Consider the following 1,153,433-nt stretch of genomic DNA (forward strand, 5'->3'; position numbering starts at 1 on the left):
AAGAGAATGAGCTGTTCTGATCACTAGAGGACCTCTTCCAGCTAGCAGGGCTTGGGGATCAGAATTTTGGGTGGGCTTGAGCCCAAACTGGGTGAGCTAAGTGCCCACCTGGGCCCACCTGTGACTATGTTACTGGTATATGTTTAGAGCAGTGGTCTCAAACCCGCGGCCTTGAGGCCCTCGGTATGTTTATCATAATCACAAAAATAAAATAAAACAGTTTCTTGATCATATGTCTCTTTAGTTATACATGACAATATTATTATTATTAAGACTTAGCCAAAAGGAAAGATATATAAACTATAAAGAGTTTTACCTCATGCAAAATTGTCATTTCTTTAATAATTCATTAAGTACCTACAAATCCAAAATGTGGCCCTGCAAAGGGTTTGAGTTTGAGACCACTGGTTTAGAGTATATATGCACCTTTTATACTAACTTTAGAGCAGGTGTAAATTCGTACACCAGTATTTATGTGCTACTGGAGCTGGGTCTGGGTGCCTATTTTTTTAAAAAGTACAGCTGCCTATATAAAACAGGCACCTCACATAAACATTCTTTCATTAAATCAAACGAATTAAGCATAGCACTCGGGATTATGGTGCCAACTGGCAGATTATGATCACTGCACTTCAGTAGAAGAGATAGTTGTGGTCATTAGGGGATCAGCAGAGGGCAGTATACAGATGCAAATAACATCCTTCCTCTTTGTTTTTATACCTGTGCAGATGAGCTGGTGGGAAACCTGACTGTTGTGCTAAGGAATCAGGAGGTCCAACAGCACATTTCTGACCACATGACACACACTGCCAAGACTCCTCTGGTGCAAGCCACTCATAGAAACATAGAAATAGACGGCAGATAAGGGCCCACGGCCCATCTAGTCTGCCCACCTTAATGTCCCTCCCCTACCTTTGCCCTGTGAATAGATCCCATGTGCCGATCCCATTTGGCCTTAAAATCAGGCACGCTGCTGGCCTCAATCACCTGTAGTGGAAGACTATTCCAGCGATCAACCACTCTTTCAGTGAAAAAGAATTTCCTGGTGTCACCTCGTAGTTTCCCGCCCCTGATTTTCAACGGATGCCCTCTTGTTGTCGTGGGACCCTTGAAAAAGAAGATATCTTCCTCCGCCTCGATGCGGCCCGTAAGATACTTGAACGTCTCGATCATGTCCCCCCTCTCTCTGCGCTCCTCGAGCGAGTATAGCTGTAATTTGTCAAGCCGTTTTTCGTATGGTAGATCCTTGAGTCCCGAGACCATCGCTGCTCTTTTCCAGGATACTGACAGCTACTGCTTGGTAGGAATCAGTCATAGCTTTGTACACTCTAAATGCTTCTGACCCCCCCCCAAAAAAAAAAAAACAAAAAAAACAAACAAACATCAAACCCACCCAAAACACACCATTAACCACATGGAAAAGAATTATTAAACCTGACAGAAGAGAGGGAGGGTCATGTGAATTAATCCTCTAGTTCTCTTAGTCCTTAGTAACTGCTATCCTACATGCTAGAAAAACAAGTCAGAAATTAAACAGAGAAGGATTGGTAGGACAATTGGTGGACCATGAGATTCTATTGGGTTGTTTGGATGCTATGGGAATTTCTGGAAAAGTTCGAGACTGGTTTCAGGTTTTCCTTGGAAAAAAGATTGTTTTACTCCAATTTTTGGAGTAACCCTTGTGGGGTACCTCAGGGTTCACCATTATCACCCACGTTGTTCAACATCTATGTTTCTTCCTTGGCTAATCTTTTACAAAGCTTAAATGTAATCTTTTACATTTATGCTGATGACATCACAATACTGATACCAGTCATTTCTTTTACCACTGAAATAAAAAATCAGAATCCTTTTATCCTAAATCAGATTGAAACAATGGACCGTTGAATTTAAATTGAAATTAAACACTGAAAAAAAACAGATTATTTTTGGCTAGTCCCAATGATAAAATTACAGATAAAATTCTCTATTTAAGAGGACAAGAATATCCAATAGCCTTGTCTCTTAAAATTTTAGGAGTCATACTCGACCGCCATTTAACCCTGGGGGAGCATACTGATATGCTTGTAAAGAAATGTTTCTTTGCATTATGGAAGTTGCGTTCCATCAAAAAATATTTTGACCCTACTTCTTTCAGATTACTAGTTCAAGCATTAATTTTATCTATTCTTGACTACTGCAAAATAATCTATTTGGGAGCTTATAAAACCATCTTGGGAAGATTAAGGCTAATCCAAAATACAGCAGTCCATTTAATTTTCAGATTAATAAAACAGGAGCATGTCAGCCCATACTACTATAAGAGTATTTGCTATAAGATGTTATTTGGATTAGCTCCGCTATATCTCCTCTCTCATTTTGAATGGTACTGTTCAACTAGGCATACTTAGCGTACTGGTTTATTTACTTTTCCTAATCCCAAAAATTGTTATTATAAAAATATTTTGATCGATCTTTGACTTATCAAGCAGGTAAAGTTCAAGTATGGTTAGATGACTTGATTCAACAATCTGCATCTTATTGTACCTTTAGAAAATTGGTTAAGACCTTTATCCCAGGACAAACAGGCAGCATATTCTCACACATGGGTGACGTCATCCACAGTGCCTCGAATCGGACAGCCTCGCAAGCAGACCTGCTTGAAGAACTTTTAGAAAGTTTGCGACTGCCGCACCGCGCATGCGCGAGTGCCTTCCCATTCAACATAGGGCATGCATCTCCTCAGCATCTCCTCGTTTTGACGCTCTGCCCGAAGAGTTAGTTTTACTCATGCCTTCTCTCACTGCAGCTCTTGTATTTTCTTTACAGGGTCGCTGTGTTTCTTTTCGAGTTTTATTTTTTTATAAAATTTAGAAGTTTGTTTTGGTTTTTTTTCCTCATGTCACGGCGGGGCCTGTTCTGCAGCCTCAGCCTGTGGGCTTCAATTTAGCCACAGCGGTTTTTCCTTTTATGTCCTGGCCAGTCACAGGCTTCAAGAAGTGTAGCCAGTGTCAACACGCAATCTCTCTCACTGACCCACACAAGTGGTGTGTTCAGTGTTTAGGACCTGACCATCGTCTGGAGTCATGCGCCCACTGTGCTACACTTCAACCTCGGGCTCTCAAACATTGTTGAGTTCAGCTTGGAAAAATATTCGGTGGCATGGATTGGCCTTTGCCTAAGGCCCTGACCCCAATTCCAGCCCCGAACTTGACCTCCACTCCAGCGAAGTCTTCTACAGGGCAAACACCTTTAACTTTGACCTCAACCTTAATCAAACCTTCCTCATTCAAGAAGTCCTCATCTTCGGGGAAATCAGCTAAATCTTCGCCTGAGGAGCCATTATCCTCACTGTCTCCCTCAGGTAAGATAGCTAAATCACAACTCCTCCGGATATGCCACCCTTAGAACCGGTGGTTTTGAAGCTGCCCAGGAAACATGTCTCAAAATCGAGGCAGTGTTCTTCCTCGAGGTCATCTTCCTTGGAGACTGTAGCCACACCAAATGTACCAGATTCAGTGGTCTCGGTGCCGGTTTTGCAGAATATGTTGTCAACTCTTCTGCATCAGGAGTTTGGTAACATGCTTGCCCAATTAACTCCTGCCTTGACTCTGCTTCCTGCAGTCCAGCCTGAGCACTCAGCAGTATTACAAGGAGTCGAGTCCTTGGCAGTGCCTCGGGCTCAACCTAGTCACTCTATACAAGGAGCTGAGTCCTTAAGAGTGCTTTGAGTCCTTTTTGGTATCCTGACATCGTTCTCCGACTTTCAGTCCTCCCTCCTCACATAAGGCATTGCTCTTTTCGAGGCATAGGATGAGGACTCCTCGACATTCATCTTCCAGGCTGGATCTGACTGAATCACGGGACCGTGATTCGAGGCATAGTTCTCCACATCATATGTCGAGGTCTTCATCAAAGCCCAGGTCTTCTTCTCGAGACAGGTCTCATTTATCGAGGCATAGAGAATCCTTGAGGCCACCAACTCTTCTGTCGAGGAGATCTGTTCCAGAGCTTCACCAATCTCGTCAGTCGAGTCCTTCTCCTGCGAGGTTCTCTTCACATTCTATGAGTGGGTCATCTTTGCCTATGGATTCAGATCTCAGGTATCAATACTCCAGAAAGGCTTCACCCTTGTTCTCTGCGATGAGAGCAACCTTGAGGTCACTTTCTCCTCCATGAGGTCATACCTCTTGAGATCAGGTATCCTTTACCAAGTTTCTCTGCCAAATGAGTAACGATCTTAACATCACTTTGGAATCTGACTCAAAATATTCTAAGGAGTATTTAGAAGAATTGAGTATGCCTCATCCTCCTAGGTAGTCTCTCAAATTACCCATGAATGGCATTCTTTCTCAAACCTTCAAAAGAAATCTTGAGACACCATAATCCATTCCTGCTGTGCCAGCAAAGTTGGAGTCTCGCTACAAGATGGTCCACTGTAAGGGATTTGAGAAGTCTTAATTATCCCCTCAGTCTCTTCTCGTGGAGTCTTCTTTGAAAAAAAAACAATCCTGCCAAAGTTTATGCTATCGTCCCTCCTGGAAGAGAGGGCAGGACCATGGACAAGTTTGGTCGTTGGCTGTATTAAAATTCAATGATGACAAACCGAATTTTGAACTACAACTTTGTCTTCACCTCTTATCTCAAGCATTTGATCAACACCATGCCTGATTTTTTTTTTTTTTTTCAAATATCTTCCTCAACATTGACTTCCAGAGTTTCAACAAATGCATAACACTCTGGGTCAACTTCACATGCATATGGTTCAAGCTGCATATGATGAGTTTGAAATGTCCTCTAGAGTTACTGCGTTCTTGGTGGCAATGTGCCATCTTGCCTGGCTCCGCACTGTGGATATGGACCCGAATCTTCAAGATCACCTAGCTAACATCCCATGCCAGGGCAATGAGTTGTTTGATGACTCTATTGAGGTAGCTGCCAAACGCTTATCTGACCATGAGAAGTCGTTTACTTCCATCATCAGGCCAAAACCAAAGCCTTCCACTGCCAAGGGTTGTAGGCCTACTCCATCCTACCAGAGGCATTTTCCTCAAATGCATGTGCAGATCGGATAGGGTGCAGATTGGATCAAGCAGAAGGTTAGTGAATGAGGTCGGGGTCACAAACTGGTCGGAACATGATCAGTGAGCTTAGTGAATCTAGCCCTTTATCTGCTGACATTTACTATGTTTCTAGATGCAACTTCTTTTAAGGGGAATATTTAGATGTGTATACCCCTGATCTGTTGAGTTGAAGAGGGTCAGATATGCAGACAGGATGCATTTGCTATCATTATTTCTGCTGCTGGTGGGGGCTGCTTGTTATGTTATTGGTGGTCTTATATTCTGCCAAATTCTCCGGAGTGGAGTTTGAGGTGGGTTACAAACATCAATTAATGGTACTACATCCTCTGGCAGCGCATTCTAGAGCTTAACTATTCTCTGAGTGAAAAGTATTTCCTCCTATTGGTTTTAAAAGTATTACTCTGTAACTTCATCGAGTGCCCCCTAGTCTTTGTAAATCTTGATGTAGTAAAAAATCGATCCACTTGTATCTGTTCTACACCACTCAGGATTTTGTAGACTTATTTATTTATTTAAAAGATTTCTCAACCGCCTATTCCTAAGCAGCTTTACAAATAATAACATACATAAAATAGAATAAATAAGACTTGTACAAACATCAGAGATTACAAATCAATCAATGCAAACAGTTAGTTTATAGCTCTCCATAATAAATCCAAAAACCAAACATTGGAAACATCATTCATTGGAATGCTTCTATAAGAAGAAACATCATTCATTGGAATGCTTCTATAAAAAATGTAGTCTTGAGCATTTTCTTAAACTTCAATCATATCTCCCCACAGCTGTCTCTTTTCCAAGCTGAAGAGCCCTAACCTCTTTAGTCTTTCCTCATACGATAGGAGTTACATCCCCTTTATCTTCTTGGTTGCTGTTCTTTGAACCTTTTCTAGTGCCGCTATATCTTTTTTGAGATAAGAAGACCGTAATTGAATGCAATATTCAAGGTGAGGTTGCACCATTGAGCAGTACAGAGGCATTACATGTAACATTCTTAGGCTTGTTTACCATCCCTTTTTTATTAATACCTAGCATTGTGTATTTGCTTTGTAATCATAAGAATACAGTATAAGATTTATGTCAAGCCATGCCGCTGGCCAGGATCTTTGGAAGAGCCATGTTTTCAGGTTTTTATGAAACTGGGTGTATATGGTAGATGTGCGAATCTCTGTGGGCAGTGAGTTCCATATTTCTGAAGATTGATAGTGAAAGGAGTTATAGTGATTTTGTTATATGTTACTCCTTTCAGGGATGGGAAAGATAATATCAGATGGTTTCTGTTACGTTGTCCGGGCTCGATTCCTAATAATTCCGTAAATCTGGGAAGCTATCGGGAGTTTCCATGTACATACAATAGGATCTTAAATGTTAAACAGCAAAGTTTTAATTCAACCCACTTGTCAACTGGGAGCCAATATTATTCTATAAGTAGTGGTGTGACCTGATCGAACCTCAATTCACAGAATAGAAGTCTTGCTGCTGTGTTCTGTATTAATTGAAGTTTTTTTGTTAATTTACTTGAGAGTCCTGGGAGAAGAGCGTTACAGTAATCTAGTAGTTATAAAATTGTTGATTGTACCAGTATCCTGTAGCATTGGTGGAGAAAGTAAGGTCCAACCCTTCTCATCTTTTGTAGTGTGGTGAAAGACTTTCAAACTAAGTTGTTGATATGATTTTCAAATGTCAGTGAACTGTCTAGGATGACTCCCGAACCCTGGAGGATTTCTCGATGTTGAGGTGGATTCCATTTGCCAGTGTGGTTGAGGATGGAAATAGGTATGTCTGTAATCCAAACCATTGTAGTTTAGTTTTCTTAAGCATTTAGTTTAAGAAGGTGTTCTGTTGCCTATTTTTGTTCTCTGGGTAAGGTCTGGGTTAGTTGGGTAGAGAGGTTAGTTGGGTTCAAGTCCATAGGAATTGCGAGGAGAATGTCATTGGCATGTGAGAGTAGCCATTCCCCAAGCTATAGTATAATTGTATTTAGAGCGGTCCTGAATATGTTGTACAGTAGCGGTGAGATCAGGGATTCTTGTGGTACTCCACATGGCAGAGTCCAGTGGTCAGAGAAGGTCTGTCCTTCAGTACTCTGTCTATTTGTAAGGAGTTCTTGAAACCAATGTAGAACATGTCCTGTGATTCCCAGTTCAGATAACTTTGTCGACTGCTGCTGAGACATCAAGTTGTATTAACAGTATTTGTCTATCTTCACTTAGTGCTGAACTTACTCTGGACGCCACGAGGCTCATTTTCAAAGCACTTTGACACACAAAGTACCATAGGGTCAATATTCAGACTTATCCAAATAATAGCACTCACTATCCAGATAATGCCTTTGAATATCCTTTCAGGGCGCATCTACACAATGCAGATAGTGCTAGGGCGGAGTGTGGGCAGAACCAGGATGGTCTTGTAACTTATCCGAATAGTGGTGATATTTGCTATCCAGATGAGTGAAGGCAGATAGAATCCACTCAATATTCAGTACTGATTAACCAGCCAGGTTAAATAGCACCTAGCCTGCTAAATGCTGACTGGCTAAGTTGAGCAGCCAGTTAGACCCACATAAATAGAAGGTCTACCTATGATCACTATACCTTAGCCTGCCAGCCGGCTCTACACTGAGGCATAGGTTCTGCAAACGGCGTCCCAATTGTAGGCAGCATTAGGCGTCCTACCGCTGTCTAACCAGCAATCAGAATGCACTTTTTTTAAAAAAAAGCTCCCAAGGCAGGCCGCCTACGGCTAGCCATGGGCGTGATTTGCCCCGGAAGTTGCCTTAAGCGAACCTAGGCGGCCGTACATATCTCCCTAGTCCAGCAGGAGACACGTACAATGTAGGCCAGCAAAATGCTGGCCTACATTGTAAGGAGACGCGACCGCTAAGCTTGTTTCCCCCCCTTTTGCACAAAGCACACTGGCTACCAGTAGAACATAGAATCAGCTATAAAATCCTTCTTCTAACTTTCAAAACCCATTTAAGTAACCAGCCTGAATTTATCGACATACTTCTCATTCTGTATAATCCCTCCAAATCTCTACGATCCATGACCCAGAACTTTCTTACTATTCCATCTTTAAAGCATATTAACACACTGAGATCAAATATCTTTGCAGTGATTGTACCCTCCCTCTGGAACTCCATACCCAATTATCTACGTGAAGAAACATCTCTAAGTCAGTTCAAGACAAAGCTAAAAACATTTTTATTCCTTGATGCCTTTGAATCATAACTGCCCTTGTAAGGACTAAATCACGCTGTTCTCTTTACAGTTTTACCCCTCCAATTGTTCTTCCCCTATTTCTTTTCTTTTCTCAGAATATTGTAGTTCTTACCTTTTTCCTTCCATTCTTGTTTGTCCATTGTGTAAGTCTTTGATTGTACTAACCATCCCCATTGATGCCATGTAATGTTGTGTTATGTTTTAACCTTCTTTTATGATTGATGTTTGTTGCATACATTTTTATTGTACACCGCTTAGAAATTTGATTAAGCGGTATAAGAAATTTTAAATAAACTTGAAACTTAGCAGCCGTAGCTGCAGCCACCAGTCCCCCCACCTTCCCCGAACGAATGCGGCAGGAGGGGTGCCCAATCCCTCCTACCGGAACACCCCCAAACAAAACCAGCAGGATGCCTAATCCCTCCTGCCGGAAACACCCCCCACCATAGATATCCCAATGCCACCCACACACACACGGACCCCCCCTCTGGAATCTTAGATTGGTCCATGTGCCTAATGCCCTGCCCATAGGCAAGGCCTTAGGCACCTAGGCCAATCAGGTCTTAGGCCCCTCCCTGGTGCATCCCACGATGGAGGCAGGCCTGCTGGCCAGACTGTGGGAAGGCCTGTCCGTTTGTCCATTGTTAAAGGTTAGGGTGGGGGGGGTTAGGAGAGGTGGGTCCGCACATGCAGGGGTGGCATTGGGATATCTTCAGTGGGGGGAGGGGGTTCTTGCAGGAAGGATTAGGCACCCTCCTGCCAGCAATCTTCAGGGGGGTGGGGGGGTTCCGGGCAGGAGGGATTGGCCATCCTTTCTGCCTGGTTCGTTTGGGGGGTGGGGGACTGGCGGTTGCAGCCACGGCCGCTAAACTTATCGCAAAAGGGAGATCCCTTGCCGTGATAAGCTTAGCGGCCGCGTCTACAATAACCTGATTCTCTAACCAACATCTGTAACATGGACATCGGTTACAGAATCAGGTTTATTTTAGGTGGCCTTAGGCCCAATTCTATATAGAATGCCCGTCGGCTTCTGAGACCAGGCGTCCTATACTGAATCCGGCCCTGAATGTCCAGGTTCACCGCCAACCAAGGGAGTCAGCCCAGCTAATCCTGTGGTCTGAATATTGCCCCAACGTGCTTATCCGGATATTGGCGCTAACATTTAAAAAAAAAAATACACTGGCCGTGGCAGCTGAATAGTCACCTGATTAACTCATCTATTAAATCCATCTTTGCAAACTGGGGGCTTTCTCAGTTGTGCAAAAATAGTGATTAGCCCAAGCTGAAAAAAACCTAACCTGAATTTGATTCTGATAGAGAGTGACAGGCTTATTGCAAACCGCCCCTTTGTGGGAAAATTGATCAGACAGGCCACAGCTAGTCAGTTACCTTTTTAATTTTAGGTGAACATGAGGTTTTGGATACTTGTCAAACTGGCTTTCAGCCAGGGTATAGAATCAAAGTAATTTTCCTACGTCTTGTTGATGATCTACAGAGGAACATAGATTCCATTATTGCATATTTGGACCTGTCTTTGGTCTTTTATACTGTAGACTTTGGTAGCTTATTACATTGCTTTGCTATGGTTAATATTAATGGTTCTACACTTATTTTCCTTCATCTGTTTCTGGATTACTACCGTGTTTCCCCGAAAATAAGACAGTGTCTTATATTAATTTTAGGCCCAAAAAAGGCAATAGGTCTTATTTTTGGGGTATGTATGTGATCATCTCTCTCTTCCTCTCCTTCACCCCAGTTCTTCCCCTTTGCTTTCTCTCCCCCACATGTGCAGCATCTATCCTCCCCTCCCTCCCATCTCTCATGCAGCAGGACCCTTGCCCAGCTTCTATCCTCCCCTCCCTCCCATCCCTCATGCAGCAGGACCCTTGCCCAGCTTCCCTTCCCTCCCTCCCATCCCTTGTGCAGCAGAACCCTTGCCCAGCTTCTATCCTACCTTCCCTCCCATCCCTCGTGCAGCAGGACCCTTGCCCAGCTTCCCTTCCCTCCTTTGTGCAGCAGAACCCTTGAGAGAGCACTGCCCCCCCAGCACCCGCCACGCAACCAAATTCCCATCCTTCCCACCCTCCCATCAGTAATGCGGCAGACTGAATTCACAAGCGGACAAGACCAAAGCAGCCTGTTTAGTGTGCTGCCGGCCCGACGCTGTTTAGGGAGGTAAGTAAGGCTCACTGCAGTGTTCCGATGGGAGGGAGGGAAGGAAGGATGGGGATTTAGCTGCGCAGCGGGTGCTCGGGGGGGGGGGGGAGTGGTGCTTGCTCAAAGGTTCTGCTGCACAAGGGATGGGAGGGAAGGGAAACTGCCAGCGAATCCCAGGACTAGGGCTTATTTTCGGGGTATGTCTTATTTTGGGGGAAACACGGTAGCGCACAGCTGGACACAGAAATCCAATCCAATCCTTTAGTTTTTATACCGGGTCATCCTCTTAAAAAGAAGCTTGACTCGGTTTACATAAATAATAATGAAGTACAATCCTAAATCTTCTAGTAGAACTATTTATACAATGTTTTTTGAAAAATAATTGTTTTTAGAGATTTTCTAAAAGTATAAAGAGAAGAAGTCAATCTGATCTCTACAGGAAGCTCATTCCAAATTGAAGTGAAGATGTATATAAAGGAACGAGAAATATACCTTTAGTCCCTTAAATAAAGGAAAAGAAAGTTTATACAATTGAGAAGTTCTTGATCTCACAGTTCATAAAGAGTTAAAGGAAATGGAGACCAAAGGCAAAAAAATTCCATATAGAATTTCAAATACTACACTTACACATTTAAACTGGATTCTGAAATGAACTGGAAGCCAGTGAAGTGCCAGTTTGGCTGCCTTGTTTTGGATCAACTGTAATCTCCTTAAATTGCTCTTATTCAGACAGATAAAAAGAGAGTTAAAATAATCTAACTGTGCTAGTATGATGGTTTGAACTAGTGTAGCAAAATATTATTGATTAAATAAGTGACAGACTTTCCTTAACATACGGAGACTTAGAAAACATTTTTTTGAAAGGTTATTATGAAACTATAATGAAGAATCCATCAGAAAATCCAGAATTTTAGAGGTGAAATCAATTGTTAATAATTCTCCAGTTGTCTAGTTGGTCTCCATTAGACCGATGAAAGGTCTAATGTGAGACCAAACCATAAAAGTTTGGTTTTTGTGGTTTTGAGTTTCATTCAGACTGAAGTAGCCCAAGTTTGAAGTCTAGGAATTCATGAGTTTATATTTATTGACAAATCAGTGAGTGAAGGGTCAACCGCCAATAAAATAAAAAATATCATCAGTATAAGTAAAGATTGATTCAAAGTTTGTTAGCTTGAGATTCCTTAATGTGGTCATGTATATATTAAAAAGGAGAGGAGACAGGGGAGAGCCCTGTGGCACATCACATAGAGATCTCCATACAAAAGTTGGTTTACCATCAGCATACACTTGATAAGATCGTAATGTTAAAAATCCTTTAAACCAGTTCAATACATTTTGATTTAATCCAATATCTGATATCAAACAAATTAAGATATCGTGATGAACTACGTCACAGGCTGCAGACAGATCAAATTGCAAAAGTGTAGTATAGCGATTATGCAACAATAAACTTTGAATCTTAGAAACCAATGAAATCAACAGAGTCTCCATACTAAAGTTGGGACAAAAGCCATGCTGACAAGGGAGAAGAATAGAAAAATTTTCCAAGTAGTCCGAATGCTGTATGGATACAATAGCTCCAGTCGTCTTTGTCAGTAAATGGTATATTCGCAATAGGGTGATAATGAGATACAGTCATTGGATTTAAATCTAACCCTTTCAACAAGTGGGTTAATGCAATATGACCCATTTTAATTGAAAAATAGCCATTTCTAAGAATACAATTAATAAATGCTGATAGCCATGAAATGGCTTGAGAAGATATATTGCAAAAAAAATAAGATGGAAATGGGTCTAAAAGACAGTTTTTTGGTCCAAATTTATTACACAATATCTTCAGCTGAGATTTGTCCACAGGGTCAAAAGTCCTATTAGCTGGAATATCATAACATCTACAGCGCAAACTAGATTGCATTCAAGTGGAACACGTAAAAATGAAGAACTAATGGTTGTAATTTTGTCGTTAAAAAATTGCGTCAGATTATCCACTGAAAGTCTCAAATTATTACCAGAGGTATCAGTTTTACTTGTAAAAGATTTCCATAATCTACACAAAGCTTTAGATTGATCAATTGAGGTTTTGGTTTTTTTTTTCCGTAATAAATCCAGAAGTAGATGAAGGAAAATTAGCTTAAATTCAGTTCACTAAAAATGGATCACAAATCCCTCTTTTACATGTGCTCCCTCTGTCTTCTTTGATGATCAGATCCCTCATTTGTACTAGTAGGTATGATTGCCAATTCCCACCTTACCTTCCCAGCCTCCTATTTCATCAGTGTTGAGAGTGGTTGAACTCAAAGATCCCTTCTGTGCTCTGTCTACATTCCTTATCTGTCTCTCTTTGGGCTTCTTTCACAAAACCGTGCGGCAAACACTCCAACGTTCATTAATTCCCTACGGATGTCGGAGCGATTACCGCAGCAGCAGCTGCTAGCGTGGGTTTGTATAAGGGAGGTTTTATTAGATAGCAGATAATCCCCGATTATTATCTGATCTTACAATATATGGACAGTGTTGTTCAAAGTACAATGTCAAAGTACTTAAGCAAAGGTAAAAATAAATATGTATTTTAATTCTTAAGTAAAAGCACAATGAAAAACCTATTACAAAATTTAGTTAAAAAAAAAAGTCATTGCCTAATATATTACTTTTTGAGTAAAAGTAGCACAACTACAATGAACAACTATTGATAACATTTTTATCCCAACAACTTTATTGCTCTGTAAATTAATCCACTTTGCATTTGGTAAAACAACATTTTTGAAAATGACTGCCGCGAGTGCACTTGTGACTCATGAAACCAGCACAGCTAAAAAGGTGCTGAACAACTGCGCTAGCAGAAAGTGGATTGTTCAGTCTCGTAAAATAAAAAGTTCCTTCACCTCAGGTGAAGCTGCAATATTACTGATCTCTTCTGACTTCATCTACGGGTATTGATCAAGGGAATCTCTGTCTGAAACACTTGCCTTCTGTATAGCAAAGAACACTTTATCATCATTGTCGTCATTATCATCTGCATTAGAAGCAGTGCTGTCTAACTCATCACTTGCATATTCATCTTGATCTTCGATTTCATCACCATGCTGTCCAATTATAAAGAAAGCTCTCACAAAGATGGAATCATTTTCTGTTATTGTTCTAACAATTTTTCATCTGATGGCAAACTCGGAATATCTTCGAGAACACGTATAGCCACAATATTCAGTCCACTAACCGGCTAAGTATGTGAATAAGGTTAGTACAGCAAAACAGTTGTCCTAATGTTATATGCTGTGTTAAACTAGCACTGGTCTGAATATCAGTCAGTGCCCAATTAATTTCCAGTTTAGCATGTATACCTGGATATTCAGTTCCAGGAGCCATTTATACCCTCAGCATTGAATATCCAGGGATAGCGGAATGGCTGCATCACAAGTTCCTTTTCAAGATGGCGACTGAGTAGTGTGTGAGCTGACCTGGTCTCCACACTCAGGGGAGAAATTTGCCTATTTACCCCATGGAGAGCTGAATTATCGGCAATTGCTGGTGGAAGAGGAGAGCGAGACCTCTATTTCTATTGCGCACTTTGAGTCGCACTGTTGGAGCTATGAAAGGGATTGTTATCCAGTTGACAGACTTTGGCAGTCCTTGCCGGGACTAGAGGAGGTGTTCTCTGGAGCGGTGGGACTGAGTACAAGTGTCCCGAAGAGGGAGTCAGAGCTGGCTCTGGAAAGTGGTGAGCTTTATCGAGTGGCGTGCTGCTGTGAGCACTGGTGCACTGCGGTGGAAAAGACCTGTGATCAAAACAAAACCCAATTCTGGAGAACCTTTGCAAGTCCCCCGCGTAGCGCTGATCTTTTTCCTACCTCTCCTGTGTGGAGCGGGACACCTTGGAGCCTCTCTTGCCCTGAAGGTGCCCAGCCGTGAGCTGCTGGAGTGATTGCTGAGTGAACCTTTTGCTGTCAGACTCCTCTGTGCTCCGTTGGTTGCAGGGGTGGAGAAGCGCTCTGGGCGTTCAAAGCGCAGTGTCCTGGGGGAGTGTGACCGCGGACAAGTCTGCTGGATCTTTGGAGGAGATAGTGCTTTCTAGCTGGTGGTCTTCCTGCTGCCTGGGTATGAGCTGCAGGGTGTTTCTTTTTTTTCCCTTTCTTTCCCCGTGGAGGAACCCGGGCGAGTGACGAGGCTTAGATTTTTGAAGCTCAGTGTGGGGAGAGTGGAGCCCTGGAGGAGTCGTGCTTACCCTGAATTAGCAGAAAGCTGTGAAAGTAGGTGGCAAAACTGCATTGTAGCAGTAGATGACTTCTGATCCAGATAAGTGTTTTTTTATTTGCTTCTCATTTATTGAGTGCTGGGGCTGACTATGGGCTAAGAAGAAGTTCTGCTTGAGATTGGAAACGGGTTAAGCATAAAGAACCCCTGAAGGCCTTCTGGTACTGGTGACGCTTATAAGTGTTTTGTTGGGGGTTTTTTATTATTAAAATATACTTGGCACTTTAACTGTGGGAATATGGCTAATAAAACAAGCCTGACTTATAAATGTTTGCTTATCGAACCGAAGATGTAATAGAGGTCCCAGCTGCAGAACAAAACTTAATACATGAAGAAGAGGAGACAGCTATACTGGCAAAAGAACTTTTAGAGCCATTAGAATCCCCCACAGCAGATTCAGCAGTGGCCAGTAAGGGGGGACTTACAACAATGGATGGCTGACATGAAACTCTCACTAGCAGTCTTCACTTCTGATATCAAAATAAATATTGATGGCCTTCATAAAAAAATGGACGATATGAGCCAGAGCCTTCAAGAATTTGAAGAGCGGGTTATTTCCCATGAACAGGAGATAACAGAAATTCAACAACTTTGAGCGACTAAAATGGTTAAGAGGATGAAGGAGTTGCCGTACAGTGAGAGATTGGAGAACCTGGGCCTCTTCTCCCTTGAAAAGAGGAGACTGAGAGGGGACATGATCGAAACGTTCAAAATACTGAAGGGAATAGACTTAGTAGAGAAAGACAGACTGTTCACCCTCTCCAAGGTAGGGAGAACGAGTGGGCACTCTCTAAAGTTGAAAGGGGATAGATTCCGTACAAATATAAGGGAATTTTTCTTCATCCAGAGAGTAGTGTAAAGCTGGAACGTTCTTCCGGAGTCTGTTATAGGGGAAAACACCCTCCAGGGTTTCAAGACAAAGTTGGACAAGTTCCTGCTAAACGCAAGTGAGGCTGGACTCATTTAGAGCACTGGTCTTTGAACTGAGGGAGCCGCATGAGCGGACTGCTGAGCACAATGGACCACTGGTCTGACCCAGCAGCGGCATTTCTTATGTTCTTAAATTAAAAATCAAATTATTTTTCCTACGTTTGTTGTCTCCGGTTGCATTTCCAATATTTATTTATTTCTGCCTCCTGCACACTTCCTCTCCCCTGGACCCCATTCCTTTCTCCAACCAACATCTCTCTCTCTCTCTCTCTCTCTGTCCCTCCACGAGTCCAACTTTTTCTTCCTCTCTCCTCCACCCCTATTGGCAATATGTCTGCCTCTCTCTCTCTCACTGTCCATCTGTCATGAGCGATCCAGGCATCTCTCTCACCCCCTCTACTGCCACATCCAACATTTCTCCCTCTCTCATCCCCCAGATCATGTGCAGCATTTTTCACCGCTGCCCACCAGTCCCATGCCCATTTCTCCTATCACCCCTCTCCACCACCATATCCAACATTTCTCCCTCTCATCCTTCTATTCCTCACTCCTCTCTATGCCCAATTTTCTTTTCCCCATGTGCACCATCTCTCACTCATACACTCATGCCCATTAATTCTCCCTTTCTTTTCCCTACTCCCTACTCCCTTTCTGACCTCCCTACTCCTTCTGACACAGGGATCATTGGTATATTAAGGGAAGGGGGAAGGAGGCAGACTGCCCTGGGTTTCACTTTGGCTGGGGCACTGGGATCCCAATTCAGGATCTGGGAAGCCAATTCAGCATCAGCAACTGGGGCATTTGACAGGCACCAACCCCAGATCCTCCATATTACACCTATGGCTAGGGTTGCCAGATTTTCCAGTCGGAAAATCTGGACTCCTAGACCCAGGCCCGCCCATCCCTGCCCCGTAACACCCTAAACCCGCCCCCAGTCCTGCCCCTGCTCTTGTCAGGCAGGGAGGAAGTCTGCGCATGTGTGGATTTCCTCCCTGCCTGATGCGATTTGAGGAGGCTTTTCAAAACCCGGACAAACGCGCCGGGTTTTGAAAAGCCGTCCAGATCCCTAAACATGTCCGGTGAAATCCCGATGTCTGGTAACCCTACCTATGGCTAAACTTCACTTCAAAATCTTGCAAGTGATAAGGGCTATTACTTTCATGACTGAAATCATGTTTTCAATAAAAACAACAACTCATTGTAGAACAAACCTCATTTATACTGAGCAGGAGCTATGCAGTGTTTTCTGATGATTCAGAATATGTCCTTGAAGTGGAGGAGGGGGTTTCTTCCTGCCTGAGCCTGTTATGGGCAGTCTTACAGCAGTCCATCTTAGCTGGTTCATCTAAAAAGGCAATGTGCACCTAGGGATTTCAACAGGGCAGGATTAACCTTTTGGTAGACATAAGGCACTCAAATACTGAGTGTGTGTCTCTCGCTCTCTTCCCCGCCCCTCCCACTTCCATTGTAAATAAAATGCATTTTTAAATTTCCACAAACTACATGGCCACATGTGGCCCTGACTGCAGAAGAAGCAGTGTTTGCGCTGGAGTACAATGCTTAAATTAACACATTTGAAAGGACCTCTTCTAAACATTTGGGCCCTAGGCATGTGCCTAATTTGCCTGTGCTTTAATCCTGCCCTGAATTTCAGCTTGAAATATCACAGCCTAATGCTAATACTGATGGATTGTCGCTTGAAGAAGAGAGTTACCTTGTGCTTATATTGTTTTTAGCGAGCCTACAAGAGATCAGCGCCTGGTATTATAAATTATTTAAATTGTATTTCCACCTTTTACCTACATGTTTCAATTTGTATTAATAGAACATAATGATTAGTCTGTATTTTGTCTTATTTGTATTTGTATTTGTCATCCCTGGTTTCTATTGTACATTACAATTATGTAATACGCATTGAAATATTTGATATTGCGTAAAATCAAAATTTAATAAACTTGAAACTTGTATGCAGAAGCACTTGTGTGTGATACAGGGCCAGCCCCTAACATTGAGCAACTGGGCTTTATTGCCCCTGCGTCTAAACTCCCCTCTGATTTATGCAAATGAGACCCTGCAATGAATCCCTTATACACATTCCCTACAAGCCATCCCTAATGTGATTTGCTGGTGCAACAGAGCATCCCTGATGGGTTTCTCATCAGTCTGATTATACATGCCTCTGGTGAAGCACTTTGGAAGCCATGAATGAACCACACCTTTAAAGAAACAACGCAAGTCGCTGAAGCAAAGAAGCCAAGGGGGAGCAAGTTTTGAGAGCAGGATTTAAGCAAAACCCCCAACCCTGCTCCATTCCATTCCAGTCCCACCACATTTCCCTCCAGGCACTAACCTTTACCCTACCTCAAATCCATGATCATTCCAGAAAATACCTATATAAAAGGGATGGATGAGAACTACAGACACCTATTTCCTGTCATCTCCTTCTTCTGACATAGCTTTCCTTGTCTCCATTGCCCCAGGTGCAAAATAAGTACCTGTATATACAAGGGTAAATCAAAAAGTAAAGGCAAAATACATTTATCGATTTTAATAGAAGTAACTGTGAGCAATTTAACATATCACTTTTCCATATAGACCCCATGCAAGACAACTCATTTGTTGTATCGTTCAACTTGCTTCTGCATTCCTGCAGAGACGTTTCTCGGCTGCTCCCGAAGCCAGGTGAGCACCGCTTCCTTTACTTCATCATGCTTTTTCTTTTGCTCTCTGTGTTGCAGTGATGCGCCCGTGTCTCATCGCCGGTGACAATTCTCTCCAGACTATTCGGATCTTCGTCATACCGTCTCAGGAACTGGGTCACAACCTCCACATGCTGTTAATTGTGCAGATCAGTAAGTTGATTGGGAACCCATCGTGCACAGTTTCCTGTATCCCAAGTCATCATGCATTACGGCAAATGCAGCGCCATAGCTGATATTGTTTATTGAAAGCTTCTATACCGCTCAGTGGCGTAGTAAGAGAGGCGGGGGAAGACCGCTCCGGGTGCCGTCTTGATGGGGGCACCAGCACCTCACCTCCTCTCATCCCCTCCCTCTGCTCCTTCCTACTCCTCACCAGCCACTTATGCGCCTTCACTTCCCCCCACCGTATCTCTAACTCAGCGCTGGTGTGAGCAGCAACTCCAACCTGCTGCTCACGCCAGCCTCAGCGCTCCCCTCTGACATTACTTCCGGGTCCTGCGACTAGGAAATGACGTCGGAGGAAGAGCCCACGCTGGCACAGGCAGCAAATTGGAGATGCTGCTCGCACTGGGAAAGCTAAACAGGTACAGAGGAAGGGGTGCGTGCATGGCAGGGGGTTTGGGGGAAGGAGCAGGGGGGACAGAGAAGAGGGCAAGGGGGGATGTCACTGCCCCGAGTGCCTCCCACCCTCGCTATACCAGTGATACTGCTACTAATGATGGAGTCAATTCAGAGCGGTTTATATGAGCTTCTATAATGGTGTTACAGTACATGAGCTACGATATACGAGCTTTAGTAGTGGTGTTATTATACAGAGTTAGAGTCTTTCTGTGATGGTTATCCATACATGAGCTTCAGATGGTTTTTTTGTGTTTTGGGGCATCATAGTATGGTGTATTTACATATCCTTTACAAGTATACAATATTTACACACTATCCTCACCCTTGTATATGAATTATAGAATACTATATTTACCCTATATATATGTTTATACCATAATACATTTATTCTATGTATATACATTATAATTCTAGTTTCTGTGATTTATTTATCATATATATTCAACTTTCTGTGTTTTTCCTGTGTACATCCTGTCGTGTTCCAAGTGGGGATTAGCCTGCTATTTCCTCCTTTTTGCTACTCCCCCTGAATGTTTCTTTATTAGTTAAAGTGGTCTGTGAAAAGGATAGTCTTTATTCCTTTCTTGAACTTTCTGGTGTCCTGTTCTAGTTTTTAATTCCTTTGGAAGGGAGTTCCAATACTTTGGAGCCATCACTGAGAACATTCTTGTCCTGACGCTTTTGTATTTGATGTCTCTGAAGGAGGTTATTTCCAGTAGGTATTCCTGGCTTGATCGCAGGACACATGTTGGTGTATGGTTGTGTGGTTTGGTTGCTAGATATTGCGATTCTGAAAGATGAATGATTTTGTGTATCAGCAGCATGATCTTGAATTTCACCCTGTTTTCATTCGGGAGCCAGTGTAACTCTTTCAGTAGTTGGGTGGCATTCGTCTGTCTTGATTTACCCAGCAGAAATCTTGCTGCTGCGTTTTGTACTATTTGCATCTACCTGATCATGTATTTTGGAACGTCCAGCAGAATTGCATTACAGTAGTCAAAGAATGAGAGTACCAGGGATATTATTACATTGGACATAGCTTAATGGGTTAGGTAGGGTTTAGTCCTCTAACCGAGCAGAGTTTACCATAAGTGTTTTATACAATGCATTGGATTTGTATCATCATGTCTAGGTTTGGGTTTAGCCATACTCCTAGGTTTCTCACTCCCTCTGTGGATGATTTTATGGTATTGCCATTCAGAGTTAGTTGGTATCTTGCGCTGTTTCATCCCCATTTGTTAATTAGAAGTAGTTCAGTTTGTTCCTTGTTGGCTACTACACCATTTGTTTGGAACCATACAAATATTTTCTCTAGGCCTGTCTTAATCTTCTGTTTAATCTTCATGTCCCGTGTCTTCAGTGAGATGATTAGTTGGGCATTGTCCATGTAGATGTAGATATCCAAATTTGCAGCCAATTGAGACACCACTATCCGTCAATCTTCAATAATCAAGGCATCTGCCCTGTCAATGTGCTCTAGTATGCACGATGTTGATGGGCGAACAGAACGACCGTTGTCAGTTATACCTGTTCTTCCCACTTTAAACCTTTTTACTCACTCATAAACCTTTTGTTGATTCATGGTGTTATGTCCATACTGAGTTAATATCCGATGGTGAATTTCCACAGGTTTCACTCCCTCTTCCCAAAGAAAATGCACTACTGCACATTGATCTTCGATGGTGCAATCTTGCAATGGAGTCTTAAACAACTTGGGCCAATCAGAGCCTCAGGTCCTTCCCCGGATGCATCGGGAAGGGGCCTAAGGCTCTAATTGGCCTGGATGTTCCATAGAAGGGGCTTTAGGTGTCCGGGCCAATCAGAGCCTCAGGCCCCTCCCTGGTGCATCCCAAGATGCACAGGGGAGGGGAATTCCCATTTAGACGACGCAGGCAACTGGGAGGAGTGGGACCGTGTCCCTCCTGCTTGTCAACTTTGAAGTAAGGGGGGAGGGGGGGTGTAGATGGCGGCGGGGGTGGTTACTTGCCAGCAGGGGAGAGTGGGCATCTCTCCTGCTGTGGGGGGTGGAAACATGGTGAGGGGGTTACCTGCCAGCAGGGGAGAATGGGTATCTCTCCTGATGCAGGGGGGGCAGGTTAGGTTGGGGATTTTAGGTTAGCGGAAGAGTGTGAGCATCTCTCCCACTGCAGAGGAGGTTGGGTCAGATCACGCGGTGGGGATTTTAGTGCAGCAGGCAAATGTGGGCATCTCTCCCATTGCTGGGGGGCATTTGGGGGGGTGTAATGAATTTTTTCTGCGCATGTGTCCATTGCTGTCACAAGCAATGGGCACATGCAAATTTAGCGAATCTTCACTGGTGTCCGCCGACATTATTTGCATGTGGTTTTTTTTTTTTTAAATGTCTCACTTTTTTAGATTCACTATCAAAATGACTGCGTTAGAAGTCCATCGCTTTTTAACGCAGGTTTTTGAAAATCCTGCCCCGAGTGTTCTATCTTCTCATCCTCTTATTCTTCCCTCCCCCTCCATCACAACAGAAGATTCCATTAATAAAATGTCATCTCCTACTACCACAGGATTAATTTCAGGGTAAGAGCTACAAAATCTTACAGCCTTTATCATGACACTGGACTTCCGGCAACAGGCGACATCTTATTAACATGTTTCCTGCTTCTGATGGAGTGGGAGGCTGCTGCTGTACATCAAAAGACACTGTGATTCCTCATCGGGAGTGCGGGAGACCAGAAACTTACTGAGAATCTCTGCCTTCCTTTCCTTTACATGCTTTTTAAAAGGTGCATAATCAGAGATGCTAGGGTGGACTATCCCAAAGAGTGAGATTTACTGACCCAAAAGAGAGAGGGTTTTCAGAAAGAATAAAGTTTAAAAAAAAAAAAAAAGCAGAATGCAACTATATTTGCGTTTATTTGGTGCCTCTAACCAGATTATAGACAGAGCAGGGATAATATGAGACAATTTTCAAAGGAATTTATCTCAATAGCTAAAGAGTTAGTCATGTAAATATCTAGGCCTCGATTCACTAAAGTCAGTGATCATCACTAAGCCTGTTTTCACAGGTTTAGTGATGATCGCTGCAAACCATCCCGATTCACAAAAAGGCCCACCGCGTGTTTTTCCCCTCGATCACCCATTTTCTGATCCGGCCATGCAAATTTGTAAAACCCCATGCAAAATAGCCAAGCGACCGGTTCACTAACATTTGCTTGGCAGCTCAATGTAATACACTTCAAGCTGTCTCAGTATCTGCTGTTAATGATTTTACAGTGATACATTCTAAAATGGAATGAATGGAGCGAGAAATCTCCGCTTGGTCAATTTCCCAGTAACTCATTTACTATCACCTGAAATCCTATTAAGGAAATTTTTTAAAGAAATACTGGGGTTGCCCAATGCGAAGAATTTTCCAATTAATAATTTCTATTATGTTCCTCAAAAAAATAGAATCTACCCAGGAGGTGGACCATTTGGTCACAACTGAAATTAATTTGACTGAGTTTTTGGAAGATAGTCAGGATGTGATCCAGAGTCGGACCACTCTGGTGGTAACATGCATGAGTGAGATAGACACGATGTTAATAATGAAACTTTTATTTTAAAAATAGATTAACTAAATTTTGTGGGGATTTGGTTAGAATTTTTCCAGATGTCTCTAGGGCTATTAAATTAAAGAGGAAAGAGTTTCTGAAGTTAAAAACTAGAGTTTTAGCTCTAGAGGCATCTTTTTACCTAAAATTCCCATGTAAATGTCTTGTCAAGTTACAAGACATTGAATATGTTTTTTGGGATCCCATACAATTGCAACAATTTCTAATTGCTCGAGAACAAAAATGAGTAATTTTAAGAGGTTTAAGTTTTACTGCTGAAAAATAAGAGGAGAAAAAATTAAGAATCCCTATAAGAGTAAGGAATGGTTTAAGATTCGCGGGGTGAATCGAGAATTATTTCCTTTATCTTTTCTTATAAATTTGTTTTTTTAAAATAGAATCATGTCTCCCCATTTATGTGGGCTTAAAAAGGAATTTTGTATGAATGATTATGTAATATTTAAAGAAGATCCCTTTTTTCCTTTAGTATCATCTGATATTGTAATTATCTAAATTCATAAATTTTAAAAAATCAAAAAACATTTGCTTGGCTATTTTGCATTGGGTTTTACGATCCTACAACCCGACTGCTGTAGACCTGTGGTTTGCCTGGATTTTTGTTTTTTTTAATGGCACAATACGAAGTTATTCAGAGTAGTGAAGACGCATGAGGATTGCGAAGACCTGTAACAGGACATAAACATGCTCGAGAAATGGGCTGCAACATGGCAAATGAAGTTTAACGTGGATAAGTGTAAGGTGATGCATGTCGGTAACAAAAATCTTGTACACGGATACAGGATGTTTGGTGCAGTACTCAGAGAGACCCTCCAAGGAAAGAGATTTGGGAGTACTGGTCGACAAGTCAATGAAGCTGTCTGTGCAATGTGCTGTGGCAGCGGTAAAAAGGGCGAACAGAATGCTTGGAATGATTAAGAAGGGGATAATGAACAGATCGGAGAAGGTTATCATGCCGCTGTACCGGATTATGATGCGACCCCACCTGGAATACTGCGTCCAGCACTGGTCGCCGTACTTGAAGAAGGACAAGGTACTACTCAAAAGGGTCCAGAGAAGAGCGACTAAAATGGTTAAGGGGCTGGAGAAGTTGTCGTACAGCAAGAGATTAGAGAAATTGGGCGTCTTCTCCCTTGAAAAGAGGAGACTGAGAGGGGACATGATTGAAACGTTCAAGATAATGAAGGGAATAGACTTAGTAGATAAAGACAGGTTGTTCACCCTCTCCAAGGTAGGGAGAATGAGAGGGCACTCCCTAAATTTAAAGGGGATAGATTCCGTACAAATGTATGAAAGTTCTTTTTCACCCAGAGAGTGGTGGAAAACTGGAACATTCTTCCAGAGGCTGTCGTACGGGAAAACACCCTTCAGGGATTCAAGACAAAGTTAGAGAAGTTCCTTCTAGACCAGTTATGGCTCAGGTCCGCGGGAGCGGACTGCTGAGCACGATGAACCACTGGTCTGACCCAGCAGCTGCAATTCTTATGTTCTTATGTTCAATGATATTTTGCATGTATTACACACGCAAAATATCTACCCAGTTAAAAAAAAAAACAAAACCCCTACTGACAAAGCGCCCCCTCGCTCCCTCCCCGAACCCAAAAAAATGACAGGAGGGATGCTCACTCCCTCCTGCCATGGCCTCCCTCCCCCGCGCAAACTGATATGGCAGGAGGGATGCCCACTTGCTCCTGCCCTCAGGCCCCCCTCCCCATGTTCAGGTCAGATCCCTCCTCTCCCCCCATCATCACCCTCACCCTCCCCGGACCTTTAAGTCAGGAGCAGGAGGGGTGCTCAGTCCCTCCTGCTCCTCCACCGTCTGCATCAGCAATGCGGGCCTTAGGCCCCGCCCCAGTGCATCATGTGATGCATGGGGAGGGGCCTTAGGCCTTGATTGGCTCAGGAGCCTTGGGCTCCTCCCTTGGGAGGGGCCTGGGTCTGAGGCATCTAAGCCAATCAGGGACTTCCTTAGGGAGGAACCTAAGGAAGTCCCAATCAGTTTGGCGGGGGTGGTGAAATGGCAGGTGGAATGGGCATCCCTCCTTCCATTTTTTTTTGGTTCAGGGAGGAGGAGGGGGGCTTTTTTCCTTTTTTTTATTGGGCAAATAAATGCACGCAAAATATCTGTGTAATGCACGCAAAATATCTGTGCCATTAAAAAAAAAAAACCCCCGGCAGAAGCCCTGACAGCAGTGAGAGAACTCATTGAGCAATTGAATTGGCGAGTTTGTATGCAAATGATTTGCACCTCCGTACATATCATTTGCATGCAAACTTGATAGTGAATCAATTGCTATTGGCCAGAGAATCGGATTGAGTCGCTATCTTTAGTGAATCTGGGCCCTGGTCTGAAAACTGCCCTCCATTCAGTTGCTAAGATATGCTTAGGTTTCACAGCATGTGTACTTGTGGTTGCTATGGAGACAGTACACAGAAAGCTTAGTTCACATTTCTTTCTACTGGTTGAGCTATTTGACTGTTCTCCTTTTAAATCGTATTTTATTTACTTATTTTAAACAGTTCTATCCCGCTTAAATCCTAAGCAGGTAACAAAAGATAAATACATAAATACAACAAACTACAAATATATCAGCAATCAACAATAAGATCATGTCATAAAATTCATCATCTAATATATCAGTACTTATGGGAATACTCCATCATCTTTCAATTTAAAACAATAAAAAAAGCTTTCATAAAAACTTTAGCGACTTTTAAATGTTTTGAAGTCTGCATGTGGAGGGACATAATAAAAAAACCATCTAAGTCCCTTTTTGACCAAAGATGCTAGGTCCCCAAAGTCAGCACCAGGGAAATGTTCATTCTCAAAAAAAAAAAAAAGCTAAAATGTGTTTGTTTGTTTTTTTCGAGAATGGCCTACCTGTACATTCAGGCGTTTAATCGCCCAGACCTCCACTATGTCTATCTTTAAGCCCTATTCCCGAACAAAAGTTTGCCCAAGTCCCAAATGCCCAAAACAAGACCTTAGGCGTGGGATGGACCAGTCCTTCACCTAAATCCACGATTCTCTAACCGGCAACTGTCATAAGCCCCTGTTAAAGAATCGTGGAACTGTCCTCCCTCCCCCCCCCAAACGATCATGGCAGGAGGGATGCCCAGTCGTCCAAGTACTGACTTAGGCCCGTTTTTTGACTTATTTTTATTTTGATTATGTACCTCAGAGTCTCAGTGTACCTCTCATTAAGCTTCTCACATGATCAGGATTAATACACCGGGGATCAAAGAGTGTGATGCACTCCTAATGAGTGATGCAGTATCTCTGTACGTATACCACTTTTATGGTTGCAGAGATACCAAGGATGAACTATCACAAGCAGAGAGATTGAAAGCCAAAGGGCGAGATTTTTCTGAGCGCACATCTAGAATATACAGTAAATCCAGAATTATTTAAATGTAGCATTGCTTTGTAAATGAATCAAGGCAGCATTAACTGATATTAAATACAAATTGGGGAGCAGATTGGGTCATTTTTTTTAGTTGAAAATTGTCTTCCATCTGATACTTAAAAATATGTACATTGGTTTCCGAGCACATGTATTTGCAGTAAAGGGACAGGGGCAAAGGGAAGCAGTAGGCAGGAAGGCAGCGCTGTGTCACACCTTTGTTTAGGGTTACTAGAAGTCTGGGAAAACCCAGACATGTCCTCTTGTTAGAGGACTGTCTGGGTGCCTGGACAGACTTTTCAAAACCCAGAAGTTGGGGGGAGAGAGTTAAGATGGCGTCTTGCTGGCATTCACGCTGAGACGGGCTCCGATTAGGAAGGAGTTTCTTCAAGCTTAATTGCTCTGAAAAGTTTGAAAAATGGGTATGAGAAGGGGAAAGTAAGGACTTACCACTCCGAGTCCTCTCCACTTCCTCTTTCCACCATTGAGAAGTTTTCGGTCCGATCAGCGCGTCTCCCCGGAGCGGGTGCTGGCGAAGGGGCCTTACCCAAGCTTAACATCACTCTGAGCCTGGAGGAAAGATTTCCACCCTCTGACCTAGGCATGATGATGCGACCGGAGAAATCGATGAGCCTGCGGGGTGCAATCAACACGGTGGTTTTCTCAACAGAGGAAGGGAGCAACCGGAGTGTAAGAGGAGAAACCAGTGAGCTTGGAGCTGAGCTGGGAGCTGCTCCTGAGCTCCTCTTGGAGCTTGAAGGTGCTGTTGGAGGAGTAGAGGAGCAGCACAGAGAGATCTCCAGGACTAAGAAATTAGATCACCTTCAGGATACTGGTGAGCAGCTTTTTACACCACTGGCTAAACCTTCCCATGTTACTTTAGATTCTATCTGGGATGCTGTAGCGTGCTTGGAGAAGATTTTCATGGGAAACAAGGTTTTGGTGGATAATTCATTGCAAAATTGTAAAACGCGTCTTGTCACCCAGGAGACAAAGAATTTTAAGGTTGAGTAAAGAGTGGAGGAAGCTCAACAAGACCTTAAACAGATAAAATCTAATACCTTGACTTATGGTCAAGGGCTGGTTGTATTGAGAAATAAAATAGAAAAAATAGAGAATTATATCTGTAGGTTGAATCTGCGTTTTGTCAACTTTCCTCAATCCAAGATAATAGCCCACAATGAACTGCTTAAGAAATATCTGATGGAAGTTCTGGGGGTTCCAAAGGAAGCTGTGCCCCCGTTTTCTCGAGTCTATTTTTTGCCAGGGAAAAAAACGGTAGACTCTTGTCCAGGAAGATCTATCTATGGACAGTTTGAATGTTACGCAAATGTTAGAAATATCTCTGGAAGAAAAGTGTATAAGAACAACACTCTTAGTTACATTTGTTTTTGAGTTTGATAAGGACTGGGTGATGAGAATGTTTTCTTGTTTTTGGGAGGAAAAGTATGGGTATTTCCTGATGTCTGTGTAGATACACAGGAGAAAAGGAAGCAATTCTTGATGTTACGTCCTCAGGTGATAGCCCTGGGTGCTCATTTCTTATTACATTTTCCTTGCAAATGCTTAATTCTGCATTAGTCGAATAGGTATATTTTCTTTGATCCCACACAATTGAAGGCTTTTCTTGAAAATAAGTCGCGACCTTAGAATTACAGGGTTCTAAGTGACAATTTTCAATATTTTTAACTCCGATGACTTCCGGGTTCTATCTGACATGTAGATGTTACAACACTCATGAGGATTTATTGCAACTTAACCGTTCCTTCATTTCATAAGAAATTACATGGTTCTATGTACAGAAATTAGTCTATGCATGGGATTACAAGGTTCTAACTGCGAGCCAACTTTTGGAAGTTAGAATCATGTAATTCTAAGGTCACGAAATGTAAAATACAAGTCCAGGTGTCGGGTCTGAGGGAAGAAATTGGACATTAGTTTACTGGAAGATTGCAATTTAATTAGTTGACGAGATGTTATATTTCTTTTTATATAATTTTTCCTGTTGAGATGTGCCTCATTTTCCTTAGTTGCAATAAATCCTCAAGAAAAGCCACTTGTAGTTGAGGACTTATAGAGAAATCTGCAATTAAAATGTACCTTTTGTTATGTTCCAAAAGGAAAATCTTTTGTTGAATTTTATTGCTGTTATAGCTTTTTTTATTTCTGTTTCTTAATACATGTATATGTCGTATTTCAATCAAAATTGAATAAATAAATAAAGAATTTAAAAAAAAAAAAAACCAACCATAACCCAGCAGTTGTCTGGGTTTTAGAGAGCTCTGGGCATGTCTGGAGGGCCTCAGAGCATGCGCGGATGATGTTACACGCGTCCGTGCATGCTCGGAGGTCCCCAGCCATGGCCCAGAGGTCAGAAATTTTAAAATGCGGCTTTTGGGGGTGAGGCTTAGGGCAGAACTGGGTGGGGCCATATGTCTGGGATTTTATCAAACAAAATATGGTAACCCTACCTATATTCCTCCCAAGACCTAGCCCCTTGAAGTTGCATATTCTGGAGCATGAGTGCAAAACTTATAGAAGGGCAGTTACATGTGTAACTGCTAATTAGCGCAAATAATAGCCAATAATTTGCTGTTAACTCCAGTTAACAGATGATTATCGAATTAAGATGTGTACACAGCTGACCTATATTCTATAAATTGCACACACAACTTTGCATGATAAGTATAAAGATGGGTGCCCAACTTTATAGAATTAGAGGGTACCGTATACAGTACATATAAACACAGTATCCTTTAATTTTTAGTGGCATTAAATTAATAGTGCTTGCTGAAAATTTACAGACTGCCAGAAGAGCTGAACTGAACTTTTTTTTTTTCTTTTAGTTTTCTTTTCATTTTTATTACATTTTGCTTTCCTTCCCGTTCCATTTTTTATTTTCTTTCATTATGATTTTAATACCTTGTAGCATGTTATTGTCTCTAGCGTGCATGTATCTCTCTTCCTGAAAACTGTGTGTATGTATTCTTGTAACCCGTTCTGGACTCCTGGGGAGGACGGGCTATAAAAATTATAAATAAATAAACAGAGCATGGACAATGGGCATTCCACCCAACTATATGGCTAGGGGGAGACTTCTTCCGAAGGTGACCAAAACACCACCCCCTGGTTCTGCTGGGAGTCATTATATACTGGCTCGTCTTCCTCGGTTCCTTTCTTTGCTAACTCTATCCCTTTCCAGCCTAGGAATTTCTCATCTACTTGTATACTCGATGTTTCAAGAACCCCCTGCTCTTCATGGGAAAGGGATTTTGGAGTCAAATTACATTACATTACATTACAGATTTCTATTCCGCTTGTGCCTTGCGGTTCTAAGCGGATTACAATTTAAGAGACTGGACAAATTCAGGAATATTACAGTACATAGAATCAGGAATGTATCAAGTTACAATTGTTAGTCTGGAAGTTTCCAGGAGAAATTTGGAGCACGTAGTAGATAAATCGTAGGTTGATGAAGTGAGTTGTACAATGTTTAGGTATATTTATGGAGGGGTGTTCGTGTGTGTAATTTCTAGTGCTATGTTGAGGTTAAGATGAAGGAAAGTGTTTTTTGAAGAGATGAGTTTTGATTTCTTTTCGGAATTCTTTTATGTCTATTGATTTGATCAGTAGATTGGAAATGGTAGTGTCAATTCTTGCTGCCTGAGTGGCTAAAAGGCTGTCGTATAGTTTCTTACGTCGTGTACCTTTGAGAGGAGGGTAAGTGAATAGGTTTTGAGTTCTCCTTAGTCTGTGTGAGCGATTACGGTGTAGTCTTTTGTTTAGGTAGCTGGGTGCCGTTCCGTGTGTTACTTTGTAAAGTAGACAGTAGAATTTGAACTGGGATCTTGCTTTTATTGGTAGCCAGTGTGAGTCAAGGTAAGCATTTGTGATGTGGTCAAATTTGCTGAGGGAGTAGATGAGTCTGAGGGCTGTGTTCTGAACTGTCTGTAATTGTTTTATCATGTAGTTTGGGCATGATAGGTAAAGGCTGTTGCAGTAATCTACTATGCTTAGTACTAGGGATTGAACTACTATCTTGTATTGATCCTTGATGAAGACAAGATAGTAGTTCAATCCCTAGTACTAAGCATAGTAGATTACTGCAACAGCCTTTACCTATCATGCCCAAACTACATGATAAAACAATTACAGACAGTTCAGAACACAGCCCTCAGACTCATTCATGGGCTGGGACACAGGCATCCTCCTGAATATGACTATATATATTAAATGTATGTATATTAAGTTAGTGTAAATAAACAAGAAAAATTAATTGACTATTTCTATCCTACAAAATTTGCTTCACGGCTGTAGGCTGATTCTGTGTCTCAATTGGGGTCGTTTGAGCATCTTGGTATTTCAGTCCTAGTATTTGCTTTTCCAGATGCAGTTGCAGAAAATTGTCTTGGGAGCAGACATTAGTCTAGTTTGGCATCTGGGGCTTCAGAGTCACGGTGAAGTTCTTATGTTTCGAGCAGCACAATGTAGACACACTGGCCACAGCACTTTGTAGCAGGACTCAGAGCGCCACATTTATCCAGTCTAGCTCCTTATAAATACTGTTCAGATGAAGATATTTAAGATTTGCACTTAAATTCATACCAGATGCAGACCTGCATAGTTTTCAAAGTAGCCAATGTCCATGGCAGGCTACACAGATCTGCAATGAAACAGACCCGAAAAGGAGCAGATCCAAGTACAATATATAGGGAAAAAAGTTCTTTGTTTAACACAGTGTCTCGCAAACTTTCCGGCCAGCTGCACACTAAATCCAGTGCCCCAGGCAGAAGGCACTCGGAAAGTGCGTAGACACCCATCTGGCTGCCATCGCTTCGGTGGAGGGATCCGGGAGATGCGGGGAGAGGAGAGACACTGGCCAGGAGAAGAGTCATCTACGCCAGCTGACTTCCTACAGGATGTGCCACTCGCGGCATGGACGACTCTCCTCCTGGCACACCTGAAATCTCAGGAGCTCAACTGGTGTGCCGCAGCACAGTTTGCAATACACTGGTTTAACAGTATCCATGATGGACCACGTTCCGCCTGCACATGGGCTGCATCAGGGGGGGGGGAGGAGGGGGAGAGGTTCAGAGAACTAAAAGAGGAATATTAGATCTATAGCTCCCAAATTAATGATTAGTATACTACACACTTCAACTAAAATCTCAACCAGGCACAAGCTGTTAAAGGAAACTGAAGCAATCAAAGAACAGAGATGCTACAGAGACAGGCCCTCGACAGTGGCATAGCTGGGGAGGTTGGCATCCGGCACTGCCATTCCATGCGCCCCTCTCCCCCCCCCAGCTCTTCCCTGCCGCTTGAGCACTCCCCGGCCCCTCGCATACCTCTTGAAATGTTCGCCAGCATGGGCAGCATCTTCCATTTGCTGCTCACACCAGCCCTAGCTCCCTTCTGATGTCAAGTCCTGGTCCTGCTACCAGGAAGTGACATCAGAAGGGAGCTGAGGCTTGGGCAAGCAGCAGGTGGTAGATGCTGTTTGCGCCAGCAAACATTTCAAGAGGTTATGCTGGAGGGGGGCAGAGAGGAGAGGTGCTGGCACCCCCACAAAGATGGCACTCAGGGCAGTCCATCCCCCCTTACTACGCCACTGGACCCCGATGTTCTAAACCTATTGTGCCTTTAACAATCGATGCTAAACCAGTTCTACCTGGTTTAGTGTCAAATTATTTTAGCTTCCAATGCACATAATACATTGCGCTGCCTTTTCCATGCTTCAGTAATACTATGTAAATGTAGTACAATGAGGTAATTAATAATAATAATAATTTTATTTCTTATATACCGCTATACCATAAGTTCAAAACGGTTTACAACAAGATACATACAATGAGAGTATGAGATGTTTACAAGATACATACAATGAGAATATGAGATGTAAGGGGAAAAGAAAAAGTACTTTCTGGGATACAAGTTCCAAATGGAAGAGAACCAGGTTGCTTTGAATCAAAAGGATGTATCTAGTCAGAGATTGGGGTGCAAGGGGAGAACAATTTGGGTGGAATACAATTACAAATGGGAAGAGCATGAGTTAATCTAAAATCAAGAGAATTGGGGATTGGGATGAGGATAGCTGAGGGGGATTGGACAAGAATTGGGATTAGAATTTGTTAAAGAGACGGGTCTTCAGTGATTTTCTGAAGTCAGCATATGAAGTGGCCTCGAGTATGGGTTTTACGAGCCATGTGTTCAGTTTGGCTGCCTGGAATGATAACATTCTGTCAAGGAACTTCTTGTAATGACATGATTTCAGGGCTGGGTAATTAAAGAGATTTATTCTGCGAGAGCTCTTATTAGAGCTGTTGAGGATGAATTGAGAGGCAAGGTAAGTTGGTAGCATCCCAAAGACAGCTTTGTAGCTGATGCAGGCAAACTTGAAGAGTATTCTGGATTCCACCAACCAATGGAGTATCTGGAAGTATGGGGTGACATGTTCCCATTTTTTTAAACCAAAGATGAGCCGGACCACAGTGTTCTGAATTAATCTCAGCTTGTTAAGTGGCTTCTTATAAGCTCCCAGATATATAATGTTGCAGTAATCCAACGTACTCAAGATGGAATCGAAAGGACGATTCATTGAAGAATTTTTTAATGGTGCGGAGCTTCCATAGGACTGATATACTTTTTTTAACATTAGATCTGTATGCTTTTCTAGGGTTAGGTGTTTGTCAAGGGTAACTCCTAGTATTTTTATAGTTTGGTCAATTTCGTAATCTCGGCCATTCACGTGAATCGTGTTATCTTTTATCTTTTCATTGGAAGATGCCAGGAAAAATTTAGTTTTTTCTGTGTTCAGTTTTAGTTTGAAGGCCGTCATCCAAAGCTCTATTTGATTTAGGGTGTTGGTTAAGAAATTAATAAAGTCTGACGACAGACAGGTTAGTGGTAGCACTACAGTAATGTCATCAGTGTAATTGTAAAAATTGAGTTTTAGCCTTTGTAGCAGGTGTCCCAATGTGATAAGGTAGATGTTGAATAGGGTCGGAGATAGCGGGGAGCCCTGGGGTAACCCGCAGTTGTTATTCCAGCAGAAGGAGAATTTGTCTTCTTTGAATACCTGATAGGATCTGAACTCGAGGAATCCCTAGAACCAGTTGTAAGCATTTCCTGTGATGCCTAAGGATTCTAAACAGTTCATTAAGATGGTGTGATCTACTAGGTCGAAGGCACAACTTAGGTCCAGTTGCAGAATCATCGCACTGGTGCCTTGACTGAGAAGGGAATGTAGGTGGTTTAGGAGTGAGGCCATAATTGTTTCGGTGCTGAAGCCGGGTCTGAAACCTGATTGGTTATTCTGCAGTAAGTTGAATTTGTCTAGGTAGGTATTTAGTTCAGCGTTTACCAGACCTTCAATTAATTTAGCAGCAAGAGGGATGTTTGCGACAGGTCTAAAATTGGCTATGTTGTTGGATGTTTCTTTGGTGTTCTTTTGAATAGAAGTTATTACAATTTGACCCAAGTCTTCTGGAAACTTGCCAATGGATAGTTGTAGGTTGACCCAGTCTAGTAGTTTGGCTTTGAAGTTGATAGGGGCTGCTTTCATCACATTTGGGGGGCAGGGGTCCAATCTGCAATATGATTTGGCGTACTTGTTGTAGAACTTATTGAATGTTTGCCAGTCAGTCTCTTTGATGTTGGAACAACTCATGTCGGCATTAGGTGCATCTGGGTCGTGGGGGATGACGTAGTCCTAGTGGGAGTCTTGAGGGTTTGATAAAGCATGTCTTAATTTTTTTTATTTTTGAATTGAAAAAATCGGCTAGGTTGTCTGCTGTAACTGTGGATTCTTCTACCGGGTTTGTGTAGGAGTGAGTATCGTACAGGTCATTGACTAGTTTAAACAGCTTGCTGCTGTTTAAGGAGATGTTACCTATTTTGTGGGCATAGAAGGTTTTTTTCTTCTCTTTGGTTATGTTTTTATAGCTTTTTAGCATTTGGCGCCAGGCGTCTCTAGTCTCTGGAGTTCCTGATTTTGACCATTTCCTTTTTACCTTCTTAACTCTCTCTTTATCTCAAGGAGCTCTAGGTCTAATCCTTCTTTTTTTCAGTGGGGCCATTTCGTTTAGGATGTGGATGCTGGTGCAGATCCAGGAACTCATGAATTGATTAAAATCCTCATCTTGGTTGTGAATAATATCGTAGTGAGTCCAGAATTCTATGGGGTTGATCTTGCCTCTGCTGGTGTGGAATTGTGTGGATTTGTTCTTAACTTTCATTGTGGCAGAGGTTGTTTTCCATTGCCATTCAAATTCGAAGTTACATATTTTGTGGTCTGACCATAGTGAATCAGACCAGGTTTATGATATCCATCGAATAGTGGGATTTATTGAGTTTATTGAAGACATACCAGGTCCAGTTGGTGGCCTTTTTTGTGAGTTGTTACCAGGGGTGAGTTAGGAAAGCCTAGTAAAGCTAGAAAGGACCAAAATTCTGTAGTCTCTGGATGATCTGATTGCTCTAGGTGTAAGTTTACATCTCCGCATAAGAGGTTATAAGGCCCTGTTAGAGAATTGGTTAACAGGAACTCGTGAAATTCTTCTTTGGCTGAGGTCCATTTTTTTGGAGGAATATAGGCTAGAGTGATTATTAGGGAGTCTGCTAGAAGTTCTGAATGTAGCTTTAGAGATAAGATTTCCAAGTTGGAGGAAGAATTAGAGCTTAGAATGGAGCAGTTTAAGTTGTCTTTAAAGATTACCGCCAGTCCTCCACCTCTGCCTCTTTCTCTTGCTAAGGATAGGATTTTTAAATTAGGGGGGGAGGCATTCTTGGATAATAATGTCATCATCCAAGCCAAGTTATCTCCCCTGAGCCTCCTTTTTTCCAGAGAGAAGAGCCCCAGCCTACCCATACGCCGAGAGGTTGGATAGGCTGGGGCTCTTCTCTCTGGAAAAAAGGAGGCTCAGGGGAGATATGATAGAGACCTTCAAGATCATGAGGGGCATAGAGAGGGTGGATAGGGACAGATTCTTCAGGCTGAAGGGGTCAACAGGCACGAGGGGGCATTCGGAGAAACTGAAGGGAGATAGGTTCAGAACAAATGCAAGGAAGTTTTTTTTCACCCAAAGGGTCGTGGACACTTGGAATGCGCTACCGGAGGAAGTGATCAGGCAGAGTACGGTACAAGGATTCAAACAGGGATTGGACGGATTCCTGAGGGATAGGGGGATCGTGGGATACTGAGAGAGGTGCTGGGATATAACACAGGTATAGAAAGCTAACCAGGTAATAAGTATAGAAATCCAACCAGGTTGTGCATGTGCAAGACCGGAGGGTTAGGACTTCGATGGGAAGATAGGACTCAATGGGAAACCAAGGTGGCAAGGGGGCCCCTTCTGGTGACTCAGACAGGCCGTGACCTGTTCGGGCCGCCGCGGGAGCGGACTGCTGGGCGGGATGGACCTATGGTCTGACCCGGCGGAGGCACTGCTTATGTTCTTATGTTCTTATGAAGTCAGGATTGTTGTCAGTTAGCCAGTCATAAATTAGTTGGGATTTGTTCCTCATAGATTTTATATTTAGGTAGAATCCTCTGAGGTTAGAGTAGCACAATGTGACTTTGGGGAAGAGATGGGAAGAAGCTAAATTTTTTAGTACTCGGTCTTTTTTGATGTATGGTCTGGAAGGTCTGCAGAATGTTGTCAGGATGGGATTGCTGAAGGGCTAGAATCTGGGTAATCATGGGGGACCTTGTATTGAGCTATTGGGGGTTTGGGCTTGAAGCTACGTACTGACGAGTAGTAGGTGGAGAGTAAGGGTGGGCGGTTGCCTTACTTCTTAAACCGATTAGGTATAAGGCGAGAAGCTATGGTGAAGGAGCGCCATATTGTTGAGATAATCGGAATATACAATTGTACAATAGCCAGCTAGAGGGTTACTTGTGAGTTAAAAAAGAACAAGCTAGACTCTACAGAATACACAGGTTATACAATTGTACAGTAGTCAGATAGCAAGTTATCTACCATAAAGGGTTCTTTAAGGCTCTTTGCCAGAGTCAGATGTAAAATTATACATTTATATGTTAGTCATACAGCAAATTGGCTGCCTTGTAGAAGATTTGTGAGGCTCTTTGTACTAAATATACAAATTAAATAATGGATCGGGCCGCCGTTACCTGACTTGAAGAGGATCTATAGGGTTCAGAGACAGAGTCGCAACGACCCACAGGATTGTAATGGTAAGTTTAAAATATTAGGGTGTACATAGCCCCTGAAGGTGTGGAAGTGGGGAAGGAGAGTCTTTGTCATTGCTCAATGGTGACCCCTAGAAGCTAGACTTAGAGTCTGGCCCCTGGTCAAGGACCATAATTGCAACAGCAGTTAGGAGGAGAATATAAAAACTGGAAAATCCAAGGCTTATGGTGCCATAGTCCATTAGAGGGTGGTTTAAATTGAATTTGAAACCCAGTGGAGCAGGAGGAAAGCGTCATGCCAGAAGAAACAAATCTTAATAGATTTGAACTGTGTCCAAGTTGAATCTGATTAACCCAGCAAATTGGAGTCAGATAATAAAACTCCAGCCAGTTTGGATGAGTTCCACTCATCCCTAAGCAACTCACATCTCAAAGCATCTGGGAGTCATCAGTGTGCCTTTAATGAATTAAGCAGGAATACAGGTCCCAGGATGCTTTAAGGCAGGGGGTTAGAAAAGCAGGACTGGTTCGGTTTCAGAAAAGTGACTTGGGGGTCAGCTGGCACTTGGAAGTATGCTCTGTATCCAAACCTATGTAAATTAAATTTATTAGATGACTAAGTTCTAAGAAATAGCTGGACCCATCCATTTATTAATAAAGAGCATATCCACAAATGTTTAGATTGCTTTACTTAAGTATTACTACTACTATTAATTATTTCTATAGCGCTACCAGACGCACGCAGCGCTGTACAGAGTCACAAAGAGTCCCTGCTCGAAAGAGCTTACAATCTAAACAGGGAAGACAGACAAACAAAGATGTCATGGACAGGGCCGCCATCAGAAATTTCTGGGCCCCTTACTGAGCAATCCTATTGGGCCCCCCCCCCCCACGCACCCCTTCCCCCCCCTTTTGTCCGGGGGGTGCTATCAGGAAATCAGCAGGGGACAAAAAAAAGTATGACAGCAGTGTTTATTGTTTATTGTTGTGCACAGCAGAAGCATAATACAGGAATTTGTGCTATGGTGGCCTAGGACCAATGTTTCCTCTAAGGATTGATGAGGTGTGTGCAAAAAAAAATATGCATGAGCGACAAGTTACATACTCCACAAATTTATGAGCAGGCACGGAGGACGCATTTTTAAACAAATGTAGTTTATCCTTTACTCCTTATGTAATTTTAATCATCTATGGATATGTTTGTATGTTTATTGTTCAAATGGTTTTATTTATTTCCCCAAATTTATTTTTGTTATACGCATTGAAAATATTTGATATTGCGTTTAAATCAAAACTCAATAAACTTGAAACGAGTGCCCGTGAGATTGTGGGAGGGTTAAATACTCAAAACTTAGAAGAATAACAATTTACTTAAAGTTTTTGCTATGCCAGCTTTCTGGTATCTTTACATACAGTGGCGTACCTAACATATGTAACACCTGGGGCCCATCATTTTTTGGCACCCCCCCCATCTGTAAGAAAAGCATGATTTTAGTAACAAACCACACGTCACACATGAGTACCAAGGAAAAGGCAGCATCTTACATATTGCAGTGAGCAGTACATCAATACACCCGTTGTAAAACTAAACAAGCCAGACCAGCACAGCTCCTTGGACCCATTCCCCTCCTACCTATACGAGAACATTCCCGCTCAGGCTATTTCTTCTATCACCAGTCTCATAAACTCCGCCCTTCAGTCGGGCCATTTCTCCCCAGAAATGGGTCATATCGCCTTGACCTCACTACTGAAAAAATCTGACCTTGACCCTTCCATACCATCCAACTATCGTCCAAATGCAAATATCCCTCTCCTAACCAAGATGCTAGAGTCCATCATTTCTTCCCAACTCTCATCATACTTAGAGAGATTCTCTATTCTTTTACCCTATCAATATGGCTTTCGTCCTAACTTCAGCACCGAATCCCTACTGTCTTCCCTGATTTCAAGGGTTCAACAACTTCACTCTTGAAACAAGTTCGCCGTCCTCCTACAATTTGACCTTTCCGCTGCTTTCGACGTTGTTCACCATGATATTCTTGTTTACCAACTCTCTGAGATAGGTATCAACTCCACAGTCCTAGGTTGGTTCTCTAAATTCCTCCGCTCTCGTTCTTACATTGTTAACATGAATGGCACCTCATCCTCCCCCTGGAAACCGAATTGTGGAGTCCCGCAAGGCTCTCCACTATCCCCTATCCTTTTCAACATCTATATGTCGTCCCTAAAACTCCTCCACCTATCCCCCCTTGAAACAATTTACACTTATGCAGACGACATCCTCGTCCTCCTCGAGACCGATTCGAACCTCACCGACCTGTCTAAGAACATATCCTCTTGTATAATGAACCTACAATCCTGGGCCCACACTGTGCAAATGAAATTGAATGAGTCCAAAACAAGACTTCTTTGGCTCGGTCCAAAACTAGATCACCTACCCACCTCCATCTCACTACCCTCTGGCTCCTCTCTGCAGCTTGAGTTCTCGAGCAAGGTCTTGGGCATCATCATTGATTCTACATTGTCCTTCGATGACCACCTCCAATCCTTGGTAAAAAAATGCTTTTTCAGCCTTCACATGCTGAGGAAAGTTAGATCCTGCTTCCATCAAAAACATTTTACCCTCCTTGTCCAATCCATCATCCTCTCCAGATTGGACTATTGCAACTCTATCTACTTAAGCCTAACTAAGAAAAACCTCCACAGACTCCAATGGATTCAGAATGTCGCGGCCAAGCTCATCTTCGCTAAAAGTAAATTTGACCATGTCTCCCCGCTCCTGGCCAAGCTCCACTGGCTTCCGATAATCACCAGGGTCCACTATAAATGCGCCTGTTTAACTTTCAAAATCCTATATGGTATCCTCCCTCCCTTTATTCCTCTTTCTTGGAATTCCTCAAACCCTAATACCACCAGATCCTCCCACAAATTAAAACTATCCTAGCCCTCCCTAAAAGGCATTTCCCACACAGGAAAACTAGGGACCTCCCTCCACTTCAAAATCACTGAGCTCTGGAACAACCTTACCTCCCCTCTTCGGAACTTGAGCTCTCTCCAAGTTTTCCGCAAACATCTGAAAACCTGGCTTTTCTCAAAAAATGTAAGTCTCCCTCCAACTTAGGAATCAAGGAAACTCTTATATCTTGGCATCCCAAGTCCTGTAAATTTTCTTCACACTTCACCTCTGTTATAGTTCCTTCCTATTTCTCCTACTGTAAACCGCGTCGAGCTCTACGAACGTGGAGATGATGCGGTATACAAACCTAAGGATTAGATTAGATTAGATCAATCCTACATCGTCAATCCTAACAAAGAAAACCATGTCTTTCAAACACACAGAACACAGAAAACACCTTCGCCTAGTATGGAATATGTCATCACAAACGAACCCCTCCCCCTTTTTACAAAACTGTAGTATGGATTTTAGCCACGGTGGTAACAGCCCTTACGCTCATAGAATTCTGAGCATCAGAGCTGCTACCACCACGGCTGGCGCTAAAAAACGCTCCACAGTTTTGTAAAAGGGGGGATAAAATAGAAATACACAGTTTCAATGCTCTAGCTCAGAGATGCCCAAACTTTTTGGGCTTGCGAGCTACTTTAAAATGACCTACCAAAAATAAAATTAAAAAACACAAAGCACACTATACGCTAAGAAAATGTTAATTATCATTCCTATTCTGGGTTTTTTCAAAGAGGTCAAGGCAGATGACTCTATGCATTGTCACCTCAGTAACAACCATACAAAAATAGACAAATATACCTCCCATCCTTTTTATTAAACCACAATAGCAGTTTTTAGCGCAGGGAACTATGCTAAATGCCCAGCGCTGCTCTCGACGCTCATAGGCTCCCTGCACTAAAAAACACTATTGCGATTTAGTTAAAGAGGATCATAGTGCAAAATATAGACAGCATATATAAATTCAGACACATTTTGATCACTAAATTGAAAATAAAATCATTTTCCTACCTTTGTTTGGTAATTTTATCTGGTTGCACTTTATTCTTCTGACTGTGCATCCAATATTTCTTCCCTTCTTTCAGCCTCCTGTATGCTTCCTCTCCTCCAGACCTCATTCCCTCCCCCAACTTTTTCTTTCTTTCTCTATGTCTGTCTTTCTCTGATTCTGTGCCCCATTTTTTTGCTTTGTTTCTGGTTCCCTGTCCCCCCCCCTTCTTTCTTCCTTCCTTCCTCCTTGCCCCATTTTTTGCTTTTTTTTCTGGCTCCCTGTCCCCCCACACACACACACCTTCTTTCTTTATTCCTTCTTGCCTCCCCCATGCCACCACCGCCGCGGAATAGGCTGCTGCCGCAATCGGGAACAGGCCGAAATCTCCCTGCTTCTCTTCTGCACGGGGGCCGATCAACTCTCGCTGCCCGACGTCAATCCTAACGTCGGAAAGGACGTTCCGGGCAGCCAGGCAGCGATTGGCTAGCCAGAACGTCCTCTCGACGTCGGGCCGCCGCGAGAGTTGGTCGGCCCATCAGGGAAGAGAAGCAGGGAGATCAAAGACACGGTGCCGGCCTGATCCCCGATGGCAGCAGTGAGAAGGGAAGGGAAGCAGGTTGGGCACCACTGCTCTAGACGAGCCGCACGCTAAGGAGAACAGTTGACCGCCCCCCCACTTGGTACGCCACTGGAGCAGCAGCGTGTCTGGCCGGCTCATTCGTTCAAAGCCGCGGGTGGCGGCTCCTTGCGAGATCCGCGCCTGCGCCTGAAGCCTCTCTGATGGTGTGACGTCAGAGAGGCTTCCGATGCAGGAGTGGATAGCGCAAGGAACGAGCCGGCTGCTGCTCCAAAAGGAAGAGAACGATCGCCTCCAGACCGCGGGCCGCAAATAAAACCTGAAGAGCCACACGCGGGCCGCGTGTTTGAGACCGCTACCTTAGAGGGAACACTGCCTAGGACCCTGGGGGAGCCCGGGCCCCCTGTCACCTCCGGGCCCCTGAATGCAGGACTGGTAGTACTGCCCTGATGGCGGCCCTGGTCATGGATACAGTCAAGGGGAATGGTCAATCAGCGGGCTGGGTTGGAGGGCAGAGGAGTAGGGTTAAGGATTGAAAATTACATCAAAAAGATGGGTAACTGCATGTTCACGGCCTTAGGTACAAAATTAGACTGTAAGCCCTGCAGGGACAGGGAAATGTACAGTTCCTCACCTTGAGCTACTATTGAAAGGCGTCTGAGCTAAATACTAATAAATAAATAACAGTGCTGGGTTGGGAGATGTGTAGGGGTATTTCCAATATGGCATCTAAATCTGATTTTGGACATTTTGGGGGAAAAAATGCCCAAAAATCCAGTAGAGAAAATATCTATCTTTTTATTTTGAAAATGGACATTTCTAGATATTTTTGTGCTCAGTGTATCTTTCTTTATCCCAGGACAAGCAGTCATGATATTCTCACATGTGGGTGACATCATCTATGGAGCCCAGATGCGGAAGCATTTTCAAGCAAACTTGATTGAAGATTTAAGTTTGCTCTGCTGCTCCGCGCATGCGTGCCTTCCTGCTCCACTAGGGGGCGCATCCCCTCGTGGTCTCCAGTTCAAAATTTTCCGCTGAGCCTAGAAGTCGTGTTTTTTCAGGCTCTGCCCCAACTGCCTTCTAGCACCGCGATTTTTCTTGTTTTTCCTCGTTTAAGTCGCTGTGCGCGAAATTCTTCTTCTTCAACTTGATTCCTGCTTCGTTTTGACCGACCCGGAGGCTTCCGGGTCCCCGTGGCCGCGTGGCTACTCAAGCCGCGGCCACTTTCGATTCTATGTCCCGGCCTTTGACCGGCTTTAAAAAGTGCACCCGGTGCGAGCGGCTTCTTTCCATCACAGACCCGCATCGCCGGTGCATCCTTTGCCTGGGGGCCGCTCATCCAACCAACTCCTGCCCCCAGTGCGCTACTTTCCAGAATCGGGCCCTCCGTCGAAGGAAAGCCCGCATGGCGGATCTTTTCGCCCCAGACCAACTCTCTACCTCGGCCTCGAGGTTGGCCCCGGCCTTGGCCCCGGCCTTGACCTCGGCCCCGAATACCTCGGCATCGCCTCGAGACTCGACTCCGAAGTCCTCAGGACAACAGAAAGCCTCGGCTCCGGGTAAGTCCCCTCTTCCCTCTTCAGGTTCTGTACCAGCGAAGAAACCAACCTCGGGGACACCGGCGACGCATGGCGGAAGTCCCATGCTTACAGCCCCGGCGAAGCCCTCCAAGCCTTCGGGCCGTGCCTCCACCACACGGGAATACTCTGATACGAGGTCGCCCCCGGTGGAGTGCACCGAGGCAGGGGACATGCCTTCGATGCTGTCCGTGCCCGTCTTCCAGGACCTACTCCGAGCAATGATCTCGTCGGAGCTGTCCGCTGCAATGGCCCATCTACAACCGGCCTCAACCTCGACCTCGACCCCGCATGTGCCAGACCAGCCTGAGCCTCGCGTCGAGCCACCTCGGGGAAAAGTGCGCAAACTTCGCCGCATCTCATCCTCCTCGGACTCCTCGCCGAGGCACCCAAGGCGCTCTCCCCCCACAGACCGCCACAGGGCAAAATGTCGTGCTAAACCGACAGAAACCTCGAACCGCCGTACCTCCAAGAAGGCCCGGGGTTCCCCCACTCTACGAGGCCATTCCCCTACACCTCGTACGGGACCGCTCAGGGTGGCGGAGTTATCACTCTCCAACCTGCGCATCCTCTGAACTCCCCCTCGGACCGGGGCTCCGGTCCGAGGTGCCAGGCTTTCACCGAGGGAGTCCGGGTCGAGGTCACCGATTCGACATCGATCGGTACCCCGAACCCCGGCATCGTCTACGAGGGGCTCCTCGAGAAGTCGGAGATCCCCGACCCCGAAACACTTCCACAGTGCTTCCCCGGTCTCGGAACATGGATCGGAGCAGGAACCTCGATACTTGAGGGAAGCCTCCCCGTCCTTCTCCACCCGACGGATGTCTCGTTCACTGACCCCACACGGGACCTCGGGAACATCCCGCCCATCCTTCACTCGCTTTATCCAGGACATGGGCCACGCTTTGGACTTAGACCTCCAGTCCGACTCCAGATACTCAAAAGAGTACCTAGCGGAGCTGGACATGCCATCGCTGCCCAGAGAGTCCCTTCGTTTACCACCTAATCCGGTACTCCAACAGGCTTTCTTCAGGAATCTGGAGACCCCCTATATGGTCACAGGCGTCCCCTCCAAAATGGAGGCCAAGTACCGTACGGTACCCTACCCGGGTTTGAACAACCGCAGCTCTCCCACCAGTCGCTGCTGGTAGAATCGTCCCTGAAAAAGGCTCACCCCTCCCGGGTCTCAGCCACGGTCCCCCCAGGTCGGGAAGGCCAAACCCTGGACAAGTTCGGCAGGAGACTATATCAAAATGCGATGATGGCCTCTAGGGTGCAAAGCTACACTTTCACCTTCACATCCTACCTCAAACACCTCATCGGACTACTGAGAGCCTTTGAGACTGACTTACCAGCCTCTCGCCAAGGAGCGTTTAGCCTGCTTGTAGAGTCCCTCTCCAACCTACGCCTCCATCTATTCCACGCGGCCTACGATGGCTTCGAACTCTCCTTCAGAGAGGCAGCCTTTGCTGTCGCCATGCGCCGACTAGCTTGGCTGCGGCTGGTCGACATGGACCCCAACTTACAGGACCGGTTGGCTAACCTCCCCTGCGTGGGAAAAGAGCTATTTGATGACACTATAGAGGCGGCTACAAAACGCCTCTCTGAACACGAATGCTCATTTGCCTCCCTCGTCCGGCAAAAGCCAAAACCGCCCGCGTCCAGGCCGTTCAGGGCCCCTCCGCGCCGCTACCCGCAAAAATCCACTCCCTCCTACTCCCGGCCTCCGCCAAGGCGTCTGCAAGCCCACCATCGGGCCCCACCCAAATCCCAACCGCCTGCAACTACCAAACCATCCCCGTCCTTTTGACAGAGTCCCAGGCTCCCTGCCCATCGGGGGCCGCCTCAGAGCTTTTTACCCTCACTGGGAACAACTCACGTCGGACGCATGGGTCCTTGGCGTGATCTCATCAGGATACTCTCTCAACTTTCGAGCCACTCCTCCAGACAGCCCCCCAGGGAAATGCCCTCCCAACCGCAAGCTGCTACCCCTACTCCTCTCAGAAGCTCAAGATCTGCTTCGCCTGCGAGCAGTGGAGGAGGTTCCCACCGACCAACGGGGGAAGGGCTTCTACTCCCGTTACTTCCTGGTACCAAAGAAAACGGGAGACCTACGCCCAATATTAGACTTGAGACGACTCAACAAATTTCTGGTACGAGAAAAATTTCGGATGCTTTCCCTACCGATCCTCTACCCCCTGATCGAAAAAGGCGATTGGCTCTGCTCCCTCGATCTGAAGGAGGCATACACACATGTTCCAGTGCACCCCGCTCACCGCAAGTTCTTGCGTTTCCAAGTAGGGGACCTGCACCTACAATACCGAGTCCTCCCCTTCGGCCTAGCATCGTCATCCCGGGTCTTCACCAAGTGCCTCATGGTGGTCGCAGCTGCCTTACGCTCCCAGGGTCTTCAGGTATTCCCCTACCTGGATGACTGGCTGATCAAAGCACCGTCCAGGGAAGGGGTTATCTCAGCGACCCAACAGACTATTATCTACCTACAGAGTCTGGGGTTCAAGGTAAACTTCCCAAAATCCCAACTGAGCCCCTCGCAGTCCCTGCAGTTCATCGGGGCCACGCTGGACACGGTTCGCCTCCGTTCCTTCCTCCCCCCTCCGCGTCTAGAGGCGTTAGTAAATCTGAGTCGAAGGATCTCACTGCTACCCTCGGTATCAGCTCGACAGATGATGACTCTACTAGGCCACATGGCCTCCACCGTCCACGTCACACCATTCGCCCGTCTCCACCTGAGAATCCCTCAATGGACCCTAGCCTCTCAATGGCGCCAAGATCGGGACTCGATCGATCGCCCCGTGACAGTGACTCCTTCCTTGCAACGATCGCTCCGCTGGTGGGCCGACTCTTCAAATCTTTCCAAAGGTTTGCTCTTCCTCGCCCCCCCACACAACAAGGTACTCACCACGGACTCATCGGAGTACGCTTGGGGAGCCCATCTGGATGGCCTACGCACTCAAGGGATGTGGTCAGCAGATGACCGTCGCTGCCACATCAACGTGCTAGAGCTTCGGGCCATCTATCTCGCAGCTGTAGCTTTTCAACATCTGCTCCACGACCGGGTGGTTCTCATTCGAATCGAGAACCAGGTAGCAATGTACTACGTAAACAAACAAGGAGGAACAGGGTCTTGGCCCCTCTGTCGGGAAGCCCTGCGCCTCTGGAAATGGGCAATCTCCAACAACACCTTCCTTCGAGCGGTGTACATACAAGGAGAACAAAACTGTCTGGCGGACAGACTCAGCCGCCTCCTCCAGCCACACGAGTGGTCACTGCACTCTCAGACCCTACGACAGGTGTTCGAACAGTGGGGGACACCTCAAATAGATCTGTTCGCATCCCCCCACAATCACAAACTGCCTCTCTTCTGCTCCCGGATGTACTCCCCGGACCGGCTCGAGGCCGACACCTTCCTCCTCGACTGGGAGGGAAGGTTCCTGTACGCGTTTCCGCCGTTTCCTCTGATCCTGCGGACGCTTGTCCACCTGAAAACAGTACAAGCCACCCTGATCCTGATTGCTCCTCGCTGGCCACGCCAGCCTTGGTTTTCCCTTCTACTTCAACTCAGTGTCAGAGATCCACTGTCTCTGCCTCTGTTTCCCTCTCTACTGTCACAGGGTCAGGGTTCGCTGTTACATCCCAATCTTCAATCTCTTCATCTGAATGCTTGGTTTCTTTCCCTCTGACTTCTCTCCCAGTGTCTCAATCAGTCAAGGAGATATTGGAGGCCTCGAGAAAGACCTCGATGAGAACCTGCTACTCCCAAAAGTGGACCAGATTCTCAACCTGGTGCTCCTCCCACAGCCAGGACCCGGTGTCGGTCCCCGTCCCCCTGGTCCTTGACTATTTACTTCAATTATCTCATTCCGGCCTAAAGACCAACTCCATTCGAGTACACCTCAGTGCGATTGCGGCCTTTCATCAGCCCCTGGAAGGAAAAGCCCTCTCGCTCCACCCCTTAGTCTCTCGCTTCATGAAGGGTCTTCTGAATGTCCACCCTCCTCTCAAACCCCCTCCGGTCGTTTGGGACCTTAACATGGTTCTGGCTCAACTAATGAAACCTCCATTTGAGCCCCTAGACAAATGCCATCCAAAATTCCTCACTTGGAAGGTAATTTTCCTGCTTGCGCTCACTTCCGCTCAGCGGGTTAGTGAGTTACAGGCTCTGGTAGCGGACCCACCCTTCACGGTATTCCATCACGACAAGGTGGTACTCCGCAACCATCCAAAGTTCTTGCCTAAAGTAGTGTCTGATTTTCACCTCAATCAGTCCATTGTCTTACCTGTGTTTTTTCCCAAGCCCCACTCTCACCCCCGGAGAGGTGGCGCTCCATACTCTTGACTGTAAGAGAGCGTTGGCCTTCTACCTCCAACGCACTCAGCCACACCGGAAAGTCCCACAATTGTTTTTGTCCTTCAACCCAAACCGATTAGGTCACCCAGTCTCCAAGCGCACCTTGTCCAACTGGTTGGCCGATTGCATCTCCTTCTGCTACGCTCAGGCTGGTCTCTCACTGCATGGTCGAGTAACGGGACACAAGGTCCGAGCGATGGCAGCGTTCCTCAGGTCCACCTGAGGAAATCTGCAAGGCTGCCACGTGGTCTTCGGTTCATACTTTCACCTCCCACTACTGTCTGGACTCACTGTCCAGGAGCGATGGCCGGTTCGGCCAATCGGTTTTGCGAAATCTATTTGCTTAAATTGCCAACTTCCCTCCATCCCTTTTCAGTTAGCTTGGAGGTCACCCACATGTGAGAATATCATGCCTGCTTGTCCTGGGATAAAGCACAGTTACTTACCGTAACAGGTGTTATCCAGGGACAGCAGGCATATATTCTCACAACCCGCCCACCTCCCCGAGGTTGGCTTCTTTGCTAGTTAAGTGAACTGGAGACCACGAGGGGATGCGCCCCCTAGTGGAGCAGGAAGGCACGCATGCGTGGAGCAGCAGAGCAAACTTAAATCTTCAATCAAGTTTGCTTGAAAATGCTTCCGCATCGGGGCTCCGTAGATGACGTCACCCACATGTGAGAATATATGCCTGCTGTCCCTGGATAACACCTGTTACGGTAAGTAACTGTGCTTTTTGAACCATTAAAAAATCCAAAAGGGCCCAGATACATATCTCATCATAACCCTCTTACATTGTATGGTCAGCCTCCAAAACCTGCCCAAAGCCTACTGCATAACTCCCCAATAGCCCTTATACCTGCAGGTGTTACCTATACATATGTCAGTATAGTAGGTTTTTGATGGACTCGCACTTTCCACTACAAGTCTGCTGTAGTTAGAATGGGATATTTATTTATTCAATTTTCTATACTGTTCTCCTAGGGGAGCTCAGAATGGTTTACATTAATTTATTCTATTCAGGTACTTAAGTATTTTTCCCTGTCTGTCACCGAGAAGGACTTGGGCAGCACTTATGAATCGTTGCCATGCTGGCAACCTCCTTGGCAGTGGCGTACCTAGCGTGGGGGGGGGAGCAGTCCGCTCTGGGTGAAGACCATAAGGGGGTGCTCCCAGGATTGGCGTCATGATCCAGGAACTTCACTGCTTTCCTGCTTTCACAGAAGCAGGAGGAAGGCCTGATGCCGGCAGAGCAGTGAGTTAAGGCTGCCAACAATGAGAGAATATTCTGAACAGGCTTCTTACAGAGGCTTTCCCTCTGCTGCGTCACTGATGACATCACTGATGATGCGGCAGAGAGAAGGCCGCAAAAAATCTCATGGTGGGGGTTGGTTGAGTCTGGAGGTGCTGCACAGGGGGATGGGAGGGAGGGATGAAAAACTGCTATAGGGGGATAGGAGGGAGGGATGGAAAGCTGCAGCACAGGGGAGAGAGAGGAAGAATTGTTGGACATGGGGTGGAGAAGAAGAAGGGAGAGATACAACAAAGAGAAAGTGGTGAAAGGGAGAAATTCTGCATATGATGGAGGGGAGGGAGACATGCATGGAGAAGAGAGGAGAAATGTTGGATATAGGGTGGAGGGCAGGGAGAGATGGTGCATGGGAAGAAAGAGAAATGTTGCACATGATAATGGAGGGGAGGAAGGGAGAGATGCTGCATGGAGGGAAATAGAGAGGTTTTACCCAGGGCACAAGGTAGGGAGAGAAAAAGAGAGAGAGGGATGGTAGACAGTGGGAAAGAAACAGAATTGTTGGATATGAGAAGGTGGAAGGGAAGGTTAATATCACCACCTTTTTACAAAACAGGGGACTCAACACGGTCCATGTTTCGGTTATTACGCCTTCATCAGGGGTCCTAACAGATAAAAATGAAAATGACTAAAAGTCTCTGATATAAATAAATACATAAACAAATAGACGTGATAGGCATGATGGAAACCCAACAAATATGAATGGTGATGACCAACCACAAGTGATATAATGTGCATAATTAAAGCGACAGGACTAAGGGCGTTAGGGCCTTAACATGCGGAATAGCACATGCTAAAAAGCCCCACGCGCTAGCTGCTACCGCCTCCTCTTGAGCAGGCGGTAGTTTTTTGAGTAGCATGTGCTATAGCGCGTGCTAATCCGGTGCATGCGCAAAAAATGCTAGCGCAGCTTTGTAAAAGGAGCCCTAAGTGTAGTGTATATATATTTGATATGCAAGTGTCAACATAGATTTTATATAGTGACTAGTCTTTAAGCCCGAAGCTAGTCTTTCTTTCTCTCTCTTTCTCCTTGGCCGCTTTCTGCCTGTCTTTCTTTCTTTCTGTCTCTCTCTTTCCTCGGCTGTCCACCACCACCCCTTCCCTGCTCCCCCTGTCCAGCAGCAGCCCTTCTCTCTTTATTTTACCTCCCCCTGTCCAGCAGCACCTCTTCCCTGCTTCCCCTGTCTAGCAGTAGACCTTCTCCCTTCCTTTTACTTCCCCCCTGTCTAGCAACACCTCTTCCTTGCTCCCCCTGTCCAGCTGTAGGCCTCCCTTCCTGTTACCTCCCCCCCCTGTCCAGCAGCACCTCTTCCCTGCTCTCCATGTCCAGCAGCATCCCTTATCTGCTCCCCCTGTCCAGCATCCGGCTTCCTGGTCTGTTCACGTCTGCCCTCCTCTTCAAAGCAGCCTGCTGAGGATCGCGGCTGGCTGTAGCGAACATTGCAGGCTGCTCTGCACGTCGGTAGCACATTCCCTCTGATGCGATCCCTTATGTCAGAGGGAATGTGCTACGGAGGTGCAGAGCGGCCTGCGAGATTCGCTACAGCCGGCCGCAAACCTCAGCACACTACTTTGAAGAGGAGCAGCAGCGGCAGCAGTGGTTGGTGAGTGAGGGCAGGAGGGGGGAGTCGCCAGCATGTTCCCTGTCTCCGTGTTCAAAAATGGAATTTGGCATGGAGGGACACAGTATTGGAACATGTGAAATATTCAATGTTATCTGCAGTTTTATTGTTCAATTCTTGATTGATAATATATGTATTGGTTTTGCATCATTTAACTTGGAGTGATGGGAATTTTGTGTCTATCTACTGTTTGTATTTTATGTGAGTGATCAAAGAGCGACTAGGATAATATGTATGTAACCAATATGTTAACCGTATAGTCTTATGCTGTCAGGGAACACGCGCTTAGGATTTTATTATAGGATTTTATTATGCTTAACCCAAAAGCAAAAACAGTGAAATGTGAACAGCAAATAAAGACCATGCAAATTAAAATCATAAAAATTAAATAACTGAAAAAATGAATTATAAAAATTATTTTAAAACATACCCTAATCTGTAAAGATATCAAATCAAACCGCAAACAGAAATAAACTGAAAATATAGTGAAGTATAAAATGAGCAACATGTATTGGAACATGTAAAATATTCAATGTTATCTGCAGTTTTATTGTTCAATTCTTGATTAATAATATATGTATTGGTTTTGCATCATTTACCTTGGAGTGATGGGAATTTTGTGTCTGTCTACTGTTTGTATTTTATGTGAGTGATCAAAGAGCGACTAGGATAATATGTATGTAACCAAGCTTCATCCAAGGCAAGGCAAATCATAGGTTGCATACGCAGGAGTTTCGTCAGCCGTAAGCCTGAAGTCATTATGCCATTGTATAGATCCCTGGTGAGGCCCCACCTGGAATACTGTGTGCAATTCTGGAGGCCGCATTACCATAAGGATGTGCTGAGACTGGAGTCGATCCAGAGAATGGCCACCCGGATGGTCTCGGGACTCAAGGATCTCCCATACGAGGAACGGCTGGATAAGTTGCAGCTGTACTCACTCGAGGAACGCAGAGAGAGGGGTGACATGATCGAGACATTCAAGTATCTCACGGGCTGCATCGAGGTGGAAGAAGATATCTTCTTTTTCAAGGGTCCCGCGGCAACAAGGGGGCATCCGTGGAAAATCAGGGGCGGGAAACTGCTCGGGGACACCAGGAAATTATTTTTCACTGAAAGGGTGGTTGATCGCTGGAATAGTTTTCCACTTCAGGTTATTGAGGCCAGCAGCGTGCCTGATTTTAAGGCCAAATGGGATAGACACGTGGGATCTATTCACAGAGAAAGGTAGGGGAGGGTCATTGGGGTGGGCAGACTAGATGGGCCGTGGCCTTTATCTGCCGTCTATTTCTATGTTTTAATATGCTAACCGTATAGTCTTATGCGGTTTATCAATTGTTAAATAAATAAAATTATATAATTCAATATAATAAAAACTCAGAATCACAGAGATGGAAAATGAATGGTGAGCATGGGGAAAGAAGAAAAAGTCAAATGGGCAGGAGACCCTGGCGAGCGAGTTAACAGAAGACAAACAGAAACCAGAGCCTGGGACCAACATGATTTGAATAATAAAGTGACCAAACAAAAGGTAGAAAAAAAAATTGTATTTTCTATCTTGTGATTACAATATGTCAGATTCGAAATGTGTATCCTGCCAGAGCTGGTGTTAGACAGCAAGATGAGCTAGGACCTAAAAGAGAGAGGAAAAGTCTTTATTGTTGGTTTTGCTTACACCTCAGCACCTGCGTAACCCTATGTAATATTGTATTGTAACACTGTGAATGTTAAACTGTAACCTGTTCAGAGCTCTCTAGGAAGGACAGGATATAAAAATAAACAAATAAATAAAATTACTAAAAATATTTTTTTTATATAGGGGTGTGTGTTAAAAAATTATCGGGTCCGGGTGTCCATATGCTAGGTCCACTACTGATCCTTGGATTTCAAAGGTGATGGTGGAGGGCTTTGGACAGGGGGGAAAGGACATCCTACCCGTGGGGGCCTCCTGGAGCTGCCTGGCCTGACCCACCCTATAGCCAGCATTATTATTATTATTTTTTTTTTTTAACTGCTGCTGCTGTGCATCATAGAAATAAGCAGTGGATTTTTCCAAGTCCATCTATATAAACCTTTTTGAAACCCTGCTAAACTAATTGCTCATACTACATTCTCTGGCAACGAATTCCAGAGTGTTAAGTGAAGAAACATTTTCTCCAAAGTGTTTTAAATTTAAGACCTGGTAGCTTCATTGCATGTCCCTTTTGAGCTACTTAGCTGACCAGTACTAAACATGCTTATCTCTGCAGAGATATTTGACTATAATTTCAATCTTCCCTATTTAATACCCTAAGGGGGAGTAGTACAGGCAGTGCCTTCTCAGCTGAATGCCAAGGTCATGCCACAGTGCTGACTGTGAAAGATTCAAGCTCCTCACAGGAGTACCACTAGAAGGCCTGGGCTATTGTACTGTACTATATAACCTCCTGGTCCGTGGAAATAAAATCTGAAAAAGATTAGATGTTTTAAATTTTTCTTTTGAAGGAGGAGAGATCTGTGTAGGTGGGGGCAGGATAGATGGGTGTGTGCCTTATTCTGTCCTAAAGTAATGAAAACTCATCCTGGAGAATGTAGACTGATAAAACTGCTGGAGGTTGAGAAAAGCGACTGAATTATTCACTGTTGAACAGGAGCTGTCGGAGAGATAGAACCCCCCCAACCCCTCCCCCCCCCACAAACAAAAACCAACCATAAGGGTGATACCGTGGGGTGCAGGCAGGATATCACAACTGCACTATCCTGCTAGGGGCCCATCCCCCCCCCCCAAACTCTCCTGCTCCTTCAGTCAGAGAGGTATTTCCTGTTTATCGCAATCCAGCAGCAACTGGACAGATGTGGAGCTGCAGATAGGTTATGGTGTGGTAGAGTTCAGGAAAACAAAACAACTTGAAAAAGGCAAACCTCGTCCACGCTTTACGTCCTGTAAGTGGAAAGCCCACGTGTGTTAGACAAATTACACGGCACAAAAGCGCAGATGAACCATTGTTTGTTTGGGGAGGGGGGTACTATACAGTTTTCAATTTGCATCATTCCCCGTGCAAACTGGAATTAGTTCTGTCCCACAAGACCCTTTAACAGAGTGCCAAAACTAAATCGAGAAAAGCCTGGGACAAATTAGAGCACTGAAATGTCTTCCCTGGAAAACTGACTTTCAAGTTTGCTTTGTGTCACAAGTCAAACATATTTGGTGGTGGTCTTGGCCTCATTCTTTGTGCCTGTTTTCCTACATTGCACAACCACAGTAGTCTCAGTACTCACTTTAATGGTCTATGGCTGGAACACAGCAGTGTCATCTGGCCAAGGAAGTGGTGGGGGGGAGGGGAAGGAGGGATAGATGGAGGCTCTGTGTTAGCGAGGAGTCACTCTGACATAAAGTCTCTGAGACCCCCCAGCTATTCGATGTCCTGGGATGCTAACAACACAGAAGGAACTTGCGCCGTGCTTTCTAATCTGTAACCGACCACACAGCTTCCAGCATTTCTAACAATTACAATCAACAATAAATACCATCTTAAACCGAGTGTGGTTCTCAGGTTGTGTTCTCCTGTCCTGAAAACATCTTGTCTCCCTTTGAAGACTTTTAACAGTGTCAGAAGCACATTTATAACATGTTAACATTAACTAAAAATAATGAAAACCCTTTAAATGCATAGAGGCTCTTTTACTAAAGCATAGCACGATAATTTCATTAGTGCGCATTGTGCACTAAGCATTAGTACAGTGTCTCTCAAACTGTGTGCCATGGCACAATGGTGTGCCCCCAAAAGATTCCAGAATTATACTTTACTAGTGTTTCAGCCCGTTACATTAACGGGTGCTAGTAAAGCCTCCTTCCCTCACATGTCCCCTATTTTCAGCCCCAGCTCCAGCTTCAAACCCATTTTTACCCTCCCCCCAGCCTCCTTCTCCCATCTTTTCCCTTTCAGCCCCAGCCCCCTTTTCTCACCAGCAGCATTTCCTTCCTCACTCCACTTCCCTGTGCAGTAGCAGATGAAGCATACCCTCCCCCTCCATTTTCCTGTGCAGCAGCAGCAGCATTTCCCTCCCCCAAACCCACTTCCCTGTGCAGCAGCACCTCTTCCGTGCTACCCCTGTCACTCTTTCCTGCTCCCCCAGTCCAGCAGCACCTCTTCCCTGCTCCCCCGGTCCCTATTTCCTGCTCCCCTGGTCCAGCAGCACCTCTTCCCTGCTCCCCCTGTCCAACAGCACCTGTTCTCTACTCCCCCTGTCCAGCAGCACCCCTTCCCTGCTCACCCTGTCCCTCTTTCCTGCTCCCCCGGTCCAGCAGCACCTCTTTCCTGCTCCCCTGGTCTAGCAGCTTCTCTTCCCTGCTCCCCCCCTCACTGCCTTCCATACTTTGTCCCTCTCGCACCTTCTGAAGCCAACCTGCCTGACAGCCATCCCCCTGTGCAGTAGAACCCTCTCCTCCCCCCCCCCCCGCCACTATCGCCGCCATGCAACCGACCTCACTGACAATCCCACCACGAGACGACCGTCAAACCTACTTGCTCCAGCAGTGGCCGCATCACACTAAAGATGCTGCTTCGTGGCCTTCCCATGCTCTGATTTCCTCTTCCGGCATCTCTGATGATGTCATCTGAGATGCAGCAGAGGAAATCAGATCATGGGAAGGCCGCAAAGCAGCGTGTTTAGTGTGATGCTGCCGCTGCTGGAGCCGGGAGGTTTGTGCATTTCGCAGTGGGAGGGTCAGTGGAGTCAGCTGCATGGCGGCGATAGTGGTGGTGGGGGGGGGGAAGAGTTCTACTGCGCAGGGGGATGGCTGGCAGGCAGGTTGGCTTTGGAGGGTGCGGGGAAGGGGGTGACGATGGCGGTGAACTTACAGTGAGGGCCGGAGCCGGCAAGCCCGCTGAGAGAGAGAGAGAGAGAGAGAGAGAGATGCGTGGTAAGCGTGCATGCGCACTCTGCCGACCACGGAACTACAGATCAGGGAACACGGCGGTAAGAGTGAGCATGCGCGCTTAGCATTTTATTATAGTACATTTTTTAAAATGATTTTTATCAGTATACACTAGAATAGATGAGATGTACATCATGTACACAAGAGTCTGTCAATGTTATAAGCGTCTGTGTGCGTAAGGATACAACCGCCCAGACAAGCACCATTCTTTGACGTGATTGGTCCTTGAAAACTAATGGCAAGTCATTTCTATTTTTATTTTTTATGCAGTAGTTACCCTAACTTGAGCAACAAAGCAATGATGGCTTTACCACCATTTGGATCCTCTTTTCTTTGTAAACTTAGATTTTCAGCTCTGACAGAAATTAAATTAAAAAAAAAAAGAGAATGACTGCAGATGGTGGGTGATGAGATGCGTGTTTCCTTGTCGACTATTGAGCCAAATTTTGAGTTAATTTGCACTCATAAATAAGCACATCCATCGCATTGATTAGCAATTCTATTCTATCTACTTTAGGCCCCTTTTTATCAAGCTGCGTTAAAGTTTGTTATTACCAGCTGCTGCGGTAAAAGATTCAATGCTCATAGGAATTATATGAGCATCGGAGCTTTTACTGCAGTGGCCGACAACAAAAAAATTCTAATGCAACTTGATAAAAAGAGGCCTTAGTTCACCTTTGTTTCAATTACCCATATATAGTTTAAAGAACTTTAAATAACTCCCAAATTTAATTTTTTGTTTTGTGATTTTTTAATTTCAGTTATAATGTACTGTGAAAAACATTTGCTCTGTTTAGTGTGCCAGAGTTAAAATTGTTTGAGAGAGACAGTTTTAATAAAAGGCCCCCCATAACATTTTTCAAGATTAGCAGCAAACCATGAAGAAGCTGGGTGGCTATTCACATTTGTTTTGTACTTACAAATGCAAGAGTGGTGAATCTAGGTATCAGGGGCATAGCTATCATTAAGTGAGCTTGGGCAAAATGCTCAGGGCTGCCCAATTGTAGGGGTCGCATGCAGCTGAACCCTCCCTTCTGTGCACTGAGGTCGAGCACCTCCCCATCTCCTGGGTTCTCGACAGCTATATCGTCAGAGACAGTACTAAAGGCTGCTTCAACTTCCTGTAGGGGGGGGTCGCAACAGAGGAAAGGTTCCACCAGCTAGAGATGCAACCTTTACTGCTGTCTCTAATGCTGTTGCTTTGGAGGACTCGGTGGAGGCCCTGGTGGCTGGTTAAGTAGCTGAGCACAGGTTTGGGGGCCTCTTGGCCTTCCTGCTAAGGGCCCACTGAGTCCCAGCTAACCCACTGCTAGGTACCTTCACTAGGAATAAAAGACTAGAAAGAGAATACTCAGCTGCAGTTTCTGCTGTGCTGGTAAAGATGTTGGAAAGGAAGAATGGGAGGTTAAGGAGAGGAAACCACCCCTAGGTCTGAAAGAAGAAACAGCAGCTGGACGAGTAATGCAGCTTGTTGGTCCAGTTTAGCAGCAAGGGAGTTTCTAACTTGTTGTTAATCCTGTCTTCTCCATTAAAAGCGAGGCACAGGAAACTGAAGCGGGTCATTGAAAGATAAAGTCCAATCAGGTGCAGGAAATGCTTCTACTGAGGATGTACATTTGTTGTGTCCTTTCAAAATTTACACCCCCCCCCCCCTTTTTTACAAAATCACAAAAGCGGTTTTTAGCACAGGCCGGCATGCTCAATGCTCTGCGCTGCTTCCGACGCTCATAGAGCAGCGCAGGAGCAGCGCAGAGCATTCAGCACGCCAGCCTTCGCTAAAAACCGCTATCAAGGTTTTGTAAAAAAAGGGGGGGGGGAGATTAGTGCGTTCTGAATCATTTAACATGCATTAAACCTTTGAATTAACAATCCGTGAAAAAGTTCTAATGTGCGTTTAAATATTTTTTGTTAACGTAAATGTGTGAAACAAAATAAAAAAAAAATATCCCAAAATTGGGAAAAGTAAAAAAAAATGACCCAGAAATGACCTGAATTCCACCCCTCCCCCCCCCCCCCCCCCCCGCCTCTACTATGACATTTCTTGGCTTTTATGGCTTCCCCATTCTTTTCACACACATTGTCCCACTAAAATTCTAGTCTCTTAAGGTACAGGAGTCAGGTTTCATGACTGGGGAGGAACTGGGAAGTTCAGAGGGCAAGCTGCAAGTAATCTTAGCAACAGAAAAGGGTCATTTGGATTAATTAGCCCACTCCATCCATGCTGAGACCAGATCCTGCCTTCTAGCTAGGGTATATCTTCCATCCTGTCTTACTCCAACAATACATCTTGTCTCTTAAATTCATTTATGTTATCCGCTCCAGCCACTGGAAACCAATTACAATTTAGTCCACATGTTTATCACAGTGTAGCAGCTAAAAACATTGCACCCTGAGCTTCTGTTTTAAAACATTCAACCACATACACATTCTACATTGAATTTTATGAATCACTGGGTTTTTCTTCCATGATTTAGACCAATATTTCAGGAGACTACCTGAAGGTTTCCTTTTATATTTTTCAGATGACTTGTACTAATGGAGAAAATTAAATAACTTGAATTTGGTGTCTGTGTTTGTCTGCTCTGAATAGACTGAACATGTAAGAGAAATTTATCCCCCCCCCCCTTTACAAAACTGCGTTAGGCTTTTTTATTGCCGGCCACAGCAGTATTCGCTCCAATGAGTGTTGGATCTAGTACCGCCATGGCCGGCGATAAAAAAGCCTAACAGAGCTTTGTAAAAGGGGAGGGGGGGTAAGTTAGGTAACAAGGGATGGGGGCTTGATATACCTAAAATTACCAGATTTTCTGTCTGTAAAATCTGGACCCCCCCTAGACCCGCCCAGTTACACCCATCCCCACCCTGGTCCCGCCCACTTCGCCGCCTCCAATCCCGCCCCAGCCCCGTCCCCTGCTGCCTGCTCTCGTCGAGCAGGACATCTGCGGATGAGCGGATGTTCTACTGCGTGAAGGAAATCTTTTCAAAACCTGGACAAAGTGCCGGGTTTTCAAAAGCCATCCGGACCCCGGACCTGTCCTCAAAAGGAGGACATGTCTTGGAAAATCTGGACGTCTGGTAACCCTAGATATACCGCATCTTCTGTGTGGTTTACATGGGGCAATGAAGTGTTAAGTGACTTGCTCAGAGTCTCTGGGCTCACAACCTCAGGGTGTCAGGTCAAAAGCGCGCCGGGACAAAGGCGCGCCCAGCCAATTGAGGGCAGCACGGAGGCGCTCGCCGCTCAAAATTACTGTTTTTAGGGCTGTGACGGGGGGGGGGCATGGGGGGACCCCCCCACACTTTACTTAATAGACATCGCAACGCGTTGTGGGGGATTTGGGGGGTTGTAACCCCCCACATTTTACTGAAAACTTCACTTTTTCCCTGTTTTTAGGGAAAAAGTTAAGTTTACAGTAAAATGTGGAGGGTTACCCAACAAAACCCCCCATCGGAGCCCCTAAAAACTGTAATTTTCTTCGGCGCACACCTCCATCTTGCGCTCAGTTGTCGGCGCGCGCCTTTGTCTATGAACCCAACCTCAGCATGCTAAGGCAGTTGCTCTAACCACTAGGCCACGCCTCCACACTATTTAATCTGCAGATCTCAGAGGGACAGAGAAAGGGACTGGGACTTGTATACCCTTCTCCCTCCGTATTCACTACTGATAGGGGATTAACAGAACCGCAAATACAGAAAAACCGCGAATAACTTTTTCATATGTTATTCACTGTTTTCTATTAAAAACCATTGTGAATAGGATGAAACTGCAAATAGCATGGTGGGAGACCTGACCTGTTCCTGTTGAAGAGGCAAAACACAGTGATGAAAGTGCTGGGAATCAGCAATTTCTCTATGCAAGCTGATGTAATTTGGGGGGAGGAGCCAGCAAGCTAAAAACCGTGAATAATCGAAACCGTGAATACTGACTTTTTGTAGTTTTACAACCACATTCAAAGTGGTTTATATACGGGTACTTCAAGCATTTTTCCTTGTGCGCTCACAGTTTGTCTAATGTACCTGGGTCAGTGGAGGATTAAGTGACTTGCCCAGGGTCACAAGGAGCAAGCCATGGGATGGCGTCTCTAAAAACTAAAAACACAAGGGTCGATATTCAACATGATTTAAGCCAGAAACGGGCTGTTGGCTGGTGAAATTGCCTGCTCAGAGCTAACTGATCATTTTCAGCAACACTTAAACCAGTTAATGCCGCTGAAAATAACTGGTTAGTGCTGAACTCAAAACCTGTCTATGTTGGGGGAGTAGAAGACAAGAAGTAGACCATAGGAAGAAAAGTGCTCCTCAGAAATTCAGTGATGGTGCCTAGACATAGCTCAGCACTAAATTTCTGGGTTTAGCGCTGCTGGCTGAATATCAGGCCCATAGAATATGCTGGCAGATAAAGACCAAGTAGCCCATCCAGTTCCTGCTGAGTTCCACAATCCTTTCCTCTTCTTCACAGATTCTCTATGCTTGTCCCATGCTTTCTTGAATTCTGATACTATCTTTCAGGGTAATTCTATAATTTGACACCTCACTGCAATTCTATAACAGCATTAGGGCACCCTGATTCCATTGTACAGTAGAATATTGTAACTCCATCTATCTAAGTCTAACCAAGAAAAGTCTTCAAAGACTTCAGAGGATCCAGAACATTGTGGCCAGGTTGATCTTTGCAAAGAGCAAATTCGATCTTGTTTCCCCGCTTCTGTCAAAACTTCACTGGCTTCCGGTGATTTCTAGGATTCACTTTAAATGTACCTGCCTAACATTCAAGATCCTACATGGCATTCTTCCTCCCCTAATTCCACTATCCTGGAATTCTTTGAGACCTGACACTACCAGATCCGCCCACAAACTTAAACTATCTTTCCCCTCGTTAAAAGGCGTCATGTATGCAGGTAAATTAGGGAAATCCCTTTTCTTCAAATTCACTGAGCTTTGGAATAACCTTCCTGCCTCGCTACAGAATCTAGGCTCATTCCAATTATTCCGAAAGCATCTGAAAACCTGGCTTTTCTCCAAAACGTAAAGCTACCTTTTTAAAATGTAAAGCTATCTATCCTCTTTAAAACCTCTAATTTCTTATTATGTCTTTCCCTCATTTATTGAATTACCTGTAAACCATGCCGAGCTCTATCTTTATGGAGAGGATGCGGTATACAACTTAAGGTTTAGTTTAGAATACTTGTGCAACCCCCCACCTCCCCAGGTGCACCAAAAGAAAGCACACCCCCTTACACCAAAACAAAGGCAATCATATGTGAGCATGCCTAGATGCGCCAATTATGTGCCATATGTATTATATAAGCTCTGCATATTGATAGTTGACATGCTCATGTTCCACCCATACTTCAAGTTCAAGTTTTTTTTTTTTTTTTTTGAAAATGTGTTTATTAAAGGATCAATGCATACGAGAAAATACAAAATGCAACCATCCAAGAAAAACATCATGTACAAAAGTCAAAGGTACAGGTAAAAAGAAATAAACATAGACAAATCCACAACGTATCAGCTCCCATGCAGATCCAATTTTAAGTGGAACCCACCCCTTCCAACCCCCCCCCCCCCCACTCCCAGCACCCATGATCTCTAACCAGCACTAAAAGGAACTCCAATAATCCAAATAGGTCCTAGATTTCCAGCTCGCAACACCCCGGCGATGCTGTCGCTCCCAACCAGCCATTAAAGACATATTGGCCCGCCACTGTTGGACCGCGGGCCGCGTGGTGCCAATCCAGTAGCGAAGAATTAGTTTCTTTGTGATTCCCAAGGCCACTAAAAGAAAGCGCCTTCCAGGCTCGTCAACACCCGCTTCCACCAGGGGACTTGTGACACCCAACAGCAACGTCCTATAAGACCAGTCTATAGATAGTCCTATAACTTTCTCCAGCTCCCGAAGCACAAAAATCCACAAGGGCCCTACATATGAGCATTCCAAAAAGTGATGTACCAAGGTATCCCGGCGAGCCGGGCAACGGGGGCAGCAGTCATCAAGCCATAACCCCATCTGTCGCCCCTTACATCTCGTTAAATAAGATTGGTGCAGAATCTGCAGGTGTACTTCCCGGAGACTCACATTAGGGGAGGCAGATGCACATTCCTGAAAACACAGAACTAATTCATCGGCAGTAACCTGCTCTCCCAAAGCTAGAGTCCAGTTTTTAGAGGACATGTCTGGGGAAATCCGGACTTCAGGCAACCCTAGAAAAGCCTATTCTGCAGTTACACGTGCCAGATGCACAGGCTCGTAAGTTGCATAAGAACATAAGAATTGCCGCTGCTGGGTCAGACCAGTGGTCCATCATGCCCAGCAGTCCGCTCTCATGGTGGCCCCTAGGTCAAAGACCAGTGCCCTAACTGAGACCAGCCCTACCTGCGTACGTTCCGGTTCAGCAGGAACGTGTCTAACTTTGTCTTGAATCCCTGAAGGGTGTTTACCCCTATAACAGGCCCATATTGCACAGAATTGCCTTTCACATTTTCACAACCTCCAATTGCAGCCTCTCCCACCTGTCCACCACCCTTTTTGTAAGACGTGTTTCTTCAGATTACACCTCAGTTTACACTCTTGCATCGTCACCTATTAGACTCGAGGATGAACAAAACGGGGTTTTTTTTTTGTTTGTTTCAACTGAAACTGAACCTGTGGCCAAAATTTGTGTCGGTTTCAGCTAAAACTGAACCTAGCCCACTCCTTGAACAGGAACAGCCTTCACTCCCTTCTCTGCAAGAAATGTGTATCACCACACATTGAACACACGCTGCAGCTAGGACTTTAATGGGGATGCCTAACTTTATTAATAAATTGGCATCAATAATGAGTTTCAACAAGCTCATAATTGAAAAAAAAAAAAAAAAAAATCAAATTTAATTGGGAGATTAGGTGCCTATCTTCTTAGGCGTGATTCTGCAAAAGATAGGTGCCAATCACATGGCGCCTAGCACAAAATAGGCATGTTTAGGGGTGGAGGAAGACTTAGGTGCTGCCAGGCACCTATAATGTAGGCCTTTAAGATCCTGACTTACATTACAGCCGCCTACGTTGTAAGTTAGGTGCTGCTAAGCGCGATTCTGTAATGGGTGTGACTGTCATACAATAGGTGCCTAACGTTAGGTGCCAATTACATAATCTGGTTCTAAATGCTCCGACCCTGCTCCAACGTTCATAGGAATTCTATGAGTGTTGGAACAGCATCGAAGCATTTAGCGCTCCAGGCTGTGGTAGAAACCTCTACTGTGGCTTAGTAAAAGGGAGGGGCATTTTCGATAGGATTTAGAAGTCTAAGGTTGGACATTTTAGGCAGGACGTCCACAAACCCAGGAGAAAAAAAAATGTCCATTTTCAAAGCTACCGGACTTCTACCTTTTATTTTTGAAAATGACCTGGGTATAAATTTTGGTCCTTAGGATGTCTACCTTTCCTGGCCATTTAAAAAAAATAAAAACGTCCATGTGAAAAACGCACTAACGCAAGTTTTGTAGATATACCCAACTACCTTGTCTGATTGGGGTAGAGAAATCCCCATCAGCTGAGCCGGTTTCAGGGATTCCTACTGGCTCAGCTGAAGGGGATTCCCCCTGCCAGGATCAGTTGAAGCCCTACATCCCTCCTCTGACTCTCCCCCTCAACATCATCCCCACATCCCCCAACATTCCTGCCTCCCCATCACCGGACACCCCCGACATGAGACAATACTCCCCCACATCACTGGACACCACCCGACTTCAGGCAACACCCCATCAGCAAACACCACCCAACTTCAGGCAACAGCGCCCACCACATTACTCGACACCCCTCTTGAACTGCAAAATCGGCAGGAAGGAAGCCCACACCCTTCCTGCCTACAGGGCCAAGTGCTATGAATGATGGGCCTTCCCCCTCCCAATGCATCTTGATTATGAAACAGTGACATTCAAAATTACTCCAGGGGAAAAGTATGATTAAAACAGTAAGTTTGCAGGTAGGATTGAAACTTCTTATAAGAAGATTCAGTTCTAATAGCTAGAATAAGCCATTCCATATTGACTCTGTGTACCCTCATATTGGGTTCTAGAATCTCCCAAAGGGATAGGGTGCTTCAATTAAATTTATTTGGGTCAGAGAGGAAACAATGCTGCCGCATCGGGCCTGATGGCTGGAGGAAAACCACAACAGTGGTACCTTTAGACTAAATAAAATAGCTGGTGAATACAGGCCAGCCAACAACAGGAAAATAGGTCAAAATCATGAAGGGCTGGTGCTAGGAGCAGGGTCTGGAAATATGAAGTGCCGCAGGGAGAAGAGAAGCTATTCACCACCTATGCGTGAGATGTGGCTGCAGGTTATGCTGGTCAACAGCAGGAGGAAGGACAAGAGAGGATCTGGTGTATGTTGATCAATAGCAGAAAAGACAAGAAGTACACAGAACCATTGGCAAAATCATCAACCTGGGATAGGCTGAAGGTCCATGAAGTCCGGTATTCTATTTTCAAGAGTGGCCAATCCAGGTCACAAGAATCTGGCAAGATACTAAAAGAATGAAACAGATTTTATGCTGCTTATCCTAGGAATAAGCCATGGATTTTCCTAAGTCCATCTTAATAACGGCGTATGGATTTTTCTTTTATGAACTTATCCAAACCTTTTTTAAACCCTGTTGCGCTAACCGGTTTTATCACATTATCTGGTAATGAAGCCTAGAATCTAATTACACATTGAGTGAAGAAATATTTTCTCCAGTTTGTTTTAAGTTTGGAAAGAGTAAACATACAATTCACGTTTACCCATTCCATTCCACTCAGTATTTTATAGACCTCTATCATATTTCCTCTCAGTTGTCTCTTCTCCAAGTTGAAAACCCCTAGCCTCTTTATCCTTTCCTAATAGGGAAGTTGTCCCTATCCCTGTATCATTTTGGTCACCCTTCTCTATATCTTTTCTAATTCTATCTTTTTTGAGATATGGTGACTAGAATTGCACATTGCATGCCAGTGGACAGTAAGGATTGCAAGGCCATGTGAAGAGACTCATTGTGGGGTATTATTTGCATAAGGGCTGGCCCTGGCTGGAATCACAGTGCAGTCACTCTGGACAGTTGGGTAGTTGTGTGTTGGCTAATCAGTGAAGGTGATGTCAAGAGTTAAGCAAGAAATGATGGAGCACAATGGCAGAGAAAACCCGGGGACAGGAAATAAGGCATGGAGGACTGAGAAGGGGTAGAAATGGAGATGTGGAAAGGAAGAGAATGAGGGTAAAGGGAAATGTGGAGAGGTGGAAGGAAGGGGTGTCAGTCAGAATCAGTAAAAAAAGAACAAGTGAAAGAAGAGAAAAGCTGTACATTTAATTTCCACAGCATGTCTTGCTGCACCCCAGATCACAGTTCTGCTTTGCACCCTCTAGAATTAAAGTCTAAGCACAACCTCTAGGATGGATTTGTACATCCTTTCCCACCAAAGAACAAAAGCCAGGTGTATTTGTGTAAAAATCTTTTCACCTTTGTCCTCACACACTTCTGCATATTTTCCTCTACCAGTTTACAGTAACATATGGGCTATGAAGGCAAGATGGCAAGCTGACGTTTGATGTGGGGTCTTGCTTTGAACATACTGGCAATCTCCTGGCATTCACCAGACCATACATGATCCGTGAATATTAATATTGCAACGTACCAAGCCGGGTGTTAGCAGCCCCTAACTCCGACCATTGCTGCGAGCCCAGTGCCTTCTCTTCAGGCTTTTTTAGTCCCTTGCCTCAAGAAAGCACACATTTCTGAGATGTTTTGTTGTTGCCTACTGGGTGTCTGTTAGCTGGAAGCGCGGCTGGAGGTCGTCAAAAGCATTCATTCACTAGTTCTATCTTGTTATTAGCAGACATGCCCCCCCCCCTCCTCCCCACCACCATTACCCAGGTGTATCAGCGCCCCTGCGAGCATCATGTGTGATGTCCCAGGCTCTCTCACGACGGGGCTAAAGTGGACTTGCGGGCTTTTGAAGCCCTCGCATTAGCCCGGGAGATTTGCCTTGCGCGCTCGCTATGACAGGGCGTTGAAGACTGCCCCCAAAATCAAGAGCAGGAAATGAAAAGGATAGTGTGGGGACTGCAGTCAGCGCCGTACTTTGTCTGTCTGTCTGTCTCTCCCCCGTCAGCCTCTGTTTAGAGCACAGTATGGAGCTGTGAAGAACACGCTCTGGCGCAATATGCCTCGCTTCAGTCCAGGACACTCTGTCTCTCTCTCTCTCAGACAAACACGTCTTGGTTATCAAAAGGACAATCAGCATGTCAAAGATTTCTCCAGTTGTTTCCCCCCCCACCTTTTTTTTTTCTTTCTTTCTTCTTTTTTTTTTTTTTTTAATCTGCGTCACATGCTTGTTATTCCCTGAACCCTCTCGCTTTCTCTCTCGCTCACTCAGGTCACTTTGACAAGCTTTCTCTCCTCCCCCTAGCATTGCAATTAGCATATTAATAAACCACAGCAGTACTGGCAGAGAGGGAGAGAGAGACGGAGACGCCACACATCGTCGACATCCACGGTGCGGAGAGGCTTAAGATTCCTTCTTCCCGCCGGCTCTGAGGCCCGATTCCGGCAGAGCAGGGGGGGCTGGGGTTTCGGCTGAGAGGTTTCAGCGGGGCAGTTCATGCCAGGACCCTGCGAGGTGGGCACCCCGAATCCCTTCAGCTCCAGGCCAGGCATGTGAAGATGTCAGTGGGTTGCGCGTGCCCTGGTAAGTGCCGCTTTTTTTTTTTTTTTTCTCTCTCTCTCTTCCTTCACTAACTGGCAGTCAGTTAGGCACCGATGCCCGGGGTTTGGTGCGTGGAAGTGGGCCTCTGCCTCCACTCTAGAACAGGATGTCAATTTTTTTTTTTTTTGGGGGGGGTATTTATTTTTTTCTTTTAAAATAAATAAATCAGATGATACAACTACCTTAAAAAAAAAAAAAAATCTCTCAACGGGAGAACCTAAAATTCCCAGAATTCCTAAAAGCTAACCAATCAGAAGTGGCCTCTGGACTTTTGACCTCGGGTCAGAGGAGACTATGATTGGCTGCTCTTGATTTTCCCTGATACTGCTTTGAATTTGGGAGAGTCGTGTCGTGTTTATTTGTGTCTATGATGATTCCGGAAGGCTTGCGATCGCAATAGGGGAATGCATGTTGTGTGGGAGGGCGAGTAGGCTTAGGAATGTTAGCCTTCAGCCACCCCTGGGAAATGACCCGGCTCGATTCTCCTAGGGTTTTGTAATGGCATCGATAGACTACTTACTGTACATGCAGTTTTGAACATATGGTTTAGATGAGTTGCACAATTCTAAGACCAATCCTTTTAACTTGCATCTGCGTTTATTGTCCTGCCACATGAAAATACTTCAAAATAAAAAGTGAAAGAATAGTGTTTGAAGCAAAAAGCTTGTTGTTGATGTGTCTTTAAAGCCAGAGATAGATTGACCTCTGCAGTACTGCAGGAGGAAGGGTACATAGACAACATGGACCTTGTGACTTATCTCCTATCATAGTCTGTTTTTCTGTTCCATTTTGTTATTTTTAATTAGATTTGCAGAATGTGGACTGTAGTGTTTTTGGGAAAGTATTAATTATGTATATATGACATGCATTTTTTGTTTTGGTTCATTATTTTTGTAATGTTTCCAAATGTGACCTGTAGTGGTCACAGCCATGCTTTCACTTCGTGTAACAAACAGTAAGGAACAGAACATAGTTTATCCTCAACAGTGTCAGGGAAAATAGCAGCCCTCAAACCTTGCTCTAATAAGAGAGCCTCTGGGGATCATTTACTGTCAGCTTTTCTTTTTAGTGACTGAGGGACCAGCAAATGATACATGATGTGGTATACAGGTTAAGGCTAGCTTATAGGTAAAGCCAACTTTATTTCTGCTAATTTTTCACTTTGGACAGTTAAAACCATTGAAAGTCCCAAGTCTTCCAGCAGGAATGAAAATTCTAACCCCCTCCCCCCCACGGCTCTTTGTTTTGGAGATTGTAGATGTTTTCTTGAAGCAAAGCCAACTCCAAAATGAGGTTAAACTGACCTGTTTGTTGTGAAAGCAGGGACTGTTGTGCCAAATAGCTGCTGACTCCTAAAAAGAGTCTTCTGCAAAGCCCATGTGAATGTGGGGAGATATATAATAGAGGTCTATAAAATACTGAGTGAAGTGGAAATTGTATTTTTGGAAAGAGTAAGCAAGCGATTCACATCTACAAGAATGAGGAAGCATGCAGTGAAGCGACTACGTAGTAAATTTAGAATAAATTGGAGAAAATATTTCTTCACGTAACGTGCGATTAAACTCTGCAATGCTTTGCCAGAGAATATGGTAAAAGCAGGTATATTGCCAGGTACTTATGACCTGGAGTGGGCACTGTTGGAAACAGGATATTGGACTTGATAGACTTTTGGTCAGTCCCAGTATAGCAAGGCTTATGTTCTTATAATTACGTTTTAGACTTGTAGTCCTGGAACATAAGAGAACCTCTGGGCTAGAGCACCCAAGAAGGTGCCAGTTACTTGTGGCTTGGATTGGCCACAATTGGAAAAAGGATAGACCATCAGTCTGACCCAGTATGACTGTTCTTATGGAATCTGGAATTTTTCCTTTCTGGAGAGCAGTGTCTCCTGTGATGAGGAGGAAGGCTTGGGTCGAGTCAAAGGAGGGAAAATCACCTGCGAGGTAGTTCTGCCTGTTTTCCCATTCCTTTGCCTGGCCTATCTGCCATCTGCTATCAGGTGTAAGGAGGCAACAGGAGGCTTTGTTGCAACTTTCAGGGAGCAGATATCCAACCCATTAGCTCATGCCTCTAAGGGGGTGGAAGAGAGGATTGGGCTGTATTTTAGAAAGCTATAGATAAGTCATGTGGTTGGCCTGATGGAGACATGGAACTGGGGTACAGGCTGGCTTCATTTGACAAGCTTGGGGTACATGTGGAAGGATTGACTGAATTAACTGACTTTGATAGTCATAGATGTACACTAAGGGCTGGTGCTTGGGAGGAGGGGTAGTTATAAACAGGGCAGTTGTCATAGGCTCTCTTGCCACGGGGGTCCCCAAGGTTTGCCTAGAACTGAAGAAGGCACAACCTGCTTCCATATTTTTACACTGAGCCTCAGCATGTCTAACATCAGCCTTGTAACTCCAAGGATGAAGAACATACATGGGAGCTGGTGAGGGAGCTAACAGCTACTTGAGTTACTGAGATAAGAGAGGCTCTTTGAACAGATCTGGTTTGACTGACTGTGTAACACAAGTGACTATTTAAAGTGCCACAATAGAAATGACAAAACTGGACCAAGCCCTGCTATTTCCCCCTCCTCCCCCGCCACTCCTGTTCTCCTCCTCCCCTAGGAAAAACAAGAAGGCATAATGCTAAAATGTATCTTGTCATGCCTGGTAAAATACTGTGCACTGCTCTGTTGCTTAGGCAGGGATGGAAATGGAAGTTAGACCACAATCCAGGCTGCAGTTATATCACACCTGACCAACAAGCTGTTGAACAGAATATTTGTTGCAGAATATTTGTTTATTTATTCAATTTTCTATACCATTGTTTCTCAACTTGGTCCTGAAGTACCCCCTTGCCTGTCAGGTTTCAGGATATCCATAATGAATATCCATGAAAGAAATCTGCATATAATGGAGGCAGTGGATGCAAATCAAGTTCAGGCATATTTATTGTGGTTATCCTGAAAACCTGACTGGCAAGGGGGTACTCTAGGACCGAGTTGAGAAACACTGTTCTATACGTTCTTCCAAGGGAGCTCAGAACAGTTTGCATGAATTTATTCAGGCACTCGAGCATTTTTTTTTCCCCTTGGAGTTAGTATGTAGTACAACTGTTTATAAAACAGCATTTCAACCCAGTTAAACCCCCACAGGGCTGTAAAGTCTCGCCCTAGTGCAGTGTATTGCAAACTGTGTGCCACGAGACGCTGCGGAGGAGGAGAGGCGTTGGCTGATTGCCTACAGGATATGCTGCTCGCCACATCCTGTAGGCAGTCAGCCGGCGCCAGAACCTCCCCTTCTCTCCACCCATCTGGAAGGCCTTCGCACATGCACGGATGTCAACATGATGACATGTACGCGTGTCGACATCATCGCGTCCGCGGATGTCAACATGATGACATCCACGCATGTCGACATCCGTGCACTTCCGGATGCCTCAAGCCAAGGACACTACGCTTAGTGTGCCGCGGTTCGACAAAGTTTGTGAGACACTGCCCTAGTGCAGGGGTAGATAATTCTGGTCCTCGAGAGCCGGAGCCAGGTCAGGTTTTCAGGATATCCACAATAAATATGCATGAAATAGATTTGCATCTCAAGGAGGCAGTGTATGCAGATCCATCTCATACATATTCATTGTGGATATCCTGAAAACCTGACCTGGCTCCGGCTCTCGAGGACTGGAATTGCCTACCCCTGCCCTAGTGGATAGTGCTACAATATTCCACCACATTCTTTATGAAGAAAGAATAAGCAGTTCATGGAAAGTTGTGTTCACCATATTTTGGGCCCTATGAAATGACAAACTCAGGAAGTATAGGATTTTTTATAGGACTGGGTCAAGGGGCCCCAAAGTCCCTCCTTGAGGGCTGAATCCAGTCGGGTTTTCAGGATTTCCCCAATGACTATGCATTGAAAGCAGTGCATGCACATAGATTTTATGCATATTCATTGGGGAAATCCTGAAAACCCGACTGGATTCGGCCCTCAAAGAGGGACTTTGGGGACCCCTGGACTGGGTAAAGTGAATTTCCGATGGTGGCTGAGCTACAAATGACCTGGTGTAGAGGTAAAGACTAACTAGGTTTTACCATCTTATCGGTACTACTGCTAATAATTTCTATAGTGCTATTAGACTTGCACTGCATTGTACATCAAAATATAGAAGAGACTGTCCCTGCTCGGAAGAGCTTACAATCTAATCAAGACAAACTGGACAAGAAGGTGCATCAGTACACTGTGCTCAGGTAGGGGAATTACAGAGGGAGTGATAAGACAGATATTGGTGCTTATAAGGTGGGTTGGAGTTTAGAATTGAAAGCAGCTTCAAAGAATTGGGCTTTGAGTCTAGATTTGAATACTGCCAAAGATTGAGCCTAACATACTGAGTCAGGCAGTTTGTCCCAGGCATACTGTGCAGCAAAATAGAAGGGATGGAGTCTGGAGCTGGCCTTAGAGGAGAAGGATACAGATAAGAAAGACTTTTTCGATGAGCGGCGTGCCCAGGGGGGAAGTGTGGGGAGAGTTGAGGGATACTGAGAAGCTACAGAGCGAATACACTTGTAGGTCAGCATGAGGAGTCTGAACTGAAGGTGGAAGTGGATAGGGAGCCAATGAAGTGACTTGAGAGGGGTAATGTGGGCATAGCAACGTTGGCGGAATATGAGTCGTGCAGCAGAGTTGTGAACAGATTTTCCTCTCTGCCACTGGACTGCGCACTCTGGATGAAAATGAACATTGAATCCTTGATTGCAATCAACCCTTTAATATCTTTAAACTCAATTTTGGGGATTGTTAAGAACCTCTTATGGATCACAGTGCTGGCAAATATGAGTATCTCCCAAACCACTGATATTTCAAATAACTTGATGCACATATTGCCCCAACTAAAATGATGGCCTTATTAGAAAGGGATCTAATTTCCCCTCTTAAATCTCACGTTCATCCACCCAGGATGAAATGTGGAGCTCTTATAATCCAAGTTCTGCCAAATGAAGGAGTCTCGCCTGGCTCATGTCAGACCCATCTAAACTAAGAAACAGGTGTGAATTTTTCATCGCTTTAGTAACGAGTAGGGGCTTCTGATTTCAGGTTTTAATCAATAAACGCCAATAAAATACCCCAATGCAAATAAATAAGGGCTCCTTTTACTAAATCACAGAAGAGCTTCTTACCGCCGGCCGACAAGTTAAATGCTCCAACGCTTATTCAATTCCTATAAGTGTCGGAGCATATACCTCACCACCCTGCGGTAAGAAGCTCTTCCGTGGTTTAGTAAACCCCAGTGTAAATAAATTAAAATGTACCCCCTCCTTTACAAAGCTGCGCTAGCATTTTTAGCACCGGCTGTGGTGTCAACAGCTCGGACGCTCAGGAATTCTATGAGTCTCGAGGCTGTTACCATGGCGGCTGACACTAAAAATGCTAACGCGGCTTTGTAAAGGAGGGGGTTAAGTATTTATTGGATAAACGCAGGAAAGGCGCAACTTCCTCTAGTGCCGTCGCCCTTCCCCTGGCTTTTTTAAAATTCTTCAAAAATGTTTCGTACCTTTTTTTTCTGTACAGAAGACTCCTAAGTGACAAAAACAAACATATTTGATTCTGCGGAAAAGGTACCCAGCAATATTATTATTGTTAATGATAATATTAAAACTTTTGACTACCTTTTCTGACAGACAGCGCAAGATGGTTTACAATGGTACCCTCTGTCACATGAAACCATAGCTAAACATATATTTTTTGTACCCTCAAAAGACCTTTAATTAAATGTAGGGAAATAAACACCTAAACTTACAATTCACAAACACCTAAAAATAGAAGTCCTAGTCACTATTTTTCCCACTGGGCCCCTAATCCCAACCCCAGTCTTGTAAGTGCCATTTAGATCCGACATTGGGTAGTCAGTAGGTGGCAGTGGCATAGCGAGGGTGGGAGGCGCCCGAGACGGCGCCCCCTGCGCACCCCCACGCCACATTCGCGCCCTCCCTTCCCTCCCCAGTACCTCTTCAAATCTTCGCCAGCACGAGCAACTGCGCTGGCTTTCCCTCTGACATCACTTTCTGGCCCCGCAACCCGGAAGTGATTTCAGAGGGAGCCAGGCTGGCGCGAGCAACGGGCTAGAGTTGTTGCTCATGCTGGCGAAGATTTTAAAGATGGTGTGTGGGGAAGCAGAGAGGTGCCGGCGCCCCCACCAAGATGACGCCTGGGGCAGTCTGCCCCCCCTTACTACTCCACTGGTAGGCAGTCTTACCTGATCTCGGTCTGATACTAGTTACTGGGTCTGATTAGACCATATTAAACTTCTTGATTTTATTGTGGCTCAGGTTGAGAATTATAGTGAATGTGTATCCCAGTCCATAATGCACAGTTTCCAAGATTGCTGCGAAGTGCATACTACTGCATAGTAGATAAGGCAATATGTTGTTTTCCTTCTTCCCTCCCCCCCTTGTCTCTCCTGGTCGCTCCCAAAGTGTTCATAGTTACGAGAGGAATCTAATGGTTTTGAACAGCTCAGTGACCACTGGTAACTTTCAACTGGCAGGTAGTCACCTAGCTGATCTCCCTGTCTATTCTCTTTTGTATGACCAGAGTTCCCAGCCTGTGTACTCAAAGCATTGTTGGTGTTTCTGCAGAGGGTTAATTTCAAAACCCTTTCAGTGTTTCAGTACATGTGTGTCACGACGGTCTATTTTTAAATTGTGTACTAGTGCCCAGATGCCCGACTCCCAGAGCACTGGTGCAGAGGAAACTCGGGGGAATATGTTATTGCACAAGCCCTGCGAGTCTGTTGTTTGTTTGCTTTTAAAGAAAGGGTGCATCTGGAATGCTACCTTCCACGATCAGCAATCCACTTGCAACTGGTTGGAGCTACTCTCTGGCTTTGTTTTGTTTTAAATCAGTAAATGCATGCAATTTTGGTCTTGTGTATCTTTCTATAATTCTTAAGGGGGGTCGCTGTACAGAATTATTTCTGGGTAAGATTTTTCGTCACTTGGTTGGGGGAAGGGGGGCAGAGCAGGAAGAACCGAGGCACTAGAAAGAGAAGGAAAATGTACCAAAAGTGCTGAACACATCGTGAAAGCACTGCATTGTGAACATACAGCTTGTCTGTTATTGCGCTGCTCTGGGCCTTTTCTACCCTTTGCACACTGTCTAACTGCCTGTCAGCCTGAGTTATGGGTGGCTATATCTGTGCTGCAGGTGGAGGGATGGGCGACATATGCCTGCACCAGCCTCGGAGCTGAGAGCCCCGATGAGCTCAGCAAGAAACGGAATGACTTCCTGGAATGACAGGCGTCTGCTGCCTCCCTTGAACCTTCCTCTATCCGTGCGGCCCCTAACTCTGCAGCAATATATCCTTTTTTAAAAAAATTTTGTGCTCTGCACCATGCTGCCCACTAGGAATCCCAACAAACTCATTTTGCTTATGTTGTGGAATGATCAGGTACTTCTTCCCCCCCCCCCCCCCCCCCCCCTAGCAAAACACCAGTGAGCTTTTGCTATGTGATCAGTTCTTATTGAGCTCTGGAGGCCCCTTCCCCCACCTTCCTCCTCCTCCTGCTGGAAGCTAGCAGCTTCCTCAAGCAGAAAGTCATGTGACCTGGTCTCTGAGCCAGGCCAAAAAATTTAAAGCGCTAGCAGCAGCCCCAGGAGAGGTGAGAGGTCTTTCCAGCTTGCATTCTGTCATGCATCATGGGCCCCATTTTTATTTTCTTGTACAGTTAAGAAACCCCCCCCCCAAAAAAAAACAATACTATTGTCTGGTTTGCAAAATTTTTAACTTAATGCACTGTAAACATGCTTTTATTGCTGGCACTGTTGAATTTACATTTGGTGAAGGAACAGCTGAGGTATTTTTAAAAATATCTTTTTTTCACTTGGTGTTTTAAATAAATTTAACTATGTGCTTGTCGTAATGTTGCTGCTGTGTCAGGAAACCCTAAACTGCTGTTGCCCATTGATGAGCAACCAATATTCTACCGGGGGGGGGGGGGGGTCTCTCTAGTTCCACTTAATGCCAATGCCTGTTCCTTCTGGCAGTGTCTTTCTGCTGGTTTGATTGTTTTTGGGTTTCAAATGTGTAGGCTGGGACTGATTTTTTAGTGCAAATGATTTTTAGTGCATTTTTCCATCATATAAACAAAGAGCAGTTATAATGCAAATATAAAACAATAAAAAAAGCTTGTCGATATAAGACATTCTTGGAAAGGACACTTGCATTTCAGGCTGGCAAATTGCAAACTGCGTTAGGTGAAATTATCTCCCAAGCTGTATTTAAATTTTTACCTTGATTCAATTTTTTTTAATGCAGTATCATTTTATATTTCCTATCCAATTGTATTTCCTCACTAAACTGTATTCTTGCATTGATTGTCCAGTTTTATTTTATGTGAACCCAGTATACAAGAATAAAGTTGTTGTTATTATTAATGACATTGATTTCTATTTTGATGTACTTGATTACAATGATAACATCATAATTAACATCAGGCTCTAGTGCAAAAGACATATTATGAATCTTGACCAGTGGATTGTGTATCTTTTCACAAGTTTTGGTATAGAATAGAAAATGACACAGGGACAAATTTTTTTTTACCCCTTCCCCCGTGAGTGCTTTTCCTGTTCCTTCCCCATTCCTGAAAGCTCTGTCCTCATCTGCACAAGCCTCAAACACTTTAAAATCAGAAGTAGCAACATTCTAGAGCTCAGATTGTGATGTCATAATGCCTCATTCCACCAATGCCTAAGCTCCATCCTCATCTGCACAAGCCTCAAACACTTTAAAATCAGAAGTAGCAACATTCTAAAACTCAGATTGTGATGTCATAATGCCTCATTCCACCAATGCCTAAGCTCTGTCCTCATCTGCCCAAGCCTCAAACACTTAAGTAGCAACATTCTAGAGCTCAGATTGTGATGTCATAATGCCTCATTCCACCAATGCCTAAGCTCCGTCCTCATCTGCACAAGCCTCAGACACTTTAAAATCAGAAGTAGCAACATTCTAGAGCTCAGATTGTGATGTCATAATGCCTCATTCCACCAATGCCTAAGCTCTGTCCTCATCTGCCCAAGCCTCAAACACTTAAGTAGCAACATTCTAGAGCTCAGATTGTGATGTCATAATGCCTCATTCCACCAATGCCTAAGCTCCGTCCTCATCTGCACAAGCCTCAGACACTTTAAAATCAGAAGTAGCAACATTCTAGAGCTCAGATTGTGATGTCATAATGCCTCATTCCACCAATGCCTAAGCTCTGTCCTCATCTGCCCAAGCCTCAAACACTTAAGTAGCAACATTCTAGAGCTCAGATTGTGATGTCATAATGCCTCATTCCACCAATGCCTAAGCTCCGTCCTCATCTGCACAAGCCTCAGATACTTTAAAATCAGAAGTAGCAACATTCTAGAGCTCAGATTGTGATGTCATAATGCCTCATTCCACCAATGCCTAAGCTCTGTTCTCATCTGCCCAAGCCTCAAACACTTAAGTAGCAACATTCTAGAGCTCAGATTGTGATGTCATAATGCCTCATTCCACCAATGCCTAAGCTCCGTCCTCATCTGCACAAGCCTCAGACACTTTAAAATCAGAAGTAGCAACATTCTAGAGCTCAGATTGTGATGTCATAATGCCTCATTCCACCAATGCCTAAGCTCTGTCCTCATCTGCCCAAGCCTCAAACACTTAAGTAGCAACATTCTAGAGCTCAGATTGTGATGTCATAATGCCTCATTCCACCAATGCCTAAGCTCTGTCCTCATCTGCCCAAGCCTCAAACACTTTAAAATCATAAGTGGAAGCTTGTGCAGTTAAGCCAGAGCTTACAGGAATGGACAAGGACAAAATTTGCGGAGATGGGGAAAAATTTGTCTCAGTGTCATTGTCTAGTGTTGAAGTCATCATCTACATTTTTTACTCCTCCTGTGGTCCAGCTCCATTGTTGCCAGGTCAGCGGTTTTCTCACCCAGTTGGGCTGCTTTCAAAAGCTGGTTGAAGGAAATTTTGAGCAGTTGTGTTTTTTTGGGATGGTTTCTGATTTTTAAGTCTACAATGTCAGTAAATCCTATGTAGGGAGGAAACAGCTATTTTAGAAGGGGTTCTTTACTTGCCACAACCTGCAGGGTGGAAGCGGATGAGAAATTTGTGGTACTTCCTGTGCACATTGAGAGCTCTATCAGAAACTGAACCCAAAATGATTGCAGGAACTTCTTGGGTACGAGGGGGTGCTGGAAAGTTCTCAGCCCACCCAACTTCCTAAATTCTGAGTGTTATTTTATCACTATAGCTGAAAAGAGTGTTTTAGTTTGCAACGTGCCAATTTGCAAAATCGTAATGAAATTGGTATTAGGGAAGAGGTGTTGGACTGGTTTCGAGGCTTCCTTATGTCCCGTACCTATCAAGTACGTTTCAGTTACGATCTCTCCGATACCTGGAGCAATCTACTGATGTACCGCAAGGATCACCACTATCCCCTTGCTTTTCAATGTCTACATGCCCTCACTAGGTGCGCAATTGACCCAGCTGGAGATAAAATTATTCAGTTACGCAGATGACTTTACGATCATCATTCCATTTACTAACTCTCTCTCGGAAATTACTCCCAAGGCATCAGAAGCACTAAATTTGATGGAGCAATGGATGACTGAATTCAAACTGAAACTTAATTCAGAAAAAACAAAATTTTTTGTAGCTTTGCCACACCCGCTTGACACTAAAACACCGCTATGCATCAATAAACTTAGCTATCCTATTCAGTCTACTATGAAGGTATTGGGTGTAATACTAGACCAGTGCTTAACCATGAAGGGACCAGGTAGACTCCTTAATCAGAAAGGGTCTTTTCACTCTCTGGAAACTCTGATCCATTAGAGCATATTTTGATATGCCAGCATTTAGAATCCTGGTACAATCCCTAGTACTGGGTCATCTTGATTACTGTAACATCGCCTATTTAGCAATTTCCCAAAAGAATATGCGACGATTACAATTAGTGCAAAATGCAGCAGTCAAACTGATTTATGGGCTGAAGAAGTTTAATCATGTGACACCTTACTACCGACAGCTGCATTGGCTACCGATGGAGGCATGCGCAAAGTTTAAGTTCGCCTGTTTCTGCTTTAAAGTACTATATGGTCTAGCCCCTAAATACATAACTGACCTTTTCTCCTTCTCAGCCAACAGACATAAGAGAAGCTCACATTTGAACTTCGTTTCTCCTCTAGTTAGAGAATGTAAACTCAAGACACCATCAACACATTTTCCATATCAGGCAGCATTATGGGGTAAAGATCTTAAAGAGTTGCTTAGGCCTACTACTTATGGGGAATTCAGGAAACACCTGAAATATCTAGGCAGCTGACCCGTACAACTTTTTCTCCTCAATAACTGATCCCTTGAGCTGTTAATCACTAGCTTCCACCCTGTTAAGTTCATTCTATTTGTACCATCTTTTAATCTTTGTAAACCGCATAGAAATTCACAGTCCTGCGGTATATAAACTGTTATTATTATTATATTTTGATTTTATTTCAGATCATTGATTGAACCATGTCAATGAAAAGTGTGGAACTTCAAGGCATCATGAAGTTCCTATTCTGGCAGAAGAAAACTCCAAAGGAAATCCATGCATGTATGATGTAAACATTGAGTGACAAATGCTCATCATACTTTTGAGACTGAAGATGCAGCAAGGTCTGACAGGCCTCAAATGGTGTCAACTCCTGAAATTATTGACTGTCCATGACCTGATTTTGGCAGATCAGCAAATATCATCTAAAACAATTGCTGAGACACTACAGATGTCTATGAACGTGTTGGGTGTATAATCCATGAGCAGCTGGGTATGCGGAAGTTGTCAACCAAGTGGGTGCCCAAATGTTTGAATGCTGACAAGAAATAAAATTGAGTGGACACTTCCAAGTTGATTTTGCAGCATTTTCAGCAAGCTGGTGTCAGCATTTGGGAACAACTAGTTACTGCTGATGAAAAATGGTTACACTACTATGATCCTGAGACAAAACAATAGTCCATGCAATGGCAGCACTCAGGTTCTCCAAGGCCAAGGAAATTCAAGACCCAAAAGTCAGCAGGAGAGATCATGGCCACAGTGTTTTGGGATCAAGGAAGATATTGTAATGACTTCATCTTCCAAGGGGACAAACAGTTAATGCAGAATACTGCTATAACGTGCTGTGCCAATTAAAGGAGGCATTGAGAGAGAAAAGGAGAGGGAAGCTGTGGAAAGGAGTTATCTTTTTTTGCAAGACAATTCACCTGTTCACAAGGCTGGCAAAATGATGGATGTTTTGATGCAGTTGGGTTTCAGTGCTTAGACCGTCCACCCTACTCGCCAGATCTTGCGCCTTCTGACTAATTTCTGTTTCCAAACCTTAAAAAGAGTTTTTGGAAAAGTGACAATTTTCGAGTGATTTGGTGATGTGGTGCAGAGCAGTGACCAGACATCAGAGTATCTTTTGGAAGGGTTTGGTGATGTGGTGCAGAGCAGTGACCAGACATCAGAGTATCTTTTGGAAGGGTTTGGTGATGTGGTGCAGAGCAGTGACCAGACATCAGAGTATCTTTTGGAAGGGTTACAGAAACTTCCAACATGATGTGCCAAGTGTGTTGAATTTAGGAGTGAATATGTGGAATAACTTGTAAGTTTCATGGCCCCATGTCATTCCCTTCTTGGTTGGACTGAGAACATTTCAACTCCTCTTACTTAACTGCAGCCAGTCACTGTAGACTTATTTACTCTTGGGAATATGAAGATATACATTGGGCTACTTTTTCAAGGTAAATGGATGGGATTTTAGAAAAGTATCTGGCAACCCTGTACCAGCTCTGATCTCTTCAGTTTTAAATTCTACACGCAAATTGAAGGTGTCTTTGCTCTGCACTTAGGATTTATTATGTTTTCTGATCACCTTTGAGGCTTTTGATGCTTTAGACGTACCCACTTGGGTCAGCTTTGCCTCTGTGGAGACACAGACACATCCGGGTTGGGGTCTGTCGCTGGGAGGAAGACCCTGTTGCAGGGCACCTGCTTGGCCAACCTACTTAACTCTGCTGTGGCTTGGGACCATTCCCATTTAAGCATTGCTCGTCCCTCATGTACATTGGAAGTTTGGGGTTTGAATGCAGGCTGTTTGGTGCCAGTGTCGGTCTGGAAGGTTTTATCTGGTGCCAGCTGCATCCCCTAAGAGGACAAGGACCAGTGGTGTAGTAAGAGGGTGTGGGGTGGACCACCCTGAGCACTGTCTTCACGGGGGCGCGGGAATCTCTCCTTCTCTCTGCCCTCCCGTGTACCTCTTGAAATGTTCACCGGTGTGAGTAACATTTTTCACCTGCTGCTTGCACCCATCTCTGCTCCCTTCTGATGTCACTTCCTGGTTGCGGGACCAAGATGTGATGTCAGAAAGGAGCTGAGGCCAGCGCAAGCAACAGGTGGAAGATGATGCTTACACATGCAAATATTTCAAGAGGTACACAGGGGAAGGGTGCACAAGCAACAGGGAAGAGCAGGAGGTGCACGTCGTAGTGATGCTGGGTGCCACCACCCTGGATGCCAGTCTCCCCAGCTACGCCATTGACAGGGACTGTGGGGTTCCTGGGTTTCAGGCTCTAACTCAGTCTGAGTTGCAGCCAGATGGAACAAGCAGTGCCTTTTTAATTTTTTTTTGACACATTTTCTTGCTGTTTGAGGCAGTGAGTCTCCACCATTTCCAGCCTGCATCTGAGCTGAGAGAGGCACAGCACCAGCTGCACTTTGAGTAAACTCCATTGTCTTCTATGGGGTTCATCCGGCGGGGGAGGGGCTATAAATTAGATTTTTGGGGATTTCTGGGGCTAGATATTGGGTTGCCCACCTCTGAAAACATCTTCCCCAAATTTTTGGCACTTTGGTGTGGCTATTTGGAGTCGTTTTTTTGATGGCTGCATGTGGTTATCTTGGATTCATAAGGTTGATTTTAGGTTGAAACAATTTTTATTGATGACAAAACATGGGAAACAACCAGAACAGAGGAACATCGCAATACAGAGCATAAAACCAAAAGCAGAAGAAAATCAAACTGGCAGTTATCAAGTTTTCTACCCAGCCCTCCCTCAGCAATCCCCAAACCATTAGCAACCCAATCTCAAGAAGAAGAAAGAGAAGCCATAAAGGCAAGTTGATTCTTAGTGCCCCATGGCAAAACCAAGCCCATAACACCCCCCCCCCCCCAGACATAAGGTTGATTTTAAAAGCCTCCGTTTGCCTCAGCTCAGAAACTTCTTGTTTTGCACTAAAAACAAGAGGTATGGACTCCTCTGGACATTTGACCACAGTATCATGTCAGATGGGCATCTGAGGAATGTCAATGTACCATGTGCTGCGGGAGAGGGGCCAAGAGTGCAGCCTCCTCTGGCCATCTTAAGACCTCCAATTCACAGGAGGGTGTATGTGGGGGCGGTTTTCTGGCAAATCTCCCTCCACAGCTGCCTCAGACAGCACATCTGCATCTTCTTCGAAGAGTAAGTACGTGAAGCTCAGGGCAGGTCCGTGGAGTGGGAGGGCTCTATGCCATAGCAGTCTAATCACTCTTAGATGAGGTTTACACCCAAATTTATCATACTCATCTTTGTTGCTTACATGAGTTACCAGATTCTGCATAGCACTTTAGGTGCACCACCTGTCCCCAAAAGGCAGGTTTTTACCATCACAGCAAGCTCCTTCCCCACTGGGAGTTCAGCCTAAGGAGGTTAGAGGGAGACGGAGTAGATTGGAAGTCAGATGAGATGCCTTTAGTTCCTGACTAAGAATTCTCTGGTTTTGAGGATACAGGCTCATGCAGTGTCTCTCAGGATCAGGAGTCCTGATGCCCTTAGACCAAGGGGGTGATCTAGCAGTATGCCGGCTTTTCAAACTAGCAGTGTTAATGTAGATTATCTTCGAGTCACTGAGGGTTTTGTATTTAGATGTTCCTGCTTCTACCTCTGCTCAAACTAAGATCTGTTATGAGCAGTTCTAAACCCCAGTCAGATTGTTTTCCCTCCCATCCGGACATCATTGCTATGCTTACAGAGCAGTGGGATGCCCTGGAAAGTCCCTTGTGAGTATCTCGGATTATGTTAAGGTAGTACCAGTTAACTTTGGATTTTCAGGCCTTTTTGATATAACCTAAGGTAGATTCTTGGCGCAGGTCACCAGGTTCACCTCCCTTTCTAGTGAGGGAGGGGTGGTCCTTAAAGATATGCAGGTCCGCAGGGTGGACTTTTTCCTCAAATGGCTGTTTGAGGTTTCGACCTTAGGGCTGAAAGTGGCAGCGTTTGCTTCCTTCATGGCATGTATATGCCACACAGTGTTGCGTCTGGCTCCCTCTGGGAAGGAGGATGCTTACCCCCAATTTGTTCTGGAAGGGGTGGATTATGGAGTTGATTCTCTTTTTATGATAACTGAAGTGAGCAAGACCTCGGCCTTAGCGTTGTCCACCTGGAGAATGCTCTGGATCTGGCAGTGGGCTAGAGATTTGACTTCTAAAGTCACTTTGAGCTGCTTGCTCTTTAAGGGACAGATTTCTTTTTATTAAGGGTTTAGACAATCTCTTGGTCTGCATGGCGGATCATTGGCCTAAATCTCTGGTGAATCTGGTCGTGGTTCCTCTTGAGCCTCTTCAAGTTTAATTTTATTTTGATATACCGCCTATCAATCAGTCTAAGCCGTGTACATAATTACAAAGTTAAAAATCAAAACAAAATAGGTTTAAAACAAAATTACCAATGGGGCGGACATAGACATAGACTTGCTACAGGAGGGAGGAGGGGATATTAGTTTCCTATCAAAAGACAAAAAAAAGAAAGAAAGAGGGAGACGCAGTATGAGGGGGGAATAGACTAACCCCCTCTTCTGTTAAACTGCGCTAGCAGTTTTTAGCTGAGACCCGCGCTGCTCCCAACGCTCATAGGAACTCTGTTAGCGCGGGCCATTCAGCATGGCTCCCCGTGCCAGAGACTGCTAGCGCAGTTTAATAGAAGAGGCCCTAAGTCTTAAATGGTGATGGTCAGATTTATGTACTGAAAGCATCTTTAAACAGAAATGTTTTAAGGTTGGATTTGAACTTTGCTAAGCATTCTTCTTTTCTAAGGTAATGAGGTAGGGCGTTCCATAAGCTTGGATCTAGTAACCAAAAAGATAGTTTTCTGGGGGACTGAAAGATTTTGTTGATGTGTCTGTCAGAGCTCTGCAGGCTTATTCACTCAGAGGGTGTTCTTGGTCCCCAGACAGTAAGGACGGGGAACCAGATGTCTCCAAGAAGTATTTCAGCATCTGTCAGGAGGAGCTAAGAAAACACAATGATGCCAAACTAGTAGGTGACCCACCCAGGATAGAGGGGTCGGCTTACAGAGCACTGAGGCCTGGGTGGCTATCTCACCAGACCAATGGGTGCTGAACATTATTCAAGAGGGCTACAAGTTTGGAGTTTGCCTTTCTTCTCCCGGGTCTCTTTGTTAACTCTCCCAATGACTGCTTGGATAAAGAAAAGAGAGTACGAGCAATAGTACAGCACCTTCTGGCCATAGAGGCTGTGCAGCACATTCCAGAGGAAGAATCAGGGTTGGGCAGATACTCCAAGAAAGACTTGGACTGGAGACCAGTGTTCCCTCTAAGCGGGCGGGTGTTGTGAGCAAACTTTTTTCACCGTGAGCCAAAAATAACGGGCGCCAGCAAGTTATGAGCCAACTCGCCCGATTCTCCTCTCGCCGCCCTGCCATCTGCCATACGCCTCTTCCGATCGTGCGCTGTGACGAGAAACGTGTGCGCTGCGATGTAATATTTTGTGCGCCAGCGCACGCCAGCGCAGCTTAGCGGGAACACTGGTTCAAATGGTTTTATTTATTTCCCCAAATTTATTTTTGTTATACGCATTGAAAATATTTGATATTGCGTTTAAATCAAAATCTCAATAAACTTGAAACGAGTGCCCGTGAGATTGTGGGAGGGTTAAATACTCAAAACTTAGAAGTTTTTGCTACGCCAGCTTTCTGGTATCTTTACATACAGTGGCGTACCTAGCATATGTAACATCCGGGGCCCGTCATTTTTTGGCACCCCCCCCCCATCTGTAAGAAAAACATGATTTTTAGTAACAAACCACACGTCACACATGAGTACCTAGGAAAAGGCAGCATCTTACATATTGCAGTGAGCAGTACATCAATACACCCATTGTAAAACTAAACAAGCCAGACCAGCACAGATCAATCCTACACCGTCAATCCTAACAGAAAACCATGTCTTTCGAACACACAGAACACAGAAAACACCTTCGCCTAGTAAGGAATATGTAATCACAAACTAACCCCTCCCTCTTTTACAAAACTGTAGTGTGGATTTTAGCTACGGAGGTAACAGCTCTGATGCTCATAAAATTCTGAGCATCAGAGCTGCTACCACCAAGGCTGGTGCTAAAAACGCTTCACAGTTTTGTAAAAGGGGGGATAAAATAAAAATACATAGACAAAGGTTAAATTGAACCAGCAAGAAGCTGGACTCTGCATACAATGCTTCACAGAAACAGTGACACATGTCTCCTAAAGCAATAAATAAATAGAAATTTTTTTCTACCTTTGTCTTCTGTGGTTTCTCCTTTCCTCATCTTCTTGTAACTCTCTTCCTTCCATTCACTGTCTGCCGTCTCTCTTCCCCTATATGGCATCTTCTCTCCTTCTATGCCCCTTCCAGAAACTGTATGCCTCCCCCTTCCATCTCTCCTTTCACCCCATTGGTCTGGCATCTCTCTCCTCGCCTTCCCTCTCCCACACCTCTCCTCATAGTCTGGTATCTCCCCTTCCCTGATTCTCTGGCATCTCTCTCCTTTCCTTTTCTTCCATCTTTCGCTCCCCCTCCATGCTCTCACATCTCCCCCTTCCTTTTCCCTTAGACTGGCATACCTTCCTCCTATGCTCCAAGCCCTGGCATCTCCTTTAATTCCCTCCCTCATCTTCCTTCTCCCTCCAGCTGGGTACCGCAACACTCTTCCCTGCAGCTCTGCACTTCCCCACAATTGCCATGCTTCGGTTCCTCTTCTTCCTTCCTTCCTCCCCCCCCCCCCCGCGGGACCCTGCGGCACCATCAACTCTTACTCCCTCTAATGTCGGCCCTGCAGCTCCAGACTTCCTCGCACCTTCTCCCCTCCCCCTTTGGATCGCTATTATTTTAAATGTTATAGCCGCGGAGCTGTATCCATCAGTGGAGATGTCTAACCTCGGCCTGCCCCGGAACTCTTACTGCAGCAGCCGCCCGTCTAGGCAGGAACAGGAAGTCACTGTTGCAGTAAGAGTTCCGGGGCAGGCCGAGGTTAGACATCTCCACTGATGGATACAGCTCCGCGGCTATAACATTTAAAATAATAGCGATCCAAAGGGGGAGGGGAGAAGGTGCGAGGAAGTCTGGAGCTGCAGGGCCGACATTAGAGGGAGTAAATGATGGTGCCGCAGGGTCCCGCGGGGGGGGGGGGGGGGAGGAAGGAAGGAAGAAAGAAGAGGAACCTAAGCATGGCAATTGTGGGGAAGTGCAATCCCCCCAATGCGTCCCCTTACCTTACCTCCCCTTACCTTTGCGACGCGTGTGTGCGCTGTGAAGAGAAACTTTGCGCTGCGATGTAATATTTTGTGCGCGAGCGCAGGCCAGCACACCTTAGCGGGAACACTGCTGGAGACCCATTCTGGCTCTCAAGTCTGTAAATTTAGCCCTCAAGATCCCACAGTCCGCTCAGTGATAGCCTCGGTGGCGCCAAGAGAGTTTCTTGCCTATCTAGACCTGATGAAAGCCTATCTCCATATTCCGATTTTTACCAGCGCACAGAAAGTTCCTGAGGTTTCATGTGCTCAGCTAGCATTTTCAGTTCAAGGCTCCCCCCTTTGGGCTGGCTACAGTGCTGTGCAGTTTCACCAAGGTGATGGTTGTGGCAGTGGTGCATCTACGAAAAGGAGGGATATCCTTATTTGGACATTTGGTTGATGCCTGTGACCTAGCAGTGGCTTGAATAGTCCACCTCCTTATAGAATCTGGGTTAGGTGACCAGTTTCAGGAAGAATCACTTGGAGCCAATGAGATCCTGGAATATCTGGGGGTCTAATTTGATATGGCAGAGGATCGTATTTTTCTTCCCAATCTACTGTCATGTGAAAAAATTAAGACACCCCATGAAATATTCAGTTCTTTCTTAAGAAATGTTCACATATCAATGTCAAATCTTTTTCAAATTTATCTCTTGAAAATAAAGTGATGTAATTGCAGGAAAACAACAAACATTTTCCTCAGTTTACTCATAAAACAAAAGATATCCACAAAAATTTGTATTCTAACTGAGGAGCCAAAGAGCAAGCATCATTTATAGATCTAACGATAAAGATGGTCTTGTAGCTATCTACTCAGCAAGCAGAGTATCGGAGTTTCAGGCTCTCTTTTGATGATGCCTTCCTTTCAGTTGAAGGTCATTTCCGTCTTCCATGTGAATCAAGAGGTGTATTTTCAGGCCTCAGAGTTGGAGAAACAGGACAAGGTTCTGTCCTGGCTGAATGTACGCAGGATTTTGCTACTTTACCTAGAGATGACAAATCCCTTTTGTCTCTCGGATCATCTCATGAGTTATAGCCATTAGGGGCAGCCGGCATCTAAGGCTTCCATATCTTGGAGGATCCGGGAGCCTATATCTAATGCATATATTGGGTGTGGCTTGGGTTCACTCCACGAGGAGTATGACGACTTCATAGATGGAGGCAAGTGCAGTAAGGCCTGAAGAGATCTGTAGAACAGCTACTACTGTATGTGGTCCATGCTGCATGCTTTTACAAAGTTCTATAGAGTGGATGTGGCAGCTCGAGAGGATGCAATTTCTGGATCCCCTGTCTTGACAGCAGGCTCCTGAACTAGGCTACATGGACTGATTTGGTACATCCCAGTGGTCAAGACTCACATGCTTTTTGAACTAGAAGGAAAGATTAGATAATCTCAATCTTCTTTCTAGTAGAAAGTCATATGAATCTTGACAGTCCGCCCTGTCAGTTTGCTATCTAGTCACCTGTTTTCTGCCTCTGGGACATCTTTCTCTTTTTTCCTGTGTTTCATTGACTGCCACTCCAGAGGCCACAGAATCTTGAATCCCCTGGATGTAACCACAGCTTCAGGTAAGTGCCTCTTCAGGAGGAGACATCAAGCAGGTAAAGTGACCCTGCTATGTATTTTTCAAGTATGTTTAATCACAGCAGAGTTGATGCCTGTTGTGCCATGGTTAGTGGCTGTGTTATCGAGGCCACCTGGTTTGTCAAGTTATGTTTGTTTAACTGTGTTATCTCTGAAGAACAGAGCATACTTCAATTGAGTGGGGAGTTCCCCGTATCCCTTCTCTCTTTTGGTTTTTCCAGCGGTTAACTCTCTTTTGGTTTGGTATAAACTGAGAAGGAGTCAAAAATTTAGATAACTTCTATACCAAAACTCACAAGTAAAGATGCACAAGACTCGTATGCCTTTCTACTAGAAAGAAGATTATCGAGGTAAGTACCTAATCGTCCCTTATTCCTATCAGTATCATACATCTTGCATATATTGTTTCATGGGTTCTCAGATTTGATTAATATGAGATTTTGACCTATATTAACCTCATATTTATATATACACAACATACAGTTTCAACCAGAAATGTACATTTAAATCTAAAGCAGACTTCCATGAATGAGTACACTAATGTTTTATATTGCCATTGCTGTTAATATAGTAATAGGGTAATATTGTCTTCCATAAGCTATCATGTTAAAAGATACCAAATAAAACACCACAGTATGATAAAGGTTCTGAGGTGGTAGTTAGTTCTTGTATTTTTTCTCCAGACATGACCAAAATAAGTGTATTATAGGGCACCAAAAAATCATATGACCTAAGGTGCCTTTATCTGATGCACAATGCCAGCAAGTATTATTAGAACTGGGAAAAATTCTATTTAGTTTTACTGGAGTCCATACAACTCTGTGGGACAAGAAGAGTTTAATGAACTGATGCAGATCTGCAAATATGAATTCATCTGATTTAAAAAAAAGGCCTTAAAAACAACAAAAAGATTGTGGAACAGAAGATTCAATGTACCAGTTTGTAATTTAATAAGCGTCCAAATAGCTTAAAACCAATAATTTTAAAAGCAATCCACAAAGGATTCAGTCACAAGTGACCCACAAGATCAAAACCAAATACAGTAATGTACATTGTCGGTCAATTACGAAAATGTTATGACAAGGGTAATTTCAGAAAACTATTAAAAACGCAGTTATTTGTTAATGCATTTTTCTAGGGACCGATCTTTGCGATTGTTCTTTTGATGGAGACTTTACCTGATTTTCCAATGATTATATGTTAATGTTTGTTTGATTTTATTTGTCTTACTGAATTATGTATGTAATGATATATAAACCGTTTAGGTTTAAACGGTATATAAATTTTAAAATAAATAAACTTTTTCAGGTTGTGTGCTGCTGAATATGTTTAGTCCGTCAAGCCCCTTCCCTTTTGAAAAGCAGACTGAAAACCCACCTTTTTGATATAGCTTTCAATCTTTAACCCTACTCCTCTGCCCTCCAACCCAGCCAGCTGATTAACCGTTCCCCTTAACTGTATCCATGACATCCTATTTGTCTTTGGGAAGCAGAGCTGAGCTTGTGATGTCATAATGCCTCTTTCCACCAATAAGAGCCAATCTCATCAGTGATGTCACAATGGCTTGATTGTCCTGTACTCCTCTCTGCCTTCCAAGCCAGCCAGCTGATTAACCATTCCCCTTAACTATGTCCATGACATCCTGTTTATCTGTCTTGCCTGTTTAGATTGTAAGCTCTTTTGAGCAGGGACTGTTTTCTTACTCTTTGTGACTGTACAGCGCTGTGTGTGTCTGGTACCGCTATAGAAATAATTAATAGTAGTAGTAGTAGTAATTAGCTGCTATATATTTGCTGAACTTTTAAGTTATTACTATGCTAGTTTAGAACAATTAATAATATATTGTTACTAATTTTGGATTAAGGGGTATGGTCTGGCCTACCACTGAATCACTAGGGATGTTAACTGATTTATTTGTTTTCAATTGCTTTTTATACTGGATATTTGAGACTTCAGCATGGGATGATGTAATACATCCATTTATGGATACAGAAGATTTGTAAATGACACACATATGACAGATTGCAGGGTGGTTGTTAAAATATACACAAATACAAACTATATTAATGCTATACAGTACTTGTATTGAACTAATTTCATGGTCTCAATTAACATTTATTTTCAGAATGTAAATGGGACTGAGTTTTAAAAGGCACAGCAAGACAAATGTAGATGCTACTCAATGTCTATTTAAAACAGGACCGGGGGGTGGGGACACAGGGGGGGGACATGGGGGGGGGGGACACGTGATGCCGGGAGCTTGATCGAATGTGCATCTCAGCAGCTCCGGGCCATGCTGATACATTACCCCTCCGCAACCTAACCTCCCACTCCGATCATGTGTCTCTACACTGCTAAGCGGTAGCTCATGACCCGACGCACCTGCACAGTGCATTTTTAGTGGTGCGATCCCGATATGTCTGTTAAACCGCTACAGGGAGCTAAGGAGAAATCAAAGATGCAAGAATCTAAGATGGCGGACTGCCACAAGGCGCCCATCTTCACACTTGAAGCCGCGGCAATCCAGGAATTGACTCGCTTACTTACTTACCTTAGTTATGGAGGACAAGCTGGCTAAAATGCACACTTTCATGGAGGACATTAAGGAGAGCTTGGAGAGTTTTTTATGCGGGGGCATATTTTGGCCTATTCTGCAGCATTGAAAAAATGTCGTGATAGGCAGCTTCTCTCATCTCGGGAATTAATCCGTCTGCGCAGGGACTACATAGTCCACCTAGATGATGAGACCAAGGCCACTATGGGCCTTCTAAAGACGTAAATTAATGATCTCTTAAATCAAAGGGCGACCCGCAGTATCTATAATTATAAATATCATTTACATCGATGGGGTGGCAAAACGGGTCGTATGTTAGCTAATTTGGTGCACCCGCCCAAAGCCAAACATTATCACCGCTATTAAGGATAAACAGGGTAGGATCCATCATAATCACCAAGCTATCACACACCAGTTCGTACAGTTTTACATAGACTTATACTCTGTTCAGCCTGATGATCCGGAGGCACGGGAGGCTTTCTTCCGGAATCTGGAGTTATCCCGATTGAACACGGCACAGCAGCAGCTACTTAATGGTCCCATTACGGGGAAAGAGATTCAGGGGGCTATCAAAAAAACTCAAACTGGCTAAAATACCGGGCCCCGACAAGCTGGGCCCTGAATTTTACAAACTATTGGACCCTGAGGCCCTTTTTCCACTGCAGGCTTATTTCTTAGGCTTGCAAACCACTACCCCACCAGGAGATTCCCATAAAAGGGCACACCATCATTCTTCCAAAACTGGGACAGCCTTTAGACACCCTTGGATCTTATAGACTGATATCCCTTCTTAATCAAGATGTCAAGATCTTAGCAAGCATATTGGCCACATGTCTTAATGCCTTCCTCCCACAACTCATTCATGAAGATCAGGTGGGCTTTGTGCTGGGTAGACATGCCTCAATGAACCTGTTAAAGGTATTGGGCAGTGTTACAATCTTTTCATGCACCGGCTGACAAGGCTTTAATCACTAGCCTAGATGTTTAGAAAGCTTTCGACGTGGTGTCTTGGAATCTCCTTTTCTGGGTCCTGGACAATGTTCTCTCTAAGGATTGATGAGGTGTGTGCAAAAAAAAATATGCATGAGCGACAAGTTACATACTCCACAAATTTATGAGCAGGCGCGGAGGACGAGTGCCCGTGAGATTGTGGCCATGAATTATTTAAAAATAATGAATTCTTTGATATTTAAAGTAACTTAATCCTATATAATAAAACGTTAGTTGCGCATGCGCACTCCTATTCTGCGTGTTCTGTGAGGTGTAAGTCCGTGGCCGCAGGAGTGCGCATGCGCGAGTCCCCAGCCTTACTGGTATGTTCATGCTGTTCTTTGGTCTGCCCTGCTCCTTGCCTCAGTGTATTTTTAAGCTGAAAGACGTGGCAGCAGCTCCTCTCACGATCCCCATCTGCGTCAGAAGTCCGATGCAGTCGGGGATCTTGAGAGGAGCCACCGCTGCATCTTTCAACTTAAAATACACTAAGGCGAACAGGGCAGACCGAAGCTTCAAAAAACATTTCAGGCGGTGGTGTGGAGCGGCAGATGGAAAAAACAAGGCTCCGAGGAGTACGCGCAGGCACGGCGTCGCCCGAAGAGATCATCACAATCCCACAAATTAGAACTGTCTACTTTTGAAATCTACTGACCTTATGCATTCCACTGACCTCATTTCCCCATACTCAGATCAATCAAGATGCGGTGCCTGAGCTGCCGCCGCCGCTTCCTCTCACCTCCGCCCGTGCTTGATTCCAGTGGCGCCCACTGCGTATTTTAGTAAGCGACACGAGAAAAATTATGAGCGACGCCAATGAAAATAGTGAACGATCGCTCATGCGCTCAGCTTAGAGGGAACATTGGTCCTGGACCGTTTCGGCATACAAGGGGACTTTGTTGCATGGGTATCTGCTTTATATCATAACCCCCACTCCCTCTTGTGAAGGGGGGTATCTGACCCCTTTCCCCTGGAGCATGGAACCAGACAGGGCTGCCCCCTGTCTCCACTTCTTTTCCTGCTGTCCCTTGAACCTTTGGCGACTCGCATCCACCAGGACTCTAGCTTGGAAGGTTTGTGTGTAGGCCGCCAAGAATTTCATATTAGCATGTTCGCTGATGACATGCTGCTGTATGTCCGTCATGCTGACCAGACCATCCCATCCTTGATGTCCCTCATCAATCTCTATGGGAAATTATCGGGCCTAAAAATTAACTTTGATAAGATGTAGGCTTTCTTGTTGGGTGCATCCGCTTCCGCGCCTTGGTGTGCATGACTTGGTATCAGGATTGTGCCTGAGAAGCTAAAATATTTGGGCTTTATGTTATATCGTGACCCTCGCAAAGTATATGAAGCTAATATTACAGCCACTATTGGAAAAATTAAAACCCTTTGTCATAAATGGCATTCACTTCCTCTTTCCTTGATGGGCAGAGTGGCTCTGGTTAAAATGGTGATCTTCCTGAAGTTGCTGTACCCGCTCCAAACCCTCCCGGTCTGGATCACTCGTATTGATGAGCGCCTCTTCCAGTCTATTATATGCACTTTTATATGGAATGGCAGAGCGGCCCGCATCAGTTTTCTTAAATTGTCACAGAGTAGAGCTCGGGGTGGACTGGGATTGCCTGACCTCTGTCTTTACGGGGTTGCAGCTCTCCTGCGCTGGATTCATGAACACTTGATGTCTTCCCGCCACTACTCCCCCTTGGCCTTACTAGAGGACTGTTGCTCCCTTGGTCTTTTTCGACTGTTCTCCACAACTCCAGCTCTGCCCTTGTTTACTCCTTTTTACCCCCATTGAGTAAAGCCTGGAGTTGGCAACTGCAACAGGGCAAATTACCTAATATCTTTCCTCTCCTGTCTCTTCTTCATAACCCCGATTTTGCCCTGGGTTTGAGGGGGCTTGCGGGTCTGAAGGGTCGTGCGGACCAGAATATTACTCTGGGAGATGTACTGCAACTGGGAGGGGGCCAGTTTCCTTCGCTAACGCAAATGACGGATGCTTGGCAACTGCCTCGCACCCATACCTACACATATTTTCAAATCTGCCATTACTATACTTCCCTGGTTAGGATGCATGGGGTACACTGGGAATATGGACGTCTGGACTTGGGCTTTCTTTTTACCCCCACCCCCTCTAATAAGATTTCCACATGGTATATAGCAGGTCGGGACTATCAGGGGGAGGGGAGCTTAGCTTATTTGGCCAAGGAGTGGGCTGCTGAGCTGGGGAGGGAGGTTATCACATATGACCTATGGTTGTTTTTTCAAACATTATAGGCTCATGTAAAAGCGGTTTCTCTACAGGAGACTCAGTACAAAATTTTGCATAGGGCATACCTCACCCATTCCCGAGGGCTTGCCATGGGACTCTGGGCTGACAGCAAGTGTGTTAAATGTAAATCCCAGAGGGTAACTTTTTTTCACACTCCTTTTTTTATTGTCCTACCTTAACTTTCTGGGTCTCTGTGCATCACTGTTTGAATACCTTGCTCCAGTGTGTACTGACTTGGAATGGCCCCGCCTTACTACTGGGGGACACTCGGGACTTGGCCCTGCAGGGTCTCGACATAGCCTCGCAGCAGTTTGTTCTGCATGCTATCCTTCTGGAGAAGAAGCTCGTTCTGCAGCATTGGGCGGCGGAGGAGGTTCCTTCTTACCCTATGTGGATTGTCCAGATGAAGCAACAAGCACGATATGAGCTGGACACTTACTCTGACCGCTCTAAGGACATGTGGAAGGTGTATTGTGGACTGTGGGAGGGGATCCTAACTACTGCAGTTTGAACACTGGGTTTGAGGGGTGGTATTTTTGTTGAGTTGCCTGTTTCTTCTGTCCGAACCTGTGCATCCTCAGTTTGTCCTGTTTCTGTTCCTCTCTGCCGCCTACTGTCATAGCTGGGACGCTTTGCTATATTATTGAGGGCCTGGCCCTCTTATGGGCACCTCTTTACACTTGTCACTTTATTTATGTCACTTGGATGGTCATTGGTGGTCCAGAGGGCTAGCTTCAGCCAATGTGGAGAGTGTAATTTGTGTGGGGTTGTAGGTATGGTTGTGTGTGGTATGAATGTTTGGGTGTACAAATGTGTTAATCTGTATGGGGATCTTTAAGTGCAAACGGACGGAGGTGGTGTGCCTTGCTCTTATTTGTTCTGGTCATTTATTTCCATCTACTGCTGCTATTTGCACAGCCTGCATTACCGGAGTTTGAGGCTACGCATTTGTGTTTTCTTTGTTCCAATACATGCTGTTCTCCTTGCTTTTGCACTGTTTGATCTATTGTTATGGATTTGTTTGATTGTATATGATCACCTTCTGTCCTAATAAACATGATATTACAAAAAAAACCCCAACAAAACCAAAACCATGACAATTAGGGGAGATCCATGTCATGAGGGACAGGCTGAATCGGTCTTAGTTTCAATCCCCCCTTCCCAGTTGCATTTGTGAACGAGCAGTCCCTGGGTTAAGAACGAGTTTTGTTTTTTTAAAAACCGTTCTTAAGTTGAATTCATATGTAACTCGGATTCTGTACAGTACACAGTCTATAAAAGCATTAAAAATTAAAAAAACAGTCCTTAAAATAAAGGATTGTAGTTTAAATAGAAAGAAAAGATAGGTTTACACTTAGTTTTGTTCTTCATCCGTCCCACTGTTCCCCCTCTACCACCATATCCAACATTTCTCCCTCTCATCTCTCACCATGCATCTGTACTTCATGCCTCTCCCACGACCATGTCCAATATTTCTCTCTCCCTCCCTATGCCCAACAATTCACTGCTTTCTTCATTTCCCCATGTGCACCATCACTCAGACACACCTCACTCAGACACCCAAGCTCGACAATTCTCTCTTTCTATTCCCCTCACCCCAGCATCTCTTTCCCTCACATTCTGTGTCCCAAGTTCATTCTCCATCCTTCCTTTGTCCGAAGTTTGTACTCCCTTCGTTCTGTGTCCCAACGCGATCCTGCCTCTCCCTTCCTATGCCAACGCTCCCCTTCTTCCTCCCTTCCTATCAAAACATGACCCTCCTCCTCCCTTTGGTGTTCCAATGTGTCCCTTGTCGTCTTTCCCTCCATTCAGCGTACAAAATTTGTGCCTCTTGCAGGCGTTTACACCCTTTGGCCAGCTCTCTCCTCCCCGTCGCACTTCGCAAAGCCGCAGCTGCTAGTTCCTGCACGTGACTTTTGGCTGACCCATTCGCAGTAACCATTATCGCTTCCTCTTTCTTAAGAGATCCCACGTGCCTATCCCAGGCTTTCTTGAATTCAGACATAGTCTCTGTCTTCACCACCTCTTCCGGGAGACTGTTCCACGCATCTACCGTAGATGCAGTGGGTACAAAGCCAGGACTGTCTCAGCTTGTTCCTTATGATCCCTGGAACAAGCTAGTCACCTTCTTAAATTAAAATAAATCCAGGTTCAGTACAGTATAGGAGGTGAAGGGCACTCGCTCAGGGAGGTATTCTTGAAAATATAATATTCAGGGAATGGTAAATTTGTGCTTAAATAGTTTTTTTTTAATTGCATGGCTCAGGTTATTCATTAAGGCAGGGATGTCAAAGTCCCTCCTCGAGGGCCACAATCCAGTCGGGTTTTCAGGATTTCCCCAATGAATATGTGTGATATCTATTAGCATACAATGAAAGCAGTGCATGCAAATAGATCTCATGCATATTCATTGGGGAAATCCTGAAAACCCGACTGGATTGTGGCCCTCGAGGAGGGGACTTTGACACCCCTGCATTAAGGTGAGTTTTCGCCTTCTATTCATCTCTGCTTTGTGAAGTTATTTTTGTTTGTATTATCTCACTGCAGTACTCCTGTCTCTCATACAGTGGTTCATCCCTAAATGAGCTGAATTCTAAGTGAGAGGAATGTTTTTGTTAGCGAAAAGATCTCCCCCGGGTTTCCAGCACAGTTTTACATTTTTGCACCACTATGCATTTTCACATTTTGGATCTGGCTTTAGCTCAAGCCTTCTCTCGGTAGTCGTGCTGAGCGAGCTAAGTTTAGCAATAGGAAGCATTTTTCTGTCTCCGAAGGTTTACGATCTAAAGGTCTCTTTTATTAAATCATGCTAAAAACTGCAGTTAATGACGTGCTTTAACAAAAGACTTTAGCCTATGGTTAGCTGCGTTGACCCTGCTGCATGCACCAAAGGGGGGACAGACATACGTTACTCGTTAGGCCTTCTAAATGGTGCTGTTCTAAACTCCACTGCATTCTTATACAGTTGAAGTCCTTCTAGTCTGGAGTTCATCTGATTTTAAACACCCTGTCAAGAAATGGTGTTTCCAAAAGAAGGAGCAGCAAAGTCATCGGGATGAGGAGTGGAGAGGCATACTTTTATGCCTGACAGATGGCATTCCTTGGGACTTCTACAGCTAGGCAAATTGGATGGGTGGCTTGGTGTTTGCCGTCCTCTACCGTGTATTTTCGGAGTCTTTTTGTTAGGAGTTGGGATAGGTTATTTAAACATATCTGTTTCTCAGCAAAGTACAAGACAACATACATATTAAATATAAAAAGTCACCCATAATAAATGCATAAAAATTGCCTCACAACAGCAGTTATCAAGAAATAAGACAAATCATAATACAGTGTACCATTCTACTACTATTAAGTATTTCTGTAGTGCCAGTGCTGCAGAGTCACAAAGAAGAAGAAAACAGTCCCTGCTCGAAAGAGCTTACAATCTAAACAGCCAAGACAGACAAACAGGATGTTATGGATACAGTTAGGGGAATGGTTAATCTGCTGGCTAGGGTGGTGGGCAGTGAGGAGTACAGGACAATCAAGCCATTGTGACATCACTGATGAGGTTGGCTCTTAGGTGTTGGTGGAATGAGGCATTATGACATCACAATCTCAGCTCTGCTTCCCAACTACTATGAATTATTTCTATAGCACTAATGGATGTATGCAGCGCTGTGCAGAATCACAAAGAAGAAAACAGTCCCTGCTTGAAAGAGTTTACAATCTAAACAGCCAAGACAGACAAACAGGATGTTATGGATACAGTTAAGGGGAATGGTCAATCTGCTGGCTAGAGCAGTGGGGAGTACAGGACAATCAAGCCATTGTGACATCACTGATGAGGTTGGCTCTTAGGTGTTGGTGGAATGAGGCATTATGACATCACAATCTCAGCTCTTCTTCCCTAAGACTGAAACTCTTCATACTACTACTATGAATTATTTCTATAGCACTAACGGATGTGTGCAGCGCTGTGCAGAATCGCAAAGAAGAAAACAGTCCCTGCTCAAAAGTGCTTACAATCTAAACAGACAAACAGGATGTAATGGATACAGTTAAGGAATCATTAATCTGCTGGCTGGGTTGGAGGGCAGAAGAGTAGGGTTAAGGATTGAAGGCCATATCAAAAAGGTGGGTTTTCAGTCTGCTTTTCAACAAGGGAAGGGGCTTGATGGACAAACTCGGGTAATTTTATTCCAGGCATAGGGGGCAGCTAGATGAAAGGAACAAAGTCTGGAATTGGCAGTGGAGGAGAAGGGTAAAGCGAAGAGCAGCTTATATGAGGAACAGAGTTCTCTGGGAGGTGTATAAGGATGGTGCAGGGTGGAATTCTATGTTTGATTGTTCAGAGCATTTTCCATGCCACCTCCTCTTACCCATAGGACCTTGGTCTTCACTCCTAGTCCTCGGAGGCTGCCAACGGGCCAGGATTTCAGGATAGCCCTAGTAAAAATGCATGAGAGCAATTGTAGCATTATAGAATGACACAAGATCTGTCCAATCATAAGTGTTCAAGGCTTGTTCAAATGAGGACAGAGCCTGCAGGGATGGAGCAGGGACAGAACTCATGGGGATGGGATAGATCCTGCAGGGACAGGAACAAATTTGTCCCCGTGTCATTCACTTGTAGGCATTCAGAACGCTCTCGTGCATAGTCATTAGAGATATATTCTGAAACCCTGACCCATTTGGTAGCCTTCAAGGACTGGGAGCGAGGACCAAAGCCATAGGACCTTACCAGAAACCATTCTGGTGGCAGCTTTGTCACATTCGTGTTGTTTAATTCAACAGGTTGGTGCAAAATGGCTCCTTGCTCTACAGAGATTTCTTGTTTTGAAAATGCTAAAACTGTACCATCAGATTCCAGTTGTCGGACAAGAAAATGGGTTGTTGCCTAACTCGTGGTCATGTGAAAGCACTGCTGAAAGACAAATTGTGGTATCAGTTCATGACCTAAAATAATATCAGAGTTTTGCTTCCAATTGCTGATCTGGGACATAAGTCCAGCCTTATTTAAGAGAGTTAAAAGAAAATCTCTGTTTCCAAATCCAGTGTCATTTCAAAATTTTTTTTGGGGGGGGTTTGGGGGTGGAAATCATAATACAGTACTACTATTCCAGCTTTTGCAGAAATCAGTTTTGAGAAAAAGGAAGTACTACCATCCTTTTATAGTCAGAGATTTTGAAAGCTGAAAGAGAAGCTTCTACTAGAAATGAACTACAGGTGACATAAATTGCCAGACTGAGTCAGACAGAAGTCTATCTAGCACAGTATTTGTTTTCCCACAGTGGCAAGCAGCAGGTGCTAAGGTACTATGTGTAAGAAATACATTTTGGTTTTCCCTTCCATTCTATAAACAGGTTGTGGTTGGGTGGGATTGAATGGTCTGGAGACTGTTGCCCCTTCCCTGTACTCAAACATAGAAGGTGATCCTTGTTTTCCTTCTGAATTTACTGTTAATATTGGGGAAAATTGGACTCTGAGAGAAGGCTTCATCCCACTCTCAAGAGGTTTACACTGATGTTTTGTTTACATCTCTTAACGTCCTTTCTGTTTTAACAAAATGTCCGTGATCCTTGCTATAATGCATTTGATTCTAAAAGTTCTTAAGAATAAGGATTTGGCTCCTAGGAAAAGCCCTAGGGAGAGGGTACAAATTATTATGTGTACATGCAAGCACAAATTGCCTTTTTAGATTCAGTACTAACATATACAGTATATATATTCTCACAGATGGTCATGAGTATTTAAAAATAGATTTTCCCCTCTCTATGCCTATTCGGTATGCACATGGTGCTTTTCTGTTTCTGTGGTGCTTGAATGAGCTGTCTTGGTGCAGACTGCACCAGAGGAAACATATGGATGCATGTTTGAGTTCCCAGTGTATGGCTGTGTCTGTGCTTGTTGGTTTCTGAATTCCCCAGACAGCTGGGCCGAGCTGTGCAGCGGCCCAGCGTCTCAGGGCTCACATGCACCTGGCATGTGACACCACTGGGAGCCAGTGAAGAATGAACTCTTGCTTCATTTTGACATGCGTACTGATCAAACAAAAACTAAACCAAAACAGAGCACGTCAAATTGTCAGTAAACTTTCTGCCATATACTGCAATCCAGCTTTGTTGAAACAGCAGAGTCTCGTCGTGTTCCAGAGTCAAATGTTCTGTTGTGCTCCATGTGGTGATATGCTCAGGAGAGATGGGAATGAAGTGCACTGACCGCAAGGTCTCATAATCAGTGCACCTGCACTATTCTCCAAATAAATCTGTAAGGGACTGGGATAAACTCTAGCACATGCAAAATGGTCTTGGAGCCGGATATTAATACTGTAGTACGTCTCCATACAAATGCTCGGTAGCTATGATATCATTCTATCATCAGTACTTCCATGCCCCCAGATCAGGCAGTGGCCTTTTTTTTTAATAAGAGGCTGGCACTTGAGTATCGGTCAGCTGCCCACCCTCTATATTTCTGAGCTGCTAAAGGAACTAATACCCTTTCACCATGACCAAATTATGCTATAGCTGAACCCTATGCAACTTGTCCACTATGCCTCCTACCATCGCTTCACCACCACTGATAAAAGGAGATGGTGGGCCTTCTCTGTATTTGCACTGCTTTCACATTCCTCAGTATGGCACTGTCTTTAATTCTTTTCACACACCTGCCTTCTGTTCTTACCCTGGCGGGATGAAAGGGGGAGAGGGTAGACAGTTTATGGAAGGGGCATAGAAAGAGGGCAGATGCCATATGGAAGGGGGGAGAAAACAGAATGGATGGAAAAAAGAGAGTGAAGAGAAGATTGAGGAAAACAGAAACCAGAGAAGACAAAGGTAAAACAATTTATTTTTTTTTAGGACAAAGTAATATTGTAGCTGTGTTAATAAATATTTATAAATAGAAAATGTGACAACCAGATTTTCTGACCTGATGTTCAAAACGGCTCACCACGTGGTTTTCCATGCGTTTGTACATTCTGACTCTGGCATGCAAATGACCTCATTACTATTAAAATGATGTCATTAATATCCTTTTGGTTTTTCTGGGTTACTTGGACACAAGTTGCTCCTTTTGGAGTACTAGGGTTGGTTATGCTTATATCAATGTCAGTGCATAGGAAATTTTATCTGGTTTAGCATCTTTGCTGTGCTTCCTTGACTGTTTTGCTATTTGGGAGGGTTGGGGGCTAGTTTTTAAGAGTGAGTTAAAATGAGTCATTTGATGATGGCTTAACATTGCTTGCCATAATCGGATCACTAATACTGACCTGTAAAAACTGACATGTCAGACCTGTCGGTAACACAGTTACTGAAAAGGTCTGACAACACACACACACACAATATCTGCCCCATAAAAAAAGGTCAAGATGACCTCCCCTGATGATGCTCCTTCCCTCCCACCCCCGACGACCCCAGGAAAAATTAGAGGCAGGAGGGATTCCCACTCCTTCCTACTGCTACGATGCTGCCCCCCCACCCTCCCTGTACTTTACAAAAAATTGGCAGGAGGGATGCTCACTCCTTCCTGCCACTGGATGCCCCCCGACCCTCCCAAACTACCCCCACACCCCTGTATCTCTACATAAAGAAGCAGGAGGGATGCCCAGACCCTCCTGCTTGCAGGCTTGCCACTCCAAAATGGCAGGCCTTCCACTTCCAGGTGCATCCTAGGATGCATGGAGAGGGGCCTAAGGCCCTAATTGGTTCAGATGTTTAAGGCCTCTCCCAGAGGGCATCTGAGCCAGTCAAAGCCTTAGGTCCCCTGCCCGGTGCATCCTGGGATACAGAAGGAGGAGGCTAGGCCCTGATTGGCTCAGATGCCTAAGGACCCTCCCCTGGTAGGAGTAACCCTCCTACTGTCTTGTTCATGTAGAGGTATGGGGTGGTTCAGGGGGTGGTTCGGTGGGGGTCCAGAGGGGCATCCAGTGGCAGGAAGGAGTGGGCATCCAGCCTGCTGAAAGCAGAGAGGTCCTGGCAGGGGGGTTTCGGTTCTCAGGGGGGTGGGGGCGGTGTCACGGCGGCAGGAGAGAGTAGGCATTCCTCCTGCATCTCTTTATTTTACTTCCTAAGGCAGGAGGCTGCTTTGGGGCTTTTTCTGCCACTTAGCTGTTCAGGCTTTCCCAAACCAGCTCTGTGCATATGTGAGAACTGGACAATCGGATGGGATTATGACTGCCCTCTGCAAAAAACTAATTTGCATGGGAAGCCGTTTAAACATCGATCACTGTTTTTAGAAATCGGCCAAAAAATCATCCCACAGTGACCTGCAAAGTCTTAACGACCATTTTTAATGCATCTAGTCCTTAAGAGGTTAGATTCTTCAGCTTGGAGAACAAACCACTGAGGAATGAGGAGATATGATAGAGGTCTACAAAATCCTAAGTGGAGTAGAATGGGTTGTTCATTCTTTCAAAAAGTGGAAAGATGATGGGAAACTTTTTAAAAATATACTGAAGACAATTTGTTTTTACTCAATGAATAGTTAAGCTCTGAAACTCATTGCTGGAGGATGCGGTAAAAGCAGTAAGCATTTCTGGGTTTAAGGTTAGGGCAAGTTCCTGGAGGAAACTCCATAAACTGCTATTAAGGTAGACATGGGGAAAACCACTACTTATCTTTGCCATCAGTAGCATGGATTCTTGCTATTCTTTGGGCCTCTGGCAGGTACTTGTGACTTGGACTGGCCACTGCTGGAAGCAGGATACTCGGTGAATGGACCATTGGTAATTCTTATGTTCAGTATGATAGATCTGAAAGGGGATGACCAAAAGATTATGTTGTGAGAATCAAAGGACCTAAGACAAGGAATAAGGAATCCGGTATTTAAATAAAATGTGGTACACCAGAATGAAAAAAATTCTGGACCTAAGGTTTGTATCTTGAAGGATATTGTATATGTAATTGGCAGCTACTCCTGATGGAATTCTGTACAAAAAATTTTGAAAACCTTGTAGACAATATTTTTAAATTCTGCAATGTTTGTTTGTAGTATTTTGCATAGGAATTCCCCCGTCATAAGGCCTGAAATCCCTTCCTACCTTTCCCTTTCTCAGTCTCCCCAGTTCCCTCTTTCTCTCTCTCCAACTGTAGTTCTTTTCCCTCTAATCCCGACATGAACCATAATTCTGTCTGCCCCTAAAGCCCTCCCTCATGTAATACCCCAACCTCTCATTCTTTCTCCTCACAGCCCCCATTATCATTGCATCTTTCCTCCCCTTCCCATCCCCCATAGGGTTACCACAAAGGAAAACCCCAGACACATAATCTCGCTCTGTTCTGTCTCTGACCCCCACCTGGCTCTGCCCCCAGCAAACCTCCCCTCTTCTGTGACAAGCTCCGGTTGCATCTGGAGCGCCTGGAGCATGCGCGGATGTCTGTGACGTCATCTGTGCATGCTCAAAGGCCCTCCATATGCGGCTGGGGTTCGTTGGTGCTTTCCAAAACCCAGACAAATGTTGGGTTTTGAAAAGCCCATCTGGGAGCCTGGACAGTCCTCTAAAAAGAGGACAAGTCTGGGTTTTCCCAGATGTCTGGCAACCCTCCCCATGGCAAGCCTTCAGCTTGCTGCTTCCACACCCATAGTGCAGTCACCCCCCCTTTGGCCCCCGTGGCACATTCACCCCCAATCTCCCATTACACACTCGCCTTTTATCTAGCCCACAGATGTCAGTCAGTCCTTGAGGGCCGCAATCCAGCCGGGTTTTCAGGATTTCCCCAATGAATATGCATGAGATCTATTAGCATGCAAATAGATCTCAAGCATATTTGTTGGGGAAATCCTGACTGGATTGCGGCCCTCGAGGACTGACTTTAACATCCCTGTTAGCCCCTTCTCATTTTTTTTGCCACCGTCTCTTCTCCTCCCCTTCTCAGTTCCCACGACAAAGAGGAAGTAACCTGCTGCACAACAGGGCAGTTCCTCCTCCTCCTGTGCTAGCAATTCACTTCCTCTTCTTCTTCCTGCAGGAGCTTAGCGCTGAAGGGGAAAAGAGAGTGAGCAGAGCTGTTGCTCATGCTTGCACTGAATTCTGGTAGTATTCACTTTTTAAGATTCACTTTTAAATAGGTATCAACATATATATTTGTAATACAAATTATTGATTCATTAATCTTTTTGTATTATGTATTAATTTTTAATGTTTTATGTTTGGATATTTGGTGCTAATTTGGCCTTATGTTTTTATACGTTAGTTTGATTCCTTTTTATTGCGGTTTGTTTCAATACCTTATCCACCATGGTATGTCTCTTCCATTTTTTAAATCTATTTTTATCTATTTTCCTCATCAATATGTCACTCTTAGATTAATGTGTCACTATTTCACTTATAAGTCACCATTCCACTTTTACAGCTTCAGTCTTGAATAAGAAATTAGCACGCTTCACACATGTTTTGATCACCATTTTTCATTCTTTTATATCATATTTTGGTTTGCATGTTCTTCCTTCCTTTTTTATCCTCACAGGTTTGTAAAACCACATCACGGTACAACATAGGGACATTTTATTATACATATATTTCACTCACACTTTTTTTTTTTTTGCAACACTTTATCACTATATAATTTGATTATGTTTTTGTATAACACATCAAATTAACATCAGCCTACACCATTTTGATCCATCATGTAGCAATTTTAAGCATTAATCTTAGGATTAACCTTTGTTTATTAGGACCCCTGAGGAAGGCGTGTTATCCGAAACATCTACCATGTCGGGTCTCTTGGTTGGCAATAAGGTTGTATATTTACTGTATTTTATTAATGGTGCAATAAACAGTGCCTGCATCCTGTTCATAGTCTGCAGTTTTTGTTTTGTTTTTTTGCACTGAATTCTGCACATTATGTGCACCCTGCGGGAGTGAGAAATTCTGTCAGGAGTGCAGTGCTCTGTTCTTAAACTTATATGCACTCATGATGCTCGACTGCTGTATTCTGGCAGAAGGGTTATGTATTGAAGCAGCTTACACTGTGCTTTATAGAAGAATGGAGAAAGTTTTTTAAACGGCGGAGTAGGAAGCTTAAGAGACAATGGCAGCAGTGATATGGTGAGGAGGAGAAAAGGGTGTACAGGTTTCTTGTTGAGGATCATGAGCGCCTGGATTTTGGGTACAAATTAAGACTATTTTGGATGGTAAATTAATTGAAGGTATTAAGGTGTGGAGTGATGATGAGAAACAGGTTTGTAATGTAAGCTGCAGTTTTTATGCATTACTTTAAGACTGAAGAGCTTAGGACAGGGTTGGAAAGGAAACAGACTGACGGCTTGCAGGAGGTAATTTTGGGAGGATTTTATTTGATATATTTACTTTAAATGCCACCTTGTGCAACATTAAACATAAAAATTTACAGGGGCTTGAATTAAAGGAAGAAGATCTTGGAATTTATCCCTTCCCCCCCCCTTTTTTTTTTTTTTTTACTAAATCGCGATAGTGGTTATTAGCGCAGGGAGCCAGTACTATTTAATATATTTATAAATGATCTGGAAATTGGAATGACAAGTGATGTGATTAAATTTAAAGATGACACTAAACTATTAAAACACTTGCAGGAAAACTTTAGGAATTTGGAAGACTGGACATTCAAATGGCAGATGAAATTTAATGTGGACAAATGCAAAGTGATGCACATTGGGAAGGATAATCTAAATCATAGGTACGAGATGCTAAGGTCCACTTTTGGGGGTCAGCACCCAAGAAAAATATCTAGATGTTATTGTATGCAGCGGCAGCTGAAAAAGCAAATAGGATGCAAGGAATTATTAGGAAAGGGATGGTAAATAAGATCAAGAATATTATGTCTTTGTATCATTCTATTATGCGACCTCGCCTTGAGTATTGCGTTCAATTCTAGTCATCTTATCTCAAAAAAAGATAGAGTGGAATTAGAAAAGGTTCAAAGGAGAGTGACTAAAAACAATGATGGAGCATCTCTCATATGAAGAAAGGTGAGAGAGATTAGGGTTTTTCAGTTTGGAAGAGAGGGCTGAGGGGAGATTGGATTGACATCTACAAAATCCTCGGTGGTGTAAAACAGATAAAAATGAATAGATTTTTTTACTCCTTGTAAACATTACGAAGACTAGGTGATCCTCAATGAAGTCACATGGGAAATACCTTTAAAACAAATAGGAAGAAATATTTTTTTATTCAAAGAATAATTAAGTTCTGGAACTCATTGCCAGACGATGTAGTAACAGCAGTTAGTAAAGCTAGGTTTAAAAAAGGTTTGGGCAAGTTCCTGGAGGAAAAGTCCATAGTTTGCTATTGAGACACATGGGGAAGCCACTGCTCATGCTGGGATTGATAACATGGAATTTTGCTAGTATTTGGGTTTCTGCCAGGTATTTGTGACCTGTAATGGCCCCTATGAACCACTGGTTTGACCCAGTATGGCTATTCTTATGTTCTGTCTACATATTTTTTCTCTTTCATTTGTTGTTGCTTATTCTTTACTTGATGAGTGCCCGTCTGTATTTGTATGTGAAAAAAGCCAGATATTGTGTTAGCACTGAATGTTCGAATAGGATGGATCTGTACTAATCTCACTTGTTCAGTTTTTCCAATAGGTCAGTGTCTCTCGAACTTTTACATAAGAACTGCCATCTCCGGATCAGACCTTCGGTCCATCAAGTCCGGCGATCCGCACACGCGGAGGCCCAGCCAGGTGTACACCTGGCGTAATTTTAGTCACCCATATCCTTCTTTGCCTCTCGTAAAGAGATGTGCATCTAGTTTGCTTTTAAATCCTAGAACGGTGGATTCCACAATAACCTCCTCTGGGAGAGCATTCCAGATGTCACTGTCCACCACTCGTTGCGTGAAGCAGAACTTCCTGATATTTGTCCTGGACTTGTCCCCCCTTAGCTTCAGTCCATGTCCTCTTGTCCATGTCACATTCCTTTCAGTATTTTGATCATATCCCTTCGCAGTCTCCTTTTCTCAAGGGAGAACAATCCCAGTCTCTTAAGTCGTTCCTCGTATTCCAAGTTCTCCATACCTTTTATTAGCTTCGTTGCTCGTCTCTGCACCCTCTCCAGCAGTTTTATATCCTTCTTTAGGTTGGGAGACCAGTGTTTGACACAGTATTCCAAGTGTGGTCTGACCATTGCCCTATAAAGCGGCATTATAACTTTCTCTGATCTACTCGTGATTCCTTTCTTTATCATGCCTAACATTCTATTTGCTTTCTTTGCTGCTGTCGCGCATTGTGGCAACTGTTTCAGGGTCCTATCTGTCAGAACACCCAGGTCCTTTTCTTGTTCGCTCTTACTCAAAGTTGCACCTGACATTCTATACTCGTACTCGCTTAGTAAAAATTAAATTAAGCGACTCAAATTAAAATAAACTTGAAACTTGTATTCCTTGTTCTTTCTGCCTAAATGCATTACTTTGCACTTTTCCACATTAAACTTCATCTGCCATTTCTCCGCCCATTTCTCTAGCTGACACAAGTCACTCTGGAGTTCCTCGCTATCCTTCTACGATCTGATTGCCCGGCATAGCTTTGTGTCATCTGCAAACTTGATGATCTCACTGGATGTTCCTTCTCCTAGATCATTGATGAAAATAATAATAATAACAACTTTATTTTTGTATACCGCAGTACCACAACAGTTCAGAGCGGTTTACAGAGGAAGAGACTGTACACAGACAGCGATGTTACATACAAGACATTCAGCTTAGCTTAGCAGTATTAAATGATGGGCCCAAGTACCGAGCCCTGGGGCACACCGCTAGTCACTTTCTCCCAGTCTGAGAACCTCCCATTTATGCCCACTCTCTGCTTTCTGTTCTCCAGCCATTTGCCTGTCCATCTTAGTATATCTCTCTCTATTCCATGGCTTTGTAGTTACCTGAGAAATCTTTCATGTATACTTTCTGGGCACACTAAATGGAGCAAATGTTTATCAGGGCACATTATAGTTGGAATTATAAAATTGCAAAACCAACAAAAGATTAAATTTGAGAGTTATTTATTTAAAATTCTTTAAGTTATGTAATCTAATCTAATCCTTAGGTTTGTATACCGCATCATCTCCACATTCGTAGAGCTCGGCGCGGTTTACATTAGAGGAAATAGGAACTACAATAGAGGGTTAGAGATAAAAGTGTGAAGAAAATTTAGAGGGCTTGGGATGCCAAGATATAAGAGTATCCTTGATTCCTAAGTTGGAGGGAGACTTACATATTTGAGAAAAGCCAGGTTTTCAGATGTTTGCGGTAATTGTAACGTAAAGCAAGATTTGGAAATGTCCAATGAAGACTGGTGAACTTAATCTTTCTTAAAAAGTCCTTTATTTATCCAAAAACTCAATGACTCGACATGTACATGTTTTGGCCAAATCAGCTTGCTTCAGGAATCTTAAAAGTCTTCACAATGAAGTAATCTTAAATGAAAGGACTTCCTATTCGTTCATATTGTATTAGATCTTCTTGTAGAAATCATATACCAGATGAAAGAAGCGTTCTCAGTGTTTGCGTAATCGATTACGAATAGGAAGTCCTTTCATTTAAGATTACTTCATTCTGAAGACTTTTAAGACTCCTGAAGCAGGCTGATTTGGCCAAAACATGTACATGTCAAGTCATTGAGGTTTTGGATGAATAAAGGACTTTTTAAGAGATTAAGTTCACCAGTCTTCATTGAACATCTCCACTTCTTGCTTTATGTCTTTGAGCTTTGTGGATTTGGTTCTCCTGTTTTTTTGTTCTGGGTAATTGTAACAACAGTGAAACTAAAGTAGATAGAATAGACTTCTGGCGGAAGCATGGTGCCATGAGCAGGACGGGCTCTTGGCTCCGGTATGCCCCCTGCAGATCTGCACACTAATACGCATTAATTACCTCGGCTCCTTGTGTCTTTGCGCGGGGGAGCACTGTCGGGCATTTCTGGAGCGCTTTCGTGGCTCTCTGGGGAATGGCCGCTTGCCAAAACAAGTCGGACCGCGAGCGGAGGAAGCAGCCTGAATCCAAGATGGCGGCGCACGTGGCGCCTGCCTCGCCTGAGATCCCCAGCTCCCTCTGGGTCGCGGAGGTTACTGCTGAAGTGCAGGCCGCGCTGGAGGGCATGCTGGGTGACAAGCTGCAGCACATCTTGGACAAGCTTGACACCTTGGACCAGCGGTTTGCCGCTCTAACCTCGGAGGTTCGGAAGACACAGCAGCGGGTCAGCTCTACTGAGGACGCTGTGCAGAGGCTCACGCAGGACCAGGCGGGCCATTCTACTTCTCTGGCAGCGCTTCGGGCCAAGGTGGAGGACCTTGAGAACCGGTTCCGCCGGAACAACCTGTGGTTTGTGGGCTTGCCAGAGTCCCTAGTGGACTCTGATCTGGGGGACTTTCTGGAGAAGTGGCTGATGGAGTCTTGGCCCTCCCGCAGCAATTGGGCCCCCTCTTTATTGAGCGGGCACATCGCCTGGGGTCCCGGATCGTCTGCGGGTGGTTATCTGCCGCCTGCTCAATTATCGCCATAAGATTGCGGTCCTTAGGGCCCTACGCCAGGGGAAGAAGCTGCTCTACAACAATAAACCGGTCCTCTGTTTCCAGGATTACTCAGCAGAGGTCTCTCAGGCTCGGCGCAAGTTTTCTCCCTTCTGTTCCATTCTCGTCCGTTGCAGTGTTCCTTTTTCTCTTCAATATCCTGCACGTTTGAGGGTGCTGCACTCCGGCCGGGCGCATCATTTTGACACTCCGGAAGCTGCTCAGCGGTTCGTGGAGGAGAAGTTCCCAGAGGTGGCCCCGTGATCTTCTGACCATCTTGCTTGGTGGAGTTGGTTGTGCTGGGGACTCGCTTTTATGGTTCCTGGCTTTGAGCGAGTTGAGCTGTCTCCCCTGTGGGCCTTCACCCATTGACGTTGGGGTTTCTCCTGAGTTCCCTGGGAGTGGACTTTGCTGCCGAGTCTTTCCTTGTTGGACTTCTTGCATTCTGAGTTTTGTTCTCCCTTGCTGTGTAGGGGGAGGGGAGTGGTTGTTTGCTCTGCGCTAGTATGAGTGTGTGTGGGTGGCGGAGTGGATCTGGAGTGGGATGTTGTGGGGTCTGTCTCGGGTGGCTTTGTCTGTGTGCGTCCGATTGAGCAGGGTGGGGGTTTGGGCACGGGCTTGTTGTGTGGTTGGTGTGTGTTCGGTTTGCTTACTTGGTGAATGGGGTTGAGGTAGCGGCCTTACTTGCCTGGAGGTCTTGTCCTCTTGCTAAGTTTTTCTTATTTCCCTTTTGTTGTTGTTCTTTGGATGCCAGTTTCTAGGTGTCTCTGGGGCTGGGGTGTTTTTGTGGGGGGCCTGCAGTGGGCGTACCTTGCTTTCTGGAAGTGGCACCTCTCGGGGTGTGGTACAGGGTTTGGCAAGGGTTGGTGGGGGGGGGACATGGGGAGGGGGTGGGGTGGTTTGTTGGGGAATGGAGTCTTTTTTGGTTCAGGCAGGTGGGAGGTTGGGGATTTTCTGAATGTGCGGTTGGAGGGGTGGTGGCTGGGACACTCCTCTGGCATTCTGCTATGGGATATTCTGTATCTGCTCTTGGCTCTTTTTTTAGTTTTTTCTGGAACATAACCTGATTTCTTGGAATGTGGAGGGGATCCACTTGCCTATTAAGAGATATAAAATATTGCAAGTGTTGAATCGTAGGAGGGCCTCCATTGCTTTTCTACAGGAGACCCGGTTGTCCTCTGTGGAGCATGCTAAGCTCTGCTCTTAGTTGGTGGGTGCACATTTGGAGGCTCCGGCTCTGGGGGGAAAGGGAGGCATGGTGATGCTTTTTCGCAAGGGCCTTCACCTGCAAACTCACAAGGTGCTTCGAGATCCTGAGGGTCGGTACCTTATTGCCTCTGTCTCTCTTAACCATAAGCCCTTATTGTTTTGTAATCTTTATGCTCTTAATAATCCTTCTGCCAAATTTTTTCAGAAGTTGCATAACCTCTTGTTGCAGTTTGGAGATATTCCTCTGATTCTCAGTGGCGATTTTAATGAGGTCCCTGATCCACGGCTGGATCGTTCTTCTTCTGTGGGTCGGGAGTCGCTCAGGGCCTGCACTGGGGTTTTAATGTTGGCTTCTTCTTTGAGCTTGCTAGACGTTTGGAGAGTTCTCCACCCGGTGGAGTGGGACTATTCGCATCTTTCTCGGGCCCATGGGATGCTCTCTCGCATTGATCTTATTCTCCTTTCCCGGGATCTCCTTCCTGCGGTTCAGGAAGCCATCCTGGGCCCCATTGAAATCTCGGATCATGCTTGGAGGTGGGCCTGCATTGGCTTTGGGGGGTCGCCCCGGGAGGGGGGTATTTTCTGGAGGTTCCCTTGCCATTTATATCGTAATGCCCGCTTTCACGATTTTTTGTTGGCCAAATGGAGGGATTTCCAATGTACTAATCTGCAACATCGAGAGGATCCTATCCTCTATTGGGAGACTGCGAAAGCTGTGTTGCGTGGGGAAATTGTGGCGTTTGTTGCCTTTGAGGCTAAAGCGCGTCATAGAGAGATTCTTGCCTTGGAACATAGGGTTCAGATTCTGTGGCGCCGTTTTGCCAGCGCTGCCTCGGCGCTCAAAACACAACTTTTGGAGATGCAGCAGGCCTTGAATGAGCTCCTGCATAGGGGGGCTCAGTGGTCTCGGGAGCACTATCAATTTCAGCTTTTTCGGTTTGCTAATAACAGTAGCAGGATGTTGGCACGTTTAGCTCGCCCCTATCGTGGGTCCGCAGGTGTCACAGCTTTGCGCGATGCGCGGGGCATGCTCCATCATAAGACTGAGGATGTTAGTCGTATTCTGTGTGACTTTTTCGCTGATTTGTATGCTTTGCCCGGCCCGGATCTTCTTGACGGGGGGGGGGGGGGGTCTATTTGGACAGCTTGGATTTGCCCCATCTCTCTGTTGCTGACTTCGAAATGTTGGAGCGCCCTGTGGTGGCGGAGGAAGTGGAGTGGGCGATTTGTGCTAGCCCGTTGGGCAAGTCTCCTGGACTCGATGGCTACCGCGGTGAATTTTATAAGCTGCTGGTCGATGAGATCGCTTCGTTGTTGTCTGAAATCTTCAATTTAAATGTGGCAAAGAGGTTTTTTCCCCGTTATTTGAATTTAGCTCAGATCATTGTTCTTCCTAAGCCGGGCAGGGACCCCACCCTGCCGGACTCCTATCGACCCATTTCCCTGCTGAATTTTGAGACGAAATTGATAGCTAAGGTGCTGGCGAATCGATTGGCCTGAGTGCTGCCCTCCTTGGTATCGGACCAGCAGGTGGGTTTTGTGCATGATTGGCCGGCATCTAAGAACCTTCGCCATATTTTGCTGGCCCTGGAGAAATCTGGAGTGGATGGTACCCCCGCCTTACTTGTGAGCTTTTTTTTTTTTTTGGGGGGGGGTTTAATACATTTACAATATCATAAAGATATCAAGGAAAAAAAGGTTTCCATACAAGTTTTCAATACAACAAACAATACAAAAAACAATCCTTTACAAGCCCACAAAAAGGGGGAACATATTGCTTATTTACCAACTAATTACATTCAAAAGGAAAAAGAATCCTATATAAGAGGGTTGAATAGTCCACTAAATTCCTGCAGCCAGAATGTGTGAATAACACCACTCTTTAGATAGCAAAAATTCTTGCAACTATTTTAGATCAAAGAAAACATCATTTCTACCTCTTAAAGAAAAAAAAAAACCATTTAGCAGAAAATTTCAGTATAAATGTAGCATCAATTGCAAGAATTCTCGACTTACTGGAGACAAATCAGGAAATATGCAGATTATACCTCCAAAAAATTGTTCATGCAAATGACGGAAGTAAAGATGAAGTACATAATTTCTGTCATGCTCCAAGGCTAAATTTTCCAGAAGTGTAGATTTTCCATAACAACTTCTATTGAGTTCTCCAAAAAAACTTAAATTTAGAGAATCAGGAGAATGCTCCTGCTTCACCCAGAGGGGCAGATAATATTCAAGCTCCAAGGAGAGTTACATATGCCACCCATAGGGAGAGTTATTTATTTATTTAATCTTATCTTCTATTTCTGCATCGCTCATACCTAGGCAGGCTCAAGGCGACTTATAGAGAGGGGCAGGGATGGAGAAGGGAGGAGGAGGGTAAAGGGAGAAGAGAAGAGGTAAGAAGGAGGGGGAGGAGAGGGTAAGGTGATTAAGTGTCAAATAGATGAGTTTTCAGTTTCTTCCGGAATATGGTGCAATAAGGTTCTGTTCTGGTCGTTTCTGTAAGGTCATTCCAAGTGTTTACTCCTAGAAAGGTGAACATGGAGTGGAAAACACATTTATATTGAAGATATTTTGTGGCAGGGAGATGGCATACACAGAATTAGAGAATGACATGGGGAAAAAATCTGTCCCCGTCACCGCCCCGTCCCCGGCCCACCATCCTCTGCACCGCCCCTTCACCGCCATTCCATTCACCGCCCCGTCACCGTCACTGCCATTCCTTTCACCGCCCCGTCACCGCCACTGCCATCCCATTCACCGCCCCGTCACCGTCCCCGCAGCATCCATATAAGCCGAGTTTGCCGGCTTCCTTTTTCCCTAGCCGCACGCGTTCAAAAAGCCGTGCATTTAGCCAGCTCCCTCCCTCCACCTCACCTTAAATTTCGAGTTTTCCGGCTTCCTTTTTTCCGAGCCGCACGTGTTCAAAAATCCATGCACGCGCGGCTGCGCGAGTCAATCAAACTTCTCCTCTCCTGCAACTTCCTGTTTCCGGTTGCGTCAGAGGAGAAGATTGATTGACTCGCGCAGCCGCGCGTGCACGGATTTTTGAACACGTGCGGCTCGGAAAAAAGGAAGCCGGAAAACTCGAAATTTAAGGTGAGGTGGAGGGAGGGAGCTGGCTAAATGCTACAGGCGGGCGGGCGGTGGCTGCGGGGACCGCGCGATCCTTGATACCTCACTGCGGAGACAAGACCATTCACCGCCCTGTGGGCGGTGAATGGCCTTGTCCCCGTCGCCGCAGCGACTGCTAGTTTTCTTCCCCGTTTTCGGCGGGTGACCCGCGGCTAAAATGTGGTGGCCGCGGGTAAACCGCCACCGTGTCATTCTCTACACAGAATCTCACGTATCATCTCCACTGAAGCAATTAGTGAAGGCATGGGAAAATTCAAGAACCTTAAATTGATTCTATCACATTATTATGCTTTCCTCTTTTACAGTTAAAAATTTGACGCTGGACTATGAGTTATTTTGTATTGCTGAACCCTTGCTCTTTCTTTTCTTTGTTGACTGTTCTCCCATACTGGCTTTGTTTCTTGAATGCATCAATAAAAATTGTTTGACCTAAATTGGTTCTCCTCATCTGGTTTTCCTTATATTCCATTTTCCTTTGTAATACTTCTTTTTCCTTAATGAAAGTGAGCTCCAATGTCTTTTTTTTTTTTTTTCTTCCAGTCTCTTTTCATGAGATTCAGGCATTCTCCATATTGTAGAACTTGTACCTCATGAATTTGCGCCTTGGCGTGCACTTCCTCAATGTCTTTCTTCATTCCTAAGAATGAGGATTTCACCGAGTTGTCCAGGGCCTATATAGCATCCCATAAGGCATTGATATTTATTACCACTGGCACAGAACTTTTTCCTCTAGGAGCAGCTGACTTCAAAACAACTTGGGTCTCTCTCTCCACGACAGTGGCCATTCTCTCTCCACACACAGTCGCCACTCACAAAGGTCTCCAATTCTGCCACTACTCCTCTCCAAAGAGGGACGCCATACTCCCAACTCTGCAGCGAGGCTCCCTTTCTCCAAGCCATTTGACTTTCGGGGTATGGGAGTACAGAACACTGCTCCAGGCTAAGCAATGCCTGGTCCACACTAAGGTCTGTCACAACACTAGACTAACCCCTCCTCCCCCGAAGAAGAAGTTGCAGCCACATCTTGAGAAACAATCCTTGTATTGTAGTCTGAATCAAATGTGATGAGGCTCCCATGGATGGAGGTTTGTGGATGTGAGCAACTCCTTTTTGCTTCCCCATTACTACAGGGCACAGTACGCTGACAGAGACCACGAACCAGAGAACTTCTCTCAAGTATCCTTCCCCCAACGCCATCTTGACTCTCCTAATATTAGATTTTGGATTTAGATTTAGTTCATAGAATTCACATTAATAGCTCAAGGTGAGTTAAATTAAGATGTACTAAGTATTTTCCTGTCCCTGGCAGACTCACAGTCAGAGTTTGCACCTGAGACAATGGAGGGTTAAGTGACTTTTCTAAGATCTCAAAAAGTGGCAGCTGGTTTTGAACCCAAGCTTCCCTGGTTCTCAGTCTGTTGCTCTAACCATTACTTACAGCTAATACATAATCCAAACATGTTCAGTAACTCGGCAATAAAGAGCAGCAGGTCTGAAACCTGGTGGCCAATTGGCATCCTACTAAGACATTGAACAAATTAATATATCACTGCCAGTAACCATCGGATTTCTGTCCAGTGCTGTTGGATATCACTATTCACATGGCTGGAGTGGGAAGCTAGAGCTGACCGAGAGTGTTTAAAGTACTGGCGTATATTTTTCTGAATGCTGCAAATATTATTCTGTTCGATGTGCTCTATTTTGATGCTTTATTTTAATTTTTGTGGCACAGAATTTACTGGAGTGTGTTCACTATACCTGTTACCATCAGTAATAGAGGTATTGGAAAGTGGAGAGAGGCAGAGCAATACAGTGACGGGGTCCTTCTCTGCTGTGCCCAAAAGGCACAGGCGTTGTGACCCCTAAAGATTTAACCCCCCTTTTATGAAGCTGCGGTAGGTTTTTTTTTTTATTGGCAGCTATGGCAGTATTGGCTCTGACGCTATAGAATTCCTATGAGCGTCGGAGCTATACCGCCACAGCCACTAAAAAAAAAAAAAAAAAAGCCTAATGCAGATTCGTAAAAGGAGGAGGTGGGGGTTAAATTTGCTCCCTCATACCCCATCCTATCCTGCATTATCTCTGCCCCCAACCCCATCCCACTTTAGCCTCTCCAAATTTCTGAGTCGCTGACTGCATATGTGGCATATACATGGAAATAAATTACATAAAACGTTGTCTCTTTCCGAAAGGAGACTTATAGCAGATCTTGGCTTTTTGACACACCTTGTAATGCATTTTCATGCCTGCCATGCTGCTTTTAATAGGAAGAAGCAGGGCCACTATCTGACAAGGCCACATACCGGGAGGTCTCTCCAGTTCTGTGGAGTCGATACACCAGACTTTTGACTCTCTTGACTCCTACTGATATTAGGCTTTACATTTTTTGCTCTTGATCTAAAGTACTGGTAAATATTAGAAATGATATATTTGCCATATATTATAATGTCTTTTTAAAAAAAATTTTGGAGCTGGAGTCGGAGTTGGTATATTTTTACCGACTATGACTCCATCCAAAATTGTTTCCAACTCTGATCCACAGCCCTGGATCTTCCTCCAGTGCTGGGAATGAGCTGCATTGCCCTGGTATTCCTAATGATAACATAGAGTGCTGAAGTGCCTTTGCACCACCTTCCCTGTGCGCTTATGCATCTTAGTTAAGCGGAAGCAGGCAGCGTTCACAGTGATTATCTGGGGAGCTCTCTTATGCTTGGCAGGTGCATGAAGTTTAGCCAATGTGCAATTGTTCTTTCATTTAAAAATTCAGGCAAATTTTTAAAATCATTGTAAACTTTGCACTGATTTAGTGTTGCTCAAAAATTTCAAGTTTAACAACATTTGATTTACCGCCTCACAGCGCCTGAAGCGGTGTACAAATAATACATTTATTCACACAAAAAAGCTTGAAAGAAAGGAGCTACAATATGTATAGGACAGAAAAGATAAAAAGATAAACCACACAAAATGCAGACCTGCATCGGCTGCAAAGTCCCACAAGGAACATCTACAGTGGGAAGGAGGCAAAAAAAAAAAAAAAAAAAAATCATCCAAACACTTCAGTAAATAAATGGATTCTCAAACCCACCTTAAAGGAATTGTATAACTCTATAAATGTGCTGCGGAGAACAGAGGGATGCAAACGGATAAGTGAAGCCATTGACCATGCAATCTCTTCCAGGTAGAGAATGACACGGGGACAAATTTTTTCCTGTCCCGTCCCTGTGAGTTTTGTCGCCGTCCCTGTCCCATTCCTGTAAGCCAGGGGTGTCCAATGTCGGTCCTCGAGGGCCGCATTCCAGTCGGGTTTTCAGGATTTCCCCAATGAATATGCATGAGATCTATTTGCATGCACTGCTTTCAATGCATATTCATTGGGGAAATCCTGAAAACCCGACTGGAATGCGGCCCTCGAGGACCGACATTGGACACCCCTGCTGTAAGCTCTCTCTGCCTTAACTGCACAAGCCACAAACACTTATGATTTTAAAGTGTTTGAGGCTTGTGAAGATGAGGAAAGAGCTTGCAGAAATGGGGCAGAGACAGGAAAATAACTCTCCGGGATGGGAAAATGAGTTCCCGCGGGGATGGGGAAAAATTTGTCCCCACGTCATTCTCTACCACCAGGCCAGGCTGGTCTGTACTGTGTATGCTTAGGAGATAATGCTGGTATTCATACCACACGTTGTTTAGCTGCCACTCGCCCGCCCGGTAACACTGTGAAAGGCTTCAGTTCCCAATTAGCACATCCAAAGTAAATCCCAACATTGCAACTCAGTATAGTTTTCAAGACCAGTGAAGTTGTTTAGAGATTTATGTAACAGGAACAAAGCTTAGAAAATAACAGCAGATAAAGACCATACCGCCTATCCTGTCTGCTCAACTCATAATGATCTCTTTCTCTCCTTCAGAGATCCTGCATTTTTGCCCTATGCTTCCTTTAATTTACATACAGCCCCGGTCTTGACTAGGAAACTGTTCATGCATTCACACTACCCTTTCTGTAAATGTACTGTTTAAGGGAATCACGCAAAAGGAAATATGATGCTTACAGATTATACAAAATGCTTCCATCAAACTTATCATGAAAGCTAAAAAATTTGACTGCGTCTCGCCACTTTTAAAGAAATCTCACTGGCTACCAGTTGCTCATCGTCTAACTTACAAAATATCCTTGCTTACTTTTAAGACGCTTTTTTCCAAGGCACCAGCATTTATCGATCGACTCCTAATCCCATACGCCTCCCCAAGATTACTCAGATCCAATGATCAATTTTTATTGACAGTTCCCTCTCTTAAAATAATTAACATTCGTCGACAGTGCATCTTCTTGGTCACGGCGCCACAAATGTGGAATTTGCTACAAAAATCTATATAAGAAAAGAACGTGCACTGGATAGAGGGTGGTGGAGAACTGGAACGCATTTCCGGAGCCTGTTATAAAGGAAAAACACCCTCCAGGGATTCAAGACAAAGTTAGACAGGTTTCTGCTGAACCCGAACGTACGCAGGTAAGGCTAGTCTCAGGGCACTGGTCTTTGACCTAAGGGCCACTGCGTGAGTGGACTGCTGGGCATGATGGACCACTAGTCTGACCCAGCAGCGGCAATTCTTATGCTCTTATGATTTATGAGCAACTTAAAACGTTTTCTTTTTAAAGATGCCTTTGACCTTTAGCACGGATAATCAGGCCTTCATCACTACAGTTGATGTTTCTTCCTCTCGCAGAAGTAGTCTGCCTTCTGTTCTTTTCATTCTCGTCGGTTTCTTCTTACTCTTCCCGCTGTTCTTCCCCTATTTGTCTTCTCTCCTATCTAATATTGTATTTCCTCCCCTCCTTTCCTTTTTGGTACAGTAAGTCCTGTGTGTCTTTTGTATGTCTATTATCTGGTCCCCTATATTGTAAAAATTATTTTTATTGTTCATCGCTTTGAAGTAATGTAATGTAATTTATTTCTTATATACCGCTACATCCGTTAGGTTCTAAGCGGTTTGAAGAAAATATACATTAAGATTATAAATGAGTCCAAAGACTTCCTGGGGCAGCATATTCAGATTTTTCCTGATGTCTCTAGGGAGACTCAGAAAAGAAGGAAAGAATTTTTAATTTTAAAACCTGGAGTGACTCAAATAGGGGGCATTTTCTTTTTGAGATATCCGTGTAAATGTGTAGTTAGATATTTATCATTGAAGTATATATTCACAGAGCCATCTCAACTGATTAGTTTTCTCTCAATGAAACGTCTAGAAAAAGGAATAACAACATAAAACGTCTATGGAAAGTTAGTTCCCTGCACTTTAGTCAGATAAGGATTTTTCTTATTTAATTAATTTGAATTATATAAGTTCTACTCTCAATGATGGATCCAATAATATTGAGGACTAGTGTGAGATCAGCTAGATTAAGTATTTCCTTGTAGTAATATTAATTATGGAATTTTAGTTTAATATGTTGTTTGGTCTCACTTTGCTGTGCAAGATGTATATGCTTGGAAATATTGTAAAATTTTATAAATAAATAATAATAATAAAAAAAAAAGATTATAAATGAGAAGTAAGAAGGTACTTAAAAAATTCCCTTACTGTCCCGAAGGCTCACAATCTAACTAAAGTACCTGGAAATTAATAAAGAAGAGAAAATAAAGATGGTTGAAAAAATAAAAATTCTATGTGAACTTATAGGATGGAAATTAAACTGACAGTGAAGAACTGTATGAAAAATACATATGGAATGCAGTTAGAGAGGGAAGGTTACAATAGCTTCTGTCTAATTAAAAGAGGCTTGCCTCCTGCACAGTTTTACATAGTTAGCTATAGACCAGTGGTCTCAAACTCAAACCCTTTGCAGGACCACATTTTGGATTTGTAGGTACTTGGAGGGCTCGGAAAAAAATAGTTAATGTCTTATGAAAGACATGACAATTTTTCATGAGGTAAAACTCTATAGTTTATAAACCTTTCCTTTTAGCTAAGTCTTAATAATAGTGTAATTTATAGCTAAAGAAACATATGATCAAGAAACTTTTATTTTACTTTTGTGATTATGATAAACATACCAAGGGCCTCAAAATAGGACCTGGCGGGCCACATGTGGCCCCTGGGCTACAAGTTTGAGACCACTGATAAAGACATGTCCTTGAGATTTGAGCCTGATTTCCATGAAATACAGTAAGAAAATACATTTTTTCCCCCAAGATGGGGTACCTTCAATTGGGGAAAGTCCTTTGTGCTGGAGTTTTATTGCTTCTGGACTAGCAGTATTGCTCTGAGCAAGTTTCTAGATAACCTGTTCAAACTGGGCATGGATGGGATCAAAAAGGGAAGAAAAGGCATACTTCTTTAGAGCAGGAGTTCTCAGCCTAGGTTCCTGAATACATCAGATTTTCAAGATATCCACAAGGAATGTGCATGAGTAATTTGCAAGCACTGCCTCCTTTATGCGTGTCTATCCTGTGCATATTCAATCGGGACATCCTGAAAGCCTAACTGGTTGGGGGATTCTCCAGGGCTCGGTTGAGAACCTCTGCTACTCAGGGAAATGAGTAGCAGAGGGCAGAGAGTGTGGTGCAATGGTTAAAGCTACAGCCTCAACACCCTTAAGTACTGCTCTTGTGACCCTGGGTAAGTCACTTAATCCTAAATCCAATACCTCTGTCAGAGTGAATTCAAAATGTTAACATAGACACTTTTTCATTGAACATTTTGCTTGCATCAAAATGATCACGTTATTTATATGCTTCAAAATGTAAGGGGAGAGCTTCAGATCCCCGTGCGTTACTGATTGGTAGAACCGCACTGGAAAGGGAACAATTCCTCACTGGCTCTGAATCCCCCTCCTACCCATTGAATACTGCTCAAATGTAAAACTTAGAAGAACAACAAAGCAAAACTACTTAGCTGCAGGTAGGGTAATTGGATTGTTTTAAAGAGTTATTGCATCTCCGCCAGTCCTTGCCGATGTCAAGCTAGCTGTCGTTTTGCCCTCGAGCTGTGTCACGGCTTCGGACCAGTATCTGCAAAAATCAAAATTGGGAAGTGGCAGAGGACGTATCCAAGTGCAAAAAAACATTCCAATGATAATGTGACTTACAACAGTGTTCTCACTCACATGCTTACTACGGCAGAGACAGCCCCAGGTGAAGCCGCTCATTTTTTAAAGAGCTGTGCGCATCAGCTTCTCTAAGGCTATCCAATGATTACACAAGTCACTTAATCCCCCTTTGCCCCATGTACATTAGTGTGAGCCTGCCAGGACAGACGGAAAAATGCTTGAGTACTTGGATAAATTTATGTAAACCGTTCTGGCTCCCTTGGGAAAACAGTATAGAAAACTGAATGAATAAATAAATAAACACAGCCCAACAAAAAACATTTATTTTCTTGGTACCTTGTTTTGTTTTTTGACCTGTCCTTGGGATTATTTGGGTGCTGATTCAGAAAATTGCATTGGATAGACCACATCAGCTCTAGTTTCTTAGATAAGGTTGAATTTATTATTTTTTTTACCGCTATTTAAACATGAACATTAGGCAAAGGAAAAAAAAATGGTCTCCAAGGGAATATGGTGGTTGGAGGACAAAATGTAATCAATGAACCTTTGGTAGCACGAGATAGAATCATACTGTCACCACCAGGCCTGAGGAGAGGGGAGTACAGCCAGTACATCGTACATTGTTCCAGGGCCTATGAAGCCTATGAACCCCGCCCAGGTGAGGCCTGAGGCGCCTGGGCCAACCAGAATAGGCCCGGGAGCCTTACGCCCCTCCTGTGGGTGGGGCCTTAGGCACATAGATCCAACCTGGCACATGTGCTTAAGGCCCCGCCCACAGGAGCAGCCTAAGGCTCCTGGGCCTATTCTGGTTGGCCCAGGCGCCTCAGGCCCCACCTGTGGATGGGGTTTGAGCCACCTGGGCCAATCCTGCCCCATTCCTGCACTGGCTGGCCTGCCAGATGGGCGGGCTTGGCACCCGTCTGTCCGTCCAACATTTTTTGAGGTACAGGGAAGGGGGGTGGGGTGGGGGGGTCGTGAGGTCTATGGGGGGGGTCACAGGTCTGCGGGGGGGGGGCCGATCAGAGGTTCGGGGGGGGGGTCATTGGGGAGGGGTTGCGTCTATGGCAGGAGGGCCTGGGATCCCTCCTGCCTGTATTTTAGTGGGGGGGGGGGTTAGAGGGGGTCGTGGGCCAGGAGGGCTTGGGCTCCCTTCTGGCCCCAATGGATTCAGCCTGGGGGGGGTTGGGGTTGGGGTTCACTGGGCAGGAGGGCTTTGGCTCCCTCATGCCCTGATCATTGGGGGGGGAAGGGTGGATCGCGGCAGGGGAGATGAGCCATCTCTCCTGCCGTGATCATTGCTGTAGGGGGCTAGGCAGGTTGCTGGGACCGCTGAGCTGATCGCAGCAGCCACGATCAACTCAGTGGCCCCTTTTCGGCACCAAGTCAAAACGTATAAGTGCCAACTAGGCAACCTGTCAAAATCTTTGGTTATACATGTTGTACGCCTAGGTGTAGGACGGCCCACCCACCGCCCGCCCTTTCCCATCCTCTAAAAACGCCTCTTTTCTCTCTGTGCGTTTAGAGGCAGGGGAAAGGCCTAAGCTGGTTTTAGACATTGGAAGAAGGCACTGGGGACACTAAGGACATAGGAAGGAAAGAGGGAGGGAATAGAAAGGGACAATTCTTGGGCCTGAGTGCAGAAAGAAAGAAAGGATACACAGACAGAAGGAAACGCAACCAGAGATTCATGAAATCACCAGACAGCAAAGGTAGGAAAAATGATTTTATTTTCAATTTAGTGATCAAAACGTGTCAGTTTTGAGAATTTATATCTGCTGTCTATATTTTGCACTATATTTGTCTATTTTTCTATAGTTACTGAGGTGACCGAGCTCGCGGAGATGGGGGCGGAAACGGGGTTTTTAAATTTTAGTCCTAGTAGTTTGCCGGTTCACAAAGTAATTAATTTATTTCTGCCGGTCCACAGGTGTAAAAAGGTTGAAAAACACTGTTCTAAATTGTTGGTACTGGCACTGCTTTCAGCTGTCAGTGCATATGTGGGAAAGCTCTTGTTTCAGACCCCCACAGGGCCCATGTCCCATTGTAATGGCTGCTGTCTTACTTTACCATACATTATTAATGCAGGAAATGAGGAATCATGAAAGTGAGAAATAGCGTTTGAATGTTCCAAGAAGTACAGTGACACAGGCTGACTTACAGCTTACTGGATTCTACACCACATGTTCCCCAAGATTTCATAGTTTTAGTTTAGAAGCATAAGCTGTGTCTTGACTGGGACATATCCAGAATCCACCTAAGTATCACGTGAGGTTTATGGAATATTGTCTGGTATTTTTGGCAGTAGTAACTGTGAAACATCAGTTGCAGCTTTAGCTTTCTTTTTTTCCTTCCTGTTCAAAACCAGGAAGCTAAATGCTACACTGCTGCGTCATTTTTGCAGAAGGGGTGCTTGAATGAAAAAGTGTGCACAAAGCGAATGAAGTGTTGCTGATTTTAGAGAATGACACGGGGACAAAGTTTTTTTTTCTTCCCCATTCCCGCAGGAATTCAATTTTCCCCTTCCATCCCCACAAGTTTTGTTGCTGTCCCTGCCCCATTCCTGTAAGTTCTGCCTTAACTGCACAAGCCTCGAACACTTATGATTTTAAAGTGTTTGAGGCTTGTGCAGATGAGGACAGAGCTTAGGCATTGGTGGAATGAGGCTTTATGACATCACAATCTGAACTCTAGAATGTTGCTACTTATGATTTTAAAGTGTGTGAGGCTTGTGCAGATGAGGACAGAGCTTAGGCATTGGTGGAATGAGGCATTATGACATCACAATCTGAGCTTTAGAACAGTGTTTTTCAACCTTTTTACACCTATGGACCGGCAGAAATAAAAGAATTATTCTGTGGACCGGCATCAGTCCATGGACCGGCGGTTAAAGAACACTGGGCTAAGTCGTGGGCCAGACCCCACCGATCTCTACCCAATCTCCACCCCAGACTCTGCCCCTATAATAGTACTATTTGTAACACTATTTTTTCCATTCATTTTCACAGATGCACAATATAATCTTATTAACAACACATAATGGTTAACCACAAAATTAAACTACACATAGCACACTGACAGCAGATGTAAATTCTCAAAATTGACATAATTCATTCACTAAATTCAAAAATAAAATAATTCCCCAATACCTTTGTTGTCTCCCTCCCTCCATGCTATGCCTTACCTTCTAGCCTGCTCCCGCCTGGCCATTTTATACCGCCTCCGGTATTATCTTTAGGCCGGCTCCCTCTTCCTCACTGATGCAGTGCCTAAAGCTGCGGGCAGCAGCCCTTTGCGCGTCCTGTGCCTCATCCGGAAGCCTTCCCTCTGACGTTGCAACGTCAGAGAGAAGGCTTCCGGTTCAGGTGCAGGACGCGCGTAAGAGCCACTGACGTGGCTTTGTGCACTGAAACAGTGAGGAAGAGGGAGCTGTTTCAAAGATAATGCCGCATCGATTGCACCATGGACCGGCGGTTGAAGAACATTGTTTTGGGCCTGATGCACGTGCTGGCCCTGTGGACTGGCAGGAAATTTCTGTGGACCGGCACAGGTCCACGGACCGGCGGTTGAAGAACACTGCTCTAGAATGTTGCTACCTATGATTTTAAAGTATTTGAGGCTTAGGCAGATGAGGACGGAGCTTGCAGGAATGGGGCAGGGACAGGAAAAGAACTTGCCGGGACGGGAAAATGAGTTCCCGTGGGGATGGGGAAAAGTTTGCCCCTTGTCATGCTCTAGCTGGTTTGCACAAGCACCCTTTATGCAAAAGAATTTACAAATCTGGGCTGATTCTCAGTGCAGAATTAGAAAAGGTACAGAGAAGGGTGATGTAAATGCTAAAGCGGCTAGGGCTCTTAAGCTTAAGAGAAGAGACGGCTGAGGAGGGGGTTATGATAGAGGTCTATAAAATGTGCAGTGGGTAGATGTGAATTGCTTGTTTACTCTGTCCAAAAATACAAGGACTAGGGGGGCATAGAAAGAAGCTAAATTACATCCCGGAGGGCACAGTATATAACTGAATAAGCTATAATAGAATACTCCAAATGAAAAGAAGGGATTGGGGCTACACTGAAGAATGTAGTGTGGGGCAGGGTATGAACTGGAGGGGAGAGAAGGAAGGTGGGGGATGGGTTAGGGGTGAAAATGAAAATGCTATGTTTGGTTAACCTTTTAATGGAGAAGAATATGTTATGCATTGTATTTTACCTGTTCAACAATAAGATTGGAACATAAAGGCCCCTTTTTATGAAGCTGCGTTAGGCTTTTTATCATCGGCCAAGGCCGTATTAGCTCAGACACTCATAGGATTTCTCTGAGCATCGGAGCTTTTAGCGCTATGGTCGGTGATAAAAAAAAAAAAAGGGGGGTGGGGGGAATGAATCGGAGAAAATCTTCACTCACCCTCAAATTCTATATATGGTACCTAAAGTTGTGCGCATACATTAATGCACGCAGCCAGAGTATACACACAGCTTAATTGATAGGACTAATTGGTGCTGATAATTGGCAATTAACACTTCATAATTGACGCTAGTTGGAGTTAATTGAAAGTTTTATGCATAGAATTTGGTAGGCACATTGCCCAAAATATGAGTCGGATCGAATGCGTAAATCTGGAAAGCGGGCATGATTAGGGGTGGATCATGGGTGTTCTTTTAAGTTATGCACAAGATTTTAGCTTATGTGCCAATGTGTGCACAACTTAAGCACAGACAGTTAGGCCAGGGTTTCCTTGGCCTAAATGGGTGGGTCTAAAAGTTATGATACATAAGCGGCACTTAAAAGTTGCATAGCCGGCGCTAAGTGTTATTCTATAAGTTATGCATAACATTAATAGAATCATACTTTTTTATGTTCCATGTATAGAATCAGACCCTCAGTGTATAATTAAACTCTGGTATTCATTTCCAGAGAATGTAGTAAAAGCAGTTAGCTTGGCGGGGTTTTAAAAAGGTTTGGACAAGTTTCTTAAAGTTCATAGTCTATTATTAAGATAGACTTGGAAAAATCTACTGCTTATTTTTGGGATAAGTAGCATTAAAACTGTTTTACTCTTTTGGGATTTTGCCAGGTTTTTGTGACCTGGATTGGAAACTGTTGAAAACCAGGATATTGGGCTTGATGGACCTTTGGTCTGTCCCAATATAGTGATGCTTATCTTCCTTAGGTCTGCAAGTAGTCTCCTGTGTGTCTCGGGTTGAGACCCGAGACCCCTTTAACAAGTTTATCTCTATAAGATAAGTGCATTATCCTAACATCCAGCGAGATTTATTATATTTCAAACTTTTGAATTTGGACTGTGTTTAGAAACTTCAAGATTAAAATAAGCTTTCAAACTCCTTTACTAGTTCTCAGAGAGTGATTTTTCTGAACAAATTATGCAATGATTTTACGGTAAACTCTTACCCCAAGAGAGGGTAGTCACTCTCTCTTCAGAGTTTCACTTTTCTGAGCATATTTTTTATAAATCCTTCTCACTCTCTGTGCACTAGTTTTCAGTACAGTCAGTTCTTATTTTTGTTATTATCTCAGAGTAAGCAAGATTCTGGATCCCAAATAGTAGTAACATTCCATGCAGAACCCCCAAAGAGTAGCAAGATTCTAGAATCCCAAAGAGTAGCAACATTCCATTATCTCAGAGTAGGAAGATTCCGGAACCTCAGATAGAAGCAACATCCCATGCAGAACCCCCAAAGAGTAGCAAAATTCTAGAATCCCAAAGAGTAGCAACATTCCATGCTACCGATCCATGGCAAGCAGTGGCTTCCCCATGTCTTTCTCAATAACAGACTATGGACTTTTCCTCCAGGAAATTGTCCAAACCTTTCTTAAAACCAACTACGCTATCCACTCTTACCACAACCTCTGGCAATGAGTTCCAGAGCTTAACTATTCTCTGAGTGAAAAAATATTGCCTCCTATTGGTTTTAAAAGTATTTCCCTGCAGTTTCATCGAGCGTCCTCTAGTCTTTGTAATTTTTGTACCCGTTCTACTTCACTCAGGATTTTGTAGACTTCAATCATACCTTCCCTCAGCCGCCTCTTTTCCAAGCTGAAGAGCCCTAACCATTTTAGTCTTACCTCATATGAGAGGAGTTCCAATCCGGCTCATTTACAGGACTGGCAAACTTTTGTTTTTATTATTTGTTTATTGGGATTTAATAGCTGCCTTTATGAAAATATTCATAAAGGAAGCCACTAATCACTGGAAATCCCAAGGGTTGATAATGCAGCCTCAAATTTGACTGTCTGCAGTTAACCCCCCCCAAAAAAAAATCAATATTAAATGCTATTTCTAGACTTCAATATACATTGTCTTCCTCTTTCTAATGAGGGAGGGGGTCTGGAGCCTCAGCAGTCCTTAAGTGAGTGTCACACACCATTCATCAGCAGTATGCATAAAGTTAATCAAAAGGTTTGTGAGAGTACTTTGATGAAGGGAGATGAAGGTTTTCATTCAAACTTCCTGTCTGCTTGGTTATCATACTTTCAGACAATATTGAGAAGGGAAATTAACCATTTTATTTTCAGGAAAAAAAAGTTGAAAAGATACATTTATTTTGTTATCCTTGATTAAATTGAGATGCTGTGTTTTTGTTTAGAACTGTATTGAATAATGGATGTAATCTTGAGCGGACTGTAGTTAAAACTGGGGAAAAATTTTGATAAGCTTATGGAGATAGTCGAGTATTTTGTGGATTGTTTTTATTGCGTCTGTCATCGGCTGTAAAGCCATTTTAAATCTTATTTTTGTTAAGAGAGGATATAAGTATCATTTTACATTAAATAAAAATTTTCCTGAAATGCTTCACTGCTACTGGTAAGGACATGCAAGGCCGGGGCTGGCCCCGAGCAGCCTGTTTTGCTGCCTCCTGCTGAACCGCTGCCGCTTTGGGGAAGGGAGTGAGGGAGCGAGTGAGGGGGTTTGCGACCCAGGACTGCCGCCTGCTTTGGGGCTTGAGGGAAGGAGGGGGGCTTTGTGGTTTAGGACCGTTGCCGTACTGGGGCGGGAGGGAGGGGGGAATTGAGATCTGGGTTAGACAAAACACAGCACTCTCAATCAACCAGAAAAACAGTTATCCGGCATCCACCAATCCCCATGGGTGCCGGATGATTGAGATTCTACTGTATTCTTATTGCACAGTGAAGCAAAATGCTGTTTAAGGAAAGGCATCGTAATGTATTTGTTGGTCATAGATTGGACAGGGGACAGGAAAACTGGATTTAGGCGCAGCTAATGGAAGTTTGGTGTACCTTGCGATGCTTAAAATTATTTCTGTTAGGTATAGAGAGGCACTATCATTTCTGCAGGAAAAAATATGAAGGGTGAAACACATTGTCTAAATTCAGTGCATTTGTTTCTTGTTATAATCTAATCTAATCTAATCCTTAGGTTTGTATACCGCATCATCTCCACGTTCGTAGAGCTCAACGCGGTTTACAGTAGGAGAGATAGGAAGGAACTACAACAGAGGGTTAGAGGTAGAAGTGTGAAGAAAATTTAGAGGACTTGGGATGCCAAGATATAAGAGTTTCCTTGATTCCTAAGTTGGAGGGAGACTTACATTTTTTGAGAAAAGCCAGGTTTTCAGATGTTTGCGGAAAACTTGGAGAGAGCTCAAGTTCCGAAGAGGGGAGGTAAGGTTGTTCCAGAGCTCAGTGATTTTGAAGTGGAGGGAGGTCCCTTGCTTTCCTGTGTGGGAAATGCCTTTTAGCGAGGGGAAGGATAGTTTTAATTTGTGGGAGGATCTGGTGGTATTAGGGTTTGAGGAATTCCAAGAAAGAGGGATAAAGGGAGGGAGGATACCATATAGGATTTTGAAAGTTAAACAGGCGCATTTATAGAGGACCCTGGCGATTATCGGAAGCCAGTGGATCTTGGCCAGGAGCGGGGAGACATGGTCAAATTTACTTTTAGCGAAGATGAGCAAAAATAATGGACATTATTAAAGATAAAGCTCTGTGCATATTGGTGGCTGCCTAAGGGATCCTTTTTCTAAGCTGTGGTAAGAGTTAGCATGTTCTTACCACAGCTTAAAGGGGCTTACTGTGGGTCATGCTTGGGTGTCCTGCAGTAAGTTCCCAATTGGCATATGCTATCTGTGTGCTAAAAAAATGTTTATTTTTGTACGGGTGACTGGGGCAGAGAGTGGGTATTCTAGTACTAATCAGTTGCTGCAACCTTGTTAGCGCATGCTAATTGATTACTATAGGATTTCTTTGGGGGTCCTTACTGCCATTAATTGAAAAAAAGGAGACTTCCGGCGGAAACATGGCGCTGTAGACAGCGTGCTGCTGCAGCTCCGCTACACCCAACCGCGGCGGGGCATTTAATCTGCTCTTCTCCCTCTGGTTCGGGCCTTCCGTGGCGCTGGGGAACTCACTGGTGGCGCGGCGCAACTCGGGACTCCCCTACACAGCAGCCCTGCATATTCGCTCCCGGGGCTCCCGGCGGACACGTGGCGCCGCAGACAACGTGCTGCTGCGGCTCCGACACACCGGACTACGGCGTGGCTCTCCCTCTGCAGTCCAGTTTCAGGTTTGGTCCTTCTACTGCGCTGGGGAGCTTCTTGGTGGCGCGGCGAGATTTGGGAGCATCGGGTAGGATCGCCAAGGCAACTAAGGCGGTCCGGAAAGATTGGGAGCGGAGTAAGTTGCCAGAGGCCAAGATGGCGGACCACGTGGCACCCCCGTCGCTGGAGGCTCCTCACTCATCCTGGGTGACTGCAGTTATGGCAGAGGTTCAGGCTGCTCTAGAGAGCTCTCTGGGGGACAAACTGCAGCGCATACTAGATAAACTGGACACGTTGGATCAGCGATTTGCCTCCCTCACATCGGAGGTCAAGGAGACTCAACAGCGGGTGAGTGCTGCAGAGGATCACGTCCAGCAGCTTGCCCAGGAGCAGTCCGCCCATACTACAGCGTTGGCTGCGTTGCGTGCCAAGGTGGATGACCTGGAGAACAGGTCCCGCCGTAATAACCTTCGGTTTGTTGGCCTGCCCGAATTGGTGCGGGACGTGGGTGTTGATATGGGCCCCATTGAAATATCTGACCACGCTTGGGTGGGATTTCGGTGGACTTGGGGAGACTCTCCGATCACTAGAGGGTCCTGGTGGTTTCCATGTTATCTGTATAGGGATACTCGTTTTCAAGAGTTTTTGATACAGCGCTGGCGTGATTTTCAACACAATAATCAGCAGCATCGTGATGATCCCATCCTCTATTGGGAGACGGCTAAGGCGGTTTTACGGGGGGATGTTATTGCTTATGTGGCCATGGAGTCGAAGCTGAAGTATAGGATGATTTTGGCTTTGGAGCGGAAGGCCACTGTGTTGAGACGTCAATACAGTAGGGCGCCCTCATTCCTGCTTCGTACGCGGCTTTTGGAGGTCCAGCAGGAACTGAATGAATTGTTGCATCTCCGGGCTCTGCGGACGAGGGAGTACTTTAAGTTTCATCTGTTTCGGTTCGCGAATAAGAGTAGTAGATTGTTGGCCCGCATGGCGCATCCGAGGGGCGGACCTGAGAGCATATCTGCTCTTCGGGGCTCTTCTGGGGAGCTGCATCATCGGCCGGAGGAGATCTGTGAGCTGTTGCGGGAGTTTTTTGCTGAGGTGTATACAGATCCAGGCCCCGAGCTTTTGAATGGGCAACTTTATTTTGACAGCCTTGATTTACCTTGTTTATCTCAGCGGGATGCTGCCGTTTTGGATCTTCCCATTACCGCGGAGGAGGTGGAGGGGGCGATAGGGGTCAGTCCGTTGGGAAAGGCGCCGGGCCCGGATGGGTTTCGGAGTGAATTCTATAAATTGTTGGTGACGGACATAGCGCCGGTGCTGGCTGAAGTTTATAATCTGAATGTTGCTAAGGGCTTTCTTCCTCGTTACGTAAATTTAGCGTCTATTATAGTTCTCCCGAAGCCTGGTAAGAACCCTCTTTTGCCTGAATCGTATCGTCCTATTTCATTGTTGAATTATGAGGCGAAGCTTTTGGCAAAACTTTTGGCTACCCGCCTGGCGCGCGTCTTGCCCTCGGTGATCTCGGACTCTCAGGTGGGGTTTGTGCGGGATAGGCCGGTGGCTAAGAATATCCGGCGAATCTTGTTAGCTTTGGAATGGGTGGGGCAGGACGGTAGCCCCTCCATGCTTATTAGTTTTGATGCCGAGAAGGCGTTTGATAGGGTGCGGTGGGGTTACCTTTTTGCGGTGCTGAGGACGTATGGTTTGGGCCCCTTCTTTTTTGGTGCAATCCAGGCGCTGTATAGTGATCCAGAGGCGCGGATTTTGGTTAATGGGACCTGCTCTGGTTTTTTTCCTATTTGCCGAGGGACTCGCCAGGGCTGCCCCTTGTCGCCGCTCCTGTTTGTGCTTTCTTTAGACCCTCTGCTTCGGGAGCTTCAGGCAAATGCGGATATTCGGGGATTGGTGCTGGGAGATTCACATTTTAAACTGGCGGCGTTTGCGGATGATCTATTAGTCTTTTTAACGGACCCGCAGCGTTCCTTGCCCGTATTGCCCTTCGGGAATATGGAGATTTCTCCGGCTTTGCCTTGAATTTTGTGAAATCGGAGGCGCTGGCTTCCTCGGCTCACCTTCAGCAGTTTTGGGGGGATAAATTCTCGTTGCGCTGGGCTGACTCCTCTTTTAGATATCTGGGGATCAGGCTGACTATGGATGTAGCCCAACTGTATCGTCTCAACATCGATAAACTCCTAGCGGACACTAAACTGTTGCTCGCCAAATGGCAGGCGTTGCCGTTGTCTTTGTTGGGTAGAATTCATTTATTTCGTATGGTTGTCTTCCCGAGGTGGCTTTACGTTCTCCAGACTCTTCCCCTTTCTTTGTTGCAGAGGGATATTCGTTCCCTCACCTCCCTACTGACCCAGTTCTGTTGGGGTGGACGGAGACCTAAATTGAAATGGTCATTGTTAGTGGGGCCAGCCTACGGGGGTGGTTTGGGGGTGCCCGACATCAGGGTTTATAATCAGGCCTGTTTGCTTCGTCGTGTTAGTGATTGGGTGTTGGGTACCTCTTTCTATACGGATCTTTCTCTGGAGCGGGATCATTTCTATCCTCTTCATCTTTTGTATCTCCTCCATGCCCCGTTATCTAAACTGCCGAGACTATGTAGGCGTAGCCTTTTGTTTCGGTCCTTGTGGACAGTGTGGCATCAGATCCTTCGGTTGTGGAATCAGGATTCTCATACTAGTGCCCTTCTACCGTTGGTGGGGAACCTAGCTTTCCCTCCGGGGGTTGGACCTTCCGTGTTTGGTCGTTGGAGGGCTCGGGGGGTGGAACAGTTGCGGCATGTTCTGCAGGATGATGGGTCTCTCTTACCTTGTGCTGAGTTAGCGGGGAGGGGGGTCCCTGAGATTGGCCTTCCTTTTGCTTATTGTCAACTCAGTCACTATGTGGCTTCCCTCCAGGGGCACTCCTTGCAAGGGGATTTTGGGACCCGGCTCTGTACTTTTTTGGCTGCCGATCCTGATACTAGGGTCTCTATCTCTGTTTTACATGGCCGGATCCTAGCTCTTCGCCCGCCTAGGGTTTTCCCTGGTATTCTGGAGGCATGGCAGCGGGACTTGGGCAGGGACTTGGGGGGCAATTTTTTGTTAACAACCCTGAAACGTACTGCGGGATTGGTGCATAGTGCTGAATTATGTGAATGTCACTTTCGCACTGTCCTGCGGGCCTATGCTTCCCAGAGTCAGGCTTACCATATGGGTTGTATTGACACTCAGATATGCATCCGCTGTTCGGTGGAGGTAAATTCTTACTTTCATGGTATTTGGAGTTGTAAGGGGATTCAGGCCTTTTGGAAGGCGCTGGCCTCCTTTTTACAGGGCTTGTTGCAGACCCCTGTGCCAGTCTCAGTGCTTTCAATGATGTTTGCCCAATTCTCTTTCTTGAATATGTACACTTCTTATGAAAAATTATTTCTTAGTAAATGTTTTATTTTAGGGAAGAAATGTATTTTATGTTGCTGGCTTTCTCCTGAGCCCCCTTCCTTTTGGCATTGGAGGAATCGCCTTCATGAACTTATGGGTTGGGAGGCCCGTTTGGCTTGTTCTTCTCGTCGCTGGAGCAGAGACTTTGTTCACATTTGGACTCCGTACTTGAACATTTTGACTCCTGAGAGTCGTAGCCGTGTTTTGAATAGACTCCACCTCTGAATCTGTGATTCTATTTGCCCTTGCTGTTTCCTGCCTAAGAGTTTTATGTATCTGTGGGGGGATGGGGAGGGGAGGGTGGGGGGCTGGGGATTCCTTGCTGTGGGGTGGGGGGTGGTGGGTCCGGGGAGGACATCAGAGTCCAGTCCTCCGCGGTTGTCTGATGAAAATGTGTACCATGGTTGCTATTGCTGTTGTATTTCCTATTGCTTAATAAAATAGAATTGAACATAATTGAAAAAAAAAAAAAAAAATAGGCCAGTTTCCGGCAGTGGTAAAAATGGCCTTAATATGTAGGAAAAAGAAAGCCATAAAAACCAGTGCTCTGCTGTAAAAACTCGTAAGAGTACTCAATTCCTCCCTTTTATTAAGCCGCAGTAGAGGCTTCTACCAAGGCCCATATCGCTAAATGCTCCAGTGCTCATAGAATTCCTTTGACCATCGAAGCAGGGTTGGAGCATTTAGCACTCTGGGCCCCGGTAGAAACCTATATTGTTGGGTAAAAGAGGAAGAATGTGACTTCATCTTTTTGGTTATGTTTATTAAAATTATGAAAGCATACAAAAGTGTGTGACTAACAGTAAAATCTAACGAAGTTGAAATCAAAACAGATCCGTCTTATCCAAAAATAACCTTTTCTGACTACTTGAGATATCTGAACATCAAAAGATTAAGATAGTCAAAATTAACCCCTAGGTTGCGAAAATTATTTTAAAGAGAATAGGTCAGTTCCAAAGAGTTTTATTGGTATAGTAGGAACTGGGAGCATGCCTGTAATCCGACATACAGGTTTTTTTTGTTGTTGGATTTAAGATTTTACAAGATGATAACCAAGCTGCAATTTCATCTGTGCATGATTTAAGGGGACCTAGATTTAACTAGTGAGATAGCACTGGGAAATTTAAAGAATATCATCGGCATAAATACTGTACAGCAGGGGTGTCAAAGTCCGTCCTCGATGGCCGCAATCCAGTCGGGTTTTCAGGATTTCCCCAATGAATATACATGAGATCTATTAGCACTGCATGCAAATAGATCTTATGCATATTCATTGGGGAAATCCTGAAAACCCGACTGGATTGCGGCCCTCGAGGAGGGACTTTGACACCCCTGCTGTACAGTATATGCTTTGATGTTATGCTCTTGGATTAATGTAGCAAGTGGGCTTACAAACATAGTTAAATAGAAGAGGGGATAAAACAGAGCCTTGAACTCCACAAGCCAATGAAATTGCTGAAGAAAAGGAGGAGGGGAAAGAGATACCTTGAAATATCTCTTAGAGAGATAAACACTTGAACCACTGAAAAACCTTGCTTGAAATACCTATTGATTGTAATAATAATAATAATAATTTATTCTTGTATACCGCCGTACCCGTAAAGTTCTAGGCGGTTCACATCCATTAATTAAGGTCCGTGATAACACACGGATTTACAAAATTTTGACAGAGTTACAGGCAATGAAGCGGGGGGGAGGGAACTCTTTGAAGAGATTAGGCAGAGGTAACGGTAATACAGAAGGAAGGGTTGTGAGGTAAGATATAGCGAGAGAGAGATAAAATCGGGGGAGGGGGGAAGAGGGAGAGCCGAAGGAGCGGGGTAGTGTGGGAAAGGGGAGAAAATAGGGGGCAAGGGGGATTAAAAGGCCTGTTCACGGAAAAGGTGCGTTTTGAGAAGTTTTCTGAAACTAAGGTAAGAGGGGGCCTCGAGTATCATTTGGGCAAGCCAAGGGTTCAGCTTGGCCACCTGGTAAGCAAAGGTTTTGTCGAGAAATCTTTTGAAATGACATAATTTTAGGGATGGGAAGACAAACAGCTGTATTCTGCGGGATTTCATGTTGGTGAGGTTCAGAGTGAAATGGTGATTGAGGTATCTAGGTAATAGGCCAAAAACAGTTTTGTAGCAGAAGCAGGCGAATTTGAATAGGACTCTGGATTCGAAAGGGAGCCAATGGTAGTAGAAAGGTGTGATGTGGTCCCATTTGTTCAGGCCAAATATGAGGCGGACGGCAGTGTTCTGGATCAATTTTAGTCTCCTAAGGGTTTTCTTTGTGGAGCTCAGATAAATGACATTGCAATAGTCTAGTACGCTCAGAACAGAGGACTGTACCAGAAGGCGGAAAGAGGAGTCGTCAAAGTATTTTTTTGTAGTCAAGACAGTAGTAAAGAATGGTCCACTAAATCAAAAGCCGCTGAAAGGTCAAGTGAGACCAAAAGCAAAAGAGCACCTGCATCTAAAAAAAAAAGAGTTTAATTCACTATTGAGAGTTGTCACGGTTGTCTCTGTGCTGTGATGTGTGCGAAAACCCATCTGACGTTTTATCTACAGATTCAGAGAGTTGGTTAAAAACAACCTGCTCTGTGATCTAGAAAATTTGCAGAGATTAGATATGGGGCGATAACTGTCTGGCTGATGAAGTGGTAGTGAAGAGGTGTTTTGTTTTGTTTTTTAAAGTATGGGTTGAACAATAGCTGTTTTCCATGAAAATGGAACCTCGCCATTGGACAGAATGAGGATAATGAGATGTAAAATTATCGGAAGCAGACCATGTCTTGGAAGTTGTGTCCAACTTGAAGGGAGTGGATCACGGAAGGAGGTAAATGGATTTTAGCAATGATATTAGAAAGTTGTGTCAATGAGGGAATGGAGAAAGAAGACCAATTTGCCATTCCACTCAAATTTTGAGAGGTATGTACTGATGGAATAATATTCACTATATTCTGAAGCATTTAGTTTTGAAGTAAGTAAGAAAGAGAAAGAGGAGTTGATGATGATGGAGAACAAGAGTTGGACAGGATAGAGAAGATTTGTCTTATTCCTATTATTGGACTTCTCCAACAACTTAGAGAAATAATTTCTCTTAGCTACATTTATTTGCTGAAAATAATATCAGTGTGCTGAGATTATACAAGAGAGTTAAGTGTTCAAACTTTGTGCCACCTACATTCTGCATGATGTATATAATGGTGAAACAGAATTAAACTGGCGTGATACCAGGGATTCTTTCTACCTTTATGAACAGAAGTATTTCTTGATGGAGGAATAACTTGAGAGGATAGGGTATCGTTCCAGCAATCTGGTGCCTCATCTAAGTGAAGATCCAGAAAGTTCATAGGGAAGGAAGAAAAAGGAGAATGAGAGGGTCCTGATAAAGGACATGAGAATTTGTGGACCTGTGGCTAGCACAGCAATTTGATTGAATAAAGACTGCAAGAGATTCCTAATTAGAGCTGTGAGCAGATAGTGATCCTTCCAAGGAAGGGGAAAAGCGTGTAATTGAGATACTGAAAAAGTAGTTATTGTACAACCCTACTCTATTCCTGAACTCTCGGGTTATGCATCCCTACTCAGGAGATCCTTGGAGGAAGCTTCATTTGCATACTTTTGCTACAAAATGGGGGGATCATTGCTAGGGGTGAGCAACCTTGAAAGAGACCTGGGGGTGATGGTGGACACAACATTGAAAGCATCGGCACAGTGTGCGATAGCCTCAAAGAAAGCGAACAGAATGTTGGGTATCATTAAAAAGGGTATCGCAACCAGGACGAAGGAAGTCATCATGCCACTGTATCGTGCAATGGTGCGCCCGCACCTGGAGTACTGGTCGCCGTACCTCAAGAAGGACATGGCAGTACTTGAGGGGGTCCAGAGAAGAGCGACTAAACTGATAAAAGGTATGGAAAACTTTTCATACGCTGACAGGTTGAAAATGCTGGGGCTGTTCTCCCTAGATAAGAGAAGACTTAGAGGAGACATGATAGAAACCTTCAAAATCCTGAAGGGCATAGAGAAGGTAGACAGGAACAGATTTTTCAGACTGTGGGGAACCACAAGTACTAGGGGTCACTCGGAGAAATTGAAAGGGAACAGATTTAGAACAAATGCTAGGAAGTTCTTTTTTACCCAGAGGGTGGTGGACACATGGAACGCGCTTCCGGAGGCTTTGATAGGCCAGAGCACAGTACAGGGGTTCAAGGAATATAGATAGGTTCCTAAAAGATAAGGGGATTGAGGGGTACAGATAGAAGCAGAGGTAGGTCATAGAAATGGTCAGGAACCACTTCACAGGTCATGGACCTGATGGGCCGCCGCGGGAGCGGACCGCTGGGCGCGATGGACCTCTGGTCTGACCCAGTGGAGGCAACTTCCTATGTTCTTATGTTCTTATCTCTGACCTGCCCATCAGCTCCTCGGTTGTCTTCCTACAAGCAAGACAGTAGGGGGCTTGTGTTTCTTTTATCTTCAAGTTCTGTATTCCCCGCTGATTGGCGAGATTTCTTTTTCGTGCTGCAGAGGATTCCCCTTGGTCCTCTCTGGTTTACTGAGAGGAGCCTTTGATCCCTTCAGCTTTTTATCTTTCTGTAGATCATTGGTGCTTATGAATCAATGAATCATTTGCTTATAACAGCAACAAAAATCCTAGAAGGATGGCATTATCATTGAATTTAAGAGCCGTATAGCATGGCAAAATGCTATTAATACTACTAGATCTTTCTATAGTGCTAGGTTTCCAAGTTTATTAAAGTACTTTCTCTGTCCCAAAATTATTATTATTTTTTACCTAGAGCAATGCAGGATTAAGGCCCAGATACATTATAGTCAGCAATTTGTCGCTAAACCAGTTTTGACTGCTTTAGTGACAACTGCATTTGCCGACCCGATGCACAAAACGGCTTACTGTGTGTTTTTATCCTCGATCACCCATTTTCCGATCCAGTCATGCAAACTGGCCACGCACATGATCTGCCCCATTAAAAAAAGAAAAAAAAAGGCCCCCCTGGCCAATGATGGCTTTCCCCAATGTCCCCCCCCCCCAACAAATCAGCACTGGGAACCAACACCCCCCTCCCGTGTGAGAAAAAATGGCAGGAGGGATGCTCCCTCCCTCCTATCAACAGAGGCTGCATTGGGGCTTTCCTTGCCTCTCAGCTGTTCGGGCTTCCCCCTGCTGGCTCTGCACATGTATGACAGTCGCTCTCACGGCGATCAATTGGACGGGAGAGACGGAGATTATGACGAACCTCTGCACAAATCATTTACATTCAAAATTTTTAGTGTATTAATAGCTCTTTTAGAATTGGCCACTGCATTGGATCGGAATGGACCCATGCAGTCTTACTGATCCTGTTTAGTGCATCTGGTCCTAAGTAACATGCTCGAGATAAGAACATAAGAATTGCCGCTGGGTCAAACCAGTGGTCCATCGTGCCCAGCAGTCCGCTCATGCGGCAGCCCTTAGGTCAAACACCAGTGCCTTGATTGAGTCTAGCCCTACCTGTGTACGTTCTAGTTCAGCAGGAACTTGTCCAACTTTGTCTTGAATCCCTGGAGGGTGTTTTCCCCTAGGACAGCCTCCGGAAGAGCGTTCCAGTTTTCTACCACTCTCTGGGTTCATACGGAATCTATCCCCTTTCAAGGAGTTGCAGTGGGAATTGAACCTGTTTCCCCAGGATCACAACCCACTGCATTAATTATTGGGCTACTTCTCCACTACCATGAGAAAGATGTAAAGTAGAGAGTGGCACGAGGACAAATTTTTCCCGGTCACCGCAGGAACTCAATTTCCCCGTCCCTGCGAGTTTTGTCCCTGTCCCATTCCTGTGAGTTCTGCCTTAGCCGTACAAGCCTCAGACACTTAGGATTTTAAAGTGTTTGAGGTTTATGCAGATGAGGATAGAGCTTGCAGGAATGGGGCAGGGACAGGAAAAGAATTTGCCGGGATGGGAAGATGAGTTCCCGCGGGACTGGAGAAAAATTTGTCCCCGTGTCATTCTCTACTGCAAAGCAAGAAGTAACCTATGGTTGAGCTCAGAACATAATTCTGTTTAGATAAAGGGTAAATAAAAGAAAATACATTCTATCAAGCTTCAAATAAGGTTATTTATTACCGGTACGTAGCGTGGTATCGAGCTTCTATTTCCTATAACAGCATGTTAAACAGGTTGAATTTTAGCTGGATCTCTGAATCAGCCTGTCTTTAATAATGATTGCCTCAGTGTGGAATATTTACCTTGTTACACATGTGTAAAATATCATTGAAATGTGGGCTTACGGTGGCAGTTCTGCAGATCTCGCACAACCACGTGAGGTGTTTCAAACGAGTTCTCTGATAGAGAGAGAAAATAGGTCAATTTATAGTGAAGGCTCAAGGTGAACTTGAAGGAGAGTGGCAGGATTTCTCTCTATTTTTATAACTGTTTTTCTCCTCTCCTCTGAATGTTGGGTATTTTCACCTTTTTTTTTCAGACATATGGTTAGGAGTGTTACGACTGTAAATACTTGTTCTGAATTGATTTAGCAAAGATGTCACATAGAATGCACCCTTGAACAGAAAAATACGTGTTCTAGTTTTGTCTTATACCAAGAACATAAAAGTTGCCCTTTTGGGACAGACTGAAGGTCCATCAAGCCCAGTATCGTGCTTCCAAAAGTGGCCAATCCAAGTCACAAGTACCTGGCAAGATCTCAAGGAGTAAAATGGGTCTCCTTCTGAACCACCTCTTTCTCATCCAATCAATGAAAAACTCAGCTGCATGTTTTGATAGGTGCCATTGACTCGTATTCAAGTCCTAGTGACTTGAACATCATCAAGTTCTCATGGCAGAATACAGAAGTAGATTGCCAGGCCTTTCTTCTGCGCAGTATAAACTCGATGTTGTAGCTGTTTTCGCATCAAGCGCGATCCTCTGCCTCCAACACAGCTCATCTGCTGCTGCCCAGTTGGGTCTGACATCTCCACTGAAACCTGTCCACCTTGGGATGCCCTACTGGTATTGAAACTACCAATGGCATAGCTTTCCAGATGCACACAAGCCCCAATGGCACGACAAGCCTGTGTACCATGACTACATTCGCCTTACCCCTCTCAAATCACTTCACTGGCTCCCTATCCGCCTCTGCATACAGTTCAAACTCCTATTACTAACCTACAGGTGTATTCATGCCTCAGACCCTCAGTATCTCTCCTCGTCTCTCTCCTTGTATGCCTTCCCAAGAACTCTGTCCCTCAAGATGAGCTGCTTTTGTCTGTACTCTTCTCCTCCGCTGCCAATTCCAGCCTTCATTCTTTTCATCTGGCTGCCCCATATGCCTGAGTTACTCTTCACGCCCCTTCCCTTGTTTGAAAGCAGACTGAAAATCATCTTTTTGATATAGCCTTCAATCCATAAACCTACTGCTCACCGCTCACCATCCTAGCCAGCAGATTAACCACCATCCCTAACTGTATCCCCCAACTTGGCATCCTGTTTGTCAGTTTAGATTGTAAGCTCTTTCGAGCAGGGACTGTCTCCTTTGTGACTCTGTACAGCACTGTGCACGTCTAGTAGCGCTCTAGAAATAATAATAATAGTAGTAGTAAAATAGATTTTATGCTGCTTATCCTAGGAATAAGCAGTGGATTTCCCCAATGACTTATGGACTTTTGTTTTAGGAAATTATCCAAACCTTTTTTAAACCCTGTTTAGCTAACTGCTTTCATTACATTCTCCGGCAATGAATTCCAAAGTTTAATTACACGTTGAGTGAAGAAATATTTTCCTTGGTTTGTTTTAAATTTACTACTTAGTAGCTTCATCGAATGCCCCCTAGTCCTAATATTTTTGGAAAGAGTAATCAAGTGATTCACATCTATCCTTTCCACTCCACTCAGTATTTTATAGACCTCTATCATATCTACCCTGAGCCATCCCTTCTCCAGGCTGAAGAGCCCTAGCTGCTTTAGCCTTTCCTCATAGGGAAGTCGTCCCATCCCTTTTATCATCTGTTGCTATTCTCTGTACCTTTTCTATTTCCACTATATCTTTTTTAGATGCAGGCAACCAGAATTACACACCATATTCAAGGTACTGCTGAACTATGGAGTGATATAAAGGCATTATAACATTCTCATCTTTGCATTCTATTCCTTTCCTGATAATTCCTAACATTCTATTTGCTTTCTTAGCTGTTGCCGCACACTAAGCTGAGGGTTTCAATTATTTTCAACGACAACACCTAGATCCTTTTCCCGGGCAGTGACTCCTTACGTGAAACACTACATCACCAGGTTCCTTCCCCCCCCCCCCCTCATGCATCACTTTGCACTTGCTCCCATTAAACATCATCTGCCATTTTGATTCTCAGTCTTGCAAGGTCCTCTTGCAATTTTTCACAGTCCTTTTTTGATTTAATAACTTTGAACAATGTTGAGTCAGCAAATTTAATTATCTCACTACTTATTCCCATCTTTAGATCATTGATAAATATGTTAAAAAGCAGCGGTTCCAGCACAGATCCCTGGAGAATTTAACTATTTATTCTCTTGAGATGAACCAATCACAATTAGTAATATTAGATTTGTTTGGTATAAGTTGAGGTAGGAAACTACTCTCACCTTAGGTTTGGCAGTTGACTTCAGTTTATCAGGATGGATTGATCCAGTTCTGGTTTTGCTTCAGTGCATGCATGGACTTGTGGGGTTGGAACTGGGATGGTATCAGCCAGTTCTGAGAATGTGGAACTAGCTTCGCAGTCCTTATTTTCAATATTTTGTCTGACACCAAAATACTACTTGCAGTTATTTATTTGGTTTCTTTCTAACCCTCGTTTCTGCCATTTTGTTCCTCTGTTTGACTTCTTGCTACCTTTTGATGAAAATATATAAAGTAAGGAAGAATCAAATGGAAGGGTAATACTAATTGTTCAGAGTTTTGCAGAGCCTACAAGAGGTCTGTGAATATTACAGGGCATTAATTCATCCACTATCCAAAATGTTTGTAACGGAGAGCTGCCACTGTGAAATTCCAAAGATTTAATCCAGAAATAATAAGGGTAACCATTTGATTGTATGTCATAATGATGTTTAAAAGTGCAAGTTTGATTGGCTTGTATTCATTTATATCTCGCTATCTGAAGGCATATGAAGGTGGCCAAGTTGAATTCTGACAAGTTAATGGTTTTATTTGTTCATTAATTGTTCTGATTCATGTATTTTACATGATATTATAATGATCGACTGAATCTAAATAGCAATGAATTGTTTCTTGAAGCCTTTGGTGTATCTGGTAAGAAGGATCTTAAGTAAGCATTCCTGACAGGAGGTAAACTGGTAGGTGGACTGGGAAGTCTTTCTCTTCTGCCTTCTACAAAGAAATATTAGACTATGTAAGTGAGTGTGGTGGTTTATTCTGATCTACAGTAATTTGCAAGTATTTGTTGCATACTGAGGGGCAATGTGACTGAAACCAGTAGGCTATGACTTCTCAGAAACCACTTGAACTGATATCATTAGGGTGGATACTGTTTAGCAAGGCCAGAGGCTCTTGAGCAGCCAGGTGATCAGAAAACAACCTCTTTAGTTTTGGCAACTATTTTCTCTTCCATTTGAGTGGAACACTTAGACAAACATGATTTAATGAGACGGAGTCAGCATGGGTTCAGCAGAGGGAGATCTTGCCTCACCAATTTGTTTGACTTCTTTGAAGGTGTGAATAAACATGTGGATAAAGGTGAGCCGGATGATGCATGGACATGTACCTCCATGATAAAGTTCCTCATGAGAAGCTCCTGAGAAAATTAAAGAGTCATGGGATAGGTGGCAAAGTTCAGTTGTGGATTAGGAATTGGTTATTGGATAGAAAAAAGAGGGTAGGGTTAAATGGTCATTTTTCTCAATGGAGAAGAGTAAACAGTAGAGTGCCACAGGGATCTGTACTGGGACCGGTGCTATTTATAAATGATCTGGAAATTGGAACTATGAGTGAGGTGATTAAATTTGCAGATAACACTAAACTGTTCAAAGTTGTTAAAACTCATGCGGATTGTGAAACATTGCAGGCAGACCTTAGGAAATTGGAAGACTGGGTATCTAAGAGGCAGATGAAATTTAATGTGGACAAATGCAAAGTGATGAACATTGGGAAAAATAACACAAATCACAGTTATCAGATGCTAGGGTCCACCTTGGGGGTTAGCGCCCAAGAAAAGGATCTGGGTGTCATTGTAGATAATACGATGAAACCTTCCACCCAATGTGTGGTGGCAGCCAAAAAAGCACAGGATGCTAGGAATTATTAAAGAAGGGATGGTTAACAAGATGAAAAATGTTATAATGCTCCTGTATTGCTCCATGGTAAGACCTCATCTGGAGTATTGCGTTCAATTCTGGTCTCCTTATCTCAAGAAAGATATAGTGATGCTAGAAAAGGTTCAAAGAAGAGCGACCAAGATGATAAAGGGGATGGAACTCCTCTCGTATGAGGAAAGACTAAAAAGGTTAGGGCTCTTTAGCTTGGAAAAGAGACAGCTGAGGGGAGATATGATTGAAGTCTACAAAATCCTGAGTGGAGTAGAACGGATACAAGTGGATCAATTTTTCACTCCATCAAAATTTACAAAGACTAGTGGACACTCGATGAAGTTACAGGGAAGTACTTTTAAGACCAATGGAATGCATTGCCAGAGGTTGTGGTAAGAGCGGATAGCGTAGCTGGTTTTAAGAAAGGTTTGGACAATTTCCTGGAGGAAAAGTCCATAGTCCATTGTTGAGAAAGACATGGGGAAGCCACTGCTTGTCCTGGATTGGTAGCATGGAATGTTGCTACTCCTTGGGTTTTGGCCAGGTACTAGAGACCGTGAGAATGGGCTACTGGGCTTGATGGACCTTTGATCTGACCCAGTAGGCTATTCTTATGTTCTTCCTTTTTTTCCACGATAATTCTGTCCAGTGGCTTAGCAAGGGGGGAGGGGGAATGGGGGCAGACTGCCCCGTTTGCCATCTTGTCAGGGGCACCGGCACCTCTCTTCCTCTCTGCCCACCCACCCATCTCTTCAAAATCTTTGCGGGCCTCCACTGCATCCAAATCTCTTTCATGAATATTAATTGTGGATATTCTGAAAACATGACTGGATGAAATGCCTATATTACAGGCCTGAGAATTACAGGTAGTTCGACTCGTACTTAAGAATGCGGTTGCGGTTTTATTTGATTTCACTGAGCAGTATTTCCATTGGCATAGACTCCTACACTTCTCTTGTAGAAGATTCAAGAATGATGCATGGTCACATTAAGAACAGTGTGTGGTTGTGCATGCTGTACCTTAGAGGGAACACTGGTAGGGACAGTTGGCCCTTTTGTCAGCTGGGAGCAGAGGTAAGCAGCAAGAATCTTGAGATCTACAAGTTCTGAGTTCCATACAAATCCGACTTCAGAACAGCTTTAAAAACGTAACTCGTTCTTAACCTGGGGACTGCCTGTACTGGTCCAGTAATTAATACTGGATCACCTATTACAATACACTGCAGTCTGAACAGAGAACCACTGCACTGGACCTTGCATTTTCCCTTACCACGAGGTCTGCGTCATGATTTTCATTTGTCCCGTATAGCTCCCCCTTAATGTGTTGTTTCCCTGACTTCCTGAGGAACGCACCCTGTAGGACATCAAGGACTATATGTAGCAGATAAAAATCAGGGTGGCCTTGATTTTACATTATGATTTATATCATGCCTGTGATATTATGAATGGATTAATGGAATTCATTCAACAAAAAATGTAAACATTGCATAAATAAACAGCCCCTTGCTACATAATTAAAAACTAATCCTTATTTCATGTATCGTAAATAGAAATCTTTAGATAGATTTTTTTTTTCAGAAAAGAATTATATATATCACTGATTTTTTATCCACCCTGACCAAATTATCTACAAACAGATTGATTAGATTTCTGTTGCATTTTACTGGTATTGTACAGTATTGTGTCTCTTATATTGCTCTTCTGTGAACTGCATTCAACCTAGAAGTGTTTTTTTAAAATATTATTTACGGTCTTATATCCCACTAAATCCTCCTGAACAGAATTCGAGGCAGGTTACAACAGTAATCAAAATACAGTTAACAACCACTATTTATAGTGATCGGGCGGGTTACAATAGTAACCAAAATGCAATCGGAATCCATTTATGTCAGCGATCGGTGTAGTAACAATAACAGTGTGATAGTATCGATATCAGTCAGTGCAGATACCATTGTGATCTCTGTAACATTAACATTGGATAATCAGTCTCGATTTAGCAGTAGTGATGATTATGTTCCAGTAGTTGTAGTCATTCTCAGAAGAGGAGCATAGTATTACTTGAGTATGGTATAGGTGGGATATAGTGGTAAATAAGAATCATATCATATCAACCTCTTTCTCTGCAATACGCCAATGTTTACAGAATGTCTCTTAGGCTTTTCCTGGCCAATCCATTGCAATTCAGCTATTTTTTTTTCTTTGGCTACTGCAGGGGTGTCAAAAGTCCCTCCTCGAGGGCCGCAATCCAGTCGGGTTTTCAGGATTACCCCCAATGAATATGCATGAGATCTATATGCATGCACTGCTTTCATTGTATGCTAATAGATATCATGCATATTCATTAGGGAAATCCTGAAAACCTGACTGGATTGCGGCCCTCGAGGAGGGACTTTGACACCCCTGGGCTATTGTGTGTTTGTAACATAAACATAGATGAGTGATGAATCTGTGCAAAATAGCTACTATTGGGGTTTGTTGTTGTGAAGGCAGGGGACTTAAGTGCAGTTAATATAACCCTAGTACTAACTGAAGATGTGCAGGTAAAACATAGTTGTTGTTTTTTTTTCTTTTTTTGTGTGTTTCAGTTGTGTTTTATGTTTTCTAATGTTTGTGTGCTATTTCATTATTCAAAGATAGCATGTTAACTAATAGTAGTGCAAATTGTTGAGTATGTAGTTGACTATTCGTGTAATTAAAGGGACAAATTTTGTCCAGGGTCTTTACTTGAGAATTGGAACATTCATAGTTTACCAGGTATTTTACAAAAGGTTCACTGGATGCAGAACGTTTTATAAACCGTCTAGATATTAGCGGTATACAAATATGTTAAATAAATAACACTGTGTGTCCCTGAAAATAAGACAGTGTCTTATATTAATTTTGGGTCCAAAAAATACACTAGGGCTTATTTTTGGGGATGTCTTATTTTTTTATGTACAACAGTCATCTCTCTCTTCCTCTTTCCTTTCTCCACCCATCCCCTTGTGCAACATCTTTCTATCCCTCCCTCCCATCCCCCTGTGCAGCAGAATCCCGCCGACCCTCCCACCATGAGACCGACATACCTCCATTCTGAGGCCTCCAAAAACTTCAGCAGCACTCTAAATGGGCTGCTTCATGGTCGTCCCCGCTGGGGGGCCTTCCCTCTGACGTTCAGAGTGCTGCCGCCGCTGCAGTTTTCAGAAGCCTCAGAGCGGAGGTATGTCGGCCTAATGGTGGGTTCTACTGCACAGGGGGTGGGAGGGAAGGATAGAAAGCTGCTGCACAAGGGGATGGGTGAGAGGGGAGGAAAGATGCTGCACATGGGGGGGAAGGAAGCGCTGCTGCTGGTGAATCGGGCAGCACTAGTGTCAGAATATTGCAGAATATCAGGGACATTCTGAAGGGGCTTTTGGGGGATAAAAACAGTATCACTTGGAATCTGTACATGTAAGTGGTGACACTAACAAATGTAAGTGTCAATTTGCTACTCAAAGATGCAGGTGTTTATGCTTTTCTGTGTCTGTTCTATATTATACAAACCTTCGTGTCCCAGTATAGCCAGTTAGGAATCTATGTGACAAAGCTTCTAATTTTAGACATATGGATATGGTGTTACACACTACAGCAGGGTTTCTCAACCCCGTCTTTATGGGAACCCCCAAACCAGTATGGTTATCAAGATAAATTTGTATGCACTGTGTTGATATGCAAACTTGTCTCTTGCATGACTGGGTTGAGAAACCCTGCACTAGAGAAATAAGCACAGTTGGCCTCTTATTGAATGGTGAGAGCCCCAAGTCTAAATAAATAGTGGATTGGCATTTGCATCCATTGCCATGGAGCAAGTGTACACTTCACCCTCCGTATTCGCAGGGGTTAAGGTCATAGCCCGCGAATAACAAAAAAATCGCAAATAAGTTTTTTTGCTGTCCTATTCATGGGGTTTGTGGTATAGCCCTCGCGAATACCAACGATAAGTTTTATTTGCGATTTCATGGTATTCGTGATTGCTTTAAAAAAACAAGTTATGTATTGCAGTTCTTGCATTGTACTGTACTTTAGCAGTACAAATACAGTAAAACCTTGGATTGCAAGTAACTTGGTTTGCAAGTGTTTTGCAAGACAAAGCAAAACATTTGATTAAATTTTAATTTGATATACAAGCAATGTCTTGCAATACGAGTACATACAGCATACATACCTCACTACTGAGCCGATGGTTCTTCTCTCTCTGACGCTGCGGGAGTGTAGTGACTGTTCTAAATGAGCAAGGTCTTGCAATACGAGTACGTATAGTATTTTGTATTAAAGTTTTTGGGTTGTGGAACGAATTGTCTAAGTTTCCATTATTTCTTATGGGGAAATTCGCTTTGACATGTAAGTGCTTTGGATTACAAGCATGCTTCTGGAAGGAATTATGCTCGCAAACCAAGGTTTTACTGTACTGTGCAATATTATAGAAGCAAATGCTGACCTTTCTCTCTGCACACTTTTCTCTGACGCTGCCGTTTGCCCAACCATGCTGGAAAAAAAGCGCTGCACTTTTCGGCACTCCAGGATGATGTCATTCGGGGAGGGTGGAGCCAGCAAGATAAAAACCGTGAAGAATAATAAGCAAGATAAAACCCACGAATAATGATTATTAAGTCGCAAGTGGAGGGAGAAGTGTAAATGCTAATGTCTAGCTTTTACGCAAATGTATATTTGCATTGCAAAACTGGGGATGCACACGTAATTTGTCTCCTGACCAAGCCTTTCAAGCTGTTTCCTTTTGCTTTCATTCTATAAATAAAGCTTTTCTAAAATCACAATTTAGCCATTTGCCATTTACACCCTTCTAATTGAAATAACCACCACTATTTCAAAATGAAATGATGCAGTGTATATTCCTAATACTAATGGGTGATATTAATGACAAATAAACCCTGACGCTAAAGAACATTTGTAATTTACTTATAGATTTTATATAGTTTATCAATATGCCTACTATACCGCCTTTCCAACACCAATCAAAATGGGACTTGGGTGTGATTGTATGTGATAATCTTTTTTTTTTTTAATTCTTTATTTAAACACTGCGCCCAAGCATACAACAACATGGCAAAACCATAAAAGCAGTAAAACAGTGTACAAGAAATACAAAACCCCTCCCCTCAAGAAAGAACCTCCCAAACCCCATCCCCTACCCAGGTCCAACCCCCCAACCCCCCCCCAGAGAACCATCTGAATTACCCCAACCCCAAATGACAGCACAAACCCCCCCCCCCCCTGTTAGAAGAAGCACAAGAAAAGAATAGGAAAAGAGACAAGAGTCAAAAGCATAATGGAATCCCCAATGTAATATTAATCCTTCGGGGAGGCCAAGGCAGGTAATGCAGACTTACCCTCCACCTCCAAAAACCTACCCCAGAGATCCTCAAACTGTCGCCTCTGGCGGGTGAGTAAAGCGGAAAGCCTAAATTTCTCACAAACCCAGCCCAATTTCACCCGCATCATCTCCACCGTGGGTATCGTGGGGCTCTTCCAATGAGTAGCCAGCACTAACCTAGCAGCTGTAAAAGCCAGATGCGCCAACTTGTCTTGCGTAGCCTCCACTTCCCCCGGGAGTACCCCCAACAGAGCAGTTTCCGCTCTATATGTCAGCTGGCATTGAAGAAGTTGCCCCACATAGCTAAACACCTGAGTCCAATAGCTCAAAAGATGAGGACACTCCCACCACATATGAAAGAATGTTCCCCGGAGACCACACCCTCTCCAGCACTCCCCTGCACACGAGGTATACATCTTGTTAAGTATCACAGGAGTAACATACCAACGCACTAATAGCTTAAGAGCATTCTCCACCAACTGCGGAGCCACCGCCACATGGTGTATTCGCAATGCAATTTGTTCCCATTCCTCTGCCGTATAGGTGAGCCCCAAATCCTTCTCCCAGGCCCGCATATAAGAAGTCTTCTGATCAGGTTCAGCATGTAAGAAACGATACAACATCGAGATGCAGCCCCGTCGCACCGGATCCCCCAACAGCATCTCAAACCGCGAGCGCCGAAAAGCGTTAACGTCCCCCGCTCTAGCACGCATAACGTAATCCTTCACCTGTAAGAAGGGGAATAAATCTCGCTGCTCTAGGTGAAAAGAAGCTTGGACCTCAGGAAACCCTTTGATGTGCTCCCCCTCCAACAACTGGCCAAAACACTGCAGCCCGCCACGCTCCCACCTGCGAAAGACCCCCCCTCCCTACCCGGAAGGAAATCCTCCGCATACCGAATAGGAAGGAAATGTAGTCCCCTCTCCTTACCCATCAATTTCCGAGTGGCCCCCACCCATACCCGCAACGTCCATCGTATAAATGGGTTAGAAATGGTAGCGAGCTCCCTCTTCCGTAAGCCCACCCATGGTAAATAGAAAGAAACATAGAAAGATGACGGCAGAAAAGGGCTATAGCCCATCAAGTCTGCCCACTCTACTGACCCACCCGATAAGTCTAGATGCTAGTGATTCGTCCTACGTAGGGATCCCACGTACATGTCCCATTTACTTTTAAAGTCAAGCACGCCGGTGGCCTCGACCACCTGCACCGGAAGCTTATTCCAGTGATCTACCACCCTTTCCGTGAAAAAATACTTCCTGGTGTCACTACTAAATTTCCCTCCTCTGAGTTTAAGCGGATGCCCTCTTGTGGTCGAGGGTCCTTTGGGGAAGAGGATGTCATCTTCCACCTCGACGCGTCCTGTGATGTATTTAAATGTCTCAATCATGTCCCCTCTCTCCCTGCGTTCCTCTAGAGTGTAGAGCCGCAGTCTGCTCAGTCTCTCTTCGTATGAGAGACCCTTGAACCCCAAGATCATCCTAGTGGCCATCCGCTGAACCGACTCGATTCTAATCACATCTTTACGGTAATGTGGCCTCCAGAACTGCACACAGTATTCCAGATGAGGTCTCACCATGGTTCTGTACAGCGGCATTATGACTTCTGGTTTCCGACTGACGAAACTTCTATTGATACATCCCATCATTTGCCTTGCCTTGGATGTGGCCTTCTCTACCTGCTTGGCAGCCTTCATGTCTGCACTAATGATTACTCCCAAATCTCGTTCTGCTGAGGTCGTGGCTAATGTTTCTCCATTTAGGGTGTAAGTTCTGTAAGACAAAGCATCTATGCCCCTGGGACCCCCCATGAGACCCTGTTCCACCTGAACCCACAATTTAACCAGATCCGCATGCCAATCCACAACCGCCCGAATTTGCGCAGCCCGATAATACAGTTCCAAATTGGGTATCCCCAAGCCCCCCTCCTCCTTGAATTTGAACATGGCAAATCTCGCAACCCTGGGATGCCTACCCCCCCCATATAAAGCGCAAAAGATTCCTGTGCCAACGAAAAAAATACACTCTGGGAATTTCGACAGGAAGGACTTGAAAGAGATAAAGAAATCTGGGAAGGATCATCATGCGCACCACCTCCATTCTGCCCATCCAGGAAAGGTACAAGGGATCCCATCTAGCAAGGTCCTGCCGCAAAGCCGAAACCAGAGGTAGATAGTTAAGTCGGAACAAGTTAGACCACTCCACCCCCAACTGGATCCCCAAATATCGAATAGGGCCCGACACCCAGCGAAAAGGGACCTGACTTTGCAATTCCCGAACCACCTCATCCGGCACCGAAATGTTCAAAATCTCAGTTTTAGCCAAATTAGCCTTAAAGCCAGAAATCCGCCCATAATCCCGCATCAAATCTTGTAGAGCTAGAAGTGACCGCTCCGAACCTTCCACTATGGCCAAAATGTCATCCGCAAAAAGGGACAGTTTATGCTCAACCCCCTGCACCTGAACACCCCGTACAAGCCTAGACTGGCGAATACGTTGTGCCAAAGGCTCAATCACCAAAGCAAACAACAAGGGAGAGAGCGGGCACCCCTGTCTCGTCCCCCTATGAAGCTCAAAGGGCTTCGTGTATACTCCATTAACTTTGATACAAGCCATTGGAGTATGGTAAAGAGTAAGAATCCAGGAAATAAAGCGCGAACCGAACCCCATCTGGCGCAAGACAGCTTCCATAAACGTCCAATCCACCCTATCAAATGCCTTTTCGGCATCCACCGCTACAGCCACCCAGGGGGACCCCAATCTCCGTGCTTCCCACACCAAATTCAGCACGCGCCGAATACCATCAGCCGCCTGGCGTCCCCCAATGAACCCCACTTGGTCAGGATGAATAAGTACTGGCATATGGGCAGTCATCCTATCTGCCAAAATACGGGCCAAGATTTTGGTGTCAATACCCAGCAGAGAAATAGGGCGATAACTCCCACAGACGGACGCATCTTTCCCTGGTTTAGGGAGTATCGTAATCCCTGCCAATCTCATATAGAAAGGCAAACGCTCCCCCTCTTTCAGAGAATTGAATAACCTAGTCAGTAAGGGCGCAACCAAGGGGGAAAGTTTCTTGTAAAATAACCCCGTAAACCCATCCAACCCAGGGGATTTTCCTGGCTTCAAATGTCGGATAACGTGTAATACCTCCTCCACAGTGATATCCCCCCTCCAGCCCCTGAGCGTCAGGGCCAGACAGCGTAGGTAGCCCCAAATCTCGCAAATAATCATGGCTCTCAGCAACCGAGCCCGCAACCTCCAGGGTATAGAGCTCCTGGTAAAATTCCCGAAACCTCTGTTGTATCCCGGCTTCGTCAGTCACCACCCTGCCATCACGAGCCTTAATAGACATGATATTACCCAGAGTTTGCTGCAACTTGACCCTGTGAGCCAATAATTTACTTGCCCGATTCCCAGATTCAAAAAATTTGAGCTTCAACTTATCTAGATTAAATTTAATCACCTCATCCTCTAATTTTCCCAGAACCATACGGGTTTCCTGAAGCCGAAGCTGAAGCTGCGGTCCCCCTTGCCCCCGCTTATGTTGATCTACCAGAGTACGAAGTGTTTCCCGCAACTGCAATTCCTCCCGTTGTCGGTTCTTTTTCTTATAGGCTGCCATAGAGATCAACTCACCCCGTAACACCACCTTTAAACTTTCCCAAATCGTCAAGGGAGAAAACTGATCTATGCTATTATGATCCAGGAAATCATAAATCCCCTTTTCCAACCGTTGCACAATTTGTGGATCCCCCAACAGGGTATCATTCAGCTTCCAATAGGTATCCCCAACCCGAGGGCCTCCCCATCGCAGATCCATCCATAACGGAGCATGGTCAGACCACCCAATAGTATCAATTTTTGTGTCTAGCAATTTCCCCCCCCCCACCTTTTATCAACACAGAGCAAATCAATGCGAGTGTATACCTCATGCACAGGAGAATAGAAGGTGTAATCCCTGCCCATCCAGTGTTGTACCCGCCACCCATCAACAACATTAAGGACATCCAGAAACCTCTTCAAGCATTTCCTGTCGCATTTAAGTCTATCCCCTCCCTTGCCTGTAGAGTCCCAGGCCGGATTAAGCACCAGGTTGAAATCCCCACCAACCACCAAATGCCCAACCTTAACCGATAAAATTTTGGACAAAAGAGCGTCAAAAAATTTGCCTTGTTGAGAATTAGGTGCATACAGATTTACCAACGTCACCTGAATCCCATTAACAGTGCCCGTCCAAATAAGCCACCTCCCCCCCTCATCCCTCCATTCCTGAGCAGGTACCACCCTCAACCTATGAGAAAACAAAATTCCCACCCCAGCCTTCTTCCGCTCCACCCGATTAGAAGCCCAAGTCCTCACGGGATAATCCCGGAACTGTACAAGTTTTTCCCCTGCTTTCACAAAATGAGTTTCTTGAACAAAACAAATATCAAAACTTAGGCGCTTAACTTCTTTCAACAACAATTGCCGTTTACGCGGCATGTTAAGCCCCTTAACATTCAAACTGCCCACTCTTAGTACATTAGCCCCCCCCATCCTCAACTAGAGACAGCACACCCAGCACCCACTCCCCTCCCCCCTCCATCTCCCTCCATTCACCCCCCCACCCAAGCCCTCCACCCCCCTCCCCACCTGACCCACACTCCCTCTCTCCCCACTCCCTCCAGGACTTCAAGTGACTTCACCACCCCCCATGTCACCTTCAATATACCTCCCATCCCCACATTCAAACCTCCCACACTCAAGATCCCCCCACCAAGCACTCCCCAGACCCTCAACCATACAATCTCAAGCGCACTCCCAAAGTCAACACTGGATCAGCACCAAGGTCCAGAACCCTGCAGCGGATGGACACTACCACCCTCAGCCAGCCACTCAGGTGTCAGGGGATGTGGCTGTGCTCAGCTCGGTCGCCTCCCCCTCAGGTCGAGAGCTCTGCCGTCCTCTCCGCCTCTGGGGCACCGCTTTCCACTGATAACGCTCCAACTTCTGCGCCGATAACTTGCTCAAGGCAGAATCTCCCATCTTCACCAGGTCCTCCTTCAGAAGTAACGCCTGCAGCTCCGCCACGGTCGTCACACGCTTGTGCACCCCATTAAAAGTCACTAACAGGCCGAATGGAAAAAGCCAGCAATAGCGTAAGTTGTTCTGCTTCAGCACCTCCAGCAATGGTCGAAACTCCCTCCTTTTCTGCAAAGTGATGGTCGAGAGATCCTGAAATATCTCCACTTTCAAATTCTTCCAAGATATAACACCCAAGTCTCTAGCTTTCTTCACCAGTCGATCTTTATCTGGGAAGTGGTGGATGCAAGCGATAATATCTCTCGGGTAATCCCCATTCTTCGGACCCAGTGTGCGGTGCGCCCTATCCACTCTCAGGCCCCCGGGAGTAGCTTCAGATGCCCCATCATCAGCCAGCAGAAACCAGCTAAGCTCCTGCACCACAGCCGGAGCGTCCCCATACTCAGCTGTATCCGGAACTCCCCGGATCCGGACATTGTTCCGTCGGGACCTATTCTCCAGATCTTCCACTTGAGCACAACAGTCCAGAAGATCTTTTTGGACCGCCTTCATCTGGGTAGTGATTCCTTGCACAGCTTCCTCTTGCTCCCCCATTCTCTTTTCTGTATCTTCCACTCTGCCCAGCAAATCTGCAAAGTCCTGCCGAATCTCCTTAACTGCCTCTTTAATTTTCCCTTTCACAGCCGCCACCTCATCTTTAATCTCTGCAGCCCACAATTGCAAATCGGCTTTTGTAATAGCCGCCGCCGAGCCTGCACGCCGCAGCCGCGGGGAAGCACCGCGCTCCGATTCCTCTTCAGATGCGCTGTCTCCCGACTCGTGCGCGGACACGCTGGAGGTCCCTCTCACATGGCGGAGGCCTCCCTGCTCTCCTCCACGCTCCGACGGTCTGCCGGTATCGATTTTCTTTCGCGACGGCATCCCGCAGTTGTACTGGGCTTCGCGCACTCCCGGCTACCCACACTCGAACAAAAATCAGCAGCCCGCAATGGGAAAGGTATGCAATATGCAGCGGAGAGTCAGAGCAAAGTCTCTAACCCTCCATCTTGGTCAGTGACGTCACCGGAAGTCTGTATGTGATAATCTTAAGGTTGAAAAACTTCTGATAGAACACTAAGAAGCAACATTGCTGTGCTCTAAAATCGGCCCTGAAGCAGTGGACAAACCAGCGGTCCGTGAAACGCCAGCCGCGTCGGCTCTGGCTCTAGTCCCGAGAGCGTTGAAAGCTCCGGTTCTGGTCCCGAGTACGAAATAGCACAGAATTGAAGAAGCTCAGAAATGGAAACAGAATAATGAAAATAATAAGAAGCGTGGGATGTACACAGAGGATCTAGAATCAGAAAATAATATTAAATATTGAACTAAGGCCAGTACTGGGCAGACTTGCACGGTCTGTGTCTGTGTATGGCCGTTTGGTGGGGGATGGACTGGGGAGGGCTTCAGTGGCTGGGAGGGTGTAGATGGGCTGGAGTAGGTTTTAACGGAGATTTCCGTAGTAGGAACCCAAGCACAGTACCGGGAGAGCTTTGGATTTTTACCCAGAAATAGCTAAGAAAAAAATTAAAAAAATTTAAATTGAATCAGGTTGGGCAGACTGGATGGACCATTCGGGTCTTTATCTGCTGTCATCTACTATGTTACTATGAAAACACTAAAGATAAGTAATTTTCTGGGAGGTTTTTCAAATTCTGAAGCAGTCTGCACTCAATCAGTTAATGTGCAAAATAAGAGATATAAGTTATAACAAAAAAGTTTAAAAAATTGTTTAAAAAATAGTTTAAATTAGCAGAAACATAATATGGATAATGAAATAAAAGAACAGGCTTTTGGCCAGTGATTGCAGTACGGAGTACGTGTTTGGTATACACCTATGCTGGTAATGATTACCACTGAAATTATAAGCGTAGTAATCCTTATTTCTGAGGCCTTTTCCTGAACGAATATCAAGCTCCAAGTATAGATAAACTATAAAAGTGGAGTGCGAGTGTTTGAGAATAGACTTCTTCATAGGAGTGGAGATTTGACTTTTGTGATACATTAAATATTTATACCACTCAGTTAGGATAGTTTATGATCTTAAGGTGGCCAAACAGGTTGAAAAGGTGACGGTGAAAGCTAGAAGGATGCTAGGTTGCATAGGGAGAGGTACGTCCAGTAGGAAAAAGGAGGTATTGATGCCCCTGTGTAAGACTCTGGTGAGACCTCATTTAGAATATTGTGTGCGCAATTCTGGAGGCCACACCTTCAAAAATATATCAAAAATATGGCGTCAGTCCAGAGGAAGGCTACTAAAATGGTATGTAGTCTTCATTATAAGGCGTATGGGGACAGACTTAAAGATCTCAATCTGTATACTTTGGAGGAAAGGCAGGAGAGGGGAGATATGATTAAACAAATACCAGGAGCAACACTAAAATTACTTGTGTTAAAGTGCAAAATACCCAAAAATCTCTCCACAAGTGTAATTCTTCAAATGTTGGAAAAAAAAAAATCATAAAAAAACAAAAAAAAAAACATTCAGTTTACGAATGCCACAACAAAAATGTGCTAATAGAATGCTAAATTATATATAGTGCTCAGTCACCAACCAAATAGTGTCATAAAAATGCCAGCCATGGTTGTAAGGAGGGACCATCATGGCACATAGAGTGCCCTCCAAGTAACATTACTTTTTCCTTGGAAAGAAAATCATAAAATATCTGTTCCTATTAAAATCCAAGGAGTAACAAAATTCGGATCTTAGGTGTCATCCTTGACGAAAACTTAACTTATCATGACCACATTAGTTATGTAGTCAAAGCCTCTTTTTACAGATTACGTCAAATTCGTTCTATTTCGAAATTTCTCTGTGCCAAATCTTTAAACATATTAATTCATTCATTAATTATTGCAAAAATCGATTATTGTAATGCTTTATTCAAAGGAATGGCCCAAAAAGAAATCAGAAGACTACAGATCATACAAAATACATCTATTAAATTAATTACTGGGGCCAAAAAATTTGACCATGTAACCCCTTTATTACAAAAAGCACATTGGCTCCCAGTGGGACATCGAATTTTATACAAGCTATCTTTACTCACCTTTAAATCTTTATCATCCAAAAATCCATCATTCATTTATAAAGTTCTAATTCCATACACTTCTCAAAAAACTTTACGATCCAATCAGCAACGTTTATTAGTTATCCCCTCTCTCAAAATCATAAATACCAGAAGACAGTATATTTTCTCAGTCACAGCACCGCAAACATGGAATTCTCTACCACTTTATTTAAGGGAGGAGAAAAACCTCGACAAATTTAAAAGCCAACTCAAGAGCTTTCTTTTTATAGACGCTTTTAATCCTTAATTGAATTGCCAATTACTCTTTACAACTCCCTTTCACTTCAGTCAGCTATATATATATATATATATAATTTTGTTTTCCCATCCATTCTGTGTATTGACCCTTATTTATCCCTCCTTTCCTATTACAAATTGTATTTCTTTCCCCTCTTTCCCAATGTTTCCTGTCTAAATTTGTCTAGTTTGTTTTTAAATTGATTTTTAGATTTTATTATATTATTGTTAATTTTTATTATGTATTTTCTGTAAATGTAAATCGCTTAGTAGTTACGATAAGCGATTAATCAAATATTGAATAAAACTTGAAACTTGAAGGGACTAACATTTGTCCCACACAATAAAAGTCATATTGAACAGTTAATAAAAATAATACCAATTAACCAATGCACAAATGATAGTAGTACAATAGCAACTACCAATACCTAATAACAGCCACTGTTCTAACCATTAAGTTATTTGTCCATGCTGCTATTGATTGATGCTGCCAGGAATGTGAGATCTGCCCCCCCTACAATTCGATAAGAAGATCAACTGTTTTTACACCTAAGCAGCAATAGGACCAGCCGCCACTACCGGGAACCCTTTGCCACGATCCAGCCAGACATATAAGATCTTCCCCCAGCATTCCATTGGATAGATCAATCTACCTGCTTTTAAATAACAGCAGCAGTGGGAGAACAACTGCTTTTACACCTAAGCAGCATTGGGACCAACCGCAACTACCAAGACCAGATCATGACAGGAGTGTGAGCTCCACACCTCCTGCAGTCCGCTAGGAAGATCAACTGCTTTAACACCTAAGTAGCAGCAAGACCAGCTGCCTATAATAGGAGCCCTTGCCCCGATCCAACCAGGCATGTGAGCTCCTCCCCCTATATCCCGTTTAAGAGATCAATCTACCTGCTTTAAATATCAGCAGCAGTAGAAAAACAACTGCTTTTACATACAAGCAGCAGCGAGACCTACCGCAACCACCAAGAGCCCACAGACCCGATCCTGCCAGGAGTGTGAACTCCTCCCCCTGCAGTCCATTGGAGAGATCAATCTGCCTGCTTTTAAATATCAGCAGCAGTGGTGATCAACTGCTTTTACACCTAAGCAGCAACGAGACCAGCCACAACCACCGAGAGCACACAGACCCGATCCTACCAAGAGTGTGAACTCTTCCCCCCATGCAATCCGCTAAGAAGATCGACTGTCGGCTCCGGGCAGCTTTCCCGCAGAGGAGAGAATCCTGCATTCACCGTGGGCCTCATCTGGGGCAGCCTCCTTGGAGCGGCTGGGGCACGGGCAGTGTGTCTGGGAGGGAATGCATGGATGGGAGAACATCGCAGGGGAGGAGACATAGGCATCCTGGGACTGTCTGCCAAGTCTCTTCCCTGAAGAAGCTCTTTCTGGAAAGTCAATCGCTCCTCCTAAACTTACTTGCTCCACTTCATCACTGACGCTGAAACCGTGGATTGAAGACAAAGTTTTATTTTATTTTTCTTTCCAGCTTATGATTTATCTTTAATCTTATCTATTGTTTTGCCTTTTGTCTTTGTTTTGTTCTATTTCTATCATTTAAATTTCTCCAGAATTCTACTGTTCAACGGCTCCCCCTTCTGCTTCTATTCCTTTCTCTCCTCTCTTCTACCTTCCAAAGTATTTAGATCAATGCTGTCTTGTTAAAATGTTTATTTTATTTTTATTTTTCCTCTAACTCTACTTTTCACTTCTCTATTACCCTCCAGGTACTTTAGTTAGATTGTGAGCCTTCGGGACAGTAAGGGAATTTTTCAAGTACCTTTCTTATTTCTAATCTTAATGTATATTTTCTGTAAACCGCTTAGAACCTAACGGATGTAGCGGTATATAAGAAATAAATTACATTACATTACATAATATTAGGTTGATAGATGTATCATGTAATGGAAAATACTGAATGTAACCGTTATTTATCTGAATCGGATGAACAAATACTGGAGGCAGAAGTTAAACGATAATGCTGGACAAGTTGCAATCAAGTGCTGTGAAACCTTTACAACCCCGTATTCACTGAACTACTGGCCTCCCTTCGACTCGAGTTTCGCTCAAGGCGTCATCAGGAAGGGGGCACTAAATAGCACAGCCAGCAGGATCACTGCATTTCACTGAGCACTACATATAATTTAGCATTTTATTAGCACATTTTTGTTGTGGCATTCGTAATTGAATGTTTTTTATTTTATTTTTTTTGTTTTATGATTTTTTTTTTCCAATATTTGAAGAATTACACTTGTAGAGAGATTTTTTGAGATGATTAAGACATTTAAATATCTACGTGGTGTAACTGTGCATGAGTCGAGTCTCATTTGAAAGGAAGCTCTAGAATAAGAGGATATAGGATGAAGTTAAAGGGTGATAGGCTCAGGAGTAATCTAAGGAAATACTTTTTTACAGAAAGGGTTGTAGATGCGTGAAACAGTCTCAGTAGAGGTGGTGGAAACAGAGACTGTGTCTGATTTCAAGAAAGCCTGGGATAGGCACAAAGGCTCTCTTAGAGAGAGGAAGAGATGGTTACTGCGGATGGGCAGACTGGAAGGGCCATTTGGCCTTTATCTGCCATCATGTTTTTATGTTTCTATGATACTTACACCTTCCGAGGTGCAGTTGATTTGTCTTGCAATACTGTTGATAAAATGAAACTGTATATGAATGCCAACAATCTTCTCTGTTTACTTTTCACGATTCTCCGGGATGCTTTCCAGGATGTTTAATCCAATAAAGGGGATGAGACTTGATATACTGCTTTTTCTGTGTGGTTACAATCAAAGTGGTTTACATATTTTAGACAGGTATGTATTATGTACCTGGGGCAACAAAATGTTAAGTGACTTGCCCAGTGTCACAAGGAGCTGCAGTGGGAATTGAACTCACAACCTCAGGGTTCTGAGGCCACTCCTCCATTCCATGATCTTCATCAGGATTACACAACCTACTACATCTACAGCCTTGTTCTAAATGGTAGAATATTGTCAGAAGGCTCAACTACTTGGATTTTTTTATGACTTTTATGTTTTTATATTTAAGACAGCCAAGGACCCTATAAGAACCCTGAGGAAGACGGTTTTATTTTGCTGAAACACGGCCCGTGTCGGGTCATTTTGTATATATTATTTTCTTTTTATCTTGTGGGTCACTTGCGACTGTATACACCCTTTGTGGATTGTTGTTGGGTTTTTTTTTCCATTTTCCATATTGAATAAATGCAAAGGCAATAACACAAATGAACAATGCATTCAATACACAATAACAGAATATGCCAAGTCACAAAAACATCTGCTTCAGAGTCCTACACAAGCAGTACAAAGCTAAACACGTCAACCCACTGGACCAGGGTTGCCAAAATCCGGTCCTCGAGATCTACTGGCAGGCCAGGTTTTCAGGATATCCACAATGCATATGCATGAGAGAGAGATTTGCATATCAAGAAGGCAGTGCAGGCAAATCTCTCTCATGCATATGCATTGTGGATATCCTGAAAACCTGGCCTGCTATTAGATCTCGAGGACCAGGCTGGGGCAGCCCTGAACTGGACTAACCCCCCTCCCCCATCAAACATTCCATACCCACAGAAAGAGACTATGTGTGGAAAACAAAAATACCCATCGCAACACCAGCAGGGTGAGGCTACTGAGGACTAGACGTCCACTTAATGTAAGGATCCCAAACCTTAAGAAAGAAAGAAAGACGATTATGCATCAAAGCTGTCAGTTTAGACATACAAAAGATAAAATCCAATGTACCCAGAAAGTGCTGCCTGGACAGTGGGTGAGCCTGTTTCTACTGTGCTGCCAGCAGAATTCTGCTGACTGTAAACACATGAAAAGCCAGGGTTTGACAAGAGCATGGCAATGCCCCATGAGGCATTTGTAGCTGAGTACCACCCATGGATTTGCGAATTGTCCTATGGAAAAGTATGTCCTATGGAGAGTATATCAAACACCATAGTCCAATAGGGAATAATTTTCGGGCAATCCCACCAAATATGTAGAAATGTACCCCGTTGCCCACACTGTCGCCAACACAGATCAGCAGTCTACGAGTACATTCTATGCAAACGTGCTAGAGTTAGATACCACTGGTAGAGCATCTTATATCCATTTTCCACCAAAGAACTAGCAATGGAGGTGCATAACAGATTTTTAAATAAAGTGGCCCATCAGCGAGAAGAATAGGTCTGTCCCAGTGAAGTTTCCCACACTTGAATATATTTAATTGGAGGTGCACTTTGTAGGGTAAAAGCCTTATAAAAACGAGAATTTGTGGATTGTTTTTAAGATTATTAAACTACTGCTTATTAAACTATTGTTGTTTTGTATGAATCTTGACTGCCAAAAACACCTCTGGTAACTTGAGTAGTTCTACAAGTGCTTCCTGGGATTCATTTGCAATATAAGCTGGCAAGACAGAATCTCCAACATAGAAGTCTGAAAAAAGTGTGGAGGAAATGGTGGTCAAGGCTCAACTTTGGTGTCATAAGGATGGATGCAACTTTTAAGAAAGGTTTGGACAAGTTCCTGGAAGAAAAGTCCATAGTCTGTTATTGAGAAAGACATGGGGGAAGCCACTGCTTGCCCTGTATCAGTAGCATGGAATATTTCTACTCCTTGCGTTTGCCCAGGTACTAGTGACCTGGATTAGCCACCGTGAGAACGGGTTACTGGGCTTGATGGACCAGTAAGGCTGCTATTATGTTGTTGGTGTCATAAGGATGGATGACACCAGAATCCCAAATACTCTGTGTTTAACTGAAAAATAGGCACAGATCACAGGAAAGATTGTACCTTTAGTTTCAAGGACATCCTCATGCACAACATTAAAACTTTCAAGGTAGGCCTCAACAGTTGGAAGTCATAGCCTTGGACAAGGTTAGGTGGAGGCAGCTTTGTCTACTGGCTGACGAGAGTCTGGAAGCAAGTAAACGTAAGCACAGAAGGAAAGAATGAAATGAGAAAGGACAACTCTGTAATTTCATCGGCTGCAAGTTTCATTTGTGTCACCTGTGGTCTCATTTGTGGGTAAAGGACTTGTTTCACATCTCATGAAGAGACGCATAAACTTAGTCGAAGGCAGTTGCTGACAAGTGGGAAACACATTCAATAGGTAATGAGATGCGAGGTGTGTTGAATAATTTTGTACCTTATTTTCTCAGCTTGGTTTTTGCATGTAATCTTGCAAAGCTAAAGAGTGCAAGAGCTCTGGTAGCATGCAAACAGCAAGCTTTGTACATGCAACGTGCTTGTCAAGCGCAAACTTAAGCTTGTGAATTTCATCCCACATTAGTACGTTGGCCTTCATGCTTGCAGCTTTGTTTGAGAAGAAGAATGGAGTCTAACCGCCCATGCCTTTTGGGGGGTGGGGGGTGATCCGCAGTGCTTCAGGCCTGGAGCTGGGCCTTATCAGCTCTTTCTCAGGTTGAAAATGTGGTTTCCTGAAACAGTGGGTGGAGGTATAGGGAGGATGGTGCCTGGTAGGAGGAGATGAGAGGAGCTAACAGACCTCCAAGCTATCTTTTTCTATAGTGTCTATTTGTATGAGCAGTTCTAACCTGTATAGGTGAGAACATTTTGACAGGCATTTGGAAGTAAAGCTTCTAATTTCCAGCACGGATTAGTATAGACTTCCAGGAAACTTTTAAAACACATGAACACAAATGGCAGAAGACTTTGAACTGGCAGGTGAGGCAGCAAAATGTGTGTTTTTGTTTTGTTCTTGTACATGTGTTTGAAAAAGTCTTTACTGATGGCCTGTTAGGTAGGACCTCTCTTTTTTATAGTAGAGGATATACTTCAATAAACATTATTTTATTTTAGATTTCTATGCATAACCTTGTGTTTTTAAATATATGAAGTGTTCAGTACCATTCCAACTGCATGCGAGCTGCTGCTAGCTGTTAACTGGGAACCGTCATGACACTTCCAAGTTCCCTTACCCCACATAAACATGATCACTGAACACTTCATCTGTTTCAAAACACAAGGTTATGCATAGACATCTAAAATTAAAATAATGTTTATTGAAGTATATCCTATACTATAAAAAATATAGAGATTCTGAGTAGAGAATGACACGATGACAAAATTCATCACCGTCCACGTCCCCGCGGATAACCGCGGGAAACCATCTTCATGTCATTCTTTAAGGAGAGAGGGAAGAATCAGAGTATGAATGGCTACAACCACTGACCCGCAAGCTTTGCTTTGAAGAATGCTGGTGTAGAAGGACTGAGGTTGAAACAGACACTACAGAATGACAGTCTCTGGTATCCAGAGCAGATATTGTGATGTCATAATGCCTCATTCCACCAGTGCCTAAGAGCCAATCACATCAGTGATGTCACAATGGCTTCATTATCCTTGGCTCACATAAGAATCAGAGAATGAATGGCCACAACCACTGACCCGCAAGCTTTGCTTTGAAAAATGCTGGTGTAGAAGGACCGAGATTGAAATAGACACTAGAAAATGACATGGGATTATTTCCTGCGGTTATCCGCGGGGATGGGAATGGTGATGAATTTTGTCACCATGTCATTCTCTAATTCTGAGAGTATAGGATTGATTGAAATTGGACGCCTATTGTTTGGAATAACTGTTAGGCAGGACAACATAAATTGTGATTAGCACTGGATCCAGTGGAAGTGGGGGCACCATAAGAGAAGGAAGGTATGTGTGTAACCCCTTTCTGAGGTGCGATTTTGTCCAGTGATTTTGCCCTGTCTGCGACGCATTTTACCATCGAGAATTAGATGCATATGTTTGTTAAGGAATTTGTAGGAAATTATTTTAGAAAAGTAAAGATAATTCGTATAATTAGAATCAAATGGATTCTTAGGGATATGCCAAAACATTTCCTGGTTACTGCAGAACTTTGAGGCATCTCATCAAAAGTTGTGCCCTGGTTGATTGCAAGTGACTGCAGAGAGCTTAGGAAAGACAAATGTGAGGACGGAGGCTAGCTTGAACTGCTGGCGGAGATACTTGAGTGGCATAACATGCAATCATCGAAAAAGATATTGGAGTAGAAATAGTTATTCAACTAATTTGCATAAGTAAACAATGTTTGAAAACTGATTTTGTAGTTCTGTTGGCAGCAGCATTACCTATTAGAGAATGGCAAGGGGACAAAATTTTCCCCGTCCCATAGGAACTCAATTTCTGCATCCCGGCCCTGCAAGTTTTGTCACTATCCGTGTCCCTGCCCCATTCTATAAGCTCTGCCTTAACCAAACGAGCCTGAAGCACTTATGATTTGAAAGTGTTTGAGGCTTGTGCAGATGAGGACGGAGCTTAGGCATTGGTGGATGAGGCATTATGACATCAAAATCTGAGCTCTAGAATGTTGCTACTTATGATTTTAAAGTGTTTGAGGCTTGGGCAGATGAGGACGGAACTTAGGCATTGGTGGAATGAGGCATTATGACATCACAATCTGAGCTCTAGAATGTTGCTACTTATGATTTTAAAGTGTTTGAGGCTTGGGCAGATGAGGACGGAGCTTAGGCATTGGTGGATGAGGCATTATGACATCACAATCTGAGCTCTACAATGTTGCTACTTATGATTTTAAAGTGTTTGAGGCTTGGGCAGATGAGGACGGAGCTTAGGCATTGGTGGAATGAGGCATTATGACATCACAATCTGAGCTCTAGAATGTTGCTACTTATGATTTTAAAGTGTTTGAGGCTTGGGCAGATGAGGACGGAGCTTAGGCATTGGTGGAATGAGGCATTATGACATCACAATCTGAGCTCTAGAATGTTGCTACTTATGATTTTAAAGTGTTTGAGGCTTGGGCAGATGAAGACAGAGCTTGCAGGAAAGGGGCAGGGACGGGGAGAAATGTATTCTTGTGTCATTCTCTACTACCTATGTCCTTCCACCTCCTGAACTTCTAGTATTCACTGCAAGTTTATGATAAGGGAAGGGGAAGGGGGGAGAATGTTGTGTTTAGGGTGCTACGGGTCTTCACCGGTTGCCGCTGAGGTTTTTTTTTTTTCTTAACTGAGCCTGTGTGAGGCTTTTGTTGGGTCTACAAACTTGTGTTTTCCCATTTAAAACCTGGTACGTGTTTCATCCTGAGCCCCCTATGCAAGTGTCACTGTTGTGCAATGACGGGTATTGTTTCCCTAGGAAGCTCCTATTTATGCTTGTCCAAATTCAGGCCTCAAGGTCTGCAAATAGGGCAGGTTTTCAGGATATCCTAAAATGTTTTCAAAGATCAAGTTTGATTGAATGAGAGTGGAGGCAAATCCAGTAAACAACGGCATGCAGAAGATAAACAATTGAGAACTGATACAGATAAGAAGATCAGGCACTGAATACAGTGTTTTATTGAAGGGATGAACTTTTCATGAATTTTAACTTTTTCTATGTGTCGGATAGATTGGGAGAACAATTGCGTGTGTTTAATATGAAATAATGTTATTATATGTGCTGTATTATTATAATAAATGATGAATTACTTATAATCATAAGAAGTAATGTGAAATATAGCTCTTATTTGAGTATTTTGTTTATGTAATGAATATCCTTGAGAGAGATCTGAATGGCCAGTTCTCCCTTCCATGCTAATGTCTCTCATGGGATATTCTGAAAACCTGGCATATTTGTGGCCCTCGAGGACTGAACTTGGACAAGCCTGATTTCTGCCATCATGGTGTAGGTTTGGAGAAGGGGGAAATATGTTTTAAAAGGAAAGAAAGTGCTTTTTGAAAATTGCCTGGGGTCTAGGTGCTTAAACTTATGAGCATCCATCCAGAGCTGGTCAGTAATATATTTGGTAATATACAGTAAACTATCAGTTATTCGGCACAAATGAGGCTTGGTAGATGCTGGATAACTGTAGTTTCTGGTTACTTGAGAATTACTCTAAAATAGTTTTGTCTTCCTTCCTACCTCACTCTCTTCCCCTCTCTATCATCCCTCCACCCCCACTAGTAGATCCAGCATATGTTTCTCCCTTCCCACACTCCTTTCTGCTCTGGGCCACTTTATTTCCCCCCCTTCTATCCTTCCCCCTCCAACACTTATAGGTCCAGGATTCATCCATCTCCCCTCCGCTGCCTTTCACCATGCTGGACCTGCCCCACATACACATTTCTGGTGCACCTCCCCCTCCCAGGTCTGCCCTCCCTCCCTCCAAGCAGGTCTGGCCTCCTGAACCCCCCTCACCCTAAGCAGTCCTGACCTGCCAGCTCCCTCTCCCTTCCTCACCTGAAGCAGCAGCAACCAATCAGTGAAGGCAGTGTTGTAAACAGGGCTGCGTGTGGCCAGCCCCCGCAGGGCCTTTTCTCTGCCGCGTTGGAATTGAGAGGAAATGGGGTTGGTGGGACAGGACAGCTGCGGCTGCTGTTTCGGGAAGGAGGAGGGGATGGCGGGTCATAACCCACCGCCACTGCTGCTGTTGCTGCTTCGTGTGAGGAAAGGAGGAAGGGGGGGGGGGGGGTTTGACAGGTCAGAATCGCCTCTGCTGCTTTGTGTAACTGAGGGAGGGGGGGGGCGGGTGTTGGGTCAGGACCGCTGCTGCTGCTGTTGCTTCGGGGGCTGGAGGGAAGCCGATTTTTTTTTTATATTTTTTTTATTTTGCCGGTTGTTTGAGTACAGTATCCTACCTAATCTGCACATGCTTCAGTACAGTTGTAAAATTTGCAAGCACTTTCCATGGGGTAATGATAAAAAAAAAAGAATATATATGCATTCCTATTAGGCAGCCTGTTTATAAAATTATCCACTGTGGGGTAATTTTTTTTTGTTTGTGTGTGTACAGAGAATGTTTTGCATGTGGAAACTTCTAGAGAGCAAAGTTCTACAATATATTTCAAACACATAGACCTCATACACCCTGGACACTACTCACAAACTTTTCATGCCCATTGCTGGGGTGGTGTATTCATCATTAGTCTGATAAACACACTTTTTTTGCACATTAATTACCATACAGCAAAAAATGAATATATATGTCACCATTATTACATTACATTACATTAGTGATTTCTATTCCGCCATTACCTTGCGGTTCAAGGCGGATTACATTCAAACTAAAAACAAGAATTACTTTCAAAATTTGAAAGAATAGAATAAGCGATGATATAAAATTTTTAAGGTAATAATAATAATTAAAAAAAAAAAAAGTTGGGTAAAGAGTTACCAACTGGAAGTAGAAGTCTTTAGGAGATAAGAATGGGGTGAATTATGTGGCATTCTTTACTGGCCCCAAATCAGGGGATCTTTGGCCATAGCTAAGCCCCATTACAACCACAGTCCCCAATTTCCTTCAGCAAATGTTAGAAAATTCTGTGGCATTTATGTAGCACATTTGCATAAATTTGAATTAGTTTACATATTGCATAATTTAGATATCCAACCTTGTTTTGGATCTGAATAATGTTTTTGGTGAGGGGAGTATTTTCTTGCACACTGTAGATCCCACATAACGTAGTTCGATACAGGATCGCTTATAATGTGGCCGAGAGCTGGATCCCTTTGGTCCTTCCCTTTGTACATATTACTCTGTAAACTCAATATTTAATGGATTCACCTACAAAGTGGTCAGTTATCTTGGAACCCAATGTCTGTATCATATGGGGTCTGTGCTATATTAATATTTGGGTAGAAAGGAAGGGGAGATGTTAGGGATGTGGGAAAGAAAGAGGGAGGATCAGATATGGAGAATGGAGAGGGAGTGAGGATTGGAGATAGAAAAAATTTAAAGGAACATAAGGTGGGGTAATTAGGGTAAGGATTGGTATAGGAGAGAAGGGAAAGGGAGATATTTGTTTTAATGTTATGAGTTGGTTTTTTAAAATATATTTTTGTGTGTGATGTGTAGTACTCTACAGCTCAACCTGCTTGTGCACATCGCAGAACAGAAGACAAGAAAATGAAGTGATTTACTCTGGCTCCTCTTCTGCTTTGCTACATCTTCACTAGCTTTTTCTCCTTATTTCTATCCCTAGCCCTTGCCTTCTCTTTCTCTCCCTTCATTTGCTCATCCAAAGTGCCAATTCAAACCCCCCCCTTTAATTCTTTCACTTCCACTCCTACTCTTTATCATTTATATAGCACTGAAAGGTGTATGCAGCGCTGTACATTTTGACATTTATAGACGGTCCCTGCTCGGAAGAGCTGACAATCTCACTTGGACAAACAGATATGACATATACAGTTGGGGATGCAGAACCCAAAGTGAGAGGAGTTAGGAGTCAAAACCACTCTCTAGAAATCTCCATTGCCTTTTCAGACACATATCCCATCTCCTCTTTCACACACATCAGGCCATCTGCTTAAGCAAACCATCTATTTAAGTTACCACACTCTCCTCTCTGCTTTCCCCCAATACATCTTGATGAGTAGGCTAGTGATACCTTGGGTCACCTTCTTCTCTTTTCCTTTTGGGGCTGCTTTGAAGTGTATTGGACACAATACAGCTAAGCATTGGAAGCAGGAGCCAGGCCCTGGATGTCAGAAAAGGAGAAAGTGACTTGAGACACTGCTGGTTTATCATAGGATGGGGGGGGGGAGGGTGGATCTATTAGAGAGGGAGAAGGCAGCCTGTCATGGCCTCCCATTCTCCTGCAATGATCCCACTGGGACTAGTAGAATCTGTGAGTAGAGAATGACACAGGGAAAAAAATCTGTCTCTGTCACTGCCCCGTCACCAGGCCACCGTCCCCTTCACGTCCCCGCTATCCCCTTCACCGCAGCATCCACCCTTCCCTCTCACCACCTCACCGCCCGTCAGCGGCCCAAGAATCTCCCTCCCCCTTACCTTCACGCCACAAAGAAACTTAAGGAAGGGAAGGCACCTTCCCTCCCTCCTTCCGGCCAAATATATCTCCCTCCCTCCCCCTTACCTTCGCTGCGCTTTAGAAAAGAAACTGATACCAGCGAAGCCTGCCTGTGTCATCCTGCAGTCACGTGTGTGTAGGCGGAAGCTTCTCCTCTGACAATTGTCATTTTATAAACACAAATAAAACAGAGCAAGGTTCAACAAAACCTATCACCCCTTCCTTTCACAAATATCCCCTTCACTATTGTGAAAAATGAACAAACCAGATTAGTACAGAATGCTACATAGAAAAATCAAGCTAACAGAATACTTTAGTCACACATGGCAGGAATAATGTTAGGGGAGTGCAACTAGGGCAACTGCCCTTTGGTCAGAGAGAGAGCCCTAAGCCAGCTGGAAGCTAAAGAAGCACTTTGCGGTCCCCAGTTATGTCTAATACTAGCTCTAGCAGGATACATATTTCAAATCTAAAATATTCTAATCACAAAATATAAAATAATTTAAAAAAAAAAAATTTTGTTGTCTGATAATTTTATTCTTCAAATCACATTGGTCTCAGGCTTTGGTTTTAGGTTCCTTCTGTCTTCATCATGGCATGGCTGGCTCCTGAAGGTAAAATAGGCGCAAGAGGAGCTGAGGAGAAGATGGCGAGTCTGACACGGGCGCAGTTGTTTTTACCACAGGAGTAAGACTTTTCACCGCTCCTACGGGGCGGTAAAAGGTCTTGTCCCCATTCTCATGGGGCGGTGAAAGGTCTTGTCCCCATTCCTGCGGTAAACCAGTTGCAAATGTCTCCATTCCCGTGGATTTACTGTGGTGGCCCGCGGTTTACCACAGTAAATGGTCCCCTGTGTCATTCTCTATCTGTGAGAAGGGTTAGATTTTGTGGCCCTTCCAGTCATAGAGTTGCATGAGACTGGGGGGGCTCTTGTTATGTACTAATATGGCACTAACACGAAATTTTTAATGTGGCCACCAGTTTAAATATACCAAGACTGTAGTTATGACATCAGTACATTATTTGCAAAGGCAAGTTAAATTTACCTTGGTAAAATTGTGCTCAGAGGTGATAATTATGAGGAGGCAAAGGACTGATGATGTGGCAAGAATGAGGTAGGCCACTCTTCTCCTCCCCCTTCTCTTAGCTTAGTGATTAAAGCAACAGGAAACAAGGAAGAAACTATTCAGATCCTGCTTTGCCTACTGACAGTCCTTGGACCTTAGGCGAGTCACTTTAATTTTCCGTTGTCTCCGAATCTTAGAATATAATCTATTTTAGGAAAGGAGCTACCTACAGTATTTACACCTCTTTGTAAGTTTCATTAAGCCCAGATTCAGAAGAGCAAATAATCAAATGGAAAATCCAAATTTTTTTTATTGCTTCCCCAGACCTGGGGGACAGAATGTATGTGGGTTTCTTTATTGGGGGGGTCTGGCTTGCTTTGAGGGGGTGTGGCCTTCAACTGCATCTGATGTATTTTAAACTGCTTTGGGTGAATATCTTCATGAAAAAGGCAGTGAATAAATCCCAATAAAAAAAAAGAAGATAAGCTGATTGCCTTTGAAAGCTAGTCAAAAGCTAGTCAAAGGGGCGATTTGATTTTGTACTGAATTTGAAAAGTTGGCCTGTAGCTCTGTGCAGAGATACACAAGATAGTTACTGCCGCTTGGAGCACATAGTCTAGTCCAGTATCCTGCAAACTTTCTCGAACCGCGGCACACTAAAGGTAGTGGCCGTGGCTCGAGGCACCTGGAAGTGCCCGGATATCGCCGTGATGACATCACGTGCATGTGTGACATCATTATGTCGATGTCTGCGTGTATGTGAAGGCCCTCCAGGCGTGCCCTGAGACGCCAGTGGGGGGGTGCCAGACGGGAAGAGGGCCAGAGAGACAGATAGGTGCTGTCGCCCACTGATTGCCTACAGGACGTGCTTCTCATCACGAGACGCACGTCCTGTAGACAGTCAGCTGATGCTGGCGCCTCTCCTACACCCCAGTGTACAGCGGCACACCTGAAATCACAGGAGGCACACAGTTTGAGATACACTGGTCTAGTCAGTACAGCCAGACAAGACAAAAACAGAGAATTTGAGTTGAAGCTATGAAAACCGTGACTGGAATAATGGAAACCAGGTGGGATAAATTAAGGAAGGTCAAAGGTCAACTGGTTAAAACAGTAAGGAAAACAACAACTGGGTGGATGTAGGGAGCAGGGAGGGGGGTGGGTGGGAAGTAGTGGGCCAGATTGTACCTATAAAGAAGTTGCATCTTGTCTCTATTCACCTCTCCTTTCAGAGAAAATTAAGCCTTTTTCTAGCAAAGATCAACCAACCCGCAAACGTACAAAGAAGATCTTCCTTTAACTTTAATAGGTGAAGTAGACGCTGTCATACGTAAGCAAGCCAAATCTGCAACTTATTATATTGAAATACATTACATGGAATCTCACTTCAATGAAAATACTGCCCTGGGACTGAGATTTAATATAGGGAGTAAGCAAATTGGCTTTAATGGAATTTTGACCCATCATGCTTTCCATAGGCTATGTCTGTCTTCTCTTGGCCATCAGCCTCTTGTATAGGGTTACCAGACGTCCGGACTTACCCAGACATGTCCTCTTTTTAGAGAACTGTCCAGGTGTCTGGATGGCTTGGTAACTTGGGAGGAATTTGTCTGGATATGGCTCAACCGTCTCCCACCTACCCCCTCTGCTGAAATTTTCAATCTTCGGGTAAGTCGCCAGTGTCAGCAGGATGAGCCTGCTGCCATTAGCCTGCCCCAGAAGCCTTCATTCTGCAGCTGTCCCACCTATGAGGGAATAGGAAGTTGCTGCAGAATGGAGGCTTCTGGGGCAGGCCAACAGCAGCAGGCTCAGGCTGATTCTGCCGACCTACCTGAAGATTGAAAATTTCAGCAGAGGATGTAGGTGGGGGACAGGGGAGATCCATGGCTGGAGAAAAAAAGAGAAGCACCCATGGGAGGGGAGGGGGTTGGAGGGAGGAAGAGAGAGAGAGAGAAAGAGAGAGAAGCACCCGTGGGAGGCGGTTGGAGGGAAGGAAGGAGGGGGGAAGAAAGAGAAGGAGGTTGGAAGGAGAGAGAGAAAAGCACCTGTGCAGGAGGGGTTGGAGTGAGAAACAGCACTTACAAGGGCTCAGAGGGGGAGAAAGGAGAGTAAGTAAATAGATGAAGGGTGGGGAATGGGGCAGGGTAGGAACAAGACTGGTGGGAGGCAGGGGTGGGGCCAGTGGTAGGGCAGGGGCAACTGATAGGGGGCAGGGCCATTTGTGTTCTTTTTTGGCTTTCCAAATATGGCAATTCTACTCTTGTTACAAAATCTATTTAACAAATGTAGCGTGAAAACAAAAATATTGCACTACCAGTACCTGTCTCTGCTGCAGGAACCACCTAATACACTGAAAAATTACTCAAAGCAGCCTCGTAGACTCAACAAACATAGACAGCAGCCTTAGCTGTCTAAACAAACTATGCGACACTAGAGCACAGAATCATATCATTGGCTATATATGCTCTCTGGTTTAGTTCTTCTGACACAGCGGGCGCTGCCTGCGAAACAAGTGGCTTTTGTTGAGATTCTTTCAAAAGAAGAATTTATGCGACTGCGGACGAGAGTGGGAATTCTACAATGGACTCTGATAATGTTTTTTTCCTGTGGACTAAGAGTTACAGAGATAGGCCCGAGCAGACGCTGGAGAGGGGCTGTTTGCTCCTTCTTGCTGTAGTTGAAAGGAAACTGGAATGAGGGGGCCACTTTCGTACCAGGCTGCGATCAGAGACAAGGAATTTAGTCGGCTAATAGCTAACGCTACATCGTACAAACATTTCAGGAAACTTTTGAAAACCTATTTATTTGATAAACTTCTGTAATATGTGACCATGACGCATTCATTTGTTTTTTTGTAGTTCCTGAGATTGTCTCAGAATCTTTAAAGTTGTGAACCGCATTATTAGGTTATGCGGAATATAAATGAAAATGTAATGTAATATCTGTCCTGACGGTGGGGGAGGTGTTGCTGTTTTGAGAGCCTGCATAGTGAAGTGATAAAAGAAGCCAGGAGAGGCGCTGCTGCATCTGAAAAAAAAAAAGATTCCAGTGTGAAAAAAGTTCCACCACACATCTTGGACTCTATAAATGTCTCTGACTTGGACTGCCCTTAGCTCATGCAGATAAGTTTTGTGTGTGTGTGTGTGTGTGTGTGTGTGGGGGGGGGGGTGTTCTTCTATTCTTGAGACCTTCTTCTTCTACCAGTCCTGCTCTGTTGCTGGAATACCCTGTTCTTTTTTTTCTATTTGTGACACTATACCAGTGGTTCCCAACCCTGTCCTGGAGGACCCCCCAGGCCAGTTGGGTTTTCAGGATAACCCTAATGAATATACATGGAGCAGATTTGCATGCCTGGCACCTCCATTATATGCAGATCTCTCTCATGCATATTCCTTAGGGCCATCCTGAAAGCCCAACTGGCCTGGGATCCTCCAGGACATGATTGGGAACCACTGCACTATACTGTGCCAATTGTTTTGGAGCACTTGGTGCAGGGATCTCAAAGTCCCTCCTTGAGGGCCGCAATCCAGTTGGGTTTTCAGGATTTCCCCAATGAATATGCATTGAAAGCAGTGCATGCACATAGATCTCATGCATATTCATTGGGGAAATCCTGAAAACCTGACTGGATTGCGGCCCTCAAGGAGGGACTTTGAGACCCCTGACTTGGTGATATGTTTCTAAAAGTGCTCCTTTTTTTCTGGCATATAGAGCTGATGATATGATTCTGTTCTCTAGTATAGCATAGTTCGTTTAGACCAGGGGGTAGGCAATTCCGGTCCTCGAGAGCCGGAGCCAGGTCAGGATATGTATGAGATGTATTTGCATGCACGCCTCCTTGAGATGCAAATCTATCTCATGCATATTTATTGTGGCTATCCTGAAAACCTGACCTGGCTCCGGCTTCTGAGAACCGGAATTGCCTACCCCTGGTTCAGACAGCTAAGGCTGCTGTCTGTCTGTCAGGCTGCTTTGAGCAATTTTTCAGAGTATTGGGTGGTTCCTGCAGCAGAGACAAGTACTGGTAGTGCAATGCTTTTGTTGTCACGCTACATTTGTTAACCGATTTTGTGTGAAGAATGTGAACCCCTCTTGTTCATACCGTAGTACAGGGGTGTCCAATGTCGGTCCTCGAGGGCCGCAATCCAGTCGGGTTTTCAGGATTTCCCCAATGAATATGCATGAGATCTATTAGCATACAATGAAAGCAGTGCATGCAAATAGACCTCATGTATATTCATTGGGGAAATCCTGAAAATCCGACTGGACTGCGGCCCTCGAGGACCGACATTGGACACCCCTGCCGTAGTATTTCTAAAGGAAAACTGTACTCTTGTGCCATGTAGTCAGTCCTGGCTGGGAAGCCTCTCCTGGAGCTTGGAAGGAGAGAGAGTCAGTACAGAACCAAGAATCCCAGGTCAAGGTTCTGTAGCTTAAAATAGCTGAGAGCAGGTTTTCTAAAAGTGATTTTTGAGATCTTCTGCTTTTCTACATGTTAATAAAGAGTTCAGCGTTCTTAGTCAGGTGCTGTTAAGGAACTTCTCCTTTCCTAGCCTCAATACATAGTTGAGGAAACTTTTGAATGAGTAAACATATTTGACAGAAAGATATTACACTTCTCCTTCTGTATTCACATTTTCAGCATTCACGATTTTGATTATTCACAGTTTTTAGTGTGTTGGCTTCTCCCACCTAATTACATCAGATTGCATAGAGAAATCGCCGATTCCCAGCAGTTTCTTCACCGTATTTTGCCTCTCCTTCAGGAACAGGCCAGGTCTCCCATCATGTTATTCGTGGTTTCACCATATTCACGATGGTTTTTAATAGAAAACAGCAAATAACATATGAAAAAGTTATTTGCGGTTTTTCTGTATTTGTGGTTCTGTTAATCCCCTATCACAGCGAATACGGAGGGAAAAGTGTATTATTATTTTTTTTATCAATGAAAGTGGCAATTTCATCTAGAAAAGAAGGGAAATGGTTTTCTGCGGTGACTCACAACAGCCACTGGAAAGTTGGCTGCAGAAGGGTGCAGTCAGTTTTCTCTGTTAGGTGGTCAGCACAATTGAAGATCCTCTTTCTCTGATCATGGCATTAAAGAGAATATACAGAGCATGAACTCAAGACCAAGAGGCTTCTCCATGGGAGCTAGGAGCAGAGCATAAGCCTGAGGCTGAGAGGCCTCTCCCCAGGAGCTGGGAGTAGGGCATGAGCCTGAGGCCTTCTCCCCGGAAGCTGGGAGCAGAGCATGAGCTTTAGGCCTCTTCCTGGGAGCTAGGAGCAGAGATCTTGAGGTCAAAAGGCCTCTCCCTGAGAGCAGAGCACAAGCCTGAGGCCAAGAGTAACATAGTAGATGACGGCAGATAAAGACCCGAATTGTCCATCCAGTCTGCCCAACCTGATTCAATTAAAAAAAATTTTTTTAAAAATTATTATTATTATTATTATTTTTTTTTCTTCTTAGCTATTTCTGGGCAAGAATCCAAAGCTTTACCCGGTACTGTGCTTGGGTTCCAACTGCCAAAATTGCTTGGGAGCAGAGGGAATGCTATAAATTTATTAGCCTTGCTTTTCAGATACCTGCTATTATATTACTGATTTTGCTTCTCAGAACTTTCAGTCCTGTAAGCTCTATGTATTGTATTTGATTATGATATACCCCTCTTCTGTGGTACAACCAAAGCAGTTTTCATATTATTATATAGAGAGATAATTTGTCTGTCCCTAGTGGACTCACAATGGAGAGAGTTAAGTGACTTGCTCAGAATCACAAGGAGCTACAGTGGGAATCCAGTCCAACTTCCCTGGTTCTCAGTTCATTGCATTAATTATCCGGCTACTCCTTCAGGTCTGTTCTCTCCTGAAAAGGAAGACATTCAGGGCCATATTCAATATAGGACACCAAAAATTCAGTGCCAAAAGGGACTGCTCAGACCCATTCTATAAACATCTCTGAAATTAGGTGCAGTTTATAAAAATAACACATAACGCCCATATGCATGACTAACATTTAGGTGCAACCATTTATGCCAATCAAAAGCAGACCTAAACACCTGTGCACAGATTGGACATATTCTGTAACCGTGCACCTAACTTTTCGGATGTTTTACTGTTTTAAAAATGAGCCCTATAATTTTATATTGACTAGTTGTTGTTATTGGTGGATTCTGCCTAGAACTTGACAGTTAAGCGGATTATAGATGTCCCAATTAAATTCAATTATTGAATATTGTGTTAATTTAAATAACATAGAATATTTTTACTGTTGTAATTGTCTATTGTCTGTGTTCAATTTACTCTTGCTGAACACCACCTTGGGTGAATTTATTTAAAAAGGCAGTAAATAAATCCTAATAATAAATTACCCCTCCTTTACTAATGTGTAGTGCGGGTTTTAGCGCCGGCAGTGGCAGTTACTGCTCCGACCCGTTAGTAAAGGAGGGGGTTAATTAATTACAAATATTAACCAGGTAGTTATCCAGGTGCCAGCGCTGAATATTACCACAGTTTGGATAAAATCTGGCTCCACCCCAGACTGCCCTGAGATAATGCCGGGGGAGTCTGAAATTTCAGTAGCATTTATCTGCATGCATCAAAACTCTGCTCCCCCCCAAATTACATTTCTTGGGATGCTTACAGGCACAAGTGCTAGCTATCTGTGTAGGGTCTTTGGTTTTTGTATACCCTGGTGTTTTTCTTTTTTATCTTTACAAGGCCTCACAATCCCTCCTGCTTCTTCTTTGGCTTCCAACTCAGTCAAAACTGGGGGTAAGATTTGCAGCTGCCTGGGGATTTTGTGGTTTTATGTCTCCTTCAAACTCATTTAGCCCAGTCTGTGCGGTTGACAGTCCTTGGTTGCAGTTCCTTTCAGAAGCTTGCAATCATGGCTCATAGTTCCAGCCACTAGGTGTCAAACTTACCATATATACTCAAATATAAGTCGATCCAAATATAAGTCGAGACCCCCCATTTTCCCTCCAAAAAGGAAGAAATATGGTTGACTCGAATATAAGTCAGGCGGTTTAAAATTCAAGTGCCCTCCCCTGTCAGGCTCTGCACCCAGCCCCCTTCCTTCCTTCCCTCCCTCCCCTGTCAGGCTCTGTGCCCAGCCCCCCCTCCCTCACCCCCTGTCTGACTTTGCACCCAGTGCCAGTCAGGAAGCCGCTCAGTTCCTGCTCGGTGCTGCTCTGCGGCTGAAGAAACCAGAACTCGCGGCAGCCACCAACCGACCGGGTTAGCAGCGGGGCAGGAGGGTGGAAAGCTCGCTCCTGCCCGCTGCACCTCTGGACCACCAAGGATTGGCAAAGGAGGTACGATGGACAGGGCATGGAGGGAGCAGGATGCAGAGCCTGGCGGCAGCCTGCAATAAGTCTGGGATGAGGATGCTGGCCAAATATAAACCGGATCCCTCATTTGTGGGATAATTTTTTTCCCCAAAAAATCTCAATTTATATTCTAGTATATACGGTATGTGATATTGGGGACTCAAAACTTGACTAAGGTCTCTGCATGGCTGTGCCCCACTACATCGCCACTAAGCCACCAGGTTGTCTCTATCTCAGTGTAAATTTAAAAGTGAAAAATACATCACTACCTAATTTCCTGAAATGATCATGTGATAATTTTCACCCTTTTTAATGCCTGTTCTCTCTTCTGGTCCTAAAAAGGATTCTGTTTTTATATGTGCATATTCTTTTTTGAAATAAGATGCCCGCCTTCCTTACAGCTGTGCGTGCTCTTTTGTCATTAATTAATTCCCGTCTTGAGAATGCATGTTAGGCTGTATTCAGATCCTAGATGGGGGCAGTTGGCGGCAGTACCCATGCCAAATGATACCAAACCTATTCAATTACTTGCATTTCGTAAGGAGGGGAGAGTGATTAAGGAGATGTTTTCAAAATTTTGATTTCTACATGGGGAGGAATTAGGAAGCAAAAAAAAACAAACCAAGGGCACGTTGATGGGTTTTGTTCTAGCTGCTGCATGGAAGAAAAAAAAAATCTTTGGTAGAGCTGCTGTTTTATGGCATAGACAAGCAAATAAGGAAACAGTCTGCCGGAGCGGTAATGTGCCCATTGTTATCCTGAAAAGCAGAGCTCCGCCTCCGTGGAGGTTTGGTGCAAGGAATAAGAAAAACAAACTGGAGCTCTGATGTTGAATCTTGAAGATTTTTCTTGCTGAAGCAAAATTCCTCTATTTTCTTTCACCCTTCAACGTCTCCCTTTCCCCACCCCCCATACAGTGTAGACTTTGGTGGTTCAGTTTCTGGTCTTGCCTGCTTTTCAAACAGATTATCTTTTAGGATATCCGTAACCCTAGTTCAGTGGTGGTGATGGGGAAGAGGACTCCCTTTATATTCACAACCAGGAACATATGGCTGAGTGCAGGGAAGAAGCACCCTACTTTGTCGCTTGCAAAAAATACCAGAAAATATTATGCAAACCGTGACAAAGTGCTTTTCACCAAATCGGGTGGTAAATGACTCTTTAATACCTATGTGCACAATGAAGCACTATTCCTTGACCGTATCACAAGGTTGATAACATCAATACAGTAGATGCCTGCCTCGCTGAAAGCAAAAGCGGTGCAATGCCTTCATTCTTAGTTTTTACAGGGGGGTATTATGACATTTGTGATATCCAGAACAGATGGCAGAGAACCTTTGACTAAAGCAGGGGTGTCAAACTCCCTCCTTGAGGGCCGCAATCCAGTCGGGTTTCCAGCATTTCCCCAATGAATATGCGTGAGATCTATTGGCATACAATGAAAGCAGTGCATGCAAATAGATCTCATGCATATTCATTGGGGAAATCCTGAAAACCCGACTGGATTGCGGCCCTCGGGGAGGGACTTTGACACCCCTGGACTAAAGTAATAGATCCGTTAAGACACTTTGGAGACAGTTTTGTAACTTGGCACTTCCAGGTAGGTGCACTGATGCTGTACACCAAGTGCCAGTCCATATCCTTGTGCCAAGATGCTTTTATACTCTAGAGCAGTGGTCCCCAATCCTGTCCTGGAGGACCACCAGGCCAATCGGGTTTTCAGACCAGCCCTAATGAATATGCTTGAGAGAGATTTGCATATAATGGAAGTGACAGGCATGCATATCTGCTCCATTCATATTCCTTAGGCCCAATTGGCCTGGTGGTCCTCCAGGACAGGGTTGGGGACCACTGCTCTAGAATACTTTTTTGGGGGGGCTGTTCCCACTCTTTGTTTGTCTGCAAAGTTGCAAATTGATCACGTATGTTCCAAGTAGCTGGACCTTTACTATGGAACTCGGTTCCAGATTCTATCCATCTGCCCTTTGATTTTTTGGTATGGAGTATTTTCAAATCGTTTCAATGAATTATGAGTATGCCTTAGCCCCACCACTCCACCGCTACTCTAGACACTGAATGGGTCGGATGACACGCTGCACCTCGGGAGACCCTTGACACAGCGCCTGTATGGTGCGAAACATGTTGGGTTAAACTCCCCGGCGTTGGCTAGATTTAGCTATGCTACTTAAAGCTAAGTACAATTAAGTACATTTGATTCTTACAGCTAAGATGGTTTTATAGGTACACATAAAAAAGATACAAAAAAAGAATTAAAAAACAAGACTAACAGATTTAAAATGACTATGAGCGGCCAATGATGAAGTGCCACATAAATCTCGCCGCAGTTAAGAGCTAGCACAGCAGTGGAGTGGTGGGGCTGAGGCATACTCATAATTCATTGAAACGATTTGAAAATACTCCATACCGGTTTCTTTATATGATTATAGTACATTTAGAGATTTGATCCCGGTAAACTAATATAAGAAGATAGACTTTTTCTCAGAGGCTTTGATTTTTGGGGGCATTTCGGAAAAGTTTGAAAGCCCTTTTTTAATTTTTTTAACTTACCTTTTCAAATTTGGTTACTTTGTAATCTTGTAATTGCTTGGCTTTTTATTTTAAGGCACATGTGTAAGTTGTTCATTGTATGCTGCTATTTGAATAATCTGCTATGTTTTGTTTAATGATGTAATGTAAGACTCTCAGCGTCACTGAAGAGCCACTGATGAAATGATTGTATAATCATGAAACGTTGGCCTTCGTCGGCTATTTTTGTGAGGGTAATCTTTAGTGCCAGCATCCTGCTAAGAAGCTTTTTGCACTGATACAGATATTTTAAGTTAAGCGATGCTTGCACTTTTTTTGAACTATATTTATTCATATTAAGCCTGTGTCACTTCAACAAGGGTTTTTCCGCCGATGATAGATTGTTGGAAGGGAGCTAATGAGCTACTTAGGCTCCCTTTCATAGCTCCGGAGCATTGATTGCTCTGCAGCTTCTGAGGCATTTCCCCAGCAAGTGTACATCTATTGAATTAAACTGAATGCTTAATACAGATAAGGGGTTAAGCTATGAGCTTTTCTTCCAGCGTTTAAAGTGGAGATTGTAGAATTATTATTTTGTATCATTGGTGGTTGATATGCGGGCTACAAGTGCCTTAAATAAATAAATATTACAGTAGAATCACAGTTAACTGGTATTTGGTTAACTGGCACTCTCGCCCAACTGGCAAAAAAAAATCGCTGGGGGGAGGGGGAAAAAAAGTCCCCCAAAGTGGCACAGCAGTTCTGAGCCACAAACTCCCCCTCCCTCCCTCCCTCAAGCCCCAAAGCAACAGAAGCAGGCGGCGATCCTGAGCCATGATCCCCCCTCCCTCCCTTACCCGAAGCGGCAGCCTGTCAGCAGGAGGCAGCGCTCAAAACAGGATGCTTTCGACCAGTCCCAGCAGGGCCTGTCCTTTGACGCATCACTTCCAATGCATCAGAGGAAAGGCCTTGCTGGGGCTGGCCGCAAGCAGTGTGTAGTAAGGGAGGGGGCGGTCCGCGCTAGGTGCCATGTTAGTGGGGGGACACCGGCATCCCGCCTCCTTTCCGTCCCACCTCTTCCCACTCCCCTCACCATGTGCGCCCCCCTTCCCTTCCCCCGTACCTCCTAGTTCTTCATTGCCATGAGCAACAACTTTAACGTGCTCCTCGCAACCGAGTTGTCTCTCCCGCTGATGTCACTTCTGGGTGCTGCGCATAGGAAGTGACATCAGCGGGAGAAACAACAGGGTCATGAGGAGCATGTTTTAAGTTCTTGTTGCTCGTGACGGTGAACAACTAGAGGAAGGTGGGGATCAGGGAAGGAATGGGGGGAGCGGAGAATGGGGGAGGGGCGCCACCCCCCTGAGCACCTCTCGCCCTTGCTACGACCACCGGCTGCGAGCAGCCTGTTTTGAGTGCATCCTCCTGCTGACCGGCTGCTGCTTCAGGGAAGGGAGCGAGGTGATTCACAGCTCAAGACTGCCACCTGCTTCTACTTTGGGGCTTGAAGGAGGGAGGGGGGGCTTTGCAGCTCAGGACTGCAGGCACGTTGGTGCTTCGGGGTAGGAGAGAGGGGGAAAATGAGATCTGTATTAGAAAAGGTTTCTAGCATACTCTCAGTCAACCAGAAAAACAGTTATCCAGCTTCCACCAAACCCTATAGGTGCCGGATAACTAAGATTCTATTGTAGTGTAAACCCCAAATGATGCACTAAACATTTAGTTGTGACAAAATACACCAGGTCAATGGCAGGCATAAATGGGCATACCTAAGTGTGCCATGGACCTTGCATCTAATATAATAAAACGTTAGCCGCGCATGCGCATTCCATCTGTGTGTTCTGTTTTCCGTGCGCTGTAGGGCACCGGTAGGAGTGCGCATGCACGCGAATCTCTCTCGCCGGCAGAGAATCTGTACACGGGACTCCCTGCTCTTCAGCTCCTCCAGGCAGTGGCAGACCAAACAGGACCCGATCACGGAAACCAAGATAATGTTCTGAAAGAAGTTAGTTTTAAGTTCTGAGCCGCCGCCGCGGCTCCTCTCACAAGCCACACTTGCGTCGGAGAAGGCTTCTGACGCAGGCAGGGATCGTGAGAGAAGCCGCTACCGTGGCTTACAACTTAAAAACTAACTTCGGTCAGAACTAAAGGTCAGTGGCGTCGTCTTCGCTCCTCTCCCCAGCACATCCGAATCCCCGTTTAGCCTCCCATCCGACCATATCTTCGGCTCCCTTAGTCTTTTGCCGCCGCTCCTCTTCTCTTCCCGCCCCGTGGTCCCGACAAATGTCCTTACTCCAGCAGGGGCCGCAGCACTCTAAACACGCTGCTTCGCGGCCTGCTACTGCCCTGATTTGCTCTGCCCGACACGGCAGAGCAAATCAGGCCAGTAGAAGGCAGCGAAGCAGCGTGTTTAGAGTGCTGCGGCCCCTGCTGGAGTCAGGACGTTTGTCGGGACCGCGGGAAGGGGACGGCAAGGGACTAAGGGAGCCGGCCACACCGCGGGATGGGAGGGAAAGGGGGCTGCTTTGGGGGAGGGGTGTGCTGGGAGATAGACAGCTTTGCTTGGGGGAGGGAAGACAGAAGGGGGCCACGGAGACACAGTCAGGGAGGAACTGGAGGGGGAGAGGGAAAGGGGGCTGCTTTGGGGGAGAGGTGTGCTGGGAGGCAGACAGTTTTGCTTGGGGGAGGGAAGACAGAAGGGGGGCCACGGAGACACAGTCAGGGAGGAACTGGAGGGGGAGAGGGAAAGGGAGGCTGCTTTGGGGAGGGGTGTACTGGGAGGCAGACAGCTTTGCTTGGTGGGGGAAGACAGAAGGGGGGACACGGAGAGACAGTCAGGGAGGAATTGGAGGGGGAGATGGAAAGGGGGCTGAGGGGACAGGGAAAGGGGGCTGCTTTGGGGGAGGGGTGTACTGGGAGGCAGACAGCTTTGCTTGGTTGAGGAAGACAGAAGAGGGGCCACGGAGACACAGTCAGGGAGGAACTGGAGGGGGAGAGGGAAAGGGGGCTGCTTTGGGGGAGGGGTGTGCTGGGAGATGGACAGCTTTGCTTAGGGGAGGGGAGACAGAAGGGGGCCACAGAGAGACAGTCAGGGAGGAACTGGAGGTGGAGAGGGAAAGGGGGCTGCTTTCTAGCACCAGTTAATGTAACGGGCTTTAACACTAGTGAGAATATAAGAGATGTCGCTGCTGGGTCAGACCAGTGGTCCATCATACCCAGCAGTCTGCTCACGCGGCGGCCCTTTTGGTCAAAGACCAGCGCCCTAACTGAGACTAGCCCTACTTGCATACATTTTGGTTCAGCAGGAACTTGTCCAACCTTGTCTTGAATCCCGGGAGGGTGTTTTCCCCTATGACAGACTCCGAAAGAGCATTCCAGTTTTCTACCACTCTCTGGGTGAAGATGAACTTCCTTACGTTCGTACGGAATCTATCCCCTTTCAACTTTAGAGAATGTCCTCTCGTTCTCCTTACCTTGGAGAGGGTGAACAACCTGTCCTTATCAACTAAGTCTATCCCCTTCAGTACCTTGACTGTTCCCCTCTCAATCTCCTCTGTTCGAGGGAGAAGAGGCCCAGTTTCTCTAATCTTTCACTATATGGCAACTCCTCCAGCCCATTAACCATCTTAGTCGCTCTTCTCTGAACCCTTTCAAGTAGTACCATGTCCTTCTTCATGTATGGTGACCAGTGCTGTACGCAGTACTCCAGGTGAGGGCGCACCATGGCCCGGTACAGCGGCATGATAACCTCCTCCGATTTGTTCGTGATCCCCTTCTGTATTATGTGATTTATGCTCGTATGTGAGAGATGCCCATGCGCCATCCATATGCATACCCCCCTTTCAGTTATGTGCTCAGGCACATAGCACTATTCTGTAGGATAGAGCATTAGTGTAATTATATGCATAAATGACAATTCTTTCAGCACTTATGTGTACAGGGCCCAGTTATAGAATTGCCCAGTTTGTAATGTAAATGGATTGCTCAGCATGAACAGCTTGAGAGGGGGGATGGGACCATGTGGAAATACTCATTGCAGGGTCTCATTTGAGAAAAGTAAAATCAAAAAGAAGGGGCCACTTGGGAAAAATAGTCACTTAGTGGTAGGGCTGGCCCCGTTCAGTATAGGAAAATTCCATGTCAACTGGTCCAATTTCAAGGAGGGTCCCCACTCAATATCTTCCTTGGATACAAAAATGTGGCCCAAATAAAGGGCCTCTTAACTCTAAACATAGTTGAGACCATGCCCCAAAGCTTTGTATATCTTCATTAGAGGTCCCAATATATCCTCTGAAGAAATTAATCCATTTCTGAGATGGTTGAGTATCTCTGGACCACTTGACATAGAATGACTGTATAATAAGTTCTCCTTCAACATGTGATGGGACTTAAGATGATCATTCTGTAAGAAGATGCACTGGTTTGTGATGGCAGAGAACAGAATGGACAACCATGGTCCAGTCAGGTTTTCAACATTTCCACAATGATTATGCATGTGTGATAGGTTGAAGTTCCTCTCTTAGACCAGCAGAGGGAGCCTGAGCAGTTGAAAGAAAGAGCTAATCTGCATACTATCCTGTCTGCTTACCCTGAGGGAACAGTGGTGCTGAAAAGGACAGGAAAAACAAATCATAATTATCATTTATATTCAGGGTTTTTTTTCAAAGAGGTCAAGTCGGATGACTTTAAAATATGGAATGTCACCTCAGTAACAACTATAGAAAAATAGGCAAAAAATAGATAGCAGATATAAACTCTCAAAACAGACACATTTCGATCACTAAATTGAAAATAAAATAATTTTTCCTACCTTTCTTGTCTGGTGATTTAATGAGTCTCTGGTTGCACTTCCTTCTGACTGTGCATCCAATATTTCTTTCTTTGTTTCTGCCTCCTGCATGCTTCCTCTCCTCCAGACCTCATTCACTTCTCCAACTAACATCTCTTTCTGTCCCTCCATGAGTCCAACTTTTTCTTCTTCTCTCCTCCACCCCTCTTGGCAACATGTCTTCCTCTCTCCTTTCTCTCCTCCACCCCTATTGGCAACATGTCTTCCTCTCTCTCTCTCTCACTGTCCATCTGTCTTGAGAGATCTAGGCATCTCTCCCATCCCCTCTACTGACACATCCAACATTTCTCTCTCTCTCATTCCCTGGAGCATGTGCAACATTTTTCACCACTGCCCACCAGCCCCATGCCCATGTATCCTTCCATCACCCCTCTCCCATCACCATGCCACATCTCTCCCTCCATCACTATGCCCAATATTCCTCCACCTTGCATCCCCTTCAATCTGTCCCTCTCCACCACCATATCCAACATTTCTCCCTCTCATCCTTCTCTCCCCATGCATCTCTACTTCTCTCCACTCTGTCTATGCCCAATTTTCCTCTTTCTTCCTTTCTCCATGTGCACCATGTCTTTCCCTCTCATTCTACACCTATATCCAACAGTTCTCTTTTCCTGTTCCCTCACCCACCAGCAGCATCTCTCTTTCCCACCCTTTCTAACCCCCTTCCCTACCCCCCATGCAGCATCTGCCTTCCCACCAGGATTGTAAGGTAAGGGCTACTCTTTGCATTTTTGTTTTGTGTGTAAAGTGATTGCAAGTACTACAGTAATGATCTTGCAGTTTATAAATGTTTAGCAATAAATTTGGGATGATAGGTTCCTTACAAATTGTCCTCTCTGTGGAAATATGACATCAATTTTCACTCCAAATGTGGCATGAAGTCAGCTATTGAAATGTAGTTGGTGCCTTCTAGGGCCCTGTGATGAAGGCAAAGCACTACTGGGGGGGAGGGGTGGAACTGAGTGGTTCTGAATCTCCTGGGTGGCTCTGGATGGTCCCCAGAGGAACTGGAGGGTCTTTTGCACCCCCAGACCTCCTGAGATTCAGATTCTGAGCAGGATCCTCCTCGAAGAGCAGTCCCATGTGATACACTATTTCTGACAAGAAGAGCTATTGATGTGGTTACAGAGGCCCTCGCTGCTGACCCATCTGAAGGGGACCCTCTCCTGGAGGGATTGTCAGAATCCCCAAAGCATTTCCCACTCCACAAGGACCTCCCCCCACAAGTTCTGAAATTTCTAATGTCATTAAGAGTGTTCTGTACCTGTGAAAGTTTAGATGAGTATTTAAAGTATTTGATTATTTATAGAGTAAAAATTTTATCCAGTACAAACTATATAACAGTACTGGTACATGATTAGGTCTATCAAGTACATGCAGCCAAGCTATTGAACCCAAGTGAACTTTATTCAAATCCACTTGCCGAGTCAATAGCTTAAACTTTTGAACTCAGACTGACATGTGAAGAGAATTAAATTCTACCCTATCTACAACACTATTTTCTCTCAATCAATACTCCTTAGTTTCCTTTGGAATGTTAAGATACAACATCTCTTCTTCCTTGCTGGCTTTGATTATTATCAGTATCCTAGATTTGCAGAGATACCCATTCTTTCTCATGAATCCCGGGGTAAAAATCATTCTAAACATAAACAGATAGTGAGAGCTAACAATTAGTTTTTTGTTCATTAAATACCAGAAAATAATGTATTTTGTTTGTATAGGAAGAGGCCTTACTTATTTAAAGTTAGGAGCCAATGGTAAAAGGCCTACTTTTCTTTCCATCCAGGCCTGAAGAGTTGCAGGAAGGCATGTTTTTCTTTCTATTTGGCACTGATGAACTATGGATGCTGGGCCTCCCTCCTTGTCTGGCTTCAAGCTGGAAAGGTCTGCTTATATCCCTACCCAGCCACAGGAAGGCCCATCTCTGGACCAGTATTTAAATGGAACACCAGAATGACATCCCACTATATGTATAAGTGCAGATTTTCCGTGGTGCTGTATGCATACCATCTGCTGCTGAAAATATGTGCATACCTATATGCATAGGTGCTGAATATTGGCACCTCTGCATTTACGCTACATACATAGGTGCTGAATACTGGTATCTATACGTAAAGATCATATGTGTTTTTGTCACGTGGTCTCCAGCATGTGGCCCCCAGAAGCTCTTCATTACAGCCCTCAAACAGTTGACTGAAATGTGCCTCAAATTCTGTAAATATGTTAATTTTAGTCTTGTAGTAACTGCAAACATTGTTAATCAGGTGTCTCGTTTATGGAATTTGCTACCATTGACAATTCAAAATAAAGAGAGTTTTTAAAATATATTTTTGAAGTGTTGTAGAATCAATGAATAAGCGGCGGCTTACAAAATGAGTAAGTGTAAGCTTGAAATCTTTTGGTGGCCCTCAGAGCTTTCTCCTACTCGTGCTGCGGCCCTTTACAGGAAAAAGATTAGAGACCACTAGGGCAGGGGTAGGGAACTCCAGTCCCCGAGAGTTGTATTCCAGTCGGGTTTTCAGGATTTCCTCAATGAATATGCATTGAAAGCAGTGCATGCAAATAGATCTCATGAAGATTCATTGGGGAAATCCTGAAAACCCGACTGGAATACGGCTCTCAAGGACCGGAGTCCCCTACCCCTGCACTAGGGTATGGGGTAAAATCTACAAACTGTATGTCGCTTAAAAATTGGTTTGGAAAAGGTTGGCATTTAGTGCGATTCTATGAACTGCCTCTGGAGTTGGGTGCATTTTATGGAATCACACATAGCGTACGCCCATGAGACTAACATTTAGGCGCAGGCATTTGTGCCAATGAAAACCAGGAATAAATACCTGCACTTAAGTTGTGCACGAATCGGGTATATTCTATAACAGTGCATCTATCTTTTAGGAATGCCGAAGACCCTCCCACACTCCCTTCCCTGGCCACACCTCCTTTTGAAATCAGCACACTAGGTTTTACATGCACCACTTTATAGAAGACATTTAGAAAACAGTGTGTATAAATTCTAATTCGTGTCAATAATTTCTTGTTAATTGGCAATCATTGGCGATGATGTGCTTGTTAACTAATGCACAAAAATTGGCAATGTGTACAGATTTGCATCTGCAACTTTGGTCGTCGTATACAGAGTCCAGCCCTATGTGCATAGTGAGTGCCATCTCAAAATGCCCTTTTCCGTCCATTTCTCTCAACTATACTATGGGGCTCATTAAAAAAAAAGATAGACTTCCAAAAAACAGCACTTAGGACATCTTACTAGTCAAAACGTTTAAGTGGGCATTCTCAAAACAGACTTTCTAGACGTCTTTCTGGTTGTTTTGTGTCCAGTGCATCCAAATCTTAAGGGGGCAAGTTAGAAGCATGTTTTGGGCAGGCTTAGGGTGGGCTTAAGACTTGAAAGCTCATCAGGCATAACCAGACCTTTAACAAAAGGTCCTGGGATTTGGTTTATTTTAGACCTTTGAAGCTAGACCTGTTTTAAAAGTGTCTAAATGCTAAAAAGGTGCCCAAACTCACCAGCTGACCACTGAGTGGATTAAGGCATGCCCCCCCCCTTTACTCCCCCAGTGGTCACCGACCCCCCTCCCACCACCCAAAGATGTTAAAAATAGTACATAATAATACATTCTAGCCTTTATTATGAGGGGGTGCTGAAAAGTTCTCAGCCCAAGCAGCTTCAGATGTTAACGCAGATGTTTGAACTCAGAGAGCAGAGGGTTACTGCAGTGAATTTCATATTAAAAGTTCCAGGTGCAAATTTCACTTTAATCTTGCTTATATATTGAATAGTGAGCCCTCAAAAACCTACTATACCTACATTAAAATGACACCTGCAGGCATAAGGGCTATTGTTGTGGTGTACAGGTGGGTACAGTAAGTTTTGGGTAGATTTTGGAGGGCTCACCATACAATATAAGCAAAATATAGTGATATCTGTACCTGAGGCTTTTAATGTGAAATTCACTACAGTACTTCTTAGGAGAGCCCCTCTGCTATGCTCAGCTGTCTGAATAGTTTGCTAAGAATGCAGGCTGCCTAGACAAAAACTTATGTGCGTTTTTCCATGTGGACGTCTTTATATTCAAGAATGGCCCAAAAAGATAGATACTAAGGACCAAAATGTCTACTCTACATAATAAGCAGCATAAAATCTGTTTTACTCTTTGGGATCTTACCCAGGTACTCATGGCCTTAGTTAGCACAGGATACTGGGCTTGATGGACCTTCGGTCTGTCCCAGTATGACAATTCTTATGTTCTTATGAAATCACCACTTCCAAGTGTAGGTATTGACACCTCCACATGGATTCTGTTGGTCTGTGCAATTTATTTCTTCAACCTGTACATTTGTAAAATAACTGCCCCTGCTGCAGTTGCTAGCAAATAAGCAGGTCCTTCTGTTAAAGTTGTGCTCATATGGTTGTTTTGATTTTTTTTTTTTTTTTGTCTGTAGCAGATTTACCCCCCTCTTCTATAAAGCCATGCGGCAACAGCCCCGAAGCCCTTTAAATCTCTATGGGCTTCGGGCTGTTAAGTCGCAGCTTTGTAGAAGAGGGAGTTAGTTTTCCAGAGAGTTTTTTTATGCCTATGATGTTTGAGAGTTGAGCTAAGTTTCTGGCTCTCTCCAATCCTCAGCCTTTTTCCTTAATTGAACAAAATGGCTCCACTATAATTCAAAACCTTCACATCTTCAATGCTGAATAGCTTGCAATTTAAATGAAGTGACTTCTGCAAGCATCTGCATATGATATATGCAAACTGCTTGGTTATACCACAGAAAGACGGTATATCAAATACAGGACTGAACCTGTGGTCTCCAATTGTTTTTCATGTAAAGGGTTGCAGAGTTAATATGACAAAGCTCCGAGGGCCACCAAAAGATTTCAAGCTTACACATCCTAATTTTGTAAACTGCCTTGACCTGCTTGTTCAGACTGGGTATTAAACATAAGAACATAAGAAAAGCCTTCACCGGATCAGATCGAGGTCCATCCAGTCCGGTGATCCGCACACGCGGCGGCCCCTTTAGGTCCTGCCGAATGGAGACCCAGATATACCATAGCCCTCAATATGATTTGCAAGAAGGTGTGCATCCAACTTGCGCTTGAATCCCAGAACAGTAATCTCTGTCACAACATCCTCTGGGAGAGCATTCCAAATTCCCACCACGCGCTGTGTAAAAAAGTACTTCCTGATATCCGTCCTGAACCTGCAGCCACTCAGTTTCAGTCTATGACCTCTTGTCCGTGTCACATCTGAAAAAGTTAGTAATGCTTCTTCTTGGTCGATTTTATCAAATCCCTTTACTATTTTAAAAGTCTCTATTAAATCCCCTCTCAGTCTTCTCTGCTTGAGGGTAAACAATCCCAATTTCCTAAGGCGCTCTTTGTAGCTCAATTTCTCCAATCCCTTGACAAGTTTCGTAGCTCTCCTCTGTACCCTTTCCAGTAGAATTATATCCTTCTTGAGGTATGGAGACCAGTGTTGTACACAGTATTCCAATTGCGGCCTGACCATTGCTCTATAAAGTGGCATTATTACTTCTTCCGATCTACTCGTGATCCCCTTAATCATACCCAACATCCTATTAGCTTTCTTCGCCGCTGCCGTGCATTGAGCTGAAGGCTTTAGGGTTCTGTCATTCAGTACCCCCAAATCCCTTTCTTGTTCGCAATTTGCTAATGTCGCCCCCAACATCTTATACTCGTGTTCTTAGTTTTTTTTTCCCTAGATGCGTCACCTTGCATTTGTTTATGTTAAAATTCATCTTCCACTTTGTTGCCCATGCTTCTAGCTTGTTCAAATCCTCCTGGAGTTCCTCACAGTCCCTTTGAGAGTCAACCGCGCGAGATAGTTTTGTATCGTCTACAAACTTTATTATATTGCAAGTTGTTTCATCTTCTAGATCGTTTATAAAAATATTGAACAAGATAGGCCCAAGAACCGAGCCCTGGGACACGCCGCTAGTCACCCTCTCCCATTCCGAGAATTTCCCGTTTATGTTAACCCTCTGCATTCTGTTCTCCAACCACTTGTCGATCCATCTATGGACTTCACCTCCTATACCATGGCTTAGTAGTTTCTTCATAAGCCTTGCATGTGGAACCTTGTCAAACGCTTTCTGGAAGTCCAAGTAAACTATGTCCACTGAATTTCCATTATCCACTTGTTTGTTCACTTTCTCAAAGAATTGTAGTAAATTTGTCAAACATGACTTCCCTTTCCTAAAGCCGTGTTGACTAGCCCTTATTAGGTTGTGATTCTCCAAATGTTGTACAATGTTGTCTTTAATTAGTGTTTCAATTATCTTCCCTGGAACCGAAGTGAGGCTCACAGGTCGATAGTTTTCCGGATCACCTCTTGAACCTTTTTTGAAAATTGGGATAACATTTGCTATCTTCCAGTCTTCTGGTATTTGGCCGGTTCTAATTGACATATTAGCTACAGATTGTAGCAATTCACCAATTTCGACCTTAAGTTCCTTTAATACTCTCGGGTGAATTCCATCCGGTCCAGGGGATTTGTCGCTTTTCAGTTTATCAATCTGAGAGTATATCATGTCCAATGTCACATTTACTGTTGTGAGGCTTTCATCTATGCCTCCGGTGAATATCTTTCCTGTGTCTGGCACTGTTGAAATGTCCTCTTTAGTGAAGACAGAGGCAAAGAATGAATTTAACCTATCGGCAACCTGTTTATCCTCCTTAATTGACCCTTTCTTTCCTTGGTCGTCGAGAGGGCCCACTGCCTCTCTTGCTGGTTTCTTACCTTTTATATATCTAAAAAAGGGCTTGAAGTTTTTGGTTTCCTGTGCTATCTTCTCTTCATAGATTTTTTTGGCGTCTCTTACCACCTTATGACACTTTTTCTGGTCGATTTTGTGACAGTTCCAGGCCTCTGATGTTTTTTCTCGTTTCCATTTTTTAAACTAATTCCTCTTCTCCCTCACTGCATCTTTCACCTCTTTTGATAACCACGCTGGTTCTCCTTTGTTCTTCTTTCGCCTTCCTTTAGATATCTTCGGTATGTGAAGATTCTGTGCTTCTGTGATGGTGGTTGATTCTACAACATTTCAAGGATATATTTTTGAAACTCATTTTATTTTGGATTGTCGATTGTAGCAAATTCCATAAACAAGATATCTGAGTAACATACTTGGAAAAATTGTTTCCAGTTGCTATATCAAGTGCACAAGATTGAAATTAACTGTTTGAAGACTGCAGTGGAGGACTTTGGGGGCAGTGCGTTGGAGATCATTGCCATGTACCTTTTAGAAAAGGCTCGGTGATGGCAGATCCTTTGCTAAAATACCACCAGAACTAAGGGCTCCTTTTATGAAGGTGCGCTAGCGTTTTTAATGCATGCACTGGATTTGCGTGCGCTAGCCGAAAAACTACCACCTGCTCAAGAGGAGGCGGTAGCGGCTAGCGCACGTGTCATTTTAGCGTGCGCTATTCCGCGCATTAAGGCCCTAAGTTTGTCCCAACCTGGACACCTATACCAGCCCTGCACAACTCAAAAATGATCCGGGGTAGCAACGAAAGTCGGAAAATGTAGCGTGGGTCGCAGGTCACGTTAAATTTACAAAAAAAAAAATGAAGGTGGCAAACCTCAATATTTTCAAGAGAGTACCAATTAATAACATATTAAGAAAGTATTAGATAACTAAATTTAATCATGTTAACTTACCATTCATAATTTCTGGTCACTGTGAATTGAAGGTTAATGAAGACTCGCGCTTTACCGCACACGCACGCATAAAAAAAATACAACTCACGTAGCTTAGTCTTTCCTATTCTGATGTTCCCTGCATGCAAACTTTGGGCTCTAGCTGCCAGTATACGGTAGATGGGTGGAACAAGTCAGCTTCCTTCGCTGAATGGTGTCAAACCCTGAACTTGTCTTATTTGGGCTCTTTACCCTGGACAGGGTTAAAGATACAAGTAGGACAGGATTAACCAATAGGCCAAGTAGGCACGTGCCTAGGGTCCGAAATGGTCAGGGGGCCCGATGAAGGAGGGCATCAACATTGTTTTTTCCAAACAGCGATGGGCCCCTCCAGCATCAATCGGCAACGCGGCCCCCCCCGATCGGCAATGCAGGCCCCCTCCATCGACGGAAAGTAAGACAAGCAAGCAACGCGGTTAAGAAAGGCAACGGGAGCTGTAATTTTGCAAGCGGTGCTGCTTGCCCAAAGCTTCCCTCTGATGCAGCTTCCTGTTTCCGCCTGGGCGCATGGTGGGGTGGGGCGGGGCAGGGGGCCCAGTATACTTGTGTGCCTAGGGGCCCTCGACAAATTAATCCTGCCCTGGATACAAGCAGAGACGTCAGAACACTGCATGGTTTGGGGGCATCCAGGAGCTTCGCCCTAGCCCCGGTGCAAGTGCAGCCTCTCCCCAGCTCCCGATCCTCTCCCCACCCACCTCCTCCTGGCGCTGTAATTGTAAGTCTTCAGGCAGCCACTGCGCACCGTCAGCGAGCAGGCCTGCCCCGGAAGTAGAATGAAGTGCTCCGTGGCAGGCCTGCTCATCGACGTGGCAGCTGCCCAAAGATTTAAAATTAGAACACCAGGAAGCTGGTGGGTGGGCGGACAGATTAGTTCGCAATTCACGTGGGCCGCAGTGAGAGCCGTATTGGGCCGCATGTTGTGCAGGGTTGATCTTTACGTTCTATGTAATTTGGGGTTCCAAGTGTTCAAACTTGGAAGCTAATGTAATGCTACACATTTGTTATCCTAGGGCTCCTTTTACTAAGGTGCGTTGCGCATAAAAACTAACGCCAGTTCAATGGCGGCATTAGCGTCTAGCGTGCGCTAAAACTGCTAACGCAGCTTAGTAAAAGGTGCCCCTAGTTTCACATATTCTAGGTTTGTTCTTGGAAAAAAAGAGAGAGAATAATATAACTTCATTCATTAAGTATAGACCTACTTTGTGGTAGAGATCAAAATCAAATAGCTCAAAATTAAGTGCAAACTAACAACTTACACTTCATTTATAAGCAAGCTAATCTTTAAGGTCTTTCCTGAGGAACATTAAACGAGATCAGGAGGGTTGAATGAACTTTGCAGTTCTAGCAACCAGTGACAACTTCTGCAAAGCTACAATACAAAAAAAATCAACTACCTATCCAGCCAGTGCCAGCAAAAACATACAATACCACCACCCAGTGGAGTCTAAGAGCTGGTAACGTTTGCAAACTGTTCAAGTATAGAAACATATTATGTCACTTCTTGCTGCCGCTGTTCATAGCTCCAGGCACCGAGGGCTCATGAATCGGATACCTTTACCTTTCAGCTGCGACAATGGGCAGGGTTTAGGACTAAACCCAGGACCGGATTTAGATGAAAAGAGGCCCTAGGCTATTCCACTTATGAGGCCTTTTCACCTCCCATTTTTAAGTTTGTAAATTACATCATTACTGTGATATATATCAATATGTTAAATGAAACATGTTGTTATTGGTACTAACCTTTATAAAAAATGTGACACGGATAACAAATAAAAAAAAGTCGAGAACACTTATTTGGACATTTATTCTCAGCACTATATATAGTACTTGTAACAATAACTAATCAAACATAACACACAACATTGCCCCTTCCTATGTCCATAGTGCCCCCAGTGCGTCCTTCCTCACCTCATCCCCCTCCGATGCCCGCCTGCCTCCCATCCCCCTTCTACTGAAACCTCCCCCCCTCCCCCGATGCCAGTCTGGGCCGCCCTGCCCTGACGGATCCACGTTTTGCCTCTCTCCCCGCGGGGCTGTGCTTTGCCCAGTTGTTTCTGAACTGACGTCTTTCCCTCCCCGATCCTCCTCCCTGGGCGAGAAAAAGAAAGGGAGAAGCCAAGTCGGCGCCCCATTGCGGCCGGAGCTGTTTCCGATCCCGAAGCATAGAATTTCTCCTTATTTTCGGTTCAGTGTTTTAGTGTTCACTGTTTTTAGAATAGTGTAATTTTAATTTTGCTAACAATTTGAATATAGGCCCCTCTTGATCTTGAGGCCCTAGGCTGAAGCCTAGTTAGCCTATAGGAAAATCCGGCCCTGACTAAACCGTAGCCCATATTTCCATTCTAGTTCTAGTAAGTACTTAACAGTGTTCTGATGTTATTTTGGAGAACAACTAGTTTAATATTTTGAACAGTTTCAAAAGTACAGGAAGTATTACAGCATTGATGGAGTGAAGCTGAAAATAGGATTACAATGAGATTTTGGTTTGTTTATTTAGTGTGTGATTTGAGCTGTTTTTTAAGTTCAGTAATGCCAAACGCAAAAGGGGATATGCTGAAATACTGTACGAGAGTCTCAGGTGGTGAATACAGTATATCTAATGTAATGGTAATTTTTCAAAAATATCCCAATAAGTGTTTACTACATTCAGTACGAGAAAACCTGGGAGGGAGACTCAGCATAGCCACTAAAAGTGGAGAAAAAGACCTCAGTGTCACTCAGAATGAAAAAAAGTCAATCAAAACTCAAACTTACAGGTGGTTGCAGTTGAAGCAGGCCATTCAGAGCGGGTTCCCTGATTGGCAGAATCTCAAAAATCATTATAGCTTGCAGGTCCTATGCTTCCAGACAGATTTGCTGGGGCATCAGGCTGCCCGGTGGTATAAATTAATTTCTGAATTTTTGAATAAGAAACAAAAAAATGGTCTTAGAGACATTTGGAACATTGAAGTAAAGCAGTATATTTCTGCATCTCGATGGCCACGAGTTTGGACTTGGAGGATGAGATGTACAGCGTCGGCATCTATGAGACAAACATGTTTTTTTCTGTTACTTTTTGGACCCCTGTTAGGTTACATAAGTTAGACAGTTTTAAATCTAATAGATGCTGGCACTGTCACTTAGACATTGGGACACTGGATCATCTGTTGTTCTATTGTCCTTTGATACTTCTGGAAGTCAATATGGGGACAGATTAACCTCATACTGGAAACAACAATCCCTTTGACGTATGAGGCAATTATATGTAGAACATTGCTGCATATCGAGCCTCCCATGGATCGCTACAAAGGCAGGCTCTTCTTGATTACGACAGGGATCGCTAAGCAAATGATAACCCGCAATTGGAAAAATTGCAACCGCCTCAACTTTCCATTTTGGTGGGCCAGTTTATGTTTAGGGTACAAATACGAAAAGATGAATGCAGATATATTAGGGAATAGCAAATTATTTAAATTGGTTTGGGGCTGTTGACATCCTTTGTTAATTCAACATAGTTATCTTTGTTTAAATTTTTATTTATTTATTTATTTATTTTAATACATTTCAGGATGGAGAGGGTGGGTGGGGGGGATATCTTTTTGGATTATTTCTTGGTTAAATTGATGGAGGGGAGGGGAGAGATATTTATCTTCTGAATTGTTGTTAATGGAATTTAAGTGTTTATTTTGTTATTAATGTCTGTATAATTTATGGCACTTTGTATTAGCTTTGAAAACTAATAAAGATTTAAACAAAAAAAAATCCCAAAAAACAATCATTAGTTAAATTACATTTTTCTGTATTTGTTTGTTTATTGTAAGCCAGAAAATCATTGGCGTTAAAAGAGACTACTTAACACACAGGTATCAAACTCAAGGCCCGCCTGGCCATTTTATGCAGCCTGCGGTGCGATGCACTGTTTTTATTGTCACCCCCAGTGTTATCTTCTGGCCGGCTCCCTCCTCACCACTGCTGCAGTGTGCACAAAGCTGCGGGCGGCAGCTCCTACGTGTTTGAAGACCTTCTTATTTAGCGATGCTTTTTCCTGTATTTAGATTTTCCTTTAAATACATATAGTTTCTTTTTTTTCCTTCTTTCCTTCTCTCCATTCTTCATCTTTTTTCTTCCTTTTTATATTTAACCAACCGCTTTTATAAAGCGATCCCACCCTATTTGTTTTACCCTCTTCCCTCTTTCTCCTTTCTTCTTTTAACATGTAACTTTCCCCCCATCCTTCCCATTTTCCCTCACCTTCAAGTTTGTTTAGTTAATGTCCTCTGTGTACACTTTGATTATTTTTAAACTATCTGTTTATTTTTCCTTCAAATTTTTTATTGTAAACCGGCCAGATACTTGCTGATGGTCGGTATATTAAAAGCCAATAAACTTGAAACTTGTCCTGCGCCTGAACTGGAAGCCTTCTCTCTGAAGTTGCAACGTCAAAGGGAATGCTTCCGAATGAGGTGCGGGACGCGTGTGGAACCGCCACCTGCGGCTTTGTACACACTGCGGCAGTGAGGAGGAAGGAGCCGGCCAGACGATAACACTGGGGGCGGCAATTAAAACGCTGCACTGCAGCGTGGGCCACATAAAATAGCCAGGCAGGAGCCGGCCAGAAGGTAAGACACCCGCTGGAGGGAGGCACAGCATGGAGGGAGGGAAACAACAAAGGTATGGGGAATGATTTTATTTTCAATCTAGTGATTGGATTGTGTCAATTTTCAGAAATTACATCTGCTGTCTATATTTTGCACTGTTCAGGAAGAAATGCATTTGTTTCTATTTCTCTGAGGTTGTACTACAAGCAGAGTCTTGAATGTTAGGGTTTTGTTTGTATATATTAGTACTTTTAGTTTTTGGTCCCGTATTTACATGACATTGATGTCTTCTATCCCACCAATACCTTTCAGTTCTACAACAAGAAATTAGCCTGGGCATTCCCAGGGAGATTACAAGGTTGATAGCTATAGTATGCGTCGGGATCTGGGAATAGTCGATACGGTTTGGTTAGATCATTTGACAAATTTCATGAATAGTATGGTTTTTAGTTCTTTCCTGAATATTTTGTAGTTGGGCATCGTGGTCAGCAGATTTGAGAGGTGGTGGTCTAGTTTTGCTTAGGGGTTATCTGTGTTCTGGTAGGAATGAATGTTTAGAAGCATACAATATACTTTGTGTAGTTTAATTTTATGGTTAACCATTATGTGTTGTTAATAAGATTATATTGTGTATGTATATATGAAAAATGAATGGAAAAAAACGGTGTTATAATTAGTACTATTATGAAGGCAGGATCTGGGGCAGAGATTGGGCAGGGTCTGGCCCGAGACTTAGCCTTTATTTTGGATTTTGGCCCCTTAATGTGACTGAGTTTGACATCCCTGACTTAACAGCACTGATTTGTTAACTGTTTTGAAAGCAGCAAAGTTTTTAAGATTTTACAAAACGACTGAAAATAATCTAATCCTTTTATCATCAATGGAATACCATTCCAAATCTCTGTTAGTTTGAAAATATAAGAGTTCTCCAGATTACCAATATATCTTATGCTCCAAGGTGAGGGAAATGAGAGTTTAAGTTTTTGTGTAATCCTCGCAAAGCCTGATCTATGAGTATTCCAAGATTATGGAACCAAAGTTAAAAAAAATACCAAACACGATCTTAATAAAATACATGTACATTTAAATTGAATCCTGAGGTAAACAGGAAGCCATTGAAGCTTTTCCAACAATGGGGATACATGATCGAACTTTCTTTTCCCGAAAATCAATTTAGCCATGGTATTTTGTATCAGTTGTAGTCTTTGCAGATTACCCTTGGTTAGTCCCAAATAGACTGAATTGCAGTAGTCCAGCCGAGCAAGTATGACAGACTGAACCAAGACAGAAAAATGTTGATGAAAGAAGGCTCTAAGGACTCCTTTTACAAAGCCGCACTAGGGCCTTAATGCGCGGAATAGCGTGCACTAAATTGCCGCATGCGTTAGCCGCTACTGCCTCCTTTGGAGCAGGTGGTAGATTTCCGGCTAGCACGCACTAATCCGGTGCGTGCGTTAAAACTGCTAGCGCGGCTTTGTAAAAGGATCCCTAATTCTTTTTAACATACAAAGACTAAAGAAGCATTTCTTAACCAAATAATTTATTTGTACAGACTATGTGCATGTAACTTTTACCCTGGGCAAAGAAGGCAGTAGCACAGGTCGAACTGTGGAGGGGCTTTACACCTACACACACATACTTCTGAATTTTTTAAAATATGTGCATAGTTTGAATTGGGAAAAATGACGTGTATCAAATAGTAGGTGTAAATATGTGTGCATAGTTTTCCTGAAGTAGGGGAGAGTGTGGCACAGTGGTTAGAGCAACAGCCTCAGCACCCTGAGGTTGTGGGTTCAAACCCACGCTGCTCCTTGTGAACCTGGGCAAGTCACTTAATCCCCCATTGCCCCAGGTACGTTAGATAGATTGTGACAGACAGGGAAAAATGCTTGAGTTCCTGAATAAATTAATGTAAACCATTCTGAGCTTTCCTGGGAGAATAGTATAGAAAATTAAATAAATAAATAGTGTGAAAAGTTTCAGCCTCTGATAACCAGAGCTGGTATTGTGACATCATAATGCCTCATTCCACCAATGCCTAAGAGCACAATGGCTTGATTGTCCTATACTTGGCTCATTTTTGCTACATTTTGATTTCTAGAGTGGCGCAGTGGTTAAAGCTACAGTCTCAGCACCCTGAGGGTGTGGGTTCAAACCCACGCTGCTCCTTGTGACCCTGGGCTTGTCACTTAATCCCCCTATTGCCCCAGATACATCAGATAGATTGTGACAGACAGGAAAAAATGCTTGAGTACTTGAATAAATTAATGTAAACAGTTCCAAGCTCCCTTGGGAGAATGGTATAGAAAATTAAATAAATAAATAAGTAATTTTCAAAATGAAAGTACATGTGACTTTTGCTTTGAAGATCTGGCAGAGTCTGTGTACTGAGAGGTAACATGTAGATGTTCACTAAGGTGGGCAATTTATAAAATTACTCCCAGCATGTTTACTAATTGGGGCTATCAGTTGTGTTGGGTGAGGTAGGTGGCTAGGTCCAGGGATTGTCCATGTGCCTCATTCATGCCGATTATTTTAGAGGCATCAACCCTACTGCTACTATTTCTTATTTCTATAGCACTACCAGATGCACACAATGCTGTACATTAAATACTCAAGGGACAGTCTCTGCTCGAAAGAGCTTACCATCTAAATTGTGACATTGGATGGTTCAATATATGGTGCTTATGAAGGGACATAAAGGGATGAAGAGGTAGAGACTGTAGGGGGGGGGGCTTCAGAGGGAATGAGAAACAGATATAGTGTTGTGACCAGTCAGACTTGGAGCCTGCCATGGTACCTGGCAGGAAGACCCAAAATGGGATTCACAGAACCCCCAAACCACAAGATCAGATAGACCAGATTGAGGAGATTACTGACTCTGAATGGGAGGACAGGGAAAACCTACCCAGTCACTACACTTTTCATAGTAGTGCTAGAAACACCAGTTTTAAATCCTGGTTGGAACAAGCCAGGTAATTTTCCCAGTGTCCACCAGGGGAGCCCAAGAACAAGCTCAGGCAGGTTAGAGCGTGGCTTTCCCCCTTAAAAGCCTGCAGACTCGTCTAGGCTTTTAGAGAGGTTAGGGAGGAGAAACAAGCCTCTCTCCCCTGAAGAGGTTTCCAGGTCAAAGCAGGGTAATGACCCAGGCCCTATGGAGGTAGAGGAGACTGGCTCCTCTATGGCTTGGGCAGCAACTTCTCCAGAGGAACGGATGGAAGTGGAGGAAGTTCTGATTCCTGCAGGTCTGTGTCAAGAGCCAGAAAGAGTGGACGGAAGTGTGGTGACAAAGCAATACTGAGAACATTGCTGTATGTGGGTTCTCTGAGTTTGGGACTCTGGAATATCCATGTTTTGCTGCTGTTTTTTTCGTTTGAGGATATTACTTTCTTTATAGGCTTCCTGAACTGGACTGTTTGTAGAAACAGTTCCCTGTGTTTCAAAATCCCAGTTGTTTTTGGACTTTGTAGGGGATGGGGCACTAGTTAGTGACCTGAAGGAAAGAACTGTTTTGTCTTTATGATTTGGGCAATGCTGTGTGATGACTGCTGAGGTTGGTTTTTACCTTGCAGCCTGGACTAGTTAATGAACTGGGATTGTCTTAAGAGAGAGAGGTTTGCCACTATCAGGGTGGACATTTTCGAGCTGTTTATTGAGCTACAAGGTAAAGCAAACCTAAGGTAATTCTCCTGACCCCAGCGCTGTTCTTTTGTTTAGCTGGAGGCTTCAGTGAGTACAGGTAGTTAAATCTTATAAAGACTTACCTGGCGTCTGCATTAGGCAGGCTTGGAGTAAAGAACTCTGGAAAAGAACTGTTTAGAAAAATAAAATTTTCCTTTTTGCAGGGAAATCCTAAGAGCTTCTCAGGATTTTTCCTTTTTGTTTTGCTGCATCTGAATGCATTGAATTGCTTTGGGCACATTCTGACATTAAAACTGCATTGGATTGCTTGCAGTGAGAACATTGTGGTCTGTGTTTTGTTTTTGTTTAAACCCTGCAGGGCTAACTCCCTTTTGAGTAGTGCACCTAGGTTCAGTGTATGCTGTGGCTACACAGGGCACTGTTGTCCTGTTCCTTGGAACCCCAGTGGCTACAAGTTGAAAGTGTTAGGACTTAAACAGAACTTTGAAAAAGTGGGCTTTGAGCCTGGATTTGAAAACCACCAGAGATGGAGTGTGGCATACTGATTCAGGCAGGTTATTCCAGACATACAGCACAGCAATGCAGAAGTGGCAGAGTCAGTAGTTCGCAGTAGAGGAGAAGGGTACAGACAAGAGATTTACCTGAGGAAAGGAGTTCCTGGGATGGGGTGTAAGGAGAGATGAGAGATGTTGAGGGCTGCAGAGTGGGTACACTTGTAGGTCAGTAAGAGGAGTTTGAATTGTATGCGGACGGAAGAAACAGAGGGGAGAGACACCCTGATCCAGGAAAAAGCAGAGGGGAAAGAAAGAGACACCCTAGAGCAGGGGTGCCCAAAGAGTCGATCGCGATTGACCAGTAGATTGCGAAGGCAATGCGAGTTGATCGCGGAGCCCATCCTGGCTCCATGATAGACTCGTGTTGCCTTCGCATTCTACCTGCATCCCGACGCCGTAAACAGGATGCAGAAGCTACGAGCCGACCAGCCTTCCTCTCCCCAATGTCAATTCTGATGTTGGGGAGAGGAAGGCTGGTCGGCCTGGTGCTTCTGCGTTGGGAAGCAGGTAGAGCTTGGGGTGGCGGTGGTTTGGGGGTCTGTTCCCCGATGGTAGTGTTTTGGGGGCAGGCAGGGAGACAAAGAAAGAAAGGGGCAGGCAGGAAGACAGAAAGAAAGGGGGTGGGCAGGGAGAAAGAAAGAAAGAAAGGGGAGGGGCAGAGAGAGAGAGGAAGAAAAAATTGGGTGAGGGAATGAGGTCTGGAGGAGAGGAAGCATACAGTAGGCTGAAAGAAGGGAAGAAATAGTGGATGCACAGTCAGAAGAAGAAAGTGCAACCAGAGACTCATGAAATCACCAGACAACAAAGGTAGGAAAAATGATTTTATTTTCAATTTAGTGATCAAAATGTGTCCATTTGAGAATTTATATCTGCTGTCTATATTTTGCACTATGGCCTCCTTTTACTAAACCGCAATAGCGTTTTTTTAGCACAGAGAGCCTATGAGCGTCGAGAGCAGCGCAGGGCATTCAGCGCAGCAACCTATGCTAAAAACTGCTATCGCGGTATAGTAAAAAGAGAGGGGGGTATATATGTCTATTTTTGTATAGTTGTATAGTTGCATAGAGTCATCTGCCTTGACCTCATTGAAAACGGCCCAGAATATAAATGATAAAACGTATAAATGCAATGATTTACTCATGAATATATTTAAAAAATAATGGATTGCTCCCTAATTCTATAATCTGTGAAATTTATGTATGTTACAATTTGTAAACAGTTTAGGTTGTAAACGGTATAGAAAATTTTAAAATAAATAAATAAATCTTACTGGCCGATATTCCGTCCCAGAAGTTTAATGCCAAGACATGTTCAGGCACCTGCATTGAATCTGAGTTTTAACTGTTTAGGTGCTGGCCACTGGGTCTTATGTGGGTCCTGGCCAAAACTCCCTCCAATTCCAGAGCAGCAGAGCCCCTCCTCTAACACCCTCACCCCCAAACTTTGGCTACCCCCCTTTTGGATTATCTCTCTACCCTCCCCAAAGAAAATACTGAGCTCAACTATCCTTGTGGTCCTGCGCATCTGAATGCAATGGAGTAGCAAGGAGGGGATGGACTGCCCTGGGCGCCGCCTTGACGGTGGCACCAGCAACTCTCCCCATCTCCATCCACCCATTTCTTCAAAATCTTTGGCGGCAGTGAGCAGTATCTTTTAGCTGCTGCTCATGCAGGCCTCAGCTCTCCTGACGTCACGTCCTGGTTGCCCGACCAGGAAGTAAGAGCTAAGGCCCATGCAACAGCCTTGCTGCCACTGAAGATTTTGAAGAGGTACAGGGGGAGGGGGGCAATTGATGGGGAAGAGATACATGATGTAGTACATGATGCGGAAGAGTGCGAGGGAGTGCATGGCGCAGTGATGCTGGTTGCCATCACACCTATGCCTGAATGTTCTCCGTTTTGATAGATATGGGGCTTGCAAGTGGTATAGAAGAACTAATAATAATAATCTTTAAAGAAGCATCAAACCCAAATATATTTACTTTGGCCTCCATGCCTGCTGTTACAGTATAGCTCTGTTCAATTCTATATGCCCTCTCTCATTGTGATTCCCCCCCCCTGTCAATAATGCAACAGTGGTATGATTTCTCAGCGTACACAGATCAAGAGTTGCTTTTCAAGAATAAAATCAATTGCCCTGCATCATCTTCTAATGTCTGTTCTGTAGTCTGTACATTTGCTGCTTTCATCCTGCCAGGATATCATCACATGATCATTTCTCTTACATTCTCTGTCAAAGCAAAACCATCCGTCTGCTATTCAGACCTTCCTAAGGCTCTGCCTATACCAGAAAAAAAAGGGGAAAGCTGAGACAAATACTAGAAAAATACACCAACTGGTTATTGGCCTATAGATCAATCATTCATATTCTGACATCATCCTCAAGCAGCGATTCCCAACCCAGTCCTCTGGACACACTTAGCCACTCAGATTTTCAGGAGATCCACATATGAATGAGAGAGACGATGTTGCCTGTAATTGTTCTGCATTAAAACCTCCAAAGCAGTGCATCCCATTGATCTTCCAAGGTCATCAGTGGAACTTGATGCTAGTGAGGTTGTAATGCAGCATAGTGGCAGGCAATACAGAGCTACATTGACTGTGCATTGGGTCACAATGCTGCCACCCTTGGGTTATTGCTATGGCTAGGGTTACCATATTTGTGAAGACAACAAAGAGGACATATGACCCTGCCCACACTCCACACTCTACCCACAGCCCTGCCCACACCCCACCCATATCCCCACCCACACTCCACTCATTTCCTTGGTCCCCCTTCCCATCCTCTGTACACTTTTAGTGCTTCTCTCTCCCCCTTCCTCCAACCTTCCACCCCCACAATAGGGTTACTGTAAGGCTCCAGAAAAAGGAGGATGGATTGAGACATCTGGGTTTTACTTCCATTGCTTTAAATGGAAGTAAAACCTAGATGCCTCAATCTGTTCTCCTTACTTTCCATTGCTTTCAGTGGGGGTAAAACCAGGATATCTCAATCTGCCCTCTTTTTTCTGGAGCTATATGGTAACCCTACCCTCTCTCCTTCCAATCTCCTCTTCTGCTGTTTCTGTCGCTCCCCTCCCATCCAGCACTACCTTACTCCGTTCTTTTTTCTAGCACTCTCTCCTTTCCATAATGCTTCCCCAGCCCTCTTTCCCTTCATGCTGTTTCTCCAGCCCTCCTGTCTCCTTTCCTCCATGCTGTTTCTCCAGCCCTCCTCTCTCCTTCCCTCCCTCCGTGCTGTTTCTCCCTCCCTTCATTCATGCTTTTTTCCATCCCCCTCCCCTCCCTCTTTTGATGCTGCTTCCCCTCAGAACCTCTCTAGCTCCTGACTTCCTCATCTACCTCTTCCCAGCCACTGTGATTTAATCTTTGGGCAGCCAGCAGCAGTAATGAGGTGAACCTGTTACCACCGGCTTACTCTGGAAGCCCCGCCTATGTTGGAACAGGAAGTTGCTGCAGAGAGGCAGCTACTGGGGCAGGCCGATGGAAGCAAGTTCACTTCGTTGCTGCTGCTGGCTGCCCAAAGATTCAATCACAGCCGGGCTGGGGAGGAGATAGATGGGGGAGTCAGGAGAGCCGGCTAAACCTGGATTGACTCCCCAAATGTTCAGGCACCTGGAATTAGAAAAGGTACAGAGAAAGACAATGAAAATGATAAAAGGTTTGGGACGACTTCCCTTTGAGGAGAGGCTAAAGTAGCTAGGGCTCTTCAGCTTGGAGAAGAGAGAGCTCATGGGTGATATAATAGAAGTCTATAAAATACTGAGTGGAGTGGAAAGGGAAGATGTGAATGGCTTGTTCACTCTCCAGAAATACTAGGACTAGGGGGCATGCGATGAAGCTACTAAGTAGAAGATTTAAACCAAACCGAAGAAAATATTTCTTCACATAACATATAATTAAGCTCTGGAATTCGTTGCCGGAGAATGTGCTGAATTCAGTTAGCTTAGCGGGTTTTAAAAAAGGCTTGGATAATTTCCTAAAAGAAAAGTCCAAAGGCCATTATTGAGAATACTTGGGGAAATCCACTGCTTATTCCTAGGATAAGCGGCATAAAATCTGCTTTAGTATTTGGGATCTGGGTTGGCCACTGTTGGAAACAGGATACTGGGCTTGATGGACCTTCGGTCTGTCCCAGTGTGGCAATTCTTATGTTCTTACTTTGTCAAATGCCTTTTGAAAATCCAAATACACACCTTTTATCCACATGTTCATTCACTCCTTCAAAGAAATGCAGTAGGTGAGGTAAGATTTCCCTTGACTAAATTCATGTTGGCTTTTTATTTATTTATTACATTTTCTATACCGTTCTCCCAGGGCAGCTTACATTAATTTATTCAAGTATGTTTCCTTGTCTGTCTCAGGCTCACAAACTATCTAATATACCTGTGGCATTAGGGGACCAAGTTACCTGCCCAGGGTCACAAGGAGCAGCGCATGTCGGAACCCACAATCCCAGGGTGCTGAGGCTACAGTTCCCACCCCTGCACCACCCTCCCGGACATAGTGTGGTAGGCGATTGCATGGCAAACGTCTGCTAGGGATGGCAAAACATAGTTAACAAAGCATGGTAAAACATAATATGACGTGGAATGGTGAAAAATAGTATGATACGACTTGGCAAAATTGGTAAGGCAACAGTGGGTGATGAAACAGAATAGAAGACGTGGAACACTGTGTGGTAGGCGTGGCATGAGATATTGAACTGTGGTGGTAATAATAATAATAATAATTTTATTCTTATATACTGCCAAAGCCATAGTAGTTCGAGGTGGTTTACAATAAGAGCTGGACAATCAGCAAAATAATTACAATGAAAGTCATCGAATACATGTAGGTAAGTTAAAGAGAAAATCAGAGAAAGGGAGAAAGTCAAAAGTAATAGTCACAAAGTAGGGTCATCGAGTACATGGTAAGTAGAATACAGAGATAAGGCTTTAGAGAGTGTAGCAAAGATAATACCCATATGGTAAATATGGTGTATAGTATAGTAGGACAAAGATGGCAAATAGTAGAGAGTAGAAGAACATTGTATGAGAAAACATGGCGTGGTCAGACAGAGAATGAAGCACATAGCATTTTAGATTTGAGACAGTGGAGGGTTGGGCAATTTGTCAGAAGGTTTGGGGAATTTGATTGGTGCACTCTCATAGAGGGTCAGGAGAAAAGGTGAGTTTTTATTGCCTTCCTGAAGTTAAGTAGGCCTTCTAATGATCTTATAGAAACATGACGGCAGATAAAGGCCAAATGGCCCATCCAGTCTGCTCACCCGCAGTAACCATTATCTCTTTCTCTCTCCAAGATCCCACGTGCCTATCCCAGGCCCTCTTGAATTCAGACACAGTCTCTGTTTCCACCACCTCTTTTGGGAGACTGTTCCACGCATCTACCACCCTTTCTGTAAAAAAAGTATTTCCTTTAATTATTCTCATTGCAGAGTTTCCTTTCAGATGAAACAGACTCGACTCATGCACATTTATATTACGTAGAAATTTAAACGTCTCTATCATATCTCTCCTCTCCCGCCTTTCCTCCAAAGTATACAGATTGAGATCTTTAAGTCTGTCCCCATACGCCTTGTCACGAAGACCACACACCATTTTAGGAGCCTTCTTCAGGACTGACTCCATCTTTTTATATCTTTTTGAAGGTGCGGCTTCCAGAATTGTATACAATATTCTAAATGAGGTCACACCAGAGTCTTAAACAGAGGCTGTCACCTTTTCAACCTGTTTGGCCACATCAAAGAACATATATTCTAAAAAAAATAAAACATACCCTAAAACAGCCCCAAAATTGAATCTGACTCAAAATCCAGAGCCCTGATAAGAGTTGATCTCTAGAATTCTTGGGATGTTGTTGGATTCTTCCTTAAATATGGCACCCTAGATCAATAATGTGATAAAAATATTTTTTCAGCTTTAACAACTGTGTTTGGTTCATTCATATTTTCTTAGATATCATTTTAAGAGTGCTTGTCCAGCTGTTAGCTCTCTCTCTCTCTCAGCCGGATTATTACAATTCTCTTTACTCGGGTATCTCTTTGAAACCAATGAACAGAATCTAACTAATCCAAGACTCAGCTGCTCCATTGATACTTGGTAAATCAAAGTCTGACCATAGTTTGCCACTGCTGGTTGAGCTTCTTTGGCAACCACTGAGGGCTTGGATACTATTTAATGTTTGCTGTTTTGTTTTTAAAACTTAAGCTGTTCAAGTATGGCCTTCTAATCATTTTTATTTATATTACTAGGTTTTTATAATTACCCTCAAAATGCCGATTGTTATTATGTTTCCCATCTGTGAAAGGTCTAAAATATAAGAATGTTCTTGAAAATTCCTTAATATACTATCGGTCAGCCAAAGTCTGGAGTTCTACTGCAGGATATCCATTTATGTTCTGTAAGCCTCCCTGACCATGCCTAGAATCCTTACAGTTCCTCCTATCTTCAGTTCTGGAAATGTCTGAAATCACATTTGTTTAGGAAAATTTTATTGCAATTTTATTCACAGTTTTTATCAATATTAATCCTGATATAGTGTCATCAATCCCTTAAGGGTATTATCCTGGTCTGAACCTTGAACTTAGAGATAAAATGGGTCATAAATATTATTATTATTATGCAACACTGGTTGATGAAGAATAACTTAAAGCTCAGTCATACAAAGACAGATTTTCTGTGGCTGCATAGAGCAAAAATTTGTACAAGCTATCACAAGATTTAGTAGGAAGCGCAGATCCTGACTCCAAAGGAGGAGATTAAAGTACTGGGGGTGTTACTGGATACCACCCTTACTTTTGGGAAACAAATGGGAGTGGTACATAAAGAAATATAAATTTCATTTATGGAATATTTGATATTTGCACCCTTATTTTGAATTGTCAGTTTTAGTGATTTGCGATATGCATAGATTACATTTTGGGCTTGACTATTGTCAGTGCTCTACATAGGCTTGCTTTAGCATTAATTGGAGAAGTTGCAGTTTATGCAAGACTGTGGTAGCTAGGGTGATTACAGGCACTGAATGGAGTGATAATATTGTCCAGGTGTTGAGAGAAGGCCACTGGTTACCCATAGAACAGAGAACTGGGTTTATAATTATGAATAGAATGGCTCTAGAATATGCATGAGAGAGATTTGCATACCTGTCACTTCTATTATAAGCAAATCTCTCTCATGCATATTCATTAGGGATATCTTGAAAACCCGACTGGCTGGGGGGTCCCCAGGACAGGGTTGAGAACCACTGTTTTAGGAGGACTTAGGGCATTGTATAGACATACACTGGGGAGATGTTTGCATTCTGCTGACTAGGGTATGTTAAGGAGGGAAGGAGGTGTATTATTAACTGAGTCAAGCAAGCATGCCTTCTCATGCGTGGCATTGATTTTATAGAATTGTCTATATGGAAAAGTGAGGGACCTTAAAGATCTTATGAACTGCTAGAAAAAAATGTAAAGCTTACGTTAGAAAACATGTACTAAAATCCACTGACTTTCTCCATAAGTGGTGATAGTGTTTTTTTTAGAGGAGTATCTGTTTTGTTTCTTGTAATGTTTTTGTTTTGAACATTTTTGACACACAATATAGAAAAGTCCAGATAGATAAATAATAATGCTAATTTTATATTTTCTGGCTCCCGGATTGTACACTGCAAAATATTCCTGGTGATGGTACCTTTGGTTTTATTCCCTTTTTCTGCTACTCTAATTCTTTCCTTCTTAGTGAGTCTGCGTATCTTTGGATCAAAGGTATGTGTCTTCTTATTTCCTAGTGAGACACAGGGTATCTGTGCTCTTATCCCTTTATGCAGCGGTCTCAAACTCAAACCCTTTGCAGGGCTACATTTTGGATTTGTAGGTACTTGGAGGGCCACAGAAAAAAATAGTTAAAGTCTTACTAAAGGAATGATAACTTTGCATGAGGCAAAACTCGCTATAGTTTATAAATCTTTCCTCAATTGCTTCTGAAAGCAGCTGAAAGCAGTGCAACATGCAGAAAGTGAAGTTCAGATAGTTTTTCACTTTCTGCATGTTGCACTTCTTTCAGCTGTGTATAGCGGAAATTATCAGAAGCAATTAAGGAAAGATTTTTAAACTATAAAGAGTTTTACCTCATGCAAAATTGTGATTTAGATTCTAATCTAAAGTATTAACTGCAAGAGACAAGATTTTGGTGTAGTCTTCTAGGTTGTTTTTTTTTTTATAGAGGGGAGAATCAATATCCGACTTGTGCCTTGAAAATTTGTGCCTTAAGTGTCTGGTGGTAACCGCCTTCAGCTCTCACCTCCTCTAGCACCGGACACAACTGCCATCTTACATCAAGCAGTCACCGCCAGGAGAGGTGCTGAATTTTGCGAGAGTTCATGAGATTACGTACACACGCACAAGCTGCACTGCCTCCAATGGTTACCTTACGTTCTGGAACATTGCCTGCCTCACTGCTGTAACCTCACGTAAGTGCTTTCCTGTGTTTGTACGCGATTGTCCTCTTCATTCCATCTCACAATTGCGTACAGACGCAGGAAAGCGCTTGCGTGAGGTTACAGCAGTGAGGCGGGCAACGTTCCAGATTACAATGGTAACATACTGAGGGCTTCAAAATAGTATCTGGCGGGCTGCATGTGGCCCATGGGCCATGAGTTTGAGACCAGTGCTTTAGTGTGTCAATAGCTCTCTTTGGTGTTTCTCTATGTTGCATGAGTGCTCTAAGGGCTCCTTTTACAAAGCCATGGTAGAGTTTTCTTCTGTGGGCTGGCGAGGTAAATATTTGATGCTCATAGGAATTCTATGAGCATCAGAGCATTTACCTCTCCGGCCTGCGGTTGAAACCTCTACAGCAGCTTTGTAAAAGTCAGCGTAAGTTTTGACCTTGTTGAAAAGTCCAGGATAAGTCCCTGGGTTTGTGTCAGAATTCTTCAATGTACTTGGTCAAAGTACTTAATTAAAAGTAAAAATACATGTATTTTATTTAATACAAAAGTAAAAAGTACCATGAAAGACACATTAACCCCCCTCCCCCCCTTTTTACAAAATCGTAGCGTGGTTTGTAGTGCCGGCCACAGTGGTAGCACAGTTGCACAATATCTGTCTCATAAAGTCAAGTGCCCATGCCCCCCCCCCCATGACGGCCTCCATGACAACCCCCAGAGCAAAAATAGAGGCAGGAGGGATGCCTGCTCACTCTTGCCTCTGTGACTCCTCCCCCTGCCAAGCCGAATCGACCTCCCCTCTCGTGCACTTAAATAAAAATCAGCAGCAGGGATGCTCACTCCCTCCTGCCCCCACCAAACTGACCGACCCCCCCTCCCCTCGCAGGACCCCCTCCCCCTATTTTAAAAAGAATTGGCAGGAGGGATGCCCACTCCCTCCTGCCACCGGATGCTCCCCCTGGCATCCCCTGAACCACCCCCTACAGTCCCCGAACCAGCCCCATACGTATACAGAAAGAAGACAGCAGGAGGGATGCCCAGTACCTCCTGCTTGCAGGCCCGCCACTCCAAAATGGTGGGCCTTCTCCTTCATGGTGTAATCAGGGCCTTAGGCTCCTCCCTGTGTATCCCAGGATGCTTAAGGCCCCTCCCAGGGAAGAAGTGGTAAACTACAGGCTGATAAGCCTAATGTCAGTGGTAGAATAAATAATGGTGTTACTGCTGAAGGAAAAGATAGTTAACTTTCTAGAGTCTGAAGGGTTTCAAGATCTGAGGCAACATGGCTTTACTAAAGGGAAAGTCCTGCCAAACAAATCTAATTGATTTCTCTGACTGGGTGATCAAAGATTGGATAAAGGACGTGAGCTAGATGTAATTTACTTGGATTTCAGCAAAGCCTTTGATACGGTACAACACAGAAGACTCCTGAATAAACGAGAGGGCTGAACTTAGGACACAAAGTGGTGAACTAGATTGGAAACTGGTTGACTGACTGATAGGTGACAGAGAGTGGTAGTAGATGGAATTTACTCGGAGGAAAGGAACGTGAGTAGTGGAGTGCCTAAGGGGCCAGTACTGGGGCTGATTCTGTCTAATATATATGTGAGACACACTTCTGAAAGGTTAGAAGGAAAAGTTTGCCTTTTATGCAGATGACACAAAGAAATCATGAATAGAGATCTCCACAAAATCAGAAGAATGGTCAAAGGTCTGGCAGTTACAATTTAATGCAATGAAGTGCAGAGTGATGCAGTTGGGGTGCAAAAATCCAAAGGAGACGTGCAAGATAGGATGTGAGAGTTTAGTAAGCACAGCTCAGAAAAAGGACCTTGGGATGATGGTATCCGAGGATCTTAAAGAGATGAAACAATGCAACAAGTGATGGTCATGGCCAGAAGGATGGTATTCAAGATTTACTGAGCGATGCCCCTGTACAAGTCACTGGTGAGCTACACTTGGAGTATTGTGTTCAGTTTTGAAGGTATTCCTTCCATCTGGCTGTGCTGTACACCTTGAATAGGCTTTTTGAACCAGTATGTCATTCTTCTTCTCTGGCCCAATTCAAATCCGGGCTTAAAGTCCACCTTTTTGAAGCTGCTTTTAACTCTAACCTCTTCTTCACTTGTTCAATACCCAAGTTATTTTAATCATTCCTATAATAACTCCATAATCCAGGGGTGCCCAAAAGGTTGATCACGATCGACCAGGAGATTACAAGGGCAATGCGAGTCGATTGTGGAGCCCATCCCGGTCTCCACGATCGACTCGTGTTGCCTTTGCATTTTCCCTGCTTCCCCAATGCCGCAAAACCAGGCCTATGCAGCCACTGCACAAGCGCCGGGCCCACAAGCCTTCCCCCCCAACGTCATTTTTGACGGAGAGAAAGTTCTGGGCCAGCCAATCAATGTGCGGGGCATTCAGTGCAGCTCCCTGCGCTATAAAATGCTATTGTGGTTTTGTAAAAGGGGAGGGGGGTATGTTTGTCTATTTTTGTATAGTTGTTACTGAGGTGATATTGCATATTTTAAAGTCGTCTGCCTTGACCTCAGTGAAAACCCCTGAATATAAATGATAATTAACATTTTTTCTGCGTACAGTATGCTTTGTGTTTTTTAAAATTTTATTGTTGGTAGATCATTTTGACTTGGTCATTTTAAAAGTAGCTCGCAAGCCAAAAAAGTGTGGGCACCCTTGCCCTAATCTCTTACTGATCCTGTTTGTCTTGAATAGATTGTAAGGGGCTGATTCTGTGTAGGACGCCGGTCTCAGTGGCCGCCTAAGAAGTGGCTGAAAATTGGGTACTGGCGTCCTATGCAGAATCGCTTCTGCCCTAATGAACAGACGCCTAACCCACCGATTCTCTTAACTGGCACCCATGTCACCAGCGCTGGTTAGAGAATTGCGCCTTAGCCTGATCGCAACCATAGGCGCTCAGCCACCTATTTGTGTCAGGCATCCCTTGCCATCAGCTGATCATGGCAAGCTACGGCTTCAGAGAGTCCTGCCAGCTCAGCTGATTGGGAGAAAATACCCTTGCTGTGATTAGCTCAGCAGAGGGACCCCCCTGACACCAAACTTCCTGAATAGTTTATATTGGTTCTGCTGCAGCATAATAGGCCAATCACAAATGACTTTAGGGACTCTGAGGTCTTTTGTGATTGATCCATTGTGCCCCAGCTGAACCAATGAAAATTCACTATGAGACTGGACCAATATGCTCTCTTCTTTTAGTCTAGTACACTGTTCTTCAACCCCCGGTCCGCAGGAAATTTCTGCCGGTCCGCGGAGGCCCAGCAATGTTGCTGCTGCTGCTGCTAAACTTGACAGGAAATCTTCTTTCCGACGTCAATTCTGACGTCGGAGAGTATGTTCTGGGCCAGCCAGGCAGCGATTGGCTGGCCCGGAACATCCTCTCTGACGTCAGAATTGACGTCGGAAAGAAGATTTCCTGTCAGGTTTAGCAGCCGCAGTAGGGCGGTGAGAGCAGGTGAAAGGAAGGAGGGAGGCTTTTTTTTGCCGGCAAGGAGGGAAGGAGGAAGTCAGGCAAGCAGGCTGGCTTTGGACAGGGAGGGAGGGAGGAAGAGAGGTAGATAGGCTGGCTTCGGGGGTGGGACAAAGTGTGGAAGGCAGTGAGAAGGACATAGGAAGGAGGCACTGGGGGCACTAAGGACATGGGAAGGAGGCACTGGGGGCACTAAAGACATAGGAAGGGGCACTAAGGACATGGGAAGGAGGCATTGGGGGCACTAAGGACATGGGAAGGAGGCATTGGGGGCACTAAGGACATGGGAGGGAATAGAAAGGGACAATTGTTGGGCCTGAGTGCAGAAAGAAAGAAATGAAAGGATACACAGACAGAAGGAAACGCAACCAGAAACTCATGAAATCACCAGACAGCAAAGGTAGGAAAAATGATTTTATTTTCAAGTTAGTGATCAAAATGTGTCAGTTTTGAGAATTTATATCTGCTGTCTATATTTTGCACTATAGTTGTCTATTTTTCTATAGTTACTGAGGTGACTGAGCTCGCGGAGATGGGGTGGAAATGGGGGTTTTAAATTTTAGTCCTAGTAGTGTACTGGTCCACAAAATAATTTTTTTATTTCTGCTGGTCCACGGGTGTATAAAGGTTGAATATACATTCTTTTTAATGGATGATGTCCATCTTGGCTGCTTATTTTGATCATCTTGCTTTTTTTTTTTATACATGTGCTAATGATTTATGTTAAGTGCTTGTTTTTATTGTGTTTATTCTGAGTGCTTTGTATTTGGGCTTTTGTACACCATTATGGGCTGTTTGGGATATGTGCAGTGGATAAAGAAGCATTTGTACTCCTTGGGGGGGGGGGGGGGGCTTTTGTCCTGTTAGAACTTTTCTGTACCTGCCTGTCTTATGGTTTTTCTTCTTCCATCCTAAAGCACAGTAGGGTTGGGGTTTTTTCTTCTACTTTTCTTAATGGGAACAAAAATTCTTGGTATGGTGGATTGGGATAACTACAAAGGAAGGGGAGAGAGGGTGTATTTACACTTTATATGACACCTATATCGTTGTAAAAGCAAGTCTGATTTGTTTCAGAATTCAGATATATTCTAATTTCAAATCATTGCCACGAATCATGGTTTAAAAGCTTTACCGGGTAGTCCCGCTCTAAAGGTGGGGCTAAAACCAGAATATCTACTGCATTATTGTATTCGGCCAGGCAGGCTCCTCCTAGCACGCTGCACATGCTGAGAATTTGCAGACCGAGGCCAGAGGGGAGGAGCCTCACAGCGCCGGCCCCCCTCGCGCGCGCCACGATCTGTCGCTCTTTTTCCTGTGGGTTGGTGTTTGGTTGGTTATTTTTTTTTTTTTAAACTGGGAATTAAAACAAAACCAACTTTATGCTTCCACCGAACATCCCGCACCGTTCCCAAACCATCCTAACGTTTACTTCCCGGCAGCTTTGAGTGCAGAGAGTAGGAAGGGACAAGGGAGATACATTTATTTCGCTTTCCTTTCATACTCTCTCTCTTTTTTTATTTCTTTATTTCTTCTCTTCCTCCTCAGCCTGTGAGCTGCTGCTGGCCCCTCCCCCTTCAGGCAAGAAGAGTAGCCCAGGAGCTGGGCGAGCAGCGAGGAAGGGCCACCTCCTGAGGCGGCTGCTGGGCCTCTCTTTCTCTCACTGTCTGAAGCCGGAGGGCGGTGCTGTGCCCGTACCAGGGCTGCTGAGAAGTGAGAGCTTCCCAGCGCTCGGTCACCGCTGCTACCCCCTGCCAAAGGAGAGGTAGAGCAGCAGCAGCAGCAGCCATTGTTCGGGGAGCACCTTGCAAACAAAGAAAGGGCTTCTTCCACCTTCCTGCCTTCCTCTTCCCCCCCTCAGGCTGTTATCAGCTCTGCTAGGCCTCTGCTGACACTCAGTTGCACCGCCTTTTTATTTTCAGTCCTCTCTTTCAGACCCAGTTATCTCTGTCGGTGTCTTTCTTTTCTTTTTTTTTCCCCCCCCTCAGCGCTCATTTATATGTATGCAATTTACACTGCAACTTTTTCTTCGCCTGGCAGCAGAGAGAGGAGCAATGTTTTAAATTTTGCGGCTTTTGAACATTTTTTTTAATCTTTGGGGTACTGCTATTACGAATTCAAGACCCCCGAGACTTCTTCCCCAGGTGAGTGCTTTTTTATGTCTGTGTGCAGAAAAGTGAATGTTTTTGTCGTAAACGGGGAAAAGGACAAATAGAAAGCCGCTGAGGAGGAGGTTCCAGTTCCAGAGATTGCATGTGTTTTCGCACTGAAAAAGCCAGATCTGGAGATCTCTGACCCGATGAAAACAATGGGCAAAAGAAAGAATTGAACGCAGACTTTAGTGTGGCACAAGTCTCCTGTTTAAGGGTAATAAATGGCGTGAGTACTTTTTTGTTGGAAGAGGAATAGTTTGTGTGCTATGATAAAATGAAAGACTGACTGAGGAGGAAAACGAAGAATCCGGGGCAGGAAGGGATCTTGGGAGAAAAGCTGCAATGAAGTTGCTGGGTTCCTTTGTACGATTTATGACAGAAAGGGGACGAAGTGACTGGACTCGAGCTCGGAAGCCGAGCGCCTCGGAACTTGCCTACCGCGGTTTTATGAGGTTTGCAGACAAAAGGAGTGCTTGGGTTAGCTTGGATCCTCTGACTAGTAGCTGAAAAGGAGGAGAAATTAAATTGCATGCTTTGCCTTCGGAAATGAAAGCCGCGTTTCATTCTTGCTGCTTAATTTTGGTGGTGTCTACTCTGGTGTCAAGAATCACTTCTTCCTCTCTTATTATTTCTTTAGTTTTGTACAAGTATTTGTAACCATAGAGAACAACTTTCTGGAGAAGTAGGGAAAGTGTTCACAATATCTTTGCTTTCCTTGGCTTGCTTGCTCTTGCACTTGAAAATACTTTCTACAGGCGATCAGATTCGGGAATCTCGTGTTAGTACGGTTTAGATATTTTGCAGGCACTGTACTCCTTTTTTCCTCCCTTCTTAATCCCTTTTTTTGGTTGGTTGGTGGGGTTAGTTCTTAATGGTGAGTAATAACTGTGCATAATGTGAACCCCCCCCCCACTCCAACTTGATTGATACAGCTTCTCCTTTAATATCTTTTCCCTTATTTGTATACGTTTCCCCTTACCCAGCATAATAAATGCACATCAAAACGGTGCTACAGCCTCTCTAGCATTCTGATATCCTTTTAGCAGAGCACATTGGGGCAACTTCTAAATATTTTAGTTTGAAAATGGAAACACAAGTAGCAGCATCTCTTCACAGTTAAAGGTATGCATATTAAAATGGCTATATATGTCTTGTCTACTCCTTTGTACTAGCCACCAAGATAAATAGATGATATACTTGTGAAATGTTTTCCTCATACCCCTTCCTGACCTACACATACCTCTGAGATTACCTAGATGTGGTCCTGTTATGATGTATAGAAGATGGTAAGGGCAGTTTTCAGGCAGGCCAATTAACTTGGGGAACCTGCTGTTGTTTTTCTCTGGCCATGGAGCACTTTCAAGGTAGATAGATTTTATATCTTGAGAATAAGAACATAGATCTGATCCAGATCTGATCCAATGTGGCAATTCTTTTATTTTATTTATAAATTCAAGACAATTTATAAGCAAACATTTGTTTAAGCAACTCAGATAAGAAAAGGAATGCTAAACAAATTTGTCCCTGTCCTGTCCCTGCAAATTTTGTCTCTTTCCCATTCCTGCAAGCTCTGCCTTAACTACACAAGCCTCCAACACTTATGATTTTAAAATGTTTAAGGCTTGCACGGATGAAGACAGAGCTTGCAGGAATGCGACGGGAAATTAAGATCCCGTGGGTATGGGGACAAATTTGTCCCCATGTCATTCTCTAAGACCACAAAATACAATCTAGCAATTCTTATGGTTCATCTATTCCAGAATCCCTTTTCCAACAGTGTCCAATCCAGGTCACAAGTAACTGTCAGGATCCCAAAAAGTAGCAAAATTCCATGATAGCTCTAGGGATAAGCAGTGACTTTCCTAAGATTTACATTAATAATACAGTAGTTTGTGGATTTTTTTTTTTCCTTTCAGGAATTTGTCAATCTTTTTTACCACATCCTCCATCAATGAGTTCCCAAGCTTATCATTAATTGGAAAATTATTTTTGCAGATTTTATTTTCATTGTACTGTTTTGTAATTTCATGGTTTGTCCCCGAGTCTTTGTACTTGTTGAAAAAGTAAACAATTGATTCAAGTTTACCCATTCCACTCAGGCCCCAATGCACAAAAAGTTTCCGTGCCAGTAAGATTCGTTAAAGCAGTCTTACTGGCATGGAAACTCTCCTAAAGATGCTCAAAAGGGTTCGCTGTGGCTGCTACCGATCTCCGTAGCAGCCACAGAGAACTCTATGCAAATGCATCACAAGGAGCTCATTAGTATTCTAAAGAGCTCTCCTTGTGATGCACAAAAGGGAACCCCTCCCCCTGTTTAGAGTCATTAATTGCTGGCAGCTCCGGAGTTAATGATAGCTGTAGTGAAGCATGATTTTAATGGGTGCAACTGTTGTGCATGTGTTACACACGCACAACAGCTGAGCCCATTAAAAAAAAAAAGAAGTCTGCAGCTCTGCACTCCTGCGGCACACTCTTCTCACATTCACACCGTCTGGGTCGGAGCTTCTCATCCTTCCTTGCCATCACGTCACAACAAACAGCACAGCCCTGGCAACGTACTCAACGGACCCAGCTCTGCCCCCAACTGTAACAGGCCAATCGCGGATAGGAGAGATCTATTTAACTCCGCTTTACATGTCTCCAAACTCAGTTGAGGCATTGCAAGGGTTGAGTGAAAGCATGATGGCACACTGGGAGAAAAGGGAAGGTTGTGTTTTAACGGAGTGTTTGGGTCCTTGCCTATACTACCGCTGAACTCGAGGCACGGTAGATGGCAGGACTCTGGCCTGGTAAGGAAGGTTTGTGCTCATTTTGTATCTTTTGGGGGAAATGCTTATAGGGCAGCTCTGCGAAAAGCTGAGCGGCAGGGGAAGCCCTGAACAGCTGAGCAGCAGCTTTGGGGGACTCCTGTGGCTCAGCTGATCAGATCTTCCCCTGCAGCTGAGCCGGCAGGGAGAGCAAGGGACTGCTGGCTCAGCTGCAGGACAAAATTTAGCTAACATGAAGGATGGGGGGGAGGAGCTATACCTAGCACTTGCTCTTCTGAGCAAGTGCCAGGCACAGTTTCTCCTCCTTTTCCTAGTGCTGCTCTGCACAAATAGCATACATATAATTTGCATGCTATTGTGCTGTGAGCATCACCTGGTCAAAAAATTGCTCCCACCATGATTTTTTTTTACCATGGTGTTGAAGCTTTGTGCATCTGGGTCTCAGGGTTTTAGAGACCTCTGATATCACCTCTCAGCTTTGTTTTCTCCAACCTGAAGAACTCATACCTCTAGTCTTTTTTTCTCAGACTGTAGTTGTCAGTCCCATAATTTTGGTTGCCTTTTGCATCTGAACCTTTTCTAATTTTGCCATTTTTTTAATGCAGTGACCAGAATTGCAGAATCTAGGGTAGTAGCAATCCTAGTGATTGTTGCCACCTATTTAGATATACAGTAGTTGAATCTCGGTTATCTGGCACCCATGGGGATTGGTGGATGCCGGATAACTAGTTTCTGGTTACTTGAGAGTTAATGTAAAAATATTGGTGTTCCTTCCCACCTCACTCTTATCATACCCCCCACATCCCCACTTGTAGGTCCAGCATCTTCTTCCCTTCTTTCTCTCTTCCCCTTTCTCCCCCACTCCCTCCCTTACCTGAAACAGCAGAGCCTGTCCCTCCCTCACGCTCGCCCAATGCTATAGTGGCAGCCAGTGAGCAGAAGAAGTGCTGGTAAACAAGCAGCTTCTGGCCAGCCCTTGCAGGACCTTTCCTCTGCTGTGTCAGAAGTGACGCGGCAGAGGAAAGGCCCTGTCGGGGCTGGCCAGAAGCTGCCCTTTACCGGCGCTTCCTCTGCTCGTTTGCTGCCACTACAGCGTGGAGGGAAGTGGTTGTCAGAACCAGCTCCACTGTGTTGGGAACAGTGGTAGGGAGTGGGTTGTCAGGACCGGCTGCCTGCTGCTTCAGGAATGGAGGGAGATTTGTGGCTTCCATGATGCTTCAGAAGCTAGAGGGAGGGAGATTTGTGGATACAGCTGATGCCTCTGGGGCTGAAGGGAGGAAGGCGGGGAGATTATTGGCTCAGGATCACCATTTTAGATGTTGACTTAGGAGCGTGGAAGACAATGGTTGGTTGTTTTGGGTTTTTTTGCCGGTTGGTTGAGAGTGCCAGTAGTTTGAATACTGGTTAATTGAGATTCTACTGTAATTATGCACTTCTTAGCTTGTTGGTGGTTTTAATCATCTTAGACATGTTTTCATAATCAAATGTACATCTAATCACATTGAATACAGAAGAATAGACAGAGACATTCACCAGTTTTATGAACAGGTTTATGAACAGATATGGTGAAAGCATCTGGTTACAGTGGGCCAAATGGGACCTGCCTATACCCCATATAAGTTTTTTCTGGATGGCAGTAGCTCTATTGGCGCCAAAGTTCACTTAATTGAGTGTGGTTCTCCAGTTTCTTTCTTATTATGTGAATATTTTAGGGTTCTAAAGGGCTGTGTTGTGCTGGAGTGGATGAGTAGCCTAATAGTTAAAGCAGTGAGCTGAGAACCAGGGAAAAACAATTCAGATTTTATTGCTGCTTCTGCTGCTGCTTGTGATCTTGGGCAAGTCACTTAATCCTCAATTGCCTCAAGTAAAGACTGATTGTGAGCCCAACAGGGATATACAGTACATACTGTACCTGAGTGTAATTCACCTTGAACTACAATTGAAAACAGTTGTGAGCTAAATCAAAACAAATAAAAATAAATTGTAATAGTTGCCTCTCTTCTTGCAGCCACAATACACAAGTTGAAACAGGTTATTTCTGTCATTTGGATGGGCAGACTGGATAGTTTGTAGGGTTGTTTTGTGTCTTTCTGCCCTGTTGAGCCAGTTCCTGGTTGGCACCTGCTGATTCTTTTGCTAATATTTGCTGCTATTCTGATGGTAAACAAATGAGAACTTAAGAATAGCCTTACTGGGTCAGACCAATGGCCCATCAGGCCCAGTAGCCTGTTCGCATGGTGGACTAGTACCTGGCCAAAACCCAAGGAGTAGCAATATTCCATGCTACTGATACAGGGCAAGCAATGGCTTCCCCCTGTCTTTCTCAATAACAGACTATGGACTTTTCCTCCAGGAAATTGTCCAAACCTTTCTTAAAACCAGTGTGTTCTATTTTACCAACTATACTAATTTTTTATTAAAATCATTTGAAAATCAGTTTGTTTGTTTTTGGAGGCAAAACATCCCCCTATTTTACTGTAGCGTGGTTTTTTGCGCCAGCTGCAGCGGTAATAGCTCTGACTCGGCCTGCGCTAAAAACTGCGCTACGGTTAGGTGTGTTTCTCTGGTAACATTTATCCTGTAAATGAAAACAGAATTATGCAGGTAATGTTTAAGATGTTTTATTTACGTTTGTTGCCCGAGTCATGCTGCTGGGCAAAAGGAGAATCCTGTCCAGCTGGCTTTCCCGTGAGCCACCGACCTACAGCCAGTGGAGATCGGCAATGATTGTACAAGCCTCCTTAGAACGTAGACATTTTGTGGACATTGACTCTTGTGCAGGCGATCGCTTTCATCTGATTTGGGAGCACTTTTGGAGGGACCTTCCACCGCTTGCGTGAAGTCGCCTCTTGAATACGTGATCCTTATCCTGTTAAATTATGTTTTGTGCCTATCTTGGGATGTGTTGGTAGGGGAGAGAGGAGGGATGGGCAGGGGGGTTTCTATATTGTGCCATTATACTAAGACAATGTTGTACTTTTGTCATTGTTTGTGTTTTTGCACTTTGTTCTAATAAATACATTTAAAAGTAAGATATATTATTTATTTCAGTTGTATATTCTTGAAAAGTAGCATGGTGTTAAAATGACAGTATGAGTTTGTGCTCTTCACCCCACAAACAGAATCCCTCAGTGGCTTTGTATAGTGGTGTGCAGATAAAGTATGAATTAAATTACCGGTAAATAGTGAAGAAGAGAAGACGGACAGTAAGGAATGCTATATACAGATCATGTTTTCCTTTAAATATTTGTGATTATCTTACAACCCATACCCTCTTAAATTCACTCTTATTTATTTGTCATGCACAACAACCTGAATAACATGGAAATTCTGATAAGGACTCTTCATCTTGTGCTTCAGGAGTGGATAAATGTGTTTCTGGAGGCAATATACCTTAAAGCAGTGGTTCCCAACCTTTTCTATACTTCACATTCCTAGGAAATGTTTTGATTAATATTCACCCCCCCTCTACAAAAGTAATATCTCAACCACCTACTGCCACTGCTCAAGGCACATTGGCAGCTTGTTGAGTGATGACTTGTGACTCATCACCAAGGAACACAAGCCATTCTGTCGTACCCCTGAAATTTCATCTTGTACCCCAGATAGAGAACCCCTGTCTTAAAGGGTAGAGTGTGTGGAGGAAGGTTATCAAAGTAGTGTAGGATCTGTATTGAGTCATATAAAATAACACTTAAAGACCTATATGTGTACTGTATACTATTAGAAAAGTTGAGAAGGGATATGATGGAGCCAGTCAGATATTTATGTGATGAAAATAATACAGAATTAAACTTATTTCAGCAGAAAGAAAATTTTAGAATGGGTCATAAACAGGAACTTTTTTTACCATCCTCTTGGATTTCTTTATGAAAAGCTTAATATTTATGGACAGGTTGAGCTGTTGATAACGCTGTTTATGGATTTTCCCAGAAAACATTTGATAGTTTCTCATCAAACTCATTAGAAAATAAAAATCATGGGATAGACAGTTTTATTGTGGATTGGTAAGAAGATAAAAGATAGGGAAAGGGACTATCATCTCAGGAACTGGGTTCACAACCTCTACACATTGTTGCTTGTGCAGATTAGTAAGTTGTTTGGGAACCCATTGTACGCATAAAGGCAAATGCAGATCCATAGCTGATATCCAAATTTGCAGCCGGTTGACACTGTTATCCATCAGTCTTCTCTAATCAAGGCATCCACACTGTCAATGTGCTCTTGTGTGTGCATTGTTAATGGGCAACCAGAACGACTTCCATTGGTTACACCTTTTATAACCGCTTTAAACCTTTTTACCCACTCATAAACCTTTCATTGATCCATATTGCTATGTCCATACTGAGTCAATATACGATGGTGAATTTCCACAGGTTTCATTCCCTCTGCCCAAAGAAAGCAATCTTACAATGCAGCGTCCATGTTTCTGACCTCGTGGTTGACACATGACTAAAGGCCGAACACTGCACTGTGCGTGGACGAACTATCCCAATAGGCAGTGTACGAGTATATATGTTGCATTTCGCTAGCTCTGTTCTGGTTATCGCATAATTTAACAATTGCCTTTAATTTTTGATTCATCCTCGTGTATACTGTACAAGTACTTATTTTGTACCTGGGGGGGCATGGGGCAATGGAGCGTTAAGTGACTTGCCCAGAGTCACACCTAATCACCTCGCCTATTGCCATATTGCTCCAAAAATGGGAAATGTACACAAAATGTAAGTCAAACTAGATCCACTGAACGTGTCAAGTTAGGTGAACACACTGTAATCCGTTTAATCTAATATAATAAAGCCCTAAGCGCGCATGCACACTCCCACCTGCGTGCTCCCGTTTTCCGTGCGCTGTAGGGACCCGCAGGTAGGAGTGCGGATGCCCTGATTTGCTGGGCAGTAGAAGGCCCCGAAGCAGCGTGTGTAGAGTGCTGCAGACGCTGCTGGAATCGGAAGGTTTGTCGGGACCGCGGGAAGGGACTAAGGGAGCCGGCCAGACCGTGGGAAGGGGGGTAGTAGGGGAAACGCTGCTGCTGCATAGGGAAGTGGTGTGGGGGGAGGGAAATGGAGGGGGAGGGAATGCTGCTGTTGCTGCTGTACAGGGAAGTGGTGGGAGAGAAATGCTGCTGCATTGGAGGCAGGGAGAGAGACAGATAGATAGAAAGAAAAGAAGAAAGACACGGGCAGGGAGAGACACAGAAAGACAGACAGACAAAGGGGGCCAGGGAGAGAGACGGACAGCGGGAGGGAGAGAGAGACAGAAATAAAGACACACAGACATATTCTAGCACCTGTTAATGTAACGGGCTAAAATACTAGTTATATATATTATGTATGTTAACCTGTAACCATTTTGAGCTTGTTGGGGAGAACGGGATATAAAACAAATTAAATAAATAAGAAAGTAGGACTAGAAAGGGTTGTTCTCTCAGTGGTAGAAATCTGCACTGGATCTGATTTTGTTTTTTGAATATACCGTATTTATAAATGATCTGGAGCAATGAGCAAAGTGATGCAGAATTGATCATAATAGTTAAATCATGAGCCAACTGAAAAATCACAAGATGACTTTGTGAGACTGACTAAGGCTGGATTCTCAAAACTCATTGGTAAAATCTGGCGGATTGATATAGTGGCTATAGTGTGAACGATTTTTTTTTTTACTGGCGATTTTCTGCATAAAAGCTATTTGTGCGGAGAATTGCTGGTAAAGGGGGAGAGGAACTGTGCGCTGGCACTTGCTCAGAAGAGTAATCACTAGGTACAGCTCCTCCTGTCAAGGCTGCTCTTCCTGTCCCGATCAACTGAGCTGCAGGTCTCCCTGAGTCAGCTCAGCTGATTGTCCCAGAAACATAAGCAAAAGATTGACTCTTAATCCCACAGAAAATACAAATCCAGTGAAAAAGAACACTCTGGAGATGGTGATGGGTCCTAGATATATTTTATGTGGATTATCAAATTGTATAATTTTTAAATAAAACCTGCATCTTGAACATCACCATCTCCACTGAGTTTTCATTTTCAGCTGATTGTCCAGAAGAGCTGCAGAAGGAAAAGTCATTGCTCCCGCCAACATCCCCCCTTGCCTGCTGCTACCCAGTGCCCCCCCCCCTGTACAAGATTGGCAGGAGGGATGCCCACTCCCTTCTGCTTCAGTCACTGCTGCCTGGACCCGCCTGAGTTCCCCCACATATACCCCCTTGCCTCGGCAGGAGGGATGCCCACTCCCTCCTGTCATCATGGTCCCCTAGTGAACTGATTTGAATAATCTCAAAATAAGTGTATTTTTAAAAAATCTAAACAAAAATTATAAAATAAACTGGAGATATATGTTTTAAATAAAATAACGATGTTATGCAATTGAAGCCGATGAGGAAGCTTGCGGCCTAATGAGCTATATCGGGTGAAATATTTCCCTTAAGTGATCTGAGGGCTTCAAAATGCTAAAGATAACTTTCTTAAGTAGTGATTAAACTGAATAAGCTAATGTAAACACTGTTAAATAAATGTGACTTGCCAGTATTTGAGGTTGACTTTTGAGGTTGACTTTGGTTATTAGGCATTGCCAACTAACAAAAAGATCTTGAAGTCATTGTGGGCAATATTTTGAAATGCTCATTTCATTGTGTGGGTGGCCATCAAATGAGAAAGTAAATAGAATATTAAGAATTATTAGGCAAGAAATGGAAAATAGAGGACATCACAATTCTGCTGTCTAGATCTGTTGTGTGGAGTTCTGCTATATCTTGTGACGAGTCAACCAGAACTAGAAAAGGTTGAGATATGAAAACAGTTAATTACCTAATGGGGGTCTCTGTAGACAGCAGGTTAATGCAGCCACACAATACATCAAATGTATTATAATGACAGGCTGTTCCAAAGCCCATTAAAATTGGGCTTGCCCAGGACCTGTCCAGATATAGCTAGATTCACTAACGATAGCGACAGTGATTGATTTACACATGATACTCCAGGGTGGGGTCTAAGGCCCAGTGTCATCACAGAGGAGCAGGAGGTGTTTTCAGTACCTCCTGTTCCCAACATCAAGGTACGGGGGCCGGGAGGGGCTGGGCACTCTCCTGCCTTTTTCTTCGAGGGGAGGGGGGAGGTCTTTCTGGACAGGAGGGAATGGGCATCTCTCCTGCTCTTTTGTGGTTTTTTTTTTTGGGGGGGGGAGTGTGAGCGGGCACCTTCGTGGCAGGAGGGAGGGAGGGAGGTCCTTCATGGCAGGAGGGAGTGGGCATCCCTCCTGCCATTTGTTATAGGTTCAGGTTGGTCGCCACAATTGTCGGGGGAGGGAGGCACTTGATTGTCTGGGGTCATTGGGGAGGGCCGTTAGCGGAGGTGTGTAATTTACGCAAAATATCAGTGCCATTGAAAAAAAACCCCAACCCCAAGCAAACCTGTTGGTAACAGTTACCAACAGGTCTACAGCAGTCGAGTTTTAGGATCAGTAAAACCCGATGCTAAATAGCCAAGCAATGTAAGTGAATCCATTGCATGGAGTAAAACTCCATTGCATGGAGTTTTACTAATTTGCATGGCCGGATCGGAAAATGGGTGATCGAGGAGGAAAAACACATAGTGGGCCGTTTTGTGAATCGGGTTGGTTAGCAGCGATCGTGGCTAAACCTGACTTTAGTGAATCTAGCCCATAGTGTTCCCTGGCCCTTCAATCTGTATCCAAGCAAGCATGGCTGTAGCTGCCAGGGGGTGGTGAGAGGGATACTGGGGCTGCATAAGAAGAGCCCCCTGCTTGTTGGATAGGTGTTGTGAAGTGACATAGATAATAATAATAATAACTTTATTTTTTCTATACCGCCACAATCTTGCGACTTCTAGGCGTTTTACAGTGAAGAGAGCTGGACAATCAGCAAATTACAGAGTACAATTAGGGAAGATGTCACTAAACAGTCAGTGATTACAGAGTACATTTAGTGAGAACACAATATCAACATGTTACAGTGAAGCGGGCTGGACAATTCGCATGCCAAGAGTTGCTGAGCTTATCTGATTCTGTATGACAACCTGGGTATGGTGGTCTAGAATGGAAGGATTATGTGTTTTTTCCCTTATTTGTTTGTTCTCTTGTATTCTCCTTAAAATTGGGAACTTAAATTGTCAGATTGTATTACTTTAGAAGTTAATAATCAAAAAATAAAAAAATATACCTTTGGTGGTATTGATATTAAATTTTTAGAAGTTAATAAAAAAATATACCTTTGGGATTCAGTGCAATACCCACTTCTACAACTACACCTCCCACACCGTTGTCCAAAAGGGTGCTATAAACTTATATTGCCACTACTACCTATGTATAAAGGCTCCCCCTTCTTTGCATCTCTTCTAGCAACTATCAATGAGCTTATATACCCTATTTCTACTATGCTGCTAGAGATGGACAGTTTTTGTGCTTCTAATGGATGCTTTAAGTAAATAGCTTTTATAATGTGTGGATCTGGAAAAAAAAAACCCACTTGTCTTACCACATGTATAAAGAATCTAATAAACAAACACACATGTAGCCTTTTCTTTTAGCCTTTTCATGTTCGAGTGGCACATCAAGAAAGTAAGCTAAAAAAATGGTCTGTTGCTATTTTAACGCGTGTAGCTTGTAGTGGAAGGCTGAGAAGTAGCAAGCAATTTGAAAGTTTGGAGTTTAGCAGACTTTTTTTTTAATAGAACTTATACATTTTGGTTTGAATTTATAAACTTTATAAATCTATACCTAATATTAAGACAAGTGGATCTGCTTTGGTTCAGTTAATTTTTTTGTTGTTGTTTTGGTTTTCTTTAGGAATCTACCGTATTTGATTTGTTGCTTTACAGACCTATATCCCTCTTATCTTGCTGAAATCTGAAATTTCTTGAATCACAGATCAGCTAGATTTAAGAAAGTTATTTACTGAAAAGACTTCTGATTTTAAGTAATAACACACATACTTAAAATAGAAATTATTTCTGACTGTCACAGCTATGAAACTCCAGCCATACACCTTCTGCTAGGCTTGTTGGAACTTGGAGCTGACTGTAGTGAAGTTCTTGTTTTATTTTCGCTTTGAATATGAAATCCCTTTAAGAGTGCATTGTAGCAAACTAAGAAATACAGAAGCCTTGTTGTGGTAGCTTAGGAACAAAATGTCTGTGTGCCTGGAGTACTTAGCTAGTCTAGTTTTTACAATATCCATCCACAGTAAATATCAGGAAGGCCAATATGACTTATTCTTATTTTCAATTGCTGATAATGTTGCATTTCAACAGTGAGTTAAATTTGATTGCACATGGTCCAGTTGAGAATATGTTTCAGGCTTAATAAATATGTTCTGAATATTTAGAGTTCAAAATACTTATACTGAGAATAAAATTATACTGAGTATAAGTATACTCCTGAGTATAAGTCCCTGAGAATAAAATTACCTTTAAAAGACGCTAAATACTGCTCATTGTCTCAAGCCTGCCTTCAAAGTGGTACTAGACATCATACAGTTATAGTTGATTCTTTCTTAGCCACAATAAACTCTCTAATAACTGTTTTGGGTAAGAAAAATAAGTATTTCTGTGCCTGAAAACCCACAATGCATGTACAGTTAGTTTAGCAGAGTTAAAAAAGGGAAAATGTAGATCTAAGGTCCTAGCATTCAAGGCCAGGAACCCCTGATTCCTTTTATGAGTTAACTTTTTTTTTTTTTAAATATAGATTTTATTGCATTTTTAAAGTTAACAATAGAAGTCATAAACATATTTACAAGCAATATGAGTTAACTTTGATAAATCTGGAAAAAATTCTTACTTTTGCATCCAAAAAAATAATTAGTAGAACAGAATTTACAGGGAAATACTTTTTCACTCGGAGAATAGTTAAGCTCTGGAACGCATTGCCAGAGGTTGTGGTAAGAGTGGATGGCATAGTTGGTTTTAAGAGAGGAAAAATCCATAGTCTGTTATTGAGAAAGAGATGGGGGAAGTCACTGCTTGCCCTGGATCAGTAGCATGGAATATTGCTATTCCTTGGGTTTTGATTGACCATTAGTATTGTGAATCGGGTTGGTACGAGCGGTAGCAAAAGAATAGTAACCTCCATTAAGGGTGCACAACTAAAACAAATGGTATTAGAGCCCACCAGAGAAAAAGCAATACTGGACCTGGTACTCACAAATGGAGACAGTGTCTCGGAAGTATCAGTGGGAGACACGCTGGCCTCCAGTGACCACAACATGGTATGGCTCAACCTCAGAAAAGGCTTCTCTAAATCAAACACAGCAACGAGGGTCCTCAACTTTAGGGAGGCAGATTTCGACCACATGAGAGACTTTGTCCATCAAGAGCTGCAAAACCATGCAGAAACTGACAATCCGGAAACTATGTGGTCAAATGTAAAATCCATCCTGAACGAAGCATCTAGCCGCTACGTAAAAACAGTAAGCAAACGCCGGAGAAACAAAAAACCACAATGGTTCAACAAGGAAATTTCGGACCTCATTAAAATGAAAAAAGAAACATTTATCAACTACAAACATCTTGGGAAAAGGGAGGCAAAAGAAGACTATCAGGCCAGATCTAAGGCTGTCAAAAAGGCAGTCAGGGAAGCCAAACTTCAAACAGAGGAAGATCTAGCACGGAACATTAAAAAAGGGGACAAATCCTTCTTTAGGTACATTAGCGACAGGAAGAGAAACAAAAATGGAATAGAACGCCTTAGGCAATCAGATGGAAACTACGCAGAATCTGATACTACCAAGGCAGAACTGCTAAACGAATACTTCTGCTCAGTATTCACCTGTGAAGCACCGGGAGATGGTCCACAACTACAAATAAGAGACAGCCAAAATGACCTGTTTCGCGATTACGAGTTTACACCTAGTAGCGTCTACCACGAACTTTCAAGACTCAAAGTTGACAAAGCCATGGGGCCAGATAATCTACACCCCAGGGTACTCAGAGAGCTGAGTGAAGTTCTGGCTGAACCACTATCCGTACTCTTCAATCTTTCCATGCGCACGGGAAAAGTACCCCTAGACTGGAAAACAGCTAACGTAATTCCACTCCACAAAAAGGGATGCAGAACAGAGACAGGAAATTACAGACCGGTGAGTCTTACATCCATAGTGTGCAAACTCATGGAAACACTGATCAAACAGGAACTTGACAAAATTCTAGACGAAGAAAGTTTACGTGATCCACATCAACACGGATTTACCAGGGGAAGGTCCTGCCAATCTAATCTGATTGACTTCTTTGATTGGGTGACCAGTCATCTGGATGCCGGTGAGTCCTTTGACGTGATATATTTGGACTTCAGCAAAGCTTTTGATAGCGTCCCACACCGCAGGCTGTTGAACAAACTAAAATCAATGGGATTAGGGGATACATTCACTACATGGGTAAAGGATTGGCTAGATGGTAGGCTTCAAAGGGTGATGGTAAACGGTACCCCCTCCAAAACGTCAGCAGTGATGAGTGGAGTACCTCAGGGCTCCGTCTTAGGGCCGATTCTATTCAATTTATTCATAGGAGATTTGACCCAAGGACTTAGAGGAAAAGTATCACTGTTTGCCGACGATGCCAAACTATGCAACATAGTTGGCAAAAGCAGTGTGCCTGACTTTATGACTCAGGACCTAAGACAGCTCGAGCAGTGGTCATCAACTTGGCAGCTAGGCTTCAATGCTAAAAAATGTAAAATAATGCATCTAGGCAAAAAAAATCCACACAGAACTTACACACTAAATGGTGAAACCTTGTCCAGGACCACGATGGAACGTGATTTAGGAGTGATCATTAGCGACGATATGAAGGCTGCCAATCAAGTAGAGAAGGCTTCATCCAAGGCAAGACAAATGATGGGCTGTATCCGTAGGGGTTTTGTCAGCAGAAAACCTGAAGTAATAATGCCACTGTACAGATCCATGGTGAGACCTCATCTCGAGTATTGTGTTCAATTCTGGAGACCACACTACCGAAAAGATGTGTTGAGAATTGAGTCGGTTCAGCGAATGGCTACCAGGATGGTTTTGGGGCTCAGGGATCTCACATATGAAGAAAGGTTAAAAAAACTGCGGATGTACTCATTGGAGGAGCGAAGACAGAGAGGAGACATGATTGAAACCTTTAAGTATATTACTGGGCGTATAGTGGTGAAAGATGATATCTTCAGTCTTACGGGGCCCTCGGTAACCAGAGGACACTCGCTGAAAATCAGGGGAGAGAAATTTCAGGGTGATGCTAGGAAGTACTTCTTCACTGAAAGGGTGGTCGATCATTGGAACAAGCTGCCTCAGCGGGTGATTGAGGCCAGCAGCGTGTTAGATTTCAAGAGGAAATGGGATATTCATGTGGGATCTCTAGGAGAGTAAGAATCAGGGAGTGGGTCACTGGTATGGGCAGACTCGATGGGCTATGGCCCTTTTCTGCCGTCAATTTCTATGTTTCTATGTTTCTAGTATGACCCAGTAAGGCTATTCTTACGTTCTTAGAAATCAAATGGAAAATAACCCCAAAATTGATTTTATAGGAATCATTGAACTCAAAAGGACAGGACTGGGCCATTTTCAATCAAACAAACATTGCATCTGCTGCTCTGGTCATGAAATACACAGTAAAAATGGCGTGATGTTCATCTTCAACAATAAACTTTCAAAGACTGTACTAAGCTATAATGTTATGGACTACTTGGATCTTTATCTGCCATCATTTACTATGTTACCTCCCAAAATATGACGTTGAAAATATTCCATCAGACTGTTGGATAAAACTAGACAACAGATTTTCCTGTCTTGATACAGGAAATAGATAACCCAAAGAGTTATGGGAATGACATCAAAATCGTAATTAGTGATGAAGCTAGAAAAACAACAAGAGAAAGAAAGCCAAGAAATTGCCTTGAATCTTGGAAGAAACCAGAAAGGTAGTGGAACAAAGAAGACAAGCAAAACTTTTTGGTGATAGAGAAAAGTATCACAAATGAACTGAGTATTTCAATGTTAAGTTTGTCAAGACAACGATATCTATAGGATATTTGTCAGAAAATTGAATCAGGAGGACTTCCGGTGACGTCAAGGAGCATGGTGGAAGGTTAGAGTGGGAGCTCTGACCTCCAAGTGCAAATACCTACCTTCCAGAGGCGGTTGTGAGCTTTGTCCCGGTACAGGGTTCCTTCAATAGCAGCATGGAGCAGACCGCACTTGAAAAATACCGTCGGAAAAAAAAGATCGATGAGGGGAGACAGCCCGATAAGGGAGCGGAGAAGTGCGACCTGCGCCATGTGAGTGGGGCCTCCAGTGCGCCCATGCGAGAGTCATGGGAGTGTGCATCTGAGAAAGAATCGGAGAGGTTCACCTCTCTGAGATTGAGACGCATGGAATCTGCAGCGGCTGTCACCAAGGCAGATCTTCAGCAGTGGGCCTGTGACATCAAGCATGACGTGGCAGCCGTGAAAGGCAAGATTAAAGAAGCTGTTAAAGAAATCAGGGAGGACTTTGCTGACCTTCTGGGGAGAGTGGAGGAAACAGAGAGGCGCATTGGAGAGCAAGAAGAGGTTGGGCAGGATCTGAGTGTGGCTTTTGATGCTGCTCAGAAGGATTGGCAAGATTGTTGTGCACGAATTGAAGACCTGGAGAACAGGTTGTGCAGAAACAATGTGCGCATTAGAGGGGTGCCCGAAACGGCTGATTACCAAGATGCTTCACAAGTGGTCCAAGATATCTTTTGTACCCTTTTCCTGCTGGTGGGGGACACTGCTGGCGTGATTTCTGGTGTGAAGGTGGATAGAGCCCATCGTACTCTGGGGCCCAAGAAAGCTGACTTCCCTAGAGACATAATTGCCTGTCTACATAATTTTATGGATAAAGACCGGATGGTGCCGAAGGCCAGAGAGATGGGCTCTTTTGACTGGAAGGGGCATAAAGTGGAAGTGTACAAGATTTATCAGCGATAACCTTACAGTGGCGCCGGGAATTTCATCAGGTGGTGCAGATTTTGAAGAAACATAATTTGAGATATCGCTGGTTATTTCCTTTTGGGCTCCTGATTACCATTAATGGGGCGCATAAGTTACCACAGTAGCAGAAGCCGGGGCGCTGCTAAGGAGAGAAGGACTACAGAGTGCGGAGGATCCAGCCCTGAGGAAACCAGCGGTCAAGCCATTGGAACGGTTCCGGTGGAGAGCAGGCCCAGAGCGTTCCCGCCAGCGGGATGACGCTGGAAGACCTTACCGGACTAGGACAAAACCAATCTTTTTTTTTTTTTTTTTTAGATCTCAGAACACGAGTCAATGGCGCAAGTATAGTACAGTAGAATCTCTGCTATCCAGCACCCATGGATATTGGTGGATGCCAGATAACTGTTTATCTGGTTATCTGAGTCACAATCCTCCCTCTTTCAAGCCCTGGAGCAGTAGAAGCATGTGGCGGTCCTGAGTCGCAGTCCTCCCCCCTTGCTCCCTCCCTATTCCTTACCCGAAGCGGCAGCTGGTCAGCAGGAGGCAGCGTTCAAAACAGGCTGCTCTTGTGACGCGTCAGCAGAAATGCCCCACCAGGGCTGGCCGCGAGCAGCCTGTTTTGAGCATTGCATGCTGCTGACCGGCTGCCAGTTCAGGTAAAGTGTGTGTGTGTGGGGGTTTCACAGCTCAGGACAGCTGCCTGCTTCAGGGATGGAGGGAGGGGGGTTGTGGCTCAGGACTGCTGCCTTACTGGTGCTTTGAGGCCGGAGGGAGGGGGAGGGGGTGGCTCAGGACTGCTGCTGCGCTGGTTGGGAGCGTGGGTTTCGCGGCTCAGGACTGCTGCCGCTTCTATTGCTTTGGAGCTTGAGGAGGGAGGGGGGTTTAATGGCTCAGGACTGCTGCACGCTGGTGCTTTGGAGGACATTTTTTCCTCCTGGTGATTTGATAATTTTTTTTTTTTTTTGCTGGTTGGGTGAGAGTGCCAGTAACTGAGAACCAGTTAACTGAGATTCTACTGTAAATGTGATAAAACAAAGTGGAACCTCACTTTTAAAATTTTTATTTTTTTTAAGTCTTGCATGTTTGCTTGAATTTGACCAAAAGAAATGTCTTAGGCTTTGTAATCCAAGGTACTGGGTTGGCCCTTGATAGAAAGAAGGTACTGGGCTGAAATAGACCATTAGTCAGACCCAATATTGCTCTTCTTAAGCAGTTAACATATTATAAATTAATAATTATTGAAATAGCTTAATAAGTGTGGTTAGGATTTTAAAACTGTACAAATAATATGGGAATCTTGTCTTAAAATTCAGACTGGCTACCTGTTCTTGACAGATTGTATAACTGTGGAGGCATGTCTTATATTCTCAGAACTCCTTAGACAACTAAGGTTACCTGTACTTTTATGAAACCAGATTTTGAAGGATAGTGTAGATAAGAACATAAGCATTGCCTCTGCCGGGTCAGACCAGGGGTCCATTGTGCCCAGCAGTCTGCTCCCACGGCGGCTCCCCAGATCCATGACCTGTAAGTGATCCTTTACCTAAATCGTGTATTCCCTATTCATTTAGTGTCCTGTATAGTTACCCTCTATCTGTATCCTTCAATTCCCTGCACCTTCAGGAAGTCATCCAATCCCTTTTTGAAACCCAATATTGTACTCTGTCCTTTCACCTCCTCTGGGAGCGCATTCCAGGTGTCCCCCACCCTCTGAGTGAAGAAGAACTTCCTAGCATTCGTTTTGAAACTGTCTCCTTTCAAGGGGTTTCTGTGCCAGCCATGGTTTACGCTAAGCGTTATCTGGAGCCAGCTAAACTGTTCTATAAGAAAGAGCTGTGCATTTAGGATGGATGAGATGCTGTTGACATTTTGACCTTTTTGTAATTGAAAAGTAAATATTGAGCTAAATTAGCAGAGTATCCATCTTTACATATTCTTGGAACCATAATACTCTTCCTCCCCTCCCCCCCGAACCCCCCCCAACAAAATGGTTTGTATAATGGGGGAGTTGGAAGTGATTAAGGATCATGTTAAGTTGCTCTTTTCCTGTTTTAACTGGTTTACTTATTAGAGGCATCATAGGGTATTTCTCCTTTCTTCTATTTTTCAATGGTAACAGAATTTTCAGTTGACCAATATCCCTGTGCAGTGAATAAGGATGTGCTTTCTTTATTTTTTTTCCTTCTCAGGCTGTTCCTCCAAGTCATTCAAGCTGTACTCACCAAAGGAGCCACCTAACGGCAACGCCTTTCCCCCGTTCCACCCGGGCACCATGCTAGATCGAGATGTGGGGTAAGTATTTCTTGTTGTGGCTGGCAAATTTTGGAAACTTATAGACAGATGTTGGTTGGGGGAAAAGAGTATAATATATTGGCTGTTTTTGAATAGTTTTATTGGAAAGTGTAATTTACAATTGCATAGGAGCCATCTTTTCAAAATAATTGGTGATGCTAAACCCAAAGGAAATTTCCCCTTCTTGGACACACTGAAGGAGTTCGCTCAATATCGGGATTGCTGAAGTACCCACAGAGCTGGTTCCTATGTACAATTGTCTTACTGGGACTGAACGGAGGTTGTTCTTTCTCTGCTCTTTGCACAAGCACTTTTATTATTTTGGGAAGGTACATGGCAGCAGGGCCAGAATATATTGCTAAAAGCATGCATATGTATGTCAGTAAAATGATTGCTTACTGTTTTTTCCTTGCTCATGTCTGTAGTAATCATGATACTTTAAATCTGAAGCTGTGCACTTCCGACTCATAATGATAGACTAGGACTGTAGGGAAATTTTAACAAATTTTTTTTACAAAATGCACAAACAGATGAATTGAGGCCTCTAAAGTTCTAGTTGAAATCTCCAACATTTTAACTTTTGCTCTCAAGTTTTCATACAAACGTTTTCGTACACAAGGTTTAAAAACAACTTTGTCACCAGATCCAACCCCTCTTAAATAGTGTAGCCAGTGAGACTTTCTGCCACTTTACTAGATGCTAATTAAAACTGCAGATTTTAGGTTTGTTTATTTGCATTTAGAAATATAAATCAAAAAATGCTTTGAAAAGAAAAATAAGTTACAAGAAAATTACCATATTTTTCGCTCCATAAGACGCACCCTAGATTTAGAGGAGGAAAACAAGAAAAAAAAATTCTGAACCAAATTCTCCCTGCCAGGTTCTGCATCCTGTCCCCCCTCCCTGCCAGACTCTGTCCCCTGTCCCCCCCCCCTCTGGTGGTCTAGTGGTAGGCTGGGACAGGGCACAGGATGGGCAGGGACAGGGCACAGAGCAGGCAGGCCTAGTGACAGGCAGGCAGGCAGACCCCAAGTACCCCCAGTACCTTAAATCATCCCCCCTATATGCCCCAGTACCTTAAATCATCCTTCCATTCTCCACATGCCCCGGTACCTTAAATCATCCCTCCATCTCCCCACGTGCCCCCCATGTATCTTAAATCATCCCCCACATTACCCCCAGTAAATTTTTTAATCATCCTCACCTTTAATCATACCCCCTGTACCTAAATTCCTCCCTCCGACAGCTGTCTCATCTATTTCCCAGCCAGCGGCGCACAGGCCAGAAATGAAGAGATCAAGAACAACCCTCCGTGCTCCCACTTGGGCCCATGCCGATCTCCGAATGGCTGTAGTCAGTTCTCGTGAATCCCGCGAGAGCTGACTGCAGCCATTCGGAGTTCGGTGCGGGCCCAGGCAGGAACGCAGAGGGTTTGCTCCTGATCTCTGCACTTCTGGCCTGTGGCTGCTGGCTGGGAGATACGCTGGACCACCAGGTACGACGGCAGCGGGCGGGCGGCTGGGTTTTAAACTAAAGATGCAGCGGTGGGGGATGTTAAATATGTGGCGGTGGGGGGGTTTAAAAGATTCGGCGGTGGCAGCGGGCTTATCAAATTTGTATCTTCACTTCATAAGATGCACTTACATTTCCACCCCCCTAGGAAGGTAACAGAAACAGAGGCATTATGTGCATGGGGGCATAGGGACAAAGGCATGGGGCACATGTGCATAGGGACAGAGAAATGAGGGGGATTATGTGCATAGGGACAGAGAAATGAGGGGGATTATGTGCATAGGGACTGAGATATAAAGAGGAGATATATAGGGGGGAATTATGTGCATGGGGCATATGGACAGAGACATAAAGGGGAGATACATGGGGATGGTATATGGATACAGGGAGGACAATGCTGGACACAGGAGGGAGTATACAGATACAGAGGGGAGATATTAGAAATGGGGAAAATAGGAACACAGATGGGAGATGGCTTGTGTGGATGGGATCAGATGGTTTGCTGGGATGGGGACTGAGCTCGCGGAGATCAGCTCATGGAGACAAATTTTTTTCCCTGTGTCATTCTCTACTGTTCATCGTGATGACATTGCCCACTCATGTACTTGATCAATTCTACTGTCTATAGCAGGGGTAGGGAACTCCGTATTCCAGTCGGGTTTTCAGGTTGTGGCGGAGACTACTGTTCTGGGTTTCAAGCGCAAGTTGGATGCACATCTTCTTGAAAAACATATTGAGGGATACGGGAAATCCGGGTTTCCCAATAGGTGTACTTAAATGGGCCACCGCATGCGCGGATCGCTGGACAAGATGGACTTCGGTCTGATCCGGTGAAGGCATTTCTTATGTTCTTATGCATTGAAAGCAGTGAATGCAAATAGATCTCATGCATATTCATTGGGGGAAATCCTGAAAACCCGACTGGAATACGGCTCTCAAGGACCGGAGTTCCCTACCCCTGGTCTATAGGAAATATCTTTTGTAAGTATTGTGACAAACCTACTGCATCCCCGAGGTATATCACAGGGAAATATAATAAAACATACAAACCCCGGTGCAGAAGGGCTGACCAAGTCAGTGCCCAAGAGAGTAAGTCAGCTGACTACCCTGTAAGCAGTGAGGAAGACATGGAGACAGAACAAGAAAGCTTTGCTTTACCTAAAGTAGTGCCTAAGCAAAAGCAGAAATCTCTGCTATCTCATTATCTAGTGCCTGGGAGACAGAAGGCAGGCAAGCAGTTTTCCTTGAGAGATACGTTACAAGCAGAGGGAAGGAAATCCTCCCCCCCCCCCCTCTGCAGCTACAGGGGAGTAGTTTCTTCCCTCAGCTTAAAGGTAGGCTCTGTAGAGAGCTAGGGACGGAGGAGGAAGGAATCAGGAGAGCCCTCGAGGCAGGAGCAGTGCAGAGGCAGGGAGCCCAGCATGAGGTTGTGCTTGCCTGGAAGCAGTCGGGACAGCTTGCTGAGTCCGATTGGGACATGAAGGAGGAACAGGTTGGGAACTCTCCTTCAGAATCCTGTATGCCTGAGCCTATGATGATTGAAGAGAGTAGTGCTCTGTTTGAAATACAGACTGAACAAATGGAGATTGCATAAGAACTGTGAGTCCAAAGGGAAAGATTCTTTTACCTTGCTGTTTCTCTGCTGTCTCGCTGGTAAATGGGGAAATGTTATGACAGGAGTTATAATATTGGAAACTGCCAGGTTTGTTTCCTGATTACATAGCTGGGTAAAGCACAGGAGCCTATATGTTTTGCTCTGGTGTCTAGTTACCAAACATCCGTGAGTGCTTACAGCTGTTTGCTATGGAAACCTGTGAAAGGCAATTAGTCCTGCCTGCCTTTGAGGTTTAAACAAAACGCTGACTAGAAGACTGCTCCATTGTTGCTTGGTAAATACAGCTCAAGCTTATTGAGTATTTCCCAGCTAGTCATTTTCAACTGGACATATTTAAAGCTGAAGGAACTTTGGACTCTGATGTCAGATAGCCTACATAATTATAAGACTCTGGTGAAGAGAAATGCTAGGACTGTGTTGCATTTGATAAAGCCCAGAGCAGACTGAATTATATTTTGTTTTGAAGAATTCTTTTCTAGTTTGTAAAGTTCATGCCACCGATGGAACCGGGATGGCTTTGTGTTGCTGAATGGCCTAATAAAGCTTATAATTTTCATTGAAGCCATTCTGACTAATGGATTTTCTATAAAGGAACACACACCGGCTGTGCTAGGTAGTAACCTAGGGGTATCCTATTTGAAAGGTTTCCCTACTTCAAAGGGGCTCACGCCAGTATTTAGGCATATGTCACTGCCTGGCTGCCTAAACCGCTCGGCTAAAGCATAGGTGGTGACAGTATGCAACAATGCTTTATTGTTGAGAAACAATGCTTTTGGTGTTGTATAAGTAAAATACTCTTATTTAAATTACAGTTGGGGTCACCCAGTGGTGATTGTAATTTATTTTTTGCACATTAGTAATAGGGGGGTATTGGTTTGGTGAAAGAAATGATGTCTTATTGGTCACGTGAATTGCTGCTTACCTCAACCCACATTTGCAAAGTGGTCTGAATTGTGCTGGTTGTGGAGAATACCAGAGTTTACTTTCCAGTCATTGCAACTCTGTTAGTGCTGGTTACGCTCCAAGGTTGATTACAAAAAATAAATAAATAAATATCGTTACAGTCTTTCAAACACTCGTGTGGAGATTTTTTGTTTCTTTTTTATCTTTTCAAACGAACATCGCTCTGTGAATAAGTACAGTGTAGCTTGATAACTTAGCTTGTGACAGGTTCGGGGTCTCCCCGGGGTTTGAGACCCCGAACCTGTCACAAGCTAAGTTATCAAGCTACACTGTACTTATTCACAGAGCGATGTTAGTTTGAAAAGATAAAAAAGAAACAAAGAATCTCCACACGAGTGTTTGAAAGACTAACGATATTTATTTATTTTTTGTAATCAACCTTGGAGCGTAACCAGCACTAACAGAGTTGCAATGACTGGAAAGTAAACTCTGGTTCACCACTAGGGGGGCGCGGCTCCCTCCTTGAAGAGTTTCATACCTCTGAGTGACTTTAAATGTGGTGGTTACAATCCTGAGGTTTGGTCACTAATCTGAATGTGAGGTCAGTTTGACTTGTTTGGACTCTAGCATTTTTCTGACTTCCTCTAGTTTCTAACTAGTATTACCCCAGTGTTATCATAAGGAAATTGGTTATGGAGAAGAGGCAGTGATTTTATCACTTTTTTCCCTTACAGTCCAACCCCGATGTACCCTCCAACATATCTGGAGCCTGGAATAGGGTGAGTATATGAAACATGTTAGTTTTGCAATAGTTTGTCTCTAAGTGCGTAATTGTAATAAAGTGCACCGATCTTAGTATGATTTCAGTGAGTTGAACTAACTACTTATTTACAAAAATGTAAGTTAAAATAATAAAATCTGAGCTAATTTTAAGCACCATTTATGAGCTGTTTAGCTCAGGCACTGACAGGAAATTCTATGATTGTCTGAGCTTTTACCGCAACAGTCTGCGATTTTCTTTTTTTTTTTTTTAACCCTTACACAGCTTGATAAAAAGGAGCCTTAGGGCTCCTTTTACTAAGCTGCGATAATGTTTTTAGTGCACGCTGGATTTTAGCACACACTAAACCCACGCTACGTGGCTAGAACTAACGCCAGATCAATGCTGGCGTTAAGGTCTAGCGCATGTTAAAACCGCTATCGCAGCTTAGTAAAAGGAGCCCTTAGTTAATGTTCCATATAAATGGATGGCAATGAATTTTATTGGCTATTACTACCCAGAGCAGAGGGGGGGGTGTTAAAATAACTCAGTTTATACTACTTTTTAATGCAAAAATTTTAATTTATGGTCTGAAAGAAACTTTAACTTCCATATACATCTTTTAGAAGTAAATGGAACTTAAAATACATTTAATCATCTGTACAACTGCAGTTCCCAAGTTAAGGACAACTAGGTCTTGAACATCTTGGTCCCAAGTCCCTGAGTCAAGGAATCCTGGGCTCTCTGGATGATAGTTCTAGGGCTTCCATGCTTGTGGGAATTAACACCAACATCCCTGGGGCAAAAGAATTTTGTCTTGGATCCAGGGATCCAAGTGTGGGTTTTCTTTTGCTTAAGCTTTTGAAAATACTTTTATAAAATATAATTTAACAGAAAGAAAATGCAAAAGTTATCTATGAAAAATCATAGTAACGGAAACACATCATACAATTAGCCCACATGGGGAAGAAAAGGATAAATTAATAAAAAGCAAAATAGAAGATAAATTCTTCATAGATATGACTACATTTTGTACATAATACCTACCAATTGCCAAAGCCAGACACTCCTTTAGATAGAAGCAGATTTTTCAGTGGGGCTGGATCAAAGAGAAAATATTACTGTTGCGGATCATTAGAAACCTGGTGGGCATGGGGTTTGCCTTATGCCTTTTCTTTGAAGTAAGGCATATGCCCCATCCCTTGTACCTCCCTCGAGTACACATGGTCCACCTGCCATCGGTTGCTGTGGACTTTTTCCTCCACAGTCGCTACCCTTCGGGCTTGCTTACAGATTTGGGTTCATGGATTTCATCCTTCTGGAGTGCCTGGCCAGTCTGCCCGACCTAGGTTATGGTTTGTTGCTGAATCCCTTGCGGACCTGTCATCTGCATCGGTATTCCCAGTATTCTACTACGGCTTGTTCCTGGCCTCCGCCTCGGACACAGCCTCTGCGACTCCGTCAGCATGCTCCCCAGCCTGGTGCTGTGGTTTGCCTTTGCAGTCTCTTCTTTCCAATTTTTCTGTTGAATCTGGGAGTTTTCCCCTCTGGGTTTCGTATCACCGTCGAGGGGGATAATCTGCTTCCAATCCCTCAAGCAGTGGCGTACCTAGCATATGTGACACCCAGGGCCCATCATTTTTTGACACCCCCCTCCCATCTATATGAAAAATATGATTTTTAGTAACAATCTACATATCGCACAACAAGAGTGTACCTAGGAAAAGGCAGCATCTTAAACACTGCAGTGAGCACTAGAACACCAACACATACATTGTAAAACTAAACAAACCAGATCCTGCACAGTCAATTGATCCAGTACAGTCGATGCTATCAGAAAGCCATGTCCCTTTCATACACACAGACAGATACACCTTTGCCCAATATGGAATAATCACAAACTAAAAATAGAAATATGTAGACAAAAGTTAAACTGAACTGCCAAGAAACCAGACTCTGCATACAATGCAACACCACAACACCACAAAAACAGTAATACGTGTCCTCTAATACTGTGCAAAATATAAAGACAGTAGATGTAAATTTGAAAAACTGATACATAACAATCACCACTTTACAAATTAACAGATAAAAATAAAACAAATAATGAGAAATATGAAAATACCATTTTATTGAACTAATCCCCGTAAGCTCGGTCCTCATCCCCACAAACCACCTTATTCCATCCACACAAGCCTTGAATTGTTTTATATTGAACTTATTATATTAAAGTATAAAAAGAAACAATATTCTGTACAATTGTCAATTTATAAATCAGCGTCTTCTCCCTACTCTCTCTTCCCCATTTCCCTTCAGCGTCCTCAGCCCACTCTCTCCACTTTCCTTCAGCGCATGCACATAAAAACAAGCAAGTAATTTTATATCATTTTCATTCTATTCATTCATAGAAATTAAAGTCTAAATAATGCCAGTCACATAACAAAACATGATTTTACAAAAATAATTCCCTGCAGTCAAGCCTGCAAGGATTACTAGATGTCTTTGAGCAGACATCCTTCCTCCCTGTTACCTTCGTGGCCAAGTCAAAATGATCTACCAACAATAAAATTTTAAAAACACAAAGCACATTGTACGCAGAGAAAATGTTAATTATCATTTATATTCCGCGGGTTTTCAAAGAGGTCAAGGCAGATGACTTTATGCAATGTCACCTCAGTAACAAGTATACAAATTTAGACAAATATACCCCCTCCCTTTTTATTAAACCGTGATAGCGTTTTTAAACGCAGGGAGCTGCGCTGAATGCCCCACGCTGCTCTCGACGCTCCCTGCGCTAAAAACTGCTATTGCAGTTTAGTAAAAGGGGCCCATAGTGCAAAATATAGACAGCATATATAAATTCTCAAAACGGACACATTTTGATCACTAAATTGAAAATAAAATTATTTTTCCTACCTTTGTTTGGTAATTTTATCAGTCTCTGGTTGCACTTTATTCTTCTGACTGTGCATACAATATTTCTTCCCTTCTTTCAGCCTCCTGTATGCTTCCTCTCCTCCAGACTTCATTCCCTCCCCCAACTTTTTCTTTGTTTCATCCTGTCCCCTTCTTTCTTTCTCTCTCCATGCCCCCTTTCTTTCTCTATGTCTGTCTTTCTCCGTGCCCCATTTCTTTCTTTCACCCTGCCCCCTTCTTTCTTTCTTTCTCTCTCCATGCCCCCTTTCTTTCTCTATGTCTGTCTTTCTCCGTGCCCCATTTCTTTCTTTCACCCTGCCCCCTTCTTTCTTTCTTTCTCTCTCCATGCCCCCTTTCTTTCTCTGTTTGTCTTTCTCTCTCTTTCCCCATGCCCCATTTTTTTTCTTTCTTTCACTCTGCCCCCTTTCTTTCTGGATCCCTGTCCCCCCCTTGCTTTCTTTCTGGCTCCCTGGCTCCCCCCCCTTTCTTTCTTTCTCCCTTCCCTCCCCCATGCCACCGCCGCTAATACCACCATGCTGCCACTGGCCATCGGAAACAGGCTGGCGCCGAATTCGCCCTCCTTCTTTTCCCGCGGGCTGACCAACTGTGGCTGCCTGACATCAATTCTAATGTCGGAGAGGACGTTCCGGGCCAGCCAGGCAGCGATTGGCTGGCCCAGAACGTCTTCTTCGACGTCAGAATTGATGTCGGACGGCTAGAGTTGCTCGGCTCGGGGAAGAGAAGCAGCAGGGAGGGAGAATTCGGCGCCGGCTTCTTTCTGTTGACGGCAATGGCAGCCTTTCCCCGGCGGCAGCCTATTGCCCGGTAAGTGGCCAGCTGAACACCCCCTCGGGCCTTGCACCCGGGGCGAACCGCCCCCCCCCTTGGTACGCCACTGCCCTCGAGGGTTCAAGGTGATTGGTTCTGCTCTCGTGGTCTCCTGGAGGCTTTCTTTTCTTCCGATTCATTTAGCCTCGCAGGTCCCTCAGATTTCGGGTGGGAAATCTTCCCGTTCAGTATTGAGTCCTTTTTGCTCTCGCCTTTCTCGTCCGACAGTTTTCTCCCGATGCTTGGTTGTGGTGTTGGCAGCCCTGCGAATGCTGGGTCTTCAGGTCTTTTCTTTTTTCGTTGACAGGCTTCTCGAAGCCTTGTCTCGCAAGGTGGTTCTTCTGGCGACGTAATGGCCTATGGAGTTTTCTCATTGCGGTGTCTCCTTTCTTGAGACAGTCTCTCCACTCGTGGAGGCTCTCTCTTACTGTTTCCAGAGGTTTGTTGTTTCATGTGCCCCGTCCGCGGAAGGTCCTCATGACAGACTCTTCCGCTCCGCTTGGGGGGGCTCCTCTCGATGGTCTCCATTCTTTCGGCTATTGCTCCAGCACGGATTGACTTGCCATGTCATTCTGTTGGTGCTCCGAGCCGTTTTCAGTGCTCTGCGAGCTTTTTGTCCTCTGCTTTGCGACCACGGGGTCCTTTTTCAGATAGACACCCGTGTAGCCTTTTGTCTTTCGTCAACGTACAGGGCACCGCAGGTTCCCTGTCTCTTTGCCGGAGAGCTCTGGGGATTTGGCCCTGGGTGATGTGTCTGGCTGACAACTTGAGTCCTCTTCGTCGTTGTTTGCTTGGAGGGAGACTCTGCAGATGGATTTGTTTGCGTCCCCCCCTCAACCACATGTTGCCTTGTTTCTATTCCAGGATTTACTCCCCTCGCCGGCTTGAAGCGGTTGCTTCCCTTCTGGATTGGATGAACCTATTTCTATATGCGTTCCCTCCATTCCCTCTGATTCTGATAACTCTTGTTTTCCTCGAGTCAGTCCCTGCCACCGTGCTTCTGATAGATCCTCGGTGGCCCTATCTACCCGGATACTCCCTTCTCATTCAACTCAGTGCCAGGGAGCCTCAGATTCTTCCTGTTTGTCCTTCTCTGCTACCTCAGAGTTTGGGTTTTCTGCTTCCTCCCAACCTGCAGTCTCTACGCTTACCAGCTTGATTCCTCTCCTCCTGTTTTCCTGGTTCCTGTTTTCACATTCTGTACAGGATGTTCTTGAAGCTTCTCGGGACCGGTCCACTAGGCGGATTTACACTCACGGGTGGACTAGCTTTTCTTCTTGGTGTGCTATGCCTCGCAGGGAGCTGCAATCTGCCTCCTTGTCGTCTGTACTGGATTTCCTGCTGCACTGATCTGGGGCTGGTCTCAAATCAACATCTATTCGAGTCCACCTCAGTGCCTTTGCTGCTTTTCTTCAGGTTGATGTAGCCTCCCTTTGAGCCAATCATTCGGGCTCATTTGAGGTGTTTCCTTTGGAAGGTTTTCTTGTTGCGCTCACGTCTGCTAGCAGGGTTAGTGAGCTGCAGGCTTTGGTTGCAGACCCACCTTTCCCTGTTTTCCATCTTGATGGGGTGGTCCTCCGTTTCTCTCCTATGTTTCTTCCCTACGTTGGTTTCGGATTTTTACCTCGACCAATATGTCGTTCTTCCTTGTTTTTTCCTGCGCCTCATTCTCATCCTGGAGAAGTGGCATTTCTTGTTCTGGGCTGTGTGCGTGCATTGGCTTCCTACTTGCAACGCCCTCATGCTCATCGGCCTGCTCCTCGTCTTTTCATATCTTTTTGCTCCCCTTAGGTTGGGGTGTCCTGTTTCTAAGCGAACAATCTCCAGTGGGTTGGCTGCTTGTATCTCTTTCTGCTGCGCTTGGGCTGGTCTCCCTCTGAAGTGCCGAGTCCCGGGGCGCCTGGTTGGAGCGATGCGGCGTCTGTTGCTTCCTAATATCAACTCCTATTGAAGATATCTACATGGCTGCCGTTTGGTCCTTGATTCATACCTTCACCTCTCTCTACTTCTGGATCCCTTTTCCAGATGAGACGGCCAGTTTGGCCAGTCAGTTTTGCGTACTCTGTTCTCCTATATTGCCAACTCTCCCTCCATCCCTTTTTGGTTAGCTTGGAGTTCACCCACATGTAGAGAATATGCTGCCTGCTTGTCCTGGGATAAAGCACAGTTACTTACTGTAACAGGTGTTATCCAGGGACAGCAGGCAGATATTCTCACAACCCACCCACCTCCCCAGGGTTGGCTTCTTTGCTAGCTATCTGAACTGAGACCATGCTGAGGAGACGCGCCCCCTAGCTAGGGCGGGAAGGCACATGCGCATGCGCGGTACACTCGCAAGCTTGAAGATCTTCAAGCAAGTTTGCTTGTGAGAGTGTCCGATCGGGGCTCCATGGATGACGTCACCCACATGTAGAGAATATTTGCCTGCTGTCCCTGGCTAACACCTGTTAAGGTAAGTAACTGTGCTCTCTGGTTGTAAGAAGGCCCATGGGTAGACATCTTGCAGGGATCACGCCAGTTGTGAGTACTTAACCTGGTATTTTCTGATGGTCTCTCCTTGAGCCCAGAGGCCTGTACTCTCCTTTACTGCCTTACTGGGTTAGACCAATGGTTCATCAAGCCCAGTAGCCCAATCCAGGTGCCAATCCAAGTCCCTAGTACCTAGCCAAAACCCAAGGACTTGGTGTTTGAAGTACCTGGGAGTCTTGTATGACATGGCCTTGGGCCAAGTGTTTCTTCCAGAACCACGCAGATTGACGTTTCAGTAGTGGTTTTCAGAGATGTTCCAGAGGCCAGCCCCCATGACAAGGCATTATCTGCATGTCCTGGGGTCCATGGTGGCGACCATAGAGGTGGTTCCTTGGGCCAGAGAACACATGAGACCTCTCCAATGCTCTTTTCTTTCTTGCAAATGGCCCATCTAGACTGCTCATCTGCAGTAACCATTATCTCTTCCTCTCTTTAAGAGATTCCACCTGCCTATCCCACACCTTCTTGAATTCAGACACAGTCTCTGTCTCCACCACTTCTTAGGGGGAGACTGTTCCATGCATTTACCACTCTTTCTATAAAAAATAATTTCCTTAGATAACTCCTGAGTCTACTACACCTCTTAACTTCATCCTATGCCTTCTCATTCCAGAGCTTCCTTTCAAATGAAATGAGACTCGACTCATGAGCATTTGTGCCACGTAGGTATTTAAATGTCTATCATATCTCCCCTCTCCTGCCTTTCCTCTAAATTATATTGAGATCTTTAGGTCTGTCCCCATATGCCTTTTGATAAGGGTGGGCAACGAGGGCCGCAATCCAGTCGGGTTTTCAGGATTTCCCTAATGAATATGCATGAGATCTATTTGCATGCACTGCCTCCCATTGTATGCAAATAGATCTCATGCATATTTATTGGGGAATTCCTAAAAACCCGACTGGATTGTTTTGCCCACCCCTGTCTTATGATGACGACCACGAACCATTTTAGTAGCCTTCTTCTGGACCGACTCCATCCTTTTTTACATCTTTTTGAAGATGTGGCCTCCAGAATTATGTACAATATTCTAAATGAGGTCTCACCAGAGTCTTATACAGGGCATCAATACCGTCTTTTTCCTACTGGCCATACCTCTTCCTATGCACCCTAGTATCCTTCAAGCTTTTGCCATCAACTTTTCAACCTGTTTGGCCACCTTAAGATCATCACATACAATCATACCCAAGCCCCGCTCTTCTGTCGTGCACATAAGTTCTTCACCCCCAAAACTGTACCATTCCCTTGGGTTTTTTTGCAGCCCAAATGACCTTGCATTTCTTAATATTAAAATTTAGCTGCCAAAATTTCAGACCATTCTTCAAACTTCGCTAGGTTGGTCTTCATGTTATTCATACCATCCAGGGCAGTGTTCTCCCCAGAAATTTTTTCCAGCCGGGTGGCATGAAAAAGTAGCTGGGTGGGGCGGGACGGGGAAATTTGGTGGTAGGGAAAATTAATGGCTCCTTTTACTAAGCTGCAATAGCATTTTTAGTGCTTGCAGAATTGCCGCGCTACACGGCTAGAACTAATGCCAGCTCAATGCTGGCATTAGCGTCTACCACATGCAAAAATTCTGCACGAGCTAAGCGCGCTGTGAAACTGCTATCGCAGCTTAGTAAAAGGAGCCCTAAATGTGTACTATTTGTATTAGTTAATTATTATTAGTTATTTTCCAAGGCTCAATATGACTGCCTTTCTTAAGGTTTGACACTTGTTCCATAATTTTTTATTAAATTTAAGAAGTATCCAATTCTAGAAATTAATAATTAGATATTTGTCCTCTTTCAAATGGTATAGAGCAGTGTCTCTCAAACTTTTTTTAACTCCGGTACACTAAACAGAGCAAATGTTTTTTGTTGCACACTAAATGCAACAAATGTTTTTCGTAGCTAGAAAAAATTTCTGGGGAGAACACTGTTGCCGTTAGTTTTCAAGATCCAATCACATCAAAGAATGATGCTTATCTGGGCAGTTGTATAATAAAAAGAATGGATAAGATAACATGAGAAGTGAAATTGTCATGAATCAGAGGGATACATACCCTGTAGGTCCTAAAAGCAGGCTTGTGGATTAGATATAAACTATGAAGGCAGTGGTGTACCTAGCATATGTGACACTCGAGGCCCATCATTTTTTGACACCCCTCCTCCATCTGTATGAAAAACATGATATTTAGTAACAATCCACACATCCATCAGCATCTGCCCCCTTTCTTTCCCTCCAACCCAATTCCATCCAGTATCCTTCCCCCTTATGTCTCTCTTTCTCCTTTCCCTGCACACCAATTCCATCAGCATCTGCCCCCTTTTTCTCCCTCCACCACCCTTCTATGCTCCTCTCTCCCTCCAAACCAACAAGGTCCCATGATGACTGCTTCTGTTGCCTCTGCCTCTGGAAGATGTAAGTGACGTTGGAGGGGTGGGCCGGCAGACGTAGGGAGTTGCGGCAAGGTTCTGCAATGACTGCAGCTGCCGGTCCACCCCTTCTGACATCACTTACGTCTTCCGGAGGCAGAGGCAGAAAATGCAGTCATCGCGGGACTTTCCTGCGCTTCAGTGCGGCTGCCGACTCCGCTTCAGAATAAGTACGGCAGCCGCGCTAAGGTGCAGGTGCCATTTAGAGCAGCTCGGAAGGTTCTGGATCCAGTCGGCTGTGTACCCCCCTAGGGCTGGCACCCGGGGTCTGCCACTGTATGAGGGGACAAAAAATAATAAAAAGAATGGATAACTTGACCGATTTTAGACATGTCATACAATTATAACCACAAAAATGTTATAAAATGTAATTCTAAACTCAAAAGACTCCAGATGAAAAACAGACTATAGAAAGGAAACCAGAAAGACCAAACCCATAGTACTAAGATCAAAATGCTAAAATCGGACATGTCCATTATGAAGAGACTTGTGGATCACCGCTAATTATAACGAGTGAGTCTTTAAAATATGAGACGGTAATGGATAGCCAGATCTTGTGGATGGAATTGACAAATACTGGAGCCAAAACCAGAGCACCGTGATGAAACTTGAATGGAAATATGGATACCTATTTATACTTTTGAGTAAAATTGCGATGCGAACATGTCATAGAAAAGAATAAATAATGTGTAAACTAAAAACCAAGAACAATATATTGTAACACCGAACTCAGAATTAATGAAATAACATGCTAAAAGAGCTTAACCCCTCCCCTAAAATAGGGCATATACATACTTAAAATGATGGCTGGTTACAAACAGTATGCCTAGACTATATAGACCTAAACAGGGCAAAAGTAAACGTATGGGAAATGAACAGCTAATAATACAGTGTATCTTAAAAACATAAGCCGATAGTAGCTCAAAGACAAGCCGACCGGGTAGATGAAAAGTGAAACCTGGGAAAGATCTAAATTATTGTTCAAATGAGCTTCTATTAAAATCAAAGAATAAAACCACAGCACTCGGGAAAGTAAAAAAGGGAGAGTAAAATGGACTTACCGAAAAGGTCTCTGCACCGATGAGATGAACTTGTACGCAGAATAAACGTGAACACGCAACGGTGGGGCTATGATATTTGATTCGTTGAAAGAGGCGCCAAAAAAGTGTCAGCAGTGGATTGGATGCACACTGATAGGGGAGGGGCATCGGGCTGTTAAAAAAAGGCTGCTTTAATAAATAAATGAAAATACTGGTGAAAAACTAAATAAAAAAACAAAACCATGATAAAATGCCGAACCTGACTGTAAGTGGTAGTGAAAGTAGCATAAGGCACCCGTAGTACTGTTAGTGCCAGAGCTGCTTAGAATAAAGAACCGTGCTGCACATGAGGAGATAAGATGTAAAGTGCTGGCCCCTCGCTGCACCACTTGATAAAACTAAGGAGTGATGTTCTAGAGCAGGGGTGCCCACACTTTTTGGGCTTACGAGCTACTTTTAAAATGACCACGTCAAAATGATCTACCAACAATAAAATTTTTTAAAAATCACAAAGCACACTGTACGCATAGAAAATGTTAATTATCATTCCTATTCCGGGTTTTTTCAAAGAGGTCAAAGCAAATGCCTCTATGCACTGTCACCTCAGTAACAACCATACAAAAATAGACAAATATACCCCCTCCCTTTTTACTAAACCACGATAGCAGTTTTTAGCGCAGGGAGCTGCGCTGAATGCCCAGCGCTGCTCTTGATGCTCATAATAATAATAATTTTATTTTTATATACCGCCAAAGCCATAGTAGTTCGAGGCGGTTTACAACAAGAAGAGCTGGACAGTCAGCGAAAAAAAATAACAATGAAGACTTTGGTTACATAAAGTCACAATGTAGGGAAATCAAGAATATGTGATAGGAGTACAGTGGAAGGTTTAAGAGTTCTTGGTTACAAATCGGTTAAACAGGTTGGTTTTAACTAGTTTTCTGAAGTTAAGGTAGGATGAGTGCTTGATGTTGCCTAGCCAGCTGTTTTGTTGACTTGCTTGGAAAGCTAGCATTCTGTTAAGGAATCTTTTGTATTGGCAGGTTTTTATTGAAAGGTGGCTGAACATATGCATTCTATGTGTGGGCCTGGTGGAACAATCCAATTTAAAATGGGAGGCCAGGTATAAGGGGGCCATGCCAAGAATAGATTTGAAACAAAGGCAGGCAAATTTGAACAGCACTCTTGCTTCTAGTTGCAGCCAATGGAGTTTTTGGTAGTAGGGGGTTATGTGGTCCCATTTTTTAATGCCGAAAATCAGTCACGGTGCAGAATTTTATATGGTTCGGAGTCTTTGAATGGTTTTCTTGAGGGACCCCAGATAGATGATATTACAGTAGTCGAGCAGGCTCAAGATGGAGGATTGTACCAGTAGGCGAAAGGATGCTGCATCGAAATACTTTCTGATGGTTCTAAGTTTCCATAGTGTCGAGAAGCCTTTTTTGATCAGTGACTCTGCGTGAATATCTAGAGTGAGGTAACGGTCTAGTGTCACACCCAGGATGTTTATGGACTCAACGATAGGGAAGGTCTGTCCGTTCAGGGAAATTGAAGTGTCTTTGATTTTGTCATTCGGACTCGCCAGGAAGAATTTGGTTTTTTCAGAGTTTTTTCAGAGTTGGTTCTCGACATGGCAGCTAGGCTTCAACGCTAAGAAATGTAAGGTTATGCATCTTGGTAGCAGAAATCCATGCAAACCTTACACCTTAAATGGAGAAACACTAGCTAGGACTTCAGAAGAAAGAGACTTGGGAGTAATCATCAGTGCAAACATGAAGGCCGCCAAACAAGTAGAGAAGGCCTCATCCAAAGCAAGGCAACTTATGGGATATATCAATAGAAGCTTCGTTAGCCGCAAATCTGAAGTCATAATGCCACTGTACAGAACCATGGTGAGACCTCATCTGGAGTACTGTGTACAATTCTGGAGGCCACATTACCGTAAAGAAGTGCTTAGAGTTGAGTCGGTTCAGCGGATGGCCACTAGGATGATCTCGGGGCTCAAGGGTCTCTCGTACGAAGAAAGACTAAACACATTGCAGCTCTACACTCTAGAGGAACGCAGGGAGAGGGGGGGGACATGATTGAGACATTTAAATACATCACGGGACGTGTCGAGGTGGAAGAAGACATCTTCTTTCTCAAGGGACCCTCGGTCACAAGGGGGCATCCGCTCAAACTCAGAGGAGGGAAATTCGATAGTGACGTAAGGAAGTATTTTTTCACAGAAAGGGTTGTAGATCACTGGAATAAGCTTCCAGAGCAGGTGATCAAGGCCACCAGCGTTATTGACTTTAAGAATAAATGGGATGCCCTAGTAGGATCCTTACGAGGGTCGAGTTGAGGAACTAGGTCATTAGTACTCAGACTTAATGGGGTGGGTCAGTAGAGTGGGCAGACTTGATGGGCTATAGCCCTTTTCTGCCGTCATCTTTCTATGTTTCTATGAGTTTCAGTTTGAACTCGGTCATCCATGATTCAATATGTTTCATAGGCTCCCTGCGCTAAAAACCTCTATTGTGGTTTAGTAAAAGGGGACCATAGTGTAAAATATAGACTGGAGATATAAATTCAGACACATTTTGATCACTAAATTTAAATAAAATCAGTTTTCCTACCTTGTTGTCTGGTGATTTCATGAGTCTCTGGTTGCACTTTCTTCTTCTGACTGTGCATCCAATCTTTCTTCCCTTCTTTCAGCCTGTATGCTTCCTCTCCTCCAGACCTCATTCCCTCCCCCAACTTTTTCTTCCTCTCTCCCTACCCTTTATTTCTCCCTGCCTGCCCTCTTTCTTTCTCCCTGCTCTCCCCAAAGCCACTGCCACTACCGCTGCCATCGGGGAACAGGCCCCCAAGCTGCTGCCATTGGATAACAGGACCAAAAGCCGCCGCCGCCCCAAGCTCTCCCTGCTTCGGGCCGACCAGCATTCCTCTCCCCGACTTCAATTCTGCCATTGGGGAGAGGAAGGCTGATCGGCCCAAGATCGCGATCGACCTATTGGGGAAATACTGCCAGGTCCTGCCTTCGCAGAAACAGAAAGTAGGCAGGACCCGGCAGCAAGAAGAGCAAATTGTAAGCTTCACTGTCCTGTCTCCCGCCTTAGCCCGTAGTGAACGCATGCTTCGAGGCTCTAACATGTGCGTGCCGGCTTCCCTTCTCTTCTCTTCCCCCCCCTCCCTCGGACATAACTTCCGGTTTTGGAGGGAAGAGAAGGGAAGCTGGCATGCACACGTTAGAGCCACGGAGCATAAGTTCACTATGGGCTAAGGCGTGAAATCTCCAAGCGGGTTTTTTTTTTTGGTGTGTGTTGAGCAGCACCGGCGGCAGCAGCAGAATTCACAGCGGATGATAGCCGGGCGGTCATCTAAATTACCCGGGCGGACCGCCCGGCTAAAAGGCCCTAGGGAGAACACTGCAGGGTGTCTACTCTGTTGCAGATTTTAGTATCATCTGCACAGAGGCAAATGTTGCCTGACAACCCTTCAGCAGTATTGCTTATAAAAATGTTAAAAAGAACATGCCTAAGAACAGTACTTTGAGGCATACCATTGGTAATATCCCTTTCCTCAGAGTGATCTTCATTTAACTATTACCCTCTGTCATCTTCCACTCAACCAGTTCTTGACTCAGTCCATCACTTTGGGACCCATCCTAAGGGCACTCAGTTTATTAATTTGATTTCTGTGTATCAAAGGCTGTGCTAAAATCTAAATACACCACATCTAGCCCACTCCATTTACCCAGTTCTCTGGTCACATAGTCAAAGTAACTGATTAGATGTGGTCTGACAAGACCTATCTATAGTAAATCCATATTGCCTCTGGTCCTGTAATCCACTGGATTCCAGAAACTTCACCATTTGTCAACATTTGCTTATTTCCGATCTGAAGAAGGTGTTACATTTGGAATCTAATAAAAAATGTATTGTTAGTCCAGTAAAAAAGGTATTGCATTTTCTCTGTTTTGTTTGAATTCTATTTATAACATTGTAAATCACAGAAGGGCATTATATCTAATCCCATCCCATTTCTCATTCCCTCTTTGATTGGTAGTTGCAAATACAGTAGTTTGCTTTAAAAAAACTGAGTATATTTGCATAGTGTTTCCATGAAATTTTGTGTCATTTCTATGTAGTTCAAAAATTCAGGTATGCTTCTTGGGCTCTAAATTTCATTTGATGGGATTAAGCCTTTGAGCCGCCTGTTTATTCAGTTATGTGCTACCCTCTAGTGGTAGATAGAAAATGTCACAACTGATGCATGATCACTGTGACAAAACTTGTTTTTAATGCTAGATGCAGGCCTGGAGCCTTACAAGAGACTTGTAAAACAGTACTATTACCTCCTTTTACTTACTGGTCATTCCTCTCCCTATGTACCTGAGCATCCTGGCTTTGACTGTCGCCATGCAAATTGGATGGAAAATAAAATCTTGTGTGTATTTTCTTTTATTAAGGTGTTGGGAAAGAAAGGGAAGTTGAAGTTCACCTAGGTTCTTTTTCGTTACTGTTTAACAATAAATAGAGGTTTCACATACTTGGTGATATTGGACTTTTTTTTTTTTAGTACATCTAAAATATTATTGTTAATTATACTTCTCTCCATAAGAGTTCCATAGCAAATCTATAGTTTTAAGAACCTATACATTTATTGCTTTTTGCACATCTGTTTTTTTCGAGCCAAGCAAGACTGTGGTTTTACTTTCAAACACTCTTCCTTTGTGATACTAGTGGGAAGTAAACTTTTTTCCTTTTTTTTTTTGCTAATTGTTTTTTATTATTCTTTTTTTGCTGGGGAACAATATTGCCAACAGCCATATTTTTGAACTATCATTCCTAACAGCTGAGTATGAACATCACCGGCAACTCGCTGTGGATGAAAGCTAAATATATTAGAGAATATGGCGAGAGAAACAAATGCAGTGACTACTATTAATTTCTATACCAATAATTTCATTAAAAAGAAATAACCAACTAACAGGGTTACTTTTTTTTTATTTTTTTTAAATATCATGTTTATTAAGACAAGAAACTCTGGGACAGCCACCGCCGTCTACAATACAGAGGTAATACTAGTACTTAAGAAAACATATCAGAGATCATGTAGTGCTATACATCGTAACACTGTGCAGAGGCATAAGCACACAGGGTCAGGGGATTGCAGATTATGTTGATGTAGCGCACTCCCGCTGAGAACTTAGAACTAGCTGTGAGAGAAAGCGGTACGCCACCCAGCGCCCCTCGCCTATATTTCCAATTAGGAAAAATCGCAACGTCTCGGATCCCCAAACGATCCATTGCATCCTGCTGATCATTCATACCCCAGACAAATCAGTCAAACCATCAATCACTCCACATTCATCTCAACAAACTCACAGACTCACACACTCGCACTCACTATTCAAATACTCACGGCAAGGGCATAGTGGTATACAAAATGCAAAAGAAAAACGCAAATACTCATAAGCTCTGATACTCGAACCCATGGCAGAACAAACAAATGGAACAAAGTACATGATAGAAAAGAAGCATAAACATGAACATCCAGTGCATGAGCCAAACCTACAGAGTATCTAAGCAACCTGGGTTAAGGTCGTCCTCCAGAATGAGCAATAAAGTTTCCAGTGGGCCTGGGGTCGGGAGGCATAAGTGTCCAGTTCAAAGCTTGCCTGCAAGTGCATCCGGGACATCCACATATTATATGTCGGTACTTCCTCAGCTGTCCAATATTTCAGGATGAGTTGTTTGCCCAGAAGGATCGCATGCTGCAGGTACTTATGAGCAGGAAAGTCCAGGCCCTGCTGTTCGAGATCAGTAACATCTCCCATCAGCAATGCAATAGGGTTCCAAGGCACCGTGCACTTCAGGATGTGCGCTAAACAGAGCTTCACAGAGTCCCAGAAATGCAGTTTGGTACAAGTAAAGAACGAGTGGAGATAATCACCCCTATGAGAGTTACATTTAGAACAGATATCATCACGCCACAGTCCCATATGACAGCCCCGGGCTCTAGTGATATAAGACCGATGCAATATTTTATATTGTGTTTCCTGCAGGCCCGCGGCCTTCACATGCATGTAAAGTGTTTGAAAGAGGAGCCTGAGATCATGTATGGAAACCGACATCCCCAACTCAGTAGACCATTCTCCCCCCAGAATGTGGAGACATCCCTCCCCAAAGCTATCTCTCCCCACCTTGTACCAGGTAGATATTTTGTTAGAAGCAGTAGGGGTGGAAAGGAAAACCAGATCCAAAGGGCCATATCTCCAACGATCCCCATGAGCACGCACTAAAGAGTGAAAATAGTGATGAATTTGTAAAAAAGTATACATGTGCATGGGTGGGATTCGCCAAGCCGCCCGCAGTTGCGCAAAGGATGGGAACTTCCCCCCTCCCAATTCCAAGACATCACCCACAGTCGTGTCGCGTGCATTGCGGTCCCCCAGTCCCGCCAGGCCCCCCGTTCCAGGAGCAAAATCGGGGTTACGTAGAAGAGAAAGAAACGGGGACACTGTGGGCAACCGGTTCTGGATAGCACGCCACCAGCACCACGCCCGTTTGAAAGGAAGGAGGAAAGGCAAAATAGCGGGACGTGTCCTCGCTTCCGTCCCCGCGCCCCATGAAGAAAGGAAGAGAAGGACCAAGGCAGGCAGCAGTCCTCGAGTAAAGATGCAGGGGAATATCGGCGCGAAGATACCAATTGCTCATGAATCCAACGAAGGAGCGCTGCAACGTTGTAAATTCGCAGAGCGGGCAGACCTAAGCCCCCTCGGTCTCGGCTCTGGGACAATTTGATTGAGTTGATACGGGATTTCTTTCCCCTCCACACGAAGGCGCAGATAATGGATTGGTAGGCGCGTTCGTCTGAGTGGGAAATCCAAACAGGTATAGTTTGCAGTGGGTAGAGTAATTTCGGAAACATCACCATTTTAACCAAGGCCACATGCCCTAAGAGCGAGAGAGGCAGCGATTGCCATTTAAGACAGAGAGTTTTGATCCGTCCGATGGTGGCAGAAATGTTAGCCTCGTAGAACTTACGCGGGTCATGGTAAAGCATGATGCCGAGATATTTCAATTTTCCGGGGGCGATACCCACGCCAAGGCATGTACACCAAGGCTCCGCTGGCGAACCCCCTAACAGAAGCGCCTCCGTCTTATCGAAATTAATTTTCAAACCTGAGAAGACACCAAAGGCTCGAATTATGGACATCAGAGCAGGCATATTCCTATCTGCATTATTAACATAAAAGAGCATGTCATCAGCGAACATACTTATGCAAAATTCATTGTTGCTCACCCTAAGACCCTCCAACAGAGCATCCTGACGAATGCGAGCTGCCAAAGGTTCAAACGAGAGAAGGAAAAGTAGAGGTAAAAGGGGGCAGCCCTGACGCGTGCCCCTACCCAAAGGGAAGGGGTCAGAAACTCCGCCGTTCACTAAGAGTTGCGATGTGGGGTGATGATACAGAGCCAGCAACCAGGAGAGAAAGTCCCCCTGGATCCCGAAGCGGCCAAGCGTCCTAAAGAGATGTGGCCAAGAGACCATGTCGAACGCCTTTTCTACGTCCAAGCCGGTGTGAACGATGCCGGTTTCAGGAGGCCCGAAGCAGCCGGGGAGGCAGAGGGCTTCGCCGAAGGAGTCGAAGCACCCGTCGATGTCGAAGCTGCAGGATCCGATGAAGCTTCCATCTTGAACATGGACTCCCACAGCAGACAGCGATGCTTAAACGCTCTCGCCGTCAGAGTGGAGCAAGGCCGGCACGATTTCGGGAAGTGATCCGGTCCCAGACACTGTAAGCAGCGTCGATGAGGGTCCGTGAGCGAAATCGCGCGCCGGCACTTGCTACACTTTTTAAAACCGGTAATCGGCTGGGACATAGGCCGGAAAAGCTCCGCCGCAAGGTCGAAGGCGCGGGGCCCCAGCCATGCGGCTGACCCGGTATCGGAAGGAAAAATTTTTTTTTTTTTTTTTGAAAAAAGAAATCAAAGAAAGAAATAAATGCACAGGAGAGCCAAGAACTCAACCCGCGGCAAAAAAGAAGGCAAAAAAGAGATTCAATGGGCGCAAATTGAAGATAGACTTCTCAGCTCCACGGAAGAAAAAGAACTGAGGAGACACGCCCGGAGCATCGGGCGGGAAGGCACTGGCGCATGCGCGGTGCGGGCATCTCGAAACTTCTGAGTTTCTTCAAGCAAGACATGCTTGCAAGATGTCCGTATCGGGGCTCTGTCGGATGACATCACCCACTAGTGAGAATAGCTGCCTGCTGTCCCTGGATAACAACTGTTACGGTAAGTAACATTGCTTTCCTCTCCCAAGATAGGTTCATTAAGAGCAAGACTTTGGTCCTCCGTCAAGTAGGGGAGACAAAGACCCTGAAAGAACTTATCACTAGCATCCTCGTCATAGGGTTGTGCTGCGTACAGATCGGAGTAGAATTGCACAAACTGCTCCGTGACAGCTGAATGAGTGACATGCATGACGCCCCGTTTATCTTTAATGGAAGTAATAGTATGTCGAGTTTTATGCGGGCGCACCAGGTTAGCCAGCAACCTTCCCGTCTTATCTCCCCAGCGGTAAAGTTTGTATTTATAACAGTATATATTGCGTCTGGCTCTTTGCTCCAAGAGGAGATTGATCTTTTCTTTAACAGCGCACATGGCCTGTTTAGAGTCATTATCGAGTCGGGAGATGTGAAGAGATCGGAAGCCAGCAAGGTCCCGTGACAGAGCAAGCAGCTCCCCGTCTCTCTTTTTATTCAGGGACGCCGAGTAAGCCAGAACATGTCCTCGCATAACCGCTTTAGCCGCCTCCCAATAGACAACGGGGTTCACGTCCGTCACGGAGTTATTGTTATGGAAGTCATCCCACCGCTTTTAAAAGAATTCGCGAAATTCTGCGTCCTTATAAAGGAAAGGGGACATGCGCCAGACCCTTCCCGTGGCTGGGGACCCGAATTGTAAGTCAAGGCTCAGAAGAGCATGGTCCGATACTAATGGTGGCGACAGGCTCGCAGCCGACAGGCTCGGAAAGAGAGAAGCAGAAATGAGAAAGTAATCAATGCGGGAGTGAGACGAGTGAGGGTGAGAGTAGAAAGAGAAGTCAAGTTTGGTAGGATGCAGTGTGCGCCAGGAGTCCAACAGTCCCAACTCCTTAATGAGGAAGTGCACCCCCTTGTTGAAATGGCCCCTTGGCACCGGCTTAGCTGGCCTGCGATCCCACTGAGGGTGTGCTACGAAATTAAAGTCGCCCCCCAGAATAACCGGTTGAGGCAGGAGGGGCGCCAAATGGCCCACCACTGATGTAAAGAAAACATGTGAGTAAGTGTTGGGGGCGTAAATGTTGCACAAGACTAAGGGTTTGCCCCAAAGTTCACCCACCAGAATAAGAAACCTCCCATTGGGGTCAGTAATTTGGTTATGCAGATGGAAGGGTATGTTCTTGTGGATGAGAATAGCCACCCCACATTTCCTAACTGTGAATGAAGCCGAATATACCTGACCCACCCAGCCCCTACGCAGTTTCCCATGTTCCGTGGTGCTAAGATGGGTTTCCTGTAGGAATGCTATGTCAGTGTGTTCACGCTTAAGATATGCTAAAATTTTCGTGCGTTTGATGGGAGAATGTATCCCATCAACATTTAGAGATTTAACATGCAGTTGCACCATTTAACAGAGCAGGGATACATAGAAAAATCAAGGAATAGAACCAGAACCAAAGTGGGGGAAGCCGTCCCAGCCAATGCCTCCACCCACTCAAAAAATATAGTAATACTGTGCCCTTAAGTATACTTAAGCCCTTTAAGAAAAGACTCATACACACAAACATACATACCCCAGTCATACACCCCGCACATACCCCAGTCATACCAGCAAGCATGCATGCATATGGTCCCTGCCAACCCCCCCTCCCGGGTCCCTCCCCATTCCCAATCCCAGCACAGAAACCCATGCTAACCCAAATGTACAAAAAACAAAGTACAGAGTACAACGTACAACGCACAACTCCGGGCCAAGCCCTCATAATACATAACAGAAACAGTAGAAATTGCACAATGATCAAAGCTCACACTGTAGGGGTGTATACACTACAGGGGGAAGAGAGCAGCAACCCGCTGGTAGCTCTCCAGCCCCTGCAGTATCCCATGCCACTCGGTCTTCAGGCCGAGGGGAATTCAATGCCTAAGGGCACAATGTGCCATGGTCGGAAGAGGCCAGGGGCGCTGGCTCCAAAAGCATGCCAACAGACTAGCTGCAATGGGGCACCACTTGGCCTCAGCACACCAGCGCCCGCTACACCCCAGCTTCCGGATGTATCCGCTCCACAGTCAGGGAGAGAAAAAGAGTGAGTGAGACTCCCGGAGCAACCAGCACCCGTTCACACCTCTGCTGGGTTCGCAAAGGCTGAAACTCCAGCAAACCAGTGTGCAGTAAGGTGCCAGGTAGGTGAGAAGTCAAAACGCCCCCACGACCAGCGCTGGTATCGCCGAGTCCCTCCCAACGAAGCAGGTAAATCCGGGAGGAACTTCAGCAAAAGGAGGGACACTCAGTGTTCGTGGAAGATGGAAGATGGTGGGGTGAATCCAGAGAGAAAACACCCCAACTCACCGTCGCATGGAACATTACACGCTCCCCCCATCAAGAGCCAGGATATTGTAGGTGAAAACAGAAGGCTGGTAGTAAGGCATTCCCAGGTCCCGCTCTCGGAGACGCCGGTAGATCTTGAATAAAGCGCTCAAGCTCACCTGGGGTGTCAAAGTAGTGGACCTTGTTGTTAAAGGACACTCGAGCTCTGGCGGGATACAGCAGGGACACCCGGATGTTTCGCTGGTAAAGGGTGTTACAGTGAGGCGCCATGGCCTTGCGCTTGGATGAAACCTGGGGAGAGAAGTCCTGGAAGACTAAAATCTTCTGCCCCTCATATTGGAAACCATTCCCTCGCCGAAAGTGAGCGAGGACCCGCTCCCTCGTGGCAAAATTCAGAAATCGGGCAAGGACTGGTCGGGGCCGCTGTTCATTTTCTCTCCGACTTCCCACTCGGTGAGCGCGTTCAATGAGCACTTGCTCCCCCGAGGCGCCCAGCTCCAGGATGTCTGGCAACCATTTTTCAAGGCAGGCTCGCAGGTCAACGTCCTGGATAGTGCTGGGCAGACCAATAAATCGTAAATTATTTCTTCGGTTTCTGTTCTCGTGGTCATCCAAGCGGTCGAGGCAGGCAGTTTTAGCGGTCTCCAAGACTCGGAGACGTTCTTCAAAGTTCGCTGCGCGGTCTTCCTGCTGGGCCACACGGTCTTCCACTCTTTGCAGCCTGCCTGCATGAGTTCCTGAAGTCTTCTATGAAGGCTTGTATTTTTGCCAGTTTGTCCTCCATAACCAAGGTGAGTGACTTGGTGAGCTCCTGGATCGCTGCCGCTTGAATGGTGAAGACAGGCACCTCGTGGCCCTCCGCCATCTTGGACTCGGTATTCTTCACCTTCCCTCGCGTGTCCCGCGGCGTTTTCGCCGTCATACCGCGTGCAGGGCCCTATGCAAAGAAGCTCCGTTTGCACCCTGCAACCTCGGGAGGTCAGCGGCAAAAGATTTAGAAGCGCCCGACTGTGTGCATGTGCTTAGCAACGGGATTTAACGCCGCCCGGCCCGGAGCTGTGCAGAGGCACGTCCGCTCTGTAGCGCGGCATCACGTGACCCCCAGGGTTACTTTTATCAACAAGGATATATAATTAAACTAAAATAAACTAATATTGATGAAAAAATAGGGGTGTTACATGAGACCTGTGATAGCTCATAGAATGGTTGGATTGACAAGACTAATTCTAGAGTCAAACAACTGTAAGCACTTGAGGTCACAATTCCCCAGCAAAAAAGAATTAGCAAAAAAAACTAATAATAAAAAACAATTAGCAAAAAAAGGAAAATGTTTACTTCCCATTAGTATCACAAAGGAAGGGTGTAGTGTCATGGACAGAAATTACCAAAAAAACTCTGTGGAGTGACGATGTTCCTAAATGGACTTTATTTGAAAGTTCCAAAGGTACACTGAAATCATCCACATAAAATAATTTTCATCCACATAAAAATAAATCATCCACATAAAAGCCTTAAAGGACAGAAATTAAACACGATTGTTTCCTTTAAATAAACTACACACAGCCTTTTTCAAACTAGGAAATATATGGCTCAGATGGTATTTGATATGTTTGAGATGTCATCCAGAGCATCCGCCATATCTGTGGCTATGAGGCGTCTGGCTTGGCTATGGGTTTCTGACATGGATTTTAATCTCCAGGACCATCTAGCCAACTTTCCATGTCTGGGGAAGAGCTCTTTGGGGCTAGAGTAGAGGCGGCTACCCAAAAGCTCACTCAACATGGGCAAAACTGGAGCACTTTGAACATATCAAAGAATAAGAATCAACAGTAAGTCGGCTACAAGACTAACTGCTTACTCTTACAAGAGATGATACCCTGCAACATCACTCTTCTTCTAAGCCACCACCACAGAAGAGACAAAAAACAGCACCCTCAAAAGTCTGTTGTCAGCTCCTTAGAAACCAGCACTGTCTTTTTGATGTGCTTTTAAGGAGCATGGTCAACTTAGCACCTACCCAGTTTCTTCCCCAATCTATCGGAGGTAGACTACAATTATATTATTGATGTTGGGCTCTCATCACAATGGATGCTTGGGACTTCAAAGTCATCACAGAAGGTTACTCACTTCATTTTGAAACAATACATCCAAATCGCCCTCCAAGAAAGTCCTCTTTTACATCACAACAGATGTCCCTTCTTCAGGAAATCGAAGCTTTGCTTCAACTAAACATCATAGAGGTAGTCCCTCCTCCTCAGAAAAATCAAGGGTTCTATGCCAGGTATTTTCTAATAAGACGTGAGGTCTTCGTCCAATTCCTGACCTCTGAAAATTTAATAAATATCTAATCAAAGAAAGGTTTTGCATACTATCCCTGGGGACTCTATACCCCCTTCTAGAACAGAATGAATGGCTATGCTCTCTAGACCTCAAAGAGGCTTATACACATATATCCATACATCCTGCTCACAGAAAGTTCTTATGGTTTCACGTAGCTTATCAACACTTTCAGTACAAAGTTCTGCCGTTTGGCCTAGCATCTTCTCCAAGAATATTCACCAAGTGCCTAGTGATTGTACCAGCAAATTTGTGTACTCATGGATTGCAAGTATACCCGTATCTGTACAATTGGCTAATAAAAGCTGCCTCACCTCAAGAAGTACTTTCAGCAATACAGTTGACGATAACATTTCTGCTCCAAATACTTTCAGATATCGGACTTAATCAGGTTGTTCTTTACTGGTTTTCTAAATTTTTACTTTCTCATTCTTATTCAGTGAATATTGAAGGTAATATTTCTAATTCCTGGCAGCCTCCTTATGGGATTCCCCAGGGCTCTCTGCTTTCCCCAATCTTGTTCAATCTCTATATGACTACTATGAACACTTATAAGTTGTCAGCTTAGGAAACACTTTTTACCTATGCGGATGATATCTTTATATTGATCGAGATTGATTCAAATAATTCCAAATAAGTTTTTAAAATAAACCACTGTATTTCCAAACTTCAAGCTTGAGCTATGTCTGTCCAGATGAAGTTAAATACAGCCAAAACTAAACTTTTGTGGTTAGGCCCAAAACTGGACTATCTTCCTTCCAATGTACTTCTGGATTCTGGGGTCTCCCTGCAAATTGAGTTCTCCTCCAAGATTTTGGGAATACTTTTCGACTCTTCCCTTACCTTTAAGAACATAAGAATTGCCGCTGCTGGGTCAGACTAGTGGTCCATCGTGCCCAGCAGTCTGCTCACGCGGCGGCCCTCTGGTCAAAGACCAGTGCCCTGAGACTAGCCCTACCTGCGTACGTTCCGGTTCAGCAGGAACTTGTCTAACTTTGTCTTGAATCCCTGGAGGGTGTTTTCCCCTATGACTGTCTTTGGAAGAGCGTTCCAGTTTTCTACCACTCTCTTGGTGAAGAACTTCCTTACGTTTGTACGGAATCTATCCCCTTTCAATTTTAGAGAGTGCCCTCTCGTTCTCCCTACCTTGGAAAGGGTGAACAACCTGTCCTTATCTACTAAGTCTATTCACTTCAGTACCTTGAATGTTTCAATCATGTCCCCTTTCAATCTCCTCTGCTCAAGGGAGAAGAGGCCCAGTTTCTCTAATCTTTCGCTATATGGCAACTCCTCCAGCCTCTTAACCATCTTAGTCGCTCTTCTCTGGATCTTCTCGAGTAGTATCGTGTCCTTCTTCATGTATGGTGACCAGTGCTGGACGCAGTACTCCAGGTGAGGGTGCACCATGGCCCGGTACAGCGGCATGATAACCTTCTCTGATCTGTTCGTGATCCCCCTTCTTTATCATTCCTAGCATTCTGTTTGCCCTTTTTGCCGCCGCCACACATTATGTGGACGGCTTCGTCAACTTATCGATCAGAACTCCCAAATCTCTTTCCTGGGAGGTCTCTCCAAGTACCGCCCCAGACATCTTGTATTCGTGCATGAGATTTTTGTTACCGACATGCATCACCTTACATTTATCCATGTTGAACCTCATCTTCCATGTTGATGCCTATTCCTCAAGCCTGATTATGCCACTTTGCAGATCTTCGCAATCCCCCTGCGTCTTCACTACTCTGTATAACTTTTGTATCGTCCGCAAATTTAATCACCTCACTTGTCATACCTATGTCCAGATCATTTATAAAGATGTTGAAGAGCACGGGTCCAAGTACCGAGCCCTGCGGCACCCCACTGGTGACGTTCTTTCAATCCGAGTATTGTCCATTTACCCCCACTCTCTGTTTCCTATGCTCCATGACTCGCAATTTTCCGAAGTAGTCGTTCAAGCGGAACCTTGTCAAACGCCTTCTGAAAATCCAGATAGACAATGTCGACTGGGTCACCCTTGTCTATCTGCTTGTTTACTCCCTCAAAGAAGTGCAGCAAGTTTGTCAAACAAGATCTGCCTTTGCAGAAACCGTGCTGGCTGGTCCTCATCAGATCATGTCCGTCAAGGTGATCAATGATGTGATCCTTTATCTTTCCCGGTACTGATGTCAGACTCACTGGTCTGTAGTTGCCTTGGTCTCCCCTCAAACCTTTTTTTGAAGATTGGCATAACATTCGCCACTTCCAGTCCTCTGGAATCTTTCCCAATTTAATCGACAGATTGGCTATTAGCTGAAGTAGTTCAACTATAGTCCCTTTCAGTTCCTTGATGACCCTCGGATGGATGCCATCTGGTCCTGGGAATTTTTCACTCTTAAACCTATCAATCTGCCTGCATAGCTCTTCTAGACTGACTGTTAACCCTGTCAGTTTCCCATTTTCGCTTCCAGCATATAGCCTGATGGGTTCCGGTATGCTGTGTATATTCTCTTCGGTAAATACAGATGCCAAAAAATGTGTTCAGTCTGTCGGCAATTGCTTTGTCCTCCTTTAGCGCTCCCTTTATTCCTTGGTCATCCAACGGTCCCACTACTTCCTTCGCAGGTCGTTTCCCCTTAATATATCGAAAGAATGGCTTGAAGTTTTTCACCTCCTTGGCTGTTTTTTCCTCATAGTCTCTTTTGGCCTCTTTTACTACCTAATGGCACCTGCGTTGATGTTGTTTGTGTTTATTCCAGTTTTCGTCAGTTTTTGACCTTTTCCATTCCTTAACAAAGTTATTTTGTCTCTGATCGCTTCCTTTACCTCTACAGTGAGCCACGCAGGTTCTTTGTTCTTTTTTTATTCCTTGTTGATACATGGTATATATAGATTTTGTGCCTCGGTGACCGTAATCTTAAAAGAAACCAAGCTTGCGCTAGTGTTTTTACAGTGTTCATCCTCTTCTTAATCTTCTTCCCCACCATGCGTCTTATCCCTTCGTAATTCCCTTTTCGGAAGTTCAGTGCCGTGGCCGTGGTACTTGACCGTTGTTTTGCCCCTGCGTCCAAGTCAAAGCGGATCATATTGTGATCGCTGTTTCCTAGCGTCCCTTCTATTTCTGCCAATCCTCGCAGTCCATTTGGGAATTAAGTCCAGACTTGAGTTTCCTCTTGTATTTTCCTTGACAAGTTGTTACTAGGAAGCAATCGCCTACAGCATCCAAGAACTTGGTCTCTCTAGCGCAGCCGGAGGTGCCTTGGTTCCAGTCTATCCCTGGATAGTTGAAGTCGCCCATGATAACTGCATTGCATCCCTTGCAGTTACATTTAATCTCATCCATCATTTCTCCATCAATTTCCTCGGACTGCCTTTGGGGTCGGTAGTAGATGCCGATCCTTGTTTCCGGTCCATTTATTCCTGGAATTTTGACCCATAGAGACTCTAACTTATATCTCTGGTTAAGAAATGTTTTAAGTTTACGAATACTGAGGAAGGTTAGATCTCTTTTTCATCAACGTCATTTTTCTGTCTTGGTCCAATCAATTTACTATCTCAGCTAGATTACTGTAATGCTATTTATCAAAGATCTGCCTTCAAAGGCTACAATTGATTCAGAATACCGCTGCGAAGTTGATTTATGGAAAGAGCAAATTCGACCATGTGACTCCTTTGCTTTTGAGCCTCTATTGGCTCCTGGTTCATCTCAGAATCCAGTTTAAATGTATATGCATAATTTTCAAAATTTTATATGGTATTTTTATTCTTCTTGTTCCTCTTCTATGGAATATTTACAGATTTTCTTATGCAAGAGGCACTCAACAATTTAAACTTTCCCTCCCTTCTAGGAAAGGAATTAAAGGAGTCAAGAATTTCAGCCTCTCTTTGGCTTTTAAATTTTCCCAATTATGGAATAAACTTCCTTAATTTTGAGATGTTCCAGTCCTTTCCAATCCTTCCATAAATCTTTAAAAACTTTTCTATTTGCTAAACATTTTGAAAATTAATCTCCTTGCAATTTTAGCATATCTTTATTAATTATTGCTAACCATGTCGAACCCTCCTAAAATCTGCATTTCATAGGAGCCCTACTCGACACTATTCATCTATGGGCTTTCCTTCCTCAACAAAGATAGGGGTCATTCCGTGTCAAGTGGACCAGGAGCCCAGGCTCGCCCCCCCTCTTGAAATCCAACCAAATTTTACAGGGGTGTTGTCTAGGATCTCAAATGAAACTCTGCAAAATTTTTTGGATCTATCTCAATTTGGTCAGGAGCTAGGGGTGGTTGAACAAAAGCAATCGATCCATTCCCATGCCTTGTGTGACCTAAAATGCCAACTTTGCTTAAGCATGCAACAGAAGGCAACTACCTAGGAGTCTGAAATTTTGCAGTTTGGTACAACACCTTGGGGCAAGTTTCTGTGTCAAGTTAACACTGATGTGGTTATCCTTCTGGGAACAAATGACCTGGCCAACAACTCTATACTTGCAGCACAGAAAGCTTTTCGAGAGCTTGGTGAGGGCTTGAAACCTTTTGTAAAGACTAGCTTTTTCTGAATTACTGCCTGCATATGGAAAGGGAGAGCAAAGAGTGAAAAACACAGAGGACTTTAATAGATGGCTCAAAGCCTGGTGTCATCAAGAAGGCTTCAAGTACATAGGAGGATGGGGAAATACATGGAAGGACAAGAAGCTATATTGCACTGATGGGCTACATATTACTACAGCAGGAAAAAGAAACCTTGCAGAGAAATTTAGACAATATGTTTCTAGGCATTTAAACTAGAAGGTGGGGGTGGTGTATGTATGAAGAACAATTATAGAGACCACCCCTGGCAAAAGAAAAGATGTGTTAGTAGTAAAGATTGCAACATAAACAATATCAGCAACTCATTTCTTAGTATTGCATCGGAAAGTGAAACAAAACAAAAATCCATATGAAAAAGGAGATTATTGCTGAAAAATAGCTGTAAAGCGATGACCACAAATGCTCGTAGTCTAAGCAACAAAGTTCATGATCTGCAAGCCCTGATGTTAGAGGCAGATCTAGATATTGTCGCTATCACAGAGACATGATTCAGTGAATCACATGGATGGGATGCAAACATACCGGGATATAATCTTTTTAGGAAGGACAGAGATGGTCAAAAAGGTGGAGGAGTAGCTCTCTATGTAAAGATCAATATCCAAGCGAGTGAAATGCAAGGGACCTGGGGAGAGGAAGAAGCAAAATGGATCACTCTGAAAAGAGAAGATGGAACTTCTATCTACGTGGGTGTAGTCTACAGACCTCCGACTCAATCGCAGCAAATTGATAAGTATCTGATTGTGGATATTCAAAAGTTTGGAAGGAAAGAGGAGGTTCTGTTGTTGGGAGATTTCAACCCTGCCGGATGCGGACTGGAATGTTCAGTCTGTGGAATCGGAAAGAAGTAGGGAGATTGTGGATACCTTTCAAGAGGCTCTGCTCAGAAAAATGGTGACAGGACCCAAGGGAAAAAGCGATATTGGATCTGGTCCTCACAAATGGAGAGAGTATCTCTAATGTTCGAGTGGGTGCTCACCTGGGAAGTAGCGATTATGAAACGGTTTGGTTTGATATAACGGCTAAAATGGAGAGCGGTCGCACGATACTTAAAGTCCTAGATTTCAAATGTACGGACTTTAATGCAAGAAAGAGCTGTTAGGATGGGAGGACATAAGAGAAGTGAAAAGACAGTGGTATAAGCTGAAAGGAGCGATAAAAATGGCTACGGACCTTTATGTGAAGAAAATCAATAAAAACAAGAGAAAAAGGAAGCTGATATGGTTCTCCAAACTAGTGGCAGAGAAAATAAAAGCGAAAGAGTTGGCGTTCGTGAAATATAAAAAAAACCCCAAGAAGAGGAGTGCAGATAGGACTACACTATAGGGTAAAACTGAAAGAAGCCAAGAGAGAGATACGTCTGACGAAAGCACAGGCGGAAGAACAAATGGCTAAAAATGTAAAAACGGGAGACAAAATTTTTTTCAGATATGTTAGTGAAAGGAGGAAGATGAAAAATGGAATTGCTGAACTAAAAGATGCTGGGAACCGATATGTGGAGAGTGATGAGGAAAAAGCAAATGTGCTAAACAAATACTTCTGTTCTGTGTTCACAGAAGAAAATCCTGGAGAAGGACAGATTGTCTGGCAAAGTTACACGAGAAAATGGAGTAGATTCTGCGCCGTTCACGGAGGAGAGTGTTTATGAGCAACTTGAAAAACTGAAGATGGACAAAGCGATGGGACCAGACGGGATCCATCCCAGGATACTAAGAGAGCTCAGAGAGGTTCAGGCGAGTCGTATTAAAGACTTGTTCAACAAATCTCTGGAGATGGGAGTGATTCCTGGGGATTGGAGGAAAGCGGATGTGATCCCTATTCATAAAAGTGGTCACAGGGATGAAGCAGGAAACTACAGGCCGGTGAGCCTCACTTCAGTTGTTGGAAAAATAATGGAAGTGTTGCTGAAAGAAAGGATAGTGTACTTCCTTGAATCTAATGGGTTACAGGATCCAAGGCAACATGGTTTTACAAAAGGTAAATCGTGCCAAACGAACCTGATTGAATTTTTTGATTGGGTGACCAGAGAGCTGGATCGAGGACATATGCTAGATGTAATTTACTTAGATTTCAGCAAAGCCTTTGATACAGTTCCTCATGGGAGGCTGTTGGACAAACTTGAAGGGCTGAAGTTAGGACCCAAAGTGGTGAACTGGGTTAGAAACTGGCTGTCAGACAGACACCAGAGGGTGGTGGTTAATGGAAGTTGCTCATGAAGATTATGACAAGTGTATTTATACACTGAGACCACATATTTATCAGTTATTGATCCACTGTCAATAGTCAGATAATACCATATAAATTTCTAAGCTTTATTAAAGACAAAAAAGAAAAGTGCAAAAACCACACTTATTTAAAGTGTGCATACATATTGACAAAAATCAGGAATCGCATAAATTCAACTTTTAACTCAGTTTCTTGCACATGGTTTTGAAAGTCTGGTCAATGTTTGCCAAAATAGATTGTGGATAAGTGTACTGTCTGCCTGATGAAGTGGTCATAGGTGCATTAAGGCCTGCATTAATATGCTATTCAGGGATCCAGCATATATCTCTGAGAAGTCCAGTGAAATGACCGTGCAGGACCTTGTAGATGCAAAAAATTAACCAGTATGTCACATTCTTCCATTGAAATTTCACATGCATGACCAATCCACCAAGAATTGTCATATACACAAGCTAAATATTGTCCAGGTTGAAAGCTGGATGCTTGAAAGGTAAGGACAAGTTCAGAATCAGTATCAGACTCTTAAGACATTGGCAATGAATGAGCTGGTGTCACTTGAAATTTTGCTAATGCAGAGTCTAGCACTGTCTATGGGCTTAAATTGGTGATTTTTCTCTTGTTCCAGCCACTGTGTGGCCCATACTAAACATTTGATCCTGAGCAGATCTTATTGCTTCAATATCTTCCTTAGCAATGAAGAAAAATTTGATTCCCAATACAGATTTAACACAGAATTCAAATAGATCCTTTGGTGTCAAAATGTGGTTATTGAGAGGGCGTTGTAAGCTGGCATGGGCAGCTAAACGCTTGGCTGTTCCCCCATTCCCATCACATGGAGATTTGCCATGGCTGGTGCCAAAGAATTTCCACTCAGCAGTAATTTTAAAGTCTGTATCATGGCTGCAGAGATTAATGAAATTCTTGAAGTTTTTATATTGCTTCAGTTCAGTCAATAGAAGGTCATAGTCGGAACACTTTTTACATTGGCCACTTTCTGGTTCTGCTTTGATATCAGCTAGAGTTAAGTCACCAATAACTGCAATTTGGTCTTCAATTGCATTATGGGTTTCAGAGAGTTTGCGTTTAGTATAACTTAAGTAATTTTTCTTGCTAATCTGTTGAATCTTTAGAAGAGAGATAGTGGTGAAAAGCTGGCATTGAGGTTTTCAGATGAATTGGTAGGGTCATCACCGTCAGACTCAGACTTAGGGATATTTAGATCTTGCAGTTTGACACGCAAGTCTTGCCTGCATCTTGGTCAAAGCTTTTGGCCTGGTTTAAACTCGTGCTTTGTGATAGCTTTTAAATGATCAGCTACAGGAAGATCAATTGGGCGTAGACCTTTGCTATTGCTGTGATTCTGTTTTCTAAATGGATTACAGCAGTTTTTCTGTAGAAATTCAAACTTTGTCAGAATCAAGGCTTCATGATGAGTACACATATTAGATTCCACGGACAAAGTAGAAAGGCCAGAACGTCTTTTAATTCTTGGTCAGGCAAAGAGAAATCAGAAATAAGCTTCAAGCATCTTTCTCCAGAATAGAAGGTAGATGGTTTCTGGCACTCAGAACTATCATAGATTCTAATACTGCAGGGCTCTAGCTTATTATTAGTCTCCATAAGCTAAGAGTCACCTAAAAATACAGAATAAAAGTAAGGTGAAAAATATCAGTGTGAGAACACAATGAAAATAGAGCAAAGCAAGTTGTACATGTCAGCAAGTGCAGAGTAAGATTCCAAAATTCACACAGGCATAGCCTAGTTAACTAGGGAAAGAACCAGATGCTGCACAGAAAGAATAGACGGAAAGCAACACGCCAAAGGCAAGCTTTGTCAAATAATGAAGTCATATGGTGTTATAAGGTCATGATGAACCTTAAAGTCAGACTTGTTCATACAGCCACTGTGCTGTGATAGTTGCAAGTCAGAACATGTTCAGAAAAGCTGCATGTATCAGACATACTACTACAGCTATGTGTACATTCTTGTGAATCACATAATTATGCGTTTGGGCTTGCACGCAGTAAGTAGTTTGTGCAAGCCAATGCACGTTTTGACTCTCAACTTGTAAAAGTGCACAGTAAGTTTGTCAAACGCTGAGCATAGTACGAGACGAGTACTTGTGGCTGGCAAAGCTTGGTTATGAGTTTTCAGATCAATATAGTTCCATTGCACATTCACAATGACGTGCCAATGACCCTTCAACATAACATGCTTATGCAAGCAAGTAATGCTTTAAACCATCAATTCTCATCAAAGAAAGATCAGGTCCAAGAAAAAACAGGATAGCTTCTGTAGCAAAAAAATGCTCTTTCAAATGATACAAAAAAAACCAAAACAAAAAATACTACACATTAGAGATATTTGAATATGTTTTTTTTGTTTTATAAATCTTTATTCATTTTCTTATGTTACAACAAGTGTTTCAAATAAATTCATTATAAACTTGAATAATCACACTTGATTAACTTACAGATTAATATCAAATTTAAAATTTCTTTAGAAAATCAATATTTTATAAAGTTATAATATTATGTAAGAAATCTAAATTAATATAATTATTATTGAATATAATAATCTCCCCTCCCTCTCTCCCTCCCTATCAATATTGAATGAGAAATCTTTATTCATTTTCATATGTTACATCAACAATATAAATTCATACTAATATTTCAGAAAACTAAATTTATATAATTCTTAGTTAATATAATAATATCCCATCCCCTCCCTTCTATTCAGTAATACATGAATAAAATTTTTAAATGTTATTTTATCCATATTTCATATTATAAATATAGTATTAATATATTATATAATATTTAGAGATATGATCTCTTTTTCTTCTAATCAAATTCTATACATGGGAAAATTAATCATTCTTTACAATATTCAGTTAATGGTCTCCATATTTTTTGAAATTTATCTACATGTCCTTTTTGTGTTGCTATAGTGAGCTCCATTTTGTATATATGACATACAGAATTCCACCAGAATGTATAATTTAATCTGTCATGTTTTTTCCAATTGAATGTGATTTGTTGTATTGCTATTCCAGTTAAAATAAAAAGAAGTTTGTTATTACTTGATGATATTTGACTTTTTGCTCTCATAGTTGTTCCAAATAATATGGTATTATATGTCAAGGCTACCGGATTTTCTAACATCCTATTTATTTGGGGCCAGATTGATTTCCAGAATGTTAAGATGAATGGACAATAGAATAAAAGATGATCTAATGTCCCAATTTCAACATGACAGTGCCAGCATCTATTTGACCTAGAGCTATCTATTTTTTGTAATCGAACAGGGGTCCAGAAAGCTCTATGTAAAAGAAAAAACCAAGTTTGTCTCATAGATGCTGATATCGTACATTTTAGCCTCCAAGACCAAAGTCGTGGCCATTGAGATGCACTAATTTGGTGCTTTATCCCAGGACAAGCAGGCAGCATATTCTCACATGTGGGTGACGTCATCCACGGAGCCCCGACGCGGACAGCTTTTCAAGCAAACTTGATTGAAGATTTCAAGTTTGCTAGTGCTGCACCACGCATGTGTGTGCCTTCCTGATCCACTAGAGGGCGCATACCCTCCACATGGTCCTCAGTTCTTAGTTTTCCGCTGAGCCAGAAAGACCTTGTCTCTCTTCTCTGCGTTCTTTTAAGTGCCTTTCTGGCACCGCGGCTTCTTTATTTTGTTAGGGAGTCGCTGTGCGTTTGTTAATTGATCGTGTATTTTCTTTCTTTCAAAAAAAAAAAAAAAAAAAGGACTTTTTATTGTGTTTTTTCACCGGCAGGCCCTTCATGGGCCTCAGCCATGCGGCTAGGCCTCATTTGGCTGCAGCTGTATTTTCTTCTTCCCTGGCCTCTCTCTGGGCTCACCTCGTGTGAGCAGAATGGCCGGGACCCTCTTTCCTTCGTTGGAATCGGACTGTGTAGCTTCGATCCCCGGTAAGTTTTTCTTTCTTTCTTTCTTCTAGGTGCGTTACCTTGGTAACGCCACCAGCTGAGTCTCAGGCATTCCAGGCATCGAGTGCGATCGTGCCCGCCTCTACGAGACCTTCGATGCGTGCCTCCTTTCATGGGAATACTCTTCACGAGGTTGCCCTTATGGAGCGTACTGCTGCACCTTTCTTACCAGTTTCATTGGTACGGTGCCGACTTCTGAACCTCGATGGACTTCGGTGTGCCTCGACGTCAACTGGGGCTTCGTGCCTCGATGTCGACTGAGGCTGCGTACGTCGACGGAGGCTTTGTGCCTCGACGTCGACGGAGGCTTTGTGCCTGGACGTCGACGGAGGCTTTGTGCCTGGACGTCGACGGAGGCTTTGTGCCTCGACGTCGACTGAGGCTTTGTGCCTCGACGTCGACTGAGGCTTTGTGCCTGGACGTCGACGGAGGCTTTGTGCCTGGACATCGACGGAGGCTTTGTGCCTCGACGTCGGCTGAGTCTTTCTGCCTCGACGTCGACTGAGGCTTTGTGCCTCGACGTCGTCTGAGGCTTTGTGCCTCGACGTCGACTGAGGCTTTCTGGCTCGACGTCGACTGAGGCTTTGTGCCTCGACGTCGTCTGAGGCTTTGTGCCTCGACGTCGACTGAGTCTTTGTGCCTCGACGTCGACTGAGTCTTTGTGCCTCGACGTCGACTGAGGCTTTGTGCCTCGACGTCGTCTGAGGCTTTGTGCCTCGTCGTCGACTGAGGTTTTGTGCCTCGAAGTCGACTGAGGCTTTGTGCCTCGACGTCGACTGAGGCTTTGTGCCTCGACGCCGACTGGGCTGTGTGCCTCGACGTCGACTGAGGCTGTGTGCCTCGACGTCGACTGAGGCTTTGTGCCTCGACGTCGACTGAGGCTTTGTGCCTCGACGTCGACTGAGGCTGTGTGCCTCGACGTCGACTGAGGCTGTGTGCCTCGACGTCGACTGAGGCTGTGTGCCTCGACGTCGACTGAGGCTGTGTGCCTCGACGTCGACTGAGGCTGTGTGCCTCGACGTCGACTGAGGCTGTGTGCCTCGACGTCGACTGAGGCTGTGTGCCTCGACGTCGACTGAGGCTTTGTGCCTCGGCGTCGTCGGAGGCTTGTGCGCCGGCGTCTGAGGCTTGTGTGCCTCGACGTCGCCTGATACTTATGCCTCGACATCGTCTGGGGCTTTGTGCCTTGACGTCGACTGAGGCTTTGTGCCTCGCCGTCGTCTGCGGTTTTCTGCTGCGACGTCAACTGGGGCTTGGTGTCTCGGCATCGATGGATGCTTTGTACCTTCGACGTCAGCTGAGCCGGGTGCTCCGCGTCGCCTGATGCTTGTGCTTCGACGTCGACTGAGGCTGGGGGCCTCATCGTCGGCTGGAACTCTGTGCCTTGGTGTCGACCGAGGCTTCGTGCCTCGCCGTTGACCGGTGCTTTGTGACTTGGCGTCGCTTGGGGCTTTGTGCCCTTTGGTGGACTGTGGCCTTGTGCCTCAGAGTCGACTGGGGCTTGGTGCCGCAGCGTCGTTATGGGCTTTATGCCTCTGCATCGGCTGAGGCTTTGGGCCTCGGCGTCGACTGCGGGTTTGCGCCCCGGTTTCGACGGGGGCTTCGTGCCTCGACTTCGTCTGTGGCTCTGTGCCTCGGCGTCTCCGGCTCCTATTTGGTTGTGGTGCGGAGTTTGGTTTCCTGGAGGAGACTCTCTCCCTGCTCCGGCTCTATTGCTCCCGCCATGCGTCATCTCGCTTGGCACAGAGTGTGGCTGTGGATCCGACCCTCCAGGATCATCTCACCACCTTTCCTTGCGTGAGTACTGCGTTGCTTGAGGCCTCTCTTGGGGAAGCCACTAACCACCTTTCAGACCGCGACCGGTCCTTCGCCTATCGGGACGCCTTCAGCTGAACCCCTTCTGCCTTGGTGGTTTGGACTCCTTCTCCGGAGGGGCCCTCCGGATACCTTTCTTGTGTTATCTCGGCCTCCTTCGCAGCAGTCGCAATAGCTGCAGCAGCTCCGGGTTGTGGTCCAGCCGCCGGCTTCGGCAACTCCTGGCCGTCTTTTTGACTATTCTCGCATAGCCTCCGGGCTGCTCTCTTCTGGGGATTCCTCCCCTCCCTTCGGGAGGGGTGTCACCGTGTCTACGCACTGGGAGTATAGCCTCGCCTCTGTCGGTTGGGCGTTCCCATCCTCCCGGCTACGTCTGGTCCTGGCCCTTCGGGACCTGCACTAGTTTCTAATCTGGGAGCGTTTCAGTCTCTGTCCGCCCCAGTCTCGGGAGTCCGTCAGGGCGGACCTGGTCCCAGTTTGTCTGCGCTCCTTCTTGTCTCGACCTCAGGGAGAGGGCCTTGTCTGTTTATACCGGACGATGGCCCCTCTGTCCTCGGTCCGCCTCCGGTCTTTTCTGCCACTGCCTCGGCAGGCCGCCTGTCTGCGCCTGAGTCAGCTGGTGACTCAGCTGTTTTCGACCTCGGCCGAGCTGATGCTGCTGCTTTGGGATCTTGGGTCTCCACGGTTCATGTCCCGATGTTCGCCTGGTTTCCTCTTCGTGTTCCCCACTGCACCCGAGCATCTCAGTGATGGCAGGATAGGGATCCCGCTTCCCAGCGCTTTTGTGGTGCGCTGGTTTCGTTGGTGGGCCACCTCTTCGTATCCCTGCATCATAAGGTTCTGCCGATGGACTCCTCGCCATCGGCTTAGGGGCGCAACACTACGGCCTTCGGACTCGGATTCTTTGGTCGGGTGCGGACCGTCGCAGCCGCATCAATCTGCTGAAGCTCCGGGCCATTTACAATGCCGTGAAGGATTTTCGTTATTGGTTGCTGGATTACGGGGTCCTGGTGAGTCCCGTCATCCCGGGGGCGATGTATTCTGTGACCAAGCCAGGGTGTACAAGGTTCCCTGTTACTTTGCAGGGGAGCCCTTTGTCTTTGGCAGGGGGCGTTACACCGCTACTTCTTTCTTTGGGCGGTGTATTTCCGGGGCGTGCAGCATTGTCTGGTGGCCACGTTGCGTCACCCTTTTTAGCCGCATGAATGGTCGCTCCATTCTCAGACTCTGCGGCATGTGGTTGCTTGGTGGGGAATCCCACAGGTAGTTCTGTTCGCTTTGCCCCTCACTCACTGGTTGCCTCGATCTTGCTCGAGGATGTTCTCCCAGGTTCGCATCGAGGTGGCTGCTTTCCTTCTCAATTGGATGGGCAGGTTCCTCTATGTGTTCCCTTCCTTTACTCTGATTCGCAGGTCTTTGATACTCCTCCTGTCGGTCTGCGCCACCATGATCTTGATGGCTCCTCTGTGGCCCTGGCAGCTGGGGTTCTCCCTGCTCCTCCAGCATGTCAGGGAGCCTCTGTTCCTACCTCTGCTCCCTTCTCTGCTGTCTCAGAGTTGAGGTTTCTATTGCATTCCAATCTGCAGTCTCTACACTTATCAGCTTAGTTCCTCGCAACGTGCCTCCCTCCTTCTGTTTCAAGTCGGTGGGTGTGTTTTCGAGGCCTCTCGAAAGATCTCCACTCGGCAATGCTATTCCCAGAAATGGTCCTGATTTGCTGCGTGGTGTGCTGAGCACCGCATGGATCCGCTCTCTGCCTCCTTGCCTTCAGTGCTGGTTTATCTGTTTCACTTGTCTCGGTCTGGTCTCGAATCGACATCTATTCGAGCCCACCTCTGTGCTTTTGCTGCCTGTCATCGGCCGCTTGATGGGACGCTGCTCTCCGTCCATCCGACGGTTTCCCTCTTTATGAAGGATCTCTTCAATGTACATCCTCCGCTCAAAGCCCCTCCGGTGGTTTGGGATCTTGTGTGGTCCTGACTCAATTGGTGATACCTCTATTGATTCCATTGCTAGAGCTCTTTGAATTACTTCACCTGGCAGGTGGTATTCCTGGTTGCTCTCACGTCTGCTCGCGAGTCAGTGAGCTGCAAGCTCTGGTTGCGGACCCGTCTTTTCCTGTATTTTTTCATACATGGTGGTCCTGAGTACTCAACCCCAGTTCTTGCCCAAGGTGGTTTCGGACTTTCCTCTCACTCATTTCATTGTTCTTCTAGTATTTTCCTGCAGCCCCACTCGCCTCCGGGCGAGGTGGCGCTTTACACACTTGACTGTAAGAGGGCGTTGGCTTTTTATCTTCAACGCACTCAGTCTCCTCAGACGGTTCCTCAATTGTTTTTGTCCCTCGACCCTAATCGGTTGGGACGCCCAGTTTCCAAGCGCAACTTGTCCCTGGTTGGCTGCTTGTATTTCCTTTTGCTACGCTCAGGCTGGTCTCGAGCTGCATGGTCGAGTCGCGGGACATATGTCCGAGCGATGGCGGCTTCTGTAGCTTTCCTCGGGTCGACGCCTATCGAGGAGATTTGCAAGGCTGCCCCTTGGTCTTCGGTTCATACTTTCACCTCCCACTACTGCCTGGATACTCTGTCCAGGAGCGATGGCCGGTTGGGCCAGTCGGTTTTGAGTACTCTGTTTTCTTGAATTGCCAACTTCCCTCCGTCCCTTTTTTTGGTTATCTTGGAGGTCACCCACATGTGAGAATATGCTGCCTGCTTGTCCTGGGATAAAGCACAGTTACTTACCGTAACAGGTGTTATCCAGGGACAGCAGGCAGATATTCTCACAACCCGCCCGCCTCCCCGAGGTTGGCTTCTTTGCTAGCTATCTGAACTGAGGACCATGTGGAGGGTATGCGCCCTCTAGTGGATCAGGAAGGCACACACATGCGTGGTGCAGCACTAGCAAACTTGAAATCTTCAATCAAGTTTGCTTGAAAAGCTGTCCGCGTCGGGGCTCCGTGGATGACGTCACCCACATGTGAGAATATCTGCCTGCTGTCCCTGGATAACACCTGTTACGGTAAGTAACTGTGCTTTATCTCAATGCTCCAAATGTCTCTAAGACCATTTTTTGGTTTTTTATTTATATATTCGGATATTAATTTATACCACTGTGCAGCTTCATGACCTGTTGAATTAATCTGGAAACACAGGAATTCCAAACTGTGATAATTAGTAAGATTTTTCCATTCAGGGAACCCTACCTGAATGGATTGCTTCAATTGCAACCATTTAAAATATTGTGTTTTTTTAAGATCAAATTTATGTTGCAATTGTGAAAACTCCAGCAACTTTCCATTTTTTATTATATCATCTAAAATACGAATACCTGCTGTCATCCAGTTTTTCCAGATTATTTTGAAACCGCCTATTTTGATCTTGGGGTTTAACCAAATCGTTTGAGTTGTTGATTTACTAATTGGAATAGGAGTTAGATTACTTATATATCTTAAAGTTTTCCATGTATCCATGAATATTTTATGTTCTTTGTATAGCCTTGGCATTTTGATACTAACTACATGACTGAGACGTAAAGGAAACATGAGTCTCCATTCAAGCCAGAACCAATCTGGAATATTATCAGTGGGCTCTGGGAGGATCCAATACATACCTTGATGTAAAATATAGGCTTGATGATACCTATAGAAGTTGGGAAAATTTAATAGATATTTGAATATGAAAAACAGTGAAAATTTCCATAAATGCATAAAACCATACTTTTTGGATAGTCATATCTTCAGCTTCACTTGACTTGATTCATATTGCAAATCTTGGAAGTACCTCATGGTACATGTCTGCTGATAAAGTTGTACCCTCAGTTGACTTACCTACTAGCAGCAGTATGGAGCCAAACTTTGCCAAAAATTTTCATTCATGAATTTTTTTGCCTACTTTGCTGACCTGTAGAAATGGAAGCACGTTCACAAAATATTTCAAACTTGGCACAGAAACTTGCCCCAAGGTTTTGTACCAAACTGCAAAATTTCAGACTCCTAGGTAGTTTCCTTCTGTCGCTGTGCTTAATCAAAATTGGCATTTTAGGTCACACAAGGCATGGGAGTGGATCGATTGCTTTTATTCAACCACCCCTATCTCCTGACCAAATTGAGATAGATCAAAAAACTTTTGCAGTGTTTCATTTGAGATCCTAGACAACATCCCTAGACATCCTAGACAAAATTTGGTTGGATTTCAAGGAGGGTCGAGCATGGGTAGTTTTCAGTATTGGTCCACTTGACATGGAATGACCCATAAGACACTTTGATTCACCTTTGCGAGCAGGTTTGTCTTTTACAAATCATTTCATCCTAGCAGATAATGCGGCTCTTGGGACACATGGCATACACAGTCCATGTTATCCCTTTTGCATGACTTCACCGCAGACCAGCTCAGTGGACCCTAGCCTCTCCAGTGGTCTCAAGCTCTCGATCCCTATTCTCAAAAGATTAGTCACCTCATCTCTTCGTCAGTCTCTTCAGTGGTGGATGGATCCGACCAATCTTTCCAGAGGTCTGCTATTTCACATCACATCAGAAAGTGCTCACCACAGATGGTAACCCGAAATTGGAAGAATTATGATCGTCTAAATTTCCCTTTCTGGTGGGCAAATCTTTGCTCCATCTATAGATATGAAAGGATGAATTCCGATAGTTTGGGGCACGGTAATATATTTAAATTGTTTTGGGGCCTGTTGACATCTTATATTACCTAACTATAGTAGGTCTTTGAGTGTCAGTTTTTGTTTATTTTCATACACATCCAGGGAAAGTGTGGGGGGGTGCTATTTCTATCCTAATTTGATCTTTGAATATTTACATTTGGGGTAGGTGGGAGGATATTATTAATTTGAATAGGATAAGGTTATTGGGAGAATCTATGCTTCTGTGTTTTATTGAATAATCATTGGGTGGTGGGAGAAAATGGTTGGTAATGCATATTTGTAAGTTGATTGTGCTTTATTGACTTATTATATGTGATATATTTGTATATTGCACTATTGAAGTTTGGAAAATCAATAAAGAATTAATAAAAAAAAAAAAAAGAAAGTGCTCACCACAGATACGTCCATGCTTGGGGAACTCACCTGGATGGTCTTTGCATGCAAGGTCGTTGATCTGTTCAAGAAAAAAAAAAAATTCCACATCAACCTATTAGAACTCAAAGCAATTCGATATGCTCTTCAAACCTTCCAGAGCAGCCTTTCCAATCAAGTTCTGCCCCACTGATAGAAAAATATCTATAACTTGCCATACCTTCTTTTTTTATGGGCACAGATGCCTCTCTCGCCAATGATGGCCCTCCTTGACATTCCCTGATGAACTGGCACTGAGGACTGATCCATCCCCTCAGCAGTGCAAACGGCAGGAGAATGCCCACCCCTCTATCCCAGCCCTCCCCCTGGCCCCGAACCAGCCCCTATCTTCCCCCCTCAAAAAAAAGGCAGGAAGGATACCCACTTTCTCCTGCTACCGGATGCTCCCTCGAACCTCCCCTGCCCCCAGTACCTTTGTCTGAAGAGAGCAAGAGGGAGGCTCGGTATTTGAGACGGGCATTTAGTGATATACTGGTCCCTAAGTAAGGCAGAGCGTCCTGAGAACCCTTGAAAAAGCCACGTAAATGGCGAAACGGGTCCCTGTCGGGCTTGTCAGCAACTCTGCTTTTTAAGATAAGTAATTTTGGACTGATAATACAAAAATACAATACTATTGATTGAAAAACCTTATATAAATAGGAGGAGGAGGCCAGAGGGTCAGTAATGGAAAGTATGAACCATTGAAACTTGGTATTGGATGTAATTCCTTAGCCAGGTTGGTTTGTGAGACTCATTATCCTCTATTCCCTGTAGTGGGATTTTTGTGTATATTTGAGATTACATCTAATAAGCACACATTAGAACCTTCAGATAACAGAGATGTGATGCTAATTCTGTCCTACAATACAGCTTACCATATAGATGAGAGGCCAAGTGCAGATATAATAATGGGGACAAGAAGGGTAGTACAGCGTTAGTTGGGATAAACAGATGGATGAATAAACGCGAGACAAGTTTTTTATACAGTCAAATAAGATAAGGAACTGATCTGAGTCTATAGCAAGCTAGTCTAGGAGCAGAAAAGAGTGTATAGTCGCCATATGTATTAAAGGCTTGAGAGACGAGCCAGGCTTTCATCTGCTTCCTGAAGCAGAGGTGGTCTCGAGTTAGGAGTGGCCCATACACTCTCGAACTTACTCCCAGAAGGGCTATATATATCTGGGTCTTCCAGTCATTGGTGATCATTGTAAATTTAGGTGTTTAGTTTCCAGTTAATTAGGGTTCTTTGAAAGCACAAAAATCACTGTGTTGGTTTTTTTGCACCACAAATACTATTGCTGGGTATCTTTCTCTGGTGAAGTCCATATATATGTTTGTGTTGCTTAAGCACTGTCAGTGCAGAAAGGGCACAAAATCTGAGTGGAGGACCAAAAACAAGCCGTGGGAGAGGTGAGAGAGTATTATGGAAAGTGGTGGTCTTTTTTCAATGTTTACTCAAAAAACACCTATTTTACATCTTTTGCACTGAGGATTTACAATATTTACAGGGTAAAGTCTAAATTCCAGAAGCCATAACTATCCTTGCAATGTGGAAAGGAGAACTAGACAAACGAGATAAGCAAATTGCCTTTTTCTGCTGCGACTTACTATGTTACTGCATTAAAAAGAGCATTAAAGAAAGCAAATGTGTTGTGCTCACTGTGTCATGCTTGGTTTATAGGAGGCATACACCATATGGTAATCAGACTGACTATCGAATATTTGAGTTGAACAAACGTCTTCAGAACTGGACAGAGGTAAAACATTTGAGTCCTCTTTCTGCTCTTCTCTGCCAACAGACATAGCTACAAATCTCAGTGTTCATATGGTAAAAAGAGAAATAGTAATACACATTAACATGCTTTTATCTATTGAGAGAGTCGTTTTAAAAACCATTTTCACATGTAAAATGCTTATATACGTGAATATGGGCTCTTATAAAATTAGGTCATTGCTAAAAGTATGCATGGTGCAAGCTGTCTTGTTCATGTACAGTTAGCATGTTTAGGGGGCAGAACATGGAAGAACATGAATATTGTCCATGCCTTCAACCTAGGCACAATTTATGCTAGGATTTATAAAGACAAATGTCTCTTTATAATACGGCTAAAAACAAAGGGTTTTCCTGTCCTATTAATCTTCATGTTCTGTTGTAAAATTGCCCTCTGAATAAATACCAAAGTTAATGATTGTGATAAATTTAAAACACACTGTCATCCAAAAGAAAAAATATTGAGTGAACTCATGTAAAAGAGAGAGGAACTAAATAGGGTGACATTGTAAATATTTATTGGCTTAATGAATAATTCAAAGGCATGAAAAATATATCTTCTTAGCTTTTGTCCTGAATTTGACCACGTCAAGAAGGATGTGCTGCTTAGTTTGAAATTGCTCATAGAAAGACAAATGTTTTCAGCTACTTTGTGTGCTTGCTTTTTTGGCCAGCATTTACAACAGTGTATCGCAAACTGTGTGCTATGCTGAGAGTCCCAGTGTGCTGCGAGACACCGGTGAGGAGGAGAGGTACCAGCTGACTGCCTATAGGACATGCCTCTCGCGGCGAGAGACACATCCTGTAGTCCAGTGTATCACAAACTGTGCCGGTGCTGGCTGACTGCCTTCAGGACGTGCTTCTTGCTGTGAGAGGCATGTCCTGTAGGCAGTCAGCTGATACCTTTACTCCTCACTGGCGGAGGCACATCCTGTAGGCAATCAGCCAGCGTTAGCGCTTCTCCTCTCCGGCCTTCTTCAGTTTTTCCTTCTGCAGGTGAACTCATATTACAGTAGTCTAAACAAGTCAAGATATAGTGCTTGTACTAGTGAACAAAAATCATGTGGAAGGAGCATTGGCTTCAGTCAATAAAGTATCCGCAGCTGCGAGTATCCTGGACCACCCTGAGGACCTGCCTTCCCATTGAGAGAGTATAGTCTAAACAGACACCTAGACTCACCATCTCCCTTTTAACTTGCAGATTTAGAGTCCTTTTGGGGGGACCAGAGGTCAGGAGGCTGTAGCGGCTTTTGATCACAGGGATGAACCCTTTCAGCGCTGTCTTTCAAATCCACTTCCATTTCACATGTCATTTCTGACATCCTCAGTGTGTTAAAGCTGTATTCTGAACAACCCTCCACCTCTTGGTGTTCCATTATGAGTGGCCCTAATGTGCAAACTACCTTTTATCTGGCTCATCCTGACATTACTGCCTTAGTCACTGACCAGTGGGAGACGCCTGAGGGCTCTCTAAAGCCATACCATACCATACTATATATTTTCTCCTATATTTTCTCCACTGCAAATTTTGACAAGGATTCAGTTTACAATAAGATTTCTAATCAGTGATCATGAACAATGAGATATAGATAATGGAGGTAGAACACCTTTGCTTTTGAGCTACAGGTTCAAAGATGAGAAAGGTGGCCAAAGCTATGTCTAGGCTTTATCCTATAGCTCTAGACTTCAAACAGCTGTTTTCATAGCCAAAAGTGGATTCCACAGTAATGCAAATGACTACGCGCACCTTCCTTCCTAGTGAGGGTGGAGTGATACTGAAGGACGCAAAGGATCGTAAGTTGGATGTGGTCCTTAAGACAGTTTTAAGCACTGGCTTTGGGTATCAAAGTGGCAGCAGCTGCCTCCTTCGTAGCATGGGCCTCCCATACTAGATTGCAGACTAGTCCTTCGGAGCTGGGGGAAGCCTGTCCTCGTGTGATTATGAAGAGTGGGTTACGTGGCTAATGCGCTTTTATGACATGAGCAAAGTCATGAGCAGAGTTGTGAGCAAAGTTTCAGCTTACCTGTTGCTGTCCACCTGATTCTCTGTATCAGACAGTGGGTGGGCGATTGAGCTTCCAAGGCCACTCTCAGCAGATTACCCTTTAAGGGACAGATGCTTTTTGGCAAAGGTGTGGATGACCTGATGGCTAGCATGGCAGATCGCCCTCCCAGAAAGCAGAGGTCACCGTCCTGCCAGGAGCGGCAGAGGCACTTTTCATTCCTCTTGGAGAAACTGCCAGTTTTCCTCCAGTTCCTCTTCCCAGAGATACTTCCAGGGATCCAGACAAATTTGGCAATTACTGATGCCAAGCAACCTTCAGGCTCAACAAAGAAGCCGCATGTCGACGGCCACCTCTCGTCACATCGGCGGACAGTTGTCTTATGTTCTGGCGGCAGTGGGACCAGATCTCATCAGACTGTTGGGTTCTATACATTATTCGGGAGGGGCACAAGATAGTTTTCTCGTCCTCCTCCAGATCTGTTCAGTGATTCTCCTGCAGGTCGCCCAGAAAAGGAAGCCAAGGTCCGAGCGACAGTAATAATGTCTTTTGGATATGCATTAGAGAATGACACGGTGGCGGTTTACCCGCGGCCACCGCATTTTAGCCACGGGTCACCGCCGAAAACGGGGAAAAAAACTAGCAGTCACTGCGGCGACGGGGACAAGGCCATTCACCGCCCGCGGGGCGGTGAATGGGTCTTGTCCCCGCAGTGAGGCATGAAGGATCGCACGGTCCCCGCAGCTCACACCCGCCTGCCCAATCGATTCTAGTGTTTAGCCAGCTCTCTCCCTTCTCCTCACCTTAGTTTGTAGATTTTCTTTTTCGGCGACCCGCACGCTATCAGAGAGCCGCGCACCCGCTGCTGCTCAGTTTCGATCTTCTGCTCTGACGCAACCGGAAACAGGAAGTTGCAGCAGAGCAGAAGATTGAACACTGAGCAGCCACGCGTGTGCGGCTCTTTGGGAAAGCGTGCAGGTCGCTGAAAAAGAAAGCCTGCAAATTAAGGTGAGGAGAAGGGAGAGAGCTGGCTAAACACTAGGATCGATTGGGCAGGCGGGTGGGGGCTGCGAGGACCGTGCGATCGCTAGTGTTCCGGCTCAGACTGTAAGGAGGGAGTGAAAGGGAAAAGGATTCTGGGCCAAGGTGATGAAAACGGAAAGAAAAACCCACAGCAGGAAAGAAAGGGAAGGACAGGCAGGTGAGCCAGATGCTAGAAGCAGGGGGGGGGAAGAAAGAGGGAAAAAAGCTAGATGGGGTTGAAAAGAAGAGACACACTGGTATGGAAGAGGAAGATAGGGGAAATCTGGACACAGGAAGGTAACAGAAAGAGGGGAAATTATGTGCATTGGGGCATAGGGACAGAGACAAAAAGGGGACATGCCATGTGGATGGAATATGGACACAGGGGGGGGCAATGGCAGATACATAGGGGAGATATTAGAAAAGTATATAAAATCGTACCCGTTTGAGGCTTTTATGTATGCAACGGTGACGGGGCGGTGAATGGGATGGCAGTGGCGGTGAAGAGGATGGTGAGACGGGGACGGGGCGGTGACGGGGATGGTGAGACGGGGACGGGGCGGTGACGGGGATGGGGGGACGGGGCGGTGACGGGGACCAATTTTTTCACCGTGTCATTCTCTAATATGCATGTCATAGAATCAGTTCCCGAAGCAGAATTAGGCTTCAGTAGATACTCCATATATTTCATATTGCCCAAGAAAGGCACAGAAGATTGGAGACCTATTCTGGATCTAAAGTCTATGAACAAAGCATTGAGAGTTCTCTGCTTCTGCATGGAAATGGTTCGCTCAGTCATCGCAGCAGTGGCTCAAGGGGATTTTACCTGAACAATTGGCTAATCCAGGCCTCCTCTCATCAGGCAGGCGAACACGTGGTATGACAGGTGGATCAGCTCCAGAGACTTGGTTGAATAGTTAACTTCTGGAAAAGTCAGCTCCAGCCGACTCAGTACTTGGAATATCTGGGAGTCTGCTTTGACACGGCGCAGGGCCATGTTTTTCTTCCTGAGCCACGCAACAGAAGCTTAGGAAACAGATTTCAGATATCCTGGCCTACTGAGCCTCACAGCCTGGCAGTACCTGCAGGTGCTGGGCTCAGTGGCCTTCCTAGACGTTGTCTTTTGGATAAGAGTGCTTTTATGGCTTTCCAGGACTCTCTCCTCTCCAGGTGGTCTCCACAGCAGCACTCCCTACAGACGCAGCTTCCTGGTGTTCGTGGGAGAAATGCAGCTTATGTTGCCTTATTGAGGGGTTTGCCGCTCAGAATCACCTCATGGGTGACCCTGACACCAGCCTGATGGATTGGGGAGCTCACTGCTGCAGTTGCCCCCTTCAGGGCAGATGGACCTGGGCGGAAAGCAAGTGGTCAAACTGTCTTGAATTGAAAGCCATTCAATTGGCTCTGAAGGAGTTGCAATCTTCCCTGAAAGGGAAGGCAGTTGGGGTGTTCTCAGACAATTCCACAGTGGTAGCTTATGTGAACAGGCACCAGAAACACTCCACTACACCTGGAGGCATAGATGTTATTTCAGTGGACAGAAGTTCACTTACAAGCCCTCTCAGCTGCCCATATGGCAGGAGTAGAGAATGTCCAGGCCGATTTTCTCAACAAACACTGGATCTGGGGAGTGGTCTCTGTCCCAAAGGGTATTCCCCCTCATTATACAGCAATGGGACAAACCGGACATGAATCTCATGGCCACAGCCAAGAATGCAAAGGCAGATCATTACTATAAAGAGATGATCTGGGAAGTGCAGGGTTGGACACTCGTTCAGCCCTGGCCCACAAGAGGGAGGGAAGGGGCTGCTGCTGCACCCACGATCGCTGACAGGGAGGGGTGGGAAGAGACATTAGAACATAAGAATAGCTTTAATGGGTCAGACCAATGGTCCATCAAGCCCAGTAGCCCATTCTCATGGTGGCCAATCCAGGTTACTAGTACCTGGCCAAAACCCAAAGTGTAGCAATATTCCATGCTACCAATATAGGGCAAGCAGTGGCTTCCTCATGGTCTTTCTCAATAACAGACTATGGACTTTTCCTCCAGGAACTTGTCCAAGCCTTTCTTTAAACCAGCTATGCTATCTACTCTTACCATATCCTCTGGACTTTTCCTCCAGGAACTTGTCCAAACTTTCTCAAGGGAGGTAATTGGCGGCAGATTGTTAACAGTGGGTATAAGGCCATTCACTGTAGCAACCAGTCAATTTCTTTCTCCATTCCTGTGGGTTACCCACATCTAGCCGCAGTAAACAGTCACCGTGTCACTCTCTAGTATGCAGTCACTGACACCTTACCCAGACGTTGCTTCATTTTTGAGGGAGGCACTCAGATTGCATCCCCCACTGCATAGGCCGTTTCCGTCTTGGGACCTGAAGGTTGTTCTCAAGAGTCTCTCTTGTGCGCCATAAGAGCCTCTACCAGACATGTCCCTCTTGAATCTTACGGTCAAGACCATATTCTTGGTTGCCATAGTCTCAGCAAGGCAAATCTCAAGAGATACAGGTTCTCTCCTGTAGAAAACCATTCCTCAGGTTTCTGATGATCTCTTTGTGCTGACTAGCCAATCAAGATGAGGCAAGCTAGCTTCGATTGCTAGATGAATTCGTATGGCAGTTTCTTCTTCCTACATTGCCTATGGAAAACAGCCTCCTATCTCTATTGCAGTTCATTTGACTAGAGGCATAGCTGCTTCCTGGGTAGAGTCCAGGGCTGTTTCTCCTGATGAAATCAGTACAGCAGCTACCTGGTCTACTCTCCATACCTTTATGAGGTTCTACAGAATGGATGTGGTGGCTCAGGAGGATTCCTCTTTTGGGTCCTCTGTTTTCTGTGTAGGCTCATCTGTTCCTCCCTAGACATCTGCCACTGCTTTGGTACATTGGCTATAGTACAGAATCCTATGTCTTTGCAACAGAAAGGAAGGTAAGGTTCTTGCCTCATTAATTTTCTTTCTTTTATAAGACATATGATTCTATATGGCCCTCAGACATTTGATTCATCTGATTTCTGCCTCGGACATTGCCAGTGTCCATCAGGGGACTTCTCTTGTCTTGTAAGATTTAGTAGTGACTAAAGGACAGGAGCATGGGAGCACCTTTCCCTTTATACTTTGGGGCCCCCTCATTACACTTAGCAGGTTGGTTCCTAGCTACTCATGTGTGTGTTTGTTGTTCACTGTTAATTGTTCATTGCTGCTGTTTATGGCTCTTTTCTCATAAGTTACAGAGCAGAACAGAATATGTTTTTTCACCAGGGAAGTTTCTCGTGCCTCTTCTCCTGTTTCAGTGGAGTTCAATTGCTTTGGTACTAACTGCAGAGGGAGCTGTTCCCCGGTGCAGAAGGGGAAGAATTGGAAGATTTGAGTGACACCTTTCTGCAAGGTTCGCAACTAGGGGGGAAGGAACAGCTATAGTACAGATCTGATCCTATGTCTTATAACAGAAAGAAGATTAATAAGGGAAGAACCTAATCTTCGTTTCTCACATCTGGGTGACGTCATCCATAGAATCTGGCATGGACAGTCAAATGTATACTGTCATTTAAATCTTTGACTGCTAGTCCGTGTGCATGCTGGTGCCTTCCTGCCTGAAGTTAGTTCGCAGAACCTGCAGTTCTTAGTTTTCCGTGGATTTGAGAAGCTGGTTTTTCGAGTTCTCACTGGAATACCCTTTTCTTGGAATTAAGACAAGTGTCCACTTTATTGCAGTTCAAGATGGGATTAAAAACTGCTTTGTTGTTTTGTCAAGTAAAGTGAGCTGCAGGCAGTTTGAGAACAAGTTTTCTGTTGAGTTGTCAATTTGAAGGTACTTTGTGTGTGTTTTTGTTTGTATTTGTTAAGAGGAGGGGGGTTTGTTTTATGAATATGTGTACATTTTGCGCTTTTATCACATTTTATTATATATGTAAGTTTTTTCTTACCTGCTTACCATTATTGGAGAAAAATTATTGGCTCTGCTCTGCACTCAACCTCAAGGAAGCGTATGCTCATATTCCCATCTTATCTGCCCACAAGAAATACTTTAGATTTTGAGAGGGTTCTTGCCATTACCAGTACAGGGTCCTACCCTTTCGTCTGGTGTCAGCACCGAGAGTGTTCACAAAATGCCTGGTGATAGTGGCAGCAATCCTCTGCTCACATGGGTTTTGTGTATTTCCTTATCTAGATAGACTAATCAAGGCCTCATCATTGCAACAAGCACAGCATGCCATCCTGGGATTTGCATTCAACTATCAGAAATCACACCTCCAACTAACTCAAACCTTGGAGTTCATAGGAGCTCTTTTGGACATGATGCAAGCTTGAACTTTTCTACCTCAGCAGAGGGTCAACAGGTTTATTCACCTGTGCCAGAAAGTGTCCTTCCTACCACGGATTACTGCATGTCAGATATTGTGCCTTCTAAGTCACATGGCATCAACTGTTTACGTCGCTCTGTTTGCATATCTACACCTCGGAGTTCCTCAGTGAACTCAAGCCACAGGATCTATCTCAACCAGTTGAATGACCTCAGAGCTTCATCAATCGCTCTAGTGGTGAATGCTTCCATCCAACCTCTCTAAAGTCTGTCTCTTCCAGCCTTCATAGCAGAAACTGCTCACCACAGATGTTTCTATGATAGGCCGGGGAGCCCACCTTGACGGCCTACACAGCTAAGGTGTCTGGACTCCTCACAAGACAACTCTTCAAGCCAATCTTCTGGAGCTCCGAGTAATTCACAACACCCTCCACACCTTCCAGGATCACCTCTAGAATCAAGTAGTCCTCATCCATACCGACAATCAAGTGATCATGTTCTACTTGATCAAACAAGGAGGCACAGGGTCTCATCCACTCTGCTATCGTTCACGCTGCCAGGAAGCAATACAAATATGTACCTGGGCAATTAATGTCAGACACTTTTTCCTCAACTGGCAGGACAAGTTTTTGTTTGCTTTCCTTCCAGTACTTCTAGTCGGGAATACTCCCGTCAAACTTTGCCAAGACAAAACCACCATGATTCTCATCGTGCTTTGTGGCCATGCCAACCATTATTTCCTCTCCTCTTACAACTCAGTGTTTGGGAACACTGTCAGCCATTATAGAAGCTTCAAGAAAACTTTTTTAAATGATGCTGTCAATTTAAATGAACTTGCTTCACTATTTGCTGTAATCTTCACTCACTAGACAATCATTTGTCCTCTACTGTCGGTTCTGGATTATTTCCTTCATCTTTCTAAAACTACTTCAGTATGTGTTCATCTCCATGCTATCAGTGCCTTTCACTCACCACTAGACAAACCATTATCGGTACATCCCTTGATTTTCCAGATTCATGAAGTGCTTCTACTATACCAAACCTGCTATCAAGCCTCCTGCCATTGCCTTGGCCCTCAGTGTTCTATCCATTCTTATGAAGTCAGTCTCCTTTTTATCCTCTCTTGGCATCTTCTCTAAAGCAACTAACTTGGAAAGTGGTCTTCCTCATAACCCTTATGTCTGCACACCGGGTCATGGAACTTCAAGTGCTTATATTGAATCCATCCTATACAAAATTCTACCGTGATAGGGTGGTTCTTTGCACTCATCTAATGTTCCTCCCCAAAGTATTCTCTGAATTTCATTTCAACCATTCCATAGTCCTATCTGTATTTTTCCCGAGACCGCATTCTCACACAGGTGAGGCAGCTCTTCATACATTGGACTATAAACGTGCTCTGGCTTACTACTTGGATTGAACTAAGCCTCATAGCACAACCAGTCAACTCTTTGTGTTGTTCTACCCTAACAGTCTTAATCTCCTGTCACCAAGAGAACCATCTCCACATGACTGGTGGACTGTATTTCCTTAACTATAAATAATTGCTCCACTTATTGGGCTGAGAGTATTATCTCGATGGAAGAAAAAGCCTCAGGTTTGTTATGGCAGATCATAAATGCTCAAACCACTTTCACCATTTATATTTTTAGTAGTAGTATATTTCCTTTGCATATGCTCAGGCTGGGCTGATGCTTGAAGGCCGTATCATTGCTCATAAAGTTTGAGCTATGGTGACTTCAGTAGCCCATCTTCATTCAACACCAGTTGAGGACTTCTGAAAGGCAGAGACTTGGTCCTCCGTCCAGATCTTCACTTCCCAATACTGTTTGGAGAATCATTCTGTCTGAGCAAGCAGTTCTGCAAAATTTATTCTCTTAAATGCCAAGTTCCCTTCACCAAGCTGATGATAGTTAACTGTAATCCTCTACTTAGAGGCATGATCCAGGCAGCTTGTGAGTCCCAGATGTGAAAATATCATTCCTGCTTGTCCTCAGAGAAAGCAAAGTTACTCTCCTGTTCCAAGTGCTTTCTGAGGACAGCAAGCATATATTCTCACAACCCTCCCACCTCCCCTAGCTTGTTGCTTTGCCATCTTACTGAAAAGTAGGTCTTGCGAGCTGTCGTCAAGTGGGAAGGCACCAGAAAATGCATGGTACAAGTGGTTCTAAAGATTTAAAGTGACGGCACATCCAGATGTGAGAATATATACTTGCTGTCTTTGGAGAACATCTGCTACAGGTGAGTAACTTTGTTATACCTACTGTACCTGACTATTTTGCTTTGAACTACCAATTAAATTACATGAACTAATTCCATATCTCTCTGTAAATCTTTAGATTATAATTTCTCATTTCGTTTTCAGGAATGTGACAATTTGTGGTGGGATGCTTTCACCACAGAGTTCTTTGAAGATGATGCTATGTTAACTATTACGTTTTGCTTGGAGGATGGACCAAAGAGATACAGTGAGTACCTTGGCTATTAAACAGCAGCATCACTGGTAGGCTGGAATATCTTGCTAAGCATTTTCCATTTTATTGGTTAGGCTCAGGGTAACTCTGTCATTTTAATATCAGACAACTAAACTGGTTCATGGATTTTCTGAGACTTACACAGATAAAATATTTAGTTGCAGGAAGGATTATATTTCTTAATGAGATCTTGATTTTTGCTTGTAATACCTATTAGAAGCATACTAGCCACTGTAGCTGTGTTTTATTTGTAATGTACATCTGTAATTTTATAGTTGTGGCAATTCATTTTTTGTAATCATTATAATTTTTAGTTTTGTGCACCACTTAATATTCATATCAGTAGCCGTATATCAAAACAAATTCAGTCATCACACATAATGCACATTACAACTTGAAATCTAGAGTAGAATATATAACATTAAATTCATTTTTACAAGTCATATTTTTGTAAATGTACATATAAAGATCTTAGTTTCTAAAGGACATATTTAAGGAATAGGGAATAATGAGACAACCAAGTTGGGAGACAGCTGAACTTTTCTGCATTTTCTAGAAAGGAGGGAATCTCCCAGGCAAAAGTGTGTACAGTAGAGCAAAATGAGTAACAAGTTACGATGTTTTTTGTATGATTTACTTACCTGATATACTGTCCTTCTTGAGGTACAAATCCAAATGGTTTATAAAATACCAAAATTATATATAAAACCAAAAAGAAAAGATCAGAGAATGCATTAGGAAATACTGATGAAAAGAAGTGTCTTTAGGTAGGCCTCTAATCTAAGGTACAGAGGAAGAGCAATCCTAAGGGAAGGAGCAAGGAAGAAAAACAGTGGAATGTCTATTGGAATCAATCTGGCTGCATTTGATGACAAAATTGTTGAAGGACTGGGCAAAAGTATGTGTGCTATAATATTTTTATTTTTTATTTTTGTGAAAGTTTTCCTTTCTAGAAATTTCACATTTAAGTCTGTGGACAAAATGCTACTATGTCAGAATTGTGTAAGAATACAAAACATTTGAAGTTTAAGGTGCTAAAACACTGGAATACAAAAGCACTCAGGCCCATTGGCCTCTCAAATGTAAAGTTTCTGTGTCTCTGAAATTTTTATCAAAATACTTTAAGCTGTAATGACAATTCTAGTGCAATATGTCTAGTAGTCCTGAACCCAGTTGCTGCTCCTGCCCCTTCAGTTTGTTTTCTGCAAGCAAGTTGCTCAGAAATGTTTTTGATCTGCTCTGCGGTTTTATTATTTTCAGGTATTTTTGCTCAATGTTCTTTGGAGGCTTGGTGCCTGGAAGTCCCCACTTGGTGGACCTCTGCCTCGGAGAAGGCACAGACTCGTACAGCAGAAGTCTGCTTCTAGCAGGATCAGCCCCTCAGGGACACCTAGCTAGCCAGCCTGCAAGTATTTTTTTGTAGGTCAGTGGCTGTCACCTGTGTAACTGCTTGCATCCCTGATTTAGTCAGGAGTTTGAACACAGGCTGTGTAGGCTCCTTCCCAGTTTGGCCAGGTCCAACAGTGGGCCAGCTGCTTAGTCCTCCCCCCCTTTTGGGGCATGATTTTCCGGGGGTCGAGGTTCAGATCAACCTTGACCTGACTGGCAGCCAGAAAACCGGATTTATCCAGTGTATCTGTGAGGCAGTTTTCTTCTTCCTTTGATTCCAGCTGAAATCCTATGCTGAAGCAGGCAGGCACATGGCACAGTGAGTAAGGCAATTGAAGCCTATGGTGAAAATCTCTTGGGGATGGGTCCTTAGTTGAATTTGAGGGTTTCTGAACCAAGGACCCCCACCTCCAAAATCCCTTTCTCTGTGATTTTGGTTCCTTCAGGGAAATCTCCATGGGCCGTTTGTGGCACGATTTTTCTGACAGCAGCCATCTTGGATTTTAAACAGTCTTTCTTTCTTTTGCTTCCATCTGCCTAAAAACATTCAATTTTGCTCAAAATTGACTAGGACGGACTCCTTAGGCCTTTTTACCTCTATATCATGATAGGTACAGGATAGCCTGCTGTGGAGCATCCATATTCCTCATGCAATGGAGTGTGCAAGAGAGGGGCTCAGCTTCCTCAGAGTCCTCCAGGGCTGGGGAGGTGCATCCTCAGGGGATGAGACTCCTTCCAGAGCCCTCTGAATCTGTATTGGCTAAGTACTGAGATACCCAGTACCAGGGTTCATACCGGAATTTGTGAGTCTGATGTAGAAACTTATTTGAGTTGCTACAAGTCTTCAGTGTCAGCAGCACACCAGTGGCGATAGCGCAGGGGCTCTCCCCTCAACATGCAGACTTGGACCAGGAGGTTGTCTGTCACGGACTGGGAGGATAGCAAGTCTGGTTCCATGCCACATTTATCCCAGGATGAAGTTTCTCTGGCAGTCTGGTCTTTATCTGCCGTCATCTACTATGTTCTATGTTCTATCCTTTCTTTCAGCAAAACTTCCATTATTTTTCCAACAACTGAAGTGAGGCTCACCGGTCTATAGTTTCCTGCTTCATCCCTGTGACCACTTTTATGAATAGGGACCACATCCGCTCTCCTCCAATCCCCAGGAATCACTCCCTTCTCCAGAGATTTGTTGAACAAGTCTTTAATAGGACTCGCCAGAACCTCTCTGAGCTCCCTTAGTATCCTGGATGGATCCCGTCTGGTCCCATCGCTTTGTCCACCTTCAGTTTTTCAAATTGCTCATAAACACCCTCCTCCGTGAACGGCGCAGAATCTATTCCATTTTCTCAAGTAATTTTGCTATACAATCTCGGTCCTTCTCCAGGATTTTCTTCTGTGAACACAGAACAGAAGTATTTGTTTAGCACATTCGCTTTCTCCTCATCACTTTCCACATATTGGTTCCCAGCATCTTTTAGCCTAGCAATTCCATTTTTCATCTTCCTCCTTTCACTAATATATCTGAAAAAATTTTTGTCTCCCTTTTTTACATTTATATATATATATATCTTTCAATCCTTAACCCTATTCCTCTGCCTCCAACCCAGCCAGATGATTAACCATTCCCCTTAACTGTATCCATGACATCCTGTTTGTCTTTGGGAAGCAGAGCTGAGCTTGTGATGTCATAATGCCTCATTCTACTAATAAGAGTCAATCTCATCAGTGATGTCACAATGGCTTGATTGTCCTGTACTCCCCTCTGCCCTCCAACCCAGCCAGCTGATTAACTGTTCCCCTTAACTGTATCCATGACATCCTGTTTGTCTCTCTTGCCTGTTTAGATTGTAAGCTCTTTCAAGCAGGGACTATTTTCTTATTCTTTGTGACTCTGCAGTACTGCGTGCATTTGGTAGTGCTATAGAAATAATTATTAATAATAATAATAATAATAGTAGTAGTAGTAGTACATCCCTAGTGTTCAGGACCACTAGACACATTGCACTAGAAAGAAAGATTAGGCTCGTAGTAGAGAATGACATAGAGAAAAACTTTGTCCCTGCCCCATCCCCGCAAACCATCTGATCCCATTCGAAATGCCTCAAATTGTTATGATTTTAAATTTAACTTATTTTATCTATAATAATAAAATGCTAAGCACGTATGCGCACTCTTTACTGCATGCTTCCCTGATCCCTGATCTGTCGGGCTGTGGCGATAGGAGTGCACATGCGTGCCAGACAAGCCTCCCTGCTCTCTACCTCGCGCCGCTGCAGAAACGGCCCCACACTCGCGGCTCGGCTTCAGGCTCACTTAATCCCTTGCCACCACCCTCTTCCCTTCCCGCGATCCGACCGGCTCACTTAGTCCCTTCCCTCCCCATGGTCCCGACTCCAAACCTGCCGACTCCAGCAGCACTCTACACACGCTGCTAAGGGGCCTTCTACTGCCCTGATTTACTCTGGCACGTCCCTGATGACATCATCAGAGATGCAGCAGAGCAAATCAGGGCAGTAGAAGGGCCTGAAGCAGCGTGTGTAGAGTGCTGCAGACGCTGCTGAAGTCGCAGGTTTGTAGGGACCGCGGGAAGGGAAGGGGGGGGGGGCGGGAAGGGACTAAGGTAGCCGTCCAGATCACGGGAAGGGAAAGGGGGGGTAGGGGAAACACTGCTGCTGCACAGGGAAGTAGTGTGGGGGGAGAGAAATGGAGGGGGAGGGAATGCTTCTGTGGCTGCTGCACAGGGAAGTGGGGGGAGAGAAATGCTGCTGCATAGGAGGCAGGGAGAGAGACAGACAGATAGATAGAAAGGGAGACAGAAAAGACAGAAAGAAAAGAAGAAAGACACAGGGGCAGGGAGAGACACAGAAAGACAGACAGACAAAGGGGGCCAGGGAGAGAGACAGAAATAAAGAAAGACAGACAGACATATATTCTACCACCCGTTAATGTAACGGGCTAAAATACTAGTCTAATATAATAAAGCCCTAAGTGCGCATGCGCACTCCCACCTGCATGCGCCAGTTTTCTGTGCGCTGTAGGGCACCACAGGTAGGAGTGCGCATGCGTGAGAATCCCCCCGAGGTGATGTAGGCCGCTGCGGCTGTCGGCGGCTGCAGACCGCAGTGGTGGATGTCGATGGCTGAAGGCTGCGGCTGTCAGCAGCTGCGGAGTATTCCCAACTTTCACCCTGTTTGCAGCAACCCTTCTAGGACCAGCTTAAAGGTATCTGACCCCAGACCCAGGGATAGCGCCATCCTCTTCCTTTCCTTATTCTCTCCTTCAAGCTCAACCATCAACCACTACTTAACCCCCCCCCCCACACACACACACACGTATCAAGCATATCTCCTTCTTCACCCTTTTCATCGTGGCATGATTTGGGATGCAGTACTGGCATGACAAAACACCATCTCTAAACAAAACTCAACATAGCTGGCATGGGACCTTGCACATTTTCGATGCTGTTACAGGGAAGTGGAGGGGGAGGGAATGCTGCTGCTGCACAGGGAAGTGGGGGGGAGGGAAATGCTGCTGCTGCACAGGGAGCAGGGAGAGAGTCAGAAAGACAGACAGCGGGAAGGAGAGACAAAGAAAGATAGACAGCGGGAGGGAGACAGAAAGAAAGGAAAGACACAGGGGCATGAAGAGAGACAGAAAGACAGGCAGACAAAGGGACAGGGAGAGAGACAGACAGAAAGAAAGACAGACAGACAGTGGGAGAGAGAGAGACAGAAAGAAAGGAAGAAAGAGACATGAGCAGGAAGAGAGACGGAAAGAAAGACAGACAGACATATATTCTAGCACCCGTTAATGTAACGGGCTTAAAGACTAGTTAAAGTATAAAAAGGAACAATATTCTGTACAATTGTCATTTTATAAACACAAATAATACAGAGCAAGGATCAACAAAACCCCTGTCTCCCCTCCCCTCCACTATTAAGAAAACAGAATAAGCCATATTACTACATAATGCTATGCAGAAAAATCATGCTGACAAAATATCAGTCACACATGACAGGAATAGTTTTAGGGGAGTAGAACTAGGGCAACTGTCCCCTGGTCAGAGAGAGCCCTAAGCCAGCTGGATGCTAAAGAAGCATGGGTTGGGCTTTGCGGTCCCCAGTTATGTCCAACACTAGCTCTGGCAGGATATATATTTCAAATTTGATATATTCAAATCACAAAACAGAATATATAGTTATTATTTTTTTCTACCTTTTATTGTCTCATCATTTTATTCTTGTTGGTATCGGGCCCTGGTCTCTGGTTTTTTTGTCTTCTCTTAACTCACTTGCCAGGATCTCCTGAGTATTTGACATTTTTACTTACTTCATGTTCATCATCCATCTTCTATCTCTGTGTATGTATTATTCCCCATGTTCAGCATCTCCCTTCTCTGTCTCCTATACGTTCCTTTCTAGTATTTCCCCTGTGCCTAGCTCCCTGCCCTCTTCTCACCATTCTATGATCCTCTCCCTCTATGTACAGTATCACTCGTCTATATCCCTATGCTCCCCCTGTTCAGCATCTCCCTTCTGCATTCTTATTCTCCCCATGACTAGCCATCTTCTCTCTGTGTCCATATACCCTCCCATGCAGCATTCCCCTTTTGTCCCTGTTCTATGCTCCCATCTCCCCTCTTTTTGTATCCCCTCTTTCTGCTCCCTGTGTCCAGCTTCTCCCCTCTCTTACTCCCTTACACCAGTGTGTCTCTCGTTCTCTTTCCTCCCTCCCTCCGCTATGTTCAATATTTCACTTAATCTTCCTTCATCCCCCTGGCTTAGCTTTTCTTTTCCCTTCCCTTCTCTCTTCCTCTCTCCTTTAGCCCCCTTCCCATGGGTCCAACACTCTATCCCCTCTCTTCAGTGCCCAGGTGTGGGTCTGGCACCTCTCCCTTCCTTCCAGCTCCACACAACCCACCCAGCACCTTTTTTTCCTCCCCCCCAATCCCCAGACCAGATCCAGCAACTGTCTCCCCTTTAGCTCCAGCTGGTCCAGCAGCCCAAACAAAACCCTCTCCCCTTCACGGGTGCAGCAGCAGCCTCCCTTCCTCCCTCCCTATCGTGGGTCCAACAGCCCCCCCTTGCTCCCAATCACAGGTCAAAACCAGCCCAATAAAATCCCCTGCGACTCCCCTGGGTCAGCCCCTTTCTCCTCCTGGGGAGAGCCTACCACCCACTTAGAAGCTTTGTGGATGAAGAGCAACATCACACACAGGGCTGCTGCAGGACTTTCTTTCGGCCGAGTCCCTCCTTCCAATGTAACTTCTGGCTGTTTAAGCCATCAGCTTTGTAGCTGGACTGCTGGCAGGCTATGTCCTTGGCGGAAGGACAACTCAGTCGTCATCTTCCCTGCCATCCTGACATGAAGTTTTAGTCACAGAGCATTGGGATGCTCCTGAAGACTCATTAAAGATAGCTAAGATAGTGGCTAGGCTGTATCCTTGGCACAGATGTGTCGGCAGATATTTGCTCAGCCTAAGGTGGATTCCTTATTAGTGCAGGTACCTAAACACTTGAGGGAGGGAGGTGTGGTATTAAATGATATACTGGATCACAGAGTGATTGTGATCCTTGAAAGATAGTTTAAAGTGCTGGCCTTAGGAATTAAAGCAGCTGCAGCGGCCTCTCTTGTGGCATGAGCCTGTCATTCCAGGTTCAGTTGGCTTACAATGGAGCAGGGTGAGCCTTTGCCCCAGTTTTTACCGTGTTTCCCCGAAAATAAGACCTACCCCGAAAATAAACCCTAGCATGATTTTGGGGGTAGGTCTTAATATAAGCCCTACCCCAAAAGTAAGCCCTAGTTCCGGGATTCGCCGGCAGAAACTCTTCAACCCGCTCCTGCCACGCAGCCAAACCCCCCCTGACCCTCCATCCTTCCCTCCCATCCGAACCATGCATACCGCGAGTGAGCCCTATATACCTTCATCCAAAGCAGCGTTGGGCTAGCTGCACACTAAACAGACTGCATTAACCTTCTCCGCTGGAGAGTTCATTCTGCTGTGTTACTGATGATATCAGTAACACGGCATAGGAAATTCCTTGACGAACAAGGTTGAAGCAGCCTGTTTAGAGTGCTGCCGGCCCGACATTGCTTTGGATGAAGGTATATAGGGCTCGCTCGAGGTAGTGGGGTTCGGATGGGAAGGAAGGATAGAGGGTCAGGAGGGTTTGGTGGCCAGGGGAGGGGGTGCTCAAGGGTTCTGCTGCACAAGGGATGGGAGGGAGGAGAGGAAAGATGCTGCACATGTGGGGGAGAGAAAAGAAAGAGGAAGAATTGGGATGAAAGAGAGTAAGAGAGAGATGATCATGTACATACCCTGAAAATAAGACCTAGTGTGTTTTTTGGGCCCCAAATTAATATAAGACACTGTTTTATTTTCTGGGAAACACGGTAGTTTCAGGAGTGGATTATGTGGCCAATGCTGTCTTATCATTATCAGGGTCATGAGCAACATCTTGGCTTATTCTGTCTCAAACTGAAGACTGCTCTGGATCTGGCATTAGGCAGAAAATTCCGCCTCCAAGGCTATGCTAAGCAGCCTTCCTTTCAAGGGACAATTGTTCGGAAAGGAGCTGGATGATCTTATGACCAGTGTTCTAGATTGCCGGCTGAAGTCTTTCCCAAAAGCAGATTGCAAACTTTGAGAGGCTCCGGGCGGTCTAATTTTTGTGGCGCCAGACACTTTCAGCAGTACTCAAGGGATCAAGACAGAGATTTTCAGAACCTAGGCAGAGCTAAGCCTCCACTTGTCTCACTTTAGCCTCCAAAAAAGCACAATGACTACAGCTCTGGAGCTGCTTCCCTGAACATTCAGATTAGTTACAAGCTTGAAGTTGCCCATCCTCTAGCTGTCTGGTTTGTGGACTCCAAGACAGGGCACCCAGAGATGGCATGCAGGAGCTGTGCCACAGTCCGTATATGGATGGAAATTCAGGCCATAGAACTTGTGCTGCCCGAGGAGTTGGGTGGGTTTGGGTAGATATTCCATAAACTTCATAGTGCCTAAGAAAGGCTTAGAAGATTGAAGACCCATTCTGGGTCTTGCACACGTCAATGTGGTGCTGAAAGTTCCATGCTTTCGTGTGGAAACAGTGCGATCAGTTATTGCAGTGGTTGTGCAAGGGGAATTTTTAGCTTCCTAGATTTGACAGAAGCCCACCTTCATATTCCCATCTTTCTGGAGCACAGGAAGTTCCTGAGAGTCATGTCGTCCTGGAAATCTTATCAGTTCTCGGCACCCTCTGGTGTGTGTGTGTGTGAGGGAGTTGGATATGGGGTTGCTTGATGATGGCGGTGGGAGTGGGCATATCTTCTGCTGCCAGGGGGGTGTCGGGGTTGCGTGGCAGTGGGAGGGAGTGGACATCTCTTCCACTGCGGGAGGGGGGGTAGGGGATAAGCAGTGTCAGGTGATTGTGCCGGTTCCAGTGGCAGAATAGAGTGGGCATTTCTCCTGCCGATCTTCAATTTAGTTGGTTTTTTAAATTATTATTATTTTAATTTGCTTTGGGGGGGGGGGGGTCTGAGTTGTCAAACCTTTCTTTCCTGTCCAACTACACTCTCGATCTGGTTCACAGCACAGTAACCATATAAAACATGAAAAACCAAAGGAACCGTAAAGAGGATACTTATTATTGCTGTAAGCATTGGATATTGAAATCAAAAGCGGTCAATCCTCTACAAGTACCTCAAAATGCTTTCACTCTGAAAATTATCTTGAGGGGGGTAAAAGCCTCAGAATCCCCTTCCACCAAACCCAATAACTCAGGTTGTAAATAAGTGGAGGCTAACTGGGGTACATTTAAGTCATTGGCATAAAAAACCTCCTCATATAATGTTTCACTATAAGAAAAAGCCTTGTGCAATGCAAGTGAGTAAGTGTCCGCTTAATGTTCAAAACACCAGAAAATTGGGTTAGCTACTAATGCTTACAGCAACATTAGAGAGCGATGCCTCACAAAGAGCTGTATTGACCACTTTTACATCCTGAGGCAGCTTACAATTAACGAAACGCTGGCCATCGTCGATGTGTGGTGTGCTTTTGTTTTCCATCTTTGTGAGGCATCGCTCTCTAATGTTGCTGTAAGCATTAGTAGCTAACCCAATTTTCTGGTGTTTTGAACATTCTAATAGGAAAGGAGTTGGGCCTTGTTTGAATGTTGCTTCAACCTCCAGAGCTACACAGTGGTGAGCTGTGTGTCTATGCTCTCTGAATGAATAGAGGGATGTTTTTTTGAGATTTAATGAGTAGACCCAGATAATGTCAGACCAGTAGGTATTAGATTAGATGAGACAAGGCTGTACATTAGTGTTTTCCCATTCACCTGCAAATATTTCCTTGGTATACAAAATGGTAGCTGTGTTGACAAGTTTAGAGAAATTGCCGAGTTTGGGAGCGGTAGTTGCTGTACCCTAGCAGGAGAGGGTATAGGTCATTACTCCATTTACTTCATAGTTCTGAAGAAAAAAGGTTCCTTTTGGCCCATTATTGACCTTAAAGATGTAAACTAGGTGCTAAGGGTTTCACATTTCCAAAGGAAGACTTTGCTTTTCATTATTGCAGCTATGCACACAAGGGATTTCTTTACTGCCTTGGGTCTCAAAGAAGCTTATCTGCACATCCTGATTCAGAAGTCACATCATCAGTTTCCACATTTTACAGTTCTGGGGAATCATAGGCTCTGTCCTTTGGATTGCCAATAGCACTTCAGACCATCTCAAAGATTACTGATACTGGCTGCAGTGCTCCACAAAAAGAGTGTACTTGTTCTTGCATATCAAGACAATTGGTTCATCAGGGCCAAGTCTGAGACAGAGAGCAGGTAAGCCAACTTGGAAAAGCAAATTATAACCTTCAAATTATTCTTCAGTATCTAAAATGAAAGGGAAGGTTTTTCTCCCCAACCAGGGAAGGGTAAAGTTACAGGCTTAGATCCAGTTGCTTCTGGCAGAGAGCTCCAAAAGCCTACTACTACTTATCACTTATATAGCGCTGAGTACACAGCAAGTTATAGAATCCATGGCAATGACCATCAAAATAATACTGTAGGCTTGAGCACTTATGTGGCCATTACAGAGATCTGAACTGTGGAGTCTCAAGAGTTAATGTAGATGCTGCTAGTTTAGGTCAATCACATTTTTTGTGAAGAGCATGGATCTGGAAGCCCCAGGTGTGTAGTGCTGATAATAGATGCCAGTCTTGAGCGACTGGGGAATGCATTATCGAGAGTAAGTAACTCAGTGGATGGAGACTGAATCGTCATGGTCAAAGGAGCAATTGGAAACAAGAACCATACAAAAAGCCTGTCTGTGATCACAGTCAAAGCTGTTTACATATTATATACAAATACAGTGGTACGTTGGATTACGAGCATAATCCGTTCCAGGAGCATGCTCGTAATCCAAAATGCTCGTTTATCAAAGCATAGTTCCCCATAGAAAATAGTGGCAACATCAACGATTCGTTCCAGAACCCGGGGTCTGAATGTGCCGGGGGCTGCAGCGCCGTCTCCTCCGTCCGCCTCCTCTGTCCATCATCCGAAGAAGAACCCCACAGTGCTGCTTCGGGGGGATTGCCTCTAATGTCCGCCAGCCGCCGGAGAACCTCACAGTGCCGCTTCAGAGGGTTGCCTCCTCCATCCGCCGGCCAGCTCTCCACGTCAGATGCCCCTCGCAAGCTGGAGAGCCCTCACTCGAGCCCACACAGCTGAGTGCCGCCCCACCCGCATGCCGCACACAACACTGATGATTGACTCTGTACGCGTCACACGCAGTGCGCAGGCGGGGAGGCACCCGGCTGTGCAGGCCCAGACAGAGTTCCTCCAACCTGTGGAAGGCACCCGACGTGGAAGACTGGCTGGAAGACGGAAGAGGAATCCCCCGAAGCGGCGCTTCCTGGTCTATAAGTGCTCGTTTATCGGGGCAGTGCTTGGTTTGCAAGTCAAAAGTTTGCTGAGTGTTTTGCTCGTTTTGCAAAATATGATAAGAGTAAACACTTTCAACACTGAATGTGAAGATGTCCAAAAATGTAAGACAGGAACAGCATAGACCTAACTCAATCCAAAAAATGAAGGAAAAAGCCTCAGAAAGGGCCCTCCCACCTCACTAAAACGGCGTTCACCTCACTGGCAATAAACCTTCATTATGTGATAAAGTCTTATGCTGTGCTGTAATGTGCCAACGAAAATTAAATAATAGAGGAAATATTCCACTTTATCTTCACTGATACTCGTCTTGCAAAACACTCGCAAACCGGGTTACTCGCAAGCCGAGGTTTCACTGTACCTATTTTGTACCAGGGTCAATGAAGGGTTAAGTGACTTGCCCAGAGTCACAAGGAAGTGCAGTGGGAATTGAACCCTGTTCCTCTTGTTCTCAGGCCACTACACTATTACACTATTTATCATTTCTGTAGCGCTGAAAAGCATACACAGTGCTGTACATGCAACATACAGTATAATAGCTGGTCCATTCTCAGAAAGCATACAATCTAATTAGGACAGACAAACAGAACAAATGGGACAGATAGAGGTTGGGATGGCTTACCTGTGAAAAAGGCTTAGCAGTTTAGAGTTCTTCAGCTTGGAGAGGTTGAGGGGATATACAATAGAATTCTATAAAATTATAATTGGGGAAGAATGGGTACATAAAGAATAATTTATCCTTTCAAGTAGCACTGAAACCAGGGAATAAAATACAAAATATATTTGCATTCAATATAAATTTAAACTGTGGAATTTGACAGATGTGGTAAAGGAAGTTAATATAGTTGAATTTAAAATGGATTTAGACAAGCTCCTGAAGTAAAGGTTCATAAATCATTACTCATGTAGGCCACTGTTTATCTCAGGATATGAACAATAAAGAATAGGAGCCTGCTGAATGTGAGATAGAATGCTGTTCTTGATGGGCCTGTGGTAGACACAGTATGGCACATTTTATGTGGGAGCTAAGAGTTGGCTTTGTGAATGAGTGAATGTAAAACCTTGTCATTTAATGTGTGATGTACATGAAGGCCTTTCCCGTTGGTACTGTTTTTCCCATAAAGATGCCCAAATGAATGCTTTTGGTCCTTGTGAGTGTCAAGAGTGAGGATGTAGCAGTTGGATAATACCACTTGGAGGGGGGAGAGGATGGTACATATCTCCAAATATATGCATATCATGACAGGAATGAAGCTCAGTCTTAAGCCAAGATTTGTTGGTTATGATTCTAACCTCTTACATTTACTGATATTTTTAATATAAATTAAATTGTGCCCAAGAGCTATGTTCTGGAGTTAACAGCTGGTTGTGTACAATACAGTTGGGAATAATTCTGCATCCTTCTGCCACATGTTTTTGGTCTCTCTTTTTTTAGGTATATAAGAAATTGAAGATAATTATTGTAACAGATGTCCTCCGAGGACAGCAGGCATACATTCTCACATGTGGGTAATGTCATCCATGGAACTCAAGTACACTGTCACTTCAAATTTTTAGGCAGTGCTCATACAGTACATGTGCCGGTGCTTTCCTGCCTGTGGGACCGTTGGTTGGGTAAAAAAGCTAAGAAGCCAATTAGGGGGGAGGTGGGCAGGTTTTGAGAATATACGCGTGCTTGTCCTTGGAGAACACCTGCTTTGCTTTCTCTTTGCTTTCTCTGAGGACAAGCAAGCATTATATTTTCACATGTGGGACTCCCAAGCTACCATCATGACTCTGGAAGAGGTTATACATAGAATAAACATGAGCCTGGCAAAATCCAACAGGGTTGGAGGGAAAGTTGGCACTTAGGAAGTGAAAAGATTTTGCAGTACTGCTTGTCCAAACAAGACTGTTTCTTCTGGAGTTTTGATCTGAACAGTAATGAGAGATAAAGGTATGTATTGAGGACCAAGTTGCCGCTTTGCAGATGTCTTCAATAGATACAGTGTAGAAATGAGTGCTGAGGCAGCCATAGCCCCACACATTGTGTGCTGTCACATGGCCTTGGAATATCAGCTCAGCTGAGAATACATTAAGGAGATTTGGTCCACTAGCCAACTGGAGATGGTTCTCTTGGAAGCAGGAACCCCTAATCTGTTAGGGTCAAAAGCTACAAAGAGATGGGAGGTCTTCCTGTGGGGCTTAGTCTGGTTAAGTGTGCTGTGGCATACTACCTAGAAGTCCAATGTGAAGGGATTGGTTAAGGTAGAATTCCATGACTACTTTAATGAGGAATTTTGGATGCATCCAGAGGACTTCTCTGTCATGATAGAATCTTGTGTATGGAGGATGTGAGACAAGAGCTTGAAGTTCACTCCTACAACATGCAGACATGGTGCTATAAGGAAAATTACTTTTAAAGTGAAAAGTTTCAGAGAGCAAAATGGGAGTGGCTCAAAGGGGGAGACTTCATGAGAAAACCATATTGAGATCCTAGAGGCATGCTAGGTGTTTGTGTGCGAAAGAGACCTTTCATGAAACAAGACTACTAAAGGACGAAAGATAGAAGCTTTTTGTCTAGATGTGAGTAGAATGCACTGATAGCACTGAGGTGAACTCTGACTGAGTTGGTTTTTAGACCAGCACTGGAAAGTTATAGAAGGTAGTCTAGTATTGATAGAAGAAGACAGGTAACGGGTTCTAGAGAATGCAATGTACAGCAGGAAAAGAACAGTATCCACTTAAAGTGGTAACAGCACTGAGTGAAAGGCTTTCTAGACACTTCCCAGATACTACAACTAAAAGTCAAAAGGATATTATCTGTTTGGGGAAAGAAACTGTGCTGTTGGTGCTAATGAGTGGGGGCTGGGATGAAGGAGTGTATAATGTTGTAAACAATTGACATTTCCACGGCTTTTTGGATGAAAGTTCTAGGAGAAGTGGAAACCAGATCTGGGGTTTAAGAAAGGATTGGACAGTTTTCTCCTGGAAAAGGGGATAGAAGGGTATAAATAGAGGATTACTGCACAGGTCCTGGACCTGTTGGGCCGCTGCGTGAGCGGACTGCTGGGCACGATGGACCTCGGGTCTGACCCAGCGGAGGCATTGCTTATGTTCTTATGGTGTGGCCAGAAAGGGACTATCAGGATTGTGGTGCTCTGATCCTGGCAAAGTGTGAACCGCATTGAACCACGAGGTACTGTGGTATAAAAATAAAGTTATTAGAGTTTTTTCCCCCTATGAGAGGAATCAGAGGATAAAGAGTAGAGGAACTTGTTCCTCCATTGAAGCAGAAAGGTGCCCGATGCCATACAATTGGGGCAAAGAGGCTGGAACTGAATTTTAGAAGTTTGTTCTGAGGGGAAATGAAAAGATCTGTCTGGTGTTCTCCCATTGAGAGAAAATCAGATGGAAGACAGTCATGCTGAGAGACCATTTGTGAGGCTGAAGAAGTATGCTCAACTTGTCTGCTATCACATACTGCTTCCCCACTAAATAAACCAACCTGAAGTACTTCATGATCAGTGGCCCAATTCCAAATGTCAATTGTTTACATACAAAGGGGGTAAGATCTTGCACCTCCTTGTTTGTTGAAATAGAAAATGGTAATCTGATTAGCCATATGGAAAGGTACTGCCTGTTGAAGGAGGTGGTCCTGGAACATTTTGAGTGTGTTTCCTATTGCTTGTAGCTCTAGAAGATTGATATGGAGGGTCTGTGTGTGGTGAGAATACAATCCTTGAGTGTGGAGACGGTCTAGATGAGCTGCGCAGCCCACCATCAAAACATCTGTGATTAGTTTTTAATGGGGAAGGGGTTGGAAATGGAGACCCTGCATAAGGTTGTGCAGTAACATCCACCATTGAAGAGAGTGACTTAGATCTGGGGTTACTTGTACTGGAGCAGACAGGAGTCCCGTGGCTTGGGACCATTGGGTTGATAAGGTCCATTGTGGAATTCTGAAGTAAAAACATGCAAATGGGGTCACATGAACTGTTGATGCTATGTGATTGATTCTTCCAACATGAACTAGCTGAGATCAAGAAGGCATAACATGTGGCTTGTGGAAGTGCACTTGAAGGTGGAGATTATTTGACGTAGGTGAATGAGATTTTTAACCCTCTGCTCAGGTAGAAAAGACAGACCCTGTGCTGTAGATGTGAATTTTGGTAGTTGACGGCAAACCCTAGAAGTTCTAGGAGATGAACTGTTGAGGTTATCTCATGCTGATCTGTGTTTGGTGATGAAGCTTTGATTAACCAGTCGGCTAAATAGGGAAGTATGTGAAACTCCCATGAGCAAAGGGTTGCTGCAACTACCACTTGACATTTTGTTAAAGACACGAGGAGCAGAGGCTAGTCCGAAGTGTAACACTTTGTTATGGAAGTGTCAAGGACGTATGCGGAAGCAGAAATACTTCCTATGAGCAGTTAGGATGGATATGTGAGTGTAGGCTTCTTTCATATCTAGAGAGCAAAGCCAATCTCCTTTTTCTAGCTGGGATAGAAGGATTCCCAAAGAGATCATTCAAAACTTCTCCTTCAGCAAAAATTTGTTTAGATCTCAAAGGTCTAAAATAGGTCAAAAGCTTCCAGTCATTTTTGGTATGAAGAAATATTTTGAATAGAACCCCTGGCCCTCTCCTGTTTAGGAACAAACTATATTGCATTTAGCTGAAGAAAGGCTGAGAGTTCTTGGTGAAGGAGGGTCTTCTGGGGGGAGTTGAAAAGAGACTCTTGGTGGGTGGTTTGGAGGATTTCTGATCATGCATAGGGCATAGCCCTGAGTGACAGTTCGAAGTACCCACTGATGTGTTGTGACAAGAGTCAAACGGTGAAAATCAATCTGCTTCCGATGGGGAGAGTAGGAAGTAGAGCCAGGGGAATATTGGCAGTGCTATCTAGAAAAGAGTCATAAAGATGATTGCTGTTTGGTTGAGATTTTTGTATATCTTGCTGCTTAGCATAGGGTTGCTGACCAGCAGGCTTAGAGGATAATGAAAATAGCTGAATGGAATGATATTTCATGTTATAGTAGTATGAACATCTAAATGGAGCAGAATATCTTCTACAAGAAGAAGAAGACTGAAATTTGAGGCTTAGACAAACTTGTCATAGTGTCTGTGTGGTTTTTTTTTTTAAATTTTATCAGTCACCTCTTTAATCTTGATTCCAAAGAGAAGGTCACCCTTGCAAGGAACATCTGAAAAGGTGTTTTTGGACTGAACCCTGCGTCAACATAAACGATGCAGAGCAATTGCCACTGCTGTTGTTCTAGGAGATGCATTAAATGCATCAAATATGCCTCTAGCTAGAAATTTTCTGGTAGTGAGCAAGCTTTTGGATAAGTATGTATTGGAACTTTTAAAGTTTCTCTTGAGGATGAATTCCTCATTGTGTGAGTTTAAGCAAGGATTTTAAATAAATGGACTGATTTCATTTCATAGATTACAAATTTCTAAACCGCCTTGTTCTAAAGCGGTGTTCATAAAAACATACATAACAGATAATAGTTAAAACATACAGAATCCATACAAACATCAGAGAAGTCTCATATCACAGTCTCTTTAAATAATCTGTCCTGAATGATTAAATGTTGCTTCAACAGTCTTTTAAATAGAAATTGTACTCTATGCAATACTACTGGAAGTTTATTCCAGTCCATAGGGCCAGCAACTGAGTAATTTTCCTTTGAGTAGTTTCAAGTCATTCTTCTCTAACTGTAGTAATACCAGTTGATATGAAATTTCGGACCGGAGAGGTCTTCTTGACACATACCAGTATAAATGATCACACAAATATTGACAAGATTGGTATACAATATCAATATCAGCAACTTAAATTGAATACTTTTTTTAACAGTCGACCATTCCAACTATCTATAAAAAGGAGTAATGTGTTCATATTTTTGAAGTCAAAAAAGCAAAAGTACAGAATAACTTTCTACAACCTGTAAGGATTGTATCATTGATGCAGGTAAACCCAAGTACATAATACTGCAGTAATTAATCTCATTCAGGATCAGACTCTGAAGAATCTTGCAACACTCAGACTGTGAAAGCAATGGTTTGTTTAATCAAAAGTTGTAACTTAAGAAACAGTTCATAATTCTATTTGAGCATGGATGATTAAAAAATGCATTTACCAAAGGAGTCCAATGTTCTGGCTTCCCTTCTGGAGTTGCTGAAGCATAAGACCTAGTCCTGCGTGAGAATTTTAGAGCAGATTCCACAACTAGAGTGATGATGAAATTGTGTTCTCTCAAAACCTGGACACTTTTTTGTTTTCTGTACATTGTATTAATTTTTCTAGGAGCTACCTGGATTGAAAGATGGGTCTCCTAGTTCTTAAATAGGGTATCTTTATGACCCTATGTAAAGGCCCCTTGATACAGTCATTTGGTGGTGATCCATAGTAAAGAAGCTCAAAAGGTCTGAATGAGGTTCATCCTCTTATCTCCATTTTAATGGGAAGAGCTTGACCCATTTGTGTGACAAAGTCAGTAAAGGGTGTGCAAAGGAGAAGGATCAAAGGGTATGCCATAATATTCTTCCACTGAATAATCTGGTAAATTCTCTTCTGAGTAGTTGGAGAAATCTGAATCAGACTCCTCAAAATATACCCTTCTAGGTGAATCAGGGAGAGTGGTTTGAGAGGATATTGAGATGCATCAAGGCATGGGTCAATGATCTGACCCAGGAGATAACTCCTCTGCTGATGATGACACATGCATGGAATGGGTCCATTCTGACCCTGATACTCAATGTCAAGCAGGGGTGCATGAACTCATTCTTAATTTAATGCCTCAATGTATTAGGCTGGACTGAGATAAGCATGGATACCAAGATAACTTATGTAGACTGCATCTGCAGTAGCCCCAAAAGCTCTTGTTTGAGCATAGCCCTGATCTTTTCCTGGAGAGTAGGTGTCTTGGTCTAGGCTTGGGAGACCAAGTTTATTTGTATTTCTAAGTTTATTTTGTATTTACTACTACTTATTTCAATAATGCTGCTAGAACATTTAAGAGACAGTCCCTGCTCAGTAGAGCTTACAATCGAATAAAAAAGATAAACAGGACACGTTAGAGGTCAGGAATTTTCTCAAGCAAGGGTGCTTTACAAGCGAGTCTGGGTTAGGAGTTAAAAAGCAATATCAAAAAAGTGGGCTTTTAGCATGGATTTGAATACTGCCGGGGATGGAGCTTGACATATTGATTCAGGCAGACTGTTCCAGGTATATGGTACAGCAAGAGAGAAGAAATGTAGTCTAGAGTACAGTAGAGGAGAAGGGTACAGATGAGAGACTTGCCCAATGAACGGAGTTCCCAGGAAAGAGTATAGGAAGACAGAAGGAGAAATATTGAGGTGCAGAGTATACTTGTAAGTCAATAGGAGGAGTTTGAACTGTATGCAGAAATGGATAGGGAACCAATGAAATGATTTGAGGAGAAGGGGTCAAGTGAGCAGTGATTCTGGCAGACTATAAGTTGTGTAGCAGAATTTTGAATGAATTGAAGGAGAGAGAGATGATTACTTGGAAGACCTTTGAGAAGCAAGTTGTAGTCTAGGTGAGAGGCAATAAGGAAATGGATAAAAGTTTTGGTAATATGCTCTGAGAAAGGTCAGATTTTGGTGATGATATAGAAATGGATAAAAGTTTTGGTAATATGCTCTGAGAAGGGTCAGATTTTGGTGATGATATAGAGAAAGCAATGACAGGTTTTGGTGGGCTGTTAGATTTGTGCAGAGAAAGAAAGAAAGAGGCGTCGACGATGACCCTGAGTTTGCAAGCTGATGAGACAGGGAGGATGAGTGTTATCCATTGAGAAAGAGTGGGGAGAGAGGAGAGGTAGGTTTAGGTGGAAGGATAAGTAACTCAGTCTTGGCCATGTTCAGTTTTAAGTGGCAGTGGGACATCCAGGCAGCAATGTCAAACAGGCAGCTGAGACTTGGGCCTGGATTCCTGTAGAGACTTCTGGTGTAGAGAGGTAGATCTGGGAGTTGTTAGCCTAGTGGTGATTTTGAAAACCATGGGAGGAGATCAGAGCACCAAGGAAACGAATTTAGACTAATAGTGGGAGGATCCACCACTGCATACACTAAAGATGCGATAATAATAATTTTATTTTTATATACCGCAATACCACAAACAGTTCAGAGCGGTTAACAGAGGAAGAGACTGTATACAGACAGCGATATTACAAAAAACTTTCAAAATTACATTAACATGGTAAGATTAATCAATTTTTCCTGGAAGTATTTTAGAAGTACATCATGGTAGAAATAGAGTTAGAGAAATTTGTCAAAGAGATAAATTTTAATTGACTTCCTAGAAGTTTGGTAAGAAAAAACGTTTGAGATAGTTGGTTAAACATTTATTCCATTTGCCTGCTTGGAATTATAATGTTCTATCGAGGAATCTCTTGTAGATACAGCCCTTCAAGGATGGGAAAGCGAACAAATGAGCACTATGTATACAAGTTGTGCCTGGAAAGTCAAAATAATGAGATAGATAGATTGGGGATGAACCTGTTATGGTTTTGAAGCAAAGGCAAGCAAACTTAAAAATAACCCTTGCTTCCATGGGCATCCAGATAAGAAGATAGATGAGAGGTAAAAAGAGAAGAAAGAACAGAGCCCTGAAATCCAAGTGAGGACAGCGTGTCAAGGAGAAGATGGTCTACAGTGTCAAAACCAGCACATAGCTTGAGAAGGATGAGGATGGATTAGAGGCCTTTAGATCTGGCCAGGAACAGGACATTGGAGTTTTCGTAGAGTGCAAGGGCAAAAGCCTGATTGGTATGGGTCAAGAATAGATAGGGGAAACAGAGTCAAGGCAATGACAATGAATAGCACGTTCAAGTACCTCAGATAAGAAGGGAGGAGGGAGATGGGGGCGAAAGTTGGAACGGCAGGTGGGGTCCAGTGAAGGTTTTTTGAGGTGTAGTTTCAGCATGTTTGAAGACATCAGGGACAGTTGCACTGAAAAGTGATTGAGAATGCGACAGATGGAAGGGATGACAGTAGGAGAGAAAGTCCTAAGTAGATGGGTGGGAATCGGATCAGAGGAGCAGATAATGCGTTTGGAGGGGGGAAAGAAAATATGCAGTTTCTTCTTCAGTGATTTCAGGAAAGGAAGAAAAGGTGGCAGGAGCCAAAGGAGGGTTGAAAGAGTGGGCTGGGGAAGGGACAGATGGAGGTGGCTTGGTTGATAACTTCAGGTTAATCTTGTGAACCTTGTCATAGAAGTACTCAGCCATAGTCTGGGGGTAAGTGATATAGGGGTTGGAGGTGAGGTACTTTGAGTAGAGAGCTCAGTGTGGCAGAGAGACAGCGAGGGTTCGAACCAAGTGTTAGTCAAATGGGTATAGTAGTCCTGTTTGGCAAATGAAAGAGCAGACTGGAGGGGAAGTCAGGAGAAATTTGAAATGTATGATGTCAGCATGAGAGTGGGATTTGAGCCAAAGACTTTCAGCAGACCTGGCACAGGAACAGATTTTCAAGGTCAGCCAGGGCTGGGGTTTGGCATGTCTTACAGAACATGGAGTGGGGGAACGAGAGTATCTAGAGAAAGAGAATGGTATTATAGGAGGAGACAACCTCTTTTGACAGACTTTGTATAGCATAGTAGTTGAGAGGATGGGTGAAACATTGGTGGAGAGAGTGCAAGGTTCAATAGCCTGAAGATTCCTAAATGCATTTGTGGAGATTGACTGGGTCTGGGTGGTAGGATGATGAATTGTGAAAGTTATCAGAATTGTGAAAGTTATCAGATGATGGTCAGAGAGGGGAAGAACTGCAGTAGAGAAATTTGTGATGGAGCAGTTGGAGAAGAAGATCAAAGCATGAGTACTGTAGGGTGGGAGTTAATTAGGAAGACCAGGATTGGGATTGATATCCCTGGTAGAGAACAAAATAAGGAGTGAGATTACAGACAAGAGTAGCAGAGGCACGAGGACTGTGCCACAGACGAGATACACACAGATATAGTGGGAATGATTGGCTGAGAGGAAGAAAATGTTGAAGCTTTAGAGCTGAGAAGAGAGTAGAATACAAAAGGGAAGGTGAGATGATGAATTCAAAAAGCAGGCATTGTGGTTTTCAGGAGTTCAGTGGTTTGGGGTGGAGAAAAAGATTGGGACAAATCAGTATCAAGAGGAGGAGGTGTACAGGAGCCATGGAGGGAGAAGAGGAAAGAGTAGACACTTGTAACAGAGGCCTTGAGTGAAATGGAGTGGACTAAGGAGTTGCCTGGAGAACACTTGGAGGAATATGCAGGTGGCTGCAAGACCTCTTCAGTAGTCAATAAAATTTATCCTAGATATAGGAGAATTTCCTTAGGCTTAAACTTAAGAAAAACTGCTGTGCTTGACTGGGATTAAATTGTTAGTGCGGTACCCTCTTAAAATATACTCATAGTCATCTGAGTGGTTCACAATCTAATCAGGTGCTCTCTAAGTATTTTCATTGTCTGACCCGGTGGGCTTACAGTCTGATACCTCGACCTGATCTGCAGCGATGGAGAGTGATATACGGTACGGCAACACTTACATTGATGAGGTGGATTCCTGGGACCATTCCATGCCTAGAAGAGGAAGAATGTTTATGATGCCTAGCTTTCTTATGGGTAGCCTCCCCTGATGGGAGAAGTATGGACGAAAACGTTGAGTTCTGAATTTGGAGATAGTCCGATGCTCGTCTTTCTTTATGTGGTGTCAATACGTGCAGTGTTGATACTGATGCCGGTGTCAATGCAGGCTCTTCATCAGGTCCTGGATCTCCCATCATGCTCAGTGTTGCTAAATCAAAAAGTCTTTCACACATGGAAGTTGTTGGGCTTTGTGTCCTCTTTACCATATGTAGACAGAGGTCATGATAAATGTCTCGGTTAGGAACTAGACCTTAAACACATCAATTAATGGGGTCAGAGTCTGAAATAGTTTGATTATATCAAGTAGATTTCTAGGTTGCTTGACATGGAGGAAAAAATGGCTGCCACCAAGTCAAAAGGCTCGATAGCCCGGGGAGCTCAAGTAAAAAGTACGCTGAAAACTTTCGACATTACCTGGTGCGAAAAAGATTTTGAAGTGACCCAAAGGCCAAAAAATTAAAACTGAAGAAATGTAACCAAATTAGGGGGAATGACTAAGAAAAAAAAAGAAAAATGAAGAATTATGAAGAAAACTACAATAAAATAAAAACAGGAAGGCAGAAAAAGATTTTTAAGTTTGACACGCTGAAGAGAAACTGAAGACAGCTTCTTAGGCAAACTAAGAACCGATAGTCCCGTGAGCTGGTCGGGCAGGAAGGGTATGAGCATTTCCTAAAGATTTAAAGTGACAGTCCCACTTGGCAGTACCTGTACTGGGTTTGTGTATGATGTCATCCACATGTGAGAATATAATGCCTGCTTGTCCTTGGAGAATCTCCACTTTCTCTTTATGCTGTACAGAAAAGTTACGTTCTATTCATGTTTCTCTTAACTGTGTCATTCTTCTGTCTTTCCTTTATCACCGTGTCTGGTTTTCTTGTATTGACTAAGAGGCATGTCTCGTCTTTACCAAATAAGACATGTTGCTGGCATACTGAAATAACCTTGGGTCACATTTGATATTTTTATCTCTCTTCTTACAGCAATTGGCCGAACGCTGATTCCTCGTTATTTCCGCAGTATCTTTGAGGGAGGGGCCACAGAGCTGTATTATGTTCTGAAGCATCCCAAGGAGTCTTTCCACAATAACTTTGTGTCACTGGACTGTGATCAGTGCACCATGGTCACACAACATGGCAAACCCATGTTCACTCAGGTACCCAAGTGGGAGAGACATTACACTGATCTCTGGGGGCAGCAGTTTCAACAGAAACAAACAAACAAACAAAAATCCTTTAGGCGAGTTGATTGGATGTTAAAATCAATGAATTCAATAAGATCCTCTCTATTTGGGGATTTTGATTTTTATTGCTGAGCTTTTGAAATCTTTTGATTATACAATCACCTATTTGTGAAACAGGGTGCTCCCATGCTGGTCTAAAAGCATTTATTCAGCTTGAGCGTAAGAAACTAAATAAAGGACATAGTGGCAATTTTTAGAAAAACTGGTGGGGGTGGAGGTCATGGCTACTGCAGAATATGCCCACTTTGTTCTGCAAATAAGTGTGAAATGAAATGTAAAATATTAAAACAAAGAAAGGAGACCTAAGAATGCGAACAAATGAGAGAGCAGCAATAGAGCTGAGTAAAGAAAAGTTGAGTTTTACTAATCCAGCTAATGCATGATTAAATAGTTTAACTGCAGCAAGCAGTTGTGCATGCTCACCAAATGGGAGTAATTGTAACACATTTTTTGTTTGACTATTAGCAAATTAGCTGTTTGTGTTTCTTTTCAGCTACACAATTGGGATCCTAGGGATAAAGGGGAAGAAGTCTGTTTGTTTATGTATTTATTTTATTCTAACTCATCACTGTCTTGTTTCCAGAAATGGGGCATCCACTCCAGCTGTATGCAGCATCTGCATTTCTATAAATGTGGATGCTTTCTCAAGGAGAGGGGCCCTACCTTCAGAAAAGGGTTGAGCAGCAATGCCTAACTGGCTAGTTGGGTTTTCAGAATTACCACAGTGAATATGCATACAATGGATTTCCTAGTATATACAAATATGTCTCATGTGTTTTCATTGTAGTACTCCTAAATACTCTATTGGCTAGATATGCCTCCCCCCAAAATGTTGCAAAGTACTGTCCTTGGGAATGAAGACCCTAGTGGGGGAGGGGGAAATTACAAGCATCTCAAGTTTGTGGACATGTACATGGTGCGTCATCTTGAGGCTTTCAATGTTACTTATTTTATTTCATCTAGAGCCTTACACACCCTATGGCTGAGCCAAGAGAGCTGTCTGCTCTATTAAGGTGTTGTGCATTGTAGGCCATGACAGTATGATGCATATCTTTCTTTTGGTGATAATTAGTCTTCATTTCTCTCAGTGCTACATGCAATTTCTTATTTTGCTGTTATGAATTGACCACCATCAAATGGGGATGCAATGATGTATAACATCCAAAAATACATAATAAAAACATAAATGTACAACAGAACATTTAAAAATGTAAAAGTGTAATATATACCTCATAGGGCTCATTGTTATCTGTTAAATTTGTAACTCTAGATATTGGGAGATAAGAGTGGGGGATAGGGGGATAGAATTAAGAGGGGAGGATTGCAACTCAGTAACTGTTTTGGTTTATCAAAGTAATAAATCACTATGAAGGAATAACGAAAGTGGTCATGGTTATGCATTTGTACTTGTGTTTTGATATTTCAATAAAAGTTATATATAAAAAAAAAAAAAATCCTTAATCTCGTATCCTAGATACAACAAGAAAAAAGTAATACTAATAATTATCCCCAGAACATATTATTATACCCTCTCCAATATTATAATATAAAACATTTTAAAACTTTTGCTTTCCCAAAGGACATTGCCAAAACCATGCTTTCATCATTTTATGAAAGCAAAAATATTACCTGGTTAGTCCACCAAGTAGGGCTTATAACAGAAAAGGCTCTCTTACTAACCCACTGTCTTGGTGAATGGTATCTACAGCAAAGTTTTTTGAAGCTCTCAGGTTACTGTATATCAAGACAGGATATAATTTTGCCTTTGCTAAGCAATCGGTGCAATTTCTATAGCATTAGTGAGACATGACTTCTAGCTCATAACCATTGCATTGTCATGTTCTATAACAACTATGCTTGAGCTAAAGACTTCTTTGACAAGGCTACCTTCAGCTGTTTGATAAGTTTGTAACTTGAATATCGTTGCATCTCTGCCTGTATGTATATTTCACTGATTATATAGTCCTTCTTTGATGTGAACTGCCTGGAACTCATGGTTGGGTGGTATACAAGAATAAAGATTATTATTATTATTTCCATAGTCTACTCTTGTGAAAATCAGGGAGTGGATCAATAATTGCATTTGCCATTGCAATAGGGATGGTATGCTGAACCATAGGGTACTCTTATTTTTGCGAGCAAACTGCAGAAAGATGTCAAATCAGTTCTTGAAACTTCCTCGTTCTCCCTGGAGTCTGCTGCCCCCTTCAGCTTTTCTTTGTGCAGGAGAGCATGAAAGTTGTCTTCTGATCTGCTTGGCTTATTTTTTTTTTATTTTGCGGTTTTTCACTCTGGTTGTTAGTTTTTTTCATGAAGTCAGAGTTCCCTTTTGTTAAGGGTATACTCAGCCTATGAGGAGAGGAGCATATTTTAAATCTGTAGCTGGCAAGTGTATCCTTTGGGGATCTGTTTAAGCCAGCCTGCTGAAGATTTGTGGAGCTCAGGGTCTGTTCCCCTGGTGTTTGCTCGCTCCTTTGTCTTGGTCAGGGGCTGGAACGCAGGTTGTTCGGGTGCTAATAGTGTTCCTTTGGGGTTATACATTACCATCTAGATCAGTGTTCTTCAACCACCGCTCCATAGAAATTTCCTGCCGGTCCACAGGGCTGGCATGTACATCGGGCCCAAAACAGTGTTCTTCAAACGCCGGTCCACGGTGCGATCGATGCGGCATTATTTTAAGGCCGGCTCCCTCTTCCTCACTGACTCAGTGCACAAAGCCACAGCAGCGGCTCCTATGCACGTCCTGCGCCTGAACTGGAAGCCGCCTCTCTGATGTTGTAAAGTCAGAGGGAAGGCTTCCAGATGAGGTGCGGGACGCACAAGGAGCCGCTGCCCGTAGCTTTCTGCACTGCATCAGTGAGGAAGAGAGAGCTGGCCTGAAGATAGCACCAGGGGCAGGCCAGAAGGTAAGGCGCAGCATGGAGGGAGGAAGACAACAAAGGTAGGGGGAATGATTTTAATTTTGAATTTAGTGATTGAATTGTGTTAATTTTGGGAATTTACACCTGCTGTCTATTTTACACTGTTCAGGAAGAAATGAATTTGTTTCTTTTTCTCTGGGGGTTGTACTGCATGCAGAGTCTTGAATCTTAGAGTTTGGTTGTAAATATTAGTACTTTTAGTTTTTGGTCCTGCATTTGCATGGAGTTTTCTGGTAGGAATGAATGTTGAGAATCATACAGTGTGCTTTGTGTAGTTTAATTTTGTGGTTAACCATTATGTGTTGTTAATAAGATTATATTGTGTGTATATTTGAAAAATGAATGGAAAAAATAGTGTTACAATTAGTGATATGGGACGCGGTCTGGGGCAGAGATGGGTGGGGTCTGGCCCACAACGTAGGCCAGTGTTCTTCAACCGCTGGTCCGCAGACCGATGCCAGTCCACAAAATAATTATTTTATTTCTGCCAGTCCATAGGTGTAAAAAGGTTGAAGAACACTGATCTAGATCATCATAAGTCTGTGCTTCTAATTTCCCTCAATCTTTCTTCTGCGTTCGATACCGTGGATCATGATCTCTTACTTGGACACCTAGAAGCTAATGGTATCACTGATCATGTTCTTGCATGGTTTCGCTCCTATTTTGAGAATCGTTCTGCCAGTCCAAATAAAATTTCTTCAAGCTATGGAATTCCTCAAGGGTCTATTCTTTCTCCACTTCTATTTAATATTTTTCTTGCACCTTTAATGACTCTTTGTCAATCTATTGGATTCAATGCATTTGCTTATGCAGACAATATTCAACTTCTATATCCAATAGATACTGAGAATCCTTCAGAATCAATATCAATTACCAAGAAACTTGAGCAAATACATCAATGGCTCGCTACTAATAGACTTGCTCTTAACATTTCCAAATCAAATGTAATGCGTTTTCTATAGAAAGAAGGCCTAAAATGCAACCACCCCATTACACTTACTCTTCAGGCAGTCACTACCATCAAAATTCTAGGGGTCATATTCATGTCCTATCATGATCACATTAGCAGTATAGTCAAATCAACATTTTTCAGGTTACGGCAAATTCGCTCAATTTCTAAATGGTTAGGACCAAAATCCTTAAACATATTAATCCATTCACTGATCATTTCCAAAATCGATTACTGTAATGCCTTATTCAAGGGTATTACTCAAAAAGAGATCAGGCATTTACAGATAATTCAAAACACCTCTATTAAAATTATCATGAATGCAAAAAAGTTCAACCATGTCTCTCCACTTCTTAAAAAATCTCATTGGCTCCCAGTATCGCATAGAATAGTTTACAAAATATGTCTGTTATTTAAGGCCCAACTCCATAAGTCTCCAGCTTTTATCGACAGGATTCTAATTCCCTACGCTTCCACTAGAACTCTTCGATCTAATGACCAACATTTGCTAACTGTTCCATCACTTTAAAACCATTAATTTCACGAAGAGAATACATTTTTTCCATCGTGGCCCTCTAATTGTGGAATTCCTTGCCAATCTACTTAAGGGAGGAAAAAACGGTAGATTAAAGAGTCAGTTAAAATGTTTTCTTTTAAGGATGCATTTGACTGCTAGACATCGTAAAAACACCAAAACTAAAGCAATATCCATCTTTTTTAAAAAACAAAACAAAATTCCCTCCTCTTGTAATTTTCCTTGATTGTCTCATCTGCCTCCAATATTGTATTTCTATCCTATTTACCCTACTAGTCCTGTCTGTTATGAAAGTCATGTATTTGTTATATGAACTTTTTGTTCCCCTGTGTACTGTTATAAAATATTTTTAGAATTGTACATCGCCCTGAATATATGAGAGGGCGATTAAACAAATTTTAAATAAACTTGAAACTTGCAGTACAGGCTACATTTGTCTCCCCCTCCCCACACTTTTCATGATGTCTAGGGGTTTGAGGGTTTGGCCCAGGAGGTCCGACTATCAGCCTAAAGATCCCAGTGAACTGGCTGAGTGACTGGAATTAGAGGGCCTCTCCTAAAGCAGCTATACCTGAGAGGAGCTGAAGCAGGCAGCAGCAGCACCACCACCACCACCATTCCCCAGCAGGAGGTCTGTAAGACTATGATAGCCTTTGGAAAAATGGGAGTGGGGGGGTGGTCTTCAAAAACTGTTTTTTTATTGTTTCTGCAGCTAGAGCCTTGGTCTCCCTCCCACACTAAAACTATTTTTTGATGTTTTGGTCAATCCTGAAATGATTTTAAGCTGTTTTTAGCCCTCTTGGATTTTCAAAATTATTTTTTCTAAGTTCTCAGAATCCTCCAAAACACCTCACTTTTCTTCCAAAGTACCAGGGATGGAGTCCTCTGACTCTAATACACCTATATCATGTCTTGTTTGCAAAGGATGGGAGGCTGAAGAATCAAGAATATCCTTTAACCACTTGCTGGGTCAAGTGAAACTGTGAGGCAGGAACTTCAAGTTCAGCTCCCTCGTGGCAACTGAGGCATGGCACATGGCTATTTAGCCTGTTTGGGGAGTGAAAATTCCCCCAGGAGTCCCAGAATAGTGGCACAGCATGCTGAATTGACTCGGAGACCCCCACAGTCCAAGAAGAGGCATTGTGGAAGATTGTTGCCTCAAGTCCTTACTGGACAGCAGACCTTGAACAGCTAGACATCAGATTCAAAGATCCTTTCAGGGATCACAATGTTTTCACCAGTATACCTCAGGAGGCTTGTCACAGAGAACCTATCAAGGATCCAGATAAGAGAGATTCCAATAACCAGAAAATCCAGACTATAGGTTCCCAGGCTACAATGGCAACCAAGAAGCCACAATAATGCCAGTCCTTCCAGCCGTCTCACAGAAAATTGAAGGTCAGATTTTGGACTTTCTGGAGGCCTGAGAACACATAATGACAGATCATTGGGTCTTGGATATTATCAGAGAGAGTTACAAGACAGAGCTCGCATACCCTCTGTCTGACTGGGGTTCATGGGGTTTCCGGCAGGCCGACCAGACTGAGTGGCCCAAGTACAGGCAATGTTAAACAAGTTGCTGGACATTGAAGCCATAGAACCAGTTCTGGAAGAACACTTGGGCTTCTGCAGATACTCAATATACTTTGTCATGCCCAAGAAAGGCTCCAATGACTGGAGGCCCATCCTGGATCTCAAACATGTCAATGCATCCCTGAGGGTTCTGCGGTTCTGGATAGAGGCAGTGAAATCTTTCATTTCAACAATCCAGCCTGGATTTGACTGAAGCTTATCCCCACATTCAAATTTTCCCGGCACATAGAAAGTTCCTGAGATTTCACATCTTGGAGAATTGCTACTACTTCTCAGCATTGCCTTTTGGGCTGGCAATAGCACCCAGGAAGTTCACCAAAGTGATGGTGATGGTAGCAACTCATCTTTGCAGAGCAGGCTGGCTGGTGCATCCTTATTTAGATGACTGGCTCATCAGAGTCCCCTCCCAAAAGGAGGGAGAAAGAGCAGTATGGCAGTTATAAAAACTTTACAGAATCTGGGCTGGATTGTAAACTTTTGCAAAAGCCAGTTAGTTCCAACTCAGTCTTTGGAACACTTGGGAGTTCTCTTCAACATGGTGGAAGGCCGAGTTTTTCTTCCAGAGGCACACAGACAGAAGCTTTGAGGACAAATCATGAACCTCTTGTCACAGCCAACGCTGATGGTGTGGTACAATTTCCAGGTGCTGGGATTGTTGGTAGCTGCAGTACAAGTAGTGCCTTGGGTGAGAGCACATATGCATCCACTCCAAGATGTGCTGTTGTCTCATTGGTTTTCTTAGAGGGACTCTCTACAAGCTTCTCTGCCTTGGACAGGAGGCAGCATGCACTGGTGGCTCAGATCGCAGTCTCTAGCGAAGAGAAGTCCACTTCAGATCAATTCCTCTGTTATGCTGACCATTGATGCCAGCCTGTTCAGTTGGTGGGGCTCACTGCAGCAGTCAACTAGTGTAAGGGAAATGGACACCATCCCAACAGAAGTGGTTGATTAACAGACTAGAACTGAGAGCAGTACGCCTGGCACTACAGAAACTACAGTGTGTTCTGGAAGGCAGAGCTGTAAGAGTATTCTCAGGAAATGCCACGGCAGTAGCCTATGGCAACTGGCAGGGAGGCACCAGAAGTGCATCACTCCAGCAAGAGGTGAAAGCCCTGTTCCGTTGGGCATAAAAACAACTGCTAGCCATCACGGTGGCACATGCAGTTGGAGTGGACAATGTACAAATGGACTATCTCGGCAGCGGACATTGGACCCAGGAGAGTGGTCATTGTCTTTGAGAGCATTCCAGGACATTGTCAGACATTGGGGGCGTCCGATGTTCGATCTATTCATGGCAGCACACAACTGGAAAACGCCACGGTTCTTCAGCCAAAGATATGAAATCAGAAGTGCAGGCCTGGACGCCCTGGTTCAACTATGGCCAAAGTCTGGACTACTATAGCAGTAATCTTCGTTGCCCTAGATTGGCTCAGGCATCTGTGGTATGCACATCTAGTATGCCTACAAGAGGACAAATATCTCTGACTCCAGATGGGTCCGGGTTGCTTTGGTTTTATGGCATGGTTCTTGAGCACATGGTCATTACCACCCTACTGAAGGTCAAGAAGCCATTCACTTTTTGAGTATATGCCAAGGCATTGGAGACTTTTCGGCCCTGGAACAATAAGGAGACTCTGGAGCCTAACAAATCTCTAGTATTGTCTGTACTGCCCTTCCTACAAGAGGGCCTGGACAAGGGATTAGCAGTGGTATCCCTTAAGGTGCTGTTGGCAGGCCTTGCTTGCTTTAGAGGCCAAGAAAAGAGTTTCACTAGAGGCTCACCCAGACATTATTAGATTATTCAAAGGTGCCCTGAAGCTTAGGCTGCCAGTCTGAGATCTTTTCCTTCCTGGAATCTCAACATCGTGTTAGAGGGTCTTTGGAAGGCCCCATATGAGCCTTTGGAGGAAGCTTCTGTCATGGATCTTACGATCAAAGCAGTATTCCAGTTGCAGTTACCTTGGCTAGAAGAGTTTCAGAACTGCAAGCTTTGTTGTGCAGGGAATCATTCCTAAGGATTATGGAAGCGGGTGTGACCTTGCATACAGTACCTTCCTTTTTACCAAAGGTGGTTTCAGCATTTCACATCAACCAGGAAGTCAAACTTCCAGCTTTTCAACCTACAAGTTCTAAGAGGAAAGACAAGGCTTTAAAGATTCTAGATATCCGCAGAGTTTTTTTGTGTTATTTGGAAGTGACTACAGTAATGAGTTTCATCTATCGGACCATCTCTTTGTATTAACCACTACTTCTATAACACTGAAGGGCTTACGTAGCACTGTACATTTTGACATTAGACTGTCCCTGCTTAGAAGAGGCGAGACAAACCAGCTTCTAAGGCTACAATTTCCAGGTGGATTTGGGCAGCAATCTCCTTTGCATACATTATTATCTATGGCAAACTACCACCAGTGTTGCTGAAAGCACATTTGACAAGAGTAGCAGCTTCCTCTTGGGCAGAGTTACAGGCAATACCTCCAGAGGAGATATGTAGATCAGCTACATAGTCTTTCCTTCATAAGTTCACTCACTTCTATAAGGTAGATATGGCTTCACAGGAGAATTTAATGTGTGGATCCTCTAATTTGAACAGGCTTATTATCTATTCCACCTGGGACTTTGGAGACTGCCGAGGTATATCCCTATGATTCAGCATACCATCCCTATTGCACTAGAAAAAGAGCTTAGGTCCTTACTTGATATATATTTTCCAATAGATAGTGGATATATAGGTTCTGCAGGGCTTCTTCGTGCTGTCTATGAAAAGATGTCATTTAGAAGATGATGGGGAGAAGAGGAAGAATTAAATGAGTTCTTTTGCCCCTTGCTACCTTGGACTGTGCACTAAAGAGATGTTATGCTCTGTAGTATAATTTATTTTATTTCAATCTGGTGTTAGACACATATCTAATACTTCTACTGTCATGTAAGCTGCTAGCAGTAAAATTGAGTTTCTGAAATACAGAGAAATTTGTTTTAGAACATTAGGAGACCTAGAAAGTAGAAAATATAGGAACACTATAAGAAGCCATATATTTTCTAGTTTATTTCAATGTATTAACATATGAATATCTGACCAGCCACTGAATTAATTTGATGGAATAACTGAACATAAAGTTTGTTGTTGTGTAACTAGGATAACATTGTACTGTAGGAAGGGTAATCTGGAGTTTGGCTTATTACAGTCTAATTTTGTTTTTCTGTTAAACTTTTCTACAACTGCATTCCCCTTCTAGGTATGTGTGGAAGGGCGTTTGTATCTGGAGTTCATGTTCGATGACATGATGAGGATTAAGACATGGCATTTCAGCATCCGGCAGCATCGAGAACTCATTCCACGCAGCATCCTTGCTATGCATGTAAGTAGAGTATGATATACAGGCTTTGAAATCTCAAGAGCAAGATTGAGGGAAGGGATAGGAAGACTAAAAGGAGGTTGTAGAATGTGTGGGTAGAATTAAAGAATGAGAAGTTTAGGAAATAACTAGATTTGGGAGTATTTGAAATGAATGAAAGAACATAAGAATTGCCGCTGCTGGGTCAGACAAGTGATCCATTGTGCCCAGCAGTCCGCTTACGCGGCAGCTCTTAGGTCAAAGACCAGTGCCCTAATTTAGTTTAGCCTTACCTGCTTGCGTTCTGGTTCAACAGGAACTTGTCTATCTTTGTCTTGAATCCCTGGAGGGTGTTTTCCCCTTTAACAGCCTCCGGAAGAGCGTTCCAGATTTCTACCACTCTCTGAATGAAGAAGAACTTCCTTCCCTTTTAACTTTAGAGAGTGCCCTCTTGTTCTTGTGGAAAGGGTAAACAACCTGTCTTTATCTACTAAGTCTATTCCCTTCATTATCTTGAATGTTTCGGTCATGTCCCCCCTGTCTCCTCGTTTCAAGGGAGAAGAGTCCCAGTTTCTCTAATCTCTCACTGTACAGTTTCAAGTTTATTAAAATATTTGTTTGACCGCTTAATCTAATTTCTAAGCGGTTAACATAATAAAATTACATAAAAACAAGTTAAACAGTTACATTGAGACGTATATTAAAACAGGGAAAACAAGTGACTTGCACAGACATACGGCAACAAAGGGACATATGGGGAAGAACTACAATTGATATAGGATAGGCAAAACATAAATGGCTAAACAATAGGTTAGGAAAAAAATTATTAATAAAAATTAAGATTTAATTATTAACTTGGCCCTTAAAAGAGCATTTTAACCAAAAGCGTCTCGGAATAAAAATGTCTTTAATCCTGTTTTAAATTGTTTTATATCTGATTCGTTACGAAGATATATAGGCAATAAATTCCAGAGAGAAAGAGCAGTAACAGCTCCAGCCCCTTAACCATTTTAGTTGCTCTTCTCTGGACCCTTTTGAGTAGTACTGTGTCCTTCTTCATGTACGGCAACCAGTGCTAGACAAAGTATTCCAGGTGGGGCGTACCATGGCCCGGTACAGCGGCATGATAACATAGTAACATAGTAGATGACAGCAGATAAAGACCCAAATGGTCCAGCCAGTCTGCCCAACCTGACTGAATTTAAATTTTTAAATTTTTTTTCTTAGCTATTTCTGGGCAAGAATCCAAAGCTCTACCTAGTACTGTGCTTGGGTTCCAACTGCCAAAATCTCCATTCAAATCTACTCCAGCCCATCTACACCCTCCCAGCCACTGAAGCACTCAACAGCCCATCTCCCACCAAACGACTGTGCAAGTCTGCCCAGTACTGGCCTTAGTTTAATATTTAATATTATTTTCTGATTCTAAATCCTCTGTGTTCATCCCACGCTTCTTTGAACTCAGTCACAGTTTTACTCTCTACCACCTCTTTCGGGAGCGCATTCCAGGCATCCACCACCCTCTCCGTAAAGTAGAATTTCCTAACATTGCCTTTGAATCTACCGCCCCTCAACCTCAAATTATGTCCTCTGGTTTTACCATTTTACTTTCTCTGAAAAAGATTTTGTTCTACGTTAATACCCTTCAAGTATTTGAACGTGTGAATCATATCTCCCCTGTCTCTCCTTTCCTCTAGGGTATACATATTCAGGGCTTCCAGTCTCTCCTCATACGTCTTCTGGCGCAAGCCTCCTATCATTTTCGTCGCCCTCCTCTGGACCGCCTCAAGTCTTCTTACGTCCTTCGCCAGATACGGTCTCCAAAATTGAACACAATACTCCAAGTGGGGCCTCACCAATGACCTGTACAGGGGTATCAACACCTTCTTCCTTCTACTGACTACGCCTCTCTTTATACAGCCCAGCATCCTTCTGGCAGAGCCACTGCCTTATCACACTGTTTTTTCACCTTTAGATCTTCGGACACTATCACCCCAAGGTCCCTCTCCCCGTCCGTGCATATCAGCTTCTCTCCTCCCAGCATATACGGTTCCTTCCTATTATTAATCCCCAAATGCATTACTCTGCATTTCTTTGCATTGAATTTTAGTTGCCAGGCATTAGACCAGGGGTGTCAAAGTCCCTCCTCGAGGGCCGTAATCCAGTCGGGTTTTCAGGATTTCCCCAATGAATATGCATTGAAAACAGTGCATGCACATAGATCTCATGCATATTCATTGGGGAAATCCTGAAAACCTGACTGGATTCCGGCCCTCGAGGACCGACTTTGACACCTGTGCATTAGACCATTCCTCTAACTTTTGCAGATCCTTTTTCATAAAGTATCTACTCTGTTACAAATCTTGGTATCATCTGCAAAAAGGCACACTTTTCCTTCTATCCCTTCAGCAATGTCACTCACAAACATATTGAACAGGATTGGCCCCAGCACCGATCCCTGAGGGACTCCACTACTCACCTTTCCTTCCTTCGAGCGACTTCAATTAACCACCACCCTCTGGCGTCTGTCAGACAAATCCAAGTAAATTACATCTAGCATATGTCCTCGATCCAGCTCTCTGGTCACCCAATCAAAAAATTCAATCAGGTTCTACTACTACTATTACAATGATTTCTATAACACTACCAGACACATGCAGCACTGCAGAGTCACAAAGAAGAAAACAGTCCCTGCTCGAAAGAGCTTACAATCTAAACAGGCAAGACAGACAAACAGGATGTCATAGATATGGATAAGGGGAATGGTTAATCAGCAGGCTGGGTTGGAAGGCAGAGGAATAGGGTTAAGGACTGAAAGCTATATCAAAAAGGTGGGTTTTCAGTCTGCTTTTAAACAAGGGAAGGAGCTTGACAGACAAACTCAGGTAATTTATTCCAGGCATAGGGGGCATCTAGATGAAAGGAACAAAGTCTGAAATTAGCAGTGGAGGAGAATATGCATGAAAGAAATTTGCATATAATAGAGGCAGTATATTCAAATCAAGTTGATGCATATTCATTGTGGATATCTTGAAAACCTGACTAACGAGGGATACTCAGGACCGAGTTGAGAAACACTGATCTAGACAACTGGCTCATCAGACCCCTCTCTCAAGAAGAGGAAGAAAAAGCAGTGGCGGCAGTTGTGCAAACGTTGCAGAGTCTGGGCTGGATTGTAAATTTTCGGAAGAGCCAATAAGCCCCCATTCAGTCTTGGGAATGGAGTTTTCTTCAACATGGTGGAAGGCTGAGTTTTTCTACCAAAGGTACGCAGACAGAAGCTTTGGGGGCAAATTACAAAGCTCTTGTCGCAGCCAGCGCCTACAACATGGCACTACCTATAGGTTCTGGGCTTGATGGTGACTGCCATCGAAGTAGTCCCTAGGCAAGGGTACATATGCATCCATTTCAGGATACACTTTTGTCTCATTGTTCTCCCCAGAGAGAATCTCTAAAAACTGCTCTACTCTGGATGGACACCAATAAATGGCTATGGTATCTTAACTTTTATATCACTCCAAATAGTGAAGTAGTATACCAACAAGCAAGGACTAGATATTCAAAACCTCTTAAAAAATTCTTCAATAACTGTATGTGGAAGCCTCAGTCCCACCACTCCACCGCTTTACCGTTTGCACCTGCGGGGAGAATTACGTGGTGACCTTCATCATTGGCTATTCCGCATTCATAAATATTTAAAGCAAAAATAATTTTAAATATGTTTCAATATGCGTTTAAAGTGCTATGTGCCATTCTCTTTTTATTTGCTTATTTATAATACTGTGTACTTATCTCTGCGTCCGCCAACCTGGGAACCAGACCCGACATGTTTCGCATTATTACGCTTTATCAAGGGTCTCCCTACATGTTAAAAAGAAGGAAGCCGTTAAGTTATTATTCATATACTGCTCCCCCCCTTCAGTCATGGCATGGTTCTTGAGCGTGCGGCGCTAGCCAAGAAAAAATATTCAGAAGTGGCTATTACCACCCTTCTGAAAGCCAAGAAACCATCCACTCTTTTGGCATATTCCAAGACGTGGGATACTTTTCAACGCTGGTGCAATGAGGAGAATCTGGAGCCCAACAAAGCCCCAGTATTGTCTGTACTGGCCTTCTTTCAAAAGGCCTGGACAAGGGCTTAGCAGTGACATCCCTTAAGGTGCAGATGGCAGACTTGGTTTGCTGTAGAAGCTGAGAGAAGAGTCTCCCTGGCTTCTCACCCAGATATTAGATTCTTCAAAGGAATCCTGAGGCTTAGGCCACCAATCCGAAATCCTTTCCCGTTCTGGAATCTCAAAATCGCGGTAAAGGGTCTTCAGAGGGCCTTGTATGAGCCTTTGGCTGAAGCTTCTCTCATGGATCTTACCATCAAAGTGGTGTTTCTAGTTGCAGTTACCTCGGCAGAAGAGTTTCAGCATTGCAAGCTTTGTCATGCAGGAAACTCATTCTGAAGATCACAGAAATGGGAATGACTTTGCATACAGTACCTTCCTTTTTGCCAGTGGTTATTTCAGCATTTCACATCAACCAGGAAGTCAGGCTACCAGCCTTTTAACCTACGGGTTCTTAGAAGAAAGATAAGGCTTTAAAGCTACTGGACATCTGCAGAGTTCTGTTGCATTACCTGGAAGTGACTGAGTTTCATCTATCAGTCTATCTCTTTGTCCTAACCAAAGAGTGAACCTGAGGCAGACCAAGGCCACCATTTCCCAGTGGATTCAAACAGTGATCTCCTCCATCTATATTGTCTGTGGCAAAACAACTGCCGGTGGTGTTAAAAGCACGTTCAACTAGAGGAGTAGCCTCCTCTTAGGGGGAATCGAGGGCAATAACTCCAGAAGAGATATGTAGCTCTGCGACATGGTCTTCCCTAAACACTTTCACTAAATTCTATAGGGTGGATATGGCAGCCGTGAGTATTCCACTTTTGAATTCTCAGTACTGAAAGCACTCTTCTTTCTCCCACCCGGGACTTTGGGGACTGCTTAGGTATGCCCCTAATGTTCAGCATACCATTCCTATTGCATTGGAAAAAGAGATTAGGTTCTTAACTTGATAATATCTTTTCCAATAGATAAGAATGGTATGCTGAACCATCCACCCAGTGCTTTCTGATGCGCCTGTTTATGCCTTAAACTTCATGGTCCTTGCTATAGCTAAGACTTTTCTCTACCAGTTGGACTATGGGTTCAGAATCAGTTTGTAAATAGAATCCAAAGAGATAATTGAGCTTCACTAATATTCAAGCTATTGCTTTTATTTGATGTGTGATACTGTTCAATGGTAATGTTCATTCAGTTATACATTAAAGTTTCATTATTGACTGTTATAACGTTATATGACCAGATCAGAACCTTGGTTTTGGGGAATTCCCCGTGTTCCTCCCTTTCCTGTCTTTTACTCTAGAGCTGTTGCATGTTTTAGAATGAACTGAAGGGGGCAGCAGGCTCCTGGGAGAAGAAGGTGTTCAAAAGCTGTGATTGACAGCTTTCTGCAGTAAGCTCGCAAGAATGGACAGAGTACCCTAAGGTTCAGCATACCATTCACATCCACTGGAAAAGATATTATCAAGGAAATAATCTAATCTCCCTTTTATTTTGAAAGCTTTGAGTCTGTTGTGCAGATTAGTGAAACAAATTTCTACTTTAGTTCTGTTTTTTAGATATCAATATAAAAATGTACAAAGGTGTGAAGTCCTTTATAAGTCACTGTATTTATAATAAATGGCCCTCTTTTACTAAGCTATAGAGGTTTATACCACGGCCTAGATGCTAAATACTCAGATGCTCATAGGAATTTTGTGAATGTCGGAGCATTTAGCACTCCGGGCCGCAGTAGAATCCTTTACCGCGGCTTAGTAAAAGAGGAGGTAAATTACTATCATTATCAAAAAGCCATTCTGCATTCTCACACTGCTATTTTTAATCCCATGATCATTCTCTGTAAGTTGCTGAGTTTTTTATTTCAGGGTAAGTTCTGGAAGACTTTTAAAGATACAATTTGTTTTCCTTCTTATGATGAGCAAGATGAAACTATGTCATGGGCCTGATGCATCTTGACCAGTCATAGAAACATGATGGATGATAAAGGCCAAATGGTCCTTCCAATCTGCCCATCTGCAACATCTACTATCTTCTTCTCTCTCTAAGAGATCCCACGTGCCTATCCCATACTTTCTTGAATTCAGTCTTTGTCTCTTATCACCTTTACCAGGAGACTATTCCACGCATCTACCACCCTTTCTGTAAAAAACAAAAAGTATTTCCTTAGATTACTCCTTAGCCTATCACCTCTTAACTTCATCCTATACCCTTTTACCCTGGAGTTTCCTTTTAATTAAAATAGACTGATTATGCCAGCAGGGCTTGTATATTTAATAGCCAAAACCTGGAGCAATAGAGGCTTGTGCATATTAGTGGTCTTGTAACGGAGCATTTGTTTTCCTCTTTGTTAGGCCCAGGATCCTCAGATGCTGGACCAGTTATCCAAGAATATAACAAGATGCGGACTTTCAAATTCCACACTCAACTACCTCCGAGTAAGAGTGCATATTTTTCTGCTAGTCAACGTGGCAGTTCCCTTCATAAAACTATCTGTCCTTTTACCAAATTGGGTGTTTAGAGAGGCTATTGCTTGATAATACTGAACACTTATAAGCTGCTGTGCAAGGGCATTATATTTTTCACATGCCTTCCAAGACATACCTTATATTGGCTATAAGCCTATAATAAAACCTGTCTTAACATTTATAATTTTTATTAGGGATGTGAAGTCATTTGAAATATTTCGGGTGTTTTGTATTACTTTTAACTGAAGCATGGAAAAACCGACAAAATTTTGTTTATTCCCCATGTTGCCTCATAACATTCATCATTGACAACATTGCCTCCAAATGGGAACAAAAATTTTAAAGCCTAAATAAAATGAAAAACCCATCAACAACATGGGAAACTAAAGAAAATAAAATTATTTGGCCTGCACACCCCATTACTAATCACACTTCTGATTGAAAAATGTTGAAATGAAAAATGAAAAATGAATTGAAAAATGAAAAATGTTGCTGAATTACAAGCACATCAATTCATTTATGGCAGCATGAATTTTGAACATTGAAACAAACTTGACTGCTTCACTAAAGAAAAAGGGGACATGCAGAGTGCTGCGTTTGAAGAAGTGGGCATATGAAAGAATTTATCATATTTCTAATATAGTGGTACCTCGGAATCCGAATGCCCCAGAACTCAAACACTTTGGAATCTGAACTTTTTTTGTAGTAAATTTTTTCCCGAATCTGAACTCTGCTTTGGAATCCGAACGCCCTGCACATTGTATGTGTGTGTTTCTGCCCCAGAATTTGAATGCTGCTTTGAAATATTTGTTAATATTTTACCTTAAAATCCAGTGTATTTACTGTTAAAATTTGAGTTTGTGGGACCCAGGAATGGATTAATCCAGTTTCTATTATTTTCAATGGGAAAATTTGTCCTGGAACTCGAATGCTTTGGAACTCGAACAGGGTTCTGGAACGGATTAAGTTCGGATTCCAAGGCATCACTGTAGTTGTTTTCCACTCAGATTCCTTTCAGAGCTTACAGGGACAACATCAGAAACTTGCAGGAGCCACATTTTCTGCAGTGAAATATCTGACTCGTTTCGGTATGATATCTGCATGAGTACTTCAGGGGCAAAGGAAGATGAAACATTCTTTCTAACTAGTAACAGCTGGGAAGACTGAAACAGTGATTAAAATAAGTTACTTTGATTCATAATGATCAGAGAAACCTGAGATGAGCTTTCTTTCTGATCTGTTCATTATTTAATTATTTAATAGGCTGACATCGTAATGGTTTTGTCTTTTCTCTTATTTCAACCATGTTGCATTTTATTCTTATATTTCTTATCTGCATGGTTTGTATTTTCATCTTGATCAATTTTATTGAAATGTTTGTACTTTTATTCTGATATATTTCATTGAAATGTATGTACTGCCTTTTGTTATATTTTATCAAGATTTTTATTGAAAATGTTTTTTTCTTCATCCTGTGAGCCGCTTAGAACCTCCTCAGTATGGTGGCATATAAATAAATTATTATTACATCAACCAACTAGATTTCATCCCCCTCTTTTTTATATTTACTTGATTTAGTGGAATACATTTGCTTTGCCAGCTTGCCATCTGTTCTTGAATAACTGAGAGCAGATACATACAATTGAAGGATGATGACGTGTTAGTTCCTGATAATAGGTGCATAGTGACTTCTCATACTTTAATGTAGAAATGCTGTATAGCATTCTAAAACTGTCAATAAGCTCCTCTTTCATAGCTTCTGCATCACTTACTTAGCAAGTGTTATAAATGCTTTATATTGACTTCCCTATCTTTCTTTACATTTTTTCAGCTTTGTGTAATTCTAGAACCAATGCAGGAGCTTATGTCACGACATAAGACCTACAGCTTAAGCCCCCGTGACTGTCTCAAGACTTGCCTGTTTCAAAAGTGGCAAAGGATGGTTGCGCCCCCTGGTGAGAGACATTGGCACTTGAAAGAAGAAAAAGTTTATTTTATGTGGCTTTCTTTTCCACTAACCATTGGGATACTTATTATTAAAAAAATTTTCCAGCTAGAAAAGAACTGTAGGGAGTAATGGTTTCATTCTTTATCAGTGTGATTTCAAGATAATAATAATAATAATAACTTTATTTTTGTATACCGCAGTACCAGAATAGTTCAGAGGGTCTAGCCATCTGACAAGCAGCAGGAGGATTAAAGCTGCTAAAAACATTGTTTATTTGTACATTTTAACACCTTCTCTTGCTTCTTTATTGCTTTGTGTTTAGAAAAGGTGTCATGGGTTTCAAGTTATGTTGAAAAAACATAGGCTACCGGCTTTTGTTCCTCCACAGATTCCTCCAAGGGCTAGATTCTCTAAATCTTCCGATCCTGTACTGGTTTTGCGATCGTTCCCCAACCCCGATTTGATTCACTAAACTGCTGCCCAGTCAGTCTCCGATCCGATCCAACCCATGCAAATTAGTAAAACCCCATGCAAAATAGCCAAGCGATTGATTCACTAACAATTGCTTGGCTATTTTGAATCGGGTTTTACTATCCCAGGGGAAGGCAATTCTGGTCCTCGAGAGCCGGAGCCAGGTCAGGTTTTCAGGATATCCACAATATGCATGAGATAGATTTGCATCTCAAGGAGGCAATGCAGGAAAATTCATTGTGGATATCCTGAAAACCTGACCTGGCTCCGGCTCTCAAGGATCGGAATTGCCTACACCTGTACTATCCTAAAGCCCAACTGCTGCAGTCCTGTCAGTAACTGTGTTACCAACAGATCTGCCTGTTTTTTTTTCTTTTTTTTTAATGGCATTGATATTTTGCGCGTATTACACATGCAAAATATCTGACCAATAACAAAAAAATGGAAAAAAAAAAATTCTCCTCCCCCATCTCCACAAAGCGCTCCCTCCCTTCCCGAACCCCCAAAAATGTCAGGAGGGATGCCGACTCCCTCCTGCCATCAGCGCACCACGATTAAAAATATGGCTGTTTTAAAATCGGCCAGGTATGGGCCAACCGATTGAATTGCTATCTTTAGTGAATCTGGGCGGGCCTAAGTACTTCTGTGCCATTCCATTATAAACATGTACTATAATACCATTCCAATTATAAACATGTACTATAATTGAGGGAGATATGTAACTATTAGAACATAAGAATACCCTTACTGGGTCAGACCAGTGGTCCATCAAGCCCAGTAGCCCGTTCTCACAATGGCCAATCCAAGTCACTAGTACCTGGCCAAAATCCAAGGAGTAGCAAAATTCCATGCTAGCGATACAGGGCAAGCAGTGGCTTTCCCGTGGCTTTCTGAATAACAGACTATGGACTTTTCCTCCAGGAACTTGTCCAAACATTTCTTAAAACCAGCTATGCTATCTGCTCTTATCACATCCTGTGGCCTCGCATTCCAGAGCTTAACTATTCTCTGAGTGAAAAAAAAATTTCCTCCTATTTGTTTTAAAAGTATTTCCCTGTAACTTCATTGAGTGTTCATCAGGGGATGGGCTTTGTAATTTTTGACAGAATGATCCACTTGTAATCGTTCTACTCCACTCAGGATTTTGTAGACTTCAATCATATCTCCTATCAGCTGTCTCTTTTCTAAGCTGAAGATCCCTAACTGTTTTAGTTTTTCCTCATACGAGAGGAGTTCCATCCCCTTTACCATCTTGGTCATTCTTCTTTGAACCTTTTCTAGTGCCACTATATCTTTCTTGAGATAAGGAGACCAGAATTGAACGCAATACTCCAGATGAGGTCGCACCATGGAGCGATACAGGGGCATTATAACATTTTTAATCTTGTTAACCATCCCTTTTTTAAATAATTCCTAGTATCCTATTTGCTTTTTTGGCCATCGCCGCACATTGGGTGGAAGATTTCACCGTATTGTCTACGATGACACCCAGATCGTTTTCTTGGGCACTAATCCCCAAGGTGGACCCTAGCATCCGGTAACTGTGATTTTTCCCAATGTGCATCACTTTGCCTTTGTCCACATTAAATTTCATCTGCCATTTGGACGCCTAGTCTTCCAATTTCCTAAGGTCTGCCTGCAATTTTTCACAATCCACATGCGTTTTAACAACTTTGAACAGTTTAGTGTCATCTGCAAATTTGATCACCTCACTCATTCCAATTTCCAGATCTTTTATAAATAAGTTAAATAGCACTGGTCCTAGTACAGACCCCTGCGGCACTCCATTGTTTACTCTCCTCCATTGAGCAAAATTAGCATTTTATTCTACCCTCTGTTTTCTATCCAATAACCAATTCCTAACCCACAACTGAACTTTGCCACCTATCCCATTACACTTTAATTTTCTCAAGAGCCTCTCATAAGGAACTTTATCAAAAGCTTTCTGAAAATCTAGATACACTATATCAACTGGCTCACCTTTATCCACATGTTTATTCACACCTTCAAAGAAGTCAAGCAAATTTGTGAGACAAGATTTTATTTATTGATAACATTTACCACCATTCTGGATAACTACCAAATCAATGCACTTACCACTAGAATTGTGTCAATGATTTGTAGAACTGAATTTTAGTTGCTTGAACCTTGCTTTTTTTTCTCTTCCTCGTCTAGCTGAACCAGCCCGGCAAGCACCAAGCAAGCGCAGGAAAAGAAAGATGTCTGGTGGAAGCACCATGAGCTCTGGAGGAGGGAATCAAAATAACACCAACAGTAAGAAGAAAAGCCCTGCCAGCACCTTCGCACTCTCCAGTCAGGTACCTGTAAGCATCCAATTTTAATTCTTTCTCTTGACCACAAATTTACTTTGGTACCAACTTGTCCATCTTTTTCTCTCACTACTTTTCATTTGAACACACAAGGTATGCCAAACTGAATCAAACCAAAGATCTATCAGTCTAGCATACTGCCTTTGACAGTTGACAATTCAGGTCACAGTCATTTGATAGGATCTTGTAGGATAGATTCATTCCTTATTATTCATACCCTGAGATAAGCAGTAGCTTTTCCAAGCCTACATGGCTAATGATTGTGGATGTTTTGTTCAGAAACTTGTTTAAACACCTAGCTGTGCTAACTTCTTTGACCACAACTTCAACAATAAATTATATAGCTTACTTGTACATTGAGTGAAAAAATACTTCATCCAATTTGTTTAAAATTTAGTTCATATTAATTTCTTGGAGTGTATCCTTAGGGAACAGTTGTTTACCATTTCCACCCCCCTTGTTTTATAGATGTGTATCACAGCTGTTTCTTCTCCAAGCTGACGTGCCCTGCCTAATCTGTTAAGCCTATCTTCATTTGGAAGTTGTTTTGTCCCCTTTATCTTTTTGGTTGTTTGTTTTGTACTTTGTAGTTCATAGATAGATAAATAAAATATGTATTTCAAGATATGGTATCCAGACACTACTCAAATCACAGTCACAATATAGATTGATACAGAAGCATTATAATAAACTCCATTTATTTTTCTTCTTCCTTTTCTGAATGCCTAACATTCTGTATGCTTCTTTGGACTGCCAATTGTCCATTGAGCAGAGAATTTCAGTGTATTGCTCAAAATAAGATTATATTCTTGAGTAGTGACTGCTAATAATAATTTTTCCTTATATGTATCACTTTGCATTGTCCACATCAGTTTTCATTTGCCATTGAGATGCTTGTGCCCTAGTCTCTCCAGGTCTTCCTGCAACTTTTTCACAGTCTGCTCAAATACATTAAAAAGCACCTGTTCAGTAAAATCCCTGAACAACTTTATTTAACAATGAAAACTGATCATTTAGACAGTTTCCTATCTTTTTGCCAGTTTCCATTCCATAGTAGATGATGCCTCTTATCTAAGCACTTAATTTTCTTAGTATATTTAAACATGAAAGCTCCCTAGGCAAGATATGATTAGTGCGTATTGCATAAAATTTCATTCTCTTTATCAGCTGTCTAATCCAGAGGTGGAAAACTTCAGTCCTCAAAGGCCATACACTTGCCTGAATTCCAAGCCATCATCAACAATATGCATATGATAAATTTGCATTCTATTGAGGTAGTATGCATGCACATTTCTCTCATGCATATTCATTAATATCTTGACAGTGTGATTTGATATTATGTTCTTGGGCCAGAGATTTGTTTAAGCCAGAAGTGGATAAACTGCTCCCAAATCACTTAGTCTGCTTATTGCACCCACCATCCTTAGTCAGGGGACATGTGCCATGGTTCTTTCTAGAAGCCTGCAATCACAGATCTCAGTATTTGTGTTGTCATTGTATAATAACTAGAATGGGTCTAAGATGATTGAAAGTGGCTGTTTCATCATGATGAACTAGCTGCAATGAATCCGATTCAGTTGTGGGGGGGCTGGGGGAGGGCGATGTCCACACACACACACACACACTCACATTGGTCCTGGAGCAGCAGGCTGCAGGGCGTGGCTGGGAAGCAGGCATCAGTGCCTGGCATAGAATAAGCAAGCAAGCCCTGGGGGGGGGGGGGGAGGGGAGAGAAGCTGCCACTGGAGCCCATCATACCATTCCATTAGGTGCTAAGAAAACCTGTAAAGATTTCACTGCGAGTCCAGGAAGCAGGTGGCAGTGGCTGGCATTGAGCCCCCCAAACATCCCCAAAATTCTTCTCTCCCCCTCTCCTCCCTGTCCGTGATCCATCCAGCATCTCTCCCTCAAGCACTACCACATTCGCAGCTTTCCTTCTCCAGTGCCCCGTCCCCTCTCGGAATGGGACAATTCATTGCCACGATATCATCGCAGCTGCGATGAAACGTTCCACAATGAAACAACGGTGATGAATCATCCCATTCCAAACTAGAATTCCATCCTTTCAGAGACAGTGAAAGTTATATCAGTAGCATCCATTGCTTGAGCTGCATCAGAAGTGAAGGTTGCACTCACTTCCTTCTGGGTGTCATTGGTTTAATTTTCTATCCTTCTGATTTGCTACCATTTTAGTACTGAAATAAATCGGGTTGAGAATAGCAATTATTTTTGCACTGAGAAAATCTGTCTTAACTTTGACCCCTTAAAATTAATGCAGTAGATGTGATGCTTTGTGGCAGATGCAATATCTTTAGAAATTGTTGCTAGCTGACCTGTTGCAGCTCAGTTCTTGAATATTATGAACTCTGAATTATTTAAGTTCATTATAGTGCAGTGTGTCTAGTGGTCCTGAAGGTCTAGGGTTTTGCATATGAACCTGCAAATTGCTTACAGAATGCTGTCACTCATCTTTTGAACTCTGCCTCCTTCCCAGGGAGCTGTTTCTGCCCCTCAGTTTTTTTTCTGAAAACAAGTTGCTTAGAAGTGTGTTTGCTTTGCTCTGTGGTTTTATTTATTTAATTTTTTTTTTTTTTTTGTGCCGGGGGGGAGGGGGTGTTTCTAAGTGTTCGGTCAGAATCTTGGTACCCAGAAGTTCCTACATTTTGGGACCTCTGCCTGGGAGAAGATGCAAACTCACATTGCGGAAGTCTGCTGCTATAGCAGGATCAGCCCTCAGGGATACCTAGCATGCCAGCCTGCTTTTGTGTTTTCTGAGCTTATTGGCTACCCCCTGCATAGCTGCTCACATCCCTGATTTATCAGGAGCTTGAGCACAGGCTGTTTGGCTTCTTCCTGGTTTGGCTGGGATTAATAGTGGGCCGGCTGCGTGCAAAGTTTCACGGTGCAAAGTTTTCTGCAGATTGAAGCTCAGTCCAACCTCGGTCAGACTGGCAGCCCAAAGACCGAGTTTGTTTGGCAAACCTGTGAGGCAGAGTTCTCCATTTATCCCAGCTGCATTCCTGAGCTGAAGCAGGCAGGCACATGGCACAGTGTATAAGGTTTTTATAGCCTATGGGGAAAATCCAGGGTATCGCCAAAACTGAAATTTAAAGATTTTTGCCATTAGAGCCAAGGTCCCCACCTCTAAAACCCCTGTCCATGCAATTTTTGTATTTCAGGAAAGTCCCTACGAGCTGTTTCTGGTGTGATTTTACTGGTAGTGGCCATCTTGGATTTTAAATTATCTTTTTAAGCCATCGGCCTCAAAATACCTGTTTTACTAAACATTGACAGGGGTAGACCCCCTCAGGCCTTCTTACCCCTAAATCTTGCTAGGTTTGCGCTGGATGGCTGGCCGAGGAGTGTCCTTATCCAGCGTGCAATGAAACGTACAGGGGAAGGGTGGGAGCCTTGGGCTCAGTCTTCGAGTCCTCCAATGCTTGGGATCCGCAGGAGGTGTGTTCCCAAGGGAAAAGACCTTTTCCAGAATCCTCTGAAGGTGAATTGGCAAAGTGTAGGTGTGTGGTGGCCACAGAACCCAAGAGGACTGGCAGTGGGGTCCCTGCCAGGGTCCTCGAGACCAACAGTACAAGGCTTAGATTTTTTAAGCCTTATGGGCATGTCTATTTGAACTGCCAATGGTCCTCAGCATCTGTGTTCAGTGTAATGAAAGTGGGTGCAGAGGATCTTCCCTCATGTGCCCCAACCAGACAAGGATACAGAGCTGGACCAGGAGGTTCATTCTAACATAGACTGGGAGGATAGAAAGTCTGAGTTCATGCCACTGTTGTCTCAGGATGCAGTTTTTCTAGCAGAGTCTGGTTCTCTACATGAGAACAGCAGTCAAGAGTGGTAGTGGTCCTGAACCAGGGGCAAGACCCCACAGTAAGCCAGCTTTTCAAAATCTCTACATTCTTTGCCATTATTTTAGCCTTGCTACAAGAATTGAAGGTCTAAGTTCCTCCAGCCCCCTCATCACAGAGCTCAATTATGAGTGACTCAGTTGCTCTAATCCGTTCTCTCCCTCACATACGGACATCACAAAGCTGGTCATGGACCACTGGGAGTCACCAGAAGGGTCCCTGCAAGTGACTTAGACTATGGCCAGGCTTTACCCGATGGCTCTGGCTTTCCAGGAGCTGGTCAGCTAAAGGTGGATTCGCTGGTAGCGCAGGTCACCAAATGAACCTCCTTGTCTAGTAAAGGAAGTGTGATGTTAAAAGATACTCAGGACCTTAAAGTGGACTTAGTCCTCAAGCAGCAATTTAAAGCTTTGGCCCTAGGGATTAAGGCATAAGCTGCAGCTTCCTTTGTAGCACATGCTTACCACATCCATCTGTCTCGAGTTCTGGCCTCAGAGGACGATGATGATCACCAAATGCTCCTGGGGTGGATTATTTAGCAGATGCTCTGTATGATATCAGAGTTATGAGCAAGGTGTCAGCCTATGCTATCTCTGCCCTGCGGATGCTCTGGATCAGACAGTGGGCAGGAAGCCAAACAATGCAAAGGTCATTTCAGGGGTCACAGTAGGGGTTCAGCAAGAGTAGGAGATAGCAAGCCTCTGGCTCTCATCCCTCCCCAACCTTCAAGAAAGAACAATGATGCCAGGACAGGGGCCACAACCCCAAAATAGGGGCTGGGCTGTTGGCCTTTAGGTTGGTCTGGGCTCGGGTACAGATTGTTGGGTACTAGAAGATGTTTGAAAAGGTTACAAAATTGAGTTTTGTGCCCCCTTCCAGATCTCTTTGTAAATTTTTTGGCCAGCCTGCTGGAGAGAGTCCTCAGAGTCTAGGCAAATGTGCAAAGGCTACTGGATCTTCATGCCATAGAACTGGTTCTGGATGAAGAATCAGGCTTGGCAGATACTCCATGAACTTGTATCATACCAAAGAAAGGCTCAGATGACTGGAGGCCAATTCTGGACCTCATGTCAATCAATGCTGCACTGAAAGTGCTGCATTTCCACATGGCAACCATACGTTTGATTATAATGTCATTGGCACCGGGGAAGTTTCTTGCCTCCCTTGATTTTGATGGAAGCATATCTCTACATTCCCATTTTTCCATTACAGTCCAGTTCTTTGCTCTCCCTTTCTGTCTAGCAATGGCGCCTTGCACCTTTACCAAGGTAACGGTAATGTTGGCAACACCCCTCTGCAAGACAGGGATCCAGGTGTACCCATATTTGGATGATTGGTTAATCCAAGCTCTGCCTAAGAAGGAAGGCGAGCTAGCAGTTTTGAGAGTGGTCCAACTCCTCCAGGACTTGGGATGGATAATCAACTTCAAGAAGAGCCAGCTGGAGCCAACCCAGCATCTGGAGTACGTGGGAGTTTTGTTCGACATGGCCTTGGGCCAGGCCTTTCTTCCAGAAGCATTTTTCAGACCTGCTACAGAGTCTTGACTCCTTTGGCATGGCATTATCTGCAGGTCCTGAGGTCTATGGTAGTAGCCATAGAGGTAGTCCCTTGGACAAGAGCAAACATTAGGCATCTCCAAGACTCTCTTCTCTCAATGGTTTCCGCAGACAGACTCGCTTCAACAACTGCTTCCCTGGTTACAGGAAATGAAGAGTAATCTGTAGTTGTGGCTACAGCTGACTGCCCTCTCAAGGGGCATGCCTCTTCGAATTTCCTCCTGGGAAATTCTAACGACCGATGCCATCCTTTACTGGGGGGGGGGGGGGGGGGGGGTTGGAGGGAGGCTCATTGCAACAGACACCCAGTTTAGGGTGATTGGACACTGGCTCAGCAAATGTGGTCTATAAATCGACTAGCACTTCAGGCACTGGAGAAGTCTCTGGAAGGCAAGCAGTGTTGCAAGGAATGCAACAGCAGTGGCCTGTGTCAACAGGCAAGGAGGCACTAGAAACTCCCTGTTAATACCTAGAAGCTCAATTCCTCTTTTGGTGGGCAGAAGCTCATTTCTAGGCCCTCTTAACCATGCACGTAGTGGAAATGGAAAATGTGCAGGCTGACTTTCTCAGACTCTTGAGGCTGGAAATAGTCTTTGTACCTCTAGGCATTCACCTCCATAGTTCGATGGTGGGAGTGTCCATGGATGGATCTGATGGCTTCAGATTTGAGCCCAAAAGTGCAGAGTTGGACATGTTAGTACAACCATGGCCGTAGAAAGGACTCTTGTATGTATTTCCTTTGTGGACCATGCTAGGGCGCATCATCCACAGGATTGCAAGTCATCCAGGGTTGGTGGTACTAGTGGCAACTGATTGGCCCCGCAGACCATTGTATGCAGACCTAGTTTGCCTCCAGAGGGACTAAGACTTCAGACTGCTGGTCCAAGTGGATCTTCTCACTCTGGGACCGGCCCCTATCGAGAATCTAGAACACTTTGGGCTTATGACATGGGTCTTGAGTTATGGCCCTGGCGAGCAAGGGTTTTTCAGACATAGTTGTTTTAACTCTGCTCGGAGCTAAAAAGCTGTTGGCAGTAGCAGCCTATGCCAAGGCCTGGAAGTCCTTTCAGCACTGGTGTGATGTGGCTAATGTAGAGTCCTTACGAGCTCTGATTTTAGTAGTCCTGAACTTTTTGTGAAAGGGACTTCAGAAGAGTCTGTTGGTCAGATTGCTGAAGGTACAGAAAGCAGACCTTTCCCATTCCCAAGCTAGGGGGGGAAGAGGCTCTCTGGCCTCTCACCCAGATGTGGCCTGGTTCATTAAAGAGGCTCTTCGGTTGCGTCCTCCGGTATGTCTCCCTTTCCTTTCTGGAATCTTAACACTGTATTACAAGGTCTCAGTAAAGCTCCGCATGAGCCCTTATGGGAGGCTTCCCTTTGGATCTTATAATTAAGACAGTATTTCTGGTGGCGATTATGTCATCGAGACGAGTTTCCAAGTTATAAGCTCTGTCCTGCAGGGAATTATTCCTTGAGTTTACGGAACCAGGGCTCTTCTTGCACACGGTTCTGTCATCCTTCACAAAAGTAGTCTCGGCCTTCCATGTTAATCAGAAAGTATATTTGTCCATTTTTCATCCTACGGAGTCTAAGAAAAAGAATAAAGTGTTGCATTTGCTGGATGTCAAGCGAGTGTTTCTCTAGTACCTCGAAGTTTAAATGAATTTCATATATCGGATCACCTTTTTGTTCTGACTAGTTATGCCAAGAAGGGGAAGCCAGCATCTAAAGTCTTGATTTTCCTGATGTATTAAAATGGCTTTTTTCTGCACATATGTGGGCTGTGGTAAGCAGCCGTTGATCGCATTGAACGTGCATGCCACTAGAGGAGTTGCTACCTCATGAGCAGAGATTCAGGCAGTCTCATCTGAGGAAATCTATAGAGCAGCTACTTGGTCTACCCCTCATAACATTACCAGGTTCTGTAGGTTGGACATGGCAGCTAGGAAAGATCCTCTATTTTGAAGGCAGACCCACCATAGATAATGGGGACTGCTTTGGTACATCCCTAACATTCAGGACCACTAGAGACATTGCGCTAAAAAGAAAGATTAGGTTCTTATCTCAATAAATTTTTTTTCTTGTAGATGTCTAGTGGTCCTGAAAACCCTACCCTACAGTGGGTTTTGCCTGCTTGATAGCAGGACATGTGAATAGCTACGAGCTCTATATAAAATTAGAGCTGGTTGCACACAGTTTTTGTATCTGTTTGATCAGTTACTTGAATGTTATAATGTTAATGGATATGTTGGTTACAGAGCAGAATAGAATTGTATACGAGGGTGCTGAAAAGTCCTCAGCCCAAACAGCCAACTTCCTAAATTCTGAACATTATTTTACCACTTTAGCTGGAAAGAGTGTTATCTTATTTTGTTAAGTGCCAATGTGCAGAAACAAAATTTTGTTTTTGATATTGTTTCAGATCACTGATTGAACAATATCAACATCATTCTCTTCTTGGTTGGGCTGAGATCTTTTCAGCACCCCATTGTACTGTCGGGAATTTTCCGTTTCCCTCCTCCTGGTAATGTCTGTCATTACAGTGCTACTTGATTGCTTTTTTACAAACTGAGGAGGCATGAGCAGCTCCCTGGGAAAGAGGCGGAGTTCAAAAGATGATTGATAATATTCTGCAAGCAACTTGCAGGTTAAGATGTAAAACCCTAGTGTTCAGGACCACTAGACACATCTAGAAGAAATAAGATTATCGAGGTAAGAACTTAATATTTCTTTTGCCCTTACCTTCTCCAAAAACAGAATCACACTTTTGTGTAGGAGTTCCTAAAGGGAAGGGGTAAAACGCGGACCTCACGGACCTTGCGGATCTAAAACCGCACGTCCTTAAAAATCCAAGGTCCCCGCCACTTTTAAGGTCCATGCCACTTTTAGTCTGGCTCTGACAGAGCTCTATGACAATTTAACTCTGACGGATCCTAGCATAAGGAGGGAAAAGCATTAGGATCCGTCAGAGTTAAATTGTCATAGGGCTCTGTCAGAGCCAGACTAAAAGTGGCATGGACCTCAAAAGTGGCGTGGACCTCGGATTTTTAAGGATGTGACGTGCAGTTCAGATCCGTGAGGTCCGCGAGGGAGCCGGGGGCCAGAGCTGAGCTGCAGGGAAAGCGAAGGCGGACTTGTCAATTCACGGACCTTGGATTTTTAAGGATGTGCGGTTTTAGATCCGTGAGGTCCACGTTTTACCCCTTCCCGTTCCTAACTGATATGGAATTGTATGATTACTAAATAAGCACATGAGCAATGCCATGTTGAGTTAGACCATAGTTTATCTATTCCAGTTTCTCTTCTCTGAGAGTTATAAATCAATGGCACTAGAAACAGCAGATCCTAGTGAGGAAACCATTCTCTGTTGTCTTCTAGACATAAGAGATCTATCTTGTTAATTATTAATGAATTGATTTATGCTAGCGGAGTTAATAAATCTCTGAACACAAATGCTGCTGCTTTTGGAGATTATTTAATGACTTTACACACAGAAAAACCTTTATAGAAGGCATAGGATGATGATGTACAATATGCAGTATAGCAAGCCTTTGTAATAAAATGAAATATATTAGGGTATTTGCACACACTTACCCGCTTCGGATCATGTGTAGATGTGTGCATCAATATTTACACATTGCTGGGTTGCTTCTTACTGTTTATATTACAAAAACATAGGCACATGCTTATTATAAAATAAACACCCTTTTAGACTTCACATATGTCTCATTTTAAAATCAGGCTGTGTGTGTGTATGTGTATATATATATGTATATGTATGTGTGTATATATATATATATATATATATATATATATATACACACACACACACACTGGGTAATTGAAGATGAAGACTTTTGTCGTAGCCCAACAGAGTCCAGTTCAATAAAACCAAAATTCCGTAAAGCAGCACAACAGGATGGAACGGGAAGAAAAAACCCATTAAGGTTCTTTTTTTAAAAACTTGTTCACTTTGGAAAGTTGCCATTTTTCTTAATTTGTTTATTTACAATAATCGATCACTGATATTTGGCCAGAGAAGATCATACAGATGATAATTTTGGCCCCAAATTTCTGGAATTGCTAGACCTGCAACTCCCTGTAAAAGGTATTGTAAAAAAAAAAAATTATATATAAATACACACAAAAAATCCTGGCCTTTTTTTTGTTTTTAAATAATTTTTATTAAGTTTTCGGGTGTATAAATACAAGCAATACCACAACAAACCAACAACAACTAACAAGAGAAATAACAGGAATAGTCAGGTTTTTCACGAAGACCCACAGAAACCAACCCCCCCCACTAGGAAACCCAAACCCCCTCCCCTCCCTGAACTCCAGTGTCAAAAGTTCAATAAAGAACTTTGAGCTCTAGAGGTCAATCTTTCCCAAACAGGAGCCCATATTCTCCTGAATTTCCTCCATGGCCCAGGACCTCCCCTCCGAACATCCAGATATTCAAATTTCAACAAAGTAAACAAGTCATTTCTCCACATAGTAAGGGTAGGCACTTTAGCTTGGCGCCACAACAGAAAGATACATTTCTGGGCCAGCAAGGAGGCCTTTTGCAATTACATGTTGCCCCCTCTAGACAAGCCCAAATGAACCCCCTGAGAAAAAAGCAGAACGTCTGTCCTCAAAGGAATCTGTTACAAAAGACCAGAATGAATGCGGTCACAAGACTAAAACATGTGAAGCAAGCTTGCAGGAGTGGACTGGCACTTAGGACAACGAGCACGAGAGGCATATCCAGAAACATAGGCCCGAAATGGTGATACGTGCAGCCGCAAAAGAAACTTGAAATGCTGCTCCTGTACCACAACAGAACGAGTCATCCGAGGAAGATGTTTCGTAAGAAAACTAACTCCGGGGCCCATGATATATTCAGATGGGGAGAGATCCTGGTTCCAAACAGCTGCCACCATCTCAGGATCCCAAGGTGCCGCGAAGCCCAAACTGACTTGATGAAAGGATAAGCTAATCCGAGTCAGGCGGGATAAGTCAAAGTTTCACACACCACATCCATCCTGCCTTCGTTCAAAGTAGCAGCATTCAAAGAGTGGAGATAATGAGACACCTGGCGGTAGAAAAGCCAATCCCGAGCCTCCAAGAGACCTGCCACCTGTAGATCCTGGAAAGAGCAAGGCACTTCCTCCTCCGACACCACATCTCGCATGTAGCATAGACCACGAGCACTCCAGCGCTGTAAGTATAGTTTGGAAGCATCAGGATCCAGGTCTCGATTACCCCTCAAGGGCAACAGTATGTAAAAGGCAAATGCATGCGTTTACACAACGATTGCCAACATTGTCTCATGGATCGTAGCAAAGGATGAGTCCTGGTGGGAAAAATCTGGTGTGGGCGCTTAGCATGAAGATAGTACATCAAGTGAGTAGGAGCCATCAACTGCTGCTCAAGAGTGACAGGTGTATAAAACTGAGTGTTCTTAATCCAGTCCACCAAGTGCCTAAGAAGACAGGCTATGTTGTATCTCCTCAAATCCGGAAGCATCAGTCCACCCCGTCCCACAGTTAGAGATAATTGAGCAAGAGTCATTCTGGGTTTTCTATTATTCCAAAGAAATTTACGTAAGACAGTGTGATACGTATTAATATCCTTATTAGTCATGTACAATGGAAAAATCTGCATCACAAAGACCCACTTAGGGAACAAAACCATTTTGTAAAGAGCAATTCGACCCCGTAAGGACAATGGAAAACGAACCCAAAGACCCAAAAAATCCCTGGATCTGTTCAAGAGCACTGTGAAATTTTCCTTATAGGCCCGGGATAGATTGCCAGTGATGTATACCCCAAAATATTTAAGTTTGTGTGCCACCTTTTGCAAAGGGAAGGGGATTGACCAATCCTCGTAAGAATACCCACCTATAGCCAAAACCTCAGACTTGTCTAAATTTAACTCCAAACCAGACACCCTGACATGATTACCAACCAATTGCAACACCATTGGAAGAGACCGACCCGATTGGGTCAACAACAGCAAGATATCATCTGCGAATGCCAGACAACGTACCTCCTCCCGCCCAAAAGACAACCTAGAAATTGATCCATCCTCCCGAAGCTGCTGCAATAAGGGCTCCAAAGATTAAAATAAATAATAAAGGGGAAAGAGGACAACCCTGACAGGTGCAACGCTCCACCAGAAAATAACCAGAAACCATACCATTAACCAAAACAGCCGAGCTAGGAATGTGATACAAAAGATGAACCATGGTCAGAAAAGATCCCCCCCCAACCCATAGCCCTCGAGCACCGCGAACAAGTACTCCCAATACACACAATCAAATGCTTTACTGGCATCAAGACTACTGTATTTTCTCGCATATAACGCGCGCGTTATACGAGGTTTTTACAAACCGCGCATACCCTTGCGCGTTATACGCGTGAGCGCGTTGTACAAAAATTTTTTTACATAGTTTCCCCCCCCGACACCCGATTCATCACCCGGAAGGAGCGCTCGCACTCCCACCCCGAAGGACCGCTCGCACCCCCACCCGAAGGACCGCTCGCACCCCCACAGCCTCCCCCCCTCCTCCATGGAGAAGCTGTCTACCTTGTTTCCGGATGCCAGCCCAGCTGCTTCCTCTGCCGGCGGTCCTGCCCCTTCTCAGAGCCCTGTGCTGCGCTGCTTCCTCTTCAGGCGGTCCCGCCCTTTCTCTGATGTCAGAGAAAGGGCGGGACCGACGGAAGAAAAAGCAGCGCAGCAGGGCTCAGAGAAGGGGCGGGACCGCCGGCAGAGGAAACAGCTGGGCTCGCTGGCATCCGGAAACAAGGTAGACAGCTTCTCCATGGGAGAAGGGGGTGAGGCTGTGGGGATGCGAGCGGTTGTTCGGGTGGGGGTGCGAGCGGTCCTTCAGGGTGGGAGTGCGAGCGCTCCTTTGGGGTGGGGGTGCGGGTGCGTGCGGTCCTGCGGGGGGGGGTGAATCGGACGTCGGGGGGGCATCAGGCTTTCAGGGTAGGGACAGGACTTCAAGGAGGAAAGGAGAGTCGGGCGGGCGAAAACAGAGTCGGGGTCTCCAGAGGAGAGTCGGGGCGGGCGAAAGGAGAGTCGGGCAGCATGCGCGGTATATGGGTGTGCGCGGTATATAAAAATTTATGTACATAAATATGTGTTTTTTGTGCGCTATACCCGTGTGCGCGTTTTACACGGGTGCGCGTTATCTATGTGAAAATACGGTAATCAGTAGACCCGGGAGTGAGTAAGTAGCACTATGAACCAGAACCGCCATGATCTTCCGGACATTCCAAACCACCTGTCTACCCCGAACGAACCCCATCTGGTCAGCATGAGTCAAATCCGGCAGAAAGCCAGCCAAATGATTAGCCAGATTTTTAGCCAATAGTTTAAGCTCGAAAGTAATCAAAGAAATGGGACGATAAGAATCCACAAAAGCCGGATTTTTGTCAGGCTTGGGAATCAACACAATTTGCGCCCGATTAACATGAGCAGGAAAGGCACCTGAAGACGCCACCCCGGTAAAGTAAGCCTCCAATGAACCAACTATGCGATCCTGTAAAATTTTATAAAATTCAGATGACAGACCATCGGGTCCTGAATGACCTGCGTTATGCAGATGATTTCACGATCATCATCCCATTTGCTAACTCTATATCGGAAACGATTCCCAAGGCATCAGAAGCCATAAATGAGATGGAACAATGGATGACAGATTTCAAGCTCAAACTCAATCCAGAAAAAAACAAAATTTTTCGTTGCCTCTCCACACCCGCTTGACAACAAAACCCCGCTAAGCATCAACGAACTTAGTTACCCCATTCAGCCCACCATGAAGATATTGGGTGTAACTCTGGATTAATGCTTAACCATGAAAGACCAGGTGGACTCAGTAATCAGAAAGGGTTTTTTCACTCTCTGGAAACTTAGATTCATTAAAGTATATTTCGATACGTCAGCATTCAGAATCCTAGTGCAATCCCTCGTACTAAGTCAACTTGACTACTGCAACATCGCCTATTTAGCAATCTCCCAAAAGAATATGCGACATCTTCAATTAATGCAAAATGCAGCAGTCAGACTTATCTTCGGGCTGAAGAAATTCACCTTATTACCAGCAGTTGCATTGGCTTCCGACAGAAGCACGCGTACAGTTTAAATTCGCTTGCCTCTGCTTCAAAGTACTATATGGACTAGTCCCCAAATACATAACGGACCTTTTCTCCTTTTCCACCAACAGACGCAAGAGAAGCACACATTCAAGCTTCGTTTCCCCTCCAGTTAGAGGTTGCAAACTGAAAAAACGCCATGAATACCTTCTCTCACATCAAGCTGCCATATGGGGAAAAGACCTAAATCAATTGCTTTCACCCACCACTTATGAGGAATTCAGGAAGCGCCTAAAAACATACCTGTTCCTGAAATACCTAGACAACTGACCTGCACTTCTCTCTCTCCACAATAAAGGTCCTCCCGATCTCTTATCCATTCCCTCTCCCCTCATAAGTCCGCATAGAACTTCACGGTTCAGCGATTTATATAAACTTGTTATTATCATATTGTAATTTTTCGCTGTATTTTTTGAAATGCGTTACCTTTTTCTAACAGGTCCACTCAGAAATTTCTTAGCAAGCTGTATAACCTATATTCTTGCTCAGCAAACTGTATATTTATATTTTTGCTTTCTTAAAATTTCTGCACTCTGTATTTCCTCTGATCATCTGCATACTGTAACTCGCTGAACGTTCAGCTTCCTTGATTGTAAACCGCCTAGAAGTCGCAAGATTGTGGCGGTATAGAAGAATAAAGTTATTGTTATTATTATTATAATGGGATCATGCAAGGCCACAACCGCAGCCCCCGAAACCCAAGGTAACTGGAATGAATCCAAATAGGAAGCTCTCCTAGGGAAGAACTCCTGAAAATGGCGGGGAAAAAATATCAGTATGGTGATCCCTATCAGTGACTAAGGAATTATGCTGCAAAAGCCCTTTACAAAATTGGAGATATATAACTAACTGCAGAGCTACCCACAATTTCCAGCATGCACCAAAGCAAGCTCAGTTGTTTTTTTTAACTATGTGCATCTAAATTTAACTCTAATCAGTAATCTTATATTCCACTATTCTTCAACTCAGATTCAGGGCAGATTAGAACAAGAGAAACCCTAAATCAGGGGTAGGGAACTCCGGTCCTCGAGAGCCGTATTCCAGTCGGGTTTTCAGGATTTCCCCAATGAATATGCATGAGAACTATTTGCATGCACTGCTTTCAATGCATATTCATTGGGGAAATCCTGAAAATCCGACTGGCATATGGATCTCAAGGACCGGAGTTCCCTCCCCCTGCCCTAAATTAAGGGAACACATATACGTTAAAATTATTACACATAAGATAAAAGTAATGTTTTTTAAAAAAGTAGGTCTTTAAAATGTTATGAAAAATAATATATGAATCTAAGATTCTAATGGAAGACTGTTCCACATCGGAACAGCCTGATATGAAAAAAATCGTATCTGTTAATTCTTCCTATTTACTCTAAAAACAGTTGGAAACTGAAGTTTAAAACTACAGTTACTCCGTGTAGTAATAAAATTAGCTGGAACACATAAAAGAGATGTTAATTGTTTTGGAGCATTACTATGTAAAGTCTTATGTAGTAGACAAGATGCCTATATCTAATTGGAAGCCAGTGCAATTTAACAAGAACAGTGAAACCCTTTCAAAATTTCTAGCCGAAAAGAGTAATCTAGCAGCTGTATTTTGAAACAACTGTATTCTAGTAAGAACCTTTGCAGATGCTCCACAGTAAATAGAATTACAGTAGTCCAAAAATGGTGGTAATATCAATTGATAAAGTACTTGAAAACTAAATTGTGACAAGATAGATCTTATAACTCTCAGTTGTTGAAGATGGAAAAATAATTTTTTTGAAAGCATTCTCATATGGTGATTTAATTCTAAATCAGAATCTAGGATTACAGATAGTCGTCAACTTACAACCGCATTCGGTTCCGACTGATAGGTCGTAAGTTGATTCGGTCGTAAGTAGGCCTATGTTAATACAGTACTATACTAACTATTTTTTTACCCCTCCCAGCCTACCTTTTCCCTGGTGGTCCAGCGGTGTATCCTACCTGAGCCCCTCCTGCTGATGTCAGAAGCGCACCCGGGCTGGCATGCGCAGGAGCAAGCTTTTAAAACTCCCGCCCTGTCTTGCGCCGCTGACGGAAACACTGCCATAAGTTCTCACGGGACTTGTGGCACTGTCCAAGAACCACAAGTCCCGTGAGAACTTACGGCAGTGTTTCCGTCAGTGGCGCAGGATGGGACAGGAGTTATAAAAGCTCGCTCCTGCGCTTGCCAGCCCGGGTGCACTTCTGACATCAGCAGGAGGGGCTCAGGTAGGATACACCGCTGGACAACCAGGGAAAAGGTGAGCTGGGAGGGGTAAAAAAATGTAATTAGTTTGGGCAGAGGAAATGCGTCGTAAACTCGAACAGTCACATAGGTCGTAAGTCGACGACGACCTGTACACCTAGAACCATTATCTATTCTCAAAACTTCACCAGATATTAACTTTACTTCATTCATACAGATACACTCAATTAAAAAAAAACAATAATTTTTGTCTTGGCTGTATTCAATTTTAAAATGTTTTTCCTAGCCCAATTGTTAACTTAATCTAGTTCTTGATGATATATTTAGGAACATTTTTAGTTGCTTCCATGAGTAGGCAAAGTAGAAATATATAATCTGCATAAGTATATATTTTATAATCCAAATTTGAAAATATTTTTCCTAATTAATTTAAATATACTTAGTTATTAATTAAAGAAGGTGATAATGGTGCACCTTGAGGCACACCACAACTAGCTTTCAATATTTCAGATAATTCAGTGCCTTTTACTACTTTTCCAAAAATCATTTCAACTATTGAAAAACATGACCATAAATACCCAACTCACTCAGCCTATATATAACATTAACTGATGATCCACAGCATCAAACGGAAACATCAAACTGCAGTACCACTGTCTGTTGCCTCATGCTTAAGTGCTCCTGCACAAAAACCATCTCTAACAATAACACTGGCCAACACTCATTTTGGTGCCTCAAATGATAGACCTGTTTCTGGGTTTATTTGACCTGTTGATCCTATCAGCTCTAGTTTTTGAGATACAGAACATGTGCCATATACCATTCTTCACTCTACTCGCCCATTAAAAAAATCAGGCTATTTTAATGTAGTATTTAATATCTTTTAAGCATGAAGGAAACATATTAAAAATGTAAAAGAAAAGTGTACTATCTATAAATATTCAAAAAGTATGTCTGGATCAATATAAGATTTTAATAGCTTATGATAAGTTCAAAAAGGACACCTCAGCCCCACCACTCCACCGCATGTAATATTTTCTATAGCGGGAAGCAAATTGTGGTGCTTCATCATTGGCTGTCACTTTTTGTTTTTGCACTGTTGTTTTTTGTTATTTTTTATATATATATATATGTGTATTTTCTTTTAAATCTCAATAATTTAAAGAAATAAATATTTCCTTAACACTAAACATTCTCAGTGTCATAGTGTATAGTTTAAAAGTAAGTAGTACTTATCTCAGCCAACACCTAGGGAGTCTGACCCGACATGTTTCACACAACCAAGTGTTTTTATCAAGGGTCTTCCTGTGAAATATAAAGCAAAGGGTGTCATAGATACTTAAATGTCACCCCTGCCCTATCTAAAATATATTAGAAAATTATATATTCGCATATATTTAACCTTACACTCACCAAAGCTGCCGCTGTCATCCATATCTAAGTGAGAAAAGATGGCGGCGGCGTCCCTGATCCAGAGTTTAAATCCTCCCTCTCAAACAACTATAGTAAACGCCCCCTGCAGTTCATTGGTCCAAAAATAGGTTACATCAGGGAACCCCATTCTAATTCGCTGTTCAGGCCATGAGGCTCAACTGTGTCAAGTGAAAAAATAAGCCTTTGCTCGTTTTCATTAAGTTTAACCTGGTCACATCCCCCATCCCACCCTGTCACTTTCTTTATGACACGCCATCTCAAGTCCGCAATAGTATGTCCCACCCTCAGCCAATGGTCTACTAAGGGGGCCTGCAACATCCTATTAACTATGCGGGATTTATGTTCTGTTAACCGTATTTTGATTTTCCTACTCGTTCGACCCACATATATGAGGTCACATGGACAAAGAATAATGTAAATCACCCCCTGGGTGTTACAATCAGTAACATGTTTGGATTTTAAAGTGATTGGTCTACCCGGAACCTTCCAAAGGTCCCCCTGGATGGTGGAGGGGCACCACTGGCACCATCCACATGTCCCATGGTGTTCCCCCATCACCCCCTCGTCGGGGCGAATACCATACCTTTGGAAGTTGCATTTTTGACCTAGTGTGCTCCCCTGGGTATATGCAATCCTAGGGAACAGTTCTAAAGGTTTATGAGGTTGTACAATAAACCAATATTTTTTAAACATGTTTACCATCGCCTTAGTTGCTCGTGAAAAAGGCAAAACACATGTGAGTTGGTCATCCTCACTTTTAATATGGGATGGTTCCTGTAGGAGTAATTCCTTCTGTGCATATTTTCCCCTAATGTAAGCCTGTTTAATAGCTCTTTCTGGATAGCCTCTCGCCCGAAGCGGTCCGTTAGTTTTTTTGCCTGTGTTCTATACTCCCCCAAAGAGGAACAGACTCTACGTATGCGTAAAAATTGTCCTATAGGTAAGTTAAACCGTAGTTTAAACGGATGAAAACTATCGAAATGCAGTATAGTGTTACGGGTAACTGGCTTCCTATAGAGGGTGGTATTAATATTACCCCTCCGTACTTGAACAGTAATATCTAGAAAATCAATATCTGTCTGGTGGCATGTCATGGTAAATTTTATGTTTGGATCCACTGAATTCAAAAATTCCACAAAGGAATCTAGATCTTGTTTTGTACTATCCCAAATAAAAAAGATATCATCTAGGAATCTGCCCCAAAATACAATATAGGAATACCATGGAGATGTATACACCCAAGACTCTTCAAATCTTGCCATATATAGGGCAGCTACAGTGGGGGCCAAGGTGGCACCCATCGCCACTTCCTGTATTTGTTGAAAAAAATGTTGGTGATGTTGAAAATAGTTCCTTTTAATTACCCAAAAGGCTAGCTGCATCAAGAATTCAGTGGACATTTGGTGGGTATCTCTTCTCTGGAGTGACTCACTTATGACCTGGAGAGCGTCATCCTGAGGAATTTGTGTGTATAAAGAGACCACGTCCAGAGTCGCCAGCCATTTGTCATTCATATCCAGTTGTAACCTATCCAGATTTCTTAAGAAATGGGAAGAGTCTCTGATGTATGATTTAATTTTTGGGACTTCCTCCCTAAGGAAGAAATCGACTACCTTTGACAAAGGTTCCAAAATAGAGGATCGGGTGTTGACGATAGGTCTACCCGGAGGACTCGTGAGAGTCTTATGCACTTTGGGGACAAATGAAATTTTAGGGACTTTTGGATTCTTTTCAAACAAAAAATTATATTCTCTCATAGTAATCGTGCCCCTTTCACGATGTTCATTCAGGAATTGTAATATTTCTTCCCCTAGTGCTGTAGTGGGATCCTCTTGGAGAAGGCTATAAGCCTGTGTGTTTGCTAGTTGGCGTGCTGTTTCCGTGTTGTAATCTTCCCTATTAAGTATAGTTCCTACATTGCAGTACACTAGTGCAATATCTAAAAAATGCAATGATCCCTAGGGGTCTGCGCATTTTAAAAGAACCTAAAATGATTTCAACTGAAAAGTCTTTTACAGACCGATGGACAGCGATATTGAATAAATGCTCAAGAGACCTTATGATTCTCTTGGTAGAGACTACTGAGAGTACAGAAAAAGAATTGTGTGTTAAGGTTAGCAACATCGAAAATGAACTTCAACAACGGCAGGACACCAGTGATTTTGATCAGAAACTGCAAGATTTGAAAACATCAATGAAAAAGTTCAGAGATGAGATTAGGATTAATAAAATTAAGAAATGGAAAAGGGATCAAAGGGACTATCTACAGGATCGGGTATACTCATGGCAAAGAAAAACTTCTACTGCTTCACAGAAGAAAAAAGTATCATTTGACAGTTCATCTGGGGAGTCCGATACCACCAGTGAAGGCTCTATTGAAACAAATGCTGAGAAACCAGGGGAGCCTACCAATACGGACTCTCGTGGACGGGGACGGACAAGATATCAACGTACAAGGGGCAATGCCCAGCAAACAACGCAAAAAAACTCGGACGACGATCTCTCGTCAGTGATTAATTTATCATCTTTGTGCCTCACCAATCCACAAAAGGAGATTTTGGAGAAAGGTTTAGGGTTTGCAATGTCTCATCCCCCTGATTTTTTTAAACTTCATGTGGCATTATATGCCTTTGTGAGGAAGATGCATTTGAAGGTCTTTTTTCATGATAACATGAAGGAGGAACTTCAACTAGTGGAAGAAGAACAGACACCTCAGACATCAACTAACAGAAATTCTATTACTGTGTGTAAGGTTAGGTCCTCTTGGATTCCCCCGGGGCCTATGGATCCTCTTATTTTTACCTTTAAGGAGTTGATCATTAAGGAACTTAAGGACCTTCAGAGATGTTGGCAGAATATAGGTCCCTACAATACAACTAAAGGACAGAAAAATGGTTTCCAGGAGCTCCTGGAGAACAAAGACATCATCATCACTAAAGCTGATAAAGGAGGGGCCACGGTTATACTTAATAGGGAAGATTACAACACGGAAGCAGCACGCCAACTAGCAAACACACAGGCTTATAGCCTTCTCCAAGAGGATCCCACTACAGCACTAGGGGAAGAAATATTACAATTCCTGAATGAACATCGTGAAAGGGGCACGATTACTATGAGAGAATATAATTTTTTGTTTGAAAAGAATCCAAAAGTCCCTAAAATTTCATTTGTCCCCAAAGTGCATAAGACTCTCACGAGTCCTCCGGGTAGACCTATCGTCAACACCCGATCCTCTATTTTGGAACCTTTGTCAAAGGTAGTCGATTTCTTCCTTAGGGAGGAAGTCCCAAAAATTAAATCATACATCAGAGACTCTTCCCATTTCTTAAGAAATCTGGATAGGTTACAACTGGATATGAATGACAAATGGCTGGTGACTCTGGACGTGGTCTCTTTATACACACAAATTCCTCAGGATGACGCTCTCCAGGTCATAAGTGAGTCACTCCAGAGAAGAGATACCCACCAAATGTCCACTGAATTCTTGATGCAGCTAGCCTTTTGGGTAATTAAAAGGAACTATTTTCAACATCACCAACATTTTTTTCAACAAATACAGGGAGTGGCGATGGGTGCCACCTTGGCCCCCTCTGTAGCTGTCCTATATATGGCAAGATTTGAAGAGTCTTGGGTGTATACATCTCCATGGTATTCCTATATTGTATTTTGGGGCAGATTCCTAGATGATATCTTTTTTATTTGGGATAGTACAAAACAAGATCTAGATTCCTTTGTGGAATTTTTGAATTCAGTGGATCCAAACATAAAATTTACCATGACATGCCACCAGACAGATATTGATTTTCTAGATATTACTGTTCAAGTATGGAGGGGTAATATTAATACCACCCTCTATAAGAAGCCAGTTACCCGTAACACTATACTGCATTTCGATAGTTTTCATCCGTTTAAACTACGGTTTAACTTACCTATAGGACAATTTTTACGCATACGTAGAGTCTGTTCCTCTTTGGGGGAGTATAGAACACAGGCAAAAAAACTAACGGACCGCCTTCGGGCGAGAGGCTATCCAGAAAGAGCTATTAAACAGGCTTACATTAGGGGAAAATTACTCCTACAGGAACCATCCCATATTAAAAGTGAGGATGACCAACTCACATGTGTTTTGCCTTTTTCACGAGCAACTAAGGCGATGGTAAACATGTTTAAAAAATATTGGTTTATTGTACAACCTCATAAACCTTTAGAACTGTTCCCTAGGATTGCATATACCCGGGGGAGCACACTAGGTCAAAAATGCAACTTCCAAAGGTATGGTATTCGCCCCGACGAGGGGGTGATGGGGGGACACCATGGGGCATGTGGATGGTGCCAGTGGTGCCCCCTCCACCATCCAGGGGGACCTTTGGAAGGTTCCGGGTAGACCAATCACTTTAAAATCCAAACATGTTACTGATTGTAACACCCAGGGGGTGATTTACATTATTCTTTGTCCATGTGACCTCATATATGTGGGTCGAACGAGTAGGAAAATCAAAATACGGTTAACAGAACATAAATCCCGCATAGTTAATAGGATGTTGCAGGCCCCCTTAGTAGACCATTGGCTGAGGGTGGGACATACTATTGCGGACTTGAGATGGCGTGTCATAAAGAAAGTGACAGGGTGGGATGGGGGATGTGACCAGGTTAAACTTAATGAAAACGAGCAAAGGCTTATTTTTTCACTTGACACAGTTGAGCCTCATGGCCTGAACAGCGAATTAGAATGGGGTTCCCTGATGTAACCTATTTTTGGACCAATGAACTGCAGGGGGCGTTTACTATAGTTGTTTGAGAGGGAGGATTTAAACTCTGGATCAGGGACGCCGCCGCCATCTTTTCTCACTTAGATATGGATGACAGCGGCAGCTTTGGTGAGTGTAAGGTTAAATATATGCGAATATATAATTTTCTAATATATTTTAGATAGGGCAGGGGTGACATTTAAGTATCTATGACACCCTTTGCTTTATATTTCACAGGAAGACCCTTGATAAAAACACTTGGTTGTGTGAAACATGTCGGGTCAGACTCCCTAGGTGTTGGCTGAGATAAGTACTACTTACTTTTAAACTATACACTATGACACTGAGAATGTTTAGTGTTAAGGAAATATTTATTTCTTTAAATTATTGAGATTTAAAAGAAAATACACATATATATATATATATAAAAAATAACAAAAAACAACAGTGCAAAAACAAAAAGTGACAGCCAATGATGAAGCACCACAATTTGCTTCCCGCTATAGAAAATATTACATGCGGTGGAGTGGTGGGGCTGAGGTGTCCTTTTTGAACTTATCATAAGCTATTAAAATCTTATATTGATCCAGACATACTTTTTGAATATTTATAGATAGTACTTTTGGACTGGATAAAACATTTACTTAAACCACATTGCCATTGTTTAAGAAAGAAAAGTGTACAACATAAAAATCTGCTTATTTCATACCAAAGCACAAGTTTATGATACAGACTTTCCAGTCATTTGACACACAAGAAGTTCCTTTTGTAAGACTTCTGAGAGTGGGATCTGGCATAAGATCCCAACAGTAGTCTGCCATCATGTGTGCCTCCCTTCTTCTTTGGTATCTGACTGCCATTGATTTTATGTCTTGGTGAAATCTTTCACCTTGCTCTTCGCTTAAGTCACCAAGGTTCTCTGGAAAGTGATCTAAGTGACTGTGTAGATAATGGACTTTAACACTCATGTTACAACCAAGCCTGTTGAAAAAGAGCATATCCTCTACTAATTGGGTGTAGTTGGCTGCCTTCTTGTTGCCAAGAAAGTTTTTCACAACAAGAACAAATGAAGACCAGGCACATGATTCAGTTTCATTCACTGATGCTATGAAATGTGGGTCATTTATAAGTTGTCTGATGTGTGAACCATCAAAAATTCCTGCCTTCAGTTTTTCCATGGTAAGTCCAGGTGACATGCGCTATGTTTTCAATGCACGACCATCTTTATTCAAAGCCTTTATAAATTGTTTCATAAGGCCTAGCTTTATATGTAGTGGTGGCACTATGATTCTATCTTGTGCTACCAAAGTTAATTGAGTACATTTTGTCCTCCAACCACTACATATTCCTTCGGAGGCCAATTCTTTTTTGCCCTGTGTTCATGTTTGACTTTACTATCCCATAACCATATCTAAGAAACTAGAGCTGATGCAGTCTTTGCAATGCAATTTTCTGAATCAGCGCCCCAAATAACTCCAGTAACAGGTCAAAAACCCAAGGCATCAATAAACATTTTTGGAGTTGGCCTGTGTAATGTCTCAGTGCTATGAAAGGCTCTGAAACTGTTGAGTGTAATATAATGTTCCAACTTGAGTAACAAATTTATTCAATTGATAATTTAATCAGTGATTCAAGCAATTTAGCAATCCAGGGCCCATATTGGCTTAGGAATAGGAATTAACAAAATATGCGAAATAGGTTTAGGGTAGCAACCCTCTTGTAATGTAATATTGACAAATTGTGTTAACCAATTCTCAAGTTTTATTGGTATTTTTCTCAGCAAATATGGACAAGAGTCACGTGCAAAAGGGAGTTTAGAATTTATGTACATGTAGCAAGCTATTCAAGGCCCTCTTTTACTAAACTCTGAAAGAGGTTTCTACTGTGCCTTGGGGTGCTAAATGGTCCCACGCTGCTCCAATGCTCATAGGAATTCTATGAGCATCAGAGCATGTAGCACTGCAGGTTGCGGTAGAAACCTTTATCCCAGGACAAGCAGGCAGCATATTCTTGACTGATGGGTGACGGCACCGACGGAGCCCCGGTACGGACAATTTTAGAGTGATTGCACTCTAAGAACTTTAGAAAGTTCTAGCTCGGCCGCACCGCGCACGCGCGAGTGCCTTCCCGCCCGACAGAGGCGCGCGGTCCCTCAGTTTCTTAGTTTCCGCGGAGCTAAGAAGACGCGTTTTCAACGGCTGTTGAAACTTTTTTCTCTTTGCCTTCCCGCTCGCGTAAACTTTTGATTATTATTAATCTTATTTCTTTTCTGTTTCTATTTGTAAAAAAAAAAAAAAAAAAAAAAACTTCATTTTTTCTTTATTTTAATCTTTCCCCGGCGGGGCCTTCTGCCACCATCGAAGCCTCGGCCTTCGATTTGGCTGAAGCCGTTTTTCCTTTCATGCCCCCTCAACCGGGTTTTAAAAAGTGCCAGCGGTGTGCTCGGCCTATATCTCTCACGGACCCACACAACTGGTGTTTACAGTGTTTGGGTCCTGAGCATCAGGCCTCCACTTGCACCCGCTGTGCCACTCTAAAAAAACGGACATTAAAAAATCGCCAAATCCAGCAGCGATTGTTGTTCGGTGCCGAGATGTCCGACCCCGTTCCATCGACTCCAGCTTCGGCACCGATTCAGTCGGCACCCTCTTCTTCGACGCCGCGTGATTCCGCACCGGCGTCTCACCAGTCAGGTAAGCCGGCTAAGAAGCCTTCCCCGCTGGAGCGTCCCCCGGTCTCGAGTGCAGTGAGTCCAATCCTGCCGACTGGGAGACGCCAGCGGAAGCGTTCCGCCCCTATAGAGGTGAGTCCCTCGACATCGGGCTCCTCATCTCCGGGGCGTCGAACGGCACCGCAGGTACCGCAGAAGAAAAAGGCGGTACCGGTGCCATCCCTCGATGATCGCATCACGGCCATCCTTCAGGTGCAGCTTAAGGACCAATTGAAACAGCTCCTTCCTGCTATCCTGGCTCCGAACCTTCCGGTGCCAGTCCGCACCGAGCTACCGGTACCGATTGTGGAACAGCCTGTGTTACCTGCTTCCACGACTTCGGTACCGCTTCAACTAACTTCATCGGTATCGATGCCAGTTCTTGCACCGGAGCCGAGAGCTCACCATCAATCGGTGCAGACTTCGGCACCGGTGCGACCGATAACATCTCCTGACTCGATATCGATGAGGTCGGGTAAGTCGTTACACAAAACCCGACACTTACAATCATCGACACCTGAATCTCGGGACCATACTTCCCATGTCAGGGATCCTGATCTGTGGGGAGACTCAGAGGAACCCTTTCTTTCTGAAGGCGAATGTTCCTCAGAGGAGGAGGATTCAACTGTCCCTGACCCATCCTCCAAACAAGTCACTTCCTCTTTCTCCTGCTTTTTAAAAGAGATGTGTGACTCCTTATCCATTCCTTTGGAAGCTGAATCCAAAAAGTCCAAAGCTTTTTTGGATGCCCTTGATTTTGACCAGCCTCCAAAGGAATTTTTGAAACTCCCTCTTCATGACATCTTGAGGGAGACTTTCTATAAGAATTTAGAGACTCCTTTAACTGTCCCAGGGGCCCCACGTAAACTGGATTCTCTATATAAGGTAATTCCCATTCCTGGGTTCGACAAACCTCAACTTCCACACGAATCCTTGACTGTCGAATCCACCCTTAAAAAATCTTCAGGAGCCAGTGTATATGCATCGGTACCTCCTGGCAGAGAAGGCAGAACCATGGATAAATTTGGTAAGAGGCTCTACCAAAATGCTATGTTAGCAAATAGAGCTAGCAATTATGCTTTTCATTTTTCTTTTTATTTGAAGCATCTCCTTACCACCATGGCTTCATTCGAAAAGTACCTTCCTTCACGAAAACATCACTCCTTCCATACCTGCTTGTCGTCTCTTTTTCAATTACGTAAGTTCATGGTTAGATCCATATATGACACCTTTGAACTTACATCCAGAGCGACAGCAATGTCGGTAGCTATGCGTCGCCTGGCCTGGCTTCGGGTATCCGACCTTGATGTTAATCATCAGGATCGGTTAGCCAACGCCCCTTGTCTAGGGGATGAGCTCTTTGGGGAATCCATGGACTCAACCACACAAAAGCTCTCTGCTCATGAGACACGCTGGGATACCCTGCTTAAAAATAAAAAGAAGCCTCCTCCGCCTAAACCATATAGGCAGCAGTCGGCCTATCAACGCCGCTTCACAGCTCGGCCATTACCTACCACTGCTCAGCAACCCAGGCGTCAAAGGCAGCAACAACGTCAGCCTCCCAGACAGCAGCCACAGCAGCAACCTGTGAAACCACCTCCTCAGCAGAAGTCACAGCCCTTTTGACTTCATTCTCCACAGTATAGCCAGTATTCCTATTCCTGCTCTCCTGCCTCAACCTATAGGAGGTCGACTTTCTCTGTTCCTCAGCCGATGGGAAGTTATCACTTCGGACTAATGGGTCCTCAACATCATCCAACACGGCTACTCTCTCAACTTTCAGACCCTTCCATCTCAAAACCTGCCAAAAGAGTCTGCTTTGAACAGTCCTCAATCTGCCCTCCTCATTCAGGAGGTTCAATCCCTCCTTCTTCTAAACGCTATAGAAGAAGTTCCTCAAGATCAAAAAGGGCAGGGATTCTACTCCCGTTATTTTCTAGTCCCCAAAAAAACAGGAGATCTCAGACCGATTTTAGATCTCCGCGATCTCAACAAACACCTGGTAAAAGAAAAATTCAAGATGCTTTCTTTAGCCATCCTTTATCCTCTTCTCAATCAAAACGACTGGCTATGCTCCCTCGATCTCAAAGAGGCATACACTCACATACCGATCCATGTAACCTCAAGACAGTATCTCCGCTTCATGATCAATCATTGTCATTATCAATACAAGGTGCTGCCCTTCGGCCTTGCCTCCTCTCCAAGGGTCTTCACCAAGTGTCTCATTGTGGTAGCGGCATTTCTACGCTCTCACCACCTTCAGGTCTTCCCTTACCTGGACGACTGGTTAATCAAGGCCACATCCGCTCAAGCAGTTCTACTGGCCACCAACCAAACCATCTTGTTTCTACGAATTCTGGGATTCGAGATCAATCTACCCAAATCTCATCTCATCCCCACTCAGAGACTTCAATTCATTGGAGCGATCCTGGACACACTCCTCATGAGAGCTTTCCTACCATCCAATCGTCTTCAGACCCTTCAGTCTCTTTGTCAGCAGGTGCTTTCACTGCCTTCCATCTCAGCCAGGCAAATGATGGTACTCTTGGGGCACATGGCATCTACAGTTCATGTCACGCCCCTCGCACGTCTTCACCTGCGCACTCCTCAATGGACCCTTGCTACTCAGTGGTCCCAAGCGACGGATCCTTGCTCATGACACATATCTGTGACATCATCTCTTCGTCAGTCTCTTCAATGGTGGTTGGTATCCTCAAATCTTTCCAGAGGTCTTCTGTTCCATCAGCCTCCTCATCAACTAGTCATCACCACCGACGCCTCTCTTTATGCATGGGGAGCTCACTTGAACGAGTTCCAGACTCAAGGTCTTTGGACAGCCCAGGAAAAGAAACATCAAATCAATTTCCTGGAACTCAGAGCGATGTTTTATGCCCTCAAGGCCTTCCAACATCTTCTCTTTCCTCAGGTCCTTCTGTTGTGCACAGACAATCAAGTTGCGATGTACTACATCAACAAGCAGGGTGGGACAGGCTCTCGCCTTTTATGCCAAGAAGCCCAAAAGATCTGGAATTGGGCCATAGATCACCATCTCTTCCTGAAAGCTATCTACATTCAAGGAGCACAGAATTCTTTAGCGGACAAACTCAGCAGAATTCTCCAGCCTCACGAGTGGACACTCGATCCTGTAACTCTGCAGTCTATCTTCACTCAATGGGGCACTCCTCAGATAGACCTCTTTGCAGCTCCTCACAATCACCAGCTGCCCCTCTTCTGCTCCAGACTTTACTCTCCTCACCGTCTGGCAGCGGATGCTTTTCTCCTAGACTGGTCGAATCTGTTCCTGTACGCCTTCCCTCCGCTGCCTCTAATGTTGAGAACCTTATTCAAGCTCAAGAGGGAACGAGCCACAATGATTCTGATTGCTCCGAGGTGGCCCAGGCAACATTGGTTCTCCCTTCTACTTCAACTCAGTTCCAGGGAACCTTTTCTTCTTCCTCTGTTTCCTTCTCTGCTTACGCAACAGCAGGAAACCCTTCTACATCCCAACCTCCAGTCTCTGCACCTGACAGCTTGGTATCTCTCGGGCTGACATCTCATGATACTCTTTTATCTCAGCCTGTTCGTTCCATTCTGAATGCCTCCAGGAAACCAACCACTCTGCAATGTTACCATCAGAAGTGGACGAGATTTTCCTCCTGGTGTCTTCTTCATCATCTTGATCCAACTTCTCTGGCAGTGGAGACATTGTTGGATTATTTGCTTTCTTTGTCTGACTCTGGCCTTAAGTCCTCTTCCATCAGAGTCCACCTCAGTGCCATTGCAGCTTTTCATGAGCCAGTCCATGGAAAACTTCTCTCAGCTCATCCCCTGGTATCCAGGTTCATGCGAGGGCTTTTCAATGTGAAACCACCTCTTAAAGCCCCTCCTGTTATCTGGGATCTCAATGTGGTTCTTTCCGCCTTAATGAAGCCTCCATTTGAACCTTTGGCTACCTCTCCTTTCAAGTTTCTCACTTGGAAAGTGCTTTTCCTTATTGCTCTTACCTCTGCCAGGAGGGTCAGTGAGCTTCATGCACTGGTCGCAGATCCACCTTTTACGGTTTTTTCACCATGACAAGGTGGTTTTGCGTACACATCCAAAGTTTCTCCCTAAGGTTGTCTCTGAATTCCATCTCAACCAATCCATTGTTCTACCTGTTTTCTTTCCAAAACCTCATTCTCATTCTGGAGAGCAAGCTTTACATACTTTGGATTGTAAAAGGGCTCTGGCTTACTATCTAGAGCGTACGAAACCCCACAGATCAGTTCCTCAACTTTTTCTGTCCTTTGATCCAAATAAATTGGGACATCCCGTTTCTAAACGTACGTTGTCTAATTGGCTGGCAGCGTGCATTTCATTCTGTTATGCTCAGACCGGACTGACACTGGAAGGTTCTGTCACGGCCCATAGAGTCAGAGCAATGGCAGCTTCTGTAGCTTTCCTCCGTTCCACTCCTATTGAGGAAATCTGCAAGGCTGCTACTTGGTCCTCAGTTCACACTTTTACATCTCATTATTGTCTGGATGCTTTCTCCAGACGGGATGGACACTTCGGCCAATCTGTTTTGCAAAATTTGTTTTCCTAATGGCCAACCTTCCCTCCATCCCTCTTTTTGTTAGCTTGGAGGTCACCCATCAGTCAAGAATATGCTGCCTGCTTGTCCTGGGATAAAGCACAGTTACTTACCGTAACAGGTGTTATCCAGGGACAGCAGGCAGATATTCTTGCGTCCCACCCACCTCCCCGGGTTGGCTTCTTAGCTGGCTTATACTAACTGAGGGACCGCGCGCCTCTGTCGGGCGGGAAGGCACTCGCGCGTGCGTGGTGCGGCCGAGCTAGAACTTTCTAAAGTTCTTAGAGTGCAATCACTCTAAAATTGTCCGTACCGGGGCTCCGTCGGTGCCGTCACCCATCAGTCAAGAATATCTGCCTGCTGTCCCTGGATAACACCTGTTACGGTAAGTAACTGTGCTTTACTGCAGCTTAGTAAAAGGGATAAGTGCAGATCTGTGAAAATTTTGTGGATGTAAATTAACACGACCCAGGATCATCTCTTGGAACACCCTTTTCTGAAAATTTGTGTGTAATGAAGTTATGCTTGTATTTTTAGGATGCTGAAAGCTCAGAACGTGTGCACATGGCTGACTTTTATTTATGCGCGTAGGTCCTGACTAAGCTTTGGAAAATGTACCCCTTTGTTTTCAGTATGATGGGAAGAAATTCAGTTGAGCAAGGAAGAAGGCGCCATTCGTGGTCTGCAGCACAAGAGTATGGGAAGGGGAGACACCATTGCCTTGATTATGTTTCAGGAACTTTTCCCTTTCAGGATGTGATGGTGGTTGGAGAGCCAACCCTGATGGGGGGAGAGTTCGGGGATGAAGATGAGCGGCTGATTACACGGCTGGAGAACACACAGTTTGACGCTGCTAATGGCATTGACGATGAGGACAGCTTCAACAACTCGCCCGCATTGGGTGCCAACAGCCCTTGGAACAGCAAACCACCCTCAAGCCAGGAAAGCAAGTCAGAGAACCCGACTTCACAGGCTTCACAGTAAAAACAAGACAAAAAGAAAAAAATTACAATCTTAATGGTAAAAAAAATTAAGGAAATCTGGAAGAATCCAATATGTTGAGTAGAAACATATCTACCTGTAAATTTGAATTTAAAAAAATGAGAGGAAGGGCAGTGGTACTGGGGGACTCTTCTGCAAGGTAAGCCAGGGACCTGGAAAATCCTTCCAAATTCCTTTTCATCCCATCTTACATATGGGAAGTATAAGATATGGAGGCAGAGTTCTGTGTAGATGAGGTAGATTAAGCACTCATGTGGAAGCTAGCACACATAGGACTCCTCCAGGGTTAGAGGGTCTGGTGTTTTGGCCCTTAGCTAGCCTTGACAGTCTCCCGTACCAAGTATAGCTCTCCATAAGCTGAACACTTTTTATACAGAAATAAGAAGTTTTAATTTATTTTGTTTTTTTATTTTTTGTTTAATTTGTGGGTGTGTCCACATATTAAGTTCTCGTTTCTCTGCTTCTGTGTGGATAGAATGTTACAACACAGGCAAAGGGAGGCAACCCCATTTTCAAGGAATGTTTCCAGTAGAAATGCCATGTGAGTATGAAGCTCCATGAGAGAGAGATGGGCACCATGTAAAGTTAGATCCATGATTTCCCTATAATATTTCTATCTTCCTAGAATCTGCTGCTAGTGATGTCAGAACTACTTTTGTGCATCACTTTCCTTCAGCTGTAACAGATAAGTCAATCAGGTAGTCTTACCACCATGCAGTTAGAAATTATTTTGGAAATTAAAACTCATAAATTAATCTTCCAGCATTCAGGTTTTAAATAATTTTTCCTGTGTCTAAAATGTCTTATTACTTTTAAATGGAAAACTTATTTTTAAAAAGCCATATTTCTTCATTTTATAGTGGTAAAATTAATTATCCCAGGACAAGCAGGCAGCATATTCTTAACACATGGGTGACGTCACCGACGGAGCCCTCGGTACGGACCTTTTAACTAGAAGTTTCTAGTTGGCCGCACCGCGCGTGCGCGAGTGCCTTCCCGCCCGACGGAGGAGTGCGTGGTCCCCAGTTTCTTCGTTTCCGCGGAGCGAAGAAGACGCGTGTATTTTTTCAACGGCCGTTGAAATCACTTTTTGCCTTCCCGCTCGCGCTTTTGTTATATTTTTTTCTTCCTCTACCTCCGGGTTTCCTTTTTCTTTCAATTACAAAAAAAAAAAAAAAAAAAAAACTTTGTTTTTTCTTGTTTCTTTCGTTTTTGCCCCGGCGGGGCCTGTTGCCATTATACAGGCCTCGGACTTCGATTTTGCGGAGGCTATCTTCCCCTTCATGCCCCCGCAGGTCGGTTTTAAGAAGTGCCAGCGGTGTGCACGCCCGATCTCCGTTTCTGACCCACACAATTGGTGTTTGCAGTGCCTGGGTCCGGAGCATCGGGCAGATTCCTGCACCCGCTGTGCCACTTTACAAAAACGTACTCTTAAAAACCGAAGAATCCAGCAAACCCTGCTCTTCGGCTCCGAGTCGGCGATGGATTCATCACCCTCAGCGGCGGTACCGCAGAAATCGGCACCGTCCAGCTCGACACCGACCGATCCCGCATCGGCGCCACTGGCGCCAGGTAAGCCGGCTAAGAAGCCTTCCTCTTCCCTCGAGCGCCCTCCAGCTACGGTGACGACACCGTCCATACCGGCATCGCACCGGTCCCGTAAACGCTCCGCCCCGATAACGGTGAGTGCCTCGTCATCGGCCTCCTCATCGCCGGGGCGTGGAGCGGCATCCAAGGAACCGAAGAAAAAGAAAGCGGTTCCGATGCCACCCCTGGATGACCGTATCTCGGCCATCCTACAAACTCAGCTTCAGGAGCAGTTGAAGAAACAGCTTGAACAACTGCTACCCTCTATCCTGGCACCGCTCCTTCCGGTACCAGACCGGCCCGAGCCCCGCACCGAGCCCCCGGTGTCCACTCCTTCGGTACCGGTAAACACCTCGATGCCGATCCTTTCGGCACAACAACTCCCTGATGATCCTGTGGTTCATTCTCGAACCACAGTGGATCCTGCTCGGCACCAGGCGGTACGGCACTCTTCTCGGGACCGAGAACGACGCCGATCGTCCTCCCCTGGTGCCGTTTCGGTGCGCTCTGGTAAATCTTTGTCCAAAACTCACCACACCGCACCCTCCACCCCGGTGTCCCGACACGCACCAGAGGTCAGGGATCCGGATTTATGGGAGGAGACTCCTCTCGGTACCGAGGAGGATCCCTCCTCATCTGATGAGGAACCATCGGCGCCTGATGCCTCCTCTAAACCTGAGCAGTCCTCTTTTTCTAAATTTCTGAGGGAAATGTCTGCTGCTCTGTCACTTCCCCTTGAATCTGACTCCAAAAAGTCCCAAGCCTTTTTAGAAGCCTTAGACTTTGAGCAACCTCCTAAAGAGTTCCTCAAACTTCCCGTACATGACATCTTACGGGAGACATTCTACAAAAATTTGGAAAATCCCCTCACGGTACCGGGAGCTCCCCGTAAACTGGACAACCTTTACCGTGTCATCCCTATTCCAGGATTCGACAAATCTCAATTGCCCCATGAGTCCCTTCTGGTGGAATCCACCTTAAAAAAGACTCAGGGCTCCAGTGTCTATGCCTCTACCCCTCCTGGCAGAGAAGGTAAGACCATGGACAAGTTTGGCAAGAGGCTTTACCAAAATGCCATGCTTGCCAACAGGGCAAACAACTATTCCTTCCATTTTTCCTTTTATCTCAAACACTTGGTCCAACAGCTGTCTGCCCTCCAGAAGTACCTTCCTGAGCGCAAGGTCCCGCTATTCCAGCAGCACATATCTGGCCTTCTCCAAATGCGCAAGTATTTGGTCCGCTCGATCTACGACTCCTTCGAGCTCACCTCTCGGGCCTCTGCCATGGCTGTAGCCATGCGTCGCTTGGCCTGGCTCAGAGTCTCCGACCTGGACATCAACCACCAGGACCGCCTGGCCAACGCCCCCTGTCTCGGGGATGAGCTTTTTGGAGAGTCACTGGATTCCACCACCCAGAAACTCTCCGCCCATGAGACTAGGTGGGACACCCTAATCAAGCCGAAAAAGAAGGCTCCGCCTGCTCGACCCTATCGGCCTCAATCATCCTACCAGCGGAGGTTCTCAGCCAGGCCACTCAATCCGCCTCCCCAACAATCTCGGCGACCCCGTCAACAGCAGCACCATGCCCAGGCTCGGTCTCAGGCCACCCAACCCTCCAAGCCTCCTCAGCCTGCTAAACAATCTCAGCCCTTTTGACTCTTCTCTCCAGGGCATAGCCAGTCATCCACCCTCGCTGCCTCTTCCACAGCCTATCGGGGGTCGTCTCACCATTTTCTCAAGCCGTTGGGAAGTCATCACGTCGGACCAGTGGGTCCTCAACATCATCCGCCACGGCTACTCTCTCAACTTCCAGACTCTGCCTCCGGACAACCTTCCCGTAGAGTCTGCTTCAAACTCATCTCAAACCCCCCTCCTCCTGAGGGAGGTTCAATCCCTCCTCCTTCTCAATGCCATCGAAGAAGTACCTCCAGATCAAAGGGGGCAGGGATTCTACTCCCGCTACTTCCTGGTACCCAAAAAGACGGGAGACCTCCGTCCCATTCTCGATCTCAGGGACCTCAACAAGTGTCTGGTCAAGGAGAAGTTCAGAATGCTCTCCCTTGCCACGCTCTATCCTCTTCTTTCTCAACACGACTGGCTATGTTCCCTGGACCTCAAAGAGGCCTACACTCACATCTCCATCAATCAACATTCTCGCCGCTACCTGCGATTCCAGGTACTGCACCACCACTATCAGTACAAGGTGCTACCGTTCGGCCTCGCCTCCTCACCCAGGGTCTTCACCAAGTGCCTTATAGTGGTAGCGGCCTTCCTCAGGTCTCACAACCTCCAGGTGTTCCCCTATTTGGACGATTGGTTGGTGAAAGCACCTACGTCTCCACTTGTGCTACAGGCTACTCATCACACCATCTCTCTCCTCCACCTCCTGGGGTTCGAGATCAACTACCCCAAGTCGCATCTGCTTCCCACCCAGCGACTTCAATTCATTGGAGCAGTTCTGGACACCACGCTAATGAGGGCTTTTCTCCCCTCCGATCGCAAGCAGACCCTGCTCCATCTCTGCCGTCAGGTACTCATGCATCCCTCCATTCCTGCTCGACAGATGATGGTCCTCCTGGGTCACATGGCCTCGACAGTGCATGTCCTTCCTCTGGCTCGTCTCCACCTTCGTACACCTCAGTGGACGCTCGCCAACCAGTGGTCACAGACTACGGATCTTCTTTCTCATCCCATCTCTGTGACATCATCTCTTCAGCAATCTCTCCAATGGTGGTTGAACTCCTCAAATCTTTCCAGGGGTCTACTTTTCCATCTGCCCCCCCACTCTATGATCATCACCACAGATGCGTCCCCCTACGCGTGGGGAGCTCACCTGGGAGATCTACGCACCCAGGGACTTTGGACCCCACAGGAGCGTCGTCATCACATCAATTTCCTGGAACTCAGAGCCATATTCTACGCCCTCAAGGCTTTCCAGCATCTTCTCTGTCCTCAAGTCCTCCTCCTGTGCACAGACAATCAAGTCGCCATGTACTACATAAACAAGCAGGGCGGCACCGGATCTCGCCCCCTTTGTCTGGAGGCTCTGCGCATCTGGACCTGGGCCACGGACCGCAATCTCTTTCTCAGGGCGGTCTATATCCAGGGCGAACAGAACTCTCTGGCCGACAATCTCAGCCGCATCCTTCAACCTCACGAGTGGACGTTGGACCCTCCAACTCTACTCTCCATCTTTGCTCGATGGGGCACTCCGCAGGTGGACCTCTTTGCAGCACCTCACAACCATCAGCTGCCCCAATTCTGTTCCAGACTCTTCTCTCCTCACCGTCTGGCCCCGGATGCATTCCTGCTCGACTGGAGGGATCGGTTCCTCTATGCCTTCCCTCCACTTCCTTTGATGTTGCGGACCTTGTCCAAACTCCGCAAGGACAATGCCACCATGATCCTCATCGCCCCTCGGTGGCCTCGTCAACACTGGTTCTCCCTTCTGCTTCAACTCAGCTCCAGGGAGCCCATTCCTCTTCCTGTGTTTCCTACTCTACTTACACAGCAGAATCAGTCTCTACTACATCCCAACCTGTCTTCCCTCCACCTGACAGCTTGGTTTCTCTCGGGCTGACCTCTCCGGAGAATCTATCTCAACCGGTCCGCCTCATTTTGGACGCCTCCAGGAAACCGGCCACTCTCCAATGTTACCATCAGAAGTGGACCAGATTCTCCTCGTGGTGTCTCCGGCATCATCAAGAACCCACCTCTTTGGCGGTGGAAACTGTCTTGGACTATTTGCTCTCGCTGTCCAACGCTGGCCTCAAAACCACTTCCATCAGAGTCCACCTCAGTGCCATCACTGCGTTTCACGAGCCTATTCTCGGAAAACCCCTCACGGCTCATCCTCTGGTTTCAAGATTTATGAGAGGGCTCTTCAACATCAAACCGCCTCTCAAGCCTCCTCCCGTCGTCTGGGACCTGAATGTGGTTCTCTCTGCCCTTATGAAACCTCCGTTTGAGCCTCTTGCCACAACTTCATTCAGGCTTCTTACCTGGAAGGTGCTTTTCCTAATTGCCATCACCTCTGCCAGGAGGGTTAGCGAACTGCATGCACTGGTTGCCGACCCACCGTTCACTGTTTTTCACCATGACAAGGTTGTTCTGCGTACCCACCCTAAATTCCTTCCCAAGGTGGTCTCAGCTTTTCACCTCAACCAGTCCATTGTGCTTCCCGTCTTCTTCCCTAAGCCTCACTCGCATCCTGGAGAACAGGCGTTGCACACGCTGGATTGTAAGCGTGCCCTTGCTTACTACCTTGATCGTACCAGAGCTCACCGAACATCCCCTCAGCTCTTTTTGTCTTTCGATCCCAACCGTTTGGGCCGTCCTGTCTCCAAACGGACACTTTCAAATTGGCTTGCTGCCTGTATTGCCTTCTGTTATGCTCGGGCCGGTCTCTCACTGGAAGGATCTGTCACGGCCCACAGAGTCCGAGCTATGGCTGCTTCTGTGGCTTTCCTCCGTTCCACGCCCATCGAGGAAATCTGCAAGGCGGCCACTTGGTCCTCAGTTCACACGTTCACTACTCACTACTGTCTGGATGCATTCTCCAGACGGGATGGACACTTCGGCCAATCTGTGTTACAAAATTTATTTTCCTAATGGCCAACCATCCCTCCTCCCTCTTTGTTAGCTTGGAGGTCACCCATGTGTTAAGAATATGCTGCCTGCTTGTCCTGGGATAAAGCACAGTTACTTACCGTAACAGGTGTTATCCAGGGACAGCAGGCAGATATTCTTAAGTCCCACCCACCTCCCCGGGTTGGCTTCTTAGCTGGCTTATCCTAACTGGGGACCACGCACTCCTCCGTCGGGCGGGAAGGCACTCGCGCACGCGCGGTGCGGCCAACTAGAAACTTCTAGTTAAAAGGTCCGTACCGAGGGCTCCGTCGGTGACGTCACCCATGTGTTAAGAATATCTGCCTGCTGTCCCTGGATAACACCTGTTACGGTAAGTAACTGTGCTTTTTTGTGTCTTTTACATTCACCTTCTCTTTATGTTGTTGCAGAGTTTAATGGGCTGGCTATATAGAGAGAGAGAGACCAGAGTTGCTCCCCTCTCAGCTTCAGGTTTGGTGGGGCCTTAAAATTCTCCCAAGAGTTTGTGCCTCTTTAAGAATGAAAAGCCATAACTCCGTTGGTGCAAGTCCATGTTTCAGAGGGTTGTTTTAGGTTTCATTTTCCTATCTTTTCATTTCAATGCTTAGCTGCTTGCCTGCAAAAGGAGGTAGCATAGCAGCATTGTATTTCAATCTGACTTCAAGCAGACAAGAGGAAATGAAACAGTTAACACAAAGCATGTAACACCAGATTCTTGGGTTTGTAAACATGGAATTGAGGTTAAGGTTGTATGTAGGAGCTTTCCTTCATACTGGCAGAATTAAGGGGATTAAAGTAAAATAAATGATAACCTAAGCAGCATATGACATTGTAGATTTACAGGCTGGTGGTTATGGTAAGAAAGAACCATGTGGGTAGGTAAAAGATGACTTGCAATCTTCTATTCTTTCTTAATAATATATCTTCTAAGTAAACAGGCAGGAGAAGACTTTTTCACTTTCCTTAAAGGATCTGTGATGAAGGCTGGCAAAGCCCACGTGTACAGCAGCAACAACTCCCACACTGGACCCTTGTTTCCTTGCAGTCCCATGCTCCCAGTGCCGCCTCATGAGATTTTTTTTTTTTTTTTTTTTTAAATAATAAAACAGTAAGTTAAAAAATGGATGTCTTGATTTTGTACTGGCTTATTATATATCTCTGGGGCGTCCTGTTTTATACAGTTCAGAAAGCTTCAAACCAAGGAGAGACTTTGCAAAATTCCTTTTTAATCCCTCAAAATGGGGGAGGGGAGTTTATTTTTAGTGATATTTTATTTTTTCTTCCCCTAATTGTGAACTTTTTGTGCTGTTCTCTACCAACTGTCCCCCTCCCTCCACATGTTTCTCTTGGGTTCATGTACCTCGTGCTTGTAAAATACCGCTCAGTAGAACCAATGTGTATTGCTGGTCTTTATTGTGTTATCATTAGAGCAGATGCCTCCTTTGATATTAAGGGGAAATGGGAATGAATACCCTGTCACATCTTCCCCTTGTGGGGCTTCTGAAAGAAGCAAGGTGTGGGAAAAGGAGGTCGCCAGTTCACAGTGCCATTTTCATAATGAGCAAAATTGATCCCTTAGATGTTAGGGGAAATTTTTGTGTGTATGTTTTTTCCAAGCTAGGACTATATCCTTTCCTTCAAAAGTTTATGGTATTTTTATTTTGTATAAATTTTCCCATCATGGTAACACCTGATTTGAGTGTGCCCAAAGCTGTAGGAGCATTTCATGTATCAAATACAAGGGGACCAAGTGTACTTGGAAGGTAAATGAAGGGCACAACTGAAGCCAATAAGTATAGTTCACTGAAAAAAAGAATCAGCTTTTACAAAAACCTAGGAAATCCCTCAATGCTTTACATTTTCAATTAACTTTTTAAAAATATTCTAGAAAATAAAATTGTTGAGGAAGATGCCTCCAGAACAGTAGGCTAAACATAAGATGGTACGATTTATTTTTTAACCATGTTTGGTTTTAATGACTCTAGTTCTGTTCTTTGTGAAATGGTGACACATACTCCCCCACCCCAAATTGCTCTGTAGATTCTGCCAATATCAGAGCATTCAAAGGACTTTTACTTTGCATAGTTTGTGCCATTTATGAGTCATGTATGGTACCAATAAAAATGAGCTTTCATTTTTTTTCGCTGTCCTTTCAGTTATTATAATGTTCCATGTTTAATCAAATCAGAAAAGGGTTAAGAATATCATACAATGAATGATGGAAAAGCAAACTTAGGAGCAATTCTATAATAGGGTGCTGCTATTAAGGCACCACCATGCAGGGTAGGGAGTGCCTATTCTATAATGGTTTCCAGGTGCCCCAATTCTATTCTAAAATACTTGTGTAAACCCACATTGGTGCACCTAAATTAAGGCATGCCCATTTACACCATCCATAGATATGTCTAAAAGCACCATGCAACACATACATCTTATAGTATTTTCCTCCCATACTCCGCCCATATGTATGCCTTCTTGCAGTTAGCACACTTATACATGTAAAAGCTTCTTTTCTGTTCACTTACACGTGCAAGGCATATATAACTGCATGTACCTGCTATGGGATTGCTTATTAAGTGTCTCCATCATGTGAAATAGCTGGTCAACAACTTCAGCCCTACCATTCTAAAAAGAAATGCAGGTTTGTATGGAAATCTATGTCCTTTAGTTCAAAAGGAATAGGAATATCATCAAATGAAAACAAAATGTAAATGTAGACAACAGCTCTTTTTAGCAGAGGGTTACTTAAAAACATTCTTTAGCCATATTGAATTACTGGTTACTTTTTCTCCATGGCTTTTGGGGGAGGCATTGGTGTCAGAGTACTATGCTCTGGAGACAAGCAGGGGCGATGCTGACACACTTGTTGGTGAAGTCCTCAGACTGATTCTGTGTGTCAGTGCTCTCCCTTAGCTATAGTAAGTTTTTGGCTTACTGAGCATGTGCAGAGACTCCTGCCTTCAATCGCTCCTCTCCTTGATAGTCAGTTTTTTCTTCAGCCACTCTTAATGGCTGTAGCTCTCCCCTCTTTCTCCACACATTATTTTCTCTCATGTGTTTAAAAAAGAGAAGAGGCTCAAACTTCTTCAAGGTTGCAGGTCAGAACTGCCACTGCCCAAAGTTTTGTACTACTACTAAAACTAGCAGCTCTATAGGACCACCATGGAAGCCGTCATCTCCCTGAAGGCTGGTAAACACAGCAGCGGGTTTGCTTCATGGCTTTGCGATCTAACAATAAATATCTGCATCATAGCTGCAGGCTATTGTAATTGCTGTCTCCTTCCAGGGCCCTGTTTTAACATTGCTGTTTGAAGTGACTGAATGATCCCCAACGGCAGTGGCCTGAACAGAGTGGATCTCACTGGGCAGGGTGAAAAGCCATTGGAGACAGCCAGAAATGCAACCCCCCTTCTCTGATTTCAGTGACTCTTCAGCATAATGCCGGCTCAAGGCATGCCCAGTCAGTTAAGTGACATCAGCAAACAGGGAAGGTTCCCATGGGCCAAGCTGCATCCTCATGGTCCTCCACCTCAGGCATCATAAGGATCCAGGTAATTCTCGGTTATTAAGGGACAACCCCCCTCTGTTCTCAAAGGCTCTTCTCAGGGCCTAAACTAAAACTTTGATACTGCAGCGGGAAGTGAAATTAAGCCTTCATCCAGCCTCAGCTTCTACCACCCTTCCACACCTAGATTCAGTGCTGCTGGTAGGCAGCTCAGATAGAGCCATGTCTCCAGCTTAAGGACCACTGCTCTCACCCCATCACACTGAACCCTTCAACAATTTCCTACAGGCTCACTGAAACGGTACTTCAGGTTAGAAATGTTAAACAGGGTACTCACAAAGCAGTTTAAAAAATGCAGCTACTTTACCTTTGCTTAATCTTTGTAAACCGCATAGAACTTCACGGTATTGCGGTATATAAGCTGTTATTATTATTATTATTTTTCTTCAAGTATTCAGAGCAGACAGCAGGTAAAAACAATATAGAAAAAAAAAAAAGAAAACCCCAGACAAACAACTCTGCATCTCACCAACCAGGAAGTGAACCTTCTCTCCTTTAACCGGAATAGTGCAGAATTGTCCTAGCAGTCACAAATACCTTCTACTTAACACATGTTCATACCTTTTCTAGATCTGATATATATGGTATATTTAGCAGATTCATATTCATAACCATGTTTATTTACTAGCAATCTTTGTTAAATCCTTGCCTTTTTATTCATCTCTAAAACAATGAGTGCAATAACCGTATATTACTGCTTGCATCATTTCAAATACCTTGCTTATTCTCTTTTTTTTCCAAATCTTTATTCATTTTAACATATACATCAAGTGTACATTAAAATATGAACACAACATATTACATTATCACTTGATAATTCCATAACAATATATAACTAAAAGATTTATATCCCACCCCATCTCATATCTATACATGAATAATATAATTCCTATGTATATTAATCAATTAAATTATGCACATATATATTAAATTATCATAACCCACCCATCCCCCATTCTTTCACTTATCATATATGGAAAAAGAATAATAAATTAACATTAATCATTATGATAATTTATTATTGGCCTCCACACATCTTTAAATCTATTAAAATTACCATTTTGTATTGCAAGTAAACGTTCCATTTTGTACAGATGACACACTGAGTTCCACCAGAAGCTGTAATTTAGTCTAGAACAATTTTTCAAATTCAATGTTATTTGTTGTATCCCTACTCCTGTAAGGATCATCAAAAGCTTATTATTTACTGCAGATATTTGGCTTTTATTTCTCATATACATTCCAAATAAAACTGTATCATATGACAATGCCACATGATTTTCCATAAAGAGGTTAACTTGATCCCATATTGATAACCAAAATGCCTGAATATATGGACAATAAAATAAAAGATGATCCAGAGTTCCAACTTCAATTTTACAATGCCAGCACCTATTAGACTTAGAGCAATCTAATTTTTGTAATCTAGTAGGGGTCCAGAATGCTCTATGCAACAAAAAGAACCATGTTTGTCTAATAGATGCCGACATCATACCTTTAATTCTCCAAGACCAAATACGTGGCCATTGAGATGCATTAATCTGATGCTTAATCTCAATGCTCCAAATATCCCTTAATCCATTTTTAGGTTTCTTATTCAAATAATTAGATAAAATTTTATACCACTTGGTGGCCTGGTGTCCCAGAAAATCTGCCTGAAAACATAGGAATTCTAAGCTATAATGATCATGTAAAGATTTCCATTCATGGAACCCTACCTGAATAGCCTGCTTCAACTGCAACCATTTATAACTTTGTTTTTTATTTAGACCATATTTATGTTGCAATTGTGAAAAATTAAGCAGTTTACCATTTTGAATAACTTCATTTAAGGATCTTATACCTGCTTTAATCCAATCTTTCCAGACAATCTTAAACCCGCCTATTTGTATCTTGGAGTTTACCCAAATAGATTGATAAGTAGATTTTCCAATAGACTCAGGAGTTAATTTGTCCACACATCTTAATGTTTTCCAGGTATCCATTAATACTCTATTATCTTTACGTATTCTAGGCATCTTTATACTGAGCAGAAGGTCAAGTCTAAGTGGAAATATAAGCGACCTCTCAACCCATAACCAGTCTGGCAGTTGTTCCAAAAGCTCTGGGAGGACCCAATACATACCTTGGCGCATGATATAGGATTGGTGATACCTATAAAAATTGGGAAAATTTACCCCACCCTCCCTAATTGGCCTTTGCAAAGACACTAGAGCAATTCTTGCAATTTTACCCAGCCAAATAAATTTAACCAGAATACTATTTAACTTTTTATAGAAAGACCCCTGAAAAAACACTGGTATCATGCCCATTTGGTAACAAACCACAGGCAGAATCATCATTTAACAGTTTGAACTCTTCCCCACCACGATAAATGCAAAGGATTCCATTGCTCACACAACTCTTACTTTTTGTAATAAAAATTTTTCATTTACTTTCATTGTCTCTTCGAGTGCATCTTTCAACCAAATACTTAAGTATTTTATTCCATCCTCTTTCCAAATAAAAGGGAAAGAATCAAATATACCTTTTGTACAATATACATTTAAAGGTAAAATTTCTGATTTAGTCCAATTTATTTTGTATCCTGAGAATTTTCCAAATGTATCAATTACTTCAAGCAGACATGGAATTGTTGTTTCTGGATTTCTCAAATGAAGCAATATATCATCCGCATAAGCGGATACTTTATAATCCACTCCAGCACATGGAATACCTTGTATGTCCTTTGCCTGTCGAATAGCTAATAACAAGGGTGCAAGTACTATATCAAACAGCAAAGGAGATAATGGACAACCCTGCCTAACTCCCCTTTGCAATTTAAAAGCATCTGAAAAATTATTATTTATATATAAATGAGCAATCGGGGAGCTATACAGTGTTTGAATCATTTGTATAAATCCAGATCCAATACCAAACCATTCCATAGCTTGATACATGAATTTCCACTCTACACGATCAAAGCTTTCTCAGCATCTAATGATACTGAAAAAGCCGGATCATTAATTTGTTTTGTTAAATAATACATCTGAAATGCCAATCTAGTATTATTGGAAGAGTGTCTTTGAGCAACAAATCCAGTTTGATGCATACCTATTATATGCGGAAGAGCTTTAGCCAATCTTAAAGCTAAAATTTTAGCTAATAATTTACCATCTACATTTATTAAAGAAATAGGCCTGTAATTTGAAATCAATGTTGGATCTTTATTTGACTTTGGCAAAACAATAGTTAAAGATTCTGCCATAGTGCCTGATATACAACCTTTATTCAGTTAATCCTGATATAATTTTAACAAATAATGTAAAAGGGAAATTTGAAATTCTTTATAAAACTCTACCGTAAATCCATCCCCACCTGGAGCGGTCCCAACTCTAAGAGATTTCAATGCTGTTTGTAACTCTTTTAGCGATATAGGTTCATCTAAACTTCTTTTTACATGATCAGGAATCTTAGGACCTTCAATTAAACTCAAAAAATCCAACCCATCTTTCTCTTTATTTGCATAAGACTCAGAAGAATAAAGGGACTGATAATATTTCAAAAATTGTTTTAATATATTTCCAATTTGAGAATGAGAATTCCCTAAATCATCTTTAATTATGCCAATTTTCTCTTTCCTTTTCTTTTAAATAATTTGCCAATAATCTTCCAGCCTTATTTGAACTACCATAATACAATGCTTGCTGAGCAAAAATATCCTTCCTTACTAACCTAGAGGAAACCTCATTATATTCATATTTTTTTTAACAATATTTGAAATGCAGCCTGTTCCCACTTGTTAACCAATTGTAATTCTAAATTTTTAATCTCTTTTTCCAAGCTTACAAACTGCTTTCTTAACTGTTTCTTATTATATGCAGAATATGAAATAATTTGTCCTCTCATAGTTGCTTTGAAAGCATCCCACAAAATTTCAATCGATATTTCCTCTAAATCATTAAGTGTAAAATATTCCTTCATTTTGTCCTGAAAATCTGTACAGAATTTAGAATCAGCAAGCAATGCATTATCAAACCTCCATACAGGTTTGGAATTATCTTGATCTACTAAATTCACTTCTATCCATATACCACCATGATCTGATATTACTATTGGTTCTATGGAAGCTTTTCCAACTTGCTGCAACATCTGATTTGAAACAAAAATATAATCAATTCTTGAAAATGATTGATGAACATGTGAACAAAACATAAATTCCTGATCATTAAAATGAAGAATACGCCATATCTTTTAAATTACATGATTGTATTAAATTTTCTAAACCCATTGATTTCATAATTCTACTAGGTTTTTTATCCATTATTGGATCTATAACAGCATTGAAATCCCCTGCCACCACTAAATTAGTAGCAGCCAGTGGTAATACTAATTGTTGTAGAGATTTAAAGAATTCACTTTGATTCGAATTAGGGGCATATATATTTAATAACGCCATTGTAGTATTACCCATGCTCATGTCAACAAGTACCCACCTTCCTAGAGGATCTGCCTTAACCATATTAAATGTTGCCAAACATTTTTTGTTATCCAAATTTGCTACTCCTGCCTTTTTTTTTTTTTTTATCGCTGGTGCATATAGACATTGTTTTATCCAATTATCTGACAGCTTCATGAATTCTGACCCAGACAAATGTGTCTCCTGTAAAAAACAAATATCTATATTCTGTTGCTTAAGATATGACAATACCTTTTTTCTTTTTATTGGGTGATTGAGGCCATTTACGTTCAAGGAGAAAATTTTAAAACCCATTATATAACTGAAATTTATTATACAAATATATCCATCTCAAAAATAGAATATAAACTTTTTCCTCATACCAAAAACTTAAGCACACCCTTAAACCCTCATTCCTAACCCCTCCCCTCCCCAAAATAAATGCAAACTTTGAAACGCCCATAGTGGCCAAGCAAAAGAAAAATTCCCCAAAGGCAAATTAAACCCATTCAATCATTAACTTAAGACCTTAATAATAAAAAGAGAATCATCTTAAGCAAAGGAGTAAAATTACATAATATTCCAAATCTAATTTTTGTAATATTTATTGTCCCCCATATCATTAATTTTTTTTTTCCAATCCAAAATCAAACCCATTCTGTATATTAATTATATTCAACTTCTATCTTATTGAAATCAAAACATTTTTAGTCTTTAAATACTTCCGTTCTATAATATTATTGTACCTTACCATAAAATAAAAATATTGGTATTTACTTCTTCTCTAAGTTTCTTTAAAACTTAAAAATTCTTAAACCACATAAGAAATACTTCAATTTAATCATATATGTTAATCTCATATAAGTATCTAATTGTATTCTATTATATGCCTTATGCATTATATAATATTTCTCTATTTACCCCATGTATCTCTGAACATTCTCTAGTACATCCTAAAAGAATATATTAAACCTTTCAATTTCATTTAATATATATCACAAAATCTTAATTCCTTTTCTAGGCATTCACATTATCCACTCATACTTAATATTACATTCTTTATTAATTCATATCCCATATGTAATAACTTAATAATTAAAATTTCATTTTATATTATTAATATGTCATCTAAACTCCCTTATATATTAAAATCTTCATATGTTAAATACTCAGAGAGTAAATCCTATTTTATAATCTCTATATTGACCATAAAATCCCTGTATCCTATATAATCAATATCTACTTTTGTATCCAAAAACTCCATTAGTGTATGGCTTTTAATACTCTATTACATATTATTGTCCCACCAAAAATAATCTGTCCATTTTTCTTCCAAAAGCCGTCTTCCATGTTAATCCTCTTCTTTTCTTCTAACTTCTGTTTTTCATTGTTGATTTCATTTAAACATATGACAACTTTCAAAGAGCAGGTTGTATCGTACAGACTCACACTCTTTCTAAATTTCAGTTTGCCATATTCATCAAACCTACTCAACAACATTTAGAGTCTTTCCCCCCCCCCTATTTCCTTACTTCATTAGGAGCTGTATATATGTTTGTGCTCTTTGCTTAAAAGCGTCCTGGGGTTACATTCTAACTTACTTTACTATGATAACATATGTTGTTGTGCAGAGTTACGAAACTGCACTGATTTCAGTCTGAACTGTATAGTGTGCAATTCTACAGTTTTATTTATGGCATCAATGAAAGGCAAGTTCTATAACACCAGCTGTATTCCTTTTGTTTAATCCTTTCCTTGTTTAAACATTAACAGAAGCCAAATTTCAATAATAAGAGCAAATGAGGCCACTAATATATTAATATAGGTAGCAGTAGGTCCACATCCAGATGATAAAGACACCAGACAGCACTCCAAAACCAGTTGCTGCATGAAAGTGGTTGCCATTGACAAAAGCTCATTTTCATTTTATATCTCAGCTTCACTCATTGTAGTACACAGTGCCCCCTTCTCTTCAGGCAAAATCAGGTTATTGCAATCCTTAGAAAGTCCAGGTTTTTTTTTTGTTAAGTCATTTGAACTATTAACTGACTTTCTGAATATTATAACAAATCTTTTCTTCTCTCTTCAGCATCATTAAAAAAATATAAAATATCAGTATTCTTAAAAGAAAATATGTTCAACAGATAACATATATCCTCTTCTTTACATTTCCTTTTATGTGTTCATTGGTACTTCACATCTATATAATAAAACCGTAGGCGGCGCATGCGCAGTCTTATCAGCGTGCTTCCATGATCCGTATGTCCGTGGCCGCCAAGACTGCAGCATGCCCCGCGCTTACTACGGCCCCACCGCAGCTCAGTTCGGCACGGCGGTTTCCCCAGATAGGGGAAGCCGAAAAACTCAATCCCGCCTCATGGTCCTGCCGCCGCTCAAGAATCCCCCCCCCCCAAATCCTCCTGCAACAGCCGCTACCGCTCCTGTTCAAAGCGGCCTGCTGAGGTTTGCGGCCGCTGTAACGAACCTCGCAGGCCGCTCTCCACATGGTAGCACGTTCCCTCTGACGCAATCGCGTCAGAGGGAACATACTACCGAGTTGGAGAGCGGCCTGCAAGGTTCGTTACAGCGGCCGCGAACCTCAGCAGGCCGCTTTGAACAGGAGCGGTTGCGGGAGGGGGGGGGGAGTTTTAACAGGAGGAGTCGCCGAAAAAAAACTTCAGCCGCAGCAGGCCAGCACACGGGAAGGGAAGGGGGAGGGGCCGAACGGAGCAGGGCAGCTCAAGGTAAGAAGGGAATGGGGGGGTGGGGGAAAATGTTTCTACTACTCAGCAGGGACCTGGAGGGGAAGGGAAAACCGCTGCTGCTTCTGCAAAGGAAAGTGGTGGTAGGGGAGAGAAGGGAATGGGGGGTGGGTGGGGGAAAATGCTGCTACTACTTCTCAGAGATCTGGAGGGGAAGGGAAATATCACAGCTGCTTCTGCAAAATAAAGTGGGGGGGAGAGAAGGGAATGGGGGGTGGGGGAAAATGCTGCTACTGCTTCAGCAAGGACCTGGAGGGAAAGAGAAATACCGCTGCTGCTTCTGCAAAGGAAAGTGGTGGTAGGGGAGAGAAGGGAATGGGGGGTGGGTGGGGGAAAATGCTGCTACTGCTTCAGCAAGGACCTGGAGGGAAAGAGAAATACCGCTGCTGCTTCTGCAAAGGAAAGTGGGGGGGGGGGAAATGCTGCTACTACTTCTCAGAGATCTGGAGGGGAAGGGAAATATCACAGCTGCTTCTGCAAAATAAAGTGGGGGGGAGAGAAGGGAATGGGGGGGGGGGGAAAATGCTGCTACTGCTTCAGCAAGGACCTGGAGGGAAAGAGAAATACCGCTGCTGCTTCTGCAAAGGAAAGTGGGGGGGGGGAGAGAAGGGAATGGGGGGTGGGTGGGGGGAAATGCTGCTACTACTTCACAGGGATCTGGAGGGGAAGGGAAATAGCACTGCTGCTTCTGCAAAGGAAAGTGGGGGGGGGGGGGGAGACACAGAAAGAAATACAGACAGACAAAGGAGGCTAGGGAGAGAGACGGACAGAAATAAAGACAGACAGGGGACCAGAGAGACACAGAAATAAAGACAGACAGGCAAAGGGTGCCAGGGAGAGAGAGAAAAAAATTGCAGGAGGGAGAAAGACAGAAAGAAAGGAAGAAAGAAACAGGAGCAGGGAGAGAGACATAAAGAAAGAAAGACAGACAGCCATATATTCTAGCACCCGTTAATGTAACGGGCTTAAACACTAGTTTTTCTATAAATTCTTTTAATTTACTGGCCTCTTCAAAACTATAAGTTTTATTTTCATACGTAACTTTCATGACTGCTGGGTATATTAATCCATATCTCGCACCCAAAGCTTTTAACTGCGGACGCATTTCCAGTAACAGCTTTCTTTTTTGAGCTCACTCTTGCAAAATCAGGCACTATTTATATTTTTGAGTCCTGACACTTTATATCTTTATTTTCCTTAGCCAACGCTAATATCTCAGCTACTTGCTGATATCTGAGCAACTTTATAATCATTGGCCTGGGTCCTTTTTGTGCAGTTAGCCTTTTTGTTGGGATCCTATGTGCACGTTCCACTTCTAACTGAAATTTGCTTTTTAAAGGTAGAATCTTCATTAAAAAGCTAGTCATGAATGTAACTGAATCATTTTTTTCTACCCCTTCAGGTAGACCAAGAACCCTTAAATTGCATCTCCTTTCGCGGTTCGACAAATCCTCCAAATCTCTCTTCAATATTTCAATTTCTTTCTGAGTCTTTTTAAACTGCCCTGATTCCAATTCAGTTATTTCTACCTTTTTCTCCAGAGTATTCATTTTTAAATCTACAATATCCATTCTTCTTTTTAACCCTGCTATCTCATCTTTAACTTCTTTTATATATCTTGAGTTCTTTAACACAATTTCTTGTACCTTTTGAATTTCCCTCAAAAGATCTCTATTATCAACCTCCTCCATAGGCAAAGGAACTGATTGAGGGGAAGTCACTTCCAGTTTTGACCTTTTACCTCCGCTTGATCCATTTGCCATCGCACTTTTATTTCCTTTACCCGACCCCGATGCCATTTTAACAATCTTAATGCTTCCTTTTTTTTTTAAATTCTCTTTATTATTTTCCCCTTAAAAGTTCAGTAAACTGCCTGCTTTCACAGAGCCGATCTCCTACACAGCCATCTCTCAGCACGTCGAAGCCACGCCCACCTTGCTTATTCTCAATACCTATACAACCAGCAAGCAACTATTTTTATCAGGATTTTTCTTTACAAAAAAAAAATAAAGGAAAGAAATTCAAATTTATCTCAATGAATAGAAGAGATTCTCTACCTATACTTCAATTATATGCTACCTCTTCATGAACATTCTTACACTGTGAATTTTTAATGACCTTCAACTTACCACTTACCTAAAGCCTTTGCTGATTCATCCACTTTCATATCGTTGATAGTGGAATTATAAAGGTCAAAATCAGCAGATTTCCTCCTGGGGTGGAGCTAAACCAGTAGTCTCAAACTCAAACCCTTTGCAGGGCCACATTTTGGATTTGTAGGTATTTGGAGGGCCTCAGAAAATAATAGTTAATGTCTTATTAAAGAAATGACAATTTTGCATGAGGTTAAACTTCATAGTTTATAAATATTTCCTTTTGGCTACATCTTAATAATATTGTAATTTATAGCTAAAGAGACATATGATTAACAAACTGTTTTACTTTTGTGAATATGATAAACATACCAAAAGCCTCAAAATAGTACTTGGTGGCCTTATGTGGTCCCTGGACTGCAAATTTGAGACCACTGAGCTAAAGCATCTGCTAATGAGCTTGATTAGCTATTAGGATATTGAAAAGTCACCAACAAAGCTTCTCTATCAATATTCCATTCTCCTTTAGTTAAAGATCCCACACAATATGCAACACCGTTCACAGATATTACTTTACTAAATCCACTTTGAGCTATAACCCTCCCAAATTACCATCAGAATATACCTCTGTGTGATACATATAAAACATCTAATAGGTGCAACTGCAAATTAAAACATTCACATAACATAGATATGATGCTGTTTTCTCAATACAGTTTGCCTGTAGCTATAGAACCAGGTCTCTGTCCATATTTGAGGGGGTTAGGTGTGCAGTCCTCTCATGAAAACCATAATTTCAGAAATAACTTTCTTCTCTATATTTGCAGAGCCAGCCCCCCTCCCCCCTGTGCTGATGGCAGCAGTTATGCTGTCTGATTGGACACAGGATTTGAAAGCCAGCCCCTACAGTGATGTCAGCAGCAGTGAGAGTCAGCACAGCAGTTTTAATGTTTTAAAAAAATAAGAGTGTGCAGCATGACTATAATTGAGCAGGTGAGGAGGAAGAACTAAAAGCAGTGCAGGGAAAAGGGAAACTGCTTCCAAGTTTATTAAAAAAATTTCTTATTCTGCTCAATCGGACTTCTGAGCGGTATCCTATATAATAAAAGGCTAACTCGCGCATGCGCACTCATATTTGTGTGCTTCCATGATCAGTAGTTCCGTGGCTGCATGAGTGCATGCGCGAATCCCCAGCACTTCCCTACACTCGCCGGAAGGACTGGACTGTACGAGTCCCCAGCACAAGCGTGTGGCCGACCCAGGATCGTGAGAGGATGCGCCGTGCAAAGTGCTGCACACTACTGGAGGGGGAGGGACATACCGGCACAAACCTCCCGCCAGAGAGGAATGACATCATCAATGACGCGACAGAGGGACTCAACGGCAGGAGAAAGCCCGAAACAGCCTGTTTAGCTTGCTGCAGCTGCCAACGCTAGAGGGAGGTTTGATATTAAAGTCATCTTGCTGGGAGGGTCGCAGAGTCAGCGAGGGTTGGGCTGGGAGGGAAGAGAAGCGTCTGCCTCGGGTGCTTCAGGCAGCAGCAGCGTTTACAATTCACTGCTGTTGCTGGCTTCAGGCCTTCCTTTCTGGCCAGTCCTGCCTACTTCCTGTTTTCATGAAGACAGGACCGGCCAGAGAGAAAGACCTGAAGGCAGCAACAGGAATGAATTGTGAATGCTGTTGCTGACCAATGAAGTAGTTAAATGAGGAAAGGGAGCAGAGGGGGAGGGAATGAGGAAGATATGCCAGACCAAGGGAAAATGAAGGAGGAGATGGAGAGAGGACATATGGAACAGAGAGAGAGAGGGCGGACACTGGATGGAAAGAGAAGAGAGGGGAAAGACAGAGGGTGAACAGTAGATGGAAGGGGTGGAGAGAGGGAGACACACCGAATGGAAGTGTGGAGGACAGGGGGAGCAGACGTTGGAAGGAAGTGGGGAGGAGAAAGAAAAAAGGCCACATGCAGGATTAAGGGAAGAGGATAGAGTTAGAAATAAAGATAGACAGACAGGGGGCCAGGGAAAGACACAAACAGAAAGAATGGCAGCGTCCAAGGAGAGAGAAACAAATTAAAAAAAACAAAAAAGACAGACAGACATCTACTCTAGCACCCGTTAATGTAACGGCCTAAAATACTAGTACAATAATAAAAACATCAAACGTACATTTACAAGAATCGGGGTTAAAGACTAAACGACATATAACAAAAGGGGAAGTTAGTAGCTGAAAGACTTCAATCTATGACAAACATGAACGAAAGGTAAAATGGAAAGAACTACAATATTTGATAGGAAAGAACAAGTAAGGGGTGGAACACTCGCTAATAACTGAAATTGTGACTATAGAGGGAGACCTGTGCATGGATTCAATGTTTAGATTGTAATCTGTTGAGATACCCGAATAAGTAGCTTCCCACAACCTAGCAGTAGTCGCACCACACCTACACAAGCAGCAGTGCTTCATCTACCCATAACTTGTCAATTTGATCCTCGTGGCTCATGCCAGAGATTACTTACATCCAGGACATATAATCCAACTGCAAATTCCCCAGTTTCATCATTTTTCTGTGATACCTCACATTCATGAAAACTAGCCTAGTCAACTCTGCTAATATGCTAATTACAAGACTACTTCCAGTGAAAGAATGCTATTGCTGCTTGTGTGCCACATCTCACTCCCTCTGAACCATATAGCAACATCTTGCTGTCTAGTTCCACATGTTAGACTGCTGGAGGTCTTTACAGTGGAACCTCATTTTCATTCAGTTCTTCCTGTCAGGAAGGTCACCCATTCCAGCCTACACTGCTGCCTCATACAATCATGACACCTGCCTTAACCACAGTCTGGGATGTTCTAGAAAGCACAGTTACTTACCGTAACAGGTGTTATCCAGGGACAGCAGGCAGATATTCTTTACGCATGGGTGACGTCACCGACGGAGCCCACGGTACGGACCTTTTTACTAGAAAGTTCTAGTTGGCCGCACCGCGCGTGCGCGAGTGCCTTCCCGCCCGACGGAGGAGAGCGTGGTCCCCAGTTAGTATAAGCCAGCTAAGAAGCCAACCCGGGGAGGAGGGTGGGACGTAAGAATATCTGCCTGCTGTCCCTGGATAACACCTGTTACGGTAAGTAACTGTGCTTTATCCCAGGACAAGCAGGCAGCATATTCTTTACGCATGGGTGACCTCCAAGCTAACAAAGAGGGAGGAGGGATGGTTGGCCATTAGGAAAATAAATTCTGAAGTACAGATTGGCCGAAGTGCCCATCCCGTCTGGAGAAAGCATCCAGACAGTAGTGAGTAGTGAATGTGTGAACTGAGGACCAGGTGGCCGCCTTGCAGATTTCCTCAATGGGTGTGGAACGGAGGAAAGCAACAGAAGCGGCCATAGCTCTTACCCTGTGGGCCGTGACAGCGCCGTCGAGTGACAGACCGGCCCGAGCGTAACAGAACGCGATGCAAGCTGCAAGCCAGTTGGATAGCGTCCGTTTAGAGACCGGTCGACCCAAACGATTTGGGTCGAAGGTCAGGAAGAGCTGAGGGGACAAGCGGTGAGCCCTTGTACGATCAAGATAGTAAGCCAGGGCACGCTTGCAGTCAAGACTGTGCAATGCCTGTTCTCCGGGATGTGAATGAGGTTTCGGAAAGAAAACAGGCAACACAATGGACTGGTTGAGGTGAAAAGCTGAGACCACCTTTGGAAGGAACTTTGGATGGGTGCGCAGAACCACCTTGTCATGGTGAAAAATAGTGAACGGTGGGTCGGCAACCAGTGCATGAAGCTCACTAACCCTCCTGGCAGAGGTGATGGCAATGAGGAAAAGAACCTTCCATGTCAGAAATTTGAGCGAAGTTGTGGCAAGCGGCTCAAAGGGAGGTTTCATGAGGGCAGATAAAACCACATTCAGGTCCCAGACGACCGGAGGAGGCTTCAGAGGTGGTTTGATGTTGAAGAGGCCCCTCATGAATCGGGAAACCAGAGGGTGAGCCGTGAGAGGTTTTCCTAAGACAGGTTCATGAAAAGCCGTGATGGCACTGAGATGGACTCTAATAGAGGTAGACTTGAGGCCTGCGTTGGACAGGGAGAGCAAGTAGTCCAGAACAGTTTCCACCGCTAAAGAGGTGGGATTGTGATGATGACGGAGGCACCAAGAGGAGAACCTGGTCCACTTCTGATGGTAACATTGGAGGGTGGTCGGTTTCCTGGAGGCGTCCAAAATGAGACGGACAGGCTGAGACAGATTTCCTGAAGAGGTCAGCCCGAGAGAAACCAAGCTGTCAGGTGGAGCGAAGACAGATTGGGATGTAGTAGAGACTGATGTTGCTGTGTAAGTAGAGTAGGAAACACAGGCAGAGGAATGGGATCCCTGGAGCTGAGCTGAAGCAGGAGGGAGAACCAGTGTTGACGAGGCCACCGGGGAGCTATGAGGATCATGGTGGCTCCGTCCCTGCGGAGTTTGGATAAAGTCCGCAACATCAGAGGTAGAGGAGGAAAGGCATAGAGGAACCGATCCGTCCAGTCGAGAAGGAATGCATCCGGGGCCAGACGATGAGGAGAGAAGAGTCTGGAGCAGAACTGGGGCAGCTGATGGTTGTGAGGAGCTGCAAATAGGTCCACCTGCGGAGTGCCCCAGCGAGTAAAGATGGAGTGGAGCGTGGGAGGGTCCAAAGTCCACTCGTGAGGTTGAAGGATGCGGCTGAGATTGTCGGCCAGGGAGTTCTGTTCGCCCTGGATGTAGACAGCCTTGAGGAAGAGACTGCGGGCCGTGGCCCAGGTCCAAATGCGAAGAGCCTCCTGACAAAGGAGGCGAGATCCGGTGCCGCCCTGTTTGTTGATGTAGTACATGGCAACTTGGTTGTCCGTGCACAGGAGCAGAACCTGAGGGCAAAGAAGGTGCTGGAAGGCCTTCAGAGCATAGAACATGGCTCGTAGTTCCAGGAAATTGATGTGATGAAGACGCTCCTGCGGGGTCCAAAGACCTTGGGTGCGTAGGTCTCCCAGGTGAGCTCCCCATGCATAAGGGGAGGCATCCGTGGTGATGGTCATGGAATGCGGGGGCAGATGAAAAAGAAGGCCCCTGGAAAGATTTGAGGAGTTCAACCACCATTGTAGAGATTGCTGAAGAGACGATGTCACAGAGATGGGATGAGAAAGAAGGTTCGAGGTCTGCGACCATTGGTTGGCCAGAGTCCATTGAGGTGTCCTGAGGTGGAGTCGTGCCAGGGGAAGCACATGCACCGTCGAGGCCATGTGGCCCAGGAGGACCATCATCTGTCTGGCAGAAATGGAGTGATGAAGGAGCACCTGACGACACAGGCGGAGCAGGTTCCGCTGACGGTCGGAGGGGAGAAACGCCCTCATTAGTGTGGTGTCGAGAACTGCTCCAATGAATTGAAGGCGCTGCGTGGGAAGCAGATGCGACTTGGGGTAGTTGATCTCGAACCCCAGGAGGTGGAGGAGAGAGATGGTCTGATGAGTGGCTTGTAGCACAAGCGGAGACGTAGGTGCTTTCACCAACCAATCGTCCAAGTAGGGAAACACCTGGAGGTTGTGAGACCTGAGGAAGGCCGCCGCCACAATGAGGCATTTGGTGAACACCCTGGGTGATGAAGCGAGGCCAAAAGGTAGTACTTTGTACTGATAATGGCGATGGTGCACCTGGAATCTTAGGTAGCGACGTGAAGCTGGATTGATTGGTATGTGAGTGTAGGCCTCTTTGAGGTCCAGGGAACATAGCCAGTCGTTCTGAGAGAGATGAGGGTAAAGCGTGGCAAGGGAGAGCATTCTGAACTTCTCCTTGACAAGACATTTGTTGAGGTCCCTGAGATCGAGAATGGGACGTAGGTCTCCTGTCTTTTTTGGAACCAGAAAGTAACGGGAGTAGAATCCCCGGCCCCTTTGTTCCAGAGGTACTTCTTCGATGGCATTGAGGAGAAGGAGGGATTGGACCTCCCTCAGGAGGAGGGGGGTTTGAGTTGAAAGAGAAGCAGACTCTACGGGAGGATTGTCTGGTGGAAGAGTCTGGAAGTTGAGAGAGTAGCCGTGGCGGATGATGTTGAGGACCCACTGGTCCGATGTGATGACCTCCCAACGGCTGAGAAAAATGTGGAGCCTGCCCCCGATTGGTTGAGGGAGAGGCAATGAGGGTGGAAGACTGGCTAAGCCCTGGAGAGAGGAGTCAAAAGGGCTGAGAAGGTTTGGCAGGAGGAAGAGGCTTGGCAGGTTGATTAGACTGTGCACGAGCCTGGTTGTGGTGTTGTTGGCGAGCCCGCCTAGGTTGCTGTGAAGGCGGGTTAAGCGGCCTAGCGGAGAACCTGCGCTGGTAAGAAGACTGTGGTTTGTAAGGCCGAGCAGGAGGGGCCTTCTTCTTTGGTTTAATGAGAGTATCCCATCTGGTCTCATGGGCGGAGAGTTTTTGTGTGGTGGTATCCAGAGACTCTCCGAACAATTCGTCTCCCATACATGGGGCGTTGGCTAGTCGGTCCTGATGGTTGACATCCAGATCAGAGACCCTGAGCCAGGCCAGGCGGCGCATGGCCACAGCGATGGCAGATGCACGAGAGGTGAGCTCAAAGGAGTCATAGATGGAGCGTACCATAAATTTTCTAAGTTGAAGCAGGCTGGAGATGTGCTGCTGGAATAGTGGGACCTTGTGCTCCGGCATGTACTTTTGCATGGCGGAGAGTTGCATTACCAGATGTTTCAGGTAGAATGAAAAGTGGAAAGAGTAATTGTTTGCCCTGTTGGCAAGCATGGCATTCTGGTAGAGCCGCTTGCCAAACTTGTCCATAGTTTTGCCCTCCCTGCCAGGAGGGGTAGAGGCATAGACACTGGAGCCTTGAGTCTTTTTTAAAGTGGACTCAACCAGGAGAGATTCATGGGGCAGCTGGGGTTTATCAAATCCCGGGATTGGAATAACCCTGTAAAGGCTATCCAGTTTACGGGGTGCCCCAGGGACAGTTAATGGATTTTCCCAATTTTTATAAAAAGTTTCCCGTAGGATGTCATGCACGGGTAACTTCAGGAACTCCTTAGGGGGTTGATCGAAATCTAATGCCTCCAGGAAAGCTTGTGATTTCTTGGAATCAGATTCCAGAGGCAAAGATAAGGCCCCCGATAACTCCCTGAGGAATTTCGAAAAAGAAGATTGCTCAGGTTTAGATGTGGTATCGGGGGCCGAGGGCTCTTCGTCCGACGACGATGCATCCTCCTCGGTACCGAGGGGAGATTCCTCCCAGAGGTCCGGGTCTCTGACATCGGTGTGTGCGTGCCGAGAGACTGGAGTGGAAGGCTCGGTATGATGAGCTTTAGACCGAGACTTGCCTGAGCGTACCGAGACGGTACCGGGGGATGAAGACCTGTGTCTGTCTCGGTCCCGGGAAGAACGGTGCCGGTCAGGTTCGCGGGAAGACCGGAGTTCCGCTCGGTCCCGAGGAGGATCGGATGTCGTCAGAGCGACGGCCTCGGCATGGGCATGGATATGCGGTGCCGAGAGAATGGGCATGGATGGGTCCATAGGTACCGATGGCGTGGATACCGGTTGGACGGTGTGGGGCTCGGGCCGGTCTGGTACCGAAAGCAGCGGTGCCAGGATAGAGGGCAAGAGCTGTTTAAGTTGCGTTTGGAGTTGTTCCTGCAACTTATCCTGGAGGATGGCCGCAATGCGGTCATCCAGGGGTGGCACTGGAACCACTTTTTTCTGCTTTGGTTCCATGGGTGCCGCTCTACGCTCCGGCGATGAGGAGGCCGATGACGAGGCACTCACCGATATCGGAGCGGAGCGCTTTTTAGTTCGGCGTGGAGCCGAAAGAGCCGGTGTCGCCACCGAGGTGGGAGGGCGCTCAAGGGTGGAAGGCTTCTTAGCCGGCTTACCTGGCGCCGGTGGCGCCGATGTGATGTCAGGCGGTGTCGAGGTGGTCGGTGCCGACTTCGATGGTGCCGCAGTTGAAGAAGTCGAGTCCATAGTCGGGCCGGTGCCGAACAGCAGACTTTGCTGGATTTGGCGATTCTTCAAAGTGCGTTTTTTAAGAGTGGCACAGCGGGTGCACGAGTCCGCCCGATGCTCCGGTCCCAAACACTGTAAACACCAATTGTGTGGGTCAGTGAGGGAGATCGGGCGTGCACACCGCTGGCACTTCTTAAAACCGGGCTGCGGGGGCATGAATGGAAACACGGCCTCCGCAAAATCAAACCCCGAGGCCTGGATCGTGACAACAGGCCCCGCCGGGGCAAAGACAAAAAACGAAACAAAAAGAAAATATTTTTTTTTTTTTTTTTTTGGAAATGAAATAAAAAAGCAACCCGAAGGTAAATAAACGAAAAAAGAACGCGAGCGGGAAGGCAAAAAGAGGTTTTCAATCGGAGTTGAAAAACGCACGTCTTCTTCGCTCCACGGAAACGAAGAAACTGGGGACCACGCTCTCCTCCGTCGGGCGGGAAGGCACTCGCGCACGCGCGGTGCGGCCAACTAGAACTTTCTAGTAAAAAGGTCCGTACCGTGGGCTCCGTCGGTGACGTCACCCATGCGTAAAGAATATGCTGCCTGCTTGTCCTGGGATAAAGAGTGCTCAGCAAAATAAAAACCCCAAATGCAGAACACAAATTTATTAGCATTTTCTGTAACTTGCTTTCATGCTTCACCTCACCATCCACACTCAAAATAATTCAGTTTCGGTCTCATACTTTGAGCCTAAGACCAACTTCAGCCCATTCTCCATCCAAGTTTACCCTCCATGCCACAACGGCTTCCACAAACACCCCCCTCCCGCCAAACAAACCAGTAGTGGCTAAAAATAGGCCTACTCTGGAGGCACTAAATATATTAATGAAGCCACCATCTAGAATTATGATGATGGCTAAAGTCTAGAGCAAGAATTAATGTCATTGAGTAGGTTATACATCCAGAAGGCACAAAACAATGGGCAAAGTGGTAAGATACAGGAGAAAACAAAACCAAAATGATAGGCTTAGAATACCCTCAGCTCCCCTCAGTACTATCTCTGGAATCTAATGCGGTCAGCAATAGCTGCTCTGTTCGTGGTTCAGCACATCAGGAGAAATGACTTTGCCAAGACCACAAACTGCTCCACTAGCTCCCTCCCCCAGGGTCTTGTTTTGGCCCACTGGGGGAGGTGAATTGCTGCTTCCCAATTGCTGATTGGGAAAAGACTGCAGCTGCTTTGGGACATGGCCAATAATCACCAAACAAGTGTTATAATGAACGCACTCATTAAGAAATCGCCACTAGTATGGATCCATATAAGGTACCACTGCAGAATGTACCATCAGGATACAGAATGAAGCTGAATGATAGAATCAATCAAAGCTATGAAGCCAGCAAACCATTACCAAAGTCCTGGTGAATGCTGCTGAGTTAGCATCATAGCAGCAGCTAAAGGGATCCTACATGGAAGACATTGAACCAAACCAACTTAATGGTGATTAGCTGGCTACTCAATTGAGAAACAAAGCCAGTGTCAGAAAGTCTTGCATCACAAGGTTGGATAAGTTCCTACTGAAACAAAACATACGCAAGTAAGGCTAGACTCAAATAGGGTACTGATCTTTGACATAAGGGCTGCTGCGTGAGTGGACTGCTGGGCAATACTTATGTTCTTATATCTTTGCCCTGATCGTGGCTGAGCAGACAGACCAGTGCTGGACTGACTTTCATGATCTGTGCCCTGACAATGGCAAGGACAATAAAGTTCTAGGAAGCATAGGTAATATCACATCATACCATATGAGTTTGCCTTGTTGGGCAGACCCAGAATGGACCATGCAAATCTTTCTCTGCCTACATCTTCTATGAACTGTATTCATATGGTATTGCAATAGGTAAAACTGCAAAACACAGTTGAAGCTGACCCAAAACTGTGCAGTTGACTACTAGTGCTCCAAGCCGCCCACTATTAATGCAGTTTAGAAAACAGTCCACTGCTCTGAAAAGAGTGAGTTCTTGCAAATGGAGCAAAACAGACTGCTGCTGTATCAGATGTAGACCTGAGTAGGCTGCAACTAGGACCACTCCTGTACACTCAACTGTTCAGATACGCCCATACAAGCATGGTCACTTCATAGCTCCTGTATGTAAGACATCTACTGCTGCTGTGTCTAAGGCCACACATACAGACATCACCTGCAAGTTCCATCTGTATATGCCATCTCTACAGCTACAATTGACCTAGTAATATGTTCCTTTTTCCCCATGAAGATGGAACAGCATGAAACCACATTTTAAGATGGCACCCAAATATCTCTGTTACATAGGTGTACTATTAGCAGACACTGGCTCTCAGTTGACCTAGAAGCTAGGTATTTGTAGAGGTCAGATACAATCTTAGAGCTTATGTTTAAATCACATTGCAGCCAGATCAAAAGCAACAAACAAAACTATTACAAGGAGGTCACAGGAAAATCCTCTATATCAGGGGTAGGCAATTCCAGTCCTCGAGAGCCACAGGCAGGTGAGGTTTCAGGATATCCACAATGAATATGTATGAGATGGATTTTCATGCACTGCCTCCTTGAGATGCAAATCTATGTCATGCATATTTATTGTGGATATCCTGAAAACCTGACCTGCCTGTGGCTCTCGAGGACCAGAATTACCTACCCCTGCTCTAGATAGCTGTGCTTCAACAATACCACAGGCAAAAAATAACTGCAGGAAGCAGCAGTAAAAGCAGTTTCTTCAGTGGCCCATCACCATTAGACTCTAGTATGAAGCATCATAGTCCTCAGTTCACACTTTTTCCTAACCTTTCTTGCTTAGACCACCTGAAAACTTGGTTATTTTCAAAAATGTAAATTTCCGCTTCCCCCTACCACCAACTCCCACTGTACTTTTAATTTTTTGTAAACCGTATCGAGCTCTATATTTATAGAGAAGATGCGGTATATAAGCTTAAGGTTGTGTAGTTTAGACCAAAACATGTCACCAAATATGCATTTACAACATTCTGTAAAGCACAGTTACTTACCGTAACAGGTGTTATCCAGGGACAGCAGGCAGATATTCTTGACTGATGGGTGACGGCACCGACGGAGCCCCGGTACGGACAATTTTAGAGTGATTGCACTCTAAGAACTTGGAAAGTTCTAGTAGGCCGCACCGCGCACGTGCGAGTGCCTTCCCGCCCGACAGAGGCGCGCGGTCCCCAGTTAGGATAAGCCAGCTAAGAAGCCAACCTGTTACGGTAAGTAACTGTGCTTTATCCCAGGACAAGCAGGCAGCATATTCTTGACTGATGGGTGACCTCCAAGCTAACAAAAAGAGGGATGGAGGGAAGGTTGGCCATTAGGAAAACAAATTTTGCAAAACAGATTGGCCGAAGTGTCCATCCCGTCTGGATAAAGCATCCAGACAATAGTGAGATGTAAAAGTATGAACTGAGGACCAAGTAGCAGCCTTGCAGATTTCCTCAATAGGAGTGGAATGGAGGAAAGCTACAGATGCTGCCATAGCTCGAACTCTATGGGCCGTGACAGAACCTTCCAGTGTCAGTCCGGTCTGAGCATAACAGAATGAAATGCACGCTGCCAGCCAATTTGACAACGTACATTTAGAAACAGGACGTCCCAATTTATTCGGATCAAAGGACAGAAAGAGTTGGGGAGCTGATCTGTGGGGCTTAGTACGCTCTAAATAGTAAGCTAGAGCCCTCTTACAGTCCAAAGTATGTAGAGCCTGTTCTCCAGAATGAGAGTGAGGTTTCGGAAATAAGACAGGCAGAACAATGGATTGGTTGAGATGGAATTCAGAGACAACCTTAGGGAGAAACTTTGGATGTGTACGCAGAACCACCTTGTCATGATGAAAGACCGTAAAAGGTGGATCTGCAACTAGTGCATGTAGCTCACTGACCCTCCTGGCAGAGGTAAGAGCAATAAGGAAAAGTACTTTCCAAGTGAGAAACTTGAAAGAAGTGGTAGCCAAAGGTTCAAATGGAGGCTTCATTAAGGCGGAAAGAACCACATTGAGATCCCAGATTACAGGAGGGGCTTTAAGAGGTGGTTTCACATTGAAAAGACCCCGCATGAACCTGGACACCAAAGGATGAGCTGAGAGAAGTTTTCCATGAACCGGCTCATGAAAAGCAGCAATAGCACTGAGGTGGACTCTGATGGAAGTAGACTTAAGGCCAGAGTCAGACAAAGAAAGCAGATAATCCAACAATGTCTCCACTGCCAGGGAAGTGGGATCAAGATGATGAAGAAGACACCAGGAAGAAAATCGTGTCCACTTCTGATGGTAACAAAGCAGAGTGGCTGGTTTCCTGGAGGCATCTAGAATGGAACGAACGGGTTGAGACAAAAGAGTATCATGAGAAGTCAGCCCGAGAGATACCAAGCTGTCAGGTGCAGAGACTGGAGGTTGGGATGTAGAAGGGTCTCCTGATGCTGTGTAAGCAGAGAAGGAAACAGTGGAAGAAGAAAGGGTTCCCTGGAACTGAGTTGAAGTAGAAGGGAGAACCAATGTTGCCTGGGCCACCGTGGAGCAATCAGAATCATGGTGGCTCGTTCCCTCTTGAGCTTGAACAAGGTTCTTAACATGATAGGCAGAGGAGGGAAAGCGTACAGGAACAGATTGGACCAGTCGAGGAGAAATGCATCCGCTGCCAGACGGTGAGGAGTGTAGAGTCTGGAGCAGAACAGGGGCAGCTGGTGATTGTGAGGAGCTGCAAAGAGGTCTATCTGAGGAGTGCCCCACTGAGCGAAGATGGACTGCAGAGTTAAAGGATCGAGTGTCCACTCGTGAGGCTGGAGAATTCTGTTGAGTTTGTCCGCCAAGGAATTCTGTTCTCCCTGAATGTAGATAGCTTTCAGGAATAGATGATGATCTGTGGCCCAAGCCCAAATCTTCTGGGCTTCTTGGCACAAGAGGCGAGAGCCTGTCCCACCCTGCTTGTTGATGTAGTACATCGCAACTTGATTGTCTGTGCACAGCAGGAGGACTTGAGGAAAGAGGAGATGCTGTAAGGCCTTGAGGGCATAAAACATTGCTCTGAGTTCCAGGAAATTGATGTGATGCTTCATTTCCTGAGCTGTCCAAAGTCCTTGAGTTTGGAACTCGTTCAAATGAGCTCCCCAGGCATAAGGGGAGGCGTCGGTGGTGATGACAAGTTGATGAGGAGGTAGATGGAACAGAAGACCTCTGGAGAGATTTGAGGATATCAACCACCATTGTAGAGACTGACGAAGAGATGATGTTACAGATATGTGACGTGAGCAAGGATCCATCGCTTGGGACCACTGGGTAGCTAGGGTCCATTGAGGAGTGCGCAGGTGAAGACGTGCAAGTGGGGTGACATGAACTGTGGAGGCCATGTGACCCAGGAGTATCATCATTTGCTTGGCAGAGATGGAACGTTGTGGAAGCACCTGTTGACATAGAGATTGAAGCGTTTGAAGACGGTTGGACGGCAGGAACGCTCTCATGAGGACTGTGTCCAAGACTGCTCCAATGAATTGAAGTCTCTAAGTGAGGATGAGATGAGATTCGGGTAGATTGATCTCGAACCCCAGCAAACGTAGAAATAGGATGGTCTGGTTGGTGGCCTGGAGTACTGTATGAGATGAATTGGCCTTTATCAACCAATCGTCCAGGTAAGGAAACACCTGAAGGTGGTGGGAACATAGAAAAGCAGCCACCACAATCAGACATTTGGTAAACACTCTTGGAGAGGAGGCAAGACCGAAGGGTAGTCCATTGATGCTAAAAACTCTAAGAAAGCAAGGGTTTTATCTGGTGTCAACAGGTAGACTAATGCCAGTCTAATGGCAGGGACAAATCAAGTATGCATATGTAGTATCACATTGCATGTTATGAGTTTATCTTGTTAAGCAGATTGGATAGACTGTACAGTTCTTTATCAGCCACCATCTAATACGTTAATGTTCCCTAACTTTTAAATGATAGATCAAGAATTTCACAGGCTACCATACTCAGATCTATGACTCAGACATAGAACATGTTTTGTATAATAATACTATACTTGTACACATATATCCCCAAATCCATAGCACCTAAAGCTTGTGTGCCCAGTTATAGATTAGGGTCAGTTACAAGCATAACACAATTAGCTAACTGGCACAAAATTGGAATTAAGTACCATTAGCTGGCCTTAAGAAGCACTAATTGACACCAAGTAGCAGCTGTGCACATAACCGATTTACACCCTTGTAAACTGAGAATTAACTTCTCTCATGTGCCACTTCATAAGTGTGGCAATGGAAGGAGTATGGGCGAATGAGGGGCATTCCCAGAAATTGGGTGTGATGTTATAGAAAAGTGTAATTTACATGCCCATTTGCCATTACTTAGGTGCCAGCACTTACACTAGCTTTTGGCAGGCCTAAGAACTCATGCCCTAAGCCAGTATTCTAGAAAGATCATTCTGCACAAAGCGCCCTTTGCAGAATACTGGCTTAGCATGGATCTTTCCGATGCCTAAACTATGGGAGCTAGTCACTGATCTACCCCAAAATGTGTGTGTTTTGCAACCTGGTGGAAGTTAGGCAGTTGTTCCTAGAGTATTCTGGGGATACCAGCTGCTACCCCCTACAAATTTTGCTACCTGAGGCGACTGCCTCATTACTCCTAATAACAGCAGTCATCCCTGCCTACAACTAAATATATGACCCTCTATTTGATTGGGTATTTTTCTATTGAGCTGTTCATTTTGTTTCTTTGTGTGCACTTTATTTGGCGATATCCCCAAAATTTAAAAGGTGAATTTTAAGAAAAGTACACAAATGTATGGGGTATTTTTATAGGGCTTTTATTAAACCGTAACAGAGCTTCTTAATGTGGGCTAGTGAGGTAAATGCTCTGTCGCTCATTCAATTCATTCAATAATGAGCGTCAGCACATTTACCTCACCGGCCCTGGGTAAGAAGCTCTATTGCGGTTTAGTAAAAGCCAGTGCTAATAAGATGAACAGTTATTTTGTTTAATAGGCAGCGAGGACCTCACTGCTCACCAGGATCCACACACCTCCCACCTCCTGCCGGCAATCTATGGAAGGGGGTGGGGTGTTTGCCGGGCAGGAGGGACTGGGCATCCCTCCTGCCGCGATCGTTTGGGGGAATGGGAGCCTGTTCCAGCAGGGCACCACGCATCATCTATCCCCCTCCCCCGTTCCAGCAGGGGAGAGAATTACAAGAGGAGTAGCGCTGACGGTGCTCGGCACCAACTGCCAGTTTCACTAGTGGCCAGCTCGGGAGCCCTTTCCAGCAGGGCACCTAGCATCATCTACACCCCTCCCCCGTTCCAGCAGGGGAGAGAACTACAAAATGAGCAGGGCTGACGGTGCTCGGTACCAATTTCCAGTTTCACTAGTGGCCAGATCGGGAGCCCTTTCCAGCAGGGCACTTAGCATCATCTACTCCCCTCCCCCATTCCAGCAGGGGAGAGAACTACAAGAGGAGCAGCGCTGATGGTGCTCGGTACCAAATGCCAGTTTCACTAGTGGCCAGATCGGGAGCCCTTTCCAGCAGGGCATCTAGCATCATCTACACCCATCCCCCGTTCCAGCAGGGGAGAGAATTACAAGAGGAGCAGCGCTGACGGTGCTCGGCACCAACTGCCAGTTTCACTAGTGGCCAGATTGGGAGCCCTTTCCAGCAGGGCATCTAGCATTATCTACACCCCTCCCCCGTTCCAGCAGGGGAGAGCCGACAGTTGAGAGCTGCGGTCTGACGCTCAAACCAACGGGGCTCCTTTCTGACTAACTCACCGCCCTCCCCCTCCTTGGCTTATCGAGATCCACTGGGGGCCAAATTTTATTATAGTCTATACTCTTGTTTTAGCTCCATATTTTTTATTATTGTCCATGCTCTTGTTTTAGTTGCTTAAGTTTATTACTGTCTGTGCTTTTGTTCAGTGCCAAATTGTATTACTGCCAAAGGTTTTGCCTTTCTTCCCTACTCTTGATTATGCACTCAGCCAGCCTAATTAAGTCCCCTGCCCCTTCCTTAGCTAACACTAATCCCCCCCTGCTGCAGACTTTCACACACCAATCATCCGGCCCTAACCCCACCATGAATCCTTTCTTCTGGTTCCTTCTCCTCCTATTCTGCTCACCTCTCTACTCTTCCTTCTGTCTGATACCCCCCTCCCTCAACCTACTCGACCCACCAAACACCAATAATATTTGCCCTGGCCTCAGAATCACCACGCTGATACGCTGACATGACACGCAGAATTCCCCCTTTCAAGAAAAATCTCCGAAAAGTCAACCTAAACTCACTAAAGCCCCTGCCTCCAGCCAATCTTCCCAATGCTGTCTCTGACTCTCTCACCCCAGTCCTGACTCTTTATTGCAATGCCAGATCAGCATGCAATAAGACCCAAATCTTGAAGGACCTTCTAGATGAATTCGACCCTGGATTCCTGTGCATCACGAAATCATGGATCGCCAAAGATGAACTTTTTACATAAAACAAACTCCTCCCCCATGGTTATCAAGGCCTCTTCTCCCCCAGATCCAACTGAAAAGGAGGCGGACTGGCACTGCTCTACAAATCTTTCTTTGATGTCCAGCTCTTCGAGAAGGGCACTCACGCCTCTCTAGAATATATGCTTGTCTCTGTCAATGATGAACTCCGCACTCACCCATTGGGCATCTTATTATTATACCGGCCACCCACCCCTTGGAACAACTCCTCCAATCTCGTCTTTGAGGCTATAACAAACGCCTTTCTTAAATTTCAAAGACTACTGATTGTTGGTGACATTAATCTCCACCTTGATGACACCAACAGCAAGGACACGATCGAATTTAACAACTTCCTTACCTCTCTAGGTTTCCCCTCACCTACCTCTTCTCCAACCCACGAAAAAGGACATACACTAGACTTCACCACTTTCCTCGACCTTACTGCCTTCAAAACTTCAACCGATGACACCCGTTGGGAACAAGTCCCTTGGTCTGACCACTTCTTAGGGGCTACTTGCCTCCCCATTTTCATGTCACACCTTGAATCCCCATCCCATTCCTCCCATTCAATAACCTTCCGCAAGAAAATTTTGAGTAATCTTTTCTGGTCCAAATTTCTCAACCAACTCTCCTCCAATCCTAAGCCTACAGACTCTGAATCCTGCTGGTGCAATTGGATCTCCCTCTCCGAATCCATCTATCACTCCCTTACTCCAATATCCACAAAAACCATCTCCTACCCCCGAAAGGCCCCTTGGTATCTACCGCTCCATACAGAGATGAAACAGAAATGTCGCACTTTGGAGCGCAAATGGAAAAAATCTAAATCCCCCTCAGATAGACAGACCTGGAGGATCAATATTAAACTTTACAATTCATTACTAAAAAAAGCCAGAAAGAATTTCTTCGGAGATAAAATCTCCAGATCCAACAACCAGATCAGTGCGTTGTTTAACATTTGGCGCTCCTTAACTATAAAAAAGGACCCATCCTTGCTCCCCTCGTCTCTATCAGCAGATGCCCTTGCAAAATTCTTCAATGAAAAGGTTACCGTCCTAAGATGCTCCTTCCCGCCTACAGTCTCCTACAACTCCCTAATCTCTACTGACCTCAACCCTTCCCTACCTGTCTCCAATCCCATTCCAGCCGACAGATCCTGGACCGTTTTTGAGCTTGTTTCCAAATTGCAAGTCTCCAAACTCTGCCTCAAACTAAAAACTTGCAAATGTACCTTGGATCCTTTCCCCTCCTACCTATTTGAGAATATCTTTACACAGGCCATCGCTTCCCTCACCAAACTTATAAACGATGCTCTAACATCGAGCCTTTTCTCCTCCGAAATGGGACATATTGCACTAACCCCTCTACTGAAAAAGACCGACCTTGACCCCTCTATTCCCTCCAATTACCGTCCAATAGCAAATATCCCTCTCCTAACCAAGATGTTAGAATCCATCATATCCACTCAACTCTCATCCTACCTAGAAAGATTCTCTATTCTCCTACCCCCACCAATTTGGCTTCAGACCCAACTTCAGCACCGAATCCCTATTAGCCTCACTAATCTCTAAGGTACAACAACTTCATTCTCGCAACAAATTCGCTGTACTTCTACAATTCGACCTCTCCGCAGCTTTCGACGTCATCCATCATGATATCCTAATCTTCCAACTCTCTGAAATAGGCATAAGTTCCACAGTCCTAGACTGGTTCTCGAAATTCCTACGCTTACGCTCCTACACCGTTAACATAAACGGTACCTCATTCCCTCCCTGGAAGCCGATATGTGGAGTCCCGCAAGGCTCACCCCTCTCTCCTATCCTTTTCAATATTTACATGTCCTCTTTGAAACTCAAGGCCCGGCACAGGAAGCAGATTTTCGGGCACCGGCACCAACGCACAGGACATGCTGATGCCGATGCGGAGGCTACACTGGAAGTAAGAAGAGGGTTCGGGTGGGTTGGGGGATCTCAGGTCGTGGCGGGGGGGTGCCGGTGGCAGCGGGGGGTGCCCGATGGCGATGGGGGGGTGCCGGATCGTGGGGGGGAGGGTGCTGGTTCGCAGGGGGGCCTTCGGGGGAGCAATGCCGGTTCTTGTGGGGGGGGAAGCAGCACTGCTGGCCTCGGGGGGGGAGGAAGGTGGGGGTGGGAACATATCAAAGCAAGTTTCCCTTACTTCCTATGGGGAAACTTGCTTTGATATACAAGCATTTTGGATTACGAGCATGCTCCTGGAACGGATTATGCTCGTAATCCAAGGTACCACTGTATTTCTTTAAAAAGCATGATTAAGAAAAAAATTTGTTCTGGCTTGAATAGCTCCAGGTTTACAGCTATTTACAGTTCAAGAAGTTTGTACTGTATAGTTTGTTAATATGTAACTTAGTTAAAGTCTAGCTAAATTTAACAGCATCAAAACAAATAAGCATCTTGCTTTCAAAAGGATGGATGCTTTCTGCTGCCCTGTATAAATGATTACTTTACCCTTTCCCTCCCCCTTTCATTTCCCACAGTGAATTCTAATGGAAGATTAGGTTTATACCTTCAATAATCTTCTTTTGGTTAGTCCAACTGGCTAGAAAAACTTCAAACGTGTAATGTCAATAGTCCTTTCCAAATAAAGAAGCAAGACTCTCTGGACATCTAATTTGCGTAAGATCTGATCTTTGCGCTCCAAATCTGTTGGATGAAATGCAGGCAACCTAACCTCTTGGTTCACATGGAAAGCCGAGACCATCTTTGGCAAAAAGGAAGGTACAGTATGGAAGAACACCCTGGTTCGTAATAAAGAGAAAGTGTTCCCGGCATGAAAGAGTATAAAGCTCCAAAATATACTGTGCTGAGACAATGGCGACCAGAAAAAACTGTTTTGATTGTTAGATCCAGAAGAAATTCATCCTTTAGTGGTTCAAAAGTTATTGTTTACTAACTCTCAGGCTAAGGGGGTGGAACATGTGCTCATAAAAGTTGTGGATTTCTGCAATACCTGGACTGTGGTTGGGATAAAACACCTAGGGCTCCTTTTACTAAGCTGCGGTAGCATTTTTAGCGCATGCTGCAGATTAGCACGCGCTAACCCCCGCGCTGCAGATTAGCACGTGCTAACCCCCACGCTACACAGAAAAACTAATGCCAGCTCAATGGAGGCATTAGCGTCTAGTACGCGGCATTATAGTGCGGTTTAAAACTCCTAGCACAGCTTAGTAAAAGGAGCCCCTAGTGCAGGGTTAGGGAACGCCGGTCGAGAGCCGTATTCCAGTCGGATTTTCAGGATTTCTCCAATGAATATGCATTGAAAGCAGTGCGTGCAAATAGATCTCATGCATATTCATTGGGGAAATCCTGAAAACCCGACTGGAATACGGCTTTCGAGGACTGGAGTTTCCTACCCCTGCCCTAGTGTATGGAATCCAGAAGGGACATAACAGAATGAAGACTTCATAGGCTGCTATTTTGTCTTAACAGTAGCTAAATGAGGGTCTGAGCAGCATTTATACATGATTTCCCTCCAATACCAGCTGCTAGGAATATTATGAAGTATCTACTGTATATACTCGAATATAAACCCATCTGAATATAAACTGAAGTAACCTTTTTCCCCAAATAAAGGGAGGAAAAAAGTTGATTCTAATATAAACTTAACTCACCTTGGGAGAGTACAGTGGGAGTGAGTGGTCTAGTGGTTAGAGCTGCTGTCTCAGCATCCTGAGGTTGCGAGTTCAATCCCAGCCTGCTCTTTGTGACTTTGGCAAGTCACTTAATCCCTCCATTACCCCAGGTACCACAGTTAGACTGAGAGCTTGCAGGAACAGATAGGGAAGAGTACCAGATTACTATTCAACATATTTTAACCACTTTGGGTGAATCTCTTCATGAAAAGGCAGTATATAAACATAGCAACCACTGTGAAACCTAGCATCACCCATTTTTAGTAATGAGACTACACGGGGCAGAAGCATAAGAGGATTGCTCTTGCCCTGGCTCACCACTGGACCAGCAGGGCTTAAAGTAGGCCTTGGGAGAGGCCTGCAATGGGTTTGAGAGGGGGAAGACTCAAATATAAACTGAAACCCCCCATTTTTGGGATATTTTTTGGTCCAAAAATCTAGGTTTATATTCGAATATATACAGTATTAGAAAACTGCCTAAAGCACATTTGGAGCCTACAGCAAACCTGCAGCACTATGGCAGCATCAGCAAGACTTACAGTGTTAACCCTACCATTGAAAAGGCAGAAGTACAAATATTATATTGGGCTGCAGGACCTCAATACACCTTTTACTGTGAAAATACGAGAATGAACAAGACTGCTACAGATCTCAACCCAGAAACTACACACTAGAATACCTCATCTTGGTTAAATACACAAAGCACAAACCATAAGAATACAATAATAGTTTTACTATGTAAGACCAATAGTCCACCTAGCCCAGGATCCTGTCTTCAAGGTGGCCAATCCAGGTCACAAGTACCAGGCAAAACCCCAAATAATAGCAACATTCCATGTTACCAATCCAGGGCATGTCTCTCTCAATTGCAGACTATGGACCTTTCCTCAGGAACTTGTCCAAACCAAATTTTTTTAAACCCAGGTATGTTAATTGCTCTTACCACATCTTCTGGCAACACATTCCAGAACTTAACTATTCTCTAAGTAAAAAAGTATTTCATCCAATTGGTTTTAAAAGTATCTCCCTGTAACTTCATCAAGTGTCCCCTAGTCTTTGTCATTTGTGGGGAGAGTGTGGCATAGTGGTTAAAGCTAAAGCCTCAGCAGCCTGAGGTTGTGGGTTCAAACCCACGCTGTTCCTTGTGACTCAGGGCAAGTCACTTAATCCCCCCATTGCCCCAGGTACATTAGACAGATTGTGAGCCCACCGGGACAAATAGGGAAAAATGCTTGAGTACCTGAATAAATTCATGTAAACCATTCTGAACTCCTCTGGGAGAATGGTATAGAAAATTGAATAAATAAATAAATTAATTTTTGATGGAGTAAAAAAAAAAAAAAATCGATCCATTTGTACCCGTTCTACACCACCTAGGATTTTGTAGACTTCAATCATATCTCCCCTCAGCCATCTTTTTCCAAGCTGAAGAGCCCTAACCTCTTTAGTCTTTCCTCATATGAGAGAAGTTCCATCCCCTTTAACATCTTGTTCGCATTTCTTTGAAACTTTTCTAGTTCTGCTATATACACTTCTCCCTCTGTATTCGCGGTTTCAGCAATCGCGGTTTCAATTATTCGCAGTTTTTAGCTTGCTGGCTCCTCCCCCCAAATTGCGTCAGCTTGCATAGAGAAATTGCTGATTCCAAGCGTTTACAGAGAAAATCGCTGATTCCCAGCACTTTCTTCACCGTGTTTTGCCTCTCCTTCAGGCACAGGCCAGGTCTCCCACCATTTTATTCACGGTTTCACCATATTCATGATGGTTTTTAATAGAAAACAGCAAACAACATATGAAAAAGTTAATCACGGTTTTTCTGTTTTCACGGGTCTGTTAATCCCCTATCACAGCTAATACGGAGGGAGAAGTGTATTTTTTGAGATAAGCCTGCCCAGGACTTTCTCTCTGACGTCAGACATCAGGGGATAGTCTTGTGGGCCGGCATGGCCAATCCCTTCTACAGAGTTTCTGCTGGGGGAGGGATGGAGTGTGTCGGCTCCGGGGGTAGAGGGTTGTGCAGTAGGTGTGCAGATGGAAGCAGGGAGGCACCCCGACAGCGGCGGCTTCAGTGGGGGAGGGGGGGCAGGGAGAGATCCCTGGTGGCGGCCAGGAGTACCGCAGGTTGAGCAACACTATCCTAAACAATAAGGCACTCTATTGCCCTTGGGTAAGAGCCAGGGGCAACACCCCAGATTTGCCTGGCTCTGAGCAATTCCACCTTAAATACTATGTGCATCCAGCTTTTACCCAGTCCCGTTCAAATACGCCCAGTTTTCAGCCTGTGACTGGATCTATTTGGCATGGTAGCTCCCCATTCTCTTGTAGCAATTCTGGTGTTTGCATAAAAACCAGATGTTCCTGTTGACTTAAGCAAAGCCTGCTCAACCTATGGACCAGGTGAGGCATTAGTAACGTGACCATTTATTTTTTTCATCAAAACGGGACTTCTATTAATATTCAGTCCCGTCCCCAACCCCACCCTAGCCACACCCCCAATCCCACCCTAGCTCCGTCCCCAATTTATTCCATTCATTTTTCATGTACACATAATATCTTATTAATTCATAATAGTAACCATAAAATTTTAAGAAAACCACAAAGCACACTATATGCAGAGAAAATGTTAATTATTTATATTGGGTTTTCAAAGATGTCAAGGCAGATGACTTTAAAATATGCAATGTCATCTCAGTAACTATAGAAAAATAGACAAATATAGTGCAAAATATAGGCAGCAGATATAAATTCTCAAAACGGACACATTTTGATCACTAAATTGAAAATAAAATTATTTTTCCTACCTTTGCTATCTGGTGATTTCATGAGTCTCTGGTTGCGTTTCCTTCTGACTGTGCATCCTTTCTTTAATTTCTTTCTTTCTGCAATCAGGCCCAACAATTGTCCCTTTCTATTCCCTCCCTCCTTCCTTCGTATGTCCTCAGTGCCTCCTTTCTATGTCCTTAGTGCCCCTTCCTGTGTCCTTAGTGCCCCCAGTGCCTCATTCCTATATCCTTAGTGTCCTCGGTGCCTCCTTCCTATGTCCCCCTCACTGCCTTCCAGCCTTTGTCTCCATTCCCTCCCCTATGCTCTGGCATCTCTCTCTTCTCCTTTCCTTCCTTCTCACTCCACCCCATGGTCTGGCATCTTTATCTACTTCCCATTTCTCTCCGCTCCTTCCATCTCCCCCTCCCACTCCATTATCTGGCATCTCTGCTTCCTTTCTCTCCTTCCTTCCTCCTGGTCTGGCATCTGTCTCCTCCCCCTCCCCTCATATACCCTGACATCTCTCCCCCCTCTATGGTCTGGTAGTTCCTTTCCTTTCCCTCCCTCCCATGGTCTTGGCATCTCTTTCCTCTCTTCTCCCTTCCTTGGTTTTCCTTCTCCCCTCTCTCTCCCCAATTGGGTGCAGCAGCAGCACTTCTCTTCCCCTATCCCCTCCCCAATTGGGTGCAGCAGCAGCACTTCTTTTCCCCTATCTCCTCCCCAATTGGGTGCAGCAGCAGCACTTTTCTTCCCCCTCCCCTCCTTGGGTGCAGCAGCTTTTCTCTTCCCTCCTCCCCCCCTTGGGTGCAGCAGCAGCAGCTTTTCTATTCTCCCCTCCCCCCTTGGGTGCAGCAGAAGCAGCTGTTCTATCCCCCCTCCCCTCCCTTGGGTGCAGCAGCTTTTCTATTACCCCCCTCTCCCCTTTGGGTACAGCAGCAGCAGCTTTTCTATTCCCCCCCTTGGGTGCAGCAGCAGCAGCTTTTCTCTCCCCCTCCCCCCCTTGGGTGCAGCAGCAGCATTTCTCTTCCCATCCCTTCCATCGGCAGAGTCGCAAGCTTCCCTCCATCGCTGACCTATCTTCCATAGGTCAGCGATGGAGGGAAGCTTACAACTTGCTGCTTGCTTTGGGCCTTCCTCGTTGCCAGGTCCTGCCTTCGCAGAAACAGAAAGTAGGCAGGAGTTGGACCCGTTAGTGAGGAAGGCCCGAAGCAAGTTGTAAGCTTCCCTCCATCACTGCCCGTAGCGAACTCCTGCTCCGGGGCTCAAACGTGTGCGTGCCAGCTTCCCTTCTCTTCTCCTCCCCCCGGGACGTAACTTCTGGTTTCAGAGGGAAGCGAAAGGAAACCAGCACACATACGTTAGAGCCCCAGAGTGTGGGTTCAATTTGAATGCTGGAGTCAGCCCGGGAAGGAACAACAGCGGCAGCAGCAGCATTAGCCGGGCGCGGAGAACACGTCCCGGGGGGAGGAGAAGAGAAAGGAAGCTGGCACGCATACGTTTGAGCCCCGGAGCAGGGGTTTGGCACTGGAGGGACCATCCCCTTGCCCAGCTTCGGGACGCTGTCCCTGAAAATGGGACATTTCGGCGTCCCGAAGCTGTAGCTCGGGACGGTTGGTCCAATAACAGGACTGTCCCGTTGAAAACGGGACGTATGGTCACCTTAGGCATTAGCATGGGGCACCAAAATCCCAGTCTGGTATATGTTCCAGCTTCTGGAGGAATAGGTGCTCCACTTGGATTTTGATACCCTTTCTGATCAGTGCCTAAACCAGCACCTGACCTGGTCCAATGGAGGGAGAGACTTGAGAGAGGAGGGAGCTACTGGATCACAGGTGGAAGGAGACTAGATTTTTGGGGGGAGGGAGCCAATGAAAAGGTTGGCATAGGGCACCACAGTCCCCACCATAGTCTGCCCTGCTTTTAAGGTGGAAATCCCATGGTCTAACTAAAGGATCAGTCCTGTTTTTAAGATGCAACATGCAGTGGTGTATCAAGGTGGGGGGCAGTCCGTCCCAGGTGCAAGCCATGAGGGGGATGCTCCCGGCCTTGGGAGTCATGGCCCAGGAACTTCCCTTCTCATGGCCAGACCCCAAGTCTTTTGCTTACCCGATTGCAGCAGAAAGGATCGCGGGTACTTTAGCAATCCTTGTAGGTTACCATAGGCCTCCGGAGTTGTCATCCTTCTGCCGTGATCCTGCCTCTGATGTCAGAGGAGGAGCGGGACCGCGGCAGAGGGACAACAACTCCGGAGGCCTATGGCAACCTATAAGGATCGCTAAAGTACCCGCGATCCTTTCTGCAGATTGCTTTCTGCTGCAATCGGATAAAGGGAGGCGCGGGAGGCCAGAGGGGAACACACAGGCCCTCCAGGGAGGGGGGGATGGGACGGGACACACAGTCCTTCGGGGAGGGGACAGTCCTTCGGGTGCAGGGGTTCGGGGGGGACAGGCCTTCAGGTGGGGGTGCAGGCCTTCAGGGATGGGGTATAGGCCTTCGGGGGGGGGCGCAGGCCTTCAGGGGAGGACAGACCTTTGGGGGGAGGTACAGGCCTTCAGGGGTGGGGTGTAGGCCTTCGGGGGGGGAGGTGCAGTCTTTCGGGGGGACAGGCCTTCAGGTGGGGGTACAGACCTTCAGGGGGGACAGACCTTTGGGGGGAGGTACAGTCCTTTGGGGGGGATAGGCCTTCAGGGGGGGGGATAGACCTCCAGGGGAGGAAGTCCTGGTGTAGAAGTACATGGAGGGAGGGAGGGAAGGGGGGTTCAAAGATATGTGCATATGCCGGACTTTGGGGGGAAGAAATAATGGGTCTAAAAACAGAGGAGTGGGAGAAAGATGGTGGATAATATAATTTAGGGAGGGAAAGAACAGAAAGGGAGAGAAGTTGGACACAAGGGATGGTGTGGAGGGGGGATAGAAATACTGGATAGGAGGATAGTTGGGAAGAGAAAGGGAGAGATGGTGGACCCTGGGGTGGTGGGGAAGGAGGGAGAGATGCTGAATGAAAGGGTAGTTGAGAAAAGGTGAATGTGTGGATGGAGACCAAAAAAAGGAAAGATGCCAGATCTCCGGGGGAGGGAAGGGAAACGGAAGTGGAGAACAGAGATGGCCGATGGATGGTTAGCACGGAGAAAGAAGAAAGCAGACCCTGGCAAGCAAGACAACCAGAGCCTGGGACAAAGAGCCTGGGACCAACAAAATTTGAATATTGACCAGACAACAAAAGGTAGAAAAAATAATTTTATTCTCTGTTTTGTGATTACAGTGTCAGATTTGAAAAGTGTATCCTGCCAGAGCTGGTGTTAGACCGCAAACGTGAGCTAGGATTTAACAAAGAGAGGAAAAGTCCTTTTTGTTTCTTTATTTTGTTTACACCACAGCGCCAGTGAGGTTAGGAGAAGCCAAAGGGGGTGAAAAAGCTATAAAATAAACCCACCAGGATATTTGAAAAAAACACCCAATTGGGCAGGAAAATTGAATCAAAAAACTAATTCAATAGGCTGAATCGAATCAAAATTTTTTTTTCCTGAATCGGGCAGCACTAGTTTGCACTACTGTCTTAGACTTTAGGACCTGGGAATGGGGAGAGATGGCATCCTCGGTACTTTATAATGCAAGTGAAACGAGGATTTGGTCAGACTTTTGAAGGGTCTGCAGAAGAAAAATATTGTGTAGGCCGGGGACATGAGACAGCAGGAAATGGAAACTTTTCTTCCTTCTGTTTTTGTGAGGATGTCAGAGAGTTCAGTTAAAATATGTGCTTTATAAGAAAATATAATAATGTGTTTTATAAAGTTTATAAGCATTGCTGGCCTACCCGGTAAGGTGTTTCTAGTGGTGGTGGTGGCAGCAGCGTGTCAATGTGTTGAGAGGAAGAGGTGGTCTGGGAAATTCTGCTAAGCAAACTCTGGGCCCATTTCCACCCCCCAGTTAGTCCATTCCATTTAACTGGTTCACACACTGAGTGGGTCTTTGGGTGTTATTTATTTATTTATTCGATTTTTTAGCCCGTTCTCCCAAAAGAGCCCAGAACGGGTTACAATGAATATATTGGTGCATTAAAATTATAAGTATGATAGGTACTTAGAAATTCCCTTACTGTCCCGAAGGCTCACAATCTAACTAAAGTACCAGGAAAAATGACAATTAGAAGAGTAATAAAGAAAGAAAATAGAGATAGAGGAGAAAAATAAGAAAATAAACATACTAATAAGATTACAATGATCTAAAGGAATTTGAAAGGTTAAAAAGAGGGGAGATAAGAATAGATGCAGAGGGAGAACCGATGAAGCAATAGAATTCTGGGGAAATTTAAATGAAATTTGAATGATAAAATAAAACAAAATAAGTGGTAAAACAATAAGTGAGATTAAAAAATATATCATAAACTAAAAAGAAGTGAAAATAAAATCAAAACAGTCAAAACTGAAGTCCAGCTTGAACGGGCCCCCGAGCCAACCGTTGGTCCAAAGGCCGGACTGCAGCCCTCCTCCATCGGCTCTCCCCTGCTGGAATGGGGGAGGAGCGAAGACAGTGTCGGGTGCCCCGCTGGAATGGGCCCCCGAGCCAACCGTTGGTCCGATGGCCGGACTGCAGCCCTCCTCCGACGGCTCTCCCCATTGTGCCTGGGTAGTTGTTTTGGGATCTCTTCCAGTGGTTTGTCAGTATCTCCTTGTGGTCCAAGGAAGGAAACTTTGTTAACCTTAGCATTGACCTTCAGAATATGTTTGTAACAGCGCTGCTTGTGTGGCATTAGGCTATGTAGTGATCAAAAGAAAAAAAAAACAAACCTTTGCACATTTTTGCACTATATGGTGGGTGTATGAGGAGATTCACATTTCCTGCACAGCTAAGTCCGTGTGAAGTTACCTTGTTCTGTATTTGACATCTAGCAAGGTCTCTGTTTGGAAGGAAAGATCTAAGCTTAAAAATGAAGTGGCCAGAAGTTATGGTAAAAGCAGATAGCGTAGCTGGTTTTAAGAAAGGTTTGGACAAATTCCTGGAGGAAAAGTCCATAGTCTGTTATTAAGATATGGGGGAAGCATCTGCTTGCCCTGGATTGATAGCATGGAATGTCGCTACTCTTTGGGTTTTGACCAAGTACTAGTGACCTGGATTGGCTACCATGAGAATGGGCTACTGGGCATGATGAACCATTGGTCTGACCCAGTTAGGCTATTCTTAGGTTATGTTCTCATCTGTAGGGGCCTTTGTTTTCACTTCTTATTTTAATGTATTTTTTTCTGGGAACTTATCAGTGTTTTTTATAATGGGAACAAAAATGGAAGAGAATTAATGTGTGTGGAATGGGGAGGGGGGTAACTAATTTCTTCAGCTAAATAAGTTTACTTTGGATATACTAACAGTATAGGATCCCTAGAATAGAGGTTCCCAAACTTTTTAATGTCTCTTTTTTTTACCTATCTTCCTCTTTCTTTCACCCCTCCCAGTATCCACTTTCATTACATTACATTACATTACACTGGTGATTTCTATTCCGCCTGTACCTTGCGGTTCTAAGCAGATTACATTAGAAGATAGCTGGACATTTCCAGGAGAATTACATAACATTGAAGAAAACAGGTTTCAGGTTACAAATAGCCTCACATGTTCTTAAGATAAGCCATGCTATGTCAAGCCAAGTTCCTTGGGCAGTCTGCATCACATATAGCTGGCAAATACCAAAGAGTAGATCATATTTTTCACAGTTGATCTGAAACAATGTGATGGCTTTACTGGTCTTTTCATTCAGCCATCTCCGTTCTGTTTTCCATACTCTCTCTCTTGTTTGTTCTCCTCTGCTTGGGCTATCGGTCCCAATCCTAACTTTTTAAACTCTTACCCCACTGGTTCAAATTGCCACCTTTCCAATCTTATTCCTATTCCTCCTCTCTTTCTCATGTACCTTGTGAAAAGTCTTTTGTCTCCAACAAGTTTGCCTACATTCATCTTTCTCTCTCATACTTACCAACTCCCAGAGCAATGAACTACTCCTACTAAAAAAATAATGCAGACAATTAGAAAGAAAATGGAGGAAAAACAGTCAAGATTCTACAACCATGATAAAACAACTACAAACAATACAAAACACAACCCTAAGACTGGTCTACTCACTGAAGAAATGCGACCACATCACAAGAGGCATACCACGACTCACATTGGCTCCCAATACAAGTAAGAATACACTTCAAATTTTCCTGCCTACTATTTAAAGCAATAAACGGAGACAACCCAGCCTATTGGAACAATCAACTAGTTCAATCCACCTCAACCAGACATAGGAGAACTCACACACCATTCACACACCCTCCAACCAAAAACGTCAAAAGAAAAAAACTGTACGACAACCTCCTAGCCACTCGAGCTGCAACACTCGTCCCCCAACTCTACAACCTATTGACCTCGACCACAGACTACAAAACCTTCAAAAAAGAAATAAAAACCTTTCCATTCAAAAAACACATAAAACCGAACTAACTCAATCAGAAATGTCCCAAGCATCACCTGCAACTACTCCATATGTACTTCAAATGTCATGACAATTCAGACATAATTTATGTTATGTTATGTTTGCAATAATGGTTACATATATGAGGTTCAATAAAAGAAAATTTTCACTGCCTGTTTCTATTCTGACCATTTAGCACAGTTACTTACCGTAACATGTGTTATCCAGGGACAGCAGGCAGCTATTCTCACATATGGAAAAATTATGTTTTTACCTGTTAATTTTCTTTCCTTTAGATGCAGCAGATAAATCCAGAGACCAATGGGATAGCACACATCTTCCAGCAGGCGGAGATAGAGAAACTGATTAACAGGTGGTCCTATTGGCTGGCACTCCTCCTGTATCTCCAGTATAGCTCCTTGCCCAAGCATCCGTAACCATCAATAGGCATATCATGTAAAAAACTTCTTTCCCATAACAAATCTCAAAAGGCAATAATACAGAATACAACCATCAATAATAACAAACTTCGAAAGTTGGAAAAGAAAAAAACGACAGACAATATCTAGAAAGGGTGGGGCTCTGGATTCATCTGCTGCGTCTAAAGAAAAGAAAATTAACAGGTAAGAACATAATTTTTCCTTCCTTAGCCAACAGCAGCAGATGAATCCAGAGACCAATGGGATGTAGCAAAGCAATCCTCAATCTAGGTGGGAAGCAACGCCGCCTCCGCAACAACCGAAGCACTAAATGATCTACCGCATGTGCCCCCACATCCAACCAGTAATGCTGAGAGAAAGCACTCTCGGAAGACCAAGTAGCCGTGAGACAAAACTCCTCCAAGGAAAAAACCTCTGGACCGAGTCCAAGAAGTAGCCATCGCTCTGGCAGAATGGTCATGAAGTTCTTTCACCAATCGCTTCCCTGCCATCAAGCAAGCGTAAAGAATGTCCTCCTGGACCCATCGAGCGATGGAGGCTTTGGACGTTGCCATACGTTTGAGGCGTCCCGTGAAGAATACAAAAAGGTGATCTAAACAACTAAAAGTCGTTAGAAACCTAGCTTGTGGAGAATGCTACGCACTTTCAAAAAAATGCAGTGAATAAAAGCACGTCTCCGCATTTCTCTCCCAGGAAAAAGGAAGGAAAAGTGAGAGTGTCATAAAAGAAAAGATGACGCCTTCTTAGAAAGAAATTGTGGTATCGTCTGAACTGACACCCCAGATTTTGTAAATCAGAAATAGGAAGGCACCGAGCCCCCCAACCCAACAGCCCGGGATGTTCGATGGCCATGAGCAAAGACCAAGGCATGGCTTTGAAAAGAGAAATCTCGCTGAGCCACCAAATCCTACAGAGCGATGCTTGAGGAGCCTACCAAATAATTGGAGCCCTGAGATACCAGGAACCACTGGAACAAAAGCAACTGCTGTAGCGTTATAATGGGAAAGCAAGCCGAAGTTCCCAGTTGAGTCAGCAAAATGGATCCTAGAACCTGAACAGAATCCCATAATCTTGGTCATGGTGACCGAAGAAGAATGCAAACCTGAGACTGAGACCCATCGCCCTAGTCTCTGGGAAGAAACACATTTCTCTCCTATATGAATAAAAACATCTCCCAGATATACCTATAAATAGTACAGGAGAAAAGAGTGCTGTGCAAATTCGAAGATTCACGTCCAAAGAACTGAGGAAAAGATACCACCCTTTTCGTGTCAGTCAAATGGCCCGACTGGAAGACGTCCGAATCAAGTAGTCGGTCAAGAAGAAATTAGGTGAATCGCCTGGTAGCGCCAAAACGGTACCACTGCCCACATTTTCCAAAATGTTCGTGAAGCCTTGGGTAGGAGAAATGGCATGTGCCAAAACCGAAAGTGCTGCTCCAAGAGAGGTAAGCAAATCCAGTGCCGATTCGGAGTCCATAGTGAAAATGTAAATATTCTCCCAGTTTTCTACAGAAATGTGTAACCTTGAAAAACTAATTCAGCAGAATGGGATCCAGCCTGCCCAATGCCCCTGTCTTGGGCACCATGCAGTAAGCAGAACAACGTCCATAATTCCTGAAGAACTACAAGAATTGCCCTGAGGACCAGTAAAACTTAAAAGGGAAACACAAAACATAGAGACTCCAAGAACGAACCAGAAACCTGAGGAGGATGCAAAGTTGCAAGCATCCTGAAAAATGTTCACAGACCCCTGACCTGACATTATAGCATCTTCTCCCTCATGAGAAAGTCTGAAGAGTCATTGGAAGAAGTCAAGATCCCCTCAGAATGAAGTGCAGAAGGTCAGGGAACGGCAGGATAAGAACTGTAGGATCTGTAAGAAGAAAGAAATTCTCCTAGGAAAAATCAAGTTTCGCAATGTAAAGAGGAGTATACTAGAACCATGAAAACAGTACGAACTCCATGCAATGTGAGCGAAATACGTATGTCTTTTAAAGTGAATACGTACTAGACGCAATCAAGATGCTGCATCTACCGCCCCGTGGAATACAATAGCATCCTAACAGGTATCAGACAAAGCTCACATCGCTAATGAGAGCTTCAGGGATGAGGCTAACAGCCACATAGTGCACACTCCTCCGCGGGTTGGATAGAATAGGTAACTGGCTCCTGGTTAGAGGGAGCTGTACAGCCCTTCCTATCTGGTCGAGGGGTCCGTCTAGCATGTGCCATGAGAAGATGACGACAGGAGAAACCAGCGTGATATGCATGGAAATCTGAAGTCCAGGCCCTCTCAGAAATAGAGAATGAGAGTCCTGGCCGCAGGAAGATGCGAAGTGTTATTATGCCCATAGAGACAGCCCGAACTTGGAAACTGTTAGGCATATATAAACTATATAAACCTTTAGGCATATATATCCTATGCCACTACTAGACACATGCAGCGCAGCACAGAGCCCCAAATAAGAAGGACAGTTACCAACAACCAAAGGCTCAATCCGCAGGGACCCCAAGAGAGACAATGAGATACCCATGTGAAATAGAGGGCACTATCTTACTGCTGATCTCACTGTGCCGTGAGTTGCCGTATGTCGACCCAGTCCAGAGACAAACCGAGACTGGGTGACCTAGCACAGGTCAGAGTCTCTCTGATAATTCCCTTGAGTGCTAACCCCAGAGTCCGATTAAACTAGGAGCTTCCTTCAAGGGAATACAGCAGGAACACAGACATAGACATATAAATCTGCCCAAGCTTGTCCCAAAACTGGTGAAACATGTACAACTTGTCTGAACCGGAAAGGAGAGAAGCCGTGGCATACCCTGACCAAAGTCAGCTGGAAATAAACTACCGGAACGCTGCAACTCTCCCGCCAACGCCAGAGACCCAAGCACACGCCTGATTCTCGCTGACATGTGGCCGCTGCATGAACGCTCCTAGAAACATAGTCGGAGTCAAGCCCCGCAAAATTTACCCTGCCGCGGCCTGCATAGAAAGAAAATCAGACTCGGTGAATAACCAGAAGAATGATGCGGTGCTTCTCACAGCGCCAGAAAAAACATGTCCTATGTCATGCGCGCTGCTATAAACCGGCACCTGCTCAATCAGCTGCACATGGCCTTGACAAACACCGACAAAAGAGAGCCTCGGAATAAACAGGACTACTACTACTGCACTGAAACCCAACGAGGAGAACAAGTGCGAGCATGAAATCGCACCACTACTGCCACGTTGTAACCAACAAGGAAACCAAGCGTGTGCATGCAAAGGGTAGGAAAGTCCCGGCTCCCTCAACGGATTTCTAGTCATAAAACTTAGCCTCAATAAAATATCCATTCCTTAAACATACGATGACTGAACCCACAGTACTAAGACTCCCAAACAGAACCTGAAGTTCAAACAACAGTAAAAAACACATACATACTCACAAGCTTGTTGTTAGGGCCGGTTGAAGCCAGTAAGAACTGCTTGTGCAGCACTAACAGGGCAGAATGTAGCAACTGTGGTCTCCCTTTTTTTTTTTAAACAGAGAAGGGAAAGAAGAAAAAAAATTGAGACCCAGTCAAACCCTCTAGCAATGGAGGGAGGGTGAGGCAGGGACCTGGGGGGGCCCAGGTATAACCCCTAAAGCCGGCACTATTCAGCCGGACACCCCTGTCTCACTGAAAAGAAAATCTTAACAGGAGAAATAGCATCGCCAGCTCACTGAAGAGAAACCTCAACAGGAGAAATAGAATGGCAGTCTCACTGAAGAGAAACCTCAACAGGAGAAAATAATGTTCCAGTCACAGCTAGGATCCAGGAGCCATTCGAATAGCGACCATCACCTGCTGGGAGATAGAGCATACTGGAGATACAGGAGGAGTGCCAGCCAATAGGACAACCTGTTAATCAGTTTCTCTATCTCCACCGGCTGGTAATGTGTGCTCTCCCATTGGTGTCTGGATTCATCTGCTGCTGATGCAAAGGAAGGGTTACGTCATCGACGAAGCCCGGATGCGGAAGCCTCGTAAGTAGACTTGCTTGTAGAAACTAGAAGTTTCGAGTCAGCCGTACTGCGCATGCGCGAATGCATTCCCGCCCAGCGTAGGGTGCGTCTCCTCACTTCAGATAGCTAGCAGAGAAGCCAACCAGAGGAGGTGAGTTGTAAGAATAGCTGCCTGCTGTCCCTGGATAACACCTGTTACAGTAAATAACTGTGCTTTAGCCCAGGACAAGCAGGCAGCCTATTCTCATATATGGGTGACCTCCAAGCTAACCAGAAGGGGATGGTGGGAGTGTTGGCAATTTAGGAAAATAAATTTTGTAATACTGTCTGGCCAAAATGGCCATCCCATCTGGAGAAAACATCCAGACAATAGTGAGAAGTAAAAATATGAACTGAGGACCAAGTAGCAGCCTTGCAAATTTCCTCAATAGGTATAGATCTGAGGAAAGCTACTGAAACTGCCATTGCTCTGACCTTATGGGCTGTGACTCTACTCTGTAGGGCAGTGTTTTTCAACCGCTGTTCCGCGGCACACTAGTGTGCCGCGAGATGTTGCCTGGTGTGCCGTGCGGTCAGGGCCGCCATCAGGGCAGTACCACCAGTCTAGGGAGAGGGGCGGTCCGCCCCACGTGGACAGGAGAGAGCTGGACGGGGGACCCGCGGAGTTCAATACATCTCGAGCCGCGAGGCTCGTCTTCTGTTCCTGCCTGCCCTGCAGCTAACATATAGCCGATCGCAAGCGTTCCCCGATGTCAGCGCTGACGTCGGAGGGAGGGCTTAAGCAAAGCCTGCCCTCCGACGTCAGCGCTGACGTCGGAGAATACTTCCGTTCGGCTATTTATGCGCGGCAGGGCAGGCAGGAAGCAGAAGACAAGCCTCGCGGCTTGAGCTTCGTTTTGCTGTGAAAGTTGCAAAGATGGGCTGGTAGGCAAACACGGAACACAAAAGGGGGGAGGGAGTGCGTTTTGGACACAAGGAATGAACTTGGGAGAGAGGAAGGGAGGGAAAGAGATGCTGAGGTGGGGGAGGGAATGGGTTTTTGGACACAGAAGGCATGGACTTGGGAGAGAGGAAGGGAGGGAAAGAGATGCTGAGGTGGGGGAGGGAATGCGTTTTTGGACACAGAAGAAATGGACTTGGGAGAGAGGAAGGGAGGGAAAGAGATGCTGAGGTGGGGGAGGGAATGCGTTTTTGGACACAGAAGAAATGGACTTGGGAGAGAGGAAGGGAGGGAAAGAGATGCTGAGGTGGGGGAGGGAATGCGTTTTTGGACACAGAAGAAATGGACTTGGGAGAGAGGAAGGGAGGGAAAGAGATGCTGAGGTGGGGGAGGGAATGAGTGTTTGGATACAGAAGGCATGGACTTTGGAGAGAGGAAGGGAGGGAAAGAGATGGTTGTGTACACGGGGAATAGAAGAAAGGAGAATTTTTGGTCATAGGGAGGGAGTGAGGTACAGATAGTGGCATACCAGGGTGGGGGGGGGCGGTCTGCCCCACCCCGGGTTTACGTCCCAAGGGGGTGCACAGCTGGCCACCCTCCAGTGTTGTCCCTAGGCCGGCAAACTGCGGCTCTTTAGCCACTTGAGTGCCACCGCCGCCAACGGTGTTGTTGGCGGTGGCAGCATTATAAAATACTTTCTTTGTGTTTATTTGATTCCTATTCAAGAGAATTACTTTATATATAGTCAATATAGGCAGAGTTAAATTTTTTAACATTTTCTAATGGTGGTGTGCCTCGTGATTTTTTTCATGAAACAAGTGTGCCTTTGCCCAAAAAAGGTTGAAAAACACTGCTGTAGGGGAAATCTAGCCTGGGCATAGCAGAACGAGATACAAGCAGTCATCCAGTTGGAGATGGTATGCTTAGAGATAGCATGTCCCATTTTATTTGGATCGGAGACAAAAAGTTGAGGAGCAGTTCTGTGTGGTTTGGTGCATTCCAAATAGAAGGCCATTTATAGTCCAGAGTATGAAGAGCTGATTCTCCAGGATGAGAATGAGGCTTTGGACAGAACACTAGAAGAACAATGGATTGGTTCAGATGAAATTCCAAAACCACTTTAGGTAAGAATTTAGGATGAGTACGTAGAACCACCTTGTCATGATGAAACACAGTGAAAGGTGGATCAGCAACTAAAGCTTGCAGCTCACTGACTCTTCGAGCAAAAGTGAGGGCAATGAGAAACTCCACTTTCCAAGTGAGATACTTCAGATGAGCCGTGAAAAAATGTGATGATGAGGTGAGGAATGGAGTATCCATTTGTGAGGTTGCAGAAGATGACTCAAGTTGTCCACCAAGCAATTTTTCGCCCCTTGGATGTAGACAGCTTTGAGGAAGGTGTTGTGGCAGATTGCCCAATCCCAAACCTTCAGAGCTTCTTGACAAAGGGAGGAAGATCCAGTCCCTTCCTGTTTGTTGACATAATACATGGCGACTTGGTTGTCCGTCCGAATAAGGACTACCTTGTTGTGAAGAAGATGTTGAAAAGCTTTAAGAGCCTTGAAAATCGCTCTGAATTCCAACAAATTGATGTGACACTGATGATCTGTACTGGTCCAGTGGCCTTGAGTATGGAGACCATCAAGATGAGCGCCCCAAGCGTAGGTCGTGGAATCTGTTACTTCTGATGAGGGGGCGTTTGAAACAGCAAGCCTCTGGAGAGATTGGAAGAGAGCATCCACCAGCGGAGAGACTGTCTCAATGAAGGAGTGACTGCAATGTATCGAGAAAGTGGGTCGCAAACCTGCGTCCACTGAGATGCCAGGGTCCACTGAGGAATTCTGAGATGAAGTCTGGCAAAAGGAGTCACGTGTACTGTGGAGGCCATGTGACCCAGGAGTACCATCATGTGTCTCGCTGATATGGAGGAGTGGGAAGACACTGTATGACAGAGTTGAAGGAGGACTTCCAGACGTTGTTGTGGAAGGAATGCTCTGAGTTAGATAGTATTCAGAACAGCTCCGATGAATTGTAGATTCTGAGAGGGTTGAAGTTGGGATTTGGGAAAGTTGATTTCACATCCCAAACTCTGTAGGAACCACGTAGTCCATTGGGTTGCTACAATAACCCCTTGAGATGTTGAATCTTTGATGTGCTAGTCTTCCAGGTAGGGAAATACCTGAAGACCATGGTTTCTGAGAGTTTCGGCTACCACTACCAGGCACTTGGTGAACACTCTGGGAGATGAAGCCAGGCCAAAGGGCAGAACTCTGTATTGATAATGCATATTCCCCACCCGAAATCTGAGATATTGGCGGGAGGCCGGATGAATGGGAATATGAGTATAAGCCTTCTTGAGATCCAAAGAGCATAACCAGTCATTCTGATCTAGGAAGGGATAAAGGGATGCCAGGGATAACATGCAAAATTTTTCTTTGACTAAAAATTTGTTGAGAGTCCTGAGATCCAGAATGGGCCGAAGATCGCCCATCTTCTTTGGAACAAGAAAGTAACGGGAGTAAAACCCCCTGTTCTGCTGTTCCAAAGGAACTGGTTCGATGGCATGGAGACAAAGCAGAGCTTGAGCTTCCTGAAGAAGAAGGGCGGTCAGGGATGGACTGGAAGGATACTCTCTTGGAGGAAGCTCTGGTGGAACCTGCCTGAAATGAAGAGAGTATCTTTCCCTGATGATTGACAGCACCCAGAGGTCGGATGTGATTGTCTCCCATCGGTGGTAAAAATGATGGAGACAACCTCCAATAGGGGGAAGATAGGACAGAGACAGAACGGTGGAGGTTATGCTCTGTTATAAACAGTCAAAAAGGCTGTGTAGCCTTAGGTGCAGCAGAAGGTTGAGGTTTCTGTTGCTTCTGATTCTGTTGTTTCTTAAGAGGAGGGCGAGTGTAAGGAGCAAAACGCCTCTGATAAATAGGAGGAGGGCGTGTAAGCTTGGCAGGAACTGGCTTTGGCTTAGGTCTGACAATAGAAGTAAAGGACTTTTCATGGTCAGACAATTTTTGGTGGTTGCCTCGATAGATTCATCGAAGAGGTCATTGCCTGCACAAGGAATATTAGTCAAGCGGTCATGAAGATTAGGATCCATATCAATGGTACGAAGCCAAGCAAGGTGGCGCATTGCTACAGAACAAGAAGCCGCCCTGGCAGACAACTCAAAGGCATCGTAAAAAGACTGAAGTAGATGTAATCTGAGTTGTGATAGAGAAGCTATAACTTCTTGAAATTCAAAGTGCTTTTGAGTATCTAAATAATTGAGAAATTTAGGCAAAAGAGCAATGAGGAACTCAAAACAAGTTATAAAATGGAAATTGTAATTAAGGACTTTAGAGGACATCATGGCATTTTGATAGATGCGACGTCGGAATTTGTCCTTAGTTTTCCCTTCCCTTTCAAGAAGAACGGTAGCATAAACCTTGGAAGGATGGGATCTTTTCAAGGATGGCTCCACAAGTAGGGATTGGTGAGATAACTGTGAATTCTCAAATCCTTTGCAATGGAGAGTTTTATATCTGGAGTCTAATTTGCCAGGAACAGCTGGAATTGCATAAGGAGTTTCCAGGCATCTGGTAAAAGTCTGAGACAAAAGCTTGTGAAGAGGAAGCTTAAGTAACTCTGCTGGAGGTTGAGGAAGATGCATGACTTCGAGATACTCCTTAGAGCAGGGGTGTCCAATGTCGGTCCTCGAGAGCCGCAATCCAGTCGGGTTTTCAGGATTTCCCCAATGAATATGCATGAGATCTATTTGCATGCACTGCTTTCAATGCATATTCATTGGGGAAATCCTGAAAACCCGACTGGATTGCGGCCCTCGAGGACCGACATTGGACACCCCTGCCTTAGAGTATTTAGAACCAGCATTTAATTGAAGGTCCAAGTCAACAGCCATCTGACGAAGAAAAGAAGAGAAAGATAGCTGATCCACTAGTGCCTTGCCTTGAGATAGACTCGAGGTCATCGAGGCAGCCTGTGTCGAAGATGAAGCTTTGGCAGGAAAAAAGGCATCAAAAGAATAGGGAGACTTGGATGAAGCAATTGAAACCGCTGAGTCCTCGAGGTGTGGAAGTGGAGACCTCGATCTGGGAGTAGGCGGTCTAGTAGAAGTAGGTGTAGATCAAGGCTTAGTTGAAGAAGACCGCTCTTTAGAAGAAGAGCTATGCCTGGAAGTATGCCTCGAGGAAGGCCTCGATCGTCGGTGAGAACGGTGCTTGGAAGCAGATATCGAAGATTGAGGAGACTTCGCCTCGGAGATGGAAGGTGTCGATGCCACCAAGGAATGGATAGGGCTGGAAGCTGTGGATCGAAGCTCCAGAGGCTTGATGGAGGAACCTCGATGCACTCCCAAAGACTTTGCTCCTTGTATGGAGTGTGAAGATTCCTGCCGAGGCACTTGCAAAGAATCTGCTCCTTGCTTCACGTGCTTAGATGCCAGATCAGACACTCGCAGAGACTCTGCTCCCTGCATAGAGTGTGTAGACTCAAACTGAGCTATAGGAAGAGACTCAACCTCGCGGGAGTCTGCAGAATGCCCAGGCTGGATTAGAGTAGCTAGCTTCAGTCCCATTTTGGTGAGGAACTGAACAAATTGCTGCTCTAACATGGTCTGGAAAGAAGCCGGCAAGGATGAATCCGCGTCTGAAACCGGACCACCTGCTTTGGCTGGAGGTTCCACAGAGGCAGTGGAAATGTGCTTCGATTTGGAAGTCTTAAGCACCTTCAGCACCACCGGTGGAACTGTCTGCTGAGCTATCTGTCCTGAGGATACAGGGGAAGATATAGCAGATGTCGTCGAGGAAAGAGCCGCTGCAAATGAAGGTCTGATGAGGCTCGAGGTCGAAGGTGAGACCAAGGTCGGCTTCGGAGTCGAGGAAGTGGTTGAACCCATCTCGAAGAATTTCTCCACTGAAAGTAGACAAAGTTTAAGGGCTCGAGGTTGAAGAGTAGCACAGCGCTCGCACGACTTCAGGTGATGTTGTGGCCCAAGGCACTTGAGGCACCTACTGTGTGGGTCTGTGAGAGAAATCGCACGCTGACACTGGCTATACTTCTTGAAGCCTGTTGCTGACCGGGACATAGGAGGAAAAACAGCCGCTGCAAGGTCGAAGCCCCTGGGCTGCGGTTGAGCAGCCTGCCCCGGCAGCCAAACGGAAGAAATAAAATTTTATTTTTTTTTAAACTAGAAATAAAGTAAAGACAGCGATTCGTGAAGAAAAATATCACAAACCGTGGTGAGAGAAGGCACGAAGTAAGTAAGTTAAACGCAGAGTCAAAGACGGATTTCTCGGCTCCGCGGAAAACTGAGGAGACGCGCCCTGTGCTGGGCAGGAAGGCACTCGCGCATGCGTGGTGCGGCTGAATAGAAACTTCTAGTTTCTACAATCAAGTCTGCTTGTGAGGCTTCCGCATCGGGGCTCCGTCGATGATGTCACCTATATGTGAGAATAGGCTGCCTGCTTGTCCTGGGATAAATTCCGTTTCATGGTTATTACAAAAAATATTTTTTTTACATGGGGGGGGGGGGGGGTGGTGGCAAAAAATGATGGGCCCCGGGTGCCACATACCCTAGGCCACTGGCTAGGTCTCAGCGCCAATAAGCGACAGCTGTATGAACAGACTTGTCTAATAACGAATCTGGAGAAATAGGCGCAACAGCACCAAAACTCTTCAAGTCCAGCCCTCTGGGGCGTTCACACTCACTTCTAGTATTGAGCCAGAAGAGAAGAAAACTCACCACAAAGGAAGTTAAAGATAAGCGCAACTTTTCCCTTACCCTGAGAGACTATGCCGGCTCACATTTCATACGCAGTTCCCGCGTGAGGCCCAAAAACCTGAGGGCTTCTCATAATGGTTCCGATCGCCAGAAACGAAAGGTATGTGGTCTCGCAGTCTTTCCTGGCCGTTTCGCCAGTACGCGCTCCCTGGTTGGAGAGAAAATTACGCTTAGATCACTGACGGGTCGGTCCTGCGGTCGGCGGGTGTAAGGGGGCGGGAAAAGGAAACTAACAGCCCACCTGCTCCTCGTCCGCGCGCGAACTCGAAAACTCGTCAGAAACGGGTTTTGCTAAAGTAAAATTTGGAGCGTCTTTCTTGCTGAAGACCCGGCGTTTTCCGATAATAGACCCAAGGTTTTGGATGTGTCTTTGTACACAAGTTCTGGCCGTTATTGTTATTTCTTATCTTCTTGAATTAAGGCTATATAACTAATAGTTGCGATAGAAATAAAAGTAAGATCAAAGAACGTGTGATGGTAAATTGAACCTCAAATATTTACACTGTGGTAATTAGGCCCGGTAATATCCAAGTTTATTACAAATTTGTTATACCGCCTAATTTAGGCGGTGTACGTTAGCTAAAAAAGGTATATATATATATATATAGAGAGAGAGAGAGAGAGAGAGAGATAAAAATGACTAAATTTAATATTATCACTCAATTGCTGTACCCTCAGACTAGGAGCTCTAGCTCAATAATAAGATTTTTTTTTTTTTTAATAAGCTTAGTTGCCTTAAAAATTTTGGTTTTATTTTTAATTGACACGGGGTAGAGGGAAGAAAGGGCGATCTAAATACACTTGATTTGCATAGATTATCCAGATTTGGGGGCTATTTTTCCACTATGCAACTTAGAGGTAAGATTTAAAGTTTATTGCTGGACCAAAAGCAACTTTTCAGTGGTCTACAACGCCCTCGTTTTGTTGGAGGGGGAAAACGAAGGAATAAGAATTTGAAAATAATTTGTTACTTATTTCCCCCCTTTGTTTAAACACCATTCTTTGGACGTTACGGCTCAGAACTATGGCTGGTATTAGGGACTGGAAGGAAGTGTGTATTCCAAATACAGTACCTTTGTTCTGATTTCTTTTGGATTCTGTGTGCAGCTTCTGCTAGGAACTTAAATGCCTAAATTGTTGTTGAACATCGTGACCTCGGACTAGAAGGCAGTACGAGGCCAGACTAAAAATGGCCATCAAATGGAAATGAGATTTATTTCATTTAAGCCGATTATCCTTTCATGACCCCGTATCTTCTGGTATTTCACTTTCTGGAACCTTGTCTAAAAAATAAAGATAATTGGACTTTTATAAATTGATTTCTGTGGCATTTGAATTTCCTTTTTTTTTTTTTTTTTAAAGAAAAAAAACAACCAATTAGAGCATTTTTTTTGTTCAGCAAATTGCTGCAGGGTCCCACTGACAGAGCAAATCTGCTTCTTGACTTGCTAAAACAAGATTTGCACAGGTGTACAGTCTGAGCCTGAAATTCAAGACATAACTTAAGTTCTGAATAGTTCAAAAGATGTACTGTATTTTAACTTTTAAAGAATGAAAACGTTAAGATTGTTATGCATCCTGAGTTATATACTGTAACACATTTTCCCCCACTATTCTGTGGAGCTCTGTGTGAGAACTTTGATTCCTCTGTGGTGGTGATCTTGACCTTGGTAAAGCTTGTTGAGAGTGGAAGGTCCTTATAGTATGTAAAGAGAGACAGAAAGATAACAGCCAGATTATACCCTCCCCCCTAGCACCAAATCACAGTCTCAAGAGAAGATATTTAATAAATTTGTGAAAGCTTATTGCAAAGACTTGCCAGCCTTAAACATGTCCTCATTCAACAAGAGCTATTCTGGTGCACAGAAATACATAATCCTCTCAGGATTCTTTAGTATCTTAACAAACTACTTCAGAATCAGGATTGAAGGCAGCACATTCTGTGCCACTCTCTCCTCTGGCATTCAGCCTTTCTCAAATTGTAGGGATCCATGAACTCTATAATCCCCACCAACTCTCTTTCTTGAGGAAACAAAAATATATTCTGCAACAGTTCTGGTCCCTCTCCTTTCCCAGTGAAAATATTCCTATGAGGACATCTCTTACTCTAGGCTTCTGTAAAGGATCTTAGAACATAAGAACATAGAATTGCCGCTGCTGGGTCAAACCAATGGTCCATCATGCCCAGCAGTCCGCTCACGCGGTGGCCCTCTGGTCAAAGACCAGAGCCCTAACTGAGACTAGCCCTATCAGCGTACGTCCTTGTTCAGCAGGAACTTGTCTAACTTTGTCTTGAATCCCTGGAGGGTGTTTCCCCCTATGACAGACTCCGGAAGAGCGTTCCAGTTTTCTACCACTCTCTGGGTGAAGAAGAACTTCCTTACGTTTGTACGGAATCTATCCCCTTTCAACTGTAGAGAGTGCCGTCTCATTCTCCCTACCTTGGAGAGGGTGAACAACCTGTCCTTATCAACTAAGTCTATCCCCTTCAGTACCTTGAATGTTTTGATCATGTCACTTCTCAATCTCCTCTGTTCGATGGAGAAGAGGCCCAGTTTCTCTAATCTTTCGCTGTTCGGCAGCTCCTCCAATCTCTTAACCATCTTAGTCACTCTTCTCTGGACCCTTTCGAGTAGTACCGTGTCCTCCTTCATGTATGGCTGTATGCAGTACTCCAGGTAAGGGCGCACCATGGCCTGGTACAGCGGCATGATAACCTTCTCCGATCTGTTCGTGATCCCCTTCTTTATCATTCCTCACATTCTGTTCGCCCTTTTCGCCGCCGCCACACATTGCATGGATGGCTTCATCGATTTGTCGATCAGAACTCCCAAGTCCCTTTCCTGGGAGGTCTCTCCAAGTACCGCCCCGGACATCCTGTATTTGTGCATGAGATTTTTGTTACCGACATGCATCACTTTACACTTGTGCACGTTGAACCTCATCTGACATGTCGATGCCCATTCCTCGAGCCTGATTATGTCACGTTGCAGATCTTTGCTGTCCCCCTGCGTCTTCACTACTCTGAATAACTTCGTATTGTCCGCAAATTTAATCACTTCACTCGTCATACCTATGTCCAGATCGTTTATAAAGATGTTGACGTACACGAGTCCAAGCACCGAGCCCTGCGGCACGCCACTGGTGATGCTCTTCCAGTCTGAGTATTGTCCATTTACCCCCCACTCTCTGTTTCCTATGCTCCAGCCAGTTTTTAATCCACGGGAGTATTTCACCCTCGATTCCATGGCTCACGGTTTTCTGAAGTAGTCGTTTATGCAGAACCTTGTCGAACCTTTTCCACTGAAGCAAAAAGGGGGAACTGTGGGCAGGTGTACTTTAGAACAGTAGTTCCCAACCCTGTCTTGGAGGCCACCAAGCCAATCGGGTTTTCAGGATAGCCCTAATGAATATGCATGGAGCAGATTTGCATGCCTCTCACTTCCATTATATGCAAATCTCTCTCATGCATATTCATTAGGGCTAGCCCTCCAGGACAGGGTTGAGAACCACTGCTTTAGAATACCATAGGCTACAGTTGCAGTACCTCTTTACAGACTGCTTAAAGACCAATAATCCTGTATGTGGCAAAACTATGCAGCCCCTAATTCATAAGAACATAAGAATTGCCGCTGCTGGGTCAGACCAGTGGTCCATTGTGTCCAGCAGTCCGCTCCCGCAGCGGCCCCTAGATCAAAAACCAGTGCCCTAACTGAGAACAGCCCTACCTGCATACGTTCCGGTTCAGCAGGAACTTGTCTAACTTTGTCTTGAATCCCTGGAGGATATTTTCCCCTATAACGCCTCCAGAAGAGTGTTCCAGTTTTCCACCACTCTCTGGATGAAGAAGAACTTCCTTACGTTTGTACGGAATCTATCCCCTTTTAACTTTAGTGAGTTCCCTCTCGTTCTCACTACCTTGGAGAGGATGAACAACCTGTCTTTATCTACTAAGTTTATTTCCTTCAGTATCTTGAATGTTTCGATCATGTCCCCTCTGTCTCCTCTGTCTTCTCTTTTCAAGGGAGAAGAGGCCCAGTTTCTCTAATCTCTCGCTATACGGCAACTCTTCCTGCCCCTTAACCATTTTAGTCGCTCTTCTCTGAACCCTTTCGAGGAATACCGTGTCCTTCATGTACGGCAACCAGTGCTAGACGCAATATTCCAGGTGAGGGAGTACCATGGCTCGGTACAGCAGCATGATAACCTTCTCTGATCTGTTCGTGATCCCTTTCTTAATCATTCCTAGCATTCTGTTCGCACAATTTTATGTTTACCATGCAAAGTTGTTCACGCAGGTTACAGAATACAGTCAGATTTGGATGAGTTCTTGGAGGAAAAGTCCATAGTCTACTTTGAAAGAGACATGGGGGAAGCCACTGCTTGCCATGGGATTGGTAGCATGGAATGTTGTTACTATTTGGGTTTCTGCCAGGCACGTGAAACAGGATACTGAGCTAGGTGTTGCAGTTTTTTGGGCTGGTTTTAGATTTTTGTGCTCTAATTTAGGCTGCATCATGGCATGGTATTCTTAAGTCAGCTCTGCATTCAGCAAATCAACACTTAGTGTAGACCATGTATTCAGTATCCAACCAATGATGGCCCTTGCCCGCCCACCCACCCTCTCCCCACAGCCAGTCATAATCGGAGCCTAGCCTTGTGTGTATCTCACATTTCTCTGTCACTTTTCTCTCTGAAGTTTGTTGTCCAATAGTTCTTTGGCATAAGAAGAAAAACTTTCCAGTAAACCCTAGGAGATAAATTGCTTCCTACCCCACCCCCCACAAGATGGCTAGATTTAAGCATGGAGGGACAAGAGATATTCCAGGGCTCAGGAAGAGGAGAGGAAGCATACACTGGATTTCATTTGCAAATAAATATAGTCTTTACCCTAGTTAAAGCAAGTACAAAGCATTGGAGTCTTTTTGTTGTACTAAGCTTGTAAGTCCACAAGTGGCAAAAGTGCCCACGCTGTTCTAGCTGCTGTTTTCTCCTGGTTCACAAGATTTTGGTGTTGCTGTTGAAGGGGAGAATGAACCTGTGGATAAAGGTGAACTGATTGATATGGTGTATTTGGATTTTCAAAAGGCTTTTGACAAAGTGCCTCATGAAAGACTTCTGAAGAAATTAAAAAGTCATGGGATAGGAGGTAATGTCCTATTGTGCATTAAGAACTGGATGAAAGACAAAACAGAGAGTAGGTTTAAATGGTCAATATTCTCAATGGAGAAGGGTAAATAGTGGGGTTTCCCAGGAGTCTGTACTGGGACCTGAACTATAGCTACATGATGCTGGCAGGTTCTATGTTAGGAGTTGCTGCCCAGGAAAAGGATCTATGTCTCATTGTTGAGGAGGATATGTCGAAACCCTCCGCTCAATGTGCGGCAGCGGCAACTAAGAAAGCAAATAGAATGTTATGAATTATCAGAAAAGGAATAAAAAAGATGAAAATGTTATAATGTTCTTGTATTGCTCTATGGTAAGGCTACAACTTGAATACTGTGTGCGTTGTTGGTTGCCGTATCTCAAGAAAGATATAGCGGATTTAGAAAAGGTATAGAGAAGAGCAATGAAAATGATAAAAGGTTTGAGATGACTTCCCTATTAAGAGAGGCTAAAGCGGCTAGGGCTCTTCAGCTTGGAGAAGAGATGGCTCAGGGTAATATGAAAGAAGTCTATAAAATTAGTTGAAAGGGTAGATGTGGTTCACTCTTTCCAAAAATACTAGGATTAGGGGGCATGCAATGAAGCTACTAAGTAGTAGATTTAAAACAAAACAGGAGAAAATATTTCTTTACACAGTGTGTAATTAAATTCTGTAATTCATTGCTAGAAAATGTGATGAAATCAATTAGCTTAGTGGGGTTTTAAAAAGACTTGGATAATTTCCTAAAAAGAAAAGTCCATAGGCCATTATTGAGATGTCTTGGGGAAATCCACTGCTTATTCCTAGGATAAGCAGCATAAAATCTGTTTTACTACTTGGAATCTAGTTAGGTACTTGGGACCTGGGTAGGCTATTGTTGGAAATAGGATACTGAACTTGATGGACCTGAGTTTCTCAGTATAGCAATTCTTATGTTCTTATGCTTTTATTCAGAAGCAGTACTTGGCTAGCTACTTAAAGAGCTTGTTGCCAAAGCCCTTCACAAGCTGACTCCAAAAACCACGCAGACGTGCAATGTATTACCCGAAATCAGACAATATTTTATTTAAACAAAGTATAAAAATGTTAACAAAATATATTGTCTCAATTGGTATACATTGGAGGGATTGGTACAGGTAGATGCCAAGGCAAAAATATCTAGCTGTAAGTGATAATCCCTAGCCTACACAAAGGCATGCATTGATATTTATTTATTTTTTATAACCTTCTCTCATGTTTACACCCTTTACTCTTAAGCCAATTAAAACTTGTCTGATCATATTGCAAATTTGCTCCTATCTATCATATCCTATCATTTCCCAGTAACCATAGCTGCGCTTATCTATAAATGACCAATCCGTACATAATTCCACAGTTTTTTTTCTATAGTTTTGTCTTTTCCTTATTTGGCAAACTCAAGTTGGTTTTTTTTGTGTTAGCTGGTGTCGGGTCCAGCCTAGGTAAAAAGTTAAGTACATTCCTAAGGTCTGACACCTATATCTTTATATTTGCTTGTGCTTCTTTGTAGCACTGACATATATCTTCTTGCTCACCATGATTCACGTTCTTCCAGCAAAGCCTTGCTGTCCTGCAGAGCCTTAGCCTGCTCTTTAATAAATGCAACGTAAGCAGGTTGAAAATGAAATGCAGGGCAGGCCTGCATATAGAGTCTTAACATCAGTTAGTTTATAAGAGTTCCACTTCACGTGGGACTGAGGGCCCTTGGGGGACAGAGAGCCCTTCCTCACTACCTGGTTAGCTTATGCAGGGCTTAATTTGCAGATAAAAAGGAAGTGAAACTGTGAAGCCAGGAAAGGCTTGGGTGGGCTAGGAGAAAGGAGCAATAGTAAAAGAGGGAATGGATTGGATTGTTCTCTGTTCCGCTCCAAGCTTACAACCTACCCTCCTCATCCTACAGGCAGCTTGGAAGGGAGGGTCTACTGTAGAGCAGAATGTCCTTGTCTCTCTGGAGTCAGAAAAAAAGTGGTGGATGGAAAAAAGTGGTGAAACTGTATTCCATGTTCTTCCCCCACAAATTAAGCCCTGAATTTAGGACAACAAAAAAACTGAATATTGGTGCTACCTGGGTAACTCTTAGTGGCTTCCCCAGATTCAGATATGCGTGCAGGAGTAACATTGTAGTGGGCCGAGAACCTGGGTAACTGGGTCCAATTCCCACTGCACTCCTTATATCTCTGGGCAAGTCACGGTAACCCTCCATGGCCCCAGGTACAATCAAATAGGTAACATGTTTTCATTGTAACCACAGAAAGGCAGTATAGCAAATTTTATCCCCTAATATCCAAGTCTAATTCAGTTGGCAGCAGCCAATGTTTAAAGAAATGCTGCCAGCTGAATATTGATTGGTTTATGTTTTGTATTATGCTGACAGATCATAAGCTAGTTCATTGCATGGGCCATATATTCTTTATTCTTATTGGCTGAATGTAGCATGTGACACATTTCTTTCTCTATCATGTAACGTTAGCTTCATGTCCTATATAAACTTTGAAAAACCAAAATACACTGTGCAGAGACAATGTTGCTGAAATGGACTTTATTATTAAAATATATATATAAAAGTCAACATAGCAATCCACATAAAAACCTTAAGGACCTGGGAGCATTGGACCCAACATGGTCCGTGTTTCGACAAGAGAGTCTTCCCCAGAGGTCCCTGCTAGTCCTAGGGTGGAAAATACGTGGAAAAGCTAAACAATCCAAAAGTACCAATGTATGGCACAGTGGATGGAGCTACAGCCTTAGCACCCTGGGGTTGTGGGTTCAAACCCCACGCTGCTCCTTGTGACCCTGGACAAGTCACTCAGTCCTCCATAGCCCCAGGTACGTTAGATAGATTGTGAGCCCACTGGACAGAGAGGGACAATGCTTGAATACCTGGTTATAGAACCGCTTAGATAACCTTGATAGACAGTATATAAAAACCTAATAAACTTGAAACTTGTAGAAGCTCCGCATGAACCACGATGCAAAAACAAATTCAATAAACTGAACCCTTTAATCATCTCTCTGGGCTTTTACCCCTAAGAAGTAGCTTTGCTGTTATCTTTCCCTCTGAGGCAGAATTCAGTATTCTTGCTTATCCTTGGGCACAGTATCAATATGCCATGATGCTAAGTCAACTGAAAAAATTAAAAATCTATTCTTAATAGATTCATTTATTTAGAACATGTGTATAAAGTTATTCAAATTGTGTGTTTGCAGGTAGAAATATCATGCATATTATATTTACATGTAGTGTTATAGTGCAACTAGAACAATTATCAAAACTCTGAACCCCCCCCCCCCCCACACACACACACACTTATGAGAACAAATGGGGAAAGTATGCAGAGCTAAGCTTATGAAAATCTTACCACTCCCCTCTTTTTCACCTCATATTTTTTTTTTTGTTTGTATCTGTATTGTCTTTGTGCATGTCTTTTGACCTGGAGAGAGAACAATGTGAATGGAGCATTACCTAAATATTCTATTGGTTTGAAAAGAGTAATAAAATTGAACTTAGTGTGAGTAATAATAAAGCATTAAATATTACTGTCAACAGATTTTACAGTTTAACCACAGTGTTCTAGTACTCCATGGCAACAGGTGGTTGGCTGGCAGTACATATAACAAATATTAAGACAGCAGTAAAGTTGAACCTACTAACCAAAAATGAGAATTTACAAGAAAATGAAAATGCATCAGAATCGCTAAGAAGTAGCCAAGGTACGAGCCGAATTAAAGCATAAGCATATTAGACACGTGCCTCAGGCCCAGAAATTTAGGTGGGGGACCCCTTATCAGATGTGCTGAGTGTTTTAGGATTGCCAACTGTCTGTCTGGATTTTCTTAGGATTCTACAAATTTGTACATTACCAAGCTCAAAAGTTGGAATGATGGCTAAAGTGTCTGAATAATTTTCATAGTGTAGCCTTCTATATTTCCCAATCCTCCCCCCCCTCCAGTGCAAAGACTATGGTAGGATCCAACCAATGGGGAGGTTTCAAGTAACAGGAGGGAGGGGCTGAGCTGCAAGGGCTGTGGAGTAAGAGGAGACTGAGCCCTGTATGGGTTTTGTAGAGAGCCTGGAACCAGTGAGTATTCTGGAGGAATGATAATTTTAAGAAGAATGGGAGAAAGTGTGAAGGGTCTGCTACAGACTGTGGAAAAGAACTGGCAGAAAATGCAAGAATTTTGCATGATGATTTTGAGGTGCATGCACTTATGTGTTCTGGTAGGGATAGTTTCATGTAAACAGAGCTTCCCTTTTTGATAGTCCACTGCTATAAATGTACCTGTATGCATACTAAATAAAGGGAAGTGTTCAGCCTCGGTAATTTACCCAGCTAGCTATTGAGTTTCCTGGATAAATTTGTTTGAATGCTGGCCTAATACTGCTTTCTCTCTTCTCTGTCTGTATTATAAACACCAAAGAAAGTGATTTTTTAAATTTCTTTTACTTTTGCTGCTTCCATTTTTGAAGCTTTTCTCATATGTAAAACTTTGTAATATATACCTCAGTCATATTTTCCTTGGCACCCCTAGTTTGTACCAGAGGCAACAGAATAAAAATGACTTGGTGCAAGAGAAATACTTTTCAGGAGTACAGAAGCAGACCTTGATTACAATTGCCAACAGTAAGTATCACTGGATCCCTCTTTCTATCTGGGACTATGGCCTTTGGATGTTCTGACTACCTGGCACTCATGGAGACAATCAGGTGACATCATTAGGGGTTTTGGTCTTCACTTGGAAACGACGCTACTGCTGAGTTAATTCATCTTTTGTGCTCCTGAGAAGTATTATCAGATCCCTCTTTCTATCTGGGTCTGTGGCCTTTGGAAGTGCTGACTACCATCTGGCACTCATGGAGACAACCAGGTGATGTAATTTGGGGCTTTGGTCTTCACTTGAATAAAACGCCGCTGCGTACCCTAAGGGACATACTGAGCCCCTTGGAGCCAAGAGCATTGTAACTGAAGTTTAACGTAAGATTATTTCTTTTTCTTTCTATTGTTTTTTTCAATATGGGAAAAAGAAAGGTTAAAATTAAAAGTTCTACTCCCAAAATGTCTGATCCAGTGGATTGTCACTTGACTGCTTCTAACTTGGTTTCCCCACAATCTTTTAGAGTGGATTCTATGTTGGGGGCATCTCTTGGTCCTTTTGGATCAAACTCCTCCAGTAATTTCCAGTGGATTAGGTTCTGAACAAGGTCCTAATCTTTCTCAACCAAATACCTTGGAACCTTGCATCCTTTAATCTTTTAGTAATTTCTTATTTTTTTAAAAAAAAAAAAAGCCTAAGGTTTTTTTTTTCTTCTCAGGAAGATGTGGTTGAGGAACAAGTTTCAGTTGAGATTCCACAGGAAATTTCCCTGAAAGATGTTTATCCCAGGACAAGCAGGCAGTGTATTCTCACATGTGGGTGATGTCATCCACAGAGCCTGGATGCAGACAGCCTTGCAAGCAGGCTTGCTTGTAAAACTTTAAGAAAGTTTGCGACTGCCGCACCGCGCATGTGCCCGAGGTAGGGCGGCATCTCCTCAGTTCTCAATCTTCCGCTGAGCCGACAAGCCACTCGTTTCGATGCTCTGTGCTAGACTTAGTTCTACTCGTGCCTTCTCTCACCGTGGCTTGTGTATTTTCTTTTTCAGAGTTGCTGTGTTTAATTGCGCATTTCTTTAAAAAAAAAAAATTATTTAGTTTCTTTCTTATTTTCTTCGTGTTACAGTGGGGCTTGATTTTGCCGTACCCGTCTTTCATTTCACTCCCACTGGTCACAGGGTTATGCAGTTTAGCCTGACCACGTTCGGGATGGGTGTTCGCTGTGCTACATTTACCAGAAATGGATCAGTCTTTGCCTAAGGCCTGGAATCCTGTTCCTACCTCGACCTCAAAGCCAGGCCACTTTTCTTCGAGGTCAATATCTTCAACCTTGTCCTCAATTAACTCTTCCTCGATGGGGAAGCCGTTGTTTTCAGGGAGCTCAACTAATTCTACCCCTGGGGATCTTTATCCTTGGTGTCTCCATCAGCTACGATCAGACGTTACATTTCATAGGAGCTGTACTGGACATGGTGCAACTCAGAGCATTCCTTCCTCAACAATGTCAAGGTGCTCATTTATCTTTGCCACAAGGTGTCTTGCCTATCTTCAATTTCAGCACAACACATGATGTTCTCCTAGGTCACATGGCCTCTACAGTTCAAGTGACTCCTTTTGCCAGATTTCACCTCAGGGTTCCTCGGTGGACCCTGGCATCTCAGTGGGCACAGGCTTTAGACCCACTCTTTCAGCACTTTACAGTGACTCCTTCGTTGAGAGAGTCTCTCCACTAGTGGATGCTCTCTTCCAATCTCTCCAGAGGTTTACTGTTTCAAACACCCCCTCATCGGAAGGTCCTCACGACCGATTCTTTGACCTATGTTGGGGGGAGAGTCATCTTGATGGTCTATGTATTCAAGGCCACTGGCCCACTACAGATCGTCAGTGTCACTTATATCGGTTGGAACTCAAGGCTTTTCAGCACCTTCTCCACGATCAAGTAGTACTCATTCGGGCAGACAATCAAGTCCCCATGTACTACGACAACATGCAGAGGGAAACAGGATCTCTCCCTCTCTGCCAGGAAGATCAAAAGATGTGAAATTGGGCAATCCTTCACAACACCTTTCTAACAGCGGTCTATATTCAAGGAGCAGAAAAACTGTCTGGAGGACAAATTGAGTCATTTTCTGCAACCTCATGAATGGACACTCAATTCCTCCCCTCTCCATCACATTTTTTCTCCGTGGGGGACTCCTCATATAGATCTATTTACGTCTCCCCACACCAACAAACTGACTCAATTCTGCTCCAGGATATACTCTCCTCATCGCCCTGAGGCAGATGTTTTTCTTCTGGAATGGACGAATCAGTTTCTTTATGTGCTCCCTCCATTCCCTCTCATTCTCAAGACTATGGTCATACTTAAACGAGACCATGCCACCATGATCCATGGTGGCTCAGACAACCGTGGTACTCCTTTCTATTTCAACTCAGCAGCAGGGAGCCACTACTTCTACCAGTGTTTTCCTCTCTGCTTACACAGAATCAGGGGTCTCTACTTCATCCCAACCTGCAGTCTCTGCACCTGACAGCTTGGTACCTTTCAACATAACTGCCATGCTACAGTTTTCTCAATCTGTACAGGACATTTTAGAGGCTTCCAGAAAGCCTACCACTAGACAGTGTTACAACCAGAAATGGACTAGATTTTCTGCTTAGTGCACCATTCATCACAAGGAGCCTCAGTCTAGCTCCTTGTCTTCAGTTTTGAATTACCTGTTGCATTTATCTCAATCAGGCCTCACATCCACATCCATTAGAGTTCATCTCAGTGCAATTGCTGCTTTTCATCAGCCTATCAAAGGGAAACCCCTCTCTGCTCATTCTGTGGTTTCCAGATTTATGAAAGGACTTTTCAATGTCAAACTACCTCTCAAACCGCCTCCAGTGGTTTGGGATCTCAATGTTGTTCTTGCTCAATTGATGAAGCCTCCTTGTGAACCAATGGCTTCGGCTCATCTCAAATATCTCATTTGGACAGTGGTTTTTCTCATTGCTCTCACATCTGCTCGCAGAGTCAGTGAGCTTCAAGCTTTATTAGCGGACCTACCTTTCTCTGTATTCATCCTAAATTCTTACCTAAAGTGTTTTCAGAATTTCATCTCAACCAATTCATTCTACTTCCAGTGTTTTTTTTCCAAAGCCTCATTCTCATCCTGGAGAAACAGCTCTTCATACTCTTCATACTCTTCATGCTTTGGCTTTCTACTTGCAACGCACTAAGCCACACAGATCTGCTCCTCAACTTTTTGTCTCCTTTGATCCAAACCAGTTGGGATATTCAATTTCCAAGCGCACTATCTCCAACTGGATGGTTGCTTGCATCTCTTTCTGCTGTGCTCAGGCTGGACTGCATCTACTGGGTCGAGTCACAGCCCATAAAGTTAGAGCCATAGCGGCCTCAATAACTTTCCTTAGATCTACTCCTATTGAGGAAAACTGCAAAGCTGCCACTTGGTTCTCGGTTCATTCTTTCACCTCTCATTATTGTCTGGATTCTTTTTCCAGACAGGATGGCCATTTTGGCCAGGCAGTTTTACTAAATTTGTTCTCCTAAATTGCCAACACTCCCACCATCCCATTCTGGTTAGCTTGGAGGTCACCCACATGTGAGAATAGGCTGCCTGCTTGTCCTGGGATAAAGCACAGTTATTTACCATAACAGGTGTTATCCAGGGACAGCAGGCAGCTATTCTCACAACCCACCCACCTCCCCTGGTTGGCTTCTCTGCTAGCTATCTGAACTGAGGAGACGCGCCCTGTGTTGGGCGGGAAGGCACTTGCACATGCGTGGTGTGGCAGACTCGAAACTTCTGAGTTTTCTACAAGCAAGTCTGCTTGCGAGGCTGTCCACATCCAGGCTCCGTGGATGACGTCACCCATATGTGAGAATAGATGCCTACTGTCCCTGGATAACAGCAAGTAACTGTGCTATATGGTCCAAGGAGGACCATAATAGTAGGAGGAGGGAAATTAGAAAAGTCACAGCAGCAGGAACAAGAAGATAAGTTGCCTCAAACAGCATACTCTGCTTCTCTTTGTCTCTCACATCTGAACAGGGTAGTTTTGGTTTACCTGGTGCATCAAAGAATCCAACTACAAACCACCACAGCTCTTGAGAGAGGCTTTCTTGAACTGAGTCTACAGCTTGTAGAGGCAGAAGTTGAAGATGATTTCTTGAGCTCAACAAGGCATCAAAGAGCACTGAAGATGCCAAAAGTCTCCATCTTACCTGGTGTACCAGATGCCTGACTCCTGGATATCTTCTGTCCATATTCTTGGACACCACAGCGGATCTCGGCAGTCCATGGCTCCCCCCCATAGGTTTTTAACTCTCTGGATTTGGATGTGCACTGGTTTAAAACACTTCTGAATGTATAGCTGTACCTGGGGTATGCTAGCCAGGTCCTGCCTTTGGCTGAGGATTTTAACAGCTTTCTCCTCTCAGCCAGCCTAGTAGTTGGCTGAGGAAGAATGTATGTTACTCACTGAAGTTGTAGCTTTGTAGCAAAATATAGCGGGACTGAGATGTCGGGTTTTATATTTTTCTCTGATCCTTATGTAACAAATCAGCAGATGTGGTAGAAGCTGGCAGGGTAGCAACTTAATATGCATGGGACAGATTTAGGGGCCAGTGGAAGAAATAGGGTTGACATTGGTTGGGCAAAAATATATGATGGGGATGGAAAGAATAGATGTTGGGTTTAAATATACAGTTTTATGCTCTATTTACCAAAAATTGTATAGAATAAGGGAAGAAAATTGAGCAAACTGCTCTGACTGGCTCCTTTCTTGTCATTTACAATATTACATATTCTGTAGCCATGGCCTAATTTTATGATTTACTTACTGCCTTGTTGAATATTTACTCAAGGTGGTGTACAGCAAGAATAACTTGGATGCAGGCAATATGTGATTGGCATTCAAAACCATTAACAAAAAAAAAAATCATAATAGCATAGGGGTAACTGGAGTTGAAACACAGACAAAAGAAAGTAATAGGAGTTTGCTGAGCTGCACATAGTGTCATAAGCAAGCATTGCAAATGTTGGTCCTTGTGTGTGACTATCTAATTGTTTTCTTCCATTAAAAGTTTAGGAGAAGAGCTAGGCTTTCACCTGCTTCTTGAAATAGAGTCTTGTATTAAGCAAAGTCTTTCTGGAAGTGCATTCCAGAGTGTGGCACTGCTCTGGAGAAGCCTCATGGGTGATTGTTACATTGTGTGATTTTTCTTTGGAGGGGGTGTAGTTAGGAATACTCCTTGGGAATATCTTAGTGACCTTGGAGGTGCATAGAGGAAGTATTATGGGCCAATTCCTTTAAGGACCTTGATGATCAGAAGAAGTTTTAAATTTATTTATTTTTTAAATAAAAGCTTTTTATTGAAGAAAAATGAATAACAGCAAATACAAACAAGACTGGTGAAAAGTATATAAAAGTACAACCAGTAAAGAATAATACCATGAACATGCTTAATAATCCAGGCAAAAGGTAACAAAGCCCCACATTAATCATTCTGTAGCCATACCTCCCCCAGGACAGATCCCATAGCCCAAACCTCATACAAACAAATGGTGTCTTGCCACAAAAATAAGGATCAAAGGAGCAAAAGAGCACCCCCCAACCAATTCCACAAACCAGAAGGTCTCTCACACGATACCCATCTCCAACCCTACTACTGGACCCTACAATGTGCTCACCCGGAAGCAGCGCCAAATAGAGGCAAACCCATGCTGTTTACCATGCTGCAGAGCCGTAAGGTGGTATAGAAGCTGCCAGTGCTGCAAGCGCTGTTCTACTAACTGCAAGGGGCACCAACCGGTTCCAGGTGGAGGCCATTACCAACTGGGCGGCAGTGAAAGCCAGCTTACAAAACATGGATTCTCCCCATTCAAGATCCAACTGATGCCAAAACATGAGGGCATGGCGCCAATATACCAGGACCGGCTTACGCAGAATCCAGGAGATGTGAGCAAAAACCTTAGCCCAAAAGCCTTGCACCCTCCCACACGACCACCACATATGGAGATAGGTACCCACCTCCCCACACCCCCTCCAGCATAAACCCATCCCATCCCCTCGCCACTTAGCCAAGGTTTGAGGGGTGTAGTACCACCGAAAAAGGACCTTATACCCATTTTCAACTAGTAAGGTCGCTATACCCGCAGAGGACACCTCCCTCCAAATAACCTCCCAAGTTTCCTGAGGGATAGCGGACCCCTAGTCCCCCTCCCAGGCTTTCATATAAGATAGCATAGCATCTCCCCTAACATTAAGGCACCTATACAGAGCCGATAAGGTACCCTTTGTGAGTATTGGGCCGAGTAACAGCTCAAAATGTGTCTTTCCCCCAATTAGCTCCCCCACAATCCCCGAGGTCTGTAAATAATGAAGAACTTGCAAGTAGGGGAATAGATCTTGAGAAAGCAAACCATAACGAGTCTGAAGTTCCCCGAAGGACCGCACTCGATTCAAAGCCAGATCACACAACTGTCCCACACACACCAACCCCTGGGTCTCCCAACGTGCAAACACCCCCTCTCCTCTACTAGGCAATAAGTCAGGATTATGCCACAGCAGGGTATACCACGAGTGACGCCTACCCTACAATAGCCCCTTCTGAACCATTCTCCAAACCTTCAGAGAGGATTCCACAGAGGACAACCCACCATCCGCACCCGCCCAGACAGCCAGGGGCGATGTAGCAAAGGGACCCCACCCACCAAATCCTGCTCGATCACCACCCACGGTTTAGGATCCTGTGTCTGCCACTCCAGGAGAGCGCGCAATTGAGCAGCCTGATAGTATTTTAACACATTAGGAACCGCTAGACCCCCCCTCTCTCCGACCCAAATAGAGAACCTTCTGATTCGCGGGCTACTCCCGGCCCAGATAAATTGAAGAATACTCCATTGTATCCCCTCCAAAGCCCATTTACTAACCCACACCGGAAGCACTTGGAACAAAAACAGAAGACGAGGCAGTACCATCATTTTCACTATCTCCACCCTGCCCAACCAGGAAAAATATTGGCGCTCCCAGCTATCCAAATCCAACTGAATACGACGAAACAGCGGGGGGTAATTAAGGTCGTAAACACTAATACCTGGCGGGCCAAAATAAACCCCAAGATATCGCAAGGAGCGCCTCTGAAGAAACTCCAACCGATCATTAGACAAATTCACATTAAGCAGCTCAGATTTCCCTGCATTAACCTGAAACCCCGACACTACCCCAAAAGCTTCCAGCTCCCGCAGGATAACCGGCAAGGAGACCTCCTGGTCTTCTACCGTAAAGAGGAGGTCATCAGCAAAGAGGGTCAGCCGGTATTCTCCCCGGTGTAAATATAAACCCTAATATCTCTATTTCCTCACACCTGCTGCACCAAAGGCTCCACCGTCAACGCAAAAAGAAGGGGAGAGAGAGGGCACCCCTGGCGCCTATCCCGTGCTAAAGAAAAAGTGTCAGAATAACCCCCGTTCACCTTAATTCATCCCACAGGACAGGTATATAGGATACAGATCCATTCCTGCATGCGCGGACCAAGGCCAATAGATTCCAGAACTTGGAACAGAAAGGCCCAAGAGACCCTACCAAAGGCCTTTTCAGCATCAATGGACAAGAAAATCGCCTCCTGTGTCCTCCCCCTGGCCCTCTCTAACAAATTATAAACCCGTCGAACATTATTCCCCACCTGCCGACCAATCACAAACCCCGACTGGTCAGGATGAATCAACCGTGGAATCCAACTCATCAAATGGTCCGCCAAAATCCGCATGAAGATCTTAGTGTCCACCCCCAGTAAAGAGCTCGGATGATAGGAGGCACACTGCATAGGATCCTTCGCCAATACGGTAACCCCCGCCAACCGCATGAAAAAGGGAAGCTTACTATCCCCTTCCAGAGAATTAAGGAAATGCAGGAGGGGCGGCAACCAGAAATCCTGTAAGCGCTTATAATACCATACAGTGAAACCGTCCAACCCAGGGGACTTGCCCACTTTCATGGACCATAAAGCCCCCTTCGCCTCTATCACAGTAAATGGGCGGTCCAACCGCCCCACATCATCCTCCGCAATCTGCGGTAGTGACGCTGAAGCCAGATAATGATCCCGCTCCTGCTGAGTCCCTTCCACCTCCGGAGTATAGAGTTGAGAATAAAATTCCACAAAACGAGCTCTAATATCATCCTCCTTACTCAAAATCTCTCCGGAGGCCGCCCGAATAGAAAGAATATGATTGCGCATTTAACGTACCTTTAGGCGATGCGCAACCAACCTGCTAGCCTTATTGGAGAACTCAAACTATTTCTGCTGCAAAAGTTGCAAGTTAAAGCGTAAGCGCTCCAAAGCCTGAAGGTCACTCATGGCCTGCTGTAACCATTTTCCCACCTCCACATTCCAAGGCTGATGCTTATGCATCACCTCCAATCTCCCGATCTGATGCAACAGCGCATTGACTGCCTCCCAACGCCGTTTCTGTCTGGAAGAGGCCAAAGCAATCAAATGACCTCTCAGGGTAACCTTCAACCCCTCCCATATGGCCTCTGAAGAGGCACCACACTCCAAATTCAAATCCAGATACTCACGAAGCCACTCCTCAATTTGAGCCACCACACCGGGATCATCCAAAAGACTATCGTTAAAGCGCCAATATTTCCGTCCCGAACAAACCCCCATTGCCCGCAAACTGCACCCAGATAGGCGCTTGGTCCGACCAAGTAACCTGTTCAATTCACGCCGTATCCACCCGCCGAAGCAGGCCACGCTCCACAAAAATATAATCAATTCTGGAATACGATGCATGTGTCTGTGAGAAATGGGTATAGTCCCGTTCCAGAAGATGCAGCCAACGCCATCCATCTTCTACGTTTAATGAAGCAAGTGCTTCCCGCAGCAACTTATGGTCCCGCCGCCCATAGCACCGGGCCCTCCACGAATTATCCAAGTGAGGAGTCACAGTAAGGTTAAAGTCTCCACCAAAGATCAAGGATCCCCCTTTAAACTGCAAAATCTGGGGCACTAGCTCCCAAAAGAAGGCACACTGACCCTCATTAGGTGCATAGATGTTAACCAGAGTACAGGCTCCCCTCAATCAAAGCCTCTGTGTACCTCACAGCGCATTCCCTTACTGATCAGAATCCCCACCACACCCTTCTTGGAGGTGCCCACCTGAGAGGCCCAAAAGGACTGGGGAAACCTAAAGTATCGGACAAAGGTTTCATGAGATTTTAGCAGGTGGGTTTCTTGGACAAAACAAACTGCAGCCCGCAGCCTAATCAGCTTCTGGAAGAAGGCCCTCCGTTTGTAAGGAGAGTTGAGACCCCTGATGTTGTAAGAGACCAGCTTAAGCCCCACCATAGGAAAAATAAAGATAAGCAGCAATAGACCTTCGCAATCATGATTCATCTCCTCCCCACCCCCCCTCCATCCCAGAACACCCCACCCCCCTCCCCCAAAGTGAGATCCACCAGACTTCTCACCAACATACAAGTAAGTAAACAGTCCCCAACGTCCATTACACAAACAACCAAAACCGAAGCAACAACCATCCCCACATTCACACACAGTGCCCAAAGATCAAACGTCCCCCCAACCATGCACCCATCAAAACCAAACAATCACCCAACCCACACCTCACTCTCCCTCAAGCATAGAACCAGATGTCACCCTCTCCCACTCGGGAGCCCCTGCCAGCGAGATCCCACACCCCCTTTCCCATCCACCCCCAAACATGACCACAGAGCCCCAGAAAGACAGGGGAAAGGTCGACCCAACCCACTACCAGCAGACCCACACTCATACAGCTAAAGTTATGAACATAGGGTGTGAAGCAGGCCCAAAATGTGCAGCGGAGGTACTCAACCAGTCAAGAAAGTCCATTAGAAGATGATGCTGCAGCTGAATGGTGGGGGCCCCGCCACAACCTCGGCCCCCACGAAAACCACTTTCCACTCTCTGCCAACGGAAAGAAGCAGGACTCTGGCCCACACTCGAAGCCCCCCCTCTCCTGGCCCGAATCCTCCAGTGACCTTGGTGTGCACACCATTAATAGTGATAACCACTCCAAAGAGATAAGTCCAGCGATATCTCAGGTTATTTCTTTGTAGAGCCTTGGTCACCTCCCGAAAGACACGTCGCTTCTTTAACGTGCTAACTGCTAAGTCTTGATAGAATTCCAGGTGATGACCCTCCCAGGTCACCGCACTCATCTCCCGGGCTCTCCGCAAGACTTGCTCCTTAAGCACAAAGCTCTGAAGACACAACACAGTATCCTTGGACTGATCAGTGACTCAGAGTCCCAATGCCCTGTGCGCTCTTTCAATCCCCGGTTCCAATGTCTCATTCTGCAGCAATCAATGGAGTTATTGAAGTACAGTGGCCCGCACATCTTTATACTCCGGTAGGCCCCGCACCCGCAAGTTGTTACGACAGGTGCGGTTCTCCAAGTCCTCCATCTTGTCCTGCAAAAGTTGATATTAAGCCGATACACCCTCCAGTTTCCGCTGCACACCTGTCACACACTCCTCACAGCTATCCAGGTGGGTCTCCACCACTTCCACCCAGTCAGTACAGAGCTCCTGCACCGCCTCCTGTACTTGAACCGCCGAGATCTCCGACTTTACATCATGAATCCATTGCTGCATGTCGGCTTTGGTCAGTGGGTCGGAAGATGGGCGCTCCGGGGCCGGCTCAGTGATCATGTCAGCAACCGTCTCGATGGCTCTCCCCAAGCTTGCAGTGCCGCTCCGCTCGACTTCATAATATTGTCGCCACGTGCTTCCCTGCTCAGCGCCTGTTCCAGCGTACGCTGCCCCGAATTTTCACAGGGAAGCTTTCTGCGGGTCGCCATTCCCTCTACACTCAAACTCTGCACCTATAGCAGGCAGGTAGGGTGTTCGCCAGAACAATTGCACAGCAATAAGAAGGGATATGCTCAGGGCTCGAACAGAGCTCCCAGATCAGGCATCATTCGTACTGGTCATTTTAAATTTATTTATTTATTCATTCAATTTAGCCTTGTTTTTACTGGCAGCCAGTGGAGGTTTTGCAGAAATGGTGTGATGTGATCACATTTATAACCTTCTATCAGCTGTGCTGTTGTGATATTCTGAATCAACTGGAGCTGGTGCAAACCCATTTACTCTGCCCAGAGTTACAGAAACCTGGGATGTTAGATATTAACTGCAGATCTAGTTTGTTTCTCCTATCACTGTCCATTGTTCAATGCATGACTTTGAACAAGTCACTTCTCTGTGTACAAATGGAATTTCCTTCTGAGAAGAAAAGGGTATAGAGCAGGCCTGTACAACTTCGGCCCTCGCCAGGCCAGGTTTTCCGGATTTCCCAAATGAATATGCATGAGATCAATATGCATAAAATGGAAGCAGTACAGGCAAATAGATCTTATGCAAATACACTGGGGAAATCCTGGAAACCCGACTGGATTCGGCCTCTAGGACCGGACTTGTGCAGGCCTGGTATAGAGAGTGGAGGACAGTAATAATAATAATTTTATTCTTATATACCGCCATACCGAAAAAGTTCTAGGCGGTTCACAACAAGGTGAGCTAATACATGGGATACAAATAAAATACAAATTAGAATAATGGACTTAAAAACAGATAAAGACAGAAAGCATTTACAATATAATGCAGAAAATACCGGCATAGCAGGGAAAGAAGTAATACTGTACATAGAACAGATAAAATACATCAAGTTGACTATAGTAATGTCATCCGTATAAATGTAGAACTTGAGCTTTAAACTTTGCAACAAATTTCCCAAGGAAGAAAGATAAATATTAAACAAAGTGGGGACAGAGGTGAACCCTGCGGGACCCCACAGGAGTTTTCCCAACAATAAGACAAGGTATCTTCTTTAAACACTTGGTATGATCTTTTTCCCAGGAAGCTACGAAACCAGTTCAAGACATTACCTGTGATTCCAATGGATTCCAAACAATCCAACAAAATAGTATGATATACCAGATCAAAAGCGCTGCTCAGATCTAGCTGCAGAATTAACACACTTGAACCTTGACTGAATAATGAATGCAAATAATCAAACAGAGAGGCCATGATTGTTTCGGTACTAAATCCTAACCGAAAACCAGATTGATTCTCATGCAAAATCCTAAACTTATGTATGTAACTAATTCAGCGTTTACCAAACCTTTCTGTATCTTAGTAGCCAGAGGAATACTAGCAATAGGTCTAAAATTAGATGCAATGCTGGATGATTCTTTAGTGTTTTTTTAAATTGGTGTAGTCACAATTTGACCCTGTTCCTTGGGAAACTTCCCTATGGATAATAAGAAATTAATCCACATCAACAATTTGGCCTTAAAGTTGACTGGGGCAACTTTCATAACATTTGGAGGACAGCTGTCAAGTCTATAGTATGAGTTAACATACTTATTGTAGAACTTACTAAAGGTTTGCCAGTCAATAGATGTAAAATTATTACAACTCAGAGCTACTCTGGGTGCATCTGCCCCTTGGAGGATGGGAAAACACCAATGATGATTAATAGGATCAACTAGGTGATCCAAGATGGCCGCACGAGGAGTTGTTTGAGCTTCACTCTCCCTGAAGCTCCTTAAAATATCTTTGTCTACTGCAACTATTTACCTGGTTTATAATGCCGAAGAGGAGGGGACGCAGCGCTGCTGGAGCCTCGCAGCGCTCCAGAACGGCCGTCTTCGGAAACATCGAGGAGCTGATGAGGAGAATGCAGGGCACGCCGACAGCTTCGGGGAGTTCCCCGCGGGAGACGCATGGTGGAGGCGCATCTGTATCGCTCTCCATGGGGCCGGAGACATCGTTGAGCCCCGAAGTAAGGGCACCTCCCCCACGCCCTCAGTCAACCAGTTCCCCGCGAGAGGAGGTACTTCCTGAGGTCGGAGTTCATCTCCTCCCGGAGGCTAAGGAGAACAACGGGGGAACTGTGTGGCAGGACTCCCTGCCGGTGCAGAGGAGTCTGAGCGAGGAGACTGAGGAGGAAGCAGTGGGGGATGAGAGAATTCGACAGACTGCCGTAGGAGACACGCTGCCAGAGGGTGAGCTAACTAAATTAAAATTACAACCTTTACAACCTTTTCAAATTGAGAAGCCCCGAGAGGTTACATTAGATTCTCTGTGGGATCTTGTGGCCAATTTGGCAAGATCTATAAACCCACAACTACAACAATTAGAAAAGAAACTTAATAACCATGAAATTGAGATTAAAAATTTAAAGATTGGACTTGAGGACTCAAAAACTTCAGTACAGAATGTCTGTCAGGATCAACTAATGTAAGCCTCAGTTTTTTTATTTTGGTATTTAAAAAAAAAATCAGCCAAACTATCAGCAGATAAAATAGATTCTTTGGCAGCAACAGTACATGCCTCTAAATCAGGGAATCTTTTTGGCTGAGAAAGCCATAAACGCCACATATTTTGAAATTTAATTCCGTGAGAGCTATACAATATGTTTAAAGTTTAAACATATTGTATGGCTCTCACGGCATTACATTACAAACCTAAATACAATTAAATGTGTGCATTTTAAGTAAGACCAACACTTTTTAAAGTACAATAAGTCTCTGAATTCTTTTTAATAACGTTGTTATTCTGTTCCTAACCAATGATGAATAAAGTACTTCTTACCATAATGCGACTTCTGGTGCTGCATGGTTTTGCTGATGGCTTTGTAGTCTGGTTGATACGTGGTGAGGTTAAGTTTCATGCAGGTTTTGAGACTTCCATCCGTTAAACGTGATCGTAGGTTGGTCTTAATGTTCCTTAGATGTGAGAAAGACTGCTCACATGTATAGGTAGAGCCAGACATTGCCAGTACAGCAATACTCACACGCTGCAGTGTGTGGTATGTGACGGGAAGTGCGTTCCAAGTTTTAACAATCAGCTGGTCTGCCGGTTGAAGTTTTTTCATTTCTCCCCACTTGTGTTTGCTCGCCAACTCTGCTTGCTATCGTGCAAGTCTTTCCAAATCTTTATTCAATGAGTTGAACTTATTCACCCACATGACTGAGGCCTTCAGGTCAGCAGCTTGTAGCTCAAAATCTCTGACAGACACTGGGGATGTAACTCAGGTCGGCGCTGTCCACTGCACACTAGTGTGGATGGGTGATGAATTTAAAAAGACGAGTGCGCTCACGAAATTCTCCAAAGCGTGCTTTGAATGACTGCAGGAGATTAGATGTGAAGCCCGCTAGCTGCTGAAGATCAAGATGTTGAGCAGGGTCACTTGCTGTGCATGCATCTTTAAACTCCCCCAGTTTTTCAAAGTGAGTAAACGACCTGTTTCAATGTCGGCAATGAAGAGTTCTAGCTTGTTTTCAAATGCAAACACTGCTTGTTGAAGGGATACGACTGTATTTCCAACGCCTTGCATTTTCACATTGAGCTGGTTCAGATGTTCAGTAATGTCCACGAGATAGTAGAACTTCAAGAGCCACTCAGTGTTGGCTAACTCAGGATGCTCGATGTTTTTCATTTCAAGAAAAGTCTAGATTTCGCTCAGACAAGCCGCGAAACAGCTGAGCATCTTCCCTCTTGACAATCAACGCACATTGCTGTGCAGAAGCAGACCAGGATAATTATTCCCCACTTCTTCCAGCAGTGTTTTAAACAATAAAGTTGACCACCTGAATGACCAGCGACAACACCTCACCACACATCTGAGTACAAAGCGCCTCCTGATGTAGGATGCAGTGAAAACTTAGGATGGGTCTCTTTACATGTTCACGAAGAAACGCTACGAATCCTCTGTTTTTCCCCCCCATGCACAGAGCACCATCAGTACACACTGAAATAAGTTTATCCATCGGTAGATTTTGTTCTTTAACGAACTCAATGAAAGACTTGAATAAATCCTCCCCTCTTGTCTCTTTCATAGGTAAAACAGCAAGACTTTCCTCACGTAGTGTGTCACCGACAGCATACCTTGCAATCACACTGAACTGGGACAAATGGCTTATGTCTGTTGATTCATCCAAAGCGAGAGAAAAGAATAGTGCTGCATTTATGACCATTTCATCGATGCAATTTTATCATTGCATATTAGACACACTGCAGAACCTGCTCTCTCCACAAAGGCAAATTCTCTGTCCATTCCTGATGAAAAGTATGATACTCCTCATCTTTTTTTCTTTTAGCCATATTCTTCAATAAAAGGGTTCTTCAATAAAAGGGCAGGGTAGCCAATTACAGGTATAGCTGGTGGGATGGACCCTTACAAACTGTCAAGGCAGGTTAGGCCCAAGTCGGGGGCTTGATGTTCAGCCACTGGTGGAAAGTGGCATGATTTGTGGCTGCCTGTGGATGCGGCTTCAGTCCCTTTTGGCCACGGATGCTGCTGGGGCCGCAACTGTAGCTAGGCCGAAGTGAGGGCCTCAATTTGTGGCAGTACATTTTGTTGATGGGACACTGACTATAGCTAGCAGAAGTGGGGGCCTCAATTTGTGGCTGTATGTTGGCTGCGGGGGCTACCAACTTTAGCTAGACCGAAGCCTCAATTTGTGCCAGCGGCCCGTTCTTCCACGGATGCAGCAAGGTAGGGCGATGGATCGCCTGCGAATGTTGCGATGCCGAAGCCGGATATTGCGATAAAATAGAAATACATAGACAAAGGTTAAATTAAACCAGTAAGAAGCTGGACTCTGCATACAGTGCACCACAGAAACAGTGACACATGTCTCCTAAAGCACAGTTCTTCAACCGCCGGTCTGCGGACCGGTGCCGGTCCTCAGAAAATTCCTGCCGGTCCGCACAGGACCGGCGAGATCAACTTCTTCAATTTCCTGCTGGTCCGCACAGGACCGGCAAGATCGAGGAGCTGTCACTCGCGCAGGGCCGGAGAGATAATAGGGAGCCTCACACTGTGCTTTCTCCCCTCCCAGCGGCTCTCCTTACAGACGCAGCGATTGAAGAAGGAAGCCTTGGAGCTTTTGCTGAGTCGGGCCACCTCTGATGATGCAACTTCCGCTTTCCTCAGAGGCGGTACGACCCAACAAAGGACCCGAGGCTGCCTTACTGAATCGCAGCACTGGCAAGTAAGGAGAGTTGCTGGGAGGGGAGAGAGCTGCTGGGCATGGTGAAATAAAAAAGGGACAGCTGCTACTGGACCTGGATAGGGAGAAGGAGAGATGCTGCTGGGAGGGGGGAGGGAAAGGAGTCTGGGAAGCTGCTGGGCAAGGGGAAAAAGGGACAGCTGCTACTGGACCTGGATAGGGAGAAGGAGAGATGATGCTGGGAGGGGGGAGGAAAAGGAGTCTGGGAAGCTGCTGGGTAAGGGGGAAAAAGGGACAGCTGCTACTGGACCTGGAGAGGGAGAAGGAGAGATGCTGCTGGGAGGGGAGGAAGGGAAGAGAGTTACTGCTGGACAGAAGGAGGAGGGAAGGGAGAATGAAAAAAGGAAGGAAACAGCTGGCAGAGAGATTAGAGGAGGGGAAGGGGATACACAGGCATGAGAAAGTAGAGAGATTGATGATAGGAAGGGGTCAGCAGAAAAATAAGCAGAGAGGGACAACGATGATAGATCTGGTGTAGGAGAGATAAAAATGAAGAGAGCAGTTAAGCTGGAATGAATCATGTAAAAAGGAGATAGGGGATACAAGCTGGATGGAAAGGGGAGAGGGGCATAGAAAGAAGACAGATATCATATGGAAGGGGGAGAGGACAGACAGTGGATGGAAGGGGCAGATGCTGGATTGAAGAGACAGAGAGGGCAGACGCTGGAAGGAAGAGAGTGAAAAGAAGATTGAAAGCAGAAACCAGAGACGACAAAAGATAGAAAAAATAATTTTATTTCTATTTTGTGATTAGAATATATCAGATTTGAAATATATATCCCGCTAGAGCTGGTGTTAGACATAACTGGGGACTGCAAAACCCAGGCAGTGCTTCTTTAGCTTCCAGCTGGCTTAGGGCGCTCTCTGACCAGGGGGCAGTTGCCCTAGTTGCACTCCCCTAAAACTATTCCTGTCATGTGTGACTGCAGTATTCTGTTAGCATATTTCTGTGTAGCATTCTGTAATAATTTGGCTTGTTCAGTTTTCTTGATAGTAGAGGGGATATATGTGAAGGGAAGGGGAGACAGGGGTTTTGTTGATCCTTGCTCTGAATTATTTGTATTTATAAAATGACAATTGTACAGAATATTGTTTCTTTTTATACTTTAATAAAATACATTCAATATAAAATCATAACTGAGGCTTGTGTGGATGGAATCAGATGATTTGTGGGGACCAAGCTCGCGAAGATGGGGCAGAAACGGGGTTTTTAAATTTTAGTCCTAGTAGTTTGCCGGTTCACAAAATAATTTTTTTTTTCTGCCGGTCCACGGGTGTAAAAAGGTTGAAGAACACTGTCCTAAAGCAATAAAAAAATAGAAATTTTTTTTCTACCTTTGTCTTCTGTGGTTTCTGCTTTCCTCATTTTCTTGTAACTCTCTTCCTTCCATCCACTGTCTGCCATCTCTCTTCCCCTATATGGCATCTTCTCTCCTTCTATGCCCCTTCCAGAAACTGTATGCCTCCCCCTTCCATCTCTCCTTTCACCCCCATTGGTCTGGCATCTCTCTCCTCTCCTTCCCTCTCCCACACCTCTTCTCTGCAATCCCTTTCCCTTTTTTCCCTCATTTTCCTTTTCAATTTATTTTCTGCATCTGTCTAGATTGCGTTCTTACTACCCTCTCATCAGTGTCTTTTTTTACTGTCTACCTAAAGCTTGCCACCTCTTTCCCTCACCCCTCCAGTGTTTCCCTAACTCAATCCTTTTCTCCCCATCATGTGCCCCCCATCATGTGCCCTCCTTTTATTTATCCCCTCCTTCCATCATGTACTCTCTTTCTCCAACCCTTCCATCTAGTACCTTCTCTCTCTGTCCACTTCCATCCAGCGTCTGCTCCCCTCTTTTTCTCCTCCCATTTCCTTCCTGCATTTGCTCCCTTATCTCTCCCATCTGCACTTCCATCCAGCATAGGCTCCCCACTACCATCCAATGTCTACCCTTTTTCTTGCCATCCACCCCTCTTCAAACAGCATCTGCCCCCTTTCTTTCCCTCCAATATCCTTCCCCCTTATGTCTCTCCCCTTTCTCTGTACATCAATTCCATCAGCACCACCCTTCCATACCACCCTGCCCCCTTTCTTTCCCTCCACCACTCTTCCATTCCAGCAGTCCTGCTCCTTTCTCTCCCTTCATGCAGCAAGGTCCCACGATGACTGTAGCTGCCGGCTGCCAGTCCACCCCACTCCGACGTACTTGCTCTGGAGCGGACTCAGCAGCCGCATGCTGGAAGGTCCCGCGATGACTCATCTGCTCCGAAAGAAGTAAATTACGTCGGAGGGGGTGGACCCGGCCGACGCAAGGAGTTGCGGCAAAGTCCCGCAATGACTGCATCTGCTGGCTCCACCCCCCTCCGACGTAACTTACTTCTTCCGGAGCAGAGCCTGCAGATGATTCATCGTGGGACCTTCCTGCACCTCAGTGCGGCTGCCGACTCTGCTGCAGAGAAAGTAAGTCAGAGGTAACGTGACCATTTATTTTTTTTCATCAAAAGTGGTGGGCGCTTGGAATGCTCTCCCAGAGGAGGTTGTGGCGGAGACTACTGTTCTGGGTTTCAAGCGCAAGTTGGATGCACACCTTCTTGCAAATCATATCAATACGGGAAATCCGGGTCTCCTACAGGGAGTACCTAACTGGGCCTCCGTGTGTGCGGATCACCGGACTAGATGGACCTAGGCTGATCCGGTGAAGGCGTTTCTTATGTTCTTATGACTGTGTATCCTTTCTTTCATTTCTTTCTTTCTGCACTCAAGCCCAACAATCGTTCCTTTCTATTCCCTCCCTCCTTCCTTCTCATTTCCTTAGTGCCCCCAGTGCCTCCGTCCTGTGTCCTTAGTGCCCCCAGTGCCCCCGTCCTGTGTCCTTAGTGCCTCCAGTGCCCCCATCCTGTGTCCTTAGTGCCCCCAGTGCCTTCTTCTCGTGTCCTTAGTGCCCCCAGTGCCTCCTTCTCGTGTCCTTAGTGCCCCCTTCTCGTGTCCTTAGTGCCCCCAGTGCCTTCGTCCTGTGTCCATAGTGCCCCCAGTGCCTCCTTTCTGTGTCCTTAGTGCCCCCAGTGCCTTCGTCCTGTGTCCATAGTGCCCCCAGTGCCTCCTTTCTGTGTCCATAGTGCTCCAATGCCCCGTCCTGTGTCCATAGTGCCCCCAGTGCCTCCTTCTGTCCCCCCACTACCTTCCAGATTTTGTCCACCCCCAAAGCCAGCCTGCCTACCTATCTCCCTCCCTGCCGCACTAAAGCCAGCCAGCTTGCCTGCCTACATCCTTCTCTCCCTGCCACGGGAAAAAAAAAAGTGCCTCTCTCCTTCCTTTCCCCTGGTCTGCGTCGCCGCAATCTTACTCCCCGTTCCTGCTGCTAATCGCCGCCGACAATGTCTTCTTTCCGATGTCAATTCTGACGTCAGAGAGGACGTTTTGGGCCAGCCAATCACTGCCTGGCTGGCCCGGAACGTCCTCTCTGACGTCAAGACGTCAGAAAGAAGACATTGTCGGCGGCGATTAGCAGCAGCGGCGCAGACCGGGAGAAAGGAAGGGCAGGAGGACTCGGGCGGGTAGTAGGACAAGAGGACCCGGACCTGCCGCGAGCCAGATGTGGCCATCAAAAGAGCCATATCTGGCTCACGAGCCATAGGTTCCTGACCCCTGCTCTAAATTTGCTGGCCCCTGCTCTAAGTTTGAAATTGGAGAACTAGTACAAACCCTGGCTAACATGTCAATTAGAACCGGGCAAATACCAGACGACTGGAAGATAGCGAACGTCATCCCAATCTTCAAAAAAGGATCAAGGGGAGAACCGGGTAACTACAGACCTGCGAGTCTTACGTCAGTTCCAGGTAAGATGGTTGAAGCACTAATCAAGGATAGCATAGTGCAACACCTGGAAGATCATGACCTGATGAGAGCCAGTCAACACGGCTTCAGGAAGGGGAAGTCATGTTTGACGAACTTACTTCAATTTTTTGAAAAGGTGAACAGACACATCGATAGCGGAGACCCGGTGGATATAATATACTTGGACTTCCAGAAAGCGTTCGACAAGGTTCCGCACGCAAGGCTTCTGAGGAAACTGCAAAGCCATGGAATAGATGGGGACATACTAAGATGGATAGGCAAATGGCTGGAGAACAGATTGCAGAGGGTGAGCATAAATGGGAATTTCTCGGACTGGGAGAAGGTGACAAGCGGTGTGCCCCAGGGCTCGGTTCTTGGGCCCATCTTATTCAATATCTTCATAAATGACCTGGAAGAAGAAACAACAAGCAATATTATCAAGTTTGCAGATGACACAAAACTAGGTCGGGCAGTTGGGTCACAAAAGGATAGCGAAGAACTACAGAGAGATTTGAACCAGCTGGAGAAGTGGGCGGAAAAGTGGCAGATGAAGTTCAATATAGGAAAATGCAAAGTCATGCATCTGGGCAGGAAAAACAAGGAACATGAATATAAAATGTTAGGTGTAACTTTGGGCAAGAGCGAACAAGAAAGGGACCTGGGAGTACTGATAGACAGGACCCTGAAGCCGTCGGCTCAATGCGCAGCGGCGGCAAAGAAAGCGAACAGGATGTTGGGCATGATAAAGAAGGGAATCACGAGTAGATCAGCAGACGTCATAATGCCGCTTTACCGAGCAATGGTCAGACCACACTTGGAGTACTGTATCCAACACTGGTCTCCCTACCTAAAGAAAGATATAACCCTGCTGGAGAGGGTGCAGAGGCGAGCCACGAAGCTAGTAAAAGGTATGGAGAATTTGAGCTACAAAGAACGCCTCAGAAAACTGGGATTGTTCACCCTCGAGAAGACAAGACTGCGAGGGGATATGATAGAGACTTTTAAAATACTAAAAGGATTCGACAAAATAGAGCAAGAAACATCGTTATTCACATTGTCAAATGTGACACGGACAAGAGGTCATGGACTGAAACTGAGGGGCAACAGATCCAGGACAAATGTCAGGAAGTTCTGCTTTACACAGTGAGTGGTGGACGCCTGGAATGCTCTCCCAGAGGAGGTTGTGACTGAGACCACCATTCGGGGATTCAAGGGCAAGTTGGATGCACACCTTCTTGCGAATCACATTGAGGGATACGGGTAAACAAGGGATTCATCAGGGAACACCTAGCTTGGCCTCCGTGTGCGCGGGTCGCCGGTCTAGATGGACCTAAGGTCTGATCCAGTGAAGGCACTTCTTATGTTCTTAAATCATAAAGATCATTGACTAATTTAAAAAGGCTACTACTAGTGGATGACATTCTTGAATGATAATGTTGCTGTCTGAGAGCAACCATGTTTCAGTAAGTAAAACAAAATCAAGGTTAGTATCCTTCAGCCAGTCTTTAATCAGCAAAGATTTATTTCTCATAGATTTTATATTTAAATAAAAACCATTAAGATTTTGATATCTGAGCGAATCAGTTGGGAAAAAATGAGAATAAGCCAGATTTTTTAGTATTCATTGTTTTTTGGTATACGGCTTATTTAGTCTGCGAGAGGCTGGTAAAACTGGAATGGGAAATGACCCAGATTCCATATAGTCATATAAGGCACGATATGGAGTAGCTGGTAAACTTATCTTTATAGCACGAGTTGTGGTAGAGTAAATAGAAATTGGCACAGAATACGATAGAACAGCTGACCTGTTTCTAAAACTGATTAAATGAAAAAGAAGCAATATGGTCAAGCGATTATATAACAGTGCCATGGCTCAGCCCCCCAGGAAGAAAGAAGTGAAAAAAAATGGCAATTAAAATTGAGTCCACAATAATTTAAAATTAAGTACACAATACTTATCAGTCTTCTCATGGGTAGCAAAAAGATAGTATGTTGTGTCGATAAATGAAGGATTTAAAATGTCCCAGAGTTGAAGTGAGGTAGAAGGGGAGTGAGTTCTTCTACCCAAGATGTAACTGATCAAAGCTGGACCAGCAGTAGCAAATGCAAAGCGAAAATACTAGTACTTCCCACTGGAAACTATTTAGGGTCTCTCAGCGCTAATGTACTAAGGCACAGTTCTTCAACCGCCGGTCCGCGGACCGGTGTCGGTCCGCAGAAAATTTCTGCCGGTCCGCGCAGGGCCGGCGAGATCAAGACGGCAGTTAAATTTCCTGCTGACTGCGGTTCCTCCCGACTAATGTTCCTCCCAGCCTCAGGCGATCAAGATAGGCTGCCAACGTCGGGGCCTTCCCTCTATGAGTCTCGCCTGTTCGGAAACAGGAAGTTGAAACAAAATAGGCGGGACTCAGAGAGTGAAGGTCCCGACGTCGGCAGCGTGTCTTGATCGCCACCCCTGCCTAGTTGCTGAATAGGGCCGCGGGGAAGTTGCGATTAGACCGGAGAGAGCTGCAGATTCAGGTGCAGGTGGAGGGAGATGGTCAGCGTGTGCGAACAAGATCCTGGAGAGCCTTCACAGTGGCTGTCTCCCCTCCCACCAGCTCTCCAATTTGCCAGGGAAGTGATTTACCGGCAACTTCCTGCAGGCAAGTACCGAGAGCTGCTGGAAGGGGAGGAAGCCACTGTAGGAGGCTGGGAAGGTCTGGAAAAGGGAGAGCTGTTACTGGACTTGAAGGGAGTTAGAAGGAGAGATGCTGCTGGGAGGGGAGGAGGGAAAGGTATGGGAAGAGAGTTAATGTTGGATAGAGGGAAGGGAGAAGAAGGAGAGATGCTGGGAGAGAAGGAGTGAAAGAGATGGGAAGAGAGTTACTGTTGGATAGAGGGAGGAGGGAAGGGAGAAGGAGAGATGCTGCTGGGAGGGAGGAGGGAAAGGGATGGGAAGAGAGTTAATGTTGGATAGAGGGAGGAGGGAAGGGAGAAGGAAAAAAAGGAAGGAAACAGCTGGCAGGGAGATTACAGGAGGGGAAGGGGGTCAGGGTGGAATGGAGAGATCAGATGAGAGAAAGGGGAGAGGAATGAGAAAGTAGAGAGACATTGATGCTGGAAAGGGGGTCAGCAGAGAAATGAGAGAGGGATAAAGATGCTAGATCTGGTGTAGGAGAGATAAAAATGAAGAAGGCAGTGAAGCTGGAATGAATGATGTAAAAAGGAGAGAGGAGGATGGACAAGGAAGAGGGGCATAGAAAGAAGTCAGATACATATGGAAGGGGGAGAGGGCAGACATTGGATGGAACGGGCAGATGCTGGAAGGAAAAGAGTGAAAAGAAGATGAAAGCAGAAACCAGAGACAACAAAAGGTAGAAAAAAATAATTTTATTTCTATTTTGTCATTAGAATATATCAGATTTGAATTATATATCCTGCTAGAGACATAACTGGGGACTGCAGTATTCTGTTAGCATGATATTTCTATGTAGCATTCTATAATAACTTGGCTTGTTCAGTTTTCTTGATAGTAGAGGGGATATATGTGAAGGGGAGGGGAGACAGGGGTTTTGTTGGTCCGTGCTCTGTATATTTGTATTTATAAAATCACAATTGTTCAGAATATTGTTTCTTTTTATACTTTAATAAAATATGTTCAATATAAAATCATAATTGCGGCTTGTGCAGATGGAATCAGATGGTTTGCGGGGACCGAGCTCGCGGAGATGGGGCGTAAACGGGGTTTTAAAATTTTAGTCCTAGTAGTTTGCCGGTCCACAAAATAATTCTTTTATTTCTGCCGGTCCACGGGTGTAAAAAGGTTGAAGAACACTGTACTAAGGTGTCCCTAGTTGCTTCATGAAGTCGTTTCACTAAGGCGCACGCGCCTTTACGGCACGCCTAAACGGCTGCATGCCCTTAGCACGATTCAAATTTAAAGCCCAGCTGCCTGATGTAGATGGCAGTCAGCTGGTTGGTGAGGCAGTGATGCTCCCGTGTCCAAGACTGATGAGAGGCTCTAAACAGAGCCGTTGTAGTATAGCCAGCAAGGAAGCACTATTATTCATATGATCAATGTACAAAATAAACCATATCATTTGTTATATTTGTCAAATCTAAACCATGATTTAAAATACATTTTATAGAAAGTTATTGCTTAGCATAAACTTGATACATAGTATAATCAGATCTAAAGATTTCCTGATGATCTTTTATTGATGTGAATTTAGACTTGCTAGTTTCAAGGTTGACGAGCGACTACTGAAGGTGGTATACTCATGTCATCAAAATATTTCTCTTGAAAATAGAAAATGTAAAAACAAAGATCTTGGTTTACTGTACTTAAGTTACTTTTTTTTTTTTTTAAATATATATAGACATGTAATGTTTTTATATATTGCATTGTATCTAAATTTGTATTGGTAGTGCAACACAATGTAGAAAGCTTCCAGTGTAAATAAAGCAAAACCAAGCCCTTTCTTCCCTGTACTCTTGTCTTTGAATTTTTATTGTTTTCAAGGGAACATTTTGTTTCAACTGCTTAAAAAGCAGAAATGTAGTCTGGTGGACAAGTTATATAGTAAAGGCATCTTACGTGGGGCTGCCAAGTGACCCATTTTCTGGAGGAAACCTTTACAGGGGTGTCCAAACTCAGCCCTCACAAGGTTAGGTTTTCAGGATTTCCCAATTGAATATGCGTGAGATCTATTTGCATACTATGAAAGCAATATATGCAAATAGGTCTCATGCAAATTCATTGGGGGAAATCCTGAAAACCTGACTGGATTGTGGCCCTTGAGGACCGATGTTAAACAACCCTGCTTTAGAGGAATTCTGGTTTTTTGAAGCATCTTGATGGTAGTTGGAGTACTATAAAAAAATAGTCGCAAACTTTCTAAAGTTCTTCAAGCAAGTCTGCTTGCGAGGCTGTCTGCATCGGGGCTTCGTGGATGACGTCACTCATATGTAAGAATATCTGCCTGCTGTCCCTGGATAACACCTGTTACGGTAAATAACTGTGCTTTATGGGGGCAGGTGGGGTGGAGATTGGACGGGGTCTGGCCCACGACTTAGCATATGTTTTGGATTTCGACCCCTTAATGTGATTGAGTTTGACACCCCTGCTCTATGACATGAGATGGTGGGCTGCTTAGTTCCAGGACCTATAGCAGAAGCATTCATACCTCAATCCTAGTCATATTCCTATGAATCTGTGTCTTCTGATACACATACCTCCTTACTTACTTGTAATGAGGAATTACAGCCTCCAAACTGGTGGCTAATTTAAAGGACTATCTTGGAATATTTAATAAAAATAAGACTTTTATGGAATCTGTGGTATACAAAGGGGGAGGGGGCAGTCTGCCCCAGGCATAGGTCTACAGTCCGCATGCGCACAGCCATCAACTCCAAGTTCCCACGCCTTCTGATGTCAATTTCCTGTTCTGGGGTAGGGGGCCAGTAGAGCCAATGGCCATGCGCAGGGGGTGCTCTGGCCAGACGAAAGGATGCTTTACCTGCTCCGCCAGGTATGCTACAGTATGGAATCTTACTTTCTAAAAGCTCCTGTTTATCAGTAGTTCAAGATTCTGCTACTGACATTCATTATGACTTTAGGAAGTCTCACTTTTGAGCCCATTCTGTAACAAAATCTGTTTGGGACTTAGGGAGACAAAGAGACAAAATAAGGAAGCAAATAGTTTCTAAGGTTCGAGTGGGTTTGTTTGGTTTTTAAAAAAAATATCTGTAGTAGATGTAATGACTGATAATTTGTATGTTTGAAGAATAGCTCAGTTTCATTCTATTCATCTAAATAACTGTAAACTGATGTATTGTAGATTAGTGTAAACAGAATGGACAATATTTGTGTGCTATCTTTACACAATAGTCATATTGACTCACCTATAGAGTGTTCCAGTTCACCTATCTCCTCTCCTCTTCCTCCTCCCTCTGCTTCTAGATGTGTACAGAATGGATACAGAGAAGAGATGCTCTGTTCCACAGAGATTAGGCTACTCAAAAAGATATGTAAGATGAGTCTTCAGAAAATTAGACTACAGTAAACATGATTAGAATGGTCAAGGTTATGATCAAGGGAGAGTTGGGCTTCAATATTTAGATGCAATTTTGCTCTTTATTGCATCTACAAGTTGTCTTCACTTACCGGCCTTAGTGTTGTCTTTGCATTAGTTCAAATCCAAACAGTATCATATAAGTCTTTAATTCATTTAAGCAAGGTCCTCAGAAGTGCCAGTATTAGCCAAGTGTTTTCAATGGCTATAATACTTTTGGCACTGGTCATTCCACATGTTTCGCCGAAAGGCTGTATCAAGAAAAGTCCCCCCTTGTTATATTGTTCTGTAGTACCATCCCGATATAAAGAAACTAGCAGATCGGGATGGTGTAGAACAATATGACAAGGGGGGGACTTTTCTTGATACAGTCTTTCGGCGAAACATGTGGAATGACAGGTCCCTTCCCGATATGAACAACGAAGCAAAAAGATGTTTTTAGCTCTTTTAGCTTCATATTATGTGAATAAATTATTGAGCACAGCACTTTAACAAATGAAGCACTTTTGTAAAGAAATAGAGAAAAATTAACAACAAAAATAATTTAAAAATAATTAACTGCGGGTCTAATGAGGAGGTCAGTGCTGAAAGTATTATAGCCACTGAAAACACTTGGCTAATCCTGGCACTTCTGAGAACCTTGCTTAAATGAATTAAAGACTTATATGATACTGTTTGGATTTGAACATATGATTTGAGTATGGTATCAGTCTTAAATATAGGTGTTGGAATAAGGTAATACAATTTTCACATACACTCAGATTTGTGTAATATGACCAAGAGCCGTGGCTCCTACAGCCGAACCCACCGACCCATCACTTTGTATGACTTTAGTACAAAATAATAATAAGTAAGGCAACGTGCTCCTTGAATGCTAGATTTGTTCTCAGTGGCAATAAGAGGGAAAAACCACTCCACTTAGCTTTAAGGTGTGTTAGCATGGGGTTTTTCCCTCTTATTGCCATTGAGAACAAATCTAGGAGCACATTGCCTTACTTATTATTATTTTGTACTAAAGTCATACACAGTGATGGGACGGTGGGTTCGGCTATAGGAGCCACGGCTCTTGGTCGGATTACACAAATCTGAGTGTATGTGAAAATTGTATTACCTTATTTCAACACCTATATTTAAGACTCATATTTGACTTTCATATATTGAGAAGTCTTGGTTCTAGTTACACTTTTGTTATTGCTTTTGACCTCTCTATTTTGTATACTTTGAGAGCATTTACCTCACTACTTATTATCTCTGACTTGAGTATGGTATCAACACGTGTGGCTGCATGATAGATCTTTGCATTAGTGGCACCTCTCCAAGCTTTACTCTATTCCAGTGGTTCTCAAGCTAGTTCTAGTAGTCAGGAGGCATAGCCTAGTGGTTTGAACACTGGCCTGGGAATTTGGAGGTGGCAAGTTTTGATTCCTGCTGCAGCTCCCTGTGAAACTGTCCACATTATTGAGGAAGGGCCATCTGTCCCACATGAAGTGGAACTCTTATTAACTAACTGATGTCAAGACTCTATGCAGGCCTGCCCTGCATTTAATTTTTAACCTACTTAAGTTTCATTTATTAAAGAAGCAGGCTTAGGCCCTGCAGGACACCAAGCTTTTGTTGTAAGAACACAGGCCTGTCATGTATTTGAACTTGGATCATGTGAGTAAGAAGATATATGGTTCCTGGTACAGAGAAGTCCAGCAAAACAAACCTGTATATAAAGATATAGGTGTCAGGTCTTAGGAATGTACTGAACTTTTTACCTAGGTCGGACCTGACACCAGCTAACACAAAAAACAACTTTAATTTGCCAAAAAAGGAAAAGACAGAACTTTAGAAAAAAAACTGTGGAATTGTGTACAGATTGGCCATTTATAGATAAGTGCAGCTATGGTTACCAGGAAATGATAGGATATGGTAGATAGCAAATTTGCAAAATGACCAGACAAGTTTTGGTTGGCATAAGAGTACAATGTGTAACCATGAGAGAAGGTTATAAAAATAGATGCATGCCTTTGTGTAAGCTAGGGATGATCACTTGCAGCTAGATATTTTTTGCCTTGGCATCTACCTGTACCAATCCCTCCAATGTATATCAATTGAGACAATATTTTTTGGTAAATACATTTTGTGCTGTTACTTTTTCATATTTTGCTTAAATAAAATATTGCCTGATTTTCGGTAATACATTGCACGTCTGCGTGGTCCTTGGAGTCAATTAGTGAGGAGCTTGGCAGCAGCTCTTCATTATCTCACCCTCTATTGTCATGGCTTCTGAATGAGCACCCAGTTGGAGACATCCTACACTCACTCTCTCCTAATCAGTATCTGCAGTCTCCATTCCCCCCAGGGATGTGCTACCACAGTTGTCAACCTACAACCATATATCCCCAATTCAATGATTTCATTAATCTAATATTTTAGATCCTTAGCCGGCTCTCCAGGTACGATGTTCATACATTGTTTGTATGAGCAACTTTTGTCATTGGATCGTTATTTTCTCTTAAAAAAATTTCTTTTTATACTTTATTGATTATACTTTTATAATTATTATTCTCAATGATTTCCAAATGAACTTATCTGTTTGTTTCTTGTTTTTTTTTGTGGCGTGCCTCTCCCAACATAATCATGTTTCCTATTAACTTCCTCCAGCACTGTACATTAGAACAGACAAAAACATTTACTAAAAAAACAGGTCTAGAGAATCAGGTATTTAAAGAATTCTTAATAAAACGCTAAACAAAAAGATCCAAGTTGCACATTTCACCTTGTGTGTATTTAAAATTCTCACTTACTTTTGTATCAATTTCATAGCGCTTTAGCTCCTCTTTATATTCTTTTTCATATTGCCGGTTGGGATCTCGTTTAACTACTTCCTTTTCTCTTCTTTTACTTTGACAGTGTATGACGTCACTTCCTGCCCTTTAAATATTTTTTTGCGAGCCTGCTATTCAGTGATTGGTTTATTTTCCTGCCAGGATGTTTCTATTCAATCTTATCCACAGTTGTCGGCATTGTATAACCACATATTGATATAATAATGGAGCCACCATGATGTGTATGAAATGTAATACAGTAAAACCTTGCGAGCATAATTCATTTTGAAAACATGCTTGTAATCCAAAACACTCATATATCAAAGCAAATTTCCCCATAAGAAATAATGGAAACTCCACAACCCAAAAACTTTAATACAAAATACTGTATATACTCGTATTGCAAGACCTTGCTTGTTTAGAACACTCACTACACTCCTGCAGAGTCAGAGAGAGAGAAGAACCATTGGCTCAGTTGTGATGATGTGATGTGTATATACTTTATGTACTTGTATTGCAAGACCTTGCTTGTATATCAAGTTAAAATTTAATAAAATGTTTTGCTTGCCTTGCAAAACACTTGCATACCAAGTTACTTGCAAGCCAAGGTTTTACTGTACCCGTATATTTGTCTCTATCAATTGAAAGGAAGCTCTGGACTGAGGGTGCTGCATTGGTCATTCTGGATATACAGTGGCACTATTAGTTAAGTGCCACAAAAATCTGGTCTGCGTTACTTAACTCGAAACGTGCTTCTGCTACTTGTTAAATAGTGCTGCATATTGTCCCCACAGTACCTTATACTGATGAGGTGAGACGTGCAGAAGGAGAACTTACGTAGATTCCAGTATTTCTTATGAACTTGAGCTTGCATGGGTATGGCTTATACTGATATCAAATTGCATGACTTTGTTTTTTCTTAATGCTTACTGATGTCAACCCTTAATACGAGTATAGTTTTCTTATTGACAAGGCCACATCAAACATTTTCTTTCTTTATGGATTAATTCTATGTTAGTGAAATAAGACTGTATCCTATTATTATCTGTTATCATCTCTTTAGCACTGTAGACAAAAGAGAGCGTAATTGTTGCTTAAAATCTAGTCAAGACACACAGACAAGGAAGAGATTATGTGCAGATATCGCAAGGTTGCATTTAGAACCGCTTGGGCTGAAGACCTAAAAGCAATCTCAAGAGTTTGGGGCTATGGATGTAGGGGACTGGATGAGAATTATATCAAGTATGTGCTAGCATGAAGGGTCAACTTAGGTGAACCTTTTAAAGACCACAGTTGCAGTTCAGGTGATCCCAAAACAGAATCAAGCTGAAGCAAATTTAATTTCCACCCCTTGATTGTCAATAACTGGTGGTGTACAACATTAATAAGTGTGGCCTAAAAAGTGAGTTAATACTTGCTAACTTGGACTGTATATGAAACGCGCCCCAGAAAAAAATCATCTGGCGTGGAGTCAAAAACAGGAGAAAATAACTTACACAAATATGTGCAAATCATTTGCATGCATGGCTGGATCGGAAAATGGGCGATCAAGGGGGAAAACACGCGGTGTGCCATTTTGTGAATCAGGTCGGTTAGGAACGATCACTTACATCGCTTGGCTATTTTCCATTGGGTGCAAATCATTTGCATGCAAACTTAATAGTGAATCAATCGCTGTTAGAAAATCGGCCAGAGAATCGGCCAACAGCGATTGAGTCACTATTGTTAATGAATCTAGCCCATAGTGTTTTATTTCTCTGTTTCCCCCCCCAAACAGGTTTACAAGAAAAGAAAATAACTTACACAAATATGTTTTGCCAATCTGCTTTTTGTTATAACTGCACATCTAATGTTAGGTTCAGCTGGTAAAGTGAAAGAAGCTGTAATTTTGGTTCTGCCAGCGCATCCATATTTTTCAGTAGTAGTTAAAATAAAATGTAACTTGCTATATAATTTATTTTAGTATTAATACACTGCTTATAACATATGTGGTTTACATTCAGGTACTTAAGTTTATCCCAGGACAAGCAGGCAGCATATTCCCACACATGGGTGACGTCAGCAACGGAGCCCCGCAGCGGACAGCCTCAAAAGCAAACTTGCTTGAAGATCTCGAACTTTCGAGTGCTGCATTGCGCATGCGCGCATGCCTTCCCGCCCGAACCAGGGGGCGCATCTCCTGTGAGGATCCTCAGTTCAACGTTTTCCGCGGAGCTGAGAAGACTTGTCGACTTAGTTCCCGTAGCGTTGTGCCTTCTCTTCACCGCGGCTGAGTAGTTTTTATTATCTGTTCGGTCGCTGTGTTTTTTGCTTTGTTTCTAATTATAAAAGTTAAAAAAAAAAAAAAAGTAAAACTTTTAGTTTTTGTTTATTTGCGTCGGGTTGGGAGATTGAGGCCTAGGCCTCTCTCCCTCGTTCTCGACACGGACTTTGTCCTTTCTATGTCCCGGCCTGTTACCGGGTTCAAACGGTGTTATCAGTGTGGCAGGACTATGTCCATAACTGACCCCCATAGTCGGTGTATGCTCTGCTTGGGGACGACTCATCGATCCGAAGACTGCCTTCGCTGCCTCACTCTTCAACCTCGTGCCTTTAAGCGCCGCTGCGACAGGTTCTTCGAGCTTTTCCCTCGAATGGAGCCCGAAAAAGCGGTGGCCTCGGCCGAGGCATCTGTGAAACCCTCCACTTCGGGACAAGCCTCGAGTACGAAGACTTCAACTTCGCCTACTCTGCAGGCCTCGGCCTCGAAGACCTCCGGGTCCTCGGCCTCGAAGGCCTCCTCGGTGTCCTCGAAGCCTGGACTGGGGGGTAAGTCTCCTGCTTCCTTTTCAGGTACCATCCCTAAGAAGCCAACGGAGTCTAGTACCTCGCAACCTGGGGCTCAAGGTTTGGCTCCGTCTTCTAGACCGTCCTCCAAACGTGCTTCCAAATCGAGGGAATACTCTCCTCCGAGGTCGCCCTCAATGGAATGCACGAGACCTCCCGTGACTCCGAGTCCCTTGGTCTCTGTCCCTATGTTTGAGGACATGCTCAAGTCAATTTTGACCACGCAAATTTCCTCAATCGTGGCACAATTGGTCCCGACCTCGACCTTGTCTTCACAGGTCCAGCCTGAGCAGCAGTCTCTGCCTCGTCGGCGGTCACCTCGCCGCAGGTCTCGATCTCGAGTCTCTTCCTCGGACTCTTCGTCTGACTGAGCCTCTAAGCGGTCTTTATCTCGATCGAAGCACCGCTCTAAGTCTTCGAAGGTCCTTTCCTCGAGGAGCTTGAGGCCTTCAGATTCTTCGAAGCACGTGCCTCGCTCTCAAAGTACTGTTGCCTCCTCAGTTTCATCGAGGCATTCTAGGTCGAGGACCCCACCTTCGAGACTTTTGCCTCGGGAGCTGTCTCCTTTAGCGAAACCTCGTATTATCCCAGGACAAGCAGGCATGATATTCTCACATGTGGGTGACGTCATCTACGGAGCCCCAGCGCGGACAGCTTTTCAAGCAAACTTGATTGAAGTTTCAAGTTTGCTATGCTGCACCAAGCATGTGCATGCCTTCTTGCCCACTAGAGGGCGCATCCCCACCTCGTGGTCCTCAGTTCAGTTTTTCGCGGAGCCAGAAGCCCTGTGGAAATTGTGCTCTCTATTTTTGCCTTCTGACACCGCGTCTGAGTCGTTTTTCTCGGTCGCTGTGCTTGCTTTATTTTTTTATTTGTTTGTGTGTTCGGTAATCGTCAAAAAAAAAAAAAAAAAAAGTATTTTTGTTCGGCTCCGGGGGCTCCCGGTAGCCGCGGCCGCGGGACTTCGTTTCGTTCCCGGCCGTTTTTCGATTTCATGTCCCGTCCTTTGACGGGCTTTAAAAAGTGCACCCGGTGCGATCGGCTGCTTTCAATCACCGATCCCCACCGGTGGTGCTTACTTTGCCTGGGTCCCGAGCACCCTACCGACTCCTGTCCTCGGTGCTTGACTTTTCAGCCAAGAGCTCTCTGCCGCCGTCGTGCCAGAATGGCGGAGCTCTTTGCTGTAGACCCCGCGGCGGGGCAGGCCTCGACGTCGGCTTTGGCCCCGGCCTTGACCTCGGCCTCGACTCCCTCGACCTCGCCGCGACATCCTGCTTCGTCGAAGCCTGCGTCCTCGACTTCGAAGTCGACGGGGGGTAAGTCCTCTCTTCCTTCTTCAGTTCCAACCTCGAAGAAGCCATCCTCGGGATCCTCGACGGGGGCGGGTGGGTCGTCTTCGGCCCCGCCCCGAGCATCGAAGTCGGGTGCCCCGCGGGAATACTCGAGACCGAGGTCGCCCTCGAGGGAGCACCCGCCGGCCCCGGATCTACCGGCCATGATGGGGGTTCCTGTCTTTCAGGTCTTGCTCCGTGCCTTCATTGCCTCGGAGCTGTCTGGCGCCCTCGCGCATCTGCAGCCGGCTTCGGCCTCGAGTGCCCCGGCTTCGGCAGCCTCGGTGCCCTCGACTTCGGCCCCCGGGGTGGCTCCGGCCTCGACCCCGACCTTGCCCTCGACTTCGGTCGACCAGCCGGAGCGGAGTGTGCGGCCTCAGGACAAGGTGCGGAAAGTTCGGAGGATCTCTTCCACTTCTTCCTCGTCGAGGTCCTCCCGGGGCTCCTCGCCCTCGGGTCGGCCTCGGGCGAAGCGCCGGCCGAGGAAGCCCAAGCGTTCTCGGGGTTCTCCTCGGAGACGCGGTCGCTCCTCGCCGACCGGGGCTGAGACACTGCGTGTCTCGGAGCTCCGCCTCGATAATCCGAGGCTTTTCCGTTCCTCCGAGGGAGGGTTGTCGAGAGACTCCTCGCCGAAACGGAAGGGACAGGCCTCGGTGCCTCGTTCCCAGGGGACTTCCCAAAGGGGTTCCTCGGGGCATAGGCGGTCCCCGACCCCGTCGAGGTCGCTCGGGGTCTGGTACTGGTAGGGAACCTCGGTATTCCCGTGAGGCTTCCCCTTCCTTTTTGGCGACGCGGGCCTCTCGATCTCCCTCCCCGCCTTCCAAGCCCTCCTCCTTTTAGAGATTTGTGCTTGATATGGGGAGGGCCTTGGACCTTGATCTGGTGTCCGGTTCTCAATATACCAAGGAGTTTTTGGAGGAGCAGGATTTACCTTCTCCCCCGAGGGAGACTCCTCGTCTGCCTCTTAATAAAGTCCTCCATCAAACCTTCCTGAGGAACTTAGACTCCCCTCTTACAGTCACAGCGGTTCCATCTAAAATGGAGTCGAAGTACCGTACCATTCCATGCAAGGGCTTCGAGAAAGCACAACTGTCTCACCAGTCGTTGCTGGTGGAGTCGGCGTTAAAGAAGTCCCAGCCTTCTAGGGTCTCAGCTGCGGTCCCTCCCGGGCGGGAAGGGCGGACCCTGGACAAGTTTGGTCGCCGCCTCTACTCCAATTCCATGATGGCGACCAGGGTCCTTAATTATGCTTTCACTTTTTCATCTTATCTGAGGCAGATGGTGAAGGCGTTACCCCGTTATCATGGGGTTCTGCCGGATTCCCATAAGGGGGACTTTGGCAAATTTATGGCCGACTTGTCACAACTGCGTCTATACCTTTTTCATGCTGTTTACGACGCATTTGAGTTGGCCTCCAGAGTCTCCGCCTTTGCAGTAGCGATGCGCCGTCTCGCCTGGCTCCGAACGGTTGATATGGACCCGAACTTGCAGGAGCGCCTGGCCAATCTGCCATGTGTTGGATCGGAATTGTTCGATGAGTCCTTGGAGGCGGCGACCAAACGCCTGTCCGAACATGAGCGCTCCATCACCTCCTTGGTCCGTCCTAAGTCAAGGGTACCACCACAGAAGCCATTTAGACCTCCACCGCAGCGATACCCTCAGAAGTTGACACCAGCATTCTCTAGGCCTCCGCCCCGGCGCCCCCCGCAGCAGGGCAGAGGGGGCCAACCTAAACCTCAGGTGCAAGGGGCGTCTAAGCCGGCGCCGTTTTTTTGACGTGATGAGCGGATGGGGGCGGGCCCCCTCCGCACTCTCGCCGGACCCCCTGCCCATCGGGGGCCGGCTGTGGGTCTTTCATTCGGCCTGGGCTATGATCACGTCAGACGCTTGGGTGCTCCGTCTCATCTCCGAGGGTTACTCGCTGAACTTCTCGACCTCGCCACCGGAACAACCGCCAGGGACCTCTCTTTCCAGTCGAGCCCAGCTTCCTCTTCTCTTCTCGGAGGCCAGGGCCTTGTTGAGCCTTCGGGCGGTGGAGCCGGTCCCCCCAAACCAACGGGGCGGGGGTTTTACTCCCGTTACTTTTTGGTCTCAAAGAAGACCGGGGACTTACGCCCCATTTTGGACCTCCGGAAGCTCAACAAGTTCCTGGTCCGAGAGAAGTTCCATATGTTGTCGCTTCCGGTTCTCTACCCTCTGTTGGAGGAAGGGGATTGGATGTGCTCCCTGGACTTGAAGGAAGCGTACACTCATGTTCCGGTGCATCCCGCCTTCCGCAAGTTCTTACGGTTCCAGGTGGGGGAGTTGCACCTTCAGTATCGGGTCCTTCCTTTCGGGCTGGCGGCGTCGCCTCGAGTTTTCACGAAGTGCATGGTGGTAGTCGCGGCTGCCCTGAGATCTCAGGGGCTACAGGTATTTCCTTACCTGGACGATTGGCTGATCAAGGCATCGTCCAGGGAGGGGGTTATCTCAGCGACCCAACAGACTATCACCTTCCTTCAAAGTCTGGGGTTCGAAGTGAACTTTCCCAAATCGCAGCTGTGCCCTGCTCAATCCCTTCAGTTTATCGGGGCCGTGCTGGACATGTTTCGCCTTCGTGCGTTCCTCCCCCCTCCGAGGTTGGAGGCTCTGCTTCGACTGTGCCGTCAGATTTCGCTGCAGCGCTCCGTCTCAGCGCATCGTCTGATGATTCTGCTTGGCCACATGGCGTCGACGGTTCATGTCACACCGTTCGCCCGATTGCACCTGAGACTTCCTCAGTGGACCTTGGCCTCCCAGTGGCGTCAAGATCGGGACCTGCTCTCCTTTCCTGTAACAGTGACTCCTTCCTTGAGACGCTCGCTCCGTTGGTGGACCAACTCTTCCAATCTTTCCGGGGGTTTGCTCTTTCTTGTCCCTCTGCATCGCAAGGTCCTGACCACGGACTCTTCGGAGTACGCGTGGGGGGCTCATCTCGATGGTCTGCGGACTCAAGGTCTATGGTCGGCGGAGGACCGTCTTTGTCACATCAATGTGTTGGAGCTTCGTGCCATTTTTCTGGCTGCTCGAGCGTTCTGCCACCTGCTGCACAATCAGGTAGTACTCGTGCGGACGGACAACCAAGTGGCAATGCATTATGTAAACAAGCAAGGGGGGATGGGCTCGTGGTCCCTGTGCCGGGAAGCCTTGCGCCTTTGGGAATGGGCGGTCTCCCAGAACATCTTCCTGCGGGCGGTTTACATTCAGGGAGAGAAGAATTGTCTGGCCGACAAACTCAGTCGTCTTCTCCAGCCGCACGAGTGGTCGCTAAACTCCCGAGTTCTGCGCGAGGTCTTCGACCGCTGGGGGACTCCTCAGGTGGATCTGTTTGCCTCCCCGGAGACTCACAAACTGCCCCTCTATTGTTCTCGGATGTACTCCCCGGACCGTCTCGAGGCCGATGCCTTCCTTCTCGACTGGGGAGGGAGGTTCCTTTATGCGTTTCCTCCTTTCCCTCTGATCTTGAGGACATTGGTTCATCTCAAGTCATCCAGAGCCACTATGATTCTCATTGCGCCTTGTTGGCCTCGTCAGCACTGGTTCTCCCTGCTCCTTCAACTCAGTGTCAGGGAGCCTCTGCTTCTGCCTGTTTTTCCCTCTCTGCTGTCTCAGAGTCGGGGTTCGCTGTTGCATCCCAATCTTCAGTCCTTATATCTGATGGCTTGGTTCCTTTCCCCCTGACTTCGGTTTCTGTTTCTCAGTCTGTCAGGGAGGTGTTGGAAGCCTCGCGCAAGTTCTCAACTCGGCTTTGTTATTCCCAGAAGTGGACCAGATTTTCATCCTGGTGTTCCTCGCACCATCTGGATCCAAGTTCAGTTCCGGTGTCCTCGGTTCTGGAATATTTGTTGCATTTGTCCAAGTCTGGGCTGAAGACGACTTCCATTCGGGTGCATCTCAGTGCTATTGCTGCTTTCCATCGGCATCTAGAGGAGCGATCTCTCTCTCTTCATCCTCTGGTGGTTCGTTTCATGAGGGGTCTAGTGAAAGTTAATCCTCCTCTGAAACCTCCTCCTGTGGTTTGGGATCTTAATGTGGTCTTGGCTCAGCTGATGAAGCCTCCTTTTGAGCCTATTGACAAGTCTCTTCTTAAGTTTCTGACTTGGAAGGTGATCTTTTTGCTTGCGCTCACGTCCGCTCGTCGGATTAGTGAGCTGCAGGCTTTGGTTGCGGACCCGCCCTTTACTGTGTTCCATCATGACAAGGTGGTTCTTCGCACCCATCCTAAATTTTTACCTAAGGTTGTGTCTGATTTCCACCTCAATCAGTCCATTGTTCTTCCGGTGTTTTTTCCGAAGCTCCACTCTCATCCTGGGGAGGCGGCGCTTCACACGCTTGACTGTAAGAGGGCGTTGGCTTTTTATCTTCAACGCACCAAGTCTCATCGGAAGGTTCCTCAATTATTTTTGTCCTTTGATCCTAATCGGTTGGGACGTCTTGTTTCCAAGCGCACCTTGTCCAACTGGTTGGCTGCTTGTATTTCTTTTTGCTACGCTCAGGCTGGTCTCGAGCTGCATGGTCGGGTCACGGGACATAAGGTCCGAGCGATGGCAGCTTCTGTTGCTTTCCTCCGGTCTACTCCAATGGAGGACATCTGCAAGGCTGCCACTTGGTCTTCGGTTCATACTTTCACCTCCCACTACTGTCTGGATACGTTATCCAGGAGTGACGGCCGGTTTGGCCAGTCAGTTTTGCGAAATCTGTTTTCCTAAATTGCCATCCTCCCACCTGCCCTTTTTTGGTTGGCTTGGAGGTCACCCACATGTGAAAATATCATGCCTGCTTGTCCTGGGATAAAGCACAGTTACTTACCGTAACAGGTGTTATCCAGGGACAGCAGGCATATATTCTCACAACCCACCCTTCTCCCCGGGGATGGCTTCTTTGCTGGCTATGGAACTGAGGACCACGAGGTGGGGATGCGCCCTCTAGTGGGCAAGAAGGCATGCACATGCGTGGTGCAGCATAGCAAACTTGAAACTTCAATCAAGTTTGCTTGAAAAGCTGTCCGCACTGGGGCTCCGTAGATGACGTCACCCACATGTGAGAATATATGCCTGCTGTCCCTGGATAACACCTGTTACGGTAAGTAACTGTGCTCTCCGCGCACTTCTCCGTCTCGGAGTCTTAAGTGGAAACATTCCACCACACTGCCTCTAACTGGTAGTGCAGCATCCTCTGTTACCTTACATCTCGGTTCGGAGCCAGTTTCCCAGTATTCACGCCGGGCCCGGATGGGATCCACCCAAGGGTTCTGAAAGAACTAAGACAAGAAATAGCGGGCACAATCCAGCATGTTTGCAACCTATCCTTGAAAACTGGAGAGGTACCAGAGGACTGGAAATTGGCGAATGTCACACCTATCTTCAAGAAGGGATCGAGGGGTGACCCCGGAAACTACAGGCCGGTGAGCCTGACTTCAATTATAGGGAAGATGGTGGAAGCTATGATCAAGGATGGTATTTGCGAGCATATCGAGAGATATGGCCTACTGAGAACAAGCCAGCATGGATTCTGTAAGGGAAGGTCATGCTTAACGAACCTTCTGCACTTCTTTGAGGGAATAAGCAGTCGGGTGGACAATGGGGAACCTATAGACATCATTTACCTTGATTTTCAAAAGGCTTTCGACAAGGTGCCACATGAAAGGCTGCTCAGGAAACTGTGGAACCACGGGGTGGGAGGGGATGTGCACAGATGGATCGAGCACTGGTTGTCGGGTAGACTGCAGAGGGTCGGAGTAAAGGGACAATACTCTGACTGGCGGGGAGTCACGAGCGGTGTGCCACAGGGATCGGTGCTGGGGCCGTTACTCTTCAACATATTTATCAATGACCTGGAAAAAGAGGCAAAGTGCGAGGTTATAAAATTTGCAGACGATACCAAACTGTGCGGCAGAGTTAGGTCTAGGGAGGAGTGTGAGGACCTGCAAAGGGACCTGGACAAGCTGGAAGACTGGGCAAACAAATGGCAAATGCGCTTTAACGTGGAAAAATGCAAGGTCATGCATATAGGTAAAAAGAACCCGCTGTTCAAATAGAAATTGGGGGGGGCATTATTGGGAGACAGCAGTCTTGAGAGAGACTTGGGTGTGCTGGTAGATGCATCACTGAAGCCATCTGCACAGTGCGCAGCAGCCTCGAAAAAAGCCAACAGAATGCTGGGCATCATAAAGAGGGGCATAACAACCAGGACGCGGGAAGTCATCATGCCATTGTATAGAGCTATGGTGCGTCCACATCTGGAATACTGCGTTCAATATTGGTCGCCGTACCTCAAGAAGGACATGGCGGTGCTTGAGAGAGTCCAAAGGAGAGCAACGAAACTGGTAAGAGGGCTGGAACACTGCCCATATGCCGAGAGGTTGGATAGGCTGGGGCTCTTCTCTCTGGAAAAAAGGAGGCTCAGGGGAGATATGATAGAGACCTTCAAGATCATGAGGGGCATAGAGAGGGTGGATAGGGACAGATTCTTCAGGCTGAAGGGGTCAACAGGCACGAGGGGGCATTCGGAGAAACTGAAGGGAGATAGGTTCAGAACAAATGCAAGGAAGTTTTTCTTCACCCAAAGGGTCGTGGACACTTGGAATGCGCTACCGGAGGAAGTGATCAAGCAGAGTACGGTACAGGGATTCAAACAAGGATTGGACGGATTCCTGAGGGATAGGGGGATCGTGGGATACTGAGAGAGGTGCTGGGATGTAACACAGGTATAGAAAGCAAACCAAGTAATAAGTATAGAAATCCGACCAGGTCGTGCATGCAAGACCGGAGGGTTAGGACTTCGATGGGAAGATAAAACTCAATGGGAAACCAAGGTGGCAAGGGGGCCCCTTCTGGTGTCTCAGACAGGCCGTGACCTGTTCGGGCCGCCGCGGGAGCGGACTGCTGGGCAGGATGGACCTGAGGTCTGACCCAGCGGAGGCACTGCTTATGTTCTTATGTTCTTATGCCTCTCCATCTTTTTCAGTGGTGCCTCGCTCTCGCTCTGCCTCTCCTCAGGAAGCCTCTACGTCGAAGTCTTCTTCCTTTGCAAAGTTTGTCTTCGACATGGGCCAAGCTCTTAACATCGACTTGCATTCAGATTCGAAGTACACACCTGAGTATTTGGCGGATATGGAACTTTCCCATCCTCCCAAGGAAACTTTGCGTCTGCCCATGACACCTGTGCTGAAGCAGACTTTCCTGCGGAATATGGAGACTCCTTACTCTGTGACAGCGATCCCATCTAAGTTGGAGTCTCGATATCATACTGTGCCTTGCAAGGGGTTTGAGAAATCACAACTTTCTCACCAATCTTTAGTAGTAGAATCATCCCTGAAGAAAGCTCATCCTTCTAAAGTGTCTGTTACAGTTCCACCAGGGCGTGAAGGTCGCACTATGGATAAATTTGGGCGAAGACTTTATCAAAATTCGATGATGACTAACCGAATTCTAAATTATAATTATGTCTTCACTTCATATTTTAATTATTTTTTGAAGCAGTTGTCATCTTTTTGCCCAGACTGTCCCAGAGAACGCCTTGCTGAGTATAAACAAATTATTCAATCCCTCTCACAATTGCGTCTCTTCATGTTGCAGGCATCTTATGATGCATTTGAGCTTTCTTCTCGGGTATCGGCGTTCGCAGTGGCCATGCGACGTTTGGCCTGGCTCAGAATAGTGGACATGGATCCCAACTTACAAGATCAGTTAGCAAACCTACCTTGCCAGGGCTCTGAACTTTTTGATGACTCGATTGAGGCGGCTACTAAACGGCTCTCGGAGCATGAATGCTCCTTCGCCTCTCTTATTCGCCCTAAACCAAAACCTTCTATATCTAGGGCTTACAAGCCTCCGGCTCGTAGATACCCTATGAAGTCCACGCCAGCTTTCTCTAGGCCTCCACCTAGAAGGCCTCAACAACAGCGTCCTCAGAAGTCCCAGACGCCTGCTACAACCAAACCCACTCTGTCTTTTTGACGGTCCAGTGGTGAGCATTCCAACCGCCTTGCATCCGAACTCCTCCCTGCCCATCGGAGGCCGCATTTCCCTTTTTATATCTGTCTGGGAAACCATTACATCGGACCTCTGGGTCCTCAAGGTCATCCGCGAGGGATACTCTCTACGCCTGCTTCAGGTCCCTCCAGATCATCCTCCAGGAGAGTGTCTTTCCAGTCTCTCGCAACTCCCCCTTCTTCTTCAGGAGGCTCAGGCACTCCTTTGCCTTCGAGCGGTGGAGGAGATTCCTCCTTCCGAACACAATCTGGGGTTTTATTCCAGATACTTCCTAGTTCCCAAAAAGACGGGGGATTTGCGACCCATTCTGGATCTCCGTGCTCTCAACAAATTTCTAGTCAAAGAGAAGTTTTGCATGCTCTCTCTTCCAGTTTTGTATTCTCTCATGGATCAGGGAGATTGGATGTGCTCACTGGACCTCAAAGAGGCTTATACTCACATTCCTGTCCATCCGAATTTTCGCAAATATCTCTGGTTCAAGGTGGGGAACCTTCATCTTCATACAGGATTCTTCCGTTTGTCTTGGCGACCTCTCCCAGGGTCTTTACCAAGTGTCTAGTTGTGGTAGCTGCAGCCCTCCGTGCTCGAGGTCTTCAGGTTTTTCCTTACCTCGACGATTGGCTTATCAAAGCCCCTTCTCTTCTGGGGGTTACTCAAGCGACCCTTCAGACTATTTCTTTCCTTCAGAGTCTGGGGTTTCATATCAATTTTCCAAAATCGCAGTTGGTTCCCACTCAATCGATCCAATTCATTGGCGCCGTGTTGGACTCTATGCACATGAGGGCTTTTCTTCCTCTCAATCGTCAAGACACTCTTCTACGCCTTTGTCATCGCGTAGTTTCAATGTCGACTCTCACGGCTCGCCAAATGATGGTCCTTCTCGGGCATATGGCATCAACAATGCATGTGACTCCCTATGCAAGACTCCACCTTCGCATTCCTCAGTGGACCCTGGCGTCTCAGTGGCAACAGGCCGTGGATCCGCCTTCTCGTCATATTGCGGTCACGCCTTTATTAAAGAAGTCTCTCCGCTGGTGGATGCTCTCTTCCAATCTTTCCAGAGGTTTGCAGTTTCGCCATCTCCCTCATCAGAAAGTACTCACAACAGATTCGTCCGAATACGCATGGGGAGCCCACATAGATGGTCTCCGTACACAAGGGTTGTGGACCGCCACAGATCGTCGATGTCACATCAGTCTGTTGGAACTCAGAGCGATCTTTCTTGCTCTCAAAGCTTTTCTTCACCTCCTTCACGACCAAGTAGTCCTTGTTCGGACGGACAATCAAGTAGCGATGTATTATGTCAACAAACAGGGTGGGACGGGCTCCCACTCTCTTTGTCAGGAAGCTCTGAGATTGTGGCATTGGGCGATTTCTCACAACATCCTCCTTCGGGCTGTCTATATTCAGGGTCAACAAAATTGCCTTGCAGACAAATTGAGTTGTCTGCTTCTGCCTCACGAATGGACGCTCAACTCCCCTACACTTCGTCAAGTATTTGCTCATTGGGGAACTCCTCGGGTGGATCTCTTTGCGTCACCCAACAACTTCAAACTACCTCTGTTTTGTTCCCGCATTTTCTCGCCCCTTCGTCTGGAGGCGGATGCTTTCCTTCTGGACTGGAGGGGTCTGTTTCTTTATGCATTCCATCCATTTCCTCTAATTCTCAAAACTCTGGTCAAATTGAAGTCGGACCATGCCACGATGATTCTCATAGCACCCCTGTGGCCCCGTCAACCTTGGTTCTCTCTTCTTCTTCAACTCAGCATCAGGGAACCTCTGCTTCTACCAGTGTTTCCTTCTCTGCTCACTCAGAGTCAGGGGTCTTTACTTCATCCCAACCTGCAGTCTCTTCACTTGACGGCTTGGTTCCTTTCCACTTGACTGATCCTTCTCAATTCTCTCAGTCTGTTCAGGATGTCTTTCTGGCGTCCAGAAAGCCGTCCACTCGTCAATGTTATGGTCAAAAGTGGACCAGGTTCTCGACTTGGTGTTCCAATCATAGTCTTCAACCAAAATCTTCCCCTTTGACTTCAGTTCTGGATTATTTGCTTCATTTATCTCAGTCTGGTCTCCAATCCACCTCTATTAGAGTTCATCTTAGTGCCATTGCTGCTTTTCATCAACCTTTGGACGGGAAACCCCTCTCGGCACATCCCCTGGTTGCTCGCTTTATGAAGGGACTTTTTAATCTCCATCCACCGGTTAAACCGCCTCCTGTGGTTTGGGATCTTAATGTTGTTCTGGCTCAACTGATGCAACCTCCTTTTGAGCCTATTGATTCAGCTCATTTTAAATATCTTACTTGGAAAGTTGTTTTCTTGATTGCCCTCACTTCGGCTCGTCGAGTCAGTGAGTTGCAAGCTTTAGTTTCGGACCCGCCTTTCACGGTTTTTCACCCTGATAAGGTGGTTCTTCGTACACATCCGAAATTCTTACCTAAAGTAGTGTCTGATTTTCATATCAATCAATCTATTGTGCTACCGGTATTTTTTCCTAAACCGCATTCTCACCCTGGTGAGATGTCTCTACATACTTTAGATTGTAAGCGTGCGTTGGCGTTTTATCTTCAACGTACTCAACCTCACAGGACATCTCCTCAACTTTTCCTTTCTTTTGATCCAAATAGGTTGGGACGTCCTGTCTCGAAGCGTACCATCTCCAACTGGATGGCTGCTTGCATTTCTTTCTGCTATGCTCAGGCTGGTCTTCCTCTACAAGGTTGAGTGACAGGCCACAAAGTTAGAGCTATGGCGGCTTCTGTTGCTTTCCTCAGATCAACTCCTATTGAGGAAATTTGCAAAGCTGCCACTTGGTCCTCGGTTCACACTTTCACCTCTCATTACTGTCTGGATACTTTATCCAGGAGGGATGGCCATTTTGGCCAATCTGTTTTGCAAATCTTTTTTCGTAAATTGCCAACTTCCCTCCTCCCTTTTTACTTAGCTTGGAGGGAGCATGTGTGGGAATATGCTGCCTGCTTGTCCTGGGATAAAGCACAGTTACTTACCGTAACAGGTGTTATCCAGGGACAGCAGGCAGATATTCCCAAAACCCGCCCACCTCCCCTGGTTGGCTTCTTGGCTTGGTATCTGAACTGAGGATCCTCACAGGAGATGCGCCCCCTGATTCGGGCAGGAAGGCACGCGTGCATGCGCGATGCAGCACTCGAAAGTTCGAGATCTTCAAGCAAGTTTGCTTTCGAGGCTGTCCGCTGCGGGGCTCCATTGCTGACGTCACCCATGTGTGGGAATATTTGCCTGCTGTCCCTGGATAACACCTGTTACGGTAAGTAACTGTGCTATTTCTCCCTATCTGTCCTGGTGCGCTCACTGTCTGACTAATGTTCCTGGGGCAAAGGAGTATTAAGTGACTTGCCCAGGGTCACAAAGACCAGTGCTGGGCTTGAACCTGCAACATCAGGGTGCTGAGGCTGCAGCCCTAACCCCAAGGTCACTCTTTCACATGATAGACTGTTTTACCTGTTTGTCCCGCCCCCCTCCCCCGCACCGATAGTTTTACAATGACGAGATTAAGTGATTTACCCAAGATTACAAGGAACAGCAGTACTATTTGAACACTGACATCCCTTATTCTCAAAAGACAAAACAACAAAATCCAAATAGCACTAAAAGGTTTCACAAAGGAAATGAAGCAACAAAACAACAAAAAGATTGTGGAACAGAAGACCGGATGTACCAGTTTGTATTTTAATAAGTGTCCAAATGACTTAAAAACAATAATCTTAAAAGCGATCCACAAAAGGTGTATACAATCACAATTGACCCACAAGATAAAAACCCAAATAATGTATAAAATCCAAATGACCCAACACAATCCGTGTTTTGGCAAAATAAAAAAAGCCTTCCTCAGGGGTCTTAAGGGGTCCTTTGCAGTCTTAAATATAAAAGCATAAAAGTCGCAAAAATTTCAAGTAGTTAAGAGGCTTCAAACAAGCTGCACAGCACACAAGCCTACATTGGAAGCTTATGTGCTATGTAGTTTATTTGTAGCTAAGGACCCTATAAAACCCCTGAGGAAGGCATTTTTATTTTGCCAAAACACGGTCCATGTTGGGTCATTTATATTTCAAGTGGTAACAGCTGACAAATGCAAAAAGAGCCGTTTTATGTTTGGTGAAATGGGCACCGTCAGGATTGGACTGGTGCAATCATATTTGAGATAAGCTTTTTGACTCTTTTTGCATTTGTCAGCTGTTACCACTTGAAATTTTTTTTTGTGCAGTTGAAACAAAAAAAGTAAAATTATATTAAAAATTAATCATTGAATATTAAAAAAAATCACATAACAGGTGTAATAAAATAATAAGAGAGGATTTTTTATAGGATCAGTGATTGAAATCTGGAACTGATAAGTCTCAAACTTTAATCTTTTAGTATTCCATCAGTTTCTAAGCAGGTTTCTGAGTTCCTTTTTCCTCTCTTTTTTTAACACCTTTGTTTTGTCACTGAAAGCCATAGTTTCAGTAAAATGCAGACCTCCCTTAGCTGAAATGTTTCCTCAAATTAATTATTATTTATAAGACAGCACAGAGCCATGGGGTCAGAAATGGTAACAGTTACAGTGGTGGAATGAGGGGCTAAAACACGAACCTGCACACATGAAATCTGAAACCTCAGCTGCCAATAAATTAAGATTTGTAAGGACGTGCAATTAAGATCCGTGAGGTCCGCATTTTACCCTTCCCTTTTTGACATGTTAGCTACCTGACAGGTTTCTGTTTTTTTTTTTAGTTGGAGTCGAGCAGGATTGTGGGCTGTCGGAGCCAATTTCTAGTTTGCATTTATTGTTTTCCCCACAACAGAGGAACAAGGAAGAGAATTATGTTTTTCTAAGCGTTCTCTTGCTTCATTGTTAAGGTTCAGCTTACCAGAAAGTATCAGTATACACAGTGCAACATTTTTCTGTCCCTGTGGAGTTTTTTTCCTTCTAATTTCTCTTCCTTATCTTTTTCTTTGGTAGGATACGTGCTCAGCTCAGTCAGTAAGAAGGTGAGATGAACAAGAAACCTGAAGATGGTGTGTAGAGAAATAAACAGGGCCACAAACAATCCGGTTGGACAGAAACTAGCCCTTTTGTGGTTCCCATAAAGCTGCATCCACAAAGCCTTCCCTGCTGAAACTCAGCTGAGTTCTCGCATTTGTAGCTCTTCACCTTCTGTCCCAAATCTATGGATTTCCCAAACTTGACTCAGCCGGTTTACACACCGGGTCCAGAACCAGAATCTGGGAGCACTAAAGTTTTCAATGATATGGTGCACTCGTTTTTGGGGACTGTCCAACCAAACAAGTTTCCACCAGGTAAGAAAAATCCTTGGCTGAATTCATTTTGTACTTTCATTTTATACAGATCATTCTAATCCAGATTATTCCTTCTATAAGTTTAATACTTTCTCATATAACCTTCCTTTCTTAAAAATATATTTTATTACCTGCTTTTTTCTTTATCGGGTAATGCCTTATCTTACTTTTCTCCTTCACTGCAGCAGATAGAAGAATTTCTTTAGGATTACTCACTCTTGAATGTTGCACTACCCATTGGGTGTGGGGGGTTTTTCTGACTGAGAATGTATCTCTTCTACTGTTTTGTTTTTTTATTGGGAATAATGTGCCTCATTCTTTTTACTTCTGAGAAGCACTGGACAGTAATTCACATTCCATAGTTATCTTTTTCTAAGAAAAGTGCATCATAGCCGATGGCTCTTATTCCAAGTTTATCATTATTATTCTTAAAATTTTTGATAAAACGCAAATCAAGATTTTACTGCACTGCACTTTTTTTTCATTTGGTATTTACATTTACCATAGTTAATGTATCTCTCTCTCTCTTTTTTTTTTTTTTTTTTTTTTTAAATGGATCGGCTGGTGCTTCCATGTGTTTGGCTTAGGTTTATATAACATTTCTGTACAGAAGGACTAATTTCCCATGAGAGTTTTTATTCAGGATCCAGATGAACAAATAATTCATAGAATATTTTGCCTTTTTGCCCCCAGACATTGTTTAAAAACATGTAGACTAAATAGATTGCATTCTAATCAACAAGATAAGATAAAGACATAATTATAAAAGAAATCAAACTGAAACAGCAGAGTTCTAGGGCCTGTTTTACAAAGCCATGCGGCAACAGCCCCGAAGCCCTTTAAATCGCTATGGGCTTTGGGGCCGTTACCGCGCTGTAGCCGCTAGTGCGGCTTTGTAAAACAGGCCCCTAGTTGGACTCCATATTTTCTGTAACCATCAGTGCCAGTTCTGGGGGTGCTTGAGCACCCCTAATATTAAACAGATGCCTTCGCTTTGTCCAAGGAAGGAAAATTAGAGATAGGTTTTAGCACCCCTCCCCCCTAATCATCCTGGAAAATTGGTTCCAATGATTGTAACACTCATTCATTTGTAAAATTATACTAACCTTCTGATTGTAGCTACAAACTGCTTCTGAGACCACCCGGGATCCAATGTAGGTTTAATTTTTTCTACTGCATGGCTAGCTCACGTCTATAAGTTAGGAAAGGAAACATTTAGGGCTGATGTACTGAAGGTCCATACACCACTGGAAAAACCCTTACAGTTCATCACTGTGTCATTTCATCACGTATTCAAATTATATGTGTGGAAAACTTGCAGCATATGGGGGAGGAGGTGCTAGAACACATCCATGCCTGTTTTTCTGCATCTAAAAATGAGCTTCACTAAGGGCTAGATTCACTAAGCAAATTGATCGTGTACCAATCAGTTTGTGACCCGATTCACTAACCTCTCCTTCGATCTGATTCAGATCCATGCATGCAAATGAGGGGAAACAGCATGCAAAGTAGGAAGGACGTGATTCACTAAACTTTTCAAGGAACACCAACTGGGCTGGCTGATCCAAAAAGAAGCGACTGTTGGGGACCAGTCGCTCACGACCATTCCTGCTCTCTGCCGACTTCTTCTGCCCTTTTCAGCCCCAACTCTCCTTGGCCTGTCCTACCCTTTTCAGCCCCGACTCTCCTCTCGCCACCCTGCGCCCCGGCTCACTGTCCCGACTCTCCTGCCCTTCCCCCGCAGTGTGAGCTCGTGGTTTTAACCCGTGGGTTTAAAGTGGATTAAAACCACAGGCTCGCAAAGTAGAAGTAAAAAAACAGAAAAAAAGCAGCTTGCAGCTCAGTAAGTATGTGCAGACCATCTACAGATGGTCTGCGCATGCTTCAGGGTCGCTCACTAGCGATCCGTGTGGTGGTTGGGGGGGGGTTTCCTCCCATCGCCCCCATTTGCATGCTGAGCCTTGGTGAATTGGTCGGCCGGCCATGGAGAGGCAGGTTAGTGAATCTAGCCCTAAAACTTCTTACACACACAATTTTCCTGAGGCTCATAGTTAGGCACAAAAGAACAGTACTTTCATCACCTTCATAGAAACATAGAAAGATGACGGCAGAAAAGGGCTATAGCCTATCAAGTCTGCCCACTCTACTGATCCACTCCATTAAGTCTGAGTACTAATGACCTAGTTCCTTAACTTGACCCTCGTAGGGATCCCACGAGGACGTCCCATTTATTCTTAAAGTCAAGCACGCTGGTGGCCTTGATCACCTGCACTGGAAGCTTGTTCCAGTGATCTACAACCCTTTCTGTGAAGAAATACTTCCTTATGTTACCATTAAATTTCCCTCCTCTGAGTTTGAGCGGATGCCCCCTTGTGTCGTTATGCAGACATTTCGTCTTGTGACATTTCATCAGGTTTTCAGACTAAATGCATTCAGATTATGTGTGTGAAAAAGTTGAAGTAAATGGGAGGGAGAGGACGTGCCAGTAATTGCAGCTTCTTTGTGAGCGTGACCAGAGGAAACTAGAAGTACAAGAACCCAATCACGCCTGTTCTTCTGCACTTAAATACCTCATCAAACATATACTGAAGCTGTGCACCCCTCATTCTCTTTCCTGTTTTATTTGCATAGGCCTCCTCCCAATCCCAACATACTGTATGTGCTATGTAATTGCCTGCTGGTGATTTTTGTGCATATGCTTTTCATGCATATACATAGTGTATTATGTGATATATGTTATTTTGATTGTAAATAAGAGCATAAGAATAGCTTTACTGGGTCAGACCAATGGCCCATCAAGCCCAGTAGCCCGTTCTCACGGTGGCCAATCCAGGTCACTAGTACCTGGCCCAAACCCAAGGTGTATCAACATTCCATGCTACCGATCCAGGGCAAGCAGTGGCTTTCCCTGTGTTTCTCAATAATAGACTATGGACTTTTCCTCCAGGAACTTGTCCAAACCTTTCTTTAAACCAGCTACGCTATCCACTCTTCCCACATCCTCTGGCAACGTGTTCCAGAGTTTAACTATTCTCTGAGTGAAAAAAATGTCCTATTAGTTTTAAAAGTATTTTCCTGTAACTTCGAGTGTCCCATGGTCTTTGTAATTTTTGACGGAGTGAAAAATCGATCCACTTGTACCCATTCTACTCCACTCAGCACAAGTTTTTAGCACATATAACTTGAATGCATTTAGCTTTCTAAGCATGATGAAGTGTTTGGGTGATGTAAATGCTGTTGTTCTATGCCTAAATATGAGCCTTGAGAAATTTTTATCTGTAAGATGTTTTAGGGGTCCTTTTTACCAAGCTACAGTAAATGCGTGCTTGCTTACCTCAGCTTAAAAGGGCTTACTATGGGGCACACTCGGGTGTCCTGCAATAAGTTCCGGGTTAGTGTTTCTACACCATGCACTAAAAAATGTATTTTTATATTTTTACTGTAGAGGGTACATATTATTTGTAGACAGAAAGTTGATATTCCTGAGGTAATCACTTAGCACAGCTACGTTGTCATGTGCCAACTGATTAGTACGCGAGTCCTGCCTACAAGATAGGTTGCAGTAAGAGCTTGTGCTAATCTTCTGCTTTTAATGGCCAAGAGCTAATATCTCATATCAGGCAGCATTATGGGGTTAAGATCTGGAACAATTACTTATGCTTACTTATACTTATGGTGAATTTAGGAAACACCTAAAAACACATCTGTTCCTGAAGTACTTAGGTAGCTGATCTGTACTCACAATAACTTTGTTAGTTCTACTCAATTTGTAGCATTTTTAATCATTGTAAACTGCATAGAACTTCACGGTCCTGCGGTATATAAACTGTTATTATTATTAGTGCTTGGTCATTTAATACAAAAAATTGAAAATCCAGCCATTGACGAGATCTGCGTGTTCTTGAACACAGATGGAGGAAATTAAAAACTCTTGATGCTTGGGATTTGTATTTAGCAAATATGCAGGACTATAAGAAGGCTGTGTTGAAGGAGAAAGCTTGTTTCTATCAGACTAACTTAGCCTAAAAAGCTTACTAGATTCCAATGATAACCCTACCAATATAGTAAGTACACAGTATACCACCCAGGTGTTACAGAGAAATGTTTTAAAGGAAGGAAAGATCTCATTAATGCATTAGCACGGGTTATCAGTTAAAGCTACATTCCATCTAGCACATAGTCATTGATCAGAAAAAAACATCTTTGTATTAATATTAGTTTTTTTAATGCACCTTATGTGATTGTGGTGCTATTTTAACATGTAATTTGGAACAGTAACAATTCAAACCAACGTCTTTCAAAAAAACAAAACCAAACCAACAACCCAGCAATTGTGTGTCTGGTTCTCAGTTCAAATCAAGATCATTCCATCCCAGGAAGAGAGAGAGAAAATTCTCAACAGAACTCTGACTCGTAGTTCAAATCACTTCCATTACAGCAGGAAAATTCTGTTTGTTCTACAAAACCAGCAATCATACGTCTGGCTTTACGGACATTCTGTTTCACTTGGGGTTTCTTCTGGAACCTGGATATGCCAACTGTAAAAAAGCAAAGCAGAAACCACCTAGCACTTTATACTAGGTGGTTTCCTATGTGCTGTTGTTTATCTGGCAGTCTGCATTGTTCAGTAATCGTATACCCTGTAAAAAAAACCAACAACTTGTCAGTGAAAAATAACAGAGGGCAGGCTAAAAAGCACTTATAGTCTTTTTACCTTGCTTCCGCTTACTTTTACAGTACTGTACCATTGTTTGTTACCATTAAACTAAAGATTTAAAGAGAGGCTAGGCAGCTTCAGGTAGCTGAAAATGAACAGTTATCTTCTGGGATGGAGTTATTCTCTGTCAGAACTTTTTCAATACAGCGAGGAACTGTCCTAGGGAATTATTTTCCATTGTGAAGTCATTGACACAGAAAGAGCCCTGAAAAAGACTTAACACCACAAGCTTCCTTCTTTCTTCCCACTAATAATAATTTAATAATAATTTATTTCTTATATACCACTATACCGTGAAGTTCAAAGCGGTTTACAATAAAGATACATTTTGACAGTACATGGGATACAAATGGTTTACAATAGACACGTTTAGTCAGTACATGGGATGCAAGTGGTTTACAATAAAGACACATTTTGTCAGTACAAGGGATACAAGTGGATTACAATACAAGTGGTTTACTATAAAGATGCATTTTTTCAGTACATGGGATACAGGTGGGTTTCAATAAAGATACATTATGTCAGTACATGAGATTCAAGGTGGAAAGTATAAGTTAGTTTCGGACCTTGGATTGGGGGCCGAGGTGTGGAAGAGGGTCGTGGCGAGGAAGAGTTGGGTATGGGAATTTAGAATTTGTTAAACAATCGAGTTTTCAGGGATTTTCTAAAGTCTGCGTATGTAGTGGCCTCAAGTATGGGTTTTCCAAGCCATGTGTTTAGCCTAGCTGCCTGGAATGATAACATTCTATCTAGAAACTTTTTGTATTGGTAAGATTTCAAGGAGGGGTAATTTAAATAGGTTTGTTCTGCGAGTGCTCTTGTTGGATTCGTTGGGGGAGAACTGGGAGATTAGGTAAGCTGGAAGAATCCCAAAGACAGCTTTGTAACAAAAACAAGCAAACTTGAAGAGGACTCTGGATTCTGCGGGTAACCAGTGGAGTTTCTAATAATAAGGGGTAATGTGTTCCCATTTTTTTAAACCGTGGATTAGTCGGACCCAGATACCAGAGCTACAGTAGGAGGAAGACAGTCCAATCTTGGACCTAACCACAAAAGCTTAGTTTTAGTTGTATTAAGCTTCATCCGGACAGATAAAGCCCAGGCTTGAAGTTTGGAAATGCAAAGATTTACTTTGGAAACTAGATTGGTAATATCCGGATCAATCTCTATCAATATAAAGATATCATCTGCATAAGTGAATAACATTTCCCAAGCTGACAGCTTAAAGGTGTTCAGTGTGGTCATATAGAGATTGAACAAAATTGGAGAGAGTGGGGAGCCTTGAAGAACCCCACAGGGAGGCTGCTAGGAATTGGAGATATTGCCTTCAATATTTACTGAATAGGAACGGTACAGAAGAAATTAAAAAAAACAATCCAAAACAACCTGATGGAGACCTATATCTGAAAGTAGCTGAAGTAAAATATCATGATGTACTACATCAAACGCTGAAGATAAATCGAACTGGAGTAGAATAGAACATTTATTTTGAAGACGAATTTGTTGAATTTTTGAAAGAAGATAAATCAATAAGGTTTCAGTACTAAAATTAGAGCGAAATCCATGTTAAAACGGCTGAAGTAAAGAAAATTTATCTAAATAGTCAGTAAGTTAACCAGCTACAATTGACTCCAACTGTGAAACTTCAACTTTTGGGCTTCCTAAAGCAGCAGCAGTGGCGGAGGCTGGTGGGCAAGATGAACAGGCTGCTTTGTGGCCTGCCCACCAGGGCTTCCCTCTTCTGCATCATCAGTGACATGGCAGAGGGAAGGCCCCTGTGGGGCAAGCCAGGAGCAACCTGTTCACTATCTGTCTCTGCCCGCCATCCACTGCTGTTGCTGCTGCTTTAGGACACTAGGACGTATCAGGAGGCTCAGGACTCACTAAATCGGTGAGTCCGATTTTTTTTTTTTTTTTAGAAAGTGAATCGATTCAAATCAGTGACTCGAGTAACACTAGTTGATAGTACCTCTCTGGTTGCACAGCTGGATGTGGACTGTTTTCTGCCAGCAGTTAAGTAAATTCAGTCCCCTCCACCCCCTCCATTGTGAGCAATGGAACTCCCTTGAGACCTTAGCCACCCTTTGAGCCTTTGAAGCATTCTTTGCTGAATAACAGACTTTAGGGCCAGGATAATATCTGAATTGCAGACTTTCTTGCAGAGATCCTTTAGATGTTTTGACTGACTCCATTTCCATTAGAATGGTACTATCCTTTCTTCTGAAGGTGGTTTTCCTCTTTCAGCTAAATCAGGTAGTTGCGCTTCCAGATTTCTCAGAGTTAGATGAGTCAGATTTCCAAAACCTTCATACGTTGGATTTATACAGAGCCACCTTGTACCATTTAGAGGCTATTTATATTGTTTCATGGGTCATGTAAAAGTGAATTGGCCTCAAAATCTATTGTTAACCATTGGACTAAGGAGGCCATAGGAGCATCTTGCCTCCTAAATCAGAAAGAGGTTCCAGTGAATCTCAGAGCACCCTTTAGTTCAAGTGACTTCTTGGGTGGAAGCTTGAGCAGTCAGCCCTGAGGCTATCTGCTCAGCAGACAGTCCTTACTGGTTTTGTGAAATATTGCAAAGCAGTGCTGCTTGATATCTTGTATTTCTTTTACCTACTGGAATTATCTTTGGTACATCCCACCATTCTGGACTGGTCTAACAGTCTAAAGAAGGAAACATTTACCATTATCTATTAAGTTCCTATCTGTAAGTCTTGCTAGACTAGTCCAGGACCTACCTGGGAAGATGGTGGAGTCCGGTAGCCCTTAGCTTTGTGCTGCCTTTTCCGGTTCATTTTACATTTATCTTTAATGTTCTAGGATCTGCAGAGGATTCCCTGCTTGATATGGGTTCCAATTTGCATATAGGTTCCTTTAGTTAGATTTGGTATTAGCATACTAGGTTTATTCCTGGCCGCACACCTGTTGTACTGATGTCATTAGAACTTTCAAGTCTCTGCCTCTAATAGGAGGACACAACCCAGTCTAAACTTGTCTAGCATGACACAAGGAAAAGAAATTATCGGGTAAGGCTATACGGTATTTCTCCTTTACAGATGGAAAAAAGCTTTTATAAAATTATACTCAATATGTGCTAAGAAAGGCAGTCAAATCAGCAGTGGATATACCGGTATGTTGATATTTGGCTCATGGCTCAGCAAACAAATGACTGTGATGTGAGATCTCCCAAGTTCTTCAAACATTGGCAAGGGCAGTGAATTCCTGTTTCAAGCAATCTCTCCCTATTTAACTGTAAGATATTTGCTCAAAGGTCATTGCTGCTAGGTTTTGTTTAATAACCAGAACTTGTTCCTATAGGTTTAACCTATAATGAAAATTAGCCATAGATAGTACTTATGTATCCACCTTTGGGAAATCCTCAGCCCCATTACATGAGGGGCCACTCCTGGAGGAGCAGGAGGAAAGCGGCAGCATATTGGGCTGTGCTCTGTTCATGTGCCACACTGGTTCTCGCTGCTCAGTTCAGATTCAGCAGTGAGAACCACTGCAGCAGATGAGCTGAACAAGGCCCAACATGCAGCTGCTCTCCTGCTGTTCCTCTGCTTGTGTTGAACAGCAGGGAGGGAAGGAGCCCAAAGGAAATGAATGGGAGAAGCTGGGTATTGTGTGCCAAGTGCATGAGAGAGTTCAGGGAGTCAGTTCAATGAGCTTAACTGTGCCAGTTGCTGTGCCTCCATGAGCCTTATGCAGAATTCTGCACTGGAAGTGATGACTTCTATGTACAGGAATGGAATTCTGTACAAATTCTGCGTCGTGTAGTTGCATACAGTTCTCTTATTGCACATCATTCTAAGAATATTGAAATACTGTTCTATTTAATATATTATATAAAAAAAAGATTATAGCACTTTGGTATAGCTGTGAATAATTTTCTTTTTTTTTTTTTGTGCCCAATTCCTTTGGGTGTAGTTTTTGCTTGCTTTTAGACGAGAGAGGCTGGGAAGTTGCAAGATGATAGAGAATGTGAGAAATTATCTCGGAAAGAAGAGAGATGAGCAAAGAAAGGAGGAAGGGTACCAAAGGAAAAAATTGAAACACCAGGCATGAGACACACAAGACACCCACTGGCTGTATGAGATTTTGTGATATCACAAGTTTCCTTTTGGAGGTGACAGAAAAATCTGTATTCTGAGGGCAGTTTTCGCTGAGTGCACCACAGTTTCCGTTTCTAAAAATCATCTGGCCTGTAGTGCTGAGGGTATCTTTCTCAACACTCCTCTCCCCCCCAAATACATATGTGGAGATACAAAATACGAGGGGTAAACATACAAAAATCAGGCACAGATGATATTTTGCTTCATTTGAGGAATCCTGAATCTACTGTTCCACATTTACTGGACTTGATTGAAAGGTTTGGAAAATTTTCAGGATATAAATTAAATTGGGGTAAATCAGAAATTCTTCCGCTTAATGTACATTGTCAAAAAGGATTGTTTGATCAGTTCCCTTTTTTATGGAAAGAAGAGGGTATAAAATATTTAGGAATATGGATTTATAAGACACTGGAAGAGACAATGAAAGTAAATGATAAATCTTTATTGCTAAAAGTTACAGAAATGTGTGAGCAATGGAATCTGCTACATTTGTCTTGGTGGGGGAGAGTCCAAACAGTTAAAAGGATGATTTTGCCTGTGGTTTGCTAACAAATGGGAATGTTACCAATTTATTTCCGGGGGTCTTTTTACAAGAAATTGAATAGTATTCTTATTAAATTTGTTTGGATGGGCAAAACTGTTATAATCGCTTTAGTATCTCTACAAAAAACAATTGTGGTTGGGGGGGGATAAATTTTCCAAATTTCTTTAGGTATCATCAGGCCTATATTCTGCGTCAGGGTATGTACTGGATCCTGCCTGACCTTATGGAATATTATCCAAATTGGTTAATTTTGGAATGGAAAATTATGTCCCCAATGTGTCTGTCACATGTATTGGACATTAAATTACCTAGTTATGCTAATAATAATAATAATATTATTTTGGATACTTGGAAGACCCTAAGATGTATCAATAAGTTAACTGAAATTCCTATAGAACAGTCTTTGTGTCAATCACTATGGCTGAACTCCAAGATACAAATAGGCGGGTCTAAAATTGCCTGGACAGAGTGGATGCAGGCAGGCATAAGAACATTAGAGGAGGATATTTTAAATGGAAAATTGCTTGACTTTTCACGGTTGCAACAATTTTTTGGTATTTCAAAATTTCAATCTTATCAATGGTTGCAACTGAAGCAGGCTATTCAGAAAGGGTTCCCTGATTGGCGTAATTTGAAAAATTACTATAGCTTGCAGTTCCTCCGTTTTCAGACAGATATGCTTGGGCATCAAGCTGCCAGGTGGTATAAATTAATATCTGAATTTGTGAATAAGAAACCCGAAAATACTCTTAGAGACATTTGGAGTGTCGAGATTAAGCAGTACATTTCTGTATCTCGATAGCCACGGATTTGGTCTTGGAGGATGAGATGTACAGCATCAGCATCTATGAAACAAACTTTTTTTTTTTTGTTACATCGTTCTTTTTGGACCCCGGTTAGACAGAATAAGTTAGATAATTCTAGGTCTAATAGATGCTGACACTGTCATCTAGACATAGGAACATTGGATCATTTACTGTTTTATTGCCCTAAGATACTGATTTTTTTTTTGGGAAATCGATTTGGGGACATATTAATAATATTTTAGAATCTGCGATCCCTTTGACTTATGAAGTAGTGATTTGTGGTACTGTGTTGCATGTAAAAGATCCCTTAGACAAATATAAAAGACGACTCTTCTTAATTATGACAAGTACAGCTGTGCAATGATTACACACAACTGGAAAAATTGGGATCGTCTTAACTTTACATTCTGGTGGGCAAATTTATGTTTAATATATAAATATGAGAAAATGAATGCTGATTTATCAGGAAATATTAAAAATGTTAAATTAATATGGGGCCCATTGATGTCTTTTGTAGAATTATTATAGTTTTGATTTTTGTTGAAATATTAATTGCACATCCAGGGGTGGGTGGGTGGAATATAGGTTTTAAATCAATATTTATCTTTCCTGAGGGTATTGGGAGGGAGGGTATTTTTGGGGGTTTGATAAACAATTTCTGAATGTTTATAAATGTTTAATTTATGGTTATGACATGTATAGCGCATTTCTAAAAAGTATGGAAAATTTTATAGATGCTTTAATGATAATGGTAGGGTGGGGGAAGGGGTATTTATCTATTTGAATCTTGTAAAATTTTAAGTGATTTAAAGTGTAAAATGTTTTTTTTATACTGTTTTCACTTATTGACAGTATTAAAAATGAATAAAGATTTTTTTTTAAAAAATTCCAACACATAAGACAAACCCTGTTTTATTGCTCACAAGGAGACTATCTTACAAAATCAGATAATGAATAACTTTCAGTCCATCAAAACATCCCAGAAGAGTTTCTCAAGAAGAAACCACCTTGGGCTCACTTCTTTGAGCCACTTTTACAAGCTGCCTAGCAGTATTTCAGGCAAATATAGTGCCTGAAAGGCATCAAAGGAGATTAGGTCCAACACACAGCCCCACCTGTCTAAACAAATCACACCCACCTATGCATAGTCTAGCCTTCACAAATTCACCCAGAGAACGACTGAATTTCTTTCAATACAAATTCAAACTTTCTCAAATACCTCCCTCATGTGCAAATAAAGTTGGCCCTTGTGTGCAAAGTATATAGCAAAGGAATACCATATCATATTGTTTCTTATACTGCAATTATCGATAAGGAATCATTGCGGCTTACATAAAATTAAAAAGGATTCATAACGGTAACAACAAGGATCAGTTAATATAGAGTTCATCTCTTGGATTTCAGTGAGAATAGATGTGTTTTTAGTGATTTCTTGAACTGAAGGTAGGAAGAGATCTATCTCAACCAAATTGGAAGGCAATTCCAAATCTTGGGACCTTGCAATTCGAAGGTAGACTCGAAGAGTGATTTATTTTTTCCCAGGTTTGACGTGGGGAGGGAAGAGGCAGTTTGCAGTGTTGGCTTGTTCTTGAATTGTAGAAGGAATGCGTGACCTAAATGGCCGATGTTAGCCCAGTCAAGTTTTCCTCTTATAAATGGAAGAAAACTTTTAGTTCAGACTCCAAAGCTGTTTTGTCTCCTCTTTTGGAAGTTTGTACTAAGTATAAAGAACTCCTTTGGGAAATGTTTGTGTACAAGGTACACCTTTTTCTGGTTTTTTTGGTCAGCTGAAGGAAAGTTGAGGATTAAGAAGCTCCAGCTCATTCAGTTGAAAACGATTACCATTCTTGAATAAGGTGACCATACGTCCCGTTTTGAACGGGACCGTCCCTTTTTTTGATCCCCGGTCCTGTTGTCCCCACACGACGGCATCCCAAAACTGTGTGTGGGGACAACGGGACAGGTGATCACGGGAGAATGGGCTCTCTCCCTGCTTACCTGCCCTTGCCGCAACAACTGCTGGAAAGGCATGGCCCAGTGTGGGCCCAGAAGCCTTCTCTCTGATGTCAATGCTGGCCCGGAACTTCCTCTCTGACCTCAGAATTGACGTCTGGGAGAAGGCTTCTGAGCTGGAGCTGAGACATGCCTTTCCTGTGGTTGATGCAGCAAGGGCAGGAAGTAGCAGCGGGTGGCGGTGGCAGACCGGTTGGGGGGGAGCAGAAGAATCAGGTAGGCTTCAGAGGGAGGGAGGGAGGGAGGCAGACAGACAGGCAGTAGTCTTACCTGCAGTTCAGCTTTCTCATATTCAGTGTGGGAGGTTGAGAGGCTGGCTGGCTTCGGGGGAGGGGATGAAACAAAGGCTGGAAGGCAGTGAGGGAGAGGCAGGCAGTCAGCTGGCTTTGGCAAGGGAGGGGCACTAAGGACATAGGAAGGAGGCACTGGGGGCACTAAGGACATGGGAATGGGGGCACTAAGGGCACAGGAAGGGGCACTAAGGACATGGGAAGGAGGCACTGGGGGCACTAAGGACACAGGAAGGGACACTAAGGACATGGAAAGGAGGCACTGGGGGCACTAAGGACACAGGAAGGAGCACTAAGGACATGGGAAGGAGGCACTGGGGCACTAAGGACACAGGAAGGAAGGAGGGAGGGAATAGAAAGGACAATTGTTGGTCCTGAGTGCAGAAAGAAAGAAACTAAACTAAACCTTAAGTTTGTATACTGCATCATCTCCATAAAGATAGAGCTCGGCATGGTTTACAGGTAATTCAATAAATGAGGGAAGGACATAATAAGAAATTAGGGGTTATGAAGAGGAAAGAAATGAAAGAAAGGAAACGCAACCAGAGACTCATGAAATTACCAGACAGCAAAGGTAGGAAAAATGATTTTATTTTCATTTTAGTGATCAAAATGTGTCAGTTTTGAGAATTTATATCTGCTATCTAAATTTTGCACTATATTTGTCTATTTTTCTATAGTTACCGAGGTGACATTGCATATTTTAAAGTCATCTGCCTTGACATCTTTGAAACCCCCCAAATATAAATGATAATTAACATTTTCTCTGTGTATAGTGTACTTTGTGTGTTTTAAATTTTATGGTTACCATTATGAATTAATAAGATTATGTGTACATGAAAAATGAATGGAATAAATTGGGGGCAGGCTAGGGCAGGATTGGGGGCGGGACTGACAATTAATAGATGTCCCGTTTTGATGAAAAAAATAAATGGTCACGTTATTCTTGAAGCATATTCTGTAGGCTACTTATCAAATCCTATAATGTGACATTTAGGCGTGGATTCTATAAATGGAGCCTTTGTCAGCGGCCACCTTAATCACGTGATGGTGTAGTTTACAGAATTGCACCTTTGGTGTGTCTCATCAGCTTTGAGACAGACCCAAGAATGCCTCAAGCTCTACCTCTTCCTATAGTTATATACCCGTGTCTAGTGCACACATGAAATTTATGCACATATAATTTAACCAAGGGACTGGAAATTCAAACCTTGGGGGGTTTATGGCTAACTTCAAAAGTTAATAGTATTCCAGCAGGAAAACTCACTTCACTGTTTGTGACTCATCAGATTACAACAATGTTGAAGTAGAAAAATAATTCCAAGTAAACTCTTTCTGATATGCAATAATAACTGCTATTAGATTGCTTCCACTCAGGTGTTAAAAATTAGCAACAATTGTTTGCACCAAATATTTTGTTGGTTTTTTTTTTTCTTTTTGTTATTTTTTCTTTCTTGGAAGGAATAAAGGCCTCGGACAACTCTTAAAAATATGGCGTCTCCAAATGTTACGCAACATTAAATGTGGTTACTTTAATCATCGGTCTAAAAAACCTCCCATATGTTAAGAATAATTAATAACTTATTAATGGCAGGAAAAAAACACTTTATCTTTCATCTTCCATGATTCCAACGGGTACCAATTTAACTAACAGCTTTTTCAGGGGATTTCTGGAAAATATTTTCACATAAAGTACCTGTAGCTCTCGCTCGTCTGGGAACTTCCTGCTCCCTGCAAAAACTTCAAAGGTAACCACACTGATCCTTTGGCTATGAACTCGTTTAGATTCTTTAAATTAAAACCAAAAAGTAAATAAAACACCCTTATGATGCAGTTTTGATGTAAGCATGTTTGCAGAAGGTGGGTTGATAGAAACAGAGTGAAGGGTGGACTTTAATAGCCTCTGAAAGGAAACAGATAACTTTGTTAAACTGTTCAAATGTTGGCGAGGGCAGAGTTCTTTACTCAAACAATCTTTATCCACATGTATCTAGTAACACTTTTTTTCCATAGGGTTTTATTTAATATTTAGTAGCTTTCTCATATCACTAAATGAAATTTATGTGCTGCATGGGTGTCATCTTAAACAATAGAATAAAGTAGTTTTTGATGTACAGTCACAAATTAAAGTTAAATATTGAAGCACAATAAGGTACACATTACTGTACCTCTATTTTTAAGCACTCATAGAGCTCATTTTACTAAGCTGCGTTATGGGTAACGCGCAGAATAGCGTGCGCTAGACCTTAATGCCAGCATTGAGCTGGCGTTAATTCTAGCTGCGTAGCGCGGGTTTAGCGTGCACTAAAAACGCTAATGCAGGTTAGTAAAAGGAGCCCATAGCTACTGGGAAAGGATAAGATTGCAGAAGTTTATTGACAACATAAATTGCTTTTATTTAAAAAAAATAGATATGTATTTTCTTTATTTCCATTAGACCAATTGAGAACTAATGGGTTGTGCCCATCTGCTAGTAGATGTAGACAGACCAATCATTTGCAAGTTCTGCCCTATCAAGGGCACCATGCAGCCCAAGCTCAACAGTTGGTTTTTTTTTCCCTCTGTCTCCAGCAGATGGTGATGGGCTGACTGTGCAGTTCTGTTCTGCAACTGGTCCAGGAGTTAGCCACACCAAAATAGAACTGCATGGTCATGATGACTGTACATCAAAAACTACTTTGTTCTGTTGTGTAAGAAGACATACAGCACAAACAGTTTCATTTAGTGATATGAGAAAGCGGGGGAGGGCAGCTGGTCAAAAACTGAATCTGAAAGGGGATGTGATGTTACTAGGGGAGTTCAACCTTCCTGATGTAGACTGGAATGTCCCGACTCCAAAATCAGAAAGAAACAAAGAGATTGTGCATGCCCCTCAAAGCGCTCTGCTCAGACAAATGGTGATGAAACCCACAAGGGAAGGGATTTGGCCATCATGAATGGAAAAGGTGTGTCTGATGTCCAGGGCCAGATTAATGAATAGGCCCAGTAGGCACATGCATAGGGCCCGAAGTTGTCAGGGAGGCCCGATGAAACAGAGGACTCGGGTGTTTTTTTCCCCTTGGCAACGCTGGCCCCCTGGGAAAGATCGGCAGCACTGGGCCCTCCCCCCCGGGAGATCGACAACACCGCCCTCCCCCTGGCATCGACATCAATCAGAATAAGTGACATCGGAGGGGATGGACTGGCAGATGCAAGGAGTTGCTGCAAGGTCCCACGATGACTGCGTCTGCCGGTCCAACCCCTCCGACGTTACTTCTTCCCTGAACAGAGCCGGCAGACACAGTCATCGCGGGACCTTGCAGCAACTCCTTGCATCTGATCAGCAATTTCATGTATACCATCCAGTCCAAGTTTCAAGTTTATTAGATTTGTATTTCCTTAGCAACAGCAGCAGATGAATCCAGAGACCTATGGGATAGCCCACACCTACCAGCAGGCAGAGATAGAGAAACTGATTAACAGATGGTCCTATTGGCTGGCACTCCTCCTGTATATTCAGTATGCTCTATCTCCCTGCAGGTGATGGTCGCTATTCAACTAGCTCCTGGATTCTGGCTGTGCCTGGGCAATTATTTTCTCCTGTTGAGATTTTCTCTTCAGTGAGCTAACATTTCTAATTCTCCTGTTGAGATTTTCTCTTCAGTGAGACAGGGGTGTCCAGCTAAACGGTGCCGGCTTTAGGGGTTACACCTGGGCCCTCCAGGTCCCTTCCTTACCCTCCCTCCAATGATAGAGGGTCTGTCTTGGTCGCTAATTTTCTTCTTTCCTTTGAAAAAAAAAAAAAGAGACCACAGTTGCTGAATAACCTTTCTGCCCTGCTAGTGCTGAGTGACCGGCTTCTGCCGGCCCTGCAAGCAAGGTTGTAAGTATCTGATTACATCTTCTACTTCAATGGGTGGAATCTCATCTTCCTCTTCTGTCAGCGCTTCATTTTACAGACCAGGAAAAGGGTTTGGATAGACTTTCTCACCACAAAATCTGAGCATGGACCGTCTATTGTAGGTTGACAGGTGCAGCGCTGTGTTCACCTTTCTGTGCTTTAGAAAGCATGATTAGTAGTAGTAGTAGTAGCAGTGTTCTCCCTAGGGCCTTTTAACCGGGCGCTCCGCCCAGCTAATTTAGATGACCACCCAGCTGTCATCCGATTGCAAATCCAGCAGCTGCTCAACTTTAAACCAAAAAAAAACAAAAACAAAACTCACCAGCTTGAAGATTCCCACTTTAGCCCGTAGCAAACTCGTGTTCCGAGGCTGTAAAGTGTGCTTGCCAGCTTCTCTTCTCTTCCCTCCGAAACCGGAAGTTATGTCTGAGGGGGGGGGGGGGGGGGGAAGAGAAGAGAAGGAAAGCCGGCACGCACACTTTACAGCCTCGGAGCACGAGTTCGCTACTTAATATCTGATGAGGCCTCAACCATGCTGCCTGAAGATATCCATCTAGAACGTGCTCATAGAGCCTTGCAAGCGCCACGCGCTAACAGGTCGCGCGATATAATAGCCTGTTTTCAAAACTTTAAAGTCAAGGAGGCTGTCATGGCTAAAGCTCGGGTGCAATCGCCTCTTCGGTGGAAAAATTATGACCGGCTTGGCGTTGGTCACTTTAAGGCGGAGAGTCGACTTAAAACCGGTCTTGAAGTATTTGCAAAAAAGGCGATTCGCTATTGCTGGCACCACCCATTTACACTATTATTTCATCTGAAAGGAACTTTAAAAACAGTGCATTTCATGGAGGATGCGATCCAGATTTTTCTGGACTTGAACTTTGAGGTCCAGGAATCGTTGGTGGGTGGTGTCCTTTGAGATTTCCAGCTTGATGGACAGCTTTCAGGACCTTTTTGGCTGTAACTCCTATTCTGGAACTAATTTCAGGGATTTGCTTCTATTTTTCCTGATGTGTGTTTGAGTTGAGATCGTGTGGTGTTTTGTGGTTATTGAGTGTAGCGGAGTGGATGGCTGGATGTTAGTTTTTACTTTCATACCGGTAGGTTGCATTTAAGGTTGGTGGGGAGTGGGGATTGGCCACCATGTGGTGGGATATTTCCAGTAAATTGTTGATTGGGGGTGGGGGTGGGGAGCTCAGTATTTTTGTTTTCATTTAGTTCTCAGGGTCTTCAGATATTGAGGAGGGGTTTTGTCAAAGGTCTCTCTTTTTTTTTTTTTTTTAAAGTACAGAGGGGGGAGGGTACTAAAAGAAGTGCTAGATTGGGCAGGGGAGTGAGCTTATGGGGCCAGAAACAGGGGACAGACAGAGAGATGGTGGGCAGGGTCTGAAGGGAGAGAAGTTGTTCCAGGAGTGTGTGAAGAAAGAGGGAAAGAGATACTTGAAGGGAGAACTGTTTGGAAGAGAAAGGGAGAAATGGTAGACCTGGGGAAAGGAGGCATGGGGAGAGATGGGGTGGGGAGGCAGTTGGGAAGAGACAGGGAGAGAAGATGGATTTGGGGATGGAAGGGAGGTAGTGATAAATTTTAGGCCTGTGTATGGAAGGCAGAGAGATGCAGCATCTCTCTTTTTTCCTTCATTTCATTGTTCAGCATCAAGGGGGGGAGGGAAGAAGAAAAACAGAAAAGAGAGGAAGCAAAATGTTGTACCATGGGGATAAGGAAGAGAGATGGACCCATGGGAGGGCAGGAGGGAAGAGAGCTAGGATAAGAAAGGGGATGGAAAGAAAGGGACAGGGAGTTATAGCCTGACCAGTAGAGAGAGGGAAGGGGATTCTGAAAGTGGTGAACCACGTGAATGAGGTCAAAAGAGAGATGATGACAAGATGAGTGAGAGAGAAGTGAGTACGTAGAAGAAATGTGGTAATGGGGAGTAGATAGCAGGAAATAAGAGGCTGGGAAAGGAGTGAGATGGGAAATGGGAGAGCTAGGGACAGAGAAGATTGAGAATTGAGAGGTAGCTGAACATTTAAAAAGAAGAAGGGTGAGAAAGAAAGCAAAATTTGAATGGACAGAGGCAAAAAAGAAAAGAAAAAATTAAAGCTGAAAGGGAAAATCAATATGTTGGAGACAAGCTTAAGGAGGAAATGGAACAAGAGGAGAAAAAATTGAACAGCAGGCACTGGAAAGAGAATTAGTTGAAGATAGACAAAAAGAGAAACTGGGACCAAGATGATGGAAAAACAAAATATCCAGACAAGATAGAAAAAATTGTTTTATTTTGTATTTATTAACTAGAATATGTTAGCTTTGGGATATGTGCATCACAATTATTTTTGTAGTCAGTGGCGTAGTCATATACAGCTGATTTGGGGGAGGGATTAGAGTCCAAAATTAGTGGATGGGCACCAAAGTTTCTTCAAGTTTCAAGTTTATTAGGTTTCTTGATTAATCGCTTAATCAGACTTCTAAGTGATGTACATATTAAAATTTACATTTGTTAGGTGACAATACAATACATAAAATACTTAAAAAGGACTAAATTACACTCAATTTAACATATTCTTAACATTAGGTGAGGAGGGATGAAATACAATTCATTAAAGTAAAGAAAAGACATTAAGGGAAAATACAAGAGGGTAACAAATAAAAAAATATAATAAAAAAAGTAGGGTAATAAGATAATAAAATTAGTTTGCAAAGGCATCCTTGAAAAATGTTTTTAAGTTACTTTTAAATTTTCCAAATTCCTTCTCCTCCCTTAAAGAAATTGGGAGGGCATTCCAAGTCTGCGGTGCAGTACATGAAAAAATAAATTGTCTAGTGTTTATAATTTTCAACGAGGGAATAGACAATAAGTTTTGTTCATTAGATCTTAAAATTCTCCTTGCAGAATATGGAATTAATAACTTAAATAAAAAAGCGGGGGTCATATTATAGAGGGTTTTGAAAGTAATTCTTCCCACCTGAGTGCAATTTACAAATACTTGAGCTATTGGGGATTCCCAAGCCCTGCCACCTGAAGACATCTTTCTCCAGTCTGGCAACCCAAAATCTCCAAGCTTTGCAGCCAATGGCAATATCCTCAAGCTGCCACTGCTTTCATGCATGCGGGAAAGCCAAGGTGATGGGAGGGGAGGGCAGGAAGGAGGGAAGGCAGCAGCTCTGCAATATTGCTGCCAGCTGCAGAACTTGGGAAGTTGGAGGGGAGGAGGTGGCCATCAGTTGGTGAGGCTTGGGGATCTCTACTAGCTATAGCAGGGAGATGTTCGTTTTGAGGGAGCCTAAGCTCAAAGTGGGAGGCCCAAAAAAGCAGTAATATTTACCCTGACTGAACGATCCTCCACCTGCACCGCTGACAACTGAGGTAGCATCCCTGTTCTGAAGAGATTCACCGTAGCTGTAATAGAAGTGAATGGCAGCTGGGTCTTATTTTGACGTTGCTGCTGCTGCTGCGGCCGCTTCGAAGGAGGCTGAGAGAAGGCAGGCGTAGATTTCTGTGGGTACTTCCGGAGAGGAATTTTGTATTGCCAAGCCGGAGGGGCCTTCGGTTTAAGTTTCACCAGAGAGGCGAAGGACCGTTCATGGTCCAAGAGGCGCTTGGTGGCCGCTTCGATGGAATCATCGAAGAGCTCATGACCCACACACAAGATAATGAAAGGAATAGACTTAGTAGATAAAGACAGGTTGTTCACCCTCTCCAAGGTAGAGATAATGAGAGGGCACTCTCTAAAGTTAAAAGGGGATAGATTCCATACAAATGTAAGGAAGTTCTTCTTCACCCAGAGAGTGGTAGAAAACTGGAACGCTCTTTTGGAGGCTGTTATAGGGGAAAACACCCTCCAGGGATTCAAGACAACATTAGACAAGTTCCTGCTGAACCAGAATGTATGCAAGTAAGGCTTGTCTCAGGGCACTGGTCTTTGACCTAAGGGCCGCCGCGTGAGCGGAATGCTGGGCATGATGGACCACTGCTCTGACCCAGCAATGGCAATTCTTATGTTGTTATGCATATACTGGGTCTTCAGCATATGTAACTTGATCTCGTTCATAGTCATTGGGGGTGTCTAGGAATCCTGATAAGCTGTACACAGAAGATGTCCCATTCCAGTTGAAACCTAATTATTGGACTGATTAAATTTCTAACTAACATTCGAGGGCTACACTCCATATCCTCGAGGCTGATTAATGCAAAGGATGGTAATGTTTGAATATATATTTAGATTGCATTTTAGCTTTATATGCTTGTAAAAAATCAATACAGGTTGAACGAGAAAAGAAAACAAATTTGGTTTAAGTTCTTCAGGGCAGTGTATTTTCAGTAACCTGTCTGAAAAAACTGAGTGTTTGTTCCAACTTGGTTTGATATATTATTTGTTTTACTTAAAAGCAGTCTTTAAAAAAATAGAATCACTACGTACTTTCTGGAAACGTCAATCGCTCCTCCTAAACTTACTTGCTCCACTTCATCACTGACGCTGAAACCGTGGATTGAAGACAAAGTTTTATTTTATTTTTCTTTCCAGCTTATGATTTATCTTTAATCTTATCTATTGTTTTGCCTTTTGTCTTTGTTTTGTTCTATTTCTATCATTTAAATTTCTCCAGAATTCTACTGTTCAACGGCTCCCCCTTCTGCTTCTATTCCTTTCTCTCCTCTCTTCTACCTTCCAAAGTATTTAGATCAATGCTGTCTTGTTAAAATGTTTATTTTATTTTTATTTTTCCTCTAACTCTACTTTTCACTTCTCTATTACCCTCCAGGTACTTTAGTTAGATTGTGAGCCTTCGGGACAGTAAGGGAATTTTTCAAGTACCTTTCTTATTTCTAATCTTAATGTATATTTTCTGTAAACCGCTTAGAACCTAACGGATGTAGCGGTATATAAGAAATAAATTACATTACATTACATTACTAAGAATGGACTTACTAACCTTTTTGGGTTTGCAACCTTGGAACTTAGATATTTGGACTTTATTTGCATTCTTCCATAGTGTCTGTGTTTTTCTATTGGCTTTCTGATTTTCTGTGTTGGTATGCATTGGAATCTACTTTTTAGATTTTTTTTTTTTTTAGATGGGTGGAGTAAAAATTCTGCCAAATAAATGGACCTTTGGACCAAATTTTAGAGGTAAATCTCCTTTATCAGGCAAGACCGATTAATCATAAGGCCATTCAGTTGAAAATAGATTTTGCTTTTTCTTTCTTGCCCCAGATGCAAAATAAGTACCTGTAAACTGCTTTAACTGTAATCACAGATAGGTGGTATATCAATTCCCATCCCCTTTCGTATATATCACAAATTGTTTCTGGTATAGACTTTAAGAAGATCACTTTTCCTTTCTAAAAGTTAAAAAAAAAAGTCTTAAGAGGATAAGAACTGAAATGGCAATAAGTGCAATACTAAGCCAGCAGCATTGATGTGCACATAGTCGGCCAGGGAAGTGGGTTTTTTTTTGTTTGTTTTTTACCAATTCCAAACAGCCTAAATGAAATTCATGTTTTGCTGCTGCCCCTATGCCTGGTATAAATTACCCGAGTTTGTTTGCAAAGCCCCTTCCCTTCCCTTGTTTAAAAGCAGACTGAAAACCCACCTTCAATCCATAACCCTACTCCCTGCTGCCCACCAACCCAGCCAGCAGATTAACCATTCCCTTAACACTATCCATGACATCCTGTTTGTCTGTTTTAGATAGTTCCTGCTTGAAAGAGCTTACAGTCTTTGTGACTCTGTACAGCGCTACATATGTCTGGTAGTGCTATATAAATAATTAATAGTATAGTAGTATATCTAAAATGAAATGAACATGATGCAATCCTTGAAAATTAACCCCCTTTTTATGAAGCTGAGTTAAGCTTTTTTATCATTGTCCATGCTCACACTTAAAAGGCCCGAGATATACTTCAAAGCCTATAAATGATAAATTGAGCTATCATCAATCCCGTTTATTTTCTCTATACCCTGTAGTGGTTAACTTGTGCGACAGCGCTTTGTTTAGAAGGTGATAGTGTTTTCCACAATATAATTTAAGAGCTCATATATAGCACAGATTGCGCCTACAAGTCATTCAGTTATGCTTGTTTGCAGCATTCTTTTTATAAGGTTCACATGTGTTCACCTTAGCTCTGTTTTTTTCAGTTTGGTTATATATTTCTATCTTAAATGCTTTTCATTATACCTTATTGTTAGAGTATGTTTGTTTCTTTATCATTTTCCAGATATGTTTTATTGATTTTGTATTGGTCCTTATATGTCCATATCAACTCCGTTTTTTAGCATGACTATGATGGGTTTATTTTAATATTTTATGTTCATTTTGTTTTATCTTCTCAAATATATTTTATTTCAGGTTTTATTCACTGACAAGACATTTCTCTCATATATTTTGTTTTTATTACGTTCATTGTTTGAAAATATTGATGTCATATATTGCATTTCTTATGTATTGTAAGGTTGTTTTCTTCTTCTGAGGAAGGCATACATTCCAAAACACAGCCGTGGATCAAGAAGGATAGGAAGCCTGTCCTATGCAAAAAAAGGAATCTAATGTTGATTTGTATTAGTATATTTGATTAGCTTTTATTGAATATTGTTGTTAAATTGAATCCTAAGTCCATATATGGTTTTTCTTTGTTTTGTAGACTTTTTAATGCCGCTTCTTAAAAGTCATAATGTCAATGTGCAAGAGGTAAGTTAATAATAATAATAACTTTATTCTTCTATACCACCACAATCTTGCGACTTCTAGGCGGTTTACAATCAAGAGTGCTGGACATTCAGTGAAATACAATAATCTAATCTAATCTAATCTAAACCTTAAGTTTATATACCGCATCATCTCCATGAGAATGGAGCTCAACACGGTTTACAAGAACTTAAAATAGTGGGTAGAGAAGAAGAAAAAGGATTACATGAACTTATGTGTAGAAGGGGGAAGAGAAAGGGGGGAAGGATAGAGCTACAATTTGCAATAAGTAGATATTCAGAGGAAATACAGAGATCAGAGACCTCAGGAGGCAATAGTATAGAAATACAATTTGCTGAGAGAAAATGTAATATGTACATTTTAGTAGGTAATGTCCGACAGGACCTGTTGGGGATAAATAGCAACGTAAAGTTACGATAAGATGAAGATAACAGATTATATTTATAACAGTGCTGTAAGTTCAGGTGGAATAGGGAGGGGGGAGGGAGAGGGAGAGCGGGTCAATTGTTTAGGTATTTCTGGAACAGGTATGATTTTAGGCGTTTCCTGAATTCCCCGTATGTAGTGGGCGAAAGCAGTTGGTCTAGGTCTTTGCCCCATAGGACTGCTTGGTGAGAGAGAAGGTGTTCGTGGTGTTTTTTCATTTTGCAGCCTCTAACTGGAGGGGAAATGAGTTTTGGGTGTGTGTTTCTCTTGAGTTTGTTATTAGAAAATGCGAAAAGATCCGTTATGTACTTGGGGGTCAGGCCGTATAGTACTTTGAAGCAGAGGCAGGCAAATTTAAACCTTACTCGGGCTTCCGTTGGTAGCCAGTGCAGCTGCCGATAGTAGGGTGTCACGTGGTCGAATTTCTTCAGCCCGAAGATAAGTCTGACTGCAGCATTTTGCATTATTTGGAGATGTCTCATATTCTTTTGTGAGATTGCTAGATAGGCGATGTTGCAGTAGTCAAGCTGACTCAGTATGAGGGATTGCACTAGGATTCTGAATGTTGACGTATCAAAGTATGATTTAATGGTTCTGAGTTTCCAGAGAGTAAGGAAACCTTTTCTGAATAGGGAATCCACTTGTTCCTTCATTGTTAGGCATTGGTCTAGAATAACACCTAGTATTTTCATGGTGGGCTGAATAGGGTAGTTGAGTTTATTGATGCATAGTGGGGTTTTATTGTCAAGCGGGTGAGGTGAGGCAACGAAGAATTTTGTTTTTCTGGGTTGAGCTTGAGCTTGAAATCTGTCATCCATTGTTCCATCTCATTTATGGCATCGGATGCCTTGGGAATGGTTTCCGAGATGGAGTTGGCGAATGGGATGATGATCGTAAAGTCATCTGCGTAGCTGAATAGTTTTATTCCTAGTTGGGATAGTTTCACACCTAATGAGGACATGTAGATATTGAAAAGCAGTGGGGAAAGCGGTGACCCTTGTGGCACTCCGGATGAGTTGCTCCAGGTGTCGGAGTGTTCGTTGTTAAAGTGTACCTGGTAAGAACGGGATGTGAGGAAGCCACGAAACCAGTTTAGTACCTCAGCTTTGATACCAATGGCGTCTAAGCATTGCATCATTTTCTCATGGTCTACCAAGTCGCATGCAGAGCTCATGTCGAATTGCATGATCAGGGCGTTGAGGCCCTTACTAAATAATAGGCGCAGATAGTCTAGGATGGCAGCGATTACTGTCTCCGTACTGAATAGGGTTCTAAAGCCGGATTGAGTTTCATGCAGGAGAGAGAATTGATTAAGGTAGTCCATTAGTTGGGTGTGTACTAGTCCTTTCATGATTTTTACAATGAATGGGATAGATGCTATTGGTCTGTAGTTTGTTATTAGCGCTGAGGATTCTTTTCTATTTTTTGGGATGGGGTTATTATTATGTGGCCGTTGTTAGTGAGGAAAGTCCCATTTTTTAGGTTGTGGGTTAGGTAGTGTAATAGTGATATTTTGAATTCTGGTGGTGCTGCTTTCATAATCTCCGGAGGAGGATGCAGTGAGATTTAGAGTATTTGTTGTAGAGTTTGGTGTAGGTATTCCATTCTGGATCTAGAAAGGAACTCCAGATCATGTATGTAGGTAAGTTAAATCATTTTAGAGATACAGGCCCAGATGTACTGTATCTATGTAGATAATGCTTGGTACATGTAGTAACATTTTATATTTAAATCATTTTTATTATTATTAAGTCCAGTGTAAACACAAACATCTCAAATACAAATGAACATGAGCATGATAACGAAGAACTACCACATGTAATCCTTGTCTCACTTACTCAGCCTTGGGCACAAGCTAGCTCCTCAGGTCGGTGACCGTGACCAGGGTTCACAAAAATAAAAGATTGTCTCTGAGATGGGCATAGGCTGGGGCCAGATTTGATCCAGTAGGCTGAAGGATAATTTTTCCCAGGTTCAATCACTTTACTTTATCTCTTACCAAAGGAATCAAGATGAGATTAAGGTGTAATTGATAGCTGGAACTTTACTTGAAACTTAATTGCAGAGTTAATGCACAAGCTCTTTACAAGTTCACTTTCTCTGAATGCTAATATTGGTTTTATCAAAGCTGTTTATCATAAAGTTACTTCAAGAAAACTTGCATTATGTTCCCCAATCTCTTCAGTCAAGTCCTTTATTACACGCAGTGAGCTACTCTGGGTCTCACCCTCTTCCCTCAGCCGGGGACCACTTTAACTTTTCCTCCAATTTTGACATGGCATTGGACTCCGGGGGGGTGGGGAGGGTTGGCAAGGGGGGGATGTTGCATTGTTCTTTCTTGGAATAAGTTACTGATTGTATTGTTTGTTTTCTGTTGGAACAATAAAAATCATTAGAACATAACTTTTCCTCCAAGCTGAAACACTCCACACAAATTCTGCCATAAGTAGGGTGAAAGATAGAGTGGTGGGGAAGGGCTGGGACTGGTGGGAGGCAGGGGCAGAGCATTGTGGGGGCGGGTATGGGTGGGGTCATGTGTCCTCCTTTTTTTTTGTCTTCACAAAAATGATAATCCTAGTTAAAATGGGTGCAAATGGCTTGGGTATCTTGCCAAAGGTGGCTTTTTGTAAAAATTGTTCCAGTGTGTCTGTAGGAATCATTACAGAGACATGCAGGAGACTTGGAAATAGGAGGCTGCAACCATTAGTGCTGCCCGATTCAGGAAAAAAAAATTTTGATTCGATTCAGCCTATTGAATCAATGATTTGATTCGATTTTCCTGCCCAATTGGGTGTTTTTTTCAAACATCTTGGTGGGTTTATTTTATAGCCTCTTCACCCCTTTTATAGTCTCTTCACTTCTTAACCACACTGGCGCTGTGGTGTAAACCAAATAAACAAAAAATACTTTTCCTCTCTCTGTTATATCCTAGCTCACGTTTGTGGTCTAACACCAGCTCTGGCAGGAAACACTTTTCAAATCTAACATTGTTTTGTTTTTTTTTATTATTATTTATTTATCAAATTTTTACATGTTATAAATCAAGTATCCACTTGTACAGAAAGTTGAAGAAAAGCAAGAAAATAATACTCAAAGGTAAAATACATAATAATCAAATAAAATAAATATTTAGCTTAAATTCAGCTCAAGTCCTCAACATTAGATCCAAGAAGGATAAGGCGGACATATTAACAAATGCTAACAACTGCTAACAACTATCAATTCAAATATTAGGAAAACAAGATCCCCTGGCTGAGAAAGGATATCATTATTCAAATGCACTTCACTTTGATTTTGATTTTCCTTCATCCAGCCGAGTTCCTGCCAAAAAGGCTGTCAACTGGAATGGTTCAAAGAATACATATTTCTTCATATGGTATTGTATTACACATTTACAAGGGTGTCGAAGGAAAAAAGTCCCACCAAGAGATGTAACCCCTGGCTTCATCAAAAGAAACTCTCGCCTTCTCCTCTGGGTTTCCCGTGCCAAGTCTGGAAACATTAATATTTTTTGTCCAAGAAATTCTTTCATTTTATTTCTAAAGAACAATCTAAGCAACCAGTTTTTATCTGGAGCAAGAGCTACAGTAAGAAGCAATGTTGCTGGAGATACTAGCTCTCTATCCGAAAGTTCCAAGATTGCTGAAACATTAAGTAGTTGATTATTCTCCTGTTGTTTAGATGGTGATTTAATAGCTTTCATTGGTAGGTAATATACTTGAGTAAGTGGTGGTAATGTATCCTCTGGAATACCCAAAATCTCCAACATATAATGTTTCAACATATCCCTAGGTGTCACCGAGGCTATCCTAGGAAAGTTAATCAGTCAGAGATTATTATTACGAGAAAAATTCTCCAAAGATTCCAGTTTTCTACGCATATTTGTATTATCTTTTATTATTGCTTCATTAAGCTGTTTTGATACTTTTAACTCCTGTTGTATATTCTCAATAGAATTCTTAGATTCGCCAATTTCAACTTTTATGTTTTTTATCTCAGTTTCTTGAAGAGTAATTTTATTTTCCAGCTGCAAAAGCTGGGGCTTGACAGACTTGGCGAGGTCAGCCACTAAATCCCAAATTGAATCCAGTGTTACTTCTCTGGGTTTTTCAATAACATATGAAGGATTAAAAGTTTGAATAGTCTCACCAGTTTTCAGCTGTTCCTGGCAATCCTTCTTCTGGCCTGAAGTAATCCCTGATGTTTCCAAGTCCTTGGTGTTTCTTGGACTCACCTGAAAACTCAGGGAGTCCATCTCCACGCTCCCCTCTCTGTTCTCTCTGGCCTCCGAAGGTAGATGCCTGCCTTCTCCCGGCAGCTCCTCCACTCGTGGGGAGCTAGTAACCTGAGGAGGTGGGGGAGGTGCCCTAGCGTCGGGACTCAACGTTGTCTCTAGCCCCAAGGAGATCACCTCATTTCCGCCCCTCTGAGGCGTCTCCAGCGGAGGTGCCGACGCTGCCGGGATATCCTGCATCCGACGCAGGAGTTCTTCTATGTTGCCGAACGAGGGGACCGCCGAACGCCGCAAGGCTCCAGCGGCGCTGCGACCTCTCCTCTTCGGCATTCTAGGTAGGTAAATCTGTTCAGCAGAAAATTTTCAGAAAGTCTCCTCCAGCGTGCTGCTCAGCGTCCGGGACCGTCGGCCATCTTGGATCGACTCCGGCACTTCCAAATCTGACATTGTAATCACAAAACAGAAAATAAAATTATTTTTTCTACCGTTTGTTGTCTGGTCATTATTCAGATCTTGTTGGTCCCAGGCTCTGGTTGTCTTCTGATAACTTGCTTGCCAGGGTCTCCTTCTTTCTTCTTTCTCCATGCTAACCATCCATCTTCTATCTCTGTCCTCCCCTTCTGTTTCCCTTCTCTCCCCAGGAGGTCTGGCATCTTTCCTTTTTTTTGTCTCCATCCACAGATCCACCTTTTCTCAACTACCCTTTCATCCAGCATCTTTCCCTCCTTCACCACCACCCCAGGGTCCACCATCTCTCCCTTTCTTTTCCCAACTACCCTCCTATCCAGTATCTCTATCCCCCCTCCACACACCATCCCTTGTGTCCAACTTCTCTCCCTTTCTGTTCCTTCCCTCCCTAAATCCCATTGTCCACCATCTTTCTCCCTTTCCTCTGTTTTTAGACCCATTATTTCTTCCCCCACAGTCCGGCATATGTACGTCTCTTTGAACCCCCTCTCTCATTCCCTCCCTCCCTTCGTGTACTTCTACACCAGGGTCCCCCTCCCCTGAAGGCCTGTCCCCTCTGAAGGCCTGCCTGTCCCCTCTGAAGGACTGCACCCCCCTCCCGAAAGGCCTGTGTGTTCCCCCTGACCAGTCGGGAAGTGCTGGTGTCCGGCTTCTCCCCTGGCCTCCGCAGGTGTCCGGCTTCCCCCCTGGCCTCCCGCGCATCTATTTACCTAATTTCAGCAGCCTGCAGAGAGGATCGCTAGTGCTAGCGATCTTTGCAAGCTGCCATAGGTCTTCAGAGCTGTCTTCCCTCTGCCACAGACCTGCCCCTCCTCTGACATCAGAGGCAGGATTGCGGCAGAGGAAACATCTCCGAAGACCTATGGCAGTTTGCAAAGATCGCTAGCACCGGCAATCCTCTCTGCAGGCTGATGAGATTAGGTAAATGGATGCGCGGGTGGCGAGGGGGAAAGCCGAACACCAGCACTTCTGACTGACCCTCCTCCCTCGCCCTCTAAAGCAGAAGCAGCAGCGGCCGGACAGCAAGAGGCAGCGCTGCCACTCCTGCTTTAAGGGGTGAGGGGGGAGGGTCAGTCACCGAATCGGGAGGCCGATTTTTTTTGTTTTGTTTTAAATCGATTCGGATTTGAATTATGAATCGGGCAGCACTAGCAACCATGTGGATATGAAATTCTCATAGAAAAAAAGAAGTCTGGCACTGCAAAAATGCCTCCTGACCCTCCTTCCCTATCCAGTATCTGTATTGTTAGTGCATTATTAAAAAATGACTCTGACCTTATGGCATCATTTTGTTGAAAAGCAGAATTTCAAAATTGCACCAACCTTGGGCTGTCTAGTGCCATTACCTAGTACTGCATCAGCATGGCAGGAGTGGCCAGGATCTCTTAAAGACAGCAAGTATTTTTGTTTTTTATTTATTCAATTTTCTATACCATTCTTCCACGGGAGCTCAGAACTGTTTATATTAATTTATTCAGGTACTCCAGCATTTTTCCCTATCTGTCCCAACAGGCTCACAATCTATCTAATGTACCTGGGACAGTGGAGGGATTAAATGATTTGCCCAGGGTCACAAGGAGCAGCGTGGGTTTGAATCTACAACCTCAGGATGTTGAGGCTGTAGCTTTAACCACTGCGCCACACTCTCCCCCTTTAACCTGCTGCATAGATGAGGTTTATTGTTCCATTTTCATGTTTTTTCAATCAAAATTAAACAAATTGGGACATTTCACTGAAATTTCCTGTTTCATTTCCACCGAAAGCACATCTCTAAGAAATCAATTAAATAAATATTCTAAACATTAATTGTTTCAACATGGGCATTGTTGGTAGAGCATGTTTCAAGTTCTCAGTAGATGTGCTGATATTATAATGTCATACAGTATATGTAAATACACGGGTGTTGTTTTGTGCTGGAAAAGGTCGTGTCTATAGCAAAATACCTCCCTCTTTTTACAAAACTTTGGTAGCGTTTTTTTAGTGCCGGCCGTGGCAGTAATGGCTCTGACGCTCATAGGAAGTGTATGAGCGTTGGAGCTGTTACCGCCGCTACCAGCGATAAACCCCTCCCCCCAAAAAAACAACAAAATGCTAGCGCAGTTTTGTAACTCTTTGGTATTTTGGAACTCTTTGGTGCCTGATACCTGCTAAATGTCACTTGCTCTTTGCTTACTTTTGACCTAACAGATTTATCAGTCGACAGTGAAGAGCTATTAGAAAAACAAAGTGCTTAGTAAAATGCACGTGCCTATATTAGATGCATGGTAACAGAAACACAAGGCCAGATTCAGTTAGGTGCCCATATGATCTGTGTTAAAATAGTATTCTGTAAAAGGAATCCTAGTTTTTATGCATTTCCCACAACTAACTTGCGCCTGCCAAAAACTGGTGTAAATGCTTGCACCCAACAGATAGGAATAAGAACATAAGAAACGCCTTCGCCGGATCAGACCGAGGTCCATCTAGTCCAGCGATCCGCACCCGCGGCGGCCCATTTAAGTACTCCTTTTTGGAGACCCATAATTACCGTATCCCTCAATATGATATGCAAGTAGGTGTGTATCCAACTTGCGCTTGAATCCCAGTACAGTAGTCTCCTCCACAACCTCCCCGGGGAGTGCATTCCAAGCACCCACCACGCGTTGCGCGAAACAGAACTTCCCGACATTTGTCCTGAACCTACTGCCACTCAGTTTCAGGCTATGACCTCTAGTCCGTGTCACATTTGAGAATGTTAGTAATGCTGTATCTTGGTCCATTTTATCAAATCCTTTTAATATTTTAAAAGTCTCTATCATATCCCCCCTCAGTCTTCTCTTCTCGAGGGTAAACAGTCCCAGTTTCCTGAGTCGATCTTTGTAATCCAAATGCTCTATCCCTTTGACTAGTTTCGTGGCTCGCCTCTGCACTCTCTCCAGCAGAGTTATATCTTTCTTAAGGTATGGAGACCAGTGTTGAACACAGTATTCTAAATGCGGTCTGACCATTGTTCTGTAAAGTGGCATTATGACCTCTTCCGATCTACTCGTAATCCCCTTCTTAATTATGCCCAAAATCCTGTTAGCTTTCTTTGCCGCCGCCGCACATTGTACCGATGGTTTAAGGGTACTGTCAATCAGTACCCCCAAATCCCTTTCTTGTGTGCATTTTGCTAACTTCACCCCCATCATCATATACTCATGTTCTTTATTTTTCTTTCCTAGGTGCATCACCTTCCATTTGTTTATGTTAAAGTTCATCTGCCATTGGTTCGCCCAAGTTTCCAGCTAGTTCAGATCCTTTTGAAGGTCCTCACAGTCCCTTTGAGTGCCAACCGCCCGACATAGTTTTGTATCATCAGCAAACTTAATTATATTGGATGAATGTCCTTGACTTGCCCTTGGCTATGCCCTGGCCTTTCCCTTTCGAGTTATGAGCTATGAAACTTAGGAGCTCATGGTATAGAGCAGTGTATTGCAAACTATGTGCTGCCCGAGATTTCAGGTGTGCTGCGAGATGCTGGGGAGGAGAAGAGGCACCAGCTGACTGCCTACAGGACGTGCCTCTTGCGGCAAGAGGCACATCCTGTAGGCAGTCAGCCGGCGCTAGCGCCTCTCCTTTCCGTGCGTCTTCCCTTCCTGCACCCTCTATTGGCAGCTCTGGGCTCGTCTGGAGGGCCTTTGCTCATGTGCGGACATAGCGTGATGATATTATGCATGCACGTGATGTCATCACATTGACGTCCGCGCACTTCCAGATGCCTCGAGCTGCGGCCACCATGCTTAGTGTGCCGCTGCTTGACAAAGTTTGCAAGACACTGGCATAGAGCAGATGCACACATTTCTACGAGTAATTACTGCCAGTTAAGCGCTAGTCAGTTATTGATATTGCCTAATTAATTTATGCATGGATCTAGGAGTAGATCTGGGAGTGTGTGATGCAGTGGTTAGAGCTACAGCCTTAGCACCCTGAGGTTGTGGGTTCAAATCCCTCGCTGCTCCTTGTGACCCTGGGCAAGTCACTTAATCCCCCCCATTGCCCCAGGTACACTAGATAGAGTTTGAGCCCGCCCGGACAGATAGGAAATATGATAAAATACCTGAATGTAAACCACTTAGGATATAAGTGGTATATAAATAAATAAATAAATATCCAGATCTGGGCAACATATACAGAATTTGGGAAGGAAAAAGGGGATGAAACAGCACAAGCGTGAGTCTAAGATCGGTAGCCTGAAAGCTTCATTGGTATGTCTAGGAAACTGCATGTTTTGTTTTGGGTTTTTTTTTTAAATATAAATTCTTTATTCATTTTTGCAATCAAATACATAGTGCAATCAGATTAGCCAACAAGTAATATAACATACTGCACTGTATTCCAACAAATAATATACAATTATTTAAACCCCCACGCCCTAACCCTCCCCCCTGTCCCTCCTGGATGTGTATAACAATCTTTCATGAATCAAAGGGAAATACAGTAATGTTAATAATTCATATTCAGATCTTACAATATTTTGTTAACGGGCATCAAATTTCCTTGAATTTGCTATGGTGTCCCAGCTGTAAAGAATTAATATTTTCAAACTTATAAATCTGTCATAAAGATTCCCACCAGAAACTATAGTGTAAGTTATCTCAACTTTTCCAATTTTTCATTATAAGCTGCATGGCCACTCCTGTCATGATGAGAAACAATTTATTCTGGTTTGCATTGATCCGGACTCTTGGGGAGTGATATCGTTCCAAACAATATTACATTATATGACAACAATAATGGAACTTCCAATATCGTAATAATTTGACCCCAAATAGATTTCCAGAATAAAAACTGCACGTTTTGATCAGGAAAGACAAGTTAGAAGTTATCGCATCTGTGCACCCTTCTAAAAGAAATAATCTAACCTGCAGTGCCGTGTGTTCTTCTAGATACTTCAGTATGAAGTGGGCTTCCTTGTGTGTGCTGCCATTGGTATCATCTTCATAATCTTCATGCCCTTAGTAGGAGCTTTCTTCTGCTGCTGTCGCTGCTGCAACAACTGTGGGGGAAAGATGTTACAGAAACCGAAGAAGAGAATCACGTGCAAGAGACGCACACTTTGTGGCTTCCTGTTTCTGGTTACCATCGTCATCCTGTGAGTGGAGTATGTGGTCTCGTACCTGTACCATTATAATAAGATTATCAATTTGTGTTCAGGGTCAGTTGTTCCTGTTTTGCTGCCTTATGTGAATGACAGTTTTGATGCTTCCTAATGGCCAAGATCTGATATACTATACAGAGTTTTATGAGACTCATAAAGCCTAGTGGCTATTATCAGTACTGTTGACCCACATTGACACAAATGATACTGCTAGGTATCCCACCTAGCATATCAATAGCATCACTCACCCAGTGGCCTCTCTCCCTCTGAACAGGAAGCCAGTACTTGAGGAGAAGGTGGGGCCATGGAAGAGCCACTTTCAAGAAGCCTGAAATATAGGGGACCTTTTACTAAGGTGTGGTAGCCGTTGTAGCATGCGCTAAATGCTAACGCGTCCATTATATCCTATGGACATGTTAGCACGCGTTAGCATTTAGCGTGTGCTAATTTTTAAGGCACGCTAAATCTGCTACCGCACCTTAGCAGCCTGCGATCGTGGCCGGCTTTAAAGAACCTCGCAGGCCGCTCTCCATAGCACGTTCCCTCTGGCGCACGGGATCGTGTCAGAGGGAACTTGCTACCGAGTTGGAGAACGACCTGCGAGGTTCACTAAAGCCGGCCACGACGATCGCAGGCTGCTTTGAAGAGGAGCAGGCCAGAAGACGCCGGGATGGAGGGAGGGTAAGAAGGGGATCAATATAGGGGGCCAGGGGGTGAGGGAAAGGAGGCTGCTTTGGGGGGAGGAGTGTGCTGGGGGAGACAGAAGGGGCCATGGAGAGATAGGGAGAGGGAAAGGGGGCTGCTTTGGGGGAGAGGTGTGCTGGGAACAGAGAGCTTTGCTCTGGGGGGAAGACAGAAGGTACCATGGAGAGACAGGAAAAGGGGGCTGCTTTGGGGGGTGGGGTATGCTTGGGGCAAACAGCTTTGCTTTGGGGGGAAGGACAGAATAGGGCCATGGAAAGACAGGGAGAGGAAAAGGGGGCTGCTTTGGGGGGAGGTGTGTGCTGAGGGAAGACAGCGTTTGGAGGAGGATGGGCAGGGGAGGGCTTCAATGGCTGGGAGGGTGTAGATGGGCTGGAGTAAGTCTTAACAGAGATTTCGGCAGTTGGAATCCAAGCACAGTACCGGCTAAAGCTTTGGATTCTTGCCCAGAAATAGCTAAGAAGAAAAAAATTTAAATTGAATCAGGTTGGGCAGACTGGATGGACCATTCAGGTCTTTATCTGCCGTCATCTACTATGTTACTATGTTACTATGTTTTACTCGGGGGGGGGGGGAGAGACAAAAGGATACAGACAGCGGCCAAGGAGAGAGATAAAGAAACACAGACAGACAGACACATCTATTCTAGCACCCGTTAATGTAACGGGCTTAAAGACTAGTATAAATATTAAAATGCACCTATGCTTAATACTAAAGTGCATGTAAATTATAAAGTGCTTTATATGTGCTTTTGAGTTATAACTAATTCAATTTAATTCTAGATGTATAAAGTGCTTCCGTTCATTTCAGTTCATTTAATTGCAATTCATACGTTCATACGTTCTTGGAAATTTCAGGCATTATAGTTCCTGCACCAAGGGTTTACATCCTGAGAGTATTTGAGACAATGGGAGATAAGATGATTTGCCCTAGAGCACAAGGAGTGTGGATGGGAGAAGCATGAGTGCCACCCCGCCCTAGCTCTCAGCTCACTGCTCCAGCCACAAAGCTACTTCTCAATGTGTCAGCATGCTGTTGTGTGCAGTCCTAGAAGCACAGCAATGTCATTTTAATAGACTGCCTGCCAGACTTTGAATTTATGATTGTGGTTTTTCTTGTTTTCATTTTACAGGGCAGGAGACATTTGCGCTTTTCTTAGTAATGAACAATTGAAAGAAGCTGTGCAGAACACCTATGCTGATTTCAATAACTCTATGGGTAACCTGACAACCTTTATCGGTACTGTGTCCAAGGTACAGTCCTTCAAATCTAGTTCATATTTTTCATTTTATTCAGTGGCATAGCGAGGGTGAGAGGCGCCCGAGGCAGTGGCACCCCTGCTGCGCGTGCGCCTCCCCTCCCCTCTAGTTATTCACCGCCATGAGCAACAGGAACTTCAACGTGCTCCTTGCGACCCCGTCAGCTCTCCCTCTGACGTCAGTTCTTATGTGCGGCATCCAGAAATGACATCAGCGGGAGAGATGACGCGGTCGCGAGAAGCACGTTGAAGTTGTTGCTTGCGGCGGCGAATAGCTAGAGGTACGGGGAAAGGTAAGGAGGGACCCATGCATGGCAAGGGGAGGAGTGGGAAGAGGCGCAGGACAGAGAGGGAGAGGAGTACTGGAGCCCCCACCAATGTGGAACCTGGAGCGGACTTCACCCCCCGCCTTACTGCGCCACTGCTTTTATTGCTGAAGTTCTAATATACTTTAATATTGTACCAATTTCATAGTTATGCATACATCTGCCAGTTGTATGGGGTCCATGTGTAGAAGATTTAATTAGTTGATATTAACACTTAGGGGAATATTTTTAAAGAGCAAAATTCAGCTATGGATAAAAAGGGGCTGGGACAGAGATGTGGCATGCATGGTCTCATGAATTTATCCACAAAGTGCTGTAATTGGCGCTGTGTGGCTAGATTTGGATAACTCGGTTCTTTGTCTAAATAGTGGAGATAAATTTGGCCAACCCTGCACTTACTGGCATCGCCAGGCATCTCCCTCCTTCACTATCTGGTAGCCAGGACTTCAGCAGAACGAGATTTAGGAGTAATCATCAGTGCAGACATGAAAAATGCCAATCAAGTGGAGAAGGCTTCATCTAAGGCAAGGCAGATGATGGGGTGTATCCGTAGAAATTTTGTCAGCCAGAAGCCGGAAGTCATAATGCATTTGTACAGAACCATGGTGAGACCTCATCTGGAGAACTGTGTGCAATTCTGGAGGCCACATTACCGTAAAGATGTGCTAAGAGTCGAGTCGGTTCAACGGATGGTCTCGGGGTTCAAGGGTCTCTCGTACGAAGCGAGACGGAACAAATTGCAGCTCTACACTCTTGAAGAACGTAGGGAGAGGGGAGATATGATTGAGACATTTAAATACATCACCAGACGTGTCGAGGTGGAAGATGATATTTTCTTTCTCATGGGACCTCGGCCACAAGAGGGCATCCGCTCAAACTCCGGGGTGGGAAATTTCAGGGCGACACCAGAAAGTATTTCTTCACCGAAAGGGTAGTTGATCATTGGAACGAGCTTCCACTGCAGGTGATCAAGGCCAACAGCGTGCCAGACTTTAAGAATAAATGGGATGCCTATGTGGGATCCCTACGGCGGTCGAGTTAGGGAATTGGGTCATTAGGTGGGGTCTCTAGGAGAATAGACTTAGGGGGGGGTCAATAGTGTAGGATCCCTACGAAGGTCAAGTTAGGGAACTGGGTCATTAGATGGGGTCTCCAGGATAGTAGACTTAGGGGGGTGGGTCAGTGGAGTGGGCAGACTTGATGGGCTATAGCCCTTTTCTGCCGTCATTTTTCTATGTCTATGTTTCTAACAAACAAACGGCAGGCACCTCTCCTCCCTCCTCCAGCAGTGTCAACTAATTGCTGTTCATTCATTGACTCATTTATTTTGGGAAAAATAAGTGACCAATCCTTATTTGGAACTATTCTAAAGGGGCTTGGTCACTTTTTTCCTAAAATTAAGTGACGTGAGTAAAGGAGTAGCAGTTTAAAAATAGCAACCTCTTCTGGTAACAAAGGAGTTGAGAGATCAATGGTTACTTCCTGCTGGCTGGTGGTGGTGGGGGGGGGGGTTCACATAAATTAGAGAAGTTCTGGCAGGGGTAAAAGGTTTGCTAGTGGGTGGAGTGCCAGGCATCTTTTTTATCTGGCTGCCAAATATAGAGGTGAAGGATATTTGTTTTAATTAGGCTGCTGCGGTGGGAGGGAGATTCCCATGGCTGAGAAATATCTGTTATTTAAAAAAAGTAAACTAATCGAACTAGTGCTAGTTGAGGTTGAAGGGCAGTTATTTCATGTAATGTGTTGCAGGGCCTATTTTTTGCAGTGTGGCCTGTGATAGATAACACATAAAGATATTATGGAATGCTAATCTTAATCTAGAGAATTACACGGGGACAAATTTTTCCCGTCCCCACAGGAACTCATTTTCCCGTCCTGTCCCAGTGAGTTCTTTTCCTGCTCCTGTCCCATTCCTGCCAGCTCTGTCCTCATCTGCACAAACCTCAAACACTTTAAAATCATAAGTGTCTGGGGCTTGTGTGGTTAAGGCAGAGCTTACAAGAATGGGGCAGGGACAGCAACAAAACTCACAGGGACGGGACAGGGAAATTGAGTTCCTGCTTTGACGGGGACAAATTTGTCCCCATGTCATTCTCTACCTCAATAAGCCCAATACAATATAATTCAATTGTCAGAATCTGCTTGTGTTCTCTGTTCTCTCTCTAGTTGATTTCTGATGTGGATGTTTAATAATAGTAGAAGCCTTTGAAGGTAATTTTCAGGACTTGAGAATTCATTCTGATAGGATTTTTCTATATGTAAAGCTTCTTCCATTTTATAACAATCTTTTCTAAAATCACGCTATCCAGTTGGCTTAGTTCAGGTAGAGTTGCAATATATATGTGTTATTGCGTAAAATACAGTATGTACATACTTGCCTAGATAAGAGCAGATCCAGGCAAAGCAACAGAAGAACCAGTGTTCCACCAACAATGTTGAGAAACGAAAGCGCAAAGTGGAGCACAAGTTTCCGGATGTCTAGGAAATATTATTTATTTATTAATTTCTCAATTCAAATAGTCATATAAAACAAGTCAAAGCAGCCTCAGGATTTATATAGGTACACACTGTATCATTGATAGCACAATCTCACAAAAGTGAGATCAGTTTCTGATCTCACTTTTGTGAGGTTGTACTATCAATGATACAGTGTTCTTCCATAGAGCAATAAAGACCTTCCTACAATAGGGCCTCAATGACCAGCTTCTTCAATTTACTCTCCAATTACTCTTTGCTATGACCAGGCTGGACTCTAGAATAGATCTGTAATTGTCTAAATGGAACCTCATTGTTGTCATGACTAATCTGTTCTTAAATTGATTGTGAATGTCAAATTGTAACCTGCTCTGAGCTTCTGGGAGAACAGGATAAAAATCGAAATAGATAAAAATAAATCCTGAGACTTGCATAGAGTACATGTATACACATGCCTGGAGCAGGTGCAAATTCAATGCTTATTTTAGAAAGACAAATTGGAACCTAGAGTTGCTTTATTTAATAAGTATACAATAGGTACCTTCTTCACATTTTTTAGGTGTCCTGTTCTAGAATTATCCTTCACATATATTATGTTGAAGTCATTGAGATTTGTTGTTGGTTTTTTTTGTTTGTTTGTTTCTTGTTTTGCAATCCTTGAGGATTTAGAGGTAAGCATTCATTAATCTTGCAATATTTTCCTAAGAATAAGTAGAATTTATCTGTGGCAACAGTAGAAGATGAATAATCATTAATTGATTTCTGGGGGGGGGGGGTTTGTTTTTTTTTTTGGAGGGGGAGGACTGATGGTACAGTTAACAGCAGTTTTTGTGAAGTATGGCCTGTATGTGTATGAAAAAAACCTTTAATCTTTTTCTTTCACCGGTTTATCTTCTTTCCCAGTTCTATTGTGGGTTTTGAAATGTTCATCAACTGTTTACTAATGCTTAGGATTGAATAACCTTGCTAGCTGTGAGCAAGGCATTAGTATTCCTTGAGAAAGTTCTGCAGTCGTCTTACTTTACATCTTGCTAAGCCTTTCTAAATTTTTTCCCTCTGCGACTAGCATAATCTGATTAAAAATGTGAAAAAGGAATCATCTTTTAAGAAAGGGAAATGGGGACTTGTATGCTGCCTTTTTGTGACTTTGGCATTTCAAAGTTGACACTCAAAGCGGTGGGCACTGGAGGATTAAGTGACTACCCAGGGTCAAAAGGAGCAGCACTGGGATTTGATCTCACAACCTCTGGGTACAGAGGCAGTAGCTGTACCAATGAGCCACACCTTCCCTTTTTCCTTCTCAAATGTCATACTTTGTTGCAGTTTTGGGCGAAAGGTGATAAGATCTGTGGTCTAGGTAAGTGATTAACTTTAGGTAATGCATACAGTTTAGGGGGTAATAACATAAAAACATAAGAATTGCCACTGCTGAGTCAGACCAGTGGTCCATCATGCCCAGCAGTCCGCTCACGCGGCGGCCCTCTGGTCCAAGACCAGCACCCTAACTGAGACTAGCCCCACCAGCGCACGTTACTGTTCAGCAGAAACTTGTCTAACTTTGTCTTGAATCCTTGGAGAGTGTTTTCCCCTATAACAGCCTCTGGAAGAGCGTTCCAGCTTTCTACCACTCTCTGGGTGAAGAAAAACTTCTTTACATTTGTATGGAATCTATCCCCTTTCAACTTTAGAGAGTGCCCTCTTGTTCTCCCTACCTTGGAGAGTGTGAACAACCTGTCCTTATCTAGAATGTTTCGATCATGTCCCCTCTCAATCTCCTCTGTTCAAGGGAGAAGAGGCCCAGTTTCCCTAATCTTTCGCTGTACGGCAGCTCCTCCAGCCCCTTAACCATCTTAGTCGCTCTTCTCTGGACCCTTTTGAGTATTACCGTGTCCTTCTTCATGTATGGAGACCAGTGCTGGACGCAGTACTCCAGGTGAGGGCGTACCATGGCCCGGTACAGCGGCATGATAACCTTCTCTGATCTGTTCGTGATCCCCTTCGTTATCATTCCTAGCATTCTGTTTGCCCTTTTTGCTGCCGCCACTGCACATTGTGTGGACAGCTTCATCGACTTGTCGATCAGAACTCCCAAGTCCCTTTCTTGGGAGGTCTCTCCAAGTACCGCCCCGGACATCCTGTATTCGTGCATGAGATTTTTGTTACCGACATGCATCACTTTACACTTGTGCATGTTGAACCTCATCTGCCATGTCGATGCCCATTCCTTGAGCTTGATTATGTCACGTTGCAGATCTTCGTAATCCCCCTGCGTCTTTACTACTCTGAATAACTTCGTATCATCTGCAAATTTAATCACCTCGCTCATCATAACTATGTCCAGATCATTTATAAAGATGTTAAAGAGCACGGTTCCAAACACCGAGCCCTGTGGCACCCCACTGGTGACACTCTTCCAGTCCAAGTATTGTCCATTTACCCCCACTCTCTGTTTCCTATGCTCCAGCCAATTTTTAATCCACGTGAGTATTTCACCCTCAATTCCATGGCTTGCAATTTTCCGAAGTAGTCGTTCATGCGGAACCTTGTCGAACGCCTTCTGAAAATCCAGATATACAATGTCGACTGGATCGCCCTTGTCTATCTGTCTGTTTACTCCCTCAAAGAAGTGCAGCAAGTTCATCAAACAAGATCTGCCTTTGCTAAAACCGTGCTGATTGGTCCTCATCAGCCCGTGTCCGTCAAGGTGATCAATGATGCTGTCCTTTAACAGTGACTCTACCATCTTTCCCGGTACCGAGGTCAGACTCACCGGTCTGTAGTTCCCCGGATCTCCCCTCAAACCTTTCTTGAAGATCGGTGTAACATTCGCCACCTTCCAGTCTTCTGGAATCTTTCCCGATTTGATCGATAGATTGGCTATTAGTTGAAGCAGTTCAGCTATGGTCCCTTTCAGTGAAGGACTTTTGTGCACGGGTCTTGGGTGTGATAGTATGTGGTGATTTTAAGGTGGCTAAATAGGTTGAAAAAGTGATGGTGAAAGTTAGAAGGATGCTAGGGTGCATAGGGAGAGGAATGGCCAGTAGGATAAAGAAGGTTTCTAATTAGGGTTAGGGAAAAGAGGATGGATTGAGACATCCAGGTTTTACGTTCATTGCTTTCAATGGAAGTAAAACCCAGGTGTTTCTATCTGTCCTCCTTGTATTGCTTTCAGTGGAAGTAAAATCTGGATGTCTCAATCCATCCTCCTTTTTCTGAAGCCATATGGTAACCCTATTTCTAGTGCAATGTGTCTAGTGGTCCTGAACCTGTAGGTCTTTACATCTGAACCTGCAAATTGCAGAAAACTGTCAATCATCTTTTCAATTCTGTCTCCTTCCTAGGAAGCTGCTCCTGCCCCCTCAGTTTGTTTTCTGTAAACAAGTTGCTCAGAAGTGTTTCTGCTTTGCTCTGTGGTTTTATGATTTTTGGCAAGGTGTGATGTTAAAGGATTCTCAGGACCGTAAAGTGGACTTCCTCCTCAAGAGGAAATTTGAAGCCTTGGCCCTAAGGATTAAAACGGCAACTGCAGCCTCCTTTGTCGCACATGGTTGCCACACCACCAGTCTCAAGCCTCTGTCCCAGAAGACAATGAGAATCCTTAAATGCTCCTATCTGGGGTGAATTATATATCAGATGCTCTGTATGATAACAGAGTTATGGGCAAGGTGTCGGCCTTTGCAGTCTCTGCTCGACGAATGCTCTGGATTAGACAGTGGGCAGGAGATTTGGCCTATAAAGCCACGCTGAGCATGCTCCCTTTTCAGGGGCAGATGCTCAGTGTGGCTTGGTAAGGGTCTGGATGACCTGATAGCAAGTGTTAACGGATCGTCGTCCCAAGGCCTTACCAGACAGCAGACCCTGGATGGCTAGGAGTCTAGGATGGGACAATTTTTGAGGCTCTCGAAGATTCCATCTTTATACAGCAGGCCAAACAATGCAGAAGTCCTTTCAGGGATCAGGTCTGAGATCCAGCGGAGTCGGAAGACAACTAACTTCTGTCTCTCGCTCCTTCCCAGCCTCTAAGAAATCACAAAAATGCCAGGACAAGGGCTGAGCCCCCACCAGATAGGGGCATGCTGTCTGCTTTTTGATTGGTCTGGGCTCAGATTGATGTAGACCCTTAGGTCCTATAGGTTGTTCAGGACGGTTACAAAATCAAGTTCTGTGCACCCCTTCCAGACTACTTTATAGATTTTCCAGCCAGCCAACCAGAGAGAGCATTCAGATTCTGGGCAATGGTGCAAAGGCTGCTGGATTTTCGTGCTATAGAACCGGTCCTGGATGAAGAATCGGGCTCGGTCAGATACTCCATATACTTCATTGTGCTGAAGAAAGGCTCAGAGGACTGGAGACCAATCCTGGACCTCAAGTCAGTCAATGTGGCCCTGAAAGTGCTGCACTTCCATAAGAAGACCGTTCAGTCAGTCATAGGGAATGTGGCACCAGGGGAATTTCTTGCCTGCCTCGATTTAATGAAGGCCTATCTCCACTTTCCTATTTTCCCGGCCCACAGAAGGTACTTGTGATTTCATGTGCTGAAGCAGCATTTCCAATTCTTGGCACTCCCATTTGGCCTAGCAACGGCACCTCACACCTTTACCAAGGTGATTGTGGTTGTGAAGACTTCTCACTGGCTCTGAGTAATTGTCAACCAGCTTAAATTCTTTAAATTTGTAGCCCAAATATTACTAGGCTGGACTCTTGTGGTTTTTAAACAGGTTTCTTTAATATCAAACTTAAAGAATAAATACACTCGCAGTTCTGCATATCTTAAAGCAGTTTTTCTCTCACAGAATCCACACTTCTACTGGCACATCCTAGATATAGGGAAAGCAGAATATGTTACCTCCCCTTGACGCATCATGAATTTAATTTGGCATTGTTTGTGGATGATATCTTGGCAATGGTTGGCACTCCCAAGGGTACTTTGTCTATCATTCTGAATCATTTTACTGTACTATAAGGTTTCACTATAAACTATGATAAATCTGAAGTATTAAGATTCATGGAGGGTTTGGAGAAGTGAAGGGCAGGCACCTTTTTCTAGGAGGGGAAGGTGGAGAACTTAAAATATCTAAGTCTCCATGTCTCTTAAAATCTATCTTGTTTGTGTACTATTAATATACTGTAGATCCTATATTACATGAGGCAGGCTGACATTTGGTTAGAAGGATGTAAGATTTTTCCCCCAAAATGTAAGAATCTTGAGGGGTAATGTTGAAGCAAATAAGCCCCAATGATATACTGTGGTGGCCTTTCAATCCGTCAGGCCGCGGGTTCGATATCCTCTTTGAAGATTCATTAGGCAGTAAAATTACTGACAAAGACAGCTAAGAGTGATTGCATAAAGAATATATATATTGTGCAGAAATAGGCATAATATTACAGAAAAGCAAGATTTATAAAGATACATCAAGCATTGCAATTGTACAGATAGAAATAAGAGGAGCTGCTACAGGAGCAGTGGGAGATCGGGCAGGCTTCCCCACAGCCACCTAAGTTCACCTGGTGGAGAGTATATTAATCAGCTGTGAGCCGCAAGTGTGTGAGCCGCTACTGGAGCATCGGGCAGGCTTCCTCACAGCCACCTAAGCTCTCCCGGTGGAAAGTATATTAATCAGCTGTGAGCCATGGTGCATGGCTCACAGTCGCATGACTGAAAGGGCATGGCCAAAGGGGCAGGTTGTGCCCCTTATGAGCCCTTTGGAGCCACAAGGAGCAGAGTTCAGGGGATTATTGTTGTGCTTCATAATGGGGAAGAGGAAAGCTAAAATTGTACCATCTCAGCTGACCTCAGGACCAATGGACAGACATCTTCAACCCCTATTTTCACCATTGATAGAAGACAAGGTAATCATATCATCTCAAACTGTGTCTTTCTCCTCTGGGGAACCGTCACCTCCTCTTCAACCGATACTTAATTCTTCTGGGAGTTTAGTTGACTCACCTAGGAATGGGGAATCATCAAACTCTTTCACAATTTGCTCATCCAACTGATATTATGGATTTATCTCAGGAAGGCGCTAAGTCCATAGGAGCACAGCCTTTGACTCCGGTGCAAATGGTATCAACACGGCCCACCTTTCTTTACTTTTTCCCCCTCCTCCCCCCCTCCCAACGATCCCTGTCCCCTCCTCTCTTACAATATGCTTGGCTCCCCCTTCTCACAAATTCTATTGAACTCTTTTACGGTAAATACCATATATGCTCTGTATTAGTCCTTCCTTACTTAAATTTTCAATTTAAATTAGTTTGACCCTTCGATTGACTTGTTATATACTTCTTTTTCAACTGCACTGTATGTAACTCATCTATCTGTTGTGAATCGCCTAGAACTCCCTGGGTATGGCGGTATACAAAAATAAAATTATTATTATTATTATTAAGCAGTGCCTGCTTGTTCTCTAATATCCAGGGAGACCCTTCCCTCCTGCGACTGCTAGAACCTGGTATTTGGCCCTGAGTTTGACAGCAATGCATATTTCTTACTTTTCTGATGTCTTCTTGGAGTTTCAGTGCTTCCTTCTCCCCTCCTTCCTTTCCAGGATATTGATATTGTTGTCGGTGCTAGTGAGCAGCCAATAGAGAAGACAAACAACAGCCTCACCAGTAAGTACCAAAACAGGACTGCAGATATTGGTAGTTTCTCCTTTGTAACAGAAACAGTGAAGATAGCAAACAAACTGAACCAAAAAGTACTTGGCACAGACCGTGTTTTGGCTTAAAGTTTCTGCATCAGGAGTCTTGAGGTATGTCGGAATGAATTCCAAATGAAGGCATTACGGTTGAAAACTGCAAATGAAATACATCAAGAAGACTATCTAAACCGCTCTCTGTTTTTGTCTGTCATCTGCACTGTTTCAGTTGCCTTGTACTGCTTGTGGAGTTTCTCTTTTGTGCCCTGACGGAAGTTTTACAGATATTAAAAAAGTGGAGAGCATCAATTATTTTATTTATTTATTTGTTTAGATTTCTATCCCGGGAACTCAGAACAGGGTTACAATTGACATTCACAATAAAGCTACAGGATAATAAAATTATAGGCATTCGAAGAAGAGACAGGTGAGAAGATGTAGAAAGAGAGAAGGGGAGGGGGGAGCAGGGGGAGCACGGGAAGAGGAGGGGAGAGATGGGAGAGAGGGAGGTGAGCAAGGAGTTAAAGGAAGGGGGGCAGGGAACAGGAGAGTGGGAGAAAAGAGGAGAAGACGGTGTGGAAGGATAAAGAAATACAGAAGACGTGAGAACATTGATCTTTTCTAGACCAAGGTTTCTCAAGCCAGTCCTCGAGACTCACCTGGCCAATCAGGTTTTCAGGATACCCCTAATGAATATGCATGAGAGAAATTTACATGCCTGCTACCTCTATTGTATTCAAATCTATCTAATGCATATTCAGTAAGGTTAGCCTGAAAACATGACTGGCTAGGTATGTCCTGAGAACTGGGTTGAGAACCATTGATCTAGACCACAGGTGTAAAAGTCGGTTCTTGAGGGCCGCAATCCAGCTGGGTTTTCAGGATTTCCCCAATGAATATGCATGAGATCTATTAGCATACAATGAAAGCAGTGCATGCAAATAGATCTCATGCATATTCATTGGGGAAATCCTGAAAACCCTACTGGATTCCGGCCCTCGAGGACCGACTGACACCTCTGATCTAGATTGAAGGGAGAGGTAAAGGAGAAATAAGGGATTAAAAATCTTTTAATTGCACATGGGATTCACTAGTAGAACTTGCTAACCTACTGCATCTGTCAGAATGGAGGTATGGTCTTTTCTCTAATGTGCAGTGAGTAAAAGTATATAAACTGTTACTATTATTATTATTATTATTGTTATTATTATTAATATAACAGAACACCAAATTTCTAGACCATAAGTTCCATGCGGTTTAGAAAAGGTTATAATTGAAAAAGTTACAAAAAAATGCACAATGTTTAGTCAGGTGTTTTAAAAAGAGAGGTTTTCAACTGATTTCTAAAATGTTCATAAGAGCAAGATGTAAGCAATAACATTTTAAAATCTTTGTCATGAGTTGCTGCTTGGTATGAAAGTGTACGATCAAAAAATTTCTTACTTTTATAACCCTGTACAGATGGGAAAATGAAAAGTGCATGTGATCTTCCAAAGCAGTGCAGTAAAAGATATTAAAATTTTTTTTTTGAATTTAGAAATCAATAGGGGACTGACTTGGTGGGTCAGTGGCACTGGGTTATTAAGGGTTTCCAGTTCAATGCCAGGGTTTGGGATGTTTCTACCCTTGATTAGCTGGGATTGGGGATGTTACATCCTTAGGGGCAGTGCTGCAATGACCAGACTAGGAATAGTAGAAGGATAGGTGTGTTAAAACATCCAGGTATAGTAGTTACAAATGAAAACTTAGGGTGTTGGGATCCCAGTAGAGTTGGAAGAGTGGAGGAATCGTCAGGTCAACCCCCCCCCCAAAGTAATGGATTTTCTATCAGAAAGCAGCATTGATCAGGAATACAATTGGGTGACTCCATCTGACAGTGCAGAGACAGAACCGCTCACTCCATAGCTCAGAGCTTGAGTTTTGAGTATGTGTAGCCCTTCCCACACACAGCAGCCTCCTCAGCATCTCGGTTTTATTTTTTCCATTCAAGTAAGTGAATGAGAGTCAAAGTTCTCCCTCTTTATAATAAGTATTTGCTGCATTGTTTATTTGCTTTTTTTAATCTCAAGACAACATTTTTTTGTTGGGGGTTTTATCCTTACCCGCAGTATGGCGGAAAAATCTAAAAGCTTGACACACTAAAGGTCTGGGTGCTGACCATTTTCAAGAAGACAAGTATTGCATTTGACTATATAAATCTGAATTGACTTCAAGACCATTTTGAGGCAAAGAGACATCTTGAAAAGGAAAAAAAAATCAAGAGTTACCTCTGCAGTCACAGTAAAGCTGTGTATAGAAGTCAAGAATATTTCATGGCATAGCCTTCAGCTTCTGGGCATTGTGATCATCATACTGCCCAAGGGGATTACTGATTGTCTCTGAACTAAGAAAAGCTGACCCCAAAGTCTCCTAGGTTTGTAGCACAGCTGCCATCAGAGTGCCTCCCACAGCCAGAAGGGATGCCAACTGCTATAGAGCTCCATCTTTGGCTTAGTTCACTTTTATGCTGTGCAGAAACCCCTGGACACAGTGTGAGAATTATTCAGCCCTTCCCCCACCACCTCTATGCGATGGAGTCCTCCTAAAACTTCAGTGCTATTCAGTTACTGATTAATCTGTCTATTCCTGTTCTGGTACAACTGCATTCATTCCTGCAACAAAAAAAATGTTCAGTGAGTTTATTGGGAGCTTCTGTAAAGATTTAGGGCTCCTTTTACAAAGCCAGGGTAGAGGTTTCAACTTCGGGCCAGCGAAGTAAATGCTCCGACGTTCATAGGAATTCTGTGAGCGTTGGAGCATTTACCTCGCCGGCCGGTGATAAAAACTCTACTGCGGATTTGTAAAATCCAGTGTTATTTATTTAAAAAATGTGTATCCCGAACTAAAAAACCATTCTAGGTAGCTTACAGAAGTGCATACGTCAAATATGCAGAAACGTACACTTGCATAATGTCACTTTTTCCAGGAGTATTCAGAGGTGCTTTATTATTTCACAGAAGTTACCCCTGCCCAGAAGCATTTGCTTCTATACCATCTTCCCTAGGTTCTAATGCTTATTGTCGGAGAGACCGTCTCCATCGTTTGATTATGCTAAAAAGGATTCTACAGAATTCCATATGACATGTTTCTTCCTCCAACCAGGAATAAGTTTTCATATGAGATCATCTCTTATCCAGGGCTTAGTCAGAAAATGGCTAAGGAAGTGTCTTTTCCCTTACAACAGGATGGTAAACCAAGGGCAGATATTTTTGGCTTTTTAAAAATATTTTGAGGCACCAAATGCAACCTGTTGCTGTTTCTATCCCTGGCCTTCTGCAAGGCTGTTAAATTCGTGGCAGAATTCACTTGTTGTTTGACCATTTCTTAAAAAAGAAAAAAAAGTGTACCTGAACAATATAGAAAACAAGGAATTGCTGTACTGGTCTGCTGGAATTTTAAAAAAAATGTTTTTTAATGGCACAGATGTTTTGCATGTATTACACACACAAAATATCTGTCCCATTAATTTAAAAAAAAAAAATTCCCCCACTGTCTCACCTCCCCAATGACCCACTGACAATCGCACGCCCCCCCTGACAAATTGCCGTGACACCACACACCCCGTGCGAATATGGCAGAAGGGATGCCCACTCCCTAAGGCCCGCATTGCTGACGGCGGCAGGCAGAGGAGCAGGAGGGACTGAGCACCCCTTCTGCTCCCAACTTAAAGATATGGGGGGAGGGAGGGGAGGCCTGATGGCAGGAAGGAATGGGCATCCCTCCTGCCATATTAGTTCGGCGGGCTGGGAGCGGTGCCGATGGCAGGAGGGAGTGGGCATCCCTCCTTCCATATTCATGCAGGGGGGGAGTGTCTGGTGGCAGGAGAAAGAGGGCACCCTTCCTGCTTTATCAGTTCAGCATGAGTGAGGCCCTACAGCAGGAGGGAGTGAGCATCCCTCCTGCCATATTCGTGCGCCGGGGGGGGTAGCGTCTGGTGGCAGGAGGGAGTTGGCATCTCTCCTGCCACTTTTTTGGGTTGGGAGGGGCGCTTTGTCGGGGGGTATTTCATTTTTTTTTTTATTGGGCAGATATTTTGCGTGTATAATACACGCAAAATATCTGTGCCATTAAAAAAAAAAAAGCAAAAACCCGGCAGAAGCCCTGACTACAGTGACTGCTTCTCCTGTCACTACTGTCAGGGCTCTGCGCATGTCTCAGTTGCTTACTGAGCGATTGAGTCAGTGAGTTTGCATGCAAATCATTTGCATGCAGACTTGATAGTGAATCAATCAGTTTGAAAATTAGCCAGAGAATCGGCCAACAGCAATCGAGTCACTATCTTTAGTGAATCTGGGCTTTTGTCTTGTGCCATCGGATAATGTCTCCCAATTGAGTGCCTGATTAATCCTGCTGCTTACAGAGAACACCTACATACTTGAATATGTCAAAGAAAATTAAACAAACTGCATATTGCTTTGGACTAGGGACTTTACTTGTTTCTGAAAGAAGTCTGTTGTAAATATAATAATTTATATACAAACAAGTCTCCATTAGATGGACTGAAATTTTAAATGCCAACAGAAGAGCATAGAAACTCCAATTTTGTGAATGAATTCCATGTCATCTAGTCATTAGATCTATGACTTTTGGTTCTCTGCGCACAATATGTTATAATCTTAGGTTTTAATTTGACAGTGTGTTGAGATGGTAAAAGATATAAGGCATGACATGGCGCTTACATGACAAGATTGCTAAGGTAGATGTGATACATTTTAATGGCTTTGACACATCATAAGAGTTTCTCCACAACAGCGGTTTCCTATGTATTTATGTCCGAGTGTTTTATGGTATTAAAATTATTTCTGCAGATATTGGTTCAGTCCTTGGAGGGATGATTTCCGACAATCTTGGGAAGATGGTTAATCAGACACTGAACAAAGTAATAGATCTGTTGAATGGTAAGAATATGACCAGTTTAAGCTAAAGAATAATTGTATAATAGTAGTTTTGTTACTTGATAGGTTTGGGGGGTTCATAGTCTTAAGCGTGCGAGACAAACGCACGCCGACAAACGAGTGCAGTCAATTCAGCGTGCCGCTGGAAAACCTTCTTTTAAAGGGCTCCGATGGGGGGTGTTGGTGGGGAACACCCCACTTTACTTAATAGGGATCACGCTGGCATTGGGGGGGTTTTGGAGGGTTGTAACCCCACATTATACTGCAGCGCAATCCCTATTAAATAGAGGGGGGGGTTTTCTCCCCACACCCCTCATCGGAGCCCTTTAAAAGAAGGTTTTCCTGTGGCGCGCTGAAATCTTGCGCTGAATTGTCGGAGCTTGTTTGTCAGCGCGCTTTTGTCCTGTTACCAGTTTGGGGGAGTATCCCTCTCTGAGAAACTCCCTAACTGCCTACTTGTCCTGTTTGTCTGTTTTAATTAGATTGTAAGCTCTATTGGGCAGGGACTGTCTCTTGAATGTTTACTGTTCATCGCTGCGTATGTCTTGTAGCGCTATTGAAATAAGTAGTAGTAGTATATATAACCTTCAACTCATAACCCTACTGCCCACTGCTCTCTACTCTAGCCAGCAGATTAGCCATCCCCCTTAACTGTATCCCCACCCTGGCATTCTGTTTGTCTTGTCTGTTTAGATTGTAAGCTCCTTCAAGCAGGGACTGTCTCTTTCATGACTCTGTACAACGCTGCATACGTCTAGTAGCACTCTAGAAATGGTTAGTAGTAATAATAGTACTAAAAATATTGTGCCTTCAGACTACGGAAAGGACAATAGTCATATATGCTAATTAGGTTTCTTTGTATTTCACTCTAATAGTCCAGACCATGAGAGATGTCTTCCCTTCTAGCAGATGGAGACAGACCAAATTAACCCCCTCCTTTACAAAGCCACGCTAGCATTTTTAGGGCCGGTTGCATCAGTAACAGCTCAGACGCTCATAGGAATTCTATGAACGTCTGAGCTGTTACTTCTGCAGCTGGCGCTAAAAACTGCGCTGCGCTTTGTAAAAAGGGGGTAAAGTAGCCAGATTTTAGGCAGAGACTTTTGTCACATGATATGTAGCTGCATTTTGTTTCTATGATGTTGTCTTAAACTGTAAAATATTTCTCTTCTTCCTTGATTTACAATTTAACTGCGTATAGCAGAACAAAACTTAAGAAAATGTAACTCAAGTTTCAAGTTTATTATTTATTTGATATACCACCTATCATTACGTTTAAGCAGTTTACAATAAATTTAATAAAAACATAACTGATAAAACAGGGGATTAAAAGATAACATTATGCCTTGGAAAGGATTTATACCCTGTGGATGTTAAAGGGCTCATCTTCAAAGGCTACCACAAAATTCGCTGACTGCTGGGTCTTAGGATGAGACCAGCGATAGCTGAGAAGCTATAAGTTTAGGGAAATCAAATTTGCACTCTACAGATAGTGGTTCATTAGACAACGGCGCGAAAGACAAAAGCGCGCGCCGACAATTGAGTGCAGCACGCGCCGCTCTATATTACAGTTTTTAGGTGCTCCGACGGGGGGTTTTGTTGGGGAACCCCCCCAGTTTACTTAATAGACATCGCTCCGGCGTTATGGGGGATTTGGGGGGTTGTAACCCTCCACATTTTACTGTAAACTGAACTTTTTCCCTAAAAACAGGGAAAAAGTGAAGTTTTCAGTAAAATGTGGGGGGTTACAACCCCCCACACACCCCACAACGTCCGCGATGTCTATTAAATAAAGTGGGGGGTTCCCCCCATGCCCCCCCCCATCGGAGCACTAAAAACAGTAATTTAGAGCTGCGCTCAATTGTCTGGGCGCGCCTTTGTCCCAGCGCGCTTTTGACCGGACACCGATAGAGTCTATGCCCAAGGAGTTTGTTTCAAAACCAGAAAAAAAGATAACAAGGAAATTTATTTATTCATTCATCATTTGCTACATTGCTTAAACCGACTTGCAGGACCATGCAGTTTACAATCTAAAATCAAAATAAGAAGAGGAACTTAATTTGCTACCAAAGACAAAACAAAGAAATGAGTTCACAGGCAGGGATGGGACCTGCCCCAATGGTAGTCCACTGCAAGCTCAGGAAGGAAATTAATACCCAAAGAGCTATGTTTATAGGCGAGTCTTAAAGTTTTTGATAGATCTTTCAGCCCACATATCTAGGGGCATAGAGGGATATTTTCAAAATATACGTCTAAGTCTGATTTGGATGTATGGCGCTAGACGTCCAAAGTCAACAGTAAGAAAATGCCTTTTTTCTAAAGGCAAACCACCATACATCTAGAAATATATATATATTTGTAAAAATTCTCTATCTGGACATCAGGCCATCGGGATGCCAGGACGTCTATGTTTATACCACATTTTCAACCAAAATTTCATCCAAGTCCCAAGTGCCCAGAACAAGACCATCTGGGTGTGAGAGGAGCCAGTCCTGTAATGGACTGGCCACCGAGACATGGTAACAGAGCAGTGGGGCACCTTAGAGGGCACTGCTGTGAACTTCACAAAAAGGGTGCCAGATAAACATCTCACTAAAACTCCCTTATAGGTTATGGTGAGCCCCCAAAACTCACTATACCCACCTGTCTACGACCCCAGTAGCCTTTATGGCTGCAGGTGGCACCTATATGGCAGTAGAAAATAAAGTGGAAGCAAATAATCAACTTTCTGTCAATGCAAAGGCTTTACAGACATCTAAGCCAACCAATGTGAGAAGTTACAAAGGAAAAAGCCTCGGAGCCCCTCCCAAAAACACCTTTTTTTTTATAATTCTTTATTCATTTTTACATATTACAACAAGTGTAGCATAGAAACACAGTTGAACTTATACAACAGCACTTGATTAACTTTCATGTACCACATAAATATAATGAATAAAAACCCCCTCCCAACCTTTTTAATACCTAAATTATATAAAATTCAGTATATTAAAAATATTTCTAATTACGTCCCTTAATACCAGATCTGAGATCCCTCCCCTCCCAACCTTCCCCTTACATAATTCCAACCCTAATACTCCAAACATATTCATATATTATTTATACATTATATGATTTTCTAAAATATTGCCCACCCACACCCATCCCATCATTACAATTATTTTATCTTTGGGAAAATGTTCATTACTCATTACAGAAATCTGTTAATGGTCCCCACACCTCCTGAAATTTACCAAAATATCCTCTCTGTGTTGCTAATGTTCTTTCCATTTTATAGATATGACAAACGGAATTCCACCAGAAGCTGTAATTTAATCTGCTATGATCTTTCCAATTTAATTTAATCTGTTGAATAGCAACTCCAGTCAAAATAAATAAAAGCTTATTGTTTTTTGAAGAAATCTGACTCTTTGCTCTCATTAACGTGCCAAATAAAATAGTATCGTATGTCAAGGCCACTGGATTTTCTAACATCCTATTTATTTGAGGCCAAATTGATTTCCAAAATAATAATATAAATGGACAATAGAATAAAAGATGATCTAATGTCCCAGGCTCAAGATGACAGTACAGCATCTATTAGACTTAGAGCAATCTAATTTTTGCAAACGAACAGGGGTCCAGAAAGCTCTATGAAGAAGAAAAAACCAAGTTTGTCTCATAGATGCAGACACTGTACATCTCATCCTCCAAGACCAAATTTGTGACCATTGAGACGCATTAATTTGATGCCTAATCTCAATGCTCCAAATGTCCCGAAGACCAGTGGGAAAATATTTCAGGGGTAAAACTCATCATAGGCATAAAAAACCTTATACATTGGGGGATGTTATAAGCCTTAGGCCAGCGATGGCGAACCTGTGGCACGTGAAGGCCTTGCAGCTGGCACGCGGGAAGGTCCGCAATCGAGAGCTGCACGGGGACAGCGGGCATCCCGCGGGTTTCCCCTTCGGGTCACGGGGATCCCGTGGGGATGCCCCCTAGGGTCGCGGGAATCCCATGGGGACGCCCCCTAGGGTCGCGGGGTTCCTGCGGGGCTGGATGTACTAAGTCGCGCAGCTTTTCTCCCTACCTGCTCTGCTTGCAGCACAGAGCCGAACGGAAGTCTTCCCGACGTCAGCGCTTACGTCGGAGGGAGGGAGGGCTGACGTCGGGAAGACTTCCGTTCGGCTCTGTACTGCAGGCAGGGTAGGTAAGGAGGAGCAGCCTCGCTGCTCGAGTGGCTACCAAGGGAGGGGGAGCGGTCCACCCCGCCCCGCCCCGTGTGCAGCACAGCCAGCCAGGTCCCCTTACTTTTGTGGCGCTAACCCGACCGACAACAGCCCTGGTCCGACAAACCTCCCTGCCCTTAATCGCGAATCTAAATTACCTTCTTACAGCAGCTGTAAGAAGAAAATTTAGGTTGTTGGTCTGTCGGTCGGGGAAGCGCCACAAAAGTAAGGGGACCTGGCCGGATGTGCTGCACCCGGGGCGGGAGAGAAGGAGGGGGGAGAAGGACGCTGAAAGCACTGGGGAAGACAAAGGGGTGGAGAAGGACGCTGAAAGGCCATGGGGAAGACGGGGTGGGGGGAAGGACACTGAAAGCATTTGTGGAAGACAGAAGGGGGAGAAGGACGCTGACAGGACATGGGGAAGACGGGGGGGAGGAGAAGGACGCTGAAAGCACATGGGGAAGACAAAGGGGTGGAGAAGGACGCTGAAAGGCCATGGGGAAGACTGGGGGGGGGGGAGAAGGACGCTGAAAGGCCATGGGGAAGACAGAGCGGGGAGAAGGACGCTGACATGACATGGGGAAGATGGGGGGGGAGAAGGATGCTGAAAGGAAATGGGGAAGAGAGAGTGGGGAGAAGACGCTGGCAGGGAAGAAGACAGAGATGCCAGACTATGGGGGGAGTGGAGGGAAGAAGATGGGTGCCAGACCAATTTGGAAGGGGGGAGAAAGGGAGAGGCACAGTAACAGAGCAAATGGAAGACGCAGAAGGAAGAGAGACAGTGGATAGAAGGAACTGAATGAGAACATGAGGAAAGCAGAAACCAGGCAACAAAGGTAGGAAAAGAATTCTATTTCTTTTTTCTTTTTTTTTGCTTCAGGATAAAGTAGTATATTAGTTGTGTTGATAAAAATTTATAAACAAAAGAGGCTCTGGTAGAAACCCGTTTACAAAGTGTGTATTCTTCCCAATTAATATTTCCAAATTAATGAAGTCTTTTTGCTTATTTGTAAATGGGTTTCTACCAGAGCCTTTAATTCAGTAGCATAATTAAATGAAATAACTATTTCTGAAGTTTATAGGGACGGGCGGGGACGGAGGGGATTCCTCACGGGGACGGGCGGGGATGGAGGACATCCTCGCGGGGACGGGTGGGGACTGAGGGATTCCTCACGGGGACGGGTGGGGACGGGTGGGATTCCTCTCGGGGACGGGTGGGGACGGGTGAGACTTTGGCGGGGACGGGTGGGGACGGATGGGATTTCTGTCCCCGCGCAACTCTCTAGTCCGCAATTAAGATATGCGGCGCGGCGGGAGGCGAGTGTGCCGGTGTCTGCTTTGCAGCTCACCTGGCAACAGGGCTGGACTGGCCATTGGAAGGACCGGGCATTGTCCCGGTGAGCCGCGGCCCATCCTCCTGTGCTGGCTGCAGTCCTGTGAGTGGATGTTTAGCCTGCCTGTCTTCCCCTTAATATCCTATGAGCCAGGCAGTGTGTGAGGGAGAAGTGGGGGGAGGAAGAGAAGCTTCACACTGAGTCTGTCACAGGAACTCAGTGAGGCTGTAGTGTGACTCCACATGTGACATCTGTAATCAGGAACAGTTCCTAGTGCTCCCATGCTAGAGAGGTGAGGATATGGGGGGATGTTAATGTGTCTAATAATGTGCTCCTCTGTAAAAACCTCTGTATCTTCCATGGGGGACATGCTAAATTCGAGGAATAAAAAAGCTGCTTATGATGATTGCATAGAGAAGTTCAGTAAGCTGATAGGAGGGCTGGGCTCTCTGTGAACAACCAGCACACTAATCCTCTGCCCTGTACCTTATGGAAAACTCAATATAGCAAAAAAACAGTAAAGTGTATATGTGGCCCTTCACAGTGCTTTTGTAAACATCATAATAAAATAACAAAAGCTCCAATAATGAAAAATAAAAGTCCTTTTCCCATACACTCAGGTTGCACAAGTCCGGTTTTCACCCGGACAGTATATTTTTTGACCAAAACGGATGTCTACAATTAGTAAAATTCCCCAATCACATATTTTTTATGGGGGCGGATTTGTATACAGCACTTCATTAGATTTTTTTTATTATACAAATTTTATCTTTTTGTAGACTTGAAGTCTTGAACAAAGAAAATGAGTACAGCAAAAAAAGCAAAAACAGATAGTGGAAGACCATTCCAAGAGGCCTGGACAGAGACATATGGAGTGATTGAACGCAGTGGGAAAGCATTGTGTATTATGTGTAATGAAAGTGTTGTGTCTCGCACATCAAGAGTCAAACGTCACTTTGAGACCAGCCATAACAGTGTTGCTGAACTTGGTTTAGCTCAAAGAAAAGAGTTCCTTGTAGGAAAATTAAAGAAATATCACTCCCAGTCTCTTAGTTTTAGCAACTATCTTTCAAAAACTAATCATCTTACAGTTGCCAGCTTTCAAATTTCACTGTGCATGGCAAAACATGGTAAGCCCCTCTCTGATGGAGATTTTATCAAAAAGGCAATTTTGGCTGGGAGTAATTCACTCTTCCATGATTTCCAAAACAAGGATAAAATTGTGCAGCGCATCTCTGAGATGCCGCTAAGCAGAAATACTGCAAAAGATAGGGTTCTGCAAATGGCTGCTGATGTTAGTCAACAGCTTACTTGCGACTTACAAAAAGCACCCTTCTATTCCATGTGCTTGGATGAAAGTACAGATATTACTAACCATGCAAGACTAGCGCTCATTTTGTGTTATGCTACTGGTGACATCATGAGAGAAGAGCTGGTAAAACTGCTGTCTTTGCCTGGAAGAACACAAGGGATAGATATCCACAATGCTGTGATGGAGGCTTTTTCATCACTAGACATAAGTCCAGAAAAAGTGGTTTCAGTTACTAGCAATGGAGCACATAGCATGGTGGGGACAACATCGGGATTCATTCATTTCTTTGCTAAGGAAGCAAAACATCCACTGATTCAATTTCACTGCATAATACATCAAGAGGCTCTCTGCGCCAAAGAAAGCAGCAAAAAACTTGATGATGTCCTCAAAGATGTAACAAAAATGGTGAACTTCATCATGGCGCGTGCTCTTAATTTTCGACAATTTCAAGCCCTTCTTGATGAGGTTCAGGCACAATATAACACTTTACTGATGTACAATAATGTCCGGTGGCTGAGCAGAGGACGAGTGTTAGAGAGATTTGTGGCCTGCTTGGAAGAAGTTAGGCTATTTATGAACGAAAAGGGGGAAGACTATCCTCAACTCACCAACATGGCCTGGCTTACCAACCTCATGTTCTTTACAGATTTTACTAACCACTTTAATGTACTAAACATAAAAGATTTTCTCAGTTCCGTAAGATGGAAACAACCCTTTCATTTATAACTTCCCCAGAAAAGTCCACATTTGAAGATCTTGATCTTTCCTGCTTACAGTGGTTGGATATTCAAAATTTGGAAATGGAGCTACTGGAATTTCAAGAAAGCTCTATCTGGAAAAGTAAATTCAATGACCTGCGTGCGGCTCTTGAACGTATTGAGTGTGAAAGGGTGACAAATGAAATCACTGCTAGCAGTTCTGAAAATGAAATCCTAAAAGCGTGGAATTCTCTGCCAGACAATTTTAAGTCCATGAAAGCACTTGGGATTGCTCTTCTTACTTTGTTTGGGTCATCCTATGCTTGTGAGCAGCTGTTTTCGGCTTTGAATCATATAAAATCTGATGCTAGAAACAGATTAACGGATGACATGAGTGCTGCATGTGTTGCTCTGAAATTAATTTGGCACTATGAGCCAAGGATTGACAAGTTATCAGCATGCATGCAACAACAAAAATCACATTAATTTTTTTCAGAGCATGCCCAATGCATATGTTTACATGAAGCAGTGTTTTCAGTTTGCAGTTAAGACACTTTCTAAGTTATTTAAATATTATTTAAAGATGTTATTTAAAAAAGGGACTTTACATGGCCCTGTTGTATTCCAATCTGGAATTTCCAATAAAAACGGTTGGTTTAATTGAAAGCTCTTTTGTTTTCTTTACATCATATTATTAGAAATGTATTGATTTAACTATTTTTGAATTTAATTGTAAATTTTACAAAAAAAACATGTATAGACTCTTTGGGAATACACACCAAGTCTTGACACAGTTAACAGTTTTAAGAAGTTTATCTTTTTTTTACTCAGGATACATTTGACATGTTATGTGAATAATACATTTAAAATATATTGTGTAACTGAATCAAATTCTTCCTAAATTCATTAAATTGAATGAAATCATTAAAACATTATAAATTGCCAATAAATTGAAATGAAAACCAAAGGATTGTGAATCAAATTGATTCTCTGACAATACAAAGATTCCAACCTTTAAAAATGATGTTACATAGTTCAGGCAACTTTATAAAGAGTTTTTAGATACTAAAATCTTGTTATTAAGGTTTAATTGACGTGCTGGCACTTTGAGGAAATTCTTTGGTTTTGTGCGGCAGTTTGGGCACTCGGGCTCAAAAAGGTTAGCCATCACTGCCTTAGGCAATGCAGGAAGAGCAAGAGAAAAATACTTAAAGCGCTTTCAGCTGCTAATTACTTCATTTCAAATAATCATGAAGAGAAAAATATGAACTGGTACTTATCCCACATGAAGGTAGGTATGTAGAGCAAGTATCACATCAACGCGGTGCCCAGCATTTCGCCAGAAATGGCTGCTTCAGGATGTGCTGGCTCCCAACCACTTGTAACTCCTCTGCTTCTGAGTAATTAGCAGCTGAAAGTGCTTGAAGTATTTTTCTCTTGTTCTTCCTGCATTGCCTAAGGCCTATAACATCTCCCAATGTATAAGGTTTTTTATGCCTATGACGAGTGTTACCCCTGAAATATTTTCCCGCTTATGTTTCACTCATTACAGTGTTTGTGGGAGGGGCTCTGAGGCTTTTTCCTTTGTAACTTCTCACATTGGTTGGCTTAGATGTCTGTAAAGCCTTTGCATTGACAGAAAGTTGATTATTTGCTTCCACTTTATTCTCTGTTTTCTTTAGAGTGTGTGTGGGTTTTTTTAAGTATATGATCCTTCCACACTTGTATTTGGCGATCTGAAAAACCAACTAAGACACCTTCAAATGGTGCCAAATACATCTACAAGAATGACAGATTATCATGTGAACATCTTGCCTATTTTAGCTATTTACACTGGCTACACATTAATTGCTGGCTAAAGTTTAAAAGTTTATGTTTGGTTTTTTAGGCTGCATAATAAGGCAACACATTTTTGGCAGAGGTTTTTAAAGTCATATGCTCCCTGTTGATCACTAGGTTATCTGACAGCAAGCGTTTGTCTATTGTGGTCCTTTTTGGCAGAATCTGGATACATCTGAAATTTCACAAGTTGGTTCAATCTCAGCTGTTTCCTGAGTAGATTATAGCTTACTAGCTTTATAGCCCGTTACATTAACGGGTGCTAAAATATATGTGTGTGTGTCTGTGTTTATTTCTTTCTCTCTCTGTCTCCTTAGCCACTTTCTGTATTTCTGTCTTTCTTTCTTTTGGCTGTCCACCACCACCCCTTCATTGCTCCCCATATCCAGCAGCAGCCCTTCTCCCTTTGTTTTACCTCCCCCCTGTCCATCAGTTTTACCTCCCCCCTGTCCTTTTTTGTTTTACTTCCCCCCCCTGTCCATCAGCACCTCTTCCTGCTCCCCCTGTCCAGCATCACGCCCTTTCCCTCTCTCACAATACCTAAACAATGTTTAAAAGAAACAAAAAAAGTAATATTGACTAAAATAAATTATAATTAAAATGATTGGGGGTTGACAAATTGAAAAGTACTAACTGGAGCAGTGGGAGAAGGGGGGACAGGGGAGTGAAAAATACATCGAGATTGAAAATTTAAAAAAGTGGGGCGGGGAAGGAGAATACAGTAGGATGGCTTCTAAGGAAGTGTTTGCCATTCTCTGCTGGTTAGGTCTCATCTCAAGCGTTGTAAGCATCCTTAAAGAAGGTGGTTTTTACTTTTAAATTGTCTGGCCCCTTGCAGCCGCGTGGCGACTCCTCCCGCACGGAGAGGGGAGGAGGGAGAGGGCTAGCCCTCCCTTCCTCAGCCCTGCGCGCCTTCAGCTGGCCAAGGCTTCACACCAGCGAGGGCTCATTCTTCCAGCGCAGGAAAAAGAACCTTTTCTTTCCTTTGTCCGCTTTCCCTCCAAGCGGCTCTCCTTTTTTATTTTTTGTCATTCAAGCCTGAGCTTTCTGTAACTGATCCGGGACAGCGAGCGCTCAGAATGAATATACAGAGCGCGCGCACACACACCGAGGCCCAAATTGATTTTAGTAGAGGGATGGAAGCGGGCTCCGCCGACAGCCGTAGCGTCCTGCAACCGCCGACAGCCGCCTCGGGGAGGGGGGGGGGCAAATCAGGGCAGTAGCAGGCCGCGAAGCAGCGTGTTTAGAGTGCTGTGGCCCCTGCTGGAGTCAGGACATTTGTCGGGACCGCAGGGCGGGAAGAGAAGAGGAGCGGCAGCAAGGGATTAAGGGAGCCGAAGGGAGGGTCGGATGGGAGGCTGAACGGGGGTTCGGGTGTGCCGGGGAGAAGAGCAAAGACGCCACCGATGACCGGTCAGAGAGATTCGCGCGCATGCGCACTCCTACCTGAAGTGCCCTACATCTCACGGAAAACGGACGCACGCAGGTGAGAGTGCGCATGCGCGGCTTACCGTTTTATATATTAGATTGTTAGTTTAGTTTAGGTTGTTTTTTATTTTTATTAATTTATAACCCATTTTTTACAGAGCATCTCACAATAAAACATACAGAATAAGTAAGATGCACAGACAAACATAATACCATGTCAGCGATCAGCGCTCACATTATTACAATAGTTGATGCCCATATTTCATACTGCAAAACAGATGTTTCTCCGTAATCCAGATATGGATTTACTACTACTACTATTATTTCTATAGCGCTACTAGATGTACGAAGCGCTGTACAGAGTCACAAAGAAGATTTGTGTTCAGAATGGGTATAAGGCATTTTGTTTCTAATTTTATTTTATTTTTTATTGATTTCTACCAGACTGTGAGTGATTTACATTAAGGAGTATAATCAAATGGCATGAATGAATGAATGAATATCTGAGAGCAGAGTCTCTTTCTCTGGTTGGCTTTCAGCATTTAGAGTCTCATTTTTTGTAATTCTGTCTCCCCCCACCCTCACTCTTTGGATGGGTAGGTCCTCCTTCAGATTTACATAACCAGCTGTGAACCCTTCCAAGCCTGGAAAGTTCTCCCTTTTTACACAGATGAAGCAAAGGATGGTCTCAATACAAAGTTTCCTTGTCGGTACCAGGTTTAATTTTGTCTCTTGTGGCAGATTCTTTATTGAGGGCCTTGCTGTATCTCCGGAGCCTAGGCAAAGAGCCTGCTTTACTCTTCTAATTCACCAACATGCCCTTTCATGTAAATAACAGGCAGACTCCTTAGTGGTATTCCAAAGTCACTGCTATTGTATAGGTTGACCAGTAGACTTATCTGATGAGTATACATTCTTCTGGTTTATATCCATAATTGCAAATGTAAAACCCCCTTCAGGGCAGCTCTTCGTTCAGGGCCTGAACTGGCTGGAGTTCCTCGAAGGCAGTCTCTATCAGTGCCCTCACATGTTTAGTGCTTGGTGCCTCCACCCGGGGGAAAAAAGTAAGAACATAAGAATTGCCACTTCTGGGTCAGACCAGTGGTCCATCGGGCCCAGCAGTCCGCTCCCGTGGCAGCCCCTAGGTCAAAGATCAGTGCCCTAACTGAGACCAGCCTTATCTGCAAACGTTCCGGTTCAACAGGAACTTGTCTAACTTTGTCTTGAATCCCTGGAGGGTGTTTTCCCCTATAACAGCCTCCGGAAGAGCGTTCCAATTTTCTATCACTCTCTGGGTGAAGAAGAACTTCCTTAAGTTTGTACGGAATCTATCCCCTTTTAACTTTAGAGAGTGCCCTCTCGTTCTCCCTACCTTGGAGAAGGTGTACAACCTGTCTTTATCTACTAAGTCTATTCCCTTCATGATCTTGAATGTTTCGATCATATCCCCTCTCAGTCTCCTCTTTTCAAGGGAGAAGAGGCCCAGTTTCTCTAATCTCTCACTGTACGGCAACTCCTCAAGCCCCTTAACCATTTTAGTCGCTCTTCTCTGGACCCTTTCGAGTAGTACTGTGTCCTTCTTCATGTACAGCGACCAGTGCTGGATGCAGTATTCCAGGTGAGGGCGTACCATGGCCCGGTACAGCGGCATGATAACCTTCTCTGATCTGTTCATGATCCCCTTCTTAATCATTCCTAGCATTTTGTTTACCCTTTTTGCCGCCGCCGCACATTTTGCAGATGGCTTCATCAACTTGTTGACCAGTACTCCCAAGTCTTTTTCCTGGGGGGGTCTCTCCAAGTACCGACTCGGACATCCTGTATTCGTGTATAAGATTTTTGTTACCAACATGCATCACTTTACACTTATCCACGTTGAACTTCATTTGCCATGTTGTGGCCCATTTCTTGAGCGTGTTTGTCACATTGCAGATCTTCGCTACTCTGAATAACTTAGTGTCATCTGCAAATTTAATCACCTCACTCATCGTACCAATTTCCAGATCGTTTATAAATATGTTGCAGAGCATGGGTCCAAGCACCGAACCCTGCGGCACTCCACTGGAACGCTTTTCCAGTCTGAGTATTGTCCATTTACCCCCACTCTCTGTTTCCTATCTGCCAGCCAGTTTTTAATCCACGTGAGTATTTCACCCTCAATTCCATGACTCGCAATTTTTCTAAGTAGTCGTTCATGCGGCACCTTGTTGAATGCCTTCTGGAAATCTAGATATACAATGTTGACTGGGTCGTCTTTGTCTATTTGCCTGTTTACTCTCTCGAAGAAGTGCAGCAAGTTCGTCAAGCAAGATTTTCCTTTGCTGAAGCTGTGCTGGCTGGTCCTCATCAGATTGTGTCCGTCAAAGTGCTCAATGATGCAGTCCTTTATCAGCGCCTCTACCATCTTTCCCGGTACCGAGGTCAGACTCACCGGTCTGTAGTTTCCCAGATCACCCCTCGAACCTTTCTTGAAGATCAGTGTGTTATCACGTGGGATCACCCTCTTCTCTCATCTAGGAAAAATACTTTGAAAAATACAGAGGCCATGATTTTCTGAGGCTGAAGCAGCAAGTTGTCAGGATGAGTCAGCCACAGATAGGTGACTTCCAAGCTGAGGGCTATCAAGGGATGTTCTGTATATTAGTGATATTCCCCTTTTACAGCCCATTGGGTGTGCTGTGGTAGGATGAAACTGCCTAAGGAGAACATGACAAATGTAAGCCAAGGATAACAATGGAGCCTTCTGTGAAATATTATAGGTTCCATGTTAAACAGAGAAAATTTGTAGAAAGAAGTTAAGGAGGCTTTGTGTGTCCATGTGCCATGTCAAGTAATTTGCTGATATGAAGACAGTCTAAATAGACCAATCCTTCACTTACTGTATTTGCGTGTATTGATGTTGCTTCCCTCCTTTAGGTTAAAATTGTTATAAACTACTTAGATTTTTTATTTCTAAAGGTGGTAATCCACAAATTTGTAGCCACAGCTGTATATCCAGATAGCTTAGCTGAAATGGGTTGAGAGTCTTACCAAGACATCCTCTCTTTTTTTGGGAGGAGGGGGATAGTGATGGGTCTAAGGTGATAACCCCAAGTGATCTTTTGGGCCTGTTCCCTCCAGTCAGACCCTGACCACTACTGCCTGAGACACTCACTTATATATTGACCAATGAAGCAGGAAACTACAGGCCGGTGAGCCTCACTTCAGTTGTTGGAAAAATAATGGAAGTGTTGCTGAAAGAAAGGATAGTGTATTTCCTTGAATCTAATGGGTTACAGGATCCGAGGCAACATGGCTTTACAAAAGGTAAATCGTGCCAAACGAACCTGATTGAATTTTTTGATTGGGTGACCAGAGAGCTGGATCGAGGACATATGCTAGATGTAATTTACTTGGATTTCAGCAAAGCCTTTGATACAGTTCCTCATAGGAGGCTGTTGAACAAACTTGAAGGGCTGAAGTTAGGACCCAAAGTGGTGAACTGGGTCAGAAACTGGCTGTCGGACAGACGCCAGAGGGTGGTGGTTAATGGAAGTAGCTCGAAGGAAGGAAAGGTGACTAGTGGAGTCCCTCAGGGTTCGGTGCTGGGGCCAATCCTGTTCAATATGTATGTAAGTGACATTGCTGAAGGGTTAGAAGGAAAAGTGTGCCTTTTTGCAGATGATACCAAGATTTGTAACAGAGTAGACACCGAAAAGGGAGTGGAAAATATGAAAAAGGATCTGCAAAAGTTAGAGGAATGGTCTAATGCCTGGCAACTAAAATTCAATGCAAAGAAATGCAGAGTAATGCATTTGGGGATTAATAATAGGAAGGAACCGTATATGCTGGGAGGAGAGAAGCTGATATGCACGGACGGGGAGAGGGACCTTGGGGTGATAGTGTCCGAAGATCTAAAGGCGAAAAAACAGTGTGACAAGGCAGTGGTTGCTGCCAGAAGGATTCTGGGCTGTATAAAGAGAGGCGTAGTCAGTAGAAGGAAGAAGGTGTTGATGCCCCTGTACAGGTCATTGGTGAGGCCCCACTTGGAGTATTGTGTTCAGTTTTGGAGACCGTATCTGGCGAAAGACGTAAGAAGACTTGAGGCGGTCCAGAGGAGGGCGACGAAAATGATAGGAGGCTTGCGCCAGAAGACGTATGAGGAGAGACTGGAAGCCCTAAATATGTATACCCTAGAGGAAAGGAGAGACAGGGGAGATATGATTCAGACGTTCAAATACTTAAAGGGTATTAACGTAGAACAAAATCTTTTCCAGAGAAAGGAAAATGGTAAAACCAGAGGACATAATTTGAGGTTGAGGGGTGGTAGATTCAGGGGCAATGTTAGGAAATTCTACTTTACGGAGAGGGTGGTGGATGCCTGGAATGCGCTCCCGAGAGAGGTGGTGGAGAGTAAAACTGTGACTGAGTTCAAAGAAGCGTGGGATGAACACAGAAGATTTAGAATCAGAAAATAATATTAAAGATTGAACTAGGCCAGTTACTGGGCAGACTTGTACGGTCTGTGTCTGTGCATGGCCGTTTGGAGGAGGATGGGCAGGGGAGGACTTCAATGGCTGGGAGGGTGTAGATGGGCTGGAGTAAGTCTTAACAGAGATTTCGGCAGTTGGAACCCAAGCACAGTACCGGGTAAAGCTTTGGATTCTCGCCCAGAAATAGCTAAGAAAAAAAAAAATTTAAATTGAATCAGATTGGGCAGACTGGATGGACCATTCGGGTCTTTATCTGCCGTCATCTACTATGTTACTATGTTACAAATCCAAAATTTAAAAGCACACTGCATATAGTTAAGGGCATTCCATTCTATAACAAAGTTTAAACCTTGAGGTTCCATTGTATTCAAGTAAAAGATTCAAAGTTGTTCTTTCTGTCTAAATAACTTTTTTATATCACTCCCTTCTCTTGGAGGGCAACAATTGGTCAATAATGATACATTGTAAATCATTTAAAAAATGATGTAACTAATGCCAATGGCGAACTAGAGGTGTTTCATCTTTACTGTTCTTGACATGATGTTGATTCTCGATCATCCTTGTTTTTAAAAGATGTGGTCTATCACCTGCAGATAAGTTTGGGATTGATTTTTTTTCAATCAAGCAAAGAAGTTGGTTTGTTGTTGGTCGGTTTTGTTTTTGTGGGGTGTTTTTTTAACTTTTGAACATTTTTCAGCTGAAAACCTTTTGCTTGTTGCAGTTTTCTGGGTTTCACTATGTCTGGTCAGGCTGAACCAACATTTCAGCCATTGTGCTGTGGCTTTCTTCAGGGTAATCTGTGAGGTTTGCAGTTTGTCTATAAGCCCCAGCCAATTGGGGGTATATATATATATATACACCCAATTGGCTGGAGCTTAAGGTGAAGGAGGCAGGAAAGTCCATTGGTCATTGGACAGACTCAGAAATGATAGAGGAAATTAAACAAGAATGTAGGACAGGTAATGTAATAATCATGGGAGACTTCAATTTCCCGGGAATAGACTGGAACCTGGGAACCTCTAACTGCGACAAGGAAACCAAGTTCCTGGAAGCGCTAGGGGACTGCTTCCTGTAATAAATGGTGGGAGAGCCGACGAGAGGAAACACCACCTTGGACTTGGTCCTAAATGGCATTACTGGACCAACAAAAGAAGTAGAGGTCATGGTCCCGCTGGGGACGAGCGATCACAACATGATCAACTTTAAACTTGACATCGGGAAAGGGAAACGTACCGAAACCTTAACCACAACCTTAAACTTTAAAAAGGGAAGATACGATAGCATGAGAGTCATGGTGAAACGACAGCTCAAAAATAAGATGGACAAAGTTAAAACGGTAGATCAGGCATGGTCCCTAATGAAAAATACTATCACAGAAGCACAAAATCTCTACATTCCGTGAATCTCCAAAGAAAGGAAAAATAAAGGCAAAGGAGAATCGGCATGGCTTACTAGAGAGGTGAAGGAAGCCATAAAAGAAAAGAAGGACTCTTTTAAAAAATGGAAACGCATGAAAACAATCAAAGCTTGGAACAAACACAAAGAGGATCAGAAGAAATGTCACAAGGCGTTGAAAGAAGCCAAAAAGGACTATGAGGAGAAAATAGTGCAAGAGACCAAAAATCTCAAGCCTTTCTTTAGGTACGTAAGAGGGAAAAAACCCGCAAAAGAGGCAGTAGGACCACTGGACGACCAAGGAAGAAAAGGGTACATCAAGGAAGACAAACAAATTGCAGACAGACTAAATTCCTTCTTTGCGTCTGTCTTTACGAAGGAGGACACCGTAACAATACCAGAAGCAGTAAAAGTATTCAAAGGAGTAACAGAGGACAGCCTCTCCACGGTAGAAGTGGACTTGGACCAGATATACTACCAGATCGACAAACTCAAAAGCAACAAATCCCCTGGACCGGATGGAATTCACCAGAGAGTCTTAAAAGAACTAAAGGTTGAAATCGAACTATTGCAAAAACTTGCCAACCTGTCAATTAGAACTGGACATATACCGGATGACTGGAAGATAGCAAATGTCACGCCAATTTTCAAAAAAGGATCAAGAGGAGAACTGGACGACTACATACCAGTGAGCCTTACGTCTGTCCCTGGAAAGATGGTTGAAGTCCTGATTAAGGATAGCATAGTCTTGCACTTGGATACACATGACCTGATGAGAGCCAGTCAACAAGGCTTCAGAAAAGGGAAATTCTGTTTGACGAATTTACTTCAATTGTTTGAGACTGTTAACAAACAAATCGATAGTGGAGAACCGGTGGACATAATATACTTGGACTTCCAGAAAGTGTTCGACAAGGTTCCACATGAGAGACTTCTCAGGAAAATACAAAGCCATGGAATAGAGGGGGGATATACAAAGATGGATAGGAAATTGGCTGGAGAACAGAAGGCAGAGAGTGGGTATAAATGGGAAGTTCTCAGACTGGGAGAAGGTGACTAGCGGTGTATCCCAGGGCTCGGTACTTGGGCCCATCTTATTTAATATTTTCATCAATGACCTAGAAGGAGGAACATCCAGTGAGATCATCAAGTTTGCAGATGACACAAAGCTATGCCGGGCAATCAGATCGCAGAAGGATAGTGAGGAACTCCAAAATGACTTGTGTCAGTTAGAAAAATGGGCGGAGAAATGGAAAATGAAGTTTAATGTGGAAAAGTGCAATGTAATGCATTTAGGCGGAAAGAACACGAATATAGAATGTCAGGTGTGACTCTGGGTAAAAACAAACAGGAAAAGGACCTGGGTGTACTGAAAGATAGGACACTGAAACCGTCAGCATAATGTGCGGCAGCGGCAATGAAAGCGAATAGAATGTTAGGCATGATAAAGAAGGGAATCATGAGTAGAGCGGAGAAAGTTATAATGCCGCTATATAGAGCAATGGTCAGATCACACTTGGAATACTCTGTCCAACGTTGGTCTCCCAACCTAAGGAAGGATATAAAACTGCTGGAGAGGGTGCAGAGACGAGCAATGAAGCTAGTAAAAGGTAAGGAGAACTTGGAATATGAGGAACGACTTAAGAGACTGGGATTGTTCTCTCTTGAGAAGAGGAGACTGCGAGGGGATATGATCGAGACCTTCAAAATAAAAGGAATTGGCGAAATAGAGTAGGAAAAACAATTATTTACAATGTCCAATGTGACACGGACTGAAGTTAAGGGGGGGACAAGTCCAGGACAAATATCAAGAAGTTCTGCTTCATGCAATGAGTGGTGGACACCTAGAATGCTCTCCCAGAGGAGGTTATTGCGGAATCCACCGTTCTAGGATTTAAAAGCAAACTATATGCACATCTCCTTATGAGAGGCATAGAGGGGTATGGGTGACTTAATTTACGCCAGGTGTACACCTGGCAGGGCCTCCACATGTGCGGATCGCCGGACTTGATGGACCAAAGTCTGATCCAGTGATGGCAGTTCTTATGTTTTTATGTCACCAATTTGAATTTTTGTGGAAAAACCAGTTGGTCTCTTTAATCCATAGAATGGAAATTTCTTTGGTGATAAATCTGTTTTAAGCTATCCTACTGGAGTTTTTTAAATGCAGCAGTTTTTCTCAAAGCTGAGTGTTTTTTTCCTGTGGTCTTTTCTCCAAGGGTGAAAAGACTGAAGTTGGAGCTTTGAGGTTCCTATTCTTTGAATATTTTGATTTTTGATACGTCAATTTAGCAATCGTTCTTAGTTTATGTAAACTATTTGTTGGCGATTTTGATATATTGAGTGGTTTGCTCCTCCTCTATTCTTTACTATTGTGCTAGTGCAATTATTATGGATTAATAAATTAGAACCCATTGCATAAAACGAGCATGCAGTAAATAATGCACTTTGGTAAATAAGCTGCAAGTAGCTTGAAAAATAAATTAGACAACATTATGAAACAGAAGAGATAAGTAGGCATGATGATGTTGATCTAGTTAAGAGAATAATACTAATCCAAGGTTATGTGTGCATTTTTCCTGGGCTGACAGAGATCCAATTTGCCTCAGTATAGAGGTAATCATGGGAGCTTTGTAGCCAAGGCAATGGCTATAGTATTTCCTTCACATTCTGCTAGCTAGCCATGTAGAGTTTTGACCTAAACTGAGTGACCATGTAACTACATATGATGCCTGTCACTGTGGAAAGCAAGCAATACAGGCCTTAAATTTATCAATCTCTACACAGTTAAACAGTGATAACTGTAAGTAGACTAGCCAAAAGTTCCTTGATTCACTTAATCTTACATTATTGATTTATAAAACCCTCAGATTAAATGGAAAAGCAGTAATACATTTTTGAGTCCTTGATATGCTCTTCCTGTGCAACCAAGTGGTTTTATACTGAGAACCTGAGGTACAGCATAGGTTTTGAGAATTAATGAGTTACCCAAGCTATAATCACATTCTCTTTTCCTGTTCTGTCAGTGCTGAATTCCACAGTAGGAAACATGACAGCTTTGAACTCCACATTCCAGGACCTACAAGATGAAAAGAATATGATAAGCCAGAATCTCAGCAGAGTGCAGCAGGAGATCAAGACAACACTAGACAAATGTGGCAATTTCTGTAGTGATGCATCCACTGATGATCTAGTGTTTGATGTCAACTTTACGGTAAAAACTTAGGATGAACCTAGTGAGTTTCAGGTGGACTATGGACCTTGATAATCTGTTTTCCAGTAGATAGGGGTGGTATGCTGAACCATAGGGTTATCCATCTGTGCTCACGAGCATACTGCATAAGATGTCAATCACAGCTTTTCAACTCCTTCCCCATGGTCTCTGCTGCCCCCTTCAGTTTGTACCAAAGTTGGTGATAGCCCTACAGAAGAAAACAGAGAGAAGAAGGGGTATGGGGAATTCCTTGAAACCAGGTGTCTGATCTGCTTAGAGAATTTAAAACAATCACTGAAGAAACATTAATGTAGTTAAAACATTAACAAACCTCTGAGAGGAACAATGAATCTAAGAAAATACAAGTTAAACATAGAAACATGAAGGCAGATAAAGGCCAAATGGCCCATTTAGTCTGCCCATCCACAGTAACCATTATCTCTTTCTCTCTCTGAGAGATCCCAAGTGACTATCCCAAGCCCTCTTGAATTCAGATACAGTCTCTGTTTCCATCACCTCTTCCAGGAGACTGTTCCATGCATCTACGTCTGAGTATCCTTTTTGGACTAATGCTATGCGCTCAAAAGTCATGCTGTAAGACCAAAGTTTCCTGGATCTTCTAAGACAATTGCCTTCAAGCATGTAGTAGAGCAAGTCTGGATCACCTGGAGCCTGAGACTTTTTGCTCCTTTTATAGTTATACGAGATCCATGTACCATAGGTGCTGGGCTAATCTGGTGCTACAAAACCTATCGTTCCCAGGTGACTTGCTATTTGGCGGATCACCCGGCCTATTATGTACAGTAGCCCGGTCTCGGGCCATAGTTGACCCAAGGCATCTAGCCCTGCATTTCTGGGTTCACATTTCTGGCTGAAGAACCAAATTGTCTTTTTGTTCTTTGCGGTTGCTGTGAGGTCGAACGTTGGAGAACCTCATCATTTCACATTGGCTTTGAGGGACAGCGACTACTCTCCCAGGTCTAATGTCTGTCTGCTGAGATAATCTGCTTGAATATTGTCCACTCTGGCCACATGCGCTGCGGAGATCGCCTGCAGGTGTGTTTCTACCCAACAAAACAATGCTTTCACCTCCTGCTGGAGAGGAGCACTCTTGACTCCCTGCCTCTTGACATAAGCCATTGCAGTGGCATTGTCAGAGAAGACTCTGACTGCTTTGCCCTCTAGCAAAGAGTGCAGTCAGTGCAGCGCCAGACAAGTGGCTTATAGTTCCAGGCTGTTGATAGACTACTTCTGCTGAGATGGAGTCCATTGTCCTTGAACTTGGTGACCATAGCAATGAGCCCCCATACCAAACAAGCTGGCATCTGTCATTAGGATAACCCATGAATCGATCTGGAGAGGGCTTCCCTTCGCTACAGACTGTAGGCAGAGCCACCAGCTCATGCTGCTTCTGGCTGCCGCTGTCCAGGGGAGTGGAACTTGCAGAGAGTCTCTATGAGGTGACCAGCGAGACAACAAGGCTTCCTGGAGGGGGTGCATGTATGCCATTAGCCCAGGGCAATACCTTTATCATGTCTGCTATTAACCCAAGGACTTGAAGGTAATTCCACACAGTAGGCGCTGGCTTGGCAAGCAGGTCTGTAATTTTGACACAAAAAAACGGCTTCAAGACGCTTCAGGGCTGACTAAAAAAATGCAAAAATAGGATTTTAGAGAAGGAGAACCAGAGATCTAACTGCAAAAACAGTCAAAACACAGTTTAAGGCCATCCCCAACTGATTTTCCCCATAGGCTCACACTCATAGCCTGTACTCATAGACCCTATGCTGTGGAAATGGTGCTGCAGCCTGCTTCAGTCCCTTTAAAGTATAATTGGATCTGGAGGGGTTCTCTGCCTCAAGCCACCAGTCAGCTTCCATGATGAGATCTTTGGGCTGCCATTTGGACTCCCTGGGCCGTGATGCACGGTGCAGAAAAAATGTGGGGGGGGGGAGGGAGGTGACGCTGCAGCTGGCGCCCTATTGATGCCTCATAGCCAGTGCTCAAGCTCTTGACCAAGATAAGAATCGATCAAGTGCTGAGGGCCTGGAACCCTGAGCTCCATAAATCTTCAGTAGGTTGGCTGTACAGATATCCGAAGGATACATCTGCCAACTGCAGACTTAAATGTCTGCTGCTCTCCAAGCAGGCAAAGCAGTCTTTGAAGCAGCGTAAAAACAAGCCACAAACATCCCACAAACAAGCCGAAAAACTGAAAAAATCACAAAACAAAAAAATAAACAGAGCAGATCAGAGAAACACCTTCATGCTCACCTGCAGAAGGAAGTACTGAAGAGGGCAGCAGAGACAGTGGAGAAGGAGGAGTTGAAGAGCTGTGATTGACATCTGCAGTATGCTCGCGAGCACAGATGAATAACTCTGTGGTTCAGCATACCATCCCTATTGCACCAAAACATCTATTTAAGCCACCATAAGTCTTTCCTTGCCGTCAATAAGCCTCTTCCTTCCCTTCTCTTCCTACTAATCTGTGTGGGGCAGCTGACTGCTTTCTGTCACTACACCAGAAGTCTTACAGTTGGAACTCCATGGGGACTGAAAGATCTTGCAAAACTACTCTATAGAGTCTCATGAGGTTCCAACGTCAATTCATCTGGAGCAGCTACAGGTGGTTAAAAGGCGATGGAAGATCTATGTGTAGTTTAAAATGAACATTACTATAATATCAAAATACAGGCCTGGGGAGGCTGTCCTGATTTTCTGTTCCCTAGGGATGGCCTGGTAAGAGCTAATAGAAAGACTCCATTTAAAAAAAAGAGTGAGGCTACTTCCCATGAAGTGCTTCTATTTAGCATGCTTTTCCCATCTGTGGATTTTTTTTTGTTTGTTTGCTTAAAATTCAAGTGCATCTATAATTGAAGGACCTATTTCCAAAACGTGCTAAGTCCTTATTAGATGGACTTAGGGTTTTGGAAATAAGCCCTACATTGATAATTTATCTCGATCAATATGATCTAATGTATGTTATTTTTGCAGATGCCCGATATGACAGAACAAATGCAGCTTCTCACAAATCTGCTGAATTCAGATGTGTCTTCGGTCATTGATAAGGTAAAAATGTTGTGAGAGACTGAAGCAATGTGTAAGGCTCCCTGATAAAATGAAGTTGAATACCCTGATCGTGTAACCACAAAGCTAAGTTAATTTATTTAAAGCAAATTAATTAAGCATATTTAAAATCTTTTGATATAAATTAAAATTAAAAGTTGAAATAAAAGCATAACATATATATAAGAAAGGTCTAGGAGGAGGGTGACCCGATGAGGTTTTAACACACAAAACTTAAAGTAATGAGGTTTCTGAGCTTTGTGTGGTGTTGCTGAGGTTCTATAGGTTTAACTTGATGAGCTTTATTTGGAGATATTTATGGATAAATGATTGAATATTACTGACGGCATACTGTGTGTCAGCTCAGCAAAGTGCCTTCCCCACCCTTTTATAATACCTGTGAAAGCTGGGCAAGAGAGGGTTCAAGAAAAATGTCAGTTGGTCCTTGGAAGTATCTTCACATGTCATTTCTGTCAGTGTAGTACAGTCTCAAACTCAAACCCTTTGCAGGGCCATATTTTGGATTTGTAGGTACTTGGAGGGCCTCAGAAAAAAAATAGCTAATGTCTTATTAAAGAAATGACAATTTTGCATGAGATAAAACTCTTTTTAGTTCATAAATCTTTCCTTTTGGCTAAGTCTTAATAATAATATTGTAATTTATAGCTAAAGAGACATTTGATCAAGAAACTGTTTTATTTTACTTTTGTGATTATGATAAACATATCGAGGGCCTCAAAATAGTACCTGGCGGGCCACATGTGGCCCCCGGGCCATGAGTTTTAGACCACTGGTGTAGTACAATGGTGAATACTGCAGATTTGATTAGTTAACTTTTATTAGCAGTGGGTCTTTGTGATTCAGAATTGGTTTTGAGGAGAGAGACTTTGCTTATTTGGTTAAATAAAACATTGCTAAAAGGAGTGCTCCCCTGAGCTTTGCGTCACCACTGCCACGCCGCACAAAAAGGCTGCAGAAACCGCAGTTTAGATGATAAAGCACCTCCCGATCCTTGAGGAGAATGCAATAGATTTAAAAAGCATAGGGGGCACACCATCCCTTCAGCCACCCGGGAGGAGAGAACAAGATTACTATTGTATTGTTGTTTCTGTTCTCTTTTGGCTCTTTAATAAACATGATTAAAAATAGAAAAACATTGCTATTTCAAAGGAGGATTAAAACATTTTCTGTTCCCCTCCTCCTCCCGTTACAAAACTGTCATGCACACATTCAGCATGTCAAGGCTCCCAAATCAAGGGTCATAAATCAGTCTGACTTTCTAGATTTCTACAATGAATATGTAAGAGTAACCATTCCATATAATGGACAGTAAGGGATGCAGATATATTGCTTGCATTATGATAATCTCAAAAAGCAAACCGGTTTGTTGCTTTCAAGGACTAGATTAGGTGACTCATTAATCTGTGATCTTCAAACCTCAGTTTAGCTGGTATGATAAGATCAGAATATCTAGGGTTACCAGATTTTTGGGAATGAAAGTCCGGACTCATGGCCCTACCCCCGGCGATGCCCCGTTCCACCCTTAGTCCTGCCGTGGCACGGCATCTACGCATGCGTTGGTGTGATGCGATTACATCATGCGCATGATGTCACCGTGTTGTGCAGATGCTGTCCCGACGTCGCTCATTGCTAGAAGCTTTTCAAAACCCGGACAAAGTGCCAGGTTTTGAAAAGCCGTCCGGATGCCTGGACATGTCCTTGAAAAGGAGGACATATCCGGGGAAATCCGGACATCTGGTAACCCTAAGAATATCACCATTCTATAAGAGCATACTAATCAGTTTTAGAACCCTGCAATGAAGTCTTGCACTGCTGATTTGTTCTGGGCCCTGGATCTAGCATCCCCTAACTGCATCCATAGAGAGCCTTGAATCTATGTAGCAGCATCAGATTTCATGAGCTGAAAGGAGGGGGAGGCATATTATTGGCCTGCTTGGGACAGAAGTAAGATGTGGTGACAAAAGATAAGTAGCTAATAACTGCAGGCAGGAAGAATGAGGGTGCTAGGAGAGAGGAGAGGCCATAAGTTATCCATGGACAAGCAGGATATAATCAGATATGGAAGTGGATGATGTTTTTGCATGGTGCTAGGACAGAAAAACTTTTCCAGAGCTCCAGAAGTAATGCACAGCCCTTCCTATGAGCAGATGTTTCCTTGGTTCCTCTGTTTTGTTTCTTCTACTCTATTGAATGGATATGAAAACAAAGCTTTCCCTATTAATCATGTTTTTTGTCCTCAAATGCAACTGAAACATTGAAAAGAAAAGAAATAAAATATGAGAAATTTAGTTTATTTTTCTCATTCATGACTGACTAAGCCTGGCTTTAGAATAATGCCTGGAGTGTGGAAGATAGGTCCAGAACTGTTATTGAGAAAGACATGGGGGAAGCCACTGCTTGCCCTGGATCGGTAGCATGGAATGTTGCTACTCTTTGGGTTTTGCCAGGCACTAGTGACCTGGATTGGCCACAGTGAGGATGGGCTACTAGGCTTGATGGGCCATTGGTCTGATAGTAAGGCTATTCTTATGTTTATGTTAACTTCGACTCCTAAGACAGATGTCTAATGTGTTTTGGTTCTGAGCACAGCTGTACTGAATGCAAGCATTGTGGAAGAATATCCTTGCAAGCTCAGAAAGACTGTTCCCTCAGCCTCTACTCTGCCTCGTATTTACAAAGATAATACAGAAGAAATAAATATATCTAGAGATCAGGGGATTCTGTGCATTCCAGTAGATCCATGTTTTTTGTTGGGGGAGGGGGTGAGAGGATAAAGATAGAGATCTTTCATAATCTTCCTAGACAATCACAACTAACTCAGCATCAGTGAAATACAAGGCTTTGACAGGGAGGCAGCCAAAACCACTGCTGTGCATCCTAAATGGTATTTATTCCTTTGATTGATCTGTCTGGACACTTTGGAAAAAAATGTGAGCTAAACCCAATATTAGCTTAAGATGAGTTATATTCATTTCATTTTTCCTTTGTATCAAAAATTGCAAGAGTTTCATTTGAAGCTCCAACTACTGCAGTCTCATTTTCAAGCAGGAAAATAGTTGGTTTCCGGATATGCTTACTGTACTTCCAAAAGTGAACTCGACGTGACTTTTCTCAGTAGCATGAGTCATGTGAAGTACTAGGACATGAATTTCATAATTATCAAAACGTCAAAGAAAAAGATTTATTTAACTTCACGTGATATCCCTTTTCATTTACAGTGAATAATGTTACTGATGATTACCATTTTAGAAGTCTTTGATCTTCAATGCTCAGCTGATAAGTGAACTTAGAAAATGACATTTTTCAGGGGTCTATTTCTTGATAACTATGGTAAAATTAAAGACTTGGCACTGAGATTGTTCTCAGTGTCTGTAAGGACTTACATGTTGGGACATCTGATCTCTAAGCGTACCATCTCCAACTGGATGGCTGCTTGTATCTCCTTCTGCTATGCCCAGGCTGGATTACCCCTACAGAGTAGAGTCACAGCCCATAAAGTCAGAGCAATGGCAGCTTCAGTAGCTTTCCTCAGATCTACACCTATTGAGGAAACTTGCAAGGCTGCTACTTGGTCCTCGGTTCATACTTTCACTTCTCACTATTGTCTGGATGTTTTCTCCAGACGGGATGGACTGTTTGGCCAAACAATATTAAAAAATTTATTCTCCTAAATTGCCAACACTCCCTCCATCCCATCCTGGTTAGCTTGGAGGTTACCCATATGTGAGAATAGGCTGCCTGCTTGTCCTGGGATAACCAAAAAAATAACTCCAAAAAGCCTGCCAGAGAAACTTAACAAGATACCAAAAAGGAGGCAGAAAAGATCATATGGTTCTCGGAGAGACTGCTTGCTGACCAAACAATTGTGAGCACACAAGTAGTGAGAAATCAAGATGTAATTAATATAATTGAATAATGGAGTGCCCTCAGTGTGATAAGGCAGCGAAGGGAGCAATGCTCCTACGCTTCACATCATGAGACAAGGACCAGCCAGCCCTGCCCCCACACCATCATGGGGTACTTCCAAGGTGTGTGAAATAAATCAAAAACGTGAAAAAAGTGCAAAATAAAGCACAAAGCAATAACACAAGTGAGGTCAATCAAACAGTCTCTCAGAGAACCTCCCCCAGAGAACTCCCAACAGAATCAAAAAGGCCGACTTAGCTGAAGATGAAAGCAGGTGATAAAACGGTCTCCCGAAAGCAGGGAGATACGCAGGATACCAGGTCCAACCAAGCCTGGTTTCGGGAACCAAAATCCCTTCTTCAGGAACCCAGATTACAGAACACTGAAGACTATCGAGCCGGCTGGGGAAGGGCGGAGATAACAGAGAGGAGCGCAATTGCACGTTAAGAAGCCAAGATAGAAAACGTCATACAACAAGCCCACCAATCAAAACCAGAAGGAGGCGGGACAATGTCAAACTATGGTGTGCCACTCCATGCTGTCATTTAATCCAGCTGGTTGCACAGCTTGTAGGTGAAAGATCCAAAACTGTTCACGGAGGGTCAATTGAGACAACTTATCCCCTTTAAACTCACTTGATAGCTGTTCCAACACAAACCATGACAAATCAGAAAAGACATGATTTTTCTCGATGCAATGAGGAACAAGGGGAGCAGATCTGGTGGCTGTGTGTATCCTGCTCCTGTGCTCAATCAGTCTTGTCCTGATTTGTCTGCTGGTGCGACCCACATAGATGAGCTCACAGGGGCAGATGATGACATATACAACCCAGCTCGACTCGCAAGTAGTGCGTTGCCTTAGTTGATAATTTCGGTGGGTCTTGGGGTGGCACCAACTGGTGATAGAAGAGTATTGGTACACATGCTACAATGACCACAAGCCGTGTAACTACCCATGGTGTAAAGCACAGAGGTCGAGGGGGTTAAGAGATTCCTAAGATTTTTAGGTCTTGAAAACGCGATCCGAGGAGGATCCTTGAAAGTGGAATGACAATCCAAAATGTGCCAATGTCTCTTAATCACCTCTGCCACCTGAAGGGCTCGACTAGAGAATGAAATGACACAGACCTGTTGAGAAGAAACAGGTCTCGGCGATGAGGATAAAGCACAGTTACATACCAACAGGTGTTATCCCATATGTGAGAATAGCTGTCCCTGGATAACACACAGACCTGTTGAGAAGAAACAGGTCTCGGCGATGAGGATAAAGCACAGTTACATACCAACAGGTGTTATCCCATATGTGAGAATAGCTGTCCCTGGATAACACCTGTTATGGTAAGTAACTGTGCTTTTTGGTACCACCATTTATGTCAGCCATAGATATAAATGGTTGTGCCTAAAGTTTGGCGCACAATTGTGGACCTACGCTAGTATTGAATAACAAGTTTGGCACGCAGCTCTGCTGCTATAGAATACTAGCTTAGTGCCCAGGATTTTGGCACCTAACTTTGGCAACCTACATTGAATTTACCTCTTTGTGCATTGTAAACCTCACCAGACGTGCAAGCTCAAAGGCCTTCTGTATTGTAAATCACATTACACTCCTCCCTCCATATTTGTGGGGGTTAGGGAGTAAAGCCAGTCCGTAAATAATATAAGTTCGCGAATAACTTTAGGGCCAACTCTTATTCACCCTTCCTGACTCCCGGACCCCTCCATAACTTACTTTTTAAAGCCTGGTGGTCTAGTGGTGAAGCAGGGAAGGAGTGATCTTCCTATGCTCCTCACAAACATAAATGGCTGCTGTGAGTTCCCACTAGTCTTGTGGGAACTTGTGGCAGCTATTTATGTTTGTGGCTCTGTATGTGGCAGGAGTGTAGGAAGATCGCTCCTGCTCCGCTTCACCGCTAGACTACCTAGCTTTTAAAAGTAGAGGGGTCCAGAAAGCGGGGATGAGGCAGGGGTGGCTCAAATTTGTCCCTAAGTAAGTTGTGGAGGGGTCCGGGAGACGGGGGTGAGTCAAAGTTGGCCCTAAGTTGTGGAGGCTTTAAAAAGTAAGTTGTAGTGAGGTCAAGTAGGGGGATAAAACCCACGAATATGGAGGGGGGAGCGTACTGTATTTCACACTCAGGAGTGAATGTAAGTTTGGTTCAGTGGTGGGATCAAAGAATTCTTGGTGTGATTAATCTATTAGAACCTTAACGAGAGTGAGTAGTTAGATATCCAAATTTCAACTCACAGGTTGTAGTTATTATTTCACTTTGCCTTTTCTGCTTGTGATGTCCAGCTGATGCAGGTCACTGGAGGGTTTTTTTTCTTGCTGTATAGGAGGAGGTAAGACAGATCCAGCTCAGATCACAAGAGAAGGTGCTTGCTTGTTATGCACAGGGAAGACACGTTGCCTTTTTCCCAAACCAAACAAATGTGATAAAGCTTAATGAAAAAAAGGAAAATAAAATGGAGGTCTGGTGCCCCAACACAGTCTGAGCAGATGTAAAAATGTTGAGCCATAAACAAAAAAGTATATTTAATCCAATGTACAAGAGCCTGAAGTGAATCTAACTTAGGTTCTATTTCCACCCCTAGGGCTGTCCTTCCTTTTATTTTATGGGGGGGGGGGGTTGTTGCCATAGTTAAATGTTCCTTAATCCAGTGAGACTATAGATATCTCTCAGTAGGACTTGTATTAAGTGTGTTTGAATCTTTTGTAGTTATTTGGATTGGAAATGGACAGGAAGCAACATGGTATAAAAGAGATATCTTGCTTATTGATCTACCCAAGTGTGAAGTAGGGCAAAAAAAAAAAATCTGACAAATGTTTTGGACAAGGAGTGATTATTTAGTTTATTTTTATAGCCCATCCTAAAGGAGCACAGAATAGGTTAAAAATCAGGTACTCAAGCATTTTCCCTATCTGTCCCAGTGGGTTCACAATCTATCTAATGTCATACAAGGGATCCATCTTTGAAGTACAGCCAGATAGGATGGGTATTTAGTCGTTTTTTTTTTCTGCCATCATCTACTATGTTACTTTGGAGGTAATTCTAAAAAGCTTCTCTGTGGGTTTTATACAAGAAAAGGGCCATTTCTGAAATAGTGCACTGGAAACACCTGAAAACGTATATGCAGGTGGTGAACCTATACTTATTATTATTTTTTTAATAAGTGTCTCTTCTGGAAGGTAGAGTTCACTTATACTTAGCAAACTTAAAAGTATAAGTGCAAATTCCAGCAGATATACACATGTATATTTAAGTCTGCCACTATTGATACAGGGCCTGTGTTAGACATGCAGGGCCCAGGGCCTACTAGCAGGCTGTGCTGCCTTCAGGTAGGCTTGGTGGTAAATTCACTTTTTAAATTTACTTCTTTTTACACATGGTTATGAAATTGTCTCCTGTCTTCTACCACATGATCTTTCATGTTCTTTTTCCTTTTTTTTTTTTTCATTCTGTCTTTCTCTTGAGTAAGGCATATCAGGTACTGAGTGACATACCAGACACAGTCAAAAACAGAACAAAGGACAACATCTCAGGTAAATTGAATATTGAATGTATTTCATTTCATCTAAAGGGAAAGAAGTAAAAGGAAGGTGTGATCGCTATAAATCAGTCCAAGAAGAGAAACACAGTAGGAATGAACCATTGGGCTTGAACCAAGCAAGAAGCAAAAGCAGCCAGAAGTTAAAAAACAAACAAACAAAAACCACTATATATATTATATATGTATATATTATATTATATTATATTATATATATATATATATATATATATAGTGAAAAATTTATTGAAAATATATCCAGAAGTCTGATACAATAAAACAGAGCTGTGCTTCAGCAAACAGATGCCTGCTTCAGGAGTCATTCTGATCAGCATTTATAATCAAACTTGATTAACCTCTGTAACACTTGTTGTCACACCTGAACTACCAAGAACTTAATCAGTCGAGCCTGTTTCTGAAGACACATGGGAACCCAAAAAACCAAAACCCAGGTACAATTTAAATACATTTTTCACCATTTTTTTTCTTATGGCTGCTTCTGGTTCTTAGTTGAAGGTCCATTCTATTATTGTTCCTTCCATTTAGACTTTATTTTTCCTTACACTCAGAGCAGCATTTGTTGCATTATACACATCTAGTTGTTTTTCATCCTATCTGGTAAATTTCCTAAGAAAACTGTTTATGGAATCTTTTCTGTTGGGTTTCTGGTACAGAATACGTCCACCCCTAAAACAAAATAGTACTACCAAGTGGGCTTACAATAGCTCAGAGTCTCCAGTGTTCAATGTATGCACACGTATAGACACAGCCCCCAATTTCCTGTGTAGATTTTCAAGATTCTGCAGCAAGAGTTTGCAAATTCTTTGCATAGATTAAAATGACATTAGCCCCTAAGCTTAATATATTTGAATATGGTGCCTATGCCTTTTTCTAATTCATTTTATAATAACTTGGAAAATAAGATTTCTCTTTTTCTTTGGAGGGGTAAACCTCCAAGAATTGCTATGAGAAAGCTCAAATTGCTTAGAGAAATGGGGGTATCAATTTTCTTGATTTCAAATTACTGTATATCATTATGCTTATATAATGGCATCTGTGGTGGCTTGGTGTTCACCAATGGAAGAAGAATGTAAGCCACGGTGGTTACAGCTGGAAAGAGCTTTGGCCTTTCCTATGCCCTTAGTAAATTTATGTACTATGCAAACATCGTCTGTGGTGCCATTTTCCCTTGTTTTGCGGTCTACTCCAGGTGTGCTTCATTTTTTAGCAGATGGCTTGCCTTCTGTCAATTTCATCTCTTTATGGTATAATCCTGAAATTAAAATTCAAGGATCTACAGTTAGATGGATTGATTGACAAAATAAAGGGATTTGGTAATTAGTCCAGTTATTAAATGGGAATACTTTTAAATCCTTTGATGATTTAAGCATGGAATATGGTTTAGGTTTGTGCCAATATTATCATTGGTTACAACTTAAATACTGTTTGAAAAGTTCAGCATTATTAGAGCAAGTGCAGAAATGAAATACTGATTTCTGTGTGGGGCTTTATAGACAAAACAAGAAGGCTTCTCCGGTTTACAGAAAATTCAAATTCAAGAGTGATGCTAGATGTTCTGCTTTAGAACATATTTTGGGAGCATAAATTGGGGGAAGTTTTAGATATGGAGATTTGGGCAACACCTTGGACTAGAGTCTGTCGTCCACTTTTAAAAGCTTTCATTACTCAATCTTTGTTTTATGTTGCTCATTGTGCTCTCTGGACACTGTACAAAGTGTCTAGGTTGCCGAGGGGTGGATCTCTGGCATGCTGGTCTTATCAGTTGGAGATGGGGACTCTGCAACATATGTTGTACACTTACCCAAATGTGAAACAGTTTTGGTGCTCCATATAAGGTAAAATTGGTCATATTTCATTTTCAAATTTCTGTGACATATTGTTTTACGATCTTTAGCTTTATCACATATTTTGCAAAAAATCAGAAGCTAGGTTATTAGATATTTTATTAGGAACAGCGATACAACAAATATTAGCAAACTGGGAAAATGACCCGGTTTTGTCTGAATGTGTTTGGTGGAATGCTGTTTGTTTAGTAAGGAAATATGAAGAGATAGCTCTGTTAAAATGCCCAGTTTATCAAATTTTAACAAGGTTTGGAGACTTTTTGATGATATCGGACTTCAGTTTAATTTACAGGTGCCTTTGTAGTAAATATTATATTATGGTTTATGATAGCCTCCCCAATTTTTGTTCCTACAATCGGGATGGCCCTGTTCACATGAGTAAATTGGAGGTGTGTCTATTCATCCAGGACAGTAATGAGTCTCTGATAATTTTCTCATTGTTATTATTATTTAGGTATTTGTATACTGCCTATCAAGGGTATCTAAGTGGTTTACAATCAGGGACTCAAGCATTTTCCCTTTCTGTCCCGGTGGGCTCACTAATATTCTTTCTCTTTGTTAGATATGCAAAAGCAGTTGCTGGAGATCAAGAAACAGACTGAGGGCATCAAGAAACAAATTCCAGTTGCAGATATGTTTCAGAATGTTATCAGTATGCTGAACAATGCATCCACCATGTTTTACTCCTACAAGTCGAAAGTGTTAGAAGGAAGTTATTACAGGTAGAAAGCTGGTTGTCTAGCATTCCCACATTTGGAGGAACTGTGCCCAATTTTAAGAACGTTTTCTTCACATGCTCCAATGCAAAATTGGCCAATTAATGATATGTTCTGTTTTCCTTCCTTAGAGCATCTTTCTGATTGTCCCCCAAATAGCTCCTGAATATTATTGTCTTCATAGGAAACAAGGAAATTGTTCTTACAGAGATCATGTGTATCCACTAAAAACAACCAGTCTGCTAACATTGGCTTCATGTCTTCCTGATCCCAGATTATTTTTTTGTTCTGCCAGTATTCCTCTTTGTATAGTACAGATGTAGAAACGGAGAAAATGAAGGCATATAAAGATTATATGGCTTATCCATTCAGCCCTATCACTTCCTTTCCTGAAAAGATCCCCTGTACTTGTCTCAAGCTTTCTTGAATTTTCTTTCCACCACCTCCATTGGGAGGCCTTTCCACAAATTCACCACACTTTTCTTGATGAAGTATTTCCTTAGATTACTCCTGAGTCTTCCCCCTTTCATGTTCATCCTATGCCACCTCTTTCTAGAGCTTCCTTTCAACTGAGATTCGCCTCTTGTGAATATATGCCAAGGAGGCATTTACATGTCTTTTATAATATCTCCCTGGAATAGAGGACTGGCCTAGTGGTTAGAATTGCTGCTTCAACACCCTGAGGTTGTGAATTTGATCCCAGTGCTGCTCCCTGTGACCCTGGGCAAGTCACTTAACCCTTCATTGCCCCAGGATAGATAGGGAAAATTCTTAAAATAACTAATTACTATTCAGTGTATTGTAAAACACTTTGATTTGGAGGAAATGTGGTATATCAGATAAACATAACACTAACAAACTGACCAACCTTTTCTCACTTTTCTTCCAAAGTATACTTATTGAGATCTCTGTTTCCATATGCTTTCTGATGCTTTTTTGTAGCCACCCTCTGGACTGACTCTATCCTGTTTTTGTCTTTTGAAGGTGCAGTCTCCAGAATTCTACACTGTAATCTAAATGAGGTCTTACCAAAGATGTCTACAGAGGCATTATCCCTTCTTTTTCCTGCTGGCCACCCATCTTAGGCACCTACACATTCTTCTAACTTTTGCTGTTGACTTTTCTGTATGGCTACTTTAAGATCATCACACCCTAAGTCCTGCTTCTCTTTTATGTGTAGAAGCCCTTCTCCCCTTGTACTGCTGCTACTACTACTAGGCATTTCTAAAGCGCTAGCTACATGGTGTATGCAGCATTGTACAATAGACAGTATATATAAGAGACGGCCCATGCTCAAAGAGCTTAAAATCTAAGCAAAAACAAACAACTTGTAACAGGGGAGAGGGAGATTAAGCTACGGTGCATGTTAGGAGTTGAAGGTAGCATCAAAGAAGTGGGGTTTTAGCCTGAATTTTAACATACCTAGTGATGGGCTTGATGTATTGATTCAGACAACATGTTCAGGCATACAGATGATCCCAACTTATAGCTCCTGTTAGATGCACGGCAGTGTGTTTTTTCACAATTTGCATCCTCTTTAAGGCAAATGCTGGAAGCTTGTAAGATAAACTGAAATAATCCAGCTGCCTTGTCAACAAATAAGCAAGGTGTAGGTGATTCCAATACAAAGATCACACCTACAGCTTGTTTGTGTGGTGATCAGAGATATACAGGAGGCAGGCAGAAATTAAAATTAACAACAATTTCTCACTCACAAATCATTTTTGGTTGTCTGGATGAGTCTTTACCTTTGTTGCATGGTGGTCTTAAACTTTTTCGTATTTATTGTAGTTCTCCCCCCTATCCTTCTTGTTCTTCTTACATTTACTGTTTATTATTGTTGTTTTTAATTCAGTTCTTACACCTACTTTATTGTTGTAAAACGCTTAGTATTTTGATAAGCGTTCAATCAAATTTACAATAAACTTGGAAACTTGGATTGCTCTTCAGATTGTATTACATAATTGGAAAAACCTTGCCAATACAGATTACAATATTTGGTGGAATACATTATGTTTAACTGCCAAATATGAAAAGGCCATTGCAGAAAAAACTATCAGCTCATATAATGCCGTATGGGAAGCTTTATTCAAACATTGTAATATGGTATACTGATTGGTCCTTTGATATTACTAATCTCATATCGTTTCTATCTTCTGTAATAACGTATTGGATATGCCTATAATTCATGTACACGAACTATAATCTCTGGTATAATTACCTTTGTATCTTCTGTATTGCATACCTAACGCTGGATTATTTCTTTGTACGCCTTCTGCTGTGCAATGTTTTTTCAATAGTGTATGTTATTTTCATTACAAAGCTAATAAAAAAATTTTTGAACTGAAAAAAAGAGATTAAAATGAAAGGTGGGGGAGGGCAAATAGCAAGCCACATATAGAACAAATCCTAAAGAAAGGCAGAAATCTCATACTCATCTCTCCCTTCAATAAAACACAGTACATTCTTTGTGTTGTTGGCCAAGAGGATTCAACAAGAAGCTTATTCTCCGTTATATGTACTAGTGAAGGATAAGATCTTTCAGAACAGTTGATTTGTCATAGTATGTTCTAAAGGGCCATAGCTGTGGAATTTGCATATGAGGCATTACTGACCCTCCAAAGAATGCAACCATGTGGTTTAATGAAATTTTAGTAGAGACAGCTATTATGATAAGATATAAGGATTGCAGATGAGGAAAGGTAACAAGATACTATAGTGAATGACAAGCAAAGGGCTATCTTTTTCACTGTTCAGCTCTAGTACATGCTGAGGCATATTCCTAAGCCAGCATTTCCACTAATATCATTTTCAGCTAAAAGAGTTGGGTTATTCAGAAGACTTCAAACAGAAATACAGACAAAAGCTCATCAAGTTCCAAGAGATGCGACCCTGCCTAATGCCTGCGGCCTGAAGAGTGACAAGAGCCCGAAGAAGTGTTAGATCCCGCGGGGGGTCTGAGGTGGGGATGGAACCCTGAACGGCAGCGTGGGCCGCCTAGAAGGTCTCCATGGGCCGCCATTGGCTTGCGGGCCTTGCAATGAAGATCATTGGAAGATAAAAGCCTAATTATTCCTAAGAACATTTGATTGATTGTATGGAAGAAATAAACTGTTTTTATTAGCAGTTCTTTAAACTGTAACGTATACAACCAAAATCAAGGAAGTTCAAGTATCTTGTACTAGTTATTCCAAAAGAAAAATAACAAGGCAACGTTGTCCAAGATTCTAGCTTCATCTACACCCTTCCAGCCATTGAAGCCCTCTCCAGTCCATCCTCCCCCAAACGACCATATACAGACACAGACCCTGCAAGCCTGCCCAGTACTGGCCTTAGTTCAATATTTAATATTATTTTCTGATTCTAGATCCTCTGTGTTCATCCCACGCTTCTTTGAACTCAGTCACCATTTTCCTCTCCACCACCTCTCTCGGGAGCGCATTCCAGGCATCCACCACCCTCTCCGTAAAATAGAATTTCCTAACATTGCTCTTGAATCTACCACCCCTCAAATTATGTCCTCTGGTTTTACCATTTTTCTTTCTCTGGAAAAGATTTTGTTCTAAGTTAATACCCTTCAAGTATTTGAACGTCTGAATCATATCTCCCCTGTCCCTTCTTTCTTCTAGGGTATAGATATTCAGGGCTTCCAGTCTCTCCTCATACATCTTCTAGCGCAAGCCTCCTATCATTTTCGTCGCCCTCCTCTGGTCCGCTTCAAGTCTTCTTACGTCCTTCGCCAGATACGGTCTCCAAAACTGAACACAATACTCCATGTGGGGCCTCACCAATGACCTGTACAGGGGCACCAACACCTTCTTCCTTCTACTGGCTACACCTTTCTTTATACAGCCCAGCATTATTCTAGCAGCAGCCACCGCCTTGTCACACTGTTTTTTCGCGTTTAGATCTTCGGACACTATCACCCCAAGGTCCCTCTTCCTGTCTGTGCATATCAGCTTCTCACCTCCCAGGATATACGATTCCTTCCAATTATTAATCCCCAAATGCATTACTCTGCATTTCTTTGCATTGAATTTTAATTGCCAGGCATTAGACCATTCCTCTAACTTTTGCAGATCTCTTTTAATATTTTCCACTCCCTCTTCGGTGTCTACTCTGTTACAAATCTTGGTATCATCTGCAAAAAGGCACACTTTTTTCTTCTAACCTTTAAGCAATGTCACTCACAAACATATTGAACAAGATCGGCCCCAGCACCAAACCCTGAGGAACTCATTACTTACCTTTCCTTCCTCCGAGCAACTTCCATTAACCACCACCCTCTGGCGTCTGTCCGACAGTCAGTTTTTAACCCAGTTCACCCCTTTGGGTCCTAACTTCAGCCCTTCAAGTTTGTTCAATAGCCTCCCATGAGGAACCGTATCAAAGGATTTGCTGAAATCTAAGTAAATTACGTCTATAATACATTCTCGATCCAGCTCTCCAGTCACCCAATCAAAAAATTAAATCGGGTTCGTTTGGCACGATTTACCTTTTGTAAAGCCATGTTGCCTCGGATCCTGTAATCCATTAGATTCAAGGAAGTACACTATCCTTTCTTTCAGCAGCACTTCCATTATTTTTCCAACAACCGATATGAGGCTCACCTCATGATTTACTCTGGCACGTCCCTGATGACATCATCAGAGATGCGGCAGAGCAAATCAGGGCAGTAGAAGGCCCCAAAGCAGCGTGTGTAGAGTGCTGCAGATGCTGCTGGAGTCGCAGGTTTGTCGGGACCGTGGGAAGGGAAGGGGGGGGCGGTAAGGGTCTAAAGGAGCCGGCCAGACCGCGGGAAGGGGAAAGGGGGGGAAGGGGAAACGCTGCTGCTGCTGCACAGGGAAGTAGTGTGGGGGGAGGGAACTGGAGGGGGAGGGATTGCTGCTGTGGCTGTTGCACAGGGAAGTGGGAGGAGAGAAATGCTGCTGCATAGAAGGCAGGGAGAGAGAGACAGTCAGACAGATAGAAAGAATGACAGACAGTGGAAGGAAGGGAGACAGAAAGAAAAGAATAAAGAGACAGGGGCAGGGAGAGACACAGAAAAGGGGGCCAAGGAAAGAGACAGAAAGAAAGACAGCGAGAGGGAGAGAGAGACAGAAATAAGGAAAGACAAATAGACATATATTCTAGCACCCGTTAATGTAACGGGCTAAAATACTAGTATGTATATAAAAGTGTTCAAATATATTGTAAAGCAGTAATACTATCCGAAATTTAAGTCTATATTAATGACCAAGTTTACAACACCTCTCAACTGCTTCACTCTGTCGACCAACTATAACCCATAGGTATGTATAAACAACCAAATCTGTAACTCCTCTAGTACGTTCCACTCTATGTATGTTAACTTGTAACAAAACAACAAGGCAAGCAGTCCAAAGAATCCAACATGAAACAAAAGAAGATCGACAAACAATAAGGAAATTGAAATCAGGTTTATTCAAGTTGCTCCCAAGAACCATGCTCGATTCATTTTGCCAAACAAGGCTAGTCAGTGCTAACAGAAAACCATGTCTTTCATACACACAGAACACAGATACACCCTCACCCAGTATGGAATAAGTAATCACAAACTAAAAATAGAAATATGTAGATAAAGAACAAGAAGTTGCAAAAACATCAAAAGGTTTCAAAGGTTTTAGGAGTGTACCTCTTGATCTCCTCGGAGCATCTTTCAAGATCACACATCTTTCACTCTTGACAGACTTTTGCCTCTCTCCTCTTTATCAATCATTCCGTTATATTCTAGCTTCTGGGCATAAGCCAAGACCTGAACTCTCACTATATTTCAAAAGCTCTAATCTCTCTCTCTCTCCATCTCCTCCTCATTTCCCCATTCCCCAATGCTCTTTTTCACTTAGACCATGCCCATCAGGTAGACCTGGACCCCCACCTCCTCTCTCTTTCAGCAGCATCCAGTCCTTTTCCTGTAAGGACTGTAGGCCAGAAGTAGTTTTGCTCGGTTACTTTCTGTTTTCTGAAACTCAGGATCAAGTCTCCCTATTGAGCTATCCCCAATCAGTTTAGTTTCTTTACAGACCTCTCTCTTTAATCTATACACTTTCCAGGATAGAGCCCTGTGGTGCCCAGCAAGTAGTGGAGAGGGAAGTTGATGGGCACTAGGCCGTGTGGAACCAGGTGAGAATAGCAACAGATATCCCCAGGTCCTGTAGCCTGGAGTGAAGACGGGTCACAACATCTCTCTGTCATTCAAAGTTACACGCGTACACACTCACTCACTCTCCTCCAGTACAGACCCTCAAACCCTTTCTCATAGACACATATTAAAGATGGGTAGCCAAAATTTTTTCACTTCATATCATTTCCTGTGTCTTCTAGTGGAATGTTTTTTTTGTATGGGGAAGATGGGGAGTTATCTGCTTTTGGAAGGGGGACCCTGAAAATTATTTTTGGCAACAAAAGGGTGGGGGGGCCCTTAGTCCTGTACCCTCCACACTCCACATAGGTCCCACAAGCCTACTTGAATCCCTAATGGTCTAGTCGGATGTTGGGACAGGAGCAATGCTCATTCACTCCTGCCTATGGCTGCATCCACACTGAATAGGGTGGCCACAATAGTCTCATGTTACTACCAAGACCCCTAGTGGTACCATAAATCTGTGGTAAAATTTGCAGCTGCCATATTGGATGCAACTGTGACCATAGGCAAGAGTGAATGGGCATTACTCCTGCCCCAATTATACTTTCTAGATCATCAGGAATTAGGGAGGAAGGAGGACTGGAATAAGGGGCCTAGGATGTCGTGGGGGGCCTTGGATTGGGGTGTGTGAATCATTGGGCAGCCTCTTGTCACTGGCAAACAAAACCCTGCCCATTTTCATTAGCTGGCAGTTGCAGAAGATTGCCATCCCCATGATCTTTTATTTTCCTGCATCTGTCAGTTAAAGATCCTTTCCTCGCGCAGATCTGAACCGGGAGCCCTAGCAGCAACAGGAAGGTGAGTGTACTTGAGGACTGGAATCCACGAGAGCGTTTGGGGATGGGTCTCGTCTGCCCGCTGTCTTTTCTGACCTGAGCGGAAGCACGTGCGGCGGAAGCGTAGGCAGCGTCATTTGGGAGGTTCATTTTCAGAAGGGTCCGACATGGCAGAATTTCCCACAAGCTGCTTGCGGCTGCTCCAAAGTTTTCTCTCTGCCACAACTTCCTGTTTCCGACAGGGCAGATCGCTGCAGAGAGGGAAAGCTTCGGGGCAGCCGCCAGCAGCTTGTGAGAACAGCTGCCGTGTTGGGGCCCTCTGAAAAGGTAGCGTTTTAATAAAGCACTTCAGACTGCGTGCCCCCCTGGCTCTGTGGGGCCCAGGGCAGCTGCCCTTTTGCTCCCTATAATGCCGGCCCTGGGGCCCCCTGTCAATGTCGGGCCCTAGGCACGTGCCTCTTGGGCCTATCCTTTAATCTGGCCCTGTTCCCAGGTGAGCACCCACTCGAACATTAGGGATTCTCCATTTGTGAGGACTAACTAAACTAAACTAACTAAACTAAACTAAGCCTTAAGTTTATATACCGCATCATCTCCACGGAAGTGGAGCTCGACACGGTTTACAAAGCTTAAAAATATAAGAAGAGAGAGGAGAAAGATTTACAAGAGCATATGGATAGAGGGGATGTAAACAGGAGAAGAAATGTTATATGTTAGAAAAAAGCCAGGTTTTCAGTTGTTTTCGGAATAGTTGGAGGGAGTCCAGGTTCCGCAGCGGAATAGTGAGATCGTTCCAAAGGCCCGTGATTTTGGAGAGGAGAGATTTTCCCAGTTTGCCTGCGTGGAGGATGCCGTGTAGAGAGGGGAAGGATAGTTTATGTCTGTGGGCAGATCTGGTGGTGGCAGGCGTTGAGGCGATGAAGGATAGAAGGATTAGGGGCCGAAGGATGCCGTGAATGATCTTGAAAGCCAGGCAGGAGCATTTGAAATGAATTCTGGAAAGTACTGGGAGCCAGTGAAGATTGGTAAGTAGTGGGGAGATGTGATCAGATTTGCATTTTGAAAAAATCAGCTTGGCAGCAGTATTTTGGATAAGCTGGAGTCTGTGAAGACTTTTTTTTGTTAGGCATAGATAAATGGCATTACAGTAATCGAGTTTGGATAGGAAGATGGACCAGATCCAATATCGCTTTTTCCCTTGTGGGTTCCGTCACTATTTGAGCAGAGCCTCTTGAAAGGCATCCACAATCTTCCTAATTCTTTCGGACTCAGCAGACGGAACATTCCAGTCCGCATCCGACAGGTTGAAATCTCCCAACAGCAGCACCTCCTCTTTCCTTCCAAACTTTTAGATATCCACAATCGGATCCTTATCAATTTGCTCCGATTGAGTCAGAGGTCTATAGACTACACCCACGTAGATAGAAGTTCCATCTTCTCTTTTCAGAGCGATCCATATCGCTTCTTCCTCTCCCCAGATCCCCCTTGCATTTCGGTTGCTTGGATATTGATCCTTACATAGAGAGCTACTCCTCTACCTTTTTGACCATCTGTGTCCTTCCTAAAAAGATTATATCCCAGTATGTTTGCATCCCATCCAAAGACATGATTCACTGAACCATGTCTTTGTGGTGTTCCTTGTCTGTAGTTCATATATTGTAACTCATGTACTATACCATCATTACTGAAATTAATGTTCATATGTACATCAAAGCTGCTCATGTAAACTGCTCTGAATTGACTTCATTGTCATTAGTTAGCTTTAAATAAACAATAAAACATAGAAGTCCTTTGTACTTTTTACCTGGTATGTGGAACGAAAATTTTTTGTAAAACCCACGTCCAAACTTGCTTTATCCACAGAAGTGGTTTTGAAAAATACCTTTTTTATATATTACTATGGCAACTTGTGTACAATTGCCATGCTGATTATGTCTACTAAGCAGTAACCAGTCAACGAGCATTGGTTCATGCCTCTCTGCTCCTAGGCTTGCTCATGTTTTAGCCTCCCTTTTGTGTAGTAATGCTGCATTGGTAACCTAGAGCCTAGCTGACCCTTTACTGTTTAATCCCAGTATAACTGCATTATTTTCTCAATGACCTGGTAAAGGACCTAGACACTTGTATGAGGCTGGTGGAATAAAAAAGTTGTTGCCTACAAATCTGTAGAGTTGATTGTGTCTATGCTTTGGTGTAAATATTTATATCCTATTCTAATACCTTGAGTTCCTTTTCCTTTTTGATTCTTGGATTGGCTTGTTTTCTCAGTAAATGCCAGTAAATTAGAAATCCTTGCTTGTAAAATCAGTAACATCCACTTAGAAGATTCCCTCTCATGCATACTATTCTACGTCCCACCGAAAAGTTGGTCAAAAGCCAAAGAGGACTTTTGCGAATTCGTCCTACACAACTCTTTTAGTTCCTCCTAAAATATTATCGCAGGAGACATAAACATACATCTCGATGAAGAGGACAACACAGACACAAAAGAATTCAAAAACTTCCTATCCCTACTTAACTACAACCTCCCTCCCTCCGCACAAATTCACGAAAAAGGCCACCATCTAGACGTAGTAGCCATGTCCACAAAGGAACTCCCAGACCCCACCATCTCATTACCAGGAGGCACCTGGTGCCACGACATCTGGTCCGATCACTTCACTTTCTACTTCAAGCTAATCTGGTTCCAACGAAAACAAATTACCCATCCAAAAATAAAAAAAGAATATCTCACGAGAGGCCACATCAACCCAGATAACTACTGGGCGCAATATAAACTTCAAGCAGAGGTAAAGGAAGAAGTTGATTTTGGGGATCACTGGACCACTACCAGCACCTCTATTTTAGACAACATTGCACCTAAACATACCAGTAAAAGTAATGCAAATAAACACAACAAATGGTTCAACATCGATCTCCTAAAAATGAAACAGTTAGCCAGACGTCTAGAAAGAAAATGGAAAAAAACAGGAGATTTATCAGACTGTAACAATTGGAGAGCCAATATAAAAACCTACAAACAACTAATAAAAGATAAACGCAAAGCATTTTACTCAAACAAAATCAATTCATCCTGCAACAACTCACGAGGTGTTAATACAAAAGAGCTGTTCAATCTGGTTACTAACCTATTTGACACCACCCGCTACACTCTACCCACACACAACTCTAAATTACCCTCGGCGAACGACCTAGCCCTGCACTTTGACTCAAAAATTAAAAAACTAAGAAACAATTGCCCAACAGAAGAACCTAATGAACACCTTATAGCTAACACACAAGGAAATGAAACCCCTGCAGACATGTTCTGGGATTCATTTCAAGACATAGATTGGAATAACTATACCAAATTATACAACAAATACTCCAAATCATACTGCTTCCTGGACTCATGTCCCCCGGAAATCATGAAAGTGGCACCACTTGAATTTAAACTATCTCTACTGCACTACTTAGCCCATAACCTGAAAAACGGAAAACTCCTCACCAACAAAGGCCACATAATAATAACCCCTATCCTAAAAAATAGCAAAGAATCGTCAGCCCTAGTTTCCAATTACAGACCAATTGCTTCCATACCACTCTTTGTAAAGATCATGGAGGGGCTGGTACACTCCCAATTAATGGAATATCTAGACCAGTTCTCACTCCTGCATGAGACTCAATCCGGCTTTAGACCGCTTTTCAGCACAGAAACGGTAATTGCGGCCATATTAGATTACTTGCACCTACTTTTAAGCAAAGGTCTCAGTGCCCTGATCATGCAATTCGACATGAGCTCTGCCTTTGACCTTGTAGACCATGTGAATTTGCTACAGTGTCTAGACGCTATTGGCATCAGAGGCGAAGTGCTAAACTGGTTTCATGGTTTCCTTTCGTCCTGAGCCTATCAGGTTCGCTTCAACAATGACCTCTCCCAACACCTGGAGCAACCCATCCGGTGTTCCGCAAGGGTCCCCACTATCCCCTCTGCTTTTCAATATCTACATGACCTCACTGAGCGTTCAATTAACCCAGCTAGGGATAAAATTATTCAGTTACGCTGATGACTTCACAATTATTATCCCATTTGCCAACTCTATCTCGGAAACAATTCCAAAAGCATCAGAAGCCATAAACTTGATGGAACATTGGACGACAAACTTCAAACTCAAGCTCAATACTGAGAAAACAAAATTCTTTGTTGCTTCACCACACCCTCTTGACACCAAAACCCCACTAGACATCAACAAACATAACTACCCCATACAGCCCACCATTAAAATACTGGGTGTAACTCTGGACCAATGCCTCACCATGAAAGATCAGGTGGACTCCATAATCAAAAAGAGTTTTTTCACCCTCTGGAAACTTAAATCCATTAAAGCATACTTTGATAACTCTGTCTTCAGAATCTTGGTACAGAATCGTATTAAGTCAACTCAACTACTGTAACATCGTCTACTTATCAATCCCTCAAAAGAATATGCGACGATTGGAACTAGTGCAAAACACTGCGGTCAGACTAATCTTCGGTCTAAAGAAGTTCGATCACGTGACGCCATACTTCAAACAGCTACACTGGTTGCCGATGGAAGCTCGTGTAAAGTTTAAGTTCGCCTGCCTCTGTTTTAAAGTTTTCTACGGTCTAACCCCTAAATACATCACTGACCTATTCTCCTTCTCAGCCAACAAACACAAGAGAAGCTCCCACTCGCACTTCGTTTCTCCCCTGGTTAGAGGATGCAAACTAAAAAAACACCATGAGCATCTTCTCTCACATCAGGCTGCTCTATGGGGTAAAGACTTAGAACAACTCCTATTGCCCACCACTTATGAGATATTCAGGAAACGCCTCAAAACCCACCTATTCCCGAAAGACTTAGACAGCTGACCCACTTCCCTCTTTCCCCTCTCTTGCCCTTTCTCCCAATTGTTCCCCACATCCCTTAAGTTAATTCAACTTGTACGTCAACTCAACTTGTACCCCAATAATCTTTTGTAAACCGCATAGAACTTAACGGTATTGCGGTATATAAACTGTTATTATTATTATTAAATTATAAACTACTTATTTCTGTGCATTCAAGTAGACTTAACATAGAAACTGCAAATGTTTTCCTTTTATGTGTTGATCTTGAATAAAAAGAGTAATCGACTCTGCTTTAACGTTTTGCCTCTTTCTCTGCTTCCTCCCCATTGTAGATGGATTGTAGGACTCTGTTTATGTTGCATGGTGCTCCTAATTGTCCTATGCAACATTTTTGGAATGATCCTGGGATCTGCTGGACTCAAAGCACATGTGTCTCCTACCCAGCGGAGTGGTGTATCTAACTGTGGAGGGGAATTTTTTATGGCGTAAGAAGAATGCTGCATTTAGTTTTCTCTTAGCTGCAAATGGAAAGCCAGAAAACTTTTATGTAACTTCAGTTCAGATCACATATAGTAAATATTTGGGAAAGAGATCTGAATTAGAGAATGACAAGGGGACAAATTTTCCCCATCCCTGCAGGAAATCATTTTTCCCGTCCTGTCAGCGAGTTCTTTTCCTCACCCTGCCCCATTCCTGCAAACTTTAACCTCATCTGCACAAGCCTCAAACACTTTAAAAATCACTGTAGGGGTAATGAACTCAACTAATTCACTGTTGAGTGACTACAGATACAACTGCAAATCTTCCAAAAAGTCATTCCATAAAAATCAATAATAAATAAATATAATTTAATTTGCTTGCATCTATAATGGAACTCTACTCAGAGACATGAAGGCTGACAACTCCGCCTCACCACCCAATCATCGCAGTGTTCAAGCAATTTCCAACTGATACTCATAGTTGTTCTTTATATTGTCACTAGCTACTCGAACTATGAAAAAGAGTCTCTTTGTAAATCAATTCAAAGTATATTGAGAAAACTGAGACTTAGCTTTGAACTTTTTACTGGTTCCGACGTGCCACGTTTTGATACTGCTTCAGGGAACCAATATCAAGTTTAAATACGGGTTAAACTAAAGGTGAAGTCTCATTAATTTTGAACATGATAGCAATTACGCCAAACAAGGAAGAATTTGTTTGGCGTAATTGCTATCATGTTCAAAATTAATGAGACTTCACCTTTAGTTTAACCCGTATTTAAACTTGATATTGATTCCCTGAAGCAGTATCGAAACGTGGCACGTCGGAACCAGTATAAAGTTCAAAGCTAAGTCTCAGTTTTCTCAATATACTTTGAATTGATTTACAAAGAGACTCTTTTTCATAGCTCGAGTAGCTAGTGACAGTATAATGAACAACTATGAGTATCAGTTGGAAATTGCTTGAACACTGCGATGATTGGGTGGTGAGGCGGAGTTGTCAGCCTTCATGTCTCTGAGCACAGTTCCATTATAGATGCAAGTAAATTAAATTATATTTATTTATTATTGATTTTTATGGAGTGACTTTTTGGAAGATTTGCAGTTGTATCAAACACTTTAAAAGTATGTGTTTGAGGCTTCTGTGGTTAAGGCAGAGCTTACAGGGATGGGGCAGGGACAGAGAAAAAATTCATGGGGCTGGGATGGGGAAATTGAGTTCCTATGGAGACAGGGACAAATTTGTCCCCATGTCATTCTCAACACTGCACCACTCTAGAAATCAAGATGTAGTAAAAGTGACCCAAGTAAAGGACAATCAAGCCATTGTGACATCTCTGATGAGGTTGGCTCTTAGGCATTGGTGGACTAAAGCATTATGATGTCACAATACCATCTTTAGTCTGGTTATCAGAGCCTGAAGTTTTTCACATTATTTATTTATTCAATTTTCTATATTGTTCTCCCAAGTAGAGAATAACATGGGGACAAATTTTTCCCTGTCCCTGCGGAAACTCATGTTCCCATCCTGTAAGTTCTTTTCCTGTTCCTGCCCCATTCATGCAAGCTCAGTCCTCGTCTGCATAAGCCTCAAACTCTTTAAAAGCATAAGTGTTTGAGGCTTCTGCAGTTAAGGCAGAGCTTGCAGGAATGGGGCAGGAACTGGGTGACAAAACTCATGAGGAAATTAAGTTCCTGCGGGGATGGGGACAAATTTGTCCCCATGTCATTCTCTAATCTGAATTGATTTTCAACGCTTCATTTGTGGCATTAGTCAGCTGTTCCACCCTGGTCCCCTCCTCCCAACCTTTAGTCCAGCATCTCCCCTCCCTTTTCATTCCCTTCCTTAATCCCCCATGCACCAGAATTCTCTTTTCCATTCCCTATCACCCCCAGTCAGCATCAAACTCCTTCCTCTTCTCTGCCCCTGCAGGTGCTGTCCTATCTCTTCCTGGACTAAGCCCAGAGTTGTAAGCAGACTTTGCACAGCATTGTAACCTTTGAAGCACAGACCTGTGCTAAAGTACTGCTGTGTACTGCCTCCCTTTATAGGATTCTGGTCGGCGGAAGGATAGGATGTGAAATTGCTTGAGTGTGGGCCCCACACTGATGCTGAATCTAATTACAACTTCAGCCTTGGTCCAGGAAGCTTTTGTCTTGCACGCATTTGACTTGCCACCGGAAGAGAAAGAACATAGGGGAGAGATGCTAGACATGGGATAGGGGGTTAGGGAAAGGGAAAGGAGCTTTTTTCCTGTCCTTCCTTGCTGTTCTCTCTATATGCTGCCACCCTAGATAGACACCTAGTTCTAGTGACAGGGACAGCCCTGCCACTAGGTTATAAAATCAGTCCCTGTGTTGCAAATTGTTCTATATTCTAACAGAATGCAAGCAGAAATATAGTTGGCGAAAAGGGCGAACAGAATGCTAGGAATGATTAAGAAGAGGATTACGAACAGATCGGAGAAGGTTATCATGCTGCTGTACTGAGCCATGGTATGCCCTCAACTGGAATACTGCGTCCAGCACTAGTTGCTGTACATGAAGAAGGACACAGTACTACTTGAAAGGGTCCAGAGAAGAGTGACTAAAATGGTTAAGGGGCTGGAGGAGTTGCCGTACAGAGAGAGATTAGAGAACTGGGCCTCTTCTCCCTTGAAAAGAGGAGACAGAGAGGACATGATCGAAATATTCAAGATAATGAAGGGAATAGACATAGTAGATAAAGACAGCTTGTTCACCCTCTCCAAGGTAGAGAGAACGAGAGGGCACTTTCTAAAGTTAAAAGGGGATAGATTCCGTACAAACGTAAGGAAGTTCTTCACCCAGAGAGTGGTAGAAAATGGGAACGCTCTTCCTGAGGATGTTATAAAGGAAACACCCTCCAGGGATTCAAGACAAAGTTTGACAAGTTCCTTCTGAATCAGAGCAGGTAAGGCTAGTCTCAGTTAGGGCACTGGTCTTTGACCTAAGGGCTGCCGTATGAGCAGACTGCTGGGCACGATGGACCACTGATCAGACCCAGCAGTGGCATTCTTATGTTGGTCCTTTTACTGAGTGCGCATAAAGAGAGCTGTGATCTAATTGTGACAATGCTTGATATTATCGAGGGTAATTTTCAAACTGGGAGCACTGGGCCAAAAATTATACATACTTTCTACCTGCAAGCTTTGCACCAGTTTTCAAAACAAAATTGCATGCAGTCTTTGTCCCATTGCAAATAATATAAAAATTGGTCCTATAGTTCCTTGACAGATGTGCAAGAGACTTTCAGCTCTTCCATTAACCCTCTTTTAAGCGTTTTCTTACATGCACTGTGGCTAATTATCTTTGTGTGCACTGGAAAGCTAATTGCTGTGTTCTTCTGTAACAGGGGTGTTGGATTCAGCTTCATCTTTTCTTGGCTGCTGATGCTTGTAGTGCTGGTCTTGTTTCTAGTGGGTGGCAATTCATATACCCTCATCTGCATACCCTGGAGGGATCAAAAACTCTACCAGGTAATAATTTTGCATCTCTGCTGGGTTTCTTCTTGGAAGCACTAATATCAACAAATAATGGCAAGAAACCTCAATCTTTTGTCAAGACAATATACAAGCAGGTTTCTTATATACAACTAGTGTGGAAAAGAGAGGAAAAGGACCTCAGAAGCCTGCGCTATTTGACAAGTATGAACTTACAACATAATAAATGCAGGAATAGGTTCTCTTTTATTGGTCCAAAAACCTCTCCAGCTGAACGACTATAAAATGTATTTTTTATTATTTATTTTTCTTTTTCCATATCCATTATTTTTCAATTTTCAAACAGAGACAATCATTATAAACGATCAGCAAAAATCACACTTATTTGTGTGCTAGCCAAGTTCTGATTCGGCCCGACGGGACCCGTTTCACCAATTGTCTTCAGTGTTCTCCCCAGAAATTTTTTCCAGCCGGGTGGTATGAAAAAGTAGCCGGCTGGGGCGGGATGGGGAAATTTGTTGGTGGGGAAAATTAAAAAGTCCTTTTATTAAGGTGTGCTAGCCATTTTAACACACACTAAACGCTAACGTGTCCATTATAGTTTATGGAGGTGTTAGCGTTTAGTGTGCGCTAAAACGGCTAGCGCGCCTTAGTAAAAAGATCACTAAATGTGCACTATTTTTATTAGTTAATTGTTATTAATCATTTCCAATGCTCAATATGACTTTCTTTTTTAAGGTTTGACACTTAGGCAGTGTTCCAGTAGCATTTAAGCCACCCTTGATAAAAAGTAATGCAGATCCTCTTATTCTGAATAACTAATGACCAGTATCAAACCTTCCATTTCTTTCAAAACTACCGCACTTGAGAGAGTGGTATTCATCCAACTTAAAACTTGTTGAATCCAGCACTTGTTGTTCCTGCCTTGGGGCTCCTTATACAAAGCTGCAATAGCAATTCTGCCATAGCAAATGCACTGAAGCCCAAAGGAATTGAATGGACTTTAGTGCATTTGCCATGGGAGAATTGCTACTGTGGCTTTGTAAAAGGGGCCCTTACTGAATGAACTCCATACTAGTTACCTAGATACCAATGTTTCTCAACTTCTTCAAGCCAAGTACCCCCCTAAGTCTAACAAATACCAACTGAGTACCTTAGTCCAAGCTCCGTCCCTGACCCCACTCCCATTATAATAGTACTAATTGTAATGCAATTTCTTCCATTCATTTTTTCATGTACACACAACCCTACTGTACAACCATTAGAATACTCCTCCCCAATGTCAAAATTATAAAAATCCTATTAATACAAAAATAATAATAATGCAGAATACATTTATAAGTCCAACTTTAAAAGCAAGGATAAGCCTCCCCAAATACACCCCCAAACAATAAGATGTATAATCTAGAAAAGTGTTTCTCTACAGCACTGCAACTGCATCAATAACCCCAGGACTACCATACTAGGAAAACAATACCTTCTTTTAATAAATCTAAGGATACTAAGGAGAAAACATGTTCATTCAGGTGCAGCAGAGCAGAAAGATGCACACTAGTTCTATTCATGGTACTCGGGGGGGGGGGGGGGGAAGACATCCTTTAAAAAACAAGCTCAGGGTTTACAGTTTTTCCTCTATCTCCCTCAATAGCCCATCCTTCCACGTTATAACTTTGTACACCATTCAAAACACAGATGTCATATTCTAATGCACTTGTCTACGCCAGGCATCCTTGTCCATGCTGTACCAACCTGCTACAGATAAACTATAAAACTAAGCACAAAAACATTTTGCCATCCCTTGCCTCCAATAAATCAGCATATCTAAGACCATAATGCCTTAAAACCTCATATCGCCTATATATAATTTAATTTAATTCTTATATACTGCTAATACTGTATACAGCTCACATTGGGCAGTTAAAAATTATCACATTCTTCAAGCTTCCAGTCCCTGCTCTATTAAATAACACCAGTTACGACCCTCCCACTGCAGAATCTTTTTTCTTTTCTTTTTTTTTTGGGGGGGGGCAAGGTCGCAACTGGCTTTCACTATGTTTTATGTTCCCAAATACCGTATTTCACTCATATACCGCGCACCCGTGTAAAACGCGCACACGGGTATAGCGCGCGGGAAACTGTAATTTATGTAAATACATTTTTATATACCGCGCATGCCGCCCCGACTCTCCCGTTGCCACCCGACTCTCCTTTCGCCCGCCCCGACTCTCCTCTGGCCACCCCGACTCTCCTTTCGGCCACCCCGACTCTCCTTTCGCCCGCCCTGACTCTCCTCTCCCCCTTGAAGTCCTGTCCCCACCCTGAAAGCCTGATGCCCCCCCCTCCCCGACGTCCGATTCACCCCACCGCAGGACCGCTCGCACCCCCACCCCGAAGGACCGCTCGCACTCGCACCCCCACCCCGAAGGACCGCTCGCACCCCCACAGCCTCCCCACCCCCTCCCCATCATGGAGAAGCTCCTACCGTTGTCCTGCTGCTTCCTCTGCCGGCGGTCCCGGCCCTTCTGTGAGCCCTGCGTCTGCGCTGCTTCCTCTTCCGGCGGTCCCGCCTTTTCTCTGACGTCAAAGAAAGGGCGGGACCGCCGGTGCGAGTGCGAGCGGTCCTTCAGGGTGGGGTGCGAGCGGTCTTGCGGGGTGAATCGGACATCGGGGGGGAACTATGAAAAAAAAGGTGTAAAACGCGCTCACGCGTATAACGCGCATGGTTATGCACGGTTTGTAAAATTGTGTATAACACGCGCGTTATATGCGTGAAAATACGGTACTTGTAAATATAAATAAATAAATATGCTTAGACTTACAGACTTGTGTGTTTAAAGTCAAGGGTTGAATGGAGAGAGTTAATCCTAAATACCAGAAAGTCACAGGCAAATAATGAATCAGTTTAGTGGCACTCGGCGTCTCACCTCCTGGGGCTCCGGGGTACCGGCTGTAATGGACTTGGATTGCGTGTGTCTGGTTAGCAGTTCGGGGCTTGTGGGTGCTGCCAGAGCCAAGTTGCAGTGGGCAACAGGAGCCGGGCAGCCAGAGCCATGGCTGCCATGGTGCTCGCCCTGATGCCGGGCACCTTCCTCCTCCTCTATACCCGGTAGCCACTTGACTTGCCCCAAATCAATGCTGCGCAGGAGCTGCCGAAAGCGTTGCACAGTCAGCGAGCTGTTGTCGCTATAGCGCGTGAAAAGCACGTGCAACTGCTGCCGCTGAGCCAGCAACACCCGCTTCCGGTCCATGGCGGCCAGCTCCAGCTCTACACCGTTTCCACCACCAGCCGTGCAACGAGAACAAGGGCGGCAAGATGAGCATCGACAGCATCAGCCCTGCCCAGCCGCCCATTGTGCTTTTCGGCCACATGCGCCACGGCCGCCCACCCGACAAAGCGAAGCATCGACCACTCAGGCTGACGGGTTGACCCAATGCACACGCGCAAACCTTCTTAGCCTTGATCAATCCTGATAGCGTTCCAGGCCGCGCACCAACCCTCTTCCCCGCCCCTACTTCACCGTGAGCAGGGAGGGGTAATTTACATAGCGTTCGAGGCTGCGTGCCACAAACGCTATGCAAATTACCTCTCCCTGCTTACGGTGAAGGAGTAGGCGCAGGGAAGAGAGTTGGCGCTTGGCATGAACGCTATGCAAATTACTCCTCCCTGCTCACAGTGAAGGAGTAGGGGCAGGGAAGAGGATTGGCACACGGCTTCGATGCTGGTAGTGTGATGAGCAGGGCTGCTTGTAGATCTATGGATGAAAGATGACAGCCGGGCGCTCCCCTAAATTAGCTGGGCAGAGCGCCCGGCTAAAACACGCTAGGGAGAACACTGGTCTTGGCTTCCTCAGGGGTCTGAATTAAATACCGCAAAAAGATAAGATGCATATGAATCAATATCTACACTGGTTGTTAAAAGTAATCTATTGTCTCTGTTTGAAAATTGAAAAATAATGAATACAGAAAAAGAAAAATAATAAATACATTTTATACTCGATCAGCCTGAGAGGTTTTTGGACCAATAAAAGAGAATCGCCAGTGGAAGACCGCTTTTATCTGAAGCTTGGTATTTAACGGTGCTTTTCCTGGGCTGCCACTGCATCAGTCCCTCCCCAGCCCCCACTGCCCTCTGCATATGCATGGTTCTGGTGAAACAGCATGAAGGTGTGGAATTCTACCTCACTGTACATGCCTGAAAACTGAGCATGTGCAGGGATTGGGCCTCTCTCATACACATTCATTTTCACAAGAAAAAAATGTATGTAGGGGGAGTGGCCCAGGAAAAGCACCACTAACTGCCAGACTTTGGATGCAGGAGGACTTTTACTAGTGGTGATGGGGTGCTTGGGGGCCCTTATTAGCTCACCTATGTGGGGTCTTCAGGGGGAGCAAAAATTTGTGACCCCCATCCCCAAATCCAAGATCTGACTATGTCCCTTTTTCTGACTTAGTTATAGAAGAGTATTATTATTTTACAATGTTCCTCCTGCTTTAGAACATGCTTGACCTAGATTATTGCATGTGACTCCAGCATACTTCAACATTCTCCTGGCTTGACTGGATTTGCTTTGTCATCTACATGACATGAAATAACTATAACAAGGATAAGTGTATCATCCATTTAACAGCAGCTTAGGGTCCAGATGAAATTCCCCTAAGAGTGCTACAGGAAATAAAATGCTGTGACGATTGAGCTTCTTTACGAGTATTCAAAGGGGAATCTCTTGAAAAGGGAAGGAAATGTGCTGATATTTTATGATCCAAACAAAAGAAGCAGGATAGAAAATTGTACATCTTCAGTCTGATATCCATATCAGGGGAAAACAATAGAGCCCATTTATAAGGAATAAAAATGAACAAACTTTAGAAAGAACAATGTGTTTTCCGCAGAACTGCAGTATGGATATGGACATATAAATCCTATCAAGCCAATATGGTTACAATATTGCCCCTATCTGAAAATAAATGTAATTATCTCAGTCTTCTATTATATCTAGCCTGTTAGGCAGGTAATTTATCTGGTAGAATTAAATGTGTAGTCAGTTTTTGACACTCCCTGCCTTTAAGCATCCGGGCTGAGATTTGGAGGGGAGGAGGTGCATCAGGATTGATAGCTTTTGGATGGCTTAGTGCCCTTTAGAACTGGACATGCAAATCAATGGCACCTAGCCATCTTGAATACTCATTGCTGTGATTTTTAATAATTCTATGATACTTTCTAAGAAGAAATAACAGTTTTCCACTCAATTTTCTATAGCTTCTCGATACACCAAATCTGATTCCAGGTTTCAATTTGTCAAACAGTCTTGGTCTGCAGAACACACCTGTGAATATATCGAGCCTCTACAGGTGAGTACTCCATGCTGTGACCATAGCTCTGGGAAAAATGAAATGGTACATTAACATTATATGTAAATATTTAATTGCTGCATACAGAGAATTTATCTATGTATCTGTCTAGGCTTGAATATTTTTCAAATGAAAGGAACCGATGGTGTTTTTTTATTTTATCATAATTTACTTTCTTTCCTGGGGAGTCTATGAAATGATTTACAACAGTATTAAAACACTAAGGCCCAGATTCTGTACAAGTCCTAGAACAACTAGGACTTGTACATACATCATAGATTATAAATCAATCAATGCAAACAGTTCACAGTAGTGCTTCCCGATTCAAATTGATTCACCGATTCACTTCTAGTGAATCGATTCGAATCGATTTGTTTTCGGAAAAAATCGAACTTACCGATTCGTCGGCCCCCTTGCTAGAGACCCATTCGGGCTTTCCCTCTGCCACTGGAGTCCTTCCATATAATGTAACTTCCGGTTTTGCAAAACCGGAAGTTACGTCAGAAGCAAGGACTCCGGTGGCAGAGGGAAAGCCCGAACGGACCTCTTTATGCAGATCGGCGGCAGCAAGGTTCTCTCCTCCCTAGCCAGAAGTATTTCTCCTCTCCTCCCTGGCCAGGCAAAAACGGCGGTAGCGAATGCGATTCACTATCCTGCCACTATTCCGGACGTCTTCTCTCCATTCGGCTGCCCATGCGGAAACAGGAAGTTTTCACTGAGGATGGGCCACAGTGGAGAGAAAATGCAAGGAGTGGTGGCAGGAGTGGATCGCTAAATAACTACCACCACCGGCAACATGTAACATCAAAATAAAGGTAGATGGGGGGGGGGGGAGTAGGGAGATGGACTTAGGGGAGTTGGTGGACTGGAGGAGAGATGGGGAGAAGATGGATGGGAGAGATGAACTTGGTGAAGGGGGGAAAATGGACTTGAGGGAGATCATGGAGGGGAGATGGACTTGGGGAGAGGGAGAGATGGGGGAGTTGGTGGACTGGAGAGGGAGAGATAGGGCGAAGATGGATGGGAGAGATGAACTTGGTGGAGGGGGACAGATGGATGGGAAGGATGCTGGATGAAAGGGTAGTTGAGAAAAGGAGAGATGGTGGATCTGGGGATGGTGGGGTCCATCACTGCAGCTACGAGAATAGAGACGAAAAAAGGAAAGATGCTAGACCTCCGGGGGAGAGGAGGGAAATAGAAGGGGAGGACAGAGATGGAAGATGGATGGTTACCACGGAAAAAGAAGAAAACGACAAATGGGCAAGAAACCCTGGCAAGAGAGTTATCAGAAGACGATTATTGCAGAGTTTGGGACCAACATGATTTGAAAAATGACCAGACAACAAAAGGTAGAAAAAATAATTTTATTTTCTGTTTTGTGATTACAATGTGTCAGATTTGAAACTTGTATCCTGCCAGAGCTGGTGTTAGACCGCAAACGTGAGCTAGGATTTAACAGAGAGAGGAAAAGTCTTTTTGTTTGTTTATTTTGTTTATACCACAGTGCCAGTGTGGATAGGAGAGGGCAAAGGAGGTGAACAGGATGTTTGGAAAAAAACACCCAATTGGGCAGGAAAATCCAATTGAATCGAAAAATTGATTCAATAGGCTGAATTGAATAGAAATATTTTTTCCTGAATCAGGTAGCACTAGTTCACAGCTCTCCATATTAAATCCAAACACCAGAATTAGTCATAAATATCATTCATTGGAATGCTTCTGTAAAAAGTGTAGTCTTGAGCATTTTCTTAAACTTCTGAATATCAGACAGAGCTCTTTGCAGTCCAGTTAATTTGTTCTACAGCGTTGCTCCTATGATGGAAATAACTGAGGCTCTCGTATTCTCATAATGCACTTTTGAGAAGTGTATAGAATCTGAGCCATAGGTGTGGGGCTACCAATAATCAGCAGCACATAACTGCTGAGGCCATAGTTGGCAATTTTGTGGGCTGGTCTGGGGGCAGGGTCGTTGAAGCAGTCAAAACTGGTTTAGTGACGATCGCTAACTTTAGTTCATCTGGGCCTGGGTCTGCAGCTATTGATCAAGGGAATCTCTATATGAAACACTTTTGTATAGTGAAGAATACTTTTATTATCATTACTAGTCTTTAAGCCCGTTACATTAACGGATGCTAGAACATATGTGTGTGTGTGTGTCTGTCTTTATTTCTTTCTCTCTCTCTCCTTAGCCGCTTTCTTTCTTTCTGCCTTTATTTTTCCTTGGTTGTCCTCTGTTCCTTTTTCTTCACCCCCCCTGTCCATCAGCATCTCTTTCCTTCTCCCCCTGTCCAGCAGTAGGCATCCCTTCCTTTTTTATCCCCCCTCCTCCTTCTTATCCCTATGATACTCTTACCTTGCTCTGTCCCTGATCAGAGGTTCCCGACAGCCGCCCAGTTGCACCCATTGGAAAAGTTCTCACTGCCGCATCCCGCACCCCTCCTGACGCGGCTCCCGCTGTCCTTTCTGTCTGTCTGTGTCCCTGGCCCCCTTTGCCTGTCTGTCTTTATGTGTATCTCCCTGCCCCTGTGTCTTTCTTCTTTATCCCTCTGTCTGTCTGTCCAAAGCAGCATTCCCCCTCCATTTCCCTCCCCCCCACCAGTTCCCTGTGCAGCAGCATTAGCGTTTCCTCTACCCCCCCTTTCCCTTCCCGCGGTCCAGACTACAAACGTGGTGATTACAGCAGCGCTTGCATCAGTCTCCACATGCTGCTTCGGGTCCTTCTACTGCTCTGATTTACTCTGGCACGTCCCTGATGACATCATCAGAGACGCGGCAGAGCAAATCAGGGCAGTAGAAGGGCCCGAAGCAGCGTGTGAAAACTGATGCACACGCTGCTGGAATCGCCATTCGGGCCCGCAGGAAGAGAAGGGGGTGGGTGTCAAAGGAGGAACAGAGATCGGCGGCGGCAGGAGGAACGGAGATCGTCGTCTGGCTGCGGTCCGGCTTGTGGAGAGCAGGGAGGCTGTGGAGAAGAGAAGGGGATGGGTGGCAAAGGAGGAACGGAGATTGTCGTCTGGCTGCGGTCGGGCTTGTGTAGAGCAGGGAGGCTGTGACGTATTAAGCGAGCAGGTGGTGACGTAAAACCCGCGCATGCGCACTCGTGTTTTTGCGACGGATCAGGGAACACGTTTTTTTAGTGCGCATGTGCGGCCTATCATTTTATTATATTAGATTGTCTGCAGTGTGGACTAATTCATCTTGTGCATCTTCATTATCATCATCATGTTGGCCAATTACAGAGAAGGCTTTCACAGAGGTGGAATCATTGTCTGTTGTTGTAACAATTTTTCATTTGATGGCAAACTTTGTTTGAATTTCTTTGAGAACTTATGATCTGAGGAAAGGGATGTTACTAGTGGTGTGCCTCAAAGTTCTATTCTTGGGCCTGTTCTTTTTAACAATTTTATAAGCAATATTGCTGAAGGGCTTTCAGGTAAGATTTGCCTCTTTGTGGATGATACCAAAACCTGAAATAGAGTAGACATCCCGGATGGTGTGAATAACATGAAGAAAGACCTAGCGAAGCTTGAAGAATGGTCTAAAATTTGGCAGCTAAAATGTAATGCTAATTAATACAAGGTCATGCTAAGTAATACAAGGTCATGCATTTGGGCTGCAAAAACCCGAAATAACGGTACTGTCTAGGGCAGTGGTCTTAAACTCAAACCCGTTGCAGGGCCACATTTTGGTTTTGTGGGTACTTGGAGGGCCGCAGAAAAAAATAGTTTATATCTTATTAAAGAAATGACAACTTTGCATGAGGTAAAACTCGTTACAGTTTATAAATCTTTCCTTGATTGCTTCTGATAATTTCAGCTATACACCGCTGAAAGCAGTGCAACATGCAGAAAGTGAAGTTTAGATAGTTTTTCACTTTCTGCATGTTGCACTGCTTTCAGCTGTGTATAGCTGAAATTATCAGAAGCAATTAAGGAAAGATTTATAAACTATAAAGAGTTTTACCTCATGCAAAATTGTGATTTAGATTCTAAAGTATCAACTGCAAGAGACAAGATTTTGGTATAGTCCTCTAGGCTTTTTTGTAGAGGAGAGAATCAATATCCGACTTGTGCCTGGAAAACTTGTGCCTTAAGTGTCCAGTGGTCGCGTCCACAACCGCCTTCAGCTCTCATCTCCTCTAGCACCGGACACAACTGCCATTTTACATCAAACAGTCACTGCCAGGAGAGGTGATGAATTTCACGAGAGTTCACGAAATTATGTACACACGCACAAGCTGCACTGCCTCCAATGGTTACCTTACATTCTGGAACGTTGCCCACCTCACTGCTGTAATCTCACGCAAGCACTTTCCTGCGTCTGTATGTGATTTTCCTCTCCACTCCACCTCACAATTGCATTCAGACACAGGAAAGCGCTTGCATGAGGTTACAGCATTGAGACGGGCAATGTTCCAGAACAATGGTAACATATCGAGGGCCTCAAAATAGTACCTGGCGGGCCACAGGGCCACAAGTTTGAGACCACTGGTCTAGGGAGTGAAGAACTTATGTGCACAACAGAAGAGTGAACGTAAGAACATAAGAAATGCCGCTGCTGGGTCAGACCAGTGGTCCATCACGCCCAGCAGTCCGCTCACGCGGCGGCTCTTTTGGTCAAAGACCAGTACCCTAACTGAGACTAGCCTTACCAGCATACGTCCTTGTTCAGTAGGAACTTGTCTAAGTTTGTCTTGAATCCCTGGAGGATGTGAGACTTGGGTTTGATTGTATGTGATGATATTAAAGTGGCCAAACAGGTTGAAAAGGTGACAGCGAAAGCTAGAAGGATGCCAGGGTGCATAGGAAGAGGTATGGCCAGTAGGGTAAAGGATGTATTGAAGCCCCTGATGAGACCTCATTTAGAATATTGGGTAGAATTTTGGAGATTGCACCTTCAAAAAGATATAAAAAGAATGGACTCGGACCATAGGGAAACTACTAAAATGGTACATGGTCTTCATCATAAGGTGTATGGGGACAGACTTAAAGATCTCAATATGTATACTTTGGAGAAAAGACGAGAAAGGGGAGATATGATAGAAATGCTTAAATACCTATGTGGTGTAAGTGCACATGAGTTGAGTCTCTTTCATTTGAAAGGAAGCTCTGGAATGAGAGGGCATAGGATGAAGTTAAGAGGCGATAGGCTCAGGAGTAATCTAACAAAATACTTTTTTACGGAAAGGGTGGTAGATGTGTGGAACAGTCTCATGGAAGAGGCAGTGGAGAAAGAGACTGTGTCTGAATTCAAGGGATAGGCACGTGGGATCTCTTAGAGAGAGGAAGAGATAATGATTACCTCAGATGGGCAGACTGGATGGGCCATTTGGCCTTTATCTGCCATCATGTTTCTATGTTTTTAATGTCATATGTGTGGGAACCCTACAGTCTTGGAGCTAGGCAAGCAGGTTTCTTCTCTAAAGACTATTAATCCAGTGGAGAGTCACCCAAATGTAAAATTTTCCTTGAGATGACCAGCACATGAGGAATCTCTTTCATTTGAAAGGAAGCTCTGGAATGAGAGGGCATAGGATGAAGTTAAGAGGTGATAAGCTCAGGAGTAATCTAATGAAATATTTTTTTACAGAAAGGGTGGTAGATGTGTGGAACAGTCTCATGGAAGAGGTGGTGGGTACAGAGATTGTATCTGAATTCAAGGGATAGGCATGTGAGATCTCTTAGAGAGAGGAAGAAATAATGGTTACTGCGGATGGGAAGACTGGATGGGCTATTTGGCCTTTATCTGCCGTCATGTTTCTATGTTTCTAATGCCAAATGTGTGGCAACCCTACAGTTTTGGAGCTAGGCAAGTAGGCTTCTTCTCTAAAGTCTATTAATCCAGTGTAAAATTTTCCTTGGGATGACTGCTTCATCTCCACTTCAAAGTGACCCAACTTATCACTGTTCTGTTTGGCTGGAGACCAGTAACAGTGTAGGAAATTAAAAGTTAAGATTGCTTATACTGTTTGTTAAGCTCAATGCACTTACAAAACATGCCATTACAGAATACTGGCTTAGTACCTAGCTTTTAGCATTCTTTGTAGAATTGACTCTATAGTGACTTAAATAGACATTCCACATACAATAAAATACAGTGGTACCTTGGTTTACGAGCATAATTCGTTCCAGAAGCATGCTCTTAAACCAAAACACTCGTATATCAAAGCAACTTTTCCCATAAGAGTTAGTGTAAACTTGAACAATTCGTTCCACATCCCCCAAAACTTAATTACCATTAGGGATGCCTCCACCGCTGCCTCTGCCACAGACCCATCCACACGGCTCCTCCAATTCTCCTCCTCTGCTGCTGTTCACTGCCTCTCACTGCGAGTGGTGCTGGCTAAGCAAACACCGCCGCCGCCTCAGAGCCCGATTGGACACTGTTGGCTCTGCCGCTCCCGGACGCTGCACCCCCCCCCTCCAGATGCCACTACCCCCTCTGCTGGGACTCTCAAGTGCTGGCTCACTCCTGCCGGACGCACCCCGACTTTCATGCTCCACCCGAGGCCACCGGCGCTGCTATTGCCTCTTCCCCCCCTCCCCGACTGACCCTGTCCTTACCCCTGCACCGCCGGTGATAAAAGTGCCTGCTGCCGGTCTGCTGCTGAGCCTTGAGCATCTGCGCATGCTCAGGCCTTCTGGATCTCATATAGTCACAGATTCTCATGAGAATTCGGTGAGGATGAGATCCAGAAGGCCTTGAGCATGCGCAGATGCTCAAGGCTCAGCAGCAGACCGGCGGCAGGCACTTTTATCACTGGCGGTGCAGGGGTAAGGACAGGGCCAGTCGGGGAGGGGGGGGAAGAGGCGATAGAAGCGCCGGTGGCCTCGGGGGGAGCAATACTGTTGGTTCCCGCGGTCGGGTCGGGTCGGATGGGGGCTCGCAAATTGAGTCGATGCTCGGTTTACGAGTCAAAAGTTTGCTGAGTGTTTTGCTCATCTTGCAAAACACTCGCAAACCGGGTTACTCGTAAACCGAGGTTTGACTGTATACCTGTTTGGTCTGCATAAACTCTTGACTGCATAACACATTATTATTATTGAGCCTATATTATTCAGTGTGCTCAGACTTTATGGATTTTACATCATACCAAGGCCTTGCACACATCTATGGTAATCTGTTGGTTCCCTGTTTTGCAGTGATTGCCACAATGATAAATCTTTATGGAGCACCCTTAAACTGGATCAGGCATTCTCCTTGGATAAGATACTGAACATTAGCCAGGTCAGTAATACTGGAGATCCCTGCAGTAGCAGAAATGTCAAGTTTTATTATTATTGCCAAATGGCTGAAATAACATGCTACTTCCCTCTCCTTTCCTCTCTGATTTTTCTTACCTTTTTTCATTCTCCATCATTGTGTGCCACTGTATGGTTTTTGCCAATATATATAGTAGGATAATATTTTGTGATCATTTGTGAACTGAGTTTGAAGTTTCTGCAACAAAGCAGAAATGAAATTCAAACTCATCTGAGAGATCTGTAAAATGAAGGTAACAATGAGTCTTGTCTAGCATTTGGCTGGCTGGCTAGATAGACAGTAGATAGTAAAATCCAAAACAACAAAACAGAGGTAAGTGTACCACAAAAAAAGCATGCAAAAGAAAAAAGTGTGAACAAAGACCCCAAAATATAGAGCTTTGTGTTTGAAAAAATGATATAATAACATTTGGTAATTACACTGGATGTTAAATCATTTTTCAAGTAGAAGAGTTCTGTTTTGTCTTTTTGATTTGGAGGGGAGGTGCTTTGTGCCCACCCTTTTCTTCTGTCTAGAGATAATAAAACCAGACAAACCATATCATGCAACCGAACTGACGTTTTCAAACTACATGTATTACTTCGAAATCCATGGGTACTTTTTTTTAATGTGCATTCTGTGTTCCCATTTTCAAAGCGACAGTGCATATGTAATTAACACTTGAAAAGTGCTGAAGGAAACAGTACCCCCAGAGACCTTTCACCTGCTTTTTCTGCAGATACTTTTTCTGTTACAGCATTTACAATTCTGAAAATACAAAACTGTGCATTTAGTTTAATGCTATAGAAATATACATGAAATAAATAGAAACACATGTGTGAAAAAATGATTAAGGGACACAATCCTTGTAAATGAGGTGCAATGTGATGTGGAATGATGTGTGAAAATAGAAAATATAAACGTGAGGGTATTACAACAGAGAATGATATTTCTACAGTTGATTACCGTTGCAAAGCAATAAGAGTTTTGGTATATTTTCTCATCTTGTCTGCAGTTAATTACAGCTGCCAGTTTATTGACAGTAATAGGCACTATTTTGGATTTGCACGCAGATCTGCACTATATTATAACATAGTGCAACTAAATTGTCTCATGCACAACCCAAAAGGGTTGGGAGAAGCTTGGGCAGGACTCAGGTGTTCCAAAAATTTCAATATAGTGTTACAGAATACTGGGATTACATGCCCAACTTGTGTACCAGGATTTACACAGGGTTTCAGCAGGTGTAAATCCTTAAGGCACAGGAATACATGCTAAATGCCATGCTATAATAAGTGCTCCGTAGAGAATGACATGGGGACAAATTTTTCCCCGTCCCTACAGGAACTCATTTTTCCGTACCGTTCCGACGAGTTATTTTCCTATCTCTGCCCCTGCCCCATTCCTGCAAGCTCCGTCCTCAACTGCACAAGCCTCAAACACTTTAAAATCATAAGTAGCAACATTCTAGAAGTCAGATTGTGATGTCATAATGCCTCATTCCACCAATGCCTAAGCTTTGTCCTCATCTGCACAAGCCTCAAACACTTTAAAATCATAAGTAGCAACATTCTAGAGCTCAGACTGTGATGTTATAATGCCTCATTCCTTAGCAACAGCAGCAGATGAATCCAGAGACCAGTGGGATAGCACACATCTACCAGCAGGTAGAGATAGAGAAATTGATTAACAGGTGGTCCTATTGGCTGGCACATCTCCTGCATCTTCAGTATGCTCTATCTCCCAGCAGGTGATGGTCACTATTCAACTAGCTCCTGGATTCTGGCTGTGACTGGATAGTTATTTTCTCCTATTGAGGTTTCTCTTAAGTGAAACAGGGTGTCCGGCTGAACGGTGCTGGGTTTAGGGGTACACCTGGGTCCGTCCCCCCCACCAAGGTCCCTGCCTCACCCTCCCTCTAATGATAGAGGGTCTGACTGGATCTCGATTTTTCTTCTTTCCTTTCACTGTAAAAAAAAAAAAAAGAGAGACCACAGTGACTATTAAACAATTCTGCCCTCATAGTGCTGAGCAACTGGCATCTCCCGGCACTATCAACAAACCTGTGACTATATGTTTTATTTGCACTTCTTTTCTGGTTTCTAGTTGTGAGCTGCGGGTTCGGTGTGAGTCTACAGAAGGAATATGTTTTTTATCAAATGCTATATTTTGTAGAGTTGTGGAAATGGTTTAGTGACTAACAAATAAATTTACATTTTTATGAAGTTTATTCAGTAAAGGGCTTCGGGTGTATGGATAGAACTCCATTGATGGAACTAGTGCCTTCCCGCGTATTGTAGGCGCACGCTTGTTTTCATACTCTGGCAGCAGCGCCACAGCGGTAGTGGGCTTTCTCCCCAAGGCGGACTCTGCTTGGCAGTTCCCGTGGCCGTGTGGAAGTAAATATTTGGACGGCTGCGGGTGTTCTTCACATAGCCAGTTCCTGACTGAGCGCAAGAGGCATGTGCTTATTTTCTTAAGTTAAGAACAAAGCAGCATTCATTTATTTCTCTCCAATGTTCATTTGAAGCATTTTATACCATGACAGTGGGAAAAATATTTTAATGGTTGGCTCTGGGTAGGTTTTTAATGCATTGTTGATAGAGCCAGCTCATTTCAGCATGAAACAGGCACACGCTTGGGTCTCCAGCGCTAGCAGGAGCACTGCAGCATTCACAGAGTTTATTTTGCAGCTGACTTAGGTCACTATTCCGTGACATCCCTGTTTTTGGGGTTCTACGCGTCAGGAGTGTGTTAACAGCTTTTGCCACTGTTGCAGTGATATATACCTTGTGTATGTGTTTCCCCACTCTCTCTGCTTGAAAAGATTTAACTATTTTAATTGCGACTGTACTGTTATGCCTCACGGTGCTTAAGAAAGAGATTCAGCCCTGTGCTCAGCCGCCCAGTCTTGTTTTTTATGCCATTATGGGTCGGCAGAAGGCAAATTGCTGCACAGTGATGTCAGCGGCATGAGAGTACCCTGTGTTTCATACGGGTATCTTCTTGTCTCTCTCGGTGTCCCTGAAGGGTGAGTCAATGTAGGTTTAGAGATTTTCTTATTCTTTGTGCCTCTGTGCAGCGCTGTGTGTGTCTGGTAGCACTAAAGCGCTGTGTGTGTCTGGTAGCACTATAGAATTGATTCCCGAACTGTCTTTTCTATTTCTAGTGTGCCAGGGACTGCAAGTTTCAAAGCTTCTTGCACAGATTTCTTAGGTCACCATCTTCTCATGGTACCTGCTAGACAGTCCTTCAAACTGGCAGGAAGAGCTGTGTGGCTCCTTCTAACTAGGGACAAGTTACCTATTCTCCCAAACCCACAGAGTAGCAAATGCTATGTGGCTGTTGGAATCATTCCTGAAGCTCTCTTTAAGGATGTGAGCTTTATCTGATAACAATTAGGATGCAGATTGTTTCCCATGGGGCGGTCAATGCAGCTTCTAGATTACATCTATTACATCTTCACTTTAAAGGCAGTATGTTTTTGGCTAACATTATTTGGAGTTAGTACTGTTATCAGAATTCCAACATACTCCATCTTACATTTCAAAGCTGGATTTTTTTGTGGGAAAGTTCCTTTCTTCTTCCAGAATTTACAGCTCTTGTCCAGCCGTTCCCCGACTGTCTGCTTTTCATTTTGAAGGGATCTTCACTTCTCTGGTAACTCTTTATGCTTTCTCGTGAGGGGGATTCACTATGATGTCAGGTCAGGGGGCTTTGGGCATTTTTCAGGATGCTTGCCTATTTGAATCCTCCTCCCATTTCAGATTCTTTCTTGGAGTGACCATGTATTGAGCTTCCAAAGGTTACGTTCATGCGAGACTCCTTTTAAGTGTTACTGGTACTCGGGGCAGTAGTTTTAGTTCTTCCGGAACTAAGAGAAGTTATTCCATTTAATTAATAGTGCCTAAGATAGGGGAATTGGTCAGATGGGGGCTGGATCTCATTCTGGTAAATTAGTTCTCAGAGTTAGACATTTCTGCAGAAAAACTGTGAGAATATTTACAATTTCCCTATGGTCACCGAATTTGCACTATCTTCGCTTAGCTCTCATTGAGCAGCGCTATCAGTTTTGGCAGATGCCATTTGGCCTAGCCACGGCTCCATGAACATTTTAGAAAATGAGGGCAGTAGTGGTGTTTTGGCACAAACAGGAGATTCAAGTACTTTTTTTCTTAGACGACTGCTTGATTCAGATGTCTTCCAGCCAGGTCAATTTGTCAGACACAAACTGGTGATTTCTTTTATTTGAACTTCTTTTCTTCAATTGTTTGGATGTGAATCTTCAAATTTCCAAAGAGCTCTTTTCTCCTGTACTAATTATTGGAATATCAGGGGATGTTGTTCACGTAGGAGAGGAATGTGTTTCTTCCCAGAGACTGGGGCAACAGATTACAGTCTCAGGTTTGCCTTCTTCAGTCACCAAGAACAAGAGTATGGGATTCTGTACAGGTTCTAGGATCTATGGTGGTGACTCCACTGGGAACTTCGGCTTGCTTTCACATGAGAACGCTACAGTGGTTCCTGGTATCTCAAGGCTCCAATTGTAGTATCTAGTAGGCTCCTCAAGCGTCGCTCAATATAATTTGGTGGCTCAACGAGATTAATCTTTTCAAACGCATGCCTCGGTCTTTGCTGAACTGGCTCAAATTCACCAAACATCCCAGGCTGTCGGGTTGGGGGGCTAAGTGCCTTCAATACTCAGCACAAGGAGTCGTATTAAGAGGAGACTCAGTACTCGTTCATTCTTCTGGACTGAAGCATGGTCGGGCTATCGTTTCAGGAGTTTCAGACCATTCTTCCGGAATGACTATAAAGGTCTTTTAGGACAGTGTTATGACAGTGGTATTTCTCTACAGCCAGGAAAGTATGTGATGTACTCAGTTGGTGAGTAAAGTAATGGTTCTACATCACTGGGTGGAATCTCATCTTCCTCTTCATTTTACAGGACAGGAAAAGGGTTTAGATAGACTTTCTCACCACAAAATCTGAGCATGGACCATCTATTGTATGTTAAAATGTACAGCGCTGTGTATGTCTTTCAGCACTTTAGAAATAATAAATAGTAGTAGTAAAATCTTCTACATCCTGGAAATTGGGAACTATTTGCTCAGGTGTTCCAGCTCTTTGTATAAAGGTGAGATCTGCTAGAACTAGAAGACCTCATGGCCTCATCTCGAAATTCAAAGCTTCCTAGCTTCTTCAGCAGACGCAGGGAGTGGCAGTCAGAGGAGATAGCAGCGTTGCTTCTTTCTCGCCTCTGGTTTCTATTTTTAAGTGTTTTCCCCAGGCTGATGATTGGATGGATTTGCCATCTCAAGCTCGCTTTCAGGGCACAGTAATTAGAGAATCTCTGGATTGGCTGCACCATCCTTGCTATGCGGATCTGATGAGTCTTTCTACGACCAAACTCTTGAGATTCCTGGTTTCTCCGAATTTACTCGCCTAGGGTCCGATCAACATGGATATTCATCCTATTTTGGTATTACGACCTAGCTTTTGAAAAGTCATGGCTGACGTGTAAAGGTTATGCGAAGCAGGTTATTTCTTCTCTTCTCCAGGTGATACAGAAGTCTTCACCTGTGGCTTATGCTTCCTTTTGGAAGCTTTTCTTTTCTTGGGTACTTCTCAACATTGGCACCCTTCCAGAGTTCTATGATTTATATTCTTTCTTTTTTGGCATCAGCGTATTGCCAAGGGCTTAGCGTTCAATTTCCTTCAGCTTCAAGTAATCTTAGCTTGTTACAAGGGCTAGGAATCTCGCTCTTCGCTTACTTCTCAGCTTCATGTAGTTCAGTTCCTAAAAGGAGTACAATATATTCGTACACCTCTTAAGAAGCCGTGTCCAGAGTACAGTCTTAAGGTACTTCTTCGCAGTTTACAGAAGGCTTAATTTCAACCCTGTCGTTTGAGACTCTAAAAGGCTGTGACGTTGAACACGGTGTTTCTTGTGGCCATGGCTTCAGCTCAGCGGTTTTATGAGTTGCAGGCCTTGTACAGCGGGGATTCTTATTTCTGATTTACAAATTCTGGAGTGTCAGTTCGGACAGTACCACAATTTTTTTCTAAGGTGGTGTCATCCTTTCTTTTATGCCACTCTCACTTTCCCTTCCTTCTTCCTGGGAGGAGGAATGGGGAGGCGAGCTTTTCTTCACTGCATTTTTTTAAAAGTGCGTAGCATTCTCCACAATGTGTAGGTTTCTAACGACTTTTAGTCGTTTAGATCACCTCTTTGTATTCTTCAAGGAATACGACAAATGTATGGCAGCGTCCAAAGCCTCCATCGCTCGAAGGGTCCAGGAGGACATTCTTTACGTTTACTTGATGGCAGGGAAGCGGTTGGCGGAAGAACTTCATGACCATTCAGCCAGAGCAATGGCGGTTACTTGGACATAGTCCAGAAGTTTTTTCCTTGAAGGAGTTTTGTCATGGCAGCGTTTAGTGCTTCGGTTGTTGCGGAGGCGTCATTTGCTTTCCACCCAGATTGAGGATTGCTTTGCTACATCCCATTGGTCTCTGGATTTATCTGCTGCTGTTGCTAAGGAAGGAAATATTATGTTCTTACCTGTTAATTTTCTTTCCTTTAGATGCAGCAGATGAATCCAGAGCCCTACCCTTTCTGGATATTGACTGTTGGTTTTTTCTTTTGCAACTTTCGAAGTCTGTTATTATTGATACTTGTATTCTGTATTATTACCTTTTGAAATTTGTTATGGGAAAGACGTTTTTTACATGCTAAGCATATTGATGGTTACGGATGCTTGGGCAAGGAGCAATACTGAAGATGCAGGAGGTATGCCAGCCAATAGCCATTGATCTCTGGATTCATCTCTGCATCTAAAGGAAACAAAATTAACAGGTAAACATAGAAACATAGAAATAGACGGCAGATAAGGGCCCATGGCCCATCCAGTCTGCCCACCTTAATGTCCCTCCCCTACCTTTGCCCTGTGAATAGATCCCATGTGCCAATCCCATTTTGCCTTAAAATCAGGCACGCTGCTGGCCTCAATCACCTGTATTGGAAGACTATTCCAGCGATCAACCACTCTTTCAGTGAAAAAGAATTTCCTGGTGTCACCTCGTAGTTTCCCGCCCCTGATTTTCAACGGATGCCCTCTTGTTGTCGTGGGACCCTTGAAAAAGAAGATATCTTCCTCTGCCTCGATGCGGCCCGTAAGATACTTGAACGTCTCGATCATGTCTCCCCTCTCTCTGCGCTCCTCGAGCGAGTATAGCTGTAATTTGTCAAGCCGTTTTTCATATGGTAGATCCTTGAGTCCCGAGACCATCCGGGTGGCCATTCTTTGCACCGACTCCAGTCTCAGCACATCCTTGCGATAATGCGGCCTCCAGAATTGCACATAAGAACATAATTTTTCCTTACACCAATGCCTAAGCTTTGTCCTCATCTGCACAAGCCTCAAACACTTTAAAATCATAAGTAGCAACATTCTAGAGTTCAGATTGTGATGTCATAATGTCTCATTCCACCAATGCCTCAGTTCTGTCCTCATCTGCACAGGCCTCAAACACTTTAAAATCATAAGTGTTCGAGGCTTGTGCGGTTAAGGCAGAGCTTGCAGGAATGGGACAGAGACAAAACTCATGGGGACGGAATGGAGAAATTGAGTTACTGTGGGGATGGGGACCCCATGTCATTCTCTGGTACTCAGCTTAGAGTGCCCATAATGGAATAGTCCTTAGTGCAAAATTTCAGCACCATTTTTTGAATATGACCTTATCTTTGCTTGGACATGTAAGTACCAATTATGGTGAGCATAACTGCACGTGCCAGTTATAGAATTACTCTATATATCAACTGCCTCACCATTAGGCAAACTGTGAGCCCTCCAGGACCGATAGGGAAAATGCTTGAGTAACTGATTTGTAAGCCGTTCTGAGTTTCCTTGGGAGGACAGGCTAAAAAACTGAATAAATAAATAACCAAAAAAAGAGAGAGAGCATTGGAATATGAAAGAAAGAGGGAGGAGGAGGCTATCAGAAGAATGAAAGGACTAAGAGAAGACAGCAAACAGAGATAAGAGCAGGGGCACCTTGTGGGAGGGTGAGGAGAGATGGGGGCCATGTTCAGAGTCTTTGTGGCAACTCATTTGCATAAATCAATAGAGGCTAAAGATCCAGACCAAAGCGTGGAGCCATGAACAATAAACAGTTACTCATTAGTAGGACAGGCCCTGTGAAGAAATTAACGTACACACTTTGGCTTGAAAATTTGTTTTAAGTTTGGTAGAGTTTTCCTGCCTGTAGTTAGCCATCCATATTTATCATTATTGTTACTAGTCTAAATAAGATTTTGTTGTGGAAGGACTGGGGTAGGAAGCTGGGCAGGGTGGTACTGTATGATGCTATTTAATGTGCTGAAAATCTCTCTGTTAAAAAATGGCTCCCTTGGGCAATGCTGCTTACAAAAATGCATTTTGGGGGTTTGTCATATTTGGAGCAATTTAGAAATGACATCTCTTGTGGCACTTTATTTTCATTAAAATCCTAGTATGCCAATGAAATCAATGCAACACTTGGAAAATTAAATATCAGCCTCCCAGAGATAAATTTCTTGGATGAAAAACAGACATCGGCCCTGAAAGAGATATCCGGTTCTGGAATTGATAAACTGAACTTCATGGGCATAAGTAACCAGGTGGGGTTTCTTTAAAGTCCTTCTATATCAGCCATATCATCCTAAGAGATGACAGCAGAAGTGTTTGTACAGAATGTGAATGCCAGTAACTCTCTTGATTGGCATGGTCACTGATAACTTTATGGTAAAAGTAATTTTTTCTTGAATAATAGCATACACCTGGTTGTATGCTGTCTCCTATCCTATCCTGCCAATGTGATAAAATTTGGTCTAATGGTTTGATAACATAACATTTTTAGGATGTTTTTATTTTTTTACATTTTTGTGCTTACCTATCTGAAAAAAGTCCTTCTAAAATTTAAACAATATTACTTGTGTAGCGGGCAACAATTGTTCCTAGATATCCTTGTAAATGAGGTGTTAAATAGCAAGGGGTTAAATGCTTCTTACTGTATTTTTATTAATTGGACACTTAAAATGAAACTTTTTTAAAAAAAATTTATTTTCATAGTTGCATGTTTTGGAATCCTAGAGAAAGTTTTGTTAAAAATCATTTGCATATGTACAGTAATTAAATAATAACTCTGTAGCTAATGCTTACCCCCTCTTTTATGAACGCATAACGTGGCTTTTAAGTTTCAAGTTTATTTAAGATATTTGATATAATCGCAATATCCAAATCTAATGTGATTTACAAAGATTAAAAATAGGAAAAATAAAAAAATCCAACAAACAGGACATTAAAAACAATTATGACATAAAATTGCAATTGAGAAGGAGGGGTTAAAGAAAATAGGATTAAATACAATTCCAAAATAAATGAAAAAGGATGGGTAAGGAGACAAAAGGTTAGGAAACGTTACCCACTTAATTTCTACTTAACAGTGTTTCTTGTCCAGATAAATTCCAGAATGAGCGTCGGAGCAGTTACTGCCGCTGCGGGTGCTAAAACCTGCGCTATGTGTTCGTAAAAGAGGGGGATAGTGTTCAAAGGTCAACTAGCTAGTACAGGGGTCTGCAACCTTTAAGACATAAAGAGCCACTTGGACCCGTTTTCGAAAAGAAAAAAAAACTTGGAGCCGCAAAACCATTATAAAACAAATCTAACACTGCATATATTGTTTCTTATCTTAATGCTATATACAGGATCACTAAATTGAAAATAAAATCATTTTTCCTACCTTTGCTATTTGGTGATTTCATGAGTCTCTGGTTGCACTTTCTTCTTCTGACTGCATCCAATCTTTCTTCCTTTCTTTCAGCCTCCTGTATGTTTCCTCTCCTCCAGACCTCATTCTCTCCCCCAACTTTTTCTTTCTGTCTCCCTGTTCCCCCTTCTTTCTGTCTCCGTGCCCTCCCCCAAGCCACTCGGTTTGCTGCCACCGCAATCGGGGAACAGCCCCCAAGCCACCGCCGTCCCAAGCTTTCCTTGCAGAAGTGTTGCGCTGACCAGCATTCCGCTCCCTGACGTCAATTCTGACGTAGGAGAGGAAGTTCCGGGCCAACAAGGCATTTCTCCTCATTCCATCCAGCCTGAGCCCCATCTCTCCTTGATCCAGCATTTCCCTTCTGTGTCTGTCAGAATTACCATTCCACCTATTTTCCAGCATCACCCTTCTTTGTGTCCATCTCACCTATATCCCTATCTCACCACTTTTTCAGAATCTTCATTTGTCTCTGTCCTTGTCTTTACCCCATGTTCACCATTTGCCCTTTCAATGTCTTTATCTCCCCCCCCCACACTTTTTCAGCATTACTTCTATATCTCTATTTCACCTCCTCTTCATGTCCTCTCTGTATCTCTATCCTTATTCAGTAGGTCCTGCTTACCCTTTCTCTTCTTTGTGTCACTATCTCCATTTTCAGCTTTCCCCCCTTTTCCTTTGTTACTGCACCCTGTAGCTAGAATCTTTCCACCCTCCCTCCACTCCGGCCCAGCCCAGTATGAAAGATTTCCTTTTGTTTCCCTCCCCTCTCTCTTTCTCTCTCTCTTCTCCTCCCTCACCCACGAGTCCTGCATCTGACCCTCTCCCTTCTACCTGCACCTGGCAACACCCCCCTGCTCCGCGGCTCTCTTCAGCAACTCGTCAGCAGCAGTGATCAAGACAAGCTGCCGACATCGAGGCCTTCCCTCTACGAGTCCCGCCTTTGTGGAAAAAGAAAGTTGAAACAAGCGGGACTCGCAGAGGGTAGGCCCCGACGTCAGAAGCTGCTGCTGAGTTGCCGAAGAGAGCCGCGGAGCAGGGGATGTGGCCGGAAGCAGGTAGAAGGGAGAGGGAGATAGGAAGGCTGTAGATCTCCGGAGCATGACACCGACCCCGGCCAGGATGATTTCTTTTTCAGGCACCTTACAAGTCCAGCGTCGCGGCGGGAAATAGCCATGCTGAGCAGTGAGCTCAGCACTACACAGATGAAAGCCTTGCTTGCTGATTGGTCCGGCGGCACGGCGGGGCGGGGCCGCCGGACCAATCAGCAAGCAAGGCTTTCATCTGTGTATGTGCTGAGCTCACTGCTCAGCATGGCTATTTCCCGCCGCGACGCTGGACTTGTAAGGTGCATGCCTGCGTGACACACTACCGGAGCCGCAGCAAAGGTGGAAAAGAGCCGCATGCGGCTCTGGAGCCGCAGGTTGCCGACCCCCGAGCTAGTATTTGTAAAGCAATACAAATGGCGATGAATATATCAGAGAAATCCAGTGTAGTAACGAGCCTGGCTGCAGAGATTGAAAGGTTAAAGCTGAGGCAGTGCTGCAGTGATATGAGAAACATGTTCACTCAATAAAGCAGATGGAAATACTGATGGTGATACAATATCACTGTAGAAACCGAGGCTAATTATTAATATTTTTAACAGGCTTAATGAGTAAAGTGCTTATAGTGCTATGAATGGGCATAAAGATAAGTGCCTTCCATTCATAGCACTATAAGCACTTTACTCATTAAGCCTGTTAAAAATATTTCCAAAAAAAAAATTGCACACGTCACTTTACCAAGACCAATGATGATTATACTACCTCAGTAAGGGCACGAAAAATTAATAAAGTAGTGCCTTGGGTGTTTGAGGTCTGGTAAGTTCTTGTAAACCATGCCGAGCTCCACAACATCCGTGGAGATGATGCGGTATATAAACTTAAGGTTTAGTTTAGTTTAGTTTAGTTTGATATGAGTTTTGTTCTCTATTGTAGCAACAATATTGCCATAGAAAATGATAATCAACATTAAGGAAGACCAGAACAGTAATGGAATTATTAACATGTACTTGAGATGCTCATAGCTACACAGTTTCACCATAGCCAGTTGTGTGTGTCTTGTGTTAATACCTCTGAATATAAAACAAATATTGGTAAACAAACAAATTGTAGTTGATGCTTTTATATTGGACTAACTGTTGATCAAGGAAACTGTTGGGATAGCCTCCTCCCACAAAATATCAACATATTAGTGAAGTGACAAATTGACCAACCACCCTCCCAGGATATTAACTAGCCTTTGCTGGAGTAGTTAATGGACAGAGGCAAAGATGGCCTTCAGCCTTTTCAGTCAGAAGAACAAAGGTGATTTCTGGTCCTTGACAAAGGAATATCAAGTTAATCTCTTATGAGTTCTGTACTCACTACCCTCTGTCCTGGACTATATGACTTCTCTTTTGTTGCTTACATTGCTGCTCCCCCCCCCTCAAATAGCTGTTTCCTGAGTGCCTTCTTTGCTATTCTCCTCTATGGCTTCTTCGAGAGGGTCTTCCTCTTTTCAACTACAATTTCCCCTTTGTGACACCTTCCTGGTCTTTTTCTCTCCTGATCGTCTACTATGGCTCTTTTTAAAATGCGTCCTCCTAATGGGTCTCTGCCTTCCTCTTGCTTGTTTCTCGCAAAATGTCATTCAGCTTCTTTGGTCCCACCCTCTGGAATCCCTTCCCACCATACATCCATCTAAACCAGGGGTGTCAAAGTCCCTCCTCGAGGGCCGCAATCCAGTCAGGTTTTCAGGATTCCCCAATGAATATGCATGAGACCTATTTGCATGCATTGCTTTCATTGTATGCTAATAGATCTTATGCAAATTCATTAGGGAAATCCTGAAAACCTGTCTGGATTGTGGCCCTCAAGGAGGGACTTTGACACCCCTGATCTAAATCCATCTGTTCTCTAAAGTGTCTGGTTCCACCATCTCTTAAGTGTCTTCTCTACCCTTTGGTTTCCTGACACCTACCTACTAGACTCTAATTTGCTGTAAACTGCATAGTCGCCTGTATGGATCCCATGCAGTATATCAAGTGCCTAGAAATAAATAAGATGCCGGGGGACAGTGTGATTCCCTTCCTGCACACAGAACAGCTTTAGGCTCCTGGCAATTGTGATCAGTTATGCTCTTCCCCACCTGCTTTTTTGTGTTGGTTCAGACTCCTGTTGTTGGTGGTAATCAATTGCCACCTTTTTACCATGATGATCTGGATTTTCCATGGTACCCTCTGATTCTTCAGGGTCCCTCGTGGTAGTAATCAACTTTACATCCAAGAAAAGAATCTGTGCACTAAAATCTTCTGCCCAATGTGTGGTGTTAGCAGCCAAAAAAGCAAACAGGATGCTAGGAATAATTGGGAAAGAGATGGCAAATAAGACCAAGAATATTATAATGCCTCTGTATCACTCCATGGTGCAACATCAGCTTGAGTATTGCATTCAGTTCTGGTCGCCGTATCTCAAAAAAGAGATATCGGAAAATAGAAGGGATTCAAAAAAAGAGCGACCAAAACAATAAAGGGGATGTGACTCCTCTCGTATGAGGAATGGCTAAGGAGGTTAAGGCTCTTCAGCTTGGAAAAGAGATAGCTGAACCATGAGGGGAAGGGAGGAGTATATGATTGAGGTCTACAAAATCCTGAGTGGTGTAGATGTGAATCAATTTTTACTTTTTCGAAAAGTACAAAGACCAGGAGACAGTCAATGAAATTATATGGAAATACTTTTAAACCAAATAGGAGGAAATATATTTTCACTAATTGAATAGTTAAGCTCTGAAACTCATTGCTAGAGGATGTAGTAACAGAAGTTCTTGTACAATCTCTCTGGCAGCTGAACGACTGGGATCTTGTATCTCTATTAGCTTCAGCTGCAGAGCAACTAAAAGAACCCTCCCCCTTTGGGATACCTGCCCAAGAGCTTCCTGTCTTGTTCAGTTTGATCCTGCAGCTTCACTGCTTGGTTTAATCTCAGTTAATTCTGCTCCTGATTTGTTTTCAATTCCTAGTCTTATTTTGATTTTTTTTTTTTTTTCGCCGGTTTGCCCCACGTGCTGCGGATCAATTCCGTGCGAGTGATCCTTCGGCGGGAGATCGTAGACATGTTAATGTTTGTCTGCTTCTGGAGGGTGCTCTGTAAGCCTGAAACTGCAGTAAGCCCTCTAGACCACAGTTCTTCAACCGCCGGTCCGCAAAAAAATGTTGCCGGTCCGCGAAGGATTCGGGTCCCCAGCCACAGCAAAAAGTGCCGGCGTCAGCTGACGTGCAACTTCCTGTTGCCGTCGCTATGCCGACACTCCTGCCTTCCACCTCCTACTCCTGCCCCACGGTATGTCTCCGCACCCCCAGACAAGCAGGGGCAGCTTTGTGTGCTTTTAACTTCGGCACACAGCTGCCCCTAGACAGTATTTTAGCGCGGTTTCATGAGGCAGCCTCGGGGCCTTTGATAGGCTGGCCCATATCGCATCATCAAAGCGGACCGGCCTACCAAAGGCCCCGAGGCTGCCTCATGAAACCGCAGCTAAAATATTGCTTAGGGGCAGCTGTGTGCCGAAGTTAAAAGCACACAGAGCTGCCGCTAGCCTACATAGAGGAAACATTTGCTTGAGAGGGAAGGAGGGAAGGGAGTAGGGGTGCTCCTGGACAAGGGAGGGGAAAGGGCTACTGCTGACAGGGGAGAAGGGACGAGAGTTACTGTTGGATAAGAGGAGGAGGAAAGGGAGAAGGGGTGCTCCTGGACAAGGGAGGGGAAAGGGCTATTGCTGACAGGGGAGAAGGGACGAGAGTTACTGTTGGATAAGAGGAGGAGGAAAGGGATAAGGGGTACTCCTGGACAAGGGAGGGGAAGGGGCTACTGCTGACAGGGGAGAAGGAAAAGGGAAGGGAGGAGAATTACTGTTGGATAAGGGGAGGAGGAAAGGGAGAAGGGGTACTCCTGGACAAGGGAGGGGAAGGGGCTACTGCTGACAGGGGAGAAGGAAAAGGGAAGGGAGGAGAATTACTGTTGGATAAGGGGAGGAGGAAAGGGAGAAGGGGTACTCCTGGACAAGGGAGGGGAAGGGGCTACTGCTGACAGGGGAGAAGGGGAAGGGATGAGAATTACTGTTGGATAAGGGGAGGAAGAAAGGGAGAAGGTACTGCTGGACAGGGGAGGAGGAACATTGGAAGGAAACAGCTAGCAGGGAGATTAGAGGAGGGGAAGGAGTCAGGATGGAATGGAGAGATCAGATGAGGGAAAGGGGAGAGACAGAGGAATGACAAAATAGAAAGAGATTGATGCTGGGAAGGGGGATCAGATGAAAAATAAGGAAAGAGGGACAAAGATGCTAGATCTGGTGTAGGAGAGAGGGGCATAGAAAGAACGCACATACCATATGGAAAGGGGAGGGGTAGAGGGCAGACAGTGGATGGAAGAGACAGATGCTGGATTGAAGAGACAGAGGGCAGACGCTGGATGGAAGAGAGTGAAAAGAAGATGAAAGCAGAAACCAGAGACGACAAAAGGTAGAAAGAAATAATTTTATTTCTATCTTGTGATTAGAATATATCAGATTTAAAATATGTATCCTGCTAGAGCTGATGTTAGACATAACTGCGGAGTGCAAAGCCCAGGCAGTGCGTCTTTAGCTTCCAGCTGGCTTAGGGCTCTCTCTTACCTGGAGGCAGTTGCCCTAGTTCCACTCCCCTAACACCATTCCTGCCATGTGTGACTGTGGTATTCTGTTAGCATGATATTTGTGTAGCATTCTGTAATAATTTGGCTTATTCAGTTTTCTTGATAGTAGAGGGGATATATGTGAAGGGGAGGGGAGACGGGGGTTTTGTTGATCCTTGCCCTGTATTATTTATATTTATAAAATGACAATTGTACAGAATATTGTTTCTTTTTAGACTTTAATAAAATATGTTCAATATAAAATCATAACTATTTGAGGCTTGTGCGGATGGGATCAGATGGTTAATGGTACCGAGCTCGCGGGGATGGGGCGGCAATGGGGTTTTTAAAAATTTCAGTCTTATTAGTTTGCCGGTCCACGAAATAATTATTTTATTTCTGCCGTCCATAGGTATAAAAAGGTTGAAGAACACTGCTCTAGACAGCCTGTAGATTGAATCAGGTCTCCAGGTTCGGGAGCCATCTCTCCCCTGGTTCGTTAGCAAAGGGGTAGAGCACAGGCTGCTGCAGTTCCGAGGAGGTACGCCGGGATCGGAACCGCGCCACGTGTCTTCCCTGATTTCCCTGAGGAGTCCTGATGGTCGTGATCTGAGGTGGCAGGGAAGTTGAGGCGGCCAGAGGATCTGAAATTCCAGTTTAATCAGCTCCTGAAGTATGATCTTCCTATGCTTGCACTGTGTAATGCTAGCTGCCATTGAAATGCCCTTGGATCACAGAGTTTGCCGATTTTGGGGGTCCTCAAATTGGGGTTTTGGGGGGTTTCCCTGCATGCCCTGGTCCCCCACACCTGTAAAATCCTAAAATCGCAATTTTTAGCGTTTTCCTGCGTTTTTAACGCCCGTTTTTATGTCAAAATCGGCACCTGCGGTGGCTATCTTGGATTTTTGTTAAAGTTTTTAAAACTATATTTTTTTGACTTAGAAGCTTCCTTTTTGCTCCAAACTTCACAGATTGCCACCTCAGGACCGGATAGCATGGATTCATGCTGTAAATCCGGCGGATGCTTGCGGTTGCGCAGCCGCGTATTCTGTGTGCCGGGGCCCGTCAGGGGCATTTCTAGTGTGTGGATTCCGCACTTTCCTCCTCCGGGGAGGACCTGCTTTCCTCCATTGCTGCCAGAGTCACGTTTCCAGCGTCCGGGACACCGCAATTGTGCGCAGTTCCAGGGAAAGTCATCGATCTTCAAACAATTTCAAATCCGAGTCCTGCTAATCGTCTCAGGCCGCCGAGGACTAATTTCTTCCGGACATTGTGGATATGTTGTCAGGCTTTCATGAGAAAGCGGGCTATGCCTGTGTCTCCCTTTCAGACTGCGGTGCGGCAGTATGTACAGCCTTTGGATTCCAGCATGTCAATCTGATCCTTGCTGGTTTGCCTGAACATCAGCAGCAACTTCCCGCTATTGTTGTGGTACCTGCATCACTTTCTAAGCCGTTGCTGTCACATGGCGATTTGGCGGGTCCTGCTGTGTGACTAGCCTAGCAGATCTCGGAGATTCCCAGAATGCTGATTCTCACGATGTGGGAGAATATCGGATGGTACGCAGGCTAATTCCAGTTGCCTTCCTGATTCTATCTCTGCATCCCTGTGGACATTGGGACTTGATTCCGACTCTGCAGTTCAGGCGGAGTGTTCAATCATGTGTTCCACGTGCCTGTTCGCTGCATTTCTGGATCGTGAGGACTTGGCAGAAATGCTCTTGGAGGTTGGGGGGCCTGTGAGGGTCCCCTGAAGTGCACTGAGGTCATGGCTAAATTGTATCCCATGGCTTCGGAATTTTCCATGCGCCTAGTCCGGCCGTGGGTGGATTTGGCGGTGGCTCAGGTCCCTAAATGTACCTCCTTGCCCTTGGATGGAGGGGTGGTCCTGAAGGATGTCTAGGACCGTAAGCTGGATTTTGTCTTGAAGTGCCTTTTTGATTCTGCTGCGACAGGGGTGCGAGCTGCAGCAACCACTTCCTTTGTGGCCCAGGCATGTCATACTACACCTCTATGAAATTTTGACGGTTTTTGCTAAGCTGGGAGCTTATTCAGTTTCTGCTAGGAGAATGTTATGGAATCACCAGTGGTCAGGGGATTCTTCACCCATGGTTCGCTCTTATTTGGCCAGAGTTTGGATGACCTTGTGGCAAGTGTGCAGGACCGTTAGCCTTATGTGCTTCTTGGCCCTGGTTCAAGTCCACCAGGGAAGGTCTTTGACTGCAATTCTTCCGGCCAGTGGCGGACTTCTTCATGTCCTTTCCCGAGGGCAATCCGGACAGGGCCGGCTGCTGGATCTTGCGGCTATAAAGCCGGTTCCACAGGGCGTCTTGGGCTCTGAAGATACTCGATTTGCTTTGTCGTGTCAAAGAAGGACTCCGTCGATTGCAGATCATTTCTGGACTTCATAGAGGTACATGCATTCTTGTGAGTTCCACGTTACCGGATGGTATCGATGCATGCGGGGTTACAGTACTGGCACCAAAGGAGTTTTTGGCTTCCTTGGATCTCACGGGAGTGTATCTACACATCCTTCTTTTCCCAGAACATCAGATGTTCCTGTGGTTTCGTGTTCTAGGGAGGCCTTTCCAGTTGGCTGTGCTCCCTATCGGTTTGGCATCGGCACCCAGAACCTTTACCAAGTTCTTGGTGGTGGTGGTGGCTGCCCTTCTGTGATCTCTGGGTGTGTTAGTGCATCCATCCCTCGCCAACTGGCTGATCAGAGCTCCCTCGTGAGAGCAGGGCCGCTTGGCGGTTCGCCTAGTGGTGTCTTGGCTGGAACGTCTCAGATGGGTGATCTTTCTGAAAAAGGTTGCCTTGTGCCAACCAAGGTATTGGAGTACCTGGGTATCAGGTTCAGCACGAGGCTGAACTGAGCGTTTATTTCAGATTCCCGGAATCTGAACCTCCGGTGTGCGATTCGGGATGGGTTGCAGTCCCGACTCAGCTGGCCTGACGGTTCCTTCAGGTGTTGGGTCTCATGGCAGCAACCATGGACGTCTTCCATGGGTGAGAGCTCATCTGCGTCCTGTTCAGTTTTCTCTATGTGTTCAGTTTGTGGCCTCTCCTGTTTGGGTCCTTCGTTCAGGGGTTCTCTAGCTTCTCACCCGGCTGTTGTCTGGTTCTTGCGGGGGGCAGGGAGGCTGGGGCCTCCCTTACAACTGCCTTGCCCATCGTGGAGCCTGAATTTGGTCCTACACTCCCTGACTCGTCCACTCTGTGAACCCCTGGATGCAATCTCTCTGAAAGATCTTACCATTAAGACCATCTTTCTGGTGGCAGTCACTTCTACACAGCGAGTGTCAGAGCTTCTGGCTTTGCCGTGTAGAGATCTTTTCTCTGCGTCACGGTGTCGGCGGTGATTTTGAGGACTGTGCCTTCTTTTCTTCCAAAAGTGGTTTCTTCTTTCCTCATAAACCAGGGAGTTCGGTTGCCAGCCTTTGTTCCTTCGGGTTCCACGTCTCGGGTCCATGTTCTGCGGTCTTTGGCTATCTGGCATCTTCTATTGGGATACCTAGGGGCCTTACATCTGTCGGCCCATCTGGTTGTTCTTGCGGCCCCGCGCATCAGGGTTGGTCTGCTTCCGAATCTTCTATTTTGCATTGAATGCGAGCGGCTATTTCCGCGGTCTGTTTGGCGGTAAAGAAGAAGCCTCCCCTTGGGGGGAGGCTCACTCTTCTGACGACTGGCTTCCTCATGGGCTGAGTCTCACACGGTCTCGCCTGTAGAGACTTGTCGGGAGACCACGTGGGCTTCCCTTCATACCTTTTCTAGGTTTTCTAGGCTCGATGTGGCGTCTACGAGTGATACAGTCTTTGGTGTTTCTAATCTAATCTAAACCTTAGGTTTGTATACCACATCATCTCTACATTCGTAAAGCTCGACACGGTTAACAAGAGTTAGGGTTTCTGTTGTTGCAGCGGGCTCACTGGGCCATCCCTGAGTTTTGGGGACTGCTTTGGTACGTCCCAGCCGTTCAGCTGCCAGAGAGATTGTACAAGAATGAAAGACTAGATTTCATACCTCTGCTAATCTTCTTTCTTGTAAATATTCTCTGGCAGCTGAACCCCCGCCCATCTGTTTTTTGTCTGATTTGCAGTCGCCTATTTAGTAACTGGTAAGCTGGATTTCTGTCTTTGACCAGCCTCACCAAATTTCATGCGTATTCCCCTTTGTTGGGTTTAAGGGTTGATGGGGGTTCCCTGGGGGGGGGGGGTGCCTCTTCTAATCTTCAGGCTGTGTCAGTGTTCCAGGATTTCCTGGGTTTTGCAGTTTATGATGTTTGCATTATCTGTTTGTTTCCAGTTGGCCATTTTTGGCCGTAGTTTTTGATACGACACGACACTGAACAGAAATTAACTGGTAGTGGGAGTTCCCGTGCCCTCTCTCTCTCTTTTCTTCTGTTTCCTGTTGTCATAGGTCTACGTGGCTTTTCTACTAACTGAACAAGACAGGAAGCTGTCGGGCAGGTAGCCCAAAGGGGAGGGATCTTTTAGTTGTCCTGCAGCTGAAGCTAATAGAGATACTTTCCTTAAAACTAGAACTTATAAAGTAAAGACAAAAGACCACATATCTGACCCTTGGTCAAACCCCTGTGGAGTACCACAAGGATCTCCATTATCACCCATACTTTTCAACCTCTACGTATCCTCACTGGGCACCACTCTAGACTCCCTAAATATAGTCTCATTCAGCTACGCAGACGACATAACAATCCTTCTCCCCTTCAATACCCAAGACCCCAACTCATCAGGACGACTGGAAAAAACTCTGGAAACGGTAGAAACATGGATGACCAACCACAAACTGAAACTGAACACGGATAAAACCAAATTCCTGCTGCTAGAAAAAGACAAAGAACCTACCTTAACTGATCTGATGACAAACGCAATCACATACCCAATACAGCCAGCACTCAAAATCCTGGGAGTAACGATAGACAGGAGATGCACAATGCAGACTCATACCAACAAAACCATCCAAAAAGCCTTCTACACCATGCGCAACCTGCGAAAAATAAGAAAATTCTTTGACAAAACACAATACAGGATCTTAGTCCAATCACTTGTACTAGGACTTGTAGACTACTGCAACAGCCTTTACCTACCCTGCCCCGCTTACATGACCAAACAATTACAGACAGTACAGAACACAGCACTCAGACTTATCTACTCGCTAGGAAAATACGATCACATCACTAATGCCTATCTCGACTCACACTGGCTACCGATACAAGCAAGAACTCAATTCAAACTATACTGTCTATTATTCAAAGCACTAAACGGAACAGCACCTCTCTACCTAAACAGCCGCCTAACCCGAAACCTCTCAACTAGAGTAAGGAGAACCCAGACCCCATTCACCTACCCCTCACTCAAAGGCACAAAACGCAAAAAGCTATATGACAATCTACTTGCTACACAGGCCGCGAAAATTGACCCCATCATATCCAAGCTGCTGACCACAACTACGGACTACAAAGCGTTTCGAAAAGATATAAAAACCATACTATTCAAAAAACATATTCCAATATTATAATCTACCATCTTCTTCTCTCCCTTCATAACCTCCTGCAACTCACAACCAACTGCAATCTCGTCCCCATAGGCAACATCTAATCTAGTAGCAACGGGCGAAAAGCCAATTCATTTCTAGAAACACAGTTTCCCCAAATACCGAAAAATCAGATATAAAAACCTAGGAACAGACGATCTTTTGGTAACATAAGATTATGCTTTGTAATGTTATGTAATGTAACATAAGGTTATGCGTTGTAATATAACATAAGGTTATGCCTGGTAATATCATGTAATGTAAGTTATGCAATGTACTGGAATTATAAGGTAAAATAACATAAAATAACTATACGTAAAGTCTTGTAAAGTTATGTAAGATAAATTATGTAAGATAAATTATGTAAACTTAATGCAAGTTATGCAAGCACGGTAAGGATAATGTAAAGTAACACAAAGTAACACCACGTAAAGTTATGTAAAGTTATGTACGAAAAGTTATGTAAAGTTAGGTATGCAAAGTTTGTAAAGTTATACAAATAATTGTATTGTCATCGCCTGGAAATGACCAGCCATCTTCTAATGTAATCCGCTTAGAACCGCAAGGCACAAGCGGAATAGAAATCACTAATGTAATGTAATGTAATGTAAGATACAAGATCCCAGCCGTTCAGCTGCCAGAGAATATTTACAAGAAGGACGATTAGCAGAGGTAAGAAACCTAATCTTTCATTGATGTATCTGGGTTTAAGAAAGCTTTGGACAAGTTCCTGGAGAAAAGATCTATAGTCTGCTATTGAAATAGTTTACCTTGGGATCAGTAGCATGGGATGTTTCTATTATTTAGGTTTCTGCCAAGTACTTGTGATCTGACTTGGCTACTTTTGGAAGCAGGATACTGGGCTAGATGGACCATTGGTCTGACCCAGTATGGCTATTCTTATGTTCGCCTGTCTGTATGGATTTGGGCTCTTTGAGACCGCAGTGTTACTGTGGGATCAGGCCTTAAAGTAGAGCTCCTTAAAAATTAAGATCAACCTGCTCCATTTTTTATTCAGCAGCTGCTATTTAGTTGCCTTTCTTATAAAAGGATCCTTTTGTATTGGTTTCACAGATCTTAGGTTGAGAATCCTTGTCCTAGACAGTTCATAAATTCATATAATTCTTCAATCTGGACTCCCCTCTTATGCTCCTCTGTTAATATTGGCCTTCTCACACTTCTTCCAGCAGTAATCAACTTTCTGTTCCTTATGTCCACTGCTCACAGCTGGAAATTACTAGACACTTTGCTTTTTTGTTGTTGTTGTTGTTGTAGCCACCACCCTCTGAAACTCCCTGCCTTCAGAGCTGAACTTTCATATCTTCATTTCAGAGTCTTGATTATAGCCACATATTATCCCTGTCATATTTGGCTGCCTGTATGGTTGGCATGGAGAAAATCTGATAACCAATGTTTAAGCACAGGTGACCAGGGCCTGTGAAGCATGGATGGTGCAGCTGTGGCCACTTTGTTGGACAAACTGGATGGCCTTTTCCAAGCAGGGACCGTCTATTAAATGTCAAAATGTACAGCACTGCGTACTCCTTTCAGCGCAATACAAGTGATAAATAATAGTAGTAGTAGTCTTTATCTGCCGTCATTTAATAAGTTGCTGTATCTCTTAAAGCCCATTTGTTTACCTTAGCATTTTCCAGCCATCATTGACCTATTCCCCTGACCTGGCTGGCAGTAGTAAGGCTTTTTCTCTCTTTGTATTTTTGTAGTTTAGGAGAGTATAGCGTAGTGGTTAGAGGTACAGCCTCAGCACCCACAGTGCTCCTTGTGACCCTGGGCAAGTCGCTTAATCCTTCACTGCTCCAGGTGCTTTAGAGAGATACTGAGCCCACCAGTACAGATAGGGAAGATGCCTGAGTACCTGATTTGTAACCCGTTCTGAGCTCCTTTGGGGAGGACAGACTAAAAAATTGAGTAAATAAATAAGGTGGTTTTTGTAATTTTCCATCTCTGTTCTCTTCTTGCTTTCTCTTATTTTCACCTGTCCTATTCCTTTTCCATGTAATTTCAATTTTACAGTGCCTTGATTTTGTTGAAAGTTGGCATAGCGAGTGCTGTAATAAAATTAAACATAAATCTTGAGGAACAATGAAAATACGGCACATATTTCTTTGGTCTAGTGCCGATGCCTTGATGGCTGACGCTGTTCACAAATTCCATACTTGTGCTACTTCGATTCCATTATGCAGGTCATTCTATAAGTGGGTGCATCCCTTTAGGAACCCCAGTGCTGTACAGTGAGAGCATGTTCCAAAACATCATCTGCATGGCCAAATTCCAATATAGAATACTAATGTAACCCATCATTGACAAGATTTACGTTTACACACATGCAGTTGTGCCATCCATAGACCTGGTGTAATCACAAATGCCCAAATAGGGCAATAAGAACATAAGAATAGCCTTACTGAGTCAGACCAATGGTCCATCAAGCCCAGTAGCCCGTTCTCACAGTGGCCAATCCAGGTTCCTAGTACCTGGCCAAAACCCAAGGAGTCAGTGGCGTACCAAGGGGGAGGGGGGCGGGGGGGTGGTCTGCCCTGGGTGCAGCCTTAGGGGGGTGCACAGCCGGCCAGGTCTGGAAAATGGTCAATCGCCAAGGCAAAGTGAATCGATCGCGGAGCCCATCCCGGGCTCCGTGATAGACTCACTTTGCCATGGCGATTTACTGGGCCGATCAGCCTTCCTCTCCCCGTCGTCAATTCTGCCATCGGAGAGGAAGTTCGGGCCAGCCAATCGCTGCCTGGCTGGGCGGAACTTCCTCTCCGAAGGCAGAATTGACTTCGGGGAGAGGAATGCTGGTCAGCCCGAAGCAGGGAGAGCTTGGGGCGGCGGCAGTTTTGGGGCCTGTTCCTCGATGGTGGCAGCAGTGGCTTGGTGGAGGGCAGGCAGGGAGAAAGAAAGGGGGCAGGCAGGGAGACAGAAGGGAAACAGAAAAAAAGAAAGGGGGCATGAAGAGAGAAAAAAGAAAGGGAGGCAGGGAGAGAGGAAGAAAAAGTTGGGGGAGAGAATGAGGTCTGGAGGAGAGGAAGCATACAGGCTGAATAAAGGGAAGAAAGATTTGATGCACAGTCAGAAGAAAGTGCAACCAGAGACTCATGAAATCACCAGAAAAGGTAGGAAAAATGATTTTATTTTCAATTTAGTGATCAAAATGTGTCTGAATTTATATCTGCTGTCTATATTTTGCACAATGGCCCCCTTTTACTAAACCGTAATAGCAGTTTTTAGCGCAGGGAGCCTATGAGCGTTGAGAGCAGCCCTGGATATTCAGCGCAGCTCCCTGCGCTAAAAACTGCTATTGTGGTTTAGTAAAAAGGGAGGGGGTATATTTGTCTATTTTTGTATGGTTGTTACTGAGGTGACAGTGCATAGAGTCATCTGCCTTGACCTCTTTGAAAAACCCGCAGAATAGGAATGATAATTAACGTTTTCTCAGCGTACAGTGTGCTTTGTGGTTTTTTTTAAATTTTATTGTTAGTAGACCATTTTGACTTGGGCATTTTAAAAGTAGCTCGCAAGCCCAAAAAGTGTGGGCACCCTTGAGCTAGAGCTTTGAAGCTGCGTGTTGCTGCCGTAAAGGTCATCTCTGATACAACCGGAAGTTGCATCAGAGACGACCTTTACGGCAGCCATATGCAACTACAACGCTCCGGCTGCTGTAAGAAGGCAGTTTAGACATCGCCGGCCACAGGACAGAGAGGTTTGTCGGACTGGGCGTTGCAGATCTTGTTGCCAAAATCAGAAAGGTGAGGAAGGGAGAAAGATGGGCCTGTGGTGGATGGAGAGATTGAGAGAAGGGGGCAGATGATGGAAGTGGGGAGAAAGAAGAGGTCAGGAAGTGGAGAAAAGGGAGAGCAAATGCTGAATGGAAGTGGAGAAAGAAAACACATACTGGATGGAAGGAGGGATAAAAAAAAAGTACTTATGCTGGATGGGGGAAGATGATAGAGTTAGTGAGATAGTGGAGGAGTGAAGGAAAGGGGTGGCATGCTTTGGGTAGACATAGTGAAAAGAGGGAAACTGAGGACTGCATAGTAAGAAAGAATTTAATTTAGACTGAGGCAGAAAATAAAGAAGGAAGACCAGAGAAGGAAAGGGAAGAGAGAGAGATGCCAGAGAACGGGGAAGGAGACAGAGATATCAGATCTGAGCGGAGGAAATGAGAAGAGAGAGATGCTAAAACCACAGGGGAGAGGGAAAGAGAGATGCCAGACCATAAGGGAACAGAGGGAAGATGATGGATGCCAGACCAAAGGGGGGGGGTTCTAGAGGAGAGAGGCATACAGTTTCTGGAAGGGGCATAGAAGGAGAGAAGATGCCATATAGGGAGGGGCAGAGAGATGGCAGACAGTGGATGGAAGGAAGACAGTAACAGGAAGATGAGGAAAGCAGAAACCAGAGAAGACAAAGGTAGAACAAAAATTTTCTATTTATTGCTTTAGGAGACATATGTCACTGTTTCTGTGGTGTTGCATTTTATGCAGAGTCCAGCTTCTTGCTGGTTCAATTTAACTTTGTCTATGTATTTCTATTTTATCCCCCCTTTTACAAAACTGTGGAGTGTTTTTTAGCACCAGCAGTGGTGGTAGCAGCTCTGATGCTCAGAGTTCTATGAGCGTCAGAGCTGTTACCACCGTGGCTAAACTCCACACTACAGTTTTGTAAAAGGGGGAGGGGTTAGTTTGTGATGATATATTCCATATTAGGCGAAGGTGTTTTCTGTGTTCTGTGTGTTCAAAAGACATGGTTTTCTGTTAGGATTGACGGTGGAGGATTGATCTGTACTGGTCTGGCTTGTTTAGTTTTACAGTGGGTGTATTGATGTACTGCTCACTGCAATATGTAAGATGCTGCCTTTTCCTAGGTACTCATGTGTGACGTGTGGCTTGTTACTAAAAACATGTTTTTCGTACAGATGGGGGGGTGCCAAAAAATGATGGGCCCCGGGTGTCACATATGCTAGGTACGCCACTGCAAGGAGTAGCAATATTCCATTCAGAATCCTAAAGAATAGCAAAATTCTGGAATCCCAAAGAGCAACATAAGATTCTGGAACCCCAAAGAGTAGCAACATTCCATACTACCAATCCAGGGCAAGCAGTGGCTTCCCCCATGTCTTTCTCAATAACAGACTATGGACTTTTCCTCCATAACATTACATTACGTTACATTACATTACATTAATGACTTCTATTCCGCCTGTAACTTGCAGAGTAGTGTAAGTGGAAGCCCTGCTTAAGATGCCTATTTGTGCAAGTGCTATTTTTCACTTCATTTACATGCGTACAGTGTCACGTAACCATAAGCACCCAGTTACAGAATTGTCCTCCACTTGTTTATTATTAGATGTGCAATTGAGTTCACCTTTGTATTTGCTCCTAAGGCTTTAAACACAGCCCTGAAATTAGAATGTAGCAATGCTGCAGATCAAATTTATCACTGTCATTACATCAGAATTACTTCACAAATTGCTTCTTCTGACATCATCCAACGCCTGTGATGAACAAACTATTGACTTGGTTTATGGTGCATTTACAGAACCTGTGCGCAGATCTGTTGACTTTTATCTCATGTTCACACCTAAATTTCAGATGATGACACAAGTAACCAAAGTTGATCTCTCAACCTATGCAAATCAACTAGATGAGCTGGCAGACGTAAGTAATTCCAAGTTAGCATGATTTAATGAGTGATATAAATGACTTGACATCGGTGTTTATTATCAAAGGTTTGTACTTCAACTTGAAAATACATGCGGGATTTGGATATATTTTTTTCTGTACATCATGGGGATAACTTTTATAAAGCTTTCTCCACATGCAAAATCTGTCTTACATGTGATTTAAAGGCTCTTAACATGTGTGCGTGGAAGTATATGTGTCTATAAGATTGCAGCTAGTCACTCACAGGGGTGTAGAGTAGTCATAATTGGAGTGGAGCAAGCGTAAATTTGTGTATGAGAATTTGTGTGCTGTTGGGACTGTTTTGGACTCTCTACAGGCACGTAGATGCCTATATTGTCTTTATAAAATAAAAACTGAACATCCAACAGTGCCTTAATCACTTCGCTATCTTTTTGTTAAAAAGAGGTGTTTTTTATTTTCAATTGAAAATAAAGTGCTTCCAAAATATAATCATCTGTCCCAAAAAGATTAGTGAAGTCTTTGAGTCGTTTAAAGTGCAGACAAGATATGAAATTAACAGTGAGACGCACAACATTTTAGCATCTTTGAAACACTCGTAAAATTAATCGTATACAACCTCCCATTTTACAATAATTTTTACCTTGAACCCAACCAAAGCTAATGATACCCAATTGGTAGAGAAAAATGAGACACAAACTAGTTTACAAGAGTTAAGTTAGGATGGGCCATTTGACCTTTATCTGCCATCATATTTCTATGTTTAGCCCGGGATAGGCACTGTGGGATCTCTTAGAGAGAGGAAGAGAGAATGGTTACTGCAGATGGGCAGACTGGATGGGCCATTTTGCTTTTATCTGCCATCATGTTTCTAAATAAACATATCAAAAAGAAAGTATCCACCCTCTTAAAGGAAATTCAATGCACCCCCAGATTTTCTTCCATTCTGTCTCAGCATTTTACCTTAGGACAGTTAATTTCTCCATCTTACAGATAGAATGAGGTTTAAGTTGCTACAAGTTCAAAGACAGGACAGCATTTATTAGGTGTCTGGCTAATGCAATCAGATTACGAAATCCTGGTATGTCTCTGTTGTGCAAAACAATACCTAGACCCCAAGGAACCTTTAATCCTGTAAACCAAGCATGTCAAACTCGCAACCCACAACAAGCTCCCTTGCCAGGTCCACAGTAGCCTCCGGAGCCTCCCATCAGCCTTCTTCAGCACTCTCGGGCCTTCTCCCCATGTTTGGCATGCCGGTGCATGCACTCGTTACCAGCGCGCCAGTCAGATCCCCATTCTTTTGCGCAGCGCAGGCGTAACTGAGCTCCTGTCATCCCTCCTGGCTGGCACTCATAACAATTCCACCGCCGCCAGGAGTTGCATCGTGAGTTGGGCTCCGCCCCCTCTACCTCTGGTGGCCGACTTCAACAAATTCAAAGGCCACTACTGCCGGAGGGCATCGTCTGCGCCTCGGCTGCCCCTGAAACAAACAAAAAAACCTCAGAACACGGCACTGACCTGGAGGCCAAAAGAGAGGCAAGGCATCCGGGTCACAAAAATAAAACAACCTGTTTTCCTTCTCCTGCTGCCACTGGGTGAGTAACTTTAATTTAAAAAATTAATGCACTGTTTTCACAATAATAGGTAAATTGATCAATTCAGTACAACCCAGCTGAAGAACACTCTAAATCACAATTAGCAACAAAGTTCTTCTCTAATCATTCCAGGAGCTCTTGTTACCACCAGCTAATAGAGTTCACAGTTGCTTATGTCTTGACTTGGAAATTTTTGGAGTTCCCGATGAAGGGGTGATTCCCGAAACTGAGCTCTGTTGGGACCGAGCCAGCCACAAAAAAGTAATGCTATTGCACAGCTTAATATAGCCGATCATATTAAGAACATAAGAATAGCCTTACTGGGTCATCAAGTCCAGTAGCCCGTTCTCATGGTGGCCAATCCAGGTCCCTAGTACCTGGCCAAAACCCAAGGAGTAGCAACATTCCATTATCTCAGAGTAAGCAACATTCCAGAACCCCAAACAGTAGCAAGATTCTAGAATCCCAAGGAGTAGCAACATTCCATGCTACCGATCCAGGGCAAGCAGTGCTTCCCCCATGTCTTTCTCAATAATAGACTATGGACTTTTCCTCCAGTAAATTGTCCAAACCTTTCTTAAAACCAGCTACGCTATCTGCTCTTACCACAACCTCTGGCAATGCGTTCCAGAGCTTAACTATTCTCTGAGTAAAAAAAAAAATTCTTCCTATTGGTTTTAAAAGTATTTCCCTTTAACTTCATCGAGTGTCCTCCTAGTCTTTGTAATTGACCTACAAATGCTGCTGGTTCATTGAGACAAGTAAACTGGACTTGAGTTGTTTTTTTTTTTTTTTTTTTTTTCAAAATAAATTTTATTAATTTTTTGTTAGACATAAAATGCAAGGTGTACAGCAAAGAAGAAAAAGTACCAATACACAGCCCCACTTCACCCTGTCCCAAACCTGTCTCCCCCTCCTCCCCAACCCACCCACCCCTATTCCCAACTCCAAACAGTATAAACCAGTAGAAAACACATAGTCCAGTCCAGTGCAGACCCAGCTCAACTTATTTAAGCATTCAATAAATGGCTGCGTGCTCTAGGCGTTAAAGTTTCCCAAAAGGGCGCCCAACAAAGGCAAAATACCCTTCCTTGAGCAGATTCCAGTGAAGGAAGGCCAAGCCTCTCCATAGAAGCTTAGTGAATCATCAGTGTTCTCCAGCGTGAAAGTGTTGGTAAATCTGTTGTAATCCAGCACAGCAAAATCGCTTTCTTCCCCAGTAGTACCGCTCTAGACAGAAAACTGCGAAATCCCCTCGGTGCAGACCGAGGAACATATTCCAACGTAAACAGCATCACAGGGTCCAGAGAAAAATTGTAATTCCACATCGTTTGAATATGTACATTGAGCTGATGCCAAAAGTCAGTAATCCGAACACAAGACCAAAACTGATGACCCAAAGTGGATGAGGAGTGTTGACATTTAAGACACCGATCAGACTGACACATTTTTGCCCGGAATTGATATGCAGTAGACCTATATAACCTATGTAGAAATTTGTAATTAAGTTCAAACAAAAGGACACTTTTAGTCACCCGGGCTGACCGTAAAGTCCCCCTGCGAATCATGGATGGACTTGAGCTTTTAATGAATATTTAAATAAAGTGTGCTTCAAGGAATATATCACTAGCACTGTTTATTTATTGATTGATTTAACTCACTATTTAAAAAAAAAAATATCCACACACACGAAATTTCTCACGCAATCCATCGGCGCCGAGCAGTCGCCTATCTAAGCCAGTTGAAAACAACGATACAATGTACGAGTATAACCAGTTGCTTATTTTTATTAAGTACTGGATCCAGTATGCCAACCCTACACTTTGTTTGCTTATTCCCCCTCTTTTTTTTTCTTGTTTGGTTGGTGGGTGGGAGGGAGGGGGTGGGGTTTCTCTATATTACTGGCTGATTGCATATTTACCTTTTGTTGGGTCCTTTTTGTACTTCCTTCATGATCTATTGTATCTAGAGCAGGGGTTTCAAAGTCCCTCCTTGAGGGCCGCAATCCAGTCGGGTTTTCAGGATTTCCCTAATGAATATGCATGAGATCTATGTGCATACACTGCTTTCAATGCATATTCATTGGGGAAATCCTGAAAACCCGACTGGATTGCGGCCCTCAAGGAGGGACTTTGAGATCCCTGATCTAGAGGGAATGAGGAGGAGGTGGGGGTGGGGTGTGTGATATTGTTTATGTAAACACAAAGACTTGGTTGTTGTATTGAGCTGTTATTTATGTCTGCTCCTCTGTGTTGTCTTCAATAAAAATTATTGAAACCTAAGTACAGTACTCCCCCGAAATTCACTGGGGTTCTGTTCCAGGAACCCCTGCGAATCTTGAAAAACCGCAAATACATTTTTCAGTAGGGGAGACAGGAGAGGGCAGCCAGAGAGGCAGGAGAAGGCAGCTGGAGCGCCAGTGAATGAAGGAACTCACTCACTGTATGCTCCGACCGCCTCTTCCTGCACCAAAGTTGGGCCTTACCAATCAGGAGCTGCGTGTCAAAGCAGCTCCTGATTGATAAGGCCCAACTTTAGTGCAGGAAGAGGCGGTCGGAGCATACAGCGAGTGATTTCCTTCACTCGTCGGTGCTCCGGCTGCTCTCTCCTGCCTCTCCAGCTGTCCTTTCCTGGTCGACGGTCATGGTCGGAAAATACTGCGAATGACGGATCGCGAACCGCCGACCGCGAATGACCGGGAGAACACTGTACTATGATGTGGACGCCTTAGGTACCCGAGACAAGTTCACGCCTCTGGTCATAACACACCATTCCCCCCCTCACACACACTAATACTAGCAGTGAATCGGATGATAATGCCTACCATGCCATTAGTCTTGTATTGGCTTGCTTGGTGCGCCTAACAGGAAATATTTCACCTTTGGATTACAATAAAAATATGTTACACTTATTAATTTATGCAATTATTCTGTGTCTGGTAAGTTACCGATGTGTGGCACTACAATGGGACAAGATGTATTAAATTGTGTTTATGAACGTTTGCAAAAATACAATTTACCTCTGTCAAAACTAACTTCTGTAGCTACAGATGGAGCTCCTTCAATGGCCGGAAAAACCAACTTGTCAAAATAAACCTAAGTTTCTGTGAAAAACGACGTTTTTGCTTTTTTGTGGCCCTTGTTTATTTGGCCTGTGTCAGCCTTTGAGTTTGACATGCTTGCTGTAAACCATAAGATTTGAAACTGGATACTCTTCCAGAATTTACATGCCTTACACTGTTCCCTCTAAGCTGAGCAGGAGTCCTCCACCTATAGTCCTGCCAGAAGGAGGTGCTGGTTCACCATCACATTTTCAATAGTGAGAAATGGGGAAGTTCTACAGGACTCCAGGGAATTTGCCTGTCCCTAGGGATGGAAGACGCAGTACTGAAGCATTGTCCTCCATTGGCAACAATGCAGTCAACAATCATTACAGAATAAAGCAATACCACCCCCTTCTGACGACATGTAAATCTCCAATTGCTGGCAGAAGCAGTGTGCCTCTCCTCTCCCATCACCTGTCCCATTCCATAGCCAGGATCCCCCCCTTAACATAGCCCTATTATAATCCTCCAGGCACCCATCCTTCCCTTCCCCATCCCACCCTTGATATACTGAAAAGTGTCTAGTCTACTATATGTAACAACACACTATGTCACCTTGGATGTAAGGATTGTACATAAAGATCCCATATTTTCATAAATAAAAGCTTTCTCGCCCGTGTCCCCCAGGCGTCTTGTGCCTCCCAAATTGCCAATTGATGGAGGTGGTTACGCCAATGCCAATAAGCCGGAGGGTCCACTAGTAAATCCAATACCAATTGAGGAGTGCTTTGTATGGGTCTGCCCACCAAGGCTGACATATAATTCACTATACATTGCCAAAACCCTTTAATGACAGGACAGGCCCAGAAGGCATGGCCAAAATATACAACGTGCCTGAGCACCCCCACTATAGAATAGCTGCTTTTGTGTAAAGTATGCTCTCAGTAGTACTCTATAATAGGTCTCCCGTAGCCAAGCACTCTGTGTCAGGGAAGGTATGGATCTGACAGTAGTCAGACATCCCAGTGTCCCAAAGCCATCTGCAGATCTGCCTCCCATGCAGTGCGATGGTGGATAACGTTTTTATCTGGCATCAATAGGTGGATGCTTTTATTGGCATACGATTTTATATACTGGTAATTAACCTTCGCTTGTGGACTGGCTGCAGTGATCTCAGCTAAATCACTGGCTGAGGGAGGAGGAACTGAAGTACTATAGTCCCTTTTTATCAGTGATCTGATGCTGTGTTTAGTTTGAATGTATGATAAAAACTTTACCTAACACTCTTTCTGTTTCTTTTTCTATAGAAAAATGTATCTGTTAAAAATGAACTGAAATCGGAGGCACAACAGTTAAGAGAAATTCAGACGTCAATTAACACCAGACTACAGCCAAAAATAGTGAGTCATTTGTATTTTAGCTCGTGTACTGATGTGAAAAGTGCTTGTTGGTTCTGAAAGATCTAGGGAAAGTTGCTTTTGACCTGCATCGACTTGCTAAAAATTCTTTTGCTTAATTGGCAAGCTTTAGAAGAGTGAATGATGTCCGAGAAACATAAGATGAAAGAGCTAAGGTTATTTTTGGAATGCAAACTATTGGCAGATAACTTGTTCCATGCCTACTAAAGTAATTAGATGGCTGCTTTCCCTGGAAAGTAATCTATTGGTGATAACTTGTAGATTCATTTAATTGCATATATATTCTAGAGTAGCACCAGAAAGATGGTGTGGTATCAGATCACATTTAGACCAATGCTGGATTTAATTTCCAAAAGATTTTAGACACGTGTACAGAATGGGAACAGCCATTTGAAAGTTGAGCTGCTTGGTTTACTTCTGAAGATTAACTGAAAGCTGTTTGTATTACTTCTTAAAGAATCATCTGATTATTTATTTAATTTTATTATCTCCTAAGTGGTTTATATTCAGGTACTTTATCATTTTTCCCTATCTGTCCCTATGGGCTCAAACTCTATCTATTGTACCTGGGCCGATGAGGGGATTAAGTGACTTGCTCAGGGTCACAAAGAGCAGCAAAGGATTTGAACTCGTAGGGTGCTGAGGCTGTAGCTTTAACCCCTGCGCCACACACTCCCACATTTGTTGACATTACATTTCTTTAAAGTAAGCCACTTTGGGCAGGATTCACTAAACCTCCAAACCATGCATGATCCATTTCCTATTGCATGCCAGCCGACTGATTCAGTAAAGGCCTGCATGCAAATGGAGACGATTGTTAGCACGCCCCCCTACATGCCCACGGCCAGAGCGATCCCCACTCATGCGCACACCCTGACAGTAATAATAATAATAATAATTTTATTCTTATAAACCGCCAGACCAAAATGGTTCTTGGCGGTTCAGTGACAGGAGAAGCAGCCTCCTGTCACTGCTGTCAGGGCTCAGCCCAGCATAGATCTCTCTTGTCTGCTCCTGGACTCTCCTGCTCTCTGCTGCCATTCCCTGCAGTGCAAGCCCGTGGTTTTAAAACGGGCCTGCACTGCGGGGAACGCGGCAGAGATCAGGAGAGTCTGGGAGCAGGCAAGAGAGATCTGCCCGACACCCCCCTCAGGCCGCGATCTCTCCTGCCTGCCCTGCTCTAAAAAGCAGGAGGGATGCCAACTCCCTCCTGCCATCAAAAATGTTAAAAACAGATGAGTTGAAAGACACTTTTTTGTGCACCATTCTGATTTGACAATTCCACTTTGGTTTTGCTCTTTTGAGTTTTGTGGGTTTGTTTCCCTTGTTATTGTGTGCACCCCTCCCCCCCCCCCCGACATGGAACGCCCAACCTGACCCCAAGGTTGGGAACAGGAGGGGTGCTCGGTCCCTCCTGCTCCTAGGCCTCCCCCCCGGCCCACCCCTGGTCAGCCCAGGCGGTCGGGCTCGGCCCACCCACCCCGGTACCTTTTCAATTGTTGGGAGCAGGAGGGGTGCCCGGTCTCTTCTGCTCCTTGAGGCAGGCTCCCATCTTCGGGAGCAGGAGCAGTGCCCGGACCTTCCTCCTGCTCCTACATTGCTGAAAATCTTCGGGAGGAGGAGGAAAGTCCTCCTCCTGTTCTCCCTCCCTAAGGAAGTCCCTGATTGGCTGAGGTGCCCTGGCCCCTCCTAAGGGAGGAGCCTGAGGCACCTCAGCCAATCAGTGCCTTAGGCCTCTCCCCGTGCGTCAGATGATGCGCCGGGGTGGGGCCTAAGGCTCTATTGGGGTGGCGGCTGGCTGGAGAACAGGAGGAGGAGGACTTTCCTCCTCCTTCCGAAGATTTTCAGCAGTGTAGGAGCAGGAGGAGGGTCCAGGCACCCCTCCTGCTCCAGCCTCAAGCAGCCGGAGGGACCGGGCACCCCTCCTGCTCCCAACAATTGAAAAGGTACCAGAGTGGGTGGGCCGGGCCCGACCGCCTGGGCCGACCAGGGATGGATCGGAGGGGTAGGAGGCCTGGGAGCAGGAGGGACCGAGCATCTCTCCTGCTTCCAACATTGGGGTTGGGTCGGGCGTTCTGTGTTGGGGGGCCGTGCTAGTGCGGGGGGGTTAGTCGGCCTGTGGAGCAGGAGGGACCAGGCACCCCTCCTGCTCCCAATGTTTTTAAAGGTAAGGGGGTGTGGGTCTGGCCGGCCTAGCCCGACCATGGGTGAACCGGTCGGGTGCAGTGGCTCTCCTGCTCCCCCTTCCAGGCAATCTTGCCACCCAGACTCTCCTGCTCTCTGCCGCCTACTGTGCAGTGCGAGCCCGTGGGTTTGAAGTGGGGCTGCAGAGAGTAGGAGCGTAGGGCTGGAAGATCGGGGAGAGAAGGCAGGAGACACGGGGCAGAGCAGGGTTTCTATGGAGCTGGAGAGTTGAAAAGACGTTGAGCAGCCAGCCCAGTTGGATCCGAAATTTTGAGTAGTGAATTGGGTCGCTGTCCAATTTACATGCATTTCACCTCATTTGCATGCATGGATTCGAAATGGATCGCAGGGGAGGTGAGTGAATCAGGCCAGATGGAAATTTGATAATTAAGTGGTCACAAACCGATCGCTACACGATCGGTTTGCTTAGTGAATCTGGCTCTTTCTGTCATAGTCCATTACTTGAATATTCATCAGATGATAAGCTACTGGTGCTTCTAGCCTGTTACTTTAATGTTCCCCAGCGGGTATAGACATGCCGGTTCTAGAACAGATATTCACCTCTCTTACCAGTAGGAAACAGAAGGAGAAGATGTTCCCCCTGACTAGTATAAAGGAGAATAAATCTGAAATTGATTTTTAATTTGAAAGTCAAGCACTTAAGCTGTGGAAACCATACATGCTGAACAGTAGAATATGAAATGCATTCTGGCTAAAGGGTCTTGGGTGCAAGAGAGTGAGGCCTCTTCCTCCAAAGTGAAGGTTCCTGAATCCTGCAGGCTTTACAGTACAGTGCCTCTTCACATCCTATTTAAATGTGGTTGTCCTAAGTTTAGCAGGATTCATAAAGAAGAGACCCGAGGCTATTATTGAAGGCTTGTGCTGCATTTGCATGTGTAAATACTGTTGCTTACCTGTAAAAAAAATGCTCTAGATGTATAAATAACAATTTTAGAAAGCTGTTATTTATACATGTAAGTCTCAGCACGTGCCTTTTTCAAGGGAGTGTGCTATGGACAAGCCAGAAACGTGTGTGACATTTCCAGTCTTAAAATAGCAATATATGTAGACTTACAAAAAGAATATATGGACTTTGCCATTTATGCCTGTGCTAAAGCAGATATAAGAGTCAGCTAGTAGCTGGTTTGAATGGGCAATTATGCTGACTTCTCTGGAGTTTAATCTCCTTCAAAAACTCCCTCAAAAGTTATTTTACTTGACTTCTTAATTTGTCTGGATATCCGGCTTGGTAAAACCTAGCATTTGCATGTTTCTTGTTGAAATAAGTGTTCCCACTGAATATGCCAGCATTTGCATATGTATTTCCACCTACTGTAAATATGTTTTACCAAAAGCTCCATGTTCATTGGAGCTTTTTGTAAGATACACAGGAAAGTGTGAATGTCTTGACTTTTGACTTTCCATTTCTCACCTAGATGCCTTATGCAAATTCAGGCTTAACATATGACAGATTAGTCATTGCCCAATGTTAATGTTCCTTTGCTAATGCCTTACCTCCTGTATGTCTGAATCACTCTATAAAGCTTGTTGCCATCACTGTGTTTCCCATAATGAATTAGTTGTTATAGAAGAGAGGGAAGAGGCAGAAGCAGAGATGAAAAGCAGTCTGCTGGAAAGATGGAGAGAGAGAGAGAGAGAGAGAATGTGAAATTAGACTTGAGGAGAGTGGTAATGTCAGTGTGATAGTTCTCATGTAATATGAGTCATGCAGAAGCATTTTGAACGGATTGAAGGAGAGAGAGACGGTTGAGCGAAAGACCTGAGAGAAGTACATTGCAATAGTGTAAGTGAGAGGTGATGAGAGCGTGGATAAGGGTTTTGGTAGGGTGTTTGGAGAGGAGAGGTTGGATTTTGGTAATATGATAGAGGAGGAAGTGACAGGTTTTAGCAGTTTGTTGGATCTGAGCAGAGAAGGAGAGGAGTCAAAGATTACCCTGAGGTTGCGAGCTGCCAAGACAGGGAGGAGGAGAGTGTTATCCACAGAAATAGAAAACAGTGGGAGGGGAAAGATGGGTTTAGGCAGAAAGATAAGGAGTTCAGTTTTAGCTTTATTCAGTTTTAGATGGCAGTAAGACATTCAAGCGGCAATGTTGGACAAGCAGGCTAAGATTTGGGCCTGAATTCCTGTAGAGATATCTGTTGTGAAGAGGTAGATCTGGGAGTCATCAGCACAGAGGTGATATTGAAAATAATGGGAAGAGATCAGTGTACTGAGAGAGCAGGTATATATGGAAAAGAGGAGAGGGCCCAAGACAGAGCCTTGAGGCAGTACACAGTAGGATGGCAGCGGAGGAGCCACTGCAACATACATTAAAAGTACGATGGGAGAGATAGGAAGAAAACCAGGAGAGAACCAAACTCTGGAAACCCAGCAAGGACAACGTATCGAGGAGTAGGTGGTAATCAACATTATCAAAGGCAGCAGGCAGATCGAGAAGGATGAGGATAGAGTAGAGGCCATTGGATCTGGCCAGGAACAGGTTGGTAGAGACTTTAGCAAGGGCAGTTTCTGTAGAACAGAGAGGGCAAAAGCCCGATTGAAGCGGGTCAAATATATCTTGAGAAGGAAGGAAGTCAAGGCAACGTAAGTAAGCAAGATGTTCGAGTAGCTTGGATAGGAAAGGGAGGAGGGAGATGGGGCAATAGTTGGAGGGGGATGTGGGGGTCTAGTGAAGGTTTTATTAAGAGAGGTGTCACTATGGCATGTTTGAAGACATCAGAAACTGCTGCAGTGGAGAGTGATAGCTTGAGGATGTGACAGATGGGAGAGATGACTGGGAGTGCTAGCTCTGAGTAGGTGGGTGGGAATTGGATCAGAGGAACAGGTAGTGGGTTTGGAGGAGAGAAGGTGAGCAATTTCCCCTTCTGTGACTTCAGAAAAGGAGGAAAATGTGGCAGGAGTTGTTGAAGGGAGGTTGGCAAAGCTGGAAGGGGTGGTGGGGGATGCGACATAGTTGAGAATTCAAGGTGGATCTTGTGAATCTTGTCATAGAAGAACTTTGCCATCATCTGGGGAAAAGTGAGAAAAGGATTGGAGGTGGGGGCACTTTGAGTAGAGAGTTGAGTGTGGCAAAGAGACAGTGAGAGTTGGTACTAAGAGTTAGTTAAATGGTTGTAGTATTCTTGTTTGGCAAGCAATAGGGAAGATTGGAAGGATGTTAGCATGAATTTGAAGTGTATGAAGATGGCATATGTACGGGATTTAAACCAAAGATATTCAGCAGCTCGGGCACAAGATCACAGGTAATGAACGTTGGGAGTCAGCCAGGGCTAGGGTTTGGCACATTTTACAGGTCGTGAAATGGGAGGGATTAGTGTATCAATAGCAAAAGAATGGAGTTATTGGAGAGGACAGCTTCATTGACATACTTGCGTGACCACCTCCATGACCATCTGGGTGAGGTATGTGTGAGAAAAGGTACCCTCCATGAAAGGGGGGCAGCTGAAGCAGTCTTCGGGGCAGATTCAGGTCTCAGCTAGTGCTAGCAGGTAGTAGAGATAAAGAGGTCATGGATGAAGATAGGTTTATTGGAATTCATTGTGTAGTGTACTGGGTGCAATGTTGCCCATTCTGAAGTTAATGGGACTCTTTTAACCCTTAATTTGAGTAACCTCATTTATGGGTTACTGATCAAGGAGAGAGTGTTTTTGTTGCATCTGGTTTAGTTAAGGTTGAAAGCTCAAACAAACTATTTTTTGTTGTCTTTTATCCTGGATTCTTAGCTGAAGAATGGAAGACAGCACCAGCCTCCTATAAGGAGACTGAGTTAAACTTTGAGCTTTGTTTCTTTGTCTCCATCTGCTTACTAGGGACATAACCCACTTATCTGTATTGATATGGTAGAAATCAAAGAGAGGAAATTCAAAGTTAAGATAAACTTTCCCCCTTTATGGTCCAAATCACTGGAGCTCCTTGTGATTTGGGCCATGTCACTTTACCCTCCGTTGCTCCAGGTACAAATAATTACCTGTATATAATATGTAAACCACTTTGATCGTAAACACAGAATGGCTGTATATCAAATCCCATTCCTTTTCCTCTTTCCTATCTAGGCAACTGCCCCTTTTGACCACTCATGACCTTTTCATTATACAAAAGTGACACCTACCAGTGAGCTAAGAACACACTTATAAAGTGACACTCATTTCAATGACTAGGTTAAGGGGAAGAAGGTTAAAGAGGGCAGATTTTCCTTTTACCCTGGCTGTGTTGCTCCACATTGAGTTGGTTCTTAATGAACTAAAATAACCTGATGGGCAAAAAAAGAAAGATGAAGTAGAATGGTCACACGGCAAGAAGTCTTAACTAAGATGTTCTCTTTAATTTATTGCCCAGATATCCTTGAACCAAAGTATTCAGAATTTACAAGCAATAGCATATCAAATACCAGTAAGCATACAGCTTTATCTGAAATTTTCTTCTGGCTAATGCAAATCATGCTTTTGTGTGTGTGTGTGTATGTGTGTGTATATATATGTGCTGGAGGGAGGAGAAGGGAGGGGGCAAGGAATGAAAAAATGGGGAGTAACTATAAATGAATCTGACCTTGGATATCATTGTAAAAGTTGACTCCAAAGTGGGTGATGAAAGAACTTGAAAGCGAAAGAAAATCTAATCTAATATTCTATTTGTGCGTCGCTCATACCTATATAGGCTCAAGGTGACTTTAATGAGAGGAGAGAGGATGGAGAGGGAGGGAGAGGGGAGGAGGATAGGTAGGGGGGGGGATAGGGGTAGGGGAGAGATAAGAGGGGGAAGGAGGTGGGAGGGGAAGGGGAGGAGAAGAGAGAGGAAGATGATGTAGCAAGGTTCAGATGAAATGAACCAATGGACAGGAAAATGAGAGAAACAGTAAAAATAAAACCTCTCTCTGTAGGGGTATTAGCTTTTTTAACTCTTTGGTATACAGGATGAAACATAGAAACATTGAAAATGAAGGCAGATAAACACCATGTGGCCTATTCGGTCTGCCTATTTATATTACCTACTCTCTCAGAGATCCTATGTACACGTTCTCTCTGAAATCTCCGAGAATCTCGGAGAGAGCGTGAACTCGCAGGCCTTGAGCATGCGCAGATGCTCAAGGCCCAGCAAGAAGAGGAGGCCGATCTTCAGGCACCGGCACCAACGCACAGGATATGCCAGTGCCGAGGCCCAGATGACAGTAAGAAGCGGTGGGGGGGGTGTCGAATCGCGGTGGGGTACCGAATCGCGGAGGGGGGGGGCCGGATCGCGGGGGAGGGGGAGGGGGGAGGATCACGGGGGGCGCCGCTTGCAAATCGAGGCACGCTCGGTTTCCGAGGCGCCAATTTTCCGAATGTTTTGCTTGTCTTGCAAAACACTCGCAAACCGGTGCACTCGTAAACCGAGGTACCACTGTACTTACCTTCCCCCTATTTTCCTCTCATATCATGTACGTCAGTGTGAATATGCCCCATACTTGTAACCTCTGATAATATATATATTTAAATCAGATCTTATTGTATACCGTTTAGGCCAGGGGTGTCCAACCTTTTGGCTTCCCTGGGCCGCATTGGCCAAAAAAAATATTTCTGGGGCCGCACAAACGCGCAAATGCTGCAGCAAGACAGAGGCAAGATGGTAAACACCTGGGGGCAGCAGATGAAAACACTGCATCGCCCTCGACCAGGGCTGCACAAAATACTTCATAGGGCCGCAGGTTGGACACCCCTGGTTTAGACATTTGTTTGATAAAACAAAATAAAGAAACTTGGAATGGCAAATTGAAACCTAGGAATAGGGCTAACATGAAACAGTAACAGAAATATACACATTTAACATATGTCGATATAACGCAAATGATTTTGTAATAGAAATCATAGAAGAACATTTAGATAACAAAAATACATTGGCTGGTATTCTGTACTGATTTCTGCTGTCTTCCTTTTATAAAAACTAGCCAGGATGGCCAAATAACATACATAGTAGCATAGTAAATGACGGCAGATAAAGACCTGAACGGTCCATCCAGTCTGCCAATTAGTACATCCTACAACCCCAAAGCAAAAAAGACTGTGGAATTTGATGTTACTGGTGTAGGCTTTATTGAAACAAGAAGTTAATGCACAACCTTTGAAACAATGAAGTTCATCCACAAATTGAATCAATGAAGAAGACCCAACACGATCCGGTTTCGACCTTTGAAGTCTTCTTCAGAGGTCCTATGGATATGAATTATATATGAATATAAGGAAATATGAGAGTGTGTTAAAATTGTGCTCTAGTGGTTATGAGACTTAACGTGAATCAATGTGAACCTATATGCCAATCGTATGTGTCATATAAAATGTGAATTTCCAAACCACTGGTGTAAGCTGTGCAAATATAAGGTGACCAACATCTTTAACTGAGTGGCCAATAACTAGCTGATTGGCAACCCTACCTTGCACCCACTAGAGTTAGTCCTGTATGGTACAGAGTAGATATTTGTCACAGGACAATACTAGGGGGTTGATTAATTGTTAGGGTGAAGTGACAAAGAAATCTTCACACCAATTTATGAAATGTCACTTTTACAATTATGGTACTCAAATTTGTGGTAAAATATGTGAATTTTCAGTGCCATTCTGGGGTACCAACCACTATTTTTGTAAATAAATTCTTTATTCATTTTTAAATCAAATACATAGTGCAAACAAGTGAACAAACAATATATTGTCACAAGCCCAGCACTACAGCCAGCCTTGTTCCAGCCAGAAAGCAGAGAAACTTAACTCTAAAGCTGAAGAGAGCTGATCAGTGCAGCAGCTCTCCAACTAACATGGAGCAAGACCCTGTTTCTGGAGAGATTTCCCAAGAGCAGGAACCCTAGGAGGAGTGGGAGCAGGATGAAGACAAACACTCCTTTAAACCTAGACTAGGCACTAGTAAGACACAGCTTAGGAAACAGGCTCTAAGTCCTTTAGGTGCACACCTGCTGAAACTGATTGAAGAGCAGGAGAGAGCTCAGGGAAAGCGGAAGCCTTCCCGTCCCCCCATACAGGCTGGGGCATGGCTCTCTCAGAGCAAGTCAGGTGGAGCAGGGCAAGCCAGGGGGAGAGAGAGCTGAGCCAGCAGAGGAAGCAGACTAATGGCTGGGTGCTCCAGAGGTTAGGCAAGGTAATGAAATGAAAATGCAAGATTCAGAGGAATCTTTACTGGAAAATCAGCCAGACTGCCTGAGGCCAGAGGAAGCCATGGACATTGTTCTAGATCCAGTTGATGACCAGATGGACGAAAGTTAAGTCTTCTTTTTTATTTCTTTTGCTTGAAAAGACTTTCCACTGCACTGAGTTGTGGAAGAAAGTAGCTATATGTTTGCTGGCTGTTTGAGACTTTTAAAGCCCATTGTAGGGAAAGGCTACCTTACCAGGAAAGGACTTTGTATTGTGTGGGGTGGGGGGTCCTGTTTTGAGAAGGTAAAGTCACTGGGAGCTATAGTGGGGACTGTGGAGCAGAATCCACATTAGATTCACAGGGTTGGGATTGCGGGGCAAATTAGGCTATTTTTTTGAGTGGATTCAGCAATTCCCCACCCCCACCAACGTACTCGGTTTGGTAAGGGGAAGCCTGACTAAGCTTAGTCAGGCACAGTGTACTTTACAAGGACAAGTTGGTGTTTGCAGGACTGTGCAATACTTACCCATTTTTTTTTATGTTTTTGTTTGCTTGAAAGAAGCCGGTGAGGAACTTTTAATACTTACCCTGAGGCAAGGGTGTGACCAGCCATGGGCTGATGTGGCAGCCAGAAGGACTGCAGGGCTAATAGCCAGAACAAATGTACTATTTGAGTTTGTTTTCTTCTTATTTTGGATATATTTTGAACATTGGTTACATTACTAAATAAAACCTGCCTTATTGTAACCGTGGCTGAACGTGAGCCTTATTGTGTTGAGAAATCTGTGACCATTCTGACTATTATTCTCTCAGAACATTATTATCCCAGCAGGGCTTTCAACTTTTGAAGGCACGCCAGAGTCAGTGATTTGCGCTCTGCCCGGTATATATTTCAAGACCCGGTACCGGCTGCGCGACAATATCAAAATGCACTCCATTCCAACCACTATAAAGTTGTTAAACCCCATCACCACCCCTCCCACTCTCCCTTCCCCCTCCCCCTCCTGGATATGCAACCTTTCATAAATCAAAGGGAACTAATATTAATATATCATAATTTGCAATATTTTGTTAATGGGCCCCAAATTTCCTTAAATTTATTATGATGACCCCTCTGCATGGAAAAAATATTTTCAAACTTATAAACTTGACATACGGACTCCCACCAAAAACTATAATTCAAGTTATCACAATTTTTCTAATTTTTCATTATCATCTGTATGGCCACTCCTGTCATGATGAGGAGCAATTTATTCTGATTTGCACTTATAGGTTTTTGGGTTAATAATATTGTTCCAAATAATATTATATCATATGAAAGAGATAGAAGGACTTCCAATATCATAATAATTTGACCCCAGATGGATTTCCAGAAGTTGAGTATCAAGGGACAATAGTATAGTAAATGATCCAATGTCCCTATGTCAAGATGACAGTGCCAGCATCTATTAGGTTTAGAACTATCCAACCATTGCAATCTAATTGGGGTCCAAAAAGATCTATGCAATAAGAAAAACCAAGTCTGTCTCATAGATGCTGACGCTGTACACCTCATCCTCCAATTCCAAATTCATGGCCATTGAGATGCAGAAATCTGCTGCTTTGTCTCAATGCTCCAAATGTCTTTAAGACAAGTTTTGGGGTTTTTATTCAAGAGATCGGATATTAATTTATACCACTGGGCAGCCTGATGACCAAGGAAATCTGTCTGGAAACACAGGATCTTTCAAGTCCCTTTCTGAATAGCCTGCTTCAACTGCAACCATTTGAAAGTTTGAGATTTTGTAATACCGAAAGATTGTTCCAGTCGTGAAAACCCAAGCATCTTTCCATTTGTTATCACATCATCTAATGTACGTATACCTGCCTGCATCCAGTGCTTCCAGATGACTTTATATCCGCCAATTTGAATCTTGGAGTTTAACCATAGGGACTGGCACGTGGATTGATGAATCAGAATCAGTGTTAAATTGTTTATGAATTTTAAAGTTTGCCACGTGGAAACTAAGGGCTCCTTTTACGAAGGCGCGTTAGCGGTTTAATGCGTGTAATAGCATGTGCTAAACCGCCGGCCATGCTAGCCGCTACCGCCTTCTCTTGAGCAGGCGGTAGTTTTTCGGCTAGCGCAGGGGTTAGCCAGTGATTAAAAGGAGCCCTAAAATTCTATAAAGCCTGGGCATCTTGATACTCAACACATGGCACAAGTTTCAAGTTTCAAGTTTAATATGTTTTTGATTAATCGCTTCATCTAAATTCGAAGCGATGTACAATATGATAAAATTACAATGTAAAAACAAAATCATAGAAGATAATACTAACAAGGTTAAAAAACAAATTTGACGAAACTGGAGACAAAAGGAAAATATGGGGATGAAGTTACATTTTAAATAAGGTAGAATATACATAAAGGGAAGGCACATAAGGGAGGGATAATGATAATAATTTTAATAAGATAAAATTTAATAGGAGAGTAAAAATTGAAAATGAGACTCGAAAGAATAACTTTATGAGATTCTCATGATTATTAAAAAGACACATAGGAGCATAATTAGTTTATGAATGCGTCATTAAACAGGAATGTTTTTAGTTTACATTTAAATTTTCCTAAATTAGTTTCTTCCCTTAGAAAGCTCGGTAGAGAATTCCAAGTCTGGGGTGCAGTGACTGAAAAAATAAATTGACGACGCGTATTTATTATTTTTAACGATGGAATCGTTAGAAGATGTTGTTCGGCAGATCTTAAAGTTCTAGTAGCTGTATAAGGGATTAGCAGTTTGTGAATGAAAGCTGGAGTTTTATAAAGAAGTGATTTTAAGGTAAGCAAACTGAGTTTATATATTATTCGATGACCCACCGGAAGCCAATGGGCTTCCTTAAGGAGCGGCGTCACGTGATCAAATTTTTTTGCTTTATAGATAAGTTTAATGGATGTATTTTGTATTATCTGTAAGCGTTTTATTTCCTTTTGTGCTATACCTTTGAACAGGGCATTACAGTAATCTATCTTTGAAATGACAAACGCAACAGAGACAGGAGTTGCCATTCCAAATATAGCCAATCTGGAAGATGCTCCAAAACTTCAGGAAGGATCCAGTACATACCTTGCCTCGTAATAAAAGCCCTGGTGGTATCTGTAAAAATTTGGAAAATTTACCCCACCCGCCTCTGTAAAGTTACTAAAGCAATTCTAGGTTTTTTCCCCAGCCAAATAAATTTTGTGAGGATACTATTTAACTTTTTATAAAATGACCCCTGAAAATACATTGGTAACATGCTCATTTGATAACAAACTACAGGAAGAATCATCATTTTAACAGTTTGGACTCTCCCCCACCAAGATAGATGTAAAGGGTTCCATTGCTCACACATTTATTTGACTTTCAGCAATAAAGATTTTTCATTTACTGACATCATGTCTTCTATTGTTTTTTGTATCATTGCGAATATTTTATTCCCTCTTCCTTCCAAAGAAAGGGGAATGCATCAAATAACCCTTTCGTGGCATGCACATTCAAAGGAAGAGCCTCCAATTTACTCCAATTTATTTTGTAACTTGAGAATTTGCCAAAACGATCTATCAATTCCAGTAAATGCGGAATAGTAGATTCAGGATTTCTCAAATGAAGTAAAATATCATCTGCATAAGCAGAGATTTTGTATTCCCAACCTGTATAAGAAATACCCTGTATCTCCTCTGCCTGTTGAATGGCCAACAATAAGGGTTCCAGAACAATATCAAACAGCAAAGGAGATAATGGACAACCCTGCCTAACGAAAACGTTCTGAAAAGACATTATTAATATACAATCTGGCAAAAGGGGAGGTATACAAGGCTTGTATCATTTGAATAAAACCTGAACCTATCCCAAACCAATACATGAAAGTCCACTCCACCCTATCAAAAGCCTTCTCCGCATCAAGAGAGACAGAAAAGGCCAGGTCATTCATTGTTTTTGAAAAATTTAGCATGTGAAATGCCAATCTAGTGTTGTTAGAAGAATGCCTTTGAGCAACAAACCCTGTTTGGTACATACCAATCATATAAGGGAGAGCCTTGGCTAATCTTAACGCTAAAAGCTTAGCCAAAAGTTTTCCATCCACATTTGTTAAAGATATAGACCTGTAGTTCGAGACCAAAAGAAGATCTTTATTTGGCTTTGGCAAAACGATAGTTAAAGACTCTGCCATAGTACCTTCAATTTAACCTCTAGTTAATTGTTCTTGAAATAATTTTAAAAGATTGGGCAAAAGCGTGATTTGGTATGTTCTAAAGAACTCCACAGTGAATCCATTACTTCCTGGAGTAGATCCAGCTCTGAGGGATTTCAATGCTGTCATTTTTACAATTATGGTACTCAGAATTGTGGTAAAATATGTGAATCTTCAGTGCCATTCTGGGATACCAACCACTAAGTTTATTAGCACTACAAATGTGACTCAGGAAATCAAACTGTTCATTTTTATGAATTCAGTGTCAGAAAAACTTACAGAAATTTTTTTCATTCCCATTTTAGTCATCTGTGAATTCCACCATTGTTCTGATGGAGACAATTCAGAGCAACATGAGCACGACGATTTCCCAGATTATCAAAGATGTATGCACTGATCTTTCCTTCTAAACCTGTTTGTTGGTGTTATTTTTCAGTGGGGAACAGAAAAAAAATTGCCATTTCTGGGTAACCTCCAGGCCCTCACTTGAATCAGTATCTGAACTTTTTCATTTCTTACACAGAGGCTGATGTAGTAACCTATGGTAAAGACCACAGAGTAGCTGCCATTTTTTTTGCAGAATTTTGCTACATATGTAAATGAGCATGCTGGCCATTTTCTGCAAGAAAAGTCATGTATTGTGACAGCCCAGAATGTCAGATATTCCCTGCCGTGGCACCACATGGCATTGGCTTGGCTTTAAATGGGTTGTACAGTGCTGGTCATAGCTTCCCACTCCAGGTGTTGAAATTCCTGGTGGCCACGGTTGGGAGACGAGAGGCTTATGGCACTAGATGCAAAGACTGTTCATACTCGGCCCAGGGTTTCCCTTCAGTTGCTCCAAACCCATAAATAAAACTGGCAGCCCTCTGGGACTGTCCCTGACTCTCCCTTCCCTTCAAACCTAGCCCAAATTAACCGTCTGCTAAGGGTCATTGGGAACTATTTTCTAAGACAGACCTAGGCAGGAGAGAATAAAGTTAATGCCTATCCTGTACTGGAAAGTTTCTTTAGGGTACATTTTAGGAGGGAAAGAGGTGATGGGAAAATTGCTTGAGTACCTGAATAAATGCATGTAAACCCATTCTGAGCTCCCTGGGGAGAACGGTATAGAAAATTTATTTAGTTATTTTTAGTATTTATATACCACTTATAGCCTAAGTCAGGGGTGTCCAATGTCGGTCCTCGAGGGCCGCAGTCCAGTCGGATTTTCAGGATTTCCCCAATGAATATACATGAGGTCTATTTACATGCACTGCTTTCATTGTATGCTAATAGATCTCATGCATATTCATTGGGGAAATCCTGAAAACCCGACTGGACTGCGGCCCTCGAGGACCGACATTGGACACCCCTGGCCTAAGTGGTTTACATTCAGGTACTCAAGCATTTTCACTGTCTGTCACAATCTATCTAATGTATTTGGGGCAATGGGGTATTAAGTGACTTGCCCAGGGTCACAAGGAGCAGCGTGGGTTTGAACCCACAACTTCAGGGTGCTGAGGCTGTAGCTCTAACCACTGCACCAAACAATCCCACCCCCCCCCCCATTTTGATAAATAAAATGAAATAAATTTTGGCTGCCATTTTTATTTCACAAGGCAGTGCTCCTGAGGGCTGTGGCTTTGCACATATGGTTAAAGCCACAAACTGGTGTAGGGGAGGGAGGTTGTTCATTATCCCCTGCTTGGCCACTACTGATTTCAGTACTGGAAGGAGGGGAAAAGGCTCTGATATTTGCTATGCAGTCCCTTTGAAGCCTTTTATATAACACAAAGGGGTGCACGGAAGGTGTATTTTTGTTAAAAATATAACTGTGAAGCCCTTTTTTCGCGCTTGTTCTCACTAACCTCCCTCTTTTACAAACGCATAGCATGGGTTTTAGCGCCAGCAGCGGCAGTAACTGCTCCGACATTCATAGGAATTCTATGAGCGTCAAAAGGAACTTCACATGGTAAAATGTGCTGGAACACTAGTATTAATGCACTTTTTCAGGCATTTGTGCATGTTTTACTATTTAAAGCAGCTTACAAGTAAACATACACAGTAGAGGTCAAATTTTGCCACACATTTTCCAATACATTACAAACTATGAAAAACCTCTTTCACAAAAAAAGGTTGCAGTCTACTTGGGGCTTAATTTCTAGGGAACTGCCTGGAGTGCAGTTCCACTACTTCCTTTCAGACTTCAGAGCCAGAGAAGCTTGACCATTGTGCTCCTTGCAGCCTTAAGGGAAGAGAAAAGGAAAAGCTGTACCTGGAATTAAGCAGAGAACAGCCACTCTGCTCCATAATCAGGACCCTCTTCTCCTGTTGCTTCTGTCACTGATATATCCCCTCTCTTCCCAGTTCCACTTTCTTTTTGTCTGCAAACTAAACCCGAGTAGAGTATTATCCGCTTGGTTACAGGCTGATATTCAAAAACAAACTGTGTCAGCATCTGGCAAAATGCATAATTTGCTTTTCTGTTTTAAAAAGTTAAGCGGACAAGGACTGTATAAAAGCTGTCCAGAACTGGGGAGAAGTATGAGCAGCAGTAAAAATTTACTATGGATAGTGTGGTGCAGTGGTTAAAGCACCCTGAGATTGTAGGTTCAAACCCACGCTGCTCCTTGTGACCCTGGGCAAGCCACTTCATCTCTTCACTGCCCACTGATAGATTGTGAGCCCACTGGGAGAGGCAGGAAAAAAATGCTTGAGTACCTGAATAAATTCATGTAAACCATTCTGAGCTTCCCTGGGAGGATGGTATAGAAAATTAAATAAATATGATCCCGATTATAGTTTGGGCCTGCTGGATGATAACTAAGGCCCTTTAGTTTGAAGCACCCATACATGTAGATTGGCATACATGTGTAGAAGCCATTTTAGAAAGGGGAAGAGGTATGGCAGCAATAGGGAGAGGGAGTGGTTTGGGTGGGCCTAAAACATCGCTGTGAATTTCCCAATCTTACAAGCAGAATCCACAATGATGTAAAAAAAATCCCAGTATTTAAACTTTGATATTTATTCCTGCTCTAATGAATGACTCATCCCATACTGCCATCATAAATCTTGCCATTATGTCTATCTGTGTAATCTCTGTAATACTGTACTCTCATGCATTTTCTCCTCCAGGAGATCAGGGCTTTTATGTTTACTGTCCTGGGTTACTTTGACTCATATATTACGTGGATAAAGAAAATGGTAAGTCAATTTTTACTTTTGTGCTTTGTCAGAGATAAAACTGTATTCATACTCTGTGGTTTCTGTGAAAGGAGTAGGTTCTAAAAGAAATCGCAGAACATAGCACAGCAGCGTCTTTGATTTTTAAAAGATGAAGATGGTCTTGGTGTACATTTTTTTAAAACCAGCTATTTACCACCTCCTTATTTTTGTAGTTTGCTGACCCCCTCTTGGCAAATGCAGCCTTCAAGCTAAGATTACATTTTATTTAAACATGTTTAATATTTGCCCTTTTCCTAGGGAAAGGCACAAGGTGTATAAATGTAGAGATGTATACATACAGATAGATAAAAGGCAAGGCCACAGGATGGATAAGTGAGTACAGTGAGAAAGTTAAGCATTTGAAGTGCGGATGAAATTCAGGGAAGGAATCCAGCGTCAAACAGGGAACATAGGGTAGAGTCTCTGGTGAGGAGACAAAGGAAAGGAAGTTTGTATCTTTATTTTTTGCAGAAAGTGAACAGGTTTCCATGTGCTGCGTTAGAGGTATCTAGTAGAGAATGATGGGGGGGAAAATTATCAAAACAAGATATATATAGGATAGAAACATAGAAGATGACGGTAGAAAAGGGCTACAGCCCATCAAGTCTGCCCACTGCTTACCCACCCCCTGTCTATGCCTAATGACCCAATTTCCTTATCTTGACCCTCGTAGGGATCCCACATGGGTATCCCATTTATTCTTAAAGTCTGGCACGCTGTCTGCCTCGATCACCTGCACTGGAAGCTTGTTCCAATGATCAACCACTCTCTCTGTGAAGAAATACTTTCTGATGTCGCCATGAAATTTTCTGCCCCTGAGTTTCAGCAGGTGCCCTCTTGTGGCCGAGGGTCCCTTGAGAAAGAAAATATCATCTTCCACTTCGACACGTCCCGTGAGGTACTTAAATGTTTCGATCATGTCTCCCCACTCCCTACGTTCCTCGAGAGTGTAGAGCTGCAATTTGTTCAGTCTCTCTTCGTACGAGAGTCCCCTGAGCCCCGAGATCATCCTGGTGGCCGTCCGCTGAACCGATTCAATTCTTCACACATCTTTACTGTAATGTGGCCTCCAGAATTGCACACCGTACTCCAGATGAGGTCTCACCATGGCCCTGTACAACGGCATTATGACTTCAGGTTTTCGGCTGACAAAACTTCTATTGATACAACCCAATATCTGCCTTGCCTTAGATCAGGGGTGTCCAATGTCGGTCCTCGAGGGCCGCAATCCAGTCGGGTTTTCAGGATTTCCCCAATGAATATGCATGAGATCTATTAGCATACAATGAAAGCAGTGCATGCAAATAGACCTCATGTATATTCATTGGGGAAATCCTGAAAATCCGACTGGACTGCGGCCCTCGAGGACCGACATTGGACACCCCTGCCTTAGATGAAGCCTTCTCCACTTGATTGGCAGTTTTCATGTCTGCACTGATGATTACTCCTAAATCTCATTCTGCTGAAGTCCTAGTTAAAGTTTCTCCGTTCAAGAAGTACGTCCTGCATGGATTTCCGCTTCCGAGGTGCATGACCTTACATTTCTTAGCATTGAAGCCTAGCTGCCAGGTTGAGGACCAACTTTCCAATGTAAGCAGGTCCTGCGCCATATAATTCTGTAAACTGCATTCACTTACTATATTACATAGTTTGGTGTCATCGGCGAATAGTGTTATTTTACCATGAAGCCCTTGAGTCAGATCCCCTATGAATATGTTGAAAAGAAGTGGACCCAGGACCGAGCCCTGCAGCACTCCACTGGTCACCTCCGATGTTTTAGAGGTTATATCAGAACGCTATGTTGGCCAATCGTTCAGGTAACTATGCATTCCATTTTTCTTTCTACCTGAAACATCTCATTCAGCAGCTTACCACTTTTTAGAAGTACCTCCCGAAACGCAAGATCCCTGCTTTTCAACAATGTACTTCCAGTCTTTTCCAGCTCCGGAAGTTTATGGTCCGTTCCATCTACGACACGTTTGAGCTCACATCCCGAGCTACAGCAATGGCTGTTGCTATGAGACGTTTGGCTTGGCTCCGCGTCTCAGAACTTGATGTAAACCACCAGGACCGGCTTGCCTGGGTGACGAGCTGTTTGGTGAATCTCTGGATACCACCACCCAGAAACTTTCTGCTCACGAGACTAGATGGGATACCTTATTGAAAACCTTTTAGACAGCAGACGTCTTACCAGCGTCGTTTCTCAGCTCGGCCTCTTCCTCCTCATCCTCCCCAGCCTCAGAGGCAACGCCAGCAACAGCACCAGCAGGCTCGTCAACAGCAGCAACCACCAGTAAAACCTGTTGCTCAGCCTAAGCCCACTCAGCCCTTTTGACTTCCTCCTCTAGGACATAGCCAGTCTTCCCTCTTCTTCTCCTCTACTGCAACCCATCAGGGGACATCTCCAATTTCTGAGCCGTTGGGAAGTAATCACCGCAGATCAGTGGGTTCTGTCCATCATCCGTCACGGATACTCCCTCAACTTTCAGACTCTTCCACCACCAAATCCTCCAAAGAAGTCTGCTTCCAACAGGTCTCAGTCCCTCCTTCTCGGTCAAGAAGTTCAGTCCCTCCTTCTCCTCAATGCCATCGAAGAAGTTCCTCTAGAGCAGAGAGGTCAGGGATTTTACTCCCGGTACTTTCTAGTCCCCAAAAAGACCGGAGATCTCAGACCTATTTTAGATCTCAGGGATCTCAACAAATGTTTGGTCAAGGAGAAGTTCAAAATGCTCTCTCTTGCCACACTTTACCCTCTTCTCACTCAAGGCGACTGGCTATGCTCCCTGGATCTCAAAGAAGCCTATACCCATATCCCTGTACATCTGACGTCCAGACAGTATCTCCGATTTCTCATCAATCGTTCTCATTACCAGTACAAGGTGTTACCCTTCGGTCTGGCCTCCTCTCCCAGGGTATTCACCAAATGTCTCATTGTGGTGGCCGCCTTTCTACGCTCTCACAATTTCCAAGTCTTTCCTTACCTGGACGACTGGTTAATCAAGGCTCCTTCACCTCAGGCAGTGCTTCTTGCCACTAACCACACCATCCAGTTTCTCCGAATCATGGGTTTCGAGATCAACCTACCCAAGTCGCATCTCATTCCAACTCAGCAACTTCAATTTATTGGAGCGATATTGGACACTGTTCTAATGAGGGCGTTTCTTCCATCCAACTGCCTTGAGACCCTTCGTCATCTCTGTCAGCAGGTGCTCCCACAGCTTTCCATCTCTGCCAAACAAATGATGATACTCTTAGGTCACATGGCGTCGACAGTTCATGTCACCCCCTTCGCACATCTTCACCTGCACACTCCTCAAAGGACCCTAGCTATTCAATGGTCCCAGGCAACGGATCCTTCTTCGCGACACATATCTGTGACATCGTCTCTTCGACAGTCTCTGCAATGGTGGTTGAAATCTTCAAATCTCTCCAGAGGTCTTCTATTCCATCTGCCTCCTCATCATCTCGTCATCACCACAGACTCTTCCCCGTATGCCTGGGGAGCTCACTTGAACGATCTCCAAACTCAAGGTCTTTGGACTGCCCAGAAAAAGAGACATCACATCAATTTCCTGGAACTCAGAGCGATTTTACGCCCTCAAGGCTTTTCAGCATCTCCTCTTTCCTCAAGTCCTACTGCTTTGCACAGACAATCAAGTTGCAATGTACTACATCAACAAACAGGGTGGGACGGGCTCTCGCCTGTTGTGTCAGGAGACCCAAAAAATTTGGTCTTGGGCGACAGCTCGCCTTTTATTCCTGAAAGCCGTCTACATCCAGGGAGAGCAGAATTCCTTAGCAGACAATCTCAGCAGAATTTTACAACCCCACGAATGGACTCTCGATCCCATGACTCTCCAGTCCATTTTTGCTCAATGGGGCACTCCTCAGGTGGACCTTTTTGCGACTCCTCACAATCATCAACTGCCCCAATTTTGCTCCAGACTCTACTCCCCTCACCCTCTGGCAGCAGATGCGTTTCTCCTGGATTGGACCAATCTATTCCTTTATGCATTTCCTCCTCTGCCTCTCATGTTGCGGACCTTGTTCAAGCTCAAGAGGGAACAAGCCCCCATGATTCTCATCGCTCCACAGTGGCCCAGGCAGCATTGGTTCTCCCTTCTACTTCAACTCAGTTCCAGGGAGCCCATACTTCTTCCAGTGTTTCCTTCTCTGCTTACTCAGCATCAGCAGTCCCTCCTACATCCCAACCTACAGTCTCTGCACCTGACAGCTTGGTATCTCTCGGGCTGACCTCGGCTCATTCACTTCTTTCTCAGCCAGTCCGTTCTATTCTTGATGCTTCCAGGAAGCCGGCCACTCTTCAATGCTATCAACAGAGGTGGACTCGGTTTTCTTCCTGGTGCCTTCAGCATCATCATGATCCAACTTCGCTAGCAGTAGAACTCGTGTTGGATTATCTCCTTTCTTTGTCTAACTCTGGTCTCAAATCTACTTCTATCAGAGTCCACCTCAGTGCCATTACTGCTTTTCATGAGCCAGTTCTCGGAAAGCCTCTTACTGCTCATCCTTTGGTTTCCAGATTCATGCAGGGACTTTTCAATGTGAAACCACCTCTCAAGCCCCCTCCTGTGGTCTGGGATCTTAATGTGGTTTTTTCCTCCTTAATGAAGCCTCCTTTTGAACTATTGGCCACAGCTCATTTCAAATTTCTCACTTGGAAAGTGGTCTTCCTTATTGCTCTCACCTCTGCCAGGAGGGTCAATGAGTTACATGCACTAGTTGCCGCTCCACCTTTCACAGTCTTTCACCATGACAAGGTGGTTCTGCGTACGCATCCAAAGTTCCTCCCTAAGGTTGTATCTGACTTTCATCTTAACCAGTCCTTTGTCCTGCCTGTATTCTTCCCGAAACCTCATTCTCATCCTGGAGAACAGGCTTTGTATACTTTGGACTGTAAGCGTGCTTTGGCTTACTATTTAGAGCGCACTAAGCCTCACAGATCGTCTCCCCAACTTTTCTTGTCCTTTGATCCAAATAAGTTGGGACATCCTGTTTCTAAACGTACATTATCCAATTGGCTTGCTGCTTGCATCTCATTCTGTTATGCTCAGACCGGACTGACACTGGAAGGTTCTGTCACAGCCCATAAGGTTAGAGCTATGGCAGCATCTGTAGCTTTCCTCAGATCAACTCCTATTGAGGAAATCTGCAAGGCTGCTACTTGGTCCTCAGTTCATACTTTCACATCTCATTATTGTCTGGATGCATTCTCCAGATGGGATGGACACTTCAGCCAATCTGTTTTACAAAATTTATTTTCCTAATGGCCAACCTTCCCTCCATCCCTCTTTTTGTTAGCTTGGAGGTCACCCATCAGTTAAGAATATGCTGCCTGCTTGTCCTGGGATAAAGCACAGTTACTTACCATAACAGGTGTTATCCAGGGACAGCAGGCAGATATTCTTACGTCCCACCCACCTCCCCGGGTTGGCTTCTTAGCTGGCTTATCCTAACTGGGGACCGCGCGCCTCCATCGGGCGGGAAGGCACTCGCACATGCGCGGTGCGGCCTAACTAGAACTTTCTAAGTTCTTAAAGTGCAATCACTCTAAAATTGTCCATACCGGGGCTCCGTCGGTGCCGTCACCCATCAGTTAAGAATATCTGCCTGCTGTCCCTGGATAACACCTGTTACGGTAATTAACTGTGCTTTTCTGCCGGTCCACGGGTGTAAAAAGGTTGAAAAACACTGCTCTATCTGGCTCCGGGCCAGCATAGAAGCTGTGAATTATTAAGAAAGGGGTTTTTTGTTATGTTGTTGTTGTTTTTTTGAGCCATGGCTGCCAGCTGCAAGACAATGCATAAGGTGGAATTGGAATTGATGATTGATTTTTATTTTTTATTTTTTTTAATTTTTATATCTTTTATAAATGGGGAAAGGGCATTGTCCCCAATTTTGCACTAAATAAAGCAAAGTGCTAAAATGTTTTTTTTACAAAGACTGCATGTTTGTGCTAATCCCTAGAACTGGTTAAAGTGTAATTTTAGTATCCCATTGACCAAATTGAATTCATTTATGGGCAACTCGTGAGATGAGTGTGGAGTTTGGCCTGGGACGTATCACTGGACCCTGACAAGCTGTAATCGGAAGTCGCTGAGGGGGGACCTAGGTATCTGCCTAAACTAAGGGCCTACAATACTACAAATTAATTTTGAGAGGTCACAGTTGAGATGAAGCCCCCTCATTTTTGATTCACTTCTATTGGCTGTCAATTGAAGCGTGAATTCTCTTCAGTCATTTAGTTTTTGTTTTCAAAATCTTATATGGCACTAGGTTCTGTGGTTTCAATGCTGCTTTACAAAACATATGTAGGCTTATCTATTCATGTTAACAAGCTGTAGCTTCTTTTTCCCACTTGCTTTTGCTATATATGAATGGAATGGCCTCCCTATGACTATAAGATAGGAAACAAATTATGTGGCTTTTTAGGAGATAAGTAAAAACTTGGCTATTTCAAAAATGGTAACTTATAGGAATTATTTTAAACAATGTTAGTATATTGGTGTATGATTCAATTTTAGTATATTCCGTATTCTCCCTTTATTTTTATTCGTCTTTATGTAATTTGTACATTGCTTGGCAACACCACAATGCAATTTGCAGTTTATCAAACATATGGAAATAAAAATAATAAATGGAATATTGGTTCCAGCACTGGTGACCTATTTTCCCTTAAATAACCTGGAATTTAGTAAAAAGCACAGGCACATTTTGTAGCATTACATTGTTATGTTTGAGGAGAAAAGTGCCAAGGCATGCTTACAGAACATTGTGTCAAAGACAAGACATCTTCCCTACCACTAGTGTCACAAGTGGCAAATGCTCCCATCATGCTCCCACTCCACTAAGATTACCAGATTTTGTGTATGTAAAATCCGGACCTATAGACCCACTTTCAGGCCTGCCCAGTTCCACCCATCCCCATCCCGTTATGCCCATGCCACGCCCCAGCCTCACCTCTAGCCCCATTCCCTAAGCCTGCTCATCTTGGTTGTAATTTGCTTTTCAAAACCCAGACAAAGTGCTGGGTTTTGAAAAGCCATCCGGACGCCCAGACCTGCCCTCTAAAAAGAGGATATGTCTGGTAACCCTACACTCCACCCACTTTCATGATGTAAGTAAGGTAAGTTACATTACATTAGTGATTTCTGTTCAAGGCGGATTACATAAGAGTTGTCATGAAGTTACAAGATATATAGGCAGATTACATAAGAATTGTTGTGAAATTAGGTAATACATGTTGGGTAATTTGAACATTTTAGATTTGATAAGGATTAGACAGTGTAGTAGGTGGAGCTTGGGAAGGAACTGGTCGTGTTAAATAGGTTTTATGTATTTTTTTGAAGAGTAGAATTTTAGGTTTTTTTTTTGAAGGTTTTGTAGTATGTGGTCGAAGACATCAGATTGGTGAATTGCCTGTCTAGTTTTGCTGCTCTGGTGGCCACTAGGTTGTCATATAGTTTTCTTCGTTTGACATTTTTGGTTGGCAGGTGTGTGAATAGTGAGTGGGTTCTTCTGTGTCTGGTTGAGGTGGATTGAGTTAGTCGGTTGTTCCAGTAGGTTGGGCTGTCTCCGTTAATAGCTTTGAATAGTAGGCAATAGAATTTGAAGTGTACTCTTGCTTGTATTGGGAGCCAGTGTGTCGTGGTATGCCTCTGTGATGTGGTTGTATTTTTTCAGTGAATAGATGAGTCTTAGGGCTGTGTTTTGTATTGTTTGTAGTTGATTTATCTTGGTCACTGGGCAGGGGAGATATAGTATGTCAATATACAAGTGCAATTTTGGTGCCACAACTTCCTTTGGGCTGTGTGCAGGTGCACCAGCAGATCATATCTAGCCAGGCCCTGGTCCTTAATGTTCTTTTTTGCAGGCATCACCTCACCAGTAATCCCAGTAGTCACCGTGCCAAGATGTATCTACTGGGAGATGCTCATGAAATGCAGTTACCTTACATTACATTAGTGACTTCTATTCCGCCTTTACCTTGCAGTTCAAGGCGGATTACATAAGAATTGCTATGATCTTAATACATAAGATTATAAAAGAGCATGTTCTAATTATCTAAGGAGAGGATTGGTAAAGCCGGTGGAGATTGGGACTTTATTGGTAAAGTTATATTGGTTTTATGTATTTTTTGAAGAGTAAAGTTTTTGTTTCTTTTTTGAAAGTTTTGTAGTCTGTGATTGAAGTCAGCAGATTGGTGAGTTGTCGGTCCAGTTTTGCTGCTCTGGTGGCCAGAAGGTTGTCATATATTTTTTTTCATTTGACCTTTTTGGTTGGTGGGTGCATGAATATTGTGTGTCTGATTGAGGTGGAGTGAATGAGTTGATTGTTCCAGTAGGAAGGGCTGTTTCCGTTTATAGCTTTGAATAGTAGGCAAAGGAATTTGAAGTGTATTCTGGTTTGTATTGGGAGCCAATGTGAGTCGTGGTAGGGCTCCGTGATGTGGTTGTATTTTTTCAAAGAGTAGATAAGTCTTAGGGCTGTGTTTTGTATTTGGAGTTGTTTTCATCTTTGTTGTTGGGCAGGGGAGATATAGTATGTTGGAGTAGTCTATTAGGCCTAGGATTAGTGATTGAACCACAAGTTGGAATTGTTTTCTTTCAAAGAATTTTCGGACTTGTCTAAGGTTTCTCATAGTGGCGAATGAAGTTTTTATTATTTTGTTGATTTGTGGTTGCATTGTACAGCCTTTGTCTTTCAGCACTCCGATGAGTTTTAGCGTGGGTTGAATGGGGTATGAGATCGAGTTAATTTCTATTTTTGTCAAGGTTGGGGTTTTGCAGTTTTCAAGAAGTATGAAGTTTGTTTTGTCCGGGTTAAGTTCTAGTTTGTGTTCTTCCATCCATATTGCTACAGTTTCAATTGTTCCGTGTATTGTGCCTATCATGGATGGTTCAAGTTAGTCGAAGGGGAGGAGTATGGTGATGTCATCTGCATAGCTGTAAGAGGTAATGCCTAGTTTATCTAGATTGGAGCTTAGGGAGGCAATGTATAAGTTGAAAAGTGTGGGAGATAGGGGAAATCCTTGTGGTACTCCACATGGGTTGGACCAAGGCTCCGATTTTTCTTTGTTTGTTTTGACTCTTATAAGTTCTGGATTGTAGGAATCCTTTAAACCATGTTAGAACTTTTCCTGTAATTCCTATTGCATCTAGAGTTTGTATGAGTATGTCGTGGTCTACTAGATCAAAGGCTGAAGGGAGGTCTAGTTATATGAGCATCATTTTTTTTCCAGTGCAGAGGTGTTGTCTCGTGATGTCCATGAGAGTTCCTAGTAGGGTCTCTGTGCTGTAGTTGGTTCTGAATCCGGATTGTGTGGGGTGGAGTAAGTTGTGGTGATCTAGGTATATGTTTAGGGCTTTAGCTACTAGGCCTTCCATTAGTTTGACGTATAGTGGGATTGAGGCTATAGGTCTATAGTTAGATGGTTGGTCTGTTGCTCCCTTGGGGTCTTTTAGGATTGGAGTTATGATGATTTCACTGAAGTTTTGGGGGAAAAGGCTGTCGGTGAGTAGGGTTTGTATCCATTGTAGGAGCAGAGTGCGGAATAGTGTACTGGAGGTTTTCAGTAGGTATGTGTTCCCGCTAAGCTGCGCTGGGGTGCGCTGGCGCACAAAATATTACCTCGCAGCGCACAAGTTTCTCGTCACAGCGCACACAGTGTAGAGCACAGTTCTTCAACCGCCGGTCCGCAAACAAAATCTTGCCGGTCCGCGAAGGATTCGGTCCCCGCCGCAACGAAAGGCCGGCGTCAGCTGACTTGCAACTTCCTGTTGCAGTCGCTGTGCCGGGACTCCTGCCTTCGCCGGGACTCCTGCCTTCCACCGCGTTTGCCTCCTGCCTTGTCTCCGCACCTCCAGACCAGCAGCGGCAGCTGTGTATGCTTTTAACTTCGGCACAGAGCTGCCCCTAATCAATAGTTTAGCGCGGTTTCATAAGGCAGCCTCGGGGCCTTTGCTAGGCCGGCCCACATCGCATCATCGAAGCGGGCCGGCTATCAAAGGCCCTGAGGCTGCCTCATGAAACCGCGCTAAACTATTGATTAGGGGAAGCTCTGTGCCGAAGTTAAAAGCATACAGAGCTGCCGCTGCTGGTCTGAACTCTTGGGCCGCTGAAGGAGGGCAAAAAGCAGCTGTCCTGGAGGTTTCCCTTCCTCTCGCCTTTACAGGTTCCTTTTTTCCACCTTTTTTTTTTTCCTTCAAACGGCAACGGGCCCCAGCATCGACATCAATCAAGTAAGTTCCACTGTCAATCAAGCGGTTCTGCTCGGCCAAAGCTTCCCCTGTGACATGAGCCACCCTCAGGGGAAAGAAAGTGACCCACAAAGGTGAGGGGAAGGGGGGCAGATGATGGAAGTTGGGGGGGGGAGAGAGAGAGAAGGGGCAGATGATGGAATGGAGGAGATGAGAGAGAGAGAGAAGGGGACAGATGATGGAAGTGAGAAGAAGGGAGAGAGAGCAGAAGGCAGATGGATGTCAGTTGAGAAGGGAGAGCAGATGCTGAATGGAAGTGGGGAAAGAACACATACTGGATGGAAGGAGGAGATAAATAAAGGGGGAAGAAAATAGTAAGATAATGGAGGGGTGAGGGAAAGGGGTGACAAGCTGTGTGTAGACACAGTGAAAAGAGGGAAACGGGACTAAATAGTAAGAAAGAATTTAATTTAGATGGAGGCAGAAAATAGAGAAGGAAGACCAGAGAAGAAAAGGGAAGAGAGAGCAGAGAATGATCAGATCTGAGTGGAGGAAATGAGAAGAGAGATATGCTAAAAACCACAGGGGGGAGGGAAGGATAGAGATGCCAGACCATGAGGGGAACAGAAGGAAGATGATGGATGCTAGACCAAATTGGGGGGTGGGGGGGGGCAGGAGGAGAGATGGCAGGGAAAGACAGACAGTGAATGGAAGGGGCAGATGCTGGACTGAAGAGACAGAGAAGGTTATCATGCTGCTGTACCGGGCCATGGTACGCCCTCACCTGGAGTACTGCGTCCAGCACTGGTACTTTAAGAAGGACACGGTACTACTCGAAAGGATCCAGAGAAGAGCAACTAAAATGGTTAAGGGGCTGGAGGAGTTGCCGTACAGCGAAAGATTAGAGAAACTGGGCCTCTTCTCCCTTGAGCAGAGGAGATTGAGAGGGGACATGATAGAAACATTCAAGGTACTGAAGGGAATAGACTTAGTAGCTAAGGCAGGGAGAACGAGAGGGCACTCTCTAAAGTTGAAAGGGGATAGATTCCATACAAACGTAAGGAAGTTCTGTGGTAGAAAGCAACATATTTATTTGGCTCATAACTTGCTGGCGCCCGATATTTTTAGCTCACAGTGAAAAAAGTTTGCTCACAACACCCGCCCGCTTAGAGGGAACACTGGCACTGGACAGTAGTTAAGTTCGCAGGCTGCATGACTGTATTTGTTATATAATTTGTCAAAATCTGACCATTGTATAGGTGAGAAGTGGGACCAGGTTCTGTCTGCTGCTATCGATTCTTTTTCTGTGGTAGAGGTTGAGATTACTTCTAGATGAGAATGTGTATCATTGAATGTGGCTCTGATCTTAGCAATCTTATTTTTGAAGAATGTGGCTAACGCGGTTGCTGAGGGAGGGGGGAGTTATTAGTGGTCAGATATGGTGAGGTGTCTGCGAGTTCTTTTAGTAACTGGAATATCTTTTTTGTGTCTTGGGAACCTTCTCCTATTTGCTTTGTGTAGTATGTCTTTCTTTTTTCTTTCAGCTTTTGTTTGTAATTTTGGTAAAGTATTTTCCATGCTGTTTTTGTGGAATCTTGGCTACTTTTTCTCCATTTTCTTTCTAGTTGTCTGCATTTTCTTTTGAGTTGGAGTAGTTCATTGTTGAACCACTTGTTGGATTTTCTATGTATTCTTGTTTTGGATTTTTCTGGGGCTATTTCATCTAGGGTTGCTGTACTTAGGATGTTCTATTGTGGGATGAAGTTTTTGGGGTTGTAGTCTTGGATTATTGCGTCTGTCTTTGTCCAGAATTTGTTGGGGTTGACGTGTGGGCGTGAATTGTAAGTTATTTTTTGTGTAATTGGTTTGCTTTTGTTTTTGGTCCAGTTGATTTTGAAGGAGTATGTATAATGGTCTGACCATATGGATCGGTATCCGTTTGATGTGTATATTTCTGGCTGAGTGGGCTGTTGGGACATGTATGCTGCAATGTCGAGTTGGTGTCCTTTTTCATGAATGGTTTACGGGTCTAGTATCTTGTATGTTAGGGCCTCGAGGTATGCTAGTAAGTTTTCTACTTGTTTGTGGGATTGGTTATCGAGATATAGGTTAAGGTCTCCTAGTATTAAGTTTTTAGTGAGTTTTGGTAAATGAAATCTTTGAACATTGTTTTTGCTGTGTTCCAGTTTCCTGGAGTTATATAGCAGAGCATGCATGTTAGTGTTCCTTTAAGTGATGTGCTTGAGAGTTGACAGGCTAGTAGATCCATGTATGGGGTGGTTGTTTTGTCTTGTATTTTTAGGTCTAAGGTGGTTTTAGCTATTATGGCGATACCTCCTCCTCTTTTGTTTTCTCTGCAGACCACTATTATTTTGTATCCCTTTGGGTATATTTCTGTTATTCTGGGGTTTGAATCTGAGGTAAACCAGGTTTCTGTGAGGAAAAGGCAATCTATGTTTTCTTCTTTTATCCAGGTCTTTATGTATTCTGTCTTGGGGCCTATGGATCTGATATTCACATATGCACAAGTGAGAGTGGTATAGGCTGTTTGCGTTTTGGTCTTGCAAGGGTTGGTCGGTCTTCTTGTAGTATGTGTGGTGGATTGGTAGGTGTAGGTCTGATAGTTTGTGATATTATCTCTTGAGAGTCGCCTGGTAGGTTGGGTGGTTCCCTTGGAGTAAGATATGGTTGGTATGGGTGAGATGTTGTTTGCTGTTATCTTCTGGTTGGTTAGGAGTAGAGTAATTAGTAGGATAGCTTGATATTTTTGTGGTATAGTTTTCATCGTGGTAGCAGTGGTGGGGGTGTTGGAAGTGTTGGGGATATTCTTTTTCTTTCTTGGCTTGTTGCTAGTCGGTGATGGAAGGGTTGGTTTGTGGTGTTGTGGGTGGCTTGTGTTGGAGGGTGTCTTCGTGAGGGCTGGTTAGGAGGACTTGAGTTTGGTTGTGTTAGGTCGCTTTTTGGTCGCTTCGCAAAGCGACCAAAGGTGCTTGCTAAGGCGCCTTTGACATGCGCCTTTGGCGCGCTGAACGGCTGTGCGCCATTGGGTGCTGAGCCTGTTAACTGGCTCAGCGGTGGAACATCGGGGGAAAGGGGCGGAGTGCGCTCCCACGCTTCCTTCCCTCTGCTCTGTCCAGGTGCAGCTGCTGGGACTGGTGAGTACAAGAAAAGAAATCTTGTAAATTAAATTAAAAGAACTTGACTTGCACGTTGCCGCTGAGCCTGTTAACTGGCTCAATGGTGGAATGTCGGGGGAAAGGGGTGGAGTGCGCTCCCACGCTTCCTTCCCTCTGCTCTGTCCAGGTGCGGCTGCCAGGGCCGGTGAGTACAAGAAAAGAAAAGTATAATGGGTGTCATTTTGAAAATGTCCTTGCGTCATATTCTTGTAACTCAAAATGCTTAAAATCAATGACAGCTTCTGAAAGTGTTTTCTTTTTTTTTTCTCAGCTGACAAAGGAAATTGCTCGCTGTGCACCTATTGCTGGGTTACTGGATTCGGCGGAAGTGGTCATCTGTGATTATATTGTGAATTCCCTGGTAAGAAGAAACTAGCACATATCTACACAAGAAAGACAAGTGCAGTATGCAACAGCTGAAAACTTCATCTGATGCTTTGTTATATTACAGTACACTGCGTCCTTTGTAGCTATAGATATATTAACCCACTTGTATACAAATAAATCTGTATGGCTGGACAGCTACATAGTGGACAAGAGTCTAAGGCAGTGGTCTCCAACCTTTTTCATGTAAAGGGCCACAGTATGAATATGAGAGAGCTCTGAGGCCACCAAAGGATTTCAGGCTTACACATACTACTAATTTTGTGAACAGCTTGTTCAGACTGGGTATTAAACATTAAAAATTTATACTATTGTAATATTGATTCTACAACACTTCAAGGCTATATTTTAAAAACTCACTTTATTTTGATTTGTCAAACAGTAGCAAATTCCAAAAATGAGACACTTAAGAGATCGTTTACAGTTACTATATCAAGTGGGCAAGATTAAAATTAACGCATTTACAGAATTTATATTCATGAGCTGATGTGCATGCAGTTTAGGCACTGCATATAAATCTGAATATTCATTGTGGATAGCCTGAAAACCCAATGGGACTGGGTAGGGAATGGCTGAGATAAAGTTAGACAGTTTTCTGCATGCGACATCACAGATTCTGATGGTGATTTTGATGGCATACATAGAGTACTGTAACAAATATGAACGCAACATAAGAATTTCCATACTGGGACAGATCAAAGGTTCATCAAGCCCAGTATCTTGTTTCCAACAGTGGTCAACCCAGGTTCATGCTGCTTATCCTAGGAATAAACAATGGATTTTCCTAAGCCATCCCAACAATGGCCCATGGACTTCTCTTTTAGGAAATTATCCAAAACCTTTTAAAACCCCATTAAGCTAACTGATTTCACCACATTCTCTGGCAATGAATTACAGCAGGGGTGCCCAATAGGTCGATTGCGATCGACCAGTAGCTCGCCAAGGCAAAGTGAGTCGATCATCCAGGACTCACTTTGCCTTGGTGATCTATCGGGCCGATCAATCTTCCTCTCCCCGACGTCAATTCTGCCGTCAGAGAGGAAGTTCAGGCCAGCCAATCGCTGCCTGGCTGGGCGGAACTACCTCTCCGACGGCAGAATTGACGTCGGGGAGAGGAAGATTGATCGGTCCAAAGCAGAGAGAGCATGGGGCGGCGGGGCCTGTTATCCATTGGTGGTGTTTGGGTCCTGTTCCCCGATGGCAGCGGCAGTGGCAGTGGCTTGGGGAAGGGCAGGGAGAAAAAAAGAAAGGGGGCAGGCAGGGAGACAGAAGGAAAGAAAAGAAACAGAAAAAAAGAAAGGGGGCATGAAGAGAGAAAGAAAGAAAGGTCAGGGAGAGAGGAAGAAAAAGTTGGGGGAGGGAATGAGGTGTGGAGGAGAGGAAGCATACAGGCTGAAAGAAAGATTGGTTGCACAGTCAGAAGAAGAAAGTGCAACCAGAGACTCATGAAATCACCAGACAAGGTAGGAAAAATGATTTTATTTTAAATTTAGTGATCAAAATGTGTCTGAATTTATATCTGCTGTCTATATTTTACAATATGGTCCCCTTTTACTAAACCGCAATAGTGGTTTTTAGTGCAGGGAGCCTATGAGTGTCGAGAGCAGCGCTGGGCATTCAGCGCAGCTCCCTGCGCTAAAAAATGCTATTGTGGTTTAGTAAAAAGGGAGGTGGTGGGTATTTGTCTAGTTTTGTATGGTTGTTACTGAGATGACAGTGCATAGAGTCATCTGCTTTGACCTCTTTGAAAAAACCCCATAATAGGAATGATAATTAACAATTCTATGCGTACAGTGTGCGTTGTGTTTTTTTAAAAATTTTATTGTTGGTAGATCATTTTGACTTGGTCATTTTAAAAGTAGCTCGCGAGTCTGGTTTTAAATTCTTTATTCATTTTTGCATGTTACAACAAGTGTAGCAGTTAAACTCATATGAACTTAAAGATACACACTTGATTAACTCTCATATATGCTTTAAGTATAACATTTCATAAAGCAAAGTCAAAAAAGTGTGGATACCCCTGAATTACAGAGTTTAATTACATGTTGTGTGTAGAAATGTTTTCTCCAGTTCGGATGTCCCCTAGTCCTAGTATTTTTGGAAAGAGTGAACAAGTATTTCACATCTACCCTTTCCACTCCACTCAGTATTTTATAAACCTCTTATCATATCACCCATGAACCATCTCTTCTCCAAGCTGAAGAGCCCTAGCCGATTTAACCTCTCCTCGTAGAGAAGTCGATTCATCCATTTTTATCATTTATGTCGCCCTTCTCTGTACCTTTTCTAATTCCACTATATCTTTTTGGAGATATGATGACTAGAACTGCACATAGTATTCGAGGTGTGGCCGTGGCACCATATAAACTCCATGCTTTGCATTAAACATATACCTGGATAATACTCAGCACTGTTGATATTTGGATATTGGTGCTGAATACCTGAATATGGCAGCAATTGTTATCCAGATAATTTAGAGCAGGGTTTTTGGGGTTTGTTTGTTTTTTGCTGCTATATGTTATCTAGTAGTGGTACTAAATATTGCTGCTCTGCCCAGTCGCTTCACTTGGGACTAACCAAGTGCTGTCTGGGTAGAGTTATCAGATTTTCCATCTGGAAAATCTGGACCCCTAGACCCGGCCCCAGGCCCGCCCAGTCCCACCATGCCCCAGTTCTACCCTGTCACGCCCCCCCAAGCCCCACCTCCAATCCCAGCCCCGCCCCCACTGCCTTTTCTCATCGGGCAGGACATCCATGCATGCATGCATGCAACATAATGACATCACGTGCATGTGTGTATGCACGTGATGTCATTGTGTCATATTCACGCATGCGTGGATTCCCTCTTACACAAAGGAAAGCTTTTCAAAACCCGGACAAAGGGACAAATTTTAAAAAGCCATCCAGACCCCCCAGACATGTCCTCAAAAGGAGGACATGTCCGGGGAAATCCAGACATCTGGTAACCCTATATCTGGGTAGTGTTAGGGTGGGTTATATTGATTTTCAGAGACCATAATGCTGCTGAAGATCACCGACTGGCCCCACTCTGTGATACTTATTGGGTAACAGGTGCTGCTTTAAATATCAGGCCCTATGATTATACTTTCATTCAAATAATAAACTATATATATAAAATCGGAGGTATCTGTTTGTGTGTGTATTAGAGAATGATATAGGGGAAAAAAATTTATCACCATTCCCGTCCCTGCCCCGTGCCCACTCTGCAAACTGTCAGATCCCATCCACACAAGCCTCGAATAGTTATGATTTTATACTGAACTTAATTTATTAAAGTATAAAAAGAGACAATATTCTGTACAATTGTCATTTTATAAACACAAATAATACAGAGCAAGGATCAACAAAACCCCTGTCTCCCCTCCCTTTCACAAATATCCCCTCCACTATTGTGAAAACTGAACAAACCTAATTACTACAGAATGCTACACAGAAAAATCAAGCTAACAGAATACTTCAGTCACACATGGCAGGAATAGTGTTAAGGGAGTGCCCTAAGCCAGCTGGAAGCTAAAGAAACACAGCCTGGGCTTTGTGGTCCCCAGTTATATCTAATACTAGCTTTAGCAGGATACATATTTCAAATCTGAAATATTCTAATCACAAAATAAAATAAATTTATTTTTTTCTACATTTTGTCGTCTGGTAATTTTATTCTTCAAATCACATTGGTCTCAGGCTTTGGTTTTGGGTTCCTTCTGTCTTCATTGTGGCACAGCTGGCTCCTGAAGATGAAATAGGCCGAAGAAGAGCTGTGGAGGAGATGCCAAGTCTGACACGGGCACAATTTTTTTAACCAGAGGAGGAAGACTTTTCACCACTCCTTTGGGATAGTAAAAGGTTTTGTCCCCATTCCCGCAGGGCGGTAAAAGATCTTGTCCCCATTCCTGTGGTAAACCAGTTGCAAATTTCTCCATTCCTGTGGATTTACTGCGGTAAACGGTCCCAGTGTCATTCTCTAGTGTGTGTGTGTATGTATGCATGTATGTATGTATGTTCAGCATAACTCTGAAACGCATGGAGAGATTTCAACCAAACTTGGTATACATATCATTTACTATCTGGGAAAAAATACTGTGGGGGCGGGAAGGGGGGTGACGTGTTTTATATAGAATGGACTGGAAGATTGGGATAAATAAATATTCGGTAAACGCCGGGTAATCAGCTAGTTAGTGATAAAGAAAGGAATACAAGGATACTGAAAAGGCAGAATAAGCTGTAGCCAAATAAGATTTATTTATGTTAGTATTTATACACTGCTTATAGCCTAAATGGTTTATATTCATGTATTCAAGTATTTCTCCCTATCTGTCCTGGTGGGCTCACAATCTGGGGCAATGAAGTGTTAAGTGACTTGCCCAGGAAAATGTTTTTTCTTTAAATAAATGGTATGCATCAGTTTGATTACTAGTTCAAACCTAAGAAAAAAAGACAGAGGAGAGAAACTATTGAATATGAACTATAGAGTTGTTTTCTTTTGCCAAGAGGTTTTATAATGACACATTCTTCTTTTTTTTTCTGCCTGATGCCTTCATCTCAAGAATGCATTTTGGTTCAGCCTGGGCTGGTGCATCATCTTCTTTATTCCTAGTATCATACTGGCAGTAAAACTGGCTAAGTACTACCGGCGGATGAAATTTGAAGATGTTTACGAGTAAGAACTATTTATTTTACATGTAGATATTAAGCAGTTGAAGAGTTTGTGATAACATTGGCCCAGGAGTAGAGGATGTACAGTAGCACTAAACTATTTCCCCCACAGACATGGGAATGGGAATAACCTTTGGTATATCTGGCTCTAATGTTAGACATTTGATTCTTTTGGCTATCTGTCTCTTTTTCATTCCATCTTTCTTTTAGAAGAAGGAACTGTAGAGTGATATGGAGGCAAAGTTTGTCCCTGTCAGCGCCTCATCCCCACTGACTCTGTCTTCATTTGTACAAGCCTCGAACACTTATGATTTTATATTTAGTTCAATAATTTTTATTGACATTATATGAATTTCAACACAATATAAATGACATGAGTCATATATATGAATAAAAGGTAGTAAAAACAAAAAAACAGAACAATATAAGTAACAATTAACAATTACTCATTAATATTATCATAGATACTTCAAAACGGAGAGTATGCATGTGCACCCTATTCAGACAAATCATCTTGGTTTAACAGGCGCATGACTATAGGATTCCAATGGCTCCCATATTTTATTAAATTTATTTAAGGCACTTAGGCTCCTTTTACAAAGGTGCACTAGGGCCTTAACACGCGGAATAGCACACACTAAATTGCCGCGTGCGCTAGCCGTTACCACCTCCTTTTAAACAGGTGGTAATAATTTTGCTAGCACGCGGGGTAATTTTGTGCGTGCACTAAAACCGCTTGCACACCTTAGTAAAAGGAGCCCTTAATCTTTCAGCAGCAGCATGCTCAAATTTAGCAGTTAAACAGTATTCCACCAAGTTAGAATATATATCATTGATAATCCTTCCAATGTTTCAAGATAACTTTAATGGCCAAATTTAGCAATATTCTCAATAATTTTGATTGATTATTATCAGATAATGATTGCTGAAGTCCAAAATGTCCCAATACAATGCCATTTAATGTTAGCAGTTCCTTGATTCTTAACAGGGTACAAATAGTATCCCATACTTGTAGCCAATAATCACGTATATGCTCACAATAGTATAGTTAATGAATTAAAGTGCCGACCCCTTTAAATACAACCATTTATTTGATTTATTGCTTTTAATTTTGGCCAATTTATATGGAGTCCAAATGGCTTTGTGAAATACAAAAAATAGATTGTTTAATTGCAGCCGTTCTTAATGATTTATGAATGGAAATCCAGATTTGCTCCCAACATTGCTCCTTCTTAATGTCAAATTGCCATGTATTTTCCATTCCTTTGGGATGAGATAATGCATTTGTCTGCAATATTTTTTACCATTTAGAGGCCGCCCCCTTTTTAGACGTTATTACTGACATGAAAGACAGCAGACTTGGGATGGAAGAAGGGAGCGGTTTGTGTTTCAAAAAAGCATTAAGACTGTGTTGGAGTTGTATCCACTTATAAAATTGATTAGGGGGTAACTTATATTCATGCTGCAAATCATGAAAGAATGACCACTTGTCATCTCTATGTAAGTGATAAATTGAGCATATACCAGCCTGTTGCCATAATGGCCATTGCACCATCTCCCCTTGTATCTGGATTTGCTTATTGTTCCATATAGGTACATGAAGAGTGGTCTCCCATGGCATAGTGAAGCATTTCTCATTTTTCTTCACTAATGTCATTCTTCCTCACATCTGTTATGATAGCTTAGGAATCTGTTAAGCTATGATCTTGTCAGGTATTTTCACCTTCACATGGCTAGGATCACTAAGCTCTCATGGTAGGACCCCCCCATGACTGAAAAGAAGCAGCTGTGGCTCATTGGGTAAAAGCCCTTTGCTTATCTTCCAGATAATGTCAGAAAGTTCTGCTTCACACAGAGAGTGGTTGGCATCTGGAATACTCTCCCAGGGGAGATTATTGCAGAATCGACAGTCCTAGGCTTCAAAAGCAAACTAGATGCATATCTCCTTGAGAGAGGCATATAAAGTATGGTTGGCTATAAAATAAACCAGGTGTATACCTGGCAGGGCCTCCGCGTGTGCGGATCGCCGGACTTGATGGACCGAAGGTCTGATCCGGAGATGGCGCTTCTTATGTTCTTATGTCATGGGTTCAAATCCCAGCACACATTTTAATTGTGGCATTCTGCCTTGCAGGTGCACCTTGGTGATCTCACAATGAGGTCAGCATTGTGCAGCTGCACACCTCCATTTGCAATAAAGTAGAAGCCATGCTAAGGTCTTTATATGTTTTATTCAGTTTTTAAGCTTTTGCAAATGAAGTTATCTATATTTTTTCATGTGCTTTCCTTGCTTTCAGTAATGAGCTGATTGGAACACTGTTTAGTCAGGAAAAAAGGGTAGCTTTTTAGCAAGAAACGTAAAGCTGTGTTTTTCATGTGCTATGCTTCAGTTAATGGACCTTTTGCTCTAATTAGCAAATAGCATTGCTGTTTGTCCACAAAAATAGAAGGTTTTGCATGCAATATATCTGTTTTGATGTGCCCTGTTTATGTGGTACCTTTTTAAATGTATTTTGAGCTTAATAAAGCAAAAATAAAAACCCAGAAAGCTATTTAGCAGATCGCATTAAGGACATCCAAACTGTGCCTAAGTTCCGTCCATAGAACTCAAGTCTATCTGAAGCCCAAACTATGCTAGACTTCCTTTACAATGCCTATAGGACCTAGTTTTACAATTGCTATTGTCAAAAGCACCCCTCAGAGCGGAGTGGACTTGTAACAAAAGCTATGCTCTGGGCATGTTCCCTACCACCAGAGATATCTTAAGATCTTTTAACTGTGCCCTAGGCAACCGCCTAGGCCTGGGAGCAAAAGGTAAGTATGGGCTTTCACCACTCAATGCAATATACAGTCCAGTCAGAATTCTTTCAAAAACATGATAATAGTTTTATTCCGCTATTGATGGTCACAAAGAATAAAGCATACAGGTCTCGCATGCAGCACTTCACAGAATCCAGTTTTCAAAAGTGTAGGAAAAATAAAGATTCAAAGTTTCTCAAAAGAACAAATAAACTGATCTGTCTCACCTGAGACTATGTACACTGGCTCAGCACAGAGACCAGCTTGGCATTTCAGAAAGAAACAAAAAACAAAACAAAACTGTTCTCTTGTAACAGGGTTCCAGACATGTAGGATATTTTTACAGCAGGCACATGACTCCCTATCATATCTTTAGAACAGCAGACAGTTCATATTCTTCTGAGCTTGTCACAAGACCGTTTTTGCTAAGGCTGCTGAGTGCCTGAGATATGGTCCCAGTTAGGCAGCACAGCTGAGAGAAATTCTGTAATTGCTCTGCCCAGCCACGGCACACACAGGGAGGATTAACATAGTAGAGCATTCAAACAGTTCCATATACTTTAGCTCAAACGTTCTATGGTCATAATAGTAAGTCTTTCAGGTAAGTATTCTCCTCAGAAAATCTACAGTTTAGCTTCCTTGTCAAAAGAGCAGAACACACCAAGCACTCCCTGCTCAGAGAATGTGAAACCAAAAAAAAAAAACCACTGGCTGTTTCTCCAGCTTCTTACTTTTCAATTAATGTCCATGGGCTGTACCTGCCCCTCAGTAATGGAGCCAGCTTCCTGCACTTCCATTCCTTCCAACAGCTCTAGAAAATAACTGGTAGAAGTAGGAAGGCTTTCTTCTACCTCCTGCATGGGCCAGTCTGGGATGTCAACCCCTGCTTCCTTGTCCCAGGGCTCTTGCACTGCTTTGGGCTGCTGGAGTGACTCACCCTAGTCACTCTCTTCTCCCCCTGCTGCTTGCTTCAGCCTGCTTTTAATCAGCCCACAGCCAATCCCCTTCAGCCTGTAGAGGGGGATGGGCTTTGGTTCCATTGCAGGCTTTCCTTGCCTGTTCTGTCTAGGTTTTTTAGGCTCAGCTAGTTTCTCTTTGCCTGCCTTAGCTGAATGCTGCTGTTGCCAGTCTGCCTGCCCCTGATCCAGATCACCACTGCTCTGGTCATACGGGCAAGGGAGGTCAGCCTCAAGTTGGTCACCAGAATTAATCTGGTCAGCTCTTCTGCACCAGATCCTATTAGGGGCAAAACTAGTGTTGGTGCTAGGTTTGTCACACTATGCAACTTGCTAGCTCACTGTGTAGCACACTGGTTAAACCTACAGCCTTCTACTCTAATGTTGCTGGTTCGAATCCCAGTCTCACTCTCTGATAGAAGAGAAATAAATAAAAGCATTAAACAATTCCAACTCCCAGTATCACAATTATAATGAAAAACACTATAAAATCGCCATTCTAATAACATCATAATAATAAAATATTATAACATTAAGAACATTGTTTGGAAGTCTAACTCTCGCCTAAAACCCGATTCTCTAAAGCAGTGTTTTTCAACCTTTTTATACCCATGGACCGGCAGAAATAAAAGAATTATTTTGTGGACCGGCAAACTACTAAGACTGAAATTTAAAAAAAAACACATTTCCGCCCCGTTTCCGCAAGCTCGGTCCCCGCAAACTAACTGATCCCATCCGCACAAGCCTCAGTTATGATTTTATATTGAACATATTCCAGTACCTCCCCTCTTTTCCCCATCTTAATCCAGCAGATACCTTCCATCACCCTACTCCCTCCATTCCTTATTCAGCATCTTCTCCTTGTCTCCCTATTCCCCCTTTACCATATCCAGCATATCTCTTCTGTCTCCCTACTCCCTCTACCCATGTCCAACATCTTACTTCTGTCTTCATACTCCACCCTCCTGTTCAGCATTTTCCATGTCTCTTTGCCCCCTGCAAGGTCCAGCATCTGTCTTTGTGTCCCTATTCTTCCAACTCCCACCTAGTTCCAATAACTATCCTCCCCCAAGGGGATCCACCATCTCCCTTCTGTCACACCAATCCCCCCCCCCACAACACGTGGGAATCCAGCATATCTTATTCCCTCCCTTTGCTGCTGGCCCCAGAGTGACTCCAGTGTCACAATGGCTGGTCTCACCATAACTGACACTAAATTGGAAGCAGCCTGGTTCTTAACAGTTTACTTACAGTTCCCTTGCCCAGAACTCTGAACGAAGACAGAAGCTGCGGGACCTTTCCTCTTGCCTGCATTGCTATTCGCTATAAGCTCTGCCGGTTTCAATCCTGCCCCTCAAACACAGGAAGTCACTTCAGAGGGGGGCGGGATCAGGATCGGCAGAGCCTATAGCGATGCAGGCAAGAGGAAAAGTCCCGCGGCTTGTGTTTCTTTTTGCTGTCTGCAGCCGATCCTAAGCCCTGGAAGGGAAAGGGGAAGAGATGCCGATGGGAAATTTAACCGCGTCGATCTCACCGGCCCTCTGCGGACCGGCGGTTGAAGAACAGTGCTCTAAAGGACATCTCAAAAATGGGACATCTAAACAGTGCTGGGCGTGATTCTACAAAGGATGCCTATCTTGGATGCCTAAACTGCACCTAACTTTAGGCGCGTGTTGCAGAATCAGGGCCTTTATGTGTAACTCACTTTTAGACTCCTGAATCTATAATAAAAAAACCTAAGCACGCATGCGCACTCGCGCCGCGTGTTCTCTGATCCCTGATCTGTCGGGATGTGGCGGCACGAGTGCGCATGCGTTAGATGGCGCGGAGTGGGGGGCCGGCACTTAGGGGAAGGAGAGCAGTCCCGGGATTCGGCCGGCCCCGGCCAGGCAAGACCCCCCTTCCTTGCCGCATCCAGGCCCTGGTGGTCTCCCCCGGCAGAGAAGGAAAGACAGCTCGGCGGTGGGTTGACGTGACATTGCTAAGGCGGCTTGAGGCGCCGCCGTGGCTGTCAGTGCATGAAGGCTGCCGCGGCTTGAGGCGCCTGCAGGACGCGGCGGCTGTCGGCGGAGGACAGACGCTAAAGGAGGTAAGGTGTGCTTCTCCGTGGCCCTCTTTGGCGACTTGGCAATGGAGGCAATCAAGATAGGCTGCCGGCGTCAGGCTCTTCCCTCTGCAAGACCCACCTATGCGGAAATAGGAAGTTGAAACAAAGTGGCGGACTCGCAGAGGGAAAGCGACGACGACGGCAGCCTTTCTTGATCGCCGCCACTAAAAGATGGAGCACTGTAGTAGTTTGTGATATTTGCTTATCACAGACTTGAAACATATTTATCCAAAAGAGCAAAAGCCCGTGGTGCACAACTGGAACCTGCTCAGGCCATGGAAACAAGGTAGCATCATTGCTGGGTCTTTGAGCTGAAAAGAAATATGTATGACCCTCTCTGTGCAAGTCTCTAAAATCATTCACTTTTATTTCAGAACACAGGTCTTTCCAGTACACACTTCCTGTACTCAGAACACAGCATAAAAGAATCATGGTATATACTTTCCAATAAAGCCTTGCTTTGGCTTCTGCCAGTGGCACAAAATCAATGAGAAAGCCTCTCACACATTGCTAGATGACGAAAGCCTAGAAATCCATTTCTGCAGACACGGGATGTCCTATCATGTAGCAGACATGAACCATAATGCAAGGCATTCCTTCTTTCTGGGGACAGGGAAATATCTTCTGCCACCGAAGAAAGACAGACAGACAGAGAGACAGAAAGAAATACAGAAAGAAAGAAAGGGGGCAGGGAGGAGAAAGAAAGAAAGACAGACAGTGGACAGGGAGAGAGACAGAAAGAAAGATAGACAGGGGGAGAGAGACAAAGAAAGAAAGACAGACAGGGGGAAGGGAGAGCGACAGACAGAAAGACAGTCAGGGGGGCCAGGGAAAGAGACAGAAAGAAAGACAGACAGAAAGAAAGAAAGGGGGCAGGGAGAGAGACAGAAAGAAAGAAAAAGAAAGAAAGAAATGCCTAAGTCTACACATCTATTCTAGCACCCGTTAATATAACGGGCTAAAAAACTAGTAAAATATAAAATTGATGAGGAAGAGAAATATAAAGAAATACTTAGGGGCAAGACTGGAAGAGGAATAGTACTTATCACATCACCTATTTTATAGCCACAGTAAACTTCTGTTTTTCTTTGTAGTGTATTATAATGTGAGTCTCAGATTTAAAAAAAAAAAATAATCTGTATGAGTTATCATATCATGAATGTTAGTGCAATACAAATGGTTTTTTCTTAAAACTGATATCATTTATTTTGTTCCTTTTAGGGATTATGAAATTCCCATGGAGAGGTATGTCTTACACTACATTATACCCTTTTTTATATTTTGTAATTTTCTGGATAACCAGAGGACAGTGAGTCAATGATGGGTTTAGAAATGTGCCTTAGTGTCTATCTTAAGAGCCCAAAAGGATAGCTGAGATTTAATTTTCTGAAAGCAACATTGCCTCTGGTTTGAGGCACAATTGCTATGAGGATGAGCACATCCCTCTGTGTATTTTCAAGCTTGAAGATTTCCAAATGACAAGCCAATGAATTTTCCTCTCTTGGCATGTATTAAGAAGTATTCCAGGGCCTGCCTTCTCCATAGTGCAATCCAAGATACGACTTCAGTGTAATGAAAATCTCTGGATGCTGGACTTAAGTAGACTGCTCAATGTCTAAGATCTATCCTATCTTATTTTGTCTGAAAAGTGTGAGAGGTGTTGCCTCCCTAAGGAGGGGATGCTGGTGTCAGTAGAAAGGAGCACTGCACTGAAGGACCTTTATGATCCCTGCATGGAATCTAATTTAAAAAAAAAAGATTTTGAGGGTTCAGCCATTGCACATCAAGCAGTGGTCTGTGGTGGCTATATGGCTTGAGTCTGGTTTTTTGGTAAGTAAACCAGCTTCTGGAGCCTGTGTTGAAGGATTCTTCTGACATAACCTCAATGGTGGACTTGGGTTCAGTCTTTGTTGGATACGCTGTATGACTTGATTCATACTTCAACAAAGTCATGGTCTTTATTGGTGGCAGAGAAAAACTATCTCTGTCTTTGGAACTGATCAGTAGATGTAGCTTCTAAAGCTAGGCTTAGTAAGCTTCTTTTAAGGGTAAATTTCTCTTCGGAGAGGATTTGGAGAAGCTAGTGACAAATTTAGGTTATTCCAAGATGTCAATATTTCTAGAAAACAAGTTTTGTGTGACTTCGCAAGGTGGGCCTTCTAGGGGTCATTTTAGGAATTTCAAGAGGAATAGGAAGGCAGGGTGAGTGCCACTTAGAGATCTCATTTTACGAGGATGCAGATGTAATCAAGACATTGTACCAGAGCAGGAGCCCATCATGGATAACAATGAGAACTTGGGGGAACACACTCTGGTAGCTCCCAGAGTCTAGATGGATCCAGGTAACTTCAAATCAGTGTGTGCTCAAAGTTGTTAATGATGGCTGTGCCCTAGGTTTTGCTCATCATCTGTCTGATATGTTTCTGGAATCACTGTGTAATTCAAGCACCAAAGCAGCGGCAATCTGGAGCACCTTGGACAGATTGAAATCTGCAGGAAGTTGTGCTGGACCGCTTAGATTAGCAGGGAACAGTGAGGTATTCCATTTACTTTGTAATGCCCAAGAAGGAAGGCACTTTTCTTTCCAGTTTGGACTCGAGGTGGTCAGTCATGCCTTAAGAATTCATCATTTTCACATGGAGACCTTGGGTTTGGTGATTGTAGTAGTTCATCAGGAAGAATTCTTGACATCCCTAGATCTCATGGAGGCATACTTCACATTCCCATAAGGAAGTATCCATCAGCATAAGGAAGTATCCATCAGCATTTTCTCAGATTTTTAGTCTTGGAGCAGCATTTTCCATTTCAAGCCCTACCATTGGGTTGACTTTAACTTCAAGGATGTGTTCCCATGATGATGGTGGTAGTTATGTCTGGAATGAGCTGTAGAAACTCAAGGAAAGAAAATTGGCAGGTAAAACTAATTTAACCTTTGTGATAATATATTCTAGAGCAATTTTATAAGCACCTACTTGCCTATGTAAAATGCTGTTCTGCATGCTCATATCACCACTTCATGGGGTGGTGAGAGAGGAAAAGGTGATATATGTATCTTAATGCTTTTCAGCATCAAGGGAAAAATGATACACTTTGTGATGAGTTGGGCAATGTCGCTTACTGTACTTAGCTTCCAAAATAAGGCTATACTTTCTATCTGCTGCTGCTACTATCATGTTACATGAAAAGATTGCATTGTGTTTTTCTTTCTATAGCATTTCAACCTCAAACCAACATCTAATTCCTATGGCTGGATTCAAAAGCTAAAAACAAAAATAAAACAAGCGACGAGGACTATAGAAGACAGATGGATCTGCCTTCCGGTGAAAGTCAAAAGACTTATTACAGGCATGCTTATGGAATTTATTTTTAAAAAAATCTTACAGATAGAAGGACTGAAGAAAATGTTGATTGCTGCTTCTAATCATGTCGATAAAGCCTTGAATATGGCCTGCTGTCATAAGCATTCTGTGAAAAATGCAAAGAGCCAGCCATCAGTGTGTTCTTAAGAATCCAATATTTCACTGGCTGTACTATGCCATGTTATACTGATTTTCAAAATGGACTTGTTTAGCACAGCAGACCAAAATATCATCGACTGCATACAAATTCAGAAAAAAAAATCAACGTTCACAGAGTTAAATTTACAAAGTGAGAATATAAAGGAATACATTATATATTTTTTTATTTTTTCCTCCAAGTTTACAGCATTTTTTTAATGTCAAACACTCCTGATGAGAGAAAATGATTCTATGCAACAAACATGTTGATTATCATCTCATTTTCAAGCACTTGCCTTATCGCTTTACTGTGGGTATTGGCTATGCAGTCCCAGTTTAGTTCACTAAGGGGCTTTTTTTATTTTTATTTTTTTTACTAAGCTGAGGCAGCAAAAAATGATTTATTGTGGGGTATGCTGAGGCATCCTGTGGTGATTTTGGAATGTATGCACACTACCCACTTGCTAAATAATAAATTATTTTTTGGTGCTGAGAGTTGGTTTGAGGAAAGAGAGTGGGTGTGTTTTGTGCTAATCAGTTGGTGCACCTACCTGTGGCATAGCCACAGGTAGGTTCAGGTGGACCAGGGCCCATGCAATGTAGGCTCAGCCAAAATTTAATTTAGCGTGGCTGATGGGGATTCCCAAGCCACACCAGTCGAAGACTCCTCTCCGCTGATAGAACTTGCATGTTGGATGGCCATTGCTACTGTCCCAGAGCTGCTGCTGCTGTGACCAACCACAGCCCCCCCCCCCCCCCCCCCGCTCAGTTTTCAGGCCTCTGTAAAACTGAGCATACATGTGTGGAGGCTGGCAGCTGCCCAACATGAAAGCTTTTTCGGTGGGAGTCTTCAGCTGGTGGAGCTTTGAGGATCCATGCCTGCTCAGGTATGTCACTTATTTGGGGGATGGGTGTCACTGGGGGAGGTAGAAATTAAATTTGGGTTTTCTTTAGTTAGTGGGGGTAGGGCTACACTACTGGCAGTTAACATTGGCATGGACTAATCAATTAGTGCATGAGCCCTTACCATCTACATAGTGGGTGGCTGCAGGGGCTCATAAGCTAATGGGAAAACTAGCATGTGGCCATTAATAGGAAAATTAAAAATATAGGCTTTTTTACCCCAGCGGTAAAAATGGCCACTTTTTACCATGGTTTGCTAAAAGGGCCCCTATATGTTTATAGTTAAAGGTTGTACTCTCTACCTGTAATAAATGCACTTTTTATACCATGATGCCAAATGAAGCCTACATTTTCTCATTTTTGCCAAGTCATGTTTGGCAACAAGCTTAAAATAACTTATTCCATATCATCACAATAGCTTTTGAAAGACTTATCTACGGTACTGATGTTCATTATTTCTGGGTAAAGCAGTAAATTATCTCCAATAAATTTCAAGACAAAATGAGAAGTTGCACTCAGAACTAAAAGAGCCTATTTCTGGGGTGCACCAGTCTACAGTCCTAGCACACCCTGGTATTCAACATTTGGTGAAGCCGATATTGAAATAAATATATGGCTTTCGGCTGGTACCAACTGCAAAATTCTCCCCCTCACCCCTTTACATTTACTTCTATAAAATGCTATATGACAAGAGTTGGCTAATTTTGAGTGGAATCTGGGACAGACTAGGGCCAAGCCAAAAAAGTACATGTATATTGACAATAATCATCTGCTAGCCACACAAATTACAAATATAACTCTATATGAATAAGAAATATGTATAAAATTGTGTGTATATTCAGTGGATGCTGCTGTCACGCAACTTTATATCGATGGTTTAGAAAACAGAAACAAAGATTGTGAGGGTCATATTCATGCAGACAGGTGGCCTTATAGGACTTTTCAAATATTAGGATAAGAGACAACATTTAGTTTTACCTGTTTCTTTAAGACCATGGCTAAAAAAAGACCTTGGTATAAGATTTATGGATGAGCAGGTCAATAGAATCAAATTGAAATCAAGTATATATTAAAACAAAGGGAGCAAGATAGAAACACTAGTCAAAGCTTCACAGGGGCTGGGGTCTTAGTTGCAGATCCTGTAATTTATCCCCACCTGAATTTAAAAGCAGTTTTTCTACTAGTTTGTTTGTTTTATTTATACCCCACTCTTATCCAGGGTGAGTTACACATTCACATACAAAAATGTAAAATTACATGTAACAGACAAGTCGAATCAACGACAAACACCTACAAAACAGGAAAAACAATCCAGACAATAAAATACATCAGTGACCAGCACCCTACTATCATCAATCTCTATTCTTCCTCATTCATTCAGTCTCAGACCCTGTATTTCATCTGACAAAACAAATGCCTTTTGAGTAGTCTCTTGAAATTCTAGATATTCTTGTTATTGTTGGTGAATATACTCGGGGAAGTTATTCCATTCTCTAGGCAGTCTTAGGGGCTGATGCAGAAAGCTTTGTAGTACAACTGGTTCAGTATGTGCCTGTACTGCAAAATTAGTGATCCAAAAATACCACAACATACCATCAGCATGAGCATGCAAAATACTGTTGTGTTAAAATTGCAGCAGTAATCTGTAGCCTATTGCTAAATGTCACTCTTCCTATCAGTGCCTTGGCGGTGATTGGCACTCACAATTCCTCCCTGACCAGACGACTTAAAAAAATTCTCCCTGGTGTCTGGTAGGACCTATCTGACCACCAACCTCATGCAATAAATGAGGCAGGAGCAAAGTCCACTCCCCTTCCTGTGGCACCTTTGTCTTTATAAAAGAATGGTGGTAGCCGACCCTGCATGTTGCATCTTGGGATGAGACGTAGCGGGGTCAGTCTGCTATATAATGGAGGGGTCTACTTCACTCCAAACTTCCCTTGCTGCTCCAAACCCAGCAAAAAGTTTCCTGCATTGTACATGTTCAAGAACATTTTTAAAAAAAATTATATTACTGTGGAATTTGTAATGACCACTTTACCATTCATTTTAACGTAGGGCTCAGTCATGGTTTATGTGTGAGGTAACACGCTTGATGATACACTTTCTGTATTGCTTGGCCAGTAGTTTTCACTTTAAATCTGTGGTAACCACATAATATTTTTGTGGTAGCTTTCTGCATTGGCCTTGACTTAGACCTAGATTCACTAACCTGCATTTCGTCCACGATCCATGGCCGAACCATGCAGGCCCGACGAATTCCCAAAACAGAAACATTTAAATGAGGGCGATCGGAGGAACGCCCCCCTCCAACCACACGAATCACTAGTGTGTGATCCCGACGCATGCACAGACCATCTGGAGATGGTCTGCGCATGTGTCTAGCCATGAGCCGCAACTTTTTTTGTTTTTACTTTAGCCCAGTGAGCCCGTGGTTTTAACCCACTTTAAACCCGCGGGTTAAAACCACAGGCGCTCAGTGCGGGAAAGGGCAGGAGAGATTCGGGGTAGCAAGCAGTACTGGGATCAATCCCACTTTGCTCCAGAGCATGTTTTTTCTCAGATCACAGATCAGGAGATCGGGGCAGAAAAGCAGGGTGGCAGGCAGAAGAATCTGGGCAGAGAGCAGGGTGGCAGGCAGGAGAATCAGGGTAGAGATCAGAGAAGCCAGAGCAGGAGAATCGGGACAGAGAGCAGGGTTTTAGCACAAGCGACTGGTCCTCACCAGTTGCTTGTTTTTTGATCGGCCAGCCAGTCGGAAAGTGTAGTGAATCGCGTCCTTCCTGCTTTGCATGCCGATTCCCCTCATTTGCATGCGCGGATCGGAGGATGATCGGGACACAGGTTAGTGAATTGGGTTGGAGAGAAATCGGGTCGTAAAGGGCTTGCAAACTGATCGGTACATGATTGGTTTGCTTAGTAAATCTAGCCCCAACTCCCTAATCCTATAAAAAGCACCCAAAATTGTGCACGCATTTTAATTTAATAATGATCTAATTGGCTTGTTAAAATGTCAATTATTGATGCTATTATTGGCATTAATTAGAATCAATTAAGGGTTATGTGCCTAAATTTTATACACGCGTCAAGAGGACATGGAAATGGGTGGGGATTGGGTGGATCTGGGGTGTTCCTTAAAATTACACGCATAATTACAGAATTAAGGCCTCTGTACCTAAATTTAGATGTGGTCATGTGCACCACGTTTTCATTAGTGCAAATGGCCACGTCTACATTTAGTTGCGTTTCCTGGGTATAAACTCTATTCTATAAACCAGTGTCTTGCAAACTTTCTGAAGCCACAGCACCCTAAACTGGGGGCCGCGGCTCGAGGGCATCCGTAAATACACAGACATTGATGTGATGACAACATGCACATGCGTGATATCATCATATGCATGAAGGCCCTCCAGATGGGGTCCTGAGCCGCCAGCGGGGGAATGCTGGAAGAGAAGATGCACAGAGAGGAGGAGAGGCGCTGGCGCCAGCTGACTGCCACAAGAGGCATATCCTTTAGGCAGTCAGCTGGTGCCTCTCCTTCTCCCCGGCATCTCGCAGCACACCCAGAATCTCACTGTGGCACACTAGTGTTCTGCGGCACACAGTTTGCGATACTTTGTTATAAACCATGCCTAACTTTAAGCATGGCTTAGAAAACAGCACTTTTTTTGTGCCATATACATATAGAATTTAGCTCCAAATAATGAAACATCTCTCCTATTCCATTTATTTAAAATGCATATGTGTGTTAGGGATATGCAGCCATAACACTTTTGCTTTGTAGCGTTTCTCCATGTCATTTCTATGAATGCTCATTATGTCCTTAAGAGTTTAAACTCTTCTGGAAAGAGAATGTTTACAAAATGTGCATGCACTTTAAGATCTAGTGGGATGAGGATGCAGGATGTTCACATCCATGTTACACGGGTTCTCAGTCTCAGTCAAAAGGCCAAGAAGGGACCCTCCTCAGTTCTTCACTCTGATTTTATTTCATCTTAGACAAAAAGAATGAATAAATAGTTAAAGCAAAGCCTTTCTGCTGATATTTAGTGAGGTGTTCTCTGATCCCTGATGTCTTATTTTGAAATGTTAAATTATATAGCTGGCCCAATGACTTAGAGGCAGTGTTGCATACTGCCATGTGGGAAGCTTGGGTTTAATACTGCAGTTTGATTTTTATATCCCAGTACCATTCATGGCCCCTGGGAGAGATGTTTGTGCGATTATGTTGAAGTGATTTTGTAAATCTTTGATATTTTGTGAGAGGCAGTATGTCAAATTAATTCATCTAATAATGGCAACACCTAATGGCCAGACATGAGGAGCATATCTTTTGAGCTCTAGAGCAGTGGTCCCCAACCCTGTCCTGGAGGGACCACCAGGCCAATCGGGTTTTCAGGATAGCCCTAATGAATATACATGGAGCAGATTTGCATGCCTGTCACTTCCATTATATGCAAATCTCTCTCTTGCATATTCATTAGGGCTAGCCTGAAAACCTGATTGGCCTGGTGGTCCTCCAGGACAGGGTTGGGAACCACTGCTCTAGAGGAAACTGTGGTATGTAATCCCTGACTTAAGAAATGTCCCTATGATTTGATGACTGGCCTAGGTGGGAAAAAAGAAGGGTTTAAAAGTACAGAAGAGATACTTTCACTGGAGTATACTTGGAGGAGTATAGGCAGTCCCCGAGTTACAGACACCCGACTTAAGTACAATTCATACTTAAAAACACGGTTACGACTTCGTTTGATTTCACTGAGCAGTATTTCTGGTGGCATAGACTCCTACAGCAGATTCACGAATGATGCATGGCCACATTTAATAATAATAATAACTTTATTCTTGTATATCGCATTACCATGGAAGTTCTTTGCGGTTAACAGATGAAGAGACTGTACATTTACAGCGAAGTTACATTTTCGGTGATGCTACATTTACAGTGAAGTTATTTTTACAGCTAGGTTACATTTGCAATGAAGTTACATTTGCTGTAAGTTACATACAGCGGTATTACATACTGCAGTGTTACATACGGCGGTGATACATACTGCGGTGTTCGATAAGGCAGAGCAGAGGCATTTAGTATGGGGGTAACGAAGACGGGATAATTAGATTGAGTGATCCATTTTGTTAAGCCATTTAGTGGCTAACAAGATTGGAGGAGTTGGAAAGTCTGGAAGTAAGTCAAGGTCAGAAGAGGGGGGGGAGAAGTTAGAGGAATTTGTCAAAAAGGTAGGTTTTGATTGACTTAGAACAGTGTGTGGTTGTGCATGTTGTACCTTAGAGGGAACACTAGGGACAATTGGTCCTTTTGTCAGCTGGGAGCGGAAGTAAGCAGCAAGAATCTCAAAATCTACATGTTCTGAGTTACCTACAAATCTGACTTAAGAAAATCTTTAAAAACGTAACTTGTTCTTAACCCAGGAACTGCCTGTCGTGTTCTTTATTTTATTTTTTTATTTATTCAATTTTTCTATACCGTTCTCCCAGGGGAGTTCAGAACGGTTTACATGAATTTATTCAGGTACTCAAGCATTTTTTCCTGTCTGTCCTGGCAGGCTCACAATCTACCTAATATACCTGGGGCAATGGGGGGATTAAGTGACTTGCCCAGGGTCACAAGGAGCAGCGTGGGTTTGAACCCACAACCCCAGGGTGCTGAAGCTGTAGCTTTAACCACTGCGCCACACACTCCCCCTGTAATTCTGTTTATGCAGGCATTCCTAAATCTCAATTGAAGCGGCTTCAGACCTTACAAAATACTGCAGCTTTTTATGTAGAGTCCATAAATATAACCCATTAGCAGTCCATTACTGCATTTGGTTCAAAATGTTATGTTTGGCACACAAGGTATAGCACCTGCATATGCCCCCAATTCTTATCTTCACTAACCATTCCTTATACCAGGGCTACTCAGTTCCGGTTCATAGGCAGGACAGGTTTTGAAGATCTCCACAATGATAAGAGAGATTTGCATACCGGGGGCGGGGCGGGGGGGGGTAGGCAGTGCATGCACATCTCTCGTTATGAATATCCTGAAAACATGTTCTGCCTGTGGACCTTGAGGACCGGAGCTGAGTAGACCCAGCTTAGGGCTAGATTCACAAAGCAAACCGATCATGTACCGATCGTTATCCTAGGACAAGCAGGCAGCATATTCTCAACATGTGGGTGACGTCACCAATGGAGCCCTGCAGCAAACAGCATTAAAGCATTTTGTGATATTTTCCCTGTTTATATGCTCTTAACTGTATACTGTTGAATTTTAAGATTTTTTTCTATGAAGGGGTGTGGGATGGGTATGAAAGCATTAGCCATCTAGCACATTATAATTACCATACACTAACCCCCTCTTCTACGAAACCGCACTAGCGTTTTTTTAACGCAGAGAGCCGCGCTGAATGGCCCACACTGCTCCTGACACTCGAGTTCCTATGAGTGTTGGGACCAGTGCGGGCCATTCAGCGCGGCTCTCTGTGCTAAAAAACGCTAGCGCAGTTTCGTAGAAGAGGGGGGTAACTGTCGAGCATTGAAAGTTAAACAAAAACACACGAACGTTCATCGGCAGACTATTAATTACTTGCACAACATCTATTACAATCTTCCCAACAAAATCTCCTTTCAATTCCTTCACTACGCCACTTATTTTATGATACGACATGTAAAACAATCTTTTCTGTAGTAGTCCCAACTTTATGGCACATATCGGGAATAAAACCTCCTTACCCACATACAGGATGAATCTAAAGACCTTTCTATTTAAGGATGCCTTTGCTCCTTAAGAATTGTTTGATCCAAGGTAGTTCAACTGTTTCCCCTTACACCCTCCCATTGTGTAAGTCCTTTTGATTTATATTTATTTACTTGAATATTGTATTTTCCCCTTCTCCCTTTTGTGTCTCTAGTTAATATGTTCTTTGTTTATTTATCCTTTGTTTGTTTATTTATTTTTGTGTTTTGTTTTTTTTTAATCCATTAATTTTAACTTAGGTTTGTAAACCGCTTAGACCAAGGGTGGGAAAATTTTTGGACTCATGGGCCACAATAGGTTCTTAAATTTGACACAGGGACCGGACTATGAGCAGATGAATGGAGCGTTTGTGTGAACTAATATAAATTAAATGTAAACGTCGTAACGTGTTTACTGTTCACACAAGGGAGGCTTAAGTTCTTTCCACATACAAAAAAGGCCAGAGCCTATGGAAAAGGGAGACAAAGTTTTTTTTTCACTACCTACAGTTTCCACCCCTACACTGGTCATAAACATACACAAGAAGAGAGGCAGGAGGAGCACGTTCCTTTCACTGATTGTTTATGGAAGGAAGATAAATACAAGGCAATGACAAACGAGGGGGAAGGGGAGAAACCTGCTCATGACCTTACAACTATAGGGATAAGACCTCCTTCTCTTCCTTGGTGATTGGTCTGCTGAAAAATTAGCTATATGGCCGAGATCTAACTGGTTTGATATATTGGCATTCTGCAAGAGGAAGGGATGTCAAGCGGCGCTTACGTGCCTAACTTATACTTCAGCTTTCCAAGCGTCTGAAAGTGATAATCACCTTCTCTGACGCAAGAGTTTGGGCGCAGTGTTACTGTTGGCATAGCGACGGACACCTCTGTGTAGGTTTGGGAGTTTCCACAGCAGTAATAAGTGCAGCTGTGGTGCGCTTGCACATTGTAACAGGTCTATTATCCTGCAGTGATTACATGTGAAAGACTTCGCTCTTTCCTGTAATGTTGCAAACTGTTACTTCTTCCCAAATTGAATTTATATAAGTAGCTGAGAATGGGCTTGTTTTTGAGTGTTCCAAACTTAGCGCGGGTCTCTTTGTCAGAGAAGAGTAAGCTCTTTTAACGCTGTTCAAGTGCAACAGGCTTCTTCCGGTAGTGATGAGACGGTACAAGTTTTCATTCTGACAAATTCAGCGGGCCGGATTAAAAAACTAAACAGGCTGGATATAGCCCACGGGCCATAGTTTGCCTATGTCTGGCCTAGATGTAATGATAGGTGGGATATCAAATACTTAATAAACTTAAAAACAAGAGCACATAGTGCCTTCTAAATAAACAGTGGTAAGTCCTCCTGTGTTAACTCTCAGCAAGTAGCATGTGCTAATGCAACATTAATGCAGGCGGACCGCCCTGGGTGCCATCTTCGTGAGGGTGCAGGCAGGCATTCATCATCCTCTCCGCCCCGCCCCCCACTGCTTCGTGTGCATGCCGTTTCCCTGTACCTCTGTAACACTCCTGGCGTGAGCAGCAACCCCCAAGCTGCTATCGTGCCAGTATCGGTTCTTCCTCTGACGTCACTTTCTGAACCCACGCCTAGGAAGTGACATCAGAGGAAGAGCCTATGCTGGCACGACAGCAGCAGGAGAAGACAGGGAGCCACCGCCCTCACTAGGCCACTGACTGCACTACCTGCAATTAAAAAAAAAAAAAAAGCATAACCCCAACCACTGCTGCACTAAATCTGGTCTTAGCATGAGGTAAAATTCAGCAGATTAGCCCAGATTCTGGTGCAGTTTAGAAAAAGAGACTCTCTGTGTGTTTCAGTGGGGATTCTTCTATGTTCAGCATGCTAAAAGCAGAGCTTTTCTTATTCTCTGTTGCACTTTGCACTGAGATGCCTTTTCCTATGCTTGTATTCTTCTGCGTAAATTACCTTCCCTTTTATCAAGCTGTGCTATAGGATTTTAGCACGGGCCGGCAAGGTAAGTGCTCTGACACTCAAAGGAATTCTTTGAGTGTTGGAGCATTTACCACGCTGGCTTGTGATAAAAGCCTCTAGCGCAGCTTGAGAAAAGGGGCCATTAATGAGAAATAAACCCACAAATTGCATTGTAATAATAATAAAAAAGGTTTTTAATTTTTTTTAACTTAATGATGATTATTGTGATTTCTGGTTTTGCTTTTATAATTACATTTTCTGTACCAGCAGTCAAATTTCTGAACTAGAGCATAATCCACCCAAAAAGGTGAGGTATGGAATTTTTGTTAGGAAAATGTTCAATTTATAATTTTTTTTTCTGTTGTACTTTTGTGAAACAGTCCTTTTTGAGTATATTTTAATATATTCTCAAAAGACCAAGGAGTATATCATTTTTTTATGGCCTGGTTCCAACAGTAATGATGGAAGGGAATGTAGAAACATAAAGCTATGAATAAACAGATGAAGTACAGTAATTACACACATCTAATATGTACAGTGCTAACAACAGCTATTGTAACCCAGTGGTTAAAGTTACAGCCTTAGCACCTTCAAGTTATGGGTTCAAACCCCTGCTGCTCCTTGTGACCCCCCATTGCCCCAGGTACATTAGATTGTGAGCCCGGCAGGACAGATGGAAAAATGCTTGAGTACCTGAATAAATTCATGTAAACTGTTATGAGCTCCCCTGAGAGAGTGGTATAGAAAACTGAATAAATAAATCTGAATACAAGAGTCCCATGAATGTGAAAACGTATTGTTAAATGCAAAATATGTCTTATAAGGCACCCAGATTCAGTTCCCCATGTGTCTGAACGTTAGGCACAGTCCTGATAATCATTGCAGACTTCCCCAAAACACTCCATGACTCCCAACTCAACCCATTCTCCTAAACTTAATCTACTGAACTACCTCATCTCCAACTGCTCTTTCTATTGCAAGGCAAAGATGCATGGAGTCTTGAAAATAATCCCTTAAGCACAGTGCTTCACATATTTTCCCCACTTTTATTTTTGACTCAGTCTCCCCTTACTCTTTTAGGCTTTAAGCTTAACTGGAACTAACCTCTACTGAGCTTACCATACCTTAAGCCTGTATTTTCTTATATGATAACTCCTACATAGCTCAACGATTGCATGGCAGTGCTACATCTGGCCAGTATCACCATTAAGCCGAGTCTCTAACTTTGTCCTCCATAGGCTTATTATGTATACTTCCTCTAGAACAGTGTTCTTTAATGTAAGGCCCTGGGGCTGATTGTGGCTCCTGGAAACCTGAGGTAATCTTCATTTGTTTTTGGTTTCTTTGGGTTTTATTTCCTGCTACACTCTGCCTCTTGGTCAAAGCTCTGGACAGAAAAGAGGAAATGGATGGTAGGAAGAACTGCATGCTTAGATAAGGTATTCCTCAGTAGATGAAGAGAATACATTTATAAATCAAACTTCCATGACAAAATACCACCAATGAGAAGTTTGAAGAGATGAATGTTATTAATAAATACTGGGAAACAAAAAAAACAAAAAACCAACCCCTAACAACTGCAAATCATTCTTAAGTCACAAATGGAGCAGTACTTGCCAAAAGGTATAGGGAAAGAGCCCCACTGTATAACTGACACCACAATGATATACTAATGTAATAATGATGAAGTATGTCCTCAGTCTGAGGTTGTAAGCTTGAGGAAGCACAAAGTTCAGAAAGAACCACAGCCACAATGCTTAAATTTCCTAGGCTTTTTCCTTAGTATAGCAGATCTCATCCCCTTTAATCCAGAAGAGAGCTAAAAACTTAGGCCCCCTATTATGAAGTTAGGCTTTTTTTTCCACCAGCCATAGCTGGTGGAATTCTATGAGCATTGGAGCTTTTACTGCTGCAGCTGGTGATAAAAAAAGCCTAATGTGGCTTTATAAAAGGGTGTGGTGTGGTTGTTGTTTTTTTCACTCTTAATTTGTACTATATAGTAATTTTGACAATGCTTTCTCTATTTCCTTCTACAGAGCTGTTTTCTACATGCAGCTCTGTTTTTATTCATTTTCACTAATTTACCTTTTAAAACAAACAATTAAGCAGTAGATGTGTATGCTTTTACTGTAGAAAGATGACGTGTTTCAAAATCTAACATATGTCCATTTTGGCTAACCTGTTGCAGGCTCCACTCCTGGGTGCATCAGGCAAAAGTTGGGGGCACAACCTTAAGCAACTATTATCAAATTTCAACCCAATTCACCCAGAATGAAGGCACCCTGACATGGATGAACTCAATAAGAACAGGCACTGTACCCCTAGGAAATAAGCATTAAAATGAACTCAAAGTAAAAACACCACATCTCCTAGTTTAGCTTTATTTTCTTCAAGATTCATCACTTATCTTTAAAATGCTTGTTGGACACTGGTTATTTTAAAGGACAGGAAGAACATTGTTAGTATTGAAAAACTTGAATGGTTTACAGAAATAAAATACAATACAGTACTATATTGCTCTGGAAGACTGGAAGAGATACTCTGTGGCATAAAGACAATAATGAAACAGAACATATTGAATAGACACAAACAGCCCCATTTAATACAATGTATATACAAATATCTATATAAACAATGTCAATGCTCTGATATTTAAATTAAAATAATTAAAATGATAAGGACCCCTTTTACAAGCCTATGGTAAGTGCACAGAAGGCCACAGGAATTGAATTGGCTTTAGTGCATTTCCAACAGCACCATTGCTACCGAGCCATTGCAAAAGACCCCTTCAGTGTGTAAACATAGCATTCTGCCTATAATCCAGCATGCATAGATTGAAATTCACAGAATTCTGATTTTCAGTGCACTATTGAAACTATCAAGAGTGCAAGCACAGCTAAAAAGTATGCCTGTTCCAGTTTTTCCTCAACTGCTCACGACGAATGTTTTAACGGGATTGTGAAAATAGCTGAAATGGGGAACGTATAGGAAAATAACCCAAACATCCAGGAATAGAGTGGGAGTGTACAAGAAAATGCATTATTATTATTTTCTTTATACTTTCCATAATATAGAACAAAGATCTGTTCTACTTTTTGCATCTTCTTTGCCTAGGAAGCTGCATGAACTGTGTATATTTGCTATATAAGTTGTAAGTCACTAAAAAGAGGCCAGCATTTTCCATCCCTTTCGTGGCAGTACACTTAACCAGAGAGATTTTTAGGACTACTACACTAAATATACACGAGATGGAGAACCGTAGCATGCATCTCCAGTAAGGTAAATCTTCCTCACATATATTTCCTACAGATGTCATGAAAACAAACTCGGTGTGCCTCCATGAGTGGGTTGCACTGCTCTACTCTATTAGAAACAAGTACATATTTACAAACATAAGCAGGACTGCTCATAAAATAACAGCTTAATTGCAATACTTTTTAAACTGGTTTTACAAATGTTCATTTCTTTTCCTCTTCTAACACATCCTTCACTGACAGCACTAAAGTAGAAACCAGGGAAACATAAGAGGTGCAGTAGAACTAGTGCTAGAGTCATGCTTTGAACTGTTCTTGGATGTTTTGCCTTTACTTTAAAATACCCTTTAATAAGCAACTGGCATTTTAAGCTGAAATTTGTTTTGTTCCATTAGTCCTGTGGTCAATTACAGAACAGGAGTAAGAATGAACTAAGGCAAGACCCCCATCAGCCACCAACAGTTTGATCATAGATGCTTACATTCAACTCACAATTCTGTATAATCAGGTGCTACCTGTAGTGAGCTTCTATACAAATCGAGGCACTAGACTGCAGCAGTGGCTAATGGAAGTGTCTGAAATACTAAGAACTGTAATGTAAGTTTTAAGCCTTTATGAATGAAAGGCAACCTACAAAAGATATACCATTTGTTTCAGCAGTATTTGAACAATTACAAGAGAAACTTGCAAAGAACATTAACTATACCCTCCTTTCTTTAGTTAAACTCAACAATAATGTAATTTGAGTAGTATTATATGTGAGGGAAAGGGGTGGTAAGGGAGAATTTCATTCTGTTTCAAAAAAGTTAAATGCATGCATACCTAATTCACATTTAGAATTGCCATGTGTGTGCTGCTGGCTATTAACTAGAATCCATTTCCAAACTGAATTAAGTTTTCTAGGTTTTATTAGTTGAATTGATCTTGAATTTCATTAATAGAACACATACTGGTAGCCTTAATCTCAAGTGCAGAGGGCATTAGCACAACATTTTCTATGAATATACAATGGCTTAAGGGCAACGTTGCTTCTTTAGTTTCAATCTGGCCCTGGAGCAGGACATCACTCAGCTCATCCCAACAAGCCAAAGTACAATACATGTAGGTAACAAAAATCTCATACACGAATACAGGATGTCTGGGGCGGTACTTGGAGAGACCTCCCAGGAAAGAGACTTGGGAGTTATGATCGACAAGTCGATGAAGCTGTCCATGCAATGTGTGGCAGCGGCGAAAAGGGCGAACAGAATGCTAGGAATGATAAAGAAGGGGATCACGAACAGATTGGAGAAGGTTATCATGCCACTGTATCGGGCCCTGGTGCGTCCAGCACTTGTCACCGTACATGAAGGACACGGTACTACTCGAAAGGGTCCAGAGAAGAGCGACTAAGATGGTTAAGGGGCTGGAGGAGTTGCCGTACAGTGAAAGATTAGAGAAACGGGGCCTTTTCTCCCTGGAACAGAGGAGATTGAGAGGGGACATGATCGAAACATTCAAGGTATTGAAGGGAATAGACTTAGTAGATAAGGACAGGTTGTTCACCCTCTCCAAGGTAGGGAGAACGAGAGGGCACTCTCTAAAATTGAAAGGGGATAGATTTTGTACAAATGTAAGGAAGTTCTTCACTCAGAGAGTGGTAGAAAACTGGAACGCTCTTCCAGAGTATGTTGTAGGGGAAAACACCTTCCAGGGATTCAAGACAAAGTTAGACAAGTTCCTGCTGAATCAGAACGCATGTAGGTAGGGCTAGTCTGTTAGGGTGCTGGTCTTTGACCAAAGGGCTGCTGCGTGAGCAGACTGCTGGGCACAAAGGACCACTGGTCTGACCCAATAGCGGCAATTTTTATGTTTAATGCTGAATCTTTCTGATGGATGTGGGAATACCACATAGTACTTGGCTTGAAGGGTGGGATTGGATTTCTACATTTTATAAATTGCTACATTCTGATGTAAATTGGATAAATGGGGGGGGAGGGGCGCTCATATGTCTCCAATGTAATAATGTCTACAGAAAATAATGATTGAATGAGTATGCCCAGTATTAGATCTATTCCACGTGTCACCTTTTAAATCCAACCCCTTATCCCGGCAGGAGCAGAAAAGTAGATCATGTACAAGGGAAAGCTCAAATACACACATGATTAATACTTATTATATTAAGCTACAGGACTCATCTACTAGTGCTGCCCGATTTCCGATTCGAATCGGTTTCTTTTTTTAAAAAATCGGCCTCCCGATTCGGTGCTCTCATCCCCGTGCCTTCATGTAATTTTGCCTCAGTCCCCCCCCCCCCCTCTTTTTGCACTGCCTACAATCCGGCTGATAGTTTTGGCACAGCCCCTTACTCTCTCACACAGCTCATCACATGGTATTGTTCTCCTCCAATCATGTGCCTCCATGTCACATTCCCCTAGCATATCCTTGCTTTCTGTTTCCCACGGCATCTTTTTACACTGCATATCTTGTGCTCTTTTGCGGTTGTATTTGGGTAAGTCCTATTTATTTATTCACTCTTTAGTCGGTCTATAATTTCTCTTGTTTGAATCATTTCTAGCATATCAGTACTAACACTACTTTGTTTTACATTTATATTTATTGTTGGATTTCCTGCACGGTCCTTATTATCTTTCTAGCCTCTTGTGTGCATGCTGCGTCCTGCCTCCTTTCAGATATTTGCCGTTGTCAGTACATATCCTCATAATATTTGTTAGGAGCGTCTTGTCACTTGAGTTTCTTTGCACACGTTTCTGCTTTTACTCTCTTGTGGCGGTGTCCTATATTATTGTGTTTTCTGCGCTCAAATTCTGTGCTACCTCGTGGCCAGATTAGGTTTAGACCATTTTTATTTAGGTTTCCCATCATTTCACTCGGATCGCTCTAGCACATTGGTGCTTGTATCACATTATATGCACAGGTTGATCTCTGCACATCGCTCCGTGGACTTTTAGTTTCTTTGCTGTCCTGTTTTTGCCCCTTTTCACTGATTCTCTTTTCACATATTAGTATTAATTACTATTATTTTTCCATACAGCTCATCAGGAATGTATTGTTCTGCATACATGTTTTATAAGATTTTATTTTATCCTATATTAGTATTGTTGTTTTAAGCCATGCTACGCTGTATATATACTATAATTACATTTTAATGTCATGGCATTTTATTTTTTAGTTATATGAGCTTGAGGCTCCTCCTTTTATCAATTTATGATTGTAGTAGAGCTTTTTGTGCTCCACTTTTTTGAGTCACCATTTTCTCACCTAATTTTTATGACACCATATCTCTATTTTTTACTTTTTGATGTTATGCAATCTTGCACAGTTTGGTTTTTTTTTGTTGTTGTTGTTTAGCTTTCTAAAGGCTAACCTAACCTTTGAGGTTATCCCACATTTGTAAGATTATCATTTCAGTAGCTTCATTTTATCTTGTCTAATTCCTCATATAATCCTGCATGATTAGCAGTCTTTTACCGTGATATATCACACACATACTCTTGTGCTATCCTTGTGATTACAATATGTCAGATTTGAAATGTGTATCCAGCCAGAGCTGGTATTAGACCACGAACATGAGCTAGGATTTAACAGAGAGAGGAAATGTCTTTTTTTTTGTTTACACCACAGCACCAGTGTGGGTGGAAGGGGGAAGAGGGTGGAGTTGGTGAAGAGGCTATAAAATAAACCCCAGAATGTTTGAAAAAAACACCCAATTGAGCAGGAAAATTGAATTGAAAAATCAATTCAATAGGCTGAATCAAATTTTTTTTTCTTGAATCGGGCAGCACTACCATCTACTACCTAATAGCTCACCACTGAGAAATAACATTTATGAAGTGATAGGTTTGAAATGTGTATGTATCCCTTTTAGTTGGGGAACAGATATTTAAGAAATGCAAACAGTATGGAAAAAGTGAGCTTTAACGTGTATGACTAATACTAGAATTCTTTGAATTTGCTCACTCTACTAATAAAATTTAAGTAGTTGAATAGTAATTGTAAACAAAACCCAAACAAAGCTTCCGCTCTTGTTTTATGAAGGCAGAATACAACTGACTCTGTCCGATTACTTTAAAGTATACTGATTAAGCTTAAATTAAAAATTTCAGCAAGTAAGCAGTAGCAGGCATACCTCTCTATACCCCTGAATGGCATTTTTAATACATGGTTAATACTAAACTACTGTGAGATCAGTTTGATTCCACAGGCAATTTGTTCCTCAGGGCAGTGTAAGCCAGTGCTTCTCAACTTAGTCCTGGAGGTAACCCCTTGCCAGTCAGGTTTTCAAGATATCCACAATGGATATGCATGAAAGAAATTTGCATGTATTGGAGGCAGTGTATACAGTGCAAGTTTATGCATATTCATTGTGGATATCCTGAAAACCTGATTGGCAAGGGGGTTCTCCAGGACCAAGATGAGAAACTCTGGTCTAAGCTACAGCTACTTTACAGGTAACACTGAGTGTTCTTACATGGAGAGAAACCTGTTGTTCTTAAACCCCAAAGCATTCCAGCTGCCATAACCACCACATTTAAACGTGCATCATAAAACTAGCTAGAAAAAAGAATTCCAGTAGCCTATGCATACATTCTCCTGGAGGGTGAAATGGCTATCAACGTTGGTAACTCAACACTGAGTGGTACAGAAAATAAAAAGTGGACCTATTCAAAAGGAGTAGTGATTTGGCGTAACAAATTTATTTTAGAACCACCTAGTAAATTGTCAAATGGGTGATAGTTCTAATAATTTGCTGTGACCTGAACATGGGTATCACTATTTTGCTCCTAATGAAAATTAGTCTTTTTACCAAAGTGTCATCTTCATAACCTGGCACTGCTTGTAGGAGCTGTGTGAAGGAACCAGCTAATGAAAAACCCAACCCGTCACACTTAAATTGTAGAATGTGGTCCTATAAGTAAAATCACATTAGTCCTATCTAAAAAAGTTCCATATTCTAAAGTAACTTGCTGTGAAGGTCATATTAATATTCTCTTAAACACATGCTATAGAATATTTACAAAGCTGTGTATCCAAATGATAAAGAAACCCTTTTAAACCACATAATTGCTAACCCTAAAAGCTGAAGAAACTTAAAAGTCTGGTTAAAAACTTAATCTGACATAAATCAAATAAATAGAATTAGAACACAGTGATGATGCTATCTTGTTCAATACTGTACACACATATATATATATATATATATTAAAAAAGCAACCTTGTGTGCTATGCTCGTGTTTCAGCTCAGCAACTGTGCGTCATATTTGGTTCCTGGCAGAGTAAGTTTTAGGCTTACAAATCAAAATAAATGGCAACTGTATTCATTCAGTGAAACTCAACTCTTAAGGTTACTAAGCAAGTGGCCATACTATTACACAGTGGAGAGCTATGAGATGTCAGCCATGAAGTAACTAATGTACCTAGGAGAGGGGTTAATATTCATTTGCCAATTAACAAGAGTCTTCTTTAAAACAAATAATTCAGGAAATTTCTACTAGTTCATCTATTACCCATCTGTCATGATTTCAGACTTCAGGCAAATGTCATCCAAAAGCACAGCCATCTTTTATAACCTGCTTTCATTTAACCATTAAACTAACTAATCTAATATTTAAAAAAAACATTCCAACACCACAGTAAATGGTCAATTTTTTCTTAACCCTGTTTTCTAAGTGACTGCATGATAACTAATTCTGTTATTTTTATGTGTCAAAACAAAATGGGGCCAGTCTACTCTATATTAGACTAGCACACGAGACTGCACAGAGTATAATGAACAAGGAAACATACCCTACCTTAGTTTCATTTATAGGACTATTAATGCTCTAAAGATGCTATGCTACATGCTTTTTATTTAAAAAAAATAAATAAAGCACTGCCATGCTAACCTACAAGAGATTGTCTGTTTTGAAAGTCTGAAAACAGTTTACTATAAAGGCATTCATTTATGGATACAAAATAAGGTGATTTGGAGAAATCCAAGTTTGAGTACATGAAGAACGTGTTTGTATTATTAAAGGATTTTTGAAAAGTGCATTCTTTCAAAACAGATGATGAAATCTAAACAATTCACTGATAAGTTCTTATGGCTACTAAAAATACACATTACTGTCATTGGTCTATCAGCAACAATGCTCACACTTCATGGACGGTTGTGTCAACTTAACAGGCTGTCAAAGACTACATTGTTTTCCTGGTAATCAAATCCTTGTGGTTCCAAACACTTTGCCCAGCTGACAAATACAGAACTGGAAGCGAGTGTAAAACATTTGTCTGTGTGGAAGAGTACAGAACAGTTTCATTTTGCAGTAACTCAGGCCTGGCATTTTTGTAATAGATACTTTACATATTATAAAGCGGACAAAGAAGTAGTCCTCTGAGTCTGGAGTAATCCAAGCTAGCTAACTCCTTGAAGAGCAGGATCAGTACTAACTTCTCTGATTGTCCTATGCTACCTTGGTGGGGTGGGGGGAGGAAAAGTTGGAGTCTGTACAACATCTACATATATGTCAGACTTAGAATGATACTGAAGCACTCTGCTCAACAGTGGTTTAAGCAAGCCAATAGTAAGCTGGTTTTCACTGTTTGGGAACGGAGTTTGGTCTTCCTCTGATTTTGGAATGTGCTGTAAAACAATATTAAGGATGTCAGTCGCTGTCATATCTCTAGGGCAAATCTCCCAAAGCTTGCCAAGGTAAGAATCCAACTCCCGATGCTGGGCAAACTGTGCCAAAAGAGTAGTGAAAATGTCTTTATTAACCACTGGACTTAACTTGGAATAAGTCAGTGCAGCCTCAACAACTCGTTCCCATTGTCTGGAATGAATCAATATAGTTACAGCCTGCATGATGGCTTTAGGTCGCTCACTACACAGCAGAAGTTCGATTTCTATGTCTGCATCATTATGTGTAGTGTTGTCGTGTCTCTTTGTCAGGACTGAGAGGGCCCTCTTGTACAAGGGAACACTTTCAGAGCTCTCTTTACATCCATAATTCCAAGAAAAACTAACTTGTTGCTGAGTCAGTTCTGCTACAAAACTAGGCAGCCATGCTGGTTTAAACTTGTACAAGGACTGGCATATCAGCTCAAACAGTGGAAGTGCCCCATTCAGATTGGCTTCTTGTAACAAAGAGCTTGGACCCAAAATTTTCTTCCATACATCAGGTACAGCTCTGGCTACCAGTTTGCCATCTCCATTCCACTGGAGCTGTAAGTTTCTTTTTATGGCTTTCCAAGCTGCTTTAGGGAAAGCATTGAAAACAGTGTTGATATAAGCTAGATTTTCTTTGTCTAAGTCTGAATTAAGAAGGCGACTCATCTCCAGGTCCACCAAATCCTCACAATACTGCTGACTGCTGCTTTCTGATGCATCAATGATATGTGATTTAAGGAGCTCTAGACTCAAGTAGCTTTGTAGCTCACTGCTCAAAGTACTTAATAAATTTGTATACGACTGATGAAGATTTTCTTTTTTATAACTCTGCAAAATGGATGCCAACGCAATAGGAGCTTGAAACATACCTCCATTTTTCAGAGTCTCCACAGTGAGTTTTGTGTTACTAAGGCTTCTTCTCTGATAATATTTACAAGCCTCCTCAAACACCATCTCTACCAATGCTGGCTCTGACCTGCAGTTATCCCCTTTTCCAATACCATCATTAGAGAAATGGATAGCATAAATACCAGTTTTAGTTAGGAACTGGATATTGCCATCTTTTGAAGGCTTCATGAATATCATTTCCTCTGCATTCAAGATCTTCTTCTCCATCAGTCTCCCAGTGGATACATCAACGAGGTATAAACTTCTATCCAAAACACTAGCAAATGTATTGCCATATATCTGCATCTGGACCTCCTCGTCCGACGTGAGGGGGAGTCCTGAAAAGCTATACACATGCCTCACAGCCCCATTCCTCTGCAGTAAATCAATGTCACCCTGTTTTCTGAGCAGCAAAAGGTCGCCACAGTAGGAAAGTGCCAAACTATGGATCTCTACGGTCTCTATGGAAGGTAAGAGCCCAGCGCACTCAATCAAGAGTTTCTTGAAATCCGACTCGCCCAAGGCCAGGCTTGTACTGTGGATAAAGCCTCTAGAGGGGGAGACCACAGTGATTTTACCTGCCCGGGGTGACCAGACGAGCAGGAGCTTGGAGAGTTCGCCCAGTGCGGAGGCTGCCGGTACAAAAAACACATCACGGTGAGACGAGAGGAGCCGGTACTGCGGGCTGTGGTGCAGGACGATGTTCACGGGGCCTAGCGTCACGTCGCGCCCCTGCAAGGCCAGCCCCCGCCGGCAGATGCAGTAGCTGAACAAGGCGCTCGCCCTGCCCGAGCCCTCGGCGGGAGGCCTCTCCTCGCACCAGACGACACCCCCCGCGTGGCTGCAGACCGAGGCGACTCGAGCTCGGGCGCTGCTACACAGCTCCAGGGTCTGGAGCTGCCCCCAGCCGCCGGCCTGCCGGTACCGCCACACCTCCGCCCGGCCGTTTTCCCAGGCGATCACCAGCACCCAGGGGGCATCCCCCGGCCGCGCCGCGCCGCTCTCGGCTCCTCCGGCGTCCACGAAGAGAATCTCGGCGACGTGCGGGTGCTGCGACGGCCAGCTTCTCTCCAGACAGCACGCAGCGGCCCTCGGGAGGCGATCGAAGGAGAGCAGCCTCCGCTCCGCCGCCAGCAGGAGCAGCAGATGCCGACCATCCGGGCTGGCCCGGAGCTGCCGCAGCAGCCCGGGCCGGCCTTGCAGCGCCTCCCGCAGCTGCTGATATCGACCGAAGTCGCTGAAATCCGAGAGCTGCTCCAGAGCCCCGAACTTCTTCATGGCGGGGCACAGCGGCGGCTGTCGTTTCCCTCAGCCGCCGACATCTAAGGGCGCCCGGGAAAGCCCCGCCGGCTTTATTTACCACACTCCTTCCTCGGCCACAGCCCCTCCTTCTGACATCACGAGGGTTTCTAGGCTGAGAAGCCAAGTTATTTATTTACATCCGGGTGGGTTGTTGCTTTTTTTTAATGTAGGAAGCAAAAAGAATATTACTTCCGTCCCCGTAAAATGAAGTCAGCAGCGGGGTTGACACCTCAGGCCGGGAGGAAGAATTTGGGCTGCTAGCGCCCTTTATATTTTACCACAGATCTTTGTTGCACTCAGCAGCCCAATACAGAGTGGGATTTAGGACAGGAGAAGGGATATTTTTTGGTTTATTTAAAAAGTATTAAAATGTATAAAAAGAGAGAGAGATTGTGACGTCAGAACCGAGGCAGCCTACGCCTGAAATCTCCGGCGCGTGGAAAGAGCCTCAGCGATGTACGTGAGCCTTTGATTGGCTCGCGATGAGAAGGGGCGGGGGGCGGCGTGTGTGACAGCTGGTGCCACAGACAAACGGAGGTGAGGGAAAGGTGCGCGCGAGTAGCCTTTACCTCACTTTCGCGGCGAGAAAGTAGGGGGTGAGGTAAGAAGAGCTCAGATGGTTGTTTTACTCCTTGGGAGCCGGCCAGGTACAAGTGACCTGGGTTGGCTGCTGTTGGAAACAGAATGCTGGGCTTGATGGACCTTTGGCAACTGTTAGGGCTTAAGGTTCTTGTGCCCAACAATCTCCCCTTGTGTAATAACAAAGTCCACTCTCCTGAGTGAAGGAAAATAATCTCTGCCTGCTTCAGCGGCTTCCTGTCACATTTTGGGATAGACTCCCTCACTTTACCCTGGCCTAACTGTATCTCAAACGCGCTGTGTAGTTTTAAAGAATAGGTCGGGAAGGCACTGCTGGCATAGAAGGAGCCAAAGCCGGTAACGATGAGCACACGAAGGTGGTGGTAGGCTTGAACCGGTGACGTTATGGTTTGAACTGGAAATAAGAGTTAGGGAATTTGTTTTGAGGGTCTGGTGTGCCCCTGAGATCCTTGCACCAGCAACTGGCAGGGATTATATCAAATGTGATCATGTTATTCACCGTTATCAACCGGCCCCAGCACCTTTACTTCCCTTGCACCAATTCATGCGCTCCGCTAAGGACTAGATCTAGAATTGCTTCTCCTCTTGTCGGTTCCTACTCTCTTCTGTCTGGGGCAACTACACAGCTCATTTATTTAAAAAAAAAGTGGAGGAAAAAAAGAGACTTCAAATATAATCCAAGTGCAGTGCAACAGCCTTAACTGTAACCAAGCATGCTCACAATCATCATAGGTCTGGAAGAAAAAATCTCCACAAAAATCTTTCAAATAAGCTGAAGTAGTAGTACACCCACTAAATTCAACTGGAATTCTGGAAACTGCACACTCTCACATGATAAATATAATCAAAGCTGGAACAAGCATATAACTAAAGTGTACTTATCATCAAATCTTGCTTGTAGTCTTAGCTCTAATCAATCTAGCAAAGAAAAGTGAGAGAGCCCGTTTTGCCAGTGGCATCTTCAGAGGAACCACATGGTGAAAATAGCACAACACACTGCAGTTCTACTTTCACCTTGAACTGTGCAGTTCCCCTGAAGATGCTGCTGGCAAAAACAGGGTCTCCTGTTGGGATTTTTTTTGCTAGATTGATTGGAACTAAGACTACAAGCAAGATTTGATAAATACACTTTAGTTATGTGTTTGTTCCAGCGTTTTGTAATATTTATCATATAAGAGTGTGAAGTTTCCAGTTGGATTTTGTTCCTGCTGTGGGTGTACTACTTCTGCTTATTTGGAAGGATTTTTGTGGCATTTTTTTTTCTTTGAGACCTATGATGATTGTGAGCATGCTTGGTTATAGTTAAGGCTGTTGCATTGCTCCTGGATTATATTTGAGGTCTCTTTTTTTCCTCTACTTTTTTTTTTTTTTTTTTTAATAAAAGAACTGTGTAGTAGAAAATGACACCGGGACAAATTTTTACCCGGCTCTGCGGGAACACATTTTCCTGTTCCTTTCCCCGCAAACTATTTTTCTGTCCCTGTCTCATTCCTGCAAGCTCCATCTTCTTCTGCACAAGCCTCAAACACTTTAAAATCATAAGTGTTCGAGGCTTATGTGGTTAAGGCAGAGCTTGCAGGAATGGGACAGGGACAGTGACAAAACTTGACGGGATGGGAAATTTGAGTTCCTATGGGGATGGGGAAAAATTTGTCATAAGAGAGTAGATGGTTATGTATTTATTGATATTCTACTTTGCTTTATGGCTATTAGTTGATAACAGATAGTTGAAATCACCCATAATTATTGTGTTACCCAGTTTGTTGTCCTCTCAAATATTTTATAACATTTCAGCATCTGTCCATCCTGGTCAGGTGGATGGTAGTACACTCCTATCACTATTCTTTTCACCCTTACACATGGAATTTCTACCCATAAGGATTTCAAGGTGTGTTTCTGCCCCAGTAGAATTTTCAGTCCATTCAATTCAAGGTCCTCCTTAACATACAGTATAATGCTATGCCTCAACTGATTCAATCCACCCTATCACTGCAATATAGTTTGTACCACAGTATAACAGTGTAACATTGGTTATCTTCCTTCCACTGGGTCTCAGAGATGCCTTTGTATCTGAACTTTGTTTGGCTGATTTTGATCTGTTCTGTTTGTTTGCTTCTCACTAAAATTGTTTCAAACCAAAAAAAAAAAAAATCTATCCTTTCATTTAGTTAAATATATAACTCTTCCATCTTGTTTCTTAGGCTTCTTGCATTTGCCTATAGACATTTCAAACAATGTTTGTCATATATATTTACAATTTGCTCAGCAGTTGGCAGGGATAACTTGCAATATTTAAAATTAGCCTGCTCTGTATTTAAGGAAACCTGGTCTATTGTGGCCTGTATTGCAATCTCACTATCGAGATACTCTGTTTTCCCTTTTATGATGGTATCTTTTAAAGACACCTTGTCCTGAACCATGTTCTGCAGTTGGTTTGCGCTTGTGTTTTGGAAGTTGCATGGACTTAAAGTCCCCTGTACCAGCAGATACCTGGACTTTGTTTTTGAGTTCAAGTCCTTTCTGTTACAACCCTTCCGGATTCCATATGCTAGGTGTTCAATCCATTCCTGCAATCTGGGAGTTGCAGAAATCCAAACACTTTTCTGAAAATGTGTTCTTTCTACCTTAGAGAGTGAGTTAGAGCCCCCTACTACTACTACTTATTACTTATACAGCACTGAAAGGCGTACGCAGCGCAGTACATACTACATTCATAGACTGTCCTGCTCAGAAGAGCTTACAATCTAACTTGGACAGACAGACATGACACAGAGGGTAGGGGATGCAGAACCCAAGGTGAGAGAGAGGAGTTAGGAGTCGAAAGTACTCTCAAAGAGGTTGGCCTTTAAATGGACCTTGAACAGTTCTAGACGGAGCCTGCTGGAGGGATTTCAGCAGCTTGTTCCAAGCATATAGTGCAGCAAGGCAGAAGATACGGAGTCTGGAGTTGGCAGTTGAAGAGAAGGTAGGAGGTACTTACCAGCTGGGCGGAGCTCACTGGGGGGGGAGAGGGGGAGGATTATAGGGGGAGATAAGCGAAGAGAGATAGAGAGGTGTAGCTGAGTGAGTGCATTTGTAGGTCAGTAATAGGAGTTTGAATTGCATTCGGAAATGGATGGGAAGCCAATGCAGTGACTTTAGGAGAGGAATAACATAAGTAAGGCGGCTCTCCCAGAATATGAGTGGTGCAGCCGAAATCTGGACGGATTGGAGGGGAGCGAGATGGCTAAGCGGAAGGCCTGAGAGTAGCGAGTTGCAATAATCTAAGCGCGAGGTGATGAGGGCATGGATAAGTGTTTTGGTAGTGTGCTCAGAGAGGAAGAGTTGGATTTTGGTAATATTATAGAGGAAGAAGCAGCAGGTTTTAGTGATATGTTGTATCTAGGTGGTGAAAGAGAGAGAGAGGAGTCAAAACAGAGATTGCGGGCAGACAAAACAGGAAGGATGAGAATGTTGTCCACAGAGATGGAGAATGAGGGAAGCAGAGAGGTGGGTTTAGGGGGGAGGATGAGCAATTCTGTTTTAGCAGAAGTCTTTTGAATTGCTCTGCTTTGTTTTCTTATTTTTTGCTTAAAGTTTGTCTTTTTCAGTGGCTTCAGTGCCTTGAGACCCATTTCCGGTGGTCTTCTGTCAGAGGAAAGGATTCAGTCCCACGAGTCCGGACTGCTGCTTCACAGAGAAACTTTGGTGGATCTGTGGAGCCAGCCTGCTATGTGTCACCATTCTTTGACTTGGGGTCCATTCCCCTGGGAATTTGCTTGTCCACTGACCTTGTCAGTGGTTTAAGCGCAGGCTGTATGCATCCTGAATGAAAATCCCCCAGATTTCAGAGCGCAGGCTACATTTCTTGCCCCTGGTAATGTGGAGAGGATCCTTGGGGGCGGAGGTTACAGTCTGTGTCTGGCTGACTGGCAGTCCAAATATCTTCAAATCTGGTTAATTTGGAGCTATTTAGAGGCAGAAAATCTTTTTCTCCATTCAGCTGCTGTGTGAAAAAGTTGACAGGCAAGGAAGGCACTTCAGTGACTGTGAGTAAATCTCCATTATTTCCTATGGGAATGTCGGGGGAGGTTTGTAAAACGTGTTTAAACTCATTTTTCACAGTTTCTGAGGGTAGGGTTCAGGTCCCCCACCTCCCAGACCATAAATAGCTATTTTTTGTTTTGGGGATTTTGTTCATTTCCACCATTTTTGGCACAAATTTGCTGGTGGTGGCTATCTTTTTTTTCAAAGTTTTATTTCTGCCTCAAATTCGATTTGATTAAAAATTGTTTGGGATGGACTCCCCAGCCCTTAATCTGGCGATGTGTGCCTTGATGGCGCTGAATCTGTGACCATACACTGCGTATCACAACTCGGTAGGGTAAGGGGTGGGAGCTTCGGTCTTCTCCTCTTTCAGGTCCTACAGTGGTGGGGAGCAGGTCTGGATCTGTGATTTCTGGGAAAAATCTCGCCCAGAGGCAGTTCTGGGGTTTGATGCCAAATGCCTGTGTTCCGAGTTTGGGAACTTTTTTGGCATGGTGCGAGCGCCTCAGCAGGGTCTGCAGTGCACATTGTGTGAATTGTCACCAAACTTTTTTTCCAGCTCCTTTGGAAAGTGATTCTTCATCCCAGGTTGTTGGATGCAGCTGGTGGGTGCGTTGGTTTCTTCTAAACCAGTTGCACCAGTGGTGGAGGTCCCTTTTCAGGAGCCCTCTCATCTGGCTATGGCTGAGCTCGATTGCATTGTGCCATACAGCTATTATGCCATCTTTGTCTCCTGTCACTGTATTTTATTTTGGTTCCGGCTGATACCCTTGCTGGGACTAGTCAACACGGTCGCCCTGAAAGTTTGAATTTGGATGAGAATTCCTCCATCAACAGGCCTTTACAGCATGTCTTTGTCCACCATTTTATTGCTGGGGTTTTGTAGGAGCAAAAAAATATATATAATTTTTCCATCCAATCCACAGCTTGTTGGCTGCTTACAGGACAATGGGATGCCCAGGCTGCTCTCTCAAGCTATGTCTAAGTTTTCTCTGCTGGCTCCATGGCGGAATCTATCTTATGATGCAGTTCTGAGCATCCTAAGGTGGATTCCGCCATGGCGCAGGATACCTTGCGATGGACTGCCCTTGTGTTGGAGGAGTAACGCTTAAGACTCCCAGTATGCACAGTGGTGTGTTTATTTATTTATTTATTTTTTAATTAAAAAAACTTTTTGAAATGGCTTCTTCAGGTTTCCAGGCGACAGCCTCCTTTGTGGTGCATGCCTCTCATGCGAGATTGCACAGGGTGCCCTCTGTGGAAGTGAAGGTCTGTCCCCAGCTAGTTTTGGACAATGTGGATTATGGGGCGGATGCCCTTTTTGATCTCTTTCGAGTTCTTACTGCTTATCTGGTGTTTGCGTGCTGGCCTGCTTGGGCTGGGGACGTTGCCTCCAAGGCCATTTTAAGCAGACTTCCTTTCAAGGGTCAGCTTCTTTTTGGGACAGGTCTGGATGACCTCAGGGCCAGTGTTGCTGATAGCCACTCTAAATCTCTCCCTGTGCACAAATTTCGCTGGACTTTGAGTGAGGACGGTAGTAAATTTTTGTCCTTCATGTCGTTTTCCTCAGAGAAATATTCCCCATGACAACTCTTCCATTCCAGCTGTCCTCAGACATCCGGATCCCAGGCAATTACTGCTCCTAAATAGAGAATGACATGGGGACAAATTTGTTCCCGTCCCTGCAGGAACTCAATTTCCCTGCCTCATCAAGTTTTGTTGCTGTCCCTGTCTCTATCCCTACCCCATTCCTGTAAGCTCTGCCTTAACCACACAAGCCTCGAACACATATGATTTTAAAGTGTTTGAGGATAAAACTTGCAGAAATAAGGCACGGACAGGATAAGAACTCTCTGGGATGGGAAAATGAGTTCTCACAGGTAAGGGGAAAAATTTGTCCCCGTATCATTCTCTACTCCTAACAGCCCTCCAGAGGGCTGCCTTGCTCCGTTTTACTAGGATTGGACTCTCCTGTCCTTGGATAAATGAGTACTGGACAGCATTCGGGAGGAGCACAAGATTGTGAACCCACTGGGATAGAGAGGGAAAAAGGATTGAATACCTGAGTGTAAACCGCTTAGATAACCTTGATAGGCTGTATATAAATATCTAAAAAAAAAAATTGTTTCTTTGTCCTGCCTCTGACTTGTTTCTGGACTCGCCGGCAGGTTGGCTGAACAAGGAGTCAAGGGTCCATGCTACTTTGCAGCATATCTTGGACATCTGAGCACTAGAACCCGTTCATGAACACAAATTGGGCTTCGGCAGATGCTCTTTATACTTCATCATGCCAAAGTGCGGCTCAGAGGACTGGAGGCCCGTTCTGGATCTCAAGTCAGTCACTTGCTTCCTGCGAATTCCTTATTTCTGAATGGAAACCGTGCACACAGTCATCGCTGCTGTCTCTCCTGGGGAGTTCTAGCATCCTTGGATTGCACAGAGGCTTTCCTCCATATGCCAGTTTTTCCAGAGCATCGCAGATTTCTGTGTTTCCATGTTCTGCAATAGCATTTTCAAGCCATGGCTCTTTCGTTTGGGCTTGCGACAGCCCCCCCACACTTTCACCAAGGTTCTTGTAGCGGTTTTTCTCCACAGGCAGGGTGTCCAGGTACATCCTTTCTTAGACGACTGGTTGATCCGGGCTCCGTCTCGACATGAGTACGCCCATGTGGTGGTTGCTCTGCTACAGAGCTCAGTTGTTTGGAATAGCCTGCTTCTTTCTGCCTCAGTTACTCTCTTTGCAGGCTTTCCAGCCAGTTTATGGATCCTATGGTGAATTTTCCAATTCTCTGAGTATAATTAACTGAAGGATGTCTCATGTGGGTGCTCGTTGCACACAGCAGGTTAGTTCTACATTGTTCCTCAATGTCTTTTTTCTGTATTGCATTTTGCCTGTTTGTTACTTGTTTTTATATTTTGCAGAACTGCTCTTAACAGAAATTGTTTGTTGCCAGGGAGGTTCCCCTGTGCCCCCTTATTTCTCCTGGATTGGTTCCGGTATGGTTGCTTGGCTTTAGGATTGAACTGTAGGGGGCTCTAACTCGCTCTCTAAGGTAGGAGAAACACATGCTCAGAAAAGTGTTTGGATTTCTGCAACTCCTGGATTGCAGGAAGGAAGGAATTGAACATCTAGCTTATGGAATCCGGAAGGGACTAACAGAAAGAAGCTATCAAAGGTAAAAACCTAATTTTCCATTGTACTCCCTTCCAGAGCTTTCTGTGGGGGTGTTCTGTTCTTTCTCCTTGCCTTTTATCTGGTGTTTCTGCATCTGGTTGTACTGTCTGACCATAACTGTGGACTTTTTTTTGTACTGTGGAGTTTCCTTAAGGAATTGGAGTGAGTGGTGATCTTGGTCACAGTGAGTGTTAAAAGCAGTTTCCCCTCCTACTGCTTTTGTAGTGGACATCAGAGCGTCATTTCTGCCTTTGCAGTAGACTTGGGTCAAATTTGAAGTAGTTTTCTTCCTGAGATCAGTAACTTTTTTTTCTTCCTTGGCCTGAGAACTCATCCGTGGGGACCAACTCTGTGGGGTCTGTGGTACCTTTGCATCTCTAACTTTAAGCACTTGGTTTTCCTTTGACTATATACATGGTTAAGGAATTGGTTTCAGCATCCTCACTCATTGGGAACTGTTGACTCCTCCCAATGTTCCTTGTATTGCTAGCTCATGTGTGCAGGAATCCCTATTTGTACACAAGTTTATACAACATAGTCCTTCTGTCTTGACAAAAAAAATCTTTCCCCCATGACTGCTTATGGTTTGCCATTGGAAGCAGGAGTTTTCCTCTCCTGATGGCCCAACTTGGTTTCTCACTGCAGGTGTAGCGCATAGTTTCTCTTGGAAGCATTGTGTTGGTCTCTGTCTGGTTGCAAGGCATGCTTCTTCTGGGCTGGCAGGCATGGGCTTGGGTCAATCTCAGGATGAGGGCTCTGCTCTCCCTGCTGTCCGACTCAGCTCAGTTGCTGGAGGTAAAACATGGCTACGCCTAGTGGTTCAGCAGACTGTCATATGAGATGCCTGGCACCATCTCTGGAGGTAGGGCTTGGCCATACCTGAATGTTTTCCATGGCTCCATCTCTGGATGTACAGCATGGCTCCTACTGTCTTGTCCACAAATTTTCAATGCTGAAGGTGAGGCCCATTTCCTTGGTGGTTCAGCATAGCTGCATCTCTGATGGTTCTGCGCCGCTCCTCCTGGTGATCTCACATAGTTCTTCTGTTGGTTGGGGTGTGCAGTACCACCTGCCCATTGGCCGCAATTCCTTCTTTGAATGTGGAAGGTGGTATCAAGTTTAAGTTCAAGTTTCAAGTTTATTAATTTTTTTGATTAATCGCTTAATCATACTTCTAAGCGATGTACAGTTTAAAATTACATTTGATGGGTAACAATACAATAAACAGCAATATTTAAAAAAACAATACAGGATTACAATCAAATTTTAACATACTCATAACATTGGGTAAGGGGGAATGAAATACAAATCTATAAAGTAAAGAAGAAACATTAAGGGAAAAATATAGAAGGTAAACAAAATGACAATAAAATATAATAAGATAAAATTTAATAGGGTTTTAGGATTTTAAAATTAGTTTTCAAAGGCATCCTTGAAAATAAATATTTTTAAATGTTCCTGTTCTTCCCTTAAAAAGGGCATTCCAAGTCTGTGAAGCAGTAACCAAAAAAATAAATTGCCGTCTTGCATTAATAACTTTCAATGAAGGAAATAGTCAATAGGTTCTGTTCATTAGATCTCAAAACTCTCTTTGAGGAATATGGAATTAATAATTTAAATAGGAATGCAGGAATCTTATTACAAAGGGTTTTGAAGGTCAGTATACAAAGCTTATACGTAATTCGATGAATAACTGGAAGCCAGTGTGCATTTTTAAGAAGTGGTGTTACATGGTCAAACTTTCTAGATTTGATTATAAGCTTAATTGAAGCATTTTGAATGATTTGAAGGTGCTTTATTTCGTTCAACGCAATTCCTTTGAAGAGAGAGTTGCAATAGTCGATTTTAGAAATCACCAAAGAGTGAATAAGAATATTAAGTGATTTTGAACATAGAAATTTAGAAATAGATCGAATTTTACGTAATCTGTAAAAGGTAGTTTTCATAATATTACTGATATGATCATGAAAATTCAGTTTATTATCAAAAATCACCCCTAAAATTTTTAAATTATTAACTAATTGCAGGGGGACGTTTTGTATAGAAATTGGAGTAACAAGAGGAAAACTATCTTTCCATGGAAAAAGCATAACATTAGTTTTTTTAATGTTAAGCGCCAATCTGTTTGTATCCAGCCAGTGATAAATTTGGTCAAGTTTTCCATTAATTGCTAAGATTTCAGAGGTATCATTAGTGTTTAATGGATGCAATAGCTGGATATCATCAGCATAGGCAAAAACTTGGAAACCTACAGATTGGCATAAAGTCATTAGCGGAGCAAGAAAGATATTGAAAAGTAAGGGGAAAAGAATAGATTCTTGGGGGACCCCATGTGCGGTCTGTGTGGGTTTAGAAGTGGATTCGTTGAAAAGAACAGTAGAGGTACGGTCAGTGAGATATAATGTGAACCAGGAAAGAACTTGATCTGTAACACCAATAGATTGAAGTCTGCCAAGAAGAAGTTGATGATCAATCGTATCGAATGCTGCTGAAAGGTCAATAGAAATTAACAGCATCGATTGATGATGATCTAAGAAATATTGGATAGAAGTGGTCATGCCAATCAGTGAGTGTTCGGTGCTATGGTGCTGTCTAAAACCAGTTTGGTTAGGGTGTAACACGTTGGTTTTTTTCTACGAACTCTGAAATTTGATTGAAAACTACTTTTTCTGTCAGTTTTGCCAGAAATGGAATGTTTGCTATAGGTCTATAGTTAGATGGATCTTCATAGCCAATGTTTTTATCTTTGATAATAGGACGAATGAATGATTTTTTCCAGATCATGGGTACAGTATGTTGACTTAAGCTTTCTATAACTAGTGTATGAATGAAAGGTCCAAAAATGTCAAAATAATGCTTAAGAATGAACGGTGGAATTAGATCAGCTTTAGAGCCTTTGATATTAAGAGTTTTAAGAGTGGATTCAATTTCTTTTTGACTTGGTATTTTAAATCTTGAACATTTAGAAATTAGTGATTCTGGATTAATTTGCTCAGGATCCTTTGTGATATGTGGATTAATTGTAAAAGTTTTCCTAATTTTATTGATTTTTTCGTTAAAATGATCAGCAAGTTCTTGAGCAGTAGGAATGGTATCAGTCGGTTCTGATTGTTGTTTATTATTTGAAGTTGTTATATTATTTAGAATGGCATAAAGAACTGATGGATTTTTAGCTTTCAATATTTTATCGGAATAGAATTTCATTTTAGTTTGATTTATTTTTGCTTTATAGAATTTAGAATGTTCATTAAATGTTTCTAGGTTAGTTTGAGTTTTGTCTTTCCTCCACTTACGCTCAAGTGATCTTAACTGTTTTTTGATGAGTGAAAGTTCAGTAGTGAACCATGGATTACGAATTTTACGAGCAGAAATGACTTTATTTTGTACCGGTGCAAGTTTATTCATGACTGATTGTATGGCTGTATTCCAAAGATTAATTAAATCATCAATTGAGTAAGTGACTGATTCAGAAAAATCTAATTTGAGTGATGCTTGTATTGATTCTGAAGAAAGATCATTGAAATTTCTAAAAGCGATTGTTTGTTGCTTAATGTTAGGTATGATATACGGACTGGTATATGCTAATGAAATTAAGTAATGATCTGACCATGGAACTGGAAGGCAACAATTTATAGAAAAGTTGTTTCTTGCAGATGTTGTTATTAAGGCTGTATCAATGGTGTGACCAGCTTGGTGAGTTGGCTGTGTTATTAGTGAATATAGGTCTAATTGTTTTATATGGGAAAGAATAGTTTTAGTGTAGTTATTGTTGTAATCATCGAAATGGATGTTAAAATCGCCCAAAATTAATGGATTTGAAGTGGAACTGCCAAATTCAAAGAGTAATGATTGAAGTTGAGTGATATTATCAGAGTTTATAGGGGGCGGTAAATAAATTAGAAGTACATCTGTTTTTGGTTTTGTTTGTAAGGAGAACTGTAAATACTCAATAGATGAGTTACCTGTAGACTTATCCATATGTAATAATAAAGGTTCTTTAAAAACTGTAGCTAAACCTCCCCCTCTTTTTTTGTGGCGGTGATTATAAAAAAAAAGAGAAACCCTTGGGACAGGCGTAAGTAAGATAGGCTTCTTCACCTTCCGAGAGCCAAGTTTCAGTTAGACATAATATGTCTAAAGATTGTTGAGTAATAAGGTCTTTGATAAGATGATATTTTGTTTTGATAGAACGAGTGTTGATTAAACCTATATTAAGTTGTCTAATTTTATGATCTAAGGATAATGAAGACTGTGTAAGGGAAGTTATTTGATTGGACGGTCGGGAAAACGTGAGATAGTTTGGTTAGCCTCAGATTTAATAGGTCTGTGTCCCCAAATAACTGGGATAGATAAGGGAGTGTTATCCATAGCAGCAAAATTAGAAGCAGAAGTACAGATAGTAATCGAATTAAGTTTCAACAAAGTATAGATACATAGAAAAAAAAATATTGATGAACAAGAAAAGATGTTTTTTTTAAAGTTGTGATATTTTAAGACTTTAAACCTATTCACTATAGAGATTACTAAAACGCACTGCAGTATCGCACAAAGGAGCGCATTAAGGAGCAGGACATGCCGCAAAGTGACAGATTTTAAGTATCATGTACCGGATGTTGGGGGGCGGAGTCAGGAACGTGCTGCCACTGTGCGGCGGCAGAGAAATCACAAGAAGATCAGCTGAAGGAAAATAAAAGCAAGGTAAAAACCAAAAAACAACTAAAATTAAACAAGAACTTCTAATAAATTTAAAACAATATCAAACTAGTAAAATAAGGTTAAAATATGGTGCCATGCAGTAAGTAGCAGTGTCTTTTGTAAGTGCTGGCGTGTGCTGCAAAGTGACAGATTTTAAGTATCATGTACTGGATGTTGGGGGGCGGAGTGAGGAGCATGCCGCCGCACAGCGGCGGCAGAGAGATCACAGGAAGATCAGCTTGGGGTTGGATGAGAACCAAAATTTTACTCCTGGCGGAATTCTGCTTGCTTTGGGAAGTGCTGGTCTCTGCCTTCTGAATCCGGGCATGCATAGGTCTGCCTCTCTCCAAAGATTCCAGAAGATTCCCGCTGGCTTGGCTCATTTCCATAATTGGATATAGAGTGCAGTGCCATCTTAACTGTTTGACTCCACCTCAGGATATAGGGTAGGATGCCCCTGCCTTTTTGGCACAGCTGCATCTGTGGTTGTAGAGCGAGGCACCACTTCATGTTTGACACAACTCCATTTCTGGATGTAGAGCAAGTTGCATGTTTGGCGTATCTCTATCTCTGGATGTGGAGTGGGGCACCTCCTGCCTGGCCGGCACAGCTCTGTCTCTGGATGAGGAGCGCAGGGACTCCTGCCTGGCTGGCATGGCTCTGTCTCTGGATATAGAAGGAAGCAGCTACAGCTGTCGGTTTGACATGGAGCTTTCTTTGGTTGCTCTGCTTGGCATTGCAGCATAGTTCTGGGGCTTCTGGCCAATTACTTCTCCATTGGGGTGCACAGTTCGGTCGCTGGCCATTGGACACAGCCCAGAATCTGATTCTCATGCTTTATTCCATTTCCAATTCAGAACACCTTCCCTTGTCTGGGTATGGGTCACAGCCCTGCTGTTGGGTTAAAGACTGGCTCAGTGGCAGACTTCAAAGGGTGATGGTAAACGGCACTCCCTCCAAAACGTCGAAGGTGTTCAGTGGAGTACCACAGGGCTCAGTCCTGGGTCCAATCCTATTTAATATCTTCGTACGGGTTCTGCCTCAGGGACTTCAGGGTAAAATTGCATTATTTGCCAATGACGCTAAATTATGCAATGTAGTGGGCGGAAGTACCGTACCCTACAATATGACACAGGACCTACTTTTACTGGAGCAATGGTCTACTATTTGGAAGCTGAGCTTTAATGCCAAGAAGTGTAAAGTTATACACCTTGGTAGCAGAAACCCTTGCAGAACCTACACTCTGAACGGTGAGACCTTAACTAGAACTGTTACAGAACGGGATCTGGGAGTAATCATTAGTGAAGATATGAAGGCTGCCAATCAAGTGGAGAAAGCTTCATCCAAGGCTAGACAAATGCTGGGTTGCATCCGGAGAAGTTTCGTCAGCCGAAAGCCCAAAGTGGTAATGCCGCTTTACAGGTCCATGGTGAGACCACATCTGGAATACTGTGTTCAATTTTGCAGGCCACATTATCAAAAGGATGTGCTGAGAACGGAGTCGGTTCAGAGATTGGCCACTAGGATGGTCTCAGGACTCAAGGATCTCCCATATGAAGAACATCTAGGTAGGTTGCAGCTATACTCTCTCGAGGAACGCAGAGAGAGGGGAGACATGATAGAGACGTTCAAATATGTTACTGGCCGTATTGAGATGGAAGAAGACATCTTTTTTCTTACAGGACCTATGGCAACAAGAGGGCATCCGCTAAAACTCAGGGGTGGGAGATTTCATGGGGACATTAGAAAGCATTTCTTCACCGAAAGGGTAGTTGATCGTTGGAATGATCTTTCACTTCAGATAGTAGAGGCCAACAACGTGCTACCGCTTTTAAGAATAAATGGGATAAACATGTGGGTTCACTTTGAGGAAGTGCTTAGAGGATTGGGTTATCCGAGTGGGCAGACTTGTTGGGCCGTCGGCCCTTTTCTGCCGTCATACTCTATGTTTCTATGTTTTTCTCCTTTCACTTCTGCCTTCCCTGGCAGTTGAGTCCAGGTCCTTGGCTAGGATCCCTCTCCAGGGGGGTTAGAGCATTTTCAACCCTGGTTATCTAGTGATGGTCCTTCATTTGCTTGACCATGGCCAATTTATGTTTATAGTGAATGAGAGGAGTAGGTCTTGCTTGTTGGAGTCCTGACATGTTGTGACAGGACTAAAGCACGCCAGACAATCACGCATGGACAAAGGAATTCAGACAAACACGTGCAGGACGTCAGCGCGCCGGATTAAATGTTAAATTTAAAGCATTCTGAGGGGGTGGGTGGGAGGAAACTCCCCCTCCACTTAAAAGTGTTGGATTGCCCTGCCGCGATAAGTATAGCGGCCGCCAGTCCCCCTCCCCCTGAACAATCACAGAGGCAGGAGGGTGTTTAACCCCTCCTGCCTGATGACGACCACCCCCCGACGATCATGGAGGCAGGAGGGAGCCCAGTCCCTTCTGCCCAAAGACGGCGACCCCACACCCCGATGTTCGCAGAGGCAGGAGGGAGCCCAACCCTTCCTGCCCGAAGGCAACCCCACCACCCTGATGTTCGCCAGCAGGAGGGTTCCCAACCCTTCCTGCTGGAAGGCCTCCTATCCCCCGAAACCCCCCTCGCTAACACCCCCCCTTGGACCCTCCCTAACTAACCCCCCCCAGACCCCTCCACAACCATACTAGTTCACCGGCTGGCAGGATAGTCCAGCCAGCAAGCCCGTCTCCGTCGAAATGAGGCAGGTCCACCCCTCCACGGCCCATCCCACACTATCCCAAGGCCTGATTAGCCCAGGTGCCTAAGGCCCCTCCCATGAAAAGACATACATTTTTCTGTTTTACTTTTGTCCTGGACCTACTACTTTTACTTTTTCTAGTGCACAGAAAGAAAAGTCTGTCTCTCAAGAATTGACTATATTTTGAAAGTTCGCAGAGGAAAGGCACTTATAAAAATGACGTAGTAAAATAACTCCAGATCTTTGTTATTTACAGTACAGATGTTATTTCATTAACCTTTTGTATATATAATGTGACTTTTTGTTTTGCAGTTAACCTTGAAAAGCCCAATTTTTACTTACATTTTAGAAAGTAATGGTATTTTTATTTGTGGTAGTGCCATAAATTTACATGCAAAGCACCACGAGTAGCTTTAAATCTTTTGTTTTTTAGGCTACATTGTGAACCATGGCACAAGTGGAGAAGAAAGCTGGGCTACTTAGAAAATCTTCAGCCTCAAAGAAACCATTGAAAGAAAAAGTTGTTCTGATGTATGATGAGATTTTTACGGTAACTAATGTTTTCATTTTGTTTTTTGTTTTTTAATTCTACTTGCGTTGATAATGAAAGTTTCTGTTTTCATGTTACAGTGTGGATGTTATTTATGTTATATAACAATAGCAAATTTGCCTTGTATGAATCTTTAAAAGAATGTACTGTTGTACTGCAAATATGGTTAAGGTTTCTTTAATAAAAATTAAAAAAAAACCCCAATTAAAAAGTGGATTTGCAAAATTATGCTGTGTTGTAATATGTCTAAAGAAAAATCTTTCCTTGGTAGAGTAAGAATAGCAGAAGGCCAATATGAACTACAGTGTTGCAACAATCAAACAATAATTTGTGAAGGGAGAATCCTCAGTTTACACACCTTAACGCCGGTAACAGTAGCCAAAGTTGTCACTCTTTCTTCCCACAAAAGGTTCGTTAGTGAACCTTCCTTGGACTAATTCCCATAAGTGAAAAACATAGTGCAAAAATGTGCATCAATATTAATAAGTGAAAAAAACTGAAAACACAATCAATATTGGCTGCTGTTATTCAACACAATTCAACGTTCAATGTTCAATTCAAGCCTTAGAATGAATGTGGTCAAAAGAAAAAAAATCAGCTGGAAATCACTGAAAAATCTAACACAGTACTTATCTGCATGGCTGAAGTAAGTGAAATAGAGCCAAATATTCTGCGTGCTTCTCTGCATGCAATGGAGTCTGTTTCAGGAGACCAACCCCCTTCCTTGGGAATTTTATCACTGCTTGTAAAGCCTCAAAGTTGAGTAATCCAGTGATCTGCAATCATGAAAGGCAAGAGTGAAGGCCATATTCACTCTTGCCTTTCATGATTACAAATTGCTGGATTACCTAAACTAAACTAAACTAAACCTTGGGTTTATATACCGCACCATCTCCACGAATGCGGAGCTCGGCTTGGTTTACAGAAAGAAAGATGAGAGAGGAACTACAGTGGAGAGATTAAAGAATTAGGTGTAAAGGGGGAAGGTGAGAGGCCTAAGAGGGGGGAAGTGTTTCAGTTTTGAGAATAGCCAAGTTTTTAGGTGTTTGCGGAAGAGTTGGAGGGAGCTTGAGGTTCGGAGAGGGGAGGTGAGGTTATTCCAGATCTCAGTGATTCTAAAGGGGAGGGATGACCCAAGTTTGCCTACATGGGAAATACCTTTTATGGAAGGGAAGGATAGTTTAAAAATTTGGGAGGATCTGGAGGAAGTAGGGGTTGGGGAGTTCCAGGATAGAGGGATAACGGCAGGAAGGATGCCATGTAGGATCTTGTAGGCCAGACACGCACATTTTAAGTGGATCCTGGGGATTACTGGGAGCCAATGGAGCTTAGACAGGAGTGGTGAGACGTGATCAAATTTGCTTTTCGCGAAAACAAGCTTAGCTGCGGCGTTCTGAATCCGCTGAAGTCTGTGGAGGCTTTTCTTGGTTAGGCTGAGGTAGATAGAATTGCAATAATCCAATCTGGAGAGGATGATGGATTGTACTAGGACTGCGAAGTGTTTTTGGTGAAAATAGGGTCTGACTTTCCTTAGCATGTGAAGGCTGAAGAAGCATTTCTTCACCAGGGATTGGAGATGTTCGTTGAAGGATAGCGAAGAGTCTAAGGTGACACCCAGAACTTTGCTTGAGAACTCGAGCTGTAATGGGGGGCCGGAGGACAATAGGATGGAGGAAGGTAGATGGTCTAATTTTGGGCCGAGCCAAAGGAGTTTTGTTTTGGACTCGTTTAGTTTCTCTTCAGCCATCCCTGGGATTCACCCAGAGACTGCCGGTGGTGGTGGTACAGTAGAACAGGGTGGGAGCGGTCCTTCTTTGCTACTGTCCTGTCTGACTCCAGATGTTGGTATGGTGGTAGGCCTTTATGCGTGTAGTGTGTGTGTGTGTATATGTATATATAATATTTTTTGTTTTGTTGCAGAGAGAACATCCAACTAAGACCAACCCTCGATTTTGGGAAGAGCTTTTTCTTATGAAGGTAAGATACTGTACATTCAAACAGGGTTATTATACCTGTCCACATATGTTATAAACTGTAAGCCAAACCTGGGATTCCTAGTAGCACTGTAATGTACAGGATGTTGTGGATGGGTTCAATGTCCAAAGGAATTCTTACTGCATCTGTCTTTTAATAATACTACTTAATTTTATTTTTTTTAAACTGTTTTTCAGCCTGGAAGTTTTTAATTTGCATTATACAATCAAAATTGACAGCTTGATTATAGCAACTTGGAGATTTCAAGTTTATTTACATCTCGATAGTTCACTCATGAGCTGTATATCTGAGTGATTTACAAATAAGTTTACAATTTAATATAAAATATGGACAGATACTAAAAACATCAAAAAAGGAATAGCAGTTGCAATCATAAGTAAATAAACAGTAAATATTTTATGAATTTTAATCAGGTAGCAGGCGATTTTATCCCAATTTATATATTATCCCAGGACAAGCAGGCAGCCTATTCTCACATATGGGTGATGTCATCAGCGGAGCCCGGATGCGGAAGCTCGCAAGCAGACTTGCTTGAAGAAACTAGAAGTTTCGAGTTGACCGCACCGCGCATGCGCGAGTGCCTTCCCGCCCAGCACAGAGCACGTCTCCTCAGTTCTCAGTTTTCCGTGGAGCCGAGAAGTCCGTCTTTGACTCTCTGCATTTAACTTTGTTACTTCGTGCCTTCTCTACACCGCGGTTTGTGTTTTTATTTCTTCACGAATCGCTGTTTTTCCTTTTCTTCCTTTTCTTTCTAAAAAAATTTTACTTTCTTCCGTTCGGCTGCTGGGGCAGGCTGCTCAGCCGCAGCCCAGGGGCTTCGATTTAGTGGTGGCTGTTTTCCTCCTATGTCTCGGCCAGCAACGGGCTTCAAGAAATGTAGCCAGTGCCAGCGTGCGATTTCCCTCACGGACTCACACCGTTGGTGCCTCAAGTGCCTTGGGCCGGATCATCAATCGAAGTCGTGCGAGCACTGTGCTACTCTTCAACCTCGAGCCCTTAAACGTCGTCTTTTGGTGGAGAAGCTCTTCAGGATGGATTTGTCCCCCGATCCCTTGACTTCGAAGGCGACCTCGGACTCACCTTCGACCGAGACTCCTCCTGCTTCTACTGCTTCCACCTCGAGCCTCATCAGACCTTCGTTGTTTGCAGCGGCTCTCTCCTCGACGACTTCTGCTGTATCTTCCCGTGTATCCTCAGGTCATATAGCTCAGCAGAAAGTTCCAGCAGTGGTGCTTAAGGTGCCTAAGACTTCTAAGTCGAAACACATTTTCACTGCCTCTGTGGAACCTCTAGCCAAAGCAGGTGGTCCGGTTTCAGACGCGGATCCATCCTTCCAGACCATCTTTCCAGACCATGTTGAAGAAGCAATTCATTCAGTTCCTCACTAATATGGGACCAAAGCTTCTTCCTCTCATCCAGCCTAGGAATTCTGTAGACTCCCGCGAGGTCGAGCCTCTTCCTTTTCCTCAGTCTGAACTTGCACACTCTTTGCAGGGAGCAAAGTCTCTGCGAGTGTCTGGTCTGGCATCCAAGCACATGAAGCAAGGAGCAGATTCTTTTGCAAGTACCTCGGCAGGAATCCTCCCACTCTATAAAAGGAGCAGAGTCTTTGGGAGTGCATCGAGGTTCCTCCATCAAGCCTCTGGAGCTTCGATCCACAGCCTCCAGCCCTATCCATTCCTTGGTGGCATCGGCTGCTTCTGTCTCCGTGGCGAACTCTCCTTGATCTTTAAGATCTGCTTCCAAACACCATTCTCACCGATGATCAAGGCCTTCATCGAGGCATACTTCCAGGCATAGTTCTTCTTCTAAAGAATGTCCTTCTTCAACTAAGCCTCGATCTACTCCTATTTCTACTAGACCGCCGACTCCTCGATTGAAGTCTCCACTTCCAAACCTTGAGGATTCAGCGGTTTCAATTGCTTCGTCCAAGTCTCCATATTCTTTTGATGCGTTTTTCCTGCCGAAGCTTCATCTTCGACTCAGGCTGCCTCGATGACCTCGAGTCCTTCTCAAGGCAAAGCATTGGCGGATCAACTATCTTTTTCATCTTTTCTTCGTCAGATGGCTGTTGACTTGGATCTTCAATTAGATGCTTTCAAATACTCTAAGGAGTATCTCGAAGTCATGCATCTTCCTCAACCTCCGGCAGAGTCACTTAAGCTCCCTCTTCACAAGCTTTTGTCTCAGACTTTTGCCAGATGCCTGGAGACCCCTTATACCATTCCAGCTCTTCCAGGCAAATTGGACTCTAGGTATAAAACTCTCCATCGCAAAGGGTTTGACAACTCACAGTTATCTCATCAATCCCTGCTTGTGGAGTTATCCTTAAAGAGGTCCCATCCTTCCAAGGTTTATGCCACCGTTCCTCCTGGAAGGGAAGGGAAAACTATGGACAAATTCAGACGTCGCATCTATCAAAATTCTATGATGTCCTCTAAAGTCCTTAATTATAATTTTTATTTTATTACTTATTTTGAGGTCCTCATAACTCTTTTACCTAATTTTTTGAGTTATTTGGATACTCAAAAACACTTCGAATTTCAAGAAGTCACTGCTTCTCTATCAAAACTCAGATTACATCTCCTTCAGTCATCTTATGATGCCTTTGAGTTGTCTGCCCGGGCGGCTGCTTGCTCTGTAGCAATGCGTCGCCTTGCCTGGCTTCGTACCATTGACATGGACCCTAATCTTCAGGACCACTTGACTAATATTCCTTGTGCAGGCAGTGACCTCTGCGATGAATTTATCGAGGCAGCCATCAAGAAGTTGTCTGAACATGAAAAATCTTTTGCTTCTATTGTCAGGCCTAAGCCTAAGCCAATGCTTGCCAAGTCTACACGTCCACCTCCCATTTACCAAAGGCATTTTGCTCCAAGAGCGTCTCCTTACACTCGCCCTCCTCCTAAGAAACAGCAGCCTCAGAAGCAAGAAAAATCTCAACCTTCTGTTGCACCTAAGGCTTCACAGCCTTTTCGACTGTTTACAACAGAGCATAACCTCCATCATTCTGTCTCTGACTTCTCTTCCCCCTATAGGAGGTCGTCTCTATCATTTTTACCACCGATGGATGACAATTACATCTGACCTCTGGGTGCTGACCATCATCAGGGAAGGATACTCTCTTCATTTCACTCAAGTTCCACCAGAGCTTCCTCCAAGAGAGTATCCTTCCAATCCTTCCCAGATCGCCCTTCTTCTTCAGGAAGCTCAAGCTCTGCTTCTTCTCCATGCCATCGAACCAGTTCCTTTGGAACAGCAGAACAGGGGGTTTTACTCCTGTTACTTCTTTGTTCCGAAGAAGACGGGCGATCTGCGGCCCATTCTGGATCTCAGGGCTCTCAACAAATTTTTGGTCAAAGAACAATTTTGAATGTTGTCCCTGGCATCCCTTTATCCCCTTCTTGAGCAGAACGACTGGATTTCAAGTAGGCCTACACTCATATTCCCATTCATCCGGCCTCCCGTCAATATCTCAGATTTTGGGTGGGGAATCTACATTATCAATACAGAGTGCTGCCCTTTGGCCTGGCTTTATCTCCCAGAGTGTTCACCCAGTGCCTGATAGTGATAGCAAGAGCTAAGGAACCATGATCTTCAGGTATTTCCCTACCTCGACAACTGGCTCATCAAAGATTCAACATATCACGGGGTTATTGTAGCGACCCAATGGACTACCTGGTTCCTACAAAGTTTGGGATTCGAAATCAACTTTCCCAAATCCCAACTTCAGCTCTCACAGAATCTACAATTCATCGGAGCTGTTCTGGACACTGTCCAACTCGGAACATTCCTTCCACAACAACATCTGGAAGCTCTTCTTCAACTCTGTCATATAGTGTCTTCCCTCTCTTCCATCTCAGCGAGACACATGATGGTACTCCTAGGTCACATGGCCTCCACAGTACACGTGACTCCTTTTGCCAGACTTCACCTCGGAATTCCTCAGTGGACCCTGGCATCTCAATGGACACAGGTTTGCAACCCACTTTCTCGACACATAACAGTCACTCCTTCATTGAAGCAGTCTCTCCGTTGGTGGATGCTCTCTTCCAATCTCTCCAGAGGCTTGCTGTTTCAAACGCCTCCCACATCAGAAGGTCCTCACGACAGATTCTTCGACCTACGCTTGGGGTGCTCATCTCGATGGTCTCCGTACACAGGGCCACTGGACCAGTACGGATCGTTAGTGTCATATCAATCTGTTGGAACTCAGAGCGATCCTCAAGGCTCTCAGCGCTTTTCAACATCTTCTTCATGACCAGGTAGTTCTCATTCGAACGGACAACCAAGTCACCATGTATTATGTCAACAAACAGGGAGGGATGGGATCTGCCTCCCTTTGTCAAGAAGATTTGGGATTGGGCAATCCGCCACAATGCCTTCCTCAAAGCTGTCTAAATACAAGGGGCGAAGAATTGCTTGGCGGACAACTTGAGTCTTCTGCAACCTCATGAATGGATACTCCATTCCTTGCCTCTTCATCACAATTTTTCACAGTGGGGAACGCCTCAGATAGACCTCTTTGCAGCTCCCCACAACTACCAACTACCTCAATTCTGCTCCAGGATATACTTTCCTCATCGCCTCGAGGCAGATGCTTTTCTTCTGGAATGGACGAATCTCATCCTATATGCATTCCCCTCATTCTCAAGACTCTGGTCAAGTTGAAGAATGATCATGCCACCATGATTCTGATTGCTCCTCGGTGGCCGAGACAACCTTGGTACTCCCTTCTACTTCAACTCAGCAGCAGGGAGACATACCTTCTACCAGTTTTTCCATATCTGCTTACACAGAGTCAAGGGTCTCTCCTTCATCCCAAGATGCAGTTTCTACACCTCTCAACATGACTCCTCTTCAGTTTTCTCAATCTGTAAGAGACGTTTTAGAGGCTTCTAGGAAGCCTATCTCTAGACAATGCTATCACCAAAAATGGACTAGATTTTTTATGTGGTGTTTTTCTCATGATAAGGAGCCTCAACATTCCTCCTTATCTTCTGTTTTGGACTATCTTTTACACTTATCCACTTTTGGCCTCATCAATCAGTCTACATCAATCCGAGTCCATCTCAGTGCAATTGCGGCTTTCCATCAGCCTATTGAAGGGAAACCACTCTCTGTTCATCTGGTGGTTTCCAGATTCATGAAAGGACTTTTCAATGTCAAACCTCCTCTCAAACCGCCTCCTGTGTTTTGGGACCTCAATGTTGTCCTTGCTCAACTGATGAAGCCTCCATTTTTACCAATTGATAAGGCTCATCTGAAATATCTCACTTGGAAAGTGGTATTTCTCATAGCCCTCACTTCTGCTCGACGAGTCATTGAGCTGCAAGCTTTAGTTGCTGATCCACCTTTCACGGTGTTTCATCATGACAAAGTGGTCCTTTGTACTCATCCAGAATTCCTCCCTAAAGTGGTATCGGAATTTCATCTCAACCAATCCATTGTTCTTCCAGTGTTCTTTCCAAAGCCTCATTCTCATCCTGGAGAAGTAGCTCTTCATACTCTGGACTGTAAACATGCTTTGGCCTTCTATTTGGAATGCAATAAACCACACAGAACTGCCCCTCAGCTTTTTGCCTCTTTTGATCCAAACAAGTTGAGACATCCTATCTCTAAGCGTACCATCTCCAACTGGTTGGCTGCTTGTATCTCATTCTGCTATGCCCAGGCTGGATTACCCCTACACAATAGAGTCGCAGCCCATAAAGTCATAGCAATGGCAGCTTCCGTAGCTTTCCTCAGATCTACACCTATTGAGGAAATTTGCAAGGCTGCTACTTGGTCCTCAGTTCATACTTTCACTTCTCACTATTGTCTGGATGCTTTCTCCAGATGGGATGGACAGTTTGGCCAAACAGTATTACAAAATTTATTCTCCTAAATTGTCAACACTCCCACCATCCCATTCTGGTTAGCTTGGAGGTCACTCATATGTGAGAATAGGCTGCCTGCTTGTCCTGGGATAAAGCACAGTTACTTACCGTAACAGGTGTTATCCAGGGACAGCAGGCAGCTATTCTCGCAACCCACCCACCTCCCCTGGTTGGCTTCTCTGCTAGCTATCTGAACTGAGGAGACGTGCCCTACGCTGGGCGGGAAGGCACTCACGCATGCGTGGTGCGGTCGACTCGAAACTTCTAGTTTCTTCAAGCAAGTCTGCTTGTTAGCTTCCGCATCCGGGCTCCGCTGATGATGTCACCCATATGTGAGCATAGCTGCCTGCTGTCCCTGGATAACACCTGTTTCAGTAAGTAACTGTGCTTTCCCCCTCCTAATTCCGTTAATTCAGTCATCTCGGTGATGATTCTTGACCAGGGCCACACACTGCAACTTGATTCAGAACCATATAACTGGGTTCTAAATTTGGCCAGTAGCTATTGCTGAAGAGTGATGGCTAAGCTATTCCTCCCCTATGAGTCTATAAATGTTATCTTGGCAGCAATCCTGTGTCAACCTAGGAGCAGATTCTTAGCCCATGAATTGAACCTGGATCTTCCTAGTCTATTCCAAATTCAATTTTTGCAACTAATTGTTTTTAGGGAGCCATAAAATCTGACTTGGAGATACTAACCCTCCTAATTCTATAATCTTAGCATCTAAATGTTACTATACAGTACAAAGTGCCATTTGAATACTCCTTTTATAGAATACTGGAACATTAACCTGCATAAATACTGGTAGAGTGCTAGGTAGTATTCTATAAGCTTAGAGGCAAATTCTATAAACAGTGTTCCAATTGTAGGCAGCAGTGGGACGCCTACTGCTATCTAACTAGCAAATCGGGATGCACAGTTTTTTAAAAAAAAACCCTAGGCAGGCTGCGTACACTGTAGGCATCTGTTGCGGATGCAGGGAGATGTTTCAAGTTTCAAGTTTAATAAAATTTTGATTAATCGCTTTATCTGGATTCAAAGCGATGAGCGATGCTTCTGGACACTTAAGCTCGCCCAAGGCTGGGCGTGGTTTTGCCGAGAAGTGGCTTTGGGTTGACTTAAGCAGCTCTAGGCATCTCTCTAGGGCCGCGATAGACACCTACAAAATACTGGCCTATATTTCAAATAGATACGACCACTGAGCTGAGTTAGGAAAGGAAATTTCCCTGCTGAAATTGGCTGAGTGGCTGCAGAAGGGAACCCCTGAGCCCCCCTCCCCATGAAGTCGGCCAGCAGGAGGGATGCCGACTCCCTCCTGCTGCCACGCCTGAACCCCTCGCAAATGTCTGCAGCAGGAGTGATGCCTGCTCTTTTCTGCCGCCACCCCTAACCCTCCCCTCCACTTGAATGTCCGTGGCAGAAGGGATGGCCACTCCCTCCCACTGATGCCCCCTCCCCCTGACAAATCCTCCAGTAAGAGGCATGCCCTCTCCCTCCTGATACCCCCCTCCTGAACTTCCCTCCCATCCGGCGACACCCTCAGCCCCCCCCCCCAGGTATCTTTAAAGTTAAAGTGAAAGTCTGGCTGGAGGGATACATACATCCTCCAGCCAGTAAGCCCACCACTCCAAAATCACAGGCCTTCCCCTTCCCGGTGCAGTCTTAGGCCTCCTTCATAGTGCATCCTCGGAATTGGAAGTGACCTAAGACTCTGATTGGCCAGATACCTAAGGCTCCTCCTGTGGAAGGGGCCTTAGTTATCTGGGCCAATCAGAGCCTTAGGCCCCTCCCTAGTGCATCCCAGAATGCACAGGGAAGGGGAAGGCCTGCCATTTTGGAGTGATGGGCCTACCAGCCGGAGGATGTATGTATCCCTCTGGCCATACTTTCACCTTTAAAGGTATGGGTGTATGTGTAGGGTTCTGGGGGAGTGGGGAGGGGTCTACCAGTTAGGGGGTGCTGGGGGGGTCAACAGGTGGGGGTCTTTGGAAGGGGGGTATTGCCAGGTGACATCAGGTGGGGGGGATGTTCCGGTGGGGTGGTGGCAGGAGGGATTTGGCATCCTTCCTGCCTTAGGATTGGTTGGGGGGGAGGTGGCATCAGCGGAGGGAATGGGCATCCCTTCTGGTGGATTTTTTGGGGAATTTGGGGGTGGCGGTAAGAGGGAGTGAGCATCCCTCCTGCCAGCCGACTCCGTGGGAGAGTTTGGGAGTTCCCTGTCGCGGCCTCTCAGCTGATTACGGCAGGGAGATTTCCTTGCCGTAATCAGCTGATGGCAAGGGATCAAGCGCGATTCTCTAACCGGCGCCTGTGACATGGGTGCCAGTTAGAAAATCAAGGTGGTTAGGGGGGGTTAGGCATCTGTCCATTACGGCAGACGTGATTCTGTATAGGACGCCAGTCTGCAATTCTCAGCCGCTTCTTAGGCAGCTGCTGAGATCGGTGTCCTATACAGATAGTGCACAACCTGCACAGCATGCAACTGCAAGAGGAGGGTGTACACATAAGTGGCGCATGGGTATGGTATGGATGGATCTCACACTTAGGCATATAGATTATAGAATACTATAAGTTTACATGCTAAACTGCAACATTTACACCCTAACATTTGTTTCTACCATTTACATGGCGTAAATGATCACACCTAATGTTAGCATGTAAATGTCTATTTTGTTTTGTAATGGAATCTGGGCCCCTAGATGCCATTATAGAATTCACACTTGGAACCCTGCATTTTAGCACCCAAATTTTTGGCAACCTTTATAGAATTGTCCTTTAAAACATTCATTATAGTTTTTTATCATCTTTATTTTGTCAACTACAGGTTAACCTAGAATACTTAGAAGCAAAGCTGGAGTCCCTAGATGGTGAAGAATTAGTAAAAATAAAGGAAAATATAAACAGCTTGTTCCAACACTGCATTCAGGCCTTAGGAGAGGAACACCAGATTAAAGTTGTGAATGCATTACAGGTACTGCATGCTTTGACTGTTCTGGAAAACTTTGTTAATAATGGTCAGAGGCCTCAATATGATTTATGAAGCTCATCTGCCTCTTAACATTTCATTACCTGGTATCTTCGACAGACCAGTCCAGGCAGTGGCATAATTAGGGAGGACGGTGCCCAAGATGGAGGGTGTCATCCTATCCCTCTTTCCCCTGGGTACTTCTTAAATCTTATTCTTTGCCAGCAGTGAGCAGGGACTCTTACCCGCTGCTCACATTGGCCCCAAGTCCTCCCTCTGATGTACTGTAACTTCCCGTTCATGGGACCAGGATGTTACATTAGAAGGAGGGCTTGGGGATTCCTGCCAGCTACATCTGTGCTGTGCTATTGCTGGGTGGCATCTCTGCCAAGACAGAGCCTGGGGTGCTCTGCCCTCACCCCCTTACTACACCACCGAGTCCAAAACTTGTGGACTTGTGCCCATCATCTGAAAAATTGAGAGAGTACAGAATTATATTCTCCCCTAAAGAGTGCAGCTTACCCAAATCAGTATTTCTCTCTCTCTCTCTCTCTCTCTCTCTGGCAGATGGAAGATAGTTTCTTGTGTAATTCCTGGTCTTCATTGTTGAGGCCTGTTTGTGTTAGTTTAACTGGTCTATAGCTGAGCTGGGGTGTCTGTGAAAAAGGCTTCTAGCTGTCTGCCTTGCTAGGAGATATACCTTTTAATGCCAAGTCACTCCCTCCCTCCCCCCCACCTCCTGATGGCTCTTTACTTTGGTTGTTTTTATTATTATTTATCCAAGGACAAACAGGCAGCATGTTCTCAAATGTATGTGACATCATCCACAGAGCCCAGTATGGACAGTAATAAAGTGTACTGTCACTTTAAGCATTAATGAAGCTTCAAGACTTCCAACACTGCGCATGCGTGAGTGCCTGACATCAGCTCGCGGTACCTCAGTTCTTCGTTTTCCATGGAGTGAAGAAGTTGTGTCTAGACTCTGTCCAAATGAGTTTGACTTCCCGCTTTACAATTTTTTTTCTTTTTCCCTTCGGGTTTCTTTAGCTCCTTTTTATTTTTTCAAATTGTGTTATACTTCTAAGTTTTATTTTATTTTTCCATCACATTTTTCAACTTTTCTTTTTTGTCTTCTTTCAGTTCTTTTGCCCTTGTCTTAGCCTTCAGGCTTTTTGAACACGTCGGTAAAATTGAGTCGTTTGACTTAGCTGTTGAAATTTTCCATTCATTGATGAATCCTTCCAGTGGGTTCAAAAAGTGCACTTGTAGTAGCTGGGCTATCTCTGTCACTGATCCACATAAGTGGTGCATTCAGTATCATGGGCTAGAACATCAGGTGGACTCTTGTACCCGCTGTCTTATGCTGCAGAAGCATTCCCTTGAGGCTCGACATCTCTAGCAAGAGAAACTTTTCAGAGAATCCTCGACATCCATGAGGACAAGATTACACTGATGGTACCGGTGGTACCAATATTGATGCCTCCATTGACATTAGACTTGGTACCGGCATCGGGTAAGTCAGCTAAGAAACAACCTTCACCATCGCACCTAACGTTGCAGGCATCCTCTGCATTGAGTCAGTCGATGAATGACAAGTGTTGATGCCACCACCACTTCCCATCAGTGCAGGCTGTGTCACCACTGAGGTATGCCTCGTCATCGAGGTCACCAATGCCTTAATGCCCTGCCATACCAACTGTACATCAAATGATACCAGTGCCAACTAAAGGAGCTGCTTCAACAGGAGCTTGTCACATTGCTACAAACGCAGTATTTCAAGTGGGGTATAGACTTCTACAGTTCTCCTGCAGCAGATTCAGGAATAATGCATGGCCACATTAAGAACAGTGTGTGGTAGTGTATTCTGTATCTTAGAGGGAACACTGATAGGAACAGTTCTTGTACAATCCCACTTTATTAAAGGACCGCATCATCGATCACCTTGACAGACACAAACTTATTATGGCCAGCCAGCATGGCTTCAGCAAAGGAAGATCTTGCTTGACAAACTTACTGCACTTCTTCGAAGGAGTAAATGGGCAGATAGACAAGGGTGTCCCAGTCAACATCGTATATCTAGATTTTCAGAAGGTGTTCAACAAAGTTCTGCATGAACGTCTACTTCGAAAAATTGCGAGCCATGAAATTAAAAGTGATATACTCATGTGGATTAAAAACTGGTTGGCAGATAGGTAATCAGAGAGTGGGGGTGAATGGACAATACTTGGACTGGAAAAGCGTCACAAGTGGAATGCCGCAGGGTTCAGTGCTCAGGCCTGTGCTCTTCAACATATTTATAAACAACCTGGAAATTGACACGACAAGTGAGGTGATTAAATTTGCAGATGATACGAAGTTGTTCAGAGTAGTGAGGACACAGAAGGATTTGCAAATACCTATAAAGAGACATAAATATGCTTGAGAAATGGGCCACAAAATGTCAAATGAGGTTCAACATAGATAAGTGCAAGGTGATACATGTCGGTAACAAAAATCATAAGCACCAATACAGGATGTCCGGTGCTATACTCAGAGAGAGCCCCCAGGAAAGAGACTTGGGAGTACTTGTAGACAAGTCAATGAAACGGTTTGCACAAAGTGCAGCGGCAGCAAAAAGGGCAGACAGAATACTAGTAATGTTAAGAAGAAGATCACAAACAGATCTGAAAAGGTTATCATGCCATTATACCAGGCCATGGTATGCCCCCACTTGGAATACTGCGTCCAGCACTGGTCACCGTACATGAAAAAGGACATAATACTATTCGAAAGGGTCCATAGAAGAGCGACAAAAATGGTTAAGGGACTGGGGAAGTTGCCGTACAATGAGAGGCTAGAGAAACTGGGCCTCTTCTCCCTTGAAAAGAGAAGACTGATAGGGGACATAATCAAAACATTCAAGATATTGAAGGGAATTGACTTAGTAGAGAAAGGGAGATTGTTCACCCTCTCCAAAGTGAAGAGAACGAGAGGGCACTCGCTAAAGTTAGAAGGGAAAAGATTCCGCACAAATGTAAGGAAGTTCTTCTTCACCCAGAGAGTGGTAGAAATCTGGAATGCTCTTCTGGAGGCAGTTATAGGGGGAAGCACCCTTCAGGGATTCAAGACAAGGTTGGATAAGTTCCTACTGGAACAGAACATATGTAAGGCTAGACTCAAATATGGCACTGGTCTTTGACCTAAGGGCCGCTGCATGAGTGGATTGCTGGGCACGATGGACCACTGGTCTGACCCATGAGCGGCAAATCTTATGTTATTATGTTCAGTTATTTCTGTCTACCCTCCATGCTTTGTAGGAAGCCTCAAACTTCAGAGATTTAAACCCCAACCCCTCTTACCTCATCACTGGCCCTCTAGGAATCGGTTTTCCTTCCTTCAAGACAGGCTGTAGGAGCTTGTCTCTTTTGTTCCTTCTTTTCTTGCAAAAGTGGATTCCACTCTCGAAGTGACTCAGGAAGTACGGCTTCATGCTTTTGCTTCCTCTAGCTGAAGGGAGCAGGACCAGGTGTTGCAGTCCTTGGATGTGCACAAGCTTTTGTTACGTTACCTGGAGGTTTTCGCCTCTGTTCATTACCATTCTAGCTGGATCCGTATGGCCATTTATGCAACTTATGTGATGGCTGGAAAGATTGCTTCCCTCACTGTGTGGGCTCATTCTACCAGAAGTATCTCAACCTCTTGGGCAGAGCCGTTGATGATCTCTTTTTGCAGGGTCGCTAACTGGTCCTCTTTGCATATGTTCAGTCAGTTTTACAGGATTAATGTGGCGGCCAAGCAGAATGCTGATTTTGGCTCATCTGTCCAACCCTGATTGTCTGGGACTGCTCTGTTACGTTTCACTGGTCCCGAAATAAAGTGGGATTGTACAAGAATGAAAGATTAGGTTCTTACCTTTGCTCATCTTTTTTCTTGTAAATCCACACTTTATTCCGAGAACCTATCATGAGTTTTCCTGATTTACCTTTTGTCTACCTTTCCATGCTGGTTTTATTAGAGTGCCATCGGACTGGTTTAGCACTCAATTTGGGGGGTCACTAGTTAGTGCACCCCCTTCAGTCAGTGCTTGCTGTGTCTACTTATAGAGCTGTTTTTGTCGTTCAAGTTTCTAATGTTTGATAACCTGGTTCAATTATGTTTGTTGCTATTTTGCATTTCTAATTGTGAGCAGAATAGACTTACTTATGAGAGAGTCTCTCTCTCTCTCTCTCATAGTTCTTGAGGCTCTATGCTCAGCCCTATAACAGTCAAGGTACTTCAGCAGTTCATGTCAGGATGCCACATGCACTAGCCATTTCAAATCAAAATATCACACTTTGTAATCCACATGAAACAGTATTTCAGTTAATCAGTTTTGTTCTTTCAGACAGAAGAAGAAAACCAAAAACTTTCATTGTGCCTCTTGGGCATCATTGGGGAAAGCTAGATCACCGTCCCTCTTCTAGCTCCCCTCTTTCTCTACCGAAGAAAACTTTACTTCTTTTATTTAATTCAGCATTAACCAGGCTCTTCCTTAGCTGGACTGGTACTGAACCCACTTCACCAGTCAGCTGGGGTAGGGAGTGCTGTGCCCTCAGCTGTAGCCTCCCTTCCCAAACACAGCACTGTACTTTGCTGTGAAATAGTTACAGTTAGTGCCCACTGGTCTCCCAGTCTCTGGTTGTTAGCAACAACTCCACTCTTCTTTAAGTCCAGGAACAAAACCAAAACCAAAAAAGAAAAAATCATTCACAGGAGCATTTCTTTTAGGAGAAAGAAAATCCAAGGTTTGAAAATGCTGTGCTGGAGCTACATCCAGACAGCACAACTAGCAGCCACATGCCCATCTTATAATGTGCAGCACAAGAAAAAAAAAACAACCCATTCTGCAGCAAGGTTTTAAAAGTTTAGGATATTCTGACCTGCACCAGGGTGGTTAACTGAGGCCCATGTTTTCCTCAGCCAGCAGCTCAGGACAAGAGGAACTTTCCCACTCCATTTGTCAGTCCTGGCAATTACTTTCCCCCAACCTCTGGCCAGCATTCCTTGTCCATGTCCCAGTCATTAGAGCAGGGTTGGTGTCTGTTCCAATGCTGCCTACTAGTGCTGCCCGATTCAGGAAAAAAAATTTCAATTTGATTTGATTCACCCTGTTTTTTTTTTTTTTTTTTTTTTTTTTATTTTATTTGATTCATTTTCAATGACACAGCTTTTTAAGTTTAAACATTTTATTTAACCAAGGCAATATCATGTCAAAAATAGGAACATCCTCAAAGCCTTCCCAGCCCCCCTGCCCGATTCTCAGCTTCCCAATCCTCAAAACATCTCCAAACCTTTCCCAGCCCCTCTGCCCGATTCTCAGCTTCCCAATCCTCAAAGCAAATCATCCCCAAATCTTCCACAGCCCCCCCCTGCACAGACTGGCACAATCTATCCATTCAGTCTCACTCTGAACAGGGCAGGCAGAAGCTTTGGCATTATTTTTCCCCATGGGAGCACACTGGTCCATATTACAGTTTCCCAACATCCTCCTGTCTCTGGCAGCAGCATAGAGGTATACCAGACCCAACATTATACACTGCCCCTTGTGTCACTCTTTTCTCAAATGTCCAACCTTACCCCACTCCAAGCTGACTATTTGCCTAGAAAGATGCACCTTGGCCAGGTTGATTGGTTCCATCCAACGAAGCTGATGCAAGTTTTTTTACTAACCACGAAAATCCCGTTTTAGCTGCTGTTTGAATTCTTTCTGGTTTGCAGCCTCCAGCTGTCTCATAATCCTTTATGAAAACTGCCAGATCACCCTACTCTTTGAAAAGTGTGCTTCAAACTGAAGGGAGCTATTGGCAAGAAAGAAAATGCTTCCAAGAGAAAAGTTCAAACACAGGGTTTAGTCTCTGCTCAAGACAAACCCGATGTCCTAAAACTACCAAACTTTCACAACTTAACATTTTATCCTTTCTCTTTTTCAAGAACCCCTCGAATATTAAATCTTCTGTGCAAGCCAATGCAGCTTACCCAGGGTCCCCAGATGGTTGTAGTGGTGCAAAGGTCCTCGTTTGCTGAGGGGCGTCACATCCCAGGAGTTGGTTCAGCAGGTCTACTTCTTCTTTCTCAAAAGCTCCTGCTCCAGGGTAAATACGAGGTTGCCCCATCGCATCGGGTGCACTATGGAACCTCATTGCTGCTTTTGCAACACGCTTTCTTGCTGGGTACCTCGCGGGGTCTTTTCACGGCTGCAGGAGGGCTCGCTCAGCATTGTTTTCGCTCCTGCTTTAGGGGGTGAGGGTTGGTAACCGAATCGACAAGGCCGATTTAAAAAATAAACAAAAACCCCACAAAAAACACAAATCAATTTGAATCGGAAATCGGGCAGCACTACTTCCTACTAGTTCCTGGCTCCTCCCCAGTTCTCAGCCAGCTTGCTGGGGAAAAGGGCTCTCCCTGGCCTCGCACCTCCCCACTGCTTGCATCTGTTCCATTCTTAAAGGGGCCCATTCTTAAAGGGGCTTTCCCTTTCTAGCATGGGCTCTTTTCTGGTGCCTCTTAAAGGGACAGTATTAAACCTTTCAGTTCTGGGATGTTTTCTTTTTCCCTTTTGGTGTGTCCTAGATTTAATGCTGTGCTTAGGGGTAGGACTGGGGAACTGATAAGTGCATGATTCTGATGTGGGAATAAGTTCCATGGGATCCCTGTCACAATACAAATCCGACTTAAGAACAGCTTTAAAAATGTAACTTGTTTTTAACCCCGGGGGCTGCCTGTAGTTTTAAATTGAGATTATCAGTTGCACATATTTTGAATATCCATAGATGGAAAGGTGTTTATCAGGAAAATGGAAAGGTGTTTATCAGGAAAAAGAAGACATAAGCTAACCCTTTCATTCATTTTTCCCTCTTTTTTAGACACTATGTGCCCTTATCCGAGGAGTCCATCAAAAGAACAAGTCCACTTCTGGCTTTGACATCATCAACATGCTTATGGGGTTTGATAAGGCAGAGCTACGTATGAAGGTGGGAGATTATCAATGAGTAGTGCATCACAGATATTTAAAATAAGCTAAAACTGGTGAAAACAGTATTTGTAATTTAGAATAGTGGCTTCTATTACAGTGATTCAAGGTCTTTTCATTGAGCTAGAGGATTTTTTTTTTTTGCATGAAAAGCCATTTTGTGGATCATGTAACTTTACACATTCCATTCCAAAACTGAGAGGTTTAGAAATATAAACTAAACTAAACTAAACCTTGGGTTTGTATACCACATCATCTCTACATTCGCAAAGCTCGACACGGTTAACAAGGGTTAGGGTAGAAAGGAACTCCAGTGAAAGGAAAACACAAAATGAAGAGAAAATTTAGGACAGAGTAACCAGAGAGAGGAAGAGTTACATTTTTGAAAATAACCAGGTTTTCAGATGTTTACGTAAGATTTGGAGGGAGCTCAGATTCCTAAGAGGGGAGGTAAGATTGTTCCAGAGCTCAGTGATTCTGAAAGGGAGGGAGGAACCTGTTTTCCTACAAGGGAAACGCCTTTTCGAGAGGGAAAGGAAAGTTTCAGTTTTGGGGTAGATCTGGTGGAATTGGGGTTAGAGGAATTCCAAGAAAGAGGAATAAAAGGGGGGAGAATGCCGTGTAGGATCTTGAAAGTAAGGCAGGCACATTTGAAGTGGACTCATGCCAGTCCTCAGGTGATTTTCTTTTATCTCTGCATTAGAAGTGTTCCCTTTATGAGTGTCAAAGCATTTACTTTGTTGGCCTGCGGTAAAATTCTCTACCGCTACTTGATTTTGCTTTCTGTATCTTTCTTTCTCTGACTCTGGAAGAAGAAATTGCTATTCCAGTGCAATAGGTGAGGCATTCTAGACAACAGAGTTATTTCCCAATATTCTCATGCTCTGCAGAAGGAATCCACTCTGGATTTTTCACTCTGCCTCTGTAGTACTTCACTGATCAGTTTAGCACCCTCTACAGTCATTCCTTCTGCAAGCATGTCTGCAGCTGTGTGTGTTCTGCTCTCCCCATTTTATTGTTTTAAATTCGATGTAATGTTGTCCCCTTTTTGGGTAATTTTGTGTTTGAAGCAATTTTGGAGTGCTGCCTGCTTAAGCATTCACAGATTTCGGTCTATAGCTGACAGGCCAATCCTTTTTTTGGGTACTTCTTAGTAGAGAATGACACGGTGGCTGTTACCTGCGGGTAGCCATGGGTAACCTGCCGAAATGGTGAGGGGAAAAAGTGCTCACTGTGGGTACGGGGACAAGGCCATCCACCGCCCCATGGAGCGGTGAATGGCCTTGTCCCTGCAGTTAAGGAAAGGAACGTGTGCGGTCACCAATCACACGCGGCTCCCTCCCTCCTTCCTACCTACCCGAATCTATCTCCATCCCTCCCTCCCCCTTACCTTCGTGGTGTATTTTGAATAACTTTCACAAAGCCGTCGGCTTTCCGGTTGCCTCAGTAGAGACGCTTCCGTCCACACACTCACGCTACTGTTTGCAGGCTCTTATGGCTTTGTGAAATTTACCCAAAACGCGCCGCGAAAGTAAAGTAAAGGAGAGGGAGGGAGATAGATAGATAGATCTGGGTAGGTAGGAAGGAGGGAGGGGGTTGTGCGAGGGTGCCGAAGGGCGGTGAGGTGGCGAGAGGGAAGGGTGGTGGAGGAAAGGAACAGACGCTGAAGGGGGGTGGAGAAGAACAGACGCTGAAAGGACATGGGGAAGACAGAGTGGGGGGAAGATGCTGAAAGGACATGGGGGAAGGACAAAGTGGGGAGAAGGACGCTGAAAGGAAATGGGGAAGACAGAGTGGGGAGAAGGATGCTGAAAGGAAATGGGGAAGACAGAGTGGGGAGAAGGACGCTGAAAGGAAATGGGGAAGACAGAGTGGGGAGAAGACACTGAGGGAAGAAGACAGAGATGCCAGACTATGGGGGAGCGGAGGGAAGAAGATGGGTGCCACACCAATTGGGGGGGGGTGAAGGGAGAGGCGCAGTAACAGAGCAAATGGAAGTCACAGAGAGAAGACAGACAGTGGATGGAAGGAATTGAATGAGAAGTTGAAGGAAGCAGAAACCAGACAACAAAGGTAGAAAAAAAATTATATTTATTTATTTTTTTGCTTTAGGATAAAGTAGTATATTAGATGTGCTTATAAAAATTTATAAACAAAGCCCTGCTAACTGAACATCTCTTTTTCTAGTTCAGCAGCCAGAACTTTGATTTATAAGGAAGGAATACGCTAAATATTGCAGTACTGGGGCTTGTATGGATGCTACGGGGACGGGGCAGGGACAGTGGTCACGGGGACGGGGCGGGAACAGTGGTTGCAGCGACCGTGGATGGGGCGGGGACAGTGGTCGTGGGGATGGGGTGGTAACAGGGATGGTGGTCGCGGGGACGGGGGCACATTTTTTTCCCGTGGCATTCTCTCTACTTCTTAGCCAGTCTACATAGTTTTTCTTGTTGCTCAGGGCTGTCCCTGAAGTAGTCTCACCTTCTGTTAAGCAGGGGTCAAGCGCAAACTGTTTGGCACGCTTAGGGGGCTCAGCGGAGTTCCATGACATGCTGGCTGCATTTTCGTGCCTCTGGCTGTCTTGGTGCGCTGGGTTGGAGGCATAGTCATTACTCTCTCGCTGGGCTCCACACCAAGATGCCTTGCAGATTTATCTGCCATGGCCTTTAGAGGTTCGGGCAAGCATGGACTGGTGGATTCACCCACAATCCCTCTGCAGGGATCATGTTGATGGCAGATGCCAGCCTTCGGGGCTGGGGTGCTCATTTCATTCATTGTCCTATTTAGGGGTTGGACACCCTCATAGAAAAAGTGGTCCATCTGTCCAGAGAAGCTCAGGGCCATTTGTTTGGCTTAGATGCGGTTGCAGAAGATTCCAGAGGACCGAGTGGTCAAGGTCTTCTCCAACTATGCAGCGGCAATAGCCTATGTCAATCACCAATAGCATTGCTGTGGCTCAGGAAGCCTGTTTTCTTTTTCTTAGGTGGAACGTCTTTTCCTGGTGCTGACAGCAGCGCATGTGGCGAGAGTGAACAACATGCAAGCCGGGAGGGTCTCTGGATCCGGGTGAGTGGATCCGGTTCCCACAGGCATTTCAGATGATTGTAGAGCGCTGGGGGAGTCCCTGAATCAATCACGTGCCCACTTCATAATACAGGAAGGTGCTTTACTTCTTCAATCAAAGTTCCGAGCCCAGAAGTGGATGGCTTGATGCACTGGTGCAGTTCTGGCAGCAGGAGTTTTCTCCTGTCTGTTTTTACTCCTGGGCCGTTGGTCGACTGTGTCCTTCAGAGGATTTTAGTACTTCTTCTTGGCCATGTTATGCTGGCAGCTTCAGCTAGTTTGTTGTAGGCATAGGGGTTGCAGCCTTTGGGCTGAGCACTTCTTTAGACCCTTTCACGCAGGGTCCAGTTACCATGCCAGTTCCGGGGCTTTTGTTTTTCGGGCATTGGCTCTTGAGCATGCGACCTTTGGGCATATGAGATATTCTGCCCTTGTTGAGGCTCTTCTAAAGTCTAAGAAGTCATCCAGGGGGTCAGCGTATGCTACGGTATAGAAGGCCTTCCAATATTGGTGTTTTTGAGAGGGCGTGGCTTGGACACGCATGAAGAAAGTCGTGTAATTGGAGAGCTCCGTTAAAAAGACCTTGAAAGATTAAATAAATTGTATGAAAACGGAAGATATTTTAAAATTTCACTGGTCCTATGAATAATAAAGAAGAAAAAAGGATGGCAACTGGTAAACAGAATAAAAATGACTTCGCTATATCAGGAAGTAGCAAAAGGGCAAAACCGGAGCAAGAGAGCGGTTTAAAACTGACAGACACAGAAGTTATGAAAGAATTAAAAGAAATTAAAGAAATGCTTTCGATTATTACAAAAAAAGTTACCGATTTAACAGAAGAGGTTTCAAATATAAATAAGAAGATGGATGTGCTTGAACTGAAATCTAACAACTTAGAAGAAAGAATGCTGATAGTAGAAGAGGAAATCTGTTATAGCCAAGCAGACAGGAAAAAAATTGAAATACTCATTAAAGACCTTGAAGATTATTCGAATCGTGAACAAAGAAGTAACATCCGTCTGATTGGCTTGCCGGAAGGAGCAGAAATAGGAAATCCTGTCACCTTCATTGAAAAATTATTACCCAAGCTACTTCCGTTGCAAACGAAATTTCCCATAGAAATAGAAAGAGCACATAGAGTGCCGCTAAAAAGAGCAGTAAACCAACAAGGACCAAGACCTTTTATATTTAAGCTATTGCGACACCAGCAGGCCATAGAAATATTACAACTGGCTAAGAAAAATAAAGGTTTGAAGTATCAGGATGCTTTTATACATCTAGTACCGGATTTCGCAAAAAATACAGCTGTTAAAAGAAAGAAGTTATTGGATTTAAGACCAAAGCTGAGAGAATTAGGAGCGAAGTTTGGATTGGTATACCCTGCTACAATGAAAGTGACTATTGGAAACAAAACTTTATCTTTCAATGATCCAGATAAATTAGAAAAATTTATTCAAAACCAGGAAGTACCAATGTCTTCTTAAATTGATTATCATATTTTTGTTCCTATACATAGATAAATGAATATAATTAAATTAATTATAACTAGTTTGATAGAAAAGGTATTTTAAATTGATTTGAAAAACGATATAGAATGCAGTATATTCAATTCAAATATTCTACACTAACGATATTCAAAAATGGAACTCAAATGAAACCAAAATTCTAGGGGAAAAAAACAAAAAAAAAACAAAAACTTTTATTAAGGGAATAAGTGAATGTTTTAAATATGAACCAAGTTTATAAAGGGAAGATATGAATGTATTAAGGGAAAAACATAATATAATATTGAAGAATGATATTATAAGGAAAGATGTTCAGAAACACTCAATATTAATTAATAAATTTTAGATAAATGATATACACTTAGAAAAATGGAAAATACTTGGAAGATTACTTTATAATTTAATTGATATAATTTAATACAATATAAAGTAAAAATCTTCCTCCGTGGGGAGGTGCACGGTGAGGGTGCTTGTCGAACATATATAACACTGAATACAGAGGAGAGAATAAAGACTCAAATTACCAGAGATCAATGCGAAGGAACTGCGTGTGATGGATGTAGGGCAGACACCGGAACTAAAAAGAAAGACTTTTGTATAAATGTTGAACTTATGGACAGGTCTTGTTGTTGCATTGTATGGATTACATATAGAGAAGAACTACATATATTGGGAAAAGAAGAAAAGAAGAGGAAATGAAAGATCAAAACGGAAAAGAAAACTACAATCAAGAATAAAGATGGACTGAGATATACTTGAAGGAAATGAGTTTATATTGAAATTGTTCTCTCTTCTGGATTCAACTAACATAAATGTAAAAGAAATATATATGTGGATTCGAGATGTGCTTTTGCGGTGGATTCCTCCGTAGGAGGGGGGTTCTTTGATCATAAAATCGTCAATTATATATCAATGAATTCCCATATTATTTAAAATAGAACGAATAAGGGGATATTTATTGATATATATTAGTATAGGAAATAACATCAAAAAAAATATAATATTCTTTGAATATTATATATATATTTATATAAATGAAACATGCCTAAATTTATATTATATTTCATTTTAAATAACCAATGTCTTAATTTATAGATTACAATTAGAACAGGTCTTTATGGAGTGCTTTATTATCGACTTAAGATGCGTGCTACCAAGTATACACAATTTTTAATTAAAAGGGAGGGTGGGGTGGGGGGTGGGAATAGGGAAAGGGGGAAAAATAATATACATTTTAATAATAAAGAATTAATAATTAGAACTAGAATATTTGGAGAAAAGTGCAGATATCTGATCAAAATTTTATTATTAAGAAGATATTTAATTTTACTTAAATTACTAAATGACAATTAAAATTTTTTCCATTAACGTCAATGGTCTGAATCACCCAGTTAAAAGAAAAAAAATGTTAGGTTTCCTTCACAAGCAAAATGCGGATGTTTACTTCATGCAAGAGACACATCTTACAGGGAATGAATCTAATAAACTAATTGGGGGATGGGTATCTAAATGTTTTTTTGCTCCTGCATTAGGGAAAAAGGCAGGAGTAGCCATACTTATTAATAAGAAATGTACTGCTGATTTTAAACTTATAAAAATTGATCCATTAGGAAGATGGGTACATATCAAAATGATAATGGGAAATACAACCCTGGACTTATTTAATTTATATGCTCCTAATTCAAATCAAATGGAGTTTTTTAAAAAAATTCAACAGATATTACTACCATTGGCTACTTCAAATTTGATAGTAGCTGGAGATTTCAATGCTGTTATGGATCCTATTATAGATAAGAAACCTAGTAAAATTATAAAATCATTAGGGCTAGAAAATTTGATACAATCTTGTGATTTGGTAGATATATGGCGTATTCTTCATTTTAATGATCAGGAATATTCTTTTTGTTCACAGGTCCATAAATCCTTTTCAAGAATTGACTATATATTTGTTTCTAGTAATTTAGCACAAAAAGTTATGAAAGCAGTTATTGATCCTATTATAATTTCTGATCATGCTGGTGTGTGGATTGATCTGAAGAATGATATAAAAACAAATTTTACATCAATTTGGAAATTTGATAATGCCTTACATGCGGATGAGAATTTTGTAACAGACCTAAAAGTGAAGATGGAGGAGTTTTTTCAAATTAATAACACAGACAATATGAATATCGAAATTATATGGGATGCTTGTAAAGCGACAATGAGAGGAAACATTATTTCATATTCGGCTTTTTTGAAAAAACAGCTTAAAAAACAATTTATGGAGTTAGAGGAAGAAATTAAATCATTAGAAAAAAAATTAATTATTAAATGGGAAAATGTTGTATTACAAAAATTATTAAAAGTAAAAACTAAATATAATGAACTCTCTTCACAATTTGTGAGGAAAGAAATGTTCTGTCAGCAATTTCGGTATTATGGAAATTCAAATAAAGCTGGAAAAATGCTAGCAAATTTTCTTAAAGCAAAAAAAAGAAAAACTAAAATTATTGCAATAAAAGATAAAAAAGGCAATACACACACCAACATTAAAGATATTGTAAAACAATTTCTTGATTTTTATAGGGATTTATATACTTCAGATTCTTATGAAAATAAAGAAAAGGATGGCTTAGAGTTTTTAAATTCATTTATTGGACCAAATATTCCAGAACATATAAGAGGAAGTTTAGAAGAACATATATCATTAAAAGAAATAGAACTAGCATTGAAAGCTCTTAGAGTTGGATCCGCTCCAGGTGGAGATGGATATACTGTTGAATTTTATAAAACATTTCAAAATATTATATTGCCTTATTTATTAAATTTATATCAGTATCAGATACACAATGGAAATATATCAGGAACTATGGCTGATTCTGTAATTATTGTCTTACCAAAACCAAACAGGGATCCTACATTGGTTTCAAACTACAGGCCCATATCATTGTTGAATGTAGATGAAAAATTGCTTGCTAAAGTATTAGCATTAAGATTGGCAAAAGCTCTTCCTTTTATTATAGATGTACACCAAACAGGATTCATTGCTAAAAGACACTCTTCACATAATACCAGACTGGCACTTCATTCTTTAAATTTAGCGAAAACTATGAATGAACCAGCTTTCTTAATATCGTTAGATGCAGAGAAAGCATTTGATAGAGTGGAGTGGAAATTTATGTATCAAGCTTTAAAATGGTTTGGAATAGGTCCCTTTTTTATTAAAATGATTCAAACATTGTATAGCTCTCCTGGAGCAAGATTAAATATAAATAATAACATTTCAGAAAGATTTAACTTGTTACGGGGGGTTAGACAAGGTTGTCCTTTATCTCCCTTACTTTTTGATATTGTTCTTGAACCCTTATTAATTGCAATAAATCAAACTAAGGGAATAAAGGGGATCACATTATCAAATTGGGAATATAAATTATCTGCATATGCAGATGATATTCTTTTATATTTGAGAAAACCGGAAGATACCATTCCATGTTTATTAAATTTATTAGATACATTTGGTAAATTTTCTGGATACAAAATAAATTGGGAAAAATCTGAAGTTCTTCCAATCAATGTCCATTGTACCAAAGGATTATTTGATTCATATTCATTTCAATGGAAAGAGGAAGGATTAAAATATTTGGGAATTGTTATTAAAAATACAATTGATGATACAGTAACAGAAAATGAAAAAATTTTATTGAAAAAAATAACAGAAATGTGCGAGCAATGGAATCCTTTACATCTTTCATGGTGGGGAAGAGTTCAAACAATAAAAATGATGATCTTACCTGTGGTCTGTTATCAAATGAGTATGATTCCGATATTTTTTCAGGGGTCATTTTATAAAAAATTAAATACTATACTTACAAAATTTGTTTGGTTTGGGAAAAGGCCAAGAATCGCTTTAGCAACATTACAAAAAACGATTCGAGAGGGAGGAGTAAATTTTCCAAATTTTTATAGGTATCATCAAGCCTATATTTTAAGACAGGGTATGTATTGGATCCTCCCAGACCTCATGGAGAATGTACCAGACTGGTTATATTTAGAATGGCGGCTCCTGTTTCCATTATATCCGGAACATCTTATAAGTATAACAATGCCCAAGAGATATAATGATCACAGAATTTTATTAGATACATGGAAAACATTAAGATTTATTAGTAATATTACAACAGATCCAATAACTAAATCGTTAAATCAATCCATTTGGGTGAACTCCAGGATCAAAATTGGTGGATTCAAAATAGTATGGAAGCAATGGATAATTGCAGGTATACGGTCTTTAAATGATGTTATAGTAAATGGATCCATGCTTAGTTTTTCACAATTGCAACAGAAATTTGGATTGAACATAACACAATATTTTAAATGGATGCAATTGAAGCAGGCCATCCAGGAAGGGTTCCCTGAATGGAAGAATCTTAATACTCAATATAGTTTGCAAATCCTTTGCTTTCAGGCAGATTTTTTGGGACACCAAGCCGCAAAATGGTATAAATTATTATATGGATTTTTAAATAAAAAAAAAAGAACAGGACTTAGGGACATTTGGAGTATTGAGATAGGACAGACAATTTCTGCAACTCAATGGCAAAAATTTTGGTCCTGGAGAATACATACTACAATGTCAGCATCTATGAGTCAAACATGGTTGTTTTTATTACATAGAGTTTTATGGACCCCTACTCGGTTACAAAAAATAGATAGTTCTAAATCTAATAGATGCTGGCATTGTAAGATAGAAATTGGGACATTAGATCATTTAATCTATTTTTGTCCCTGTATAAATGCTTTTTGGAAAACAATTTGGCCCCAAATTAATATATTATTAGAAAATCATATTGGACTTACATATGACACAATTTTATTCGGAACAGCAATGAGAACACAGAGTCCAATATCAGCAAATAATAATAAACTTTTATTGATATTAACAGGGGTCGCCATACAACAAATGACTCAAAACTGGAAAGATCATACAAAATTAAATTTCACTTTTTGGTGGAATTCTATTTGCCATATATATAAGATGGAAAAAGCAATAGCGTTACAACATGGTTATATTAAAAAATTTAATAAAATCTGGGGACCATTGGCTCTTTTTTCTAAAGATCAGATATCATAGCACAAGGATAGAACATATAATAGGGGTTAGGGTGGGTACAATATTATAAGAACAGATGATTTATAATTTATTGCAAAGAGGGTCTTTCTATATGTTTGTATTAAAATAAATATTGTTGGATATTCAAGTGTATATTGAAAATTATATGTATTATATATCTATCACTTGATGTAAGAAATTTAAAATGAATAAAGAACTATAAAAAAAAAACAAACAATATTGGTGTTTCCAAGACCAGGTGGATCCCTATTCAGCTCTGATCTCACTGATGCTCACCTTTCTTCCTGTGGGAAAGAGGTGGCTTTGTGCAGGTCTTCAAATAGCTGAGACCTGATCTGACACCGACAAACCTTCTTCTGAACTGATGCACCAGCCTTTATCGATGTTGGGCCTTGATGAATGGATCCAGGAGCATTTGGCAGGGCTTCTTGCCATGCAGAGTTCATTGGCTAAGAGGGCTCTTGTGTAGCCTACCCTGCAAGGTCCTCAGCCTATTAGTGTGGTCACAAACGCCAGTATTGCATGCAGTATTGGCTTTGACACCAGTTCATGCAGAAACTCTTTCTTTGTTGATGAAGGAAGCTTCATTGGAGTGCAGAGAAAGCCTGCACCTCGGCACCATTCCAGGCTAAGACATGGATCCTCATGTCCAAGACAAACACAGTATCAGTCCTCCAATGTGGAAGTGTTTCTTGCACCTATATGGTCCCATTCATGAGAGTCTGATGATGATTCACACTATTTCTCAGAGGAGGAATCTCATGGAATTCCTTCAGACCCCTCCCCTCCTGTGAAAGATGAAAATCTCTACTTTAGAGTTTTTCCTTCCCATATCTTGTGAAGGAGATGGTGGCTGCCATCCCTGTTCATTTGGAGATGGAGGATGAACCCAGGGCTGAGATGTTTGAGGTCCTGGATTGTGTTCACCTCCTAGAGAGGCTCTGACTGTCCACAAGATCTTGAAAGATGTTCAGGTGAAGAATTGGGAGTCCCCTTTGTTAGTCCCTGTCCTGCCTAAAAGGATAGATACCATGTACAGTACAAGATTTAAAGTACACTTGAATTTGATAGGCCTCAAATTCCTCATCATTCCTTAGTAGTTGAATCCATGCTCAAATGAGCCAGAAGTTCTAGAGACTTTGCTTCAGTGTCCCCATGCAGAGAAGCTCGAACTCTGGATTCAATTGGGCAGAAGATATATCAGGCCTCAATGCTCTTCAAGAACCTCAATGCTCTTCAAGAGCCACTCTGCAGCCCTGCTGGGAACCAGATGGAAAGAGATTAGGTGAAGTGTCTTTTGGTAGTGTGGAAGAGGCTATCAGTGAGTAGGGAGTCTTTCATCTGAAGGGACCCTCGACCATCTTTCATCTGAAGGGACCCTCGACCACAAGAGGTCATCCGCTCAAACTCAGGGGAGGGAAGTTTCGTGGAGACGCCAGGAAATACTTCTTCACAGAAAGAGTGATTGAGCATTGGAACAAGCTTCCAGTGCAGGTGATCGAGGCACGCAGCATCTCAGACTTCAAGAAAAAATGGGATACCTATGTGGGATCCCTACGAGGGTCATGCCAAGGGATAGGGTCACTAGGGTATAGACTTGAAAGAGCGGGTCAGTAGAGTGGAAGTATAATTACAATCATACTCAAGGGGGTCATTAGACTTAATAGGGAGGGTCAATAGGGTGGGCAGACTTGATGGGCTGTAGCCCTTATCTGCCGTCATCTTTCTATGTTTCTATGTTTCTATGTTTCTATATCCAGTCAACTCCGCTTAAGTGCACACCCTTAAGAACAGGTCTCTACATGCGCTTAAACAGAGTATGCGCTTAATAGGAGTGGGGAGGGGGAGGGTAGGGGGAGGCTGTAGTTAAGCCGGCTCATTTTAAATATGGCGCGTGGACTGCTGGAGCCTAAAGTACAGGAAAGCTATGCTTGAGTGGAAGCAGAGCACTCACTTTCCAGCTGTCCTAGCTCTCACTTTCCGAGCTGTCCCAGCGCTTAAACTGCTGTGTGAAGCCTAGCCATTCCCAGTCTGAATGTGATTGCATTTAAATGGAGTGAATGTAACGTGAAAGAATAGAGGTTAGACCTATGACATCGGTGCGTATAAGCGGATTGTGTGCTTATCCAAATTGCAAATATCCGGAGTTTACGTCCATTGACTTTAATGTAAAAAAAAAACGGGACCGTAGTGGTAGAGTGCAGATAACCGAAGCGTGCCTCTTCAAGAGTATTGAGGCCTGATATATCTTCTGTTATGCAGTATGAATGATTTGAAGAGCATTGAGGCCTGATATATCTTCTGTTATGCAGTATGAATGATTTGGTGGATTCTTTCCCAAATCTCTTTGCCACTTGGCTGGAAAGCTGAAGGCCTGTAGAAAATTTCTGACCATAAGTGCATTTGACATTTTTGATATAGCATCCAGGATCTCTGCCCAAAGCATAGTGATGCACAGACTGTCATGGCTGTGTCTTACATTAGACCTGGTGGTCAGCAGAGGTTGGTGGATGCTACATGCCCTGGAGATAACATTTTTGGAGAGAAGGTGGAGATCACAGGTCTCATAAAGAAAAATATTGGTATCATTGACATCTCTCCTGATGACTTCCCTCTGCACTTTACTCTTCCAGGAAGTTTTTGAGCAGGCCGAAGTGAATACTCTAATACTCAGCATAGATTGACTCCTTTTTCTCGCCCCACTCAGCCATTCCAGAGTGCTTCTTCATGCCAACAGTGTGTGCAAAAAGCCCAACTGGCTTCTCAGTCAAAACAAGAGATGAATTTTTGACTGGCTCCAGCAGAGCATATTTGCAAAGTAACTGTTCCAAATGACCTACTAGTAGTAGGGACGTTGATTTTTTTTCCAAGAAAGGTGGCCCCCTTGTAACCTCTGAACATTGGGTTTTGTGAACAGTCTGTCTCAGTTACACTCTTCATTGGCATCAAAGACCACCAAATCGCTCACTCAGAGCATCTTCATGCAGCTCTCATGACAGGGAATTATTAGTAGAGGAACATAAGAACTGCCATCTCCGGATCAGACCTTCGGCCAATCAAGTCCGGCGATCCGCACACTCGGTGGCCCAGCCAATGTGGTCGAGCTCATACCACTGGGGGAAGAAGGGAAGGGATTCTATTTCAGGTTCTTCTTTGTCCCAAAGAAGACAGGCGTATGTGTCACATCCTAGATCTAATGGCCTTGAACAAATATCTGGTCAAAGAAAAGTTCAAAATAGTTTTCCTGGGTCCCCTTCTCCTAGTGATTCAGGAACAAGATTGGCTATACTCTCTGGACTTAAAGGATACTTTTACACATCTCCCAATACTTCTAGGTCACAGGAAGTATCTCGGATGTAGCCCCAAACTTGCTATGATCCCTTCTCTGGTGGACGATTTGGCCCAGTTTGGCAGTGACACTCTCATTTCAAATTCTTCAACATATTCCAATACTTCAGATCACAAGAAATATTCAGATTTCAGGTAGAAACATATCACTTCCAGTATCACATTCTGCCTTTTTAGAGACATAGAAACATGATGGTGGATAAAAGCCAAATGGCCCATCCAGTCTGCTCATCCACAGCATCCACTATCTCTTACTCTCCCTATCACTATCTCCTACTCTCTTCTTGAAGTCAGACAAAGTCTTTGTCTCTACCACCTCTACTGGAAGACTATTCCACTCATCTACCACCCTTTCTGTAAAAAAGTATTTCCTTAGGCTCAGGAGTAATCTATCGCTTCTTAACTTCATCCTATGCCCTCTTATTCTGGAGCTTCCTTTCAAATGAAAGAGCTCACTGCCCCTTATGCCGGGAATAAACTATCTGAGTCCATCTGCCATGCTCCTGCCCTTATTCAAAAGTAGACTGAAAACCCACCTTTTTGAGACAGCTGTCAACTCATAACCCTACTCCTCTCTGCCCTCTGCTCACCACCCTAACCAGCAGTTTAACTATCCCTTTAACTATAACCCTTACCCTGGCATCTTGTCTGTGTGTCTTGATTGTTTAGATTATAAGCTCACTCGAGTAGGATCTACTTGCTTAATAACTGGTTCCAGGAGCATGCTTGAAACAGCAACTTCTTATCCAATACTGTCCTAATGCAGCAGTCTGACTGACTACTGCCTGACTATAGGCTTCCACTTGCCTATAAATAGATTACAAATTTTTGGTTAATAGCTGATAAGGAAAAGATCACGACACAGCATAAATAGGAGTGCATATAGGAACACTTTTTTACTCATCGCTCATAGAATTTGTTTATGGATATATTTTGCTCATTTGTTTTATTGCACAGTCTTGTGGAGAAGGGGTTGGGGGTTTGAAGAACAAGTGGCAGGTTTATATATACCGTATATTTTTTTTTTTTCTAAAAAGTAGAGATTCTTGTTTGGGCTTTTGTTTGAGAAGTGATTTGTTTTGCAAGGTATATATTATGTTTAATTTTTAGAGGGTTTTTGGGATTTTTTTTAGAATCTAAAGAAAAATAAAGGGAAACTGTTTTTGAGATATTTAATTTCAAAATATTTGCACAGTCAATTAACAATGATATTCAATTTCATAGAAATTTCTTCAGTAGATTGTGGGGAATGTGATTCAGGGAGGAAGAGCAGCTGAATATCATTTGCATAGATATAAAAAGAAATTCCTAGGGATTGAACGAAAAGAGCTGGAGATGAAAGAAATATGTTGGCGGACAGGTCTTAAAACAGATCCCTGTGAGATGTCACAGGAAAGGGTAACAGGTGAGGAAAGGGATTTCTGCCATTGAACTTGAAACTACCCTATCAGACAAATAAGACTTGAACCAGGAAAGTGCATTCCCGATAATTTCCATTGCACTAGGGCCCTGTTTTACTAAGGTACACTAACTGACTAGTGCATGCTAATCGATTTAGTGCGCACTAAACGCTAACATGTGCATGTTAGTCTATGGATTTGTTAGCGTTTAGCGTGCGCTAATTCGATTAGTTGCGCTAATTGGTTAGCGCACCTTAGTAAAACAGGGGGTAGATCTAGAGAAATAAGGAAAACCTCCTTACCATTATCAAGGTAATGCTGCTTAATAAAGGGCCTCTTGGTTTTGATGTCAAAGTTGCATAATATGGATTATGTTAACAGAGTGTGTTTTTACTTTTTAAATAGCTAATCTTCTTTAGATTGACATAAACACTATGGGGCTCATAATCTAAAGATAAAAACGTCCAAAAACCAGCCTAAGTTGGCACTTGGACAAACATTGTCCAAATATGTCCAAGTGCCGATAATAAAAACGGGTTTTGGACGTATCTCTAAATGACCTAGGCCTTCATAGTGCTGCTGAATGACCAAAGCAAAATGGGACGTTTCAGGAGGAGAGTCGAGGGTGGGAGTTGGGCGGGACGTGGGCCGGCTTAGACTTAGTCATACAGCATGTCCAGGATCGACGGAACTTGGACGTTGTGACTTAGACCATTTAAAACATGGTTTAAATCACAAAAACCCACCTAAAGTCACCAAATAAGCACTGCAAACACATACTACAGACCCCCACACACTACCCCAGTGATAACCGACCCCTCCAACCCCATAAAAATTGTAATCACACCTTTAAAATTCAGCCTCCAGACCATCATCACCTGGCAGTCTGGCATAGGAAAGCCTAGTTGTCCAGCACAGAGGCGGCTTAAGCCGTCTTGGGGGTGGGTTAGGGACTCATGGAGAGTAGGGCCTATAAGCCCCTGTAATCACTGCATTGATACTTAAACATGTACACTCCCCTTTACACCCCCAAAACCCTTTTTTACTGGCATATAAGTGTCTCCTGCAGCCATAAGGGCTTTTAGGGTGGTAGATAAGTGGGTCTAGGGGATTCTGGAAGTGGTTTGGGGGGCTTACCATGACCTATAAGGGAGCTGTAGTGAGATGATGACTTGGCACCCTTTTTGTGAAGTTCACAGCAATGTCCTGTAAGATACCCCACTATTTAGGTGCCATGTCTGGGTGTTCAGTCCATCACATTGCAGACCCCTCCCACATCCAACAGAGCTTGTTCTAGCCGTTTTTGACTTGGATGAAAATCTGGTATAAAGATGGACGATTTAGCGACTTGGATGATCAGATCGGCAGGACGTATAATTAGACGATTTTCGAAAGAAAAAATATTTTGGACATATTTTTTGAAAATGTGTCCTAGGCTGTTTTTTACTTTGGACGACTTGCGACTTAGACAAAAATGGACTTAGACGTTCCTTTCGATTATGCCCCTCTACATACAATTGTTTTTGCTAAGGCACTATGGTAAGAATGGATAAGTAAACAAAATTTTTTACCTACAGAATCTTATGGAAAGTTTGGATTCACTGCTTTGTGGAGAGAGCTCTGAGTTTCTAAAGAGTTTATGCTTGAAGCTTCTCCTTTGCTTGGTAACTGTAAGTGGCACATTTTTTTTTTCTTGCAGAGGGACATTGAATTAGAATATCCTATATATGTTGAAGTTGCTAAAATACCTGTGCATAATTATTTGAAGACAGCTTGGATACTAATAATTTTTTACACTGTTTCTTAGTAAAAAAAATTATTGATTTAAGATTAAGAGAAAAGTCTTGTAGCATACAATATAACGGTTTTGAGGTGCATATTCTGTGGAAAACAAATATTTCCTTTCAAGCATATCTCTGCTCAACTAGTTAATTTGGCAGTTTTGAAAAATTGAAAATCTTGGTTACTATATTATCCCAGGACAAACAGGCAGCATATTCTTTTTTTTTTTAAATTCTTTATTCAGTTTAACTCTTGCAACAAGTGTACAATATTCAATCAGATAATTTGTACAAATCACTTGACATTCTAACAATTATTGTCAAATGCATATAAAAAAGACCCCTCCCCAACCCATCGCATTCACCATGGAGCCCGGTACGGACAGTATAAAAGTGTACTATCTCTTTCAAAGTCTCAAGACTGCTCGTACCACGTATGCGCCGGTGCCTTAGTTTTCTGTGGAGCTAAGAAGCTGTTTTTCTTGAAGTCTCTCCAAGCACATCAAACTTTTGAATTTTTGCCTTCCCGTTCCATTTTTTTCTTTGCTATTTTACTTTTTATTGTGTTTTCTGTTTGGTTTAAAAATTTTTCATTTTTCCCAAATTTAGTCTGGGAGTGTTAATCCATTTTAAGCTTAATTTTATTTATTCATTCATTCAATTTTCTATACCATTCTCCCAGGGGAGATCAGAACGGTGTGCATGTATTTATTCAGGTACTCAAGCAGTTTTTCCTTAATATGTACTCAACCCTCCCTTACTATCGAGTCTATTAACCTTGCTTCGGTTGTATTCCCCCTTCATATCCAAGGCTCCAAGCGGCTTTAAGTGGTGCACCCGGTGTAATCAGACTATATTGGTAATTGACCCATGCAACTGGTGTGTATGTACAGTGCCTAGGTCAGGGATGTCAAGTCCCTCCTTGAGGGCCACAATCCAGTCGGGTTTTCAGGATTTCCTCCATGAATATGCATGAAATCTATTTGCATGCACTGCTTTCATTGTATGCTACTAGATCTCATGCATATTCATGGGGAAAATCCTGAAAACCCAACAGGATTGCGGCCCTTGAGGAAGGACTTTGACACCTCTGGCTTAGGTCCAGAACCCTTTGTTCTAAACTTCAGAAAAGGTCACTGAAAGCCAGACAACCCAAATACGAAAAGCTTTTCAGGACACCAGGAACATTGACCTTGTCTGCTGACTCCAATTCTGATGCATACTGACCGTCTTCAGCATCGACAATGAGAGCATTGATGCCTCGAACAACCACTACCTCATCTCCTTTGCCTTGTGAGTTTGCCAAGTGATTCCACAGAGGCTTTCTGTTCCATACCCCATCGCATCAGAAGATACTAACAACCAATGCCTCCATGCTTTGCTTGGGAGCTCACTTGGGTGATCTTCATACTTGAGGCAGTTGAACTACCCATGAGAAAACTATCCACATTATTCTCCTTGAGCTTTGAGAAATCTGAAATGCTTTACGCACCTTCCAGGATCGCCTCCTCAATCAAGTAGTACTCATTCAAACAGACAACCAAGTAGCCATATACTACATGAACAAACAAGGATACTCAGTCTTGCCTGCTTTGCCAGGAAGTGATACAAATTTGGACCCGGGAGATACCTTGCAATATATTCCTCAAAGCAGTTTGCTAGTAAGAAAGCAGAATGTATTAGCGGACAAGTTGAGCAGACTCCTACAACTTCATGAGTGGTCACAATTCAATTGTTCTATGTCAAATATTCAATGAATGAGGGACCCCACAAGTGGATCTATATACATTCCCCTACAATCACAAGGTTCAAGTTTCAAGTTTATTTGATTATTTGATTAAACGCCTATCCAAAATACTAATCGTTGTACAATAATAATTAAAACATTAACAAAAGTACACAGAGACTAACATCTTAACATACTTCGTGGGTTGTTTTTTTGTTACTCTATAAGGACACAATAGGAAAAAGGGGGGGAGAACTACAATATTTATTAAGAAAAGATACAGCAAAGGAAAGAACAATGGGAGGAGAAATCAAGAGTTGCTGGACTTGAAACGAATAGGTTCTGCTCTTCTGTTCCAGAATTTACATTACATTACATTACATTAGGGATTTCTATTCCGCCATTACCTTGCAGTTCAAGGCGGATTACAAAAGAATTATCCAAGATGTATTACAACAAGAACTTACAAAAAAAAAAAAAAATTGGTCATTTTCAAAAAGAGTAAGAAATGGATAAGGTTATTTGTTTGGGGTAGTTGGCTTTAGTGAGAGATGGAGTTTGAGACTTGCGATATTATTTCTTTTTTCAGAGTTTTCTTGAAGAGTATGGTCTTTATTTCTTTTCTAAAAGTCTTGTAGTCGAGGGATGCCGTCAGTAGATTGGCGGTTTGGTTGTCTAGTTTGGCTGCTTGAGTTGGCAGGAGGCCATTATATAGTTTTTTCCGTTTGACCTCCTTAATTGGGGGGTATGAGAATGGGGTGTGAGTTTTCCTATGTCTGGTTGCGGGGTTGTGGATAAGACGGTTGTTCAGGTAGTTTGGACTGTCTCCGTATAAAGTCTTAAATAGTAGGCAGTAGAATTTAAATTGTATTCTTGCTGGGATAGGAAGCCAGTGCGATTGGAGATATGCTTCTGTAATGTGATCATGTTTCTTTAATGAGTAGATGAGTCTTAGTGCTGTGTTTTGGATAGTTTGTAGTTGTTTTGTTATGGTTGTAGGGCATGGGAGGTAGAGGATATTACAGTAGTCAAGTAGGCCTAGTATTAAGGACTGAACTATGAGCTAGAATTGAGTTTTCTCGAAGAATTTCCGAACTTGTCTTAAGTTTCTCATGACTAAGAATGACTTTTGTATTGTTTTATTGATTTGCGGTTGCATGGTGCAGCATCTGTCGATAGTTATTCCTAGCAGTTTTAGGGTGGTTTGTATGGGGTAGTTGATTGCGTTGATTTCAATGTTGGTTATGGTTGGTATTTTGTTGTTTTCTAGGAGGATGAATTTCGTTTTATCTGGGTTCAATTTCAGTTTGTGATCTTTAATCCAGGTTGCTATTGATTTTAGTGTTTGGTATATTGTGTTAGGCATGGAGAGTTCAGGTTGATCGAAGGGTATGAGAATGGTAATGTCATCTGCATAGCTGTAGGAGGTTATGCCTTGTTTGTCCAGGTGAGAGCTGAGGGAGGCTGTATAGAGATTGAAGAGAGTCGGGGATAGAGGGGATCCTTGGGGAACTCCACAGGGGTTTGACCAAGGTTCAGATTTTTGTTTGTCTGATTTTACTCTATAGGTTCTTGATTTAAGGAATCCTTCAAACTATGTGTATACTTTATCTGTGATACCTATTGTATCCAGGATTTGTAGTAGAATGTTATGGGCCACCAAGTCGAATGCAGCGGTAAGGTCTAGTTGTATGAGCATCATTTTTTTTCCTGTGCTGAGATGTTATCTGGCTGTGTCCAAGAGAGATCCTAGTAGTGTTTCCGTGCTGAAGTTGTTTTTGAAGCCGGATTGTGTGGGATGGAGTATGTTATGGTTTTCTAGGTAATTGGAGAGGAATTTGGCAACTAGTCCTTCTATTATTTTGACGTAGAGTAGAATAGAGGCAATGGGTCTGTAGTTGGCTGTTTGGTCTATCGGTTCTTTGGGGTCTTTGAGGATCGGGGTGATGATGATTTCGCTGAGGTTGGTAGGGTAGTGGCCGTTTATTAGCGAGATTTGTATCCAGTTTAGAAGAAGAGCGCGTAATTTTGTGCTGGATGTTTTTAGAAGATATGGTGGACAGTTGTTGAGGTCACAGGATGCATGGCTGTATGTTTTGTAGTATTTGTTGAATTCAGGCCATTGTATATTGGGGAATTGAGACCATATTCTATCTGCTGCAATAGAATCTCTATCTATGGGGAGAATTGTGAATTCGTTAGGATGGGTAGAGGTGTCATTGAGGGTAGTTCTTGCATTGGTAATTTTATTTTGGAAGTGTTCTGCTAATAGAGTTGCTGAGGGGGGGTTAGTATTGTTAGTGGTTAGGTAGGGTTTGGTGTCGGTTAGGGTTTTTAGAATTTGGAATAGTTTTTTGGTGTCTTGGGTTTCAGTGCCTATTAGGTTGGTGTAGTGTGCTTTTCTCTTGTTCTTTAATTGTGATTTGTATTGTTACACTCCCAATCATCTAGAGCAGGGGTAGGGAACTCCGGTCCTCGAGAGCCGTATTCCAGTTGGGTTTTCAGGATTTCCCCAATGAATATGCATTGAAAGCAGTGCATGCAAATAGATCTCATGCAGATTCATTGGGGAAATCCTGAAAACCCGACTGGAATACGGCTCTCAAGGACCGGAGTTCCATACCCCTGATCTAGAGTCTGATGCATTTCTCCTCAACTGATAGGACAACTTTCTTTATGATTTCCTCCAATTCTTCTTTTTTGGGAAAACTCTACTCAAACTTGCTTGAAGAATCATTCCGGATGAGATAGTCGATTTGGCCAAGCAGTTCTAGAAAATTTATTTTCTACTTGGGTTCATGGTAGTTGTCAATAACCCTCTTCTCAGAGGCATGATCCTGCCCATATGTGAGAATATGCTGCCTGTTTGTCCTTGGATAAAGCATAGTTACTCGCATATAGCAGTCATTATCCACAACCCTCCCACCTCTCCTTTTTGTCTTCTTAGCTTTGTTACTGAACTTATGGTCCCATGAGCTGATGATGGGCAGAAAGGCACCAGCGCATGTGCAGTACAGGTGGTCTTCAAAAAATTTAAGTGACTGTACACTTTTTAACTGTCCGTACCGGGGTTTCATGCATTATGTCACCCATATGTGAGAATATCTGCCTATATTATATTGTTATCCTTTGTAGTAGCCTGATTGCAGCTAAATAAAAATTAGCATTTATCTTTGTTTTTATAATGTAAGATCAACAAATGTTAACAAAAAGTGTGTGTAACAAATGCAAAATCTCTCAAAAGTTTCAAGATTTTCATATTCCACAAACATTGAAGCTTTGCTGGTTGATCTTATATGTGCTCGATTGGTAGATAATTAGAAATATATAAAATGGTGCTGCCACCAATATGTTCTTATTTCACACAGGTTACGGACAACATCAGCCAGAACACAATCTTAGAATATGTTATGATCAACAGCATATTTGAAGCTATTTTACAGGTATGAATATTTGGAGCAGTCCTCTCCTTGTGTTTGCAGCAGTGATTATCAAACCTGACCTTGTGACCCCAGAGTCGGTCAGGATTTCAGAATAGATACAGTGAATATACATGAGACAAATATGCATTATCTGTATTGTGACTGAGCAGTCAGTACATATTGTTGGGCAGATACTCACCCTCTCACTCCATCCTTCAGAATTAGTTCAAGCTTCACAACTCATTCTTCACAACTCAGATTCTTAAGCTCTCAATCAGTGGCTTAGCCAGAAAAGGTTTTGGGGGGCATGTTAATGTGGTGGGCACTACACATACTGATCTAAGGCCATGGTAGTTATGGTAGTTACACTCTTAATGAGACGATGTCATCCCTGACAATGGATTTCTAAGTCTGCAAAAGGTGTTCTGTATTGTGGGTGACACTAAACCACATATGTACATATAGGAACTGTTCAGTTATATTAAGATATTTCAATGGGCAGCAAGATATTTCAATGGGCAGCATCCTATACCTTAATTTAAATGTAAGTAGACACACTTCTACTAAAAGAGTAAAATATCAGAACACCTCACAATATTCTGCAGAGTGTACTAAAACCCCACCTGAAGTTATGGCAAAATGAGGAACCTTAATTTATCACGTATCTTTTGATTTTGACACATCCATTGTTCTTTGACAAATGTCTTAATCCATATTCTCTAAAGCACAAATGGATTTATTTGGACGTTTGGACTGCATACATCTAATATGTACCATATAGGCCCAGAAGTCTAGTTCTTAATGACCTAAATATTTGAAACTTGTGTTGTATTCGAGTTTATTGTTTATTATTTTGGTATGTGACATTTGAAAATGTAATAAACAGATTTATACTAAAATGTCTTTTCTCTTTGTTATTCTGGGACATAGACCTTAGAAGTCTACCCAGTACTGTCCTTGGTTTCCAACTACTGGAGTTGCTATTGAAGCTCATCTGGCCTATCCAAACCATCTCATTTGTGGGATTCAGATCATGAAAGTCTGCCCATTCCTATTCTAATTAGAGATCCTCTGTGTTCATCCCACACTTTTTTGAATTCTGTCACTGTTTTCCTCGGGAGGGCATTCCAGGCATCCATCACCCTCTCCATGAAAAAGAATTTCCTAACATTATTCCTAAGTCTACCACTCCTCAACCTCAATTTATGACCTCCAGTTTTACCAATTTCCTTTCTCTGTAAAAAGATTTGGTTCTATATTAATACCTTTCAAATATTTAAATATCCGTATATCATCACCCTGTCCCTCTCCTCCAGAGTATACATGTTGAGATCTTCTAGTCTCTTCTCATACTTCTTTTGGCGGAAACCCCTACCATTTTCAGTTCTTTTCTCTGGACCGCTTCAAGTCTTATATCCTTGGCCATATACAGCCTCCAAAACTGAATACAGTACTCAAAGTGAGGCCTCAACAACAACCTGTATAGGGGCATCAACACTTCCTTTCTTCTGCTGGTTACGCCTCTTTCTATACAGCCCAGCATCCTTTGGACTACAGCCACTGCCTTGCCAAACTGTACAGGGGCATCAACAGCCTCCAAAACTGAATACAGTACTCCAAGTGGGGCTTCAACAAAAACCTGTAGAGGGGCATCAACACCTCCTTTCTTCTGCTGGTTATGCCTCTTTCTATACAGCCCAGCATCCTTCTGAGTGCAGCCATTGCCTTGCCACACTGTTCTGTTGTCTTCAGATCCGCAGACACTATCACCCCAAGGTCCCTCTCCCTGTCTGTGCATATCAGCCTCTTTCCTCCCAGCACATTTCCTCCCTTAGATTTCTACTCCCCAAATACTTCTTCGCATTGAATTTTAGTTGGTAGATATTAAATCATTCTTCCAACTTTTGCAGATCCTTTTTCATGTATTCCATTCCCTCTGGGGTGTCCAGTCTGTTACAGATTTTTGTATCATCCACAAAAAGGCAAACCTTACCTTCTAACCCTTTGGCAATATCACTCACAAACATATTGAACAGAATCGACCCCAGCATCAATCCTTGAGGCACTCCACTACTTCCTCCAAGCAAATTTCATTAACCACAACCCTCTGACGTCTGTCTGTCAACAAGTGTCTAATCCAGTTCATCACTTTAGGTCCTAACTTCAGCCAATCAAGTTTGTTCAAGAACCTCCTATGAGGAACCGTGTCAAAGGCTGTGCTGAAATCTAAGAAAATTATATCTAGTGTACTTCCTTGATCTAATTCTTTGGTTACTCAGTCAAAGAATTCAATCAGATTCATTTGACACAATTTACCTTTAGTAAAGCCATGTTGTCTTATTATACTTTCATTCGGCAACACTTCCATTATTTTTCCAAATACTGGCCTGTAGTTTCCTGCTTCATCTCTGTGACCACTTTGTGAAGGGAACCACAACCGCTCTTCTCCAATCCCACAAAACCTTTCCCATCTCCAGGGATTTATTGAACAAATCTTTAAGTGAACCCACCAGAACCTCTCTGAGCTCCCTCAGTATCCTGGGATGGATCCTGTTTGATCCCTTGGTTTTGTCCACCTTCAGTTTTTTATTCCACTCCATTCTCATATACAACTTTGCCACCTTGGTTTTTTATTCCACTCCATTCTCATATACAACTTTGCCAGACAATTGCGGTCTTTCTCCAGGATTTTCTTTTGCGAACATAGAACAGAAATATTTGTTTAGCATGTTTGCTTTTTCCTCATCACTCTCCACATAGCGGTTCATAGCTTCTTTCAGACTTGCAATACCATTTTTCATACTTGAATTCTTTGAGTGTTGTCGCTGTTACCACTGTGGCCAGTGCTAAAAATGCTAGCGTGGTTTTGTAAAAGGGGGTAAATGTTAAAAATTGGCTTTGCAGAAGTTTTATTTTATGCTGCTGTCCTTTGAAAAGGTATTGCACTTTTCATATTGATGATTTGCCTTTCTGTGCTTGTAAAAAAAAAAAAAAAAAAAAGAAATAATGAGAAAGAGAAAATAAGAAAATTTTCACCTTGAATAAATATGTAGAAATAAACATAAAGATTGCATCTGTTTGTTGAATGTTTAATAGCTAAGCAAAGCTCTTAATGACCTAGCAGTCTTTGTTCAGCAGTGTTATATGTTTCTTGTAGATTCTTTCTAATCCGCCTAGCCGGAGGGAGCATGGGTATGATGCTGTTGTCCTCCTTGCCTTATTAGTCAACTACAGAAAATATGAGGTGAGCCGAATGCCATAGATGTGAGCCTAGTCAACTGTTTCCATTACTTTTGTGCTTTTACTAAGTTTTGTTGCTGTAAATTCTAAAGTAGGTAAGTCTTATGTGTCTGATTGTATGGTATAATAGTAATGCCATATTCTGCCAAATACGTGAACAGTGTTTGAGATCCAAGCTCAGTTTTGTTTCTTATTCTAGCAGGATTATGAAAGCTTCAAATGCAGTATTCTTTGTCCTTGATTATATGGGGCTGTTTATGGCCAGTTAAATTGCTTTGAATAATGACTCCTTTAATAAATAGTCTTACAAATGTGTCACCATTAGATACAGTAGGCCAGATAATCAAAAAATGTATATGGTCAGCACTGACACCAACTGCCTTTTTCTTTTGAAAACTTTTATGGATTATATGACAACGGGGCCATTCTATAAATGTGCTTGAAGTTACGTGCACATGTAAGTGCCACCTTTGTTCTCATGTGCATAATTGCAGTACACGTTCTATAAAGTAATGCATAAGTGTTTTAGCCTATAACTGCAAGGGGCCATATATATATAGGTGAAACATAGGAGGGGCAAGTACCTTATAGAATACTATATATTATGCAGGTTGCATGGTGCCTGTAGGCACTGGGCGGGATTACCATATATACTCGAATATATATGGGCCAAAAAAATGGGGATCTCGTCTTGGGGTCAGCGCCCCCCTCCCCCCTCCTGGATTTGTTGCAGGTCTCTGCCGACCTGCCATATGACTTGGTGGGCCAGGACAGGAGAGATATCCAATTCTCCTCCCTCTTTCCTGCTGTTTTTCTTTACTCCTGCCCCATTGTCCAACATCTCTCCCTCCTTCCCCTGTCCAACATTTCTCTCTCTCTTCCTTTCTTGTCCAGCATTTCTCTCTCCCTCCTTCCCATCCCCCATCTAGTGTCTGCCTCCTCTCATGTCATCCAGCATCTGTCTCCCTGTTCCCCTTTTCTATCCAGTGTTTGTTCCCTCTCCCCCCTCCATCTAGTGTCTGTGTCCTCTCCTCACACTCATGCAGCAACTGCCTTCTCACCTCCATCTGCAGTCTGTCCCATCTCCTCACCCTCATGCAGCATCTGCTTTCTCTCTCCCCCCATGTCAATATGGTGTCTGCTCTCTCTTTCCCTTTTCTACCCAACACTTGTCCCCTTTCTTCCCTTCATCCAGCATCTGCCCCTTCCTCCCTCTTTCTATCTGTCTGCCCCCATCATCCAACATTTGTTTCCTCTCCCCCTTAATCTGGCATCTGCCCCTCTCTCTCCCTCATCCAGAGTGTGTCTCTTTTCTCTCCTCTATCCAATGTCTAACCCCTCTCTCCACATCCCAACTGCTGTCATTGGTATGCAGCGGCAAAAACAAAGAAAAAGACTGCATTGTTCAAGTTCGCAGCTGCTGGCCTGCTCCAGAATAGGAAATGATGTCAGAGGGGTAGGGTCAGCAGCTGCAAACTTGGAACATTGCAGTCTCGCAAAGTCTTTTTCTTTGTTTTTGCCACCGCAGACCGAAACAGCAGCAGCATCAGCGTGTTGGGAGTGGGGAGATATTGGTCATCTTCTCCCCCCCATGGTTAGTGAGTACAGAGCTAGCAGCACATTGGGGTCCTCTGACTTCCTCAGGCCCTAGGCATGTGCCTACTGAGCCTACTCTTTAATCCGGCTCTGCTTAGGAATGCACATTTACCTGATATAAATGCCCAGTGACCTGGCATAAATGGTTACAGTTAAATAGGTATGCCAATTTGGATTTCGGCTAGTATTCCATAACATCATCTTGAAGTACAGATGCTGTTATAGAATTGATGTGCAGTGTGCAGCATTGGCGTACCTAACTAGAAGTGCCAAGATTTAGAATTGCCTCAATAACCTTTTTATTTGTTCACTTTGCTATGTCAAGTTATACTGATAAGCTAGCCTTATATTTGGAAGTAACATTGCAGGCTGGCTCAGGGCTGTCCAAAAGTTATCTGGAGAGTGGCAAAATTCAGCTGTTCTCTGGATAACTTATGTTTGAGTTAGGCCAACAAAATCCAGGTACCACTTAGAACAATGAACTTTTTTTTGCTATGTGATACAACCATTTGGTTAACATTTTTGCTTATTACTTCTGAGCTAAGTATCATGTGTTTTATTCTTTCTTTGATAGTCTGTAAATCCTTACATTGTGAAACTGTCTATTGTAGATGATGAAACCACTCTTAATGTGAGTATAAATTTTGTTTTCCCTTGATCCTCTGCGTGCTTAAATATATCTGGCTTGTGTGTTTTTAACAGGAGACATAGAGGGGCATTTTTAAAAAAATGTACAAATCATAATTGGGATGTCCTGCTCATATAATATCCCCCCCTCCAAAAAAAAATAAAAGTTCCTCTCAGCAATTTTCAAATGGGAATGACATACAGATTTCCTATTCAAAAAAGGGGCCACAATCCAAGCAGGTTTTCAAGATTTCCATAATAAATATTCATAAGTTTGATTTGGATACAATCGGAGCAGTCACGCAAATCATTCTTGTGCATATTCATTGTTGAAATCTGAAAATCTTGTTGGTTATAATCCTCAAAGACCATGGTTGCCTACCCCATCCTTAGCCTCATTTGTCTTTTTCTTTCCCCTTTTATTTAACAAAACAAACACCAGGCATCCGATGCACACAAGCCACAGCAGGGAGAGGAGAAAGGTTACGGATCTTCAGCTCTCCTCTCTCCACCAGAGCTGAGCACCTGTACCTTTTTCAGGCCTCCTAAAGGGCTGTGTGACAGATAGGCCTGTTCTGCCGGCGGGCCATGCTAAAGGGCCCTTTGTGTGACTTTTTGTGTGGACCAAGAAAACAACCGGTGAGGAGGAAGGAGGACACCATCTTATCCCTTTCCATCGCACCGGAAGCCCAGTGGAAACATTATTCCCCAGCCGTTGCTCCCCCAGCTGTGCCCTTAAAGGGCTGCTGACCAGGCAGACTTTACAACACAACACATCTCATTCGTCAAAGTCACGCACTGCTTTGAGACGATGAGGTCCAACTAGAAGATCTCTGCGCCAGAATCAGCCAAGAGAACCACCTCACACAACACACCTCAGTCCACCCAAGGCATCCATTTACCCAAGGCACCAATACCAGCACAGGAGAGCTCCCCTTGCAATATATCTGTTGTTATTGCAGGAAACCATCCACCAAAAGTTCACCTTCCACAGGCCAGCAAACGCAGACCAGAGAGGAGGAACCTGAGATGGGTCACATACAACAGAACCGAAACACTCATCAATCACGTTTCTGTACTTCAACGCACGCTTGGACTGCAACAAAACCTTGACACTGAGAGATCTGATCACTAGATTCACTGCCAGCCTAGTCGGCATTAATGCTGCCCGATTCAGGAAAAAAATATTTCGATTCGATTCAGCCTATTGAATTGGTTTTTCGATTCGATTCGATGTTCTTGCCCAGTTGGGTCTTTTTTTCAAACATCCTGGTGGGTTTATTTTATAGCCTCTTAACCTCCTTTGCCTTCTCCTAACCACACTGGTGCTGTGGTGTAAACAAAATAAACAAACAAAAAAGACTTTTCCTCTCTCTTAAATCCTAGCTCACGTTTGCGGTCTAACACCAGCTTTGGCAGGATACACGTTTTAAATCTGGCATATTGTAATCAGAAAATGGAAAATAAAATTAGTTTTTCTACCTTTTGTTGTCTGGTCATTATTCAAATCTTGTTGGTCCCAGGCTCTGGTTGCCTTCTGATAACTTGCTTGCCAAGGTCTCCTTTCTTCTTTCTCTGTTCTAACCATCCATCTGCCATCTCTGTCCTCCCCTTCCATTTTCGTTCCCTCCCCAGGAGGTCTGACATCTTTCCTTTTTTTCGTCTCCCTCCACAGATCCACTTTTTCTTAACTACCCTTACATCCACCATCTCTCCCTCCTTCCTCACCACCCCAGGGTTCACCATCTCTCCCTTTCTTTTCCCAACTACCCTCCTATCCAGCATCTCTATCCCCCCCTCCACACCATCCCTTGTGTCCAACTTCTCTCCTTTTCTGTTCCTTCCCTCCCTAAATCCCAGTCCATCATCTCTCTCCCTCTCCTCTATATTTAGACCCATTATTTCTTCCCCCCCCCAAAGTCCAGCAAATGCATGTCTCTTTGAACCCTCTCTCCCTCCCTCCGTGTACTTCTACACCAGGGCCCCCTCCCGAAGGTCTGTCCCCACCCCCCTGAAGGCTTGCCCTCCATCCCTGAAGTCCTGTCCCCCCCTTTGAAAGCCTGTGACTGGAAGGTAAACTCTTTCTCCAAGGGAGGTCTCACAACCTTCCCTTCAGAGTTTCGTATCTCTGAGCTTTTTTATAAATCTGTTTGATCACCCTTCATAGGTTAGTTACCTATACAGGCCAGTTCTCTCCGGTGTTTATCATAGCTTTTTCTGGCTCTGTGTCTATTAACTTTATATCACTGAATGGACTTTAGTAAATTCACATCTTGGAGAGCCAGATCCTGAATAGGTGGAGGCTCTGGATCTTGGAGGGGACCCAACTGTGCACAGGCTATTTAAGCTCTTGGTGCTTTTGGAAATAATTACAAAGGCTCTCCAAGAATTAAAGATAAGAGACACCTCAGGTACACAATGCTTGCCAATGAGCAGCACTAAGGCTCTGACAACATGCTTTCCTACACATTAGGACATTACTTCGATGTTAACCGACCATTAGAAGGTTCCAGAGGGGCCCCTTTGGCTGGCCAGAGCCATGGTGAAACTTTATCCAATGGATGCAGATTTTAACCAGTTATTTGTCCCACCAATGATGGATTCCCTGGTGGTGCAGGTAACCAAGCGTACCTCTCTCTCCTGCGCAGGCTGGATTTTGTTCTAAAGAAACAATTTGTTGTGACGTGGGATTGAAGATAGCAGCATCTTATGTGGCACTCGCCTGTCACTCGAAATTACTCTGTGATCCAGATGTGGATGTCGGGAGGGATCAGCGGTTTCTCATTTCAGGTGTGGATTATATAGCAGAGGCTCATATGATATTTTCAGGGTATTGAGCAAGGTTTCTGCCTGTGCCTTTTCCACCCAAAGAATACTGTGGATCAGACAGAGGGCACGGGATTCATCCTCCAAGGCGATGCTAAGCAAGTTACCTTTAGAGGACATTTGCTCTTTGGGAAAGGTCTGGATGACCTCATGGCCAATGTGCAGGATCACAAACCAAAGTATTTACCTGACAGCAGACTGAGAACCACCAAGGGGTTAGGTTGAGGTAATTTTTTTGCAACTCTAGGCATTTTTGCCGGTTCTTGGGAAGTTCATTAGTCCAGAGTTTATTTCAAGGCACAAGGTAGAGATTTTGGGGTACTGGGCACTCACAATCTTCATGGTCCTGCCCCACTTCTGCTTCCAAGAAGCAGTTATGTCACCAGGGCAACAGCCAAACCTCCAAGGGAGGTTAACGGCCTATTGGGAGACATGGGCAGGGATCACTTCAGACTGCTGGGTACTGGAGGGATACAAGCTCGAGTTCTTTCATCCCCTTCTGGACCTTTTTGTGAACATCCTACCAGGAAAACCAGAAAAAACGGTCAGATTTCAAGTAACAGTGTAGCAACTGCTGGATCTAGCAGCCATAGAACCCATACCAGATGGAGATTTGGGCTTAGGCAGATACTCTATATACTTCATACTGCCCAAGAGAGACTCAAAGGACTGGAGACTAGATCTCAAGTCTGTCAGTGTGGCCCTCAAGTTACCCCCCCCCCTCATTTCCATATGGAGACAGTAAGGTCGGTTATTGTTTCAGTGGCGCTGGGGGAATTTCTTGCCTCTGGATTTGACAGAGGCCTATCTGCACATTCCCATTTTTTTTGAGAGCACAGGAAGTTCTTATGGTTCCATGTTCTGGAGCAGCACTTAAGTTCTCAGCCCTGCCATTTGAACTGGCTATGGTGCCACATGCCTTCACCAAGGTGATGGTGGTAGCAGCAGCACACCTCTGCAATGTGAGGACGCTGTCGAGCAGACTTCTATGGTCTGTGTCCCACAAATGACAAGATGGTTTCGATAACCTGGCGTGGGCTTCGGCAGCAACTCCAGTACACTTCTCCCTCCGAATCTGCGGTTTCAGTATCCGCGGATTCGGTTATTTGCGATTTTTTTGGGGGGAGAAAGAAAAGAAACACTGCTTCCCAGACCTCCCCGGACCTTACCTGGTGGCCTAGCGGGCTTTCGGGACAGGAGCGATCTTCCTACACTCCTGCCCCGTGCAGATCACTCATATAAAATGGCTCTCGAGACTACACAGATCACTCATATAAAATGGCTCTCGAGACTACAACGGGAACTCCCGGCAGCCATTTGGTATGAGTGATCTTCACGGGGCAGGAGCATAGGAAGATAGTTCCTGCCCCGAAAGCCCGCTAGACCACCAGGTAAGGTCCAGGATGCTGGAGGAAGGTGGGGGGTGGCTCAGAGCCGGCCCAAATGTTGTTCGTGAATTTTCAATATTCATAGGCCGGCTCTGCCCCTAACCTCCGCGAATATTGAGGGAGAAGTGTAGTTGAAATCTAAGAACAGTGCCAGATGAAGTTCTACAGTCTGTCTCAGAAATGCCAAAGAAAGACAATCTAATCATGAATTAATAATTAGTGTGACAATTGGGCAGACTGGATGGTCTTTATCTGGTATCATTTACTATGTTACCTGCTACAGGTGAGTAACTTCAACTTATTTCCATAACCGGTTGAACCCATTACCACTGTCTCCCCCCCCCCCCCTTTTCTGCTCTCACCATTGTCTAGCTACTCTCCCCAGTCCTCCCCCTTCAATTAAAACACCCAGTTCTTCCCCAATCATCCTTCCACCCCTCTTTCACCCCAACTGAATCATTAACATCTCAAGCCAGCCATTCATCCCTCATTATTTCCCACCCACCTGCTTTCATACTTCTATTCTTTTCATTCCCAGATCCTAACATGGCAGTCTGCTCCACTCTTTTTCCTCTTTCATCCCAAGGTACATTCTGTGTATCATCTGAAGTTAACACTTTTCTTGGTCAATCCATTTATTGTAAATGCCAAATCAAATGGCATCAGTACCTTCCTGTCTCAGCTTTTTCTTCTGCAGGATTGAAGGTGGAAGGGCAAAAGTCTTTAGGGCATGCACTTTTACAGCAATTTTTTCTTTGATAGCAAAATCATGAATACAAATAACTGTCCCTGGAACATTTGACTGCAGGCTGCCTAGAACTCTGAGCCTTTTCTATTTTCAAATCCATCTCAGCCTTTGCTTGTACCCTCTTTGCAACTTCAAGATAGTCATTATACATGTTGCACAATGTGGGAGCTGTTTAAAAAGAATTGAAAACAATGTTATTTAAGCAGGCCTATGGTAAAGATTACAATCACAGTAGGAGTAATTAAAGAAACTTATCATGAAACTAGATGTGCTGATGTCGCATCTATGATGAATTTTTATATAGAATGCTGAACTGAATTGTTTTGGTTTAATGAGCTGTTTTAGTGTACTGGTTTTTCTTAATTATGTGTACATTTTTTAAATTATGCATGTACTGTTATCTGCCAAGAATATAAGATTATGCAAATGATAAAATATAAACATTAATCTCTGGTATCCCCTGAATTCACAGGTTGTTACATTACTTTGGTTTTTCATATGTTTCAGTTCCAATATCAGGTTTTTAGCATCTGTCAAATCTTAATTGCAGTGTTTGTTGCTTCAAATGTCTCCTCTTCTTCAGTGCATTGCACTTCGACCTCCTCCATGTTATTGTCCACTTCAGTGACATCTGCCTTAATTTCTTCCATCAGTTGCACTAAATCCATTTTTATACCCGCTATCTCATTTTTCAAGACTTGAAAGTCTGTACAAGTGATGGGGGCCTTGGCCTCACAGATTGCTTCTTGCTCTTTACTGCCTGACTCAGCCTGTTTTCCTTCCTACTGTCACTCACTGCTTTCTTTGTGAAGTCCTGGGTCTGATCCTGCTCTGTCTGGTAAATGTACTCTCTCAAATTGACAGTTTTTGTTTGTTTATTTTAAAATTTATAACCCGCACTTAAAAAAAATTCTAGGCAGGGCGAAAGTAAAACATACTTAATACAAAAATGAACATTAACATCTGTTGCTCTGTCACTTAAACAAATCAAAGAAAACAGATAAATGCTTAGTGGGAAAAAGACAGGATTGTGGCTAAAACTTTCTATACTCACAACACTGAATACCACAGTGGAAAATATTAATTGTGAATATAGGGGCCCTCATTGTGAAGTAATGAGCTCAGAAGAGGGGGTACAAGGACCCACTCAGTTGCTTACAAAATCCTTAGGCAAAAAACTTCACATTTTTAGCCACACACCATCATGGGGTGCCCCAGTTGTGTGCTCATACAGTGAGTAAACCTAAATCAAAATGGTGATAAATAATAACAAATAAATCAGTAGGAAAGTCTTTGCCCCCGTCCCTTAAGCCAAACAGAAAACACTCACAGCAGCCACATTCATATGTTCATTACAGTTCATCAATAGATGCTACTAATCTGCTAGTTAAAGAGTCCACTTAGCTGCATAGAAATCCAGTTTCAGTGAAGTCATCACTCTGCTTTAAATGTTCATTTCTGGAGCTGAAGGGCTGATGATCAAAATACATCCAACCAAGCTTGGTTTCAAGGCTGGGAGCCCCTTCATCAGGGACTGCCAAAATTCAGCCCGGTAGAGGCTGAAAAACACAGTGTAGCAGTTCATGAGGATTGCTTAGTCAGGGACCGATTCCCATGGAGAACAGAGTGCTTTGGTGTTACAGCATGGTAGTCATCTTGACTCTTCTTCGAGCAAAAACTCCATTGACATTTGCAGATAACGCTAAGGCTTGGAAGGCTTTCCAGCTCTGGTACACTAAAGATCAGGTAGAACCTTTGAGGTGCCAAGTCCTGTGATTCTGGAATTTCTACAAGCCGGATTAGAAAAAGGCCTAGTGGTGTCGTTTCTGAGTCCAAGTGGCAGGCCTGTTGTGCTTCCAAGCTCGAAGAGGAAAGCTATCACTGGCATCTCATCTGGATGTAACCCAGTTTTTGAAGGGGATGCACAGGTTGCGGCCTCTGTTGTGCCAGCCTTATCTGTCCTGGAATCTTAATATCATCTTGCAGGGCCTTTATAAGCCTCCGTATGTGCCTCTACAAGAGGGTTCCCTTCTGAATCTCACAGTGAAGATAGTATTTCTGGTAGCAATAATCTCAGGGAGGCAGATCTCAGAATTGCAGGCTCTTTCCTGCAAAGAGCCCTTCCTCAGGATCACAGAGGCTGGGGTTTCACTGCATATGGTACTTTTCTTTCTATCAAAGGTTGTGTCAACCTTTCACTTTAACCAAGAGGTTCATCTGCCCACTTTTCATCCTATGGGTTCGACTAAGCAAGATAAGATATTGCAGGTGTTGGATATATGAAGAGTTTTACTCCACTACCTGGAAAGACCCATTGACTTTCCGACCATCTTTTTATTCTAACCAGTCAGTCAAGATGAGGCAGACCAGCTTCCAATGCTTCTATCACCAGATGGATTTGCATGGCAATTTCATCGATGTACATTGGTTGTGGCAATCGGCCACTTATTTCTCTCAAAGCTCATTTGACCAGAAGTGTGGCATCTTCATGGGTGGAGACTTGGGCAGCTACTTGGTCCAACTCTCCATATCTTTACAAGGTTCTACAGAGTGGATGTGGTGGCTTGAGAGGATACCGCTTTTGGGTTCGCAATTTTGTGGGTAGGCTCATCTGTTCCACCCTTAGATGTCTTGACACTGCTTTAGTACGTTACCCAACGTACAGACTCCCGTGTTTATGTAACAGAATGAAAGATTAGAATCTTACCTGGATAATCTTTCTGTTAATATACACATGAGTCTGTAAGCCTGCTCAGTGAGTTTTGCAATTTGCCTCTTTTCTTCCTCGAACAACTCTATAGTCTGGAATTGGAGTTCTTCTATCAGTTGACAAACATGCATGAATAGATTACTAATAAAGTAATGAGTTTGTTGAACTTTGAAGCTTTTTATGTGTTAGTGCTAGTTTCACACAATAGGTTGGTTTGTTGATATATTTGTGTTGCAAGTTCATGGTAATTATTGTTCTTTTTCATAAGTTACAAATCAAAACATATGTATGTCCTTCCTTCTCTTTTCTTCTGTTACAGTGAATATTGATTGTTTTGGTACAAACTAAAGAGGACACTATACTCCACTGGGGAAGGAGGAGGAGCTGAAAGATGTGATTGACATCCTTCTGCAACAGTTCATGAGCATGGATTGATCACCTAACGTACCGACTCCTGTGTATATTAACAGAAAGAAGATTATCCAGATAAGAACATAATCTTTCAATCTAGCAGGTTGATAGGCTTGTAAACTAGAAGCAATTGCCAAAGGAGTATTGTAATTAATAATTTTAAAAAAATCTTGGGATCTTTTCCTCTGACTGAGTAGTCTGTTTTTGGGGATTGTTGCTGATTTTTGCAAGAAACTGGATCAGAAAGATGGAGCTTATGTCTTACCTCTCTATTCCGTGAGATAAGAATATAAACTAGCTAGCAAGTGCCTTTTAAAAATTCCTTTAAATTTTAAATATTAACTTCAGGGTCAATAGTTTTATACTTGAGTACATGTTATCCTTTTTTAACTATAGATGCATGATTGTCTCGTCTTGTATTACAGTTATGTTTAGCTTATTATGTAGGGCACTGAACCAGGAAACAGAAAGATTGGAAAATGTTCTCTAAGTTAGAAACATTCTTGTAACCTAATTCAGAATGTCTTGTACTACAAATTTTGGTTATATATGGATTTCACCATTTGTCACATGTGTTGGAAAGGCAAAGGTCATGGATTTGATATACTGCTTTTCTGTGGAACAACCAAAGCGGTTTACATTTATTATATGCAGATACTTTCTCTGTCCCTATTGGGCTCACAATCTTAAGTTTTTGTACCAGAATTATAAGGTTCCCCAAGTTCTATTAGGCTTCTCCTCTTTAAGAGACTTTCTGCATGATATGTGGAAGAATAGGGGACATTTATATTTTTGGTCATAATTATTGGAATCTTATTTGATCTTTTAAGTGGTTATTTCATTTTCTGTTTTGTGTTTATTTCAGGGAATGGGGGTGGTAATAACTCGAGCTTTGTTTGAATATAACAGGTAAGTTTGCATTAAAATGCTAATGAAGACAGATTTCTTACTCCCAGCACCACACCTATGTCTAAGGTTTCATAGGGATGCTATATAGTTAGTTGACTGTGTTGTGGAATAGGGATATCCCTCTAATGCAGGGGTAGGCAATTCCGGTCCTCGAGAGTCAGAGCCAGGTCAGGTTTTCAGGATATCCACGATAAATATGCATGAGATAGATTTGCATCTCAAGGAGGCAGTGCATGCAAATCCATCTCATACATATTCATTGTGAATATCCTGAAAATGTGACATGACTCCTGCTCTCGAGGACTGGAATTGCCTACCCCTGCTCTAGTGTCACTGGGGAAAATGTGGCTCTCACCTGTATACTTTCTTATCCCAGGACAAGCAGGCAGCATATTCTTGACTGATGGGTGACGGCACCGACGGAGCCCCGGTACGGACAATTTTAGAGTGATTGCACTCTAAGAACTTGGAAAGTTCTAGTAGGCCGCACCGCGCACGCGCGAGTGCCTTCCCGCCCGACAGAGGCGAGCGGTCCCCAGTTTCTTAGTTTCCGCGGAGCTAAGAAGTCGCATTTTTCAACGGCTGTTGAAATTTTTTCTTATACGCCTTCCCGCTCGCGAAACTTTTGGGAGTTTTTTCCCTTCTTTCTTTTCTTTTTCTAAAAAAAAAACAAAACGAGAGTTTATTTCTTTATTTTTTTTTTTTTTTTCTTCATTTCGGTTTTGCCCCGGCGGGGCCTACTGCCACCATCGAGGCCTCGGCCTTCGATTTGGCAGAAGCCGTTTTCACTTTCATGCCCCCCCAGCCAGGGTTTAAAAAGTGCCAGTGGTGTGCATGGCCTATATCCCTCACGGACCCGCACAACTGGTGCTTACAGTGCCTGGGTCCTGAGCATCAGGCTTCCACCTGCACCCGCTGTGCCACGTTAAAAAAACGTACATTAAAAAATCGCCAGATACAACAGCGATTACTCTTCGGTGCCGATATGTCCGATCCTGCGGCATCGACACCGGCATCGACCCCATCACAGTCGGCACCCACTTCGTCGACACCGCGCCGGCGTCGCAACATCCAGGTAAGCCGGATAAGAAGCCTTCCCCGCTGGAGCGTCCTCCGGTCTCGATTGCAGCGAGCCCAGTCCTGCCGACCGTGAGGCGTCCGCGGAAGCGCTCCGCCCCTATCGAGGTGAGTCCCTCGACCTCGGGCTCCTCATCTTCGGGGCATCGAGCAGCACCGCAGGTACCGCAAAAGAAAAAGGCGGTACCGGTGCCCTCTTTGGATGAGCGCATTGCAGCCGTCCTACAAACGCAGCTCAAAGAGCAGTTACAACAACTCCTTCCTGCTCTATTGGCACCGAACCTTCCGGTCCTGGTCCGTTCTGAGCCGCCGGTACCGGCAGTGGAGCAACCTTTATTGTCTACGTCCACTGTCTCGGTACCGGTTCACTCGGCCTCATCGATATCGATGCCAGTTCTTGCACCGGAACCGAGAGCCCAGCATCAGTCGGTGCAGACTTCGGCACCGCTGCAGTCGGTAACATCTCCCGGTACCGTATCTATGAGGTCGGGTAAGTTGGCATGCAAATCCAGACACCTAGAACCCTCTACTCCGGAGTCTCGAGACCGTAGCTCCCATATTAGGGACCCTGATCTGTGGGGTGACTCCTAAGAGCCTTTTCTTTCTGAGGGTGAGTGTTCCTCGGAAGAGGATGATCCTGCTGCTCCAGATCCATCCTCAAAACAGGATTCTACATCTTTCACTTCCTTCCTGAAAGAGATGTGTGAATCTCTTTCCATTCCTTTGGAGGCTGAGTCTAAAAAATCCAAGGCCTTCCTTGATGCCCTTGACTTCGATCAGCCTCCAAAGGAATTTTTGAAACTCCCTCTTCATGACATCCTGAGGGAAACTTTCTATAAGAACCTAGAGACTCCTTTGACCATTCCAGGAGCTCCCCGTAAATTAGATTCATTATATAAAGTAATCCCTATTCCTGGTTTCGATAAGCCACAGCTTCCACATGAATCTCTGCTTGTGGAATCTACACTTAAGAAGTCCACGGGAGCCAGTGTATATGCTTCTGTCCCTCCTGGCAGAGAGGGCAAAGCCATGGACAAATTCGGTAAGAGGTTATACCAGAATGCAATGTTAGCTAATAGATCTGGTAATTATGCTTTTCACTTTTCTTTTTATCTCAAGCATCTCCTTACCACCATGGCTTCCTTTGAAAGGTACCTTCCTCAGCGGAAACGACAGGCTTTCCACCACTGCTCGTCTTCTCTTTTCCAACTCCGTAAATTTATGGTAAGATCAATTTATGACACGTTTGAGCTTACCACTAGAGCCACGGCCATGTCTGTGGCCATGCGCCGCCTTGCCTGGCTTAGAGTATCCGAGCTTGATGTCAACCATCAAGATCGGTTGGCTAATGCCCCATGCCTGGGGGATGAGCTCTTTGGGGAATCCATGGACTCGACCACCCAAAAGCTCTCCGCCCATGAGACTCGCTGGGACACTCTGCTCAAAACGAAAAAGAAAGCTCCACCGGCACGACCTTTCAGACAGCAGTCGGCCTATCAACGCCGTTATGTGGCTCGTCCATTGCCATCAGCTCCCTAGCAACCTAGGCGTCAACATCAGCAACAACGACAGACTCCTAGGCCACAGCAACAGCAACCTGTGAAGCTACCTCCACAGCAAAAATCTACGCAGCCCTTTTGACTTGATTCTCCAGGGTATAGCCAGCGTCCAAACATCTACCCACCTACCTCAACCTATAGGTGGCCGTCTCACTTTTTTCCTCAGCCGGTGGGAAATTATCACTTCGGACCAATGGGTCCTCAACATCATCCGCCACGGCTACTCTCTCAACTTTCAGACCCTGCCTGCCCAAAGTCTACCAAGAGAGTCTGCTTCGAACACTCCTCAGTCTTCCCTCCTTCTCCAGGAGGTTCAATCCCTCCTCCTTTTGAACGCCATAGAGGAAGTTCCTCTAGATCAAAAGGGACAGGGATTCTACTCCCGTTACTTTTTAGTCCCCCCCCAAAAAAACAGGAGATCTCAGACCAATTCTAGATCTTCGCGATCTCAACAAATGCTTAGTCAAAGAAAAATTCAAGATGCTTTCTTTAGCCACTCTCTACCCTCTTCTCAATCAAGACGACTGGCTATGCTCCCTCGATCTCAAAGAGGCATACACTCACATTCCGGTCAATCTGACCTCCAGACAGTACCTCCGTTTCGTGATCAATCACTGTCATTACCAATACAAGGTGCTACCCTTCGGCCTTGCCTCCTCTCCAAGAGTGTTCACCAAATGTCAGATTGTGGTGGCGGCCTTTTTTACGCTCTCACCACCTTCAGGTCTTTCCTTACCTGGACGATTGGTTGATAAAGGCCAATTCATCTCAGACAGTACTCCTGGCCACCAACCAGACCATCCTGTTTCTCCAACTTCTGGGGTTCGAGATCAATCTACCCAAATCTCATCTCATCCCCACTCAGAGACTTCAATTCATTGGAGCAGTGTTAGACACAGTCCTCATGAGAGCGTTCCTGCCGTCCAACCGTCTTCAAACTCTTCAGTCTCTATGTCAGCAGGTGCTTCCACAACGTTCCATCTCTGCCAAGCAAATGATGATACTCTTGGGTCACATGGCCTCCACAGTTCATGTCACACCCTTCGCACGTCTTCACCTGCACACTCCTCAATGGACCCTAGCTACCCAGTGGTCCCAAGCGACGGATCCCTGCTCACGACACATATCTGTGACATCGTCTCTTCGTCAGTCTCTACAATGGTGGTTGATATCCTCAAATCTCTCCAGAGGTCTTCTGTTCCATCTACCTCCTCATCAACTTGTCATCACCACTGACGCCTCCCCTTATGCCTGGGGAGCTCATTTGAACGAATTCCAATCTCAAGGACTTTGGACAGCCCAGGAAATGAAGCATCACATCAATTTCCTGGAACTCAGAGCGATGTTTTATGCCCTCAAGGCCTTCCAATATCTTCTCTTTCCTCAAGTCCTCCTGCTGTGCACAGACAATCAAGTTGCGATGTACTACATCAATAAGCAGGGGGGGACAGGCTCTCGGCACTTGTGCCAGGAAGCCCAGAAGATTTGGGCTTGGGCCACAGATCACCAACTTTTTCTGAAAGCTATCTACATTCAGGGAGAACAGAATTCTTTAGCAGACAAGCTCAGCAGAATTCTTCAGCCTCACGAGTGGACACTCGATCCTTTAACTCTACAGTCCATCTTCGCTCAGTGGGGCACTCCTCAGATAGACCTCTTTGCAGCTCCTCACAATCACCAGCTGCCCCTATTCTGCTCCAGACTCTACTCTCCTCACCGTCTGGCAGCGGATGCATTTCTCCTCGATTGGTCCAATCTGTTCCTGTACGCTTTCCCTCCTCTGCCTCTCATGTTGCGAACCTTGTTCAAGCTCAAGAGGGAAAGAGCCACCATGATTCTGATTGCTCCACGGTGGCCCAGGCAACATTGGTTCTCCCTTCTACTTCAACTCAGTGCCAGGGAGCCTTTTCTTCTTCCGCTGTTTCCTTCTCTGCTTACGCAACATCAGGAGACACTTCTGCATCCCAACCTTCCGTCTCTGCACCTGACAGCTTGGTTTCTCTCGGGCTGACTTCTCATAATACTTCTTTGTTTCAGCCCGTTCGTTCCATTCTGGATGCCTCCAGGAAACCGGCCACTCTTCAATGTTACCATCAGAAGTGGACACGATTTTCTTCCTGGTGTCTTCTTCATCAACATGATCCCACTTCCCTTGCTGTGGAGAATTTGTTGGATTATCTACTTTCTTTGTCTGACTCTGGCCTTAAGTCTACTTCCATCAGAGTCCACCTTAGTGCTATTGCTGCTTTTCATGAGCCAGTTCATGGAAAACTTCTCTCAGCTCATCCCTTGGTGTCCAGATTCATGCGGGGTCTTTTCAATGTGAAACCACCTCTTAAAGCCCCTCCTGTAATCTGGGATCTCAATGTGGTTCTTTCCGCCTTAATGAAGCCTCCATTTGAACCTTTGGCTACCACTCCTTTCAAGTTTCTCACTTGGAAAGTACTTTTCCTTATTGCTCTTACCTCTGCCAGGAGGGTCAGTGAGCTACATGCACTAGTTGCAGATCCACCTTTTACGGTCTTTCATCATGACAAGGTGGTTCTGCGTACACATCCAAAGTTTCTCCCGAAGGTTGTCTCTGAATTCCATCTCAACCAATCCATTGTTCTGCCTGTCTTCTTTCCGAAACCTCACTCTCATTCTGGAGAACAGGCTCTACATACTTTGGACTGTAAGAGGGCTCTAGCTTACTATTTAGAGCGTACTAAGCCCCACAGATCAGCTCCCCAACTCTTTCTGTCCTTTGATCCGAATAAATTGGGACGTCCTGTTTCTAAACGTATGTTGTCTAATTGGCTGGCAGCGTGCATTTCATTCTGTTATGCTCAGACCGGACTGACACTGGAAGGTTCTGTCACGGCCCATAGAGTTCGAGCTATGGCAGCATCTGTAGCTTTCCTCCGTTCCACTCCAATTGAGGAAATCTGCAAGGCTGCTACTTGGTCCTCAGTTCATACTTTTACATCTCACTATTGTCTGGATGCTTTCTCCAGACGGGATGGACACTTCGGCCAATCTGTTTTGCAAAATTTGTTTTCCTAATGGCCAACCTTCCCTCCATCCCTCTTTTTGTTAGCTTGGAGGTCACCCATCAGTCAAGAATATGCTGCCTGCTTGTCCTGGGATAAAGCACAGTTACTTACCGTAACAGGTGTTATCCAGGGACAGCAGGCAGATATTCTTGCGTCCCACTCTCCTCCCCGGGTTGGCTTCTTAGCTGGCTTATCCTAACTGGGGACCGCGCGCCTCTGTCGGGCGGGAAGGCACTCGCGCGTGCGCGGTGCGGCCTACTAGAACTTTCCAAGTTCTTAGAGTGCAATCACTCTAAAATTGTCCGTACCGGGGCTCCGTCGGTGCCGTCACCCATCAGTCAAGAATATCTGCCTGCTGTCCCTGGATAACACCTGTTACGGTAAGTAACTGTGCTTTCTGGGCACCTTGCTATCCATGCACAGCATGTGTCCTATTCTATTCCCCCACTTTCCAAAGTACATTGTGCTAAACCTGGGGTGGCAAGCCATATTTTTGGGGTGGCATTTGCTACTCCATTCCACGCTGTAGTAATACCTTTGGTAAAACAGGAGGAAGAAGTGGCCTAGTGGTTAGAGCTACAGCCTTAGCACCCTGAGGTGGTGGGTTCAAACCCTGCACTGTTCCTTGTAATCCTGGGCAAGTCACTCAAGCCTCCATTGCCCCAGATATGTTAGATTGTGATCCCACCGGGACAGATAGGGAAAATGCTCGAGTACCTGATTGTAAACCACTTAGATAACCTTGATAGGCAGTATATAAATACATAATAAACAGGTTTTCTAACTATACCAAATAGAATTGACAGTATGTTATTCACCCACCTATCATTCTCTAGTGAGAGTGATGACCTAGTCAAAGGTTACTATAGATTTATTATGAGTTCTTTTTGCTGTTTTCTCTTGTGTTCTATGTGAACTGTATTGATGTATACCAATTTTTCATGTAAAATGCTTTTGGTTACATGATGATAGAAAAGAGAATTGGAATTAAAGACAATTAAAAAAAAATAATAATAAAAATAAACTGTACTGTAACTATGGCAAATTATAATGTATGTCAGCCTGTAACCCATTCTGAGCTCTTTGGGGAGAACGAGATACAAAAAGAATTAAATTAATTATTTATACATACCTGAGAAAGAGAACAGTGGTAAAAACAGGTGTTGGTTTAAAGCAGTGTTTCTCAACTCAGTCCTTGGGACATATCTAGCCAGTCAGATTTCAGGATACCCATGCTGAATATGCATGATATAGATAAACTGGCATGCAATTGGTGGGGGAGTGCTGGTGGAGTACATACAAGTTTATCTGGTCGCCACATCTCAAAAAAGATATAGCGGAATTAGAAAAGGAACAGAGAAGGGTGACAAAAATGATAAAAGGAATAGGACGACTTCTCTACGAGGTAGGATTAACCTAGTGCAGGTTTTTCCAAGTTTCAAGTTTCCAACTTTATTCAAAGTTTTGATTAAACGCCTATCAAATACTAAGGGGCTCATAATCAAAAAAAAAACCCATCTAAAAAGTGGCCTAAATGGCTACTTGGACAATCAAAAAGCCTGATCGTCCAAGTACCCATAATCAAAGCTGGTTCCCCTGCCTCTAAATGCACAGAGAGAAAAAGGCGATTTTAGAGAAGGGGAAAGGGCGGGCAGTGGGTGGGAGTTGGGCCAACCTACACCTAGGCGTACAACACATATAACCAAAACATTTGACAGGTTGCCTAGTCGGTACTTATACGTTTTGACTTAGACCAAGTCAAAACAGGTATAAGTGCCGAAAAAGGGGTCGCTGAGCTGATGGCAGCTGGCGATCAGTTCAGCGGCCCGGCGACCCCCCACCGCAACCATTGCAGCAGGAGAGATACCTCATCTTCCCTACCGCGATGCGATCACCCCTCTACCCGAACTGCCACGACCCGCGACAGGAGAAATGTCCAATCTCTCCTGCTGCGGGTTGTGGCAGTTCGTGTAGAGGAGTGATTGCATCGCGGCAGGGAAGATGGCCAATCTCTCCTGCCGCGATACATCACCACCACCACCCCCGACAACATCGAGACAAGAGGGATCCTAAGCCCTCTTGCCCCGTCGACAGCCCCAACTCGATCAAGCCCTCCTGGCCATGCGACCCCCACCCCCTACAAGATCGGGCAGGAGGGAGCCCAACCCCTCCTGCCCAGGCGGACTGCCTACCCCCACTAAAATACAGGCAGGAGGGATCCCAGGCCCTCCTGCCCTCAACTTAACCCCCCCACGACTGCCTCCCCGAACTCCCCCCTGAACTCCCGATTGGCCCCCCTGCCGACCCGCGACCCCCCCCCCTGCCGACCCCCACCCCCAATCCCACTCCCCCGTACCTTGACATCATTGGCTGGACGGACGGGTGCCACCCCGCCCGTCCGGCAGGCCAGCCAGCTCAGGAATGGGGCCGAATTGCCCCAGGCGGCTCAAACCCCACCCACAGGTGGGGCCTGAGGCGACTGGGCCAACCAGAATAGGCCCAGGAACCTTAGGCTCCTCCTGTGGGTGGGACCTTAAGCACATGGGCCGGGTTGGCAAAAACTCTAACCTTGAGATTGACTAAGGCTCTCCCATATATTATTGGAATGCATCAGACAGGGTTTGTAGCTCAAAGGCATTCTTCTAACAACACCAGACTGGCGTTTCATATGTTGAACATATCAAAAAATTTAAGAGATCCTGCTTTTTCTGTGTCATTTGATACAGAGAAAGCTTTTGATCATTTGGAATGGTCTTTTATGTATCAGACAATGAAATGGTTTTGAATTGGTTCAGGATTTATACAAATGATTCAGACATTGTTTAGCTAAATTGTATATTAATAATAATTTGTCTAAAAAGTTTGAATTACAGAGGGGAGTTAGACAAGGTTGTCCATTGTCTCCTTTATTGTTTGATATTGTTTGACATCATTGATGACAGCTGGGCAATACTCGACAAAGGCAGTGATGCCCTACTAGTCCTACTTGACCTCAGCGCTGCCTTTGACACAGTCGACCACCACCTCCTCACATCCAGACTCTATGACCTCGGAATCAAGGACACAGCCCTCCAATGGATCACCTCCTTCCTCCATCAAAGGACCCAGACTGTCCTACTAGGAACACACAAATCTCGCCCCAAGCCTATCAAATATGGTGTTCCTCAAGGCACCCTTCTATCCCCCCTCCTATTCAACCTCTACATCAGGCCTGTCATTGATATAGCGCAGAAATATAGCATTAAAATCCACTCTTATGCAGATGACATCCAGCTGCTCCTCCCACTAGGCGAGAACCGATCGTCCCAAATTACTAACCTCCAACATTGCCTCTCTGATATGAAAACTTGGATGTCAAACAACAAACTTCAACTAAACGCCACTAAAACAGAACTCTTATGGATCAGGAAAAAAAGCACCAAATTCACACGTCCTACCCTAGCATGGGACTCCACTCTACTAACGGCAACAGATCAGGTACGCAGCCTAGGAGTAACCTTAGATGGACACCTATCCCTATCTGCCCACATATCCCAAGTAATCTCCACCTCCTTCTACTACCTCCGCCAACTGAAAAGGATCAAACCCTACATCTCCACACCTGACCTCGCCCAACTCCTCTACGCATATGTCCTCTCCAGAATGGATTACTGTAACTCCCTATTTAATGGACTAACCAAAAATAATCTCAAACGCCTCCAACGTGTCCAAAATGCAGCTATCCGCTCCTACACAACCTCAACTACCATGATCCCGTCTCCCCAGCACTCCGCGCTGAACACTGGCTCCCAATTAGCCAGCGCTGTGCTTTCAAGGCCCTAGCAGTAGCCCACAAGAGAATTTATGCCACCACCCCCTCCTACATAAAAGCTAAGCTTCCCATCTACACCCCCACTCGCACCCTCCGCTCAAAATCGGAAATACGCCTATGCATTCCCCCTGGAAGGTCCCTCCTCTCAGAAACTGCCCGCAAACGATCCTACAGCCACTTCATCCCACATCTCTGGAATAAACTCCCCCCCCAACTCAGGCAACAGAACTCTTTATTGTCATTCCGTAAAATGGTAAAGACCCTCCTCTTCAACTAAAGGTCTCCCTCAGTCTACACCCCCCCTTAAACCCCACCTCTCTCTTCTCTCCCCTATTTAACTTCTCCTAAATTTCAGTATAGTCCTCTCTTAGTCTGTACTCTGATAAATTGTCTGTACTCTGAAAAATTGTTTGTACCCTGATAAATACTGCACAATCTTGTATGTCCAAGCATCTAAACCTATTGTACATCTTATTTGCCTAATTACTTCTACTGTGTATGTTTACTTGTAGACCGTTCTGAGCTACTGGGAGAACGGGATATAAATCTAAATAAATAAATTGTATTGGAACCCCTTTTACTGGCTATACAACAATCAAAGGAGATTCAAGGTATTCCTTATTCAGGTCGGGAATATAAAGTTTCTGCATATGCAGATGATATTTTGCTTCATTTGAGAAATCCAGAATCTACCATTCCGCATTTATTAGAATTGATAAATAATTTTGGAAGAATATCAGGATATAAAATAAATTGGGATAAATCAGAGATTCTTCCATTAAATATTCATTGTCAAAAAGGATTATTTGATTCATTTTCATTTTTATGGAAGGATGAAGGCATCAAATATGTAGGAATCTTGATTCAAAACACTATAGAAGAAACAATGAAAATACATGAAAAAAGTTTACTGAAAAAGGTTACAGAGATGTGTGAACATTGGAACCCATTGCACCTGTCTTGGTGGGGGAGAGTTCAGACTGTTAAAATGATGATTTTGCCTGTAGTTAGCTATCAAATGAGTATTTCAATTTATTTTCAGGGGTCCTTTTATAAGAAATTAAATAGTATTCTAACAAAATTTATTTGGCTTGGAAAATCTGCAAGAATTGCTATGGTATCTTTGCAAAAGCCAATTGCGTAGAGTGGGGTAAATTTTCACAATTTTTATAGGTACCATGAAGCCTATATTATTCGTCAAGGTATGTACTGGATCCTCCCTGAGCTCATGAAAGAGTTTCTGGATTGGTTGACTTTGGAATGGCAACTCATGTTTCCTTTAAGATTGTCATGTCATTAGTATCAAAATGCCTAAATTATATAAAGATCACAGAATACTAGTTGATACATGGAAAACATTAAGATATGTAGATGATTTAGCACCTATTTCAATATTTAAGTCAACATATCAGACCATATGGCTAAACTCCAAGATTAAAATTGGCGGATATAAGGTCATCTGGAAATATTGGATGAAGGCAGGCATACGTATTTTAGATGATGTTATTTCAAATGGTAAGTTGCTTGACTTTTCACAATTGCAACACAAATATGATCTTAATAAATCACAAAATTATAAATGGTTGCAATTGAAGCAAGCCTTTCAGGCAGGGTTCCCTGAATGGAAAAATCTCAATAATAAGTACAGTTTGCCTTTCTTATGTTTTCAGGTGGACTTCCTGGGACACCAGGCTGCTCAGTGGTATAAACTATCTGGATTTTTGAATAAAAAACCAAAAAATGGTCTTCGGAACATTTGTAGCATTGAGATCAAGCATCAAATTACTGCGTCTCAATGGCCACGAATTTGGTCTTGGAGGATGAGATGTACAGTGTCTGCATCTATGAGACAAACTTGATTTTTTTCTGTTACATAGAGCATTCTGGACCCTGGTGCGTTTGCAAAAATTAGATAGCTCTAAGTCTAATAGATGTTGGCACTGTCATCTTAAAGCTGGAACATTGGATCATTTATTGTTTTTTTGCCCTCTAATATATAATTTTTGGAAATCTATTTGGAGTCAAATTCATTGATTTACTTGAGAATCCGGTGGCACTTTCATATGATACAATATTATTTGGAACTTCAATGAGGAAAAAGAGTCAAATATCTCATAAAAACAATAAGCTTTTACTCATAATGACAGGAGTTGCTATTCAGCAAATTAAGAGAAACTGGAAAAATTATGATAGATTTAAGTTATAGTTTTGGTGGAATTCATTGTGCCATATTTTTAAAATGGAGAAAATATTAGCTATCCAACAGGGAAGCTATAAAAATTTTATGGAGGTCTGGGAGCCATTAACAAATTATTGTAAGGAATGATTATAATGAATTAATTAATAATTTATTTCTCTCCTTTTGTCTCTTGAAGTATAAGGGGGGGAGGGATGAATTTATATTTTATAAAATTATATCATTATATTGGAAGAAGGGTGAGAGGGAGAAGTTATAGTATGATTTCATTGAATGTATGATTAATAAGTAATATTATAGTGTTTTTCAAGTTTTATTAAGATTTTATATACCGCCTATCAAGGTTATCTAAGCGGTTTTACAATCAGTGTAAATGATTGTATAATGAATTGCTAGTGTATATGATTGTATAATGAATTGCTTGTTGAAAGTTTAAAAATGAATAAAGAAATTTAAAAAAACCAAAAAAAAAAAACCAAAGCCAGGAACATACTTGGGTGCATAAGGAGAAGAATGGGCAGTAGGAAAATGGAGGTGATAATGCCATTGTATAAATCCCTGGTGAGGCCCCATTTGGAATACTCTGTGCAGTCTTGTAGACTGCACCTTCAAAAAGTTATAAATAGGATGAAGTCAGTCCGGAGAGCTGCTACAAAATTGATTAGTGGCCTTTGTAATAAATCATATAGGGAAAGGACAGACTTAGAGAATTTAATATGTACTGTATACTCTGGAAGAAAGACAAGAGAGGGGATATGATAGAGACATTTAAATATCTCCATGACATTAATGTACAGGAGGTGATTTTTTTTCTAATGAAGAAAAACTCTGGAAGGAGAGGGCATAGGGTGAAGTTACGAAGTAATAGGCTCAGGAGTAATGTAAGAAAATTCTTCTTTGCAGAAAGAGTGGTATATGCGTGGAGAAGTCTCCCGGTGGAGATGGTAGAGATGACTGAATCTAAATTCAAGATAACGTGGGTCAGGCATGTGGGATCTTTTAGGGAGAGGAGCAGATAGTGAATGCTGTGGAGGGCAGACTGGATGAACCGTTTAGCTTTTATCTTCCATAATATTTCTGTGTTTCTAAGCAAGGCAGCACAGGCTTTCATCCCTTTTGCCAAGAAGCCATTAAGATTTGAACTTGGGCAATCGCTCACAGCATCTTTCTCAAAGCAGTTTATCTAGCAGGAAATGAAAACTGCCTGAACAGACTTCTCCAACCTCATAAGTGGTCACTCCACACAGTGACGTTGCATCAAATTTTCACATTATGGGGGACTACCGACATAGGTTTCTTTGCGTGTCCCACTAAACACAAACTGCCGCTTTACTGCTCTGGACTGTTCAATCCCAATTATCTCAAATTCGATGCCTTTCTCCTCGACTGGCAAGGATGCTTCCTCTACGCATTATCCAATACCACTAATCAGGAAAATTGTACTCAAACTTTGCCAAGAACAGGCCTCAATGATTCTTATAACACCACGTTGGCCATGACAAGCCTGGTTTCCTTTCCTCCTACAACTCAGTGATCAGGATCTCATCCTGCTCCTGTTATTTCCAACTCTCCTAACTCAGAATGACTGTTCTCTCCTTCCTCCCAATCTACGTTTATTGGAACTCACAGCCTGGTATCTATCCTCCCTGATCTAGATACCGCCCTCTTGTTGTTTTCAGTCTTGAACATTATTGAAGCATCCAGAAAACCATTTACTAGACCAGTGAATCACAAACTGTGTGCCGCAGCAAGATTCCAGGTGCTGCCAGGGAATGAAGGACACATGACATATACCAGGTGTCACTTCTGGTGTTGGCGCCTCTCCTCCTCTCTGCCTTCACAATAACCTCGTCTCATTTTTCTTGAGCTCGGAGCCGTGTCTGGAGGGCCTCTGAGCATGTGCGGGTGTCGACGTGATGATATGTGCATGTGTGCAACGTCATTGTGTCAACATTCGTGCATGCTCAGAGGCCCTCCAGACATGTCCCCGAGCTCGGGGAAAATGAGACAAAGTTCATGTGGGGCAAAGCTGGGAACGGTGTTGTGAGTGTGAAAAATATTTGCACAGTTAGTGTACCAGCGCAAAAAATGTTTATGAGACATACTAGACACTGTTACAGATTTAAATTGACACGATTTACTATTTGGTGTGATCTCCTCTCCTTGGATCTAGTTACATGTCCTCTTCTGTCTCTGCTAGATTACTTCCTTTATCTTTCCTATTCTGTACTTGAGACTTCTTCTATACATGTCATTTCAGTTCAATTAGCACTTTGAATTTTGGTAGAAAAGTTTGTTGGTACACAAATTTGAATTTTGGTGGGAAAGTTTGTTGGACACTATTAAATTCTGGTGGGAAAGTCTGTTGGTCATCCAAAAGAAATTTAGTGCAAAGAGGACTGGGGCCAAGGCCTGTTCTTTTTAACATTTTTATAAGCGATATTGCTGAAGGGCTGTCGGGTAAGATGAAATTAAGTTTGGAGGGTAGAATGTCGACTATGCATGCTAGGATCGGAGCATCAATGATATCTGTGACTGGTGTACAACTATGGAATGACTTGCCTGGTATCCTGCCTTTTTGTATGGGGAGAATGAATTTTAAGAAAATGAAAACAATTATTTGCCAATGCCTTCTTATGCTAAGATGTATTTCAGTTGATAGTCGCCTTCTAGAATTTTTCTGACATCAATGTATGATTTAAAGATTGTAATTCTGAATTGATTGAATTTGTGCTCTATCCCTATTATAACAGGGATGATTAACGATGTTGTCTTGACATGTCTATTTTATATGTGAGATTCGGAGGGAAACAAGATTCTATGTTTGTGATATGGAAACTGCATAGTTGTACGCGGTATATAAATTTTTAAATAAATAAATAATAAATAAAATTTGCCTCTTTGTGGATGAAACCAAAATCTGCAATAGAGTAGACATCCCGAATGGTATGAATAACATGAAGAAAAACCTAGCGAAGCTTGAAGAATGTTCTGAAATTTGGCAGCTAAAATTTAATGCTAAGAAATGTAAGGTCATAGAAACATGATGGCAGAAAAAGGCCAAATGCCCCATCTAGTCTGCCCATCTGCAGTAACCAATATCTCTTCCTCTCTCTAAGAGATCCATGTGCCTATCCCATTCCTTCTTAAATTCAGACACAGTCTCTGTGTCCACCACTTCCATGCATCTGTTCCATGCATCTACCACCCTTTCTGTAAAAATGTATTTGGGCTGTAAAAACCTGAAGGAACGGTACAGTTTAGGGGGCGAAGAACTTATGTGCATAGCAGAAGAGCGGGACTTGGGTGTGATTATATGTGATGATCTTAAGGTGGTCAAACAGGTTGAAAAGGTGATGGTGAAAGCTAGAAGGATGCTAGGATGCATAGGAAGAGGTATGGCCAGTAGGAAAAACATCAATACCTCCTTTTTCCTACTGGCCATACCTCTTCCTATGCATCCTAGCATCCTTCTAGCTTTCACCATCCCCTGTTGATGCACCTGTATAAGACTCTGGTGAGACCTCATTTAGAATATTGTATACAATTTTGGAGGTCACACCTTCAAAAGATATAAAAAGGATGGAGTCAGTCCAGAGGAAGGCTACTAAAATGGTGTGTGGTCTTCGTCATAAGGCTTCTGAGGACAGACTTAAAGATCTCAATATGTATACTTTGGAGGAAAGGTGGGAGAGGGGAGATATGACAGAGGTGTTTAAATATCTAGGTGGCATAAACACGCAAGAGTCGAGTCTCTTTCATTTGAAAGGAAGCTCTGGAATTAGAGGGCATAGGATGAAATTAAGAGGTGATAGGCTCAGGAGTAATCTAAGGAAATCCTTTTTTACAGAAAGGGTGGTAGATGTGTGGAACAGTCTCCTGAAAGAGGTGATGGAGACAGACAATGCTAAAGTTTTAAAATGACAGTACCCTTTGGTATATGTTTGAGCTGGCTCTGTGGACAATGTCACCCATATGTGATAATTCTTGCCTGCTGTCCTTGGAGAACATCTGCTACAGGTGAGTAACTATGCTTTCTCTAAAGACAGCAGGACACAAATTCTTACATATGGGTGACGTTGTCTTATGGGACCCTCTGTGCAGAGCATTTATTTATTTTATTTTTAATATTTATATACCACTTATAGCCTAAGTGGTTTACATTCAGGTACTCAAGCATTTTCCCTATCTGTTCCGGTGGGCTCACAATCTATCTAATGTACATGGGGTAGTGGAGGATTAAGTGACTTGCCCAGGGTCACAATGAGCAGCGCAGGGTTTGAACCCACCACCTTAGGATGCTAAGACTGTAGCTCTAACCACTTCACCACACTCTCAGCAAAATTTCCAGAAGCCTTTGTACTGGTTGTGTATAAGATTTCAGATACATTTTAAGGTTTGTTATTTAGTATGTAAGACCCTGAATAATAATGGTCCTTGTTCAAGGGTGATTACTTATGGTACCCAGCATTCTTTGCAATCATCTGGGATGGGAGGCTGATTGTGATTCCTAAAATGTGGAACACTTTTACCAGTGGCACTACAAATTGACAGCCCAAAGGTTTGCTCTGGTTTATGTGTAGTTCTTGGATGGAGTTTTATGACTGAGTTAGGGAATAACTTCTTTAACATAGTAACATAGTAGATGACGGCAGATAAAGACCCGAATGGTCCATCCAGTCTGCCCAACCTGATTCAATTTAAATTTTTTTTTTTTTTTTTCTTCTTAGCTATTTCTGGGCGAGAATCCAAAGCTTTTCCCGGTACTGTGCTTGGGTTCCAACTGCCGAAATCTCTGTTAAGACTTACTCCAGCCCATCTACACCCTCCCAGCCATTGAAGCCCTCCCCTGACCATCCTCCTCCAAACGGCCATGCACAGACACAGACCGTACAAGTCTGCCCAGTAACTGGCCTAGTTCAATCTTTAATATTATTTTCTGATTCTAAATCTTCTGTGTTCATCCCACGCTTCTTTGAACTCAGTCACAGTTTTACTCTCCACCACCTCTCTCGGGAGCGCATTCCAGGCATCCACCACCCTCTCCGTAAAGTAGAATTTCCTAACATTGCCCCTGAATCTACCACCCCTCAACCTCAAATTATGTCCTCTGGTTTTACCATTTTCCTTTCTCTGGAAAAGATTTTGTTCTATGTTAATACCCTTTAAGTATTTGAACGTCTGAATCATATCTCCCCTGTCTCTCCTTTCCTCTAGGGTATACATATTCAGGGCTTCCAGTCTCTCCTCATACGTCTTCTGGCGCAAGCCTCCTATCATTTTCGTCGCCCTCCTCTGGACCGCCTCAAGTCTTCTTACGTCTTTCGCCAGATACGGTCTCCAAAACTGAACACAATACTCCAAGTGGGGCCTCACCAATGACCTGTACAGGGGCATAAACACCTTCTTCCTTCTACTGACTACGCCTCTCTTTATACAGCCCAGAATCCTTCTGGAAGCAGCCCCTGCCTTGTCACACTGTTTTTTCGCCTTTAGATCTTCGGACACTATCACCCCAAGGTCCCTCTCCCCGTCCGTGCATATCAGCTTCTCTCCTCCCAGCATATACGGTTCCTTCCTATTATTAATCCCCAAATGCATTACTCTGCATTTCTTTGCATTGAATTTTAGTTGCCAGGCATTAGACCATTCCTCTAACTTTTGCAGATCCTTTTTCATATTTTCCACTCCCTCTACGGTGTCTACTCTGTTACAAATCTTGGTATCATCTGCAAAAAGGCACACTTTTCCTTCTAACCCTTCAGCAATGTCACTTACATACATATTGAACAGGATTGGCCCCAGCACCGAACCCTGAGGGACTCCACTAGTCACCTTTCCTTCCTTCGAGCGACTTCCATTAACCACCACCCTCTGGCGTCTGTCCGACAGCCAGTTTCTGACCCAGTTCACCACTTTGGGTCCTAACTTCAGCCCTTCAAGTTTGTTCAACAGCCTCCTATGAGGAACTGTATCAAAGGCTTTGCTGAAATCCAAGTAAATTACATCTAGCATATGTCCTCGATCCAGCTCTCTGGTCACCCAATCAAAAAATTCAATCAGGTTCGTTTGGCACGATTTACCTTTTGTAAAGCCATGTTGCCTCGGATCCTGTAACCCATTAGATTCAAGAAAATATACTATCCTTTCTTTCAGCAACACTTCCATTATTTTTCCAACAACTGAAGTGAGGCTCACCGGCCTGTAGTTTCCTGCTTCATCCTTGTGACCACTTTTATGAATAGGGACCACATCCGCTCTCCTCCAATCCCCAGGAATCACTCCCGTCTCCAGAGATTTGTTGAACAAGTCTTTAATAGGACTCGCCAGAACCTCTCTGAGTTCCCTTAGTATCCTGGGATGGATCCCGTCTGGTCCCATCGCTTTGTCCACCTTCAGTTTTTCAAGTTGCTCATAAACACCCTCCTCCGTGAACGGCGCAGAATCTACTCCATTTTCTCGTGTAACTTTGCCGGACAATCTCGGTCCTTCTCCAGGATTTTCTTCTGTGAACACAGAACAGAAGTATTTGTTTAGCACATTTGCTTTCTCCTCATCACTCTCCACATATTTGTTCCCAGCATCTTTTAGCCTAGCAATTCCATTTTTTATCTTCCTCCTTTCACTAATATATCTGAAAAAATTTTTATCTCCCTTTTTTACATTTTTAGCCATTTGTTCTTCCGCCTGTACCTTCGCTAAACGTATTTCTCTCTTGGCTTCTTTCAATTTCACCCTGTAGTCCTTTCTGCTCTCCTCTTCTTGGGTTTTTATATATTTCATGAATAAAGATATTATCTGATGTTTTTTTGCTTTAGTTTTGTATTAATTATTTTGGCTGTGTAAGTGTTAACTGTAGATCAATATGCTACCAGATGTGTAATCTATAGGATTGTGTAATTAAATTAAACATAAATTACATTTATGTGCTTTACTGTCAATTACATTAATTTTATGTTTTGCTTTTCTTTCCAGACAGTACAGAGATAAAGAGGAAGAAAATCAGAGTGGCTTTTTCTCAGCCTTAACCAGCATGGTAAAACAGGACAAAATATCTCTTGTACAGTATTCTTGTTTCAGTGTTTCTATAACATTTGTATATAAACATTATTATGCATAGATATTTACAAGGTAGTTTTATTATACACGCATGCTAGTTTATAATCTAAGTTTGGGTTTAGGAAAATGTAAAGTCCCATTTTATGAATAGGACATCTAGCTCAGAAAAGTGGCATCCATGTTGGGATGTTCAGAATTTCCCATGTATTTGATGAGTACAGAATCTTTTGTAAAGTAACAATTAAGTACCATGAAAAATATATAGAAATGAAGGCAGAAAAAGTTTTGTGGCCTGTCCAGTCTGCCCATCTACCAACTACTGATACTGTCCCTCAGAGATCCTGTGTGCTTGTCTGATGCTTTCTTAAATTAATCTCCACAACCATCACTTGGAGGCTGTTTTATATGCCATCACCCTTTCCATAAATAAATATGTATTTGGATTATTCAAATCTATTTCTTATCATCATTGTCCTATGACTTCTTGTTCCAGAGCTTACTTTCAAATGAAATAGGCTATGTCCTGTGCATTTATACCATGGAGATATTTAATATGTCTATCAGATTTCTCCTTTCTTGAATTTCACAAAAGGACACACATTTAGATCTGCTCCCATATGCTTTATTCCAAAGACCACTGACTTCCCTCTAGATCAATTCCGTCTTGTTTACATTCTTTTCAAGGTGTGGTCTCCGGAACTGTACACAGTCAAATGATAACTTGCCAGAGACTTATGGAGAAGCACTATTACCGCCTATTTCTTTCTGGCCATTGTTCTCCCTATGCATCCAAGCATCTTTGGCTTTTGCTATCACCTCTTTTACATGTTGGCCACCTTAAGATCATCAAAAAAATACGACCATGTCTCTCCCCTTTTAATCGATGCTCATTGGCTGCCTTTCGAACATAGAATTAGTTATAAAATTCTACTATTAACTGAAAAGGATTAGGTCCCAATTCCTGCCCCATACTTTCTCTGTCTCTGTCATTTGGAAGTCAGGTACCTGGGGACATATCTTAAAGACCAGAAATCATCTTCCAAAACATGTCCAAATTTTATTATGAGTTTCTCCCAGGAGCGAGAACCAAGGACATCGTGGACAAAATTGGGATGATCCTGGATGGAGCGGAGACGGAAGAGACCGCAGTAATGATCCACATTGGGACGAATGATGTCAGCAGGAGAGACTACAGAAGAGGCACGCTGATAGAACAGTTCAAGATTCTGGGAAGGAAGCTGAAGATGAGGGCCCAGAAGATAGTATTCTCAGAGATCCTACCGGTACCGAGGGCAGATGTGAAAAGGCAGGAAGAACTACAATCAATAAATGCGTGGATGAGGAGATGGTGTGAGGAAGAAGGATTCCTCTTCGTGAGAAACTGGACAACGTTCTGGGGCAAGAGCAAGCTTTACAGGAGAGATGGACTGCACCTGAGCGCGGCGGGAACAAGACTTCTAGCAAACAACGTCAAGAGAGGAATAGAACAGGCTTTAAACTAAGAGAAAGGGGAAAGCCGACAGTCGACCTAGCGTCGATGATTCGGAAGAAGGTATCCCGTGAAGATACTGAGGGGAAAAAAGGTAGGGAAGAAACAAGAGACAAATTACAGGAGTCAACTAACCCAGAAGAGGAGGTTAGAAAGATTGTAGCAAAAGAGAAGACACCAAAGACTGAAGCACAGGGAAAAGAAATGAAGACAACAAAATGCCAGGATCTAAACTGCATATATACTAATGCAAGGAGTTTAAGAAACAAAATGGGGGAGCTAGAAGCCATGGCCAATGCAGAGGACATAGACATCATTGGAATCTCTGAAACGTGGTGGAATGAGGAAAACAAATGGGATACAGCACTGCCGGGGTACAAGCTCTATCGCCGGGATAGGTCAGGTCAGAAAGGAGGAGGAATAGCCCTATACGTAAAAGAAAGCATACAATCGACAAGAATGGACACAGCGGAGATGATCAACAAACTGGAATCGCTATGGGTTAAAATACCGGGTAGGAAAGGGCATGAAATAAAGATGGGCCTATACTATCGTCCACCCGGGCAAACCGGAGATAGCGATAAAGAAATGGATGCCGAGATGAAGCGAGAATGCAAAAGCGGTTACACAGTTGTTATGGGAGACTTCAACTATCCTGGGATAGACTGGAGTCTTGGAAGCTCAAGATGCGCTAGGGAGACAGAATTCCTGGAGGCTATACAAGATTGCTTCATGGAGCAGCTTGTTAGAGAACCGACGAGAGGAAATGCCACTCTGGATTTAATCCTAAATGGACTAAGGGGACCTGCAAAGGAAGTGGAAGTAGTGGGACCGTTGGGAAACAGTGATCATAATATGATCAAGTTCAAGGTTGAAGTAGGCATACCGAACGGAAAGAGAACCATAGCGACATCTTTCAACTTCAGGAAAGGAAACTATGAAGCAATGAGAGAAATGGTAAGGAAGAAACTTAGGAACACTTCCAAAAAATGGCAAACAGTAGAACATGCCTGGTCTTTTTTCAAAGACACAGTGAGTGAGGCACAAAATCTGCACATCCCCAGATTCAGAAAGGGGTGCAAAAAGGGTCGAACAAAAGACCCAGTATGGATGACTAAAATAGTGAAGGAAGTGATAGGCAATAAGAAAAATTCATTCAGGGAATGGAAAAAGGACAAAACTGAAGGGAACCAGAAGGAGCACAGGAAGTATCAAAAAGAATGTCACCGTGTGGTTCGAAAAGCCAAAAGAGAGTATGAAGAGAGGCTAGCCAGGGAGGCACGAAATTTCAAACCGTTCTTCAGATATGTTAAAGGGAAACAGCCAGCTAGGGAGGAGGTAGGACCGCTGGACGAAGGAGACAGGAAGGGAGCGGTGAAGGAGGAGAAAGAAGTCGCAGAAAGACTCAACATGTTCTTCTCATCTGTATTTACAAACGAAGACACAACCAACATACCGGAACCTGAACAAATCTTCAATGGAAATCAAGCAGAAAAATTAACATCCATGGAAGTGAGCCTTGATGATGTACACAGGCAGATAGAAAAACTTAAAACTGACAAATCCCCGGGTCCGGACGGAATCCATCCCAGGGTTCTGAAGGAATTAAAGGAGGAGATAGCGGAACTACTGCAGCAAATTTGCAACCTATCCTTGAAAACAGGCATGATCCCGGAGGATTGGAAGATAGCCAATTTCACGCCCATCTTTAAAAAGGGATCAAGAGGTGACCCGGGAAACTACAGACCAGTGAGTTTGACCTCGGTTCCGGGGAAACTGACGGAAGCACTGATTAAAGAACACATCGATGAACATCTGGAAAGAAACGAACTTTTGAAAACAACCCAACATGGTTTCTGCAGGGGGAGATCGTGCCTAACGAACTTATTGCACTTCTTCGAAGGAATTAACAAACGGATGGACAGAGGAGACCCCATAGACATCATATACCTTGATTTCCAAAAAGCCTTTGACAAGGTGCCTCACGAACGTCTACTCCGGAAACTGAAGAACCATGGAGTGGACGGAGACATACATAGATGGATCAGAAACTGGTTGGCGGGTAGGAAACAGAGGGTAGGGGTGAAGGGCCACTACTCGGACTGGATGGGGGTCACGAGTGGTGTTCCGCTCGGGCCGCTGCTATTTAATATATTCATAAATGATCTAGAAACAGGCACGAAGTGTGAGATAATAAAATTTGCGGACGATACAAAACTATTTAGTGGAGCTGGGACTAAAGAGGAATACGAAGAATTGCAAGGGGACTTGAACAAATTGGGGGAATGGGCGGCGAGATGGCAGATGAAGTTCAACGTTGAGAAATGTAAAGTATTGCATGTTGGAAACAGAAACCCGAGGTACAACTATACGATGGGAGGGATATTATTGAATGAGAGCAACCAAGAAAGGGACTTGGGGGTAATGGTGGACATGACAATGAAGCCGACGGCACAGTGCGCAACAGCCGCTAAGAAAGCAAATAGAATGCTAGGCATAAGCAAGAAGGGTATTACAACAAGGACAAAAGAAGTTATCCTGCCATTGTATCGGGCGATGGTGCGCCCGCATCTGGAATACTGCGTCCAATATTGGTCTCCGTACCTTAGGAAGGATATGGCGTTACTCGAGAGGGTTCAGAGGAGAGCGACACGCTTGATAAAAGGGATGGAAAACCTCTCATACGCTGAGAGATTGGAGAAACTGGGTCTCTTTTCCCTGGAGAAGAGGAGACTTAGAGGGGATATGATAGAGACTTATAAGATCATGAAGGGCATAGAGAGAGTAGAGAAGGACAGATTCTTCAAACTTTCGAAAAATAAAAGAACAAGAGGACACTTGGAAAAGTTGAAAGGGGACAGATTTAAAACGAATGCTAGGAAGTTCTTCTTTACCCAACGAGTGGTGGACACCTGGAATGCGCTTCCAGAGGGAGTAATAGGGCAGAGTACAGTACAGGGGTTTAAGAAAGGATTGGACAATTTCCTGCTGGAAAAGGGGATAGAGGGGTATAAATAGAGGATTACTGCACAGGTCCTGGACCTGTTGGGCCGCCGCGTGAGCGGACTGCTGGGCATGATGGACCTCAGGTCTGACCCAGCAGAGGCATTGCTTATGTTCTTATGTTCACATCTTTTATATGAATCAGGTTTGTCAGCATGTGACGTAAACACAAACCATATATGGACACAGGTCACATGAAACTTTAAAGACATCAGCATTTTTTCTATCTGGAGACTGAAGTCCACAGAGGGTCAGAAAAAGCCTTAACCAGCAGAGCCCCTAATCTAAATCTGTCTGTAAATACGGCTTAACAAAACAATTGAATTCACTTCACAACATCTCTGTTTAAACATACATGTCCTTGTAGTCTCTTCAAAGAAGGAAAGACAAACAGGGCCTGGTTTTCTTTTTTTTTTTTTTTTTTTTTTTAATTATTTATTTAATTTTATAGATATACATTCATAAATATGTATATGAGAAAGAGAGATTAAACACATTAATTAAAAAGAAAAGAAAAAGAAGAAAACTAAACAACTTCTAATACAATATCAATCATCTCTCAACAAAAAGTCCACATTATTGGAAAAGCAATTCACATTAGTAGGGCCTTATGTTATACAGAAATTTATAATACAAAAATGCAGTGTTACTTCTTCAAATAAATGAAAACTAGACCTTATTCCACTGTGGGAGCACTGGACAGCATTACCCCTTTAGACTCAAGAAAAAATCGTAGTTGGGGGGGGATCAAAAAAAATATATGAATGTTGATCCAACAAGATCAAACATTTACAGGGATATCTAAGTTGAAACTTAGCCCCCAAAGTTAATACAAATTGTCTAATTTCCAGGAACTCTTTCCTTCGGGATTGAGTTAATTTAGATACATCCGGAAACATGGAAATCTTTGAGTCCATAAAGGTCACCTCTTTAAGCCTAAAAAACAGCCTAAGAAGTGCCTCTTTATCTTGCTGAAAAACAAATGTCACCAGAAGTGTAGAATATGAGATGACTTCATCCTCTGAGGTTTCCAAAATTTTTGTAACATCCATAGGGCTTAAATTAGCTGAAGCCTCAATTTTAGAAGCCTTCTTTGAAACTGGAAGGTAATAAACTTTGTGTAATGGAGGAAAACCATTCTCAGGATATTTAATATCTCTTTCAGAAATTTGTAGAATAAATCTTTAGGCATCATTGCTAAAGTTTTAGGAAAGTTAAGTAATCTTAAATTCAACATTTTAGTATAATTTTCCAAATTTTCTACTTTCCTTACTAATAGTAATTTGTCCTTCATTAAAATAGTCTGTGTTAATTGAATGCCTTGGACCCGTTGATCCAGGCAATCCATCTTTTCCCCCTGAGTTTTTATAGAGTTAATCTTTATATTATGTGCATTTACCAAAGGAAGAGTTCCTGCACATAATTTGTATAATGAGTCTAAAGCAGTCCAGATAGATTCCAGAGTGAATTCAGTTGGCCTTACCAGTGGGGGGACCGATGGAATTTGTCCCCCAACCTCTGATGCCAACTCTGCCTTCTCCAACGCTGAAGTCTCTGCCTGAGCAACCAGGGATACCGGTGAGCCCCTCCAGCTCTCTCAGGGTGGATCCTTCCTGTCCCTGCAGAGCCGCCGTAGTTCCCTGGTCTCGCGGCTGTTGGGGAGGCTCGGGTCCTGCAGGGCTAAGTGAGATATCACTCCCGATAGCCGAGACCTCCCTCTGCCTCGGCTGAGCCGGTTCGCCCCAGGGTGAAGAAGAGAAGAAGCTCAAAATCGTCTCCTGTCTTCTCGGGGTAAGTTCAGCCTGCCGGGCTGAGGGCCTGGTTTTCTTACAGCTTGAAAACATGGCCTAAGGACTTGATACGTGTCCCTTCAATCCCCTCTTATGTCATGAAAATGATGTCATAAATACACAGCATGAGCTGGAAGGGAGTGATACTCTAGATATGTCTCTCAAGGAGGGTTTTTTTAGGAGCTGTAATACGAATAACACAGTACATGAGCAGTCAAGACAAGAGTGCAAATAATAAGAGATTATAACAATAAAAAGGTCTTTTACCCAACCCTGCATTCAACTAAAGTGCTGATCCCAAGAATTAGATAAATCAGAGTTACATTTGAACTCAGCAAAGAGGTCTGCTAATTTCTGAATGTCCATAGTAGGACCTATATTGTCAGAAAGAAAAGTACAACAGCTTAAAGTACTGAGGAGAATTTAACAGAATTCTCAGCTAGAATCATATCTAGGGCCATATGATTTTGAGAACCATCTGAGAAGTGAGCCTAATTGATCAGTAATACCTTGCAAGGCGTCCCTAGAATAGTTCACAAAGCGTTGCTGATTATAATAATTTTAACTAATCCGATCAACATTCTTATTAATAGTAATAAAGGGAATAAGGAGCTCAAACCCAGCCTTAACCTGAGCTCGGGCCTTAAATTCATCTAGGACCCTCTTGGGACCCCTATAACATCTATGTATACATGTGATCAGATTTATATCAAGACAAATAAAAGGAAAAACCATGTGAATAGGAAGGATGCCTTTCAGAAAGAATATGCAGAAGCATAGTAACCTTAACTAAAGTGCACTGGCCTATCCACTGGCTGGGTAGCTTAACACGGAGCCAAAAGTCTCCATAAAGCCAGTAAATATCAAATCTGATGCAGCAACAATGGGGCATACCTATGAGCCAAGACAGAACAATAACCTGGGGGTAAATTACCTACAAAACTACCCTGTGTCAGATTAGAAACATGACATGTGTAATTGCCCTTATAGATGGTAACGGCAATATCAAGCTTTTGCTGTCCTGGTAACAAAGGGTATTTAGAACACTACAGTGCACAAAGGGGATAGGTAAAATTAGAGGAGATATTGGTAAATAACCCAAAAAGGCATGGTTGGATACCAAGAGGGAGGTCCAGAGGTACGGTTCCTAGATGGGGTCTAGCTTGAGCACATATGTAACAATTACTCTTATTATGTTGATCAGCAGTGAATTTCATCCATTCTAACCAAAGGTTACGTTCTGAAACCCTACCTCAACAGCCACAATATTTTCAAAAGTGGGATTGGCAATAGCCATCATGTCAGTAAGTTTATTGAATGTAGGGGCCAGTGGGTTAGTATTTTTTGGGGCCCCTACAAAATGGCGGGAGAGGATGAGTGGAGGTATCCCGTAAGAAAACTGATGGGTCGGATAGCTAGACCCACCCTTAAACCACATGTCTATAATGTACATACCTTCATCAGTAGGTCTAGGGTTGTCAATAGTAAGAGAAAGCTTAATAATTTGTGCAGGAACACTTTTCCTATAACAGTGTCCAACCTTATGAAGGGTCATACAAGTAAGCAGTGATTTACCATTTTGGTCCACTGTTTTTCAGAGTATTTTCTAGTTTATAAGCCCAGTCAGTATCAATATTCCACCCTACCACTCCCCAGAATGCACACTTATCCCCCCAACGTGAGTCAGTAACATATATATATATATGTCTTTAGTTTTAGGAATCTCTGAGGACCAATGGCACAGCCTTGGGATATCAATTGATGAACAGTCCACAATGTCAAAGGAGAAGGTGGCAACTTGCACACTGCTGGAATTATACCAAAGGGTAGCATACTATCGGTCTTTTCTGGATTCCAATTGAAGGACAGCCTTTGCGAGGGAGTAGTCCAGCTTGACGTCGTGTTCGCAAAGAGGTGTCGGGGGTGCTGTTTACAGCAGGAGTGTCATTTACAGATGGGTATGGGCAGAAAGTGCCGTGGACCCAGAACACATCATCCCTGTAGACCCAGTTAGAAATGATCCATACAGGGAGAAAAACTAGCAGCAGCGTTGCCAGTAAGAGAATGATAAAGTTGGTAGAATGCTGCAATGAGATCATCATGTTGTTCCACTGGAGGAGGTGAAATCTGCGCAGGGAAGACTTGCTTCTGGGGTTTTAGGTTAACCCTCTTCAAGCGACTTGCGTGGATCCAAACAGGAAACTCCTCAGTGAGTGCAGCGGGCTTGGACACAGCGATCACAGTAGTGGGAAGGCCAAAGGGGAAATCCGTCTGCTTCTGATGCTTGGAAAGCTTCTGGACAATCACCAGGCTGGAAAAAATGGGTAGGAATCTGTGGAGAGAAAGGAGAAGTGCAAGACACGTTTCTTTGAACAAGCCCTAATATTTCAATTAGCTTTTGGACGTATTCCTCCTGTATCAAAGGAAAATCTACCCATGGGGCGGGGAAAGGTCATCCCGTGAGAATCTCAAAGGGAGAGCAGCCAGATGTCTGTGCATACAGAAAGAGATACTTGAAAAGAGATGCTTGAAAAGCATTCCAAATATCATTCAGCAGCTGTACTCCAATATGATCCAAATAAGAGATAGAAAACAAGAGAAACCATGTTTCCTGTACTGAATGTGGCAACATGTAACAATACCAATTCATTTACTTGATATAGCTATGGCAAAAGAGAGACAATACTCAGTTACTTAAGGTTCTTAATTGAACAAGCCAAAAAGATATGTTTTTGCGTGCTGCATATAACTATTATGCACCTCAGAGAGACCATACTGATGTACTGAATGTATTCAGAAATGTATATTGAATGGATCATATGTAGAGAACACCACGAAATAAACGCTGTATAAAGTAAAACTTTTTCTTAAACATATAACCCCTAACTAAACTATATTCAGAATATAAAAGCTATAAGTAAAAGAACATTGCGCAGTTAGGCTAGTAACAAGTGGAAAAAGAGCTCTAAAAATGGCCAATATTATGTATCCTGGGGTACCCACTAAATCACAACCGTGCCAGCTGTAATTATCGAACTATATATATCTGTATCAAGGAGCAAAAGGTCAAGAATGAAAATATCACTAGCAAGAAGTTAAAATGTCGAGCGAGCACTACGATAACCAATACCATGATATTGGGCAATGAATAAGGGAGAGCTAGCAGCTGGTATCCAGGGTTTCCCCTCTTTGCACCAAAGTCCGTCCAAAAGGGCGACTTTGGGCACCTGCCAAACACCAGGCATCAAGTTCAGAGGGGGGGGGTAACAAAGGACTAGAAGGGAAGAGAATCCTGTTCACCCGTGAGACCCAGAAGCCCATTTAAAAGAAGGGCTTGGACATCGTGAAAAGTGTGAAGGGTAATGGGGTGACCTAGGGTCAGAGAAGTAACCATCTCTACCACCATAGCACAAGCAGCCAGGGCTTTCTTGAACAGGAGTGACTATAAAAAAAAGGCAACAGAGCGTAACTTACCGCCATGTTCTCCCTTCATGGTGTTACAATAGTCCCAAACAAAGAGATAAAACATGTGGGCATAAGCAGGAAAACCCAGACTTGAGCTAGAAACCAAAGCACATCTTAAATGTCCAACATTTCATAAGTCCTTCTGATAAGAGCAGTCATTTCAGAAACCAGGGTCTGTCTCAGAATCTGGTCATAGAAGGAACAAGCAGAGATCCATTGGTGGCAGTGACCAATCATAGCAAGAAAATAAGCATGTCTTTCTTGGTGGCTGGGCGGGGCAGACCCAGAACAGCAGCAGTGCGGAAAGTGCAGATTTGCCTCTGACCATAAGACAGGACAAAACCCAGGTATTTCACTTCAGATTTACAGACAACCATTATAAAAGGTGCAAACTATCAGCCTGACTGGTCTCCTGAATTATGGAACACAAAAAGATGTACAAAATAAGGATAGGACCTTGAGGGACAGTGCATGACTGTAGAATAGCCCGAAGGACAATGAGCCCTGGGGCATTCCACGAGGTATACTGTTGCTTAAAGGTGAAGGCAAAAAAAAGAGCTGAAAAGCCTCACCAACAGGGACTAAAATAAAACATTCCTTAGGGCAATGACAGAAAAAAAACATTGGCTGCCGGTGAAATGGGGGAAGAAACATAAGTGCAATGAGAATTACCAAAACATTAACAGCCCTAAAATCTAGGACGAAACGGGGAATGCCATCAGCTTTGACAACAAGAGCGATGGGCGTATTATAAGAAGAGATGGTGGTTTTGATAATGCCGGAGAAAAGTCAAGAGACAAGCAGTGGAATCTCACCTTACTGCTTGATAAAAACAAGAATGAATAACTTCAAAGAAACACTATAGGGGGTCAGTGGAAGCCCAAACAGAGAAGTCTGGGGGAAGGAGCAAAAGCATTCATACACGGATCCTGATAATGAAAGCTGCTTGTATACAAGCTGCGAAGGAAAGATCTTAGACTAATTCAAACAGCGCTTTCACTTCATTCCACATAACAGCACGTCCTACCTCAGTGTTAAAGATTGTTAATGTGAGCTGAAGGAAAAATGTCATACATACACAGCCGTACAAGTCTCATTTGTCTAGGAGTATCCTAAGTACCTTATGACTCATTACAAAACCAATATAACAATGCAAAAATATTCGCTTATCTTACCTTATAAGCGAGGTACAGTAATAAGAGACAATAAAATCTTATACGCTATAAAAGGTTTAACCTTACAAATGACAGAGTGGGCAGGGGGGTTCTATAAATAATTTCATTCTTCCCAAAAGAATGGTAGCTGCTTATATTCACGAGGGGCGCTTACCGAAAGTACCCCGAGAATTTTCCCAAAAAACTCCATAATAGAACCCAAAGCTTGAACTTAAAATAAAGGGTGGGTACAGGTCACCACTACCTAGTGAGTATTAAAGAACAGAAAAAATTCAGAAATACTCACAAAATACTGGTGATATCATCTGCTCATCCCGGACGAGCCCCCAACTGAAAAGGATTAGGTCCCAATTCCTGCCCCATACTTTCTCTGTCTCTGTCATTTGGAAGTCAGGTACCTGGGGACATATCTTAAAGACCAGAAATCATCTTCCAAAACATGTCCAAATTTTATTATGAGTTTCACATCTTTTATATGAATCAGGTTTGTCAGCATGTGTCAGCATGTGACGTAAACACAAACCATATATGGACACAGGTCACATGAAACTTTAAAGACATCAGCATTTTTTCTATCTGGAGACTGAAATCCACAGAGGGTCAGAAAAAGCCTTAACCAGCAGAGCCCCTAATCTAAATCTGTCTGTAAATACGGCTTAACCAAACAATTGAATTCACTTCACAACATCTCTGTTTAAACATACATGTCCTTGTAGTCTCTTCAAAGAAGGAAAGACAAACAGGGCCTGGTTTTCTTACAGCTTGAAAACATGGCGTAAGGACCTGATACGTGTCCCTTCATTAACCTTTACAAGTCGTTCACACAGTCAACCAGAGTTTATTGATAGACTCCTTACTCCCTATTATCCCGCTAAATCTCTTCGCTCTGTATCACAAAATCTCCTAGTTGTACCATCTTTAAAACTAATTAATACATTGAGATCCAATAATTTCGCTGTCACTGCACCCTCCCTTTGGAATTCATTGCCTAATCATTTACGAATGGAATCTTCAACAAAGCAATTTAGAGCAAAACTCAAAACATTTTTATTTGAGGATGCTTTTGGATAAAACTGTCCTTCTTAGGACTAAATCAACTACAGTCCCTTTCCCTACCTATTGTTTTACCCCTAAGTGTGCTTTATTCAAATATTGTAGTTCAGTCCTTCTTTCCCAATTGTGTGTAGTTAGTATATGTGTGTTTTGTAAATGTCTACTAACCTAACATTGTTTTATATAATATTTTAACTCTAATTTGTTTTGTTTCTTTTAAAGATATCTCTTTTATTATTGCTGTAAACCGCCTAGAAAATTGAATAAGCGGTATAAAATTTTTTTTTTAATGAACTTGAAACTTAAACTTGAATAAATATAATTACCCTCATCAGATCTAATTAACCCAAATGTGCTCTTCTTGTATGCATTAAAGTTCTTCATCCCTTATCCTGAATCACTCTGGTTCTGCAACCAAAATGTATGGCCCTGCATTTTTAGCATTAAATCTTAGCTGCTATATTGTAGATCAGTAGTCTTCAATGTGCAGGGCCTACCTGTGATCGACACGTGGTAGGCGCCAATTTTGCAAGCACCTACTGTGACAGGTGCCATTTCCAGAATCAGGCCCAATATGTAGAAATAAAAAGCAAAAATAATAAGTAATACCTTTTTTTATTGGACTAACTAGAGCAAAGTTAGATTAGCTTTCGAAGGTAATCCTTCTTCAGATCAGAGATAAGCAAATGAAGACATCTATCAGTATATTAGATGAAAACATCAAATTATTCAAATGACAGTCTTACTGGAAGAGGGAGGGGAGGGTGAGAGAGGAGATAAGGAAGGATAATATGAAGGTATCAGTCTTTAGCATCTGGCTTATTTCTCCAATATATCATTCAATGCAAACAGTGTAGAGAAGAATGCTGAATTGGAGAAACAAGCCAGATGCTTAAAACTAGGATTGCAATGCCAACCAGGATATAGCTTCTGTGGGACAACATTTCAGAAAACCAGAACACCGCATCAGTGATTTTATGGTAAGAATATTAAAAAGGAAATTTAAGACAATCCAGGATTTCAAGGCTTTTGAAATCAAAATGTTAAAACATTTTGAAACCCACCAGAGAGGGTGTAACCAAGACTTTGGCTTTCTCTCGCATTACAAAACTTAATTTTTACTTCTCTGACACCTTCATATCACCCTTCCTTATCTCCCTGTCTTCCTCTTTCCCTCCCCCTTTAAGACTGTCATTTGAATACTTTGATGCTTTACTCTTATATACTGATAGCTATTTTCATTTGCTTATTTCTGATCTGAAGAAGAAGGAATACCCTTGAAAGCTAATCTAATCATGCTCTAGTTAATCCAATAAAAAAGTATCACTTGGATTCACTTTGTTTTATTTCTACATATTATCCGTGTCCGATCCGAGCAGGTCCGATGGATTTTTCAACATCTAATATGCAGATGGGGCGATAGGAGGAATGCCATCTCGGATCGCTGGTGTGCGATCCCGACACATGCCCGTCCAAGCCTCGACTTTTTTTTTTAAAACTTTTAACTTTTTAGCCCAGCGAGCCCATGGGTTAAAACCACAGGCTCACTGTGTGAGAAAGGACAGGAGAGATTCAGGGCAGCGGGCAGGAGAGATCCGGGGACGAGCAGGGCAGCAATTCGGGGAAGAACAGGCAGGAGAGATCGGGGAAGAGCATCGGGGCGGACAAAGCAATCACCGACAAACTAAACACATTTTTTGCGTCTGTATTTACCGGAGAAGATGTACACAGCATTCCAGAACCCATCAGGCTATATGTTGGAAATGAAGACGAAAAGCTGACAGGATTGACGGTCAGTCTAGAGGAGGTGTGTAGGTAGATTGATAGGCTTAAAATGATAAATCCTCAGGACCGGATGGCATCCATCTGAGGGTCATCAAGGAACTGAAAGGGACCATAGCTGAACTGCTTCAACTAATAGCCAATCTGTCGATCAAATCAGGAAAGATTCCGGAAGACTGGAAGGTGGCGAATGTTACGCTAATCTTCAAGAAAGGTTTGAGGGGAGACTGGGAAACTACAGACCAGTGAGTCTGACCTTGGTACCAGGAAAGATGGTAGAGTCGCTGATAATGGACCGCATCATTGATCACCTTGACGGACACGGGCTGATGAGGACCTGTCAGCACAGTTTTAGCAAAGGCAGATCATGTTTGACGAACTTGCTGCACTTCTTTGAGGGAGTAAACAGACAGATAGACAAGGGCAACCCGGTCGACATTGTATATCTGGATTTTCAGAAGGCGTTTGACAAGGTTCCGCATGAACGACTACTTCGGAAAATTGCAAGCCATGGAATCGAGAGTGAAATACTCACATGGATTAAAAACTGGCTGGATCATAGGAAACAGAAAGTGGGGGTAAATGGACAATACTCAGACTGGAAGAGCGTCACCTGTGGGGTGCCGCAGGGCTCGGTGCTTGGACCCGTGCTCTTCAACATCTTTATAAATGATCTAGACATTGGTACAACGAGTGAGGTGATTAAATTTGCGGACGATGCAAAGTTATTCAGAGCAGTGAAGACACAGGGGGATTGCGAAGATCTGCAACGTGACATAATCAGGCTTGAGGAATGGGCATCAACATGGTAGATGAGATTTAACGTGGATAAGTGTAAAGTGAAGCATGTAGGTAACAAAAATCTCATGCACGAATACAGGATGTCCAGGGTGGTACTTGGAGAGACCTCCCAGGAAAGAGACTTGGGAGTTATGATCGACAAGTCGATGAAGCCGTCCACACAATGTGCGATGGCGGCAAAAAGGGCGAACAGAATGCTAGGAATGATAAAAAAGGGGATCACAAACAGATCGTAGAAGGTTATCATGCTGCTGTACCGGGCCATGGTGCGCCCTCACCTGGAGTACTGCGTCCGGCACTGGTCGCCGTACATGAAGAAGGACATGATGCTACTTGAAAGGGTCCAGGGAAGGGCGACTAAGATGGTTAAGGGGCTGGAGGAGTTGCCGTATAGTGAAAGATTAGAGAAACTGGGCCTTTTCTCCCTCGAACAGAGGAGATTGAGAGGGGACATGATCGAAACATTCAAGGTACTGAAGGGAATAGACTTAGTAGATAAGGACAGATTGTTCACCCTCTGCAAGGTAGGGAGAACGAGAGGGCACTCTCTAAAATTGAAAGGGGATAGATTCCGTACGAATGTAAGAAAGTTCTTCTTCACTCAGAGAGTGGTAGAAAACTGGAACGCTCTTCTAGAGTCTGTCGTAGGGGAAAACACCCTCCAGGGATTCAAGACAAAGTTAGACAAGTTCCTGCTGAACCAGAACGTATGCAGGTAGGGCTAGTCTCAGTTAGGGCGTTGGTCTTTGACCAAGGGCCGCCGCGTGAGTGGACTGCTGGGCACGATGGACCACTGGTCTGACCCAACAGCAGCAATTCTTATGTTCTTATGTCTTCAGCAATTGCTTCTTCGGTTGATCGGCCAGCCCAGTCGGTTTCAAAAATTTGTTTGGTGAATTGCATCTCTGTCTACTTTGTATGTGTTTCCCCTCATTTGCATGCACGGATTGGAAGCGGATCGCAGGAGAGGTTAGTGAATCAGACCAGAGGGAAATCTGGTTGCAAAGGGGTCGCAAACCGATTGGTACATGATCGGTTTGCTTTGTGAATCTAGCCCTAAGAGTAGGCTAACATGGCTGCCACACCATTTGTCTCCAGATGGCTTAAGGAAGTAATTTCCTCTTTATTTCTTCTTGCTGCCAAGCAGGCCTGATTGTGCTTAAAAGCATACTCTACTCAAGGTATTGCTACCTCTTGGACAGAACTGCATGAAGTGTCTCCGGAGGATATTCACAAGGCAGTAACCTAGTCCACGTTTGCTAAACATTATAGAGTTGTGGGACAATCAGATTCTTCTTTTAGAGCCCTGTATAACTATTGCTTTACTATATCCCCCAGTCTTTGGACTGGTCTGGTGAAGAGGATAAGGAATGAAAAATTATATCTTACATGCTAATTTTCTTTCCTTGACTCTCACCAGACCAATCCAGATATTTACCCTTTTATTTTTTCCATTTACATGTGATTTGTTAGGTTTATTCTTGCTGTTTAGAAGATTTAAAAAAAAAAGTATTATGGCACATGTTCTGTTCACATTAAATGAGATTTTAAAGAGGAAATTTTAGGGCAGTCACCATTGTTTACTTATTGATATACAGAAGAGCCAATGCTGCAGAGTGCCATTTATAGGGCAGGGTTCATAACATATTGTTTTCTGTCTCCATCTGTTAGTCAATGGATGTAACCCACAGATTTTTGACTGGTCTGGTAAGACTCAAGGGAAGAATTAGGTAGGGTGTAATTTTTCAATGTTGGCATTTACTTGCAAAATCTATGAGGGGGTAATTTTGAGGGTAATGAGCAGTAATAGGCTCTAATTGGCCTTAGATGTGGCCATGGCTGCCTTATTGGGCAGACAAGATAGACCATGCGGGTCTTTATCTACTGTCATATACTTTGTTAATTTGCACTAATTGGTACCAGTTAACAACTACATGCATAACTGGTATTCTCTAAGTTGTGTGTTCTAATTCTATTGCATACAACTTCAAGGTGGGGGGAGTCAGGGGAATCAGGTAGTTACTTGTGCAGGTTATAAAATACTAGCATTTGCACACCTGACATCTACTGTAGGCAGTTAGCATTTAGGGCAGCCACTGAGATAGTGTGAGTGCTTGTGCCTAAAGTTAGGTGTGTAAATGCGGACTTATGTTAGTGCTTTGTAATAGCAGCTGTGCTTAGTAAGCATCATCCCAATGCCTAACTTTAGGCAATCTGTAGAGAATTACTACAACACTGAAGCCTTAAAGCAAGTTAACCAGTGTGGTGGGAAGAGAAGGAAAGATAACAACAGAATAGATATGAACTGCATTATTCCTGTATTCCTTTGTGTCACTTTTAATTTAACACAAGCATAGACCTATAGTTTAGATCATTGTTTCTCAATTCGGTCCTGGAGTACACCCTTGCCAGTCAGGTTTCAGGATATCCACAATGAATAAGCATGGAAAAGATTTGCATACAATAGAGGCAATATTTGCAAACCAATCTCATGCGTATTTATTGTGGATATCCTGAAAATCTGACTGGCAAAGGGGCACTCCAGGACCAACTTGAGAAACACTGGTTTGGATAATCAGATTAGTGGGCATTACAGTAAAGCTGATGCTTTACTGGTATGATTTTTGTTGTAACAACATTTAATTTAGAATGCCTAATTTTGGTAGATTTCAGTAGACACATTTCATATAAAATGATAAATAAAATTCTGTACTTTTACAACCACAGGTGGGCAGTATGTTCATAACTGATGCAGATGAGAAAATCTCCATACAGTAAGTGCTTTATATTTTCGTGAGTCCAAATGTAGTATGTGACAGGAGATAGAACTGTCCAAATTGTTGTAAGGTGAAGTTAATGTTTTGTAAGCTTATATCAAAATTATATTGAAATAGTCTTGTTTTTGACACTGAGCTGTTAAGTATAAAGAAGACTACAGATATTTCATAAAGGTCTTTGTAAAGTGTTAAAGTTATGGCTTGGGGGTTATTTTGGCCATTTTCAGTTTTATTGAGATATTTTTGGCAGCAAATACACTTACCATTTGTAGAAAAAAACAAAATAATTTTTCACAATAAAAAGAGATAATATGTGGGGGTACTGAAAAATTCTCAGCCCAGCCAAGAAGGGAATGACGTGGAGCCTTGAAACTTACAAGTTATTCCACATATTCATCCCTAAGTTCAACAAACTTGGCACATCATGTCTGAAGTTTCTGTTACCCTTCCAAAAATATTCTGATGTCTGGTCACTGAAATATTTCTCTGCTGCTGCAATCACCTCCAAATCACTCGAAAATTATCACCCTTTCAAACTCTTTTTAAGATTTGGAAGAAAATAGTCAGATGGCGCAAGATCTGGTGAGTAGGGTTGATGGTCTATTCACTGAAACCCCAACTGTGTCAAAACATCCATCATTTTGCCAGCCTTTGAGCAGGTGCATTGTCTTGCAAAAAGAGAACTCCTTTCCGCAGCTTCCCTCTCTTTTTTCTCTCAATACCTGCTTTAATCAGTATTCTGCATTAACTGTTTGGCCCCTTGGAATATAGTTGGTCATTACAACACCTTTCTGATACCAAAACACTGAGGCCATGACCTTTCCTGCTGACTTTTGGGTCTTGAATCTCCTTGGCTTTGGAGAACCTGAGTGCCGCCATTGCATGAGCTGTTGTTTTGTTTCAGGATCATGTTTCTTCAAAGTAACTAGTTTGTTTCAGGATCATGTTTCTTCAAAGTAACTAGTTTCATCAAAGTAACTAGTTTGTTTCAGGATCATGTTTCATCAAGTAACTAGTTTCATCAAAGTATCTAGTTGTTCCAAAACGTTGGCACCAGCTTGCTGAAAATGCTGCAAAATCAACTTAGAAGTGTCCACATGATATTGTTTCTCGTCAGCATTCCAAACATTTGAGCATACACTTAGCAGACAGCTTCTGTATAGCCAGCTTGTGGATTATACACCCAACATGTTCCCTGGATATCTGTAATGTCTCAGCAATTGTTTTAGCCAATATTCACCAATCTGCCAAAATCAAGTCATAGACATGGTCAACAATTTCATGAGCTGACACCGTTTGAGGCCTTCCAGACCTCGCTGCATCTTCAGTCTTGTAATCTCAATGCTGAAAATTTGCACAGCACTTCACTGTGGAGTATGATGGGCATTTGTCACTCAATGTTTGCATCATACGTTCATGGATTTCCTTTGGAGTCTTCCGCAGGAATAGGAACTTCATGACAGCTCAGCGTTCCACACTTGAAAATTCTACACTTTTCGTTAACATGGTTGAATCAGTGATCTGAAACAATGTCAAAACATAGCATTATGATTCTGCAAATTGGCGCTTTGCAAAATAAAATAGCACTCTTTTCAGGGACAGGCTAGCAGGAGGAGGAAAGGGGTAGTAAGGCATTTCTGGATTTCTTCACTTCTCAAGCTTCAGCATGGGACTATCTTCAGGTCCTGGGATCCGTGGCTGCCATGTTGGATGTGGTTAATTGGATGAGTGTGCACGTGCATTTTTTCCAGCATGTCTTACTTTCTTGCTGGGCTCCATATAGGGATGCATTACAGAACAGTCTTCCCTGGACTCTGGAGGCTCAGGACAGCCTAATTGGTGGCTTCTCACACAGTCGCTATGCAAAGGCTGTAGATTGCCTCCCAGGTCATGGTACTGACAGATGCCAGCCTTCGGGGCTGTGGAACCCACTGCACTCCATCCCATTCAGGGTCTTGGATGCCCTCTCAGTGGAAATGGTCAATCAATGGTTGGAGCTCAGAGCCATTCAGCTGGCTCTAGTGCACTTGCAGTCTGGAGGGTCAACGGTCCGAGTCTTCTCCAACAAATCAATGGCAATTCTCTGGCTCAGGAAGCCCACCTTCTTTTTCTGTGGGTGGTATGCCATCTCCAAGTGCTCTCAGCAGTGCAAGTGGCGGGAGTCGACATTATTCAGGCTGACTTCTTCAGCAGACAGCCCTTGGATCAGGGCATCTAGGTGCTGGCCCCAGTGGCATTCTGAGCCATTGTGTGGCGCTGGAGCAGTTCCCGCTTTGACTTCATGGCCATGGCTAGGAACTTGAAAGCAGCTTGATTCTTCAGTCAAAGGTTCGAGCTCAGAAGCCAGGGTTTCAATGCTGTGGTGCAGTTATAGTCTCAGGGATTCTTCTTAAATGTCTTCCTTCCCTGGCCCATGATAAGCCAAGTCTTTCGGCAGATCGTGGACCCTCCGGACTGTGTCATAATGGTGGTCCCAGACTGGCCTCGCAGGCCAAAGTACGCAATTCTAATGCGTCTTCATTAAAGTTGAGGCCTTTTGTGGAGCGTCCATCCTGACCTACTTCCACAGGGTTCAGTCTTGGCACTTTTTTCTTGTTCAAGAAGTTGACTGCTATATCTACTTCTGCTATGGCATGGAAGATTTTCCAGCATTGGTGCACTCAAGACTAAGCGGAGCCATATTCCGCTTCAGTTTTGGTGGTACTGGCCTTTTTTCAAGCTGGTCTTGCTCAAGACCTCTTTGCGGCGTCCCTTCATGTCTAAGTGACAAGGCTCTCTTGTTTTCGAGCCCGGGGACATTCTTTGTCTTTGGCGTCTTGCCCTGACATTGCCAGTTTTCTGAAAGGGGCTCTTTGCTTTGGACCACCGATTAATCTGATGTTCCCTTCCTGGGTCCTCAACCTGTCTAGTCTAACCAAGACTTCCTTTAAGCCCTTTGGGGATGCTTTCCTCATGGACTTGATGCTCCTGACATTTTTTTCTGATCGTTGTTCCATCAGTGAGTCATGTCTACGGACTCCAGGCTCTTTCTTGCAGTGAAGGAGAGACAGGACTCTGCCTTTGGGTCCTCATTCTTGAGGGTTGGTGCAGTAAGCCCACCTTAGCTTTTCAGGGACATCTTTTGTATATCCTACTTGTCTAGAATGTCTCACCTATTGCACTGGAAAAATAGATTATGTACTTACCCTGGTAAGCTCTTTTGTCCCAGGACAAGCAGGCAGCCTATTCTCACATATGGGTGACGTCACTGACAGAGCATCGATGCGGAAGCCTCGCAAGCAGACTTGCTTGAAGAAACTAGAAGTTTCGATTCAGCTGCACCGCGCATGCACAGGGCGCGCCTCCTCAATTCTCAGTTTTCCACAGAGCCGAGAAGTCCGTCTTTGATTCTCTGCATTTAACTTACTTACTTCATGCCTTCTCTCACCGCGGTTTGTGTTATTTTTCTTCATGAATTGCTATACTTACTTTATTTTATTTCTAGTTAAAAAATAAAGAAATAAAATTTTTATTTCTTCTGTTCGGCTGCTGGGGCAGGCCGCTTGGCCGCAGCCCAGGGGCTTCGACCTTGCTGCGGCTGTTTTTCCTTCTATGTCCCAGCCAGCTACAGGCTTCAAGAAGTGTAGCCAGTGCCAGCGTGCGATTTCTCTCACGGACCCGCATAGCAGGTGCCTCAAGTGCCTTGGGCCACAACATCACCCGAAGTCGTGCGAGCACTGTGCTACTCTTCAACCTCAAGTCCTTAAATGTCGTCTACTTTCAGTGGAGAAGCTCTTCCAGATGGATTCGACCACTTCCTCGACTCCGAAGCCAACCTCGGTCTCGCCTTCGACCGAGGGCCCTCCTGCCTCCACTGCTTCGACCTCGAGCCTCATCAGATCTTCTTCGTTTGCAACGGCTCTTTCTTCGACAAAGTCTGCTGTATCTTCCCCTGTATCCTCAGGTCAGATAGCTCAGCAGACAGTTCCACCGGTGGTGCTGAACGTGCCTAACACTTCTAAGTCGAAACACATTTCCACTGCCTCGGTGGAACCTCCAGCCAAGGCAGGTGGTCCGGTTTCAGACGTGGATCCATCCTTGCCGGCTTCTTTCCAGACCATGTTAGAGCAGCAATTTGTTTAGTTCCTCATCAAAATGGGACCAAAGCTAGCTACTCTAATCCTGCCTGGGCATTCTGCAGACTCCCGCGAGGTTGAGCCTCTTCCTTTGCCTCAGTCTGAGCCAACACACTCTATGCAGGGAGCAGAGTCTCTGCGAGTGGTCTGGCATCTAAGCACGTGAAGCAAGGAGCAGAGTCTTTGCAAGTGCCTCGGCAGGAATCCTCACACTCCATACAAGGAGCAGAGTCTTTGGGAGTGCATCGAGATTCCTCCATCAAGCCTCTGGAGCTTCGATCCACAGCCTCCAGTCCTATCCATTCTTTGGTGGCATCGGCTGCTTCTCTTTCCAGGCGAAGTCTCATCGATCTTCGAGATCTGCTTCCAAGCACCATTCTCACCGACGATCGAGACCTTCCTCGAGGCATCCTTCCAGGCATACTTCTTCTAGAGAGCGTCTTTCTTCAACTAAGCCTCGATCTACACCTACTTCTACTAGACTGCTGACTCCTCAATCGAGTTCTCCACTTCCACACCTAGAAGACTCAGCGGTTTTGATTGCCTCCTCCAGATCTCCCTATTCTTTTCATGCCTTTTTTCCAGCCAAAGCTTCATCTTCGACCCAGGCTGCCTCAACGTCCTCGAGTCCTCGACGCAAGGTATTACCGGATCAGCTATCTTTCTCCTCTTTTCTTCGTCAGATGGCTGTTGACTTGGACCTTCAATTAGATGCTGGTTCCAAATACTCTAAGGAGTATCTCGAAGTCATGCATCTTCCTCAACCTCCGGCAGAGTCACTTAAGCTTCCTCTTCACAAGCTTTTGTCTCAAACTTTTACCAGATGCCCGGAGACTCCTTATGCAATTCCAGCTGTTCCAGGAAAATTAAACTCCAGATATAAAACTCTCTATTGTAAAGGATTTGAGAATTCACAATTATCTCACCAATCCCTACTTGTGGAGTCTTCCTTGAAAAGATCCCATCCTTCCAAGGTTTATGCTACCGTTCTTCCTGGAAGAGAAGGGAAAACTATGGACAAATTTGGACATCGCATCTATCAAAATGCTGTGATGTTCTCTAAAGCCCTCAATTACAATTTCCATTTTGTCACTTATTTTGAGTTCCTCATTGCTCTTTTGCCTAAATTTCTTAGTTATTTAGATACTCAAAAGCTCTTTGAATTTCAAGAAGTCATCGCTTCTCTATCACAACTCAGATTACATCTACTTCAGTGTTCTTATGATGCCCGGGTGGCTGCTTGTTCTGTAGCAATGCGTCGCCTTGCCTGGCTTCGTACCATTGACATGGATCCTAATTTTCAGGACCGCTTGGCTAATATTCCTTGTGCAGGCAATGACCTCTTCGATGAATCTATTGAGGCAGCCACCAATAAATTGTCTGAGCATGAAAAATCCTTTGCTTCTATTGTCAGACCTAAGCCAAAGCCAGTTGCTGCCAAGCCTGCATGCCCTCCTTCTATTTAACAGAGGCGTTTTGCTCCGAGGATGGCTCCTTACACTCGCCCTCCTCTTAAGAAACAGCAGAATCAGAAGCAGCAGAAATCTCAACCTTCTGCTGCACCTAAGGCTACACAGCCTTTTTGACTGTTTAAAGCAGAGCATAACCTCCAGCGTTCTGTCTCTCCCCTTTCTTCCTCCTATTTGAGGTCATCTTCATCATTTTTACCACCGATGGAAGACAATCACATCCAACCTCTGGGTGCTGTCCATCATCAGGGAAGGATACTCTCTTCATTTCACTCAGGTTCCACCAGAGCTTCCTCCAAGACCGTATCCTTCCAGTCCATCCCAGACCACCCTTCTTCAGGAAGCTCAAACTCTGCTTCATATCCATGCCATCGAACCAGTTCCTTTGGAACAGCAGAACAGGGGTTTTACTCCCGTTACTTCCTTGTTCCGAAAAAGACGGGCGATCTGCAGCCCATTCTGGATCTCAGGGCTTTCAACAAATTTTTAGTCAAAAATTTCGAATGTTGTCCCTGATATCCCTTTATCCCTTCTAGATCAGAACAACTGGTTATGCTCTGTGGATCTCAAGGAGGCCTACACTCATATTCCCATTCATCCGGCCTCCCGTCACTATCTCAGATTTCGGGTGGGGAATCTGCATTATCAATATAGAGTGCTGCCCTTTGGCCTGGCTTCCTCTCCCAGAGTGTTCACCAAGTGCCTAGTAGTGGTAGCAGCTGCTCTAAGGAACTATGGTCTTCAGGTATTCCCCTACCTGGACGACTGGTTCATCAAAGATTCAACATCTCAGGGGGTTATTGTAGCCACCCAACGGACTACGTGGTTCCTACAAAGTTTGGGATTCAAAATCAACTTTCCCAAATCCCAACTTCAGCCCTCTCAGAATCTACAATTCATCGGAGCTGTTCTAGATACTATCCAACTCTGAGCATTCCTTCTGCAACAACGTCTGGAAGCTCTCCTTCAACTCTGTCTTCCCGCTCTTCCATCTCAGAGAGACACATGATGGTACTCCTAGGTCACATGGCCTCCACAGTACAAGTGACTCCTTTTGCCAGACTTCACCTCAGAATTCCTCAGTGGACCCTGGCATCTCAGTGGACGCAGGTTTGCAACCCACTTTTTCGACACATAACAGTCACTCCTTCATTGAAGCAGTCTCCGTTGGTGGATGCTCTCGTCCAATCTCTCCAGAGGCTTGCTTTTTCAAATGCCCCCCATAAGAAGGTCCTCACGACAGATTCTTTGACCTACGCTTGGGGCACTCATCTCGATGGTCTCGGTACACAAGGCCACTGGACCAGTACGGATCGTCAATGTCACATCAATCTGTTGGAACTCAGAGCAATTTTCAAGGCTCTCAATGCTTTTCAACTTCTTCACGACCAGGTAGTCCTTATTCGGACGGACAACCAAGTCGCCATGTATTATGTCAACAAACAGGGAGGGATGGGATCTTCCTCCCTTTATCAAGAAGCTCTGAAGGTTTGGGACTGGGCAATCTGCCACAACACCTTCCTCAAAACTGTCTATATCTAAGGGGCGAAAAATTGCTTGGCGGACAACTTGAGTCGTCTTCTGCAACCTCACGAATGGACACTCTATTCCTCACCTCTTCATCACATTTTTTCACAGTGGGGAACACCTCAGATAGATCTCTTTGCAGCTCCCCACAACCACAAACTGCCTCAGTTCTGCTCCAGGATATATTCTCCTCATCACCTCGAGGCAGATGCTTTTCTTCTAGAATGGACGAATCTCTTCCTGTATGCATTCCCTCTCATTCTCAAGACTCTGGTCAAGTTGAAGAACGATCATGCCACGATCATGATCATGAAGAATGATCATGATTCTGATTGCTCCTCGGTGGCCGAGACAACCTTGGTACTCCCTTCTACTTCAACTCAGCAGCAGGGAGCCATACCTTCTACCAGTTTTTCCATCTTTGCTTACCCAGAGTCAGGGATCTACACCTGACAGCTTGGTATCTCTCAACATAACTCCTCTTCAGTTTTCTCAACCTGTCAGAGACATTTTAGAGGCTTCTAGGAAACGTACCACTAGACAATGCTATCATCAAAAATGGACTAGATTTTCTACATGGTGTTTTTCTCATGATAAGGAGCCTCAACATTCCTCCTTATCTTCTGTTTTGGATTACCTTTTGCACTTATCCACTTCTGGTCTCAAATCTACATCGATCCGAGTCCATCTCAGTGCAATTGCGGCTTTCCATCAGCCAATTGAAGGGAAACCCCTTTCTGCTCATCCGGTGGTTTCCAGATTCATGAAATGACTTTTCAATGTCAAACCTCCTCCTGTGGTTTGGGATCTCAATGTTGTTCTTGCTCAGTTGATGAAGCCTCCATTTGAACCAATGTCTACAGCTCATCTGAAGTATCTCACTTGGAAAGTGGTGTTTCTCATTGCCCTCACTTCTGCTCGAAGAGTCTGTGAGTTGCAAGCTATAGTTGCTGATCCACCTTTCACTGTCTTCCATCATGAGAAGGTGGTCCTTCGTACTCATCCTAAATTCCTCCCTAAGGTGGTATCGGAATTTCATCTCAACCAATCCATTATTCTTCCAGTGTTTTTTCCAAAGCCTCATTCTCATCCTTGAGAATCAGCTCTTCATACTCTGGACTATAAACGTACTTTGGCCTTTTATTTGGAACGCACCTAACCATACAGAACTGCTCCTCAACTTTTTGTTTCCTTCGATCCAAACAAGTTGGGACATTCTATCTCTAAGCATACCATCTCCAACTGGATGGCTGCTTGTATTTCCTTCTGCTATGCCCAGGCTGGATTACAACTACAGGGTAGAGTCACAGCCCATAAGATCAGAGCAATGGCAGCTTCAGTAGCTTTCCTCAGATCTACACCTATTGAGGAAATTTGCAAGGCTGCTACTTGGTCCTCGGTTCATACTTTCACTTCTCACTATTGTCTGGCCATTTTGGCCAGAGAGTATTACAAAACCTATTCTCTTAAATTGCCAACACTCTCACCATCCCATTCTGGTTAGCTTGGAGGTCACCCATATGTGAGAATAGGCTGCCTGCTTGTCCTGGGATAAAGCACAGTTACTTACCGTAACAGGTGCTATCCAGGGACAGCAGGCAGCTATTCTCACAACCCACCCACCTCCCCTGGTTGGCTTCTCTGCTAGCTATCTAAACTGAGGAGACGCGCCCTGTGCTGGGCTAGGGGAGTGGGCGACGAGATGGCAGATGAAGTTCAATGTAGAGAAATGTAAAGTTTTGCATGTAGGAAGCAAAAACCCGAGGTACAGTTATACAATGGGAGGGATACTATTGAATGACAGTACCCTAGAAAGGGACTTGGGGATAATAGTGGACAAGACAATGAAGCCGTCGGCACAGTGTGCAGCAGCCGCCAAGAGAGCGAATAGAATGCTAGATATAATCAAGAAGGGTATTACAACCAGAACGAAAGAAGTTATCCTGCCGTTGTATTGGGCGATGCTGCGTCCGCATCTGGAGTACTGCGTCCAATATATATGAGACCTATAAGATCATGAAGGGCATAGAGAAAGTGGAGAGGGACAGATTCTTGAAACTCTCGAAAACTACATGAACGAGAGGGCATTCGGAAAAGTTGAAAGGGGGCCGATTTAAAATCAATGCTAGGAAGTTTTTCTTCACCCAATGGGTGGTGGACACCTGGAATGCGCTTCCAGAGGGCGTGATAGGACAGAGTACAGTATTAGGGTTCAAGAAAGGATTGGACAATTTTCTGAAGGAAAAGGGGATAGAAGGGTATAGATAGAGGACTACTACACAGGTCCTGGACCTGTTGGACCGCCGTGTGAGCAGACTGCTGGGCATGATGGACCTCTGGTCTGACCCAGCAGAGACACTTCTTATGTTCTTATGACTCAAAACTTCTAGTTTCTTCAAGAAAGTCTGCTTGCGAGGCGCGGGTAACAGCCACCGTGTCATTCTCTACCAGCTATCACTTTAAATGTGCAACATAGCCAGTTATCTGTTAGCCACTAAACGCTAATATTTAGCAGTCATTTCATGCTGAATATCAGTGCTTAGCTGGCTTAGTGCTATTTAATCAGCCATGAGCCATTCCTGGCTGGTTAAATAGTGTTGAATATTGGGCGGACTGTGCCTAGAGGTTGGTGACTTTGCCATGGAAGATTCTGTTCTTTGAAATGCTTTGTGTTTATGGCACCTTCCAGACATAGTGCTTGTACTCTTTCTGACTGTGATAAGGACTGAAGCATACTGTAAGACAGAATGAACATCAAAGTTTTGGATCCTTCTATTGTATTCTGGGCACAGTCTAAATCCTAACTTCAGTAATATTAAATCTTCTTTTTTCTAATCTGAGGAAGAAGGGGTTACCTTTGAAAGCTAATCATAAACTTCATTAAGTTAGTCCAATAAAAAAAAGTATTACCGTATTTTCACGCATATAATGCGCGCATTATACACGATTTTTACAAACCGTGCGCGTTATAGGTGTGAGCGCGTTTTACAACTTTTTTTTTTCATTCCGATCCGGCATCCCCCCTGAGAATCTTGGAGAGAGCGAGATCAGGAGGCTTTGAGCATGCGCAAATGCTCAAAGCCCAGTCCAGCCCAGCACAGGGAAGAAGGAGGATCTCCCTGCACCGCACAGCCCAGCCCAGCACAACGAGGGAGGATATTCGGGCACTGGCACTGGCACTGGCACGTCCTGTGCATTGGTGCTGGTGCCGGTGCCCAATCGGGTAAGAGATGTTTTGCGGTACTGGGGGGGTTGTAGGATTGCGGGGGAGGGGGGTGACGCGAGCGGGGGGGAGGAGGCCGGTTCGCAGGCCAGAAGAGTAAGCGGGAGTGGGAGGAGGTTATAGCAGCATGCGTGGTATACGCGTATGCGTGCTATATAAAAAATTTTTTTACAGACATGCTTTGGACCCGCGCGTTATATGCGTGAAAATACAGTATATTTTTTTCCTTTATGTTTTTGTTTTATTTCTACATATTACCTTGAAGAGTGGACTAACATGGCCACCACACCCTTTCACTCAGAAACAAAAGAAGCAATCAATGAAAACAACTATTTAGAGGTTTACAGGGGATAAAAACATAAGAATACCCTTACTGGGTCAGATCAAGGGTCCATCAAGCCCAGTAGCCTGTTCTCACAGTGGCCAATCCAAGTCACTAGTACTTGGCAAAAATCCAAAGTGTAACAACATTCCATGCTAATGATCAAGGGCAAGCAATGGCTTCCCCCATGTCTTTCTCAATAACAGACTATGGACTTTTCCTCTATGAAATTTCTTAAAACCAGCTACGCTATCCGCTCTTACCACAACCTCTGGCAATGCGTTCCAGAGCTTACCTATTCTCTGAGTGAAAAAATATTTCCTCCTATTGGCAAAGCAGAAAAAGAACTTAGAAATCTGAAGAGACGGAAACAGTCCTAGCTGCTCTAACCAACTACTTCCTCCAACTATTCTCCCTGGGCAAAAGCGCCCTAGTACTCCAATTCGACCTAAGCAGCGCTTTCGATCTGGTCGACCATGATATTATGCTCTGTTGCCTTGACTCCATCGGCATTTCCGGCCAAGTACTCCACTGGTTCTCTAGCTTCCTAACTAGCCGTACCTATCAAGTCCACAGCAATGGAATCTTCTCCCATCAATGGCGTAATTCCTGTGGAGTCCCACAAGGCTCCCCACTCTCCCCCTCCCTCTTTAACATCTACTTGGCACCTCTAGCACGTACACTAGCTGATTTAAACCTTAAATCATTCATCTACGCTGATGACATCACCATCATCATCCCCTTAACTTCACTCACCCTACAGACGGAACAACTCACATCCTCCATCCTCACCAAATTAGAACAATGGACCTCACAATTTAAATTAAAATTGAACACCGAAAAAACCAAAATCTTCCTAGCAAGCCCTTCCCACAAAATAACAAACACCTCCATAAAATTAAACGGCCTAGATTATCCTATCAACCCCTCCATAAAAATACTCGGAGTCATCCTAGATAGATGCTTAACATTAAAAGACCATACCAATGCCCAGGTCAAAAAATGCTTCTGTACCCTCTGGAAACTCCGCACTATTAAACACCACTTCGACCACCTCTCCTTCCGCTTACTGGTCCAATCATTAATCTTAAGCACATTGGACTACTGTAATATCATATACCTAGGAGCCTACAAAAACGCCATCAAACGCCTAAGAATAGTACAAAATGCCGCCGTCCGCCTCATCTTCGGCCTCAAAAAATATGACCACGTCAGCCCCTATTATGCTAAACTCCACTGGCTGCCGGTGGAGGCAAGAATCACCTTTAAATTCGCCTGCCTCTGCTTCAAAACCTTAGCAGGCTCCTCACCAATCTACCTATCCGAACACCTTGAAATTGCATGCCCCTCTTGCACACGAAACACCTACCTGTTCTCCTTCCCCTCCATGAAGGGCTGCCTCTACAAAAAATTCCTCGACCGATCTCTAGCATTCCAAGCGGGCAAATGGAACAAATGCCTCTCTACCCTCATCTCCAATTCCCCCCACTATCAAACATTCCGGAAGTTAACCAAAACCTACCTCTTTGACAAATTCCTCTGATCAACCCTCCCTCCTCCCCCCTCCCCTCCTGACCTCTCCCCCTAAACCCTTACTACCTCATGCAACACTGCAATCTGTAACGCCGCTGTACCTAACTATAGCAATTGTAACCGCTCTGAACATATAACCTAGCTGCCAAAATAACTTCACAGTATATTTATTGTCAAAAAATGTAAAGGTAACCTGACCGAATTTGTATTGTCCAAAATGTAAATCTAACCTTAACGAAATTGTAACATCGCTGTAAATGTACAGTCTCTTCTTCTGTTAACCGCATAGAACTTCCATGGTAATGCGGTATACAAGAATAAAGTTATTATTATTATTATTATTACTTTATTTTCAGAACTTTACATAAGTTTTGAGTGAACAGTTTTTGTCCTGGTGCCATCAGATGACATCACCTACTTGTGTGCCTGACTCAGTCTAGCTTGTTGATGGAAAATACATAAATGATTGAGGATTCTTGTTTGACATCTTGTATCCTTTTCTAGGACCAATGAGGCAATCTTGCTGGCACTTTATGAAGCAGTGCATTTAAATAGGAACTTCATTACAGTATTAGCACAGGTTGGTCTCGAGTTCTACCTTTGCTTGCTTTAATCAAATCCTAAAATTTTATGCTTGTCGACCAATGCTGTTGGATGTCTACGGGTCTGTAGTAGTAGGAGGTACTATTGAAGGGGAGATTCTTTAAACAGTGCTGAACCTTAAGTTAATTGAGAAACACTATTTTCTTCTGTTTATTAAATCTTAAAAAATTAATAATGTCCAATTCAATTAATGTTATTATATTCTGAATAAATCTAAAAGTCTCCTAAAAATTTTCTAAAGCTGGACTTAAAATTAAAATATCATCCGTATAAGATATGACAAATACTAGTCAGCCATTCCCTCAAAAGGCTCATATACAAGTTAAAAAGTAACGACAAAATTGGTGAGTGTTCTTATGTTCCTGTGGAACCCCACAATCTGCCAACCAAAAATCAGAATTGGAATTAGTTCCTTTTAAACAATATCTTCTTTTAGTCAAGAAATTAAAAAAACAAGTCAACACCTTACCACCCACTCCCACAGCACTCAATCTATTCAACATTACGTTGTGATCTATTGAATCAAATGCTGCAGAAATGTTAAATTGAAGCAGCAATGTTTGTTTACCAAAACTCATAATTTTTCAAATTTCATAGACCAAAATTAACAATAAGATTTCTATGCAGTGGTGTGGGCAGAAACCATGCTGGGCTGTATGTAAACAACCTTTGGAAAATATTAATTAGAAAATTGTTGATATACCACAAATTCTAACAATTTGGCCTGCCATAGAATATCAGCCACTGGATGATAAAATTCAATTTTACTTAAATCAACATTTGATGCTTTTGGTGTTGGTGTAAATATAGGGCTCCTTTTATGAAGCTGCGTTAGCGGCTTCAGCGCATGTGACTTTTCATCACGCGCTAACCCCTGCATTAACCTAAAAACTACCACCTGCTCAAGAGGAGGTAGTAACGGCTAGCGCGGCTGGCAGTTTAGCGCATGGTATTACACGCATTAAACCACTATCGCACCTTTGTAAAAGGAGCCCATGGTATCAGTAAGCTGAACAGGATATACCTCTTCTGTTAACACCTTATTAACAAAATTAGTCAACCAGTATAAAATCTCATATGGAACCAATGGCAGTACAACAGCTGGACAAATATCTAAAACTCACAATTTGCATGATAATTGCTACAAAACATTTAAAACTTGATGATGTACTTTTGGTATATACAAGAGATTCCTTGTTTCACGGAGCTTGTAATCTAGTAACATAGTAAATGACGGCAGATAAAGACCCGAATGGTCCATCCAGTCTGCCCAACCCTACATGCTCCAGTGTTTGCTTTGATTACCTACTGTTTGTTATTCTTGAGTCTGTAAACTTGGCTACTTTGCATAATCTATAAAAGCTCACGTTTAAATATTTGTATTGCAAATGGTTATATTAAATTTCCTCTCTATTTCTAGAGCCATCCTGAAATGGGGTTGGTTACAGTACCAGTCAGCCCTATTCCAACTCCAACCACACCACTTGGAACCACTCCACCTTCTTTAGATGGTAGGATGTTTTGCCTATGCTTTCCTTCATATCTAAAGAATTATAGTACTTTGAGATAAAGGTCATCTTACAAGCCAATTTTTCTAAATATAGAATATTACAGTGTGTGTAACAAAGTTTAAAAGGACAATCACCATTAATGTCAATGCATAAAAATAAAAGCTTAGGAGTCTTACATACAGTATTTTGAAAAATTTCAATATTTAATACAAAACATAAAGAGGATGGCCTTCATGGTTTCTATCAGTTCCAGAAAACCATAATACAGTGCATGTAATAATGTCATAAAGCTTAATGTTGGAGGAGTCTGGTTGTAATGTTAGAGAGAGGTAACAAGGGTGTTGACAGCCATCTTTTAGCATAGTAATAGATATTAGAAAAGGTTTAAATCATGAAATCCTTAGATGCTACTTGTAAAGCTGAAAGAGTACTTCATATTGTACTGACCTACATATCCAGTAGATCTTATCTAAGGATCTTATGCTTTTTAGTTCCAGAAAGTGTGTAAACAAATCTGAGTGTATATCTTGAGATGCTTTCAAGAAATGTTATGGGTTGAAAAGTAATTTAACATTTTAACTTTAAACATTTAATTTTTTTTAACTGTTTCAGTTGAAATCCAAGGATAAAGAACACATAGACTTCATCAGACATTGTTAAAGTTCTGCCATTATTTAGCACAGCTAGTGCACTCAGATTTGAAGGAACATATTGTATGGCAATGTGACAGACAGATCACAATGTGTGTGCTTTTCCTTCACCCATTTTAATTGATTTATTGCACGCTGAGATAGAAAGAGTGGTAAATGCTTGGAGTATCCTCCCAGGTCGGGTGGTGAAGACTAAAATAGTAACAGAATTGAAAAGAATAGGGATAAGCACAGAAGATCTTTGGTTTATAAAATTGAAGGCATAGAAAAAGTATCAACTAGTAGTATATGTTTAAGTGTTTTACAATGTCATACTTGACTAATTGTTTCAGTGGAAATATAAAAACTGTCGTAACTGAGTGTCTGGCAGGCTGCATGTTCTGTAATAACTAGAGGTCCTAGAAGAAATTTGGGTACTCATAGTCTGACATGCTATTCAGGGACTTAAGAAGCTAACTAACAACAATATCTGTTCAGATTAGACTTAAGACCTAGCAGGAAAGAGCTGGATCTGTCTAGAAGACTATGCAGGGCACCCAGAATTTAGATGTCTCACCTATGGCTGCACCAGTGAAGTAGCGAGGGTGAGAGGTGTCTTGTGCGGTGGCGCGCACCCCCCACCCTCTTCTCTGGCCTCCCTGCCACATGTGTGCCCCTTACCTTCCCCTATACCTTTTTAACTTTCATGGCTCGAGCAGCATCACCAACTGCTGCCCACGTTGTCTCTTCCTCTGACTTCACTTCCTAGGCACAGGACCGGAAGTGATGTCAGAAGGAGAGTCGATGCTGGCACAAGCAGCAGGTTGGAATTGCTTTTGCCGGCGAAGAGCTAAAGGTACAGGGTTGGGGGGGGAGTGAATACGCACGTGTGGCAAGGAGAGGCGTGGGAAGGAGCTGGGGGGGAGGCCGGAGAGGAGAATTAGTGCCGTCATTCCCACCAAGATGGCACCTCTCCCCCTTACTATGCCACTGGGCCACACTAATATTAATGGTTGTTTAGATTATTCCAAAGACTTGCTTCCAAAGCCAGCAGCAGTCCTACTTAAAGGCTGCCTGCAGCCTACACTGGGCCTTTCCCTCTGACATAGTCACCCTTTTGAAAACATGAAATCACTTCAGGAGGGGGAAGGCTGGGTCCAAGAGAAAGGCCTGGTGTAGGCCACAGGCAGCCTTTCAGTAGGGCTGTTGCTGGTTGCAGGGTCAAAGACTGGCTTATGGGTAAGCTGACTGTGGAAGGGGTTATCGAGACATGGAGGGGAGGGATAAATGCTGTACCATTCAAGGGAGAGAGAGGGAGGAAGGAAATTAAGAGAGTTGGACCTGGGAGGGAAAGGAGAGGGAGAGAGAGGATTGGACCTGGGGCTGGGGGTGGAACACAGACCCCCACACACTACCCCAGTGATCACCAACCCCCCCCCATAAAAATTTTATTCACAACTTTAAATTTCAGCCTCCAGACCATCGTCACCTGACCACCTGGCATATGAAAGCCTAGTCGTCCAGCCCAGAGGCAGCTTAAGTCTTCTTGGGGGTGGGTTAGGGACCCATAGAGAGGAGGACCCATGCCCATAAGCCCCTGTAATCACTGCATTGATATTGAAACATGTGCACTGCCCCATACACCCCAAAACCCTTTTTTATTGGCATATAAGTGGCTCCTGCAGCCATAAGGGCTATTGGGGTGGTAGATAGGGGATTCTGGAGGTGGTTTGGGGGGCTCACCGTCACCTATAAGGGAGCTGTAGTGAGGAGAAGTCATGGCACCCTTTTTGTGAAGTTCACAGCAGTGCCCTGTAAGGTACCCCACTGTTTAGGTGCCATGTCTGGGTGTGCAGTCCATCACTTTGCAGGCCCCTCCCACGTCCAACAGGGCTTGTTCTAGACGTTTTGGACTTGGATGGACAGTTGGACGAAAATGTGCTTTAAAGATCGACGTTTTAGCGGCTTGGACGATCAGATCTTCAGGACGTATAATTGGACGATTTTCGAAAGTAAAAAAAAGTTGGACATATCTTTCAAAAATGTGTCTTGTGCTCTTTTTAACTTTGGATGACTAGCGAGATGGACGTAAATGGACTTAGACGTCCCTTTTGATTATGCCCCTCTATGTGCATGCCTCACCTGTGAAGCATGTTGATAGAAGCAGCATTCACCTACCTTGTACCACTTGTATTAGAATGGATTTAGAGTGTTCTGTTTAATATATAATATTATATAAAAACGTATAATTAATTTAGCCAAAATTTTACATTTTTATTACATATTTGTGCATGGTTTCCACTACATATATTGTAGAATTTCAGTTGTGGTGGCTTATTTCAATTTTAAGTATTAAAAGAATGATGGGAAATCTTATAACATATTTCTACACAGAATTCAAATTGACAATATCGGTGATAATTACTTTGTGGCTCAGACTAGGAAATATTGGTTCCTCAGCTTCAAGACCCCGGGCTTCTTAGGCTATCCCCTGTTTTATTTAAAATTCAGGTCAATTAAATATCTCCATTAAAGACATTCTTCTCTTGAGAATGAAATCTGTCGTGTTACCATGGTTATCAAAATCTTCTGTAGAAATATTCTGATGATGCAGAGAAACCTTTAAAACATTTCCCAGTCAAACTGTTCACTGCTAATGGTATCTCCCACGCAGCTCATTATACAATTGCTAAAAAATTTTGCTTACCCTTATTAATCTTTTTTCCTGGAAATAAAACAGCCTTCTTTTAAACTGAGCACAGAAAGTATTTTGTTTCAATTTCTGTGCTGTTTTAACTTGAGAAAAGGGGAAGTGGTGTTAACTGTGGTCATACAAAGACCTTTTGTTTGTGTTTATCCTCTGACTTCGATGAAGAATTTATCCTAAATGTATTGATTGGGAGGGGGGGGGGAGGCAATATTCAGCTGGCAGTAGTCATTTTAGGGGAAATTCTATAAAAGGTGCCTAAAGATAGGCACTTAAATATGTACCTAACTTACTCCTTCTCTCTTTTACAAAACTGTTGCACGGTTTTTAGCGCTGGCCACGGTGGTAAGAGCGCTGACGCTCATAGAATTCCTATGAGCGTTGGAGCTGTTACTGCCGCAGCCAGCGCTAAAGACTGCACTACAGTTTTGTAAAAGTGGGGGTTAGGCCCCCTTTTATGAAGCCTCATTAGGCTTTTTAATCGCTGGCCGCAGCAGTATTAGCTCTGACGCTCAGAGAAATTCTACGAGCATCAGAGCTTTTTCCACTGTGGCCAGCAATAAGAAAGTCTAACGTGGCTTCATAAAAGGGGCTAATTAGTAAATTAAAAATTAATTGAGAGATGAGCACCTATCCTCTTAGATGTGATTATACAAAAGCTAGGTGCCTAACACCAGCGTAGGCATGTTTAGGTCTGGAGAACAACTTAGGTACCACTAGGCACGATTCTCTAAAGGACCTAAGTGCTTATAATGTAGACCTTTAAAACTCTGGTCTGTATTACAGGTGCCTAAGTTTTAAGTTAGGTGCTGCTAATCACAATTCTATATTGGGCGCCTAAGTGTGATTAACATGCATAGGGGCCTAACTTTAGGTGCCTGTCTTTTTTTAGGTTCCATTTACAGAATCTGGCCCTTTGTCTTAATCATTGGTCCGCCTCCATCCTTTTTATATGAATGCAATAATTCATTAAGTGCTATAATTGATATTTTAAAACAATTTTCAGTAAATTTTGTATAAAGTTATTGTGATTGTCAAAGTTAATAATAAAGTTGTATGAGGTCATATAAAAAGTTCTGTGCAAAATGGCAATTCTGTGCAAAAATAGCAGTTTAATCATAAATAGATAAAGATTTCAAAATTTATCATTAGAACTGACTGTTTGTACTATCAAAAAATTCATGAAACGTAGAAACCACTTATCTTGGTGGCACAAAAACTGACTCTGACGGATCCATTTCATTAGTACTTCTTCAGAGAATCAGTTAGAAAAGCCATAGTGATTCTCTGAAGAAGTACTAACGAAACGGATCCGTCAGAGTCAGTTTTTGTGCCACCAAGATAAGTGGTTTCTACGTTTCATGAATTTTTTGATAGTACAAGCAGTCAGTTCTAATGATAAATTTTGAAATCTTTATTTATGATTAAATTGCTATTTTTGCACAGAATTGCCATTGTGCACAGAACTTTTTATATGATCTCATACAACTTTATTATTAACTTTGACAATCACAATAACTTTATTTATACAAAATTATAAAATTTACTGAAAATTGTTTTAAAATATCAATTATAGCACTTAATGAATTATTGCATTCATATAAAAAGGATGGAGGCGGACCAATGATTGAAACCATAATATTGCATTTGTCAATAGCCTTTGGCTGTTATGAGACGCAGCAATATAGTCTGAGGTTTTGCCTTCTTCCATTTATGATCTATCAGTGCAATTGAATTGACAAAGTTAACTATAATTTAAACCCAGATATTTAGGGCTCCTTTTACAAAGCTGCGCTAGGGTCTTAACACGCGGAATGGCATACGCTGAATTGCCGCACGTGCTAGCCGCTACCGCCTCCTTTTGAGCAGGTGATAGATTTCCAGCTAGCGCGCGCTAATCCAGTGCGTGCGATAAAACCACTAGTGCGGCTTAGTAAAAGGAGCCCTTAGAGTCAGTCTTTATTTTGAGGCAAGTTAGTGATTTTGTAACCTATTGTCAAAATCATCCATAGTACCTGAAGATTGGAGAGTGGTCAATATAATGGCAATTTAAAAAAAAAAATCCAGCGGTGATCCAGAAAATTACAGACTGGTAAGTCTTACTTTAGTGCTGGGCAAAATAATGGAAATTCTTCTAAAGAATAAAATTATGGAAAACATAGACAAACATGATTTAATGGGACAGAGTTATCATGGATTCAGCCAAGGGAAGTCTTGTCTCACCAATTTGCTTAATTTCTTTGAAACCATGAATAAATATGTAGATAAAGATGATCCATTTTGATGTAGTATATCTAGATTTTAGAAAGCTTATGAGAGATTTCTAAGAAAATTTAAATGTCATGGTCTGATATCTAAAATTTTGGCAGTTGGAGCTACTTTTTTCCCATAGTGTTCCTTGTAAGTGCTTGGTAACATAAAGGAATAATAGATATATTTTTTCAGATCTTCTCATTTAGAGCTTTTTCTTTAGGATAAAGCCATTTTACAAAGTACTGTTGCTTAATTTCTTATAGAGTTTATTAATTTTAGATAATGCCTTGTCACTCAGGCCCAGATTCTGTATAGGACACTGGTCCGGGAGTCCTATACAGAATCGGGCCTACACCCGTCCAAAGTTAACCTGATGCTGTAACCGATATCCATGTTGCAGACGCCGGTTACAAAATCGGGTTTAACATGCCCAACCCCCCTCCCCGCCCCCACCAACGGCCCCTCGAAGATCGCCGGCAGGAGGGTGATCAACTCCTCCTGCCGGACCCCCCAACGGCCGCCACTAAGATCACCTGCTAAATCCTTCCTGCTGACAGAACCCGCCCCCCGATGATCGCCATAAGGAAGGTGCTCAGCCCTTCCTGCTGACAAAACCCGCCCCCCCCCCGATGATCGTGGCAGGAGGGTACCCAACCCCTCCTGCCGACCCCCCCTCAACGGCCCTCCCGACAATCGTGGCAGGAGGGTGACCAACCCCTCCTGCCGGCCCCCCCCAATGACTCGCCCTAAGATCGCCAGCAGGAGGGTGCCCAACCCCTCCTGCCGGACCCTCCCCACGAACCCCCCCACACCAGAACCCCCCCCCCTTAGACTTAATTTCTCAAGTTGGACCAGACCGCTCCTCGCATGTCCGGCCAGCAGGCCCGCCTCCGTCCAAATGAGGAGGGCCCGCCACTCCCCTGCCCAACCCACAAGATCCTAGGGTCTGATTGATCCAGGTGCCTAAGGCCCCTCCTGCTATAGACCCTAGGGGGTTTAACAGCTTATGGCAGTTGCAATGTGTTAGTACTTTAAATATGTACCTGGAGCAGTGAAAGAGCAACAGCAGTTCCATCCTGCATTCAGATAAGTTATCTTTCTTTTCCTTGTATGTTATTAGCAGGTGGCAGAGACAGTGAACTTGCTATGATGGTCTCTATTATAACTGACTCTGTGACTTTTCACTAGAGTTTGGTTATGGGTCTGAACATTCACTTAGAAATCTAGAGTCACTGTGTGACCATAAAAGTATTTGGTTGTTTATTTATGTGGAAATAAGGTGATTATTTTTTGAATTAGTATTATTTAACCATAACCAATAACAAAAGTCTCTAGTCGGGAGTGGTCCAGAACTAATGCAGTAAGTGGAGAGGAAAAGATCTCAGAAACCCAGCAAACACTCCGTAAAGGATAATCTTAGTCTGCATGCAATGGGATTCAGTCTCTTTCATCGATCTGAAAACCTCTCCGTTTTATCACATCATATCTTTTTTACTTTTTTCTTCTTAAATTCTAAACATGATAGCAGATAAAAGCCAAATGGCTCATCTAGCCTGCCCATCCACAGTAACCATTATCTCTTTCTCTCTCTGAGAGATCCCACGTACCAATCCCAGGCCCTCTTGAATTCAGATACAGTCTCTGTTTCCACCACCTCTTCCGGGAGATTGTTCCATGCATCTACCACCCTTTCTGTAAAAAAGTATTTCTTCAGATTACTCCGGAGCCTATCACCTCTTAACTTCATCCTAGGCCCTCTCATTGCAGAGTTTCCTTTCAAATGAAAGAGACTCAACTCATGCACATTTATATTACATAGGTATTTAAACGTCTCTATCATATCTCCCCTCTCCTGCCTTTCCTCCAAAGTATACGCTTTATCACGAAGGCCACACACCATTTTAGTAGCCTTCCTCTGGACCAACTCCATCCTTTTTATATCTTTTTGAAGGTGCAGCCTCCAGAATTGTGCACAATATTCGAAATAAGGTCTCACCAGAGTCTTATAAAGAGGCATCAATATCTCCTTTTTCCTTCTGGCCAAACCTCTCCCTATTTAACCTAGCATCCTTCTAGCTTTCACTGTCACCTTTTCAGCCTGTTTGTCCACCTTAAGATCATCACATACAATCACACCCAAGTCCCACTCTTCTGTCGTGCACATAAGTTCTTTACCCTCTAAACTGTACCGTTCCCTCTGGTTTTTGCAGCCCAAATGTATGACCTTGCATTTCTTATCATTAAATTTTAGCTGCCAAATTTCAGACAATTCTTCAAGCTTTGCCTGGTCTTTCTTCTTGTTATTCACACCATCCGGTGTGTCTACTCTAGTGCAGATTTTGGTATCATCCGCAAAGAGGCAAATCTTACTCGACAACCCTTCAGTAATATCATTTATAAAAATGTTAAAAAGGACAGGCCCAAGAACAGAACCTTGAGGCACACCACTGGTAACATCCCTTTCCTCAGAGTGATCTCAATTCATCACTACCCTCTGTCTCCTTCCAATCAACCAGTTCCAGACCCAGCCCGTCACTTTGGGACCCATCCCAAGGGTACTCAGTTTATTTATCAAGCGTCTATGTGGAAAACTGTCAAAGGCTTTGCTAAAATCTAAATACACCACATCTAGCGCACATCCTTTATCCAGTTCTCTGGTCACCCAGTTAAAGAAATTGATCAGATTTGTCTGGCAAGACCTACTTCTAGTGAATCCATGTTGCCTCCAGTCCTGTAATCCACAGGATTCCAGAAACTTGACCATTCTCTATTTTAAAAGTGTTTCCATTAATTTGCTTACCACAGAAGTTAGACTTACTGGCCTATAATTTCCTACTTCTTTCTTCCACTTTTGTGGAGAGGGACCACATCCACCCTTCTCCAGTCCTCTGGTACCACTCTAGAGACTCATTGAAAAGGTCAGTCAGCGGAGCTACCAGAACTTCCCTAAGTTCCTTCAGCACCCTTGGATGTATACCATCTGGTCCCATCACTTTGTCTACCTTTATTTTAGCTAGCTCCTCACAAACACAACCCTCTGAAAATTGATCAGTGTCTATTACTTCTCCATCCTCCATTCATGTTTGTCTTCAATAAATAAACCAAATTTAATTATCAAAATATTCAAAATAATCAAGATAGAGCAAATCAGACTTATCTTAAGGCTCGCCAGTTCAACAACTCCTGCAGTTCATTGAATCTGTTAGCTGTTGACTGTATCCCCGATGGGACCTGTTTCGCCTCACAAAGGCTTTTTCAAGGGTCTAAATATTGTCGCAAGGAGTGTTGTCTGTGGAAACCATCTGCAGAACGCATGCAGACTGTGAAAAATTGCAGGACGACCTTAGGAAATTGAAATACTGGGCATTCAAATAATAGATGAACTTTAATGTGCACACATGCAAAATGATACACATTGGAAATAATAATCCAAATCATAGTTACCAGATGTTAGGTTCCACCTTAGGATCAGTACTCAAGAAAAAGATCTACAGTAGGTGTCATTGCATACAGTATTCTGAAATCTTTTGTACAGTGTGTCAGCAGCCAAAAAAGCAAACAAGGTGCTCCAAATTATTAGGAGAAGGATGGTAATTAAGTCCAAAAATACCATAATGCCTCTGTATCACTCCATGGTGCAACCTCACCTTGAGTATTGCGTTCAATTCTGGTTGCTATATCTAAAAAATAAAAAAATCTCTATCTATATCAGGATTAGACTAGGGCAGAAGTGGGCAACGAGGGCCATAATCCAAACGGATTTTGAGGGTTTTCCCAGTGAATATGCATGAGATCTATTTGCATGCATTACCTCCCATTATATGCAAATAGATCTCATGAATATTCATTGTGGAACTCCTAAAAATCTGAATGGATTGCGGCCCTCGTTGCCCATTCCTGTACTAAGTTATATAGAAATACTTTTAAAACAATAGGAAGAGATATTTTTTCACTCGATAAATAGTTAAACCCTGGCACTTGTAACCAGAGGATGTGGTAGCAGCGATTGGCATATCCATGTTTTTAAAAAAACTCCCTAGTCTGCTATTGAGATATACAGGGGGGAAACCACTATTAAAATAGCTGGAACAGCTTCTTGTTCTTCTCCAGTAATAATCTAAGTCACATTTAATTCTTCAAAGGAAATATCCATTCCAGCAGCATTATCATGATCAGTAGCTTTTTTTTTTTTTTAGCCAACATCGATAAAAAAATATGCCTTTCCAGTTGGAAGATATGATTGCTCCAGTAGTTTGAAACCTTCAAAAAAATATTGATTGAGAGCCAGTAATGGAGCTACAGCAGCTACCTTAGCAGAATTTAAAAATTATATGATTTTCTGGCATAATATACAAGGTCTGTTCAAAATGTTCCAGGACAGTTTGAATTGCACGCCAACAGAATGTTCTTTTGAGATGCACTAGGTGGCGTTGAGTAGCTTGAAACCTCATGAGTAACCTCCTTTTTTCTGTTTGTTGATATCTGTTTTTGTCTCCGAACTTTAGCAATTTTTGTGAAAGTGTGTTTTTGTGATTGGCTGTTCATCATGTGTGACCTCAATGAGCAGCGCTACAGTGTGAACTTCTGTTTTAAATTGGGTAAGACTGCTTTAGAAACTTATGAAATGTTGAAAGTGACTTATGGGGAACGTCATGAGTTTTGGAAGGTGTTTTGAATGGTATTCACGCTTCAGAAGTGGTCGTGAATCAGTGGAAGATGATTTGCTAACTGGAAGACCATCAGCGTCAACTGATGATGACCATGTTGATCAAGTGAGGATTTTTGTGTGCACTATCTGAAAGTATTGAAACAACTCCATAAGAGAATCAGGAGGAAGCGGCCCGAACTTTGGAGGGAATAGTCGTGGTTCCTGCATTACAACAATGTACCCACTCATACTGCCTTCAAAATTCATTAATTTTGTGCAAAAAATGCCAACCACCTTACTCTCCTGACTTGGCTCCTGCTGACTTCTTCTTGTTCGTAAACTTAAATCCATGCTGAAAGCAAAGTGATTCGACACCATTGAAAACATAAAGCAAAATTCGATTGAGCAACTTTTGCCGATTTCTGAAGATGCCTTTAAGGACTGTTTAAAGAAGTGTAAAAGACTTTGGGAAAAGTATATATGTAGGGAAGAGGACAAAATGGAATAAGTTGTAAGATTGTCCTGGAACTTTTTGACCAGACCTTTGCTTCGGTCTTTACAGAAGAATATGTAAGAGATCTACCTGAACTGGAAATGGTTTTCAAGGGTGATGATGCAGTGGAACTGAAAGAAAGCTCAGTAAATCTAGAAGATGCACTAAGCCAAATCTAGAAGATGTACTAAGCCAGTGGTCTCAAACTCAAACCCTTAGTGGGGCCACATTTTGGATTTGTAGGTACTTGGAGGGCCGCAGAAAAAATAGTTAATGTCTTATTAAAGAAATGACAACTTTGCATGAGGTAAAATTATTTATAGTTTATAAATCTTTCCTTTAACAGTTAAAGGAAAGATTTATAAACTATAAAGAGTTTTACCTTATGCAAAATTGTCATTAACTATTTTTTCTGCGGCCCTTCAAGTACCCTATTTTTTCTGCAGCCCTCACATTTAAAGTTTAATATCTTTCCTTTCTCAAAACTGACACATTTCAATCACTATATTGAAAATAAAATCATTTTCCCTACCTTTGTTGGCTGGTGACTTTATTTTTCTGTGCTTTTAACTGTTTTCAGGGCCTTCTTGTCCTTTGACTGTTTTTCTCTCCATCTTCACTTTCTGCCTTGTATCCATCTTTGGCATTAACTTAATATTCAATTTTTCTGCTTTCTTTTCAAAATCTACTTTTCCATGTCTTACCTTCCCTTCTATCTCTCTCTTCTTCTGTCCCTATTTCCATGGTCTGACATCTCTTTCTTTCCTTTCTCTCCCTCCCTCCTTCCTTCCTTCCTTTTCCCTGGTCTGGCATCTGTCTCCTTCCATCCCCCAACTTTTTATTTCTTTCACCCTGCCCCTTCTTTCTTTCTCTCTCTCTCCATGCCCCCTTTCTTTCTATATGTCTGTCTTTCTCTTTCTCTCCGTGCCCCCATTCTCTTTTTCTTTCTCCATGCCCGCCCTTTCTTTCTGTCTTTCTCTCTCCATGCCCCTTTCTGTCTGTGTCCCATCTCTCTTTTTTCTTTCTGTCTCCCTGTCCCCCCTTTCTTTATTTCTCCCTGCCCTCCCCCAAGCCACCACCATTGGGGAACAGGCCGCCACTGGGGAACAGGCCAGCGAGGAGGTCTTAGCTCTCCCTGCTTATCTTCCCCAGCGCGGGGCCGACCAATTCTCGCCACCCGACATCAATTCTAACGTTGAGGAGGAAGTTCCGGGCCAGCCAGGCAGCGATTGGCTGGCCCGGAACTTCCTCCCCGACGTTAGAATTGACATCGTGTGGCGAGAATTGGTTGGCTCTGATCTGGGGAAGATAAGCAGGGAGAGCTAAGACCTCCACGCTGGCCTGTTCCCCGATTGCAGTGGCTTGGGGGAGGGCAGTGAGACGGGATGGGAAGCAGATTGGGGACCCCTGCTTTAGGCGAGCTGCGATTGTCCTCTCCACAATTGGAAAACTTGTGAAGTGGAGAGGACAGATCGTGGGCCGCAAAATAGTCCCTGGGGGGCCACATGCGGCCCACGGGCCGCGTGTTTGAGACCACTGTACTAAGCCAAATCTACAAGTTAAATTTCTGTCCTGCTGTTAATGATCTGTAACCTGTCACTAAAATTGTCTAGTACCTGAAGATTGGAGGATGGCCAATGTTATGCCGATTTTTAAAAAGGGTTCCTGGGGAGATCTGGGAAATTACAGACCAGTAAGCCTGACTTCAGTGTTGGGCAAAATAGTGGAAACAATTATAAAAAATAAAATTGTGGAACATGTAGACAAACATGTTGTAATGAGCCAAGGGAGATCTTGCCTCACCAATTTGCTTGACTTCTTTGAAGGTATGAATAAACATGTCAATAAAGGCAAGCCGGTTGATGTAGTATATCTAGATTTTCAGAAAGCATTTGACAAAGTTCCTCATGAGAGAGGCTCATTAAAAGAGTCATGGGATGGTTGGTAAAGTTCAGTTGTGGATTAGGAATTGGTTATCGGATAGAAAACCGAGGGTAAGGTTAAATGGTCAATTTTCTCAATGGAGGAGAGTAAACAGTGGAGTGCCACAGGGATCTGTACTGGAACCGGTGCTATTTAACTTATTTATAAATGATCTGGAAATTGGAACAACAAGTGAGGAGATTACATTTACAGATGACACTAAACTGTTCAAAGTTGCTAAAACGCATGTGGATTGTGAAAAATGGAAGACTGGGCATTCAAGTGGCAGATGAAATTTAATGTGGACAAATGCAAAGTGATGCACATTGGGAAGAATAACCCAAATCACAGTTACTGGATGCTAGGGTCCACCTTGGTGGTTAGCTCCCAAGAAAAGAATCTTGGTGTCATTGTAGACAATATGATGAAATCTTCTGCCCAATGTGTGGCAGCGGCCAAAAAAGCAAACAAGATGCTAGGAATTATTAAAAAAGGGATGGTTAACAAGACTAAGAATGTTATAATGCCTCTGTATCGCTCCATGGTGTGACCTCACCTGGAATATTGTGTTCAGTTCTGGTCTCCTTAACTCAAGAAAGATATAGCAGCACTAGAAAAGGTTCAAAGAAGAGTGAACAAGATGATAGTTTCAAGTTTTATTTAAAATTTGATTAAATTGCTTATCAAACTTCTAAGCGATGTACAAAATTAAAATAGTAAGAAAAAAAATTGAGACATACTAACATATTCTGTCAAAATCACATACAAAGTACAGACAGACAAACAGAACCATAAGGTAAGCAGGGGAGAAATACAATTGTAATAGGATAGAAAACAAAAAAAGGAAAAAAACAGTGAGGTGGGGGGCTCAGGAATAAAGTCAAAGATAAAGGGGATGGAACTCCTCTCATTTGGGGAAAGACTTAAAAGGTTAATTAGGACTATTCAGCTTGGAAAGGAGATGGCTGAGGGGAGATATGATTGAAGTCTACAAAATCCTGAGTGGAGTAGAACGGGTACAAGTGGATCGATTTTTCACTTTGTCAAAAATTACAAAGACTAGGGGACACTTGATGAAGTTACAGAGAAATACTTTTAAAACCAATAAGAGGAAATATTTTTTCAATCAGAGAATAGTTTAGATCTGGAATGCATTTCCAGAAGTTGTGGTAAGAACGGATAGTGTAGCTAGGTTTGGACAGTTTCCTGTAGGAAAAATCCATAGTCGATTATTGAGAAAGACATGGGGCAAGCCACTGCTTGCCCTGGATCGGTAGCATGGAATGATGCTACTCTTTGGGTTTGGCCAGGTACCAGTGACCTGGATTGGCCAGGTACTAGTGACCATGAGAGCGGGCTACTGGGATTGATGAACTGTTGGTCTGACCCAGTATGGCTGTTCTTATGTTCTTATGACCTTGTATTTTCCAAACCTTCAAGTCTGTTATATATTGCCATATTACATATCCTTAATTAACTTAAATTGAAGAAAACAAAAAATTTGTTCAAATAAATATAATTGCATAAACAAGAGAACAAATCAACATCAAGAAAGGAAGGCACTTAACTCTTGTGCCCGACGGCTGCCCAACCGTTTCACACTCGGCTATGCCTCCTTCTATGCATGCACCACAATTACTTAAAGAAGAGCGAAAATCACCAGCACCTGCATAGCCGACATGATGATTGCTGTGCAGGTGCTGGTGATTTTCGCTCTTCTCTAAGTTATTGTGGTGCATGCATAGAAGAAGGCATAGTCCCTGATGAAACCGAGTGTGAAACGGTTGGGCAGCCGTCGGGCACAAGAGATAAGTGCCTTCCTTTCTTTAGCACCTTAAGCACTAAAAGCACTTTATATTTATTGTATGCTATTGAATTAAGTTTACAGAATCAATTCAGAGCACATGTCACTTTACAAAGACCGATGATGAACTCCATTACCCTAGTAAAGACACGAAAGATCATTTAAGTGGTGTCTCGGGTATTTGAGGTCTGGTGATCCAATCAAACTTGATGTTGATTTGTTCTCTTGTTTATGCAATATCCTTAATTAACCCAGCATGAGAATCAGAAACAGTTTTAACATTTGAACTTAAATATTGAGTCTCTAATAAGGACCCCTGGTCCACAGAGGCCAAAAGTTTCAGCTTACATGAGAAAGAAGTATCCAATTTAGTTAAAGCTTCCCAAATAACATCAAGGATAATCAATTTTGGTTTACCAGTCAAAATAGGTTTATGCAGCTCTTCTAAAATTTCTAACATTTTCAAAGTATCCCTCTGAAACTTCTCAGTAGGCCTCAGATCTTTCTCATCAGAGGAAACAGTGAGAGCACAAACACCAAAGCTTTTCCTTCTACTGGCACCGTTGGACAAGCAGACTTTGATGGTAAAATACCATATGCCTCAACTAGCATTGATGCTACTCTGCTCCTCCGCAAGCTTAGCCGGATTCTGCAGTGGTTCCCTTGTCTCTAGACTCAACAAGGTGTAGGCGTCAGGCATGGAGGGCAGTTCTCTTCTCCCCGTTTACTCCTGCAGCAACACACTTGGTCTGGTCCTACGCTGCTCATAGCAAACCGATCCATTGGACCCACAACCTCCAGGGCAAGCTTGTCTACAGGGTAAGTTTGAGTCTGCCCCTTTGTCTTACCCATTAAGAAACTTAATATTTTAGGGAAACTCAAAGAAATAAGTAAAGAGTTGCAAAGCGTGTTGCAGTCATGTATCCGCCATCTTGGATATCGCTGTGTGAAAGCCCAGAACTTTTTTTTTTTTTTTTTTAAATATAGCTGTGTCTGGCTTAGAATATAAACTTGAAGTAGCAGAGACTTACACATTTCTATATAGGGATGTGTACCTCTGTTATGTGTTAGAAATATTAGGGATAATTGTATGAACATAAATTTCACATGTCATTTAAACAGCTATAAACATTTGCATGGGGAAAATGTCTACTTTGGGCCATGGTCTACAAGTCTGCATCAAGTATAAAGAGAAAGTGTTCACATTCTTTCCATTTGAAACTTGTTAGAGATATTCAGTCACTGACGTAGTAAGGGAGATGTTGGAGGTGCTGTCTGTCCTAGGTGCGGTCTTTGTAAAGGGCGCAGGCACCCATTCTCCTTTCTGCTCCCCCATCACCACCCTGCTGTGCGCATGCACGCCTTCCCTTCCCTCGTACCTCTTTAATTTTTCCTGCACGAGCAGTATTACGAACTTGCTGCTCGCATCGGTGTTGTCTCTCTCTGATGTCACTTCTGGACCCCGTGCCTAGGAAGTGATGTCAGAGGGATAACTGACACGACGCGGGCAGCAAGTTTGTGCTATTGCTTTTGCCTGAAAAATTAAAAAGGTATGGGGAAGGGAAGGGAGGCACGTGCACAGCAGGAGTGGTCGGAGGGGAGGGGAGAAGAGGGCGGGGCACCACTTACCCTCGCTACGCCACTGTACACAGTACCCCATGAACTCTTTCACCTGCTTCTTTATTCTTGTAAAATTTGTAATGAAAATATCACGTATAAACTTGAAAATACAATCTGCATATGATTATGCTGCTTGAAACATGTGCCTGAATATGTTTCTTCTATGGAGGGAAGAGTTTTCAGTTTGTAAATATTTATGTGTAGATAACTCTGAATTTTGGGTTCACCATAAATCTGAAATGTTTAATTTCTTGAAACCCATTAAAATATAAATGAAAAGCTTGCAAGTAGCTGGTAATATATTTTTCTTAGCATATATTATTGGATTTTATGTGCAGAAATAAATATTTTTTATCTGTTCTTTTTTAGTAATGAGTTCTGCAGAACTACCTTTAGATGCTGATGTACAAAGTAACAATTTGCTGATAACCTTTTTAAAATACAGTTCCATTGTCATGCAGGATACTAAAGGTAAATAATCACAGACACGACTAAGAAAAAAAAAAATCAAATTTTTTGAAATCATTAGGTTTTTTAAAAAATTTCTCAAATGTACACAGTTATACAGAAATAGTATGGTGTTACAAATACAATAAAGAAGCAACAATATTGTTTCTTTAACCATCTAGCCCACATCAGGGGAGGAGGAAATTACTAAACACAGAAAAAATTAAAGTAAATTAGTTACCATATTTTTCACTCCATAAGACACACCTGACCATAAGATGCATCCTAGATTTAGAGTAGGAAAACAAGAAAAAAAAACATTCTGAACCAAATTGTGTACAAATACATACCAGGCTTTGCACCCAGCCCCCCTCACTCCCAGCCAGGCTCTGCACCCAAGCCCACTCTCCTTGCCAGGCTCTGCACCCTGTTCCTTTCATTTTTTCATATACACACAGCAGATATAAATTCTCAAAACTGACACATTTTGATCACTAAATTGAAAATAAAATCATTTTCCCTACCTCTCTGTCTGGTGATTTCATGAGTCTCCTGCCTTCCTTTCTTCATTCAGGCCCCAAAATTGTCCTTTTCTAGTCCCTCCCTCCCATGTCCCAAGTTCGTGCCCCTTCCCTCTTACTGCCTTCCAGCCTTTGACCCTCTCCCTCCCTCCCTCCCTCCCTCCCATGTCCTCAGTTCGTGCCCCCTCCCCCTCACTGCCTTCCAGCCTTTGTCCTTCATCCTCCCTCCCATGTCCTGAGTTTGTGCTCCCTCCCCCTCCCTGCCTTCCAGCCTTTGTCCTCCCTCCCTGCTGTGCCAGAGCCTTCCTTCCTCCTTCCCTGCCGCGCCGTATTCTGCCTACCTGCCATTGATTCCTCCTCTTCTGCCCCCAGTCTGCCGCCACTAGCCACAACTCCAGGAAGGTAAGGGAAGGGCCAGCGTGGAGCGATTGCACGTCGCTGGCCCACAAGCCTTCCCCCGACATCAGTTCTGACGTTGGAGGAAGGCTTGTGGGCCGACAACATGCAATTGCTCCACGCTGGCCCTTCCCTTCTCTTCCTGGAGCTGCAGCGCAGTGGTGGCAATCAGGGAGCAGCAGCGACGCAGGCGGGCGGGGAGCAGGAGCAGGGGCAGGGGGTGGGCGGCAGTCAGCCCGTGTACCCCCAACAACGGGACCTTTAAAAAGGTACGACAGGGTGGGTGGGGGGTTATTTTAAAAATTTATTTTGCTGCATAAGACACACTGCCATTTCCACCCACTTTTGAGTAGGAAAAAAGTGTGTCTTATGGAGCGAAAAATACGGTAGGTCCTAAACCTACATTTTAAATATAGTGTTGCATTAAAGAACTTACTCCGCTGATTTAAGATATTATTTCTCATGACCTTTAAAAAATTGTTCTAATTGTAGTAGTTCCCCCCAAATATTTTGTTTACCTTGAAAAGAAAGCAAATATTTATAGGGATCTTTCAGAAAATAAAGTGTCTCATAGGGGAGCCTGTTTAGTTTTTAATGTTTCCATTTCCTGCTATTTACCAAAGGGTACTAGTACAAATTTTCAAGAAACAACTCAGTGAGTTTTTCTGGAGGGAGATTGGTGACATTCAAATTGCACTCAACACTGGCAGCCCAAAGATCAGCGTTAGAAAGATATTTCCATATTGAGGCAGTGATTCTTTTAATTTCCAGCTACTGTAAAAGAGCTGAAAAACTGCAGCAAATTACCAGCACAGGTCACAGTGAGTAAGGCTGTTACAGCCTCTGAGGTGAATCAGGGTGTGTGTCTGAAATACAAGTTTTTGAGGGTCCCTGCATGTACCCCTGAGTTCCCCCTCCTAAAAAAATCTCCAAATCACCATTTTGCACTTTGTTTAATATGTTTAAATTGCGATTTTAGGCATGAATTTCATGACAGCAGCCATCTTGGATTTTTAGCAATCTTTTTTCAAAAGTTCCCTGCACTTTCAAAACTTTGGGTTTTTGCCTCAAAACTGGTTGGGATGGAGTCCTTGGGCTCTGCTATCCCAAATACATGCCAGGATTGTGCAAAATGTGTGTCTCTGGAGCATCGTTGCACTACGGGCTTCATGGCATAGACTGGAGAGGCGGGCTCAGCCAGCTTACCATCTCCCATACATGCTAAGGTGACAAAAAGGGTAGCTAGCCCATTGGAGCAGCCATCTCTATTTTGGGGGCCTGAAAACAGTGATTGTTCTGTGCTGCAGCCCAAGAAACGCATTGCAGAGCTATCTCAGGGTAACTCAGTGCTCCCCAGTCAAGATGCCTTCTCTGACTTTTTGAAATTTTTGTGGAAAGCCTTTCATGAGATTTGGGCTTCTCCTGCGCCTCAGTTTTATCCCCAAGTGTCATTGTCTCACAAGACACAAATTCTACCCAATCTGTCGCTACAAATTCTACCCAATCTGTCTCTATCCAGGATGTGGGAGACCTCTGCCTGGAAATACAGATGATGATTCTCATTTTGCTGATCCCTTATTTTTGGGGGATGCTATTCATATGGCAGGGGACCTGGGAACATATGCAGGCTTTTTGGATCATGCTTTGATGTTTGAAACAGGATATCATCCCACAGTTCTGCATTTATTTATTTAAGGATGCAGCCTTGCCGGTTCTTATTTCAGAATCTCTGCATGAGTTGGATTTAGCCACTCAACAGGTTCCTTCTACTTCTTCCTTCCTTATGTGTGGAGTGTGAGTACAGTCTTCAGTGTTTCGTTGGCATCCTGATATTAACCTCTTGATCTCGGAGCAGTGGATCTCTCCAGAAGGAGCTTTCAAAGTAGCGAGAGCCATGTCTAGGCTGTATCCTATGGCACAAGAGGTCAGCAGCCTTTTAGTCATCCTAAAGTGGATTCCCTGGTTGCACAGGTCACTAAGTGCACCTCCCTTCCTAGAGAAGGTGATGTGGTGCTTAAGGACTTACAGGACCACTAAGTGGATGTAGGTCTCAGGAGACATTTTGAGATAGTAGCTTTGGGAGTCAAAGCAGCTTGGCGGCGTTCTTTGTCACACATGCTTATCTGTCCAGACTGTGTGCTTCGGAGAGTGAGGGTGATGTCCCTCCTCCTCTTCAACTTCTTTTATCTGGTGTGGATTATGTAGCTGACTCCCTGTATGACATTATAAAGGTCCTGGGGAAGCTGTCAGCTTATTCTGTTTCTACGCGCAGAATGCTCTGGATCAGACAATGGGCAGGGGACTCTACATCTGAAGCTACTCTTGCCAGACTCCATTTTAAGGGGCAACTGTTATTTGACAAAGGCGTAGATGATTTCATGAATTCTGTGGTGGACCGGCAAGTCCCTGCTTGATAGTACACCCAGAGCCTCTACAGCAGGGGTGCCCACACTTTTTTTGGCTTGCGAGCTATTTTTAAAATGACCAAGTCAAAATGATCTACCAACAATAACATTTTAAAAAACACAAAGCCCACTGTACTCAGAGAAAATGTTAATTATCATTTGTATTCAGGTTTTTTTTCAGAGGTCAAGGCAGATGACGCTAAAATATGCAATGTCACCTCAGTAACAACTATGTAAAAATAGACAAATATACCCCCTCCCCTTTTACTAAACCGCGATAGCGTTTTTTAGCGCAGGGAGCTGTGTTTCAATGCCCCTCACAGCTTCCGATGCTAAAAACCACTATTGCGGTTTAGTAAAAAGGGGCCATAGTGCAAAATATAGACAGCAGATATAAATTCTCAAAACGGACACATTTTGATCACTAATTTGAAAATAAAATCATTTTCCCTACCTTTTTGTCTGGTGATTTCATGAGTCTCTGGTTGCACCCCCTTCTTCTGTAAATCCAATATTTCTTTCTGTCCCCTCCCCTTTTCTTTCTGTCTCTCTTTCTTTCTCTCTCCCCTTGCCTGCCTGTCTTTCTTTCTCTCTCTCTCCCCATGCCTGTCTGTCATTCTTTCTCTCTCCCCCTCCCTGCCTGTCTTTCTTTCTCTCTCCCTCTGCCCCCCCAGCCATTGCGCCAATTTCCACATCCCCAATTCTTTCTCTCTCCCTGCGGCTGCCCCCCCTCCCCAGCCACCACGCTGATTTCTCCCAGCTTCCCCGAGCCAGGCCAGGCGCGTACAAATACCAGGCCCACAAGCCTTCACCTCTGACATCAATTCAGACGTCAGAGAGGAAGTTCAGGCTAGCCAGGCAGCGATTGGCTGGCCCAGAAATTCTCCGACGTCAGAATTGACGTCAGAGGTGAAGTCTTGTGGGTCCAGCACTTGTACACGCCTGGCCTGGCTCAGGGAGGCAGGAAGAACAAGATCGCAAAGGCAACACAATCGACTCACATTGCCTTGGCGATCGACCATTTGGGCACCCTGCTCTAGAGGTTCAGTCAGGGCACTCTAATTTTCATGGCTTCAGGCGATCTCGCCAGTATTCCAGTGCCACGTCACAAAGGTTCTCACAGGGCTACAGACAGAGGTTTTCCAGTCCACGGCACAACCAGGCCTCTGCTTTCTGAGCTGCTCCATCTGCCAAGAAGTTGCAAAGACGCCAGACTGAGGGAGGACCCTCTGAATATCAGAGGCTGGCTCTCCGAGTTTCTGCAGTTCTGGAGTCAGATTTTGTTTGACCACTGGGTTCTGGATTTCATTCAATCTGGCTACAAGTTGAAATTTGCCCGGCCTCTTATGGATTGGTTTGTGAACTCTCCTGTAGGTCACCCAGAAAAGGTTCAATTCACTATGGGAAGGTTGCTGGATATTCTGGCTATAGAGCCGGTGCCGCCTGAACACTCGGGGTCAGGCAGATACTCCATATACTTTATCATGCCAAAAAAGAAAAGCTCTGATGATTGGAGACCCATCCTGGACCTTACTCATGTCAATGCAGTACTCCAAGTTCCACGCTTTCGCATGGAGGCAGTTCACTTTGTCATAGCAGCGGTAACCCTAGGAGAGTTTCTAGCCCCTCTGGATCTGACAGAGGCCTACTTGCATATTCCTATGCAAGTTGCTCAGATTTCATGTTCTAGAAAATCATTATCAGTTTTCAGCTCTGCCCTTTGGTGGCAATGGCTCTTTAAACTTTCACCAAAGTGATGGTTGTGGCGGCAGCTCACCTGTGCAAGATGGGACTGCAGTTGCATCCCTACCTGGATGACTGGTTAATCAGAGCCCACTCATTGTCTGAGGGTCAGAGCACGGTGGATCAGGTTATCAGAGTCCTGGAGGATCTGGGCTGGATTGTGAATTACTGAAATGAAATTTGACAGCGATTTAATCCCTGAAATATCTGGGAGTCTTGTTTGACACAGTGGCCAGATGTGTCTTTCTACCAGAGGCACACAAACTGAAACTGTGCTCCCAGACTTCTGGCTTTTGGCCAAGTCTGTTTCATCGGCATGGGACTATCTTCAAGTCCTGAGGTCCATGGCGGCTACAATAGATGTAATACCTTGGGCAAGAGCCCACATGGGTCCTCTCCAGGCTGCATTGCTTTCATGCTTGTCTTCTCAGACAGACACCTTACAGAAGTCTCTGCCTTGGATATTGGAGGCTCATGTCGTTCCCTTTCCAAGGGCGTGCCTCTGTGGATCACTTCCTGGGTAGTTGTCACGACAGATGCCAGTCTCCTAGACTGGGGAGCCCATTGCGATTAACGTCCACTTCAGGGCCTTTGGACACCCTCTCAGAAATGGTGGTCGTTCAACAGGCTTGAACTAAGTGCCATCCGGTTGGTTCTGAAGAAATTGCAGAAGACTGTCTAAAGTCAAGCTGTCAGAATCTTCTCCGACAAATCAACTGCAGTGGCGTATGTCAGTTGGCAGGGAGGCACCAAGAGTGCATCTTTGTGTCTGGAAGCCTACATGCTCTTTCACTGGGTGGAGCAACATCTTCAGGTGCTGACGGCAGCTCATGTCACCGGCGTGAACAATGTTCAGGCTGATTTCCTCAGGCAGACCCTGGATCTAGGCAAATGGATGCTGTTGCAGGGAGTGTTTCCGCCCATTTTCCAGTGTTGGGGTCATCCCCAATTTGACCTCAAGGTGACGGCGAAAAAGAAGAAGGCAGTCTGATTCTTCAGCTGAAAATTCAAACCTAGCAGCGAGGGGCTAGACGTGCTAGTCCAGCCTTGGCTTCAGGACATCCCGTTATATGTCTTTCCTCTCTGGCCCTTGATAGGCTGAGTTGTTCAATGGTTTGCAGATAATCAGGGAAGAGTCATTATGGTGGCCCAAATTGGCCTAATACACCCAAACAGGAAATCCTACCTTATCACCGAAGAGACACAAAGAAGACAAAGAAGACGACCTGTGTTGCTCAATATCTTTATTGTTGTTAAGACTTCTGCGCACTGATGCGTCTTCAAGCAGGCCACAGCCTACAGTTGCAGGTGAGAACATAAAAACATAAGAATTGCCATACTGGGACAAACCAAAGGTCCATCAAGCCCAGTATCCTGTTTCCAACAGTGGCCAACCCAGGTCACAAGTACCTAGCTAGATCCAAAGTAGTAAAACAGATTTTATGCTGCTTATCCTAAGAATAAGCAGTGGATTTCCCCAAGCCATCTCAATAATGGCCTATTGACTTCCTTTTAGGAAATTATCCAAACCTTTTTTAAAACCCCGCTAAGCTAACTGATCTCACCACATTCTCTGGCAACAAATACCAGAGTTTAATTACACGTTGTGTAACAAAATATTTTCTCTGGTTTGTTTTAAATCTACTACTTAGTAGCTTTATCGCATGTCCCCTAGTTCTAGTATTTTTGGAAAGAGTGAACAAATGATTCCACTCCACTCAACTCATTATTTTATAGACCTCTATCATATCACCCCTGAGCCATCTCTTCTCCAAGCTGAAAAGCTCTAGCTACTTTAGCCTCTCCTCATAGAGAAGTCGTCACATCCTTTTTATCATTTTTGTTGCCCTACTCTGTACCTTTTCTAATTCTGCTATATCTTTTTTGCGATACGGCGATCAGAACTGCACACAGTATTCAAGGCGTAGCAATACAAGGGAATTATAACATTTTCATCTTTATTTTCCATTCCTTTCCTGATTATTCCTAACATTCTGTTTGCTTTCTTAGCAGCTGCCGCACATTGAGCTGAGGGTTTAAAAGTATCCTCAACAATGACACTTAGATCCTTTTCCTGGGCAGTGACTCTTAACACAGAACCCAGCATCACATAGTTATAGTTTGGGTTCCTCTTTCCTATGTCATCACTTACTCACATTAAACATCATCTGCCACTTTGATGCCCAGTCTGCCAGTCTCACAAGGTCTTCTTGCAATTTTTCCTAATCCTCTTAACATAAGAACATAAGAACTGCCATCTCCGGATCAGACCTTCGGTCCATCAAGTCCGGCGATCCGCACACGCGGAGGCCCTGCCAGGTGATTTAACAATTTGCGATTTAACAACTTTGTGTCAGCAGCAAATTTAATTATCTCACAAGTTATTTCCATCTCTAGATCATTGATCAGGGTCTGGGTTGCATGGAGGATCCAGATCACTTTGTTCTTACAACATGGCTATTGTATGCAAGGTGTTAGATTGTAAAAGATATTCAGATATGGTCATTGTCACCCTTCTCAAGTCTAAGAAGTCCTCTACAGTTTCTGCCTACGCTAAGGTGTGGTGGACTTTCCAGCATTGGTGCGCCCAAGAATGTATGGCGCCGTTTTCAGCTCCAGTTTCACTGACTCATTTGACTAAGCGTGGCACACCAGTTTCTAAGGCCTTGATCTCTAGATGGATCCATAAGGCCATTTCATCAGTCTACATTGTCTGTGGGAAGCAGTCTCCTGTTTTCCGTGAAGGTGCATTTGACTAGAAGTTTGGCTAGAAGTGTAACTTTGTTGTGGGCAGAAGCTAGGACAGTCTCTCCAGAGGAGATTTGCAGAGCAGCAACTTTGTCCATTCTCCACATATTTGCAAAATTTTACAGGGTGGATGTTGTGGCAAGAGAGGATTCCTGCCTTTAGGTCCTCTGTGTTATGGGTCGAGGCAGTCAATCCGCCCTACATTCCTGGGACAGCTTTGGTATGTCCCACTTGTCAAGAATGATACACCTATTGCACTGGAAAAAGAGACTATGTCCTTACCTTGATAATATTTTTTTCCAGTACCTAGGTGTGTAATTCTGGACTCCTACTCTGTCCTTCCTGTTCCTGCCTACTGTTTCATTCTGTTTGTTTCTCCAAGTGATTTCTTGGATGCCAGTCATCCCTTTGGGCTCTGAAGAATACTGTATAATATGCTTTGGTGTCTACAGGGGTGTACTACTTGAGCTCCTTTGATGCTTCTGTTGGTTGTTACTTGTTGGATCAGTGTTCAAGTGTTATTTTGTTTAAGCAGAACAGTTGGCTTGTTTGGGAACTTTCCCAGTTTTGTCACTACTTCATTGTGTCCATAGAGCTCTTCAATGCTTGGGTACTAACTTCAGTTGGCAGTAGAGCTCCCTGGGAAATAGGAGGGACACAGAAAAAAATCCAGAGTGGATTCCTTCTGCATATGGCTTGCAGCCATGGGGAGATAACCCGCTCATCTAGAATGACACACCTATCTACTGAAAAAGATATGATCAAGGTAAGGACATAATCTCTCTTTAATTTTCTGTCTAAACATAGTCTCTGTTGGTGCATTGAATTAGTATTATATGAAAAGTTTAACCTGAGCCATCTATTTCATGTTGGCTGTTAGTTTGGGTTTGCTTTTTTGGGGGGAGGGAGGGTTCTGTGTTCCAGAAACAGACATCTTAGTGGCTTCAAAATGTTCTGGACAATGTCAGAAAGACACCCATGATTTTTATCTATCCTGCCCTGGGCTTAGTTGTACCATCTGCCAAAAGATGACAGGGATATTTATGCTAATCAAGAGCCTAAGGAGAAGCACTTTGTTTCATCTAAATCTGAGCCAAGTCTATTGGTTTCAATGATGTCAACCCCCAGGGACATGAACCTGGGCCAGATAGTAAGGAGCAATGGCATCAAATAAATGTTAGTTCCCTTTGTCATTAATAGTCACTGTCAAGACAAGGATCATACCTCACTGCCACATAACACAAAATTACCTCAGGTACAAACTTAGATTGTAAGCTCATCGAGCACAAGAATATATCCTGACACTCTTCTCTTTTCCCTACCTCTTTCTCTCTAATTTTCTTGCAGCAGCACATATGGGTTGTCTTGTCTCTATCTTGGACCCCTTGATGTTGGTACCTCAGATTTAGTGTAATCACAAGGTTATGTTTCCTCCCCTTTTTGTCTTGTTTTGATATGTTGATTTTATTTTATTGATTGTAAACTACCTTGCTGCACTGTAGCAATTATGAAATAGGGTATAGCAACAACAGACTATGTATCCTACTGGGATACCTTCCAGATTTCAAAATGAATGTTATGGTCAAACTTTGAGCATCAGGACTACCTTTTTATTTTTTTACAGAATACAACAATACCATATAGAACAAACTTTTTTTTTTTTTTTTTCAATAAACCCCAAACTTCCCCTTCTGCCCATTCCCTTTATGTTTCAAATCAAAAAGAATTCAAATATTTTTTGCAAAGATTTCTATACACAATCCAATCCAGTTTTGCCATAATAAAATCTATTTTAACTAGTTGTGCCATCTAGTGACAGAAAGTGGGTTACAGGACTTCCATTCTGCTGCAATGACAAAATGAGCTGCATAAAATAGAAAATGACACAGGGACAAATTTGTCCCCATCTCCGGGGGATCTTAATATCCCCGTCCCTTTCCTGCGAGTTCTGTCCCATTCCTGCAAGTTCTGCTTTAACCGCACAAGCCTATGGTTTTGAAGTGTTTGAGACTTGTGCAGATGTTGAGAGCTTGCAGGAATGGGGCAGGGACAAAGCTCGTGGGGATGGGACAGGGATAGAGAGATCTCGTGGGGATGGGAAGATTTGTCCCCATTTCATTCTCTAACATAAATACCACATTTTAAAATCTTACATACACTACTACTATTACTTAGCATTTCTAAAGCGCTGCTAGATGCACACAGTACATTAAACATGCAAGAGACAGTTCAAGATCCAGCCCTGAGGGGAAGAGGTTAAAAAGATATAGATCCCTGTGATAAGGTCAGACAGTCCCACTACAAATGAGAGAGTCAAAAGATATCATCATAGAACATACTGAGGTTGTTGGGCCAACAGTGCATGGGCATCCTTGGCATTTCTTGATATGAATCAATAACACTGGAATCTCTAAAAATATAACAAAGATGTATCCAACCTAATGATATTCTGCATAATTCTATAAAGGTTTTGATTTTCAAATGTAGGACAATTGTAACCATTAGTTTAATGGTCTAAATCCTTTAAATAATTAATTGGTGATACTTCTTATTATGAAACAGACATAATGGATCCTATGCTATTCAGTGGTTTCAGGGCACTGAGAGCTTACAAGATGCCAACTAAATCAATCATCTGTAGCCTGGTGAATGATCTAGTCAAATCTGGCTGGGACATCTCCTTCCAAATTCTTCCATCTCAATTATCTTAACTATGGATACAACCAAACTGGGATGCAGAACTCAAGAAGAGGGACTCCACTTAAAGTACCGTATAATTCCTAGAGTTAAGAACAATCTGAAATGTTCTAAAAGTTTTAACAGATTATTTGTCCAACAAAGAATCTTAATCCTGATAGTCAGGTAGCTGTGTTCTACATGAACAAGCAAAGAGGTGCAGGATCATACCTTGTGCTGTGATATTGACTGGGATCATTTCACATAGGATCAGCCTCACTCAGGTACCAGACAGGACAAAACATTTTAATAGACAAGCTGAGTCAGATCTTACTAGACCCCCCCCCCCCCCACACACACACACACACAGTCAAAGTATCAGGTGTTTTGGACTCTTTTTTTAAAAAGGGTTTGCCAAATTCTAAATATATTTGTAATATATAAAAGTAAAACAAAACATAAAGGAAAAAAGATGATACCTTTTTTGGGGACGAACTTAATACATTTTTTGATTAGATTTCGAATGTAACCCATCTTCTTCAGATCAGAAATAAGCAAACGTTGACAAATGTATTTGGAAACCTTGTTTTGTGATATATGTATATTTCATTGATTTTTTTGGGAGGGGAATGGCTTAGAGAAATCCAAGATTAAAGGACTTTGTTTTTTTTCTAGATGAACACAGACTTAACAGTGGCAAGCTCTGCTTAATTATTCTTACTTGTATAGCAGAGGTAAGTCTCTTCCTAATAATGGTTTAAGTAATAAACAACAAAATTAAAACCCCAAAAGTGGGGATGAGTCTTGGGACAACCAACCAGAATATATGGGATGCAATACTCTGAACAGAACTTTTTTTTTAAATTCTTAAATAGATCTTTATTACTACATGTTCAATTAGACCTGACATGGTCAATGTTTTGGCTCGCACAAGTCTGCCTCACATATCAAACAGTATATTTCTATGAAAACCAAATACAGTGGTGCCTCGGTTTACGAGTGCACCAGTTTGCGAGTGTTTTGCAAAACGAGCAAAACATTTGCAAAATTGGCGCCTCGGAAACCGAGCGTGGCTTGATTTACGAGCACCCCCCCCCCCCCCGCGATCCGGCACCCTTCCCCCCGCAATCTGGCACCCTCCCCCCGCGATCCGGCACCCCCCCCCCCGATGCGATCGGGCACCCCCCCGCCACTTCTTGCAGTCATCTGGGCACCGGCATGTCCTGTGCTTGGTGCCGGTGCTCGAAGATCATCCTCCTCTTCTGCTGGGCCTTGAGCATCTACACATGCTCAAGGCCTGCGAGTTTACGTTCTGAACGTGAACTCGCATGCGCAGATGCTCAAGGCCCAGCAGAAGAGGAGGACGATCTTCGGGCACCGGCACCAAGCACAGGACATGCCGGTGCCGGTGCCCAGATGACTGTAAGAAGCGGCGGGGGGGTGCCGGATCGCAGGGGGGCCTTCGGGGGGAGCAATACCGGTTCTCGTGGGGGGGGGGAAATGTATCGAAGCGAGTTTCCATTATTTCCTATGGGGAAACTCGCTTTGATAAATGAGCATTTTGGATTACGAGCATGCTCCTGGAACGGATTATGCTCGTAATCCAAGGTACCACTGTACAAAAAATAAATACATACATAAAAAAAATCAACCATCAAAAAAATAAAGAGCCCCTTTTACAAAGCTGCAATAGCAATCCCCCCGTGGCAAATGTTTATGTTTATTAAAAGCTTGTATACCTCTCTTCGCTTAGACATCAAAGCGGTTTACAAAATGTAGAAAGAGAAAATAACTCCAATTTGAATAGGAGACAATAGACACATTTAGCAGACAAACCAACAGATGTACAAAAGAGACACTAATCTATGCTTCATTCATAATACAAAAACATACCTAGTGCCATGAAACAATGAACCCTAAACTCTGCTACCCTTCCTCCGGAAAGCTTGTCAAAAAAAAGACTTTTAAAAGATTGCAAAGTCAGTTGCAGTGCCCTAAAACAATGATACCTAAACTCTGCTACCCTTCCTCTTGAATAAAAAAAAATCAATTTTTAAAACACTACAAAATCTAAGATAAGAGACTTTGGAGCAGGCCTTCAGTAGAAATGAATTCCACAAATTAGGGACTGAAGGCAAAAAAGCAGAGTGACGGATTGAGGATAGTGTTGCCATATATTTTAAAGGCAGTGAAAGTTGAGATGCGGAAGAGGATCGCAAGGTTCTTGTTGGTTTTATAAGACAATAGAAGTGTCGCTAAGTATCTAGGAAGACCTGTATATAGCGCTTTAAAAAGCCAAAGTCAGAGCTTTATGCATTATGCAAAATTTGATAGGCAACCAATGATGTTCTGTTAAGAGTGGAGATATGTGGTCATAACAGCAAGCATTAGTAAGTAATCGTATAGCTGTGTTTTGGATCATTTGTAATCTTTTTGATACAGAAGAAGGAAGACAAGTGTATATGATCTTGCATTAATCTAACTTACAGGTAACAATGGCATATATAAGTGTTGTGCAACTCAGGTGATCAGTATATGATTGAATAGATTGAATTTGACCCAGCAAAAAGAAACCGGATCTGACTACAGAAGTGATTTGAAAATGAAATGTAAGAGTTGGTCTTCGGTGCATTTTCCATGGGAGAATTGCTACCATGGCTTTGTAAAAGGGGCCCAAAGTAAAATATATAAATAAGTAAATCAATCATCATAAAAATTAAATATATAAATAAATGAATATTTATATTTGGACCATATCAGTTGAACAGTTTGAGACTTTTATATAGTTTGATTTATATTTGGTTCATTTTATTTGTATATGTGTACATAGTTTTGATATTCTGTAGCTCCCTGGATTCATTAATTCAGTGTATATTTATATTTTAAGTATTTCTTGTTTTTCCATTAATCAATTCATTTATTTATATATTTCATTCTTATGATGATTAATTTATTTATTTTCTATATTTTACTGCATTTTTTGATGATTTTTTAATGCATGTATTTCTTTTTTGTATTTATTCTTCAAAGAAATATACTGATTGACCCCTGAGGTAGGCTTGTGCAAGCCAAAACACGGACCGTGTTGGGTCTAATTGAACATATTGCAATAAAGATCTATTTGAAGAGTATTGCATCCCATATATTCTGGTTGGTTGTCCCCAGATTCATCTCCACTTTTTTGGTTTTGCGCTTTGCCTGTGGGAGTTTGTTTCCAGTGTTTGTTGTTTTGTTCCTTTGGAATGGTTGTAAGTTGTATTCGTTTTATGATATTTAGCATAACATGCTGTTGAGGATCTGGAGTTTTTGTTGCAGGAGAGATTTTTGAAGCTCCTAACCTCAGTATCAAACTAAAACCATCTCTCGGGACTCTTATGAAACAGGAAATTAAAGTAAAATACTGCTTCCCTAAATCATGCATACCATAAGAAAATATAAGTAGGTGTGTAATCAGGGGGTAGATTGCAGACTAATTTTTGATCATTGGCACCAATATTTCAGAATGTGTTTTGACTTTTTTTCATTATTTCTTTTGAATTTCTCCATTTGAATTATTTTCATTTTCTTTTTGACTATTTTTCATGGCACTTTCCATCTTTAGAATTATTTCTTATTGCTCCTTATCTCTCTTGTAACCTCTGTCAACTGCATTATAGTGGAGTCTTTGGTATTTTCAACCATCTTTTCCCTGTCTTATCTGTCATGTCTCCTCCCTATCCATCATCTCTGTTTTGAGTCTCTTTCCCTTCAATGTTGTTACTATTTGTGTTTTTTGCTAGGTACTTGTGACCCAGATTAGCCTCTGTAAAGATAGGCTACTGGGCTAGATGTACCATTGGTCTGACCCAGTAAGGCTATTCTTATCTTCTTTCGCGTTTCCCTTTTCTCTCTTCTTTTTCTCTTTGTTTTCTACTTTTTGTCTCCAGTGTTCCCTGTATTCTACCTTGCTACTACAAAGTTTAGTGTTATATACTGCTTTTATGCACCACTGGAGTTTACAAAACAAATATCGTATTTTTCGCTCCATAAGATGCACTTTTTTTCACCCAAAAGTGGGTGGAAATCTCGGTGTGACTTATGGAGCGAAGGTACAATTTTGAACCCCCCCCCCCCCCGGCCGCCGCACTGTTTTAAACACCTACTTGCCCGCCGCAGCCACACCATTTTAAAACACCCTGCAGCCATACCTTTTAAAACACCCAACCACCTACCCACCCGCTGTTGTCATCGCTGCCGCCACCGTAGTTGCACTTTTAAAACAGCTATCCACCCTCTGCTGCCTCCTCCTCCTCCTCCGTTGTCGCTGCCGCAGTCCCTGGTGATTCAGCGTGTATCCCTTCCTTGCTAGCGGCGCACAGGTCAGGAGCGCGGACATCAGCAGCAAGCTTTCCGCGCTCCCTCTTGTGCCCGCACTGTTTTCTAAATGGCTTCGTCAGTTCTCGCAGGACTCGCGAGAACTGACAAAAGCCATTTAGAAAACAGCGCAGGCACAAGCGGAGGGGGGTGGCTGGCTGGTTTAGGACTGGCAGGCTGCCACTATGCGTGTCTTCCATTAGATGTGCCCACCTCTAGACGTGTCCTGTATCCTGTTCCGGCCTACCACTAGACCACCAGAGGGGAGACAGAGTACAGGGCACACCATTTGGTTCAAAAAATTTTTTTCTTGGTTTTTCCTCCTTTACAGGTAGGTGCTTCTTATGGTGGTTTTTCCTCCTTTACAGGTAGGTGCTTCTTATGGTGAGGTGTGTCTTATGGAGCAAAAAATATGGGTATCCTAAAACAAACTCAAGCAGGAGGGCAAGATTAAGATAGGTTAAATGGGAATGTATTGCTCCCTTTTTTCCAAACTTAGTATTGAGGGTATAGAGCAGGGGTGGGCAACTCTGGTCCTCGAGGGCTGAAATCCTGTCGGGTTTTCAGGATTTCCTCAATGAATATGCATTGAAAGCAGTGCATGCAGATAGATCTCATGCATATTCATTGGGGAAATCTGACAACACGACTGGATTCCGGCCTTTGAGGACCGGAGTTGCCCACCCCTGGTATAGAGACACAGAAACATAATGGCAGATAAAAGCCAAATGACCCATTCAGTATGTCCATCCACAGCAGTATGGTTCTAGAGACCTCACCTTTGAAATGATATAACCAGGATGGAGTCAGTTCAGAGGAAGGCTTTTAAAATGATTGGTGTATGGGCATAGTCTTAAAGATCTCAATATGTATACTTTGGAGGAAAGGTGGAGAGGCGAGATGTGATAAAGACGTTTAAATATCTACGTGGCATAAATGTGTATGAGGCGAGTTGGAAGTTCCAAAATGAGAAGGCATAAGATAGGCTCAGGAGTATTCCAAGGAAATACTTTTTTACAGAAAGGATGGTAAATGCCTAGAATAGTCTCTTGGTAGAGATGGAGAAAAAAGACTATGTCTGAATTAAAAAATGCATGGAACAGGCATGTGGGATCTCTTAAAAAGAAGAGGATGCTGTGGATGGACCATTTGGCCTTTATCTACCATCATGTTTCTGTTTCTATCTCCTCCTCTCTCTAAGATATCCCACATGCATGTCCCACACTTTCTTGAATTTGGACACATTCTAGCAGTTATACTTTGCATCTCTTTAAAGTATTAAATATCTTCTTAAAACCTCAAAGCAATTTACAGCAGCTATAAGCCCAATCATGCATAAAGTGTTTAGGAAAGGGTCCTCAAACTTTTTAAACAGGGGGTCAGTTCACAGTCCCTCATTCTGTTGGGGGCTGGACTATAGCTTGAAAAAAAAAAATAAATGAATTCCATTGCACACTGCACATATCTTATTTGTAGTGCAAAAACCCCCCATGAAAGAACAATACAATATTTAAAATGAAGAACAATTTTAATCAACACATCTGTGGGCTCCAGCACGTCATATCATCGCATCCCCCCAGCCAACGCTAATGACACTGGAGCAGCCAAAAACTAACAGATGGTCATGGGGTTCACAACATAGCACTCTAAAACACCAGCAGAAAGAAGTAGATGGTAACACCAGAATAAGTCTTGGAATGCACAGCTATTGGAGCACCAGCAGGAGGCTTGAAATATACTGAGAAAAGCTATTGGAGCACCAGAATGAGGTTTGGAATTCACAAAAAGAGCCAAAACAGCATACTAAAGTTTGAAATGTTCAGTGAAATACTACCAAGCCCCTGCAATAAAGAAGCCCAAATATCCGCTAACTTACTAATGCCAAAGGTTTCCCGCCAGCTGTACCGAACTTTCAAGAAACCCTCCCAGCAGCAGCAGGGCTGTGCACACTAACACACGCACTCAGCAGATGGATCATGCGGTATGGAAGCGCGATGTCAGCATTGTGTGTCTGGCCATCCAGCTCACATGAGGGAGTTACTGGCTGCGCGCAGTGAGCGCTATAGTGAGAAAGCCACAATGGAGCAGGTCAGCAATGGTTAGGAACGTGAACAGTAAACTCTCAAGTGGGGGCCGGGTAAATGACCTTGGAGGGCCATTTCCAGCCCACGGGCCATAGTTTGTCCATATTTGGAGCAAATGTTTATGTCCATATTTTTTAAAATACGTGTATTATCTTTGTAAAATTAAAAATACAATCATAGTTTTCTGGTCTGTCCCAAATTTCACGATATGCCTTCCTTAAAACTATATATGCTATAGCGTTTACACCTTAAGTAGTGTTATTAGGGCATGTAAATGACACTATTTACATGTATAGAGAGAGGAAGAGATAATGGTTACTGTAGATGGGCAGACTGGCTGGACCATTTGACCTTTATCTGCCATCATGTTTCTATGTATAAAAGCCATGCAAGCCTTTTAAAATGATGTTCTAGAGCTAGTGCAGCATTGCCACATCCTTTTTTAAAAAAAATTATTATTTTTATTGATTTTATATAATAACTTATACAAAGTGCAAGAAAATATCATAATAAAATCAAACAAACAGCACTTTCATACTACATCAAATTCTTAAAATAACCCAAACTTCCTCCCACCCATTCCCCTCACCCCTCCTGGATGTGTATAAAGAATATGAATAATACAATAAATAATCTGAACAAAATAAAAGAAACCATCATATACCGCCATGGTCTTTAACAAACATATCCAATGGGCTCCTGATGTCATTAAATGCCCGGAACTGACAGCCAAACTAGTTTGGAGTTAAGCACCTATCAATCTCGTGGCCGGGCCCGTCCCCGAGTAGGTGGGAAACCCGGGCTCGGATCACAGGTAAGATTTTTAGGAGCGCCTTTTATATGGTTGGTCAAAGGAAAACCCGGAAACTGGACTTTTCGCAATACTTCATCGGGTTTATTAACGTGCAAAACAAAACATCACTGAATGCACACTTGTCTCAGGGCAAAGTCATTGAGTTCACCGTATATTATACAAGTCCAGGGCATGCTCAATGTGCTTCCGCCTGGGACTGTCAATCTTCCTCAATACATTGGAATTAGAGAATGACATGGGGAAAAAATCTGTCCCCGTCACCGCCCTGTCCCCGGCCCACCATCCTCTGCACCGCCTTGTCACCGCCATTCCCTTCACCGCCCCGTCACCATCACCGCCATCCCTTTCACCGCCCCGTCACCACCACTGCCATCCCATTCACCGCCCCGTCACCACCACTGCCATCCCATTCACCGCCCCGTCACCGTCCCCGCAGCATCCATATAAGCCTTAGTACTGTAATATTTAGCTTATTCCTTTCTTATAAATCAAATTTCCTGCTGCTGAACTAGATAAAGAGATGTTCAGCTGGCAGGGCTTTGTTTATAAATTTTTATCAACACAACTAATATACTACTTTATCCTAAAGCAAAAAAATAAATAAATAAATAGAATTTTTTTTCTACCTTTGTTGTCTGGTTTCTGCTTTCCACATCTTCTCATTCAATTCCTTCCATCCACTTCTCACTGTGTCTTCCATTTGCTGTTACTGTGCCTCTCCCTTCACCACCCCCCCTCCAATTGGTCTAGCACCCATCTTCTTCCCTCCGCTCCCCCATAGTCTGGCATCTGTCTTCTTCCCACTCTGTCTTCCACATTTCCCTTCAGGGTCTGTTCCTCTCTACCCTCTTTCAATGTCTGTTCTATTCCTTTCTACCACCACCCTTCCCTCCCTCCTTTACCATCTGTTCCTTTCTACCACCCTTCAGCTCCTCTCGCGTGGCCTATCTATCTACCTCCCTCTCTCTTATTTTCGTGGCATGTTACAATGTAATTTGTGCAAGCCGCTGGAGCCTGCGAGCTCTGTCCCTGTCCCATGCCCACAAACCATCTCGCTTCTGTGTTCCTATTTTCCCCATTTCTAATATCTCTCCTATGTATCTGCCATTGCCCTCCCCCTGTGTCCATATACCATCCCCATGACATGTCCCCTTTATGTCTCTGTCCCTATGCCCCATGCACATAATTTCCCCTCTTTCTGTTACCTTCCTCTGACCAGATTTCCCCTATTTTCCTCTTCCATACCAGCGTGTCTTCTTTTCAACCCCATCTAGCTTCTTTCCTTCTTTCTCCCCTCCCCCCTGCTTCCAGCATCTGGCTCACCTGCCTGTCTTCCCCTTTCTTTCCTGCTGTGGGTTTCTTTCTTTCCCTCTTCATCCCCCTTGGCCCAGAATTTTTTTCCTTTCATTCCCTCCTTCCTAGTGTGAGCTGGGAACAAATGCGATCGCAGAGTCTAGCAGCCCCCACCTACTCGATCGCAGCGTTTAGCCAGCTCCCTCCCTCCAACTCACCTTACATTCTGAGTTTGCCAGCTTCCTTTTTCCCTGAGCCGTACGTGTTTAAAAAGACGCTCAAGCGCGGCTGCGCAATGCGCGAGTCAATCAAGCTTCTCCTCTCCTGCAACTTCCTGTTTCTGGTTGCGTCAGAGGAGAAGCTTGATGGACTGCGCAGCCGTGCATGCACGGCTTTTTGAACGCGTGCGGCTCAGGAAAAAGGAAGCCGGCAAACTCAGAATTTAAGGTGAGGTGGAGGGAGGGAGCTGGCTAAACGCTACGGGCGGGCGGTGGCTGCGGGGACCGCGCGATCCTTAATGCCTCACTGCGGAGACAAAACCATTCACCGCTCCATGGGCGGTGAATGGCCTTGTCCCCGTCCCCGCAGCGACTGTTATTTTTCATTCCCCGTTTTGGCGGGTTACCCGCGGCTAAACGCGGCTAGCCGCGGGTAACCGCCACCGTGTCATTCTCTAATTGCAATCATAAAACAAAAATCAGAAAAATGCTTCTGCAGTTTCTTCACTGCCTCCGTAGTGTTCACTCTCAGGACTAAGGCTTCTCCCAACCAGAGCTGGATTGCTAATTCACAGCTGAGCACAGTAGGTGCCAGCAAGCTTTCCACTATACTTTCAAAAAACAAACAAACACGTTTTTGGCTTTTATTATTTTTCCTCTCTCTCTCCTAGTCCCTCCCTTTGAAGGATGTTCACAACCTGAACCCAGGTTGTGCGGGCAAACCTCCCTTATGCTGAAGGTCTTCTAGCCCACCCGAACATGCCCCTAACATCCTGAACTTTATTTCAAAGGACTACTGGGAGAAATGAGGTTCTAGGAAATACTTTTCTCTTTCTTAATTGGACACGGCTGCCATGCCTTTTGCAGGGAGCTTTCCTCCTGCTCAGGTCTCAATGTCCATGTCTTCTCCCCACATACATTCTTCAGTGTCTCCCTCACTGAGCATTTCCCAGGCTGGTTCCGGGGAACTAGGGCTCTCCACGAAGTCCTCCACTTCTGTCTGTTCCTCCCATCCCCCTCTTTGAATACCTGCCAGCCTTCTCAAATCATTTTCCCCTTCAGGAACACCCTCTAGCTCCTCACCCCAAAACATGCTAGGAAAGTTATGGTGCTTCCCTGGAGGTAATCTCTCTCCCCTGGTGGGCTGGTGTCCTGAAAGCTTTCTTGGCTGGCTCATGGAAGAAGGGAGATTGCAGCTTTCCTGGTTTGCGGCTGGGCTCCTACTATCAGGAACAGGTGAGCCTCTTCCTCCTCCCTGATTACCGTATTTTCACATAGATAACGCGCACCCGTGTAAAACGCACACACGGGTATAGTGCGCAAAAAACACATATTTATGTACATAAATTTTTATATACCGCGCACACCTGTATACCGCGCATGCTGCCCGACTCTCCTTTCGCCCGCCCCGACTCTCCTCTGGAGACCCCGACTCTCCTCTGGAGACCCCGACTCTGTTTTCGCCCGCCCCGACTCTCCTTTCCTCCTTGAAGTCCTGTCCCTACCCTGAAAGCCTGATGCCCCCCCCCCCGATGTCCGATTCACCCCCCCGCAGGACCGCTCGCACCCCCACCCCGAAGGACCGCTCGCACGCACCCGCACCCCCACCCTGAAGGACCGCTCGCACCCCCACCCCGAAGGAGCGCTCGCATTCCCACCCCGAAGGACCGCTCGCACCCCCACCCGAAGAACCGCTTGCACCCCCACAGCCTCTCCCCCCTCCCCCATGGAGAAGCTGTCTACCTTGTTTCCGGATGCCAGCGAGCCCAGCTGTTTTCTCTGCCGGCGGTCCCGCCCCTTCTCTGAGCCCTGCTGCGCTGCTTTTTCTTCCGGCGGTCCCACCCTTTCTCTGACATCAGAGAAAGGGCGGGACCGCCTGAAGAGGAAGCAGCGCAGCACAGGGCTCTGAGAAGGGGCAGGACCACCGGCAGAGGAAGCAGCTGGGCTGGCATCCGGAAACAAGGTAGACAGCTTCTCCATGGGGGAAGGGGGAGGCTGTGGGGGTGCGAGCGGTCCTTCGGGTGGGGGTGCGAGCGGTCCTTCGGGGTGGGAGTGCGAGCGCTTCTTCTGGGTGATGAATCGGGCCTCGGGGGGGGGGGGAAACTATGTAAAAAAATTTTGTACAACGCGCTCACGCGTATAACGCGCAAGGGTATGCGCGGTTTGTAAAAACCACGTATAACGCGCGCGTTATATGCGAGAAAATACGGTACTCTGCCTTCTGCCTATTTGAGGTTTGCATGGTTGCAGGGCTCGATGACCAGCTCCACCCCCTTCTACCTGGATTTCTCTAACCTGGGGAAAGGAGTAATAGGGACTGGCTTGTGGTTTCAGTGCCCTCCCTTCCAGAATCCTGGGCTGACTCCACCCCTGCTTTCCCCCCAGGTTCTTTGGTTGTGCTACCCTGCTGCTTTTATCAGGAGAAATAGGCTTTAGTTTAGAGCTGGCAGCCTTAAGGGCTGTATTTCTGATGGGTCCCACCGTCTTTTCCCCTGGGACAGGAGCTTCCCTGTCACAATCTCTATTGCAGAACTCATTGTAGACATTTCTGTCATTGATTTCTGGAGTAGTGAATATGAGAAAATATTCAGTCATATCTTTGCTGCCTGAGTTCTCATGGCCCATTGGTGTACCGGGTAGGAGCAAGCTTTTTGTGCTCCTTCCTAGCCCTGAGCTGCTCCCTGAATGGTTGCCACCAGTTCTCATGGGACTCGCGAGAACTGGCAGCAACCATTCAGGGAGTGGTTCAGGGCCGAGTAGAAGTGCAAAAAACTCGCTCCTGCCTGGGACACCCCTGGGATGCAAGAACTCAAGCAGCCGTTTATGGAGGGAGGGGCTCAACATGGGGCAGGAGGGATTCAAAAAGCCAAAAAAGGTACGCGGAGGGAGGCGGGAGGGAGGTAAAAAAATTGTTACAGTCGGCCGGGACAGGAGATGGAAGGGATCCCTCCTGTCCTGGTCTACTAGGTCAACAGGTCCGGGAGTGGGGCAGGTGGGCGCTGACCTGAATATAAGACAAGACCCCCATTTTTGGGTAAGTAAAATTGATGAATGATTATTTTAATGTAAGAATATTTATAAGTGGTGCAGCAAAGAGTAATTCTTGCAAGAAAGTGAAATATCTACTAGCATTAGCACCTGGAAAAGAGAGAAAGCTGTTTCTTTATATATTTTATTAACATAAGTTGCACCACTTAGCACCATACCAAACGTAAAAAAAAGAAAGAGTGTTAAATGAGTGGTTCAATTCAGAACTACTAGTTTGCAAACAGGAACTAAGAAAACTGGAGAGAATCTGGGAAAAAAAACCAAACAAAGAAAAAGACAACACAAACTGGAAACAATGAAAAAATACAAAATTCTGATCAAAGAAAAACGCTCAAAACACTACGCATAGAAAATAGGTACATCAAAAATAAATAGTAAAGAGCTGCTTAAACTGGTAAAAATGATAACAGATACTACTTGAGTTCTGAAAAAGGATGAATTCATTCCATCTGCCCAAACCCTAACCAACTTCTTTAAAAATAAAATTACTGACCTTAGAGCAACTATACCTTCACCCATAACCAACACAGAATTCCATTTTGGACCCCACGAACAGGAGTCCAGAGTAGACATGCTCTGGGACTACTTCAAAGTCTCAAACTGGCACCAATTTTTAATTTTGTTCAATAAATACACCAAGTCAAACTGCTTACTGGACAAATGTTCCTTTAAGATCATGAAAGTTGCTCCACCCGACTTTAAAAAAGAGCTACTCACTTGGTTAACTACTGCTCTTACTAGAGGGATATTGAATGAGGAAATGGACCACATACTGATCATACCTATCCCCAAAGATCAGAAAAACTCAATAGCCCTGAAATCCAATTACAGGCCCATAGCGAGCATCCCCCTATTCACTAAGCTACAGGAAGGATTGGTCAACCTGGAACTAGTGAACTATTTAGACAAATTTAACATTCTTAATGAACATCAATCAGGATTTAGAAAAGGTTACAGCACTGAGACAGTTATAGCCTCTATCCTTAATCACCTTTATGGTCTTTTCAGCAGAGGCACAAGTGCTCTGATCTTACAACAAGATCTTAGTAGTGCTTTAGATCTAGTAGACCACGAAATAATGCTACTATGCCTAGATGCAATGGGGCTTTCGGGAAAAGTTAAGAACTGGTTCCATGACTTCCTAACAAAAAGATCATACCGATTGGCCAGCGATGGGAATTACTCTAGCCCATGGAAAAACCCCTCGGGGGTATCCCAGGGCTCCCCACTATCGCCCACACTATTCAACATTTACATCTCATCCTTAGGACATCTATTACAAAAGTTAAACTTAATCTATTGCATGTATGCTGATGATATTTCTATCTTAATTCCTCTAAATAGCATAACAAATGAAATTCTAGATCACATCTCTCATATAATGACCGAAATTGAACAATGGACAATCAACTTCAAACTGAAACTAAATACAGAAAAGATGAAAGTTTTCCTGGCAAGCCCAAAGCACAAAATTACCAGAACATCTCTACATCTAAATGGTCATGAATACGCAATCTCTAAAACTATAAAAATACTGGGAATCACACTAGACACACACCTAACTATGGTAGATCACACGAATATAATGGTGAAGAAGTGCTTTTGCACACTGTGGAAATTAAGGACCATTAAAAAATACTTTGACTCTATATCCTTTAGATTACTGGTGCAATCTTTGGTTCTATCAACACTGGACTACTGCAACATCGTTTATCTAGGTATCCCAAAGAAAACAGTATGAAAACTAAGAATAGTACAGAACACGGCAGTTCACTTGATATACGGATTGAAAAAAAGTGATCACATTAGCCCCTTTTATAGACTACTACACTGGTTGCCAATGGAGGCGCGAATAATGTTCAAATTTGCATGTATTTGTTTCAAGCAGGCCTGGGGACTAGCACCTTCCTATCTCTACCACATTTCGTACTACACAACCCCACACAGTTAACTAGAAACTGCAACACATTTGCATACTCAAGGATCACCGGCTGTCGTTTTTGGACAGATCTTTCAAGTTCCAAGCAAGCAAACAGCAGTCCTGGTTGGGTAACTACATCAGTAGAGCCAGGCTGACCTACAGCGCCTTTCGGAAAGTAATTAAAACCGTACTATTTGACCGATTCATCTCCTAATCAGAAGCCACACTAAATTTATTTTTTCCTTCTGTCTATTCCTCTTGTAATATGTTGTACCGTCACCATTTGCTTTCTGTAATTCGCTGATTGTCCAGCCCTCTTCGATGTGAACTGCCTAGAAGTCATCTGACTATGGTGGTATAGAAGAATAAAGTTATTATTATTACATTGAAGCGATTTGTAGCAGATTTTCAGCTAAAAGCAATCCTTTGTCAATATTATTTTGGAGAGGAAGAGTAGCCTGATTAGTATGGTGGCCTGAGAAACTGGGTTTGATTCCCACTGCAGTTCCTTATGACTCTGGGCAAATCACTTTAACCCTTCATTGCCCCAGGTACAAAATAAGTACCTGTATATAATATGTATTACCTGTAAATAATATGTAACCACAGAAAGGCCTAAAACCTCTTGAGTTTTGTGTCCAATATTGTTCATCTGCTTTCTAAGGGCAATTTCAAACTTCCCAGCAGGGCACAGTAGGCCTGATTCTCAAAACGGCGTCCCAATTAGGCGACAGTAAGCATCCTACTGCCATATAATGGACCAAAAACTTGATGCGGTGAACAACACCTACCATGTAGGCATCTGACTCATGCCTACAAAAGTGCCTAGGCACATCAATGGATGCCTAAGTCCTGTGTAGGCGTGGCTTATGCTGGAAGTGGCCTTAGGTGTCCATAGACATATCTTGGCATTTCCTACATTTAAGGCCCCTAAACAAAAAATAGATATAATTCTGGACGTTGTGTGTACCGGTGATTGACCCGCAGTAGGCACCCATTTTGCAGGCATCTGCTACAGCAGGCACTGTTTCCAGAATCAGGCCCAGTGTGTCTAGAAATCTTGTATCTAATTTTCAAAGAGAAACACACATTTTACCTTTGAAAGCTTCTCATGTACGTAGGATTACCATATGACTCCAGAAAAAGGAGGACGGATTGAGACATCCAGATTTTAGTTCCATTGCTTTCAATAAAAGTAAAACCCAGATGTCTCAATCCCTCCTCGGAGTACCCTAAAGCTTTACACCTGCTTTTCAGACAGGGACACTATTAATAAAAACTAATTTATGCAGATTTAAAAACAGTCTGCTTAGAGACCGTGAGAGACAGTGAGGGGAGAGCAATTTTCAGACAGCTAATTTATCTGGGAAAATGAACATTTACTTACATGAATGGCTTTTAAAATTGTTCTCTTCATTGTATGATGTGTAAATTAATTAATTTGTTAAATGATTTTTTAAAAAATGTATCCGGGTCTGTTTCTGACAGAGGCACCAGTTGTGTGCCATTACACAAGTGATAGGGCCCTCTGAATGCCATGGCAACAGAGTAAATCTTTTTTAAATTTAAAGTAGTGAAGCTAAAATAAGAAGCAGACACATGACAGCTAGTTCAAGCATTGCAACTGAAGTACTGTCATTAAAAGAGCTTGCAGTTGCCTCTTTTGGAAAATGTTATGCTTGCCTGTAATCTGGTTTGCTTCTGTGAATTGTTGTTGTGATATTCTGTTCTCTCAATAAACGATTGTTCAACCCCCGCCCCCCCCACCTCCTCCCTCCCCCCAAAAAAAAAGAGCTTGCAGCTTTCTTACAAATAAAGATGATGAGATATGCAAAATATATAGTAAAAATAATTTTTAACGAAATAAGGGTTTTTCTGGAGGGTATCCCCTTGTAACTTCATGGGTGATATTTCAAACAGCAGCCAATTGCTAATAAAAATCAAATGATGATCGTTGCTGTTGTCTGGGTCTCGCCACGTCTGGGTAGGTAGAACCAACATTTCAACCATCATGCTGTGACCAACGGACTTTCCCGCCAAAATTCAAATTCATGACTAACAGTCCTCCCTGTTCTCAATCGAGTCAGTGGACCCACTATTTATAAAGACAAACTACAGACCTCACAGCATACCCTGACGAAAGCCACAGCATGATGGCTGAAATGTTGTTTCTATCTACCCAGATGAAGCAAGACCGTGACAACAGCAACAATCATGATGCCAGCTGCAGAAGCCTAGGAGAACAAAAAAAAAAAATCATCATCAAGGAATTGAGAGAAATCCAGCTACATGAAATAATCTGTTATGTTTCTTAACCATTCTGATTTTCTCTTCAACAGGATCAGTATGCAAATGCTTTTTTACATGATGATAATATGAATTTCCGTGTCAACTTGCACAGAATGGTAGGTGTACCATCTAGAGTAGGGCTTTCCCAACGTGTCTAGGAACTCTAAAGCAAGATAAGCTTTCATACTATTCATGGGTTGGGTTTTTTCGCAAGATAAATCTGTATAAGTTGAAGACAGTATATACAAGTTTATCCCATGCACATTCATCATGAATATCCTAAAATACCTTCTGGTGTGAGATCCATTGGATAGATCTGGGGAACCCCGATCTTGATATTTATGACTTGTTGGAAGAGTTTTTGCTGCTAAAACAACTCAGGATGGACTCTTGATTACTGTATTGAATGCATTCCATCTTAAAAACATTTACGCTTATTTTGTGAGAGAATTGTCCTTAGTTAGGCAGGAGATAAAGTGGGAGAGAGAGAGAGACAATGAGAGACATCTTAAATGGCAGCCATTGAGGGAGGAGATTCTAATTAGTTTTAGTTTGCACCTCAATGCCAGCATTGGGGAAAATTTGTCTCCTGTGAGGTGAGGTTTCCCAAAATAAATGTTCTAGTACAAAAGGCATACGAGTCTTGAACCAGTGGGTTATCCACACCTAATTGTGAGTTATGTAGATAACTTCAACTCACTTAAATTTTTAAAAATAACTAAATAAAACTGAGGAGGGCTGTAGCCCATGTGAGTTGAAGGTATCTGTCTCTGATTTCAATTTATTATTTTCATGTTTTTCAACCTGAATTTGAGGCTTCTCAATACTTTACCTGAAGATTCGAGGCAGGAAACCCTGGCATGGAAGCCCTAGTACAACCTTGGCCAGAGTAAAGGTCTGTTGTACATACTTCCTCTATGTCCCATGATAGATCGAGTTTTTCATAGAATAGTGACCCACCCAGGCTTGGTAATCCTGGTTGCTCCAGATTGGCCATGGTACATGGTCTAGTTCGGCTACAGAGTGACAAATGTCTCAAATTGCCATTTCATTCAATTCTTCTTTCACATTGTCCGATTGCCTGGAGGATCCAGAATATTTTGGGCATATTTCATGGCTCTTGAGCATGTGGCCTTAGCATGGAAGGTCTATTCTGAGGTGGTCATAGCTATTATCCTATGATCTAAGAAACCGGCGACTGTCGCAGCCTATAGTAAGGCTTGGAAATTGTTTCAGCACTGGTGTGCTGAGCAGAATGTGGAGCCTTTTAAGGTTTTGATGTTAGTTTTCCTGGTATTCCTTCAGGACAGTCTCAAGAAGAGTCTGTCAGTTGGTTCCCTCAAAGTACAGGTGGCAGGCCTCTTGTACTTTAGGGCTTGAGTGGAGAAAGTTTCTTTGGCATCTCATCCTGTTGTAGCCAGATTATTGAAGGGAACTTTGTGGCTACATCCTCCAATGCGACAGCCATTCCAGATGTGAAATCTTAACATTGTTTTGACAGGAAGCATCACTGGTAGATCTTACGGTCAGGACAGTTTTCCTGGTAGCTATCATCTCAGCAACAAAGGTCTCTGGCTCAGGCTCTATCATGCAGGGAGCCTTTCCTCAGATTTATGAAAGCTGACATCTCAATGCGCATGGTACCTACCTTCCTTCCTGCCAAAGGTAGTTTCAAATTTCCATGTAAATCAGGAAGTCTGACTGCCTGTGATCCATGCCTTGGGTTTGAAGAAAAAGAACAAAATTTTGGAATTGCTGGATATTAGGAGAATTCTTCTTCATTATCTTGAGGTGACGAATGATTTTTGTCTCTCAAATCATCTTTTTGTACTAACAAATCCTAGCCACCTGTGGAAGCTGACTTCTACTTCAAGATAGATTTGCATTGCTATTTCTTCAACATACATCGAGCTTGGTTAGCAACAACAGATTTGAAAGCACACATATGAGGAATCCTGGACAGTTCTGCTTCAGTAGATGTGTAGGGTGGCTACATGGTCCATCCTGCATACTTTAATGAAATTTTACAGGGTGGGTATAGTGGCACAACTAGACGCTGCTTTTGGCTCCTCTGTGCTAACAGCAGGCTCTTCCGCACCGTCGTAGACTTAGGGGACTGCTTTGGTACATCCTACTGGTTCAAGATTCATATGCCTTTTGCCCTAGAAGGGAAGATTAGGTTCTTACCTCAATAATCTTCTTTCTAGTAGAAAGGCATATGAGTGTTGAAGACCCACCCTGTCAGATTTCATTTAGCCTGCTTACTGTCTCAGATAGGTATGCATTTCCAGATGCTGGAAATTCTCTTGTTCCATAGATCTGAAGAATGATGAGATAATTCTCTAGAACTACATATGTATTATTGCCAGTTGCACTCAGGTAGGTGGCTAGGTCTGTTACACCTTATTTTATGTGATGTTCCTATTGACATTGGTGTCTTTGATTATAGTCATTAAGAGCAGAACAGATTTTGAGCTTGATCAAGATGGCTGCCTGAAGGAGCTCAACGGAATCTGTCATTCAACTCTTACAATTTCTATGATTAATCGTAAGACCCAGGTTTTCCCTACTGAGCTCAGGTTGTTGTCTTAATTATCTGGTCCGATGGATGCTTTTGCCGAAAGGGGACCTAGGATAGGTCCAGTGGAACAGTCCTCGGCTGGAGGCAGGAACAAGGTGGAAGGATCCTTGACCTCCTTCAAGGCAGCCGGACTATCCCCGGATCTACAGAGCCCGCTGGCATAGCCTCAGCCCTGATTTGCATCTCTGGATGTGACAGGAGGGAACAGTGAGGTAATTCTGCTTTCAGATTCTGTGGCAGGAGAACTGCCCGTGGTTCAGGTGATGCAAGAGAGATCTACACTGGTGCTGGCTTTTGGTGGATCATTGCAGTCGATAGATGGGAGCCGGGGTAATCTGCCATTCAAGAATCCTCAGGTTCTGAGAATTTTGTTAACTTGGGATCTCAGCCAATGTTGCCTCCTTTGGTAAAACCCTCTGTATTTAGTTTGGAATTCATTTGGGAAGCAATTTCATCTTTGCACGTATCATTGGGGGGCCCAAATGCAGACACTATCTTCCCATTGTAATACCATGTTAACTGAATCTACAATTTTGAAGAATAAAGTGAATGAATTGGAATCTAAGTTTGTAGAACATGTAACTAAACTGGATACTATTGAATCCCAGGGTCAAACCTGGATTAAAGACAGTGAGAATATTTGCTTTAAACTGGAAATCCTGGAAAATGCAGTCAGAAGACAGAACCTCAAATTGATCAATTTCTCCAAAGTATATTCTGTTTCTCCTATTAAAGTGTTAAAAGATATCTGTCTGAGGTATTACAGGTTCCAGAATCTTCCGACCCTCTGATCTCCAAGATTTATTACTTTCTTTAGGGGAAAAGAATCCTGTTAATAACCAACAAGATCTTTTGATAGACAGTTTGGACTTAAACTAATTTCCTGCAGAGATCGGAAATTGAGGTAGTAGCTTTGGCTACTTTACTAGTACAATTGGCATTGGACTCTGACAGATACTGGTTGCTTAAGATGTCTTTTAAGCACCAAGAAGTTTTGTTCAAGAACCATAAAATACGAATGTACCTGGATGTATCAAGGGCTTCTCAAGAGAAATCAATTTTTACACTTGTGACATCAGATCTTACAAATGGGTGCAACCTTTGAACTTAGATATCCATGCAAATGCATGATTACCCTTCCGAGAGTTAAATATGTATTTTTTGAAATTACACAGTTAGTTAAATTTATTACTGGTAAGGCAGTTGCTTCTTCAAGCATCCTGTTAATGCTGCAATCACAGTCTCTGCAATGATTAATTAAGGTCTAAACTTCAGGCACTATCAGTTTTTCTTTTGTAGTTATACTTAATGAATTAAGTTGGTTTCTCATAGCTCTTTTCCTATTAATTGTGGACTAACTAATAGTGCAAAATAATTTTTTTTCCTCTTGATAATTATATTTATACTAGTTTTTTAGCCCGTTACATTAATGGGTGCTAGAATAGATGTGTAGACTTAGGCATTTCTTTCTTTCTTTCTCTCTTTATGTCTGTATTTTTTTCTCCGTGGCCCCTTTCTTTCTTTATGTCTGTCTATTTCTGTCTCTCTCCCTGGCCCCCTGTCTGTCTGTCTGTCTATCTTTCTGTCTTTCCTGCCCATTGTCTGTCTATATTTATTTATTTCTGTCTCTCCCCCCTGTCCAGTAGAAATCCTTCCCTGCTCCCCCTGTCCAGCAGTAACTCTTCTCCCTTCCTTTGACATCCCCCCTGTCCAGCAACACCCCTTCCCTGCTTCCCCTGTCCAGCAGTAGCCCTTCTCCCTTCCTTTTACCTCCCCCCCTATGCAACAGCAGCATTTCTCTTCCCTTGTCTTCCTTCTCCCTCATTTCCTCTATTGGCAGCATTTCTTCCCCCCCCCCCCCCCCGGTCTCACACAGCCATCGGCAGCGTTTCTCATTCCCCCTCCCCCCCCTGGGGTCTCACACAGCCATCAGCAGTGCAGCATTCACAACTCACTGCTCCTGCTTGCTTCGATCCTTTGTCACTGCCGGGTCCCACCTACTTTCTGTTTCCGCGAAGGCAGCGAGGAAGGCCTGAAGCAAGCAGGAGCAGCGAGTTGAAGCCTCCCTCCCTGCCCTATCTTCCTTCAATGCCACCCTAGCTAGGAAGCGACTTTGGCCATGCTCCGGGGGCTCTAACACTGTGCTTGCCAGCTTCACTTCTCCTCCCTCCCCCCGTCTCTGGTTTTGGAGGAACAGGGTCGGGAAGCCGGCAAGCATAGTGTAGTCAGAAGTCAGCTGGCGTCGGAGATCAGGCAATCAGCTGAGGCAGGCACTGCCACGGATCACAGACCCACCAACTTTGAAGTGTGCATATGCGCTAAGAGAATTATTATAGCGGATATGTGCTGGAGAATTTTATTCTTCTTTTTGTTTGCAATGTTTATTTCTGAGTGATTATATTACCATGGAAAATTAATACTGAAAACAAAAAAAAGCAGAGCAGATTTGGCTTTGTTGTGGAGATCCCCATTCCCTTCCTTTTTATTTCTCCTCTTACAGTGCTTTGATACAAATTGAGGAGCTGCAGCATAGCCCAGAGATATACGGGAGGAGTAGCTGAAAAAAATTTACATGGTGCCTTCTACACAACTCATGATTAGAGGTGGATGACCCACTGGTTCAAGACTCATATACCTATCTGCAAGAAAGAAGATTATCGAGGTAAGAACTTTAATCTTCTCATGGCATCCAGAAGTGAAAATAATAATAATAGAAAGAAGGTGATGGGAAAACAAAATCCATCATTCCAGTTCTCATACTTGAACATAGCAAATGAGACAAAAAAACATCTCTATGTAGCTTTGAGTGTGTGAAGAAATTGGAGGCCATTTTCTTTTTCTCATGCTGTGTTCAGGCACATTACACAAATTTGCAGTGAAGTTTTATTTTACATGAGTTTGACCAAGTGATTTGAGAGTATTTACTGATTTATTTCTTGTCTTTGTGTGTTTGAAGCCTATGAGACATAGGAAGAAAGCAGCAGACAAGAACCTTCCCTGCCGACCCCTGGTGTGTGCTGTGCTGGGTGAGTATCAGTTAAGCTGGTGTTTTCAGGGAATAACTATTATACTCTTAATTCTCAGCTAAAGAGAGAAAAAGCTAAAATGTTTTAAAATTACCTACTGAATAAAATTTCTCCTCTGTTTAACCAGAGTGAATTTTATAAATATTAATGTCTTGTGAAAGTAAGGATCTTGTGTAGTTTGTAGCGATAAATTGTGTAAGTCCTAGCACAAACACAGGAATTCATGTAGCCGAGGCTGAAATGGAAGAATCAACTGGTAGCTAAGCCTGCTTAGCAGACTGTGATGATAGACTCAACTGGCAAACAGGACTGTCTGGCAGTCTGCAAGTCTGTAATAACTATAGTCATAGCAGAAATGAACTGTAGTTACTCATTTAATTGGGTGTATCTAGTTAGAAGCAGCACTACCATTGAGTAACTGTGCTTCTGGGGTTTATTGTACATGGCCCTGCTTTTTTAGCTCTTACTGAGGCCCTGCAATAAATCTCTGAATATGACTGTACATTCCTCTGCATCCCCCCATTGGATATCCCTGTGTTTAGCAGGCTGTTCAGAGGAGGTAAGAGGCTAGATGTTGAGGGAGAATCAGGAATAAGACCTCCATGAAAATGTAGGTGAAGACCCCTATGAGACCAGCAGAGCATATTTTTAATAGAGACGTGCTATTGAATGCAGGTTTCTGAATAATAAAAAAATCATATCTCTCTCCCTGTCAGCAGAAACAATATGCTTATAGGTTCATCTTTGCTCTAGTAGCTAGAAAATATCTGTTGACTGTAACAGCATTGGATATTTTGTGACTTTCCAAGAAGACAAACCCAAACAAGAGGTCCTACCAACGGTTATCTGCACTGCTGACAAAGGGACAATAAAGCTGTAGCATTTTAATTGGTTTTTAATCGGCACAGCCAATTAGTGCACCAATTAAACCAATTAAGTTAAGTGGTAGTAGGGTGCTTACCGCTACCTAACTTAGGATGCTATTTTTGAATCGGACCCCAAATGTGTTCAAGCTAACTAGGAAGTAAGAATGTATCATTTTTTTATGGTTTTGCATTACTGCACTTGATATTTTTTTTAATCATTTTGGAATATGTGACTCCTGTTGGGATGTTCATTGTCTGTGATATATTTAAAAAACTGATTTTTAAATGATTTGCTAATGGCTTTAATTCTTTATTGGTTTCTTTATAGACTTGGTAGTGGAGTTCATTGTGACACACATGATGAAAGAGTTTCCAATGGATCTTTATGTGTAAGTATTGCCATAAGATGCCCAGTTTCTAGGATAATATACTTCATAGCAGGGCTGGCTCAAGGGACTTTGGCAACCTGAGCCAACTTTTACATTGGCGCCACCCTCTCCACCACCTGTCCTTCTCCACCATGATCCCATATCTCCTTCCTTTGAGCCAGGGCCTTACCTGATCCTTAGGTAGAGCCAGCCCTGCTTCAAAGTTTGAGAGTACATTTTCACCTGAAAACTACACCAGCGTCAACAAAGTTCAAATGTACAAAACACTTATACATTGTTAGCTGGGTAACTAAATTGTTGTATCACATAAAAATCAAAAGTCCTTTAGAGAATCGCACCTAGCGATGCTTAAGCCCTTCTCTGCCCCTAAACACACCTACTTTGGAGTTATCTTCAATGTCTGAACCAGTTTGAATTTCCTGGTAGATGGTATGTTTCCTGTTTGTCAGCTGATACCCGGTTTGTGTTGAACCCTGGGTTCCTGCTTGAGTCATGCTAGTTTTAATGGAGAGAGCTTGAAGTCAGTGAGCCTTGCAAGCACAGCTCCTGTAGATGGCAAGTGGCGAAATACAGTCCTGTGTCTGGCTGAATGCTTTGTCTTCTAAAGTGATGGAAAGTTGAGAAGTGAGAGGGGAGCAGCGGATGGTGATTGAGGAGTTGCCATACATCCATTAGACTGTTTTGCAACCTCCAGTCTGATACCTTCGATTAGAATTGACGCTTACTGAACTAAAATCCATTATTGGATAATTGTGATTACATTGAGTGCAGCTATAATTATGATTATGCTGTTATTGATGTTTGAGTGATTGTATGTGTGTGAATGATGTATGAGTCGGTTGATGGGAGAAAGATCACTAACTGTAAAAAATTTACATGAAAAAATATTTATAACTTGAGAAATATTATGTAATATTTATAATTGATTAGAGGTATAGAGTGCTTGATGGTGTTTAAGTTATTAAATTAATTAAAAGGAAAAAGCATTTTAGCAATAAATGATAGCTGATCCGTATACTTTAGAAATATATTTGATGAATATATTGAGGCAGCAAACCTATATTATCCTATTTCAATATAGAGAAAAAAATTTGTGTACAATAAGAAGTGCTCAGAGCATTGTAGATAACACCAGCTGCAATGTTCCCTCTAAACTGTGCAGCCACACACTTCATTTCAGAACCCCACTCAGCAGTTCTTGGCTGCTGAGCACCAAGAGCAGCATTTTCCCCACCATCCAAGCTGCTACTACAGCTTTTCCAAATGAGCAGTAGCTGCGGCACCCACAGCCTCTCTCTGCTTGTCTGCTGGAACTGGAAGAGGATGTCGAGAGTGCATCTCTATGCGACAGTGAGGCGGGCTGTTTTGCCCTGGATCGGTAGCATGGAATGTTGCTACTCTTTGGGTTTTAGCCAGGTACTAGTGACCTGGATTGGCTACCGTGAGAACAAGCTACTGGGCTTGATGGACCATTGGTCTGATCCAGTAAAGCTATTCTTATGCCACTGCTGCTCATTTGAGGAAGTAGCATTAGCGACCGGGGGAGAGGGGGCAGTCGCTGTATGGAGGGGGGATACACAACGACATAATGATGGAAGAGGGGAGAGAAAGAGACAGAAGATGGTGGAAGGGGGACATGAAAGAGGAGACGCTGGATGGAAAGGAGAGATAGGGCAAACACTTTATAGAATTGTGGGGGGGGGGAGAAGGGGAACAAGGAGGTATCTGACACTGGATGGAAGGGGAAAGAGAGAGAAGGAAAGTACTGATGAAGGGGGAGAGAGAGATGAGGGCAGATTCTGTATAGAAGTGGGAAGACAAATTCTAGATAGAACAGGGGAGAGAGGACAGATGTTAGGTGGTGGGTTACAAAGTGGAGGGAAATGATGGAACAGGGGAAATGAAAGGGGAGATGGATGGAAAGGTGAGGAGGCAGATATTGTATGGAAGAGGAGAGGAGGAAATATTGCTGGAAGGGAAGAGGGGGGGGGGAGATGCTGGATGGATAGAGGAGGGGGGATAAGCTGTATAAAAGGGAGACAGAAGCCTGGAGAGATGATGGAAGGATGAAGTGAAAGTGGAGAGAGGTTGCAGACTGTATGGAAGGGGGGAAGAGACAATGGAAGGAGATACTGATGGAAGGGGAGAGAATATAAAGACGCTAGATAGAAAGGGGGAGAGAGGAGGCAGATACTGTTTAGATGGGGACAGATGCTGGATGGAAGAGGGGAAAGATATAAAACATTTAGGAAGGGAAAAACAGAAAGTAGAGAGAGAACGATGTAAGGAGAAAATTCTTAGTGGAGTGCATGAATTGGTGCAGGAGGTAATGGTGCTGGGGCTGCTTGATGACAATGATCATAACATGATCAGATTTGATAAAATAACTGGAATAAGTTCACACAAGAAATCCAATAAATCAGCATTTAACTTTAAAAAAGGAGTCTATGATAACATGAGGAGAATGGTAAAAAAGAAACTTAGAGGAGCAGCTGCAAAGGTCAAAAATTTACATTAGATGTGGATGTTATTCAAAAATATCATCCTGGAAGCCCAGACTAGATATATTCCATGTATTATAAAAGGAGGAAGGAAGACCAAATGCAGCTGGCATGGTTAATGAGTGAGATGAAGGAAACAATTGGAGCTAAAGGAGAATCCTTCAGAAAATAGAAGAAAGATCCAACTAAAAATAATTGTGAACAGCACAAGGAATGGCAAGTCAAATGCAAGGCGCTAATAAGGAAGATAAAGAGAGACCTTGAAAAGAAGATTGCACTGGAAGCAAAAACACACAGTAAAAACTTTTTTAAGTATATTAAAATCAAGAAACCTGGAAGAAAAAAAGTTGGACTTTTAGATGATCGTGGGATAAAAGGTGCTCTCAGGAAAGACAAGGCCATAGCAGAGAGATTAAATTAATTCTTTGCTTCAGTCTTCAGTGAGGAAGATGTGGGTGAGTTACTGGTGCTAGAAATGGTATTCAATTCGGGTGAATAAGAGAAACTCAAACATATCTCTGTAACGCTAGAAGATGTAATGGGTCAAGTCTGACAAATTGAACAGTAGCAAATCACCTAGACCAGCTAATATACATCCCAGAGTGCAGAGCTATTAGTAATTTAGTAATTTTTCTTTAAAATCCAGCATAGCACCAGAAGACTGGAGAAGGCCAATGTGATGCCGATTTTTAAAAAGGGTTCCAGAGATGATCTGAGAAATTATAGACTGGTGAGTCTGACGTCCGTGCTGGGCAAAATGGTAGAGATTATTATAAAAAAACAAAATGGCAGAACATACACATAAGCATGGATTAATGAGAGAAAGCCAACATGGATTTAGTAAATGGAAATCTTGCCTCACCAATCTACTGCATTTCTTTGAAGGGGTGAACGAACATGTTGATAAAGGTGAGTCAGATGATGTCATGTATTTGGATTTTCAAAAGGCATTTGTCAAAGTACCTCATGAAAGACTTATGAGGGAATTAGAAAGCCATGGGATAGGAGGTACAGATTAAGAATTGATTGAAAGATAGAAAACAGACAGTAGGTTTAAATGGTCAGTATTCTCAATGGAGAAGGGTAAATAGTGGGGTTCAAAAAAACTGCAATGTTTTCCTTCTAGCAAACAATATCATTCACACAAACTCCCAATTTCTATGTGTAGAATAGAGTGGAGGAAGAGCTTATAATGTCTAAAGGAGGATAAGCCTCAGAACACCGTTGGAAAGAAAACCTCTCCCAATTGGAAAGGGCAAATCACTTCATTAGCTGAAAAACCTCCTTATGATATAAGTTAAATATTTATATGATGTACTGTTAAACAACTATCTTCATATGTTTTTGTGTTATATAGCATATAAACTGCTCATGCAGTGTTTAAACTGTTATAAACCGGTACACTTATTTTTTCTGGTGTGCCAGTGCACAGATCTCTTTCAGCGTGGTTGAGCAACACAAACTGGTCCTCCCCAACCAATGATGGCCAACCATTTTGCCTCACAGCTGCTTCAGGGCATTAGGGGGAACAGACTTCAAAATGCCACAAAATATGCTCAGCACTGCCCTGTTTATAACAGTTTAAATGCTGCATAAGCAGTTTATATGCTATATAACACAAGAACATTTATTTATTAATTAAAAAATGTATATACCACATACAACTATGTGGTTTCCATATCACATACATAAAATTTTGGTTCCTTGCAATTACCACATATAACATAGAGATGAAGATAGTTGTTTAATAGTACATCATATAAATCTTTAACTTACAACATAAGGAGGTTTTTCAGCTGATGAAGTGATTTGCCCTTTCCAATTGGAAGAGATTTTCCCTCCAACTGGAGGGGCCTTAAACAACCTTGGCCAATCAGAGCCTCAAGTGGTGTACGTCAAGGTTCTGTTCTTGGGCCTGTTCTTTTTAACATTTTTATAAGAGATATTGCTGAAGGGCTGTCAGGTAAGATGTTGCCTCTTTGCGGGTGATACCAAAATCTGCAATAGAGCAGACACCCCGGATGGTGTGAATAACATGAAGAAAGACTAGCGAAGCTTGAAGAATGGTCTGAAATTTGGCAGTTAAAATTGAATGCTAAGAAATGGAAGGTTATGCATTTGGGCTGCAAAAACCTGAGTGAATGGTACAGTTTAAGGGGTGAAGAACTTATGTACAAGACAGAATGGTAGGACTTGGGTGTGATTGTATGTGATGATCTTAAGGTGGTCAAACAGTGATACAGTGATGGCGAAAGCTAGAAGGATGCTAGGATGCATAGGAAGAGGTTTGGCCAGTATGAAAAAGGAGGTATTGATGCCCCTGTATAAGACTGGTGAGACCTCATTTAGAATATTGTGTACAATTTTGGAGATCCCACCTTCAGAAAGATATAAAAAGGATGGTGTCGGTCCAGAGGAAGGCTACTAAAATGGTGCATTGTCCTCATCATAAGGCATATGAGGACAGACTTAAAGATCTGAATTTGTATACTTTGGAGGAAAGGCGTGAGAGGGGATATATGATAGAGATGTTTAAATAATTACGTGGCATAAATGCGCATGAATTGAGTCTTTCATTTGAAAGGTAGCTCTGGATTGAGAGGGCATAGAATGAAGTTAAGAGGTGATAGGCTCAGGAATAATCTAAGGAATTTCTTTTTTACAGAAAGGGTAGTAGATGCATGGCGCAGTCTCCCAAAGAAGTGGTGGAAACAGAGACTGTGTGTGAATTCAAGAAAGCATGGGATAGACATGTGGGATCTTTTAGAGAGAGGAAGAGATAATGGTTACTGCGGATGGGCAGATGGATGGGCCATTTGGCGTTTATCTGCCATCATGTTTCTTTGTTTCTATTTTTCTATATTGCAGTGGAAGGTAGAAAAATATAATTTTATTTTCTGTTTTGTGATTACAATATGTCAGATTTGAAATGTGTATCCTGCCAGAGCTGGTGTTAACGAACATGAACTAGGACCTAACAGAGAGGGGAAAATACTTTTTTGTTTATTTTTTTTATACCACAGTGTTGGTGTGGGGTTGGAGAGGGAAAATGGGGAGGGGGGCATGGAAAGGCTACAAAGTAAACCCGCCAGGATGTTTGACCCCCCCCCCCAAAAAAAAAACCCCAAAACAAACGCCTGATTGGGCAGGAAAATTGAATCAAAAAATCACTCGTGGAGACTACTTGAAAGATTTATGGTAACTTAATTTACTTATGGAGGGGATGCTTAAGTCTGTGACTTCTCAGATGACTACCTTTTCTAAGCAAGTGGGGGATAAATTTGAGAATGTGGACTTTAGTTTAATTTATTTGGTTAATCATGTTTCAGGTTTAGAGACACAGGTGCTATGCTGCAAGGCTACTTCTGATTCACAGGTTATTCATTGATTCAATGATTCACAGGTTATTCATTTTAAATTGGAAATAATGGAAAATGCTTGCAGATTTTGCAACCTTCGTTTGTTAAATTTTCCTTCTATATATTGGCCCCCGAGTTCTTGTTGAGAAAGTATCTCAGAGAGATTTTGGTGTTGCCTAATTCTGTAACTATACCTTTGAGATACTGATATTATTTGCTGTCTAGGGGAAAAAAAACCTCCAGGATAACCAACAGGGAATGGACCAATTGGTAACATCTAATGTAGATTTGACTGCTTTCCTACAAGATTGTCAAGATACTATTAACTTAATGTAGATCCACTTTGTTGGTTACATTTGTAATTGAAAGTAACAAGTCATTCATGATGAAAAAGGGAGTGAATTTTTGTGATGTATCTAAAGCCACTCAGCTACAGTGCAAGACATTTTTAGCCTTGAAACCTAGAGTGGTGGCTCCAGGTACAATATTTTTTCTTAAATATCCTTGTAAATGCCTCATTATGTATCAGGGGAAAAATTTTTCTTTGTGGCTCTCTACAGATAGAAGATTCGCAGTCTTGATGTGATGGAGTTGTTAAAGAATAATGCCAGTTAAATAGTTGAGGAAATTTTTTTCTCTCTTTTTTTTTGGGGGGGGGAGGGGAATTATTTATTTTCTTTTTTTTTCAAATAGGGGCTTGTTGTAGGTCTTAGATTTGATTATTAATTTAAAGCAAATCTAAAATTGATTTCTGTAACTTTTTAATGGTTAAAAATAGACTGATTTTCAGAGTTTGACATTCAACAAAATAGACCATTGTAAAAGTGTGAAAATATCCTTATACCCTTTTGTCCTGTATATTTCTTTTTATAGCCGATGTATCCAGATAGTCCATAAACTGCTGTGCTATCAAAAGAAATGTAGAGTGAGGCTGCACTATACCTGGAGAGAGCTCTGGTCAGGTAATCTTCTAACATATCATTACTTTTTATTTATCTGACTGATAAAAGTAATATTTGTTAAGAGAGTCATCAAAGTAGCCAATGAGGGGGGAAGTTATCAAGGTACTGGAAAAGGCATGATTTTACACACTTTGATTTATCACAGGAGTCACCAATCTACAGTATAATGGTCCGACAGATTGCTGACTACTGTGGTAAAATGAATAACACTACTTGCAAGCCACATCACAAACAGCATTATTCCAGTGGCCTGGGAACACCAGGCTTCAAAAGCTGATGTTCCCAGGCTGGAGCCTAATATGGGCTAGTGCTCCCCCCCAATAAAATTTCTGAACACCCCTAATCAAATCCTCCCCCCCCCCTTTTTAAAGGGCCCTCACCATCTTCTTGGGCATAGCAGCCCTTTAAGTTTCAAGTTTATTTATGGCTTGCTATACCGACCATCACATGTATCTGAACAGTTTACAAATTTAAAAAATCTAATAAAATTTAAGATTTAGTTGAAATAAAATACAAGGGGGGTAAACCTAGGACTAAGAGAGATTAAGACTTATTAGAAACAAAAGGTGCTAGGGGATAGGGAAGTTTTGATTACAATATGTAAATAAAAATAAAAAGGAGGGGTAGAGGGATAGGAAGTAACAAGATGGAGATGGAGATGTCGCTTCTTAAAAGCATTTTTTTTTAATTTCCCTTATTAATAGGCATCTTTAAAAAGAAATGTTTTAAGGTTTGTTTTAAATTTATTTAGGGAATTTTCACTGCGAAGATAAAGTGGCATTGCATTCCAGAGCGATGGTGTGACTACAGAAAAAATGGAATTTCTAGTATAGTATAGGTCCTTGATTGAGGGTACTGTCAGTAAGTTCTGAGTCATAGATCTAAGGGCCCTAGGAGGGGTATGTGGAATGAGCTATTTGTCTAGGAAAGCAGGGAGGTGGGCAGTCTTAATTTTAAAGGTTAGAAGAAGGATTTTATATGTTGTTCTGTGAGAGACTGGTAACCGGTGTAACTCTTGAAGAAGCGGGGTAACATGATCATATTGTTCGGCCTTATAGATAAGTTTGATCGCAGTATTTTGGATTAGTTGCAATCTATGGAGTTTTTTTGAGTTATGCCCTGATAGAGTTACAATAGTCTATGTGTGAGATGATTAATGAGTGAATTAAATTTTGGATCAAAGTGGGTTCTAGAACAGAGGTTATAGAATGAATTTACCTAGTAGTCCAGTGGTCTTTGAGCCAGAACAATCCCCAGTTGCTACTGCCCATTTTTAGAGTGCTACCGGATGTACGCAGTGTTGTAAAGAGTCATTCATGAGACAGTCCCTCCTCAATTGAGCTTACAATCTAAACAGACAAGAAAGACAAACAGGATGCCAGGGTGGGTTAGGGGGGTTGGTTAATCTGCCAGCTATGATGGTGAGCAGTTATGGATTGAAGGCTATATCAAACAGGTGGGTTTTCAGTCTACTTTTAAACAAGGAAAGAGATGGGGCGTGATGGATGAATTCAGATAGTGTATTCCTGGCATACGGCATAACTAGAAGAAAGGAACGAAGTAGAAGGGTACAGATAAAAGCAGCTCTATCTCCAAAATGGCATCCTTAATTTCATGCTACTGTCACCAGTTGTGATGTTTCATACCACTAGGTGGCTATTTTGGAGATTGTGCCAACAGTCAGGCCTCAGAGTAATACTCCTTGTAAGGACTGGCCAGGTATGTGCAAATTTTTTCTCATGTGAGCAACAAGTAACAGAAAAATGAAGGCCTCTCTAGTCTACCTAACCATGCCATCTGTTAACCCCTCCTCTGCTCTAGAAATCCAACATACTTGTCTAAAGCTTTCTTAAATTCAGATACACTTTTTGTCTCTCTACCACCTCCACCTTTTTAGTACAATAGGCACATCATTCTGGAACACTTGAGTTGTAATCCCTAGTTGCGAGATCCTATGTAGAGGGCCTCATTAGCATTTTTCTGCTCCATCTCCCATCTCGCTGGGCTGTCCTGTAATACTTATTTCGTTTTATAGCCTGCTCTCCCCAGGAGCTCAGAACGGAGTCGGTCTGTTCTGCTTTTGTTTATTTTAAAGTTAATTTGGGGTTTTTAAAATCTGGTCGTGAGGCTTTTCGGTGCTGCAGAGGCTCCCAATTTAGGGACATCTCTGGCTGCAGAGAACACAGGCTCTGAGGGCAATAGTCTGTAGCCAAGTGGCAGCCTGCTTGACAGGGCACCTGCTTGGTCAGTCTGCATTAACAGTCCAGGAGTTCAGGGAGCATGGCTCGTTCCAGGTTTTGTCCACAGAGAGCTTGAACGTAGGCTGATTGGCCTCTTGGTGTTTTTTCATAAGTATCAGGTGCCAACTGTGTTTCCTCTCCCTGTCTTTGTGCGTGAGTTCCATGGGGGGAGGGTTGAGGTCTCCGTCCAGCCAGTTGGACTGTGAGCAGTCTAAAGAAGCAAGCTATCCAGATGTCCTGGCTTGTCTGAGGCTGTAGTTTTACTGGTTTTTGCCCTTCCAGTACCCTCATGGTACAGTGAGTAAGACTATGAAAGAAATTGTGTCTGTGTGTGAGGGGTGTTTTAAAAGTCATTTAAAAAGATTTCTGGGACTAGGGCCAGAGCTCAGGGAATTTTGGGACGGGCCAGCACCAACGGCTTGACATTACTTGAACATGCTAGGGTCAGTGGTAGCAAAGATAGATGTGTATGTAAAACCCAGATATTTTAATCCATCCTCCTTTTTCTGGAGCCATATGGTAACCCTAAGATGGGTTAATAGAAGAAGGGGGAGAGAAGTTAAAGTGGAAAGGTTTGCATGAGTGTGGGGTTAAGAATAGGATACAACGAGAGAGTTGAACAGCCGTTATTAGTTATATATACTGAGGTATCACAGAACTTGCTGTGAATGGAACATAATCATGATTCAAGGTTATTTTCTGATTCACCATTAAAGTATGGAATTCATGCTAGGAGAGGAACCTGAAAGTACAAAAAATCAAAGTCTACAGAAGTTTTTCAGTAGCCTTCAAACATTTTGGGAGGTAATCAAACCCCCTCTTCTGACTGTTTGAGCTTCAATATGCACTTAAAATGATGAATTTCCTTGAGTCATGTATGATGGACAGCATATACAGTAGAGCTGAGGATCTATAGGACTTCATTCTTGACAACACCTTTTATTTTCTCAGTCCAGCATTATAGCAATGATCCATTGACTCAATTGTTGGTACATGGTGGCTTAATTTGAAAGCTGATACAAAGATTTTCTTGAAATGAACTGCATTTGTCTGTATCAAGAAATGACTATGCTTTTTTTTCATTTTGTCCCTCTTGGCAAAATAGTCTTATCCTAGGACAAGCAGGCAGCATATTCTCACATGTGGGTCACGTCATCCACGGAGCCCTATACGGACAATGCTAAAGTGTACTGTCACTTTAAGCTTTTGCGAAGCTTCGAGAGTACCTGCACCATGCACACAAGAATGCCTTCCTGCCCGACGTCAGCTCACAGTTCCTCGGTGCTTCGTTTTCTGCAGAGCAAAGAAATTGTGTCTGGACTCTGTCCATACTCATTGCCTTCCCATCAATTATTTTTTGCCTTTTCAGCTTGTTTTATTTTTTATTTTATTATCTAATTAGTGTTTTATTTTCTTTCTTTACTGTTGCTTTGTTTTTTTGGTCGCATTTTCAACCTTCAAACTTCCTTCAATTGGGCCTTTGGCCCGTCTAGTCTTTGGGTATTCAACTTTTATTTTTCGGTCTCGGTTCTGCAACCATTGCGTTTTTTGACCTTGACACCAAGATTTTCCCTCTCATGTTGAAGCCTTCTAATGGGTTCAAGAAGTGCTCTCATTGCCAACAGCCCATAGAACTCACTGATCTGCACAACTGGTGCATTTAGTTTCTAGGGCCGGAGCATCGAGTGGATTCCTGTACCCTCTGTCTTATGTTGAAAAAACACTCCCTTAAGGCTCAACACATCCGGCAAGAGAAGCTTTCTGGAGCAGCTGTGGCTTCCGAGGACAAATCGGTGTCAGTGGTACCAATTGTACTAGCATTGACACCTTCCTTAACATCGGATTTTGTTCCTGCATTGGGTAAACCTGCTAGGAAGTTGTCCTTTTCTCATCCAGCATCGTAGGCATCGTCAGCATCGAGTCTCTCGATGCATGCCAAGCGTCAACACCATCTTCTATCTCCTTTAGTGCAGGCTGTGTCTCTTTTAGGGTGTGCTTCTTCATCGAGGTCACCTACACCTCGATACCCTTCAGCAGCAATGGTACAGACTGTTGCTAGGGTGCAAAGGAAGAGGTATAGCCAGTAGGAAAAAGAAGGTATTGTTGCCCATGTATGAGACTCTGGTGAGACTTCATTTAGAATATTGTGTACAGTTCTAGAGACTGCACCTTCAAAAAGATATAAAAAGGATTGTGTCAGTCAAGGGGAAGGCTACTAAAATGATGTGTGATCCTCATCATAAGGCGTATGGGGACAGACTTAAAGATCTCAATCTGTATACTTTGGAGGAAAGGCAGGAAAGGGGAAATATGATAGAGACATTTAAATACCTACATGGTGTTAATGTGCATGAGTCGAGTCTCTTTCATTTGAAAAGACGCTCTGGAATGAGAGGGTATAGGATGAAGTTAAAGAGGTGATAGGTCCCAGATTATGTCCCCTCTCTCCTTTACTTGCTCGCTCCAGGGCCGCACTCGCTTCCTTCAGGGCCGTTCTGCTGGACAGCTCTTCCTGCCTTCGGCGGCACTTATTGCAACAACTCTTAAACGCTGCACTTGGCTGACCCAAAAGCCCTTCCTCTGACGTCAGCTCTAATGGAGAGAAGGCTTTGTCGTAACCCACGGGCTCCTAATCACCGCAGCAAGCTGGGTTCCCCGCGACCGTAACTGCTCCCAGCGTGTTTCCTTCAACTAGGGAATCCTTCAGGCTATCTAGGCAACCGCCTAGGGTAAAACAATAGGTCAAATGTTCAAAGTGAAGACAGGCAAGGAAAAATGCACACACCCAGGAATGTCCAAAAATAAAGGTGTACTTTTATTTTTGACCTCTGGTTAAACTGCCCTGGTACTATTAGCAGATTGCAGTACTTTTCATATAAGAACCAAAACATAGAGCTCTGGGCCAACCTGACCACACTTGCTTCACAAACAACAGCCTGGCTCAAATTCAAAACACAAAATCAAACAAGACTGGGACTTTAGTCTTTCTACCTCAGTCCTCTTCACCGGCCCTCTAAGATTAGGATAGTCCCAGCAATATTACCTCACCAGGAAAGAGCAGGAGAGAGGAGCAAACAAAACTCTTGTAGTATGAAAAATAAAGTTTTACAAAACCAAAAAAAAAAACTGCTAACCTTGAAGCTCTCCCACAGAATACCTGCAGATAGGGAACTCAGTCAAATGGAGCTCCTCTGTATCTTATGTTCCTTCAGTATCTTATCTCCAACTAATTAGCCTCCAGCTGAGAGGGAGGAACACTAACTCTGCTTAGTTTGGAATGTTACACAGTCCAAGGCAACAATTCAGGTACTTGAGTGCTTCAGAGGCTAGCTCTGGGAAGTTCAAACAATTCAGTATACAAACACACTTAGTCCCAAAACTTTCAGGTAAAAAGGTAAGAAACAAAAATAGTAAAAACACTTCCAACCTTGCTCAGCTTGTGTCCATTGCATCCAGTCTCCATCCAGGAATAACTGGCACACTAATGTCCATGGTTTCCCAGCCTTCTAGCTGCCTCTCAGCTGTCTCTTCTGAAATGTCCACCATGTCCCAATCCTTGCCCAGCTCGTCAGAATTCAGCTGAGGAGGCAACCTTGCTGCCTCTGAGGCTCTCCTTGCAGCCCCCTTTGCTCCTCCCCCCTCTCTGGGTCTCAGCTGTCCTGTTTTAACAGCCTCCAATTCGCCCCTCCCTGCTCTGAAGAGGGGGAAGGAATAAAACTCTCTCTGCAGCTGTGTCTGTGACAACTTCCTGCTATGACTCTGGCCTTCTGGGAGCTGTAGTTTCCTAGCTCCTGAGTTCCTTTGAGCTCTAATAGCAGGCTTGAGAGAGTAACTTGCACCTGGACTGAACTCTCCCTCGCAGTCAGTGTCTGGCTCATCAAAGTTGGTGCAAGGGAGGTCAGCGCTATCACACTCAGCAGAGCCAGGTCAGCTCTTCTGCATAGGGGCTTACTGCTCTTCCTAGTTACTTCTGTGACAAAGCTAGGAGAGCTAGGTTTGTAACAGCTTCCAGGTCAGCCATGTGCAGCGTGAAAGAGTCACTGACGCATCCCTGCAACAAGTGCCACTGAAGGAAGGAAGGAACAGCTCACCTGGAAGGAGATAACTGAGATCCCCTGCTGACCTGGAAGGCTTCCCTCTGACATCAGCTCTTACATTGGAGGGAAGCCTTTTGGGTCAGCTTCGGTGGAGGGGTGCGGGCAGGAAGGAGGGCATGGGATCTCTGGTGGCGGCAGCGGCTTTGGTAGAGGGGGGCGGGCAGGCGAGTGAGCAGGCCATAAGGAGGGCATGGGAACCTCGGCAGCCATTAAGAAGGAAGGGGGATGGGAGACCTGCGCAGTACTGCATACCCCCAACAAGTGGCTCACATACAATATTTTGAGAAACACTGTCCTAGGATAAAGCACAGTTACTTACTGTAACAGATGTTATCCAGGGACATCAGGCAGATATTCTCACATCCTTCCCACCTCCTCTGGTTGGCTTCTTAGCTTGCTTATGGAACTGAGGAACCATGAGCCAATGTTGAGAGGGAAGGCATTCACATGTGAGCGGTGTGGACAGTCTCAAAGCTTCACAAAAGCTTAAAGTGACACTACACTTTAGTACTGTCTGTAAAGGGCTCCATGAATGACGTCACCCACATGTGAGAATATTTGCCTGCTGTCCCCGGATAAAACCAGTTAAGGTAAATAACTGTGCTATCCAGGCTCCTCTGTTCAGGCTTGGCCATGACTGCCCTACAGTACTCTATGCTTTTTCTTAATCTTTCACCTGGAAACTCTTCTATACAGAGGCAGTACTTGTAGCTCCAGTAAGCCTGAATAATATCAACTGAACTGGGGCCTAATGCATGACAATCTACTGGGTCATTGTCTTAAAGGTTTTGTCTAGCTCAACTTCTGGTTTAGTTTGGTTAAAAAAAAATATTTGCTAGGGGGGGCGTTTACTTAAATTTTTTTTCTTAGCAGATGTGACTACTTAAGGATTGACACAGATGCTGTTTTGAAAAATGCCATTTTACATTGTCTTCTTGACACATGCTGTCTTGAATTTCATCAGCTATCTAGCTGATTGTCATTTTTTTCTCTATGTCACCAGTACTTATTTACCACATCCTCAGGTACGGAATAGGCTGCAGTTGTGCCTCAGGGAACTTTACATTCATTTATGAGCAGCTATTTCTAGGGTATGATTAACAATTCCTAACCATTTACTCTAGGGAATGATGAGCTTTCTGTCAACCACTGCTGAGGATGCTTAACCTGTTTGTTACCAAGTTTCAATTTAAGACCACATGTTTGAGAAAACATCTTTGAGACCACAAAACTTTCTGTCTATAGTGAGGGCAGTTTTCAAAAATATTTTTTTGAGGTAAAAAAGGACTGAAAATTGCCTACTCTTTCTGTGGGTGAGGTAGTCAATATTATTTTCAAAGAGGGGGATGCTTTTATCCATTTCCCAAAGGGTTGGGGATGGGAATTTCTGGCAGCCAATACTCAGGGATTTCTTTTTATGGTATTGGGGTGCAATATTTACAGCTACGAAATACCTCTGACACCAGCCAGTCCTCCACTGCCATGTGGTGTTTCTCCTTGAACATATGTTGCATAATGCAAGTACAAAGTTCTGTGAGCGTAGAAGTTCCACACAGAGAAACTTGTTTTAAAATAGGAGGTTTAGGAGGCTTCAACTAGGGCAGGGGTCAGCAACCTGCGGCTTGCAAGGCACATGCAGCTCTTCTCCCATATGACTGTGGCTCTTCTCCCATGGCCCCCTCAGACCTACCAAAGTAATTGGTAGTCCAGCAGAGGTCTTTGTGGCAGGAGCTCAGCCCTCTTGCTCCTGCTTTCTAAAATAACTGCCATGACCTCTCACAGCAGCTCGTGATACTACAAGAAATGCCACGAGCACCTGTGAAAGATCACAGCAGCCATTTTAGGAGGCTCCGTGGAAAACTAAGAACTAAGAACTGAAGACCATGAGGAAGGGATGCGCCCTCTAGTGGAGCAGGAAGACACACACATGTGTGGTGCAGCACCAGCAAACTTGAAATCTTCAATCAAGTTTGCTTGAAAAGCTGTCCGCGTCGGGGCTCCATAGATATTGGCGGAGTCGAGGGGGGCATATATCTTTTATGCCCCCTCGACTCCGCCAACTGAGGTACCTGATAGTCAAGTGTGGGGTCCTCATGGCAAGAGCATGGCCCTCACGCTCCTGCCTCCTAAAATGGCTGCAGTGATACCTGGTAGTCCAGTGTGGGGTACTCATGGCAAGAGCATGGCTCTCACGCTCCTGCCTCCTAAAATGGCTGCTCCCGGTCAGCAGCCTTCCTCATGATTGCGCAGTCCAGCAGCCCCCTCCCTCCTCCTTCCCAATCACCTTGGTCTAGGCATCTTTTCCCCTTATTGGGCCATCTCCCTCCCTTCCCCTCACCTTTGCGGGCGCTTTTCAGAATCAAGGTATTCTCTCTGAGTGGCCCGGATGCCATAGCCTTCTTACAGGTTGTGCGTGCCTACTAGGAAGCTTCCTCTGAGGGGAGCCACCTAGGAGGAAACAGGAAGTTGCATCAGAAGTTTCTGAGTAGTCTCGCGCGATCTGTGAGAAGGCTATGGCATCTGGGCTACTCAGAGAGAAAACCTCAATTCTGAAAAGTGCCCGCGAAGATGAGGGAAAGGGAGGGAGATGGCCCAATGAGGGGAAGAGGTCGAGTGGCACTGAAGGGGAGGGGAGAGAGGAACAGACACTGAAGGGAAATAGAGAGGAGAGAGCAGACGCCGCATGGAAGTGGGGAGGAGAAAGCGGGGAACAGATGCTGGAAGGAAGTGGAGAGGAGGTGGAGAGGAGAGAGAGGGGAGAAGACGCCGAAGGGAAGTGGAGAGAGAGGGAGGAGCAGATGCTGAAGGGAAGTGGGGAGGGGAGAGAGGGGAACAGACGCTGAAGGGAAGTGGGGAGGAGAGAGAGAGGGGCGCACATCCTGGATGGAAGTAGGGGATAAAAAAAAATGTGCATATGCTGGATTAGGGGGAAGAGGATAGAGTTAGTGAGATACTAGAAGGGGTGAGAGGAAGAGGTGACAAGCTATAGGTAGACACAATGAAAGGGAAATTGAGGACTGGAAAGTAAGAAAGTAGACAAGAGGTAGAAAACAAATTGAGAAGGAAGAGCAGAAAGGGATAGGAGAGAGATACCAGAGCATTGGGAGAGGGGGATGAGACAGATATCAGATCTAAAGGGAGGATAGGAGGAGAGAGATACTAAAAACCACCTGGGAGAGGGAGTGAAAGAGAGAAGGGAGGAAGACAGAGGTGCCAGACTATGGGGGGAGTGGAGGGAAGAAGATGGGTGCCAGACCAATGGGGTGGGGATGGAGAGAGATGGAAGGGAGAGGCAGACAGTTTCTGGTAGAGGCATAGAAATAGAGTAGATTCCATATGGAAGAGGCAGAGAGAAGGCAGACAGTGGATGGAAGGAAGAGAATGACGAGAAGATGAGGAAAGCTGAAACAAGACAACAAAGGTTCCATTCCGTAAGCATCTGAAGACCTGGCTCTTCTCCAGAACGTAACCCCGTCCCGCTCCTGGCACTCTCACACCAACCTCTCTTCTCTCATACTTATATAATTCCACTGGAGTTCCGTTCCTTCCCTAACCATGTAAACCGTGTCGAGCTCCATCTGCGGAGATGATGCGGTATATAAACCCAAGATTTAGATTAGATTAGATTAGATTAGAAATAAATTTGTATTTCTTTTTTTTTTTGCTTTAGGATAAAGTAGTATTGTAGCTATGTTGATAAACGTTTGTAAACAAAGCCCTACCAGCTGAAGATCGCTTCCTCTAGTTCGGCAGCCAGAGCTCTGATTTATAAAATGACAATTGTACAGAATATTGTTTCTTTTTATACTTTAATAAAATAAGTTCAGTATAAAACTATTCGAGGCTTGTGCAGATAGGATCAGATGGTTTGTGGGGACGGGGATCAAACTCGTGGAGATGGCACCTGAGCTCGCAGGGATGGGGGACCGAGCTCATGGGGATGGGGACAAATTTTTTCCCCCGTGTCATTCTCTAATGACAACCACAGCTTTGCCGTGGGTAAATCAAGCTTGCTAGTCAGCAGACACTGGGATAAATTCTGCATCCTATAATTGTTATATTAAATGTTTCTGTCTATCTTATTCTGCACAATATAGACAGAACAACAGCAATAAGCAAGTTTTGTCAAATTGTCCTTACTGCTGAAGCATCAATATTGATACTGGAATTTCATATGGTGCTTTTCATCTGTAAAGAGAGCCATTAAATACATTTTTTTAATAATATATATATATAACTATTTGGTGAATTGGAAAAGGTAAAACAATGATATGAAGAAATATGTGCAGTTTATATAACACCATGGGATATGTAGTTCAACCATATTGCCTAGGATTTAGGGAAAGACAGTGAATGAGGTAAGGATCTCTGGGAGAAGATGAGTAGATTTAGAGGGATTGTGGAAGGCCAGCTGTAGAAGTTCAAGATGAGGAGGATGTAGGAATCAGACTGACTGTATGATACAAACAATATTCCTGTGTGTTTAGTGAGATTAAGTAGATAGGCATTCATGTGTGCTGACAAAAATATCTAACTTGGCAGAATTTATAGTGTCTTATATTTGCACCTCTCTATTGGCCATTGTGTCCAGAAAGAAGTAATTTGTGTACACCTTTTATGACTCCATGTACAATTTTTCCTTAAGGTAGTCATGCTTACTTTCTAACTAAACTCCTGTTACTCTATCATATCTGTTTTTATGTTCTACCTTGCTAATTCTAATGCCGTCCTGTTCATATTTTTCTTTTAGCTTCTTAATTTTTTTTCCCTTCATTTCAGTAATTTTTTTCAAATTTTCACTGAGTTTTCATTTTTGGGTCTTCGGACTCATCTCAGCCTGTTTTCAGGCTGGGCGTGTCGAGCTTTTTTCAGTTTCATATCTACTTGACCTCCCTGGACGATTGAGTCCTTTGATTTTGCATTGGTGGTCTTCCCCTCAATGTCGAAGCCTTCAAGTGGTACACATGGTATAACAGGATCATTTCTGCTACTGGTCCACATAACTGATTCTTACCTGTGCTATTCTAGACTGCAGAAGAGGTCACTTAAAGCTTCTCAGCTCCAGTTTGAAAATGTTTTGGTGGGCAACTTCAGACACATTGATGATGTCTGCTGATGCCGATTACTAGAGGCCATCTTCAGCATAGGTACTGGTACAAGCATCAACACCGAGATCAACTTCTACATCGTCATTGCTGCCTCCATCGTGGGAATTGGATAAAAAGACTAAGAAGCATAAACACTCTTCCCCATCCAAGCATACATCAGTAGTGTCTCAGGTGTCAACATCATTGACACATCTCAAGCATAGACGTATGGAGAAAAGATTGCCGTCCTTACTAGTGGTGTCCCCTCGGAGGCATGCCTTGTCATCAAAGTCACGAATGCCATAACACCTGATATATCCTGCACCATGTGTACCAATGACTACCACAGTACCAGTGCCATCCCTATAGGACCAAATCAGAGAATTGGCATGTTACAATCCCATGCAGTGCAAGCCATCCCGTACCAGCCCAGTCTGAGCAGCACTCCAAGCTACCATCGATAGCCAGATCTCGAACTCCACACTGTCAACATTCGCAGTCCAGGAGAGCTACATCATTGAGATATTGAGGTTCTTCTTCCCAGTCCAGACACTCATCAAATCAGCACCATAGGTCATCTCAGAGTGTTTCTCAATGACATAGTCAACACTCTCTTGCACGTGCTCACCTTGATGTTCACCTGGACACTCTCCTTGGTGGCCATCACAATGCTCCCCAAAACAGGACATCGAAGTATATGACTCTGATTTATCTTGCCATTCCTATTACTACTACTACTAATCATTTCTATAGAGCTACCTGACATATGTAGCTCTGTACATCAAAAATATGGAAGAGATGGTCACTGCTTGAAAAAGCTTACAATCTAGGAGTCCTATGGGATTCCATCAGACCTATCAACTCCACCTCCTCGCAGAAGATCACCACCAGAGAATCTCTCATTTATGAAGATCATCGGGCAGATGGGACAATCTCTGCCAATATAAATGGAATTAGTCTGAGCCTAGAGCACAGATCTTCAATGCTTTAGACCAGTGGTCTCAAACTTGCGACCCACCCGGTACTATTTTGAGGCCCTCAATATGTTACCATTGTTCTGGAACATTGTCTGCCTCACTGCTGTAACCTCACACAAGCGCTTTCCTGCATCTATATGCGATTGTGAGGTGGAGTGGAGAGAACAATTGCGTACAGACGCAGGAAAATGCTTGTGTGAAGTTACAGCAGCGAAGCGAGCAATGTTCCAGAACATAAGGTAACCATTGGAGGCAGTGCAGTTTGTGTGTGTGTATGTAATCTCGTGAACTCTCGTGAAATTCGGCACCTCTCCTGGCGATGACTGTTTGATGTAAGATGACGGTTGTGTCCGGTGCTGGAGGAGGTGAGAGCTGAAGGCGGTTGTGGACACGACCACCAGACACTTAAGGCACAAGTTTTCCAGGCACAAGTCGGACATTGTTTCTCCCTTCTACAAAAAAGCCAAGAGGACTACACCAAAATCTTGTCTCTTGCAGTTAATACTTTAGAATCTAAATCACAATTTTGCATGAGGTAAAACTCTTTATAGTTTATAAATCTTTCCTTAATTGCTTCTGATAATTTCAGCTATACATAGCTGAAAGCAGTGCAACATGCAGAAAATGAAAAACTATCTAAACTTCACTTTCTGCATGATGCACTGTTTTCAGCTGTGTATAGCTGAAATTTTCAAACTGTAACGAGTTTTACCTTATGCAAAGTTGTCATCTACTATAATAAAACCCTGAGTGCGCATGCGCACTCCTACCTGCGTGTTCCGTGATCCGTATGTCCGTGGCCGGCAGGAATGCGCATGTGCACTTAGGGTTCTATTAGCTTGGGAGTAAAAACGGCACCACACTCGCAGAACCCCAAGGATGTTCTGAGCTAAGTTATTTTTAAGTTCAAAGCCGCAGTGGCGGCTCCTCTCATGAGACGCACCTGTGTTGGAGAAGTCTTCCAACGCAGGCGGGGATCATGAAATGAGCCGCCGCGGCAGCTTTAAACTTAAAAATACCTCCGCCACAGAACTAAACGGTCTGCGAAAGAACATCGGACATTGCTCGCGATCCCGGCCGCTCCTCACACACACTAGCAGGCAAAACAGCTTCCCACACACCCGAGCAACCTCTAAGCATGGGCCACCCTGCTCTTCAGCTCCTCCAGGCAGCGGCAGACCTATCCACAGCCAGGGAGTACTGTAAGGCCCTCTGCTGCTCTTCTGTCTGCCTTCCTCTTCTAAACAGTCAGATGCTGGACAGGGGAATCAGGTAAGGGGTGCTGCAGTACAGGGGGAGCAGGGAAGAGATGCTGCTGGACGGGGGGGGAGGAAACAGGAAGGGAGGCCTACTGCTGGACATGGGGAGCAGGGAAGAGGTGCTGCTGGGCAGGGGGAATGTAACAGGAAGGGAGGCCTACTGCTGGACAGGGGGAGCAGGGAACAGGTGCTGATTGTCAGGGGGAAAGGTAAAATGAAGGGAGAAGGGCTGCTGCTGAACAGGGGGAGTAGTGAAGGGGTGCTACTGGACGGGGGGGGGGAGGTAAAAGGAAAGGAGAAGGGCTGCTTCTGGACAGGGGGAGCAGGGAAGAGGTGCTGCTGGACGGGGGGTATGTAATAGGAAGGGAGGCCTACTGCTGGACAGGGGGGAGCAGGGAACAGGTGCTGATTGTCAGGGGGGAGGTAACAGGAAGGGAGGCCTACTGCTGGACAGGGGGAGCATGGAACAGGTGCTGCTGGGCAGGGGGAGGGTAAAACAAAGGGAGAAGGGCTGCTGCTGGACAGGGGGAGTAGTGAAGGTGTGCTGCTGGACAGAGGGAGAGGTAAAAGGAAGGAAGAAGGGCTGCTTCTGGACAGGGGGAGCAGGAAAGAGGTGCTGCTGGACAGGGGGGAGGTAAAACGAAGGGAGAAGGGCTGCTTCTGGACAGGGGGAGCAGGGAAGAGGTGCTGCTGGACAGGGGGGAGGTAAAACAAAGGGAGAAGGGCTGCTGCTGGACAGGGGGAGCAGTGAAGGGGTGGTGGTGGACACAGGGGAGGTAAAAGGAAGAGAGAAGAACTACTGATGGACAGGGGGAGCAGACAAGGGGTGGTGGTGGACAGCCGAGGAAAGAGAGAGACAGACAGAAAGAAAGACTGCAGGAGGGAGAGAGACAGAAAGAAATAAATAAATACAGACAGACAGAAAGCAGCCAAGGAGAGAAAAAGAAAGACAAAGATACACATCTATTCTAGCACCCGTTAATGTAATGGGCTTAAAGACTAGTTTCTTTAATAAGACATTAACTATTTTTTCTGTGGCCTTCCATTTAGGTTGATGGAAGGTGCGGCGGGATTGTTCGGAGGGGAGGCCATAAATATTTTGGGTTTTTCCGTGTTTAATTTTTGTTTGGAATTTGTGGACTATTGTTCTACTGACTGCTCTCTAGATCTCAAAGAAGCCTACACACACATTTCCATCCTCCCAGCCCACAAGAAATATCTTTGTTTTCAAGTAGGCACATGCCACTTCCAATACAAAGTGCTTCCATTTAGTCTAACTGTCAACACCCAGAGTATTCACAAAATGTTTAATTGTAGTGGCTACAGCACTCCACTCTTTCAGCTTTCATGTGTTCTCTTATCTGGATGACTGGTTCATCGAGGCCCCGACACCTGAAAAGGCTCATTTAGCCATGGATTCAGCGATATGTCTTCTAGAACCTCTTAGTTTTGTAGTGAATTATGAGAATTGCTATCTCCAACCCACTCAGATTCTAGAGTTCATTGGAGTGCTTCTAGACACTATACAAGCTCATACCTTTTTACCACAGCACAGGCTCGACATTCTGATTCATATCTGCCAGAAGGTCTCCTCTCTTCAGCACATCACTGCACACCAAATAATGCGTTTTCTAGGTCACATGGCATCTACTGTTCATGTCACTCTATTTGTCATGCGGGTCAGACTGAAGAGAGGAAGACCAGAGGCCAGTGGTGGCAGAGGCCTCCTCTGTGTTGGTACAATTGTGAAATTGCCTCCAACTTGCCATCAGTTAATTCCCCACAAACACTACCAATTGAACTGTGGCATACTGGGCATGAGTAACTGCAGCAGAGTATTGAGCCAAAGAAGATATACCACTGAAGGAATCCAGATAATCCCTCTGAAAAGAGATTTGGAGGAGGGGGAGGAACAGAGTGGAGGACCATAAAGGATGGAGTATCTGAGATCAATAGAAAAGATCCTTGGGGTAAGAGGGATAGCTGAGAAGCTCAGGCCAGAGAGCTGAATCATAATGAGCACATCTTTGGCCCCAGGAAGAGCATAACTGAATCCATGACAGCAAGAAGGACTTTACCTTTACCTCAGGGGTCCTCAAGTCCAAATCTAGGCTGGGTTGAGAACCTCAAGGACTGGTTTTGAGGGCTCTGCTCTACCTTGAACCCACCTTTAGCCTCCCCCACTAGTATGACCATGCCCAGATTTCCCTAGGGAGGAGGGACAAAACTCCCCTCTAACAATGATATAAAAATACAACATATAAACATTTTACAACTGTTCTTGTTAAACACGCTTACTCATTTAGTTGCTTCTTTACTGAAGACAGCCACCTGCAGCCTGAAAACTAAATTAAAGATAAAACTTGACAACTCCTACTGTGTTTTTCATGTCATCATTTTTTCACAATTTCAAGACTATACAGGCAAACTAATTAAAAAATTACATTTTGTTAAAGTATACAAGATTCAACCTATTGAACTTTATACATATCCATGTGAAGATGAAGGTACTGTGATGTAAGATTTTGTCCCTTTAACTAAATTGTGGTACATTGCTTTGTTATTCTGGTGAATTTGGTGAGTAAATGCTTTCTAATATATAATTATTTTTGGAAATAGAGATAGTGAAACAATTTATAACATTTTCATTTCTGTATCGGAAACTATGGACTGCATCTTGTTTTATATTATTTGCTTTAAGAAATATGTCCAGCTTCATCTGATTGCAGGCGTAACTTATTTTATCCCAGGACAAGCAGGCAGCATATTCTCACATATGGGTGACGTCATCCAGGGAGCCCCGATGTGGACAGCTGCACAAGCAATCTTGCTTGAAGAACTTTAGAAAGTTTGTGACTGCCACACCGCGCATGCACGAGTGCCTTCCTGCCCAACGTAGGGCGTACGTCTCCTCAGTTCTAGTTTTTCCGTGGAGCTGAGAAGTCCCTACTTCGATGTTCTGCCCAAAATTTTCTAGTGCCTTTCAGCCACAGGTTTTATTCCTTTCGGTTTGCGTCTTCAATCTCTTGATCTTTTTTCTCTTCCTCTTGTAAACTAAAAAAAAAAAAAAATACTATATACAGTATATATATATATATATATATATAGTATTTTTTTTTTTTTAGTTTACAAGAGGAAGAGAAAAAAGATCAAGAGATTGAACATGCAAACCGAAAGGAATATATATATATATATATTTTTTTTTTACTTAGTTTCTCTTTTTCTTTATTTCAGCCATTCTTGACGGTGGGGCCTTGACCGCCGCCTCATCCTTCGGACTTTAATTTGGCTGAAGTGGTATTTCTGTCCATGTCCCGCCCGCTTACCGGCTTTAAAAAGTGTAGCAGGTGTCAGCACATGATTTCACTAACAGACTCCCACAAGTGGTGCATCCAGTGCTTGGGCCCAAACCACTATGTGGAGTCTTGTTAGTGCTGTGCCACGCTAAAGAAGCGATCCATTAAAAACTGGCGTATCTAGCAAAGTAAGATCTTTGGTACTATGGATTCTACTCCAGTTAAGCCTTTGACATCCTCATCGGGTAAACCATCAACATCGAAGTTGATGTCACCATCCCAGTCAGATAAGCTAGCAAAGAAGTCACCAGCTTCCCAGACAGGGTCTCAGGCCATACAGGCATCGAGTCCATTCATGACAGCCACACAGAGACCTCTTATGCGGCTTGTCTCCAAGTCTCGAGGAGCATCTTCTTCGATGTCTTCCTCCCCCAGAGCGCACCGAAACACCAGTTATACCGACATCTACACCTATGTTATCGATTCAAGCCTTTAAAGAGAAGCTTGATGCTTTTTTTAAGTCGGAGTTTGGCAGCATGTTCTCCATGGTCACTCCCATGTCAGCACCTCCGATACCAGTCCAGCCTGAGCATCGCTCCATGCCAATTGAAGGTATCAAGACACCAATGCTGCCTTGACATCATCGATCCTCATCTTTGAGCCATGCTTCCTGGCATCAGTCTTTGAGACATTGATCTGCTTCACCAAAGCATCACTCTTTAAAGCGTAGCTCTCAACCAAAGCGTTATTCTTCGCCTTCATTGAAGCACCAGTCTTCATCTTCTTCAAAGCATTGCCCATCGAAGAGTCGATCAGTTTCTTCAAAATAACGATCATCGAAGCATTGATCAATATCTCCTAAACATTGAACATCGAGGCATCGATCACCCTCTCCTAAACATCGCTCATCAAAGCATTGGATCACCCACCAAGAGAGTTTCCTTCCAATCCTTCGCAGGCCTCTCTTTTTCTCCAGGAAGTCCAAGCTCTGCTCGTTCTCAATGCTATTGAGAAAGTTCCCCTGGAACAACAGAACACATGGTTTTACTCCTGCTACTTCATTGTCCTGAAGAAGACGGGAGGTCTCCGACTGATATTGGATCTCAGAGTTCTCAACAAATTTCTTGTCAAAGAAAAATTTTGGATGCTTTCTCTGGCATCTTTATATCCCCTTCTGGATCACGATTGATTATGCTCTCTAAATCTCAAGGAGGCTTACACTCGCATCCCCTTTCATCCAGCCTCTCGCAAGTTCCTCAGATTTCAGGTGAGAAATCAACATTACCAATATGGGGTGCTACCTTTCAGCCTGGCATCATCTCCCAGAGTTTTCACCAAGTGCCTAGTATTAGTAGCAGCAGCTTTACGAAGTCACGGGCTTCAGGTTTTTCCATTTCTTGATGATTGGCTCATCAAAGACACCTCGTCTCAGGGGGTTACTGTAGTGACACAACAGATTATTCTGTTCCTGCGAGATTTGAGATCAACTTTCCCAAATCTCAATTGCAGCCCTCTCAGACTCTGCAATTTATTGGAGTTCTTCTAGACACAGAGCATTCTAGACTCAGAGCATTCCTTCCCCAACAATGTCAGGATGCTCTTGTACAACTTTGCCCAAAAGTGTCCACCCTCACTTCACTCTCAGCAAGACACATGATGGTTCGCCTAGGTCACATGGCCTCTACAGATGACGTGACTCCTTTTGACAGACTTCACCTAAGAATTCCTCAGTGGACCCTGGCTTCTCAGTGGTAGCAGACTTTTAACCCGCTTTCTCAACGCATTTCAGTGACATCTTCTCTACAGCAATCCCTTCAATGGTAGATGCTCTCTTCCAATCTTTCCAGAGGTTTGCTGTTCCAAATGCCCCCTCACCAGAAGGTTCTCATGACAGATTCATCAACCTACGCTTGGGGGGCTCATCTAGATGGTCTTCGTACTCAAGGGCATTGGTCTACCACAGACCGTCAAAATCACATCAGTCTGTTGGAACTTAGAGCGATCTTCAATACTCTAAAGGCTTTTCAGCATCTTCTTCAAGATCAGGTGGTTCTCATTCATACAAACAACCAAGTAGCCATGTACTATGTGAACAAGCAGGAAAGAACAGGATCTCTTCTCCTTTGCAAGGAAGCTCAGAAGATTTGGAATTGGGCAGTCCCTCACAACATTTTCTGAGAGCTGTCTACATTCAAGGAGAAAAAAATTCACTAGCAGACAAATTATCTGTCTCTCCATCACATTTTTTCTCAGTGAGGGACTCCTCAAATAGATTTTTTTCTGTCTCCCCACAACAACAACTGCCCCAGTTTTGCCCCAGAATCTACTCTCCTCATCGCCTGGAAGCAGATGCTTTTCTCCTGGAATGGACAAACAGATTCCTATATGCGTTCCCTCCATTTCCTCTTATTCTCAAGACACTTGTCAAACTCAAACAAGAACATGCCACCATGATTCCGATAGCTCCTCAGTGGCCCAGCCAACCTTGTTTCTCCCTTCCACTTCAATTCAGCAGCAGGGAGCCACTACTTCTACCAGTTCTTCCGTCTCTGCTTATACAGAGTCAAGGTTCTCATCTTCATTCTTACCTGCAGTCTCTACACCTGACCGCCTGGTTCCTTTCAACATAACTTCACACCTTCCATTTTCTCAATCTTTCAAAGACATTTAGATGCTTCCAGAAAACCTGCCACCAGGCAATGTTACAACCAGAAGTAGACTAGGTTTTCCGCTTAGTGCGATCTTCATCACAAGGAGCTTCAGTCTACCTCTTGTCTTCAGTTCTGGATTATCTTTTTCATTTATCTCAATCTGGCCTCAAATCCACCTCTGTTAGAGTCCATCTCAGTGCAATTGCTGCTTTCCATCAACCGCTAGAAGGGAAACCTCTGCTCATCCTGTGGTTTCCAAATTTATGAAAGGACTTTTCAATGTCAAACCACCTCTCCAAATTGACCAAATCGAAGAAAAAATGAAATTGGTTCAAAAAAACTGATAATCATATAAAGAGAACAAATTAATATCAAGTGATATTGAATTACCAGACCTCAAATACCCAAGGCACTACTTGAATAGTTTTTCATGCCCTTACTGGGGGTGATGTATTCATCATTGGTCTTGGTAAAGTGACGTATGCCCCAAAAATCTTTAATTTTAACTTATTATTAAATTTTTTTTTAATTTTTCACAGGCTCTATAACAATATAAATATAAAGTGCTTAAGGTGCTATGAAAGGAAGGCACTTATCTTTCATGCCCAATGGCTGCCCAACCGTTTCACACTTGGTTTCATCAGGGGCTATGCCTCCTTGCTTACATGCACCAATTTTTTAATAGAGAGACCTTTGTGCTCGTTATTCTGTCTAAACAAAGGTCTTTCTATTAAAAAATTGGTGCATTTATGCAAGGAGGCATAGCCCCTGATGAAACCAAGTGTGAAATGGTTGGGCAGCCGTCGGGCCTGAAAGATAGGTGCCTTCCTTTCATAGCACCTTAAGCACTTTATATTTATATTGTTATAGAGCCTGCCTACTATTTACAAAGGACTAACTCACATAGATCTTCTCCGTAACTATTTGTCTCTTTTGATCCAAACAAGTTGGGACATCCAGTTTCCAAAAGGACGATTTCCAACTGGTTGGCTGCTTGCATCTCATTTTGTTATGTGCAGGCTGGGCTGTAACTGGAGGGTTGAATTACAGCCCACAAAATTAGAGCTATGTCAGCTTCTGTAGCTTTTCTTAGATCCACTCCTATTGAGAAAATCTGCAATCCTGCTAGTTGGTCCTCGGTTCATACATTCACCTCAAATTACTGTCTGGATTCCTTTTCTAGATGAGATGGCCATTTTGGCTAAACAGTATTATAAAATGTATTCTAATCGCCAACACACCCACCATCCCATGCTGGAGGTCACCCATATGTGAGAATATGCTGCCTGCTTGTCCCGGTGTCCCGGGATAAAGCACAGTTACCTACCATAACAGGTGTTATCCAAGGATAGCAGGCAGATATGTTCACAACCCATCCACCTCCCCTGGTTGGCTTCTTTGCTGGTTATCTGAACTGAGGAGACGCGCACCCTACGTCGGGCGGGAAGGCACTCGCGCATGCGCAGTGTGGTCAGTCGCAAACTTTCTAAATTCATCAAGCAAGATTGCTTGTGCTGCTGTCCGCATCGGGGCTCTGTGGATGATGTCACCCACATATGAGAATATCTGCCTACTGTCCCTGGATAATACCTGTTACGGTAAGTAACTATGCTTTTTGCCTCTTGGCACCAGTCGATCATTTCACAGACTCACTATGTGTGAAAAACACTGCATTCTAATTTTCTTCCTTTATATAAACTGGAGTATTGCAGAAAGAATATTAATGTTTTGTTCTTTTTCAGCATTGATAAATCTGTTGAAGTTTCTTATGTCTAATGAGACTGTGTTATTGGCAAAACATAATATCTTCACATTAGCTCTTATGGTAAGTACAAAGAAAGCTGATTTTTCTCACTAGAAATGTAATCTATTGGTACAGTTTGTAAGTAGGATTATATTGGTACTGCCATTTCTACCCTCTTCTTCCTACATACCAGCCTTCCTTACCCCGTGATTTAACATTTGCACAGTATAGAATTTTTAAAATGTCTCAAACTGTTGAAAATGGAAGAATTAAAATCTAAGCTGGTGGCAAAATGATTTTAATTTGGTATCGTATATATCATGTCATGTTGCATCACTGTTTTCACAACCAAAGATCTGAAATTTCACAGCTAACCAGTATGAATAAAATGTATGAATACAGATAAACTCCCTTGATCTATAACAGGTTGCCTAAATTTAAGTGCCTTTTGCATGCTTGTATTTATAGAATACTGAGATTCACGTAAGTGAACATATGTATGTAAATACAAAATGCTATTCTGTATCTATCTGCTTAAATGTCATAGCATGTTATTAGAGGGGCATTCACAGGAAAGAGGTATAGGCAGGCTTGACATTTACTCAGACAGCTTACAGAATACTGTTAAGTTAAACATGTAAATATTACATTTAGGCACTAATATTTGCATGAGCCATTATAAATATTTGTGCCTATATTTAGGCGCTTTGATGTGGGATTACACTAATATTCTATAAGGACAATTACATAGAATCACAGAAAACTGAAGGCAGATAAATACTATATGGCCTATCGAAACTAAAGACAGATAAAGACTATATGTCTTATCCTTTCTGCTGAGTGAAAAGGTACCACAATTGTGTATGTGACTATTTTATTCCACAAGATAGAGGGATACAAAATGCATAATCCTATGAAATTTCACCATCAAGTATGGACTAATTGCATCTTAAAAAAAGAAAAATGTTTATCAATAAAAAAAGTAATTAACCCAGAAATCACATACCCCACATTAAGTACCTGCAGTTTTTAAGCTGTAGAAGGTGAAAAATATCAAAGGTGTAAAAAAGAAAATAGTCCCATTCTGCTGACCCTATAGTACACAAAATATTCAAAAATGAAACTTTTATAGCCTCTGTCTCTTATTTGTAACCCCACGTTTTGTACCTTTCACTCAACAGATCACAAATGCAGTCTTTGTCTCCACCAGGAGTCTGTACCACCCTTTACTTATTCTGTATTACTCCTGAGACTGTCTCCTTTCTTATAGAATAGAGATTCTAAATGGCAGCACCCTATTATAGAATTGCCTTCATAGGGTACACATACATGTACACAGCTTTTTTGGAATAGTTATAAATTTTGTGCTTAAGAATTGTATGTTGCTGCTGGTGCTGGTGCTAGATGCCTGTATTGCCTTTATAAATTAAGCTTAAAATATATGCCTTTTTGAAACTTGGCACTAGGTGCCCTTCTATAAAATGAGCCCCCATATGCATAACTCACATTAATAAAGATGAAATAAGTACAACAGAAGTGCTTATAAAAAGTAGATCAGTCCCTTAAATTGACAAATTTTGAGAAACATGTAATTTTCCTTCTGCCTTTTTGACTTCTCTTACTTGGTCTACTTTATTTAATTCATGCTGTTTTCTTTTTTTTTTATTATAATTTTGAATACATTACAATATTCAATTCCAAAGGAAAAAAGGAAAAATTACACAAAACAATACATAATCAAATCATACATACATAATTCCTTTTAAGCCCACATTAATGGGGAGAATATGTTACTATTTCTAATCAGAAAAAAAATCAAGAAAATTAAAGGACTATAATTCACGGTTCATACTATGCGACCTTGAATCATTCCTTACTAATTGGGATATTAATTTAATTTAACTCCTCTTATTCTCAGAAGATGAAACAAACTCATTTCTGTTCTCTCGCAACTAAAAATTGTTGTAGTTGTATAGGATCCCAAAAGGCATACTCAATATCTTGTAACTTAATCAAACATTTACAGGGAAATTTCAAATAAAAAGATGCCTCTAGTGCCAAAACTCTATCCTTCAATTTCAAAAATTCTTTCCTTCTCAATTGAGTTGTTCTAGAGACATCCGGAAATATCCTAACTAAATCCCCACAAAATTTCGTTAACCTATTTTTGAAGTAAAGTTTCATCAATAACATCTTATCTATCTCGCTCATGCATGTTATCACCAGGGTGGACCGACTCTGGATCACATCCTGTGTATCTTCCAGAAATTCAGTCAAATTTACCTCTGGTGTGGCCAGGTGGTCCACCTCCTGGGCAGATTCAATTTTTTTTGGAGGAATATAATAATAATTATTTATTGGAAATTTCTCCGCATTGGCCATTCCCAGTACTTCATGCTGTTTTCTTAAGATATATTCCTCCTTATTCTGTTGTGTACATACTTTAAGAATATGAGTTGCCCTACTTGGTCAGACCAAGGGTTCATCTAACCTAGTATCCTTTTTCCAACAGTAGCCAATCCAGGTCACAAATACTTGGCAGAGTCCTGAAAAGTAGTAAGATTCCATACTACTACTTAGGGTTCCTTTTACTAAGGTGCGCTAGCATTTTTCGCGCACGCAGGATATTACCACGCACTACGCAGCTAGAACTAATGCCAGCTCAATGCTGGCGTTAAGGTCTAGCGAGCGCGGCAATTCAGCGCGTGCTATTCTGCGCATTAATGCCCTAACACAGCTTAGTAAAAGGAGCCCTTAATCTCAGGGCTTTTCCCAGGTATACATTAATAATGGTTTATGTACTTTTCCAAGGCAAAAACCAGGAGATAAACCTCCACACACACAATCAGAACCAACAGACAACAGTGGAGGTTTGAGAACAAAGGTGTGCAATTTTATTCAACAAATCATAGTCTTGTGCGGTGGCTCGACATGCACGTGTTTTGGCCAGTACGGGAAATAAATCATAGAAGTACAGAAACTCACTGCCAATGCTGCAGTGAGTTTCTGCACTTCTACAATTTATTTCCTGAGTGACTTTGAATTTCCATTTTCTTAAAAATTGTGATCGTGAGTCACAAAGGCTTCTGAAGCAGGCCATACTGGCCGAAACATGTGCGTGTCGAGCCACCGCACAAGACTATGATTTGTTGAATAAAATTGCACAACTTTGTTCTCGAACCTCCACTGTTGGTTATGTACTTTTCCTGCAGGAATTTGTCCAAACCTTTTGTAAACCCAGCTACATTAACTGCATTTACCACTTGTTCCGGCAGTGAGTTATAAAGCTTAACTATATGTTGAGCAAAAAAAAAATATTCTCCTATTTATTTTAAATGTACTACTTTGCAGCTCCTAGTATTTGTACTTTTTCGCATTTACCTGTTCCTCTATTCAGAATTTTGTAGTCCTCGATCATATCTCCCCTCAGCTGTCTCTTCTCCAAGCTAAAGAGCCCTAACCTCTTAAGTCATTCCTATTATGAGAGCCATTCCATCCCTGTAATCATTTTGTTTACGCTTCTTTGTACCTTTTTCCAGTTGCATTACATCTTTTTTGAGACGCAGCAATCAGAATACTCAAGGTGTGGCCTCACCATGGAGCAATACAGAGGCATTATGATACTATGTTTTATTCTCTATTCCTTCCTAATAATGCCTAGTGGTTAGAGCAGCAGTTTGTATTGTGACCAGGCGGATGCCGTGCCTACCAAGGTCCTGGTCAGGGCAGACAGGAAAGGGGAGAAGAAGTCCAGGAAGGGAATACCCACTAGAAAAGCCAGCAGTTTGGAACAGACAGTTAAGCCGGCTAGGGAGAAGGTTAAGGTCCCTCTCTCCCAATGACCTACCTGGTCCAAGCAGAGGTGATAGCTGTACACCTATGGAGGTAGTAAAAGCTGGTGAATCACTGGAACTGCCATTGCCTGAGGAAGAAACTCCTATGAAGCTGCAAGGAGTACTGCTGGAGGAGTTTGTTGAATTTCCTGAACCGATGGAAGTTGGCTTAATCACCAGGTGTCAGGAATAAGCCTAAGGCTGTGAGTTTTGTTTTGCATTCTTTTGAACTCTGCATTCTTGTTACAATTTAAGAAGCTGAAAGTGTCTTTTTGGGGTGAGGTTTGCAAACACCCAGGGAGGGAAATTTTTGGCTCATTGGAAGGGCCCGCCACCATTATTGAAAGGATAGGTCCTGTGAGTTATAAAGTTAAGGACAAGAAGGACCGGTTACAAACTTACCATGTAAACCTGTTGAAACCATGGAAGGATAGAGAGGCCTTAGCTTTTGTGGCACAAAGGTGTCAGGAGGACAATTTGGGACCCCAGGTTATGGACTGTGGGCAATCTGAAAAGGTAAATATAGGGAAGGAGCTGTTGATATCTCAAACCCAGCAGGTTCAGGCCCTTGTTGAAAAGTTTTCTGATGTATTCTCATCCATCCCAAGACATACCAAAGGGATGGCCCATGATATTATAACCAGTCCAGGCAAGATAGTGAGGATACGGCCCTATCAGTTGTCGGAAGAGAAAAAAAATTAGTTACTGATTTGGTTCACAAAATGCTAACACTAGGGGTCATCGAGCCCTCACAAAACCCCTGGTGTCGTCCAATAGTTATCGTTCCGAAGGCCGATGGCTCACCACGCTTCTGTATAGATTTTCACCAAGTAAATGAAGTTTCTCAATTTGATGCCTTCCCAATGCTTCGTGTAGACGAGTTATTAGATCGGTTAGGCCAGGCCCAATACCTTACAACCATCGATCTGACCAAGTGGTATTGGCAAATTCCCCTGACAGAGAATGCTAAGCCGAAGACCGCCTTTAGCACTCCCTATGGGCTGTATCAGTTTACGCGCATGCCGTTCGGACTGCATGGGGCAGCTTATACTTGTCAAAGGGCAGTGAACGAAGTGCTAAGGGGCATCATGCCTACGCAGAGGCGTATCTAGTTGACATCAATAATAATAAAATGCTAGAGGCGCATGCGCTCTTGAAAATTCATGTGCGCTGGCGCCCTGAGGTGTGCTTCTGTGGCAACATTCTAAACCTCAGGGCGCATGCGGGGGCTGGAGGCGCGCGACTGTGCTCTCTCTCTCTCCTAACCTCCCGGCTCCAGCAGCGTAGGCAGCACCAGTGGCAGCAACCGAGTGGTGGACAGCAGCCCCGCTCTGGCCGTTGACCCTCAACAAACCTCCCGGCTCCAGTGGCGTAGGCAGCACTATAAACACACTGCTTCGCGCCCTTCTGCCGATTTCCTCTGCCACGTCTCTGATGACATCATCGGAGACAGACGCAGCAGAGGAAATCAGCATTAGAAGGCCGCGAAGCAGTGTGTTTAAAGTGCTGCCTACGTGGCTGGAGCCCCGAGGTTTGTCGGCGGTGGGAGGGTAGGAGCAGGCCGGAAGGAGCAGGACAACGGCAATAAAAGAAGGGGGAGGGGCCGAACGGAGCAGGGAAGAGAAGGGAAAGGGGGGTAGGGGAAAATGCTGCTACTGTTTCTGCACAGGAAAGGGGGGATAGGAGGGAAATGCTGTTGCTGCTGCATAGGGAAGTGCGATGGAAATGCTGCTGCACAGGGAAATGGGGAAAAATGACAGACAGACAGCGGGAGGGAGGGAGACAGAAAGAAAGAAAGAAACAGGGGCAGGGAGAGGAACAGAAAGACAGACAGAGAAAGGGGGCCAGAGAGAGAGTCAGCGGGAGAGGGAAAGGGGGCTGCTTTAGGGGGAGGGGTGTGCTTGGGGCAAACAGATTTGTTCTGGGGGGGAAGATAGAAGGGGCCATGGAGAGACAGGGAGAGGGAAAGGGGGCTGCTTTGGGGGGAGGGGTGTGCTGGGGGGAGACAGAAGGGGCCATGGAGAGATAGGGAAAGGGGGCTGCTTTGGGGGGAGGTGTGCTGGGGACCGACAGCTTTGCTCTGGGGTGGGAAGACAGAAGAGGGCCATGGAGAGACATTTGGAGGGGAGGTGGGTGCTGGGGGCAGACAGCTTTGCTCGGGGGGGAGGGGGAGACAGAAGGATACAGACAGCGGCCAAGGAGAGAGAGATAAAGAAACACAGACAGACATCTATTCTAGCACCCATTAATGTAACGGGCTTAAAGACTAGTAGTTATATATTCTCCTTCTTGGTCTCAACACCTTGAACATGTTGCTGCTATATTGAACTCATTAAGGAAGGCAGGCTTCACGGTAAACCCCAAAAAGTGTTTTCTGGGTCAACGGGAGGTTAAATATTTGGGGTACACTGTGGGCAGAGGCCACATTAAACCCTTAGTTGACAAGGTGGAATGTATTCGGGAGTATCCGCAACCTAACACAAAAAAACAGATGAGGGGTTTTTAGGCCTAATGGGGTACTACAGGAGATTTATCCCAGACTTTGCCACCAGGCTACTCCGCTTACTAACTTATTGAGGAAGGATGCTCCGGACACCTTACAATGCAGGTTAGACAGTGTGAAGGCTTTCTGGGATCTAAAGGGTAGTTTGTAGACAACCGGTCCTTGCGGCCATTGACTACAATAAACCTTTGATCCTACAGACGGATGCATCAAGCTGTGGTTTGGGAGTCATACTCAGCCAGGAGAAACAGGGCATAGAGCACCCAATTCTATACCCCAGCAGGAAGTTGCACCCCAATGAAAGAAATTATGCAGTAGTGGAGTTGGAGTGTTTAGCAGCAAAATGGGTGATGCAAACATTGGAACACTATTTGGGAGAGAGGCAGTTCACGTTGGTCACTGATCAATAACGCTCGGCTTACAAGGTGGTACCTAGCCTTACAAACCTTTAGATTCACAGTGGTTCATCGTCCGGGGCGCTTAAACACTAATGTGGATATACTTTCTCGCATCGCTGAAAATACTGTAGCACCCTGAGCTGCTCAGGATGAGCATTTTCTTAGTGTGGGGGAATGTGACCAGGCGGATGCCGTGCCTACCAAGGTCCCAGTCAGGGCAGTTAGGAAAGGGGAGAAGAAGTCCAGGAAGGGAATACCCAAGACCCGACCTGGTCACTGTGATGATTTCCCGAGTCTTGTTAACCCTCCTGAGTGAGGGGCCGGATATATGCCCAGTCATCCACCAGGGGGAGCCGGGAGAACTCTCAAGGTATTCTGTATCCAGGTCACCACCAGGGGAACCCAAGAGCAGTGCAGTTTCAGGCTGACTCAGCTAGAGCAGGGCGTGGCCCCTCACTAGAAAAGCCAGCAGTTTGGAACAGACAGTTAAGCTGGCTAGGGAGAAGGTTAAGGTCCCTCTCTCCCAATGACCTACCTGGTCCAAGCAGAGGTGATAGCTGTACACCTATGGAGGTAGTAGAAACTGGTGAATCACTGGAACTGCCATTGCCTGAGGAAGAAACTCCTATGAAGCTGCAAGGAGTACTGCCGGAGGAGTTTGTTGAATTTTCTGAACCGATGGAAGTTGGCTTAATCACCAGGTGTCAGGAATAAGTCTAAGGCTGTGAGTTTTGTTTTGCATTCTTTTGAACTCTGCATTCTTGTTATAATTTAAGAAGCTGAAAGTGTCTTTTTGGGGTGAGGTTTGCAAACACCAAGGGAGGGAATTTGAATGCTGTTTGTGAAGGCTTTTTGAAAGGCAAACCTAAGACACTCTCCATTTCCCAGCAGTGCTTTGGAAGCTGCTGGAGGCTTTTGTTTTGGGAACTGTGAACTATGTGTACCAGAGCAGAGAACTATATTTTTCATTTCTACCTCCCTGAGAGCAGGCTGTGGGAGCACTGAGGAAAGGAAGCTCTGAGCAGAGCAGTACCTCAGGAGAATTATTGACTTGGACTAAAAGGGAGATCCTGAACTGTTAGGAGTGGTTTTTCTTTTAAGGTTTTTTTCATGATGAGATTTTTGTAAGGAGCATTATCTACTTTATTTGGGCCATCCTTACCTCTATTTTGCAAAGTAAATTTGTGTTATTAACATTTATACAACTGTAGTTGTGTTTTTTTGATTTGAGTTCCTTGTCAATCCAGTCCTGCAGGGTGACTCCAGTCCGGGTCACACGCTGGTGTACTGTTTATGTCTAGCTACTAGGAGCACTGTAGAGCCCGGTCTTGGGCTGCCCTGTGGTTACAGTATGTGTCTCCTTTCCTTTGTGTCCATTTTCTCCATTGACTCTGCATCTGTACCTTTTCTTTCACACTGCTATTTGCCTCTCTCTTTTTTCTTTGTTAGCATTTTTGCTCTGTGCTTTCCCGTGCGTGGTGTTGAAGCATTGCCATCTAACATAGTAACAGTAGATGGTGGCAGATAAAGGACCTGTATGGTCCATACAGTCCGACCAACAAGATAGACTCATAGTATAAGGTATGATATGATATTAGATATGCATACTTGTTCTTTGATTTGTCTTTGCCATTTTCAGGACACAAACTATAGAAGTTTGCCTGTCCTCGTTCACCAGTTACTGAAGCTGTCATCAAAGCCTCACTTCAGCCCATCCAAATCTGTCTAGCCGTGATCAGGACACAGACTGTAGAAGTTTGCCTTTGCTTCCCAATTGCTGGAGTTGCCATCTAATCACCACTAAGTTTGTTTATTTCCATTCTTTCCATACAGGATTCTTTTGTGTTTATCCCACATATTTTTAAATTCTGTTACAATTTTCATCTCTACCTCCTCCCATGGGATGACATTCCAGGTATCTATCACCCTCTCTGTGAAAAAAATACTTCCTGATGATGATTTTGAATTGCCCCCCCCAGCAACATAAATTCATGTCCTCTAATTCTACTGCCTTCCCATCTCTAGAAAAGGTTTGTTTGTATATTAATATCTTTCAAATATTTGAATGTCTATCATATTATTCCTGGGTATACATCTTTAGGTCATCAAGTTTCTCATCATTTATCTTGTGGCAAAATTTTCATCACTTTTCTCTGAGCTACTTTGTCTATTTCTTTCATGGTTGCATTGAAAGCTATATCTGTTAGCATTCTGCTCTTAAAGAAATCTCTCTCTAGCATGGTTGGGGATTAAAAGGGGGGGTCATAGTCACTGTTTTCTTCTGATGTTGGGAATGAACTTGAATGCTTTACAGACGAGCTTCCCTGGGGAGAAACGAGAAAGAGGCCATTTTGTATTTTTTATCAATGAAGAGATCAGCACTCACTTCCATCACTACACTAGAGATATAGAAACATAGAAACATAGAAGATGACGGCAGAAAAGGGCTACAGCCCATCAAGTCTGCCCACTCTGATTACCCACCCCCTGTCTATGCCCTAATGACCCAATTTCCTTATCTTGACCCTCGTAGGGATCCCACATGGGTATCCCATTTATTCTTAAAGTCTGGCACGCTGTCTGCCTCGATCACCTGCACTGGAAGCATGTTCCAATGATCAACCACTCTCTCTGTGAAGAAATACTTTCTGGTGTCGCCATGAAATTTTCCGCCTCTCAGTTTGAGCGGGTGCCCTCTTGTGGCCGAGGGTCCCTTGAGAAAGAAAATATCATCTTCCACTTCGACACGTCCCGTGAGGTACTTAAATGTTTCGATCATGTCTCCCCTCTCCCTACGTTCCTCAAGAGTGTAGAGCTGCAATTTGTTCAGTCTCTCTTCATACGAGAGACCCTTGAGCCCCGAGATCATCCTGGTGGCCGTCCGTTGAACCGATTCAATTCTGCGCACATCTTTACTGTAATGTGGCCTCCAGAATTGCACACAGTACTCCAGATGAGGTCTCACCATGGCCCTGTACAACGGCATTATGACTTCAGGCTTTCGGATGACGAAACTTCTATTGATACAACCCAATATCTGCCTTGCCTTAGATGAAGCCTTCTCCACTTGATTGGCAGTTTTCATGTCTGCACTGATGATTACTCCTAAATCTCGTTCTGCTGAAGTCCTAGTTAAAGTTTCTCCGTTCAAGAAGTACGTCCTGCATGGATTTCCGCTTCCGAGGTGCATGACCTTACATTTCTTAGCATTGAAGCCTAGCTGCCAGGTTGAGGACCAACTTTCCAATGTAAGCAGGTCCTGCGCCATATAATTCTGTAAACTGCATTCACTTACTATATTACATAGTTTGGCGTCATCGGCGAATAGTGTTATTTTACCTTGAAGCCCTTGAGTCAGATCCCCTATGAATATGTTGAAAAGGAGTGGACCCAGGACCGAGCCCTGCGGCACTCCACTGGTCACCTCCGATGTTTTAGAGAGGGTACCATTAACCACCACCCTCTGAAGTCTGCCACTCAGCCAATCATTGACCCATGCAGTTAGTGTCTCTCCTAACCCCATCGATTCCATCTTGCTTAGCAGCCTGCAGTGTGGGACACTGTCAAAAGCTTTACTGAAGTCCAGGTACACGACGTCCAAAGACTCTCCCAAGTCCAACTTTCTTGTTACCCAGTCAAAGAAGCTGATGAGATTGGATTGGCAGGACCTACCCTTGGTGAATCCATGCTGACTGGGATCCTGAAGATTTCCTTCATTCAAGATCGTGTCCAATTTGCTTTTAATTAGTGTTTCCATGAGTTTGCACACTATTGATGTGAGACTCACCGGTCTATAATTCGCAGCATCTGCCCTGCAACCCTTTTTATGCAGAGGAACGACATTAGCTAATTTCCAGTCCAGGGAAACTTTCCCCTTACTTAGGGAGAGATTGAATAGCTCAGCCAACGGTTTTGCCAGGACATCGCTCAATTCTCTGAGCACTCTTGGGTGCAAATTGTCTGGTCCCATGGCTTTGTTCACCTTGAGTCTTGCCAGTTCACTGTAAACTTCACCTGGTGTGAACTCAAAATTCTGAAATGGATCTTCTGTGCTTTGTGTTGCCTTCAACTGCGGACCGTGTCCCGGTGCCTCACAGGTGAAGACTGAGCAGAAGTATTCATTCAGTAGTTCGGCTTTATCGGAATCTGCTTCCACATAACTTCCGTCCGGTCTTCTAAGGCGTACTATCCCGCCTGTGTTCCTTTTTCTGTCACTAATATACCTGAAGAAGGATTTGTCCCCCTTTTTAATGTTTTTTGCCAGAATTTCTTCCACTCGAAGTTTTGCCTCCCTAACTGCCATTTTGACCGCTGTAGACCTGGTCCTATATTCTACTTTTGCCTCTCTTTTCTCCGTGCGCTTGTAGGAGAGAAACGCTTTTTTCTTCTCCTTAATGAGGTGCGAGATCTCCGCGGTGAACCATTGGGGTTTATTGTTTCTTTGTCATTTATTTACTGATTTTATGAAGCGGCTAGTTGCTTCATGTATGGTTGATTTCAGTGTTAACCACTTAGCTTCTACATCATCGGTCTCCGCTTGGTCCTGCAGCGTCTGATGGACGAAATCTCCCATGCGTGTGAAGTCTGTGCCCCGGAAATTGAGTACCTTTGTTTTCGTGTTTGATCTAGGGAAGCCTTTCCTAAGGTTGAACCATACTATGTTGTGGTCGCTGGAGGCTAGCGTATCTCCTACTGAGACCTCTGAGACGCTTTCCCCGTTGGTGAGTACCAGGTCGAGGATCGCCTGGCCCCTAGTGGGCTCCGTTACCATTTGTTTGAGATGTGCTCCCTTTATGGAGGTTAAGAGCCTCCTGCTACCGCTGGTTGTCGCTGAAAATGAGTTCCAGTCTGCATCAGGCATATTGAAGTCCCCTAGCAGTACAGCTTCTCCTCGTAGAGTGATATTCTCTATGTCTTCAATTAATTCTGCGTCCATGTCTTCCAGTTGTCTTGGGGATCTGTATACCACACCTAGATACAGGCATTTTTCTCTGCCTCTTGCCAGGTTTACCCAGAGGGACTCCCCGGTGTACTTGACATCTGTGATTCTGGTGGTTTTGATGTCCTCTTTAATGTATAGAGCTACCCCCCCTCCTAACCTGCCCTCTCTGTCCTGACGAAGTAGATTGTAGCCCGGTATAGCCATATCCCATCCATGTGAGTCCGTGAACCAAGTTTCAGATATTGCCACCACATCTAGTCGGCATTCCTTATTTCAGCCTCCAATTCTAGAATTTTGTTACCTAAACTGTGTGCATTGACATACATGGCCCTCCATATCTTGTGTTTGCTATAAGTCCCTGTGAGGCGTATCCTACCCGAGTCGGTGTGACTCCCAAAGAACTGTTTGCAATGTGGGTACTTACCTTGGACATGGAAGCGAAGTTTCAACTCACCTCATCAGGATAATTCCTTTCTGCATTAATATGTGAATGGGTACCCTCCCCCGACTTACCTAGTTTAAAGCCCTGTGAAGCAGGCGGGCTAGTCGGTGTCCGAAGACGTTCTTACCCCTACTGGTCAGATGGAGTCCGTCTGGTCCCTGAAGTCCTTGTAGCGCTTCCCCATGGTTTAGGAATCCGAAGTTCATATCCCGGCACCATCCCTGTAGCCACTCGTTCGTCCTCAGGATACGTTCATCTCTGGCTCTTCCCTTGCCTCTAACTGGGAGGATCGATGAAAAAACCACCTGCGCTCCTGTCCGCTTCAGCCTCTCACCCAGTGCTCCAAAGTCTCTGGTGATGGTCTCCGGTGTGTTCCTGGCAGTGTCGTTGGTACCTATGTGGGCAAGAAGCATAGGAAAGTAGTCTCGAGCCGTGAGCAGTCTATCCAGACTGGCGGTGACATCTCGTATCCTGGCTCCAGGCAGACAGCAGACCTCCCTAGATTGCATATACGGTCTGCAAATTGGTCCTTTGGTGCCCCTCAGCATGGAATCCCCGATTATTATTACTCTGCGCTTCTTTGGGGGGAGCCGGTCAGTTGTCCCTGGAGATGGAGCTGTGTGTTAGGCCTGCTCCTGTTCCTGCTCCTGTTCCTCATCGGCAGTTCCTTCCTGAAGAATCTGGAATCTGTTCCGCAGGGCGAGTTGAGGGGTTGATGTATAGCTGCCCTGTTTGTAAGAAGAAGGAGAAGTTGAAGAGATTGAAAAAGGGGGGGGGGTCTCCTATATTTGCCCGTGGAGGAGGTCACCAGCTGCCAGGAGTCAGTGCCGCTAGCCATTTCCTGTATCCCAATTGTTGGTTTCAAAGCTGATGATTTCAAAGCTGATGATTTCAAAGCTGATGATACTGTGGCAACCTATCAGGTTATCTCTGTCGATTGTTACTTCCAGCTTGTTATAAAACAAGGTCACACTCTTCATTCTTCAAGGCTATATTAATGAAGCAAATATCGACTGGGTAACAGAAATGTGTCTGAAGATGTTCTATGTGGAAGTTATGAACTGTGTTGTTGTGATTTTGGAGTAAGGGCACTGAATGTAAAACTGTACTGTATATCCTGAGTTTGTAAACAACATCTGAATAGTGGGTGCAGAAGTGGTCCTTGCCATACAGGAGAATTGTGAAAGCTTTTATCAAATACGCATTTAATTGGTCACTGCCTGGGAGCACACACAGCTGGAGAGGCTGGGAGAAGAAACCCTGGCATCACAGGAATTATCAGCCTGGATCTAGTTAAGTAGTACTTTCAGTACACTTCACCAGGGGTCCGATGCACAAACAGTGGATATTACTCACACGGGGTACAGGAATACGTCAACCTATCGGCCATCTAAATTTTTACTCAAACTTTCTTTTCTTAATGCTAATGTGTGGAATCACCATATTACAGGATAATCTTGAGCTGTGCAATCATTTCCATTCTGTGCATTGTTTTTCAGAGAATATAATTATATAATCCAAGATGGATTTCTTGGATATCCTTGTAATCCAGAACATTTTTTCCAACCAACTGCTTCAAGTATCCTGATAGAGGATGTCCAATAATGGGACACTATAGTTTATACTGTAGTTTATTATCTATATTCTGCCTTAATCCAAGGTGGATTACACCACTATATAAATACACCACTATATAAATATTTCAAAAGGTTTCATCCAAAAATCTTTCAAAAAGTTTCATCACAGAAACCTGAGAAACTCAGTCCAAATATTAGAGGCATATTTCATCTGACAAAAAAGATGACACTTCAACAATTTCTTAAACTGATGCACGAAGATACTGGTAGCTTATTTCACTCAGTTGGCCTGGCACAGGAAAATATGCACTTTCTTAATCTTTCAAAATGTAAATCTTTATGAGAGGGAATGACTAGGTCAAAATGACCTGCAGAACGCAGTGATCTAGATGGAGCATATTGTGTCACACAGTCTTGTACATATTTGGGTGATGACTGATTCAAGCTCAAATACACTATCAATAACAATATCCATAGTCAACCAATACATGGAAATGAAATGTGAAGTGGCATGTTTAAATCGATGAATTATACTCTATGGTGAAAAATTTGACTCGAGAAAATACTACATTGGCATCTCAATCTGTGTTTTCAGCTGATGATATTTAGTGTATTTTTTGAGGCAAGGGTAAAGAACATTCTTTCTGCTATTCCACTTGTAGATGATAAAGAGAGTCTTGAATTGGAAAACTGTCAGATTTGGGATAACTTTGGGTGACAGTTGACCAATGACAAGTTGAGCAGATATTACAATCTCGTCCAACAATATCCTCAGGTGACGTTTGTTCACCAAATATGTTGAGGGATATGGGGATGACTGTTTTGGCTTCAATATCAAATATGGTTAACTTAATGTTACAACAGGGAGTGTTTCCAGGACCGTTGAGAATTGCTACTGTCCAGCCAGATGTTAAAGATCCTAAGCTGGGCTATGATCAAATAACTGACTTTAGACCAACTTCAGTGTTGCTAACTTTAACTAAAGTCATGGAAAAGGTTCTATATTTTCAAATGGATGAACATTTACAATGATCTAATGTTATGAATATTCATCAATATGCCTTTCATAAAGCTCATACAAGAACGCTGAATCATTATTAGCAACCACTTTGGATGAACTCCATAGTGAGTTTGACAGAGGGCTTAAATATCTCATTATGTTTCTTGACATTTCTGCTGCATTTGATTCGCTGGACCATGACATCTTGTTAAGTAGACTTTTTAAATGTGGAATTTGAGGGATCATTTTACAGTGGTTTCAATTCTTTTTAAAAGATAGAATACAGGAAGTGTGTGTTGGGGGACACTTTTTAGAATGTAGAATGCTGGATGTGTGTCCCACAAGGTTCTGCATTATCTGATGTGTTAGTTAATTTGTATTTTCTTCCTTTATGCATGATTATGAGACAATTGGGAATATATAGGCTTTATGCTGACGATATCCAATTTTTCTTCCCTATTGAAGTCTCACTATCTCAGGCCTTATTATGATTGAATGACTTCTTAGAGGCTATTAGAAATTGGATGATAGCAAACAAGTTGATGCTGAATGTTTCAAAGACAAAATTTATGAGTGTTTCAAAAGATGCAGAGATTGAAAATCCTACTAGTGTCACTGTCCTTAATACAACGATGCATCTTTCTACAGAAATACGTTATTTAGGGATGATATTAGATTCTCAACTGCCATTTCAAGTATATGTTTCAATCACATGCATCAAAAAAGTTTTATTTTAAATTGTGAATGTTAAGTAAACTTCAATCATACTTTGTCCAGACAGGATTTTAAACAAGTCTATTGTGTTTTGTTGGGTTTTTTATTTTTTTGGGGGGGGCTTGATTACTGTTCATTGTGCTTTTGGGCTTTCCATCTAGAGAATGACATGGTGACTGTTTTCCACAGCTAGCCACAGGTAACCCGAAGGAATGGGGGAAGAAATCAATTGATTGCTGTAGGTACAGGGACAAGGCCATTCACTGCCCCGTAGAGTGGTGAATTGTCTTGTCCCCGCAGTAAAGGATCTGAAGCAAGTTGCCTCCTTTCTCACCCCTCCTGTTCATCACCCCCCCTCGCGATCGCGGGTGCAGCAGCAGCCCCCCTCCTGAGTCCGGAAACCCTCCTCCCTATCGCAGGTCCAACAGCCCTCACACCCTCCCTCTCTGGCTCACCGATCGCCAGTGGCAAAAACAAAACAACAAACCTGCGACTCTCCTGGGTCGGCCCCTTTGCACCTCCCGGAGTGGGCCTACCAGCCAATTGGAAGCTTCCTGCATGCAGCACTTCTCCGGGAACCTTCTTGCCACCAAGTCCCTCCTTCCGATGTAACTTCTGGCAAAACCGGAAGTTACATCAGAATGAAGGACTCAGCAGCAAGAAGGTTCGGAGCAGCACTGCATGCATGAAGCTTCCAACTAGGACTCACTCACATATAAGAATACTAGTCCTGCTTTCTTCAGAGAGCACATGCCACAAGTGCATTTCAACAAAGAAAAAAAAAAATTTATGAAGTAGCAAGAATCATTTTCCCTTTCTAAATGCCTGAGGGAAAATTGTGCTGTTTTTGTTTAGTGGAATTTTTTTTTTTTTTTTTTTTGCTGTCCAGCAGCTTATACCATCACCCATGGGATTTCAGATAAGACGGGCAGTAATAGACTTGTTTAGCTGTTTTTCAAAAGTTTTTCAACATGATTGATGAAATCCTTCATGCATCTGCTTTCTCCCCATCACAAAGTGTCTCTACAATATCTGGTATTATGGACCATGCCTTGCTGCTGAAAACATATGACTTGAATAGGAATTTGACAAATCTCACCTTTCTATTCAATCAGTCTGGTTAGAAGTATATAAACCCAAAGTATGTCCTCATTCATTGTGGTTTGCCATGTCTATGCTGTGAATCTGTCATCAAACGAAAGCCCTCTTTTACTAAGCCACAGTAGAGGATTCTACCACAGCGTGGAACACCAAATGCTCCGATGCTCATAGGAATTATATGAGCATTGGAGCAGTGTTGGCACATTTAGCGCTCCAGGCCAAGATAGAAACCTCTACCGCAGCTTAGTAAAAGAGGGAGGGGGTAATCTAAAGTATACTTGTATATTTTGATATTTGTTTTAGAAGCTTATGAAATTTATTTTGCCTGTTTATTACTCAACTATGTTATAACTTGTTTGCTTGAGTGAAATGGCATATTTGGTAATGCTTCCCTTTGTTCTCATGTGCCGATAAAATTAGCCCAAGCGTATGTGTACTAATACCTAACCTTTTGTTTGGTTTATTTTGCAGATAGTAAACTTATTCAACATGTTCATCACATATGGAGATACCTTTCTTCCAACCCCAAGCAGTTATGATGAGTTGTATTATGAGATCATCCGTATGCACCAAATTTTTGATAACCTCTATTCTATGGGTGAGTAATATGTACAGTTAAAGCCTTAGTTTATAAAGCAAAAAATACAATTGAATCATATTCCTACATTCTGTGTGGGTGTGAATGCATTGCAGACAGATGGTAAAATGCACTGATGTGTCCAATGAAAGTTACTATGCTTGGTGTTTAGCATAGTACTAAGAGCATTTATAAATATATGTGAAGTGGTGTGGTAGCCATATTAGTCCACTTTTAAAGGTAATAAATAGAAATTTAAAAAATCAAAGAAAAAAAAAATAAGATACCTGTATTTGTGTGAAATTCTACTGCTGTCCCATTCTTTACTTAAATAAAGGCAGATTCTTCATACATTAGATATAAAGAATCTAAATTGGGGCACTCGCAATCTTCTGGATATTTTACAAAGATTTGCTGAACGTGGAATTTTTCATAAAATTAGGACACAAGACATTAAGACATTAGGTCATTTATTTAGCAGCACAGCAGTGAAAATAGCCATGTTACAAAAAAAAAAAAAAAAAAAGTCCAGAAATAGTGGCATCGCTCGACGTTCTTGCATACATTTAATCAGGTAACAGCCAATTTTGCAATCTATGCATGTAATTGTTGTCATTTTCATATCTAAGTGGCATATTTTAGAAAACTGCAGTATGAGCCAGTTAAGGGATTAAGCTAAATAACTTTAGTTTTTCAAATTTGGTTATGGTTTGCACACCAGAGAGGCAAATGCAATTGGTGATTCATGCAAATCCCGTATCTAACAAGCAGTTAGTTGGCACACTTGTCTTGGAGCAGGTATAAAAGCAGATATCCATATTTGTTAATGTATATGTGTATACCCATTGTAAAATCTGAAATATATGCATACTTTTAGTTCTTCCCCAAAACAGACTTGCAACCCACCTAAAACATGCCCTCTTAACAAATTACATGTGTAAATATTGATTATATATAAAATTGCGATTTATTGGTCAAAACCTAAAACAAAACTTACAAACATTTTTGGACTATGAAATAAAAGGGGAATGGGCTTACTGAATTTAAGTACTGTAAATATAATTTCCAGTGCAATAGGTGCGACATTCTAGACAAGTGAGTAGTGTCCCCATGGCTACATGCCATCTGCAGAAGGAATCCAGTTCGGCTATTTCTCTGTGCCTCCTCTGTACTTCACTGAGCTCTTTAGCTCCACCTACAATTTATCCCTTCTGCACGCGTGCCTGCAGAAGTGTGTTTGTTCTGTTCTCCACATTTTATTTTATTCAATGATGTTAGTTCTTATTTCTTTGGGATTCTTGTGCTCAAAGCGTTTCTTCCGCTTTGCCTACATTGAGAGCAAACAGACTTATGTCTGTAGCTGACAGGCCAATCCCAGCCTGCTTAGTTTTCTGTGGAACTCAGGGAAGTCCCTGGAGTTGTCTCACCTATTGTTAAGCAGGGGTTGAGTGCAGGCTGTTAGGTGGTCTTAGAGGCTCGGCGGTGTCTTGCAGGGTGCCGGCTGTGTCTTCTCACCTCTGCCTATCCCGATGCACATCCATCAGTCTGCATGTGGAGGTGCAGTCAGGCATGGGGTTTGGCTGGCAGCCCGAAGATCAGCCTTTACAGAGCAATTCCCAGCATAAGGCAGTGATCTTCTAAACCAGCTACTGTGAGAGAGCTGAGGCAGGCTGTAGCACAGATCCACAAATTTATCACAGTGAATACAGGCTGTTACAGGCTGTGAGATGGATCGGGGGAGGTCTGAAAGTGGGATTTTCAAGGTTTCTGCATGTCCCCCTGTGCTCCTCCACCTGAAAAATTCTAAAATCACCAGTTCTTTAGCATCCCTCCAGATTGGCTCAGATGCCTAAGGCACCTTCCTGCTCTGGTACAGACCCCACCCTGTCATTTTGTTTGGTATTTTTGTGAAGAATACGAGTTTTTCTACAGGATTTGGTTTTTGGGGGAGTTTAAAGGTTTGGCTGGTTTAGCTGGTGAACTGTGGGGCGTTTCTGAAAGATTCTGGTTCTAATCAGTATCCAACAGTGTTTTCCCTTTTCCCTTGGTCTTCTCCTTGTAAGTAGGGAGTTGGGATGTTATTGTTTTTCAGCCTTGTTGTTTCTGCTTGGCTATTTGTTAAGACTGATTGTAATAGGGACTGCAAAGCCCACTTGTACTGTAGCCAAAAGTCAGTGTCTCAGTCTCCACCTGCTGGCAGGCGAGCATAAACCCATCTGTTTTTGTGCCATTCTGAAGGGACTAAAAGAAAGAAAATTATTTAGGCAAGAACCTAATTTCTCCTTTTTAAGTTTAAGTGTGGAAAATATTGCGATTTTGGTGTGAATTTCACAGCGGTGGCCATCTTGCCTTTTTAGCAATCTTTTTTTCAAAAGCTTCTTGCTTCTCCAAAACTGCAATTTTTTCCTCAGGTCTTGTTGGGATGGACTCCTTAGGCTCTCCTAATATGAATTCTTGCTAGGAATTGCGCAAATTAGGTGCTTCGGGAGCATTCTCACGCCATGTGCCACATGGGGCAGCAGTGCAAAGTTTAGCCTCTCCACAGTCAAGCAGGTAACAAAACGCTTGCCTAGCCCAATGGAGTAGCTTTCTTTATTTTTGGGGCTCTGCACAGCTGATAGTCCCATGCACATGGCTGCGGTCCCTCCATAGTGTACGAAAAACATGGTTAAGTCATCAGAGGGTAACTTTGCACCCCAGAAGCGAGAGTCTTTCTCAGAGTTTCTGAAACAGTTGTAAAAAAAAAAACCCAAAGATTCGAAGCGGGTATTCTTCCTGCTGCGTCTCTCAGTGGCGTTGCTTTTATGGGCATGTCCTTGTCTCAGTCAGCCACTGTTCCTGGTCTGCCTATTCTTGATACTTCTACTACTGACCAGCTTGCTGACCTCTTGTTTCAAGTTGCAGCACTTATAAGGCTGAAATTTTTATTGAGTTTTCAAGAACAATTGTGACCATTTTAAGGAAATTTTTTGAACAAATGGAGGGTGATAAGATATCTGTGTCTGAGTTATCCCTTGTCAGAGATTTTGAATTTTTGCACACTCACTGGTGTATGGACTTGGGCCTACTGCAAAAGCATTCAGTTTTTTACCAGTTGAGAAAATGGATTCCTGAACTTTTGGTGAATGCAAAACTATGTAAATACCAATTTTATATATTGTTTCAAGCTTATTTTACTCAGCACCAAGCTTACTTTTCAGGAAAAGTTGCAACACTAACTTGTTCGAAATGTGGTGATCAAGTTAAATCTTTCTTTTTTTCACGCTCTCAGGAGTTGCCCTAAAGTTAAACAGTTTGGCGAATTTTTAAAATATCTTTAAAATTTCACAAATCAAAACTTTCCTTTTTCCCCAGCTGGTTTGGTCTTAGATATGAATTCTCAAGAATTCAGGGAAAAGAAGATTGCCTATTCATTCATAAGGCTGTATTGATAGGGAAAAAGAACTTCTTGAGTGTGTTGAGTTCCTGAAATGCCTCCTTCTTTTTGAGAATGATGTAATTATCTTCATGCTATAATGATGATGAAAAGACAATTGTGGGGTCTTACTGAAAAAAATATATTTAGGTATATGGGTAAACCGATATATTTTCTTTGTCACCAAGAGCTTGGAGTTTGATTCTCAATATGCTATATAAATCTTTTGATAGGGAGGATAGAGAAATAATTGTTTCCAAACCATGCCATTTTTTTGTATGTGTGTGTTTGTCCAAGTTTTTACCTAAATACTGTTATTATTGAGTAGGGGGTAAGGGCTATGGGATTTCGATGATGTTTATAATCTGGAGGGCTATAAGAATCTAAGCTCTTCAGATTTTAATTGATTTTTGGCTTTGGGAAAGTTTTATTTTTTTTGGGGGGGGGGATGAGAGTTGAAACACCAGGAAAATAATTGAACTACCATGTAATGATGATTGGACTGTATTTTCTTTTAATGTGTTCAACAAAATTGTTTTAAACTATGTGTAAAATAAAATTGTGATTTACACACGTTAACCAAGTTTGCTATTTACAGATATAAAAGTGTGCAAACCTTCTAAATGAATTCCACAGTTTAAATTTTAAATATTGTAATTTCATTAGATCAGGGTTTTCCAAATTTAAATATTAAGACATTCAACCAGGTCTATCGTTTGAACAAAAGAAAGTGGGCATAGTAGCAGTGATTCCCAAATAACTTCACATAGTGAATGTTTTGACCAGAATGAAGTGAATGATCTGATCAGGGATTTAAATCTTTCCAAGGAGCCTTCTGAATTGCTTGCCTCCAGACTAAAGGAAAAAAAAATTACTTCAGCCTGGAACAAAAATTATATTTTATCAAAGGAGAGAATAGGGCTTGCTGCCATTCTTTACCGAAGACAACAACTTTTCCCCTCTTCTACGAAACTGCACATGCTGAATGGCCCGCGCTGCTTCCGATGCTCATAGAGTTCCTATGAGCGTCGGGAGCAGCGCGGGCCCATTCAGCGCGGCTCTCTGCACTAGAAACTGCTAGCGCAGTTTCGTAGAAGAAGGGGGTTAGTATTCTTCAATGACATCAGAAACTTTCTGAAGAAAATGGGCCTTTCAGAATATAACCCAAGTGAGTGGCGTCTTTTCATCGACAGTTCAAAACATAGTTTGAAGTGTGTTTTTTTTTAATAACGACAACAAATATGGTTCTGTTCCAATCGGTCATTCCACTAGGATGAAAGAAAGAGTACAAGGCCATCTCTTTAGTCTTGGAAAAGATAAATTACCAAGAACATCAATGGGTGATTTGTGTAGACTTGAAGATGGTTCACTTTCTTCTTGGTCAACAAAGTGGCTACACAAAGTATTCTTGCTTTTTATGCCTTAGGGATAGTAGAGCCAAACATGAATATTTGGCAAAATAAGATTGGCCTCCGAGGGAACATATGATGGTTGGAGGACAAAATGTAATCAATGAACCTTTGGTAGCACGAGATAGAATCATACTGCCACCATTACATATAAAGCTAGGCCTGGGGAAAGAATTTGTAAAGGCTTTGAATAAAGACAGTTTGTACCTTGAATATATAGTGCTTACCATGGAAAAACTGAAGGTAGGAATTTTCGATGGTCCATAGATCAGACAACTTATAAACGACCCACATTTCATAGCATCAGTGAATGAAATCAAATCATGTGCCTGGTCTTCATTTGTTCTTGTTATGAAAAACGTTCTTGGCAACAAGAAGGCAGACAACTACACACAATTAGTAGAAAATATGTTCTTTCATTTCAACAGGCTTGGCTGTAACATGAGTGTTAAAGTCCATTATCTGCACAGTAACTTAGATTGCTTTCCAGAGAACCTTGGTAACTTAAGCGAAGAGCAAGGCGAAAGATTTCACCAAGACATAAAAACGATGGAAGCCAGATACCAAGGAAGATGGGATGCACACATGATGGCAGATTATTGTTGGAATCTTATATGGGGTTGCCCTGGCAGATCCCACTCTCGGAAGCAGTGACATAGTGAGAGTGACCGATGACCGGGCCAGTGGTGCCCCTCTTGTCTTCTTCCCTGCCCCCCTCCCCGCTACCGCCCACGTACCCATGTTCCTTCCACGTACCTTTTTTACTTCAGTGCAAGCAGCAAACAACTAGAATTGCTCCTCTGTATCACAGATCTGTACAAACATGCGGTTTAAAATGCAACTTTTCACTCTGAAACCATTTCTTTCTTCTGCCCAACTGAAAATGCTTGTCCTGTTCTTCGGTCCTTTCTTTAATGAACTACATTGGGTCTACCTTTAAAGACTCTATGAGGAATGTAGCTGATAGACTGATTTCTGGTAGCTGTATGCAGAGCCATGTGAACCTAATTTTGTGCAACAATTGATGGATCCCAATTGTTTATAAAGCTCATTGTATGAATTCAAATTACCTAGTCAGTAAAATCAAATAATATGCTTCTAAGACTTACATATAGTCAGGAAATGACCTTTGGCTTTGGAGAGCTTGTTAGCTATATTTCTGCATCTAGAGAGTTTGTTAGTGCAAATCACAGGTATAAATCCCAATGGGTAGAATTGTCACCATGTACAGATAATGATATAAAATACCACAGTATATTTATTCAGTGAAGGACAATCTAGAACACACCACCTCTAATTATCTGCATACTGCCATTTATATGTACAAGTAGCACATTTTCTACAATCACTATACTTTTATGCATAGGCTGATTTTTATACATCAGTAGCTAAGGCTTCTAAAATTCACTTCTTTTCAAAGTTACCATTTTTTCTAATAACACAAAAACAATGATTGGCTTATATTGTGTTGTTATTTTTATATTTATGCAAGTAATCTAAAATACTTAATTACATAGAATGAACCCTAATGATTATCTTTTTTGTGGAGTTTGAAGGAATATAATACTTTTTTTTTTGCTTTAGTTCTGAGACTTTCTACTAATGCAGGCCAGTGGAAGGAACCAGCTAGCAAGGTTACTCATGCACTTGTTAATATTAGGTAAGAATAAAATTGAAGGCATGTTCAAAGTTTAATGCATTTTGCAGCAATGTTTTAATTGGAGCAGTGGTAATCATGCTTAGTATCGTATGTATAGATGTTTACATTTTGCATAACTGCTCCTCCTAAATGTGCAGCCAGTGTTATATGAAAATCTCCCCCATAATTACTTCCCATTGTACAAAAGGTGGCAAGTCCCTTACCACCTGTTGATAAATCTCCCCCTGTCATGCATTCAGTGAGTTAATATTCACAAATGTTACTTTATCTCCTTGGTACCTTTCCTTCCTATACTAAAGAAACCCTCCATCTGAAACTGAAAATGTTTATTTTTTTGTTTATTTGAATTTAATACTACCCTTCTTACAGAAAATGAGATGATGTACAAAACTATCATTAAAAATATTGAGAAAAGAACTCCAGTTTTTTAAAAGAAAGAGAAAACAAAGTCAGAAATGGGTAGCAAATCAGGTAGCAGACAAATGTGTAGCAACAGAATTGTAGAGATGACCAAAGAACCAGCATGCAGCCAGAGGTATCGTTGAAAAAGGATCCTTTATTAACAACTACTCGCATAACATACATGGAAAAGCACATTACTGAGGGACTCAGCACGGACTTCCAATTGCAAGTGCTCTTAACTTTGTTTCCCAGGCTTTCTTATCCATTGCTGGTTTTCTCTTCTTGACTTTAAGCCCTATATCCATCTTTAACATTAACTTTTAACATTCAACTTTCTTCCATTTTTCTGCTTTCTTCTCATATCTATCTATTTTTCCTTCCCATCTATCTGTGTGTACCATCTCCTTCCTCTTTGCCTTTCCCTTCCCCTCCATCCATGTGTACCGTCTCCTCCCCTATCGCCATCTATCCATAAACAGCGTTTCTTCCATCTCTCTTCACTTCCCCACCCCTTTCATCCCTGTGCAGCATCTCCTCCCTCTCTCTCCCTGTCCTGTGGTATGACATTTCTGTCTCCCCCCACTCCTATGGTCCGGCATATTTCTCCTCTCCTTGCCACAGTCTGGCATCTCTCTCCCCCTGTCACATCCCTCCTTTCCCCCTTTGTGGACTGGCATCTCACTGCCCTTCCCTTTCCCCCTCTCCCTACCCTAGTCTGGATTCTCTTTCTCCTCTTTCCCTTTCCTGGTCTGGCATCACTATTTCCTTCCCTCCCCCTTCCAGTAGTCTGCCATATCTCGTCTTTCCTTCCCTCCTTTCCATGGTCTGGTATCTATCTTCTCTCCTTCCTGCAGTCTAGTATACCTCTCTCCTCTCATTCCCTTCCATTCCCTTGTCTGGCATCTCTTTCTCCCCCCGGTAGTCTGGCATCTCTGTTCTCCCCTTCTCTTTCCTTTCCTGTCTTTTTTCGGAGTTTTGACATCTCTTTCTTTCCATTTCTTCCCCATCCTCATGGTCCAAGATCTCTCTACTACTCTCCCCACTTTGAATCTACCCCCTCTGGTGGGATCTGGTACTTGCTCACCCTTCCCAGCAGCACTTCTCTTTTACTCTTCGGGCTGCCGGCAGTGTGCTTCAGCTTTCTGCCAATGTGGGGACAGGAAGCTAGCAGAGGGAAAGCTTCCAGGGCCTTGAAAGGCAGCACGTTTACTTCACTCATGCTGCTGGGAAAAAGAAGGGTGAGTAAGTGTCAGGTCCCACCGGGGGGGGAGGGGGGAATGGATCTCTGGACAAGTGTGCAGGTCACCCAAGAGATCTATGCAGGTCAGCATTGGCTTATGGGCCTTGCATTGAAGACCACTGTCATAGTACATCCAGCCCCTGGGATGCTATATTATTTGAGACTCTTCTCTAATTGCAAAACTGAGATTGATTTATGCAGGACTATGCCCCTGTGGCTGGATATACATTGGTAAAACTAAGAGAGCACTCTTCAAAACTCTATTGAACATTGCAGTGCAATTAAAAGAAAGCATTTAGAGAAATCTCTGGTCAAACCTCAGTTCTTTAATCATTCTTTTGAGGATTTCAGGATATCCATGCTGAGTAGACCATGAATACTATGGAGAAGAGGTGACATAGATAATCTATTGAGAGTTGAACAAAGATTTATCTTTTGGTTTAGACTGTAATCCTTAATGGACTGAATCAAGAATTGGATTTGAGCATGTACTTGTGATAGAAATCTGGAACACACATTATTCATACCATGTCTCATTTTCTAGTTAGTAATTGAACAATGGATTCTCGTAAGCCCCTTGATATTTTGTATTTTTCATCAACTTGTTCTTATATTAATTTATCTGCTTAGAGCTGATCTTAATGAGCTCCTGAGACCAGAATGCTTTTTAAGCAATATGGTTCAGATTCTATATATGGCGCCATAAGCAACAGCCACCTTAACATCTGTCAATCGAATGTCAATCACGCGACACCACCATTTATATAATAACACCTTTGGGAAAGATAGGCAAGGGTTTTCAAGGCCTACTTTTCCAGTACCTACTTTAGAAGGATAGAGAAGGTTTGGATTAAATCAGGTAAAATAGAAGATAGAATTAATTGGAGAATGAAGCTTAAAGAATATAAAGCCAAGATTATAGAGAAACGTAGTAATTACTACAAGTAAACAATTAACAAAGTAAAGACTAATAGCAGCTGTTTAAACTGGTTCATGGGTTATTTGAGATTGACTCCAAAAAAGAAAAAATAAGGAAATTATTCCATCTGCAGATAAATTGGCAGAATTCTTTAAAAATAAAATTAGTAGTTTGCAATCTGAATTTAGAGTCCAAAATAATGATATTATAGATTTAATTGGACATTTGGAGGATGTTAGGATAGATATGATCTGGAAACAACTTGGTGTCCCAGATTGGGAATTTTTCTGCAAATTATATTCTAAGTATGCAAAAAAATATTGTTCATTAGATATTTGTCCAAGAAATGTATTGAAAAATGCATCATTCACTTTTAGAGTTCACTTTTATAAATGGATTACTCTTCAGTTGCAGAAGGGACAATATGAGCAAAACTTAGGAATAATTATAATTACACCCATTGCAAAAAATTCTAAGGAATCACTTACATGTGAAAATAATTACAGACCAGTAGCAAGTATTCCATTGTTTGAAAAAATAACAGAAGGATTGGTAAATGCTGAATTAGTAAAGTATTTGGACAAATTCAATATTTTGCACGATCATCAATCAGGGTTTCGCTCAGGATACAGCACAGAAACAGTAATAGCATTATTGGTAAATCAGCTTAATATTTTATTTAGCATTGGTACTAGTGCCCTGATTCTGCAGTTGGATCTAAGTAGCGCTTTTGATCTTGTAGATCATGATCTACTGTTGAGCTGCTTGGATTCAATTGGGATCAGGGGTAATGTAAAAATTGGTTTTGTAGCTTTTTAAAAAGTAGATTATACGAAGTATTTACTGAAGGTAAATATTCCTTTTCATGGATGAACTCATGTGGAGTTCCGCAGGGCTCTCCTTTGTCTCCAACATTTGTTTAATATATATTTAGTCTCTGTGGCACATTTACTCCAAAGTCTAAATGTGATGTTTTACATATTCGCAGATGATATCACCATATTATTACCTTGTAAAGCTTTCTCGAGTGAATTGATTACTCAGATTTCAGATGTCTTGGAAAAGGTAGAACTGTGGATGTTGCAGTTTAAGCTGAAACTTAACCCTGAAAAAACAAAGATTTTTTTAGCTAGCCCTAATGATAAAATCCAGGAAACAACTATCCAATTGAAAGGTCAATGCTTTAAGATAGTACCTAATTTGAAAATTCTGGGAATAACTTTAGACCGTAGTCTAACTTTTAGGAAGCATACGGATCTGTTAACTAAAAAATGCTACCTAATACAATGGAAATTGAGGACCATTAAGAAATATTTTGATACAGAGTCCTTCCGGCTGTTAGTCCAGTCTACCATACTGTCTACCTTATTGTAACATTGTTTATCTAGGGTTAACAAAAAAGACTTTATTAAGACATAGATTAGTTCAGAATGCTGCAGTCTGTTTGATTTTTGGTCTTAAGAAATATGACAATGTAAGCTCTTTTTATACTAGATTGCATTTTACGCATCTTTGATGAGGTGCGAGGTCTCCTAGTTGCGGGGGAGTCTTTGAAAACGTTGACTTTTGCGAACGATAGGTTCGATCCCGAGGTTTCATTACCCCTTGCGTTGGATCTCATTTCCGAATTTAGCTTCCATTCTGGTTTCTCCTTGAACCTCAATAAGTCCGTGGCTTTGCCTTCCTGTTAAACAGTTCGTACTGCTTGGAGGGGCCCCTTTCCTCTGAGATGGGCAGAGTCCGAGTTAAAATACTTAGGGGTCCGTACCCCTATTGATCTCTCCCGCCTTTACTCTTTGAATGTGGAACCTTTATTTTCCACATTTGGGACCCAACTGCAGTTATGGCGGGGTCTTCCGCTTTCATTGTTGGGCCGGGTGAGCCTTTACAACATGCTTATTGTGCCGCAGTGGTTGTACGTCTTTCAGGTTCTTCCTCTTTATCTGTCTCCCCATGATGAGAAGCAGCTTGAGCGTATGGTTCAGTGGTTTCTCTGGATGGGCAAACGTTCTCGACTTCCCTATCGGAGGGCAACCTCCCCTTGGTATAAGGGAGGATTGGGGTTGTTGAATCTTCACTTCTTGATGATTGCATGTGGAAGGCGTCATATTAACAATCTTTTTTGCAGCACCTCCACATTTACTAATACTCCTTTAGAACTTTCTTGTTTTACTTCTCTTCATTTTAGTGCCTTTCTTCATTTTAGTGCCTTTCTTCATTTTAGTGCCTTTCTACTCTACTTTCTAAATGGGGGCCTACAACCAATGCGTTGTTGTACTGCCCACTTCGGCGGGTCTGGCACTGGATTTGTAAATTTCATTCTCTCAGCCCTACTATCTCTCCCTTTTTACCGATACGCTTTAATGCAAATTTTCCCCCTGGGGTAGATAATGCTAGTTTTGTGCACTGGGAAGCAAAGGGGATTCGCTACTTGTTCATCTAGTTGATGATGAGGGTCGGATAAAACCTTTTGACCTGCTCTGTGAGGAATTTGTTCTTCCTCCTACTGATGTCTTTGCCTATCTACAGATTCGCCATTACATTTCCTCTCTGACCTGTAGCCATCTTTCGACTTCTTGTCGGGAGTTATTGACTTACGACATTTACCTTTGGTTCTCAACAGCCCGTACCCTTAAAATTTCACCATAGACATTTGAAAGACGAATCCCCTTTGCTTGATTATATTAGATTACAGGATGCTTGGGCTCGTGATTTACATGTAGAATTGTCTGAGGATGTGCTATTGAATGCTATAAAAAAAGTTACCACTATATGGCAAATATACTGTATTTTGGGAACAGCATTATAAACTGACTCTTCGTTGTATATATCTCCTCGGCGAGCTCATTTGGCGGGGCTCCGACCAAATGCAGCTTGCCAGCGTTGTAATGCCCCTGATGCTGGTCTAGGCTATATGTTCTGGACCTGTCCTTCAGTACAAGTTGCCTTTTGGGACTCTATTTTTCTTTTTGTGGACCGTATCTGGAACATCACTTTACAGCGCTCAGCATTGGTGTTGTTTGGGGCCTCCATGCACTTCCATCCCCGTCGACCGGGGGCATCAGTATTCCTCCGTTGGGCTGTTTTGATAGCCATACAGTGTATCTTGATCAAGTGGATGGAGACGGAGGCTCCTGATTATTCACTCTGGCGCTGGTGCCTGATCACACTCCTCTCTTGGGAGCGTAGAGAGGTGCAAGATATTTCTTCCTTATCTGTCCGGGCCTTCCAACGCATTTGGGAACCCTTTTGGACCACTATGATGCCAGTAGCCCGATTAATGTTGTACCTCTGCTTTGTTAGTGTTCCCTTTGCCTAAGACGGGCCTGTTTCCCTTGTATCATATACTTTTGTTGTATCAGTGTGAGGGATGGGGGGGGGAGGTTGGGAGGTGGGGTGGCTTTGGGTTGCTCATGTGTGAATTTTTGAGCTGACTTTGTTTCACTTTGTAACTTTGGTTTCGGCTATTTTGTTGTGCTTAATAAAATATATTTCACAATACTAGACTGCATTGGCTCCCATTTGAAGCCAGAGTATTTTTTAAATTTGGGTGTATTTCTTACAAGGCACTTGTCGGTTTACTGCCGTCTTATCTGGTATCTTATCTGAAATTATTCAAGTCAAACAAATGCACCAGAAATTCCGGTATGTTCATCTTCCCTGCTCTAAAGGCCTGTCGTTATAAAACCTTTTTGGACAGGACACTAGAATACCAAGCGGGGAAGATGAATTCCTGGACATGCCCTCTGATTGCCCAATCCCACTCTTACCTCAAATTTAGGAAATTATTGAAAACTTACCTATTTGATAAGCAAGAATGTTAACAGCATATCAACGGTGGTGTATTTTATTTAGGAATTTGTATTTTAATTGAATTGTTTTTACTGATGTTGTATTTAAAGTAGTAATATGTTTTCTGTACTGTATTTTTTCACTGAAATGTCTGTTTCTCTTGTTGTGAACCGCCCAGAAATACTGGTAGGGCAGTATATAAGAAAATTAATTATTATTATTATTTTAAAAATTATTATTTCACATGAATCATGCCTACGGAGGTGGTTTATGACGCTTATCGCAACTTCTGGCATTAGCAAGACCTACAGTGGCGTTGTGTCATAAAACATTTCTGTAGGTGCAATTCCGGAGCTGGTAGGCGCCTACTGTACATTTTTTCTTTTAAAAGGTTTTTTTCTTTTTTAAACAGCGTTTTCAACTTAAGTTAGATGCCTAAATTAACATAGTAACATAGTAACATAGTAGATGACGGCAGATAAAGACCCGTATGGTCCATCCAGTCTGCCCAACCTGATTCAATTTAAATTTTTTTATTTTATTTTATTTTATTTTATTTTTTTTTTTCTTAGCTATTTCTGGGCAAGAATCCAAAGCTTTACCCGGTACTGTGCTTGGGTTCCAACTGCTAAAATCTCTGTTAAGACTTACTCCAGCCCATCTACACCCTCCCAGCCATTGAAGCCCTCCTCTGCCCATCCTCCACCAAACGGCCATATACAGACACAGATCATGCAAGTCTGCTCAGTACTGGCCTTAGTTCAATATTTAATATTATTTTCTGATTCTAAATCTTCTGTGTTCATCCCACGCTTCTTTGAACTCAGTCACAGTTTTACTCTCCACCACCTCTCTCGGGAGCGCATTCCAGGCATCCACTACCCTCTCCGTAAAGTAGAATTTCCTAACATTGCCCCTGAATCTACCACCCCTCAACCTCAAATTATGTCCTCTGGTTTTACCATTTTCCTTTCTCTGGAAAAGATTTTGTTCTACGTTAATACCCTTCAAGTATTTGAACGTCTGAATCATATCTCCCCTGTCTCTCCTTTCCTCTAGGGTATACATATTCAGGGCTTCCAGTCTCTCCTCATACGTCTTCTGGCGCAAGCCTCCTATCATTTTCGTCGCCCTCCTCTGGACCGCCTCAAATCTTCTTACGTCTTTCGCCAGATACGGTCTCCAAAACTGAACACAATACTCCAAGTGGGGCCTCACCAATGACCTGTACAGGGGCATCAACACCTTCTTCCTTCTACTGACCACGCCTCTCTTTATACAGCCCAGCATCCTTCTGGCAGCAGCCACTGCCTTGTCACACTGTTTTTTCGCCTTTAGATCTTTGGACACTATCACCCCAAGGTCCCTCTCCCCATCCGTGCATATCAGCTTCTCTCCTCCCAGCATATACGGTTCCTTCCTATTATTAATCCCCAAATGCATTACTCTGCATTTCTTTGCATTGAATTATAGTTGCCAGGCATTAGACCATTCCTCTAACTTTTGCAGATCCTTTTTCATATTTTCCACTCCCTCTTCGGTGTCTACTCTGTTACAAATCTTGGTATCATCTGCAAAAAGGCACACTTTTCATTCTAACCCTTCAGCAATGTCACTCACATACATATTGAACAGGATTGGCCCCAGCACCAAACCCTGAGGGACTCCACTAGTCACCTTTCCTTCCTTCGAGCGACTTCCATTAACCACCACCCTCTGGCGTCTGTCCGACAGCCAGTTTCTGACCCAGTTCACCACTTTGGGTCCTAACTTCAGCTCTTCAAGTTTGTTCAACAGCCTCCTATGAGGAACTGTATCAAAGGCTTTGCTGAAATCCAAGTAAATTACATCTAGCATATGTCCTCGATCCAGCTCTCTGGTCACCCAATCAAAAAATTAAATCAGGTTCGTTTGGCACGATTTACCTTTTGTAAAGCCATGTTGCCTCGGATCCTGTAACCCATTAGATTCAAGGAAGTACACTATCCTTTCTTTCAGCAACACTTCCATTATTTTTCCAATAACTGAAGTGAGGCTCACCGGCCTGTAGTTTCCTGCTTCATCCTTGTGACCACTTTTATGAATAGGGACCACATCTGCTCTCCTCCAATCCCCAGGAATCACTCCTGTCTCCAGAGATTTGTTGAACAAGTCTTTAATAGGACTCGCCAGAACCTCTCTGAGCTCCCTTAGTATCCTGGGATGGATCCCGTCTGGTCCCATCGCTTTGTCCACCTTCAGTTTTTCAAGTTGCTCATAAACACCCTCCTCCGTGAACGGCGCAGAATCTATTCCATTTTCTCGTGTAACTTTGCCAGACAATCTCGGTCCTTCTCCAGGATTTTCTTCTGTGAACACAGAACAGAAGTATTTGTTTAGCACATTTGCTTTCTCCTCATCACTCTCCACATATTTGTTCCCAGCATCTTATAGCCTAGCAATTCCATTTTTTATCTTCCTCCTTTCACTAATATATCTGAAAAAATTTTTATCTCCCTTTTTTACATTTTTAGCCATTTGTTCTTCCGCCTGTGCCTTCGCCAAACGTATCTCTCTCTTGGCTTCTTTCAGTTTCACCCTGTAGTCCTTTCTGCTCTCCTCTTCTTGGGTTTTTTTATATTTCATGAACGCCAACTCTTTCGCCTTTATTTTCTCAGCCACTAGGTTGGAGAACCATATCGGCTTCCTTTTTCTCTTGTTTTTATTGATTTTCTTCACATAAAGGTTCGTAGCCATTTTTATCGCTCCTTTCAGCTTAGACCACTGTCTTTCCACTTCTCTTATGTCCTCCCATCCTAACAGCTCTTTCTTCAGGTACTTTCCCATTGCATTAAAGTCCGTACGTTTGAAATCTAGGACTTTAAGTATCATGCGGCCGCTCTCCACTTTAGCCGTTATATCAAACCAAACCGTTTGATGATCGCTACTACCCAGGTGAGCACCCACTCGAACATTAGAGATACTCTCTCCATTTGTGAGGACCAGATCCAATATCGCTTTTTCCCTTGTGGGTTCCGTCACCATTTGTCTGAGCAGAGCCTCTTGAAAGGCATCCAGAATCTCCCTACTTCTTTCCGATTCCGCAGACGGAACATTCCAGTCCGCATCTGGCAGGTTGAAATCTCCCAACAGCAGAACTTCCTCTTTCCTTCCAAACTTTTGGATATCCACAATCAGATCCTTATCAATTTGCTGCGATTGAGTCGGAGGTCTATAGACTACACCCACGTAGATAGAAGTTCCATCTTCTCTTTTCAGAGCAATCCATATCGCTTCTTCCTCTCCCCAGGTCCCTTGCATTTCGGTCGCTTGGATATTGATCTTTACATAGAGAGCTACTCCTCCACCTTTATGAACATCTCTGTCCTTCCTAAAAAGATTATATCCCGGTATGTTTGCATCCCATCCATGTGATTCACTGAACCATGTCTCTGTGATAGCAACAATATCTAGATCTGCCTCTAACATCAGGGCTTGCAGATCATGAACTTTGTTGCTTAGACTGCGAGCATTTGTGGTCATTGCTTTCCAGCTATTTTTCAGCGATAATCTCCTTTTTCGTATGGATTTTTGTGTCGTTTCACTTTCCGTTGCAATAAGAAATGAGTTGCTGATATTGCTTATGTTGCAGCCTTTACTACTATCACATCTTTTCTTTTGCCGGCGCTGTTTATAGAATCCGAGTCTATGTGTTTTCATTTACTTGCATTTTGTTTTTACCTTTGCTTCTTTGGAAGTTTTTATAAGGATTTGGATGAATTTTACCTGATAAATAAGCTTCCTAAGTAGTGTTAATAAATATGAACTTCAGATCATATTTCCTATGCATTCAGGTCTCAATGACATAATCTTACATCTATATCAGGTATTTAATTTAAGATATTTTGCAGTCATGATTTAACAATGAAGGCGAAAGGCATAAATAAGAGCAGTTTGCCCAATCAGCAACATTTGAAGAGTCTCTGAGGAAATTTATTTATATTTTATTTATGAAATATACAGCTAACTCTAAAACTGTCTTCCATAAATGAAATTGGCTGCATATATACAAGTAGTAATCACTAACAAACAATGGAGGAGTGGAGGAAAATTAACCACTACTACTATATACTCTCCACCTTATAAAGATTTAAAAATCCATCACTGACACTAGAGAAAACGAAAGAAAAAGCCAATATGGCTCTACTCAAAGTACATCATAGGCATAAAAAGTAAAGGAGTGGCAGTTTTAGAAGAGAAAGTACACATTCAGTATACTTTCTCTTCTAAAGCTGCTGCTCACCAGACATACATATACAGGTGTTTATGTACCAGGAATTATACATATACTTTGCATTTTGCTCTTCCCCTCCCCCCCCAGGAATGCCCACTTAAAAATGTTTAATAGTATTTATGCAATCACTACTTAATGTGTATACTCGACTATAAACCTGTACAAATATAAAGGGGAAAAAAGGTTGACTCGAATATAAACTGAACTCATGTCAGTCTTGCAAGTTTACTATGGGAGTGAGTGGCCTAGTAGTTAAAGCTGCTTCCTCAGCACCCCGAGGTTGTGAGTTCAATCCCAGCCTGCTCCATGTGATTCCTGACAAGTCACTTAATCCCTCCATTGATCCCGATAACACAGTTAGATTGTGAGCCAGCAGGGACAGATAGGGACAATACTTAAGAGTACCTGATTACTGTTCAATGTATTGTAACTGCTATGGCTGAATCTCTTTATGAAAAGGCAGTAAATAAACATAGCAACCACTGTGGGAACTTGAATCCGCCATTTTAAGTAGTGAGACTGAATGGGGCAGGAGCATAGGAGAACCACTCTTGCCCTGGTTCACCACTGAACCAGCAGGGCTTAAGGTAGGCCTGGGGAGAGGTCTATGATTGTCTGAAAGGGGAAAGACTTGAATATAAACTGAGACCCCCCATTTATGGGTCTTTTTTTGGCTCAAAAATTTAGGTTTGTATTTGAGTATATACAGTATGCATACTTTTATGTGTGTTTCTGATGCATTATTTCAGAAATGGCTTTTCTATGTGTAAAGCCCAGTTAGCCATTTAGAAATTACCTCCATAATTATAGATTTAGTCATGAGTGTGCTCTAAGAAAGTAAAAAACGAAACAAAACTGAATAAAACTAAGGACAGTTAATGAGGTACTGCAGAGTGAATGTATTTAAAGGCAGATTCGGATGAGGAACTAATGTAGCATTTCGAGAAGAGTAGTTACGTAGATTATCACAGTGGCATCAGAAGAAAATAATCATCCTGCTAAGATCTGAACAAACTGCAATGGAGACAGATATTTCAGTGATGGACCCATGAGAAGCAGGTTGCAGTAGTCTAAGTGGGCAGTAGTAAGAAAACAGATGAGAGCTCTGATAGTATGTCAAAAATATAGGTTTTGTAATAGCTGAAGAAAAAAGGAATCATATTTTTGGCCATATTGTGGATGTGCTATGAGAATAAAAGAGAGGAGTCAATGAGGATCACAAGGTTTTGAGCCTGGAAGATTGAGATATAAGAATATGCTGCATTTCCCATTCTCCTATCTTTACAATTATTTGAAATAAGAACTGCTCTGTCCTTACAGCTGTATCGCTTGGTTTCCAATCACATTTATTTGTGCAGCAATCAGTTCTACATTGTATATGTCAATGTGATGCTGGTTTAATGTTCTGATAAGAACAGCATAGCACCTTCCATAGCTAGAGTCATAATAGTGTAAAGTAGCTAAGTGGGAGGAACATTCAAAAACAACAATTTATTTATCCTTAAATAACAAATGAGAATCAATCATTTTAATTATCAAATGATCTAGATATCTATAAATAGAGTTTCTTTTCAAATCTGCTTACATATAAACTGGCAAATAGTAGAGCTACCCAGGTCTCCATAAATATGCATTTGATTTGTATATAATAAGTGCTTTCATAAAGAAAACCAATTACTAAATGAAAGTATCTCTGCTGTGAGAGACTACAAAAAAAAATCTGTTGGCAGTGTTTCTGGGAAATTTGCTCATAATTCTTTTTTTTAACCATTATGTTTATAAGCTTTCAGATTTCTTTATAAAAATATTTTTTAAAATCTAGGGATAATTTTAAAAGGTTTTTCCCATGGTTAAAGCATAGTTTTATGTACAGAAATTGCCTTTTATAATTTTATAAATATTCAAAAGATATCCTGCCACTGGGAGGTCTAAAATAGCATCTGTTATACTAGTTAAATAAAAAAACAGATTGCTAATACAATGAAATAATTACTAAAGTAAAAGAAGAAAAAAGGACCTCAGAAGCACAGACCCTTACAGTGTAAAAATACAGGTTTTCATTTTCAATCATTGGTCCTTAAACTCCTCTATTTCATTACTTCATTACTTTCCAACTTTTTGTATTTTTTTTATTTCAAAAATGTTTTTGTTCCAATTTTTTCCATTTTTATTAACAAATCATTTTGACTTGTATTCTTTCCTAGCGTCGAAATGTGCATGCCTGACAAAGGCTCTCTTGAGAGGCTTAAAGAAAAGATTGAGCTATGCCATTCTAAGAAGGAATTATATTATTTTGGATCAAATATGTGACTGGAGAGCCACTAAACTTGTTTCCGTACTATGTACAGTAATTCCCTGAAACTTGACTGAGAGGGATGAGTAAATTATTTTCTTCCACAAAATACCTTAACTGGGGGGGGGGGGAACAACCTGCTTATTCAATACATAGCATAAAGGGAAGAATGTTGGATATCGGTCTATAATTTTTTGGAACAGACATTACCTTTTTTAAAAAAAATACTGTAAATTTGATCAGTAACCTCTTTCAAGTGGAGGTGAGAAATATTGCTGTCATCAATTTAGCTTTTTATGATAAATTAATATAAGGAAAGTTTCTACCTTATTTATAGTTCATATTAATTTTGAAGGATTCCACATGGTAGAAATCCACAGGATTTTCATTTTAAGTCTCTTTTGTGAAAAGTATACCCAAGATTGAGTTTGGTGTAGGTGTAGATTGTGTCAGAAGTATTACATCACCCTTTTAAAAGCATTTTATATTTATATTTCAAAATACGAGTATTGTATGTTCTCCTGCCAAAATGGAAACTTTAATCATGATGCAAAGAATTAACTAAGATCCTCAGATCTTAATGGTTAATCACTTTACTTACTTTCCTGTATGAAATGGAAGAGAATTTACCATTTTGGCTACATGTGAGCACAATTAATGTTTTGTTTTGTTTCGTTTTGTTTTGAATTTTGATGAACATGATTTAATTGATTTACTCATGTTCTTCTTTCAGGGCCATTATCAATCACTTTAACCCCAAGATTGAGTCTTATGCTGCAGTGAATCACATATCTCAGCTGTCAGAGGAACAGGTAAGCTGAGCATAGTCTGACCCTTTCCTTGGAAAGAGTCATTTATCCGCCCAATTATTAAAAATCCAAAAGAATCAACTGCATCCGAATCAAACTACTGACCTATAGCAAACATTCCCTTTCTTGCAAAAATAGTAGAAAAAGTCGTCTTTAATCACATAACTGACTTCGTTGACAAAACACATGTCCTATATCCCAATCAGACAAGCTTTAGGACTAACCATTCAACAGAACACTCCATGATCGGCCTTACAACTAACATTCAGTATTATTTGGATCATCATAAATCTGTTCTTCTGGTATCACTCAGCCTTTAACACTGTTGACCATTATTTACTCATCAATAGATTATCCTCCATTGGCATTTCAGACCAAGTATTGAATTGGTTCAAATCATATTTTCTAGATCGCTCATCAAAAGTCGTTTTCAACAACACTACATCAAATAATTACTCTAATTCCTTCGGTATACCCCAAGGTTCAATTCTTTCACCTCTACTATTTAACATTTTTCTGTCACCTCTACTTACCCTTAGTCAATCAATCAGATTTTCTTCCTACGCCAATGAACTCTTACACCCATTGAATATGGAAGATCCCAATGATATAAATAATATAAATACTAAGTTGAAGCAAATCAGTCAGTGCCTTAAAGACAACATGCTAGCATTAAACATATCAAAATCTTCAGCAGTGTTTTTTCCATGGAAAAATAGTCTAACATTTTCATCTCAAATACTCTTAGATAAAACTCCACTATAAATACTGGGAGTAATCCTAGATCCACTATAAATACTAAAATACTGGGAGTAATCCTAGATCAGAGACTTTCATATCACGATCAGATCAGCTCAGTGGTAAAGAACTGCTTCTATAAGTTACGACTAATCAGATCCTTAGTGAAAGTGTTAAAACCAGAAGTCCTTAATATCTTTATTCACTCTTTAATTATCTCCAGGCTAGACTACTGTAACACATTGTATCAGAGCATAACACAAAAAGAATTGAGAAGATTACAAACTATACAAAATACAGCAATAAAAATTATCACCAATTCAAAAAAATATGATCATGTGACACCACTTCTGAAAAAAAGCACATTGGCTACCAATCTCTTATAGAATCACTTACAAAATTGCATTATTAACCTTTAAAATCTGACTATCAAATGCACCATTATTTACATTACATTAGAGATTTCTATTCCGCCATTACCTTGCGGTTCAAGGCGGATTACAAAAGATATAAAATGGGGGTTACAAAAGATATAAAGAATGGGGGTTACAATGGAAGAATAATAGTTATTTCTAGCGTTGTACGGAGTAGATCATTTGTTGAGAGTTGTAAAGGGTCGATCTGTTGTCATTTCTTGAGTTGTTAAGAGTAAGTGTTGTTAGGAGTAAGAGATTTTAAGAGTAGGTGTGGTTAGGACCGTTTCAGGGCTTTCTTGAAGAGTATAGTTTTTATTTCTTTTCTGAAAATTTTGTAGTCTGGGGTGGTTAACAGTAAGTTGGAGATTTGGTTATCTAGTTTTGCAGCTCGAGTGGCTAGGAGGCCATCGTATTGTTTTGACCGTTTTACTTCCTTGATCGGGGGAGGTGTGAAAGGGGAGTGCGTTTTTCTATGTCTGGCTGAGGTTGCTTGGATGAGGCGATTGTTTAGGTAGGCTGGGCTATTTCCATTTAGGGTTTTGAATATCATGCAGTAGAATTTAAATAATATTCTTTCTTGGATTGGTAGCCAGTGTGAGTTGATGTAGGCTTCTGTGATATGATCATGTTTCCTCAGTGAGTAGATGAGTCTCAGAGCAGTATTTTGGATTGTTTGTAGTTGCTTGGTCATCGTGGCAGGGCAGGGGAGGTAGAGGATGTTACAGTAGTCTAGCAATCCTAGGATTAGGGATTGCACTATAAGCTGGAATTGTGTTCTTTCAAAGAATTTCCGGACTTGTCTCAGGTTTCTCATTATTGCGAAGGATTTCTGTATGGTTTTATTTATTTGCAGTTGCATAGTACAGCATCTGTCTATTGGCACTCCTAGTAGTGACAATAGACCGTCTCCTTATACCATATACTCCAGTTAGGACACTCAGATCAACAGATCAGCATCTTTGACTATCCCCTCCCTAAAAGTCATAGGCACTAGGAGATCTATTTTTTCAGTCATAGCTCCTCAGCTCTGGAATAACTTACCAAATTATCTACTTGCAGAAACCTCGTTAGAAAAATTCAAAGGCTTTTTAAAAAGTTTCCTTTATAAGGATGCATTTGAGGCATAGACAAGACAACCAGTCTACATTTAAATCCTTTTATCTTGTATCTCAAACATCTAATTTTAATTAGTCCTTACTTATAGGACCAACAGCCTCTTTTACAAAGCTGCGCAGCAACAGCCCCGAAGCCCTTTAAATATCTATGGGCTTCGGGGCCATTAGCGCAGCTGCTAGTGCGGATTTGTCAAAGAGGCTGCTAATTTTTCTTTTATTATTTTTTTCTTTCTTTTTTTGCTTATCTTCCACTCTTTGCCCCCCTTATGTGTTACCCATAAATGTTCTCTTTCTGCTTTAACGATTGTAATTCACCCCCTTTCCTTTTGTATCTGTACTGAATTTTGTATGTATGCATTATTTTGTAATAAATTGTTGTAAAGTTTTTCCCCAATTTTAATTTGTAATGCGCTTTGAAATATTTGACATTGCGTACACATCAAATTTTAATAAAACTTGAAACCTGAAAACCTAGCATAAACAAATCCAACTAAGTGAAACTGCATGCTTTGGGCTATAATAAAGATAGTCCTAGAGATGTAACTCAGTTAGGAGAGAACAGTATGGACCGAATTATGTATATAGCATTAAAAAAAGTTCTATAAGTGACACTCAGTGTTGACCATTATGATTTAAACCAACTAATACCTGGTTCAAATTAGGCACAGATCTGCCTTAATCAGTAAAACTGTGTTCAAATTCCAGGAATGATCCACCTATGCCCCTCCCATAACCACACTTCTTTTTTGGATCCACTTATAAAATTTACACGCAGTTCCCAGTGCCTAAAGATGCACGCATAAATTAAAATTGATGCCAGTTAGCCTTGATAATTGGTTGGCCCCAATTATTGGCACTAATTAGCTTATTTATCAGTTAAATTGCATGCATGTTAATATTTGTGCGTATGATTTTGCACACCAGCATTTTAAATGATGTAAGCATATGCTTGTACTTTAAGATACAAAAGATGTGGTTATTGTATGTTGCAATATTAGCATTGAAGGCTGGATTCTGTAACCGACGCCTATGTCGGTAGCCACCTGAAAAACGGTTGCTGATTGTGTGTCAATCACTTGACAGCGCCAGTTACAGAATTGTTCCTAAATTCAGCCAAGATAGGTGGTTGAGATTTAGGCTCAGAAAACCCTGGCCTACATATTAGCCGCTTATCTATGCCGCTGCAGGATCCTAAAGTCAGTTTGCAGCAGACATATGCTCCACATGGGAGGAGCCTTAGGTATCTAACCAATTGGAGTCTTAGGCCTATGAAGGCCCCTCCCCGATGCATCCCAGCATGCACTGTGAAGGGGAAGGCCCGCCATTGTGAATAGGCATCCCTCCAGCCGGCCTTAGAGCAAAAGGTACAAGGTGGGGGGTTGGGTCTTGTGGGATGTCATGGTGGGGGTTCAGGGGTATTGGCAGTTGGGGGGGTCAAAAGTTCAGGAGTGTTTGGGGGTGTTGGGGTGGGGAGGTGGGGTATTGGCAGTTGTGGCGGGTCAGGAGTTCAGGGGGGCTTGCAGGAAGGAGTGGGCATACCTCCTGCCTTTCACTTTTGGGAGGGGGGTGGGTGCTTCAGGAGTAGGTATCCTAAACTAAACTTAACCTTAGGCTTATATACCACATCTTCTCTATAACAATAGAGCTTGGCACGATTTACAAGAAAATTAGAAAGGAGAACAGATACAATATTGATTTGGAATAGTATGGAGAGAAGCGGAATTTACAACTTTGAAAATAGCCAAGTTTTCTGATGTTTTCAAAATGGTTGGAAAGAGCCCAGATCGCGCAGATAAATAGGAAAAATCATTCCACATCTCAGTAATTTTGAAAAGTAGAGACTTCCCTAATTTGCCATGGGACTTCCCTCCTGCCATGGGACTTCGAGGGGGGGATTTGGAGGTTCCGACAGGAGGGAGTGGGCATCCCTCCTGCCGATGTCAGGAGGTCCTCTGCTGCAGCCACTCAGCTGACGTGGCAGGAGTATTTTCCCCCTGATCAGCTGGCTCAGCTGATCGGGGATAATTTCCCTTGCCGCAATCAGCTTATGGGTGCTGTGATCAGACTTTAGGATCCTGCGGCCTCATAGATAGGTGGCTGAAATGTAGGCCAGGGTTTTCCAGGCCTACATTTCAACTGCCTATCTTGCTGTGAATCTCAGCTAGGTAGCCGCTTTAGCCTGCCTAATGTCACTTCTGGTGTTAGCCACACCTACTTTGGTGTTCTGTGGCCTAAAGCGGCTACCTAGCCACGATTCCATCAGCCTTTTATTTAGGTGTCGGTAGGCGCTTAAACACTAATTTTTTTTGCTCTTTCTTATGACATTTTTCAATTAACTTAGGCATTGGCAGGGCGCCTACCAATGCCTAAATTTAGGTGCTGGTTATAGAATTTCCCTTTGAGTGCCAACTCAGTGCACTTTTGAACATTTACTACTCTATGACAGTGACTATAAGTCGTACTTTCAGGTGCTGGATTCTTTACATGTCAACAATTTTAGTACATGCTAATAGGCTTAGAGTTCAATTCAGCACTATATCCCTATAATTAAGACATGATATTAGCTTTCTCCAAGGAAAAGCAGGTATAATATTCACACATGGGTAATGTCTTCCATGGAACCTGGAATGGACAGTAAAAAAAATAGTGTATGGTCGCTTTCAATTTTAGCACTGTCTGAACCATATGCGTGCTGGTGCCTTCCCACCTGATGTCAGTTTACATGACCTGCAGTTCTTAGTTTTCCATGGAGCTGAGAAACTGTCTTTTGTAGTTCTCTGCACATCAAATTTTTCAATGCCTTCCCTTTATTTTTTTCTTCAGTTGCCATTATACGTTGGGGTTTTTTTTTTCTATCTTTTCCATTTAGTCAAGTGTTTTTCCAACTTTTCGTTTTTGGGCTCCCTAAAGTCTATACCCATCCTGGGAGCCTTGAGCCATTTTTGGGCTGAGCTTTACTCAAGCTCCCCGGGCCATCGAGCCCTTTGACTTTGCGTTGGAAGTTTTCCCATTGATGTCTAAGGTGTGTAGTGGCTTCAAAGGTACATTCAATGTAATAGGACCATTTTAGGCACCAGTCTGCACAACTGGTGTGTCCTCAGTGTCTTGGTACTGACTATCAAGACATTTTATGCACACTCTGCTCTGACATGTAGAAGAGGTTGCTTAAGGTCTGGATTTCAGTTTGAAAAGCTCTTCAGTACCACTTCAGGAGCATCATGCATGGCAGGGGATTCTGATTTTGACAATTAACCTTGATCTACTCTGACATTGACACCTGCACACCTGCATTGATGATGCAGCACAGGGACTCAACTTCTTCATCATCAATGCTGTCTGCATTAGGAGAGCCTTGTAAGAGAGCTAAGAAGCACTAATACATCTCCGCTACCAGACATGCCTTGATATCTTCCCATGCTTCCACTGCTTCGACATAATCTAAGCATCGATGTGAGGAAGACCAATCACCATCCCTTCAGCTGGTGCCTCCTCATAGGTGTGCCTTAGCATCGAAGTCCCCAATGCCTCAACACCCAGTACAACAAGCACCTACTGTACCTTTGCCAACATCGGTACCAGCACCATCGCTACAGGAACAGCTTTGAGCATTGCTCTAACACGAGCTTGCTGGGCTACTGCAGTTGCAGCAGGCACATGCTCCTGAGTTTTTTGTACCAGCCTCAGCCTAGTCTGAAGATGTGTTGACGCATTGCTTCAGCATTGATCCAGGACCCCTTGGCATCATCAAGCATCAACACCACCGGATCTCTCTCAGCAATAATACAGGTGACCTCCAACCTTCAACGCTTCCTCCAATGGTGGATGATTCCATCCAGTCTCACCAGAGGCCTTCCTTTTTAGCTTCCTCCTCACCAAATACTACTTACCACAGACGTTTCCATGCTGAATTGAGGAGACCATCTTGATGGACTTCTCCAGAGAAGGTTCTCCATATCAATCTTGTAGAGCTATGAAGAATTCAAAATGTCCTCCACATTTTGCAGGATCACTTGCAAAATCTAGTAGCCCTCATATGCACCAACAATCAAATTGCCATGTTCTACTTGAAATATGGTCTTGAGTGATTGCTCATAACATACTACTCAAAGCAATATACTTAGCAGGAAGGCAGAATGTCTTAGCAGACAAGCTGAGCAGATCCCTTCAACCTCACGAGTGGTGTCTCAAAACATCTGCTTTATGACAGATCTTTGCAACTTGGGGGATCCCCAAGCGCTTGCCCCTTCCCCCCCAACAAAATCACAAACTTCCACACTACTGCTCCAGACTCTATACTCCCAATCGTCTGGAGCTGGATGCTTTTCTGCTGGACTGGCGGGAGACGTTATTTTATGCATTCTCTCCAATTCCTCTTGTCGGGAAAACTGTACTCAAACTTCGCCAAGATCAATGTAATTTAATCAGGATTTCTTAATTGCACTTCTCCAGAGAATGTTCAATAGAATTTGCAAGGTAAGAGGCCCATGCAACATCATAGGGAAAAGTTACATCACATAGAAGGAGAAAGTAGAATTGTCATAAAAGGGAGAGAGTTACAAAAAAAGCCAAACCTCATTGTGGAATTACAAAATAGACAAACCCCATTGTAGAGAAGAGACTGGAAGACCTAAATATATATACTCTGGAGGAGAGGAGGGACAGGGGAGATATGATACAGACGTTTAAATATTTGAAAGGAATCAATATAAATCTTTACAGAGAAGAAAAAATTGTAAATATGGCATAATTTGAGGTTACGTGGAGGAAGACTTAGGAGCAATGTTAGAAAATTCTTCTTCACGGAGAGAGTGGTAGATGTCTGGAATGCCCTCCCGAGGGAAATGGTGGAGAGGAAAAAGGTGATTGAATTCAAAAACGCATGGAATAAAAATAGAGGATCTCTAATTAGAAAATGAAGGATGTAAATTAAAGAACTAAGGCTGGTATTGGACAGACTTGCACGGTCTGTGTTCCATGTATGGTATTTCGTCCATGTATGGTATTTCGGTGTAGGATGGGCTGGGGTGGGCACCAATGGGAACTCCACTGATAAGGAACATGAGGATGTTGCTGGCCAGACTTTGGGGTAGATATCCTGCAAACAACAGGATGGTTGGGATGGGCTGGAGTGAGCTTGGACAGCAACTTCGACATTTGGAAGCTAGGACAATACCAGAATTTACAGTCTATGACCCAGAAATATCAAAGAAGAGACAAGTTAATCTAATAATGTATTTTTAATGGATATGGCTTATGAGCAGACTGGATGGACTGTTCAGGTCTTTATCTGCATGTATTATGCTACTTTGTTACTATATTGTTGCGGGTGGGAAAACAGTTACAATAAATTAAGGAGGGGGCCTATGTAACAAAATAGGGAAAGGTTACATCAAATGGAAGTAGGGGAGGAAGAACTCCTTCAAAAGGGCACCATGCTTCTCATTGCACCTTGATGGCCTCATCTACCATGGATGCCTCTTCTCCTACAGCTCACTGTTTGGGAACCCATCACACTTCAACTATTTCCAACATTGCTTATGCAGAATGAAAGGGACAACTTTACCCCCATCCCTTTTGGGTTTCACCAGGCTCATGTTTGTTATTGCAACCCTCTTCCTAGAGACATGATCCTAGCAGCTTGGGGAGTTCCCATGTGAGAATATTATACCTGCTTGTCCTCGGATAACACCCGCTACAGGTAAGTGACATTGCTTTCTCTGAGGATAAGCAGGTTTAATATTCTCACAACCCACACACCTTCCTTAATTGGATTCTTAGCTTTCTTACTGAACTGCAGGTCCTGTGAACTGACGTCAGGCAGGAAGGCACCAGCATGCGTGTGGTCTGGGTGGTGGTAAAATTTAAAGTGACAGTACAGTTTTTAACTACCTATAACAGGTTCCACGGATGATGTCACCCACATGTAAGAATATATACCTGCTGTCCTCATAGAACACCTGCTACAGGTAAGTAGCTTTACTTTCTGCACTCTTGGATACCCAGATGAAGGCATTTTCCATAGTTAAGCATGGAAATGGCATTGACTGTTAGAAAGCAGATATTCAGGCATGGTAGCCTAGAAATATTCCTAAAGGAATGATTCAAAGTAAAATATTTTCAAATCTACTTGTTTATATGATTTATTTTATAGGCACTTAATTATCACGTGAAGCAAAACCTAGGAAATGGTGACATTGTCATTTATTTTATTTGGATTTAGCTTACATTTTTTTCAGTAGTAGCTTAAGGTGAGTCACATTCAGGTATGCCCAACTACTCCCCCCCACTCTTTTACAAAATTGTAGCACGTATTTAAGCACAGGCCACAGTGGTAACAGCTCCGCCACTCATAGGAATTCTATGAGCGTCAGAGCTGTTACCACCACGAAAAGCACTAAAAACCATGCTACAGTTTTGTAAAAGGGAAGGAGGTAAATTAGCTAACGAACCAAGTAATGCCGACAATTGGCACCAATTTGGATTTGCGTGCACATCTTGCTATGTGCTATTCTATAATAATAAGCACCCAAATTCCATAGCGCGCAACCTAAAAAGGGGAGTAGTCATGAGAGGTGCATGGATGGGTCTGGGGTGTTCCTAAAATTTGTGCACAATGTTATAGAATATTGAGGATGTGCACCTAAATTGGGCACAAGGAATTACACCTGGTTTCAGCAATTTTTGCCGCTGAAATCATCACTCAGTGCTATTCTATGATGGGTGCTCATCTTTAACTACCCATTATAGAATAACATTGAGTGGCAATTTTTTTTTTTTCAGCGACAATATTTGAACACTATATACTGAATCTAGCCCATAATGTTTACAAAGAACAGAGACATGTTTAGGGAATACCACATGCATATGTAAGAAGTGTAAAATAGCTATAACAAAAAAGAACACCTATAACATATTTTCAAAGTACAGTGGAATACATGCACAGATACTCAAGGCCCAGCCCAAGCAAGAGGGAGGATCTTCGGGCACCGGCACGTCCTGTCGGGGGTGGGGGGTAAGGTGGAGCAGCGCCGGTGGCCTCGGGGGTGGGGGATAAGGTGGAGCAGCACTAGTGGCCTCGTGGGGAGGGGAAGGAACAAATCAAGCAAATTTCCCTTACTTCCCATGGGGAAACTCACTTTGATATACAAGTAAATTGGTTCAAGGGGGGGTAAGGCCTTCAGGGAGAGGTACACGCCATCATGGGGAGACAGACCTTCAAAGGGGGGACAGGCAGGCAGGCCTTCTGGGGGATGCAGGCCTTCAAGGGAGGGGACAGGCCTTCAGGGATGGTGGCACAGGCCTTCAGGGGGGACAGGCAGGCCTTTAGGGGTGGGGTGCAGGCCTTCAGGGATGGTGGCACAGGCCTTCAGGGGGGACAGACCTCAGGGGAAGGGGGCTCTGGTGTAGAAGTACACGGAGGGAGGGAGGGAAGGGGGGTTCAAAGAGACATGCATATGCCGGACTTTGGGGGGAAGAAATAATGGGTCTGAAAATAGAGGAGAGGGAGAGAGATGATGGACAATGGGATTTAGGGAGGGAAGGAACAGAAAGGGAGAGAAGTTGGACACAAGGGATGGTGTGGGGGGGGGATAGAGATACTGGATAGGAAGGTAGTTGGGAAAGAAAGGGAGAGATGGTGGACCCTGGGGTGGTGGGGAAGGAGGGAGAGATACTGGATGAAAGGGTAGTTAAGAAAAAAGGTGGATCTGTGGAGGGAGACGAAAAAAAGGAAAGATGCCAGACCTCTTGGTGAGGGAAGGGAAATGGGAAGGGGAGGACAGAGATGGCAGATGGATGGTTAGCATGGAGAAAGAAGGAGGTCCTGGCAAGCAAGTTATCAGAAGACAACCAGAGCCTGGGACCAACAAGATTTGAATAATGACCAGACAACAAAAAGTAGAAAAACTAATTTTATTTTCTGTTTTGTGATTACAATATGTCAGATTTGAAACGTGTATCCTGCCAGAGCTGGTGTTAGACCGCAAACGTGAGCTAGGATTTAACAGAGAGAGGAAAAGTCTTTTTTGTTTGTTTATTTTGTTTACACCACAGTGCTGGTGTGGTTAGGAGAAGGCAAAGGGGGTGAAGAGGCTATAAAATAAACCCACCAGGATGTTTGAAAAAACAAACAAACACCCAATTGGGATGGTCATGTGATGCTCTCAGCCTGAACAGACGTCTGTAGCCACCTCTCCCGACCCCAGAGCTGCACTATCTGCTTTTTTTTTTTTGCTTATTCTTGTTTTAGGGGGGCCCGAAATTGCCCTTGTCGGCTGGGGCAGGTTGCAGGGTTCCTGCAGTTCATATTTTCTGCTGGGGTGACACGGTATGCCGACAAAAATCTCGAAGGCTGCTAAAAGTCAGAGAGGCCCCTCGAGTCCGGCTAAGATGGCGGCGGCACCGTCTCCAGCTCAGGTTCAACTAAGCCCAGCCATCACACTGCCTGCTGATGCTTTGGAGGAGCCCAAAAACACCTGACCGCGTTCCTGTATGACAAACTCACCAGGCTGCAGACTACAGTTGATGGTAGAGAGACAAGCCGCCCGTATCCAGCACGTGGAAGATAGGGTGTCGACACGGGAAGATCATACCGTGGCTTTAAAAGCGGGGGCCCAATTGCTGGAGGAGAAGTGCCGTCGGCTGGAGGAGCGGGCGGAAGATCTTGAGAACCGGAGTCGCGGGAACAATCTTCGGCTTATTGGCCTACCGGAGTCTCTTCTACCTGCAGATCTGACCCGCTTGATCTCCACATGGTTGCCTACTGAACTGAGCATGGACACCGGAGGCCTCCCACTGATAGTTGAGAGAGCGCACAGGCTGGGGACTCGTCGGGAGGGAGCTCAAAGACCGCGTCCGGTGATTGCCCGACTTCTGAACTTTGCTGATAAACTGCAACTTCTGGCCAGCTATAAAGCGAAGAGCACCATCTTCTATGAGGGGCATAAAATTCTGCTGTTCCAGGATTATTCCCATCGAGTGTCGGAGCAGAGAAGAGCAATGGCCTCGTACTGCACGCAGCTTCATCAGCGTCAGCTACGTTTTGCCTTGCAATACCCTGCTAAGCTCAGAGTGCACCATAACAACAGGGCACTCTATTTCTCCACCCCGGCAGAAATTCGCACCTTTCTGGAGGGACTGCCGGGCTGACTGACCTGTGCATGCTGAGATTGGGAATCCCGAGGAGCATGACTTCACATCCATATTGACTTCGTGTACTGCTGGGCATGCAACTGGCTAGTGACTGACTCATACTTTACCCGGTGGGGATTGGACTGGGGGCCCTGCCCTTCCACTTCTCCTTCCTTGCTCTCTTTTTATCCTGCCTCTTTCTGTACTGCGCGGGGAACCTGCGGGGTCGGGTTGGCCTTTGTCTTCCTGTCCCTTTCCTCCTACCTGCTCTCTCCCTTCTGTGGCCCTGCGATGGTCGCCAGACATTGGAACACCCAGTTATGCGCTGTGGGGGGAGCCTTGTGTCCTCTGGCAGGAGGCGCTGAGCGGGTGGCTCCTGTTCTGCTGCGCTGCAGGCCCCGAGTCTGCTTGGCGGCTTGTCTGCTGAGAGACCGTCGCTTACTTTCTGGTGCCGCCCCGCACAGCTGCCTTGTTAGTATAAACTTTTTTATTCACCAACATGAAAGATATACACAGAACAGAGAGAACACAATTATTTTCTCAGTACAATGCCACAATACAGATTAACATGGTAACACCCAACTAGAAATCCCAGATATCAGCGAGAGTCCAGGCCTGTACTCTGATAGCCTGGAGCCCTCCAAATCCATACTAGACATAACCCCCCAACCGCTCCATCCCAACACCCCCCACCCCCAAAACCCCTCCCTCAACCCACTAGCAAGACGGGGGCAACTGGCTTCCGCAAGCGATTGACCACCTGGCTCTTTATCACAGGGGGCAGAGTATCCAAATAAGAAGCCCAAACAGACAGAAAAAGCTTGCTCCGAGATCCAGAGAACCGAGCGGACATGGACTCCCAGACCATTAAAAGATGCAATTTATTGCGCCAATACCAGATGGTGGGCGGGGAGTCCTGAAGCCAATGAGTAAGAATACATTTCATTCCCACAATATATCCCTTACGAATGAGCTGGCTATCCCCTGCAGAAAGGCCGCCTAAATAGCCCTCCGCCAAAAAAATAGTCCCTTCCACCGATGAGGGGAGCCGATAACCTACCAAAGATTCCAAATAACAGCGGACCTCCATCCAAAAGGCAGAAATTGATGTACACAGCCACACCCCATGTGCCAAAGAATTATCTGCTTTCTTCTTTTTCTTTTCCCTAGCCTCCAGTAAACTTTCCCGATTTTCTGCTTTCTTTTTCTTTCCTACACTTTTCTACACTTTTCTACCACTTCCTGCTTGGTGCTGGGGATTTGTTCGCCCTGGTTTTTGTTTTTTGTATCCTGTATGTATCCTGTATGACTTTGTTTTGTCTTGTTTTTGTACATTACTATCTTGCTCTGATATTTTCTCCTGTTTTTTAATTGTACACTGCTCAGATATACAATATGCGGTATATCAAATCTGAAATAAACTTGGAAGGGTGGGCACAAGTGTGGCAAGGGGGGGGGGCAGAGAGGAGAGCAAGGGTGGGACGCTACTGCCCCTCGCTACACCACTGCTTGAATCCCTTGAATAATTTGTGGCAATGGAGTAACATGACTAGAAGGGGAACAGATTCTAGCTAGAAAAGCTGAATTCCTGTCCCACTAAACATCTGTTATAATTCTGGCAGTATCTGCTATTGATGCCTAATCTTTGTATCTCAAAGAACTAACTACTCTTCAAGTAAGGTGTGCAAGAGAGCAATGATTTGCTATGGGAAAATGTGTCATTACTCATTCATAAGCAAGAATTATATTCAGTGAAGACTGCAGGAGGAGATAGTGGAAGGCCTTGTGGCACAGATTTGGGAACTTCAGGGAGAAAAAAAAAGATCAAACTGGAAGAGCTCATAGGGGGCTAAGAAAATAGAAACAGGAAGAATACTCTCTATATAATTTAGTACACATATTATTTAAATCAATCCATAATAAATGAAACTACCCTTACCCCTTATTTGTCCTGTTTCTCTTGAATAGATTGTAAGCTCTCTCAAGGAAGGACTTTCTCTTACATGTTCGTATATTAGAGTAAGCCATTTTAAACTTTAAGAAGCATGCGCTAGCACTTACTGCAGCTTTGTAAAACTACCCTTTAAATTTTGTAAGTTAAAAAAAAATGCACCCCAGAGGTTAACACACGTTTGTTTTTAATAAGATTAGTCTCCTGTGTTGTGAACCCTCTAAAGCAGTGGTTCCCAACCCTATCCTGGAGGACCACCAGGCCAATCAGGTTTTCATGCTAGCCCTAATGAATATGCATGAGAGAGATTTGCATATAATGGAAGTGACAGATATGCAAATCTGCTCCATGCAAATTCATTAGGGCGATCCTGAAAACCCGATTGGCCTGGTGGTCCTCCAGGACAGGGTTGGGAACCACTGCTCTAAACCAGGGAAATATCAACTGTACCCAAAATATAATTATTCCTGAACTCAGGTTTGAAAAGGCAAGTAATAAACGCCAAATAACTTTTTCATTCTGCATCCAATCTACACTAAATTTTCAGTTCTTGTCAGAAAGGCATGATACTTCTGACAAGGCTACACATGATAAATAGCTTAGATTTTGGCTTATGTATCCTGCCTCCTGTTTCCATTTTTAAGTTATATTTCAAAAGGTCTGATCTTGCTGATTTTCCCAGTATTCACAGGCAGTAGCATATGGTGACAGACTTCAAAACATTCCAGTGAAAAACTATCTTTCACTTTTTTGTCAATCCACCTTGGGAAAAGTGAAACTATAACAGAAAACCTTCCATGCATAATAAGCTCCTGAAATTAAATGCTATGTTTAGATTCATATTCCCACTTTGAATTTGGCATTAATTATGATATTATTCTTAATTGACCTGAGTTTCCCACTGGTGAGAGCATACAGCATATTCATTGCAGCTGCTGATTTATCCTACATTTTATTGCTTTCAGAAGACTATTATTTTGTTACTTGCAGTCCTTAATGGCTCTTTCTATTTAAGAGTAATAAGTAGAAATAAAAAACAAGAAAAATAGCATGCAACCTTTTAACTTGACTACCTTAATGCATTTTTGACTAGCTTTTGAAAGCCAGAATTACCTTCTTCAGGTTAGGACATGATGACAATTTCAGAATGTGTAAGTTAAATTCAGTAGCAAATAATTTCTTTCTTGGTTCAGAACTATTTATATCATAGCAGGGATATTTGGAGACTTTTATTTCAACCAGTCTTGGGCCTAAGTGAATCTGTGGATTTTTATTAGTAGAGGTTATTTTGTATTGCCAATGAGTCTGTTTGAATAAGTTTGCACATAGGTACCGATTGTACAACATTGACCTTAAAAAATGCTCCATTTCATACCCTTTGGATAAAGATAACCTATAGAATATCCATCAAAGTGCATGTGTACATGATCAGTTTACAACACATAATTAAACAACTAGTTCTTACCTTAATCATCAGGTTGTCTCAACTTGCATTATAATACTCACATTTGAGTGATCTTTTAACCTTAAAATAATGGAGCTATATTCACATGGAAAGACATTTTAGAAAGGTTGTTCAAATCTGTATATCACACTTGGATGTCTGTTTCTCATGTATTTTAAAATAGGATCTGCCCGACTTTACTATCCATTAGGAGCAATGCGGCTTTTCTGCCATGGAGGGAGAATACGGCCTTCTGCCATTGGGAGGAGTCCGGATCAACCTCCTTGAACATCTTACAACCCGATGTGGTCTTTAATTGCTTTTGCTGATTTTTCTAGAAGAGTGGGTATCAGATGGGGAGATTATTATGCCTTCTGTCAACTTAAACATTATTATCTTTCCTTGGATAGCATAACCTTGCACTTTCAACTGGGGGCTAAATTACGCCATTTTTTTGACGACTTCTCTGGGCAATATATCAATTGCGGCTCTTCATAAGGCTCTGGTCAATTTGGTGCCTGTAAAGAATTTCTTGCAGTAAATGGGAGGGTGACCTCGGTGGTTTAGTGTCCACCTGGGATGTTCAGGCTAGTATAAAACGCATTCCCTTTGAAGTGCGCTGTGCTCATTTTCAGGAAAGCGCCTTGAGAGTTCTTCATAGGGCGTATGTTATGCCTTCCCAGTTTCATAGAAGTTTATAAGAGCAAAAATTTATTGATGACCATTTATGTTCCGTATTGCACTAGTTGCCTTTGTAATTTTTACTTTTGGTCATGTACTTGCTTCTGGTTGTCAATAAAACTTTTTTTTCTTAAAATAGGATCTGCTAACAAACAGCATGTTCTAAAATACATGAGAAATAGACACCCAAGTGCTGGCTAAATCCAGCATGAACATCCATTTTACAGACTGAAACATCCAAATTATTAATGGAGCAAAACAAGGAATGTGAATATCCTTGTAGCAGCAGAGAAATGTCTATATTATAAAATGACCACAAAGATGTCAATGTGGAAGAATAGCCTAAGGTTAAAGCAGCTAGGAGGGAACCAAGATTACTGGTTCACATTTCACTGTAGCTGCTTGTAATTTTCTTTTCCCTTTTTTTTATTGTAAGCCCCTCAGGGATAGAAAAATAACCACTGTGATTTCTCTTTCTGCATCCAGTGGAGAACTGCACTATCAGGGTGCTATTCTAGAATCTGCACATGCCAAGTTTCAGTCTAAATATGGACATCTTTTTAAACATGGCCATCCCTTCCCCTTCTTCAGTTGGAATTGGACTTCCATATTTTAGTCCCTCCCTAGTCCCACCCAAAAAAACACACCCAGACCTTGCATCCTTGCAATATGGACGTACCATAGATTTAGATGTCCATATTCTGACTTTATAAATTCAGGCTTTAAAAGTCAGTTTTCAGATATCCAATACGCAAATAGAGCTTCTAAAATTATCATTTAGGGGCCTATTTATTAAATTGCATTAGTTATTAATTCATATAGTTGTGCATGCTAACAGAGTGGCTAGTACAATAGCAGTTAACAGAGCATTACTGTTAAAGGTGGCATGATAAATTAAGCTTTCCTCTCTTTGAGTTAAGCTCTGCAGTTATGCAGACAACATTACAATAGTAATTCCAATTGTAGCTTTCTCAAAGGATACTTTACAATTCATACTCAACTATTTTAGAAGCTATAGAAACATGGATGAAAGATTTCAGACTGAAACTTAATCCAGACGAAATAAAATTTTTCCTGGCTTCTCCTTCTGATAAGATCAAGAAGGGTTCCATAAATTTGAACGGCATAACGTATTCTATTCTACCAGTTATTAAAATTTTGGGAATCCACTTTAATCAAAATTTATCATTTGATATTCACATTAACACTTGTTAGAAAATGTTATTTTCTGTTATGGAAGCTTCAAACAAGTAGACCATAGTTTGATCTTTCCTCCTTTAGGCTATTGTTACAGTCACTTATTCTAAGCACTTTAGATTACTGTAACATCCTTTATTTGTCATATGTAAGAAAAACATCAAGAGGTTGCAAGTTATTCAAAATACCGCTGTTCGTTTGATATTCAGCCTGAAAAAAATTCAACCATATGACAAAATATTACCAAAAATTGTACTGGCTGCCTATTGAGGTGAGAATATTGTTTGTTTGGTTGTATATGTTTTAAGTTTTTACATGGTCTTTTACTTAGTTATTTTCTTGACCACTTTGAATTTGTTAATAGAAAGCGCACTACATGGGGTTCGCGGATATTTGACTTTCCATCTATTAAGGGATGTGTTTACAAATGATTCTTTGGCAGAATTCTATCTTATCAGGCTAGTATATGGGATAAACATCTTGGTAATTTTATATTAAGTTCCAACACCTATCTGGCATTTTAGAAAATTGTCAAAAACACAGAACTGATAGGTAGCTGCGGTATACAAGCATATTATGTTATGTTAAATAGATGAAGAATGGTTAATGGCTACATCTTACAGTTAACACAGAGTAGTTACCACACATTGTTATTGTAGCAGATTGTGCAATATGGTTAACACTACTTGAGAAGGTATAGCTAAATGCACCATAATTCACAACTCACTTTTACTTAATCTAATATAATAAAGCCCTAAGCGCGCATGCGCACTCCCACCTGCATGCTCCCATTTTCCGTGCACTTTAGGGACCTGCAGGTAGGAGTGCGCATGCGCGCGGCGGCACGGAACCTGTCGGCCGCGGCGGCTCTTGCTATCTGAAGGATAAAGCCAAGAAGCACGGAGCTGGAAGGGAGAGGAGCTGCTCTCCTCCCCTTCCCCAATGGACTTAAAAACCCCAGAGCTCGCTTCGGGTCCGGCAAGGTCTGCGGGTCCTGAAACCTTCCGATTCAAGCAGCGTCTGCAGCACTCTACACACGCTGCTTCGGGGCCTTCTACTGCCCTGATTTGCTGGGCAGTAGAAGGCCCTGAAGCAGCAGTGTGTAGAGTGCTGCAGACGCTGCTGGAATCGGAAGGTTTGTTGGGACCGCGAGAAGAGAAGGAGGGGGGGGCGGTGGTAAGGGACTAAGGGAGCCGGCCAGACTGCGGGAAGGGAAAGGGGGGTAGGGGAAACGCTGCTGCTGCACAGGGAAGTGGTGTGGGGGGAGGGAAATGGAGGGGGAGGGAATGCTGCTGTGGCTGCTGCACAGGGAAGTGGTGGGAGAGAAATGGTGCTGCATAGGAGGCAGGGAGAGAGACAGATAGAAAGAAAAGAAGAAAGACACAGGGGCAGGGAGAGACACAGAAAAACAGACAGACAAAGGGGGCCAGGGAGAGAGACAGACAGCGGGAGGGAGAGAGAGACAGAAATAAAGACACACAGACATATATTCTAGCACCTGTTAATGTAACGGACTAAAATACTAGTATAATATAAATCATTACAGCTAATCGGTTTATAATTATAAAATCAATAGGGGAGTGAATAAAGAGACAATAAAGAAAGAGGGAGACCTAGATTACAAATTACATAGGGTAGTAAAAAAAACCATATGGGGTCTTTAAATATCTAAACCACAGAAGAAGGGAAGGTGGTGCTAACAGAACACATAAACTGTGATACCTGTTGCTATCCAAGGGGTTACCATATAAGGTCAGTCTCAATATTGTTTAACTTTGGGAAAGCCTGAGTAAAGAGATGATTTTTAAGAAGTATTTTGAATTTAGAGATTGAAAGCTCAAATCTGAATTCAAGAGTTCCACAGTATAGATGTTACTACAGAGAAACAAGTAGAATAAGCAGCATGTGACTTAATATGTAGTTGAGAAGGAACAATATGTAACTTGTGTTGAGAAGAATGTAGAGGGTGAATAGGGAATGAGATCTGTTTAAGACCTGATGGTCCCCAGTCTGAAGAACCTGGACTTCAAGAAAAATAGAAACATGCCCTATAGAAACAGAAAAACTGATATCAAAAAAGGGTGGTAGATGCATGGAACAGTCTTCCGGAATACGTAAAAACACAGGAAGCAGTGTTCACTAAGAAGCAGAGGGGAGATGCATTTAAACTTTTCAGTACCATGTATAAATTTCACCACCCCATTTTGAATTAATTACAAATGGTGGATTTGGTATTGAGGAATATTGTAATGTTTTCCTTAGGTTTTCTGCAATGTTCTAAACTGTTCTCCTTTTCTTCTATAAGTCGCCTTAAACCTTTGTAGGCATAGTGTGACACAAAAATACCAGATTATTTATGTATTTATTTAAAAGATTTCTCAATTGCCTATTCCTAGGCGGCTTTACAAATAGTAGCATAACATAGATTAGATTAGATCATCCATGGAGTCTGTGTGGACACTGCCAAGTATTTTTTAAAATTTATTTATTCAATTTTCTATACTGTTCTCCCAGGAGAGCTCAGAATGGTTTTACATGAGTTTATTCAGATACTCAAGCAGTATACTGTCACTTTAAATCTTTGAAACAGCCTTCAAACGCTCATGCTTACATTTCATTCCCAATCTATGGCACACCATCCCCCCATCTGTTAGAACACTAGATGGACTCTGGAGCTTCAGGAAGGCTGTGAAAACCTTCCTCTTCGCAAACCCAGCACCTTAAGGACATGCACCCAGAAATGCCATTAGAGTCAACGCACCTACTCTCACCAGAGCTGCTTAGTGGATATGTTTTTTGTCATGTCTATATTGTAAATTATGTAATCTTTGTCCTGTCTCGATTATATTGTGGATGTACTTTGTAACCCATTCTGGGCTCCTTTGGTTGGATGGGCTAAATAATTGAGCAAATAAATAAATTAAATAAATAAATAGTTCCCCCACCTCACATATTTTCAATCTCTCCTGAACACATGAAACATTTTTGTGGCTTCCAGTACACATTTATTCTTTTGTTTCCTTCATCATTTTTCTTATTTTACCATTTTCTTTTAGTTTATATCATTTTAAATTTTTGTTTTTCCAGATTTTTGGGCCCCTGAGACCCTTTTTTTTGGCCAGTAAGCATAGATGGTTTTTCGGTTCATTGAGTATTCAAGCTCCTCAAACCATTGAGCCTTTTGACCTCATGTTGGCCATTTTTTCCTCCATGTCAAAGAGGGTGCCTAGTAGCTTTAAGAAGTATGAGTATGTTTTGGTGTAATAGGACCATTTTAGGCTCTGACTCCCACAATTGATATGTTCAGTTCTTGGGTCCTGAGCACCAAGATATACACTGCAGTTTCTCTTTGTGGCCGTAACAAGACTATATCTTCATCATCGATGCAGTATGCATCAAGGGACCAAAAGTGTAAGAAACCTAAGAAGCATCACCATACTTCTCCTTCCAGGCATAGTGCTGACAGCAACACTGCATCAGAGCCTCTGACACTGGAGAAACATTGATGTCACAGTGACTGCTCTCTACAGCATCAAAATCCTTCTGGATCCTTGAAGTTCTCTATACTTCAACAGGCTGTATCACAAGCAGCCTCCTTAACGGCTTCCCAGTCTGTATCCACTGGGAGGAGATCCAGGTTATGCTCAAAGACGAGTGTTCAGGGCTATTAAGCAGCTCACCCAGGCTTACAGTGTGCTTGCTCCAACCTCAGTTCAGCTCAAAGATACACAGGAGAGATTCCACACTCTGGTCAGCGTTGACTATTAGTGGCAACATGAACCTGACTGACTGACGCCTAAGTTGAAATAAGTAGAGGAGCTCTTTCCAGGTTTGGTAGTCAGACCTCTACATTGATGCTCATTCATGCAGAGCTGATGCTATAGCCATCACCCTCTTTGATGTACTTCCCAAAAGGAATATTTTGAAGAGTCAGATTCAGTCCTTTCTAGGGAGATGGAAAGCTGGCGCTTCTTCCTCTATACAAAATCTGACCCTTCCTCTTTGAGCACACTACCAAAACACTTATCCACTTATCAATATATTTGTGAGTGACATTGCTGAAGGGTTAGAAGGAAAAGTGTGCCTTTTTGCAGATGATACCAAGATTTGTAACAGAGTAGACACCGAAGGGGGAGTGGAAAATATGAAAAAGGATCTGCAAAAGTTAGAGGAATAGTCTTAATGCCTGGCAACTAAAATTCAATGCAAAGAAATGCAGAGTAATGAATTTGGGGATTAATAATCGGAAGGAACTGTATATGCTGGGAGGAGAGAAGCTGATATGCACGGATGGGGAGAGGGACCTTGGGGTGATAGTGTCCGAAGATCTAAAGGCAAAAAAACAGTGTGACAAGGCAGTGGCTGCTGCCAGAAGGATGCTGGGCTGTATAAAGAGAGGCATAGCCAGTAGAAGGAAGAAGGTGTTGATGCCCCTGTACAGGTCATTGGTAAGGCCCCGTTTCCAAATACAATTCAAACTCCTTTTACTGACCTACAAATGCATTCACTCAGCTGCCCCTTACTATCTCTCTTCACTTATTTCCCCTTATGATCCCCCCTGTGAGCTCTGCTCAGCTGGTAAGTCGCTCCTATTTGCCATTCTCTTCAACTGCCAACTCCAGACTCTGTCCCTTCTGCCTTGCTGCACCATATGTTTAGAACAAGCTGCCTAAATCCCTACAGTGGAGTCCGTCTCTGTTAGTGTTCAAGGCCCGTTTAAAAAGTCTACCTCTTTGAAAGCGCTTTCGATTCCTAATTCCTCTCACCTTGGGTTCTGCATCCCCTACCCTCTATGTCATGTCTTGTCTGTCCAAGTTAGATTGTAAGCTCTTCTGAGCAGGGACCATCTATACATGTCAAAATGTACAGCGCTGTATACACCTTTCAGCATTATCTAATATAATAAAATGCTAGGCCGCTCATGCGCACTAAAAAAATCGTGTTCCCTGATCCGTCGCAAAAACACGATTGCGCATGCGCGGTTTTTACGTCACCACTTGCTCACGGTGGCTTTCAAATAATAATAAAAAAATTACACAGCTGAGGCAGCCTTCCTCACCGTGAATGGTACCAGCTCCTCCCTCGAACTGCACCAGGATCGAGAGAGGAGCTGCAGCGCCGGCTTTCAACTTAAAAAAAAAACCACCCAACTGGAGATCGCCGCTCTCACCCGGCTCCCACTGTGCAAACCCCCCTCCCCCCATGGGAGGATGTGCCGCAGCAAAGTGCTGCACAGGTACTGGAGGGGGAGAGACATATCGCTTCTGCACCGGTACAAACATCCCTCCAGCGTTGGCACTCGCTGCATGTTAAACAGGCTGCTTCGGGCTTTCTCCTGCAGTTGAGTCCCTTTGCCGCGTCACTGATGACATCATCAATGACGCGACAAAGAAACTGAACGGCAGAATAAAGCAGAAGCAGCCTGTTTAGCGTGCTGCGGCTGCCAACGCTGGAGGGAGGTTTGATATTAAAGTCATCTTGCTGGGAGGGTCGCAGAGTCAGCGGGGGTTGGGCTGGGAGGGGAGAGAAGCGTCTGCATCGGGTGCTTCAGGCAGCAGCAGCGTTTACAATTCGCTGCTGTTGCTGGCTTCAGGCCTTCCTCTCTGGCTGGTCCTGCCTAATTCCTGTTTTCATAAAGACAGGACCGGCCAGAGAGAAAGACCTGAAGCCAGCAACAGCAATGAATTGTGAATGCTGTTGCTGCCCAATGAAGTACTTAAATGAGGAAAGGGAGCAGAGGGGGAGAGAATGGCTTGGAGGGAAGGAGGAAGGTATGCCAGACCAAGGCAAAAGGAAGGAGGAGATGGAGAGAGGCCATATGGGACAGAGAGAGAGAGGGCGGACACTGGATGGAAAGAGAAGAGAGGGCAGTGAATGGAAGGGGCAACATAGAGGGTGAACAGTATTCTAGCACCCGTTAATGTAACGGGCTTAAAGACTAGTATAATAATAATAATTTTATTCTTATATACCGCCAAAGCCATATAAGTTCGAGGCGGTTTACAGCAAGAGGCGCTGGACAATCAGCGAAGAGGTTACAATCAGTCAGCAATACAATCTTACATAATAAAGAATATGAAAGCTAAAAGGTTCATAGGGTTACAGGATTGAATAAGAAGTGGTGAGTAGATTCTTAGTTAACAAATCGATTGAACAGACTTGTTTTTAATAGTTTTCTAAAATTGAAGTAAGATGAAGAGTGCGCGAAAACATTACTAAGCCAGTCGTTCCATTTGTAGTAGCAGGCTTTTGTTGTCGGATAGGTGAACAGATGAATTCTTCGTGTGGGCCTAAGATAATTTGCCAGATTGAAGTGGGAAACCAGGTAAGTGGGAGCCAGACCAAATATTGATTTATAACATAGACAAGCGAACTTAAACAGGATTCGCGCCTCTAGGGGCAGCCAATGGAGTCTTTGATATAAGTGATAAGTAGTAGATGGAATAGGATCCGTAGGACCTCTTAGTTGAACAATCCTATGGAATACCTTCTGAGCCCTCTCTGCTGCCTGAAAGGCATAAATCTCCTCTAGAAAACATATCTTTTCCTGGGTTTGTCAGATGACTCAGATAATACCCTTTAAATTTAAAATCGAAATAGGATTTTATGGTACGACGTTTCCACAAAACAAAGAAACTTTTTTAACCAAAGCATCAATTTGGATATCAAAGTCATAGATCAATCTTAAAATAATTCCTAGTATTTTAATAATTGGATTAATAGAATAGTCAATTCTATTTAATTTTAATAAAGCCTCTTTGCTTGCCATAAAGATTTTCGTTTTACCAACATTTAGTTTTAATCTAAATTCTTCGGCCCATTGTTCTACCAGTTCCAATATAGTTAATATAAAGTATTGAGTGTCTGATGATAAAGAAATAATAGGAATTGCTATGGTTATATCATCAGCATAACTATATAACTCAAATTTAGCTTTGACAATTTAGTACCTAGTGAGGCCAGGTAAATATTTAAAAGAGCAGAAGAGAGTGGAGAACCCTAAAGTACTCCAAAGACATTATTCCAGACCTGAGGATATATTTATTCACTATAAATCCTATGGGCTCCTTTTATCAAGGTGCGGTAGGCGGTTAACACGCGGAATACCGTGCGTTCAACCGCCTGCCGCGCTAGTCGCTAACGCCTCCATTGACGAGGCGTTAGGTTTTTGGCTTGCCGCAGGGGTTAGCGCGTGATGAAATGTCCGCGCTAACCCCCTTAGCGCACCTTGATAAAAGGAGCCCTATATCTGCGATTTTTTTTTTTTAAACCCTGAAACCATCTTAAAACACAACCTGAAATTCCTATGACATCAAAACAATTGAGCATATAGCGTGATCTACAAGATCAAACACACTGCTCAAATCAAATTGCAGAATTATTGCACTTTCCTAAACTAAATAATTGATGAAGGTAATCAACTAAAGAAGCCAACACTGTTTTAGAGCTGTAACATGAGCGAAAACCAGATTGAGATTCATATAAGATAGAAAACCTGTCTTAAGTATTTCATCAATTCGGCGTTTACCAGGCCTTCTATTAATTTCATAAAAAATTGAATATTTGCGATTGGTCTGTAATTAGTTACAAGAGAAGGAGATTCTATCTGATTTTTTTTATTATTGGAGTAATGATGATATGACCTAAATTATTCAGAACTTCACCCTTTTGTAGTAAGGTGGAAATCCATTCATAGATGTCCATCTTAAAAGTAATGGGAGCCAATTATGTCTCTGCTCTGGGTATAGCCTTGCATTCTCTTTCTTGGCTTAAAGTTTCAGATCTCAAACCTGCAGGCATTAGTGGCGGAACCGCCTTATACCAGAATTTATCATGAAAGGTTAGTTCTTCAAATTCCTTCCTAAAGTAGTATCAGAATTTCATCTCACTGAATCCACTGTACTTCGGTCTTCTTTCCAAAGTCTCACATTCATCCTAGAAAAGCAGCACTTCATTCCTTGGACTGCAAGCATACTTCAGCGTATTTCCTAGAATAGGGGTGGGCAGTCTTGGTCCTTGAGGCCTGAAATCCAGTCGGGTTTTCAGGATTTCCCCAATGAATATGCATGAGATCTATTTGCATGCACTGCTTCCATTGTATGCAAATGGATCTCATGAATATTCATTGCATATAATATAACTAGACAGGTTTTTTATTTAAATATACAGTACTGTATTTTTATTAAATAACACAAATCTTAACACTATATTATACATTGAAACATAAATGAATCCATATTGCACTTCCAGTTACTAAAATCTGTATTATCCCACAATACAGTAGAAGAAAACCTGGAGCTTGTACTCAATCCATGCACAAGCCTTTTCTGATTAAAATAAAGCTGTTCCACATTATAGTCTGTGTGTATTATTTCAATTCTTCAGTATTCTCCAATGTACCAACAAGCATATATTGATTTTTAGACAAAGCTGTTATAATGCCTTCTCACTCCAATTCAGACTGTGTCCAGCCAGCCCGGCGTAGCACCACGTTTCGCTATTACAGTGTCTTCAGGAGCTGAAACTGGCAGGTTTTCAACATCTTTACTGTGTTAATTCTAGCAATTAATGCATGTTAACTGCAAAATCTTGCCACACTTTAGGAAATAAGATCTTTAATCACTGGCAGAAATCAAGGCATGGGATATTAGTTATTTATTTATTTTTACAATTTATAAACCGCTTAAATCTAAGTGGTGTACATATCAAACATATACAATTTTATACAGGCAGCACAACATAATAATACAAAAATTTAAACTGTTTATAATTGGCAACAACATTTTAAAATATTACCAATTAAAATTACAAAGACTAGGGGGCACTCGATAAAATTGCAGGGAAATGCTTTTAAAGCCAATTGGAGAAAATATTTTTTTCACTCAGAGAATAGTTAAGCTCTGGCATACATTGCCAGAGGTTGTGGTAAAAACAGATAGCATAGCTGGCTTTAAGAAAGGTTTGGACAAATTCCTGGAGGAAGTCAATAGTCTGTTATGAAAATATGGGGGAAGCCTCTGCTTGCCCTGGATCAATAGCATGGAATGTTGCTACTCTTTGGGATTTGGCCAGGTACTAGTGACCTGGCTTGGTCACCATGAGAACAGGCTTGATGTGCCATTGGGCTGACCCAGTAAGGCTATTCTTATGTTCTTATTTACCATCAACTTTAAGTCTGCCTTCCTTAACCGTAATCTGCCCTTAATAATTGAAAACCATCCAAACCTGGAGAATTAAATTCCATTGAGTTTACAAAAAGCATCTATAAATAGTTGCGTTTTCAAGAGTTTCTTAAATGATGTATGATCCCTACATACTCTTAGAACACCAGGAAGGGAATTCCAAAGTTTTTTTTTTCCAACTATAGAGAACATAACAATCTTTGATTTGACATAATGAACCCCTTCTTCCTTCAGACTGATCAATTGCATTCCTTCCTTAGATCTCAAATTTCTTACTGGTCGATAAATCTCCCACAAATTTTGAAAATATGAAGAAGCAGAAGAATATAATACTTGGTGAACAACCGACAACACCTTGTAATATATCTGCTGCTGTACAGGTAACCAATGTAAACACTTCAAAACTGGAGTAACATGCTCTGTCCTGGGGATAAAAGAAAAACAAAGGGGGAGACCTGTGGTGCTCAATCTTTTTATTCACTCAAGACTCGATACGTACATGTTTCGGCAGTAAGGCCTGCCTCAGGGGTCTAAAATAAAATGATGCAAAACATAAAAACATTACATTACATTACATTAGAGATTTCTATTCTGCCATTACCTTGCGGTTCAAGGCGGATTACAAAAGATTTAAGGTTGGTCTGTTACAAGAAGAGAACAGTGGTCTGTTACTAGTAGAGATCAGTGGTCATGACTAGTGAAGGTAGAGAATAGGGCGAGTATTCTCAGGGAGTTAAGAAGATAGGAGGAATGAGGTAATCGTGATGTTAAGACTTAATCAGGGATTTATTTATATATATATATAAAAATACAAAATTAAAGGAATACCATATTTTTCGGTCTAGAAGATGCACCTGACCATAAGACGTACGTGTAGAGGAGGAAAAACCAAGAAAAAAAATTTGGTTCAGAATTCTTTTTTCTTGGTTTTTCCTCCTCTACACGTAGGTGCATCTGGTGGTCTGATACGTCTGGTATTAGGCAGCCTGCAGCCCCCCACCCCAGGTACCTTTTTTTAAATGCTAGTGGTCCAGCGCGGTCTCACCAGGAGCTTTCCATGCTGCTGGATGGCTGCCTCCTTTCTTGTTGCAGAGTGACGCATAAGGCAGGAGTGTGAGCTTTTTGCTTCCTGCTTGGTCCCGTGCCGCTCCGTGAATGGCTGCCATCAGTTCTCGCGAATTGTGGGAACTGATAGCAGCCATTCACGGAGCACTGCGGGACCAGGCAGGACGCAAAAAGCTCACACTCCTGCCTAATGCGTCACTCTGCAGCAGCAAGAAAGGAGGCAGCCATCAAGCAGGAGCACAGAAAGGTCCTGGCAAGACCACGCTGGACCACCGGCATTTTAAAAAAAGGTACCAGGGGACGAGGGGAAGGTGTATAAAAAATTGTATTCACTCCATAAGACGCATCCACTTTTCCACATACTTTTTTGGGGGAAAAAGTGCATCTTATGGAGTGAAAAATACAATATACTGTATAGTAAAATGAAATATATAATAAAACAATGAGACATCATTTTTGAAAATAAACAAGAACATACTATAATTAAATTGAACATACTGTATATATATCCAAACTTTAAAACTTCCATATAAAGAGGAACTAAAATTATAAACAAAATAAACCTATTACATCTTGAAAAGAAATCCTGAAAATATGGAAAGGAAAGAATGGAGATGGAGGGAAAAAGGGGCTCTGTTGGATGTCACCCATCTATAAGACTATCCTTGGAGAAAATTTGCTACAGGTGAGCACCTTTGTTTTCTGAGGAAGTGTTGAAGGCAGTAAAAGTGGAAGAATTTTAGAAAGAACGGGGAAAGCATAGATGGTTCCTAGTCAGAAAGTATGAAGAAAAACCTTAGATCTAATGGAGTCTGCAGTATGCAATAAGACGTATTTTAGGCAGATTGAATGATCCCTGTGGTCCTTAACTGCTGCTATTCTGTATTTCTAGATACAACAGTGAGGCATACTCACACAAAAGCAGCAATTATAGTTGCTAATGCACTTAGACCCTTAGATACATAGTTTTTAGATTTCTATAATGTATCTTGTAATTGAGTGCTTCAGTTATTTTTTTTTTCAGGTTTTAGAGGTTGTACGATCCAACTACGATACCCTGACTTTGAAGCTTCAAGATGGGCTTGATCAATATGAACGATACTCAGAGCAACATAAAGAAGCTGCCTTCTTCAAAGATCTGGTAAACTGCCATTTGGCTAAAAACTGAAAAAAATGATTTTATTTTGTGTAAAATGAAATATAGAAAAGGTGGCAAATAGAGACCCTACAGCCAGTCTAGTGTGCCCATACATATCAAATATACAATCCTTTCTTCTTCCTTAGAGATCACATGCTTTCTTGAATTCAGGTACTGTCTTTGTCACCACCATGTCCATTGGGATGCTGTTACATGTATCTTATAATCCTTTAAATAAAATAAATACTGTATGTTTGATTATTCCTTTGTCTACCCCTTTTCTCCCTCATCTTATGACCCTTATTCGAGAGCCTCCTTTTCATTGAACTGTGCATTTATATGGTACCTGTATTTAAGAGAGTAATATTTTAAAGCATTTTCCTTATGTACTGTAAATTGTGTTTTGTGTGCAGAAAAAAACTCATAAAATTGCATGGCCAAATATGCATGAAGTATAGTAGCAAACAAGATTGCACATATTCGTATGTTCTGCTGAGTAGAACAGGGATATATTTCTGTCAGTAAGCGGGATTGGGGGTTTTGGTATTCTTTGCTCTTCTCTAATATCCATGTAACATTGGCAATAATGTCTCTTGTTCCTCAACCTTTTCTGAAACCAGCCTGAACTTCAGGTAGTTCTTGCTCAACATATGATTGGAGATTTTGTTGTATTATTTTCAGCAATATTTTGCTGGCGTGTAAAATTAATGCAATCGCTCTGTAGTTGTTGCAGTCTTTGGTATCGCCTTTCTTCGGTATAGTATGAACAGTGATCTCCAATCGGTGGCCATGAGTTTTCCTTTCAAATCTGCTGACAGTCAAGTCAGAGCCATGATAACACCTTCTGAGCCATTTATTAATTCAATTGGAATACTGTCGATACCAGGTGACTTGTTTTTTGATAAAGCTTTAATTGCTGCTATGACTAATTATTTTAAAATGTCTGGTTCTTCTTCAGCTTCAATTTCCAGTTCAATTTCCCCAATGTTGTCCTCAATGCCTTGTTTGTATAAATTTTCCATATATTCTTTTCATCTCTTTTTTAAATGCTTTCTGGATCATTCAATATCATTCTATTGGCGTTGTTAAGTATCCCCAGTCAAGGTTGGAATTTCTGCCGCAATCTCTTAATCTCCTGATGCACTAATCTGTTTTTTTCCATTTACATGTTCTGATTCAATTTTCTGACAAATATCCTTGAGATATCATTCATTGTCTTGCCGAACTTGATGTTGAAACACCTGGTTTGTGATATTTTTTCTCTATCACTGGATAGTTTTGCTTGTCATCTTTCTTCTGATACTTTTCTGGTTTTTTCTGAGATCCAAGGTGATTTCTTGGCTTTCTTTTTCTTCTGGAGTGTTTTTTTTAACTTTATCACTAATTACAGTTTTGATGTCATTCCATAACTCTTTGTGCTCTCTATCTCCTGTATCAAGGAAGGCAAACCCGCGAGAACTGAATACAGCAACACTGGTTTCCAATAAAACATGGCATCAGGCAAGGATACATCTTGTCGCCTTACCTGTTCAACCAGTACGGTGAAACCATCTTCAGAAAAGCAATTTGGAAAAAGAGAATGCCAGTTTCAAAGTTGGTGGCCGAAATATAAACAACCTGCACTATACAGATGATACAACACATCACCAGTAGCAAAGAAGACATGCTGTATCTACTGAGAAACGTCAGAGCTGAAAGTCATAACATGGGATTAGAACTGAACAAGAAGAAGATCATGAACATGAAAAATGATGAAGATTTTGAGCTTGAAGACGATAGAATAGAAGTTGTAAAGGATTTCAATCTCCTGGGCTCTTTTGTAAACCAAGAAACAACTAGCAGGGAGGAAATACTCCGCAGAATAGCACTTGGTCGCTCTTCAATGAAGGCTCTCAACAAAGTATTCAAAGGCAAGAAGGTAACACTCTAAACGAAGATCAGACTTGTCCACACACTCATTTTCTCAGTGGTCAGTTACGGATGCAAAAGCTGGACATTACAAAAAAAGACAGAAAAAAGATTGACTCATTTGAACTTTCTGCTGCAGAAGGATTTTAGGCATGCCGTGGACTGAGAGCTAGTCTCGACGGGCAACTATAACAGTGGGCTGGATGGCCCAAGTTGGTCACCCATAGTGAGACTCCTTGAAGGCAGGTGAGGAGGGATGTGATTTCCCACCGGAGGGCTGGAGAGTGATTGGATGGGAGAGGGGAAGCAGGGCATGATGGGAGGGGATATATAGTCTTCATGCCTCCGAGGAACAGTGTGCTTCCCAGTCCATCGGAGGCAACTTTTGGGTAAGCCCTTACCTGTTTCTGTCTGTCGGGGGGCTTCCACTTTGCCGGTCCGCCTGGGGTTCATGGGAGGCATGGTCCAGGCGTCTTAGGGCTGCATAGCGGGCAGCTCTTACAGGCGCTGTATGTCGGGTGTCTCCTCCACGCTGGGTCACTCATGCTGCGAGGGCCCATGCTCAGGCAGACACACGCAGGCATTTGGCGGTTGCATGGCTGGAGCGGCATGCTGGGTCATAGGTGCAGCGGTTGGTCCTCGGCGGCTGCAGGGTGAGGTTGAGCTCTTCAGCGGCTGCCTGGTTAGGCCGCGTCCTCTGGTGGTTGCAGGATCAGGCCACCTTCTCTGGCTCCTCTGGGTCCTTTCCCTGGTGTGTCAGCTGCTAGGGCGGGCCATTTTGGGGCGGGGCTGAGGCGCACGGTTCCCCGGTCGGCAGCAGCTTAGGTGCCTGGTAGTTGGGTGTTCCAGTGGGAGGGGGGTTGCCACAGTGGGTGCTCCAGGACAGTGGGGGGGGGGGGTGGTCTGGTACGGAGCATGGGGGGCTGCCCCTTGGTTGGTGTTCTGTGCTCCTGCTGTGCCATGCTATAGGGGATGGGGTGGCCCAAGTGGGTGGCCGTGTTTGACTGCCACTCGGGTTGGCCAGCTCTCGGATGTGACTGTCCTCTAGGTGGGCGGGGGGCAGGGTGTAGTCCTCTGTTTACCTGCTCTTGTCTGGTGGGGTCCCTGGCGTCAGTTGCTTGCCTTCATTGTGGGGACGGGGCCTTAAGCGAGGTTTCAGGCTGGGCGAGCCACGCAGTGCTTTGCTTCTGGTTGGTTGCTGCTGGTCTTTTTGTTTTGACGCTGGAAGTGGATTGGGCTTGGCAGGGGTACGGTGGGATGCAGGGCAAGGATTGGGGTGGTTGTAGTTGGAGCCTGCAACGAGGGTCCCTGTTGTGTATTGCTTGCCTGTTGCTGCTATTTCCTTTCTGTTCTTTTTTCAGGACAAGTCTGCTGATTGTCCCAGGACGCGTTGGAGCTGGCAGGTGCATCTGGCATGAGAGGTGGATACAGATGGGTGACAGGGTGGTTGCTGTGGAGGGCGCCACTTCCTCTGCATGAGGTATGATGGCTGTTGCTGCGGCGCCACTGGTCAATGGCACACCCTTTGCCGGCAGATTGCGGAACTGGGGGGCAGTTCCGCGGCTGCGAAATGTGGATCTTGGGGCAGGACCAGGTGGTTCTGCCAGTTTTATTGGGCGGGGACCAGGCAGTGTAGGATGCACGCTGGTGACTAGAGCGGGCTGTGTGGTTGCTGTTGGGGCGCCACTGGACAGTGGCACCCCCCAATGTTGGCATGCTGCAGAACTGGGGGCTTTTCTGCGGCGGTGGCTTTGAACAGGACCAGGTGGTTCTGTGGTATCTTGGGTGGCAGAACTGGGGGCTGTTCTGCGACTGGTTTTGGGCAGGACCAGGTGGTTCTGCGGTCTCTTGGGTGGCAGAATGGAGGCTGTTCTGCGGCAATAGTTTTTGGGCGGGGCCAGGTGGTATCTTGGGTGGCGGAGCGGGGGGCTGTTCTGTGGCAGCAGTTTTTGGGCAGGACCAGGTGGTTCTGCGATATCTTGGGCTGCAGAACTGAGGGCTGTTCTGCGGTGGTGGCTTTGGGCAATGATCAAGTGGTTCTGTGATCTTGGGGGAGGGCAGGACTGGTTGGTTCTGCAGGTGCTATGGGGTGCAGAACCCAGCTGTTCAGGGGGCATACAGGTGGCTTGCGCATGCTGTGTGGTTGCTGTTAAGGTGCCATGGGTTTGCGGGACCACCTCCTTTTTGGCTGGCATGCCACAGGGTGGTTCTGCAAATGCGCAGGTGAGTGGTCTCTGGGTGGGGCGCAGGGCACTGGTTTCCTGGCATATCTGTCGCATGCGGGGGGTGGATGTCGGCATGGTAGAGGTGTAGTGCCAGGGAACCTGACGCTCCCGCGGATTGCAGGACTTGGGAACTGTTTGGGGTTGTGGCATGTGTGTTGGCCCGAGGGGTTGTGATTCGCTGTGAGCACTGGGCAGTGCTGTGGTTTTAGGGGTAGGAGCAGGGGATGCTCCGGGTGGCCAGACTGGTAGTGTTCCTAAGTGGCTAGAAGTGGGTAGGGGAATCTTGACTTGCCCCCTGGCTTCTGTGGCTACGGCAGAGATGAGGTTGTCTGTCTTTGGCCGTGGTGATTTTGGCCCATGCTGGGATGGATGTGGGTGGTAGCTCGTTGAGGGTGTACCCCTTTTGCTCTCCTATTTGCCAGGGTTCCTTTACTATGGTCAAGTGGTGCAGTCCTATTGGTCAAGGATCCTGACATGTTGGGTGGTCCTGCTGGCTGGCATGGTGGCTCGTGTCACTGCTGGAGTTGCCAGTTAGTAGTGGGTCTTCTGGGCGCTGAGGCGGTCAGTCCCTGCTTTGTTGTCGTGTTTGTGGCTTGTTGGATGGGTCGGTCAGCCGGGGCTGAGCTATCAGACGGTGGCCTGGGGTAGTGGGGGTTAGTTCAAGGGCCCATTGCCGTGGGGGAGGTAGAGGGACTTCTGTGTGGGATTGTTAGTGCTGGATGTGGTGTTGGGACCGGTTGGGCCTGCATACGTTCACATAGGTGTGGGGGGCGGATCTTCACTACTCATGCTGTGGCGGGCTCTGTTTGTCATCGTCCACGTGGCTGGGGGATGTTCGTGGGGCCTGCAGATTACGAGTTGGGCTCGGAGTATCTCTGGCTCACGGTATCACAGTGGGTACTTCCGTGTTTCTAGTGGACTAGTGCCCCTAACAGTTGGTCAGCGGCTGGGGGTCCGCTATGAGTACCGATTGTCCTTTTCTGTTTCTTGGATGAGGCAGGTGTTGGGAAGGTTTTCAGGCATGCGTCTGAGCCCTGTGGTGGGTAGAACCATGGGGTGCATAGGGAGCGTGCTCGGTGACTCTCTTGACCGCCTCTTCAGGGAGTGGGCTCAGTGCTTCTCCTTTGGGCTGCTCACTCGTGTGGGAGTAGGGGTACTCTCTGGCTTGTGCATTATTGGGATGGTATCTGGGTGCAGGGTGACAGGTGCATTTGGTATGGCTGGAGGTAGGGTCAGGGGCTTGGTTGCTATAGCTCACTGTGAAGGGTATGAGCGTGTTGGTGTGGAGCGTTCTTTGTACATGTTGCAGCGGGCTGTTCCGGCTGCAGGTTTTGCGGGAGTGTTTTCTCAGGGGTATGCGATTTAGTTTTGCGACCGGGTTCGGGGTGTGATTGCCTAGCCATTTTGGGCCTTCCGAGTGCCGAATTGGACTGATAGGTATTTGTGACAGTGGTGCGGGAACCACACTGGTGGTCCTGTGGTTGAGATCTGGGAGTAGAGCGGTCCACTAGTTGGTAGTGGCTAGTGTTTGGGAGGGGGTTTCTGCTGATGAGGTTGGTCAAAAGCTTCGTGGGTGCTTGTGGTGGGATGGCGCCTGGGACGGGATGGTGAGTTCTTTGGGGGAGGTGGTTCTCATTAGCTAGAGCTTGGGGAAGGGAGGGTGGTTTAGCCATAATTCTTAAAGACCACCTAAACTGATCTATTCTAAGTTCAAAATCTACTTCCAACCTAGAAATTCTCTCACTCTCTTTATCATCCAAATCCCTAGCGGCTGCTTTAACAACAATACTGTTCTACGTTCCACCAAAAAAATGGAATTTAGCCAAGGAGGACTTCTCTGAATTTTTACTAACTAATTCTTTATTAAGTCCTTATAACTTATTATGTGGAGATATTAATATTCACCTTCAGAAAATCGACCAATCAGAAACTACAGAATTTTGGTCTCTCATCTCTTCACTAGGTTACTTCAAACCTCCCCCAGTTATAACCCACCAAAGAGGCCATCAGTTAGATTTAGTTACCTTCTCTACTAGAGAACTACCTAATCCCAAAATTTACTGGAAACAAGAATACTGGACCGATTCACTATGGTCAGATCACAGACTCTGCAATTTTAAACTTGATTGCCAATTAAAGACCTCTAAACCAACAAACAAAATCTCCAAAACAAGAAATAAAAAATTCCACACTAGCAGAGGCAAGATAAATCCTGTAGAATTCTGGTCTCACTATGAGATCATATCAGATCAAAATGAAGAAACCGAACAATTTATGAACTCCTGGATTAAAGATAGCACTAACATTCTAAATGAAATGGCTCCCATCAAAACCCGTAGAAAGAGACTTAGAAACCTAGAGGGCTGGTTTGATACAGAGCTGCTGACGATTAAGAGAGACTTAAGAAAATCGGAAAGACTATGGCTAAAATCAGGCGCACAAGAGCATAAAGTTGCCTGGAGATTAAAACTAAAAAACTACAAAAATTTGTCCAAAGAAAAACGCAAAAACTTCTATGCACACAAAATCGGCAACGTTTCAACAAATAGTAGCAGCCTTTTTAAGTTGGTAAACGATCTATACAATATAGAAACATTCACTGACACTCCCAAAGAAACCACTCTAACTGCAAACAGCATGGCTGACTTTTTTAATTCCAAAATACAAAAATTAAGATCTTCGCTAACCACCCCGGCCAAGCCCCACTGGTGCTACCCCATTCTGCAAGATTCAGATGATTCCAGAGCTGATTTGTTCTGGAACAAATTCTCAACCATTGACTGGCAAACTTTTAGTAAACCCCTCAATAAGTATGTTAACTCCTACTGCAGATTGGATACCTGTCCTCCAAATGTCATGAAATCTGCCCCAGTCAACTTTAAGGCCAAGATGCTGACTTGGGTAAACTTTCTACTATCCTCAGGGAAGTTCCCAGTAGAGCAAGGCCACATTATGATTACACCAATTTTAAAAAATGCAAAAGGATCATCTAACATTGCATCTAACTTCAGACCAATCGCCAATATCCCTCTGGCAACCAAAATAGCAGAAGGGGTGGTAAATTCCGAGCTCACCACATATTTGGAGAAACACAACATCTTACATGACAACCAATCCGGCTTCCGATCAGGTCACAGTACTGAAACAATTATAACTTCTCTGTTTGATTACCTTCACCTTCTTTTCAGCCAAGGCTCATGTGCTCTGATATTACAACTTGATCTGAACAGTGCATTTGACTTGGTTGACCATTCTATTCTGCTTGACTGTTTGACATCTATTGGAATCTCAGGCCATGTTCTCAATTGGTTCCAAGGGTTTCTGGGAAATAGATCCTATAAGGTGGTTAAGGACGATACTATCTCCTATGGTTGGGACAACCCCTGCGGGGTCCCACAGGGCTCTCCCTTGTCCCCCACCCTGTTTAACATCTACCTTGCCTTCCTAGGAAACCTCTTGCAGAATCTAAAGCTCAACTTCTTCTTCTACGCAGACGACATCACCATAGTCATCCCGCTATCCTGCTTTACATCTGAGCTGCTAAATTCCCTCTCATTCACTCTAAATCAGGTTGAACTTTGGATGTCAGCGTTTAGATTAAAGCTAAATTCAGAAAAAACTAAATTTTTCTTGGCAGCCCCAAATGACAAAATCAAGGAAACTACACTACATGTAAATGGGCTGGATTACTGTATTGAGCAATCCTTAAAAACACTAGGAGTCACCTTAGACAAGCATCTCACTCTGGAGAAACACTCTGACCTAGTATTTAAGAAGTGCATCTCGGTGCTTTGGAAACGCCGCACCATTAAATAATACTTTTCGCCTGTTGGTACAATCTGCTATTCTGAGTGTTCTGGACTACTGCAACATCATATACTTAGGCGCCTTCAAGAAAATCACCAGGAAGTTGAGGTTGGTACAAAACACTGCCGTCCGTTTCATCTTTGGCCTGAAGAAATGGGAACACATAACCCCTTTCTATCACAAGCTGCACTGGCTGCCGTTTGAATCCAGAGTCCTTTTTAAGTTCTCATGCTTCTGCTACAAAACAATATTTGGTCTGTCACCGGATTATCTTTACCCAAAACTTCAACCTGAATTACAACAATAAGAGCTCCCGCAGAATAATTCTGTTCGCTTTTCCCTCACTGAAATCGTGTCATCTTAAAAGATTCTTCGAAAGAACCTTCTCTTTTCAAGCGGCCAAACTAAACTCATGGCTCGCCCAAATTGTGCTTGATGCCTCTTCTTATCTCAATTTTAGAAAACAGATTAAAACTCAATTTTTCAACAGACCGAATCCTTAACGCTCTCCATCACTATCCCTCCCCATTCTTTTAAGATTGTTGCTCCCTCCTATTGGCGTGTATATACCTTTTTTTCCCTTCACTTAAATTGTAGACGTATAACTTGTTTGACTCTATGATTGCTTTGTTATGTTCTTCAATTCCAACTTCATTGTTTGTACTGCATTTAACTGTTGTGAACCGCCTAGAACTCCCTGGGTATGGTGGTATACAAAAATAAAATTATTATTATTATTATTTATTATTATTCTCTGAATCCCTTGGGTTGCAACTTTGTTCTTGGATGGGGAGGCCTGTATGTTACAGGCCTGTGGCGGTAATCCCGAGCTACAAGGTTTTGGCTCATCAAAAGATGAGCAGGTATTTGGTAGTCAGCTCAGTTGAGTGGCGATGCTGAGGGTCAGGTGACCCTGACATGGGGGGTATGGAGGTCCATGCCTACCCCCTAGGCTCATCAGAGGATGAGCAGTTAAGGGAAAATGAGCTCAGGTGAGCGAATCTGCCTTGATGCAGGTGGCACGGAATGGGGCATGGAGGTCCATGCCACCCCTAGGCTCTTGCTGATGTGGCGGAGTCAGGGGTAGAGAGCTGCACGGGAACGGGGATGACGGGAATCCCGCGGGACCCGTGTGTTCCCCCTTTGGGTCACGGGGATCCCGTGGGGACGCCCCCTAGGGTTGCGGGGATCCCGTGGGGACGCCCCCTAGGGTCGCGGGGATCCCGTGGGGACGCCTCCGAGGGTCGTGGGGTTCCTGCGGGGTTGGATCGCAGTGCACTCGAGCCACGAGGGTAGTCTCCTTCTCCTTACCTGCCCTGTCGTAGCACACAGCCGAACGGAAATCTTCCCGATATCAGCGCTGACGTCGGAGGGAGGGCTTAAGCAAAGCCCTCCCTTCCTCCGACGTCAGCGCTGACATCAGGAAGACTTCCGGTTGGCTGTGTGCGGCAGGGCAGGTAGGGAGAAGGCAATGGCGTACGAAAGAGGGGGGAGGGGGCGGTCCGCCCCGGAGAATGTGCACAGCCGGTCAGGTCCCCCGATCGACCGACAACAGGCCCGGCCGACAAATCTCCCTGCCCTGTAGCCACGAATCTAAATTACCTCTTACAGCAGCTTCACTATTCCAGCTGCTGTAAGAAGGTAATTTAGATTCGCGGCTACAGGACAGGGAGATTTGTCCGACCGGGCCTGTTCTGTTGTCGGTCCAGTGCAAAAGCGCCACAAAGGTGGAGGCAGGGAGGGAGGAAAGGTGGAGTGGAGAAGAAAAGACGCTTAAGGGGGGAGAAGGCCGCTGAAAGCACTGGGGAAGACAAAGGGGTGGAAAAGAACACTGAAAGGACATGGGGTAAACGGGAGGAGGGGGGGGGAAGGACCCTGAAAGCACTGGGGAAGACAAAGGGGTGGAGAATGCCACTGAAAGGACATGGGGAAAACAGGGGTGGAGAAGGCCGCTGAAAGGACATGGGGAAGACAGAGGGGGGAGAAGGCCGCTGAAAGGACATGGGGAAGACAGAGGGGGGAGAAGGACGCTGACAGGACATGGGGAAGGCAGAGGGGGGAGAAGGATGCTGCCTGACAGGACATGGGGAAGATGGTGGGGGAGAAGGACACTGAAAGGAAATGGGGAAGAGGGAATGGGAAGAAGACGCTGGCAGGGAAGAAGGCAGAGGTGCCAGACTATGGGGGGGAGCGGAGGGAAAAAGATGGGTGCCAGACCAATCTGGGAGGGGGGAGAAAGGGAGAGGCACAGTAACAGAGCAAATGGAAGACACAGAGAGAAGAGAGGCAGTGGATGGAAGGAATTGAATGAGAACATGAAGAAAGCAGAAACCAGGCAATAAAGGTAGGAAAAAAATTCTTTTTTTTTTTATTTTTTTGCTTAAGGATAAAGTAGTATATTAGTTGTGTTGATAAAAATTTATAAACATTAGAGGCTCTGGTAGAACCCCGTTTACAAAGTATGTATTCTTCCCAATTAATATTTCCAAATTAATAAAGTCTTTTTGCTTATTTTTAAATGGGTTTCTACCAGAGCCTTTAATTCAGTAGCATAATTAAATGAAATAACTATTTCTGTAGTTTATAGGGACGGGCGGGGACGTAGGGGATTCCTCGCGGGGACGGAGGGGATTCCTCGCGGGGACGGGCGGAGACGGGCGGAGACGGAGGGGATTCCTCGTGGGGACGGGTGGGGACGGAGGGATTCCTCACGGGGACGGGTGGGAGTCCTCACGGGGACTTTGGCGGGGACGGGTGGGGACGGGTGGGATTTCTGTCTCCGCGCAACTCTCTAGTCAGGGGTATACAATTTGGGTTCTGTCAAATTGCAATGTTTTGTAGCTCAGGAGTTGAAGCAATTGTTGATTGCTTATTGGTTGTCCCCAATAAACAAAACTGCGGCCTGGTTTTACCATCAATATTAGTGTCTATGGTTTATTTATTGTCCACATTATTATTGTGAATATATGAACTTTGGTAAGTAAGTACAGTGAAGGGCTTTGGGATAGGGGGTATGAGGGGCGACAATTTGGCCATTCCAGATCCATATGTTAAAAAGAGCCCATCTCAACAGGCGACTATAACAGTGGCCTGGAGGGCCCAAGTTGGTCGCCCATAGTGAGATTGCTTGAAGGCTGGTAGGGAGGTAGTAGGGAAAAGCGGGAGAAAAGCGGAAGGTGAGGAGGGATGTGATTTCCCGCCGGAGGGCAGGAGAGTGATTGGAAGGGAGAGGGGAAGCAGAGCATGATGGAAGGGGATATATACTCTTCATGCCTCCAAGGAACAGTGTGCTTCCCAGTCCCTCGGAGGCAACATTCCCTCCCTCCCTCCCCTTGTGCTTATTGGGTTCACTTGGAAGTTTGAGGGTTGTCGCAGCGGCGGTTATCCCGAGCTACAAGGTTTTGGCTCATCGAAAGATGAGCAGGTATTTAGTAGTCAGCTCAGTTGAGTGGCAATGCCGAGGGTCAGGTGACCCTGACAGGGGGGGTATAGAGGTCCATGCCTACCCCCTAGGCTCATCAGGGGATGAGCAGTTAAGGAAAAATGAGCTCAGGTAAGCGAATCTGCCTTGATGCAGGTGGCATGGAATGGAGCATGGAGGTCCATGCCACCCCCTAGGCTCTTGCTGATGTGGCAGAGTCAGGGGTATCAAAAGAAAGGAGAAAGTCCAACTTGTCTGCAGAAAAAAACAAGCAGGAGAAACAAACAAAACTGCAGGGTCCCTTGCTTGGTAAAAGGGTTTTATTTTACTTATTTGCATTTTAATTTTGGTACAATAAATTTTTGCCTGCATCATGTACACAGTCTGCAGTTTTGTTTGTTTCTCCAGAGTCAGGGATATACAATTTTGATAGCATGGAGGTCCATGCCCCCCTTAGGCTCTTGCTGACGTGACAGAGTCAGGGGTATACAATTTTGAGTTCTGTCAAATTGCAATGTTTTGTAGCTCGGGAGCTGAAGCAATTGTTGATTGCTTATTGGTTGTCCCCAATAAACAAAGCTGCAGCCTGGTTTTACCATCAATAAAGTGTCTGTGGTTTATTTATTGTCCACATTATTGTTGTGAATATATGAACTTTGGTAAGCAAGTACAGTGAAGGGCTTTGGGATACGGCGTATGAGGGGCGACAATTTGGGCATTCCAGATCCATATGTTAATCGATTCTGGAAGAGATCAAACCGGCTATGTCACTCAAAGCCCAAATGATGAAGTTACGATTGTCTTATTTTGGTCACACCATTAGAAGAGAGAGATCACTAGAGAAGGACATCACGTTTGAGAAGATCAAAGGAACCAGGCAAAGAGGGGGACCTGCAATCGGATGGCTGGACATGTTGAAAATAACCATGGAGATGAAGCTGGAGGACCTTTCCAGACTAGCACAAAACCGATTTCTTTTTATATGCAATTAATCAAGTTGCTAGTACTCGAACACTAGTCAATAGATTGAGCCTGGCACACAAGTGGGTGAAGTCATCACATAAGGCTGGGACCACAAAGCTTTCCCAGAGCTCAGAACCAAATATAAACCTCTTAGCATGTACAGTTCTTCCTGCATGCAGTAGTCTCCTCAGCCCTTCAGTTTTTCTTTTTATTTTCACTGTGCCAGATGATTAAGAAAATAAAGCCCTCCTGATTTTTCAAGATAGGGGGGAATTCTATAAATGGCACTCAAAATTCAGCCCTGGAAAATATCAGAAGTATTCTATAAAAGGTGCTCTGAGATTAGCATTCTTATAGAATAGCACCTGGAGCCAGTTCTCACACCTAAAGTTGAGTGCTGGTATTTATGCCAGCTAAAACCTCATGTAAATGCCAGCACTCAACTCTTTTGTTTCCTGGAATATTGGTAAGCTGTTACCCCGATCCTCAGCGGCACCACTTGGAACTCAAACCACTCTCATTGTTCCAAGCTTTATGTGTCAATTCGTCACTGGATCGTTTTACGTTGTAACCTTATTCTTTTTATCTTTTTTCCTTTTTTTTGAAACTATTCACATTATTTCAAAATAATTTTTATGAAACTATAGTTTCATAGAAATTATTTTGAAATAATGTGAATAGTTTCAAAAAAAAGGAAAAAAGATAAAAAGAATAAGGTTATAACGTAAAACGATCCAGTGACGAATTGACACGTAAAGCTTGGAACAATGAGAGTGGTTTGAGTTCCAAGTGGTGCCGCTGAGGATCGGGGTAACAGCTTACCAATATTCCAGGAAACAAAAGGTTGACTTAGGTGTATGTCTTCCTTTGGCTTGGTATATAAAGATTAGTTTACCTTGGGATAAAGTAAAATAGTGCTATTGCATAATTGAGCACTCAACTCTTGGCATTTCTGCACATAAATGACTCTACTACTACTACTATTAATTATTTCTATAGTGCTACCAGATGCACTATTCTATAATACTGCCCACACATTTTCAGAATGCTCTGCCTCACCTCTGGCCATGCAGCCTTTTGAGTTGTGCACTATGGGATTTAGGCACTCGGGGTTATAGAATTGTGCACAAGTAAATGTGTGGGCAAATCCAAATTAATGTCAATTATGTACAATTATTTATTAAGTCAATTAATTCAGGCTTGATAGCTCAGTGGTTCTTAAACCTGACCTAGGGGACCCCTCTCCCCCCCCCCCAACTAGTCAGGTTTTCAAAATATCCCTAATGAATACGTATTAATACAAAAAACACAAACGCATTCAAAAAAAACCTCTGAAATACACTTATCTAAAAAAAATTTTTATGATTTTGTGATGCACTCAGACCCATGACCATAATGTCACAGATTGGCAAGGGTTACATTGGGACCATCATTGTTACACCAGAGTCCCACACCATGTTCATACATTGTGTCCAAATTAATAACACCACTGCTACTGAATAAATTGAAAATACTCATCTGCACAATGTTTTCGGTGGCTTCACCACTTTCACTGAACTCCTTGGCGTCTGTGTATTAACACCAATACAGGCAGTCCCCGGGTTAAGAACAAGTTCTGTTCTTTAAACTGTTCTTAACTTGAATATGTATGTAACTCGGATCCTGTACAGTACACAGTCTATAAAAGCATTAAAGAACATTAAACTTTAAAGCACGGGTGTCCAACCTGCGGCCCCATGAAGTATTTTGTGCGGCCCCAGTCAAGGGCGATGCAGTGTTTTACTCTACTGTCCCTGGGTGTTTACCATCTTGCTGGCTCCCTCCTCTGTTTTGCTGCAGAGTTTGCGCGTCTGTGCGGCCCCAGAAACATTTTTTTCGGCCAATGCAGCCCAGGGAAGCCAGAAACAGTCCTCAAAATACAGTGATACCTTGGAATCTGAACTTAATCCATTCCAGAACCCCGTTCGAGTTCCAAAACGTTCGAATTCCAAGACAATTTTTCCCATTGAAAATAATAGAAACGGGATTAATCCGTTCCTTAGTCCCACAAACTCAGATTTTCAAATAATTTTAACACTAAATACACTGGATTTTTTTGTAATTCAGAACACTCAAATACAGTACAGTAAAAGAAAGGTAAAGTGAACCTTGATAACGAATGAGTCCAAAGCTCCAGCCACCATCCAGCATTTTTCACTCATAAACTTGCCTCCTCCTGCGTATTATCGCACCTAACGCAACTTCTTCCCTTTCTAGTGGCCACCCCCACAACTCACCTCCTCCTGCATATGCACGCACCTGACGCATTTCCTGTTTCCAGCAGAAGTGAACGCGGCTGAGAAAGAAGTCGTGTTAGAAGGGGCGGGGCTCCGGTGGCAGCTGACTTCAGACAAGTACATGACAGAAGAAGGAGTTTGAGTGAGTGGTATCGTATCGCAGAAGTGGGGGGAGATAACGCTGGGCTGGGGAGGGAGGAAGAGATGGCAGGGATCACAGTGGAGGGAACGGGACCGGTCCCCGAATGCATGTGAAGAGGGGTACTTGGCAAGTTAATAAAACCCCTCATAACATACAACAAATCCCTTAAAATAAATTATCCAAAATAACCACTACCTGAGTCAGGAGAAACAAATTAGAGAATGACATGGTGACAAAATTCATCACCGTTCCCGTCCCCATGGATAACCGCAGGAAACCATCTTCATGTCATTCTTTAAGGAAAGAGGGAAGAATCAGAGTATGAATGGCCACAACTACTGACCCACAAGCTTTGCTTTGAATAATGCTGGTGTAGAAGGACAGAGGATGAAATAGACATTAGAAAATGACATGGGTTTATTTCCCGTGGTTATCCGCAGGGACGGGAACGGTGATGAATTAATTTTGTCACCGTGTTATTCTCTAAAACAAATCTTCCCATTACCACAGAAAACTAAAAACCAAGAAACCAAATCAACTATCCACATTTAAAGTTCCCTGGCATGAGCGGTGATAGGACCCCACAGAAGGAGTGAATGAACAGCCTCAGTCTGCACACTGTCCTCAGTCTGCACACTGCTACAACTGAAACTACTCCACTTCTGCATTCAAACACCCCCTCCCCCCTCGGGAACTAGAGTTTGTGAAGTAAAAATAAATTGTTGCTCAATCCACAACAAGTGTTGGGAAACTTTACCTCCCCCTGGCTGCTTAATCTGTCTCAACACCTTATAATGGAATTCAGCTTCACTGTGACCCAATTACTGCCAATGAGAAACCAACGACGTCTGTACTCTGCCAAGATGTACATGTATGTTACTAAGATGTTGTGTAACCCTCAACTTAATTGCCCTCTTCGTGTGCCCAATATAAAATTTGCTGCATGGGCAGATCACACAGTATGCCAGTTGGCTGGAGTTACAGTTCGTGTTCGCATGTAGAAAATATTTCTTAAGCAGTTGATGAGGTACAAACTCAGAAATCAAAACATGCATGCAATGAGAAAGTAACATCACGCCACAGAATGGCTTCCAGATTTGGGAGCTCTGATGGGTCTGTTGTAATTTGCGCAATAAACTATTTCCCGCGGATATTGTGGCTGTATTAACAGAAGAGCCAAATATATCTTCTGATGGTACTAGAAAGAAGCTGGATAAATTTCACTACACCACCAAGCCTGGTGACAAGCCGAAGGTGGATTCGGGGCCTTTTTGTTGGAGCAGAAAAAAATGGCGTCGACTCATTCAGAATCAGATGATGAGGAATACTTAACTTTCAAATTTGGACAAGAAGGAGATCACAAAAACAATGGTACAAACCTGGTTTCAGTACTTAAAGAATGAAATGGTGGGAGATTGGAAGGATGTCCAAACAGCTTTGAATGAGATTTGAGCGGAGGTGCATGGCTTGGGAAGTCATGTTGCTGCCTCAAAGAAACACGTGTTTGCTATTTCGACAGAGATGTGAGAGATTCGGAGCAAAGTGGATTCCAATGCTACTATTATAAAGGATCTATAAAACCAGGTTGAGGATTTGGAGAATAGATCCCGATGCTGCAATTTATGATTTAAAAGAATATCTGAAACTGATAGTTTTTAAGGACTGCAAAGCAGTGGCCAAGGATCTTTGTGCTCAGGTGTTGTGAGAGGCTGGGGAAGAACTGGCAGAAGAGATTCACATTCATAGAGCTCATCGAAGTCTGGGGCTTGCTAAGGGATCCTCTGCGAGAGGTATTATTGTCTGCTTTGGGGACTAGAATATGAAAGAATGCATTCTTATCAAAGCGTGACAATCCCCAGAGTTTCACTGGAAAGATCTTTCAGTGGGCATTTATCAGGATTTGGCCTGGACTATGGTTCAAAAAAGGAGAGTATTTAAGGATGTTAGCCGTGTCCTGAAGTTGGAGGGCCATAGGTACTAGTGGCTCTTTCTTTTTTTGTATTTGAATAACAGTAAATGTTAAATCCAGTAAAGTACAGGTGGTGAAAGAAACCTGGTCTGCGCTGAAAGAAATGTGCTGCCCTGTGCCATTTCAGTTTACTACATCGGGATCTTTTGTGGAGACCTCCCAAGTGGCTGGAGTCTGGCAAAAGGCTTGATGACGGGGGAAGAAGCTGCCTAAATTGACAACTGGACAGACTGACTGAACTTGTATTGCATTTATTTGTTTGGACGTTGATCTCAATTTATTGATAGGTTTAGAACAGGTTATGAGTGGGAGTGCTGTCCTTTCTTGCAAAATGCTGGGAATTATTAAAAAAGGGATGGTTAACAAGACTAAGAATGTCATAATGCCCCTGTATCGCTCCATGGTGCGACCTCATTTGGAGTATTGTGTTCAATTCTGGTCTCCTTATCTCAAGAAAGATATAGTGGTGCTAGAAAAGGTTCAAAGAAGAGCAACCAAGATGGTAAAGGGGATGGAACTCCTCTCATATGAGGAAAGACTAAAATGGTTAGGGCTCTTCAGCTTGGAAAAGAGACAGCTGAGGGGAGATATGATTGAAGTCTACAAAATCCTGAGTGGAGTAGAACGGGTACAAGTGGATCGATCTTTCGCTCCGTAAAAAATTACAAAGACTAGGGGACACTCGATGAAGTTACATGGAAATACTTTTAAAACCAATAGAAGGAAATTTTTTTTCACTCAAAGAATAGTTAAGCTCTGGAACGTGTTGCCAGAGGATGTGGTAAGAGCGGATATTGTAGCTGGTTTTAAGAAAGGTTTGGACAATTTCCTGGAGGAAAAGTCCATAGTCTGTTATTGAGAAAGACATGGGGGAAGCCACTGCTTGCCCTGTATTGATAGCATGGAATATTGCTACACTTTGGGTTTTGGCCAGGTACTAGTGACCTGGATTGGCCACTGTGAGTAAGGCTATTCTTATGTTCTTATGCCTGTTTTAGTGGTTGTTTCAGTGTATGAGTGTGTTTGCTGGGGATGCGGAGGGAGCAGGGACAGTAGAATACATTTAGCCTTCTGGGGTTAATAACATTTCTTTTTGAGATGGCTGATTGGAGAAGGGGAGGATCAGCATGTTCTTTAAGGGGGGGGGGCAGGGAAGAGTTATGGAGGGAGGAGGAAGGTGCAAGGCCCTATACACAGAAAGGGAGGAAGGGGGTTAACTATTGGATCTTGGAATGTCAGTGGCCTTAATAATCTGGGTAAACAGAGTATTATCCTAAAGGAAATATATACAGTAGTTTTTGTTGGGATATATGCCTTTTACAGGAAACTCATTTGAGGGTGAGAGACTTACATTTGTTACAAACTAAATATTTTGAACAGATTTGGGTACATCATGAAGGGGGGGGGATCGAACAGCAGGAGGAGTGGGTTTGGTAGTAAATCAGACTTATAGGGACAAGACAGGAAGATGCTTAGCAATTAAGGGAGTGTACCAGGGGCAAGAGTTTACTGTTATAAATGTATATTCTCCAAATTCAGGGCAAGCAGCTTTTTATTCTGCTTTTTGTAGGGAGATAAGCCTATTGTGGGGGTTCTATTTGGTTGAGTGGAAATTTTAATGTAATGCCCAGTAGCATTTTGGATCACTGTAAGGGTGGAGGAGGATATGCTAAATGACATCGGACAGCTTTTTTGAATTTTATGAAATGCTTAGATTTAGTAGAGAGCTAGCAACTGTTGCATGGCAATCGGGAAAATTATACAAACTTCTCCCATGCTTGTCAAACATATACCAGGATTGATGGGATTTGGGTTCATCGGAATATGTGGGGAACACTTAGACAAGGGAATATAGGGTCAAATTCTATAAATGGCATTTTAGGGTGCCTAAGCTTGCCAAAGGCAGGGCGTGGTATCACCTGGAAGTGGCTTTAGGCGAGCTTAGGTGGCCCTAGGCGAGCTTAGGCGGCCCTAGGCGCTCCCTAGGGCTGCGATAGATGCCTTGGATGTAGGCCAGCAAAAATGCTGGTCTACATTTCAAATAGACGCAGCTGCTGAGCTGATCACAGCAAGGGAATCTCCCTGCCGCGATCAATTTAGCAGCCGCGGAAAGGAAACCTCCCCCCCACTTGCGAAGACAACCAGTAGGAGGGATGTCCACTCCCTCCTGTCTGAACCCCACAAAGCTCCCCCACCCCTGAATGTCTGTGGCAGGAGGAATGCTGAATTCTGCCAAATGTAACACACACTGAATTTAAATCACTTTATCTTTCTTTTAAATTATTTCATGATACCTGCCCTTGTTATCTGTTTGACTCAGTATTGCAATCCAATCATTATAACTCAAACTTAACATTAAAAACTCAAGTTCTTCTCCCATCTGTTTCTAGTGGAGTGGAGGAGTAGCCTAATGGTTAATGCAGTGGTCTGAGAACCTGAGGAACTGGTTTCATTCACACTGCAGCTCCTTATGACTCTGGGCAAGTCACCTAACCCTCCGTTGCCCCAGGTACACAAAAAAACTTAGATTGTGAGCCCACTAAGGACAGAGAAAGTACCTGCATATTCGTATATGTAAACCAGCTTTGTACCCACAGAAAGGCAGAATATCAAATCTATCACTCTTTACCTTTAGTGTTAAGAACAGCGTAATTAGTAAGCAATTACTTTCAAAGGTTGCTTCTATCCTTGCTCTAAGGCAGGGGTGTCAAAGTCCCTCCTCGAGGGCCGCAATCCAGTCGGGTTTTCAGGATTTCCGCAATGAATATGCATGAGATCTATTTGCATGCACTGCTTTCATTATATGCTAATAGATCTCATGCATATTCATTGGGGAAAGCCTGAAAACCCGACTGGATTGCGGCCCTCGAGGAAGGACTTTGACACCCCTGCTCTAAGGTATTGTTCATGCAGTGGCATAGCAAGGGAGGTTAGCGCCCAGGGCGGTGGCACCTGGTATCACCGCCCCCCGCCACTTGAGCGTCCCCCCCACTTAAGAGCCCCTCTCGTACCTCTTGAAATGTTCACCGGCATGAGCAGCATCTTTCACTTGCTGCTCACACTGGCCTCGGCTCTCTTATGATATCACGTCCTAGTTCCGCGGCTAGGAAGTGATGTCAGAAGGGAGCCGAAGCCAGCGCAAGCTGCAAGTGGAAGATGCTGCTCACGCTGGCAAACATTTCAAGAGATATGAGGGGGATGGAGAGGAGAGGTGCCAATGCCCCCTGCGAAAACTGCACCCGGGGTGGTCCTCCTCCCCTAACTACGCCACTGTGTCTATGTAAGGTTTTATTTCTCCAGTTAGCCAAATAGGTTTCCAGTCCAGTTCTCGATTCATTTTTCTTTTCTGTCACCTTGATGATGATCTCCTTGAAAACTTATTATGGTGTTTCTTTTTCTTTCAGGTTCGATCTATTAGCATCAATGTGCGGAAGAACCTTGCTTTTAATACTCTAAGCCAAGAAGTTCTACTGAAAGAATTCTCTACTATTTCATGAAACTGGCACATATTTTGGGTGGTGCCTCTGTTTAAGCCTGTCTGCTAGCAGCAGCTTTTGTACAACATTGTAAATCTACAGTATTGTCATTATTCTTGTCCAGTTCAGCCCATCCTTTAAAACTGACGGAGTGCTGCCCAGCACTTTCTGGAGAAGAAATCACTGCTGAGTTTTTACTTCCACGATGTGCATTTTCAAATTTATTATGCAGGCAAAAAGAACCAAATGTTATGTCAGTAGTGTTATTTTCTTATGTGTAATTTGAGTATGTATGGAAATCTGATCAAAGTAGGTTTAAAAAAAAAATCTTGGTCGTCTTGTTGGAGTGATTGGTTTCTTTGTGGGCAAAAGGAAAAGATGACAAAGAAGAAGAAAAGGAGGGAATAAAAAAGGTGATTTGGTACTGTAAATGATTTTACTAAAGTGCTCTATTTGGATGTGAGTTGCTGGATCTTCCAGTGGATGAATATTTGTATAATTTAACCCGCTTGCACAATTAACTGGTCTGTCTGGTTCTGAGCATCATATATTAGACACAAGAAAAATGTCTGTAGCGGGTAAAGAACACCTTTTGTGGTTTTCCACCTTTTATTTATAATGCGTGTTTTGTTTGCTTTTATATTCAGACAGTAATGTTAAAAATATGTATAAATAGGGTAAATGCTGAAGGGAAACAATGCAGCTCTGTGAAATATTATTCCAACATTTGTTTGTTTTTTTCTTAATATCTTCAAGACATGGGGAGGCCAAATTTCAAGTGATTCTTACTTTAGTAATTAAGCAGTTATGGGATTATTAGTATAATTGCCAGCTAAAAATTACCCTACCTCTCTGCAGATTTCAAAGTGCAGATCTTTCTACTTATGCTGTAAAGGGCCAGCAAGCAACATGCAAGAGTTTATTTTGAAATCCCCTGTGTCCTTTATGATGAGAGTTGCAAAACCAATTGGAACAGAAGTATTCATGGTGCCAGCTAGATGCTGATATTCCCTGTGGAGTTTCATTTTGAAAGTTCACTTGCAAGCAATGCAGGACTTTTAAATATTGTCCCAAAATGAATAAGAGCGTACAATATAGAACGAAAGAATCACTCATCATGCTTTGCAGTAGATAACACTGGCATTACACTTGCACTGTAAAAGTGATGGAATAGGATTCTGAATTCATACAACAGCAACCAGTGGATTAAGAAACAAAAATAATGAAACAGGTTATTTTACAAAGTAATTTGAATATGTTTGTGTTTGTGTATATATATATATAGGTTTCTTTTATGTTGACACTTGATTGCATTATTTGTGATACCTTTTCATTCTTTTATTTCATTCTTGTTTTCTATGTAATTTTATATCATGAATAGGGAGCTTCAATAACCATTGCGCATAGTGTGATTGCGCAACCATGCATTAAACTACTGGAATCATTATGAATATTTCATTCATTTTAGGTCAAACAATTTTTATTGATGAAAATAGGCACCAACAATAAAACAGCAAACAGAACATCATCAAATGTGGGAAAGCAACCACAATAGAACCCATCCCCCACAGACAAGTCCCCTCCCATAGCAACAGGATATGAACAAGGTAACAATGCGGGAATAAGCCCAGGTCCCGGTGTCCGATAGACCTCAGCCCGCGAGGGGAGGGTTACAGGTAACAGTGGTGAATGGAGCACAGCAAAGGCAATGAACACATCCACATCAGAAAAAAAAACATACATGTGCACCAAAAAGACACACAGCAACGCTATCCCAAGCCCCAGAATCCCCCTCCCCCCTCAACCAGAACCAAAAGAGATAAGGAAGAAGGAAGGTCAGAACAGGAACCAAGCAAAAGCAGAACTTTCAGGGCCCTGGACTCTGATGAGCCCCAAAAAAGCAGAAAATAGACCTCCCGAGGAAAAAAGAGAGAAAGGGAAAAAAAGGGGCAAAAAGCCGGGAAGAGACCACCTCTAGGCCGCAAACCCCTCACCACTCAGGAATCAAATAGGCAAAGTATTAAGAATCAAACTGCAGGCTCGGGGAGACAGAGAGTAAATATAAGGACCCCAGACCTGCAAAAAGAACTTCGATTGATGCAATGAATGATGCACTCGATCCCTCTCAAGCAGCATCAAAGCATGCAAACGGTTACACTAAGCCCAATAAGAAGAAGCCCGATCCGAAACCCATTCCCCCCAAATAATCTTCTTAGCCACTAAGCTAGCTTTCCGCAAAAATAACTGACCTACCCCCGGGGGAAAACGAAAGGCCTCATATTTATCTAACAAAAACCCTGCCGGAGTCAGAGGTACATAGCGGCCCAACAGAAGCTCCAAGTAGCGAGTCACCTGTCTCCAGAAAGCCCGGACCACAGAACAGCTCCAAAAGGCATGGAAAAACGACTTAGGAGCACTGGTACATTTCTCACATTGTGGCGAGTCTGCAAAACCCGAGTGAAAAAGTTGGACTTGCAGAAAATAAGCATGATGTAACACCCGAAACTGACACTCCCGGAGCTCAGCCGAAGCCGAAAGGGTCGGAAGACACTTAATAAGGCAGGCCATATCCAGATCCACGGGTCGCATGCCCAAGTCCAAAGCCCAACGAGCAAACAGAGAGTCCCACATCCAAGGCGGGGCAACACCTGATTTAACACTGAAACGGATAGGCCATCTTCCGAAAAGGGAGCAAAAAAGGCACGCAGCTTACCACCCAAATCCAGTTGCAGACCTTCCCCGCCAAAGAGCGTACATAATGATCCAATTGTAAGTAAGCAAAAAAATCAGTATCGCAAATCCCATGGCGTAGCTGAAAAGTGTGCCAAGGGGGAAGCGAACCCTCCGGGGTAAGAACATGCTCCAGCAAAGTGATAATCAGGTCCAGCATCTAAAGGATGCAGACATCCGGCCAGGCAAGAAGTGAAGATTCCCCTGCAGGGGCAGTAAATCAGACACTCCCAGGTTCCCCCCCCCCCCAGGCCAAACACCAAAGCCCTCCAGCAATCATGAAGAGAACCCAGCAAAAGACTCAATTTCAGGTGGGATGGGAGAGAAGATCGAGGAGCATGTAACAAAAGAAGACAGATGCCAAGGATGGTAGAAGGCAAATTCATAATCAAAACAGGTATAGGTGTGTTGTTCCAAGATCCAATCCCCCAAGTAACGAAGCAAGCAAGCCTAATTGTATTTCTTCAGATCAGGAACCCCCATGCCTCCCCGTGACTAAAAGCCCAACAAGTAATGAAAAGCCATGCGAGGCTTTCTCTCCCCCCCCCCCAAAGAAACCGAGAGAGAAGTTGATGCAACGTATGGAGATCCTTTTGCAGAAGGTGGATGGGTAATACCTGAAGAACATAAAGCTAGTGAGGAAAAACGACCAGATTAAAAAGATGAATACGACCGTGAACCGAAAGGGGAAAGAATCTCCAGCCATCCAAGTGGCGACATGTTGTGTCAAAGAGCAAACGCAAGTTAGCCTGTTTAAGAGAAGAAACGGAAGAAGTCAACTGAATGCCAAGATAACAAAAAGCCCAGTCAGCCCATTTCAGCAGGAAGACCCCTGGCCAGGTGTCCCGAAGATCCGGGAGGGTAGGAAGGGCCAAGGACTTCTCGAGATTCAGCCAAAAACCCAAAAAGTCCCCATATTCAGCCATCACCATCAAAAGAGCAGGCAAACTTAGACAGGATGAGTAAGATGGACCAGATCATCCGCAAATGCTGACAATTTAAATTCCACCGCGCCAATGGATACCCTAGGAATGTCTGGATTATGCAGAACATCTCGCACTAAAGGGTCCAAGGTAAGAACAAACAGCAGGGGGGACAAGGGGCACCCCTGCCGAGTACCCTGCTGAATGTCAAAAGGGTCAGAAAGCAACCCATTAAAGCAAACAGCCGCCAAAGACGAGGCATAAAGAGCAGAGACAGCATCTAGAAAAAATCCTGCAAAACCATAATGTCGCAACGTGGCAAACAGAAATGTCCAAGAGACCTTATCAAATGCCTTCTCCGCATCAAAGCTAACCAACAGAGAAGGCAGACGAGCATGAGCCACGTATTCCATAGAAGTTAAAATATGGCAAAGAGAACGGGCCACCCGACGATTACGGATGAAACCTACCTGAGGATCGGCAATGAGATCAGGATCTTAGCGAAAAATTTCAATTTAGTGTTAAGAAGGGAGATAGGTCGATAAGAACTGGGCAAGGTGGGATCCCCTCCCGGTTTCAAAAGAACCACGATATGTGCATGCCGCAGAGATTGTGATAATGTAATGTAATGTAATGTAATTTATTTCTTATATACCGCTACATCCGTTAGGTTCTAAGCGGTTTACAGAAAATATACATTAAGATTAGAAATAGGAAAGGTACTTGAAAAATTCCCTTACTGTCCCGAAGGCTCACAATCTAACTAAAGTACCTGGAGGGTAATAGAGAAGTGAAAAGTAGAGTTAGAGGAAAAATAAAAATAAAATAAACATTTTAACAAGATTTTAGTTTCCAGAAAAAGGGCTTCTTCAGGGAAGAGACTTGGCCGACAGTCCCAGGATGTCTATGTCTCCTCCCCTGCGATGTTCTCCCATCCATGCATTCCCTCCCAGACACACTGCCCGTGCCCCAGCCGCTCCAAGGAGGCTGCCCCAGATGAGGCCCACGATGAATGCAGGATTCTCTCCTCTGCGGGAAAGACCCTCTCTGAACATACTCATTGAAGGTGGAATTCAGCACCTGTGTAATTTCCAGAGAGAGCAATTTATAAAACTCCGCACGGTAACCATTGTGTCCAGGGGCTTTCCAAAGAGCACTAGACTGGATCACCGAAGCCACCTCCTCCATTGAGATAGGAGCGTTCAACATCCATTGGTGAATAACCGAAACACGAGGAGTCAAAATATTATCGAGATACAACTCACTCGGCATCTACGGGGCCGTAGAACAAGCATATAACCTCTGATAGAGCTGGCGAAAAACTTTCACAATGGCCGCATTAGTACAAACCGACCCCTCCCCCTCCGCCATTACCTAGAGCACCCGCCGTGGGCCATCAGAGGTACGGACCAGGTTAGCTAAGAGTTTCCCGCCCTTATTACCATGTAGATGAAATTGATGTTTAAAATATTGAAGGGTGCAGGCGGTACGGGGCTGTAAAAGCTCATTTAAAGAGGCCTGCGAGGCCATCAGAGTGCTCCTCCGGGAAGGGGTGGGATGGCAAGCATACCACATCCGGTCCGCCCGAACTTGCCTCTCCAGGCAAAGAATTTCCCTATCGCATGCCCTTTTCTTAAAACTAGCATAAGCAATAATCTCACCATGCAAAACTGCTTTAGCAGCATCCCAGTAGAGCAAGGGGTCCTCCAGATAAGCCTCATTATGAATCTGATAGTCCTTCCATTTCCTAAGCAAATGATCAAGAAACCCAGGATCCCTGTACAAAGCCGGAGGAAAACGCCAGCGTCGAGCATCAGGCGCACCTGACCCTACAGACAGGGAACACCAAATAAGAGCATGATCCGAGATACAATAGGGACCAATACCCACAGCCGTTGTGGAAGAAAATAGGCTAGTCGACAAAAGCCAGTAATCAATCCGAGACTGAGTACCGTGAGCGCCAGACAAATGGGTATATTCATGCTCTCCAGAGTGCAAAGTATGCCAAACGTCCACGAGATCTAGAGAGGAGCAAAGATAAGGAATACCCTTAGAAGAGGCAATCGCCCCCCAACACCCGAGGCACATCAGGGTAGGCACTCAATGCCTTAAACAAAGAGCCATAAAATTGATTGTCATAGACATTCGGCGCATAGATATTACAAAGAAGCAGAGATTGCCGGTCTAAAACAATATGAGCCAAGACAAACCGTCCAGAGGGATCTGCAGATACTGCTTTCAACATCACATCTAAAGTTTTCTGGATGAGAATCAAAACCCCTACCTTCCGCCAGGACGCCTCCGCTCCCAGAACCCATCCAACCCACCATTTGGTGAATTTATCATGCTCTTGAGAGGTCAAATGTGTCTCCTGCAGAAAGGCAATATGTGCCTTATGGCGATTTAAGGTTTGCAATATCTTTTGGCGCTTAACCGGGGAGGTAACCCCGTTAACATTATTTCATTCATTTTAATGCATCTATTTTTAGAACTTTAGCATTGCATTAGAATTGGAATGTACCTGTGTAGATCTGAATGATGCCACAGAAATCTCAGTTTTCACAGTGGTCATTGGCATCACAAAGACACTCCCTCTACAGTTACATTCAGACTAAAATAGCCTGAGCAGTTCTATTATGAGGAATCTTTTAAAATAAAATGCCAGTCTTATTTTTATTTGTTCTAGGAAAGTCTCCCTTTCTCAGTTGTGGTGAAAATAAAACCTTTCATTAGCTATACCGTAGATGAATGGTATTCTGTGTCCAACGATGTTAAGTTAGCTTGGCATGCTGATCTGGTTTGGTTTGGATTGATTGTACTGTGCCTGTATGTTTCATTCACAACCATAAAATCAATTGATTCTCTGATGTCTGATTGCAGAATTGCATTCCACTTCCAGAGTATGATTGTTTAAACTTCTAGAAACAGACAATTAGATTCTTGTATTGGTCCACGGAAGCTTATTTAAAATATTCTTAAAGCTAATTTACAGTTTGTTCCAATAGAGATTGTGATATGTTTGCTGAGTCAGCATAGGTCATCCAAATAATGCATTGTGCACTAACAAATGTCTTCCTAGTCCTGAGCTCTTTATTCATTCTCACCCTGTAGATCTTTTTCCACTGTACCACTTCCTGCCCAGCCATTTTCCATTTTATATTTATACATTTGATTTATTTTTGTATTTGTCGTTCTGTTTATTACTGGCCCTTTTAAGTATAAAGATTTTGTTGAATACTAAGCCTTGCCTCAGGCTCGTTGCAACTATTCCTAACTTACATAGTATTAGCAACAAACTTTAGAAGTAAAGTCTGTATTTGTCATCTGTATTAGGGCTCAGCAAACTCCAGGTGCCAGGTCACCATGGCAGCTTGAAAAGGGGACCTGGTACCTAAGTTTTGCAGCCCTGAGGACATGTACATTAAGGAAGGGGTTGTGGACAGTACTGACATAAGTACTTTTTCCTCCTTCTCGCCAACAAAGCTGCCCTTCTGATGCAGGCACGCTTGGCCACACTTTGCCCAGGCCTGGTGAGAAGTGAAAGAAAAGAAGAATGGCTGCGCATCAGGCTATAACTGCTTCTTATATCACTTGGTACTGGGAAACCTTGCGGTTTAAATTTTGTGTTTAGCACCAAAGTGGCAGGGGAGACAGCTGTGGCCTACTCACAACCGCTTTTCTTCTCATCAGTGCTGGGAGACAGTTGGGGAGCAATAGGTAGATTTCTATATGCTGGGGGGGGGGCAGAAACAGGAAGGTGCATAAGGTGAATGTGTGCTACAGGGGAGAGAGCAAGAAGTGGGTGTGTCTGTGCCGGTGGGTGGATGTATGCCACTGGTGGGAGGAGCAAGAGGTGAGTGTGTCTGTGCCGGGGTGGGTAGGGGGAAGCAAGAGGTCGATGTCTGTATGTTGGGGGAGGGATTCTGAAGGAAGCAAGAGATGGTGTGCTAGGAGGGAGCAACAAGTGTGTATGTGTTGGGGAGGGGTATAAAGCAGGAAAGGAGAGAATTGAGTGTGTCGGGATGCAGGTGGATAAAAAAAGAGCTGGAGAGAGGAGAAATTCATTTATGATGGGTATCATTAGGAGATAGTTGCAATTAGGGGAATTTATGGTCATTGTGCAGCTATCATTGTGTGTCTGCTGGAAGGAGGCAGAGAGCAAAAAAGGCAGTCCACATGGAGCCACCTTAATCAGGAGGATATGTGGAACACTGGCAACTGCAGAAGCAACCCATAAGTAATACTGCTACTGAGGAGGAGATTCTCCAGCAGCCCTACTACGACCACTACTATTTATCATAAGACTAGCCTTACTGGATCAGACCAATGGTCCATCAAGCCAAGAAGCCCGTTCTCACGGTGGGCAATCCAGGTCCCTAGTACCTGGCCAAAACCCAAGGAGTAGCAATATTCCATGCTACCAATCCAGGGCAAGCAGTGGTTTCCCCCCTGTCTTTCTCAATAACAGACTATGGACTTTTCCTCCAGGAACATGTCTAAACTTTTCTTAAAACCAGCTACACCAGTGGTCTCAAACACGTGGCCCGGGGGCCACATGCGGCCCGCCAGGTATTATTTTGAGGCCCTCAGTATGTTTATCATAATCACAAAAGTAAAATAAAACAGTTTCTTTAGCTATAAATGACAATATTATTATTAAGACTTAGCCAAAAGGAAAGATTTATAAACTATAAAGAGTTTTACCTCATGCAAAATTGTCAATTCTTTAATAACACATGAACTATTTTTTCAGAGGCCCTCCAAGTACCTACAAATCCAAAATGTGGCCCTGCAAAGGGTTTGAGTTTGAGACCACTGAGCTACACTATTCACTCTTAAAGCTGAAAGTGCTGAAAGGCATAAGCAGCACTGTACATTTAACATTGAATAGACAGTCTTGATGGTAAGATATATTAAAATTTTTAAAGAATCTGGTTTTTCAGAGAGTCTATTGCTTAGGGATAAAGATTTGACAAGGTTGCTGCTGAGGTGGCTGAGTATATGATAGAGTCCTGTAGTTGCTAGGAAATGGGTGGACTAGGGGCTAAAATGGTAATTGATGGGAATAGGTGCGCAATAGATAAAGGCTAAGGCTGCAACTTCTATGAGTAGGTGGGTAGGTTTACCACCCCCACCCTCCCCCTGGTCCTTAACGGCTATAGTTCCCCCCACCCACCTCCAAACCATTGTCCTAGAAATTACAGCCTAAAGCCTTTCTCCATTGCTAGATATGCTGTATATCGGTGAGCAATGAGGATGGGGTGGGAAACAGTAGCCTCTTATCCATGCCTTCCCTACTACTTTATGAATGTGTGATAAAAATTCCAGTCATTCCAAGTCTGGCTTCTAAATTTCTGGGCTGGCTCCTTGATCCTAGAAAACTGTGTCAAGCCCTGGTCTATATTAATAGAATAATTATTTAGTACTGGGTTCTGATCCTCTGAAGAACACTGTCTTCCCATATTGGCACTGATCTATTAAAACCTAATTTTTGCATTCACTTTTCTTTTTTGGAAATGAATGCCAGTGGTATGTAAAGGAGCACAGATATGTGCTATCATAAACCATCTTTAGCACTGAGGCAAACCACATTAGCCTGTCAGTGCAGTCCAGATTTATCTTTAGCACTATTCCACTGGAAAGAACAATTGGCCTCTGTCATATTTATGTAGTTGGCTGTTACAGACAGAATGCAATTACACAATGAATGCTTCAACTGGGTGCTAAAAACAACTCAAGATGCATCTTTTTAGTTGCCTTTGCACCAGTAGATATGACACAGAAACAATTGGCAAATAGCAAGCTGACTTCTTTGCAGATTATTACAGTACATTCAGTTCCCAGACTAAGCTGTGCTCCTCTAGCCTGCAGTGGCTGGGAATGCAGCACTGCCACTGGGCATCACAAGAGTGTCCATGACTCATAATTTAGGGGATTATACCTGCTTTGCTAAGATTAATTAAGGGCATTTTCAGAGCCAAAAAAATAAGAGAAAGACAACCCAGCTGCTGGCAGTGAGCAAGGTGTTTGTTGAGTTGTAGATAGCTAGCTTCATAAAAAATAATAGAGAAAATTTGGATCATCCCTTAGGCTTAGCTGCAGCATTGATTGCTATTAACCCAATGATGCTTAACCTTTTCCTGGGTGCATACTAAGCTAGTCAGGTTTTAAAGATTACTACAGTAAATATGCATGCGGTAGGCTTGCATAAAAGGACCTCCAGTATATGCAAATGTATCTCATGCATGCAAATTGTAATCCTGAAAGCCATGCTAGTTAGGTCTACCTCCAGGAGAAGCATTGTATTAAACATTAGACTCTGATTCTGATCTCCTGTCTTTTGGGGCCTAAAAAAGGTGAAAGACTGAATTCTTATGCTTGTCTCTTGAAGTATGCAATTTCCTGAGATATAAACCTGTTAATATCTGCATCTACATATTTACAAGTTCCTTATGGCTTATACAGTATATTAATGCATTTTCTTTGCTAATGTTATATTGATTATGTTTCCAGCTCCAAGGTTAGAACATTATGAACAGGTCAAGAATTTGGATGGATTAGGGCTAGAACCTGGTACATAGTGCATGAATAGGAATAAGCACTAACAGGAGAATTATACAACTGGACACCTACATTTAAGCTCCCAAAAGCTGTGGGGTAAGAGCTTATTCTATAACAGCAGCTGGGCGTCCAGGTTCCATTATAGTTGACATGCAGAAAACATTTAAAACCAAAGGGAGGAAAAGAACACCAGTAAAACCAGGACAGATGTCAAACATGCCAAGGAGGATGGGAAAATAAGGCAATAAAGAAATGACGGGGGTAAAGGGAAAGGAAGGGCTGAGGGAGAAAGGAAAAAAGAAAAGATAGGAGGAGAATTGCTGTTGCTCCTTAGAAAGAAGGAAAATTAAGGGAAGGGAGAAGGAAAAAGTAAAAGAAAGGATTTAGGGCAGATTACAATTGCTGGGGCTGGTGGGCGATGACAGAGTTGTATTAGTTATAAGCCTGATTAAAAAGCCAAGTATTGAGTTCTACCTTCATTTCATTTTAAAATCTTTTTACTGAAAGTTTTACATAAGAAAGTACAAAAAAAGATCATACTGTATAAATAATTTTTTAAAAGAATAAATTACTTCAAAGGGAGAGAGGTAAGTTGTTCCAGGTTGCTGGGCCAAGGAAGTAAAACATACTTTTTAGTGGATTCAAGTTTAATAAGTATTTGATTAATCGCTTACTCAAATATCTAAGCGATGAACAAATCATTCAATTTACAGATAATACAGGGGTTATAAAAGACAGATGTGGAAGGACTAGACGGTGGTCATTTAGGCCCGGATTCTCTAAACGGTGCCACTGTTGATGGCCACCTTAAAAGCAGCCCTCACACGATGGCACCATTTAGAGAATCTAGCCTCTGGCAAAGTTAAGTGCAGGAAATATAGATCAGGGCTTTCAAGGCCTACATTTCCGGCACCTACCGTTAACATGAATCACGCCTAAGTAGGCACTTTACCCCACCTAATGCTATTTCCAGCATTAGCCACCGTAAAGTGCCTATGTAGATGTGATTCTGGTGACATTTTTTTTTTAGGTGCTTTGAAAATCATTCTAAAATGTCTTCTAAGTGGTGTTTTACACTTAGGTGCAGATAAGGTGCCTATCAGCGCCTAAGTTAAGGCGGTGTTTATAGAATATGAACCATAATGACTGAAGAAGACTTGCGGGAGAGTAGGGAACAGTGAAAATAGAAAGGTAATCTGGGATGCCTATGTGCAGAGCCTTGAAGGTAAGTATGGCAATTTTATATGTAATTGATTGGCAACTAGTGGTGAGATTAAGAAAAGGAGTGACGATCAAAACCAGAGCTGACATTGGGTCATTTTTATGGCCCATGTGACCCATCATGCCTTTGACCTTTGACCTGTGGTGCATTTTCCCAGATCCAAAAATCTGCTCACCGTTTGCAGTTTCAACCAATCTGAATGTTTTCCAACATTCAGCTTTGTCGTCTGCATTTCCTTTTGGATCAACAGAACAATTTCAAATTGCATTATACAAACTGTCCGATGTCCATGATTGAGATGATTTACTGTCATTTTTAGAACAAACAAAGGAAGCACCAAACAGTCTGCAGAATAGAGACCAAGATGTCTTTAATTGTTGTGGCCCGAAATGGCCTGTGTTTTAGCTCAAAACTTGCATTGGGGGCCTATAAATGAATTTGTGCCTTCATACATTTCCTGAGTGACAAAGTAAATTTTCGCTGTTTGATCCCACTACTCCGAGGAATGGACAGTGCTTCCAATGTTTTTGCTCAATACTCGTCTCTTCCTAGGAGTAGTGGGATCAAACAGCGAACATCAACTTTGTGAGATTTGTCATTCTGCAAATGTATGAAGTACGAAGGTACAAATTCATTTATAGACTCCTGACACAGACTTTGAGCAGAAACACGGGCCGTATCGGGTCACAATAATTAAAGACATCTTTGTTCCCATTCTACAGAGGGAGAGTGTGGCACAGTGGTTAAAGCTACAGCCTCAGCACCCTTAGGTTCTGGGTTCAAACCCACGCTGCTCCTTGTGACCCTGGGCAAGTCACCCAATCCCCGCATTACCCCAGGTATATTAGATAGATTGTGAGCCCCCTAGGGAAAAATGCTTGAATACCTGAATAAAATTCATGTAAATCATTCTGAGCTTCCCTGGGAGAACAGTATAGGAAATTTGAATAAATAAATTTAGTGCCCCTTTTGTTGTTTGTTCTGTGGATATTGCACTTTTGTGATCCCCTTCCTTTTGGTCTTGGACTTACAGTCACTCTTAGACATCCTGACTGATATTTCACTACTCTTAGCTAATGTAGGAATGACGATCAAAAATGTGACATCACAACGGTCACGTGTACATCATAATATGTAAACATAGAATTAAACTTAATTGATCAGTCAATCATCCTAAAGATAAATAAATAGGCCTAAATAATTCTGCAGCTTTTTTGTTTTATTACATAATAGTACACTGAAATAGGAAGAAAAAAAAATTATTTTCAGCATTATAATAAAATTTTGAACTGCTATGAATAAATTTTATCATGGGTCAGTGGGTTATGAACACTGACCCATGAACCATCCAATATTGTTGACCTGTTTTATCTTTATTGTTATTGGAAGCTTCTGTGCCGCTACTAATGACTGGGGAGTCAACTTAGAGTAGTTTTCAAAGATATCTGTAATGGATTTTAAATACATATTCAGATGGATTCCACTGTGATTGTTGTCAGCCTCCTAGTTGCTTGGCTAGGGTATCATGTTTTCATTTATATTTTAGTTATTTATACGTCTAAGCAGTATACATGAACGTGCTTGGGGCAATGGAGAATTGAGTGTCTTGCCAAGGGTCACAAGGAGCAGCACAGGGCTTGAACTCACAACCTCAGGGTACTGAGGCTGTAGCTCTAACCACTAGTCCACTCCTCCCTCCGTTGACCCATTGTCAGCTATGATCAAAATGGCAAGCATGGCAGAGTAACCAAATTAGCTGTATTTTGAAAAGAATGAAGTTTCTTAATGGAATAGTATGGGAGAAGTTTTACAAAAAGAAAACTGGTTCTGGTCAAGTGAGAAATTTGTGATGGAAATGAGTGAAGAATTGTAGTATAACCTTGTATTAGCATGCCAAATAGTTATGCACTTGCAGTTACACCAGCCATAGACCAGACATAACTGTGGGTGCCTAAATGTGCCAGGGCTGCACATAACGTACTGTAATTCTGTAAGTTATGCACATAAGAACCCCTGTGGACACCTCCCCCCCCCCCCTTTGAATTTGCACATTATTTAAGTTAGGTAGGCCATTACAAAATAGTGGCATAGGCACCCTGCTGGTACTTTCACAGGATTAAGTGTACACTTATATATGTGCTAGTATTTTGGCCATTTACTTGTGCAAGGGACATGTAAATTCAGGCACTTAAATGATAGAATTTCCCACTATATGGTGTATGGTGAAGGAGGGAAAGAAAAAAAAAAGTTTTCACTCAGTGGTTCTTATCCCACTTCTTTCAACACACCCAACCAGTCTGGTTTTCAGGATATCCAAAGTGAATGTGCATGCATGTTTTGCATACATCTCCTCCATTGTTTGCAAATCTCTTTCATACATTCTCATTGTGAATATCCTGAAAATCATACCGAGTTGAGAACCCCTTGGCTAGAGCTTTTTATTTATGTGACTGTGCATAATGCCTTTTAATTTGGAGATGATTACTGCCATCACTTTCTTCCATCATAATTTCCCTGCCATCAGCCTAGAACAGGGGTAGGGAACTCCGGTCCTTGAGAGCCGTATTCCAGTCGGGTTTTCAGGATTTCCCCAATGAATAGGCATGAGATCTATTTGCATGCACTGCTTTCAATGCCAATTCATTGGGGAAATCCTGAAAACCCGACTGGAATACGGCTCTCGAGGACCAGAGTTCCTACCCCTGACCTAGAATAATAAAATATACGCCTTTTAGCACTCCTGTATTACACTGTGACAGACAGTAGGATAGTTTAAATATGCGAGGGTGAATCAAAAATTAAAGGCAATTGTTAAATTATGTGATAACCAGAACAGAACTAGCAAAATGCAACATATGCATTTGTACATTGCCTGTTGGATAGTTCATCCATGCACAATGTAGCTAGTGGCCTTTAGTCGTGTGGCAGTCACAAGGTCAGAAACATGTATGCTCCATTGCAAGATTGTACCATCGAAGAGCAACGTGCAGTGGTGCACTTTGGGCAGAGGGAGTGAAACCTGTGGAATATCATACTATAGGATATTGACTCAGTATGGACATAGCACCATGAATCAACAAAAGGTTTATGAGTGGGTAAAAATGTTTAAAGCAGGAAGAACAGGTGTAACTGACGAAGGTCGTTCTGGTCACCCATCAACATCGTGCACACAAGAGCACATTGACAGGGATGGATGCCTTGATTAGAGAAGACCGATGGATAATGGTGTCTCAATTGGCTGCAAATTTGGGTATCAGCTATGGATTCCTTAATGCATGATGACTTTGGATACAGGAAAGTCTGCGCATGATATATTACTAAACAGCTTACTGAGCAAAAGACAAAGCATGGAGTGGAGACATCCATCTTCTCCAGTGAAGAAGAAATTCAACCATCAGCCCTCCTCCAAGAAAATCATGTTAGCCTTCTTTTGAGACATGAAGGGGCCTATTGTGGCACATTTCCAAATGCACGGGCAAACAGTGAAAATTACTATACATTACTGCAAAATGAACTTAAATCTGCAAGTCACAGTAAAAGAAGAGTGTTGTCCAAAACAGTCTGGCTGCACCATGACAGGTTTGGACAAGTTCCTGGAGGAAAAGTCCATAGTCTGTTATTGAGAAAGACATGGGGGAAGCTACTGCTTGCCCTGTATCAGTAGCATGGAATTTTGCTACTCCTTGGGTTTTGGCCAGGTACTAGTGACCTGGATTGGCCACTGTGAGAACGGGCTACTGGACTTGATGGACCTTTGGTCTGACCCAATAAGGCTATTCTTATGTTCACATAAAGCAGCAGCGAAAGAAGAGGCAGTGCAACAGCCTGGGTTTGAACATCTTCCACATTCTTGTTATAGCCAAGATCTGGCACCTAGTGATGATCACATCTTCAGTCCACTGAAGGAGACACTGCGAGGTCACAGATTCATCTCTGATGATGAAGTAAAGGAAGCGGTGCTCACCTGGCTTCAGAAGCAGCCGAAAAACTTCTCTGCAGGAAGATGATGCCTTTGTTCCATGTGGAAAAGTGATATGTTCAATTGCTCACAGTTTCTTCTATTAAATATATTTTGTCTTTACTTTTTGATTTAACCTTATATAAATAGCTAGAGAGCATGGTCAGGCTTTACAGAATATGCCAAAGATTTTGGGAAGGGACACTCATGATTTTATTTCATTTTATATCCCCCTACATTCTGGTTGATCTACATCTGACTCTATGGGTAATAAGTACAACTGGGTACTTAACACAAATAGTTCCTGATAGGCAAAAAGTGGATTAAAACCTTTATGTCTGACCTGTGATATGCTACTATTTGATTGAAAAAAATTAAATGTCAGAAAATTATTCTATATTGTATTTTATAAATAGAATAAATGCTGCTTGGTAAGAGGCTTCTTTTCTATCTTAATATGCTTTGACCATTTCCTTTAGGGACCACTTTTGATGATAAGACTAATTCTGACTCTGTGCCTGTTCTCTGCTTAGCCTGTCAACCAAGTACTGTAATTTGAACCAGGTGTTCTAGTGGTTTTAGTAATATGCCACTGGGATCTGGACTGAGGCCATCAACTCATTTCACAAGCTAGCGCTAGCTGATGGTAATGACACTTTCTGTCACCAGCTCCCTTTCTGCTGTTTTGCTGCCAGGCTCTCACTTCCCTACTCAGAGATACAAGGTGCTGTACGTTTCTTTCTCTGCTTTCGGGCTCCATTTTCCTCCTCCTGTACGCATCTCCCCATAGACTCCTTCCCCTCCCATTTACATCAACTTTTATTATTTTTTTTTATTTCTATGCTTTTACAATTTCCATATTTTCTACTTTTCCATTCTTTCTTCTTTTTTCATAACTAGGCCATCTCATGCTTTTCTATCAAGCCTGCCTTATGGTGCCATTCCTCTATTTTCCATGAAAATTCATTGTACAAGCATACGAGTAATATCATTGTTTCAGCATTTTCACAGGAGAATTGCTTTCAGAATGTTCTGCCCTGAGATCATTTTATACTGTAAAATGTCTTATACTTGTAAAATTCCAGTTTCCTGATGGCATAAAACATGATTTTTTTCTGTTTGTTTCTTAGGAATAAGAAATGAGTCAATATTACTACATTGGCATTTATATAGCATCCTACACAGGTTTACAGACTAAAACTGCATTATATCCAATACTGGAATATAAGTAAACTCAGATCACTTACTGGTTGCTGAGTACTGCAGTGAGAAAACCAGTTGGAGAAAATCTCAGGTAAAGTGTGTTGTTTGAAAATTCCCTTTTGGAGCAACAGTCTGTCAAAATTTGAGAGAAAATGTAATTTTCTGAAACAAGTACCATATTTTTAAGTCACTGCTGAGTATTAGTCACAGGAAGGAAAAAATAAGACAAAACTGGGAAAGTTAATACATAAGTCGCTGTTGAATATAAGTTGCACATGTTTCTAAAACTGAAATGCACCACTCTTTTATCTCTTCCCCCACCTCACCCCCATCGAATATCAGCCCATCTTTCTCTGCTCCACATCACCATAGTCATTCAGCATTGATCCATCTCTTCCCACCCTATATCCTGCATTGCCCCTGTCTGTCTACCTTTCTGCTCCCATTCATTTACTGACATCTGCTCCTGTGGGTCTGCATAGTGGCTGCAACAGCAATAGCAAGCAGAAAGCAGGTTTGGGGACATTCACTGGTGCATTCTACTGCTGGTTCATTTGGTCCCAGAAACAGGAAATGACAAGCTCTGATTTAACTTCCTGCTTCTGGGTCTGACCCACAAGTAACAGTGTACACAATGGAATGGCCCCATACCTGCCACCTTTTTGCTATTGCCAAAACAGTCACCATGTATCTTCCTTATGCTTCCGGTAGCTGCTGCAACTGCCTGGAGACCTGGAGAAGTAGGAAGCTCGGCACAGGCGCAGTAAAAGTAAATTGGTGAGCAAGCAAGAGGGAAACTAGACCCAACCTAGAAATCTGCATGTCAGGTAAAGGTCATTAAACAAATAACAGATTTTTGGGTAATACTTTTGTAAAGTTGCACCCATTCCAGTGCTTGTAAAATAACTGCAACTTATAACCTAAAAAAACAGTACATGTTTCTCTATGCAAATCATTAAAGGCATTGTGAGACTAAAAGGTGAAGGGGAGGAATATATGGAAGCTGATAAAGATAAGGCCAAATTGCTTGATAAATATTTCTGTCAGTGCTCAAGAAAAGGATCTGGGTGTCATCGTAGACAATACGCTGAAGCCTTCTGACCAATGTGTGGCGGTGGCCAAGAAGGCAAATAGAATGCTATGAATTTTTAGAAAAAGGATGGTTAACAAGACTAAGAATGTTATAATGCCTCTGTATCGCTCAATGATGCAACCTCACCTTGAGTTTTGTGTTCAGTTCTCGTCTCCTTATCTCAAAAATGATATAGCAGGATAGACGCCGGAACAGGGGAGGCCACAGAGGTCATGGCCTCCCCCAGAATTTGGTGCCTGACTTCGGTACCGGGAAAGATGGTAGAGGCACTGATAAAGGCCGTATCATTGATCACTTTGATGGACACAAACTAATAAGGACCAGCCAGCATGGCTTCAGCAAAGGAAGATCTTACTTGACAAACTTACTGCACTTCTTCGAAGGAGTAAATTGTCAGATAAACAAGGGTGACCTGGTCGACATCTAGATTTTCAGAAGGCGTTCAACAAGGTTCGCGCATGAACATCTACTTCGAAAAATTGCAAGCCATGGAATCGAGGGTGATATACTCATGTGGACAGGAAACAGAGAGTGGGGGGTTGAATGGACAATACTTGGTTTGGAAAAGCGTCACGAGTGGAATGCCACAGGGTTCGGTGCTCGGGCCTGTGCTCTTCAACATATTTATAAACGACCTAGAAACTGGCCCGACAAGTGACATGATTAAATTTGCGGACAATACAAAGTTATTCAGAGTAGTGAGGACACAGAAGGATTGCGAAGACCTACAAAGAGACATAAATACATTCGAGGAATGGGCCACGAAATGGCAAATGAGGTTCAACGTGGATAAGTGCAAGGTGATGCATGTCAGTAACTAAAATCATATGCACGAATACAGGATGTCTGGTGCTATACTCGGAGGGAGCCCCCAGGAAAGAGACTTAGGAGTACTTGTAGATAAGTCAATGAAACTGTCCGCACAGTGCATGGCGGCGGTGGTGAAAAGGGCAAACAGAATGCTAGGAATGATTAAGAAGGGGATCACGAACACATTTGAAAAGGTTATCATGCCATTATACCAGGCCATGGTACGTCCCCACCTGGAATACTGTGTCCAACATAGTCCCGAGAAGAGCGACAAAAATGGTTAAGGGGCCGGGGGAGTTGCCTTACAACAAGAGGCTAGAGAAACTGGGCCTCTTCTTCCTTGAAAAGAGAAGACAGAGGGGACGTGATCGAAACATTCAAGATATTGAAGGGAATTGACTTAGTAGAGACAGAGAGATTGTTCACCCTCTCCAAGGTGAAGAGAACGAGAGGGCACTCGCTAAAGTTAGAAGGGAAAAGATTCCATACAAAAGTAAGGAAGTTCTTCTTCACCCAGAAAGTGGTGGAGGTCTGGAACACTCTCTTGGAGGCTGTTATAGGGGAAAGCATCCTTCAGGGATTCAAGACAAGGTTATATAAGTTCCTACTGGAACAGAACATACACAAGTAAGACTAGACTCAGATAGGGCACTGGTCTTTGACCTAAGGGCTGCCGCAAGAGCGGACTGCTGGGCACAATGGACCACTGATCTGACCCAGCAGCGGCAAATCTTATATTTTTATCTTACACGGTATGCTCCATTTTCTTCAAATACTCGAACTGTTGAAACAGGCTCTCCAAACCATCTCTCGACAGGTGACCTCTTGTTTTGCTCCTTCAATGACCTACCTCAGGGGAATTTGGTCACCATGCAGCGGATGTTCATTTATTGTGGGTATAGTGATACTATTATGTCTGCGTCCATAAAAGTTTGGTGTTATTTTGTGACAGAACAAGAGATTCCAACAAAGAAATAATATTTATATAATCAGTGACATTACAATTTTCCATGTGCAAGTTTAAATCAATATCAGTAATCTTGAAAAGTGTGCAGAAGTGTTTAAAATAGATTTGTGTAGTAATGGCAGAATTTTTTTCAATTGCCTTGAGGGCGATAGATCCTTAAAGGACCAAGTTTTGATTCATCAGAAAGTTTAGATATCAGCAACTAAAGATCCTCTGACATAACTGAATCAACATATTGAACATTAAAAATATGGTTTATAAATCAGTGCTAAGCCATCTACTTTCTTTTTTTTTTTTTTTTGTGTTCAAAATATTTTATTGGATTTAGGTACTTTCTTGATTAATCGTGGGCTGGGATAACTATTGCCAAGAGGACATATTTCACAGATTAGGCCAGGGGTGTCAAAGTCCCTCCTCGAGGGCTGCAATCCAATCAGGTTTTCAGGATTTCCCCAATGATAATGCATGAGATCTATTAGAATACAGTGAAAGCAGTGCATGTAAATAGATCTCATGCATATTCATTGAGGAATCCTGAAAACCCAACTGGATTGCGGCCCTCGAGGAGGGACTTTGACGCCCCTGGATTAGGCTATCTGAATCTATTATCCATGTCTCAGAAACAAATGTCAAACAAACTATGTGGAGAAACACAGTAACTTAGGGCTCCTTTTACAAAGCCACAGTAGTGATTTGCCCGCGGCAAATGTACAAAAGCCCGTAGGAATTGAATGGGCTTTGATGCATTTGCCTTGGGGGACTCACTACTGCAACTTTATAAAAGGAGTCCTTAGTAAAGCTGTACCAGTACTGCCCAAAAAAAAAAGCATATATATTCTCAGTGGTAAAAAAAGACCTCAGAAATGTCACTCTACTAAATTACAACTGTATTACTCCACATAAATTGTTTGATATTTAAAGCACAGTTTTCTCCAGTTGGTGATTTGTGTATTGGAGATAAATGTAAAACCAACCCCTGAATCACCTATAAGATCTCTTAATAAGTGAACGTTTTTACAAATAGAACTAACCTTCATATAATAATGGCACAGACACAAATGCATCCACGGATCGTGGTTTAAAGCAGGGCTATCTAACGGAATTGGTCTAAAATAAAGTACCATATTTCCTAGGCCTCAAAAGATAATTAGGCCTATTACCTAACAACACTGGAATATGTTTAGAGGATAAAAAAAATAAAACCCTGAAAGTTCAAATGATAAGGTCCTCTAAGATTAAAATGCTTGAACTTGAATTCATATGATGGATCAAATACAGTTTTAGAGGTTTCAGTCAATAAATGTCCAAGCCCATCCTCTCAGATAGAAGTAAAGGTAGGTTATAGAAATGCTCAGAAACCACTTCACAGGTCATGGACCTGATGGGCCGCCGCGGGAGCGGACCGCTGGGCGCGATGGACCTCTGGTCTGGCCCAGTGGAGGCAACTTCTTATGTTCCCTCCCTCCCCTCTCTCCTCCTTATTAGACCCACCAGCATAACACAATAGCCAATACATTATATAAAATGCCAAAGAAGCAGCTTAAAATAATCAGTGCAATACCTAAATTGCTAAAACAAGATAAAAGAATAAAGTATAAAAATATAGCCACCAAAGTTGCCCACAAAATTGCTCACAAAGGAGAACACTAAGGGACAGAGCCCACTCAGCAGCTTCCCAAGCTGGAAAAAGCACAAAGATGCTCCAAACTAGAGAAGTAAAGCACGGTTTATTTTGATGAACAGCGTGCTAAATGCAAGTGCAAGATGGGCAAAGTGCTGGAACAGTCTGTCCTCAGCTCAGATGTACTTATGTGGGGTGGCCCCTGTTGATGACATCACAGAGTGAGCAGAGCTTACTTGGCAGCTTCTCAGCTGGAAAAAAGAACAATAACTCTCTCTCCAAACTTGGTTCAAATTTCGGTAAAGATTTTTGCCCCACAGGAGCCTTGATTGCATCTTAAAATTAACTTTATCTTCCTCCATCCCACTTCCATTTAGATGGTCACCTGCAAATAGGAAAATAAGAGTATTTGTTGCTTATTGAGTTTTAATAATGGTCTCTCCTTACTGTAAGGTATACCATTATTGTTAGTCACAACCGTGGCCACTTTCTGCAAGCTACTGCAGTGTTTTTAGAAGTCTGATGCAGTTCTGCTGCTGTTAACATTGTTGCTGCTGCTCCATGCAAACTGTCCCAGCCTCTTTGGAAACTTAAATACATCATGCCACTGCTATTAGAGTTCTAAACATCACCCCATGCAGATTATCCCAGCCTCCTTGGAAACCCGATGCAGTCACTGTAACTTCTGATCCATGCATATTACGCCAGGGTAGTTATGATTTAACCATGGCAGCCTAATAACAGCTCTATCACACACTTCTGTTAGAGTTTAATCAAGCTTGATGCAGCTGGAGCATTACTCTCTATTAAAGGTCATGCCTTTCTCAGTAATTTAAGGTGATATACCTTCAGATACTTTGGATATTTTGTTGTCCCTGGGACCCTTTTAATAAAGCTTAGTGCATGCTAACAGCCATTAGTGCACAGTAAATTCTGCACATCCTATTTTATACCTATGGACCATGTGGTGCTTAGCATAAGGTAATATCCTTAGCGTACACTGTTTTAGTAAAATGACCCCTAAATAAGTGACGACAAAGATTACAAGTAGCAACAGTGGGATTTGAAACTGGCTTCCCTGGTTCATAATGCACTGCTGTAACCATTAGGCTCCACTCATGTTTTCATTTCTTTTACCCTCCAAGTTTTCTCCCCTGAGCAAACACTCAAACGCCCTCCTTTATTTCTTACTGCCCTCATCCCGTATTCATCTATATTAATTACCTATAACCACTGTGCTTTATTTTTCTCCAATATGTTTAAATGTGACAGTTTTGGTTTCATTGGACTTGACTTAAAATATTGAAAAAAGCATAAATAGTAGTCTGATTTTGTAAGGAGGTCTTTTACTAAAGGTTAGCAGTTATTATATGCCACAGGGCTCCTAGGAATAAAATGGATCCTATGGCCGATAATATGTGCTCATTTTTGGTAAAAGACCCCCGCAAATCACTTTCTTCCATCTTCCATGCATTTCTTCCTTAGCACCTTCACACACAACAGAAAACTGTGTCCTTTCAAAATTGGAGCTTAAATACAAACCATTAGAAACTTTTCATCAGTTGGAACAGAATCTAAAATTAGGTATCACAGGAGATTACTTTGAAATGAGCAGTCTACAGCAGAGCAGAATGATGGTACTCAAGTACCTAAGATTTTTTATTTGCAATTATTGGCTGAGATCCTAATTCTTCTGCCTATTTAATCACTTAGTTACAATCATATAGATGGGCCACAAGGCTTCATATTCTGAGCTCTCAGGATTTTGCCTTTCTCTAAAACTCTTCCATATCTATATTACACACAAACTAATTTACTAGAGAAGGAACTAAGGAAGGTATTGAAAATATCTTTTCTTTGAGAGCTTAATCTTCTGGGTTATTTATTTTGGATGAATCATGGAGACTAGAGAAAAGCAGGAAGATTAGAAATTCTAAATAACAAAGAAATACTGCAAGTATGGTACGGTACGTTCAGTAGTTTGCACTGCAAAGGGCCTGTAATCTGATCAACATTACCTTTAATCTTCTGACCAGACGTCAAATATCGGGTACTATATTTGCAATTGAGATGCTGCTAGTTTTCTACCTCATCCCAAAGACTAGCTACAGTAATGCTGATTCAAGCTATAAATGCTGTCCTAGAGCAGGGAGGACATGGGACGTCTTGAGGACATTTCTCTTTCAAAATTTCATTTGGAGTAGCTGGTCTAGTTGGTAGCAGAGTGAGGCAGAGATTCATATGTAGATAAAAAAGAAAATTTGTACTAACGGGTTCTGGATAGATAATTTTTTATATATATATATATATATATATATATATAGTTTTTTTTATGTATGTCTCAAGGAAGCCTCAACCCCACCATTCCACCGCTGTATAATCTCGCAACCGCGGGAAGCATTACGTGGTGCCTCATCATTGGCCGTCCAGGGACGGCCAATGATGAGGCACCACGTAATGCTTCCCACGGTTGCGAGATTATAGGGGACGGCCAATGATGAGGCACCGCGTAATGCTTCCCGCGGTTGTGAGATTATACAGCGGTGGAGTGGTTGGGCTGAGGCTTCCTTGAGACGTACATAAAAAAACTATATATATATAGTCTGCTTATATGAAAGCTAAAAGCAAAGTACTAGCATTAAATGCACATTAAGATTGTTAAAACAGTCATTAAATTAATATAAGTATTAAAACATTAAATGGAAGGTGGAGGATTTAACCAATGAGGATAGTCCCATTTTGGTTTGCAAGCTGAGTTAAAATAGCTGGCGGCAAAAAGGGATCTGAGGTTTCCCTCCAATCTTAGCAATCGTACTGTTATATAAGGTACAAATATAAGTTAACTAGTGAAGTGAGTATTTTTGATATCAAGTTGAATTTTTTCTCTCACAGAGCCTGTGTATCACTGATCTCAAACTCAAACCCTTTGCAGGGCCACATTTTGGATTTGTAGATACTTGGAGGGCCGCAGAAAAAATAGTTAATGTCTTATTAAAGAAATGACAATTTTGCATGAGGTAAAACTTTATAGTTTATAAATTTTTCCTTTTGGCTAAGTCTTAATAATAATATCCCGATGAAAACAAAAACAAAAAACTGTGGATATAGATGTTTTGGAGATAATTTATTATATACTGACATATAAAAACATGAAAATTCAATGAAAAAAATACAATGTTAAAAAATACAGTGGTAAAAATCCAACCGGACCCTACACGGTCCGTGTTTCAGCGAACATGCCTTCCCCAGGGGTCCAGTTGTTTGCAAACTCACATATAAAGAATTGGATTGATAACAGTCTGTTGTCTTTAAACATTTTTTTGCTACTTCAGCTTGTCTGCGGTGTTCTTTGCTCACATGTTTAAAGGCAATAGACTGTTATCAGTCCAATTCTTTATATGTGAGTTTGCAAACCATTGGACCCCTGAGGAAGGCATGTTCGACGAAACACAGACCGTGTAGGGTCCGGTTGGATTTTTATCACAGTATTTTTTATCATTATACTTTTTTCATTGAATTTTCATGTTTTTATATGTCAATATATAATAAATTATCTCCAGAACATCTGTATCCACGTTTTTTTGTTTTTGTTTTCATCGGAGGATTGTTTTCAACGTGGATCATTGGGTCTCCCAATTTTTCTTTGTTGTTAATAATAATATTTTCATTTATAGCTAAAGAGACATATGATCAAGAAACTGTTAAATTTTACTTTTGTGATTGTGATAAACATACCGAGGGCCTCAAAATAATACCTGACGGGCTGCATGTGGCCCCCTGGGCCGCAAGTTTGAGACCACTGCTATATATAGTGTATGCTTGTGAAACAATAGCTTACCCTTCTGTTTAACCATGCTGAAGCTCGGCTAAACATTTTGAGTTCAGCACAAACAGTAAACTCTATGGAGGTCACTGCTCAGTGCCCACACTTGCCATCACCTTGCCCCTTATACATTTCTATACAGATGCACTTAAGTGTGTCTTTCCTCTATGGAGCTTTTATATTGCAGAATGAGGCAGTAACAGTGTTGCCAACATCCATGTAGAAGTTTTATCTGTTAAAAAAAAATTGATAAAGAATATTGATTTGGAATGTAATTTTCTAATGTAATATTAGAGAAAAGATTTACTGGGGTACTAGAGTCATTAGTTTGACATTTCTTCTAAAATGCCAGCGTTCAGTGATTCATGGCAGAACCTGCAGAAGGAGAGGCTATAAAGCAAGCTTACGGACAGTGCAAAATTGCTGGCATCATTATACAAGAAACACCATGGGCTCCTTTTACAAAGGCGCGCTAGCCGCTACCGCCTCCTCTTGAGCAGACGGTAGTTTGTAGGCCAGCACGGGGGTTAGCGCGTGATGAAAAGTTGTGCGCGTTAACCCCGCTAGCGGGGCTTAATTAAAGGAGCCCCGTGTTTTTCTTAATTGCGCCTTTGCTTTGGAATGCAATGCCACCACACCTCCGCAGTAAAAATTCTCTAAATAAGTTTAAAACAAACCTTAAAACATTTTTATTCAGACGCATGTCAAAATTGCAATTAAGAACCTGATAAAGGGAAAACAAAAACTAATAAATAGAGAAATGCTTTCAGGAAGCGACATCCCCTTTTTTCTCCTGTTTTCTCCTCTCCCTCTTCCCTTTTATTTTTGTTTATAAAATGTAATTAAATTCTCCCTCCCCCCTCTGTGCCTCTCGTCTCTAACCTGTCTTAGGGCTAGATTCACAAACCTCTGATCCATGTCCGTTTGCATACAGGCCGACAAATTCACTAAAGGCCTGCATGCAAATGGAGATGATCATTGGCACGCCCCCAGCCAACCGCATGGATCGCTAAAGCCCTGACTGTAGTGACAGGAGAAACAGCCTCCTGTCACTGCTGTCAGGACTTCTGCTGGCTTTTTAAATCTTTTTTTAAAATTGGGCAGATATTTTGCGTGTTTTACACACACAAAATATCTGCCCCAATTTAAAAAAAAAAAAATTTAACCCCCTCCCAATAAATGCCCCGAACACCCCTCCCTCCCCAAACACCCCAAAAAATTTGCCCTGCAGCTGCCGCCGTTTAAAATTATGGCAGGAGGGTTCCCACTCCCTCCTGCCATCAGTCCCACCCAAAAACTAATGGCAGGAGGGATGCCAACACCCTCCTGCCACCCTCCAGGATGCCCCTCCCCATTCCCGGCTCCCTCCCCGTACCTTTAACGGAGCAGGAGGGGTGCTCAATCCCTCCTGCTCCAATGCCTACCGCAACGTGTCTGAGGCCTTAGGCCCCGCCCCGGTGCATCATGTGATGCGTGGGGCCTAAGGCCCTGATTGGCTCAGGCGCCTCGGGCTCCTCCATTGGGAAGAGCCTGAGGCGCCTCAGCCAATCAGAGTCTTCCTTAGTGAGTACCTAAGGAAGTCCCTGATTGTCCAATCAGAGACTTCCTTAGGTACTCACTAAAGAAGTCTCTGATTGGCTGAGGCACCTCAGGCCCCTCCCAAGGGAGGAGCCCGAGGCGCCTGAGCCAATCAGGCCTTAGGCCCCACCCCATGCATCAAATGATGCACCGGGATGGCTCTAAGGCCTCAGACTCATCACGGGAGGCATTGGAGCAGGAGGGATTGAGCACCCCTCCTGCTCCGTTAAAGGTACGGGGAGGGGGGATGGGGAGGGGACCTGGAATGGTGAGGGGGCATCCAGGGAGTGGGGGGTGGCAGGAGGGAGTTGGCATCCCTCCTGCAGTTTGTTTTTGGGGGGGCATCTGCACAGTATCAGCACAGGGGGGCTTCAGCACAGGAGGAGCTTCAGCGTGGTGGGCATCAGCGCAGGGGGCATCGGCGTGGGTGGGGCAGGTTAAAACCATGGGCTGGCAATGCATTTTACAGAATATATAAAAAAGGAATAATTCCTTTTTTATATATTCTGCCAAAGCGCATTGCCAGCCCATGGTTTTAAAGGGCAGAAGAGTCAGTAAGAAGTGAAGCGACTGGTCCTCAACAGTCGTTTCATTTCGGATCGGCAAGCCCAATCGGTCTTGCTTCTTCTGTTTAGTGAATCACCTTCCTGCCTACTTTGCATGCGTTTCCCCTCATTTGCATGCATGGATCGGAAGCGGATCGCAGAAGAGCTTAGTGAATCGGGTCAGAGGGAAATCAGGTTGCAAACCGATCCGGTTTGCTTAGTGAATCTAGCCCCTAATTTTGTCTTTGTCCTGGCCTCAATCGTCCCTATTTTTATTTCAATTTATTTATTTTTAAGCAATTTTAAATATCTTAATTTTTATTATTGTAAACCAACCAGATACTCGTGATAGTCGGTATATCAAGCTATAAATAAACTTGAAATTTGCTACCCTAAGTAATTTTAATACATTAAGCCACGCTGAAGATAACGTTGTTTGTTTTTTTTCATAGACTGATTCCCAAACATGGGAGACCTTCTGAGGATGGGTGGGGCAGGACCTACGCAATGCCAGATCAACGACTGCTAAGTTTTTATTTTGCCATCTATCTAAGGAAGCAATATTAGTAGACCCCCTGCTGTTTTCATATCCTCTTACGGTGTAAAATTGTTAAACCACAAACAATGGAGACACCATCTCTACTAATTATACAAGTTTCAATGCACACATTCTGCTTTTAGAATCTGATGAAAGATTAAGGAGAACAAACAAAGAAGCTTAAGAGAATTGCTGAATAGATTGAATGTGATTGTGTTTGCATGGATTAAAGAAAATGTAATTGTTTTTAAATCCAGCGTGAGGGCAACAGCAGCTCATATGTTTTGCAGTTACAACGCTTCTAGTACATCATCCTTTGATTTACTTAGCACCCTAGTCTCAGTGCTGTCTCCTATATATCTTCCTTATTTCCTGCATGTTTATAATTAAATGAATCTAAAAGAGGTTAAAAATGAGAAAATTATGCTTTTCACATTAAATTAATTTGCAGTATACAAGTCTGTAAATACTTGTGATACACCGGCTTTCTGTGGTTACTATCAAAGTAGTTTACATATTATATACAGGCACTTATTTTATACTCAGGACAATGGGGTGTTAAGTGACTTGCTCAGAGTCAAATGGTGCTGCAATGGGAATTGAATCCATTTCTCCAGGTTCTCATGCTGCTGCACGAACCACTAGTAGGCTACGACTCCAGTAAATATATTAATATATGTTGGAGAGAAATCTGTAGTTCACATGTTGAAAATGGACAAGAGCTGATTATATTGCTAAGCAGCTGAGGGAGATCTTGCCTCATCAATATGCTTGACTTCTTTGAAGGTGTAAATAAACATGTGGATAATGGTGAGCCAGTTAATGTAGTGTATCTTGATTTTCAGAAAGCTTTTGATAAAGTTCCTCATGAGAGGCTCCCGAGAAAATTAAAGTCATGGGATAGGTGGCATTGTGGATTAGGAAATGGTTATCGGATAGAAAACAGAGGGTAGGGTAGGAGCGTAAACTGCGGAGTGCCGGAAACTGGAATGACGAGTGAGGTGATTCAATTTGCAGATGACACTAAACTATTTAAAGTTGTTAAAACGCATTGTGAAAAATTACAGGCAGACCTTAGGAAATTGGAAGACTGGGCATCCAAATGGCAGATGAAATTTAATGTGCACATTAGAAAGAATAACCCAAATCACAGTTAACAGATACTAAAGTCCATCTTGGGGGGTTAGCGCCCAAGAAAGGGATCTGGGCGTCATCGTAGACAATACAATGAAACTTTTTGCCCAATGTGCAGCAGTGGTCAAAAAACCAAACAGGATGCTAGGAATTATTAAAAAAAGGAATGGTTAACAAGACTAAGAATGCTATAAAGCCCCTGTATCACTCCATGGTGCAACCTCATCTGGAGTATTGCGTTCAATTCTGGTTTTGTCTCAAGAAAGATATAGCAGCACTAGAAAAGGTTAAAAGAAGAGCAACCAAGATGTTAAAGGGGTTGGAACTCCTCTCAGATGAGGAAAGACTAAAACGGTTAGGGCTCTTCAGCTTGGAAAAGAGGAGGCTGAAGGGAGATATGATGGAAGTCTACAAAATCCTGAGTGGAGTAGAATGGGTACAAGTGGATCGATTTTTCACTCTGTCAAAAATTACAAAGTCTAGGGGACACTCGATGAAGTTACAGGGAAATACTTTCAAAACCAATAGGAGGAAATAGTTTTTCACTCAGAGAATAGTTAAGCTCTGGAACGCATTGCTAGAGGTTGTGGTAAGAGTGGATAGCGTAGCTGGTTTTAAGAAAGGTTAGGACAATTTCCTGGAGGAAAAGTCCATAGTCTGTTATTGAGAAAGACATGGGGAAGCCACTGCTTGCCCTGGATCAGTAGCATGGAATGTTGCTACTCCTTGACTTTTGAACTAGCAAAATGGGGGTCTAAAGGATAACTTATAATACCTTTATTCAACAGTTTCTCTTTTGTACAAAAAGTGCTTTAAATTATGAGTGGTTTAATATATTAACCCATTTATTTTGAATTTGAAGATAGAACTCATCCCCAAAATCTATAATGAGGTTGAAATATCATAAATATGCATAATTCTCAGTAAAGAGACCTCTTATAACTTAGATGTTATTTCAAGTCCTCATTCTGAATGCATGTGATGTAATCATTTACTTTACAACCTCCTTCCTACCCACAAATTTGATTATATTCTTTATAAATTTATTTATTGAAAACTTTATTAGCAGAGAAGTTAAAAAACTAACTAACTGCGGAGTACAGATTTTTTTTTAAAAAAAATTTTTGTTAATTATTTAAGAAGGTTCATATATTCAGAAAGCAAGTGGCACAACAGCGATATTGTCCCCTGAAGAAGGCTATTTTATTAGCTGAAACGCTCTAAATTTAGTGAGAGTGTCAGGCAGTTCATGGTCCGCCAACGTTGGCTCCGGCTGGAAAGCCACTAAGATAAGTGTTGTTGTTCTTGTATAAAATATAGATTTGGATTACCATACAATTGATGAAATTAAATAATTAAATTTTTTTATTTTTTTAAATCTGTACTCCCCAGTTAGTTAGTTTTTTTAACTTCTCTGCTAATAAAAATATAAAAGGGCTCTAAAAATAAAAAAAAAGAAGAAAGGGACAACCTTTCCTGGTACTTTGGCTGATGTTATACCTTCTAGACATCCACCCATTAATCATTATTGATGCTTGAGGGCCATGATAGAGAGTTTGTAAAGCCCTCATGAACAAACCTAAATATCCATGTTGTTTGAGACTGAGGAATATGAAAAAGACCATAGTACTAAATCAAAAGCTTTTTCCGTGTCATAGCTGATAACCAAGGCTTTGTATAGTGCTTTATAAAGTGCTCCCAGTAACTAAGATTTTTTAAACATTATATATAAATGGTGTAACAGCCTTTTACAAAGCCTACCTGATCATTATCAACCAGGGCAGAATATCGCCTATGCAAAAGGCTAAACGTTTTGCAAAGATCAGATCAACATTTAACAATGATACAAGGTAACAATTTCATGATCTTTCCCAGGTTTTGGAATCAGTGTTATTAGTGCCTGGTTAGTCTCCTCTGGAAATTGCTGGTTTTCAATAGCTTGGGTGAAAAAAAGCTTCCAAAAGGCTCCCACTACTTTTTGTAATTTCAGAGATCGAATCACAGTTCGAATTTCCTTTTGTGTTTGTGTGTGGTTGGTGTATTTAACTGTTCAAGCTTTTCATTAGTGAATCATGGAGGCCCCAAGGTGTCCCAATTGTAACTTTCTAGAGAGACTACTACCTCTGGAGTTTCATACAATGTTGCTAAAAACAAACAAAATTATTAGCTATAGCTGGATTATTTGTGGTCATCTCCAATGGAATCAATAAATGTGGGACCTTTCCAAGAGTGGAACAATCATACAAGTAGCTTCTCTGCCTTATTTCCAAATGCATATAATTTACACTTGCAATGTGTGTTAGCTTTCTCAGCTCGTTCATGTATTCAACTCCACCTGCACTGCTATTAGTCTCCCTTTGTTCTGCCTGGTAGGATTGTTATAGAATCTCCTATGCTCTTGAGCCAAGTCTTTTTCTAAATGAAGGTTATTAAATTTACTGTTTCTGACCATATGGGCAATTATATTGCCTTGAATGACTATTGAGAGAGTCCAGAGAAGTCCAGAGAAGAGCAACTAAGCTAATAAAGGGTATGGGGGACCTCTCATATACTGACAGACTGAAAAAGCTAGGGCTTTTCTCACTGGAAAAGCGACGACTTAGAGGAGACATGATAGAAACCTTCAAGATCATGAAGGGCATAGAAAAAGTGGATAGGGACAGGTTTTTCAAACTATGGGGAACCACAAGCACAAGGGGACACTCAGAGAAATTGAAAGGGGAGAGGTTTAGAACAAACGCCAGGAAATTCTTTTTCACCCAGAGGGTGGTGGATACATGGAACACGTTACCGGAGGATGTGATAAGCAAAAGCTCGCTACAGGGCTTCAAAGAAGGTTTGGATAGGTTCCTAGAGGACAAAGGGATAGAGGGGTACAGATAAGAGTAGAGGTAAGGTTATAGGGATAGGATTAGAGGTAATTTATAAAATTAGTCAGAGACCACTGTTCAGGCAGTGGGCCTGATGGGCCGCCGCGGGAGCGGACCGCTGGGCGAGATGGACCTCTGGTCTGCCCCAGCGGAGGCAACTTCTTATGTTCTTATTTTAAGTATCTGCTAGAGTATCTCTATGGCCACCATTAGGCTGACAGTACATCTCCCATCTCTCCAACAAATATTCCTGGAAGCATGTATCATAATATAGTTATTTTGGAAAGACCCACTTGCTTGTTCCAATGTAATCAATGTGGTTCTTTATATTTACCCAGGGGTGTATGATCAGATATTGTAATGGATCTCATCTCTACTTCACTAAAAATTATGACTAAAACAAATATAGTGCAATTGAGAGGCCACCTCATGTGCCATAGGCAATAACCATTTAAGTATATTCTTTCTTCATAGGGTTGACGGTCTGCTAAATGTCTAATGCAGGGCAATTTCAACCCTTGGCTGCAATCGTTGGGTTTTTAGGACTTCCCCAATGAATGTGCATGAAATCTATTTGTATGCACTGCCTCCATTGTATGCAAATAGATATCATGAATATTTATTATGGAAGTCTTGAAAACCCAAGCTGATGAGGGGTAATCTGTCTATAGAAGGGTACATAATTATATTAAGGTCCCTAAATCAAAGTAAATGGTAATCTCCCATTGTGAGCTATTTTCTTATCACTTTCAGTAAAAAGGGGTCACCAGCCATATTAAGACAATAGTCGTTTGCAGATTTCATTGTCTGGTGTTTGGCTGGTGTCTGGTGTTTGGCTGCCTTAAGAAACTTTTATATACAGTACATTGCTAATACTAGTTACCTATTCCATGCTTCCTACTCTAGAATAATATTTTAAGAAAGTGTCTTCAGGATGAGTGGTGCCATGGGTGAGGGCCTGTTTACAAATCTTGTATATTTTGAGTCTGATAACTCCAGCACAATTACAGACGTATATATTTTAGAGACCACTATCAGGTTTGATCAGTATCTAAGGGACAATAGAGCCTAGATGGACCTACAAGTCATAATTGGATAGAAGATCTCTTAATTTTGCCTCACTATCTACAGTTTCCAGTTTCAGTATCATAAGAGTAGCAGAGAAATATATAAATCACAGTATTGACAAGTTACCTCTCTGAGGCAATTTAACAATCTGTCTAAAACATCTTCTGCAAAGTGATCCACTCTGGAAATAAATAAAATCATCAATTAGAAAGACACCTGAGACCAGAGAACATGAAAGCAAGGCTTACAGAAAAATTATGCTCCCAGAATTACTCAAACCTTCTTAAGCTATACTGATTTACAAACTAAACAACTCTTGCGTTTCTTTCTTTCTGGTTTTGGCACTGTGCAGGCTATAGTAATTTATATGATAAGACAGGCATAAAGCCATCTAAAATAATAATATTCTATCCAGCAGTGTATAGTGAATAACAAACCCAGAGATGAAAAATAATAGAATAAGCTCAGACTGAAAGTATTGCTTTGAACAGAAGAGAGGAACATGTTCCCATGGTCCTATGCTTTTCTACTAGGCAGCCCCAGAAACATACTGGTTGATATTCAAAATGATTTAACCAGCCAGAAATAACTGCTGGCCAATTAAATTGCTTGTTCAGGGCTATCCACTAATTATCAGCAGCCCTTAATAATAATAACTTTATTTTTGTATACCGCAATACCATATACAGTTCTAAGCGGTTCACAATAAAGAGACAACTGACAAGCAGAAAGGTACAGGAGAAGATTATGAAGTAACAAATTTGTCAAAAAGATAGGTTTTTACTGATTTCCTAAAAGATTGATAGAAGGAAGCTTTTGAAATTGTTTCGCATAGCCAAGGATTCATTTTAGCAGCTTGAAATGAGAATGTCCTGTTTAAGAAATCTCTTATAGAGGCAAGATTTTAATGTAGGGAAAGCAAATAAGTGAAATCTACGAGTACATTTAGTGCAGCGGTCTCAAACACGCGGCCCGCAGGCCACATGTGGCTCTCCAGATTTTATTTGCGGCCCACAGTCTGGACTGGATCATTCTCTTCCTTTTGGAGCAGCAGCATGTCTGGCCGGTTTGTTCTGTTCAAAGCCATGGGTTGGCGGCTCCTTGCGCTATCCACTCCTGCATCGGAAGCCTCTCTGACATCACAACATCAGAGAGGCTTCAGACGCAGGCGCGGATCTCGCAAGGAGCCACCACCCGCGGCTTTGAATGGAACGAGACAGCCAGACACGCTGCTGCTCCAGTGGCGTACCAAGGGGAGGGGGCAGTCCGCCTTGGGTGCATGCCCCAAGGGGGTACACAGCTGGCCATCCTCCACTGTTCTCCCTAGAGTGCGGCTCGCGGCTCGTCTAGAGCAATGGTGCCCAATCTGCTTCCCTTCCCTTCTCACCGCTGCCATTGGGGAACAGGCCGGCACCGTGTTCTTTGATCTCCTGCTCGCCGCCCGACGTCAATTCTGATGTCGAGAGGACGGTCTAGCTAGCCAATAGCTGCCTGGCTGCCCGGAACGTCCTTTCCGATGTTAGAATTGACGTTGGGCGGCAAGAGTTGGTCGGCCCCGTGGAGAAGAGAAGCAGGGAGATCTCGGCCTGTTCCCGATGGCGGCAGCGGCAGCAGCCTATTCCCGGCGGTGGTGGCATGGGGGAGGGCAGGAAGGAAGAAAGAAAGAAGGGGGGGGGACAGGGAGACAGAAACAAAGCAAAAAATGGGAGACGGAATCAGTGAAAGACAGACATAGAGAAAGAAAGAAATAGTTGGGGGAGGGAATGAGGTCTGGAGGAGAGGAAGCATACAGGAGGCTGAAAGAAGGGAAGAAATATTGGATGCACAGTCAGAAGAATAAAGTGCAACCAGAGACTGATGAAATTACCCCCCCCCGCAGGACTGCTCGCACCCCCACCCCGACGGACCGCTAGCACCCCCATAGCCTCCTCCCTCCCCATCATGGAGAAGCTGCCTACCGTTGTCCTGCTGCTTCCTCTGATGTCAGAGAAAGGGCGGGACCGCCGTAAGAGGAAGCAGCGCAGACGCAGGGCTCAGAGAAGGGGTGGGACCGCTGGCAGAGGAAGCAGCAGGACAACAGTAGGCAGCTTCTCCATGATGGGGGGGAGGCTGTGGGGGTGCGAGTGGTCCTTCGGGGTGGGGGTGCGGGTGCGAGTGCGAGCGGTCCTTCGGGGTGGAGGTGCGAGCAGTCCTGCGGGGTGAATCAGACGTCGGGGGGGGGGGGGAACTATGTAAAAAAAAATTTGTACAAGGCGCTCACGAATATAACGCGCATGGTTATACTCGGTTTGTAAAATCGTTTATAATGCGCGTATTATATGCGTGAAAATACGGTACTTTCAATCCTAATAATGAATCAAAGTATAAAGGAAAAAACACTTCTCATCTTAATCATACACTAGTCCTCAATATAGATCCAAGATTAACGAAGAGTAATTAAATTTGAAGAATAATTTTTGTAAGGAAAATTACTTAATCTGTGCTGACGCAGAGCTAATTATCACTTAGATATGGTTGGTATTCCACACGCAAGATGCTTCAGAGAGAGAAAAGCAATCAAGTGAGCCGGTTCTACAAACACATATTTAAAAGAACGGTATCTAATGACACATTTACATGGATATCTAAGAAAGAAAAAAGCTCCAATTTGGGTCACGCCTGGCTTCAACATTAGAAATTCCCTTCTTCTCTTCTGAGTCTCCCTTGAGACATCAGGAAATATTTGAATATGGAGACCCAGGAAGTCCTTAGATCTATTTTTAAAGAAAAGTTTAAGGATCCAGTCCCTATCTGGAGCCAAAGCTCCAGAGTGGCTGGAATAGCCAGTTCTCTATCTGATTGTTCCAATAAAGTGGAAACGTCCAAGGGTACTTCCTGCGACATTCCTTCATCTTTCTTTTGAGGATCCCGATTTCTTGTAGGCAGATAATATACCCTTGTAAGAGGTGGTAAAGAATCCTCAGGTATTGTTAATATCTCCAGAAAGTAGCGCTTTATCATTTCTCGTGGAGAAATTGATGTTCTTATGGCAAATTGCTGCTTGACCTCTCCTCTCTTCCCATTCTGTGCAGCAGCTTTTCATCCCTTCCTCCCATTCCTCTGTGTAGCAGCTTTCCATCCCTCCTTTTCCCCTGTGCAGCACCTTCCGACCGACTTCCCACCCCCCTTTGGGCCTCCTAAATTACTAGCAGCAGTGACGGTGACCAGCTTTGCAAAGGCAGGAGTGAACAGTCTTCTTGTGGCCTACCCACCAGGACTTCCATCTGCCGCATCATCAGTGACATCATCAGTGACATGGCAGAGGGAAGGCCCCGGCAGGGCAGGCGAAGCCTGTTCACCACACTGCGTTTGCCAAGCTAGTCACAGCCACTGATGCTGCTACTTAAGAGGCTCGGAGGTATGCCTGGAGTCAGAACTCACTGAATCAGTGAGTCCGATTTTTGTTTAAAAAATTGAATCAATTTGAATCAGCGAATTGGGAAGCACTACATCACACACTACACATCGTCAATATCAAATGCACCAGTCCCTTACAAGGACTGCCATTCAATCATATAGTATAGACCAGTGTCTCTCAAACATTTGTTTTTTTTAGCTCTGGCACGCTAAAGAACAGATTTTCTTCGCGGCAGATTTATAAAATTGCAAAACCAACAAAAAATTAACCCTCTCTTTTACAAAGCTCCAAAGCCCTTTAAATCACTATGGGTTTTGGACCAGTTACCACAGTAGCAGCCACTAGCGTGGTTTTGTAAAGGGAGGGTTAAATTTAAGAGTTATTTATTTACAATTCTTTAAGCTATGTATGGGTAATTATAACCACGATGAAACTAATGTAGACAAAATAGAATTACGAATCAATGCAATGAATGGCTTGTTTCAGAGTGCAAATGAACTCAAAACGCAGCTTGAAAATCCAAGTTTGCAAAGATAAGAAGATCCAAATGGTAACAAAGCCTTGATTGCTTTGTTGCTCAAGTTAGGATAACGACTGCATGAAAACTAAAATTGCTTGCCATTAGTTTTCAAAGAGCAAGCACATCAGAGAATGATGCTTGTCTAGGCAGTTGTGTCCTTACGCACACAGATATTTATAACTGACAGACTCTTGCGTACGCGATGCGCATGACATCTTTTCTTGTGTATACTTATGAAGGGAATTTTAAAAAGTAAAGTAAAATTCTGGCACACCCGGAATTTCTTCAGGACACACCACTGTGCTGTGGAACATAACATAACACTGTGCTTGTTAGCCGTGCAACCATTAGTTCAACGCGGTTTACAAAAGATTATTAACAATAAACATGATGCATGGAATGGAATAAGTTAGTTAGTCAAGTACTTGGAAAAAAGATTCTAAAATGTTTGTAAGAGTGAGCTGTAAGCAATAGTGGTCGAAATTCTTTATCATAAAGAGCTACCTGAAACGCCAAAGTATGGTTGAGAAATTTCTTGCTTTTACAGCCCTGAACAGAAGGGAAATTGAACAGGGCATGAGTTTTTCTACTATGTTTGCATAAAGCAAAAAAGAATCTAGAGCGGCTGTGCCATATAAAGCCTTATAACAGCCCAATTTAAACAATACCAGAGCTTCCATAGGCAACCAGTGCAATTCACAATAGAAGGATGTGACATGATCGTATTTCTTCAAGCCATAGATTACTCTAACCGCTGTATTCTGTATTAGTATTAATCTTGCTAGTTCTTTCTTGGTAACTGTCAAATAGACAATATTACAATAGTCAAGAAGACTTAGGGCTCCTTTTACAAAGGTGCGCTAGCATTTTTAGGGCACGCACCGGATTAGCACGCGCTACCTGAAAAACTACCGCCTGCTCAAGAGAAGGCGGTAGCGGCTAGCGCGCGCTATTCCGCGCATTAAGGCCCTAACGCACCTTTGTAAAAGGAGCCCTTAGTAGTAAAGACTGAACCAGTAATCTAAAAGCAGTAAATTCGAAGTAAGATCTAATTGTTCGTAACTTACATAAGGTAAAATAACTTTTACGTACTACTGCATCTATCTGAGTTTTCATAGTAAGATGCTGATCTAAAACAACTTCTAATATTTTGATCGTTGGATGGATTAAGTACGAAGTTGAATGTATACTAATGGAAGGTTCATAAAGAATTTTACTGGGAGACGCCACAAAAAACTTTGTTGTATCAGAGTTGAGTTTGCTGCATCCAAGAATTCATCTGCTTCATTACGGTTTCAATTTTGGTGGTAATCTGAGACAGAATTGAATTGAAAGGCATGACGATTGTTTTGTCATCAGCATAGCTAAACATTCCTATATCCAAATTGCTCAACTATAAGCCTAAGGATGAAAGATAAACATTAAATAATGTGGGCGAGAGTGGAGATCCCTGGGGAACACCGCATGGATTTTTCCAGATAGAAGAAAACTGTGTCCTAAACCTAACTTGATAAAGTCTGGATTCCAAGAATCCTTTGAACCATGAATAAACCTTTCCTTGAAGACCCAAAGCATCCAAACAAATTAATAGATTGGTGTGGTCTACAAGGTCAAAGGCGCTACTAAGATCGAATTGAAGCACCAATGCACAACTGCCCTTGCTTAATAGATTTTTTTTAAATAGTCCAACAGTGCAGCTATTACGGTTTCAGTACTAAAATGGGATCTAAATCCCGATTGTGAGTCATGAAGTGATGAATGTTGCTCAAGATACTTGGTCAATTGAATGTGGATCAAACCTTCCGTGATGCTATTGGTCTATAATTAGATGGCAGTGAAATAGATTCATTAGTATTTTTAATTATAGGAGTGATAATTATATTGCCATCCTCTGATGGAAATTTCCCTGCATCTAAGGAATCAATGATCCATTCGTATAAATTCAATTTGAAATTTGGAGGTGCAACAGCCATCAAATCAGGGGGGGCAGGAATCAAGCTAACAGTATGATTGAGCATATCTTTGACAGTTTGAGAGACACTGTCTTAAGGGTATCTCCATGTTCTGATGCAAAAAATCATTGAGCTTTTAAAAGATAAGTACTGAAAAGCATATATCTGGTTTTTGATCCCATTCATTTGGAAAATGTTCTTCATTTGATTTCTGATAGTAGGATAGGAGAGGAATAAGCCTATATTTAATATAATGCTCCTTAGATTATGGGCCTCTCTTTAATCCTAAAGTTATTGCATGGTTTATGATGAAGATAATATTTCCCCTTTGATGTGGGCTTGTTCATCCTTTCTTTTATTTGATATATTGGATACAAATTTTGCACTAATCACTAAGCTTTGCTAGAAATTAGAGAAGCTGCAGCATTTGCAACCCATCTTTTCACTCCAAAAATTATACTTTATAGTTTATAAATTGAAAATTAGATTGGCACAACAGTGTATATAAGTATTGGGTTAATTTTACTTTGGTTTGGCAAGGCCACACGAAGCATCACTGGGAGAAGCAGAATGTGAATCCTGACACCCTGGCTCTTAGCCCAAGGCTCATAGATTCTCGTACATCCAATCCTGGACTGCTGTTATTGGTAGAATGGAGCACTCTGTCTTCTCCTAATGTTTCTGCCAGATTCTGCAAGCCATGAAAAGATGGGTTAGGAAAGGCAGGGTTACCTACCATAATAATTCTTATTAAATATTGAATATGGAGTTAGATTGAAAATACTGTTGCTTTGTGCAAAAGGCTTTGAGTAATGAAGTCCCAATCTCTTTAGCTTCATTGTTGAGAACATATCGATCTCCTTGATCATTACAATGCAAATCAATGCTTGATGGATGCTCCAAATTTAAAGTATGCCTGAATATGTGAAACTAGGGCATAAATATTTTTGTTGTGGCACCCTTACTATGGAATGCTTTGCCAACATATTTAAGATTGATTTCAAAGACACTGGAATTCAGAAAGCAGTTAAAAATGTATTTGCTTCAGCAAGCTTTCTGCAGTAATAATGATGAGTAGAACGACACTATTATAGGGGGAGAGTGTGGCGCAGTGGTTAAAGCTACAGCCTCAGCACCCTAAGGCTGTGGGTTCAAATCCACCCTGCTCCTTGTGACCCTGGGCAAGTCACTTAATCCCCCCCATTGCCCTAGACATATTAGATAGATTGTAAGCCAGCCAGCCAGGGAAAAATGCTTGAGTACCTGAATAAATTCAAGTAAACCATTCTAAGCTCCTTTGGGAGAACAGCATAGAAAATTGAATAAATAAATATTATGAAAAGTTTCAGCCTCTGATAACCAGAGCTGATATTGTGACATCATAAAGCTTCATTCCACCAATACCTAAGAGCCAACCTCATTAATAATGTCACATTGGCTACTTTGGCTACATTTTTGATTTCTAGAATGGTGCAGTGGTTAAAGCTACAGCCTCAGCACTTTGAGGTTGTGGGTTCAAACCCACGCTGCCCCTTGTGACCCTGAGCAGAGGAAAACACTGCATCACCCTCGACAGGGGCCATACAAAATACTTCACCCCTGGTGTAGGACGAAGGGGATAACGGGAAAAGTATGACCTCTGTTCTTCAGTCCCTTTCCAGTCAGTGTCATTAGACCAAAGTTGTTTGGTATGCTGTGATAGGGACAGAGATCCAGTAAGGGATTTATAAAACAAGGAAGTAGTATGGCCTAGAGAAAATCCAATTTTACACAGATCCAGAAAAGTGGATGAGAGTGGAGTAGTAGGCATTTTAAACCTGACAGACAATATCTTAATTGTAGCTATTTATAAAAGTCAGTAGAAGAAAGATCATGTGTTTTCTGCAATTTAGACAAAGGTATAATAGTTATCTGATATTACTTGGCTCACAAACCAAATTTCTTTGTTTATCCATTTAGGCCAGTATAATGGCTTATCGTTAATGAGGATATCAGAATTATGCCATATGGAAGCGGATAAAGGTTTTTTTACTCTGATTAGGCAAAATATTTTCCAAAGCTTGAAATGCATAATTTGTGGAAATAGTATTATTTGAAGATAGAGTAGTGAGTTTGGATTGGAAGGGAATACATTTTTAATGGAATTGGAAAAACTAGATAAGTTTCTATGGAGTGCCAAGCAGGGAGAACCAAATCATTTGTATTAGCAGTCATCCAATGATTACCATATCTTAACTCAATCTAGTAATGCACTGATTTATACGTGTTTTTCAAGGAAAGGGAAACGCCGCTGCCATTTCTGAGGATTTAGTGGTCGCAAACACTGGTGGTTTATCTGATGGTAGCTGAAAAGTTACAGCTATCTTTGTGTATTGTATACCATATCTTAGCAGCATAGCTAGATGATGCTTGTAAAAATCTGGGAAACTCATGCCCCCATGTTTTCTTTTAGGAGTTTTTAATATATTTATAATAATTTTTTTAAAATTTTATTTCTTATATACTGCTATACCATAAGTTCAAAGTGGTTTACAACAAAGATACATACAGTCAGTAATTGAGATAGCGGTAATAAGCATTCGATCTGGAATACAATTACAGTTGAAGGAGTACATAAATAATCTAAAATCTAAAAGTTGGAACAGTGGCGTAAAAAGTTAGAACAGTGGCGTAATTAAGATGAGGACAGCTGATAGGAATTGATAGAGATAGGGATAGGTAGGACATGATTTGGGATTTAGAACTTGTTAAACAGACGCGTCTTCAGTGATTTTCTGAAGTCAACGTATGAAGTGGCCTCAAGTATGAGTTTTCCAAGCCATGTGTTCAATTTAGCTGTCTGGAATGATAACATTCTATCGAAAAACTTCTTGTATTGACATGATTTCAGGGAGGGGTAATTAAATAGATTTGCTATTCGGGGAGGTTTGTTATGCCACACAAATTTGGAGAGTATGTTAATTTACATCTTTGTAAAAAGCATGTGGGGCTAATTTGGGTAACATACTTAAATAATAATTCACAATAGGAGTAATGGTCATTTTTACCACTTCAATCCATCCCCACCAGGAAAGATTATATGGAGACCATTTAGATGTAAGGTTAATAACTTTGCATTGTAGAGCTTTTGGGTTTAATGGCATTAACACATCTTTATTCATATTGAATAGTATTCCCAAATATTTAAATTAAACAGGTGACCATTTGAATGTAGTAGGGCCTAAATCCGATTGAAAAGTCTTATCATTCAGGGGCATTACTTCAGATTTTTCCCAATTGATACGATAACCAGAAATTTTGGAAAAGTTAGGGACAAGTTGGAGTAAAGCAGGAACTGAAGCACTAGGTTCTGTGAGAAAAATAAGTAAATCATCTACATATGTTAGGATTGTAAATTGAGAATCTCTACAAGGCATGCCTTTAATATCTATTGAATTTCTAATAGCAGTAACCAGAGGTTCTAGGGCAATATTGAAGAGGAGAGGAGAAAGAGGACATCCCTGCCTGGTGCCCCTAGACAAATGTATACCAGCAGATAAAGTATATAATAAGCCATATCTTTTAGGTCTTGAGAGCTAAAAATTCCTTACGTTAGATGCTGTTGCAGATGCAAGATCAGGAACAATTATGATTTTCCTGCTTTGAAAGATCGATGAGGATTTGCTCTTGGCAACCACTAGATTATGTAAAACATGTGGATTCCGAAGGAGCTTAGCAATTATGGTGCATGGATGTTTGGCGCCACTGATAGTTTTAGAAGGAGTACGGTGGGCTCTTTAAAATTCAAGCGTAGATGAGAATTCTATACCCAGAAACTTCGGGACTTAAGTAAATAGGAATGATATCAAATCATTACCTTCTGTGCCTTCGAAGATGCCAAGGATCCAAATATTGTTTCATCTGCTCTGGTTTAAAAGATCTTCCAGACCAGTGGTTCCCAACCCTGTCCTGGAGGACCACCAGCCAGTCAGGTTTTCAGGATAGCCTTAATGAATATGCATGGGATAGATCTGCATGCCTGTCACCTCCATTTTATGCAAATCTCTCTCATCCATATTCATTAGGACTATCCTGAAAACCTGACTGGCTGGTGAGTCCTCCAGGACAGGGTTGGGAACCACTGTTCCAAACTAACTTGTAATTTGGCTATATTGGTCGCATTGGTGTTAATTTGTGGAACTACTTCAATATGATTACCAGCTCCTTGGTTTCAAATTTTCAAAAGTTCAATAAATTAATTAGTTGATATTTCTCCATTCATGATATAAATATATTTATGTAAAAAATATATTTCAATAAATAACTAAATAGATAAATAAATAAGTGCTCAGTCTGATATCTCCTGCAGAGAGCCACAATGAGATCATTCCAGGACCATCATCGCACTTATTGGTCCCGTGTTCTATGTCAGATCTCTAAATTTTGAACATCCTGCCTGTGCTTATAAGATATTATTGTACTTCTCTTTGATAATAAAATCAAGCACTTATCTTTTCCCGGCATGGACGATCATGTTATGTGGCTCTGCAGGTATGCTTAATCATTGTGATCAAATAAATATGTGCAAAACGTGCAAAAGTGCACATATTTATTTGATCACATGGATTAAGCATACCTGCGGAGCCACATAACATGATCGTCCATGCTGGGAAACGATAAGTGCTTGATTTTTATTATCAAAGAGAAGTACAATAATATCTTATAAGTACAGACTGAATGTTCAAAATTTAGAGATCTGACACAGAACACGGGACCAATAAGTGCGATGATGATCCTAGAATGATCTCATTGTGGCTCTCTGCAGGAGATATCAGACTGAGCACTTATTTATTTATTTATTGAAATATATGTTTTACATAAATATATTTATATCATGAATGGAGAAATATCAACTAACTAATTTATTCAACTTTTGAAAATTTGAAACCAAGGAGATTGGTAATCATATTGAAGTAGTAATACAAGACATACTGGTAATACACTCTATATTCTCCTAATTATTTATAGTTAATTTGTGGGACCATGTTCTGAGCTTGTTGGGGACAATGGGATAGAAAACGAATTAAATAAATAAATGTCTTCAAGTTTTGAGGTTCTGGTTGATAGTGAATCCATCGTTTGTTGGGAGTTAGCTAATTATGCATAGATATCCTCCAATTTTTTTGCATATCTCTTTTTTTTATATTTATTTATTTTTAGAACTCACAATAAGTGTAACATAAAATACAATCATTTTATACTTTAACATCACTTAATATATCATCAAATTCGAACTCTCATCAAATATTCCCCCTCCCTTATACCCAACAATTATTCATAAGCAAAAGAAATCATGAAATATTCCCCCCCCCCATTCCACCCTGGACGTGTATGAACAAAAGGGAAAAAATTAATATTTCTTCTATGCAGTAATTTCAATCTTTACAGTATCTTGTTAATGGCTCCCAAATAACCTGAAATTTCTTAAACTTTCCCTGCTGCATGGCAATTATTTCTTCCATTTTGAATATATTACACAAAGAGTTCCACCAAAAGCTATAATTCAGCCTATCCCAGTTTTTCCAATTATTCGTAATCTGTTGTATGGCAACCCCTGTCATAATGAGTAGAAGCTTATTATTATTAGAGGATATTTGGTTTTTAGCCCTCATTGACATGCCAAACAATACGGTGTCATAGGATAATGCCACCGGATTATCTAACAAATTATTTATTTGACCCCATATTGATTTCCAGAAAGCAAGTATCAATGGACAATAGAATAACAAATGATCTAATGTTCCAGCTTCAAGATGACAGTGCTAGCATCTATTAGATTTAGAGCTATCTAACTTCTGTAAACGAACCGGGGTCCAAAATGCTCTATGTAACAGAAAAAAACCAAGTTTGTCTCATAGATGCAGACACTGTACATCTCATCCTCCAAGCCCAAATACGTGGCCATATCTCTAAAGATTGCCTTGTGATTATTTAGTAATTCTTTGATGGATCAAAGTTCCAACATTATGGTGTCTTCGCTCTGCAAGGTAGATTCTGGCCTTCCGGTTTTGTCTGGCGACGATGTATTCAATTTAAGTCATTTTAAGGTAGAAGGCAAATTAAATAGTGCTTCAGATTTATTCTTCTTCATTTTTCAAAGAATGGAGCAGTTGATGAATGTTTAGTAAGTTAATTTGTAGGTGGGCTGTTTAACAATTGTTCAATTTTTGTGATAAATGGCAGGAGCTGATCATTCAGGCAGCCATGTGGTCAGCGTGCACACCAGAAGTCCCCAATAAACCATTGGGATGTAGGAGAGGCCATCAGTTTTAGTAGAATGGCCACATAGACATCCCAACAAAGCAGTGAACGTCATATAAAAAGGCCCAGTACACATCTCACCATAACCCCCTTATATTGTATGGTGAGCTCTTCAAAACCCACCCAAAACCTATTGGACCCCAACTGTACAGCACACCAATAGCCCTTATGCAGAAATTTGAAAGCTTTTTTTAAAAATTTTACACCAGTTTTCATAATCCATTACTTAAGAAAAATCTACTCTCTATGTGGATACAGTGGGATTTGGGTGAATTTTTAAAGGCTCATATATTCCACCATAAATGTAGTAGTAGAGAGCCCCCGTCTCTTTGTTGACTATATTGCCCACAAGACTACTCCAGAGACCAACTTGCTGCTCTACTAGGGCTGGCCATAACATCTGAAGCTATCATACAGACAGGTATGTACTGTTTCATTCATATCTTTGGGAGGTGGGAGGGGGTCAGTGTCCACTAGGGGAATGTGGGGAGCCATATGTACATCCCCCCAGTGGTTATCTACTTAGGGCACCTTTTTGGCTCTTATTCAATATTAAAACAGATCTAGCCCCAAATGTTCGAATTGTACATAAGAATTGGCATACTGGGACAAACCAGAGGTTCATCAAGCCTAGTATCCTGTTTCCAACAGTGGTCAATCTGGGTCACAAGAACCTAGCAAGATCCCAAGTAGTAAAACTGATTTTATGCTGCTTATCCTAGGAATAAGCAGTGGATTTCCCCAAGCCATTTCAGTAATGGCGTATGCCCTTTTGTATTAGGAAATTATCCAAATCTTGTGTAAATCCTGCTAAGCTAACTGATTTTACCATATTCTCCGGCAATGAATTCCAGAGTTTAATTACACATTGAGTGAAGAAATATTTTCTCCAGTTTGTTTTACTACTTAGTAGCTTCATTGCATGCCCCTTAGTCCTACTATTTTTAGAATTAGTAAACAAGTGATTCACATCTACCCATTCCACTCCACTCAATATTTTTATAAACCACTATCATATCTCCCCTGAGCCCTGGATGTTTTCTAAAATGTTTGATTATGGAAGAAAAATGTCCAAGTCATAAGCCTTCCCTAGTCCTGCCCACTCCACACCTCCAACACGCCCCCTTGAGATTTAGATGAACTGCAGATGAACAGCATAGAAATCCATCTAGAAAATAGGTTTTGAAAATAGTGAATTGGAAGGGTTGTGGGAAGGGGAAAAAAAACCGTCCATCTGCCCCTTTATTCCACTTATTGGATTTTTTTCTAAACTAAACTAAAGCTTAACTTTGTATACCGAGTCGTCATTCTGAGAAGGCTCGACTTGGTTTACAGCAATTAAATAAACAGGGAATGATTTACAAATAATAAATAGAAGATAAGAGCAAATTTCAAAAGAATTAATTTTCAAAATGTTTGGCAAATAGAGTAGTTTTTAAAGATTTACGGAAAAATTGAAACAAACTGGAACTCCTTAGAAAAAAGGGGAGATCATTCCAGAGTTGAGAGAGTTTAAAGACCAATGATTGATTGAAGATCTTTTGAAAATGAGCTCCTAAATGATTCTTATTGGTGCATACAACATCTATACCTTCTTCAAAACCACTGCTGCTATGTTGATCCCAACAAGCTGAAAGTCGGCCAGTTTCCTTCTCTGTCTTAACACTCTTCCCTAGGTCTGTTCTTTTGTTTAATGGCGCCATTACATTCTTCAGTGATTACGGAAAGCTGAGCCAAGCCGTGATCCTAACCTGCAGTGTCATCTTCCCTAACCTGAAGGGCATCAGTTGTCCCATCTTCGTTTCCTACTCAGTATTCGGAAGCTGCCTTTGCCTCTCGTTGGCTGAACTCTGCAGCACTCTCATACACAATTCCTCTAGGGCTAATTGAATAAAGTGCATGGAAATTGAATCCAATTGAATAGATTAAATGAAGCTGGCTTGTTTCAGTGTAAAACTCAGTGGCTCAGCAGTTTATTATATATGAGGAACTGCACAGGAGTTGCAAACATTCCCAGAGAGCCAGGGAGGCAATCAGCAGAAAAAGCGTGCAGGCTGTTTGCCGCAAAATACCGTGCACGCATATTAAAGGGTTTGGTGTTAACACCCACTTTTAATGAGCGTAATGGATGCATGTGCATTAGTGTTAGCACACTGCAAATGTAACACATATGTAAATGAGCTGATTAGCAGAAAACCTTGAGGTAATAGGCCTTTTAGGCTTTAACAGTGGATGGTGCATCCTTAATGTGTCAAGGCAGATCACGTAACAAAAGAAAATTAACTAAATCTTAGGGCATATTGTTAGTCTTCCTAATAACGGCCAATTTTAACACACCACAGGACTTATCGTATACACTTACCCCATCCCTCAGTGCCCCCACCTCCCGAACTTTCCCCCTGGAAGAATGTCAAACCTTGATACTCTTCCCAAACTCCCTCCCCCCTATTCCGTCCCGTAAGAATGTTGATCCTCAGCATCTGCCCAAACATTTGTTGCCAAGCTCTGGAAAAACATCAAGGATTAATGTGTACGCAGAGTCATTTTGAATTTGGTGCTCTGTCCCGTTGGGTAAGAATCCAGTTGTCCCACCATTTTTTTCTAGTGAGATCTAGGGTACTGGAAGGGATGGAGCTGACAGGTGATGTGAAGGCCACTAAGTATCCTGGGGGAGAGGTGCTGAAAGCCTATGTTGTATGAAAGCTGTCTGCTCTGATGGGAACTGTGGTTGCAATTTGATGATGTCACTCAGAGTGAACAGCTACTGGAAACAGAAGGAAGACAGGAAAGCAACAGTTACATTGGTTGGCTTTTGAGGCAAGAATACTGATTAAGTTCGGTTGCATTTGTTTTAAGGCCTTATTTGGTCTGGCTCCCGCTTACCTGTCTTCATGTTTTGAAAGACATAAACCAAACAGGATCACTCAAAATTATCTGTTTGTTTATCCAACCATAAAATCCTGTCGATGTAAGAGATTTCTTGACAAACTAGTTTGCATTTCAGACAGGCAAAATGAATTCACGGTTATGTACCATTATTTTTCAGGCTTACTCTTATTTGCCTTTTAGGAAGCTGTTGAAAACTGATCTGTTTGGTAAATTTGTAAAATGATGTTTTAATGTTGATTGGCAAATTTGCAAATTGATATTTTAATATGTATATTTTAATTTGATTTTAATGTATTTTTGTGTTAAATGTCTTTTTTTCACTGATTGTGCAATTCTAGATGTGAACTGCCTAGAACTATGTGGTGTGGCGGTATAAAAAAATAAATTATTATTATTATTAACTGGAACCAATGTAACAGAACGTAAAACTATCCAGAAAACACAGGTAGAAAAAAGTATTCTATTTAGAATGTATTCATTGAAATATGTTAGCTTTAGGAAATATTCATTGTAGATGTCTTTGCACTCTATTCATTACAAAATATGGGACCTCTTTTCAGTTTTGCATTTCACAATGTTCTTGGTAGTGGAGAGCTTTGAGTTGCTGTTGTTCAGATGACATGAAAATCCAGATTTTTATTTTTTTTTTGGTATGGTGACTTCCATGGAAAAATGTTCCAGTTCTGATCTGCCCATGGTGGGGAGGTAGAATATCAGCTCCCATATGACTAATTTTATTATGGTATATTCAAATGAACTTTTCTTTTGCTTTCTTTCTCATTTTGCTCCTTGTTGTTTGAGCATCATATATCTCCATTGCGTTTTTGCAGAAAAGCGGGTTAAAGTATGTGTGGCAAAAAACAGAGAAACATGGTTCTTTGAGTTTGGCAGGATCCATTGTTTTGCTTTAAATATGGGTGACCTGGGCCTAAAAGGAGTGGTGCGTGAGGCTCTGCTGCCATTTACTGTGTTCTGAGGCTACTACCCTCTAAGAAGCTGCTGCCATAGGCGGCTGGCCAGTCAGGCCGTCCTCTCCGCTGGGTCCTAATCTCTTTACTCTCCTCTAGAGTTTAAATACTTAGGGTAGAGAATGACACGGGGAAAAAATCTGTCCCCGTCACGGCCCCGTCACCGGCCCACCATCCTCTGCACCACCCCGTCACCGCCGTTCCCTTCACCGCCCCGTCACCGCCACTGCCATCCCATTCACCGCCCTGTCACCGTCCCCGCTGCATCCATATAAGCCTTAGTACTGTAATATTTAGCTTATTCCTTTCTTATAAATCAAATTTCCTGCTGCTGAACTAGAGAAAGATGTTCAGCTGGCAGGGCTTTGTTTATAAATTTTTATCTTGTGCCTCAAGGGAATTTATGTATCCAAAGTGATATACTTAAATACTTTTACTAGCTCACTTTGTTGTCCAAAAACAATGTTATATCAATCAGATCAGGTAACTGAAGTTGTTTAGTGAACACTCAGACCCACAGCTGAGGTCTCAGTGAAAAAATCACGGAGCAGCTGTTTTGAGAGACCATCATCGTTGTTCACAGTCTCACCCACCATACAACAGCTAAATAACTACACAAAGATGGTAAAACAAAACCAACTTAGCTTTGAATGAAGTGGGTAATCGATATAGCTGCTCCGGGTTCCTTTTTATTCAAATGACTGCATTCATTACAACTGCCGACCCCCCTGCCTAGGTTTCACCGACTGGCTTCTTCAGGAGGGGTACTACAAATGGTAGGTAGGGGGGTCGGCAGTTGTAATGAATGCAGTCATTTGAATAAAAAGGAACCCGGAGCAGCTATATCGATTACCCACTTCATTCAAAGCTAAGTTGGTTTTGTTTTACCATCTTTGTGTAGTTATTTAGCTGTTGTATGGTGGGTGAGACTGTGAACAACGATGATGGTCTCTCAAAACAGCTGCTCCGTGATTTTTTCACTGAGACCTCAGCTGTGGGTCTGAGTGTTCACTAAACAACTTCAGTTACCTGATCTGATTGATATAACATTGTTTTTGGACAACAAAGTGAGCTATAAATTTTTATCAACACAACTAATATATTTTATCCTAAAGCAAAAAATAAATAAATAAATATAATTTTTTTTTCTACCTTTGTTGTCTGGTTTCTGCTTTCCACATCTTCTCATTCAATTCCTTCCATCCACTGTGTGTCTTCTCTCTGCGTCTTCCACTTGCTGTTACTGTGCCTCTCCCTTCACCACCCCTCCTCCAATTGGTCTAGCACCCATCTTCTTCCCTCCGCTCCCCCATAGTCTGGCATCTGTCTTCTTCCCACTCTGTCTTCCACATTTCCCTTCAGGGTCTGTTCCTCTGCACCCTCCTTCAATGTCTGTCCTATTCCTTTCCACCACCATCCTTCCCTCCCTCCTTTACCATCTGTTCCTTTCTACCACCCTTCAGCTCCTCTCGCGTGGCCTATCTATCTACTTTCCTCCCTCTTATTTTCATGGCACGTTACAATGTAATTTGTGCAAGCCACTGGAGCCTGCGAGCTCGGTCCCTGTTCCATCCCCACAAATCATCTCGCTTCTGTGCTCCTATTTTCCCCATTTCTAATATCTCCTCTATGTATCTGCCAATGCCCCCCCCCCAGTGTCCATATACCATCCCCATGGCATGTCCCCTTTATGTCTTTGTCCCTATGCCCCATGCACATAATTTCCCCTCTTTCTGTTACCTTCCTGTGTCCAGATTTCCCATATCTTCCTCTTCCATACCAGTGTGTCTCTTCTTTTCAACCCCAACTAGCTTTTTTCCCTCTTTCTTCCCCCCCCCCGTGCTTCTAGCATCTGGCTCACCTGCCTGTCCTTCCCTTTCTTTCTTGCTGTGGGTTTTTCTTTCCGTCTTCATCCCCTTGGCCCAGAATCCTTTTCCCTTTCACTCCCTCCTTCCAATTTGAGCTGGGAACACGAGCGATCGCACGGTCCCCGCATCCACCACTCGCCTGCCCAATGGATCCTACTGTTTAGCCAGCTCTCTCCCTTCTCCTCACCTTAGTTTGTAGGTTTTGTTTTTCGGCGACATGCATGCTTTCCCAAAGAGCCGCGCACGCGCGGCTGCTCAGTGTTCAATCTTCTGCTCTGCTGCAACTTCCTGTTTCCGGTTGCGTCAGAGCAGAAGATCGAAACTGAGCAGCAGCGGGTGCGCGGCTCTTTGAAAGCGTGCGGGTCGCCGAAAAACAAAACCTACAAACTAAGGTGAGGAGAAGGGAGAGAGCTGGCTAAACACTAGGATCGATTGGTCAGGCGGGTGTGTGCTGCGGGGACCGCGCGATCCTTCATGCCTCACTGCGGGGACAAGACCATTCACCGCCCCAAGGGGCGGTGAATGGCCTTGTCCCCGTCGCCGCAGCGACTGCTAGTTTTCGTTCCCCGTTTCGGCGGGTGACCCGCAGCTAAAATGCGGTGGCCGCGGGTAAACCGCCACCGTGTCATTCTCTAACTTAGGGCTCCTTTTATTAAGCCGCAGTAGCGGTTTCTACCGTGGTCCGGCAAGGTAACTGCTCCAATGAGCGCCGGAGGTGTTACCTCGCTGGGCCACAGTAAAACGCAGTGTTAGATATTAAGGGGGAAGTTATCAGCATGGGTTACCATAGAGATGGGTTATTTTACAAGTTATGCCATTTTAATAAAGGGTTTCATTGCATAAATTGGGACCCTAAGCTAAAATGCCATGGCTTGTGTTAAAATTAACCTTCTTAAGAATAGCCCACTTTGATAACTTCCCACCTAAGTCTTATTTCATATAATTTCAAAACAGAACCTGCACCATCTTCATATTTTTCTCTGAACTAACTCCAGCTTCTCTATGTCCTTTCAGAGATGCAGTCTTCAGAACTGGACACAATATTCTAGACAAGGTCTTCCAGCCACTTATACAGAAGCATTATCATCCCTATTTTGTGCCAGTTATATGATTTTCTAGTTACCCTAGCATCCCTCTGAATCTAGCCCAGTGCTCTCGAACGCTATATACTGGTTTCAATAAGTATATATTTATTTAGGCAATCAATAACAGCTTACAGGAATAAATCATTTAGTATATAGCGTAACAGAAGGTGATACAGAAGGTGATCTCTAGGCCTAGAGATCCCCTGATGTCTGTTCTGACCTCTCCCTTCTAAAGGCCTGGTTTTTATACATTTCTTAGTGGCCAACACCACGTTGGTTTACATCACATGATACATCCTTATTGGCTATTTACTTATGCATTACTGCCTAACTACATTCATTTATTGGCTATTCTCATCTACGTCATGTTATATGTCCACTCTGTTTTCCGTAAAACCTACCTTTTCCCTGAAATGCCTGTTTCCCCACCATATTAGTATTTCCGAGCACAAGCCCCCCTCCCAACTTTAAACATCTCTGATACTTTCTATTAGATGATTTTTCTTATGAATTCTTTCTTCTTAGAATTCTGTCTTCTGACCATGGTCTGTTTATCTCTTTATGGTATCTGGCTGGGTGGGCCTTGGTGTAAAACCACAGCTAGCCCACAGCTTTAGGACCTGTTGCTTTTTCTCTAGTTTTACTTCTACAGTAGCTAATTGAACTCATAAAACAGCGTATTTCTCCATCTTTGCATGCTCTTCAGTTAATGGTGAAATATCTTTCCATAGTTAATCTACTGTTTCTATCATCTGCAGAGATAGATAAGGTAGTTGTCAGTTGCAGGGGATGAGGGTAGTTTTTCTGTAAAGAGAAAAGTGATCTTTGTCTTTATCCCATCCCCCTTCACCTGGCTAATGTCAGGACTTACCGGGATGTATCCCACTTCACCTGGCTTGCTAATGTCAGGACTTACAGGGATGTATCCAGAGCTTCCATGCTTTATCCTAATTGGACTTTCAGACGGTTGCGTAGGTTATTGTCGGTTACCTGGTTACGGATGGATCGCAAAAAAAAAAAAGGAGGAGGGGTGGGCACTCGGAGAATATCTGTCGGGGGAGTTTTGTTTTTGTGAGCAGCGGGCGTAGTGTTTCGGGTGGGGAAGAGTCCCGGCTCCTTTTTTGGTTTGGGTCCGTGCAGGAGGAGTTGAAAACAGGGCTGGGGGCTCGGTAGATGGTGGAAGAAGGCTGGGGAGCCGTTCGATGGATCGCAAAAAACGGAGGAGGGGGTGGGCACTCGGAGAAGGGAGCCGTTTTCAAAGGCACCCCCGCGGCTCCTCTCATGCGCTGCAGTTGCGTCGGAAGATGAGAGAGGAGCCGCGGCGGTGGCTTTGTGGGTCGATGAGAGAGGAGCCGCGGCGTTGGCTTTGTGGGTCTGTAGTCAGACTCTCTATAAAGCGCCGCAAGGGAGCCGTTTTCAAGGGCGCCCCCGCGGCTCCTCTCATGAGCTGCAGTTGCGTCGGAAGATGAGAGAGAGGAGTCGCGGCGGTGGCTTTGTGGGTCCGTAGTCAGAGAGAAGTAAGGCTTGGGACTCGCGCATGCGCACTCCTGCGGCCACAGACCTACAGCGCACGGAACATGCAAATAGGAGTGCGCATGCGCGGCTAGCTTTTTATTATATAGGATGGACGAACCCTGCTTCCAAAGCCTTCCATCCCCGTGGGAATCCCGTGGGCTAGAGGGGGGGTCCCCGTGGGAGTCCAGTAGGTTAGGGGGGGGGATTCCCGCGGGACCCCTGTGGGACCCGTTCCCGTGCAGATCTCTATTAAGGACCCTTTCACAAAGTTGTATTAGGTGCTAAAATGTTCCTAAGGCAGCTGAAAAATGGTGTAATGTGGCCACTTTTTTTTTACCACAGCTTAAAGACCCCTTAACTTTTCTTTCCCGTAAGTCTAAATTTAGATTGTAAGGACAAGGGAAATTAGAGGTACCAGATTTCCCCGGACATGTCCTTCTTTTCGAGGACGTCCAGGGGTCCGGCTGGCTTTTTAAAACCTGGGGCTTTCTCCTGGTTTTGAAAAGCTTCCTCAAAATTGTGTCCGCAGGCAGCAGTGGGGCAGGACTAGGGCATAATGGGGCAGGGATGGGTGGAACTGGGCAGGCCTGGGGGAGGGTTTAGGGGTCCGGATTTTACTAAAGTAAAATCTGGTAACCCTATCGAAAATATCTATTGTACCTGAATGTGAGCTACTTTTAAAAAAAGTGAGCTCAATCTAAACAGAGAGTGTGGCACAGGTGTTAAAGCTATAGCTTCAATACCCTGCGATTGTGGGTTCAAACCCACACTGCTCCTTGTGACCCTGGGCAAATCACTTAATCCCCCCATTGCCCCAGGTAGATTAGATAGATTGTGAGCCCACCAGGACAGACAGGGAAAAATGCTTAAGTACCTGAATAAATTACTGTAAACCATTCTGTGCTCCTCTATGAGAGCAGTATATAAAATTGAATGAATAAATATTTATGATTTTTTGGGGGGGAGGGGCAGAAAGAGTGATAGAAAAATGGAACAGGCTTTAGGAAGAGTGTCAGGATCCAAAAACAATGACAGAATTCAAGCTTGCTTAGGTCAGAAACCTGTTGGTGCAGGCATTGGTATTATCCATATTGGACTACTATAATATTGTCTACTTTGGGCGCCCCAAAGAAAGTTGTGAGAAAATTAAGAATAATGCAGAATACGGCTGTTCGCCTGATATTCGGACTGAAGAAAAGTGATCATATCAGTCCTCATTACCGATCATTGCACTGGTTGCCAGTGGAGGCACGAGTAATGTTTAAATTCTCATGCCTCTGTTTCAAGTCAGTTTGGGGACTGGCCTGCTATCTCATTTTGTGTTATATAACCCTGTGCGGATAACCAGGAACTGCAGCTTATTTGCTTACCCGAAGATTTTAGGCTGTAAACTCAGGTCTTATTTAGACAGGATGCTTGCTTTCCAAGCAAGCAAACAACAGTCCTGGTTGGGTAATTATATCAGTGGAGTCATGCTGTCCTATGGCGCTTTTAGAAAAGAAATCAAGACAATATTATTTGATAAATTTATCTCTTAATCTGTGCTTTCATTTTTAACATAATCAATTTTATTCCATTAATGTTAAATTTTTAATGTCTTTTTAATACAATAGGTTGTATTCATTTTTTACTATTTTGTATTTCACGGATTGTCCAGTTTTTTTCTCTTTTGTGGAAACTGCCTAGAATTCTTTTGATTAAGGCGGTATAGAAAAATAAAGTTATGTTATGTTATGTAAGAAAGAAAATTAGATAGTTCTTTGTCTAATAGATGCTGGCATTGTCATCTAGAAGTAGGAACTTTAGATCATTTATTGTTTCATTGCCCATATATTATGAATTTTTGGAAATCAATTTGGGACCAAATTAATAATTTATTAGATAACCCAGTGGCATTATCTTATGATACTGTGATATTTGGTATGGAAATGAGAGCAAAAAAGTCAGATTTCTGCTAACAACAATAAATTATTACTAATAATGACTGGGGTTGCCATTCAGCAAATTACATATAATTGGAAGGATTGGAAGAGATTAAATTATAACTTTTGGTGGAATTCTTTATGCCATATCTATAAGATGGAAAGATTTATTGCTTTACAAAGGGGATACTTTCAGAAATTTCAGGATGTGTGGAAACCATTAACAAAATATTGTAAGGATTAAGTAAAATTATTTCCCTTTTAATTATCAGTTCAGGATATAGGGAGGGGGGTATTTTTATTATTACATATATTATATAATAATGGAAGATATGGATGGGAGGGATGGGAAAGGGGAAGGGATAAAAATTTATATAATGTACCAATGATTGTTTATAAGTGATATATTTATTGTTACTGTGAATGAATATATTTTACACTTAATGTAATTTTGAAAATGAATAAAGAATATTAAAAAAATTAAAAATAAAAGAAAGAAAAAAGGCCAGGAAAAGCATAGTGCTTGTGAAAGCAGAACAGGCAAAAACTGATTGTCTGCTTCAGCAAGTGAAGCCAGCATTGTTTCTATGTATGTAGAATAGCTATATTTAAGTGCAAACAAATCTTCATTTCTGTAAGTCATTTGTACCTCATTAGGTGGTGTAGTATGCTTTAGGACCGTTTTCCTAGACTTAATAAGTTTTAGTCTGTAATCCTGCTTTCTGCTCCAGTAACTCAGTAAATGTAGGAACATTTTGTATAAATAAACTGAAGAATGCAGGCTTTCTTGCATTAAGGAATTTATTTGTTTTCTTTATTTCGCTTTTAAAGGTCAACACTGACATTTTTGTTACAATTTAAAAAAAAAAAATTAAATAAAGAGACATACTGCCTACCCAGCACTACTGAGGAAAACTCTCTCTGGCACAATGTAAGTACTGTGGCAAGCGACAAAAATGTATGTAACGCATAATAACTATGCAGTTTACAAAATGGCGTACAAATTAACTTAGGCTCCCTGTACAAACAATGGCTGATCATATTTTGATAGAACAAACACAGAAAGACGTTAACAGACAGTAACTCAGTAAATTCATCCAACCAGGACAAAGCCACAAAATCCCCAAACGGCGTTAACAGAGAAAAGCATTAGCACAGGGAGGCGTTGCGCTTTCAACGTTTTCTTGAACTTCATCCTCCCACCAAAGAATCGCAAAATACCAGGCAACGCATTCCAGAGCTTAGTGCCAGCCACGGACAGCATTGTTGCCCCCGATCTTAACATGAGAGATCGAAATCTTACCCTCTAAACTCAATTTCATACTATTTTCTGATCTCAAACATTTTCTGGGTTGGTAGATTTCAAGAAAACCCTTTAGTACCGTCGAAAGAGCGTGATATGGAATTTAATGTATGAATGAAAAAAATCTTAAAATGTACTCTCTGCTGCATAGGTTATACTCGTACTTCCCATGCCCTAGCTTGGCATGAGAAGGGGGTGGAAACGTGGGTATGAAAGAATATCCACGATGGCATCTATATCTGCCCCAGGGAATGAATAAGTGCCTGCTGGAAGGGCAGGCGCAAAGGTCAAGGGCAAACCCCCACTTATGATTCCTCCCAAATCCACACTCCCTTCCAACCCCCCCTCCCCAACATGGCAACCCTTTATGATCCAAAATGGGAAACTCTTCATAAGAACATAAGAACATAAGAAGTTGCCTCCACTGAGTCAGACCAGAGGTCCATCTCGCCCAGCGGTCCGCTCCCGCGGTGGCCCACCAGGTCTGTGACCTGTGAAGTGGTTTTTGCCCACTTTTATAACCTACCTCTAGTTCTATCTGTACCCTTCAATCCCCCTATCCTCTAGGAACCTATCCAAACCTTCCTTGAACCCCTGTAAAGTGCTCTGGCCTATCACCTCCTCCGGAAGCATGTTCCATGTGTCCACCACCCTTTGGGTAAAAAAGAACTTTCTAGCATTTGTTCTAAACCTGTCCCCTTTCAATTTCTCCGAGTGACCCCTAGTGGTTGTGGGTCCCCACAGTTTGAAGAATCTGTCCTTATCTACTCTCTCTATGCCCTTTAGGATTTTGAAGGTTTCTATCATGTCCCTTCTAAGTCTCCTCTTTTCCAGGGAGAACAGCCCCAGCATTTTTAACCTGTCAGCGTATGCAAAATTTTCCATAACTCTTATCAGTTTAGTCGCTCTTCTCTGGACTCCCTCGAGTACCGCCATGTCCTTCTTGAGGTATGGCGACCAGTACTGGACACAGTACTCCAGGTGCGGGCGCACCATTGCGCGATACAGCGGCATGATGACTTCCTTCGTCGTGGTTGTGATACCCTTTTTGATGATGCCCAGCATTCTGTTTGCTTTCTTTGAGGCTGTCGCACACTGCGCCGATGGTTTCAATGTTGTGTCCACCATCACCCCCAGGTCTCTTTCAAGGTTGCTCACCCCTAGCAATATTCCCCCCATTTTGTAGCTGAACATCGGGTTCTTTTTCCCTACATGCATGACCTTGCATTTCTCTACGTTAAAACTCATTTGCCACTTTTTTGCCCATTCTTCCAGTCTCGTTAGGTCCCTTTGCAGGTCTTCACAGTCTTCTGTGCTTCTAACCCTGCTGCAGAGTTTGGTGTCATCAGCAAATTTGATAACCTCACATTTCGTCCCCGTCTCCAGGTCGTCAATAAATATATTGAACAGGAGAGGTCCCAGCACCGACCCCTGTGGAACTCCGCTCGTGACCCATTGCCAGTCTGAGTATTGGCCCTTTACTCCAACCCTCTGTTTCCTGCCTGCCAACCAGTGTTTGATCCATCGGTAGATATCCCCTTGCACCCCGTGGTTCCACAGCTTTTTAAGTAGCCGTTCGTGAGGTACCTTGTCGAAGGCTTTTTGGAAGTCAAGGTAGATGATGTCTATGGATTCCCCCTTATCCATCTGGCTGTTTATTCCCTCAAAGAAATACAGCAAGTTCGTGAGGCACGACCTTCCCTTGCAGAAGCCATGCTGGCTCGCCTTCAGTTGTCCATTGTTTTCTATGTGTTCGCAGATTGTGTCCTTAACCAGTGCTTCCATCATCTTTCCCGGAACCGAGGTCAAGCTCACAGGCCTGTAGTTTCCTGGGTCACCCCTTGATCCCTTCTTAAAGATGGGCGTGACATTTGCTATTTTCCAGTCCTCTGGGATCTCCCCAGTTTTTAAGGAGAGGTTACATATTTGGCAAAGTGTTTCTGCTATTTCGTTTCTCAGTTCTTTTAGTACCCTTGGGTGGATGCCGTCTGGGCCCGGTGATTTGTCACTCTTCAGTCTGTCTATCTGTTTGAGGACATCCTCTATGCTTACCTCTAGTTGTACCAGCCTTTCATCATGGTCTCCGGTTATAATCTCCTCGGGTTCTGGGATATTGGTTGTGTCTTCCCTGGTGAAGACCGACGAGAAGAATTTGTTTAACCTGTCAGCTATCTCTTTTTCCTCCTTTATCACTCCTTTCCTGTCTCCGTCGTCCAGTGGTCCCACTTCCTCTCTGGCTGGTTGTTTCCCTTTCACATACCTGAAGAAGGGTTTGAAGTTTCTTGCTTCTCCTGCCAGTCTTTCCTCATATTCTCTCTTCGCTTTCTTGACCTCTCGATGGCATTCTTTCTGGTGTCTTTTGTGCTCTTTCTGGTTTTCCTTTGTTGGTTCCTTTTTCCATTTTCTGAAGGATGATTTCTTGTCACTTATCGCCTTTTAACTGCATTTGTTATCCACGCTGGATTTCTAGCTCGATTTTTTTTTTGCACCCTTTCCTAAACCTTGGGACGTACAGGTCTTGTGCCTCGAGCACTGTGCCTTTAAGCAGTGTCCAGGCTTCCTCTATGGTCTTCATCTTCCCTGAGCTTTTGCTGAGCTTTTTTCCCACCATTATCCTCATGTCCTCGTAGTTTCCTTTTCTGAAATTGAGTGCTGTCGTTGTGGTTCTTTTCACCTTTGATATTCCTATGTTCAATTTGTACTGGATCATGTTGTGGTCGCTGTTTCCTAGTGGTGCTAGTACCACCACTTCCTTTGCGGGTCCCTCAAGCCCGTTGAGGATTAGGTCCAGAGTGGCATCCCCTCGTGTTGGTTCCGTGACCAGTCTCCATAGACAAGGATCCCCGACTCATGACCCCCGAGACAAGGGCCTCCTATCCCCGCTCCTGATGCCAACCCTGGCTCTTACTAGCAGTCCCTGATATCTAGTAGGAAGCAGTGAAAATGCTATTTTTGCACCTTTTTCTATCACATATATGTGGTGAAAATTTTTGTTCCCCATTTTATTGTATTTTACTATTTTTCTTCCATTTTGTACCTTTGCTTTCCTGGTTACTTTACCATCTCCTCGTAGCTTTTCCAGATATTGTTGTTTATCTTCCTCTTTCTGTAATTTCTTGTAGTTTATGAAGACTAACCTCTTTTTCCTTACCTTTCCAGTTATTTCTTTTGAGAACCAAAGCAACCTCCTTTTTCTCTTCCAGGACAGATTTGTGAGCCACTGTTTTAGATCTTCTTTTTTTTTTTTTTTTAACTTTCAGAGAGTTAAATCTCTGGGTTTTTTAAAAGAACTTTTCAATTTAATATAAAATGTGAAAGGATCCAAGAATCAGTATAAGAAACATGAGAAGCCTTGATTCAATGCATTGTTCAGATAACCTTAATTTGGCAACAGCAAAATCTGTTTAAAATAATGGCTCTGCTCATTCAGAGCATGCTCTTTTAGGTAATCATCTTCTATGCAATTTCTAGAGTCTCTTTAGTTTAAGAAAGCTTTTCTGATTGGCTTTTAGTCTGTAAACCCTAAATTAATCTTTGCAACCTGCTGGATATACAGATGGACAATCGTGTCTTCCAGCACACAAAATAACACCAAAACACTCATTAGCCCAAGGACATGGACTCTCCCTATCATAATGAAGCAACAGCTGGGAGTGCGGCTATCAGGAGATATAATGACATCATTAGGAAAGGAGAGGCACTTAATTGTGCTAATTGTTTCCACCCACCCACCAATGTTTTATTGTTGTTTAAACTATTAGTAGTTGTTGGTGATTGGTACAAATGTACGCCAGATGGCTAAAAGAGCAGGGAACAATATGATTGAGATTTTTCACTTTGTGCAACTATTTCTTTTCTGTTTAATTTGGATGTACGTTTGTTTTTTTTAACAATGGCCTGTGTTCTGAGTAGTCTGCAGTTCTTTAGAGGTCTCTGGCTTGAAGATGTCCTGCTTGAGCAAATTCATCATTTCAACAGAGTCCAAGAGAATTAGATTTACAAAAGGTGGTTGTGATCCTTTGGTTCCTCTTCTCACTACGCAGTTGCTGTTTTCTCCTGATTAGGAAATGGCTTCACAATAGTGGGCCTGAATAGAGTATTTCTGATTAGCTGCCAATGCAGTCGGGCCCATTTGACTAAGCCGATAAGAAAGTGACTAATTTTTCTTTCTCTTTGTTTTTATTTTTAATTAGATTTCACACCCTATTGCCAAGGGATATGTGGGTTAGTGTTCTTCCCCTTAATACTAGTATATCACTGTTCTTCTTTGATCCTCAAAGGATGAAATAGGGGAAACAAAACCACAAAATTGAAAACACAAAGATAGAGTGGAATTGTCCCAATCAGAATGATAAGAACATAAGAAGTTGCCTCCGCTGGGTCCATCGTGACAAGCAGCCCACTCCCGCGGCGGCCCTTCAGGTCCATGACCTGTAAAGTGATTTTTGTCTGAAACCCTTCATTCCCCTTTTTCCTTCTATCTATTAACCTTCTTAGTCCTATCTCTATCCCTATCTGTATCCCTCAATCCCCGAGTCCTTCAGGAATTTATCCAATCCCTCCTTGAAACCTCGTAATGTACTCTGTCCTATCACATCCTCCGGAAGCGCATTCCAGGTGTCCACCACCCTCTGAGTGAAAAAGAATTTCCTAGCATTGGTTCTGAACCTGTCCCCTTTCAATTTCTCCTAGTGTCCTCTTGTTCTTGTGGTTCCAAATAGGCTGAAGAATCTGTCCCTCTCCACCTTCTCTATGCCTTTCATGATCTTGTATGCCTCTATCATGTCTCCTCTGAGTTTCCTCTTCTCCAGGGAGAAGAGCCCCAGCCTTTCTAACCTGTCTGCGTATGAAAGGTTTTCCATACCTTTTATCATTTTTGTCGCCATTCTCTGAACCCTCTCAAGTATCGCCATGTCCTTCTTTAGGTACGGTGACCAATATTGGACACAGTACTCCAGGTGTGGGCGCACCATCGCACGATACAGGGACATGATGACTTCCTTCGTTCTTGTTGTGATGCCCTTCTTAATAATACCCAACATTCTGTTTGCTTTCTTTGAGGCTGCTGCGCACTGTGCCGTTGACTTCATTGTTGTATCCACCAGCACACCCAAGTCTTTGTCAAGGTTACTTTCCCCTAATACTAACCCCCCCCCCCATTTTGTAGCTGAACATCGGGGTTTTTTTCCCTATAAGCATGACCTTGCATTTCTCTACATTGAAGTTCATCTGCCATTTGTTCGCCCACTCCTCCAGTTTGTTCAGGTCCCTTTGTAGGTCTTCACATTCCTCCATGGTTCTAACCCTGCTACAGAGTTTAGTGTCATCTGCAAATTTTATAACTTCACACTTCGTTCCTGTTTCTAGGTCATTTATAAATACATTGAACAGCAGCGGTCTGAGTATCGACCCCTGTGGAACACCGCTCGTGACCTTCCTCCAGTCCGAGTAGTGTCCCTTCACTCCAACCCTTTGCTTCCTGCCTGCCAACCAGTGTTTAACCCATCTGTGTACGTCCCCTTCAACCCTGTGGTTCCATAGCTTCCTGAGTAGCCGCTCATGGGGTACCTTGTCAAAGGCCTTCTGGAAGTTGAGATAAACGATGTCTATGGGTTCCCCTTTGACCATCTGGCTGTTTATACCTTCAAAGAAGTGCAGTAAGTTCGTTTGGCACGATCTTCCTTTGCAGAAGCCATGTTGGCTCGCTTTCATTAGTCCATTTTTTTCTATGTGCTCACAGATGCTGTCTTTTATCAGTGCTTCTACCATCTTGCCCGGAACTGATCTGATGAATTCAAATGCCTTTATTCATCCAAAGTTTCATAAATACATCCATAGACTCAATGACCCGACAATGACCTAACCAGCCTGCCTCAGGAGTCTACAAGTACATACATGGATATAAATAAGTTAAAAACATACAAAGTGCATCAGATTACAAGCTAAAAAACATATATAAATATATGCATCAGATCACAAGCTAAAAAAACATATATAAATATATAATGACAAACAGTATATAAAAAATATATATATTAACAGCCAAGAAAAAATATATATAATAAACACATGAGCATACATATGGACTAACACTTGAAATTACCACATAAGTGTAAACAAGATTATTTTTTAAAAACATTTAGCTACCAACTCATTAATTATAGAAAGACAATGATGTCAATTAATATTTAATAAATACATTAAAAAAATATATATTGAGCAAGGGTCATTGACGCCATTTGTGAAAGCTTCAGGTTTGAAAATAATTATACATGCAAAATGACACCAGCGCAAGGTTTTAAAATTATAACCAAGATTTATTGAATTATTGGTTCTATTTTTCTATTATTAGATCAAAAGAACAGCATAATTGCTTACATTGCGCTCATGGGAGATCATCATCGTGGCCAAAGGCTGGCCTTCTCACAATGGTCTCGTTTTTCTATCTCATTACATTCTATTATATAACTTTTGGTTTAGTGACATCATCAAGTTTGACGACCAATAACATTTCTATGGGTGGTCTTAAAGTTTAGACAAAGAAACATTCCTCCATGTTTAAAAGTTATACAAAGTTTTCAGAAAATTACTTTTGATTTCTGAATTAACATTATAACATTCAAGAGAATCTATAATTATTAACATGATGCTGAGAAATTCTCAGTCCTAAAGGAAAAACTCTCTTCCTAAGCTGACAGATTCAAATTGCATGGCCTTACACAGAAACCTTAGTCTGGAGGAAGGGGGGGGGGTAAATCCCCCTCTCCTCTCCCTGAAGCGTGGGCTTCCAATGCCCCCTTCTTCCTATTCTTGAGGCTGACTCTAATTACTTCCAGATGCTGCCTTAGGATTTTCCTTAGTGTTTCTTCAGGTTTAAAATATATAAAATATGTTTTTTCAAAGCAACACAGTCATACACTTCAATCCAATCATTCACTCTTTGCTTGGCCAAGCTTTCATTCATTCAATAAATCATAATTTTCATTCAAAACTACATCCAATTCAGTTTGAGACACGTTATATCTCAGTTTGGAATATGGAGTCTAATATGCTCTTCCTAACTGGCCTAAGCACATCTGTAATCAATTAGAACCACGAGGCTAAAGGCGGGAAGCTGAACAAAGAACCAGAGAGGACAAAGAACAGCAGGGAACCAAGATGGAGTTCTTAATATCTCTATGCATGTATGTTACGCTTTACCTAATTTCCTCTATGATCTGGCTCAATAGCAAAGTACATAAAGAGAATATTATTATTCTTTTTCTTAATATTTATCTATAGTGTGTTTTTCTGGCCTTGGCTACATCTATATTCAGATTTTTATTCACCTGTTTTTCCGTACGCTTCTATTTGGGCGCGGTCCTTAACTAACACAGATGTTTGTCTAACTAGAATTACCCAGAATCATACGAAAAACTGGCCTTTTGTAGAAAAACGTCCACAAAAATACTGCACTATCACCCTAACATCCATTCCCATTTCCGTCCCATAACCAGCCACGAGCCACTACTCAATATTAATAAAACTTTTAAAATCACAGCAATATACATTTAAAAAGGAGTAAGATGTTGCACTATATGTTGCTCAAAAGAGAACAAAACCCTCTATTTGAAATATAAACGACTAAGGAGGACACTATTGTAAAAATGGGTATTCATGTAAAAACAACCTGGCATCACTTATAAGAAACATTTAAAAAAATGTGCATACCTTATGAGTCTTCAACAGGTATATCCAAAACCATATAACCATAAATGTAAAGATGCACAACCCAGTAAACGCGGCTGCCAAACTAAAGATAAAACAGAAAAGTAAAGGAAAAGAAACCGATCACTGAATAATGAAGTTCAAAAAAGGGAGGAAACACATACTGGTAAACGCTTAAAAAGAAATGATATGAACTCTTGCTATAAAGCCATTAAATAACAAGAAGACTTAAGAATGCAAAAGAAAACCTTGAAAAGCAAATAAATACTACAGTTCGAATGTTCATTGGGATAGACACATCCGTACGGTGAAAAATAACTGCATTACAACCGAGAGGAACAAAATTAATATTTATAAAAAGGAGAGAATGGCTGCCCAAACCAAAATTTTAACATTAAAAAAGACTTGCATAACAATTAGGAGCCTAAAAGCAGAGGACATGGAAACGAAACCACAAAACTCAAAACCAGGAAAAGTAAAACAAATCGGCGAATCGCTACCGAAAAGAACTTAAAAAAACTTAAAAAGCCAAACAAACGAGAGTACAAAATGAAAAGTACAGGCTCAAAAACTTACTCTGAAGTCGTGAAGCAGTAGTCAAACATCAGATACCAACCCAATCGTGCTGTAACTGAAAAGAGGAAACGGAATTCGTCACAAGGTTTAAATACATGGCAGACGTCAATGTATCTTTGTGCTTCTTTGATCCTCTACACTTCACATGGCATTGGGGAAACTTCAGTGCCTGGCATGACTTTTGGTTTCTAGCATTCTAGGTGGCCAAAATGATCAGCTTTAATGTAACATATAACAGCCAGGCCTAGGCATTGATCTCTGTTTTACATATCCACATGCCTATTACTATGCCCTCAACTCACAGTAGTAATCATAGATCACTTGTCTTGAAGTCTTAATAATTGCACAGGTTATTCTGAAACGCTGGTAGATTTTTAGGCATTTCCTAAATAATAAATTGATAAATATGATAAAAACAAAAGAAATCAATGGTGAAGATTTTTCCTAAGAAGACTAAGCTGGATTCCTTACCTTTATGGAAATTGTCATCCAGTACCGAAATAGTTTTTGATGAGTGCTGTTAGGATCTTCAGTCTTTGAAGGCCACCAATGTGCTGAACGGTCAGGAGCCTTTGGTCTGTCTGCACTGACACTCCCAAGATCAGATTTATGTAATATAATACGCCAGAGTCCTTTGCTGCCCCTCTGGTTAGGCCATCTCACTTGCTGACCAGCAGAATTCAGTAATGTAAGGCTGACAACTCCAAGTTAGGCACCATTTATAGAAGAACTTAGGGACTATTTTACAAACCTGCGCTGCAACAGCCCCGAAGCCCTTTAAATCTCTATGGGCTTCAGAGCCGTTACCGCGCGGCTTTGTAAAACAGGCCCTTAGCTACAAGATCCACACCCAATTTTGGGTACAAGGATTTACACCAACTGAACCCTAGTGTAAATCCCTAAGCTCAAAGGAGATACAGATCCCTCATTTAGCATACTGAGATTTCTTTCCTAAGATCTCCTTTTATTTTTTTATTTTATCCTATCTTCTGTTTTTACCCTAATTGTTTCTTTTCTATCCAATATTGTAGTTCTCCCCGCTTATCCTAATGTTCAAGTAAGTCAATATGTCACGTTTATAGTTATTAAATGTTTTGGTTACTAATTTTAACTGCAAACCCCCTTTGAAACTACGTTAAGGCAATTTATCATATTTTAAATAAACTTTGAAACTTTGATAGCACTGCCCACAAATCCTAGAAATGCCCCTGAGCCTCCATGCCCCTTCTATGGTCATGCCCCCTTTTCAGATCCATGTGGAAAAAATGAACGCACACATATTTATAGAATAGCGACTGTGCAGATGCAAACACAAATTCTAATTATTGCCAATAACTGTTAGCACTCAGTTATTGGTGTTAATTGGTGATTAAATTGCATGCAGTAATTGGGTATGGAATTTTCAGCACTATATATAGACTTGTACAGCGCTGGAGAAGACATAGGAATCTTGGTACTGTCAGCCCTTTTTTTTTGGGAAACGTTATCCCTCCTCCTAAACTTACTTGCTCCACTTCATCAATGATGCAGAAACCGTGGATTGAAGACAAAGTTTTATTTTTATTTTTCTTTCCAGCTTATGATCTATCTTTAATCTTATCTATTGTTTTGCCTTTTATCTTTGTTTTGTTCTATTTCTATCATTTAAATTTCTCCAGAATTCTACTGTTCAACAGTTCTCCCTTCTACATCTATTCCTTTCTCTCCTCTCTTCTACCTTCCAAAATATCTAGATCAATGCTGTCTTGTTAAAATGATTATTTATTTTATTTTTCCTCTATCTCTACTTTTCACTTCTCTATTACCCTCCAGGTACTTTAATTAGATTGTGAGCCTTCGGGATAGTAAGGGAATTTTTCAAGTACCTTTCTTATTTTAATCTTAATGTATATTTTCTGTAAACCGCTTAGAACCTAACGGATGTAGCGGTATATAAGAAATAAATTACATTACATTACATTATGTCTAGTAGCTCTTTAGAAATGATTAGTAGTAGCAGAACATCCCATGGGCCCAATTGCTCTGTTTCCCAAAGGAGCTCCCCAAGTGGCAACTGTCATCCAAAGCATTCTATCCTGAAGCAATCCGGCCTTTAAAATCAGCCTGCAATGACAACTGTGGAAGAAAGCGGGAATCAAGGACAACAGAATGCAGGGGAAATTTGAAGGCATCCTTCAGCAGGACAGAGCGCTGGTGCTGTTAGGATCTTCAGTCCTTGAAGGCCACCAATGTGCAGCAAATAATCAAGCAGAGTAATCACTTTTAAATGGAATTAAGTTGTCAATGGTTTGTGCAAATGTATGTGTGGCATTTCATCTTAACAGAAGACTGATGCTCTAATTGGGGCTGATGCTCAGTAGAGGTTACAACTGGCCAAGTCAGAAGCATTCATCCCTGTAAAACATATTCCACTTGTCCTTGGTCAATTAATCACACTCGGGCGTGACTGCCAAATGTCATGAGGTTATACTATTTATAAAGGAGGAAATGTAGAGAAAATAACAGATATAGCAGGCTCTAATGCAAAACGTGCAGAAGTAAAGAAAACAGAACAAGAGGAAAAAAGATCCCACAAGAATTGTAACTTGTATTTTTGGCGAGATGGATGTCATAATGGACAACTCCTTAGCTAATGACTGTTAGAAAGCTGACCTGAATACTTAAGTAGCCTAATAAACAGTACTGCCGTCTGGTATACAACAGATTTTGGGAAGAAAAATCTACACACACTATACCCCCTCTTCCATGAAACCGTACTAGTGGTTTTAAGCGCAGGGAGGTGCGCTGAATGGCCCACGCAGCTTCCGATGCTCATAGGAACTCAAGGAGCATCGGAAGCAGCATGAGGCATTCAGCGTGGCTCTCTGCGCTAAAAACCGCTAGTGCGGTTTTGTTGAAGAGGGGGTTATGCATCTCTATCTAATCCAGTTGTAGAAAAGGAAAAGTAACCGGAATATTTCTGCAGAATGGGAGCTCACTTTGCAATAGCCTAATTGTATGTACACAAATTGCCACAAGAAGCAAAGAACCTTGAAGGGTTATGATACCTCTCAAAAACCTATAGCTTTGAGAAATTAAAGATCATCAAGGACTGATGCCTGAAAATCTGTTATCCAGGTCATATAAACCAGGCCTTGGAGCAGCAGAAATCTTATCACATTTCTGACGTCAGTTGTCTGTAAATCACACAACTTTGAAATGCTTGCACAGCAGCTGTATATCAAAAATAAAAATTTGGCTAGAGAGATTTCAGATTGTAAGGCTGTGCTCAGAAGTCCTGTTAACTGGATAAGCCCTTTTGAATATTGGTCCCAAAATTGCTATGGAAAAAAAAAATCTTGTACATTTTGCAGAACATAGTGTGCTCCTTCCCTTTTAATTAATCTCTTCTTTCTTAGAGTCTCAAAATTTCCTCTTTGAAAAAGAGGATGCCTGGCCCCAACCTGTTCTGCCCCAATCCTTCCCCAGCCCCGCCCCTACATAAACCTTTCCGAGTTCAAAGGCTGCATTTGGAAGCCTTTGAGCATGTGCGGATGTTGATACAATGACGTCACCCCCCCCTTCCCCCGCGCGTGCGTATTGTGACCAGTCAGGTTTCGTGTCTGCCTTGGTCCCTGTGCTTTCCATAGTGTCCTCCGGGGGGAGCCAGAGAGAAGCCAGGTGAGAGCAGGCTCAGACAGAGCAGGGCGTGGCTCCTCCAATGAAAAGCCAGTAGTTTGCTCTTGGCAAGGAAGGTTAGGGAGAAGGCTCAGGGCTTTCCCTAAAGAGGAGCTAACTGGCTCAGGTGAGGATAATGCCTGTGACACAAAGGAAGTGGAAGAAGCTGGAGCCACTTCAGAATTTGTGACAGACCCAGAGGAGCCGATGGAATTTCAGGCTGATCTAGCCCCTGAAGATTTGTGTGCAGACCCTGAACTTATGGAAGTGAGTTTAGCTACCATTTTGAAAGACACTGGAGAACTGTGAGTTTATCTTTTTCTGTTTTGGCTGGAATGAGATTTTTTTCCTCCTTTGTGAGTTTTTGCATGAACTGCCAGAACTGTGGAGTTTTATTTTTCTGTTTTGTTTCCCAGCTCTTTTTATAGAAAGCTGAGAGTGCTTATAGTGGGGAGAAGTTTGCCAACAGCTGGGAGGGATTATGTAAGCTATTTTTCTGCTGTTATTAAGGCAAACTTAAGTCACTTCTTCTAAGCCCAGCAGTGCTGAATATTTGCTGGAGGTTTTCTCAGTTGAAGCTGTTTGAGTGTGGAACTATTAAAACAGTAACACTGGACTTACCTGAGACCTGCAGTGTACAGGCTTGGGGAAAGAACTTTAGGGAAGAAAAGCTGTTTGAATGGTAAAACCACAATTGGAATTAAATGGATTGTGTGAAGAAATCCTGAGAGCTTTACAGGATTTTTCATTGAAGTTTATTTTTTTGAAATTGCTTTTTGTTTGCTTTTGCTTGGCCATTTTGACATGAAACATTCTAACATTAAATTTTCTTTTGGAAACTGAACCTGGAACTGTGTGCAGTGGTTTTGTTTTAGTTTTACTGATATTATTGCAGTCCCTGCAGGGTGACTCCTTACTGGGTCACACGCTGGTGCAATTTCGGACTGTAGCCACTGGAGGCACTAAAGAGCCCTGTTGGAAGGCTCTGGTGCCGGCTACAGTATGATCTCATCACAGTGATGGCTGTGCATGTGCAAAGCTTCCCAATGTAGTCTCTGAGTTCAGGATTTTCAAGATCTGGACAAACTGCTGGGTTTTGGAAATCCCTCCGGGCACCCGGACAGTCCTCTGAAAAGAGGACATCTCTGGGTTTTCCCAGATGTATGGTAACCCTATTCTTTCATATATCCTTTATCCTTTCTTTCCTTCATTTTTTTTCCACTACACCACTCCTCGCATTTTTCCTCTACAACTGTCCAAATATTATATGTCATGTTTCAATGACATTCAAAGTTAATAACTGATGGTAAGTTTCTGGCTTTTTCCATTTTTTAATTAGATCCGGTGATCCAGAGCATATGATAACCCCTGTGCAGGACAAGTACAAAGAAGATATTGGTGAGTGCACTTCAGAAAGCCCTTCTCGCTAGCATATCACTTCAGCAGCAAATTGCCAGTGGGCCTGGGGCTCTTTCCCATGTCATGTGCAATGTCAGCTTTTTCCAGCTATTTGATAACAAGTAGGGACTGTATTAGGGAAACTTAGGGAACACATCTGCTAATGAACATAACAAAATATACTGTACTGCAGGCTAAATGGAAACCTTCCTTTGAAAGAACAATTTTCCCTTTTCTATCTTAGACTTAAGCTTATTTCAAAAGGACTGCCTGTTGATTTTCACATTATAAAGTAAGGCATCCAGATGGAAAACAACTTCTTATTAACAAACAATTCCACTAACGGCACTGATGTAGGAAATAGAGTTGGCTCAGTGGAAACTGATAAGAAGTTGCAGGTTTCAGTAGAAATCAAAGAGCAAATGCAAGTTCCCACTGGACTTTCTTTTGCACAGAACAAGAATTTGCTATCTGATCCCCGCTGAAACCTTTCATTGAGGCAACTCCGTTTTATCTATTTATAAACCATTTTCACACCTAAAATGCTCTTTCAGGCATATAAACAGGCTCTTATAAAATTAGGTCACACATGAAGGGCAAATCAACGGTGATGGAACAGCTTTCCTATGAGCAGCTAGGGCTCTTTGGCTTGGAGCTTAGACAGTTCAGAGGAGATATGAAAGAGGTTTTTAAAATACGGAGTGAAGTCGTACCTGAATCGCTTTCTTTCCAAAAATGCTAGGACTAGGAGGCATACAAAGAAGCTACTAAGTAGTGAATTTAAAACCAGAGAAAATATTTCTTCACTCAACATATAATTAAACTCTGGAATTCATTGCCAAAGAATGTGGTAAAAGGCAGTTAACTTAGCAGGGTTTAAAAAGGGTTTGGCTAATTTCCTAAAACAAATGTACATAAACCATATTAAGATGGGAAAATCTCCATCCCTTCTACCTTGCTGTACCGAATGCCTGGAACAAACAGCCTGACTCGATATGTGAGGCTCCAGTCTCTGGCAGTATTCAAATCCAGACACTCCATGCCAGGGGTGCCCAAAAGGTCAATCGCGATCAATCAGTAAATCGCAAAGGCAACGTGAGTCGATCACGGAGCCCATCCCGGGCTTTGTGATAGACTCGCATTGCCTTTGCGTTCTCCCTACTTCCTCAATGCTATAACAGGCCAGCAGCGACTGCAGAAGCGCTGGGCACACCATCCTCCCCCCCCCCATTTGTAAATTCTGACTTCAGAGAGGAAGTTTTGGGGCTAGCCAATCGCTGCCTGGCTAGCTCGGAACTTCTTCTCCAACGTCAGAATTGACGTCGGGGAGAAGGCTGGTGTGCCCAGTGTTTCTGCAGTCACTGCTGGCCTGTTGCGGCGTTGGGGAACAGAGAGAACTCGGCAGCAACGGCAGCTTGGGGGCATGTTCCCAGACAGTGCAGAGGCTTGGGGGCCTATTCCCAGATGACAGCCCCGGTGGTGGCTTGTGGAGAAAGAAAGGACAGACAGAGAGAGACAGAAAGGGGAGACAGAAAGAAAGACAGGGATGCAGAACTGGGACACAGAAAGATGGACAAGGAGACAGAAAGAAAGAAAGAGGGGCAGACAGAAAGAAAGAAAGAAAGAAAGGGGAGGGGGCAGGCAGGGAGAGAGGAAGAAAAATTTGGACCCATGAAAGGACAGAGATGTTGGTTGGGGAATGGAATGAGGTCTGGAGAAAAGGAAGCATGCAGGAGGCAGAAAGAAGGGAAGAAATATTGGATGCATAGTCAGAAGAAGAAAGTGCAACCAGAAAATCATGAAATCATCAGACAACAAAGGTAGGAAAAATGATTTTATTTTCAGTTTAGTGATCAAAATGTGTCCTTTTGAGAATTTATATCTGCTGTCTATATTTTGCATTATGGCCCCCTTTTACTAAACCGCAATAGCAGATTTTAGTGCAGGGAGCCTATGAGCGTCGAGAGCAGTGCGGGGCATTCAGCGCAGCTCCCTGCGCTAAAAAATGGCTATCACAGTTTAGTAAAACAGGAGGGGGTATATTTATCTATTTTTGTATACAGTACTTCCCTGAAATTCGCAGGGGTTACATTCCAGTAATCCCCGCAAATTTTGAAAAACTGTGAATACAGTTTTTAGGCAGGGGAGACAGGAGAGGGCAGCTGGAGAGACAGGAGAGGGCAGCCTGAGCGCCGGTGAGTGAAGGAAAGCACTCGCTGTGTGCTCTGACCGCCTCTTACTGTACTAAAGTCAGGCCTTGCCAATCAGAAGATGCTTTGACACGCAGCTCCTGATTGGTAAGGCCCGACTTTAGTACAGGAAGAGATGTTCGGAGCATACAGCAAATGATTTCCTTCACTCACTGGCGCTCCGGCTGCCTTCTCCTGCCTGGTCATTCACACTCGGAAAGTACCACGAATGACCAGGTCCGCGAACTGCCGACCGTGAATTTGCGGGGGAGCACTGTAGTTGTTACTGAGGTGACATTGCATATTTTAAAGTCATCTGCCTTGACCTCTTTGAAAAAGCCCCCGAATATAAATGATAATTAACATTTTCTCTGCGTACAGTGTGCTTTGTGTTTTTTTTTTTATTTTATTGCTGGTAGATCATTTTGACTTGGTCATTTTAAAAGTAGCTCGCAAGCCAAAAATGTCTGGGCACCCCTGCTCCATGCTGTTCTACAAGGTATCAAGTACTTTAAATGCTATAATGTAACCCCTGAGGGTTAAAAAGCTGGGTCAGGGGTTTGGCTATGGTGCTGGAGATGTCGGGGCCACCAGGCAACAAGCTGTGTTGGGCCACGGCCAAGGAGTGCAGCTGTATAGCTGCTGCATTGCAGCTGGAGGGAGGTGGGAGAAGTGCCAGGTAGAGGAGAGGCTGCGGTCGCATGGGCTACAGTAACACCATGGTTGTTGGGTAACTCCAGGTGTTTGGTGGCCTCCACACATGTGTATGTACAGTGCTGATGTCATCGGATCACACATGCACAGGGACCCTCAGTCACAAGGGGGCACCCGCTCAAACTCAGAGGGGGGAAATTTAGTGGTGACACCAGGAAGTATTTCTTCATGGAAAGGGTGGTAGATCACTGGAACAAACTTCCGGTGCAGGTGATCAAGGCCACCAGCGTGCTCGATTTTAAGAATAAATGGGACATCCACGTGGGATCGCTACGAGGGTCAAGTCAAGGTCACTAGCACTCAGACTCAAGGGGGTGGGTCAATGGAGTGGGCAGACTTGATGGGCTGTGGCCCTTTTCTGCCGTCATCTTCTATGTTTCTATGTCATCTTCTAAAGCTCTGACGCTCATAGGAATTCTATGAGCGTCGGAGCATTTACCACGCCCGCTCACACTAAAAACCTTTAGTGCAGCTTGATAAAAAGGGCCCTTAATTAGTTAGTTAGGGAATTGGAACTTTGCAAGTTACCGTAAATACTCGAATATAAGTCAAGATGCCCTTTTTCCCCCCAAAAAGGAGGAAAAATGGTTGACTCAAATATAAGTTGGGCGGCTTAATATTCAATTATCCTGCCCTGTCAGGCTCTGCACCCAGCCCCCTCCCTGCCAAGCTCTGCACCCAACCCCCTTCCCTCCATCTATCCCCTGTCAGGCTCTGCCCCCACCCTTCCATCCTCCCCTCCCCTGTCATACTCTGCACCCAGCACTCTTCCTTCCTTCCCTCCCCTGTCAGACTGTGCACCCAGCACCCTTCCTTCCTTCCCCTGTCAGGCTCTGCCCTCTCCCTCCCAGGCTCTGCCCTTTGTCCTCCTCTCCCTGCTCTATCTTTATACCTCTGCCAATCCCTGGTGGAGGTGCAGCGGATCCTCTGCCGATCGCTGGTACAGGTGCAATGGGCAGGAGCAAGTTTTCCAAACTCCTGCCCCACTGCTAACCGGCTGCGCGATCCAATTTCTTTATCTGAGCTGCATGAGCAGCAGTGCGATTTGTCGCTGCTTCTCGGCGCTGAGCGGCTTCCTTACTGCCCCCCACGAATTCTCGCGAATTTTATCTGGCTACTGAACTTAGCTGATGAGCCGATAAATATTGGCAGTGACTTGCTATGTTGCGTGACATAGCCAGTCACTGGCCAATCTGCTAGATGGGATATTCAGCAGAAAATACTGGTCATCTTCTGCTGAATATTGAATATTCTAAGTGTCAGATATTGAATATTCTATGAGCATTGGAGCTTTTACTGCCGTGGCCAGCAATAAAAAGGAGGGGGGATGCTAATCATATTGAGGTACAAAAAACAGTGATAAAAACATCAAACAATAAACAGCATTTCTTAAATATACAAAAATATCAATCAACATACAAAGCCTAAAAGTCTATAAAGGTCATAGAAAAAAATGTGAGTTTTAAGACTCTTGATAAAGGCCTACAAATCATTCCCAAAAGTGATCTCCATATAAATGGGTATTTGTCATGCTCTGAATTTTTAAATTCCATTTCTTCAGGTTTATCCTTGTGACTTGATGATGATCATAACATAATGGTGTCACCCTTTTCTACCACTTCCCCTCCCACACAAAAAAATATTGTACAGGTTTTCATTTTCAACCACCAGACTGCCTTCAGCTCAGATCCTATACCTGGATTTTAGCCAAAAAGAGTAGCATCATGGTTAGGAATGGGGGGAGGGGGGAGAGAAAGAGATTCTCACTGCTTAAAGTTTTAAGTGGTTTCTCATAGTAATGCTTGTATTCTGGAGAGAGATGAGCATCACTGGTCTCTACCTTTGCAGGTATATGCAGGATAAGGCTTGCCTCTTCAGCTAAAAGATCGATAGAACAAGCTATTGCCAGCAACTCTTACATGTTACTCATTACAAATGATTTATAGAATAACAGGTAGGAAACTATTGGAAAATACTCCCAGCATGAAGTTCTAGTGATCTCATAAATCACACCACGAACTCACTAAAATAATGAGCTGGAAACATTTCTTGTAGTGCATCCTGGGGCTCTGTAAAATGGTCCTCTATGCTTTTTCCTGACATTAAACAGCATAGTCTATGAAATGTATCACATAAGCAAGAGAAAAGCATTTCTTTGCTGCTAAAGGAGAGGTAAAATCATGGGGAAAATAATGGGCCTGATATTCAAAGAGTTTATACTCCAGACTTTGAGAGTTATGGTCTCTTTGAAAATTTACTTTGACTGAGTACCTAAATTTATGCTCAAAATTTCACTAAACTCAAATTTAAGGGCATAAAATGTGGGTGGCAACAGGGGCATTTTATTATGGAATACAGTGTACAACATGAACAACAAAGTACAGTACTCCCCCAATATTTGCGGGGGTTCCGTTCCAGGAACCCCCGTGAATGTTGAAAAAACGCGAATACGGTTTTTAGCGGGGGAGATAGGAGAGGGCACCCGGAGAGGCAGTAGAGAGCAGCCAGAGCGCCGGCAAGTGAAGGAAATTGCTCGCGGTATGCTCCGCCCGCCTCTTCCTGCACGAATGACCAGGACCGCGAACAGTGAACCGCGAATGACTGGGGGAAACACTGTACAAGTACAAACTGTTTAACTGTTAACATTCTTAAAAGGAGTCTCCCAGACTGTCCACAGTTTGTTGCCATCGACTGAAAAGGCAGTGAATACCATTGGCCACATTTGCCCTCCCCACCTTATATTAAACCATGATAGCGGCTATTAGTGCAGGAAGCCATGCTGAACGCTCCACTCATAGAGTTTCTATGAGTGTCAAGAGCGGTGCGGAGCATTCAGCGCGGTTCCCTGCGCTAACAACTGCTTGATCTGATTCCTAAAGTGAAGAAGCCATTGCGAGGGAAATGCTTTGCTAACAAATAGGACATTTTAACTGCATTTCAGTGAGACAACTTTGAAGGATGTTTGAAGATCCTATTCTGAATGAATTATGTTCCCCCAGTTATAAAATAAAACCTTTTGTGTAGGATTGAGAAAATAGGGGGAGGTGTGACTAATATTTACAAAACCGATTTTATGGTCAAGGTTTTGGAATCTATTGATAGTTTATACCCCTGATTTAGAAATTTTAACATGTCAGCTTGAAAATCCACTGTATAAAGGATCACTAATTTGTATGTTGGTCTATTGTCCACCAAACAGATGGAATAATCCTAAGGAAGATTTGCAGGATTTTCTTTTAAGAAATTCTCTTTATTCTCTCTTTATTTTGGGCTCCTTTTACAAAGGTGTGCTAGCGTTTTTAACACACGCACTGGATTAGCACACGCTACCCAAAAAAACTACCGCCTGCTCAAGAGGTAAAAGGATCCCTTTGTTTTTAGGGAATGTTAATTTGCATTTAGAGTTACAAAATGACAAAAAATGTATTAGAATTTTATTCTATTTTAAAGCCCTGAATTCTTATTATGTACCTCAACATATTACACGTTAAGGGTCACTAACTGGACATATTGTCATAGACTCGATTATTAGGGACAGAAATCCAAATCTCTGAATTTAAGTGGATTGAATATGGATAGTCTGACTATTATATGTTGAATTTTTTAAATTAATTGGTGTAAATTTTAATTAATTGGTGTAATTACCCCCCCCCCTTTTTACAAAGCTGCATTATGCTTTTTTATCACTAGCTGTGACAGTATTAGCCCTGACGCACATAGGAATTCTATGTGCGTTGGAGCTAATACCGCTATGGATGGCAATAAAAAAGCCTAAGGGCTCCTTTTATCAAGGTGCGGTAGGTGGTTAACGCGCGGAATACCGCGCGTTCAACCGCCTGCTGCGCTAGTCGCTAATGCCTCCATTGACGAGGTGTTAGGTTTTTGGCTTGCCACGGGGGTTAGCGCGTGATGAAATGTCTGACGTGCTAACCCCCATAGTGCACCTTGATAAAAGGAGCCCTAATGCAGCTTCATAAAATTGGGGGGGAGGGGTAAATATGGTACAGGTTGTTCACCCTCTCCAAGGTAGGGAGAACGAGAGGGCACTCTCTAAAGTTAAAAGGGGATAGATTCCGTATCAACTTAAGGAAGTTCTTCTTCACCCAGAGAGTGGTAGAAAACTGGAACGCTCTTCGGGAGACTGTTATAGGGGAAAACACCCTCAAGGGATTCAAGACAAAGTTAGACAAGTTCCTGCTGAACCAGAACGTACGCTGATAGGGCTGGTCTCGGTCAGGGCATTGGTCTTTGACCAGAGGGCCGCCGCGTGAGCGCTGGGCATGATGGACCACTGGTCTGACCCAGCAGCAGCAATTCTTATGTTCATATGAAAATCATAAAAAAATAGATCCTACTCTGTATTGGAGTCAGTTTAGATTTGATGATGTAGAAAATTTAATAGCTTTTTTTTAAAATTGGAATATGACAGTAAAATCTATCTTGGATAAGCAGGCCCCATAAAAGAGGAGGAAAAAAGGGGTTAGAACAGAAATAGTACTAACTGGTTTACACTTGAATTATTAAGCCTTAAATGATTAGGTAGGAAGTTAGAAAGGAAATGGGAAAAAAACATTAGAATGATTTATCAAGAATGAATTGGAGAGAGATTCCGGAACTTGAAGCCAGAGAGAATGGCTGGCTAACTGCTGAGCTCCTCCTGAAGGCAGTTTGTAATTAAACTTAAATACTAATTTTCTTCTGAATTTATAAATTCCTGGGAATGGCTTCAAATAAACAAAAGCTGCAAGAAGCTTCTTCAAAATCTACAGGAAAAACCAAAAGGCTAAAAGAAAACTCACAATCTTCCAGTGAGGTTCCCTTACCTATGGACGCATTGGATTTTATTGAAGTTATGGAGGAATTGAGGAAAATTAACACAAATATAATGGAAGTGAAACAAGAGATGAATCTCATGAACAGCAAATTTGATCTTTTGAACAACAGAATGGATAAGATTGAAAATAAAGTGGAAAAAATTGAAAACATTCAACAGAAATACAAAGAAGATCATAAAATGTTAATGGATATGAATAAAAAAATGATTGACATGGAGAACAGATCTAGGAATCAGAATTTAAGAATTGTTGGACTAAAAGAGGGAATTGAAGGGAAAAACATGATCTCTTTCCTAGAAGAGTTAATACCAAAAATTCTTCCATTAAAAATAAAAGGATCACTGGAAATTGAAAAAGCACATAGGGTTGGAATGAGGAAAGATCAAAACGGAGAAAAACCAAGAACTATAATATTTAGACTACTAAAATTCCAACAGGTACTGGATATTATACAAGCTGCAAAGGAAGTTAAAAATCTTGCATATAAAGATTCTAAGTTGTTTTTCCTTCAGGATTTTGCTACAGAAACTGTTCAAATTAGAAAGCAATTTTTACAACTGAGACAACCACTGAGAGAAATAGGTGCTAAATATGGACTATATTACCCTGCATCAATGAGAGTAACGTACAAGGGGAAATTTCATCAGTTTGATGATCCTGGAAAACTTAAAGAATTTTTGTCATCTCTAGAAGTTCCTATGAATTAAGATCAACTGATTTTGAAGGATTGGAATTGGGGTTTTAAAATTTTATTTACATAAATTTAATTTGAGAAGATAAGTTTATTTTTGAGGGAATATAAAGAGGAATTTTAATTATTTCCATATACTTTATTAAATTCAAAGATGGCAGCTGGCATTAATATGTTAACTGTTTTGGAATGACTGGAATAGTTTCAAATAAAAATGATTAAAATTCTACAAAAGAATGGAGAAGCAAAACATTATGCTAGTTCCCTGGCCTTGGATGACTTCGCCTCTCCTCACATTACCCAGCTTCAGTTTTGAGTTGGTGCAGCCCTTCTCGCCGCTTCTGCTTGTCTCCAGCACATCTAATTCCGGGGATAGTGGACAGATCAATGTAGTGCCTGGCTTAGAGTATAAGTATTTAGTATATTATTTAATTTTGTCTAAGTTTAACACATTTTGGATTCTAGAATTAAAAATCTTTGATGACTATCTTCAAATGTTTTCTTTGGGGAATTTTTTTTCCTCATGGGAAAAAAGGGGGAAAAAAAAAACAAAAAAACACCAAACCATTCTATGTATCTAAGATTGGAAACTGGGATGTTTGAGTTATTTTTAATCTCATTCAGTGTTTTATTTACTTGTTTTATTTTGGTTTTATTTCTATAATTTTAAATTTCTTCAGAATTCTTTTATTTAATGGTTCCTCCCTTTTGCAGCTATTCTATATTATAGTGGATTTTACTTTGCTTGGCATTTCAGTTCTGTGCAAAGGCATGTGGGATTTGGTTTACATTTACATAAATAGTTTGTATTATTTTTTCTGTTACAGTGTTTCTTTTAATTTTTATGTATTGAATGATGAAGGTCATTTGTAATAGTGAATGGCCTTTCACATGGGGATTAAAAGGTGGAACTGGGATCCAGATAAATGGAGTGTTTCATTTAGAAAATCTTTAAATTGAATATTTTGTAAGTGAACTAATTAAATTTTTAATTTAATTAATTTTAACGTATATGAAATTTATATTGCATTTACATGTTAAAGCTGAATTAAATGTTGGTAAGGGAATTGTTACAGAAAATTATAAGAGTCTTTGACATTTAGTTTGAAACAATTAGTATAAAATATTAAATTATACAGTTCTTTTTGGTATGATTTATGGGTAGAGATCTATGCAATAGATTGGGGATATATATATAGAGTAGAAATTAGGGGATTTAATTATTTGGAATGTTCAATTTTTTATAATATGGGGGAAATAATGAAGTAAAATGCTTTGGAGGGGATGGGTGCTGGTCTGATCTTTTGCCTTCAAGTTACTGTATAATAAGAAAGGGAGGGTTGTGGGAGGGACTAGGGAAGGGGTTTTGGGGCTTTAGAAATATAAGTTTTAAGGAATTAAGGGAAGGGAGGGTTGCACCTTATAGTAAATTAAGGGAATTAAGATTTGAGGAGAAAAATTATATGTTGAAGTATTTGGCGAATATCATATGTGAAAGAATTAATTTGATTAATGGAGCTTAAAATTCTTTCACTAAACGTTAATGGTTTAAATCATCCAATAAAAAGGAAAAGAAAACTTTTGTTTTTAAAACAACAAAATATAGATATTTGTTACATTCAAGAGACTCACTTGTCAGCTTTAGAGTCTCAAAAACTGAAAGAAAATTGGATAAAACATTGCTTTTATGCCCCAGCTGTAAAGAAGAAAGCAGGTGTTGCAATATTGGTAAATAAAAGATATAATGCTACCTTCAAATTTATATCTGGTGATCCTTTAGGAAGGTGGATACATGTGGACATGAAACTGGGAAATACTGCAATGGCGCTTTTCATTGTCTACGCATCTAATATCAATCAAATTGAATTCTTTAAAAACCTACAACAATTGTTATTACCACTGGCTACTTCTAATTTAGTTGTGGCTGGGGATTTTAATGCTGTTATAGATCCTATAATGGACAAAAAACCTAGTAGAATTATGAAATCATTAGGATTAGATAATTTGGTACAAAATTGTGATTTGAAGGATATATGGCGAATATTTCATTTTAATGATCGGGAATTTTCATTTTGTTCCCATGTTCATAAATCTTTTTCAAGAATTGATTATATATTTGTGTCAAATACATTAGTTCAACAAGTAACACAAGCCTCCATAGATCCAATTATTTTGTCTGATCATGGTGGGGTGTGGATTAAACTTAAAGTAATTGATCAAGAGGATAGGAGACCTATATGGAGATTTGATAATGCATTGATGATGGAACCAAATTTTATTGAGGAAATACAATTAAAAATAAATGATTATTTTCAAATTAATAATATGAAGGATATCTCTATAGAAACATTATGGGATGCTTTTAAGGCAACCATGAGAGGTCAAATTATTTCTTTTTCGGCATATCTTAAAAAACAAATTAAAAAACAATTTCATAGTTTAGAACAAGATATAAAGATATTAGAATCAAAATTAGTTGAGAAATGGGATTATTCTATATTACAAGACCTCATGAAAGTGAAAGGGAAATATAATGAGATTTCTTCAAAATTGATTAGAAAAGATATATTTTCTCAACAGGCATTGTATTATGGAAATTCAAATAAGGCGGGAAGATTATTGGCAAATTATCTAAAAGTAAAATAACGAAAAACAAAAATAGTGATGATTAAAGATGAAAAGGGGAATAGTTATTCTCAAATTGGACCAATCTTAAGACAATTTTTAAACTTTTACAAAAACCTATATTCTTCTGAGCCTTATTTAGATAAAGAAAAGGATGGTTTGGAATTTTTAAAGTTAATTACGGGACCGAAAATTCCTGAGCATATAAAAGAAAGTTTAGAAAAGCCAATATTAGTTAATGAATTGCAAGCAGCATTGAAATCCCTTAGAGTTGGATCCGCTCCAGGTGGAGATGGTTATACTGTAGAGTTTTATAAATCATTTCAAATTACCCTGTTACCATATTTATTAAATTTATATCAGACTCAACTTACTAAAGGTTGTATTATGGGTACCATGGCTGAATCATTAACTATAGTTTTGCCAAAGCCAAATAAAGATCCCACACTGGTTTCAAATTACAGGCCTATTTCTTTAATTAATGTTGATGGGAAAATTTTAGCTAAGATTTTGGCTATACGTTTGGCTAAAGCTCTCCCTTTTATGATTGGTATGCATCAAACAGGTTTTGTTGCTCAAAGACATTCTTCTAACAACACTAGGCTTGCATTACATATGTTGAATTTATCCAAAGCCTTAAAAGATCCAGTTTTTTCTGTATCACTTGATGCAGAAAAGGCTTTTGATCGTGTTGAATGGACCTTTATGTATCAAGCGATGGAATGGTTTGGTATTGGCTCGGGATTTATACAAATGGTTCAAGCATTGTATAGCTCCCCTATTGCTAAATTATATATTAATAATAATTTCTCAGAAGATTTTAGGCTGCAAAGGGGGGTTAGACAAGGTTGTCCCTTATCTCCTTTGCTTTTTGATATTGTTTTGGAACCTTTGTTATTAGCCATTCAGCAAACAGAAGAGATACAGGGTATTCCTCATAAAGATAGGGAATATAAGATCTCGGCTTATGCGGATGATATATTGCTCTATTTGAGAAATCCTGAGAAAACCGTTCCTTGCTTACTTGAAATTATTGAGAATTTTGGAAAATTTTCAGGATATAAGATAAATTGGAATAAATCAGAAATTCTTCCATTCAATGTTCATTGTACAAAAGGTTTGTTTGATTCTTTTCCCTTTCTTTGGAAAGAGGAGGGAATAAAGTATTTAGGCATTTGGATTAAAAATACATTGGATGAAACAATGAAAATAAATGAAAAATCGTTATTACAGAAGGTTACGGAGATGTGTGAGCAATGGAATCCGTTACACCTTTCATGGTGGGGGAGAGTCCAAACTATTAAAATGATGATTTTACCTGTGGTTTGTTATCAGATGGGAATGTTGCCGGTATATTTTCAAGGGTCCTTTTATAAAAAATTAAATAGCATTCTTTTAAAATTTATTTGGCTGGGTAAAACTCCTAGAGTGGCTTTGGTATCCTTACAAAGATCAATTTCGGAGGGAGGGGTAAATTTTCCAAATTTTTATAGGTATCATCAAGCCTATATTTTGCGCCAAGGTATGTATTGGGTCCTCCCAGAACTCATGGAAAAACTCCCTGACTGGTTGTGGTTAGAATGGCAACTCATGTCTCCTTTGCGTCTGTGCCATGTACTCAGTATCAAAATGCCCAGCTATAGTAAAGATAATAGTATACTAGTAGATACATGGAAAACTTTGCGATATGTAAGCAACCTAACAACTATTCCAATTTATAAATCTACAAAACAGTCTATATGGGTAAACTCCAAGATCCAAATTGGCGGGGAGAGACTAGTCTGGAAGCAATGGATGATAGCAGGAATACAAATATTGGATGATGTTATTGCTAATGGTACTATGCTTGAGTTTTCACAGTTGCAACATAAATTTGGTCTTAAAAACTCAGAAAACTTTAGATGGATGTAGCTGAAGCATGCCATTCAGGCAGGGTTCCCTGATTGGAAAAACCTTAATAATCATAATAGTATGGAGTTTATGTGTTTTCAGACAGACTTCTTGGGTCACCAGGCCGTATTAAGTATTTTTAATATTAAGTAGATTTAATAAAAAGAATTTAAAAACTGGTCTAAGAGATATTTGGAGTATTGAGATTAAGCATGAAATTACTGCATCTCAATGGCCACGAATTTGGTCTTGGAGGATGAAATGTACGGTGTCAGCATCTATGAGACAAACTTGGTTTTTTCTGTTGCACAGAGCGTTATGGACCCCTGTTAGATTACAAAAAATAGATAGTTCTTTGTCTAATAGATGTTGGCATTGTCATTTAGAAGCAGGAACTTTAGATCATTTATTGTTTCATTGCCCATTTATTATGAATTTTTGGAAATCAATTTGGGACCAAATGAATAATTTATTAGATAACCCGGTGGCATTATCCTATGATACTGTGATATATGGTTTGGAAATGAGAGCAAAAAGTCAGATTTCTGCAAATAACAATAAATTATTACTTATAATGACTGGAGTTGCCATTCAGCAGATCACATTTAATTGGAAGGATTGGAGGAGATTAAATTATAGCTTCTGGTGGAACTCTCTATGCCATATATATATAAAATGGAAAGGTTTATTGCAGTACAGCGGGGTTATTTTAAAAAGTTTCAGGATGTGTGGAAACCATTAACGAAGTATTGTAAAGATTAATTCAAAATTGGTTCCCTTATATTTATTTGTTAATTTAAGGTGCAGGGAGGGGGGGATTTTATTATTACATGTTTTATATGATAATGGAGGGTGGGTTGGGATAGGGATGGGGATAAGAATTTGTGAGATGTGTTAATGATTATTTCTAAGTGATGTATTTATTGTTTATGTGATTGAATATATTTTAACACTTAATGTAATCTTGAAAATGAATAAAGAATATATATATAAAAAAAAAAAGAATGAATTGGAGAAAAGCGGTCTGTCTATAAACATAAATTAGTTGAAACAAAGAAAGATTTGCCGCTCTAAATGTTTCAGACACTAGGAAAGCGTTCAATCTTGTGAGCTCGTTAGTGAAAACAAATAAGGTTATTAATTTGTCTGTGGAGATGGTTCTATCAACAAATCAACTGGCAATCAATTTTCAAAAACAAAAATTTAGTTAATTAAATCACAACTTTCAAGGAGTCAAATAGATTTTAGTTTGTTTAAAATAATGGGGCAAAGATGTATCTCCAATGAATCGAGTTTGGATAAAGTTTGATAAAGAAGATTGGAGCGAGTTTTAAACTATGTATAATAGAAATGTTAAGTCTTATTGTTATTTGGATTGCTTCCAGTATATCTTTTAAAAGAAGCCCCATTTTTTTTTAAGTTCAATAATTTTTTATTGCTTTTGAAAACAACACAATAGAAAATACAAAAACTAAGAGCAACAAACAGCAATAAAGTCTTGCAGGCTATAAGACAATCAACGAGAATGGTAAGCAGGTGAAATCAAAAGTATCTATTACAAGAGAATAATGGAGAAGTTCGTACAGAAACAGAATCGGAGATATATCCTTAGACATAGCATAAAATAACATAAAAGGGGGAACCAGTATAATAATAATGTGCACATTAAGAGTTACAGTAATCCAGAACAGGAGACCACACCTTATGATATGTTGACATGGTGATGGATTTTTCAGCAGCGATTTTTTCATATTTAGAGTATAAATACACTGTATTCCACCAGGAGATATGAGTAAGAGAGGAGAAATCTTTCCAACAGGACATAATTGATTTGAAAGCTAAAAGAAGCAAACACTTTAACAATCTAGCTTCAAATTTATCTAACGGGGATCGCAAGGCACCAGCACTATACAGAATGACCGAATAAGAGAGCACACCCTTAATAGGTAGTATCTTACATATGATATTCCAGATATTGACCCAGAATACCTGCAAATGAGGACACCGGAACAACATGTGATCAAACGTACCAATGTTCTGGAGACAAGACCCCTTAAAATTTTATTTTGTCAGCAGCATAGACTCGACACCGACAGTGTTTCGGCAATTCTGCCTTTGCCAAGAGTCTGTCACCAAAATAAATATGTGTGGTTCCTTAGTTTGCAATTCACACATGGCGTTTGAACTGCACTTTTTCTCTCTCCCCTTTCCTCCCTCTTAGTGATATCACTGACACTGTGACACATATCACATATGGCTAAGAAGCTGTGGCTGCCTACAATTCTCCTGCAAATATATGCCACTGTTGTATATTCAATAAGATTGTGTCACACTTTGTCTTAACTTGTATCTCACCATAAGGTAGAAGATAAATGAAATCTCCTTATACTTAATTGTATGGACCTTCTGACCGCAGCCAGGCACACAAAGCTACTGGTTGCTAACCTCTTCGTCGGTTGTAAGTTTGACACAGGCTCCCTCAAATGTTTCCCTCGACCCTGAAGAAAAGTTTTATCTGAAACGCATGTCGGAACATAGAAACATAGAAGATGACGGCAGAAAAGGGCTACGGCCCATCAAGTCTGCCCACTCTGCTTACCCACCTCCTGTCTATGCCCTAATGACCCAATTTCCTTATCTTGACCCTCGTAGGGATCCCACATGGGTATCCCATTTATTCTTAAAGTCTGGCACGCTGTCTGCCTCGATCACCTGCACTGGAAGCTTGTTCCAATGATCAACCACTCTCTCTGTGAAGAAATACTTTCTGGTGTCGCCATGAAATTTTCCGCCCCTGAGTTTGAGCGGGTGCCCTCTTGTGGCCGAGGGTCCCTTGAGAAAGAAAATATCATCTTCCACTTCGACACGTCCCCGTGAGGTACTTAAATGTTTTGATCATGTCTCCCCTCTCCCTACGTTCCTCGAGAGTGTAGAGCTGCAATTTGTTCAGTCTCTCTTCGTACGAGAGACCCTTGAGCCCAGAGATCATTCTGGTGGCCGTCCGCTGAACCGATTCAATTCCGCGCACATCTTTACTGTAATGTGGCCTCCAGAATTGCACACAGTACTCCACAATATTTATTTATTCCATTTTCTATACCATTCACGGAAGAGGTGAATGAATGAAGGACCAATCACTATAAAGCTAAGTGGCGTTCTTCTGTTTTATACTGAATAATATTGATTATGAAGGATAAACTAAAAGATTAAAAAGATAAAATATAAAAAAGAATATGAATAGAAAATAAAAGTTGAACCGACGAGAAGGTTAGCAGTCAGTAGCGTTGTGTGCCCGGCTGAGGTCAGAAGGTCCATACAATTAAGTATAAGGAGATTTCATTTATCTTCTACCTTATGGTGAGATACAAGTTAAGTCAAAGTGTGCCTACAATTCTGGCACCTTCTAAAAGATTTCTATGTTTCTATGAAGCACTCCTATGCACCATTTTCTTTTTGAAACATATCAATTGCAGGCAGGCAAAGACTCTGTTACACTCCAGGGCACGGGATGTCTGTTAGAATAACGAGTAGCTGAAAAATCAACTTACTTCTGCAGCAACCTATTATTATCCTAAGAAATTTATGCACGCACAACTCTCAAGCCTATAATACTGCTTAGCTCTTCTACTATGAGCTTATTATGTCTGTCATCTGTCAGCTGCTTTAACGGTTATCTATAGTGCTGTTTCGGTGATCTCGCAGGCTGCTAACCGCAACAGAAGGACAACAACCAGATCTACGACGTGTTTGTTCAATCTCTGTGGATGCAAAGTACATTGCGCCCGCAGACTTGCAAACTAAATGTTCAAATTCCCCCATTGAGTTTCCATTTGAAAATGTAGGGCTATAAGAGGCCAGGAGTATAAAAGGTGATTTTACTTGACATAGAGTGGCATTTTTAAAATGGACATCCAACCCTGAAAATGAATGTTTAAGTCAGAATGTCACAAATGGGTATCCATGTCGCATATATTTTAGAACAGGATACAGCCTGTTCTAAAATACATGTGAGATGGGTTCTGTGTGCTGGAGCAAACAAACCAAAACTGCAGACGAACTTTGGTGATATTCCATAGCAGTTGATGACTCTCGGCGAAATATACATTTTATTATTTCTCCACATTTTTTTGTGACGCATTTTTCTTTCCTTTTTTACCATGGACCCCTAATGAAGGTTGTCCGAAACACGGACCATGTTGGCTCCCTCATTTGGTAAAAAGGTTTTTAGATATACTTTATTTGTCACAATAAATTTTGCCTGCATCTTGTACACGTCTGCAGTTTTGGTTTGTTTGCTCCTGGTTGGTTTTTTACTGCAGACAAGGTTGGACCTCCCTTCTCCTTTGGTTTTGTTGCTTCTGTGTGCTGGAAACATCCATTTTACCAACTGAAATGTCCACGTCATGAAGGGGAGGGGAACAAGGGATATGGAAATCTGTGTGGAAGCATAGAAAAGTCCAACTTATACAATAGCCACAGATACCCCTGCAAAGCAGAGATTTATCCTAATACTTAGAGCAATAGGCTGAGCTTGAAGGGAACGGGTTCAAATCCCCCTTCAACTGTTTGAGATTTGCTTGTTTTGGTTTATTTTTTTTCTGTGAGCCCTCAAGGAACAGAAAAATACCTACTGCACCTAAATGTATACCTCAGTAGCCATGAGGCTTGCAGGTGTCTTAGACTGTATATACAGTACAGATACAGGAGGTATTTTTCAGTCCCTAGAAGGCTTATAATTTTGAAAAAAAAATAAAGCTGAAGTATGAACTGAACTTGGACCTCTCAGGTCACACTCTGTTGCATTAACCATAATAGCTGAAGCTGCCACGGAACCTGGTATCTCTCTTGTTAAATAGGGTTCCTCTATGTTTATTCCATGCTTTTTTGAATTCCATCACTGTTTTGTCTATACCATCTCCACCAGGATGCTATTCCAAGCATCCACAACCCTTTCTATGAAAAAATATTTCCTGAAGTTGCTTTTAAATTACCCTCTATTTAGCTTTATTCTCTGGTTCTCTGGTTGTCTTTGGAAAAGTTTAGCTTGTTCAATATCTTTCAAGTACTGCATATAAATGTCTGAATCGTATCTTCTGTGCACCTCTTCTTCTCCAGGGAATATACATGTTCAGGCTTTCATGTGTCTTCTCTTACATCTTTTGGTGACGATCCCAAACCATTTTGGTCACTTTCCTCTGAACCACTTCAAGTTCTCCAAAATTGAATACAGTATTCTGAATGAAGCTTCACCAATGACCTGTTCAGGGGAGTAATCACTCCCCAACTAGTCAACCAAATATCCTACTGGCTTTAGCCGCTGCTCTGTCACCTAGTTTCACCAAGTTGGCATTATTAGGCACTAGCGTTTTTCTCCTGGTCCATGCACGACAGCCTTTCGCCCCCTATTACATATAGCTCCTTAGGAATTCTGCTCTCTCGCACCCCACCAAGTGCATCACTCTACACTTTTTCACATTACATTTTAACTGACTAGTATTAGGCCATTCCTCTAATTTTTGTAGATTACATCTCATATTGTCCACTCTTTCAAAAATCTTAAGAACATAAGAATAGCCACTGCTAGGCCAGACCAGTGGTCCATCGTGCCCAGCAGTCCGCTCACGTGGTGGCCCCCAGGTCAAGGACCAGTGCCCTAACCGAGACCAGCCCTACCTGCGTTCGTTCTGGTTCAACAGGAACTTGTCAAACCTTGTCTTGAATCCCTGGAGGGTGTTTTCCCTTATAACAGACTCCGGAAGAGCATTCCAGTTCTCTACCACTCTCTGGGTGAAGAAGAACTTCCTTACATATGTACGGAATCTATCCCCTTTTAACTTTAGAGAGTGCCCTCTCGTTCTCTCTACCTTGGAGAGGGTGAACAACCTGTCTTTATCTACTAAGTCTATTCCCTTCATTATCTTGAATGTTTCGATCATGTCCCCTCTCAGTCTCTTCTTTTCAAGGGAGAATAGGCCCAGCTTCTCTAATCTCTCATGCCATCTCTTCATGCCATCTGCAAAAAGACAGACTCTCTGCCTTCTAACTTTTCAACAATATTACTCGAAAAGAGGTCCTGTAGACCACAACCCTGTCTTGGAGGACCACTAGCCAGTCGGGTTTTCAGGATAGCATGGAACAGATCTGCATTCCTATCATCTTCATTATATGCAAATCTCTTTCATGCATATTCATTAGGGCTATCCTGAAAACCTGACTGGCTGGTCGTCCTCCAGGACAGGGTTGGGAATTGCTGCTGTACACAAAGCCTGTGTGGATAGATGTTCCATCTTCTCTTTCCTCTTTCTCTCAAGCTCCTGCTTTATGGATGTTTTGATACCTTTTTTTTTTTTCACATACAGAGCTACTCTTCCACATTTATGTCCATTTATATCTCTCATAAAGAGATTATAGCCATGAATAGCTGTATTCTGTTTATTTATTTACTGTATTTTTCACTCCATAAGACGTACCTGACCATAAGATAAACCCTAAATTTAGAAGAGGAAAACAAGAATAAACATTCTGAACCAAATTCTCCCTGCCAGGCTCTGCACCCAACCCCACACTCAATGCCAGGCTCTGCACCCAACCCCACACTCATTGCCAGGCTCTGCACCCTGTCCCCCCCCTCTGGTGGTCTAGTAGTAGGCTGGGACAGGACACAGGACGGGCAGGGAAAGGGCACCAGATGTCAAGGCAGATGACTTTTTAAAATATGCAATGTCACCTCAGTAACAACTATAGAAAAATAGACAAATATAGGGCAAAATATAGACAGCAGATATAAATTCTCCAAACTGACACATTTTGATTACTAAACTGCAAATAAAATCATTTTTCCTACCTTTGTTGTCTGGTGATTTCTTTCTTTCTTTCCTTCCTTCTATCCTCAGGCCCAACAATTGTCCCTTCTTCCCTCCCTCCTATGTTCCCCTCACTGCCTTTGTCATCACCCCCACCTCAGGCCCAACAATTGTCCCTTCCTCCCATGTTTCCCTCACTGCCTTCCAGCCTGTCCTCTTCCACCCCCTCCCCCCTCCCCAGTGCCTGCTTTTAATCCCGGCACTTTCCTAGCTGGACGGCTGTGACAGTGAGCCCCCCCGGCAGTGAGTTTCCCCCTCCTCCCTGGCAGTGAGCTTCCCCCTCCTGTACCTGTTTTTAATCCCGGCGCTTCCTTTGCCGGACAGCTGCGGCAGGGAGTGGCGAACAAGGCAGGCGTGCTTGCCTGGTCCCACGCACCTGCCTGAATGGCTGCAGTCAGCTCTCACGACTCCCATCCTCCTATTCCAGTGGTGTCAAAATCCTTCCTCGAAGGCCGCAATCCAGTCGGGTTTTCAGGATTTCCCTAATGAATATGCATGAGATCTATTAGCATATAATGAAAGCAGTGCATGCAAATAGATCTCATGCATATTCATTGGGGAAATCCTGAAAACCTGACCGGATTGCGGCCCTCGAGGAGGGACTTTGACACTCCTGTCCTATGCAGTGGCATAGCTATGGGGGGGGGGGCCTGGGCCCCCTCACTTTGGGCTCAGGCCCCTTCCAGAACTCCAGCATCTGCCAAGCCCCACCAGCTAAATAACTACATTGCCACTGTTCCCCACTGCTTCCTTTCTGCTCTGAGTATACCAGGATTTGTTGCACATGCTGTCCCGACATGCTCGAAGCAGAAAAGAAGCAGTAGGGAGTGGTAGCACTGTGATTATTTGGCTGGCAGGGCTCAGCGTCACTTCTATCAAAGATACCATTAGCATACTGGTTGTGGTGGGGGGCAAGGAGGCAAGAAAGAGGAATACAGTGCCTTCCCAGTCCACCCCTGGGCTTCCCTCAAAATTGCAGGCCTGGCTATGCTACGGCTCCTATGTATCTAAAACTTTCTTATTGACACCAGACTTAGAGCCACTTCTTAAAGTTTGCTGTATTGTGTGGCCTTTCCTTTCCATTTCCACAGACAGGTAGTATTCTGATAAAGCTGCAGTCCTTACTAAGGCCTTTAGCCTCTCCCCTTCTTGTACAAATCATTCTGTATTAAAAAGGTGCTGTTTTTGGACAGGTCATTAGTCCCTGGGTGGATTAGAATGTCAGTTTTGAAATCAAACATACATAGTAGATGACATCAGATAAAGACCGCGCTGGAGAGAAAAGCCCAATAGACCTGTACGACAAGAAGAGCAATCCAAAAATAGGAGTCGTGAGGAAAAGATGTCAAACAAACAACTGGGGATGATCCAAAGCAAACTTTATTGACTAAGTTGTAGGTTGTGCAGACTCAACACTGGCAGTGTTTCGTCAATGCTGCCTTTATCAAGTCTCCAATTGAGATGCAAATTTATGAGCAGTATGGTCAAACACATGCAACTGTACTGTTGAAGTCATGAGTGTGTGTACACAATGAAAATCAGCTAGTGACTGGGCAAACATATGCATCACTAGTACAAGATAAAAATCTACATGGTCCACTCAATCTTCCCAATCCTTACTTTCTTCTCAAGCTGAATTTTGGCTGTCTCTCGATCATCCAGCTGTAACCCATGTCTGACCCTGACACTCTATCCAAATTCTGCTTTTAAATGTTAAATCTCTTTCCATTTAAGGTATAATTCCTGTTTGTATTTGAAAACAATAAGGGGTAATTCTTTATAGATCACCTACGTTAGAAGCCAGGATGATACATGTTAAGTGTGAATTCTATATTGGCAACCAGAGTGGATAAAAATCCATGATTTAAAAAAAATTATTGGATTTTTTTTTAAATCACATTTTGTATTTAAATTGGATTATTTTTTTAATAAAATGCTTTTTTGAGGAAAATCTCTCTAAAGATAGTTTTCTATTTAAGATACATTATAGTCCAAAAGTTATTCATCATGAAATAAGGATTAGTTTTTAATTATGTAGTGTGAGGCCGTATATTCATGCAATGTTTACATTTTTTGATTGATTGATTTATTATCCGCTTAATGGCTTAAGCGGCTTACAATAAATTAATTCCATTAACCCATTCATATCATGTCTTTCTACTAGTGATATAAATCGTGATTTAAATCATGATTTAAATCAAATTCACCCTGCACATGGTTCAACTTTATTTAACATGCTGCAAATTGACAATTAAATCTAAGTGGCTGACAAAATTAAATTGAAAGGAAAGGTAATTGAAAGAAAGAAAGGAGAACCACATAAGGAAGCTAGATTGCAAATGCTCTTATTATAGGAAAGGGAGTTGGGAAAGAGATCAGGTATATAAGAAATAAATTACATTACATTAAACCTTTTACAGAAACAAGAGGAAGGCAGGGAGTGACAGAGATGAACAAACATAAGTGAGGTACCATCCAGGGTCACAAACCCTGGTCCAGAGCATCTTGCCGCGTGAGCCGGCTCGATTGCTTCGCTCAATTGAGTATTGTGATCTGTTTGTTCCATCCGTGCGGGAACGGTGTTTTTCACTGTATCGGTCCCTGGGGGTGGAATAACCTCCTAGGATATATTCGCCAACAGCAAAATTTACAGAACTTTAGGAAATACTGAAAAGACACCTATTCTGTAAGATGAAATATATGGTATGAGTTTGGCTGAAGGGGTAGGAGTGATGTCTGTTGAGTGCTGAGTGCTGGTCACGGAGGTTTTCGATAGTCTGGCCTGTTTCATTTGGCGTAAAGATGTTTGTCATTGAGGCATCTTGTGTGCCTCATGCAGTTTTACGTTTTGATGTATGATACGGTTGACCAATTCTTGGTCTTAAATGATGTTTGTCGTTGATGCGATGTATATGTCATATGCAATTTTATTTTTTTTTGTAATTCTTTATTTAGAACATTCAAAAGATACATACATGAAAAACAACAATTCAGTGCCCACGCAGGAGTATCCCTCGGCAACCAACATTCGAAAAGTGCCATCTCAGTGTTAAACAGTTTTGTCAACAATCCCCCTAACCAAATCCCCCCTACCTCCTGCACCAACCCCCCCCCCCCCCCGAGAAGATAGCTGAGACATCCAACACCCCTATACCTAGTTCCCCCCCCATGGAGAGGAAAAGAAAAACCAAAAATCAAAACCTCAAATTGCAATTCAATGCAGCAACACCATACCAGAGCCAGAGACCCCACTAGTCCCCACCCTCCACCTCCACCCCACATATCCTCAAATTGCTGTCTATGCCTCATCAGCATGGCCAACAGCTGATACTTATCACACACCCAGCCCAGTTTCTCTCGCATCAGCAACAAGGTAGGCTCTGTAGGGCTCTTCCAATAATTGATTTTATATGTATGTATGTAGTTTGTTATAGTGTTTTCTTGATGTGATTTGTACAATAAATGTTATATTTTATTTTGTAGAAACATAGAAACATAGAAAATGACAACAGAAAAGGGCCATGGCCCATCTAGTCTGCCCACACTAATGGCCTACCCACTAACTACCTCCATGAAGAGATCCCACATGCCAATCCCATCTTTTCTTAAAATCTGGCACGCTGCTGGCCTCAATTACCTGTTGTGGAAGATTATTCCAGTGGTCAACCACCCTTTCAGTGAAGAAATATTTTCTGGTGTCGCCATGAAATTTCCCACCCCTGATTTTCAACGGATGCCCTCTTGTTGCTGTGGGTCCTTTAAGGAAAAAGAGATCCTCTTCCACCTCGATACGGCCCGTGACATATTTGAATGTCTCGATCATGTCTCCCCTCTCTCTGCGTTCCTCGAGTGAGTACAGCTGCAACTTACCCAATCGTTCCTCATACGGGAGATCCTTGAGTCCTGAGACCATCCTGGTGGCCATTCGCTGAACCGACTCAACTCTCCGCACAACCGACTCAACTCTCTGCACAACCGACTCAACTCTTAATATGTAGCTCGCCCTGGATAAGGGCAGGCGATAAATAAACAAACAAATCAGACGTCCTATCGCCACAAAAGACAACAAGGTTAGCAGTTAGCAATACCATATACCTTAGTGAAGAAACATATTTTAAGAGCAACTTGAAGTTTTGAAGATTACGAGAAATTGAATTTCAATTAGTAGGTGTAATAATGGAAAAACACAGGTGAATTTGGCACAATGGGAGAGAGTTTGCAAGTGTGTGGGTAGATTGAACAAATGTTGTTTAGAAGAGCATAATGAATGCCCTGGAACATAGGGTAGAAGTGATCTAAAGAGAAATGAGAGAGTCCAACATGTAAGATTGAATGTGCCAATGTCGAAATTTTAAAGGAGATATAATAGTGAACTGGGAGCCAATGTTTGGATTTCAGAAGAGGGATAACACTATTGTGTTTTCTCACCCCATGAATAAGTTTGATTGCAGTAATCTCAATTTACTATAAGTGATGAATTTGATAGAGAGGGAAACCACTAGAGAATACTAGCATAAGTTGCCTATAGAGTTACCGATAGAGTCTAGAATTTTATTTAAATTTGAATGCATGTTATAAATCAGTTTCTGGTTTGTCACCAGGTTATCTTGTGCCTCATTTTTCTTTGAGTCACGCTAATAAGATTACACTCAGATCACGCTTGTTTACACATCCCTCCATAAAATCTTGTCGCTATAAGAAGTTCCTTGAGAGAACCCTCTCATTTCAGGCTGCCAAATTGAATTTATGACTTGGAAAAATTATTAAAAGACATAACTTTCCGATAGGTTGGTATCTTAACGCATCCTGTTTTATTTCTTAACAAGTTTTTTCAGATTTTAACTTGATGTATTAACCTGATGGTCTGACTCAGCGGGGGCAACTTCTTATGTTCTTATGTATTTTCTCTGTATTGTATGTACCAGCTTGGCCTGTTAAGTTGGTATCTTAAATGCATTCTGTTTTTTAACTGTTAATAAGTTTCTCTTATTCTAATCTGTTGTATCGGTATGGCGGTATATAAGAATAAAATTATTATTATTATTATTATTAAGTGCATTGCTTAAGGTGCAAGCTGAGGAAACCCTGACTGAACACTGATCCACCGAGTGACCTCTCCGATACTGAAACACCACCAGAGAAGGAATATTGGAAAAACTCCACAGAAGGAGGTGAGGACATCGCGCTTTTCTGAATTCAGTAACTTATTATAAACTCTATAGAAACCCCCCCCCAACAACTCAGAAAGGAAGAAAACTGGTCAATAGACACACCGAGCTTGGAAATGGACCAAATCTACCAGTGATTCCAGCCGAACTGAGTTGTTTTCTTATTCTTGTACGTAACACTCGCGTATTGCCAAAGCCTTTTTTTGGTTTTCCTCCATCTAAGGGCTGTAGGTACAAAAGATATGATAAAACCCTCTCTTTTCAAATTGCTTTATGGGACAAGGATTTCAAGCGGCTTTCATCATCATCCATTTCTTACCTTCTACCGGGAACAACTTAAGACTTTCTTGTTTATTAAATTTCTTAGCTCTTAATACTAACATATTCTTCACGTCGATTTATGTATCGTAGCTAGTCCTTTGTAAACCGCATTGAACTTTACGGTAATGGCAGTCTAGAAATTATTTTATGTTATGTGTAGAAAGTGGTGTGTGTGTGTGGGGGGGGGGAAGCACGATCTTTGTAAAGGACGTCCTCCTTTCTGCCCCCTGCTCCTTCCCAAACCCCCTGCCGCGCATGTATGCCCCTTTCCTTCCCTCATACCTCTTTAATTTTCCCTGCGCAAGCCGCATTATGAACATACTGCCCGTGTTGGTAACGCTTCTCTCTGACATCCCTTCTGGGCCCCGGGCCTAGGAAGTAACGTCAGAGGGATAGCCCACACGACGCGGGCAGCAGGTCCGTGCTGTTGCTGGTGCCTGGAAAATTAAAAAGGTAGGGGGAAGTTTTGGACCTGTATTAAGGTGACCCCGTTTTGGAGGCAGATGCACCAACATATTGTTTATATGTGGCATTTTACTTTTGTGCTTGGCCCGGAACTGCTGTTTACTATGGATACTTTGCCTCGTTCATCTCCTAAAGTTTTTCATGGATGCCTGGATTGTGCTTACATTGCTAGATTACTGCTGACTCCTCTACTCTTGCTCATTGGCGGACTCTTATGATGCAGCAAGCAGCTATGGAAAGACTATTGTTGACTTCATTTTGTGCTCGGTGGGAACCATTCTGGTCTACTTTAACTCCCAGGGCACTAAGTCATTTGTTAAATGTTTGATTTTTTTCTGAGTGGTGTCACACTGGAGCTGGACTGTAGTTTTGGTTTATGATTGCGTGTTGAGGTAGGGTGGGTTGGGGAGGGGGTGGGCTGCATGAGTGGGGTTGGTGGGTTTTACTTGCTGTGGTATACTTTTGTATTTTCTGTGCAGTTTTCTTATTTCTGTATTGAAAATTAATAAAAATATATATTTAAAAAAGGTACAGGGAAGGCATGGCAGGGGGGGTTGGGAAGGAGTGAGGGTGGAGAAGAGGGCAGGGGAGGGGCAGCACCGCCTCAGAAGCCACTCACCCTTGCTAAACCACTGAGCCCAACCAAATCTCCCCACTGAATTTAGAATAGGCAGTTTCATCAACTATAGTATACCAAACCCACTACCCTTGAAGCAGGGACTTTAGATCATTTTATTGTCCATTTATTATGACTTTTTGGAAATCAATTTGGGACCAAATTAATTGTTTATTAGAAAACCCAGTGGCATTGTCATATGATACTGTATTATTTGGTATGTCAATGAGAGACAAGAGTCAGATATCATCAAATAATAACAAGCTATTACTCATAATGACTGGGGTTGCCATTCAACAAATTACTTATAACTGGAAGAACTGGAGTAAACTAAATTATAATTTTTAGTGGAATCATTATGTCATATGTATAAAATGGAAAGAGTAATAGCAACACAGCGAGGATATATTAGGAAATTTCAAGATGTGTGGGAGCCATTAACAAAATTTTGTAACGATTAGTTGTTACTTTTCCCTTAATTCTTAAAGTTCATTTTTCAGGGAGGGGGGAGGGATTTTAAGTATAACATCTTATATAAAGTAATTTAATTACTTATTATGAAGGGGTGGGAAGGGAGGTATTATTGCTGAATATTAAGTGATATTTTCAATGTGCAATTGTGTTTATGTATTATCACACTTATTGTACGTATAAAAATTAATAAAGATTTTACAAAAAAGAAGTATTTTCTTAGATTCCTCACGATGGCCAATCCGAGCCACTAGTACCTGGCCAAAACCCAGAGAGTAGCAACGTTCCATGCTATCGATCCAGGGCAAGCGGTGGCTTCCCCCATGTCTGTCTGAATAACGGACTATGGATTTTTCCTCCAGAAAATTGTACAGGGGCTGCTGCGGAGGACCAGAGGACAGTCGGGGGGGGGAGGGGGGAGCAGGTTTGGAGCAGCTGTGCTGATCCTCAACCCACTGCTCCATACATAAGCGAGTGTTAGACATTTCGGGCCTGATTCTATAAGCGGCACCTAACCACGTCGAACTTGTAGGCAGTGCTGGTTGGCGCAGTTGCCGCTCAACTACTTGGCGCTGCTTATTGAATCACGTCTGGCAGTGCTTAGGCAACGCTAAGCATCCTTGTGGTAGGCGCCAGCATGTTAGGCCAGGGCTTTCCTGGCCAAATTTACTGGTGCCTAACACAGAAACCTAGCGATGCCCAAGTCAAAGATGCCTATTCTCAGCTCCTAACCACACCTAATTTTCAGGTCGGCATCATTAGGTGTCAGTAGGTGCCTCGACTTAGGCGTCACTAGGCACCACTCAGCATTCTGCATGCAACATTAAAGAAGTCATTTTTACATTTTTTTAATGGCACGGTCAATTATCATGCCAATTAAAAAATAATTGTTAGCAAGTTTTAGTTGGGTGTTGCTAGGTGTCCATGATTAGGATACCTAACGATGACTAAACTAAGCACCTTTTATAGACTCAGGCCCTTTGTCATTCACATTTATGCACCTCAAGGGTTGATATTTTAACACAATGCTATAACTACACATTCTAGGGTCTAGTGTCATAGTAAGGGGGGGTGTCTGCACCGAGCGCCATCCTGGTGAGGTCACAAGCACCCATCCTCCTCTCTGCACCCCCACTCCTTCCCCAGCCCCCAACTGCAGCGCATGCACGCCGCTTCCCTTCCCGCCGTACCTCTAACGTTCCTGACGCAAGCAGCGAGCTCCAACCTGCTGTCGCGCCAGTGTCGGCTGTTCCTCCGACGTCACTTCCTGGAGCCACGCCTAGGAAGCGAAGTCAGAGGAAGAGCCACTGCTGGCGCGACAGCAGCTTGGGGGGGTTGCTGCTTGCACCAGGAACATTACAGAGGTGGGGGGGAAGGGAAGCGCCGCATGCATGGCAGGAGGGGGCGGGAATTGAGAAGAGGGCGGGGAGGGGCACCAGCGATCCGGGCGCTTCTCACCCTCACTAGACCACTGCTGGGGTCCTTGGAGGAAAGCTGTGAGGTGGATACTAAAGTCTGCTAGCAGATTCTATCGTAGGACCAGAGCCTCTGAGACGTGGGGGCCCAGGGCCATTGCTCTGGTTGTTCCTTTTATTCTCTCCCTACCTGTTGCTTTTCCTTCTACCTGATCTGTTCTGCCTTTATTGTTTTCACTTTTTATTTAGGGCTCCTTTTACTAAGGTGCTCTAATTAATTTATCACACGCTAATGATTAGTGTGAGCAAAATGCTAAGACACCTGTAGGAAAAAAAATGGACTTCTTATTCTTATCCTTTAGCACATGCTAAATCCATTAGCACACTTTAGTAAAAGGAGCCCTTACACATTAGAGAACGGGGTTGGTATGAGTGGTGATGAGAAGGGAAATCGAATAAGAGGACATTGGGCTAGATTCACTAAGGGCACGGATCTGATCTGATCCGCGAGTGATCCGATCCATGTCTGGGGGGGCTGATTCATGATGGGTGCTTGTGACCTCACCAAGTCAACCCAAAATTAAAACAGTTGCCTACCCTCTTCGCACTGCCCTCTGGCGCCACACTGCAGCTTGAGTTCTCAGGCAAAGTTCTAGGCATCATTATCGACTCTTCGCTTTCCATCAACGACCACCTCAACTCCTTGGTAAAATCATGCTTTTTTAGCCTCCACAGGCTGAGGAAAGTGAGATCCTGCTTCCGCCAACAACATTTTGCCGTCCTTGTTCAATCCATCATCCTCTCCAGACTAGACTATTGTAATTCCATCTATCTAAGTCTAACTAAAAAAGACTTCAACTTCAAAGACTTCAACTAATTCAAAACACTGCGGCCAAGTTGATCTTTGCAAAATGCAAATCTGATCATGTTTCCCCACTTCTGTCCAAACTCCACTGGCTCCCAGTAATTTCCAAGGTTCATTTTAAATGCGCCTACCTAGCTTTTAAGATCCTACACAGCATCCTCCCTCCCCTAATCCCACTATCTTGAAACTCTTCGAGTCCTGACACCACCAGGCCCACCCAAAAACTTAAACTATCCTTCCCCTCGCTAAAAGGTATCCTCTCTGCAGGAAAATTGGGGAAAATCTCTCTTCTTCAGAATCACAGGGCTTTGGATTAATCTTACTGCCCCACTGCGGAATCAGGGCTCTTTCCAACTATTCCGTAAGCACCTGAAAACTAGGCTTTTCACAAAAATGTAATGTTCTCCTCTCCCCTGTTCTCAGCCCCCAAACCCATTATGTTATTCCTTCCTATATTAAGCTCCTGTAAACCATGCCGAGCTCTATAATTGTGGAGAGAATGTGCGGTATATAAACTTAAGGTTTAGTTTAGTTTAGGCAATCGGAATCACACCCCCAACCGAGTGCCCGGATCGCTCTATAGCGATCCCAACGCATGCACAGACCATCTGTAGATGGCCTACGCATGCGCTGGCCCTCCGAGCCTGGCAGAGCAGGAAATTTCTTTTTTTTTGCTGTTTTTTTCTTCCCAAGCCCATGGTTTTAACTCACTTTAAACCCGCGGGTCAAAACCACAGGCTTGCACTGTGGGGAAGGGCAGGAAAGTCAGAGCAGCAGGAGAGATTCAGGGCGAGAGCAGGGCGGCAGGAGAGATTCGGGGTGAGAGCAGGAGATGGGGCAGGGAGCAGATCGTGGCATGCAGGAGATTGGGGCTGAGAGCAGGAGTTCGGGGCAGGCAGGAGATCGGGGCAGAGAGCAGGGCGGCAGAAAACAGGGCAGTCAGAAAGGACCTCAGCAGTCGCTTATTTTTGGATTAGTCAGCTCAGTCGGTGTCCCTACATTTGAATGCTGTTTCCCCTCATTTGCATGCGCGGATCGGAGGATGATCGGGACAGAGTCTAGTGAATCAGGTCGGAGGGAAATTGGGTCACAAAGGGGTCGCTAAGTGGTCGGAAGTTGATTGGTGGGCTTAGTGAATCTAGCCCATTATTTCTTATAGATATAACATGAAATGTTCTGCATAGCTGTGTTCAGTAAGCAAATGAGCCTGCAGACAAGAGTTCTGTAAAATAAACAAGAAATTACATTAGTGGTACATATTTTCCTTGCTTTGTTTCAGAACTTGACAGACATCAATCATTTCTTTTGGATTCCAGAAGGAGGATTTAATGTGATTTCTTATTGTGTGTATGTAAAAAAAAAAAAAAATCTGAATTTATCCTAAGTATCATGCAAGTCTGAGGCCAGCAGGAAAAGTTTTTTGTGTGCAAACTAAATAATGTGACATTCGATAAAGCCTTAATGTGTACTCTGAGGCACCCACTATCACTTTCACGAGTGGATGGTAAACTGTAATGTCCAAGTGCATGCTAATAAGCATAATGAGATGCAGACAAAATCATAATGAGCTCATGTCAATTATCGCCCTATTCACTAAATCATAAGCTAATCAGCGCCTGCACACTTTGGCCCATAATTTACCACCCACACCAAATCACAGGTTAGGAACTGTAAAAGCCGCTGGGGGAAATGGAGGCGTTGTGGCTGCTGCTACAGGAAACATCATTGCAAAAAGGAAGAGCAAGACAAAAGAAAGGAGACAAACAAAAAGAGAAACACAGAAAATAGAATGAAGAAAGGAGGAGGAGGAGAGAAGTAAAAACAAAAGAGAGACAGACAGGCAGGAAGAGAAGAAGACACAGACAGGCAAATTCTCAAAACCTACCACCGGCAGAAAAGTCAGTTAGCATGGGAATAGCGTATATATAAATGTGAGTGGAATGCTCAGAGGGTTTTAGCGTAAGAAACAACATGCCTGGCAGAGATGGTTGCAAATTGTATTTAAATGTAGTGAAATGTATGTTAATGACATCATTTGCCATGCCTTCCCAATGCTCAGAGAAAACAGCGCACAAACAAACCTTGTTCTAACCGCAGGAAAAATAACACCAGCTTGGAGCTGGGGGTGGAAGGTTTGAAGAGGTTTTCTTTTGATTTCCAGTTTTAAAATCTGCTGGTTTTGATTTCTTTTGGAAATAGAAAATAGCCCAAGCAAGCCTGTTAACACAGGTCCAAGCAAATTCGAAAGTGAAAGCACACACTGGTGCCTGCTTTCTGTGCTTCAATATCAAGTAGATGGTATATAAAGACCATGGCAGTGATTTTATAAGACTCTGAAGGCATACAGGTACATATGTTGTGTCTATTTTATAAAGGCTTGTAATTATCTAATAACTTTGAAATTCTACTAGCAGGAGACTGCTATTTTTTTAAACAATCATGAAACAGTCATCAAATAAGGTGGACATGTACACGGGAGGGGGTGTCATGTGATGGTGGCAATCATGAAACAGTCATCAAGTAAGGTAGACGGGGGGAGTGGGGGGGAGGGGTCACGTGATGGTGGCAATCTGAATGGATGCCTTGTGGCTAAGTTCTGCTCTTCTATGCCCTAAACCCCTTTATTATCCTGCAGTTGGCAAGTGGAACCTATGATTCTACTTACTGAGATGATAAAGTAATCTACCAAAAACTTTCTGTGGCATTTGTGTCCACCTGGAAGCTGTTCATCAACCGGCATGCCTTTGAAAACATTGCACCTAGTCAAGGACAAAACTGTGCACACTCTTAAAATGGCGTCATCTTCTTCAGAGGCAGCAATAGCAAGCAAACAGGAGGATAATATGCAAGTCTTGGTACAACATTTATCTCAAATGCTAGATGAAAAGATAGCCAAGTTGCACACAGTCCTGGAGGAATTAAAAGATAGTACTGATGGCCATGCCAACCAATTCCAGCAAGTGGAGAAGCACATATCTGCACAGGAGGATCGCTCGATAATGGCAGAGGGATGCATAAACTCCTTGGAGACTAGGGTTAAATCTATGGAAGACCAGCTAGAGGATCAAGAGAACTGTGGGCACCATAACAATATATGAATTATCGGGCTCCCTGAGGTGGTTCAAGATAAAGAACTGATAGTGCTGGTGGAGCAATGGATTCCTCACACTTTGGGCCTTTTTGCAAAATCTGGGACCTGTACACGTGGAGAGAATCACAACATGAAGGATGGAGCAAGGCCCGTGCTATGATTGCATACTTTTTGAAATATGCGGTCAAAACCAAACTATTGGAACTTTACCAGCAACAAGGATCTCTAGATTACAAGCTTTTATTGTTTCAAGATTTCTCAGTTAAACTCTTGGAACAATGGCGCACCCTTATGCCTTATTGCACCCAGCTGCATATTCGGGGGGGGTTAAGTATGCTCTTCAATATCTGTCCAAGGTGTGAATCACCCACAATAATGGGACGGTGGCTGGGTACACCAGAGGAACCAATTGCCTCCCTTCTAACTAGATGCTTGCCAGAGCAGTCTGTAGAAAGGTGTGCACTAAGTGGTATGCAAGATTGATCTATTCTGCAATATTGGCATCTGGAATACTCAGACCAAAACATGGACTGGGGTGCAGTATGTTAGTGCTTAAGACTTTTAAATTGGTGAGGGAATCGGTCTCACGACTAGCAACCGTTCTTCTCTGATGGCTGGTCTGTGCTATTTAGAAAACTTTGGGGCACTTTTTGGGAGTGGAGAGTCTTACAGAAATAAGCTTGTACTAATTAATGCTGCAATGTAGCTAGCAGAAGTGCTCCTTATTGGCACGGACTGGAAGATAGAGCACAAACCATTGACAAGTCATCTCAGTAGCTAGTGATTTATATTATTTGTTGTTTCACAATAGTTCCATTTGTTAGAATTACTGTTTCCGATATTGTATGTGTGGGAAAAGGAGGAGGGTGGGCTGAGCATTGTGTAGGATTACACTAAACACGGTGTATGATGAGAAGGGGGGGTGGCGCGAGTATGGGGAGAGTGTTGAGTATGATTGTTGTTTTTGTTTGGGTGGAAATTAAGGAAGGGCAGGGTACTGCTATGGGGTTGTTCAGAGATTGGTTTCTTATGATAGGAGATACAGGGAGGCAGGTTGGGATGAGTCAAGGAGGGGGATAATAACCAAGAGAGGTTTGTTGGGTGGGTCTCCAATGCCTATATCTATATATTCTAGGCTGGAAGCAGTGGGGTTTTCCTCTGGATTTTATGGATTTTATTAGCCTTAGTCCTGGTGCAGAAAGTTATTTTGCAGGTAGAGAATAACCACCATACTTGTTGGCGAAGCACTGGAAGACAGAATAGCACAAATGGCCACCTAGGAAAGTATGCATCTTGCAAATTGTAAAGTGAGGCTGCAGGAAATTGTATGAAGATTTGTGGAGGAATTTCCCACATCATGAATACTGTGTAAAGAAGACGTAGGATGGGAGGGGGAATTAGTTAACATAAGAACATAAGCATTGCCTCTGCCGGGTCAGACCAGGGGTCCATCGTGCCAGCAGTCCGCTCCCGCCGCGGCCCCCCAGGTCCTTGACCTTTAAATTCCCACCACCTACATTGTTTATGCCCTAATCCTGAAGTACCCTGTATAGTAACCCTCTGTCTATACCCTGTAATCCCTTTCTCCTTCAAGAAGTCATCCAAGCCCTTTTTGAAACCCAACATTGTACTCTGTCCTATCACCTCCCTTGGAAGCGCATTCCAGGTGTCCACCACCCTCTGAATGAAGAAGAACTTCCTAGCATTCATCTTGAATCTGTCTCCTTTCAGTTTTTCTGAATGCCGTCTTGTTTTTGATGTCCCCGCTAGCCTGAAGAATCTGTCCCTCTTCACCTTCTCTATGCCTTTCATGATTTTATAAGTCTCTATCATGTCCCCTCTAAGTCTCCGCTTTTCCAGGATAAAGAGCCCCAGCTTCTCTAGCCTTTCAGTATATGCAAGGTTTTCCATGCCCTCAATCATCTTTGTTGCTCTTCTCTGGACCCTCTCGAGCATCGCCATATCCTTCTTAAGGTGCGGCGACCGGTATTGGACGCAGTACTCCAGATGCGGGCGCACCATCGCTCAATACAGCAGCAGGATAACATCTTTCATTCTGGTAGTGATACTTTTTTTGATAATGCCCAACATTCTGTTCGCCTTTTTTGAGGCCACTGCACATTGATGAATGTGTGGGGAAAACTAAACAGAACTGAACAATGAACCATTGTTAGTTGATGTACTGTATCTGTTACTAGCTCAGAAATAAAATTGTTAAGATTGCACGTAGAAGGAATGAGTTCTGTTGGTCTGTAAACTGCCCAGGTTTCTTTCCTTAATAAATAAAGTTTAAAAAAATAAAATTAAATAATAAATAAATATGGTGGATGACTCTCAGAAATTAGAAGCTTCATGCTTTCAGCTCAAAAAAAGCTGTAACACTCCTTGTTTCTTCTGTCAAACCATCACCGAGTCAATCCATAATGCTTAATTAAATGCATACTGAACAGGCAAATACTGCATTGTTCAGTCTTTAAAAATTCACTCAGTGTGCACAGAAATTTTAAATGATAGTTAAATCACTGCATACACTTAGCTTATAATAGTGTAGCTCCACTTATCTTAAATTAATGAAGTGGATGTGACTTTAGAAAATAACTCCACCAGAAAGCAGGCACACATATTTACATAACATTATGAATATCTGTCTGGTAAGAATCAGCATACACGTGCACATTTTATAAAACACTTAAGAACATAAGAATAGCCTTACTGGGTCAGACCAAACCCAGTAGCCTGTTCGCACGGTGGCCAATCCAGGCCACTAGTACCTGGCCAAAACCCAAGGTATAGCAATATTCCATTCTACCAATACAGGGCAAGCAGTGGCTTCCCCATGTCTTTCTCAATAACAGACTATGAACTTTTCCTCCAGGAATTTGTCCAAACCTTTCTTAAAACCAGCTACACTATCTGCTCATACCACATCCTCTGGCAACACGTTCCAGAGCTTAACTATTCTCTGAGTGAAAAAAAATTTCCTCCTATTGTTTTTAAAAGTATTTCCCTGTAACTTCATCGAGTGTCCCCTAGTCTTTGTAATTCTTGACGGAGTGAAAAATCGATTCACTTGTACCCATTCTACTCCACTCAGGATTTTGTAGACTTCAATCATATCTCCCTTCAGCCATCTCTTTTCTAAGCTGAAGAGCCATAACCGTTTTAGTCTTTCCTCATATGAGAGGAGTTCCAACCCCTTTGCCATCTTGGTCGCTCTTCTTTGAACCTTTTCTAGCGCTGCTAAATCTTTCTTGAGATAAGGAGACCAGAATTGAATGCAGTATGAGGTTGCACCATGGAACGATACAGGGGCCCCCATCCCTGCACCACCTATTTTCTGCCCCAGAATGCCTACATGATCATCACATAAAAATAAACTCTAGTATATCAGGGAGCCAGAATTTCATACACATACCCTGGGGAATTTTATAAGCTCCAAAGTGCATAAAATGCCATATTTTTTAAACTTTTTGTATTAACTTAATCCACATCATTAAGAGATGAAGAAAATAAGAAATAACATAAAATGAAATATAATAAAATAACAATAAAAAAGATTACAATTTGTCCACAAAAATCAAAAGGAAAGCTAAAATAAATAAAGGCAGAGAGCCAAAGAACAGCATTCACACCTAGAACATAAGAACAAGAATTGCCGCTACTGGGTCAGACCAATGGTCCATCGTGCCCACCAGTCCTCTCCCACTGTGGCCCTTAGGCAAAGACCAATGCCCTAACTGAGCCCAGTCCTACCTGCGTACGTTCCAGTTCAGCAGGAACTTGTCTAACTTTGTCTTGAATCCCTGGAGGGTGTTTTCCCTCCGGAAGAGCGTTCTGGTTTTCCACCAGTCTCTGGGTGAAGAAGAACTTCCTAACGTTTGTACGGAATCTATCCCCTTTTAACTTCAGAGAATGCCCTCTCGTTCTCCCTACCTTGGAGATGGTGAACAACCTGCCTTATCTACTAAGTCTATTCCCTTCAGTATCTTGAATGTCTTGAACATGTCCCCTCTGAGTCTCCTCTTTTCAAGGGAGAAGAGGCCCAGTTTCTCTAATCTCTCGCTGTACGGCAACTCCTTCAGCCCCTTAACCATTTTAGTTGCTCTTCTCTGGACCCTTTCGAATAGTACCGTGTCCTTTTTCATGTATGGTGACCAGTGCTGTATGCAATATTCCAGGTGAGGGCGTACCATGGCCCGGTACAGCAGCATGATAACCTTCTCCGATCGTTCGTGATCCCCTTCTTAATCATTCCTAGCATCCTATGTGCCCTTTCACCACTGCAGTGCATTGCGCGGATGGCTTCATCGACCTGTCGACCAGCACTCCCAAGTCTCTTTCCTGGGGGTCTCTCCAAGTAACGCACCGGACATCCTGTATTCATGTATAAGATTTTTGTTACCGACATGCATCACCTTACACTTATCCACATTGAACCTCATTTGCCATGTCGCAGCCCATTTCTCAAGCGTGTTTATGTCATGTTGCAGATCTTCACAATCCTCCTGTGTCTTCACTCTGAATAACTTAGTATCGTCTGCAAATTTAATCACCTCACTCGTCGTACCAATTTCCAGATCGTTTATAAATATGTTGAAGAGCACAGGTCCAAGCACCGAACCCTGCAGCTCTCCACTGGTGATGCTTTTCCAGTCCGAGTATTGTCCATTTACCCCCACTCTGTTTCCTATCCGCCAGCCAGTTTTTAATCCACATCAGTATTTCACCCTCGATTCCATGGCTCGCAATTTTTCGAAGTAGTCATTCATGCAGAACCTTGTCGAACGCCTTCTGAAAATCCAGATATACCATGTCGACCCGGTCACCCTTGTCTATCTGCTTGTTTACTCCCTCGAAGAAGTGTAGCAAGTTTGTCAAGCAAGATCTTCCTTTGCTGAAGCCATGTTGGCTGGTCCTCATCAGATCGTGTCCGTCAAGGTGCTCAATGATGCGGTCCTTTATCAGCGCCTCTTTTCTGGTACTGAGGTCAGACTCACCGGTCTGCAGTTTCCCTGATCACCCCCTCAAACTTTCTTGAAGATCGGCGTAAAATTCGCCACCTTCCAGTCTTACGGAATCCTTCCCGATTTGAACGACAGATTGGCTTTTAGTTGAAGCAGTTCAGCTAAAGCTCCTTTCAATTCCTTGATTACCCTCAGATGGATGTCATCTGGTCCTGGGGATTTATCATTTTTAAGCCTATCAATCTGCATGCGTACCTCTTCTAGACTGACCACCAACCCTGTCAGTTTCCTGTCTTCATTTCGCGTGTATAGCCTGTCGGCTTCTGGTATGTTGTGTATATCCTCTTCAGTAAACACAGATGCAAAAAATGTGTTCAGTTTGTTGGCAATGGCTGTGTTCTCCTTTAGCACTCCCTTTATTCCATGGTCATCCAATGGCCCCACCACTTCCTTCGCGGGTCGTTTCCCCTTAATATATCGAAAGAATGGCTTGAAGTTTTTCGCCTCCTTGGCTATTTTTTCCTCATAGTCTATTTTGGCCTCTCTTACCACCTTATGGCACCTGCTTTGATGCTGTTTGTGCTTTTTCCAGTTTTTGTCCATTTGTTTTACCTTTTCCATTCCTTAAACGAAGTCTTCTTGTCTCTGATCGCTTTTTTCACCATTACAGTGAGCCACACCTGTGGAGAAACACCCCAAACTTTCATTTCTTCTCCTATCTCTCAAAGAATCTATGAGCTGTTTGGAATGAAAATAAATAAGATTTACCGTGAAAAAGAACAGAATTGCAAGGAAATTTTTAATAACACCCAAATACCAAACAGCAAGCATCCTTGACTTTAAAGCCAATAACTCCTTAGAGAAAATCAGAAAATACACAAATAATAGATCTAAAAATGACTCATGTATGCAGACGCCTAAAGAATAATCACTATACAAGATTATGGTCCATTATTGAAGCATAAGTTGCCACCAAAGTCGATAACTGATTTGTTTTACACAGAGGAATGCAGTGGAATATCTTTTTGGTGAAAAGTGGCAAGCGAAAAAACTAAGCTCTGCCTTCAGCTCTGCATCCTTGCTCATTACTGGTATACATTTGCACGTGAAGGCCCATGTTATATAAATCATTGAGACCAGAATTGAGATGTACAGGTCAGGATGTATTCAATTCTCCCTAGAATTTATAAAAGGTTATGATAAACAGGGCCAGATTCTGCAGCTAGCGCCAATATAGGCCGGCACCTCCAAAACGGGTGCCAGTCGCTTGTCAGTCGTGTACCACCGCTAGTTACAGAATCACGGCCATGAATAAAGCAAATGCCAGAAAAGTAGGCCAGAGTTTTACTGACCTACGTTTCCAGCACCTACTGTACCCGAGAATTGCCTCCACAAGGGCTCCTACTGGTGCCTATGGTCACTTCCAGCACAAGCTATGCCCACTTTGACCGTAGGTGCTGGTAGGCACCTCTTTGGACGGGACATCGGCGTCTTGTTCTGTAGGCACCTGTGGGCGCCTACATTTTTTTTTTAATTAGTTTTTAATCAGTTTTAAACAATGCAGTCAATTACCCCGTCGTTTGTCACCAATTAAACCAATTAAGTTAGGCAGTGGTAGGACGCCTACTGCCACTTAACTTTCAGTGTCCCTCTAAGAATCAGGGTCTGAATGTTTTGTAAAATACATATAGGACAAAATTCTACAGATGGCACCTAAAAAATTGCTACTGAAAAAACAAACACTTAGGGCCGGATTCAGTGTAGGGTGCCCAGTCTCAAAAGCCACCTATCTGCTTTTGAGAATCGCACACAGGCCCACCATGTGGATTGGCCTAAGGAATCTGGCCAATCAGAATCTTAGGCCACTCTCAGTGCATCCCAGAATGCTCTGTGAGAGGGGCCTAAGATTCCAATTGGCCCAGGTGCCTAAGGCCCCTCCTACAGGAGGGGCCTTAAGCACCTGGGCCAATCAGGTCCTCCACAGTGCATCCCACAAAGCACTGGGAAGGGGCAGGCCAGCCATTCATGCGAGAAGGGTTCAGGCAGGAGGGACTGGGCATTCCTGTCAGCGATGTTTGAGGGGGTGGGAGTGGGTTCTGGCAGGAGGGATTGGGCATCCCTCCTGCCTGTAGTCTTCGTGGTGGTGGTGGGGGGGAAGGGGTTGCCATGGCCGCTAAACTTATCGTGGCAGGGAGATCCCGCGTCTGCTTGAAATGTAGGCCAGAATTTTGCTGGTCTGCATTGTAGTTGCCTACCAAGGGCCTAGGGAGACGCGTAGGGCCACCTAAGCCCGCCTAAGGCTACTTCCGGGTGAAGGCACGCCCACACTTAGACTTAGGCGAATTTAGGCAGGCCTACACACCTCCCTAGACTACCGGAGGCGCCTACAATATAGACTGCCTACTTCGGGATGTTTTTTTGTTTAAAAAACAACGTGCTTCCCGATTGGCTGGTTAGGCAGCAGTGGGCCGCCCACAATTGGGACGCCATTTATAGAATTTGGCCCTTAAAGTTAGGTGAGATTTATGGAATAGTACCATGAACCACAATCAGACCTATATACCCTACATAAGAAAAAATCACTTTGTTTTGGCAGCAATTAACAGGGGGTGTTAATTATGTAGACAGCTGACAGTCTGAGTCTCTGAAGTGTTTGCTTCCTAAAAAGTTGCATTTTCCCAGGGAATGCTTATTCAGCCACAGCAGAGGAGACTCTGTAGGTTATTTTTCTGCATTTTGATCTTGAAACAAGATAAAAAAAGGTCTTTAACGTCTAGCACCTAATATCTTGCAAGACACTGCCAAATGACTGTATTTTCCTCCCATGTGAATTTCATTTGGAAGTTTAATAAGAGAGGGATTCAGCAGAATATCAGAAATTTAGAGATAAAGGGGTCTTATTATTCAGGTGTGCTCACCGATTTAGGGCGTGCTAAGTACTAAGATGCCCATAAGTATATAATGGATGCCTTAGCGTGTGCTAATTACATTACATTACAGATTTCTATTCCGCCGTTACCTTGCGGTTCAAGGCAGATTATATAAGAATTGTATGACATTAAGAAGAATTTAAGGAATAGTCTGAACATTTTCTAATTTGCTGAGGAGTAGATAGTATTTCAGGTGAAGTTTGGGACATGTTTGGTTGTGTTATATTGGTTTTATGTAGTTTTTGAAGAGTGCATGTTAATTGCTAAATTTAGGGCTCCTTTTACGAAGGTGCGCTAGTGGTTTTAGCGATGCAGCTGATTAGCGCGCGCCATAGCGCGAACTAGCTGAAAAACTACCGCCTGCTCAAGAGGAGGCGGTAGCGGCTAGCGCACGTGGCATTTTGGCGCGCACTATTCCGTGCGTTAAGGCTCTAACGCGCCTTCGTAAAAGGAGCCCTCAGTGCATGCTAAACTGGTGAACGCACTTTAATAAAAGGACCCGAAAGATATAAATTTCAATTAACAACTGCAGCTATTGTTTCACTTTGCAATTTCTGGTCCTGATGTCCTTTGATGATCCAATTGATGTGGATCACTAAAGGCTTTTTCTTATGTTGAAGATCCAACTCAGATCACAAGAGAAGAGAAAATATATTTGTTTGCAATGTTCAGGGAAGGCAAAAAGTTGCCCTTCTCCACCCAATTGACATTGCCAGAGGTTGTGGTAAGAGCGGATAGCGAAGCTGGTTTTAAGAAAAGTTTGGACAAGTTCCTGGAAGAAAAGTCTGTAATCTGTTATTGAAATGCTAACGTGTCCATTATATTCTAGGGACGTGTTAGTGTTTAGCGCACACTAATATTTAGTGTGCATTAAAATGGTTAGTGCGCCTTAGTAAAAGAAGGCGTTTACGTGCTAAGTTCCTCTATAAGATGTGCCCCTCTCCTCCCTGTGATAAGCAAGACCTGTACTCGGATGATATGAATGTGGTATAAAATACTTGCTCCTGATTTGTCTTGCCATATACAAGACGCACATACTGTATGTGAATAAATACCGTCATTCTAAACATTTGTATGCAAAATAGGTACAGGAATCTGAGTGGGGAGGATTACCTCTCAAATGACTTTTTGGTGCGCAGAAAGAAACATTCAAGGTACTGAAGGGAATAGACTTAGTAGATAAGGACAGGTTGTTCACTCTCTCCAAGGTAGAGAACGAGAGGACACTCTCTAAAGTTGAAAGGGGATAGATTCCGTACGAACGTAAGGAAGTTCTTCTTCACCCAGAGAGTGGTAGAAAACTGGAACGCTCTTCCGGAGTCTGTCATAGGGGAAAACACCCTCCAGGGATTCAAGGCAAAGTTGGACAAGTTCCTGCTGAACTAGAACGTACGCAGGTAAGTTCCTGCTCGATAGATATCAGTGAACGTGCATGAGAGAGATTTGCATACCAAGAAGGCAGTGCAGGCAAATCTCTCCCATGCGTATTCATTGTGGATATCCTGAAAACCTGGCCTGCCAGTAGATCTCGAGGACCGGACTTGGGCAGCCCTGGAATATACAATCTATTCAAGACAAATACACAGGACAAATAAGAGATTAGGGAGTTATTTATTATGAGAATGATTAACGCTGGCTTTTACAAAGCCGCGGTAGAGGTTTTTACCGTGGGCCAGCGAGATAAATTATCCGACACTCATAGAATTCCTATGAGTGTTGGAGCAATTTCCTCGCCAGCCCGCGGTAGAAACCTCTACCGTGGCTTTGTAAAAGGAGCCCTAAAACAAACATGGGTACTAAACAGGTGAATAAGGAGTTAAGGGTTAAAAGCAGCCTGAAAAAGAGCCTAGTTTGAACAGGGGCCAGAGACAGAGCATGACATCTCAACTCAGGAAGTCTATTCCAGGCATACTTCACAGCATGACGAAAGGAATGGAATCTGAAGTTGGCAGCGGAGGAGAATGGTACAGAAAAGAGTGAGTTACTGGCGATGTAATGTTTATAGAATTTATCTGATGGGCAATATGTGAGAGTGTGGCGCAGTGGTTAAAGCTACAGCCTCAGCATCCTGGGGTTGTGGGTTCAAACCCACACTGCTCCTTGTGACCCTGGGCAAGTCACCTAATTCCTCCCACCCCCCCCCCCCCTACATTGCCCCAGGTACATTAGATAGATTGTGAGCCCACCGGGACAGAGGGGAAAAAATCTTGAGTACCTGAATAAACTCATGTACATTTCTCCCTCATATTCATTGTGATAGGGGATTAACAGATCCATGAATACAAAAAAACTGTGAATAACTTTTTATACATTATTCACTGTTTTCTATTAAAAACCAATGTGAATATGGTGAAACTGCGAATAACATGGTGGGAGACCTGGCCTGTTCCTGAAGGAGAGGCAAAACACAGTGAAGAAAGTGCTGGGAATTGGCGATTTTCTATGTAAACGCTTGGAATCAGCGATTTCTCTATGGAAGCTGACGTAATTTGGGGGGAGGAGCCAGCAAGCTAAAAACTATGAATAATCAAAACCTTGATTGCTGAAACTGCGAATACGGAGGGAGAAGTGTAAACCATTCTGAGCTTTCCTGGGAGAACAATATAGAAAATTGAATAAATAAATGAATAAATAAAATGTACTAATCTATGTAGAAGATAAAGGAACACTAGGGACTTCCATATGAGCTTTGGTGCTGGAGAAGGATTTTTAGGTGTGCCGTGGACTGCCAGAAGAACTAGCAAATTGATTCTGGAAGAAATCAAACCGGCTATGTCACTCGAAGCCCAAATGATGAAGTTACGACTGTCTGATTTTGGTCACACCGTCAGAAGAGAGAGAGGTCACTGGAGAAGGACATCGTGTTGGCGAAGATCGAAGGAGCCAGGCGAAGAAGGCGACCTGCAATCAGATGGCCGGACACATTGAAAACAACCACGGGGATGACGCTGGAGGACCTTTCCGGACTAGCACAAAACCGATTTCTTTTTAGTTCCGCAATTCGTCACTCGAGCACAAGTCAATGACACCTAACAACAACGGAAACTTCCAAAAGAATCTCTCTACAACTTCTAACAGCTGGAACGGTAGCATGGCAGTGAAAGTCCCAGAAGTTAACCAGAATACATAAAATGGATAATCAAAGCAGGAAAAATTCTGTTGAAAAAATTTATGATGTCTCAAAAAAAAAGAGAGATTATGATAAATACATAGACACATGGTACACTTTCTCTAAGAAAGAGCAAGAATTTTTGGCACCACAGAGAGAAGCACAGATGTAAGAAACAAATCACATCTAATAACAATCCAATTTAATCTACTTAAAAATGGCATGGTGCAACTGAGGCCCTTTTTTACTAAAGTGCGCTAATCAATTTAACTCATGCTAAATGCTAACGTGTGCATGTTAGTCTATGGACGCGTTAGCATTTAGCGTGCACTAATTTGATTAACGCCCGCCTTAGTAAAAGAGGGGGGTGAGAGTCAATATGTAAATGTTTATAATCGAACTAGCCCCCTTTCCCCTTAATGCTTAGTGGGGATCATTTACTAACAGCCGTGAATGTACATTATTTATCACAGGACCCATTGGACAAAATGCATCTTAAAACGGGGGGGAATATAGACTTTTCAAAATCATCAAATTCAGAGAATTTCTCAACATCTTCTTGCTACCAGGATGCACCAGGGTTCAGTCCTTCACAGATCAGCCTGGACTTCCGAAATTGATCGATGGGAGGCAGCTTTCTGTGTTCAGATCAGGGACGGGGTTCCTCCAGACTTCTTTCAGCAAAATGATTATTAAAAATCAGCTAATTCCAAATTTGCTTGAACTAATTGAAAAGTTTGGAAAATTTTCAGGGTATAAGATAAATTGGAATAAATCAGCCCCTAAAAACAGTAATTTTCTTCGGTGCGCGCCTCCGTCTTGCGCTCAGTTGTCGGCGCGCGCCTTTGTCTTCCGCGTTGTTGTCTATGAACCGTCTCCTCCATTATATGTAAATCTCTCTCATGAAAATCAAACTGCCTGGGGGTCCCACAGGACAGGTTTGAGAACCACTGACCTACTCGATTCACCCTGTCCACTGACTACAGAACATTAATCTTTTTCTCTAACTTCTTTCTGTCTTTCTTTCCCTATCCTGTCATATATGGTCTTCATTTCACTTTAATTGTTCTGGCAATTGTTTTGTGCATCACCTTGTTATCTCGCTGACGGAGGCAACTCATTAAAAACCAAGAAACCAAAATATAGTTAAGGAGTCAGCGTGTCAATGTATATCAACTTCAAAACAGTCCACGGGAGTAATCTTTAAAGATTCCAAAAGACAAAATCTAGCACTCATCAATACTTATAAGGATGGAGACGTTGTGTCGGCGATGTCTGTCCCTGATTCCAATGCCAAATGAATGTCAGTACTTAGAGCACTTTTAAATTACGAATAAGTGCTACTTTTGAATGTCTCTGTGACTTCATTGGTGCAGACTGTGAGAGAGCCAAGAGTCTGTGAGCCTGAACTGGAAGTTAAGATTGGAATCTAATAAGATGCGAAGATAGCGGAATGAAGAAACAGGACTAACTGGTAAATCAAAGAGGACTAAATCGATGTTAGGTTGTTGCAAGGGGGCCTGTTATTTAAGAAGCAACAATCTTTTTCTGGATTTCATGCCAGCTCGTGTTCTGATAGCCAATTAGCCAGAGAACTGAGACTTTGCTGAAATGGTGTAAGTACTTTATCAGATGATGGAAAAACAGTATTTGACATGTTACCGGGTTATCTTACTCCTCATTTTCCTTTGAGTTATACTAACAAGAGTTCTCGAAGAATACACTTGTTTGCATATCCCTCAATAAAATGATGTCATTATAAAAGGTTCCTTGAGAGAACCTTTTCTTTTCAGGCGGTCAAATTGAATTTATGGCTGGCCAAAACTGTGTTAGAAGCTTCTTCTTATCTCGATTTTAGAAAACAGTTAAAAACTCAATTATTTAACAGGCTGGGTTTTTAATGTATCTTATTTTTTAAACTTTTTACTTCATTTTAACATTGTTGTATTCTTCTTATATTGTATGTATTTCTTTTATATTGTATGCACTTAATTTGTCGAATCTCAAACGATTTGCATTGTTTGTACCGTGTTTAACTGTTGTAAACCGCCTAGAACGCACGGGTATGGCGGTATATAAAAATAAATTATTATTATTATTAAAAGAATGTCACCTGCACAGAGATAGACTTTAATATTGGAAGACTGAATAAGCAGTGCTAAAGGGCTGACGGAAATGTTAAATGAGAAAGGAGAGAATAGATCCCTGTGGGACACCACATGTGAGAGGGTAAGAGGCAGAGCTTAGAGATTGGAAAGATACAAACAAATGAGCAATCTCTCAAAAATGAAGCAAACCAATCTAATGTTGCACCTGAAAGTCTCTTCTGCCGAATTTGGCACTGGGCAACGGCAGCATGCTATGGGACACGCCGAGGCATCCCGCAGTAAATTTCAAATGTACATACAGTATGTGAAGCCTATTGTGAATGACAATAAAATTGGTAATACAAATATTTTTTAGATCTCCCAAATCTCACCCAGAACTCCTCCCCCTTTTAAATCTGTGTCTCAGGCAGCACTTCAAAGGTAAATAGCAACTGTTTAAAACTGGCATTTACACTTATATGCCGTGTACTGTAAATACCACTATTTGCACAACCCTTCTAAAATGACCTCTTTAGTGACCTTTAGTTCACATAAAAATTGTCTTCCACCCTGATGGGTGGGGGGGGGGGGAAGCTCTGTCCATAGGGTTGCTAATTATAAGTCCCTGCATGCAATGGGGGTAAAAGCCTGGCCCGGATCAACCCCATCAGGCAAATCTGAATCCAGTTAGCAAACTTTACTATCCACAATGCATGTTCTTTTCCCCATGGAGAAAATGGAATGCACCAAATCCATCCAAGTAAAAATAACATTTTTTTCCCTTTATTGTATGATTGAATAGGTCTTTCCTGTATATTGTGGCGTTCCTTAATCCTTTCTTTTATCATGTATTTGTTTTAAATGTTAACCGCTGAGAACTGTTGCAAGCTTCGGCGGGATATCAAAGTTTAATACACATAAACACACAAAGACGTAATTTTTCATTTCTCGTGTGCTTCCTATGGGCTGTGCCTGCAAATGTACTAGCTATGTACCCGCAGGCCTTGTCAGGTCAGAAATTTTAAATAAAAGCTTCTGAGGGAGTTTTTCTTTGATAATGATCCTGCAGATCTTTGGCCATAAAATACCCAGAGGCTTGCAAGCTTTGTGGCCAAATTGAAAACCACCCACAAATAAAAAGCAAGAACATATTGCTTTTAACTGTCAACTAAATTATCTAAATGATGATTTTTCTGGCAGTGCTGTTTTAATTAATCCTGAGACTACAGGCAGATGCACATTAATATGCAGACCGTGTTTGCAGATCAGCACTTAAATACAGAATGAATGCCAAATACAATGTCCTGAAATTTTCTCGTTTAAGTGTAATGTGAAATATAGTTCTAATGCACTGTCAAATTTCTAGATTAATAAAGATTCCAGTGAAAAAGACTTATGCCAAAGCCAGTGGCCTGTGAAAACAAAGAGTACCAATTAACTCTGAGGACCATTAATGTTGCCCTGAACAGCAGAAGTGAGACAAATTGTCCTCGAAAGCACAGGCCTCAGGGTCTCTAACCTTGCCCTATTGCCAAGAACCACTTTGGTACACAAAATACACAATGGGAGCAATTCTATAAAGGGCTCCAAGATGCATCACGCTAGCCACTGGTTCTATAATGGCATCTGGGCGCCCAGATGCCATTACAGAATACCTTAAACTGGTTTAGACTAAATCACTTGAAAGGTCTGACATATAATATGTATCTCAACTGAACATCAAACCAGTCCCTTTTTATCAAGAAAGTCTTATAGAGTTCAGTAGTGCCACTCGTCTCAGTCAGACTTAGGGGGTCTTTTACTAAAGAGAGCTAGCCGATTTAGCGCATGCTAAATGCTAACACGTCCATCCTATATAATAAAACCCTAGCCGTGCATGCGCACTCCTACTTGCGTGTTCCATGTTCCCTGATCTGTGAGATGTAGGTCTGTGGCCGCAGGAGTGTGCATGCGCGAGTCCCCAGCCCCTACTTACACTCGCAGGACTGGCCGCCAGCGCTGGACTCCCTGCTCTCCACATGATCGGTAAGGCTCACTTACTCCCTTGCCGCGATCCAACCGGCTCACTTAGTCCCTTCCTGCCCCCCTCTTCCTGCGATCCGACCGGCTCACTTAGTCCCTTCCCGACCCCCCTTCCCTTCCTGCGGTCCCGACTCCAAACCTGCGACTCCAGCAGCGTCTGCAGCACTCTACACACGCTGCTTCGGGGCCTTCTACTGCCCTGATTTACTCTGGCACGTCCCTTATGACATCATCAGAGACGTGGCATTTTCCTGAGTATATGTACACTTTCTGAACATATTTCTGGAGCCTCTCTGTTCTTTTTTTGGTTTTTTTTAAGTCTTATTGTTTATTGCAATTTCAATTTTACAGCAAGAAATCCACTTGGCTTAGAAAACAGATAGATAGATAGAGAAAGAGAGAAGTAATTGGTTGCAACTATTTTGAGTCTGCAAAATAAGACATGCATATTTTTTTGTTAGCATGAATGAATACTATTCTTTAGTTCTTCACCTGGGCTGAACCTCGTTATGACATTTCAACATAAGAAGATAAGAATTGCCGCTACTGGGTCAGACCAGTGGTCCATCGTGCCCAGCAGTTCGCTCTTGCAGCGGCCCCTAGGTCAAAGACCAGTGTCCTAACCGAGACCAGCCCTACCTGCATATGTTCTGGTTCAGCAGGAACTTGTCTAACTTTGTCTTGAATCCCTGGAGGGTGTTTTCCCCTATAACAGCCTCCGGAAGAGCATTCCAGTTTTCCACCACTCTCTGGGTGAAGATGAACTTCCTTATATTTGTAAGGAATCTATCCCCTTTTAACTTTAGAGAGTGCCCTCACATTTTCCCTACCTTGGAGAGGGTGAACAACCTGTCTTTATCTACTACTAAGTCTATTCCCTAAGTAGCAATTGTAGAAAAGCCACTGCTTACATGTCTGCTGCATGTGCAAGTTGCAACGGAAATACAAGTTGACATCTACATTAGAGAATGACACAATGACAAAATTCATCACCGTCCACGTCCCCGCGGATAACCGCGGGAAACCATCTTCATGTCATTCTTTCAGGAGAGAGGGAAGAATCAGAGTATGAATGGCCACAACCACTGACCCGCAAGCTTTGCTTTGAAGAATGCTGGTGTAGAAGGACCGAGGTTGAAACAGACACTACAGAATGACATGGGATTATTTCCTGCGGTTATCCGCGGGGACGGGAACGGTGATGAATTTTGTCACCGTGTCATTCTCTAATCTACATCTTCTCCAAGGCCTGTGCACAAAGTAATTTTCAAAACCAAATCTATAATACTCATTTGGACCCGAGGCGTAGAGGATTGATAGAAGCAACTGTGCTCACTCCTCTGGCATTAAACCCCATTTCAAAACTCCTAAAATTTGGCAGCACGTAGCATGTGTAGGTTGCAAAATCTGCTGCTTAAAAAATGTTAAGTGCCAGCATTTACTTATGCCGAGCCCCAAATGATGCTGTTTTTTTTAAAGACCATATATCTTTCTAAAATACATACTGTAGGTCTATGTCCCCACTCTTATAAATATATTTCCAGCACTCGTAGAGCTATTTTACAAAAGGCTCTGCATTCAGTGAGTCTTGTAAAATACTCTGGAAATTCTGAACATCCTGACTTGAATATCACTTTTCCTACTGGGATCTATACAAAATCGGGCTTTTGAAGTGTCCTTTTCCAATTTCATTCCAACCTTGCTCTCGGGAATATGTGATACAGTGGTTAGAGCCACAACCTCAGCACCCTGAGGTTGTGGGTTTAAATCCCACACTGTTCTTTGTGACCCTGGGAAAGTCACTTAATTCCCCATTGCCCCAGGTTCATTAGATAGAGTGTGAGCCTGCCAGGATAGATAGGGCAAAATGCTTGAGTACCTGAATGTAAACCTCTTAGGCTATAAGTGATATATAAATACTAAAAATAAATAGATTTGGCTAAAAGTACGAATGCCATGGAACTCTGGCCATGCAACCCTATACATACTTTTCTACCAGACTGGGTGCGGAGAACTTTTAGACAAGCTGTTTCCCGAGTAAATGGCTTTGAAAATTGCTCTCATCAATAACAAAACTTGGGATCGACACGCAATGAACACTGTCAAGAACTTCCCTTTGATTTATTATGATTCATATGCAAGGTGGTATCGTTTGTAAGCCGGAATGGGAAACCAGATAGTTTCTGAATGCTCCAGGAGATTCCCTGTTGTGCAGATGCTAAAGTCCACACAAAGTTGTGCCGACAGTTGCATACATCTGTGTCTACTTGGCAGTATAAGTGGCATCTTCTAGCCCTGTATTTGGAAAGTGAATTTCTCACCATACATTCATCTTGCAGAAATATGCAAGGAAGCCAATGAGCAAATATTTAATTTAAAAATAAAAACATAGGGGTCTTTATACTAAGGCGCGCTAAATGCTAACGTATCCATTATGTTCAATGAATGCGTTAGCATTTAGCGCGCGCCGTCCATTATATTCTGTGGACATGTTAGCATTTAGCGTGCGTCGTCCATTATATTCTATGGATGCATTAGCATTTAGCGTGCGCCGTCCATAATATTCTGTGGACGTGTTAGCATTTAGCGCACGCCGTCCATTATATTCTATGGATGTGTTAGCATTTAGCGCGCGCCGTCCATTATATTCTGTGGACGTGTTAGCATTTAGTGCACGCCGTCCATTATATTCTATGAACGTGTTAGCATTTAGCGCGCACTGTCCATTATATTCTATGGACGTGATAGCATTTAGCGCACGTCGCCCATTATATTCTATGGATGCATTAGCATTTAGCGCGCGCTGTCCATTATATTCTATGGATGTGTTAGCATTTAGCACGCGCCGTCCATTATATTCTATGGACGTGTTAGCATTTAGCGTGCACCGTCCATTATATTCTATGGACGTGTTAGCATTTAGCGTGCACCGTCCATTATATTCTATGGATGTGTTAGCATTTAGTGCGCGCCGTCCATTATATTCTGTGGACGTGTTAGCATTTAGTGCACGCCGTCCATTATATTCTATGAACGTGTTAGCATTTAGCGCGCACTGTCCATTATATTCTATGGACGTGATAGCATTTAGCGCACGTCGCCCATTATATTCTATGGATGCATTAGCATTTAGCGCGCGCTGTCCATTATATTCTATGGATGTGTTAGCATTTAGCGCGTGCCGTCCATTATATTCTATGGACGTGTTAGCATTTAGCGTGCGCCGTCCATTATATTCTGTGGACGTGTTAGCATTTAGTGCGTACCGTCCATTATATTCTATGGACATGTTAGCATTTAGCGCGCGCCATCTATTATATTCTATGGATGTGTTAGCATTTAGCGTGCACCATCCATTATATTCTGTGGACGTGTTAGCATTTAGCGCGCGCTGTCCATTATATTCTATGGACGCGTTAGCATTTAGCGCACACCATCCATTATATTCTATGGACGCATTAGCATTTAGTGCACGCCATCCATTATATTCTATGGACGCATTAGCATTTAGCGCACACTAATATTTAGCACACGCTAAATCGTCTAGCATGCCTTAGTAAAAGGACCCCATAGCTAGGATTATCCTAAAGAAAATTATGGTTTTTTTTTTTCTGAAGTGAAAGATTATTCACATTTCCAACTCTAAATCTCATGATGCATATAAAGTACCAATTTATGGAGATATTGGTTTTGTTATGACAAGAATATCCAGCAAAAGCCCTGCAATAGATCTGCTCAGAAACCATCACTTTTCAACCCATCATAGCAACATTTGTTAATGTTAATGAAATGATTATGTCATTTTTTTGAGTAATTACACCAGGAAAATTACTGACTTTTAATTAACTTGTTTGACCTTAGCTGGCAAATAAAAAAAAGTTTGACTAAATACTAGGAGCATTAACTGAAGAAAAAAAAAGCCTCCAGTGAACAATGAACAAACATTTGGAAGAAAGCGTGGAAATCCCAGAAGCACAGTCGCATCAAGGCAAAATGCCATGCCAGGAACCTGGAGGTATGAAGCATCCAGCACAAACTTCAAAATCCTGCAAATGTAATTTAATACAGCTTAAGGAACATCTGCCTTGAGTCGTATCACCACAGTATTTATCTGAGAATGACTGTGTCAATATTGAAATTTACAATTTACAAATATTTTTTTTTCCAAGTTTTCCTTGTATGACTCAGTTTCATTTGTTGGTTATGCAGGGTGTTTTCTTACATGGAGGGGTATTTTCGACAACGTGTCTAAATCTGACTTTGGACGTCCAGAGAATTTAATTTAATTTAATTTAATTCTTATATACCATACATCCAAAGTCCAAAAATGTCCATTTTTGAAACTGATGGAAGTATTTTTTTTTCCAAAAATTACTTACTTAGATATCCTGGCCATCGGGAAGTCCAACCTTAGGACATCTAACTTTTCTGGGCATTTTCAACTACAAAAACATCCAGGTTCAAAATATTCAAATCCAGACCATTTGGACATAGGAGGGGCCAACAGAGCAATGGGGCACTTTAGAGTGCACTGCTGTGAACTTCACATAAAGAGTGCCAGAAGTACACCACACCATAACCCCCCTTATAATGTATGGCGAGTCCTCCAAAACTCCCCCCCAAACATACAATACCTACCTGTCTGCCACCCCAGTAGCCCTTATGACTGCAGGTGACATCTATGTAGCAAATATAGTAGGGTTTTGATGGCATCACACTTTCTACCATAAATGTAGGGCCTGTGTCCTCCTCTCTATGGCTCACTAGTCCACCCACCAGGCAACTTAAGTCACCTGTGTGATGCTCTACTAGGATTTCCCATACCAGGTGCTGTTGTTCTAGAGACAGATATGTACTGTTTCATTCAGATCTTTGTGGGGGTGGGAGGGGTTAGTCACCATTGGAGGAGTATGTGCGGGGGTCATTACTTAATCCCTCCAGTGGTCGTCTGGTCAGTTTGGGTCCCTTTTTGGCACTGATGCTTTTAAAACAGGTCTAGCTCCAGATGTCTTTCTGTCCTGGACATCTTGGGAAAGGTTCAATTTTCACCGCAAGATGTTCAAGTGCTAAACCCACCCATAACACACCTCCAACATGTCCCCTCAACCTCTGGATGCACAACAGCTAAGAAGCCTAACAAGAAGTCCAGAAAGTTGGCTTCGAAAATTGGCACTTGGATGTCTTTGTCCAGGAAGATGTCCAAGTGCCACTTTATGGACGTCTTTCTTTTTTTTAAAAAACGAGCCCATAGTATTTAAGTGGCTTCCTCTAACTTCAGGAATTCAAAATAAAGGTCTTTTATTTTTGTCCTGTAAAATATATTTGTGCCACTTTGCTGAATTCCACCCTGTCGATGAAAGGTCAGGTGATAATGTAGCCTTAGTAGCCTGTTTTAAACTAAGGTTATTATACAAAGTGTTACTATTTATCAGAAAACTTGATGAGAACAGAGATATAAATGCTAGCTTTATCCGGCATTGACTACTGTGATATTGTGTCTATATGGGTTTACTGAAGGTTTTGTTGTGGATTTTGCAGGTGGTACAAAATTCTGCTGCCTACTTGGTCACAGAACGTAAGTATCACGGCCAAGTTTCCTCTTACCTTAATCTCCATACCAGCTACCAGTGGAATACAGGACCAATTTTAAGGTGTTAATGCTCATATTTCAGGTGGCTCATGGAGACGCTCCTTTATATTTGTAGGATTTCAAAAAGCTAGAAGTCAAACATCTACCGATCAAACCTACTGATCAAAAGTGAAATGAACTTCATCTTTTATTTGAGATTTTTCTGGGTATAGCCCTCTTCAATGGAACATACCATTCTTGGATCTCAGTACTATTCCTGTCAAACTGAGCATGTCAGGTGTCCTCCAACTGCATTGCTACCATTAGGGGGAGGTGTTTCAATATTGTGTTTCAATCTCTTGGGGTTAGGCAGGCTCCCTAGAGTCCTGCACAGCTTGCCTGTCCCTCACTATTGAAAGCGAAGCAGCACCCACCACTGGCAAGTCTGTAGATGGAGGACTTCCGCTCAGTTTAGAGGGAACCATAATCTCAGGGAAGAAAAGAATATATGCATGTCACAAGAAGACAAAAGTTTTGCTTTTCTGTGAAGTGTGTGCATAGGGTGTAATAGTTTAAGCAAGATTTTTAGGTAGCTATAAATTTGTTATGTGCTTTGTGTGTACTGTTTTTGAATTGTGAATTGTATTATTTCATGTTTTTGTACTCTGCTGGTATTGGGTTTTTTCCCAAGACAGGCAGATTCTAAATCTAAATAAATAAATAAAGGTCCTGATATTTTGTGGGATTTAACCAGGTTGGAGCAGCTCCTCCCTTGGCAAGTCCCACTCACTGGGGCCAACCAATGATTTTCGTCAGTATTATCCAAACAAATTTTTTTACTGGCTGTACGCGATTGTCCTCTCCACTCCACCTCACAATCACGTACAGACGTAGTAAAGCGCTTACGTGAGGTTACAGCAATGAGGTGAGCAACGTTCCAGAACGCAAGGTAACCATTGGAGGCAGTGCAGCTTCTGCGTGTATCCGGTGCTGGAGGAGGTGAGAGCTGAAGGCAGTTGCGGACACGACCACCGGACACTTAAGGCACAAGTTTCCCATAAAGAATCATTCTTTATAATACCGAGGGCCTCAAAATAGTTGGTCCAAAATCATGTCTCTTGCAGTTGATACTTTGATAGTTTTTCACTTTCTGCATGTTGCACTGCTTTCAGTTATGTATAGCTGAAATTATCAGAAGCAATTAAGGAACGATTTATAAACTATAGTTTATAAATCTTTCCTTAATTGCTTCTGATAATTTCAGATAATCCACATTTTGGATTTGTAGGTACTTAGCTCATGTAAAGTTGCCATTTCTTTAAAAAGATATTAACTATTTTTTCTGCAGCCCTCCAAGTACCTACAAATCCAAAATTTGGCCCTGCAAAGGGTTTGAATTTGAGACCACTGATGTAGATAGAGAACAGAGAGGAGAGGTAGATTAAGAGAGAAAGATAAATTTAGTTTAGGCCTTATTCAGTTTCAGATGACAGTAAGACAGCCAAGCAGGCTGAGATTTGGGCCTGGATTCCTGCTGAAGTATTTGGTGTGGAGAGGTAGATCTAGGATAACTACGAGAGGAGGTTAGAGGAATAAGAAGAGATCAGTTAAGAGGTCCCATGACAGAGCTCTGAGGTACACCGATTAATAGAGGGATAGCTGTGAAGAAGGATCCACCAGAGTATACACAATTCCTCCCCCTCTTTCTGGATTCTATATATGTTGCTCAAAATAACACATGCAAATTTGGGCACATGCTTAATTTGCACGTGCAATTTAATTGAGTAATGATCCAATTAGAACCACTAATTGGATGCTAAAACTCAATTACTGTCGCTAATTGGCAACAACTTTATTTTCTATGCGCATCTTACTAAGCGCTATTCTATAAAGGATGTGCAAGCAAATCTTTTAGCGTGAAACTCAAAAGGGGAGGGCAATGGGCAGGTCAGGGGTGTTCACTAAAGATGCGCTGAATTTGGGAGATCTGCGCCTAGTTTATGAACGAGGATTCACACCAGGTTTCAGTCAGCGTCAATCCTTGCGCCCCACATTGGGACTGTGCGTTAAGATGGTGCTCTGAATTGGGCACCGTTTATAGCAGTGTGTCGCAAACTTTTTAAGCTGCTGGCACACTAATCTCGGGGCTGCGGCTGGAGGGAACCTGGAAATGCGCAGACATCGATGCAGTGATGTCATGCGCCTGTGTGATGTCATCACATCGACATCCACACATGCGCGGATGTCCTCCAGCCGTGGATCTCAGCCTCCTATTACCATCAGTGTGTACGTGTGTGTGGGGGGGAGGTGCTCCAGAAGGAGAGGTGGGAAGAAGGAGCTGAGGTGCCGGCGAGGAGGAGAGGCACAGGTGCCGGCTGACTGACTACAGGACATGCCTCTTGCCGCGAGAGGCACATCCTGCAAGCACGTCCTGCCTCTCCTTCTTGCTGGCATCTTGGGGCATACCTAGAATCCTCTGGGGCACAGTTTGCGATACACTGGTTTATAGAATAGTGCTCAGTGTGCATTTTTTTTCTCCAGTACTCAAATATGGGCACTATTTACTGAATCTAGTCCTAAAAGTTCAATGGGAGAGATAAGAAGAAAACCAAGACAGAACAGAGCCCCCCAAATCCAAGTGAGAACACCCGTATCAAGGAAGAGGCGGTGATCAACAAAATGAAAAGCAGACCACAAAGGACGAAAATGGAGTAAAGTCCTTTGCGTCTGGCCAGGAACCAGGTCACCGGAGGCTTTGTCAAGGTCTGTTTCTGACGAATGTAGTGGGTGAAAGTGCCCATTTCAGCCAGGACTTGAAATGGGTCATGAAGTAGGTCTTTGTGCTTAGCCTCTTGTATTTTATTCAGCATTTACAAAATAAAATTTTTTTACTTTCTGAGGTTTTGTTCCCTAATTAGCAGCACTTTATATGGTGCCTAAAAAAGCACTATCCTATATACCGCACTTATGCCCAGGAACCACACTCCCTTATTCTGTAACTACGCACATAACCTAAAGGAATGCTCCTGATCTTTCCATGACCTGCCCATTTCTACGCCCCCTTTTTTTCCCTTGCATGTACAATTTAGGCACAGATCCCATGCCTAAATTTACACACACAACTTATAATTGACTGTAATTAGCTCTAATAATTGCTTTTTAAAACACTAATTATTGTTGCTAATTAGTTTTTTCCCAATTAAATCCCACATGCAAATTGAGTACATGCCCAAATTTATGTGCACAATTTTCAGCACCTTTTATAAAATTAGGGGTATATACTTTTCTGGAATTGGGTGCCGAGATCCTAGCGCCATTGAGTCTTCATTGGCAACTAGTGGGGTACATTTCCCCTAATTCCATACCCTACAGTATTCCCAGCATGGTCATTGCAGAAACTATCCTGAGGCTGGGGGCAATATATAATGCTCTTTCTAGGATATTGCATCACGGGCTTTAAATCCATTCACCGGCTATCATCCTTTCTGATGTCCATAACTTCTTTTCAACCCTGGGGTTGCAAACAAGGTACAGAAGACCTGATGCAAGAACCAAACCACTGACCCTCCTCAGTGCTGCCCATGTGTCAACCGGAAAAATAAACCCCTTTCTTAAAAATAAAAAGTTTCATAGATCATTGTCCCTATTGATTCAGTGATTTTTATTTTTTATTTTTATAATTCTTTATTGCATTTTCAAACAATGGTTATGCATTACAGATAATATAACATTAAAAATGTGAATAAAATGCATCTTAATGTACAAATAAAAAAGAAAATAACCATTTTCCCCCCTTTTTCTCTTATTATAACATGTTAACTCATATTAATTATTACCAATATTATACTTATATAATCTAATTTCTCAATATATCCCTCCCTCCCTACCCCCCACCCTGGATATGTAAGGATATCTGCGAAAGAAAAACAATCATTATATTATTCTTATTGTTTGTTAACAAATGCAGTCAATGGGCTCCATATTTTATTAAATACATTACTAAAACCTGAGCATTCTGCGTTTATTCTTTCACATTTATACGTATTACACACACTCGCCCACCAGAACGAGTAATTAAGTCTGTCATGACATTTCCAGTTTTTCGTGATCATTTGTATTGCTATCAAGATCAATAGAAGACGACTTTTGTATTTATCCAACACCGGTTTAATCTGCAACAACGTTCCACAAATTATAGCTTCATATGATAAAGGAATAGATGATTCTAATATAAGGTTGAATTGTCCCCAAATTGACCTCCAGAAATTAAATATCATTGGACAAAAATACAACAGATGATCCAAAGTCCCTATATTTAGAATACTTAAATTCTACTAGCTGTAATCGTCAAGAGTGCTGTCTTTCTGGGCTATTATTAAAGCATCTGCAGGTCCTTCTGCAGAAATATTGCTGACAATTACATTGTAAACCACATCCATGGTTTCCTGGGGGTGAAACTTGGAAGCTGAGAAATTTGTTGAGCTTAAAATGTAGGTAAATTATTTAGTATTTCCTCGATTCAAATCTTCTGGCCCAGCGTGTATCCACCAAGCCGATGAAATTTATGCATTGCAGTTAGTACATAAGAAAATGATTAACCAACTCAGCCTTTTGTAGTATATAAAATCCTTTCTAGGGGGAACTACCATTAAGGTGAGGAGTGGTACCAATGTGGGCTACACTTAGGACATGTTATTTTACTGCTAAGGGGAGAATTTATCAGAGGGCGCCAACTGGGGAATTCTATAAATCAGTGGTTCCTAACTCTGTCCTGGAGGACCCCCAGGCCAATCGGGTTTTCAGGATAGGCCTAATGAATATGCACGGAGCAGATCTGCATGCCTGTCACTTTCATTAAATGCAAATCTCTCTCATGGTTTCATGGTTTATTAAAATTTGATATCCCGCCTTATCCAAATTCAAAGCGATTTTACAAAAGTAAAATAGCATGTTCACAACAATAAATAAAAAATAAGACAAGGGGCATGAACTGTCTCAACAGATGTAAAGACATAAGACATAGACAGACAATAAACACGAAGATTAATTGGAACGAGAGGAAAAAGAGGAAAGAACTACAATATTTACATTACATTACATTAGTGATTTCTATTCTGCCATTACCTAGGAGGAGCAGCCTGAAGGCCAGGTCTAATATTGTCTTAACGTGTCCTTAAAAGGACGGTCAAGTTTCAAAAGCGTCTTTAAAAAAAAAATGTTTTTAGACTGGATTTAAAGTTATCTAGAGACGTTGCCTCTCTTGAATGACTTGGGGCCAAGTTCCAAAGTAATGCATATTCATTAGGGCTATCCTGAAAACCCGATTGGCCTGGGGGTCCTCCAGGACAGGGTTGAGAACCACTGCTATAAATGGTGCCTAAGTTCAGGATCCACATCCAATTTTTATTTTTTAATTGGCTTAATCAGCGTAGTAATTGACCATGCTGGTTTTCAGCCAATCCCCCCCAAAAAATAAATTTAAGAGTTTGGTGCCAAACTCTTAGGATGCCTAGTGACGCCTAAGTGGAGGTGCCCTCCCATGACTATGGACACCTAACGACACCTATGTTTAAAAGTAGGCGTGGTTATGGGTGGAGAGCGGGTGTGGTTGACTTAGGCATCCAACATAGTCACCGCCAAATTAGGTGCGTGAAAAGCTGACCTAATGAAGCAGCACCTATGTCTAGGATGCCTAGCGATGTCTAAGAGTGTGGAGTGTGGATGTCTAAGAGTGGCGCAGTGATTAATGCTACAGCCTCAGCACCCTGAAGTTGAGGGTTCAAACCCACGCTGCTCCTTGAGACCCTGGGCAAATCATTTAATCCTCCACTGCCCCAGGTACATTAGATAGATTGTGAGCCCACCAGGACAGACAGGGAAAAATGCTTGAATACCTGAATAAATTCATGTAAACCATTCTAAGCTCTCTTGGGAAAACAGCATAGAAAATGGAATAAATAAACTGTGAAAATTTTCAGCCTCTGATAACCAGAGCAGGTATTGTGACATCATAATGCCTCATTCCACCAATGCCTAAGAACCAACCTCATCAGTGATGTCACAATGGCTTGATTGTCCTGTACTTGGCTCACTTTTACTACATTTTGATTTCTAGAGTGGTGCAGTGGTTAGAGCTACAGCCTGAGATTGAGGGTTCAAACCCACGTTGCTCCTTATGACCCTGGGCAAGTCACTTAATCCTCTCATTGCCCCAGGTACCTTAGATAGATTGTAAGCCTGCCAGGACAGAGAGGGAAAAATGCTTGAGTAACTTGGGAGAACAATATAGAAAACTGAATAAATTAATAAATTAATAAATTAAGCCAGTGGCGTACCTAGCATGTGTGACACCCGGGGCCCATCATTTTTTGGCACACACCCCCATCAGTATGAAAAACATGATTTTTAGTAACAAGCCACACGTCACACATGAGTACCTAGGAAAAGGCAGCATCTTACATACTGCAGTGAGCAGTACAACAGCAATACATCCATTGTAAAACTAAACAAGCCAGACTAGTACAGATCAATCCTGCAGTCAATCCTAACAAAAAAAACATGTCTTTCGAACACACAGAACACAGAAAACACCTTCACCTAATATGGAATATGTCATCACAAACTAACCCCTCCTCCTTTTACAAAACTATAGTGTGGATTTTAGCCACAGTGGTAACAGCTCTGATGCTCATAGAAATCTGAGCATCAGAGCTGCTACCACCATGGCTGGCGCTAAAAAATGCTCCACAGTTTTGTAAAAGGGGATAAAATAGAAATACATAGACAAAGGTTAAATTCAATCAGCAAGAAGCTGGACTCTGCATACAATGCAACATCACCGAAACAGTGACATATGTCTCCTAAAGCAATAAATAAATAGAAAATTTTTGTTCTACCTTTGACTTCTCTGGTTTCTGCTTTCCTCATCTTCTTGTTACTCTCTTCCTTCCATCCACTGTCTGCCATCTCTCTGCCCCTATATGGCATCTTCTCTCCTTCTATGCCCCTTCCAGAAACTGTATGCCTCCCCCTTCCATCTCTCCTTTCACCCCCATTGGTCTGGTATCTGTCTCTCTCCGCTCCCTTCCTCCTGTTCTTCCTTCTCAATTTATTTTCTGCCTTTGTCTAAATTTGTCCTCAATTTCCCTCTTTCATTGTGTCTACCTATAGCTTGCCACCTCTTTCCCTCACCCCTTCCAGTAACTAACTCTATCCTCTTCCCTCAATCCTGCATGTGCCCTTTTTTCTTTCTCCTCCCCACTTCCTTTCAGCATCTGCTCCCCCTTTCCCTCACACTTCCATTCAGCAGCTGTCCCTCCTCTCCCCAACACTTCCATTCAGTGTCTGTTTTCCTCTCTCTACCCCTTCCATCTACTGTTCACCCTCTATCTCGCCCCTTCCAATCACTGCCCTCTGTGCTCTTTCCATCCAGTGTCTACCCTCTCTCTCTCTCTCTTCCATATGACATCTTCCCTCTTTCTATGCTCCTTCCATAAACTATCTATCCCATGCCCCTTCTCTCCTTTGTACATGATTGATTTCAACTCTGTCACCTCTCCGTTTTTCTCTCTATGTCACCACCCCTCCCCTATGCTCTGGCATCTCTCTCTTCTCCTTTCTTTCCTTACCACCCCACAGTCTGGCATCATCCCTTCCCTGATTCCCTGCATCTCTTTCCTTTCCTTTTCTTCCATCTTTTCCTCCCCCTCCATGCTCTGACATCTCCCCCTTCCTTTCCCCTTGGTCTGGCATACCTTCCTCCTTCCCTCCATGCCCTGGCATCTCTTCTTCCCTCCAAGCCCTGGCATCTCCTTTCATTCCCTCCAGTTGGGTACAGCAACACTCTCCCCAATTCTCTCCCCCTCTGCTCCCTTTCCTCCTTCTGTCACCCAAGGCCTGATGTCCTGAATTTCATCGGGCAGCAGCAGCATTCACAATTCACTGCTGTTGCCGGCTTCAGGCCTTCCTCTCTGTTGGGTCCTGTCTTCATGAAAACAGGAAGTAGGCAGGACCCGGCAGAGAGGAAGGCCTGAAGCCGGCAACAGCAGTGAATTGTAAACGCTGCTGCTGTCTGAAGAAGGTAAAGGCGCCAGGCCTTGGAACACCGAGGCAGACCGCTTCTCCCCCCTCCCAGACGAACCCCTGCTGACCCTCCTATCTCTCCCCCCCCAAGTGAACCCTTCCGACCCTCCCAGCGAGATGACCGAGCAGCAAACCTCCCTCCAGTAGCGTCGGCAGCCGCAGCACGCTAAACAGGCTGCTTCACGGCTTTCTCCTGCCAGTGAAGCGTCACTGATGACGTCATCAGTGATGCAGCAGAGGGACTCACCGGCAGGAGAAAGCCGTGAAGCAGCCTGTTTAGCGTGCTACGGCTGCTGACGCTACTGGAGGGAGGTTTGCTGCTCAGTCATCTCGCTGGTCACCTTAAGTAAGGAGGGAGGGAGCGTGATAGGGACCGGGCCGGCTGTGCACCCCGCCTAAGGCTGCACCCGGGGCAGACCGTCCCCCCCTTTGTACGCCACTAAATTAAGTGCCACAGGCATGATTCTATAAATGGTGCTGTTTTTTGATTGACAACCACACTGAGCAGCACTGCTCATTGCAATTTATAAAATCTGCCTCTATATGCATTAGCATATGCAACTTTGTTAGAAGATGCCCATTATATTCCCATGGGCATCTTTTGAGCATGCTAACGTGATTGCATGCGCTAACATGCTTAACGTCCTTTGATGACTTCCCCTCTTACTTGTGCTATTTTAGCACAGGTCCCATTTTATGCCATGAGACCTAGCTACTTATAACTGGGATTAACAGTAAAATTACATGGGGTGAAGCAATCGAGATGGACTACCAGTAAGAAATGCTATTTCACTGTTAATCCCAGTTACTAGGAACCAGGACTCACGGCACAAAAATGAGGCTTGCGCTAAACAATAAATGATGTTTCTGGAGTATTTTGCATTATTTTGGATGAGAAATGACACAAAATGAAACAAAACAGTATCACTTAAATTTTCATGCTGTGCTAAAACAACACATCCTTTCTCCTCTTTATCAATTCTTCCGTGCTTGTCTGCTGTGTGCAAAATTCAAAGGTTTAACTTTTCTTGTAATATGCATGAAAATACCAGAGAGACTCGCTTTTAACATGCCATTGTTTATCCTGTCAACGTGAAAACACTTTAAAATAAGGGATATAGGAAGAACTTTTATTGCACTGCCTGGGAAAGGCAGCTTGGCATATTCTAAATTGCAAAATACTAAATTTAGACCTGCAGGATGAAACTGTTTATTGAAGAAGCAAAGCTGAAAACTCTACACTGGATCTATGAAATGGAAGAATTATTAGTTTTACAAATGCTTTCAGATGCTTTGTGTGAAAATATATGTGACCAAGATGTTGCAATTCCTTAATCTTAATTACTTTGCTCTAATTACATAACATAACATAACTTTATTCTTCTATACCGCCACAATCAAATGATTTTTAGGCGGTTTACACTGAAGAGAGCTAGACACTCAGTGAAATACAAATAGCAAAAGTACAGCATATTTCTTAAGAATAGTCTGAGTAAAATTATTGTAATTAATATAATTTCTATTTAGGAAATGAATCTATCAAACAATACGGTCTTAATTTCTTTCCGAAATGTGCCATAGGTCAGCCTTGCTCCATTGATGTAATTACCTAACCAGGACTGCTGTTTACTTGCTTGAAACATAAAAATCCTATCCAAAAAGAACTTGTATCTACAACCAGTGATCCTTGGATAGGCAAATAAATTACAATTTCTAGTTATCCTTGTAGGGCTATATTTAGAAATTACTCTTTCATGTTGAAAGTGTAGGGTATGTGATGTAGATTAGGCAAACAAACCTTTACTTTATTGATTTTTGGAATTGTATATACAGTATATATTTTTTTACATTAACAGAATGTGAAAAATGTACAGGGGTGTGAAGACATTTAAAAGGCAACATAAGGGAAAAAAAGACATTTTACAGAAAATTACAGCATTGAGTGGCATAGTTATTAACATGGGCAACTACTAAGATGTGTTATTTTACCTCTACCGTATTTTCACCCATATACCGTGCACACGGGTATAGCGCGCGGGGAACACAAATTTATGTAAAAAAAATTTAATATAGCGTGCACACACGTATACCGCACATGCTAAAACCTCCTTCCGCCTACTCCGAACCAGTATCTTCCCCCCCGCTCGCTTACCCGAGAGAGCATTTTTTTTTTCATTCAAATCCGGCATTCCCCCTGCGTACCGGCATCCTCCCATCCCCGCTCGCCTCCCCCCCCTCCCCCACGATCCTACATCCCCCCCAGCACCGCAAAGACAACTCTTACCCAATTGGGCACTGTCACCGGCACCAGCACCAATGCACAGGATGTACCAGTGCCCGAAGATCCTCCCCCGTTGGGTTGAGCTGGGCGGTGCGAGATAGATCCTCCTTCTTCCTGTGCCGGGCTGGGACTAGACTTTGAGCATTTGCGCATGCTCAAAGCCTTCTGGTCTCACTCTCTCTGAGATAATCTCAGAGAGAGCGAGACCAGAAGGCTTTGAGCATGCGCAAATGCTCAAAGCCTAGTCCAGCCCGGCACAGGAAGAAGGAGGATCTCTCTCACACCGCCCAGCCCAGCCCAACCCAACGAGGGAGGATCTTCGGGCACTGGCACATCCTGTGCATTGGTGCTGGTGCCGGTGCCCAATCGGGTAAGAGTTGTCTTTGCAGTACTGGGGGGGAAGTAGGATCACGGGGGAGGGGTGTGTGACGCAAGCGGGGGGGAGGATGCCGGTTCGCAGGGGAAATGCCGGATTCGAATGATAAAAAAACCATGTGTACAAGGCGCTCACATGTATAACGCGCATGGTTATGCACGGTTTGTAAAATCGTGTATAACGCGCGCGTTATATGCGTGAAAATACGGTAATTTATATTATCTTGTTTCAGTGCATGCTAAAGAATTTCAGCAGGCGTTGGTGTTGTACACAAAGGCAAATATATTGTTTGTTTTCTATTCATTTGGATCATTTTCCTAACTTTTCATACTTTTTTCAGTTCTTTTCACACATTTGTTTTAATAAAATTTTGCAATGTGCATTAGAACTTTTTAACCACAAAAACCAGGGAGGAATGGAGGGAAGTAGAGTACAAAAATTCAGAAATATCACTCCAAAACAAAAGCACCGCACAAGCCAAAAAAGCTAGCTTATTACTTAAGCGAAAGAAAAGCCTCAGACAAACGGCGAGGTGGACCCACACTCTTCCACCAAAGCATCATAGGCAAAGAACTTTCGCACAAAGTTAGCAGGTGGGAGCAAAAAATAGCCGAGAATGATTAATGGTAAACACCACTGAACACAAACAGGCCAGGCCAACGATCGTTTCGTGGCCAGTAACCACTGCTTCGGGGCCTTAGCGCCAAATCCAGGCTATCAGTACGCAGATCCTAACTGCTGCACACTAATCAGCTTAACATGCATTATTTCTTAGGTCAATGTGTCTTGAATCATTTTAGTTTGCACTAATATTTTACCTACCCACCCCTTTTTACAAAACCGCGATAGCGTTTTTTAGTTCAGGCTGGTGCACTAAAGGCTCTGTGTGCTCCTGACGCTCATAGAATTCCTATGAGCGTTGAGAGCAGCGCAGAGCATTCAGCACGCTGACCTGCACTAAAAACCGCTATTGCGGTTTTGTAAAAAGGGAGGGGGGGGGGTTAATGCATGCTAATGAACCAAATGCATGCTAAAGAGTGCATATCCCTAGCATGTGCTATTCACAAGATGCGTACACTATTGTAAAAATAGAATGGACATTGAAAAAGTAAATGTCATGCTGACATGAAACAAAGCAAACAAATGTACAAAAACAAATGTACAAAAACAAAGCAAACAAATGTACAAAACCCAGATCTGTCCTTTCTGAACATTTTTCTTTTACAACCTGTCATCATTATTTATGTACCGTATGTATTGTTACTTTGTACAGACCCGTGACACAGGTGGTTATGCTGAAACACGGCCCATGTTGGGTCCATCAATAAAAAGAAGCTTGGTTGTCCTCTACTTGAAGGCCCTGGGTGCTGTTCTTTTTGAATAACAACACAAACCACACTTTTAAATGCATGCACACTCCTGAAGAGCAGTACGAGAAGGGAATGAGGTCAGGTATAAGGACAATCAATATTCTAAATTGTCTGAACTGAGAAAAAGTATATTCAGTGCCCTGGAAGTGCCTGAATTTAGCCAACTTATTAAGGTCCTCTTTCACTACGCCACAGAAGAGGTTTCTATCCTGGCCCAGGGCGCTAAATGTTCCAATGCTGCTCTGACGCTCATAGAAATTCTACCGCGGCTTAGTAAAAGAGGGCCTAATTTTGGGACCTAAGCTGTGAAACCAATACCTATTGTATATTACTTGTAATTTGAGGTTCTCTTCACTTTATCTGGGCCTTTCTCCTATTTCGATGGTCTACGGAAGATATATTAATAAAAATCTTTTTTTATTTTCCTTTTAATAATATTTCTTTCTGCAAAATTATTCTTGTGTAAAGTTGTTTAAAATGCAATAAAATAGAAATAGAATAAAAGAGTGCCTAATTAATTTTTTTGTGGAGCGACATTATACAAAGACACTCAGAATGTGTCCATCTAAGTCAGAATGTCACAAATGGTCTTCTATCTCACATATATTTTAGAACAGAATACAGCCCATATTAAAATATGTGTAAGATGGGCATCCATGTGTTGGTAACTTTCAGCATGAATATTCATTTTACAAACTGAAACATTCAGGAGAAAACAAGAGACACAGATGTCTGTGTGGCAGCATAGAAGGCCGTTTTTGATATGACGTCTAAGTCTAAATTAGGTTATTTTGCCAAAAACATCTAAAAATGCAGCTAACTCACAACCTTAAAAGAACTAGAAAAATGTCTACATTTCTGGTTTGATTATGACTTTGAGATAAATGCTTTCAGGCTGAACACATCCATCTGTAAGTACTGCAGAAAGAGGAAGACAGGCTAAAATATCTGGAAAAATTAAGAGATGCTGGTTGAGTAGTCAGGAAAGCAAAGATACAAATGGAAGAAAAAATAGCACACATGGTAAAATGGGGAGGCAAGGCATTTTTTAGGTTTATTATTGCAAGGATGAAGTGCAAAAGTAGCATGTGAGACTCAAAGGTGAAGGGGAGAAATATGTAGAAGCTGATAAGAACATAAGAACATAAGAACATAAGCAGTGCCTTCGCCGGGTCAGACCATAGGTCCATCCTGCCCGGCAGTCTGCTCCCGCGGCGGCCCGAACAGGTCACGGCCTGTCTGAGTCACCAGAAGGGGCCCCCTTGCCACCTTGGTTTCCCATTGAGTTCTATCTTCCCATCGAAGTCCTAACCCTCCGGTCTTGCACATGCACGACCAGAGCAGGCCGCGACCCCTGGTTAGCTTTCTATACCTGTGTTACATCTCAGCACCTCTCTCAGTATCCCACGATCCCCCTATCCCTCAGGAATCCGTCCAATCCCTGTTTGAATCCTTGTACCGTACTCTGCCTGATCACTTCCTCCGGTAGCGCATTCCAAGTGTCCACGACCCTTTGGGTGAAAAAAAACTTCCTTGCATTTGTTCTGAACCTATCTCCCTTCAGTTTCTCCGAATGCCCCCTCGTGCCTGTTGACCCCTTCAGCCTGAAGAATCTGTCCCTATCCACCCTCTCTATGCCCCTCATGATCTTGAAGGTCTCTATCATATCTCCCCTGAGCCTCCTTTTTTCCAGAGAGAAGAGCCCCAGCCTATCCAACTTCTCGGCGTATGGGCAGTGTTCCAGCCCTCTTACCAGCTTCGTTGCTCTCCTTTGGACTCTCTCAAGTACCGCCATGTCCTTCTTGAGGTACGGCGACCAATATTGAACACAGTATTCCAGATGTGGACGCACCATCGCTCGATACAATGGCATGATGACTTCCCGCGTCCTGGTTGTTATGCCCCTCTTTATGATGCCCAGCATTCTGTTGGCTTTTTTCGAGGCTGCTGCGCACTGTGCAGATGGCTTCAGTGATGCATCCACCAGCACACCCAAGTCTCTCTCAAGACTGCTATCTCCCAACATTGCCCCCCCCAATTTGTAGTTGAACAACGGGTTCTTTTTCCCTATATGCATGACCTTGCATTTTTCCACGTTAAAGCTCATTTGCCATTTGTTTGCCCAGTCTTCCAGCTTGTCCAGGTCCCTTTGCAGGTCCTCACACTCCTCCCTGGACCTAACTCTGCCGCACAGTTTGGTATCGTCTGCAAATTTTATAACCTCGCACTTTGCCTCCTTTTCCAGGTCATTGATAAATATGTTGAAGAGTAAAGATAAAGATAAGGCTGAATTGCTTAACAAATATTTCTGTTTGTGTTCACAGTTGAAGTGCTGGGAGCAGGACCACAGAACACAAACACATATAGGGCTCCTTTTACAAAGCTGCGCTAGCGGTTTTAGTGCACGCACCGGATTAGCGCACGCTAGCTGAAAATCTAACACCTGCTCAAAAGGAGGCGGTAGCGGCTAGTGCGCGGGACAATTTAGCATGCGCTATTCTGCACGTTAAGGCCCTTGCGCGGCTTTGTAAAAGGCGCCCATAGTAATAGAGATATGGTAGACCCTGATCAATTTTCAGAGGATTGTGTTCATGAGGAGCTAGATAAACTAAAGATGAAGAAAGCAATGGGGCCAAATGGTGTACATCCGAGGGTACCGAAGGAACTTAGGAAGTTCTGGCTGACCTTTTCAATGCTTCTCTAGAGTTGGGAGTGGTACCGGAGGACTGGAGAAGGGTGGATGTGGTTCCTCTCCACAAAAGTGGAAGTAAGGAAGAAGTAGGGAACTACAGGCTGGTAAGTCTGACTTCTGTGATAAACAATTTAATGGCAGTGCTTTTAAAACAGAGAATAGTGATGTTTCTGGAATCTAGAGGATTACAGGACTTGAGGCAACATGGGTTTACCAGAGGCAGATCTTGTCTGACAAATCTGATCAATTTCTTTGACTCGGTGACCAGAGAATTGAATAGAGGGAGTGCGCTAGATGTGGTGTATTTAGATTTTAGCAAAGCCTTTGACAGGTATCTAATAAATAAACTGATTGCCCTCGGGATGGGCCCCAAAGTGACAGACTGGGTCAGGAACCGGTTGAGTGGAAGGCGACAGAGGATAGTGGTCAATGGAGATCTCTCTGAAGAAAGGGATATTACCAGTGGTACACCTGAAGATTCAGTTCTTGAGCCTGTTCTTTTTAACATTTTTGTAAGCGATATTGTTAAAGGGCTGTCAGGTAAGACATGCCTCTTTGCGGATGATGCCAAATCTGTAGAGTAGACAACCCTGATGGTGTGAATAACATGAGGAAGGATCCAGCAATCAGATGGCTGGACACATTGAAAACAACCATGGGGATGATGCTGGAGGCCCTTACCGGATTAGCACAAAACCGATTTCTTTTTAGCTCTGTACTTCATCAAGTCGCTAGGACTAGAGCATGAGTCCTTGGCACTTAACGTATTTATTTATTTAATTTGTTTTCTATCGCATTCTCCCCAAGGAGCTCAGAACGGGTTACAGGTTAACATACATAATATACAGTTAGCGGATTATAATTTGCCATAGTTACAGTACAAGTTTTTCAATACAAGTTTTTATCCTAGCTCAATACATATTGAGGATCTAGTACCAATATACATAGGCAGTGGAATTAGGTGAAGAGCTAAGTTATATTGCCTTCAAAAAATTCAAAAGTCTTTCAACTGTGGAGGCAACCGATTCCAGTGGCTTGATATGAAGTGGGAGTGTAGGAATACCACACAGGAAACACACACACGCAGTCTTAGAGTTGAGAAGGAGGCGCTCCAAATGAATGGTCTCTCCCCCTTTTATTGAGAATCATAGCTCCATTAATTACATAGTTAATGCTCTACAAGGTTATAATTTCATAATGCATTTACAGTGAGGATTAGGCCAAAGTAATTCATTGTTTACATATTTCATGTGCTTCTCAAAGTTACTATCTCAAGTGACATCTGAATACATATAATGGTTATAATAAAGTGATTCCCAATGTGTACATTTCTGATATGTCTCAAATCTTACTATAGCATGTGACAGTCCAAAGGTTATAATGCATACTCCTTAAGCTTTTTTGATTAGCCTTAAGTCAAGGCCTGCTCAGGCAAAGTCTGATTATTGTCCATATAAGGGATGCTTAAACAAGATAAGGAATAAGGGTAAATGTGTGTCAGGTTAATATGTGACAGGAAGGGAGGAGAAATGCCTCAGCATTCTGTCACAAGGTACAAACCTTGTCCTTGCTTAGAAAGAATACGTGGCAGGAGGGAGAGGGAATGAGAAACAGGGCCTCAGATCCAAACACAGGCCTAGATCCGTACACAGGGCCTAGATCCGCACACAAGGCCTAGGTCAGTGTGCCAACCTGGCCTGGTTCAGTTCAGAACTGCCTGTGTGCTGACCTTGCCTGTGTTCTGATGCCCTCGATCAGAACTTATCAGATCTCCATCCCTACATGGGAGTAGGAGCATCGTTTAGCAGTTTACAGTTGGAGGGCAGAATCGGAGGGTGTTTTGAGGTGTGTTTCACCCTGGGAGCAGAGTGGCTTGTTTGGCACGAATGGAGGAAGCTTGGTTTGCCATGTAGCCTGACGCCTTGTGCAAGAATTTGAATGTTAGCATCAGGCCCTTAAAGACGCAATATTTGGCTAAGGGTAGCCAGTGGGCTGATGATAGAGCCTGGGAGACAGGATCGTGGGCATAGAGGGTTGTTGATTTTTTGTTTTTTTTTAGAAGTCTGCTGCTTTTTGTATATGCTGGAGACATATATTATTCGCTGTGAGTCTGATAGTGTGTTGCAATAGTCCATGCATGAGAGGTGGAAGGCATAGAGTAGCTGGGTGGTCAGACTCAGAAAAGTAGTTCCTTATTTTTCAGAGTTGTCGCAGGTAATACAAAGAGGAAGATACCATCTCAGAGATATGATTGGAAAAGGATAGGTTGGAGTCAGAGTATTTCTAGACTGCGTGCTTGGTCCTTTGCAGTTATGGCAGTTGAATCCCAGAGCAGGGAGGGGTGGGTATGGTTGCAGTGCTATTCCTCTCCCAGTGCTTCTCTGTCTGTTTTACCTTAGCTGCTAAACATATTGCTATGATCACACGTGTAAAATTGTCATGCCAATACAATTATGTAATTCAGTCTTCTTTCATTTTCTCCGTGTCTATCTGCTTCTGTTCTCCTCCCCATTGGTAGATGCAGGCAGAAGTGTTTCTCGTATTCTTGGTTACAACAGCCCGTCAGTCAGACACTGCCAGTCAATAGGTTGGAAAACAGCTCTTTCTTCCTCCTGCAGTCCATTGGTCAAACATGTGAGCCAATAGGCTACAGGAGGTCAGACATGGCAATTCTTATGTTATGTTCCTCTGTGAGCCAATAGGCTACAGGAGGAGGTGGGAGCAGTAACTTGCACAAATACTTCTTTCCTGCCTTTCTTTGCTGCTGCCCTGCAGCATGGAGATTTCTGCTGTAAAAACTGGGGGTGCCCCGAGCTGGTGCCTACTATGCATACAGGCGTAACTTATAGCATATAAATTACTTATATGCTATAGCATATAACATAAATTACGTAAACATCCTGCTAAATCACTGCTAGATCATAGATGTACTAAGGCCAACAAGGCCCACCCTATTAGCCTCCCGGCTGTTACCAATTCTCTCTTACGTTGCCGCAGAGCAGCGGCGCTGCTGACCCCGCCCACCCTATTAGCCTCCCGGCATATGTTCTTTTTACTGCTTTTCCTTGCGGCGCACGCCAAAGGAGCACACCTAAGGAGCAGGTCCTGCTCCTTAGTGCGCTCCTTCGTGCGCCTCCTAAGTGCGCCTTCACTCTGTCCTTTGATTATTTTAACCGTTTAAGTTTTCTATTTCTCCTGTCAGCTAACCTACTTGCTAACATGTCCATCCCACAATTCCAAATTCCTGTCTGCTGGGGCCATCGTCCTGGGACAACTCTCAACAATCCTTTTAACCCAGTCCCACTACATGCTAATCTTACTTCAATACAGTTAGATGAGACACCTAACCTATTATGCACAAACCTTACAAAAATCGGACTTATCAATTCCAGGTCTCTTAAATCTAAACACCATCTCATTTTTGACATTATCCTAAAAAATAAATTTGACTTCTTCTTTATTACAGAAACCTGGCTAAGTAAGGGCGAAGAAAGTTACCTGGCCTTTTCTTGTCCCCCTGGCTATACGTATCAATACAATCATCGACCACTAAAAAAAGGAGGGGGTTTAGCAGTAATTTATCGCTCTAACATACTGACTAATTTCGAATTTTCCTCCAATAATAGCAGCTCCTTGGAATATTTGGAAGTCAGATGTAAAGCCTCCCCTTCATCAAATTTTTTACTAATATACATTCCCCCACCTGTTAATGTTTCGGTCCTGACTCACTTGCAATCTATCATTTTGGACTTTTGTGTCACTTCAGTTAACCTCGTCATCCTAGGTGACTTCAATATTAACTTTGATGATTCCAATAACGCTTCCACATCAGAAATCCTTACTTTCCTAAAGGACTTGGATTTGTACCCATTAATAACTAGTCCCACCCACATCGCCGGCCATACCCTAGATATGGTATTAACCCCAACATCTCAACGTAACAACTTCCAAGCATTAACTATTACACCTGTCCCATGGTCTGACCACTTCTTAGTCTCTTTTCAACAACTAAACTCTAAATACCAAAGTAACCTAAAACCTAAAATAATTACCACTAGGAATTATAGTAAGCTGGAAGTTGCAGATATCTCTTCCAATTTCCGCCTTTCTCTTGAACATCTATCTAGGTCTACTGTTGACGAAAAAAATTCAAGCATGGAATCAATCCATTGGCAACCTTCTAAATTCTATTGCACCAGCAGTTACTTTCACAATCTCTCCCCGTAAACAAAAAAATCCATGGTACTCCGCAAATCTAAATCTATTAAAAAGACAACTACGTTCCCTTGAACGTAAATGGAGGCACAATAAAACACTATTCAATTTCAACAAATTCAAGGAACATGCCGCGTACTATAGATCTGAAATCAACAAAACCAAAAAAGAATACTACACCAAACAAATCAAAAAGGCTAAAAATTCCTCTGCTTTATACGCAATTGTCAAATCCCTAACTACAAAGAAAAAGGAAATGAACAAATCCAGTCTTACACCCTCAGCATAAGCCCTTGCCACTTTCTTTATTGATAAAGTTCAGAAAATCAGAGACACTTTTCCGCTTAATGCTACCTCATTCTCCTCCATGGACCACTTAGGTTCCAACAATCCAACTAATCTTTCCTATTCTAAATGCTCTCATTTCACCCTTCCTAGCTTGGAGGACATACAAAGATGTATTAATATGCTCAATTTAAAAGGGACTAGCACAGAAGTCATCCCCCAACTTCCTGTTAAAATGTTACTTTCCCATTTTCGGTCCATACATAAAAGATTTGGTCAATTCAAGTTTGTCTTCTGGATCCTTACTTAAGACCTGGAAATAATCAATTATCTATCCGATTATCAAGGATCAAAACATTAGTACTCAGGATTTGTCTAACTACCGTCCCATAGCAAACATACCATTCATGGCAAAACTCACCGAAAAAATAGTTTTCCATCAACTCTCTGACTTTGTTGAGAAAACTAACGTACTTCATCCTAATCAAACTGGCTTCCGTCATTATCATTCTACAAAACTTTCCTTGCTAGGACTTACCACTAAAATACTATACCATCTCGATCACCATCAATCTGTACTTCTTATTTCCTTAGATCTTTCTTCTGCTTTCGATACTATTGATCATAGCCTGCTTCTCATGCGACTTCAAGAAATTGGTATATCTGACCAGGTCATGGACTGGTTTGTTTCCTACTTCACAGATAGATCATCAAAAGTCATCTTTAATGGCACCTCGTCTGAATCTTTTTCCACTAAACACGGAATACCGCAGGGATCTATTCTATCACCACTGCTCTTCAATATTTTTTTATCGCCCCTCCTGACAGTCGCCCAATCCATTGGTTTTACCACATTCGCTTACGCGAACAACGTGCAACTAATTCATCCCATCGATCTTAACAATAAAGAAGAAGTAATCTCCTTCAATCATAAACTAGGAAAAATCAAATCTTGGTTAGATTTGAATAAACTGTCTTTAAATATCAACAAATCAAAACTTATGATTTTTCCTTTTAAAGAAGGAACAACACTTCAAGCTCCTTTGAAGCTCGAATCACTTCCCATCAAATTTATTAGGAGTTACTTTGGACAATAAATTTTCTTATCATTTTCACATTAGTACAGTCGTTCAGAAATGTTTCTATCGACTAAGAATGATACGTTCTCTCGCTAAGCTACTCAAACCGGCCTCCCTAAACACACTAATCCACTCTTTGATAATTTCCTGCATAGACTATTGCAATGCTCTGTATAAGGGCATCACAAAAAAGGAAATTAGACGGCTTCAGATCATGCAAAATACAGCTATTAAGATCATTTGTGGTGCAAAAAAATGCGATCACATTTCACCCTTTTTGTTCAACGCACATTGGTTACCAGTTGAACATAGAATTAGCTATAAAATTTTACTTTTAACACTCATAACAAAATTAAATAATCAACCGGACTTCATCAACAGACTTCTAATCCCTTATAGCACATCAAAATCTCTCCGTTCAACTACTCAGAATCTCCTTGTCATACCTTCTTTAAAATTGATTAATATGTTGTGTTCCAATAATTTTGCGGTTACTGCCCCTACCCTATGGAATTCGCTGCCTAACCACTTGCGCTGTGAATCCGATTTAAAACAATTTAAAGCAAAACTAAAAACATTCTTGTTCCAAGACGCTTTTGGATAACAACTGTCCTCTTAAGGGCAAAATTTAAAACAACTGCTTTTTTTTTACTCTAACTTATTGTTTTTTTCCTTTTATGTCGCTCCTTTTCTATAATAATTGTAGTTCTTCCCCACTACCCTATTCTTTGAGGTAGTTCCGTACGTTCCATCAAAACCTTTTGTTATGTTTGGATGTTATCTAGTATCACCTTGTTTTTATGTGTTTTTATGTAATTTTACATTGTAAACCGCTTAGAAACCTGAATAAGCGGTCTAAACATTTTTTTTTAATAAACTTGAATAATAATATTTTGCATAAACACTGACTATTATATTGGCCTAACTGAAAAGGTAAATGCTAAGCAACCAGCAGGAATCAGTCAATAAATAGGGATCTTCAGAGTGGAGATGGGCAACTCCAAGTTCGGAGGGTTACTAAGTTACTAATGTACATCTTACATTAACCAAAATATGCAAACTAAACCAGCTCTTAGGCCAAGTAGACCAAATACAAGTATATTACAAAAAAAATTAATTTAGGCCTGCCTGTAATTGTAAGTGGGTCACCTTCAGTTTTGAAGATACATTGATTGAAAAGGCAGCTCTCAGTCAGCTACAAATCTTCATTTGTTAGAATAATTGTTTAGATCGGTATATCTCAAACTGTGTGCCTCCTGAGATTCCAAGTGTGCCGTGGCACACTGAGGAGGAAGAGAGGGCCCTGCCAGTGACTTCCCTACGCTGTACAGCGCCAGCGCTGCCTGATTTGCTGATGGCCTGCATGTTTCCCCCTTCTCTCTAATGTCCTCCGGCTTCCCCCCTGGCCTCCCGATCTCACCTTTAAAGCTAATTACAGCAGCCTGCAGAGGATCGATGGTAGGCAAAATGATTTTGTTTTCAATATAGTGACTGAAAAGTGTCAGTTTTGAGAATTTATATCTGCTGTGTATATTGTGTGTATATGAAAAATGAATGGAAAAAAATTGCATTACAATTAGTAAAGGGGATGGGATCTGGGGCAAAGCTTGGGTGGGCCTAGAGAGGTCTGTGGTTGGGGTACTCAGTTGATATTTGTCAGACTTAGGGGGTACTTAGCTTGAAGTAGTTGAGAAACACTGCTGTAGGCAATCAACTGGCAATGCCAGTGCCTTTCCTTCTCTCCAGCCCTCTTCCCTGCTGGCAACTCAGGTCCCATCTGGAGGGCCTTTGCACATGCGTGGACGTCGATGTGATGATGTCATGCATATGTGTGATGTCATCATGGTGACATCCGCGCACTTCTGGGTGCTTCAAGCCGTGGCCACTACCTTTAGTGTGCCCCGGCTCGAGAAAGTTTGAGAGACACTGGTTTAGATCTATACCAGTCTGGCTTTTGCTGAGTTTTTAGTATAGGGAAAGCTTTGTTCTTCTTGATTTATTTTATTTACTTCACTTCCACCTCTACAATAAAACCAAAACATACCTCAAACTGACGATTTGAGATTGAACAGTGACAGGATAAAATCTTCCCTTCTAATTGTATTGTACTTGACCATTGATCACAGGACTTTTTTTCGTCAAGGCTTTGTGACATTACGATCACTGATAAGGTCATTCAGTCATTCGAAATATCTTGGTCAAAAGAATGCAGTCTGTTTTGGAGAAGTGAGCAGTCAGTTTCCAATGTCCTTGAGGGGGACACTTTTATCTCCAACATTATTTCATATTGATCTATGCCCTTTACTGAACATTAGAAGAGCACATTGTCTATGTTTTAATGTTCTGTCTGCCCTCATCAAGATTGTTCAAAAGAGTGCCATTCTATATAATTCTATAGAGTCAGCATAAATGTCAATGCCTAGCTTGCTGACATATGTGCATAAATTATAGGATTCTATATTTTATGTGTACAACTGTGCGCACCATTTATGCTCTGCTCAGACTCCACCCAAATATATGCCCACTTTCAAACTATGCTTCATTGCACTTCTGCACCTTTTTAAAGACTAGTGCTTATTTAGATCTTTGGCATTTGAATGTGTATTTGCACACATATGCATGTATATGGCAGTATTCTAATAATTTCCATATGCAATTGGGCCCAGATTCTATATAAGAAGCCTAAAATTAAGTGCCTAAATCATCGTGCCTAACTGATTTGGGCACTTAACTTTTTAATTAACTTAATCGGCACTGATAACAAGTTTAATTGGCTCAATAACTGGCATACATTTAAACTGTTAGACGCCTAAATTGATAAGCACCTACTGATTTTGGGCAGGCGCCTAACTCAAGGCGTATACCAGAAAGTGGGCATAGTTAAGGGCAGATAGTAGGTGGATCTTGGGTGGGGGGGTTTTTGTGTAGGCACCTAACTTGGTGTCGGTATTTAGGCCAAGAAAACCTTGGCATAGATAGGGGTCACCTAAGGTTTGATGTCTACCAACGCCTGTCCAATTTAGGTGTCGATAGGCACAGTTCCATAAATCAGAAAAGCTACAAGATTATTGCTTAAAGGGACACAGGTTGAGAGCAGAAGAAACTCACAAAATACCCATAATGTAAATAATATACATATATTTTTAAATATTTTTAATTTTATAATTTATAATAAGGCGTCCTCATTGTGAGGTAGTAAGCTCCAAGGATCAGATTACAAAACATCTGCATGACTGCTTAAAGCCAAAGGCAGAAACCCCCTGGGTTCCTGCCATACACCATCATAGGCACTCCGAATATGTACTAATATAGTGACCTAAAAGGTGCAGTGAGTGATTGAATGAACTAAACACTACAAAAGCAATGAGAAAGAGTTTCTCTGCCCCCAACGGAAAGAAACACAAACGGCAAGAAGAATTTGTTCAGCAAGCAGTAAGTTATTACTTAACTAAAAACAGTGGAACCACCTCCCAATTAGTTGGTCAACTGTATATTCCACTTTGATATGGGCACCGCGTTCCTCAGGATTGCAGATTGAATAAACAATGTCCGTGCTCTTCTAGGCTATTCTAGACTTTGGGGCCTTAGAATTTGAAGGTAGACTCAAATAACTTTTTTTCGCTGAACTTGTTGGGGGGAAGGCCAATTTGAGGCGTTGCATTGTTCTTGAGTTATGAGAAGAGTGTGTGATCTTAATTTCTGATACTAGTATACCATCTGGCCCCCTTGCTTTGTCTACCTTTACTTTAGCTACCCCCTCATGAACACAATCCTCTGAAAATCGATCAGGGTCTATCACACCTCCATTCCTATTTGTGTTGGTCTTATGTGGTCCCGTTCCTGGTGGGATTGAAATGGTACATCTAAGTAACTATTTTGAAAAAGCCACTATTTACACATCTATGTTTGCAGCATTCACAGGGGAGTGTTCGTGAGCAGCTCTGAAAAATATGCATGTATTTCCTATTTAGCAAAGGAAATACATTTCTACTATTATTAGTACTGCTACTCCTACTTATAATTTATATAGTGCTACAAGATGTGCACAGCACTATACACTAAACACCTAAGAGATGGTCCATACTGGACAGAGCTTTCAATCTAATCAAGACAAACAGACCAAATAAGGGATTGGGAAATTACTTATAGTAGGAATGATTACAACAGACATGGGTATTAAAGAAATGAATAATAGTTAAGAGTTACAAGGGTAGACATTTAACTTAGATTTGAATATGGCCAGAAGCGGAGCTTGATTTACCAATTCAAGAAATCTATTCCAGGCTTATGGTACAGCAAGATAAACGGTACAGAATCAAATAGCTAAGAACAAAAATTTTTAAAAAATCTAAATTGAACCAGGTTGGGCAGACTTGATGGACCATTTAGATCTTTATCTGCCGTCATCTACTATGTTACTCTGAATGGAGTTGACAGTGGAGGAGAAGGACAATCCAAAACAAACAAAATTGTGGAAATCCAGTGTTCTTGACACTCAGACAATCCTTGAAAACACTGTCCACATTTGTCTTTGAAGAACCCAAAATAGGCAGTGTTTTGGCAAATATGCCTTAAACTAAACTAAACTAAAACTTAGTTTTACAGACCGGGTCATCAACCAAAAGGAGCTCGACAGGAATGTAATATATAAACTTGACAAGGAAAGTAGACTAGAATAGTTAGTTTCCTCAGGGATCCTAAAATATTAATGATTAATTATAGGAAAGTATAATGTAAGTGTTTTAATGCTCAAAGGAGAAAGCCAATGGTGTCCAGATGGATAAAGAAATTAAAAGTGACGCAAAGGTCCACAACGATTGTGCATGTGGGATTTCAAAATAGCTAGAATTGTGCCATAAGTTCCCAAGATTGTGAATGTGATCACTACGCCCATGAAAAATGTGAAGATGACTGAATAAGTGTAAGCAATAATAATAATAATAACAGTTTATATACCGCAGGACCGTGAAGTTCTATGTGGTTTACAATGATTAAAAGATAGTACAGAATGAGTGAACTTAACAGAGTTAAAAGCTAGTGATTAACAGTTCTAGGGATCAGTTATTGTAGAGAAAGAGTTGTGTGGGTCAGCTGCCTAGATACTTCAGGAACAGATATGTTTTTAGGCATTTCCTAAATTCCCCATAAGTAGCAGGCGTAAGCAATTGTTCTAGATCTTTACCTCATAATTCTGCCTGATGTGAGAAGAGGTGTTGATGATGTCTTTTGAGTTTACATCCTCTAACTGGAGGGGAAACAAAGTTCAAATGTGAGCTTCTCTTATGTCTGTTGGCTGAGAAAGAGAAAAGGTCAGTTATATATTTAGGGGCTAGACCGAACAGTACCTTAAAGCAAAAACAACCAAGCCTAAACTTCACACGTGCCTCCATCGGCAGCCATTGCAGCTGTTGATAGTAAGGTTTCACATGATCGAACTTCTTCAGCCCGAAAATCAGTTTGACCACTGCATTTTGCACTAGTTGTAATCGTCGCATATTCTTTTGGGAAATTGCCAAATAGGTGACATTACAGCAATCAAGTTGACTCAGTATGAGGATTGTACCAGAATTCTAAATGGTGACATATCAAAATATGCTCTAATGGACCGAAGCTTCCAGAGAGTGAAAAACCCTTACTGATTAAGGAGTCTACTGGTCTTTCATGGTTAGGCTCTAGTCTAGTACTACACCCAACACCTTCATAGTAGACTGAATAGGATAACTAAGCTTATTGATGCATAGTGGTGTTTTGGTGTCAAGTGGGTGTGGCGAAGCTATGAAAAATTTTGTTTTTTCTAAATTAAGTTTCAGTCTAAATTCAGTCATCCATTGCTCCATCAAATTTAGTACTTCTGTTGCCTTGGGAGTAACTTCCGAGAAAGAGTTAGCAAATGGTATGATTATCGTAAAGTCATCTGTGTAACTAAATAAATTTATCCCTAGCTGGGTCAATTGCGCACCTAGTGAGGACATGTAGACATTGAAAAGCAATGAGGATAGTGGTGACCCCTGCGGTATGCCAGATGAATTGCTCCATGTATTCGAGAGATCGTAATTGAAATGTACTTGATAGGTACAGGACATAAGGAAACTTCGAAAAAGGTCTAACACCTCTTCCCTGATACCAATTACATCTAAGCATTGTAGCAATTTCCCATGGTCCACTAAGTAAAAGGCAGAGCTCATATCAAATTGCATGATCAGGGCATTAAGGTCCTTACTGAACAAGAGGCGCAGATTATCTAAGATAGCCGCAATTACTGTCTCAGTACTGAACAAAGGTCTAAAACTAGATTGAGCTTCATGTAAGAGAGAAAACTGATCAAGATATTCCATCAATTGGGTATGTACCAATCCTTCCATGATTTTTACAATAAATGGAATGGATGCTACTTGTCTATAGTTGGTTATTAGTGTTGATGATTCTTTACTATATTTTGGAATAGGGGTTATTATTATGTGACCATTATTAGTGAGGAATTTTCCATTTTTTAGGTTAACAGCTAAGTAATTTAGCAAAGTTCATTTAGCTGCTTTCATGATTTCTGGGGGACATGAGTCCAGAACACAGTATGAGTTAGAGTATTTGTTATATAGTTTGATATAATTATTCCATTTTAAATCTTGAAAGGAACTCCAGATCATGTCCGCTGGTATTTCATTTTCTTGTATGTTAGCTATTTGATAATCATTAATGTCATTTGTCGAACAGTTATTTCTTAGGTTTTTAATTTTTGAATCAAAATGCTGTGCTAAATCATTTGCTGAAGATAGTTTAATATTGTGCACAACTTGAGTGTGGCGTGTGGTGTCAAATAAATTCATAACCAAGTTGAACAGCTGTTTTGTATTGATTCCTTTTGAGCTAGTGCTAGATAAGTCGATTTTAGAGGAGTAAAATGTTTTACATTTGTCTTTTATCAGTTGTTTGTAGAGTTTTATTTTGGATCTCCAGTTGTTAGAGTCTGACAATTTTCCTGTTTTTTTCCAAATTCTTTCTAGTCGTCTTACTAATTGTTTCATTTTTAGAAGTTTGGTGTCAAACTATTTGTTATATTTATTTGCACAGCTTTTGCTATTTCGTTTGGAGGCAATTTTATCTAAAATGGATGTGCTAGTTTTCATCCAGTGATCCCAAAAATCAACTCCTTCTCCTATCTCCGCTTGTAGTTCATATTGTGACCATTATTCCTCTGGATTGATATGACCCCTTGTGAGATGTTCTCTTTTTATCCTTGGATGTGTTTTAGATTTTAAATGAGTCCAGATTAACTTGAAATAATAAGTAAAATGGTCAGACCAGATATCGTGACACCAGGTGCCATCAGGCAAAGAGATGGAAGGGTCTAAAATCTCCTTTGTGGACATAGCTTCCACATCTAAGTGATGACCTTTTTCATGTGTTTGTGTGGGTAAAGGGAGATAGTAATTAAGCAAAGATAGAAAGTTTTTCAAGTCTTTCGCATCTGGATTGTCCTCTTCATCTAGGTGTAAGTTTATGTCACCTGTGATGATATTATATGAAGGAGTAATTGAATTATGTAGAACAAATTCACAAAGTCCTCTTTGGTTTTTGGCCAGCTTTTCAGTAGGACGTAAAATAATATGCAAGAGAGGAATTCTTCTAGATTCTTATTGCTAATTTTACAAGCTAATATTTCTAACTGATTGGTCATTGGTCATGGTATACGTGTGCATGATTGTAGAGACAATGTATAGCTGTGATCAGTGCTGGATCTTGTGTAAGAGGACACTGTACATACAAACAGTGAATAATCTTAGAGACATGCAATGGTGGTGTATGTGAATGACCCAAACCAAAACAAGGAAAACTGCAGACGGGCGTACAATAATGCAGGCAAAGTTTATTAATAAAATGCGGTTAAAAACAACACCTAAAGGCAAACGAACCAATGGATCCAACACAGTCTGTGCTTTGGAAAACACGCTTTCATCAGGGGTCCCAAATGGAGAAAGAATCAGTTAAAACCGCAAACAAGCTTTGCCTATGTAGAAAGAACTTCGGAGAAAAGTATGTACATCTCTCTTTGGGCACCCAGCAGTTAAGTGTGTAAATGATGGTATTTACATGTTCAATGCACTGAGTGATGCCACTCTATTGAAGGGAGTTTTTTTGTAGAATAGCTTTTCCTGTTTGATGTGCTACAAAATACATGTATTTTCCCCATAGCCCCCTCTTTTACAAAACCGCAATAGTGTTTTTTAGTGCAGGCCAGCACGCTGAATGCTCTGAGCTGGTTTTGTAAAAGGGGCAGGGGGGGTTATTTTAAAAAAATTGTTTCATGTTAAGTGAGCTTTTTGTAAAATAGTCTGCTAAGTCTACATGTCCAGACTCAGATGTCTTACCATGATGACATGGAAAATGGGGCTTTATGTCTGCCAAAATAATGCACTTTAGTACACATGCTCCATTGTTCATTAGTGCTGTCCGATGCACAACACAATCAATTCACTGATTCAGTTTGGCTGAATTGATTTGAATCAATTTGTTTTTTTTAAATCAGACTTACCAATTCAGGCAACATGGGGAGGGGGAGGGAGGAAGTCCGTCCTGTGTGCAGACGATAAGGGTGCTCCCAGGGTTGGCGCTGGCATCCAAACTTCTTCCTCAATCTATTTGTACCTTCTTTTAATCTTTGTAAACCGCATAGAACTTCACGGTCCTGCGGTATATAAACTGTTGTTATTATTATTATTATTAAAAGGGTAGACTTGTAATCTAGATTCAAATATGGCCAGAGACGGAGCTTGATGTACCAGGAAATCTATTCCAGACTTTTGGTACAGCAAGATAAACGGTACGGAATCTGGAGTTGATAAACGGTACGGAATCTGGAGTTGACAGTGGAGGAGAAGGGCATAGATAAGAGAGACTTATCCAATGAAAAGAGTTTCTGAGGAGGAGTGTAGGGAGCTACTTTATAAAATGTAGATGCTGGCGTTTACACCTACTTCAGGACACATATCAGCTAAGTACTGGAGTGACTGCAAAGTGATGCACATTGGGAAGAATAACTCAAATCACAGGGTCCATCTTGGAGGTTAGTGCCCAAGAAAAGGATCTGGGTATCTTTGTAGACAATACGATGAAACCATCTGCCCAATGTGTAGCGGCGGCCCAAAAAAAGCAAACAAGATGCTAGGATTGATTAAAAAAGGGATGGTTAACAAGACTAAGAATATCATAATGACTCTGTATCGCTCCATGGTGCGACCTCATCTATAGAATTGCGTTCAGTTCTGGTCTTCTTATCTCAAGAAAGATAAAGCGGCACTAGAAAAGGTTCAAAGAAGAGCAACCAAGATGATAAATGAGATGGAACTCCTTTCGTATGAGGAAAGACTAAAAAGGTTAGGGCTCTTCAGCTTGGAAAAGAGACGGCTGAGTGGAACGGATACAAGTGGATCGATTTTTCACTCTGTCAAAAATTACAAAACTAGGGGACACTCGATGAAGTTACAGGGAAATACTTTTAAAAGCAATAGAAGGAATTTTTTTTTCACTCAGAGAATAGTTAAGCTCTGGAACTCATTACCAGAGGTTGTGGTAAGAGCAGATAGCATAGCTGACTTTAAGAAGGGTTTGGACAATTTCCTGGAGGAAAAGTCCATAGTCTGTTACAGAGAAAGATATGGGACAAACCACTGCTTGCCCTGGATCAGTAACATGAAATGTTGCTATTCTTTGGGTTTTGGCCAGGTACTAGTGACCTGGATTGACCACCATATGAACGGGCTTTTGTTCAAAGATTAAATAATAGTTTTTCCTCATACATGCTCCAGTTGATCTCCCTCTGTCAGTAAAGCATGAGTCAGCAACAAAGGATACAAAAGTGAGCAAGGGTTGAGATGAGTGTCCCAAAGTGTACTGGGTGTTGCCTTGGAGAGCAGCACAGCATATGGTCTTGGGCACCTGTGGAAGCAAAGTTGACAAAAAGCACCATCCTTTGACTCACTTTTCAGGCCCTGACCCTCTCTAAAGTCACTGTTAAAATCCAATCTCCAAATGACGAGAGATGCTCCAAATCCTTTGCAAGCAAATGAGTTCAGGGAAATTCACAGAAAATCCTTCAGATCAGTCACTGGAGAAAGCAACTAACACTGACCACGTGCGGCTGAAGAGAGGATCAGCGGAGCCAGAGGGGAGGAAGCCAATCCAGAGTCGGGCAGAGGCAAGCAGGCAGGAGAATCAGCTGGGGTAGCGGCGAGAGGAAGCTCCGCCTACTCCCCCGCGTCAGAGGCAGAGTCAGCGCCCGGGCTCCCCCTTAAAGAAGTCGAGCCAAGCGCGACCTGCACTCTGACCGCGTGTGGCTGAAGAGAGGATCAGCGGAGCCAGAGGGGAAGAAGCCGATCCAGAGTCGGGCAGAGGCAGGCAGGCAGGAGAATCAGCTGGGGTAGCGGCGAGAGGAAGCTCCGCCCACCCTCCTGCGTCAGAGGCAGAGTCAGCGCCCGGGCTCCCCCTTAAAGGAGTCGAGCCAAGCGCGACCTGCACTCTGACCGCGTGCGGCTGAAGAGAGGATCAGCGGAGCCAGAGGGGAAGAAGCCGATCCAGAGTCGGGCAGAGGCAGGCAGGCAGGAGAATCAGCTGGGGTAGCGGCGAGAGGAAGCTCCGCCCACCCTCCTGCGTCAGAGGCAGAGTCAGCGCCCGGGCTCCCCCTTAAAGGAGTCAAGCCAAGCGCGACCTGCACTCTGACCGCGTGCGGCTGAAGAGAGGATCAGCGGAGCCAGAGGGGAGGAAGCCGATCCAGAGTCGGGCAGAGGCAGGCAGGAAGGAGAATCAGCTGGGGTAGCAGCGAGAGGAAGCTCCGCCCACCCCCCGCGTCAGAGGCAGAGTCAGTGCCCGGGCTCCCCCTTAAAGGAGTCAAGCCAAGCACAACCTGCACTCTGACCGCGTGTGGCTGAAGAGAGGATCAGCGGAGCCAGAGGGGAGGAAGCCGATCCAGAGTCGGGCAGAGGCAGGCAGGCAGGAGAATCAGCTGGGGTAGTGGCGAGAAGAAGCTCCACCCACCCACCCCCGCGTCAGAGGCAGAGTCAGCGCCCTGGCTCCCCCTTAAAGGAGTCGAGCCAAGCGCAACCTGCACTCTGACCGCATGCGGCTGAAGAGAGGATCAGTGGAGCCAGAGGGGAGAAGCCGATCCAGAGTCGGGCAGAGGCAGGCAGGCAGGAGAATCAGCTGGGGTAGCGGCGAGAGGAAGCTCCGCCCACTCCCTCGCGTCAGAGGCAGAGTCAGCGCCCAGGCTCCCCCTTAAAGGAGTCGAGCCAAGCGCGACCTACACTCTGACCGCGTGCGGCTGAAGAGAGGATCAGCGGAGCCAGAGGGGAGGAAGCCGATCCAGAGTCGGGCAGAGGCAGGCAGGCAGGAGAATGAGCTGGGGTAGCGGCGAGAGGAAGCTCCGCCCACCCCCCCGCGTCAGAGGCAGAGTCAGCATCCGGGCTCCCCCTTAAAGGAGTCGAGCCAAGTGCGACCTGCACTCTGACCGCGTGCGGCTGAAGAGAGGATCAGCGGAGCCAGAGGGGAGGAAGCCGATCCAGAGTCGGGCAGAGGCAGGCAGGAAGGAGAATCAGCTGGGGTAGCAGCGAGAGGAAGCTCCGCCCCCCCCGCGTCAGAGGCAGAGTCAGCGCCCGGGCTCCCCCTTAAAGGAGTCGAGCCAAGCGCGACCTGCACTCTGACCGCGTGCGGCTGAAGAGAGGATCAGCGGAGCCAGAGGGGAGGAAGCCGATCCAGAGTCGGGCAGAGGCAGGCAGGCAGGAGAATCAGCTGGGGTAGCGGCGAGAGGAAGCTCCGCCCACCCCCCCGCATCAGAGGCAGAGTCAGCGCCCGGGCTCCCCCTTAAAGGAGTCAAGCCAAGCGCGACCTGCACTCTGACCGCGTGCGGCTGAAGAGAGGATCAGCGGAGCCAGAGGGGAGGAAGCCGATCCAGAGTTGGGCAGAGGCAGGCAGGCAGGAGAATCAGCTGGGGTAGCGGCGAGAGGAAGCTCCGCCCACCCCCCCGCATCAGAGGCAGAGTCAGCGCCCGGGCTCCCCCTTAAAAGGGGGCGAGCCAACGGTACGCGGCCGTTCGGCGCGCGGCGAAGGCGAGCGGCAAAGGCGCTCGCCTTAGCGAGAGCGCCTTTGCGAAGAGCCTTTGCGAAGAGCCAAACAGGACACCATAGGGCAAATCCTTCATTCTAAACAACCTACTGATCAGATCTCTCTAACACCTAACTTTTAAACTTACCCCTCAGAGGCCCTAACCTCATATAATTTTATACTATCTCTCATACTCTCGTGCTATCTCTCATACTCTCGTGCTATCTCTCATACTATCTCTTATACTCTCGCATTTATTTATTCTCTCCCTTTTTTTGTTATGGCAGAGCGGACAAGAAGTGTGAAACCTACAAGCAAGGTCGGCATCCCCTGCACTGAGGTGATCCGGGAGATGACCTCAACCTACGTACAGATGGAGGAGAACACAGGAAAGGACGTCTCCGTGCAGACCGAGACCATCCCACAGCAGTACATTACGGCCTCCACACAGACAGAGGAGGTTGGCCAGCAGGATGACGACATCATGCAGGAACTAAGGAGCCTCAGGGAGGAGGTGAAACGTCTGAGAGGCATTAGAGAGGACGAGGCCTATATCGATGGGATAGTGCAGGAACTGTCCCAAATCACAGAACGGGCCCATAACGGATCTCCCATGGTGACGCCAGGGCCGTCGCCACAGAAACCAACCGTTGGAGTTCAGGAGATGGATGGAGACACTGACTCCTGGCAGTTAGTGACCCCCCCCCCCCCCCCCCATTTACAATCTCTTCACCTTCTTACTCTTTCTCTCACCAGGACAGCTCCACATCAACTCTACATCTGAACCTAAAGAACAGATTCCAGGTCTTGCAGGAGGAGACTACCGACGTGGAGCAAAACCAGGATCAACACATATCTCCATCCCCGGGGACAATGGATCGACACACCCAAAAGAAGCATAGAGTCATAGCCATTGGGGACTCCATGTTGAGGGGCACCGAGGGACCAATATGCAGACCGGATATGCAGTCGAGGGAAGTCTGCTGTCTTCCCGGAGCCAGAATACGAGATGTGACCACCTGTCTTGATAGACTTCTCAAGCCCCAGGACCACTTCCCCATGCTGCTCATCCACGTCGGAACGAATGACACTGCCAAGAACACCCTGGAGGACATAGCCAGTGACTTCGGAGCTCTGGGAAAGAGGCTGAAGCAGACAGGAGCACAGGTAGTATTCTCTTCAATTCTTCCTGTTAGGGGCAGAGGAAAGGACAGGGAAGAACGTATCCTGAAGACGAATGAGTGGCTACAACGATGGTGCCGGGAAATGAACTTCGGATTCCTGAATCATGGAGAGGCACTACAGGGACTACAGGGATCAGACGGACTCCACCTGACCAACAGAGGTTAAGAACGTCTTCGGACACCGACTAGCCCACCTACTTCGAAGGGCTTTAAACTAGGTAAGTCAGAGGTGGGTACCCACTTTTACACCGGAGCAGTAAGTAACAATCCTGATGTGGCGAACCAAAACTCCGCTTCTAAGTCTAAGGTAAGTACCCCTACTGCAAAAGAATTGCTAGGGGACAGTTTAACTCAAGTGGGATGCTCTCTACACGAGCTTAGTAAACAAAAAGAGTGGAGAGCTATGTATGTTAACGCACGCAGCCTAGGGAATAAATTTCTAGAACTGGAAACGGAAATAGTTAATGCAGACCTAGACGTAGTAGCAATTTCCGAAACATGGTTCACAGACTCTCACGGGTGGGACATAACTATACCAGGATACAACCTGATTCGCCAAGACAGGGAGGGTAAGTTAGGAGGAGGGGTAGCACTTTACATCAAAGAAAACATCAAGACAACCAGGATCACGGATGTCAAGTATACTGGGGAATCCATCTGGGTAAACCTGGCCAGAGGCGGAGAAAAATGCCTGTACCTTGGTGTGGTGTACAGACCTCCAAGACAATCGGAGCACAAGGACGCTGAATTAATTGAAGATATTGAGAATATCACCTTAAGGGGGGACGTTGTTCTGATGGGAGACTTCAATATGCCTGATGTAGACTGGAACACACACTCAGCGACAACTGGTGATAGCAGGAGGATATTATTATTATTATTATTCTTTATTCTTATATACCGCCATACCCAGCGAGTTCTAGGTGGTTTACATCAATTAGCAAATGACCTCTATGAAGGGAGTACGTCTATGAAGGGAGTACGGCTCAAACAATTGGTACTAGAGCCCACTAGAGCCCAGGCCATCCTGGACCTGGTACTTACGAACGGGGAAAGCGTCTCAGAGATCTCAGTGGGAGAACCGCTAGCCACCAGTGACCATAACATGGTATGGTTTAACCTTAGGAAAGGCTTTCCTAGATCACAAACAAAGACAAGGGTACTCAACTTCCGGGGCACTGACTTTGCACGCATGGGAGACTTCGTCCATCAGACACTTCAGGTTCAAGAAGTAACGGACAATGTGGAGGTTATGTGGTCAACCTTGAAATCAACCCTTCATGAGGCAACTATCCGCTACATAAAATCGGTAACTAAACAACAAAGAAAAAAAAAACCCCAATGGTTCACTGATGAGGTTTCGTACCTTGTCAAGGAGAAGAAAAGAGCATTTCTCTCGTACAAACGTGCGGGGGAAAAAGAAGCAAACATTGAATACAGGACAAAGTCTGCAGCGGTCAAAACAGCAGTCAGGGAGGCCAAACTTCGAATGGAAGAAACTCTAGCGAAGAACATCAAGAAAGGGGACAAATCCTTCTTCAAGTACATCAGTGACAGGAAAAAGAATACAAACGGGATAGTACGCCTTAGAACGCCAGACGTGAATTATGTGGAAACAGATTCTGAAAAAGCCAAACTACTGAACGATTACTTCTGTTCAGTCTTTACCTGCGAGGCAACAGGGCATGGACCACAGCTGGAAGCAAAGCAAAGCATGGAAGACCCATTTCAAAATTTTGAGTTCACACCAGCTGATGTTTACAGAGAACTGTCAAGACTCAAGGTGAACAAAGCCATGGGACCGGACAATTTGCACCCAAGAGTGCTCAGAGAGCTATGCGATGTTCTGGCAAAACCATTAGCCTGCTCTTCAATCTCTCCAGGGGTACAGGGAGAGTACCCCTGGACTGGAAAACAGCAAACGTCGTTCCTCTGCATAAAAAGGGTTGCAGAGCAGAGGCTGCGAACTACAGACCAGTGAGTCTCACATCAATAGTGTGTAAAATTATGGAAACTTTACTTAAAGGTAAATTAGACACGATATTAGATGAGGGGAATCTAAGGGATCCCTGTCAACATGGATTCACCAAAGGCAGGTCATGCCAATCCAATCTTATAAGCTTCTTTGATTGGGTGACAGGAAAGCTAGACTCAGGAGAGTCTCTGGACATAGTGTACTTGGATTTCAGTAAAGCTTTCAACAGTGTCCCACACCGTAGACTATTAAACAAGATGAAATCGATGGGGTTGGGTGAGAAACTAACTGCATGGATCAATGATTGGCTGAGTGGTAGACTTCAGAGGGTGGTGGTCAATGGCACCCTCTCTGAGACATCGGAGGTGACTAGTGGAGTACCGCAGGGCTCAGTCCTGGGACCATCCCTTTTCAACATATTCATAACTGACTTGACCCGGGGGCTTCAGGGTAAAGTAGCAATGTTCGCCGATGACGCCAAACTGTGTAACATAGTAAGTGAAAGCAACCTCAAGGACAGTATGACGCAGGATCTGATCAAGTTGGAAAACTGGTCCTTGACATGGCAGCTGGGCTTCAACGCAAAAAAATGTAAAGTCATGCATCTCGGCAGCAGAAATCCATACAGAACATACTCCCTGAATGGAGAAACACTAGCTAGGACTTCAGAGGAACGGGACTTGGGGGTAATCATCAGTGCAGACATGAAGGCTGCCAAACAAGTAGAGAAGGCCTCATCTAAGGCAAGGCAAATGATGGGATGTATCAATAGAAGCTTCGTCAGCCGCAAACCTGAAGTCATAATGCCACTCTACAGAACCATGGTGAGACCTCATCTGGAATACTGTGTGCAATTCTGGAGGCCACATTACCGGAAAGATGTGCTTCGAGCTGAGTCGGTCCAGCGGATGGCACTAGGATGGTCGCCGGACTCAAGGGTCTCTCATACGAAGAAAGACTGGGCAAACTGCAGCTCTATACCCTAGAGGAGCGCAGGGAAAGGGGTGACATGATTGAGACGTTTAAGTACGTCACAGGTCGTGTCGAGGTGGAAAACGATATATTCTTTCCCAAGGGACCCTTGGTCACAAGGGGGCACCCGCTCAAACTCAGAGGAGGGAAACATATATCTTATGTGAACATAACATAAGATATGAACATATATCTTATATGATTAAAAATTGTTTTTTTAAATTACGGCAGATAAGATCTATTGCTAAATTTCTCACTCCTTCTTCTTTAAACATATTAATCCATTCATTTATAATAGCGAAAATTGACTACTGTAATGCCCTATTCCTAAACATCACACAAAAAGAAATAAGAAGAATACAAATAATTCAAAATACAGCAATAAAATTAATCTATAATTCTAAAAAATTTGACCACGTATCTCCACTACTGATAGATGCACACTGGTTACCAGTAAATCATAGGATCTGTTTTAAACTAATGCTCCTAATTTTTAAAACTTTATCATTCAATGAACCTCAATTTATCTCTAAATCTCTAATTCCATATAAACCTCATCGATCTCTTCGCTCTACAGATCAATGCTTATTAGCAGTTCCATCTTTAAAAATCATAGGCACCAGAAGAGCAGATATTTTTACTGTCGCCGGTCCACAAAGGTGGAATAAACTTCCTCAATTTATTAGAATTGAAAAAAATATCACAACATTTAAAAAACTTTTAAAAACATATTTATTTAAAGATGCCTTTGATTTTTAATAGTTCCTTTAAATCTCTTACGTTTTAGTATTATTGTATATGGAGTATGATCAAGCCATTTTGTGCTACCTCTTTTACCCTACCTTTTGTACTTTCCCTTTTTTCTCACAAAACCCGAAATTGTAACTTTTTATCCTTTCCCTCTCCCCTCATGTACGTTTTAAATGTTTTTTTGTTATGCTAATATAATTACTATGTTAAGTTTCTTATCTCTTTTTATTATATTATGTACATCGCTTAGAAATTTTTATAGGCGATCCATCAAAAGATTGAATAAACTTGAAACTTGAAATTTAGTGGTGACACCAGGAAGTATTTCTTCACAGAAAGGGTGGTAGATCACTGGAACAAACTACCAGTGCAGGTGATCAAGGCCACCAGCGTGCTCGACTTTAAGAAAAAATGGGACACCCACGTGGGATCCCTTCGAGGGTCGAGTTAAGAAACCAGGTCACTAGCACTCAGACTTAATGGGGTGGGCCAATAGAGTGGGCAGACTTGGTGGGCTGTGGCCCTTTTTTGCTGTCATCTTTCTATGTGCAGAATAGTTAATGGAAAAGAGACATATATGTGTGCATGTGCCAGGAAAAGCTGCATCTTAGGCACACATGAGCGTCAATCATAGGCATGCCTTATTGTAGCGCATCACAGCCACATGTCATAAGCGTCATTGGGGGGCAGTAAACCATGCCAATGTATTTTTATTTTAACTTCGTGCAATTGGCAGCCCCAGTCCTGCCGGTATACAGTTTTAAACAAACGCACCTGAGATGCATTTTTAACATATGCGCCTGAGACACGCTTTTAATGCACGCACATAGCAAGATATATATGCCTTCGTTGGTGTCTCTCCCAACCCTATATAAGTATGATGCAAGTATCTTGTACTTTTTAAAAAATTGCACCTCTCATGCAATCAGTAGCTCCAGACCTGCCGGTATACGCTTTTAACACATGAGGATCAATGCTACCGGCACCTCCAGAGTTGCTGGTAATTTTGGAGCATTAAAGGTTAGCGTGTCATTTCATCCATCAAAGTCTTGGCATTACCCGGAGTGCTTATTTTATTATTTATGAGCTCATTGCAATACAATTATTGGAAGCTGCAACAACGCATGGAAAAGACCACGCAGAGCCATTTTGTTTCATCGGAAGTGAAAATACTTCAACGCTAAACCGGTTATAACTGGTTTACCGTCAATTGTTAAATGCATAAACTGTGTGCCGCCTGAGATTTCAGGTGTGCCACGAGACACCTGGGAGGAGAAGAAGCCTCGGCACCAGCTGACCGCCTACAGGATGTGCCTCTTGCGGCGAGAGGCATATCCTATAGGCAGTCAGCTGGTGCCAGCACCTCTCCTTCTTTCTGTGCCTCTTCCCTTCCAGCACCCTCCACTGGTGGCTCAGGGCCCCGTCTGAAGGGCCTTCGCGCATGCATGGATGCTAATATGATGATGTCATGCATACGTGTGACATCATCACATGGACGTCTGCACACTTCTGGATCCCTCGAACTGCAGCCACCACATTTAGTGTGTTGCGGCTTCGCAAAGTTTGTGAAACACTGCTTTAGAGCATCGTTGCCTCAGTTATTAGTTTCACTGAGGGCCATCAGTGCTATGCAGAAAGCTCTGATCGTTGGAAAAAGCCTCTCTGATTGGAGGAGTTGGAGCTCACTGATGTTGGCTCATCAAACTTTTGTTATCAAGTGGCAGTTAGGTGATCTACTTCTCAGTGATGAGGGATGGAAAGCAGATAAGGAATGAACTTATTTAGAGTTATTTATGTATTTATACACAGTGTGTTATTGCCCACAGAATCTCCCAATCTAGGCAGGGAACAAAAATTTTATATAACTGCCAAATATAAAAATATCTAATGAACATTAAATATTAAAAGACACTAAAACAATGCAGCAAAACCTATAACTAAAAACATGCTTATATAGGCCAACTTATCACTGGACTTTGGTACCAGGGTTTTCTGAAGTGGGTGGCAATTTATATTTATTTATTTGTTTATTTAGCCCAGTGGTCTCAAACTCATGGCCTGGGGGGGGCCACATGTAGCTTGCCAGGTACTATTTTGAGGCCCTCAGTATGTTTATCATAATCACGAAAGTACAATAAAACAGTTTCTTGATCATATGTCTCTTTAGCTATACATTACAATATTATTATTAAGACTTAGTCAAAAGGAAAGATTTATGAACTATAAAGAGTTTTAACTCATTCAAAATTGTCATTTCTTTAATAAAACATTAACTATTTTTTTCTGAGGCCCTCCAAGTACCTACAAATCCAAAATGTGGCCCTGCAAAGGGTTTGAGTTTGAGACCACTGATTTAGCCCGTCCTCCCAAAGGAGCCCAGAATGGGTTACAAGAGTACATTCAGAATATAGACAGGACATGACTTAAATGATAATACAGACTTAGCAGACATAGCATAGTTGATAATGCAGCATTTCAAATACATATTATTACAAAAACCTCTCCACCAGAGTACGGAGCAATTCACGATGAATGAAAGAAAAAGCCTCAGGTCGTGAGCCTGTGTATGCTCGACCTCCACCTCCCACACCATCGACAGAAAAAATGTTTATGTTTATTAAAAACTTTATATACTGCATAACAGTCTAAAAAGGATCCAAGTGGTTTGCAATGTATAGTTCACATTCATTAAGAAAAGAACTCCATTTTAAAAATAGGAAAGGAAAGAATAAAAGCAAAAGTTAATTTTTTTCATAAAATACTATAACAATCAACATCTCAATAATAACAATTCTAATAATAAAACAGTAAAATCTCAATAAACCATAACTAATACATACAATGAAAAATTTACATAACATCCGAATAATGCCAATTGTTAAATGAAGCATTTAGTAAACAAATGAGGATCTCTGTAAATACTCCAACCTATTTGTTGCCACTACTTCCCCTATCGGTATTTGAGTCCAACAGTTCCAGCCAACGTTTCACGGTACCTTTGCAACTTCCTCAAGGCAAACAGGACTCCTTGTACTGTCCAACACAATTGAGGCTTAACAGCTCCTTTATCAGTGTTGATAGGATTGCAAAACAATTAAGCTGCATGGGCATATCAGCTGTGTGTACCAATTTGCACATGCAACTTAGGATGCCATATATAGAATTTGGGCCTGATTCCATTAATGTGTTGTGTTGTAGTACAGAGCAGTAAAGCAGCTACCCATTAGCAGCTCAGACTATTAGTGTAAATGGTGGGGATCCCAAAGCCCTGCCAGCTGAAGGCATTCTCAGCACCATGGCAACCAGCAGCCTCACTTCTAGCCGCCAGTGCCAGCAACCTGTGCCTGCTTAGTTTTCACATATGCTTTGGTCATGTGTGAGACCTGAGTATGTAAGGAGTGCCAGTGTTGGCAGCTGAGAGTGCTGCTGCTGACTGCCAAGGCATTCTGATAGCCCTGGGAGCTGGGCTGAGGATGTCTTCAGTTGGCGGAGCTTGGGGATCTCTGCCAGCCATGGTATTCATTTTCTTAAGTTTGGTGGGGGTTGGGGCAAGGAGTGTGGGGGGGGGGGGGAGTGAGAGCAGAGAGGAAATGCTTCATGCCTCCTTTGGCTCATCCAAAAATCACCTTCTGGCTAAACCACTTTTACAGATGGCAAATCTTTAGATTCTTTTTGTAAGAAAAATGGGTTCTTGCGTGTTTCCATCTGTAGCATATCTTCTGTAGTCTGGAAAGAAGAATAATGATTTAACTTAGTGAAAAAAAGGATGAGAAACTGATTTGAAATATTTATTAAAGATGCAAATTTATAGTTCATATTGAATTTATGAAGTGGAGCTCATGGCAAGCAATTAGATTCTGTATTTAAAACTTGATTAACATGATGGATATGTTTGAGGAATATTATGCAGATATGGAAGAACTTGATAGATGCACAAAATTGATGATAATTAGCAGAAAATCACTAGCATCCAAATGAGCAATTAGCATAAAAAATGCATGTAAGTGAATAATCTGTAGTTACATTGTAAGCATTAACGATTGGCAGAAGAATAACCAAAAACACGGAAATCTTTTAGTAAACAGCAGCAAAGTAGCAATAAGATAGAAAAACAAGTGATGAGACCGTGACATTTGCTGAAAGATACCTAACCTATTCTGGCTGTCAGCTGAATGACTTTTTTTTTTTTTACAGGAATTGGTTTGTTAATAAGCCACAGTGCTGCTGCAGAAAAGCTTATTCAACTAAAACACGAATCCTTCGAAGATAATAAGCATTTTCTTCCCTCAAAAGGTAAATATAATAAGTTCATTTGTTTAAAAAAAAAATAAATCATATCCTGTACATTACATACAGTTTAAGCTGCCAGTGTGGAAGAATCCTCAGAGTATCTTTAAGCAGGAAGCCCTTTAGTATAATAAACAGCAAAAGTCTGCACACCACAAGCAGAACTGACCTTAGAACCAATCAGAGCTTTCCAATCTCACAAGGTCATGGTAAGTTTGGAAGTAAAGTGTGGTTGCATGGAAAAGGTTCTTCATTTCTCTGTGTTTACATTTTGAAGAAATTTTTCTGAGAACTTGTATTTGCTTAAAAATATACAGCTTGAGTGAACATCAATAGACAGCGTCTAAAGTTTACTAAAGCATGTATGTACTCCTTATTTACTGTCAGAGGTAAGATCTCAGACTGCCATTGGAGTTGAAGCAACTAAGGGCTCCTTTTACAAAGGTGCGCTATGGCCTTAATGCGCGGAATAGCACGCGCTAAATTGCTGTGTGTGCTAGCCGCTACCGCCTCCTTTTGAGCAGGCTGTAGATTTTACACACGCTAATCCGGTGCGTGCGATAAAAACGCTAGCGCACCTTCATAAAAGGAGCCCTAAGGGTCACTCTTATTCCCCACTAGACATGAAGGACTCCTAGTAAGAGCTAGGGTGGTGGAGGGTGAGGGGGGGAAATTTTTAAAGAATGTCAGGAAGACTGAGGGAATAGGGGAATTGTTTGAAAATGGTAGCTGACAATATCAAGGGAATTTAGTGTAGGAGAGGGTCACACAAAATACAAAAAGAAGACTGCATTAATTTTGTCTTACCCACTTGATATAGTAACTGCAAACAATTTCTCAAGTGTGTTACTCAGGTGTCTCATTTACTACTATTACTTCTCATTTCTATAGCACCCTGTCTGTAAAAAGTATTTCCTTAGATTACTCCTGAGCCTATCACCTCTTGTCTTCATCCTATGCCCTCTCATTCTGGAGCTTCCTTTCAAATGAAAGAGACTTGACTCATGCACATTTATGCCACATAAGTATTTAAATATCCCTATCATATCTCCCTTCTTCCACCTTTCCTCCAAAGTAAACACATTGAGATCTTTAAGTCTGCCACCGTATGCCTTATGATGAAGACCATTGACCATTTTAGTAGCCTTAAGTCTTATACAGGGGCATCAATATCTCCTTTTTCCTACTGGCCTTACTTCTCCCTATGCACCCTAGCATCTTTCTAGCTTTCACTGTTTTCTTTTCAACCTGTTTGGACCCCTTGACATCATCACTTTCTATCACACCAAAGTCCCGCCCCTCTTTCATGCACAAAAGTTCTTCAAAACCTAAACTGTACCATTTTTGCTGCCCAAATACATGACCTTGTATTTCATAGCATTAAATCTTAGCTGCAAAATTTCAGACTATTCTTCAAGCTTTTCTGGGTCCTTCCTCATGTAATTCACACCATAAGGGATGCCATCTGCAAAGAGGCAAATCTTACCTGACAGCCCTTCAGCAATATCACTAATAAAAATGTTAAAAAGAACAGGCCCAAGAACCGAACCTTGAGGCACACTATGGTGATATCCCTTTCCTCAGAGTGATCTCCATTGATCGCTACCCTATGTCGCTTTCTATTCAACCAGTTCCTGACCCAGTCCATCACTTTGGGGCTCATACCGAGGGCACTCAGTTAATTTATTAAGATGCATGTGTGGAACATTGTCAAAGGTTTTTCTAAAATCTAAATATATCACATCTAATGTACTCCCTCTATCCAATTCTCTAGTCATCCAGTAAAAGAAATTGATCAGATTTGTCTGACAAGACTTGCCTCTAGTGAATCCATGTTGCCTCAGCTCCCATAATCCACTGGATTCCCGAAATGTCACTATTTTCTATTTTAAAAGTGTTTCCATGGTAATGATTACTTTGTCTACATTTACATGCCTGACTTTACACACTGTGGAGTGAGTGGTGGGACTGAGGCTCATAATTTCCTTTAAATGAAAAATATTTGGGGAGTTGCTTGGAGTGTATAATAATCATTAAACTGACTTTACACACGAGCACTTTTGCTAACTCAATGGCTGGTTTAAATGCTTGTACCTAATTGTAGGCAGTTAAGAACATAAGTGCTGGGCACACCTCTGGCCCACCCATGTCTCTCCTAGATCTGCCTCTATTGCAATTTCAAGCTCTGGATTTTGAGCATGCAATTAAATAAAATACCATCTAATGGTTGTTAATTGCTAATTATTCCAATTAGTGCAAATTAAGATCAAATATTGCCAATAATTAGTTGCTAATGCCAATTATCAGCTAATCATGCTATTAAATTATGTACATATCTGACATTATTGTATAACTTGTGTGCACAACTTTGCATACTAAGGACCTAATTCTATATATCATGCCTAAAAAAATCACAGTGCAGCATAGAGTATGATTCTATAAATGCGCAATTCGTAGACTCACGCTTGCCGACAGTTATGCTTCATAACTTTTAGGCACCTCATTTAAGCCAAGGAAAACCTGGCCCAAATGCCTGCAACTAAGCTGTGTGTATGTTGGCGCATAAGCTAAAGAGTTTGCATAAAAGATTGCCCACCATCGTCCCCCCTAAAAATGCCCCCTTTTGAGATTTCTACACTCGATCTGATGCATAACATTTTGGGCAGTGGGACCACCAAGTTCATGTAACCTTCAATTAACGCCAATGAGTGTCAATTATGAGTTGTTTGCCAATTATCGGCAGCAATTAGGCCCTTTAATTAAGTTGTGCGCGTACATTAGCTACATGCACCGATGTGGGTGTACGACTTTAGGCGCATATTAGAATTCGGGGGTAAAAGTGTAAAATTATGCACAAAGTTTATAGAATAAGGGTGTTTTACATGCATTTTAGACCAGCATTACTGGCGGTTGTTGTGTTTTCCCTCCCTCTTGTTCCTGCCCACTTCCTCTTTTCTCTATAAATATTATAGCTCTTCCCCATTATCCTTATCGTTTCAGTCCTGTCTGTGGTTTATTGTGTCACCTTAGTATTTGTGTCCTGTCCCATTGATTATGTATTCTTTTATGTTTCCCTTTTTAAAAAATCTTTGTAAACCGCCTGGAAGCCTGATTAGGCGGTATAAAAATTTTTTTAATAAACTTGAAACTCAGTTAATGCACTGGATAACAGAGTTCTGTCTTGCTTTGTAGGCTTAACATTGCAAAATATGGAGCTACATCATGAGCTTATACTGGTGCTCCCAAAGGGCCATATTCTCTGTCAGTGTGGGGATGTCCTTCATTTGGGCCTCCAAGAGTTTCACCAATATTTAGTTTTTCATAATATTAATTTACTATAACTTGAAAATCATGTGAATTTTGAGCCTCAATTGACCGAGACCTTATTCTTAGCCTCTAAAAAGAGAATGCCCACTATCTTCTTTCTACCTCCTCTACCAGGTAGGCCTTCTGAAGCCCCTGGACATAATATCTAATTGGCTCAAGGTATCTGCATGGCCAAGTACAATGGTGGGGATAGTTTGGCCCTCCCCGATCTTCATCTCTAGCTACCAAAATGCAGCCTATTATTATTATTATTACAAGCCACAATTTCCAGTCAGATTCTATGTGGATTACACACAAGACTTGGACAATATTATGGAATTACAAATTAAAATAAAATAATTTCAACATTTTCCTGAGAGAACATTTTGGCCTAAATTCTCTATTAGTACGTTTAACTTAGGCGTGCTTTGGACGTCCGGTAAACGTAAATACCAATTAACTATATTTAGGCGTGAGATAGACGTCCCGCGAAATAGACGTGCGCAAAATAGACGTCCCTCGTCGCGCAAAATAGACGTCCCTCAAAATAGACGTGCGCAAAATAGACGCAGGTTTCTGAACCGTCTCTAATGGACCCGTGATAGACCTGAGTACGGGTTTGTTTTTTGTTATTTGTTTTTTTTAAAAATTATACTTTATATATACTCTTTATTATCACACATTCAGCATTGATAAGTATAGGATGATGAAAAACATAACTAAAACACTGTATCAGAATTGTACAATTTACCATTAATACAAGGAAAAGAAATATGTTATGTTTCAAAGGAAAACTAGAAAATGAAACGTACCGAGTGGGTGTTGAACTTACATTATCAGTAATGGAAGGTGGGAACCAGTAGATGTGTGCTACACAGAAAGCTATACAGGAATGTCATACTCACCTCCTATTAGAAGTGGAAAGGATAGGACTTTGAACACCATATAGACTTTTTATAAACTTCGTTTAACTTCCACAAAGACTGGCAGGAAAGGCACCCTAAGTCATCCAATAAGCTTTCTCTCGATTTGCCAGAGACATTATTTCAGAGAGGATAGTTTAGAAGTGATATCTTGCTCCAAAGAACACTCTCCTGGTCTTAAAACATTCCTACTATCAGCTCATTCTTCACAACAAGAAACAGAATCAAAACACAGATTAAACCTGAATGTGGCTTCCAGTTCACAGGAAGAGGAAATAGCAAGCAGCACAATGCTGATCTCATTGTGACATCATCAAGGTGCACCTGGAAGGTAGATATACCACAAGTAAAAGACAAGCCGGGACTTGAACTCACAACCTACAGATGATCAATATAGTGCTTTTACTCACTAACCTACACTTGTGTCTCTGGTTCCTCTGTCAAAGCATACCTTAGTGATGCAATGATTACCCCTTGTCAAATCTTGTACCTAAAGCCATTTCTGGAGACTCCCATTCCCAAGTCCCCACCATAGCTCAGTGCTTAAAAGCACTGCCTGTATCTTCCAAAGGTCAGGAGTTCAAGTCCTGACTAAGGTTACCAAAGACATAATATTTTTTTTTTCCACCCACCCAAACATGCATGTGAACCTCACTTCCCAATCTTCACTTATTTAATTTGTCATTGTGTTTGGTGGAGGTGGTTCATTCTGCTGTACTTTTTTGTATAACAGCGATATCGGCGTGGTTTAGGATGTAATTAACAGTGTTGATGTAGTGCGGAACTGCCACCGCAAGCACGCCCAAGCGGCACAAACACGTCATCGCGTTTTTTTGCGTTGTGACATCATAGAATCGGCTGTTCTTCATACGCAGTTATTTCCTCTAAAATGGCAGCTAGGAGACAGCCAAATTTCTCCACAGAGGACTCCAGGCTGCTGGCCAGGCTCTTTTTAGGGCATGAGCACCACTATTTTAGAGTGGCAGGCCATCGCAGGTCATACCTGCAGTTCAGGGACTCCTGGACCCGCCTGACCCGGCGGTTCAATCGTAGAGCCTCCTGTCCCAGGGAAGTAAGTATTCCAAGTCAGGCCCTCACAAATAATCATGTAAAATGTAATGATGGAAACCTGTCTCAATCAAATTGTTCATGTTTTTGTGGGCAAATTTTGATTCCTTTTAAAAACTACAATTGTGCATAATAAATCTTTTACATTGAATACTGAAATTAAAGCACATCCCAAAGGAGCAGTAGTAGGATTTCAAATGTCAAATTCAGCTCCTAGAAGGCATCTATTCCATTCACAACATGCACACAACTAATTTTTGGGTCACAAGCTTCGCATTTGTAATAGAAACATCTTGAAATCAACTTTGCCAAATTGCTGCTATGTCATTTCAAATACCTTCACCTTTCCTGGATCAATCTGCTGGTCTAGGGAGATAGTGGCATGACGTTTAAAGTGACAGCGTCAGTACCCTGACGTCAGGGGTTTCAAGCCACGCTGCTCCTTCTGACCAAACTATGTTATTGCCCCTGCTGTATGATTGTAAGCTCACCAGGACATGCTGTAATGTGGGGCAGTGCTGATAGGCTACAGCCTCAGCACCCTGGGGTTGTGAGTTCAATCCCACACTCCTCCTTGTGATGCTGGCCATGTCACCTCAAACCCCCCCCCCCCCCCACTGTCCCAGGTACAGTAGAGAGATAGCGATGCCTCCAGCACAGAAAGGGGAAAGAGCTGGAGTACGTGAATACATTCATGTAAAACATGTGGCAGAAGGGGGTAGAGGCAGGCAGCAAAGCGGATAGCGGCTCTTGGAGGGCAGCGTGCTCCATTTTTATGTGCTTATAGAGGTCAATACTTAAGTAAACATGTTATGCCACAGTGCTAGATGGCACTCATCATATCCCTCCCTCTCTGTTCTTTCTCTCTCTCTCTATTATCTAGGTTGAGGATCTCAGGAAAAGGGGGCGGCTGCTGAGGCGCCAGGAGCGGGCCTTCCTTGAGGGGGTGAGGGAGGAATTGCGCGCTGAAGCCGGTGAGTAATGAGTCCAGCGTGTGTTTCTTTGTGATCAGCCTACCAGAATAAATAGATGAAAATGCTTGAGTAGCTGTCAACCATTCTTAATCATAAAATCTGCAGTAAAGCTGCTATTGTGATATCATGTCACAATGGCTTTATGGTGTTCTACTTGCCTCACTTACTTACGCTACATTTTGATGTTTACAGTGGAGTAGGTGCTTTGCATCCTGTTATTAGCATTTGAAGAAAATAACGTAGTAAATAATGTCATGTTCAAAAGTGTTGTCGACATATCTGACTGTATCCTATTTCTCTCTTGTCAAGCAGCACCGCAGGCACCCCCTCAGGAGGCCCCGCAGGTGATGGAGGGAGCCCCACCCTGGTCCTCAGCAGAGGAAGAGGAGATGGAGGAGGAGGAAGAGGAGGAGGAGGCCTGGCAGCCCTCAGGACCGCCCACACCACCACTGCCCCCTGGACCTCCACCACTGCCACCTGGACCTCCACCACTGCCCCCACCACTGCCCCCTGGACTGCCTGCCCCACCACTGCCCCCTGGACCCCCACCGCCTGCCCCACCACTACCTCCTGGACCACCACCACCATCCCCTGTTGGACCTTCCCCTTCCCCCACCCACAGCCCTTCCCCTCACTCTCCTGCCCTTCCTGTTCCCATCCCACCCCCTTTCCTTGCTGTTCCCCCCCAGGAGCAGCCCGACCAGCCTCAGGAGGGGGCAGCCAGGGAGATGGCGGCCTACTCTGCCATCTTGGAGGAGGTGCAGGTAATGAGAGGGTGTGTGGAGAGGATGGAACATGCCCTCTTGCGGCTGGTAGCCGAAAGAGGGCATGGTGCCAGCAGCCATACACCCTCTCATTGACTGCACCTCCTTCCGCCCCCCTCGCCTGAGGTAGCTCAAGCTGCTCTTGGGGGGCACCTACCCTCTTTCCCTGTGTTATGTGTATGTAAATAGTTATTTAAAAAAAAAGTTTTAAGTTTTTAAAAGTTTTAAAAAGTTTATATTTTAATAAAAAAGTTGGTTATAGTTTAAACTTTCCTGTGTGGTTTTAACCATGTAGCATCAGCAGTTTAGTGGACAGAGTCCAAGGTAGATAGGGGTTCAGGAGGGACTGCTGAATGGGCCCTTTTCAATATACAAGAAGGTGACATATAGAAAGTTTGACAATCTTTATTGGGGTCTGTCATTCATTCTATTACCTGCTAGCCACTCTGATGTCAAATCATTGCAGAATCTAGGAAAAAAGTAAGTGAATGCAAGGGTATATGCAACTATAGGTAGATAACGACATCTCAGCTATGATGTGCAAAATAAGGCAGTCCCTGTTCCAAAGTAAATGGCTACATAAGGAAGAAAATATAAGTCACTGTGGTAGATTTGTTGTTAAGGAATAGGGTTACTGCTACTAAGAGTTGGCTCCACACCAGGAGAATCCAAATGAGACATGTGGGTTTTTCTTCCTTTCACGGAAGGTGATGGAAGTAAAGGCCACATACCTCAATCTATCCTCCTGGTTCTTGAGCTGCACTATTTTGGTTAAGCAGGTGTGGAAACCACAAAGATGCTCACAGCTGCACTGCTCTCAGTAATACAAAACTCCATCTGACAATACTGCAGTTGCCTGTTTAAGACACCTGAAAACAGAAAAGAGGAGAAGCTGGTTTACACAAGGTTCACAAACAGGGGGTTCAACCCCCAAGGTCCATATCTATCCTCCCTTCCCTGAAGCAATGTGTTAACCTCATTTATGTTGAGCTGCTGTTTGTGTGCATATAACAGCAGGAATGCGTGCCATGGTGTTCTATGAGGCCAACATTATCAATTTACTATTGTTCCTGAAAGTCATCAAGGATACCTGTGTGAAGAGAACAATAGAAGTGTGAAACATTTATTTCACTCATCAGAAGAGTGACTCAAGTGAAGAATAGTAGAGTATCATTCTCACCTACAACTGTTTGGCTAGGTGCAAGCTGGTGTGCTGAGCTGATGAGCAGAGTTAACCTGAAATGAAGAATAGAGAAACTGTTAACAAAGATCTATGTCTCCAAAATGAAACACTGAAGTTGTGGCAGAACACACACCTAGAAGTAACAGAAGTGCTAACATACCTTTAGACTCCTTATTAAAAATGGCAGCCATTAGCCACTCATTAGGAGTTTTCCACCTGAACCATGTACACTGATTGGATGTCCACTGAATGGCAGTGTTCCCCCCCCCCCAACACACCCAACCTGTTCTTATCAATGAGTTAGTACACAGAACCATTCCTCACCTGATTTTAACTTGCCTGTAATTTGATTCTACAAAGAATTAACTTTAGCTCTATGAGTAAACCCTCTCAGATGTATGAACACATCCATTTTACTTATATATCCATATTTCTACCAGCAAAATTTCTACCAGCATGGTCTTTATCAGTCTTCTCAGTCATTTTTGTCAGCCCTGTGGAATGAAGAGTAAGAGATATCAGAAATAAAATAACTATTATAAACAATAGCACACAATGAAAGCCCATAAAGAGAAGTCAGTTTTTGCTGGTTGGTTTCTTTAGTTCTATCATAAGGACACCTAAGTAGCTTACAAAATATCATTCTCACCTGGACTTACTATCTGAGCTACTTCTAGAAAAGATAAAACAACATATTAGAATGACATGTAGCTTGTTAATGGCTCTGTGGAATAGAGAGAAATGGGAGGCAGAGATAGGAAAAAAAAAAGTAAAAGACTAAGACAGAGTAAAGTCTCAAACATCTGCATAAGGAATAGAACAGAATAGAAAAGAAACACTGCTCACCTGGACCTTCTTATACCCATGCACGCCTAATTAACGTCTGACGTCAGTAGGACGGGAAAGGTTTCTCAATGCCTATTGGGCACCGTTCGGGTGCGGTTCCTTGGCCCGCTTCCTAACCACGCCTATCACACCTCATTGGCTATTCTATGGGGGTGTGTTTGAACGTGTTCTACAAGTAGCCTGAAAAGATATCTTCACCTTACAACATGGCTCCAAAACGGAAATCGAATTTCTTGCATGGAGAGTTGCAGATATGGAAAATGGAAGTGGGGCAGACCATGACATTTTGAAAGCAGGGAGAGTGGTGGGTGTAGGCATCTGTGTGTAACCTGGCCTGGCCCCTTCTTTTCCCTAACAATTGATTCCCCTCCACACTTAACACAAAATTTAAGTCCTCAACAATCCCTCACACCAACACCCAGAAAAATCCATAAACGAAAGAAATACAGATAATGGGGGTGGGGAGGAGTGTCAAAGGCAGAAGGGAGTATAAAGGAGAACAGGCAAGTTTCATAGCACAAAGTTTCATCATTGAGGAAACGGAACACCACAAACACCAACTCACATGAGGGGGTCTTACATAGGGAAAATGGCTGTGCCAAAGCTTTCTATATACTAAGCACGCCTAATTAGCGGCGGACGTCATAGAAACCGTTAGGATTCAAATCTAATTGGATGTGCATTGGATGTGGTTTTGCAATATACAGCTGTAGTGACGTTGTAGTCATTTCCTTCACATCTCTAAGCTCTATGTTCTAAACAAAGTTACCTCTATAGCTCTATGCCTTAAGGCATTGCTTTTTTTCATCGTCCATACATCAGGGGGTTCAAGTCTTGAGTAAGGTTAGCAAATAGGTTATATTCATTTCTCAGCCAGGACACCTGGTAACTCTTTAGCCTTGCCTTTACATATCAATATTTTGCTTCAGCTTTTATTATGTGCAGCCCATTGTCTAATAGTTAATGCAACCTGTTCTCTCTCATGCTGAACACCCTCCCCCCACCAAAAACATCCCCCCCTAACTGGATCATTCTTCAACACCTGTCCAAGCCCTCTGAAGTTTGATTTAACTCATAGAAAACAAATATGAAATATGTATTAAAGAATTGCAGCACAAATAACGCCTAAACGGAACCGATTATTTACAGTCCTATATGCATTAGTACAGTGCTTAGAATGAAGATTAGCGTGTGAGAAAAACGGAGCTCCACCTCACATGCATTCAAGCACACTTGGGAATATGGGTTTGGGGCTCAGTGAAAGCAGCCTACTATGACATTATAGCTAAACTCCTTTTCCCTTAGCACTTCACTAAGATATGATATGACAAGGGAACCAGAGGAATTGGAGCTGTGGGTCAGTGAGGAAAGGCACTCTCTACCAATTGTCCGGCCTTTGAGGGTTCAAATCCCAGCCTGTATTTTACTTGTGGCGTATCTGCCTTCCAGGTGCACTTTGATGATGCTTTCCACTTCTTATAGGAGTTGAATATAACATTTCTCCATTTAAACATGGCATACGTTGTTAGTTTTTATCGTGGTAAAGTATACATTTCTGAAATGGTGAAGAAATGGCAGAAAGCGGTATAAGCAAATCCAAACTGCTATAAGCACAAGAAAGCATTTGTAGCTCAACACGCTAATGCTCCTTTTCTGAGCTTTGCCATCTAAAACTCCCCAGTTCAACTCCCACCTTTGCTAATTTTAATAAGGTCCTAGTTTTTTGCTATTAGCTCTTATAACATTTCCCTTTGCAGGCAAACCTATTTTCAACTTACCATGGCTGGGACATCCTAAGCAGTGATGAGAGCACATTAACCAGGCGATCCACAAATGTCATCTTGCTGTCAGAGGAAAGGTGTCTCTCATCACTGCTTAGGATGTCCCAGCCATGGTAAGTTGAAAATAGGTTTGCCTGCAAAGGGAAATGTTATAAGAGCTAATAGCAAAAAACTAGGACCTTATTAAAATTAGCAAAGGTGGGAGTCGAACTGGGGAGTTTTAGATGGCAAAGCTCAGAAAAGGAGCATTAGCGTGTTGAGCTACAAATGCTTTCTTGTGCTTATAGCAGTTTGGATTTGCTTATACCGCTTTCTGCCATTTCTTCACCATTTCAGAAATGTATACTTTACCACGATAAAAACTAACAACGTATGCCATGTTTAAATGGAGAAATGTTATATTCAACTCCTATAAGAAGTGGAAAGCATCATCAAAGTGCACCTGGAAGGCAGATACGCCACAAGTAAAATACAGGCTGGGATTTGAACCCTCAAAGGCCGGACAATTGGTAGAGAGTGCCTTTCCTCACTGACCCACAGCTCCAATTCCTCTGGTTCCCTTGTCATATCATATCTTAGTGAAGTGCTAAGGGAAAAGGAGTTTAGCTATAATGTCATAGTAGGCTGCTTTCACTGAGCCCCAAACCCATATTCCCAAGTGTGCTTGAATGCATGTGAGGTGGAGCTCCGTTTTTCTCACACGCTAATCTTCATTCTAAGCACTGTACTAATGCATATAGGACTGTAAATAATCGGTTCCGTTTAGGCGTTATTTGTGCTGCAATTCTTTAATACATATTTCATATTTGTTTTCTACTTGAAAACGTTCCAAATCTTTAGGCATTCCTTTGCTTAAACTTATTTGAGTTCATCCTGATATGATACCTAATGAAGCACAGACAGTTCAGTCAAGCAGCTGTAGCTCTATCGGTTAGGAGCCCAGCCTGTGCTGCTAACATCCAGAAGTTGTGGGTTCAACACCCACCACGTCTTTTAATTGTGGCATATTACTGGAAGATGCAGATTGATGAGGTCACAATGAGGTCAGTTTTGTGCAACTGAACACCTCCATTTTGCAATGAGGGAAGCTGGATTGTTAAGGTGTGTATCTGTTTATTCTCTTTTTAAGTGCTGATAATGTGTGCTGGTTTTTCTTTGCTTTCAAAAGAGAGCCGATTGCAGTGCTGTTTGTTGAGACAAAAAAGGGGGTTGTAAAAGCCATGTGAAAATTATATTATGGTTTGGGATGAAATGTGGTTTGTTATCCATGCAATATAATGTGTTCCATTGTTATGGTGTCATTATATTTATTCGGACAGAGAAAAGATGAAATATACCTATTGAAATTCACTATTGGAATTAATTACGATAGTTGAAACGGCATTGAAATCCAAGCTAGACCAGGGTTTCTTACGTCTACATAATTCACGAGATTTAGACGCACGCGTTCGCCCATGTAGCGCCTATCTAGCGTCCCCACTTGGCACGCCCAACGGAACGCCCACGGAACGCCCACGTCCAGAGCTGCAGACGGGACTATGCGTTCAATAGACGTTAGTTCGTTATGTACTACCTAGGGACGTCTATGTGTCGTTAATTACCCAATTAACATCAATTAAGACCCTTAACTCCGTAATTATTCACTTGCAGCGGACGTCCAAAGCACGCCTAAGTTAAACGCAGTAATAGAGAATTTAGGCCTTTGGGTATACTGAATTATTGCCATTATTTACTATGTTATCATATATTATCAAAGGAAAACAAAAGAGGAGACCTGTGATGCTAAATTTTTTTTTTATTCACTCAAGACCCGACACATACATGTTTCAACCAAAAGGCCTGCCCCAGGGGCCTTTTCATCAGTGTAAAATAGTGCTCCACACTGAGGAAAAGACCCCTGAGGCAGGCCTTACAGCCGAAACACGTACGTGTCGGGTCTTGAGTGAATAAAAAGATTAAGCACCATAGGTCTCCTCTTTTATTTTCCTTTGATAATACATGATAACATAGTAAATAATGGCAGATAAAGACCTGAAAGATCAATTCAGTGTACCCAAAATGTTCTCTCAGGAAAATGTTGAAATTATTTTATTTTAATTTGTAATTCCATAATATTGTCCAAGTCTTGTGTGTAATCCACATAGAATCTGACAGGAAATTGTGGCTTGTAATAATAATAATAATAATAATAGGCTGCATTTTGGTAGCTAGAGATGAAGATCGGGGAGGGCCAAACTATCCCCACCATTGTACTTGGCCATGCACACACCTCCATAGGGAATTGCACCCTATTAACTTGCCAGAAAAATTGTTTTACAGTCTAAAGTTGTGAGATAGATTGGTATCATCTGCTTTATACTGTCACTTACACAAAATAATCACTTTACATAGATATGTCCTAGCAGCAGCAGTGCCAAGTTTGTAGTAGGTTCTGAAGTTCCAATAGCAATGGCCCTTTATTCCACTTCCAAACTTCCAAAAACAATACGTACTTTTCTCAAAGTTGCCACACCCCCTGCTGCCAGTTTTCATTAATTAAATTGCCTAATTTCAGACGCACTTAAGCACCTCATCTCCTGCTGCTAGGCTGAAGTCTCGCAATAAGAGCCACACCATTTAATGGCTCATATCATGAGACCTTGGCCCAACAATAGGAGATGAGGCGCTTAAGCACTTTTTGGCTGCCAGAAAAAAAGGATTAATTAAAAAAAAAAAGGTGAAGAAATAGTGTGGCAACTTTGTTAAAAGTCAGCAGTGCTTGCTATTCTCTGCATCTTTTGCAGCAGTTCAGGGGTGACTGAGCCCGCTTCTAAACTCGGGAATTTTATAATCCTGCATCTTTACTATTGATAGCAGTTTATTAAATTTAGGGCTCCTTTTACTAAGCTGCACAAGTGGTTTTAATGCATGGTTAGCATGCGCTACATTGCCACACACCCTACATGCTAATGCCTCCATAGAGCTGGCGTTAGTATTTTCTGCGTAGCGCGGGGGTTAGCGTGCGCTAATCTTCAGCGCGCTCTAAAAATGCTAGCGCAGCTTAGTAAAAGGAGCCCTTAATGTCGTTTATTGTAGATACCCAAAGTGAGTCACAATCCAAATACATCAATGAAATACCAACTATAATGATTACAAATGCAGGAGAAAAATACACAGCCTATTATTACATTACAGATTTCTATTCCGCTTGTACCTTGCGGTTCTAAGCGGATTACATTGGAAGATAACTGGGCATTTCCAGGAAGTTACATTACATTGGGAGATAGCTGGACATTTCCATGAAGTTACATTATGCTTTCTTTTATTTTTTAATATTTTTATTGAAAGTGTAACAGACATGCATAAAGGAAGACCAGAAATGAAGGTCCAGTTTCCAAATAGCATAGTGAGATGTTCTCCTTTGAAATATAAACAATGAAGAATGGACAATATGAGGGGGGGGGGGGGGGGTGCTGAAAAGTTCTCAGACCAACCAAGAAGAGAATGATGTGGATCTGGTTCAATCAATGATCTGAAATGTCAAAACATAGAATTTCGTTTCTGCAAATTGGCATTTAACAAAATAAGATAACACTCTTCAGCTACAGTGGCAGAATAATTCTCAGAATTTAGGAAGCTGGTTTGGTTGGGCTGAGACTTTTCAGCACCCTCTTGTAATATGAAAAACAAGGAGTAAATATATGGAAAGAGTTATACACCATTTATAAGGAAAGCAAATCTGCCGACCTCTGCCCTTCCTCATCATTGGTTCTTGGGTGATAGGTTAAACAGCCTGTGATTGATCTATCTTTTGAAGTTCCTTGATGAATCTAGTTATTGAATGTGTGTGATGAAATACTTTGCTATTAACGCACTATGGGTCCTTCTAGTAAGATGCGGGAAAAAGTACCCTTAATGTACCCTTTTTTATTTTTTCCCCTTTCACTAAGGCCATTTTTACTGCAGCAGTAAAATGACTGGTTTGTTTTTTTTATTTGTTTCATTAATGGCTATATGCTAATGTTGCCATTAGTGTGTGATCATTGAAAAAAATTAGCATGAGCACTTTCCACCACCCATTTTTGTAGGCTGTAAAAGCTCATGTGCTAATCCTTTGTTAATCAGGTAGTGCACAGCAATGCAGATGTGCTGATTAGCGTGGAAATGCCCACTGTCTGCCCCTGACACAGAAAAAAAATTTGCATGCAATTTGTGCGTGCAAAAGTCAAACTTACTGCAGGACACCTAAGCACATCCCACGGTAAGCCATTCTAAGCTGCATTAGGTGTGCATTACTGCCTAATGCAGCTTAGTAAAAGGGTCCGTAAGTGATAGTTTGAAACACAATGAATAATAAACACTTTTTAAAAAAATATATATATTTTCTCTACAATTTTCAGGATTTTTATACCCATATCATACCTACCTTTAATCATTTCTTTGGAGAGCTGTAAAGTCCTAGGTTTCTTGAGTCTTTCCTCATATTGAAGTTGTTCCATAACTCCTAGTTATTTTTGTGCTCATCCCACCTTTTAGAGCCTATGGGGTCACTAAGATTTGCTAAGAAATAAGCTTAGCATGTTTTAACAGGGGGCTTTCCTGCCACAATATATTCGAAATGAAAAGGACGTTATAACATTTAAAAAACTTTTAAAACCTTACTTATTTAAAGACGCTTTTAATATTTAAATGTTCAGCGAGATTCCAAATTATGCTGTGGCTTATTTCCCCTCTCCTTTTGTTTTTTCCCATTTCTTCTACCCCAACTGAAAATTGTAACTTTTATCCTTTCCCTCCCAATTCATGTTTGTTTATGACGAAAGAACTTTATTAAATGTTTGTTTCTTTTATTATACTCTATTTTTGATTTTGTACATCGCTTAGTGATTCTAATAGGCGATTTATCAAATTTATTAATAAACTTGAAACTCACTGAGCCCATTTCTTGTGAGTATTCTTTTTGAAACTTCTCTATTAATTTTTCCATTAGCATGCAAGGCCTGGAAAAATATTAGCATGGCGACACAGGAATACCCATTGCCTCTTATTTAGGAGGCATTATTCCCCAAATTCTTTATATGGTGCCTAAGATTTTGTGCACACATTGGTACACAAGCCGATGTACACACAAAACTTAATTGATTATTGGGCCTAATATGTGCCAATAATTGGCAATTAACACCTAATAATTTATGCAAATTGGCACTAATTAAAAGTTACTCTATGTGTACAACTCTGTGTGTTTCTGTAAAAAGTATGCACCAGTTGCAGTGTGTGAATTTGAAAAGGGGGCATGGCCAGGGGCAGATGTGGAAAGTTACATGCATCGTTATAGAATACGCCTGGTGCACAAACAGATGTGGAAAGCTGTGTGCATCATAATAGAATATGCCCGGTGCACATATAGATGTGGAAAGTTGTATGCATCATACTCTAGAGAGGGCACTGGCGGCAGTGGCAATTCATGCATGATGCCTGTGCCCAGACAGGAGCCTTTCTTCTGCCACTTCCTGTTCCCTCTTACATAATTTTATCTTTCAGGTGAGGCAGGATGTAGCAGAGGAAAGGCTTCTTGCTGGATGCAAGCAGCATGTTTATAACTGGTGGGGCATTTTTAAAAGAAAAGAGGACATACTGGTTCATAGGTAGAGGATGAGGGGAAAGACATTGGATCACTGGGGGAGGGCTGGGGGAGACAGGGAATAGAGGGAGAGATACTATATTGCAGAGGGTGGGAAGTATGTCACTTGATGTGGCAGCAGCAAGAGGGCTGCAGCAAGAAGGCACAGATGTGATGGGATGCTGATGCAAAAGTTGGCTTAGAGCGTCATGATATGAAGCTATGCTGAGTCAGACCAAGGACTTTGGACCCAGTACCCTGCCTGCAACAAGGCAGTCTGGTTCCCTAGTACCTTGCTGTTTTCAAAAAGTAGATCTATTCTTTGATTGAATGTAGTACTGTTCATGGTATTAATTGTATGTAAAATCTATTGCACTTTGTACTCGAATTGAAAATCAATAAAGAATTAAAAAAAAAAAAAAGTAGATCTATTTTTCAACTATGATGAACAATGGCTCTCTCAAAGCTATCATTTTTTAAGGGACTGTTCCTCCTTTTTTTGAATCCTGCTGTTAGTTGCCTTGATCACAACCCCTGGCAACAGATTTCACAGCTTAATCACTGCATGAAAGAAAATAACTTTCTTTGTGGTGCCATGATTAGAGCTACAGCCTCAGCACCCTGAGGTTGTGAGTTTAAATCCCAAGCTGCATCTTGTGACCTGGGCAAGTCACTTAATCCCCCATTGTCCCAGGTACATTCAAACAAATAATGATACAGAGTATATTTCCCCACCCCTCCTCCTTCCCTGGATGTGTGTAAAGGTCAATTAGGAATTAAAGGCTTATTCGATTACTCAGTTTTAACAAATTCCGCTAATGGACCCCATGTTTCCTTAAATTTTTTATTATGTCCCATTTGTTCAGAATTCATTCTTTCAAATCTATAATATTAACATAAAGTTTCCCAACAAAAGTTAAAGTTCAGTCTGTCCCAGTTCTTCCAATTTCTTGTTATTAACTGCATAGCTACCCCCGTCATAATAAGAAGCAGTCTGTTTTTCTTCGAATCAATTGGACTCTTAGGTTGCAATAAAGTCCCAAATAAAACAACGTCATACGACAGTGAAATAGATGCCTCCAATATCCTATTAATTTTACCCCAAATAGACTTCAAAAAGTTGAGTATCAAGGGACATTAAAACAACAAATGATCCAGTGTCCCTACTTCAAGATGACAGTGTCAGCATCTATTAGACTTTGAACTATCCAACTTTTGTAAATGAACAGGAGTCCAAAAAATCTATATAACAGAAAAAAACCAAGGGCTCCTTTTACTAAGCCGCAATAGTGTTTTTAGCGTGTGCAGAATTTTAGCGCTTGCTAAACCCACACTTCACGGCTAAAACTAATGCCAGCTCAATGCTGGCGTTAGCGCCTAGTGCGCGGGGCATTTCTGCGTGCGCTAAGCGTGCACTAAAACCGCTATCGCAGCTTAGTAAAAGTTTGTCTCGTGTATTTATTTATTGAGATTTATTAACTTTATGAAGAGATTCACCCAAGGCAATGTACAACAGGAACAGCTTGACATGAAACTTATAATTTTGTTAACTGCATAACAATAATATAATGACCAAATATAACATTCTGTTTGTTCAGTCATTTTGTTCTTTCTAAAAGGTTTTTACCATTTTCCTGTAACTGATGTCAGGTTCACTGGTCTATAGTTTTCCAGATCACCACTGACGCTTTAAAAAAATTTTTTTTTTATATTACAGTGGCTACCTTCCAATTGTCTTGGACAGTTTTAATGATAGGCTATGAATTACTAGTAGCAGATTTGAAGTTTAATTTTTTTTTTCAGATCTTTCAGTTCTTTCCAGATGATTTGTTTGTCAATTGGCCCTCTTAAGTCTAAACTCACCTTGATTTAATTTAGTTTAGTTTTAAATTTAAGGAGAAAGGCTTCTTTTTTTTTTTTGTTAAAGTATTTGGAGAATGAGGGATGCAGAATGACTGGTGTGGAGAAAAAAGGAAGGTTGTATTGAGTTAGAAACATAGAAACATGTTGGCAGAAAAAGGCCAAATG

General features: G+C 43.1%; 4 protein-coding genes across 24 annotated transcripts; 3 read left to right on the forward strand and 1 right to left on the reverse strand.

Annotated features, from left to right (window-relative positions):
• Positions 1-64,800: 64,800 nt before the first annotated feature.
• LDB1 (LIM domain binding 1) lies at positions 64,801-362,090 on the forward strand. 9 transcript variants are annotated; one of them, XM_033940979.1, is made up of 11 exons: positions 64,801-65,106; positions 230,999-231,101; positions 235,866-235,910; positions 277,859-277,934; positions 287,641-287,743; positions 310,679-310,851; positions 320,173-320,295; positions 326,726-326,809; positions 328,671-328,794; positions 331,434-331,582; positions 361,582-361,815. In XM_033940979.1, exons 1-11 carry the CDS (start codon positions 65,082-65,084, stop codon positions 361,810-361,812), a joined length of 1,236 nt encoding a protein of 411 aa, XP_033796870.1. In that variant the 5' UTR covers positions 64,801-65,081; the 3' UTR covers positions 361,813-361,815. The 9 variants fall into 9 exon arrangements, with proteins under 9 accessions (XP_033796870.1, XP_033796868.1, XP_033796869.1 ...); XM_033940977.1 differs by lacking the exon at positions 64,801-65,106 and adding an exon at positions 196,966-197,071 and having other exon boundaries at positions 361,582-362,090; XM_033940978.1 differs by lacking the exon at positions 64,801-65,106 and adding an exon at positions 196,966-197,071 and having other exon boundaries at positions 331,434-331,576; positions 361,582-361,812.
• A 59,140-nt stretch (positions 362,091-421,230) lies between these two features.
• LOC117358641 (prominin-1-A-like) lies at positions 421,231-677,703 on the forward strand. 9 transcript variants are annotated; one of them, XM_033940084.1, is made up of 25 exons: positions 421,232-421,452; positions 477,025-477,362; positions 500,369-500,415; positions 510,469-510,674; positions 512,515-512,635; positions 521,987-522,050; positions 526,924-527,013; positions 546,726-546,913; positions 549,908-549,982; positions 557,380-557,443; positions 559,876-560,035; positions 572,153-572,305; positions 575,673-575,796; positions 581,018-581,109; positions 588,252-588,336; positions 596,867-597,013; positions 615,007-615,072; positions 621,006-621,098; positions 627,658-627,711; positions 634,953-635,033; positions 637,765-637,833; positions 651,522-651,611; positions 656,197-656,309; positions 663,389-663,412; positions 677,433-677,703. In XM_033940084.1, the coding sequence occupies exons 2-25, from the start codon at positions 477,233-477,235 to the stop codon at positions 677,581-677,583; spliced, it is 2,487 nt and encodes an 828-aa protein (XP_033795975.1). In that variant the 5' UTR covers positions 421,232-421,452; positions 477,025-477,232; the 3' UTR covers positions 677,584-677,703. The 9 variants fall into 9 exon arrangements, with proteins under 9 accessions (XP_033795982.1, XP_033795983.1, XP_033795975.1 ...); XM_033940093.1 differs by having other exon boundaries at positions 477,025-477,053; XM_033940090.1 differs by lacking the exon at positions 677,433-677,703 and adding an exon at positions 665,380-667,079 and having other exon boundaries at positions 421,235-421,452.
• Positions 677,704-682,373: 4,670 nt separating this feature from the next.
• On the reverse strand, positions 682,374-687,545 carry HPS6 (HPS6 biogenesis of lysosomal organelles complex 2 subunit 3). The gene has a single exon (XM_033941137.1). It carries the CDS (start codon positions 687,311-687,313, stop codon positions 684,947-684,949), a length of 2,367 nt encoding a protein of 788 aa, XP_033797028.1. The 5' UTR covers positions 687,314-687,545; the 3' UTR covers positions 682,374-684,946.
• On the forward strand, positions 687,528-972,169 carry ARMH3 (armadillo like helical domain containing 3). 5 transcript variants are annotated; one of them, XM_033941140.1, is made up of 26 exons: positions 687,528-687,793; positions 702,980-703,096; positions 705,017-705,073; positions 713,795-713,941; positions 720,817-720,924; positions 736,930-737,022; positions 742,228-742,302; positions 745,439-745,525; positions 747,692-747,748; positions 756,693-756,736; positions 775,391-775,451; positions 792,760-792,806; positions 805,503-805,578; positions 807,022-807,112; positions 823,559-823,660; positions 834,801-834,859; positions 850,196-850,261; positions 855,683-855,752; positions 856,947-857,007; positions 863,741-863,829; positions 885,179-885,261; positions 902,162-902,288; positions 908,676-908,751; positions 922,404-922,482; positions 950,422-950,538; positions 970,651-972,169. In XM_033941140.1, the coding sequence occupies exons 2-26, from the start codon at positions 702,995-702,997 to the stop codon at positions 970,741-970,743; spliced, it is 2,067 nt and encodes a 688-aa protein (XP_033797031.1). In that variant the 5' UTR covers positions 687,528-687,793; positions 702,980-702,994; the 3' UTR covers positions 970,744-972,169. The 5 variants fall into 5 exon arrangements, with proteins under 5 accessions (XP_033797031.1, XP_033797030.1, XP_033797029.1 ...); XM_033941139.1 differs by having other exon boundaries at positions 687,529-687,874; XM_033941138.1 differs by lacking the exon at positions 687,528-687,793 and adding an exon at positions 687,804-687,938.
• The last annotated feature ends 181,264 nt before the right edge of the window (positions 972,170-1,153,433 follow it).

Source organism: Geotrypetes seraphini, chromosome 4, assembly GCF_902459505.1.
Source record: "Geotrypetes seraphini chromosome 4, aGeoSer1.1, whole genome shotgun sequence".
NCBI classification, from domain to species: domain Eukaryota; kingdom Metazoa; phylum Chordata; class Amphibia; order Gymnophiona; family Dermophiidae; genus Geotrypetes; species Geotrypetes seraphini.

Excerpts from the sequence above, each read along its gene's own strand:
- LDB1 (XM_033940977.1), top strand. The coding sequence starts at position 196,981 with ATGGAGGTAGAGGAGACTGGCTCCTCTATGGCTTGGGCAGCAACTTCT. Across the intron at positions 197,072-230,998 it reads GGAAGTTCTGATTCCTGCAG|GCTGTTCCTCCAAGTCATTC; the intron begins GTCTGTGTCAAG and ends TTTCCTTCTCAG. Across the intron at positions 287,744-310,678 it reads GGATGGACCAAAGAGATACA|CAATTGGCCGAACGCTGATT; the intron begins GTGAGTACCTTG and ends CTCTTCTTACAG.
- LOC117358641 (XM_033940084.1), top strand. The coding sequence starts at position 477,233 with ATGGATTTCCCAAACTTGACTCAGCCGGTTTACACACCGGGTCCAGAA. Across the intron at positions 615,073-621,005 it reads AACTAGATGAGCTGGCAGAC|AAAAATGTATCTGTTAAAAA; the intron begins GTAAGTAATTCC and ends CTTTTTCTATAG. Across the intron at positions 627,712-634,952 it reads CAATAGCATATCAAATACCA|TCATCTGTGAATTCCACCAT; the intron begins GTAAGCATACAG and ends TTCCCATTTTAG.
- HPS6 (XM_033941137.1), bottom strand. The coding sequence starts at position 687,313 with ATGAAGAAGTTCGGGGCTCTGGAGCAGCTCTCGGATTTCAGCGACTTC.
- ARMH3 (XM_033941140.1), top strand. The coding sequence starts at position 702,995 with ATGGCACAAGTGGAGAAGAAAGCTGGGCTACTTAGAAAATCTTCAGCC. Across the intron at positions 737,023-742,227 it reads TTCTCCTTTGCTTGGTAACT|GTTACGGACAACATCAGCCA; the intron begins GTAAGTGGCACA and ends TATTTCACACAG. Across the intron at positions 742,303-745,438 it reads TATTTGAAGCTATTTTACAG|ATTCTTTCTAATCCGCCTAG; the intron begins GTATGAATATTT and ends TGTTTCTTGTAG.